Source organism: Bos taurus, chromosome 4 (genome assembly GCF_002263795.3).
Source record: "Bos taurus isolate L1 Dominette 01449 registration number 42190680 breed Hereford chromosome 4, ARS-UCD2.0, whole genome shotgun sequence".
NCBI classification, from domain to species: domain Eukaryota; kingdom Metazoa; phylum Chordata; class Mammalia; order Artiodactyla; family Bovidae; genus Bos; species Bos taurus.
The window spans coordinates 80,042,485-81,184,855 of record NC_037331.1 but is presented as its reverse complement, the minus strand read 5'-3'; the positions used below and the strand labels follow the sequence as shown (position 1 = coordinate 81,184,855).

Sequence of the window (1,142,371 nt, the reverse complement as noted above, 5' to 3'; positions counted from 1 at the left end):
CAGGACAAGTATAGAGATTCACACAGGAAAGTACCTATGTGTTATAAGGAAAGCAAGTTTTAAAAAGAGATTAAGTCTAGGTCTCCTTATCCTGGGCCAGACACCCTATTTCTTATGATTGTAAACTCAGAGTAATAGCAAACAGTGCATTCTATATGCAAGATACTGTATATTTTTTAATATTAACTCTTTGAGGTACTTACTATCATTTGCCCTTATCTTCCAGATGGAAAAACTAAGTTGAATATTAAAAAATGGCAAAATTATTAGCGGATTGGAAACAAAGTAGTCCAGTCCCAAGTCCATGCTCTGAATCCCTGCAGGTGAAGGAGTAGAGGATAGAGTTAATGATAGAGGGGCCTGTACTACGGGGGGGGGAACATCCAGGATTTTCCCCAGGCTGATTTCCTTCAGAGCTTGCAGAGGTTGCTGTGAACCAAGAGGCCTCCTGGGCATACAGCCTGGTTGCTAAGAGAGAAATCAAGTGTGGAGGGAAAACCTTGTGCAGAGCTCAGCTGTGGAGTCAGCCTTACAGTGCTTTTTCCATAACATCAGTCAAGAGGCAGCATTCTTTGGCAGGCAAGAAGCCTGTATCCTACATTTCTTTAACTGCAAAAAATTTCCTAGTCATTTGCTCCAGCAGCACTGCCTGCAGCTGTTGTGGACAGCTGCCTGGAAACGCATGAAGGTAGGTGGGGAGGGACGTTCAGCCATCCGTACTCTGAATCCTTACAGAAGCACCATTTCTGGGGAGAGTGAGGGGCCCAGAGAGCATTTAACATCTGTTTAAGAAAGGCCATGACGGTCCAGTGGTTAGGACTCGGAGCTTTCACTGCTGAGGCCAAGTTCAGTCCTCAGTCAAGGAACTAAGATCCTCCAAACCATGCAGTGCAGCCAAGAAAGGAAAAAAAAAAAAAAAGCCGTGAGAACTGTGATAACTTACACAGCTAATCTGATAGAAGAACAAGATCACTTTTATCAAAAGCCCTAAGGAAAAACAGCTGAAGTTTCTCGAAACAGCTGAAGTTTCTCGAAAACAGCTGCTTCCAAGCTCCTAGCAGCTAGAAAGTTCTCCTAAGGGCAAAGTGAAACAACCCAAAAGTAAGAGTCAAGACTTGTTGAATTAGAAGGGAAAGGAGCAGGTGTGAGAGCTAACTTCTGGGCCTTTGCCCGAGGAATTGTATGCTGGCGCCCTCAGCATTGCACCATTATATGCCAACTCTATTGTTTATGACCAACCTAGACAGCATATTAAAAAGCAGAGGCATTACTTTGCCAACAAAGGTCCGTCTAGTCAAAGCTATAGTTTTTCCAGTACTCCTGTATGGATGTGAGAGTTGGACTGTGAAGAAAGCTGAGTGCCAAAGAATTGATGCTTTTGAACTGTGGTGTTGGAAAAGACTCCTGAGAGTCCCTTGGACAGCAAGGAGATCCAACCAGTCCATCCCAAAGGAAATCAGTCCTGAATATTCATTGGAAGGATTGATGCTGAAGCTGAAATTCCAATACTTTGGCCACCTGATGCAAAGAACTGACTCATTGGAAAAGTTGAAGGCAGTAGGAGAAGGGGATGACAGAGGAGAAGATGGTTGGATGGCATCACCAACTCAATGGACATGAGTTTGGGTAAGCTCTGGGAGCTGGTGATGGACAGGAAAGCCTGGCATGCTGCAGTACATGGGGTCACAGAGTCGGACACAACTGAGCGACTGAACTGAACTGATACCAACTCTGTTGTTTACAGACTGATCTTTGCAAAGGGTGCCAATTTGGTGAAAAAGTATTTGGATGATTTTCCTGGACACCTGGAAGTTGGCTTAGAAGGAGCTTGGAATTCACTTTGAACTTAGTCTTCAGGTCTCCTTAGTCTCCAGTTCAGTTCAGTTCAGTCGCTCAGTCATGTCCGACTCTTTGCGACCCCATGAATCGCAGCACGTGAGGCCTCCCTGTCCATCACCAACTCCTGGAGTTTACCCAAACTCAAGTCCATCGAGTCGGTGATGCCATCCAGCCATCTCATCTGTCGTCCCCTTCTCCTCTTGCCCCCAATCCCTCCCAGCATCAGGGTCTTTTCCAGTGAGTCAGCTCTTCGCATCAGGTGGCCAAAGTATTGGAGTTTCAGCTTCAGCATCATTCCTTCCAATGAACACCCAGGATGGATCTCCTTTAGGATGGACTGGTTGGATCTCCTTGCAGTCCAAGGGACTCTCAAAAGTCTTCTCCAACACCATAGTTCAAAAGCATCAATTCTTTGGCACTCAGCTTTCTTCACAGTCCAACTTTCACATCCAGACGTGACCACAGGAAAAACCATAGCCTTGACTAGATGGACCTTTGTTGGCAAAGTAATTTCTCTCTGCTTTTCAATATAACTATCTAGGTTGGTCATAACTTTCCTTCCAAGGAGTAAGCGTCTTCTAATTTCATGGCTGCAATCACCATCTGCAGTGATTTCGGAGCACAGAAAAATAAAGTCTGACACTGTTTCCACTCTTCCACTGTTTCCACTTTTCCACTGTTTCCCCATCAATTTCCCATGAAGTGATGGGACCAGATACCATGATCTTAGTTTTCTGAATGTTCAGCTTTAAGCCAACTTTTTCACTCTCCTCCTTCACTTTCATCAAGAGGCTTTTTAGTTCCTCTTCACTTTCTGCCAGAAGGGTGGTGTCATCTGCATATCTGAGGCTATTGATATTTCTCCCAGCAATCTTGATTCCAGCTTGTGCTTCTTCCAGCCCAGCGTTTCTCATGATGTACTCTGCATTATAAGTTAAATAAGCAGGGTGACAATATACAGCCTTGACGTACTCCTTTTCCTATTTGGAACCAGTCTGTTGTTCCATGTCCAGTTCTAACTGTTGCCTCCTGACCTGCGTATAGGTTTCTCAAGAGGCAGGTCAGGTGGTCTGGTATTCCCATCTCTTTCAGAATTTTCCACAGTTTATTATGATCCACACAGTCAAAGTCTTTGGCTTAGTCAATAAAGCAGAAATAGAGGTTTTTCTGAACTCTCTTGCTTTTTCAGTGATCCAACAGATGTTGGCAATTTGATCTCTGGTTCCTCTGCCTTTTCTAAAACCAGCTTGAACATCAGGAAGTTCACGGTTCACATATTGCTGAATCCTGGCTTGGAGAATTTTGAGCGTTACTTTACTAGCGTGTGAGATGAGTGCAATTGTGTAGTAGTTTGAGCACTCTTTGGCATTGCCTTTCTTTGGGATTGGAATGAAAACTGACCTTTTCCATTCCTGTGGCCACTGCTGAGTTTTCCAAATTTGCTGGCATATTGAGTGCAGCACTTAGAGATAGTTGGGATATAAAATAGTGGGTGGACTTTGTAGTCAAAAGATAAGTGATTGTTGTCCAAGATGTGGGGAAACACATCCAGGTGGGGGAGGGGGCAGTATGGCAGAGTCTTCAAATATGAAAACCACATACCTTAGCATTCATAAAATTCCCTTTTTCTATATCTCTAAAGAAATAACTGCACATGTGCCCAGAGTCATGCCCACGGTGGTTCACTGTAGCACTGCTTACTAGAAGAACACTTCTGAGAACTACCTGAATGTCTAGAAACTCAGGAATGGCTGAAGAAACATAGACAATCCATACTATACAACAGTTTGAAGGAACAGACTAGAGATATTTATCAGTATAGAGAAGTCTTTACAATATTCTTGGGTCAAAAATGCATCTTTGGGACTTCCCTGGCAGTCCAGTGGTTAAGACTCTGTGCTTCCAATGTAGGGGGCATGAGTTCAATCCCTAGTCGGGAAACTAAGATCCCACATGTCACACAATGCTGCCAAAAGCTTTTTTAATTTTTAAATTTAAAAATACATCTTTGACCATGGTACAAACATTGTAACTTTTTTGTAAAACCCATATACAAACAACACCATATACATTGTATAAGTTTGTTTATCTTGAGAAAGCTCATTTTTTTTAATCTAGAGGAATATACCTGAAATACATAATAATGGTTACTCATGAGAGAATAATGAAAAGGGAACGGATTTGAGGGTTTAAACTTTATCCTTAAAAAAAATTTTTTTTTAAGTCAACCTGGGGGATTGTCAGGTTGACTGCTTTTTTAAAAAAAGTATTTATTTTTGGCTGTGCTGGGTCTTTGTGCTACATGGACTTTTCTCTAATTGCAGTGAGCAGGGGCTACTCTCTAGTCGTGGTCCACAGGCTCCTCTTGTGGAGCACAGGCTCTAGAGCGCGCGGGCGTCAGTAGTTGCGGTTCCCGGGTTCTAGGGCACAGGCTCAATAGCTGTGGTGCACGGGCTTAGTTGCTCCTCAGCATGTGAGATCTTCTCAGATCAGGGATCACACCTGTGTTTCCTGCATTGGCAGGTAGATTCTTTACCACTGAGCCACCAGGGAAGTCCTATCCTGTCATTTTTAAATGAAAGATGCATTCATGTATTACTCACATAATTGAAATTAAGTTTCTTAAATATATGATTACATGTAGCCAAAGTCCTCATACCTAGAATATACAGAGAACGCTCAAAACTCAACATTAAAGAAAAAACAATTAGAAAATGGACAAAAGAAACATTTCACTAAGTGGCAAATAAACATGAAAAGATGTTCGTCATCATTAGCCATTAGGGAAATGCAAATTTAAGACACTGTCAGAAGAGTTAGATGACAAGTCACAGACTGAGGGAAAATATTTTCAAAAGACACATCTGTTAAAGGACTGTGGTACAAAATATGCAATGAATTCTTCAATCTTAACATTAAGAAAATAACCCAATTTTTTAAAAATAGGCCAAAGACCCTAAGAGACACCGCACCAAAGAAGATATTCAGATAACAAACAAGTACATGAAAAAACACTCCACATCATGGGTCATCAAGGAGATGCAAACTAAAGCAAGAAGGAGATAGTACCACACACCTGTTAGAATGACAACGCCAAGTGCTGGTGAGGAAGCGGAGCAGTACGTACTCTCATTCATTGCTGGTGGGAATGCAAAATGGTATAGACCCTTTGGAAGACAGCTTGGTGGTTTCTTCCAAAACTATAAATAAAGTTTTGGGACTTGCCTTGTGGTCCATTGGTTAAGAATCCTCCTTGCAATGCAGGGGACATGGGTTCCATCCCTGGTGGGAGAACTAAGATCTCACATGGTTCAAAGCAAGTAAGCCCACGGACTGCAACTAAGACCTCCTGCAGGTCTTAGTAACTGTTAAAAAAAAAAAAAACAACTGTGGTATTGGCATAAGAATAGACAAATAGACAATGGAACAGAATTTAGAGTCCCAAAACAGATCTTCACATTTAGAGCCAATCTGTTTTGGACCAAGGTGCCAAGACAATTCAATGAAAAAGAGTAGTTTTTCAACAAAATCATGCTGGGACTGGATATCCACAAACAAAAGAATGAAGTTGTATTCTTTCTTCATACCATATACAAAATTAACTCAAAATGGATCCCTGACCTAAAATATGAGGACAAAACTACAAAACTCTTAGAAGAAAAGAGAAGTAAATCTTTGTAACCTTAGATTCAACAAAGCCTACTAAGCTATAACACACACAGAACAAAAAAATTAATTGAACTTCATCAAAATTTAAAACTTTTGTGCTTCACAGAATGCCATCAAGAAAGCATAAAGACAACCCCCAAAATAAAATATTTGCAAGTCTTATATCTGATAAGGAATTTGCATCTAGACTATTAAGAAACCTACAACTCAACAATTAAAATACAACCCAATTTAAAAATGCACAAAAGTTCCAAATAAATATTTTTTCCCCCAAGAAAATATGCAAATCGCCAATAAGCACATGAAAAGATGCTCAGAGGCAGAATCAAGATGGTGCAATAGGATGTGGAAGTCACTTCCTCCCACAAATGCATCAAAATACATCTAATACCTACTCAATGCTGGCCTAACTCAGACACCCAAAACTGCAAGAAAGATCTCCATATAACCAGGTAGGATGAAAGGAGGGTAGAGAAAGGAATCAGGACAGAACCTATGCCCCTGGGAGGGGGCTGTGAAAGACAAAAGGTTCCCGCAGCCTGGGAAGGCCTTTCACCAGTGGGGTGATCAGTCAGGACAGAAAAGGAGTTTCAGAGGCTCAGTGAAACAGGCAGTTTGCAGCACACAGAACAGAGCAAGACCTGCATAGGTGGTCTGTGCCACCTCCTCGCACTCTCCAGACTGAGACGCACATCGGCTAGTGCATGTGGGCACTGGGTGCTGGATGCTGAAACTCTGGCTTCAGCGGACAAACACGGGGAGAAGACTGGGATGGGCTGCACGGAGACAGCTGGAAGGGGCTGGAGCCTTGTTCTTGGCTCACAGTGGGCTTGACACGGCCACTGAAATCTCATTGTTGGGACTTGCCTGGTGGTCCAGAGGTTAGGACTTCACCTTTCAATGCAGGGGGTACAGGTTTGTTTGATCCCTGGTCAGGGAAATAAGATCCCATGTGCTTTGCAGCCAAAAAACTAAAACATAAAACAGAAGTAATATTGTACAAATTCAATAAAGACTTTTAAAATAATCCACACCAAAAAAACCCACAAAAACCCTTAAAAAAATAAAAAGAAGGGCTTCCTGGTGGTAAAGAATCCGCCTGCCAATGCAGGCTGATCCAGGAATATCCCACATGCTGCAGAACAACTGAGCCCATGTGCCACAACTATTGAGCCTGTGGCTCTAGTGCCTGGGAGCCACAGCTACTGAAGCCTGTGCTCTCTAGAGCCCATGCTCCACGACGAGAGAAACCACCACAATGAGAAGCCCTTGCACCACAACTAGAGAGTAGCCCCAGCTCTCTGCAACTAGAGAAAGCCCATGTGCAGCGACAAAGACCCAGCACGGTCAAAAATAAATTTTTAAAAATCAAGAGAATTCCCTTGAAATAACAAAATGTACCCCAATGTTCATTGCAGTACTATTTACAATAGTCAAGACATGGAAACAACATAAATGTCCCTTGATAGATGATGGATAAAGAATATGTAATATGTGTGTGTGTGTGTGTGTGTAGGTATGAATATATAAATGGAATACTACTCGGCCATAAAAAAGAATGAAATAATGTCATTTGCAGCAACATGTTTGGATCTAGAGATTATCATACTAAGTGAAGTCAGAAAGAGAAAGACAAATACCATATGATATCACTTATATGTGGAATCTAAAATATGACACAAATGAATTTATCCATGAAACAGAAGCAGACTCACAGACCTAGAGAACAGACTTGTGGTTGTCAAGGGCAAAGGAAAGGAAGGATTGGGCATTCAGGATTATATAGTATGAATGAATAACAAAGTCCTATTATATAGCACAGGGCACTATATTCAGTATCCTGTAATAAACCATAATGAAGGCAAATATGAAAAAGAATATATATATATATATACATTCTTTGTATATACATATATATATATTCTTTATATATACATACATATATATATATATATATATATATATATATATATAACTGGATCACTTTGCCGTACACCAAAAAATAACACATTGTAAATCAACTATACTGGATATATAATACATACACATATATACTATGCAGGCTTGGCAAAGTTATATGGAAACTAGAAGTCTGATACACTACTGATGGAAATAAAGTCTTGATAAAAGCAAAACAAAGGCGGGGGCACGGGCTGGCGTGCGGTGCTGGCGCAGCAACGTTGTGAATCGCTGGCTGCGTGGCAGTGAGTGTGCGCTTTTCCCAGCCCAACAGCGACGTTCCACAGGCATGAGCTGTAACCGCTCCATCACCGTCTTCTCTCCCAACGGCCACCTCTTCCCAGTGGAGTACTTGCAGGAGGCCATGAAGAAGGGCTGGACCATGGTCAGTGTTCGAGGAAAAGACATTGTTGTTCTTGGTGTGGAGAAGTCAGTGGCCAAACTGCAGGATGAAAGGACAGGGCGGAAGGTCTGTGCTCTGGATGATAATGTCTGCATGGCATTCGCCGACTCACTGCTAACGCAAGGATAGTCACCAACAGGGCCCGGGTGGAATGCCAGAGCCACCGGCTGACTGTGGAGGACCTAGTCACCATGGAGTACATCACCCGTTATATCGCCAGTCTGAAGCAGCGCTACACACAGAGCAAGGAGTGCTGGGGGTTTGGCATCTCTGCCCTCCTTGTGGGTTTTGACTTTGATGGCACCCCCGACTCTATCAGACTGACCTCCCAGCACATACCATGCCTGGAAAGCCAATGCTGTAGGCCAGGTTGCCAAGTCAGTGCGTGAATTCCTAGAGAATTATACTGAGGAAGCCATTGAAACCATCTGACTATTAAGCTGGCTATCAGGGTCCTTCTGGAAATGGTTCAGTCAGGTGGCAAAAACATAGAGCTTGCTGTTGTGAGGCAAGATCAACCCCTCAAGATTTTAAATCCTGAAGAAATTGAGAAGTACATTGCTGAGATTGGGGGAAAAAAAAAAAAGAAGAAAATGAAAAGAAGAAACAAAAGAAAGCATCATGATGAGATTAAATTTTGCTTGTAACAATTTTTAAATTCAAATCATGGCTGATTTCCAAAATGATACATAGGTATTTCCATTCCATTTATCTGTAACTGTCTAAGTGTTCTACAATAAATTTGCCTATTTTTTTTTTCAAGTGAAACAAAAAGATGTTCAATGTCTTTACACATTAGGGAAATTCAAGTCAAAGCCACAATGAGATCCTACTTCACCTTCACTAGAAAAGAATGGCTGTAATCAAAAAGATAGTATTGGTGATGTTGTGGAGATATCAGAATCTTCATACACCGCTGGTGAGAATGTAAAATAGTATAACTGCTTTGGAAAACAGTTTGGCTATTCTTGAGAAGATTAAACAGAGTGATCACATGATTCAATAATTTCATTCAGGTATACCTAAGAGTATTGGAAACATATGTCCATGCAAAAACTTGTACATAAATGTTCACAGCAGCATTATTCATCACAGCCAAAAAGTGGAAATGACTCAATGTTCATCAACTGATGGCTAGATAAACAAAGTGGTTTATCCACACAGGGAATATTCCCGGCAATAACAAGGAATGAAGTACATGCTATAGTGATACTGAGCAAAAGGCTTGCTGCCCCATGTGCATAGAAGCCAATACTGTGGCACTGGCTTTTGAGGAAAGAACAAGCTTTATTGCAACATGAACCTGTAAGGAGATAGGAGGCCTAGCTCAAATCTGTTTCCCAAATCTGGGATTCAGTCAAACGTTTATGAGTTGGGGGAGAATGGATTAGTATGCAGATATGCTGGTGGGACAGGTTTCAAATGGAGGGCTTTGGAACTTGGCATTTATGGGAAGATATGGGAGGAGGCTTCGGCAGTGGATCTTCTGGGTTCTGAAAGGGTTCTAGCATTCAAGTTCCAGTCATGTCTCCATAGTTTAGTTCTGGGGTTTGGGGGGCATCACACTCTCTTTATAATTTCCCATGCCTAGGGCCTCACCCAACACAAGGGGGTTGGGGGAACTTTAGTTCCGAGTGTTATTAAAGGTCAAAATTTTCTCTTCTGTGCATAATTTATGGTTTTGCTCTGTTGTCTTTGAAAAACAGCTCAGTATCTTATTATTGACAGAGTACGACTTGTTTCAGCTCTTCCTACAGTTGCAACAACGTGGATGAACCTTGAAAACTTTGTGCTAAGTAAAAAGTCAGTCACCAAAAAAACACATATTATATGATTCTATTTATATGAAATGTCCAAAATAAGTGAATCTATAGAGGTAGAAAGTAGATTAGCGCATGCCTAGGACTGGGGGTTTGGGAAAAACGGAGTGACTGATAAGGTTTCTTTGGAGGGTGATGAAAAGGTTCTAAACTGACTGTGGTGATGGTTGTGCAAATGTTAATATGTGAAAAAAACTATCGAACCGAACACTTTAAATGGATGAAACGCATGGTATGGGAATTATATGTCAATAAAGCTGTTATCTTTCAAATAAAGATTGCATACTGTATGATTCCATTTATATAACATTCTCCATCTAGAGATGGAGAACAGATTAGTGGTTTCCAGGAAGAGGAGGGGGAGGGGTGGGTGTAAATACAAAAAGGCAGCAGGAGGGAGTTCTTTTTCAGCAGTGGAGCAGTTCTGTATCTTGATTGTGGTGGTGATGACAGAAATTTCCAGAGGCGATCAAGCTGCGTCGATATATATACACACAAATGAATACAGTGTTTCTTTTTTTTTTTTTCCAAGTGGTTAAAACTGAATAAGGCCTGTAGTCTAGAACAGTAATGTACCAATTTCCTGGCTTTGACACTGTACTACACCCATATGATGTCACTACCTGGGGGAAATAGGTGAGAGGTATAGGAAGCTTGTTGGATTAGTTTTACAGTTTTCTACAAGCCTATAACTATTTCAGGATAAAAACTTAAGATAGAATTACAGTTGTCCAAAATTGGAACATTTTCTCCCATGGAATGATTTCTCTGTTGCCAGAGTTTTTAAAAAGCCTTGGTATCATTAAAATTCTACAAATAATAAATGCTAGAATAGCATAGGGAACTCTACACAATACTCTGTAATGGCCTAAATGGGAAAAGAATCTTAAAAAAAGTGGATATATGTACATGTGGGCTTCCCAGATGGCACTAGTGGTAAAGAACCTGCCTGCCGATGCAGGAGACATAGGAGACATGAGTTTGATCCCTGGGTCAGGAAGATCCCTCGGAGGAGGGCCCAGCTAACACATTCCAGTGATCTTGCCTGAAGAATCCCATGGAGAGAGGAGCATGGTGGGCTACAGTCCATGGGGTTGTGACTTAGCATGCATGTACACATATATATGTACATATGTATATATATATTTGAAACAGCATGGTAAACCAACTATACTCCAATAAAAAATTTAAATAATAATAATAATAAATACTGGAGAGGCTGTGGATATCAGGGAAACTTCCTACAGTGTTGATAAGAATATAAACTGGTGCAGCCGCTGTGGAAAACGGTATGGAGGTTCCTTAAGAAACTAAAAATAGAGTTGCCATATGATCCATCAATCCCACTCCTAGGCATGTATCCAGATAAAACTCTAAATTCAAAAAGATACACGCACCCTAATGTTCATAGCAGCACTATTCATAGTAGCCAAGACACGGAGACTATCATAGGATGTGAAGTCAGACAAAAACAAATACCATATGATACCACTTTTATGTGGAATCTAAAATGTTAGATTGAAATGAACTTATTATTTGTAACTTAAATAAGTTACAAATGAACTTATTTATCAGGCTTTCCAGGTGGCTCAGTGGGTTAAGAATCTGCCTGCAATGCAGGAGACCTGGGTTAGGAAGATCCCCTGGAGGAGGGCATGGCAACCCACTCCAGTATTCTTGCCTGGAGAATCCCATTGACAAAGGAGCCTGGCAGCCTGAAGTCCATGGCATCACAACGAATCAGACACGACTGAAGCGACTGAGCATACATACACGCACGAACTTATTTATAAAACAAAAACAGACTCACAGACATAGAAAACAAACTTAAAGTTACAAAAGTGTTTCCCCTCTTTGGAGGGTGGGGGAGGGATAAATTAGGATTCACAGATACAGACTACCCTACATATAAAATAGATAACCAACAAGGTCTCACTGTAGAGCACAGGAAACTATATTCAATATCCTATGATAAACCATAATGGAAACAAATATATTCTTTGCTGAACATTAGCAACTAACACAGCATTGTAAATCAACTATGCTTCAATAAAAAATAAGATAAAAATAAATAAATTTTTTAAAGGTTGGGTGAATCTGTATCTGGGATACTAAAAACTGTAGAGGGCTGGCAATTGAAAAAACTTTTTTCCATGGCAAATTCCAGATCCAGCTGTTACACAAGCCAGCCCTGTCCCTACTTACAGTTTTAGGCCTGAGAATGAGGTCTGGGACATGGAGGCTCTCAGAAATGCCTGGATGGGCCAGGCTACCCTCTGGTTCCAGGTGACCCAAAGCTCTTTATCTCCCAAGGCTGACTTGACAAACTCAGTTCTCTCTGGGCAAACCCAGCTCCAGTGAAGCTGAGGCTCTGTCTGGAAAATCTTTTCCTAAGATAAAAAGCAACTTCCTGCTCCAGGAGCCATTTGAAGATAGAGACTGAATCTCACTCCCTCTAGAATTCCCCATGCCCAGGGCTTCACCCAACACAAGGGAATGGCTAGCAGAGGAGCGTGTCTTTCATATCACTCCCAGTCCCCGTGGGTCTCAACTCTGGCAGCACATCAGAGCTTTTAGAAATATGGCAGATCCAGTTTTATACTAAAAGTAGTTAAATCCGTTTGGAGTGTTCTTTTTCACTTTTGCTTTTCTATTTTATAGCATCCTCAATGTCATTCTTACATCAGGCTGGATGATGAGTTTCTGAGGGATATTTCTTATGCTGGTTCTCAGGGGAGGGTGACAGCTGTCATTCTTAAGGAGGATTCAGTTAAATATGATGTCAACCAGACATCCAGCTTGGAGACTCATCTAAGCTTCCACAAACTTATTGTATCTATTTTAACGTACGTGTTAGTTGCTCAATTATGTTCGACTCTTTGTGATCTCATGAAGCCTATCAGGACTTCACCCATGGAATTCTCCAGGCAAGAATAGTTGAGTGGTTGCCATTTCCTTCTCCAGGGGATCTTCCCCACCCAGGGATTGAACCTGGGTCTCCTGCATTGCAGGTGGATTCTTAACCATCTTAGTCACATAGTAATCATAAGCCAAAAGCCTTGAAAGCTGTTCAGTGTAAAGAAAGCCTAATTCCCACCCAGCTCCCCAAAGGCCACCATTTGGTTTTTGTATTTTGTTTTGTTGTTGTTGTTGTTGTTTTGGCCATGCTGCATCACATATGGGATCTTCATTCCAACCAGGAATTGAACCCATGCCCCTGGCAGTGGAAGCATGGAGTCTTAACCACTGGACTGCCAGGAACGTCCTGAGGCCACCATTTGTATCAGCTTATTTTTCCTCCCAAAAACTCTCTGCAATAACACACACACATATACTCATGTAGAGATGCATTTTAGAAGACACAGACCCTTTGGGATTTAATGTGCTTGTAAAAGCTTCTGGGGAGAAAGAAACATTTGGACATGCTGCACCCTATCTACTGCATAGTGCATATTAAAATTTCTGAGTGTTCACAGCAATATTTTTTTTGATCTGTTTCCTAGAGTAATGAGAATGAAAACCAAAATAAACAAATTGGACTTAATCAAACAAAAGCTTCTGCAGAGCAAAGGAAACCATAAACAAAATGAAACGAAAAGATCTCCCACAGAATGGGAAAAAGTATTTGCAGATGATATGACCAAGAAGGGATTAATGGCCTAAAGGCACATGAAAAGATGCTCAGTATCACTAATTATTAGAAAAACACAAATCAAAACTATAATGAAGTACCACCTCACACCAGTCAGAATGGCCATCAATAAGTGGTACTGGACAGCTACATATAAAAGAATAACATTTGAACACTGCCTAATACCATACACAAAAATAAACTCAAAATGGATTAAAGAGCTAAATGTAAGACTGGACATTATAAAACTCTTAGAGGAAAACACAGGCAGAACACTCTTCAACATAAATCGCAGCAAGATCTTTTTTGATCCACCTCCTAGAGTAATGAAAATAAAAACAAAAACTAACAAATGAGACCTAATTAAACTTAAAAGCTTTTGCACAGTGAAGGAAACCATAAACAAAATGAAAAGACAACCCTCAGACTAGGAGAAAATATTTGCAAATGAAGCAACCCACAAGAGATTAATCTCCAAAATATACAAACAGCTCATGAAGCTCAATATTAAAAAAAAAAACCCAACCACCCAATAAAAAAATGGGCAGAAGATAGAGACATTTTTCCAAAGAAGACATACGGGTGGCCAAAAAGCACATGAAAAGATGCTCAACATTACTAATCATTAATGAAATCAAAACTGCAATGAGGTATCACCTCACACTGGTCAGAATGGCCATCATCAAAAAAAATCTCAAACAGATGCTGGAAAGGCTGAGGAGAAAAGGAAACCCTTCTACACTGTTGGTGGGAATGTAAATTGGTGTAGCCACTATGAAAAACAGAATGAGGTTGCCTAAAAAACTAAAAATAGAGTGGACGTACGATCCAGCAAACCTACTCCTAGGCATATATCCAGAAAAGATGAAAACTCTAATGTGAAACGATACCTGCACCCCAGTGTTCATAGCAGCACTATTTATTCAGTATAATCGCCAAGACATGAAAGCAATCCAAATGTCCAACAATGAATGGATAAAGAAGATGTGGTATATACACACGCAATGGAATACTGCTCAGCTACAAAACAGAAATAGTACCACTTGCAGCAACAAGGGTGGGCCTAGAGATTATTATACTAAGTGAAGTAAGTCAAACAGAGAAAGGCAAATACTCGTGATATCACTAATATGTGGAATCTAAAAAAATGATACAAATGAGCTTACTTACAGGACAGAAACAGACTCACAGACACAGAAAACAAACTTTTGATTACCAAAGAGGAAAGAGGAGGGGGAAATAAATTAAGAGATTAACACATACTATATATATAATAAACAACAAGGACCTACTGTATACCACAGAGAACTATACTCATTATCTTGTAATGACCTATAATAAGAAAACCTTAAAAAGAATACTTGTGTGGGTTGCCATTTCCTACTGCACTTAAAAAGAATATATATGTATATTTAGGTGGATCATTTTATTATACAGTTGAAACTAATACATTGAAAATTAACTGTACTCAAAAAAAAAAAAGTTCTGTTTCTCACACTTTTTGAACTTAGAACTTTTCTTTTGGGGGAAATTCTTTAAGACTTCTAGTGCTGGCATTTTCAGGCACACCATCTAGGTGAATACTGACATAGATGGGTCGGTCATAGCTGATAAATTAGTGAACATGTCTTCATTCCTGGACATCCCCGGTCCCTTGTGATCCTTTCCCTCTTCAGGTCCCAGCTACAACGTTCTGGGCTCATAGTCCCAGAGAATGGGGGTGGGGCCGAGTTGTACAGTGACAGAAAAGTACAAAAGACACAAAAGTGACACAAAAAATCTGATCTAGATTTCTGACTTTTAAGCTACATCAAAGCAGCAGCTGAGCTATAAAGTCTAGAATTGCAGTTCTAATGCCTCTGGTAATCCAAACTCCTTAAGGCCTAGAACCTGGATTTATTCGTTACTGTATCCCCAGTCCTTGGAACAAAGCCTGGCGCAAAGATGACTCTTAATACACACTGAACAAAGGAAAGGAGGAGGACTTACCTCCTTTCAGGAACCCTCCCCAGATTAGGCTGAACCAGGTTCTGCAGTCATTTGAGGAATAGTACGTTGGCCTTTTGGGTCCAAAAGATACCACTCCCCCATCTCTACCCTACAGACACACAAATAGTAAGTAGATGCATGCCATGTAGGAATGTCCAGCCTGGCCTCTGTGGCTACATACCCACATCTTCCACTGTGTGCTGGCCATGTCTAGCAGGACAAAGTGGATACAGCTGGCATTCCTCTCCCTACAACTTGGCTCTAACTAGCCCTCCCTTCCCCTCAGGTACACTTTAGTCTGTTGTTTCCCAGGATGGTACTTCCCTCCTCTGACATCCACATTCATGAAAAGGGCCCCTCTCCCATCGCCACCTGAACCCCACTCAGCTTTTCCAGGCAGAATCAAAACACAGCGATGGATTCCACCCTCCGGTACCATGGCCACCACTCCTAGCGTAAATGGATGGGCAGCGTTGAGAACTGTTATTTATTTGACTTTTTTCTTGTTTCTTGAGGTGTGCCTGTATTGCTATGAACTTTCCCCTTAGGACTGCTTTTACCATGTCCCACAGGTTTTGGGTTGTTGAGTTTTCATTTTCATTCGTTTCTATGCAAATTTTGATTTCTTTTTTGATTTCTTCTGTGATTTGTTGGTTATTCAGCAGCGTGTTGTTCAGCCTCCATATGTTGGAATTTTTAATCGTTTTTCTCCTGTAATTGAGATCTAATCTTACTGCATTGTGGTCAGAAAAGATGCTTGGAATGATTTCTACTTTTTTGAATTTACCAAGGCTAGCTTTATGGCCCAGGATGTGATCTATCCTGGAGAAGGTTCCATGTGCGCTTGAGAAAAAGGTGAAATTCATTGTTTTGGGATGAAACGTCCTGTAGATATCAATTAGGTCTAACTGGTCTATTGTATCATTTAAAGTTTGTGTTTCCTTGTTAACTTTCTGTTTAGTTGATCTATCCATAGGTGTGAGTGGGGTATTAAAGTCTCCCACTATTATTGTGTTATTGTTAATTTCTCCTTTCATACTTGTTAGCATTTGTCTTACATACTGCGGTGCTCCCGTGTTGGGTGCATATATATTTATAATTGTTATATCTTCTTCTTGGATTGATCCTTTGATCATTATGTAGTGACCTTCTTTGTCTCTTTTCACAGCCTTTGTTTTAAAGTCTGTTTTATCTGATATGAGTATTGCTACTCCTGCTTTCTTTTGGTCCCTATTTGCATGGAAAATCTTTTTCCAGCCCTTCACTTTCAGTCTGTATGTGTCCCCTGTTTTGAGGTGGGTCTCTTGTAGACAACATATGTAGGGGTCTTGTTTTTGTATCCATTCAGCCAGTCTTTGTCTTTTGGTTGGGGCATTCAACCCATTTACGTTTAAGGTAATTACTGATAAGTATGATAAGTATGAACTGAATTCAAGAGTATCATCTGAGGGGAGGGGAGAAGTGAAATTGGGGACCGCATGAGAGGACGTGCCTGTGGAACATCTAAGAGGAGAGGAAGCTGCGCATCTCAGACTTACTCCTTGCCAGGTACTATTTTTCCAAACTCTTGACTAGTGGCTCCGGCGTCTGCCTCTGCTCGCGGCCAACTCTTCCACACCTGCCTAGATACCTTTGACGTCTTGGGATTCCCGCTATCTCATTGGTCGATATTCCTCTGCCCGTGCGTGGGAAGAAGGGAGAGCCTGGTCCCTTGAGATCTCGAAGGCTGTTTCCCTGGTGACTGTAAGCTGGCTGCACCCGAGGCGCCCACGTGGGCCTCCCCCAGCCCGCTCTAGGAGATGGGATCTCCTTGGGCAGAGACTGCTCCGTCTGTCGTGCCTGAAAACCGGAAACCGGATCCACCCTGCTCCCTAGTCCATCCGCAGCACCAGCGCAGAAAGGAGGCACTCAGCCTCCATCGGCACTAGAGTCTGCGGCCACTAGCTTTGTTTTTCACATCGTGGCCTTGGATTAGTCTCTCCTCAAATCACAGAGAAGATATTTGGAGATGATCCAGAAGCAATTTCGGCTTCAGAATCAGGAATGAGCGGTTCATCCAGGAGCCTGGATTCCTGACCTGGCCTTGTATCCTACCTCAGTTTCTTCATCTGTAAAATATGAGTGTTGAGACTTGGAACATGGGAGAAGGGGTGGAGGGTGATTAGAGCCCCTTCCAGCCTGTCTTCTAAGCCTGGGATCTCTTTCAATGGCCAGTTGTCTTTGAGGGTTTCAGATGAAGGAACCAACCTCAGGTCACTTGCTTAGGAAGTAACTGAATCAGAGCCTAGGTCATTTCCAGTGCTTCTAATGAGCAAGACACTGAGTGACCTTTCAGTTTACAAATGAGGAAACTGAGGCTCTGAAAGGTCACTCAGACTCAGACTGAGGACTGTGAACCCCTCTTCCATGGTGTGTCCCTATAATTAGGAAAAAATGTGTAGAGTAAGTGCCAAGTACACAGCACTTAATTAAAAAAAAATCACTATAGTGTATTTAATTTTTAATAAAGAAAATATATTCTTATTAAGTGTATTCAGTGTTGTGTCCCTAAGCTTATTCTGTTAATTCTTTTTTCCCGTTGTCTAGTTTGGCTTCTCCAGTTCTTCTCCCCCATCCCTCCCCCATTTCTGTAATTCCCAGGAACACAGCTTATTTCTCTCTCATCTGGGTCACTTCACAGCCCCCTCCTTGAGATCTTTACTCCAGCCTGCTGTAGAGCTGAATAAAACCCTATATCTTATTTTATTTTTTTTTAATCATTTGGCCACACAGCAAGACGTATGGGATCTTAGTTCCCTTCCAGAGATGGAAACTGCACCTCCTGCACTGGCAGTATGGAATCTTAACCACTGGACAGCTAGGAAAATCCCTAAACCCTATCTCTCGTCTTGTCTTCACTATGCTTAAGGCAAGGCCACACAACTTTACTACATTAGGGACTTTGTAGTATTTACTATAAATACTATAAATGGCTTTTATAGTATTTATAAATACTATAAAATAAATACTATAAATGGCTTCCTACTGGCTCAGTGCCAAAGAATCTGCCTGCAATGCAGGAGACCTGAGTTCCATACCTGGGTTGGGAAGATCCCCTGGGAAAGGAAATGGCAACTCCAGTATTCTTACTTGGGAAATGGACATACCATGGACAGAGGAACATGGTGGGCTACAGTCCATTCGGTCATAAAAGAGACATGATTTAGTGACTAAACAACATTTACTCTAGGAATACAGTTGGGGACAAGAAAAAAAGGAATCAGGACAATTACAAAGCTCAGGAAAATGATACCAAGATGAAACATGACTCCTCTGCCAGGCATCCCACTGGGTACTGGCCTAGGCTCACTTCTCAGCTCAAATGCCATCTCTACAGGTCATTCCTGAATCTCTGTAGCCAGCTCAGATCTCTCCTGACCTGTGGCCTCAACGGTGTACTGTGTAATGTCTTCATTCTTTCACTCAAGAACATGTGTCTCTCTCCACTTCTCTGGGTAGGTCTTGGAAGGAATAAGCCAGTGAAAGTCCAGTGCCCACTTCTGATCTAGCAGCCTGGAGAGGGATGAACTAGGCAGGAACCAATCTACCTCTGCCAACAGGAATAAGGATGCTATGTAAGAGATCCAAGTCCCCTGAAATACAGATTTTGTTGATTCTGATGATGCTTTGAGAACCACTGGACTCTGTTTCCCACCTCAGTTGTTTTTATTCAGTTGCTAAGTTGTGTCCGACTCTTAGCCACCCCATGGACTGAAGCACAACAGGCTCCCCTGTCCTTCACTCTCTCCCAGAGTTTTCTCAGATTCATGTCCATTGAGTCAGTGGTGCTAGCTAACCATCTCATCCTCTGCTGCCTCCTTCCCATTTTGCTTTCAATCTTTCCCAGCATCAGAGTCTTTTCCAATGTGTCAGCTCTTCATATCAGGTAGCTAAAGTATTGGAGCTTCAGCATCAACTGAAAGTAGACCCCAGAGCAATGAAGCCTTGGTCCAAGAGGGGTCCCTGTGGAACAGAGAAATCTTTCCTTGTGCTGTGTTCACCTTCCTCACTCTTCTAGTTAATTTATGGCTTCTGGAACCCAAAGCTCACAAAACCTTTCATGAAAGGGCCACAGTTTACATCATCACATCTCTCATGGATCTCATCACATCTCATGGATCCTCAAAATGTACCTTGAAGTTTTTGTATAAGCTCTTCCCTCTGCCTAGACTCTACCCTGCTCCTTGTTCCAGCTGTGCCACCTACATTTTCACCAGGCTATTTGCTGTTCTCCATCCTTCTGATCTCAGCTTAGACATCACTTCCTCTAGGAAGGCTTCCTGAACTAACTGCTTATCTGTCTTCCCCAGTATCAAGCATAATACTTGGCATAGAATAGATGCTCTATAAATACTTGTTAAATTTAAAGAATGGTGGGGGGGACTTCCCTGGTGATCGAGTAGCTAAGACTCCTCACTCCCAATGCAGGGGGTCTGGGTTCAGTCCTGGTCAGGAAACTAGATCCTGCATCGTTCAACTAAGAGTTAACATGCCACAACAAAGATCAAAGATCCTGAGGGCTGCAACTAAGACCTGGTCCAGCCAAATAAATAATTGTTTTTTGTAAATGAGGAATTCCCTAGTAGTTCAGTGATTAGGACTCAGCACTTTCACTGCTATGAACCTGGATTTGATCCCTGGTTGGGGAACTAAAATCCTGCAAGCCATGCAGTGCAGGAAAAAAAATTAAAACAATTAAATGGTCAATCTGTGACTGTTCTTTCTGATAATGACTATCCGGTAGACAGTGTTATCTTTTATTTTGTCCCTCCTAGTTTGAAGGAATAATGCATACCACATGTTTATTACAGAATGTTTATCTTTATGTTCTCTGTAACAAGAAAATGGGAATCCAGCCCATTTCAAAGCTTTGTACTTTTTGTAAACAAATTAGAAAAAAAGGGAGGCCAGATCACAGCCCTGTGTTGGGTTTACAAACAGTTCAGTTTGAAGACTGTTTCCATAGAGATCTGGCCTCCCCTATTCCAGTGACAACCAACAGTCATTCTCAACCGTAGCTCACCCGGAAGTCTTAAAAAATACTCATCCCCAGAAATTCTATGCAATTGGTCTAGGGCATGGCCTGGGCAACAGATTCTTGAAAGTTCCTCAGGTGATTCCAATGTGCAGCTAAAGTTGAGAATCCCTGTCAGATTGAAGCAGAGCATCATCAGTGTTCCCTCCTGGCAGACTTGTAACAACAGCCCTGGTGGGACAATGGAGTGGGTTTCCATTTGGGTGACACATTACTGGCACTGGCAATCTGACTGGCAGTGAGCAGTGCCAGCAATTTCAGCAATAACAGTTCTAGACAACTACAGGTAACCTAGGATCACCAACCTCAATTGGTGGCAGAAAACCAGCTCTGGTCTCATCACCAAGAGGCCTAGAAAGGGAGACTGATCTTTAGTCAGACTACAAAAGCAGCTGCAAGAGCTGAATAAGGACAAAGCAGAATAAGGAGGCTTGTGCTGCCCAGGTTTGTGCAAATGTCAATCTCAGTCTCTTCAGCTTTAAAATGTTGATAAAAATACTACCCACAACTTCTCTGATGTTACAGTGGATAAGAACCCGCCTACTAGTGCAGGGGACATGGATTCAATCTCTGGTCTGGGAAGATTCCGCAAGCCAAGGAGCAATTAAGCCCATGTACCACAGCCACTGAGCCTGAGCTCAAGAGCCTGCAAGTCACAACTACTGAGCCTGTGCATCACAACTACTAAAGCCTGCACACTCTAGGGCCTGCAAACTACAACTACTGAAGCCTGTGCTCCTAGAGCCTGTGTTCCACAACAAAAGAAGCCACCTCAATGAGAAGCTCGTACACCACAAAGAAAGAGTAGCCCCTACTTACTACAACTTGAGAAAGCCCTTGTGTATCAGTGAAGACCCAGTGAAACAAACAAACAAAAATACTACCTCTCTTATAACTCTTTCAGACTTCAGACAATACTACAAAGCTACAGTAATCAAAACAGCATGGTATTGGAACAAGAACAGACATATGGCCCAATGGAATAGGATAGAGAGCCAAGAAATAAAATCCACACATCTGTGTCAATTAGTCTTTGACAAAGGAAGGAAGAATATATTAATACGATGGAGAAAAGACAGTCTCTTCAGCAAGTGGTGCTGGGAAAGTTGGACAGTCACAAGCAAATCAGTGAAGTTAGAACACAGCCTCACACCATACATAAAAACAATCTCAAAATGGCTTAAAAACTTAAATGTAAGACCTGACACCATAAAACTCCTAGAAGAGAATATAGGCAAAACATTCTCTGACATAAATTGTACCAATGTTTACTTTTGTTAGCCTACCAGGGCAATAGAAATAAAAGCAAAAACAAACAAATGGGACCTAACTAAACTTATAAGCTTTTGCATAGCAAGGGAAACCTAAACAAAGTGAAAAGACAACCTATGGACAGGGAGAAAATATTGACAAATGACACAACCAACAAGAGCTTAATTTCTAAAATATGCAAACAGCTCACACAATAACAGAAAAACAAGCAATTCAATCAAAAAGTGGGCAGAAGATATGAATAGATATTTCTCCAAAGAAGAACAATAAGCATGTGAAAAGATGTTCAACATTACTAATTATTAGAGAAATGTAAATCAAAACTACAATGACCTCACAATGATCAGAATGGCCATCATCAAAAAGTCTGCAAATAATAAATATTGGAGAAGGTGTGGAGAAAAGATAACCTTCCTCCGCTGTTGGTGGGAGTGTAAATTGGTGCAGCCACTATGGAAAACAGTATGGAGGTTCCTCAAAAAACTAAAAATTGAATTGCCATATGTTCCAACAATCCCATTCCTAGGCATACATACAACTCTAACCCTAGCTGTAATTCAAAAAGATACATGTAGCCCAATGTTCGGACCAGCACTATTTACGATAACCAAGACATGGAAATAACCTAAATGTCCACCAACAGATGAAAGGATGAAGAAATGGTATAAATATATACAGTGGAATATTACTCAGCCATAAAATAGAATGATATAATGCCCTTTGCAGCAATGTGGATGGACCTAAAGATTATGATATCAATACTAAGCAAAGTAAGTCAGAGACAAATATACGATATCACTTATACATGGAATCTAAAATACGACACAGATGAACTTAATCACAAAACAGCAATAGAATCACAGATATAGATAACAGATTTGTGGTTGCCAAAGGAGGGGTGGGAGAGGGACGGATTGGGAGTTTAGGATTAGCAGATGCAAACGATTATATATAAACAAAGTATAAACAACAAGTCCTACTGTATAGCACAGGGAACTATATTCAATATCCTGTACTAAATCATAATGGAAAATAAATACTACCTGCCTTGTTAGTAGTTACATAGAATAAACCATTTAATGTATATGAAATCTTACTAAGGGGTATATAAGTCTTCACTGCTACTGTGGTTTGGAACAGTGAGGAAATAAGACAGTGTTTCAGTGGATAAAATAAGATTTTTTACACATATTTCTTCCCTGACCAATCTCCTCATATGAAGAGGTTCACAGTTTACATTGTTTTTAGTTCCTATCATAATTAAAAAAACTAATGTTGTACCGTCTTAGAGTAAATGAACTTCAGCTTCACAAATCATGTAATTTTCATGTCCTAACATGCTTCCTGTTCTGGCAAGCTTCTGATCACTGCATTTTCCTCTTTGGAACATCAGCAAGGCATTGGGGTTTATACGAAGTCTTGCTGTGTTGGGGAGTGCAACTCAACATGCTGGATCCATGGAGTGGGTTTGGAAGGAACCCAGGTTTCTCTCTACCAACCAAATGTTGTGCTTATATCTGCAGCCTGGCCTTCTTGTTTAGCTTATTGGAAAAAAGACACTAAGGAGGCTGAAACTTTGGGGCCAGGTCAGTGGGGAATGGCAGGTCCTGTCTGTGTGAGGTCACTAGGTTACCTGTCCCATAGAGAGATACAATGGTGAAGGCACCCACCTGCTGTTCTCCAGGGATGCTGACCTACACAAATCGGGTCTGAAGTATCACCAGAGCACCTCCTCCGCCCCTTGTGGTATTGACTCTTCAGGTATGAAATGGGGAACACAGCGTGGCCACTCCACTTGCTGACAGAATTAAACTAGAATACTCTGCCCTCGAAGGGCAATCCCATTTCTCTCATGAAGAAAAACGGCCCGAGTACTGTCAACAATTCTGATTAAAAGCTACTGACACAGGGGAAAAACAAACTTGATCAGAGCAAGAGAGACTGTAGACTATTTTCTAATCCCGTGGAAAAGTAGGCATCTTTTGAAATGATTTCTTGTACCTGAAATCCACACTCTGAAATTAAGTTCCTGGAACCTAGCAAAAGCAGGGCAGTGACAATTATTGATGTCTTTTTGTGTGTGTTGCTCAAGGATACACACTTTACATATGTGAATCATTTAAAATACTCTTAATTCTTAACCCTTAAAAGGTATCTCATTTTTTATTTGTCTGTAAAAGGAAGCTCTTATACTGAGGTAACACCTCCAAAGTAGCATGGCTAACACAAGGTTGGGGCTGGAACATCATTCCAGATCTGTCCATAGACCCTGAGTTCTCAGGGGAGGCAAGTCATCTGTTTACCCAAGACAATGAGGCTGTCTAAGGTTGAATAAAATGCATGCATGCTACATTGCTTCAGTGATGTCTGACTCTGTGCAAGCCTATGGACTGTAGCCTGCTAGGCTCCTCGGTCCATGGGATTCTCCAGAAAGAATACCGGAGTGGGTTACCATGCCCTCCTCGAATAAAATGACTAAATGTCTTTTTAAAGATAAGGGTTTTATAGAAAAGTCAGAAAATACATAGGAGCAATGGGAAAAATAATCATTTGCCATGACCATCCAAGTTACCACAGAAAACATTTTGGGGTTGTATTAATATTTGGAAGTATTAATGTTTCCCTGTTTTTGTCATGTGAGCCTTTATAGTGAGGTTATTTTTCTAGGTCTAAATACAGATTTATATCATCTACAGTTGGCTGGGTGGTATCTCAGTATACACATGTCTCCTAAATTATTTATCTAGTTTCCCTATCATTAGATATCTATATGGTTTCTAATTTTTATTTATTACAAATGGTGTTCAATGAATATCTTTGTACATATTTGGGTGCTTTTATTATAGCTTTCTTAGGGGGAAAAATTTCTGGAAATTGCAAAGTCAAAGGGAATGCACAGAACTTTCTTGGAAAACAAACTTTTGATTTTATTTTTGAAAGATTTTTAAAATTTTTATTTTATGTTGTTTTGGCCATGAGGATGTTCTGGATAACCATTCGAGGATGTTCACTTAGTCCAGTATCCATAATGAACCCAATATCCTTCATGTACTGATGGATCAGACTGTGCTGGTTTGAGCAGAGGCAGCAAGAGCAAGAACCCTGGCTGAATTTTCTTAGATGGCTCCAGTAGAGCTGCTGGTGACCTGTTTTGCTTTCTCGAATGCAAGGAGGCAAACAGAAAGGCTCCAAAAACAAACTTTAATTTTTTCAATTTTTTGGCTGTACTGTGTGACATGGGGGATCTTAGTTCCCCAACTAGGAATCAAACCCTTGTACCCTGAATTGGAAGTGCACAGTCTCAAACACTGGACTTTCAGGGAATTCCCCCAAAACAAACTCTTTGCTTCAAGTATGGCACTAGTGTAAAGAATCCATCTGCCAATGCAGGAGACATAAAAGACACGGGTTCAATCCCTGGGTGGGGAAGACCCCCTGGAGAAGGGCATGGTAACCCACTCTGGTGTTCTTACCTGGAGAATCCCAAGGACAGAGGAGCCTGGTGGGCTAAAGTCCATAGGGTCGCCAAGAGTCGGACACGACTAAAGCGAGTTACCATGCACACGCACATGTCATGTATACAGTAAGCTCACAAATCATAGGTGGACAGCGTGACCCAGCATCACAAAGGAGCACACCTGTGTAAATATCACCCAGAACAACAAACAGAAAACTATGAACCCCCAACCCCTTTCATGCTTCCTCTCAACCTTTCTTGCTCTCACCTTTCCAGACGTAACCACTCTTCTAAAGTTTAATATCACAGATTGATTTTGACTCTTAACATTATGTAAACGTTTTCATTCAGTGTACATACATTTGTGTCTGATTTCTCTCACTCAGTATGATCTTTGTGAGCTTATGAGGTCAAGTATAGCAATAACTTATTTTCACTGATGTGTTTTTTCATGCTAATAGTGAATTTTTGCAGATGAATTCTCATGTGACGCCATCATACCAGAAGCAAACTTTGTGCTTTCTATCAGTCATTTCTTTCCAGAAAGGGACACTTTCTCCCATTTTCCCAATTCTTGGTGTATCTTTGCATGTTATTTTCATAGAGATGTACTTTAGTATCATGTGCTAAAAATCTTAGGGAAATGAATGTTAGCATTTTGATTTGGATAGTGCAGGACACACAGGTTGATTTACTATCTTAATTTTCAGAATTCCCCTGTGTTTATTAAAATCCATGTTTCTTAACAAAGCTTTATAGTTTTCTTCATGTCACTTTTACACACTTATTTTTATAAATAAAATTTATTCCTCGGTAGTTTATACTTTTCGTCACTTTTGTGAATGAAAGCTTCTTCCAGGGAGGTCTTTCAATGACATTGTACAAAAGAAGTAAATGAATACAGTTCCTAAATTCAGTATCTTACAGAAATTCTACCCATCTCAGGACTCCCTGGCAGTCCAATCGTCGTGATTTTGTGCTTCCAGTGCCGGGGGTCATAAGTTTAATCCCTGGTCCGGGAACTAAGATCCCACATGCTGAGTGACCAAAAAAAGAAAAAGAAATGAGAGGAATTCTATTTGTCTCCTTTGTTTGTAAATAACTACTTAGAACAACCATTTAGTTGCTTAGCAACATGTCCCCTTGGCTTTTTATTCCTAGTGGTACAAAGATAACATAGAATTCTGAAGAACTCTAAAATTGCATGGCGGTGTTGGAAGCTTTCCCATCTCAGGAGTTGCTGTAGTTTTCCACTCACGTTGATGGGGAAGAACACCTAAAGCCTGGGTGCTTTTGCAGGTACTTTTTATGTGTCGGGTATTACTAAGTGTGAAGAAGACAGATAGCTGATCCTATAGGACACCTATAGAACTTTCAGTTTCCTATGGAGAAAGAGTAAGCCAGGTAACGGCAAGAAATTTCCAGCAGGATACTCACAAAGGGAAAGGCCCTGAGGTGGGAGGCACATTCAGAGAAGGGAAAAGAATGCTGCTGGCTGTAGTGAGAGAAGGGTGTGTCCAGAGACAAGTCATGAATGGGGACTCGTAAACAGGATTATCTGCTGACACAATGCTCTTCCCACTCTAGCTGATTGGAAGAGACCCAAATGAATGCAACAAGCTGGGGACTGGCAAGCGGGCGGCTCTGGCTGAAAGGGTGGTGTGGATCCAGAGATACTGAGTCTTTAGCTCCAGGGCTGCCTCCTTCTAGCTGTGGGAATGAGGTGTGCTTGCCTGATAAGTTGCTTCAGTCCTGTCCAACTCTGGGCTATATAGCCCGCCAGGCTCCTCTGTCCATGGGATTCTCCAGACAAGAATACTGGAGTGGATCCTCCTCCAGGGGATCTTTCCAACCCAGGGATCAACCCCCCGTCTCTTACTTTTCCTGCACTGGCAGTTCAGCCCAGTGTCTGAATACTCCCTGGGCTCCATATTGAACAGGACATCTGGCATTGTAGCTTCCTATTTGATTCCGTAAAAAATATTACTGGTGATAAATTACATATAGAATGGATAGACAACAAGGTCCTACTGTATAGACCAGGGAACTATATTCAATGTTCTGGGATAAACCATAATGGAAAAGAATATACATATTTATGTATATATACATATACATATATGGACTTTAGCCCACCAGGCTCCTCTGTCTATGGAATTCTCCAGGCAAGAGAAGGAGAATTGTCATTCTCTTCTCCAGGGGATCTTCCCGAGCCAGGTATGGAACCCAGGTCTCCCACATTGCAGGCAAATTCTTTACCATCTGAGCCACCAGGGAAGCCCAGATTAGGGATCAAACCCATGTCTCCTGCTTTGGCCAGTGGGTTCTTACCACTGAGCCACCAGAGAAGTCCTATCTTATTCTTAAATTACATTTACAATAAGCAGCAAATTGGAACAGTGCAGCTTTTGGTTCCTCTCCCTGTTAAGCATTTAACCATCTGTAAGTGAGTACATGAGAAGCAGCTTCTTCAAAGGACCTTTTAGAAATATGGGCAAACCTTTTGTCATGGGAGTGACATCACCCTCCAATATGATGCAGTAATGAGGCTTCCCTGATAGCTCAGTTGATAAGCAATCTGCCTGCAATGCAGGAGACCCAGGTTCAATCCCTGGGTCAGGAAGACCCGCTGGAGAAGGGATAGGCTAGCCATTCCAGTATTCATGGGCTTCCCTTGTGACTCAGTTGGTAAAGAATCTGCCTGCAATGCGGGAGACCTGGGTTCGATCCCTGGGTTGGGAAGATCCCCTGGAGAAGGGAAAGGCTACCCACTCCAGTACTCTGGCCTGGAGAATTCCAAGGATTGTATAGTCCATGGGGTCACAAAGAGTCAGATGTGACTGAGCAAATTTGACTTTCACTTTTTTTCAATGAAACAGGAGGGAAGGATGTGGAGCACAACTTTTGAAAGAATGACATAGCCAGAGGACACAACATAAACTGATTAGAACCAAATAGGGCCAAGATGGTAGACAAGTTGACTTCCACTAGACCTTGAGCCTCAGTATAAAATTATTGTAACAGAGCAGCACAATAAATGACTGCCCCCGCCCCCGTGTCAGGAGAGATCTGAAGCCAGCCATAAAGGGTCAAAAGGTGGGCAATGGCCCAGTTCCTGGAAATTCCCACTCCTTCCCTAAAAGAGCTGGAGTACTCTCCTTCATTAGCCTATGAAATTACCCACCCCTGTAAAAACTGACAACCCTGTACCCTGGTGCCACTCTCACCTGAGATGACCATACTGTCTATGTTTCTCTATAAATAAATCCACTTCTTACCTATCACTTATCTCTCACTGAATTCTTTCTGCCATGAGACATCAAGAACCTGAGCTTCTTGAAGTCTTGAGATCAGGTGTGTGATCTCAGTTAAAAGACTGTGGGTTCAAGTCCCAATCTGAGTTACACAGTTTCAGTAAGCAAGTAAATGGCTCTGTCTTGGAGGAGGCAGCCCAGTGAGGGAGAGGGTAATTTTGTACACATAGAATTCCTCTGATTCACACTCTGTGGTGTCTTGTGTTTCTCTGACAGACACCCAGGCATTCCAAGTACTCCCCTCCCAGAAAGTTATTGTGTGATGCCAAAGAGATAAAGCATGGGGAAATGCTTTCTAACTGCAGAGCAAGACAGGCTGGGGGTTATAATCAGGTTGAGGGTCTTTCTGGGGCCCCTGAGCATCTGGGGAAACAGGTAACCCACCGAGAAAGTGGAGGAAATGTCAAAACTGAGGAGATGACTGAGGCAGCTGGAAGTCAAAGAAGACCCGTAAAACTCAATTTTTTTCCTAAGCTGGTCTGTCCACAGCCAAAATTTTGTACTACAGCAGAAACTAATATGATGTGGTATAGCAACTATACTGCAATAAAAATTATATTTAAAATATGTTGAAAAAAGAAAACATGATATAGTTTCCAGTAATGGAAATCTATTAGACATAATTTGAGCAAGGACATAGTGAAGGACAGGAGATAGTGAAGGACAGGGAAGACTGGTGTGCTGCAGTCCAAGGGATCGCAAAGACTGGGACACAACTTAGCAACTAACAGATTCACTTTCATAGCAAAGGAATAATGTCAGTGAGTCCAGACTCTTGCATCTTTCCTATACACAGAAAAGTGTGAAATTCCTTAATTTGGGATATCTGGGTTTTTTTAATTTATAATCATCTTTTGATGTTCAGACTACCTGTCCTTTGTTGCAAAACTGCTATACATCCTAGCTCCCCACTCACCTCCATGGAGCAGTTCTCTCAGGGTTACTTGAGATGCTGACTTACTGGTTTGAAGTCCTAAAAATTCCTGCCAAATGAAGACTTTCCTGGTGGCTCAGACAGTAAAGTATCTGTCTACAATGCGGGAGACCTGGGTTTGAGCCCTGGGTTGGGAAGATCCCCTGGAGAAGGAAATGGTAATCCACTCCAGTACTATTGTCTGGAAAATCCCATGGACAGAGGAGCCTGGTAGGCAACAGTCTATGGGGTCGCAAAGAGTTGGACATGACTAAGCAACTTCACTTTCTTTCTCACTTTCAATGAAGCAGAACTCTCAACTTTCAGGTTGTGAAAATATTTTTGAGTTGACAAACCCAACTAGGGTCTCAATGGTTAGCAAGACACGGAAGCCTGAGGTCTGGAAGAGCAGGGATCCAGGGATACTGGACTGGTTCCCAAAAGGTAAAAAGAAGGGAGAGCAGCAGAGGGTCCAAACTGTTCGGCCTAACATAAGACAGAGGCAGAAGGAATGGTAATGCTCTGGCTCACCTCCCTGCCCCAGGCATCCTTGTTTGAGTGCCAGCTCTGTTACCCTGAGTACTAGCACTCTAGATACATAAAGCACAGTATACCAATCAAAGGGAATCAGACATTCATCTCATCTAAGGAACATTTACTGACATTCTCCTTCGGGCCGGGAGTAGACAGATACTGGGAATCCGAAAAGGATTTCAGGAGAGGGGATGACATAATACAGTGAGGTAAATATCCTGAATTAAGCCCAAGGGGTCCCAGGAGCCCAGAAGAAGCAAGCTGGCTCACTTTTCCTGGGAAGGGGTTGAGATGGGTACCTGGAAAGTTGTCACAAAGGCGTTGCTGGAGTTGGGCTTTGTAGGCAAGACAAGGTATCACAGATCTCCTTGTAAGGGGCAGGGGATTCTCAGCTTTGAAGAGCCAAACAACCAGGATCAGAAGTCTGTGTGAGCAGATGTAGAGAACAAATGTATGGATACCAAGGAGGGAGAGGGTGGGATGAATTTGGAGATTGGAAATGACATATATATGCTACTATAAAATAGATAACTAATGAGAACCTACTGTATAGCACAAGGAACTCTGCTCCATACTCTGTGGTGATCTATATGGGAAGGAAGTCTAAAAAAGAGGGAATATATATAGGTATATGTATACATATATATACATATATAAAGAAGGCTGAGCCCACGATAATAGATGCTTTTGAACTGTGGTGCTGGAGAAGACTCTTGAGAGTCCCTAGGACTGCAAGGAGATCCAACCAGTCAATCCTAAAGGAAATCAGTCCTCAATATTCATTGGAAGGACTGATGCTGAAGCTGAAGCTCCAATACTTTGGCCACCTGATGCGAAGAACTGACTTATTTGAAAAGACCCTGATGCTGGGAAAGATTGAAGGTAGGCGGAGAAGGGAACGACAGAGGATAAGATGGTTGGATGGCATCACTGACTCGATGGATGTGAGTTTGAGCAAGCTCCGGGAGGTGGTGAAGGACAGGCAAGCCTGGCGTGCTGCATTCCATGGGGTCACAAAGAGTCGGACACGACTAAGCCACTGAATAAAAATAATATATACCTATATATCACCCTGTTTATTTAACTTATATGCAGAGTACATCATGAGAAACGCTGGACTGGAAGAAACACAAGCTGGAATCAAGATGCCGGGAGAAATATCAATAACCTCAGATATGCAGACGACACCACCCTTATGGCAGAAAGTGAAGAGGAACTAAAAAGCCTCTTGATGAAAGTGAAAGCAGACAGTGAAAAAGTTGGCTTAAAGCTCAACATTCAGAAAACTAAGATTATGGCATCTGGTCCCATCACTTCATGGGAAATAGATGGGGAAACAGTGGAAACAGTGTCAGACTTTATTTTTATGGGCTCCAAAATCACTACAGATGGTGACTGCAGCCATGAAATTAAAAGACGCTTACTCCTTGGAAGGAAAGTTATGACCAACCTAGATAGCACATCAAAAGCAGAGACATTACTTTGCCAACAAAGGTTCGTCTAGTCAAGGCTATGGTTTTTCCTGTGGTCATGTATGGATGTGAGAGTTGGACTGTGAAGAAGGCTGAGCACCGAAGAACTGATGCTTTTGAACTGTGGTGTTGGAGAAGAGTCTTGAGAGTCCCTTGGACTGCAAGGAGATCCAACCAGTCCATTCTGAAGGAGATCAGCCCTGGGATTTCTTTGGAAGGAATGATGCTAAAGCTGAAACTCCAGTCCTTTGGCCACCTCATGCGAAGAGTTGACTCATTGGAAAAGACTCTGCTGCTGGGAGGGATTGGGGGCAGGAGGAGAAGGGGATGACAGAGGATGAAATGTCTGGATGGCATCACTGACTCGATGGACGTGGGTCTGGGTGAACTCCAGAAGTTAGTAATGGACAGGGAGGCCTGGTGTGCTGCGATTCATGGGGTCGCAAAGAGTCGGACACGACTGAGCGACTGATCTGATCTGATAGATGATTCACTTTGCTCTACAGCAGAAACCAATACAACACTGTAAAGAAACTATACTCCAATTGAAAAAAAAAAGTCTTTGTGAGCAGTAGGACCCAGGCTGGCAGATGAGAACACAGATGACTTAGTCCATGGAGGGTGGGGCTGGTCCTCCTTCCAAACCTTCTTCTTAGGGACAGCTTGTACTAGGCCCTAAGTTGGGGCTAGGTCTGCATGTCTGGGCATCCAGATGGCCTGAGGGAGAGAAGGGTGGGGCTGCAAATCAGGCAGGCTCTGAAAAAATTGATCTGCTATCAGATACACTTCCTGGGGAAAAGTGTGGAAAATATGGACTGGAGTGTGGCCTTTCCAAGAAGCAGAAAAGATAGGCAGGCTCCAAGGCACTGGTTCATGCTTGACTAGGGAGCAAGGTTGAGCAACAAGCAAGCTGGCTCTAGTCTACTCGTCCCACCCGCTCCACCCTCCACAATGTCTCCCACCGCTGGTTGTGCTCAGCAGTGTGGTGAGATCTGCACACTGAGGATGCTGGTAAGTTTTAGGGTCTGGATAAGGTAACCAAGTGCGGCTTTCAAGCCTCAGCATCACCTGAGGAGCCATGTTAAACACAGATTACTGAGGCACTCCTCCGGGGTCTATGGGTCTGGGGTAGAGCCCCCCAAACTCTATTGTATACAAGTTCCCAGGTGATCCAGTTCTCAGGGTTGGTTTGTTTTTTGTTTTTTTGGTTTGTTTTTAATTGAGGTCTAGCTGCATGATACTATAAAAATTTCAGGTGTACAACATAGTGATTCACAATTTTTTTTTTTTGCTCTCACCATGCGGCTCAAAGAGTCGGACATGACTGAACCCAGCACATGCGATGTGTGGGATGGAACCTGTGCCCCCTGCAGTGGAAACCAAAAGTCCTAACCAATGAACCATCAGTTCAGTTCAGTTCAATTCAATTGTTCAGTTGTGTCCGACTCTTTGTGACCCCATGGACTGCAGCATACCAGGCCTCCTTGTCCATCACCGACTCCTGGCGTTTACCCAAACTCATGTCCATTGAGTCAGTGATGCCATCCAACCATCTAATCCTTTGTCGTCCCCTTCTCCTCCTGCCCTCAATCTTTCCCTGCATGAGGGTCTTTTCAAATGAGTCAGTTCTTCGCATCAGGGGGCCAAAATATTGGAATTTCAGCTTCAGCATCAGTCCTTCCAATGAACACTCAGGATTGATCTCCTCTAGGATGGACTGGTTGGATCTCCTTGCAGTCCAAGGGACTCTCAAGAGTCTTCTCCAACACCACAGTTCAAAAGCATCAATTCTTCGGTGCTCAGCCTTCTTCACAGTCCAACTCTCACATCCATACATGACTACTGGAAAAATCATAGCCTGGACTAGATGGATCTTTGTTGGCAAAGTAATGTCTCTGCTTTTGAATATGCTGTCTAGGTTAGTCATAACTTTCCTTCCAAGGAGTAAGCATCTTTTAATTTCATGGCTGCAGTCACTATCTGCAGTGATTTTGGAGCCCCCAAAAATAAAGTCTGACACTGTTTCCACTGTTTCCCCATCTATTTCCCATGAAGTGATGGGACCGGATGCCATAATCTTAGTTTTCTGAATGTTGAGCTTTAAGCCAACTTTTTCACTCTTTTCTTTCATCTTTATCAAGAGGCTTTTTAGTTCCTCTTCACTTTCTGCCATATGGGTGATGTCATCTGCATATCTGAGGTTATTGATATTTCTCCTGGCAATCTTGATTCCAGCTTGTGTTTCCTCTAGCCCGGTGTTTCTCATGATGTACTCTGCATATAAGTTAAATAAGCAGGGTGACAATAGACAGCCTTGACATACTCCTTTTCCTATTTGGAACCAGTCTGTTCCATCGGGGAATTCTAATGATTTACAATTTTTTTTAATGTATTTATTTATTTTTAGTTAGGCTGGATCTTCATTGGTGCATGTAGGCTTTCTCTAATTGCGGCAAGCAGGGGCTACTCTTTGTTTCTGTGTCCAGGTTTCTCGTTGCAATGGCTTCTCTTATTGCGGAGCACAGGCTCTAGAAGCTTGGACTTCAGTAGTTGGGGCACAGGGGCTCAGTTGCTCCATGGTATGTGGAATCTTCCCAGACCAAGGATTGAACCTGTGTCCCCTGCATTGGCAGGCAGATTCTTATCTACCGCACCACCAGGGAAGTCCTGATTCACAATTTTTAAAGGTTATATTCCATTTATAGTTATCAGAAAATAGTGGCTATATTTCCTGTATTGTACAATATATCCTTGGAGCTTATTGCTTATCTTGGTTCTCATGTTTTGAGAACTGAAGTGACCCAGGTCTGGCCTCTCTTTGACAGGGGCCTTGTGGCTGAGGAAGGATGGGGAATTCGGAAGCTGGAACTGTGCTTGTGGGCTGACTTGAGTGACTCCTCATTTTCTATCACAATAAAAAGGTCATCTGGGGAAATTCCCTGGGAGTCCAGAGGTCAGGACTTTATTCTCACTGCCAAAGGTCCATCCAGGTTCAATCCCTGGTCAGGGAACAAAAATCCCACAAGCCACACGGTGTGAGGCCAAAAAAAAAAAGAGAGAGAGAGAGAGACAAGGATCATTCTGAGTCAAAAAAAAAATACCTGTGATGTGTAAACCGAGAGGTGAGACTCAATGTCAGTTATCATGCCCAAACTTAACATTGTAAAATGTGTTTATTTTTCCTAAAATTATCATGGCTGTGACCTAAGAACCTCACCTACACCAGGACTCCCTGGGATGCTTCTTTTAATGCAGACTTCAGTAGTTCTGAACCTTGGGTTGTTGTTCAGTTGCTCAGTCATGTCCAACTCTTTGCAATCCCATGGTTTGCAACACACTAGTCTTCCCTGTACCTCACTATCTCTTGGAGTTTGCTCAAACTCATATCCATTGAGTTTGAGCCATCCAAGCATCTCATCCTCTGTCACTCTCTTCTCCTCCTTGCCCTCAATCTTTCCCAGCATCAGTGTCTCTAATATATAATTTTTATACATTTTAATACATCTTGGGTGATTCTTGGGTACCCCAAGGAGTTTGAGGAGTGAGTGGAAGATGAAAAAAAAAAAGTCATTCTTCATTGTTCTGTTTTGCTATTGGACCACTAAGCTCTCGATTTAGTCTCCTTACCACCAGCAGTGCTGGAGAAACCTCAATTCTCTGGAAGGTCATGACTTACCAGCCTCACTTTTCCAGAAGGCAGCTTCTGGGTTGGCAGAGTCCTAGCCACATGCACGCCAAGCGCCACCTCCTGGCCACATAGTTTTGTCACCTTTTTTCTCCAGTGGTGTTAATCTGATCCTCCCACATCTGTGTTCAGAATCTTTTTAATGTCAGAAGGGAATGAGATTCTCTTGCATTTAAGAAGTTTGAGTGTCTCTTTAAATGTCTCAGCTACTTGTGATTTTGCCTTTCTGGTGTTTTGGAATGAACTCTCCAGAAAAACAGGTTCAAGCATTTCTTTGGTAAAAGTGAAATGCAGGTTGGGTGGATCGCTTCTTCCTTGAGTGGAGTCCTTTCTTCAGAAGCACTGCATCTGCCAGGGTGTGACTCAAAGCGCAGCAGAAAGCTGCAGTCCTGAAGGATGTTTGTGGTGGGTACCCGTGTGCAGTTCCCTTCCATGGCTTCAGTCCAGCAATGTGCTGTTTTCTGTGTGCATTTAGCATTTCCTACAGAAGAAATCACACATAAGCAAATGCAAAATTCCCATTATGCTCAGATTGTTCCCTAATATATCAATTGTGTGCACAAATTTGTGCCTCTTACAGCAGGGCTGACTGCAATGCATAATTAAGAATGTGCTGATGTGAAAATACCTTTGAAATAAATTGTAGAGTGAAATAACCAAGGTGCAAAAAAAAAAAAGTGCTGCATCTCAGTAAGCTAGTGGAGAAAGTATCTGTGGATTCAGAAAACCTGATTAACAACTTGAGATTTCCTCTGAGTCTGGTTGATTGTCTGATCACTTTTATCACAGCATCCTGGAGCTGGAGGGTGTCCTAGTGATTTCTTCCCATCTCTGTGCACACTGAGCACACCAAGATTGTTAAAAGATAAGCTAATGCACATGACACCATTGAAAAGTTTATTTCAGCAAACATCAGTTTGAATTGGGCAGTACCAAACCAAAGCGGGCTTCCCAGGTGGCACGGTGGTAAAGAATCTGCCTGCCAATGGAGGAAATGCAATAGATTCTGGTTTGATCCCAATGTCAGGAAAAGGAAATGGGAACCCATTCCAGTATTCTTGCCTGGGAAATCCCATGGACTGGTGGGCTACAGTCCATGGGGTCGCAAAGAGTTGGACACGACTGAAGAAATAAACAGCAACAACAACAAAACCCAAAGCAGTTAGGAGCACAGAACCAACAGGAATTGGGGAAAGGCTTTTATAGGAGGATGCAGAAATAAAGCAATGATTTCATTGGCTATAGCCTGAGCAGTTGCCTTTTTGGGGGAAATCTACTTGGCTGTTTGTCCTTAAATTTTGTTTTCTGGGAATTGAGTGCATTAACCCTGGCCTAGGTTTCAGTTTGTTTATGCAGGCTATCAGGGAATTAGTGCCACCTCAGTCCATAGCTTTCCTTAGGGTCCGGTCTCACTGCTGTACGTTCTATGGGCTTGGACATGTTTGTAATGACACATATCCACCATTACAGTATCATCTGGAATGTTTTCACTGCCCTCCAAACCTCTGTGCTCCACACAGTCATCTCTCCCCACTCACTAACCCCTGGCAACCACTGATCTTTTACCATCTCCACAAGAATGTCCTGTACTTGGAATCATACAGTATGTAGACTTGTCAGGTTGGTTTCTTTCACTTAGTAATACGCATTTAAGTTTCCTCCATTTCTTTGCACAGCTTCATAGATCATTGCTTAACAGTGCTGAATTATATTTCGTCTGATATACCATAATTTATCCATTCACCAGAACTTTTTCATCTCCCCAAAAGGAAATTTTGTACTCATTAAACACTTATTCTGCAAGTCCTGGTCTTCCCAGCCCATGGCAAATGCTCATCTACTTTTTGTCTCTATGGATTTGCCTATTCTGGATATTTCATACAAATGGAATCTCATTAATTCTTTGTACTTTCCTTATTATTCAGTCTTGATTTCATTTGTTCTTCATTTCCAGCCTCTCCTCTTCCCTAGGTCCCCCAGGCTTCCTTGCTACAAATGTGACACTGTGTTATCTTTCCTTGGAAAATTTATGCTGTAAACCCATATAAATGTGGCAGCTTAAAGCAAAAAGAAACATTTTAAATCATATTTCTGGGCCTGGCTGTGACCCAGTCCCCAACCTGAGTCAGCCTCAGAGTTACCCAGAAAGTGTCAAGAAAATGCAGATTCTAACTTCTCACCCAGAAAGCCTCGTCCAGGGTGTCTTTGGACACCCTTGGACGTATGTCCTTTTGTTCATGCACACTTGTGAGCACTCTGGGGCAGGGCCGGAAGTAGAGTAAGAGCAAGCCCTGGGCATAGCACTTGGGGAAGCACTTGCCCTGTCCCCCTTGTCTCACCCCAGGCCAGGCCCTGCACTGTGCTGTGCGCTTAGCTCAGCTGTGTCCAACTCTTTGCAACCCCACGGATTGTAGCCTACCAGGCTCCTTTATCAGGCAAGAATACTGGAGTCGGTTGCCTTACCCTCCTCCAGGGGATCTTCCCAACCCGGGGATCGAGTCCAGGTCTCCTGCATTGCAGGAGGATTCTTCACCATCTGAGCCACCAGAGAAGCCCAGGCCCTGCCCTAGAGACTCCTAAAAATGTGTGGAGGAAAAATGGGTCTTTCCAGGGAGTTGGAGCTAGTGGCCAATGTCAGAAAAACACAGGTTATATCTATAAGGCCTCTTGACTTAACATGGCAATTCAATAAGTTTTCACTGTTATCTTTAAAATCTCGTATCTTAGGCCTTCCCTGGTTGCTCAGTGGTTAAGACTCCACGCTTTCACTGTTGGGGGTGTTTGATCCCTGTTTGGGGAACTATGATCCCACATGCTGCATTGTGCAGCCAATAAAAGAAAAAAAAAAAACAAACTCATATCTGTAAAGGTCACATGCACAAGGCCATGTTTCCACCTAAATTTCAGACCTAGAGATGTCTAAGAACTATTTAGAATTAGTGACCCTCACTTTTCTCAAATGGATGCTTTCTAAGATACTGTATTAATTTCCTAGTGCTGCTGTAACCAAGTACCATAAGTGAGGTGGCTTAGAGTAACTATTTCCTCTCAGTTCTGGAGCCCGGAAGTCTGAAATCAAGGTGTTGGTAGGGCCGGGCTTCCCCTGAAACCTGTAGGGGAGAACCTCTCCTTGCTTCTTCTAGCTTCTGGGCTACTGGCTTTCCTTCGGATTCCTCAGCTTGAAGCTTCATGACCCCAGTCTCTGCCCCCACAGCTTCATAACCTTCCTCTCTCTGTATCTGTGTCTCTGTCTCCAAATGTCTCTCTCCTTATCAGAAGCCCTACCCCAATCTGGCAGGATCTCATCTTAATTTGATTACATTTGCAAAGTCCCTATTTCCAAACAAGGTTATGTTTGCAGGTTACAGATGGACAGCCAAGAAGTCTTCCATACACTTTTTAAAAAAGCCAGTAAAGTCATAAAGCAGTCATAAAGCAGCATAAAGTCATAAATGTTATCAAATCTTGATACATGCCTACACATCTTCTTAATATCCTGTGTATGAAATAAACATGTATAAAGCACTTTTATGGCATACTGAAATATAGTGATTGTCCACGAAGAGTAGTTGAGCTATTGTTTGAATTGCAAACTGAATTGCGTTTCCATGGAACATTGTTTTTACTTGAAAAGAACACCTGCCAAACTAGTTATTCACATTTGAGTATTTAGCAGGTATTTCCACAAAAATTAATAAATGAAGACAACTGACAGCATTTGTTGCCAATGATAAAATCTGATCCTTCAAATAACAATCAGAAGTCTGGGAAACTTGTGCCTACCACCATGCACTTGACAGTTTCCCAATATATAAAAACTTTTCTGATAAGATCTATAGCCATATTAACAAAGGTGATATTTTTTATATTACATAATGAAATGTGTCAAATTTTGTGAGATTTGAAGAACTCAGTAAATCAGTGTTTTCCACATTTTCAATCCATGATGTTAAGAAACCACGCATGGGTAAAAAGATCTATTTGAAGTACAAAATGGGTTTTAATGTAGCAGAATATGAAAAGTTCATTGATACAGTTTTGGATTACATATTACAATTTGGGAAACTACCACTTATGTAGTGTTGGGGTGGTATGAAACAACAGCCACAATTATATAAAAATCACCTAAAAACAAAATATCATTCCCCTTTCAAACTGCATAACAGTGAGGATGAATTTTCTTCAAACGTTTTAACCAGAGCAACAAATAGCAACAGACTAATAAAGAACTGTGATGCTGGAGAAGACTCTTGAGAGTCCCTTGGACTGCAAGGAGATCAAACCAGTTAATCCTAAAGGAAATCAGTCCTGAATATTCATTGGAAGGACTGATTCTGAAACTGAAACTTCAATACTTTGGCCACCTGATGCAAAGAACTGACTCATTTGAAAAGACCCTGATACTGGGAAAGATTGAAGGCAGAAGGAGAAGGGGATGACAGAGGATAAGATGGTTGGATGGCATCACTGACTTGATGGACATGAGCTTGAGTAAGCCCTGGGAGTTGGTGATGGACACAGAAGCCTGGCATGCTGCAGTCCATGGGGCTGCAAAAAGTCGGAAATGATGGAGTGACTGAACTGAACTGAACTGAATAAAGAATCAGATGAGAATCAAATATCTTCTATTAAGATCAACTATCTTCTATTAAGTTAGGCCTTAAAACATTTTTAATTTAAAAAATCCATTCTTCTCACTAAATGCTTTTCTATTTTGAAGAAGATGTTTATTTTCTATTTTTTAAAAAATGTGTCACTGTTTTACCTAACATGAAATGGGTTTATTATTGGTATTGTTCTGGCCTCTCCCATGGAAGTACATGGACCCCACACTTAAAATTTGGCTCACAAAATTTAGATAAGAGCTAACTAATAGCTATCCTACTCAAACTCTTCCAGGAAATTGAAGAGGAAGGTAAAATGCCAAACTCATTCTATGAGGCCACCATCACCCTAATACCAAAACCAGACAAAGATGCCACAAAAAAAGAAAACTATAGGCCAATATTACCGATGAACATAGATGCAAAAATCCTCAACAAAATTTTAGCAAACAGAATCCAACAACATATTAAAAAGATCATACATCATGACCAAGTGGGATTTATCCCAGGGATGCTAGGATTCTTCAATATTTGCAAATCAATCAATGTGATACACCACATTAACAAACTGAAAGATGAAAACCATATGATTATCTCAATAGATGCAGAGAAGGCTTTTGACAAAATTCAACATCCATTTATGATTAAAAAAAAAAAAAACAGGCATAGAAAGCAGGCCTAGAAGGAACATACCTCAACATAATAAAAGCCATATATGATAAATGCACAGCAAACATTATCCTCAATGGTGAAAAACTGAAAGCATTTCCCCTAAAGTCAGGGACAAGACAAGGGTGCCCACTCTCACCACTACTATTCAACATAGTTTTGGAAGTTTTAGCCATAGCAATCAGAGAAGAAAAAGAAATAAAAGGAATCCAGATTGGAAAAGAATAAGTAAAACTCTCACTGTTTGCAGATGACATGATCCTCTACATAGAAAATGCTAAAAACACCACTGGAAAATTACAAGAGCTAATCAATGAATATAGTAAAGTTGCAGGATATAAAATTAATACACACAAATCCCTTTCATCCCTATACACTAACAATGAGAAAATAGAGAAATTAAGGAAAAATTCCATTCACCATTGAGATGAAAAGAATAAAATACTTAGGAATAAATCTACCTAAAGAAACAAAAGACCCATATATAAAGAAAACTAAAAAACACTGATGAAAGAAGTCAAAGATGACACAAATAGATGGAGAAATATACCACGTTCATGGATTGGAAGAATCAATATAGTGAAAATGAGTATACTACCCAAAGCAATCTATGGATTCAATGCAGTCACTACCAAGCTACCAACAGTATTTTTCACAGAACTAGAACAAATAAGTTCACAATTTGCATGGAAATACAAAAAGACCTCGAATAGCCAAAGCAATCTTGAGAAAGAAGAATGGAACTGGAGGAATCAACCTGCCTGACTTCAGACTATAGTATAAAGCCACAGTCATCAAGACCGTATGGTACTGGCACAAAGACAGAAATATAGGTCAATGGAACAAGATAGAAACCCCAGAGATAACTACATGCACTTATAGACACCTTATCTTTGACAAAGGAGGCAAGAATATACGAGGGAGAAAAGACAACCTCTTTAACAAGTGGTCCTGGGAAAACTAGTCAACTACCTGTAAAAGAATGAAACTAGAACACTTTCTAACACCATACACAAAAATAAACTCAAAATGGATTAAGGATCTAAATGTAAGACCAGAAACTATAAAACTCCTAGAGGAAAACATAGGTAAAACACTCTCTGACATAAATCACAGCAGGATCCTCTATGACCCATCTCCCAGAGTAATGGAAATAAAAGCAAAAATAAACAAATGGGACCTAATTAAACTTAAAAGCTTTTGCACAATGAAGGAAACTATAAGCAAGGTGAAAAGACAGCCTTCAGAGTGGGAGAAAATCATAGCAAATGAAGCAACTGACAAAGAATTAACCTCAAAAATATACAAGCTGCTCATGAAGCTCAATACCAGAAAAATAAAAAACCCAATCAAAAAATGGGGCAAAGAACTAAACAGACATTTCTCCAAAGAAGACATACAGATGGCTAACAAACACATGAAAAGTGTTTGTTAACATCACTCATTATCAGAGAAATGCAAATCAAAACCACAATGAGGCACCATCTTATGCCGGTCAGAGTGGCTGCTATCCAAAAGTCTACAAACAATAAATGCTGGAGAGGGTGTGGAGAAAAGAGAATCCTTTTACACTGTTGGTGGGAATGCATACTAGTACAGCCACTATAGAGAACAGTGTGGAGATTCCTTAAAAAACTGGAAATAGAACTTCCATACGTCCCAGCAATCCCACTACTGGGCCTATACATCAAGGAAACCAGAACTGAAAGAGACATGTGTACCCCAATGTTCATCATAGCACTGTTTACAATAGCTAGGGCATGGAAGCAACCTAGATGTCCATCAACAGATGAATAGATAAGAAAGCTGTGGTACATATACACAATGGGATATTGCTCACCTATTAAAAAGAACACATTTGAGTTAGTTCTAATGAGGTGGATGATACTGGAGCCTTTTATACAGAGTGAAATAAAACAGAAAGAAAAACACCAATACAGTATATTAACGCATATATATGGAATTTAGAAAGATGGTAACAATGACCCTATATGTGAGACAGCAAAAGAGACACAGATATAAAGAACAGACTTTTGGACTCTGTGGGAGAAGGTGAGGGTGGGATGATTTGAGAGAATAGCACTGAAACATGTATATTACCATATGTGAAATAGATGACCAGTGCAAGTTTGATGCATGAAGCGGGGCACTCAAAGCTGGTGCACTGGGACAACCCTGAGGGATGGGATGGGGAGGGTGGTGGGAGGGGGCTTCAGGATGGGGGACACACATACACCCATGGCTGCTTCAAGTCAATGTATGACAAAAAACACTACAATCTTGTAAAGTAATTAGCCTTCAATTAAAATAAATACATTAATGTATAAAAATTTGGCTCACAATTTGACATACCACACACACCAAGAGGGTATAAAGAATTCTATTACTGCACATAATGAGGCTTTCTGGGAAGAGCAGGGCAGGCTCTCAAGGAAGGTCCAAACACAGCTTACGAAACCAGAGAGAGGTGACAGATTTGGAATTTTTTGGTGGTTGGGGGTGGAGCTGGGCCAAATTGTCTGTGGTCTGAACTTTTTGTTGGTGCAAAGGGAGGCAGCTCATTGTGCTTTGTTATTGCCTTCAGTTGTAGGACAAGAGGGCCAGGTAAGGGACAGAGGTTGAAAGACATCAACAGTCAAATAGCAACGACAGAGTTAGACTCCTTACTAAAATTCACTCCTGATATTGGACCAGTGACTAAAATGTGCCATGCTTCATTTAATTGAATTTGAACCTGTAATAAATAGTCCATTATGGTGTTCTACAAAGCCTGCAGCCTGAGACTGGTTTAGGAGGTGAGAGTTCTGTTGAATACCTGTTTGAGTTCAGTGTTGTATATTTCGCAAAATGAAATGTGTGCATTGGTCATTATCAATAATAGTTGAAACTGCAATAATGAGGTAAGAAGTATCCTGGTGAGCCCTCACACTGTGGCTTTTGTAGGTGCAGAGGTATGTGTGACCTTGGTTTATAATATTTAGTGAAGGTACAGATTCCTAGAGTTTTTACCTATAAGGATGCAACCTTGGGTCAGGAATTGTTGCTGCCATCGGCTGGACCAGATGGCTGACCATTGGAAACGAATGACTCACACATCTGTAAACATGTGCAGCTGGGGCCAGGGCTAAGATGACCGCCTGAAGTATAGCTAATTATGCTGATCCTTGTGTCCATCCTTAGTTAGGGATGACTCTGTGATGGGAAAAAAAGCAGCAACTCTCCAGCAAGCTCCATCTTGTGTACCGACTGCAATGCTGTCTGTAAACCATTCAAACTTCCGTTGCTATTCACTGTATGGATCCCAAGTAGCCACAGGGGTCTGGAGAGGGGTGACCTCCTCCAGCATGGTAGCATCTAGCAAAAGCTATGAGACATCTGACCCATGGCTAACCTGAAAGGGGGTCTCAAAGCTATTCTCCAGACCCTAAACATCAATGATCAAAACTTACAACAAACATTGATTACAAGTGTGAAGGAGGCTTGGGAGGACTCAGGAAATGCAGCACAAAGCAGCACAGCTCAGGGTGTTAGTGCCCCAACAGACAGAAACAGGTCAAAGAAGCACACAGGCCAGCCAGCCTGTAATGCTCAGAACGCATGCTCGCCAGCAGGCAACAGAGCAGCTGGTATATCTGTGTAAAAATGAAGCAAGAGTCTCACAAAACATCTATCATGTGATAGCTCTGATTTTCTCCTCTATTCTTTTCTCTCTCCTCCTGTAACAAGTGCCAGTCATACCCACAAATAGTTCATTCACCAGGTAACAAGCCAAAGGAAGAGAAGAGAGACCCTAGGTAGTAGTCACCAGCTTGATACCTGATGGTTGGGTTCACCTTGCCTCCTTGGGGTGATCACATTTATTCATACAAAAAATACATAATTAATTATTATTTATTTATGCCACACTGTGCACCATGTGGGATCTTAGTCTCCTGACAAGGGATCAAACCCACACTCCTTGCATTGAAAGCTCAAAGTCCTAACCACAGGACTACCAGGGAACCCCTGTATCTTCTCTCTTTAAATACAAGAAGAGGCAGGCAGGCCACCACTGAATTTCCCCTGGTTATTATTAGTCTGGTTGTTGGCTAAGAATGGAGAGAGGCATTTAAATTCGACTTTTTCTTTTTTTTTTATGGTATTTCTGGTCTCTGTTAGGCAGAAAGTTAGAAGTTAATTATACAAAATAAAAAAGGAGTTCATTCCTATGTTAAGGAATGGTAGGATATTTTTTGAGGTTTAGTGACTAGGAGAATAAGACGTGTGTACTTCAAACTACACTAAGCATTTAGGTTCAGAAAACACTTTGCCAAATACTCTTTGGATCTAAAACAAGAATTCACCTTGTCCTTGTGTGACATGTCTGGGAGGGTTAATGTTTCTGACCTTAAAGAAACTGCCCAGAAGACGGGGCTGAGAGCAGGACAGCAAGAATGTGAAGACCTGCTGTGACAGCAACTGACCATTTAGAATCTGTACAATCAGAAGAAAAATGAGCTTGAGAAGAAATATGGAACAGCAACAAATCACCATGCTACACAGTGAGCCCTCCAGTTTCTATGAAAGATGAAAACTCTCTGTCATTTGAAAAGGCAGAAAAAAATAAACATTCTAATGATGAAAATTCTTAAGATTTTCTGTTTGTGAGAAACAGGGATGAAAATAGCATCGAAGCTACTTTAAAAAGGTCACAATCTTAGAAGAGCTGTGGCTTGCACCAACAGCAAAACAAACAAAAAACCTGGTTTAAGTTTATTTACTTGTGTAAGACTTAGTAAAGTGATTTTAAGCACATACTTTTATTTTCCTAAGACATACTTTTCAAAAGTAGAAAGAATATGTGTTGGGCTGCACCCCATGGGCCAGCAGGGACTGCACTTGCCAGGTTTAAGACAGAAGAAAGAGGGAAATTGCCTCTCAGGGTACAGTGGTTGGGACCCTGAGCTTCCAATGATGCGGTTCAGGTTCAATTCCTGGTCGGGGAACTAAAGATCTCACATGCCACACAGCATGGCGAAAATAATTTTTAAAGAGAAAGAAAGAGTCTCAACTCAGTGACAAAGATGTCAGTGGTTTAATGGATGAGAGAGCTTGCACATCTGAAGCAGGGTCCTGGACCTGTAGCAAGTCTTCACTGTGTGCAGCCGACAGCGGGCAGGACACAGCAGCAGGCCTTGCTCCTGGGGGAAGAGGAGATTGTCCGTGGGCTCACGGGTTACCTAGGAAACCACCAATCCTTTGAAAAGAAAAATTACTAGCTAGAGCCTGGGGCAAGTATGTAGGAAGGTCAGTCAGGTGAATATGGTGTAGGTGAAGCAAGCAGCACTGGTCAGGCGGGGCATGGACCTTTCCTGGTGCTACCTAGAGCTGTTGTGAGAATCAATTAAATTGACAAACAAAATAAAACAAAACAGAGGCGGTGGCTAGGTCAAAATATCTCTGTGCTATGAATCACAAAGAGTTGGACACAACGTTGTGACTGAACAACATGAATAAAAGAAGAGAGATGAAAATATTTACTGCATGAGGGATTTCCCTGATGGTCCAGTAGTTAAGAATCTGCACTCCGAATGCAGAAGACATGGGTTGGATCCCTGGTCAGAGATCTAAGATCCTGTGTGCTCCATGGTGTGGCCTAAATAAATAAATAAAATTAAAATTTTAATATGTGAAAATGAAAAATTAGGTTGGAGTCTACCTAGCTCTGGGCTTTCCTGTAAAGAATCTGCTCAGCTGTAAAGAATCTGCCTGCCAATGCTGGAGACACAGGAGATGTGGGTTCGATCCCTAGGTTAAGAAGATCCCCTAGAGAAGGAAATGGCAACCCACTCCAGTATTCTTGCTGGGAAATCCAATGGATGGAGGAGCCTGGCGGCTACAGTCCATAGGGTTGCAAAGAGCCAGACACGACTTAGGGACTAACCAACAACTACCTACGCTCGAGTTTTGATATATTTGTTCTTCTTTTGCTGGGTTCAGTAAACATTTGTTGTTTTGGTACAGATGTTGGACATCCTTTAAGGGGAGAATGTATTGGATATTTGTTGTAGTTGCCATTGTTTTTACACAGTTTTACTCTGTGGTGATGGTACCCTGAATTTTGCTTTGAGGAACTGCCCCTTTCCCACACTTTGAGCCCACATGCTTCAGTGAATCCACCATGGCTCCTGGAAAGAAGTATGTGATCCAGGCTAAGTTGAACAGCATACCTATGTCCCCTGACAACTGTTCTTGATTCAGAGAAGAACACATGAATCAAATGAGACCAATCAGGGCATAAAAGATTCAATACCAAGAAATTGAGCCCATTGGTGGCTTACCTGGACCTATTTTTTCTCCTTGGGTGGGAGTAAGAATACAGCTACTGCTATAATATGTTCCTGGCAGAGAATGCAAAATGTTACAAGCTTATGGAGAATTCAGCAATATCTAAAGAGACTGACAATAGAAGCAATTCATAACCCATGATTTTTTTTCCCCTATAAAAGTTGTTATTGGGACCTTTAGTGAAATCTATAGCTTTTTTAGCGAAATATATAGTGAAATCAAGAAAACTTGAGTTTTTATATCAAGTTTAATATCTTCAGCCATGAAATTAAAAGATGCTTACTCCTTGGAAGGAAAGTTATGACCAACCTAGATAGCATATTGAACAGCAGAGACGTTACTTTGCCAACAAAGGTCTGTCTAGTCAAGGCTATGGTTTCTCCAGTAGTCATGTATAGATGTGAGAGTTGGACTGTGAAGAAAGCTGAGTGCTGAGGAATTGATGCTTTCGAACTGTGGTGTTGGAGAAGACTCTTGAGAGTCCCTTGGACCGCAAGGAGATCTAACCAGTCCATTCTAAAGGAGATCGGTCCTGGGTGTTCTTTGGAAGGAATGATGCTAAAGCTGAAACTCCAGTACTTTGGCCACCTCATGCGAAGAGTTGACTCATTGGAAAAGACTCTGCTGCTGGGAGGGATTGGGGGCAGGAGGAAAAGGGGACAACAGAGGATAAGATGGCTGGATGGCATCACTGACTAGATGGACGTGAGTTTGAGTAAACTCCGGGAGTTTGTGATGGACAGGGAGGCCTGGCGTGCTGCAATTCATGGGGTCACAAAGAGTTGGACATGACTGAGCGACTGAACCGAACTGAACTAATATCTTGTTTTTAATCATTGTTTTTTGATAACTATATTGTGGTTGGTATTCTTGTTTTTAGATGATGCACATTGATGTATTTAGAGATCAAAAGTTATTACATCTATGACTCATTGCCCGTGGTTGAAAAAAAATGCCATTATACACATACACATGCAGATTGTAAATGTATAAAGTAGGGGGCAGGAAAAGAATGAAAAAGAAAATGCGATAAGAAGTAACTGGGGAACCTGATTAAGGGGTGTGGTACAGCAAGAAATATATTTAGTCCTTGTCATAGTTTCTGACTCTGAGCTCCTTTAGGAGGGTTTTGTGTGTATGTGTGTGTACGTGCATGCTCAATTGTGTGCGACTCCTTGTAACCCCATGGACTGTAGCCCACCAGTTTCCTCCGTCCGTGGGCTTTCCCAGGCAAGAACACTGGAATGGGTTGCCATTTCCTCCTCCAGTGGTTCCTGACCCAGGCTTGGAACCCATGCTTCTTGCATGTCCTGCATTAATTTCCTGCATTAACAGGTGGATCTTTTACCACCGCACTACTTTTAAACCTTGGCATTTCCTGACTGATAGAAATGTCTTGTCATTCATAAGGAGCCCCTTTTGTGCACACCTAAGTACATTCTAATGAGTTACTGAAGGCTGGTACCAAGATAACCCCTGGATGGAGCCGGTCGCCAGAAAGGCAAAGGGATGAGTAGGCTGGAAATTTCAGCCACACCTACCGACCTCTGGGAAGGTGAGGAGGCTGGCAATAAGCTCTACAAAAACTCTTCAACAAGATTTGACCAGCTTCCTAGTTGGTGAAAGCTTCCACACATGAGGAGGTGGTGCACCCCAGTTCCATTGGAACGGAAGCTCTTCTCCACAGGACCCTTCCAGACCTAGCCCATGTGCCTCTTCATCTGACTGTTCATCTGGAAATAAATATTTTTGAGCTCTGTGAGCCATTCTAGCAAGGCAACTGAACTTGAAAACGGGGTTATGAGAATCTCCAGTTTATAGCCAGTTGGTCTGGAATTTCTGTTGGCATCTGGAAAGGCAGATGCAATCTCATAGGACTGAGCCCTTCAGTTGTGGGATCTGACACTCTTTGAGTAGTTAGTGTCAGAATCGAGTTATATTATATATATAATATATATATACTATATATCACACACTTGGTGTCAGAAGTGGAGTGGAGTGCGTAAGTAGGGGAGTGAAGGACACACAGAGGAAGTGAGTTTTCCTTTACAGAGCAGACACAGAAATAAGTCTTGCTATTCTCGGAACTTCTGTAAATCTATAATTATGTCAAAGCAAAGTTTACTCGAGCAAGTGCAGGAGAGGGAGGAGGAAGTGGCAACAGAGGAGGAAAAGGAAGAAAATTACTGTTGGCAGCCACCTTGAAACCACACTGGGAAAGGCTGTCTCAGAATGGAATAGACCCAGAAGCAGCAGTGTGAGGTGGATCCAGGCGATTTTGTTGAGCCCATGTTAAGATGTAAACTAGCTGGTCTGCTCTGCCTCTACATTTCAGCTTGCATGAGTCAAATGATTCCTCTTCAAAAGATTTCTTGTGAAATGTATAATTCACCAGGTTCCAGAAGTTACTATGTTTCTTTTGCTTTTTTTCATTCTTTTCCCCCAACTTGTTCATTTTCATTCCTAAATGAATACTGGGATGACACACCAGAGTTCTAAGAAGCTACATGCTTTGCTGAAAAAAAGAAGAAGAAAGTGGAGGACATGGACAAAAGTTACCTAGAGAAATAGAACCATAAAGAATTACATGGGTGGGAACTTCCCTGGCAGTCCATTGGTTAAGATGCCACTCTTCTAATGCAGAGGATGCGGGTTTGATCCCTGGTCAGGGAACTGGGGGCCTACATCCTGTGTGGTGCAGCCGAAAAAAAAAAAAAAAAAATTACAGGGCCAATTCAACGACAACAACAAAACCAAACTGATTTGAAAATGAATAAAGGACTTGAATAGATATTTATCCAAAGAAGACATACAAGTGGCCAACAGGTATATGAAAATATGCTGAACATTGCTAATAAATAGTGAAATGCACATAAAACCTCAATATCACCTCACATCTATTAGAATGGCTATTATTTAAAAAAAAAAAACTGATGATAATAAGTGTTAGTGAGCATGTGGAGAAATTGGAATTCTTCTGTACATTTGGTGAGAATGTAAAATGATGCAGCCACTATGGAAAATAATATGGCAATTCCTCAAAAATTAAGCTTAAGCATAAAATTACCATACAGTCCAATATATACCCAAAATAATTAAAACCAGGATCTCAAAGAGACATTTATATTCATAGAAGCATTATTTGCAATAGTAAAAATGTGAAAGTGACCCAGATATCCATCGATGGATGAATGGATAGAGAAAATGTGGCATATGCATGCACATTTTATTATTATTCAACCTTAAAATTATTATCAGATCAGATCAGATCAGTCGCTCAGTCGTGTCCGACTCTTTGTGACCCCATGAATCGCAGCACGCCAGGCCTCCCTGTCCATCACCAACTCCCAGAGTTCACTGAGACTCACGTCCATCGAGTCAGCGATGCCATCCAGCCATCTCATCCTCTGTCGTCCCCTTCTCCTCCTGCCCCCAATCCCTCCCAGCATCAGAGTCTTTTTCAATGAATCAACTCTTCGCATGAGGTGGCCAAAGTACTGGAGTTTCAGCTTTAGCATCATTCCTTCATATTATTATTATATTATACATTATATTATTATATAACATATTATATTACATATTATATTATTATTATATCATTCAGCCTTAAAAGGAAAGGAAATTCTGACACATGCTACAACATGGATGAACTTTGAGAACATTATGCTAAGTGAAATAAGCCAATCACAAGAGGACAAATACTTTGTGGTTCCATTTACATAAGATTTCTAGTGTAGTGAAATTAACAGAAAGTGGAATACAGAAAGTAAAGTAGTGGTTTCCAGGGACCAGTGGGGAGAGAAGAATGGGGAGTTATTAATAGACACAGGTTTCAGTTTTGCATGATAAAGAGTTCTAAGCATGGATGGCATTAATAGTAGCATGACAGAGTCAGCAAAATTAATGACACTGACCTATACACCTAAAAATGGTTAAGGTGATATACTTTATGTTATATATGTTTTACTATTAAAAAAATTGAAAGTTACAAGGACAAAGAATTTGCCACAGGATAGACTGAAAAACTTACATAGTTTAGCCAGAGAACAGCTAGAGTAAAGGAAAAAAAGTTATTTAAAGGAAACAAAAATGTATAAATCCTGAGAAAAGATAAAATGTATTGTAAAATTCTAAGCTAAATCTATGTAGAAAATATAGCATAAAATATGCATATTAACTATAATACACTGATACGTGGCTTTCTCTATACACAAGATACAAAATTACTATGTCAGCCTTGTAAGGAATTACAAATCCCACAAAATCTAGGACTTTAGTTCTCCATTAGATCTGAATTATTTAGGGTTCAGTTCAGTTCATTTCAGTTATTCAGTCATGTCCAACTCTTTGCGACCCCATGAATCACAGCACACCAGACCTCCCTGTCCATCACCAACTCCTGGAGTTTACTCACACTCATTTCCATCAAGTCGGTGATAGCATCCAGTCATCTCATCCTCTGTCTTCCCCTTCTCCTCCTGCCCCCAATCCCTCCCAGCATCAGAGTCTTTTCCAATATATAAGAGTTGTCTTTGCATGAGGTGGCCAAAGTACTGGAGTTTCAGCTTTAGCATCAGTCCCTCCAATGAACACCCAGGACTGGTCTCTTTTAGGATGGACTGGTTGGATCTTCTTGAAGTCCAAGGGACTCTCAAGAGTCTTCTCCAACACCATACTTCAAAAGCATCAATTCTTCAGCACTCAGCTTTCTTCACAGTCCAACTCTCACATCCATACATGACTACTGGAAAAACCATAGCCTTGACTAGACGGACCTTTGTTGGCAAAGTAATGTCTCTGCTTTTTAATATGTTATCTAGGTTGGTCATAACTTTCCTTCCAAGGAGTAAGCGTCTTTTAATTTCATGGCTGCAATCACCATCTGCAGTGATTTTAGAGCTCCAGAAAATAAAGTCTGACACTGTTTCCACTGTTTCCCCATCTATTTCCCATGAAGTGATGGGACCAGATGCCATGGTCTTAGTTTTCTGAATGTTGAGCTTTAAGCCAACTTTTTCAATCCCCTCTTTCACTTTCATCAAGAGCCTTTTTAGTTCCTCTTCACTTTCTGTTATAGTGTACATTGTACTCTTCTTTCCATTTTCCTGTATGTAACAAAAGGTAAACCGCCCTTTTCCTGAAAGAAACAAGTCTTCCTACCCAGAGGCTTGTGCATGTAATGTAAGTTTGCTCCTTTGTATCCAGCATGAAACTAGTTATGTAGCACTCTGGGAGAGCTGGGTGCTACAAAATACTCAAGAGTATTTCTTTGTGGTTTCTGTGGTTCCTCCTCCTCAGCTGAAAGTTCTGAAAGCCGAAAGCCAGAGCAGGACACCCTATTAAGCAACAGGAAGGCACAGTCAGGATTTAACTAATCTTTCTTTGCCTCAGTTCACACAGATGTGAAAATGGAGATAATAAAAGTACCCACCTCATAAGGAGTTGGGATGAACTGCCTGCCCTTCTTGTTGCCCTGGAAAATTGATTTTGTACTGTCCGAGCGTGGTGGTTTCTGCCTAAGGCCACAACAGGCGATGAGGGAAGAGGAAGCTTTGGAAGCAGTGATTATGGGCACACTCCTCTGGAGTCTGCCCACACATCCTTGTTTCTCTCCTCCTCTTTTAGCCCCCCAGGATGAAGCCTCACCTCATCTTGCCTTCTCTTCCGTCCCTAAAACAGTGTCATTCTAGATTTCCCAGCAGTGACTCAGGAGCCAAAGGGCAGAATTTTCAGTGGGAAGTGCTGGGCCTGGCAGCCCACAGGCACCTGATTTTCTATCCTGATCCCATGATTCTTCGGCCATGTGATTTTGGTAATTACCTGACCTCTCTTGGCATCAAGCTACTGTGAAACAAAGATAGTATCGCCCCAAATGCAGATGGGAAGACTGAAGAACTGTAGATAAGGGGCCTGGTGGACCACATGGTATACAGCAGATGCTCAATAAGTTAGTGATGAAGGCAGCAAGAGCCTCTCATTGCTGCCTCCCCGACATTCCCCACCATGCCCACTCAGACCTCACCGGGCCATTTGCGCCTTGGATTTTTGATGCTGATATTTGGTTTCTGGCAGGGCTTCCCATGTGACGCTAGTGGTAAAGAACCTGTCTGCCAAAACAGGATACATAGAGATGCTGGTTGGATCCCTGGGTCAGGAAGATCCCCTGCAGGAGGGCAAGGCAACCCACTCCAGTATTCTTGCATGGAGAATCCCATGGACAGAGGGGTCGCAGAGTCAGACACGATGGAAGTGACAGCACACACACAAGGTGAGACTGGGGCAGAGAAGACCCGGGAAGGGTTGGTAGGCTGCTCAAAAGACTTCCTCCATAAGGGCTGATGGTGGGGTTTTCAGTGAGGCAGATGAGAAGGAGAATGCTTGCAAGGGAGACAAGGGGAATTTCTGGAGCAAATGGCAGGGGAAAGGAAGAGAGAGGAACATGTGGAAAACCGCTCTGAGGAACACATTGGAAAACCAGCCTTACTTGTGAATATGAATATCTCTTATAAATAGAGAATAAAGTAAGATAGTGCTTACTATATGCCAAAGGATTATTATAGGTGCTTTACCTATGATAATTCATGTAAACCTCCCAGAAACCTGTGAGTTATGCACAATATTATCATCTCCATTTTACATGTGAGTTAACTGAGACGAAGAGTATTTAAGTAACTTGCTTAAGTACCCCAGCTGGTAAGTGATGGGGCAAATATTGTTACTGTTCCCTATCTGCCCTCCAGATTCCATCCCAGATGTCTCTAGTGGCCCATGCCAACCTGGAACTGTGCAGGGAAGGGAATTTGGAGAAGTATAGTTCCCAGGTGCCTTAGTGGTAAAGAATCTGTCTGCCAATGCAGGAAATGCAGGTTCAATCCCTGGGTTGGGAAGATCCCCTAGAGGAGTAAATGCCAACCTGCTCCTGTATTCTTGCTGGGAAATCCCATGGACAGAGGAGACTGGAGTCCCAAAGAATCAGACATGACTGAACATCCATGTGGCAGCAGCAGCTCCAGTTTAACTGAATTGCTGCAATGGGGTCCAGCCTACTTTTGCTGGGGAAGCCCCGCCATTCTTTCTCTGGCTGTCAAGCAGAAGGGGAAAAAAAATCCCCTGCTCAGGCAATCTCCTGTCTTTAATATTTACATTGTGTAAAATGAAAAAATGAAAAATTTCCCTGCTGCCAGCCTCTGGTCTGGGCTCCTGGTTGGGTCCTTTGCTTCTCTTTGGAACCACCTATACCCTCTGCCCAGAAGTGGGTTATTATCTTAATCAAAAGTAAGTTAAATTCCTGACAGTCACCAGTGGTTTGATGAGATTGGGAGATGAAGCTAATTTTTTAGGGTCTTAATTACACGATTATTATGAGCCAAACATATATATCAATATATATTTTTTAAGTCTCAGTGTCTTGTGAATATGCCATAATTATATGAAATAGCATAAATGACAGTGTAATATGATCTACCATACTGATCTCCCGGAGAAGGCAATGGCACCCCACTCCAGTACTCTTGCCTGGAAAATCCCATGGGTGGAGGACCCTGGTGGGCTACAGTCCATGGGGTCCCTAAGCGTCGGACATGAGTGAGTGACTTCACTTTCACTTTTCACTTTCATGCATTGGAGAAGGAAATGGCAATCCAGTGTTCTTGCCTGGAGAATCCCAGGGACGCGGGAGCCTGGTGGGCTGCTGTCTATGGGGTCGACACAGAGTTGGACACGACTGAAGTGACTTAGCAGTAGCAGTATACTGATCTCCAGGGTAGGTGTAAGCACAGAGTTGCTTTTATTGGAATACTCTAACAATTAGCGGCAGCATTGCCTAGGTGAGTGGTTGTCATAATTTAGGCTGCGGCCGAATTCCGTGCTGTGTGTGCTTAGTTGCTCAATTGTGTCTGACTCTTTGCAACCCCATGGGCTGTAGCCTGCCAGGCCCCTATGTCCATGGGATTCTCCAGGCAAGAACACTGGAGTGGGTTGCCATTTCCCTCTCTAGGGGATCTTCCTGACCCAAGGATTGAACCAGAGTTTCTGCATTGCAGGCGGATTTTTTTACCTCAGGGCTGACTAAAACCCTGCTGGCTCCCATCCTTGGAATTTGATTCAAAAGTTCTGGGGTAGGGAAGGCCTGGAAACTTGCAGTTCTATTGGGTTTCCAGGTAATGATGGTGCTTCTGGTCTAGGGGGCCACACTTTGAGAACCACTGGCCTTGTGGTTTGGATCACATCCTTCTAGGTGAGACGTCATGAGCTGGACTCCCAACTCATCATCAATTGCTATTTGCCTTGAACAAATTCTCAGTATACTCAAGCCTCAGTTTCTTTATATGTAAATGAGGATAATAATGACACAATCTTTGGGAGTTATACTGAGGATTATATAAATTAATCCCCATAATGTATAGATACTTTATGCATCTATAAAGTACTTTATCCATATAAAATACGGATACCGCACACAGTAAATACTCAGATGTTTGCTATTATTTTAATTCAGAATGTTTTGTGAATAATGATTACATAGAAAATGTATATTATAAAATATTCCAGATCTGCAGATCTTTTAGACTGTGTCTAGAAGAAATAGAAGTTTTTTAATGTAATTTCTAAGTAATAGGTTGTGAACTTGTCATGTCTCTTCCTACTTGTCCCTTTGTTTTTCTCTAGTGATCAGGGAATTTGGAAAATCCAAGAAAATGCATTTAGGAAAAAAGATAGAAATACAGCAAGGGCCAGGTCTTTCACAAAATTTAATTTCATTAGCATTACAGCAAAGTTTGAGTTTAATTTCTTAGTTGAACAGAAGGTGGCAGCACCACACAGGATCTGGCAGAAGAGTTTCTCAGAGCCACCTCCCCCTGCCTGAGGCTGTCTTCTTGCACTTTGAACTCCATTTCCTGGATCTCAGGCCCTTTCTTATATTGTTTAGGTTTTAGGCCATGAGTGGATCGAGCCTCATTCCGGCTGCGGACTCCAGGGTCAATTTACAGGTTAGAAAAAGAGAGTTTCACCTTGGCCGCAAGACTAAACTGATTTCTAACTCGAAACAGGCCCCTGTTTCCCTTTGAGCCTCGGTTTCCGCTGTGTAACACAAATTCAGTTCAGTCGCTCAGTCGTGTCTGACTCTTTGCAACCCCATGGACGGCAGCACGCCAGGCCTCCCTGTCCATCACTACTCCAGGAGTTTACTCAAACTCGTGTCCATTGAGTCAGTGATACAAACCAACCATCTCATCCTCTGTCCTCCCCTTCTCCTCCCACCTTCAATCTTTCCCAGCATCAGGGTCTTTTCCAATGAGTCGGCTCTTTGTATCAGGTGGCCAAAGTATTGGAGTTTCAGCTTCCGCATCAGTCCTTCCAATGAATATTCAGGACTGATCTCCTTTAGGATGGAATGGTTGGGTCTCCTTGCTGTCCAAGGGACTCTCAAGAGTCTTCTCCAAAACCACAGTTCAAAGGCATCAATTCTTCAGTGCTAAGCGTTTTTTATAGTCCAACTCTCACATCCATACATGACTACTGGAAAAACCATAGCCTTGACTAGACGGACCTTTGTTGGCAAAGTAATGTCTCTGCTTTTTAATATTGAAATGTAAAACTTTGTGTATTAGGCAAACCAGGATGTATCAGGAGTCTGGAAAGTCGTGTCAATTTTTAACACCAAATGGATAACGTCAACGAAATTGCATTGCCTCAGAAGACTTTTCCAGGGACCACCTGTCCACTCTCTTCTGCCTTTAGGGTTACTTCGGTGGAACCTGTCGTTTTGGGGAAATGTTTTTGTTTAACTGACGCCATAAGGGTTTTGTTGAACTGAAACCTTTTGGCGAAGGATGCTCTGGCGCCCTCTGGTGACTAATCCCAAGTAATGCACCATTCGCCTCACAACGCCTTGCTTTCTATCCCTGTCACCAAATAATCCAGTTTTTGCCTTTTGAGTCCTGTGTTAGCGTGCTTCTGGATTATTATTTTTACTGATAACCCTATGAAAACCCCCAAGAAGCGGTTATGAGATTCAGTATTGGAAATATGGACTCCAGGCAAGCTTAGAGTGGAAGCATGAACAAACTAACTTGGTAGGGCTGCCAACTCTTTGATGTTGGCTCATTTCACAGGAAAAGCAGATGCCTTCGGAGAGATGGTTGTCAGTCCCAGTGGGGAGAGGGAGTGTCGGTGAGCTTCATATTTTCTATGCTTGCGATCTGGATAGCTGGCTCCCTGGAATCTCCGCGCCCTTTCCTCTACCTCCCATTTCCAAGGCTCACTGTGTATGACTTGGTGGCCACTCTTAGGACTCTAACACCTATCCTAGCTCTCCTAGTGCGTGAGGGGCCAGATCCTGATCCTTCTGCCTGGAAATGTTGCTAGAAATACCAATATTTTTCCAGGAACCAACTGCATCAGAACCTTCTAGGATGCTGCTTACATCCAGACTCCTTTGGTGAACCCTGGACGTGCTGCAATAGAATCTCTGAAGGTAGAGATGAGAATTACGCATTTTAGCCAGATCCCTAAGTGATTGTGAGGCAAGCCAAGGTTTAGAAACTGCTTCATATACTTGTGACTTCATAGACATGATGATGATGATACCTGCTGTCTATATAACAAGTGTCTGTGTTTCTGCTGCCACTTCTCCACTCCACCACCGTGACTGTGAGTGATGTGAGCACCAGCCAGGGTGCGTGAGCGTGAACCACCTGGCTTCCATCCCTGGAAACACATCATAGAATAAGTTTTTCAGCCCTTTCCTGGGCCCTCATTTTTCCTCCATCAGGCTAGTGTTTCTGAGCAAGACTCTTTGCTGAGAAGCCTTAAATTATACCCCTAACACTAAAGTTGAAATGTCAAGGATTAAAAAATCGAGTTTCTATGTGGTACATATATATACTGGAATATTACTCAACCATAAAAACAAAATAATGCCATTTGCAGCAACATGGGTGCAATTAGAGATAAGCGTACTAAGTGAAGTCAGAAAGAGAAAGACAAATACCATATGGTATCACTTGTATGTGGAATCTAAAAGAAAAGTGAAAAGAAAGAAAGTTAAGTCGCTTAGTCGTGTCCGATTCTTTGTGACCCTGTGGACTGTAGCCCACCAGGTTCCTCCGTCCATGGGATTCTCCAGGCAAGAATACTGGAGTGGGTTGCCATTTCCTTCTCCAAGGGATATTCCAGACACAGGGATCGAACCCAGGTCTCCTGCATTGCAGGCAGACGCTTTAACCTCTGAACCACCAGGGAAGCCTAAAATATGGCACAAATGAATTTATCTATGAAACAGAAAAAGACTCACAGACATAGAAAACAGACTTGTGGTTGCCAAGGGGGAAGGGTGGTGGGAGAGAGAGAGATTGAGAGTTTGGGATTAGCAGATGCAAATTATTATATATAGAATGGAAAAACTACACAGTCCCTACTGTATAGCACAGGGAACTATATTCAATATCCTGTAATAAATCATAATAGAAAAGAGTATGAAAAAGAATGCATATATCCATATATAAACTGAACCGCTGTACAGCACAGTGATTAGCATGACCTTGTAAATGACATTAGCATGACATTGTAAATCAACTTCAATAAAATAAAATTTTAAATAAATAAAGGCTACCTACCAAAACAATTGTGTGGTGGGTAGCTTTGCCCAGCTGAAGCACCTTTTACTTCTGTCGGTCTGTCCGTCTGTGGAGGGCATGGCATGCCACTGTCCCTTTGACGTTAACAGGAATAAGTTGAAAGTGAGCATCTGCTGTTTCTGTTAGACAGAAACTATGAGGACAGGAACGTTAAATCCACCCTAGGCTTCAAGGACTCAGTGTTAGTAAGGGCAGTGAAGTCCAACTTGTTGCCCAAGGCAGGAATCCCATACCCTCATACTCACTGAGGGGACATTGTCTTAGATGCTGACTTCTGAAGCTATCTTATCTTGGATCCGTTTTCAGGTATATTTTTCATCTGAGTACTCAAGTGCTTCCTCACCCAGCAAGGCCCAGAAAAGAGATGAAGCATAAAAAAGCCTAGGAGGTCACTAACACTGGTCACTAGTGTTACTAGTGTGGACACTAATCTCAGAATCTGTGCAGTGCTGTCCAATGTAGTAATACAAGCCACATCCGGCCACTGAGCACTTGAAATGTGGCTGATGAAGAATGTGCTATAAGTGTGAAACACACACCAGCCTCTGGATACATAGCAAGAATATAAAATAGGTAGCATGTTGAAATGATAATATTCTGGATATATTGGGTTAAATAAAAGGTATTATTAAAATTAATTTTACTTGTTTGTCATTTTCAAATTTGGCTACAAGGCAATTTAAAATTATATAACATGGTTTAGATGCTACTGGTCTGGACCTATGGTGTTTACCTAATGGTTTCCACTATTTCTAACCAGGCTTCCCTCGTGGCTCAGTCAGTAAAGAATCCCCCTTAAATACAGGAGACCACCTGCAATGCAGGAGATGCGGGTTCAATCCCTGGGTTGGGAAGATCCCCAGGAGAAGGAAATGGCAACCCACTCCAGTATTCTTGCCTAATAAATCCCCTTCTCCTCCTGCCCCCAATCCCTCCCAGCATCAGAGTCTTTTCCAATGAGTCAACTCTTCGCATGAGGCCAAAGAACTGGAGTTTCAGCTTTAGCATCATTCCTTCCAAAGAAATCCCAGGGCTGATCTCCTTTAGGATGGACTGGTTGGCTCTCCTTGCAGTCCAAGGGACTCTCAAGGGTCTTCTCCAACACCACAGTTCAAAAGCATCAATTCTTCAGCGCTCAGCTTTCTTCACAGTCCAACTCTCACATCCATACATGACCACAGGAAAAACCATAGCCTTGACTAGATGAACCTTTGTTGGCAAAGTAATGTCTCTGCTTTTGAATATGCTATCTAGGTTGGTCATAACTTTCCTTCCAAGGAATAAGCTTCTTTTAATTTCATGGCTGCAGTCACCATCTTCAGTGATTTTGGAACCCAGAAAAATAAAGTCTGACACTGTTTCCCCATCTATTTCCCATGAAGTGGTGGGACCGGATGCCATGATCTTCGTTTTCTGAATGTTGAGCTTTAAGCCAACTTTTTCACTCTCCACTTTCACTTTCATCAAGAGGCTTTTTAGTTCCTCTTCACTTTCTGCCATAAGGGTGATGTCATCTGCATATCTGAGGTTATTGATACTTCTCCTGGCAATCTTGATTCCAGCTTGTGTTTCTTCCAGTCCAGCGTTTCTCGTGATGTACTCTGCATAGAAGTTAAATAAACAGGGTGACAATATACAGCCTTGACGAACTCCTTTTCCTATTTGGAACCAGTCTGTTGTTCCATGTCCAGTTCTAACTGTTGCTTCCTGATCTGCATACAAATTTCTCAAGAGGCAGATCAGGTGGTCTGGTATTCCCATCTCTTTCAGAATTTTCCACAGTTTATTGTGATCCACACAGTCAAAGGCTTTGTCTTAGTCAATAAAGCAGAAATAGATGTTTTTATGGAACTCTCTTGCTTTTTCCATGATCCAGCGGATGTTGGCAATTTGATCTCTGGTTCCTCTGCCTTTTCTAAAACCAGCTTGAACATCAGGAAGTTCACGGTTCACATATTGCTGAAGCCTGGCTTGGAGAATTTTGACAATTACTTTACTAGCGTGTGAGATGAGTGCAATTGTGTGGTAGTTTGAGTATTCTTTGGCATTGCCTTTCTTTGGGATTGGAATGAAAACTGACCTCTTCCAGTCCTGTGGCCACTGCTGACTTTTCCAAATTTGCTGGCATATTGAGTGCAGCACTTTCACAGCATCATCTTTCAGGATTTGGAATAGCTCAACTGGAATTCCATCACCTCCACTAGCTTTGTTCATAGTGATGCTTTCTAAGGCCCGCTTGACTTCACATTCCAGGATGTCTGGCTCTAGGTCAGTGATCACACCATCGTGATTATCTGGGTCGTGAAGATCTTTTTTGTACAGTTCTTCTGTGTATTCTTGCCATCTCTTCTTAATATCTTCTGCTTCTGTTAGGTCCATACCATTTCTGTCCTTTATCGAGCTCATCTTTGCATGAAATGTTCCTTTGGTATCTCTGATTTTCTTAAAGAGATCCCTAGTCTTTCCCATTCTGTTGTTTTCCTCTATTTCTTTGCATTGATCGCTGAAGAAGGCTTTCTTATGTCTTCTTGCTATTCTTTGGAACTCTGCATTCAGATGCTTATATCTTTCCTTTTCTCCTTTGCTTTTCACTTCTCTTCTTTTCACAGCTATTTGTAAGGCCTCCCCAGACAGCCATTTTGCTTTTTTGCATTTCTTTTCTATGGGAATGGTCTTGATTCCTGTCTCCTGTACAATGTCATGAACCTCATTCCATAGTTCATCAGGCACTCTATCTATCAGATCTAGGCCCTTAAATCTATTTCTCACTTCCACTGTATAATCATAAGGGATTTGATTTAGGTCATACCTGAATGGTCTAGTGGTTTTCCCTACTTTCTTCAATTTAATTTGGCAATAAGGAGTTCATGGTCTGAGCCACAGTCAGCTCCTGGTCTTGTTTTTGCTGACTGTATTCTCCATCTTTGACTGCAAAGAATATAATCAATCTGATTTCGGTGTTGACCATCTGGTGATGTCCATGGTAATTTTGTTAAAAAATTTGCATTAAAATTTTACATGGCTTAAGGGAAGTTTAAGATGATAATTACTAAATGGCAAGAACTAGAGCGGTGGGATGGGGGACAGAGGGAGGTTCAAGACGGAGGGGATATATGTTTACACACAGCTGATGCACTTTGTTGTACAGCAGAAAATAACACAACATTGTAAAGCAATTATATTCCAAGAAATAAATAAATGAAAAAAAGAACTTAATTTCTTCTCAAGTTCCCTTTCTGTTGATGTGCTGTGCTGGGTGCTAAGTCGCTTCAGTGGTGTCCGACTCTTTGTGACCCTCTGGACTGTAGCCCTCCACTCTCCTTTGTCCAGGGGATTCTCCAGGCAAGAATACTGGAGTGGGTTGCCATGCCCTCCTCCAGGGGACCTTCCTGACCCAGGGAACGAACCTGTGTCTCATTGTCTCTTGTGTTAGCAGGAGGGTTCTTTACCACTAGCGCCACCTGGGAAGCTTCTTTCTGTTGATAGCAGAAGTTAAATAGAAATCAAATGCCAGTTCTGACGTGTATGTTTTCTTCTAGAGGTGATTTATGCATTTTGTATAGAAAAGTACCATTAAATGCACCCTTTTCTATGCCTTTAATTTTCACATTTATTTTTTTTTTAAAGAAAATTCTAGGCTGGCTTAAAAAAAGTCCTCCTTAACAAATGTCACTTATTACCTTAGTCTTGTGATAAACACAGGAATCCATTTTAAGCAACGATTTATTTTCTTCCTTCTTTTCTTTTTCCTTTTCCTTTTCTTTCCTTTCTTTCCACTTGCCTTTTCTTCAGATGGAAGAGCAAGCAGTCAGATCCTGAGTATTCTGGGACCCACGAGGGACAAGTTTGCCTACCCTTGTGTCTTGTGAGCTGGAAAAGGTGGGTACTAAGCCCCTGGGCCAGGCTGCAGAATCTCTCCTCTAAGACCTTCTGGTGGAGACAAGAAGTGAGAAATGACTGACTTATTATTATTTTAAGAGGTTTCAACCTCTCCTCCTCAGGATTATTTCTTTATCTCTTTATTCCAACAAAGGTCCGTCTAGTCAAGGCTATGGTTTTTCCAGTAGTCATGTATGGTTGTGAGGGTTGGCTATAAAGAAAGCTGAACACCTAAGAATTGATGCTTTTGAACTATGGTTTTGGAGAAGACTCTTGAGAGTCCCTTGGGCTGCAAGGAAATCCAATGAGTCCATCCTAAAGGAGATCAGTCCTGGGTATTCATTGAAAGGACTGATGTTGAAGCTAAAACTCCAAAACTTTGGCCACCTGATGCAAAGAACTGACTCATTTGAAAAGACCCTGATGCTGGGAAAGATTGAAGGTGGGAGGAGAAGGGGATGACAGAGGATGAGATTGTTGAATGGCATCACCGACTCAATGGACATGAGTTTGAGCAAGCTCCAGGAGTTGGTGATGGATAGGGAGGCCTGGAATGCTGCAGTTCATGGGGTGTCAAAGAGTTGGACACAACTGAGCAACTGAACTGAACTGATTTCAATTTAACAAAGTTTTGCATATAATTTTTATATAAATATGTATTGAATGAATGAACTAATAAATGTATATATCAGTGGGTGACTGTTAACCCTGGAAATATCTGGTTAGGCTTGTTACAGCAATACCAAAGATTTATGGCGAGTCACATACAGACGGTGAGTCACATAATGATCCATATGTCACTCACTGTAAATGATCAGTGACAGGGTAGCACATATACTATTGGGATATCACAGAATTATACATTGTTAGACCTGGAAAGGGCCCTTGACCTTTTCATGTCCCAAGGTTCCCAACTAGTGAATACCATCAGAATTTAGCTGACAGATGTATTTATTTAGCTTGCATAGTCTCACTGCTGGAGAAGGCAATGGCACCCCATTCCAGTACTCTTGCCTGGAAAATTCCATGGACGGAGGAGCCTGGTGGGCTGCAGTCCATGGGGTCGCGAAGAGTCGGACACGACTGAGCGACTTCACTTTCACTTTTCACTTTCATGCATTGGAGAAGGAAATGGCAACCCACTCCAGTGTTCTTGCCTGGAGAATCCCAGGGACAGGGGAGCCTGGTGGGCTGCCATCTATGGGGTCGCACAGAGTTGGACATGACTGAAGCGACTTAGCAGCAGCAGTCTCACTGCTGACTTTTACTTATTTTCTATTTATTTTTTACTTTTATTTATTAATTTTTAAATGTTATTTATTTTAGGCTGAGCCACATGGCTTATGGGATTTTAGTTCCCTGACCAGGGATTGAACCCAGACCTTGGAAGTGAAAGCACAGTGCCCACACCACTGGGTCACCAGGCAACTCCCTACCTTTAAAGTGGTTACCAACATATACATATGGGAGACTCATATACAGTGTTTGGAGCTTTTTTAAACTGGAAATTCTGGCACCACTAGGTCCATAGCTACACACAACAGCCTGGGCTGAGTAGCTGCTGCCCTCTTTTATTCAACCAATAGTGGATTTTCATTCACTTGTCAAATGATTGCTATATATTTAAGGCAACTTGCTCATTTTTCTGTTTAATCTATGACTTAGTGAAGTTTTCTTGCTATGATTTCAGACTTGCTGATTGATTCTTGGAAGCCCATTCAAGTATAGTTTGGGTCTATCCCCTATCTTAAAATTCTTTTTTTTTTTTTGGCCACCCCTTGCAGCATGTGGGATCTCAGTTCCCTGACCAGGAATGGAACCCACAATTGCTGCACTGGAAGCCCAGAGTCTTACCCACTGAACCACCAGAAAGTTTCTGCCCTCTTTTAGATGGGATGTGTTCTATCCATCGGTGGAGCCCCAACCACACACAGCGTGCTTGACAGATACATAGGACTTTTCTGGCCCTTTGGAGATTGTATTTGTGATGCCAAATCAAGTCTGATGCCAATGTAGTTAAGGAAACTGAAGCCCACTGAATTTATCCCCCTAAATATTTTGCTTGATCTTCCCTATACCATCTTCCATCTATTGCCAGAGTAAGCTCTGGAAAATATAAATTTGCCTAGGTCACACTCCTGCTTAAAATCCTCCAGTGGTTCTACTAGGCCTAAAGATTCTGATCTTATCATGGTTTATGAGACCTTTCAGTGCCAAGCCTGCTTTACCAACCTTAACTCAGAACAACTCTGCCTCATCAGCCACACCAGGTAACTTCATGTTTCTCTACTCTGCCCTTCCTCTTTGCCGCAGGGTCTCCATTCCTGCTGTTCCCTTTTCCTAGAAGACTCTTCCCCATCTATTAGTCTGACACTTTCTTATGTGCTTAGGTCAGACACCTGTGATTCTCCCCTGTGAATCCTTCCACCCTCACTTTATCATCTCTGCCATGGGACACAGTTCACAGTCCACTTTACAGTCCCTGGAACAGTTTAATATGACTTCTCCACTAGGCTGTATTTTCCTTGCAGATGGGAACCACAAATCATTCTCTCTCTTTTTTTTTTTTTTAAGGCCACAGCATGTGGGATCTTAATTCCCCAATTAAGGATCAAACCCATGCCCCCTGCGTTGAAAGTGTTTAGTCTTAACCACTGGACTGCCAGGAAAGTCCCACAAATCATTCATTTTTATCCTCATTATTTATTCTAGTGCTCAATAAATGTTGAATGAGTGAATGACAGCCTTGCTCCATGTGACTTATTTAGTAAAATAGCCATGAGAAACTATGGTCTGCCCCTGATTCCCTGTAGGGTTATGACCAAGGATCCTTTGCAAACTGGAGAGAGCATAGGGACAAGCTTCACTCTTTCCATATTACCAGACTGTCTCAGGAACCTTAGTCTTCAGTATTTGTTGATTTTATTCCTGCTGTTTCTTCTACACAAATTGTATAACTTATTGTGACTTCAGCTTCTCACTTTAAAAATTGACTCCCAAGTCCCTGGAAGTCCAGTGGTTAGGACTCCATGCTCTCACTGCCAGGACCTGGGTTCAATTTCTGGTCTGGAAGCTAAGATACCACAGGCTGCTCAGCATGGTCAGGGGGAAAAAAATGATTCCCAAATCTCTATTTGCCTCCAGATAATTAATATAAATCAATCATTGAAATTCTATACTCCTTGCTAGTGGGTTCATAAATGGGTTTGTGACCAAAACCTGGCTAGTGAGATGTAAGGACAAGGATGCTGGATGAGAACAGATGTGTTCTATGTCTATCATCTGGACACTGTCATTTCAGAATTTGATGTTTAGACATCCTGCAGATATCTTGCCACCAACCTGAAAATGAAGCCAGTATTAAGGATGACAGAAAGATGCAAAAAAAAAACCTGAAATGAAGGTATCATTGAAGAGCTAAATCAGTCAACCCTGATTCGTGTTATAGTATGAAGTTTAATTGTTAATTGCTACATTAGGTGATAAATTTCCTTTCTGTTAAGCCAATTTAAGTCTTGTTTCTAGACTTTAATTTGGAACCAAAACATGTTACCTGATATAGTTCTCCAGTTCTCACTATCATTCCTAAAATAACTGCATATAATCCTCAACTTTTTAATCTCTTTGTTAGTCTATGAATAGCTTCATTAGATAGGCTTTGGATGATCTAAAATTGAGCACCAAAAATGTGGAAGTGACGGGACCAGGAGTTCTTTAAGTGTTTGTTTTCTTTGGATCAATTCTACACATTGTTGTTGTTCAGTCGCTAAGTCGTGTCTGACTTTTTGCGACCCCATGGACTGCAGCATGCCAGGCTTCCCGGTCCTTCACTATCTCCCAGAGTTTGTTCAAACTCAAGTCCATTGAGTTGGTGATGTTCTACACATTGCTATTAATTACTGATAATGCACATCTTAGAGGGGGCTACAAGTGAGCCTCATTCCATCATTCCCTACTGTGGGCCACACTTCTACCCAGGCTTCAGCCACAGTTTTTCCTTCCTAACGCCACCCAGATTTTGTTTATAATAATACCCATCCTCCCGATAGTCACAATACCCCCAGTTCCAAGAGTAGGCCCGATTCCTCCTCAGATAATCACATTACCCCTTGTTAATGGTCAGTTATGAGTGAGCCCAAAACTGATTTCCAGCCAGGGAGACATGATGAGAAGGCCATTAGGAGGCTTCCAGAAAAACTTCTCTCATTCATAAGAGAGATGTCATCCCTATTCCTCTTCCTTCCCTTTCGGGATGTGGATACTAGAATTACTGCTGCTGTTTTATTAGGAGCTTGAGGACAAGGCCAACACCAAGGATTTCAGAAAAGAAAGCTGAAAAGACTTCTGGTCCTTGATGGCACATTGAGCTGTTAAACTGACCAATGCTGAAGCACTCCCTATCTTAGCTGAAACTTTTAGTGGTGCAAGTTAATGCATTTTCTTATGTTTAAGCCAATTTTATTTAGACTTTCTGACACGTGTGCTAAGTCATTTCAGTTGCAATCCCATATACTGTAGCGTAGCCTGCCAGGCTCCTCTGTCCATGGGATTCTCCAGGCAAGAGTACTGGAGTGGGTTGCCGTGCCCTCCTGCAGGGGATCTTCCTGACAGTGATGGAGTCTGTGTCTCCTGAAGCTCCTGCATTGCAGAAGGATTCTTTACCCCTGAGCCACTGGGGAAGCCCAGACTTTCTGACATTTTCTCCTAAATCATCCATATGATACATCTACAAAATAGGGAAGGTGTCTTGCAGTTAGCCATTTATTACTCTCCTGATAGCCTAAGTTATTTTTATATATCTTGCTTGCTGGCTGAAAATCAACTTTTCATTAAGCATCTGACATGTGGGTGATATGATTTGAAAAGGACATTCCAGGAATCAGGTACTGTTCAGTTCTCCTTTCCAACAAAAATCAAATGGTACATACTTGTCTTAGTCAGAATAGGATAGGATGTGACTCAGCAACAAATCCTGTCTAATGACTTAGCATGCATTAGAGCCAAAGGTCTCCTCCATCTGGTCGCCTCCACTTTTACAATTTGGGGATCCCTGAGTCACCAGGTCCAGTCTTCTGATGAGACCAAGTAGAATCTGTGGAGGGGCCACACAGGGAGGGCGAGGCTCTGGGACTACTCAAGGGGGAGAGAGGAGTCTCACCTTCTCAGAACTTCAACTGAGCACAGGCTTCCTACTGCCCCCCCCCCAACCCCCGCCACTCAGGGGCCAGACATGAGTCAGGACGTCTTGGACATTCCAGTCCCTGCTGGCAGGTGATGGCAGCTTTATGGGACACTACTCATGAGGACGAATTTCCAGGTGGCTCAGTGATCAATTATGCACCTGCCAATGCAAAAGACACAGGAGACAGTGGGTTTATTCCCTGGGTTGGGAAGATCCTCTGAAAGAGGAAATGGCAACCCATTTCCAGTATTCTTGCCTAGAAAATCCCATGGACAGAGGAGTCTGGTGAGTTATAGTCCATGGGGTCACAAAGAGTTGGACATGACATGACATGACTGAGCACACACATACAGACAAACCTGTGAGGCCAGCAGAAGAACCATTCAGCTGAGATTTATTCAACTCACAGGACCAAGGAGAATATTAGAATGGTAGCTGTTCTAACTAGGCTTGTGACATGTAACTAAAATGGCCACCAGGCAGCAACTCCCCAGACAGGGAGCGTGGGGATGGTAAACATTTCAACCTCACCCTTCTCTCCGTCTTATTTCACCTGCTCTCCCAAAACTGAATCTAATCAGAAGCAGAGATTAAAGGAAACTTTGATGTTGTCCATAAAGGTGAGCCTCTCAGGGCATAGATCAGAGAAGACACGAACAGATACTGGATCTGGAGAGATGAGCAGAAGCTATTCAGTAGGGTTCACCCCTGTCCCCTTTAGCGTTAACTTGATCTTTGTGCAGGTAAAATTCCGTCTCCCATCACAGGAGATACTCAAAGTTCTTCAGCTTCTATATTACCATAGGGAAATGTCTATTCAGTCATAGTCCCACCTGAAACCTAAAATATTAGCCACCACTAGCATCTTTCGGGCGGAGAAGGCAATAGCACCCCACTCCAGTTCTCTTGCCTGGAAAATCCCATGGATGGAGGAGCCTGGTGGGCGGCAGTCCATGGGGTCGCTAAGAGTCGGACACGACTGAGCGACTTCACTTTCACTTTTCACTTTCCTGTACTGGAGAAGGAAATGGCAACCCACTCCAGTGTTCTTGCCTGGAGAATCCTAGGGACGGGGAGCCTGGTGGGCTGTCGTCTATGGGATCGCACAGAGTCGGACACGACTGAAGCGACTTAGCAGCAGCAGCAGCAGCATCTTCTGGGCTTCTTTTATGGCTCAATTGGTAAAGAATCCACCTGTAATGTGGGAGACTTGGGTTTGATCCCTGGGTAGGGAAGATCCCCTGGAGAAGGGAAAGGCTACCCCCACTCCAGTATTCTGGCCTGGAGAATCCCATGGACTATATAGTTCATGGCGTTGCAAAGACTCAGACAGGACTGAACGACTTTCACTTTCACTAGCGTATTTCACATCAGGTGGCTGGGACAGGGAAAGGATATAGAAAAATAATTAATGAATATATAAAAACCTCTCTATGACCATCCCTGCTTCTGTGACTGGTCAGGAGGTCTAAGAAGGCAGTAATCATAGCTGTGTTCTTCAGACTGGCTTCCCATTTTTCTTAACCTCTGATAGCACATCAGCCAGCTGAGATTCTTCACCCAGTAGGATGACTCAGACCTTCCCTCCTATGGCATTTGAGTCCTTAGTGGTCTTGTTCATGGTCCCACAGCAGTTTCCCACTGACTAAGATACTTGGCCAGTTGAGTACTCTGAGGCTCCCAGTGAACGCTGTGGGTGCCAAACACAGTTCTCTGCCTTCCTTTTGTGGCAGCAACTCAATTTCCCCCTGGTAATCAGGATCAATGACCCACAGCACCGTAGCCTCATTCTTTAAATTCCTCCCTTGGGCACTAGGATCACTAAGAGAAGCTAAGGTCACAGAGACAGAGAGCAAAAATTCTTCAAGCCCATGGTGTAATAGGGAGAGGGATCACTCTCATTTCCAACCCTTGGAGCCCATGCAATCTGGCTAGGAAAAAGAAGGCACCATAAATGGATCACTGGTTAAACATATACTTCTATTTATAAATTGCTAGCCCAACTTCACAGGGTGGTATCTCCCAGCTGGCTTTGGGACTAAGCCTTCAGCAAGCCATTCCACTCTTCTAGTTAACCAACTACTCCTGTGAAATGGAGCACATGGTAATATCAGTGAAGTTCACAGATGCTGAGAGAAGTGCTCCAGTTCCTTTACTCTAAAATTTATCCTCTAGTCTTAGGCAAGCTTGTGTGGGATACAATGGGGATGAATAAGGTATTCTGGAAGTACATAACTGGCGGAGTTGGCAGAAGCACTGAGATCTGCCACTGATTTTCCAAAAATTATCTTTCCAAACTCCTGACCACCTGAATCACTGTCCATGTGTCACTATAGTTTTATACCTCAGGCTACCTCTTTTTTTTTTTTTTTGAAGTATAGTTGATTTACAATATCATTTTAGTTTTAGGGGTACATCACAGTGACTCAGTTACATATATATATATACACACATATATACATAACTTCATGTGTTATATATGTGTGTGTTTTATATATATATATAACTTCACATGTTTTATATATATATATGTTATATAAATTCACATGTTATATATGTGTGTATAATATATATATAACTTCACATACTATATATGTATGTTATATATATCTTCACATATATGTGTGTGTATGTTATATACATGTATAACTTCACATATTATATATGTATGTTATATATATCTTCACATATATATGTGTGTGTATGTTATATATGTGTATAACTTCACATATTATATATGTGTGTATGCTATACCTTTGCATGTTATACATGTGTGTATGTTATATATATTCCATTTCAGGTTCTTTTCTCTTATAGTTTGTTAAAAAATATTGAGTACAGTTCCCGTGCTATACAACAGGTCCATGTTGATTATCTACTTTGTGTATAGTAGTCAGGCTACCTCTTCTTCCACATGAAGTGGACAACCAGATGTAGCATCGAGAATTCTGCCCACGGGGACTTGGCCTCTGTCTTTCCAGGCCACGCTTTGGTCGAGCACTAGTGTGGCAGCCCCCTCCTTCCAGCTGGTGATGTCATTAATTGGCAGATCTGTCAATAAATCTAGCCTTTGTTTTTTTTCTATTCTAACTGGTCATATGGAACTCTTCACAAGGCACTGGTGTGGACTGAGAAAGAAGTGACAAAGCAGTAGCTTGGGGGGAGGGTGTTGCCACACATTTGTGCAGTTTTCTTGTGTCTTCCCAAGCTCCTTATAAGACTGTGTATACCAATTCCGTTTGATAAGAAATCTCTGCTGTAAAATGGCCACATTTAAAATTTTTTTTATGGAACACATACCACTGAGTTCATGATGGGCAGCTTGGCTCAGACATCTGTCAAGGTCTGGTTATCCAGGTTTTTTTTTTTTCCAATAGAGAATAGTTGAAGTCCTTTTAGGACCTGGGTCCTTCCAACAAGGGATGTAGCTAGACTTCTTAGAGAGGGAGCTGGGGGTATAAATATCCAAATCTCCCTCTTCTTCTTCTCTCTAATCTCCTTGGTTTGTCATGGACTGAAGCCAAATGGATTCCAGAGAACAAGGGGTTCATTGGTGATTGTAGACCATATATGTCATCTTCCTAGGGCACAAAGCAGGATGGAGGGTGGATCTAGAGAGGCAAAAAGAAGATATCCTGCTCATGGGGTGAATACTGTAAAGGAAGATGCAAAGAAATTAAGAATGATGTGAATCAGACTTAGAGAATGAACTTATGGTTACCAGAGGGAAGGAAAGGAGGATGGGATATTTAGGGAGTTTGGGACTGACATGTGCACACTGCTATATTTAAAATGGATAACCAATAAGCTCCTACTGTACAGCACAGAGAGCTCTGCTCAGTGTTATGTGGCAGTCTGGATGGGAGAGGACTTTGGGGGAGAATGGATATATATATGAACAGCTGAGTCTCTTTGCTGTGCACCTGAAATGATCACAACATTTTTAATCAGCTGTACTCCAATGTAAAATATAAGTTTTTAAAAAATGAGGTGGGACTTCCCTGGCAGTCCAGTGGTTAGAACTCCATGCTTCCACTGCAGGGGACACAGGTTTGATCCCTGGTCAGGGAACTAAGAGCCCACATGCAGCAACTAAGACCTGGAACAGCCAAATAAATAAACTCTAAAAAAAAAAAAGAATGAAATGAAAGATCATAACACTTAAGCTGGGGAGGGGGAGTGATGAGGACTCAGGAAGGGGATGACAGCAAGGAGAAAGATGTAGGACCTTATAACTACAGGTCAAATGGGGGTCACAGAGTATTCAAGTGGGGATACAAGGGCAAGCGGGAAAGATAGAAGGTGTCTTTCATAAAAAGGGAACTGCTTAAAATAAAAACTCTGTGTGAAATATTGGTTATCATATGGTTTAGAAAAACAAGACCAGGAACTGACTATGGCTCATATCATGAACTCCTCCATACAAAATTCAGACTTAAATTGAAGTAGGGAAAACCACTAGACCATTCAGTATGACCTAAATCAAATCCCTTACAATTATATAGTGGAGGTGACAAATAGATTCAAGGGATTAGATCTGATAGATTGAGTGCCTGAAGAACTATGGATGGAGGTTCCTGACATTGTGCAGGAGGCGGTGATTAAAATCATCCCCAAGAAGAAGAAATGCAAAAACACAAACTGGTTGTCTGAGGAGGCCTTACAAATAGCTGAGAAAAGAAGTGAAGCTAAAGGCAAATGAGAAAAGGAAAGACATACCCATCTGAATGCAGAGTTCCAAAGACAAGCAAGGAGAGATAAGAAAGGCTTCCTCAGTGATCAATGCAAAGAAATAGAGGAAAACAATAGAATGGGAAAGACTAGAGATCTCTTCAAGAAAATTAGAGATACCAAGGGAACATTTCATGAAAATGGGCTCAATAAAGGACAGAAATGGTAGGGACCTAACAGAAGCAGAAGATATTGAGAAGAGGTGGCAAGAATACACAGAAGAACTGTACAAAAAAGATCTTCATGACCCAGATAACCACAATGGTGTGATCACTGACCTAGAGCCAGACATCCTGGAGTGCGAAGTCAAGTGGGCCTTAGGAAGATCACTACGAACAAAGCTAGTGGCGGTGATGGAATTCCAGCTGAGTTATTGAAAACCCTAAAAGATGATGCTGTGAAAGTGCCGCACTCAATATGCCAGCATATTTGGAAAACTCAGAAATGGCCACAGGACTGCAAAAGGTCAGTTTTCATTCCAATCCCAAAGAAAGGCAAAGACAAAGAATGTTCACACCATTACACTCATCTCACATGCTAGCAAAGTAATGCTCAAAGTTTTCCAAGTGACACTTCAACAGTCCACGAACCAAAAAATTCCAGAAGTAAAACCTGGATTTAGAAAAGGCAGAGGAACCAGAGATCAAATGGCCAACATCCATCAGGTCATCAAAAAAGCAAGAGAGTTCCAGAAAAACAGCTACTTCTGCTTTATTGACTATGCCAAAGCCTTTGACTGTGTGGATCACAACAGACTACAGAAAATTCTTAAAGAGATGGGAATACCAAACCACCTGACCTGCCTTCTGAGAAATCTGTATGCAGGTCAAGAAGCAACAAGTAAAACTGGACATGGAACAACAGACTAGTTCAAAATTGGGGAAGGAGTACATCAAGGCTATTTATTGTCACCCTGCTTATTTAACTTATATTAGCTTACATGCAAAATGCCAGGCTAAAGGAAGCACAAGCTGGAATCAAGTTTATCGGGAGAAATATCAATAACCTTAGATATGCAGATGACACCACCCTTATGGCAGAAAGTGAAGAAGAACCCAACAGCGTCTTGATGAAAGTGCAAGGGGAGAGTGAATAAGCTGGCTTAAAACTCAACATTCAGAAAACTATGATCATGGCATCTGGTCCCATCACTTCATGGGAAATAGATGGGGAAACAATGGAAACAGTGACAGACTTTATTTTCTTGGGCTCCAAAATCACTGCAGATGGTCACTGCAGCCATGAAATTAAAAGACACTTGCTCCTTGGAAGAAAAACTATGACAAACCTAGACAGCATATTAAAAAGCAGAGACATTACTTTGCCAACAAAGGTCTGTCTAGTCAAAGCTATGGTTTGCCAGTAGTCATGTATGGATGTGAGAGTTGGACCATAAAGAAAGCTGAGCACCAAAGAATTGATGCTTTCGAACTGTGGTGTTGGAAAAGACTCTTGAGAGTCCCTTGGACTGCAAGGAGATCCAACCAGTCCATCCCAAAGGAAATAAATCCTGAATATTCATTGGAGGGATTGATGCTGAAGCTGAAGTTCCAATACTTTGGCCACTTGATGTGAAGAACTGACTCACTGGAAAAGACCCTGATGCTGGGAAAGACTGAAGGCAGGAGGAGAAGGGGTTGACACAGGATGAGATGGTTGGATGGCATCACCGACTCGATGGACATGAATTTGAGCAGGCTCCAGGAGTTGGTGATGGACAGGGAAGCCTGGCATGCTGCAGTCCATGGGGTCACAAAGAGGCAGATGTGACTGAGCGACTGAACTGAACTGAATTAAAGCACTCTCCAGTGGAACTTCCTGTGATGATGGACATGTTCTAGATCTGTGCTGTCCAATTCTATAGCAACTCATCACATATGGCTCAGTTCAGTTCAGTTCAGTCTTTCAGTCATGTCTGACTCTCTGCAACCCCATGAATTGCAGCACGCCAGGCTTCCCTGTCCGTCACTAACTCCCGGAGTCTACCCAAACCCATGTCCATCGAGTCGGTGATGCCATCCAGCCATCTCATCCTCTGTTGTCCCTTTCTCCTCCTGTCCCCAATCCTTCCCAGTATTAGGGTCTTTTCCAATGAGTCAACTCTTCACATGAGGTGGCCAAAGTACTAGAGTTTCAGCTTCAACATCAGTCCTTCCAATGAACACCCAGGACTGATCCCCTTTAGGATGGACTGGTTGCATCTCCTTGAAGTCCAAGGGACTCTCAAGAGTCTTCTCCAACACCACAGTTTAACAGCATCAATTCTTTGGCACTCAGCTTTCTTCACAGTCCAACTTTCACATCCATACATGACCACTGGAAAAACCATAGCCTTGACTAGACGGACCTTTGTTGGCAAAGTAATGTCTCTGCTTTTGAACATGCTATCTAGGTTGGTCATAACTTTCCTTCCAAGGAGTAAGCGTCTTTTAATTTCACAGCTGCAGTCACCATCTGCAGTGATTTTGGAGCTCCCCCAAAATAAAGTCTGCCACTGTTTCCACTGTTTCCCCATCTATTTCCCATGAAGTGATGGGACCAGATGCCATGATCTTAGTTTTCAGAATGTTGAGCTTTAAGCCAACTTTTTCACTCTCCACTTTCACTTTCATCAAGAGGCTTTTTAGTTCCTCTTCACTTTCTGCCATAAGGGTGGTGTCATCTGCATACCTGAGGTTGTTGATATTTCTCCCGGCAATCCTGATTCCAGCTTGTGCTTCTTCCAGCCCAGCGTTTCTCATGAGGTACTGTGCATATAAGTTAAATAAGCAGGGTGACAATATACAGCCTTGATGTACTCCTTTTCCTATTTGAAACAAGTCTGTTGTTCCATGTCCAGTTGTAACTGTTGCTTCCTGACCTGCGTACAGGTTTCTCAAGAGACAGGTCAGACTGTCTGGTATTCCCATCTCTACTGAGCTCTTAAAATATGGCTTCTGTGACTGAGACAATGAACTTTAAATAGTATTTCATTGTAATTAATTAATTTTAATTTTGATAGCCAAACAGGTGTAATGGCTACTGTATAGTTGGATAGGACAGGTCTGGAGTATGACCATATCAGCTGCTTTATTGAGAGGGCAGCAAAGAATGATGGAAAAAGGAAAGAAGCAGAAACAAACACAGTGTGGTGAGTTTCCGAGCTGGTCGCAGCTTCATGGGAAAACACACCAGTTACGCGGGACATCCCTGGATGTGCCACATGGCAGTGTTGTGGGAACAGCCCATCAAGGAGAGGACGGAAGATGCCCTGGTCTGCTGGCTTCTTCCCATCATCTCCAAGTGTGCCCAGAGTGTGATAATTACTCCACCCTTCTGGGCTGTGCTAGGAAAGCAGGGCTTCATCGCTTCTGGAAACTGGGGGAGGAGCCAGTAAGTGGGTAGCTTTGGACCTGAGTGCTGAAGCTGCTGCTGCATGAGTGGGCATGAGGGAGGTCAGGCCAATGCTAGGCCCTCAGTGGGGGAAGACTGAGTCACATGGGGCATTAGGAGATGAGATTAGCTCCACTGAGCAAGAGGCCAAAGTCAGGAGATATGGTCTGCTGCTGCTGCTGTTAAGTCGCTTCAGTCGTGTCCGACTCTATGCGACCCCATAGACGGCAGCCTACCAGGCTCCCCCGTCCCTGGGATTCTCCAGGCAAGAACACTGGAGTGGGTTGCCATTTCCTTCTCCAATGCATGAAAGTGAAAAGTCAAAGTGAAGTCACTCAGTCGTGTCCGACTCTTCTCGACCCCATGGACTGCAGCCTACCAGGCTCTTCCGTCCATGGGATTTTCCAGGCAAGAGTACTGGAATGGGGTGCCATTGCCTTCTCCAGGAGATATGGTCAGGAGGAGCCAAGTAAGTCAGAGGTAGTGTATGAGCTCAGTCTTGTATATTATATATAAGTGAACTCTGGCAGGTCAGCTAAGCACTTCAAGTCTTAGCTCCTTTTTCACAGGCTAATAAAGTAATGCTCAAAATTCTCCAAGCCAGGCTTCAGAAATATGTGAATCGTGAACTTCCTGATGTTCAAGCTGGTTTTAGAAAAGGCAGAGGAACCAGAGATCAAATTGCCAACATCCGCTGGATCATCGAAAAAGCAAGAGAGTTCCATAAAAACATCTATTTCTGCTTTATTGACTATGCCAAAGCCTTTGTGTAGATCACAATAAACTGTGGAAAATTCTGAAAGAGATGGGAATACCAGACCACCTGATCTGCCTCTTGAGAAACCTATACAGGTCGGGAAGCAACAGTTAGAACTGGACATGGAACAACAGACTTGTTCCAAATAGGAAAAGGAGTACATCAAAGCTATATATTGTCACCCTGCTTATTTCACTTCTATGCAGAGTACATCATGAGAAACGCTGGGCTGGAAGAAGCACAAGCTGGAATCAAGATTGCCGGGAGAAATATCAATAACCTCAGATATGCAGACGACACCACCCTTATGGCAGAAAGTGAAGAGGAACTAAAAAGCCTCTTGATGAAAGTGAAAGTGGAGAGTGAAAAAGTTGGCTTAAAGCTCAACATTCTGAAAACTAAGATCATGGCATCTGGTCCCATCACTTCATGGGAAATAGATGGGGAAACAGTGGAAACAGTGGCAGACTTTATTTTGGGGGAGCTCCAAAATCACTGCAGATGGTGACTGCAGCTGTGAAATTAAAAGACGCTTACTCCTTGGAAGGAAAGTTATGACCAACCTAGATAGCATGTTTAAAAGCAGAGACATTACTTTGCCAACAAAGGTCCGTCTAGTCAAGGCTATGATTCTTCCAGTGTCATGTATGGATGTGAGAGTTGGACTGTGAAGAAAGCTTAGCGCCGAAGAACTGATGCTTTTGAACTATGGTGTTGGAGAAGACTCTTGAGAGTCCCTTGGACTGCAAGAAGATCCAACCAGTCCATTCTGAAGGAGATCAGCCCTGGGATTTCTTTGGAAGGAATGATGCTAAAGCTGAAACTCCAGTACTTTGGCCACCTCATGCGAAGAGCTGACTCATTGGAAAAGACTCTGATGCTGGGAGGGATTGGGGGCAGGAGGAGAAGGGGATGACAGAGGATGAGATGGCTGGATGGCATCACTGACTTGATGGACGTGAGTCTGGGTGAACTCCAGGAGTTGGTGATGGACAGGGAGGCCTGGTGTGCTGCGATTCATGGGGTCTCAAAGAGTCAGACACGACTGAGCGACTGAACTGAACTCTGGCAGGTCAGCTAAGCACTTTAAGTCTTAGCTCCTTTTTCTGTACAGTGGGTAACAGGACCTACCTTGTATACTGGCTCATATTATTCATACACATTACTCAGTATTATTACCAGAACTTTGTAACAATAGGTGAGGCAGCTAGCATTCTTGCCATTTCATAGATGGGGAAATTGAGGCTAAGAGAGAGTAAATGAAAATACAAATGTTAGAGCCTGAGTTCCTCTGATTCAACATCTTAATATTTCCGCCCTATACCACATCCCTTGAGATTTCATCTGAGGACTACTGAATTTTATTTATTATTTTTTAAATTTAAGTTTATTTATTTTAATTAGAGGCTAATTACTTTACAATATTGTATTGGTTTTGCCATACATCAACATGAATCCGCCACGGGTGTACACATGTTCCCAATCCTGAACCCCCCTCCCACCTCCCTCCGCATACCATCCCTCTGGGTCATCCCAGTGCACCAGCCCCAAGCATCCTGTATCCAGCATTGAACCTGGACTGGCTATTCATTTCTTATATGAAATTATACATGTTTCAATGCCATTCTCCCAAATCATCCTGCCCCCCCCCACCCCACAGAGTCCAAAAGACTGTTCTATACATCTGTGTCTCTTTTGCTATCTCGCATACAGGGTTATCGTTATCATCTTTCTAAATTCCCGTATATATGCATTAGTATACTGTATTGGTGTTTTTCTTTCTGGCTTAAGATTTCATCTGAGGACCGAATTTTAAAATGCTAAGAGAGAGGACTCCAGCATGAAAGTGAGTGAAAATTATACACGGGGACAGATATTATAAAGGGTAAAGTGTTTGTTTAACAACATTGACTTTATAAAGTAAAAGGTACTGGGAAAGCAGTTGACAAGTACAGTTTTAGAAGCACTCCAAAAAAGTGTTTGTTTTGAAGGAAGTTATTCCTGTTGAATTGCGATCTGTTGAAGCAGAAAATATAAGACCTATTCTTCCAAACAATTTTCAGGGGATGCCTCTCATGGGCTAGTCCAGCGCAGCAGGAGAGCTGCTATCACTGAGACCACACATGCTCTGACTTGTCAAAACCTACCTTTGTGCTTCCCTCTGCCAAAGAACAGGCTCAGGTATCATGATCTCTAATCCCTTGGATGCAACTGCCTATCAGACTTTTAGAGCCCAAGCCAGGCAGCTCCCACTGACAGCAAACCTCTTTCAGATCTGAGTTCCAAGGAAAAGAATGCAAGATGGGGAGATTAACTCAGCAAAGACCCTCCAGGCAGTATGAGTAGAATTTAATCATGAAAATGAGATGTGAACTGTTAATTTTTTGTACTTCATGTAAATACAGAGTGAAATCAAGACTCTCTTAAAAATAGGCTTATTATTTTGCAAGCCTTCCAACTCTCTGAGTAAGGCGATATGGAAGTCACATTAAGGGACACAGGCAGAGCTCTTAGAGAAGTCTAACAGGGGGTTCTCTGGTGGTCCAGTGGCTAAGACTCTGGGCTTCCAGTGCAGGGGGCACAGGTTCGGTTCTTGGTCAGGGAACTAAGATCCCACATGGGCACAGCCAAAAATAAATTAATTAAATTAAAAAAAGAAGAAGCCTGGTGTTTCTCAGGAGCATGTACCAGAGATGAACCATTTCATAACTGAAGACTTTTCCTGTGAATGATATGGACACCGTAAGGGCTATGGAAACAGAAACTGGCACTTATTCACTGATGTTATTACCCCAAGAAGTGAATGCTGGAAGGGATGAGAAGGTCGTCCAAATGTTAGACTGAGGCCAGTGTCTTGGACACCCAGGGCCTCCTCATCAAGAGAGAGGCAAACAGGCATTCTGCATCTCCACGCTTATTCCCCTCGTTAAGACGAGGTGGCACTGCCACCAGAGGATGGTGGCAGTGCCAAAAGATCCGGTGATGATCAACATGGGCTGTCTTCTTGGGGAGCTGACTGGTGGGCCACTACTGATGTAAACAGTTCCATGAGCTTTCTCCAAGGCCACCTTTAGTGATAAGGAAAAAGAGTCTCAAATATATTATGCTCTGAAATGATGGAATTTCAAATAAAGTTTCCGTCAAAAGAGAAAGAACTATGCTGTTGGACTTTGCTGGTGGCTCAGTGGTAAAGAATCTGCCTGCCAACGCAGGCGACATGGGTTCGATCTCTGGTCTGGGAAGGTCCCACATACTGCAGAGCGACTAAGCTTGTTTGCCACAACTGCTGAGCTCACATGCTACTGAAGCCTGTGTGCCTAGAGTCTGTTCTGCAACAAAAGAAGCCACAGCAATGAGAAGTCCAAGCACCACAAGGAACAGTAGCCCCCACTCACTGTAACTGGAGAAAGCCTGAACACAACGAAGACCCAGCACAGCCACCACAAATTTAAATAATAAATTGTGCCGTCAGAGAAGAAACAAGTCTGCTTTACGTCTTTGCATCTAGGATGGTGCCTTCCCTGGATGTGGTAGGACTCAACAGTCTCTGTCATCAATGCTGACAGTAAAAAGCTTAAAAAAAAAAAAAAAGTTCCTGGGCTTTCTGGAGTAGTTATTTGTTTACCTTTCAGTTTCAGTGACCACGGGATGAAAAGCTTTGACTTCACATTATTTGACTTCGTAAGCTTTGACTTCACATTATTCTGTGAGGCATTAACCAGCTGTCCTTTCATGAACAGCTGTGAAAAAAAAAGTTTCAAAACTATTATGTGTTCTTTAGACAAATTCTCATTTTACCCCTTCTCCGAAAAGAGATATACCATTTAAGGCTCTGCTCCAAGAGGCTAGTTACATGATGTTGAGAAAATTATCTAATTTCTTTGATCCTCTATTTCTACATTTGCTTAATGTGGATGATAGTAATGCCTGCCTCACCGGGGTGTTCTGAAAATAGTTAAATGAGTTATTATCTGTAAATACTGTCAGCAGGATGATCAGTGGACTGTAGATATGAATGGGATTTTTGGATTAAAAAAACATGCAGAAATGACAGCTTAAGTTTTACTTAGCTGATATTTAAAATTTCTCTTTTGGATCTGATGTGAATATCAGAAGAAAAAGAGAAAGCGGCAGATAGTCCTTATTTTGGAAAATATTTCAGAAGAAAGTCAATGTCATATGGCCTAAACATTTCTTTCAGATGCAGGCCAATTCTACCTTTCCTGAAATATGGGCAGTTTGAATTTTCTTTAGATTTTGAAGAATTTTAATCGAAGACCTTTAAATACCTAGAGTTTTCAGAGAAAATAGAAAATAGTATCAAGAAAAAAAATTCTGCAGCATTTCTGGTTTCATCTGGATAGAAATTTATAGATTCTTATCAACTGCTTTATGATTTTTCATAAAATGGGACAAACTACTTAAGTTTCATGAATCCTGTCATTGTAAATTAAAATTTAAAATAAAAATAAAATAAAATTTTATGCAACATAATCTCATGCAATAACTTTCTGCTAATAACTCCAGAGATGAACAGAAATCAAGCTTTTTAAAAAATTATCAGCAATAAGTACTTAATGATATTTATAATAGCCTACTATTTTATGCAATATGCTAAGCAAAGGGAATATAATTAAAACTTTCAGGAAACTAACATTCAAGTCATTCAAAACAAAGTTTGAGCAGTTGGTTATGAGTGTATTAGTCTATGGGAAGACAATCCTCTTTCTTTGATAGAAGTTTCACTTATTTTTTTCTGCTTGATTTTGTTTGATTTGGTGTTTCCCTGAGACACCCCTTATCGGGGGTGGGGACAGGGCAATTGAATGTAAAGGGATTTGAGAGCAAGTTTAGGCAGAACAGTCAGGGGCTTGATTATTTATCTGCCTTGGAATTTGTCAGTTTTATAAATGAACTGAGAACTAAAGTCATTATTTACAAACAAAAGGAGAAGCTTTCTCATTAAAACCAACTTTCTGGTCATAAGATTATAAGTCCACTAGGGGAATTAGGGGCTTCCCTGATGGCTCAGTGGGTGAAAAATCCACCTGCAATGCAGGAGACTCTGGTTTGATCCTTAGGTGGGAAAGATCCCCTGGAGAAGGGCATGGCAACTCACTCTAGTATTCTTGCCTGGAAAATCCCATGGACAGGTAGCCAGGGGGCCACAGTCCATACTGTGGCAAAGCGTCAGACGCAGCTGAGCATGCATGCATGCATTTTACTGTGTGTTAAAGATCTAGTAAACCTTCAAAGGAGAAAAAAACAAAACCATCCAGGGGAATTAGGGTCAGAAGAGAATGAGTGAAGACACCAAGTCAGGATGAATTATTCAATGACATGCAATGCAAATACCCAACATCCCAGTCTTGGAGGAATGAAGAAGGTCCTCTTTGGAGGAGAGGAGACTTAAGTTGAATTTTCATGGGTACATGGATGTACACAAGAGTAAGCCATGGGGAAGAGGATTGAAAAAGGAAGGAACCACACCCAGAAACTCTGGTTCAAAGACCAGCAGGCACCACATTAGGACAGATTGGGATGCTGAGATGTGAGGCTAGAAAAGTGATCAGAGATTAGAAGAAGAAAAACCTTCAATGTGTCATGAAGGCAATGAGATCCATTAAAGGATTTAGGTTAGGGGAAGGCCTTAAGCAGATTTGCCTTTGAGTAAGATCCCTCAGGACTAGTGTGGAGAAGAGATTGAGGGAGATAGTCTAGCTATTGGCCAATATCAGTGTCCTAGAGGGAAGAAAGTGACATACAATAAACCTGTTTTTCAACTTTAATCCAATTTTAATGTCCTTATGTTGCTCTTAGAAGCAACCCAAACATCTAGAGAACTACCTAAATAAATAAATTCAATTTGTGCCCTTCATATAAGTATTGATACATGCTGCTAATGTGTCAGCAGGCTTTTATAAAAACAAGAATTTCAAGATAAGCTGGGTGTAGTTTTAGAGATGACTTTCCCCTTGTGCAAGCTCTATGGTTTGGTTTCTTTGGCTTATCATTTAAAGTCATTAGTCATGCAGTCTGTGGGGTCGCTGAGTCGGACACGACTGAGCGACTTCACGTTCACTTTGTGAAGGAAAGGAAAGGAAAGGAAATGGCAACCCACTCCAGTGTTCTTGCCTGGAGAATCCCAGGGACGGGGGAGCCTGGTGGGCTGCCGTCTATGGGGTCGCGCAGAGTTGGACACGACTGAAGCGACTCAGCAGCAGAAGCAGTGGTGTCAGATGTTATGCCTAATTGTATAATTAAGTATATACATTCCCACTTAGAAGGGCACAGGTACGTTCGTGAAATATGAAACACCTTCAGGGGTTTTTATAGGTGATTTTAAAATGAAGTCACAAGAATATATTCTTAAGTTTTTAGTTTCTTGATACTGTAAAATATGACACCATGAAACTCAATGGTTTCATTTCTATGGTATAAGGCAGATTCAGGATTAAGGATGATCATGATCTTCATAAATTCTAGGAAACATGAAAAGTGTGGAAACTCATACTTTCTGCCTCTTCTTTGAAAGGTACTAAGACCTATTTTTCTCCAGGGACAGGCAGTGGCAGTACCTTTTGCTACTCCTTCAAACTTTTCTCAGCTCTTGGCCTCTTCTAATTATTTTTGACAGAAAAATGTAGTTCCTCACCTTTGAGAGCAACTTCCTGGCAAAATGAAGAGTAATGCCCACCTACCTACCTTTCAGAACCAAAGAACATAAAAGAAGTTATAACACAGCACTCACCTGCCCCAGCCCTGTGCCGCTTTCCAGAGACAACTACTTCGAACCATTTTCACATTATTTCATTAGTCGATTTTAGATGTTTTCTTTTTACTTCCTGCTCTGACAGGAGAGTATTTAGCACATTTATACTTCATCTCAGTTCACTTACCTCACTTCTCCTTGCTGTTAGTCATCTTCTTACACTGTATTTAGTTTCTCTATTGCAGAGCTTGCAAGTGGATGGGTGGAGACTAGATCTGACCATAGATGTATTTGGTTTGAATAGCAATGAGTTCAAAAACAAACAAAAATAACCAAATATGAAAACAATTGTAAGATGTGACATTTAAAAATTCCAAATGTTTAGCCTCCTGAAAAAGTCAGAGGGGGCACATTTTAATTTCCTAGGGCTGCCTTAAGAAATCACCATGAACCAGGAAGCACAAAACTTAAATGGACACTCACTATCCTAGAGGCTCGAAGTCTGGAAGCAGGGTATTTAGCAGGGCCATGCTCCCTCTGAAAGCTCTAAGGAAGAATCCATTCTTGCCTCTTCTGAGCATCCGGTGGTGCCCAGCAATTGCTGACACTCCTTGGTTGGTAGCTGTATCACTCACATTTCTTTCTGTATCTTCACGTGGCCTTCTTCCCTCCATGTGTCATGTCTCTTAGTCCAAACTTCCCCTTCTTGTAAGAACATCAGCCATTTGATTTAGGGCTTACCGTAATCCAGTACAACTTTACGAATTACATTTGCAAAGACACTTTTTCCAAATAAGATCTCTCCCTGAGATTCTAGGTGGATATGAAGTTTAGGGGGACACTAACCCAATGCATGGCAAATATGGCCCCTTTCCCATGAATTGACCAAATCTAATTGATTGGCTTTATTCTTCAGATGGGGCAAGCACTGACTAGCCAGCCAAAGTACTCTGCACATCTTCCAGGTAGACACAAGCACCAAAACCCTAACCCTGTTTCTCATTTAAGTTGCTTGCTTTGCTTCTCGTTTAGTTTGCTAATCATGGTATTGGTTATCTTTATAACTTTTAAATAATATACCAAAACTCCTATTTCATGTCATATCAACTTTTGTCAATATCTCACTGCTACCTTTGTGTTCTGTGATACCAGGATATTAGTTTTTTTCCACGTTTTATTCCATCTCTTCTGTTCCCTTTCTACCTTACATATTTTTGGCAGTAGCATCTTAATTATTGCTATGGGTTGAATCGTGTCCCCCCACCCGACTAAAATTCTTATGCTGAAGTCCAAATCCCTAGTACCTCAGAATGTGGCCTTATATGGAAATAGGGTGATTGCAGATACAATTAGTTAAGATGAGATCATACCAAAGTAGGGTGGGTCCCTAATCCAACATGAATGATGTTCTTAAAAGGGGGGAAATTTGGAGACAGATGTACACACAAGGAGAATGCCACATCAAGATAAAGGCAGAGATTGGGGTGATGCAGCAAAATCAGGGAATGCCACAGATTGCTGGTAAACCTCCAGAAGCTAAGGGACAGACATGGAAAATATTCCCCCTCACATCCCTGAGAATGAACCAACCCTGCTGGCACCTAGATCTTGGATTTCTAGCCTTCAGAACTGTGTGACAAAAAAATCCTGCTGAGGACTTCCCTGGGAGTTCAGGGGTTAAGACTCCGTGCTCTGAATGCAGGGGGCATGGGTTCAATCCCTGGTCAGGGAACTAAGATCCCGCATGCTGCACAGTATGGCCAAAAAATTAATAAATAAAATAAAATTTCTGTTGTTTTAAGTCATCAGTTTGTGGTACTTCATTACAGCAACCCCAACAAAGTAATTTCACTGTGGCTTAGATGGTAAAGAATCTGCCTGCCATTCAGGAGACCTGGGTTCCAGAAGATCCCCTGGAGAAGGAAATGGCAACCCACTCCAGTTGTCTTGCCTGAAAAATCCCATGGACAGAGGAGCCTGGTGGTCTACAGTCCATGGGGTTGCAAAAGAGTTGGACACGACTAACACTTTCACCTTATACATGTATATTCAATGTTATAGCATTCATATTACATTCTAAAATTTGAAGTATACCTTATGTTCTATTGCCCTCAGATGTCTGCTGATTCATTCACATTTATTTATTTTATTTTTTTGGCCACATGGCACATAGGATCTTAGTTGCCCAATCAGGGGTTGAACCTGTGTCCCCTGCACTGGAAGTGTGGAGTCTTAACCACTGGACCATTAGGATGTCTCTATTCATATTTAAAATGAGGCAATAGACTTCTGCTTCCACTCATGATGGGGTTACTGGTATGGGATTTGCCATCTGCTATAAATAACTAGAAAACTGGACAAAACATTTGAAATAAATATCAAAAGCCATTTATTTTCAGCCTTTCTTTCAGAAAGAAAACCAATAAGGTATACCTTTTGATTGTGGCAGCATTCTCTTTGGGGGTAACTCCTGGACAATAATATCAGGAGGAGAAATCAATACATCACTGGGAGATCTCACTGTGTTGATGAGCCAGGAATCCAGAAATAAGGACTTGGAAGACTGAGGTGGCTGCCATCTGGGGTGAAACACAAAAGAGAAGGGAGATATGTAAAGAAGGAGATCAGAAACTCTGCCTAGGGATTTCCTTGAGTATTTGGCAGAATAATCATCTAAACGTATGTAAAATGAAACTATACGAGGCTGGGTAAAGAACAAAAACTAGGAGCTGTGAGCTAAACAAATCTTAGAGTTCACACAGCGCTAAGAGACAATTGATCTCCTACTAACTAGAGTGAAGAAAACATATAAAAAAAAAAAACCTGGGGCATTCAATAGAGAACCAAAAGTGTTATGCGTTATTACTTGGGTTTAAATAAGCATTACAATAAAAGTTACTTTAAATCTACCTTAACAAAGCTTACAAGTAGGTCTTGACATGATCAAGCTGATTCCCAAGTAACTTAATTGCCTGACAAGCAAATTTAATACTCATTAAATGAGACAAAAATTCCAAATATTCAAGGGACTTCCCTGGTGGTCTTGCGGCTAAGACTCTGTGCTCCCAATGCAATGAGCCCCGGCTTGATACCTGGCCAGGGAACTAGATCCCCCATGCTGCAACTAAGATCCAGTATAGCCACATAAATAAATAAATTAAAAAAAATAATAACATTCAAAAACTCAACTTCTAGTCAAAATTACTAGACAAGAGAAGGTGAAAATACAACCTCACTAGCCAGGAGAAAAACTCAGTATGACAAAAAAGAGTGGGGGTTAAACTCATCAGGAAGATATAATTTCTCAGTGTGTATGCAATTAAAAACAGCATTTCAAAATACATGAAGCAAAAGTTGGTAGAATTAAAAAAGAAATGAAAAATCCACAATTGCAGTAGATTTCACTCAGCTCAGTAACTGATAGATTAAGTAGCAGATATGTAAGAATGTAGAACTATAAGAAAATTTAACTGACCTGTTGTCACTCATAGAACACTTTTTTCTTATTAAAGAACACTATCCTCAACAACAGAAGAATACATATTTTTTAAGCTTAGGCTATGGTTTTTCCAGTAGTCATGTATTGATGTGAAAGTTGGACTATGAAGAAAGCTGAGCGCTGAAGAATTGATGCTTTTGAACTGTGGTGTTGGAGAAGACTCTTGAGAGTCCCTTGGACTGCAAGGAGATCCAACCAGTCCATTCTGAAGGAGATCAGCCCTGGGATTTCTTTGGAAGGAATGATGCTAAAGCTGAAACTCCAGTACTTTGGCCACCTCATACGAAGAGTTGACTCATTGGAAAAGACTGATGCCGGGAGGGATTGGGGGCAGGAGGAGAAGGGGGTGACAGAGGATGAGATGGCTGGAAGGCATCACCGACTCGATGTACGTGAGTTTGAGTGAACTCTGGGAGTTGGTGATGGACAGGGAGGCCTGGCGTGCTGCAATTCATGGGGTTGCAGAGAGTCGGACACGACTGAGCAACTGAACTGAAGGAACTGAACAGAACTGAACAGAAGCTGACTAATCAGTAGAATAGGCCATATATTGAACCACAAGATAAGATTGGATAAATTTATGTATATGGAAATCATAGTGAGCATGTTATTTGACCACAATGGAATTAAATCAGAAGCTAGTAATCACAACATACATATTGTTGTTTAGTCGCTAAGTCATGTCTGACCTTTTGAGACTCCATGGACTGTAGACCTGCCAGGCTCCTCGGTCCATGGGATTTCCCAGGCAAGAATACTAAAGTGGGTTGCTGTTTCCTTCTCCAGGGGATCTTCCCAACCCAGGGATCAAACCCAGGTCTCCTGCTTCTCAAGTGGATTCTTTACCCCTGCACCAGCTGGGAAGCCCAAAAGATATATGATCAGAGCCTAATTACCTGCATAATCTGTACATTTTTTAAAAAAAAGATAGTGAATAACTGAACCGCTTTGTTGTACACCTGAAACTAACACAACATTGTATACCAACTATTCTTCAATTTTTAAAATTCTGTGAAGAAAAAAAATAAGATCTAAAATCAATAATCTTGCTTTGTCTTTAAGAAGCTAGTAAAGAGTAAATTAAACTCAAAGTAAGTTGGAGGAAAGACCTAGTAAAGATAAAAGTAGAAGTCAGTGAAATAGAAAGTGGAGAAACATAAATGAAAAGCTAAAAGTTAACTCTGTAAAAGATGAAAAAAAAATGACAAGCTACTAGCTAAACAGATACAAAAGTGAAAAGAGATAGCATAAATTTAAAATAACAGGAACAGATATAAAAAGAAGACATCAAAGAAGATACACACATATCAAATAAGCATATGAAAAATGCTCCATAGCATTGGTCATTAGGGAACTTCAAATTAAAACCTCAATGAGGGCTTCCTTAGTGGCTCAGCAGTAAAGAATCTGTCAGTGCAGGAGACATGGGTTTGAAAATCCCTGATCCGGGAAGATCCCACATGCCACAGAACAGCTAGGCCCGTGCGCCACAACTATTGAGCCTGAACTCTGGAGCCCGGGAGCCATAACTCCTGAGCCCCTGTGCTGCTGAGCACCTGGAACCCATGCTGTACAACAAGGTATCCACTGCAACGTGAAGCCTGAGCACCGCAACTAGAGAGTAAGCCCCTGCTTGTCACGACAAGAGAAAAGCCCGCACAGCAATGAAGACCCAGCATAGCCAAAGATAAATAGATACATAAATAAAACAATGAGATACCACTACATATCCATTGTCGGATGTGTTGCTGGAGAGGATGCAGAGAATAGGAACTCTCATTTACTACCAATGGGAATGGAAAATGGTACACTGTGGCAGTTTCTTACGAAGTTAAAAATAGTCTAAACATAATCTTAGCATATGATTCAGCAGTTGCACTCCCAAGTATTTACCCAACTGACTGAAATTTTATGTCTACATAGAAACCTGCACACAAATGACTGTATCATCAGCTTTGTTCATAATCAACCCAAACTGGGAACAACCAAGATATCCTTCAATAGGTGAAAGGACAACGAAACTGTGGTACATCTGTGCAGTGGGATACTTTTCAGTGAAAAACAGAAAAGAGCTATTGAGCCATGAAAAGACGCAGATCAATTTTAAATACACATTGCTAAGTGAGAAATGCCTGTCTGAAAAGACTAAATACTGTATAATTTCAATTATAATCTGGAAAAGTAAAACTGTAGCAATTGCCAGAAGTTTAAGGGGAGCAAGAAATTGTTGAATAGAGTGAAGCAGAGGGGATCTTTTTAGGACAGCAACACTATTTTGTATGATACTTTAGTGGTGGCCACATGAACCTTATATGTGTGTGTGTTAGTTGCTCAGTCATGTCCGACTCTTTGAGACACCATGGACTGTAGCTTGCCAGGCTCCTCCGTCCATGGAATTCTCCAGGCAACAATACTGGAGTGGGTTGCTGTTTCCTTCTCCAGGGGATCTTCCCGACCCAGGGGTTGAACCCAGATCTCCCACACTGCAGGCAGACTATTTACAGTTTGAGTCACCAGGGAAGACTTGTTCAAGAGCCTTATAGCAGTCTTATTCATCAAGTGAGTGAAGTTGCTCAGTTGTGTCCGACTCTTTGTGACCCCCTGGACTGTAGCCCACCAGGCCCCTCTGTCCATGGGATTCTCCAGACAAGAATACTGGAGTGGGTTGCCATTTCCTTCTCCAAGGGATCTTCCCAATCCAGAGATCAAACCCAGGTCTCCCGCATTTCAGACAGACGCTTCAACCTCTGAGCCATCAAGGAAGCCCAAGTCTTATTCATAGTAGTCCCAAACTGCAAACAACTGGAATGTCCAACCACAGGTGGCATGTGGTATATCCATACAATGGAGTACTGCTCAGCAAGAAAAGGAAATGAATTACTGATACGAGCTACAACTTGATGAATCTCAAAAACATTATGCTAAGCAAGAGAAAACCACATACCCTATGTATGATTCAATTCATCAGAAATTCTACAACATGAAAATTAATTTATAGCTAGTTGCCTGGGCTGGTGAAGGTAGAGACTGATTTCAAACAGGTAGGAGGTAACTTGTTTTTGCAAAAAACTTGTTTTTGTTTTATTTTGTATGGTGCTTAATATATGTTATACATTTGTTACTATATATATGTAATATAAATATACAATATACTATTTTTTACAATATACTATTATATAATATACTTATATATTATATGTAGTATAATATATAATATACTATATATGTGTTTTATATATATATATATATATTACACACCACCACCCACCCAGCTAGCTGCCAACATTTATGTGTTTTGTGTTTCAGGGAGTGGGCAGGAGTGGTTGGTTCCCTATAGACCTTGAAATCATTACAGAATGATTCCTCCCTTCTGTAAACTTCCTATACCTAAGTCAAAACCTCTCCAAAGTCCTGTAAATCCAAAGTTGTTCATTTATCCTCAAGACTTTTACTTCTTGATGTGCATCCATTGATTGAATCCTCATTGAAAGTCAGTGTATCCATTGTCTATTACTGCATAAAGAATACTACGAAATTTACGGGCTTAAAACAACAATAAAAGGAGATGAAGATCATTGGGGATCATCTTGGAGGCTGGCTAATGTATAGTCAGTGAATAGTTACTTGTGTATTTATGTCCATCTACTTCATTTTATTCCTTAGTGAGTATTTCACCTACCACTTGTGAAGAAAATACCAGTCTTTATTAATTTGGTAGATACTATGATAAATGCCCTCTTGTAACACCTATCGTCTTACTTGGGTTTCTCTTACCTTGGGCGTGGGGTATTTCTTCACGGCTGCTCCAGCAAAGCGCAGCCGATGCTCCTTACCTTGGATGAGGGGTATCTCCTCACCGCCGCCCTTCTTGACCTTCAACATGGGATAGCTCCTCTAGGCCCTCCTGTGCCCGCGAAGCCACCGCTCCTTGGACGTAGGCTATGGTTTTTCCTGTGGTCATGTATGGATGTGAGAGTTGGACTACAAAGAAAACTTAGCACTGAAGAATTGATGCTTTCGAACTGTGGTGTGGGAGAAGACTCTTGAGAGTCCCTTGGACTGCAAGGAGATCCAACCAGTCCATCCTAAAGGAGATCAGCCCTGGGTGTTCATTGGAAGGACTGATGCTAAAGCTGAAACTCTAGTACTTTGGCCACCTCATGCGAAGAGTTGACTTATTGGAAAAGACTCTGATGCTGGGAGGGATTGGGGGCAGGAGGAGAAGGGGATGACAGAGGATGAGATGGCTGGATGGCATCACTGACTTGATGGACGTGAGTCTGAGTGAACTCTGGGAGTTGGTGATGGACAGGGAGGCCTGGCATGCTGCGAATCATGGGGTCGCAAAGAGTCGGACACGACTGAACGACTGAACTGAACTGAACTGATGATAAATCCAGCTAAGAAGTTTATAGTATTTCAAAATTATAATTGTACATGCATCAGTCTTGAAAAAATTAATATACTTTTAAAAAATAAATAAAAAGCAGTTGTAGGAAACTTGAGCTTAAAGTTCTCATATATACCCCATGCCCAGTTTCTTCTATTAACATCTTATATTAGTGCAGTACATTTGTTACAATTAATGAGCCAATATGGATACATTTTTATTAACTAAAATCCAACTAAAGTTTATATTAGGGTTTACTCTTCTTGTTATACATATATATTATATATATATATATATATATATATTATATGGATTTTGACCAATGTATAATGATAGGTATCTACCTTTACAATATCATATAAAACAAATTTCACTGCCTTAAAAATATCTTTTTGCTCCACTTATGATTCCCTCCCTTGCTCTGAACCCCTAATCTTTTTACTCTTTCTGGTTTTGCCTTTTCCAGAATGTCATACAGTTGAAATAAGTATTGTGAGCCTTTTCAAATTGACTTATTTCACTTTGCAATACATACCTAAGTTTCCTCCATGTTTGTGTGTGTGTGTGACTTGGTAATTCAATTCCTTTTTATTGCTGAGTAATAGTCCATTGTCAGTATGTACCACTGTTAATCCACTTACTTACTGAAAAGCATCTTGGTTGCTTCCAAATTTTGAGAATTATGAATAAAGCTGTATAAACATTGATGTGCAGGATTTTCTGTGGATGCATATTTCTTTTTCACTCCTGCTTTTTGAGGTTTTACACTGGACATTTTTTTTCTTCGATGGTTTATTTCTTCTATATCTGAGAAAAACCCTTCATCTTGTCTCTATGACCCTGAATTCCTGTTGCATTCTTGACAAACATTAATTACCACAAGGTTTCCCCAAGACTCCTACAGACATTTAAAAATTTATTGAGTGATTTTCAAAGCCTTTTGGATTTCTAGGTCGATTGCTATTTTCACAGAAAGGCAGAATTCTGTGCTGTAATTGAGATGGGAGCCCTGTATAACTTTTGCCTGGTGCAACTAAAAGTACTTTAAGTGCTTTTCAGTTGATGTTTTAAATGTTTATTTTGTAATTTCTTTTTCTATCCTTAACTGAGCACTTCATTAAGTAAAACTTCTCGCATAACCATATCTGAATTACTGAATATTCCACTTGACTACAGGATAAAGATTATGTTTCTCTAAAAACATCACACTCAATTCATGTGTTTTTATTACTTTCTAAGCCACTCTAGAGGCCCTAAATACACACATGGCACCAAAACAAACTATTCTGTGTGGAAACACATATTTTGCTTTAGTTCTAGACAGCTGTAGCAGACAGCTGTACTTTCTTGGCTTCACTGTATCCAACCCTTCTTCCTGTGTGAGGGAATTCCCTACTGTCCTAGTGAAAGGCATGCCCTCATTCCCTCTCTGGACGTGTGACAGGCCCTGACCTGATATTCCTCATCTTCAGCAGCCGGGGCATGGCACATGATCATTAGCCAATGATCGCTTTTCCAGAAATGTAAATATTGATCAAGTGACACAGAGATGAGGGGGCAATTCCCAGCAGTGGGGAAATTATCTCCAAGAGAATTTGAGATGGAATCCTAAAGAGGCAGCAACAGGGTCGTATTAAATAAGGTGACTCTGTCCCTTTCAGTTACTGGGCTATTCATTGCTAACATTTTCCACCTTCTTGGCTGCTGGAGTTACCCAGCTCTTTACCCATTTTTCAAGACTGGTATTACAACTTCTTGTCAATTCATGAGCCCTTTTTACCCTTCCAATAAATTCCTTTAAGATTGTTATAGTAGCTGTTACTTTCAACAGAAGTATTTTAATTGATGAATCAGCAAAATCAATCCATTCTTTAGGGATTTCTGTGGTGGTCCAGGGGTTAAGACTTCATCTTCCAATGACAGGAGGTGTGGGTGTGATCCCTGATCCAGGGAGCGAAGATCCTACACGCCTCAGGGGCCAAAAAAAAAAAACAACAACAAACAAACATAAAAGAGAAGCAATGTTGTAACAAATTCAATAAAGAGTTTAAGATGGTCCACATCAAAAGATCTTTAAAAAAAAAAATCTATTCATTAATTTTCCCACTATCTATTAAGAAATTTGCAGGTACCAAATATTGTGGGAGGCTTGATATGACGATGAAGAGACATTGTTTCTATTGTGCTACAACCTACAGTCTATTGAAGGATACAGGCCAAGAAAGAGAAGACTGTAGTACATGCTTGATGAAGAAGGACATTATTCATTGGGAATATAAAAAAGGAAAATTTATTCCAACTTTAGTGATGGTAGTGGTGGGGGGTGTCAGAGGAAAGTTCAAATGATATTTGACTATGTAAATTTAGGTTTGAAAATGTAAAAATTAGACCTAGTTGAGAGGTAGGAATTGGGGGGGCGGGGGTAAGTGCTTCATATAGTGTGACCAGCCCGTGTGAAGGCCCAGCATTGAGAGACGAACAGGACTTTCAAAGAACTGAAAAGAAGCTCCAGATGACTAAAGTGCAGAGTTTGAGCGGATAAGTCTGGAACTATAAGTGGGACTCGAATCATTCAGAGTAATGTGAACCTCTGATGGTGTTAGCACTTTTTCCTAGACGCAGTTGGGATGCAGTTGCAAGCAACTGAAGAGTTTTAAGCAGAAGTCTCAGTATATTGCAGTCTGGTGCTGTTTTCCAAAACTTGTCTATTGATTATAGCCACCCTGTTTTGTTTTCTTCATAGTATATTTTCCATTTTATTGTCTTTTCAGAGAACAGTATTTCTTCAGTCTTTAAGGACTTGCCTCTTTACAAGGGTTTTGGTGGAGGGCATGGGGCAGCACCCGCAGGTCTAAATTGAGGTGGAGGTGTGCAGTCCTTTCTGGCTTCCCCAGAAGGATTCCTAACTACCTTACTGTGAATGGCACAACTCACACAGTAATGTAGTTTCACATACAGCTTGGAAAGCACATAGGCATTGAAAACACTTGCTTCAGAAGTGTCCCTGACAGTAGTGGCCTCTAAGATTTTCTGAATGGCTAACTTCTTACTGGCCTATCTTCAGGCACACATCGGGCACAGTTAGTGCAGTGAAAGGCTGCTTGTAGCCTCGGCCCTTTCTGGCACGACCATTGTTCCTTCTTTTCTTGGAAGCAGGGAGGAAAGAGTGCCCATCCTGGTGTTTTAAAGCGGTATCTCATTGTGTTTTTTTATATAAATTTCCTTAATTTTTGTTGTTGTTGTTTAGATGCTAAGTTGTGTCCAACTCTTTGCGACCCCACGAACTGTAGCCCGCCAGTCTTCTCTGTTCATGGGATTTCCCAGGCAAGAATACTGGATTGGGTTGCCATGTTCTTCTCCAGGGGATCTTCCTGACCCAGGGATAGAACCCTCATCGCCTTCCTAGCAGGCAGATTCTTTACCACTGAGCCACCTGGAAAAGCCCAAATCTCCTTAATGGCTAAATGTTATTGAGCATTATTTCAACTTTCTTTTGTGGCCATTTGTATGTCTTCTTTTGAGAAATATCTATTCAGATCCTTTAACCATTTTAAAATTGGGCTATTTATCTTTCCATTATTGAGTTGCAGAAGTTCTTTATATATCCTACATACAAATCCCTTACTGTATAAATAATTTGTGAAGATATATGTGCTGTCTTTTTTATTTTCTTGATGGTGCCATTCGAAACAACACAAGCTTTTTAATTTTGATGAGTCCAATTCATCTATTTTTCCTTTTGTCAATTGTGCTTTTGATGTCTCATCTGAGGTTTTGTGTAACCCAAGGTTGCAAATATTTATTCCTATGTTTACTTCCCTGGTGGCTCAGACGGTAAAGCGTCTGCCTACAGTGCGGGAGACCCGGGTTCAATTCCTGGGTCGGAAAGATCTCCTGGAGAAGGGAATGGCAACCCACTCCAGTAGTCTTGCCCCCCTCCAAAAAAAGGGGCTCAAAGAAATATAGGGGCTTCCCTTGTAGCTCACTCGGTAAAGAATCTGCCTGCAGTGCAGGTGACCTGGGTTCGATCCCCGGGTTGGGAAGATCCCCTGGAGAAGGAAATGGAAACCCACTCCAGTATCCTTGCCTGGAAAATCTCATGGACAGAGGAGCCTGGTGGGCTGCAGTCCATGAGGTCGCAAAGAGTCTGGCATGACTGAGTGACTAACACTATGACTAACACTATGTTTACTTCTCAGAGTTTTTTATTTTAGCTATTATATTAGGCCCCTGATCCATTCTGAGCTAATTTCTGTACATTGCATGAGGTTGGGGTCAGCTTCATTCTTTTGCATGTGGCTATCAAGTTGTTCAAGCACCATTTTTTTTCTTTGCTATTATTTATATTCTGATAATGGGGAAAAGGGAAATGGGGAGGGGGCTGAACGGTTGTTTTCATCAATCAACAATAATCTCCTTCATCATAACCATTTGTTGAATGGACTATTCTTCCCCATCAAATTGTCTTGGCACCCTTGTTGAAAACCATCTGATCATAAATAAAAGGATGAATCAATTGATCCTAATAATTTTACTAGATTCTAATAATTTTATTGCAGTACTATGAACACAAAATAAGATTCATGTGGTCAGTTAAAAAGTTCTAGTAGAAGTTATTTCCTTTGATCTGTATCACCAATAGCGTATTTTAAGGCTATAATGACCTTACTAATGAGAACTTTGAACACTACATAAATGGTTTACTTGTTTATGCTTTCTCTGTCAAGTCTTAGTAGATGTAATTAGAAATTTAAAGTATTGTTCTGTAGTCATACTTCCAAATATTCCTGAATATCTATCTCCTAAAGAAAGGCAATGCCAAAGAATGCTCAAACTACCGCACAATTGCACTCATCTCACACGCTAGTAAAGTAATGCTCAAAATTCTCTAAGCCAGACTTCAGCAATACGTGAACTGTGAACTTCCAGATGTTCAAGCTGGTTTTAGAAAAGGCAGAGGAACCAGAGATCAAATTGCCAACATCCACTGGATCATCGAAAAAGCAAGAGAGTTCCAGAAAAACATCTATTTCTGCTTTATTGACTATGCCAAAGCTTTTGACTGTGTGGATCACAATAAACTGTGGAAAATTCTGAAAGAGATGGGAATACCAGACCACCTGACCTGCCTCTTGAGAAACCTATATGCAGGTCAGGAAGCAACAGTTAGAGCTGGACATGGAACAACAGACAGGTTCCAAATAGGAAAAGGAGTATGTCAAGGCTGTATATTGTCACCCTGCTTATTTAACTTCTATGCAGAGTACATCATGAGAAACGCCGGGCTGGAAGCACAAGCTGGAATCAAGATTGCCGGGAGAAATATCAATAACCTCAGATATGCAGATGACACCATCCTTATGGCAGAAAGTGAAGAGGAACTAAAAAGCTTCTTGGTGAAAGTGAAAGTGGAGAGTGAAAAAGTTGGCTTCAAGTTCAGCATTCAGAAAACGAAGATCATGGCATCTGGTCCCATCACTTTATGGGAAATAGATGGGGAAACAGTGGAAACAGTGTCAGACAGGCTCCAAAATCACTGCAGTGGGTGACTGCAGCCATGAAATTAAAAGACGCTTACTCCTTGGAAGGAAAATTATGACCAACCTAGATAGCATATTCAAAAGCAGAGACATTACTTTGCCAAAAAGGTCCGTCTAGTCAAGGCTATGGTTTTTCCTGTGGCCATGTATGGATGTGAGAGTTGGACTATAAAGAAAGCTGAGCGCTGAAGAATTGATGCTTTTGAACTGTGGTGTTGGAGAAGACTCTTAAGAGTCCCTTGGGCTGCAAGGAGATGCAACCAGTCCATTCTAAAGAAGATCAGTCCTGGGTGTTCTTTGGAAGGACTGATGCTGAAGCTGAAACTCCAGTACTTTGGCCACCTCACGCAAAGAGTTGACTCACTGGAAAAGACTCTGATGCTTGGAGGGATTGGGGGCAGGAGGAGAAGGGGACGACAGAGGATGAGATGGTTGGATGGGATCACTGACTCGATGGACGGGAGTTTGAGTGAACTCCGGGAGTTGGTGATGGACAGGGAGGCCTGGAGTGCTGCAATTCATGGGGTCACAAAGAGTTGGACATGACTTAGAAACTGAACTGAACTGAACTGAAGAGTACATAAGTATTCTTGTGAAATTAAACATTAACAAAATATTGATTCCAGTAAATTATATATACTCTAAATCTTGACATAATTCAATGTATTCATCTGTCTCTATAACTAAGGCATAACTAATACATCATAACTAACATGTGTAGTTTTGTGTCAGGTTGTGAATCCTGAATTTTTTGACCAAGCAATGCTACAAATAGGAAAAATTGCCTCAGAACAAGCATGAAAAATAATTTCATTACTGGTATCATTTCTGATTCAGAGGTTATAGGCTTCCGAAACTGTCAGAAAGATGAGCTCGGGAGTGACACATTGCATCAGAGTTTCACTAGTGAAATTGACCTTAAGTTTTATTGCAAATTTCGTGTTGTATTTTGTTTTCTTTCTTTTGTAGAATTTTTTTGGCTTTGCCACACAGCATGCAGCAGGATCTTAGTTCCCGACCATGGATGAAACCTGTGCCCCCTGCAGTAGAAGCAGGAGGTCTTAACCACTGGACCACAAGGGAAGTCCTGTGGTTAAGCACTAATATTTTCATTTATTCTGGTATATATTGCTTTGTGTATGTCTATGTCCCATGCTTTATTTAAAAACAAAGTGATGAATGATGTGGGGATTATAATCAGGAGCATCACTGACCTTCACCTTCCCTCCAGCCAGTTCCCCCAAACTCCCTGTCCCCACACCCTCTGTATTGCCAGTTCCTTTCAGAGTGAATGAGAACTTAATCCCCAAAACCCTGGTAGAGACTCCAAAGTGTCCCCCTAACTCTTTCTTTTCCTTTGACTTCCATTCCTGGGAAGGCACCTCAATTTGAAGGTACGGGAAAGCCCAGAATGGTGATAGACATGAAGGAAAAGCTTTACCCTCACAGAAAGAGACTGAAGGGTTCAGCATAGTCAAGTGAGGGTCCCCATAGTCTGGGGTGCCAAAAATCTGGCGCTGGGACCAGAGAAAAGGATGCTGGCCTCTCAAAGAAAGGAGACACGGTAGCCTCAAAATCCTCTCATTTGGAATAAGCAGTGCATGATCATTTGGCTTTCTGGTGAACCACACTTGGTTGCAGAAGCACACTTGGCCCATATGTTTCTCAAGGCTGAGCTGCTGGTGATGTGGGTTTTAGACACTTATGTTGAGATGGATTCTGAGGCTATGTTTAGGATGAGCAGGAAAGAACGCTGTCATTAATGATACTCATCATTGAAGTGGAATGGGAGCATGGGGTACATTGTAATATTTATGTGTGTGTGCTCAGTTGTGTCTGACTCTGTGCGACCCCATGGACTGTAGCCTACCAGGCTCCTCTGTCCATGGAATTCTCCAGGCAAGAATACTGGAGTGGCTTGCCATTACCTTCTCAAGGGCATCGTTGTGACCCAGGGATCAAACTGGGGTCTCCTGCACTGCAGCCAGATTCCTTATGATCTGAGCCACCAGAGAAGCCCTTGTAATATTTAGGAATTTAGTTTATCTGTAATGAAACTGGAAAAAATAGTGGCATAATCATATTACCAGTTTTATGTCTTTATTGGTCTAGGGTTTACTTGGCAGATCCAAAAGTAGGAAGTTAAGAGATACCTGGAGAACAGGCAACTTTGGCCTTGCAGTACAAAATGAAGCAGGTGAAAGGCTCATAGAATTTTGCCAAGAGAATGCACTGGTCATAGTAAACACTCTCTTTCAACAACACAGGAGAAGACTCTACACATGGACATCACCAGATGGTCAATACCAAAATCAGATTGATTATATTCTTTGCATCCAAAGATGGAGAAACTATACACAGTCAGCAAAAACAAGACCAGGAGCTGATGGTGACTCAGATCATGAACTCCTTATTGCCAAATTCAGACTTAAATTGAATAAAGTAGGGAAAACCACTAGACCATTCAGTATGACCTAAATCAAATCTCTTACGATTATACAGTGGAAGTGACAAACAGATTCAAGGGATTAGATCTGATAGAGTGCCTGAAGAACTATGGATGGAGGTTCATGACATTGTACTGTAGGTAGTGATCAAGACCATCCCCAAGAAAAAGAAATGCAAAAGGGCAAAATGGTTGTCTGAGGAGGCCTTAAAAATACCTGAGAAAAGAAGAGACACTAAAGGCAAAGGAAAAAAAGATATACCCATTTGAACGCAGAGTTCCAAAGACTAGTAAGGAGAGATGAGAAAGTCTTCCTCAGTGACCAATGCAAAGAAATAAGGAAAACAATAGAATGGGAAAGACCAGAGAGCTCTTCAAGAAAATTAGAGATACCAAGGAACATTTCATGCAAAGACAGGCTCAGTTAAAGACAGAAATGGTATGGACCTAAGAGAAGCAGAAGATACTAAGAGGTGGCAAAAATACACAGAATTATACAAAAAAGATCTTCCTGATCCAGATAACCACCATGGTGTGATCATTCACTTAGAGCCAGACATCCTGGAATGTGAACTCAAGTGGGTCTTAGGAAGCATCACTATGAAGAAAGTTAGTGGAGGTGATGGAATTCCAGTGGAGCTATTTCAAATCCTAAAAGATGATGCTGTGAAAGTGCCGCACTCACTATGTCAGCAAATTTGGAAAACTCAGCAGTGGCCACAGGACTGGAAAAGGTCAGTTTTCATTCCAATCCCAAGAAAGGCAAAGACAAAGAATGCTCAAACTACTGCACAATTGCACTCATCTCAGACACTAGCAAAATAATGCTCAAAATTCTCTAAGCCAGGTTTCAACAGTATGTGAACTGTGAATTTCCAGATGTTCAAGCTGGATTTAGAAAAGGCAGGGGAACCAGAGATCAAATTGCCAACATCTGTTGGATCATTGAAAAAGCAAGAGAGTTCCATAAAAACCATCTACTTCTGCTTTATTGACTATGCCAAAGCCTTTGACTGTGTGGATCACAACAAACTACGCCAAATTTTTCGAGATGGGAATACCAGACCACCTGACCTGCCTCCTGAGCAATCTGTATGCAGGTCAAGAAGCAACAGTTAGAACTGGACATGGAACAACAGACTGATTCCAAATAGGAAAAGGAATATGTCAAGGCTGAATATTGTCACCCTGCTTATTTAACTTATATGCAGAATACATCATGTGAAATGCCAGGCTGGATGAAGCACAACCTGGAATCAAGATTGCCAGGACAAATATCAATAACCTCAGATATGCAGATGACACCACCCTTATGGCAGAAAGCAAAGAGGAACAAGAGCCTCTTGACGAAAGTGAAAGTGGAGAGTGAAAAAGTTGGCTTAAAACTCAACATTCCGAAAACTAAGATCATGGCATCCAGTCCCATCACTTCACGGCAAATAGATGGCGAAACAGTGGAAACGGTGAGACTTTATTTTCTTGGGCTCCAAAATCACTGCAGATGGTGACTGCAGCCATAAAATTAAAAGACACTTGCTCCTTGGAAGAAAAGCTATGACAAACCTAGACAGCATATTAAAAAGCAGAGATATTACTTTGCCAACAAAGGTCCATTTAGTCAAAGCTATGTTTTTCCAGTAGTCATGTATGGATGTAAGAATTGGACCATAAGGAAAAATGAGCACCAAAGAAGTGATGCTTTTGAATTGTGGTGTTGGAGACTCTTGAGAGTCCCTGGACTGCAAGGAGATCAAACCAGTCAATCATAAGGAAATCAATTCTCAATATTCATTGGAAGGACTGATGCTGAAGCTGCAATATTGTGGCCACCTCATGCAAAGAACTAACTTATTGAAAAAAACCCTGATGCTGGCAAAAATTGAGGGCAGGAGGAGAAGGGGACGACAGAGGACGAGATGGTTGGATGGCATCACCGACTCAATGGACGTGAGTTAGAGTAAGCTCTGAGAGCTGGTGATGGACAGGGAAGCCTGGTGTATTGTAGTCCATAGGGTTGCAATGAGTTGGACACAATTGAGCAACTGAACTGAAATCACAATATCCTCAGAGAGGCAGGTCTTTCTCTTTCCTTAATCCAGCCATCCTTAACACGTGCTTGTTCCTTTGTAGTTACAAGATGGTTGCTCAAGCTCTAGTATTGCATTTGAGATCCAGTTGTAAAGCAAAATAAAAGGCAAGATCAGCTAAATCGGCTTTCCATTTTAAGAAAGTATTCTCAGAAATCTCATCCAACAACTTCCACTTAGATTTCATCGGCCAAGACTGTATAGTATGGTCACGTCCTTCATCTGCAAGAAGTGCTGGGAGATGTAGTTTTAAGCCAAGCACACTTATACAGCCATCAAAACTAGTTTTCTTTCCTTATGATCAGGGAGAATCCCTATCAGGAAGGCCTCTTAGTTTCACCCACCATTCCTGTTTTATAAATAGGTATCCTTCAGCTTTATTGAACCAGCAAGAACTGCTCCCCTACCACCTCCAACACACACGCGCACACACACACACAAAAGCAGCACTGCTTTTCTGCAAAGTGTGGGCCTGTGAACCGTGTAAAAGATGAGGGTGGGAAGAACACATGTATCACATTAGTGTTTTACTACTGAAACTGAACTTAAAATTTTATCATAAGATTTTATGTGTTATTTTCTTTTATTCTCAAATATATTACTATAGTTGGGATCAACAAAAATCTCAGGAGCACTGATATCATTGTGGAACAGCTCATTATTCTTTAGGATCCCAGATCCATATTAACTAGCAGTATACTTTGGGCAAGACACTCAATCTCTCTATGCCTTGTTTTCCTAATTTGTAAACTGTTGATAGTACTTTATATGGGAAAGGTGATCAGATAATTTATGTTCAAACTTGAAAAATTTATATTCTGGAGTGAGTGAAGTTGACTGTAGCCTACCAGGCTCCTCCATCCATGGAATTTTCCAGACAAGAGTACTGGAGTGGGTTGCCATTTCCTTCTCCAGAGGATCTTCCTGACCCAGGGACTGAACCCTGTTCTCCCACATTGCAGGCAGACGCTTTACCGTCTGAGCCACCAGGGCAGCCCCATAATGGAAGGGGGATAGTATTAATAATTATGCTTGTACAAGTGGCACAAACAAGGACCACACCAGGCGGGCTGAGGACTATGGTCATCCTATTTTTAAATGCAGGTGTGAGTGTGCATGCTCAGTTGCTTAGTTGTGTCGGATTCTTTGAGACCCCATGGACTGTAGCCTGCCAATCTTCTCTGTCCGTGCAATTTTCCAGGCAAGAATACTGGAGCTGACTGCCATTTCCTACTGCATGGGATCTTCCCTGCCAAGGGACTGAACCCAAGTCTCTTGCATTGGCAGGTGGATTCTTTACCACTGTGCCACTTGGGAAGCCCTTTAGACGCAGTTGAGAGAATTAAATGAGAAAATAAATATAAAGCACTTAGCACAAAGCCTGACACACAGTAAGTATTCAGGAGATACTAGCCAATATTTTATTTTACTATTGAATTGAAAAGTTTTATTGTTTTGGCTTTGCTTTTCTCTAACAATACTAAGCTTGATATTCTTCTTTTATGATAAAGGATAGTGGGCTGAAATAAAGAGAGGTTAAGTTTTCAAGACTTAGAAAAACCCAATTGAAAATTAAACATCCAGCCTCTCTAAAGGAGGAGCAATGTTGAAAGACACTGCAGAAATTCTTAGTTATAAGGAAGATTCTGGAATTACAGTGCATGACCTGTCTGTGAACTGTTTGTACCATCAGAAGCATGAATGGAAGAACTGGAATTTTAATGATTTTGTGTAACATTTCTCAAAGGTTTTGATCTGAAGATCCCTTTACACTTAAAAAATTTTTTGAGCACCACAAAAAAGCTTTGATTTATATGAGTTATATCTATTGATATTAGAAATAAAAATGGAGGCAATTTAAAAATATTCATTTAGGGAATTCCCTGGCAGTACAGTGCTTAGGACTCCACACTTTCACTGTCAACAGCCTGGACTGGATCCTTGATCAAAGAACTAGGATCCCTCAAGCCACTCCACGTGGCCAAAAATTATTTTTTTCATTTAAGATAATTTCATCATATATTAAAACAACTAACATATTTAAATGAAAGAAACTATCTTTATAAAAGAAAAACTGTTAGAGGGTTCATGTTTTGCCTTTCTACAGATCTCTTTTTTGACTGGTTTAATAGAGTTGAATTTGTTGCATTATGTTATGGTAGACCATTCCCATAGAAAAGAAATGCAAAAAAGCAAAATGGCTGTCTGGGGAGGCCTTACAAATAGCTGTGAAAAGAAGAGAAGCGAAAAGCAAAGGAGAAAAGGAAAGATATAAGCATCTGAATGCAGAGTTCCAAAGAATAGCAAGAAGACATAAGAAAGCCTTCTTCAGCGATCAATGCAAAGAAATAGAGGAAAACAACAGAATGGGAAAGACCAGGGATCTTTTCAAGAAAATCAGAGATACCAAAGGAACATTTCATGCAAAGATGAGCTCGATAAAGGACAGAAATGGTATGGACCTAACAGAAGCAGAAGATATTAAGAAGAGATGGCAAGAATACACAGAAGGATTGTACAAAAAAGATCTTCACGACCCAGATAATCACGATGGTGTGATCACTGACCTAGAGCCAGACATCCTGGAATGTGAAGTCAAGCGGGCCTTAGAAAGCGTCACTAAGAACAAAGCTAGTGGAGGTGATGGAATTCCAGTTGAGCTATTTCAAATCCTAAAAGATGATGCTGTGAAAGTGCTGCACTCAATATGCCAGCAAATTTGGAAAAGTCAGCAGTGGCCACAGGACTGGAAGAGGTCAGTTTTCATTCCAATCCCAAAGAAAGGCAATGCCAAAGAATGCTCAAACTACCGCACAATTGCACTCATCTCACACGCTAGTAAAGTAATGCTCAAAATTCTCCAAGCCAGGCTTCAGCAATACGTGAACTGTGAACTTCCTGATGTGCAAGCTGGTTTTAGAAAAGGCAGAGGAACCAGAGATCAAATTGCCAACATCCGCTGGATCATGGAAAAAGCAAGAGAGTTCCAGAAAAACCTCTATTTCTGCTTTATTGACTATGCCAAAGCCTTTGACTGTGTGGATCACAATAAACTGTGGAAAATTCTGAAAGAGATAGGAATATCAGACCACCTGATCTGCCTCTTGAGAAATTTGTATGCAGGTCAGGAAGCAACACTTAGAACTGGACATGGAACAACAGACTGGTTCCAAATAGGAAAAGGAGTTCGTCAAGGCTGTATATTGTCACCCTGTTTATTTAACTTCTATGCAGAGTACATCATGAGAAACGCTGGACTGGAAGAAACACAAGCTGGAATCAAGATTGCCGGGAGAAATATCAATAACCTCAGATATGCAGATGACACCACCCTTATGGCAGAAAGTGAAGAGGAACTAAAAAGCCTCTTGATGAAAGTGAAAGTGGAGAGTGAAAAAGTTGGCTTAAAGCTCAACATTCAGAAAACGAAGATCATGGCATCCGGTCCCATCACTTCATGGGGAATAGATGGGGAAACAGTGTCAGACTTTATTTTTCTGGGCTCCAAAATTACTACAGATGGTGACTGCAGCCATGAAATTAAAAGGCGCTTACTCCTTGGAAGGAAAGTTATGACCAACCTAGATAGCACATTCAAAAGCAGAGACATTCCTTTGCCAACAAAGGTTCGTCCAGTCAAAGCTATGGTTTTTCCTGTGGTCATGTATGGATGTGAGAGTTGGACTGTGAAGAAGGCTGAGCGCCGAAGAATTGATGCTTTTGAACTGTGGTGTTGGAGAATACTCTTGAGAGTCCCTTGGACTGCAAGGAGATGCAACCAGCCCATTCTGAAGGAGATCAGCCCTGGGATTTCTTTGGAAGGAATGATGCGAAAGCTGAAACTCCAGTACTTTGGCCACCTCATGCGAGGAGTTGACTCATTGGAAAAGACTCTGATGCTGGGAGGGATTGGGGGCAGGAGGAGAAGGGGACGACAGAGGATGGGATGGCTGGATGGCATCACTGACTCGATGGACGTGAGTCTGAGTGAACTCCGGGAGTTGGTGATGGACAGGGAGGCCTGGCGTGCTGCGCTTCATGGGGTTGCAAAGAGTCAGACACGACTGAGCGACTGATCTGATCTGATCTGATGGTAGAAGAGTATGAATAAGATACACTGTGGAAAAGTGAGGGCGTATTTTAATAGCTTTTCTAGATAATTATGGTTATTCTTTGATACTACACCAAAACTCCACAGTAGTTCCTTAAAGGTTTATTATAAATTGAGATCTGAAATCATATCAATTAACTTTTTATACCTTTACATTAAAGTGCAGTCTGTTCTGCACTTTGAATGAATCTTTAACTTGTGATTTTGTAACATCATCCATTATTCAGTTGGAAAATATTGTTTCACTAAGTTGGGCAGATATTTCAAATGTTCACACATTTCAGAAACCTAATACTTAAGGACATTCTAGAAAATATATGACACACATTCCATTAGCCATCAGAATGATGGTATCATCACATGTCATGTTGCCTCTGGAAGACTCCATGGTGAATTTGTGAAAAAATGAGAATAATAAAGACAAACCATGTCTTATTATGAACATAGTTTTGATTGCATGATTCACTGAAAAAGTTTTAGTTTCAGGCCACACTTTAAGAACAGTTGATATGGTATGATATGAGCTATTAGGTAAACAAAGAAAACACACAAAAAAACTTACCACCTCCTTTTCTCTTTTAAAAACCATAACATAACTGACATAACACACAAACAGTAAAAGGCTAAAATATAGTCTCAGGTGGCAATTGCAAGTCTCTTCACAATGAAGGTCAGTAGAAAAGCTTGTAGAAACATATGACTTGTAATTTAAAGGTCTTTCTCATTTTTTGGGAGTTTGAACCCTGTTAATCATTAGCATTTCAAAACATGAGAGTAACTCTCTTTGGGGAGCCCAAAGTGCTTCACTGCTTAGTCTTCTCCCCATTTCCCCTCACCCCCACCCCTGCCCAAGATGGAATCTTCGCAGAAACATACAGGGTGGCAGAATAATACTAAAAATATTTTAGTACATGTTTTCTGTTTGCAACCTAGATTGGAAGCTAGTCATTTTCTATGGAACAAGTTTTCTTTGCAAGTATAGAATAGAAGATGATATTCTTACATGAAATTTGTTGCATATGAGGAACTGCTAGATAAACCTGTTTTGCTCTCCTATTTCTATTATTCCAGGGCTTTCAAAGTAGGATGATAGCGCAGGCTGGTCCTAGTTTTTGGAAAAAGCTGCTTGCTAACTAGTTTAGGCTTCAGGAAATTCATTCAGCAATACTGCCACAGAGAAATGTTTTTAGGCGCCTTGCTCCTTACTATTCAGTTGCCCAATGTACTTACCACATCCTTCTGGCTGCATGGTAGGTCCTACTGTGTGGTCTCTTGGGAAATGAACCGATTTCAAGATTACCTACCCTTCAGCAAACACCTTTTGTACTTTCTTTTAGGTTAAGTCTGATTTTATCTTAGATCAGTCTAGACTCAGATACAGTGTTGCTGCTGCTGCTGCTGCTAAGTCGCTTCAGTCGTGTCCGACTCTGTGCGACCCCACAGACGGCAGCCCATCAGGCTCCACCGTCCCTGGGATTCTCCAGGCAAGAACACTGGAGTGGGTTGCCATTTCCTTCTCCAGTGCATGAAAGTGAAAAGTGAAAGTGAAGTCGCTCAGTCGTGTCCGACTCTTAGCGATCCCATGGACTGCAGGCCACCAGGCTCCTCCGTCCATGGGATTTTCCAGGCAAGAGTACTGGAGTGGGGTGCCATTGCCTTCTCCGCAGATACAGTGTTAGGAGATGTCAAATCAATTAAAATTATTTACACTAAAGCATGAATGAAAGCCGGATATCAAGTGTTCAAGAACCAAGAACAAACTGAAGGACTGAACAAATAAACTTGAGAAGGGGTGACTACATGTGGCCACAACGCAGTACTCAGCTTTTCTTTGCAACCATAATAAAAGCCAGTAAGATATAGCACAGGGAACTCTACTCAATACTCTGTAAACACCTGTGAGGAAAAAGAATTCTTAAAAATGGATATATGTATACAGGATTCACTTTGCTATACACCAGAAACTATCACAACAGTGCGAATCAACTGTATACTCCAATTAAAAAAAAACCCCAAACAGTAAGTCATTTAAGTTTTAATCTCATTATCTTAAGTGCCCAGGCCATAACTGAAGAACAAGGCTGGTAATGCAATGAGACCTGAGATCACTAAATAGTTATGTTTTGCAGACCCACAGATTTAGATAGTTAAGATGAAACAGGGTGTAGAGACAAGATGCCAACTCTCATTTGAGCAGTTGAGTGTTTTGACTTCAAGGCCGTTGGTAATAATTCTGAGACCCTCTTGACATTTCGTTATTCCTCGTATTTGTTTTTTTAACTTCAGCACTATTAAAATTCCACACTCTGATTTACAACTGTTTTTAGGTTAAGACGGGGCCTGGAACTTGGGCGTACATGACATAGTTTAAGCTAATGCCACCTCCACCCTCTTTTGCAGGGCGCCCTCTCTTCCCTTGTCGCAGCGTTCCAACTCCCGAGCTTGTCTGAGGGTAGACTACGGGGTGACTACCCTGCCCAAAAAGCCATTAAAGGCGTATTCCTGAATCTTCAGATTCTCGCTCTCGCCATGACCTTTCAACAAGCAGGCGGTACGGCGCCTGCGGTGATCCGGAGCCGGCAGTACGCGCTGGATGCAAGCAACAGGCACGACCGACGTGCCATTACTGCGCTTCTCCAGCGACAGCAGTAGGCGGCACAGGAATCTTCTTTCTTTAACCCTTCTCCACACACAGTCCCACCCTCACCGGAAGTGAAGCTGTCTCTCTACGTTACGTCACTTCCGGCCCGGAGCCAGCCTCTTGGCGGAAGCGAGCACGTCCGTGCGCGGTAATTTTGTTCCCGCCTCCTTTGCCCCTGACACCACTCACCTTCGGCTTTCTCGGAGCGCGACATACGTGCGCGCTCTCGGCCTTGCGTCAGGGCCGAGGGGAAAGGCCGAAAGAGCGAGGCTAGAAGGAGGGGTTGCGGAGGTTAGGGCCCAACCAGCAAGTCCCGTCGTCCTCCCTCCTCCTGACGAAGAGCGGAGAGGGAAGGGGAGGAGCGAGCCGGGCCGGCCGCGCACTCCAGGAGCCTCCTCGTGGAGGGGGGGAGCGGAGGAAAAGGGCAGCACCGCCACCTCTGCTCGCGGCGGCAGAGGAAGAAGAAAGTCAGGGCCCCTACCCACCGGCACAGACTCAGAAACGCCCCCCCCCCGCCCCCATCTCCCCGGAAACAGCCCCCCGCCCAACCCCGCACACTCGCTGCCCCAACCGTGAGCCGCAGCCGGGTCGCCCCCGCCTCGCCCCGCCCCGCCCCGCCGCCCGTCCCTGCGGGCAGCAGAGTGCGCGAGGCCTTAGGCCGGGAGTTGTTGTCAGGCCCAGGCCACTTCCGAGGCGCCCGCCGTGTGTCGCCGCCACTACAGGAGGACGACGTCGACGCTGAGAAGGAGGAGGAGGCGGCGGAGGCGTGTTGTTGTCTCGCCCACTCCCCTCCCCTGAACTCGCACCCAACGTCAGGGCGCGATGAAGTGAAGCGGCGACGAAGGTGGTACTTCCGCGTTGCGCTGCCGGAGCCGAGAGCGCAGCCGAGGCCGCTCCCCCACCCCTGGGGGGCACTTGGAGGACTCCGGACTCCCCCGCAGGTCAGCGCCCGGCGCATCTGGTGTTTTTGCGGCTGAAGCTAGGACGACGAGAGCGATCGGGAGCTCCTCCGCCCGGATTCCTGCTGCCCTCGGGCCCGGAGGCCGCTACGTACCCCACTGTGACCTGGAACCCAGGGACCCAAGTCCCGATCCGGATTATCGTGGCGCTTCTCCCGGACGGCCCTGGTGCTCGGTGTCCCTCCGCCGCCGCCGCTGCCGCCGTTCCCGTTTCCGGCGGGGGAGATGGCCAGGATCTGACCCGGAGGAGGCCGCACCCGCGCCGCGCTCTGCGGCGGGCTCTAGGCGATGCCGAGCAGCTCGGACACGGCGCTGGGGGGAGGCGGGGGCTTGAGCTGGGCGGAGAAGAAGTTGGAGGAACGCCGCAAACGGAGGCGATTCCTGTCCCCTCAGCAGCCGCCGCTGCTGTTGCCGCTCCTGCAGCCGCAGCTCCTGCAACCGCCGCCGCCCCCGCCGCCTCTGCTCTTCCTGGCTGCTCCCGGCACGGCCGCCGCCGCAGCCGCCGCCGCCGCGGCCTCCTCCTCTTGCTTCAGCCCGGGTCCCCCTCTGGAGGTCAAGCGGCTGGCGAGAGGCAAGAGGCGCGCAGGAGGGCGGCAGAAGCGGCGCCGCGGGCCCCGCGCCGGGCAGGAGGCGGAGAAGCGTCGGGTCTTCTCGCTGCCCCAGCCGCAGCAGGACGGCGGTGGCGGTGCTAGTAGCGGCGGGGGTGTGACCCCGCTGGTGGAGTACGAGGATGTAAGCTCCCAGTCCGAGCAGGGGCTGCTGCTGGGGGGGGCCAGCGCGGCAACGGCGGCGACGGCTGCCGGGGGAACGGGGGGCAGCGGCGGGAGTCCGGCCTCCTCCTCCGGCACCCAGCGTCGCGGGGAAGGGTCGGAGCGCAGGCCCCGCCGGGACCGCCGCAGCAGCAGCGGCCGCAGCAAGGATCGCCACCGCGAGCACCGGCGGCGGGACGGGCAGCGCGGCGGCGGCGAGGCCTCCAAGTCCCGCAGCCGCCACGGCCACGGCGGCGAGGAGCGGGCCGAGGCCGGCAAGAGCGGTAGCAGCAGCAGCAGCGGCGGCCGGCGGAAAAGCGCCTCGGCCACGTCCAGCAGCAGCAGCAGCCGCAAGGACCGAGACCCGAAGGCCCATCGAAGCCGGACTAAATCGTCCAAAGAACCGCCTTCGGCCTATAAGGAGCCGCCCAAGGCCTACCGGGAGGACAAGACCGAGCCCAAGGCCTACAGGCGGCGGCAGCGGTCCCTGAGTCCGCTGGGAGGCCGGGACGACAGCCCGGTGTCTCACCGGGCCTCGCAGAGCCTGCGGAACCGCAAGTCTCCCAGTCCGGCGGGAGGTGGCAGCAGCCCCTACTCGCGGCGGCTGGCCCGCTCCCCGAGCCCCTACAGCCGCCGCCGCTCCCCCAGCTACAGCCGCCACAGCTCTTACGAGCGCGGCGGCGACGTGTCCCCTAGCCCCTACAGCAGCAGCAGCTGGCGCCGCTCCCGGAGCCCCTACAGCCCCGTGATCAGGTGAGTTCCGCGTCCCGAGCGTCCGTCATGGGCTGGGCCGGCCGGAGCCTGGAGGCTGGGCTGGAGGTGATGAGACTCCGCAAAATTCGGGTCCGCGGGCGGGGCGAAAAACCCCACCTCGATCGGGGCTTCCGGTGGGGAGGGGCGCTTTCGCGCGCCCGGGACCCCTGGTGGGGGGATTTGGAGGGGACAAAGCGACAGGTCCAGCAGACTCTCTCCTCGCTCTGGAAAGGAAGGGTGGGGAAGAGTTCAAAGTTTTAAACTTGTTGCATTAATATATTAACAGATTTCTCTAAACTGCTCTTAGCTTTTTCCAGCCCAATTGCTTTGGGTAAACTGAAAGGTGGTTGGATTTGTCATAATTTGAAAGCTCTCAGAGGTTTCATTGCTGGAGACGTAGGACTGGGTCACGGCTTAGGGAGTAAATATTGTAAAGGAGAGTCGGCACCAGGTGCTGATGTCAAAGTTAGGTGTGGATTGCATATGTTGCATATGAGGAGTACAGCGATGGGAGAAGCAGCCTTTCTGTAAAGATCGTTGTTTCAGTATGTGAAACAGCTGAAGTGAAAGCTCATGGTTATAAATTCGAAGATACTTATTTTATATTCTTGTGTGGAATAGTTTTTTCACCTGACCTTCCAGTCCTGGTTTTAGAAAAAAATGGCGAGATTGTGGATTCATTGTTTGTGTGACACTCAGTTGCTGATAACGTCATTTAAATACAGTGTAGTTGCTGTGGTCCAGTATAGCGACCGAGTGAATGACTTAGTACTGAACGTTTCTTACACTATTACGCTATCTGCTATTTAAATTATTTACGTTACAGTTAACTGGACCTTTAAGTATCAGGATTTTTGTTTAAGTATCTTTGAAAAGTATAATTTGATCTAGTGAAATTGGAGTAATTTTTTTATGCAGCTGTTATGCCTTACCTGTTATATAATACTATTCTCCAAAAAAAGTGTGTGCCTTGATATAAATTTATATCTGTTAAGCAAAATAAATTGGAAGTAACTTTTGAGGATAGTTCATGTTCTTAAATACCCTTTAGATGTGTAGGAATTCTAGGCTTTATAGTTTAGGGTATCGGAAAATGTCGGGTTTTTTTTTTTTTCTATTGGTCTTTTCAGTAATGCCAAGCAGCTGCTGAGCGTGGTTATGTTGACTACAATATGTGTACCTGTAAAATTAGATCTTCTTGAAGCGTCAGCCTAGTGTTTGTAAAGATGTGATTCCAGTAGAGATGTGTTTGCCTTTAAACCAAAACAGCTGTATAAATCTCTTCATTCTTGCAGGGTTGCGGCACACTTATAGTGCTAGTTGATGTGTTAAGCAGAGAATATCAAGATTGAACACTCAATTTCACCATATCTAGCTTCTATATCTTGTAAGAGTTTATATTTTACTTTAAATGAAATATGTTAGGTTTCCCAAAATGTTTATATTTTTTGCAGGTAAATCTGCTTTTGACTGATTAGGTCTAAGTTTCAGTGCTTTAGATAGATATTAAGTGTATGATGCAGGTTTAAGAATGAATTTTGTGTTTATCAGACTTTTTAGTTGCTAGGTACTTCAGTAAGGTTCTTTATTATCTAATAGTGCTGTGTATTTTGTATTTATTACAGAGCAGCGTTATGTGTGGTTAGGGGTGTTATTTTATATTTAGCAAGTATTTATTGAGCATGTATTATATGCCAGATAACTGTTTTAGGGACTGAAATAATAGCAGTGAAGAAAGACAAGGTCCTTCCCCTTATGAGCCTGGCATTCTAGAGGATCATTCATACAGAATCTTTGCATGGTGTCTGTACTGATCACCCATGTTTATAAATGGTTGGATTTGGAAGAAGCTTTAGAATATATTGGCCAACATTCCTGACAGCCAGCCTTTTGACTGTGTGCATGTATACATCTAGAGGTGGGAAGATGTTATATTACTTTGCGATAGCCTGGAGCTTCTACTCCTGGTTTGCCCAGTTTCTTAGCAAGTCCCTGGGAGATTCCATTTCCTAAACTTTAACAGGGAAATACTTGTTTTTTTGGGTTATTTCAAGGATTAAATGAAAAATTTGTGTTTTGTGTATGTGTATTTAAAATTGGTAAATTTTACTGTATTTAAATTACATCTCAATAAAACTGATATTTTTAAATGGAAAAAATTTGTAAAGTATAGAAATATTATAGACTATTACAGAAATATAACATTGTAGAATATTTATAGAATAGCTTGAATTGCTGGAATTTTTCATATTGAAACCAGAAATCTGCCTCCACAAAACTTCTGCTCACTGCTTTGAGTTTAGCTTTTTGGAATGGTTCAGAGCAAACATGTATGCTGCCTCTTCAAAATATAGACATTTGTGTTTTCTGAGTCTTTTTTTTTCTGGGTCAAAAACCTAATTTTTCATACAGTTTTTAGATTTCACGTTGTATTATGCCTAGTTTGTCAAATGTCCTACTTGAAAATAGGACTCAATATATAGTTAAAATAGTTAATTGAAAAGCTTGATTTTTAAATATAGCAAATGTGTTATTACTGTTTTGGAACAACTAATTGATCTCTCTTGTCCACGTTAATGCAGAAAGTTTTAAGTAATTATGGTAGATGGCCCACATTGTTTAATGAATAGACTGTTGGATTGTGAGCTCCATGAAGGCAATTAGCCCGTCTTGCCTACCGTTGTGTTCCTAGTGCTCAGCGTAATATCTGGCACCAGTAGACTTATTAATTGTTGAATGGGGACAGGAAGGGATGATGGAGTTTACTGAGCACATGAAATGCTGTGGGCCTGGGTACTTAAGAGAGTTTAATAGCAACTGTGTATTTTGCTATAGGAAATAGCAGAGTGATATTTTGTAGCACTCTTGGAGCTTATGTATTAAGGAATTCTCAGTGTAGATATTTTAAGGAAATGCATGCGCCTTTAAAATGATATGGAAACCATGGAATGAAAGTTTTTCTCTGTATTCCTAGAATAAATCCTCTATTCCATTGACTTCTACTTTATGACTTCTACTTCCATCGACAACCTGCTCTTTGCCTCCGTCTGAATCTTTAGCCCCCTGCTGCTCATGCTTTTCATAAAGTCCTTTCTTTTTCTCCTTTATAACCAGGTTACCATATTTTCTTTGCTAGTTGACTCTTGGGGTGTGAGAAGTCACATAATTCTGCTGATTGGCCTTACAATAAATGTGCAAGTGAACTGAAGAGAGGGGCTGTGTAGAATGAGAGAGTGGTACTGATATTTAGGTTTTACTGAGTGCCAGGCATTGACAGATATTTAACATACATTTACCTCCAAAACCCATGCTGTGGTTGGAACATTCTTGTTGATAGACTGGGAAATGGAACCTCTAAAAAGTTAAGTGATTTGTTCCAAGGTCAGCTTGGATTCAAATGCTGAGCTGATCCTTAAGTATAAACTCTTGACAGTTTATACGGGGCTCAGGGGAGCTGACCATCTACCTCACTTGGTGATCTGTTTTGCTAAAATTTACCCTGTTTGGTTACTTGTGTGTTAATTTCTGTTTTCTGACCATCTCCGCAGCATTTTGAGGATTTAAAAAAAAATTTCAAAAAAACCCAGATTCTTCTAAAGGTCCTTTCAGGTCATTTTGTCTTTTAAATTGTAGGTTTTATGAATAGGAGGCTAAAAACATTTCTTGGAGGCACTAGTAATACTTAGTTATTGACGGTTGTTTTGCAATGGCATGTCTTGGTCTGAAGTCACTCAAGTCAGACCAGTTTGAATCAGTACAATAAATTGCTATATGTAATTGATATCTTTTCTGAACCTGTGGAAGTTCTCTTCCACCAAGCAGCAGCAGAAGCCCCGATTGTGGAATAATGAAACCCTGAGGATCTAAAGACAGGCATACATTTAAATGAATTTACTGGTATTCACTTGCATATGTTGTAGGGTACCTCTGTTGTGGATTATTTAGTGTTTTGTCCTAAAAACTAGTGCTCAAAAATAAATGAAGACATTCCAGAATTTTTAAAACACTATTACTCATAAAATACTGATTTGATATGTACTTATTAGAAATGTCATGAATATCCATAGATGAATTGAGTTCTTAAAATGCTTTTCAAAAGTGTTAAAAAGATAGGCTAGTTGAATAAATACAGAAACACTCAGAAGGGATGGAAATTTAGGTGAACTGTCTTAAATCTCTAAACCTGTAATCACTCCTTTCATTCCCAAGATGGCCTTGTGTTTTGCTACTTCTCTGGCCAGACCTTACCTGACATTTCTGTCTACTCATTCTGTATCACATTTTTGTTTTAACACTGATATTATTGCCTTAGTTCAGGCCTTCATTTGTGATCAGACTTCCTGTTATTCTTTTCTTCCCTGTTCATCCATTCTTTTCTTCCCAGTTCATTCTTTATCCAGGAGAGTTTTCTGAAAATTTTGGTTAGGTTGTGTCACTTCCATTAATTTAAGTCCACATTTTCTAGTGCATTGTCAGTTAAGGCCTTTTATTATCTAGCCCTGTTCTATCAGAGTTCTACTTTTAGAGGTATTTCTATTTCTCTACATTTTTACTTTTGCTGTTCCTTTAGCTTGAAATCCCTTTCTCTTCTCTGCCTCCACTTCTGCAGCTCAAAATCCAGCTCAAATTCCACCATCCTGAGACCTTTCTCCATTCATCCAGAAAAAGTTAATTCCTTTTTTAAATATCCTTATAGCACTTTGCTGTAGCTTTAATGTAGAGCTCTTAAAAATTTAATTGTTTGTCTGACTACATTTCCCTACTAGATTGCAAGCTCTTAGAAGACAAATTCCAAAGTGTATTTATTAGTGGTTGAATTAATTTAAATATTTTTCTCCACAGATTAATGCAAATCAACTTTTGCACAGATGCCATTTGTATCTCTAAACTTACCTACTGTTTTGGTTCACATATACTCCAGGATGGGGGAAGTAATTGTTTTGATTTTTAAGTGAAGAATATAAGAACCTCCCTCTTTTAGCTTCTACTTTATTGGAATGAGTCAAGGATACTGGGAGTCACTTTTAATGTGAGTAGAATGAATTCAGGGACTTCCCTGGCAGTTCAGTGTATAGGATTCTGTGCTTGGAGCCAGTGTTCAGATCCCTGGTTGGGGAACTAAGATTTTACATGCCAGGATGTATGTGGGCCCTCCCCTAACCATCGCCCCACCCCCCCCGCCCCGCCCGACCCCGACAAAAGAATAAGTTCAGACTTAGTGTTTATATTTGCACTCTGTTGTGTGATCCAATAATGATCTGTTTTTCTTGGTGAAAATTTTCTAAATAGACTTTATGTCAAATTTTCATTACCTAACTCTGAAAAATTAATAGCTATTTCTGAAAAACAGTTGAAAATTAATGTTGCTTAATATTAATATTTAAGGTCATTTACATTTTTTATTCTGTATGCTTTCTATGAATATCACTTAAGTTTTTGCTGTGATTTTTGTTTTTGGTTGACTTTGTTTCATATGTAGATATTTGTAAACTTTAAACTGGATGTTGGAAGCAAAAGTATTTGCTAGAAAAATCAGCTCTTGTTTAGTTGCTCAGTCATGTCCATTTCTTTGCTACCTCCCATGGACTGCAGCACACCATGCTTACCTGTCCTTCACCATGTACTGGAGTTTGCTCAAACTCATATCCATTGAATCTGTGATGTCATCCAGCCATCTCATCCTCTGTCGTTCCCGTCTCCACCTGCCTTCAATCTTTCCCAGCAACAGGGTCTTTTCCAACGCGTTGGCTCTTCACATCAGGTGGTCAAGTATTGGAGCTTCAGCATCAGTCCTTCCAATGAATATTCAGGACTGATTTCCTTTAGGATTGACTGGTTTGATCTCCTTGCAGTCCAAAGGACTCTCAATAGTCTTCTCCAGCATCACAGTTCAAAGGCATCAGTTCTTCAGCATTCAGCCTTTTTTATTGTCCATCTCTCACATCTGTACATGACTACTGGACAAACCATAGCTTTGACTAGATGGACCTTTGTTGGCAAAGTAATGTCTCTGCTTTTTAATATGCTGTCTAGGTTTGTCACTATTCTTCTTTTAAGGAGCAAGTGTCTTAATTTCATGGCTGCAGTCACTGTCCATAGTGATTTTGGAGCCCAAGAAAATAAAGTCTGTCACTGTTTCCATTGTTTCCCCTGTTTGCCACGAAGTGATGGGATCAGATGCCATGATCTTCATTTTTTGAATGTTGAGTTTTAAGCCAGCTTTATCACTCTCTTCTTTCACCTTCATCCAGAAGCTCTTTAATATAACCTCTTCTGGAAAAGGTCAGTTTTCATTCCAGTCCGAAAGAAGGCAGTGCCAAAGAATGTTCAAACTAGTGCACAGTTGCACTCATGTCACACGCTAGCAAAGTATTGCTCAAAATCCTTCAAGGTAGGCTTCAACAGTATATGAACTGAGCAAGAACTTCCAGATGTAGAAGCTGGATTTAGAAAAGGCAGAGGAATCAGAAATCAAATTGCCAACATCTGTTGGATCATAGAAAAAGCTAGAAAAATCAGAGCTATTATTCACAGTGATTTTTGTTCCATGAATTTCCACACATGCAAATTATGGAATCTAGTGTTCTTAATGTATTTGGAAAATAAATGTAGGTTAGAGGATCAAAGTCTAGGCTAAAAACTGGAATTTACGTAAATGGAAATGAAAAAGGTAGTGAGAGGAACTGAAAACTGAAAGTAGTTAACGGGCCACATGCCTCCCCTTTTCTGTTTCTGCATTTTCATTGCATAGGGAAACTTTCACTGAGGTATTTTATTTGACACTTCAAACTTTGTCCACCTTTTAATTAATTATTTCACTTCTCTTGGAGTCATTTCTTTTTCTGATATTGCTCTTCATTATTTTTTATATATCCTCAAAGAATAATAGAGGCTTATGTAGACATTTTAGTAGTACAGAGAAGTATAAGAGATTAAAAGTCCCTTTGAATCCACTTACCTGAGATCACCCTATGACATTTTGATGAACATGCTACTAGGCTTCTGTGCATATATTTGCAAGGACATAAGATTTTACATAACATACTATAATTCTATTTTGTAACCTATACTCCATATGTATTTTTTATATTGACTTCTAGTATTCTGTTATATGAATATATTGTAACTTGTTTGTCCAAGTCCATTTTGCTAGATTTTTGTTTTTTTCCTATGATCATGGATGCATCACAGAATTTTTGTGTACATTTGTTCATAATCTCTCCTAGATTGGATTTCCTAGGAATAAAATTGCTGGGGTCAATTTATAGGCTTATAAGCTTGATACACTATCATATTGACCTTTAGAAGACTTATCAATTTATATTTCCCAATGATGTGAGAGTGCCTGTTTCTTTGGTATCACCATCACTTGGAATTGTCAGATGTCCCACTATTTTTTTTTTTTTATTTGTGTTTCTTTAATATCTAGTAAGGATGCCTTTATTTTCATTCATATATTGAATGTTCTAATTTCTTGATTCATTATTTTGTTGTTTTTCTAATTTATAAGAGCTCTTTGTATTAGATTCTAAGTGTTTTTTATGGTACTAATATTTTTGTTATTCTTTTAACCTTCTTTATATAGCTTTTAGTTTTAACAAGTTTTGGATTTGTGTGTGCATACATGTTTTAAGTGGCATTAGTTTCTCTCAAACATCCAGTGGGAAAACCTTAATAATACTTAACTCCTCTCCTTCCCGAGTTCTGATGAATTGCTTGTTCTAATTGGTTCTTCTGTAATGGTCTTTGTGTCGTGTGCTCAGTCACCTCAGTTGTGTCTACCTCTTTGACCCTATGGGCTGTCCCCTGCCAGTCTCCTCTGTCCATGGGATTCTCTAGGCAACAATACTGGAGTGGGTTGCTATGTCCTTCTCCAGGGGATCTTACCGACCTGGGGATTGAACCTGAATCTGCCCGTGTCTCCTGCATTGCAGATGAATTCTTTACCCATTGAGCTACCTGGGAAGCCACTTGAGAAGTAATGATCTTTAGTGTGCTCTTACTTAGTTTGGAACTCTTTAGCTCATGTCCCTATTGTTGATTCTGCTTGCTTTTGGGCTTTACATTTTTGAGTCCCTCCTGTTTTCTGCATTCAAATTAATCTTAAAATGCTACTTTGAATCTGTCATTTATCTGTAAAACATGTTTACAGAGTCAAATCCTTGAATTGGGTATTTAAGATTCTCCATTGTAGACAGATCCAAAATAGCCTTATTTCTCACTGTATATGCTGATGACAATACAAACTGGACTTCTTACTATTTTAAAAATATGGAGTTGTAAGCTCCTATACCTTGGTTTATGTCATAACTTTCATTGGCCAGTCCTGCTTGTCCATTCTTTCAACCACAGTTTGGGTGTCATCTTCTCTATGAAGGCTTCGTTAATCTCATCCCAAAGTGCTTTGTCTTAATGCTTTTTTCTCTGAGATCACTTTTATGTGTACAACCAGGCTTACATTAAATAGAATTCTCCCACCTAACCCCAGGTATATTGGACGTGTTTTATTTATTCATTTTTTAAAATTCAGTTTTAAATTCAGTAAAGAAGTATAACTTTACATGTAGTATAATTCACCAGTTTTAAGTGTATAGTTAAATGGATTTTGGCAAATATATATATATACACACACCTGTATAACAGTCATCACAATCATGATAACTGGAACATTCCTGTTGCCTCAGAAAATTCCCTATGCCTCTTTGCGGTCCATTGTCTGCTTCTACCTGTGGTCCTTGGCAACCACTAATTTACTTTCTGTCACATCAGTTTTACCTTTCTTGATGTCATATAAATGAAATTATATGGTATGTAATTTTTGATGTCTGTCTTTTACTTAGCATGCTTTTGAGATTCACTGATGTTATTGTATATTCTAGTGGTCTGTTCCTTTTTATTGCTGAGTAATATTCCACTTACGAATATAGCACAGTTTGCTTATCCTGCTACCCAGTTGATAAGCCATTGAATTGTTTCCAGTTTGGGGCTGTTGTGAACAAAGCTGCTGTGAACATTTGAATATACTTTTTTTTTTTTTTTTTTTTGATCAAATTAGGGGTGGGATTGTTGTGTTGTATGGTTAAATGAATGTTTGACTTTATAAGAAAATGCCAGTCTGTTTTCCAGAATGGCTGTACCATTTTGCATTCTAGTTGGCCATGTTTGAGCATTCCAGGTACTTTGCATTCTTACTGAGACTTCAGCTTTTGTCTTTGATTTTAGCTGTTCTAGTTGATACATAGTGATATATCATTGTGGTTTTATTTACAGTTTCCATAATGACTAGTAATGTTGAGCTTCTTTCTAGTTGCTCTTCCTGTCTTCCGTGAAGTATCTTAAAATGTTTTGTCCATATTCTTTGTGAATTGAATTGCTTGCCTTATTGAGTTCTATGAGTTCTGTACATATCCTGGGTACAAACTCTTTATCAGATAACGTGTCTTGTAAAGATGAGCCAGTCTGTGGCTCACCTTTTCTTAACAGTAATTTCAAAGAGCAGAAGTTCTTAATTTTCATGGAATCCCACTTGACAGTTTTTTTCTTTTATGATTTCTGTTCTTTGTCTTCCCATCCTGCACTCAAACTGCCTAACTCATGTTCACAGGTTTTCTCCTCGAGTTTTTCTTTTTTAATTGAGATATAGTTGATTTACCGTGTTGTGTTAGTTTCTAGTGTATAGCAAAGTGATTCAGTTATTTTTATATATATATATATATAAATCCTTTTTCATTATAGATTATTATGAGATTGAATATATATACCCTTGGCTTTGTAATATATATTTTTAATTTGTCACAGTCTACTTTTATGTATAGTATAACATTACAGGAGCATATCTCCATTTTCTTCTTGTCTTTTGCACTGTTCTTGTCATGTTTTATTTCTACATGTGTATAACTTATAAGTAGACATGAAATGTAAAATGAGAAAAGTTACTTACCTACTTTATATATACCTTTCTTTTTAAAAAATTTCTCGTTTATTTTATCTTTGGCTGTGCTACGTCTTCATTGCTGTGTAGGTTTTTCTCTAGTTGAGATGAACAGGGGCTTCTCTCTAGTTGTGGTGTGTGGGCTTCTCATTGCAGTGGCCTCTCTTCTTGTGGCTCCCAGGCTCTAGAGCATAGGCTCAGTAGTTGTAGCACATGGGCTTATTAGCTGCTCTGTGGCATGTGGGATCCTCCCAGATTAGAGATTGGACCTGTGTTCAATGCATTCTCATGCCTTGGCAGGCAGAGTCTTTACCACTGAGCCACCAGAGAAGCCCTTATATAGACCTTTTCAAACATTTCTCTTTCCTTTGTATAGACCCAAATTTTAATATGATATTTTTCTGTAGCCAGAGAGATGGTTTTGAACATTTCTTTTAATGTAGGTCTGCTGTTTTATCTGTTTGAAAAAGTCTCCATTGCAAAAGATATTTTTGCTAGGTATAGAATTCTGTATATACTTTTCTCCCCGCAGGTACCTATTTCATTTCTAGCTCACGTAGTTTGATGAGAATTTTCATAATTGTTTTTACTTCAGCCACTGGATTTTAAGTTCCATGAAGTTCTTTTTTAATCTTAGTGTCTCTTAAGCATTTGTCATCTGTGTGTATCTATAGGTGATAGATACTTGACAAATAATTTTAGATTGATTTGAATTATAAAATATCTAGCATTTCAGAATTGAATAAAATTTCATAGGGATTGCATTGAATCCAGAGATTAATTTGGGAGTATTCCTGTCTTTATCCATTGCTTGTATTGTTGGTGTTCAGTTGCTCAGTTGTGTCTGACTTTGAGACCCCATGGGCTGCAGCATGCCAGACTTGCCTGTCCTTCACCTTCTCACGGAGTTTGCTGAAACTCATCACCAAACTTGAGTTGATGATGCCATCCAACCATCTCATCCTCATTGAGACCTGATGCTGGGAAAGACTGAGGGCAGGAGGAGAAGGGGTTGACAAGAGGATGAAATTGCTTGTATATAAAACTGTTAATACATTTTGCTATTAACAGGGTCTAATATTGGCCTTGAAATAAATTCTTCATGACTAGAGCTAGACTTGGAGAAGGCAATGGCACCCCACTCCAGTACTTTTGCTTGGAAAATCCCATGGATGGAGGAGCCTGGTAGGCTGCAGTCCATGGGGTCGCTAGAGTCAGAGATGACTGAGCAACTTCACTTTCACTTTTCACTTTCCTGCATTGGAGAAGGAAATGGCAACCCACTCCAGTGTTCTTGCCTGGAGAATCCCAGGGATGGTGGAGCCTGGTGGGCTGCCGTCTATGGGGTCGCAAAGAGTCGGACACGACTGAAGTGACTTAGCAGCAGCAGCAGCAGCAGCAGAGCTAGACTAATCAAAATTATGTGCCTTTGTGCAAGTCAAGTATCAAGCCTGTTGTATGCTGTTCTCCTGTCTTTCTTTTTTCTTTCTTCAAAAATATATTTGAAGACATGATTCAGTGAAACATGAAGACAGGGTTATGCTCAGTGGATGAGAACTTGTTTGCCTGAACAAATCAGCAAGTCAGCCATGTGTTTTCTACCTTTTTTTTTTTTTTTTTTAAACTTTTAGTATTGTGTTAGGAACATAAGGAAAGAAGATATACTTTTAAAATATGAAGCATTTCAGTATTACTTATTTTTTCTAGTTTTTCTAGTTTTAAAGTAATTGTACAGTTTATGCTGGTTTTAAATGGTGCAGTCAGTGGTCTTTAGTATATTCACAAAACAAATAATTCCTGCATAATAAAAACTGGAACAACCTAAGTACTCTGAATAGGGGAGCAGTTAAATATTTTATGGCACAGATATGTGATTTGCAAATATTTTCTCCCTTTGTATCACTTTGCTGATGTCTATTTGTATCACTTTGCTGATGTCTGTTAAACACAAAAAGTTTTAAATTTTGATGAAGTCTAGTTAATTTTTCCTTTTGTTGCTTGTGCTTTGGTGTCATATCTAAGAAGGCATTTCCTAATTGAAAGTCACAAAATTTTCTCCTATATTTTCTTCAAAGGGTTTTTATACTTTCAGTTCTTATATGTTGGTCTTTGATCTAATTTGAGTTACTTTTCTGGAATCTCAGTTCCATTCCATTGATTTACATGTCCATCCTTGTGCCACTACAGCACACTCTGGATTATTCTGCTACTGCTGCTAAGTCGCCTCAGTCGTGTCCGACTCTGTGCGGCCCCATAGACGGCAGCCCACCAGGCTCCCCCGTCCCTGGGATTCTCCAGGCAAGAACACTGGAGTGGGTTGCCATTTCCTTCTCCAATGCAGGACAGTGAAAAGTGAAAGTGAAGTTGCTCAGTCGTGTCTGACTCTTAATGACCCCATGGACTGCAGCCCACCAGGCTCCTCCATCCATGGGATTTTCCAGGCAAGAGTACTGGAGCAGGGTGCTATTGCCTTCTCTGGATTATCCTAACTTTGCAGTAATTTTTGAAATCAGAAAGTATGATTGTGTTTTTTGGGGAGTGGGGGAGGGTGGTGGAGAGATACTTTGCGTTTCCACATGGATTTTAGAATCGATCAGCTTGTCAATCTGTACAAAAAAGAAAGTTAAGGATTTTCATAGGAATTGCATTGAATTTGAAGATTAGTTTGGGAATATTACCAATATTCTTAATAATGTTAAGTCAGCTAATAATGTTAAGTCAACTAATACCTGAACATGGAATGTCCTTCCATTTATTTAGATTTTCCTTAATATTTTCAATGGTGTTTTAAGTTTTTAGGTACAATCCTTGCACCTTTTTTTTGCCAAATTTATTCCTAGATTTTTCTTTTAAGGCTGTTGTAATGGGAATTGATTTTGTAAGTTAATTTTTTTTGTAAATTTAAATAACTTTTACTGAAATACAGTTGATTTGCAATGCCATGTTAATTTTTGCTGTACAGCAGAGTGACTTGATTTATATGTATATATGCTTTTTCATATTTTCATTATGATTTATCATAGGGTATTGAGTATATTTCCCTTTGCTATACATTCAGTTCAGTTCAATTCAGTCGCTCAGTCGTGTCCGACTCTTTGCGACCCCATGAATCGCAGCACGCCAGGCTTCCCTGTCCATCACTAACTCCCGGAGTCTACCCAAACCCATGTCCATCGAGTCGGTGATGTCATCCAGCCATCTCATCCTCTGTCGTCCCTTTCTCCTCCTGCCCCCAATCCCTCCCAGCATCAGAGTCTTTTCCAATGAATCAACCCTTCGCATGAGGTGGCCAAAGTATTGGAGTTTCAGCTTTAGCATCATTCCTTCCCAAGAAATCCCAGGGCTGATCTCCTTCAGAATGGACTGATTGGATCTCCTTGCAGTCCAAGGGACTCTCAAGAGTCTTCTCCAACACCACAGTTCAAAAGCATCAATTCTTCAGTGCTCAGCTTTCTTTATAGTCCAACTCTCACATCCATACATGACCACTGGAAAAACCATAGCCTTGACTAGCCGGACCTTTGTTGGCAAAGTAATGTCTCTGCTTTTGAATGTGCTATCTAGGTTGGTCATAACTTTCCTTCCAAGGAGTAAGTGTCTTTTAATTTCATGGCTGCAATCACCATCTACAGTGATTTTGGAGTGCCCCCCCGCCCCCCCCCCCAAAAAAAAAACTCAGCCACTATTTCCACTGTTCCCCCATCTATTTCCCATGAAGTGATGGGACCAGATACTATGATCTTAGTTTTCTGAATGTTGAGCTTTAAGCCAACTTTTTCACTCTCCTCTTTCACTTTCATCAAGAGGCTTTTAAGTTCCTCTTCACTTTCTTCCATAAGGGTGGTGTCATCTGCATATCTGAGGTTATTGATATTTCTCCCGGCAATCTTGATTCCAGCTTGTGCTTCTTCCAGCCCAGCATTTCTCATGATGTACTCTGCATATAAGTTAAATAAGCAGGGTGACAATATACAGCCTTGATGTACTCCTTTTCCTGTTTGGAGCCAGTCTGTTGTCCCATGTCCAGTTCTAACTGTTGCTTAAGCACACATAATTTTCTGAATTTCAGTCTGTAAAGTTAAGCAGTTGGTGTACTGGAGTAAATGGTACAGCTTCTTTCGTTTTTATTGAGGAAAGTGATAATGTAAAAAACAATGTAAAACACATTTTGGTTTGTAGTAATTACTGGTAGTGTTCATCTTTAAACTTTTCTGTTGGTGTTTATCCTTAAATTTTTCTGTAATTTTCAGTTTTCTACAGTGAAGTGGTGTGACTTTTTTTAACCTACACTCTTTTTGGTATTTGCATATGTAATACTTGAAAAGTGTACGGAGGTATAGCAAGATGTGAAAGCTACCCTTTATGTCCTTTTCATTTCCATTTCCTTCCAAATATATAACAATGTAAATAGATTGGTGTACATCCTTTCTTTGCATATATGCTTCCATATAAACATAAGTATTCATAAACATTGAAGATGTTTTTAAGCCATAAATGTTCTTTACTGGTTTTTAAACAGTATTATGTGAAGATGTTTCCAAAACTACATAGAATTCCATAATGAAATTTATTAGCTTTATTTAACCATCAACTGTTGGACACTAAGCTATTTTTTTCGTTATTTTTGATTTACGAATAATCCTTTAAAGTATATGCTAGGGATAACTTTTGACACATTTGGAAATGTTTTTGTAGCATATGTTCTTAAAAGTGGAATTACACTTCCAAAGCATTTGATAGATACTACCAAATTGCCTTTAAAAAACAGTTTTAGTTAGCAATTTTGTATTTTCTCTGATAATTTATGTGAGTGACTGTTTCTTTGTATTCTTGTGACTACTTGATATTTTCAGAATTTCTCTTTTTGCCATCCTGATGGATGTAAATTTATTACCAATGTTTTATTTTGCTTTTTTCTGGTTACCAGAGAGGAGAGAGCATTTAAAATTTTTAGGGACTATTTGTATTTCTTCTGTGACTGAATTAATTTTCTAATTAAGAAGACCATCTAGTTATTAAAAAGAAGGAGCAAACAGTTTTTACATTAAAAAAAGTAGTTTTGTTCACTAAATCCCCATGGGGTAATTAATGCAAAATATTTGGTTGTTAATAAAGAATAAATTCATCTCAGTGTTTACCTGAATAAACTAAGTAACTAAATGTGATTCTGTCTCCTAAATCTTAAAGTAGAATTTTATCAGTGGACCAGTGCCCATTAGTTGACTAGCTGGATATCTGTTAACCAAAGCATTCTTTAGTATTAATATTTGCAGACAGAGAAGTAGATGACTTGTTCTTAACTTTTATTCATTAATTCAGTAAATATCTTTTGATCTCTTACTATATGCCAGACATAGATTTGGGCATTGGGGCTATAGTAGTAAATGAGACATTGGTTGAGGAGAGGGCTGTATATGTACTAATTTATCTTTCTGATGAGGGAAAGCCTCACTATGAAGTTGACAGTTAAATGGAGACCTAAGCAATGGCACCCCACTCCAGTACTCTTGCCTGGAACATCCCGTGGATGGAGGAGCCTGGTGGGCTGCAGTCCATGGGGTCTCGAAGAGTCAGACACGACTGAGCGACTTCACTTTTCATTTTCATGCATCGGAGAAGGAAATGGCATCCCACTCCAGTGTTCTTACCAGGAGAATCCCAGGGACGGAGGAGCCTTGAAGGCTGCCATCTATGGGGTTGCACAGAGTCGGACACAACTGAAGTGGCTTAGCAGCAGCAGCAGATGACAAGAGTCAGTTATGTGATGATCTAAGCATCCAAGGAAGGTAAAAAATAATATTTTAAGGTATCAAGTCAAGAAGCATGGCCTTTCTTTCTTCATATTAGAAAAAAATTAAGTACAGTTTATTTACCATATGTTAATTTCAGGTGTGCAGTAAAATGACTCATACATCTGTATCACATATAACTATTCTTTTTCAGATTCTTTTCCATTATAGCTTATTATAAGATATTGAAGATAGTTCCCTGTGATATGCATTAGGTCCCTACTGTTTATCTGTTTTAAATATAGTAGTGTGTATCTGTTAATCCTGAACTCCCAATTTATCACCTCCCCTCCTTTTTTCCTTTGGTAATCATAAGTTTGTTTTTAGTGTCTGTGGGTCTGTTTTGTAAATAAGTTAATTTGTATCGTTTCTTTTTAGATTCCACATATAAGTGATATCATATGGTATTTGTCTTTCTCTTTCTGACTTATTAGTATGATCATCTCTAGGTCCATCCATGTTGCTGCAGATGACATTATTTCATTCTTTTTTATGGCTGAGTAATCTGTTGTAGATATCTTATCTTCTTCATCAGTTCATCTGTTGATGGACATTAGGTTGCAAAGTGTGACCTTTTGAAGGCTTGGGAAAGAGGCTTGTGTGGCTGGACCCATAAAGACATATACACAATAAATGGAGGAGAAAGATGTAGTATGGTGTCGTAGCAGTAAATAATGCCTGCCTTTGAACTGGAAGACTTGCTCTTGAGTATTGACTCTACCTTTTTATAGATCCTGGCCTCTAAACTTCTGAACCCTCTTCATCTTCCATCTGCTTTCTCTGTGCCTTGGTTAATATAAAGAGCAAGTCAAATGAAAAATGCCTATAAAGGTATGGTGTGCTTGTTTATTTAATGAAAGGCCACTACCTGTGTGTTTTGCTAAGGGCTATGGAAGGACACTGAAATGAATTACATTTGGTGTTTGCTCCTTAAAAGAGGATGTAGTCTAGTAGTAATATAGTAATATCTGAAATACAATGTTGAGAATGATGGAGATCTTAAGGATGCAAATAAGGTGGTATAGGGACTCAAAGAAGGGAGAGCTTTCTGTTTTCTTGGAGTTGGCTTTATGATGAACAAAGGACTCTTGAACTAGCCCTGGAAAGATGGGTATGGTTTCAATAGAAGATGGAGGGGAAGAGAATAATCTCAGTAGGTCAACCTGTGGGAGTAAAGGCATGGAGCCTTAGGCAAATTCAGAAGGAAAGGTTAGGACCAGACAGATTATGCAACATTTTAATACTAGGTTAAGGAAAGTGAATTCCATTCAATAGGAACACTACCAGTAAATATTTATTGAGCATCTGCCTTTGCCAGGTCTGTGCTGGTTAGGGCTATGAAAATTCAGTGATCTCAGTTTAGTTGGAGAAGACAGATTAATTATTATAATTTTAATGAAATGTGAATAAAGTGTTGCAGAATCATATTTCAAGGAACTATGCCAACTTCCTGGCATAATAAGGGAAGGCTTCATAGAGGTAGATATTAGTGCTTGGACATAAAGTATCCCTTTTTGTAGCAGATAAAATTGATAGAGAGGTATATGAAGAAACATTCTAGACCTGGCACTTTATGTGTTTTGGGATGGCTGGATGAGGTTTTGTGTGCAGTACAAGGCTGTGAAGAGTTTTGTCAGAGAGAAACTGAAAGATTCAGGTGGCAGCGTGAACAGTACATTAGAAAAGGTAGAGATGTGAGGTAGGGAACCTGTAAGACTGTTATGCTGGACCAAGTAAAAGATGATGTAGGACCTCTTCATGTGAAATAGTAGCTAAGGGAATAGACAGCCTGGAAAATTGGAGACCTGCTTAAGATGTAGAATTGGCAGGACTTGAAAATGAGTTGGCTGTGGGAGAAGGGAGGAAAGGATCAGGTGGAATATGGAATGACTTCCAGATTTCTGCTACTTCAGTGGATACCATTGCATGAGGATAGAGTATATTTAAGGGGAAAGGGGGTGGATTTGGAGAGGTAGGCTAATAGTTTCAGCTGTATTGTGTCAGAGGTGCATATAGGATAATTGGGAGGGGCAAAGGATGACTTGGGGAGTGATCAACATTTAGATGATGATATAAGCCTTACATAGTGAATAGGGAAAATCATGCAGTTTGTCCGACTCTTTGCAACCCCATGGACTAAATTCTCCAGGCCAGAATACTGGAGTGGGTAGCCGTTCCCTTCTCCCGGGGATCTTCTCAATCCAGGGATCAAACCCAGGTCTCCCACATTGCAGGTGGATTCTTTATCAGCTAAGCCACAAGGGAAGCCATATATAAATATAAATTATATAATCATCGGAGAATAGGTAAGTGAAGAGGAACCTTAAGGAGCATTGAGAGACAGCCATAGAAGCCAAAAAACAATCAGGAAAAAAAAAAGTTATTAAAAGTGGTTGGAAGTTTTTTTTAAAGGGTGTAGTCAGTGTTGTCATCATAGATGTTGACATTTTTCTTTCTTTTTCCCTTTATTTTTCCTCCAGAAGTAGGTCATTGGTCACCTCAATAGTTTCAATGAGGATATATAGGTCAGATTATAGTGACTTGAGTATATGGGGCAGATTAGAATTTGGCTATAATTGGAAGGAGAGATAAAGATACAATATCAAGGTACTATTGTTTGGTTATTTTTTCTTGTCTGTTTTTAAAGATCAGAGAGTCATGAGTTTTTTATTTCCTGAGAGGAGATAGTGAATAGACAGCAAAGGGTTGAAGTCACAAGTAATGGAGGAGCCTAGCGTAGTGCATCTCAAACTGTAATGGGAATTTTGTTGAAATGCAGATTCTGAATTGGAAGGTCTGGGTTGGAGTCTGAGATACAGCATTTCTGATAAGCTCCCCGGATCAGGATGCTGCTGCTTTTGGTTATGGGCCATACTCTTTGAAGTAATATTTAGAGAATATGGGATTGGTAGTATTATAGTGAGTTAGCCTTAATAGATGGAGAAGGCAATGGCACCCCACTCCAGTCCTCTTGCCTGGAAAATCCCCTGGGTGGAGGAGCCTGGTAGGCTGCATGCAGTCCATGGGGTCACTAAGAGTCGGACACGACTGAGCGACTTCACTTTCACTTTTCACTTTCATGCATTGGAGAAGGCAATGGCAACCCACTCCAGTGTTCTTGCCTGGAGAATCCCAGGGACGGGGGAGCCTGGTGGGCTGCCGTCTATGGGGTCGCACAGAGTTGGACATGACTGAAGCGACTTAGCAGCAGCAGCAGCAGCCTTAATAGAAAGAGGAACACCTGCTCTGAGGTGGAATATAAGGTGGATGGGATTCAAATTAGGTTTACAGGTAGGAAACATGCTTGGTAACCTTAATTTGTTTTTTCTGTGCAATAGAAGTAAAGTAGCTTAAAAAAAAAGAGTTCGAGAATGGTTGTGAGCTTAAAAAAGGTGTGAAGGTTTGGAATAGTTACTAAAAAGAGAAGGGAAGTGAGTGAGTCTGAGACCTGTTATAATCACTGAAAAGTGAGAATTATTAATAGTTTGGTTATGGTATCTGTACAAATAGTTGGGACAAGGAGAGACTAGATTTGAGGAAGTCAGGAGAGGTAATGAGTTCTGAAATAGAACAGTGGCTTTCAGAGTAGAAAAGGAAGATGTCCTGGTAGCTCAGACTTCCCTGGTGGCTCAGATGGTAAAGAATCTGCCTGCAATGCGGGAGACCCAGGTTCCATCCCTGGGTTGGGAAGATCCCCTGGAGAAGGGGATGGCAACCCACTCCAGTATTGCCTGGGGAATTCCATGGACAGAGGAGACTGGTGAGCTACAGTCCATGGGGTCACAAAGAGTCGGACACGACTGAGCAACTAACACAAACACAGACAAAAGATGTCCATGTGAATTTGTGGTACATTACTTTATGTGACAAAAGGAATTTTGTAGATTAAAATAGGAATTTTGAGATAGATTATTCTGGTAATAGATCCTGGGTAAACACAAGGATCTTTGTAAAAGGAAGCAGGAAAGTCAGAGTCAGAAAAGACCATGTGATGATAGAAACAGAGAGAGAGGAAATGTGTTGATGAAAGCAGAGGTCAGGTGATGTGGGACCATGAACCAAGGGATGGGTGGCCGTTAGAAGCTGGAAAAGGCAAGGAAACAGATATTCCCAAGAGACTGTAGAAAGAGCAAAGCCCTGGTGACATGTTGATTTTAGCCCAATGAGACATTTTGGACTTCCGGAAACTGTAAGATAAATCATTTGTGTTGTTTAAGCCACTAAATTTGTGGATTAATTTGTTACAGCAGCAGTAGGCAACATGCAGGGAATTGTGGATGTGTGGGAATGTTGAGTTAGAATCATAAAATCAGGCAACTAATGGCATGTGAAATGGGCAACAGAAAACTGGGAAGGCTTTTAAGCTGGGTAAGTGGGTGGAGGAGTGTGGTGAAATTAAAAATAGAGAACGACAGCAGATTTTATAGAATGGTGTTCATTTTGCATGTAAGTATGGGTTAGATATGGATTAGTTTTGAAACAAGGAGATAAATTTAAGCAGCTGCTATTTTATAGTACTATTTAATGGTACTATTAAGGTTAATAGCGCTGTTACAATAAAATGCATGGCAAATTTTATAGGAATATTTAGAGTTTAGAGTTTTGACTGAGTGACCAAAGGGGTGAGTGAGAGAGACTGGTTTTTTAAAAAATAATGCCACATTATGTTTATATAGTGCTTTTCTTCATTTTGGGAAGTGTCCTCCCCCACCCCCCGCCCCGTTTTATTGAGGTATAATTGACAAATAAACATAAAATTATATTCAAGGTATCAACAGTGATGGTTTTGATATATGTATGCATAGTGAGAGGCTTTCCACACATTCATGACTTCGCATATTTACCTTTTTTTACCTTTTTTATTTTTTCTTGTTGTTTAGTCGCTAAGTCGTGTCCAACTCCTTGCGATAAGTAATATCATGCAGTATTTGTCTTTCTCTGGCTTACTTCCTCCAGAAGTAGCATAACATCCTCCAGATTCATCAGTGTTGTCACAAATGGCAGAATTTCTGTCTTTTTTTTTTAAGGCTACATCATATTAAACACATGCCCCCATTTTCCTTATCTGTTCATTTGCTCATGAACACTTAGGTTGTTTCACTTAGTATCTTGGCTGCTATGAATAGCACTGCAGTGAACCTGGGCGTATAGGAGTATTTTGTTTTATTGTGCTTTGTAGGCTCTTTGTGTTTTTTTGTATACAAACTGAACTGACAGTTTGTGGCACCCCTGTATTGAGTAAGTCTATTGGTGCCGTTTTCCCAGCAGCATTCTTTTTAAAAATATTATTTATTTTTAACTGGAGGATAATTGCCATCTTTTCCCTCTTGAACTTTACCTCTGCCCCCATCCCACCCCTCTAGGTCATCACGGAGCTCTGGGCTGAGCTCCCTGTGTTACGCAGGAGCTTCCCACCAGCTGTCTGTTTCATGTGTGGTAGTGCATATATGTCAGTGCTTCAGTGCCTTTCTCTCAGTTCATCTCCCCCTCTCCTTCCCTTGCTGTGTCCACACGTCTATTTTCTATGTCTGTGTCTCTATTCCTACCCTGCGAATAGCTTCATCAATACCATTTTTCCAGATTCCATATGTATCTGTTAATATACAATATTTGTTTTTCTCTTTCTGTCTTAACTTCACTCTGTATTAACAGGCTTTAGGTTCATCCACCTCAGTTCAGCTGACTCACAGTTGTTCCTTGTCATGGCCCAGTAACATTCCATTGTAGATATGTACCACAGCTTTGTCCATTCACCCGTCAGCGGACATCTAGGTTGCTTCCGTGTCCTGGCTCTTGTAAGTAGTGCTGCAGTAAACATTGGGGGTGCATGTGTCTTTTTGAATTGTGTTTTTTTCAGGGTACATGCCCAGTAGTGGGATTGCTGGGTCACATAGTAGTTTCATAATTTTAAGGAATCTCCATGCTCTTCTCCATGGTGGCTGTATCATTTTACTTTTCCACCAGCAGTGCAGGAGGGTTCCCTTTTCTCCACATCCTCTCCAGAATATATTGTTTGTAGATTTGTGAGGTGACTCCTCATTGTAGTTTTGATTTACATTTCTCTAATAATTAGCAATGTTGAGAATTTTTTCTTGTGTTTATTGGCCACTTGTATGTTGTCTTTGGAGAAATGTCTGTTGAGGTCTTCTCCTCGTTTCTTCATTGGGTTGTTTTTCTGATACTGAGTTGCATGAGTCACATGCATAATTTGGAGATTAATCCTTTGTTAATTGTTTCATTTGCAGTTTTTCTCCCATTCTGAGAGTTGTCTTTTCATCGTGTTTAGTTTCCTTTGCTGTGCAAAAAGCTCCGAAGTTTAGTTAGGCCTTGTTTGTTTTTGTTTCTGTTTCCGTTTCTATAGAAGGTGGGTCAGAGGATCTTGCTGTGATTTATGCCAAAGAGTGTTCTGCCTGTGTTTTCCTCTTCGAGTTTTATAGTTTCTGGCCTTACATTTAGGTCTCTAATCCATTTTGAATTTATTTTTGTGTATGGTGTTAGGAAGTGTTCTAATTTCATGTTTTTACACATAGCTGTCCAGTTTTCCTAGCACCACTTACTGAAGAGCTCCATTGTTTTTTTCTCCATTGTATATTCCTGCCTCCTTTGTCAAGGATAAGGTGCCCATAGATATGTTGGTTTATCTCTGGGCTTGCTTTCTTGTTACATTGATCTGTATTTCTGTTTTTGTGCCAGTACCATACTGTCTTGATGGCTGTAGCTTTGTAGTATGGTGTGAAGTCAGGATGGTTGTTTTTCTTTGTCAAAACTGCTTTGGCTATTCAGGGTCTTTTGTGTTTCCATACAAATTGTAAAAATCTTTTGTTCTATTTCTATGGAAATGCCATTGGTAATTTTATAGGGATTGCATTGAATTTGTGCTTTGGGTAGTCATTTTCACAATGTTGATTCTTCCAATTCAAGAACATGGTATGTCCCTCCGTTTGTTTTTGTCATCTTTGATTTCTTTTATCATCAGTGTCTTACCATTTTTTGCATACAGGTCTTTTGTCTCCTTACATAGGTTTATTCTTAGGTATTTTATCCTTTTTGTTTGCAGTAGTGAATGGGATTGTTTCCTTAATTTCTCTTTTTGCTTTTTCGTTGTTAGCATATAGGAATGCAAGGGATTTCTGTGTATTAGTTTTGTGTCCTCTACCTTTACTAAATTCATTGATTAGCTCTTAGTAATTTTCTGGTGGTATCTTTAGGGCTTTCTATGTATAGTATCGTGTTATCTGCAGACAGTGAGAGTTTTACTTCTTTTCCAACCTGGATGCCTTTTATTTCTTTTTCTCCTGTAATTGCTTGGGTAGCACTTCCAAAACTGTTGAATAATAGTGGAGAGAGTGGCCACCCTTGTGTTGTTCCTCATCTTAGAGGGAATGGTTTCAGTTTTTCACCATTGAGAAGAATGTTTGCTTGGGTTTGTTGTACATGGCCTTTATTATGTTGAGGTACCAACAACAGTAGTTTTTAAAATTGAGGTATGTATTTGTTTTAGAAATAATGCTATTGCACACTTAATAGACAACAGTATAGTATAACATAGCTTTTATATGCACTGGGCAACCAAAACATTTGTGTGACTTGCTTTATTGTAAATTTGCTTTTTGTGGTGCTTTGGGTATGTCTGTACAGATACCTCTTGAGGTAGTAATTTCATTTCCTTTGAATATACCCAGAAGTGGATTGCTGGTAGTTGTATTTTTGACTTCTAGATGTGCTTCCATATGATTTCTGTGGTGGTTGTATCAGTTTGCATTCCTACCGTCAGTGTACTGAGGTTCCCTTTTCTCTACATTCTCACCAGCATTCAGTGTTTTGCACCTTTCTGATTGTAGACATTCAAGCAGATGTGTGATACCTTCTCATTGTGGTTTTGAATTGTGTTTCCTTGATGATTAGTGATACTAAGCACCTTTTCAGGTACCTGTTAGCCATTTGGATGTGTTGCAAAATCTCTTCAAGTCCTTTGCCCACATTTTTTTAAATAAATGCTTTTTATAATTAATTATTCGGCTGCGCAGAGTGGCATGTGGGATCTTAGTTCCCTGACCAGGGATCAAGTCTGCACTCCCTGCTATGGAAGCATGGAGACTTAACCACTGGACTGCCAGGAAGTCTGTTTTGCCCACTTTTAAATTGGGTTATTTGATTTTTTTGCTCTCTGAGTTGTATGAGTTCCTTATGTATTTTGTATATAAACCCCTTATCAAGAACATTTTTTCCCATGCTGTATAGGTTGACTTTTTGTTTTTTGGTGGTTTCCTTTGCTATGCATAACTTTTGTTGTGCATAAGAAATGTAAGATTGTTATACATAAGTTACGCTATGCATAATTTTGATGTAGTCCCATGTGTTTGTTTTTGCTTTTGATAAACCATTGCCAAGACCAATATCAAGGCGTTTACCCCCTATTTTTCTTCTAGGAATTTTATGGTTTCAGATCTTATCTTCAAGTCTCTATCCATTTTGAGTTGATTTTTGTGTGTGGTATAAAATAAAGGTCCGGTTTTATTTTTTTGCATATGGTCATTTAGTTTTCCCACACCATTTATTGAAGAGATCATTCTTTCTTTGTTGTGTATTCTTGACTCCTTTGTAGAAAATCAATTGGCCATATATATGCAAGGGTTTATTTCTGGACTCTCCATTTTGTGCTGTTAGTCTGAATCTCTGTTTTTATGTCAATACAATTACCAATACAGTAATCAATTATTTTGATTACTGTAACTTTGTAATATAGTTTGAAATCAGAAAGTTGATGTCTCCAGCTCTGTTCTTCTTTTTCAAGAATGTTTGTGCTATTCAGGGTCTTTTGTGGTTCCATATGAATTTTAGTATTTTTTCCCCAATTTTTGTGAAAAATGCCATTGGAATTTTAATGGGGGTTGCATTGAATTTGTAGACTACTTTGAGGAGTATGGATGATTTAATAATTCTTCCAGTCCATGAGCACAGATGTTTCCATTTATTTCTTTTTCAATTTCTTTCATCTCCTTGGTTAAATTTATTCCTGATTGGTTCATTCTTTTTGATGCTATTTAAAAGGGATTGTTTTCTTACTTAGTTTTTCTAATAGTTCATTGTTAGTGTGTAGAAGGACAACTGATTTTTTTTTAATACTGATTTTGTATCCTGCAACTTTGTTGTTGTTGTTCAGTCACTAAGTCGTGTCCAACTCTTTGCAACCCCATGGACTGCAGCACATTAGGGCTCCCTGTCCCTCACTGTTTCCTGGAGTTTGCCCAAGTTCATCTCCATTGACTTGGTGATGGTATATCAATGTTTATTCTTGCCATTTCCTGCTTGACCACGTCCAATTTATCTTGATTCATCAACCTAACCTTCAAGGTTCCTATGCAGTATTGTTCTTTACAGCATCGGATTTGACTTTCACCACCAGACACATTCACAACTGAGGATCATTTGTACTTTCACCCAGCCGCTTCATTCTTTATGGAGCAATTAGTAATTGTCCTCCAGTCTTCCCCAGTAGCATGTTGGACACCTTCCAACCTGGGTGGGGGGCATGGTTCATCTTTTGGTGTCATACCTTTGTGCCTTTTTATACTGTTTATGGAGTTCTCATGGCAAGAATACTGGAGTGGTTTGCCATTCCCTTCTACAGTAGATCAAGTTTTGTTAGATCTCTCACTGTGACCTGTCTGCCTTGCATGGCATGGCTCATTGCTTCATTGAGTTATGCAAGCCCCTTCACCACCACAAGGCAGTGATCCATGATGGGATCCTGCACCTTTCCTGAACTGAATATTCTGACAGGTTTTTGGTGGGGTCTTTAAAGGTTTTTCTGTCTATAAGATCACGTTTTCTGCAAACAAGACAGTTTTTCCTTTCTTATTTTGATGTCTTTTATTTCTTTTTCTTGCCCAGTTGCTCGGACTAGGACTTCCAATACTATGTTGGTTGAAAGTGGTACGAATGGGTATCTTTATTTTGTTCCTGATCTTAGAGGAAAAGTTTTCAGCTTTTCACTGTTGAGTATAATGTTATTTGTGGGTTGTCATGTATGGCCTTTATTGTGTTGAGGTATGTCCCTCTGTGTCCAGTCTGTTTAGTTTTTATTTTTAAAAGTTTTTACTGGAGTATAGTTGATTTACACTGCTGTGTTACTCTCTGCTGTACAACAAAATCAGTTAGTTATACATATATGTGTATCTACTCTTTTTCCATTCTTTTCTCATGTAGGTTATTGTAGAATATTAAGTAGAGTTTTCTGTGCTATATAGTCCTTATTTGTTATGTATTTTATATATAATAGCATGTATGTGTGAATCCCAGTCTCCCAATTTATCTGTCTCTCCTCCCTTTCACCCAGTAACCATAATGTTTAATTTTTATAATAAAGGGATGTTGAGTTTTATCAAACACATGATTTTTATCCTTTATTTTATTAATGTGATGTATCACATTTCTTAATTCACGTATATGTTGAACCATTCTTGCATGGGAAGCATTTCATACCTTTTTAGGGGGCTTAGAGACAAGTTTTTGAATGGACATAGCTACTAGCATGTAAAATAAGCTACTAGCATGTAAAATTAGGCCAAAATAATATTGTGAATGGGTTCTTCCCTGGTAGCTCAGCTGGTAAAGAATCTGCCTGTAATTCAGGAGATGCCGGTTCAATTCCTGGGTCAGAAAGATCTGCTGGAGAAGGGGTGGGCTACCCACTCCAGTATTCTTGGGCTTCCCTGGTGGCTCAGCCAGCTGGGAAAGAATCCCCCTGCAATGCGGGAGACCTGGGTTTGATCCCTGGGTTGGGAAGAACCCTGGGAGAAGGGAACAACCCACTCCAGTATTCTGGCTTGGAGAAGTCCATGAACTATTCCATGGGGTCACAAAGAATCTGACACGACTGAGTGACTTTCACTTTCAATATTGTGAATAGTTACTACTCTAATAGACATCAAATGTCTAGACCATTTCCACCATCCCAGAAAGTTCTTTTGGATACTGCTGTTCTGTATTATATGTAATGAGGGATTTCATATTATTACGGTAAAAGTTTTTAAGAATCATTCTTTGCTAATTACATACAATTTCAGAAGACCTAGAGTCTTGGAAAGATTGGGTGACATAGTGAAGTGAACAGTACACCATGCTCTTTAAGAAACTCTAATCTAGTTAACAGTGAGCACTAACCAGTTGGTTTTTTTTTTTTAAATCCTAGTTCTGCTTTGTGTTGTATGAATTTGGGACGCCTAAAGAGATTCTGTAAGCTCTTATAAAACATTAAAAGCAAACAAGAAACAGGTAATATGTGTTCACTGTAAATTTTACAGTGCAAAAAATTAGAAAAACCATTTTTAAAAAGAAAAACCATATTTGTAAAACATGGAATTGCTGTCTATCATCCATTTAAGTTCTTTTTGTAACATGATATAATTCATTATATCATCTTACTTCTCTAATTCGATCCACTTTATATTGAGCCACTTCTCTCTCAGCCTCTTTACTTTGACTGAAGTATTAGATCATCAGTTTAAAAAAAAAAAAGACCTAAACTTGAGTTTTGTGTTTTTATTTAATTTTAGATTCCCCAAATGTGTTGTTATAAACGGTGAGGATTTCCCTCGGTGGTTCAGTGATAAAGAATTTGCCTGCAGTGCAGGAGACGAAGGTTCCATCCCTGGGTCAGGAAATCCCCTGGAGGAGGGCATGGCAACCCACTCCAGTATTCTTGTCTGGAGAATCCCATGGACAGAGGTGCCTGGTGGGCTATAGTCCATGGGATCGCAAAAGGTCAGACACAATTGAAGAGACTTAGCATGCATGCACATAAACAGTAAATACATAATTGATACTTATTACCAAATATGAAACATCTTAGAGGATACAAGTTTACTAGGATAGAAAATTGCAAAAGTTAAGAAAACTTTGAAGCAATATAGAATTGGATAAGAAAGGAGAGTGTGTCTAGAAGAAAATTGCAAAAGTTAAGAAAACTTTGAAGCAATATAGAATTGGATAAGAAAGGAGAGTGTGTCTAGAAGAACTTCATTTGGTACAGAGATCCAATACCATAAAAACATCTTTTCTGAAATACGATTTTTATAAATCAAACATTTTTTGTCTTTCCGATAATTTCATTATACAGATTCTTGGCAGAAGAGACTAATCGATATGCTAGAGGAGTTACTTGTGTTGGGGTTTTATCTTTGTTTTCTTAAGTAAAGTTTCAGTTCCGTTCATTTCAGTTCAGTTGCTCAGTCATGTCCGACTCTTTGTGACCCCATGAGTTGCAGCACGCCAGGCCTCCATGTCCATCACCAGCTCCGGAGTTCACTCAGACTCATGTCCATAGAGTCAGTGATGGCCATCCAGCCATCTCATCCTCTGTCGTCCCCTTCTCCTCCTGCCCCCAACCCCTCCCGGCATCAGGGTCTTTTCCAATGAGTCAACTCTTTGCATGAGGTGGCCAAAGTATTGGAGTTTCAGCTTCAACATCAGCCCTTCCAATGAACACCCAGGACTGATCTCCTTTAGGATGGACTGGTTGGATCTCCTTGCAGTCCAAGGGACTCTCAAGAGTCTTTTCCAGCACCACAGTTCAAAAGCATCAATTCTTCGGTGCTCAGCTTTCTTTATAGTCCAACTCTCACATCCATACATGACCACTGGAAAAATCTTAACCTTGACTAGACGGACCTTTGTTGACAAAGTAATGTCTCTGCTTTTTAATATGCATTCTAGGTTGGTCATAACTTTCCTTCCAAGGAGTAAGCGTCTTTTAATTTCATGGCTGCAATCACCATCCTCAGTGATTTTGGAGCCCCCCAAAATAAAAGTCTGACACTGTTTCCACTGTTTCCCCATCTGTTTCCCATGAAGTGATGGGACCAGATGCCATGATCTTCGTTTTCTGAATGTTGAGCTTTAAGCCAACTTTTTCAGTCTCCTCTTTGACTTTCATCACGAGGCTGTTTAGTTCCTCTTCACTTTCTGCCATAAGGGTGGTGTCATCTGCATATCTGAGGTTATGATATTTCTCCCGGCAGTCTTGATTCCAGCTTGTGTTTCTTCTAGTCCAGCATTTCTCATGATGTACTCTGCATATAAGTTAAATAAGCAGGGTGACAATATACAGCCTTGACATACTCCTTTTCTGATTGGGAACCAGTCTGTTGTTCCATGTCCAGTTCTGAGTGTTGCTTCCTGACCTGCATATAGGTTTCTCAAGAGGCAGGTCAGGTGGTCTGGTATTCCCATCTGTTTCAGAATTTTCAATAGTTTATTATGATCCACACAGTCAAAGGCTTTGTCATAGTCAATAAAGTAGAAATAGATGTTTTCTGGAACTCTCTTGCTTTTTCCATGATCCAGCGGATGTTGGCAATTAGATCTTTGGTTCCTCTGCCTTTTCTGAAACCAGCTTGAACATCTGGAAGTTCACAGTTCATATATTGCTGAAGCCTGGCTTGGAGAATTTTGAGCATTACTTTACTAGCGTGTGAGATGAGTGCAATTGTGCGGTAGTTTGAGGGTTCTTTGGCATTGCCTTTTTTTGGGATTGGAATGAAAAGTGATCTTTTCCAGTCCTGTGGCCACTGCTGAGTTTTCCAAATTTGCTGGCATATTGAGTGCAGCACTTTCACAGCATCATCTTTTAGGATTTGAAATAGCTCAACTGGAATTCCATCACCTCCATTAGCTTTGTTTGTAGTGATGGTTTCTAAGGCCCACCTGACTTCACATTCCAGGATGTCTGGCTCTAGGTCAGTGATCACACTATCGTGATTATCTGGGTCGTGAAGATCTGTTTTGTACAGTTCTTCTGAGTATTCTTGCCACTTCTTCTTAATATCTTCTGCTTCTGTTAGGTCCATACCATTTCTGTCCTTTATCGAGCCCATCTTTGCATGAAATGTTCCCTTGGTATCTCTAATTTTCTGAAGAGATCTCTAGTCTTTCCATTCTGTTGTTTTCCTCTATTTCTTTGCATTGATCGCTGAGGAAGGCTTTCTTATCTCTCCTTGCTGTTCTTTGGAACTCTGCATTCAGATGCATATATCTTTCCTTTTCTCCTTTGCTTTTTGCTTCTCTTCTTTTCACAGCTATTTGTGAGGCCTTCTCAGACAGCCATTTTGCTTTTTTGCATTTCTTTTCCATGGGGATGATCTTGACCTGTCCCCTGTACAATGTCACGAACCTCCGTCCTTACGTATAATTTCTATCTATATGGAACTGACAACAAGTATAGGAAAGTTAATTTAAGAAAAGTTCTGTGCTATTACCTCTGATGAGATGACAGTTTCTTTGCTGTCTCCTGCTGTGTGCCTTTCTTCTTCTGCTCAGTATCTGATGAGGGCATACAATCATGGCATAGCAGACTTACTTTGAGGTCCAAGATTCTGAAGGCAGAGGAAATTAAAAGTGTGGCTGCATGTTTCATAATATGACACTTTTGGCTCTTACATTAAAGTTATCTGAGATAGTTTATAACCAGCTTATTAGTTTATATTTAACCAAACATTTCCCTCATTTCCATAAATAGTTAAAAGCTCATTTATGATTTTAATGATTGATGTATATGAGTATTTAACCATAACTGTTAAAGTGTTTTCTAAACCAATATTCCCTTTTACCTCAAAGTATAGAGTTTGAAACACTAGCTCAGCACTGAACACTAATTGGCCCTCTGTACATTTTAAAATGTTTCTGAAAGAACGAGGGAGAAGTTGAATTTGTATTGAGTTTATCCTAAATCTAACCATTATTTGTCTTCATACTAGAATTGTAAAATGTATTCATAATATATATTATATATTATATAATAACATGAATGCCAGTTATAAACAAAAATTTCCAGTTCTTCCTTTTCTCTTCCCATTTTAATTATAGGTTCTTAGGAGTTTCTTTGCTTTTTTTTACTGAATCCCAATATTTTGATTTCAGTAAGAACTGTCTCCATCAGTTCAGTTCAGTCACTCAGTCATGTCCGACTCTTTGCAACCCCATGAACTGCAGCACGCCAGGCCTCCCTGTCCATCACCAACTCCCAGAGTCCACCCAAACCCATGTCCATTGAGTCAGTGATGCCATCCAACCATCTCATCCTCTGTTGTCCGCTTCTCCTCCTGCCCTCAATCTTTGCCAGCATCAGGGTCTTTTCAAATGAGTTAGTTCTTTGCATCAGATGGCCAAAGTATTGGAGTTTCAGCTTCAACATCAGCCCTTCCAATGAACACCCAGGACTGATCTCCTTTAGGATGGACTGGTTGGATCTCCTTGCAGTCCAAGGGACTCTCAAGAGTCTTTTCCAGCACCACAGTTCAAAAGCATCAATTCTTCGGTGCTCAGCTTTCTTTATAGTCCAACTCTCACATCCATACATGACCACTGGAAAAATCTTAACCTTGACTAGACGGACCTTTGTTGACAAAGTAATGTCTCTGCTTTTTAATATGCATTCTAGGTTGGTCATAACTTTCCTTCCAAGGAGTAAGCGTCTTTTAATTTCACGGCTGTAATCACCATCCTCAGTGATTTTGGAGCCCCCCAAAGTAAAGTCAGCCACTGTTTCCACATCTATTTGCCCTGAAGTTATGGGACCGGATGCCATGATCTTAGTGTTCTGAATGTTGAGCAGTAGTGTGTTAATGTGTTGAATGTGACTTTACCTAGTTCAGAATCAAAAGGTCTGGTTTTAATACCTGGCATGCAGTTGGGTTCTAGAAGATGACTGAATCCAGCTCAGATGGTTCAGGAGGAGAACAGGGATAGGGATGGAGTACGAAAATGACAAAGGATGTGTTTTCACTGGTTACAGAGGGAAGCTTGAAAGGGCAAGGAAGGCATAGAGTCATTAGAGCCTAGTGAGAGCTGTGAAGAAGTGGGTACCTGACAGGAGCCATGGGTGATAAAGGGACACAGCGTCTGTCAGAAAATATGACCAGTAAGAAGGAGGGAATTGGAAAGAAGTAATCCAGCTTTTCTCTGCCAGTGATGGACAGCACTGGAACTGAGGAGGTGCTGTTCAGGTCTGCTTCCTTTCGGCGCAGAGTGGGGCAGAGGAATATTGGAGGGATGGGGTAATGGCAGTAAGATAATAACCAGGACAACTACTAATCAGAGGGGGACTGACTTAAGGTAAACTTTTAGATTCAATTTCTTATCTCTAAACTGCAGATACTTTACTGGGGTTGATGTGGTCATTAAGTGAGCCGTAACAAGGTACTGCAGTAGTGCCTTGGTCTTGTATTTTTTAGAAGTTTTGATAAGGTGTGAATTTGAAAAGCTCAGCTTTATTTCTCTTGTTGCCGTGCTGCATTTGTTTCATAAGAACTTTGATTGCCACCATACTTTTGAATATACATTAGTATTTGTGTTTCCCAGTGATTTTGGGGGCTTTCCTGTTAGCTCAGTTTTAAAGAATCCACCTGCAATGCAGGAGACCCCTGGTTCGATTCCTGGGTTGGGAAGATCTGCTGGAGAAGGGATATGCTACTCACTCCAGTTTCTTGGGCTTCCCTGTGGTTCAGTTGGTAAAGAATCCGACTGCAATGTGGAAGACCTGGGTTTGATCCCTAGGTTGGGAAGAACCCCTGGAGAAGGGAAAGGCTACCCATTCCAGTGTTGTGGCCTGCAGAATTCCATGGTCCGTATAGTCCATGGTGTCGCAAAGAGTTGGATACGATGGAGCGACTTTTTCTTTACTTCAATGATTTTTGAGAAGTGAACAGTCATTGTTCAGTAGTTCCCAGGATTTAGACTTTTTTTACTTACTGTCAAATGAGAAGTTTCACTCTTTTCATTCTTGGTGTAGACAGAGCACTGCTTGCTTCTGAACTTATGGATGAACTGCTTTTGAGATGCAGAAATTATCTCCCTGGTGAAAGACTGGTCAGACTTCACTCTCCCACGTCTACCATTGATGTATCCTTAGTGACTGCTTCTATTTTCTTGAGACAGCAGTGATTGTATTTTCATATTTTTTGCTCCTAATTCTTACTGTATTTCTTCTCATCCAGCTTTAATCCAGCTTTACCTTTGAGCATTAGTAGACCAGACCAGAATCAAGCATTCACTCTGTTTTCAGGAAATGTATAGCCACTAGATGATATTTTACTTAAAAGCACTTTTTATTTTTTTAAAAATTCTCTCACAAAAACTGTATTGTGATTTTGAAATTAAATACTTACTATTTAATTTACAGGCTCAAGTTAGCAGTTTTGTATATTGCAAATTGAACTTTTCTGAATTACTGACTAAATCTTAATTATTTTCCACCAGACGGTCTGCCAAATCACGAAGCAGAAGCCCATATTCATCTAGGCATTCAAGATCCCGTAGCAGGCATAGATTGTCTAGATCCAGAAGTCGTCATTCTAGCATTTCTCCTAGCACACTAACTCTGAAGAGTAGCCTGGCAGCTGAATTGAACAAGAATAAGAAAGCACGAGCTGCAGAGGCAGCACGCGCTGCAGAGGCCGCTAAGGCCGCAGAAGCAGCCAAGGCTGCTGAGGCTGCTGCCAAAGCTGCCAAAGCTGCCAGCACTTCTACACCTACCAAGGGGAACACAGAAACTGGTGCCAGTGCATCACAAACCAACCATGTGAAGGATGTGAAGAAACTTAAAACTGAGCATGCACCTTCTCCCTCAAGCGGTGGAACTTTAAAAAATGACAAGGCAAAAACAAAGCCACCTCTTCAGGTAACAAAAGTGGATAATAATTTGATTGTAGATAAAGCCACCAAGAAAGCAGTTGTAGTTGGAAAGGAGAGTAAATCTGCTGCTACAAAGGAGGAACCAGTATCTCTTAAAGAGAAAACGAAACCACTTACACCAAGCATAGGAGCCAAGGAGAAGGAGCAACACGTGGCTTTAGTGACCTCTACCTTACCACCCTTACCTTTGCCTCCCATGCTGCCTGAAGATAAAGATGCCGATAGGTGAGTGCAAAAAGGTTTGTTGTGACTGGTTAAAGAAACAGAAATCTCAGTTTGAAATGACAGATTATTTGACCCCTCCCTCAAGAAACTTTATGAAAGACTGTTTAGTAAGTGAATTAATTTTCTTTATGGTATACAACTTAAAATGAAGCACATTGCTTATAGGATGAAAAAATTATAGCTTATGCTAAGAATTCCAGGTAAAAATTGCCATTGTCATGGGATATAATGTATGTTTCAGTTTGAGTTTGGAAATTAGAAATGTCAGTATTTTCTTTGGCTGATATTCTTTGATGTTATCAGAGACAGGACATTTTATAATAGAATCTGTCCTGGGTGATAATATCATATTATCTTGCTTATTTCTAAGTGTTTTCACTGGCCTTATAAAGGTCCCTTTATGAATATATGATTTTTTAGTTTTTTATTGACTTAATTTTTTGCAGCTAGAGATTAATTACATGTTACAGAAATGTCATAATGTATTAATGCTTTCCTTTAAATTATTTATAAATTTCTGTTGTTGGGGGTGTAGCTAGTACTTTATTTTGAAACAGTTTAAAGAGGATGAAGGTAAGAATGACTAAATGTAAACGCAGTCCTAGGAATGTTTCTCAACTTGTGCTCGGATGGAAACTTGCTGCTGCTTGTGATTTGCCTATTGACTTGACCTTTTTCATTTTTATTTTTATGAAGAAATTATAACTCCTACTCCCCTTTTTGTTAAAAAAACAACTCTATGGGCAATTTTTCTAGCTGGCATCTTTAGGGAATTTGAAAACTAGTTGATAAAAATGCCATGTGGGCAGGTCTTTCAAGCACTCACTTTGGCTAGCTTTATGAAAGTTTTGTAATTTAAACAAAAATAAATTATAATTTCATGCCCTTTTGTATTTTTAGTACAATCAGAAATGTTGCTGAAGGGACCCCATCCAGTTTAATCAGGTGTTATCTAGTTATACTATTTCTAATTGTGATATTTGCAGGTTTGACTGTTTTTGTTAGGAACACTGAAGGGACATAACAGTAATGATTTATAGTTTTGATGAGTGCTGGAATAAGTTGCCCAGCACAGAGAGGCATGAGTCTAGAACTGAGTCACTTCATCAGTAAGAAAATAAGCCTGTTGCTGAGAATCTAGTGATTCTGGACCAGTGAGACTAGGTATTCTCTACTTTACTCTTCATATGTGCTATAGGGGTAAATTTTACTGGTAAGAATTCAGGATATGTGCCCAGGTGGTGACTGCTTATTAAGAAGGGTATTCTTTGTGCATCTGTTTTTAATAAGATGGTGGCACATTCCATACTTGGTCATTAAAATTTTTTTTGACTCTCCTTCTTTGCTGTCTTCTTTTTTTATTGTGTCTCTGCTCTTTTTTGCTTTGAATGTTTTTGTATGTTTCAAGGATATAGAACTTTTTTAAGACTCTTGAGTACTACTACTGACATATGTGGCCAAAGATTGATTTAACACCAGTTACAGCCACTCTTCTTTTTGTTGTTCCAAATATGATTGTCTGAAATTTGGCGAGTGGGAGCTCCTTTAAGCCAACTTCTTTGTCCTTTTGATATGACCCCTTTTATTTTGGAGTGCAGTCTTGCTTCCCATCCAAAAAAAACTCACTTTGAACTTTCTCTCCCAGCCCTGGAATCTATTTCTCTCTGAAATCATAAGATGGACTGTTAACTATATGTATACATCTAATCATCTTTTTTAAAAAATGAGGATCATACCAGTTATAATAATATTCTTCCTCTCTTCTTTTGAAATTTAATGTATTGGAGATCTTTCCATGTTGGTAGAGATAGATTCAGTATTCCAACACATGGAAGTGGATGCATCACTTTCTTATTAATTATTCTGCTGTTGATTAATGGATATTTAGATTTATAATTGTTTTCTATTAAACACTCCTTATACATTAATATTTTATGTACACATGAGCAATTTATGTGGATAGTTATGTGGTCAAATATCCACATTTAAAGATTTGATAGAAACTACCAAATTGTGTCTTAGTAGGATTGTGTGTCAATTTATGTAGCCAAATATATAAAATGTTTTCAGTATCACTAAATATTGCCAATTTTGAAATATTGAAAATCTTTAAAATATGTGATTAATTTTGCCTTTTTCTGATTATTGAGATATAGCATCTTTCTGAACATTTGTTGGCTATTTATTTTTTCCAGTGAATTGCTTGTTCAGGTCTTATGCTGACTTTTCCTTAAGATTATTATTATTTTTTTAATTGATTTATAGGTACCCCTTATGTTAGGATCTTGATCTGTGCCTGTCAGAGTGTGTTGCTTGTCTTTGAGACTTAACTTGTTTTGGCTGTGTGAATGTTTTCCATTTTGAATGTATTTGGATCTGTCATTTTTCCATTAAAACTTACAGGTTTAAAAAGTTTTTAAAGGTTGATTCACATCTCACAGATATTTGTTTCTGTTTATTGTACGTGGGAGAAAGACATGGTCTGATTGTCCACTCTCGTCCACCACCTTGTGGACTAATAGATCAGTTGTTGCTAACATCATTTATTGAATACTCTATCTCACTGATTTCTGGTGCCATATATAAAAATTAGACACGGGCAGGTAATGTAAAAGTGAAGGGATGGAGTAAATGACTGCTTAGTGAACAACCCAACCCTTCAGCCTCAACTTCAATGCTGCTGTGAATGAATTTGGGCCCAGTGTTGGTATTTTTTCCTTTATTCTTAGATAAATTTTAAATCATTTGATTTCTCTTGCTTGATTTTTTGTTTGGGACTTGATTAAATGCAGTGATTAATTTGGAGACTGACAGCTGTACAGAATTGGAACTTCCCATATGAAAACATCATTTCTTTCTTCATTCTTGTCTAGTTTTATGTTTATCAGTCATGTTTTAATTTTCTTCTCTTGATCTTATACATTTCTTGTTAAGGCATTTTATTGTTTTTTGTTACTGTAGTATATGGAAACAAAAAAAAATCATTACATATCCTATTTGGTTATTGCAAGTATTCAGTGCTAATATATTTTAAATTATATAGTGTTATTCTTGGGAAGTAATATTTCATTTCTCTTAAGTCTTGGAGCCTTGCTGAATTTAATAGTTCATATAATGATGTATTTGAATATAGGCAGTCTTTTACATGCTAAATTGTAAGTAAAATAAGACTTCTACTCTCCTCCCTCATGTTGTTTTTGTACAAGCGAATTTTTGACTAAAGTCTAATTATGAGTTAGAGACTACAGTTCTCTAAATAAATTATTTTAAATAGATTTATTTTCAGACAGTTCAAGTGATACTTTTTCTAGAAAAAAGCTTTTACTGTCTTTCAGTCTTGAGTTGGCTACCCTTTCCTATATTACTCTGGAAATCAGTGTGTGTAGTACTGTATCCTGCTGCTTACTGATGTCTTCCAAAAGACTGAAAGCTGCTTTCTGAGAAGAACTGAATCTTAATGTTTTTGTGAATTTTTTTCTCTTGTTAAACTGTAGTGTTTTATGTAACACCTAGCACATGGATATGTACAGTGAATATTTGTTAAATGGTGGGACATTAAAATTGAAAAGTAGGTTGCATGACACCATTACTATAGAAATAAAACTGCAATCCAATTTCCTTTTGAGCTTTTTTTCCCTATTAGAGGTTACCTTCTAGTAAGTAACTTGGTGTTGTGAAGAAAAGTCATAATTTTATTGATAGTTTTTATCAGATGGTATTAAAAGATCCATATATTTATTGTACAATAATATTAATGTTCAACGTAAGTAGGAGAAGTGATAATTAAGTAAAATGACAAGTTGTTAACATCAGTAGTCATTTCTGACTACAGCAGTTTAGTTTCACTAGATTTTTTAAATTCTGGGACTCATAACTGTCATGAAAGTATATGAAGTAAGGCTTCTCTACTGGCTCGGTGGTAAAGAATCCACCTGCCAGTGCAGGAGACAGTGTTCAATCGCTGATAGGGAAACTCCTGCATGCTACAGAGCTGCTGAGCCTGCGTGCCACAACATGGAGCCTGTGCTCTATGCCTGGGAGCTGCAGCTACCGAGCCTAAGCACCTTAGAGTCTGTGCTCTGCAATCAGAGAAGCCACTGCAATGAGAAGCCTGTGGACCGCAACAACAGGGTAGCCCCCGCTTGCCGCAAGTAGAGAAAACTGCATGCAGCAACAAAGACCCAGCACAACCAAAAATAAATAAATAAAATTCTATATATAAAATGGAAGTATGTGAAGTCCAAATTTTATTATCATTTTAAGATTCTATTCCAATGTGTTATATTTGTAATGTCTGGGAGGTTTAAAATAATTACCAGGTTAACATATACTTAAAAAAATCAGAGCCCTTAATATATTCATAAAAAGTATAAAACTGAGCTTAATTTTCAACTGTAATTCTGATAAACTAGAATCTTAAAAAAACTTTAAAAAAAAGAATCATTGTCCAATTCAAGAAAAATGTATTCGGAAAAGGAATGAAGCTAAATCAGTTCTTTGTGTGTGTGCTCAGGCCTGTGTGACTCTTTGCCACCCTGTGGGCTGTAGCCCTCCAGGTTCCTTTGTGTATGGAATTTTCCAGGCAGGAATACTGGAGTGGGTTGCCATTTACTATTCCAGGGGATCTTCCTGACCCATGGATCAAACCTAGGTCTCTTGCATCTTCTGCATTGGCAGGTGGATTCTTTTCTACTGACCTACCTGGGAAGCCCTAAATTAGTTCCCTGGGGTTATTTAAATAGGCAAGATAAATAATAGCATGTGGTTTATTTCTTACAACAAAATGGCTTTTTCTCTCTCTACCAGAATCAAACCAAATGCTTTAAAACTAATGAATTTTCCTGTAAAGCATGACTGCTTGGCTTTAAGTTTTAATTTATAGTTTTATAGTAATTCTGTATCATTAAAAAAGAAACATTTTTAAAGAACAGTTTTAGTATTTACAAAAATTTACAGTGATATTACAGAGGGTTACCATATACCTTGCACTTGGTTTCATTATTAACATCTAACAGTGTTTTTAGTATGGTACATTTGTTACAATTAATGAACCAATATTCATACATTATTAGTAACTGAATTCCATATTTTTCTTAGTTTTCCATTTTTTTAAAATATAATTCTGTATCATTTTTATTCCTAAATTTTGTATTTTGCAGTTGAATATAGCTGGAAAGTAAACTAGTCTTTTGCCATTGCATATTTCATAAATGTATTTTTATTTCTCAGTGAAATAAACTCTGTGTTTATTCATGATTCCTTTTTAGCTTGCGAGGAAATATTTCAGTAAAAGCGGTTAAAAAAGAAGTAGAAAAGAAACTGCGATGTCTACTTGCTGATTTACCACTGCCCCCTGAGCTACCAGGAGGAGATGATCTCTCAAAGAGTCCAGAGGAAAAGAAAACAGCAACACAGTTACATAATAAAAGGAGGCCTAAGTATGTGCTTGCTTTCTACCTGCTCTTAAATTGGCCAGAGATGATTATCATCAGAAAAAAAATTATAAAATATAAAATTAAGACTTTAAAAAAGTGTATTTTTTCAGCTTAAGTATATGAATAAATTTTATTGGAGCTTTGAAAATTTTTTTCATAATTGCCTGAGTTCTTACTTAAAGTGACTAATAAAACCACAATTTTTTCTCAGTTTGTAATGTATTGATTTCTTGGGATATTATATGTGTTGAAGAAAACTTCTATAATTAATATATTTAAAGACAGAAATATTGAAATTGGGCAAGGTGGAAGTCAGCATTCAGTGAGCCCAAACAAAATTAGAAATGGGCAAGCTGCTATGTTTTCCTTTCCTTTTAGCTCCATTTGCTCCCATAACTAATATATTCTTCATTTTGCAAGAGGTGGAGTGGAAGAAGGTTTGAAATCTGTATCCTAAATTAGCTTCAAGTAAGTGCCTAGAGATAACTCTTTCCCTTGTAACCTGTTCGTCAGTTAAGGAGAAGAGAACGATTCCTTTTTTTTTTTTTTTAACTTAACCAAAGAAAAGTGTGAGTAAGCCTTTGAGTTAGATCTGATTTTAGAATTGCTGTTTCAGGTAGTGTCTAGTATAAGAATATGAAGTGATTTTCTAGTGTAGAGTAGAAAGCTAGAAAACTTTTAAAATAGTCTCTCCTTGAGTATTGTAGCTTAATTACTTAAATACTATTACCTGCCAGAATATTAAAATACTACAGAGTTACATATCTTCTTGATGAGTGTCAAATATTTGTTGTATACATAATGCACACTTTTTAAAAAGTGTGGATTCCTAAGGGATGATTATATTAATATTTCTATATTCTCTTGACTGAAGTCTTTCTGGTGCTTCTGTTTTTAAGATAGTTTTATTGAGCCATAAGTCTCAATATGCTTTATATGTTAATATGCTTTATAGTTAGATCTGTGGTAATTTTCGGATTTTTAAACTTGACTTTTGAAAGCAAGTACGTATAGATTTGTTGTCAGTGAAGGAAAAAGAAAACACTCTGGTGGTTGATTAGAGAGCTTTGACTCTTTGGACTGGTGTTGCTTTGGTCCACTCACTGAAAAATTACATTGTATTTCTGAAAGTCCTTCATAAACACTTTACTTCTCTTTCCTATTCTGTTAGTCTACAGAAGGAAAGTCAGTATGCAGAAATAATAACTTGACTTTCATGAAGATTTATAGTACCAACTCATAGTGTTACTTGTCTTAGATGATCACTAATATACAAAGGTGAGGGGAAATAAAAGATTTAAAATTGGGTGGAGGGTGGATACTGCGTATTAAATAGTTTATTCAGTTTGCTTGATTGTATATAAAAACTTCAGAACTATATTTGATAGAATATGTGGGCCTCGCTTTGGTGAAATCAAAGAGAAAGATATTGACTGGGGAAAACGCTGCGTGGATAAATTTGATATCATCGGAATTATTGGAGAAGGCACCTATGGACAAGTTTACAAGGCCAGGGATAAAGACACTGGTAAGAATGCCAAGTATTTTGGATCTTTGGGTCTATGGAATGTACTTAATTTGTGTTTCTCTTCTAATGTATAACTTGAGGAAGTTTCAGGAAAAAGTTAAACTTGAATTTATCATGCTCTTGTTTCATCTTGTTTTTGGTTTCATTTTATATATAGACTAACGTTAAGATATGAGTTCAGGTAACAAGGTGTATACATATATATGTTAAAAAATTTTTTTTTTTAGTATTTATGTTGTGTAATATGGGGGGATTTAGATTTTTTTGTTCAGTAAAATTTTATGTTGTTAATAATCAGATGGAAAGTACCTTGACCTTAATTAGTAAATTTTGTTCTATTAAGACTTATGTGACACCTATATTTTGCCCCCCCCCCCCAAGTTATTTTTCTGTAGAAATTATCCTTTATTTGGGGCCAGATTTAGCAGTGTAGTCTTTCAGATTGCAATGAGTCACCTGAGAGAAAGTTTTAAAAGTCTTGGAGCAGAGGAAAAAGTAATTATATTAGAGGTCATCATATATTTTACTAATAAATAGTGCTTAGAACCAGTATTTAATTTTTATAGTTCCTTGTTGATATAAACCAATATATAAAATAGTATAGATGTTTGAGGCCACTTAGTATAAGGGAGACTACCTTATGCATAGAAACTTTGAAGTCAGTTATAGCATGCAGCAATAAAGTAATGTTTATAAAGATGATTCTGCATTATCAAAAGAAATTGAATTATAAAGCAAGGAATCATACTGTATTTTAGAGTTCTGTTTAAAAGAATCAACTAAGTTTTAATGATTAAAAGTAAAAATGTCCTTCCTTTGGAAAATTTATAAGTACTGAATTCTTCTTTTTTCCTACGAAGAAGTGGAATGAACAAACTTGTTATAGTGAATTTTCTCTTAAAATAGGATTTCTGTGTGTGTGTTTCAGTACACACACCAGGCTTCTTTGGTAGCTCAGATAGTAAAGAATCCACTTGCAAGTGGGAGACCTGGGATTCAGTCCCTATTGGGAAGATCCCCTGGCAAAAGAAATGGCTGCCCACTCTGGTATTCTTGCCTGGAGAATCCCATGGACAGAGGAGCCTGGCGGGCTACAGTCTGTGTGGTTGCAAAGAGTCGGACATGACTGAGTGACTAACACTTCAATACTTAGATTATCTGTTACAAAACTTAGTTACATCTGTTACATACAACTTAGTTGTATGTAAATTATGAAATCATTTAGTATTGAGGGAAGAGCACATAGTTTGGAGACAGCTAAACCAGATTTTGAATCCCAGTTTCAGTACTAGATAACTGTGCATCTTTGGACAAGTTAATATATATGAGCATATCTTCTTATCTGTTTAATGTCCAGAGTTTTTGCATCTGTTTAGAGAGATTTTATATATGTATAAGCAAATTAGGTGTATATTTAGTGTTCCCTCTTCATTTAAAAAAAAAAATGGCAGTGTAATGTATCAACCCTCATTATCTTGCTTTTTTTCATTTATGCATCTTATCATAAAATAACAATACATTTGGACCTACTGTATCCTTTTTAACAGTTACATGGTATTCTGTAGTTTGATAAATACCCCATAATTTATTTAACCAGAGACTTTTTGAACCATAAATTTATAATTTGGTATATTGGAAACCAAAATATATTTTGTGGGTTGTAATTTCAAGAGGTAGGAACTGAAATTATGAATTAAAAATAGGGGGATTCCCTGGTGGTCCAGTGGTTAAGACTCCAAGCTTCCTCTGCAGGGGCATAGGTTTGATACTTGGTTGGGGAACTAAGATTCCCATGAACTGCCTGGCGCAGCCAAAAAGAAAAAAATAAAAGTTTAAAATGTTATTTGGTTTTGTTAGTTGGTAACCTGATTTTACTTACTTTTCTAATAGGAGAAATGGTAGCCTTAAAAAAAGTGCGCCTGGATAATGAAAAGGAAGGGTTTCCTATTACAGCAATTCGAGAAATTAAAATTCTCCGGCAGCTTACCCACCAGAGTATTATCAATATGAAGGAAATAGTGACCGATAAAGAAGATGCTTTGGACTTTAAGAAGGATAAAGGTATGTGTGCATATTTATATAATCAGCTCTGTATTCATGATGTTGCTAATTTATATATTTTGGTATTGATTATTTAAGTATTTATTAGGTACAGTAAAACCATTGCCTTAATATCAAACTTATTAAATTTTTTTCTAAAAATTTATTTCATTATAGTTGATTTACAGTGTTGTAATAATTTGTGCTGTATAGACAAGTGATTCAGTTTTACATTTATATATGTTCTTTTCCATATTCTGATATGAATTTCATGTGATGATAAACAGAATATTGACTATAGTTCCTTGTGATATATAGTAGGACCTTGTTGTTTATCCATTGTATTTATAATAGTTTGCATCTGATAATCCCAAATTCCCAATCTTTCTGTCCCCCATCTCCCCTCCTCCTTGGCAACCACAAGTCTGTTTTCTATGTCTGTGAGTCTGTTTTGTTCTGTAGGTAAGTTCACTGTGTCACATTTTAGATCTACATGTAAATGATAGCATATAATATTTGTCTTTGTATGACTTCACTTAGTATGATCATCGCTAGGTCCATCCATGTTGCTGTAAATGGCATTATTTCATTCTTTTCTGTGTCTGAGTGGTATGTATATACACCACATCTTCTTTTCTGTTCATCTGTCAGTGGACATTTGTGTTGTTTCCATGTCTTGGCTGTTGTAAATAGTGCTGCTGTAAACATTGGGGTGCACATATCTTTCTGAATTGTAGTTTTGTCTGGATATATACCCAGGAATCAGATTGCTGGATCATAGGGTAACTCTATTTTACTTTTCTGAGGAACCTCCATACTATCTTCCATAGTGTCTGCACCAACTTATATTCCCACCAGCAGTGCAGGACAACCTTTTCCTCCACACCCTCTCTAGCAGGTTATTTGTAGACTTTTTAATGCTGGTCATTTTGAACTGGTATGAGGTAGGTACCTCACAGTAGTTTTGGTTTGCTCTTCTCTACTAATTAGTGATGTTGAGCACCTTTTCATGTGACTGTTGGCCACCTATATGTCTTCTTTGGAGAAATGTCTATTTATGTCTTCTGCCATTTTTCAGTTTGGTTGTCAAACTCTATTTTAAAAATAGCTGTGTTGAATTATTTTACATGTATTACCTTACTGGTTTTTGAGTCACCTAAGTAAATGTCAAAGCATACTTAGTACCAGTATTACACGTAAAGCATTCACTAGTAATATTTGCTTTGGGGGGGGGCTCAATATATAATTTTTAGTTAGTTTAGTCACTTAGTCGTGTTCGACTCTTTGCGACCCCATGAATTGCAGCACTCCAGGCCTCCATGTCCATCACCAACTCCCGGAGTTCACCCAAACTCAAGTGCATCGAGTCAGTGATGCCATCCAGCCATCTCATCCTCTGTCATCCACTTCTCCTCCTGCCCCCAATCCCTCCCGGCATCAGGGTCTTTTCCAATGAGTCAACTCTTTGCATGAGGTGGCCAAAGTACTGGAGTTTCAGCCTCAGCATCAGTCCTTCCAATGAACACCCAGGACTGATCTCCTTTAGGATGGACTGGTTGGATCTCCTTGCAGTCCAGGGGGCTCTCAAGAGTCTTCTCCAACACCATAGTTCAAAAGCATCTGTTCTTTGGCGCTCAGCTTTCTTCACAGTCCAACTCTCAGATCCATACATGACTACTGGAAAAACCATAGCCTTGACTAGACGGACCTTTGTTGGCAAAGTAATATCTCTGCTTTTTAATATGCTATCTAGCATATCTATATCTATGCTATATAATTTTTAGTCTTTATTTTTTAGTGATTGAGAAGCAGTTTATAGTAGCAGTGTTAGACTATATTTACCTTACAATTTTAATGTTAAAATGCCTCAACTTACAAATAAAGTTTATGGCAGGCATATATATTTCTAAAAGTGTGGAGGCAAAAATTTTAACCTGAAATTGCTTTTTGATAAACTATAGTAGTATATGCTTGACTTTTAGCAAAAAGAGCTGAAAAGACACTAGCGTGCTTTTTGAAGTAGTTAAAAAGTAGTTATTACAGGATATATGATGGGTAAAAGAAATGCTCTCCCTCCAATAGGTTTTAGATCTTCAGAGTAAGATTTTGAAACCGAGATTGACACCCTGATAAATGGTTTTCAAAGAGTAGAATTCGTTTTCAAAAAAATAGGTTAAAGTAGGTATGTTCTGATTGAGCATGATTCTTAGCCTCCTCCCGTCCACAGCTATACACATCCACTATCTTATTCTTCTAGGGACCAAAGTATAAAAATGATTGATGTTATATATAGTAACCATTTCTTAGGAAGGAACCTATGTTTGAAAGTAGTCTGTATTTCTTATGGAGATCATCAGAATCATCTTTTTAATTGACATCACTTTCATTAGTTTTTTCCCCATAATAAAGCTAATTTCTTAGCCTGACTTTCAACCCAGATTGCCTTTTTCATGTTAGTTTTCATTATTTCTTACAGTGTAGTAGAAAGGAGACCTGTTTGACTTTGGTTGGAATGTCTGAAATTAGAGACTTAGCTTTTTAATAAGGTCTTTAGCCCTTCTGAGCCTGTTATTTCTTCACCCTTTAAAGGGAAATATTTCTCTTACTATGTAGTGAGAATTAACATTTTATGAGTGAGGGTGTTGACAAATTTTGTTTTTTATTAATCTTGTACTATAGCCAAGTTAGTATAGTACTTTTCCTGTAACGTATCCTGGACTTCATATTTTTTCTGATCTGTGGATCACATCCTTGTTTATTTTCCCAAACCCAGCCCAAATCAGTTTTTCTGATTGCTTACCAAACTCAAGTCACATTGCTTGTTTGGTCAGATAGGCCAGTGTACTTCTTTGCCCTGCAGCCTTTCTTTACACTGGCAAATACCTCTCCGACCCCAACACACACACATTTGCGCACGTGCGCGCGCGCGCACACACACACACACACACACACACACACACACACACACACACGGTTTGAAGGCTAGTTTCTCATTCTCTAGGTCTCTACCTGAGTGTTGTTTAGTGAGGCCTTACCTGGCCTTATGATAGAAAGCAAAGAGTAGCTAAAGAGCCTCTTGATGAAAATGAAAGGGGAGCATGAAAAAGCTGGCTTAAAGCTCAACATTCAAAAAATTAAAGATTCTGACATCCAGTCCCATCACTTCATGGCAGATACTTGGGGAAACAATGGAAACAGCGACAGACTATTTTCTTGGGCTCCAAAATCATTGCAGATGGTGACTGCAGCCATGAAATTAAAAGATGCTGGTTCCTTGGAAGAAAAGCTATGACCAACCTAGACGTCATATTTAAAAGCAGAGACGTTATTTTGCAGACAAAGGTCCATTTAGTCAAAGCTATGATTTTTCCAGTAGCCATGTATGGATGTTGAGAGTTGGACCATAAAGAAAGCTGAGTGCCGAAGAATTGATGCTTTTAAACTGTGATACTGAACTCTTGAGAGTCCTTTGGACTGCAAGAAGATCAAACCAGTCCATCCTAAAGGAAATCAGTCCAGGTATTCTTTGGAAGGACTGATGTTGAAACTGAAGCTCTAGTGCTTTGGCCACCTGATGCAAAGAGCTGACTCATTAGAAAAGACCCTGATGCTGGGAAAGATTGAAGGCGGGAGGAGAAGGGGATGACAGAGGATGAGATGGTTGGATGGCATCACCGACTCAATGGACATGAGTTTGAGAAGGCTCCAGGAGTTGGTGATGGACAGGGAAGCCTGGCGTGCTACAATCCATTGGGTTGCAAAATGTTGGACACAGCTGAACGACTGAACTATACATGGCCGGTCTTCCCACTTTCCACCACAGTGTCCTTAAGAAAACAACATTAAGTGGTTTCACTGTATATTTTTGTACAGGATCACAGAGAGGCTAAAGGAGCTTTTTCTGAATTAACTGAGGGAATGCAGGAGAGACTAATTCTGAATTTTTTTCCTAATTCTTTTTTCATCTTTAAGCAATTCCGTTTCTTTTAAATTATTTTTGAGGGAATCTTTGAACTTTTTGTCCTTTATAGTCTTTTTATTTTTAATGTGAGGTATAAGAAAACATTTCCTGTACCTCTAGATCTTTAGTTTCTGTGGTGGGATGCAATTACTTGTTTCAATTTTAGTACTCTTGTGTGCATACTTCCCTGTTCATAACGTCAACTAAGCTATGAATTATGTTGCAGCAAAAGCTTTGCTTTGTTATTTTCTTCTTTCAACTGAGGATTATGAATTTACAGAATACTTTCTGAATGAATTTAATAATGTTCAATTAAAATTTTTAATGCAGTTTATAATTCTCTGATTAGAGGAGACTTTTTGTTTTACAGTTATATGAAGTATAAAGTAAAAACTTCAGTTATTGATCTCCATGTGCTGTGCTTGGTCGTTCAGTTGTGTCTGATTCTCTGCGACCCATGGACTGTAGCCCGACAGGCTGCTCTGTCCATGGAGATTCTCCAGGCAAGAATACTGGTTTGGGTTGCCATGCCTTCCTCCTGGGGATCGTCCCAACCCAGGGGTCGAACCCAGGTCTCCCACATTGCAGGCAGATTCTTTACCGTCTGAGCCACCAAAGGGAAGCCCAAGATTTGCTCTCCATATCAAAATGTAAATATTTAGTATTCAGGTTAAAAACAAAGACTGAAATAATAGTATCAATATAGCAAAATAGTATTTTCATGTTTAAAATTAACATAATATCCTGGATAAACAAACCAGTATTAAAATTACTTTGTGTAAATTGTTAGCTATATTACATTTAATACTAGTATTTGTTTAATGAGAGAATTGAGTAATTTTTTAATTTGGAGTTTTCCTGAAGATCAAGAAAACAGTTTAGTAATGCTTATGGCAAAATGTCACCTGGAGTGTGAAGTCAAGTGGGCCTTAGGAAGCATTGCTATGAACAAAGCTAGTGGAGGTGATGGAATTCCAGCTGAGCTGTTTCAAATCCTAAAAGATGATACTGTCAAAGTCCTGCACTCAATATGCCAGCAAATTTGGAAGATTCAGCAATGGCCACAGGACTGGAGAGATCATTGTCATTCGAGTACCAAAGAATGGTAATGCCAAAGAACATTCAAATTACCGACTGTGCAGTTACACTCATTTCACATGTCAGTAAGGTAATGCTCAAAATCCTTCAAGTTAGGCTTTAATAGTACATGAATGGAGAACTTAACATATTTACAAGCTCCATTTAGAAAAGGCAGAGGAACCAGAGATCAAATTGCGAATGTCCTTTGGATCACAGGAAAAGCAAGAGAATTCCAGAAAAACATCTGTTTCTACTTCATTGACTACACTAAAACCTTTGACTGTGTGGATCATAATCTATGGACAGAGGAGCCTGCTGGGTTACAGTCCATAGGGTCACAAAGAGTCGGACAGAACTGAAATGACTGAGCATGCACACATGCTGATATTTCATCGGTTTTGTGATGAGAGAATTATTGATTATTGATTGATTTGGTCATTTTTTTCATTCCACACACTGTGCCAGTTCAAGACTTGGGCTGACCAATACAGGATCCATTAGGCAATGTGGTTATTTGAATTTAAACTAATTAAAGTTAAATAAAATTAAAAGTTGAGTTCCTTGGTTACATTAGCGACATTTCAAGTGCTCTATAGTTGTATGTGACTACTGGCTAAAATTTGGATGGTGAAGCTATAGGTTGAAAGAAAGTGAAAGTCGCTCAGTCGTGTCCGACTCTTTGTGACCCCATGGACTCACAGTCCATGGAATTCTCCAGGCCAGAATATTGGAGTGGGTAGCCTTTCCCTTCTCCAGGGGATCTTCCCAACCCAGGGATCGAACTGAGGTCTCCCACATTGCAGGCAGATTATTTACCAGCTGAGCCACAAGGGAAGCCCAAGAATACTGGAGTGGATAGCCTATCCCTTCTCCAGTGCATCTTCCTGACTATAGAATATTTCCATCAAATCAGTAAGTTCTAATGAACAGTGCTTGAGATATACAAGGGAAAGAAAAACATCTGGTCTGTGAATCAACTGAGCTTCTGGGAACCAGACAGATCAGTGCTTGCTAGAACTAGATCAAACTAATACATGAATGACAAGCTTATTTCTGCCTAGAAATTTTCCTCTGTTAATTTGTAATCGTTAAAATTTCAGTTGTAGGTGGTGAGTTTTCAAGAGAAGTGAAAGAATTTAAATACAGGCTGTGGAATCTTATCTAATAAGCAGGAGAAACTTTGTTAAAGAGTCTGCACGTACCATCTCTATACTATGTCTTCTTTTTTCCCAACTTAAAAAAGTAATAAACTGGTTGTTGTATTAAAAATACAATTTTCATGTAATGGTGCAGTGTCTAGCAGGTTATTGATGCAGGATTGAAAGTCATTTGTAAGTTTAAATTTTTTATATGCTGCTGTGTATGTGCTCAGTAGTGTCTGACTCTTTGTGACCCTGTAGAGTTTAGTGCACCAGGCCATTCTGTCCATGGGATTTTCCAGGCAAGCATACTGGAGTGGGTTGCTATTTCCTACTCCAGGCAATCTTTGCAACCCAAGAGATTGAACCTGCATCTCCTGTGTCTCTTACATTGGAGGACTGCCTGTAGTATGGTATTAATTTTGTCATATAAAAGATAAAACTTGTCTCAGATGTTTATTTGTATCTGATATTTTATGTGAAATTTCCAGTTAAGGTATCTAGACCAGGGATGCAGAGTTTTAAGATCTTATACCCTCTTTTTGTGTAGCACTACTACTGTTTAGAATTAGTAACTTTTTGAGTGAGGCAGAGTATATCATGAGAAATGCTGAGCTGGATAACTCAAGCTGGAATCAAGATTGTCAGAAGAAATAACAATCTCAGATATGCAGATGATGCCACTCTAATGACAGAAAGTAAAGAGGAACTAAAGAGTTTCTGGATGAAGGTGAAAGAGGAGAGTGAACAAGCTGGCTTAAAACTCAGCATTCAAAAAACTAAGATCATGGCATCTAGCCCCATCACTTCATGGCAAATAGATGTGAAAAAAATGGAAACTGTGACAGACTTTATTTTTTGGGTTCCCAAAATCACTATGGAGGGTGACTGCAGCCACGAAATTAAAAGATTCTTGCTACTTAGAAGAAAAGCTATGACAAACCTAAATAACATATTAAAAAGCAGAGATAACAGTTTGCTGACAAAGGTCTGTATAGTGAAAGCTATGGTTTTTCCAGTAGCTGTGTATGGATGTGAGTTGGACCATAAAGAAGGCTGGGTGCTGAAGAATTGATGCTTTTGAACTGTGATGCTGGAGAATACTTTTGAGAATCCCTTGGACTGCAAGGAGATCAAACCAGTCAGTCCTAAAGGAAATCAACCTTGAATACTCATTGGAAGGCCTGATGCTGCAGCTCTAATACTTTGGCCACCTCATGCAAAGGGTTGACTCATTGGAGAAGACCCTGATGCTGGGAGAGGTTGAAGGCACAAGGAAAAGGGGACGACAGAGGATGAGAAGATTGGATGGCATCATCGACTTAATGGGCATGAGTTTGAGCAAACTCCAGGAGTAGTGGACAGGGAAGAATGGGGTGCTGTGTGCAATCCATGGTGTTGCAAAGTTGGACACAACTTAGGGACTGAACAACAATAGCAACTTTTTAAAGTGAGGCAGAGGAGGAGAAAGAAAAATACTAGACTTTATTTGATTAAAAAAGTGGTGTTTACTGGTTTAAATTTGGGAAATAACACATAAAGAATAAAATGACCCAGATATTATCACTATTGAAATTTTCTGTAATTTTCTTAATATCTCTTTTCTCTATACATGTGATTATTTATTCCCAAACTGAAGTTCTGCTTCTGTCATTAATAACTTGCTTTTTTATTGGCATAGTGTCACTTGGATAGACCATATTTCATTCCTCCATTGTTGCACATTTTATTTCTTTCAGGCATTTCAACTAGTTTCCTATACTGAAGAGTTATATTGGATAATTCTAGTAGTTATTGTAGCTTTTCATATACCTTTAACCAAACAGAAATTTATCTGCTAGAAAAAGTCCTAACAAGTTCTGAATTATAGATTTGATGAGAAATGAAGTAATGAGTGATAAACGATTCTGTATAATAAGCACGTATAATTCCAGCAGTCAGTGAGTCCATATGCCTTTTTGTATAAAACTTAATTTGCATCTGATTATTCCCTTAACTTCATTATAGAAATGGGATTACTAGGTCAAAGGATTTGAACTTTTGAAATTTCTTGACACATAACCACATTGTTTTCCAGACAGTTTGTGTCCATTTACGCTCTGAAAAGTAGGGCAGCAATAGAACAGAATAGGAAAAAAAGGGAACTGCCTCCACTTGTTAAAGGGCATCTGTGAAAAATAAGGAGGTCTGCTCTTGCCACTTCTATTCAACATTACCAAGGCAATTAGGTAAAAAAATGAAACACAAAGTAACCATTTGGAAAGGAGGAAGTAAAACCAGCTCTAATCAGTTTGTGTGCATGTATACACAGTACAGAATATTCTGTGTAATCCACTAAAAATCTGTTAGAACTAATAAATGCAGTCAGCAAGGTGGCAGAAGATCAATATACAGAAATCTGTTTTTCTTTACACTAGTAGTGAACTGTCTAAAGTGAAATTAAGAAAACTTACATTAGCATTAAAAAGAATGAAATATCTAGGAGTAAATTGACTAAAAAATTGTAAGCCTTTGTACCCTGAAACTTTCTGCCATAAGGGTGGTGTCATCTGCATATCTGAGGTTATTGGTATTTCTCCTGGCAATCTTGATTCCGGCTTGTGCTTCTTCCAGTCCAGCATTTCTCATGATGTACTCTGCATAGAAGTTAAATAGGCAGGGTGACGATATACAGCCTTGATGTACTCCTTTTCCTATTTGGAACCAGTCTGTTGTTCCATGTCCAGTTCTAACTGTTGCTTCCTGACCTGCATACAGATTTCTCAAGAGACAGGTCAGGTGGTCTGGTATTCCCATCTCTTTCAGAATTTTCCACAGTTTATTGTGATCCACACAGTCAAAGACTTTGGCATAGTCAATAAAGCAGAAATAGATGTTTTTCTGGAACTCTCTTGCTTTTTCGATGATCCAGTGGATGTTGGCAATTTGGTCTCTGGTTCCTCTGCCTTTTCTAAAACCAGCTTGAACATCTGGAAGTTCACAGTTCACGTATTGCTGAAGCCTGCCTTGGAGAATTTTGAGCCTTACTTTACTAGCGTGTGAGATGAGTGCAATTGTGCGGTAGTTTGAGCATTCTTTGGCCTTGCCTTTCTTTGCGATTGGAATGAAAACTGACCTTTTCCAGTCCTGTGGCCACTGCTGAGTTTTCCAAATTTGCTGGCATATTGAGTGTAGCACTTTCACAGCATCATCTTTTAGGATTTGAAATAGCTCAACTGGAATTCCATCACCTCCACTAGCTTTGTTCGTAGTGATGCTTTCTAAGACCCACTTGACTTCACATTCCAGGATGTCTGGCTCTAGGTGAGTGATCACAAGAGGAGAGTGAAAAAGTTGGCTTAAAACTCAGCATTCAGAAAATGAAGATCATGGCATCTGGTCCCATCACTTCATGGGAAATAGATGGGGAAACAGTGGAAACAGTGTCAGACTATTTTTTGGGGCTCCAGAATCACTGCAGATGGTGACTGCAGCCATGAAATTAAAAGACGCTTACTCCTTGGAAGAAAAGTTATGACCAACCTAGACAGCATATTGAAAAGCAGAGACATTACTTTGCCAACAAAGGTTCGTCTAGTCAAGCCTATGGTTTTTCCAGTGGTCATGTATGGATGCGAGAGTTGGACTGTGAAGAAGGTTGAGTGCCGAAGAATTGATGCTTTTAAACTGTGGTGTTGGAGAAGACTCTTGAGAGTCCCTTGGACTGCAGGGAGATCCAACCAGTCCATTCTGAAGGAGATCAGCCCTGGGTGTTCTTAGGAAGGAATGATGCTAAAGCTGAAACTCCAGTGCTTTGGCCACCTCATGCGAAGAGTTGACTCATTGGAAAAGACTCTGATGCTGGGAGGGATTGGGGTAGGAGGAGAAAGGGACGACAGAGGATGAGATGGCTGGATGGCATCACTGAATCTATGGACATGAGTCTGAGTGAACTCCAGGAGTTGGTGATGGACAGGGAGGCCTGGCCGTGCTGCAATTCATGGGTCGCAAAGAGTCGGACACGACTGAGTGACTGAACTGAACCCTGAAACGGATAAGGCAATGGCACCCCACTCCAGTACTCTTGCCTGGAAAATCCCATGGATGGAGGAGCCTGGTAGGCTGCAGTCCATGCGGTTGCTAAGAGTCAGATATGGCTGAGCAACTTCACTTTCACTTTTCACTTTCATGCATTGGAGAAGGAAATGGCAACCCACTCCAGTGTTCTTGCCTGGAGAATCCCAGGCTCAGGGGAGCCTGGTGGGCTGCCATCTATGGGGTTGCACAGAGTCGGACACGACTGAAGTGACTTAGCAGCAGCAGCAGTACCCTGAAAACTGCAAAATATCATTGAAAAAATATTAAGACCTAAATCAATGCAAGACATTGGATCAGATTCATAATACTCCCCAGTTTGATGTACGTATTCTATTCAGTCTCTTTCAGAATCCCAGCTGGCTTCCTTACAGAAACTGACATGTTGATCATAAGATTCATATGAAAATTCAAAATGTGAACTAGTAAAGCAAAAAAAAAATTAGAAAAACAAAATTGGAGGGCTCCTACAAAGTGGTCTCAAATATTACTACAAAACTAGAATGATCAGGACTGTGTGGTACTGGCTTTAAGATAAATATAGAGATCAGTGAAATACAATTGAGAGTCTAGAAACAGACCCTCTTAGTTATGGTCAGTTGATTTTTTTTATGAAGATACCAGGACAAGTCTATGGAAAAAAATAAGTTTTTTTAGCAATTAGTGCTGGGTCAAGTGGGTGTCTATCCACATGTAAAAGAATGAAATTGAACCCCTTTCTCACAGTATACACAGTAATTAACGGAAAATGGATCAGGAACCTAAATATAAGAGCTAAAACCATATAAAAGTGTTAGAAGAAAATCTAGGAGTAAACTTCATGGCCTTGGATTGGCCAAAGCCACCTTCGTTACGGCACTAAAAGGAGAAACCAAAGGAAAAAAATAATTTATTGGACTCGATGAAAATTTAAAACTTTTTTCCTTTGGTGGACCCATTGGAAAAGTGAAAAGAGAACTCACAATGGGAGAAATATATAAATCATATATCTGATAAGAGGCTTGTATCTAGACTATATAAAGAACTCTTAGAACTAAATGCAAAGGATTTCGGTGGACATTTCTCTGAAGAAGATATGCAAGTAGCCTATAAGCACATGAAGAGATGTTCCAGATCATAGTCATTAGGGAAATACTGATCAGAACCACAATGAGATACCACCTTATTCACACTATCAGTTGACCATAATTAAAAGGATAAGTAATAACAAGTGTAGGGGGAGATGTGGAAAAATCAGAAGACTCGTACATTGTTGGTGGACTGTAAATAGTACAGTGGACTCCTTTGAGAAGCAGCCTGGAATTTCCTCAGATTATTATATGTGACCCAGAACAGCTTCTACTCCTAAGGATATATCCAGTAGAAATAAAAACAGGGTCTACACAAAAACTTGTATACTGATGTTCATAGCAGGATAATTCACAGTAGCTCCGAAGTGTAAAGAACCCAAATGTGAATCAATTGATGATAAGCAAAGTCTGTTATATTTATACAGTTGAGTATTACTCTGCCATTAAAAGGATTGAAGTACTTACACTAACAAATTGGGTAACTTAGATGAAATGCACTCATTCATAAAAGCACAGAACCTACCAAGAATCATGAGGAAATAGAAAATCTAAATAGACATATAACTATTAAAGAGAAGCATCTGTACTAAAAAAAAATCTCTAGACTTCTGGTTCAGTGACAACTAGGTGTTGAACAGCCATCAACAGGAGGACACTGGAACCCAGCAAGAAAAGATACCCCGGGTCCAAAGACAAAGAAGAAGCTACAATAGGATGGTAGGAGGGGCACAATAATGATAAAATCAAATCCCATACCTGCTGGATGAGCAAGCTACAAACTGGAGAACAGTAATACCAAAGAACTTATCTCATTGTTGTGAAGGTTCAGAGCCCCATGTCAAGCTTCCCAGCCTGGGGATCCAGCTGGGAATCTGAGCTTGAAGACCAGTGGGATTTGATTACAGATAGATCTTCCACAGGATGGGGGAAACAGAAGTTCCACTCTTGGAAGGCACAGACAAAATCTTGTGTACACCAAGACCCAGGGGAAAGGAACAGTGACCCTTCAGGAGACTGAACCCAGACCTACCTGCTAGTGTTGGAGGGTCTCCTGTAGAGGTGTGGTTCAGCAGTGGCTTGCTGTGGGGATGGGGGCACTGGAACCAGCAGTCCTGGAAAGTGCCCTGTGAAGTAATTCCTCTTGGAGTTTGCCATTAACCCTACCATAGAGCCCAGGGCTGGGTCATCTCAGGCCAAACAACTAACAGAGAAGGAGGGAAACCCCACCCATATGCAGATAATTGGATTAAAGCTTTATTGATCAAGGCTCTGCAAGACCAGAGCAAGACCCAGTTTTTCCCATTCAGTCTCTCCTATCAGGAAGCTTACACAAGCCTGTTAGCCTCATCTCCTGTTAAACAGAAGCAAGAGGAACCACATTCCCATAACTGCTAGTACGAAAACCACATTACAGAAAGTTAATTAGGATGAAAAAGCACAGAGTTATGTCCCAGATGAAGGGACAAGGTAAAACTCCAGAAAAACAACTAAATGAAGTGGAGATAGGTAGCATTCTAGAAAAAGAATTCAGAATAATGGTAGTGAAGATGACCCAGAATGGAGAACATGCAAGATATGTTTACCAAAGACCTAGAAGAACTAAAGAACAAACAAACAGAGATGAACGTTACACTGGAAGGAATCAATAGCCGAATAACTGAGGCAGAAGAACACATAAGCAACCTGGAAGAAGAATGATGGAAATCACTACCACAGAACAGAATTTAGAAAAAATGAAAAAAAATGAAGATAGCTTAAGAGACCTTTGGGACAACATTTGCATTATTGGGGTGCCAGAAGGAGAAGAGAGAGAGAGAGAGGACCCAAGAAAATATTTTAAGAGATAATAGCTGAAAACTACCCTATCATGGGAAAGGAAATAGACAATCATGTCCAGGAAGTGCTGAGTGTCCCCAGGCAGGATAAATCCAAGGAGGAGCACAATGAGACAGATTGTAATCAAACTGACAAAAATTAAAGACAAAGATAAAATATTAAAACCAACAAGGGAAAAACAAAAAGTAACACACAAGGGACCTTCCATACTGTTACCAACTGATTTCTCACCGGAAACTCTACAAACCAGAAGGGAATGGCATGATGTGTTTAAGGTGATGAAAGGGAAGAACCTACAACAAGAATACTCTACCTAGCAAGGCTGTAGTTCAGATTTGATGGAGAAATCAAAAGCTTTCCAGACAAGCAAAAGTTAGGAGAGCAACACTACCGAACCAGCTATATACAACAAATGCTAAAGGAACTCCTCTAGCCAAGAAACACAAGAGAAGGAGAAGACCTACAGAAAATAACCCCAAAACAATTAAGAAAATGGTAATAGGATGATAAATATTGATCATTACCTTAAATGTAAATGGATTCAGTGTACCAATCAAAAGACATAGATTGGCTGTGTGGATGAAAACGTGCATGTATGCACTTCCACTTACCACATCACTCTACATAACCCCTTAAATTGTATGTAATTATTTTCTCTTGTTAGGTTAGTCATGTTTCCATTATGGCTTGCGATTATAATTATCTTTTGATTTTTGCCTGGCTACTGATTGTGAAAATTGATAAAATCTTTTCTTTGATTATGTAACTATTCGCTTAGTACCATTGTGTTATGATTGGTCAACAGAAAATCATTGAATTCTTTATCACTGAAACTAGCATTTAATAGAAAAACCTGTAATCACTTCTAAAAATCCAGATGCATATCAGGATTATCTTGGAAAATTTTGGAAAATACAAATGCCCAAGTATTGCTTCTTTCTCCAAGGTTCCAGATGTGTTTCTAATGAGCAGCCATGTTTAAGAAGAATTGGACTGTATGACTTTACTTTTATCTAGTTTGTTTCACTTTTTGTATTTCATATTCAGTGTTCCCATTTCATTTAGTTTTTGTTTTCTAGGTTCTCTCTCTTTTTTTTGATGTTCTTTCTCAACCCTTTATCAAGAAAGTATAAAAGATTTTGCATAAATATATATGTATATAAATAGTATGTATAATATATGTTTCAGAAAACTGAGGAGTTTTTGCCTAGCCAAAATATTTATGACATTTTGATACCACTTGTTTGAGTTAGTATGAATAGTTTGCTAGATTTATAATTTATATTCACTCGAACTTTGATATAATTCCATATATTTCGGCATTTAATATTGCTGTTAAAAATCTAGGAAGTTTATTATGTTAGTTATCTTTAAATAAAAAATTTGAATGAGGCTTGAAATTTCTAACCCAATTCTGAGAATATAAAGAGATACCATGTTGCTGAAAAAAAAAAAAAAAAACCCCAGGAAATTAACATGTGATACAGTATTATTAACTAAGTACAGATTTTGTTCATATTTCACAACACATAAAAAAATTTTCAACAAAAAATGCCCAGGTCCAGATGGTCTTGCTGATGATTTCTGTCAAAAATTTAATGACAAATTAACACTAATCCTATCCAGACTCTTCCAAAAAATTTAACAGGAGAAACACTTCAAACTCATTCTCTAAGCCTAGCATTACTCTGTTACCAAAGCTCGGCAAAGACTACAAGAAAACTGTAGAATAATACTTCTGATGAATATTCAACAGACTAAATTCAGCAATGTTTTGGAAGGATTATACACTATGATCAAGTGAGATTTATTCTTGGGTTGCAAAAATGATTCAGTGTATTAAAATCAATGTAATATATTATTACAATGAAGGGGAAAAAAAATCATGATAATCGAGACTAAAAATTTGTCTTAGTCTCTTAGTCTCTATTTCTCAAAAAGAGAAAAAACATTTGGCCATTTAATGCACTTTTATATAATAGAAACAGTCAACAAACTAGGAATAGAAGGAAACTGTGTCAACATATTAAAGAGCATATATGAAAATTCCACAGCTAACATGATGCTTAGTGATGAAAGACTGAAAGCTTTTCTAAAATCACGTAGAAGACAAGACTATAGTTTCCCCATGCTATCTGAAAACTGAGGGATCTTGTGAAGCCTTCTGTAAGTGAATGGTGTAAAGGGAAGAAACAATTACTTTAGGACACATCTTGCTAATAAAATCAAAAAATAAATTGAGATAAAGTACAGCTATGGCAACCTGATGCTAAGACTGTGAGTATAGTTGCGAGGGAAGGAGCTTGGTAGTGCCACTCTCATTGCTCAGAGTGCATTCTGCCTCTGTAATGGATCAGTGTAAAATCAATACTGAATGCTATTTTTGCTTTTTACCTTTTTTGGTAACAGTAAAACTCCTCTTACAGTTAGTGAAAACAGATACTAATGTAGGTCTTCTATAAAAAGCAAAGTGGTGTAAAATGAACTTTCTAAAAATGGGATATACCTGTACCTGCTTTTGATGCTTCTGTTCAGCATGGTGATAGAATTTCCAGAGCAAGAAAAAGAATAGATGCCCAAATAGGAAAATAAGAAATAAAATTATGTCTTTTTATAGATAACATGATTTTATGTGTAGAAAACTCTGTTTCACACACACATGCACACAGTTAGAATTAATGAATGCAGCAAAGTAGCAGGGAACAAAATCAACATCCAAAAATCAGTTGCATTTCTATACTCTTAACAGTGAAAAATATGAATTAAAAAATGTAGAAAACAATTCTATTTACAATAGCATCATAAAGAATAACAGGAATAAATTAGTCAAGGAAATGAAAATGTTTTACACTCAAAATTACAAGACAGGAAGCTAAGGACACCAATAAATTACAGATATTTGTGTTTATGGATTAGAAGACTTAATAGTTGTAAGGTAGTAATACTACCCAAGGTAGTCTGCAAATTCAGGGCAACTCTAATGAAAATTCCAACAGTGATTTTTTTTCAGAAAAAGGTTTATTTGTTTTATTTAAAAAGTATAATGTAAAATGTCAAACCTATGCATAAATTTAAAAATAGTATAATGAAATAACACTCCATGTACCCATGGCCCACCTTTACCAATTATCAACTCATGGCCAGTCTTGTTTGTATATGATCCATATCACAGTGATCTAAACTGCAATCTTAGGAATCTAGAAAAAGAACAAATTAATCTCCAAGTAAATAAAAACAAGAAAATCAAGAGTGGAAATCAGTGAAATAGAAAACAAATATGGTAATAGATTGAAAGTGAAAGTGAAGTCGCTCAGTCGTGCCTGACTCTTTGTGACCCCATGGATAGTAGCCTGCACCAAGCTCCTCCGTCCATGGGATTTTTAAGGCAAGAGTACTGGAATGGGTTGCCATTTCCTTCTCCAGGGAATCTTCCCAACCCAGGGATTGAACCCAGGTCTCTCACATTGTAGAATAAAACCAATATGTGATTGTTCGAAAGTGGGAATATCACTTCAAAAGTGGGAATATCACTTCCAACCCTACAGATGTTAAAATGATACAGGAATTATGACAACTTTATATTCATAATTTCAACAACTTAGAGGAAATGGACACATTCCTCAAAGGGGAGAAAAAGCAGGGCAATGATAAATCTGAGTAACCTTTGTGAAAGGGTTGTTGGACCCAGTGTGTGTGTGTGTGTGTGTGTGTGTGTGTGTGTGTGTGTGTGTGTGTAGGGTTCCCCACCTCAAGAGTCAATTCTTAAAGCACCCTGCTGGTGTGGTGTCTCAATTCTGACACTGTCTACTAGAAGTTAGAAGCAGATTCCAAAGGTGTAGGGCTCAGTCCCGCAAAACTGCAGTCTACTTCAGATGCTGGTCACAATCCCAGGTTGTTACCAGCACTTCTGACCAACCAGCTATAAATCAGAAGTTTCCACAACCCCCTCCTTGGGTTCATTTAACTTGGTATAACAGCTCAAAGAACTCAGGAAACTTCATTTATTCATTGGCTTACAAATTTATTACAACTTGACAGTAAGCGATATGAATCAACAATCAGATGAACAGATACATATGGTGAGGGTCCAAAAGGGGGAGTTTCTGTCTTCGTGAAGCTTAGGGTCTGGCATGGTACACAGGGAGGCATACTGCTTCCCTAAAGGGGAAAACTCTTGAAAACCCTTGGCCCCCGTTTTTTTGGTTGTTGTTGTTGTTTTGTTTTTATGCAGGCTTCATTACATAGCCAAAATTGATTATTAACTTACTGGCCATTGATGATCAATACTACCTCTGGCCCCTTCCTCCAGAGTGGTTGCATCGGTTTCATTCCCAGCAACAGTGGAGAAGGGTTTGCTTTCCTCCTCACCTTCTCCAGCATTTATTATTTGTAAACTTTTTAATGATGGCCATCTTGACTGTTCGTCTTTTTAGTGATTTATATGGAAAGTATCCTGCGATCTGGTTTTGTTGTTCACGGTGTTTTTCTTATGTTATTGCTTAGTATTTGTTGAGTTGAATTGAGAAAAATATTTATGAAACAAATACTGTATTGTTTTCTGTTCCAGAATAACTAAATGAACCTTTCAGGATTGTGAATTTTGCATGATCAGTAAAAGTTATAGGAAGATGCTTTTAGTTATTACATCAATAAAACACAAATAGTGCTTTTAAAGGAAAGAAATCGAAATCTTAACTAGTAATGACTTCCTTCTTTGAGTTACAGGAAATAAAGAGTTAGCCTCATGTGTTGAAATTTAGAGGTAACGTACATAGATTAGAATGTGTAGGTGCCCATTAGGAGGTGATGTATGGCAAGAGGATTGTCAGTAGTTTAAAAGGAATCTGTAGGAAAGTAGGTAAAGGGTAAGGTGGACGTGGAAGGGGTGTGGGGATTCCGTTTCCCTGCTGGTATTTCCTGAATAGCTGAACAAGAAATAGGTTATTTTGATGCAGATGTTATAAGGTAATAGTAATGGGAACTATGTGTAATGGTTGAGAGCATAGTTGGAATCTGTGCTTCTTGCACTATTATGTCCTCTCTGTTTTCCTCACCTGGAAAATGATATAACAATACCTAACTCATAGGTTTGTTGTATCAAATGAGACAAACTGTGTGAAGGGCTAAACCTAGACATTTGCACATAGTAAGCACACAGTAAAGTTTGCTGTTATTATAGCTTGGTGGTTGATTGTGAGGGCAGAAATAGATTAATAATACAATAATTGTTTATAACCAAGCACAGAGGGTAGGTGTTTGGGAGAAATGAATATTTTAGTGTTAGTCTTTAGTGAAATTTGACTATGTGGAGATCAGATATCAGGAATGGTGCTGACCCAGAAGTTGAAGTAAAGAAACTTTCCTGAAAGCTTAAAAACAGTCTCTATTAACAGCAAAAGTTGTTAAGAGTAAAAAACTTGTCACATCTGATCAGCTGTGATTGACTGGTTAACCACCAGAAGTTAAAAAATGAATTTTTTGTGCGAAGTCACTTCATTCGTGTCTGACTTTTTGTGATCCCATGGACGGTAGCTCACCAGGCTCCTCTGCCCATGAGATTCTCCAGGCAAGATTACTGGAGTGGGTTACCATTTCCTTTTCCAGGGAATCTTCCTGACCCAGGGATCGAACCTGTGTCTCTTAAGTCTCCTGCATTGGCAAATGGGTTCTTTACCACTAGCACCACCTGGGAAGCAAGCCCCAGAGTTCTTTGGTTGGATCAAACCCAAGCAGCCAAAAGGAAGTCGAAAGGGTAAAACTCAGTAGCAGGCAGTAGGACAGAAGCCAGTTGCAGAAGCCATAGACTGCTATGGGTGTCAGTAAGCTGAAAGAAGTCTGCAGTTAAATTCTGTGGTGGGGAAAGGGAAAGGGAGTGAACTAAAAGACAGCTGTTAGATTGCTCTGTGGTTTTTGAGCCCTCTCTGAGAAAGCAAATAACCCATTTTGCTTCACGATGAAAAGGGGATGGGACACTCAGGCTGAGGGATTGTTTTACTCTTGCCATTAGTAGGTGTGTGATAATGGGCAAATTATTTAGTGTCTCTTGAGCCTCTGTGTTACAAGGAGATAATACTTGTTGAGTAATTGTGAAGCTTAAATGAGATAATATGTGAAGTATTTTCACCTCTGTAGTAGTTTACCATTTTTTATGCTTACTGTAGTGTCATCCTCCATACTAGTATGTCACTCTTAAAGTGAATGTTATAGAAGAGACTTAATATAATAGTTGCTAATCATGCAATTACTACTTAAGACTTTCAGATTTCTTATTTCTTTTCATTTGTGTGCAGAATTTTGTTGAAAGTCATTTGTTAGAATTTGGAAGGTACTATGCCGTATGTCATATCTTTAGAGATGTATCTTATGTTTAAAAGAAATATCTGCAGCATCAGTGTTCTTTTTAACACATAGGCAGTTTTCCTTTATAACTCAAAAAAGGTTTACTAGAAGAAGACATAAACCAGGAACAAAACCCCAATAATTTCTAGTAAGTATTAGCAAAAATATTTAGCTGCCAATGCAGGAGACATGGGTTTGATCCCAGGGTTGGGAAGATCCCCTGGAATAGGAAATGGCAACTCTCTCCAGTATTCTTGCCTGTAAAAGCCCATGGACAGAGAGTCTTGGCAGACTACACTCCATGGGGTTGACGAGTCAGATATGACTGAGCCACTGAGCACACACATACATAAAGGAAACATAATTTAAGTACAACATATTTTTTACCTGTCAAAAACTGGTGAACTTCTCTCACCTGATTCTATATAGAATTATAAAAAAATAACATCTGGTGAATTAAAGCCCTGGAAATGTAGAAATAAAGAACATAAATGAGTAGAATAGAGACATAGACATAGATGCTCTGACATCTGGCCAACAATAAAGGCTTTCCTGGTGGCTCAGACGGTAAAGAATCCACCTGCGATACGTGGGAAACCTGGGTTTGATCGCCTGGTTGGGAAAATACCCTGGAGGAGGGCATGGCAACCCACTACAGTGTTCTTGCTTGGAGAATCCCATGGACAGAGGAGCCTGGTGGGCTACAGTCCGTGGAGTTAGAGTCGGACATAATTGAGTGGCTAGCACAGGGAAGCACAGCAAAGAGACGCCAACTGGCTCCCTCATTTTAGTTTCTTGGCAGGCATTTTTGTCTGTGTGAATAAGTATACACCTTATTTAATCATTAAGTTGACATAATCAATATTCTGTGAAATAGACTTTTTTTTCTATATCATATAGCCATTTTTTCCCTGTAGTTTTGTAATTTGGATATATTTTATTAGACTTTCCTCTGTAAATAGGCATTGAGACTATTGGTTTTTAGCTTCTTTTAGTAATGCTTTATCAAACACCGTTAAATGTAAATCTATGTATAATTCTTGAGTCTTTTTATAGATACATTCTTAAAAGTGGAATTGTTAGGTTAAATGATACAGCTTTTTAATGTTACTAATTACAGCCAAATTAACATATAAGAAAGCTTATACCAATTTACATATTCATTATAATTTTGTGTGAATGCCTTGTTTAATGAGTCACAGTTCATTATTGATTTTACATTTTTTGTCCAACTCACAAGAGAAAATAATACTTTTTTGTTACTCGTGAGGTTAAATATTTTTTTCATGTTTTTTTTTTGCCATTTCTTCTGTGAATTGCTTGTTCCTTTGACATTTTCTTACCATCTGGGGAGATTTATTAAAATATAGATGTTGATGCTTCACATGTTTCATATATCATAGTTAATTTTTCCCATTCTGTTGCTTGCCTTTAACTTTTTCTATATTCTTTGTTAATTTATATTTTATATATGGTCATTCTGTCAGTTTGGGGCTTTTTGAGGGAAAGTGATTTGTCTTATGCATAGTCTTCTAGAAAATTATGAGAATGTTTTTCTGAAGTTTTTTTCAACTTCTGTTTTAGTTTCAAATTTTTAGATATTTAAATCATTTTTATTTTATTTTGTTCTGCTATCTTTAACCAAGTTCCCTTATGTTCTGTGCTCTCCTTATTTATTGACCCTTTTGCATGTTCTGCTACCATACCACATTGTTGCAATTATTGCAACCTTATATTACCTTTTAATTTCTGTAAATAAAGGTTTTTTCTCCTTTCCCCCTTACAAGAAGGTCTTATGTATTTTTATGCATTTAGGTGGAGATGAGGTGTGAAAACTTACCAGTATAGAGATTTGACTGGAATTACATTGGGCTTCATTTGGGGAAGGGCAGGGATTTTTAAAAACTTATTGATAGAATCATAGATGGGTATGTTTATGTGATGCTTGAGAGTGAAAATTGGTATAACTTTCAGAGCGTAGTTAAGGGTAGAGTGTGTGACACATACTAAATGATGTGTAAATATTGGATGTTGATATTATAATAATTATTTCTTAAAAGATAATGTGTCCTATAAATCAGCTATTCTAGTTTTAGAACCATATAAGGGGACTTGCCTGGTGGTACAGTGGATAGGAATCTGCCTACCAGTGCAGGGGCCCCAGGTTCAGTCCCTGGTCTGTGAGGATTCCACACGCCTCGGAACAACTAGACCCCTGTGCCACAACTACTAAGCCAGCCCTCTTGCGCCTATGAGCCACAACTACTTTAGTCCATGTGCTGCACCTACTGAAGTCCGTGTGCATTAGAGCCTGTGCTCCGCAACAAGAGAAGCCACCACAATGAGAAGCCCATGCAATGCACGAAGAGTAGACCCTGCTCAATGCAGCTAGAGAAAGCCTGTGTACAGCAAGGAAGACCCAGTGTAACCAATAAATGAATTATTTTTTCAAAAGAAGCATATAAGGAAGTAATCATGACTTTATATAGATAAAGCTGTGAAACTGTTCTTCGTGGCATTGCTTATAGTAGCAAAATGTTAGAAACAGTTATCTAACAATGAAGGATTCTTAAACAGAACTAGGGTGTATTATTACTGTGGAATACTGTATAGCTCTTTAAATTATGTAAAAATTAAATGATAATGAGGAAAATTGTTTACCCTCTATATTATGAACTGGAGAAAGTTCACAAAGGAAGTTTAATCCAATTTTTGTTTTAAAAATGTATTCTGGGAGTACTGGGAAACCTGTGGGGGTGATATATTCATTATCTTAATTGTAGCCAAAGTCTCACAAGTGTATAATACCTGTGTGAAAACTACTTAAATTTTACCTTCTGAATATATGCAGTTTATTATTATTAACTAATAATATCAAATCTATTTAAAAAAACAACTTTGTTCTTTAAATGTAATAAATATAAGGAAAACTGTTGAGCTTATTGCTTCAAGAAATAAAACCTTTAGTACATATATATAGAGAGAGAGAGAGAGAAAGAAAGATTGATTTTAAGGAATTGGGTCACATGATTGTAGAGGCCAGCAGGTCTGTCATTTGTAAGGCCTTCTGGCAAGCTGGAAATTCTGGCAGGAGTTGTTGCAGTCTTGAGTTCAAAGGTGGTCTGGAACAGAATTCTTTCTTCTTTAAGGGACTGCAGTCCGTTCTCTTAAGATTTCGTATGAAGTCTGTCCTCAAAGTCTACTGATAGAAAAATTAATTAAATCTAAAATACCTGTACACAATGACATCTAAACTGGTTTTGAGCAAGCATACTGGGTATGGGTCTGGGTACTATAGTATAGCTGAGTTTACACGTAGAATTAGCCATCTCACTTGTGTTAGAGTGATTTCAGCAGAGTAACAGAAAATGCAGTTGGAATGGTTTAAACTGTGTGGAAATCTCTTAACTTTCATAAGAAGAGGCCCAGAGGTTGAGCAGGGTTTAGGGTAAGTTGATTCAGTGGCTTCAGGATGTCATCAAAGACCCTGGTTTCACTACCCATACTGTCTGTTTCATTCTCACTGTAGTGTGGCTTGGAGAGGCAGTTGTTCATAGCTGGAGAGGCATCCTGGTTTCCCATGGCTCTTTGGAGATGTACTTGTGCCTGCACATCTGTAAACCAGTCACCAGCAGGAGGTTTGCCAAGAAACTACTTAACATAAAATATGCCCAAACTTAGAATATCATAAAAAGGAAAGAAACTAAGAAAATTACCACTTTCAGAACTCAGGAGCTTACTTGGAGAGGAGATAGCGAAGTTATAGAGAGTCAGTTCATTGGCTTTATGTGAAATCCAAAGATACACACTAGAGTGTAACATAAGAAGATTGAGAAATAATCTGTTCTGGTAAGCAATGTAAAGGTTACGCACTGGTTTTGTCCTTTTGTCCTTTTTTTCCATTTAAATTAGTAGTCTGTCTAGGACAGGTGGGAACTGGCAGCCAAACATACTGAGTCATAAAGATAATGGAGTTATAGACCATTTTTAATATAGAATGTGGCAAGTTGCATTGATATCCTTTTTTTTTTTTTTAAATTTTTTGATTGTGCTGAGTCTACTGCGTGCAGGCTTTTTCTAGTTGTAGTGAGAGGGCTCTGTTGTGCGCGGGCTTCTCATTGCAGTGTCTTCTCTTATTGCATAGCACAGGCTCTAGGCACGTGGGCTTCAGTGGTTGTGGTGTACAGGCTTAGATGCCCTGTGCCTTGTGAAATCTTCTCAGACCAGGGATTGAACCCATGTCCCCCTGTATTGGTAGGCGGATTCTTATCCAACGGGCAGAACTTACCACTAGGAAATTCCAGTATCCTCTTTTTTTTAATGCTGTGACTTTAATGTTTTATTTTAGTGAATGTAATAATTGTTTACTGACTCATCTTCCGTCACTGGGCTTGTTTATAAGGCTTAAGTTCATTTCACTCTGGGGTTTTCAGTTACCAAATTTCCGATTTGGGGATTTTAGGTCATTTTAGTGTATAATGGGATTTTCTAACAACTGTTATATACTCATAAGATTTGTCTGTTTTTACGGATAACTTGGGGTAACAGGAATTGAATGAATTTTTGTACTTTACAAAGTTTTTTTGTTATTTGTTTATGGCTTTACATGAGTTTCTTGAAAGTGAATTGGATTTGTACATTATTTTCTAGATTTAATATAGGTTGATAAGCTCTCAACTTTCATGAATGTAGCTTGATATTGGCCCTTCTTTGGAGTAGGTTATTACTGTATTGGACATATTTTGGCATCTCCTACCAATTTACCCTCAAATCAGATCAGTCGCTCAGTCGTGTCCGACTCTTTGCGACCCCATGAATCACAGCACGCCAGGCCTCCCTGTCCATCACCAACCCCCGGAGTTCACTGAGACTCACGTCCATCGAGTCAGCGATGCCATCCAGCCATCTCATCCTTTGTCGTCCCTTTCTCCTCCTGCCTCCAATCCCAACCAATTTACCCTACTTCCTACTTAATTTACTTCCTATAGTAGCCTTGAGCTTTTTTGTTTGTTTTTGAGGTTCCAGCTTTTATCTCTTCTTTGTCCATGAAACTGTGGAGCTGACTTCACTTCTGGCTCCCTAGATACATGTCACTCAGGTTTGGCTAGCTTTGGGCCTTACAGTCTTTCTGTCCATGGATTTGAGACTTTTCCTAAGGTTCCATGTTGTAAAGAATCCGCCTGCAATGCAGGACACCCTGGTTCGATTCCTGGGTTGGGAAGATCCACTGGAGAAGGGATAGACTATTCACTGCAGTATTCTTGGGCTTCCCTTGTGGCTCAGCTGGTAAAGAATCTGCCTGCAATGTGGGAGACCAGGGTTTGATCCCTGGGTTGGGAAGATCTCCTGGAGAAAGGAACAGCTACCCTCTCCAGTCTCCTGGCCTAGAGAATGCCGTGGACTGTATAATCCATAAGAGTTGGACGTGACTGATCAACTTTCACTGCAACACCTGCATGTACGTTGAGTGAGGTCTCTTACCTGTAACCTGTGCACCTGAGAGCAGGAAGGGGCTCTTACTGTAGCAATCACCTTGAGACAGTATGTGGTCTGAGGATAGAGCCAGCACAGAGAAGTGGAAAGGGGGAACCTTGCCATAGGATTTTGAAAGCCGTTTTGCTCCATACCCAAAACAAAATAGAATGTTTAGGAGATTGACAAATTACCTTTTTTGATCAAATCATTGTACTTTGAATTGTAGAAGTAGTCCAAGTTTAACTGAAACTTGGATGAGAGGCTTGGATTAAGGAGGTCCCTCTTAAATAACTTGTGGTCCTAGAATGCCCCAGTAGCACAGGGCTGTTCTGAGGTTGATGGAGGTTGATGGGAGGGCTTCCACTGGTTTTCCAGTTGTGATTCCCAGGCCTCACATGCTTGAGTTGTCTTCTGTCAAGTGTTGTTCTGGACCTTTTGGAGAAGTAGACATTTAAGGGATTCAATCTAATTACAGTGAAAAATGATGACTGTACTTTTTACTCAATGAAGGTGATCAGAACTGCAAGTAACACTATAATTTATTCCCCCTAGGGTGCTTTCATTGCATTTTATTGCTTTAACTATAATTGTAGAATGCCATCAACTTTTACTAAATTTAGAAATTTTGTATTTTAAGGACTGTTAACTGTAAATTCTTTAATATTTTTCTTTTGAAAATGAAGTTCTTCTGTAAGAAGTAGAAACATGAGTTTTTTTACAATCATTGAAATAATATATATAAAGAAAAAACTAATTTCCCTTCTCTTGCTACTTTGCCCAGCTCAGAGTTAATAGCCTGTTATATATCTTCAAGACCTCTGTCTCTGCATAGAAATGGAAATAGAAATAATAAGAAAAACTATATTTAAATAATAAAAAACTATATTTAAGTATATAAACAGAGAGAGCCAGGCAGTCAGTCAAGCAGAGACACAGAATCCAACAAAAACAGTTTGATAGAGCCACAGAAAGGGACACAAAGAGGTAAAGACAAAGGCACAGAAAGCCCCACAGAGAATCTAACAGGCGCACACGAGCGCACGCGCGCACACACACACACACACACACACACACACACACAATACTTTCACTGTCTTAAAAATCCCAGTGCCCACCTTTCATTGCCCACCTCCACCACTATCCCTAGCAAACACTTGGTTTTTATTTTTTTTAATGTCTGCATTTTTTTTTACCTCTTTCAGAATATCATCAAGGTTGGAAATACATAGTATGCAGCCTTTACAGATTGGCTTCTTTCACTTAGTAATAGAGATTTAAGTTTGCTGCATGAATTTTCATAGCTTTATACCTCATTTGTTTTTAGTGCTGATCAGTGTTCTGTGGTGTGGATGTATTTATTTACCCATTCACCTACTAAGAGACATCTTGGTTGCTTCCAAGTTTTTACAATTAGGAATAAAGCAGCTATAAACATTCATGTGAAAGTTTCTATGTAAATAACAATTTTAAACCTCTTTGGGTAGATATCAAGGAGTGAAGTTACTGGATTGTATGTAAGAGTATGTTTGCTTTTGTAAGAAATTTCCAAATTGTCTTCAAAAATGGATGTGTTTGCATTTCCACAAGCAGTGAGTGAGTTTGTTGCTCCATGTCCTCACCAGCATTTGGCATTGTCAGTGTTACGGATTTTTGTCATTCTAAGTATGTATGACATTGTTATTTTAATTTGCCTTTCTCTGTTGAAACATGATGATATTCGTGTACTTATTTGCAATCTGTGTCTTTTCTTTGGTGAAGCATCTTCAGATCTTTCACTCATTTTTAAATTAGGCTTTTTGTTTTCTTGTTGTTCAGTCCCTAAGTTGTGTCTGACTCTTTGTGATGCCATGAACTTCAGCACCCCAGGCTTCCCTGTCTTTCACTGTCTCCTGGAGTTTGTTAAAATTCATGTCCATTGAATTGGTGATGCTATCTAACCATCTCATCCTCGGTCATCCTCGGTCATCCTCTTCTCCTGCCCTCAGTCTTTCCCAGCATCAGGGTCTTTTCCAGTGAGTCAGCTCTTTACATCAGGTGGCCAAATTATTGGAGCTTCAGCATCAATCCTTCCAATGAATATTCAGGATTGAATTCCTTTAGGATCAACTGGTTTGATTTCCTTGCTGTCCAAGGGACTCTCAAGGGTCTTCTCTAGCACCACAGTTGTAAAGCATCAGTTCTTCGGCGCTCAGCCTTCTTTATGATCCAACTCTCACATCCATACGTGACTACTAGAAAAACCATAGCTTTCACTATCCGACCTTTTTCAGCAAACTGATGTCTCTCTTTAATATACTGTTTAAGTTTGTCATAGCTTTTCTTGCAAAGAGCAAGCGTCTTTTAATTTCCTGGCTGTAGTCCCCATCCACAGTGATTGTGGAGCAAGAAAATCTAGTCTGTGACTGTTCCCACTTTTCTCTATCTATTTGCCATGAAGTGATGGGATTGGATACCATGATCTTTGTTTTTTGAATGTTGAGTTTTAAGCCAGTTTTTTCATTCTCCTCTTTGATCCTCATCAAGAGACTCTTTAGTTCCTCTTTGCTTTCTGCTGTTAGATTCTAACTCTTGCTTCTTGTCTTGCATACAACTTTCTCAGGAGACAGGTAAGATGGTCTGGTATTCCCCTCTCTAAAAATTTTCCATAGTTTGTTGTGATCCACACAGTCAAAGGCTTTTTCATAGTTATTGAGGCATAAGTAGACGTTTTTCTGGAGTTCCCTTGCTTTCTCTGTGATCCAACTGATTATGGCAATTTGATCTTTGGTTCCTCTGGCTTTTCTAAACCCAGCTTGTACATTTAGAAGTTATTGATTCAGGTACTTCTGAAGCCTAACTTGTTGAAGCCTAACTTGAAGGATTTTGAGCATCACCTTGCTAGCATGTGAAATGAGTACAACTGTATAGTAGTTTGTACATTCTTTGGCATTGCCATTCTTTGGGAGTGAAATGAAAACTGACATTTTCCAAACCTGTGGCTGCGCTGAGTTTTCCAAATTTGCTGACACATTGAGTGCGGCACTTTAACAGCCTCATCTTTTAGGGTTTGAAATACTTCCTCTGGAATTCCATCACCTCCACTAGCTTTGTTTTGCTTCCTAAGGCCCATTTGACTTCACACTTCAAGATGTCTGGCTCTAGGTGAGTAACCACACCTTTGTGGTTAACTCCGGGTCATTAAGACCTTTTTTGTATAGTTCTTCTATGTATTCTTGCCACCTGTTTTTAGCATCTTCTGCTTCTGTTAGGTCTTTGCCGTTTCTGTGCTTCATTGTGTTTATCTTTGCATGAAATTTTCCCTTGTTACCTCTGATTTTCTTGAAGAGGTCTCTTTCCCATTCTGTTGTTTTCCTCTATTTCTTTGTGTTGTTCACTTAAGAAGGGCTTCTTGTCTCTCATTGCTACTGTTGTTTTCTTATTATTGAGTTTTTATGCTTCTTTGTATATGTCATATGTGTTGTGCTGTGCTGTGCTTAGTCACTTGGTTGTGTCAGACTCTTTGCAACCCCATGGACTGTATAGCCCACCAGGCTCCTCTGTCCATGAGGATTCTCTAGGCAAGCGTTGCCATACCCTCCTCTAGGGGATTTTTCCTAGCCCAGGGGTCGAACCTAGGTCTCCCACATTGCAGGCAGATTCTTTACCGTTTGAGCCACCAGGAAAGCACATGTGTTGTATACCAGACCTTATCAGATACATTTTAAAAAGATCATCCCCAGTCTGTCTTGTCTTTTTATTCTCCTAATTGTCTTTTGCAGAGCTGAAGTTTTCAATTTTAATCAAGTCCAGCTTCCTTCACAAGAACCCCATTTCTTTTTCCCTGGTTGCAATTTTGGTGTCATTGTCAGGGGTTTTCTGTTTTGTTATCTTCCAGGAGTTTTTTGTGAGAAGGAAATGGCAACCCACTCCAGTATTCTTGCCTAGAGAATCCTGTGGACAGAGGAGCCTGGTGGGCTGTTGTCTTTGGGGTTTCAGAGTCAGAAACGACTGAAGTGACTTAGCAGCAGCAGGAGTTTTTTAGTTTTGCATTTTGCCCTTAGGTCTATGATGTGTCTTGAGTTAATTTTTGTGAAGTGTTTAAGGTCTGTATCTAGATTCTTTTTTTCTTTTTTGTTCTTGCCATGTCTATGTCCACTTGTTAAGCAGCCTTTGTTGAAGACTCTGTTTTTCCACCAAAATGCCTTTGCTCTGTTGTTGAAGATCAGGTGTCTAGTTTTGGTATTAGAGTAATGCTGGCCTTTTGGAATAAGTTTGGATGTAGTATTTCTTAGTTCTTCTTGTATTTTCTGGAAGAGATTTTAGAGAACTGATACAATGTCTTTCTTAAATGTTTGGTGAAATTCCCAGTCAAGCTGTTTGGGTCTATGCTTTCTGTTTTGAAAGGCTATTAATTATTGATTCATTTTCTGTAATAGATTTGAGCCTATTAAGATGATCTGTTTCTCACTGTGTAAGTTTTGGTAGGTTGTGTCTTTCTAGTTGGTTCATGTCATCTAGAATATACAATTTGTGGTCATAGAGTTGTTCATATATTCCTTTGCTATGCTTTTAATGTTTGAGGGAGCAATAGTGATGTGTTTCTTCTTTCATTTCTAATATTAATAATTTGTACTTTTTCTCTTTTTTCCCTTAGTTAACCTGGTTAGAGCCTTACCAATTATATTGTTCTTTTCAGAGGATCAGTTTTCAGTTTCACTGATTTTTCTTTTTGTATTGATTTCCCATTTTCAATATCACTGATTTCTGTTCCAATTTTTATTATTTCTCTTCTGCTTACTTAGCTCTTTTTCTAGTTCCTTGGGTGGATGCAGAGGTAATTGATTTTAGAAAAGAACATCTAAAATCAATAAAAAATATACATATATTCCATGCTATAATTTTGCCCTAAGCGATAGCCTTGCTGTATCCCAAGTGTTTTGGTGAAGTGTGTTTTATTTACTTCAAAATATTTAAAAGTTAATTTTTAGATTTCTGCTTTAACCCACCTGTTATTTAGAAAAAAATTTTTTAATGTATTTTGCAGTTTTCCAGCTATCTTTCTGTTACTGATTTCTAGTTTAATTCCATTGTGGTCTGATAGCATACTTTGTATGATTTCTATTCTTTTAAATTTGCTTAAGTGTATTTTATGTGTGTGACTGGGTCTGTCTTGGTGAATGTTTCATGGGGAATTGAGAAGATGTATTTATTCTGCTGTTTTTGAAGTATTATACAGACATAAATTAGATCCAGCTGACTGATAGTGGTGTTCAAATATGTTCTTACTAATTTCTTTGTATTGAATTTGCCAGTTAATCTTAGAGGGGTCTTGAAGTGTCCAACTGCAATGGAGAGTTTTGACACTGTTTTAGGATTATACACATTATACACATGTTTTGGAGAATTGATTCCTTTATGTAATGAGCATTCCTTATGTAATTCTCCACTTTATTCCTCTTGACTTCTTTTGCTCTTAACTCAGCTCTATCTGAAGTTCAATATAGTTTCTCCTGCTTTCTTTTGCTTAGTATTACTCTGTCGGTCTTTATATTTAAAGTGGATTTTTTTTTGTAGACAACATACAATTGGGTTGGGCCTTTTTAAAAATTCAGTACAACATTCTGCTCTGCTAATTGGTATATTTTAGACCATTGGCATTTAAAGTACTTGTTGATGTATCTGAATTATTATCGACTGTAATTTGTTTTGTTTTCCATTAGTTACCCTTGCTTGTTTTTCTTCTTTTCTTTTTCTGCCTTCTCTTGTCTTTGTCTTTTTATATGACTCTGTTTCTTCTCTTTTCTGAGCATATAAATCCTTAAAAAATTTTATTTTAGTTGAGCTTGTGTTTGCAATGTACATTTACAATTGGTCCAAGTTCTCTTTAAAATAACATTATACTACTTTAGGTTGTATGCATGAGTTCATGCTTCAATTGTGTCCGACAGTCTTTGTGACCCTGTGGACCTAGTCCACTAGGTTCCTCTGTCCATGAGATGTTCCGGGCATGAATACTGCATTGGGTTGCCATGCCCTCTTCCAGAGGATCTTTAGGTACCTCCTAACAGAGGATTCCCATTTCCTCCCTCCTATCCCTTATAACATTATTGTTATTCATTTTACTTACCTACAAGCTGTAATCACTCAACTCATTTTTGCTATTATTGCTTTAAACAGAAAGACTGTTTGGTCAGTGAATAATAAGGAAAATATTTTATTCTACCTTCATTTAAGTTGGTCAGTTTTTTTCATTCAACACTTTATAAATAGTTCATTTCACTGTCTTCTTGCTTGTATAGCTTCTGAGGAGAAGTCCAATATGCATTTTATCTTTCCTACTGTATAGGTAAGTTTTTTTTTTTTTTAACCTGGCTTCTATCAAGGTTTTCTTTTTGTCTTTGATTCTCCGCAGGTTGCATGTGATAGACCTAGGTGTAGATGTTTTGTTATCTATCCTCCTTTATATTTAAGTTTCCTGGATTTGTGCTTGGATATTTATCATTTGAGGAAATTTCAGTCATTATTAGTTTTAGGTTTTTTTCTGTCCTTCCCCCATCCCCTTCCTCCTTCCTTTTTTCCTCATTCTCTTATTTGTTTCTGGCATTCCTGTTTACATCTATGTTGTTATTGTTCCACGTTTCTTTGGACTTTCTTTTTCACTTTCTTGTTTTCCTTGGCATTTCAGCCTTTGGAAGTTCCTTTTGACATATCTTCAAGCTCACTGATTCTTTGCTTGTTTAAATCTGGTTTACTGATGAACCCAACAAAGCCATTCTTTGTTTCTCTTACAGTATTTTTTATTTCCATCATTTCATTTTGGTTGTTTCTTAGAAATTTCCATTTTTCTGCTTACAGTACCCATCTTGCATGTTGTTTATTTTTTCCATAAGAGCCCTTAGAATATTAATCACTGTTACTTAAAAATTCTTGGTGTGATAATTCAATTATGCTTGGTTTTCCATATTCAGACTGTGTTTTAGCATGCCTTGTAATTTTCTGTTGAAAGGCATATATAATATATTTAGTAAAAGAAAATGAGATAAATTGACTTTCAGTGTAAGGTTTTATATTTATCTGGCTAGCAGTTAGGTTGTGTTTGGTGTTTGCTGTTTGCTGAAGCTGTATCAGAGGCTAAAATTTCCTTCCCTGTTGTCTTTTGGTTTCCTTGGAGACTTCTTCTTAAATAAGGTCTGAGATGCATAGTTATTTTGTAGTACCCTGTTCTTACATATGATGGTAAGTTATAGGGGGAAGGGAAGTGTTCTGTAGTCCTATGATTTGGCCTTAGTTTTTTAGAGAGTCTCTATCCTCAAGACATATTTACCTGTTTTCTTGTTTCTGTTCCCTTAAGTGAGACAGGAATGCTAAAAGGAACTGGAGTTTAGTGTTTCTTTACCCTAAGTCAAAGACTAGAGTGTTCTGGAATTGGATATTTCCTTTTTGCTAGGCTGATGAGGCTCTTACTGAAGCCCAGTTGGTTAGACTCTGGTAAAACAGTTTCTCTTGAGGATAGACCTTGTTCAAGAACAGAATGCTTTAGGGCTATTTCATCATGACTGTTTTCCCCCTCACTTTCCTGGAAGAACAACTTGCTTTTCAGTGTGATAGATAACCTGGTAGGGTTCCTGGTGATGAAATTCACAAAAGTGGTGGGGGGCTTCCCTAAGACTGGAACTCCTGGAGTTTTAACTTAAATTTGTTCATGCTGAGTCTTCAGCAATTTTTCAATCACAATTTAGGCTTTCCTATGCTGGTAATGGTTGTTGTGGTGTTTTCTACTTCTGAGCTTTGCTGAATTGATGATTCTCTGTATCTGCCTATCTCTGTCACCAATTTTGGGGGCAGTGGTTTGCTCTGTGACCCCAATTCTCTGATAATCTAAGAACTGTTGATTTTTAGTTTGTTTTTCTATTTGCTATGAGGATGGGTGTGGGAACTTCCAAACTCCTGACTGCTGGATTGGAAACCATAAGCCCCCTGTGATGATTGCTTTTATTTATTCTATATTTTACTTATCTTACTAAAGAATATAACATATCTCAAGGTGATAAAGCTTTCTTTTTCTAGCTGCATAATATGGCATGGTATGCATAAACTGGGCTGATTTAACCATTCTTCTTGATGGGCACTCAGTTTACCCCTCTTTTCCCATTACTAACAGTACTGCTAGAAATGTGTTTATACATGTATCCTTGCATGCTGCTTATGTCATTTCCTTAGTTTACTTCCAAAAGTGTGATATCCAGGTCAAATGATATTTTCTTTCGTTAGCCTACTTTGTCAAAAAATTGTAGCAGTGTATGAATTTCCTTTCATTTGGATATCACTAAATATTGTCAGCCTGATAGGTAAAAATGGTTTCTTGTTGTTTTTTTGATTAGTACTTTCCCAATTAGAGTGAGGTCTGAAGCATCTTTGTCTGCCATTTCAGATTCCTGAGTGCATCTTTATTTGTGATATTGCCATTTCTTTCATTTGGGTTATTTGCTTATTCCTTATAAATTTGTATTCTAGGCCCAGTTGTTAATATATTTAAAACTTATTATTTGTATTCCTTATAGAAAAGTCAGAAAATGGCAGCATAAGAAGAAAGTAAAAATCACCCATCTGCTCACAGAGATAAACTGCTCTTAGAATTTTGATATTGGACATTTTTCTAAGCATATGTATGTATATAAATTCCTACCAAAATGAAATTTTACTTGGCGTGCTATATAAAAATATTATTACATGCGATTTTATGTTTAAATACAAAATAAGAAAAAATATCAAGCAAGAGAAAAAAGCTTTTTGAAATGTAGGTCATGACCTACTAAATTGATTTCATGACACACAGTTTGAAAACATTGCCTAAAACTATGTAAATATGCAACCTTGATAAAAGAAAAATAAAAATATGAGAACAACAAATATATCCCTTAATTCAAGATAACTTGAATGTCTCCTATGTTTTTCATTTATTTAGTTTTTTTCAGACATTTAAAAAATTCAGTATTACTGAAATGCTCAAACATAATTAAAAGTAGACAAAGTAGTATGATGAATCCCACTGTCTCCATGCCTTACATTTAGCAGTTATCACATTTTGCTAATCTTGTTTTATTGAGCAATCCATATTTAAATTTACCTAGTTGTCTCAAAAAATATTTTTCATAATTGGCTTTCATTGAATCTGGATGCAAGCAAGAGATCTGCACACTGTGTGGTTAATATTATCATAAGTCTCTTGTGATCTATAGTATCTACTCTTGCCTTTTAAAATTTTTGCTCTATTTATTGCTTCCCTGGTGACTCAGACAGTAAAGAATCTGCCCACAATGCAGGAGATTGCAGTTTGATCCCTGGGTTGGGAAGATCCCCTGGAGGAGGAAATGATAACACACACCAGTATTCTTGCCTGGAGAATTCCATGGACAGAGGAACCTGTGGGCTATAGTCCATGGGGTCACAAAGAGTTGGACATGACTGAGCATCGAACATTGATTGAAGAATAGACCATGTTTTGGGTTTGACAGATGCTGTCTTTCATGGTAGTAAAGGACAGAAATGGTATGGACCTAACAGAAGCAGAAGAGATTAAGAAGAGGTGGTAAGAATACATAGAAGAACTATACGAAAAAGATCTACATGACCCAGTCACTCACCAGAGCCAGACATGCTGGAATGTGAAGTCAAGTGGGCCTTAAGAAGCATCACTACAAACAGAGCTAGTGGAGGTGATGGAATTCCAGCTGAGTCATTGAAGATCCTAAAAGATGATGCTGTGAGAGTGTTGCACGCAATATGCCAGCAAATTTGGAAAACTCAGCAGTGGCCACAGGACTGGAAAAGGTCTGTTTTCGTTCCAGTCCCAAAGAAGGGAGTGCCAAAGAATGTTCAAACTACCACACAATTGCACTCATCTCACATGCCAACAAAGTAATGCTCAAAATTCTCTCGGCCAGGCTTCAACAATAAGTGAACCAAGAACTTTCAGATGCTCAAGCTGGATTTAGAAAAGGCAGGGGAACCAGAGATCAAATTGCCAACATCCGCTGGATCATCGAAAAAGCAAGAGAGTTCCAGAATAAAAATCTACTTTACTGACTACACCAAAGGCTTTGACTGTGGATCACAACAAACTGTGGAAAATTCTTAAAGAGATGGGAACTCCAGGCCACCTTACCTACCTCCTGAGAAATCTGTATGCAGGTCACGTAGCACCAGTTATAACCAGACATGCAACAAAAGACTGGTTGCAAATTGGGAAAGGAGTAGGTCAATGCTGTATACTGTCACAAGTTTATTTAACTTACACGTAGAGTCCATCATGCGAAATGCCTGGCTGGATGAAGCAAAAAGGTAGAATCAAGATTGCCATGAGAAACATCAATAACCTCAGATATGCAGATGACACCACCCTTATGGCAGAAAGCGAAGAAGAACTATAGAGCCTCTTGATGAAAGTAAAAGAGGAGAGTGAAAAAGCTGGCTTAAAACTCCACATTCAAAAAACTAAGATCATGGCTTCCGGTCCCATGACTTCATGGCAAATAGATGGAGAAACAATGGAAACAATGAGAGACTTTATTTTCTTGGGCTGCAAAATCACTGCAGATGGGGACTGTAGCCATGAAATTAAAAGACGCTTGCTCCTTGGAAGAAAATATATGACCAACCTAGACAGCATATTAAAAAGCAGAGACATTACCTTGCCAACAAGGGTCTGTCTAGTCAAGGCTGTAGTTTTTCCAGTGGTCATGTATGGATGTGAGTTGGACCATAAAGACAAGCTGAGCACTGAAGAATTGATGCCTTTGAACTGTGGTGTTGGAGAAGACTCTTGAGAGTCCCTTGGACTGCAAGGAGATCTAACCAGTTAATCATAAGGAAATCAATTCTGAATATTCATTGGAAGGACTGATGCTGAAGCTCCAATACTTGGGTCACTTGATATGAAGAACTGACTCATTGGAGAAGACCCTGATGCTGGGAAAGATTGAAGGCAGAAGAAGAAGGGGATGACAGAGGTTGAGATGGTTGGATGGCATCTCCAACTCGATGGACATGAGTTTGAGCAAGCTCCAGGAGTTGGTGAGAGACAGGGAAGCCTGGCATGCTGCAGTCCATGCGATCGCAAAGGGTTAGACATGAGTGAGTGACTGAACTGACTGAGCTTATTCTTCTAATCCTGTAAATGGAAGTTAGCTATAGATGATAGATGATTAGATGTAAGTTCACATCTTTGGCATCTGTACTTCAAAAGTGATGCTGGAAACTTTTTTTTTGCAGTTTCTGTGGGCAGGAATTTGGGAACCTTAGCTAGTCAGTTTTGACTTGAATTCTTTCATAAAATTGCAGTGAAATGTTGACTGGGGCATCATCACTAGAAGGTGTAACCAAGGTTGGAGAATCTATTCCAGGTTGGCTCTCTCACGTGGCTGGCAAATTGTAATTCTGTTGAGGGAAGGTCTCAGTTGTTAGTGTGGACCTTTCACAAGTGTTAGTTGATTATTTGACAGCCTGGAGGCTGGCTTCATAGGGCAAATGATCCAAAAAGTTTTTAATAATTTTTTTATATTGAATGTGTATGTCTTTTCAGAGAACAAAAGTTCATGTCATCTACATGTGGGGATAGTTTTAGCGCTCATGTTTCAGTTCTTACTCTAATTCAGTATGGGCTTTCCTGGTGTCTGAGACAGTAAAGAATCTGCCTGCAATGCAGGAGACCTGGGTTCAATCCCTGGGTTGGGAAGATCCCCTGGAGGAGGACATGGCAACCCACTCTAGTGTTCTTGCCTGCAGAATTCCCATGGACAGAGGAGCCTGGCAGGCAACAGTCCAGGGGGTCACAAAGAGTTGGACAAGTATAAATAGAACGCAAGACATTATGTTTTAACTTAACACAATCTGTTAGACTTATTTTTTAAAACTGTTAGTTTTAATAATATTTTTATTTAACTTAGTATATCAATAAATTATTTCATTTGGAAACAATTTAACAAATTATCAACATATTAATTTTTTTACTTGTAGTGAGTTTTTGAAATCAGTGTATGTTTTACATTTCAGGGACATTTAGAACATCCACATTTCAAGTAAGCAGTAGCCATATGTAGCTAGTAGTCACTGTATTGGGCTGTTCAACTGTGGATACTCTTTGTATAATTAACTGTGTTACTTAATACCATCAAAGATAGTGAGATAGAGGTATCAGCTGCGTAATCTTTGATAATCTACTTTAACTCAGTATCATCAGTATATTTCCATATCAGCAACATACTTCTGCAATATTTTTCAGAGTGCATGGTATGGTATAGATATACCATGTTTTTCTTTTTTGCTTAATGTTTTTAGGTATTATTACTTTTAGTGAACATGCTTATAGAAAAATCTTTTATGTCTTTATTTCTTTGTGCTAAATATCTATAAAAGCCCTTGCTATGTTAAAGGGTACAGGATTTTTAAAGCTTTGGGTGCCTTTGTCAAGTTATATTTTGTAAATATGCCAGTTTACTACTGGCAGCATATAACAGTGTATGTTTACGTCATACCTTTGTTAATACTGTGTTGATTTCCTTTGGAAATATTTTCCTCTTAGTTAAAAGTGGTATATGATTTGTATATTTTTATTAATAGTGAGATTAAATACACAGGCATCTGCATATTGACAGTTCATTAATTTTTCATTTTCTGTTGTTGTCCTGGTCTTTTGTTGGTTCAGTTCAGTTCAGTCGCTCGTTCGTGTCTGACTCTTTGTGACCCCATGGACTGTCCATCACCAATGCCTGGAGTTTACTCATACTCATATCCATTGAGTCAGTGATGCCATCCAACCATCTCATCCTCTGTTGTCCCATTCTCCTCCCGCCTTCAATCTTTCCCAGCATCAGGGTCTTTTCAAATGAGTCAGCTCTTGGCATCAAGTGGCCAAAGTATTGTAGTTTCAGCTTCAACATCAGTCCTTCCAGTGAATATTCAGGACTGATTTCCTTGCAGTCCAAGGGACTCTCAAGAGTCTTCTCCAACACCACAGTTCAAAAGCATCAATTCTTCTGTGCTCAGCCTTCTTCACAGTCCAACGCTCACATCCATACATGACTACTGGAAAAACGATAGGTTTGACTAGATGGACCTTTGTTGGCAAAGTAGTGTCTCTGCTTTCTAATATGCTGTCTTGGTTGGTCATAACTTTCCTTCCAAGGAGCAAGCGTCTTTTAATTTCATGGCTGCAGTCCCCATCTGCAGGAGCCCCCCAAAACAAAGCATGTCACTGTTTCCACTGTTTCCCCATCTATTTGTCATGAAGTGATGAGACCAGATGCCATGATCTTAGTTTTCTGAATGTTGAATTTTAGGTCAACTTTTTCACTTTCCTCTTTCACTGTCATCAAGAGGCTCTTTAGTTTTTCTTCGCTTTCTGCCATAAGGGTGGTGTCACCTGCATATCTGAGTTTATTGATGTTTCCCCCAGCAATCTTTTGATTCCAGCTTGTGCTTCATCCAGCCCAGCATTTCCCATGATGTACTTGGCATTAAGTTAAATAAGCAGGGTGACAGTATACAGCCTTGACATACCCCTTTCCCTATTGGGAATCAGTCCATTTGTTGTTCCATGTCCAGTTCTAACTGTTCCTTCCTAACCTGCATACAGATTTCTCAAGAGGTCAGGCGGACTGGTATTCCCATCTCTTTAAGAATTTTCCTCAGTTTGTTGTGATCCACACAGTCAAAGGCTTTGGCATAGTCAATAAAACAGAAGTAGATGTTTTTCTGGAACTCTTTTGCTTTTTCGATGATGCAACGGATGTTGGCAATTTGATCTCTGGTTCCTCTGCCTTTTCAAAAACCAGCTTGAACATCTGGAAGTTCATGGTTCACATACTGTTAAAGCCTGGCTTGGAGAATATTGAGCATTACTTTATTAGCATGTGAGATAAGTGCAATTGTGTGGTAGTTTGAACATTCTTTGGCATTAACCTTCTTTGGGATTGGAATGAAAACTGACCTTTTCCAGTCCTGTGGCCACTGCTGAGTTTTCCACATTTGCTGACATAGTGAGTGCAACACTTGTACAGCATCACCTTTTAGGATTTGAAATAGCTCAGCTGGAATTCTATCACCTCCAGTAGCTTTGTTCGTAGTAATGCTTCCGAAGGCCCACTTGACTTCACATTCCAGGATGTCTGGCTCTAGGTGGGTGATCACACCATCATGATCATCTGTGTCATGAAGATCTTTTTTGTACAGTTCTTCTGTGTATTCTTGCCATCTATTCTTAATATCTTCTGCTTCTGTTAGGTACATACAATTTCTGTCCTTCATTGTGCCCATCTTTGCAATAAATGTTCCCTTGGTATCTCTAATTTTCTTGAAGAGATCTCTAGTCCTTCCCATTCTATTGTTTTCTTCTATTTCTTTGCATTGATTGCTGAGGATGGTTTTCTTATCTCTCTTTTTGCTATTCTTTGGAACTCTGCATTCAGATGCTTATATCTTTCCTTTTCTCTTTTGCTTTTTGCTTCTCTCCTTTTCACAGCTATTTGTAAGGCCTCAGACAGCCATTTTGCTTTTTTGCATTTCTTTTTCTTGGGGATGGTCTTGATTCTTGTCTCCTGTACAGTGTCATAAATCTCCATCTGTAGTTCATCAGGCACTGTGTCTATCAGAGCTAGTCCCTTAAATCCATTTCTCACTTCACTGTATAGTCATAAGGGATTTGATTTATATCATACCTGAATGGTCTAGTGGTTTTCCCTGATTTCATCAATTTTAGTCTGAATTTGGCAATAAAGAGTTCATGATCTGAGCCACAGCCAGCTCCTGGTCTTTCTTTTGCTGACTGTATAGAGCTTCTCCATCTTTGGTTGCAAAGAAGATAATTTTTTTTTGGTGTTGACCATCTGGTGATGTCCATGTGTCAATTTTAGTATTTGTTCTTCTGTTGTGGAGTCATTTTAATTTTATTTTCTAATTGTTTCTAATTTTAAGTTCTAATTGTTGCTGGCATGTAAGAAGTCTTTGTGTGAAAGTCATTCAGTCCTGTCCGACTCTCTGCAACCTCATAGACTATATATAGTCCATGGAATTCTCCAGGGCAGAATACTGGAGTGGGTAGCCTTTCCCTTCTCCATGGGATCTTCCCAACCCAGGGATCGCACCCAGGTCTCCTGCATTGCAGGCAGATTCTTTAGCAGGTGAGCCGCAAGGGAAGCCCCTGGACTAACCTTTTTTGTACACTGTTTCTAATGTATCTTTTTCTTTTTTAAAAATTCTTTTGAATCTGTGGAGATTGTCATCTCTTCTACCAGTAATCTTGTTTTTTTCACTTTCAATATTTGTTTTTAATTTTACTTACTAAGTTGTAGAATAGTTAGTAATAATGAACATTCTAGTCTTGTGTGGAACACTTGCATTTTACTGTTAAATATGACAGTAATTGTTTGTTTCAGGGAAATACCATTATAAACTTTTAAGAAAATATCCTAATGGAAGGTTACTATGAACTCTTTGCTCTAGTTGTTTTTTTATTTTTGTTTTTTTGCCTTGCCACCTGACTTGCAGGATCCCCAGAGCACGGATTAAACCTAGGCCCTGCTGTGAAATTGCTTTGTTCTGACCACTGGACTGCCAGGCAATCCCCTTTGCTCTGTTTTCCATCAGGAACTGATTGTGAACTTTCTTCCGATGTCTTTTTGGTGTATTGATAGCTTTTTTACTTTGAAAGATAGATGTATGGAATTTTATTAGCTTTTTCAGTCTCGAATTGGTAAATTAAACTGCTTGAGTTAGATATGTATAGACAATAGCTTTGGACTCAGTTTCCGCAAGTTGCGTTTAAGAATTTTGAATTTATCATTTGTATCGTGTGTGTGTGCTATGTGCTGTTGTATGTTTTAGCAGTAGGATTAATACGTTGATTTTATAAAATTAAGCTGTAATTTGTATGCTTTCACATACTCTGGAGCTGCATAAAAGAATTAAATTTTGCATTTATTGAAGACTTACTAGAAGACATATAAAGCCCAACTGGACCCAGACTAATTTTTTAATTAAAAGTAACCCTTGTAAATCTTTAAATTTTCTTTGATGAACTATACTAATTTTTTTCAGCTTTTGCCAAGAAACAGTTTGTTCAGTAAGTAAAACAGCTAAGAATTTATTTTATATTAATCATACCCAGAAACTATGCAGTGTGAAAATTAGCCGTGTTGATTTTATATCATAGCAATTTTCTTTAGGGGAGGAAAGTTGGTTAGATATCTCCTTTGGATGTTATTGATACTAGATTCAGAGAGAAGAGAGTAAACATTATTAAATGACAAAAGTATCAGTTCTTTTAAAGGATTAGTTTTCTCCCCAGCACTTTTTTTTTTTTTTTTAAGTTTGAACCTGTAGTAAAGTTATAAGAATAAAATCTTCAATGTATTAATTATTCTTGTTCTTAGGTGCATTTTATTTGGTGTTTGAATATATGGACCATGATCTGATGGGACTGTTGGAATCAGGCTTGGTTCATTTTAATGAAAATCACATAAAGTCATTTATGAGACAGCTCATGGAAGGTCTGGATTATTGTCATAAGAAGAACTTTTTGCATCGAGATATTAAATGTTCAAATATTCTTCTAAACAATAGGTATGATAAAAGTTTGACATATATTTTTAAAATGAATCATATATTATCTACCTTGATGAAATTTAAAAATTAGTTTTTTATTGCTTAAAATATTTTTAACGTAATCAGTATTACAGTTTGGACTGCATCTGAAGTTGTGTTAAATATACTTCAATTAATTAACTTCCAGTAATAGTTTGTAATGTATGTAGGATAAACTTTGTTGACTTGTTGAAATTCCATCTCCTCAATCTAAGCAATTTAATAGAATTAAAAGTGGATCAAACCTCTGAAGAACTTTAGACTCTTTTTAACCTTATAGGGATTTAGGAGTCATAAAGGCCTGAGTTTGAATCCACAGAGTAGTTTGAATCTATATACTAGTATCCATAAACGATATACTAGTTAAAGTGAACTGGGGAAAACTATTTAACCCCTCCTTTTGTTGTTGTTGCTGAAGAACAACTGTCATACCTCAATGGAGCAGAGAAAGGGAAGGAAAGACTACTGAGCATTATAAGCACCTCCCGGCTCCCAATACTTAGTTGACCTTCTTGTGTGATAGTCTTCCAAATGATATGAATGGTTCTTCTAACAATATGATTTTAGTTCTAGATTAAAAATGGATTTTAGAATCTTTCTTAATTTGGATTTTTTTAAAAAGTCATCACAGTTTTTAAGTGAACTATTTTTGAAGTGTTTATATACATGTATGTATGTACCTACATATATAGTCAAAGTTTATGTTAAATATTTTACTGGTAGCATAAGCTGAACTCTGATAATTCTATTGTAATTGCTAATGTTTGTTAAAGTGAGGCATGCCTGATCCTGATTTTAGTTAATAGGAAGTATTCTGTAGAGCACCTAGTCACTCTTAAGAATTGGAAAATTGAACATAAATTTAAAATGATATGATTTGGTTTTGTGCATTTTTGGCTGGACTTTAACAGGTAATCTGTATTATTACTAAAGTAATACAAGTTGCTTCACTTTGTTAATTTTCATTGAAGTGTACTTTTCTAAATAGGAACTGGATAATACTGAGAAACTTCTTATATTAGTACTTTTATGTATAATAATATATATAATAATAGTACTGATATAATAGTAGCTGAAATTATTCAAAGAAAAGTACTGATTTTTTTTGCCTTATATTGTTGTGAGCTTATCTGTTTGCTTTTTCCTATAGAGCCTTGGGTACTGCAATGTAATCAAAGTTACTAAGTAGTTTTAGAAATAGAAGAGAATGTGTACCATCAATTCAGAATAAACTAATACTTTTTGTTGATTTTATCTTACTTCCATCAGAGGACAGATAAAGCTTGCAGATTTTGGACTTGCTCGATTGTATAGCTCAGAAGAAAGGTAAGAATATTTTCAAATGAATATTGTAGACATTAGTGAACAGTTTAGAAGCTATATTAAGAATACCTTATTGATATTTTTTTAACAAAAGGGGAATTTTCTTTTCATGGTTAAATACATAAAATAATGAAGTTTTATATCATGTTGGGTTGACTATTTTATTTATAAGAATTTGTACATTAAATCAGTGTAAAAATAAAAGATTTTTAATATCTCGAGGTAAATATAATTTTCTTTTAAAGGTTTCTTAAATGAGCTTAGGAATTTTTTAAAAAGAATTAATGCTTAAATTTCTAATGTGTATCTAGACATTAAGATGTTTGTAATTTTGTGTTTAATGAAAAACCTTAGTAAATGCTGTTTATGCTACATGTTTAAGCTTATTTTTTGTTTTAGTTATTATTTTGAACTTCCTTAAACATTTTTTTAACAATAGTTATATCTCTAGTTGTGTCTGTTAAATTCCTTAGAACCTTTTACTTAAACAACCTACTTCTTTGTGTGGAGTCTCTGGCTAGGGTTGGGATTTGTATCCCATTTAGCTCCAAGGGATGATGGTACTGAAATATGACTTGTCTTACAAGGATTATTCTCAGAAGAATAATACGGAATTTCAAAATAAAATATTTTTCTGAAATAGTGCAGCTTATGTAGATAAACTATGCATTTAACTGGGTTTATTATCTCCAGTTTAGCCCATTCCTTTCTTGTCAGACAGTGTTGTTTCTTTATATTGATATATGTTATATATATGTAAATTGTTTATGACAATTCTGTAATTTACTTAGTGTAATCATAATTAGATATAGTAAAGTGTCAGTTAATTTGGAATTCCTAACAATAAGTATTTATGTTCACTGAATGTTTGCCAGTTTCTGCTTACTTGAAAAAAAAATTCTTTTTAAAAGTACTTTTTTAGAATTAAAAATTGGTTTATATTTTAATCTTGTAGTGCCTGTGACATAACTCTGAAAATTATTTTTAGAATTTAGAGGTTTTTAAATGGTATGTTTGGGATACATTAGAGTTCTTTTTAACCTCAGACCATGGTATGGACAGGTTGTAACAGACAGTGTTCCAGTCCCCTATATGTACTTTAGCCCTAGCTTTTCTGCCTTTGTTTGTTTTACCTAATTAATATTTAAAGGAAAGGTTGTATGCTTTTGCTTGTTTGCTTAAGTTGTTCTAGAGCTTAACAGCTTCATTTCCATTTGAGAAAACAGACCCAGAAAGGATTGAGTGACTTGAAATATTCAAAACTATTTGTTAATATCATCTACAGTATGTAGCTTGAAGTTTCCAACTTCCACTTATTTATTCTTTCCATCATATATAATAATGCCTCTTGATAGAATTTGAAGAAAAAAAATATATAGGTTCATAAGTGTACTTAATCCAAAACTTCACTTGCATAGCTGGTTCACTGAGATTTCATAGTAGTTTTGTTATCCTTTCTTAATAAAAGTATATGTCTCATACTTTGACTATAAATCCTATTCCTCTTGTTTTCATATTAGGTTTCAGTGGAGATGGAGAACAGCTAAATTACCATTTTCCATCTGATGATTCTTTTTATGCAGATATTTGTCTACATTGGAATAAGTATGTTTCAGAAAACCTATAGAGCCAAATTTTATGTCTGAATCCACTCTCCCACTGAATTTTTTTTTTAATGGAATGTAGGGTTTCAGTGAAGTGTCAGGGGTTTGGCGTGTTAACTGAGGCTTGGTCCTCATTGTCTTGCTGAATTGAGAATTTAAAATCCCATAACTTTGCATTTTCAGGTAATGTATACTGAAATTTTCTGCCTATTCAAATTTGCAAGTTAAAAACTTGGTGTATCATTTTGTTTTACAAGCAGATATCCTATCCTTCAGGGTTATATAGTTTTAAAAAATTACTTTTTTCAGATTCAAATAATTCTGATTTCTTTAAAATCAGTAAAGAAGTAGGCTTAACTTAATGGAATGACTTTAAACATATTCTAGTAAATTTTAAGAATACTGAATTTCACTGCCTTTAGCAGATTCACTGTATTATCCCAAATTCTCTAGATATTTCTTGAAATACACAGCAAATGATTTTCATCCATATTTCTTTGTTATTAGAACCAGAAAGAAACCATAATATCCCGATCTAAATATTAAGATAACTTTGAAAAACTTTCTGAGTATAATTAGCTATTACAGATAGAATGAAGTATTCAAGAAATTATCCTAGGTTTTTTTGGTTTTAAAATAGAGCAAATTTCAGCTTATCACTGTAATTTGATTTGGTATGTCTTTTTTTTTGAGGGAGAAAAACTGGACAGAGCTATAGCTAGTGTGTAGGAATTGAACATGAAGTAGAGGGTGACCAATATGAATCTCTTCTGTCCTGTGTGCTACAATAGAAAAAAGGTGAACCACTGGGGGGAAAACAGTTGCTTTAAAGTTGAAGAATCATTTTCTCATTTTGAACATCAGTATTAATGCTTTGCCTTATTTGGCCTTGGGGGAAAAAAAGAACTTGAGAATGGGAGCTTTTGCCCCATTTCTCATATCCGTTCAGTTTTTTAGTAGCTTGTTTAGGTCCAACTTTTCCCAGGACTTTCAGCCACAATGATAAACCCTCTTTCTGAGTGTTTATTTTACTAGGTCTTGGCCCCAGTGCTTTTCTAAGTAGTGGGGTTTCTTTTTCTCTTTATGTGATTGACTCATATGAAGAAAAAAATACAGTTTGTATAGAAGTTGAAATTAATTTCACTTTTAGAGAAGAAACTATAGCTTAGAACATTTACTTCTTTAATGCTAAGAACTCAAAATCCTTAGGCCTAAATCAGGAAACTTTGGCTCTAGGCCTGGCATTGCTGTTTTACCAGTTGTGGAATATTGAACAAGTCAGTTAATCTCTGTATTTCATTATTCTCAACTTTTAAGATAAAGGATTTCAAATATCTAAGATATTTATAGTTTATTGAAAAACATGTATTATTTCTTGGTTCTGAAAGTTAACATGAATAAAAGATTTTTAAACATTTGAAGACAATATCGCCATCTAGAGGCTTTTCATAAGATTGCCGTTAAAGCCAAAACTAAATTTTCCCAAACCTATGTAGGGTATGAATGGGAGAGCCACCTGTTGCTGCTTGTCCAGGTTCTAGATGAAATTATGTTCAGAATTAATTGCCTCCTTAGGGCTGGTCGTTTTCTGTTCTTGTCTTTTCACTAGAGCTAAAATTGTAATTATTTAAAGATAGGTATCATTATTTTAAACTTTTGTGTTTTATATGCCTTAAAACATAAAACACGTTCATGGTAACTGCTTGATTAATTCTGATCCTTGAATATGTTGTATTAATTAAGATTAGTTGTTGGCCCTTCAAATATTATATTTTATTTTTGCCAAATAAAATATACTCATTTAGTCTTCCAGCAAGTTGTGTGATACTTCCATTTCTGAATCTCCCTTAAATCACCTTGTCTATCTAACAATATTTTGATAGCATCAGATATTTAAAATTACCTGCAATTTACCATGAAAATTATTTATAAGTCTGATGACTTTACAATTTATTATCTAATTAGCCACATTAAAGTAGAAGCTTTGAAAAATAACTGGTGGTGGTGTCACTTCCCTAGTGGACTAAAGAAATAGTGTCTGCTTTTTTTCCCCAAAAACTGTTAATGAGACTTATTTGCAGAAGATACTCAGTAGAAGTTGAAAATCAGAATATTCAATGTTGAGACCATTATTTCTGGATTTTTACAAAGTTAGTTTCTAGCCATCTGAGAGTAACAGCTTGTTAGAGTTACTGTTCTTTGTTTTCTAATTTAATGTCTGAGGGGTTTTATGTGTGTCTGTCTGCTAGGATATGGAATTTATTGCTTGGAATTTAATTGTGGGAATAAATTGGAATGAAAAAATTCTTTTTTTTATTTTTAGGATTGTTTTAAGTATTAATTTATTCTGTAATACTAAGAACCTCACTGTATATTTTTCAATGTTGTTTCTTTTTTAGTAGGGGTGAATTTGTTTTTTTCTGTGTGTGTGTGAAAAGACTGGGTAGACATGTCAATACCACAATTTTTTTAGTCCATGAAGCAAAAAAAAATCGTCAGATGTATGGTGTCACTTCAGTTTGTGTTTTCTCTTTGTGATCTAAACAAAACCATCTTTAGGATGTTGACTGTGAGTAGCCAAACCAGTAGACCAAGTTCTAAATGTTTAGTTTTGAGGACTCTGGATTTTCATTTATTTGTCTTAACTTTGGATGATCTATTTTCATTATTACATCAGTATTTTAGCTTTCTTGGAATTTAAATGTCCTAGTTTCAAAACAGTTTCAGTGTCTTATACTTTTGTTTTTACATTTGTAAACACAGTATCCTAATCATATAATGAAATATTCTCTTGATAACACTATAAATGATTATTACATTGGGTAATTCAAGATTGGTCTTATTCACTGCTAATTCCATCTACCTTTGAGTTTTCTTTTATATTAGAGTCCTGTCTGCATACTTTCTCTGTGTTTGCTTTTTCCTCATTAAGCACTAAGATAAAACTGAGGCATGACACAATTTTGTGAAAGTTTTGTGTAAATTATCATAAGTTTTTCTTTGACTTTAATAAAAAGTCATTTTTGTTGTCTCTGGTCAGTATTAACTTTATTTTTTTATTTTATTTTATTTTATTTTTAAACTTTACAATATTGTATTAGTTTTGCCAAATATTGAAATGAATCCGCCACAGGTATACCCGCGTTCCCCATCCTGAACCCTCCTCCCTCCTCCCTCCCCTACCCATTGAAACATGTATAATATCATGTATGAAACGAGTCGCCAGTCCAGGTTCGATGCATGGATGCTTGGGGCTGGTGCACTGGGACGACCCAGAGGGAGGGAGAGTATTAACTTTAAAAATATATTTAAAAACTTACTTCAATGTTTATTAAAACATTTAAAACATAATTAAAACATCCCTGTCTTTTTTAAAGTTCTTTTGCCAGTTCTCTTCTCTCCCTGGCTCTGTCTCCTAGTTCTAGAAATAAGCATTTGCTCAGCCTTCTCAGGGAAATGATAGTCAAGTGTAGTCAGAGCAAAAACCAAGTAATTTTATAGGTCTCATGTGGATATTCTCCTGGAGACAGCAGTGTGTATTGAAGGTGTAAACATCAGCATTTTATTTTATATTATCACTTTGGCTGTACTTTGGAAAGTAAATTGACCTTGTAAGCCTGTAAGCAAGGGCAATCAGTTATAAAGCTATTGAATAAACCTCGGTAGGATAATCATAGCTAAACTAGGCAATGGGCATAGCTGTTGTAAAGATGGAGATGAATTTCATCATAAGATACAGAATTGTTAGAATTTGATGGTTGACATGTTGGTAGACATATTCCTGCCTTTACCCCTATGGTAAGATTTCTGCTTAAGGAACTGAATAAATGACTTATTAATTAGGGTAAACTAAATTTATAACAAAGAGAACCTCAGAATTCAGTGGCTTAAAGAATAAAAAGTTTGTATTTCTCACTCAATAATCTGGAATAGTTGTTACTTTACCTTGATGCAAAATTGAGAGTAATTTACCATATTATTAGAGGAAATGTTGACTCTGCTTCACACAGTCATTTAAGGATCCAGATTGGAAGATTTGCTGTCTTTCTTCACATGCCTTCCAAGTTGGTCACCATGTCTGTCAGCTTGAAGCTAGAAAAGAGAAAGGAGTGGTGTTGTGAGCCAAGCTAGAAATGGTACCTGTGTTCACTTTCCTTTGGCAAGAACTTGGGCACAAGGCCATACTTAACTGCAGTGAGGATGAGAGATGTAGTGTAGGTGGGCAGCTCCCGTCAAAGAAAGGAAGAACAGATTTTAGGAAACAGCTTTGTAGTCTCTGCCATAAACTGTGATGCTGTTTGCTGAGACAGGAAATGGGAAGCAGGTTTACAAGATAATAAATTTCCTTTTATGTTAAGACATAGGTATTTATAGGACTTCTAAATTTGCATGTGTTATAATGTGCAAGTGATCCTAAGATGACAGCAATTGGAAAAAAAATTACTTATATTTTTCTGTAGCAATCTTATGATACAGAAATTTATTTTTCTAAGAAAATATCAAAAGGAGGAAAGTGGGATAAAATTAGAAGGGAATGGGAAAAGGGCATGAAGAAAAGATTGTGTTTATTGTTATATATTGATAGTTATGGCATAAGTCAGTTGATTAAGAATATTAATAAGTACTTACTATATGCCAAACACTGACCCAGGTAATACCTGTTGGCTGCGTATTAAGAGATATAAAAGATTGACCAAGTCCCTGGTCTCATTTACACGATCATGAAAGAAGGTAGACCACGAACCTATTGGGTAGAAGAAAGAATTTAAAGTACTAAATACTAAAAAGCAAATAAAATAGTTTCTGAAGGGTCGTTGTGAGCGTGGCGGGTGGCGGTGGGTGGGGGGTGCTAGGGTAATTTTAGCTAAAATAGTAGGATAGAACTCTTTGTGAAGTAAAAATGAACTAAGACCAGAGGGATGAGAAGAGAAGAACGTAATGAAGATCTAGGCAGATAACATTCCAAATAGAAGGAACTCAGCACCTGCAAGGCCTGGAAACAGACTTGCAAAGTTAAGGGGCCAAGATGTTTCCCAGTGTAACAGGTACTCCAGGTTACAGTCTTATCACTGGAGATAAAGTTTAAATTTTATTTAATTACCATGGAAAATCACTGGACAGTTTAAGCAGCTGACTGATATGACCTGGTTTTATGCTTAAAAACCATAAAAATGGGGGAAGAAGGCTAGAAATGGAGGCAGGGAAACTAGTTAAGAGACTGTTGTAGGAGTACCAGAGAAAAGATAATAGTGGCTCATACTCAAAGTGAGCAGTGACTCAGATTTCCTTGAAATTGTGGGAAATGGTTGGATTTAGGATCTATTCGGTTGTAGAGTTGACAGAGTTGTTGATACATTAGATATGAGATTTGACGGAGAAGAGAATCAAAGAGGACTCCTGGGTTTTTGACTTTAGAAGCAGGGTTAGTATTAGAAATAGGTCCCAGATTTCTTTTGTAATTTTGGTAAGTGTTTATGTAGTAGATTCTGAAGGATACATGACATTTGGTCATACAGTGAATTTACTTAGCTGAACTCTTTCCATGTTTTCCTCATATAAGTGATGCTCTAAAAGAATTAAGTGTAGACTTGATGTATTGTTGGAAAAGTGAAGTATTTTAGAGCTTATTTAGTTATTTCCCTTTATGCGATTTCTTTTTTCATTTTTTAAGAGTATCTTTAACAAAGTTATCAACTATGGTTTGTGAATTTTACTTGGATTATCCAGGATCTCTAAACACATCAAGGGCCTAAAATCTTGCTCTGATCATCTGCCTTAGCTTTTACCTGTTTAGACCAGACAGAAGACCGAGCTGCCTGCCAGCCTGGGGATACACCGTTAGGGCAGTACTTGGCTCTGTTAGAAGTACAGTGACGCTTGTGGGGCAGTAGGGTCGGGAAGACCATAACCACATCAAAAGGCCCCTGAGGTCCCCAGTCTTAAGGGCAGTGTTGGAATCTACTACTGATAACCTTTGATCTCTGTTCTGTTGATACTTAATTGAATGTAAAGAGAAATGCGGATGGTACTTTGTTTTATAAAATGTATACATCAGTTTCAATATTTACTTCATGAAGAAAGAATTTTCACAATATAGATTATACTAGTGTTTTAAAATTGAACTTTCTATGTCAGATATTACAGTTAAATGTTTCCAGTATTTACATAGTTGTAATTTTTCTTTTGACAGCAACTAAATATTTGGATATATTTGGAAAAGCTGCTAATTGGTATACATTAAATTCTTTTGCTATGTACCTGGAAGTATATTCCACTAGTCTCTGTTAATCATTTTTGAGTATGTAAATATTTTTCAAGTGAAAATAAATATTTTCACTTCTGATTTTGATGAGTTAATAAAAAAGTGAACTACTCTAATTTTAACTGCTAAAGATGACTGTTTCTGAATGTTGCCTAGAACTTGTTATATAGTATTGTTAAAAAGCAAAATTCAACTGAGTAAATTTGAAGATCTAGTTGGCTTATTAAGCACTTGATGAATCAGGCAGCATCCCATCTAGCAAGTAGAAAGGAGCTCCAAAGATCTATACAAAATGGAAGATTTTTAAAGGCAGAGGGGGTAGGGACAAGGAAGTTATACTAGCAGAAAGCAGATTGGTTGTAGCAAGGTTGTTTTCCTTTAAGGGATGGTGGGGTTGTCTATGTGATAGATTACCTCACTAGTGCTGACCAGGAAATTCCAGACTGATTGATTAAGATGAAGTTTCTGGGATGGCTTGAACCTGCAATTAGGTTAGATATTAAGTCTTGGTTTGCTGGTGTGGGGTTTACACAAGTAACAGACCCATTTTGGATCTATTGTTTCTTTTTAAACTATGTAAAATAATCTTTCATTTAAATATGAACTTTACTAACCTTAATTTGTATAATCTTTCCACATATTTCACCCTTTTATTTTTTTAAATATAAAAACATTTCTAAACATGAAAAGATTAAAGGTTAACTATTTACTTGGCCATTTTAATTAAACATTTTTCTTGAGACTAGTTGTACCTTAATAACAAGACCACAGGTTTCATATGCTCACAGACCCTTGAAATGTTTTAGAAAACTACTTATCATATTTTTCTAATACTTTGCCTCCCCTCTGCCACCAGCTAATTCTTGTATGTCACCTCAAGTTGGGGCCATATACATTAAAAGGTCTTCCCTATGTCCAGCACCGTTCTGGGCTTAGTTTGTGGGGTTCATAATAAAGAATGGTCTCTGAGGCCTTTTGACTTTCTTGGAACATAGAGAAAACAAAATAGTTCAATACAATGGTAAGTATGGTGTAAGTTTAAGAATATGAAAATGAATCTCTCTTTAAGAATAAGTCTCTTGTTAAAACGAGATTAGACCTTATGGAGACGGATCTTTCACTGTGTTTTAAAGGAGGTATAGGTTTGAGTGCGAGTAAAATGGGAAGGCACTTCAAATTTAAAAGGAGGTAGGACATCAAGAGGTGAACATATTTTTAAATGGTTAAATCCAGCTTAATTAGAATATCTAGAGTTTAAGAGACTTCCTTATTATACGAAGTGATGCTAGTAAAAACAAGCAAAAATCACTAAGGAAAATAATTTAGTAATGTTAGAAAAATCTAATGCTTGTTGGCTGTTGAAAACAGACTATCTTCTCTGTTTTCACAAGGTCAAGTATTCTGTTTTCCTGGCTTTATAGTCCTAACTGTGGTAATGCTGTGATGTCTAGATCAATGCCTTATAGTATAAGTGTTTAAATTATTTGGAGAAATTTGGCTGTGTGGAAGCAGGCTGCTTGGAACTTCAGACCTACAAGATGGCAAGAGGGAATTGCTTTGTAAATTACATGCTCCTTTTTATCCTTTCCCAAACTGGTCCAAGTTTAAGCCAACCTCAGGTGGCCTGGCTTGGAATACAGCCGTTCTGGGGAATTTCCTGATATAGCTTTTGTGTTCTTGTGATTTGGAGGCTATCTGGAAAGAAAGAGAAGTTTAGAATTGATCTAAAGATGTATATGATATATGTGTATGTGTATGAAGACACATATATATGTGTTCATTGTTAGAAGATGATAAAGTCTCTCACCTATTGCCAGTGGTTCTTTACAGAATAAACCTGATTTGGAGAGAGAACACAGCCCCGCCTATCAACAGAAAATTGAATTAAATATTTACTGAGTATGGTCCCAGGCATCAGAACAAGACCCAGTTTCCCCTGCAGTCAGTCTCTCCCATCAGGAAGCTTCCATAAGCCTCTTATCCTTATCCATCAGAGGGCAGACAATGAAAATCAAAATCACAGAAAACTGACCAAACTGATCTTATGGACCATAGCCTTGTCTAACTCAATGAAACTATGTGCCATGCTGTGTAGGGCCACCCAAGACGGATGGGTCATAGCAAGAGACTTCTCACAAAATGTGGTTCACTGGTGAAGGCAATAGCAAACCACTTCAGTATTCTTGCCTTGAGAACCCCATGAACAGTATGAAAAGGCAAAAAGATATGACACTGAAAGATGAAGAGCCCCAGGTCAGTAGGTGCCCAGTAAGCTACGGGAGAAGAGTAGAGAAATGACTCTAGAAAGAATGAAGAAGTAGAGCCAAAGCAAAAACAACACCCAGTTGTGGATGTGACTGGTGATGGAAGTAAAGTCCGATGCTGTAAAGAGCAATATTGCATAGGAACCCTGGAACATTAGGTCCATGAATCAAGGTAAATTGGGAAGTGGTCAAACAGGAGATGGCAAGAGTGAACATCTACATTTTAGGAATCATGAACTAAAATGGACCGGAGTGGGCAAATTTAATTCAGATAACCATTATATCTACTACTGTGGTCAAGCATCCCTTAGAATAAATGGAGTAGCCCTCATAGTCAACAAGAGTCTGAAATGCAGTACTTGGGTGCAGTCTCAAAAATGACAGAATGATGTCTCTTCATTTCCAAAGCAAGCCATTCAGTGTCACAGTAATCCAAGTGTATGCTCCAACCACTAATGCCGAATAAGCTGAAGTTGAACAGTTTTTGAAGACCTACAAGACCTTCTAGAACTAACACCCAAAAAAGATGTTTTTTTCATCATAGGGGACTGGAATGCAAAAGTAGGAAGTCAAGAGATACCTGGAGTTAACAGGCAGGTTTAGCCTTGGAGTACAAAATGAAACAGAGCAAAGGCTAACAGAGTTTTGCCAAGAGAACACACTGGTCATAGGAGAACACCCCTTACCAACAATACAAGAGACGACTCTACACATGGACATCAGCAGATTGTCAATACTGAAATCAGATTGATTATATTCTTTGCAGCCGAAGATGGAGAAGCTCTGTACAGTCAGCAAAAACAAGACGAGGAGCTGACTGTAGCTGAGATCATGAACTCCTTATTGCCAAATTCATACATAAATTGAAGAAAGTAGGGAAAACCATTAGACCATTCAGGTATAATCTAAATCAAATCCCTTACCATTATACAGTGGAAGTGACAGATAGATTCAAGGGATTAGATTTGATAGAGAGCCTGAAGAACTGGAGGTTCGTGACATTGTACAGGAGAACAGTGATCAAGATCATCCCCCCAAAAAAGAAATGCAAAATGGCAAAACGGTTGTCTGAAGAGGCCTTACAAATAGCTGTGAAAAGAAGAGATGCTAAAGGCAAAAGAGAAAAGGAAAGATATACCCATCTGAATGCAGAGTTCCAAAGAATAGCAAGGACAGATAAGAAAGCCTTCCTTAGTGATCAGTGCAAAGAAATAGAGGAAAACAATAGAATGGGAAAGACTAGATATCTCTTCAAGAAAACTAGAGATCCCAAGGGAACATTTCTTGCAAAGATGAGCACAGTAGAGGACAGAAATTGTATGGACCTAACAGAAGCAGAAGAGATTAAGAACAGGTGGCAGGAATACACAGAAATGACCCAGATAACCACGATGGTGTGATCACTCACCTAGAACCAGATATCCTGGAATGTGAAGTCAAGTGGGCCTTAGGAAGCATCACTACGAACAAAGCTAGTGGAGGTGATGGAATTCCAGTTGAGCTATTTCAAATACTAAAAGATGATGCCATGAAAGTGCTGCATTCAATATGCCAGCAAATTTGGAAAACTCAGCAGTGGCTGCAGGACTGGAAAAGGTCAGTTTTCATTCCAATCCCAAAGAAGGGCAGTGCCAAAGAATGTTCAAACTACTGCACAATGACGCTCATTTCACACACTAGTGAAGTAATGCTCAAAATTCTCCAAGCCAGGCTTCAACAGTACATGAACCATAACTTCCAGATGTTCAAACTGGATTTAGAAAAGGCAGAGGAACCAGAGATCAAATTGCCAATATCCATTGGATCATAGAAAAAGCAAGAGAGTTCCAGAAAAACATCTACTTCTGCTTTATTTGACTATGCCAAAGCCTTTGACTGTGTGGATCCAACAAACTATGGAAAATTCTTAAAGAGGTGGGAATACCAGACCACCTGACCTACCTCCTGAGAAATCTGTATGCAGGTCAAGAAGCACCAGTTAGAACCGGACATGGAACAACAGACTGGTTGTGAACTGAGAAAGAATTACATCAAGGATGTATATGTCCCCTGTTTTATTTAAATTATATGCAGAGTACATCATGTGAAATGCTGGCCTGGATGAAGCAACAAGCTGGAATCAAGATTGCTGGGAGAAATATCAATAACCTCAGATACGTAGATGACACTGCTCTTATGGCAGAAAGCGAAGATGAACTAAAGAGCCTCTTGATGAAAGCGAAAGAGTGAAAAAGTTGGCTTTAAACTCCATATTCAAAAAACTAAGATCACGGTATCTGGTGCCATCACTTCATGGCAAATAGATGGGGAAACAGTGGATGCAGTGAGAGACTTTGTTTTCTTGGGCTCCAAAATCACTGCAGATGGTGACTGCAGCCATGAAATTTTAAAAGACACTTGTTCCTTGGTAGAAAATCTGAGAAACCTAGACAGCATATTATAAATGCTTTGCCAATAATGGTCCACCCAGTCAAAGCTATGGTTTTTCTAGTAGTCATGTATGGATGTATGAGTTGGATCATAAACAAAGCTGAGTGCTGAAGAATTGATGCTTTTGAATTGTGGTGTTGGAGAAGGCTCTTGAGTCACTTGGACTGCAAGGAGATCCAACCAGTCCATCCTAAAGGAAATCAGTCCTGAATATTCATTGGAAGGACTGATGCCGAAGCTGAAACTCCAGTACTCTGGCCACTTGATGTAAAGTACTGACTTATTGGAAAAGACCCTGATGCTGGGAAAGATTGAAGGCAGGAGGAGAAGGGGACGACAGAGGATGAAATGGTTGGATGGCATCACCGACTCAATGGACATGGGTTTGAGCAAACTCCAGGAGTTGGTGATGGACAGGGAAGCTTGGTGTGCTGTAGTCGGTGTGGTCATAAAGAGTTGGACATGACTGACCGACTGAACTGAACTCAACTACAGTTTACCTGTCTGTACTTTCTATTCACATACCAAAATGGGTTAAAATAAATAAAATATTGTCAATGGAAAGTATGCCCAGTTGAAAACTTTGTTAGGTGGTTACAGTTTGAACTGTATCTTGCCACACATTAGTAATTTGCCAGATTTGATGAAGATCAATCTGCCAACAGTTATGTTGATATATAGATCTTTCTTTGACCATATTACAGTTAAAACAAGGTGACTTTTTTTTTTAATACTTGACTGAATTTTTCAGTTAATTACATTGCTTTCGGATCTATTTTATGATCCTATGTTAGATGTCATAGCATGTACGCAGGCAGATGAAAATGGTTTTAGTTAGGATTGTAGGATGGTTTTGATTGGCCAAATAATATTTCTTAAGAGAATTTCAGGGGCTTCCCTGGTGGTCCAGTGGTAAAGAATCCACCTGTTAATGTAGGAATTGCAGGCTCGATCCTTGGGAAGAGACTGAGAAGATTCCCTGGAGAAGGAAATGGCAACTCCAGTATTCTTGCTTGGAGAATTCCATGGACAGAGGAGCCTGGCCGTCTCCAGTCCATGGGGTTGCAAGAACTGGACACAACTTAATGAGTAAACAGCAGCACCAACAAAGAGAATTTCTCTTATTCTAACACATATTAAGTCTAAAGAGTGCTTTCTCTGTTTTTTAGTCGGCCATATACAAACAAAGTCATCACTTTGTGGTACCGTCCACCTGAACTGCTGCTGGGAGAAGAAAGGTATACACCAGCTATCGATGTGTGGAGCTGTGGGTAAGATAGATTTCCTGAATAATTAATTTGAAACTTTTGATAATTAAGTGAAATCATACCTTTTGATAATCATGGTTGTTTTTTCCTGTTAGATGTATCCTTGGTGAACTCTTCACTAAAAAACCTATATTTCAAGCAAATCAGGAGCTTGCACAACTAGAATTAATAAGGTAAGCTTGTGATTGTAATATCTGTAGGAAATTAAAAAATTTTCAGGCTTATGTTTCTAGGCAAACATCACGTTTCTATTTAAAGATAAGTGAGTGCTGAAAGGAGGAGAGACTATGTTACAGGCACTCTGATGATTGTTCTAGTAAAATTAAGGATCTTAAAGTCCATAAATGTTTTGTGGTTAAATTAACATGTTCGAGGCCCTAAAAATAAGACTGGGAAGGAGGAGTAAATATGAAGGAGGAGAGAATGAATGGTAGATTCTGTTTTTCAGAGTGTGGCATATGGAAGAATTAATGTTTGGGGATATTAGAAAGAAATACTCTTTTATATACGTATATGCATACATGTTTATATGTATCTGTATATGTATGCACACACTGAAATACATTCATGTACTCACTAGCATATGTCTTCATTATTTGAAGCCTATTGTAGGACCTTGGTCATAGGGTAGTCATCTTTCTCTTCATCTAATATTTTAAATAAATTAAAAAAAAACAGCTTTGGTTTTCTTATTTATAGTAATATTAATTCGCAACTTGTAAGATTTGGATGAGTGTTTGAAAATATGGCTGAGAATTTTTAGGAAAGATTAGTATGAGACACAAAAATACCCATATACTATCAGTTTTCCCTTTAGCAGACTTAGTGGACTCATTAGTGCTCTCCATTCCATCTGTAAATACTACTAGCTTGATAACATAGCGCACTGAATATTTGCAGTTAGTAGCTTAACACTCTCTTCTTAAGACTATGTATTTATTCCAGCAGTTGAAGAGTACAATGACCAAGAGGGAGTTGTTTCCAGTTTTGTATACAAATATTCTATTATTGTACATATGTTGTTCAATTATGGACAGATGTGCTTTGCAAAGACTTAACAACATTGCTATTAAATTATTTAGGTATGTGCAGGGTACTATAAGAAAGAAAAGTCTTACAAATTTAGAATAATTCAATAATCAGATGGCTTAGAATTCTTGATGATATGTTATGGCTGTGGTTTGTGCAAGAAAGCTAATGTAGAACCCCATTCAGTGAATCCTCTCTTAAAAGAGAAGGCCATGGCTCTGTGTCAGAACATTGGGAAATATACATTTATATGTTTTTAGTTAAAATAAAATGTTTAAATCATGTATCTGTGTACCTTTCTTTTTCTTTTGGTAGTGATTTCTTCTAACCCATTTTTTTCTATTAGCCAAATATTGTTCCTAATTGGATTGCATACTAGGCTTCTATCAATGATGTTGCTATTTATTTAGTTTATACATGATGCAAATATTGTTCTAAGAATTCACCTGAATTACTTCAGTTGTGTCTTGTCTTTATAATTAAGAAAACTGAACTTTATAGAGGTGAAGAATTTGTTCAAAGTCATACAACTAAACTAGCAAGTGGCAAAATTGAGATTTGAATCTAAGTAGTTTTGTCTTAGAAGCTATTCATTCTCTATACTATGTGGGAAATAAAACTTCCTGGAGCTTTTAGTTACTATGACACAAACACCAAAAGTTAATGAAGAAAGTCTGAGTAATTTCTACAGGACATTAATATAAAAATTCTAAAAGAACTGATTAGCCTGTGGTATCTAATGTTTTATTAAAAATTACAGAGTCAAGTAGGGTCATCCTAAAAATACAAGAATGTTTTATCTTTAGGTATTCCTTTATTATAATTCATCATTTTAACAGACAAAAAATAGTGTGTTTATCTTAATAGCTGTTGAATAGACATTTGCTGAAATTATAAACTCCTAATTAAGTATAGAGGCATATTTTTTTACTGTGATAAAAGTATGTATCACAAATTGAATAAATCATGTTTAGTGGTAAAATACTAGAAGCAAAGATAAGAATTAGAAAAAGTTAACTTGTGGTATTATTATTTTAAGAGTGTTTTAGAGGCACTGATAAGTTAACTGGTAGTATTAGAAAAGTGAACTCAATAGAGGTATATATACTAATACATATATTCTGAAAGAAATAGCTTAAAAGAAATAGCTTTTAAAGATTATTTACAAATATTAACCAGTTTCACCTACAATGTTAAAGAAGATTTGAGTAAGTGTTGGAGAGGCATATCTTATTTTTGGCTAGGAAGCTTTCCTTTTTTTTTTTTTAAGATGGCAGTTCATCCTCTAGTAGTCATTATAGTCCTAATGAGAATTTCAGAGGATGTTTTTTGAATACTGATTGATTTTATCTGGAGGGATGAACCTGAAAGTAACCAGGAAAATTTTTTTAAAAAGAGGGACAATTTGGCATATCATATGTTAAAACCAAATTTTAGTAACTAAAACTATTTTGTGCTGGCACAAGATACCATAGATGAATCAGTGGAATTATATGGTAAATTCAGAAGTAAAGAAAGTTCATATGGACCTTAAAATATAATACAGAGGACATTTCAAATCAAGGAGTTAATTCAACAGTATTTATTGAGTGCTGCTTATGTACCAGTTACTAGGTACTGATACAGCAGAGGTGGGGATTGTATCTCCAGTGCCTAGTAACTGGCACACATCCTTTTCTGCTTTCTTGTTGGGGGAGACAGAAAGAAAACAAAGAATAAAATGTATCAGGTGGTGATAAGTGTAAGGGGGTAGAAAGCAATAGAAGGTAGTGTGTATATGGTACCAGAGAAAATTTCATGAGGTATCATTTGAGTAGAGATTTGAGTCAACAGAGAAGTCATGATCTTCAGACGTGAGTGTGTTTGGATTATCTTGTGAACATGTTAGGTCAATTAATGGGAAACAGAAAGTTCATTCCGTTAGTGGCATACTTTGCAGTTATTAAAAAGGAGGTAGTAGATCTGGAGATCCTGACATGGAGATGCAACATTGTCACACGAGAAGATAAATTTTACAGAAACTGTGATTGGTTTGATCCCATATACAGGAGACAAATTAAACATATCAGAAGAGTCTGGATCTGTTAATCTGAACATGGGCTTGTGAGGGGGTTAGGGAGGGGACTATTTTCTACTTTATGTATTTCAAAATGTCTTTAGGTTTTGGTAAGATATCAAATATTTATATTATGAAAAAATGCTTCAAGTTTGATTTTATAGCATTAATTATTTTTAAAACATGAAGAAAAGGGGACATTTCTGGTAAAAGAGACATGTCTCCTTGATTTGAAGAAGGCAGCAGAATATATTGAAAGGGGTGGGCTTTGGAATGATGCAATCCTTGGTGCTAATGCCATCTCAGCTACTTCCTGCTCTTGTGACTTAGGGTGAGTTCCATAATCTGTAAGTTTCTTTCTTCACAAGTAAAACAGGACAAATATGCTTAGGATTATAAAAATTAAATAAATGTAAGTTTGCTAATACATACTCGTTCCCTTATCTTACTTGCAGTAATGTTGGAATGTTTCCCCAGTCTGAAGCCTCAGGAATGATGAGTTCTGGGGTCTGCATTGAACAAATACATATAAATGTATTAAGGATAGTAATACTAATCAGAATCTGTCTTAAAAAGCTTTACACTGTAGTGGTCAAGTTATTTGTACTTCACCTGATTCCAGAAAATGTTTTAGGCAGATTACAAAAATTCTGTGATAAGTGGCTTGAATTGAAAAGTAATGGCAAAGAGAGTGAAAAACATAGGTGGGGACAAAAAAGGGATAAACGAGGGCAAAAATGTTTCTACATGAGAGTCACACTTTTAACTCTTAGGTGTTCTGGCAGCCAGTGAAAGAACCTTATATCACACAATGTATATTGCTTAGGGAATAAAAAACTAATCATGGAAGAAAGTAGATTTGGAATGAAAAGAATCTACCCTCTCTCCTGCCCTACACATACACAAAGCCTCAGGTCACACAGGTAAAATTTTTAAAACTTTAAAGGCATAGGCTTTGGTTGTTCCAGAATATTGGAAATGAGGGAACATTTGCATATTTTAAAAAGTGAAGCATGTGTACTTTTATAAATCAGTAGCATAAAGAATTCTGTAGACTTGTACTTCTTAATCTTTTTGGTCTCAGAACTTCTTTACACTGTTAGACATTGTGAAAAATCCCAGGAGCTTGTTTATGTTGATGGAATGTATTGAAATTTAAAACTGAGAATTAAAAATATTTATTAATTCTTTTTAAAACAATATGTTAGCATAATATTTTAATTGTAAAAAGTTTATATTTTTCCAAACTAAGATAAATGGTGAAATGAATAAGATTGTTTTTACATTTTTATAAATTTTGCATGTTTGGCTTAATAAACATATGGATAAACATCTGTGATATGATGTTTTCAGTAGTCTTTTCAAATAAGTGTACATATTCATTCTTCCTTGAAACTGCAGTGAGTGGCAGTTTTTTTTTAAAGCAGGTTATTTAAATATTCAGTCTGTAACCACAGATTGGTGTATCTTACACTCTGAATAGGTCTTTTACCCGTGATGATTTTGTAACATTATGTGTGGGTCACTTAATCTATATTGGATCACTGAATTGAGCAGATCTTCTAAATGTAACATTTCATTTTATAGTTCTTGTTATGACACTAATCTCATTAGAAAAGCCTTTAGGTATTTATTTTGAAGCTTTTAAGTTTACAGTGCAGACGTAAGTCTTTCAGTATTCTTGACTTTTCTCCTGAAAACTTGAATTTTATAATTGACAACACTGCAGTTGTCTTCCTTGAAGTAACAAGCTGACTTCATTCCTGTATAAGAAAATGTCTGGCAGATACCCAAGTCAATGACCATAGATTGATAGTTCTTTTTGTAGGTAAAAATGGTGGCTCATGAGAAAAGCAGCAGGTTGCAACTCAATTATTGTACAAGTGCTTCTTAAGAGATCGTCACTTTTTTGTGCAGCAGAAGTGCTTTATGAGTATCTTCTCTTTCATTACTAAGAATATTAATAAGATACATACTCAAGTATAAGGATTTAATAACAATAATTTTTCCTGCTTCAACAAGTGCATTCTTGAGTGACAACCCTCCCCACCCCATCAAGTGGTATTGATGAGTATGTACTTCTAATAGTCTGGCATCTCTGGCTCAAGTCATGCTAAAGTGCCAGTGTTTTATACCATTGGCTTAATACTATCAGTGCAAAGTCAACACATTGAAAAGTGTAAATAATGTTTTAAAAGTATCTTTGATCTACCAGACACCTGAAGGGTCTAGGGAACCCCATTTTTGCAAACTGCTGGTGTAGACCAATTAAAAAGTAGAATACAGCATTACGCTAAAAACTTGTACTTTGATTGAAAGTGAAAGTGAAGTTGCTCAGTCGTGTCTGACTCTTTGCGACCCATGGACTGCAGCCTGCCAGGCTCCTCTGTCCATGGGATTTTCCAGGCAACAATACTGGAGTAGGCTGCCATTTCCTTCTCCAGGGGATCTTCCCAACCCAGTGATCAAACCCAAGTCTCCCGCATTGTAGGCAGATGCTTTTACCATCTGAGCCACCAGGGAAGTTCCTTTGAATGTATGGATGACTAGGTATTAGAAGATCTCTTAATATAATTCATGGTATTAGTAACCCAAGTCAAAAAATGCAGATGATGGCTACAATAGAGTTTCTAAAAATCAAACTGATAGAACTAAAGAAGCATTCTTTTGAAATTTGAAAGTCACAACAATTAAACCCAAAGTAAAAAGGAATAAATTAATGCTTAGCAGGAGGTATGTGTGAATTTGTATCTCTCTGTTACTATCTTTACCATGTGTTGTATTTCTCAAACCAGAAGTTCTCATTCTTCCCACTGGTAAACAATAACGTACTCTCATTAAAATTAGAAACCAAAAAATTACCAAATATTGTGTAGCATCATTAGCATTTTAACATTTTTTGGAAATTACCACATAATGTAGCATATCATAATGATAAAGAAGAATACATATTTGAAAAAATAACAGATGTATTCAGATTATAGGTGATGATAATAGACCTGGAAAGCCTCAAATAAACAACTGTTTAAAAAAACTATTAGGCACCGTAGGATCTCAGATGGCATTCTAAAAAAATTTTTGCCACATTTTGACCATTTCCTTTAACAAAACTCTTCTAATTATTGCTTAGGAAATATAATAGGGATAGGAACAAATTCAAAAAATGGCACTAAACCCCATAAAAAGAAACACAAGATCTAATTGAAAAACTTTATACAAGTAAACTTTGGAGCTATTGCAGGTTTGGTTATAGACTATCACGATAAAGTGAGTATCACAATAAAGTGACTCACAGATGATTTGGTTTCCCAATGCATATGAAGTTACATTTGCACTATAGTCTGTTAGATATGCAATAGTATTATGTATATATGCCCTAATTTTAAAATACTATATTGCTAAAAGTGCCTACCATCGTTTGAGCCTTGAGCAAGTTGTGAACTTCTTGTGAAGGAGGATTTGAGATACTGTGAGAATTACCAGAATGTGATTGCAGAGACATGAAGTGAGTAAATGCTGTTGGAAAAATGGTGTCAGTAGACTTGCTGACACAAGCTTATCACAAACTTGAAATTTGTTTAAATAAAAAAATGTAAAGTGTAATAAAATGAGATATGCATGTATAAAACCAAAGGAAATATAAAAATTGAAACATTAAGCTTTGTAAACATCACAGTTCTTTAATCCAGAGCAGCTGTGTTGAATCCCAACAGGATTCTCTTTTGAAATGTGACGGTATTGATTCTACAATTCATCTGTATGGAAATCCTGAAAAGGATAATTAGAGGAATGAGTACATAGGGGGGGTTGTCTTAAGAAAAATGTAAAGCTTTCATGTGATATTGACATCAGAATAGATAAATCAGATCAAAATAGATTCCCATAACAGATCTCAGATATTTAGGGATTTAGCATATGATGAATTTCAGAATGTCTTCAGAAATGATTTAGGGATAGCTAATTGATTATCAGACACTGATTTTGCTAAAATGCAGTTATCAGTTGCTGTCATGTCTACTTTCCTAATTTCTAAAATTTTTCCTTATCTTAGAATGTGTATTCCATCCTGTATGCTGCTCCCAGTTAGATAACTTTCCCAGTCAACTATCTTCCCAGAATATATAAAATAGAAGTCTTTAGGTATGAGATAATGAAGCTGATTTCTATTATAAGGCTATTAATGAGCCAGATACTGGATCATTTACTTTCACAGCTCTGAAATAAAATGAATCTCCATTTTACAAAAGAGCAACAGATTCTAAGCAGCACAGTTTCACCAATATCACACAGATAGCGTTTAGGTCTAAAGTTTGTTTTCAAAGTCTGTCTTCATTGTAGTTAGGCAGGCTGCCTCATAAGACTGTTGTGTGACCCCTGTCTGTGTTTCCAAATAAACCTCTGTAGCCCCAAACTCCACCTATACCACTTTCGTTGATCTGCCTCCCGAATGTTATACTTTGCTATTGTCATGACTTTGCCTGTGCATTAACCTTTGCCAGTAACATATTTCTCTTATTCCCTTTCCTGTTTATTGTTTACTTATCCTTTGAGTTGTAGGCAAAAGTCTGTATCTCTTCTCTAACTCAAGTACATTTTCTTATATTTCTGTAGTTTAAAGTATCTTTCATTTTCTTTATTCCAGTGTACTTTATAATTCTATTATGGTGCAGATCAATCTGCAAGGGATTGATTATTTATATTTATGTAATATATGAAAGTGCAAGAGTGATTCTCTTACCATAATTTAGTAAGATAAAGTCATGTAAACAACTAACATGTAAAGCAGGATGAAATAGGGTCAAAAGAAATCAGGAGCATGTAGAAAGTGACTATTCTGGACAGCGAGGATACAGAAAATAAACAGATTACTTTTAAAATAAATAGAAATAAAAAGATATCAGGAGCATGTAGAAAGTGACTATTCTGGGCAGCGAGGATACAGAAAACATTGTAAATAGATTACTTTTGATGTGCATCTTCAGGAGTGAAAAGGATTCAGCTAGGTAGAATCTAGGAAGAAGGAGTATGAACAAAGACATGGAGGAGTGGTTGGCCTGTGGAGAGATGAGTTGAAAGATGAGAATGAGGAAGACAGTTTGGGACCCGATCATAGAGAACCATGCTCCTGAGTTTGGCCTTCTCTCCTTTTGAGGAGGTTGTGAGAATGAGGTTGAAAGGAAGAAGAGATAGGCATATTGAAGAGTAAGATCTTAAAAGCTTGGATTTACAAAAATCATAAACTGTATTGAAACAAAATGCAGTTTCAGTGACACAGCTTTAAAAATGCTCTCATCATCTGGTATAAATGTTTCTAATGTAGTATCTTAAGGTCTGCTGAAGAATGGCAACTTTAGTTGTCACTTGCTTCTGTACCTTAGTACATGTATTTATGTGTAGAATATTTTTACTTTTAAGTCAGTGATGCATGGACCTTTTCTTTTTGTATATGAAGGTCAGCTGGTAATTTTATATAAGATACACATTTATTCTTGAGATTCAGTATACTTGAGTTAAGCACATACTACCAAAGCATTTTAAAATGTTTACCAGCTAGAGTTATCTGTTAACAGCATTTCTTTAGTTTATGAAGGACTTACTATAAGAATAGTGAGGGATTTCAAGATACAGAGAGTAAAGCAGTTAAAAGTTCTAAATACCTTGAAATCAGAGGTGCTACTGAAATTGAAGAACATGTTTCAGGAATGTGACTTTTAGTGTTCTCTAGTTGATCAAATTCAGCAGCAGTCTATACAGTTTAGTTAGTGTCTTCAGTGTAGGAAATCTTTTCTGCGGTTATTGCAAGCTTCATTATATTAATGAGAAGTGGTAATGATAGGTACCTGCAAAACCAGAGGATACATATACTAAACTCTAGTTCCTCAGTTGGTATAAAATTTTAAAATTTTGGTTAAAAATATGCTCAACATATTTTGAATATTACCTGTGTCTTTAAGATTTGATTTTGCAAATACGAAGGTTTTCTTTCTAGAAATTGGAATGTTTATAGAGTGTTAAAAGCATTCACTGAAAAGAAATTCTTTAAACAGTTTATTTGGGATGACAAAAATATTTAATGAAACTTTTATACATTATATCAGAACTTCAGCTTTTGTATATTTAAAAAGGAGTTGTTTTGTATAGCATTTGTATGTATTATTTTCTCGATGTAGTTTATATTGATGTACTTCTTTTTATGTGTTGTTTAGCCGTATATGTGGGAGTCCATGTCCTGCAGTGTGGCCTGATGTAATCAAACTACCGTATTTCAACACCATGAAACCAAAGAAGCAATATCGTCGAAAGTTAAGAGAAGAATTTGTTTTGTAAGAAGGGGATGCTTAAACATCCATATTGCATTGATTTTTTTACAAAGTTACTTCTTTAGAATTCTAAATGTAATTCTAGCCTCTGTTGACCTAAGGTAGACCTATCACAATTCTACTATATCATTTAATTTTGAATGTCCCTTTGCTACATGCAAGTAAGCATTTCACCATCTTTATGAAATCAGTTATTTGGGTTGTGTGTTTGATTTAGTGTTTACCTGAGAGAAGTTTAACAATATCATTTAAAATTTTAATGAAACCATTTTCAAGATACTTGAATTCAGCTTTTTATTTTGTTGTAGGAAACTATTCTGTTCAGTTCTTAGTTAATGTTAAAACAGCAAATTGCCCATAGGGTAATAAATATGCTCTTGTTTGCCAGTTTTCAAATTATTTAGGATAATACTTACAAAATTATGTAAAAAATAAGCATTACTTCAAAGGAAGATTTGTAACTTATTGGAATAAACTGTTGCAAATGTGTTACAAAATGCTAATGTTTTAAGCTCCTACAGAAACATTAAACTTGAGTCAAAAGAACTCGCATGACTTTTGTAATCCTCTCATGCCAGTATTCCTGCAGCCGCACTAGACTTATTTGATTACATGCTCGCCTTGGATCCTAGTAAGCGCTGCACTGCAGAGCAGGCTCTTCAGTGTGAGTTCCTACGGGATGTGGAACCCTCAAAAATGCCTCCACCAGAGTAAGTAACTTTTTACCATATGCAAAATGTGGACAATTTTAATAATATCTGTATGGAACTATCAAGCTATTATGTGGTTAGTTAAGTCAAAAGAAAAAGAATAAATAGGATAGCAGTAGTACATATAATTTGCACATCAAATGTTCAGGTAAACATCAGACCAGCAAAAGCAGCTTTCCTGTAGCTATTTTTATTAATATAGTTCAACTCTTAAAAAAAGTCACTGCTGCTGCTATTGTAGTACTGCTTCTATCAATATTACTTGCTGTAGCTAAAATCCTGAGTGCTATGCTAAGCATTTCTCATGTAGTACATTAATCTTTATAATCTTAGGAAGTGGGTATTATTATCACCATTTTACAGAGATGCAAACAGGTTCAGAGAGGTTAAGAAACTTGCCCAAGAATACAAATCTAGTAAAGGGTGAAGCCAGCTATCAAATTTGAGTTAGTTCTGTAACAAAAAGAGGTTCTGAAATACTCCTTAGCGGACTATACAATAGAAAATTCTTACCACTGAGTGAAAGAATATTAGTATCAAAAGCCTGTATAGAATGAGTTCACTGTCTGTGGTGGGGTTGGGAGGCAGGAAATGCATAGAGTTTGGGAGTCAGAGTGGCTGAGTTCTTGACTCTTTCACTCCTTTGTGGTTCCTGTAATTTCTCTAGGATTGATTTGGGGAAGGGGATAAAGCAGTCCATTTCATTCTCCTTGATAGAACATGGGAAGTTTGTAGAGATTTTGTTAGTAATTTTGAAAATGATGATGAGTGTCATAAAAGCAAACCTGTTCCTATAATAACAAAGTGTGTCCATGTAATAACAGTTAGCATATTGTGAGTGAACAAACATGGGCTTTGGAGTTCAAATCCTGACTCTTCCACTTAATTAATGAAACTGGTCTTACTACAGTTCTGTGAGATCCATCATACTTGGCTTTGTTTTTTATTGAACTGTATATGAATAGCCTTTGTGAGATGTTTTGAAAGGCAGAAAGGATCTATCATCTGACACGCTGAGGAACCTGAATCACTCACTGTTGAATTGTTTCATGGATTTTTTTTTTTTTTTTTGCTTATAGTATATGTCAGCTGTCTTGAAATTTTGGCTTTAGTACCCCTTTTAACTTCTGATTTTGAAAATTTTCAACTCTATACAGAAAAATAGAATAATACAATGAGCATTCATATATACTTCATCTAGATTCAACACAACTGATATTTGGACATATTTATCACTATCTTTTTTCCTGAACTATTTGATTATTGTGGAAATGACATTTCACATTCACCATGTTATGTATAAGAATTAGGACTTTATTCTGTATAACTACAATATCATTATGAAACAGAGGAAATTTAACATTTAAATATCTAATAGATTTTATATTCAAATTTCTCTAGTTGGCCCAATAATTGCCTTTATACTCTGTTTTTTGTTTGTTTTGTTTTGGTTTGGTTATTTGGGTGAAGAATTTATTCCAAGCTCACACATTTCATTTAGTTGTCATGTCTCTTCAGTCTCCAGGGAAGACTTTTATGACATTGACATTTTTGATAAGCTAGCTATTTTGTAAAGCATTCTACAGTCTGGCTTTAATTACTTCCTCATGATCAGAACTAGTGTAACCAGTAATTGGAGTATATTTTTGTTTTTTTTTTTAGCAAGAATACTACTTAGGGTGATGATATGTATTTCCTGCTGTATCACATCAAGAGGAATGTAACGTAATTTTTCTCCCATTATTGGTAGTACTAAATTGATATCTTGGTTTAAGTGGTCCACACAAAAAAATTCTGGTAAAACTGGATTGAGCACATTTTAAACTGCCATCTAAACTTTTAAAATCAAGGTACAAAAGATACGACTTTCAGTGTGTAATTGTAGACACTTTTAAATACAGTAGTTATCTTGTAAATGTATCTAGTGGAATCAAAATACCTTACATTTGATATTAATCAATATTCACTTAGAAATGTATGAACAGACTTTTCAACAATTGGACATCATTGGGTTTTTGTGTGTATGAACTTACATTGCTTCTGCAGGTTTTTAATGTAGCATATATTTATGCTTGAAAATATTTTATTGATGACCCTGTTGTACTTCTTTAAAACAAGTATATATATATGAGTGGGAATTTTTAAAAATTTCCTCTGACTATGAAGCATTTTCTTCTTAATCAGCAGTGCATATTTTAGTTAAAAGAAAATAAACTAACAGTACATTTTATCAGAGATGCAACCTTAATGAAATAGAGTTGAGATTTTTTTCAAGTGATTTGCGTATCTATTTATTAATGTTACATATTCTAGAATGAGATGTAGTTGCACATTAATGGTAATTTTAAAAATTTTGTAAGTACCCTTTTAAAATAAGCATTTGAGACCGGATGGAGTTTTGTCATAGTTAAATCACTGAGTTTTTTGAACTTCTTACATATTACGTCCCCAAGATCACAGTGCTCTGTCATCAACAATTATTTTAATGATCTTTCAGATGTCAATTCAAGATTCTTTCTCTAATTTTCTTGACAGCAAAGAATTAGAAACCACATGACTTGCAAAAGATTGCTTAACCAGTCATTAATCATTTATTTTTTTCAAATTTTGAAAGAATAAGCCAAAGAACTTTACCAATATTTATTACATGACTTCTTATACTTTTTACTTTTTATTTGCACTTAGGAAGTCAACATGTAATTTTAGTGCTACTTAACCAATTAATACTTTTGTTAAATTGTATTTCTTATTACATATTAAAAATATATGCTTTTGTCAGAATTGTTGAAACTGTAGGTGCATCCCATTTGATTTATGGAAAATATTTGCCACATAACCTAATAGGAAACTGTTCATACTATCAAACACATAACCTAAATTGATTTGATTTTTATCAGAACACACTGGACTATATTTTTCCATTAAAAATAAACATGTTAGTACACATTTTGGTGAACATTCTATTCAACCAGTAATAAATTATGGGATTTATCTTTGTTAGGTACATCAATCACTAAAGCAGTCAGGTTGAAATTATGATATTGATCTAATATTTAAATAAAAGGCTATATAAATAGTATAACGTATCTCTTTATTATTTTCTTATGGTAATGGTAGTTAAAATTGTAAAATGTGAAGGTGAGAACTATAAAGAAAGGCATTGGTATTCCTTTGGGAAATAGCGTATGTATTAAACTCTTGTTAACAGCTTTTTAGGAATAATCAAATGAGTATGGTATTAAAAATAAATGTCATTAATTTTACTAGATATCCTGTCAAACTTTTTTAATGTATTTAATGAAATAGTGGATTTCTATTTCATTTGCTAAAAATGTGGATTAGGCTAGCAGCTAGTCTATAATTTTATTTTTCCTTAAAAGCAAGTAAAAGGCTTTAAACAATTCATAAGATAAATATCAACTGTAAATGGAATAAATATTTTGTGATATAATTAAATACAAAATACTTTGAAACTACCTTTCTGAATGATGAAACATGAATATAATGCTTGCTGTGTGAAAGGCACTGTCTAGGTGCTCACATATGTTAACATACATTTACTTCTACTCCACAAGGTAGATTGTTTTGTTAACTCCGTTTTTAAAGATAAGGAAAGTGAGGCACAGAGGTCAAGTTACTTGCCTATGAGACACAGTAAGTAAGTACCTGAGCCTGTATTTGAACATTTAGAAAAGAGCACATTAAAAATTAGGTTGTCCGGGAAACATTCCCAGTACATGTAATAGCATCACTAACCTATTACTATTTGTTGGGTAATGTTTATCTTTCCGAGTGTTGAGATCATCCATAACAAATCTCTTACCGTTAAATTGTGGAAGGGAACAAAATCCCTTCTTAGTGGGTTTCTTTGCTTTATTCTTATGGGACTCTCCCACAAGAGCAATGCATTCTCTGAACATCAGCATGGAAAAAATAAAATCACTCTAGCCTCCTTAGGACAGTACTGCAGTATGTCTGAATTCAGAATAACCCCAACAGTGGCTAAGGTTACATACCTTACAATACACATACATACAGACACACACACACACACACACACAAATACAGAAAGCAAAGTCTTTGGCAGGTTTATGATGCCTTAAAGCTTCCCAATATCAATATTTCAAATTGTCCCTTTGTTTGTTACTCCAGGAGGTTTTTACACGCTGAGGCAATGCATCATAGTAAGATGACTGAGAGGTATGCCTTTGTTTTGTTTTTGGACCTCAGGTGCATAGATTTGGTTTAATCATAATTCTTGTGTCACTCATCATTGGTCCATGCATGGCTCTCTTTTATTCTTTTAGTCACTTAGTTATTTTAAATGATGTTAATAAGCAGCCATGAACTTACTGAATAAAAGCTCGAACCTTGACAATAACTTACTTTACTCATATCGTATCCTCTCCGCCCATGACCTATCCCCCTTGCCTTCCTCCACTGGAGGTAACCATCATCCCTGTTTTCTTTTGTATATACTTTTTGTTGCCATCTAAATGTACTCATAAAAAGTTATATTTTACAATTTTAGTTGCTTTTAATTTTATGAAAGTGTCATGCTGTTTGTAATCTTTTGGGAATGACTTTTTTTTAAACTTAATATTATATTGCTAAGATTCGACAATATTGTTGCATATGCCTTTATTTTATAACATGAGATAAAACTGTGAAAGAGGACGTGTGAAAGAACTTTCTGAACATGCAGGCCCTTCTCAAAGATCAGTTTTAGGAAAGCGGACACATGAATATGGAACTTTTAGAACAATTTCAGGTATACTCCATCAGAAAATATTATTGTATCCCTAGAGGTTAACATATCCAGGTTGAAGACTAGGTTGGGGCTGCTTAAGGGAATTTATAGATATTCTGGGCAAGTTTATTAACCTTTCCAAGCCTCAATTTTCTTATCTTTAAAATAGATATCATAGTAACTTCCCATTGGATTTTTTATTAGGGTAAGAAGAAAATATTTATAAATCAAGTATTTATGTCTTTTTTAAGCAAAAGTTATTCTTCAGTGTTGTGAATTCTGTGAAATTACACAAAAAAATTGTTTCAGAATTGTGGATAACTTTGATAATTGCTAGTTATTCAAAACTCTCAATGATAAGTATAAGTGATAAGCCTGGATTACAATCTGTTTTTGAAACTCCTCTTTAGCATCAGTTTAATTCTAGAGCATTTGATTATAGAAGCAAATAAGAGGATATCAAAAAGTAAAAAGCTTGTACTAGAAAGTTTTTCACAAACGTTATGTCCTAGCCTCTGCTACTTTTTAATTCTGTGTCTATTTTCTGCAAGTGGCATATTTTTCACCTTTTTTTCATGTCCTATTCAGTGTATGATGTACAGTGTGAGAATTGGCTTTAAAAGATTGCACCAAAGATAATAGTAACCTACTTTTATGAACATTTACTCTTCATTCATAGTTTTAATAAGTTGTTATTCATTGATTATACAGAAGCCACAGAAAAACAGTTTGTCTGTATAGGTGAAACCTATACAGACACGTGAATGATTTGTGTTGGAGGAGTTTATAAGACCTGTGTGAGAAATCTTCCAAGAAAACTTGGAGGGGAGTGGGGGTGGCAGCTTTGGTGATGTATATTGGCATTTCACTATATATTTGCTGTATATTAGCAAACGCTAAGTATTAGCATTTTGTTGTTGTTAAGAGATGCCATTGACAAACAATTTAATACTTTTTTCCCCCAGCCTTCCATTATGGCAAGACTGTCATGAGTTATGGAGTAAAAAGCGAAGACGACAGAAGCAGATGGGCATGACTGATGATGTTTCCACAGTTAAAGCCCCCAGAAAGGACTTGTCTCTGGGCATGGATGACAGCAGAACTAGCACGCCTCAGAGTGTGCTGCCGTCTTCACAGCTGAAACCTCAGGGCAACTCGAATGCAGCACCTGGTCAGTAGTACTTCATGGGTTGGTTCGCTTCACATTGTTTTGTGGTTGCCGTTAACTGTATTGCTGTAGTGTTAAAGCTCTTGTGGCTAAAAGTTGAGCACTGAATTTGACATTCCTTATTATTTGATTGTGCTAGTACAGATGTTTCACTGCTATAGCAACATAATATTAAGCACTCTCAAGGTAAGATTAATTTATAAACTGTATCAGATTACATATAATTAGTGATTGGTCAGATTTCTCTGCTTTTTCCCTTGACGCGAGAGTCAGTAGATCTTTTACTAACACTGCTTTTTGAGGCTCCGCATTCAGTGTCTGTGGATGCGTCTAAGGAGGAGGACGAAAGATACAAGAAAACAGCCATAAATCATACTCAAAGCTCTTTCATACTATTTATAATGTTCTCAGGTCACTTTTAAAATATTTCCCACTCTATTACAGAATCTCAAACACTGGAATCTGACATTGTGTCCAAAATGATTTGAAGTATGATAAAGAAGGGTATTTTGAGGAAACTTAAATTTTTTCCTCTGATTCAATCTGTTACAAGAGTAAGCTTTTTTATGAGAAACCAATCTCTTCAGTGTTGTTAGAAGTGTTTTTTCTCTCTCTTAGTTAACAATTAAAAAAAAATAGAATCCACTCCCTCATTTTGCCTCAAGCATCCAGAAAACTTTCACTTTAACTTTTTTTATGAAGACAGATATAAGAAATAAATGTGTTGTGTGTGGTGTTTTATTAAACATGACAAATAGCCCTAAACTTATTAAGATATGAGTAAATATTGACCTATGAGTTAGTTGATTAAAACAGATCTGTGGATCAGATTGAACTTTTGGTGGTTAAGTATAAATATAGAGTAGACTAGCTGAGAAAGCTTGAGGAAGATTACCTTTAATACTTTCTCATGTAATCCACAAGCTAGACTTGACCTTGGTCAGATTACATATAAAGTGTTGATGTTACTTTAAAAATGAAAAATAATTAGTTGTTTTTCAGAAGTATTCTTCAGAGTTTCTTGAAATAGTGAATTCCCCTTGTACATGGAAATACTTGATATTCGTAGCTTAGGAGAAAACACCTTTGTTATACAAAGTGAGGGCTATCTATATCAAGTTCAATATCATTTCTCTTCATGTTTAAAATAGTAAAACTTGGAGAAAGACAAAAGAGAAGCAACAGAAGTTTTCTTGGTTTGTGTTTGTGTCACTTGTTTTATATACCATCTACTTCTAAAAAAAGCTTTGAGATGATTATAAGTAATTTGGATGGTGGTCACTTGTCCCAGGTAACAGTTGTTATATTCCTTAAGAAAAATACCAGGTCTGTATTTCTACTTCTCTTCATGGAACTCATGTCCTTATTCCACTGGCAGCCTAGTGGAATAGAAGAGAGTTACTGCACTCTATTTTAGCTGATTAAAAATGAAATTTGGGCTCATTTTGTATTATTTCTTAGCTCTACATGTTTACAACTCTGTTAATGGTAGAATTTCATTTTTCTTTCTTCTCTATTCAAACTGTCACTGTTATTCTATTTTTTTTTGAAATATGAATGAATCTTCTTAGCTCCATTTTTTTACATCATCAGTAAGTGTCATGAACTAAAAATGTCCCTTCTGTAGATGAGACACCATAGTTAAAGGGTACTCTGAGCTCACATGGAGACTAAAATATGTAAAGAGAATATATTAAAAATAGAATTAATCATCACATTTTCATCTTAGAATTCTATTAGTCTGTCATCTGTGGTTATAGAAATTGCTTATCAGTATCTGTATTATCACTTAATGTATATAGTATTATGTACAGGGCCTTCGTGTTATTATGACTCAGGTAAGTTTGCATAAGAACCTGTATAAACCATCACAAGTCTAAATAGAAAATTAGAAAAAGAAAGACAACCTGTTTTATAGGTGATGAATTAATGCCATGGTATATGTAAATGGGCTTCCCCGATGTCTCAGTGGGTAAAGAATCTGCCTGCAATGCAGGAGACGCAGGAGATATGGGTTTGATCCCTAGGTAGGGAACATCCCCTGGAGTCAGAAGTGGCAACTCACTCCAGTATTCTTGCCTGAAAAATCCTATGGACAGAGGAACCCAGTGGGCAACAGTCCAAAGGGTTGCAAAAAGTTGGACACGACTGAGTGACTAAGCACACACATATATATGTACATGATACGCATGCTTCTGTAGAAGTTCCTAATTTACCCAGAGGGCTTAACTTTAAATAAAGGCAATTTGAATAAAAGACATTATATCAGACAGTCTATAAAATCCAGTTTGAATTTACTGCAAAGATAAGGTTAGGTTCTTAAAAAAGAAGCATTATTTTAGATGAGCAGTATAGAAAATGGTTAAAAGTTCAGACTCTGGAATCATAATATCTGGGTTCAGATCTCATTTCTGCCACTTACAGAGTTTGTGACCTTAAGCAAGTTATTCAGTCTCTCTGGATGCCAGTTTCTTCTTCAGTTTTGCTTTTTGTTTTTTTTTTTAAAAGTGGGGCCAGTAATTAAGCATGCCTTATACGGTTGTTGTGAGGAATAAAGGATATGCTCAGAGAGTAACCTGAAATTGTAGCTGTCATCATCACCAGTGCCCATCCACAGGTGCGATTTCCTGGTCATGTCTATAGTATGGGCTTCTAATGCTGGTCTTGATTTTCCGTTTGAAGTATTTACCCTTAAAGATAATTTATTCAAAATGGGCTGCAGTTCTTTTTCTTTTTTAACTTATGTGCACTGAACATCTTAAATGTACATGAAATTGAACTAGAATAAGATTCCCTTTTCACAGTATTTCTTAAACACTGTCCCACACATGTACCTTTTAAAATGGTGATACAGAGGCATTTTGTTGGGAGGGGGAGCTGTGAATTATGGCAATTCTAACCAATACAAATTTTGTTTTAGTAAAAACAGGCCCTGGACAGCAGTTAAACCACAGTGAATTGGCAATTCTGCTAAACCTACTACAGTCTAAAACAAGTGTTAATATGGCTGATTTTGTCCAAGTGTTGAACATTAAGGTAAACTCTGAGACTCAGCAGCAGCTAAATAAAATAAACCTTCCTGCTGGAATTTTGGCAACAGGTGAAAAACAGACAGATCCATCAACACCACAACAGGAGTCTTCGAAACCATTGGGAGGAATTCAGCCTTCTCAGAACATGCAGCCTAAAGTGGAGCCTGATGCGGCCCAGGCGGCTGTGCAGAGCGCATTTGCGGTTCTGTTGACTCAGTTAATAAAGGCTCAGCAGTCAAAGCAGAAAGACGTGCTGCTGGAAGAGAGGGAAAATGGGTCGGGTCATGAAGCACCATTACAGCTCCGGCCGCCTCCAGAGCCTGCCACGCCGGCGTCGGGTGAGTGTGCAGATAGCAGACCGCGGACCCGGCTGCTCTCACGCTCTTTTCTTGCTGCTGCTGATTATCTGTAATGTGTATTGTTTAGCTTTGCTAGCTGATGTCCTGAAAATACTCAGGTTACTGGTTATAGGTTGGTTTCTTAGTCTGTATACTCCTAGGAATTGATTCTTTAATTGTCTGTGGGCAGTAAGTAGAACTCATAATAATGCTGTAGATGTTTCTCATGTAATCTATGCTAAAAAAGTAATCTTTTACTCCATTTATAACTGGATGATTGACCAAAGCAGGAACTTTACATATATAGTAGCTTTTGTTTAAGCCATAGATAGGTACATTTGAGATGACTTTAAAAAATCAAATACAATAAAATTTTTCTGTCACCATAAACTCAAATGAATATTAGTACTTACATATACCTTTTAATTTTTCATTTGACTTTTGGGTGGTTTTTGTTTGAGTTTTTGGTTGGTTGGTTGTTTTTTTGCTAGGGATGGAACTTCTTATGCCATTTAGGGAACACTGAGTATTTTGAAACTTTTGTTTTCCATGGTAACTTTCAACTCTCTTTTTTGCTTTGTTTCACTTAGGGCAAGATGACCTGATTCAGCACCAAGATATGAGGCTATTGGAGCTCACACCAGAACCGGACCGGCCTCGTATTCTGCCTCCCGATCAGCGACCTCCTGAACCTCCGGAGCCACCACCAGTCACTGAAGAAGATCTAGATTACCGGACAGAAAACCAGCATGTACCCACCACTAGTTCTTCGTTAACTGACCCTCATGCCGGAGTGAAAGCAGCCCTGTTACAGCTCCTTGCTCAGCATCAGCCCCAGGACGACCCCAAAAGAGAAAGTGGTATTGATTACCAAGCAGGAGATACTTATGTACCTTCTTCAGACTACAAGGACAATTTTGGATCCTCTTCTTTCTCTTCTGCTCCTTATGTTAGCAATGACGGTCTTGGAAGCGCCTCTGCTCCACCATTGGAACGACGTAGCTTCATGGGAAACTCAGATATTCAGTCCTTGGATAACTACAGTACTACTTCATCTCATTCTGGTGGTCCACCTCAGCCTTCTGCCTTTTCCGAGTCATTTCCCAGTTCGGTAGCTGGATACGGAGACATTTACCTCAATACAGGTCCCATGTTGTTTAGTGGAGACAAGGACCATAGATTTGAATATAGCCATGGCCCCATTGCAGTGCTGGCAAACAGCAGTGACCCTTCCACAGGGCCAGAGAGTACTCATCCTTTGCCAGCAAAGATGCACAACTATAACTATGGTGGTTCCTTACAGGAAACCCCAGGTGGCCATGGCCTCATGCATGGACAGACCTGGACTTCTCCTGCCCAAGGACCTGGGTATTCACAAGGATACAGGGGACACATTAGCACATCAGCTGGCAGAGGTCGAGGCAGAGGGTTACCATACTGAGTATCTGTTTTTCCTCAGGCACATCATTTTTATCTGGAAAGACTTTTCTAGCTGCAATTTAAAGCAGCAATCCAAGAGACTTGAATAATATTAATTCAACAACAGCTTTATTTTTATGTGGAAAAGGGTCTTGCATACAATAGTTAAAAAAAAGACAAAAAAAAAACCTTTGCTTAAATTCATGCTGTTCTAAAACCTAGATCTATTGATTGTACATCTTCACAAATTCTAGTTAACAATTTTATTTTGTATTCTTGCAGTTTTAAGTGGATGCTAATCTTAGGGACATAAAAGTCTTTTATGGCCCTCTTGCAGATCTTCTGAACTATGCACATTTGTGCTTTTTTGTAAGTTTGGACCAACTTTTATGTAACAACCACCCGGCCCCTCCCCCCTCCAGTTTTACAACAATCAGAAAGGGCACTGATTTATTTGGTATTTTTCTTTTTACAAAGCTACCTTTAGTCAAAGGTCACTGTCAGTCTTTGCACCTGCTTTCAGTGTTATTGTGAAAGGTGTACTTTGTGCTCATTTCAGAAAATAAAACACAACCTTTCTCTTGATGCAACAGTTTTATATAAAAAAAATGGTCAATGTTATTTTTGTTTTATTTTGCAGATTATCATAGCCTAGCAAAATGCATTCAAACGAAATAGTGGGTTTTATATGAAAAATATGGGTGGGGTGGGGAGGGTAAGTAAGTGCCTTAACAGGTAAGCTTAAGGTCTGAAAAAGTAGTTAACCTTTACACCCATTTGTCTTCTAAAGGGAATCAATGTATTGAAGAGGCAGAGGGCTCTCAAGTGTCCAGGGGCTGCCTGTTCAGTTCCTGTTAGGTCCATTCCCTCTCCCTGTCACACTTTCTCCTTTTCTTTGGGCTCTGTTACCTTCCAACACCACCTTCTCTTGACAGGGGAGTGAGAGCAGAGAATAAAAGTCCAGCTCCCATCAGCACCTTCTGTTAACTTCTGAGGAAAAGTTCTAAAAAGTTTCGTCATTTAAATGGTGGAGAGTAATAGCTAAATGAGCATTTGAGAGTCTCGTTTTCTTTCAGGCTGCCGCATTGTCCCTGTTTCCTTTTGTCATGGGTAGTTGGAGGGCAATAGCAAAGCAACAAGGCTTAATAACAGAATTTGCATAATTCAGGTACAGTTCATGGGGGGAGGGGTGGCAAACACCACTTTTTAAATTATATAATTGCCATCTAACACAAAGTTAACTCTGTTCACTTTACCGGCTAACTAGAAACATTGCCTAGATTGAATTTATTCAAGTGAAAAGAAAAAGTAGTGCAAAAAACCCTCTTATTCTCTCTCTCACTTTCTGTAAGGTTTACTACAACATCTGCCATACCTAGAGTAACTGTATTTTAGTTCATTTTAGAATGATGGACTAACCCTTATTTAAACTGTAATGGTGTCAAGTTCTTTTGTGCACACTCAAACACATGTACCATTATAGTAATCCTAGAAAGGAACCAAAGGTAAATAACCAGTGTTTCCATTAGCACTAAATGCCAATTAACCATTTTGTTTTTTAATCGTTCTCCTGGTAACTTATTTTTTGATTGGAATCTTAAATTGGAACAACTGTTATTGAATGAATATTGCTCCAGTTCTAAAGTCAGTCTTTTAATCTTGTGCCCTCTATCTGACTTGTGAACGTTCATTGCAAACAGTATATGGAAAGCATTATAGTTTGTAAAGTGAATAATTTACCATTTTACTGCTATAAAATGAGTTCATGTCAGTTGACCATTTTATCTTTTGATGGAGTTTTTTTGTTGTTGAGAAAGAAATGAATGAAAGAAAATAATTATGCTTTTATTTGAATATTGAATACTAACAACTTATACTAAAACTACATTGCAGGAAGTGAAGAAATATTTTGAAATTTAGCAAAATAGCTACAGTATTCAAGTATCTGAAATTTTAATATGGTGAGTCTTAGAGCTTTAGACTTTCCTATAAGTGACAGTTATCTAAGTTATTCTTAATAGTCACACTTGATAATTCTGCTGACCATAGCAGCTAACCTAAAATTGAAGATATTTATGTGACATGAATAGCCTGTGTTTTAAAAATTAAATATTTTATATAAAATTGAATTGTGTTTGGATAGTTTTTCCTAACATTTCAGTTATATATTTATATTGGGAAAGTGGCTGGGAGGACAAGGAAATTGTTGCTTGAGGTTGAAAATTTGAACTACAGCTCCTGATACTACCCTAAGACAGCACTGATTGTGAGATACACTACTTAGGAAAAATGTTGCCAATTAAACACAACTCAAGGCTAAGATACTTCCCAAGTTCAGAGATGTTGTTATATGGAAGAAGGCTTCTTAAAATTGATGAAATATGGTAGTAAAACTCTTAATGCCTTCTTCAGTATCATCTAATACTTCAGTAAATTTGGATTAATGAAAAGAACAGGGCTATGAAATCAATAATTCTGTGTGTTATAACTGCAGTAATCAGTATTCTTGAGTGAAATTGAAGGAGCATAAAATATTTTTGGGAAGAAACAGGTAAGTCAGATTGCAAATGAAATGAAAATACAAAAAATTGACCTACTAAAAGAAAATATTATTTCCCATGTGAAATTCCCTTATGTATTTCTTGATACAGCAGCTTTTTCTGCATGTAACTCAGTATGTTTCCCAAGTCTTCAATCCATTTTTTTTTTTGGAGAGTCCCAGTCATCCACGAACTTTTAAAAGACTCATGTTTTAAGGGTTTATTGATTAATAGTTTGTGGAATGTGAATTAGGATAGGGCTTTAGCTATGATTCAGAGCTCAACTCTGGGTAATATTCAGTGCCTACCAAGTGCCAGGTACTATTCTAGTACTTGGGGTACATCAATCAACATCAAAGGCTTTAAATAATACTTCCAGTGCACTGATAGTGAGCAGGAATATTTAAAAAGCGAAGTAGTATTTGCAGCTCTTCAGCTGTATCTAAATTACACATAAGTGAAAGTAAGAAAAATGTGTCTGTCAAATTTTGAAGTCAAATTTGAATAGATACAAAGTTCTGGCAAAATAGAACAATTGGAAATTCAGTGATAAAAGCAAAATTTAAATCGGATCTGACTAGTTTGCAGCTCAGTTGGTAAGAAGTATCAAGATTTCTTAAGAAAAGTAGAAGATAAATGGCCTAAATGCTTCCAAACTAATCTGGTATTTCTGAGTTAAGGTTTTTTTGTATTTGGTATGAACTTAATCCAATTTTAGATTATTTTTCTCCCTAGGCTCCCTTACCTGGCCCCTGCCTTTCTTTTTAGGTAAAGCTGAAATATGAGATTTGAATAAAGATTCAGTGATTCCCTGGGTTAATGATTTTGATATTTTAAAAGTCTGAATAGGATGTCCCCAAAGTCTAAAATCTGGTCCATCTCTTTACAGCTAAGAAAAATGAGACTTAGATGGATTACCAGGGTTGTTCTTAGCTATATCTAAATTCTGTAGTAAATGCTTCTTAATGAGAAAATTAACTGTTAAAATACTTTTGATAAAATAATTTAAAATACTGAATAACTAGTTTAACAGATGACTTTAAAAAGTCAACTTAAAAAAAGCCTCAAAAAATAGGCAAATAAAATTTTAGAAAACTTAGGAGCCTCTAGAGACAGTTTTTTTCATATATGGATAGTCTTTAGAAGGGAGGTTCCTCATTTTCTTTTTTAAGACAATAGTTACCTAACAATTAGATAGTAAGACTGAATCTTTAAACTTATTTTCTGTTTGTAGGAGGAAGATCGGTATCAGCAGGCCTGCAAACATTGCTTTTAAATTCTTTCAAGTTTGTAATTCTTAAACTGTTTCTAGTGTAATTAAAAATAAGAGCTATTAAGAAAAAAGCTGTCAGGGGATCCAGTTGAAGGTGGGGAAAACAAAATTTTGATCATATTGGAAAGAACTTGTTCTTTGAATTATGTAGAAGAACATTTTGTGGGTTTTATTCCTTTTACCATATCAAATGTCCCATTAAAAAAGAATTTTCTAATTGAAAATGCCACATTGAAAATGAGGCTCTGTAGTGAATCACTTTATATTTTTTTCACAATTAATTTGTTGTCAAGGTGTGGTTTTTTTGCAAGTCTCGTAACTCCTAAATCCAATGTGTTTAATATAAGCCATTTGTTTAACAAAAGAAAAAAGACTGTATTTGATAGTCTGTAAATAAACTGCCCTAAAAATCCAGGCTACTTTTATCCTTGTTTTCTTCTTGCCTCATATACAGAATAGACTCAGAAATAAGCTTATCTGATGTGAGGAATATACCATTTGTTATAACCGTTGTGTAATGTTTTACAGACAATACTTTAAACCTGGAACCCTTATTTTTTTTCCTTATATATTTACATATTCAAAAATGTAGGAACATATACAGAGATAACCACTATTAATATTTTGCCTTTGGTGGATATCTTTTAAAACAATGGGATTATACTTCCCATAGCTTTGTAATTAGTTTTCATTTAATATTTTGTGAAAATCCATCTTTGTCAGTAATTCAAGTCTACTCTCTTTTTAGTGATTATATATTACTCCTTTATAGAATAAACATAACTTAACAATTCCTCATTGCTAGACACAAAATATTTCTAACTTTTCTGTTACAAATAACAATGTGAGGGAAAATCTACCTAAGTAGAAGGATACAAATATACGTAATTTCCTTGGAGTTGCTGGTGTGAATTGTACACATCTGAACTTCTGCTAGGTTCACATTGCCCTCAGGAAAGGTTCACAAGTTTTACATTCCTATTACTTTCCTTTTTCACTTAGCTATGCTGGGTACTTAAAAATTTTGAATCATTACCAGTTTGACAGGTAAGAAGTCATTTTCATTTGTATTTCTTTGATTACTAGTGAAATTCAAATTCATGCTAGCCAGGTGTCTCTTATTAACTGTTTATATGTTTAGTTATTAGGCATTTCTCCCTGTAGCTTGGAAGAGCTTTTTATATAAAGAGGGTAGCCTTTTGTAAACTGTAACCTTAAAAATACTGTGTGGTGTATTTTGATAAAGAAAAATTTATTAATTATATGTAGTCAAGTCGATTCATCTTTTCCTTTTGGTTTCTTAGAAAAGTCTATCCTAGTCCAAGGTTATTTTACTTTTTACACAATTTTATTTTACTCTCTGGCTTTCTGCTTTTACACTTAATTCTAAACTGTTCTTGTTAAATTGTTATATCTTGTGAGGTAAAGGGTCCAACTTTATACTTTATCTGAATGGCTGTACTAATTATGCCAACAGCATTTGTTAAACAGTTTCATCCTATCCCTAGTTTTAAAATATCATGTGTCTTATTTGGGTCTGTTTCTGAGCTTTCAGTTATGTTCCACCCCTGATCTATCTTTTCTGGTAGAAGTACCTTTGTATTTTTTCTTCATAAACTGTGTGTAGCACCTATAGCAGGAAATAGTATTTGTTTTGAGATAGAAGATCATTGAATTGTCCCTTTTCCCAAAGCTTTCTTGTCTATTTCTGCCGATTTTTTTCTTACTTTTGGAATCACTTGACTCCCTTTTATCAGGCATCCTTTTAGGATTTTAACTAGAAACGTATCAGTTGTTTAAATGAGGGTTTTTGTTTGTTTGCTTTTCGCATGTTCCTCAAATTTCTGAAAGTTTAATATGGTTCTGACATGTTGGTTTTCTGAGTTTCCAAAATTTGTTATTGCTTCTAGAAATGGGCTCTTCATATTGCTATGAATAATGTATTTTAAGCTAGTCTGCTTGTATGTGCTCTGCTCAGTCATGTCTGACTCTTTGCAGCCCCATGGACTGTTAGCCTGCAAGGCTTCTCCATCCATGAAATTTTCCAGGCAGGGATACTGAAGGAAGTTGCCATTTCCTGCTCCAGGAGCTCTTCCCAGCCGAGGAATCAAACCTGCATCTCTTGCGTTGGCAGGCAGATTCTTTACCACTAGCGCTACCTGGGAAGCCACCTGCTTATACAGGAAAGCTGTCATTAAAAAAAGAAAACAACTGTCCACATTAATTTTTTCTAGTTGACTGAATGTTAATGGGCATTCTTATTTCTGATTTTATGAATGTATAATTTTTAGTATTTTACTCATGTATAAACTATAGATTAGAAATAAAATGTTAATATTTATGAAACCCATTTATCAGGATCAGATGTTCATTTTTTTCCCCAATGCTTTTTCATTGTATTTTCTCCTATGACAGGCACCACTTAGTAAAATCTAATACTGAGCCATTCATTAGAAATACTGCTGTTTTCTGTTGACTTCAGAAGTCGCTTCAGTCGTGTACGACTCTGTGCGACCCCATAGACAGCAACCCACGAGGCTCCCCCGTCCCTGGGATTTTCCAGGCAAGAGTACTAGAGTGGGGTGCCGTTGCCTTCTGTTGACTAACCCTGTACTTATTATGAGAGGCAGGTCTGGTTTTAATTAACAGGTTTTGATAGTGTTACAGAATAAAATAGAAACTCATGTTTTTTGATTTAGAATGGTTTATGTATCCTGAAACTGATTTTTTTTTTTAAGTTGATGCTATTTTATATCCAGAAACACCTGACTTTTTTCTTGAAGGCAATTCTTTCACTGTATCTCTATTTCCTCATGTGTCCTTCATCTTTTCAGGGTTCTATTTCTTGGGTAAACGTTGGTAATTTTCTTTTTTCTGGAATTCATCATATAGTCCATCTTATATTTAAAATTCTTTTAGCATATAGTTGCACTTAATAATCTCAGTGTTTTAAAAACATTGTCTATTATTCCATTTCCTTTGTTTTTTCTCTTTCTTTTTTAGACTAGTTAGGATTTGCCCCATTCCACTTCTGTCCTCTCAGCACCAGGGAATAAAAATCTAATCATTTACCTTCTCATTTATTTTAGCATTGTGACTTTGATTCCTTTCTAATTCCCTTATTTATTACTCTCTTCAGTTGAATAATTGACCATTTGTCTTCCTTCCAATTCTAAAAAAAAAACAAACCACATTTTAATTGTACAAATTCCCTGATTATTTCTTTACTTCCATCCCATAGGTTAAGAATATTGTGTTTTCATTGTTTTCTTAATATTTGATGGCTGCAAATGTGATTGCTTTTTTGATCCAAGGATTATTCTGAATAGTGCATTTCAATTTCCAGGTCATTGGATATGTTTTTTTTTTGTTAACATATTTTCTAATATTAGTCAGTATATGTAGTCTGCATTGGGGAGTTTATTAAGGATATCTTTTTAGCCTGCTAAGTAAGCAAATATTGTAAATATTTCTTTAGAAAGTATGTCATTTGGTACAGTTTGTCACATAAGAATATCATTAAACACTGGTGAGATTCTTAACATCTTATTTCTCAAAGATTGAGAAATGTAAAATAAATTCTTATAGTGCTATAATGTATTTTCCTTATATGTCTAATGCTTTTTGCTTTATATGTTCAGTGCTATATTCAGCACTGTATATTCAACACATACATGTTCATAACTACTTAAACTTTATTCCATTTATTCAAGCTTTTAAAACATTTTGAATGCTACTAGGTCTAGTTAATTGGTCTGCTTGACCTTTTTTTTTTTTTTAATGCTACCTTGCTGTCATTGTTTTTAATCTTTTGCTGAAACTGTTTTTTTCCCTTTGTTAGAAATTTGTATTTTGAAGCTTCTGTTGATTTGTAGTGTATACAGACTTTTCTTCTCAGCTTAAAGCATTTAAAAGACATAAACCTATTCCTTGAATGGAGAACTTCAGGAGTTTTTAACAGTTGTTATAGACTGTCTCTTATCAAAAGATTGCTCAAAAGATGAATTACCATGACTACCTTAGACCAGGATTGAAGCAGTGTTGGAGAGTCACCTGTATTTAATTGTTTTTTAAAAAGGCTGACAAAAATAAGAATCAGTGTTCTTGGATGTTAAAAACATGATCATAAACAAAATGTATGGGCTGTAAAATAGAGTATCCACAGCTGAAGATCAAATTAGTGAGCTGGAATATCAACTGAGTGAGTTGAAAATAACCTACTTTAAAATTCACTACCAAAGTTTAAAAGGAAAATTGAGAAATGGAGACTAAATCTAGATATCCCACTATTCATCTGGTAGCAGTTCCAAAAGAAGAGAATAGGGAAAATGGAGAGAAATAGAAAAAAATATTCCAGAGTTAAAAAAGACATGAATCTTCAATTAAAAGTCCACGGAATGCAAAGCACAGTATATGATGAGTCATACTTGAAATACATCAAAGTAATATCTCAGAATTTTAAATTTTATTAGAACTTCACATTTACTTATATTGAGAAAATAGGTTTGCAAAAGCAGCAGAATCAGACTGGGCCCTCACCACCAACACTGGATGCTGAAAGGCAAACACCTTTGAGCCTGGAATCCCATCCTCAGTGGAGTGGGTTCCCTCAGCCTTCTTGCTTGATTGAAATCCAGCTCTTCCCTGGGGGGACTGATTGCCCTGTAGCCTTCTCAAGTGATGGCTGTTTTTTCTCCCTTGAACTACTGGGCTTCAAGTTTAATTAAGTGTCCTTTTTGATGCTCATTTTTCATTTTCACTTTGTTGCTTCTTAAAACTATGGAGCTTTGATGCTCGTGTCATCAGACTGCTCCACTCTTGCCTCCTAGCTGCAGTTACTGACCTCTGAGTTGTTCTTCCCCTTCCACCCTCCCCACCATACCCTACCTACCCTTGTTACCTCACCCATTCTTTGAAGATTTTAATGTTTTATTGTCACTCATTTCTATCTTGATTTCGATATCCATGTGGATGATCCTTCAAATCTTAGCCTTCTCTGCCATTTCTCTGTTGATCTTACCTTCCCCCTCATCTCAGCTACTCCTGTCCTAGTCATTCTCTCGACCTTATGGCTACCAGTAATGTTACCCCTACAAGTCTCAATTCAAGCACTCTATTCATACTACTCTTCGAACGAACCCCTCCCACAAGTTTGCAGCCCACTTCCTCTACTACTCTGCCTCCAACTGCCTTTCTTACTAAAATCACTCACTCACTAATACACATCTTCAACTGCCTTGTCACCCTCTTGCTTTCCTGTATTCACATGAAAAAGCCAAAACTCTGTTCAAACTCAGTCTCCACAAACAATGTTTAAATCCATTCTATGTCTGCACCTATGCAGCTGGACACTGCTAGAAAAAGCCTCAACCATGATGAGTAGTTTCACTTTACTTCATACTAACCTCATGTGGGCCCTTAAGGCTACCCAGCAATTACACTGCAATTAAATGGTTCACCAGTTCTAAAAACATAACATTTTCATAATATCTGTGAAATGAGGATATCTTATATATGCCACTAGGGTATGTCATACTTTAATTGGTAGGTTTTCCCTTTTTTAGTGTTACTGAAAATGGGGTATCTTAAAATCAAGGGTATCTTTGATAAAGTACAGCATAATTCTCTAGTTCTTCTCATTCTCTTGTTTCTTCACATGATCATGTAATACTTTTTCTCTGCTCTACTCAAATTTTCAGTATTTCATTCCTTTATTTGCTAGAGCTGCCAAGATAGCATTCTTGCTTTGTTCTCACATAGTCTTTCCTCTGTGTGCCAAGGTCTGAGAAGAAATCTGTCACTGCTTTAAATTCAAGATTTGTAATACAAGCATATCCTTCTACAGGAATCTCATCCCTTATTCTATAGGCTCATGTCATGGTGTTAATAAAAAAAAAATTCACAATCACTCATTCCCAATAAACTGTTGAATTTCAAAATGGCCCTAATATGTAGAATGTTAACCAACAATGAGAATTCCTTTATATCTACATATTATGGGAATATTTATGACAGTTACTCAATTGATTATAATCCCAATTTAAAAAATAACTCTTCCCTCCCCTCCCCCCCCCCCCCACAAAGATCCCTGGTCTAACAAGTATATAAAAAGCATTTACTGAAAATGTGTACATTTTCCTGTTAATCACTCAGAACGAAGGTTCGAATGAACTGGTGATCCAGGGTTGGAATTCAGCTTATAGGTAGTTTTGTTTGACTCAGTGCTTAAACATTAAAAAAATTAGTTTAAAACTGAGAGGGTTTGTGTAAAAAAGTCCAGATTTCTGCCAGTTACAAGTTGTTTAAAAAATGGGAAAATCTGGCAACACTGCACTTCTCTACTGGGCATTAAGTTAGTACACCCTTAAAAAGTGACTGATTTCTCAGCTGCTTTCACATGTAACAAGAGCTAGGAAAAAGATGGCAAGAGCAGTGTTTCCTCCTCTTGCCCCTTCTCTCTGGTAGCTGAATCTTGAGGGATTAGGGATTATGACTTTCAAAGGATTAATAACAATTTTAAAGACTAAAGGGAAAGGTAATATGCAATATTTATCTCAGTGCTGCTTCTGCATTATCAAATTACATATATGTGTAAGAGTCACCTGGTAAAACCAAAAACATGTTGATACTTTATGATGAAAGTTAACCCTAATTATAAAGTTTAAAAAAAGGAAATGAAATTTGAAGGCTGGAGTCATAAAACCCAACAAAATGCATTTATCCCAGACAATGTGCTCACCTAAAAAAAAGAAAAAAAAATAGAACTCTTAACAGTTTCCTTGAAGTCTTCTATTATTCTAGCCTCATAAGCTAGAGGCTTTGATGTTAGTTATTTTGTTATTTATTTATATTACTCTATTTCTTAAGTGTCGCAAAGTTAGTGACCTAGCAGCATTTGGTTAGTGTATGTGGCCCAAACATTCACTAATGTTGTACACTGATGTAATGAAGTGTGTGAAAGTTGCTGAGTCGTGTCCAACTCTTTGTGACCCCAAGGACTACATAGTCCATGGAATTCTCCAGGCCACAATACTGGAGTGGGTAGCCTATCCCTTCTCCAGGGGATCTTCCTGACCCAGGATTTGAACTGGGGTCCCTTGCATTGCAGGTGGATTCTTTACCAACTGAGCTATCAAAGTCAAAGTGAAAGTCGCTCAGTCGTGTCCGACTCTTTGCGACCCCATCGACCATACAGTTCATGAAATTCTCCAGGCCAGAATACTGGAGTGGATAGCCTTTCCCTTCTCCAGCAGATCTTCCCAACCCAGGGATCAAACCCAGGTCTCACGGGTAGCAAGTAGATTCTTTACCAGCTGAGCCACAAGGGAAGCCCTAACAACCTAACAACCTCACCCTCATAGGACATCCCTCTGTTTTTTTCTTCCTATTTCTCATTCCAAAAACAGAGGCATTTCCAGGTAACAGCTAAATTATACTTTTAAAATCTCTATGGATTATACATTTAACCAATCAGGATTAAAGGCATAAAACAAAATTCACTGTAATTATAAGTGTGAAGGGTTTAATACAAACATTTAAGTTTTTATAAAACCATCAGGGGACTTCCCTACTGGTTCAGAAGACTGTACTTCCATTGCAGGGGGTGCAGGCTTAATCCCTGGGAAGTTCTGCATGCCCTGCAATGTGGCCCAAACAAAAACAAACCCAGGGGAAAAAAAAAAAAAACATTGGACAACCTGAAGGAGCACGATCTAAGTTGGGCCTCCTGGAATGCTCTCTGAAAATACAGTAAGTAGTCCACTAGGAAGGATACAGTATCTAAGGCCAGGCTAGAACTTGTGAGACACCACCACCAGCAACAGCAACTAGACAACAGGAAGACAAGGGAAGCTGCACCTAGGAACCAGGGAGATTAGAACAAGGAGCTGAGGATCCTTAGGAACCTGGCAAATGAAAACTGGAATCTCAGGAAAACTGCAGCCTTCCTTAACCCCTGGTGACAACCAGAGCCAACTGAAGATGGCCTCTGATTCACTTTTGTTTCGTAAATCTTAAGCAAGTGCCTCTAACTCGCAACCCTTAATTTATATTCAGAACTCTGTGGGTGCAAGGGAGTCAGGGCATTGAAAAATTTTTTTTCTAACCTTTCCAAATGGAAGGTGATGTGTAAAGTTGAGGACCAATTTATTTACTATTTTAAAATGACTTGTATTGAAGAATTTTTATAAATGTATACTTAAAAGTAAATAGAAAGGATTATAGTGACAGTTCAATTTGTGGCATTGGCATACATTGATACAAATATTTAACACAGATCATACACATAAGGAACTAGAGAAAAAGAATTACATTTCCCTTTACACAGAGACAAAAGAATCTGCCTGTGATGCAGGAGACCAGGGCTCAATTCCTGGGTTGGGAAGTTCCTCTGAAGAAGGGAATGGCAATCCACTCCAGTATTCTTGCCTGGAGAATTCCATGGACAGAGAAGCCTGGCGGGCTACAGTCTGTGGAGTCACAAAGAGTCGGACATGACTGAGCGACTAACACACATTACACAGTGACAAATGGTGAGATTAATAATCTCAGTTCTTATGCCCGGAACCGTGCATTTCCATCCAGCTCTGCTATCAGGGCCATCTCTAGCCCCGACTATTTCAGGAGTTTACTAAATGCTTGTTGGGAATCATTTCAGTCTGTCAGTCTTCTAGTCTGTTTTCCACACAGAAGCCGGAGTAAAACATCTTTAAAAATCAACAGATTTTATTGAGTTTGTGTTTACAGAAAAATGAGCAGGAAATACAGAGTTCCCCCACACCCTCTCATCTCCCTCCCACTTCCAGTTTCCTCTATTATTGAAATCTTGCATTAGTGGTACATTTATTACAATTGATGAACCATTACTAACACATTATTAACTAAAATCAGAGTAGATTCTTTGCGTTATCCATTCTATGGGTCTGGGCATATGTATAACATGTAACCACCATTACAGTAACAGGATAGTTTCAGGGTAACAGGATAGTTTCAAGGGCCTAAAAATCCCATGCTCCACATGTTCATTCCTCCTTCCACTTAATCCACCTCTCCCAACTCCTGGCCATCTGTTCTTTTTACTGTCTCCCTAGTTTTGCCTTTTCCAGACTGTCACATGTTGGCATTATATAGTATGTAGCCTTTTCAGATTGGCTTCTTTCACTGTTATACTTTCAAGGGCCTTCCATGACTTTTTGTGACTTGGTAAGTTTCATTTTATTGCCAAATAACAATCCATTGTGTGGATGTACCCGTGTGTTTATCCGTTTACCTACTGAAGGACTTTGTGAATAAAGCTGTTGTAAACATTGGTGTGCTAGTTTTTGTGTGGACATGTTTTCGACTCATTGAATTGCTGGACTGTTTGCTAAGGGTATGTTTAGTTTTCTCAATTGCCAACTGTCTTCCAACTTGGCTCTACCGTCTTGCATTCCCACTAGCAGTGACAGTTCATGTTGCTCCACATCCAGCCAGCATTTGGTGTCGTCAGTGTTTTGGATTTTTGCCATTGGATTTAATTATTTTAACAACAGTATTTCATTGTTTTGCAAATATTTACTCCCCACTTGTGGCTTATCTTTTCATTCAACATCTTTTGGATAGCAGACATTTTCAGTTTTAATGAAGTCCAACTTTTTTTTCTTTTATGGATCATGTGTTTAGCTATGTATCTAAAAAAGTCATGGCTAAACTGAAGATCACCTAAATTTTCTATGTATCTTCTTTATAGGTTTGTGTTTTACATTTAGTTTATTATTCATTTTGAGTTTAGTTTGTGAAAGGTGTAAGGTCTATGTCCAGATTCACTTTTTTTAAATGTGGATTCCCAGTTGTCCCGTTCCAACACCATTTGTTGAAGACTATCCTTTCTCCATCGAATTGCCTTGATCCTTTGTCAAAGATCAATTGACTATATTTGTGGGGTCTATTTCTGGTCTCTGTTTTCTGTCCATTGACTAGCTGCTCATTCCTTCACCATTACCACATCATCTTGGTTACCGAAGCTTTATAGTAAGTCAAGGGCTGGCTGTGTCAGTCATGCCGCTATGTTCTTCCCGATGCTATATCAGCTATTTGGGGTCTTCTGTCTTTACAATTAAACTTTAGAATAAACTTGTCAATATCCATAAAATAACTTTCTGCAGTTTTAATTGAAATTGTGTTGAATCTACAAAGCAAGTAGGGAGGAACTGATATGTTGACAATATTGAGTCTTCTATCCATGTACATGGAATATTTCCATTTATTTTTTAAAAAATTGCTTTCACCAGTTTATTAGTTGTCCTTGTATACATGTTGTGGATGTTTTAAGATTTATACCTAAGGTTTTTTTTTTTTATTGTTTTTGTTTGGTATTGGGTTTTAAGTTTCAAATTTAAATTGTTCATCACTGGCATATAAGAAAGCAATTGACTTTGTCTATTAACTTTGTATACTGAAACTGCTATAACTGTAACTGCTTAATCCTGCTTCCGGGTTTTTTGTTTTGTTTTTGGTGATTTTCTATGTAGATACGCATGTCATCTGAAAATATTTCTTCCTTCTCAATCTATAATCATTATCCCTCCCCTGCTTTATATATGTGAAAGATGTCTTAAGATGTGAAAAGCAGTGCTAAGAGGGGACATCCTTGCCTTGTTCCTGATCTTGGTGGAAATGCATTTAGTTTCTCACCATTTAGTATGATATTAGCTGTAGGTTTTTGTAGATGTTACCAAGTTAAAGAAGGTCTGTTCCTAGTTTGCTGAGAGTTTTAATCATAAACGGGTGCTGGATTTTGTCAAATTCTTTTCCTACATTTATTGATAATATAATTTTTTCTTTCTTTTTTAGTCTGTTGATATGATGGACTATCTTAATTGATTTTTCAATATTGACCTAGCCTTGCACACCTGAAGTCCCACTTGTTCATGGTATATAATTCTTTTAATACATTGTTGGATTTAAGTATAAAAACGAGGTCATGGCCAGCAGGTTATTATACAAAGTTCATGAGCAAATCCAATCTACTATCACAATGCTAAGTAAATAAACATAAGTTTTATGCACAAATTAGAGTTTTCTTTTCTATACTCTAATGTTGATAGTTAACAATACTTGGAGAACAATATTAAATACAAATCTAAGAATGTTATAGGAATAGTCTTTGTCCTTCTGAGTAAACACTTAAAGTATATTTAACCTAGATTTTTTGGTAACTGCTATGTATTCTCTGACCTTAAAAAAAAAACAACTCTATAAACATATTTGCATTTCTCAAGTACTTCTGACAGTCTTACAGCGAGCTTTCTCATTATCTTCTGACTTAGACAAGTTTCAGCTACATTAATTGGGGTTTGTAATTTTCATAATTACAAAAAATTGACCTATTACTACTTATTATCTGTCCTTTCCCCCACTGATTTGTGTCAACCAAGTATCAAGTTTTTATATGTGTGTGAATTTGTTTCTGAGTTCTCTATTTTTGTTTCTTTGGTTTCTTTACTCTCAGAGTACACCTATCAGTCATTAGTTTTACAAGTTTCTTTATCTGGTAGAGCAAGCCTGCTTACATTTTTCAACATTTTTATGACGAACCTCAACATTTTCCTCTTCCATTTAAACACTGGAATCATTTTGCAGGGTACAACAAAATTATTTTGAGATTCGACTGGAGATGAATTTATAGATTAATTTAGGGAGAATGACATATGTACAATACTGTATCCTTCCATGCATGAGTATCTACCTCTCCATTTAGTCATGCTTTTAAAGGAATTCTTCCCAAATGTTTTGTAATCTTCTGTGGTCTTCTTCTCTTCCAACCTAGATTGACGGCAGCTTGCTGTATGGAGTGTGGGGCATATTATTGCATTTTCTGATTTGTAGGAATGCTGTAATTGTATATTGTTCTTGGGTCCAGAAAAATAGTTTCAAAAAATTTGCCTCCCTTGGAGTATGGCAACCCAGTCCAGTATTCTTGCCTGAAGAATCCCATGGACAGGACAGTCCATGGGGTCCCAAGAGTTGGACAAGACTTACTGACTAAACCACGGAGTTGTACACAGACAGTAACATTATCTGCAAATAAGATCAGTGTCATCTCTTTTGTTCTTTCATACTTGATACAAATTTTCTTGGGGGGGCTGTGCTGGATCTTAATTGCTGCGCTCTCGTTGTGGTGAGTGGGCTTCTCATTTCGATGACTTCTCTTGTTGCAGAGCAGGGCTTTAGTAGTTGCAGCTCATGGACTAAGTGTGGTCTCAGTAGTTGTGGGTGTACAGGCTTAGCTGCCCCAAGGCATGTGGAAACTTCCTGGACCAAGGATTGAACCTGTGTCCCCTGCGCTGGCAGGCAAATTCTTAACCATTGGACTACCAGGGAAGGCCTAAACAATGCATTTTCTTTTTCCACTGAGTTACTAGTATAGATTTTTTCCTTTAAGCAATTAATAAGGTATATTATAGAAACAAATTTTTAGATGTTGAGCCATCACTGCAACCCTGAGATACACCCTATTAGTTGTTTTTTGGTTTGTGAGCAACTGTTGAATTGAGCAGCAATGTCCATTAAGTGAAATGATCTATAATTTCCATTTATATTGTCCTTGGCCTGGTTTGAGATCAGTTAATACTATACGTGTATTGGATACTTTTTTTAACTAAAGTTTTTATAGTATAGGAGTTAAGTATTCTCTGAAGGCTCAGTAAGTCTGATATCATTTGTGGGGAGAATACTCATGATTATCAGCTTGGTATCTCTAATGGTTATTGGTTTATTCTGAGTTTCTATTCCTTTTCGAGTCAATATTAATGATGTATCTTTGTAAAATATACATTTCACCTATGCTTTCAAATACTTTGGTGTAAAGTTAGTCATCTTTGGGTGACTTTTAATGCCTTTATTGGTTCTGAAGAAGTATGATTTCTTCAGTTAATCATCAGTATACCAGAAAAAACTGGTCATCATTTGTTATCTGGGTCCAATGATCCTTTTCATTTTTAAAAACATTTTTAAGTTATTTGGCAAAAATGTAGAGAATAAGGAGTTACTAACAATGTTATTAGACATCTTAATAATAATGTAAACATAGGAAACCCAAAATTTTATTATTTTTGTGGTTTTGAGAGTATTTAATTTTCGACATAGGAAACCCAAAATTTTATTATTTTTGTGGTTTTGAGAGTATTTAATTTTCAAGATGGGTAGCATCAATCACATGAACATAAATATGTGTTCATCCACTGTCATGAACCTAGACTATATTCATTTTATGAACCCTGACTCCAGAGTTTAAATACATCTCTAATGTATTTCACACTAGTGTTTATTAACACTTCTTGTTCTTTTCACATTTGCGTCTTCATAATGCAATACATTTAAGAACTTTAATGTCATGTTTCTGTAAAGAAAAGGATCATCTTTTTTTTTGCCTCATAATTGCAAAACACTTTCACTTTCAGATTTATAAACAGCAATTAGAATAGTGACTCCAACTGATTTTTCACTTTTACATCATTTATTGCCTTTCAATAAATTATGAATATACATCTGCCTTCAGTATTTGTCTACCTACAATTTTGAGTAATAAGCATAAAAGATGTTCTTGTCACAAAGTACAGTGATGACGACATCTTTCCTTCTGGATAACTGAGTAAATGAGAGCATCTTATTTCTTTTGTCCTTAGAAGTATTGTTCATTCATTGATTCTTGAGCGTGAGAAAAATTTTCTAGGATATTGTCATATGAAAATTTATAGTCTGAGTTTGCTTTTAAGAGTCCAGAGTGCTGATTCATTTAATAATCATGAAAAACCAGTTTTTTTTCCCTTGCCATTATGGATGAAAAAAGAAAAATGCTAAGTTCCTGCTGCTGTGGCTAAGTCGCTTCAGTTGTGTCTGACTCTTTGTGACCCCATGGACTGTCCATGGGATTTTCCAGGCAACATTACTGGAGTGGGTTGCCATTTCCTTCTCCAGAGGATCTTCCCAACCCAGGGATCAAACCTGCATCCCTTGTGTCTCCTGCACTGGCAGGCAGGTTCGTTACCACTAGCACTACCTGGGAAGCCCTTAATTTTCTTTTCCTTACCATTATGGATGAAAAATGAAAAATGCCAAGTTCCTAATTGTCCCCAAGTAAAAGCTTAGTAAACGTTGACAGAGATTGTGTCTCTAGACCTCTTTTACCCTCTTGACAGGTGATGTAGGATTTAGTAAGGCAATGCAAAGAAATCAGAAGGATGATGCAACTGATGATTCATTTCACTATTCTTCTAGGTGATTCCATCACTATTGTTTCCCTACTGTAGTCCTTTTCCAAGCATAATTCCTGATGTCACAGCAAAGCTTAATATTTATATGTTTGCTTTTTTTCATCAATACTATTTTTTTTTTGGTGCACAATGCAGCTTGAAGGTTCTCAGTTCCCCAACCAGGAATTGAGCCCAGGCCATGGCAGTGAAAGCCTAGAATTCTAGCCAACAGGCCACCAGGGAAATTCCTTTTCATCAATTTCTATAGACTTCAGTTAATCCAATGAATAGGTTTGTTTTTGCTGACATTCTCCATAATTTTGTCTTCTGTTTTACTAATTTTTTGAGGGAGGATATTTTTGTTTTTAAATTTACTGAACACTTTCGGTCAGGAAATATAATCCATCAAATCCTTGAAATGTGCAGACTCTGTGATTTGGAACATTTATAAAAAATTTGTTAAGTACTTGAAAAAATATGTATATATTACATATAATTTCTATTTTATATACCAGGTTTTTTTCTCCCTGCAAATCCTATATCTGCTTGTTATATCCATGTCCAGTGCGTGCTTAGTTGGTTCAGTTGTGTCCGACTCTCTGCAACCCTATGGACCATGTAGAGGTGTGCTAAAATCCCCTCTGTGATTTGAATCTTTTTATAGTTTTTTTAGATGTATCTTTCCTTAACCAGCAAATAGATTACATTATCTCTAATCTTATCTGAAAATATGCCTTTGAAAAGATTTTACTTTTTTAAGATTCAGTGTTATTATTGGAACATCTGGATTTACTCTTGTCATTTACTTCTTTTCCTCCTTCCCTGACATCTCTTAGATTTATGGTTTACCATATTCCTCTTTCTCCCTCTTCTGATGATTTGAGAGCTTTAAATTTTTTAGTCATATATTTTCTAAAGTAATTTTGAGAAGTGATGTACCCTTTTACTTTAACATAAAAACAACATTTTTAAGTTTCAAAATCTTGCAAAGAAAGTCAATTCAGTAACACTGACTTTTTAAGCTAATTGTCATAGTAATTTGCTATCTAAAAACACTCCTTAACATAGTAGGAAATTTTACACTACCTTATTCCCAATTCATGTTTCTATTTTATTTCCCCACGTAACTTTTATCTCATTGTAATGAAAGTGTAATGTTTAGAAGTCCTTTACTGATATCCTGTCATACACCTGTTTCTCAAAAATGTGTGAAAAATATATTGAAATTTAAAAAATCTATTTCAAACGGCTATAAACCTTCAAGTTTGAAGACTGTTATCTGGATTATCATTACTATTCAAACAATAAATAAAGACACCATAAATATTACTAATTGCTAGAATGAGACAATTATATTACTATTTTTAAACTATAGATAAAAATGCTGAAAGTGAAAAGGGACAAAATTTTGTTATAGTGATGTCACTTTTTCAGTTATATGCCAGAAATAATAAATTGATCATCAGATTATTTTTAATTATATTTAATTGATAATCTGATTAAGCTTTTTTCAATTTTGTTGAAAACAATTGAAGAACCACCCTCACTGAAGTCTTTTGCTGCTCAGGCCATTTTCTTTCTCAATTCCTTGGAAACTTAAGACATCAAGATGTCTTTACCAAGACATCACTTATTCACTGAGCATCATCTTGCTTATGGAGCTTAAAATTAAGACAATCTAGAGCATAAATATCCCCATAAAACTGGAAATTGCAAATATTTATTGAGGATAACTCTACATAGGTTAGAAGCATGATTTTACATTTAAAAAGTATGCCTTTTACAGAATTAGAACAGAATATAAATATCTGAGAAGAATTAATCCTAATTAAGTAAAGCTGGATTTCTAATGTTACATGAACATTTTTTTTTTTTTTTTACATGAACTTTCCTAGACTGTTTTGTAAAACATTTACACCTATACATGAATAGATGTTCTGCTTTTTAAAGTATTGTTTAAGGTGTTTTATCAAACTAAGATGCACATTTTAACATCTCTGAAATTGAGATGCAACCTATAATCAATAGCATATTATAGTTTAGTTGGCAGTATTTTTACTAAGTGGTACATAAGGGATTATATATAATCATGTAATAACAGTTTCTTAGATGAATGTTAGAATAAAAATTAAGAGCAAATCAGCAAAGATGTTGGGTCACTACTAAGTTCAGGGTTTATACAACACATACTTATGACTACAATGTTTTAGTTAGGGTAAAATCCACAATATGTTTCAGTTAATTTAAATGTAAACACAAAGTAGAAATGAAAAAAAAAAAGAGAGAAATGTCTCAAAGACAGTAAGTAGCTGGCTTGGGCCACGTAAGAAATTAATATGGATTTACAGAATCTAATAATGAACTGGCAAAGGATAATAATGTTTTTTGAAAGAATCTGAAAAATGCTCTAGTAAATATAAAAACCACAAACTTACCTCTGAAACAAGATGTTTTAACTTGAAGATCTAAGGTTAATATATCAGAAATAAACATGGACATTTTAACTTCTTCTTGAAATCATGCAAATTATATTATTAAGACAGGTTTGAGACATATTCATCAGGCTCTTTATCATTATTGAAAGTGGGGAAAAGACAGTTTGCCTGACAGCAGATTCACCAAAACACATCATGCTTTTATACCAATATTGAATAGATTAGACAGATAGATAAGGCAAGCAACTTTATCATTTGTTTCCTAAAAATAAGGTGCCTTTCTCTTCATGTTATGTTCATGCTCTCTTTGTTTTACTTTCACATGATTCACACAAAGGAAAAATCCTTTTTTGAATAGTCAGTAGACAAAAAAGGAAAGGCAAGGTCATTAAACAAAAACTGTCATAGCTCTATCTTTGTATCCCCACATCGGCCAATATAACTGATTTCTAAGACCACACTTCACCTATAATGAAAATAAATTAACTTTCACTATACTTCCTTGGGCAGTCAGAACAGTCTGCTCAAGTTGAAAGGCCAGGGACATAAGTTTACATCTTGATGAGGTACAGAAAGGTTCTAGGAGTCTCAGGGACCTGAAATATTGTTGGTATCATTTTTGAAAAACAAAAGCTGCCATAGGTATCTTTTGTCAAGTGGGAGAAGGGTAATTATGAAAAGGCAGAAGGGAAAATAGAGAACTAGCATCATCCACTGATGACAGAAATGTTTTTAAACACATCATTTTAACAAAGAGTACATTTGGGATCTGAGGATCTGGATCTGAATCCCTTAAAGGTATCTCTGTCTTTAAGACCCAGCTATAGATTATACTTCTGTTCTTCAACTATATGAATATTTAAGAAGCATGCTTAACTATAAATTTCCCTAAAAAAGTTATTTAACATTTCTACAGAGGTAAAAATGTGCATTCTGAAACGATTAAAAGTCATTTTTCATTTAAAAGAATGATCAATTTCTTCACTCAGCTAAACAAAATAGGCTAGTAACATAAACAAATCAATATCAATGTTTAAAGACCTTTGATAACTATGTACACTAATAACCAGAGCAAAAAAGCAATTTACATTTACCGAGGACAAAAATGTTTCTTTTAAAATCAGAAAGGTCAGATATCTGGAAGCAGATGTTGGTAACTTGGCAAAAAATAAATTCTACATTTAGTTGTTTAAGATCACACTTATAGCTAGTAAAAATGTACATAAGCCATTAGAAAATTATAATTTGAATGTCTTACAAATATGCTAATATATATTAACATAAAACATCGGACTTTTTTTTTGTCAATAATCCAGTGATCTCTAAGCAATGGCCTAATAATTATTTCTAAATCCCATTTCTTAGAGATTTTCTTACCTACAAAGTTCAATAAAAGTATTCTACTTGCTCTAATTTTCATCACACATCATGACCTCAAATCATCTAGAAAGACGTTAAGAAAAGTAGGACATTCCCTTTAGAATATTGGGGGGAAAATTACTATCTTCTTTGTATACAGCAGATAAAGGCAGAGCAATATAGTAGTTGTAATCAGAATGTCAGCATCCATTCGCCAAATATTTATTAAGCAGCTACTATTTTCCAGGCATCATCCTCAGAGCTGAGGATATAGGGGTGAGTGAGAAAGTCACAGCTGCCATTTAGAGTGCTTACTATGTGCCAGGCTCTGGCCTAAGTCTTCACGCATATAAACCCATTTAATCCTCAACACAACACCTCTATGACATGGGTACTGTTAATTTTTTCATTTTACACATAAGAAAATTGAGGCACAGAGAAGTTAAATAACTCACCTAACTAGCCTGCCTCTGAATTTCTCTATTCTTCATCTTTCAGTATAGTAATAGTATTAGAATATAGTAACAGTAGTAGTCCTGAGTCTCATGAAGCTTTTATTAATCTAAATCCTTATTTTCTGTTTTGCCTTTGTGAAAGACCTAACATACAAATAGAACTGGTTATGGCTCAAATAACTGGTGTGACCGTTTCCCTTTTAGAAGTTTCTTTCTGGGAATGTTTAAACAAAATTTTAATGAGCTATACTTTCATCTTATATTGACCCCAAAATACCTAAAAAGCTTGAATGTTCTAAGACTTAGTTTTGTTTAAATAGTTGGGGAAAATGAAAATCCCTTTATATTTTTCTCATTACCACAGGCATAGGTACACAGCATTCCGTCCTTTGGAAAACCTTTCTTTAGTCCCGGTAGGCCTAGTGGGTCTAAGATCATGGGACTCTGCCTCATTCTAGGGATGGGTCCATGTTCAAATTTATTATGCTACGCTGCCTTGATCATAGTTATTGGATCAAGACTACAAAAAAAGACCAAGCATGACCAATCTGTCTTCACTGGGATTGACGAGAGTTGGGAAATATTCTCTTCACAATGGAAGTGATTTGAGACTGCTGATAGCCATCTTCCTAGACTCAAGAGAAAATAATTCCACAATACTGGGAGATATGGAGTAGAGAAATTCAGACGCAGAATTCTTTAATCTAGCTATGCAAGAAATAGGTCCATCCTTGCCTTTTTCAGTTAAATGAGTATAAAGGCTAGAAATAGTTTTAAATTTAAGCGTAAGTGGGTTTCTCTAACTTTCTACCAAGTTTCAATGCATTTTTACAAAAGCATTTCATAAAATATGGACACAGAACAATGGTTATAATATGAATAGAAATTTTTTTTATTCTCTTCCTTTACCCCCTTTTCCCTATGAACAAATATATAGACCTGTCTACAGCACAAAGTATGGTCTATTTTCAAAAGCAGTATCCAAAATATATTCTTATGAATTCTAACTATGTGATTACAAAGCATTATTTTAATAATTCTTTTTTAGCATATGACAAAAGCACAATATAGCTAGAAAGACAAACTGCTTTATTTTAAAACACTGGAAAAAACATTAAAAGGCAAATGTCCATTATATAACCAAGAATGTTAAGCATTTGGAAAATGTTAATCTTCTAAATTGTGGTAGGCACTTCCAGAGAGCTAAATATTGCAAATTATCCTACCAGATGTCTTCTGTAATACCAAAAATACTTGATATGATGAAACACACAACTAATTACCCAAAGTCACCATGTTAGGTTTCAATTTAATTACAAGTAAAAGTTTTGTCCAAGATGTTCCTGACACATGAAGCGTCCAGTTGAATTTCAGAAATGTTAACAAAAGTATCTTCCTTTTTTGCCTGTGAATGTTTGGGTATTGCTGTATTGTTGGCTTATATCCACTACAGATACTGGTTCTAGGCCAGCCCAAGGGTCTTCAAGCATTGAAGGCTTGAAATAACTCTCCAACTCATTAGACATTCTCTTTTCTCTACCACGCCCTGATCCAAATGGTGTAGATGTCCTTGGAGAACCCTTTAGGAAAAAAATCATTAGTTAAAGACATTTAGCAGAGGTAAGAGTGGAACTTTTTTCTTTAGCGGCTAGTGGGGGTCACACTGCTAGTTAAAAATTATGTCTTGAACCCAGTTATGTTCAATTTCAAAGTCCATGCTTCTTTTAATCTAGTGTTTTTAAAAAGTAAACCAATTTGGTATACTTAATAATTTTATGCCCACTGTCAGTTCAAATTCTTTTGGATTTCTAATGTGTTAACTTTGCCAAATGAAAAGCTGATGATGAAATAAGAAATGTAGTTTTCTGTTATTTCTCTATTTTTTCTGGAGGCAAATTTCTGGAGGTAAAATTCTTTTACCCTACAGCTTCAAAATTTCTAAACCTTCCCATCTCATTAGCTCCACACTCAAAGAGGTGTTTTGGTTTAGCATAAAGTTGGAAAACTACTAAGCACATTTAAGTTGTAAACCACAGAATCCTAGAAACACTACAAAGACTTGGAGCAGAAGCCAGTTGTATTCGGAAAACCAAGGTAAAAAAAAGTGGAAGAAGAAAAGAAAAAGGTGCCAACAGTAGGGATATGGCACTAGCCTATAACTCAAGACAGATGAGCTCTACGCTAGGGATTCATTCGCTGTTTTTCCCCCTCGGAGAGCGGGGACTCGGCATAGTCTACTGCTACCAACAGGCCATGCCCCTGACAAAGGAGAGGGAATTAGGGAAACCTCCTGTGCACAAGCGGCACGGTACTGGTGAAAAAGCAGGAGGGCTCCAGAAACAAGTCGGGCTCTGCCACTTTGTAGAGCATTCCAAAGAAAGCTACACTTCTCTGAGCCTCAGTTTATTCATCGGCAACACAGGGCTAACGACAGTATCCCACCTCATAGAGGAGTCAAAATAATCCACGTAAAGGGAGTACCATGCCTGCCATACAGTAAGAGCTCGGCAAACGCTGGCTATTATTACCTGGGGGTGGGTCTGCTGCTGCCCTGGGGAGTAGCCGAATTGCTGCTGGGACCCCGCGGGGGACTTGGAGTAGTTGCCAGGGTAGCCGCCAGGGGACGGAGACCCGAACCGGCCCCCAGGGAAGTTGCCGCCGTGTCGCGGAGAAAGGCCGCTCCCGTAGGGCCTAGATCGGGGCCCGTACGGCGGCGTGTGGTGTGGACTCCCGTACCCGTCCCGCGGGGATGGCGGCCGCGGTCCGCCTCCGCTCGGGGTACCCCGGAAGCTGCTCCCGTTCCCCCAACCTCCTACACCCGGGCCGGGGTAAGGAGGAGTCGGGGGTCGAAAATTCTGTCGCTGCATCTCAGCGGACGACGACAAGGATCTCACTGGCGCGTTCTCCTGCCGGAACTGTCGCGAGCAACCCTTCTCTTATACTTGGCGGTCCTTCACCAAAACACTCCTCCGTCCTCCAGCATTATATAGCACATTGGTTCCGGGCTCACAAAGGTTCCTCTAGGGCGGCAGGATAAGTACGTTATCGAATTGGGTACAGATTGAGTTAAGTGAAGGAAGGAGGCGGAAAATGGATAAAGGAAAGGCCAAACACCGGGGAAGCCCCAGCAATGGCCTTTGAAGTCTCGCGGGCTTTGGTTGGGACTGACCCACCGACTAGACGCCTGCCCAGAGCTGGGTGGGTGGTTAAGGGAGCTCGGCCGGGCCGAGCCCGGCCCCTCCCACCTGGTGCCGGGAGAGGGATGAGTTGTCCGCGGGCGCCCCCAGTGGCCGCGCGAGCGCGGAGTTCTCCACTCGGGGAGCCAGGATTTGTGAGCGGCGCGCAATGCTGGCGTCGCTGGCGAGGGTCGCCGCTCTGCGGAGAACCGGCCTTTTCTCCCGCCCGGGCGGCGGGACGGGGCTGTGGACCGGCCGCCCGCAGTCAGGTACCCTCCGAAACTCGGTCCAGGTGGCGAAAGAGACCCCAGTCCCAGCCTTCCCACTCAGGCGGCAATCTGAGCAGAGCGGTGCGCTTTCCTGTAGTATCCGCTGACCCCGTCGCCCGCCCTCTGACCTTTCGCGTCTCCCCAGCGCCCTGGCTCCGCGATCGCCGAGTGGTCACCCTGCCCGACGTCCGGGTTCCGGTCCGGGCCCCGCGCGGGCCTACCGGGCGGACTCGCCTTTCTCCCTTACTCATCCCTCCTCGTCTCCCATGTTTAAATAACTTGAAAAATGTACCCCCTACCCCCCACCCCTGCAACCAGCTGCATTTCAGAAAGGATTTCAGACTGCATCTTTAAATAACTCGGGGGTGAGACTGTTCGCAGATGCCGGACTTTATTCCCTTCCTTGTTCTTGTTAAATGAAGTCGGGTAAGGGAGGTGATTAGGAAGCAGAGATCCTGATTTTCAAAACGAACATTTGTCCAGAGCTCTTAAAATAATGGCCATTTCACAGACCTTTGGTTATAAAGAAAAATGTGATCATTCAAGAAATGACCCCTAAGGTATAAACACACCTTTGAACCGAAGACCTGGCTCAGAATTTTATTTAGAAGATGAAATTTGGATTTATTGCAGTTTTCTGAAACTATCTTGACTCCCTTCGAATTTGGGGATGAAAGTCTACGGTGAGCCTTGAAATCAGCTTGTAGGAAAAAGAATCTTAGAGAATTTTAGGACTCATTTAATCATAGCCTAATGGGTAGCGTGGATCTGTGCCTTTCAGCCTATGAACATTCTTGCAGCTTCCACTCCTCACCTTCCGTTTGACATATTCTGTGGCATGTGGCAAGCTGAAGAATGTGTTGTTTTCTTAGCTTCTATCCTTGATGAATGGAGAAACACGCAGTTTTTTTGCCATTGTTTGAGAGAATTTGGTTCTTCAGATTTCTCCTTTAGACACAAGTTGTAGAATCAATCAAGGCAGGGTAATCACGTTGAGGCTTTGTGATGCAATTAAGGCCTGAGGATCCTCCCAGAGTACCCTCTTTAAACATACCTCTATCCTAGTGACTTCCCTGGTGGCTCAGATGGTAAAGCGTCTGCCTATAATGCCGAGACCCTGGTTCGATCCCTGGGTCAGGAAGACTCCGTGGAGAAGGAAATAGCAACCCATTCCAGTACTCTTGTCTGGAAAATCCCATGGACGGAGGAGCCTGGTAGGCTACAGTCCATGGGGTTGCAAAGAGTCGGACACGACTGAGCGACTTCTTTCTTTCACTGTCCTGTCCGGAAATTCACCTTCCTGGACATAGTTTAATGCCTGGTAATTGGGCTCTCAGATATTTATTGAATGAATGAGTGGGTCACATCATAACCCACATGAGTGGGTTAGTGAGTCTCACTTGTAATGACCTTTAATGTCATCAAGAGGTAGGTCACCAGTCTACCTCTTGGTGGGAGGGCGCAGAGAAATGAGGGTGGCAGGGACTAAATTACCTTTGTTAATAGTTAAATAATTAGCAAATGATTTGTTGAATTGAGTGAAGTACTGTAAGTTGTCTTTTTACTTGGCTTGTACTTCTGGAATGTTCTTCCCTGTAGCGATATCTTGTTATCTTCCACACATATGAACTTGTATTAGAAACAAGAAATAAAGTGTGAAATTTTTGACGAGTAGATTATGTATGACATTGTGCTCTCCGTTATGTTTTCAGGTATTAATATATAGGAGGAGTGAGGGAGAGCACATTCTTAATTGTATGAAAACTGAAGATTCCACTTGAATCACTTCTGAGTATAGGCAATTTGCCTTTTTACAGATGAGAAAGATTGTCCAAGAGAAATTAAGTGACTGAAACGGGAATCTAACTTCTTGTTCACGGAGTCGAAGAATGGAATCCACGAACATGCAGACTCTCATGGTAGCAAGCAAATAGGATTTATCAGAAAGGAGGAAAGTACAAAGCTCTCAGCATAGACACTGGGGGTGGGGGGTATTAAAGAGTCCCTAAGAAGGTGGGGATTACAGCAGTCTTATATCTTTACCAGTATTAATCTGTACATTTTTGGTTGGCTCCTGTCCTTAAAGTACATCATTTTTGACCAATCAATTTAAAGGTCAAAGTGTTTAACTTAACATCTTCATGGCTTCATAATATGTACTTCATGGCATATCTTTTTTAGACATTTAGAGATTAGTAGATATAACTTTAATTGTGAACATTTGTAAATGTAGCTAGAGTCTTCACAGGTGTTAACCTGGGGATTGCAATCTGACAGCCTAAGCTGATGGGTCTGAGGTCCCAAGACGCATATTTCAATTTGTTTATGTGGTGGTGAGTTCCGGGGGAGAGAAATGTAGGAAGTTTTATGTTGTATTACCTGGAAATAGAAAAGTGAAGTGGGATGATGTATGTGAGAGTATGGTGGCTGCTCCATGAATGAAGTCGGAATCCTGTGAGGAGAAAAGGGCACTTTAACATTTGTGTGAGTAACACGAGTATTGTTCTGACAAAAAGAGAATTGTAGAACTGTTTAGGGAGGACCACCTTTAGAAAACAGGATCCCAAATAGGATAGTGCATTTATTGAAGACACTATTAATGGCTAGGTGATGTCTTCAAGTGACATTGTACTTAGAGGACATCAACAAGCAAAGCGTTAAGGAACTTTCTCAGTACCTATGAAGTATATGGGGATCTCCAAAATAATTGGCTAACTTTCTGATGATGCATGTTTTACACGTTTTATATTAATGCAAGTAAGAGTATCACAGATTTAAGTGTAAATTTAAGTGTAAGTGAAAATGGGAACTTGTCCGTTTCTATAAGACTGGAGTGGGTTGCCATTGCCTTCTCCTTCTATAAGACAGAAAATCTTTATTGGGGTTACCAAAGTTTTTTTTAGTGTTTCTTTTTTTCAGTAGATTAAAAACAATTTTTTTTTGGTAGAGCCGTTTTGAGAGCATATGGCTTCGTGTTTGAAGGAGGAATTGGGATTCCCAGAGCTGCTCACTCTGTTTCCTCCTTTATCTGCCTCCTTGAAAAGACACTTCTGGCACCTCTGAGGAATTTCTAGGGCTCTCCAGAAAGGATTTGAAACCCAATATGTTTGGTAGGCATCAGGTATTAATGAGTGCTGAAAACGTAAATACTTTGGTTAGTTTTTACTACTTATTACCAAGGAGTGAATATTTTCATGTTTCTGCATGGTCAGGGCTTTCTACGCTAAGAAAACTAGAACTTGGGTTAAAGGCCAAGCCTTGGAAGTTAAAAGATGACTGAAATGGTAGAGAGCTTCCAGGAAATTTATGTTTATATTTCATAGGGGTATAAAACTCAGAGCCTTGGATACTTTCCCAAGATTGAGATTGTTAACCCAGTGAAGTTTATCTTTCCCCCTGGAGACATTTATTTACATTCCAGAGAGTCAGCCCAGGGACCATCCCCCTTTCTTCCTGAGGAGAATTTGCTTACTTTAGGGCCATTAGTGGTCTCTGCTTTTTTGCGGGAAGGTGCAGTGCCAGCAGCTGTCTCATACAAACTGATTGGTTTATAATTTGGGGGACCTTTCCTTGGGTTCAGTCCTTGGACGTGCAGGTGAAGTCCACCAGCTCTCATTATGACTCCTGCAACTTATTAATTGGGGAGAAAATGGTGCATGTCTTGATGTAAGAAATAATAACTCTGATCTCTGCTTCAGAAACCACGGTTTTGAATAAGTATGGGTATTAAAGACCATGTATTTTTAATGAAAGCACTTCTTAGGACAGGAGAGTGTATTTAATAGTTTCTATGTTAGAAATGTTTGTTCCAATTTTAGTATATGTGCTCCTGAAGCTAGTCCTGGAAATGTTTGTTCTGGTATCTCTCGGGATCTGCAGAGGATTGATTCCAGGATTCCACCCCCTTGGATACCAAAATCCAAGGACGCTCAAGTTCCTTACTATATAAAATGGTTTGGTATTTGCATATAACCACATGTTCTGTGTTTACTTTATAATACCGAATACAATGTAAATAATATGTAAATAGTTGTAAATACAATGCAACTGCTCTGTAAATAGTCGTGGGAGGCATATTCAAGCTTTGCTCTTGGGAATTTTTTTCTCCCCAATATTTTCAATCCACCATTGGTTGAATCTGTAGTTGAGGAACCCATGGATGGGGGGTGGAGTGGAGCTACTGTGATATACTTAGAGCATAAGCTACCATAGTATTCCCTGAGGCCTTTCAGATTATCTCTGTTTTCCTCTTCTCTTGTTAGCTGTTTAGCTGTTGCATGTTAAAGACTGTCAAGAGTAGAAAAGTAAATGCATCTCTAGGATATGATTAGTTCATTCATTAATAGGATGAGGTCTGCATTGAACACAGTAGATCACTTAACTATCACTTATGTAATGTTCTCATTGATTAAGCAGGTGTTGGAAGCAACTTGTTCTTGTCTCTGAGAGCCAAACTACTGTTAATGATCTTCTTTTCAGTTCTAAGCATGTTTCCATTGTCCATAGTAGTCAAGCACAGGTGAAATGTTTTATACAAGTGTATTTCTTTTTGATTAATATTCAGCCATGTGTAATACGTGTTAATGCATTAAGTCACTTATGAAAGTTTTTATTGAATATAATAAAATTGTTGACAGAATACTTTGACATGAAGAAAAATGTTAAAGAATGTAATTATTCTTTTCCAGATACAATTTTTTGTTTTAAAAGAGTGAATAAAATTTTAATGTCACTAGAATTTGTATCTTTGTGTTTTGTACTCATAAAAGGTTAATATTCTTACTACACGAAGAACCCGTACAGATCAATAAGGAAAAGATAAATGTGCCCGTAGACATATGGGCCAACAAGAAGAAAACATTATTTACAGGAGAAGATAAAAAAAAAAAGAGAAAGTATGAAAAGCAGTGTAATTTCTTGTCACTAAGTAAATGAAAATTAAAATGGTAGTAATGTGCAAATTTTTAACTGTTGAATTTACAACAAACAAGTAAACAAAAAGCTCCCAAAACTAAGCCGTTGTGGGTTATGGGAGCTAGTGGAGAACATTGTTTTCCACGGCTGATGCTGGTATATATTGGTGCTGCTTTTCTGGTGGACAGTTTGATAGTATGTATGAAAAGTTTGAATGAATTTACAACAAGAACATAGCTAGGCCACCTTAAGACCTGCCTCTGTCCTTGGAAACATGCTCCTCATTGTGCCTTCTTAACCCCCCCAATTTTCATTCCATGGGGATAGTCTTGATCCCTGTCTCCTGTACAATGTCACGAACCTCATTCCATAGCTCATCAGGCACTCTATCTATCAGATCTAGGCCCTTAAATCTATTTCTCACTTCCACTGTATAATCATAAGGGATTTGATTTAGGTCATACCTGAATGGTCTAGTGATTTTCCCTACTTTCTTCAATTTAAGTCTGAATTTGGCAATAAGGAGTTCATGGTCTGAGCCACAGTCAGCTCCTGGTCTTGTTTTTGCTGACTGTATAGAGCTTCTCCATCTTTGGCTGCAAAGAATATAATCAATATGATTTCGGTGTTGACCATCTGGTGATGTCCACGTATAGAGTCTTCTCTTGTGTTGTTGGAAGAGGGTGTTTGTTATGACCAGTGCATTTTCTTGGCAAACTCTATTAGTCTTTGCCCTGCTTCATTCCGTATTCCAAGGCCAAATTTGCCTGTTATGCCAGGTGTTTCTTGACTTCTACTTTTGCATTCTGGTCCCCTATAATGAAAAGGACATTTTTTTGGGTGTTAGTTCTAAAAGGTCTTGTAGGTCTTCATAGAACCGTTCAACTTCAGTTTCTTCAGCGTTACTGGTTGGGGTATAGACGTGGATTCCTGTGATATTGAATGGTTGGCCTTGGAAACAAACAGAGATCATTCTGTCATTTTTGAGATTGCATCCAAGTACTGCATTTCGGACTCTTTTGTTGACCATGATGGCTACTCCATTTCTTCTGAGGGATTCCTGTCCGCAGTAGTAGATATAATGGTCATCTGAGTTAAATTCACCCATTCCAGTCCATTTCAGTTCGCTGATTCCTAGAATGTCGACATTCACTCTTGCTGTCTCTTGTTTGACCACTTCCAATTTGCCTTGATTCATGGACCTGACATTCCAGTTTCCTATGCAATATTGCTCTTTACAGCATCGGACCTTGCTTCTATCACCAGTCACATCCACAGCTGGGTATTGCTTTTGCTTTACCTCCATCCCTTCATTCTTTCTGGAGTTATTTCTCCACTTATCTCCAGTAGCATATTGGGCACCTACTGACCTGGGGAGTTTCTCTTTCAGTATCCTATCATTTTGCCTTTTCATACTGTTTATGGGGTTCTCAAGGCAAGAATACTGAAGTGGTTTGCCATTCCCTTCTCCAGTGGACCACATTTTGTCAGATCTCTCCATCAACCCATCTTGGGTTGCCCCATGGGCATGGCTTAGTTTCATTGAGTTAGACAAGGCTGTGGACAAAGCGCCTTACAAATAGCTGTGAAAAGAAGAGAAGCGAAAAGCAAAGGAGAAAAGGAAAGATATAAACATCTGAATGCAGAGTTCCAAAGAATAGCAAGAAGAGATAAGAAAGCCGTCTTCAGCAATCAATGCAAAGAAATAGAGGAAAACAACAGAATGGGAAAGACTAGAGATCTCTTCAAGAAAATCAGGGATACCAAAGGAACATTTCATGCAAACATGGGCTCGATAAAGGACAGAAATGGTATGGACCTAACAGAAGCAGAAGATATTAAGAAGAGGTGGCAAGAATACTCAGAAGAACTGTACAAAAAAGATCTTCACGACCCAGATAATCCCGATGGTGTGATCACTGACCTAGAGCCAGACATCCTGGAATGTGAAGTCAAGTGGGCCTTAGAAAGCATCACTACGAACAAAGCTAGTGGAGGTGATAGAATTCCAGTTGAGCTATTCCAAATCCTGAAAGATGATGCTGTGAAAGTGCTGCACTCAATATGCCAGCAAATTTGGAAAACTCATCAGTGGCCACAGGACTGGAAAAGGTCAGTTTTCATTTCAGTCCCAAAGAAAGGCAATGCCAAAGAATGCTCAAACTACCGCACAATTGCACTCATCTCACACGCTAGTAAAGTAATGCTCAAAATTCTCCAAGCCAGGCTTCAGCAATATGTGAATCATGAACTTCCTGATGTTCAAGCTGGTTTTAGAAAAGGCAGAGGAAACAGAGATCAAATTGCCAACATCCGCTGGATCATGGAAAAAGCAAGAGAGTTCCAGAAAAACATCTATTTCTGCTTTATTGACTATGCCAAAGCCTTTGACTGTGTGGATCACAATAAACTGTGGACAATTCTTCAAGAGATGGGAATACCAGACCACCTGATCTGGCTCTTGAGAAATTTGTATGCAGGTCAGGAAGCAACAGTTAGAACTGGACATGGAACAGCAGACTGGTTCCAAATAGAAAAGGAGTATGTCGAGGCTGTATATTGTCACCCTGTTTATTTAACTTCTACGCAGAGTACATCATGAGAAACGCTGGACTGGAAGAAACACAAGCTGGAATCAAGATTGCCGGGAGAAATATCAATAACCTCAGATATGCAGATGACACCACCCTTATGGCAGAAAGTGAAGAGGAACTAAAAAGCCTCTTGATGAAAGTGAAAGTGGAGAGTGAAAAAGTTGGCTTAAAGCTCAACATTCAGAAAACGAAGATCATGGCATCCGGTCCCATCACTTCATGGGAAATAGATGGGGAAACAGTGGAAACAGTGTCAGACTTTATTTTTCTGGGCTCCAAAATCACTGCAGATGGTGACTGCAGCCATGAAATTAAAAGATGATTACTCCTTGGAAGGAAAGTTATGACCAACCTAGATAGCATATTCAAAAGCAGAGACATTACTTTGCCAACAAAGGTCCGTCTAGTCAAGGCTATGGTTTTCCCTGTGGTCATGTATGGATGTGAGAGTTGGACTGTGAAGAAGGCTGAGCACTGAAGAATTGATGCTTTTAACTGTGGTGTTGGAGAAGACTCTTGAGAGTCCCTTGGACTGCAAGGAGATCCAACCAGTCCATTCTGAAGGAGATCAGCCCTGGGATTTCTTTGGAAGGAATGATGCTAAAGCTGAAACTCCAGTGCTTTGGCCACCTCATGCGAAGAGTTGACTCATTGGAAAAGACTCTGATGCTGGGAGGGATTGGGGGCAGGAGGAGAAGGGGACGACAGAGGATGAGATGGCTGGATGGCATCACTGACTTGATGGCCATGAGTCTGAGTGAACTCCAGGAGTTGGTGATGGACAGGGAGGCCTGGCGTGCTGCGCTTCATGGGGTTGCAAAGAGTCGGACACGACTGAGCAACTGATCTGATCTGATCTGATCTGGACCCTGCCAAACTCTAAAAGGCTTAGAGAATCATTTTTATCTTTACTACTTAAAGAGACATCCCTGGGAGGGTTCCATAGCACTTCACAGCAAGTATCCTAAGTTCTTCTAGACATCTCCTTCTCTTCAGAATGACCTATTGGAAGCTGTTGAAAACAAATCAAATCATAAACATTTTTTTCTGACATATGTATCTGTCTACTCACTTCTCCCAGGCTGTCCCTTCCCTTTCCATCTGTTCCTCCTGTTTTATTTGCAGTTGGTCTGTAAAATAGGGTTCCGTTCCCTTTTTGTGTTTAAAATAGGCTCATCACATTCACCATCTAACACTGCCCCCGGTTCCCACCCTCCCACATCTCGCACTCGCATGTTGTCTTCTTTTCTGTGATAATTAGAATGCCCTTCAAGTACCTATGATGGTGTTTTGCTGGTTGTCCCCTGGAATGGATGACTTTCCCTGATTCGCACGAAGGTCTTCCCTTTGGTCGGTCTTCTTCTGGAAGAAAGCCTCATCACCTACATGGTGAAGTTTCAGGGGTCTCATGGGTTTGTGGGCATTCATATTCTGTAGTTTACAACTGTCATTTGCTCCACGAGTTCCTGGTTCAGCCACTTGTTATCCCTGAGTTATTCTCTTCAGGCTCATTAAAGAGGCCTCAACCCTGAAGCTTTTTTCTCTGGCTTCCTGACTTTTGGTTGTGAATCCTATAACTATAAATTGATTACTTATAAAGTCTCTAAGTTGGTACTGTTTTCTACCCTTCAATGTTCCAGTCTACACTAGTGGTCTTTCTCCTAAATGACTTTTGATTAGCAACGCATTGCATATACTAAGTTCATATTAAAAAATTTGTTTATCACAAATAAATTTTATAGTAAGAACTAAGGTGAGGGTAAGATCTGTAATGTGTGAGGAATATGCTTTCCTTTTACCCAGTGTAAGAAGCCTTGTCATGAAAGAAGGCTTATTTGTAGGTCTTCTTTGATCAGTTTTGGGGAAAAATATGTATGGAAGCTTAAGATCTGGAAATTGATTTCTTTAAAATGATTCATTGATTTCTTACGAAAGTCTTAACGTATCTCCGTTTGATGACTGCTGCTAGCAGTGAAGCAACTTACCCCTGAAATGGAACTCTAACTGGTTGGCTTGGACACTCTACATCCGCTTAGAGGAGACTACCATTTTTCTTCTGCCCATGCCTCATTTCTTCATTGGTCAGGAAAGGCTAGATGGGGCTGTGGTACAAATTAGCTCACAGTCACTGCAGTAGGACCATAGAAGCCTGGAGGACCTAATCGGATGTTTTTAAGGATTAGGGCTGGAATTAAGCTTATATTGCTTCTGTTTATGTGTGATTGGCCAGACCCCAGGCATTTGGCCCCAATCTAATTGCAAGAGAAACTGGGAAGTGAGAAGAGCAGAGGGATTAGGGATTAGCACCCATTGGTACTTTGGTTGTGTAATGCTTTACCTATCATTTGGTAGCCCTTTATTTCTAGTCTTTTTGCATTTTTTCTTCAAGTTTTCATTAAAATAGTAGCATCCAGCCATTTTAAAACTTCTTTGATTGCAAATCCCACAGTAATAGCCAAGTCCTTGCAAGGGAAGGGCAGTTCTGAAGAAACTGAGTGTCAATGAAGCATGAATTATAAACGATTATACGTTCTTACCCATCTTTCTATTGTTTTCTGTGTGCTTAGTCACTTAGTTGTGTCTGACTGTTTGTGACCCCATGGATGGTAGCCTGCCAGGCTCCTCTGTCCATAGGATTTTCCAAGCAAAAATACTGGAGTGGGTTGCCATTTCCTCCTCCAGGGAGTCTTCCCAACCCAGGAATCGAACCCATGTCTCCTGCGGCTCCTGCACTGCAGGTGTAGACTTTACCGCTGAACCGAATTGTCTCTAAATGTCTCATAACTTGAGTGTCACTTCCACACTATCTTTTTACCACTCAAAAATTTTAGTTTCCCTGGAATGTTTTCCAGTGGATTCTGATTTTCCAAGTACTCTGAACCCCTAAAATTTCCTGCCAAATTATACTATTAGGAACAGAGAATTCCTTCAAGACTCAACCTGTGCTAGAAAGAAAATATCCTGCTAACTTTTCTAAATAAAGCTTGGAAGAGATATCCATCTACTGGCTCACTCCTAAGTTCTGGTAATTAAGTTCTCTGTAAAAATATCAAATCAAGAAGCCTTCTGATGTATATCACATGTTGTATTTGATAGTGATATTCGATCAGTTTGTTTTAGGACTTGACTTTTTTGTTTAATGTCTCAGTAGTTGGCTAGTACAGTGGGAGAGGGATGTCATGGTTGCTGCCACACAAATGAGCCACTTGTGTGGGCATCTGTCAATTATATCCACACTGGTGTTCAAATTTATTTGTGTCATGGAAACCTAGGGCCAAATACCAGAGGAGTCCTAGAAGCAACTCTGGCAAGCATAAATTTGATGGCAGCTTCATTATAATTATATTTCTTTGCATGGTTACTCAGCTATATCAACATAATAGCTTTCCATCCTAGAGGCCAAATAAGATAGAGCGATATACAAGCTGCTCACTATATCTCAACAAATTACGTTATAAAGGATGCTCTTTTCAACTGTTTTTCACCCTGAAATCAGTCTATTCTGGTCTTTCATAAGGAAACAAAATACGGCTGTAGATATCTTTTTAAAGTATAGAATATTGAGAATAATATTATTTTCTGTTCCTTAATCATGAGTCATGTGATTGCTTTCAAATCTGGATTATTTACTTAATAGGTATTGGGACTGTATATTACATTGGTGATGAGGATGATAACAACAATTGTTGGTATTAGTGAGCATTTACTATATGCCAGGAGAAGGAAATGGCAACCCACTCCAGTATTCTTGCTTGGAGAATCCCAGGGACAGAGGGGCCTAGTGGGCTGCCGTCTATGGGGTCGCACAGAGTCGGACTGAAGCGACTTAGCAGCAGCAGCAGCAGCAGGAAGTGTACTTTGTGTGTGCCTGTGTGCTAAGTCGGTTCAGTCATATCTGACTCTTTGCATCCCCATGGACTATAGCCTGCCAGGCCCTTCTGTCCATGAGATTCTCCAGGCAAGAATACCGCAAGGTTGCCATGCCCTCCTCCAGGAGATCTTCCCAACCCAGATATCAAACCCAAGTCTCTTATGTCTCCTGCATTGGCAGGCGGGTTCTTCACCACTGACACCACTGGGAAGCCCCCATATAACATTTCACTTAATCTTTGCAAACTCTATGATGTAGGTGTTTCAAATGAGGAAATTGAAACAGAGAAATGTTTACCTTGGTCAAGGTCATTAGGATAGTAAATAGTGAAGCAGAGAATTAAATTCAGTCTCTAAGGTTTATGCTCTTACCTGTTTAAAACTCATTAATTGATTATGACTTAAATATGCTTTAGGGATTCCCTGGTGGCTCAGACGGTAAAGCGTCTGCCTGCAATGCGGGAGACCCGGGTTCGATCCCCGAGTCGGGAATATCCCCTGGAGAAGGAAATGGCAACCCATTCTAGTACTCTTGCCTAGAAAATTCCATGGATGGAGGAGCCTGGTGGGCTACAGTCCATGGGGTCGCAAAGAATCGGACACGACTGAGCGACTTCACTTTCACTTTAAATATGCTTTAGAAGTCCTTTTTGGTTATCTTCGCAGATCATAAAAGTAAAATGCTATTGGTTGATGTTAAATGAATTCATTTAAAAGTTTTTGCATCATTAAATAAAATTTTACTAATTTATTACGGTTGTGAGTTGACCTTGGTAGTGAAATATAGACTTCTCTTTATAGATTTATGATGAGAAGAGATTTATGAATTGAAGAGATCTCTAAATATATTTCCTGTATCATTTGAAGTAAAACAGGGGCTCCCAAAGAGATGAGTACAGAAGACTCATATTTTTGGAGTCTTATGGACAATAATTGCTTGTCAGTTCATTCCTAATGATATCAAAATATCTTCTCATATTTAAGATCTTTTTCTATGTTTTACTTTCTCTAAAATATCTTGTTTCTCTCTCAATTTGTTCTTCATGTTTTCACTTTTTCTTTTTTTCCCCTGATTTAAGGATTAAGCAAAATTACAGAAATAAGTAACTTAGCTAGTGAAAGTGTTCCATAAATTCTTACCCCAAGACTTAGCCAAGAGTAGAACATTATGAATGCTCCAGGTACCAACATTATTATTAATATTATTATGTATGTTTACAAACATAGGCTCATATTACACATTCTATTCTACAGCTTGAATTTTTAAAATTATTTATTTATTTGGCTGTGGCACTGGGAGTCTCTAGTTGTGGCACAGTTGCTTTGCAGCATGTAGGATCTTAGTTCCCTGATCAGGAATTGAACCTGGTTCCCCTGCATTGCAAGGTGAATTCTCAACCACTGGACCACCAGGCAAGTCCCTGATTTATTTTTTAACTTAGGAATATATCTTGGTCGACTTTATATGTCAGGGTATGTAGATCTGTCTCATTTTTTCTTAACATCGGCATGGTATTTTTTTATATGGATGTGCCAGTGCTTATTTAACATTTCACATGTTGGTGGATTTTTGCATTGTTTTGAATATTTTGCTTCAGTATTTAAAAAACAGTGAGACAATTCACAGTAGAAGATACATAAATGGCCTATTGTTACATGAAGAGATTTTGAATAGCATTAATCATCAAAGGAATGCAAATTGAAGCCTCAGAGAAATATCATATACCCATTAGAATGGGTAACATTAAAAAGATTAACAAGGGACTTCTCTGGTAGTCCAGTGGTTAAGACTCAGGTCCCAGTGCAAGAGACCGGTTTGATTCCTGGTCAGGGAACTAGATCCTGCATGCTGCAAGGAAGATTGAAGAGCCTATGTGCTGCAACTGAGACCCAATGCAGCCAAATAAATAAATTTAAAAAAGGTTAACAATACTTAGTGTTTCGAGGATGTGGAGCTTCTAGAACTCACATGTACTGCTGTACAGTCACTTTGGAAATCTGTTTGGCAGTTTCTTAGAACGTTAAGCATAACCTTACCATATTACCCAGCCATTCCACTAGGTATTTCGTCAAATGAAAACATGTCCAACAAAGACTTGTACATGCATGTTCATAGCAGCTTGATCCACTGGAACCTAAAACGAGCCTACTCAGTAGGTTAGAAAGAATAAAGAAAAACGTATATCCATGAACAGGATAGTACTTATACAAATTCAACAACATGGATGAGTCTCAATATCATTATGCTGAATGGAAGAAGCCACAAAAAAGGGTGTATGCTATATTATTTTAGTTAATATTTTAGAAAATGCTGATTAAACTGTAGTGACAGAAAGCAGATCAGTGGTTGCCTGAGGTTGGAAATGGAGGGAAAGGTAGTTTGCAAAGGGCAGGTGGAAACTTTCAGGTGATGGAAAGTTCTATTTGTGAGTTTGGAAAATGTGTAATGACATGTATCCATCATTATGGTATCATACAGAGTATTTTCAGTGTCCTAAAAATTCTGTGCTCAGCCTCTGTGACCCTCTCTCCTCCAACTTTTTATTTTTCATTAGGCAAATGATTTTACGTGTAGCTTTGGACTTTATTAAATGGGGAATAATCTGGTGTTAGAGGCTTTAAAATTTTTACAGATTCATAAATTGGATTGGTCAAGGGTTCTGTGTTATACACAGTTCCCTTTAGTAATCTGAAGGAAAATATATTTATTTATTTGGTAGTAATAGAGAGTACTTTCAGAATATGAAGAATTCTGCATTCAGTTCAGTTCAGTCGCTCAGTCGTGTCTGACCCTTTGTGACCCTGTGAGCTGGAGCACGCCAGGCCTCCCTGTCCAACACCAACACCCGGAGCCCACTCAAACTTATGTCCGTTGAATCGGTGATGCAATCCAACCATCTCATCCTCTGTCATTCCCTTCTCCTCCTGCCCTCAATCTTTCCCAGCATCAGGGTCAGCTGATGAGTCAGCTCTTTGCATCAGGTAGCCAAATTATGCATTATTCCTTCCTAAAATTAGTAATCAATTATCTTCAAGTATTTTCTCTGTTTTGCCAGATACTGACAATGTGAAACCACTGGAGGGTGTAAAGATTCTGGATCTAACGAGGTGTGTATTGGTTTATCTATGTTTTGGTGATTGAGTTTTCCCCTTCTCTAAAAAAGCATTTGTTTCTTGGATTATAAGAAGGTGCTTGTAAGCTTATCATTGACATTTTGGAAAGACAAATATCCTATAATTTCATTATTCTAAGGACAATTCACATAATATTTACACATTTCTTTCTAATCTGCGTATCTATGTATACTTTAAAAAAATGAAACCATATTGAAATTATAGGTTTATTCACATTTTATGCATTATGTTATATTTTGGCTGTTTTTTCCATGTCATTCAAAATTCAACAAAAATATACGATAATATTTTATTATATAGTTGTCACGTAATTACTTAGTCATCCCCCAGTGTTTTTCTAGTATAAAGTAGACTCCTTGTATGTAAATCTTGGCCTTAGAAAATCTTTCAGTTTCTTCTTTAGGGTAGAATTATGGAAGTAGAATTATTGCATCAAAGGGAATATACTTTTTAAAGCTCTTGATACATATGGCCAATTCACTTTTATAACAGTTTTAATTCTTACTAATATATATGAGCTTGTCTGTGTTGATGGACCATTAAGAAACAAATAAATATAAAAATCTTAAAGATGGTAATGAATTTATTTATCACTGTTAACATTGTAGAGTACTGGCCGGACCTTTTGCTACTATGAATTTAGGAGATCTTGGAGCAGAAGTTATAAAAGTGGAAAGACCAGGTAAAACTGTTCTCTTTAAAACATAGAAACAAGCTAATAAACAACCTATTTTTACAGATCATACTTTATGTTGATTAGCAAAATTAGTGTCAAGTAATAACATGCTTCTTCCTGTGTTTCTTGTGAATCTTTGGAGGGCAGGTATTGATGTCTGGTATTTATGATACAGTATGTAAGTGGGTGGACAGTAACTGACAGTATTGTGGTACTTGCTGTACATGTCTGATCTTTTGAACAGATTTTTAGTAAGCATTTTCCAGAGGTAAAACTAGGTTCATATCCTAATTTTATTTCTAGGGCAAAATAGATAGGGATGATCTCCTTGAATCTATTCCCAAATTAATATTTTTATCTTTGGTGTTTCTACACTTTAAGGCCACTTTGTGCAATTTAAAAAGTATTGGCCTCTCTTCCCCTAGTCACCTTCAAAATTAACTTCTAAAACCTCAGGAACAGTACAGAGATCGAAGCCCTCAGTATGGCAGCACAATTGGCTGTAGTATGTATTAGGGTACAACTGAATCAGGTATTCCTGGTGGTCTTATGCACTTTAATTTCTGTTATATTGAGACTTAAGAGGATGAAGAAGAGATCTACTTAATAACACTTAGGGCAGGAATATCTGCATTTTTCCGTTTGTTTTCTCACTGTTTTACCTCTGCAGACATCTTCCTGTGCAGATCACTACTTCAAAGTTGCCAAATGTTAATTAAAATATTGACTTCTGAAATTCATTATCAGCAAAGTTATGAATGTTGTTCTGTTTCTAATTAACCTTAGCAAGTGTACATAATGTCATAATCTGATAGTATTTGACAGTACTTATGTATACGATATTTCATAAGCATTTTTAATAAGATTTGTATTTTTAAATTTAGTATATAATAAAAAGATGTGTTTGAGTGTCAAAAAAAAAAAAAGAAACAAGCTAATAAATATTTTTAATAGTTCTTTAAATATCCATGTACCTGTATGTGGGACGAGGAAAAAATAGAAATGAAATGATTATTTTTCTTCTCCATTCTTTATTTTCCTCTGAACCTATACTAAAGTTAGATCTCTTTCTACTCTTTACATGCCAAGGGTTGAGCCCTAAGCCAGTTTCTGTAAGCCTCTATTAGAAACACTGGGGCTTCCCTGCTGGCTCAGACGGTTAAGAATCCGTTTGCAATGTGGGAGACCTGGGTTTGATCCTGGGTTGCAAAGATCCCCAGGAGGAGGACATGGCAACCCACCCCAGTATTCTTGCCTGGAGCATCCCCATGGACAGAGGAGCCTGGTGGGTTACAGCACATGGGGTCACAAAGAGTTGGACATGACTGAGTGACTAAGCACACTGGTAAACTGACATGCAATATGATAACAGCGATGCTAATGACATTTAGTGCCGGGCACTGTTCTAAGCACTTTGCCTATATTAATTTATTCAATCTTTCCAACAACCTGTCACCTGCTATTATTCCTAGATTATAAATAAGGACACAGAGACCCAGAGAGATGAAGGGATTTGTCCACGGTCACACAGCTAGTAAGGAGTGTTGGGACATTCATCTCTGATCCTGGTCCTCTTGAGCCCACACAAGAATTGCTGCTGACACTGAGGTTCGAGTGAGCCTGGCCACTTCCCTCACTGCGGGATGAAAGGGAGCCAGGGACCAGGGGAAGGGAAGAGGGGAGAAATAGGTTGTAGAAGAAGGAGGAAGAAAAGGAATCAAAGTCCTTCCAAAAGGAACCCAAATACCCCAACCTAAGTCATTATTTTCTATTTCTAATAAAAGAAACATTTTCCCATTTCATACTTTTAAATATTTTGAAGAAAAAACACTGAAGGTAAGATGAATTCTTTACTTTTATGTTTTTCATCTGACAACTTTCCTTTCTTCTCTTCCCTTTGTCCACCAATTAAACCTATACTGGGTGCATAACTCTCACTCTTATTTGGTGCCTTCTCAACTCTTTGATGTTTAATTCATGTTGCTGTTGATGAAGCTACTTAGAAAAGTGTCGTGTTACCTTCCCTTTCTCTCTAATAAGCACTTAAACCAGGAGTCCACGTTCTCTGCATCGTCTCATAAACAGCTTGTTTTGGAAGGTTTCAAAAATCAGCGTTATTATTTATCTTTCAAGATCTGATGCTGGGACTTCCCTGGTGGTCTGATAGTCAGAATTCTGTGCTTCTATTGAAGGGGGCACTGGTTTGATCCCTGATCCAGGAACTAAGATTCCACATCCCATATGCCATGTACCATGGCAAAAAAAAAAAAAAAAATCTGATGCTTATGGATTTGGAACAGAATTCCCAAATCAGTGAAAATGGTCCAGCCTTCTTGAATACTGTGCATGTTTCTATCAGACCCATAAGAGACTAGATTGCAATTATGTCAACATATGAATTCACTGTAAGTGATTAAACGTTATAAAGTTGAATACCTGATCTGGAAGATTCAACTTTCTGCTAAATCTTCTTAGGAGGCCCAAGCAGTTAGCAGAAGATTCTGTGATCAGCATGAGAAATATTACATATTTTATATTACATTTTTTCTGACCCTGCCTTTGTCAGGCTCCAGGTGATAGAAGAGCCTGATAAATCCTGCTTTCCAGAAATAGTGCTTCGTTTATCCAGTCCGTGATATTTATTGCTTTTGGTCATTGCTGGATACACGCTGAATAACGTTCAGTTTCTAGCTGAACATGTTTTTTTCTTTCTTTGTTTAACAGTTACCACAAAACTTCTAATTACCGAATTGCTGTCCAGTTTCAATGCCACATACTTTCTAATTCAGCCATGGGGTCTTCCATTTACAGGCAGAACAGTCAATCTAATTTCTCTTGCTATTTCCCTTGGTCTCTACGTTAAGTATTTGTACAGTTGGCCCTTTGTGTCTTGTTGCTTGAGTCTGTGGACTTGTGAACTTTAATGATCTGTGTTTGGTAGAATTGGGGGTACTGTACCTGTGGGTATAGAGGGCCAGTTGTAGGACTTGAGCATCCGCCAATTTTGGAGTCCTCGTTGGTGCTGGAACCCTCGAGGATAATGAAGGAATGACTGTATTTTTATGAATTTTAGAAATCACTCTTCCCTATTTGCTTAGACCTGTTTCTCCTTTGTTATTTTTTCCCTTTCCACCCCGGGGGACCCTTTCCTTATTTAGAACTTTATTAAGTCCCATAGCTACACACTAGGCATCAAACTTTTTTCCTAGCAGGTGTTCATTGCTCTTTTCCTAACTAATTTCTCTCTTTCCTTTAACCCTTCTGCTCAGCACATTTTAATGTTCATATATTTTGTTTTTCTGAGATAATTATTCAACAGACATGAGGGTAAAGTGATTTGGCAGTATTTTCAAATTTTAGTAGAGAGTTAGTCTTTTTTAGTGTCCACTTCTCCACTTCTTAAATTAAATTTGGTTGGTGGCTTAGACAGTAAAGAATCTGCCTGCAGTGCAGATCTGGGTTCGATCCCTGAGTTGGGAAGATCCCCTGGATGAGGGAATGGCTACCCACTCCAGTGTTCTTGCATGGAGAATTCCATGGACAGAGGAACCAGGCAGGCTACAGTCCATGGGGTCACAAAGAGTCAGACACGACTGAGCAACTAGCATTTTCACACTTCCACTTTCTCTAGTTTCTGAATTAAATTTGGCTGTAGTTTTCTGACTTGGGACTTAGATTGTTCTTACTTGAGTAATCAAAGAACATATCAAGCTTAAGTATGTTTTTTTCTCCTTTTTTTCGAGTTTGTTGATGAGTGTAAACTGTGTGCTGACAGGGCCAGGCAGGTAACCTAAATGAATGAAGTAGGATGATGCCCTGTGTCTGCTCTGCAGACAGTGGTGCTTGTGATCTAGTAGGCACCCAATAAATCTTTTCTGAATGAATGAATATTTTCAAATATCATTTAAAAAAAGAAGTCTGAATTTTTATATACTGCTTCTGGATTTTGAAATCATGGCAGATAGTTAAAAACTTTAAATAGTGTGTGGGTCAAATAAAACATGTTTCTCAAATTGCTAGTTTTACAAGCTTGTGACCTTTAACCTTTCATGTGCCATTAGCACTCACTTTCTGCTTCTCTTAAACCCTGGTTTGTATACTAGAGATTATATACTAGGGATGGGCTTCCCTGGTGTCTCAGTGGTAAAGAGTCTACCACATGCAGGAGATGTGGGTTTGATCCCTGGGTTGGGAAGATCCCCTGGAGAAGGAAATGGTAACTTACTTCAGTATTCTTGCCTGGGAAATCCCATGAACAGAGGATCCTGATGGGCTGCAGTCCATGGGCTTGCAAAAGACTTGGATAAGACTTAGCAACTAAACACCACCACCACCACCACCACCAACAGCATACACTAGGGACAGGTCCGGTAGGGAAACCATGTGTGCGTGCATGCTTGATTGCTTCAGTTGTATTTGACTCTGTGCAACCCCTTGGACTATATAGACCGCCAGACTCCTCTATCCATGAGATTGTCCAGACAGAAATACTGGAGTGGGTTGCTGTGCCCTCCTACAGGGTATCTTCCTGACTTAGGGATCAAACCTGCATCTCCTCCATTGCAGGCAGATTTTTTTAACTGATGAGCCACTGGGGAAGCCCCCCAGGAAAGCCATGTGGGCCTCCAATTTAGATTTCTGACATTATCTCCACCCGAGAGATGAATGTGATCAGAGATGAATGTGATCATTTAAAATAAGCTAATTTAAACCTTATCTTGATGTTGCTTCCTTAAAAATTTTTTTTTTTAATGTATTGAGACCTTCAGAAAAATAGAAGTGGCTGGACTGTCTCCCGACTCTGGGAGGTCCTGGCTGGTCTTGGAGATTCATATTCACACATACATTTTCCATGAAGACTCTAACTGGTCTATTCCTGGGAGGTTGTTTTTGTGGATTCTTGCACTTTGTTTTTCCCCCTGATGTTTTGAACATGTGTTCAGTTTGATACTTAGCATTTATTGCTTTGTGTTGTTTCCAGTTCATCCCCCCGTTAGAACTAATGCTTCTTATTTCCTCTTGTTCTCTCCCCTTCTCTTGTGAGGTTTTTTCCCTTTTTGTTTTTCTTTTTAAATCAAGGAGTCTATTGTTTAGCATCTGTTTTGTTTTCTAAAAGGCTGTGTCTGTTTTTCTTTATCAGTTTCAGTGGGTAAAGTTTAATGGCCTAATAAATTAACAATATCATTTAAATGAGATTAGAATTTAAACTTTAGCCCATACTCACAAATTATCTCTTATTGGACGGGCTAGTAATGCTTAGGTAGTGATTAGTTTCTAGTATCTATATTTAATTGAACTTATACATTTTTAAATTTAAGTGATATAATTTGTGCCTATTAATTGTTAATTCACCTTCTCTGTTCCATCTACATTGTTTGCTTTTTGTGCAAAGAAAACTTTTTTCTGTAACTCTATAGTGTTGTCTTTGAATCAAACATAAGTACTTTTCAGGTCATTTGACGTAGATGTCTCAAAGAAAATACCCTATTTTTGATGGTTTTAAACATTTTACTTTGAAGCAAGACCTTGAAATTTTATTCTAAGCTAGTATTTTAAATTATTTACATTTGCTACTCAATTGCTTATTTTGCTTTTTCTGATTTATTACTGCAGGATTTTAAAAAATAGATTTATTTATCATTATTTTATACCTAGCCTCAAATACCACTTTATAAAGACTTACTTATCATTTTTCTGATTTGAATTATATATAACAAAAATCCTTTACAGACCTAACACTTTGTTTGCACATTTAATGCCAAAAACACTGAAAGAGCTGACTTGTTTGTTGAATCAAACAAGGAGAGTAATTTTTTCCCTTCAGACTTGCTGTTTATATATCTTAAGGCATTTGGATATTCTGTTCTGGATTTTTACTTTCAGGGTTGGGTTTTAGTGAAAGAAATTATGGGAGTGATTTACATGAACAGGGAAAGAATTTGGGCAGTTCTAACAAGCTCCCATGGCTCCTTTAGGTTGCTAATTCCACTGAACTAAGCTGATCTTAGTAGTCATCTGTGAACGTGTGAATGAGTAAATTTGTTGGTTTGAAATGTCTCGTGATGTTCCAAGGTTAAAATAGCTCATGCTGTTATTTTCAGGAGCTGGTGATGATACACGAACTTGGGGTCCACCTTTTGTGGGGACAGAAAGTACTTATTTTCTCAGTGTTAACCGAAATAAAAAAGTAAGAATATTACCCCCTTTTTGCTTTCTTTCTATAATCGTCTTGTAGTAACAAAACTTTTGATAGCATTGTGGCTCGTTTATTTCTACCCTTTTTTTTTTGTGGATATAAGTAATATTTTCAAGAAGTGAGGTTTTATTCTATTCATTTGCCAGTTACCAAATAGAAACAGTAGACCTCTTTATTTTCCTTTTCTACTAACTTAAAACATATTGTGAGAATTTATAATGATTTTGAATGGAAATAATTTTATTAAGGAGAGAAATCACTTGATTCTTTTATGTTTGTTATTCTTTTGGAGATTGCTTATTATTTATATTTGGGATCATTATTTGAAATTATTTTACTGTAATCCTTGCTATCATTTTAACATATCCAAATTGCAAATAAAATCAGTAAAAATGATTTAAATGTTTCTTTCTGAGGAAAATACATTTACTTTAAGAAGAGAATTGATGATATGAATGGCTCTCTTAGTGAACTGTCAGTAATTTTTCTTTATCATAAAGAAACATCTTTATGATATTATTTTAATATGCTTATTTTTAATTTTTAGAGTATAGCTGTTAATATCAAGGATCCAAAAGGGGTGAAAATCGTCAAAGAGGTACAGTATGCTCTGTAGAAGGCATCTTACGCCCTGGGTTGTAATTAGGGATTTGAATATCAGAGTTAAAGTGTTTAAAACATGATTTTGTTGGCAGTCTGAAATTTTGCTCTAGATGTCTTTGAAGAGTTTGTTGCTGTTCAGTCACTCAGTTGTGTTGGACTCTTTGCAAACCCATGGACAGCAGCATGCCAGGCTTCCCTGTCCTTCATCTCCCGGAGCTTGCTCAAACTCATATACCTTGAGTCGGTGATGCCATCCAACCATCTCATCCTCTGTCGTCCCCTTCTCCTCCTGCCTTCTTAGCCAACTTTCTAACTAGTTGGCTTTTCCCATCAGGTAGCTAAAGTATTGAAGTTTCAGCTTCAGCCTCAGTTCTTCCAATGAATATTCAGGACTGATTTCCTTTAGGATTGATTGGTTTGATCTCCTTGCAGTTCAACAGTTTAACTGCTTTTACAGTAAGTATGACTTGCTTTATACTTTCTGGTATATTGTGTATGACATCTCCATGGTGTCAGAGTGTTTAGTTATGGTGCTGTTGTCTATTGACTGAGTGCCTCCTTTGCATCAGATTTTAGGCCTGGGCACTTTGCTAATATTATTTTCTTAAATCTTCATAATTTGTTTTGAAAATGACATATTATAGCCTCATTTTCACAAGAGGCAAAATGGGTCTCAAGGGGCTTGAATGATTGTCTAAAGATCACAGAACTGATAAAGGGAAGAGCTGAAATTTGAACCCTGGGTCTACATCACTGTAGAGCCCAGTCTTTTTCTAACATTTATTCAGATGGTTAATGTGTCCAGACCTGATCTTGGCATCTTTCCTTGAGGGGACAGGGAAGCACAGTGGTTAGGGGCATATTTTAGTGTTCTCTTCTAGAATTTAAATCCTGCCTTCTTTAATTTCTAGCCATGTGACTTCAACAGGTTACTTCTTTATGTATCAGTTGCCTTATTTGTAAAATGAGGGCAATAATAATAACTACTTTTTAAAAGGTTTTTATTTTATATATATAGGGATGAGTGGCATGTGGGGTCTTAGTTCCCTGACCACGGATCAAACCTGTGACCCATGCAGTGGAAGCGCAGAGTCTTAATCACTGGTCTGCCAGAGAAGTCCAATAATACCCACTTCTTGCTGCTAAGTCGCTTCAGTAGTGTCCGACTCTGTGCAACCCCATAGACGGTGGCCCACCAGGCTCCCCTGTCCCTGGGATTCTCCAGGCAAGAACACTGGAGTGGGTTGCCATTTCCTTCTCCAATGCATGAAAGGAAAAAGTGAAAGTGAAGTCTCTCAGTCGTGTCCGACTCTTCGAGACCCCATGGTCTGCAGCCTACCAGGCTCCTCCGTCCATGGGATTTTCCAGGCAAGAGTACTGGAGTGGGGTGCCATTGCCTTCTCCAACCCACTTCTTAGGGTTGTTAGAATTGAATGAATATGTATAAAATGTATAGAAGGGTGCCTGCATAGTTAGCTCTCATTAAGCATTAGCTTTTCATTGCGATCACAAAAAAAGGCAATGCCAAAGAATGCTCAAACTATCTCACAATTGCACTCATCTCACATGCTAGTAAAGTAATGCTCAAAATTCTCCAAGTCAGGCTTTAACAGTACTTGAATTGTGAACTTCCGGGTGTTCAAGCTGGATTTAGAAAAGGCAGAGGAACCAGAGATCAAATTGCCAACATCCATTGGATCATCAAAAAAGCAAGAGAGTTCCAGAAAAACATCTACTTCTGTTTTATTGACTATGCCAAAGCCTTTGACTGTGTGGATTCCAATAAACTGTGGAAAATTCTTAAAGATATGGAAATATCAGCTCACCCTACCTGCCTCCTGAGATCTGTATGCAGGTCAATAAGCAACAGTTAGAACTGGACATAGAACAACAGACTGGTTACAAACTGGGAAAGGAGTCTGTTAAGGCTGTATATCGTCACCCTGCTTACTTAACTTATATTCTGAGTACATCCTGTGAAATTGCGGGCTGGATGATGCACAAGCTGGAATCAAGATTGCCGGGAGAAATATCAATAACCTCAGATACACAGATGACACCACCCTATGGCAGAGAGTGAAGAAGAACTAAAGAGCCTCTTGATGAAAGTGAAAGAGGAGAGTGAAAATATTGGGTTAAAACTCAACATTCAGAAAACTAAGATCATGGCATCTGGTCCCATCACATCTTGGCAAATAGATGGGGAAACAATGGAAACAGTGAAAGACTTTATTTTGGGGGCTCCAAAATCACTGCAGATGGTGACTGTAGCCATGAAATTAAAAGATGCTCTTTGGAAGAAAAGCTACGACCAACCTAGACAGCATATTAAAAAGCAGAGACATTACTTTGCCAACAAAGGTCCGTCTAGTCAAAGCTATGGTGTTTTCAGTAGTCATGTATGGATGTGAGAGTTGGACTATGAAGAAAGCATGGAAGAATTGATGGTTTTGAACTGAGGTGTTGGAGAAGTCTCTTGAGAGTCCCTTAGACTGCAGGGAGATCAAACCTGTCAATCCTAAAGGAGATCAGTCCTGAATATTCATTGGAAGGACTGATGCTGAAGCTGAAACTCCAAAACTTTGGGCACCTGATGCAAAGAGCAGACTCATTGGGAAAGATCCTGATGCTGAGAAAGATCGAAGGCAGGAGGGGAAGTGGACGACAGAGGATGAGATGGTTGGATGGCATCACTGTCTCAATGGGCATGAGTTTGAGCAAACTCCAGGAGATTCTAATGGACATGGAAGCCTGGTGTGCTGCAGTCCATCAGGTTGCAAAGAGTTGGACACGACTGAGTGACTGAAGTGACTTACTGAGAGAATATTCTGATATTTTATCCTGAATTGTGAATATTTCAGACTTGATTTAAAAAATACTTTACAAGTTCATTAAAGTTATTCATCTAAAGTGTTAGATGTGCTTTTTCCATCTAAAGTGTTAGATGGAATTCATAGCTCTTGCTCTCAAGACATCAGTGTACATTAGAGTATTTTAGGCCTGCATGTATGCTTCTAACCAAAAGAAAAGAATTTGCTGAGGTGTCTTTCTTACTCTCTTTGGATACTGCCTATGTCTTCCAGCATACTGTGATAGGTTTAAATTGTAACTTTATGGGCAGGGTTTCTCTTCAGATCTGATTGATAACAATGAAGTACATTTCAAGTAATTAAACTTAAATAGATTTTCTTGGGTCTTAAATCTATTGCTTTCAGCTAGTTATACCATTCATAAGTTTTATATCCGTGTTGTGAGTATGAATCATGGCCAGTAGAGCAGTGTCATGGGTCTTATTTTCCCCTAAAATCTTATCAGGAAAAATTCAAACATACAGAAAAGTTGCAGGAATAGTACAATGAATTCTTAAAATTTGTTTTCCATCGGTGAATGACAGCTTTTATTATTTTTCTCTCCTCTTTAATCCAAATTCCTTTTAAAATTATTTATTTTTAATTGGAGGATAATTGAGGAAGAGATGGTTGGATAGCATCACCAGCTCAATGGACATGAACTTGTGCAAACTCTGGGGGATAGTGAGGGACAGGGAAGCCTGGTGTGGTCTAGTCCATGGGGTTGCAAAGGGTCAGATATGTCTTATGGAGTGAACAAACACCACAAGCAATTGCTTTATAATGTTGTGTTGGTTTCTGCCATGCAGCAACATGAATCAGCTGTGAGTATACATATGTCTCCTCCCTCTCGAACCTCCCTCCCACCTCCATCCCACCTCTCTAAGTTGTCATAGAGCACCGAGTTGAGTTCCCTGTGTTATACAGCAACTTCCCACTAGCTCTCATATGTAAAACATTACCATATGTTTTACATATGGTAATGTATATGTTTTACATATGGTAATGTATATGTTTCAGCACTACTCTTTCAAGTCATCCTATCCTCTCCTTCTCCTTGTGGACTCTGTCCACAAGTCTACTCTCCATCTCTGTCTCTATTCCTGCCCTGCAAACAGGTTCATCAGTACCATTTTTCTAGATTCCATATATATTCATTATGGAATTTTTTTCAGTATTTGTTTTTCTCTTTCTGACTTATTTCACTCTGCATAACAGGCTTTAGGTTCATCCACCTCACTAGAACTGACTCAATTCATTCCTTTTTATGGCTGAGTAATATACCATTGTTTATATGTACCAAACTTATTTTTTCATTCACCTGTTGATGGACATCTAGGTTGCTCCCAAGTCTTGTCTATGTAAATAATGCTGCAGTGAACATTGGGGTACATGTGTCTTTCTCAATTATGATTTTCTCAGGGTATATGCCCAGTAGTGGGATTGCTGGGTCATATGGTAGTTTTATTCTTAGTTTTTTAAAGGAATCTCCATACTATATCAGGTTACATTTTCACCAACAGTGTGAGAGGGTTCTCTTTTCTCCACATCCTTTCCAGCATTTATTGTTTGTAGCTTTTTTTGGTGATGGCCATTCTGACTGGTGTGAGGTGATACCTCACTGTAGTTTTGATTTACATTTCAAAGTAAGTAGAAGACATCATGAAACTTTGCCTTTAAATCCTTCAGAAGATATCTCCTGGGGGTAGAGCTCAGGGATAGAGTGTGTGTTTGTAGAATACATCTCGTATGAGTAATAACATCCTTGGAGGTACATTTAAAATTTATGGTTTTTTTAAACAGATAAATGTAGTTAAATTATTATCATTATTCCCCTTTATTCCTTGTCTTGTTCCTCCAATGTGTTCCTAAATTATATCTAATGAAAACAACTCAGAATTAAGTATCTGGTATTTCAATTGATTTTAATTTTTTTTAATGTGAGTGGAAAGAAGATTTTTTTTTCCCAGAAGAAATGAAAAGGATGATGGCTTCTCCAACATGCAAAATTGTGCTTTTTTTTTTTTTATTGTGGGCAAAATCTAGAATAGATTATTAGTTGATTTGTGAACACCTCAGTGAGGAAGAGGTGATCACCAGTAAAACTAGGACTAAGTTGTTTTTCCCTCTCACTTTATTTTGTAGTAAATTCTTACATCAGGGAAATGTGATAAATGTTTGGTCTCCACTGAAGCAGTTGACTTGTATAAACCTTGTAGACAGTGTGGAGATCCATAAAACTCAGGGTGATTTCTGATGTGTCTGATTTCAGCACTGCACTGTTTAGAATTTTAACAAATGCCTTAGCTAATACTTTAGGGAACATACCTGTTCTTGAAATGAGTTCTCTCAAAACAGAGAGAGAAGGAGAATATGTCATATGGCAGACTCACCAAGAATCAGTATCTAGAAAATAGCTAGTATGCTGCTGCTGCTGCTAAGTCGCTTCAGTTGTGACCGACTCTGTGCGACCCCATAGACGGCAGCCCAGCAGGCTCCCCCATCCCTGGGATTCTCCAGGCAAGAACACTGGAGTGGGTTGCCATTTCCTTCTCCAATGCATGAAAGTGAAAAGTGAAAGTGAAGTCGCTCAGTTGTGTCCGACTCCTAGCGACCCCATGGGCTGCAGCCCACCAGGCTCCTCCATCCATGGGATTTTCCAGGCAAGAGTACTGGATTGGGGTGCCATTGCCTTCTCCGAATAGCTAGTATACATTTATTTAAAAGAAATGTTTATAAAATGGAGAAAAGAATAACTTATGTGCTATGTACTTTTCCAGGGATATTTTACCATTAAATATCAAATGCATACGTATTGAAATCTTGCGTAATAATAAAAGCTACTGGGGGACTCCCCTGGTGGCCCAGTGGCTAAGATTCTGCACTCTCAGTGCAGGGAGGCCTACTTAGGGAACGAGATCCCACATGCCACAACTAAGAGTTTGGATGCCACAACTAAAAAAGCCCACAGGTTGCAGACAGAAGTTCCCATGTGCTGTAACTAAGATCTGGCACAACCAAATAAATAAATAAACATTTTTTAAAAAGTTACTGGGCATCTTTATCAGTAGAACTCTTTAGCTCCTAAACTCAACTTTTCTGTATTTTTCTTATAACTTTATAGAGTCAGACTACTGACTCTTTTTAGAGCACAGCTCTTTTTAGCTTAATTTTTTTTTCTATTGTTACACAAGTAATGTCTGTTCATGGGCAAAAGATCACTATTTTAGCATATAATATAAAATCTCTTTATGTCCTTGTATGCTCATTTCTTCCGATAAACATAATATTATGTATATTGGTTTTTAAAATTTTTTTGTTTACTTTATCCATTCTGAATACTTTTCTATTAGCATAGCTTATTCATTACATTTATTTTCTTGTCTTATTGAAAATTGATCAAATCAAGTTGAAAGTTGATGAATCATCTGAATTCACCAAATTCAGATGAATTTGTGATTCATCTGACTATTTTATGTGATTTGAAATATAACTTATGATCCTATAGAAATCTAAAAATACAAATACCTTACAAAACTTTAAATCTAAAAATACAAATGCCCTACAAAAATAATTTTTATTGTGGTATAACATATATAACATAAAAATGTGGTTTAACCATTTGTACCACACAATTCAGTAGCACTGATTACATTCATAATGTAGTATAACCGTCACTGTTATGTATTTCCCATATGTTTCATTACCCCAAACAAACTCTGTATCCATTAAACAATAATTTTTCACTCCCGTCTCCCTCAGCTTCTGATAACCTCTAATTTACTTTCTGTCTTTATGAACTTGCCTATTTTAGAAATTTCATGTAAGTGAAATCATACAATATGTGTACTTTTGTGTCTGGTTAATTTTACTTAGCATAATGTTTTCAAGTTTCATCCATGTTGTAACATGTATTAGAACTTTGTTCCTCTGTATGACTGAAAAATATTTGACTTTATGGATGGGAACATTTGTCTATTGATAACTACTTAGGTTGTTTCCACCTTTTGGCTATTGTGAATAATGCTGCAATGGACATTTGGATATAAGTACCTGTTCAAGTCCCTGCTTTCAAATATTTGTGGTATTTACCTAGGAATGGCATCTTTGGGTCATATGGTAATTCAGTGTTTAACTTTTTGAGGAACACACAGAGTTTTTAAAATTAAAAATAATTTATCAAATGTCATTTGCATAAGGTACTGTACGGCTAAGGCTAAGTCACTTCAGTTGTGTCTGACTTTGTGTGACCCCATAGACAGCAGCCCACCAGGCTCCCCCATCCCTGGGATTCTCCAGGCAAGAACATGGAGTGGGTTGCCATTTCCTTCTCCAATGCATGAAAGTGAAAAGTCAAAGTGAAGTCGCTCAGTCGTGTCCGACTCTTAGTGACCCCATGGACTGCAACCTACCAGGCTCCTCCATCCATGGGATTTTCCAGGCAAGAGTACTGGAGTGGGGTGCCATCGCCTACTATACTGTTAATATGTGCCATTCAAGTTCTGCAGCCAGGAGATGACTGGTATAGAAGCCTAGGTGTATTTGATGTCATTTGTTTTCTTTAGCGCCCACAGGAGAGCTTTGTAAGTAGTAGACAGAAACTCAGAACAGTATGTGGAACAAATTGAAGTGTAACTGTAGCCTTGTGTTTTATTTACACTAACACCCACTCTCCCCCCACATTTCCCAAGCAATACTTGGTAGAATTGTTAGAATCATTAACAGTAAATAAACACATCTCAACTTGGGCTGTCCCTGGAGCATACTGCCCATGTGAGAAGCATCTCAAAAGTTAATTGGCACCTGAAATTTGGAAAGGATGTCTGTATGGCTTGAGATTTGGAGTGCATACCTGGAATCTGTTCTTCTCTGTCCTGTATCTTAATGTATTTATCATTCCTTTTCTGACAGGTGGTCACTTGGATCTCCAGTACCTCTGTTTCAGGAGATCTGGAGGATGACAGCTTATTTCCCTGAGATGCCTCCTAAGATCCCCTCTCCCTAAGTTTTGTTAAGTCAAATAGTTCCATGTATCCACTCCAAATTTGTTGACAACATAACAAATAGGCAGTCCATTTATTTACATTTCCATCTAAAGTTTATGTAAATTCAGTTATTTTCCATCTAGAGCAGAGGTTGGCAGACTGTGGACCAAGTCCGACTTGTTTTGCATAGCCCATGGACTAAGCATGAATTTTACATTGTTAAAGATCATTAAAGAAAAATAAATATGTGACAGGGAATGTATGTGGCCTGGAAAGGCTAAAGTATTTGTTGTTTGATATTTTATGGAAAAAAGTTTGTCTACCCTGGCCCAGACTTATTCTATTTCATTAGTTTGTGTGTGTGAGAATGTATCTATGTTACATGGCAATTAAAAAATTGTTGAATAGTTATTAGGCACTTGGATATGGTTAAGAATTATGTCATGAATTTTTCTATATGACCTCGTACAATTTTTGTGATATTTTCAGAAGATACGTAGTCACAACTGAGATTTTGAAAAGAAGTTTAAGGTTTCAGTGGTTTGTTTTCCTCTATTTCATATATTAGTAATCTGGGAATCAAAATTGGGGTCTTGTTTCTGACAGTTATTGATTTACTGAATTATAGTTTAGCATTTTTTTTTTAGTCATTCATTAAATACATTTAAAACTCTTTGGGAAGGAAGCATCTGGAAAGTGTGAAAGCAATTGACAAGAGTTTACAAGTGTTAGGTGCCAATATGTACATGTTGTAATGATGTAATGTATCATGTAATATAAGGATAAGTAAGGATAAGAATAAGGATAGGGTTGTAAAGACGTGTTTAGTTTTAAAGGAGTTAAAAGATATTTTTCATGTATTTTATGTCCTTATAGTCTAATTTTTAAAATTTCTGAGAATATACTTGGACAGACCACACAGCCTAGATATTTCTTACATTTAATGTAAGCAGAATCCACTTAACACTATGGTATTAACTGAACATTTTAATAGCCATTGTTTAATTGACAGTCATACCTCAAGTAGTTGATTAGAGCCTTCACGTCTATCTAATTACACCTTGTAATTCTACTTTTCCTGTGATTTTTCTGAGCTTTTAGAAAGTGAGGATAATTGTGTTTACTGAAATCAGAATTCATGTGGGGATTTGTTGAAAGTTAGGGAGTCCCTTAAGTCTGACTTGTCTTCATTTCTTCCTTCAGCTTGCGGCTGTTTGTGATGTATTTGTAGAGAACTATGTCCCTGGCAAACTGTCTGCGATGGGGCTGGGCTATGAAGATATAGACGAGATTGCACCTCACATTGTCTACTGTTCCATCACAGGTATTTCCACCCCACACCCTTGTCAGTGAGGAGCTTTTCCAGGTTCTGTGTCTTTCTGTACATAAGAAACCTCTCACTAGCACTGGTTTTCTCAAAGTGGTTCTGCTCTCCTTCCCTGCCAAGCCATTTTAGGTTGTTGAAAATTAATCATTAAAGAACATTAATGCAAATGAACAATTTTCATATATTTACTGGCTGTTTGTATTTCTTCTGTGAATTTGTCTGCCTGTGAAAGTGTTAGTTGCTCAGTTGTGTCCGACTCTTTGCAACCCCATGGACAACCCACCAGGCCCCTCTGTCCATGGGGTTTTCTAAGCAAGAATACTGGAGTGGGTTGCCATTCCCTTCTCCAGGGAATCTTCTAGACCCAGGGATCGAACCCTGGTCTCCTGCATTGCAGGCAGATTCTTTACAGGAAATTTTTCTATAGAAATTTGGCAATTACCAACAGAGTACTATTATTAACTCATATGTAGAATTACAGGTGAAATATTCATTGGCTCTAAGATAGCATAGGAACTCAACATATCATTTCAATATATTCAAAGGTACTAAGCCAAGTAAAGGAAAAGAGTGCTATAAAGTATTCTACATTGTTCAGCTCTTGGTGGTGAACTGTGTGTGTGTGTTTATGTCTTTAGGCTAAAGGGAAAAATATTGAATTAGTTATCTTTACATAGTTTATAAGCACTTAACTATTAATTAGGGATATAGTATTAAAAATTATTCTTAAAATATAAAGTTATAGTGATAGCATTTATGAGAATAATTGATAATATTTTCAGCTTTTATTAATTCATCCACCAAATATATTTACTGCAAGTCTGTGATCCCCCAGGCAGTATTCTAAGGTTCCGAGATACAGCAGTGAGTAACACATATTCATGCTCTACGGCAGATTTACATTCTAGGTTAGGGAGATATTAAATAAGTAAACAGATTCTCTTTTGTGTTTTGTTTTTTTTGTAGTTGAGTCTAGAGACAAATAGGACAAGGGAGATGAGGGAAGGATAGTCTGTTTTATACTGGGAGGTGAGACAAGGCTTCATTGATAATGGGAACATTTAAGCAGAGACTTGAATGAAATAAAGGAGTGAATCATATAGATGTTGGCAGTGAGGGTTTCAGGCAAAGGGACCAGCAAGTGCAAAGGACCTGAGCTGAGACTGCATTGGGCATATTTGAGGGCCTGCAAGGAGGGCCGAAACAGTAAATGAAGGAAAATGTAACAGAAAGAAAATAAGAGGCACGGTGGCTAGTAAAGACTTGTGGACTGCTCTTAAAGAATTAGGCTTTTACTTTGAGTGAGTTTGTAAGATAATAGAGAGTTTTAAGCAGAGGAATGGTACAATCTGATGTATTTTTAAAAGGATCACTCTAGCTACTATGTTGAGAATAGATTGTTGAGTGCAGGGTAGAAGTGGAAGAATAGTTATGAAACTATTGAAATAGTCCAGACTAAAGATGATGGGGACTTGAATTAGGAATTAGGGTGATAGCAAGCTAGTTGAAAAGTGATAGAATTCTGAAGGTTTTTGAGAAAAGTAGATGAGGTTCTCAGATGGATGGGATGTATCAGAGAAAGACTGGAGTTAAAGATGACTCTAAGGTTTTGGCCTGAGCAATCAGAAAAATTGCTGTTTACAGAGTTGAGTGAGACTGCGGAAAGATGTTTTGGTGGGGAGAATGTCAAGAGTTTGGATTTGGAATGTCAAGAGTCTAGCTTGAGATCGCTATAGGTATCTAAGAGGAGATGTAGGGTAATTGCTTGGATCGAATTGTCAGGAGATGTAAAATTTTATAGTTATGAACAAATACATCGTATTTGAAACCTGTGTTTGATCATTTATAGAGTGAGTGTAGACAGAAAAAGGAGAGTGTGAGTGTGTGAGCCTGATGCATTCCAAGTAGTAGATGTTTAGGAGATAATGATGAAACAGTGAAGGAGGTTGTGAAGGAATTTTCAATGAGGTAGGAGGAGAACCTCCAGAGGTAAAGGGAGGCAAGCATTTATTTTCATAGATGGTTTAGGCAGAAAAACATAAAACATAAAGCATAAAGAATATATGAACCTGAATTACTTGCATCTTCTAGATTCACCATGCTCGCCCTCACGGCAAAACATTTACACACGATGTTCCCATTGCTTGAAACCCTGATCCTCTGCCACACCCAGTGACTCTCTCTTTGCCCTTTAGATCTTACCTTGGTTGTCATTGCTTCTGTGCAGACATTTTTTCTTGATCCCTGAAGGTTGGGTTGACTGTTGTCGATCATATTTTGTATTTGCCACTTTTCTTGTCTGTCTCATCCACTATCTTGCAGGCTTTTGTTCTTTTCTTTTATTAAAAAAAAAATTTATTTATTTGACTACACCAGGTCTTACTTGTGGCTTGCAGGGTCTTCGATCTCTGTTGTGGCATGCAGGATCATAGCTGAGATATGTGGGATCTAGTTCCATGACCAGAGATCCAGCCTGGGCCCCCTACACTGGGAGCGCAGAGTCTTAGCCATTGGACCATCAGGGAAGTCCCTGTCGGCTCTTGTTCTATTCTCAGTTCCACCCACAGTGCAGAGCACATGGTGGGGAGTTTCTTAAATCAATGAATGAATAATCGTAACTTGACTGAAGAGTTTTTAATAGTTGCAATTTTTTTAGAGTACCACTTTTCAGGGTAAGTGGTAAAAGTTATGTTTACATTTTCCAAGGACGCTTTCAGAGGATAGCCTGGGCTTAGGGCATTGTTGGCCTAGTCTGTTATTTCTTATATAATTTGTCCATAGCACTATATAATGATCATTAATTTAAAGTACCTAAAGAGTCTAACCCCGGAGGAGGAAATGGCAACCCACTCCAGTATTCTTGCCTGGAAAATCCCATGGACAGAGGAGCCTGGTGGGCTACAGACTGTAGTGTTGCAAAGAGTCAGACAAGACTGAGTGACTGAGCACACACATACAGGGTCTACATCATGAAGTAAATATTCAGTTGCTGTTAGGTCACTATGCCTTAGATTATTTCCTAAGACAGAAAAGTGAAAGTGAAAGTCTCTCAGTTGTGGCCGACTCTTTGTGACACTGGAGACTATACAGTCCGTGGAATTTTCCAGGCCAGAATACTGGAATGGGTAGCCTTTCCTTTCTCCAGGGGATCTTCCCAACCCAGGGATTGAACCCAGGTCTCCTGCATTGCAGGCAGATGCTTTACCAGCTGAGCCACAAGAGAAACCCCAAAATACTGAAATGGCTAGCCTATCCCTTCTCCAGAGGATCTTCCCAACCCAGGAATCGAACTGGGGTCTTCTGCATTGCAGGCGGATTTTTTACCAACTGAGCTATCAAAGGAAACTAGTATATTAAAAACATATTTAAAAAAAGAACCAAGCAAACTTTACTTCTTATATTTCAGTAAATTTATCTTAAAATTAATACCTATCTGAAAATCTTGTTTCACTGTAAAAGCTGCAAAAATGTTATTTTAAAAATATTTATTACTTGTAAAATTATAATAACCGAAATACTCCTATTTCTCTTCATTCGGTTAATTGATATAATACTTTGACTAGGACATATTACTTCAGTATGAAGTGTGCTTTTCATGGTAAATTATCTTATGTGGTGGTATTTTTATATAAAATAAACATAATTGCAACATTTGGCTGATTGTTATTTTAGATAGGATGAACAGCCCGGTGCCATTAACTTCTCTTCTGACTCAGCACTAGGGATAGGTTCTGTTCATAGCAGATCTTTGCCACTACATCTGACTCTTTTTCAGATGTACTATTATATAGATGTACTATTATATAGACGTGTAATCACACTTTTGTTTTTTGTATATCAATACTTATATGAGTGACAGGGTGAGATTTTTCCTTAGACTCTCACAATACAATGGACAGGTTGAGGTCTAAAATATTAAATAGGTGAACTATTATCCGAATTACCCTACTGCTGTAAAAATTCTGCATAACTACCAAATGCAAAATCTCACATGACAGTAAGTGTTTATTTCTCCTTCTTGTGAATGTGGGTTGGCTGGAATTCAGTTCATCTAGACTTGTTAGGTTGGGTTCCAAGTTGCAGGTCTGCTCCGCACATGTCTTAGACTCCTTACACGAGTGGCTACCAAGTGCAAGTTCTCCTCATGGGGAAAGAGCACAAGAGAACAAAATCTCACAAGCACATTTAAGGCCTCTCTCTGCTCATGTCACTCCTGCTAATATTCCTTTGATCAAGGCAAGTCATCTGGCCAAACCTAACACCAACAGGTGGTTCAGTGTACTATTCCAGTGACAGGAACTACAAAGTCACATTGAAAAGGGCCTGGAATCTGGGAAGGGTGAAGATTGAGAATAATAAAATATTTCATCACATCACCCAGCTAAATAAAATGTTAATCCCTTTGGAAAGCCTCACACCTCCCCAAAGTTTCACAGCTGTATCTAACTATGGTTAGAATCAAAAGTTCTTCTGGGCTTGGTTTTGTGACTGGGGAATTTCTCGATTTTCTTCCAGTTCTCAGATCCTGTATTAACATTTTAGTGTGGTAAAGGGCCTTGGAGATAGATGATATAATCCAGTGCATGCTAAGTCACTTCAGTCATGTCTGACTCTTTGCGACCCCATGTGCTGTATAGCCCACCAAGTTCCTCTGTCCATGGGATTTTCCAGGCAAGAATACTGGAGTGGGTTGCCATTTCCTCCTTCAGGGGTCTTCCCAACCCAGGGATTGAACCGTGTCTCCTGTGGCTCCTGCACTACAGACGGGTTCTTTATTGTTGAGCCACTGGGAAGCCTGATACAGTCTAGTGGTTCTCAGCTAAGGGGAGAATGGGAGTATCATGCTTTTTGCTAACAGGGATGGGGTGTGAAGGGGTGGTGTGGAGAGGCAGGTGTGGTCTGAAAAAGCAGCTCTCCTGATTCTATAATCCTCTCCCCACCTCCTGACAGTCAGTAGAAAAACATTCACATAGCTCATTCTCTTTTATTTCCTGATAAGGAAACAGATCCAGAACACCTAAGGGACCTAAGGTCACACAGCTATTTAACGGAAAATGGGTTTAAAACTCAGGCTCCTTGACTTAGGGTTAAGTGCTTCTATGCTTTTTCTGTTTAGACACACATCATTGTTAAGTGATGACATGGACTTTGTGACTACAAGACACTGAGCAGCTCTACTTGAGATTATATATTTTTGTTATTCTCTTTCATGTGTTGTTGATCATATTTGCACTGGTGGAAGTCATGAACAAATCTGCTCATCAGGGAGTTGAAATTTCAACAGATTCTTTTGGAAGCAACCCTCCTTTGTGAGTCATGAGTTTGTGTGTATATAAAGCAAGGGCCATTTCTCTCTCTTTTTTTTAGAAGTTTGATATTCTTGGTAATAAATGTTTGTTTTTTATTTTTTAATAAGACTGATTAGATCAGTCTAAAGTTGCACATGTTATTATTGGGATCCTGGACTTGCCTGATGTTTCCCAGCAGTATTGATGTCTTGTCAGTGCTTTCCAAGCACAAATAATCTGTTCTCACTCACATGTTGGCCTTCTTACTGATGAGAGTAATCTTAGAATGGCCGGGAGATTTACTGTAATGCATTCTGACAGTTGTGTGGTTGAGACTGCCTCAGTCTGTGAAATCTGGTCTGCAGGACAAAAATGCTGGACTGATCACAGGGGAGGAAGGACCTGATTATTTTTATTAGCATGGTCCTCTTAACATTTCAGAAGAAGCTGCATGTGAACATTAGGGGGCAGTGTTTAAAAAGCTATAATTCAGCAGAAATCCCTTTTTGAGAAAACTGTAGTGTTGCCTGTGTACAACTGGGTAGAGAATCACTGAAAGGACATATCTGTATATTTTCAGAAGTATTTTTTTCCAAGGTGACCGTTCTCCACTTCTCTATACGTTTATAAGTATAATGATATTTTCCTTTGCAATTTATTTTTTTTTAGTATTGTGAAAATATATTTTTTCTTTTAATTTTTAAATTGAAATGTAGCTGACATACAGTTTATATTACTTCCAAGTGTGCAACATAGTGATTTTGTATTTTTACATTATGAAATTGATCACCACAATAAGTCTAGTAACCATCTGATATCATATAAAGTTATTGCAAGATTATTGCAATATTCTGATTTTATTCAATAGAACCTTCTATTCTTCTTAGTGAGTCAGCTAACAGTTTGCAAATTTTGTTTATCTTTTCAAAGAACCAGCTTTTAGTTTCACTGATCTTTTTTAATTGTCTTTTTGGTCTTTATTTCATTTATGCTCTCTGATCTTCCTTCTATGAACTTTGGGATTCATTTGTTCTTTTTCTAATTTTTTTAGGTGTAAGTTTAAATTGCTTGAGACTTTTCTGTGTCTTTTTTTTTTTGAAGTATATTTTTTTAATATAAATTTATTTATTTTAATTGGAGGCTAATTACTTTACAGTATTGTATTGGTTTTGCCATACATCAACATGAATCCGCCATGTGTGTACACGTGTTCCTCATCCTGAACCCCCTCCCACCTCCCTCCCATCCCTCTGGGTCATCCCAGTGCACCAGCCCTGAGCATCCTGTATCATGCATTGAACCTGGACTGGCGATTTGTTTCACATATGATATTATACATGTTTCAATGCCATCCTCCCAAATCATCCCACCCTCGCCCTCTCCCACAGAGTCCAAAAGACTGTTCTATACATCTGTGTCTCTTTTCCTGTCTTGCATACAGGGTTATTGTTACCATCTTTCTAAATTCCATATACATGTGATAGTATACTGTATTGGTGTTTTTCTTTCTGGCTTACATCACTCTATATAATAGGCTCTAGTTTCATCCACCTCATTAGAACTGATTCAAATGTATTCTTTTTAATGGCTGACTAATACTCCATTGTGTATATGTACCACAGCTTTCTTATCCATTCATCTGCTGATGGACATCTAGGTTGCTTCCATGTCCTGGCTATTATAAACAGTGCTGCGATGAACATTGGGGTACACGTGTCTCTTTCAATTCTGGTTTCCTCAGTGTGTATGCCCAGCAGTGGGATTGCTGGGTCATATGGCAGTTCTATTTCCAGTTTTTTAAGGAATCTCCACACTGTTCTCCATAGTGGGTGTACTAGTTTGCATTCTTACCAACAGTGTAAGAGGGTTCCCTTTTCTCCACACCCTCTCCATTGTTTATTGCTTGTAGACTTTTGGATCGCAGCCATTCTGACTGGCGTGAAATGGTACCTCATTGTGGTTTTGATTTGCATTTCTCTGATAATGAGTGATGTTGTGCATCTTTTCATGTGTTTGTTAGCCATCTGTATGTCTTCTTTGGAGAAATGTCTGTTTAGTTCTTTGGCCCATTTTTTGATTGGGTCGTTTATTTTTCTGGAAGTGAGCCACAGGAGTTGCTTGTATATTTTTGAGATTAATTCTTTGTCAATTGCTTCATTTGCTATTATTTTCTCCCATTCTGAAGGCTGGGCAATTTAATCTTGAGTTTACCTTCTTTCCTTTGTATCTTCTGAGCATTAGTTACACAAATTTAGCAATAAGAATGCTCTCTACCACATTTTAAAGTATTTATTTTTTCTTCATGTTAACTTCACTGCTGTTTCTTTCTAAAAGGATAAACATTACATTATGTTATTGACTAGACTAATTTTGTAGTAGTAACATTGTATATACCCTTTAAATAAAATTTTCAATTTTCTTTTAAGAAAAGTTTTTTGCAAGGTACTTTTTTGATTTTTGAAAACAAGTTGCAACACATGATATACAGAATAATGTTATTCATATACAGTTAAAATCATATAAAATATATCTTTCTTGGTACTTTACTCATATGTGATTAGAAGTATAAAGATATGCATGGTAATGAAAAATTGTTTAAGAGAATGATTACCCCTGGGGGAGGGAGAGATGGGGCACAGGGAAGGGATGTGCATAGGACTTCAACCATATTTGTCAAATAAACCAACTGGCAGTGCATAAGTACTTATTATGTTATTTTATACCTTTTTATATTTGAAATAGCAATACCCAATGATTCAGAAATGCCCAAATAATTCCCTCCCTCCCTTCCTTTCTCATTCATTTCCTTTGTCTCCTCCCCACCCCCACCGCTTCATATATATTTCTTGAGTTTCCATGGATTTCTGTAGAGTGTACAGGGCAAACAATGCAGGTGTGGTTCATGCCTTTACAGAGCTTACAGCCTCGTGTCAGAGACACTTCATAAACAAGTGAAAAAGGCAGTATATGTACCATCCAATTATGCTATTATGAAAGACTCAAACAGGGTACTGTGGTGGAAATTAATAGAGTAGGGGGTGCATAAGTAAATGAGAAGGTCAAGGAAAGCCTCTTTGGGGAGGTAACATTTAATAGACTTAAAGTATGAGAAGGAGCCAGCTATGCAAAGAGCCAGGGGATGAACGATTCAGGCAAAGAGAATACCATGTGCAGAGATAGAAAAGATCTAGCTATCTTTAAAGGCCTGAGAGAAAGCCAATGTGCCTAGAATACAAATAATGGGGAACAGCATGCTTGAGAAGGTACTGCATAGAGGTGTGCAAGTGCCAAGCAGACTGGAAGGGGTTTCCACAGTAGAGGGATATGATTCAAATTCCATCAAAAATCATCTTCAAAAGAGGTAGGAATCAAATACTGATGGACTCATGGAAGAACTTTATTATAAACATTGGTCTTGAAATAATGTTTATGTTTGAGAGAGTAACGATTAAGATAAAATTTTCTTTAGATTACTAAAGGCTCCCATGGTGTTTCAGAATCAATAACAGAGAATGATGAGCCCAAATGGATATGGCAAATCATCTAGCAACTGCATCCAACATTCATATCATGGCAACGATAATACAAAACAAAACACTGCTGCTCTTAGATTCTTATGGAGTGAATTAGTCTGTGTGTCTATGTATATTCTCCTCTTTTTCTACATATTCACCACATAGCCATGTCTTTTAAAAAAGAATAATTAGAAGTCTGCCTGCACTCTAAACCCATAAAGGTTTTGAAGGGGAGAAAAACAAGAAGGAAAGGGAGGAAAACAGGGATGGAGGACAAAAATAGAGAAGGAGAAAAGATGAGAAGGAAGAAGGAAAGGAAGGAGGTAGGGAGGAAGAAATGAAATAAGGAAAGAAGAGACAGAATCAGAACTAAGTTTGATGGAGTAACAGTGGGCAAGTTTTTTTAACCTCTAAAAATAATTGTCCAGTTGAGTTCATGAAGCATCTTTCTAGACTGAAGAAACAATACAGAGATGACATTAAAAGGAGTCCTCATAGTCAAAGTAATTGGAAACTACTGGTCTAAATTATGAGTGTCTCTGCTGTTCCCCTTCTAACAGGACATATTTTTTCCCCCAGAATTTTAGAGTGTTGTGATCATCTGTCCAACTTTATAGTCAGTGATCCCTAGCAAAAGTGTGGTTTAAGATATTTACCATTTCATACCAAACTCATTGTTTAAACAAACAATGACACCATCTCTGCAGGGGAAGAGAAACTTAGCACATAAATACAAGATTTCAAAACACAGCCTATAAAGTTAGGGACTGAGATAATATTTTGTCTGTAGACATGGACAGACTCCAGAAAGTGACTTTATGCCTTCACTGTATCCTCTAAGGGCGTACCCTTTTTATCTTTAAATACTTCTTTCTAGCCTTACACATGTAACAGATGTGTCATACAAGTTGGACTCAGTGGCATGTAAGCGGAAACTTTATTCTTTCCCGCCCTACCTCTGTAAACCTGCACTTCTAACTCATTTTCCTTGCTCATGGCCGAAATCCAGGAAAGTCCTACAGATTTTTTTCTGGTTATTTTACTTCAAGTATTAAAAGGTCCAGTCCAATCTAAAATCAAAACTTCAGACTTATGACTTTTCCCTTTCCCCAAGTTGGGCCTGACTTCCTGGAAACCTGAAGTGTGTGTGTGTGTGTATGTGTGTGTGTTGTGCATGCGCGTGTGTTTGTTGGAAGAGCATAGTCAGTTTCTTCATTCATCCATAATTCTTCTTTTCCCTGTTTCTAGCTGCTGTTTGTGATTCTTTCATTGTCAAGCTTCCGTAGGGAAGAGTAGGTTAATGGGTACGAAAGAACTGGTGCTTGGTGGGGGTAGTTGAACCCTGCATTGGGGGCCTACTGTGAACCTGAAGCTCAGTTGGTGGCTCTTTGTTCTGTGGGGAGCTTTGTAGGCTTCTCTTCAGTCCTTGACTTCTTGTGGTCTTCTGTATATAGAGTCTACCTGTTCAGGTCACTTTTTCCTATAGGCAGCCCTCATGGTAGAATTCCTTTTTTAATTTTTAAATTGAAGTATAATTGGTTTATGATGTTGTTAGTTTTAGGTGTACAGCAGAATGATTTGATTAAATATATATGATTGGTATACATATTCAGATTCTTCTCCATTATAAGTTAGTACAAGATTTTGAGTATAGTTCCCAGTGTTGTATGGTAGGACTTTGTTGTTTATCCATTCTGTATATGAGTTTGCATCTGCTAATCCCAAACTCCCAATCCTTTTCTCCCTTACTCTCTCTGCCATAGCAACCACAATCTGTTCTCATGTGAGTCTGTTTTTCAGATATGTGCATTTGTGTCATATTTTAGATTCCACATATAAGTGATATCATATGGTATTTGTCTCTCTCTTTCTGGCTTACTTCATTGAGTATGATAATCTCTAGGTCCACCTACTACTGCCGCTAAGTCACTTCAGTCGTGTCCAACTCTGTGCAACCCCATAGACGGAAGCCCACCAGGCTTCCCCGTTCCCTGGGATTCTCCAGGCAAGAACACTGGAGTGGGTTGCCATTTCCTTCTCCAATGCATGAAAGTGAAAAGTGAAAGTGGAGTTGCTCAGTCATGTCCAACTCTTAGTGACCCCATGGACTGCAGCCTACCAGGCTCCTCACATGGCAATTCTATTTTTAGTGTTTTTGAGGACTCTCCATACTGTTCTCCTGATTGACTGTACCAATTTACATTTCCATCAACAGCATAGAAGGGTTCCCTTTTCTCCACACCCTTTCTAGCATTTGTTATTTGCAGGTTTTTTAGTGATGGCCATTCTGACTGGTGAGGTGATACCTTACTGTAGTTTTGATTTGCATTTTTAAAATAATTAGTGATGTTGAGCATCTTTTCATGTGCCTGTTGGTCATATGTATGACTGACAACTCTTTCTAAGGAAATTCTTGCTAAAGGTCTTATTACCTTTTCACCTTTTCCTCACATACCCTAAAGTGTATGATAAACTAAGAATGGCAAAACTGGTTTCATAGTCTTTTAGCTTGACCTGTGTTGGTGTTCTGGAACTTATGGCATTCTTTTTGGATTTGAAGCCTTAACTAAACTGAAGCAAGAGAGTTCTGTTTGAACATTCTTTAACTCAAAGTTTGTTGAATAAATATGTTTTTCAAGTAGTAAAAATAACACTAAGTAGGAAAAAACTCTAGATATCTGTCTTCAAAATTTTTAAGTATGAAAAGATACTATTCAGTAAGCTAAGAGTGTTTGGACTAATTTTATATGTATTTTAAATTATTTAGACCCAAATGAAAAAGTCAATCATTCCCATATTTGTTAGGTCTAAATAAATATCTTTTCCCAATAGCAAATACCAACTTAAAGCTGATACTGAATTGTTACTGGGTATAGGGAACATTATGATAATTTTCCTTGAGAATTCTTTGTGAAACCTTGGGATTAAGAAAATCTACTGAACTAGAACATAGATAAAATGATACCCCATTATGCTAAAGAGACAAAATCACTCTTCTTAAAAGTTTTCTGCTGGGTGTAATTAGGGATGTGCAGTGAGCACCATCTCATGACAGTTTTATATATATAAATATGTGTTTGAGCTTCTCCAGTTCTCAGACACTTCCATTTTCCTTGAACAGTTGATTGATAAAAGAGAAATCCATGATTTGAAAAGGAACTTGAACTTTTTTCTCAATGGTTTAAAATTCCAAAAGCAAAGAGATAGCCTGGACCTAGAAATATGGTATAAATCTAGGATCACTTAGTTTTACCTTTGCTCTCTGATTTCTAATGCATGGATCTATTGCTTCCCAGTTTAAAGAACCACTTGAGGCCAAAGACCAACAGAAAGAAGGGAAGACGATGACACTGTTAGTATCAAAGCAGCAGTTATTAAAAAAAAAAAACTTCATAGATCAAATGCTTCATAGATCATGCCAGATAAACATGCCAAGACTTAGCCACAATCTCGAAATCCTGTCATCAGAACTAAATTGTTTCCCCTTATGGTAATAGGTCTGGGATATAAACCCACAAATTAAACAAGCAATGCTAGATAGGAAGAAATGTTATACTTAAAAGGATGAAAAAAATGAATGTTAGATAAAATTTAGAGAGCATTTATTTCATGAATGCTAATGATTTTTTTTCATTCTTTGCATGGCCTTCTGAGCCAGCATTAGTGCAATACTACAACTTTCAGCCCTTATTTGAACCAGATTAACTTCACAAAAGTCAAAATATCTTGAGTAAGTAACAGTCATGTACCCTGAAAGATAAGGGATGTTGATATTAATAGAATATCAGATTGTGGAATCAGTGAATCTGTTTTACAAATGACATAAAATTCATAAAAATACCAAAGTTTAAAAAAAAATTTGTAAATATTTGGTTATAAGAAAGACCGTCTGACAGTCTGATTAAAAAATGAGTCAAGGATGTGAATAGACATTTCTACAGAGAGAATATACACATTGCCAATGAGCACACGAAAAGATACTCAGCATTGCTAATTATTAGGGAAATACAAATCAAAACCACAATGAGACACCATCTCACACCCACTGGGAGGACTACTGTCACTACTAACACTGTTGGTAAGGATGTGGAGAAAGGGGAACCCTTGTGCACTGTTAGTGGTGATGTAAAATGGTGTAAGCCACGTTGGATGTTTCTCAAAAAATTAAACATAGAATTACTGTGTAATCTAGTGATTCCATTTTTGGTTATGTATCCAAAAGAATATAAAGCAGGTACTTAAACAGATATTTGCATCATGTTCTTAGTGGCATTATTCAAAAATAGTCAAAAGTGTCAAAAGGACACAACCTGTGTCCCTCAGTGGATGAATGGATAAATAAAATGTGGTATATATTCATTGGGATATTACTTAGCCTTAAAAAGCAAGGACATTTTGACAAATGCTACAACATAGAAGAACCTTGAAGATGTTACGCTAAGTGAAATAAGCCAGTCAGAAGAGGACAAATACTGTCCACTTACATGAGGTTCCTAGAGTAGTCAAATTCATAGAGAAAGAAAGTAGATGATGATTGTTAGGGGCTTGGCAGAAGGGAAAATGGGGACTTACTGTTTGATGGATGCAGATCATCAGTTTAGGAAGATGAAAAAGTTTCAGAGATGAATAGTAGTGGTAGTTACACAACAATGTGGATGCCACTGTACCACACACTTAAAAATGGTTAAACTGGTAACTTTTATGTTATGTGTACTTTATCATGATTAAAAAACTTAAATGAAATAATGCATAAAAATAATGCAAAGAAACAGAGGGAAAAAATTGAATGGAAAAGACTAGAGATCTTTCAAGAAAATTGGAACACCAAGGGAACATTTCATGCAAAGCTGGGCACAATAAAGGACAGAAACGATATGGACCTAACATGCTGCTGCTGCTGCTAAATCACTTTAGTCACGTCCGACTCTGTTCAGTTCAGTTCAGTTCAGTCGCTCAGTTCTGTCTGACTCTTTGCGACCCCATGAAAAGCAGCATGCCAGGCCTCCCTGTCCATCACCAACTTCCGGAGTTCACTCAGACACACGTCCATCAAGTCGGTGATGGCATCCAGCCATCTCATCCTCTGTCGTCCCCTTTTCTTCCTGCCCCCAATCCCTCCCAGCATCAGAGTCTTTTCCAGTGAATCAACTCTTCGCAGGAGGTGGCCAAAGTACTGGAGTTTCAGCTTTAGCATCATTCTTTCCAAAGAAACCCCAGGGCTGATCTCCTTCAGAATGGACTGGTTGGATCTCCTTGAAGTCCAAGAGACTCTCAAGAGTCTTCTCCAACACCACAGTTCAAAAGCATCAATTCTTCGGCGTTCAGCTTTCTTCACAGTCCAACTCTCACATCCATACATGACCACTGGAAAAACCATAGCCTGGACTAGATGGACCTTTGTTGGCAAAGTAATGTCTCTACTTTTGAATATGCTGTCTAGGTTGGTCATAACTTTCCTTCCAAGGAGTAAGCGTCTTTTAATTTCATGGCTGCAATCACCATCTGCAGTGATTTTGGAGACCCCAAAAATAAAGTCTGACACTGTTTCCACATTTCCCCATCTATTTGCTATAAAGTGATGGGACCAGATGTCCGACTCTGTGCGACCCTCTAAACGGCCGCCCACCAGGCTCCCCCATCCCTGGGATTCTCCAGGCAAGAACACTGGAGTGGATTGCCATTTCCTTCTCCAATGCAGGAAAGTGAAAAGTGAAAGTGAAGTCGCTCAGTCGTGTCTGACTCTTAGCGACCCCATGGACTGCAGCCTGCCAGGCTCCTCCGCCCATGGGATTTTCTAGGCAAGAGTACTGGAGTGGGTTGCCATTGCCTTCTCCAGGACCTAACATAAGCAGAAGAGATTAAGAAGAGGAGGCTAGAATACATCTGTTGGATCATAGAGAAAGCAAGGGAATTCCAGAAAAACATCTGCTTCTGCTTCATTGACTGTGTTAAAGCTTTTGACTGTGTGGATCACAACTGACAGAAAGATTCAAGAGATGGGAGTACAGACCATCTCACCTGCCTCCTGAAAACCTGTAAGCAGGTCAAGAAGCAACAGTTAGAACTGGGCATGGAACAACACACTGATTCAAAACTTGGAAAAACAGTACATCATGACTTTATATTATCACCCTGCTTACTTACATATGCAGAGTACAAGGTAAATGCTGGGCTGGATGAATCCCAAGCTGGAATCAAGATTGCCAGGAGAAATATCAACAACCTCAGATAAGCAGATGATGTTACCCTAATGGCAGAAAGCGAAGAGGAGAACTAAAGAGCCTCTTGAGGAGAATGAAAAAGGAGAGCTGAAAAAACTGACTTAAACTCAGCATTCAAAAAAAGAAGATCATAGCGTCTGGTCCCATCACTTCATGGCAAATAGATGGGGAAACAATGGAAACAGTGGCAGATTTTATTTTCTTGGGCTCTAAAATCACTGTGGATAGTGACTAGCCATGAAATTAGAAGACACTTACCCCTTGGAAGAAAAGCTATGACAAAACTAGTTCAGTTCAGTTCAGTTGCTCAGTCGTGTTGGACTCTTTGTGACCCCATGAACCACAGCACGCCTGGCCTCCCTGTCCATCACCAACTCCCAGAGTCCACCCAAACCCATGTCCATTGGTTGGTGATGCCATCTGACCATCTTATCCTCTGTCATCCCCTTCTCCTCCTGCCCTCAATCTCTTCCAGCATCACGGTCTTTTCCAATAAGTCAGCTCTTTGCATCAGGTGGCCAAAGTATTGGAGTTTCAGGTTCAACATCAGTCCTTCCAATGAATATCCAGGACTGATCTCCTTTACGGTGGACTGGTTGGATCTCCTTGAAGTCCAAGGGACTCTCAAGAGTCTTCTCCAACACCACAGTTCAAAAGCATCAATTCTTCGGCGCTCAGCTTTCTTTATAGTCCAACTCTCACATCTATACATGGCCACTGGAAAAACCATAGCCTTGACTAGACAGACCTTTGTTGACAAAGTAATGTCTCTGCTTTTGAATATGCTATCTGGATTGGTCATAACTTTCCTTCCAAGGAGTAAGCGTCTTTTAATTTCATGGCTGCAATCACCATCTGCAGTGATTTTGGAGCCCAGAAAAATAAAGTCAGCCACTGTTTCCCCATCTATTTGCCATGAAGTGATGGGACCAGATGCCATGATCTTCGTTTTCTGAATGTTGAGCTTTAAGCCAACTTTTTCACTCTCCTTTTTCACTTTCATCAAGAGTCTCTTTAGTTCTTTTTCACTTTCTGCCATAAGGGTGGTGTCATCTGCATATCTGAGGTTATTGATATTTCTCATGGCAATCTTGATTCCTGCTTGTGCTTACTCTAGCCTAGCATTTCTCATGATGTACTCTGCATACAAGTTAAATAAGCAGGGTGACAATATAGAGCCTTGATGTGCTCTTTTTCCTATTTGGAAACAGTCTGTTGTTCCATGTCCAGTTCCAATTGTTGCTTCCTGACCTACATACAGGTATCTCAAGAGGCAAGTCAGGTGGTCTGGTATTCCCATCACATATGGCCTCACCAGATGGTCGACACAGATTGATTATGAAATCAGATTGATTATCTTCTTTACAGCCAAAGGTGGAGAAGCTCTATACAGTCAGCAAAAACAAGACTGGGAGCTGACTGTGGCACAGATCATGAATTCCTTATTGCCAAATTCAGACGGAAATTGAAGACAGTGGAGAACACCACTAGGCCATTCAGGTATGACCTAAGTCAAATCCCTTATGACTATACAGTGAAAGTGAGAAATAGATTTAAGGGACTAGATCTGATAGACAGAGTGCCTGATGAACTATGGATGGAGGTTAGTAACATTGTACAGGAGACAGGAATAAAGACCATCCCCAAGAAAAAGAAATGCAAAAAAGCAAAATGGCTGTCTGAGGAAGCCTTACAAATAGCTGTGAAAGAAGGGAAGTGAAAAGCAAAGGAGAAAAGGAAAGATATACCCATTTGAATACAGAGTTCCAAAGAATAGCAAGGAGAGATAATAAAGCCTTCCTCAGCAATTAATGCAAATATATAGAGGAAAACAACAGAATGGGAAAGACTAGAGATCTCTTCAAGAAAATTAGAGATACCAAGGGAACATTTCATGCAAGGATGGGCTCAATAAAGGACAAAAATTGTATGGACTTAACAGAAGCCGAAGATATTAAGAAGAGGTGGCAAGAATACACAGAAGAACTGTAAAAAGATCTTCACGACCCAGATAATCATAATGGTGTGATCACTCACCTAGAGCCAGACATCCTGGAATGTGAAGTCAGGTGGGCCTTAGGAAGCATCACTATGAACAAAGCTAGTAGAGGTGATGGAATTCCAGTTGAGCTATTTCAAATCCTAAGAGATGATGCTGTGAAAGTGCTGCACTCAATATGCTAGCAAATTTGGAAAACTCGGCAGTGGCCACAGGACTGGAAAAGGTCAGTTTTCATTCCAATCTCAAAGAAAGGCAATGCCAAAGAATGTTCAAACTACCGCATAATTGCACTCATCTCTCATGCTAGTAAAGTCATTCTTAAAATTCTCCAAGCCAGGCTTCAGCGATATGTGAACTATCAACTTCCAGATGTTCAAGCTGGTTTCAGAAAAGGCAGAGGAACCAAAGGTCAAATTGCCAACATCCGCTGGATCATGGAAAAAGCAAGAGAGTTCCAGAAAAACATCTATTTCTGCTTTATTGACTATGCCAAAGCCTTTGACTGTGTGGATCACAATAAACTGTGGAAAATTCTGACAAATCTAGACATCATATTAAAAAGCAGAGATGTCACTTTGCTGACAAAGGTCCGTATAGGCAAAGCTATGGTTTTTCTGGTAGTCATGTACAGTTGTGAAAGTTGGAACATAAAGAAGGCTGAGCTCTGAAAAATTGATGCTTTCGAATTGTGGTCCTAGAGAAGACTCATGAGAGTCTTTTGGACAGCATGGAGATTAAACCAGTCAATCCTAAAGGAAATCAACCCTGAATATTCACTGGAAGGGCTGATGCTGAAACTGAAGCTCCAGTACTTTCCCATGTGATGTGAAGAGCCGACTCGTTGGATAAGACACTGATTCTGGGAAAGATTGAGGGCACAAGGAGACAGGGGTCACTGAGAATGGTTAGATGGCATCACCAACTCAATAGACATAAGTCTGAACAAACTCTGGGAGATCATGAAGGACAGGAAAGCCTGGCGTGCTTCATTCCATGAGGTTGCAATGAGTGGGACACAACTTAGCGACTGAAAAATGGAATATATGGAAAAAAACAAACCCTTTTTTTCTTATACATTTGAAGTTGGCCTGTATGATTCTGGTTTATAAGAGGGACACATATGATTTGTTATTCAGGAATGTGCTTCTAAACCCTATGCATCAATGATGCTTTTAGTGGAAATTCTCCACTAAAGAAGGTATGTGATGTTATCTTCCCTTTAAAGGTCCCCCCTTCCCATTTTTTCCTCCAGTTTTGATATTTATTTTATCTCTTCATAGGTATTTTGATGGAATATTGAGAGAAAGCATACTGCCATGGCTGTCTGCTCTCATGTTAACACAGAAGTTAGAAGAACCACTTTTGATATATCCCCTGCTATTTCATCTGGCTCTAATGATATCTCCAGAGTGTTCCAGATATTTATTTACATCTGGTGTGAAGTTAGTGTTAATTAAAAACATATAGTTGGCTTTGGAACTTGAGTATATCAGGAGGAAACTTAGTGTTGGTTTATGACTTTGTGGTAAGTCTGTTACCAAGTACTTTCAGGCTATCAGATCATCAGGCCAAGTGATAGTCCCTGAGTGATGATGGAGGAGCATGCTGCTTAATCTAAGTTGCATGTGGAGATGACAAAATCTCAGTCTTTAATCACTTCTGAGTCAAATCACTTTAAGCCCATTTAATATAGGGCTGCAACAGTTACTATTTCTGCAATAGCATCTCATGTTATTTCATTCAGTCGCTCAGTCATGTCCTATTCTTTTCAACCCCATGGACTGCAGCATGCCAGGCTTCCCTGTCCTTCACCATCTCCTGGAGCTTGCTTAAACTCATGTCCATTGAGTCGGTGATGCCATCCAACCATCTCAACCTCTGTCATCCGCTTCCCCTCCTGCCTTCAATCTTTCCCCAAATCAGGGTATTTTCTAATGAGTCGAATCTTTACATCAGGTGGCCAAAGTATTGGAGCTTCAGCTTCAGCATCAGTCCTTCCAATGAATATTCAGGACTGATTTCTTTTAGTATTGATTGGTTGGATCTCCTTGCAGTGCCAGGGACTCTCAAGAGTCTTCTCCAACACCACAATTCAAAAGCATCAATTCTTTGGCGCTCAGTCTTCTTTATGGTCCAGCCCTCACATCCATACATGACTACTGGAAAAACCATAGCTTTGACTAGACAGACCTTTGTTGACAAAGTAATGTCTCTGCTTTTTAATATGCTGTCTGGGTTTGTCATAGCTTTTCTTCCAAGGAGTAAGTGTCTTTTAATTTCATGGCTACAGTCACCATCTGCAGTGATTTTAGAGCCCAAGAAAATAAAGTCTGTTACTGTTTCCTTTGTTTCCCTATCTATTTGCCATGAAATGATGGGACCAGATGCCATGTTCTTCGTTTTTTGAATGTTGAGCTTTATGTCAACTTTTTCACTCTCTTCTTTCACTTTCATCAAGAGGCTCTTTAGTTCCTTTTCACTTTCTGCCATAAGGGTGGTGTCATCTGCATATTTGAGGTTATTGATATTTCTCCCGGCAATCTTGATTCCAGCTTATGCTTCATCCAGCCCTGCATTTTGTGTGATGTACTCTGTATGTAAGTTAAATAAACACGGGACAATATACAGCCTTGACGTACTCCTTTCCCAATTTTGAATCAGTCCGTTGTTCCATGTCTGGTTCTAATTGTTGCTTCTTGACCTGCATACAGATTTCTCAAGAGGCAGGTAAGCTGGTCTCGTATTCCCATCTCTTTCAGAATTTTCCACAGTTTGCTGTGATCCACACAGTCAAAGGCTTTGGTGTAGTCAATAAAGTAGAAGTAGATGTTTTTCTGGAATTCTTTTGCTTTTTCTATGAACTAACGGATGTTGGCCATTTGATCTCTGGATGCTAGCAATTTGACATCATCAAGATCAGCCATAAATATATATATATCCCCTTCCTCTTGAACCTCCCCCCTAGACCCCCACTCCCCATTCCATCCCCCACTCTAGGTTGTCACAGAGTTCTGCGTTGAGCCCCTTGTGCTAGACAGCAACTTCCAATTATCTGTCCATTTTACATATGGTAATATGTATGTTTCAATGCTACTCTCTCAATTCTTCCCACCCTCACCTTTCCCTGCTGTGTCCAAAGTCTATTTTGTATATCTGCATCTCTATTCCTGACCTGCAAATAGTTTCATCAGTACCATTTTTCTAGATTCCATATATATGTGTTAATTTATGATATTTATTTTTCTCTTTTTGACTTACTTTGAATTTGTTATAATATCGCTTCTGTTTTTATGTTTTGTTTTTTGGTTGCAAGGCATGTGAAATCTTAGCTCCCTGACCAGGGATCAAACCAGCACCTCCCTGCATCAGAAGGCAAACCACTGGACCACTGGGGAAGTCCTTCCATAGTCATTTTTAAATTAATAATTTTTATCAGACATTTATAGTTTCAAAAGAAATAGTTCTATACAATTTATAATCTCAAGTCAGAGAATTTGTTCCCAAGAGCTTGGTAGATAAGTGGATTTATATGTGATTCATGCCTGAGATATTTAGAGAGCCAGTGGATGTGTGGAGGACTGTAGTTTGGAAAGTCACTGCTGTCCTGTGGAACAGGGTAAGCAAGAGGAAAACAGTGTTTGGTTGTTTAAGATCCTGTCCAGGAGGCAGAAGGAAGCTGATGGTGCTGACGACACCTGGGGCAGAGGAAGGACTCACAAGTGATCACCTGGAAAAAAGATAGATTCAAATGTAAAGCGATCCCCACTGATGGGATAGGGGAGGTCTTTGAAGAACCCAGTAAAGTCCCCCATGTGACAAGAAGAGTTTCAACCTCTGCCAGGCCCAGAGAGGGACAAAAATAGCTCACCATGATGGGACCAATTAAGTGAGAGCTTTCTTGCTGAACAGACCTCTTCTCCTCACACCCCTCTAGTTCTGGCCAACCATGGAGGCATTAGAAACTGTGCTGACCAAATGGAGAAGCTACAGAGATTTGGATTCTGTTCCTATTGGACATTGATGATTTTTCCCAAGTGCTACTGATTTTCTTGAAAGTACTGTTGCCACATAGTAGATATTTATCACATCAGTATTAGTGGAATACTGTGTTATACTTCTTTACTTTTAGTTACAAAAATTATTAAAAATGAAATGACTCTCCAGGTTCCTACTTTGGATTTGAGCACAGTGGTGAGTGTTCTTTTCATTCCTCAAGTTGAATGTTAAGGCACTAGTTGGTAAGCAACTTTAATTAGCTTTCCTGACCTCTTTATAACCTTAGTCTTGTGTCTTAAGTGCTGCTGTCAGTGTGGCCAGGAACATGGTGAAGGATAATAGTGTAATCTAGTGTTCAAAGATTATCAAGCCTTTTCTTCAAATATCTTACCTAGTGGCCCAACACAGATAAAGTGGAACTGCTGAGATTCAGACAGGGCAGAGAGGAGGAAGGAGCATTTTCCCCTATAGACCAGCTGAAATACTGGCCCTGCCATTTGCAACTTAGACGACTTTGGATAAGTTACTGAGCCTCCCAGGTGCAGCCACCTCATCTGCAAATTCCAGTGTCTATTGTAAGGATTAAATGAGATAATGTATGTGAATCGATTGGCATTTACGAAATATTGAGGAAGGGTTGGCTGTTCCTTCTTTGCTGCTGCTGCTTCTTCCTCCTCCTCTTCCTCTTCTTTTCTCGAATACGGGGGCAAGCCGAATGGTTTTCAGGTTCCTCTTAGAACTTATTACTATAGTCAATTATTCTGTGGTTGTGGATATACAATTTTGCTTCATCCTTCTTTCTGCCTCTGTGTATCTATCTGTGTTTCTATGTATCCGTCCACCTACCTTCCTGTCATCTTTCTATTATCTGTATCATCTGTCTAATCTACTTACATTTTTTATGAACCATATAAAAATAAGACAGGCAGGTGATGTCTCTTTACCCCTGCATTTTTCAATTTGCATTTTACAAACATGTAATTCTATTATGTAACCAGAGTACAATTAACCCAAATCAGGAAATTAACATTGAAGCAATATTATTATATAATTCACAGACCTTATTGATAATTTGTCAGTTGTTTCAATAATGTCCTTAATAGCAAAAGAAAACCGAAACTACTCTGCATTGTATCTGATTGTCTTGTCAGGAAAACCCAAACTACTCTGCATTGTATCCGATTGTCATGTCACAAAAAAAGAATATGTTGTTGGTGAGGGGTGGTGGTGGTGGTGGGGTGCTATACTTTGAGACTGTGTAAATATTCTCATTTGCCTAGCCTATCATCCACTGTTTTTATCACACATTGATGATTCTTGCCTGAGCTTACTATTGTTAGGATGTTGTTAAATAGTGATTTTCTAATTCCATCATTTCTTTATATTTATGAATTTCTTTACATTTATTATTTACATTTATGGCTTTTTACTATGAAGGTAGCTCTCCATTTCCTTTACTGATTTGTATCAATGTGGACTCTTAAATTCATATTTTATTCAATCAGTTACAGTCCTTTATTATCATGATTTATTTTTTATGTTCAAATTACTAGACCATACATGTATGACCTAAATCAATTCCCTTATGATTATACAGTGGAAGTGAGAAATAGATTTAAGGGCCTAGATCTGATAGATAGAGTGCCTGATGAACTGTGGAATGAGGTTCGTGACATTGTACAGGAGACAGGGATCAAGACCATCCCCATGGAAAAGAAATGCAAAAAAGCAAAATGGCTGTCTGGGGAGGCCTTACAAATAGCTGTGAAAAGAAGAGAAGCGAAAAGCAAAGGAGAAAAGGAAAGATATAAGCATCTGAATGCAGAGTTCCAAAGAATAGCAAGAAGAGATAAGAAAGCCTTCTTCAGTGATCAATGCAAGGAAATAGAGGAAAACAACAGAATAAGAAAGACTAGAGATCTCTTCAAGAAAATTAGAGATACCAAGGGAACATTTCGTGCAAAGATAAAGGACAGAAATTGTATGGACTTAACAGAAGCCGAAGATATTAAGAAGAGATGGCAAGAATACACAGAAGAACTGTACAAAAAAGATCTTCACGACCCAGATAATCCCGATGGTGTGATCACTGACCTAGAGCCAGACATCCTGGAATGTGAAGTCAAGTGGGCCTTAGAAAGCCTCACTATGAACAAAGCTAGTGGAGGTGATGAAATTCCAGTTGAGCTATTTCAAATCCTAAAAGATGATGCTGTGAAAGTGCTGCACTCAATATGCCAGCAAATTTGGAAAACTCAGCAGTGGCCACAGGACTGGAAAAGGTCAGTTTTCATTCCAATCCCAAAGAAAGGCAATGCCAAAGAATGTTCACACTACCACACAATTGCACTCATCTCACATGCTAGTAAAGTAATGCTCAAAATTCTCCAAGCCAGGCTTCAGCAATATGTGAACCGTGAACTTCCTGATGTTCAAGCTGGTTTTAGAAAAGGCAGAGGAAACAGAGATCAAATTGCCAACATCCACTGGATCATGGAAACAACAAGAGAGTTCCATAAAAACATCTATTTCTACTTTATTGACTATGCCAAAGCCTTTGACTGTGTGGATCACAATAAACTGTGGAAAATTCTTCAAGAGATGGGAATACCAGGCCACCTGATCTGCCTCTTGAGAAATTTGTATGCAGGTCAGGAAGCAACAGTTAGAACTGGACATGGAACAACAGGCTGGTTCCAAATAGGAAAAGGAGTACGTCGAGCCTGTATATTGTCACCCTGCTTATTTAACTTGTACGCAGAGTACATCATGAGAAACACTGGACTGGAAGAAACACAAACTGGAATCAAGATTGCTGGGAGAAATATCAATAACCTCAGATATGCAGATGACACCACCCTTATGGCAGAAAGTGAAGAGGAACTAAAAAGCCTCTTGATGAAAGTGAAAGTGGAGAGTGAAAAAGTTGGCTTAAAGCTCAACATTCAGAAAACAAAGATCATGGCATCCGGTCCCATCACTTCATGGGGAATAGATGGGGAAACAGTGGAAACAGTGTCAGACTTTATTTTTTTTTGGCTCCAAAATCACTGCAGATGGTGACTGCAGCCATGAAATTAAAAGATGCTTACTCCTTGGAAGGAAAGTTATGACCAACCTAGATAGCATATTCAAAAGCAGAGACATTACTTTGCCAAGAAAGGTTTGTCTAGTCAAGGCTATGGTTTTTCCTGTGGTCATGTATGGGTGTGAGAGTTGGACTGTGAAGAAGGCTGAACGCCGAAGAATTGATGCTTTTGAACTGTGGTGTTGGAGAAGAGTCTTGAGAGTCCCTTGGACTGCAAGGAGATCCAGTCAGTCCATTCTGAAGGAGATCGACCCTGGGATTTCTTTGGAAGGAATGTGGCTAAAGCTGAAACTCCAGTACTTTGGCCACCTCATGCGAAGAGTTGACTCATTGGAAAAGACTCTGATGCTGGGAGGGATTAGGGGCAGGAGGAGAAGGGGACGACAAAGGATGAGATGGCTGGATGGTATTACTGACTCGATGGACGTGAGTCTGGGTGAACTCCGGGAGTTGGTGATGGACAGGGAGGCCTGGCGTGCTGCGCTTCATGGGGTTGCAAAGAGTCGGACATGACTGAGCGACTGAACTGAACTATCCATATTTGGCTGGTGGGAACAGTTTCAAAATATCTCCTGTATATTTTTTTATATGTCCTTGTCACCCTTTGAGCACTTTCTTAATTTTTAGCACAAGATAATCAACATTTATTCACATTCTCCCCCTGCCATCAACCCCCCCCAACCCTCCTCCGCGCCCCCACGGCACCTGCACTACCCCTGCCCACAGGCCTGATTTTAACTGTTTTTCCAAGGAGCCCTCGTTCCATTGAGTGGAGAATGATATTTAAGAACCAAGATCTGAGCACTGGATTTTGGTCATAATTGCAAACTTTTAAAACCCATTAGTTTATTCTGCAAGTGATTATTTTAACTAGCGTCGTTACATGTTATACTATTTTTTCCTGACCTCATGTTATTTATTTCTCTGCTTTTGGCCTTGGTGTTAACTATGTGTATTTGCTCACTCAGGAAGCATTGCTTAATCACAAGTCTGCCTTTTTGGGAAGACTTTAATTGTTCCCAACTTTGGGGAGTTCAAAGATAACTGGGTTTTGTTTGATATCTTTTTTACTTGGATTCCTTTTATTTTTTTGTTTGTTTCATTGATCTCTATGAAATAAAGATGTGGACTGTATTTAACTGAGTACTTTTCTCTTGGCAGTGGAACAAGGCTAAAGGTGATTCTTGTTAATTTGTTACTCACTTGAGTTATCCGTTTATCTGGGTTTGATTTGAGTTGATGTTTAGTCTCTGTAAAGAGGTCAGTACTGGACGTTTTTGTGTTCTTTGCCTAAAATGTCCCTTCTCAGGCTGACGTAGTGCTGCTATTTGGAGTGTGGGAATCTCGCTATAGGGAATTGGTTTATATGAGAGCCTGGCTGGGCTTTTATTTTCTTTTCTCCTCATGTTTTATATACTCATGTTTTATGTTTCAGTCATTTAAAATTTGATTTTTCTCCTAAAAATGAAAAGTATATAAAAACGATAATTCTCTTTATTCTTTAGTAATTTTATGGGGCATCTGTCAGAACGTGAGCTGCCTTCCTCTTATGCAAATATTGAGTCTTGGGATATAGATATAACTCTTGGTAGTTTCTTTTGAATAGATTCCATGAAAATATATTCGAATTCTTAATCTGAGGACAGATTCTGCAATTTATTTTCATTATATCAGTGATTCTTAATAGTTTTTTCCCCTCCCTATTTGAATAAGTCTTCTGAGATTTAGGATAATCTGTGTGTGTGTGTGTGTGTGTGTGTGTTTATGACTTACATGATTGTGGGTGTAGTTAAAGTCACTTTTAACAGATTGTATTTGCATGATCATCAAAGCTTTTGCAGTTGTAGACTTTATCTGGATGATGAAAGTTTGAAGACCTTTTACTTCTTTTCCATTAAAAACATACTCTATATTGTAGGCAATATAGTATCTTGACACCCAGTTACCCCTAACCCTTGTCTGTCTTATAAAAAACATTGGTTTTGATAGTTTATGTGAAGAATATCATAGGCATGCATGAAATAATATAAAATACAAAAATATGTATCAGTCAAGTGAGTGTTTATTAAGTTTCTACTGTCTGCTTAGTGTTATATTAACTAGTTGGGGAAAATGAAATCTATGTATAAGAAGCAATCATCAAAATATATTTATATATATGAGTATCATCAAATTGACTATCATAAAAGTGGTAATTCTGTAGTAAAGACGGCTATCACTATCATCAGTAAAAACTTTTTTGCTTAGTGTGCTTTTTTTCCTGCATTATAGTAATGCTGCTTAATTTACAAATTTATTTGCCTTTTCTGACTAGGAACATATACTTATTAGTATTTCAGATGTTTTAGTTGCTATACAATTAATCAACCAATTTTGCTGCCTCTCAGTGGTAGACATTAAGGGATCTAAATTTCATAGGTTATCTGAAATTGAGGTAACAAACTGTATTAATCGAATTTTTAGTCTTTGAAAATGTATGAGCTGTTAATACTCATGGAAATATTTTGTAAAAGTGGTTACATAGTAACAAGTGTCAAGATTTCAATACCTATAAAATCATAGCGAGTACCTCTGTGACCTTGGGTAAGGTACTTAATCTCTCAAAACCTCATTTTTCTAGGTAGTAATTCAAATAGGATAATACAATTTACCTCATGTAATTCTTCAAAGACTTAAATCAGATGACACATACAAAGTACCAGCACAATTCCTGGAACATAGCAAGTATTCTATACATGTTAACTATTATTATTATTATTGTCACCACCGTAAATTACCACTGTTGCTTTATGGAGTCCTTGGTTAAGTATTAGTCTTGATTGGTTGGCGTATTTGCAGGGAAGTCTCTTGCTCTATTGAGATTTACAGGAATCTCAGTAGAATCCAGCTGAGGTTAGTTTTGTAATCTTGCATGTAGAAAGGTACATATCTTATAGTCAAAAATTCTGTATCATAACCTAAGGGAAAAAGAAAAAAAATCCACCAAAATGGTGTAACCGTGGAGAATCTAAATTGTTATGCATGTGACAGAAGGACAAACTCTATTAAGTGGAAGGTATAATAATGGGAAATCTTTCAAATTAATAGGAAGATTTTTTTTTAAAATGCCAATAGGCATCACTGACTCGATGGATGTGAGTCTGAGTGAACTCCTGGAGTTGGTGATGGACAGGGAGGCCTGGCGTGCTTCGATTCATGGGGTCGCAAAGAGTCGGACATGACTGAGCGACTGACCTGAACTGAGAAAAGTTGAGTGAAATCCATAAGAATATAAAACTTTGGCCCATTTACTAAATGCCTCATTTAATTCTCACAGTGGAGGAAAAATGTATGACAAGGAAGATGTCCAAAAAGCAAAGCACAGAAACTAATAAACAAAAACAAAAACATTGAGACTGGCTCTGGAGTTTTTTCTGAATCAATCCTATGAAGTTGAATTTAGAAAGTGGCTAACTAGAGTCTTCAGACATCTTGTTTAGATGAAAGAAAACCCAATGGGGCAGGTGTGGAGGTGGTGCAGCTGCTTGGGTCATAGCGAGAACATGGAAACAAACTAGGTGTCCATCGACAGATGAAGGGATAAAAAAGTTGTGGTACACATGCACAATGGAATATTACTCAGTCATAAAAAGGAATGCATTTGAATCAGATCTAATGAGGGGAATGAACCTAAGGCTATTATACAGAGTGAGGTAGGTCAGAGAGAAAAGATAAATATCATATCAGTTCAGTTCAGTCAGTCGCTCTTTCGTGTCTGAATCTCTGTGACCCCATGGACTGTAGCACGCCAGGCCTCCCTGTCCATTGCCAACTCCTGGAGTTTACTTGAACTCATGTCCATTGAGTCGGTGACGCCATCCAACCATCTTATCCTTTGTCGTCGCCTTTTCCTCCTGCATTCAATCTTTCCCAGCATCACGGTCTTTTCTAATGAGTCAGCTCTTTGCATGAGGTGGCCAAAGTATTGGAGTTTCAGCTTCAACATCAGTCCTTCCAATGAATACTCAGGACTGATCTCCTTTAGGATGGACTGGTTGGATATCCGTGCAGTCCAAGGGACTCTCAAGAGTCTTCAACAAACAGTTCAAAAGCATCAACTTTTTGGTGCTCAGCTTTCTTTGTAGTCCGACTCTTACATCCATACATGACTACTGGGAAAACCATAGGTTTGACTAGACGGACCTTTGTTGGCAAAGTAATGTCTCTCCTTTGTAATATGCTGTCTAGGTTGGTCATAACTTTTCTTCCAAGGAGCCAGCGTCTTTTAATTTCTTGGCTGTAGTCACCATCTGTGCTGATTTTGGAGCCCCCCCAAAATAAAGCCTGTCACTGTTTCCCCATCTATTTACCATGAAGTGATGGGACTGGATGCAATGATGTTAGTTTTCTGAATGCTGAGTTTTAAGTCAACTTTTCACTCTCCTCTTTCACTTTCATCAAGAAACTCTTCAGTTCTTCTTTGCATTCTGCCATAACGGTGGTGTCATCTGCATATCTGAGGTTATTAATATTTCTCCCAGCAATCTTGATTCCAGCTTGTGCTTCCTCCAGCCCTGCATTTCTCATGATGTACTCTGCTTATAAGTTAAATAAGCAGGGTGACAATATACAGCCTTGATGTACTCCTTTCCCGATTAGGAACCAGTCTGTTGTTCCATGTCCAGTTCTAACTGTTGTTTCCTGACCTGCATACAGATTTCTCAAGTGGCAGGTCAGGTGGTCTGATATTCCCATCTCTTTAAGAATTTTCCAGAGTTTGTTGTGGTCCACACAGTGAAAGTCTTTGGCATAGTCAATAAAGCAGAAATAGATGTTTTTCTGGAACTCTCTTCCTTTTTCGATGATCCAGCGGATGTTGGCAATTTGATCTCTAGTTCTTCTGCCTGTTCTAAATCCAGCTTGGACATCTGGAAGTTCACGGTTCAGGTACTGTTGAAGCCTGGCTTGTAGAATTTTGAGCATTACTTTACTAGGATGAAAGATGAGTGCAATTGTGCAGTACTTTGAGCATTCTTTGGCATTGCCTTTCTTTGGGATTGAAATGAAAACTGACCTTTTCCAGTCCTGTGGCCACTGCTGAGCTTTCCAAATTTTCTGGCATATTGAGTGCAGCACTTTCACAGCATCATCTTTTAGGATTTGATAGTTCAACTGGAATTCCATCACCTTTACTAGCTTTGTTCATAGTGATGCTTCCTAAGGCCCATTTGACTTCACATTCGAGGATGTCTGGCTCTAGGTGAGTGATCACACCATCGTGATTATCTGGGTTGTGAAGATCTTTTTGTATAGTTCTGTGTATTCTTGCCACCTCTTCTTAATATCTTCTGCTTCTCTTAGGTCCATACCATTTCTGTCCTCTAATGTGCTCATCTTTGCATGAAATGTTCCCTTGGTATCTCTAATTTTCCTGGAGAAATCTACTCTTTCCCATTCTATTATTTCCCTCTATTACTTTGCATTAATTGCTGAGGAAGGCTTTCTTAACTCTCCTTGCTATTCTTTGGAACTCTGCATTCAAATGGATATATCTTTCCTTTTCTCCTTTGCCTTTCACTTCTCTTTTCACAGCTATTTGTAAGGCGTCCTCAGACAACCATTTTGCCTTTTTTGCATTTCTTTTTCTTGGGGTGGTCTTGATCCCTGTCTCCTGTACAATGTCAGAAACTTCTGTGCATAGTTCTTCAGACACTCTGTCTATCAGATCTTATCCCTTGAATCTATTTCTCACTTCTACTGTATAATGGTAAGGGATTTGATTTAGGTCATACCTGAATGGTCTGGTGGTTTTCCCTACTTTCTTCAAGTTAATTCTGAATTTGGCAATAGGGAGTTTATGATCTGTGTCACAGTCAGCTCCCGGTCTAGTTTTTGCTGACTGTATAGAGCTTCTCCATCTTTGGCTGCAAAGAATATAATCAATCTGATTTTGGTGTTGACCATCTGGTGATGTCCATGTGTAGAGTCTTCTCTTGTATTGTTGGAAGAGGGTGTTTGCTATGACCAGTGCGTTCTCTTGGTAAAACTGTATTAGCCTTTACCCTGCTTCATTCTGTGGTCCAAGGCCAAAGTTACCTGTTACTCCAGGTATTTCTTGACTTCCTACTCTTGCATTTCTGTCCCCTATAATGAAGAGAATATCTTTTGTTGGGTGTTAGTTCTAGAAGGTCTTGTAGGTCTTCATAGGATCGTTCAACTTCAGTTTCTTCATCATTACTGGTCGGGGCATAGACTTGGATTGCTGTGATACTGAATGGTTTGCCTTGGAAACGAACAGAGATCATTCTGTTGTTTTTGAGATTGCATCCAAGTACTGCAGTTTGGACTCTTGTTGACTATGATGGCTACTCCAGTTCTTCTAAGGTATTCTTGCCCACAGTAGTAGATATAATGGCATCTGAGTTAAATTCACCCATTCCAGTCCATTTTAGTTTGCGGATTCCTAAAATGTTGATGTTCACTCTTGCCATCTCCTGTTTGACCATTTCCTCTTTGCCTTGATTCATGGACCTAACATTCCAGGTTCCTATGCAATCTTGTTCTTTACAGTATCAGATTTGACTTCTATCACCCATCACATCCACAACTGGGTGTTTTTTTTGCTTTGGTTTCGTCTCTTCATTCTTTCTGGAGTTATTTCTCCACTAATCTCCAATAGCATATTAGGCACCTACCAACCTGGGGAGTTCATCTTTCAGTGTCATATCTTTTCACCTTTTCATACTGTTCTTGGAGTTCTTAAGGCAATAATAGTGAAGTGGTTTGCCGTTCCCTTTCCAGATAGTAAATATTGCATACTAACACATATATACGGAATCTGGAAAAATGGTACAGAAGAATTTATTTGCAGAGCAGCAATGGAGAAACAGACATAGAGAATAAACTTATGGACATGCGGAGAGGGGAGGAGAGGGTGAGATGTATGGAGAGAGTAACATGGAAACTTACATTACCATATATAAAATGGATAGGCTGTGGGAATTTGCTGTGTGGCTCAGGAAACTCAAACAGGGGCTCTATCAACCTAGAGGGGTGGGATGGGGAGGGAGATGGGACGGAGTTCAAAAGGGAGAGGATATATGTATACCTATGGCTGATTCATGTTGAGGTTTGACAGAAAGCAACAAAATTCTGTAAAGCATTTATCCTTCAATTAAAAAGTTAATAAAATTAAAAAAAAAAAAAAACCTGATGGGGAAACTGAAAATCTGAGTGTTAATTCTTGTGTGCCGTTGGTTGGCTTTATGACTTTAGATAAGTCACTTAACCTCTCAGAACTTCAGTTTTCTTATCTATAAAGCAAGAGTTTTTGCCCGTTTCATTCAACTCTAATATACCTTGGTGTACTTTTATGAAATGAAATTTGCATGTAATTCTTAAACTTATTTCTTTTTGGCATTTTATTGTGGAAAATCTTAAAGTTACGTAAAAGTAGAGAAACTATTATAATGGCTCTTGAAGTGCATATTAACCGGGTTAATAGTGATCAAGTTACAGCCAATCTTATTTTGTCTACAATCCTACCTATTCTCTCTTCCCCTGATCACTTAAAAGCAAATCTCAGATGTTAAATTATTTTATTTCTGAATATTTCAAAACATGCCTAAAATAAAAGGACTGCTTTTAAAGCATAAACACCCAATGTCATCACATGTAAATTAAACCAACCCTATAATTACTTAATGGGCTTCCCTGGTGGTTCAGACAGTAAAGAATCTGCCTACAGTGTGGGAGACCTGGGTTCAATCCCTGGGTTGGAAAGATCCCCTAGAGAAAGGAATGGCAACCTACTCCAGTATACTTGCCTGGATAATCCCACAAACAGAGGGGCCTGGTGACTACAGTCCATGGGGTCACAAAGAGTCGGACATGACTGAGTGACTAATGCTAACTAACTATAATTACTTAATGACACCAAGATATTCAACTGGTGTTCAGGTTTTCCCAGTTCTGTCTCTCTGTTTTACTGTTTGTTAATTTGAATTGGGATACAAATAAAAGTCTAACCATTGCGGTTCATTGATATGTCCCCTACATCTCCTTTAATTTATAGTTCTTTCTCAGTCTCTTGTTTCTTACCGTTTGTTTGTTTTAAAAAACCCAGTTTATTTTTTTCTGTTGGTAGATTGAATTTTGCTGATTGCACTCCTATGTTGTTTAATTTTTCTTGTTATTTCCAAATTGACATATCTATAGGTTTGCTCACATTTGGGGTTTTTTTTTTTTGGATTGCAATATGTCATAGAAGGTGATGTGTAGTTCCACTCAGAGGCACATATGGATTGGCCCTGTCTCTTTTTTGTGGTATCAGCAGCCACTGGTGATGATTGCCTAGGTCTATTGTGTGTGTGTCTGACTCTTTGTGACTCCATGGACTGTAGCCCACCAGGCTTGTCTGTCCATGGAATTTCCCAGGCAAGAATACTGGAGTAGGTTGCCATTTCCTACACCAGGGGATCTTCCCAACCCAAGGATGGAACCTGCGTCTCTTGAGTCTCCTATAGGCAGATTCTTTACCATTTTGCCACAGGGAAAGCCCCTTGGGAGTTACAAAAGGATGATATCCTAATCCTGCTGTTCCTTCTTTGTATATTGATTGGAGTACTTTCATAAAAATAATGTTCCCCTCATCAACTGTTTGATTATCCTGAGATAGAGATCACTAAGTAAAGGCAGGATGGCTGTAAATTCTATTTACCAATTATCATAATAATGAATTTATGCCTTAGAATCTTCCAAGGGTGACTGATGATTAAAAAAATATCATTATGAACTCACAGAATTTAACATATTTGATGCGTTTCAGTCCACTGCAGCTCTTATCCTTATTGATTCTCAAAATGGTCTCATCTTTGGTCAGTGGAGGCCTTTTTAAGTTGGCTTGTGCATACTTTTGACATGAGTAGTAGTCCGATAACTTCTTTGATTTCTAATATAATAAGATATGGGCTTCCCTGGTGGCACAGACTGCCAGTGCAGAAGATACAGGTTCAATCCCTGGATTGGGAAGATCCCCTGGAGGAGGAAATGGTAGGCTACTCCAGTATTCTTGCCTGGGAAATCCCATGGATAGAGGAGCCAGGTGGGCTACAGTCCACGTGGTCTCAGAAGAGTTAGACATGAGTTAGTGACTAAACAACAACATAATAAGATATTATAGGTGAACTTTGTACTTTTCCTGCCCTGTCTTGGAATCAACCATTTCCCCGAGAATCTTAATTTCTTTTAGTGGAAAATGGCATTTAGAGACCACAGTCTAGATACTAGGGATGCTCTTTGCTACTGGGTTAGTCTTTGCTTCTAGGCCTTTTCAGTGTTTCAGTGCACAGATAAGAAAATAAATATTTTTTTAAAAATAAAATACATCGAGTGTATAATCTTTTAATTCAGAAATAATTTACACACCAGAAAATGGGCAAAGAAAGGAAGTCTAGACATTTGTACACATTTTAAAGGATTCCCTTATTTATTGTAGAATATTTTATTGCTTCTGTTTTTTCAAGTAAGCAACCTGTTTTTGGAGTTTTTATAGCTGCTGGAATGATACTGACTTTAAACATACTCCTATTTTGGTTAAGGAGAAGAAGGAAACAAAAAGTTAAGGCACGACTAAGAAGAAAAATGAGTATTCAGGGCAAACATTAAAAGATAGGAAGGAAATCTTTTCCCTCTAGTTCCCTTCCCTTGCAATTTTACTCATGTCTGAAAGTTCATTTTGCTTTATAGTCAGTGTTCGTAAGAGCCACAAGATGGCGCCATTGCTCCATAAAATGAAGGTAAGTGAGTAAGGGCTCTGGGAAGTAAACAGCAGAGGAAAAGATGTTCCTCTCTGATTTTTCGTAATTGCCTTAGTTTTCCTTACCTCCTGTACTTGAATATAAAATATAAGTAACATGCTTAAATTTGTCCTCTTTATTTTGGATTTGATCAGGATCGTTTTTGGAATTGTAGAGCTAAAAATAAAATTTAAAAAGAACTATCTGGATCCCATGCTTACCATTTTTTCAGCTTTGTTAAATTATTAATTAATAATTCAATCTTCACATTGCCCACAGAGTAATCTTTGCAAAATGCCATTTTGATAATATCAGTTTCCTGTGGTAAAATTTTTTATTTATTGTCATAAGTATTTGTTGATGTTACTAGTTGTCAGTATTTAAGTACTTAAGGCAAGTATAAGGTGAAAGGTAGAATAAGTTTTGACTCATTACAACAAAAATATATTTTGTTATTGTCAAGTTTCTTTTCTAAAATGGCCACGTGCTAGTTTCCAAGTACATAAACTTTCAAGTTTAATGGGTTCTTAAACAACATAATTGCAATGCCTAGAATATTATTCTCATCATTTCAACATACCTCAAGGCAGTTCTTGTTATTCTGAATATCTTGTGGAAAGGGAAAACTACTATATTATTACTATATTAATCAATGCATATTTATTAACTAAATACATTTAGCTATCAATGTAAAATGTACTTTGCTTCTGATATTTTATCAAATTGAACCCTCATAATTATATCTTTGGGGGCTTCCCAGGGGCGCTAGTGGTAAAGAACCTGCCTGCCAATGCATGAAATGTAAGAAATGTGGGTTCGATCCCTGAGTTGGGAAGATTCCCAGGAGGAGAGCATGGCAGCCCACTCTAGTATTCTTACCTGGAGAATCCCATGGACAGGGGCGCCTGGTGGGCTACAGTCCATGGGGTCACAGAGAGTCAGATATGACTGAAGCGACTTAGCATGTACACTTGCACAATATTTCTATGAGATAAGTGTGAATACTGTGGAAACTGAAACTCAGGGGGATTACATGAATTGTTGAGGATTCAGTACTTCGCAGAGCCTTGGTTGGAATCCAGACTTTTTTCAGTCCTGGAACTCATCGTCTTATTCACTATGCCACGCTGCTTCTGTGAGAGTAACTATTTATATTTCTCTTTAATAGAAATGTCTGGAAGTTGTAATTTAAAGTAATTAGGATATTTGTGCCTCCTCCTTGTTGTAAGCTGAACAAGAGAATTTGTATCACAAGGCAAGTATTATGGTGCCTTTTACTTAGCAAACTGTTTCTCTGAGCATGTTTTCCTGCAGGCCTTATTTAGAAGACTTCATTTAGAGTTGTGCTGATGATGAGAGCCTTCTTTTTGTCCCATTTGAGGCACTGGGGTTCCTGGCTGCTGATACTCCCTACTCAGAGTGGACTGAAATCAATTCCTTCTCTTGACTTCCTGCTGAGAGAACAGGTGGTTCACCAGCACAGAGTGTTCCTGCCTTACGTGGAGCTTCTCTCTGCTCCTGGAGGCCTGCTTTATGCTGGGGATGCTGGTGGTTGGAAAACCACTGTGTCCAGGTCTGGTTTAGGATGCCCTTTACAGCTGTCAACTAGCTGCCCTGGACTATCAATTCTTTAAACGTTTGGTAGATAGAATTCACCATTGAAACCTCTGGTCTTGGACATTTGTTTGTTGGGAGGTTTTGGTTTACTGATTTCATCTCCTTACCAGTAATTGGTCTATTCAGATTTTCTGTTTCTTCATGATTCAGTCCTGAAGTTTCTAGAAATCTATCCTTTTCTCCTAGGTTGTCCAATTTGTTGGTATACACCTTTCCATAGTAGTCTCTTATGACTCTTTGCATTTCTGTGGTGTCAGCTGTGACATCTCCTCTCTCCTTTCTGATTTTATTTATTTGAATTCTTACTCTATTTTTTTTGGTGAGTCTAAAAGTTTGTCAATTTTATTTATCTTTTCAAAGAACCAGCTCTTAGTTTTACTGATCTTTTCTATTGTCTCTTTTAGTCCCTCTTAGATTTATTTCTTCACTGTTCGTTGATATTTTCTTCCATCTTCTAACTTAGAGCTTCATTTGATACTGTTTTTCTGGTTACTTGATGTTTGAAGTTAGGTTGTTTATTTGAGATCATTCTTGTTTCTCTTTGAGATCATTCTTGTTTCTTTATGTAGGAATTTACCAGGTGAACTTTACCTTTAGAACTGTGTTTGCTGCATCCCAAAATTTTGGTAGGTTGTATTTCCATTATTTTTTTTGTCTCAGAGAATTTTTTGATTTATGTTTTGATTTATTCTTTGACACATTGTGTGGTAATAGGTTTGCTGCTGCTGCTGCTGAGTCGCTTCAGTTGTGTCCGACTCTGTGTGACCCCATAGACAGCAGCCTACCAGGCTCCCCAGTCCCTGGGATTCTCCAGGCAAGAACACTGGAGTGGGTTGCCATTTCCTTCTCCAATGCATGAAAGTGAAGTCTCTCAGTCTTGTCCGACTCTTAGCGACCCCACGGACTGCAGCCTTCCAGGCTCCTCTGTCCATGGGATTTTCCAGGCAAGAGTACTGGAGTGGGGTGCCATTGCCTTCTCCGGGTAATAGGTTTAATCTATATCTATTTGTGAATTTTCTATTTTTCTTCTTGTAATTGATTTCTAGTTTTCTGTCACTGTGGTCAGAAAATATGTTTTATATGACTTCTGTCTTCTTAAAGTTTAAGCCTTGTTTTGTTGCCTACATATGATTTATTCTGAGAAATTTCCCTGTGTGCTTGAGAAAAATGTGTATTTTACTGCTGATGGATGAAAATGATGTAAATGTCTGTAAATTCCATTAGGTTTAATATGTAGTTTAAGTTGAGTATTTTCTGTTTAGATGATTAAGCTACTGTTGAAAGTGGTGCAGTAAAGTACCCCACTGTTACTGTGGGGCTTCCCGGGTGGTGCTAGTGGCAAAGAACCTGCTTGCCAGTGCAGGAGACCTGAGACACCAGTTCTCTCCCTGGGTCAGGAAGATCCCCTGGAAGAGGGCACAGCAACCCATTCCAGTATTCTTGGCTTGAGAATCCCATGGACAGAGGAGCCTGGTGGGCGACAGTCCTTGGGGTTGCAAAGAGTCAGACACGGCTGAAGCGACTTAGCACGCGTCACGCACTGTTACTGTTGTTGTTCAATGGCTCAGTCATGTCCAACTCTGCGATCCCAGGGATTGCAGCACATCAGGCTTCCCTGTCGTTCACCATCTCTCAGAGTTTGCTCAAACTCATGTGCACTGAGTCTGTGATGCTGTCCACCATCTCGTCCTCTGCCATCGCCTTCTCCTTCTGCCTTCAGTCTTTCCCAGCATCCGGGTCTTTTCCAACGAGTCACTCTTCACATCAGGTGGCCAAAGTATTGGAACTTCAGTTTCAGCATGAGTCCTTCCAGTGAATATTTGGGACTGATTTCCTTTTGGATTTACTTGTTTGATCTCCTTGCCGTCCAAGGGACTCTCAAGCGTCTTCTCCAGCACCACAGTTTGAAGGCATCAGTTCTTTGGCACTCAGCCTTTTTTGTTGTCCAGCTCTCACCTCCATACGTGACTACTGGAAAAACCACAGCTTTGACTAGATGGACTTTTGTAGGCAAAGTAATGTCTCTGCTTTTTAATATGCTGTCTAGGTTTGTCATTGCTTTTTTTCCAAGCAGCAAGTGTCTTTTAATTTCATGGCTGGAGTCACTGTCCACAGTGATTTTGGAGCACAAGAAAATAAAGTCTGTCCCTGTTTCCATTTTTTCCTCATCTATTTGCCATGAAGTGATGGGACCAGATATCATGATATTCGTTTTTTGAATATTGAGTTTTAAGCCAGGTTTTCACTCTCCTTTTTCACCCTCATCAAGAGGCTCTTCAGTTCCTCCTCACTTACTGTCATAAGGGTGGTATCATCCGCATGTCTGATGTTGTGGATATTTCCCCCCACAATCTTGATTCCAGCTTGTACTTCATCAGCCTGGCGTTTTTCATGATGTACTCTGCGTATAAATTAAATAAGAAGGGTGACAGTGTACAGCCTTGATGTACTTCTTTCCCAATTTGGAACCAGTCCGTTGTTCCGTGTCTGGTTCTAATTGTTGCTTCTTGACCTGCATACAGATTTCTCAAGAGGCAGGTAAGTTGGTCTGGTATTCCCATCTCTTTCAGAATTTTCCACAGTTTGTTGTGATCTACACAGTTAAAAGCTTTAGTGTAGTCAATGGAGCAGTAGATGTTTTTTGGAATTCTCTAGCTTGTTCTATGACCCAACAGATGTTGACAATTTAATTTCTGGTTTCTCTGTCTTTTCTAAATCCAGCTTGTACATCTGGAATTTCTCAGTTCATATACTATTGAAGCCTAGCTTGAAGGATTTTGAGCATCACCTTGCTAGCATGTGAAATGAATGCAATTGTGCAGTAGTTTGAACATTCTTTGGCATTGCCTTTCTTTGGGATTGAAATGAAAACTGACTTTTCAGTCCTGTGGCCACTGCTGAGTTTTCCAAATTTGCTGGCATATTGAGTGCAGTACTTTCGCAGCATCATATTTTAGGATTTTCAATAGCTCAACTGGAATTCCATCACCTCCACTAGCTTTGTTTGTAGTGATGCTTCCTAAGGCCCACTTGACTTCATGTTCCAGGATGTCTGGCTCTATGTGAGTGATCATACTGTCATGATTATCTGGGTCTTTAAGATCTTTTTTGTATAGTTCTGTGTATTCTTTCCACCTCTTCTTAATATCTTTTGCTTCTGTTAAGTCCATACCATTTCTGTCCTTTATTGTGCCTATCTTTGCATGAAAAGTTCCCTTGATATCTCTAATTTTCTTGAAGAGATATCTGATCTTTCCCATTGTACTGTTTTCCTCTATTTCTTTGCATTGTTCACTTAAAAAAGCTTTCTTGTCTCTTCTTGCTATTCTCTGGAACTCTGCGTTCAGATGGGTGTATCTTTCCTTTTCTCCTTTGCTTTTTGCTTCTCTTCTTTTCTCAGCTATTTGTAAGGCCTCCTCAGACAACCATTTTATCTTTTTGCATTTCTTTGCTGTCTATTTCTCCCTTCAGGTCTATTAATATTTGCTTTAAATGTCTAGGTGCTTGTATGTTGGGTGCATAAATATTTACATATATTATATCCTCTTGTTGGACTGACCCTCTGTCACTATAAAATAACCTTTTTTTCTCTTGTCTTTGTCCTAAAGCCTACCTTAGCTGATAACTATAGATATGTTACTTTCTTCTAATTTTTATTTGCATAGAGTGCCTTTTCCCATGCCTTCACTTTCAGTCTGTGTAAAGCTGTATTGTAAGCAGCATATAGTTGAGTTTTGTTCATTTTATCCATTCAGCCACTCCTGTGTTTTTTGACTGGAAAATTTATCCCATGTACATTTAAAGTAATTTTTGATAGTTATAGCTTCCATTGGGAAGCCCTGGTGGCTCAGAGGTAAAGAATCTGCCTTCAATACAGGAAATGCAGGTTTGATCTCTGGGTTGCAAAGATTCCCTGGAGAAGGAAATGGCAATCCACTCCAGTATTCTTGCCTGGGAAATACCAGAGACAGAGGAGCCAGGCAGGCTATAGTCCATGGGGTTGCAAAAGAGTCAGACACAGTTTAGCGACTAACCAACAACAATGGCCTTACCATTACCATTTTGTTAATTGTTTTCTGGTTGTTTTATAATTTCTTTGTTCCTTTCTTTCACTCTTGTTTCCTTCCTTTGTGATTTGATGATTTTCTGTAGTTATATGCTTAGATTACTCTTTTGTGTACCTACAATGGAATTTTGCATTGTGTTACCATGAGGCTTACATAAAACATCTGAAAGCTATAATAATCTATTTTAAGCTGATAGCAACTTGACTTCAGATGTATAAAAAGGTTTTACATTTTCACTCTTCTCCAGCATTTAATGTTTTGATGTCACGATTTACATCTTTTTAAATCTTATGTATCATGAACAAATTCTTGTAGTTATAGGTGGGCTTAATACTTTTAGTTTTAATCTTTATACCAGTTATAAGTGATTTACTCACCATTATTATAATATTACAGCATTCTGAATTTAACCATATATTTACTTTTATCAGTGAGTTTTACACTTTCATGTTTTAATGTTGCTACTTAGCATCCTTTTGTTTCAAACTGAAGAAATCCCTTTAACATACCTTGTAAGAACAGTCTAGTGGTGATAAATTCCTTCAGCTTTTATTTATCTGGAAATTCTTTATCTCTCTTCATGTCTGAAGGACTTTTATTGAGTATTCTTGTTTGGCAATCTTTTTTTTTCTTTCAGTACTTTGAATATCTCATCCCACTGCCTTCTGACCTGCAAGGTAGAATCCACTGATAATCTTATGAGGGTTCCCTTGTAAGTACCAGGTTGCTTTTCTGTTGCTGTTTTTATGGTTCTTTGTCTTCAACTTTTGACAATTTAGTTATACTTGGTACTCCCTGGACTGCCTAGATTTGGATGTTTTGTGCCCCCCCCCACCCCCCGCAAAGGTTAGGGAAGTGTTCAGTCATTGTTGCTGAGTTGCTAAGTCGTGTCCGACTCTTTGTGACCCCATGAACTGCAGCACCCAGGCTTCCGTGTCCTTCACTATCTCCCACAGTTTGCTCAAACTCATGTCCATTGAGTCAGTGATGCCATCCAACCATCTCATCCTCTGTCTCCGCCTTCTCGTCTTACCCTCAATCTTTCCTATTATTTCTTTGAATAAAGCCCTCCCTTTCTACATTTTTCTTTGAATAAAGCCCTCCTCTTCTTCTAAGGGACGACAGAGGATGAGATGGTTGGATAGCATCACCGACTTGATGGACAGGAGTTTGAGCAAGCTCTGGGAGTTGGTGATGGACAGGGAGGCCTGGCGTGCTGCAGTCTGTGGGGTCAAAAAGAGTCAGACATGACTGCATGACTGAACTGACTCCCCTTCTAGGATTTTTATAATGTGTATATTGACCCATTTTCAGTGCCTTATAAATCTCTTAAGCTATCTTCACTTCTTTTTTAGTCTTTTTTTTTTTTTTCTTTTTGCTTCATTGCTTGGTTGTATTCCACTGCTCTGTCTCCTAATTCACTGATATTATCATTTGATCTGGTCTGCTGTTGGTCCTTTCTATCGAATTTTTCAGTATAGTTATTTTATTCTTTATCTCTATACTATCTGTTTGGTACTTTATAATATCATTAATCTCTGTTGAAAAATCTTTCTTTGCTTATGCACTGCTTTCCTGACCTCTGTGAGCATCCTTCTGAGCATTATGTTGAACTCTTTGTGAGATAAATGACTTTTATCTGTTTCATTAAGATTGGTTTTTGGAGACTTTACTTGTTCTCTTGTTTGGAACATATTCCCATGTTTCTTCATTTTCCTTGAATGCTTGTATTGGTTTTCATGCATTAGCTAAAACAGCACCTCTCTCAGTCTTGGCAGATTAGTCTTGCATAGGAGATAAATCCTGTGTATTAACCCAGCCTGGATTCGTGGTTGCCTCACAAACCTTTGTGATTATCCAAGCCACTGTCTTTTTATTTCATGCCTTTTAGTAGTTTAGGGTATGTGAAGACCCGTCAATGTTCCAAAGGGAAAGACTGTTGTGAGGCCTAGATACAGGCAGATTAGAAGCCAGACCCTCAGGCAACAGCTGGGAATGTATGCTGTCAAGCAGTTTCTGGGGAGAAACTGGGAGATTGGTATATTTGTCTTCTTGCTTTGCACTGAATCTGGGTAGATAGCTGTGTGTGTGTGTTGGGGGGAGGGTATTCCTGAGCCCATTAAAAATCTGCTTATTTCTTTGCCATAATCCAGTTTGACTTATTAACTGCAGGCACTGTTGGTAGTCGGAACCAGGTGATATGGGGGCCCATCTCCCAGGCAGTATCTGCAAAAGTTGGGGCACAAGACATGTGCCCCATCTCTCTAGAAACTCCTTCTAGAGAGATGATGGTGACCTGATTTTATTGTGGGAGTGAGCTGCATAGAGAAGGTGGGCAAGTGCCCACTGATTCCTTCAGGTTTCAGTTAGATGTCAATTAGGTAAGGTCATTTAGATTTCAATTAGTGTCAGGATCCTTAGGCAGCAGCTTGTAGAGTATGCAGTTAAAGCCTTTCTGGGGGAGGACTGGGAGATGGCCGTTTTTGCTGCTCCTCCAGTCTTGAGACCTGTGGGGGATAGCTGTGGTTAATGTTCATGAGCCTGTAATTAGCTTCTTTGTTTGCCATAGTCCCGTAGGACTCATGAATTCTGGCTGTCAGAGATAGGAGTTTTAGGGGACCGTTCCTCAGGGAGGAGCCTTAAAAGCCGGGACACTTGGCTGTGCCGCCTGTACTGTTTGTTCCTTAGGGAGACGCTGGGAGTTTGGAGTTTCCGCCTAATCGTATGGTGCTGCGCCTGGACCAAGGTTAATGGTGAGACTGTCTCAGCCTTTATGGATCTTTTCTGTGTTACCCAATGTGTAGGAGTCATTCTAGTCGATTTCTCTAGTTTCTCAATTCCCAAATTCCTCTCAGAGGGAAGTGCTCTGTGTGGAGCTGTACATCCACTCTGTGCACGGAAGGAGGAAAATGCCTTCTACGTCATCATTTTAGTCCAAAACAAAACAGAGGAAAAAGCCTCTTTAGTTTCTGTAGTAATTAATTTGTTTCTTTCTTAAAAGATAACTTTTTTTTGTAACCAATATTCATTCATTTATTCATTTGGTAACCATTACTGAATTCTATTCTAGATGTTGGCAATACTGCAGTGAATTAAATTGAAAAAAAAAATCTCTTGAGCTTACCTTTGAGTAGGGAGGATACAGAAAATAAATAAACTTTATTATGTATCTTGTGGTGATGAGAGGTATAAAGTCAAATACAATCATGAAAGGGGGATTAAGAGTGAGAAGTAAGAGTGATCTCTCATAAAAGTTCTCCAGAGAAGACCTCTCTGGTAAGGACACATTCCAGTTTAGGGTTGGAGGATGTGAGGTATGTAGATATATAGAATGAAATAGAGGGAGGGTGTTCCAGGTTGCTGGAGGAGCAAGCAAAATATATGGAATTTGGAGACAGATTCATGTAGCTCCTCATATTATCCAACGGTAAGCCTAGGACGGAGGAGAGCAGGATAAAACATGTTTCTGTTCTTCTAATTTTTGCTGATGGCAAAGAAAAGGTGATAGCTTTCCCTTCTGTTTGTAATCCTAAAAAGCACTGTCAGGAGATATATTAATTCTCTTTTTGTTCAAATTTCAGGGCATGGAAACCCACCTCCAGGGGATCTTCCTAATCCAGGGATAGAACCCAGGTCTCCCACATTACAAGCAGTGGCTCAGACAGTAAAGAATCTGCCTGCAGTGTGAGAGACCTGGGTTCGATCCCTGTGTCGGGAAGATCCCCTGGAGAAGGGAAAGGCTACCCACTTTAGTATTCTTGCAGAAGGCGGTGGCACCCCACTCCAGTACTCCTGCCTGGAAAATCCCACGGATGGAGGAGCCTGGTAGGCTGCAGTCCATGGAATCGCTGAGGGTCGGACACGACTGAGCGACTTCACTTTCACTTTTTACTATCATGCATCGGAGAAGGAAATGGCAACCCACTCCAGTGTTCTTGCCTGGAGAATCCCGGGGATGGGGGAGCCTAGTGGGCTGCTGTCTATGGGGTTGCACAGAGTCGGACACGACTGAAGTGACTTAGCAGCAGCAGCAGCAAATACCTATTGGTTGATGACTGAATCAGACTAAACCATAAAGGATTAAGGAGGGGTGGAAATTGGGGCAAACTGGAGAATTTATGCCCTATGCAAAGGGAAGAACGTGGCTTATTGGTTATTGCCATGTGAGGATGTGAGCCTAGGTTTGAGCGTATGTTCTGTTTTTTTTTTCAGGTAAAGCCTATTTTATGTGCTATTTCCTGATCTTTAAACATTGGAAACTAAGTAAAAACTTTTCAAAACACTCTTAAGTCCAGATAAAACATTCATACATGGAGAATCTGGCCCACAAGTGACAAGTTTGCAACGTCTGTGGTGTAACACCATAATTAAATTTTTACTGCCTCCTTCAAAGGAACTTCCCTGGTGGCTCAGACGGTAAAGCGTCTGTCTACAGTGCAGGAGACCTGGGTTCAATCCCTGGGTCAGGAAGATCTGGAGAAGGAAATGGCAATCCACTCCAGTATTCTTGCCTGGAAAATCCCATAGACGGAGGAGCCTGGTAGGCTATAGTCCATGGGGTTACAAAGAGTCAGACATGACTGAGTGACTTCACTTTCACTTTCAAAGGATGGTGTAGGTTTAATACAACAAAATGCTGCAGAATTTCTGGATACAAATGCTTTTAACACGCTATTATACTATTGGACTTCCAGGTGGCGCTAGTGGTAAACAACTTGCCTGCCAATGCAGGGGACATAAGAGATGCGTGTTTGATCCCTGGTTTGGCAAGGTCCCCTGGAGGAGGGCATTGCAACCCACTCCAGTATTCTTGCCTGGAGAATCCCATGAACAGAGGACCCTGGCGGGCTACAGTCCATAGGATCGCACAGAGTTGGACACGACTGAAGTGACAGCACAGCACACATTATAGTATTGCTCTCCCTGGGTGGTGCTGAATATATATCTATTCTTGTTGTCTTAGGGTATGGTCAGACAGGTCCACTGTCTCAGCGAGCTGGTTACGATGCTGTTGCCTCTGCTGTTTCTGGTCTAATGCATATCACAGGACCTGAGGTAAGTATCTTTCTTTAGAATAGTCATAATTTCCCCCCGTTTATTCCAAAGAATTTTTCCTCTTCACTGACCCCATAGGCTTAAACATGAGTCAATTTTAGAAAGAAACAATGGAAAGTGAATGCCTTTAAAAATGGAAGTGTTGAATGTGCTTGATGCTAAATGTCAATATGGCCCCATGGGAAATAACAGTCTTATTAGCAAGAAGCAATAGATCAAGTGGTGAACACATTTTCCATATGCATTATATTACTCAAGCTTAGTAAAGGCACTTTTGTGTGACCTTGGAATATTCCTGTGTGAAATAGAATGGCTGACTAGACTAGTCTGCGGATGTCCAAGGGGACAGAGGAGCCTGGTGTGCTATACTCCCTGGGGTCACAAAGAGTTGGACATAACTGGAGAAGGCAATGGCACCCTACTCCAGTACTTTTGCCTAGAAAATTCCATGGACGGAGGAGCCTGGTAGGCTGCAGTCCATGGGGTCGCTAAAGTCTGACACGACTGAGTGACTTCACTTTCACTTTTCACTTTCATGCATTGGAGAAGGAAATGGCAACCCACTCCAGCGTTCTTGCCTGGAGAATCCCAGGGATGGCAGAGCCTGGTGGGCTGCCGTCTCTGGGGTCGCACAGAGTCGGACACGACTGAAGCGACTTAGCAGCACCAGCAGCAGAGCGACTGAAAAACAACGACTTTGCTTTGACCTATATACATAGTGGAGGGTTTCTTCTTCCCTCTGGAATATTGTAAATGGTTGTTTATTTTCAACTATGTTACTTAACGCCTTGGGTGTAGTTGTGTCTGATTGTTATATGCATTGATTCTGATGTGAAAGAATTATTTGACTTTATAACACTCTTCTCCATGATGATGGGTTGGGAAGTTCCTCTAAAGTATATAGATGACCAAAATGTGGATAGTTCGATCAAAGAAAATGGACTCCTGGGGAAAACTAAACATGCCATTAAATAAAGTAAAAAAAAGGAAAAAGTGTGAACACACTGAGTAAAAATACTAAAGACATAGGTAGTACATGTTCCCTGGTGGCTTAGATGGTAAAGAATCCGCCTGCAGGAGACATGGGTTTGATCCCTGGGTTGGAAAGATGCCCTGGAGAAGGGAATGGCTACCCACTCCAGTATTCTGGCCTGGAGAATTCCATGGACAGAGGACCCCTGGCAGTCCATGGGGTCACAAAGAGTCGAACATGACTGAGTAACTTTCACACAATACATTTTCTAAGTAATAATTCACCTATATATTATGATACATTTAAACATCAAGAATTATATCAATCAATGAAAAAGATGTATTGACCATCTGTTTGTAGTGTTGTTTTAGATACCAGAAATAATTTAATGTTACCCTATAAGTAACAGTTTGGTTGACTAGATTAGACATATACTCATGGAAAAGTTAAAAAATGAAAGAAAATTACATAAAATTAAGCTGGGAGGATCCCCTGGAGAAGGTATGTCTACCCACTCCAGTATTGTTGCCTAGAGAATTCCATGGACAGAGGAGCCTGGCAGGCTACAGTCCATGGGGTTGCAAACAGTCGGGCATGACTGTGTTACTAACACGTTCACTTTCAAGTGGAACATTATGTAGCACTGTGACTTGTCTTTGTCACCCTGTATCTGAGTCTACAATGTAAATCTCCTTCCCTCTGTCCTTAATTCCCCTGCTTCTCCTTGGAGAGAATCAATGCTATCACTTTTCTTTTGCACGCTTTCAGAGGTGTTCCATTCAAAAACAAACACAGTAGTCTCCCATCTTTTAAAATACACAGTTGATAGTGTACTTTCTCAAATTTTCTCCCAGGTTTTGCAGATATAATTGACATACTGCTGCTACTGCTACTGCTAAGTCGCTTCAGTCGTGTACGACTCTGCTCGACCCCATAGACGGCAGCCCACCAGGCTCCCCCGTCCCTGGGATTCTCCAGGCAAGAACACTGGAGTGGGTTGCCATTTCCTTCTCCAATGCATGAAAGTAAAAAGTGAAAGTGAAGTCCCTCAGTTGTGTCCGACTCTTAGTGACCCCATGGACTGCAGCCTACCAGGCTCCTCCGTCCATGGTATTCTCCAAGAAAGAGTACTGGAGTGGGGTGCCATTGCCTTCTCTGAATTAACATATAGCAGTGTTTAACTCTAAGGTGTACAGCATAATGATTTGACTTAAATATATGATGAAATGATGACCACAATAGATTTAGTGAACTATTGTCTCATACAGATACAGCATTAAAGAAATAGAAAATTTTTTTTTCCTGTGGTATGAGTACTCTTAGGATTTACTGTCTTAACAACATTCGTATATATGGTACAACAGTGTTAATTATCTCTATCATGTTGTATGTTACATCCCTAGTACATATGTATCTTATAACTGAAAGTTTCTACCTTTAGACTGCCTTCATCCAGCTCCCACTCTTCACACCCGCTGTCTCTGGTGTCTACAATGTGATCTCTTTTTCTATGACTTTGTTTTTGAAGTATGATTGACTTACAACACTATGTTAGTTTCTGGGGCGCACCATAAAGAATCAGTATTTGTATACATTTCAAAATGATCCCCTTGTTAAATCTAGTTGTTATCTGTTACAAAACAGCAGTATTATATAATTATTAACTATATTCCCCACATGGTACACTTCATACCTATGACTCATTTATTTTGTAACTCGAAGTTTGTACCTCTTAATCTTCCTCATCTATTTCTCTCCTCTACCCAGCCTCCTTCTCTCTGGCAATCAACTTGTTTGTTCCTTATAACTCTTGTTTCTGTTTAACTATGTTCCTTCATTTGTTTTGTTTTTTAGTTTTCACAATTGAGTGAAGTCCTACAGTATTTGTCTTTCTCTATCTGACTTTTTTCATTTAGAATAATACTCTCTAGGTGTAAAAGCACTTGCTCAGTCGTTTAAAATTTTACCATTTTAAAAATTGAAGTATAGTTAATTTACAATGTTGTGTTAATTTCAGCTGTATAGTAAAGTGACAAATGAAAGAAAGTGTTAGTCACTCAGTCATGTCCGACTCTTTTTGACCCCATGGATTGTAGCCCACCAGGGTTCTCTGCCATGAAATTCTCCAGGCAAGACTACTGGAATGGGTTGCTATTTCCTTCTCCAGGGGATCTTCCCAACCCAGGGATTGGACCTGGGTCTCCTGCCTTGCAGGTGAATTCTTTACTGTCTGAGCTGTATATATATATATATAATTTTTTGGATTCTTTTCCATTATAGGTTATTACAAGATATTGAATATAGTTCCCTGTACTATAATAGTAACTTGTTTACCTATTATATATATATTAGTGTGTGTATGTTTATTCCAATCTCCTAATTTAGCTTCCCCCAGTTATCTTCTTTCATAACCATAAGTTTGTTTTCTATGTCTTTGAGTCTATTTCTGTTTTGTAAATAAGTTCATTTGTATCATTTTTTTTAAGATTCCATATATAGGTGATATCATATGACATTTGTCTTCCTCTGTCTTAATACAATAATCTCTGGGTCCATCCATATTGCTGCAAATGGCTTTTCATTCTTTTTGTGGCCAAGTAGTAGCCCATCTTTAATGGTTTTTAAATCTCATAAAAAGTGAAGTATACCTTACATATAACAAAATGAAAAATCTTAAAGGTATGGTTCAGTGATGTTTTACAAATATATACACCAGGATAAATACCACCCAGTTCAAGATACAGCATATTTCTATCACTCCAGAGAGTTCCCTCATACCTCTTCCCAAACAACACCACCTCCTCCTAGAGGTAAACACTATTTTGACTTCTACTGGTGTAGACTAGTTGTACCGATTTTGGACTTGTGCAGATAGAATCCTGTAGTATATGCGTTTTAGTGTCTGGCTTATCTTGTCCAACACAGATTTTTTGAGGTTCGTTAGATTGTTGTGTGTATCAGTGATGGTGTAACATTCTGTTGTATGACTATACCACAGTGTATCCATTGTTCTGAAAATGAATATTTGAGCTGTTTCCAGTTTTTGTCTATTTTGAATACACACTTATTTCCCTTGGGTATATATACCTCATAGTGGAACAGATGGGTTACAGGTTAGGTGTATATTTAACTTTATTAATACTGCCTATTTTCCAAAAATGTACCAGTTTTCCAAAATGGAAAAGAAACTCAATTCCAGTGACTGATATTAATACTGCTGATAGTTATTATTGAAGCTTATTTGAATGTTCAGCTATTATTCCATAGAACTTATATCACAGTGTAATTCTACTTTGCTTTTCTCACATTTGGCCCCCAAATGGAAGGAAACCCAGAGAAAGAAATTTCTCTGTGAAATTTATATAAGAATGCAAAAATCCTCAAATTTCTCTAAAACTTTTTTTTTCTAAAGCAGTGTTCTAGTAAGAGATTTCACACACATGTCTTTCTGCCCCCATACTAACAATACCAATTTTTCAAGAAATAACCTATTTCTTGTGAGAGGCGAAACCTCCCCTATTAAAAAAAATTTTTTTTCTTTTAGAGAAAGCATTCATTTTAGAAGTATTATATCTTATTCTGAATTATCTAATGTTTGCTAAAAATTTCTTTATTCTGTAAGGGGTCATGTAATCTCATATTATTTAAGATGTCAGTTTTATTCTCTATCTCTGTCTGTGTTTTTGTAATTCAGATGACCTGGAAAAATTTATCTTCTCTTTTTTTCTAGAAAGTTCTTCAGAAATTTAACACATTTATGTTTAGTGATTGATGAGCTTTCATATGATAAAAATCAACTGTTACTTTAAAGTCTGAAACAGAATAGCAATAGACATGTCCTTCAGTTTGAATTCATTTACAAATTGAAAAGAACAATAGAGGGAGGATTAGGTAAGAAGCAATTTATTTTTGCTTGACTCCATGAAACAGTTAAAAAATACCAGGCTGAATTATCTGTTTACAATCTATAGGTTTGTGCATTTTTTCTTTTTTGCAGTCTCATTTTCCTCTGATGTTTTCTTTTGATCATGACAGTCTGAGAAGATTTTCTCATCTAGAAAATTTCTTGTTGGGATTACAGGGACTAAGGAATGAGGAGGCAGGTGTCTTCCCTTTATCAGGGTGAGGAAGCTCAGCACTTATGTCTGGTTGGGAGTGAGGATTCTTAATGGTCAATAGTCCTTGTTATAGAGGCTGTTATTATTCCTATCTTTTAAAACTGTCCAGTAAATGCAATCAAAATAGGAGTAAATTATTTTTGTTTAACATTTTATTTAATCAACTTGTTTCTTTTTGTCAATTCTCTTGATATTGTCAGTATCGTGTTGAACTGGGACCCTTCTTGTTTCACATGGCAGAGCAAGATTATTATAGCTCATCTATATATAGCACTGGTATGCTTGGAACTATAATACTGAGTTGGTTTATAAGCACCAAAGATGCCATAGAAATGTCAACAAATTGGAAACATTCCAGAGAAATGTGAAAAAAAAACTTTATTTTTAAAAAACTAGAAAGAGAAAAGTAAATATAAACAGTTTATTTAAATGTTGTAGGACAAAAAGGACATTTATGTATGTGTGAATACCAACACAGAAAGGGAGTACAGATTGGGATCATTGTTTTGAAATATTGTCCATGCATATTTGCTTCTTTCAGATTTTCTCAGCTGGAAGATACTTACTCTTAGCCTCTTTCTTGATGGTCCTATGTAATTTTCATTCTGTTGCTAATTGTATATCTGTCTGTCTGTCTGACTTTAGAATGTAAGTGCCTTAATTCAGGGAGAGTGTCTTTGAGATGCTTACTTTTGTATCCCTGGAGTATAACACAGATAATACAGACTTGGTACTTACTGATTTATTCTTTTGGTTTGATTTGGTTTGGTTGCTGCTTATTGATATGTTTTTGTATTCCTAGGGTATAACACAGATCACTACAGAGTTGGTGCTTATTGATTATTTGTTATATATGAATTTGGAATCTTTAAAGATTCAACTTCAGTTTGATAGTAAGAGGTTGATACGTGTAGCAACAACCATGGCATTCTGGTTGGAGTCCTTTAAGGGATATTGTCACCCTGCTTATTTAACTTATATGCAGAGTACATCATGAGAAATGCTGGGCTGGATGAGGCACAAGCTGGAATCAAGATTGCCAGGAGAAATATCAATAACCTCAGATATGCAGATGACACCACCCTTATGGCAGAAAGTGAAGAAGAACTAAAGAGCCTCTTGATGAAAGTGAAAGTGGAGAGTGAAAAAGTTGGCTTAAAGCTCAACATTCAGAAAACTAAGATCATGGCATCATGGCATCTGGTCCCATCACTCCATGGGAAATAGATGGGGAAACCGTGGAAACAGTGTCAGACTTTATTTTTGGGGGCTCCAAAATCACTGCAGATGGTGATTGCAGCCATGAAATTAAAAGACGCTTACTCCTTGGAAGGAAACTTATGACCAAGCTAGATAGCATATTAAAAAGCAGAGACATTACTTTGTCAACAAAAGTCCATCTAGTCAAGGCTATGGTTTTTCCAGTGGCCACATATGGATGTGAGAGTTGGATTATAAAGGAAGCTGAGCACCGAAGAATTGATGCTTTTGAACTGTGGTGTTGGAGAAGACTCTTGAGAGTCCCTTGGACTGCAAGGAGATCCAACCAGTCCATCCTAAAGGAGATCAGTCCTGGGTGTTCATTGGAAGGACTGATGTTGAAGCTGAAACTCCAGTACTTTGGCCACCTGATGTAAAGAGCTGACTCATTTGAAAAGACCCTGGTGTTGGGAAAGATTAAAGGCAGGAGGAGAAGGGGACGACAGAGGATGAGATGGTTAGATGGCATTACCGACTCAACGGACATGAGTTTGAGTAAACTCTGGGAGTTGGTGATGGACAGGGAGGCCTGGTGTGCTGCGGTTCATGGGGTCACAAAGAGTCGGACACGACTGAGCGACTGAACTGAACTGAAGGGATATACTTGAATGAAAAAGGAGTCTTTTCTATCGAGTAGAGCACTTCATACAAGCCTCATACTCAAAAAATATGAATAGAGAACTTTTGGGTTGTGACTGGAAAAATGTGGTGAAAATACTTGGAAAACCCCTCTACTTGACATGATTAAAAAGCATATAAAACAAGTTTCTTCCTAATGTTTTTGCTTTCTGAATCTTAAGAAAGATTTTTAAATCTTTGTAAGTGGTTACTTTTGAGAGCATTGTGTTCATTTTGAGTCATCATGCTTTGAAAAAGTTTTATAATCAGAGAAAATCCTAAAAAGAATGGCCAAAATTATCTCAGGAGTGAAAAATAATTCTTCAGGGAGAATGTGTGGAGAACTGGATTTGTTTGCCATAGATAAGGCAAATAAATGATTTGAGTACTGTTTTCAGCTATTGATATTTTGGAGGATGTGGAATAATTATTATTTACAGAACAAGGAATAAGAGAAAATGAGCTCATATCAGAGAAGACATTTTAGTTAGCTGAATGAAGAGCTTTATGACCATTAGGGTATTGAACATTGTCATGTGTAAGGAAATTGGTTATGCAGTTTCTATTAGCATGGTGGAATGGAAAGATCTTGTCCTGGCTTGAAATCCTAGTTCCATTTAACACTTCTGAGCCTAGTTTTTTTCATTTGTAAAAATGAGAGTACTAACACACATCCTGGAAAACGTACTCAGATTCAATGAGATAATATGTAGGCAAACACCTGGGAAATAATGCTACCTCCTTTTCCCTGTCTGGTGCATGCCTGGCATGTATCAGATACTCAACAACTGCTCTGTTTCCTCTGGAGATTTTTAAGGAGAGAGGGATAAGCATCTTCCTGGATGACTTAGTAATTTTCCTGCCTAAAGGCAGGAAGTTGGACCAAATGATCCTTTGAGAATTTTTCAGCTTTTGGGGTCTTTATGTACTGTTTACTTTGGAAACTAATACAGTAGAATTTTTTTCTTTCTTTTTCTAAAGTTCTTTTGTAGGAAAGATTGGGTAGTCAAGGATATAGTGTTTGATTCATACTGTAATATTTACATAGTAAAAAGAAAGATGCAAAGTGTCTTGAATGACTATTTGTATTATAGAGAATTTTGATGGCAAGTTATTGGGAGCTTAAATTCTGAGTTAGTATCTTTCCTAGGAGATTGGACTGCATGACAAATCACAGTGAATACTCTGCACTCAAGCATTTTTTATCTAAGTAAAATTAGGGTAAAGTGACTATGAGCTGACTGTGGCTCAGATCATGAACTTCTTTTTGCCAAATTCAGACTTAAAGAAAGTAGGGAAAACCGCTAGACCATTCAGGTATGACCTAAATCAAATCCCTTACCATTATACAGTGGAAGTGAGAAATAGAGTCAAGGGATTAGATCTGATAGACTGAGTGCCTGAAGAACTATGGATGGAGGTTCATGACATTGTACAGGAGGCAGGGATCAAGACCATCCCCAAGAAAAAGAAATGCAAAAAGGCAAAGTGGTTGTCTGCAGAGGCCTTACAAATAGCTGTGAAAAGAAGAGAAGTGAAAGGCAAAAGAGAAAAGGAAAGATAGAAGCATCTGAATGCAGAGTTCCAAAGAATAGCAAGGAGAGATAAGAAAGCCTTCCTCAGTGATCAATGCAAAGAAATAGAGGAAAACAATAGAATAGGAAAGACTAGAGATCTCTTCAAGAAAATTAGAGATACCAAGGAACATTTCATGCAAAGATGGGCTCGATAAAGGGCAGAGATAGTATGGACCTAACAGAAGCAGAAGATATTAAGAAGAGGTGGCAAGAATACACAGAAGAACCGTACAAAAAAGATCTTCACGACCCAGATAATCATGATGATCTGATCACTCACTTAGAGCCAGACATCATGGAATGCGAAGTCAAGTGGGCCTTAGGAAACATCACTACGAACAAAGCTAGTGGAGGTGATGGAATTCCAGTTGAGCTATTTCAAATCCTGAAAGATGATGCTGTGAAAGTGCTGCACTCAATATGCCAGCAAATTTGGAAAGCTCAGCAGTGGCCACAGGACTGGAAAAGGTCAGTTTTCATTCCAATCCCAAAGAAAGGCAATGCCAAAGAATGTTCAAACTACTGCACAATTACACTCATCTCACACGCTAGTAAAGTAATGCTCAAAATTCTCCAAGCCAAGCTTCAATAGTATGTGAACCGTGAACTTCCAGATGTCCAAGCTGGTTTTAGAAAAGGCAGAGGAACCAGAGGTCAAAGTGCCAACATCCATTGGATCATCGAAAAAGCAAGAGAGTTCCAGAAAAACATCTACTTCTGCTTTATTGACTATGCCAAAGCCTTTGACTGTGTGGATCACAAGAGACTGTGGAAAATTCTTCAAGAAACAGGAAATACCAGACCACTTGACCTGCCTCCTGAGAAATTTGTATACAGGTCAGGAAGAAACAGTTAGAGTTGGACATGGAACAACAGAATGTTTCCAAATCGGAAATGGAGTGTGTCAAGGCTGTATATTGTAACCCTGGTTATTTAATTTATATGCAGAGTACATCATAAGAAATGCAGGGCTGGAGGAAGCACAAGCTGGGATCAAGATTGCCATGAGAAATATCAATAACCTCAGATATGCAGATGACACCACCCTTATGGCAGAAAGTGAAGAACTAAAAAGCCTCTTGATGAAAGTGAAAGAGGAGAGTGAAAAAGATGGCTTAAAACTCAACATTCAAAAAACTAAGAGTGTGGCATCTGGTCTTATCACTTCATGGGAAATAGATGGGGAAACAATAGAAACAGTGAGACACTATTTTTTTGGGCTCCAAAATCACTGCAGATGGTGACTGCAGCCATGAAAGTAAAAGACGCTTGCTCCTTGGAAGAATAATTATGACCAACCTAGACAGCATATTAAAAAGCAGAGACATTACTTTGGCAACAAATGTCCATTTAGTCACAGCTATGGTGTTTCCAGTGGTCATGGATGGATGTGAGAGTTGGACTGTAAAGAATGCTGAGTACTGAAGAATTGATGCTTTTGAACTGAGGTGTTGGAGAAGACTCTTGAGAGTCCCTTGGACTGCAAGGACATTCAACCATACCATTCGAAAGGAATCAGTCCTGAGTGTTCATTGGAAGGATTGATGTTGAAGCTGAAACTCCAGTATTTTGGCCACCTGATGTGAAGAACTGACCGATTTGAGAAGAGTCTGATGCTGGGAAGGATTGAGGGAGGGAGGAGAAGGTGACAACAGAGGATGAGATGGTTGGATGACATCACTGGCTCAATGGACATGAGGTTGAGTAATCTCTTGGAGTTGGTGATGGACAGGGAGGCCTGGAGTGCTGCAGTCCATGGGGTCACAAAGAGTCGGAAATGACTGAGCAACTGAACTGAACTGAACTGCCTATAAAGGAGGAACATAAAGAGATCCCTAAATGGCAACATGCAGCTTTGAGGAAATAAAGGAAAATAAGCTTAGCTCAGTCAGTTTTTGTTCTGAAGCACCTTCTTCTCACTCATGTTACCCCCTGGACTGGCAGTGTAGAACCATAACCCTGTTTAGTTGTAACTGAAGAATAGTTTCCACATTGACTTTTGAGAAAAAAAAAAGTTTAATTTCTGTCTTTAACTGCATAGTCAAAGAGAAGACATCTGAACATTAAGCATGAAGAGCTCTGAAATATTACAAGGATTAATAAGTCTGTGTAAAAGAATACCTTTAAGTAGAGTCAAATGTACTTTTAGTCATCTTTAGACATTCTTTTTATATATTGAGAATTTGAAAGTGAAAAGTGTTAGTTGCTCAGTCGTGTCCAACTCTTTGCAAACCCATGGACTGTAGCCCTCCAGACTACTCTGTCCATGGAATTTTCCAGGCAAGAATACTAAAGTGGGTAGCCTTTCCCCTCTCCAGAGGATCTTCCTGACTCAGGGATTGAATCCACATCTCCTGCATTGCAGGCAGATTCTTTTCCATCTGAGCCACCAGGGAAACCCATATATTGAGGATAAGCAAGTGCAAAAATAATAAATACTACAGTCTATGGCCTACAGTCATAGTCACTGGAAAAGAACTTTGAACTTGTAATAAAGCTTATATTTATGCTAGTAGGTCATAATTCCTGTCCTGAGGGGTAAGAAATGTTGAGAAACTTTTCATTACAGTTCTATGAGATGCAATTCTACAAGATTTACACAGCCTGATTGAATTAAGGATTTTCAGATTTGGGTCTACTGATTCTTATTTTTCTGTATACTTGAAATCTTTAGAATTGCTTGGAGAACTCTAATACATATATTCCCATGTCTTAGACCTAATGAAACAGAAACCTGAGGTGGTGTTACTTGTATATTTGTATTCTTAGAAAGCCTTCTGAGTGGTTCTGATGATCCACTTCGTTTCAGAATCACTCGTTTAAGTAACGAGAGATACTATTTCTGTTTCTTTCCTCAATCTGTTGAATTCTGGCCTCCATAGGCACCTCACCAATGAAATTGTACTTGGGAAGATTACCAGTGACCTCTTTTTTTAAAAAAATTAATTGATTTATTTTAATTGGAGGCTAATTACTTTATAATATTGTTGTGGCTTTTGCCATACATTGACATGAATCAGCCACAGGTGTACATGTGTCCCCCATCCTGAACCCCCCTCCTACCTCCCTCCCTACCCCATCCCTCTGGGTATTCCCAGTGCACCAGCTTTGAGTGCCCCGCTTCATGCATCAAACTTTCATTGGCCATCTATTTCACATATGGTAATATACATGTTTCAATGCTATTCTCTCAAATCATCCCACCCTCACCTTCTCCCACAGAGTCCAAAAGTCTGTTCTTTATATCTGTGTCTCTTTTGCTGTGTCACATGTAGGGTCGTCATCTCCATCTTTCTAAATTCCATATATATGTGTTAATATACTGTATTGGTGTTTTTCTTTCTGACTTACTTCACTTTGTATAATAGGCTCCAGTTTCATCCACCTCATTAGAACTGATTCAAATGCGTTCTTTTTAATAGGCGAATAATATTCCATTGTATATATGTACCACAACTTTCTAATCCATTCTTCTGCTGATAGACACCTAGGTTGCTTCCATGTCCTAGCTATTGTAAACAGTGCTGCGTTGTTTGGGGTACATGGGATACACATGTCTGTTTCATGTCTGGTTTCCTTGGTGTGAATGCCCAGCAGTGTGATTGCTAGGTCATATGGCAGTTTGATTTTCAGTTTTTTTTAAGAAATCTCCACACTGTTCTCCATAGTGGCTGTCCTAGTATGCATTCCCACCAATAGTATAAGAGGGTTCCCCTTCTCCAGTGACCTCTTAACTCAAAACTACAGTGGATACTTTTATTTTTTTGTGTATGTGTATATCTATCTATCTATCTATATATAGAGAGAGTCTTCCCACATGGCAGTAGTGGTAAAGAACCTGCCTGCCAGTGCGGGAGACATAAGAGTGTTGGTTCAATCCCTGGGTCGGGAAGATCCCCTGTGGGAAGGCATGGCAACCCCCTCCAGTATTCTTGCCTGGTGAATCCCATGGACAGAGGAGCCTGGCAGGCTACAGTACATAGGGTCATAAAGAGTTGGACACAACTGAAGTGGCACAGCATGCATATATGTGTGTGTGTGTGTGTGTGTGTGTGTGTATATATATATATATATATATATATAATATGAATTTACAGTTAGTTTTTCTTGGTTATCTATTTTTAAAGAATATTTAACTATTTATTTATTTATCTGGTTGTACTGGGTCTTAGTTGCAGCATGTGAAGACTTAGTTGCAGCATGTGGGATCTAGTTCCTTGCCCAGGAATCAAACCTGGGCCCCCTGCACTGGGAGTGTGGAGTCTTAGCCACTCGACCATCAGGGAAGTCCCTGTCTATTATATTTAATTTATTTTTTAAAAGATTTTTTGTTTTTTGATGTGGACCATTTTAAAAGTCTCTATTGAATTTGCTGCAACATTGCCTGTGTTTTATGTTTTGTTTTTTTGGCTATGAGGCTTGTGGGATCCCAGCTTCCCAACCAGGGATTGAACCTGCACCCCCTGAGTTCAGTTCAGTTCAGTTGCTCAGTCGTGTCCGACTCTTTGTGACCCCATGGACTGCAGCACGCCAGGCCTCCCTGTCTATTACCAACACCTGGAGTTTATTCAAACTCCTGTCCATTGAGTTGGTGATGCCATCCAATCATTTCATCCTCTGTCATCCCCTTCTCCCACCTTCAGTCTTTGCCAGCATCAGGGTCTTTTCAAATGAGTCAACTCTTTGCATGAGGTGGCCAAAGTATTGGAGTTTCAGCTTCAACATCAGTCCTTCCAATGAGCACCCAGGACTGATCTCCTTTAGGATGGACTGGTTGGATCTCCTTGCAGCCCAAGGGACTCTCAAGAGTCTTCTCCAACACCACAGTTCAAAACCATCAATTCTTTGGTGCTCAGCTTTCCTTATAGTCCAACTCTCACATCCATACATGACTAATGGAAAAACTATAGCCTTGACTATACAGACCTTTGTTGACAAAGTAATGTCTCTGCTTTTTAATATGCTGCCTATGTTGATCATAACTTTTCTTCCAAGGAGTAAGCATATTTTAATTTCATGACTGCAATCACCATCTGCAGTGATTTTGGAGCCCAAAAGAATAAAGTCTGCCACTGTTTCCACGGTTTTCCCATCTATTTCTCATGAAGTGATGGGATCAGATGCCATGATCTTGATTTTCTGAATGTTGAGCTTTAAGCCAACTTTTTCACTCTCCTCTTTCACTTTCATCAAGAGGCTCTTTAGTTCTTCTTCACTTTCTGCCATAAGGGTGGTGTCATCTGCATATCTGAGGTTATTGATATTTTCTCGTGGCAGTCTTGATTCCAGCTTGTGCTTTATCCAGCCCAGCGTTTCTCATGATGTACTCTGCATATTAGTTAAATAAGCAGTGTTACAATGCAACCCCTGAATTGGAAGGCAAAGTCCCAACCACTGGATCACAAGGACAGTCCCAGTTATCTATTTTAAATATAGTAGTGTGTACATGTCAATCCCAAGCTCCCAGTCTATTCTCCCTCTCCTCCCTGCTGGTAACCATAAATTCATTCTCTAAATCTGTGAGTCTTCTTTCAGATTCCACATGTAAGCAATATCATTTATTTGTCTTCCTGCGTCTGACTTACTTCACTTTTCTTATTTCACTTTAGTGACAGAAGACAGGTGTTGGCTACCTACCCCTCCTTAATGTTCTTTTTCCTCCTTGTCTCCCATGATATCAATCTTTCCTAGTTTTCCTCCCACATGTCTGTTCTCTCCTCAATTTTCTTCATGGCCTCCTCTTCCTCAGCCTCCTTTTGAAATGATTGCACCCAGAATTCTGTACTTTGGCCTCATCTATTCTTTTCACTCTTTTATACTCTCTAATACTGCAGTCATCAGCCACATGGGACTGTTAAGCATTTGAAATGTGGTGAGTTTGAATTGAGATGTGCTATTAAGTGTAAAAAGTACATTTCAAAGACATATCAACAAAACCTTGTAAAATTTCTCATTAGTAATTTAAAAAATGGATTGCATTTGGAAATGATAGTATTTCAGATATATTCAGTTAAATGAAATACATTATTAAAGTTAATTATACTGATTTCCTTTTATTTCTTTAGTGTGGCTAATAAAATTTTGAAAATTACATATGTAATTTTTATTTGCTCACATTATGTTTCTATTAGTGTTCGATATGTTCTTCCCAGATAATGTCTCAAACCTACCATGGTTTCCACTACCATATATAATGTTTGGGTGTCAAATTTGTATCTTCCACCCAGTTCTTTTTCCTTTGGGTTTTAGGTTTGCATATTCAACTCTTGATTGAATATATTACTTAAACTGAATAAGCAAACAATTCCTCAAACTTCTCTTTCCCTTTATTTTATCTTAATTGAAGTACTAACCCAAACCCAGAAGCTTAAACTTCTGTCCAAACATGTACTAAGTCTGATTGGTTCTGTGTTTTAACTCTGTGACTATTTGTTCTGTCATTTTATTCCTACTGCTGTTGACTTAGTTTGGTCCCTGATCTTTTTCATGAAGAATTGCAGTAATTTCCAGCTTGATTCCCTGCTTCAGATCTCAAACTTTACGATTATTACTCCTGTTTAATCTACACAGTGATGCCAGTGATTATTTTAATTTGTATTCAGTACAACTGAGCTTGGCATTTTTTTCTGGAAAGCTTTAAATTACTCCCTATCCTAGTAAGGGAAACAAATAAATAAACCTAACCTTGCTACATGTGTGATATCAGGCCTCCATAATTTGTCTTTGGTTGTGGTCCAGCTTCATTTCTTATCATGCCCTCACATTCATTCTTTGCTTCAGTCATCCAAACTACTTGCAAACTCTTCTCCAAAATTATAAATAAATTTTAAATATGTTTTAAAAGGGTCATAGATTTCTCTGAGAATGTGATGAAGGTTATTGAACCTTTTCTAGAAAATTAACATACAGAATTTTTGCATATAGTTTCAGAGGGATCTTGGAACACTTAAAACTGGGACAAGAACTATTAACCCAAATATGGAAACTCAAACTTCTGTTTATGTCCTTTTGTTTCCCAGGCATTCTTTCTACATTGTATGCCAGTTTTCTTGATTGTTTGGTAGCCTTGATCTCTGTTCTGCTAACAATTATTATGTAACAAGTCACCTTGAAACTTAATGACTTAAAACAAGGGCAATCATTTTATTAACTTTCACAGCTTCCATGGGTCAGGAGTTTGGGGAGGGCTCAGCTGGGTGGTTCTTGGGGTTTTGCAAGCAACGGCTCTGGGGCAGCTTGGGGCTGCCAGTCATCTCTCCATGTAATCTCAGGGCTTTTCCATGTGGTCTCTGTGCTTGGGTTACTTTGGGTTTCCTAACAGTAGGTGACCTCAGAGCAGTCAGACTGTTTATATGGGGCTTAAGGCTCTACCAACACAAGTGTTCTGGTAAAAAAGGCAAAGTCACTGATATACATGTTCTATGACACAGTTGTGAAAGTCATACTGTAACCCTTATGCAAAATTTTATTGATTACAAGCATGTCACAAGACCACCCAGATTCAAGGAGAAAGAAATTAGACTCCTTCTGTTGCTGGAGTAGGCAGTTTCAAGATACTAAAAGGGACGTGTGGAATGGGAGATATTACAGCCATCTCTGGAAAATGCAATCTGTCACAGTCTCTCAACATGCTACAAAGAGCAGGTAGGATTTAGGAACAATCCTTCCACTTTGTGGAGAAATCAGTGGACTTTTGTAGCTTTAATTACTCTTTTCTTGACTTTGCAAAAATTGGTTATGGATTAAATTTTATGATCTCAGTATAGACATAATTTTAGTGTCTGAAACTAATTATCAAAGATAGAACCAGAGTGAATGAAACAGAACAGCTATGTCTTGATACATTAGATAGCAATTCAGAGCAAATAAAAAAGGATGCTTTCACTATTTATTCCCACCTTTTTTTTTTTTTAACTTTATAATATTGTATTGGTTTTGCCATATATTGAAATGAATCCGCCACAGGTATACATGTGTTCCCCATCCTGAACCCTCCTCCCCTCCCTCCTACCTCCCCATACCATCCGTCTGGGTCGTCCCAGTGCACTAAACCACCTTTTTTTAAAAGATTTTTTTTTGATGTGAATCATTTTGAAAATCTTTATATAATTTGTTACAATAATGCTTCTGCCTTATGTTTTGGTTTTTTGTCCACAAGGCATGTGGGATCTTAACTTCCAGATCAGGGATCGAACTTGCACCCCCTGCACTGGAAGGTGAAGTTTTAAACACCAGGGGAGCACCCTATTCCTACCTTTTCAAATGTGTATTTTAATGACTTGATAATCCATGTAGATTAAATGAATACACTGCCATAGACAGCAGAATGTTAAGTGTTCTGCATGCTGATGGTTTGTTATCATGTTCAAAGGCTGGTCTTAATAAGCCACTGGTTCTATCTAATTTTTGTCATAACTCAATAAGGCTAAAATAATTTTTTAAACCAGATTATCTGTTGGGTTTATGTGGCTTATTCTGGCAACTCCATGCATGTGGTTATCACAACTGCATAAAATATTTGTAACCAGTTTATCTTGGAGGGTTCAGGAAGAATTGTATTGGATAACCTATAGTTCTCGTGTGGACAGATTTTTCATCACAAATAATTTCATTCAAAGTCCATAGTAATGGGGGAGGGAGGAGGGAGGAGGGTACAGGATGGGGAACACGTGTATACCTGTGGCAGATTCATGTTGATATGTGGCAAAACCAATACAATATTGTAAGGTTAAAAAAAAATATATAACACACTAAAAAAAAAAAAACAACAAAGTCCATAGTGTAGTTCTTTGAGACATCATTTATTGATAAGAAATGAAAATTAAATGAAATAGGTAAACTTATAGGGTAGAGAAAGTCCTCACGAGTTCCTCTGTTTTGTTTCTTCTAGGTATGACTTACCTAAATCATTCCAGATATAGATAACTCTTGACTGAGTTATATAAGATTGACTTCAGAGGGGGCGTGTTAAAAATAGGATTGTTTATATGCTGATCTTAGTGGATGTGAAAGATGTTTCATCTCAGAAATTAGAGTCATTGATGTTTCGTTTAGATTTGTTTCTCTGATCCATTAGCTCAGAAGCTATAGTGCAGAAACTAAAACTGGGAAACTTTTTCTTGAAGAACAACATGAAGCAAAATAACTTTTCAAATTGTTTCTTAGGCCATTCCTTAAAATATCCCAATTCCCCAACCATCCATTCCATTTTCTCCCAGTCTAACCCTGTTTAAACTCAAGAGGACAGCCAGGCCGGATGATATTTTGGGCATCTCACTGTGGGAGCCAACTCAGAATGATTTAGATGGTATTTAATCACTAGACAAAAAAATAGTGTGTTTTGTGTGTTAATGTATCTTTGAAAATTTGTAGTTTTGTCTACTTTTTAATTTAGCAGGCTCTCAGTGAATGGATTCTTCTAGTTATTCTTTGAAGAAGTTTTGGTTTACATTTTCCAGAGTGGTTAAAGTATGTTTCTCTGTAGATGCATTCGATTACTTGCCACTCACTTACATTTTGTAGAACAAACTCTCCTACATCAGAACTGATTATTTCTTACTAACAATGTAGTACAAATGACAAACCAACTCACGCATTTAAAAATTTTGCTTTTGGACTTTCCTGGTGGTCTAGTGGTTGAGACTCTGCATTTCCAATGCAAGGGGTGCAGATTTGATCCCTGGTTAGGGAACTAAGATCCCCCCATGCTGTGCAGAATGGACAAGAAATATAAACAAATTAAAAAATTTGCTTTCTAGGGATTGTCTGAAGAGGAGTGATGATGAACATTGGAATTAGGATAATATATGGAGGCAAGATGGTAGTGAAAAGAACAGAAGCTTTGGGGTCAGGATTCCTGAGTTCTAGTTCTAGTTGTATCTTTTGGTCTCTATGACTTTGACAAGTTAATTTATCCACTAAAATGGGGATACTGTTGGTTCTTGTGAAAGTAAAAGTCACTCAGTCACATCCAAGTCTTTGCGACCCCATGGACTATACGGTCCATGGAATTCTCCAGGTCAGAATACTGGAGTGGGTAGCCTGTCCCTTCTCCAGGGGATCTTCCCAACCCAGGGATCGAACCCAGGTCTCCTGCATTGCAGGCAGATTCTTTACTAGCTGAGCCACAAAGGAAGCCCAAGAATACTGAAGTGGGTAGCCTATCCATTCTCCAGCGGACCTTCCTGACCCAAGAATCAAACTGGCGTCTCCTGCATTGCAGGCGGATTCTTTACCAACTGAGCTATCAGGGAAGCACTGATAGAACTGATCGGTACTTACAGAATTATCACTGAGAGTTAAATGTAACCACATATGTTCAGGCACTTTGAAAAGTTGTACGTACATGACATATGAACATACAGGAGACCTGAAGGTAGTTTATTACTGGCTTACTAAATACAAAATAGTTAAGAATCCAAACCTGGTCATGAAGGCTTAAGAAAGGCAGTTGAATCCAGTAATGTGCTGGAGGCAGTGGATTGAGGGTCAGCTGATTTGGAGTCTCCTCCCAACGTAGCTTCTAAATGCTTATTACATCTTATACTATTTACTTAACCTAGCTGTTCCTTAGTTTCTCATCTGTAACAAGGATTGCTTCCTCCTAAGGGTTGTGCAAAAAGTTAGTTAGACACTGATTTTAAAGTGTAGTATAGGATGTTGCATTCTGTAAGGCTGATATCTCTAAGTTGTTACCTTTAAAATTTGGAAGGGCAGAAAGCTTTATTATTAGGAAGAAATTCTTAGTGTTAGGTAAGCAAGCATCCACATGGAATCCAGAGAATGGCACAAGTCAGTTTGTTACATTTTCCCATAAGTTGCCTGATGTGCAAGTGAATCAGGAGAATGGACTCTTAGAAAAGAGTCTTAAATCTTTCTTTACTTCCCTCCTCCTGGCATCCCACTTTATTATGTTTTTGGCTTCTGACCTGTGCTTTGTTGGTGTTGAGAAGGAAGTGTGAGTGAGAGATAGATTAGAACTTTGAACCTTTTAGGATGTGATTAATAAAAATGTTCCAGGCTCTAGGTGGAACATCTAAAAACTTGCTCTTGTTGCTGTAGTGCATTACAATGCTAACTCTCTTTTCTTTGTCTCGCCAGGGATCTCTTTGCCAATAAGTAGCAGAGGCTGATCTTTTAACACCTGTATGCTTTGCTGCTTCTCTGCCTCCACTGATAAGAGGAATTAACTATAGAATCTTTTCAAATTCTAAAAAGAGGTGATTTTGGTTGGAGGACTCAGAGTCACTAAGTCACACAGGTGATAGATTTTTTTAATGCCCATTTATAGGTGAAAAAGTGAAGGTGCTTACAGGTAAATCTACAGCTTTGAGTTTCATGTTTCAGCCATTAAACAGAATTTTCTTCATGTAGAGGAAGTGTTACTCTGTGAAAACTTGTGATTGTCATTATAAGCATTTTTTTTTTTTTTTTTTAGCATCGATGAATGGTTCGAGTAGATTACTTATTTGGAACAGGAGGTTCAGACACTGTAGTTCCAGACTCTGTACTCATGAAGTGTGAAGGCAGGGACCGTGGTGACCATGTTCTTCCTATTCATTAAAACCCTTGTGTGACCTGAATATACCATTTTATGTTCTCTGTACTGCTCTATTTCTACTTAAAGATTCTTTTCCTAACTAGGGCTGCAAGTCATACTTACAGTTGCTTTCATAATCAAAATATTACCATCATATTAAGAAACTTAATTTCCTGTTGATTTTTCCCCAAATTGACTTAATTTTAATCCCTCCTTTACCAATCAGTAATCAAAGTCTGTGAATTCAAATTTCTAAGGATCTTTTGAATACATACATTCCCTCTTTCCTCTATCTTGATTGAGGTTCCCATATTGTCTCTCTACCCTGAGCCATTTCAAATCTTTCTGGAGGGTCTTCTATCACCACCCCAAGTTTCTTTAAAAAGTCACATTTATACAGTCTTTTATACTCATAAAGTGCTTTTTTATACAACTTTTCTTTAATTTTCATGCCAATTGATGAAGTATATTTTATTACCAACATTTTATAATTGAGAAAAAACTAACAAAGGCTCAGAACTTCCCAAAGCTTATGCAGTTAGTAAATGGTCAAATTCATATTTCAGAAAATAGATCATTGAAAAAACTCATGTGCCCCAGAGTAACAACAAAATTTTCTGTAGGTTGCATTTGTATAATGAATGACTCATTGTGAAATAAAAAATATGACATAGAGACATGGATGTATTTAAGAATAACTTTTTATTTTGGAAATGAAACCAACTTCTTTTAAGAAGTTTTAACGTTTTTGTTTTATGAAGTAATTAGGTTGAGTAATAGACTAAGGAGAAAAATGCTTGGTGACCTTTCAAATTTATGCCTGTTTATTAACTATCTGCCAGCACTGATTTAGAGTTTCTTATGCACTTTTTAACCAAAGTTTTAACAAGTAACTTAGAAAAACAGCATTTTTCCTTTTCCCTTCTCTCCTTTCTTTCCTTTAAAAAATCTATTTCATTTGGCAAACTCTGAAAGTAGTGAGGATAGATATGGGGAAATACAAAATGTTCAACACTCTTAAATTGTATCTGGGAAATAATCTTTTTTATATTCTTAATTTTTTAGTTAAAGAGATTGTGCTGTAAAGGAAACAAATGAACACCTTTACAGGTGAATAGTTTTTTTTTTTACCACCTTCTTCTCTAGACTGAATAATTTTCTAAAATTTTATCAGTAAAAACCACAAACATTTCTGCCATTTTAAAACTGTCAAATTTTATTTTTTAAAGAAATAATTCAGATTTTATGTTTCAAGTTTAAAATTTAAAGGCAATTTTATACTTAGAGAAAAGTTGCAAGCATAGTACAGAAAGTTCCTATACCCTTCATCTGGTTTCCTCTAATGTTAATGCTTTACAAAATCATAGTATTGGGTTGGCCAAAAAAGTTTGTTCAGGTTTTCTGTACCGTTTTATGGAAAAATCTGAACAAACATTTTTGCCAACCCAATACAATGATCAAAACTAAAAATTAACAGTGGTATGATACTATTAGGGTTTCCCTGGTGGCTCAGCAGTAAAGAATGCACCTGCTAATATAGTAGATGTTGTTCAGTTGCTCAGTTGTGTCCAACTCTTTGCAGCCCCATGAACTGCGGCATGCTAGGCTTCCCTTTCCTTCACTATCTCCCTGAGCTTGCTCAAATTCATGTTCACTGAGTCACTGGTGCCATCTAACCAACTCATCCTCTGTTGCCCCCCATCTCCCCTGGCCCTGAATCTTTCCCAGCATCAAAGTCTTTTCCAGTGAGTTGGCTGTTTGCATCAGGTGGCCAAAGTACTGAAGCTTCAGCTTCAGCATCAGTCCTTCTAATGAATATTCAGGGTTGATTTCATTAAGGATCTACTGGTTTGATCTCCTTGCTGTCCAAGGGACTCTCAAGAGTCTTCTCCAGCACCACAGTTCGAAACATCAGTTCTTTGGTGCTCAGCTTTCTTTATGGTCCAGCTGTCACATCCATACATGACTACTAGAGCTTTGACTGATGGAAAAACTAGAGCTTTGACTAAAAGAACCTTTATTGGCAAAGTGATATCTCTGGATTTTAATACACTATGTAGGTTTGTCATTGCTTTCTTCCAAGGAGCAAGCCTGTTAATTTTCTGTCTGCAGTCAACATCCGCAGTAATTTTGGAGCCCAAGAAAATGAAATCTGTCACTGTTTCTATAGTTTCCCCATCTGTTTGCTGTGAAGTGATAGGACTAGATGCCATGATCTTTGTGTTTTGAATGTTGATTTTTAAGCCAGCATTTTCACTCTCCTCTTCCACCCTCATCAAGAGACTCTTTAGTTCCTCTTCACTTTCTGCCGTTAAAGTCGTATCATCTGCATATCTGAGGTTGTTGATATTTCTCCTGGCAATCTTGATTCTAGTTTGTGAGTCTTCCAGCCCAGCATTTCACATGATGTACTCTGCATATAGAGGCTTCCCAGGTGGCACTAGTGATAAAGAACGCACCTGCCAATACTGGAGACATAGAGATGCAAGTTCAATCCCTGGGTCAGAAAGATCCCCTGGAAGAGGGCATGGCAACTCACTCCAGTATTCTTGCCTGGAGAATCCCGTGGGCAGAGGAGACCGGTGGCCTACAGCCCATGGGGTTGCATAAAGTTGAACACGACTGAAATGACTGAGCACACATGCATTCATTCTGCATGTAAATTAAATAAGCAGGGTGACAGCCTTGACGGACTCCTCACAGTTCAATCCCTGGGTGGGGAAAATCTCTTTGAGAAGGAAATGGCAACCCACTCCAGTGTTCTTGCTGGGAAATCCCATGGACAGAGGAGCCTGGCAGAGTTCAATCTGTGGGGTGGCAAAAGAGTTGGCCACAACTTAGCGACCAAATAACAACAATAACAATGATACTATTAACTTCACATTTCATTCAGATCTACCTAATTTTTCCACTAATGTTCAGGTTTTACTTATAATGAGTTTTTAATACATGTGGTATGAGTTGGCAAAAGAAAATAACATTGAAACAGTGAGAATGGAGAAATACACAAATGAATATGTAAAGTGAGTAACTGGGAGGACTCTTAATATTTTTTATATTGTACTTTGTCCTCTAACTATAACTGTATGTCTTAACTCTTAAGTAGAATCTTCTTCTTGTACCTTTGTTGATGATAGGCATACTCGTTTTAGCTATTTAGGAAAATCATCACAAATTGTTCTTACAAAGGCTACATTAACTTAATATACAAAGCAGTTCCTAAGTGACCATGAAAAAAATCATTCTACTGTTGATTATTAGAGTTAAAATTTAGTAAAATAAAAATATTGCTTGATTTCCAGAAGTCTACATATCAGTTTAAACCCACTTCTTCCAACAAATTATAATGAGATTCTAGGACATATTGCTTAACAAGGTCAGTGATGACCCATTTTTTTATGTTGTATTTCTACTTTTTATATTAAAAAGCACACAAGTTAAATAGACTTGTGTCTATAGATACAAGACAAAATATATAGACAAAATATTTTGATGCATATACAACCCATGTAGTAACTGGCTGTGCCTGAATTACCCATTTATCCTCAAATACATTTATTAAGGATTGTGAGGGATGAATTCCTATACCCATTGACATAAAAAATTGTTCAATCACTAAATCGTGTCTGACTCTTTGTGACCCCAGGGACTGCAGCACTATAGGCTTCCTGTCCTTCATATCTCTCAGAGTTTGCTCAAATTCATAGTTTATTGAGTCAGTGATGCCATACAAACATCTCATTCTCTGTTGCCCCCTTCTCCTCCTGTCCTCAATCTTCCCCAGCATAGGGTGTTTTCCAGTGAGTCAGCTCTTTGCATCAGGTGGCCAAAGTACCACCCCATTTTTCTTAGACTTGAGGAGAAGAGATGCACTGGCTTGCACTGTCACAGCATTAGGGTTTCAATGGGGCTCCAGATGTAGAGCTCCATTTCAAGCGTATACACAGCCCCTTCTCTGATTCTGCCTGATTGCACCTGGGAATACTTAGTCATTTGACAGCCGCAGTGTGGTTCTCTGTGGGGTTTCCTGCCTGCTAAATGGTGATTTATTTTTACTTCCTTATTCCTCTGGCATGCTGACAATTCTTAGATGACAGGAATGTGATTATGAAGGATTTCCAGTGTATGAGCATAGTCATCTCTGAATTATACTAGAATACGAACAGGTATGTCCTCTGTAATTATTGTTACCAAATCAGATATGCAAATGACACCACCCTTATGGCAGAAAGTGAAGAGGAACTCAAAAGCCTCTTGATGAAAGTGAAAGTGGAGAGTGAAAAAGTTGGCTTAAAGCTCAACATTCAGAAAACAAAGATCATGGCATCCAGTCCCATCACTTCATGGGAAATAGATGGGGAAACAGTGGAAACAGTGGCTGACTTTATTTTTCTGGGCTCCAAAATCACTGCAGATGGTGACTGCAGCCGTGAAATTAAAAGACGGTTGCTCCTTGGAAGAAAGGTTATGACCAACCTAGATAGCATATTCAAAAGCAGAGACATTACTTTGCCAACAAAGGCCCGTCTAGTCAAGGCTATGGTTTTTCCAGTGGTCATGTATGGATGAGAGAGTTGGACTGTGAAGAAAGCTGAGCACTGAAGAATCGGTGCATTTGAACTGTGGTGTTGGAGAAGACTCTTGAGAGTCCCTTGGACTGCAAGGAGATCCAACCAGTCCATTCTAAAGGAGATCAGTCCTGGGTGTTCTTTGGAAGGAATGATGCTGAAGCTGAAACTCCAGTACTTTGGCCACCTCATGCGAAGAGTTGACTCATTGGAAAAGACTCTGATGCTGGGAGGGATTGGGGGCAGGAGGAGAAGGGGACGACAGAGGATGAGATGGCTGGATGGTATCACCGACTCGATGGACGTGAGTTTGAGTGAACTCTGGGAGATGGTGATGGACAGGGAGGCCTGGCGTGCTGCGATTCATGGGGTCGCAAAGAGTCGGACACGACTGAGCGACTGAAATGAATTGAAACAGCCTTGCATGAAATATAACTTCTAGAGTTCCACTAAATATATGTTCTTTTGTTGTTGTTGTTCAGTTGCCCAGTCGTGTCTGACTTCTTGTGACCCCATGGACTGTAGCACACCAGGGCTCCCTGTCCCTCACCATCTCCCGATGTTTGCCCAAGTTCACGTCCATTGCATCGGTGATGCCATCCAGCCGTCTCATCCTCTGATGCCCTCTTTTTCTTCAATACAAGAGACTAGTTCTTTAGCAGGCCTTTAAAAAGATTTTTAAAATTAATTTTATTTTTGTTTATGTTTATTTTTCTGTTTTAATTACCAGCATCATGATGGTATTAATATTTAAACAATGAAACAGCTTTATGGAGATAAATTCATGTACCATACAATTCATCCATTTAAAGTGTGCAATCCAATGTTTTCTAGTATATTCACAGAGTTGTGCAATCAATTTTAGGACATTTTTATCATCCCCAGAAGAAACTCTAGGCCCATTAACAGTACTCCCTATTCCGTCTTGCTCTCAGCCCCAGGTTCTACTTTTTCTCTCTATGGATTTGTCTATTATGGATGTTTCATAAAAATGATATATAATGTGTGACATTTTGTGACTGTTTTCTTTTTCTTAGCTTAATGTTTTCAAAATTCTTCCATGTTGTAGTATGTATTAGTTCTTCATTTCTTTTTATTGCCTAAAATATCCTATCATATAGCTATACCACACTTTATTTATACATTTTTCAGTTGATGGATATTTGGGTTATTCCCACTCTTAGGTTACTGTGAATAATGCTGCTATGAAAATTTGTGCACGTTTCTTGGGGGAACATATGTCTTTTTGTGTGTGTGTTAGTCGCTCAGTCGTGTCTAACTCTTTGCGACCCTGTGGACTGTAGCCCGCCAAGCTTCTCTGTCCATGGGATTTTCCAGGCAAGAATACTGGAGTGGGTTGCCATTTCCTTCTCCAGGGGATCTTCCAACCCAGTGATCAAACCCAGGTCTCCCGCATTGCAGGCGGATTCTTTACCAGTGGAACCAAATATATCTAAAAAATCAGTGCCAAATTGAAGATCATGAGGATTTACTCCTATATTCTTTTTTAAAAAATAGTTTTAGCCTATATGTTTAAGTCTATTGTCCATTTAGAATTAATTTTATATATAGTGGGGCTTTCCTAATAGCTCAGTTGGTAAAGAATCCGCCTGCACTGCAGGAGACCTGGGTTCGATCCCTGGGTTGGCAAGATCCCCTGGAGAAGGGAAAGGCTACCCACTCTAGTATTCTGGCCTGGAGAATTCCATGGGCTGTATAGTTCATGGGGTCGCAGAGAGCTGGACACGACTGAGCAGCTTTCACTTTATATGTAGTGTGAGGAGGGAGTCCAACTTCATTCTTTTAAGCACTTTTTGAGGACCGTTTCTGAATTATACTTGGTATGCTTGTCAAAACTGAAGGTGAGAATTTCCATTGTCTGTGTTTCTACCTGGGCTATCCATGCGGTCTTGTTTACAATAGCTTTGTAGTAAGTTTTAAAATGGGAGGTATGTGTCCTCCAACTTTGTTCTTTTTCTAGATTGTTTTGGCTATTCTTTGTCCCTGAAATTTCCATATTAATTACTTTCTAAGACACCTAGGATTTTGATAGGTGAAATTGCACTAAATCTGTAGATCAATTTGAGAAGTATTGCAATATTAAAAAATTTGAATCTTTTGAAACATGACAGTGAGGTGTCTTTCCATTTATTTAGATCTTCTTTAATTTCTTTCAACCATATTTTGTAGCTTTCAGAATATGTTTGTATTTTTTTTGTTAAATGTATTCATATTTTAGTTTTCTTGATGCTATTGTAAATGAAATTGCTTATTAATTTCATTCTTGGTTTATTTATTCTTTACTGTGTAGAAAAAATATTAATTTCTCTATGGTGCCTTATATCTTGCAAACTTTCTAAACTCACTTATTTGTTCTAAGAATTTTCTTAGTGGCTTCCTTTGTATTTTCTGTATAAATAAGTATGTCACCTGCAAATAAAGTTAGTTTCATTTCTTTATTTCCAGTCTTTTTTTTCTTCCCTAACTGCACTGGTTAAAACCTACAGCATAATGTTTAATTGAAGTGATGAGAGCAGACATCCTTGTCTTGTTCCTAATGAGGAAAAACATTCGGTCTTTCACCTTTAACTATGATTTTAACTTTTCTTCACATTTACCCTTTAAGGGCTTGAAGAATCTTCTTCTATTCCTAGTGTGTTGGTGTTGAATATTTTATCATGAAGGGTTTTATCTTATGTTTATCTTGACTGTTGTAGTTCAGTCGCTAAGTTGTGTCCACCTCTTTGCGACCCTGTTGACTGCAAACATCCCAGGCTTCCCTGTCCTTCACCATATCCCTGAGTTTGCTCAGATTCATGTCCATTAAGTCAGTGATACTATCTAACCATCTCATCCACTGCTGCCTCATTCTCCTTTTGCCTTCAGTTTTTCCCAGCATCAGGATCTTTTCCTATGAGTTGGCTCTTCACATCAGGTGGCCAAAGTATTGGGGCTGCAGCTTCAGCATCAGTCCTTCCAGTGAATATTCAGGATTGATTTCCTTTTTTTCTATTTATTCTTTAGTCAGTTTCAGTAGTTTGTATCTTTTTAGGAGTTTGTCCATTTCATCTAGGTTATCAAAATTGTCAGTGTATAATTCTTCATTTTATTTCCATATAATACTTTTTATTTATGCAAGTTGTTAGTGATGTCCAACTTTCATTCCTGATGTTAGTAATTTGAATAGTCTCCTTTTTTCTTGGATGATTCAGCTAAAAGTTCATCAGTCTTACTGATCTTTTCAAAGAGCCAACTGTTCATTTTGTTGATTTTCTCTGTTGGGATTCTATTCTGCATTTCATTAGTTTTGTTCTAATATGTATTATTTCCTTCCTTTTGCTTGCTTTAGTTCAGTTTGCTCTTCTTTTTCTGATATCTTAAAGTAGAAAACTAGGTAACTGATTTGAGATCTTTCTTCTTTTTTAAGTTGGTATTTACAATTCTTCTTCTTTTTTAAATTGGTATTTACAATTCTAAATTACCTTCAAATACTGCTTTAGCTGCATCCATAAATACTGGTATGTTGTGCCTTTATTTTTATTATCTTGAAGTATTTTCTAATTATATGATTCCCTCTGTTACTGGTGTTTTGGGAGTACACTGTTTACTGTCCACATAGTTTTGAGTTTCTCCAATATGCATGTTATTTACTCGAAATTCATTTCATTGTGATCTGAGAACATATTTTGTATGAAGTCACTCACTTAAAATTTATTTCAGCTTGTCTGATGGTCTAGGATATGGTCTGTCCTAGAGAATGTTCCATGTGCACTTGGGAATGTGCATTTTATATCTGTTAGATATACTTGGTTTATAGTGTTGTTTAAACTTTTTATTTCTCTTTCTAATCCTCTGTCTAGTTGCATTGTTCACTATTCACGTTTCAGGTTTGACATCCCTACTAGTGTTCCTGCAGGGTTTATTTCTCTCTTCCGACCTGTTACTTTTGCTTTTTGTATTTTGGTGGTTCAATTTTTGGGTGCCTGTATGCTTTTGTTATACTTCCTCGTGCATTGATCCTTTTTTTGTTATAAAATCTCTCTGTTTTTCTCTGGTAGCTTTCTTTTTGTTTCTTTTAAGCCTATTTAGTCTGATATTCATATAGTCACTCCAACATTCTTATGTGTGCTGTTTGCATGATATATTCATTCCCATGCTTTTATTTTCAGCCTATTCATATCTTTGAATCTAAAAAGTGTCAGCAAGTTTCTTTACCTGAAAACAAAACTCTTTTAAAAAAAATTGGATTATAATTGCTTTACAATGTTGTTTTAGTTTCTGCTGGACAACAATGTGAATCAGCTGTATGTATACATATATCCCCTCCTACTTGAACCTCCCTCCCCTCCATCCCACCACCCTAGGTCTTCTTCACAGAGAGCAAGCCTCTTTAAATTAGTATTTCACGTGGCAGAAATTGTCGTTTTTCAGCAGTGGCAATTTTGTTTCTAATATATGGATGACAATGTTTATTTAATAGTCAAACATCTCACTATTATGCTGGATAATGTAATGATGTTTTTAGAATATTAGGTATAGTCTCTGCTTTTCAGGAAATTTAAAATATAATATAAAGGATTTATTATCTTATTTGTCCCTATTTGTCTGAAAAGTATGGCAGAGAAAATGTGATTATATTAATATTATAGTGAGAAAGCAGGTGATCTCTATAAACTTAAGTTTGAACTCGCCTCTCACTTTTAATATATTAAAGTCTTAAATCCAAATGATGGTATTAATTTTAAATTTATGGATTCATGCCATTAAAAGTTTTGCCAGTAATAATAGAAGAGTCCCAGAAATTTCCAGTTTTTGTAGCACTATCTTCCTTGAAATTGTGTTGACAAGCAGGGGGAAAAAATTGTTTATTCACTAAGTTGTGTCTGACTCTCTTGCAACCCCATACACTGTAGTCCATCAGGCTCCTCTGTCCATGGGATTTCCCAAGCAAGGATACTGGAGTGGGTCTCACTTACTTGCTTTTGACCTATTCAGCTGTCTTGTAAGATGATTAGCATAGTTTGTGTATAGATTTCAGAAAAGGAAAAATTAGCTTCTGAAAATGACTGAACAACAGCTGGAATTAATGAATAAGGAGGTGAATGAATTAATATGTCAACCAGGTGAACTGTGAAATGTAGGTTTTATAGGCATTATGTGCAATGAAAGACTTAGCATAATTCAAGGTAGTAAAAAATAGAAACTGACTCAATAATGATTAATAATAATGTTGATAAAAAATTTGATAGTTAATTTTTATGGATACTTTTTGTTTGCCTTGTTCAGTCACTCAGTCATGTCCAACTCTTTGCAAACCCATGGACTGCAGCATGCTAGGCTTCCCTGTCCTTCACCATCTCCCGGTGTTTGCTCAAACTCCTGTCCATTGAGTCAGTGATGCCATCCAACCATCTCATCCTCTGTCATCCCCTTCTCCTCCTGCCTTCAATCTTTCCCAGCATCAGGGTCCTTTCTGATGGGTCAGGTCTTTGCATCAGGTGGTCAAAGTACTGGAGATTCAGCATCAGTCCTTCCAATGAATAGTCAGGGTTGATTTCCTTTAGGATTGACTGGTTGGATCTCCTTGCAGTCCAAGGGACTCTCAAGGGTCTTCTCCAATACCACAGCTCAAGAGCATTAATTTTTTGGTGTTCAGCCTTCTTTATTGTTCAGCACTTACATCCATGGACTGAATAGTCCATAGGGTAGCAAAGGGTCGGATACGACTGAGCCATTTTTACTTTCACTTTTCTCACACCCATACATGACTACTGGAAAAGCCATAGCTTTGACTAGATGGACCTTTGTTGTCAAAGTAGTGTCTGCTTTTTAATGTGCTCCCTAGGGCTTCCCTGTTGGCTCAGCTGGTAAAGAATCCACCTGCAATTCAGGAGACCTGGGTTTGATCCCTGTGTTGGGAAGATCCCCTGGAGAGGGGAATAACTATCCACTCCAGTATTCTGGCCTGGCGAATTCCCTGGACTGTATAAACCATGGGGTAGCAAAGAGTCGGACACAGCTGAGCGACTTTCACTTTCATGATTATCATAGCTTTTCTTCTACAGAGCAAGTGTCTTTTGCCTGGTACTATTCTGATATCTTTACATATCAGAATTCAAGGATTCTGATTCAAGGTCAAGGATTGGATTGTCAACTAAGACTGACATAAATTGAAGATGCTAATTAGTATTAAAACTTTACTTAAATATTCTGTCATTGTGAGGGCTTCTCTCAATGTCTAGAAGCTGCTTCTGCTTCTCCTGTGCCTTTTGATTGCTTGACTCTTTGAAATTATAAGTAATATATTTACAGTATATTTATCATATTTCTGAACCCACCCTCTACCAACCAAACTAAACAAAACCAAATGCAATAAAATATTTTTAAAAACATGTCTGAAGTTCCCTCTTAATATGTTTTACAGTGGGAAGCTTTTATTTCATTTGGTTTTGTTTAGTTTGGTTGGTAGGGGGTGGGTGGGTTGAGAAATATGATAAATATATAGTAAATATAAATACATTCTTGCCACCAACAGATATCCACAATAGCAGTTTGTTGTATTTCTTTTGTGTGTATGTGCACATGATATACAATTCTTTCTTTTATTTGACCTTAGAATATTTGTGAATTTATATGATGGTTTTAATTTTCAATTTGTGTTTTCCTTCACCCAACCTTCAAATCAGGATGGAGATCCAGTTCGTCCAGGAGTGGCCATGACTGATCTTGCCACTGGCCTTTATGCGTATGGAGCCATTATGACTGGATTGATACAAAGATATAAAACCGGAAAAGGACTGTTCATTGATTGTAACCTACTGTCATCCCAGGTACCAATCCAAATAACATTTCAGATAATGGAGGAAAAACATATATCTGTGTTATACGTTTTCATATCAAATCCTGTGGTCATGTGCAAAAACAAAAAACAAAACAAGAGGAACTGCTCCTCCTCCCCCAAAAAACCCAACAACAGCAAAAGCTGTTCTGTTTTTGTGTCCTTGATGTTGTAATATTAAAATCAGTGGACCACAAAAATTTTGTTATAATGTGGATATTGCTGTGGAACCAGAATTCTAAAGACTGTTTTTATTAGGTCTGTTACTATTTTTGAGACAGAAATGCAGTTGTCATCTTTTTTGTGCCATAGACCATTTGGGTAGTCTGGTGAAGTCTATAGACCTTTCCTCAGAATTATGTTTTTGAATGCATAGAATGAGATATTTAGAATTACAAAGGAAGCCAATTATATTGACATACAGTTGTTTCAATGTAAAAGCCAAATTGTGTTATAATAGTACGTATGATTTTTCATTAATACATTAAAATAGAATTATCTATTAGAGGATTCAATAACCATTGCAATTTTAAAGTAGCGACTGAAGTAACTATAATATGATAAGAAAATGTGCTTAGTATTTACTGGTAATCAAGTCATACTTAGGCACTGCTCATACTCCTGTGGTTTGTTGCCCGTGTTCATAATGGAACAAAATGCTAAATTTACCAACAAAGGTTCATATATTCAAAGCTGTGGTTTTTCCAGTTGTCATGTATGGATGTGAAAGTTGGACCCTAAAGAAGGCTGAGTGCCGAAGAATTGATGCCATTGAATTGTGGTGTTGGAGAAGACCCCTGAGAGTCCCTTGCACTGCAGGGAGATCAAACCAGTTAATCCTAAAGGAAATCAATCCTGACTATTCATCGGAAGGACTGATGCTGAAGCTGAAGCTCCAACACTTTGGCCACCGGATATGAAGACCTGACCCATTAGAAAACACCCTGATGCTGGGAAAGAGTGAAGGCAGGAGGAGAAAGGGATGACAGAGGATAAGTTGGTTGGATGGCATCTCTGGCTCAATGGACATGAGTTTGAGCAAGCTCCGGGAGATGGTGAAGGACAGGAAAGCCTGGCGTGCTGCAGTCCATGGGGTCACGAAGAGTTGGACATGACTGAGCGATTGAACAACAACAACATACTCCTGTGGTTTGTTGCTTACGTTCATAATGGAATAAAATGCTAAATTTAATTTAGAGGTTAATGAAAATAAAGGTATATTTTTTTCCATTCAAGTTAATTACTTCCCAAAATTCTTTCCATAAGCTCCAGATTAAAAACACTTGGTCTGTATTGCTGTCAGTTATGTTATGCCAAGTGCTAAGCGCTAAGCAGGTAGAATAAAAGGATTATTTAACTCACTCTCAAATTGACATTTTGCCTGCTTTTCACTGGATGAGACCTAGATGTTGTACTGTATGTGGAGGTTGCTTCTGAATAATTTTTCAGGGAGAGGAAAAAAAGAAAATATCTAATTTGTTCAAGGAGACATTTTAGTAAGGGAAAAAATACTTCATAGAAACCTCAGTTGGGAATTTCAGATTTAAATGGCATTCATGGGAAAATAGTAAACTTGGAACTCTCCTTTGGAGACTTTTTGTTTTCTTTTAGACAAAATTAAGGTGGTATATAGAGGCAAGAAACACTAGTATGGTTGAAGATAAATACTATTAATGGGTTTTCATTACTAGCTTTGAGTTACAGTCAGAGTTTTAATGGTTATATAAAAGGGTGAAAGAACTCTCTCCAAATGAATGATCTATCTCCTTAACAGAGAGGCAGAGGTTAGGTATGGAGTGAAGTTGAAAGTCTTTTCTTCCCTGCCTTAATTTTATAGCTGCAAGGAACCTGAAATAGGTTAAGTCACTACATAAAAATTGCACACCCAGTAAATATGGAATCCATGAAGGTTTCATGGGTTTGTGACTTATGCAGTCACAGAAGGCACTGGGCTTAGTTTAAATGCTCTGCTGTCACTGCCTTGAAATTCTTAATAATTGTAAAAATTGGAATATAATTGCTTCATAATGTTGTGTTAGTTTCTGCTATACAATGAATCAGCTATATATGTGTGTATATATATATACACACACATATCCTCTCCCTCTTGAGCCTCCCACCAGCCCCCAACTTAGGTCATCACAGAACACTGAGCTGAGCTCCCTGTGCTATACAGCAGCTTCCCACTAGCTATCTGTAATAGTTTTTGTTTTTTTTCTTTTTTTTTAAATTTTATTTTATTTTTAAACTTTACATAATTGTATTAGTTTTGCCAAATATCAAAATGAATCCGCCACAGGTATACATGTGTTCCCCATCCTGAACCCTCCTCCCTCCTCACACCCCATACCATCCCTCTGGGTCATCCCAGTGCACTAGCCCCAAGCATCCAGTATCATGCATCGAACCTGGACTGGCAGCTCGTTTCATACATGATATTTTACATGTTTCAATGCCATTCTCCCAAATCTTCCCACCCTCTCCCTCTCCCACAGAGTCCATAAGACTGTTCTATCTGTAATAGTTTTTGAATGAGAGGCCCTACATTTTTCATTTTGCCTCAGTACTCACAAATTATGCAGCTCGTTCTGTATTTGAGGTTCTACTTAGGTCTCCTGATCTCTACCTGGACTGCTTTTCTTATAGTATATCAATTCTTAACCTGGGAAAAAAATTTCTTGTAGAGTATTATAGAGTTTAATTCTCTTCTGACACCTAACACAGTGATTCACAATCTGGAGGTGTGTGCTTCCCTGGGGGTGGGAATGAAGGTGGGTGAAGTCACAGGTGGGGCTGTTTCAAAGCGAGAGTACAGTAAGTACAGACTCACGCATACTTAGAGTGTGTGTCTAAATCTGTTGTTTGCGTTGCTCCCTGAGGCTGTAAGTTCCATGTGTGCAGGAATAATGTTCATTTTTATTTATGTCTGTAGCCTCTTCAAAGCCCAAGTATTTGTCAAATAGCAGGTCTACCAATCTTTGGAGATAAGTCAGAGAACCACTGTTACCAGTGGATATGCCTCATATCCCTTAGATTTGCTAGGGAAAATTAGAAAAAAGTAGTGAACGATTGACTTAGGATAAGAACTTGATAAACAACTAATGATGAAATGATTTGCTTTTGGTGAACACAGTAGCAGTGATTTAGCCTATTATGTTACAGGTAACCCAGTCAAAGGTTGCTAAAATCACTAGTGTATTTAAGACTCATTAGATCTCTTTTAATAATTGACATAGAACATTATATTAGTTGCAGTGTAAACATGATGATCTGGTATTTGTATATATTGTGAAAAGGTCATCATAATAAGCCTAGTTAGCTTCCATCACTATATAAAGTTACAAATATATTTTTCTTGTGATAGCTTTTAAGATATACTCTTTTAGCAACTTTCAAATGTGCAATATAGAGTCACCATGATGTACTTTATGTCTCCTTAACTTTTAAATTTTATTATTGCAAGTTTATGCCTTTTGACCGCCTTCACCCATTTTGCACATCCCCCATCCCTCACTTCAACCATCTATATATATATATATATATATATATATATATATGAACTTGGTATTTTTTTTTAATAAAAATAAAAAAAAATTTAGATTCCAGATATAAGTGAGATTCATTGATGGACACTTATTTTGTTTTCATAACTTGGCCAATGTCATTGACTACGCTTTAATGATAAAAATCTATTATGCCTTATTCTAGGGCTTTGCACTTGCACACATACTATTTTATTTAACCCTCATAATCATCATTTGAGGGAGAGAGGTAGATGAGGAATTTCTATTTTCATTTCACTTACAAGAAAACTGAGGCTAAGAGAGGTTGACCTGTTTGAGCAGCTGAGTCACAGCAAGACCTCTGGTTTCTGACATCCTGACTGGTTCTCTTGTCCCTGCTTAATGAAGGAAAAGCTTTGGCATTGAGAGACAGGCAAGCTTCAGTTTTCCTTTGGTGAAGCTAAAGAGAAGGCAAATTGAGTAAGAGGCAGGGGAAGCAGAAGAACACTCAGTAATAAGGAAACAAATAGTGAGACTGCCCCTACTTCCCCAAAGCCTGCCAAGAGCTGCAGTAAGACAGTGCAACCAAGTAGGCCCTTCTGGATCAATATCTAATCATGTTTAGATCTGTGAGTGAAAACTGTCATGGAATTTAATGTTACAGATAAGTGCTTCTGTTGAGATATGAGAATCTTGAGAAAAATAGCATTTAGAGTCATGGGATGATGGGATTTTTTTGTTTCAGTTCTAGTTCACTGAACAGTCACTGTGTCCCAGCCTCTGTGCTCCAAAGGTTGGAGTGGAAGGCAATGCTGCTGTTCAGGGTTTACTAGAAGAGGCAACCAAGTTGGATGGAAAAGTTGGAGGTATAGATAGTTTGCTGTGGTGCCCTGACAGGGTTATAGAATGTGGTTGGACCTTATATGTCATGCTTCAGAATTTGGATTTTAACTTTTAAGACTTCTGTTTCTCTCTCTGTAAATTCTGTTAGCTCTTTTCAACCAATGACCATGTTTGCTTGAATCCTTGTTGCTGTTGCCACTTCGGAATAACCTCTGAGCTGTGAGCAGTATCAGAGAGTTTCTGAAGGTGGTGACATGCAGGTAATAATTTATGCGGAAGCCTTCCTGAAGTGTTGTGCAGTGGGTGATAAGAGCCTGTTCATTCTCTGAACCCACTACAGCCTAAGCTCTCTTTTTTTGGATGCTGTGCCTCTACCCTAATTCTTTGGCTCTGGACTCTCTTTTCTTCTGATAAGGGCTTCTTCTGACTTAGGGATCTCTTTTCCCTGTTTTTTTTTTCTTGTCTTTCTTCACTTTCCTGCTTTCATTCTGTGCTCTCAGCCTTTCTCCTTTTCCCTCCCTTTTTCTCCATCTTTCATTGTGTGGCACTAAAGTTGTTAGCAGTTGTCAGGACTTCCCTGGTGGTTCAGTGGTTAAGACCTTGCCTTAGCATGTACAGGGTGCAGGTTGGACCCTGGTCGGGGAGCTAAGATTCCACGTGTCTCACGGCCAAAAAAGCAAAACATAAAACAGAAGCACGATTGTAATAAATTCAATAAAAACTTTAAAAATGGTCCAGATCTTTAAAAAAAAGTTGTTAGCAGTTCTGTTTCCAGATCTTACATCCTTCCACTGTACTACTCAGGAAAGTTTCAAAATCTTTCATTAGTTCCCATGGAACAAAAAAGAAGTGCCCTTGCCTAGAAGTCCTAGAACACAAAACAGTGACCGTTAAGTGACTGAGTTAAGTGACTATTCCTGAACCAATTAATGAGACCGAAAGATAAAGAATACTAATTGGCTTAAGCCATTTCTGGTACAATGGGTGGGGTTAACTCCACCCAAACTATACTGCTATGACTGGGGAGAGGTGATTTCCTTAAAGAATAGTGGGGTTATTTTTTGGCCAGAGGAAGAGGAAAAGGATGATAGGCAGTTCAGTTCAGTTGCTCAGTCGTGTCCGACTCTGTGACGCCATGAATCGCAGCACGCCAGGCCTCCCTGTCCATCATCAACTCCTGGAGTTCACCCAAACTCATGTGCATTGAGTCGGTGATGCCATCCAGCCATCTCATCCTCTGTCGTCCCCTTCTCCTGCCCCCAGTCCCTCCCAGCATCAGAGTCTTTTCCAATGAGTCAACTCTTCGCATGAGGTGGCCAAAGTACTGGAGTTTCAGCCACAGCATAGAAATCCCAGGGCTAATCTCCTTTTGAATGGACTGGTTGGATCTCCTTGCAGTCCAAGGGACTCTCAAGAGTCTTCTCCAACACCACAGTTCAAAAGCATCAATTCTTCAGCACTCAGCTTTCTTCACAGTCCAACTCTTACATCCATACATGACCACTGGAAAAACCATAGCCTTGACTAGACAGACCTTTGTTGGCAAAGTAATGTCTCTGCTTTTGAATATGCTATCTAGGTTGGTCATAACTTTCCTTCCAAAGAGTAAGCGTCTTTTAATTTCATGGCTGCAGTCACCATCTGCAGTGATTTTGGAGCCCCCCAAAATAAGGTCTGACACTGTTTCTACTGCTTCCCCATCTATTTCCCATGAAGTGATGGGACCAGATGCCATGATCTTAGTTTTCTAACCCCGTGAACAGTATGTAAAGGCAAAATGATAGGATACTGAAAGAGAAACTCCCCAGGTTGGTAGGTGCTCATAATGCTACCGGAGATCAGTGGAGAAATAACTCCAGAAAGAATGAAGGGATGGAGCCAAAGCAAAAACAATACCCAGTTGTGGATGTGACCGGTGATAGAAGCAAGGTCCGATGCTGTAAAAGCAATATTGCATAGGAACCTGGAATGTTAGGTCCATGAATCAAGGCAAATTGGAAGTGATCAAACAGGAGATGGCAAGAGTGAACGTCGACATTCCAGGAATCAGCGAACTAAAATGGACTTGTATTGATGAATTTAACTCAGATGATCATTACATCTACTACTGTGGACAGGAATCCCATAGAAGAAATGGAGTAGCCATCATGGTCAACAAAAGAGTTCAAAATGCAGTACTTGGATGCAATTTCAAAAATGACAGAATGATCTCTATTTGTTTCCAAGGCAAACCATTCAATATCACGGTGATGCAAGCCTATGCCCAACCAGTAAAGCTGAAGAAGTTGAACAGTTCTATGAAGACCTACAAGACCTTTTAGAACTAACACCCCAAAAAGATGTCCTTTTCATTATAGGGGACTGGAATGCAAGAGTAGGATGATGGGCAGCTCATCAAAAACTATTCACCATGCTAACATACTGGGTTGTTTTGAGGTTCTAGTGCAAAAAAGAATATGAAAAATTCTTTGTATATACGAAAGTATTCTGCTGATGAGTAATATTAATTTTATTAGGCTATTGAAAAAGTATTTCCAGTGTTAAAAATATGCTGAGATTAAAATGATGGCTATTGACATTATTTTATCATAATTATTATATCTTTTCATAATAGAGAAATCTTGACTAACTTCACTTAGTCTTTCAATTTAAGATAACATTGATTTGTTTTAGATCCCCAAACCAAACCACAAAATGGTTAAAATCTGCTTTATGTAAATGGGAAGTGCTAGTTCTAGATACTTTTCAAAATAACATAATAGGAAAGCACGTTTTAAAAAAAAGTATTCATTTTCTCTTTTTATATAAATGTTCACTGTCATTAAGCAGATAACATTTGAACTTAATTTCAGCTGCCTGAAAAATGACTGCCATTTCATGCAGTCATAAAAAACATAGTTTTCTACTCATTTTGATTGCATTGCATAGGATGACAAATGAATGATTATAACATTCAATATCAGTTGCTAAAAATGAAATTTTGTACCCTTCTCTTAAAAGTGATCTAATGTACAATAGACAAATTACACTTGATTTGAATAGTAGCTAATAATTAACTCAGAGATGATTGCCTCAACCACAACAAAACCATTTCACTGCAGAGACATGACAGTTGCCGGGATGTGGTTTGTAGTGGGCACAAATTTTTTTGTAGTTTCAAGGCTATAAACTTTTAACCCATGTCATAAAATTCTTTGATTTTTTTTTTTTTTTTAGTTTTAATGTGATTTAAAGTTGTCAACTGAAGATTGTCTAATGCCAGCATCTAGACAGTATTCTTTAGATGATATTGGTAAATAACAAGGAAGTGGGTTTGGATGTGGTTCCAATTATTCTGTTGCTCTTATTCTTCTGTTGTGGCTTACAGAAATATCTTTTGGAAGTTTTAATATCCTTCCTGTACTTAATTGCAACCAGGCTCCCCTAATTACTACTACAATGAGTTTTTTTTTTTTTTTTATCACCAAACTCCTGTAATTATTTTCACATATAGAATGTTTTGGCATTTTTGATTCACTTTTTCATCCTTGTTTGTATATTGTTCATATTCTGTTGTTCATTCACTAAGTCGTGTCCGACTTTGTGACCCCATGGACCACAGCACTCCAGCCTTCCTTGTCCTTCACTATCTCCCAGAGTTTGCTCAAACTCATGTCAATTGAATCAGTGATGCCATCTAACCATCTCATTCTCTGTTGCCCCCTTCTCCTCTTGCCTTCAATCTTTCCCAGTATCAGGGTCTTTTCCAGTGAGTTAGCTCCTCGATCAGGTGGCCACAGTGTTGGAGGTTCAGTTCCAGCATTAGCCCTTCCAATGAATATTCAGGGTTGATTTCCTTTAGGATTGACTAGTTTAATCTCCTTGCTGTCAAAGAGACTCTCAAGACTCTTCTCCAGCACCATAATTTGAAATTATCAGTTCTTCAGTGCTCAGCTTTCTTCTTGGTCCAACTCTCACATCCGTACATGGTGACTGGAAAAACTGTAGCTTTGACTATATGGACCTTTGTTGGAAAAGTGATGTCTCTGCCTTTGAATACGCTGTCTAGGCTTATCATAGCTTTTCTTCCAAGGAGCAAGAATCTTTTAATCTCGTGGCTGCCGTCACCATTCGCAGTGATTTTGGAGCCCAAGAAAATAAAATCTTCCACTATTCCCACTTTTTCCTGATCTATTTGCCATAAAGAGATGGGACAAGATGCCATGGTCTTAGTTTTTTGAATGTTGAGTTTTAAGCCAGCTGTTTCACTCTCCTGTTTTACCCTCATCAAGAGGCTCTTTATTTCCTCTTCATTTCTGCCATTAGAGTGCTATCATCTGCATATATGAGATTGTTGATATTTTTCCTGGCAGTCCAGCTTTTGATTTATCCAGCTCGGCATTTCAACTGATGTACTCTACATATAAGTTAAATAAGCAGGGTGACAACATACAGCCTTGACGTACTCCTTTCCCAATGTGGAACCAGTCCATTGTTTGATGTCTGATTCTAACTGTTGCTTGTTGTCCTGCATACAAGTTTTTCAGGAGGCAGATAAGGTGGTATGGTATTCCCATCTCTGAAAAATTTCCATGGTTTGTTTTGAATCACACAGTCAAAGGCTTTAGTTTAGTCAATGAAGCAGAAATAGATGCTTTTTGAAATTCCCTTGCTTTTTCTGTGATCCAACAGATGTTGGCAATTTGATCTCTAGTTCCTCTGCCTTTTCTAAATCTAGCTTGTACATCTGGAAATTCTTGGTTCATGTTCTGCTGAAGCTGACTTGGAGACTTTTGAGCATTACTTTGTTAGCATGTGAAATGAGCACAATTATGTGGTAGTTTGAGCATGCTTTGGCATTACCTTTCTTTGGTACTGGAATAAAAACTGGCCTTTTCCAGTCCTGTGGTCACTGCTGAGTTTTCCAAATTTGCTGACATATTGAGTGCAGTACTTTAACAGCATCATCTTTTAAGATGTTCATATTTAAGATAGATAAAATTTTAACTCTCCTTATTGCAGCACATTTTTATGGATAAACTTTGGAATTCAAGCAAGCATAATAATCTGAAATTCATCTTTTTGTACCTCTAAATACACTTTTATTTCTACTTTTCCTATTTAATCTATATCTTTAAATTTTTTTATTGAGGTATATTTTACATATCATAAAATTCATCCTATATTAAGGGTAACCGTTTAATAGTTTTTAGTAGATTTAGTGAGTTATGCAACTATCACCATAAATCATGTTTGGAATAAATAATCTATAGTCACCTCTGGTCTGGGTATTACCTGTCCAGGTAGAATGGACAAGTTCTTTTTTTTTTTTTTTTTATTTTATTTTTAAACTTTACAATATTGTATTAGTTTTGCCAAATATCGAAATGAATCCACCACAGGTATACCTGTGTTCCCTATCCTGAACCCTCCTCCCTCCTCCCTCCCCATACCCTCCCTCTGGGTCATCTCAGTGCACCAGCCCCAAGCATCCAGTATCGTGCATCGAACCTGGACTGGCGACTCGTTTCATACATGATATTATACATGTTTCACTGCCATTCTCCCAAATCTCCCCACCCTCTCCCTCTCCCACAGAGTCCATAAGACTGATCTATACATCAGTGTCTCTTTTGCTGGAATGGACAAGTTCTGATGGAGGAGGATGTAGGGTTGTGCTGACGCAGAAGAATTCAAGGACTATTATGACTTCTGTGGGCCCAAGAAAATTTTGCCTTTATGCATCCTTTCTTCCATAAACATATTTGAATTATATATTTATAATTGCACTGGTGTAAGTTCAGTTCAGTTCAGTTCAGTCGCTCAGTCATGTCTAACTCTTTGCGACCCCATGAATTGCAGCACGCCAGGCCTCCCTGTCCATCAGCATCTCCCAGAGTTCACTCAAACTCACATCCATCGAGCTGGTGATGCCATCCAGCCATCTCATCATCCTCTGTCATCCCCTTCTCCTCCTGTCCCCTCCCAGCATCAGAGTCTTTTCCAATGAGTCAACTCTTTGCATGAGGTAGCCAAAGTACTGGAGTTTCAGCCTTAGCATCATTCCTTCCAAAGAACACCCAGGGCTGATCTCTTTTAGAATGGACTGGTTGGATCTCCTTGCAGTCCAAGGGACTCCCAAGAGTCTTCTCCAACACCACAGTTCAAAAGCATCAATTCTTCGGCGCTCAGCTTTCTTCACAGTCCAACTCTCGCATCCATACATGACCACTGGAAAAACCATAGCCTTGACTAGACGAACCTTTGTTGGCAAAGTAATGTCTCTGCTTTTGAATATGCTATCTAGGTTGGTCATAACTTTTCTTCCAAGGAGTAAGCGTCTTTTAATTTCATGGCTGCAGTCACCATCTGCAGTGATTTTGGAGCCCCCCAAAATAAGGTCTGACACTGTTTCCCCATCTATTTCCCATGAAGTGATGGGACCAGATGCCATGATCTTAGTTTTCTGAATGTTGAGCTTTAAGCCACCTTTTTCACTCTCCTCTTTCACTTTCATCAAGAAGCTTTTTAGTTCCTCTTCACTTTCTGCCATAAGGGTGGTGTCATCTGCATATCTGAGGTTATTGATATTTCTCCCGGCAATCTTGATTCCAGCTTGTGCTTCTTCCAGCCCAGCGTTTCTCATGATGTACTCTGCATAGAAGTTAAATAAGCAGGGTGACAATATACATCCTTGACGTACTCCTTTTCCTTTTTGGAACCAGTCTGTTTTTCCATGTCCAGTTGAATGTAATTAGTTATTATGTCCATTTTTTCTTCTGATTTAAAAAAAAATTAAAATTAAAGCATTTATGTGTACTCCTAAAGCATTGTTGGTCTTAGGCACTATCAGTTTAGTTCTGTTGAGTTGCTCAGTCGTGTCTGACTCTTTGTGACCCCATGGACTGCAGCATGCCAGGCTTCCCTGTCCATTGCCAACCCCTGGAATTTACTCAAAGTCATGTCCGTTGAGTCAGTGATGCCATCCAACCATCTCATCGTCTGTCATCCCCTTTTCCTCCTGCCTTCAATCTTTCCCAGCATCAGGGTCTTTTCAAATGAGTCAGTTCTTTGCATCAAGTGGCTGAAGTATTGGAGTTTCAGCTTCAACATAAGTCCTTCCAATGAACACCCAGGACTCATTTCCTTTAGGATGGACTGGTTGGATCTCCTTGCAGTCTAAGGGACTCTCAAGAGTCTTCTCCAACACCACAGTTCGAAAGTATCATTTCTTCAGCACTCAGCTTTCTTTATAGTCCAGCTCTTACTTTCATACATGGCTTCTGGAAAAACCATAGCTTTGACTAGATGGACCTTTGTTGGCAAAGTAATGTCTCTGCTTTTTAATACGCTGTCTAGGTTGGTCATAGCTTTTCTTCCAAGGAGCAAGGGTCTTTTAATTTCATGGCTGCAGTCACCATCTGCAGTGATTTTGGAGCCCCCAAAATAAAGTCTCTCTCTGTTTCCACTGTTTCCCTGTCTATTTACCATGAAGTGATGGGACCAGATGCCATGATCTTAGTTTTCTGAATGTTGACTTTTAAGTCAGCTTTTTGACTCTCCTCTTTCACTTTCACCAAGAGGCTCTTTAGTTCTTCTTCGCTTTCTGCCATAAAGGTCATGAAGTCGCTCAGTCGTGTCTTACTGTTTGTGACTGCATGGACTATAGCCCACCAGGCTCCTCCATCCTTGAAATTTTCTAGGCAAGAGTACTGGAGTGGGTTGCCATCTATGTATCTGAGGTTACTGATATTTCTCCTGGTGATCTTGATTCCATCTTGTACTTCATCCAGTCCAGCGTTTCTCTTAATGTACTCTGCATATTAGTTAAACAAACAGGGTGATAATGTACAGCCTTGATGTACTCCTTTCCCGATTTGGAACCAGTCTGTTGTTCCATGTCCAGTTCTAACTGTTGTTTCTTGACCTGTATACAGATTTCTCAGGAGGCAGGTAAAGTGATCTGATATTCCTATCTCTTTAAGAATTTTCCAGTTTGTTGTGATCCACACAGTCAAAGGCTTTGGCATAGTCAGTAAAGCAGAAGTAGACGTTTTTCTGAAACTCCTGTGTTTTTTCTATGATCCAACAGATGTTGGCAATTTTTACCTAATTAATAAGTCAGCTCTGGAAGAATTTCCTTGAGAACAGCCTAAAATGTGCCAAATCTGTGAAGAAAGACTATCCTGCATCCAGGAAGGAAGTGGAAGCTGAAAGGTGATATTATGCTGTAGGGTGAATAGAGGATGGAAAGATGGAGAAGCAGCAGTCTGTGACCAAAGAATTTGAAAGACTGGAGTCGAGAGAGAGAGAGAGAGAGAAAAAAAAAAGTATATTATCACAAAGTTCAAGTGTTTGGGCACTACAGGTTTGCGCTTGAATCTCCCCAAGAAGCCTAATGCATTCCTGCCTTGAAGGCTTTTGCCAGCTTGCCAGTCCTTGGCTGTTCATGTGTGTGCACTCAGTCACTTCAGTCGTGTCTGACTCTTTGCAACCCCATGGACCATAGCCTGCCATGCTCCTCTGTCCATGGGATTCTGTAGGCAAGAATACTGGAGTGGGTTGCCATGCCCTCCTCCATGGGATCTTCCCAACCCAGGGATGAAACTGCATCTCTTGTGTCTCCTTGATTCTTGTGGCCAATTTTTAATCCCCATCTAATTTCTGCTCTGTAACTTGCTAAGAGTTCCCATTTCTCTCTGAGTTTAAATTTAGGGGATAAATGAATATGAACATTTAACTAATATTAGGATGAGTAAGTAAGAAGGTAAAGACACACCAAAAAATGAGAAATCAGAGGACTTCCAAAGGAAACTACGAAGAATTTTATATAATTATTTTATGTTATTATTTTTTACTATTGGTTCAATTAAATGCAAGTTGACTGCATTAAAGAACATCATTCACTATTTTTTTTTAAAAGAAGTTTAGGCAAGATGCAAGTGTATAGTTGAGGATGCTCTGATTTTGTACAGATGAAATCTTTACTTATATTCATGGACATGTCATATTTTTATATGACGTGGGCCATAGTGAGGGAAACCAGGGCTTTTAACTTGTGCTGATTGGTAATTGGGAGAATGTCTCAAAGGAGAAAAGAATAAAAGAGGAAGACAGATTTCATTGTGATGTAATTTAATTCTCCCATTAGATGCTTTAAAACAATTTGGTGCTTTCAAAATGTTCTGAAAACTAGCAAGATAGTTAAGATAAAAATATAAAAGAAATAGGAGAAAGAGTCATTGGTCTTGACAAATATTCCCTGAATTTAAGTTTTGTCTTTGCAGGATCTTGTAGAATAGTGAACCTAATCGATTGTTCCTAAATGTAAGCTTCCCAATCTTAGAATCAGTTCTGTTCTCTTACTAGAGTTAGAACAATTTGGTTTTGTTGTGAAGTTAATCAATTCCACCTTCATCTTTGTGGTTTCTAGGGTCAGAAAATTTTATACTGGTAGACTAAAATATAGTATTACATCCTTCTGTATTGTCTCATTGATGGTGGCTCTTTACCTGCTCTGAGTTAGGGTCCAACTGGTTCCTGGTGGAACATAGCTATTTGATCCCAAGTCTTATGTCATCATTGCAGCTAATAGATAAAACATTTAATTTCTAGGAAAATCACTTTGGTTCTTCACAGAATATGTATATGAGGTATAAGGACAAATGCTTTTTTCAATTTTTTTTTGTAGCCTAGAGTTGTTATATACCAGCAATTACCAGCAGCTGATTAGCTAAAGTGCTTAGAAATTTTGATTTTCTGGTTATTTTTATTTTCTAGATAACTGAGAGCAAAAAGAAAACTGTTTTGATTTCAACCATTTTTATAGAAAAATCTTCTAAAATGCTTAGTTTGCTTTTCTATTATGGTAAATACTGTATACTAAATATATTTTCACTTTAAACGTTATAATTTTGGTCTTTACTCATTTTAGGTACTAAGAAATTAAGTTGAATCTGAAGTAACAAATTCATCCATCCGTTATTCATCTTTCCATTTATCCACACTTTTTTCTTATGCCAAATTATATAAGTGATAAATAAACCAGCCAGTTTCCTGCCCCCATGAAATTTACATTGTAGTTGGATATATAGACAATAAACAAATGATAAGTCATAAATTTGCATGAGGAAATAAACAGTTTGATAAAGATAACAGGGACAGTTCTGTTAGCCAGGGCGAGGTTATTCCAGATGGAGGGAACAATTAATACAAAAGCCTGAAACAGGACAAAACTTGGCATGTCCTCAGTTCAGTTCAGTCACTCAGTCATGTCTCACTCTTTGCGACCCCATGAATCGCAGCACGCCAGGCCTCCCTGTCCATCACCAACTCCCGGAGTTCACTCAGATTCACGTCCATTGAGTCAGTGATGCCATCCAGCCATCTCATCCTCTGTCGTCCCCTTTTCCTCCTGCCCCTAATCCCTCCCAGCATCAGAATCTTTTCCATTGAGTCAACTCTTCTCATGAGGTGGCCAAAGTACTGGAGTTTCAGCTTTAGCATCATTCCTTCCAAAGAACACCCAGGGCTGATCTCCTTCAGAATGGACTGGTTGGATCTCCTTGCAGTCCAAGGGACTCTCAAGAGTCTTCTCCAACACCACAGTTCAAAAGCATCAATTCTTCAGCGACAAATGGCCCAATGAAAGACATCCCTTAGAAGTTGACATTAACACTAAATCTGGCTAAATAGTCACCTAAATAAATGGGAGGTGACATTTAATCTAAATAATAATCCAATATTCTGTGGTTAGTAGGCCCATTAGAAGTTAGAAGTCAGTAACAGACTGTTCATTCTTGTGGGGAGAGAATTTATTGGCAGGGTACTAGATCAAGCCTATAGAGCAAATGTTGCGTTCTGGTGCTGTTTTTGTAGAATGACAGTGAAATCAACACAGCATTGCAAACAGTGTTAAATTTTTTCTCCTATTTGGGCTTACTGGAGACTGGTATTGAGAAGGTCAAGACAGGTTCTGGAAAAGGAGTGCTGTGATTCTTAACATAATAATATAAGGTGCAACATTGTGAGAAGTGCTACACACTTGCTGACTTTGGAGTAGACGGTGTATTGTATAGACTGTTTACATTTTCCAAAGTTGAATTAAAAACATAATAAAACTTATATTTACTTTATGCTAAACGTTGTTCTAAGTACATTGTATATATTAACTAATTTATTTCCCCAATAGTTCTGTTATCCCTATTTTACTGAGGAGGTAGCAGAAACAGAAGAGCATTGTAACTTGCCTTGTGTTACACAGACAAATAAATAGCAGAGTTGGGACCTGAACTCAATCTGCACAGAGACTGTGCTATACTTTACTCTCCTTAAGAGTATAAGGCTCACCCAGTATTCATTCATTCATTTATTTACTTAAATGTTTATTGAGTTCTTAGTGCCAAGCATGCTGTTATTCCTGGCAATGTTACGATGAATAAGTTGACTGGGGAATATATTTTAGCTTTTAAGAGAGGTATACAAATATAAGAAATCTTGGCCTATCTTTTGGAGAGCAATTTTGGTAAGTAATGTGGTTAGCACTGAGCAGTAGAACTTACCATAATGATTGTACATTGATCTTGTATCTTGCAATGTTGCTGTGTGTTAGTCACTAAGTCATATCTGACTCTTTGTAACCCCATAAACTGTATAGCTCGCCAAGCTCCTTAGTCCATGAAATTCTCTAGGCAAGAATACTGGAGTGGGTTGCCATTTCCTCCTCAAGGGGATTATCCCAACTCAGGGATCAAACCCGTATCTCCTGCATTGTAGGTGGATTCTTTACCATCTGAGCCACCAGGGAAGTCTTGCTGGGCTTGTGTTTTTAGTTCTAACAGTTATTTTAGTGGATAATAAGATTTTCTGTATATAAAGTCATGTCATCTATTAATACAGGTAGTTTTACTTCTTCTGATATAGATGCCTTTTATTTCCTTTTCTTGCTTATTGCCCTAAGTAGAAAGAACACCAGTACAATGTTGAATAGAAGTGCCAAGAATAGACATTCTTTTCTTTTCATGATTTCAGGGCCAAAAATCCAGTTTTTCACCAGTATGCTATTAGTTGTGGCTTTTTACACTGATGCTCTTTATCAGATTGAGGAAATTTCTTTTATTTTTTGTTTGCTGAATATTTTTATCATGAAAGAGTGTTGGATTTTGGCAAATGCTATTTCTGTGACTATTGAGATCATTAACTGGTTTGTATCACCTATCCTGTTAATATGTTATTTGATTATTGATTGATTAGCAACTGACATTGATTTTTGTTTATTGTATCAATTTTGCATTCCTGGGGGAAAATCTCAGTTGATCTTGTTGTGTGAAGCTTGGTATAGTTGGTATATTTAGTTTGCTACTATGTTGCTAAGGATTTTAAGGTCTATATTCAAAAAGGAGAATTGCCCTGTAGTTTTCTTCTTACTGTGATTTTTTTTGTTTGTTTTTTACTAGTTTTAGTATCAGGGTGATATTTCATAGAATGAGTTGTTTTCTCCTCTTCTAGGTATTGGAAGAATTTGTGAAGAATTGGTACTTTTTATTTAATTGTTTGTTAGAACTCATCAGTGAAGGTAAAAATGCCTGAGCTGCTTCTTTTTTGGGATAAATTTTATGACTGTTAATCTGGGTATTGTATGTCTATTCAGTTTTTCTATTTATTATTTAGTCAGTGTCAGTAATTTGATTCATTGTAAAATTTTTCTATTTCATTTAGCTTATTTAATTTATTGGCAAATAATTATTAATAGTAGTCTTATATAATACTTTTTTTCCTATAAATTAAGTACAAATATTCCCTCTTTTATTCATAATTTTAATAACTTGAGTCTTCTTTCTTTTTTCTTGGTCAGTCTAGTTTAAGGTTTGTTAATTTTGTTGATCTTTTCAGTAAACCAACTTTGGATTTCATTGGTTTTCTCTACTGGTTTCCTATATTCTATATTTCATTAATTTTACTTTTATCTTTAGTAGTTTCTTCCTTTCACTACTTTTGGGTTTAGTTTGCTTTTCTTTTTGAGGTGTCTTAAGGCAGAATGTTAGGTTATTGATTTGAAGTCTTTCTCTTTTTTAATATAGGTGTTTTCAGTTATAAATTTCCCTCTAAGAACTGTATTAGCTTCATATCACAAGTTATGGTGTGTTGTGTTTTGCTTTTATTCATCTCAAGTTACTTTCTAATTTCCTTTGAGATTTCTTCTTTGATTTGTTAGTTTTTAAGAATGTTTTGTTTAATTTCCACCTGTTTGTAAATTTCCCAAATACCCTTCTGTTACCGATTTCTTGCTTCATTCCATTGTAGTTGGAGAACATTCATTATGGAGTTTTAAGCCTTTTAAATTTGCTGAGGCTTGTTTTTTGGTTTATCTTGGAAGATGTTCTGTGGCTCAGTGGCAAAGAATCCGCCTGCCAATGCAGGAGACACAAGAGACATACGTTCAATCCCTGGGTCAGGAAGATCTCCTGGAGGAGGAAATGGCAACCCACTCCAGTATTCTTGCCTGGGAAACCCTAGGGACAGAGGAAACTGGCAGGTTATAGTTCATAGGGTTGGAAAGCCGGACACGACTGAGCCTACATGCATGCACAGAACACGTTTCATGTGTGTTTGAGAAGAATGTGTATTCTGCTGTTGTTATGGAGTGTTGTATAGATGTTTGTCAGGTCTTATTGGTATACATGGGAAAGTTTCGTGTAACACTTGAGGGGCTATTAAGTTTTTTTTTCCCGAAACAGCTGTATTATTTTGTATTCTCACCAGCAATTTATGAGGTTTATAGTTTTTCCACATTCCTGTCAACACTCACCATTCTCCATAATTTTTACTTTAGCTTTTGAGATGGGTGTGAAGTGGTTTTGATCTGCATTTTTGCATTTTAAGTCTTCTATTTCTGTGTTGATTTTCTGCCTAGTTGTTATATTAATATCTATTATTGAAAGTGGTATTTTTAAGTCTCTGTTACTGTCTGATTGTCTTTTGCTTCCTTCAGTTTTATCAATTTTTGCTTCACGTTTTGGAGGCTCTCATTAATAAATGTATATTTATAATTGTTATGTCTTATTGCTAAATTGAGCATTTTATCATTCTACAATGCAGTTTGTTTTGCCTCTAGTAACAATTTTTGTCTCAAAGTCTATTTGTCCGATGTTCTTATATACTCAGTCTGTTTTTGGTTACCCTTTTCATGACGTATTATTTGCTAGGGCTGCCGTAACAAAGTGCCATAGACCGGTGTCTTAAGCAACCAAGTATTTGTTTTCTCACAGTTCTGGAGGATTGAACTCTATGGTCAAGGTGTTGTCAGGATTAATTTCTTCTGAGGGCCATGAGGGAAGGATCTATTCCAGGCCTTTCTCCTTAGCTTGTCGATGACTATCATTCCCTGTGTTTTCACATCATTTTCCTTCTGCATATGTATGTCTGTGTCCAGATTTTCTTTTCTTATAAAGACATCAGTCATTTTGGATTAGGATACATCCAAGTGACCTCATTTAAACTTAGTTACATCTTAAAAAACCTTATGTCCAAATCTGGCCACTTTCTGAGGTGCTGGGGTTAGGACTTCAGCCCAGAGAAGTTGACACATAAAATTAACAGTCTCAAGTGCTACCTCCCTACATATGTAATTTAAGTTTTTCTAATGGCCACATTATGTGTGTGTATGTGTGTGTGTGATCGCACACGCACGTGCACGCATGCTCAGTCACTGTCATGTCTAACTCTTTGTGACTCTTTGTAGCCTGTCAGCCTCCTCTATCCATGGGATTTCCCAGGCAAGAATACTGGAGTGGGTTGCCATTTCTTACTCAGGGATCTTCCTGACCCAGAAATCGAACCCAAATCTTTTGCGTCTCCTGCAGTGGCAAGTGGATTCTTTACCACTGTGCCACCTGGGAAGCCAATGACCACATAAAAGAAAGTAAAAACAAATGTAATTAATTTAAATTACATATTTCATTTAATAGGCCCCCAATTTTATATTTCAAAATGGAAAATTGATATAAAACTAATGAGAAGATAGTTTACATTTTTTTCTGTACTGTCTTTCACATTTGAAATGTACTTTATACTTATGGCTCATCTTAATTTGAAATATCCTCATCAAAGGCTTAATAGCCACATATAGTTAGTTAATGGCTATTGCAATGGCCAGAACAGTCTCAGAATGCAGAAGAATGGGAACATGCATAGAGAGTCCAGTATTTCCTTTATTCCTTTCCCACTTGTTTGACAGTAAAAAGTGGTATTTAACCATAACCTTTGTCCACTTTCTACTCTTTCCCTATTATTACCTGTGGTAGACCAAACGATGGCCAAGAAAGATGCCCATGTCCTTATCCCTGGGACCTGTGATTATGTTACCTTACATGATTAAAGGAACATCATAGATATGATTAAGTTAAGACTTTTGAGGCACTTCCCTGGTGTTCCAGTGGTTAAGACTTTGCCTTCCAATGCAGGGGGTGGTTTGGGAACTAAGATCCCACATGCCTTGAGGCCAAAAAACCAAAACATAAAGCAGAAACAATATTGTAACAAATTCAATCAAGACTTTAAGAATGGTCCACATTAAAAAAAAAAAATCTTAAAAAAATGAGTTTTGAGATGGGGAGATTATCTTGGATTATCTCCCTTGGCCCAATGTAATTACAAGGTTTTTTTAATAAGAGGGAGGCAGAAAGATCAGAGTTAGTAGTTTAAGATCTGACAATGGCAGTAAGTGGTGGAATGTTGCTTGGGGTCATTTGTAACAGTAGCAGTAGGAAACCAGTTCACCGCTTTAGCAGGTAGATATGGCTACAGAAAGTTATGGTTTTATATATAAATTTTAGTTAATATTAAAAAAATCTTGAGTTCTATATGAATGAGGGGCTATATTAATTCTGATTCAAGTTTTACATCAATGATTAATTCAGCAATTTTAGTTTTTTGGTGGATTTTCATAGGGGCAGAGGATTAAACATTGCTGAGGGACAACTGCCAGAAATTTTGGTGTTGCTCTAGAATCCATATATTTATCTCTAAAATTACAAGAATACTCTTCTTCTTGGTGGGATAGTTTGTTTTTGGTTCAATCCATTCCTCCTGAAGCTGAACCACACTTACAGGGTGGGTGATCAAACAGATACATTCTGAGGTTTTATCTCAAGGAAGCTGCAGAAACAAAGCATGGTTTGAAATCATGTAAACCATTGACTCTTTTCTGAAATGATGACTTCCTTTCCACTAAATTGCTCTGTAATTCTTTTATATTTTTGATTCTATTGACCTCAAGCCAGGCTGCAATAGTAAAATGAGTACATTCTCCTTTGGCCTTTTGTTCACTCTATAAGTGCAGTTTGAGTCTGAAATTTGTAATTCTTTGAGTAAATACATGCTTTTAAAATTCTGTAACTGTAGTTTCAAGTCCACTGTACTAAGATATGTTACTCTCTTATAAGCCACTGAGGGAAAACAAAGTGCATCGTTCAGTCTTTTAACTACAGAAGGCCTTGACTTGAGAAAGTAGCTTGCTGAATCATTTTATTTCTCTGACATTGATACCTTATTGAAAATCTCCTTCATATCTTCTAAATATCCTTAAATTGTTGCAGATTGATTTGTAATAGTATGAAATAGTTGCACAATATTGGTCACTGCCTCCATCATATTATGTAATAAAACTGATTTGTAATATTTAGAGCATAAGTTTTCTGTCAATGAAGCCTGGACTTAATAAGCATCCTTGTTTGACTCACATTAATTATTGAAAAACTTCCTCCTCTTTTTCATCTGTTTCATATTGGTAATGAGGACTTTTCTGTGTTTAACTCATACTTAACATTATTTTTTATGGCAGCATATGAAGTCTTTTTTGTTGCCACAATAACTAACTGGGTATTAAACATTTTTGCTGTTGTTGTTCTTATTCTTGTTAAAAATTTCAACTTGAGTAGTGTTTGACACTCATAAAGACTGAATTTGAAAATGCCACAGACAGAGAAGCCTGGCAAGCTACAGTCCATGGGGTCACAAGAGTCAGACACAACTCAGTGACTAAACCACCACCAGCACCAAGCTGCATGTTGAGGCTTTAGTTTATAACACTGATGCTTCGACTTGGCTGTACATTGGAATCATCTGGAAAGTTTCAAAAACTACTGCCTTTGTCCACCCTAAGAGATTCTGGTTTAATTAGTATGAGGCATGGCCTGGGCACTGGGATTTTAAAAAGCTCTCCAGATCATGCTAGTGTGCAGATGAGTCTGAGAATTGCTGTTCCATAAAATGATTTCCAAACTTACGGTATAGGAAAGTCACCAGGCAGCTTTTTTTTAAACATATTTTTTAGAGCAGTTTTAGGTTTACAACAGCATTGAGAGGAATGTACAGAGATTTGTCATATATCCCCTGCCCCACACATGAAGAGCCTACATCCACCAGAGTGTATCAACATCATTCACCAGAATGGTACTTATTTTAAACCAAGAGTTAACCTACACTGACACATCTTAATCCCCCATAGTTTACCTTAGGGTAAAGCCCGTAGTTTACCTTAGGGTTCACTCCTTGTGTTGTGCCTTCTATGGGTTTGCATAAAAATGTAATGACATATACCCATCATTATAGAATCATGCAGAATATTTTCAATGTCCTAAAAATTCTCTGTGCTTATCAGTTAATTTCCTGTCTCCCCACTCTGGCAATCAGTGATCTTTTTATTGTCTCCAAAGTTTTGCCTTTTCCAGAATGTCACATAATTAGAATCATACACTATGTAGCCTTTTAAAATTGGCTTCTTTCACTTATTGATATGCATTTAAATTTCCTCCATGTCTTTTCATGACTTGATAACGCTTTGCTTTTTAGTGCTGTATAATATTCCATTGCCTGTATGTACCAAGTTTTCACAACTATGAAAAAAAAGCTACTATAAATATCCATGTGTAGGTTTTTGAATGGCCTAGTTTTCAACTTCTTTTGGGTAAATACCAGTAGTGCAATTGCCAGATCATGTGGTAAGATTCTATTTAGTATTGTAAGAAACCACTGAACTGTCTTCCAAATGACTGTACCGTTTTATATTCCAGCCAGCAATGAATGAGAGTTCCTGTTGTTCCACATGATCACCAGCAATTGGAATTGTCTGTGTTCTGTTTTTTGGCAATTCTAATAGGTGTGTAAGTGTCCAGGGAGCTTTGTAAAAGAACAGATTTCTGGATCTCATATTCAGTTGTTCAGATCCAGCGATCTGGGGCAGGATTCAAGAGCCTGACAGTTTGAAGCAGCATCCCAGGTGACTCTGATGTAGTAGAACCCGTGGGTCACATTTGAAAAGAAGGTGTGTTTTAGAGTAAACCTGTATCTCTGTCACATATCATCTTGATACTCTTAAAGTTAAATGGCATTAAAGTTCCCCCCAAGTTTTTTTTCAAGACTCAAGTCATATTTGAAGCAACTTTCCTGGCTGGTTCCTGTGGGTTTGGTTATGGATGTCACTGTACTTGAAGTTTTAGTTCTGTGAACTCTCAAGGGGCCTTTAGCTTGTCAGGAAACTAACAGAGCAAAGAATGGTTTAGAAAGAACCTTATAGCTTTAAATGACTTTATGGCCCATTGAGCACAGCTTTAACAATGATGATATGGACTAACTGCAGATCAGCAGCTGGTTTGACGGTGGACTTGCAGTCCCTAAGACTGTGTGAACTCCCCATCCTGAACCTTTGAAGGGAAACAGCTGCAGAAGAGGGATGTTTCAAAGGGCCACAGACGTGAACCTCAAGACTCCATTTCTCACATACTGGTGATCAGAGTTAACATATTTGTCTTTTTAATCATGCTTACTCCCACAGACATGTTGTTAATCATGGAATTTTAAAAATGAAAGAATTTAAAAGTTGGCTTAGCTGCTAATTGGAAAATATACTTTACAAAACAATTAGATTTTAAGTAGTTCTGTGAAGGTATTTATTAATTTAAGCAAAAGCTGTGTTTTCTTTGTGTAAAAATATCAATCACACGATTGAAATATATAAATAGAGACAAACATCTTATTGTTCATTGTTTCTTCCTGATGATTATAGTTGAGTGGAGCACAGGACTTTTCTATACTTTTAACAAAAGAAATGCATGTCTGGGGGAGAAAATGCCAAAGATACACAAATGTATAACTTTGAACTAAAACTTTTTTGGTCATTCCACTCCTTAGCAATAACTATGATTCAATGTTTGGTGAATATTTCAGAAAAAAATAGAAGAACTTATTTGATGTGTCAGTGTAGGTTCATCAGTTGTAACAAATGCACTACTCTGGTAGGGGAATCTTTAGTTGGGGAGGCTGTGTATAATGTGGGGTAGGACATACATGGGAAATCTCTGTACCCTCTGCTCAATATTCCTGTGAACCCAAGACTACTCCAAAAAATAGAGTCTGGTAAAAACAAAAAACAACACCCCCCATACAAACAGCAGCGACAACAAACAACTCACTGATGAGACTTTTTTTATATATAATTATTTTGTCTTAATGGTATAATCAACATAATATGGTTTGGGATGAAAACTAGACTTAAGAAATCAGTTTTCATAATGTAGACATTGTGCTTGCTTGGCTTCCCTCCTCTCACGCCCACTTTCCTTCTCCACCTGTGCCTCATTGCTGCATCTGTCTCTTTTTGGAGGTTCCATAGTGCAGGTACTGCTGGTCAGGGATCTGCCTGCAATTTCCTTTGCTATTTGGAGCAGGTGTTTTCAGACCTCCTCTCTGGCTACCCACTGAACAGAATTGAGAGTCCAGAAATAAATCCTTATATTTATAGTCAACAAAAAGTAGCGAGGCAATTCATTAAGGGAAGAATTGTTCAACAAATGGTGTTGGGAAAGTGATGTCCACGTGTAAAAGGGTGAACTGAGGTGCTTACCTCCCATCATACACAAAAATTCAGTAAAAATGTATCGAACAACTTTAAGAAGAAAACACAGAACTCCTTTGAGACTGTGGGTTAGGTCAAGATTTTGTAAATAATACCAGAAGAATGGTACATCAAATTTTTAAGTTGACAAACTGGACCTCATTAGAATTCAAAGCTTTCGTGCTTCAAAGGACAGAATTAAATGAAAAGAGATAGACTAGAAGATTGCATCACATATCTAATAAGGGACTTGTATCCAGATTTTAAAAGAACTCTAATCATTCAGTAAGATAACCCAGTTAGAACATGGGCAGAAGATGTGAATAGACATTTCACTAAAGAAGATACACAAATAGCTAATAAGTATGTGAAAAGATCAACATCATTAGTCATTAGGGATAAAAACAATTGAGATATCACTTCACACTCATCAGAAAAAGTATAATTAAGACTTCCTAATTTATTCACAAATAACAAATATTGGTGAGAATATGGAGAAATTGGAGCCCTCATACATTGATATCAATTAATGTACAAAGGTGCAGACACTTTAGAAAACTTGACAACATTGTAAAAGTAAATTAACTATGCCCCAGCAACTCCATCCATTCATCTCTTCCCAAGAGAAAAATGCATGTTCACACCAAAACATGCACGCAAATGTTCATTAATTATAGCCCCAAACTGGAAACATTCTAAATGTCTTTTAACTGCTCAGTGGATAGACAAAAATGTTATAGAGTGGTAAACCACCACTAATAAAAAAGAAGTGAACTGAAACATACAACATGGATGAACTTCAAAACATGTTAATGAAAGAAGCCACACATGAGACACTTCACATATTTCATTTCTACTGCTGCTGCTGCTACTGCTAAGTCGCTTCAGTCGTGTCCGACTCTGTGCGACCCCATAGATGGCAGCCCACCAGGCTCCCCCATCCCTGGGATTCTCCAGGCAAGAACACTGGAGTGGGTTGCCATTTCCTTCTCTAATGCATGAAAGTGAAAAGTGAAAGTGAAGTCGCTCAGTCGTGTCTGACTCTTAGCAACCCCATGGACTGCAGCCTACCAGGCTCCTCCATCCATGGGATTTTCCAGGCAAGAGTACTGGAATGGGGTGCCATTGCCTTCTAGGAGATGCCTAAAAAAGGCAAATTTATGAAGACAGAAATAGATTAATGATTGCCTGGCCAGTGGGAATGCAAATTAACTGTAAATGATCACAAAGGTACCTGTTAGAATGAAGAAAATATTCTAAAACTGGTCATAATGGCTCATTTTGGTACATTTACCAAAAATCTTTACCCTTGAAATGGGAAAATTCCGTATGTAAAATATACCTCAATGAAGCTGTTTACAGAAATAAAACTTGTGCAATGCAACCAAACCAGGCTTTACAGGAAAATTTATAACTAAATTCTTGTAATAGAGGAACAGCTAAAAATTAATTGAGCTGTGTTTACTATTCCATAAAAGAAGAGAAAGAGCGAATATCAAAAGACTCAAAATATCAACAGAATGAAAGTCAGTATTTCAAAAGATAAATATAATGAAGGAAAGCATTCAGGGAGCACACACACAAAAAAGCATCAATTTGCAAAAAGAAGTAATTAAAACGTTTAGACGGTAGTATGAATCAGTTCAGTTCAGTTCAGTCGCTCAGTCGTGTCCGACTCTTTGTGACCCCATAAATCACAGCACATCAGGCCTCCCTGTCCATCACCAACTCCCGGAGTTCACTCAAACTCAGGTCCATCGAGTCGGTGATGCCATCCAGCCATCTCATCCTCTGTCGTCCCCTTTTCCTCTTTTCCCCAATCCCTCCCAGCATCAGAGTCTTTTCCAATGAGTCAACTCTTCGCATGAGGTGGCCAAAGTACTGGAGTTTCAGCTTTAGCATCATTCCTTCCAAAGAAATCCCAGGGCTGATCTCCTTTAGAATGGACTGGTTGGATCTCCTTGCAGTCCAAGGGACTCTCAAGAGTCTTCTCCAACATCACAGTTCAAAAGCATCAGTTCTTTGGTGCTCAGCCTTCTTCACAGTCCAACTCTCACATCCATACATGACCACAGGAAAAACCATAGCCTTGACTGGACGGACCTTTGTTGTCAAAGTAATGTCTCTGCTTTTCAGTATGCTATCTAGGTTGGTCATAACTTTCCTTCCAAGGAGCAACCATCTTTTAATTTCATGGCTGCAGTCACCATCTGCAGTGATTTTGGAGCCCCCCAAAATAAAGTTTGACACTGTTTCCACTGTTTCCCATCTACTTCCCATGAAGTGATGGGACCGGATGCCATGATCTTCGTTTTCTGAATGTTGAGCTTTAAGCCAACTTTTTCACTCTTCTCTCACTTTCATCAAGAGGCTCTTTAGTTCCTCTTCACTTTCTGCCATAACGGTGGTGTCATCTGCATATCTGAGGTTATTGATGTTTCTCCCGGCAATCTTGATTCCAGCTTGTGCTTCTTCCAGCCCAGTATTTCTCATGATGTACTCTGCATATAAGTTAAATAAGCAGAGTGCAATATACATCCTTGACGTACTCCTTTTCCTATTTGGAACCAGTCTGTTGTTCCATGTCCAGTTCTAACTGTTGCCTCCTGACCTGCATATAGGTTTCTCAATAGGCAGGTCAGGTGGTCTGGTATGCCCATCTCTTTCAGAATTTTCCACAGTTTATTGTGGTATTATGAACAATACTTGCCAATAACTTGGGTGGATGGCATCACTGACTCAATGGACATGAATTTGAGGCAACCTGGAGATAGTGATGGACAGAGAAGCCTGGCATGTTTGCAATTCATGGGGTCACAAAGAGTCGGACACAACTGAGCGACTGAACAACAACACTGGCTACTTCTGAACTCCAAACTCCACTAACTGAAAGATTATATTAGGAAACACTGAAGTACCCTATATGGCGCCAATGTTATGTCCTCACTGGGTGAATTAAATGGTATTCACGAAACATTTTGAATGATTGTTTGGGGAAAATGAAATACTAAATTTTCAGCAAGCAAGCTTTCTTACCCTCAAGTTAATAGTTTGGGATTATCTTTTCTAAGTCATATGTTTCATTAAGAAAAAATGGAGAGGACATTTAAATGTAAGGGTAATTTGGGAAAAGTTATAGTAAAAATTAAAGATTATTACTAATCTAAGTTTGCTTTTTTATGTGAAAATTCTGTATTTGTTATAGAAAAGATAATGAAAACTTGCAGAAGAGGATACACACGTGGTTCACCTCTCCTGTCACTGGATGGCACTATGGGCTTGTGAGATGCACTAAAAGCAGGACGTCTTGGGTGGTTCAAATATTGTGCTCATGTCTTTCTGAAGAAGGCTTTTTATATTCATTCTAATGTTTGTAATTGTATTTGTTATCTGTTGGCAAGTACACAATAAAATTTATATTGTGTTTATTAGGTAGGACATTTTAATCTGCATGCAAAATATATATTTTTCTCTATAAGATAGAATCTCAATTTTTTTAAAACTTAATTTTAACCTTATTGTTGAATTAATTTCTTTCCATTTGGTAACCTTCCTTTTCAGGCCTCTGGAGTGGTGGTTAGGAACATAGGCTTGAGCCAGACTCCTGGGTTTAAGTCCTCAATATGCCACTAAGTAGCTGAGGTCTTTGAGCAAGTCTTGAAACAGGGTCTCGCCTTAGTTCCCTTCTTCATTAAATGGGGACAACAGCAATGTTTGCCTCCTGAATTGCTAGGGAGATTAAAATGTGTTTATATATATACAGTGTTGACAGCAGTCCTCACTACATAGTCAGCACTAATAAGTGTTAGCTTTTATTATTATTATTACCATTGTCTCCGTGCATGCTAAGTCACTTCAGTCATGTCTGACCCTGGGTGACGCTATGGACTGTAGCCCTCCAGGCTTCTCTGTCCATGGGATTCTTCAGGCAAGAATACTGGAGTGGATTGCCATGCCCTCCTCCAGGGGATCTTCCTGACCCAGGGATTGAATCCGAGTCTCTTACATCTCCTGCATTGGCAGGTGGGTTCAATACCACAAGAGCCACCTGGGAAGTCCAGTCTCTTCACCACACTCTTACTTTTTTATCAATACTACATCCCTTAACCCTTTATATACTGACAGAGAAGTGTATTGGTTGCCTCAAGAATGATTTTTTTTGCCCAAAGTCTTTACTTTTGATGACCTCTTGCAGTTATTTAGAACGTAAACATTAAAAAATAAAGGTCTTACTTAGCTACTGCTTTTCTTGATGTTTTTAATTTAATTTTTATTTTACATTACAATACAGTTGATTTACAATGTTGTGTTAGTTTCAGGTGTACAGCAAAGTGATTCAGTCATACCTATGCACATATTCATTCTTTTTCAGATTCTAAGTGGAAGGAATGTGCATGTTAAAGTGCTTCAACCAAAATTAAGATAAAAGTACTGATGACATTGTGAGTGCACGTTCAGTCACTTCAGTTGGTGTTTAACTCTTTGTGATTCCTTGGACTGTGTAGCCTGTTGGGCTCCTCTGTCCATGGGATTCTTCTAGCAAGAATACTGGAGTGGGTTGCCATGCCCTCCTCTAGGGAATCTTCCTGACCCAGGGATCGAAACTGCATCTCCTGTGTCTCCTGCATTGTTGGCGGATTCTTTACCCACTGAGCCACCTAGGAAGCCCCACCAATGACATTATATTGTGTTTTCAGTCACTCAGTTGTGTCCAACTCTTTGCAACCCTATGGATTGTGGGCTGCCAGTCTTCTCTGTTCGTGAGATTTTCCAGGCAAGAATACTTCAGTGGGTTGCTATTTCCTCCTTCAGGGGATTTTCCCAACCCAAGGATTGAACCTGCATCTCCCGCATCTCCTGCATTGCAGGATGGATTCTTTTACCATTGAGCCTAAATGTGGGAGTAAGGCTCTAGGATGCTGGCTGCTGCTTTAGACTAGGAGAAGAACTGATATAGCTTGTTATAAGTCCGGGAAATTTACTTCTTTGCTAGTCAACTGTATTACAAACCTGAAAATTTCAGTTCTCACAAAAGAACTCAGTTTTTTGTGAGGTAAATGAAGTAGAGGCTTTTAGCTTTAAATTGGTAAAAATTAATACACTGAAACAAAGCTCGACATAAGTCAATGCAGCTGGTGCTTTACTAAATGAAGGTAAAACTCTTGTTCTTTTTGCTGTTGTTTTCCTTTGTTTTTTTTTTTGGTACTACCACAAACTCTTCTTGACTTTATTTGGATCATTTCCTTAACTTTCCTGTGTTCACTCTTGAATGTCTCATGTGTATCAGAGTGTATGGAGGCAAATTTTTATCAAGAGGATCAATAGTAACAGTATTTGGATTCTACCCCAAAGTTTATATGAAGAGCAATCTAAAAGGACTTGGGATAGTTGCTTTCCTCGTTCTCTTTTAGAAACTTCATTCCTTTCTCTGATGTTGCCTCGAAACATGCTTTATGTCCTTTTAGTTTTTCTTTTCTTTCCTTTCTCCCTCTCTCCCATCCTTCTTTCTGTTTTTTCTATTTATTTAATTTCCTTGTTTTCTTGCTGCTATAAAAATGATCTTATTATAATTTGGGGGCTAGCATAGAAGGCCAAACACTTGTTCATTTTGAGCATTTTGAAAAAAAGGCAAAATCAGTAAGCAAGCTAAAGTAGGTCTGGGTCTGAGACTGAAAACAAATTTAGTGGTAGATAGGAGAGGAAAGAGAATTTTAGAGGCAGTGTGTTGAGACAGAGACTCCTGACAAATGCTCACATTGCCCCTTTCTCCTGGTGGTGATTACTGTTAGGAGACCGTCCAGAAATACAAAAGCTGTTGATGGGAACTGTTTCAGGAACTTCCATTGGTCTGTGTTCTTTCCCTAATTTTGTCTTTTATTTTTGTTTTTGAGACCTTGGAAAGTGGTTTTGAGAAAATGCTTTTCTTCGAGCGGGTAGGACTGTCATACTTATGCCCCAAGGGAAGGGAGTGATAATGAAAGCATTATTGTCTTTGGAAGCACAGACCTACATATTAGGGCAGGCTAAGCAACAGTCATCTGTGTATGAACCCACGTAATGTGACATGAAAGGGAATTTTCTTGACCGCTATTATATCTGGTTTCATGTTCAGACATTCTTATTGATAGAGTCATTTAATCAGTGGTTTGTCTTGTGTAAGATTTTTTTCTGCCCAGGTTTTCAAGATTTCCATCAAATATCCATATAAGGTCTTCAGACAGATCAAAAAGCCTTCATACTTTTGACAATGATGATTTTTACCTCTAGAAATAAAAATTCTCAGTTTTTCATATTTTGTTTCTTGAGAATATGCAATTAAATAATATTCTTATCTTTTAAAAATATTCATTTTGCTAACTGCTCAATTTATGACTTGAAATCTGTTAGTGTTCTTTTTTACTTAAATAACACAATGATTAGAAAAGGGAATAAAAGGAACCTAAAGATGGTATTTCAGTTTGTTCAACAGTGTTCAATTTATGCCTGCTCTTTGTTTTTAATTGTCAAGCGAGCACAGTGGCTTGGCTTTTTTTCTTTGCTATCCTAAGAGTTTTTTTTGTTTTTTTTTTTGAGAAGAGTATGACTGTAAACCAAGAGTTGCAAAATCAAATGCTGAAATATGCCAGCAAGATAATTAAAATAAGTGAACTAAGCCAAACAAAAGACAATAAGGAATAGTGGTAGATATGGACTAAAGAGCCCACATCCTATCTGAGGGCATATTCACTACTCAGTCCAGCCAGTTGCTGTCATGTGAGATTGTGGTCCCAAGTATAGAGTGTGCTTGTAATGTTTAACCGGATTTCTCAGCTCTGTGATGACCTAGAGGGATGGGGTTTTGGCGGGGGGAGGTGGGGGGTGTGTGGCACGTGGGTGGTGGGCAGCAGGGCCTTAAGAGAGAAGATATATGTATACTTATACCTGATTCACATTGTTGTACAGCAGAAACACAACACTGTAAAGCAGTTATACTCCAACTAGAAAAATTAAAAAAAAGCTGTGATCTATAGAATTTGCCAATTTTAATAGTGTAAATATTCCTACATAGCTCATTTGAAGTCTCTAATGTGATCATTACTGAGCATGTTTGAAAGATGGCTCTCATGAGCCAGGAGAAGCCTTCTCTATCACACAGCTAGCCCAGAGTAGCCAAATTTGTATTTTTTTGAAGTAAGAAATCTGAATTTTTATATACAACTTTCAGTTTTTGAAATATTGGGTTGGCCTAAAAATTCCCAAATGAACTTTTCAGCCAACCCAATACTATGTAAACCAAGCAAAACACATTAATGCAATGAATCATGCTCATTGAACTGCCAACCTACAAACTCTGGAGGTAAACTGATAATACTTGTCTTAGAAATCTTATTAGAAATGATGAGACAAAAACCGAGGAGCATACACTGGCGTGACATCTACATTAAGGCCCCCTCAGTGTGTCAGATATTTTGCTACTCTAGAGTCAAACCACAGATGCTTTTTTGGTGTTCTAAACCAATAGAGTTTTCATGTGTGTTTAAAATTTGTAGAAAGGTGAAAAATTTGCAGTTTAGAAATTCTTCTTTGATTAATAAAAACAATAAATATACTTGGAATTTCTAAAGCTGACTGACCTGGTTTGCCATTTGTGGAGAAGCTTTTCCTAGATATATTATTTATATCAGTAAACTATGAAAAACATTAATTAATTGAAATTACTAAATTGTCATAAAACCCCAAGTTTGCTGTTTAGCCTATATTTTAATGGATAATATGTTTCTTTAAATAATTTTCATTATTTCTGCCTTTGAGTGTATTCAAAGCACTCTCACAATATTGTTCTGAAGTCACAAACAGGGCTACGAGGAGGTTAGTGATGTCTCACAAACTTGACTGAGAGCTTTGCAGTAAGGGGCTAAGCTGAGACTGAGACTCAGGCCTGTTGACTCAAGATCCAAATTTCTTTCTACCAGACTGCTGAGGATGTCAAAAAGATCCAAGAGTATGCCCTCTTCACAACTGTCTAGCCCTCCAATTGTGGTTAAGGAGTAGGTGGAGGATGTGGCTAGTAGAATGATCACTGTCTGATGAATATGAGAATTGACACAACAAAGCAGAGTGACTCCTTAAGGGCTCTATCATATTACAGTCTTCTAGCATATAAAAACATATTTGTGGATATGTTAGAATGCAGATCATATGCAAATGTGCTGAATTAGGGACATATGAGAATATGGATACATGATACAGTATGTCATCAAAGGCTGCTTCTGTCGGTATATCTTTGAGGTCTTTTAGAGGTGATGTTGAAAAGCCCAAACTCGTCTACAATTTGCAGCTTAGATCTTAAAAGCCATCCAGCCTGTGCCATGTGGCGCATCGTTGATAAGTTCTGACTGTGACATAAACTAGTGAGGTTCTGAAATCAGTTGACTTGATTTTACTCTCTGGTGAGATGTATTAGAACAGTGGAGAAATTGGCCAAGTGTTTGTGTAAATATAGTGAAATATTCTCATTGTTTCTGTTCCTGTGAAGTGACTCCCAAATTAGTAAAGATGACTGTTATATTTGCCAAAACATTTGTGTGTGTTGGTGGGAGGAGGGGGCGAGAAAGTGTGAAAAGAATGTGCTTGTCATGCAAACTCCACTTTGAGCTAAGTCCCCTAGGCCTGTTTCCAATCACATTGCCGCCCCTAAACGCCTCGCATCACTGGAAAGTGTGTTCACCGTGTGTCTTCTCACTAGACCCTGTTACATGAAGGCAGAGAATCCATCTCTTTTCACCAATATATTCCCAGCACCTTGCACACTGCCTAAACAAAGTAATCACTCAATAAATATTTGCTGGATGAAAAAATACAATATAAATACAACCTTTCAAATAAAACAGAATTAGTATATAAAGCCTAGAATGTGTTTTCTTTATTTGGCTATTCTTAGAGTTGTTTTTTCATCACTGAGTTGGTTTTGTTAATGAACATGGCAGTCTTTGGCACTGTGTACCTGTATTCATTGCCTGAATTTTTTGCTTGAAGTGCAGTGACATAATACATATTTTACCTGCTGAGTCATCTGATCACTGACATGATTTCTTGTCCTAATCCACACCTGGCTTTGCGCCTTTCCCCAGAACTCCCATGAGGTCACTTTCAGACGAGTCACCAGTAAAGAACTTAATTATGTACTGCATTCTAGAGAGTACCCCCCTCCCCTGTTATTCTGGGAACCATTCCACAGGAGCTCAGGAAAGCAATGTAATATGACATGGCCAGACAGAAATCATCACCACATTCACCTTTACAGGCTTGGATTTTAGTCACTTAGAATGATCAGATGTAGGCAGAGTTTATAAGTTAGTTAATTTTGTTCTCATGCCGGCACTTGGTTTATAAGCTGTTGTTATATTCAGGGTTGTTTTATGTAGTTCTGTGACTTAAAGTTTCTAGGAAAATGCCTCCCTTGATTATAAAATCTTTCTCCCATGAACTTTGGAAAATGCCTGAAATTCCACCAAGAGAGATTCATTCTTTAGTGCCAAGGCTTTTGATCCTTGATTAATTTTCTATAAAAGTCAATATACCCCAGAAAAGGTGGCATCATAAACAGTCTTCATTTGACACCATTTTTGGTGATTTGGCTATGCATTCCAGCTATTGTTCATCTCTTTCCTTTTTTTCACTGCCAAACAACGTATTATTTGTATTTGAGGTTTTGCTTCCTATCCTAATTTTCTTAACCCTTTGCATTTCACTGTCTTCTCCCCTTCCTCTACTGATACTGCCTTTAATGGCTCATTTCCTTTTTTTGTTTACTTTTAAAATTAAGTTCTAGGGAGTATATAAAAATATGAGAAAATTCTTGTTAAGTGTAAAAATCAGGATATAAAAGTAAGTATAGTCCCAAGGTATGTAGTCCTTTCCATTTGCTGGATATGAGAAAAATCTCTATTTAGGAGAAAATGCAAAAGGTTTGTCTTTTAAAATTGAGATGAAGAAGGCTTTTAAAAAAATTGAGGTATAGTTTATTTACAATATTAGTTTCAGGTGTATAGCTTAGTGATTCAAAATTTTTATAGATTATATTCCATTTATAGTTATCATAAAATATTGCTGTATGCTATATCCTGTAGCTTATTTATTTTGTATTTAGTAGTTTGTTCTTCTTTATCTCCACACTTATCTTGCCTGTCACCCTTTCCCTCTCCTCATTCAGTTCAGTTCAGTCACTCAGTCGTGTTCTACTCTTAGCGACCCCATGAACTGCAGCACTGCCAGGCTTCCCTGTCCATCACCAACTCCGGGAGTCCACCCAAACCCACGTCCATCGAGTCGGCGATGCCATCCAACCGTCTCATCCTCTGTCATCCCCTTCTCCTCCTGCCCTCAATCTTTCCCAGCATCAGGGGCTTTTCAAATGAGTCAGCTATTTGCATCAGGTGGCCAAGGTATTGGAGTTTCAGCTTCAACATCAGTCCTTCCAATGAACACCCAGGACTGATCTCCATTAGGATGGACTGGTTGGGTCTCCTTGCAGTCCAAGGGACTCTCAAGAGTCTTCTCCAACACCACAGTTCAAAAGCATCAATTCCTCAGTGCTCAGCTTTCTTCACAGTCCAACTCTCACATCCATCCATGACCACTGGAAAAACCATAGCCTTGACTAGACGGACCTTTGTCGGCAAAGTAATGTCTCTGCTTTTGAATATGCTATCTAGGTTGGTCATAACTTTCCTTCCAAGGAGTAAGCGTCTTTTAATTTCATGGCTGCAGTCACCATCTGCAGTGATTTTGGAGCCCAGAAAGATAAAGTCTAACACTGTTTCCACTGTTTCCCATCTATTTCCCATGAAGTGAATTGACCTAGGAATGGGTATAGGGTGAGTTTGTAATGGGGGGGCAGGGGGAATTTGTATTGGGGGGGAGCCAATAAGTTCTAAGAGGAACTTATTTTTTTTTACAAAAAAGCAAAATGGCTGTCTGGGGAGGCCTTACAAATAGCTGTGAAAAGAAGAGAAGCGAAAAGCAAAGGAGAAAAGAAAAGATACAAGCATCTGAATGCAGAGTTCCAAAGAATAGCAAGAAGAGATAAGAAAGCCTTCCTTAGCGATCAATGCAAAGAAATGGAGGGTATTAGGCTTAGTGAAATAAGTCAGACAGAGAAAGGAAACACTGTATGTTATTACTTATATGTGGAATCTAAGAAAAAACTAGTGCATTTAACAAAAAAGAAACATACAGATATGTAGAGAACAAATTAGTGGTTACCAGTGGAAACAGTGGCTGACTTTATTTTTCTGGGCTCCAAAATCACTGCAGATAGTGATTGCAGCCATGAAATTAAAAGATTCTTACTCCTTGAAAGGAAAGTTATGACCAACCTAGATAGCATATTCAAAAGCAGAGGCATTACTTTGACAACAAAGGTCCGTCTAGTCAAGGCTATGGTTTTTCCAGTGGTCATGGATGGATGTGAGAGTTGGACTGTGAAGAAAGCTGAGCACTGAGGAATTGATGCTTTTGAACTGTGGTGTTGGAGAAGACTCGTGAGAGACCCTTGGACTGCAAGGAGATCCAACCAGTCCATTCTAAAGGAGATCAGTCCTGGGTGTTCTTTGGAAGGAATGATGCTAAAGCTGAAACTCCAATATTTTGGCCACCTCATGAGAAGAGTTGACTCAATGGAAAAGACTCTGATGCTGAGAGGGATTGGGGGCAGGAGGAGAAGGGGACGACAGAGGATGAGATGGCTGGATGGCATCACCTACTCGATGGATGTGAGTTTGAGTGAACTCCGGGAGTTGGTGGTGGACAGGGAGGCCTGGCATGCTGTGCTTCATAGGGTCGCAAAGAGTCGGACATGACTGAGCGACTGAACTGAACTGAATACCCTCCAGGTTCCAGGGACAAAAGATTATTAGGACATAAAAGCAGAGGTTATCAGAACTAGAGGAAAAAAGTGACAAAATAGAAAATTGGAGAAGGGCAGTATGTGTGCTCAGTCATGTCTGACTCTTTGAGATCCCATGGATTGTAGCCTGCCAGGCCCCTCTATCCATGGAAGTTTTCTGGCAAGAATACTGGAGTGGGTTGCCATTTCTTCCTTCAGGGGATCTTCCCAACCCAAGAATTGAACCTGTTTCTCTTGCATCTCCTGCATTGGCAGGCAGATTCTTTACCACTGTGCCACCTGGGGGGCCCAGCTGGAGAAGGTACCCTGAACTAACACAACTAAATAAAGTGTGTGGAGCTCTTCCCAAAATAAGACACCACATTCTGTAGAGGAAAGCTCTTGGGCTCCAGGGAACAATGAAGGATATGTACAGGGTCAGTAGGAGTCAACCTTTCTTCAACATTTTAACCTCTGAACTGAACTGCCTAGAGGAGCCTGGTAGGCTGCAGTCCATGGGGTCGCTAAGGGTCGGACACGACTGAGCAACTTCACTTTCACTTTTCACTTCCACGCATTGGAGGAGGAAATGGCAACCCGCTCCAGTGTTCTTGCCTGGAGAATCCCAGGGACGGGGGAGCCTGGTGGGCTGCCGTCTCTGGGGTCGCAAGGAGTCGGACACGACTGATACGACTTAGCAGCAGCAGCAGTGTTCCTCTTAGAACTTACTGGCTCCACCCCCCCATCCCCTTATTACAAACTCACCCTATACCCATTCCTAGGTCGATTCTGACTTAAGGGAGAAGTTATTTTGTGTCTCTACCCATCCATGGATCTTTTGCATAATCATATACTCATTTTTAGCTCAATAAGGTCTTGACCTCTGAAGCCTCCATTGTTGTTACTAAGCCACCTTTGTGGCTTTCCTCACCCTGAACATGAGGCCTCAGGCCTTGAGATTGCTATCTAACAGCCTCTGTGTTTATCCACTTGATGAATGGTAAATAGGGTTGCAAGGAGTCAGAATGACTGAAAGTACTGAGCAGGCACGCATGCACGCATGCATGTGTGCTCTGTGTGACTTTAGTATGCAGAGGCAGGATTTAGGGGAAGCAGCAAACATCAGCCTGTTCTCCTCATCCTAAGAAGATGCCTGCTATTGTCCTGCTTCTCTGGGGAGGTTGCATCCAACTTTCTTCTTTTTCACTTAAAGATTTCTTCTTCTTCATTAAGATTCTCCTCCCAATTAGAGGAAAACTTCCTTTATTTACCGATTTAACTATTAATGACTGAGTGTCTATAGTATGTCTCAGATAATGTTCCTGCTCCTAGGGAGAGAGCACTGAACAAACTGGACAAGTTCTTTCCTTCCACAACCTTCCATGCTACTAATGGACAGAGATAGAGGGGAAATGGCCTCTTCTGAATGAGTTAGGGAAGACTTCACTGAGAGATGGGATTTTTAAGCCATAATCCCTTAACTTGTATTTTCTTTCTTGTCCTCTTACATCTTGCTTAAGACTTCACACCTCCAATTATTTTTTTCTTGCATATTTGAATGAATTGCAGGGTTTTCCCTCATCTTCAAAAATAAAACCTCTGTCTTCCTGCTCACCTGCTTGAGCTACGATTGAGTCTCCTTCACCCTTTATGCAAGCTTCGAAAATATTCTTTCACCTTCCACATTCTTTTCGTTCATTCCTTAACCCTTTTTAATATGGCTTTCCCCCCCCCCCCCACTGCTTTATTGATATTGCGTCTTAATAAGCATTTGTGATTTCCTGGTAATCAAATTTAATACCTTGTTTCATTTTTTATTTCCATTAATTAATTAATTAAAAAATCCCAGTACTTTTCTATCTAGGCTGTGACTTTGCTCACAGTATTTCTTTCATATGGAAGGTCCTTTTCCTCATGTTTGCATAGCTAAATTGTTGAAGAGTCAGCTCAAACATCACCTTTTATCCCTACTTGATATTTTAAAAATAAAGTCTCCTGTAGAACAGATTATTTCTCTTGTGAATTATAGTTTTTAACCTTCTTGAGAGATGAAACTTTTTAATTGACTTTGGGGTCTTCCACTGAACCTGAAAGTGGTTTGCATGTAGTAAGTGCTTGTTAGATATTTGCTACAAGCCTGAAGGAAGCAAAAATCAAAAGTAATTTCATTCTTAGAACTTCTTTCAAAAACTAGTGTTTCAGAATAATGTATTATTTTATTCTACAGACAGACATATTTTAAAAAACTAAGTCATTTAAAATGTCGACTCATGTTTGAAGAAGATGTTTGAAACTGAAGACGTGCCATCACAGGGATAAATACGTAAATCATGTCACTAAATGTTACTTTTCTACATTTTCACTTACTCTTCACATTTTTTTAGAGGTTCATAACCACTTTTTGAGTCAAATGATTGACTGGGTCAGTGGTTCATGGTAAGAAATATGTTTGATGTATTATCCTAAACATGCTTTTGAAATTCTGCCTCTCTTTGCTGTCTGGTCTTACCTTCTGGCACTCAATATCCAGTTTCCTCATATGTCTGATTTTCATTCAGATGGATTGGCAAAATTATTCTGAGTATAATGCAAATATGTTTTTCTTTTGAGTTCAGAATATAAAGTAAACATCAATATGATTTAACTATCGTTAGTGATAATTCAGAGAAATGTGAAATGTGTGTGTTCCTTTCATTAAGTTAAATAGTTGCCATGAAGAGAAGGATATGATAATATGTTTTTCTTTGCTAAGTAAATAAAAGTAGAGATTTAAAATTTATATAACAGCTCCACTGGTTTTTGGTGTTTATAGGTAAAATGTTTATAGGTTGAAGTTTATTTCTAATTACATTGGAATAGAAGCCAAGACATAGTTTCAGCAGGGCAGAAAACTTAGAATGAGTACTACTTCAAGTATTCTATAATAAAATTTAGACTTAGCTGTAGATGTTTACTTAATTGAAAAGGATGTTTAATCACTGTTTTTTGTTTTTTTTTTTTTTAGACAGGTAAAACAGTAAGATAAAACTTTTTAAGATCAAGGCCTCTCAGAAATCTTAAGGAGCCTGATTCTGTATGTAATTTAGTATAGAATGCCAGAATCCAGAGCAGTTGAGTTCAGGTCCTGGCTTATGTGTTTATTAAGTACACAACCTAGGGAAGATTATTAACCTACTCCATGCTTCAGTTTTCTCATTCGTAAAATGGGTTCATCAGAACATCTCACACGTAAGAGTTCCCTGGTGGCCTAATGGTTAGGATTCCAGGCTTTCATCTTCATGACTTGGGTTCAATCCTTGGTCGGGGAAATGAGATCCTGTAAGCCACTTGGCGTGGCCAAAAATAAATAAAAAACCAAACAAAACATCTCACTTATATTGTTGCTGTGAGGATTAAAAGAAGTATTTCATATAAAATGCTTAGAACAGTGCACAATTAGTGTTCAATAAGTATTAGCTTTTATCATGAATAAATACTAGAAATGTAAAATGATAAATGTAGCATGAATAAGTGGAATTCTTTTCTTTCAACCTGAGATAGTCAAAATACTTTCTCTACTTCCAAATGTTTTTCCTCCTTGGTCCTTAGTGGTCCTGAAGAAATTAGTCTTCTTTAAAATATGAGGGACAAAGCAAAGCGGGTTAAATTGTGTAGAAAGTTTGTCATATAAGAGAATGGCATTAGGATAAAAAAGAGCGATGTCAGGATCTCTTTCTGATGAGGGCTTTTTTGAAGAAGTTTTCTTCCTGAATAATGTGTTCTCCATGAATGTTAGCTTCTTAATTTCTCTTTTAACATATTTCTCCCATTAACTAACTTTTACAGTTAGTTAATGAGTAAGGCTGAGCAGAAGAACATGAAGAGAATTAATCGATTCAGTTAAGGATGTGCAACCTTAGCAAATGCAGAGGACAGCAGAGTGATTGTGGGGCTTCTAGTCTACTCCAGCGATTTGGGGGGCTTTGCAGGGAATATTGGAGAAGGCGATGGCACCCCACTCCAGTACTCTTGCCTGGAAAATTCCATGGACAGAGGAGCTTGGTAGGCTGCAGCCCATGGGGTCTCGAAGAGTCGGACACGACTGAGTGACTTCACTTTCACTTTTCACTTTCATGCCTTGGAGAAGGAAATGGCAACCCACTCCAGTGTTCTTGCCTGGAGAATCCCAGGGACGGGGGAGCCTGGTGGGCTGCCGTCTATGGGGTCGCACAGAGTCGGACACGACTGAAGTGACTTAGCAGCAGCAGAGAATATTAAATGTGAAACCAAGGATATATATGCAGGACAGAGCTGTAACACTAAGGCCTGCTAGAGTGGGAGGGGCTGGGAGCAGAGAGGTTAAACAGAGAGGAGGCGGTGGTATAGGGGTGGCTTAGAGACTAGGGAATTTGAGTGTGAGTTGTAGTTTTGCTCTTCACCAGCTGTGACATCTAGACAACATATTTAAGCTCCCTAGGCTTAGTTTTCTGAGCTGTACAAATGGACATTGTGATACCTACCTCATGTGAGATCATTTGGTTTCACTGATTGCCTCTGTATACTCCATATAAGAACCAGATTGTCTAATTCTATAAATCAATGGCTTCCCATAACCCTTAGAATACTACTGCAGATCCTTACCAGGCCTGTAAGGACCCTTATGATCTGACCCTGGCATACCTCCCTGACCTCACCTTCCACTATTGCCTCTTTTACTTACCATGGTCCAGCTCCAGAGACGTTAATAACAGGGGAGCCGAGTGTGTTGTATATCGAAACTCTTCTGCTATCTTGGTATTTTTTCTATAAATCTAAAACTCTTCTAAAATAGTTTAAAAATTTTGTGAACATTTTCTTACATGGCGCTGTATCCTTCTGTTTCATCATTTTAAGTGCCTACTTTGTGTTCCATCACATATGGATGTCATAGTTTATTAAACCTATCTCTGATTTGGTGGTGTTTCAACTGTAGCTAGTAGTTTATACCCACATCTTTGACCATACCTGTGATTAGAGGAAGGGTTCTTTTGATATGGAGGCTTGTCTTCTTTTGTTTTATTTTATTTATGATTTCTTCTCTAAGTTTTCCTCTGTATTTTATACTCTTGGGGGATGACTTTAATTTACTTTTATTAATTTTTATTAAAGTATTTGTTGTTTTAGCCACTCAGTCATGTCCAACTCTATATGACCCGGTGGATTGTAGCCTGTCAGGCTCCTCTATCCATGGGATTCCACAGGTAAGGAACCTGTCGTGGGTTGCCATTGCAATGTTGTATCGGTTTCTACTGTACAGCAAAGTGAATCAGTTAAACGTTTACATATATGGGGGGTATGGCTTTAAATACTATCTATGTGCTGGTGATTCCAGCCCGAGTGATTGTCTCACAGGAATCTCCAATTAAACATATTTAAAGACAGACTCTTATTTTCTTTGCCTTCAATTTGTTCATCTGTCCAACTTCCTTATTTCTGTGAACGCCTTCAGAGCCTACCCAGATATTCAGCCAGAAATCTGGGAGTTACAGCTGGCTCCTACCTTACCATTCTATCTGCTATCCCCTTCCCATATACTTTTTCACATGTTCTGTCCCTTCAGATCCTAAAACATGTCTTAAATTCACTGTTTTCATTTCCATTGCTACCAACCTGGTCTGAACTATCAGCAACTCATGTTAGACCCCTGCATTAACTGGTCCCCTTTCTTTCCTTTTCTTCATGTCATTCTTTGGGTTTAATTACAAATGTAGTGGGAAGCCTGATGAGTTTTAAGAAGAGGAATGACATGATATGATTTGTGATTTTAAAATGATCGTCTGAAGGATGTGGAAATAACAACTCCTTACCCTGATCTGCAAGGACTGGCATTGTCTGGCTTCTCTAAACCTCTTCAATTTCATTCCTTTTCTCTTTCTTTTCATGCTTTGGTTACAGTGGTCACCTTCAGTTTTTGTTTTCTTCCTGTATGCCAGTCTCTTTCCTACCTTAGGGCTTTCTCATGTTATTTTATTTGTTTTTAAAGTTCTCCTCCATTTTCTCTCCCCACGGCAGTTCCTATGACTGTTTGTTTAGTTGTCTTCTTCATTATTCTTAAGTCCAAAGAGGGCAGGACAAGGTCTTTTTCATTTCCTTATGTATAACCAGTACCTAGCATAATGACTCACACAAACCAACACTCAGTATGTATTGAATAAATAAACAGTAATTATTGTTTTCATTCATGCTTTAAAAATATTAGTGTTCAAGTTCTATTTTAGGTGCTATGAGTACATACAAAAGGTTTATAATACATAATTCTTACTCTGAAATAGTTTCCAATTTAAAAGAAGTGATTAATAATGTTGTAGTATGGAGAAGGACGTTATCATTGGAGAAAAGTTCTACCACTTACCTACGTGACCTCCGATAAATTATTTACCTTCTCTGTTCCTTTATCTATCTATAATATACAGAGGTTTGATTAGAGTTTCTTAAAGCTTTGGATCTCAGATATGTGTACAGTTAATGATATGTTGGTTGAATCTTTTCTTCCAGGCTCCATTTTGGTTCTTTAAGTCTGGCTGGAGTTGTGGAATTCCCCAGGTGATTGTGATGCACCGCTAGGTTTAGGGACTACTGATTTAGGAATATCTAGCTTTATCATCTCATAGTTTTAATTGTAATATGTGGCAGACTATGAAAGCACATCAGGAGTCAGGCAAATTAAGGTGTTGTATTTGCTCAGAGGCTTTCTTTTTTGGCTTGGGTGATGTGGGAGCTTAGGGCTTTCCAGGTGGCACTTGGGTGATGTGGGAGCTTAGGGCTTTCCAGGTGGCACTAGTGGTAAAGAACTCGCCTGCCGATGCAGGGGATGTAAGAGATCTCCTGAATTCCTGAGTCAGAAAGAGCCTGTGGAAGAGGGCATGGCAACCCACTCCAGTATCCTTGCCCAGAGAATCCCACGGACTGAGGAGCCTGGCAGGCTATAGTCCATAGGGTTAAAAAGAATCAGACATGACTGAAGCATCTTAGCATGCATGCAGCACGTGGGAACTTAATGAAATGGTGTTGTTGAAATGGACTTTGAAGAGTGAATGCAGATTTCGGTAGATGCAGAAGTGGTGCATGATTGGTGTGTAGTCTAGCTTAGTCAGAGGCCAGAATATATGCAAGGAAGCAGTGTAACAGGGAAGAGTCAATTTTGACTCCATATTGGATCTGTTTCTTTGACTTTAACCATTGCTTTTCATTGCTTTTGTTATTATCATCCCACGTAATTGCCTGCCTCAGGGGACCCTGCACCTCTGCCTGAATGTTAAACTAAAATGGCTTTGTTCAGCTCACAGGGAGGCAATCTCTTTGTTGTTGTTTAGTTGCTGGGTCATGTCCCACACTTTTGCGACCCCATGGACTGTAGATCGCCAGGCTCCTTCTGTCCATGGAATTTTCCAGGCAAGAATACTGAAGTGGGTTGCCATTTCCTTCTCCCTGCCTACCTATGAATGGCTGCAGAAAAGAAGAAATGAACACATTTCCTCCTATTTTGCAAGATAAATGACCTTTTAACTTTATTTCCTCACCCTCTTATATAAAAGAAATGGGCATCCAGACCTCAATAAGGTGCTTATTTTGAGAAATTAGTCTGCCATGTTCTCAATTCTCCGGCTTTCCTAATAGAGTTGGAGTTCCTTGTCTCAACACATCATCTGTAGACTTATTGGCCTGCCATGCAATTAACAGAGTGAGCTTGGTACCAGCAGAAAGGAAAAAATTATCCCTTTTGATGCAGTGGGGGTACGATTCTAATCTTGTTTTTCCTCTTTTACTTGTGATGTTTGGTTGTCCTTTTGGAGATGAAAGATTATATTGTTGCATTTTATCTTCATTTTGGTAGAAGTAAAACGAAGTGATGGACATCATGGGGCTGCTTTGGGGAATGGACATATTCTTTCTCAAACCTTCTGGGGCTGTGTCCTTTGAAATCCACATTGACCACCCCATTAGTTTTCTGGTTAAATGCAAAGAATATCAGGACCCATTATTTTATCTAAAATAATAATTTTATTGTCAGAATGATTATTATTAAGCCAAAGTTGGCTGTTTTGTTTAGATGAAACCATATAAAGGCAACATTCTGAGTAAATTATATGGCATCCACATGATGAAATAATGAGCCTAAGTTTAGGGGATGAAAATAATGATCTAATGCAATATTTAGAATGGGTATACAGTATGTAGTTATTAACCTAAAAGTCACATCCTGTATTCTTTTGATCTGTGGAAAATTTGTCATTAATTGCCAGGAAGCCTCTGATTTTTTCATACATAATCACGTCATAGCTGTTGACTCTCTCCCCTTTCTCCTGCTTTAAAATATGTCTTTGTAAATAGTAGATTACTTTCAGATCTGGAATGCCCCTTTTAAACATTGGGTTGCTAAGTTTAGCCCTGTTGCTCTGTTTTTAAAATAGAATTCCACCCCCCCACCCAGACTTCACCTCTGAGTTGTCACTGACAAATCATACTTTGTTTTTTGATGGCAGCTTGTGTAAAATCTTATTTAACCTTCCTCCCTGGTGGGAACCTGCTAGTTTTGAAATTGCTTCTTGTTTTTATGAGCTATCGTTGTGTGGAGAAAATGGATATGATCTTCCACTTGGAAACAGTCTGTGAGATGAAGTCTGACCCTTCATTCAAGCTCACTCTACAGTTGGTCAAAAACAAACACAGAAGTCAAAATTGAGAAGAAAGAATGAGGTAGTAAGGCAAGAAATGAGGAAGCTAGGCTGACCTCTAGCCTGGCATCCAGCCCATGGTTATCCCTGGCAACTGTCTCAGAACAATCTAAGAGCTTCACATTAACCTGTGACCAACGGTACTGATGAACCTATTTTCTGATCAGGAATAGAGAGGCAGACGTAGAGAATGGACTTGTGCACACAGCAGGGGAAGGAGAGGGTGGGATGAATTGGGAAAGTAGCACTAACATTTGTACACTGTCATGTACAAATGGGAGACGCTGTGTAGCACGGGGAGCTCAGCTGGGTGCTCTGTGATGACCTAAATGAGTGGGATGGGGGTGGATGGGAGGGAGGCTCAAGAGGAAGGGGATATGCGTATACTTACAGCTGATTCGCGTGGTTGAATAGCAGAACCTAACACAACATTGTAAAGCAATTATCCTCCAATTAAAAATAACAACAACAGCAATAACAAACAAAAACCTGTGACCATCCAGTAAGCCCACAAGTTGATGCAGTCCTCTCTGTTGTTGGTCTATTGATTATCACTTGACTTTGAATTAGAAAAGTGAAACTAGCAAGCCCCATGGGACTTTTTGCTTGCAGGGCATCACCTTTATTAATGTGCATTCTTGACCTTCAGTAGCACCTGAGCTCCTTAGAGAGTGACTTTCACTAGACGTTTTGAAAGGAACAGCACCTCCACTCCCCAACATAGCTATTATCAAAGAGACACCTTTCTTACGGTAAAACTTCAAACTTGAGAAACTGTCCCCAGTTTCAGGAAGAGCCTTCATGGGAAAATGACTTCTGTTGCATCCCTGCTATCTTTTCTTCTGCTACATTGTTAAGAAATATAATATAGTCAGAGGTATAGACCTTGAGAACAAATTTAGACCATTTACTAATTTTCAAATTGTGTTCTATGTTCACATTTCCTAGGGTGGCATTGTAAGGTCGCCTGTATTACAGCCAGTCCATGGCAGGGTATTAGCTGCTTATGTATTATTTATACATTATTTAGTTTGATACAGGAATTATACCCTTTTTTTAAATAAAAAAAGTTTTGAAACTAATTAGTTTAGGTCAAATGCCCAATATTTTATAGAGAAAGTGTCTAAAGGTCAATGAGGTTAAATTATATACCTACAGTTGACAGAAATTAGGAACCATGAATCTGGACTTCCCATCCAGTACATTTTTTACTACAAAATGTTGATTTGATTTTCCATTTTGAAAGACACAGAAGTGATCTGTGAAATGGTGATTAGCACCAGGCAGCCCCAGGCAGCCCTGGAATGCTCCATGGTTCAAATGCCCAAGACCAGATGGAGGTCCAGAAGTGGATGACTCAAAGTTTATTAGTTTTGCCACCTGGGCAGTACAGCCAAACCAGCTGCCACAAGGCAGTTCCAATTTCAGCAGAGCAGTAAATGAACATAAAAGTGAGTGTAAATCCCAAGAAAAAAGCAAAGTAAAGGAGAATGACTGCTGCTGTTGCAAGGAGATTCATCCAGGCTGAGCTCCATTTATAACTCTTGTAGGAGACACAGCTCCCAAGCCAGGTAGAGGGCAAGGACAGGTTGTAGAACCAAGCCCTGAAAAAAACCACCCCTTGAGTTGCTCCACAAGCCAGTCTCAATTTGGGTTGTCTCTTTTGTTGGCTTGGTAGATTCCTTATCACATCTGATGATAATAGAATAAGAAAAGCCAGCCTATGCAATATCATGATGGTGCTATTAGGCCAGAAGCTTTTTGTCCTGCAAACTATGGAAAGTTGTTATTTGGTCACCTCCTTTCCATAGTTCTGGGCCCTTGAAGCCATGGATAATCATTGGAACATAAGCCCTGTGTGGCAGATCACTGAATCAAGTCATTATCCTCATATGGAATTCAATAATTCAGTTCAGTTCAGTTCAGTTGCTCAGTCGTGTCCGACTCTTTGCAACCCCATGAATTGCAGCACACCAGGCCTCCCTGTCCATCACCAACTCCCGGAGTTCACCCAGACAGACTCACGTCCATGGAGTCGGTGATGCCATCCAGCCATCTCATCCTCTGTTGTCCCTTTCTCCTCCTGCCCCCAATCCCTCCCAGCATCAGAGTCTTTTCCAATGAGTCAACTCTTCGCATGAGGTGGCCAAAGTACTGGAGTTTCAGCTTTAGCATCATTCCTGCCAAAGAAATCCCAGGGCTGATCTCCTTTAGAATGGACGGGTTGGATCTCCTTGCAGTCCAAGGGACTCTCAAGAGTCTTCTCCAACACCACAGTTCAAAAGCATCAATTCTTTGGCACTCAGCTTTCTTCACAGTCCAACTCTAACATCCATACATGACCACAGGAAAAACCATAGCCTTGACTAGACGGACCTTTGATGGCAAAGTAATGCCTCTGTTTTTTAATATGCTATACAGGTTGGTCATAACTTTCCTTCCAAGGAGTAAGCGTCTTTTAATTTCATGGCTTCAGTCACTATCTGCAGTGATTTTGGAGCCCCCAAAAATAAAGTCTGACACTGTTTCCACTGTTTCCCCATCTATTTCCCATGAAGTGATGGGACCAGATGCCATGATCTTCGTTTTCTGAATGTTGAGCTTTAAGTCAACTTTTTCACCATCCTCTTTCACTTTCATCAAGAGGCTTTTTAGTTCTTCTTCACTTTCTGCCATAAGGATGGTGTCATCTGCATATCTGAAGTTATTGGTATTTCTCTCAGTGATCTTGATTCCAGCTTGTGCTTCTTCCAGCCCAGCATTTCTCATGATGTACTCTGCATAGAAGTTAAATAAGTGAGGTGACAATATTCAGCCTTGACGTACTCCTTTTCCTATTTGGAATCAGTCTGTTGTTCCACGTCCAGTTCTAATGTTGCTTCCTGACCTGCATATAGGTTTCTTAAGAGGCCGGTCAGGTGGTCTGGTATTCCCATCTCTTTCAGAATTTTCCACAGTTTATTGTGATCCACACAGTCAAAGGCTTTGGCATAGTCAACAAAGCAGAAATAGATGTTTTTCTGGAAGTCTCTTGCTTTTTCGATGACCCAGCGGATGTTGGCAATTTGATCTCAGGTTCCTCTGCCTTTTCTAAAACCAGCTTGAACATCAGGAAGTTCACGGTTCACGTATTGCTGAAGCGTGGCTTGGAGAATTTTGAGCATTACTTTACTAGCGTGTGAGATGAATGCAATTGTGTGGTAGTTTGAACATTCTTTGCATTGGTGTTCTTTGGGATTGGAATGAAAACTGACCTTTCCCAGTCCTGTGGCCACTGCTGAGTTTTCCAAATTAGCTGACTTATTGAGTGCAGCACTTTCACAGCATCATCTTTCAGGATTTGAAATAGCTCCACTGGAATTCCATCACCTCCACCAGCTTTGTTCATTGTGATGCTCTCTAAGGCCCACTTAACTTCACATTCCAGGATGTCTGGCTGTAGGTCAGTGATCACACCATGGTGATTATCTTTGTCATGAAGATCTTTTTTGTACAGTTTTTCTGTGTATTCTTGTCACCTCTTCTTAGTATCTTCTGCTTCTGTTAGGTCCATACCGTTTCTGTCCTTTATCAAGCCCATCTTTGCATGAAATGTTCCCTTGGTATCTCTAATTTTCTCGAAGAGATCTCTAGTCTTTTCCATTCTGTTGTTTTCCTCTATTTCTTTGCATTGATCGCTGAGGAAGGCTTTCTTATCTCTTCTTGCTATTCTTTGGAACTCTGCATTCAGATGTTTATATCTTTTCTTTTCTCCTTTGCTTTTTGCTTCTCTTTTCTCAGCTATTTGTAAGGCCTCCCCAGACAACCATTTTGCTTTTTTGCATTTTTTTTCCATGGGGATGGTTTTGATCCCTGTCTCCTGTACTATGTCATGAACCTCCATCCATAGTTCATCAGGCAATCTATCAGATCTGCTGCTGCTGCTGCTAAGTCGCTTTAGTCGTGTCCAACTCTGTGCGACCCCATAGACGGCAGCCCACCAGGCTCTGCCATCCCTGGGATTCTCCAGGCAAGAACATGGAGTGGGTGGCCATTTCCTTCTCCAATGCATGAAAGTGAAAAGTGAAAGTGAAGTCTCTCATTCATGTCCGACTATTCACGATCCCATGGACTGCAGCCTACCAGGCTCCTCCGCCCATGGGATTTTCCAGGCAAGAGTACTGGAGTGGGGTGCCACTGCTATCTAGTCCCTTACATCTATTTCTCACTTCCACTGTATAATCATAAGGGATTTGATTTAGGTCATACCTGAATGGTCTAATGCTTTTCCCTACTTTCTTCAATTTAAGTCTGAATCTGGCAATAAGGAGTTCATGATCTGAGCCACAGTCAGCTCCTGGTCTTCAATAATTACAGGTTTTCATTTTCTGTATATGAAATACTGCAAGAGTCAGAGGTTGACCCTACAGTTTTGATGACCCTTTAATAGATCTGTAGTTCTTGAAAGCTGAAACAAGTATTATAATGAGAATATGGGCTTAGGGTCATTTTGAAAGAAGTCTAGTAATTTTTATTTGAGAACGATTAGTTAATTAATTTAAAAAGTTAAATAATCTTGATCCTCTGTGCCAGGAACAATGCTTTGGGCAAAAGGAACAGAAAGCTTGACCGAACTGACTTAACAAAGTAGAGGTTGTTTATTATTTTTTCATGTTATGAGAAGTTTAGAGGAATGTGGCACCTGATCAGTTCATTTGCTCAATGACGATATAGGCTCTTTGTGTGTCATCTTGATGGAAAGAAAAAGGGTAAAGTAATATACTAGTTGCTGATGTATTTTGCAATGACTTTGATGCTAAAGGCTGGACCAGGGTTCCATCCACTGGGTCAACTTCTGCCTTCAGATGATCTTTTCAGGAGCGGGTGTTTCTGTATTTATATTTCTCAATTGACCGTTACTCAGGACTTAGTCTCACGCAGTAATGTAATACTGCTCTGTTTTTCTTTGTGTGATGAAAGTGTGGTTGCCTGCATATTTTCTAACCAAGCAGAACAGTTTTCTCTTTCTCTTTTTTTCCTTTTACAATGACATGAAGTGAAATCAATTGAGAATCTTCCTATTATGACCTTTTATTTATGAGTGGAAATAAACAAGCGTCTTCTTCTTCTTTTTTCTTTCTGGTAGGTGGCGTGTTTGACCCAGGTAGCTGCTAATTATCTTATTGGCCAAAAGGAAGCACAAAGGTGGGGCACAGCTCATGGCAGTATTGTTCCTTACCAGGTAAGACGACAACAATATAGGATCAGGCTACTGGAATCTGCAGTTTTGTATGACATGAGTTTGAGAAATGATTCCCTCTTAAAAAAAAAAAAACAAACTTCCAGTGTATTCTGTCATATATCTTTGACTCTAATAAGGTTCTGTTGTTCACTTCAAATTCTGTGTTTTGCACATTTCTTCATCAGCAGATTAGTAACAGGACACTTAAACGGATCAAAAGAACTTGCTGAAAGTGAGTGACTTTTGGATTCATATGATGGTTTGCTTTTGTTTTTCACCAAAAAGAGGCACTGATTATAGCCATTTTATAAAGCCTGGTCTGTTTGTCATGTCAATTAAAAACCAAATGTTACCTACCCCAGCTGACAGTAATATTCTCACAGGCATGGAGAAAGACGAATATTTGCGGGTGACAGATCTTCAGTTTTTGAGAAAAGCAGATGGTTCAGGAACTGCTGTTCTTTATTAAGTGTCTAAACTTGTCCTCAGAAATTCTTGACTTTGGCTAGTGTGAATGAATATGTGAAGAAACCATGATCTTTCAAAAATAAAAACAAAAACTCGTCTTCAGCCTCTTAACAGAGGACAGTGTTGGAAACCAGGGTAATTCATTTCAAATGATGGGCATTCAGGCTGCAGTTTTTGATACATATGGAAAAAGTATCTTTGAGTTGCAAGGTTTTCCAGTAAAATTTCATATCAGAGGATATAAGGAGGTGTTCACCATATTCAAGTTTAAGGTGTATAGTCTATTTTTTGCTTATTTTAAAAGTTAGAATGTCTTTAACAAATGCTTAATGTACACCTCAGTATCCCTCCTGGGTGTTTATATTCAGAGCTCTGGTTCTTTGGTGTGCTTCTCAATTATTTCACTTTGAGGTGAAAAAAAAATTTAGAATTCTTGGCTTTTATTATTATAGGTAAGAGATATGGGAGACTGTGTGTGTGTGTGTGTGTGTGTGTGTGTGTGTGTGTGTGTGTATTTCTATTCTTGGAAGACAGAACATGTACTTTTCCTTCTTGAATTGTCCCAGTCACATAAAATGGGATACTGTGCTTATTTGATCAGTTGATTGCAGCTTTATAATCTATAAGAAATAAGAGAAGATTGACTAGTCTTTCCTCAGAAGCCCAGAATTACTTTGTTTCCTCTTGGTGGAGAATGAGTTCAACACTGTGATTAAGGAATAAATGCAAATTTAGCTTGAATGAAACTAGCCTACCAAGATGGATCCTTGATATGCTTGTAGAAACTGGTCTGTTTTCAATTTTTAAAATAGATTTGGGAAATATTTTTATGGGTGAATTACAGGGTAATTATGATTCAGTTTTCTATAATAATTGCAGCTTTGTATCTCATTTGTGTTGTCTGAGTTTTGAGCTGAAAGTCTATAATGGAAGATTCTGATGGTCTCAGGAATAGTTTATGCATCCACTTCATTCCCCTCACTTTTGATTGAACCCCATCTGTGGCATCAGGGACCTCAAATGAGCGAAATAGAAATTTTTGAGAAGTAATGCTCTTTGATTTGTGTATTATTTTGTATACACGTAGTTCTTGATGCCTTAGATTGATCATCCACTTGAGCTCTTTCCTCCCTGTTTTTTGTCTGCCACCTTGTAGAAAATGGGGCTTCCTTGGTAGCTCACTTGGTAAAGAATCTGCCTGCAATGTGGGAGACCTGGGTTTGGTCCCTGGGTTGGGAAGATCCCCTGGAGAAGGCAAAGGCCTCCCACTCCAGTATTCTGGCCTGGAGAATTCCATGGACTGGATAGTCCATGGGGTCATGAAGAGTAGGACACAACTGAGCGACTTTCACTTTTTGTTGACTATGAGTAGATTAAACAAAGTTTCCCAGGTGGCTCAGTGGTAAAGAATCCACCTGCCAATGCAGGAGACACAGGTTCAGTCCCTGGGTGGGGAAGATCCTCTGGAGAAGGAGATGGCAACCTTCTCTAATATTGTTACCTGGAAATTCCATGGACAGAGCCTGGCGGGCTACAGTCCATGCGGTCACAAAGAGTCACACACTCAGCGACTAAACAACAACACAGTTATCAATGGGTCCACTCCTCTTTTGATATATGACTACCATGATTGTTGTTGTTGTTCAGTCACTAAGTTGTGTCGGACTCTTTGTGACCTGATGGACTGCAGCACGCCAGACTTCCTTGTCCTTCACCATCTCCCAGAGCTTGCTCAGACTCATGTCCGTTGAATCACTATGCCATCCAACCATCTTATCCTCTCTCGTTCCCTTCGTCTCCTGCCTTCAGTCTTTCCCAACATCAGGGTCTTTTCTAATGAATCAGCTCTACATGTCAGGTGGCTAAAGTTTTGGAGCCTCAGCTTCAGCATCAGTCCTTCCAATGAACATTCAGGACTGATTTCCTTTAGGACTGACTGGTTTTATCTGCTTTCAGTCCAAGGGACTACCATGATAATCCCTTAATTTAATAGCACATATATATCCCAAACTGTCTCCCAGAGCTCTTCAATATCCTGGGAGCCTCTGTTTGCATGTTCTCCTCTATTTTCTGGGCTCATGATCCATACTGATCTCCGCTAACTGTAATTATCCTCTCCAGTATTATAGAAGATCCACTCACAAGTACACTAAAAGCCTAGGAGATTATACTGAATATTTTGAAAAAAAATGGAGTTCTTTTATGGATGAAAGTTATACAATCTCCATTAGTACTCTCACCTCTAATAGAAGTATACTGAGCCATCTCTGTATTCCCGAGAAGACTCCCTCTCCCCCAGTCCATATTACCTGCTGCAGGACTTGAGGGAGCTCACCAAATTACATGTGTTCTTTCAGCTACACTGTTGCCTCCACGATCAGTATAAACTGCCCAAGAAACCAACCTGGAGAATGAGACCACAGCCACAAGATCCTTCTCTTACAAGACTGCCAGAATGATTCTGTTGTTCCTTACACATTTGCCTCCGTCATTACCAGGACTCTGAGCCTTCCAGGCCATCTGTTATCACCTGGACAATGACTCTGAAATGGCTCTGTTCACCTTTGACCCAGTCATTTCTTCTGTCATCGGTCTTGGTGGTCTAGGATCCACGTAGCAAACCAAAGCAACAGCCTGGCTTCTCATAGCCTCCTGTTGCTCTTAATGATCTTTACCTGTTGATTTGCATGGATCCCAGACACTTATTTCTCTTAAAGGTGAACACGAGTCATTTGGAAGTCCTGTTAAGATGGTGATTCAGTATCCAAGCAATGTTGATGTTGCCCATCACAATGATAAGATTGTAGATCTAGACTTGGCTATTATTGATGACTACACCATCTCATTTATATTCTGCTGGCAAATCCCAATGCTAATTGGATATAATAGTCCATCTATTCTGGGCCTGTGCTGAAGTGGTGAATATGGCTGGAAAAAACATAACTACCATGTTATGTTCTCACTCTTAATTCATGGCTATCTCTCTGTCTTACTTAGCAATCTAGCTATATTCACCTACATGTTTATCGTCTCTCTCGGAGGTGACTATTTCACACCTCTCTCTTGACATTTTCCTCTTCTCTCCTCATCCTTAGCCAAAGACTTTGTCTCATATGACACTAAAAATTGATGTGACCAGAAGAGAATTGCCTCCTTTTTGTTCTCAAGACATCATTGCCTCCTATCACAGTGGATGAACCCCCTTTTCATGTTTTAGCTCCCTAAAGGCATTGGGAGGCATCTCCCAAAAAAGATGTCCTTTTCATTATAGGGGACTGGAATGCAAAAGTAGGAAGTCAAGAAACACCTGGAGTAACAGGCAAATTTGGCCTTGGAGTACGGAATGAAGCATAGCAAAGGCTAATAGAGTTTTGCCAAGAGAACTCACTGGTCATAGAAAACACCCTCTTCTGACAACACAAGAAAGACTCTACACATGGACATCCCCAGGTGGTCAACACCGAAATCAGATTGATTATATTCTTTGTAGCCAAAGATGGAGAAGCTCTAAACAGTCAGCAAAAACAAGACCGGGAGCTGACTGTGGCTCAGATCATGAACTCCCTATTGCTAAATTCATACTTACCTTGAAGAAAGTAGGGAAAACCACTAGACCATTCAGGTATGACCTAAACCAAATCCCTTATGATTATACAGTGGAAGTGGGAAATAGATTTAAGGGACTAGATCTGATAGACAGAGTGCCTGATGACATATGGATGGAGGTTTGTGACATTGTACAGCAGGTAGGGATCAAGACCATCCCCATGGAAAAGAAATGCAAAAAAGCAAAATGGCTGTCTGAGGAGGCCTCACAAATTGTGAAAAGAAGAGAAGCGAAAAGCAAAGGAGAAAAGGAAAGATATAAACATCTGAATGCAGAGTTCCAAAGAATAGCAAGGAGAGATAAGAAAACCTTCCTCAGTGATCAATGCAAAGAAAGAGAGGTAAACAACAGAATGGGAAAGACTAGAGATCTCTTTGAGAAAATTAGAGATACCAAAGGAACATTTCATGCAAAGATGGGCTCGATAAAGGACAGAAATGGTATGGACCTAAGAGAAGCAGAAGATATTAAGAAGAGGTGGCAAGAATACACAGAAGAACTGTACAAAAAAGATCTTCATGACAAAGATAATCACCATGGTGTGATCACTGACCTAGAGCCAGACATCCTGGAATGTGAAGTCAAGTGGGCCTTAGAAAGCATCACTATGAACAAAGCTGGTGGAGGTGATGGAATTCCAGTTGAGCTATTTCAAATCCTGAAAGATGATGCTGTGAAAGTGCTGCACTCAATATGCCAGCAAATTTTGAAAACTCAGCAGTGGCCACAGGACTGAAAAAGGTCAGTTTTCATTCCAATCCCAAAGAAAGGCAATGCAAAGAATGCTCAAACCACCTTACAATTGTACTCATCTCACACGCTAGTAAAGTAATGCTCAAAATTCTCCAAGCCACGCTTCAGCAATAAGTGAACCATGAGCTTCCTGATGTTCAAGCTGGTTTTAGAAAAGGCAGAGGAACCAGAGATCCAATTGCCAACATCTGCTGGGTCATCAAAAAAGCAAGAGAGTTCCAGAAAAACATCTATTTCTGCTTTGTTGACTATGCCAAAGCCTTTGACTGTGTGGATCACAATAAACTGTGGAAAATTCTTCAAGAGATAGGAATATCAGACCACCTGACCAGCCTCTTGAGAAACCTGTATGCAGGTCAGGAAGCAACAGTTAGAAGTGGACATGGAGCAATAGACTGGTTCCAAATAGGAAAAGGAGTACGTCAAGGCTGGATATTGTCACCCTGCTTATTTAACTTCTGTGCAGAGTACATCATGAGAAATGCTGGGCTGGAAGAAGCAAAAGCTGAAATTAAGATCACTGGGAGAAATATCAATAACCTCATATATGCAGATGACACCACCCTTATGGCAGAAAGTGAAGAGGAACTAAAAAGCCTCTTGATGAAAGTGAAAGAGGAGAGTGAAAAAGGTAAACATTCAGAAAATGAAGATCATGGCATCTGGTCCCATCACTTCGTGGGAAATAGATGGGAAAAAGTGGAAATAGTGTCAGACTTTATTTTTTTGGGCTCCAAAGTCACTGCAGATGATGATTGCAGCCATGAAATTAAAACATGCTTACTTCTTGGAAGGAAAGTTATGATCAGTGTAGACAGCATATTAAAAAACAGAGGCATTACTTTGCCAACAAATGTCTGTCTAGTCAAGGCTATAGTTTTTCCAGTGATCATGTATGGATGTGATAGTTGAACTGTGAAGAAAGCTGAGCACCGAAGAATTGATGCTTTTGAACTGTGGTGTTGGAGAAGACTCTTGAGAGTCCTTTGGACTGCAAGGAGATCCAACCAGTCCATCATAAAGGAGATCAGTCCTGGGTGTTCATTGGAAGGAGTGATGCTAAAGCTGAATCTCCAATTCTTTGGCCACCTCATGTGCAGAGTTGACTTATTGGAAAGGACCCTGATGCTGGGAGGGATTGGGGGCAGGAGGAGAAGCGGACGACAGAGGATGAGACGGCTTGAAGGCATCACTGACTCGACGGACATGAGTTTGAGTTAACTCAGGGAGTTGGTGATAGACAGGGAGGCCTGGTGTGCTGCCATTCATGGGTCACAAAGAGTCAGACATGACTGAGTGACTGAACGGAATTGAACTGAAAGGCATTGCTTGTGCACTTGAAATCTTCCATCCCCTGTGTTATCCATCAGTAGATAAATATATGATTACATCCTTTACCTTAAAAAAAACCTGGCCTTAGATACCACCTTCCCCTAAACCCTAATCCCCAACTCCAGGGCATGTCTTACTCCCTTTACCGCCATATTTCTTCTTTCTCTTAATTATATCACACTGCTCTTCAACAGTGTTGGGTGGTGTCCACTGGAAGGAAGCACTGCAGCTTGTGTTCTATAGTGCTATTTGTGCCTCACAGGTAAAGAGCTTTTACAGCACCCTCAAACCTCAGGAGTCTGGGTGCTGTGGACTAGCTAGGGGAAGCTGACTTTCTGGATAGTTCATTCATAAGAAGAGTCTTACTCTTTATCCTGAACGTTTCAAATGTAGGGCCTTCAAAGAGAATTTTTCCTGTTAAATGACCTGTTAATTCACATAGTGATTTCTTTTAAATATAGCCCCCCAAAACTTCCAATTCATGAGAGTGAAGAAAACAGTTATTCAGATAATTAAATAAAATCATGTCTCCCTTTCTTCAGTATGAGCTCACTCAACCAAGGAGTAGAGCAAGAAGCAGTGCTGTGTTATTTCTGGTAGGGACATTATACTGTATATTTAATTTGACATAAGCAGAAACTTAGGCAGTAAATTCCAAGTTTGAAGAGATGCAGCACTTTACTATCATTCCTTAGAAAAATGTCAAAATGATGTTAAATCATAGCAGATTAGATAACCTTGGGAATCTTTTTTTTTTAAACCCATGTTTAAGAGTTTTTAAAAAGCCAAAATGTGAATGACACATATCTGTTTCTTCTTGTATGATTTTTTTTGTACCATAGTTGCACTAAAACATTCATTCACTGAAGTTTGAAAGTACAGTTGAAGCAAGCATATGATTGTAATGTGTATCTTATTTAATTGATAGATTGATAATGACAGTAATAATAATCATGCTGGCTTTCACTGAACACATACCATGTAACTGGGATATATATATATGCATTTTTTTCTTTCTCATTTTACATGGATGAAATGGACATTTAGAGAGATAAAGCTGTAGCTGGGAAAGTCAAAGGGCCTGGGTTGGAACTATGATTTTCAGTTTTCAAAACTTGTTTCCTTTCTCACTGTATCCAAACTGTGGTTCTTTTGATGCTCCTCACAGTGTGGCTACCTGTCTTAGGTTCTTCTGCAGATAGAATTCTTCTGAGCTGTTTCCATCGTTTCTGTGACAAGGTGCATGTGAGCATGCTCAGTCGTGTTTGACTCTTTGTGACCCCATGGACTATAGTCCACCAGGCTCCTCTGTCCATGGAATTCTCCAGGCAAGAATACTGGAGTGGGTTGCCATTTCCTTCTCTAGGGGATCTTCCCGACTGACCCAGGGGTTGAACCCACATCTCAGGTTCAGCCTCAGTCGCAGGCAGATTCTTTACCACTTCAGCCATCTGTGAAGCCCCTCTTTGACAAACACCCTGTTTATTATGAGTTTAGAGGGTCTCAAATCTAATTAGTGACCTGGCTATAGAAGGATATTTGAATTCTTAGCCATGTGCCTCTGAGCTATGTGCCAGTTGTAGGCTGGGCATCTCTGAACTATGTGCCAGTTGTAGGCTCCCATCTACTGTGTTTTCATTCATACTTTCAAATGACTCCTGATAAATAAACTGTAGTTTCTTGAGCCCCCTATGGAATACTGTTTTATTAATAGTTCAGAAAGCCTTCCAAATAAGGAAGAACCAGGCACTTGATTTCAGAGAACTCAGAGGCAATATAGCAAGTGCAGATGAGAGGATTTGAGCTTTGGAGTCAGATAGACATGGGCTCCTAATTTGACTTTGCCACTTAATGTCTGTGAAATCTTGGACAAGTCTTTTTTATCCCTGGTGTTAGCAGCTCCTATGCAAAAAAGGTGAGGGTGATAGTTGTTTCCATTTTCACTGATGTGTTTAAATGAGATATACTGCATGCTCAGAGTTTTGTGTGGTACTTGACTCTAATAAGTATTTGATGAAAGGATGGCCTGTTACTATTTCTGTTGGTGAAATGATAATTATACCTTTGTAAAACAGTTTCTAGGAAACTATGAAATAGTTCCCTATGAATATGACCCATGACAGCTTAGGGGCAGAGTAAATAAACATACATAGCTTATTTACTTTCTTAATGGAATTTCCACTTTAATTTCTTCTTCTTCTTTTTTTTTTTCTTTTGAAAATAAAAAGGAGGACGATGTTCTGTGGTACTTTTCTGTTAAAAAAAAGCTATCCTCAGGTCTTTTTTAGAAACTGTGGTATCGAGCCATTGCCCAAATATAGCATTATTGAAAGAAAGGAAGTTTGAAGAGAATCATATATAGCACCACCACTCAAATGTCAAAGGGAATAGGGCTTCTAGCTTACTGAAGTGTTTAGTTAATTAAGATTTAGTATAAATTCATACTGAATGATGGAGAAGGCAATGGCACCCACTCCAGTACTCTTGCCTGGAAAATCCCATGGACAGAGGAGCCTGGTGGGCTGCAGTCCATGGGGTCACCAAGAGTTGGACACGACTGAGCGACTTCACTCTCACTTTTCACTTTCAAGCATTGGAGAAGGAAATGGCAACCCACTCCAGTGTTCCTGCCTGGAGAATCTCAGGGACGGGGGAGCCTGGTGGGCTGCAGTCCATGGGGTCACCAAGAGTTGGACACGACTGAGCGACTTCACTCTCACTTTTCACTTTCAAGCATTGGAGAAGGAAATGGCAACCCACTCCAGTGTTCCTGCCTGGAGAATCTCAGGGACGGGGGAGCCTGGTGGGCTGCCGTCTGTGGGGTTGCACAGAGTCGGACACGAGTGAAGTGACTTAGCAGCAGCAGCAGCATACTTAATGAAATGAAACATGACAAAAATGATTTTCAAAAGTAATCTCTGAGGAGCCCACAAGGGAGCCTATTTCTATAAAAGATACATACCTACCTCTTTGAGAAGCAAAAATTGTGGAGATTTCTCCTGTTTTAAAAAGTGAGAGAATGACAGAATATTCTGAATATTTGTTCTTGTAACCTTAAGATTACAGTGAACTTTGATAATCTCTACCCAGTAAAAAATGCCGTAAGATTTTTTATTGGGAACAGAGGTGCAAGTGATAGCAAATAGGTTATGTTTCAGAGGTTTCTGCAAGCTTTTGGAACTTAGCACTGACAAGTTAGAATATTCAAAAGTGTTTTTTTTTTTTTTTTTCTTTTTAATTTAAGGTACGAATTGTCTGAATTTCCCCTATCCCTTTTGTTCTAAAGGTTTTCTGCAGGTAACTTTTGATTATTTGCTTTAAATTTTATTTTTGTATTAATCCTTATGAATCTGGGATTCTTTTTAAAACAAAACAAAATCATTTATTTGAAGATCTTGGTTACTTTGAAACCACTTGGCTAGGATTCTGCCACAGTCTTAAGAACATAAGTAACTGGGCAGTCCAACAGGAAGATAAAATTAGGGCAGACATTTCAGCTACCAGCAATATGGCTGCCACCCTTTCAGGTTCTCCTTAGAAAATCTTCACCTTTCTCTAATTTAAAATAAAATCCCTAAATTTAAAACATTAATAAATTAGGCAATATGATGTTTAAGGAGAGCATGTTGCACAAATAATAAACATATATATGACTGTTCAAAAACTATTGTCATTTTTAAAAATGAATATTGCCTTTAACTGATAAATATGGTCTCTTTAATACATTTCACTAAGAGGTAAAATAGAAAGTTGGACCATAAAGAAGGCTGAGCACTGAAGAGTTAATGCTTTTGAATTGTGGTGCTGGAGAAGACTCTTGAGAGTCCCTTGGATTGCAAGAAGATCAAACCAGTCAATCCTAAAGGAAATCAACCCTGAATATTCATTGGAAGGACTGATGCTGAAGCTGAAGCTCTGATACTTTGGCTACCTGATGTGAAGAGCTGACTCATCGGAAAAGACCCTGATGTTGGGAAAGATTGAAGACAAAAGAAGAAGGGGGCAGCAGAGGATGAGATAGTTAGATAGCATTACTGACTTGATGGACATGAATTTGAGCAAACCACAGGAGACGGTGGAGTACAGAGGAACCTGGCATGCTGCAGTCCATGCGGTCACAAAGAGTCGGACACAACTTAATGGCTGAACAACAACAATAAAAGTAAAAAGAGGCACAAGGAAAGGCATTCTTTCACATGGAATAAATCTGAAATTCATTTAGAATCTTACCAGTTTCTGTTGCAATCTCAATATTCTTCTCAATATATGTGCAGAATTGATGGGACTGTATATTGCCTTATGCTTATCAAATTTGGCTAAAATGATTGGCTAAATAATCAAATGCCATTTTGAATATTCAGCTAAGTAATAATATTATTGACTAAATAATATTGTATTATAATAATCAGTGTCATCACCATCAGTAACATTTATTAAATGATTGCTGTGTCTGTTATTAAGTATCAGTAGTTTACGTATATTAATTCTATCCTCACAGCAGCACTGTGGATTAGATATAGCTACCATCCTCACTGTCAGATGAGGAAACTGAGGCCTGAGAGGTTAGGTAACTTGCTCAAGGTAACACGTAAGTGTGTAGCTGGGATTCAAACCAAGGTAGGTGGTTAGTCACTAAGTCATGTCCGACTTTTGTGACCCTATGGACTGTAGCCTGCCAGGTCCCTCTGTCCATGGGATTCTCCAGGCAAGCACACTGGAGTGGGTTGCCATTTCCTTCTCTAGCTGGTATATAGGCAGATGATGTGATGCTACTTACTTCAACTGACATGTGTAGTTTCATTGTCTATCTTCATCCCACTTTTAAGGAAGAATTATGTGACATTTTCTTCTACATAATTTCCCCTTTAGGACTGCCAAGAGCAATTGAAGAGGTATCAATAATTCTGTTGTTTACTCCTTACCAGAATCCTTAATTATGCCTTAATAGCAAATTTCATTTGGGAAATCAGGTTGTACATCTTTAAAAGAAATCCTCTGATTGCCTATGCTAAATTTGTAGTAGATTTAAAATCAAGTTATAGTGGAACAGCCATCTCCTGCTCCATCTATGTCATGGGAACAGTACTGTCCTTGAGCAGTAGAGGAGCTTGAGAGGGCCTTAGCTATTGTGAGGCTTATAGTTTCTGGTTTTCAAGTGGTATTTCTGTGAGTTTTGGAGGCTTTGGCAGGAATTGGGGTGGGAAGAAGTGAACGTGGGGAGGAGAGAAGGGGCAAGGGGTAGGGCAGAAGCCAGGTAGGCAGATCTCCAAGTGCTCCAACCCCATTTCAATCAGAGCAGCTCCACTTTTTGTTTATTTGAAAAACAGGGTCCATCACTTAACAATGATTATTTGTCATGGAACAGTCGACCTGTACTGAAGGTCCCACAGGACCAAAAAGTGGGTTTTTTACACATCTGTGTGTGTGTTTCCTTCTTGTTGGTGGTTCCTAGAATCAGTAAAGGGTCTAATCCAGCTGAGATGGAGGTTTTGGCAGGAGTTTGTATGAGGCCTCGCAGAGCCCCTCTGTGGAGGACCACACATGTTACCTCCCAGCTGAGAGTCTAGCCCGGTGTCTCTGTGCAGAGGTCAAGGCTCTTTGCTTTCAAGTTGTGGTGCTGGAGAAGACTCTTGAGATTCCCTTGGACAGTAAGGAGATCAAACCAGTCAGTCCTAAAGGAAATCAACCCTGAATTTTCATTGGAAGGACTGATGCTGAAGCTCCAATAATTTGGCCACCTGATGCAAACAGCTGATTCATTGGAAAAGAACCTGGTGCTGGGAAGGATTGAGGGCAAGAGGAGATCGGGGCAGCAGAGGATGAGATGGTTAGATAGCATCACTGATTCAATGGACATGAGTTTGAGCAAGGGCAAACTCATGTCCATGAAGGGCAGGGAAGCTTGGTGGGCTGCAGTCCATGGGGTCACAAGGAGTCGGATATGAGTTAGTGATTGAAAAGCAAGGCTCTTTGGCTCGGGTAAATCATGTGAAACTGGATTCCAGAAACAGCTGGACCGGGGGATGTCCAGGGCAAATGCTGTTGAAATCCTGAGTAGGTGTGCTTAGCACTGATACAATACTCTGATGGCTCCCTGCTCAAGTGCAGTTTACCTGGGGGGAAAGAACTGTGTTCTGATGTGGTACAAATTACTCTTATAATATAACTCAGTTTTGGGCCCAAAAGCATACAGTGAAAGAAAAGCTATATGATATTAAGTTCTGAAGTGAGCGTATGTTGGAGACTCGAGCACATCATGTCCACATATATAAATGTGGCTGTGAAGTATGCTCTTTCCCCTCCTAGTTCTGTTTCTGGCATTTAGGGGAAGGGGTTCTGCTGCAGGGACTCTGCTCACAGAGGAGTTGTTATGTGTGCAAGCTGAGTGAGGCTCAGTTCAGTTCAGTTCAGTCGCTCAGTCATATTCCTACTCTTTGCAACCCCATGAATCGCAGCACGCCAGGCCTCCCTGTCCATCACCAACTCCCGGAGTTCACTCAAACTCATGCCCATTGAGTCGGTGATGCCATCCAGCCATCTCATCCTTTGTTGTCCCCTTCTCCTCCTGCCCCCAATCCCTCCCAGCATCAGGGTCTTTTCCAATGAGTCAACTCTTCACATGAGGTGGCCAAAGTATTGGAGTTTCAGCTTTAGCATCAGTCCTTCCAATGGACACCCAGGACTGATTTCCTTTAGAATGGACTGGTTGGATCTCCTTGCAGTCCAAGGGACTCTCAAGAGTCTTCTCCAACACCACAGTTCAAAAGCATCAATTCTTCGGTGCTCAGCTTTCTTCACAGTCCAACTCTCACATCCATACATGACCACTGGAAAAACCATAGTCTTGAGTAGACGGACCTTTGTTGGCAAAGTAATGTCTCTGCTTTTGAATATGCTATCTAGGTTGGTCATAGCTTTTCTTCCAAGGAGCAAGTGTCTTTTAATTTCATGGCTGCAGTCATCATCTGCAGTGATTTTGGAGCCCCCAAAATAAAGTCTGCCACTGTTTCCACTGTTTCCCCATCTATTTCCCATGAAGTGATGGGATCAGATGCCATGATCTTAGGTTTTTCAAAAATTATGTTAATAATTTATTTGACCTAATTTTATTTTATTATTATTAAAGTTTTTTTTTTTTTTACCGGGTTATGGTTGATTTATGTTGTGTTAGTTTTAGGTATACAGTAAAGTGAATCAGTTATACATACACACACATGCACTCTTTTTTAGATTCTTTTCCCATATAGGCCATTACAGAGCGCTGAGTAAAGTCCCCTGTGCTATAGAGCAGGTCCTTATTGGTTATTTTATACATGCTCGTGCTCAGTCACTTCAGTTGTGTCTGACTCTTTGCGACCCTGTAGACGGCAGCATGCCAATTTCCTCTACCCATGAGATTCTCCAGGCAAGAATACTGGAGTGGGTTGCCATGCCCTCCTCCAGGGAATCTTCCCGACCCAGGGATTGAACCTGCATTTCCTATGTATCCTGCACTGTAGATGGATTCTTTATCCATTGATTCATTTGGGAAGTCCACTTTATACATCAGATCAGATCAGATGAGATCAGTCACTCGGTTGTGTCCGACTCTTTGCAATGAGTCGAAGCATGCCAGGCCTCCCTGTCCATCACCAACTCCTGGAGTTCACTGAGACTCACGTCCATCGAGTCAGTGATGCCATCCAGCCATCTCATCCTCTGTCGTCCCCTTCTCCTCTTGCCCCCAATCCCTCCCAGGATCAGAGTTTTTTCCAATGAGTCAACTCTTCGTATGAGGTGGCCAAAGTACTGAAGTTTCAGCTTTAGCATCATTCCTTCCAAAGAAATCCCAGGGCTGATCTCCTTCAGAATGGACTGGTTGGATGTCCTTGCAGTCCAAGGGACTCTCAAGAGTCTTCTCCAACACCACAGTTGAAAAGCATCAATTCGTTGGCGCTCAGCCTTCTTCACAGTCCAACTCTCACATCCATACATGACCACAGGAAAAACCATAGCCTTGACTAGACGGACCTTTGTTGTCAAAGTAATGTCTCTGCTTTTGAATATGCTATCTAGGTTGGTCATAACTTTCCTTCCAAGGAGTAAATGTCTTTTAATTTCATGGCTGCAGTCACCATCTGCAGTGATTTTGGAGCCCAGAAAAATAAAGTCTGGCACTGTTTCCACTGTTTCACCATCCATTTCCCATGAAGTGATATTAGTGTGTATATGTCAATCCTAGTCTTCATTCTCCTAATTTTAACTGGGAAAGTATTTTCGGTGTTTCTTGCCTCTTCTCTTTCTTACGTTTGAAAGCAGGTGTGAAATGCCAGGTCTTTGTCACTTCATGGAGCAGTGGCATCGGAATTACCTGGAAGCTTGTTAGAAATGTTAGATTCTTGTTTATTCTACTGAACTAGAATCTGAGCTTTAAGAAGATCTCCAGGTGATGTATTTTCATGTTAGATTTTAAGAAGTCAGCTCTCAAGTGTATGAGAAATTCTTTTGGTCATTGCACTATGAGTCCACTAGATGTCATTCTTGTAACCTGGTAATGGGAAGGCCGCCCCCTCCACCCTCCCTGCAAAGTGGGAACTTGGAAGAATCTGTGAATATGAACATGTTATTAGGTGATTTCCTCCCCATCCATAGAGCTACTGATACACATGTTGATTATGTAAGGTAAAACGACTCTTCTTGCTGGTTCACAGTCCTGGAGAGAGATTCCTAGGAATGATTTTCATTTTGTGGAATTAGAACTCATGCCTTCCATTTTTCCTTCCTTTAAGCCTCCTGTTGCTTGGGTGAGTGCTGTCATTATATAACCTTAGCATAGCCTATTCTGCCAGCTGCTCTGACTGACTGGTTCACTTAGAGAACAGCATCTTGGCCTGCTCAACACAGTGACACAGACTAAATGGACAGGTTTGATCTCTGTAGAAATGATTGAGAGCAGAAAGAAAGCAAGGCTGTATTCTGAAATTATCATCCACCTCTGTGTGATTGTTGGAGGAAGGGCAGACCTTTTCGAATTCTTGGGAGTATCTCAGAGGTGGTTTTACAAAGAAATCTACTTCTGCTTAGAAAGAAGTGTCCCAAGTATAATCTTGGAGGGTGTTAGTTTCAGTCATGAAGATGAATATAAAGGACATTTACAGGTATAGTAAGATCCAGAGGGAGATCCTGTATTTCAGAGACATATGAGGCCCCTGGGACAGGTCCTGTTAACAGCTGGTTAGGTCCGAATATTAGGAATGAGGGGTGAAAGGGCTAAGGACTACGCTTTAGAGGATCCAATTTTTTGCTGGATGCCCAGTTTGAGAAAAGTTACTTCTTGAAATAGATCAACCCTTGCAAAATTCTTCTCCCTTTGAGTCTGATGTGTGTGTGTTTTATCTGTTTCAGTTAACAAGGGTAGCAGACAAGTAGTAGAGTAGCAGGTGTGTGTATGTGTGTGTGTGTGTGTGTTTGTGTGGACTTGGGTGTGTTTTGTGTTTTTGTGTGTACTTCCTCTTCTTGGTGTGTGGGAGGGGCATTTATAATCTATAATATCACTAAATGAGTAAAAAAAATGTTTAATTTGATTTCAGCCGAGCAAATATTGATGTGAAAACAACATGGTTATAGCTTAAATATAACTTCCTTTTGTTCAAAATAATTAAGGTGGCCATAGTATTTACTTTGACTCTTAGAGTCCTTTTGCAATGTTTTGTTATTATGTGATTCCTGATGACCCAGTGCAGAATTAACTTTTTTAAGAATGTTACCAAGAATCAGTTTCATTTTTAAAAATGATATCTAAATTATGGAAAACAAACCTAAAAGGCTCATTTTCCATCCCTAGCCAGGGTCTAAATTTCTACTTCTGCAGTTGATGGGATTTTACACCACCATCCCCATCACTGTTAAATTTCCTTTTTAAGTGTTGCTGCTGAAGTTGCAGATGCTACCAGAGATAGCAGCATATTTTTGATGTATTATTTGAAAGCATGGGCCTTGGATTCAGACAGACCTTGGGCAAATTGCTTCATTTCACGAAGCCTCAGTTTCTTCATTTGTAATCTTCCCTGTCTCATGAGTGGTGGTGATGATTTAAGCAGACAGTACAGATAAAGTATGTAGCCTAGAATCAGACACATGCTGTGTGTTCAGCAGATCATACACCATGCTGCTAAGTCACTTCAGTCATGTCCGACTCTGTGCGACCCCACAGATGGCAGCCCACCAGGCTCCCCCGTCCCTGGGATTCTCCAGGCAAGAACACTGGAGTGGGTTGCCATTTCCTTCTCCAATGCATGAAAGTGAAAAGTGAAAGTGAAGTCGCTCAGTTGTGTCCGACTCTTGGCGACCCCATGGACTGCAGCCCACCAGGCTCCTCCATCCAGGGGATTTTCCAGGCAAGAGTACTGGAGTGGGGTGCCATTGCACATACACCATAGGTATATATTATCCCAGTTATTATTCCTACTCCTCTAGCTCTTGTCCTTATCTTTCAGTTGTTAAAATACAGTCCACCAACTGTGGCAGGAGCCCTTGTTCCTACACTTTTCCTCCACCAGATGACAGCTCCAAGTCAAGGAGCTGTCATTTCCCTCTACCTGGCAAGTGTGTGTGTGTGTGTTTGTGTGTGTGTGTAGATGGGTGGCCAGTGAGCAGATCAGTTCAATGCCCAGTGGTAGGGAGGCTATTGATCCTAGCATTGCAGCAAGGAGAGAAGTTCTCTTTACAACCCACACTGAAATCCTCAGGGAAAATTCCCCTCAGTGTCATACAGTGGTGGTCAAGTTCAGCAGAATGGAGACTAGTTAGCTTGGTTAGTATGTTTGGTACAGCCATATCACAGGCTGGCCCAGGGTCTTATTCACCTATTTCTCAAGAGAAACAAACTTGGAGATGCAAAACTGAAATCTCAAATGAATTTTTGCAATATAAGTTCTGGATCGCTTGTTCTTTATAATCTTTACTGCTTTGGAATGACCTTTTTGATTCGGAGAGGACCCCTAGGCTTTGAGTAGCAGCAACTTCTATCTTAGGGGTCCCTGGAACATCACCTAGTTAGCAGCAGCATCAGAAAGCTACTGTGAAGAAGTTTCAAGAGATCTTTTATCCTGAAAGCACCCTTGTAGGAATCTTTGCAGTTTCAATATAAGTTACCTTATGATTTGACATGACGATATTCTGTTGATGAAGAACAATGGAGATTTTGGTGTAATAGCAATTGTATTAGTGTGCTGCCTCACATAGAAGAAGATATAACATATTAAACAATTAATTAAGGTTTTTTTGCTAGACTTTTGGAGTCTGCATTGGAATTATTTTTTGTTTTTACACAATTTATATATATATATATATATATATATATATATATATATATATATATTTGATAATTGTTTGAAAGGCTCTCCAAAAAAACCTTAAAAGGGGTATGGATTGTTCTTTTTTCCTTACCATGTAATTCTTGTTTCAATTGCAAGGAGTCAAATCAGTAAGGTCAGTCCCAGTTCAAAGAAGCTGGCGAAGGGGAGGGTGGTTAGGGAACAAAACTTATAATGGTGTTACTGTGTAGATTGCCAAATAATCTGAGGTTTGTTCAGCAAATATAATGGTGCATTGAGGTGTTGTGTTAATGTGGGGGGCCAGAAAATGAGCTCTGTGTGTAGTGAATCTGTTAAGCGGCAGTTTACGGTTTAACCGAAAAATTGGGAGAAAGTTGATAAGTGCCGAGGAAGCATGAGACCCAATCTGACACAGACTGGGAGGGCGACCGTGGTGGTGGGTGGAAGGAGGAGGAAAGTGAGAAGGGGATTCTGTGGAGTACTGGGTGAAGGTGTGGATGGCAAAATTCTCCATGTGTATACACAGAAAATTAACAGTCTTTATAAAAAAGCAAAGCCCAAGTATTTAAATGCATGTAGACTCTAGGGCTTCGCAGGTGGCACTAGTGGTAAAGAACCCACCTGCCCCTGGGTTGGGAAGATCCCCTGGAGGAGGGCATGGCAACCCACTTCAGTAGTTTGCCTGTAGAATCCCATGGACAGAGGAGCCTGGCAGGTTACAGTCCATAGGGTCACGAAGAGTTGGACATGACTGAAGCAACTTAGCATGCATGTATGCAAGGATCCCAATTCCATTTTCTTTTCATAGGCTTAATAGAAAGATAAAATGTAGACACTAGTGAAAACTGGTACCACAACTTTAGGAAGCTTCCCTGATAGCTCAGACAGTAAAGAATCTGCCTGCAACGTGGGAGACTTGGATTCGATCCCTGGGTTGGGAGGATCCCCTGGGGGAGGGCATGGCAACTCATTCCAGTATTCTTGCCTGGAGAATCCCATGGACAGAGAAGCCTGGTGGGCTACAGTCCACAGCATCGCAAAAAGTCGGACATGACTGAGCGACTGTGCACACACATGGAAATCTTAAGGATGGATGAGCTGTTGAGATTATTACATTTTACATATAAAATGATGAAAACAGAATGAGTATAATAAAAACAGTAAACAAAAATGTATAAACGGATTCTGGACAAATAAATTCTCTGTGGATGAGAAATTCATGCTCACTAATAAGATTAAATTTAGGGACGCTATGGACTAGTGGCTCTGAAGTATTTTATTTTTTCTTTCTTTCTTTTGGCTCATAATTACTTTGAGAGGCTGACGAAAGCTTGGAATCCTTTCTTAGAAAAGTCCATGTACCCATATACATGCATGATTTTGCCTATAATTTTGGGAGCTTCTCAGACCTCTTGAGATTCATCCCTGTTTTCCCACTGAAGACCAGCTGAATAGGGTTAGGCTATTGAAATTCTATCAATAACACAAAAAATCTAGACCAAATAGTAATTAGGAGGGAAATCACACCCTGAGGCTGGCAGATCTCACACAAATGTCTGCTTCACAGGGTTTGAAGTTTTTAGAATTAAGGATAGAATGGACTTATACTGAATTTGGGCCTAGGACTAGACAGGGATTGGTGCAGGAAGTTATCTGTGACTATTGTAATAATGCTCACAACTCAGTTACACTCAATCTTCTAAAGGGAGTGAAAGAAACAAAATTCCATCACATTGTTATTCAGTTTTAGAAAATGGAACTCTGATCAGATCAATGTGTGCATGAAGTTAAAATTGAAAGTAATATTTTAAAAAGTTTGTAACTTGTAGGAACCCTGGAACTGCTTTAAACACGTTCATGGAAAGGCAGGAAAATATGTCACATAACAGAGATTAGGAACTCCTACAAAAACTTTGGCATCCATCTCATAAAGTAAAAGAAGCAAATATAAGGGGAAAAAGTAGGCAAAAGATTATTCAAGTGAGAATAGGGAAAGCCTCAAAGTGTGACAGGTCAGGTGTAAATAAGAAGTCAGTCAGACTATAAAGGAATTAAAGAAACAGCACAAAAGGACTGCAATCCAGAAATAAAAGCTTTTTATACATGAAAGGCAGAATGTCACTTGGAAACTCAACGGGACTGCTTGATGATCAGGGTGCAAAAGACGTGCTCACAAGGAAGAAAGGAGATCTAGAGGCTCAATGAACTCTTTGCTTTGCTCTTTGTTGAAACATAGATATTTCCTCTGTCATCATGTCTTTTGAAGCAAAGAGGTGAGAGATGTAGTATTAGATCAAATAGTGGTTGGGGAACATGATGTTCTACTTGATTGACATGCTGGATATAAGTAAATTGCTGAAACATTCTGTCATCCATTAGAAGAGTCTAAAGAAACTCAAGGGAATAAACTGACCAAAACGCAAAACAACTCACTGCACTTACTCTTTAGTGTGAGTGAATTCCATTCTGGCTTCCATTCTAACGAGGGCACCCTACAATCTATCAGTGAGTCTCAATTCATATGGGTGGACTTCAAAAGTGGTAGGATGGTTGATTACTTAGTATAGTGAATGGAGGAAAATAGCCTGTTTTCTTCTGGGACAGGGTGGATTATCTAAAGAGGTAAATAAGCACCAGGAAAAAAAAAAGAAAGCAAATGTAATTTGTCTAGACTTTTAAGGAATCAGTGACAAAGTTTCACAAGAAAGCTATTCTGAATTGTGTTACCATGGTATTAGGAGGAACATTTTATCACACATAGGTATTAATAAAGGAAACAAAAAGTAGGGTGTATGAGCCTGCTGTTGATGAAGATGTGTAAACAGCGAGGCTGTTCCAGAAATTTCTACTGGTCCTTTTTATTCAACATAGATAACCTAAAAGAGTAAGTACACTATGAAGTTTCCTAAGGTGCGGGACTAAGCTTTTTTGGCTAGTGAAATTAGGAATCAACAGGAATAAGCTTTTGAAAGATAGTTTAAGTGGATGGGAAAGTAGCAGGAAGGCTCAGTACTGCAAGAAGTACTACCCATTTAGGGAAAAAGAAATCAGACCAAGTGTGTAAAATTGTGGGCTCTGAATTATTTAGAAACCTGCTTTCATTTAGGGACCAGGAAAGGAATTTAGAGGCATTGTAGTTGCATCCTTCTGAATAGACCATTGAATTTCAAAAAGTTCAGAAACCAAAGGCCCACGTGAAGCAAAACCATTGTGCCTGTGCATTCTTTCAGGTTTTTTTTTTTTTTTGTATCTCGAAGAGAGGTATGAGAAAGACCTGGTGTTAAATCCTGACTTAGTCTTCAAAGGATTGTTATGAGGACCAAATTAAATATATGTGAAATTGCCTAGTAAGGTGGTCCATGGCAATCTTTGAAAGTAGTATCAGAGGGACGTGATGAAATTAGGCTCTCCTGACTGGAACAAATTATTCAAGCTCTTACCAGGTGTAGGAAGATGCTGATCCAATTTCTTTCTAACTCAGCAATGAGTAGCTTACTTCTTACAAGGGAGACAATTTCATTTTTGCACAGCTCTGATTGTCACTAAGACTTTATTCTTAGCTGAAAGCTACCTTTCTTGTGATTTATAGGCAACAGAGTAACAGAGAAGAAAGGGGACTTGAGAGATCATGCAGACAAAACCTTTTATTTTATGGAGGAATATAAGGTGTAATCATTTCTCAGGAAAGCAAATGGGGGTGAATTGCCGATTTGTGAACTCTGAGCTTCTGTTAGCAGGGTACTCAGTCATAAAGTTCTGTACACATGAAAGTACACACCTCTGTTTAGTTCATAGTTACTAGATGTTTAACTTAAGGGTAGGCTCTTTGCAGAGTGTGGGGAGTACTTGTATTCCATTTTTTCCATTTTTGAGAGTCTTTAAAAAAATTCCTGAGAGACTTGTCACCCATATCAACACTTTCCAATCCAAGCATACTGGAAGTCAATAGAAGGTTCCAAGATTTTAATACTCTTCCTAAACCTTGAAAGAATCTAGTCTTAAATATCTTGTTTTTGTTTTATTTTTCTCACATTTGTATTTTATTGACATGTAGGGACTTCCTGGGTGGCTCAGATGATAAAGAATCTGCCCACAATGCAGGAGACCCGGGTTCTATCCCTGGGTTGGAAAGATCCCCTGGAGAAGGGAATGATAACCCATTCCAGTATTCTTGCCTGGAGAATCCCTATGGACAGAGGAGCCTGGCAGGCTACAGTCCATGCGGTCACGAAGAATTCGACATGACTGAGTGACCACCACTTTCACTTTAATTGACATATAACACTGTATTAGTTTCCAGTGTAAAACATAATTTTGATATATGTATATATTGTGAAATGGTCACCACATTAAGTTTAGTTAGTATCGATCACCTCATATAGTTACAAAAATTTTTTTCCTGTGATGAGAACTTTTAAGGTCTACTCTCCTAGCAAATTTCAAATATTGAAATATGTGTGACATATAGGAAACTTTCTATGTGAAGTAAGTACTGTTGATAAACATCTTTGCTTTCTTGATTATTTATAAATAAGTAAATAATATTTGTTTACTTATATATGTATTTGATAAGTCTCAAGGCTAAGTTAAGAAGTAAGATCCATGGTTATACTCCAGTGTATTTATCTACATCCACTGTCACTCTCAGATTTATCTCAAAATTTGATCCTAATTCATCTGTTCAGTCCCTAAGATGATTATTGTTATAGCTGTTAGAAATGAATATTGTCTCATTAACTTACAGCTACTATAATTACTTGCATGATGTACATTACTATTAATTCATGTTATTTTATTCATCTATACTAATTACCAGCATGCCGTATCACAGAATGTGCCAACCGCACTCACAGAGTAAATTAGACAGACTTAGGACTTGAATCCAGAACTTTACAAAGCCAGGGAATCAGAAACCAACCCTTTTGAAGCTATGCCAGGGTTTCAGACATGGACTCTGTCTGAAAAAAGGAAAAGGGAACATAGACACCTATGTAGTTGACATTTCACAAACTTTATCAAAAGAGTGGAATCTGTTGGACTGATCCTCCAACTTGAAATTTTTTTTTTTTTCCTCCCCACCACCTCTGGCCCCTTCCTTCCCTAAACATTTCTATTAGTAGGAAGTCTTATCTCCTTTTCCTTCCCACCTTCATGCAAATCCCAGGGCCAGGTGACCAAGTGGTGGATACCCAGTGTATTAGCCCCATGGCAGCTATGGTAGCTCCTTGGGTGAGGTACACTCTGGTTCAATGATGGCATTTTATTTTCTTTCTTCCTAAAACTTGGGAAATTATAAATTTAAATTGCCAGCTTGGGATGTGTTTCCACGCACATGAATTCATAAAACTTTGTCTCATTGATATTTCTGTTTGCATTACTTATTAGTGTGTTTATTTTACATGGATATTTAGAAGGCCCTTACTATGCAGACCTATCTTGAGCTCCCCTTGTTTAGCATTCATTACCAGTTTTTAATATGTATCCCACTCTCAGGCTGATTTATTTCATTTTCTGTATTGTAGCTGCTAGGGCAAATCATGTACTATGGGCCAAATCCCTTAGGTGTCTGATTCTTTTGTGGCATGTGAGGTGAGAATAGCTTTTACATTTTGAAAAGGGGTAAGAGAAATCAAATGAAGAATAATATTTTGTAATGCATGAAAATTATATGAAGCTTAAATTTTAGTGTTCATAAGTGAAGTTTTATTGAATCTTAGTCATGCTCATTTGGTTATGTATTCTTTGCATCTGCTATTGACAACAGAAGAGCCTGGGCAGAGACTATGGCCCACAAAGCTGAAAATATTTACAATGAGCCCTTTACAGAAAAAGTTGGCTGACCCTTGTTGTAAAGTGTCTGCAAAGACCCAGTCAGCATCACTCCATGTTCCCCATGGATCTTTTCCTTTCTTAGAGTTCCAGCTTGGATTCCACTTCCTTCATGACCCAATTAAGCATTTGACTGATTGCATAGTTCTCTCATATCAATAGTTTTATATATATTGTTTTGTCTTTTTTCTCCTCCTTTTTTGTAAATGTAATATTTTTGAAGACAGGAACCATATACTGTGTTTAGCAACATAGCATTAAGCCAAGGATTAGACATGAGGTACTTGGCTCCAATGAGGTATTTGCTGACTTTAATTGAAATTCTTTAAGTTGGGTCTTTTAGATTTCATTTAAGGAGCCACAGTGGGGAAGACAAGATTTTGATATACAAATAATTATGTGATCAGTGTTTTAATTGTGGTTTGTATACAGAACTGTGGAAGCCCAGAAGAGCAAGTAACCAGAGGAGTCAGAAAAGGCTCCCCATAGGAAGTGGAATTTGATCTAAATCTTGTGTACGAGGCATGGATGGAAGAGTGCAGCCAAGCGACCTTTCATTCTGTTTCATTTGCTGGGAGAGGGATGAAAACCATCCTAAATCTGGTGTTATCAATTTCATGAATACTTTTATCCTTGCATTACATTATATCCTTGTATATATCTTTTGTGATTGTGTGCTAAGTTGCTTAGTCATGTCTATCTCTGTGCAACAGATTCATTTTGATATTTGGCAAAACTACTTCAATTATGTAAAGTTTAAAAATAAAATAAAATTAGAAAACAACAACAACAACAACAAAAAAACAGATAATTGACTGTAGCCCGCCAGGCTCCTCTGTCCATGAGATTCTCCAGATAAGAATACTGGAGTGGTTGCCATGCCCTCCTCCAGGGGATCTTTCCAACCCAAGGATTGAACCCCCATCTCTTAAGTCTTCTGCATTGTCAGGCACATTCTTTACCACTAGCACCACCTGGGAAATCCCATATATCTTTTAAAATATTTATTTACTTGGCTCCACCAGGTCTTAGTTGCAGCCCTTGGGGTCTATCTTTGTTGCGGCATGCAGGATTTTTTTTTTCAGTTGTGGCCCGTGGGATCTTTAGTCACATCATGTAGGATCTAGTTCCCTGACCAGGGATGGATCCCCACACCCTGTATTGGGAGCACGGAGTCTCAGCCACTGGACCACCAGGGAAGTCCCCTGTACATGACCCATTCTCTTACTGGTTGGGAATAGGGTCAGTTCAGTTCAGTCGCTCAATCGTGTTCGACTCTTCGCAACCCCATGAATTGCAGCACGCCAGGCCTCCCTGTCCATCACCAACTCCCGGAGTTCACCCAGACAGACTCACGTCCATCGAGTCAGTGATGCCATCCAGCCATCTCATCCTCTGTCGTCCCCTTCTCCTCCTGCCCCCAATCCCTCGCAGCATCAGAGTATTTTCCAATTAGTCAACTCTTCCCGTGAGGTGGCCAAAGTACTGGAGTTTCAGCCTTAGCATCATTCCCTCCAAAGAAATCCCAGGGCCGATCTCCTTCACAATGGACTGGTTGGATCTCCTTGCAGTCCAAGGGACTCTCAAGAGTCTTCTCCAACACCACAGTTCAAAAGCATCAATTCTTCGGCGCTCAGCCTTCTTCACAGTCCAACTCTCACATCCATACATGACCACAGGAAAAACCATAGCCTTGACTAGACGGACTTTTGTTGGCAAAGTAATGTCTCTGCTTTTGAATATGCTATCTAGGTTGGTCATAACTTTCCTTCCAAGGAGTAAGTGTCTTTTAATTTCATGGCTGCAGTCACCATCTGCAGTGATTTTGGAGCCCCCCAAAATAAAGTCTGACACTGTTTCCCCTGTTTCCACATCTATTTCCCATGGAGTGATGGGACCAGATGCCATGATCTTCGTTTTCTGAATGTTGAGCTTTAAGCCAACTTTTTCACTCTCCACTTTCACTTTCATCAAGAGGCTTTTTAGTTCCTCTTCACTTTCTGCCATAAGGGTGGTGTCATCTGCATATCTGAGGTTATTGATATTTCTCCCGGCAATCTTGATTCCAGCTTGTGCTTCTTCCAGTCCAGCATTTCTCATGATGTACTCTGCATAGAAGTTAAATAACCAGGGTGATAATATACAGCCTTGATGTAATCCTTTTCCTATTTGGAACCAGTCTGTTGTTCCATGTCCAGTTCTTACTGTTGCTTCCTGTTCTGCATACAGATTTCTCAAGAGGCAGGTCAGGTGGTCTGGTATTCCCATCTCTTTCAGAATTTTCCACAGTTTGTTGTGATCCACACAGTCAAAGGCTTTGGCATAGTCAATAAAGCAGAAATAGATGTTTTTCTGGAACTCTCTTGCTTTTTCCATGATCCAGCAGATGTTGGCAATTGGATCTCTGGTTCCTCTGCCTTTTCTAAAACCAGTTTGAACATCAGGAAGTTCACGGTTCATGTATTGCTGAAGCCTGGCTTGGAGAATTTTGAGCATTACTTTACTAGCGTGTGAGATGAGTGCAATTATGCGGTAGTTTGAGCATTCTTTGGCATTGCCTTTCTTTGGGATTGGAATGAAAACTGTCCTTTTCCAGTCCTGTGGCCACTGCTGGGTTTTCCAAATTTGCTGGCATATCGAGTGCAGCACTTTCACAGCATCATCTTTCAGGATTTGAAATAGCTCAACAGGAATTCCATCATTTCCACTAGCTTTGTTCATAGTGATGCTTTCTAAGGCCCACTTGACTTCACATTCTAGGACGTCTGACTCTAGATGAGTGATCACACTGTCATGATTATCGGACAGTGAAAGGTCAGTGAAGGGTCGTGAAGATGTTTTTGTATAGTTTTTCTGTGTATTCTTGCCACAGTGAAGGGACAGTGAAGGGTCGTGAAGATGTTTTTGTATAGTTTTTCTGTGTATTCTTGCCACCTCTTCTTAATATCTTCTGCTTCTGTTAGGTCCATACCATTTCTGTCCTTTATCGAGCCCATCTTTGCATGAAATGTCCCCTTGGTATCTCTAATTTTCTTGAAGAGATCTCTAGTCTTTCCCGTTCTGTTGTTTTCCTCTATTTCTTTGCATTGATTGCTGAGGAAGGCTTTCTTATCTCTCCTTGCTATTCTTTGGAACTCTGCATTCAGATGTTTATATCTTTCCTTTTCTCCTTTGTTTTTTGCTTCTCTTCTTTTCACAGCTATTTGTAAGGCTTCCCCAAACAGCCATTTTGCTTTTTTGCATTTCTTTTCCATGGGGATGGTCTTGATCCCTGTCTCCTGTACAATGTCACGAACCTCATTCCATAGTTCATCAGGCAGTCTATCTATCAGTTCTAGGGCCTTAAATCTATTTCTCACTTCCACTGTATAATCATAAGGGATTTGATTTAGGTCATACCTGAATGGTCTAGTGGTTTTCCCTACTTTCTTCAATTTAAGTCTGAATTTGGTAATAAGGAGTCCATGATCTGAGCCACAGTCATCTCCTGGTCTTGTTTTTGTTGACTGTATAGAGCTCCTCCATCTTTGTCTGCAAAGAATATAATCATTCTGATTTTGGTGTTGACCATCTGGTGATGTCCATGTGTAGAGTCTTCTCTTGTGTTGTTGGAAGAGGGTGTTTGCTATGACCAGTGCATTTTCTTGGCAAAACTTTATTAGTCTTTGCCCTGCTTCATTCCGTATTCCAAGGCCAAAGTTGCCTGTTACTCCAGGTGTTTCTTGACTTCCTACTTTTGCATTCCAGTCCCCTATAATGAAAAGGACATCTTTTCTGGGTGTTAGTTCTAAAAGATAGGGTAGAGCTGGTATAAAGCTTTGGCCTCAGAGGTCTCATCTTAATTTTGTCTAGTCAATTTTTGCCAAAATATACCCAAAACCTGAAAACCTGAATAATAGTTTTTCCTCCAGCTAACTCCTGGAATCACTTTTCTAGTTTGGTGGGTATTTTTTACAGAGCAATGAAGTTTCCTAAAATGGAGTCTTTGGGCTGTTTGGCTCTCAGTAAGGCAGGCCCATATCTTTTCCCTTCTTCTGTACAAAGGGCAGTATGAATTAAGCTGAAACGAGAAAGTGAGAAAGGGATCAGAAATCAGAAGTGAGAAAAAGATTAGACTTCTGCTTCAGAACTATAGAGTTATCTGGAATATTTTGCAAATGGTTGCTATATCATCAACAGCAAAAGAGATAATTACGAAATATATACATCACAACGTGCTTTTGTAGACACTTTGCATTGTGCTCTACTCAATTCAGTTCAGTTGCTCAGTCATGTCCGACTTTTTGCGACCCCATGGACTGCAGCATGCCAGGCTTCCCTGTCCATCACCAACTCCTGGAGCTTGCTCAACTCATGTCTATCAAGTCGGTGATGGGTGATGGGTGCTTGGTTAAATACTTTACATAATTTATTCCATTCAATCATCATATAGTTATGAAATTGGCCATATCAGGTAGCAGATATAACTCTTGTCCAAAAATATGTATGTAATTTTTTTTATGTTAACCCAGATTTGACTGTGAACCTTTACTGCATTTGGTAAATTGTATTTCACTCACTATTTTGGTGCCTGCCCTCTCCATGGAGTTGCATATAAATCCAGGAGATTAAGCATGGTGCCATGTAAATGGGGAGGACCCTAATTTCCAGGCCTCTAGATTCTGCTTACCTTCTCTTTGTTTCTTGGAATCCCTGGATTTTCAGCCTTGAGTGGGATCCTGGTCTTTGTGGAGGCTGTCAGCCCTGTTGAACTCTCTTAATGGGGTCTTTCTTTATCTTTCCTAGAGTCATAATCTATGTCAGAATGGAAGCTTTTGGTGAGACTCATAGGAGGTATATTGTCTCTTGTTCCCCCTTTAGACAAGGTTATACTTAAGAGTTTTTAATTCTTATTGGAGTATAGTCACTTTTCAATGTTGTGTTAGTTTCTGTTGTACAGCAAAGTGTATCAGGTATATATATATATATATATAGACACACACACACACACACACACACACACACACACACACCCTCTCTTTTTGGATTTCCTTCCCATTTAGGTCACCGTAGAGCACTGAGTAGAATTCCCTGTGCTACACAGTCTGTTATCATTAGTTGTCTGTTTTATAAATAGCAGTGTATATATGTCAATCCCAATCTCCCAATTCATCCCACTCCCCTTTTCTCCTTTGGTGTCTGTATGTTTGTTCTCTGTGTCTTTATTTTTGCTTTGCAAATAGGTTCATCTGTATCATTTTTATAGATTTTCCATATATATGCATTGATATGAGATATTTGTTTTTCTCTTTCTGACTTACTGCACTATATGACAGTCTCTGGGCCCATCTACATCTCTGCATGACACAGTGTCTTTCATTTTTATGGCTAAGTAATATTCCATTGTATATATATGCCACATCTTCCTTATTCATTCCTCTGTTGATGGACATTTAGATTGCTTGCATGTCCTGGCTATTATAATCTGTGACAATTTTTTAATTTACATTTTTGTAACCTATTTTCCCTTGGAAAACATAAACCATTCCTACTTCTTAGAGATTGTGAGATGCCCCATTTTACCATCAACTCTTTTGAGCAAGGGTTGTTTCCCTTTTTTTGAGAAGGGGAAAATTTAGGCTTTGGAGGTCAGAAGGCAAAGTTGAAGATACTATATAAGTACTTATTTGATAAGAGAAAAAACACATTTCCACAAAATTTTGATTGATTAAATTAAAATAAAAATAATTGCAAAGCAATTTTTTGGTAATATGGATTTGCTAATGAGAAGAATGGAAGTATTTTGAAGGAGGATAAAATTTCACTTAATTGGGGTGCAAGTTATGGTTTCCCATCATCAGAATTGACTGCAAATATTTATCTCTTAATGCTGATCTGTAATAAGAATTTATATATTTCATCTTTGAAAATGTCTTTTCATCCAATAGTTCAGTTCAGTTGCTCAGTCATGTCCGATTCTTTGCAAACCCATGGACTGCAGCACACCAGGCTTCCCTGTCCATCGCCAACTCCCGGAACTTGCTCAGACTCATGTTCATTGAGTCGGTGATGCCATCCAACCATCTCATCCTCTGTTGTCCCCTTCTCCTGCCTTCAGTCTTTCCTGGTATGATACTGCCAAATAGTAGCATCAGTCCACAAGTATCTGATTTTAATTAAGCATGTTCATAGCCTAGAAGGCATTTATAGAATTTACTAGATTTTTATCCTGATTATTTTCCTTTTACATGTCATTATATTTCAGATTAATTACTTATAATAGAAAGTTAGGTGGGAAGCTCCTTAATTGCACCCAGTTAAAAGAATTTTGAAATTTGGAAATTTCCTTTTCACTTGCATTGAATTTTGAAAAACATTGCTATAGTTTGAGCTCACAAAATATATATTCTCTCCATCTGTGTGGGAATGAAATCCTACTTTTTATTTTAACCTTTGTGAGCATGGGAAGTATGTAAAATAGCCTGACATCATTTGTGATTCAGACATTAGTTGTCGTTGAAATGACTTTATTGTTATAAAATTTTGGCATGTATGTGCTGTTTTGTCATGGAAATTTAAGTAGAATTCATTGAAAAACATTCTCAAATTCATAAGAAAAGCTGATTTCCAAAGCTATTCAGTGTTCAGTGTTAGTGATTGGGGGTGGGTTTTTTTTTTTTTTTTTTTCAGAAAAGACTTGTTTTGGACTCTGAGTTAAAAAAAAAAATCACAGTAAAACTTTACACTGTTAATCCATAAAACTTTTGTGTGGTGGAATGAGTCAGGATATTCAGCTTATATTTTCTGAGAAAACTTCATGGGACTAACAATGGTTAAGCCACTAGAGCAAATGAAGATCACTATTAACTACTACTATTAACATCCACATGATAAAATTCAAATATTTTCCTCAGTGTTCCTCCTGATAAATAATAAAATGAATAATCTTGCATTTTTACAAGCTCTTTATTTTTTTTCAACCAAGTCTCTTTGCTCCGCATATAATTTTTAACCACCCTAAGTAGTTACATATTTTAGCAGATTCCACTTAAGTTGTATTGGATTATTACTTTTTCCTACTCATGTGGATATTCTTGTCTGTAGTGGTTTCACGCAGCCTCTACAGGCTAATTCTTCAGTCACTTCAAAATCGACATTGACTCTTGGTATGCAGAGCAACTGGGTAGTATCCATGACATCTGTCAACTCATTAAAACCAAGGAAAACCACTCAAAATAATTAGCCTCATTTTTGAATTGACTATATTGATACTGCTCCCAATGTCTTTATTGTTCTTACCAAGACTAATACATAGTCCTACACAAGTTTATTTTCTCTGGACACATTGCTTCAGTTGCTGCAATCAAACACAACTTAATTAAGTTAGCATTGGTAAATGACTTTCCTTGCTTGGCTAACAAATGAACCACTTACTACCTCACTTTGGTTGCAGGCTCATTTTCATTTTTTTTTTTTTTAATATCTGTGAAGAAATTCTTCTGTGATGAGATAGTCTGTTTTCATTTTGTAATATTTTCTGACCATTGAATTTTCTGTGAGTTGGGAATACTGTGATAAGTGCTTAATCTGGAATTAAGTATATTCTTTTAGCCCAGATATAGTATCATTGATATACAAAGTGCTTTGTCATCTGATTCAGTAACAACAAGGTCCATCTTCCAGTGTGTTCTGAAAGTTTGGCACACTTCTCTTCTTATTTTAGCATGATGGGTATCCACTGGTAATAAAAAAGATCATGGTAAGGTAATTCACATGACATTTGAAATGCCGTTATGACTGAGCCACTGTGATTCATAGTACACCAAACAGGTGTGCAAAGCAGTGAGAGTGTGGCCTCTATCACACCAATAAACTTTTTTAAAATTTTTTATACTTTTATTGAAGTATAGTTGACTTACAATGTTGTGTTAGTTTCTGGGGTACGGCAAAGTGATTCAGATATATGTATATATCCAAATATCAGCAATAGCAATATAGTCTTTATATATATGTATATATATAAATTCTTTTCCATTATGGCTTATTACAAGTTATTAACTATATTTCCCTCTGCTATACAGTAGGACCATATCATTTATTTTTAGACATAGTAGTTTGCATCTACTAATCCCAAACTCCTAATTTATCCTTCTTCACACCCTTTCCTCTTTGGTAACCGTAAGTTTGTTTCCTATGATTGTGAATCTATTTCTGTTTTGTAAATAAGTAGATTTGTATCATATTTTAGATTCCACATATAAGTGATATCACATGGTATTTGTCTTTGACTGACTTCACTTAGTATGACAATTTCTAGGTCCATCCATTTGCTGCAAATGGCATTGTTTCATTCTTTTTCATGGGTGAATAGTATTCCATTATATACATTTTATATATATATATATATATACACACACATACCACATCTTCTTTATCCATTCATCTGTTGATGGACACTTAGAAAACCACCAAACTTTTGTAGTGCAAAAGCAGACATAGATGTAATCAGATGAGCTTGTCTGTGTTCTAAAAAAACTTCATGTATATATACTGAAATTTGAATTTCATATAATTTTCATCTATTATGAAATGTTATTTTTCTTTTGATGTTAAAAACCGTTTAATATGTAAAGATAATGCTTCTTTGTGGTCATATGATAATGGGCAGCAGTTGGATTTGGCTTTCAGGCTATTGTGTATGATCTATGGTAATTAGTATGATTCTCAGTTGCTCAGTCATGTCCAACTCTTTGCAACCCCATGGAGTGTAGCCTGCCAGGCTCCTTTGTCCATGGGATTCTCCAGGCAAGAATACAAGAGTGAGTTGCCATTCCCATCTCCAGGGAATCTTTCTGACCAAGGGATCTAACCTGCATCTCCTACGTCTCCTGTATTGGGTGGTAATTAGTATTGCGTTGGCCAAAAAGTTCCATAACAGCTTATGGAAAAACTCAAATGAACTTTTTGGCCAACCCAGTAGTATCTCAGAGACACTGAAAAATACAGACATTTAGGTCCTGCCTTAAGAATGGGCAAATAAAGTTCAGAAACCCTGGTTATATTGTTTACCATCAAATCCCCAGCATGTAGTTGCTCAGTAAGTATTTTTTTTTAGTAAGTACATGATAGACAATTTCTGGCCTATAATAAGCCTATGAAGGTCTATTAGATGAGTGAAATTAATCAGTGATTACTATATATCTTATCTAAAGATAGTGAGATTAAAATGAATTGTTTAATCTTAGAGATGTTAAAATAGAGAGGCCAGCCCCGAGGAGCATGAAGTGTTTAGTAGCTGGGGATCATTTTGGTTAGGTTACTAATTTATGTAATAATAACTGAAGAGCATATTATTTTGGTTAATTCAGGCATGAGGGAGGAATTAAATTCTTTAAAAAAGTTGTGCAGAAAAAAATGAAAAAGTTTTTGATAAGGCAAGATTTTTAAGCCAAGAAGCTAGTAGCTATTGCATTTTTCAGAAGGGTGAACTCAGTGCATTTTAGTTATTTTAATATGCTAGACTATTTAACTAAAGTTCCCCCTCCCCAATGAATATATACTTCCAAGAATCTGGTTTGTATCTGCGTGCGTGCATGCTAAGTTGCTTCAGTTGTGTCTGACTCTTTGTGACCCTGTGGACTGTAGCCCGCCAGGCTCCTTTGTCGATGGGATTTTCCAGGCAAAAATCCTGAAGAGGGTTGCCATTTCCTCCTCCAGGGGATCTTCCTGGCCCAGTGATTGAACACCCATCTCCTGTGTGTCTTTGACATTGCAGACTGATTCTTTACTGGTGAGCCACCTGACAAGCTCCCTGGTTTGCTCCAGGGACAGTGGGACATACGATTGTTAAGCAGAGGTACATTTTGTAGTACATTTTCGAACTCATTTAGGCTGCACTCAGATAAAGAACTTGGTAAGATTTTAAGTATCCTCTTTGGCATGGGCTATGTTCCATGAATATGCACCATTTTATTGACTTGAAGGCATTTCTCAGTCCAGCAGCCTTAACCTTGTATTCTGTCACTTATTAGGGCAAGATTGGATGTGACATGGCAATATTAAGTATAAGTTTTGTGTTCGGTTTATTTTTCTGCTGTAAAGGTGGGATACTGGCTTTTTCACATCCTAACTGTACTATTGTAGTCTGTGCTTACCCTTCCCTAGCCTTGGTTTCTTCCTCTGAGCAGTTGTAATATGATCTGTTTGAGAGCTTGATTGTGGAGATTAAATGAGACAATACGTGTCAACTGCTGAGCGCAGTGCTTGGAGGATGGTCATAGTGGCTGCTATTTATATTAAGAGACAAATTTCATACTTTAATATTTCTTAATTTAAGATGACTAGGTGACTGTTGACACTGCATAATCCAAGTTCATTATGGACAGAGTGAACAGTAACTACTTACAAATGTTGGCTGAAATGAACTCCAGCCCTTTCATATCCACAGGGTAGACCATGGGTCTGCTGTGCATGTGTGTGCAAGATTTCTTTTTAACAACTATTTTTCTTGTATCCTAACTTTGCTTAAAGAGGGTTAAAGCAAGTTTCGTTAATGAGATTTGTGAGGACTACAAGGGCTATTATTCATTCATCATTCATTGTTTATTTCAACAAATACTGAACACTTACATGTGGCAAGCATGGGCAATCATGAAGAATTGTCTCTGCTCCTGAGGCACTCAGTCGTAGCGGGGAATAGTCAAGTTAGTGATTGATGCAGTAAGTAGAGTAAGTGCGTGGTGATATGGCCATGAACGGAAGGGACACCTGGTTTGGGAGACTAGAGAATATTTTTCCAAAGAAAGAAATTTCTGTTAAAGTGAGATAAAGGGATGATGAGGGGATTGGACCAGCCACAGAGGGAGCAGTGAAAGCATCTGGAGTGGCTTGTAAGGGCCTTGTAAACCAAATGCAAACACTATCCTCAGGGCAGGAAGGAGCCTCTGAAAGATTTTAAGTACACACAAAACATTTGTGTTTAGAAATATAGTTTTGGTAGTGCAGACCAAGTAAGGATTTGTGGGCAAGGAGACCAGTTAAGAGGCTGCCATGGTACTCCAGGCAAGAGAACATGGTGGCCATGGGGATGAAGAGCAAGTAAACAGATTTATGATCTCTTTAACGGTTAGAATTGATGTTACTTAGCCAATCATGAGGATGAGGATGTGAAAGATGGAAAATTAAATCATAATTCCCCAGTTTTTTAATTTAGCCACTGGGTGGGTGTTAGGGCCATTTAGTGAGAGGAAGAGCAGATTTAGTCTGGGTACATGGGGAAATGATGAATTCTTTAGCAGGCATATATATATATATATATTTTTTTTTTTCTTTAGTGCTTTTGAGACCTTTAAATTGAGGCCCCCCCACCGCAACACCCAGTGTCTGTAGTTTAGAAAAGACGTGCTTACATATGTTCCATTTCCCAGGAGGCAGTATTATCAGTTGTTTGCGATATGAACAAAGCACAGGTTCTTCACTCCTCAAAAAAGAGAAAGAAAATTAGAAAAATCTAGGAAGAAATTATTTAAACTTTAACATATTTTAAAATTTTGTGTCAGTTAAATAAAAGTTTATCTTGTGGTTTAGTGGTTGTTTTATCTCTGGCTCCTGAAGGTGGTGGGAACTAGAGATACAGATTTGTGAGTTATTGGAATAAGGATGATAATTAAAATAACTAAGTGAATGAGATTATTGAGGGGGTGGTGGGATGAAGAGCATAATTTTATTTCCCAACTGCACATTAGAATTTGGAGACATTAAAAAAAAATCCTAATGCTTAAGAACCACCACCAGAAATTCTGACTGAATTGCTATAGGTTGACATTGGCTTAGAGAGAGAAGAGATCCCAGTAAAGAATATGGAAGACCACAACATTTAAGGATCAGGCCAAAGAGGAAAGTTAAGACAGCTGGGCTGCCAGGGAGTTCAAGGAAACTGCTCTCCAGGCACGTCAGATCTACCTGCATCATGTATGCTTGTTTCAGATAACAGAAGTTCAGGAACCAACCAACCAACCAATCATCATAGATCTCCAAAGTCTCCATCGCTACCAACTAAAGTGCTCCTCCTGGGATGTATAAGGATGAAAATGACTGCTATGGTTAAAGATTCTGGTACTAAATTTGCATGCCAGAGAAGGTAGCTTGGGAAAGGTATTGATATATGTATCTGCTCTCTCTCTCTCTCCATCCATAAATATATTTATCTTTATTATAGTATAGTGGCTGTAGTAGAGTGTATAGCATATAGCTATTAGTATTAACAGTGATCATATTAAACATAGGAGAAATGCTGAAAGTAGAAACTTGAGCCTGGAAGCAACAATGTAGTTTAAAAAAATTTATATAAAATTCATATGCTATAAAATCCATTCTTTAAAAATGTATAATTCAGTAGTTTTTAGTGTATTCACAAGGTTATATAATTATCAGTACTACCTAATTCCAGAAAAAATTGTAATTTTGACTTGTGTGGTAGGATGAGAATTTGCTTTTAGTCATTCTATTTGTAAAATATAATTTAGTCTAATAGTATATGAAAACAGTTTCAGTTTTAAAAAATACGAAGCAAAAATGTAAAAAAACCCTAGTCTATTAAAACAACTCTGGCACTAAGATATTTACTAATAGTAACTGCTACTGCTGCTGCTAAGTCGCTTCAGTCGTGTCCGACTCTGTGCAACCCCATAGACGGCAGCCCCCTAGGCTTCCCCGTCCCTGGGATTCTCCAGGCAAGAACACTGGAGTGGGTTGCCATTTCCTTCTCCAATGCATGAAAGTGAAAAGTGAAAGTGAAGACGCTCAGTCGTATCCGACTCTTAGCGATCCCATGGACTGCAGCCTACCAGGCTCCTCCGTCCATGGGATTTTCCAGGCAAGAGTACTGGAGTGGGGTGCCATTGCCTTCTCCATTACTAATAGTAAATAAACCCACTAAATAACATAAAAAAACTCACCACTCTTTTTAAAAATTTTATTTTGTTCTCTAGTGCTAAGACCTTGCTCCTAGTGCAGGGGGCTTGATCCCTGTTCGGGGAACTGAGATCCCACACCTGGCAACTAAGACCTGGTGCAGCCAAATAAATAAATTAATTAAATATTTAAAGAATTACATTTAAAAATGTTATTTTACTTCCATACAGTGAGAACCAGCATCATTTGCCGTTAATAGTAGGTAAGAATCAAAATAAATATAATGGAAATTAATAATGTAAATTTAAGTAAGGCAAAGATATTTCTCCTTCAGTTCAGTTCAGTTCAGTTCAGTTGCTCAGTCGTGTCCGACTCTTTGCGACCCCGTGAACTGCAGCATGCCAGGCCTCCCTGTCCATCACCAACTCCCAGAGTTCACTCAGACTCATGTCCATTGAGTCAGTGATGCCATCCAGCCATCTCATCCTCTGTCGTCCCCTTCTCCTCCTGCCCCCAATCCCTCCAGCATCAGAGTCTTTTCCAATGAGTCAACTCTTTGCATGAGGTGGCCAAAGTATTGGAGTTTCAGCTTTAGCATCATTCCTTCCAAAGAACACCCAGGGCTGATCTCCTTTAGAATGGACTGGTTGGGTCTCCTTGCAGTCCAAGGGACTCTTAAGAGTCTTCTCCAACACCACAGTTCAAAAGCATCAATTCTTCGGCGCTCAGCCTTCTTCACAGTCCAACTCTCACATCCATACATGACCACAGGAAAAACCATAGCCTTGACTAGACGGACCTTTGTTGGCAAAGTAATGTCTCTGCTTTTGAATATGCTATCTAGGTTGGTCATAACTTTCCTTCCAAGGAGTAAGTGTCTTTTAATTTCATGGCTGCAGTCACCATCTGCAGTGATTTTGGAGCCCAGAAAAATAAAGTCTGACACTGTTTCCACTGTTTCCTCATCTATTTCTCATGAAGTGATGGGACCAGATGCCATGATCTTCGTTTTCTGAATGTTGAGCTTTAAGCCACCTTTTTCACTCTCCTCTTTCACTTTAATACCTCTCAAATCTCCCCTCTTATGTTCACTTACCTCCATCACTGCTGCTGCCCTCTGGTCCATTACCTCTCAGAATACTGCAGGTTCTCATCTCCCTTCTTCCTTTCCTGCATCCCAAGCATCAAAGACCTGTTCTTGAACTTGGCTTTCCTGTCTTGCATGACCTATCTTTGCTTCCTTGCCCATCTTTATCTCCCATTATTCTCTTCCTCCTTATTGCACTTTAGATAAATTTCTTTCAGCCTCTATGCCTTTGTTCCTGCCTTTTTCTCACCTCCCTGGAACACACTCTGCTGCCTCTCTTCATCCAGTAAACTCCTACTTGCCCTTCAGACTGTAATGTCACCTCCTCAGGAAGTCTTCCCTGACCTCAATTCCATGCTTCCTGCCCTTCCCTACTGAGTCAAATCTTCCATTATACAAGTTCAGTCTATATTTATGTATTTATTTTTGAGATTATTTGTTTCATGTTCACGATCTGTGTCAATAGATTATAAATTAACAAGAACAAGAGCTGGACCTGTTTTGTTTATTCTTGTATCCCCCACATATAGTAGAGTCTGGTATACAGTGGGTTCTTAGCACATATTTTCTTGAAAAAAATAAATGAATGAGTAAGCAAATGGACCCACTGTCCTTGATTGGTTGTGTTCTGAGTTCCATATTCTTTCTTGTTCTATCTGATTGGAATGTTTATCTTATACTGGGACCAATATGATGATTATCTGCAGTTGCCTCAAGTTCAGACCTTCTCTTCACTGGCCACGTATCAATAGCTGAAGCTAGTATCGATTACCACTACTCAAAACTAGGCAACCACAGAATTGAAGTCTATTTTTCCAATTTGGCTGATTTTCAAAATCATCTGGAGACCTTTTCAAAATGAAAATTCCTGGGTTTTAGGCTTACTGAATTAGAACTTTTGGTTGGGGCCTGAGTGTCTGTATTCTTAATGAGTTCTCCAGGTAGTTCATATTCAGTAATATTAACACTGCACTGCAGAGTGGTATTTGGGAACCAATTCTTTGGAAAACTTGGCAAAATGCTTTTTGTAACTGTTTTCCCTCTTTGTTTTGGAGATGGGGTGGAGGGTGAGGAGAGAGTGTGTAACAGAGCATGGTTGAGTGCAGACCTTGGTGAGGATGCTGTTGCTGTGACCCATTAAACCCCACTCCACACCTCTGTTACCAGGCAGTGTTTACTACAGGACCGTTACTGGTCCTCCTCCACCATTTGTTGGCACTTCAGTGAGCCCCTCCCCCAAGCAACCAACTGTCAATGAACAGTGGTTAATGGTCCTGCTTAGCCATTGGTCAGAGCTGCAGTGGGCCCCGCCCACAAGCAGCCAACTGTCAGTGAGCAACCGTTAGTAGGGAGATTCAACCGATGGTTGGTGGAATGGCGGTTGTCAGGCTGAGAGTAAGGTAAGAGTTGGATCCCGGCCTTCTACCTGGGGTCCTCCAGCTCATCTGGCCTTGGACCAGTGGGTGAGCTGAGGGAGGGGCCCAGGGAACAGGCTGGGGGCTGTGTCCTGCAGAGCTCCAGAGCCCTCAACAAGGCTGTCCACTGACTGGGCCCAGGCCTTGAGGTGATGGTGAAACTCTACCCTATCCCTACCCCTGCGACCTAATGGAAGGGACAACCAGGCTAAGTCACAGTCTAAAGGACTTGGCCCCAGCTGTTTGGGCAGCCTGAGGAGACTGAGGGCTAGATGGGTCCTGGGCAATTGGCTCCCTCAGTGATGACAGCTGGGCAGGGTCTGGAAACCTGGCTCTGAAGGAGCCACCAACTGAGATCTGTCTCCTCTTAGCCAGAACCTGGATCTCAGAGGGTGGAAGTGAGCTTGGGGACCTTGCCCTTTCTTGTCAGAACAGAGAGTAGCATTTGTTTGGTGGAGATTTATATGAACATCATTACCTGACCGTGACCTGACATCAAGTACGAAGAAGTGTGCAACAACTCACCATGCCCGTCCCTCACCTTTTCTAGAAAAGGGCTTTGCCTAAAGCTTTCAAGGAGTTCGAGGTTTTTAAGGCATGAGTCTCCTGTCTCCTTGCATGACCCTCAATAAACCTTTCTCTGCTCCAAACTCTGACACTTTGGTATTATTTGGCCTCACTCTGTGTCGGGCACACCAACTTGCATTTCGGTAACAAACAGACTATTATATTTCTTTGGCTTTTGTGGAAAGAAAACAGCTTCTCAGTTGAGTGCTTCCTGAAGAAACTAACTCCCATTTACACATGTAACAATCTCTCTATCACTTCTTCCCTATTTTACACTGTCAGTCTATTCTAGTCCTGACTTCATATGTCCATACTGCAACAGTTTGGCCTGAACTGTCTTACTATTTTATATACATTTTCATCTGGCCACTCATGGAATGCTACAATCAGCCACAGAGGGAAGGAAGTTGAGATGAGGTAGGGCTGTTCCAAGAAATGATTCTGCAGCAGTTCTGGTTTCTAAGAAGGGGGATGGACAGACATCAGCTTCCATCATATTATTTAAGAGAGATAGAAAAGTTAAATCCAATCTGAGTTTAATATCTGTCCAATTATAGTGGGCAGGAAGTGGCAGTAGATGGAGGAGGAGTATTGGATGGAGGGTCAGCAGGGATTCAGGTGGCCCTAAGGATTATGACTTCAAGGATCAGTTGCAATAGACCCTTGTTATTGTTCAATTACTCAGTTGTGTCTGACTCTTTGTGACCTCATGGGCTGCAGCATGCCAGGCTTCCCTGTCCATCACTATCTCCCGGAGTTTGCTCAAACTCATGTCCATTGAGTTGATGCTATCCAACTATCTCATCCTTTGTCGCCTCCTCCTTCTCCAGCCCTCAGTCTTTCCCAGCACCAGGGACTTTTCTAATGAGTCAGTTCTTTGCAATAGACCCCTAGGCTCCTGTGAATTGTGTGAGTTATTCATGTTGGGAACTGGTGAAGTTTGTTGAAAGGACAAAAGAAACTGGAGATATCTAGTAGTATTTCAGCTTGATGGCTGCTTTAAGATGGTTCATGGCCAGGCTATATGTCCCAGTGGGGCACTGGACTGTGATATTTTGGACAGGTGACAGAAATTCAGTTCAGGGACACGTGGTTCCTGCAACACATGACATTATTCAAACACAGGATACTGCAGCTAAACTGGGAGCAGGGAAGGTAACACACCCTGGGCACCTTGCATCCTGAATTTAGAGCAGTCTGCATATATCCAACTCTGCCCATTAGTGGGAATGGAGCTTCTGATCTTTTGATCAACTGATCTTCTGATCAACTTCTGGGGTTGATTCTCACAGGCACAGCAGAGCTGAATAGTAGAAAGCTGTCCCATCACACTTGCCTTCTTTCCCTTCAGCTTAATTAGAAAAGGGTACCTAGAAGAGGTAGGTAGAAAGGGAAGAAGAAAATAATAATAGTTTTTGCAAAAGTCAGGGAAGGATCAGTTTTAAAGACCCAGTTTCCTTTTGGTTCTTTCTCTGAATTTTTTTTACTTTGTTTACTGAGTTGCCCCAACCAGAAACATTGTGGTCAGTCTTGAATTCTCTTCCTCCACTTCCCCTATCCTTACCAGGTATTGATTGTACCACTGAAATTCTGTGAAATCTCTCTCTTCTCTCCTGCCCTTAGCTGTTCTCTGCCTCCTCTGGTTCCTCAAAGTTTTCCTTCTATACCAAAAATATGAGTGTCACTATCCAGCTCAGAAGGCTTCAGCATTTCCTTCTGACAAATAAGGTAAATATTTATGGAATATTTCTTAGTGTTTCTGTATGCAGCCAACCCTCATTATTCATGGACTCTGTACTGTGAATTTGCCTACTTGCTAAAATGTGTTTGTAATTCCTCAGTCAACACTTTCTTGCTTTCATGGTCACTTGTGCACAGAGCAGAAGAAGACTTGCCACCTGTCAGGCACGTTCCCAGCTGAGGACAAACCCAGTGATGCTCTCCCTTCTTGTGTTAGCTCTCATATGTAACCTAGTGTTCGTCCAGTGGTCTATTTATTATTGTGGTTTTCACATTTGTGTTCTTTCTCGTGACTTTGCTGTTTAAAAACAAAGACCCCAAGTATAGTGCTAAAGTCTGTGTGGTGTTACTGTGTTCCAAAGTACAAGAAGCTTGTGACTTACAGAGAAAATACATGTGTTAGATAAGCTTCGTTCATGCATGACTGATAGTGCTGTTGACTGTGAGTTCAATACTAATGAATTGGTAATGCATTTTAAATAAGGTGTCTTTAAACAGAAATGCACATAAAACAAGGCTATGTATCACTGTAGTGATAAAAATATTGTGACCAGAAGCTCTTAGGAATCTAGCCCTGTATTTCACCCAGGAGAACAGTTATTTTGTAATTTAGTGCTCGCTGCAACTTTATAGAATATAACTTACTGCAAATAAGAATTGACTGTACAGTGATGAAATTCTTTTACACATGCTATCATCCCTGTTTTACAAATATGGTAAACCAAAACTTAAGGAAGTTAAGTGATTTTCCCAAAGTCCAGTTAGTGATGTACCTGGAACTAGAACTCAGCTCAATTTGGTGCCAGAGTTCATGCCCCTAACCGACAGGTTATGAGATCTAAAAGCCTCAGCATGGCAGATGAGTTCTTCTACTACCTGTCCTTCCCTCCTTTCTAGGCTCCCTTTTTCCGTAACCCCTTCTCTGTAGCAGAGGAGCCATATAGGACAAATTTAATGTCTTGAAAATACCATCTTCCCTCCGGCCTCTCTGCTTTTGGGAATGCTATTTTCTTTGCATATCTTGCTTTCTTATTTAATGTAAATTCATGCTTAATTCTTTTTGCATTTCAGTGCTAACTTTAAAAAGCATGTCCATATTGAAACACATAAAGCAAGTTGCAAAACTGTGTACAGAGTGATGCCCCTGGAATCTGTAGTGCTGATAATTGTGAGAAATCCCTGAGGGCGGAATGAGTCTTCAGGGGAGATTTGCGGGATCATGAGAGGTGCTCCTCTCTGTGCACATATTCCCCAAACTTTACTCAACCTGGAGGATCAGAAGTGTTTCCCTCCATGAGAGATAATTGCTGGGTCTCTGTATATGAAAGTGATTGCTTTATGTATAGCAGAGGCTGCAGGAAGAGCGACACCAAGGGATCATCACCTGCAGAGGTTCTTTTCACTATGCTTAGGGTGGGAGTGAAGGGAACACTGAGAAAGAAAGAAAAAAGAAATGAAGGAAGAAAGAAAAAGGAGGAGGAGGAGGAGGAACGAGGAGAAAGGGGAGAAGGAGAAGAAGGAGGTGGGAGAGGAGTGGAAAAAATGGAAACAGTGTGATAGAGATGGAGAGAGAGAGCCAGAGAAGTACACAGTGTAGAGGCACCTAGGTGTTAACTGTGCTCAGCTCAGTTTTAAGATTTAGGATAATTTTCATTTCTCTTCTTTTAGCTTCTTGAGATTTTCTAAATACTTCAATAATTTAAGTATATTAGTTTTTAATAAGAAAAATATTTTTATACAGTACCTCAGCTACAATTTGCACTCATGTAAAAAATGTGAGCTCTACATGCTTTAAACTAACAATAACAAGCTTAGTGTTAATTTACTGCACATAGTGTGTTAAACATTCATCTTAATGAACTCTCAGTCACATTGTGCAAGATGTATTATTGTTACTTTACAGGGTGAGAAACTGATGTTCAGAGAAGTTCCATGACTTGCTCAGGGACTAGTGGAACAAATGGCCCGAAACTAAACAGTCCCAACTCAAAAGACCATGGACTTTTATTTTCTGCTAATTATTTCCATTATTAAGAACATCTAGAAAAAATTAACCAGAAAAGAAGATTCCATTTGACCAGTTCTCAGCTGTGACTTATTCAATTTGCATTCTCTCCATGTCTTCCTGACTGTCACTTTCTTTTTATTACTTGAACAGGGTTTATTGCTGCAAATCATAACTGCTCAGTAAATGTTGATTGGTTACTTTCATTGACTACAGAAGTTAAATACATAGGAAGAGACAGGAACTCTCTCTCTTTCTGTATTAAAGCTTTGCATTCAGTGCTTTATTTGATTTGTTATTTTGATTTCTCCTGCAGCTGGTTAGCACATAGATAGTGGTGATGCCAGGTGAGGGGAGAGTTGGAAAGGTTACTGCACAAAAGAAAATCAGTAATGGATTTTAAGGAATGCAGCTGTGAAGTCAGATAAGGCAAAGCATGATTTCCCCTATACTTTAACTTTCTAAGAGTTATTTAAAATATAGAGAAGACAAATTTGTTACATTTTGTTTTCTCTACTCCAGCTAAATGAATGGCTTTGGCAACTTGCCATTTTAAACATTGTTTAAAAATATTATAGAGAAATCTCAGCTATGTACCAGAGATTCATTAAATTTAATATTTTTAAAAAGATGTTTTCAGTCATTAAAGGCTGTTGGTATTGTTTCCTTAGCATTTTACTTGTCACTGCTTAGAGAGAGCATTCAATATTGTGCTGATATTTGAAAAGATTATTTTAAAAAGTTCATTTTATTTCCTGAGGTATAAGAAGAAAATCTTCTGATCTTCTCCTCCCTAATTTAAAAATCATGTTCACAGGAAATTCTTCATAACTCTTTTAAGTAAACAGGAAACAATTATTTGCTTGAGGATGTGTATATATGTATGTTAAAATTAGTATAATTAAGAAGTACAATGTGCTTTTTTTAAAAAAATCAAGATTATGCAACATATCCTTCAAATAAGACCTGAGGCTGTGTGTATATTTTTGACGTGGTCTTACTGACTTGAGGTTTTTATTTACAGTTTTATTTTGGGGTTTTATTTTTCTGATGCTCTTCCTGTTTTCTTACAAGTCCCATAATGAAATAAGAGTTAAAGCGCTGACAAATTCACATGGAGACATTCTTTGTAACATCATCTGTCAGGTGTCTCCCTTAGTCATCTGAAATTTTGAAGACAATCGAGGCCATTACAAAACATCCTGCACATTTTAGACACTACATCTTTAATTAATTAATGTTCAGAAAGCACTTTGCAATTGATGAGTAAAACTGGCTGTTGAAACATGCTGAATGATGAACTCTTTTTGTATTTTTCTCTTATTTCCACACTAAGTGCATTAATCTGACTTTTAAAATTCTGCCATGGCTTGTCTTAAGCACTTTTTTCTTGTGAACTCTTTTTTAAAAAACATTTTTGTTGGAGTATAGTTGCTTTACAATGTTGTGTTAGTTTCTGCTGTACAGTAATATGAATAAGCTATACATGCACATGTATCTTTGTGCATTATTTAACTTTTGTATAGGGATATCCTCCATAGTTTTACTTCTTCTGTTTTCCTGGTACATATATATTTCTCATCTGGAAAACACCATTTTAGTGTTATTTTAATTCTTAATAGAATTAATTTTTTAATTTGTTGGAAAAATCTGTAATATTATTTGGACAAATAAACCATACATCTATATAAACCTTTAAAGAAATACCTAAAGATCACAGAGAATGCTGTCTAAGAAAAGGGATTATTCTATGAAAAACTCTTATTTATAAGAAAAGTTAATATTTGGCTAAAACCCAGGAACAAATGTGATGGTGAGAAACAGATATGTACTTGATCAAATAACCTTAACAGTTTCAATGCAAGTAATCTAGATATACTGTGCTCTAAGAATTCATAATCTCAAATCCACATCGATTGTCACAAAAGAAGTCGTAGCATAAGTATGTACACACAGAGGATTATTAGTTTGCAGGAGCAAAATCTAGGAATCAAGGTTTTTACTGCATGTAAACAACATATCATGTGACTTGACTGTGTATCATAGTAATAATTACTGCTATTAATAAATAATTTCAGATAATTCATAAATGAAAATTAGCAACAGTCAAATCCAAAGGAATAAAACTGTGATACTATAAATTCCTAGATGATGTGATTTAAAATTAGAAAGATTTTTTTCTTCTTTTACTTTGTGTGGAGAAATTGAAGATTCTAGAAATACAGATATTTAATTCTATAGTTTTCCACTTTGTTATAATAGAATAAAATTTATAGTAAATTTAGATCTGTGAAAAATAATCCTAAAGCTTTATAGATTTTATCCTGAAGAGAATTATGAGATTTAAAAATTACTTTTAAGTTAATAATACCCTCATAATTTGAGGATATTCATTTTGATATATGAGAATTTTCAGCAGGAGAGTGTATTCCTAAAGAAGGGATATAATACAAGAAAGTCCTTCAATTCAAATTTGGAAGATACTGAGGACTTACTTTTGTCTATATGTACGTATTTCTGATTGTCCTTGATTTTGGAAGTTGAGTGCCAGTTTATTTTTGTAAATAAGAGCAGAGATAAGCAGGTGATTTGTCTTTGACTCATTCTGTTTGTGGCACAGTACTTTTGGAAAGTATATTTTCAGGGGTTTTGACAACTCAGTTTTTAATAGAAATGACTCAATGACAGGAGTAATAGAAATCTATGAGGATGTTTCACACATTCTGTAGATAAAAAGTATTTCCAAGTTCAATTAATTATCATAAGGAGTTCATACAAGTAGGTGAAAGATACTTATATAAATCATTTTATGTCTGCAGTTTATTGGCATATATAACTAGGATCTCTTCTCTATCTTGTCAGATACAAAGATTTTTTGACTTATATATATATATATATTTTTTTTTTTTTTTGCTGTGAAGTAAGACTTGGAATTCTTAGTGAAGCAACCAAGTTACACTGCACCATACTTAGGGATATATAAACTCATAAGGCAAAATATTAATAAAGTGTTGTTAGGCACTTTGCTGGGCAAGTGCTCATACAAAGGACTGAGATAAGAGGAATATTAATTTAGCTCATGAGCAAGAGCCACTTTCTGGAATGAGGATTAGGAAAATCAACACTTATAGTCTGAATTAATATTCGTATGATTCTTTTTAGTTGTATTTTCTGAGTCAACATTCAAAATGACCTTGTGAAGTAGGTGTTATCTTCATTTTATAGATGACACTAAGGTCCAGATATATTAATTTCCTTAAATCATAGATGAACAAATGGATTTATCCCAGAGCTTCTGGTTCCATATTCTTATCTTTCCATCAAGTGGAGACAGAGGCAAAGTATTATTAATCCACATTGAGGAGATCATCACAATTTTAATGGGAGAAGTAGTACTTGAAAGCCTTAAAGGAAAGGCAAAATCTAGATGTGCAGAACCAGGGATATCTCAAACCGAATGAGTGGTCCGTAAACTGAATTCAGCCTGCAGATGAGTATGGCATGATAAGTACGGTATTTTTTTAAAAGTCTGAATTTGAACAATTAGGTTGAAGAGTATTTTCTAAACATATGGCTTTTATTAAATAGGTATTTTCTAGTGTGCTGTTTTAATTCCTTAAAAAAAAGTTATATTCTTTTGAGTTATTTTTTAGGTGGTTATCCTGGGGACTGCAATTAATGTTTTAACTTATAAAAATCTAGTTCATATTACTCTGTTTCATGCACTGTAGTGACCTGAATGGGAAGGAAATTCGAAAGGGAGGGGATATATGTATTAATACACATATGAGATTCATTTTGCTGTACAGTAGAAGCTAACACAATATTGTAAAGCAACTATATACTCCAATAAAAATTAATTTAAAAATCTACTTCATGTTAATACTAACTTAATTTCAATATTGGGGCTTCCCAGGTGACACAGAGGTAAAGAATCCACCTGGCAATGCAGGAGACACAGGAGACGTGGGTTCAGTCCCTGGGTGGGGTAGATTCCCTGGAAAAGGAAATGGCAACCCACTGCAGTATTTTTGCCTGGAATTTTTGCATGGACAGAGGAGCCTGATAGGCAACAGTCCATGGGGTTGCAAAGAGTCAAACATGACTGAGTGACTGAGCACACAATTTCAATATTGTACAAAACTTTGTCTACAACTTCATTTTCTCCCTCTTTTTTAACTCTTTCCTTTTTGTATTTATTTTATTAGGTTTGGAAGGGTAGAGGTTTTATGACCTCACTTCTTTCTTTTTACTGTTTTCTCCTAAAATGACATAGAATTATTTACTTTAAAATAAATAGTAAATGTCCATAAAATGAGAATTTTGGCTTTGGGGAAATCAGTATGTAGCCTTTCTTTTCTGGCTTGCAATAGTAAGGCCAGTTGCTTACTGTGATCACACTTAGTTTGTGCTAATGAAACAATGCTATCTGCAAAAAGATGTATTAATATGTATTCTCAATAGGTAGAGTATGGTAGAATGCATTGAGAAGAATGAGAGATAGAATCCACTTTCTTTTACTTCTTTTAGTTCATTGAATCTTTGGTTCTAAAAGAGTCAATTTGATTTTTATGATAGTTTTAAGCTATAGGTCTCTGTGCACCTGAATGTGGCTGGTTAGAATAGTAGTAGTGATAGTAGTGGTAATAGTAGAAACTTTTGATAATACAGAATGGGAAAGACTAGAGAGCACTTCAGGAAAATGAGAGATGCCAAGGGGACATTTCATGAAAAGATGGGCTCGATAAAGGACAGAAATGGTATGGACCTAACAGAAGCAGAAGATATTAAGAAGAGGTGGCAAAAATACACAGAAAAACTATACAAAAAAGATTTTCACGACCCAGATAATCACGATGGTGTGATCACTGACCTAGAGCCAGACATCCTGCAATGTGAAGTCAAGTGGGCCTTAGAAAGCATCACTACGAACAAAGCTAGTGGAGGTGATGGAATTCCAGTTGAGCTATTCAAATCCTGAAAGATGATGCTGTGAAAGGGCTGCACTCAATAAGTTAGCAAATTTGGGAAACTCAGCAGTGGCCACAGGACTGGAAAAGGACAGTTTTCATTCCAATCCCAAAGAAAGGCAATGCCAAAGAATGCTCAAACTACCGCATAATTGCATTCATCTCACATGCTAGTAAAGTAATGCTCAAAATTCTCCAAGCCAGGCTTCAGCAATACATGAACCGTGAACTTCCTGATGTTCAAGCTGGTTTTAGAAAAGGAAGAGGAATCAGAGATCCAATTGCCAACATCTGCTGGATCATGGAAAAAGCAAGAGAGTTCCAGAAAAACATCTATTTCTGCTTTATTGACTATGCCAAAGCCTTTGACTGTGTGGATCACAATAAACTCTGGAAAATTCTGAAAGAGATGGGAATACCAGACCACCTGACCGGCCTCTTGAGAAACCTGTATGCAGGTCAGGAAGCAACACTTAGAACTGGACATGGAACAATAGACTGGTTCCAAATAGGAAAAGGATTACATCAAGGCTGTATATTATCACCCTGGTTATTTAACTTCTATGCAGAGTACATCATGAGAAACGCTGGACTGGAAGAAACACAAGCTGGAATCAAGATTGCCGGGAGAAATATCAATAACTTCAGATATGCAGATGACACCACCTTTATGGCAGAGAGTGAACAGGAACTAAAAAGCCTCTTGATGAAAGTGAAAGTGGAGAGTGAAAAAGTTGGCTTAAAGCTCAACATTCAGAAAACAAAGATCATGGCGTCTGGTCCCATCACTTCATGGGAAATAGATGGGGAAACAGTGGAAACAGTGTCAGACTTTATTTTGGGGGGCTCCAAAATCACTGCAGATGGTGACTGAAGCCATGAAAGTAAAAGATGCTTAGTCCTTGGAAGGAAAGTTATGACCAACCTAGATAGCATATTCAAAAGCAGAGACATTACTTTGCCAACAAAGGTCCGTCTAGTCAAGGCTATGGTTTTTCCTGTGGTCATGTATGGATGTGAGAGTTGGACCATGGAGAAGACTGAGCACTGAAGAATTGATGCTTTTGAACTGTGGTGTTGGAGAAGACTCTTGAGAGTCCCTTGGACTGCAAGGAGATCCAACCAGTCCATTCTGAAGGAGATCAGCTCTGGGATTTCTTTGGAGGGAATGATGCTGAAGCTGAAACTCCAGTACTTTGGCCACCTCATGCGAAGAGTTGACTCATTGGAAAAGACTCTGATGCTGGGAGGGATTGGGGGCAGGAGGAGAAGGGGACAACAGAGTATGAGATGGCTGGATGGCATCACTGACTCGATGGACATGAGTCTGAGTGAACTCCAGGAGTTTGTGATGGACAGGTAAGCCTGGCGTGCTGCGATTCACGGGGTCGCGAAGATTCAGACATGGCTGAGCGACTGAACTGAACTGAACTGAATTGCATTTTTAGCTCATTTACGCAGGGATAAGAGAGTTGTATTATTTAGACTTTTTCTCCCAGGTCTTATAATACTTTGATCTTTTGTTCACATTGGTAAAATATTAAAATATGATTATAAAACCTTTAAAGCTTTTTCAAAGCTCCAATTGTTTTAAAAATGGTCTGTAAAACTTTGCCATTTTTGCTTTTGTAAAAAAAGTAAGAAAACCTACGTTTGTTGACTGGTTGTTCAGAAAAAATACAAAATTCAGTAATTTCCAAATCAATGTGGATGAGATTGTTTCTATGTCTCAGGAGACATTCTAGACCCATCCTAGCTAGTATGGATGTAGTAAAATTTAATACTTTGATAAGGAATATATTGAAAAGTATATGTCATATCATCCACCCCCATCTCTCCCACTGTACTAAAAATTCTAATCATTAAAAGTCAGAAGCAAGTGGACACACAACAATCCCATCAAACCAAATAACTACATCTGGAAAAATGTCAGGTTTATTTACGTAACTAAATAATGAGTAGTCTTTTTTCATGTCAATCATTTGTGCTCTATATGTATTTTATATTTGTTTCATTGGACAGTTATTTTAGAAGGAGTTTATGAACTTATAATACATTATGCCAAGTGTTGCTGATTACACAGAACTGGTATAATTACAGTTCCTACCATCAAGGTGGGAAGGATGTCTATATATAACTTGAAAAATTTCTTGAGTGTGATAATTATTTAATAGTGCATCTATTCTTATGTAATATTGCTATTTTTATTTTTCAGAAAACACCTAAGATATTTGAAAAAGTAAGCACTGATCTTTAGTGTATTTTTTTTTTTTTCTTATGTCTCTATGTATCCTGTTTCAGGATGAGGTGGCTTTTTGGATAGAATGAATATGTTTTTTTCAGAATCCTGCAGGATCTAGTGGCTTTCAGAATTATGTTGTCAGAAGTTGAATTTTATTGCCTGTAGGTTTACCCTTCACATGTTTATACATGTGATTAAAAAAGTGAAAAGCTATTTTAAGGTGGAAGTGAGCTTAGCTTATACTGTGTCATCCCGTGAGAGACCATCACTTTCAAGGATTTGGCACTCTCCTTTATTGGATTGGAAGAGGTCATGGGTCACCAGCTTCAGTCAGTTTCTCCTTTTTATGGAAAGGAATACTCCCCAAGTGTACAGAAAGGAGCACATGAAAGAAGATAGAGAGCTTTGGCTTTGCATCTAAGATCATACCTTTAACTCATAATTATAGTGCTAACTATAATGGTTTATGTGGACTTAGACAGTTATAAAAAGTTTTAGCTTATTAAATCAAACATATTTGTATAAATTTAAGAGTATTTCATAGGATAAAGAAAAAGAAACCAGTACGTTTGAAAACTTTATGTCAAATGAAGCATTTCAGATTTTATTTCCTACTGCTTGGATTAGTTCTATCATTAAGATAACTTTTAGACTTTTTTTATTATTCACATTGAATATTTGCAATAATAAAATATGACATATGTCATTGATATTAATTATTAAACCTTTTAAATTTGTTAATTAAAAAAATCAAATACTAAATTATGTCTGTTTACAAAGAAACATTCTTGTTTTTCCTGCTCATACTAAGATGTTTACTTTCTACATCATAGAAAGAATCTCTAAATAGATATTTTTACCTAACTAATGATCCAAGAAAACACATGTGATGAGTTGTTTAATAGATAAATTTCTTTAGAATGGAGAAAAAAAGTACAAATAAAAATAAGAATGAGCTTAAATAAAAGAGATTTCATATTTAGAAATAAGTCTGTCAGAGGAATTTCCCTCGTGGTTCAGTGGTTAAGACTGAACTCCCAATGCAGGGGATGTGGGTTCAATCCCTGGTCAGGAAACTAAGAATTCCACGTGCTGCTTGGCATGGCCAAAAAATAAGTCTATCAGAGACAATATTCTTTGAACATATAAACTGATTGAAATGACACCTAGGTTCTTGAGAACTGTTTTACCTCTTTGAAGTTGTGATCACCCAGCTTTGTCCATCATCTTTAGAAAATATTTAAATGCTGAAACATATGTGATTACTTAACTACAAAGAGAGCTGCTGAAAAAAAATAGTTTTGCTTTGTAAAGCCATATATTTTAAGATTACACGCATTCATTCATTTTATTGAATATACATGGGATAAGTAGGAATAGACTTTAAATAAACAAACAAAAATAAGTACGGTAAATCCTGCAAAGTGGAGGTTTATGGTGCCGTAAGAACATTATGTGGAGGGATTTGATGTAGCCCTGGTCATCAGGGAAATTTTGCTGTGAAAGTGATGATGAGTTGAGCTCTGAAGAAAGACTGAAAGTTACTAGACATAGGTAAGGGGAATTGTGTTTCCTCTTTCTGGAATTACTCACATATTTTATACTATGTCATGTTTTTACATTTCTGTAATGACCTGAGAGATCAGCTGTAGTTCATCTTTTTTTCAGATGAGGAAACTTGAACCCATGGAGTAACTTGCCTGAATTTCATAGCTAGCTTATGAGAAAAACTGAATCAGGATTTATGATGTATGGATGAGTAATGCAATTTTCATTAAGCCAGATTCAAGAATAAGAATAATCAAATAAAAAATTCTTTTCACTTTTTTATTCATTCATTCATTCACTTAACTTATAAAGCAGACACTATGTAGAAGGCCCTGCACTGTCTGATGTAGAAGATAAAGAAGTAAATGATGTGTGGGCTTTGCCTTTAGGGAGCTTATCGTCTAGTTGGGAATATAAAACAACTGAATTTACAGAGTCAAGTTGTGTCTGTCAAAAAACTATAGATCAAATGAGGGAATTGAGACGAGGAAAGGGTTATGTCCATTTCCAATGAATTTGTGAAGCCTTCCTGGTAGACAAGATAATTGAACTGAACTCAGGTGTGAAAATGAAGGGCATCTGGTGCAAAATGTACTGTGTGAGCAAAGGCAAGAAAGTTGTCAGGGCATCAGCAGGTTGTTCTCTTTAGATGACACCAAAATGGGTGGAGAGAGGGATAGTGGGAAATAAGTTTGGAATAAGAGTTGCAGCTTGATTGTGGATAAATACTATGGATACAGGAAAGCCATTATAAAAAGGAGCATAAACTCATAGTGGCCATAGGTCAATGCTAAGTGCATTGGGTAGAAGATAGAGAGAGGTTGAATGTGTAGGTGCTTTATGGTGTGCTGGTGACACAAAGATAAATATGTGCATCCTAGAGATGGGAGTAAGTGTGGTGTTCAAAACATGGAGAAAGTCAAGTGTGAGAATTTCGTGCCTTGGTTGGGGGGATAACCATTGGGGAAGAATTTGCAAAGGCTTTGTAGGGCAGTGGGGCTTTACCTACTATTGCTCTCTGCTCCTGCTTGATTTCCTTTGACCGTAGGTTCTCTACAAGTAATCATGATCCAGCAGTTGACAATGAAGTGTTACTTAGCCAGGTGCCACCTGTTTGCCGTTCTTCCCGTAGCTCATAAGGCTGCCATGGCCCCTTCAATCGTTCCTTCAACCAAGTTTTATTGAGAGCCTACTACGTGCCAGCAGAGAAGGCAATGGCAACCCACTCCAGTACTCTTGCCTGGAAAATTCCATGGGCGGAGGAGCCTGGTAGGCTGCAGTCCACGGGGTCGCTAAGAGTTGGACACGACTGAGAGACTTCACTTTCACTTTTCACTTTCATGCATTGGAGAAGGAAATGGCAACCCACTCCAGTGTTATTGCCTGGAGAATCCCGGGGACAGCGGGGCCTGGTGGGCTGCTGTCTATGGGGTCGCACAGAGTCCGACATGACTGAAGCAACTTAGCAGCAGCAGCACTATGTGCCAGGCATTGTGCTGAGGTGTTGAGATTAGTGGTAAATGAAGATAGACCCTTTTTCTGTTCTCAAGAGTCTTATAGTCTGGCAGGAAAGACATGTTAAAAAAGTAATACCTTAAAATAAGGTAAGATTAATGTTAATATTAATGATAGGGGAGGAGTATGAGTAGCATGGAAGATAAAGCCAGGATTCCTTTCCATGATCATAACATTTCAAGTGAATTGGAAATAGTCCTATCAGTTCATACTTTGTCACTGCCAGAGTCCTTGACGGCTACCAGGAATGATCCATATTAATTCTGAAATGCATACCATCTCTTCACTGTGTGTAAGGGGATACAGAGAAAAAGAGGTCTCATGGCTGGAAGCATGGGCTTTGAGTCCAACAGCAGTCCTTGTTGGAATTCAGTCAGTACTTATTTGCTGGGTGCTCTTATATAAGCTTCTTGATACCACTGCTCTTAGTTTCTTCAATTGTACAATGAGGAAAATTACATCCACCTCTTTGGGTTGTAGCAAGATTTAAGTAAGAAGAGTATTTAAAGCATAGTGCCTTGTACATACTTTTCAATGAGTGATAGCTTTTAAAATGGCATAGTGCTTGTAAGAGACTAGGATATAACAGGTGTCTTAGTCTTCATGTAGGACTTTAACCCCATCTCCACCAATCACTGCCTGAGGCAAGTGATCTGAATTTGTGCTGCTTCTCCCAAAAGGGATCATGTTGCCGCTTCTTTCTTTTTAACAAACAGGTGTCAAGATTAATTACATCCTGTAAAGGTTTTCTTCACTTTCAGAGTAGGTGCTACATAAGTGATGTTTTATTCCTTTCCTCCAACTAATTTTTCTACAAAAATTGAAAATGCTTCACATCTCTTTCTATTTTTTAAAAGATGCATGTGGCTGTTTACTTCACTTTTAAGGTGATGTGTGGACATTTCTCCTGAAGTAATATTTTGTGTCACTTTATATAGCATTGCCAAAGTCCTTTCTTGCAAATCTTCTCCTGACATGTAACAATTATGAGGTGGGACGGATGTGTATACAGATGCTTAACCATATTTTCTTGATTATAAATAAAATAGTTTAAAAATAAAAAATTAAAAATATAATTACTGCTGCCATTTTCATAAAAAATTCAGAATAAAGAAATATGGGTGTTCTCTTAGGGACAGAAGGATGGCTTGGATTTTTCTTCACTGCACTAGGACACAGATGCAGTCTGGAGAGTCACGTTCAGAGCCGTTAACAGTACAAAACGCAATGCGTCTTCAGGAGTGCACATTCCTGCAGGAGACAGGATGAGCGGGATCCTATTATGCTTTCAGAAAGCCCCTGACACTGTATTCTTAAAAACGAAACATACATAGGACATATCCATCTACTGAATAAGCCCCAGTGTGTAAAAAGGCCATGTTACTTCTTTTTTTCTTTTTTCAATCAACCTAAATCCATCTCTGAACTTCCATCCCATCTCTTGAAGGGAGTTCAGCCTCGGTCTTAAAGGGAGTCCCTCTCTTATTCACAAAGTTGTAGGGGCAAGATCATGGGGGTGTTACACAGAACAGTGTTTGAGGGCAATCCTTGCTTTTTTATTTTATGCTTTAAGTTAATTAATTTATTTTTTATCTGCACCTTGTGGAATGTGGGATCTTAGTTCCCTAACCAGGAATTGAACCTGCACACCCTACATGGGAGTATAGAGTCTTAATCACTGAACTGCCAGGGAAGTCCCTTTAAAAAAATATAGCCACTCCTTGGTATTGTGTTCTGCTTTCAGTCCAATTAGGTTCCTCTCTGATGCCCGTCATGTACTGGTTTTTGCTGACAGGGTGTGGGGCATCCGAGTAGAACAGTTTTTGTGGTGCAGGACTGTCCTCTACATTGCAGTGTTTTTAGCATCCATGATTCTCATGCATTATGACACTGAAGGAAGCTTCTCCTGACTTTCCAAAGCCCCTTTAGTTAGCCCCATAATAGATCTACTTTTATCTTCCCAGCCAGCCCCTTGAAATCTGACTGTTTGGGGCGGATCATGTTACCTAGTATGTGGGGGCCTAGGTTGGCTCAAGTGCCCTGAACAGTGCCTTGCTTGTAGGACCACTTGGCTGTTGTTTTCTGTGGAGAAAAAACCTCCTGAAGTCTGCAAGAGGGAAGCTGTGGGTCTCTTTTTCTGGAGGTTCCACAGAGCTCAATGCTCCCTTAAGCTGGGGGCAATCATTTTCTTCCTCTGGCAGCTCTGTACACCTGTCTGCACCTTCATCCTCTAGTCTCACACCAAACTCAGTGACTTCTCTTATGTTTCCTCCATAGCCTAAGACTTGGAAAACTCTGGTCAGGAAGAGAGGTTCTCTTCTGGCCACTTCTGGTTTAGCCTTGCAGCCTTCCCTGTGGCAAGGGAGTGAAGGAGCTCTGGCCATCTTCTTAGAAGGTAGGGGTGGAGTGCAAGGAGAAACAGAAAATACAAACCACTCAGTGTTGTTTCCCTCTTGGGTTAGCAGCAAAATCAAAAAAGCTAATTAACATCTCAACCTTACCTGCCTCCTGAGAAACCTGTATGAAGTTCAAGAAGCAACAATTAGAACCAGACATGAAACAATAGACTGGTTCCAAATTGGGAAAGGAGTACATCAAGGCTGTATATTGTCACTCTCCTTCTTTAATTGATATGCAGAGTAAATCATGCAAAATGCCAGGCTAGATGAAGCATAGCTGGAATCAAGATTGCTGGGAGAAATATCAATAACCTCAGATATGCAGATGACACCACCCTTATGGCAGAAGGCATAGAGGAACTAAAGAGCCTCTTGATGAAAGTGAAAGAGGAGAGTGAAAAAGTTGGCTTAAAACTCAATATTCAGAAAACTAAGATCATGGCATCCAGTCTCATTACTTTATGGCAAATAGATGGGGAAACAATGAAAACAGTGACAGACTTAATTTTCTTGAGCTCCAAAATCACTGCAGATGATGACTGCAGCCATGAAATTAAGACGCTTGCTCCTTGGAAGAAAAGCTATGACCAACCTAGACAGCATATTAAAAAGCAGAGACGTTACTTTGCTGACAAATGTCCATCTGGTCAAAGCTATGGTTTTTCCAGTAGTCATACATGGATGTGAAAGCTGGACCATAAAGAAGGCTGAGTGCCAAAGAATTGATGCTTTTGAACTGTGATTCGAAAGCCCCTTTGGACAACAAGAAGATCCAACCAGTCAATCCTAAAGAAAATCAACCCTGAATATTCACTGGAAGGACTGATGATGAAGCTGAACCTCAAATACTTTGGCCACCTGATGCAAAGAGCTAACTCAGTAGAAAAGACCCTGATGCTGGGAAAGATTGAAGGCAGGAGAAGAAGGGAAGGACAGAGAACAGATGGTTGGATGGCATTACCGACTCAATGGGCATGAATTTGAGCAGGCTCCAGGAATTGTGAAGGCCAGGGAATCCTGGCATGCTGCAGTCCATGGGGTTGCAAAGAGTCGAATACAGCTGAGTGACTGAACAACAACAACACATCAACAAAATATCTTACCATGACCCTAAACAGATTTTTCATCACATTTCCTTCAAAATAAATGTTCCCACCCTACTTCTGAGGTTCTGATTTCTTTTCCCACAGGAAATCAGAGGTCTTTAATTTGGGCAAATAGGATACATGGCTAGTGGTAACACTGAGGCAAAGGCAGGGAATAATTTGACAGGGTAAAGGGTTGTACTGCTTTTTTTCTATCAAAGTTCCTCAACTAAGCAACAGAACACAAAAAACTATTTGAGCTACTACTTTTCTCAATTCTCCCATGGATAGTATTTTCCAGTTTGATAGAAATGTGAAAATCACTCAGTCGTGTCCGACTCTTCGTGACTTCATGGACTATACAGTTCATGGAACTCTCCAGGCCAGAATACTGGGGTGGGTAGCCTTTCCCTTCTCCAGGGGATCTTCCCGACCCAAGGATCGAACCCAGGTCTCCCGTATTGCAGGTAGATTCTTTACCAGCTGAGCCACAAGGGAAGTTCAGTTTGATAGAAGGGAAGTTAATTCATTCCATGCAGTGGATGTTGTAGGGCATTAGGTTTTATTTTCCTTACTGAACCCCCGGGAGTGGTTTGTGCTAATCCCTGTTTATTTGGTCCTGTTGTCTTGTGAAATCATCAGAACTATGATTTACAGATGGCTTCTTCTCTTCTCCAGGAGCATGATAATAGGACTATATCACATGGGGCTGTTAAAGGATTAGAGGAATTAATGTATGCACAGTGCCTAGAACACTGCTTGCAAAAGTGCTTTGTAAGGGGATCATGATAATGTGTCCAGGCACTATCGATACATCTTTGTGCATTCTCATTTATGCTCTCCTAAACCTTTCTGTGATAGATATTATCATCCCCATTTCAAAGCAGAGAAATATGAGACTTAAAGAGTGTTGTTGTTTTAATTGCCTAAGGAAATACAGCATGTCAGTTGATGAATTGGAATTGGTAGCAGGTACAGAAAGAAGAGGGCTTCCCCAGGTGGTGCTAGTGGTAAAGAACCTGCCTGTCAATGCAGGAGATGTAAGAGTTGCAGGTTCAATTCCTGAGTCAGGACAATCCTCTCGAGAAGGGCGTGGCAATCCACTCCAGGATTCTTGCCTGGAGAATCCCATGGACAGAAGAAATGGGCGTGCTACAGTCCATGGGGTCACAAAAAATCAGATAGACTGAAGCGACTTCACACATGCACACATAGTAAGAGATTCCTCTTCCCAAATGTAGAGCAGAGAGGGGTTTGGGCTCATCTTATTGTAAAAGTCTCAGTCAGTATTGTGCTGAATTTTGTGCCCTCCATGCCTGCACACTGCTTTTGATTGAAAGTAGAAAAATGAAGTAGAAATCTAATCAAAATTACAGAAAGACTGAAATAAAAATGAATCTGGTTGCTTGTTGAAAACAGAGTCCACACCTGGAATACATTTGTTGGGTTCACCTTACACAAACTCCTGTAAAATATATGGTAATTACAGGCATTATTTAGTGAAGCAGGCAGGTGGGCACTTTGGTAATAGATTGCATTTTATTTTCCTTAGGGTAATGAACAGGCTTATGATATAATGAAAAAAATTTGGTTTTGCAATTGAACTCTGTTTTAACACAAATCACTGGAAAAACAAAATTCAGAACATTTTAACATTTTTAAAATTAACAGATGTTTTTCTAGAACTTCACATTTTATATTTTCACAGTATCATGCTCCGAAGTAAATTAAAAGCAGAATCTCCTATTTCGTGTGTGGATAACTCATAATAATTTAGTAAGAGGAGTCATTTTTTCCCCAGAAAAAAGGCATCCATAGTTCCTAATATTTGTGTTTTTACCAAGTAAGAATTTTACAATGTTTAGAGTTCATTTATTGTGAGAAATACTACTCCCCTATCTTTTCACTGGCGAGTCATTGCCAGACTTACCTTGTTTTTATTGTTTTAATATGTGTCAGGATTATTTCCTTTTATAAGGAAGAGACATTTGTAAGGAATAAGACTAACTTAAATTAACAAAATATCAAAATATTTTGCAAATATTCTTTTGCAAAAGTAAGACTTTGGTAGAATTACTGAACACATACATCATAGTTTCATATTCTGACTTTAAAATCAACAAAGAACATTGATAAAACAACTAAAATTCTAGTTTATTGGGTTCTTACTTTGTGCAAGTTTATATCCTAAGGATTTTATCTCACTAATTCTTAATGACAAAGCAGTAAGGTGAATATTTTACACATGACTAAATAAGGTGTTCAAGAAGTTATATGATTTTCTCAGGTACGAATGTTGGCAAATGATGGAGCAGTGGTTTGAATCCAGATCACTGTCACTACCCAGTTCTCATAGCTACTGCATTATGCTATGAAAAATATAGACATGCACAGGTTATTGTGGCCACTTAGTCAAACCTGGAAGACTTGAGTATTTAAGTGTATGAATCAGCTAAAAGTGTTTGTGAAGGGGGTAAGGAGTGTAGGAGAGAAGAGAAATGAATTCCAGGTAGTTCAGTTCAGTTCAGTGGTTCAGTCATGTCCGAATCTTCGCGACCCCATGAACCGCAGCTCGCCAGGCCTCCCTGTCCATCACCAACCCATGTCCATTGAGGTGGTGATGCCATCCAACCATCTCATCCTCTGTTGTTCCCTTCTACTCCTGCCCTCAATCTTTCCCAGCATCAGGGTCTTTTCAAATGAGTCAACTCTTCGCATCCGGTGGCCAAAGTTTGGAGCTTCAGCTTCAGCATCAGTCCTTCCAATGAACACCCAGGACTGATCTCCTTCAGAATGGACTGGTTGGATCTCCTTGCATTCCAAAGGACTTTCAAGAGTCTTCTTCAACACCACAGTTCAAAAGCATCAATTCTTTGGCACTCAGATTTCTTTATAGTCCAACTCTCATATCCTTACATGACTACTGGGAAAACCATAGCCTTGACTACATGGACCTTTGTTGACAAAGTAATATCTCTGCTTTTTAATATGCTGTCTAGGTTGCTCATAACTTTCCTTCCAAGGAGTAAGCGTCTTTTAATTTCATGGCTGCAATCACCATCTGCAGTGATTTTGGAGCCCAAGAAAATAAAGTCAGCCACGGTTTCCACTATTTCCCCATCTAGTTGCCATGAAGTGATGGGACCTGATGCCATGATTTTAGTCTTCTGAATGTTGAGCTTTAAGCCAACTTTTTTCCTCTCCTCTTTCACTTTCATCAAGAGGCTCTTTAGTTCTTCTTTACTTTCTGCCATAAAGGTGGTGTCATCTGCATATCTAAGGTTATTGATATTTGTCCTGGCAATCTTGATTCCAGCTTGTGCTTCATCCAGCCCAGCATTTCTCATGATATACTCTGGATATAAGTTAAATAAGCAGAGTGACAATATTCAGTCTTGACGTATTCTTTTTCCTATTTGGAACCAATCTGTTGTTCTGTGTCCAGTTCTAAGTGTTGCTTCCTGATCTCCATACAGGTTTCTCAAGAGGTAGATCAGGTGGTCTGGTATTCCCATCTCTTTCAGAATTTTCCACAGTTTATTGTGATCCACACAGTCAAAGATTTGGCATAGTCAATAAAGCAGAAATAGGTGTTTTTCTGGAACTCTCTGCTTTTTCAATGATCCAGCGGATGTTGGCAATTTGATCTCTGGTTCTCTGCCTTTTCTAAAACGAGCATGAACATCTAGAACTTCACAATTCACATATTGCTGAAACTTGGCTTGGACAATTTTGAGCATTACTTTACTAGCGTGTGAGATGATCACAATTGTGCAGTAGTTTGAGCATTCTTTGGCACTGCCTTTCTTAGGGATTGGAATGAAAACTGACCTTTCCAGTCCTGTGGCCACTGCTGAGTTTTCCAAATTTGCTGACATATTGAGTGCAGCACTTTCACAGCATCATCTTTTAGGATTTGAAATAGCTCAGCTAGAATTCCATTACCTCCACTAGCTTTGTTTGTAGTGATGCTTCCTAAGGCCCACTTGACTTCACATTCTAGGATGTCTGGCTCTAGGTGAGTGATCACCCCATTGTGATTATCTGGGTCATGAAGATCTTTTTTGTATAGTTCTTCTGTATTTTCTTTCCACCTCTTCTTAATATCTTCTTCTGTTAAGTCCCTAACATTTCTGTCCTTTATTGAGCCCATCTTTGCATGAAATATTCCCTTGGTATCTCTAATTTTCATTAAGATATCTCTAGTCTTGTTTTCCTCTATTTCTTTGCATTGATTGCTGAGGAAGGTTTCTATCTCTCCTTGCTATTCTTTGGAACTCTGCATTCAGATGCTTATATCTTTCCTTTTCTCCTTTGCTTTTCACTTCTCTTCTTTTCACAGCTATTGTAAGGCCTCCTCAGACAGCCATTTTGCCTTTTTGCATTTCTTTTTCTTGGAGATGGTTTTGATCCCTGTCTCTTGTACAATGTCTATCCATAGTTCATTAGGCACTCTATCTGTCAGATCTAGTCCCTTAAATCCATTTCTCACTTCCACTGTATAATCATAATGGATTTGATTTAGGTCATATCTGAATGGTCTGAATGAGTGGTTTTCTCCACTTTCTTCAATTTCATTCTGAATTTGGCAATAAGGAGTTCGGATCTGAGCCACAGTCAGCTCCTGGTCTTGTTTTTGCTGACTGTATAGAGCTTCTCCATCTTTGGCTGCAAAGAATATCATCAGTCTGATTTTGGTGTTGGCCATCTGGTGATGTCCATGTGTAGAGTCTTCTCTTGTGTTGTTGGAAGAGGGTGTTTTGTCTGAACAGTGCATTCTCCTGGCAAAACTCTATTAGCCTTTGCCCTGCGTCATTCTGTCCTCCAAGACCAAATTTGCCTGTTACTCCCGGTTGTTTCTTGACTTCCTGCTTTTGCATTCCAGTCCCCTATAAAGAAAAGGACATCTTTTTTGGGTGTTAGTTCTAAAAGGTCTTGTAGGTCTTCATAGAACCGTTCAACTTCAGCTTCTTCAGCATTATTGGTTGGGGCATAGACTTTGATTACCGTGATATTGAATGGTTTGCCTTGGAAATGAACAGAGATTCTGTCACTTTTGAGATTGCATCCAAGTACTATATTTCAGACTCTTGTTGACTATGATGGCTACTCCATTTCTTCTAAGGGATTCCCGCACACAGTAGTAGATATAATGGTCATCTGAGTTAAATTCACCCATTCCAGTCCATTTTAGTTTGCTGATTTCTAGAATGTCGAGTCTATGGGGTTGCACAGAGTCAGACACGACTGAAGCGACTTAGCAGCCCAGCAGCAGAATGTCGACATTTACCTTTACCATCTCCTGTTTGACCACTTCCAATTTTCCTTGATTCATGGATCTAACATTCCAGTTTCCTATGCAATATTGTTCTTATAGCATTGGACCTTGCTTTTATCACCAGTCACATCCACAACTGGGTGTTGTTTTTGCTTTGGCTCCATCCCTTCATTCTTTCTGGAGTTATTTCTCCAGTGATCTCCAGTAGCTTATTGGGCACCTACCAACCTGGTGAGTTCATCTTTCAGTGTCCTATCTTTTTGCCTTTTCATATTGTTCATGGGGTTCTCAGAGAAGGCAATGGCAACCCACTCCAGTACTCTTTCCTGGAAAATCCCATGGACAGAGGAGCCTGGTGGGCTGCCATGTATGGGGTCACACAGAGTCGGAAACAACTGACATGACTTAGCAGCAGCAGCAGCAGCATGGGGTTCTCAAGGCAAGAATACTGATGTGGTTTGCCATTCCCTTCTCCAGTGGACTGCATTCTGTCAGACCTCTCCACCATGACCCATGCATTTTGGGTGAGCCCACACGGCATGGCTTAGTTTCATTGAGTTAGATAAGGCTGTGGACCATGTGATCAGACTGGCTTGTTGTCTGTGATTGTGGTTTCAGTCTCTCTGCTCTCTGATGCCCTCTCTATGTGTCTACCGTCTTACTTGGGTTTCTCTTACCTTGAATGTGGGGTATCTCTTCATAGCTGCTCCAGCAAAGCGCAACCGCTGCTCCTTATCTTGGACGTGGGATATATCCTCACAGCTTCTGCTCCTGACGTTGGACGTGGGGGAATGCCTCTTGGCCACCGCTTCTGACCTTGGACGTGGGGTAGCTCCTCTCAGCTGCTCCTGCACCACACAGCCGCCGCTCCTGTGCGGCGTAGAGGGTTCTGCAAATAGGGGATTCTATTGCTGTTATTTGCAGTGTACTAAGAGTACTAAGTGTGATGGGCATGATGCCATAGTGTTAAGATCCAAATTTTGGAGACTCTATGTTGAAGAGCTTAAGCATGGTTTATATGATAGAGACAGTATCATATAGGTTTCAGCCATATAACTTACATAATTATATTCGTGCTGAAGATAAATCCCTTTTGAATAAGTAAGGAGATGGTTTTTGGAGACAAAACTGGTGGTAAGGGGGCCAGTTTCAGTCTTCCATGTGAAAGATGAAGACTTTAGGTCCATGATAGTAGGGAACCCATCTAAGTGTAGTTAAATAAATTTGCAGGATCTAATGATGCTTAGCTCTGGGTGATGAGGAGATGGAGGGGTAGGCAGTAAGTATCAGATTTTCCGCCTATATAACTGGGTAGATTGTAGAGTCAGCAGCTAAGAGAAATACAGAAAGAGGGACAGGCGGAGAATAAAATGAGTTTAGTTTGGGGGCACATTGGGGTTGGTACAGTCAGTGGTGATGGTGAGCTGTGCTTAGTCACTCAGTTATATCCAACTCTTTGTGACCCCATGGACTGTAGCCTGCCAGGTTCCTCTGTCCATGGGGATTCTCCAGGCAAGAATACTGGAGTAGGTTGCCATGCCCTCCTCCAGGGGATCTTCCCAACCCAGGATTCAAACCCAGGTCTCTCGAATTGCAGGCGGATTCTTTACTAGCTGAGCCACAAGGGAAGCCCAAGAATGCTGGAGTGGGTACTATATCCTTTCTCCAGGGGATCTTCCTGACCCAGTAATTGAACTGGAGTCTTCTGCATTGCAGGTGAATTCTTTACCAGCTGAGCTACCAGGGAAGCCCAAAGTGGTGATTATCAGTAGAAACTGATGATATGAATCTGATATTCTTTCTGCAGGGATTTGAGGTGGAGTCAGGCTTAGGAATCATAAGCCTTTTGTGGTAGGTGCAACTTTCAGAGTGACTGAAATCATGGTGCAAGTGAGCATAGTGGGCTATATATGGACCACTGGGCTCCCTGGGTTGGGTGAAGAAAGGGAGCCTACTAAGGAGATAGAACAAAAGTAATTAGAGACAGAGTGAACCAACAGTATGTAGTATCAGAGACACAGAGCATTTCGGGAAAATGATAAACGAGTTGTGGTGCTGTTGTTGTTCAGTTGCTCAAATGTGTCCAACTTTTTGTGACCCCATGAGACAAGGGTCAAAAAATGTCCACTAAATTAAGCCACATGGATAACTTGATTTTTGCAAGAATAGATCTAGTAGAATGCTGTTGACAGAAACCATGATCCATTGGGTTTGAAAGTAAATGTTAGGCTTGGAATTGAGATGGCAGGTAAGGAATTCTCTTTCAAGTATTTTGGTTGATAAAGGGAAAAGATTGAGTAGTAGCTAAAGGTGAGTATTTGTGTGTTTGTGTGTGTGTTGAGGGGGTGGCCTGTCAAAGGACATGGGTTTGCGTAGACTCCAGCAGTTGGTGATGGACAGGGAGGCCTGGCGTGCCTGTCCGTGGTTCATGGGTTCACAAAGAGCTGGACATGACTGAGTGACTTAACTGACTGAACTGAGGGGGTGGCAATAGAATTATCATTCTTCTAGGATGTGGGACAGAGAAGGCAATGGCACCCCACTCCAGTACTCTTGCCTGGAAAATCCTATGGACAGAGGAGCCTGGAAGGCTGCAGTCCATGGGGTCGCCGAGGGTCAGATACGACTGAGTGACTTCACTTTCACTTTTCACTTTCATGCATTGGAGAAGAAAATGGCAACTCACTCTAGTGTTCTTGCCTGGAGAATCCCAGGGACGGTGGAGCCTGGTGGGCTGCTGTCTATGGTGTCGCACAGAGTCGGACACGACTGAAGCGACTTAGCAGCAGCAGAAGGATGTGGGAAAAGAGGCCACTGAGAGGGGAGGTTGAAGATATAGGAGAAGTTATGGCCACGGTGCAGGTCCCAGAGAGGCCTTAGGCCCCAAAGAGACATGGACATACATGAATTTACAGAGTCATTCCTTTACAGAAAGAAAGGAATCATGATGAGTATACTTGTAATAGATCACTTGTATTACATAGTGTAGGTCACTTGTATTAAACAGTCCAGTGATAACACTGCTGCTGGTTTCAGCCATGCAGAGGAGGAAGGAGGCAAATAAATGTGATGAGCAATGAAGAGAGTAGTCAAGGTTCTTACTAGCTTTGAAGTGCTGAAGTTAAGAGTAATTAAAAATCCCTGAAGAGTCCATCAACAGAGGGATGGATAAAGAAGATGTGGTCCATATACACAATGGAAATTAGTCATAAAAAGGAATGAAATTGTGCCATTTGCAGAGATGTGGATGGACTGTCATACAGAGTGCAATCAGAAAAAGAACAAATATCATATATTAATGCATACGTGTGGAATCTAAAAATATGATATAGATGATCTTATTTGCAAAACAGAAATAGGGACATGACGTAGACAAGAAACCAATTGACTCTCAGGGGCAGGGAGTCTAGGGGATGGGTGGGATGAATTGGTAGATTGGGATTGACATATATACTCTATTGACACTATGTATAAAATAGATAACTAATGAGAACCTACTGTATAATTCAGGGAAGTCTACTCAATGCACTATGGTGACCTAAATGGGAAGGAAATCCAAAAAAGAGGGATTTGTATCCACCTCACAAAGTGAGGTGACTACTCACTTTGCTGTACAGTAGAAACTAACAACATTGTAAGGCAACTATGCTCGAATAAAAATTAATTTAAAAAATCCCCAAGGAATTGTGCTAGGGACTGTATCTTAGTTCATAGGGATTGGGCAGGAAGAAGCTGGGACTAGTTGAGGATTTATACTTTAAACTTCGACTTTGGTGACTTTTTCTATAGGTGCTGAGAGGCAGGTAGACAGGATATTTCCTTCAGACTGGTGGTTTTCAAACATGACTGCTTATAGGAGACACTTGGAGAGCTTTTAAAAAATGATGCCAAGGTTACCCTGTGAGCTTTTAAATTGCTGATTTCATGTGGTAGAAAGTCATAAATATTTTTTAAAGCTCTTGGGTGATTTGACTGTACAGCCAGAGTTAAGAACCACTTCTCTAGACCAATGGTCAGATAATGTTTTCATAAAGGGTGACATGGGAAATATTTTAGGCTTTGTGGGCTATACTGTCTCTATTAGAACGACTCATCTCTGTCATAAGTCAAAAACAGGAGCCTAGATAATACATAATTAGAGCATGGGTATGTACCAATAAAACTTTATTTGTGGATGCTGAAATGTGAACTCCACATCTTTTTCACATGTCATGGAAGATTATTTTTCTTTTTATTTTTTCCCCCAAAATTAAAAAAAATGTGAAGAACATTAGCTCTTGGGTCATATAGGTGTAGGTTGCAGTTTGCAGGTCCCCACGTTAGACCTTTGCTGCTGAGAGTGTAGGTCCTGAACCAACCAATTCCTCAAAGGGAGTTAGAAATGCAGAATTCTGAGCCTGGAGTGAGTTCTGCTGAGGCAGAATCCGCATTTTAATAAGATTCTAAAGTAAATGATTTGCAGCTTCAAGTTTGAAAATCATTCATCTGCTCTAGCCTGTACTGTCTCATTCCCACTCAGCTCAGGAAACAGGGCAGCCTCTTCATCCCTCTAGTTGTTTCAGTGACCTTTTAATGGAGGTTAGAGAGCATTTAAGGAGAACTCTGTGCTAAGAAGCTGTCATCCAGGTGTTCTGAATTGTTTAACAATTCAGATAGAATGGTTTTAGGTCTTATAGACACAAGTGGAAAGTTGACATTCTGTTATTAAAAGGAAGGGTTTAATTTATATTCTAGCACATATACAGAGAATCTGTCTTCATACAGAACAGCAAAATTGTGGTTCTTAGAGGCAGGACCAAACTTTTCTAAGAAACATCTTGAATTTATTCAACAGCCTCTAATGAGGACTTTTTTGAGACATTAGAGAATTACAACCAAGACTGTCTAAGAGGTCATCTTAGCTTAGCTTTGTGGGAGAAAAGTCATGGAAACCATGAAAGAATAGTAAACAACTAAAACTAGCTCATACATTCACAATGAGCCCATTACTAAAAGAAGTGACCCCTACCATTTTTACATTGCACAGATTAGAAAAATGAATTACTTAGCAAATACTTGCTTCTAAAACTCAGGTAAGTTGGAAAGAATATTAAAGTGGGACTCAACCCACCATATTACAACTTGGATGTGAGGAAACCAATTAACTTTTTTTAAACCTTGCTTTTTTAATCAAAATGAGCATCACGTTTTTGAGACCAATTTTCTTCCCAGAATTATTCTAAAGATTAAATATATGGTAGTGTGCTATGACGACTGAGCGACTTCACTTTCACTTTTCACTTTCATTGCATTGGAGAAGGAAATGGCAACCCACTCCAGTGTTCTTGCCTGGGGAATCCCAGAGACAGGGGAGCCTGGTGGGCTTCCGTCTATGGGGTCGCACAGAGTCGGACACGACTGAAGTGACTTAGCAGCAGCAGCAGCAGCAGTGTGCTATGAAAAGTACTAATTGTTATTGTGATGTAGATTAACACATAATAGCCTAGGCTATTGTGTGTTCATAAAGAGCTAGACTTAGACGTGTGTTTATGGGTTGACAAAGCAACTGTTAGGACTGTTTACAAGAATTCTCAAGCTGAACCAAAGTATTCATTATGTAAGAAAGAAATAATTTCCCTTTAGCTTCAGTTATTGTACTTAAACAGATTTACTTCCCATTTGACTCTGGTAAGAATAAGATTAATAATGGAACTGTAGCAACTCTGAAACATTAATTCCCTCAGGATGTGGAGAAAAACCACATGCATATAAATGTGTTTAACATTGATTTCCCACGTTATTTACTTTGGCTAATTTCCTTTTAAACTCATGTATATGTGTAGATTTAGGCACCTGTTGAGGAGAACATTAAACACTGACTTATTTTATTCATCTTTTTTTTATTACCTCATTTCACCACTTTTGTAAAATACAAGCTATATCACTTTGTCCTTTAAGCAGTATTTGGACAAAGATGAAAAAGATCATAGTCTCTTAAACTTTAGTGCTATCCTTATATGACCGTAAGGGAATGATCCTTTTGTGACTTCCTACATTCCCTTTCAACAAGTTTGACCTTGTAGAAATTTTAAAATAGGAACTGTAACCTGGTATGAAAAGACACTATGCAGCTGATAGACCTTACCACCAGAAGTATTAATGTCATGCCACTTTTAGGAGTTAAAAGCTCTGATGATAGATTCCTGAAAGGGTTAAAAATACATGCAGAGTAGACTTTTCCAGCCATATCTCTCGGTACACTTCTGTGATGTATACATTATGTTTCAGCCAAAACCAGACTGTTTCTCAAAGGAGCATGCATTTTTCTGTGGTTGGAACTTTGCTTATAATGTTCTCTATATTTAGAAAGCCCCATAGCCACCTTTCACTGACAAAATCCCATCCATCCTTCAGAGCTCAGCTCACAAGCCCCCTCATTCACATATCCTTCCTGATCCTGCCAACTGAATATGATATTTATCTCCGCTGAGCCCTCAAAGCACTTTGTATGTACCTCTCTTATGGCACTTAGCTCATTCGGCCTTATGTTTTAGTTATTTGTGACCTTGACTTCTTTCCTTTGCAAGGCAGCTGGAGAGCAGGGACTATGTCTTCTTTATTCTTGAAACTCTTGAAAGCTAGAGCTCCTATTTCCTCAAGAAGATTTCTTGCAAGGACTAAAGGTAGACAGGTTAAAAAAGGGACAGCTTAGACCAAGTAGTTTCTTTTAATTTTGGAGAATATTGATCAAAGGGGAATATATCCTATTTAATAAGGAAATTGTATGTGAGTTAGCAGTAGAAATATAATATGTTAAGTAGGTGAATGAAGAGATGTGTAGAGACTGTAGAGAAGTCGACAAGATAAAAGGAGGAGGAGATTGGATTTTTGTATGTTGGATTTTTGTGGTCACAAGGATGAAGTCTCTTAAAAGCCCACTTGGACTGTTAACTGATGCTGTTGACATCCCATTCTTCCATCTACTCCTGAGTTCTGTGTCATCACTGACAGCTTCCCACATCAAGCATCTGTGTGTCTGAATTTTTGCCTCAGGCGTTACTTCCATGACATAGACGTTTGCTCAACTTACACAAGGCAACTTAAGATGTTTGCTTAACTTACAAGAAATAGCAGGGAGTTTAGGAGCCTGTGGGCAGCCCTCAACAGTGAGGGATGACAGTCAGTGGTTAAATATTCCACCTTCTTGGTTCCTCAATACGGTAATGCTGAGGTATACTGTATGTGATTTGTCAGAAAGTCCCTGGTGGGATTGAGTCTCAGTTGGCCACAGCAGTAACCTGTTCAGTGACATATTATTTATTTGCTTTTCTCCCTTCCCAGTCTTACTTTTATTTCTCCCTCATTTGTGCTTTCTCAGATCATGTAACAAATAGGGTCTTCCTTTGAACTAGTCCATCCTAAGACAGTCTGATCAAGTAGAGTTAAGGTCTTAGCAAAGAATACATTACCTCAATTATGAAGTTCAGTCTTCACATTTGTAGTTTTATAATGAGAGTCATTGTTCAGTTACTAAGCCTTGTCTGACTCTGCAACCCCATAGACTATGGCACACTCCTCTGTCCTCCCCTATCTCTTGGAGTTTGCTCAAATTCATGTCCATTGAGTTGGTGATGTTATCTAACCATCTTATTCTCTGCTGCCCCCCTTCTCTTTTTGCCTTCAATCATAGATAAAATAAGCATAGTGTAATCACAGTGGGAAAAATGTAGTTTAGTTAGTATCATTTTGGAGAAGGATTTTTGGAGGGGTCCAGGAAGAATTTGTGCAATGAACAAGGAATGGACTTATAAAGAGATAACCTTGAGTTGTAGATAAAAGTAATTATTTTGAGCTTGCATGCTTGAAATGTAATATGTACTGTTCTGCATGCTTCTCATATTTCTTGATGAATTTGACCATAATCAGTGTAAATAAAACACATGTTTTATATGTCTACATTGCACAAGTTGCCATGTCCAGTTGTCATTCCACTGCTATTGCAATATGGAAAGTGAAGCTAGAAGCAGTATAACTGATGAATCTACACTGTCACTCTTTTACATTGGTGAAGAAGTTTACAGAGGACTGGTTGTGATCTAATTTTTTTTTTTTACCAATTACATTTATTTATCACACAAGTGTCAGGATAATATTTATATATACTATTTTCTTAGATTTACAGTCAACTTTCAGGAAAGAAAAAACAAAGCAGAAAGAGAATTCAAAAGTCCACCCCCTGAAGGGATTTAAGGTATGAAAGAAGATACGAGAAAAATTAGGGCTCTTAGGTGATAACTCACATTGGCTTAAGCCAAAAAGAGAATTTATTATTTCACATAACAGAATAGCCCAGTGATAGAGCTGCTCTCAGACCAGCTTGATTCATGGCTTCAACATCCCTAGGATCCTTTTTAGGCCTTGCACTTCATGGGGTAGTTCTATTCTTATACTGTATCGTGGGCTTCAGAAGTTTCAGGGTCTCTTCACCTCAGTAAAAGACAGCACAGCTGAAAGAGAGGTACGCGCAAAATCAGTTGGACCTCATTGACCTGGTATGGCTCACATGTCCATTTCCAAACATAAGTAAGCACATTAACTTATTTTACTTTCTGCATTCCAGTCTGTATGTGAGTAGTTTCTTTTTCTTGACTTGCTGCACTGACAAGGTCCTCTAGGACAATGCTGAATAGAAAGAGCAGGTATCCCAGCATTTTCCTGATGACTGAGAAAAACAGTTTAATGTCTCACCATAAAGTATGGTGTTAGCTGTAAGTTTTTTTGTAGATTTCGTCTATCAGATTGAGGATGTCCCCTTCTATTCCTGAGAATTTTTTCGAAAATCATGATTTGGTGTTGAATTTTCGTAAATGATTTTTTTGTGCATTAGTGAAGATATTATGTGGATTTTGTTCTTTATTCTATTCATATGGTGAATTACATTAGTGAACTTTACTTTCATTCCTGGCATAAACACTATAAGGTCATGATGTATTGGATATGTTTTATAAGTTTCTGAATTTAATGTGTGTGATTAATTTTGATGTCCATGTTCTTGAGTGATATTGGTTGTTTACATATTTCACATAATATATTTATCTGGTTTTGGTATCAGGGTAAAGTTGACCTCATAAAATTAGTTGGGAAATAGTGCCTCTTCCTCTATTTTTTTGAAAAGAGTTTGTGTAGGAAGGTAAACTTATTTTAATTCATGATCTTGCTTTAATTCTCAAGGAATAGAATCAGTTTTACCCAAGTGCATGAATTGACATTGGGAAAAGATTGGTTCCCCTGAAAAAATTGAGGTACTGTTGCTGCAAAAAGAAGAATGGAAGCTAGAACAAGATTTCTCATCACTAAGAGTAGATAAGATTCCCTGAGTTGGTGGGAGAAATGGAGACGGGTGGAATGAGGAGATAGAGCTCTAAATGAGGGGTCAAAAACAGGAGCAGAGTTTGTATCTAGAGGCTGGCCAGCACCCATTCTCATGGAAATCTGTTGGGAGCCAATTTGAGTATCTGAACAGAATTTATTAATGTGTTGGCTGTGACAAGGACTTTGCATGAATTGCTCTTCAAATTGGCATTTGATGAGGACTTAACCTCCTGCCAGCATGCTGACTTTCAGCTGGTGTCATCTGATGCATTTTTTATTGTTGTTTTTTTAATAGACTTTTGGCCACACTGCATGACATGAGGGATTGTAGTCCTCTGACCAGAGATGGAATCCATGCTTCTTGTATTGGAAGGTCAGAGTCTTAACCAATGGAGCACCAGTGAAGTCCCCATATGATACGTTTCTGTGCCTCCATATTTTGCTTACTTCCTACTCTACTTGCCTAAGTGGCAACTCACTTTTCAGTGTCCTTTGCTCTCATACCACATACCAACTCAATCCCCAGAGATGAAAGGTATGAACCTGTACCCCAGGGCAGTGCTGGGGTGAAGAGGTAGTTGGATGGGTTTGAACAGAGCCAAATGGAACTCTCCAATTCAGAGACTCATCAGAAAAGCAGCCCAGGGAATTCCCTGGCAGTCCTTTACCTGACTCAGGTAAAGAATCCGCCTGTAGTGCAGGAGACCTGGGCCTGATCCCTGGGTCAGGAAGATCCCCTGGAGAAGGGAATAGCAAACCACTCCAGTATTTTTGCCTGGAGAATTCCATGGACAGAGGAGTCTGGCAGGCTACAATCCATGGGATCACAAAGATCAGACACAACTGAGTGACTGACACACATACACACCAGTAGTTAGGATTTGGCACTGTCAACTCTAGGGTCTGGGTTCCATCCCTCATTGGGGAACTAGATCCCACAAGCTGTGTGGCATGGCAAAAAAAAAAAAAAAAAAGAAAACAACAGCCTAATTCATCCATTTGAAGTTGCTAAAGTATTCTTGTTCTACATCCTTCATCTTAATGTTAATCTTTAACCATGATTTGCTCTTGTCAATCTTGAATTATTTTTCTTAAATTCTGAAATTAAGGGAAGATAACTGGCTGATTTTTTTCCCTTCTGGACTAGCCAGTATCCTTAGAAAGATTTTATAAAATTACAATGTCTGATCATAAAAAGGAGATTTTTTTGTTTCCTCATTACCAGCTGGTCAAAAAACCTACTTGGACTTTTATTGCTCTTAATCTAAGAAATCATTGTATATCAGTATAGGATACACTAGTATCTTGCTCAATTTACTTCAACATTTTTAGAGTCTGCTACGCACTACGTAGCAAGAGGGCTAGACCATGAGATGATCTAGATGAGGGCTCTCCTTTCTGGGAGCTCTGCTGCTGCTGCTAAGTCACTTCAGTCGTGTCCGACTCTGTGCGACCCCATAGACGGCAGCCCACCAGGCTCCCCCGTCCCTGGGATTCTCCAGGCAAGAACACTGGAGTGGATTGCCATTTCCTTCTCCAATGCATGAAAGTGAAAAGTGAAAGTGAAGTCGCTCAGTCGTGTGTGACTCTTAGTGACCCCATGGACTGCAGCCTACCAGGCTCCTCCATCCATGGGATTTTCCAGGCAAGAGTACTGGAGTGGGGTGCCATTGCCTTCTCCATCTGGGAGCTCTACAACTCTGTAAAATGGAAGTGGTGGGCAGTGAGGACCAGACAAGGAAACATTGAAGTGTAATGGAATGTGAGAAGCTGTTAACTTAAGCAGGATATGGTTAGGGCCTGAGCAAAGAATGAGTGGTCAATTAAACTTGTTCTGGAAAGGTAGGTTAAGGATTCTTTATTCTCTGGGGTTTGTTCTCCCAATCTTGCAGTCTGGGAGTTGGCCATTCAGTTAATCTAAGGAGTGATTAAGCCCTTGGGAAAGTGGACTGACGGTGACTCAATTCTGATTTTAGCTAGAAACTAGTTTAATATCCTAAAATAGCAAATCCTTCTTCCTAGAAGGGAAGTTTACTTAAGACAAGAAATAACAAGAGCTATAAATCAAGACCAGAAAGCAACTTGGTGAATATATAGTATTTGGATAGAATAGTATCCCTAGGGACAAGCCTACCCCAACTGTTAGAGTACTCTAATTTAGTGAGGGTGCCTCACTCCTTAACCATGAACCTGTTCTTTCTGCTGCTTTTTCAAAAATGTTCCAAGTTGCTCCCTTTAACATTTTTGGTTGCAACAGCTTTTTTTTTTTTTAATCAAATATTCCAAATTGCTTCATAAAAATACATTTTAGTAAGCACTCATAACAATAATAGCTAATATTAATTGAGCATTTTCTATGTACTAAGTACTATTTTAAATGTTTCATGTGGATTATCCTCTTTGCTCCTTACACTCATGGTATGAAAAAAATTTTATTATCCCACCCTTTTTTTTCTTCAAATAAAGAAGCTGAAGCATGTGGAAGTTAACGTCTTACCCAAGGTCTCGTGGTTAGGAAGGCTGGGTCTAGAGCCTGTGCTATGAAGCTTTCTGTGATTCTGCCTCAGTCTTTCTTTTGAGCTGGTTGAGCCATTAGAGATGATTTGGTATAATCTGTTTTTTGTTTTTAGGATAAGTGAAGAGAGAGCTCAGTTCAGGACTGACCTAGTAAATCAAGAAGCTAGCTCTTATTGTGCTTTCTGACTCACTATGGCCTGGAAACCAACTGCTTCAATTAAGGCCAGCAACTTTTGTTATGAGAAGCAGACTTTTTTTATTCTTCTTTATTGGAATATAATTGCTTTACCATGTTGTGTTAGTCTCTGCAGTACAATGAAGTGAATCAGCCGTATGTATACATATAACCCCCCCTCTTAGACTCCTCCTTCCATCCTACCCATCTAGGTCATCACAGAGCACTGAGCTGATCTCCCTGTGACCTTCAGCAGGTTTCCACTATTTTACACATGGCAGTGTATATATGTCAATCCCAGTCTCCCAATTCATCCCACTCCCTTCTCCCTCCACCTGTGTCTACACATCTGTTCTCTGTGTCTGCATCTCTGTTCCTGTCCTGAAAAAAGTCCATCTGTACCGTTTTTCTAGATTCCACATATACAACTTAACATATATTTGTTTTTCTCTTTCTGACTTACTTTTTTCTTTTAATAAACTTCCCTGGAGTAAAGCTGATGATAAGGTAGAAAAATAAGGCCAGTGAGAATATACTAATACAAAGACAGTGAAATTTTTCTGTGTTTTCTAGATATTAACATCTACTTTCTTTCTGTTTTCTCCTAAAAATCCTCTTTTGCAAATGTATCTAGCTTTTCTATATTTGGCATGAATTCATTGCATTGGGAATCCATATACACATTTCATGAAGAGCTACTTTAAATGGTTCTGGATGTAAAATGTCTATTTGTCTCTGTCTTCTAAGCTTTTTGGTATTTTTTGCTTATTAATTTTTATTGAAGTATAGTTGATTTACAATGTTGTGTTAGTTTCTGCTGTACAGGAAAGCGAGTCAATTATACATATACATATATCTGCTGTTTTAAAAATTCTGTTACCATATAGGTCATTACAGAATACTGAGTAGAGTTCCCTATGCTGTACACTAGGTTCTTATTAGTTATCCATTTTATATATAGTAGTGTGTATATGTCAATCCTAATCTCCCAATTTATCCCTTACCCCCTGTTTCTCCCTGGTACATCTCTGTTGTCTAAGCTTTTAAAAAGTTTTATTTTATTGCTTCATCCTGATCTGGTGGGATCCACCCTCCTTAGGGTGAGAGGGAGTTCAGTCTCCAAAGAGCCTAAGCCTCATCGTCTCCAGACTGAATACTGCCAACTTGCCGATTTATGTGTGGTTTTAGTGAAGCCGTCCATGGATTTAGGTGGGAACACCGAGACTTTTCACCGGAAAATTCACTTTGCATTTCACTTCAATTCCTAGACGTTAGAGGTATGACTGTATGTATAGAGATATTATCTGGTCTCTATATCTGTTTGATTTTTACATTTTAAACTGTAACCTAATTCCTCTTAACCTATGTTCATTCTTACATGTATTTTTCCACTTTCTTTTTTTTTTTCCTTTGGGAAGTAGATGACTGTAAACTGTATGTTAAACAGAACAGTTGTCTTTTTACTGTTATTTTCCATATTTTATTAGGTTTTACACAAAAATGCAAGTGCATTTGCTGCTGACCTGGCATCAAAACAAGGAAGTAAATAAGCCAAATAACATAAAAATCCTTCTGTGAATAAATAGAGTCCCACACAAGTCTCATTCACTAATGAATAAGACAAGACTTGTCATACTGAATGAAACTGAATGGTGTTTTATCCACCACGTATTTGATATGGTACAATTTATTTATCTCATTGTATTAAAAACAGTGATAACACTTTCAAGAACATTGACTTTTGCCAGAGGTACTGCAAACCTAAAGGGACAGAGTAACAGCATTTGCAAAAAGGGAACATTAAGTGTATTTCAAACTGTTAGTATGTTGGGCAAAAAGGGAAAAGTTACACAGTCATAAAAATGGAGGAGCCATTCTAAAATTCAGGATCAATGTATAAACAAACCAAACAGATCATTATGTCCTGAACACAGCTCAAAGTGGCTAAAATGTTTAATCTCTATTTGAGTCTTGCTCTGGCCTCTGGTTTTGATGTGCTTAGATGATTCATAAGTTATTTCTACTCAGTTTCTTCATAGGGGAATGGAACTCATTTGACGCAGTTTGACGTGAAGCATGTTTTCATGTTTTCTTTGTCTATATGGCAAACAGGTTGAGTTTGCAGTGTGAGCATGCCCTTTTAATCTGTTTAAAGATTAATTTTGGAAGCAGCATCTGCTCCTGGAGATTATTTTTGACTAGCTTTCTGACTGATGAAGGGTAATCAATCTAGATGGGAATTATGCATACTGGTCTTGGCTACTTATTTCTCTTTTGTGAGTTGTCTTTTTCAGGTTTTAGCAACACATGAAAAGGAGATAAGGTAGGGATCAGGAGAGGAGCTGCACTGGCTTCATTCATGCACAATGCCAAGTGCATGACTCCAGGTCACTTCGGAGCTGAGACTGACAAAGGATCACTGCTCTGTGCAGCCGGTGAGCCCCTGCCTGAGTCCCAGGAAGCTCTACCTCTGACTCAATGACCTTGGTCAAGTTGCTGAACTTCACCAGAATTGAGTTTTCTTATCCAAGAAAGGAAGAATTAGAGTCAATGAAGTTACTTACAGAGCTCTTATTCAGTGAGTCTAAGTAAAAGAGGGAAAGTCACGTTGGTCTGACTCTTTAGGAGCCAGGCACGGCTCTTGGCACCTTGTACAGGAGTGGATACCTAGGTAGTGACCTTTGTTGTTGTTTGTCCTCCTTGGTCTAAAGAAGACATTCCTTTGGGAGAGGCCTCTAGTTGCATTTGCAGCTCTATCTTTGCATGTAAAGGAGTTTCTAATGTGCTGGTGTCTTGATAATATAGCTTCTTGGGGAGAAAAATACTTTCTACACAGAGGCTCTTCAGCTTATCCCATGCTCTGCCAGATCTGTCCTGCTGACAGATGAATGTTCCTGAGCAGTGTGGGGACTAAGTGGAACCTATTCCTAATTCTGGTATCTTTATAGATTGGCTGGGCTTGAGTCTAAAACATCACAGCAAAGCTCTCTGATGTGCTGAGCTGGGCTATGTAGTTTAATTTCTAAGCCTCTTTATCTCCTAAAACCCCAAACTAAACCTCATTCCCTTCCTATAATCTGTGTAGGAAGTCAAAGAGATTAGAGCTGTCCCCAGGAGATCAGAACCCCTCACTCCCCGTCCCCAGCAACAGAAGATCTGAAATAGAAGGGTCTCCTCCTGGGCTGTTTAGACAAGGCTATGGCATCAGTCTGTGATACCTAGTCACAGAGTGGTAAGGAGTAAGAGAGTCCCAACTGTGAAGATGCAGTGACTGCATCCCTAGGTACACACAGCACTTTCAGGGTCTTACACTGGTTCTAAAATGATATAAGGATGATAGGAGATGTGTTATATGAATTTGGACCTCAGTTTCTCCATTTCTATAAAGAAGAAATATCTTTTCCTTTTTCATTGCCATTAAGATAATATGTTTCCTGCATTAAAATTAGGATTTGGATACGTAATGTTTTAAGTATTACAGAGCACTTTTACTTCTCCTCTTATAATACTGATGTGTCAGGTTCTAGGAAATATTTTATAAAATTAGCATTTTAACAATCAGAAACTATCTTTTATAATTTATGAAATCCTGTTATGCTCTCCTAGCAAATTTTAATTGTGATGGCATTAGTAAAGTAAAGTGGTTTATTTAGGTTCACTAGAGCACTAATCTGATTAGGGTATGTTCAATTCTGAGTTAATTTATACAAATATCTTTTATTCAGAATATTGTAACTTGGTCATAAAAATGTAACTCATGGTAAATATGCCAAAAATATGTCCTAGTCTTTTGAAAACTTTTTTAAACAGTAAATAATATAGCAAAATGTACTGATTTTTAGGTACTCATTCATATTCAATGACAGAGAATTCTGAATTTTTACAATGATCATTTGGCTGGAGAGTAGAAACAAAGGATCCCTCTCTTTTTCATTTGCTATTTTTGCTGAGCTTTAAATTATACATATGGACAGAAAACTTGGAAATGTAGTGATAGTTTAGGTTCTTGGTTTAAAACAAATGTTGAAATAAAGTCTACCTCACAAAAATAAAAACTTAAATTTTTTTGAAAAATGGAAAGAACAAAAGGAGCTTTAACAGCTTCTTTTAAAAGATGACAAGAAGACAGAAAATATGAATGAAAATGAGGATTCAAATGCAAAAGCTTATAGAAAAGTACTTACAATTTACCTTATTGTCATAAAATAACATTTTGTTGTCAACATCTCTTTGTTGATTCAAGTCAAATTTTTTCCTGACTTACTTGGCTCTGAATAAAAATATAATAAATGTAGCTATTTCAAGAGCTGGATGAAGTGGCTTTTAAAGTTTAAAAAGTATTCCAGTTATTTTGTTTTATTAAAACAATAAAAGTCAGAAACTATTTGTCAGTGTAATATCTGCAATTAAGGTAAACAATTCTTTTAATCATATGTCTTTTAAGTTGATGAAGATATAAAATTTTGTGTGTCCTGAAACCATGGCAAAAATTAAAAAACAAAATAAATGTCATTATTTATTTTCTGATATGTATTTTAAAAGTGGTTCAATTTAAGTCATAAAAGGATAGAAACAACTTCAGAACTTAAGATCATGCCAAAAAAAAAAAAAGAATTAAAAAGTTATATTGATCTCAGTCTCTAAATATTGAAAAATGAAAAACATTGACATATTTTGATCTTTCCTCATTCAATTTTGGCAGTCTTTAGCAAAAGAATTTGGTAGGTCTGAGCTTTTAGAAGGCTTTTAAAGGAATACAGATAAATAAGAATACTCTTTTTTTTTCACTCCTCCTCCTCCCCCATCCCCAGTTTATTTCTCAGTACACACAGAAGAATTGGCAACAGAGACTAGAAGAACATTTTCATTTATAATTTCTTCCAAACTAGTCTGTATTACCTTGAAAGAGGGCACTTTCTCTGAAATAAGAGTCATCTGATTGATTCCCTAGTGAGACTGGGATAGTTTTCTATTACCATTAACTTACTAACATACCCCTGAGTTCAGATGTTTTCTTTAGTCCTGTTTTACCTATTTTCCTTGGAAGGATACCAATGGTTTTTTGATTTTGATGCCAGGAAGCTTTTTAAAGTCATTCATGCCAAATGTACTTTTCTGTCATATTTTGGTGGTCATTATGTAAAAAAAAATTTAAGAGGTAAATTAAAGGTAATGTCTTTCTTTTTTAAAACAATATTTCTAGAGCAGTCCTGTGATTTGAAAGTAACTTTCCCTTTACAATTTCTTTTAAATACAGTTCAGTTCAGTCACTCAGTCATGTATGACTATTTGTAATCCCGTGGACTGAAGCATGCCAGGCTCCATGTCCATCACCAACTCCTGGAGCCTGCTCAAACTCATGTCCATCGAGTCGGTGATGCCATCCAACAGTCTCATCCTCTGTTGTCCCCTTCTCCTCCTGCCTTCAATCTTTCCCAGCATCAGTATTTTTTCTAATGAATCAGTTCTTTGCATAAGGTGGCCAAAGTACTGAAACTTCAGCATCAGTCCTTCCAATGAATATTCAGGACAGATTTCCTTTAGGATTGTCTGCTTTCATCTCTTGCAGTCCAAAGGACTCTCAGGAGTCTTCTCCAATACCACAGTTCAAAAGCATCAATTCTTTGGTGCTTAGCCTTCCTTATGGTCCAATTCTTACATCCATACATGACTGTGGGAAAAAACATAGCTTTGACCATACGGACCTTTGTTGGCAAAGTAATGTCTCTGCTTTTTAATATGTTGTCTAGGTTGGTCATAGCTTTTCTTACAAGGAACAAGCATCTTTTAATTTCACGGCTGCACCATCTGCAGTGATTTTGGAGCCCAAGAAAATAAAGTCTGTCACTGTTTCCATTGTTTCTCCATCTATTTGCCATGAAGCGATGGGACCAGATGCCATGATCTTAGTTTTCTGAATGTTGAGTTTTAAGCCAGCTTTTTCACTCTCCTCTTTCACTTTAACATCAAGAGGCTCTTTAGTTCCTCTTCACTTTCTGCCATAAGGGTGGTATCATCTGCATATCTGAGGTTCTTGATATTTCTTCCAGCAATCTTGATTCCAGCTTATGCTTCATCCAGCCCAGCATTTCATATGATGTACTCTGCATATAAGTTAAATAAGCATGGTTATAATATACAGACTAGACATACTCCTTTCCCAATTTGGAACCAGTCCATTGTTCCATGTCGGGTTCTAACTGTTGCTTCTTGACCTTCATACAGTTTTCTCAGGAGGAAGGTAAGGTGGTCTCATATTCCTTTCTCTTTAAGAATTTTCCACTGTTTGTTGTGATCCATACAGTCAAAGACTTTGGAGTAGTCAATGAGGCAAAAGTAGCTGTTTTTCTGGAATTCTCTTGCTTTTGCTATGATCCAGTAGATGTTGGCAACTTGATCTCTGGTTCCTCTGTCTTTTCTAAGTCCAGCTTGAACATCTGGAAGTTCATGGTTCACATACTGTTGAAGCCTAATTTGGAGAATTTTGAGCATTACTTGCTAGTGTGTGAGATGAGTGCAATTGTGTGATAGTTTGAACGTTCTTTGGCATTGCCTTTCTTTGGGACTGGAATGAAATCTGACACTTTCCAGTCCTGTGGTCACTGCTGAGTTTTCCCAATTTGCTGGCATATTGAGTGCAGCACTTTCACAGCATCGTAGAATTTTGAAATACCTCAACTGGGATTCCATCACCTCCACTAGCTTTGCTCATAATGATGCTTCCTAAGGCTCGCTTGACTTCACACTCCAGGATGTCTGGCTCTAGGTGAGTGATCACACCATTGTGGTTATCTGGGTCATGAAGATCTTTTTTGTATAGTTCTTCTGTGTATTCTTGCCACCTCTTCTTATTATCTTCTACTTCTGTTAGGTAGGTCCATACCATTTCTGTCCTTTATCGAGCCCATCTTTGCATGAAATGTACCCTTGGTATCTCTAATTTTCTTGAAGAGATCTCTAGTCTTTCCTATTCTATTGTTTTCCTCTATTTCTTTGCATTGATCACTGAGGAAGGCTTTCTTATCTTTCCTTGCTCTTCTTTCTTTTTGTCCTTTGCCTTTAGCGTCTCTTCTTTTCTCAGCTATTTGTAAGGCTTCCTCAGACAACCATTTTGCCTTTTTCAATTTCTTTTAAATACAGTTATTTTTAAAATAATTTTAATACTCACTTCTTTTAAGTGACATATGCTCCTGTTTATCAGTGTATAATGCATGTACTTGCAAATTCTGTATATCATAGATGTTGGAGCTATTATTGACAGTATTTTCTCCAGTGATTTTTCTAGAGATGATCATCTAAATTAGTAGTCATTTAGAAAACTAGTCACTTTTATTTGAATATTTTTGCTCTAGAAACCATACTAGAAACAGGCTTATATAAACAGAGAAGGCTGAATTTCTATGATTAGTCCTGTCCCTCTTAGGATGCCTTCCTTTGCTACCTGTGAAAGGTAACTTTGAATAACATCCTTCTGACTGATTTCCCCACTGTATACTTTTACCAAGTTCTCTTCTTGCAAGGCAGAACCCAAATCTTTAATATGATTTTTTCACCCTCTTTTCTTTCACCTCTATAGTTTACTAGGTTATAGTTTGTTACAAAAGCAATTTTTTTCTCAGTTTCCTTTTGCTGTAAAAGGAATCTCAAGTTTGTAGAATTGAAGTGAGATATCGTTTTTTTTTTTTCTAATTACAACTTTAATTGAACCCACATCATTAAAATAACATTTTTGAACTTTTTCTAATTATAACAATAAAACATTCTCAGTGTTGGGCATTTGGAGATCAGGAAAATACCACAGTTCAGTTCAGTCACTCAGTCGTGTCCGACTCTTTGCGACCCCATGAATCGCAGCACGCCAGGCCTCCCTGTCCATCACCAACTCCCGGAGTTCACTCAGACTCACATCCATCGAGTCGGTGATGCCATCCAGCCATCTCATCCTCTGTCGTCCCTTTTTCCTCCTGCCCCCAATCCCTCCCAGCATCAGAGTCTTTTCCAATGAGTCAACTCTTCGCACGAGGTGGCCAAAGTACTGGAGTTTCAGCTTTAGCATCATTCCTTCCAAAGAACACCCAGGGCTGATCTCCTTTAGAATGGACTGGTTGGCTCTCCTTGCAGTCCAAGGGACTCACAAGAGTCTTCTCCAACACCACAGTTCAAAAGTATCAATTCTTCGGTGCTCAGCTTTCTTCACAGTCCAACTCTCACATCCATACATGACCACAGGAAAAACCATAGCCTTGACTAGATGGACCTTTGTTGGCAAAGTAATGTCTCTGCTTTTGAATATACTATCTAGGTTGGTCATAACTTTCCTTCCAAGGAGTAAGCATCTTTTAATTTCATGGCTTCAGTCACCATCTGCAGTGATTTTGGAGCCCCCAAAAATAAAGTCTGCCACTGTTTCCACTGTTTCCTCATCTATTTGCCATGAAGTGATGGGACCGGATGCCATGATCTTCGTTTTCTGAATGTTGAGTTTTAGTAACAATAAAACATCCTTAGTGTTGGGCATTTGGAGATCAGGAAAATACCACAAGCCTAAGGAAAGACAAAACAAACTGAAAGAAAGTAAAATAAAAATTATTTGAAGTTTTACTACATAAGTACCCTATTATGGGTAGGTCCTTCAAATAATTATACCATTAAATTATAACTACTTATTAATATTCCCTCAATGATATGAACTTATTTTATAAATATATACACACAGGTTCAGATGGCTTTGGATTTTATATTCTGTTCTGTTGTCTCTTGTCCCCTCAGCTACATTCTATTACCATTATTTTAGCTATGAAACAAGTTTGGTGCTCAGTTGCTTCAGTTGTGTCCAACTCTTGTGACACTGTGAACTGTAGCCTGCCAGGGTCCTCAGTCCATAGGATTCTCCAGACCAGAATATTGAGTGGGTTGCCATGGCCTCCTTTGGGGCAGCTACCTGACACAGGGATCGAACCCCTGTCTCCTCTGCTAAGCTACGTGGGAAGCCTGTATAACAAGTTTTGACTTCGATTTTTATAAGCTCTCTAACATTCTTCTCTTTCAATATTTTCTTGTCTATTATCTGTGTTATGTAAGAGAAATTTTTGATTCAAAAATATCAAGTTAAATATGTATGACTGAGTTCACCTGTTCAAACTATCACAATGTTGTTAATCGGCTATGCTGCTGCTAAGTTGCTTCAGTCGTGTCTGACTCTATGCGACCCCATAGACGGCAGCCCACCAGGCTCCCCTGTCCCTGGGATTCTCCAGGCAAGAACACTGGAGTGGGTTGCCATTTCCTTCTCCAGGGCATGAAAGTGAAAAGTGAAAGTGAAGTCGCTCAGTCGTGTCCGACTCTTAGCGACCCCATGGACTGCAGCCTACCAGGCTCCTCCGTCCATGAGATTTTCCAGGCAAGAGTACTGGAGTGGGGTGCCATTGCCTTCTCCGTAATCGGCTATATCCCAATACAAAATAAAAAGTTAAAAACAATTGTCTACAAAAAAAAACTCAAGTTAAAAATATCCTTTCAGATTTTGATTGGCATTGCTTTAAATATAAAAATTAATTGGTTAGCATTTACCTGTTAACCATAATTGAGTCTTTTTATCCAGGTAAATGACACCAGTCAAATAGATAAATGATGCCAGTCAAATCTTATATCCCTGAGCTAAGTTTTGTAGATTTCTTCATAGAGATCATACACTTTATTTCTCATCTATTTCTAGATGTTTTACATGTTTTGGGAGCTGTGGTATATAGGATCATTTCCCATTATGTTTCCCCAATGGTAACTCCTTATGTTATATATGGCTCATAATTGGCAATGTCACCAAAATGCTTCATTATTTCTAGTTAATTCTAATTCATTTCTTGGGCTATATAATGATATTCTCCAATTTTTTCTTTTTCTTTTTTAAATTATTCTTTTTAACTCAATTTAATATTTTTTTTCCTGAATTCTTTAATATTTTTTGTTTCCCTGACATTATTTTATTTGTCTGGTGCATCTTTGTCCAAAAATGAAGACAACAGATAAACATGATAGATCTTCAAGTGCTAAGAGAATGTATCACCCCTGTCTGAGAGGCAGCCTAATCAAACTTACATGTTCAGATACCATATATGGGCTGGGCTTGATCATGATGGTGGCACTTAATACACTTTTATAGGCAAGTTGATTAACTGATTTATGCCTCAGTTTTGTAATCTATAAAATGGGGATGTTTTGAGGATTTAAATGAATAACAATATAAAATGCCTTTGGTAGTGCCTAGAGCATACTAGGCTTCTCTGATAGCTCAGTTGGTAAAGAGTCCATCTGCAATGCAGGACACTTGGGTTTGATTCCGGGGTCGGGAAAATCTGATGGAGAAGGGATCAGGCTACCCACTTCAGTATTCTTGGGCTTCCCTTGTGGCTCAGCTGGTAAAGAATCTGCCTGCAATGCCAGAGACTGGGGTTCAATCACTGGGTTGGGACGATCCCCTGGAGAAGGCAAAGGCTACCCACTCCAGTATTCTGGCCTAGAGAATTCCATGGACTGTATAGTCCATGGGGTTGCAAAGAGCTGGGCATGACTGAGCTACTTTCACTTCAGAGCGTACTAAGCACTATACAAGTATTTGCTGGTATTGTTATTATTCTTATTTCAAAATTTTGGGAATAATTTCAATTTTAGTTAGTTCAGTTCAGTCGCTCAGTTGTGTCTGACTCTTTGTGACCCCATGGGGTGCAGCACGCCAGGCCTCCCTGTCCATCACCAACTCTCGGAGTTCACTCAAACTCATGTCCATTGTTTCGGTGATGACATCCAACCATTTCATCCTCTGTCATCCCCTTCTCCTCCTGCCTTCAATCTTCCCCAGCATCAGGGTCTTTTAAAAATGAGTCAGTTCTTTACATTATTATCTAAATTTTAATTTAGATTTGTCTTTTAAAATGTATTTTTTTCCCTTTGAACACTTATTTGCATATTTTGATATATTTTGTACTAACAAACGTGATTTGATTTATGAAAATCTTTTCTTCTGTTCCTTTTCCTTTTTGTATTTTGAAACCTTGTCTTTTTCTAATATGATATAAATGATTTCTTGTGCAAAAGTGGAAGACAGAGGGCATCAGAAGGGTTTCATGTCTGGTCATTCCTTTATAGTGTTCTCAGCCCACAAAATCTTGTCCATTAGACCAGAGACTTTGCTAGGTGTCCAGAGTCCTCACGGCTATCACATCAGAAACCACCCCTCTCCTACTGACATTTTTTCCTCCTAAGTTTGATTAGTAATAAAGTGCTTAATTCTTATTTGTTGTCTGTTTTATCTTGTTAAGAAGACAAAGTTTAAGTAGGAACTAAAATCATTTAGCGGCCTAATGTGCTGATCAAGGCAAAATTCTTGTTACTGATCAGAGTATTATTTTGTAAAATTAGCTGATGCTTGTTCTTTCATCATTCTTCCAACATAAGATTAAAAAATAAAAATAACTTATTTTAAGGGAAGCTTTTCATACAGTATTAGATAATTTCATATCATTTGTTTAGATTTCTTCTTTAATAAAATATATTATCTGTATATTATATATTCCATACTTGTATCATTTTGACCATTTTAATACTTTTATCCTTTTCTTCTTTGGTCTTGGCTAGGTTTATAAGTTTGTCTTTTGCATAACTTACTAGATTTTCTGCAGTTTAGGGTCTGACAGTTATAAATTTTAGTGCAATTTTAAATTCTATTGTCATTCTTTATTTCCTCCCTACATTATTTTAGTGAGTCCATCAATTATCTTTTTTTTAGTGTAATTTTTTTATCTTAGTTCATCTTTACCCATTTTGTTCAGAGAGTGCAAAGTGTTTTATTTAATTTCTTAGAGAACATAGATTAATGTTGTCTAAAATTTACTTATGTTTCTTGCCATAGTAACATTAAAATATTCTCTTTACCTCTTACATGCTGTATTTATTTCCCTATGTAGGATATAATATCTTTATGGGTATCATTTCATCTTTATTATTGTATATTCTTTTTTATAATTATACGTTCTTAAATGAAAAAAATTTATTCTGATCTTGTATTTGGCAGTAAATAGCTTTTTGGTTTTTTTTTTAATATTCTTTTAAGATGTTAGGATCCTTTTCTAAAAGCTGTGGTTGAATGGTGGGTAGGGTAAATTTATATCAGTGACCCAGCAGTTTGGAAGAAGTTGGAGGAATGGGACACCTAAAGCCAGGAAGTTTCCTCTGCATGGTTTATTCTCTGTTCATGGGGAAACTGCTCTGCTGTGGATGAGCTTACTGTAACCAGTTTCTTTACCCCCTGGCTTCCCCTCAGAAATACTGTTTGGCTCTGTCAGACCTCTTTCCTGTAGCTCCTGCCTGCTGTTTCAGGCAAATCCCCTACTTCAATGGGAGAGTCAGGTTCCTAACTCATTTCATCTACCAAAATAAACTCCAGATGGATTAAAGATTTACATGTAAAAAATTATAAAACTATTATTACTTGAAAAAATATGGTAAAATATTTATGTACACTTTGGGTAGCAGTGTACATTTTAAGTCCAATACAAGGGCAAATTAAATTACTGATAGATTTAACTATTTAAAAATGTATAACATCGGTATATGAGGAAGCTCGCTCCATATACACTATTTATGGCAAATAAAAATATTTATAACATGATTTGATTGTCAAAGCATGAATCCTTATGTATGAAGAATTTTTGCAAATTAATAAGAAAAATGTGAAAATTCTAATAGAAAACCACACAACATTAAAAGACAGTTTTGGGCTTCCCTTGTGGCTCAGCCGGTAAAGAATCTGCCTGTAATGCCGGAAACCTGGGTTCGATCCCTTTGTTGGGAAAATCCCCTGGAGAAGGGAAAGGATACCTACTCCAGTATTCTGGTCTAGAGAATTCCATGGACCGTTTAGCCCATGGGATCACAAAGAGTCAGACACGACTGAGTGGCTTTCACTTTCACTTCAAAGTTGAGTTCAATTCAGTCGCTCAGTCTTGTCTGACTCTTTGCGACCCCATGGACTGGGGCATGACAGGCCTCCCTGTCCATCACCAACTGCCAGAGTTTACTCAAACTCATGTCCATTGAGTTGGTGATGCCATCCAACCATTTCATTCTCTGTCGTCCCCTTCTCCTCCTGCCCTCAATCTTTCCCAGCATCAGGGTCTTCTCAAATGAGTCAGTTCTTTGCATCAGGTGGCCAAAGTATTGGAGTTTCAGCTCCAACATCAGTCCTTCCAATGAGTATTCAGGACTGATTTCCTTTAGGATGGACTGGTTGGATCTCGCTGCAGTCCAAGGGACTCTCAAGAGTCTTCTCCAACACCACAGTTCAAAAGCATCAATTCTTTGGCACTGAGCTTTCGTTATAGTCCAACTCTCACATCCATACATGACCACTGGAAAAACCATAGCCTTGAGTAGACAGACTTTTGTTGGCAAAGTAATATCTCTGCTTTTTAATATCCTGTCCATGTTGTTCATAACTTTTCTTCCAAGGAATGAGCGTCTTTTTATATCATGGCTGAAGTCACCATCTGCAGTGATTTGGAGCCCCCCAAAAAATAAAGTCTGCGACTGTTTCCCCTGTTTCTCCATCTATTTGCCATGAATTGATGGGATTTAGTTTTCTGAATGTTGAGCTTTAAGCCAACATTTTCACTCTTCTCTTTCACTTTCATCAAGAGGCTCTTTAGTTCTTCTTCACTTTCTGCCATAAGGGTGGTGTCATCTGCATATCTGAGGTTATTATTTCTCCTGGCAGTCTTGATTCCAGCTTGTGCTTCATCCAGCTCAGGATTTCTCATGATGTACTCTGCATATAAGTTAAATAAGCAGGGTGACAATATTCAGCCTTGACGTACTCCTTTTCCTGTTTGGAACCAGTCTGTTGTTCCATATCCAATTCTAACTGTTGCTTCCTGACTTGCATACAGATTTCTCAAGAAGCAGGTCAGGTGGTCTGGCATTCCCATCTTTTAAAGAATTTTCCACAGTTTATTGTGATCCACATAGTCAAAGGCTTTGGCATAGTCAATAAAGCAGAAATAGATGTTTTTCTGGAACTCTCTTGCTTTTTCCATTATCCAGCGGATGTTGGCAATTTGATCTCTGGTTCCTCTGCCTTTTCTAAAACCAGCTTGAACATCTGGAAGTTCACAGTTTACGAATTGTTGAAGCCCAGCTTGTAGAATTTTGAGAAGTAGTTTGCTACTGTGTGAGATATGTGCAATTGTGCAGTAGTTTGAGAATTTTTTGGCATTGCCTTTCTTAGGGGTTGGAATGAAAACTGACCATTTCCAGTCCTGTGGCCACTGCTGAGTTTTCCAGATTTGCTGACATATTGAGTGCAGCACTTTCACAGCATCATGTTTTAGGATTTGAAATAGCTCAACTGGAATTCCATCACCTCCACTAGCTTTGTTTGTAGTGATGCTTCCTAAGGTCCACCTGACTTCACATTCCAGGATGTCTGGCTCTAGGTGAGTGATCACACCATCATGATTATCTGGGTTGTCAAGATCTTTTTTGTACAGTTCTTCTGTATATTCTTGCCACCTCTTCTTAATATCTTCAAAAGACAGTTCATAAAGAAGAAAGTACAAATAGCTAAGAACATGAAAGAGACATTCAATGTCATTAATAATCAAATAGATGTAAATCACAGCAACAAATTTAATTTTCTTTATTATATTGATAAATGTAATAAAATATATTTATACTGATTTGGTACATTATGGAAATTTCTCTTTCAAATACATTCTTTTTAATCATTGAATAATAATTCATGGTTTGGATGTAACCTGATTTATCTCCCTGTCCATGGATAGTATATTGTTTCATTTTTTGCCACTATAATAAATGCTGCCATAAACATTCTTTTATATGTGAATAAACTGTAGCTATTATATCTACAGGATGTGAAAATGAAATGTGAACGTGAGAGTCACTGAGTCGTGTATGACTCTTTGTGACCCCATGGACTATACAGTCCATGAATTCTCCAGGCTGGAAAACTGGAGTGGGTAGCTTTTCCCTCCTCTGTGGGATTGTTCCTAGACCAGGGACTGAACCCAGTCTTCTGGCATTGCAGGCAGATTCTTTACCAGCTGAGCCACAAGGGAATCTCAAGAATACTGGAGTGGGTAGCTTATCCCTTCTCCAGGGGATCTTCCTGACTGAGGAATTGAACTGGGGTCTCCTGGATTGCAGGTGGATTCTTTACCAAGTGAACTATGAGGGAAGCTTCAGAATTGCCATAACTAACGGAAGATCAGCCCTGGAATTTCTTTGGAGGGAATGATGCTGAAGCTGAAACTCCAGTACTTTGGCCACCTCATGCGAAGAGCTGACTTATTAGAAAAGACTCTGATGCTGGGAGGGATTGGGGGCAGGAGGAGAAGGGGACCACAGAGGATGAGATGGCTGGATGGCATCACTGACTCGATGGACGTGAGTCTGAGTGAACTCCGGGAGTTGGTGATGGACAGGGAGGCCTGGCGTGCTGCGATTCACGGGGTCGCAAAGAGTCGGACACGACTGAGCGACTGAACTGAACTCAACTGAATTGAACAGTGTTGTAACTATTCCCGGTGAACAGCCATGGGATTGAGTCATATGTATACATGTATCCATTCTCTCCCAAACTCGCCTCCAACTAGGCTCCCACATTGAGCAGAGTTTCTTGTGGTATACAGTTGGTTATCCTTGTTGGTTATCCATTAAAAAAATTTTTTTTTAACTGCAAATAATTGGTTTACAACTGTGTTGGTTTCTGCCATACATCAACATAAATCAACTATAAATATACATATGTCCTCTCCCTCTTGAACGTCCCAGCTACCCCATCCCATGGCTGATTCCCATCCCACCTCTCTAGGTTGTCACAGAGCACTGTGTTTAAGCTTCCTATGTCCTATGTACAGCAAATTCCCACTATATCCATTTTAAATTTATCAGTGTGTACATGTCCATTCCAAATTCCCTAACTATCCCTTTCCCCCATTCTTCCCCCTAGCAACCATAAGTTTGTTGTCTAAGTCTTTGAATCTCTTTCTGTTTTGTAAGTAAGCTCATTTGTATGATTTCTTTTTAGATTTCACATTTAAGGGATGTCATACAATATTTCTCCTTCTCTGTCTGACTTACTTCACTCAGTATGACAATCTCTGGTTCCACCCATATTGCTGCAAATTGCATTATTTCATTCTTTTTAAAGGCTGAGTAATATTCCAAGAAATGCTATTTTAATAGCCCTCTCACACTTGCTGAATTTGACTCTCTTTTTATATGTTTCTTGGATATTTTCTTTTACTATGCATATACTTTTTATTAGCCCCTATATTTTCTTTATCAATATGTAAAACCTCTTCAGTGAATAATATTTTTGCAATCCATTTTTCATCTTTAACTATGTTTTTATTTTTTATACAGTCAAGTGTGTCTGATTTTTCTTCTAGACTTTTTGAGTTTTCTACCTTTGATTAAAAAGGCCCTGATTAAAAGGTCTCCCTAACATTTATTTTCCTAAATTTTATTCTATTTTTATTTCTACAATTCTACCTTTAGTCCATATGAAATATGTTTCTCTATATGATGAGAACTAATGTCCAACTTAATTTGCTTACAAATAGATAGTTTGACAACATTTTGAATAGGTTTTTTTTAAACTGAATAAAATTCTGTGTTAATCAGCTTCTTATATATATTGGAAACTACTACTGACTCTCTTTCATTACACTAAATTATTTGTGTATTTTTTGTTTAATTAAGATGATGTTTTAGTAAGTTTTAATAGATGGTTAAGTAAGTCCTGAGCATATAACTATTTTCATATTTTTTCTCTTCTTATACATTTATTTTCCATATGAATATCAAAACATTCAACCTAATTTAAAATTATTTTAATTCAAACAGATTGTTTTCAAAGTGTATACTTTTATAGTATTTGGATTTTATAGATTTTATTATAGTATAATAAAATCTTTCTAAGGATATCATTTGCCTACCTATTAGTTCAAATCTTTTGTACTTAAGAGTAAAATTTGTAACTACATAGGTTTTTTTCCTTTTGTGAATAGAAGTTTTTTTTTGTTTTAATATCTGAATGGTGCTTGTTTGGTATAAAATGTTGGTTCTCTGTATAGCATATCTAGTCACCTTATCAAATTAACCTGAGTTGTAGTAGCTTTATTTTTAGGGTCTTTTGAATTTTCTGGGTATAAAATATATGACTAAATATCATTTTGACTAAATGATACTTTGAATAGATATTTGACTAAATATCTATTATGATATTTACTTTTTAATCTTCATTTTGTCATTTCAATAATTTTATTTAAAAAAATTTTTGCTTTTGTGTGGAATATTATTGCTTTACAATGCTGTGTTATAAGAATTTTATGTAAATAGAATCATATAGTATGTAGCTTCCAGAATTGCCTTTTTCATTATACATAATATCTTAGTGATTGATTCAAGTTACTGTACCTATCTATACTTTATTCCTTTTTATTTCTGAGTAGTATTCCATGGAGTGAGTACACCACAATTCTTTTTAAACCATTCACCCATTGAAGGACATTTGTGTTGCTTCTAGTTTTTGGCTATTATCAGTAAAGCTGATAAGAAGCATTTGTACAGATTTCTTTGTGAACTTGAGTGTTGTTTCTTAGGGGTAAATATCCAGAAGTTCAGTTGTTAGGTTGTTTTGTAATGGTATGCCTGGTTTTGTAAGAAATGGCCAAACTATTTTCCAGAGTGACTGTATCATTTTACTTTCCTACAAACAGTGGTATGAGTGACCTAGAATCCCTGCCTTCTTCCCAGCGTTTGGTGTTAGCATCAATTTAAAAAGTTTAGCTTTTCTGATAGATAACTCATTGTGGTTTTAATTATCACTTCTGTAGTCACTAATGATGTTGGTCATCTTTTCATATGTTTGTTTGCCATATGTAGATCTCCTGTAATGTCCTTTGCTCATTTTCTTGTTGGATTGTGTGAATTAACTTTTTTTTTTCTTTTTTACTGTTGACTTTTGAGAGTTCTTTATATATGCTGCATACTAAGCCTTTGCTAGATACGTAGTTTGCAAATGTTTTCTCATACTTTTTAGTTTGCCTTTTTATTCTTTTTTTTTTCCAATATGCCTTTTTATTCTTTAAGCAGGGTCTTTCTTAAAGCAAAAGCTTTTAATTTTGAGGTAATTTTATCAATATTTTATAGATTCTAATTTTGGTGCCAAGTCCTAGATCTGAAAGGTTTATGTTCTGCTATTTTTTATAAGTTTTGTTTTTATATTTTAGTCTGTGATCCATTTTGAGTTAATTTTTATATAAAGTGTGAGTTTCTTTCTTTCTTTCTATTTTTTGACCTATGGATATCTAATTGTACTTTTGCTAAATGAGCTACTATTATTCCACCATTGAATTGCTCTTGTACTTTTCCCCAAAAGTCATTTGAATGTTACCAGCCACTCAATATTGTTTTAGCTCCATTCTTATTTTGGAGTGCATGTATTATTGCCTTGCCATGTTCCTGACTCACTTTTATTGCATATTTTTACTACTAGCTTCTTAAGTGGTCCATTCTCTTCTTTTCCTAATATGATGTGTTTGGAAGACTAATGAGATTGGAACAGTTGAAAGTTTTGGTCAGGCATAGGCCACTGGCTGGCCTCTGGATGATCTGTTCTGGTCAAGTGTCACTTTCTAACTCCCCCCAACTATGGTTAAGAGGGGGACCATGTTCTAGAGGACTAGGACACTTAAGGGACAGGGGTTATAAGCAAGCAGATTGTAGTAAGTGAGCTGTGATCTGGTTAGGCAGTGACAGCATTATTAAATATTATCTGTCAATAACCAAGAGGTTCTTTAAATGAAAAGCATCATCTTTTTTCATTTTCTCATTTGTGAAACAGAGGAAGGGACATTTTTACATTTGCTCTCTGAGTGTTGGATAACTTAACCCTGAGGTAGTGAAAAGAAATTACAATGCCTTATTATGCACTGGAACCCATAAAGTGTAATACTTTTCTAACCAGAATTTTAATATTCACCAGGGTCTTGAAATAATGCTTTATTCTTTGTCTTGCTCCCTGCCTACAGTAGAGTGCTAGAAACATATTTGGAAGTTATTATGACGAGAGATGTAATTTTAAAGAAGAATATCAGTGTAAAGTATGTTAACTAAGTTTTTTGGTGTAATAAGATGCAGCAGAATCATAAAGGAATGTGTTCATTTATGGAGCAGTGAGTTCCTGTTACATGGAACAGAAGGCAAAGTTCATGTTTACTATTGCAAATGGATATCGTAAATGGATAGTTCTTCATGGATTTTGTTGATTGAATTTCTTTGGCTGATGACAAAGGTACTAAAAACTAATGCAAAGAGAGATCTGATAGCAGGAATTTAATTTTTTTTTTGTTTACCTAATTATCCACTTTTGTATATTGCTAGCCAACTCTAAGCCTATAGACAGAATCCCCAATATACTCATGAATCCCCTGATTTATTACAGAAAGGGAAAATATAATTTTGGCCTGAATTTGAAGAGAAGTGAGGAGAGTTATAATTTTTAGTCAGTAAAGATCTACTTTCCCCTGATTTTTTTCTGGCCTCAAAGATATACTAAGTTCAGTTTGTATTTTGGGTAGCTCTCACTTCACATTTTTCCTTTTCTGATATCTGTAGGAGGAAAGGAGGAATTGATTCAAGAGCTTGGATGTCTCCTTGTCAATTTACAGTCTGGAGCCACTGTTGAGGTCTGCTGCCAAGAGGCATATGGGGAAGGAGAGGAGTTGAGGGACTGAGATCTTAGATCTGTCTACTCATTGTCTTTGGTGGTCATCTCGGACGAGTAGCCTGGTCTGCTTCATTGTTTAATCTGCAGTGTGCAAAAAGAGTTAATGAAAGAGCTGTATTATTTAATACCATTTCCATGCCAGTGGCTTCATTAATCAGTTTCCAGTTATTGTTCCATATACTTCTTGCAGCATGGGCTTCCCTGGTGGCTCAGAAGGTAAAGAATCAGCCTGCAACGCAGGAGACCACAGTTTGATTCCTGGGTAGGGACATTCCCCTGGAGAAGGGATAGGCTACCTGTTCCAGTATTCCTGGGCTTTTCTGGTGGCTCAGAAGGTAAAGAATCTTCCTATAATGCAGGAGACCCCAGTTTGATTCTTGGGTTGGGAAGGTCCCCTAGAGGAGGGCATGGCAACCCACTCCAGTATTTTTGCCTGGAGAATCCCCATGGACAGAGGAGCCTGGAGGGCTATAGTCCATAGGGTCTCAATGAATTGGACATATTCAGCGGCTCAGCACAGCACAGGTACCATGATAAAGTTGTAGAAGGCTGCTATGGGCATATATGGTCTGCAGGGAGATCAAAGAACTTTAGGGAAATCAGATGCTGAGATGAATTTTGAAACATGAGAAAGAGTTAATAAATCAAGAGGGTAGGGAAAGGGTATTCTGTTGACAAATAATAGTGTTCTGTGAAGTTATGTGGGTGGGTAACTGCTGCTGCTGCTAAGTCGCTTCAGTCGTGTCCGACTCTGTGTGACCCCAGAGACAGCAGCCCACCAGGCTCCCTTGTCCCTGGGATTCTCCAGGCAAGAACACTGGAGTGGGTTGCCATTTCCTTCTCCAATGCATGAAAGTGAAAAGTGAAAGTGAAGTCATTCAGTCATGTCCAACTCCTAGCGACCCCATGGACTGCAGCCTACCAGGCTCCTCTATCCATGGGATTTTCCAGGCAAGAGTACTGGAGTGGGGTGCCATTGCTTTCTCCAGGGTAGGTAACTAGATGGGGTGAATTGCTGCTCCTAACTGTGATGAAGGTTTCTTGAGACCTTTCTTGAGGTTTCTTGAGATGAAAAATGAAGGAATAAAAGTCAACAGATTATGTCAACTGCTTTTTCCAAAGATTACATCTTACATACATTGCTATGTAGAATATAGATAAATAGTGAAAACCTACTGTAGAGCACAGGGAAAGAAAAGAAGGTGCACTCTGTAGGACATCCATTATGTTAACCTTAAAAGTACAATCCAATATATACTTTAGGTGCATAAAAATACTGTTTGATCCCACTTATGCAAGTCTACTAGAGTAAACAAATTCATAGATTTATAAAGTTCATTGGTGGATGCCAGGGGTCAGGCGGGAGTGGGAGAGGGAGGAATGGGACTTAGTGTTTAATGGGGACAGAGTTTCAGTTTAGGAAGGTGAGAAATTCAGGAGATAGATGATGGTGAGTGTTGTACAGTAATGTGAATGTACTTAATGCACAGTTAAATATTGTTAAAATAGTATGTTTTATATTATGTGACTTTTACCACAATTCAGTTCAGTTCAGTTCAGTTCAGTCGCTCAGTCTTGTCCGACTCTGCGACCCCATGAATCGCAGCACACCAGGCCTCCCTGTCCATCACCATCTCCCAGGGTTCACACAAACTCACGTCCATTGAGTCGGTGATGCCATCCAGCCATCTCATCCTCTGTCGTCCCCTTCTCCTCCTGCCCCCAATCCCTCCCAACATCAAAGTCTTTTCCAATGAGTCAACTCTTTGCATGAGGTGGCCAAAGTACTGGAGTTTCAGCTTTAGCATCATTCCTTCCAAAGAACACCCAGGGCTGATCTCCTTCAGAATGGACTGGTTGGATCTCTTTGCAGTCCAAGGGACTGTCAAGAGTCTTCTCCAACACCACAGTTCAAAAGCATCAATTCTTCGGTGCTTAGCTTTCTTCACAGTCCAACTCTTACATCCATACATGACCACAGGAAAAACCATAGCCTTGACTAGATGGATAAAAACATTAAAAAAAAAAAAAGGCAATTAAGACAGACAGATGCCCACAGTAACTGATTTTGAATCTAAGGTCAGTGTTTCACTTTCCCAGTTGAGAACAGATAAGTCAATTGAAATGCATTCTAGGAGAGGGATAAATTAGCTTGGGATTAGTATACACACGTACACACGTGTGCGTGCACACACACACACACACACACACACACACACACACACTACCATATATAAAATAGATAACCAAGAGGGACCTACTGTATAGCACAGGGAGCTCTACTCACTATCCTGTAATAACATATATGGGAAAATAATCTGAAAAATAATGAATTCATGTACTTATATAACTGAATCACTATGCTGTATACCTGAAACACACAACATTGGAAATCAACTATACTCCAGTTAAATTGAAAAAAAAAAAAAAGGATCATGTCTGTATGTTTCATCTGAATTCTCTAAGTACAGTCGGGGAAATTCTTTTACTGGCTGTTTGTGCTGCTGTGATTTGCGTCACCACTTTCATGGACACAACCCTACTTTGTTATCTTATTTTCACTTGCCTGGACCATTATACAAGCACACCCTTTCCTCTTTCCAGTTACCCCACTCCAGTATATACTCTCTTGAACCTCAAAGAAGAGGTTTGATCAGGTCTCTCTCCTGCTCATGAGTTTACACAAGCTCTGTAAAGTTTATTCATTAAAACCCAGCTTCCTTAACCTGGAGGCTGTTAAAGGATCAAAGCCATTTTTTTTTTTTTTTTTCTGACTGTAGCTTCAGTATTTCCTTTATCGATCTTGACCAGATCAGCTGCCTGGACACTTTAACAGAATTCAGGCTCACCATTCCTCTGCCTCCAGTCTGGAAGGATGATTGACCCTAATGCCTTGTGCCTGCTGATATGCTTTGTCATCTGTCCTTCAACAAATATTTACTGATTACCTACTGTCTGCTGGGCACTGGAGACTTAGTGCTGGGCCAAACAGTAGATATGACTCTGCTTTCTAAGGAGGTCAGGAAATGCTTCTTTGAGAATTCCCCAAGGCATGCCGCCATCCCTAAGACTGTGTACTAGCTCTGAATTGCAACTAATTCACAGAATATGGCAGGTCTTTCTGAATAGTTGTTAGAAAAGGGCTTTTTCTTCTAGGCTTGGGCCTTTAGTCTTGCCCCAGGTCTTTTCCTTAGATATTAAAATCTCGACCAGGTTTTGGTGATCTAGTGTCTAATATTTGAATTCTAATACCTACCGCTTGTGTTATTTGTTCCTTTATCAAGACCAAGTCTAGGTGATCTGAGGAACTAAGAACTCTTTGTATGTTTTCGTTTGATTCCTAGATGTCAGTGAATACAGTTAAAATGTATTCAAAAGCATCTAACTTAGTCTTAAATATACAATATACACACAATATGATAAGGGCAAGTAGGAGCAGTAGAAATATGTTGTGTGGTTCATGTGGCAGTGTTTTGTTAGTATTAAGAATGGTGTGTAATTAAAATTTTAATAAATAAATTATTTATTTGCTGGTATTTTTTTAGTAGTTAGTATGTGGCAGGCCCCATGCTAAAAGTTACCATATGTATTACCTCATGTAACAATTTAAACCTTGGGAAAAACTGTCAACACACCTTTCATTGATCACATATAACACTTCCTTGGGCTTTTCACAGTTTGGACTTTGGTTTCTTATTCAGACTTACTTTCCACGCTCTTTGAACCCTTGTGACAAACATATTCCTGGCCATCTTGTGTATTGTATTAGCATATTTTTTTCCTTTCTCTAGAATTCATTCTTTTCAAAATCCCATACTTGTGATTCTTATCTCTTCAAGATACTCCAGTCAGTCTATACTGAATATGATTTTTGGCCCTGTTCTTAAATAAAGTAGATGTTCAGCAAATATTAAACATCAGATGCTTTGGGTAGATTTGCTAACATCTCATTTATGCTAGGAAGACATTCTGTAACAGCCAAATAATCAATGAGATTTAAGATGGTTCATTGCTCTTCATCCTGCCATCTTAAAGAACTAACCAGAGTGAAACAAACATCCTCTCTAAATCATATAATCATTAAGAATCACTAGTACTTATTTTGAGAACTTCCAATGATTTAAGAAGATTTTAAATTGTGTTTGAATAAAGCAGGTTCTAAGAAGTCTAGTATATAGCTGTTTGCACCACTAGGTACTCAATTTTTTTAATGAATGGATCCTATGAGATAGATACTATTATTATCATTTTAAAAATGGGATGCCTGAGACACCAAGAAGTTAGATACCTTGCCTGGGTGGTACAAAATAGCAAGCAACAGAGCTGACACCTTAACTGATATGTCTTTGAGGCTTGGCAATATTTCCAACTCTGTCAATAGTTAATCCAGATAAAATCGTAAATGGAGTATCATTTTATATTCAATTTCATTATTACTCGTTTTCATGTTACCCATCTAGGAATACTTAGACTCCCAAATATTGTGATTAGTGACTGTAGAAAAATATTAATGTCACTGCTGATGCATGTCATATCTGGTAAAAAAGTACATGTTAAAGTGCCTAAAATCACAGGTTATTTTGTAGAAAAAATAGGACTAAATTTATTTAAAAACAAACTTTCAAAATATGTTTATAAATCTGCTAAAAGCTTTGCTTGAACTTTACAGTGCCTTCTCCTCAGAATAATTGAAAAAAAATATTAAAAACTTCTTCTAAATGGTCAACAGTTGCTGTTTTTTTCACTTTTTAAAATGTTACTAAGAACACATATGCCAGATTTCATTTAACTGCATTTTTATAGTTCAGTCATTAACCTACTGAAAAAAAGTAGCTTAAATGGAAACACTGACATAAACCTTATTACACTGGCTCCAATGTGTTGCTATCATAAAGTATCCATCTTCTATATGTGTATGTTTTCATAGGATACTATTGAAAAGGTAATGGAAAATTAATGTTGCAATGGAGAATTTGATTCTTTGTATATATATTTAAACACTCTAGCACAGTGTATGTTTACAACATCAAGCAGTTTATTTGGAATTAAGGTTTATCATAAATTTTATGATATTTAAAACATATTTTACAACTGGCCATATATTATTTCTGCTCCCTATTTTGAAGTTTATCTCATTTCTTTGACAAAATATTTGTTATGCGTCTCTCCTTGGACTGGTACCATACTATTTATAATGTCTTCAATAAGAAAAATAAGTCTTAGGTGATCAATAACACTATCCCTTACAGATCATTTTTCTGATTAAATTTGAAAATATACTCTGCCATGGTGGGATAGTGTGTCAAATGGTAGAAATAACTGAGCATGAAATAATTTAAAAGATATCATCATTGAAAGGTAGCCTTACTGCTTATGGAAATGTAAATTGATGCTGAAGCTGAAGCTCCATTACTTTGGCCATCTGATGTGAAGAGCTGACTCACTGGAAAAGACCCTGATGCTGGGAAAGATTGAAGGCAGGAGGAGAAGGTGACGGCAGAGGACCAGATGGTTGGATGGCATCACCAACTCAATGGACATGCGTTTGAGCAAACTCTGGGATATGGTGAAGGACAGGGAAGCCTGGCGTGCTGCAGTCCATGGGGTCACAAACAGTTGGACAAGACTGAGCAACTGAACAAATAACAGCAGACGCTATGGAGAATAGTATGGAAATTTCTTAAAAAGCTAAAATAGAGTTACCATATGATCCAGCAACCCTACTCCTGGGTATGTGGCTCTAATTTGAAAAGATATATGCACCCCAATGTTCATAGCACCACTGTTTATAATAGCCAAGACATGAAAGTAACCTAAATGTCCATCAATAGACGAATGAATAAAGATGATGTGTACATATACAATGGAATATTACTAAGCCATAAAAAAGAATGAAATAATGTTATTTGAAGCAAGACAGATGGACCTAGAAGTTATTATTACTTACTAAGTGAAGTAAGTCAGATAGAGAAAAATATCATGATATCACTTATATATACATATATATATATGTATATGTTCTTTTTCATGTTCTTTTCCATTAAGTTTATTACAAGATATTGAATAAAGTTCTCTGTGTTATATAGTAAGTCCTTGTTGTTCATATATTTTATATATAGTAGTGTGAAATGTTAATCCCAAATCCAAATTTAACCCTCTCACCCTTTCCCCTTTTGTAACTATAAATTTGTTCTTTATGTCTATTTCTGTTTTGTAAAAACATTCATTTATATCATTATTTTAGAGAACAGTGAAAAAGCCAGCTTAAAACTCAACATTCAAAAAACGAAGATCATGGCATCTGGTCCCATCATTTCATGGCAAATGGAGAAACAATGGAAACAGTGACAGACTTTATTTTCTTGGGCTCCAAAATCACTGTGGATGGTGACTGCAGCTATGAAATTAAAAGATGCTTGCTCCTTGGAAGAAAAGTTATAACAAACCTAGACAGTGTATTAAAAAACAGAGACAGTACTTTGCCAACAAAAGTCTGTATAGTCAAATCTATGGTTTTTCCAGTAGTCATGTACAGATGTGAGAGTTGGATCATAAAGAATGCTGAGTGCTGAAGAATTAATGCTTTTGAACTGTGGTGTTGGAGAAGACTCTTGAGAGTCCCTTGAACTGCAAGGAGATCAAACCAGTCAAACCTAAAGGAAATCAACCCTGAATATTCATTGGAAGGACTGATGCTGAAGCTGAAGCTCTAGTACTTTGGCCACCTGATGCAAAAACCGACTCATTGGAAAAGACCCTGATCCTGGGAAAGATTGAAGGCTGGAGGAGAAGGGGACAACAGAGGACAAGATGGTTGGATGGCATCACCGACTCAATGGACATGAGTTCAAGCAAACTCTGGAAGATGGAGAAGAACAAGGAACCTGCGATGCTGCAGTCCATGGGGTCACAAAGAGTCGGACATGACTGAATGATTGAACAACAAAACAATATATATGTGTGTGTATCCCTTGTGGCTCAGCTGGTAAAGAATCTACCTGCAACGTGGGAGACCTGAGTTTGATTCCTGGGTTGGGAAGATCCCCTGGAGAAGGGAAAGGCTACCCACTCCAGTATTCTGGCCCAGAGAATTCCATGGACTGTATAGTCCATGGGGTCATAAAGAGTCAGACATGACTGAGTGACTTTCACTTTCATATATGTATGAATCACTTTATTGTATACCTGAAACATTGTATATCAACTATACGTCAATAAAAAGTCAAACACACATTAAAAATAGTTATCATCCACCTCTTCCTCCTTGTCCTCATGGCATAATCAGAGAAACTTGCCTATGTAGTTTTCATAGAGAAGGGAATCAAGGCTATAGGAGTGTGGGAACATCTGCAAGCCTGTAAGGTAATTTCTTTTTATACATACTTGATAGAGGTGTAGATGTGTGGAACAGTAGTAAATATGGAAGAATTTTGTGATTTGAGACTATAATAAATGTCTTGTCGATCTAATCATCTTACCTATCAATTTGTGAATCTTGAGAAGAAATGAGTACTTTTCCTCTAGACCTAGAGCTTCTACCACATTGTAGGCAATTTTCAAGAAGGGGGTTGAGAGCATTGATGTTTTGAAGCTGTGTACCTGTTGACAGATTACCTATCTATGCTTCAGCTTTCATCCTGGTAAAATGGAGATAATATAATAGTAGTATCTAGCTAAAAAGGTTGCTGGGAGGCTTACAAGAGTCATTACATAATAAGAATTCAATAAATTTTACTATTATTATTATTTAAATAGCAAGAAGATTTAAGTTAGTTTGAGAAGAGTGGCAAAGCAGAGCCAAATAATCTTGGGTTCTTGTCTTGGTTTCTTATTTGTGTTCAGCAAAGCTGTTGTACTCTCTGAGACCTGATTTTTCTTATAAGTAAAGTGGGGGAATAGTCATACATATTTTGCAGGCTTGTTGAAAGAATATTATGAATGTAAATTACCATGCAAAGAGTCAGACCCAATACTGAGTGCTTGATGAATGAGGCCATTATAATTATTTACCAAAAAAAAAAAAAAACCCCCACACATAATCAGATTGAGTGCCTAAGGACACTATGTCTTAACAAAGTAGCATTACTTTACTCAGGAACATAAAGAACAAAGGTTAGTGTTCTCCAGAATTCATGTAGTTGACATTACCTCTCAGCCAAAAGAAATATATTGCAGAGAAAGTGGTTGTAAATGCTATGTTCTATTTATACATGATGAGGGTGTTGTGAACTCTGGAGCCACATTTTAAATATCTTGTGTGTGAGGGCTTTCTTGTTTCTTACCTTATAAAATTTTCTTGTTTTAAATGTCTCGAAGTGCATGTAAACATATATAAGCTAGTCCCAAACACTCATAATAAAATAAGCAACATCTTCTCGACCAGACCATTTTCTTTCTTTTTCACTGTTTTATTGTAATCCTCCTATCAGGATTTCGTGTTTGATCTTAAAATCACAGAATTTAATAGCTGGAAGGGATCAGTCTAACACCCTAAATTTGTTTGTCAGGGATCTATGACCTGACAAGTTGAAGTGATTGCCTAAGGCCATATAGTAAGTTAGTAGCAGAATTCTGGTCTTTTGTATCAAAGACAACATTCAGGGGTGAGAAATGACACTGGATCAGGACAGAATTTAAGCTTTTATTATTTAGGAGTGGTGGTACTGGGGCCCTACAAAGTGTAGTCCGCATATGTGTATGACATTCAGCATATAGCTGAAAGAAAAGATTGGATAAGGCTGGTGCTGGGGACCCTTATCTGGTGGCAGAGGCTGACCCATACATTCTAAAGCATCTTATGATCTCAGTTATGGTCAGGTAATATTATCTGGAGAAGGCAATGGCACCCCACTCCAGTACTCTTGCCTGGAAAATCCCATGGATGAAGGAGCCTGGTAGGCTGCAGTCCATGGGGTCGCTAAGAGTCGGACACAACTGAGCGACTTCCCTTTCACTTTTCACTTTCATGCATTGGAGAAAGAAGTGGCAACCCACTCCAGTGTTCTTGCCTGGAGAGTCCCAGGGATGGGGTAGCCTGGTGGGCTGCCGTCTATGGGGTCACGCAGAGTCGGACACTACTGAAGCAACTTAGCAAACAAACAAATATTATCTAAGGGCTTTCCATGTGGTACTAGTAGTAAAGAAAACACCTGCCAATGCAGGAAACATAAGAAAGATGGGTTTGATCCCGGAGTTGGGAGGATCCCCTGGAGGAGGGCATGGCAACCCACTCCAGCATTCTTGCCTGGAAAATTCCATGGTCAGAGAAGCCTGGCGGGCTATATCCATGAGGTCACAAAGACTCGGACACTGCTCAAGTGACTTAGCACACATGTAGCATGCAATATTATCTAAGGATGTCAGGTTGAACCACAAAGGTAAGCATCAGGTAAATATCTCAGCAGTGGGCTGTGAAAAGAAGAGAAGCGAAAAGCAAAGGAGAAAAGGCAAGATATACCCATTTGAATGCAGAGTTACAAAGAATAGCAAGGAGAGATAAGAAAGCCTTCCTCAGCAATCAGTGCAAAGAAATAGAGGAAAACAATAGAATGGGAAAGACTAGAGATTTCTTCAAGAAAATTAGAGAAACCAAGGGAACATTTCATGCAAAGATGGGCTTAATAAAGGACAGAAATGGTATGGACCTAACAGAAGCAGAAGACATTAAGAAGAGGTGACAAGAATACACAGAAGAACTGTACAAAAAAGATCTTCATGACCCAGATAATCACAGTGATGTGATCAGTCAGACTCACCTAGAGCCAGACATCCTGGAATGTGAAGTTAAGTGGGCCTTAGGAAGCATCACTACGAACAAAGTTAGTGGAGGTGATGGAATTCCAGTTGAGCTATTTCAAATCCTAAAACATGATGCTGTGAAAGTGCTGCACTCAATACGTCAGCAAATTTGGAAAAGTCAGCAGTGGGCCACAGGACTGGAAAAGGGCAGTTTTCATTCCAGTCCCAAGAAAGGCAATGCCAAAGAATGCTCAAACTACCACACAACTGTACTCATCTCACAGGCTAGTAAAGTAATGCTCAAAATTCTCCAAGCCAGGCTTCAGCAATACATGAACTGTGAACTTCCAGATGTTAAAGCTGGTTTTAGAAAAGGCAGAGGAACCAGAGATCAAATTGCCAACATCCGCTGGATCATTGACAAAGCAAAAGAGTTTCAGAAAAACATCTATTTCTGCTTTATTGACTATGCCAAAGCCTTTGACTATGTGGATCACAATAAACTGTGTAAAATTCTGAAGGAGATGGGAATACCAAGCCACCTGACCTCCCTCTTGAGAAACCTATATGCAGGTCAGGAAGCAACAGTTAGAACTGGACATGGAACAACAGACTGGTTCCAAACAGGAAAAGGAGTACATCAAGGCTGAATATTGTCACCCTGCTTATTTAACTAATATGCAAAGTGCATCATGAGAAATGCTGGGCTGGAATAAGCACAAGCTGGAATCAAGATTGCTGGGAGAAATATTAATAACCTCAGATATGCAGATGACAACACCCTTATGGCAGAAAGTGAAGAAGAACTAAAGAGCCTCTTGATGAAAGTGAGTAGTAAACAGTAAAGAGTAGTCTTCACTAAAATCCCAAGTGATCAGGCTCTTTGAAGCGTGATATCTGTTACAGGGAGAAAATTCTATCCCTTGCAAAAGTGCTTAGAAAACTTACTAGGTTAGTAGGTTCTCAGAGTCCTATCAAAGTCACTCTCAATTTAGGATAATATTCTAGTCTGAAAGATAAAAGGGATACTTAGTAGAGAAATTGAGGCAGAAACAGATTCCCCGAGCAGGACAACAAGGTGGGTATTTAGTATTTTTAAGGAATGCAGCATAGGGAATATTGTGCTTTCCTGTGTTTGCAAGTGAGCCGGGTACATCTCAGACCCAGGATATTCAGAGTATAAGACAAATTTCACTGACTGTCCTGACTAGATTCAAAGATCATTGGTGGCCTTCCCTCCTGGTTAGTATCTATTGTTATTAGCTACTTTAAAACTTACTCATGGTTAGTAAACATCTTCTTTTAGCTATGGCATTTTCTAAAGACTTTTTTTTATTGTTGTTGTTTTTGTCTTTGCTGTTCCAAAATCAATTTTTAATTGATACGATGAGTGCCTATGGCTTTATTCACATTTTGGTTTTAGAATGCTGCTCCACGTGTCAATAAGACCATTTAATAATTTGAACTCCCGAAAGACAGAAGACATTTCAGTTCTATTAGCCCTCTTGTTTCTCCCTTTATCCACAAGATCATAAGCTTTTATGTTGGACTTTTGAGAGTATATTATTCATATTTGTCTCCCCATGCCTAATATAGTATTCAGAAGTTATGATAGGTGAATGTTAGACAGGTACTGAATGAATGAATGTTGGTGGCTTGAATAAATATTCTGGGACAAACAATAACTTATTAACTTTTGGATGTTTTGTGGCATGTGCTGAATGTTCTTTTGATTTTCTTCATAAGAGTACCTATTTGAAAATAAAATCTATGAAATTCTTTATAAATTATAATATGCTCTGCTAAAAGCGGCCTTGTCACTGATTTTATTATTATCTTGGGAACCTGGAAAAAGCACACCCTCTGAATAAGGACCCAAGTCTAGGAGTAAGGACAGTACTGAAATAGACCAACCTTTACAAAGCCAATTCTTGATGAGATCAAGGCGAGCTTTCAAGTAATTCAGCGTGCCTGTCAAAACTCAACAGAAACATTGCAGAATTTTATAGGAAATTAACATAATCCAGAGCTTTTGAAATGTAAGCTTTATAATGTTTAGTGGATACATTTGTAGATATGTGAAAAAGCTGGAAAAAATAACTGATAAGAAAGATAAAAAATAATCAACTGAATCAGACACAGAGATGATCCAAAAACTGGAATGAATAGACAGGGACTTCTGCTTGCTGTCCTGTGGATCTTGTGGAATAGTATTGGGTTAACCAAAAAGTTCATTCAGGTTTTTCTGTAACATCTTGTTGAAAAACCAGAACAAACTTTTTGGCTAACCCAAATAGCACATCACCCAGCTTTCTCTCTCTCTCTCTTTTTTTCCCTCAGCGTCCCTCAGAGTATACTGTATCCTGATACTATATACTGTATCTCTGAGACAAGTGAGATGGAAACCTTGTCCCTTAGGCAGCCTCTTGAAAATCCTACACATTGGATGTACATTTTGGTCTTCTTTTTTGCTCTCTGGCAGGAAGGCAATGGCACCCCACTCTAATACTTTTGCCTGGAAAATCCCATGGATGGAGGAGGCTGGTAGGCTGCAGTCCATGAGGTCGCTAAGAGTCGGACATGACTGAGTGACTTCACTTTCACTTTTCACTTTCATGCATTGGAGAAGGAAATGGCAACCCACTCCAGTGTTCTTGCCTGGAGAATCCCAGGGACAGGGGAGCCTGGTGGGCTGCCGTCTATGGGGTCGCACAGAGTCGAACATGACTGAAGCGACTTAGCAGCAGCAGCAGTAGCAGCAGGAAGCCAGCAGCTGGGAGATTTTTCCCAATAATGATGCAATGGGGGGAGGGGTGTAGAAAATGAGTGGCACAAATTTTCTTATTGGCTTTGATGTGGCTGGTTTCACACTCACCTGGGGACCTGGGATTCAGGAGCCTCTTAACCATTTTCTGGATTTCTTATAAGGGGAATTGGTCTATACATTGTTGTTGGGGGAAGAGGGTCTGGGGCTTCCTATTCTGCCATCTTGTTGATGTCATCTGACATCCCACCTAATGAGATCTTAGTGATTCATCCCTAACACTGCTTTATTAATTATTATTATTAATAATAGTGCTTTATAATTAATAAATAACAGTGTGTCAGACTCACTCATATATATTAATAGTGTTTTATAATAGTGTTTTAGATTCACGCATATATATTTTTTTGTCTCACTATTCCCTTTTGTATCTCATTCTTTCTAGGTTTTAGTTTTCTTCTTTATAAAGCATATTTTTAAATAAATTGCTTTGGTGAGGATCTGGTGGTGATAAACTGTCTGAGTTTATTAGTCTAAAAATGACATTATTTCAAGATTATTCTTTGAGAATATTTCAGTTAGGTATGAAATCCTATGTTGACATAGTTTCTGTATCTTAGCACTATCCCCTGACTTCTATTATTGCTCTAGAGGTTTCTGCTACCAGCATAAATGACATTGTTAAAAATGACAGATAACCTCTTGGATGATTTTAATATCCTTACTTTTTTTTTTTTGATATCCTTCAGTTTTATTCTGGTTTATTTAGATGTAAATTTCTTCTTATTTATCACATTTGTGATCCATTGAGCTTACAGAATTAATTCTGGATATTTCTCAGACATTATTTTTTCATATATAGCTTTTCCCACATTTTCTCTATTCTTTGTACCTATAACTCCATTTGGATGTTTTAATTTTAACCTCCTTGTCTCTTGCTATCACTTTTATATTTTTGATCTCTTCTCTATACGCTTAATTCTAACTAGTTTTTAAAAACCTCTATTCCAGGCAACAATTCTCCTTTCAGATTTCAGATAAGCTCTGTAACCTGCCTGTGCATACAAAGTTGCCTTAGTTGTGTCTGACTCTTTGTAACCATATGGACTATAGCCTTTGTCCCTGAGATTCTCTGGCAAGAAAACCGGAGTAGGTTGCCATCTCCTCCTCCAGGAGATCTTTCTGACCCAGGGATTGAACCCATGTCTCTTACTTTTCCAGCACTGGCAAGTAGATTCTTTACCACTAGCACCACCCGGGGAGCCCGTAATCTGTTCATTGAGTTTTGAATTTTAATAACATTTTTACTTTTAAAAACTATACCTTGGTCTTTAAAAGGTGTACCCTTTTTTGAGAGTAAGTTATACTTTTTTTCACATTTGAATCTATCCCTCATTCAAAACTTATTTTAGCCATGGTTATTTTATATTTTTTATCTAGAAACACCATTAGTTGAATATCTTGTGATTCTGATTCTGGTCTTTATTGTTTCTGCCAACTCCTGCTCATGGAAACTTATTTTCTTGTATATTGTGTATGTTGGATTGTAGACTCAAAGATAATTGGACTAGCTCAGTGTAAATCCCTTTCAATTTAACTTGAGGAAGTCCTTCTAAGTTGGGTTTGTATTTACTTCTTGCATAGCATCCTAAGGGACCTAATGGAAAGCAGGGGCCATTTTCTGGCTTTTGCTATTCAGACCCTACCCATAGATTTGAACTGCTTTAGGGAAAAACTGGGAGAAGTAAATGGCAACCCACTCCAGTATTCTTGCCTGGAGAATTCCATGGACGGAGGGGCCCAGTAGATCCATGGGGTCGCTAAGAGTCGGACATGACTGAGCAACTTCACTTTCACTTTTTACTTTCATGCATTGGAGAAGAAAATGGCAACCCACTCCAGTGTTCTTGCCTGGAGAATCCCAGGGACAGAGGAGCCTGGTGGGCTGCCGTCTATGTGGTTGCACAGAGTCGGACATGACTGAGGTGACTTAGCAGCAGCAGCAGGGAAAAACCATGGTTCACATTATTCAGAAAAGTCTATTTTTCTCCTATCTTTTCTCATGAAATAGATCTTTCTTATTTACACTTTAACTGATAGAGTAGCCTTTTATGTTTTCCAACTTTATGATGGTGTTACCAACTTTGAAAAATTTAGGACGAGTTTTGGAGAAGGCAATGGCACCCCATTCCAGTACTCTTGCCTGGAAAATCCCATGGATGGAGGAGCCTGGTAGGCTGCAGTCCATGGGGTCGCTAGGAGTCGGACATGACTGAGCGACTTCACTTTCACTTTTCACTTTCATGCATTGGAGAAGGAAATGGCAACCCACTCCAGTGTTCTTGCCTGGAGAATCCCAAGAACATGGGAGCCTGGTGGGCTGCTGTCTCTGGGGTCGCACAGAGTCTGACATGACTGAAGCGACTTAGCAGCAGCAGGACGAGTTTGGAAGTGGGTCAGTGTTACAGAGAGGATTCCTGTAGAAGTCATGGTTGAATATCTGGGAGTGAGTTAGGTCACAGAGTTGAAGGAGAAGAAGGAGAGGGTGACTGAGGAGAAAGGCACAGGAATCCCACAGAGTAAGAGGAATTGGGATTGGAAGGAAATAAGACTGTATAGTTTCTCTCCAGGGTAAAACAGGAGTATGTGGTTGGGGGCGAGGCAAGGAGATCAAACAAAAGTGAGGACTTTGAGGGGACTTCCGTAGGGTCCAGTGGTTAAGACTCTGTGCTTCCACTCCAGGGGACTCTGGTTCCATTCCTGGTTGGGGAACATTTTGTGCAACTAGGATCCTGCATGCTGAACAGTATGGCAAAAATGTAAAAATTTTTTAAAAAGTGAAGACTTTGAGAAAAAAATATTGTGATTAAGATGTCATTTGAGAGTAGTTTTCATGAAGTGCTGAATGGGAGTCATCCAGGCATAAAAGGGAGAAATGAATGAATGGTAGGGAATGGAAACAGAGAGGGACAACTATCTGAGAGCAAAATAGTTTGTCATATACAGTTAGGTAATTAAAAACTGATTATTAATTTAACACTGTGTAGAGAGAAGTTCCTGAAGAACTTAAATTATTTGGTCTTTGCAAATGTCATTCTTTGCTCAGAACAACTGATAAATAAGATTTCTTGATCATTTTTTTTTAAAAAAACACCCTATCTAAATGATTCAGTTCAGTTCAGTCACTCAATTGTGTCCGACTCATTGCAACCCCACGGACTGCAGCACGCCAGGCTTCCCTGTCCCTCACCAACTCCTGGAGTTTACTCAAATTCATGTCCATTGAGTCGGTGATGCCATCCAACCATCTCATACTCTGCCATCCCCTTCTCCTCCTGCCTTCAATCTTTCCCAGCATCAGGGTCTTTTCTAGTGAGTCAATTCTTCGAATCAGGTGGCCAAAGTATTGGAGTTTCAGCTTCAGCATCAGTCCTTCCAATGAATATTCAGGACTGATTTCCTTTAGGATGGACTGGTTTGATTAGCTATCATATTTAAAAAAAATAGAGCTTTGTTAGATGGAAAGTATAGATTAAGGTAAAATAAATTGGCATTCTCTTGGTGTTTAGTCAAAACTTTAATTTAGAGCCTTGTATAAAATTGCAAAACATAGTTTATTTTTGAGGGGATAATATTAAATCAGGTTTTAAATAAAGCAGTGTTAGTGATACTAACACTGAAGAAAATGAAAGATCACACTCTATAGATTCTTCTGGATGTCAGCAGGGTCCTTGCTCCTATATAGGTCAATCAGTTTGCCCTGCTTTCTTCAAACTTTTCTGTGGAACAGTCTTCTGTGAGGAATTAATTGGTATTCTTACCAAAAAATATTTCATCATCAAACTAATTTGGGAAACTTTTTTTTTTTTTAATTCCAGGTCTCTTTTGGAGTTTCATAAATATTCTAGTACTTTAAGGATTTTGAAAAGTAGGATAAAAAAGCTGTTGAACTTTCATTTCCCAAACTTATTTGAATGCAGAGAAGTTTTGTGTGTGTGGTGCAGAGAGAGAAAAAGAGAGGGAAGATTGTTATTAACATACTCCATAGTATGGAGGGTTTTGTGAAACTAATTTGGGAAATGCTGGCTTAAAATCTTCAGTTTTAAGAAAAAATTTTTTTCAAATAAGTATCAGTTCAGTTCAGTTGCTCAGTCATGTCCGACTCTTAAGGTCCTCCTAATATGTCAGGCCCTGTGCAAAGCAAATAGATTATAAGTCTACAAGATATAGACCCAGCCTTCATTTTTTTTTTAAGTCTTTATTGAATTTGTTACAATATTGCTTCTGTTTTATGTTTTGAATTTTTGGCCTCCAGGGCATGTGGAATCTTAGGTCCCTAATCAGGGATTGAACCTGAACCCCCTGCATTGGAAGGTGAACTCCTAACCACTGGACCTCCAGGGAAATCCCTGGACTGGGCATTCTTGTTCACTGTTTCCCTCAAACTCCACTATGCAAGAAAACTCTAGTCATATACTGACCCTGAACTTGCATCATATAGCACAGTTTAAAAGATCTAGGATTAAATCTTTTTGGTTCTATAGAGTAGAAACGCAGTCAAACTAACTGATAAACAGGGATGGTGTTTTGATGATGGTTATTCTAACTGGTGTGAGGTGATATATCTCATTGTAGTTTTGATTTGCATTTCTCTAATAATGAGCGATGTTGAGCATCTTTTCATGTGTTTATTAGCTGCCTGTATGTCTTTTTTGGAAAAATGCCTGTTTAGGTCTTCTGCCCATTTATTGATTGGGTTTTTTGTTTTTCTGGTATTGAGTTGTATGAGCTGTTTTTATATTTTGGAAATTAATCTTTTGTCAGTTGTTTCATTTGCTATAATCTTTTCCCATCTTGAGGGTTGTTTTTTCACCTTGCTTATAGTTTCCTTGGCTATGCAAAAGCTTTTAAGTTTAATTAGCTTGTACTTGTTTATTTCTGTTTTTATATCCAATATAAAATATTGGATATATAAAATAGAAAATATTGTATATATCCAATACTCTAGGAGGTGGGTCATAAAGGATCTTGCTGTGATTTATGTTATAGCATGTTCTGCCTTTGTTTTCCTCTAAGAGTTTTATTTAGTTTCTGGTCTTACATATGACCCAACAATTCCACTATTGGGCATATACCCTGAGAGAACCGTAATTGAAAAACACACATGTACTCCACTGTTCATTGCAGCAGTATTTACAATACCTAGGACATGAAAGCAACCTGTATGTCCATGGAGAGATAATGGATAAGGAAGCTGTGGTACATATATAAAAGGAATATCACTGAGCCATAAAAAGGAGTGCATTTGAATCAGTTCTAATGATGTGGATGTCCCTAGAGCCTATTATACAGATTGAAGTAAGTCATAAAGAGAAAAACAAATATTATTTATTAATGTATATCAGATCAGATCAGTTGCTCAGTCGTGTCTGAAATCTGGAAAGATAATACTGAAGAACCTATTTGCAGGGCAGAAATGGAGATGCAGACACAGAGAACAGACTTGTGGACATGGGGGTGGGGTGAAGGAGTGGGTGGGATGAATGGAGAGAGTAGCATGGAAACATATACACTTTCATACAAAAAATTGATAGCCAGTGAGAATTTGCTGTATGACTCAGGGAGCTCAAACCAGGGCTCTGTGACAACCTAGAGGGGTGGGAGATTCAAGAGGGAGGGCACATATGTATACCCATGGCTGATTCATGTTGATGTATGGCAGCAACCAGCACAATATTGTAAAACAATTATCCTTCAATTAAAAATAAAGGAAAAAAAAGAAAAAAAAAAGGATGGCGGTGGTAAGAGGAGGCTGTTCTAAAGCTACAGAAATTTTGCAGAAACACAAGTGTAGTGTCATTTTATGAGAATCAAGATGCATGCCATCAGGCACATGGCAGTTACTTGGTCCCTGTCTGTTTCTTTTGTATCAGTTCAGTCACTCAGTTAGGTCTGACTCTTTGCGATCCCATGGACGGCAGCACGCCAGGCTTCCCTGTCCATCACCAACTCCTGGAGTTTACTCAAACTCATGTCCATCGAGTCAGTGATGCCATCCAACCATCTCATCCTCTATTGTCCGTTTGTCCTCCTGCCTTCAATCTTTTTCAGCATCAGGGTCTTTTCTAGTGAGTCAGTTCTGGAGTTTCAGCTTCAGCATCAGTCCTTCCAGTGAATATTCAGGACTGATTTCCTTCAGGATGCACTGGTTGGATCTCCTTGCAGTCCAAGGGACTCTCAAGAGTCTTCTCCAACACCACAGTTCAAAAGCATCAATTCTTCAGCGCTCAGCCTTCTTCAGAGTCCAACTCTCACATCCATACACGACTACTGGAAAAACCATAGCTTTGACTAGACAAACCTTTGTTGGGAAAGTAATGACTAGTCTAGTCTTTTGTCTACGTTTTAGTCTTTCTGAGGCTTTCTTACTTAACTTAAGCCTAATATGGTTATTCCAGCTGCACTTCCACGTGGCTTTTGAATTTTTAAGCTGATGTAATTGATTCCTGCTTGGTGAATCTATTGGCTGGCTTGTGAGTGATATCTGCATAATTCTAGTCAACTAGGGACGAGGAACAGTCAGTCACACCATGTATGGTGCTGCTTCTTCAGGAGGGTTTGAGGTGGAGTGGAAATTAAACATATTTAATGTCACTGGGATGAAGAATTTTAGTGTTTGAGAACATAGGCAGTAATAAATTATTTACAGCATAATCAATTATGCCTAGAAATTCTTAACTAGCTCCCACCTTTATTTGCAGAGTATGAATCCCAGAGGAACTAAAATAAATTAATTATTCAAACAGAGAAATAAACTCTAAAATAAAATAGAATCTCCTGTTACCCTTGACCTTCTAGCTAATATGACCTGTTGGCAGAGGTCATAGAAATATCAAGTATCTTTTCTTATGTGGTTATGGAGTTGAGAAAAGAATTATTGCTTTCTTCATCTGTTGACCTATTGGAAGGGCTACTGAGATTTTTTTCAGGTTGTTTTGGAAGAATGCTCCTAATGGCTCTTGTGTTAGATTACTTTGGAAGGGACAACTTCCTCATTGGTTTAAATTCTGATGCAAAAGAACCTTGCATAATGCTCCCGTGATCTCAGTTGTGGTGTATGTGCCCATGTGAGTGAACCCAACTCTTTTGGGTCACCAATGACTGAAACAAGAATGTGCAGAATAATATTCGGAGTGCATTTTTTTTTTCTTCTGAGTATGTTATGCAATGGAAATAGTTGAAGTATTGAGACTTCAATTCTCTTGCAATTCAGCATGACTCTCTCTGCTGAAGGCTAAGGCTCATTTCCCCTGCTTCTTATATCCACATGCAGACAGTGTCTACTGACCTTTCCATCTGTCGATGGAAAGATGAAAGATTCAGGCTTCACTTTATTTCCAGATTCATGAGGACTTGAGATAAGAAGCAATTAATCCATGCTCAGTTCTGATTTTTGCCTTCTGATTTTTAGTTTCCCAGGGAGAGAATTCATTGATCATTTATTCTTCAAGGATTCCAGCCTCTGATATAGTTATTTCTTACTGTATAGTAGCAATTCATCATTCTGGTCTCTACCTTAATCTCACAGGCATGATAGATGGCCCGAGTTAGGCTCCTAGGTCCTGATCATCCAGGAGAAGGAAGGAGTCCTTTAAAGAATGGGTTCAGACCCTGGAAGGTAATCATCTCACCAGGGTCTTACCAGCCCCTTGCAGCCTACCACCTTTTCCATCACTTGCCTTAGAGAAGTCTGTAAATACATAAGATGGAACCTTCCCTAAAACTTTTTCTGGCCCTGCAGTTGACTTGTTTTAGATACTTGCTTATCCCATGAGAACTACATATCACTTGCTCCTGTGAGTCAGCTGGGCCTTATCATAAGTGCTTACTCTTCACTGAATAAATTGAGTAGCCATTAGTTCTTCCCATAATCTTTGAGCCAAGCCCAAAGATGTTTTGAGAATCTGTATTCTTTAGATTCTAGAACTCATTTTATACTTGGATGGAAAATAAATGTTACTTCCAGTTAATGTTCAACTATTAGGTAGTAGCTATCTGGGGTATTTGCTGAAAAGAATAATAAGGCTGATCCTATATGTTTAAAGACAGAGTGCCAGAGTTACATAGCAACATCTGCCATAGGTACCAGATTAGGGTGATGACGATAATTTGATGGTTGGAGAAAATAGAAGTGTGAGTAAATCCTGAATGGTCCTGCGCTATGGAGATATGCTGGGAGATTTCTCTGCATCATCCTACAGGACAACAACTTCCTTGCCTCCAAATACCACAGTGGGTTAAGAAACCCTTGGCTTTGAGCATTAAGAAGATAAAGGAAGACATCTTTCAGACAAATAAATGGACCTGACAATGGAAGGACTGTCTTGTGAATGGGCTAAATTTTGACCATAGTAAAATGAGTAAGTAATTAATTAGTAGGACTAAACCTTTCATTGTTCCAACTACAGGATATATATGTAATTATTGGAGTTATATTCTCCATCTCTCCTTAAACTTATCTTCACCCATAAATTTAGGCAGTAAACTGTGAAGAAGGAAGTTTGTTTTGGGAATCAATTCTTAGTATGTTTGCCATTCTCAGTGAGTTCTCATCCCCCCCCCCCCACTTTATTTATTTATTTATTTTTTTGGAGGCTAATTACTTTACAATATTGTATTGGTTTTGTCATACATTGACATGAATCCACCACGGGTGTACATGTGTTCCCCATCCTGAACCCCCCTCCCACCTCCCGCCCCATCCCATCCCTCTGGGTCATCCCAGTGCACCAGCCCCGAGAACCCTGTATCATGCATTGAACCTGGACTGGCGATCTGTTTCACATATGATAATATACATGTTTCAATGCCATTCTCCCAAACCATCACACCCTCGCCCTCTCCCACAGAGTCCAAAAGACTGTTCTATACATCTGTGTCTCTTTTGCTGTCTCGCATACAGGGTTATCGTTACCATCTTTCTAAATTCCAAAAATATGCGTTAGTATATTGTATTGGTGTTTTCCTTTCTGGCTTACTTCACTCTGTATAATAGGCTCCAGTTTCATCCTCCTCATTAGAACTGATTCAAATGTATTCTTTTTAATGGATGAGTAATATTCCATTGTGTATATGTACCACAGCTTTCTTATCCATTCATCTGCTGATGGACATCTAGGTTGCTTCCATGTCCTAGCTATTGTAAACAGTGCTGCAATGAACATTGGGGTACATGTGTCTCTTTCAACTCTGGTTTCCTCAGTGTGTATGCCCAGCAGTGGGATTGCTGGGTCATATGGCAGTTCTATTTCCAGTTTTTTAAGGAATCTCCACACTGTTCTCCATAGTGGCTGTACTAGTTTGTATTCCCAGTAACAGTTTAAGAGGGTTCCCTTTTATCCACACCCTCTCCAGCATTTGTTGCTTGTAGACTTTTGGATCGCAGTCATTCTGACTGGCGTGAAATGGTACCTCATTGTGGTTTTGATTTGCATTTCTCTGATAATGAGTGATGTTGAGCATCTTTTCATGTGTTTGTTAGCCATCTGTACGTCTTCTTTGGAGAAATGTCTGTTTAGTTCTTTGGCCCATTTTTTTATTGGGTCGTTTATTTTTCTGGAATTGAGCTGTAGGAGTTGCTTGTATATTTTTGAGATTAATTCTTTGTCAGTTGCTGCGTTTGCTATTATTTTCTCCCATTCTGAAGGCTGTCTTTTCACCTTGCTTATAGTTTCCTTTGTTGTGCAAAAGCTTTTAAGTTTAATTAGGTCCCATTTGTTTATTTTTGCTTTTATTTCCAATATTCTGAGAGATGGGTCATAGAGGATCCTGCTGTGATTGATGTCAGAGAGTGTTTTGCCTATTGTTTCCTCTAGGAGTTTTATAGTTTCTAGCCTTATGTTTAGATCTTTAATCCATTTTGAATTTACTTTTGTGTATGGTGTTAGAAAGTCTTCTAGTTTCATTTTTTTTACAAGTCATTGACCAGTTTTCCCAGCATGACTTGTTAAAAAGATTGTCTTTTCTCCATTGTATATTCTTGCCTCCTTTGTCGAAGATAAGGTGTCCATAGGTGCGTGGATTTATCTCTGGGGTTTCTATTTTGCTCCATTGATCTACATTTCTGTCTTTGTGCCAGTACCATACTGTCTTGATGACTGTGGCTTTGTAGTAGAGCCTGAAGTCAGGCAGGTTGATTCCTCCAGTTCCATTCTTCTTTGTCAAGATTGCTTTGGCTATTTGAGGTTTTTGTATTTCCATACAAATTGTGAAATTGTTTGTTCCAGTTCTGTGAAAAATACCTTTGGTAGCTTGATAGGGATTGCATTGAATCTATATATTGCTTTGGGTAGAAAATTCTCACTGTTTGCAGATAACATGGTCTTATACATAGAAAACCCTAAAGACTCCACCAGAAAATTACTAGAGCTAATTAATGAATATAGTAAAGTTGCAGGATATAAAATCAACACAGCGAAATCCGTTGCATTCCTATACACTAACAATGAGGAAACAGAAAGAGAAATTAAGGAAATAATTCCGTTCACCATTGCAACGAAAAGAATAAAATACTTAGGAATATATCTACCTAAAGAAACAAAAGACCTATATATACAGAACTATAAAACACTGGTGAAAGAAATCAAAGAGGACACAAATAGATGGAGAAATATACTGTGTTTATGATCAGAAGAATCAATATAGTAAAAAAGAGTTCTCATTTTTGGGTCACTGACACTGTCTCATCTTTCTTACCTCATTCTTCTCAGTTTTGCCAGAAAGCCTTCTGTGTAGCTTCTAGTATTTGTTGAATTGCTTACTTTGCTCTGATCCAACATAATACATCAGCCTTTTTTAGAAACTTTGTTTTTTATCAGAGTATAGTTGATTAACAATGTTGTTATAGTTTCAGGTGGGCAGTAAAGTGATTTAATTATACATATACATATATCTATTCTTTTCAAATTCTTTTCCCATTTAAGTTGTTACATAACATTGAGCTGAGTTCCCCATGCAATACAGTAGGTCTTTGTTGGTTATCCATTTTAAATATTGCACTGGGTACATGTCAGTCACAAACTCTCTTAACTATCCACTCCTCCTAACTCCTCTCTTCCAGTAACATGTTTGTTCTAAGTCCTTGAGTCTGTTTCTGTTTCGTTAGTACATTCATTTGTATCATTTCTTTTTAGATTCCACATATAAGCGATATCATACAGTATTTCTTACATCACTCATTATGACAATCAGTGCATCAGCCTTGATTTGACAAAATGTGTTTAGCTCTTGTTATGCCAGATGTTGTCCTTGGTGTGTGGGGTAACTGCAGCAGGTTCTAAGTTCTTATCTGCCAGCCAGACTCCTATGCTCACTTAGAGGTCACGGTCATTGCTTCATGTGTCTTTGTTCAAAGGCTTAGGCTTCTGCTTTTGCCTGTATTCTCTGAGGATTTTATCTAGTTAACTAACAGGGTGCTATCCTTCTACCCTGTGACTTGCTTTCACAACTTGTCATGTGGGAATTTGGAGGCAAGTCTCTGAGCCTCATTCCCATAAATGCAGCCTCTGCCTATAAATCTTAGGAACTGACTACCTACTGAAGGACTTCCAAGAATTCAGTTCAGTTCAGTTTCTAGTAGTGTCCGACTCTTTGCAACCCCATGGACTGCAGCACACCAACTTTCCTGTCCATCATCAACTCCTGGAGCTTCCTCAAACTCAGGTCCATCAAGTTGTGATGCCATCCAACCATCTCATCCTCTGTTTCAAGAATTTGTCCAAATGTCTTACTCCATTTCCTACCTATACCCCCATACTTCATCTGGCTGAATGTTTCCCTCAGCCATGCTTATCCAAACTTTCTATATCCTAGGCTGAAATTCTACTGTTAACTAGATCTATACCCTAGTGTCTCTTCAGGTCTAGTGGGCAGGTCTAATATCGGTCTTTCCAGTAATGCCAACCTTCTGTGTGCCCTGTTTGTCATTGATAAATCTTGAGATATGATGAAATTAAAGTATGTTTGGAAAACCTTTTTGATAATCTACTGTTATCTACTTTACAATAATATTCTTATTGAGGTTTAGTTAATATTCTGCTCTAGTTTATTTTTTTGCTTGAAGGTGAAATGTCATAATGACAGCCTGAATAAAGTTCTAGTCTATGATAAGACTTTTAACATGTCTTAGATAAGTGTAGGCTCATTGATAGATACGGTATTTTCATGGATGGTACATAACTAGTACAAAACTTTATTTGTTGTAACATTTTGGGGTAAAACAAAGAGTACTTGAAAAAGGCTCAACATAGTCAAGGAATTTTTTACCTTGAAGTGTTCCTGAAAAATCAATATGGATTCTTGTCCAGAATTTTTTGCCACTTTCCATTAAATAGGAGGTGCTTTTGGCAGCTTAGTCCAAACAATCTAGCTTGATATTCTTTATAACACAGGTGATTCAGAATCATCAGTTTCTCATGCATAGCTTCCAGGAAAAATAACACCATGTCATTGTACATTATGTCCAGGATACATGATGGGTGCCTTCCTGAAGAACAGCAAGCTTTCCCTATAAAGGACTTCTAAGAAAAATAATATCTACCGATAATTTGTGAAGATAAAAATCATGACAGTTTCCATTTCCTTTCTTGCCCCTGACTCCATATCTAGTATCAGAAACTGAGTGAAAATCCTAAATTTATTTTATTTAAAATAGGATTTAATTGATTTGAAGGACCTCAAGGAACATTCAGACTTCCTATGGAATTGGAAAATCCTGACCTGGATCTGGGGTTGTAGGAAATCAGTATGTAGTATTGCTTTCAAAGTGGTTCTAGAATTCAAGACAATGTAGAAATGAGTGTGTTCAAAATGGCTTATTTCCCATGAAAAAAATGTGTAGACAAATAGGTAATAGGTGAAATTAGGGGCTTCTGGCCTGCTTTATCACTTGTTGCAGAGTTCCATTCCATAGGACATTGTTCTTCAGCTGTAAGCATTTGAGGCCTCCTTGCATCTGGCTCAGCCAGCTCCAGTGCCATAAGGTGAGCTGAACTGTTAGCGGTAGGAAATAGTGCTCTATATTTGTCACAGTGTACTAGCACAGACCCAAAGTCAGTAACTGCTTGACATTCCAGAAAACATTCTCATGGCAATGAGTTCAACTCCATGGAATGTCTTTTTCCAGTGGACGATGAAGTCATTTTGCAATGGTTACCTTTTCGGGAAGAAAAGCTTGTGAAAACTTAAGTAGCTCCAGGAGGGTTTGAAGTTTGTGTTCTTGTTTTTGAAGTAGACACACCACTAACTGTATGTACCTTTTTTAGATTGGAGAGAATACTGACACATCAATACGGTAGTTTGAGGCTTCAATTCTTTACAAGAGAAACATCCCAGCCATGAATGTTTGCAGCGCAGTCTGCTGCTCTTATTTAGTTCCTATGGTGGAAAATCTGCTGGAGGTGTGTGTACATAGTATGTGGTCATTTATCTTGCCTGGTATAGGGAGTGAGGCAACCAAGGGGATGAAGAGAGAGTTTGCAAAGTAGATAAGAGTCCAGAAATCAAGATCCAAACGCTTAGAATGTACAGGGGGTTCTTTTTATGTGCCAACCAGCATTATTAGTAGCTATTTAATAATAATGATATTTATTGAGTCCTTACCTTTTATCAGAGATTATTTTATGCATCTCACACTGTGACCCTAACCTCACACTGAAACTTCTTTGCTCCAGTAATCACTGACTGAAGCATTTTATATTTTGATTATCCGTAGTCTCCTGTCTTCCACCTTGCATTCAACTACTCACCACATTATGGCCAGTCCTTGACTTAATCAGGATTTCTTATCCACTGACACCTCTCATATGCCCTATTCATAACTTCCCCCCATTGTCACCATTTTTAGATATTTGTTACAGCAGTATCCCACTTCTCAGTACCAATTTCTTAGTCCATTTGGGATACTATAACAGAATACCATAGACAGGCTGGCTGAAACAGCAGGCATTTCTTTACTATAATTCTCAAGGCTAGGAAATCCAAGATCAAGATGCTGGCATATTAGATGTCTTGTGAGGGCCTGCTTCCTGTTTCAGAAATGGCTGTGTTCTTATTACTAATACCAACATTGGGGAGTTAGGATTTCAACAACTGAATTTGAGGAGGATACTGGATTGGGTTGCCATTTCCTTCTCCAGAAAACATTCATTTTACAGCAAAAGATATTCTTCTGAAAGTTCTTATTTAAAATATATTTATTAAATACTGTAGCAATAATAACATGGGACAAATAATTATTTAAAGAATTGATAATCTTCTTGCTGTTGTTGTTCAGTCACTAAGTCATGTCCTACTTCTTTGCAACCCCATAGACTGCAGCATGCCAGACTTCCCTGTCCTTTACTATCCCCCAGAGTTTGCTCAAACTCATGTGCATTGAGTTGGTGATGCCATCCAACCATCTCATCCTCTGTTGCTCTCTTCTTCTCCTACCTTCAATCTTCCCAGCATCAGGATCTTTTCCAATGAGTCAGCTGTTTGCATTAGGTGACCAAAGTGTTGTAGCCTTAGCTTCAGCATCAGTCCTTCCAATGAATATTCAGGACTGATTTCCTTTAGGACTGACTGGTTTGATCTCCTTGCTGTCCAAAGGACTCTCAAGAGTCTTCACCAGCCCCACAATTTGAAAGCAATAATTCTTCAGTGCTCAGCCTTCTTTATGGTCCAACTCTCACATCTGTATAGTCAAAGCTATGCTTTTGAGTGTATGGATCTTTGTAGGCAAAGTGATGTCTCTGCTTTTTATTAAGCTGTCTACTTTTGTCATAACTTTTCTTCCAAGGAGCAAGCGTTTTTTAAAATTTCATGACTGCAGTCACCATATGCGGTGGTTTTGGAGCCCAAGAAAATAAAAAATTTCACTGCTTCCACTTTACCCCATCTATTTGCCATAAAGTGATGGACTGGATGCCATGATCTTAGGATTTTGAATGTTGAGTTATAAGCCAGCTTTTTTACTCTCTTTTTTAATCCTCATCGAAAGGCTCTTTGGTTCTTCTTACCTTTTCGTCTTTAGAGTGGTATCATTTGCATATCTGAGGTTGTTGATGTTTCTCCTGGCAGTCTTGATTCCAGCTTGTGATTCATCCAGCCTGGGATTTCACATGATGCTCGAAGTTAAATAAGCAAGTTGCCAATATACAGCCTTGATGTACTCATTTCCCAATCTTCATCCTAATAAATCTACTTGGTGAGCCTTAGTCTAATTATATCCTGGTGACTGAGCTGCTAGGGCTTCCCAGGTGGCATTAGTGCTAAAGAACCCACCTGCCAATGAGGGAGACATGAGACGTGGGTTTGATCCCTGGGTTGGGAAGATCCCCTGGAGGAGAGCATGGCAACCTTCTCCAGTATTCTTGTCTGGAGAATCCCATGGACAGAGGAGCCTGGCAGGCTACAGTCCGTGGTGTTGCAAAGAGTTGGACATGACTGAAGAGACTTAGCAGGCAAGCACGCATACACAGCTGAGCTGTTACTTGGTATTTACTTTCCAGTGATTATTAACTAGTTATCACTGCTTAAAATTAAAAATATATGTATTGGTAAAAATATATTTCATGTTATGGTTCAGAATTAATGAAGAAACAGCCATTTCTTTATTAACTGAAAGAAAATGAACCCTCTCCTATAATATGTAAACTTGAACATGTCACTGATCCAAAATTTTGGAAACCTTACTTCCCATTATACTTGTTAATACACATTGTTACTTCATATTACTTATCTACTTCCCAACTCACTTTTCCCTCATAAAAAAAGCAGGCAAACAAACAACCTGTATAACTTCATAATTATGAACGGTTTGTTGAGACATCTCTGCTCAAAATCCTTGTCCTCCACTCATAGCTCTGTTGCAGACTTCCTTTCTGTAGTTTAAGAAACACTAATGCATTAGGTATGGCACTAATTTTGCTTTTGCCTGGTGGATAAGGGAATATAAACATTTAAAATAGTTCATGTAATATCTTGGTGGCATTGATTTACAAATCAAGCAAAAATGTAAACAGAAAAAAACTCAATTATAGTGTTCCGAGATCCCTTTTAGCCACAACCCTATTATATGGAAGCAATCATCTGAGTGATTTATTAACATTTTATAACCATTTATTAATTGCCTCATATTCTTCAGATACCATGAAGTAGGAAGAATAAAAGAAAAAAAAAATACAGTCTACTAACTCCAATCTACTTATACTGTGCAACAGAACTTTCTGTGATGATAGAAACGTTCTCTATCTGGACTGTCTCCTGTGGTAGCCACTAGCCACACGTGGCTATTGAATGCTTGATGTTTAGCTAGAATGTTGGTAGAAGTAAACTATTACTTTTTCTTAAAAACAGCTTTATTGACATATAATACACATACACTAAAATTCACTCACTGAAACTGCACAACTCACTGGTTTTTAGTACATTCATAGAGTTGTACAGCCTTTACCATAATCAATTTTAGAATATTTTCATTGCCCAAATAAGAAAGCTGTTACTTGTGTAGTCACTTTCCACATTTCCCAAACTTCTTCAGCCCCAGACATCCACTAATCTTTCTAGTCTCCATGGATTTGCTGATTTTGGTCATTTCCTGTAAGTGGAATCACAATTTGTATTCTTTTGTGACTGGCTGATTTAATTTTAGTTTATTTAAATTTAATACTTATGTGTGGCTAGTGGCTACTGTAAGAAACAAGTAATACAGATACTTAAGTAATGATGATGTTTAAGTAATGTTGAGTATAGAAGGTAATCCTGTAAAGGGGGCATGTGAAAAACATCAGAGAGATTAGAGATAATGCAGACAGAGCCTAGAGATGAGACTGTTTCCTGAAGGAGGGGATGGTACCAACTAATACAGTGGTATAAGAAAGAATTGTTTCAGTGATAGGATAGGAATCCTGATGACAAAGGGCATTGGAATGTGGTGGTTGGTGAAGAAGTGGCATTTTTATATTATTTAGAGATGGAGGAAGGGAACAATTTCAAGAAAGCTTGAGAGGTATGTCAAGACTGGTACAAATTTTATATTGTTTCTAATATTTTTAGTATTAGCATGAGCTTCTATGTAGGCAGAAGAAAAAGATACAGTGGAAATGAAGACATAAAAGATGACTGAGCAGGGTTCTGAAGGATGTGAGTGAGTACAGGTAGTACTCAGGTCATTAGCCTAGGAATAAGCCCTGACAGGAAAGACAGATGTTATCTTTCCCAGAGGTGGGCATAAGTGAAGAAAAAGTAGGTGAAGATGCAGAGCAATTTTTACATAGAAAGAAAGGAAACTAAAGAAACTCATTTACTCAAAGAAAATGGGAATAAGGCCTTCTGAGGGTAAAGTTCGGTTCCCCTGATCATCACTGTGATCAGGTGTGTAGAAGTGAGTTCTGATAAGTACTTAAGAGGGGCTTGAACTATGAGAAGTATCAATTATTTACATATATCTGGCTTCCCAAATGAACATGTCTCTTAAAAGGAAAAGACTTTCTCAGGTACATAAAGCCACATGGGGTCCAGTGATCTAAATGTGTCATTTTTCACTTACTAGGAAGTGAAAATTACCCAAAAGTTTGTATCTCAGATTTTCGAAGACAAACTATAGCTCCATTACTCGTCTTCCTTCCACCCCATTCTCCTTTCTTTTCTCCTCCTTTCCCTCATTTCCTTCCTTTTTACCATCTATTCTTCTTAGACTTTGTAGAAAACAATGTGCTATATCATTTTCTTTGCCCTACACGAAAAATTGGAAATAAAACACAAAACTGGGAATATCCAACATTAATCCAAACTATAATGAATATAGAATTTAATATTATGAATTATAATAAACCTCCAGTATTTTCTTTACTATTCTAAGTTACTCATTTTTCCTCCCTCCTCCAATGTTATAACAATTGGTGGATGAGACAGGAATTGCTTTGAGAACCTCAAATAACAGCTATACAAATATAATAGAAAAATATACTAATTAGTTGATATTGATTTAATTAATATTACTTTAGAACAAGGTTTATATATACATTTTGAGTAATTAAAGCTATTTTTGTGGTATTCTCAATATGTAAAATTATATATTTATGTATGTATTTATTTATTTTAGGCTTTTAAAACCAAGGATGGATATCTTGTAGTTGGAGCAGGAAATAACCAACAGTTTGCAGCTGTGTGCAAGGTAATCTGTAATATTTGGACTATTTGGAATGGGTAGATAATATATACAACAATTCATTTTGCGCAAAGCCAGAAAATTCAATTTTGCCTAGAGGAGTGTTGCTAAATCTATACTAAACTCAAGACTCCCTGTGTTAGCACCTTAAAGCATGCCCTTTTTATGTTTACAATGTTATGAACAGAGTCCAACTTAACACTCTGTTTTTTTTTTTATTTTGTTGTAAAATTGAGGTATATGACTATTTTTAAGTGAAGAATCATAGTAGCTTAAATTATGTTAAAACCTGACCTGTCTACCAGTGCAAACAAAAAGGGAAAAAAAGACTTTTAAAAGGGTTTTTTAACACCAGGATTTTTTTTTTTTCCTGAGAAGAAGAAAGGAACAGAAGAATTAGGAAACAACCAGAAAACAATTAACAAAATGGCAATAAGTACATACCTATCAATAATTACTTTAAATGTAAATGGACTAAGTTTACCATCAAAAGACATGGACTAAATAAGTTGATTAAAAATAAAGGCCTGCAAGAGTCTCACTTCAGGTATAAGGACATACACAGACTGAAAGTGGAGGGATGTAAAAAAGATATTTAGCGCAAATAGAAGCCAGAACAAAGCTTTGGTAGCAATACTTATATCCAACAAAAGAGACTTTGAAACAAAAACTGTGATGAGAGACAAAGAAGGGCATTGCATACTGATAAAGGGATCAATCCAACAAGAGTATGTAATATTTGTATACTTATGCACCCAACATGAAAAAAGTGAAGGTGGAAGTTGCTCAGTTGTGTCCAGCTCTTTGCAACCCCTATACAGTCCATGGAATTCTCCAGGCCACATGGGAACACCTAAATATATAAAGCAAATATTTACAGACCTAAAGGGAGAACCAGACAGCAATACAGTAGTAATAGGGGACTTTACTACTCTGCTTACCTCAAAGGACAGATCATCCAGACAGATAATCAGTAAGGAAACACTGGTCTTAAATTAGACCAGATTGACTAAACAGATTTATAGAGAACAGTCTATCCAAAAGCAATAGAATACACATTCTTTCTCAAGTGCCCATGGAACATACTTCAGAATAAATCATATGTTAGGTTACAAAACAAGTCTTAATACATTTAAAAATATTCAAATCATACTAGGTATCTTTTCTGACCACAATACTATGAAACTAGAAACCAATTATAAGAAGACAAGTGGAAAATCACAGATATGTGGAGATTAAACAACATGCTACTATAAAAATGACTGGTATCAATGAAGAAATAAAAAGAGAAAAACAAAAAAACAAAAAACCCTTGAGGGCTTCCTTGGTGGCTCAGTGGTAAAGAATCTGCCTTCCAATGCAGGAGACACAGTTCAATCCCTGATTCAGGAAGATCCCACATGCTGTGGAGCAACTAAGCCTGTGTGTCATAACTATTGAGCCTGTGTTTTAGGGCCCAGGAGCCACAACTACTGAGCTCATGTGCAGCAGCTACTGAAGGCTGCATGCCCTAGAGCCCATGCTCTGCAACAGGAGAAGCCACTGCAATGAGAAGCCTGCACTCTGCAACTGGAGAGTAGCCCCCACTCATCACAACTAGAGAAAAGCTCATGCAGCAACAAAGACCCAGCACAGCCAAAAATAAATACATGCTAATACACTTCAGTCATGTCCAACCCTTTGTGACCCTATGGACTGTATGTAGACTGCCAGGCTCCTCTGTTCATGGGATTCTCCAAGAATACTGGAGCGGGTTGCCATTTCCTCCTGCAGGGAATCTTCCCCACCCAGGGATTGAATGCGTGTCTCTTGCGTCTCCTACGTTGGCAGGCAGGTTCTTTACCACTAGCGCCACTTGAAAACCCAAAATAAATACCTCAAGTTATAAAAAATACCGTGAGACAAATGAAAATGGAAATACAACATACCAAAACTTATAGAGTGCAGCGAAAGCAGTTCTAAGAGGGAAGTTCATGGTGATAAATGGCTACCTCAAGAAATAAGAAAAAACTTGAAGAAATAACCTATATTTACAACTTAAGGAACTAGAAGAAGAATAAGCAAAGCCCAAAATTTGTAGAAGGAAGGGAAGAACAAAAGCAGAGCAGAAATAGAGTAAGAAGACAATAGAAAAGATCAGTGAAACCCAGCAAAGGCAACAAAACACAAATAAAAAAGTGGAACTATATCAACATAAAGAGATTCTGTACAGCAAGAAATCATTAATGAAATGAAAATGCAACCTACTGAATGGGAGAAAATATTTGTAAATCATATATCTGATAAGAGGTTAATATCCAAAATAGGTAAGAATTTATATAACTCAATAGGAAAAAATATCACATAATCCAATTAAAAAATGGGCAGAAGTTCTTAATAGACCATTTTCCAAAGAAGGCATATAGATGGCTAATAGGTACATATACAGATGCTCAGTGGGAGAGAGACAATAAATAAAACTCCAAAATGATCCATGGTTAAGTGCCATGCAGAGAATTAAAATAGACTACTGTGTTAAAATAGTGACTGGATTGTCAGGGGAAAGTCTCTTTTGAAGAAATAACCTCAAAATGAGATCTGAGTGATACTCATAATGCAATAGTGATAAGGTTTTTCAATATAAATATTAACATAAAATGTTTGCAATACTAATATAAACATAGTACTCAAAATTCACAAAAAGCCTGTAATTATTCCATAGTGCTAATACAGACTATATGGCTTAGTGGTAAAGGATTCACCTGCCAGTGCAGGAGACAGGGTTTGATCCCTGGGTTGGAAAGATCCTCTGGAGTAGGAAATGGCAACCACTCTAGTATTCTTGCCTGGAAAATTCCATGGACATAGCAGCCTGGCGGGCTACAGTCCATGGGGCCACAAAGAGTGGGACACAACTGAGCATGCTTGCATGTATGCCAGGATAAAAGTGGGTTTTTCTTTTTTATTTCTACTTCTATGAAGTGGTAAAACACAAAAATGTTTATCTGTTGTCCCCAATTCCTTACACAGAATTTCTAAAAAATTCCTGAGTTTTGAAAGTGTCCCTTGTTTTTCATAATAAGCCCCGTTCAGTCACATCTGAGTTTATTCTGTTGAGGTAACTTAGGATGGGGCCCTAGATAGTCTCAGGATAGGTTGGTCACCAGAAAGACCAACTGATCAGAGGGTTAGAACTTTCAGCCCCACCTACCAACCTCCAGTAAGAGGAGAGAGGACTGGAGATTGAGCTGTGTGTAAACCCTTGAACTATAAGATTCAGAGAGCTTCTGGTGAAGGCAGCAAGGTGGCGGGAGGGTGGGAGAGCATGGAAGCTCTGCACTCTCCTATCTCTGTGCATCTCTTCTGCTTGGCCTTTGTAATAAACCAGTAGCAGTAAGTTTAAAAAAAAAAAAAAAAAAGATGTTCAGTATCTTGACTCATCAGGGAAATGCCAATTAAAACCACGAGATCTTACCTCACACTTGTCCAGAATGGCTATTATAAAAAAAAAACAACAACCAAAAAAAAACAAAACAAGAAAAAACAAATGTTGGTAAGGATGTGGAGAGAAGGGAACCCTTGTGCACTGTGGATGGGATTGTAAATTGGTGTTGCCCCTATGGAAAATATTTAAAAATAGAATTACCATATGATGCAGCAATTTCACTTATAGGTATATATCTGAAGAAAATGACAACACTAACTTGAAAAGATACATGCATTCCTATGTTCATTGCAGCATTATTTATGATAGCTAGGATATGGAAGGAAAAAGGACTTTTTAATACCAGGATTTTTTTCTCTTCTTTCTTTTTCTGTTTTAATCTCCACAAGATATAATTAGCCCCGAATATAATTGGTCTACAAATGTATTTACCACTAGAAAATTTGTTCTTCAAAGTAGCCTTTGTTTAATAACTACCTTTCTACAAAATTCATGTTTTAACTTTTTAGCAATTGTCATGTTAAAAATGTTGCTCCTACATAAGATCTAAATAAAGGTCTTGGAATCAGTAAAGTTGAAAATATTCTCAATTTTTAGTATTGCTTAATGTTTTTATTTGATGTTTTTACTATTTATCCAGTCTCTGGTTTTTTGTTTTTATTTAAGGCTTTAGTTTTCAGTTCATTTTTTAGAGTTCTAATCCCAGGCAATAATCTAGTTAAAAAAAATATATGTAAATTTTAATTTTTCTTACATGTAGGGAAAGGCCTTACCTATTGAGGATTTTTTTTTTCTGGTTGGGAAAGTTTTGTTTTGTTTTGTTTTGTTTTTGTACTAACCATACTACTGTGAGCTTTTAGTTTTATTAAGGATGGCTGTGAATTCCTTAGAGGAGTCTTATTTATTGCAGTTAACTTATTATGTATAAAATTGTTTATTGCTGTGCCTCTTTCATATGAGAGGTTAATGAGCACAGCTAAAAACCACAGCAAAGGGGTGGGAAGTATCACAGAGAAGGTGACAAATGGATAGTTCCTATTGCAGGAAGGGTTGGAGGTGGGAAAGAGGAGAGCTTTTATAATGGTGACTCTGAGTAAGTGTAGAGAAAATTGATTCAAACATTTGATCTGGGATCAAAGAACCTTTGTTATGAACGGTCAATGTTAAAAATATAAAACATACGGAAGCTGTTGCCTGTGAAGTCATTTGCGTACTCTGGCTGCAGAGATGTAAAAGCCAGTTCATCACTATAAACGAGGACAGATTTTTTTCCTGGGCCATATGTTTTGGAGTTTTCTCTCTCCAGAATCAGGATGGGGAGGGGGTAGAAATTACTGGTTGACATATTCTTCACTGTTGAAAATAACTGCACTGAATTCTTTTTATTTTTGATTCATTACTGCTGATCAGTTTGAAACTTTTGAACTTCCTCATAAATATCCATAAGAACTTTTTTTTGGAAGAAGATTTTTATTTCAAAGCAGAATATTTACCATAAGTTTTAGTACTAAAATATGACTTATTGTTATGGTGTGTTATGACACATTTTTTAAAAAAGAGAATAGCAGAGAGGGCCTTGGAGAATGGCATACTTGACCTTGTTTTTACCATATGTGAGTAGGAATGGTAATCCCTGTTATGAGCCATTAAGGCAGCGTCTATAAAACTCTTTGAGATCCTCAGAAGAAAAGTTTTATGTGTACGGCATTTTTATGTTATCTACATCATTTACTAGGGATCTTGAGCAAACATTGAAATCTGATTGACTTTTTCACCTTCATAATTATATCCTTACATGTAAACTTGTCCTAAAAACCTTTTCTGTTAAGGGAAACAAAAAATCACCTTTCTTTGTTTGATTCAAGATTCTCCCCCATCGCATTTATACTAAGTGAGTTTTTCTAAGTTTTTTTTTTTTTTTTAATTCAACTCTTTTTATTACTGAGGGTGTTAAAATTCAGTCTGGCCTTATAGAATATGAGGATACAATGTGATGACAATTTTGATCCCTATCAAAATTATTCTTTTACCAAGTAAGGTTCACCATGAAAGATAGGGCAGCTCTACCTCCTGGGGAGAAATGTGGCAATATTGTTTGCAACAAATGAGAATTTACTTATGCCAGATCTCTTTTGAAAAGAGAATTTGATATACTGGTTGGTTAATACTTCTTGGGGAGGGTCCTATTAGAATGCTGTTATTGTCAGGGATTAGAGGGGAGTAAGAGCCTTGGGTTCAGGGGATTGGGGTTCAGAAAATTTCCTGTATATAAAGTGAACCTTGGCTTATAACAAATCCTATTTTATGTCCCTTAACGTGATACAGAAGAGCAGGGAATGTGAGCATATGTAAGCTATTTTAAGCTGATTGATGCCAACACTAATGGGTATTCCTATTTGAAATACACTGACATCCCTTTAAAAGTCACATAGACTGAAGGTTTCTTTTGTTGGAGGCAATAATCATTGGTTTTCATCTTTTGCATGCATAGGAAATCTCCTTGAGCCCCTTCCCCAAAGATTTTGACAAAGTATGTGAGGTGGGGTGCAGGAAACTTGAATTTTAATAAGCACTATAGTTGATTTTTTAGCAGGTGGTCTGAGGATATTATAATTCTAGGGCATTCTGTGAGTCTTGAAACCAGTCAGGTGATGTCTGGCAAGGTCATTTTTGCTAAGCATCTGTGTCCTCATGATTCAATGAAGATTATTACATGTAACTGTACTAATATATAACTTTTGGGGTTCTAGAAGAGATTAGGTAAGTAAGACAGTACAGTCCCTTGCTCAAAGTATAAACTTAATAAATGACCTTTCTAGTATGATGTAATTAGTGTGCAGATTCTGGTTGCGGGTGAAATGGAGTTAGCACATTTCTCCCTGTCTCATTCACTTGACACAGTGATAAAACCTGTACAGAATGCATGGAATATCTATACGAGGACTTTGAAAAGTAATCAGTAGCAGGAAAATTAGTAAAGAACACCAGAATTTTGAAATAGCTCTAAACTGGCAGTAGGTTTTACCAGTTTTCCCTCTGATTATTCGTTTACATGAACACAGCCTGAAATCTGGATGTGGGAACGGGGGAACAGAGCTGACTTCCAGGAGATGCCCTTATTCCTGGTGCAACAAGCATGAAAGTGAGCTCTAATGTCAGGGAGACATTTTTTCCCTCTTCCTCATTTCCTCACACCCCAGCCTCCAAGCAGTCCTGTAGTGGCAGCAACAGATGAGCAGGAGCCAGAACTCTGAGGAAGGGGACCTTTCCTATTTATTGCTGGGCTGTGATTCCAAAAGACAGAGGTGAATCCTTGATGCATTTTTCCTCTGTCCTCCCACTGATTGGCCTCTGCCCTGGAACTATGCTGAGGAGTAGGGTAACTAGAGGGAAGCCCTGGGGAACTGAAAAAAGGTTGCCAAGGTGGAAAAGCTTTAGAAAGTGATCTGTGCTCACCGCTGAGTTGCATATGTATTGATCTGATCTTAATCAGGACACCAGAGATGTTGAGAACTGTGTTAACAAATAGACAGCTTCTCAGGTGGCAGCATGAGCATTTAGTGGGTCACAGGTGGAACTGATTCAAAAGCACTGCAAAGGCTTTGAAAACTGAACTAACACTAAAACCAAAGCAAGTAGAAGGTAAGTTGGGACTTGTGGTCTGGATCTGACCAGGAGAACTTCTTGCTAAAAACAACAAAACAAATGTTTTCTTTAGGATTTAAACAAGACCCAGAGGCTTGTAACATAATATTCAAAATATCCAGGATTAAACTCCAGATTACTCAGATTATGAAGAACCAGAACCTGCATGAGAAAAGACAATGGCATTTCCAAGATGACACAGATGTGGGGATGCAGTCATGAAAATTTTAAAGCAGCATTTATAAAAATACTCCAATAAGCATTACAGACACTATTGAAATAAATATTTAGAAAAGTAGAAATGTCTGGCACAGAAATAGAAGATAAGAAGAAGAACCAAGTGGACATCTTAGAACTGAAAAATAAAACCACCAAACACAAGAACAAACACTTCACTAAATGAGCGCAGTAGCACAATGGAGGGAACAGAGGAGACAGTCAGGGACTTAAAGAAGGATAAATATTAGGTTGACCAAAAAGTTCATTCAGGTTTTTCCATACCCGAAACCTGAACAAACTTCCTGGTCAACCCAAAAGAAATTATTCAGTCTGAACAACAGAGAGGAAAAAAGTTCCTTCCCCAAAATGCAAGAAAGAACACATTTCCAGGACCTGTGGGACAATAACAAAAAAGTCTAACATTTATGTCATTGTAGTCCCAGGAGGAGAGGAGAAAAAAAATATTGAAAAAATAGTTGAAAAAACAATTAATGGAAACTTCCAAAATTTAGTGATTGATAGAAACCTACAGATTTAATAATTTCAGCAAGTTCCAAATAAGAGAAATCCACATAAATCCATGCCCAAGCACATAAAAATATTACTGCTGAAAACTAAAGAAGAAACATTTGAAAGCACCTAGAGAAACTGACCTATTACCTTTGGGGGAACGTGACTAGATTGATTGCAGATTTCTTGTCAGAAACTCTTGTCAGATTTCTTGTCTTGACAAATTTCTTGTCAGAACCTAGAGAGAAGTTGCACAGCATGTTTAAAGAGCTGAAAGGAAAGAGCTGTCAATACAGAATTCTATATCTAATGGGGATATCTTTGAGAAACGAAAGTTAAGTAGATAACCTCCCCTACCTTCCCCCCTTTTTCCCATCCTTCTTTTCAAAAAAAAATTTTTTTAATTGTATTTAAAAAAATTTATTTTTGCTCATACATGTGGCATGTGGAATGTTAGTTCCCCAAACAGGGATTGAACCCACAGCCCCTGCCTTGGAAGCACAGAACTTTCACCACTGGACCACCAGAAAAGCCCTCATCCTTCTTTTTTGAACAAACACATGGTTTATTATTTCTTTGGGGAGAAACAGTACCTACTTGGAGTAGTTCACATTTATTTAATGCTTACTGTGTCAAGTACTTTCACTTGCATTATTTCATTTTGTCCCAGGCAGCATTCTATTTCAAGTTCCTAAAGCACAGTTATGACTACAGCACTTGAAGCAGTCTCTAGAAAGTTCTGAATGCTAGCAAAGTGGGACAGAAGGATCATTACTTTACCCACTATTTACCATCAACTATCAAAGAGAAAGGAAGTCTAATAAGTCAAATTTTAAGAAGGATACATGAATGCATCCCAGTTACCATTGAGGGCAAACACTGAATAGTTTTTTATGACACTTACAGTATATTCTGAATGAGACCACATTTATAAATTTAACATGAGGGCTAGTGAAGACACTTGTTTTTTCTTGAAATGACTTATTCACTCTTAGCAGAAGAGCTGCTGCTGCTAAGTTGCTTCAGTCATGTCCAACTCTGTGCGACCCCATAGACGGCAGCCCACCAGGCTCCCATGTCCCTGGGATTCTCCAGGCAAGAACACTGGAGTGGGTTGCCATTTCCTTCCCAATGCGTGAAAGTGAAGTCGCTCAGTCATGCCCGACTCTTCGCAACCCCATGGACTGCAGCCTACCAGGCTCCTCCATCCATGGGACTTTCCAGGCAAGAGTACTGGAGTGGGTCGCCACTGCCTTCTCCATAGCAGAAGAGGGTGGGTCTCAATTCCTGGATAAGCCTTGAGGCCAATTCTGGGATCAGGTGTGGTGACAGGGAGATTTTTAGAAAGGGCACTGTATGTAGCGTCACTTTTTAAAATCCAGGAGAGTAATGCTGTCTTTATTATTCCTCAAGGAAATAAATAAGTGGAACATGTGAAAGAGAAATTGTACTGTTGAGATGTTCTCTTTCCTTCAGGGAATCTTCTTCACTTCTCTCTCCTTTGTTAAGATGATTAATGGCTTGATTTTATTTAAACTGTGGGAAACAAATGAAACCATTAAGTGTTTATATTTAAACCAAATACATTAATAGAGGTAGTGAAACTTTCTGTAGGCCACATGGCCTGCCCCAGCCCGTAAATGCTCCTTCTGACTTTCCAACACAACTGCCAAACACTGCCTCCACACATTCTTTTTAAAACTTCTTTTCCATTCCAAATCCACTTGGTACTTTCATTACGGTCTTGTTAAAATTGCAAGATGTCCACTGAGACTTACAAGATAGATTTTCTCTTTATTGAGGAGGAGCAAAAGAGGAAGTATATGAAAGCATTTCTATTTGTTATTCCTTCAGGGAGTCATATTAAAGAAAAATAGTGACAATTCTATAGGAAGAATATCTTTTAATTTGACATTGTTTTAATGGTGAGCATTTGAGGTCAGTGTGTTTGCCTCCCCTTGATTTTAGCACCTTGTACAACATCCTGGATAGGACTACTGGGACAGATAATATTATTTTATTTACATGTGGAACAAATAAGGGGATGTACCTACAAGATACATGTTGATTGTGGGCTTGATGTAAGTGCAGACATGCACTTATGATATTTGTTCTTAGAATTAGGTCTGTTTTACCCAATTTTGTACCCATAGCCCAGTTTCCTCTAGACAAGACTTACTGTGAGAATCTAATAACTCCTTTCCTATCTTCTCATAAATAGGTACAAGATATTATGAAGGTCTGAGAACTTTTCCTGTGTTCCTATATGTAGATACCTGCTTAAATGTAGTTAAAAACTTCTTAAAGATGACAAACCCAATCACCAGTATGACCCATCCTAATTGCATAATCCTTCTGTATATATATATCCATGTTAAGAGGTATAAAGCCTAGCAAGGAATGGTCTTGGGGGTGGAGTGGTAGGCCCTGAACTCTAGTACCCAGAGGCAGGTACACAAAAATTTTGTGAGTTACACTTTAAAATTATTTTTCCCTTTTAGATCTTGAATTTGCCTGAACTGATCAATGATTCCAAGTATAGAACTAACCACCTTCGGGTACAGAATAGAAAAGAACTTATTAAAATATTATCAACACGGTAAGCTTGGCTCTACTCTGTACATTTAAGAATTAATATGTTATTAGCGTTTATCTGGTATTTTTTGGTGTTCTCTTCAGCTTACTTAGATTAACTTAAAAGTATCTTTCATTTCACAGAATTGGTTAGTGGAAATATGTTTTAAAGCTATGTTTTACTTTGTCTGAAAGCATTTTACATGTCTTATAAAGTACTGTATCATAACAATGATATGAATAAGAAAGTCACAATAACTTGAATTAAGTTGCTTCTTTATGGTATGTGTTTGGCTTTAGTTGATCATAAATAGGAACAATAATAATTCAACATCATTTTTTACATTTACTATATGAAATGCTCTCTCTATATAAGCTAATTTAAACCTTATAATAATCCTGTGAGAGAAGTTCTATCATTCTTACTTTACAGATAAGGAAACTGAGACAAGGGAGGTTAGGTCAAGAGTTTGTTGGCTTTTCTGAGCCTCTCCTGTGTAGTTTGTCATGATGATGTTTTAAAAATGGCAAATCAAGTTATGGATCATAAAGGATTAGTGCTAATCAGTTAGAGTATTTGATTTCTAAATTATTTCATTCATGTCAGGTTATGCTTTTGTTTGCCCCAGAAGAAGTTAATAATTCATACTCTTTCCTATCAGTTTCACTTTTGTTTACATCTAAACTTCTGAATCTAAAGGAACAGAATGTGGTTTTTGTGGATCTAAATACCCGTATGTACTGTTCTTCAGTGTGGAATGTTTGCTCTCATCACACCAGTAAGCTAAGAACTTTTGTTCAGATACCATGTCTTGTCTTTTAAAAAAGGCCCTTGTGTTTCCATGTAGCATAGATATATCAAACCTCTTAGGCTCACAGATATATAGAACAAACTAATGATTACCAGTGAGGATGTGGGGGAGGGGCAGTATAGGAGTTGGGGACTGGGAGGTATAGACTATTGAGTGCAAGATAGGCTACACGGATGTATTGAACAACATGGGGAATATAGCCAATACTTTGTAATAATCAACCAGGACCTACTTAAAAAATAGAAAGACAAACAAGGGGACTTGCCTGGCAATCCAGTGATTAAGACTTCACCTTCCAATGCAGGGACTGCAGGTTTGATTCCTGTTCAGGGAGCTAAGATCCCAAATGCCTTGTGATCAAAAACTAAAACATAAAATAGAAGCAATACTGTAACAAATTCAGTAAAGACTTTAAAAATAGTCCACATCAAAAAATATTAAAATAAACACACAAACAAACAAAACTTCTTAGAAAAACACTTCTAATTTATTTATTTATTTATTTCTGTTCCCTTATTTAGGGATTTCTACACTAGTCAGCATTACTTACTTGGTCTTTCCTGGATTTTAAGCACTTCTCTACACTGCCTGTATCTCCTTCTTCAATCAATGGGGCCTCTGTGTGTGGGACTGATATGCATAGAAGAGGGGAATGAGAATTGGGCTCCCCTTCTTTGGTCATTAGTTAAATAAAACTCAGATTCTACTGCAAAGTCAGAGAGCCCTCAGTCATTAACCTTTCACCCAATAAGAATCGGCCATTTAGCTCTGCTTTTTGCCTCTTTGCCTGTCATGCAGTTTTTAATTCATTAATACGACGACTTTTTCCTTTCACACAACGGTTACCAAGTTTCAATAATAGACACTTGTGAGAACCTTATCAAAAGCTCTTTGATAGTCTAAACAAATCATATCCATGCTGTGAGAAGAGTGGACCCAAGAAAAATACAAAACCTAGGCAGATGCAAGTGTCCTCTTGTTTCTGAATTGTCAGCACTTTTATAACTTCAAGAACTACAAAATTATTGGTTTCCTATGTCCTAAAACTTGTATTCTTTGCTAAATTCTGTTATAGAATTCTGCTTTGTACAGACTTTTAACATCATCTGTAACAGTTTAATTTCTAATTTCTCTCTTTGGGGTGAATTAAATAACCTGACACCTTCTTCTTTCTACTCTTATATACCCAGAAGTGGGAGTTTCAGCATTTTAGATCCCATAGGTTCTTGTGTCTTTATTCAGACTTTAGGAATCACACTTGTAAAGAACAGGCTAAAGGGTAGTCTTAAGAGAGGAAACTTGATCGAGGTGGGTCCCATCATCATACAGCCTGCAGTTAAAACACAGACTACCACTGCAAGGCCCTTGGTTGCCTGGGGGCCAGAGTCCCTGCCCTCTTCATTTGCTGTATGGATGTATTTTGGTGGTACTTTGTGGGATGCAGTTCTTCACTTTCTTCTCAAGTATCGTCTTCTCCATGGTGGATCAAATAGTAATGACCAGGGAAGATTAGCATATTGGTTTAGTCCCTTTGATAACTTTTTCATTTGTTTTTCTGAACAAATATCCATGGGTTCATTAGTACCATTAATTACTGGGCTTTCATAAGTATGTGTTAGTTGCTCAGTCATGTCCAACTCTTTGAAACTCCAGGGACTCTAGCCTGACAGGCTTCTCTGTCCATGGAATTCTCCAGGTGAGAATACTGGAGTGGATTGCCATTTTTCCCTCCATGGGATCTTCCTGACCCAGGGCTTGAATCTACTGTGCTGCAGTCAGATTCTTTACCAGCTGAGCTACCAGGGAAGCCCTGGCTTTCAGAAGTCTCTGTGAATGTTAAAAATATCTCATTTTCATGATTTTATGTTTTTCTAATATTCAAAATATTAGTGGCTCTATATTAATTAGAGGATTAAATCTGGCTGTTTTGGTCTGACATTATGGCCTTCCACAATCTGACATAACCTTTCCATTCTACTTTTTCTCAGTATAAAGAATAGTATAGAGAAGTGAGTTCAGAGAGAGAGTGGGGGTGGGGGATGGCAGGAACATCATGCTGTAAAAGTTCCAATAGACTTTATGATGAAGGAGTTCCTTAAACTTGAGAAACAAAGGAAAGTATTTGACCATAAAATGAGTTAGCTTATCAACAACTTCTATTTTCTGTCTAAACTAATGGTAGATCTTTTTTCTGTCCAATTTTATTGAGATATAATTGATATATAATGTTGTATTAGTTTAAGGCATACTGATAATGGTTTGATATGTGTATATATTCTGAAATGATGACGATAATAAGTTTTAGTTAACATCTATCATATCAGAGTTACAAATCTTTTTTTTCCCTTGTGATGAGAACTTTTAAGATCTGCTCTCTTAGCAACCATCACATACAATACAGTATTATTACCTATAGTCACCATTGTTGTTTAGTAGCTAAGTCACGTCTGACTCTTTGTGGTCTGTTCATGGGATTTCCCTGGCAAGAATACTGGAGTGGGTTGGCATTTCCTTCCCCAGGGAATCTTCCTGATCCAGGGATAGAACCCAGGTCTCCTGCATTGCAGGCAGATTCTTTACTGCTGAGCCACCAGGGAAGCCCAGAGTCACCATGCTGTATATTATATCCTCAGGAGCTATTCATCTTGTAACTGGAAGTTTGTACCTTTTGACCACCTTCACCTATTTTCACGACTCTGAAGAGATGTCCTGAAGAGAATACTCTAGCTGGTAGAGTTCAAAGTTTTCGAGCAACTTAGAGTCAGCAAAACATTCTTCATCACATTAAGAGACTTGAGGGGCTCAAGAGTTTCAGTGGAACATGCTTCCCCATTGTTCATTCTCTTACTCATCTATTTAGCCCATTTATTGACTACCTACTATATGCCAGTGACTGTTTTGAGCCCTAGGAAAATGGCATTAAAAAACCAACATAAAAATTCCTATATTCCTGGATTTTCATTAGAATAAACCTTGCAGACTTTCTATAAGACTTGTAGGGCCTCTTCCATAAAAACATTTGTTTTGGTATGCCTCAGAAGTTAGTTGTTCATATTTCTCATGTAAGCTTTTTGTAAATTTTGCTTCATAAAAGTATTACAGCTACAGCCTGTTAATTATTAATTATTTATTGTCCTTTTTTTTGAGTATGTTATAGTACACATGCTACAAGTTTTATATGTGTGGTTTTCCTATCATTTCTATAGAAGAGCATTTTTTTTTTTTTTTGGTAACTTTAGCTACGTTGCCATGTGAAATGCCACGCTTTTTCTTGTCTGCTATTAAATATTGAATCATAAAACTTTCCCTTGATGCTCATAGACACTTTTTTATGCCTGTGTTTCTGTTTTAGAAAATCTCCAAAATATATAAAAATGTAGAGGGATTTGTTATAGTGAATTTGCATTTTGCCGCTGCTACTGCTGCTAAGTCGCTTCAGTCGTGTCTGACTCTGTGCGACCCCATAGATGGAAGCCCACCAGGCTTCCCCGTCCCTGGGATTTTCCAGGCAAGAACACTGGAGTGGGTTGCCATTTCCTTCTCCAATGCATGAAAGTGAAAAGTGAAAGTGAAGTCACTCAGTCGTGTCCGACTCTTAGCGACCCCATGGACTGCAGCCTACCATGCTCCTCTGTCCATGGGATTTGCCAGGCAAGAGTACTGAAGTGGGTTGCCATTGCCTTCTCCAGAATTTGCACTTTAGGCAACTTAAAAAACTCTACTATGATGGACTCACAGTGTTTATTAAAAAAAGAAAAAAACAAAAAACTTCTTACCCCTTTCATCTGACTTGATATCTAAAAGTGGAAACAGAAGCACCTGCTCTCCTAAATACACATGAAGTTCCCCTCATGGGTTTCAAAATCTTCCGTCCAAAGCATTTTTACCAAGTTTCTATTAATTTCCTGAGTAATTTCCCAAAGTAACTTTCCTGCCTATGGCAAACGTTCATTTAAATGTTTTAGAATCTGGTAATTCTCTTTGAGTTCTCTGAAATTCATAAATTCTTTAGAAAGTGCCTACCAGAAATGTCAGTCACTTACCTCACTTTTCTGTTATTCTTGCTAAATTCAGTTTGATGTTACTCTCTGAGCATGGTCCGGCCCGTTCAGGAAGGGAGCTGCATGTTTTTGTCATCAGCTGGGTTTTCCACAGCCAGCACACACACAATCCCCCTCAAGTGCTCTCAGGTGTTACTATTCCTCAACTGTCGCCACTAGCACTTTTTTTTTTTAATTTGAAGGTGGAAGGCTTTCCCCTTGAGCTTGCCATTTTATCCAGGGTGTTGCAGAAAGTCTGTTTACCCAGCTGCTAAGACCAAAAACGAGATGCTGCTGCTGCTGCTAAGTTGCTTCAGTCGTGTCCAACTCTATGTGACCCCATAGACTGGACTATGCAGTCCACCAGGCTCCGCCGTCCCTGGGATTCTCCAGGCAAGAACACTGGAGTGGGTTGCCATTAAGCATGTTAAAAGTCAGTCCCCAGCTAAAATACAAAAGAAGAGATATAATGGAGACTCATCCAGGGCCTGTTACAACAAACCCCTTCTTTGCAAAGCTAAAGAGCAACAGACTCCTCGTCCTGGGCCACCCACATGCAGGACCAGAATTTTTGCAATAGTTCAGACCTTGCAGGAGAGACTGAAAATCACGTTGTGTATTGATGCTAAGAAGAGAAGGATAAAGATGATGTATTAGTAGTTGGGGAGAAACAGTAGGAAGACATGAAATGAAGATGAAGGGAAGGAGAAACGAAGGGGAAAATAGAAATACAATTCCCTTTATTCCTCCCCCTTCCTCTCTTCATTTCTAGCGGCCACCGACTATATGCCCTTGTCCTGTAGATGCAGAGATGATAGAAGTGGTGGGCCCTTGGTCTAAGTAGGAAAACAAACAAATAAAGCAATGAACTAAGTAGTGAGAGTGAAGTGCCACTGTGCACATACACCCAGGGTGCTAGGGGCTCAGAGAAGGGGCCGTTCCCTCAATTTGGGCAAGTCAGGGAAGGCTTCCTGTAGGCAGTGTCACCTGAAATGAGTCTTAAAGGACAAATAGAAATAGGCAGGTAAAGAAAAAAGATAGTTCAAAAGAGGAAATATCAAACTGAATGTAATTTTATACAGAGAAAAAAATTAATCATAGGAGAAGAAAAGAAAGTAGCTTGGAGAAAAACTGATAACAACTTTTAAATTGCTTTTTGAAAAATGCCACAAATATTAAGGAAGTGTATATCAGTACAGTCCTGGTGAAGGCAGTCCTAAAATGTTGGTTGTCCTAGGTTGTCATAAATAAAATGACAGTGTCAGATAAATTACCTTTTATTTTTAAAGTACTGTGGCAATTCCTTCAGTAAAATAAATCATTATTTTCGGTTTATAATGATCTGAGTTTTAAGTCAAGTAATTGAATATCTACTTATTTTTAGACTTTTATATATTAATATATCATGAAATTAAATGCCTTCTTTCAGAGCCTTCTAAACAGAGGTACTAAACAAATATTTGTTGTACTGAATCCAGAACTTATCAAAGAGCTTCATCTCTTTAAATTTGATGTCAGGTCATTTTTAATAGACTTGTTCAGAATATTGGAGAGTTGGACCTGGAACATTTTGGGGGCTGTTGATGGAAGGCTTGTGACTTCAAAGATGCCTAAATATAATGTTAATTTTTAAAACCTGACATCTTGGCTCCTTTAGGCAAATTTGGTCATTTCACTGCCCTGACTAGATCTTTCATGGAGTCCCCACAGCTTTGAGGATAGTTTAAACTATTTATCTTAACATATGTAATTGCAACTCCCACTTTTGCCTAGACCATCTTATAATTTAGCCTGGTCTTTTAATCTGCTGTGTCTTCACATATGCTCGTCGCTTTTCACTAAAATGATGAAGTTCCTTTGTCCTTTAAAATGAGCACAAATTTTGGGAGCTTTTTCTGTCATTTGTCTGTTTTAAGTGGCTCCTCCTATGTTGCTATGTGAAAGCATCTATTACACTCAACTGTCATTCATCCTCCTCCTTGACAAAACAGTAAATTTCTTAAGGCAGAGACTAGCTTTTGATTTTCAAAGATTTTTTTTTTTTTAGAGCAGCTTTGTTGCTGCTGCTGCTGCTAAGTCGCTTCAGTCGTGTCCGACTCTGCGCAACCCCATAGGCGGCAGCCCAGCAGGCTCCCCCATCCCTGGGATTCTCCAGGCAAGAACACTGGAGTGGGTTGCCATTTCCTTCTCCAATGCATGAAGTGAAAAGTGAAAGTGAAGTCGCTCCATCGTGTCCAGCTCTTAGCGACCCCATGGACTGCAGCCTACCAGGCTCCTCTGTCCATGGGATTTTCCAGGCAAGAGTACTAGAGTGGGGTGCCACTGGCTTCTCTGTTAGAGCAGCTTTCAGATCAGATCAGAACAGATCAGTCGCTCAGTTGTATTCGACTCTTTGTGACCCCATGAATCACAGCACGCCAGGCCTCCCTGTCCATCACCAACTCCCAGAGTTCACTGAGACTCACGTCCATCGAGTCAGTGATGCCATCCAGCCATCTCATCCTCTGTCGTCCCCTTCTCCTTTTGCCCCCAATCCCTCCCAGCATCAGAGTCTTTTCCAATGAGTCATCTCTTTGCATGACGTGGCCAAAGTACTGGAGTTTCAGCTTTAGCATCATTCCTTCCAAAGAAATCCCAGGGCTGATCTCCTTCAGAATGTACTGGTTGGATCTCCTTGCAGTCCAAGGGACTCTCAAGAGTCTTCTCCAACTCCACAGTTCAAAAGCATCAATTCGTTGGCGCTCAGCCTTCTTCACAGTCCAACTCTCACATCCATACATGACCACTGGAAAAACCATAGCCTTGACTAGATGAACCTTTGTTGGCAAAGTAATGTCTCTGCTTTTGAATATGCTATCTAGGTTGGTCATAACTTTCCCTTCCAACGAGTAAGCATCTTTTAATTTCATGGCAGCAATCACCATCTACAGTGATTTTGGAGCCCAGAAAAATAAAGTTTGACACTGTTTCCACTGTTTCCCCATCTATTTCCCATGAAGTGATGGGACCGGCTGCCATGATCTTCGTTTTCTGAATGTTGAGCTTTAAGCCAACTTTTTCACTCTCCACTTTCACTTTCATCAAGAGGCTTTTGAATTCCTCTTCACTTTCTGCCATAAGGGTGATGTCATCTGCATATCTGAGGTTATTGATATTTCTCCCAGCAATCTTGATTCTAGCTTGTGTTTCTTCCAGTCCAGTGTTTCTTATGATGTACTCTGCATAGAAGTTAAATAAACAGGGTGACAATATACAGCCTTGACGAACTCCTTTTCCTATTTGGAACCAGTCTGTTGTTCCATGTCCAGTTCTAACTGTTGCTTCCTGACCTGCATACAGGTTTCTCAAGAGGCCGGTCAGGTGGTCTGGTATTCCCATCTCTTTCAGAATTTTCCACAGTTTATTGTGATCCACACAGTCAAAGGCTTTGGCATAGTCAATAAAGCAGAAATAGATGTTTTTCTGGAACTCTCTTTGCTTTTTCCATGATCCAGTGGATGTTGGCAATTTGATCTCTGGTTCCTGTGCCTTTCCTAAAACCAACTTGAACATCAGCAAATTCATGGTTCACATATTGCTGAAGCCTGGCTTGGAGAATTTTGAGCATTACTTTACTAGCATGTGAGATGAGTGCAATTGTGCAGTAGTTTGAGCATTCTTTGGCATTGCCTTTCTTTGGGATTGGAATGAAAACTGACCTTTTCCAGTCCTGTGGCCACTGCTGAGTTTTCCAAATTTGCTGGCATATTGAGTGCAGCACTTTCACAGCATCATCTTTCAGGATTTGGAATAGCTCAACTGGAATTCCATCACTTCCACTAGCTTTGTTTGTAGTGATGCTTTCTAAGGCCCACTTGACTTCACATTCCAGGATGTCTGGCTCTAGGTCAGTGATCACACCATCGTGATTATCTGGGTCGTGAAGATCTTTTTTGTACAGTTCTTCTGTGTATTCTTGCCATCTCTTCTTAATATCTTCTGCTTCTATTGGTTATAGCAAAACTGAGAGGGAGGCCCAAAGAGTTCCCATATACCCTCTGCTATCCTGTTTCCTGCCTCCCCCCAGCCTCTCCACTATTAACATTCCTCACCAGAATGGTACATTTGTTATAACTGATTCACCTATATTGATACATCATAAGAGACTATGTCATTTTAAAAATTTTTATTTCTAGTGCATATTTAGGTTCCTGACACTAGGTGTTCTTTGAGTTAGTGAACACATGAATTAATAAGGGGCAGGCAAAGCCATCCAAATTTGGCAAAGCAGCTAAAGGAAAAAGACCCAATGTCAGGTAAAGTAAAAAGAGGAGAGCAGTGGTAGCTAGAAATGACAACTTTTTCTAAACGCATCTAGGAGGCCTGTGTTATGATCACAGAATGTCAAAAGACCTGAAAACCAGAGTCTTCCACTGACTGTGGACTTGAGCAAATCCTCGGATTGCTCTGAGCATCAGGTTCTCTTGTGTACAGTGTGTCTAACAATACCTACATCATGGTGAGAATTAAAAAACAGAACAGGCATGAAAGCTGCCAGCACGGCCCTCGGCATATGACAGTGTTCAGTGTATTGTAGGAGAATCTCAATCCTTAAGAATCATAAAATCCTAATTTTTTGCCATCAGAGTTCTCCTATATCTTTTTTTTAATTCATAGATGCCATGTTTTGAGAGATTTTTCCCTTCCAAACTATAATTATTATATGAATTACCTTTCACAATTTTCATTTAATAAAGTTTCTTTTAACTGCCAATCAGATTCTGATTAGTATAACTAGTGTTATTGTACTGATTTGATTTAATTTTAACAGAAATAAAGCATGACAGTCTACTTGGCCTGTATGACCCTGTTGCAGCTAAATAAATTATTTCTGTTCAACTTAAAAAAATTAAAAATAGCTCACAAGATTCAGGAATACATTTAATTTTGTACAATGATCTTAATAACGGTTTCTTTTTTCTTTTTTTCAAACCCAAGGTGGGCCTTAATAGCTCATATACTATTCCCTTTCAAGAAATACTATGTTTCAGTGTAGGCAGTGAATTTGGAACTTGTGAACATTCCACTTAAATTATTCCACACATTTGTGGTTGTACCTTCATAAATAATGAAACACTTTAGTGTGTTTCTCAGTTGCTATGCTCTGTTAACAGCCTCTATGAAGAGCTTCAGTCAGGGGCTTTGAACTCTGAAATAAAATGTATCCATGAGTTTTCCTGTGTCATTTTTATGGTTAAGTTTTTCAAAGTTTTAATGGGTATCTCTGGCTTTCCTGAAAGCTGTTGACTTTACCTTCTGTTAAATAACGTATTGTTCTTGTGCTTAGTTGCTCAGTCATGTCTGACTCTTTGCTACCCCATGGTCTGTAGCCCTCCAGGCTCCTCTATCCATGGGAATCCTCCAGGCCAGAATACTGGAGTGAGTTGCCATGCCCTTCTCCAGGGGATCTTCCCAACCCAGGGATTGAACCCAGGTCTCCCGCATTGCAGGTAGATTCTTTACTGCCTGCAATAAAGAATTTCCTGGTGCCTGGTCTGAGCCATCAGGAAAGCTCAAGTATCCTTAATTTTAATTTCTAGTAAAAAAAATAAAACCACCACATATTTTTATCTCTTGCCTCTTCTCCTACCCCTGTCTTAAATCCTTATTTCAGTCCTCCCTTCTACCTGCCTTCCATGGCCCCATCTTCCTGTCCTTATCCTGTCTTTCACAATTTGGATTCTTTTTTTTTTTTCTTTCTTTCTTTTTTTTTTTTAAATTTTACTTTATTTTTAAACTTTACATAATTGTATTAGTTTTGCCAAATATAAAAATGAATCCATCACAGGTATACATGTGCTCCCCATCCTGAACCCTCCTCCCTCCTCCCTCCCCATACCATCCCTCTGGGTCGTCCCAGTGCACCAGCCCCAAGCATCCAGTATCGTGCATCCAACCTGGACTGGCATCTTGTTTCATACATGATATTTTACGTTTCAATACCATTCTCCCAAATCTTCCTACCCTCTCCCTCTCCCACAGAGTCCATAAGACTGTTCCATACATCAGTGTCTCTTTTGCTGTCTCATACACAGGGTTATTGTTATCATCTTTCTAAATTCCATATATATGCGTTAGTATACTGTATTGGTGTTTTTCTTTCTGGCTTACTTCACTCTGTATAATAGGCTCCAGTTTCATCCACCTCATTAGAACTGATTCAAATGAATTCTTTTTAATGGCTGAGTAATACTCCATTGTGTATATGTACCACTGCTTTCTTATCCATTCATCTGCTGATGGACATCTAGGTTGCTTCCATGTCCTGGCTATTATAAACAGTGCTGCGATGAACATTGGGGTACACGTGTCTCTTTCCCTTCTGGTTTCCTCAGTGTGTATGCCCAGCAGTGGGATTGCTGGATCATAAGGCACTTCTATTTCCAATTTTTTAAGGAATCTCCACACTGTTCTCCATAGTGGCTGTACTAGTTTGCATTCCCACCAACAGTGTAAGAGGGTTCCCTTTTCTCCACACCCTCTCCAACATTTATTATTTGTAGACTTTTGGATCGCAGCCATTCTGACTGGTGTGAAATGGTACCTCATAGTGGTCTTGATTTGCATTTCTCTGATAATGAGTGATGTTGAGCATCTTTTCATGTGTTTGTTAGCCATCTGTATGTCTTCTTTGGAGAAATGTCTATTTAGTTCTTTGGCCCATTTTTTGATTGGGTCATTTATTTTTCTGGAGTTGAGCTGGAGGAGGTGCTTGTATATTTTTGAGATTAGTTGTTCGTCGGTTGCTTCCTTTGCTATTATTTTCTCCCATTCTGAAGGCTGTCTTTTCACCTTGCTGATAGTTTCCTTTGATGTGCAGAAGCTTTTAAGGTTAATTAGGTCCCATTTGTTTATTTTTGCTTTTATTTCCAATATTCTGGGAGGTGGGTCATAGAGGATCCTGCTGTGATGTATGTCAGAGAGTGTTTTGCCTATGTTCTCCTCTAGGAGTTTTATAGTTTCTGGTCTTATGTTTAGATCTTTAATCCATTTTGAGTTTATTTTTGTGTATGGTGTTAGAAAGTGTTCTAGTTTCATTCTTTTACAAGTGGTTGACCAGATTTCCCAGCACCACTTGTTAAAGAGATTGTCTTTAATCCATTGTATATTCTTGCCTCCTTTGTCAAAGATAAGGTGTCCATATGTGCGTGGATTTATCTCTGGGCTTTCTATTTTGTTCCATTGATCTATATTTCTGTCTTTGTGCCAGTACCATACTGTCTTGATAACTGTGGCTTTGTAGTAGAGCCTGAAGTCAGGTAGGTTGATTCCTCCAGTTCCATTCTTCTTTCTCAAGATTGCTTTGGCTATTCGAGGTTTTTTGTATTTCCATACGAATTGTGAAATTATTTGTTCTAGCTCTGTGAAGAATACTGTTGGTAGCTTGATAGGGATTGCATTGAATCTATAAATTGCTTTGGGTAGTATACTCATTTTCACTGTATTGATTCTTCCAATCCATGAACATGGTATATTTCTCCATCTATTAGTGTCCTCTTTGATTTCTTTCACCAGTATTTTATAGTTTTCTTTATATAGGCCTTTAGTTTCTTTAGGTAGATATATTCCTAAGTATTTTATTCTTTCCTTTGCAATGGTGAATGGAATTGTTTCCTTAATTTCTCTTTCGGTTTTCTCATTATTAGTGTATAGGAATGCAAGGGATTTCTGTGTGTTGATTTTATATCCTGCAACTTTACTATAGTCATTGATTACTTCTAGTAATTTTCTGGTGGAGTCTTTAGGGTTTTCTATGTAGAGGATCATGTCATCTGCAAACAGTGAGAATTTTACTTCTTCTTTTCCAATTTGGATTCCTTTTCTTTCTTTTTCTGCTCTGATTGCTGTGGCCAAAACTTCCAAAACTATGTTGAATAGTAATGGTGAAAGTGGGCACCCTTGTCTTGTTCCTGACTTTAGAGGAAATGCTTTCAATTTTTCACCACTGAGGATAATGTTTGCTGTGGTTTGTCATATAAAGCTTTATTATGTTGAGGTATGTTCCTTCTATTCCTGCTTTCTGGAGAGTTTTTATCATAAATGGTTGTTGAATTTTGTTAAAGGCTTTCTCTGCATCTATTGAGATAATCATATGGTTTTTATTTTTCAATTTGTTAATGTGGTGTATTACATTGATTGATTTGCGGATATTGAAGAATCCTTGCATCCCTGGGCTAAAGCCCACTTGGTCATGGTGTATGATCTTTTTAATGTGTTGTTGGATTCGGATTGCTAGAATTTTGTTAAGGATTTTTGCATCTATGTTCATCAGTGATATTGGCCTGTAGTTTTCTTTTTTTGTGGGATCTTTGTCAGGTTTTGGTATTAGGGTGATGGTGGCCTCATAGAATGAGTTTGGAAGTTTACCTTCCTATGCAATTTTCTGGAAGAGTTTGAGCAGGATAGGTGTTAGCTCTTCTCTAAATTTTTGGTAGAATTCAGCTGTGAAGCCGTCTCGACCTGGGCTTTTGTTTGCTGGAAGATTTTTGATTACAGTTTCAATTTCCGTGCTTGTGATGGGTCTGTTAAGATTTTCTATTTCTTCCTGGTCGAGTTTTGGAAAGTTGTACTTTTCTAAGAATTTATCCATTTCTTCCACGTTGTCCATTTTATTGGCATATAATTGTTGATAGTAGTCTCTTATGATCCTTTGTATTTGTTTGTTGTCTGTTGTGATCTCTCCATTTTCATTTCTAATTTTATTGATTTGATTTTTCTCCCTTTGTTTCTTGATGAGTCTGTCTAATGGTTTGTCAATTTTATTTATCCTTTCAAAGAACCAGCTTTTGGTTTTGTTGATTTTTGCTATGGTCTCTTTTGTTTCTTTTGCATTTATTTCTGCTCTAATTTTTAAGATTTTTTTCCTTCTACTAACCTGGGGGTTCTTCATTTCTTCCTTTTCTAGTTGCTTTAGGTGTAGAGTTAGGTTATTTATTTGACTTTTTTCTTGTTTCTTGAGGTGTGCCTGTATTGCTATGAATTTTCCCCTTAGGACTGCTTTTACCGTGTCCCGTAGGTTTTGGGTTGTTGTGTTTTCGTTTTCATTCGTTTCTATACAAATTTTGATTTCTTTTTTGATTTCTTCTGTGATTTGTTGGTTATTCAGCAGCGTGTTGTTCAGCCTCCATATGTTGGAATTTTTAATAGTTTTTCTCCTGTAATTGAGATCTAATCTTACTGCATTGTGGTCAGAAAAGATGCTTGGAATGATTTCTATTTTTTTGAATTTACCAAGGCTAACTTTATGGCCCAGGATGTGATCTATCCTGGAGAAGGTTCCATGTGTGCTTGAGAAAAAGGTGAAACTCATTGTTTTGGGATGAAATGTCCTATAGATATCAATTAGGTCTAACTGGTCTATTGTATCATTTAAAGTTTGTGTTTCCTTGTTAACTTTCTGTTTAGTTGATCTATCCATAGGTGTGAGTGGGGTATTAAAGTCTCCCACTATTATTGTGTTATTGTTAATTTCTCCTTTCATACTTGTTAGCATTTGTCTTACATACTGCGGTGCTCCCGTGTTGGGTGCATATATATTTATAATTGTTATATCTTCTTCTTGGATTGATCCTTTGATCATTATGTAGTGACCTTCTTTGTCTCTTTTCACAGCCTTTGTTTTAAAGTCTATTTTATCTGATATGAGTATTGCTACTCCTGCTTTCTTTTGGTCCCTATTTGCATGGAAAATCTTTTTCCAGCCCTTCACTTTCAGTCTGTATGCGTCCCCTGTTTTGAGGTGGGTCTCTTGTAGACAACATATGTAGGGGTCTTGTTTTTGTATCCATTCAGCCAATCTTTGTCTTTTGGTTGGGGCATTCAACCCATTTACGTTTAAGGTAATTACTGATAAGTATGATCCCGTTGCCATTTACTTTATTGTTTTGGGTTCGAACTTATACACCGTTTTTGTGTTTCCTGTCTAGAGAATATCCTTTAGTATTTGTTGGAGAGCTGGTTTGGTGGTGCAGAATTCTCTCAGCTTTTGCTTGTCTGAGAAGCTTTTGATTTCTCCTTCATACTTGAATGAAATCCTTGCTGGGTACAATAATCTGGGCTGTAGGTTATTTTCTTTCATCATTTTAAGTATGTCTTGCCATTCCCTCCTGGCTTGAAGAGTTTCTATTGAAAGATCAGCTGTTATCCTTATGGGAATTCCCTTGTGTGTTATTTGTTGTTTTTCCCTTGCTGCTTTTAATATTTGTTCTTTGTGTTTGATCTTTGTTAATTTGATTAATATGTGTCTTGGGGTGTTTCGCCTTGGGTTTATCCTGTTTGGGACTCTCTGGGTTTCTTGGACTTGGGTGATTATTTCCTTCCCTATTTTAGGGAAGTTTTCAACTATTATCTCCTCAAGTATTTTCTCATGGTCTTTCTTTTTGTCTTCTTCTTCTGGAACCCCTATGATTCGAATGTTGTAGCGTTTAATATTGTCCTGGAGGTCTCTGAGATTGTCCTCATTTCTTTTAATTAGTTTTTCTTTTATCCTCTGATTCATTTATTTCTACCATTCTATCTTCTAATTCACTAATCCTATCTTCTGCCTCTGTTATTCTACTATTTGTTGCCTCCAGAGTGTTTTTAATTTCATTTATTGCATTATTCAATATATATTGACTCTTTTTTATTTCTTCTAGGTCCTTGTTAAACCTTTCTTGCATCTTCTCAATCCTGTCTCCAGGCTATTTATCTGTGATTCTATTTTAATTTCAAGATTTTGGATCAATTTCACTATCATTATTCGGAATTCTTTATCAGGTAGATTCCCTATCTCTTCCTCTTTTGTTTGGTTTGGTGGGCATTTATCCTGTTCCTTTATCTGCTGGGTATTCCTCTGTCTCTTCATCTTGTTTAAATTGCTGAGTTTGGGGTGTCCTTTCTGTATTCTGGCAGTTTGTGGAGTTCTCTTTATTGTGGCTTTTCCTCGCTGTGTGTGGGTTTGTACAGGTGGCTTGTCAAGGTTTCCTGATTAGGGAAGCTTGTGTCGGTGTTCTGGTGGGTGGAGCTGTATTTCTTCTCTCTGGAGTGCAATGAAATGTCCAGTAATGAGTTATGAGATGTCTGTGGTTTTGGGGTGAACTTTGGGCAGCTTGTATCTTGAAGCTCAGGGCTGTGCTCCTTTGTTGCTGGAGAATTTGCTTGGAATGTCTTGCCCTGGAACTTGTTGGCCCTTGTGTGGTGCTTGGTTTCAGTGTCGGTATGGAGGCGTTTGATGAGCTCCTGTCAATTAATGTTCCTTGGAGTCAGGAGTTCCCTGGAGTCAGGGTTTGGACTTAAGCCTCCTGCTTCCAGTTATTGGTCTTATTTTTACAGTAGTTTCAAAACTTCTCCTTCTATACAGCACCATTGATAAAACATCTACGTTAAAGATGAAAAGTTTCTCTACTGTGAGGGTCACTCAGAGAAGTTCACAGCTTTACATGGAGAAGAGAAGAGGGAGGAGGGAGTTAGAGGTGACCCAAATGAGATGAGGTGGAATCAATAGTGGAGAGAGTGGGGTAGCCAGTAGTCACTTCCTTATGTGCACTCCACAACTGGACCACTCAGAGATGTTCACGGAGTTATACAGAGAAGAGAAGAAGGAGGAAGGAGATAGAGGTGGCCAGAGGGATAAAAGGGGGGAATGAAAAGGAGGGAGACAGATCCAGCCAGTAATCAGTTCCCTAAGTGTTCTCCACCATCTGGAATACACATAATCTCACAGAGTTGGGTAGAGTAGAGAGGGGTTAGGGAGGAGACACAGGCAACCTGGTGGAGAAAAAGGAGAGTCCACAGGGAGAGAGAGCAGTCAAGCCAGTAATCTCACTCCCTAGTGAAAAATGGGTCCTGAAGATTGGGTTCTTAAAAGTACAAAATTGGTAACAAATACATAAAAGCAAAAATTAAAAATCTAGAGTAGAGTTTGGAATTTCAAAAATACGATGTTAAAGAAAAGAAGAAGGAAAAGAAAGAGAAAAAACGAACAAAGAAAAACAAACAAGGTCGTGAAAATTATAAAGAAAATACAGGTACAAAATTGATAACTAATACCAAAAAGCAAAAATTAAAAATCCAGAGTAGAGTTTGGAATTTCAAAAATACAATGTTAAAAAAAAGGAAGAAGAAACATAAAGAGAGAAAAAAACCAAACAAAAACAAACAATGTCACAAAAATTATAAAGAAAATACAGGTACAAATTTGATATCAAATACCAAAAAGCATAAATTAAAAATCTAGAGTAGAGTTTGGAATTTCAGATATACAGTGTTATATAAAGGAAGAAGAGAATGAAACAAACAAACAAACAAAAAGTCACAGAAATTATAAAAAAAAACCTGTAGGTACAAAATTGATAACATATACCAAAAAGCTAAAATTAAAAAACTAGAGTAGAGTTTGGAATTTCAAAAATACAATGTTAAAGAAAAGAAGAAGAAAAAAAAAAAAACAAGGTCAAAAAATTATAAAATATATATATATATATGAAGTTTGCTGAAGAAGAAAAAAATAGGGTCTTTTTTTTTGCAAAGTAATAGGTTATAAAAGTGAAAATTAAAGGAACAATAGAGGACTTAAAAACATTTTTTTTATTTAAAAAAAAAAAGAAAGAATGATCTTAAAAATAGTAAAACTATATCTAGGACTTTCTCTGGTTTTGTTGTATTGTGGGTTCAGTTCATTTTTGGCTAGTTCCTTGGTCCGACTTGTATTTCTCAAGATCTATAGGCCCCTTCCTACGTAGTCCATAGTAACCACGGGGTTTTAATCTATTGCCCGTAGCTTCCAAGGCGTTTCCCTCTGTTATAACTTCTTCTGTTTGCTGGTCTCTTCAGTGTCTGGCTTCCGCGCTGACACAAAGGGGACGGTGGGGGAAACTTTTTTTTTGGGGGGGGGGCTCACTTGTTCAGTCGCGCTGTCGGGAGGGAGGGAGGGATGCTGCAAACAAATAACACTGGCGTGCGCTCGCAGTGCCTCAGCCACACTGGGTCTGCCCCCGCTCACGGTGCATGTAGCCTCCCTGCCCACACTGCTCGGGCTCTAGGTTGTTCAGCCGGGAACAATCCGAGGCCGGCCCTGGGCTGCATGCACCTCCCAGGTCCAAGCCGCTCAGGTTCAGGCACTAGGGTAGTCCTCAGAGGCGCAGACTCAGTTGGGCCTGCATTTTGTGCTCTTCCCAGGTTCGAGCAGCTCAGGTGATGAGGTGTTTGGTGAACGCCAATGCTGCGACTTATCGCCTCCCTGCCACTTGGTTATCTGGGTGTAAAACCAGCGCACCTTGTCAGGCAGATGTTGACCGTCCAGACCCCCAAGAAGTTTTAGTTAGCAAAGAAGCCTGCTTACAGTTTTATAGATAATGTCTATCTGGGGCTGCGATTGCCCCCTTCCGGCTCTGGCTGCCTGTCACCGGAGGGGGAAGGTCTGCCGCCGGCTATCTCTGTTCAGTTCTTTGTTCCATGCGCAGGCCTGGCGGTGTCTTAGGTTGGGGCTGGCTTTTCGCGTGGTAGATATCCCACAGTCTGGTTTGCTAGCCCAAATTATTTCACTCAGATAGCGCTCAGGGTATTCAGGCCAGATTTTTACTCTAAGCGATGCAGCCGGCCCCGCGCCTCCCTGCCCAGCCCCCGCTTGCTAATGGCGGATGCAGGCGTCTGCGCTGCTTCTCCGCTGGGGGAGTTACTGTAGGGCTCGCAATCTGCGAGTTTTAATTGTTTATTTTTTCTCCCTGTTATGTTGCCCTCTGTGCTTCCAAAGCTCGGCACAGATTCGGCAGTGAGAAGGTTTCCTGGTGTTTGGAAATTTCTCTCTTTTTAAGACTCCCTTCCCGGGACGGAACTCCATCCCTCCCTCTTTTGTCTCTTTTTTTTGTCTTTTATATTTTTTCCTACCTCCTTTTGAAGAGTTGGGTTGCTTTTCTGGGTGCCTGATGTCCTCTGCCGGCATTCAGAAGTTGTTTTGTGGAATTTACTCGACGTTTAAATGCTCTTTTGATGAATTTGTGGGGGAGAAAGTGTTCTCCCTGTCCTACTCCTCCGCCATCTTGGCTCCTCCTCCAGTTTGGACTCTTACCATTAAATAATAGGGAGATATCATGTATCACCTTCCTAGGTGGGTTTTACCTTTTTGCACGAAGGCTTCATTGAACAGTGGTTTGCTTAAAGAACAGGAAGGGTTTTATCAGTGGCTGCCTACATGATATAATTTAGAAGAGCTAGAAGGAACCTTTATTCCATGGAATATAACTGTTCCTTATACATAGTTTGCTGGTTTCAGAAATTCTACAATTATAGATTTGAGGGACTTAAAATTTGGTTCACTCTGAAGCTTCAAACAGCACAGGAGGAGTTAAAGCATAAAGTCTTATTCCTTAGAGTTAATAAAATTTCCCAGGCCTTTTCTTCAGACTAGATTTTAATATGGGAAAAGTGGAGAATTCACCAAAGCCCTGGCTGCCTAAGGTGGGTGAAAAGCAGAATGAAGGCTGAGAGCAGTCGGGGACCTCAGAGATTAAGTTTCCTCACTGACACTTTTGCCAGGGCTGGGAGGTTCTGAAGTCTCTTTTAACCCTGATTAATTCCTCCCCTTTCTAAACCTGGCAATCTTTGACTCTCCCATGTCTACATGTTTTTAATACAACATAGAAAAACTTATTGTTTTCTCCCATGGAAACTTTTATGTTGGTTTAATATTCTCTTTCCCATGTGATCCCACTTTAAAATCTCTTCTGCCAGCCTTTTCCCCACTCCCTGACTTCTAATAGTATCTTATGATGCTGAATTTTATGTGATTTATATATATCCTCAACCTACATTTTTAGTTTATTGTAACCTCCCCCGCAACCTTGCATAAAGCTTCAAATTGTATCATTGAAGGTTTATCTGGCTTGCACTGCAGAGGGCTGATTTGGATAAATGGATCTGACGTTTGCTGAGGGTCACATTTGTTTTCTTATGCATTCCATGGCAGCTCTGCCATTATCAGCTAATAGATGGTCTCTTGTAAAATGTCTATATTTTATGTGGTACATTTTCTGAATGTTGGTTATTTGGAAATAGATTTAAGTGGCTATGTGTTGTTACTATAAAATCAGCCTGGAGGGAGAAAGAATGAAAGAAACCCAGTCCTGGAATGCATCCTTTTGGCTTACAGAATGCAAAAGGACCCACTGCAACTCCAAACAAGCTCCTCGTGACCGGGGCTCTTTCCACCCTGTTAAGAGAATTCTTTGTGACTGAGAATCAAATGATGTCTTTAAGTGAGTCAGGGTGGAATGGAATGTCATCCCACTCCTACTTTCCTCCTCCTTTTTTCCAGGAGGGCTATAAACCATTCCACACTGCATTTTAGTAGAAAGAATTAGGTGGTAGGGGTGGGATATTTATATGTATGTGCAGGGCGGGTGGATGATGGTGGAGGGAGAGTATCCAGTAAACTCTGTTTCCCTGGATAAAACATTTAATACCCTCATCTCTCCATTGGAACTTAATGTATATTTTTAGATTTATAGAATGTTAGAATCCTAAACACTTGGAGAGCTGGATAGAACTTGGGATAGCATAGAACTTAACCCCTTCCTATGTGTAAGAACTTGGAATTTAACAGCATCATGACCAGAGACCCCTTGAAATCTGGTGGGAGATTCCACAAAGCTTGAAAGGCTTTCCTTTTAGAAGGATGTAGGCACAGCTCTCCAGACTTTGTTGGCTGACCTTCTTTTGCTCTTGACTTTTGAATTGGATAGAGAATCTGGAGTTTGACTCGGTCTCCTGACACTCAGACTCCCAGACTCATTCCTTCCCTGCCCAATTTCCTGCCTGTCTTTGGCTCAGACTGAGTTCTGTTCTGCAATAACTTTGCCCCCCAACTTGGGTCCTATGCTTATCTCTTCTTACCTTCAGCTTTGCAGCATAGGCCTTCCTCGGTCCTTTGATCTTACACCAACTGATGTTTCTAGGAAGAGCTGACTCCACCTCCTTCCCAGTGCTGACAGCTGACATGCCTGCTGAGCTCTGATTTCCACCAGCTGTTCAGCATCCTGGAACATTCCCTAGTGACCAGCTGCTCCTGGCCGTCTTCACCTGGACATCCACGGTAGTTTTGGCAAGCTGCTCACTTCTTCCAAAGCCAGACTAGACCTACCTTAGTTCTAGTTTAATATGTTTTCCCCAATATCACACAGCTCACTGGTGAGGCTCAAATTGGAATATATTGATTATCAATGCCTTTTCCATAGTACTCACAGGGCAATCGTTTCTATTTTTTTATAACTAGGAATTTTGTGTTTAGAATAATCTTGGCTAGGAAAAGAAACTCAGTGAACATTCTGCACCCCCCAACCAGGTACACGCGTGCACACATACAAACACACACACACACAACTTTTAATCTTTCAGTTTATATAAATTTGTGTTTTTCTTAATGATTTTTCTTCCCTCTATTGTGAATTGTTTTTCTTTTCTCATTTGCTAACTTTGGAAAAGGAAAAATCCAGACATTGGAATGTCTGAGTTTATTTAAGTCTCAGTACTCTGTTCAATTTAATGAAGGGAAACAAAAAAGGAAAATCAGAATGCTGGCCTGGATCTTTGTGGCTCTGGGATTGGCCCTTTTTGGTGGTCACTGATAATATACTGTATTTGGAAAATAAGAGTAATTGGTGGTTCCAAGCTATTTTTAAACACATTAAAATATAGAAATATGTTCTAAAATATAGACATTTAGAACTATTAAAAACAGAAATTGTGAGAAACATAATCATTTTGTAATAATTTAAAATACATTTTATAAAATAGAAAAATAAAAAGATTTATTTAGTATATTCATGAGGTGGAATAGTAGACATAGGTCACATTGCACAGCCTGCTAACAGAGAACATATATTCGTTTTTAGTGTCTATCTATGCAGCATTTATAAACACTGATTACAGACTAGGTTACAAAGAAGACATTATTAATAGTAAACTTCAAGAAAGTTAGTTCAAAAACTAACCATAATGAAATATTCTAAAAATTAATACCAAATTTCAATAGGTAAAACACAGCATGTAAGCAAAAAAATTTAACACGGGATGAAAATTTTAAAATCATATTTAACTATTATGGTAGAGCAAACCATCCTAAAATTTGCTGTTTTAAAATGTATCTGAAAACTTTTTCTATGGAGTTAGATAGAAAATACTTTAGACTCTGTGGACTTTGTCATCTATATCATAGTTACTTTACTATTGCAGTGAGATGGCAACCGTAGAGAATATTTTAATGAATGAATGTGACTGTATTCCAAAACAACTTTATCTATGGACATTGAAAATTGAATTTCATACATTTTTCATGCATTATGAGATATTATTCTTTTGATTCTTTTCAATCATTTTACATGTATCCATTTTTTATTGAGAACAAAGAATTTACTCTCAACAATTTTCCTCCATATCATATAGCAGCATTAGCTATAGTCAACATGTAACATATTACATCCCTAGTATTTATTTATTTTATAGCTGGAAGTTTATACCTTTTGAACACCTTCTTCTAGTTTCCCTTCCTTTTACTCTTTGCTTCTGTTTACCACAAGTCTGGTCTTTTTTTCTGAGTTTTTTTTTTTTTAAGTACTACATCCAAGTGAGATCATACAGTATTTGTCTTTCTCTGTCCAACTTATTTCACTTAGCATAAGACTTGCTCACTTTTTATGTTTGAATAATATTCCATTGTCTATATTTACTACAATTTCTTTATCCATTTATCTATTTGTGAACGTTTGTTTCCATGCATTGGCTATAGCAGATAATGCTGCTGTGCACATTGGGATGTAAATATCTTCTCAAGTTAGTGTGTTCATTTCCTTTGGATGAATCCCCAGACATGGAATTGCTGGATTATGTGATAGTTCTATTTTTAACTTCTTGAGGATCCTCCATAGCATTTTCCATAGTGCTTACCAATTTACAAGCCCACCAACAGTCCAAAAGAGTTCCCTTTTCTTCACAGCTATGACAGCATTTGTCATTTCTTTGTTTTTGATGATGCCATTCTAACAAGCATAAGTTAATGTCTTATTGTGGCTTTAATTTGCATTTTCTTGGTGACTAGTGATGTTAAGTATCTTTTCATGTGTCTTTTGGCCATCTGTATGAATTCTTTAGAGACATATCTACTCAGGCCCTTTGCCTATTTTTTTAAATTGGGTTATTTGGATTTTGCTATTTAATGAATTATTTATATATTTTGAATATTAACCCATTTTCATGTATATAGTTTGCAAATTTTTTTCCCACTCCACAGGTTGTCTTTTCATTTTGTTCATGGTTTCTTTCATTGTGCAGAAGCACTTCGATACAGTCCCACTTGTTTATTTCAGTATTGTTTCTTGTAGTTTAGGTGTCATATCCAAAAAATCATTGCCAGCACCAATGTCAAGGAGCTTTATTTCTCTGTGTTTTCATCTTGAACTTTCATGGTTTCAGATCTTACATTTAAGTATTTAATTCATTTAAACTAATATTTGTGAGTGGTGTAAGATACAGGCACACTTTCATTCCTTTACATGTGAATATCCAGTTACATTTATTTAAAACTCTCTTTTTCATTGAGTATTCTTAGCTCGCCTTTGAAGTATTAATTGACCATATACACTCGGGTGTATTTCTGGGCTCTCCATTCTGTTCCACTGGTCTGTTTTTAATGCCAGTACCAAATTGTTTTGATGACTACAGCTTTATAGCATTGCTTGAAATCAAGAAGTGTGATACCTCCTGTTTTGCTCTTTCTCGGGGTTTCTTTGGCTACTCAGGGTCTTTTGTGGTTTCATATAAATTTCAGGTGTTTTTCTACTTCTGTAACAAAATGTCATTGGGGTGTTGATAGAATTTGAGTTGAATTTATAGATGGCTTTTGATGGTATTGACATTTTAACAATATTAATTCTTCTAATCCATGAACATGAAATACTTTTTTATTTGTGTTTTTATTATTTTCTTTCATCAGTACCTTGTAATTTTCATAGTGGAGATCTTTCTCCTCTTCATGCCAATTTATTCCTAAATATTTTATTGTTTTTGATTCTATTATATGTGAGATTAATTTCCTTATTTCTATTCTCCTTCATTTATTTCTGTTCAAACCTTTATTGTTTTCTTTTTTCTTCTAACTTTGGGCTCAGTTTGTCCTTCTTTTCCTAGTTCTGTAAGGTATTCATTTTTAGCTCAAGGGTTGTACAAGAAGAGGTGGACTAAATGTGCTCCGTTGGTCATCGTTTTCAAGCCCTTGTTTTGAAACATCAATGATTTATTATTATTATTATTGCAATTCTGAGAGTTGACTGGGTGGTGCTGTTGGACTTGGAGGAGCCCATTTATGTGGTTGTTTTCAGTTAGATGGTTATCTGGGCTAGAAAGACTAGGATGGCCTCACTCATTTGACTGATTGGGGTTGGCTGCTGGCTGGAAGGAGGGACTTGGATCTCGTCCTCATCTTTTTCACCTGTCAAGCTAGAGAGGCTTTCTTTCCTACATGGTGATCTTTAAACACTAGTTAAAAAGGCAAAAGCAGAAGCAACAAGGCCTCTTGAGGTGTTGGCTCTAGAACTTGTACAGTGTCTCTTCCATCACATTTAATTATTCAAAATGAGTCATGAGGCCAGTTCACATTCAAGCTGAAGACAAATAATTTATTAATGTGTATTATGAATCTCTTTGGAGAAATGTAGCAAGCAGTGATTTCCAAACTTATGTGGCCAAGAAAAGTTTCTTTCACCTTCTTACTCCACTAATTCCAATTCCTATTAACACATCAAGTGATCCTAGTGTACCTTGCAATACAGCTTGGGAAATCAGATAATCTAATCTAATTTAGAGAAATAGGTACTAAAATGGTATCAGATATAATTTTATGTTGAAAGAATACACACTACATTACACTACCCTACAATTAAGTAGAGCTTATCTTGGGTATTAAAGTTAGAAAATCTAGGACTTGAACTTGTGTAGGAGTTCTAAATTTTACTATTGTATTACACTAGAGTGGAAATTACGTATTTCTTGGGCTGGGTGGTTTATTTTAATACTGGAACAAAAGAATTATGTGTTAATTACCTAAGACAGATTGGAAAGGCTGTGGGACCTTTCCAGATTTTATCCAGGGTTTGGTAAATACTAAATTTAGACAAAGAGTTGGAAATTGGGAGAAAATTAAAGCTGGTCTCTGAATATGTACTACTAACTATAGGTTGTTTACTAAAAGGATTTATGAAGAAAGTATTAAAAATAGTACTGCATATTATATTAAATGAATAATTTTTAAATTAATTAATTTATTTTAATTGGAGGTTAATTACTTTATAATATCGTGGTGATTTTTATCATACACTGACATGAATCAGCCACAGGTGTACATGTGTTCCCCATCCCAAACCCCCCTCCCACCTTCCTCCCCATCCCATCCCTCTGGGCTGTCCCAGTGAATCGGCTTTGAGTGCCCTGTTTCAGGCATCAAACTTGGACTGGTCATCTATTTCACACATGGTAATATATATGTTTCAATGCCATTGTCTCAAATCATCCCACCCTCGCCTTCTCCCACAGAGTCCAAAAGTCTGTTCATTATATCTGTGTCTCTTTTACTGTCTTGCATATAGGGTTGTCGCTACCATCTTTCTAAATTCCATATATATGCATTAATATACTGTATTGATGTTTTTCTTTCTGACTTACTTTACTCTGTATAATAGGCTCCAGTTTCATCCTCCTCATTAGAACTGATTCAAATGCATTCTTTTTAATAGCTGAGTAATATTCCATTGTGTATATGTACCACAGCTTTCTTATCCATTTGTCTGCTGATGGACATCTAGGTTGTTTCCATGTCCTGGCTATTGTAAACAGTGCTGCGATGAACATTGGGGTACACGCATCTCTTTCAATTCTGGTTTCCTCAGTGTGTATGCCCAGCAGTGGGATTGCCGAGTCGTATGGCAGTTCTATTTCCAGTTTTTTAAGGAATCACCACACTGTTCTCCATAGTGGCTGTACTAGTTTGCATTCCCACCAACAGTGTAAGAGGGTTCCCTTTTCTCTACACCCTCTCCAACATTTATTGCTTGTAGACTTTTGGATAGCAGCCATTCTGACCGGCATGAGATGGTACCTCATTGTGGTTTTGATTTGCATTTCTCTGATAATGAGTGAAGTTGAGCATGTTTTCATATCTTTGTTAGCCATCTGTATGTTTTCTTTGGAGAAATGTCTGTTTAGTTCTTTGGCCCATTTTTGGATTGGGTCGTTTATTTTTCTGGTATTGAGCTGCATGAGCTGCTTTTATATTTTTGAGATTAATTCTTGGTCAGTTGCTTCATTTCCTATTATTTTCTCCCATTCTGAAGACTGTCTTTTCACCTTGCTTACAGTTCCCTTTGTTGTGCAAAAGCTTTTAAGTATAATTAGGTCCCATTTGTTTATTTTTGCTTTTATTTCCATTACTCTAGGAGGTGGGTCATAGAGGATCTTGCTGTGTTTTATGTCAGAGAGTGTTTTGCCTATGTTTTTCTCTAGGAATTTTATAGTTTCTGGTCTTACATTTAGATCTTTAATCCATTTTGAGTTTATCTTTGTGAATGGTGTTATGAAGTGTTCTAGTTTCGTTCTTTTACAGGTGGTTGACCAATTTTCCCAGCACCACTTGTTAAAGAGATTGTCTTTTTTCCGTTATATATTTTTGCCTCCTTTGTCAAAGATAGGGTTTCCATAGGTGCGTGGATTTATCTCTGGGCTTTCTATTTTGTTCCATTGATCTATATTTCTGTTGTATTAAAGGAATAATATTTTTAAGGAAAATTTACAACTAGGAGAGTTAACCATGTAATGAAAAACAAAGTCAATGTATAGAAAATAGTACTTTCCTATTTAATCCAAAGATGTAATGAAGGAGAGATTCTTTATATGGTCAACAGCAGCAACATAAAATACAAAACACCTAGAAAAAATAGTAATGAGATATATGAGATTTACCTGAAAAAAAAATTTTCTTGCCTAGGAAGACTAAATATTGTAAATTTATCAGTTTTCCCCATTACTAATAGTTGAACAAAATTCCAAATACCATTTCAAGAGGGTTAGTTTTGGAATTTAATACAGTCTAAAATTTATGTTGAGAATAGGTTTATTAGATAGATTATTAAAAAGTTACTGGAGAGGATAATCACTAATATATATTAGAACAACTCTAAGTGTTAAAACACTATAAATAAATTAAAAAAAAAAAAAAACAAAGTAGGGGAAAAGTTTCCAATAATAACTGCAGATAATGGTAGTTATTTTACAAGGAATATAGACAGATCAGTAAAAAGCCTACAATAGTTTAACTTGAAGAAATCATAAAAGCTGAAATCCTCATGTGAAATTAATATATAAAAAGTATTTGGCCCTACTCTAGTATTCTTGCCTGGAAAATCCCATGGATGGAGGAGCCTGGTAGGCTGCAGTCCATGCGAAGAGTCAGACACGGCTGAGCAACTTCACTTTCACGTTTCACTTTCATACATTGGAGAAGGAAATGGCAACCCACTCCAGTGTTCTTGCCTGGAGAATCCAGGGACGGGGGAGCCTGGTGGGCTGCCGTCTATGGGGTTGCACAGAGTCGGACATGACTGATGCGACTTAGCAGCAGCAGCAGCAGCAATTAAATATATACAAATAAGGATTTCTCTGATGGTCCAGTGGTTAAGACTTCACCTTCCAATTCAGGGAGTACAGGTTCAATGCCTGGTCAGGGAGCTAAGATCCCACATGTCTTGTGGTCAAAACACTAAAACATAAAATAGAAGCAATATTGTAACAAATTGACCTAGTTGGTAGACATACCAGTGATTTTATTATAAGCTTTAAGTCATTAAGGACCAAGAATAGCACAGACCTGTAGAGGTCAAATGAAATGTAAGAAGTTTATGCTATTTAATGAAATTCTTCCTGTCAATCAGTTTCTGTTCTTAATTTCATTTTGTGTGATATCAAAATTAAAGGTATTTCTGATACTTTTTCAGCTTTTATGTTATTGTGGATAAATTAATAAATTTTAATAATGTCTTATACATTTTACTTTTTTCAGTTGTAGGTTTCTCCTTTATACATTCTTTGAAAAAGTTGTATATTTTCCTTGCTTTTACTTATGGAGATGGAAAGTATAAACTTGGTAAGAAGAAAAAGGACCATGTATTTTGTTTGTGTGCTACAAAACTTTTCATTTTTCAGTGGGAAAGAGAATGTTTTGATAAAGCACAGTCTACCAATGACTTCTGCTTTAAGTAGCAGAATCTACTAACAATTTATGCATGCCTTTTGAAGTTGTTTACTGTATTGTTCAAGAAAACTTACATACTTATTTTAATTGTAACCATATAAAGCGTCTTAAAGCAACATGTACATACAAGGGCTGTGCATTTGAGAAATGTCAATAATATGATAATTGGTATGGGGAGAGAGCAAATTAGCCAAGATGATGTGTTTAGGTTCTTTTGCCCCACATTTGGTAAATAATGACTTTGTAACAGCTGAGATCATTTATAGCACTGCACATGCCTATCTTGAGGTTTATGTAACAGCTGAGAGCACTTATAGCACTGTGCATGTGCTACACAAGGTACTTCCTTGGTCATGGGTTGTGTGCAGTATGCCTGTATGAGCTCCATCCATAAAGCGGCAGGAATTACTGCTGCCGCAGGGCAGTGTCCTTTGGGTCAGCCTCGAGAAGGGAGAATATAGCGTAAATATTGCTATGGCTGCTGTGTGAGCCAGGAGAGAAGCTGTGTGTGGTTGCGTTGTGCTATGTTATGTCTACTGCTACAGCTGCTGTGCCAGCCTGAAAAGAACAAATGTGTCTGCATTTCCTATGGCTCCTCGCATCTTCTGGCCTCTAAGCTCGCACCTTGCCTACCCTGGGTTCAATGAACAGTGTGGACAGTGTGAACAGCAATACAGCTGGTGCTATGAACAGGATGAAGAGCAGTACAATTGGTTACCTCATTTTTCTCATGCAATACTAGCAGTTGAATGTGACATTTGCTTATCAAAATACTATTTTCCAGTGTAATAAGACTGCTAAAAAGATTGCATTTAGGATACCTCCTTAAGTAGCCTTTGTTTTTCCCATTTTCAAAGAGTTTCTAAGTCTAAATTGTTCATTCTCTAAGATAGCAGCACCCTAGCATTACTGACTTATCAATGGCACTTTTCATCACCTCCTGAAAACACTCTTCATATTAGAAGACTACGAGTATGATATCCAAATTTAGTAACAAAAGCCTTACAGATAGCTGTGAAAAGAACAGAAGCGGAAAGCAAAGGAGAAAAGGAAAGATATACCCATTTGAATGCAGAGTTCCAAAGACTAGCAAGGAGAGATAAGAAAGCCTTCCTCAGTGATCAATGCAAAGAAATAGAGGAAAACAACAGAATGGGAAAGACTAGAGATCTCTTCAAGAAAATTAGAGATACCAAGGGAACATTTCATACATTTCTAGCTGTCAATAACTTCCTGTGAGTATATCGAAAAAGAAAATAAATTAAAGAATTTCCCTCTCAGAAACATTCTTGAGAATGAGCCAGATTTATAACTTGGCATTGGGAAGTCTATGGGTGAGTGATGGGGTGAATAAGACCTAAATTTTACTTGAGTTATAATGGTTAAATTCAAAATTCCTGTCTCCTCCATATTCCTCTTCCAATATTTTGTTATTTTCCCTTTCTTTTCTTTCTCATCTACATTTAGGTTTGGTTTGTGGCCTAGAGGAAAGTCATGCCAGCACCTTTTCTTTTCCTTCATGTCATGCTCCAGTATAGCTCATAACATAGAACAAGGAATATATTATTAATGCCAGAGATATCTATGGTATGCTTTAAAATAAAATACAAACCGTTTAAATTTGTAAAGCAATTAAATTAATACTTAAAGTTAGAGGATTCACTAACCACTTATTCAACCTAAGTTGTATCTTAGGTTCAGATTCAGTTCAGTTCAGTGACTCAGTCATGTCCAACTCTTTGTGGCCCCATGGAATATAGCACGCCAGGCATTCCTGTCCATAACCAACTCCTGGAGCTTGCTCAAACTCATGTCCATTGAGTTGGTGATGCCATCCAACCATCTCATCCTCTGTCATCCCCTTCTCCTCCTGCCTTCCATCTTTCCCAGGATCAGGATCTTTCCAATGAGTCAGTTCTTCTCATCAGGTGGCCAAAGTATTGGAGATTCAGCTTCAGCATCAGTCCTTTCAATGAATATTCAGGACTGATTTCCTTTAGGATAGACTGGTTTGATCTTCTTGCAGTCCAAGGGACTCTCAAGAGTCTTCAGTACCACAGTTCAAAAGCATCAGTTCTTCGGTGCTCAGCTTTCTTTATAGTCCAACTGTCACTTCCATACACTACTACTGGAAAAACCACAGCTTTGACTAGCTGTACCTTTGTTGGCAAAGTAATGCCTCTACTTTTTAATATGCTGTCTAGGTTGGTCATAGCTTTTCTTCCAAGGAGCAAGCATCTTTTAATTTCATGGCTGCCCTCACCATCTGCAGTGATTTTGGAATCTGAAAAATAAAATCTGTCACTGTTTCCTTTGTTTCCGCATCTATTTGCCATGAAACAATGGGACTGGATGCTGTAATCTTAGTTTTCTGAATATTGAGCTTTAAGCCAACTTTTTCACTCTCCTCTTTCACTTTCTTCAAGAGGTTCTTTAGTTCTTCTTCAAATTCTGCCATAAGGGTGGTGTCATCTGCATATGTGAAGTTATTGATATTTCTCCCAGGAATCTTCATTCCAGTTTGTGCTTCATCCAGCTGACATTTCACATGGTATACTCCGCATAGAAGTTAAATAAGCAGAGTGACAATATACAGCCTCGACGTACTCCTTTTCCTATTTGGAACCAGTCTGTTGTTCCATGTCTAGTTCTAACTGTTGCTTCCTGACCTGCATAAGATTTCTCAAGAGGCAGGTCAGGTGGTCTGGTATTCCCATCTCTTGAAGAATTTTCCACAGTTGTGATCTATACAGTAAAGGCGTTGGCGTAGTCAATAAAGCAGAAATAGTTGTTTTTCTGAAACTCTCTTTCTTTTTCGATGATCCAGTGAATGTCGGCAATTTGATCTCTGGTTTGTCTGTCTTTTCTAAATCCAGCTTGGACATCTGGAAGTTCACAGTTCATGTCCTGTTGAAGCCTGTCTTGGAGAATATTGAGCATTACTTTACTAGAGTGTGAGATGAGTGCAATTGTGCAGTAGTTTGAACATTCTTTGGCATCACCTTTCTTTGGGATTGGAATGAAAACTGACCTTTTCCAGTCCTGTGGCCATTGCTGAGTTTTCCAAATTTGCTGACATATTGAGTGCAGCACTTTCACGGCATCATCTTTAGGATTTGTAGTAGCTCAACTGAAATTTCATCATGTCCAGTAGCTTTGTTCTTGGTGGTATTTCCTAAGGCCCACTTGATTTCCAGGATGTTTGGCTCTAGGTGAGTGTCACACCATCGTGCTTATGTGGATCATGAAGATCTTTTTTGTATAGTTCTTCTTTGTATTCTTACCACCTCTTCTTAATATCTTCTGCTTCTGTTAGGTCCTTCCGTTTCTGTCCTTTATTGTGCCCATCTTTGCATGAAATATTCCCTTGGTATCACTGATTTTCTTGAAGAGATCTCTAGTCTTTCCCATTCTGTTGTTTTCCTTTATTTCTTTGCATTGATCACTGAGGAAGGCTTTTTTATCTCTCCTTGCTAGTCTTTGGAACTCTGCATTGAAATGAGTATATATTCCCTTTTTTCTTTTGCCTTTCACTTCTCTTCTTTTCACAGCTATTTGTAAGGCCTCCTCAGACAACCACTTTGCCTTTTTGCATTTCTTTTTCTTGGGAATGGTCTTGATCACTGCCTCCTGTACAGTGAGTGTCAGGAACCTCCATTCATAGTTTTCAAGCACTCTGTCTATCAGATCTAATCCCTTGAATCTATTTGTCACTTCTACTGTATAATTGTAAGGGATTTGATTTAAGTCATACCTGAATGGTCTAGTGATTTTCCCTACTTTCTTCAATTTAAGTCTGAATTTGGCAATAAGGAGTTCGTGATCTGAGCCATAGTCAACTCCCAGTCTTGTTTTTGCTGACTGTATAGAGCTTCTCCATCTCTGGCTACAAAGAATATCATCAGTCTGATTTTGGTATTGACCATCTGGTGATGTCCATGTGTAGAGTCTTCTCTTGTGTTGTTGGAAGAGGGTGTTTGTTAAGACCAGTACATTCTCTTGGCAAAACTGTTAGCTTTTGCCCTGCTTCATTTTGTACTACAAGGCCAAAGTTTCCTGTTACTCCGGGTATCTCTTGACTTACTACTTTTGCATTCCAGTCCCCTATAATTAAAAGGACATATTTTTTTGGCATTAGTTCTAGAAGATCTTGTAGATCTTCACAGAACTGTTCAACTTCAGTTTCTTTTGCTTTATTGGTTGTGGCATAAACTTGGATTACTGTGATATTGAATGGTTTGCCTTGGAAATGAACAGAGAACATTGTGTTTTTTTTTTGAGGTTGCACCCAAGTACTGCATTTTGGGCTCTTGTTGACTATGAGGGTTACTCCATCTCTTCTAGGGATTCTTGCCCACAGTAGTACATATAATGCTCATCTGAGTTAAATTTACCCATTCCAGTCCATTTTATCTCGCTGATTCCTAAAATGTTGATTTTCACTCTTTCCCTAAAATCAGACCGTAATCCAGGGACTTGGGTACAAGTAATTTGTTAGGGAAATGATCTCAAGAAACACAATCACTAAGGAGGAAAGTGAGGCAGAGGACAGTGCAGCCCAGCAAACTCACATGGTGGTGGTGGTGGTGTTCACTTGCTCAGTTATGTCCAACTCTGTGACCTCATAAACTGTAGCATGCCAGGCTTCCCTGTGCTTCACCATATCCAGAGTTTGCTCAAATTTATGTCCATTGCATTGGTGATGCCATCCAACCATCTCATCCTCTGTTGTCCCCTTCTCCTCCTGCCTTCAGTCTTTTCCAGCATCAGGGTCTTTTCCAATGAGTTGGCTCTTTGCATCAGGTGGCCAAAGCATTGGAGCTTCAGCTTCAGCATCAGTTCTTCTGGTGAATATTCAGTGTTGATTTCTTTTAGGATTGACTGGTTTAATCTCCTTGCTGTCCAAGGGACTCTAAAGAGTCTTTTCCAGTACGACAGTTTGAAGACATCAATTCTTTGGCACTCAGCCTTTTTTACTGTCCAGCTTCCACATCCATTGGTGACTAGTGGAAAAAACATAGCTTTGACTATATGGACCTCTGTTGGCAAAGTAGTGTCTCTGCTTTTTAATACACTGTCTAGGTTGGTCATAGCTTTTCTTCCAAGGAACAAATATCTCTTAATTTCATGGCTGCAGTCACCATCCACGGTGATTTTGGAGCCCAAGAAAATAAAGGCTGTCACTGTTTGCATTGTTTCCCCATCTATTTGTCATGAAGTGATGGGACCAGATGCCATGATCTTCATTTTTGGAATGTTGAGTTTTAAGCCAGCTTTTTCACTCTCCTCTTACACCTTCATCAGGAGACTTTACTACACCTTCATCAAGAGACTCTTAATTCCTCTTTTCTTTCTTCCATGGTGTTGGAAAAGCCCACATGTGAAGAAGAGGTACAAGCATTTGGGGTAGGCAGCTATCAGCAGGCTGGAACTGTCCTTAGCTGCTTTAGAACTCATGTTGGTTAAGGGCATGTTGAGTGGGTGTCTACAGCCTCTGCAAATATTGTTGTCAGAGGGTAAGAAAGACTGAATAGAATCATGGTTAAGATAAGTTGATGCACCAATTAGACTTCTTATCTTTCAGTACCTGCTCCATCCTATTAGTTGTGAGATATTAGGCAGATTTGTGGCTTTCATGTTTCTTTTTTTTTTTTTCATTTGTAAATTGGGGTTAATAATAATCCTTACCTCTGTAATTGTTGAGAGACTTAAATGAGCAAATGTAGGTAGGGCCCGCAGCAGTTGCCTGGCATATGGCAAACACTTGTTAAATATTCAGTTCAGTTCAGTCACTCAGTCATGTCCAACTCTTTGTGACCCCATGGACTGCAGCACGCCAAGCTTCCCTATCTATCACCAACTCCCGAAGACTACTCAAACTCATGTCCATTGCATCAGTGATGCCATCCAACCATCTCCTCCTCTGTCATCCCCTTCTACTCCTGCCTTCAGGCTTTCCCAGTATCAGGATCTTTTCCAATGTGTCCGTTCTTCGCATTAGGAGGCGAAGAACTCCAAACATTTTGGAGTTTCAGCTTTAGCATCAGTCCTTTCAATGAACATTCAGGACTGATTTCCTTCAGGATTAACTGGTTGGATCTCCTTGCAGTCCAAGGGATTCTCAAGAGTCTTCTCCAACACCACAGTTCAAAAGCATCAATTCGTTGACGCTCAGCCTTCTTCACAGTCCAACTCTCACATCCATACATGACTACTAGAAAAACCATAGCTTTGACTAGACGGACTTTTGTTGGCAAAATAATGTCTCTGCTTTTTAATATGCTGTCTAGGTTGGTCATAACTCTTCTTCCAAGGAGCAAGCGTCTTTTAATTTCATGGCTGCTATCACCTGCTGCAGTGATTTTGGAGCCCATAAAAAAAAAATCTCTCAGTGTTTCCATTGATTCCCCATCTATTTGTCATGAAGTGATAGGACTGGATGCCATGATTTTAGTTTACTGAATGTTGAGTTTTACATCAACTTTTTCACTTACCTCTTTCAATTTCATCAAGAGGACCTTTAGTTCTTCTTCACTTTCTGCCATAAGGGTGGTGTCTGCATATCTGCATATCTGAGATTATTGATATTTCTCCTGGCAATCTTGATTCCAGCTTGTGTTTCATTTTAGTAATCTGGCCAGGTAGCAGTTAGTGAGATGGTAGTTAATTTTTTTGAGCAATAGAGTTCTATTGATGAAGTCTAAGTGTTCAGTCTTATTTGGCAGCGTGTCCTATTGACCTATATTAAGTAACCACAGAAAAACCTTTAAAAAATCTTGGTTGCTTCTAAACCTTGTTTCTCCTTGTGCATTTATTATTTTAGGACTTATATAAATTTTTAAGAATTTTGTTTAAAATGAAATTGGCTCCATTTAAACCAACTTGATTACTGTCATTACAAGTTTCCACAAATCTGATAATGATAGTATCTAATTATCCACAAATCTGATCAATGACATCCTCTGGGCCCTCATTTAAATTCAACAAGAGTAACTACCTTTACTCCCCATGATTGAAACTGAACTTTTTTGTCATATCTTTACTGGCTTCCAATTCACACAATTATTTCATTATGTGATCTGCTATTTTCTCCATCTTATCCAGAAAGATATTTTGAATGACATTGTTAGAAGCTTTTTTGAAATCCAGGAATACTTTGCCCATTTTATTTCCCTCACAACACTGTTTAGAACCCAATCAAAAAAGAAAATGAGCTTGGCTTGGGATGATTTTCCTCTAGGAAAACTATACTGGTTATCTAATACTCATAACTTCCTCCTGTAAGTATTAAAAAAAATGTACTTTAAAGTCCTTCATTCAACAAATATATATGGAGCTCCCATTCTTCCAAGCAACATTTTGAGTCCCAGGGTTACTTTTCCAAGATTCAACATCAAATGAACCAAATCCAGTTTCCTCATATTAAAAAATGGGCAACAATCATGCATCCTTACAAAGTCATTGCTATGATTTAGTGAGTTAAGTTACGGAAGCACCTAGCACATGCCAAAGTGAAGAAGGTACTCAATATATAAGTTTCCTTTCCCAGGTTCCAAAAGAGTCATTTAACTCTCTGTTTTAAATGGGTTGAAAATAACTCATTTACCCATTGATGTATCAATCCATCCATCCATTCATCCAGATAGGTGTACATTCAGTCACCTTTCATTACTCACTTCCTTATTTATTAAGGTGATAGAGTATTGGAGGAAGATGGGAAGAGCTTGGATTTTGGAGTTCATAGTATTTATGTTCTAATCCTGGCTCTAATTCTTGCTAATGGTATGATCTTGGCAAGTCACTAAAACCTCTCTGTGCTTCAGGCTCCTCATCTATCAGATGGGAACAATGATAGTATTTATGGTGTAGGATTGTTGTATTAAATGTGTAATCTATATTAAGTGCTTAAAACAGTGTCTGGCACAAAATATATGTCATATAAATGTCAACTATCAAATGTCAGACTCTGTTCTGGTAAAAAGCTACAACAGAGAGTAAGGCAGACTCACTTCCTGTCCTATAGTACTTAAAGTTAGTGGAGATCACCATATGCTCTATGAAGCCATGAAAAGGCTTTAATCAAATCTGCTTGTTTCTTTTTGTTGTTGTTATTGTTGGTAAGGGTTTGAAAATCTTGAAAAAGAATATGATGAACATTTAGTTCTATTTATATCTTGCCAAATTGTTTCAGCAGTTTTGTTAATGTATATACACAATTAGATATAATTATATGCACATATAATTGTGAGTTCTGTTTTTGCATTTGCTTAAGTTTTTTTGTGTATATTGTATAAAGTGCTTAGTGTGTATTGGCTATATATTTACTTTAAATTGCTCATGTGCTAATCTGTTATATAAATATTCTGCAGTATATGAAGGTATTTTGCAATTCTCTAGACATTTAAGATATATAAAATGTTTTGCTGCTTTGGAAGTCTTTGATTTGGTTATTACTGTACAAATGGAGTCATTCAAACTGAATGAACAGATTTATAGTTTTTATTATTTCTTAACCAGTTGTTTTCAAGAAAATTTGAATTAATTTATAATACCACAGTAGTGTATAACCATTAATTTTTGCTGCTTCTTAGAGTAGCTAATGATACCTAAAATATTTTAGCTTATATTTCTTAAATTTTAAGGGGATTGAGCATGCTTCCCTCTGTTTACTTATTTTCATCTTTCCCCTTTGAATGAAATAGTTCTCTTGTTGATGTGTGGACTATGGATTGCTTAAGTTCTTTACATATACCATACTGAGGATAGGTAAAGGATGTAGATGTATATAGCTTATATAAGAAGACTTTCTGGAAAAGCATATCTGTTCTTTTAAAATATTGAAGGACTGTTATTGGGAAGAACATTGCATGAGGCTCCCCAGGATTTGCCAAGGATCAATAGGTAGAAGTTTCCAGGGGCAAATTCTAGGATGTATCTGGACATTTGCTTTAAAATTTATAGGACTAGTTCTCACCTGGAAAGAATCTTAGAATCAGGGAAAGTAGATTAGTGTGAGTGGAACTAGGAAGAATGAGAAATAACAGAAAGATTGGAACACTGGAATTCTTATTAAGAGATTTCCAAATGTGAGGTGAGTTGCTTCTGAAAATACTGTCCTCCCTGGCTAACCATCTTCTCTACTGTATACCTGCCAAATCAGGTTAAATGACCACTTTTCTGGGTTTTAAGAGTTGGAGGAAATTGCCAGTAAAACTCATCCCACCTCTGAGATCCATTTTATAGCCGATAACTTTTTCTTTATGTCATTGTCATGTTAGTGTATTATGTATAGTAAAAATAATGTTCCTTTTCCTAAGGCTATTCATGGAAGAAATCAGATGAGAAAATGGGTAGATTTTTGAAGCAATAGATTTTCATACTTCATTTGAAAATTTCCTTTGTTTAATAAGTTTAAATTAAATTCAGTGTAGACGTATTAAAAACAGGGTTTTGAAACAGGAAAATGAGCAGGATATGGATAAGAGAGGGGCTTCCCTGGTGGCTCAGACTGTAAAGAAACCACCTGCAATGCAGGAGTCACAGGTTTGATCCCTTGGTCAAGAAGACCCCCTGAAGAAAGGAATTGCAACCCGCTCCAGTATTCTTGCCTGGAGAATTCCATGGACAGAGGAGCCTGGTGGGCTACAGAGTTGGACACGACTGAGTGACTCACACTAACTATGGATAAGAGAGATGAAGACAAAGAAGACAGAAGTAAAAGTGACAGAGGAGAATAGAGCGAGGAAATTTGGGAAAGCAAACTACCACATATTTCTTTCACACACACACGAACACATACAAACCTAGGAGAGAGTTCTATGACATTAGAAGCTATTTGAGCTAAGTCGCCTTCTCAAAGTTCAGAAAAACTTATTTTACCTTAAAAAAAAGTTGAGAAAAGTACTGAGATCAGATCCTATGCAATGTTATTATAAGATTAAAAAATGGAATAAGAAGAAAAATATTTCTATAGGCAGTGAAAACATGCCATAGAGATATGCCTATAAAACAGATAAAAATGAAAAAAAAACCATTAAAATTGGCTATTTAGGGTCTCTTGAGATTGCATATGAATTTTATGCTGGGTTTTCTATTTCTGCAAAAAACATTGCTGGGATTTTACTAGGGATTGCATTGAATCTGTAGGTTACTTTGAGTAATTGACATTTTAACAATATTAAGTCTTTGAATCCATGAACATGGGATGTTTCCATTTATTTGTGTCTAATTTCTTTCAGCAATGTTTTGTAATTTTTATACAGTCTTGAAAAGGAAGGAAATATGCTACAATGTGAATGAATCCTGAAGACATTATAAGGCAAATACTGTATGATTCCACTTATAAGAGGTACATAGCCCAGTCAAAATGGTAGAGACCAAAAGTATAGTAATTGTTGCCAGGAGATTAGGAGAGCGGGAGGAATCGGGATTCATAATTTAATAGGTATAGAGTTTCAGTTTTTCAAGACGAAAAGAATTTTGGGGACAGATGGCTGTGATGGCCCCACAAAAATGTGAATGTATTTAATGTCACTGAACTGTACACTTAATATGGTTAAGATGGTAAATTTTATGTTATGTGTAGTTTAAAAAAGTAAAAAGGGGAAAAAATTGTGATCCCTTAAAATTTTTAAAAATATATTCATATAAAATGCTAAATGATATGCATAAATCAACATTCAGTTCAGTTCAGTTCAGTTCAGTCGTTCAGTCATGTCCGACTCTTTGTGACCCCATGAATCACAGCATGCCAGGCCTCCCTGTCCATCACCAATTCCCAGAGTTTACTCAAACTCATGTCCATCGAGTCAGTGATGCCATCCAGCTATCTCATCCTTTGTTGTCCCCTTCTCCTCCTGCCCCCAGTCCCTCCCAGCATCAGAGTCTTTTCCAATGAGTCAATTCTTTGTATGAGATGGCCAAAGTATTGGAGTTTCAGCTTCAGCATCAGTCCTTCCAATGAACACCCAGGAGTGATCTCCTTTAGAATGGACTGGTTAGATCTCCTTGCATTCCAAGGGACTCTCAAGAGTCTTCTCCAACACCACAGTTCAAAAGCGTCAATTCTTCGGTGCTCAGCTTTCTTCACAGTCCAACTCTCACATCCATACATGACTACTGGAAAAACCATAGCCTTGACCAGACGGACCTTTGTTGGCAAAGTAATGTCTCTGCTTTTTAATATGCTATCTAGGTTGGTCATAACTTTTCTTCCAAGGAGTAAGCGTCCTTTAATTTCATGGCTGCAGTCACCATCTGCAGTGATTTTGGAGCCCCCAAAAATAAAGTCTGCCACTGTTTCCACTGTTTCCCCATCTATTTCCCATGAAGTGATGGGACCAGATGCCATGATCTTCGTTTTCTGAATGTTGAGCTTTAAGCCAACTTTTTCACTCTCCACTTTCACTTTCATCAAGAGGCTCTTCAGTTCTTCTTCACTTTCTGCCATAAGGGTGGTGTCATCTGCATATCTGAGGTTATTGATACTTCTCCTGGCAATCTTGATTCCAGCTTGTGCTTCTTCCAGCCCAGCGTTTCTCATCATGTACTCTGCATATAAGTTAAATAAGCAAGGTGACAATATACAGACTTGACGTACTCCTTTTCACATTATTTCTGTATAATAAGGTTATGGTTGATTTTGTTTCTTCTTTTGTGCCTATTAACATTTAAATATTTTCTACAACAATTATATATTGCTTTATTAGTAGCTTTTTACAAAGAGATCTTGATTTAAGAGGCTTATTTTTTGATATCAGCCATCCTGGTGTGAACAACTGGACACTGGCAACGTGGGCAGCTTTCCCATATCATGTTTGCAATGATGCTGCTGAGGCTGTAGGGACAGTCACAGCAATGCTTGTCTGTCCAAACCATTATAATATATGACTTCAGTTCAGTTCAGTCACTCAGTCGTGTCCGACTCTTTTCGACCCCACGAATTGTAGCACGCCAGGCCTCCGGTCCATCACCAACTCCCGGAGTTCACTCAGACTCACGTCCATCGAGTCAGTGATACCATCCAGCCATCTCATCCTCTGTCGTCCCCTTCTACTCCTGCCCCCAACCCCTCCCAGCATCAGAGTCTTTTCCAATGAGTCAACTCTTCGCATGAGGTGGCCAAAGTACTGGAGTTTCAGCTTTAGCATCATTCCTTCCAAAGAAATCCCAGGGCTGATCTCCTTCAGAATGGACTGGTTGGATCTCCTTGCAGTCCAAGGGACTCTCAAGAGTCTTCTCCAACACCACAGTTCAAAAGCATCAATTCTTTGGTGCTCAGCTTCTTCACAGTCCAATTTTCACATCCATACATGACCACAGGAAAAACAATAGCCTTGACTAGACGGACCTTTGTTGGCAAAGTAATGTCTCTGCTTTTCAATATATGACTTACTCTTTACTTAAAATTTGTGTGAAGCAGAACATATTTTGGAACTGTGATCATTAGTATGGATAGGAATTATTAATGAGGCAATAATTAATCTGACTTGTAAGACGTAGTGCCTGAGCAGCTTAGTAAGTGACCTGATGTATTTAGGAGCAAGGTCTATGAAAATTCCATCATGACCCTCCACTAGAAGGCAGTAATAGGAGTCCCTGGATGGATGCTTTCCCCATCTTTTGTGTGGCTTTTGGATTGACATGCAGACAGAGAGTTAGTGAATGCTAGCAGGACAAAAAAAAAAAGATCTTAAACCATAATTTATCAGTAATATGTAGAGATAAATTCCTAAGAGGAAATAAGGTCTAAGGAAATTACAGGAAATATTAAATCTGTGATTCTGTTTACGGTAGAAACGCAACCAACAAATTCCAGCTGTTTCTCTGTGGGTTATAGAAGTGTCACAGGCCTGTTTATAGTTACTGCATTGCAGACTCCAGCCTGGTTCTTATGGAATCCCACTGGTTTGGTTTGGGTTTACTCAGATCTGTCCAAAGAGGTATTTCCTATAGGCAATACATTTATGGACTGTAGCCCTGTACCACATTTTTGTTCCTATAATATCTATTCTAGTTTCCTCTTCTTCCTGCCAACAGTTTGCCTCCCAGAAATGTTAGTATAGTTTTATTTATTTAACAATTATGTAGCACTTGTACCATTACAGTGTTCTGAATACCTTCAAAGTATTAATTCTTCTAATTCCTTGTGACAAATTTATGAGCTAAATAGTACTTCTTAAACCAACATAGAAAGCAAAAACCTTGAATGACAAGAATTATGATTTGTCCATGTTAAAGTTAATAGTTTCTATGTGAAAAAATAAATACTGAGAAGCCAGAAGACAAGCTACAGTTTAGGAGAAGAAATTTGCAATGAGTGTAACTAGTAAAAGATTCGTATGTAGACTATGCAAATATTCATGTAAGTCAATAAGGAAAGAAAAGCAGTTCGACTGAAAAAGGACAAAGGATATGAAGAGGAAAGAACCAAAAGAAAAAAAAAAGTCTATGAAAAGATGCTTAGTTTCTCCAGTTGGGAAAAAATACAACTTAAAGTAACCGTGAGATTCCATTCTACCTCTATGTGATTGGCAAAAGTTGCATCTGACAGTAACAAAAATTGGTGAGAATATGGTAGAAGCAGAAATTGACATCAACCATATTGAAGAGCAATTCGGTAAAATCTAAGGCAGCTGACAATGTGCCTACTTTATGACTCAGCATTTCTTGTGCCTACTTTATGACTCAGCAGTTCTATCTCTGTGTATACATTGTAGGTAATCCATCCCATAAGAACAGAGAAATGTGTAAGGTTCTATTGAAGCATTGTGTACAATAGTGATAAACTGGATACAATGGATCATTAATATGAAAAAAGATAAATTGTGGAATATTTGTATAGGCAGGTGCCCAGTGGATAAAATGAATGAGCCAAGTCTATATGCACACACATGTATAGATCTTGAAATTAAAATGTTCAATCAAGTTGCAGTATACAGGTTAAAAATACACAACATGATAGTTTATAACGCCTGTGGTGGATTTGTTCAGATATACACACACATATGTAATATGAGTGCAGTAACATGAACAGAGAGATGCACAAGATCTAGGATGGTGGTTACTTCTGATGTGAATAAAAAGGGGAATAAAGTCAAGGAGAGGTACAAAAGGGGCTTTGTGTTTGTAAGATTTTGTTTCTTAAAAATATGAAGCAAATATGCTGAGATGTTATTAAAAATGTGAGTGGGTAAGGGCACATAAATATTTATGTTATTTTATTTTCTATTCTTTTTTTTTGTGGTTATTTTCTATACTTTTCTACTCCTGTACTTTTGGGCATATTTGAAATATTTCACAATAGTAAAATACAAAAACTAAATTTAATAATTTAAAAATTAACTCTAGTGGATAATACTCCTAAATTTCCTTTTAAAAATCTTTGGTCATGTTGTGGGGTATTCCTTGGTGGTCCAGTGGTTAGGACTCTGTGTTTCCACTGCAGGGAGCCTGAGTTTGATTCCTGGTTGGGAACTAAGATCCTGTATGCCACACGGTGTGGCACCTCCTTCCCCCCAAAAAAGGACATTGAGGAAAATAGTACTTGGAGAAGAATACTTCAGAAACAACCATAATTTAAAAACATCTTTGGGAAGCTTTGCTATAATATTCAGATAAACTCATTCAAAAACTTTTATGTTATATGGATGCTTGGTGCATGCGTGCTGGGTCTCTTCAGTCGTGTCTGACTCTCTGTGACCCTATGGTCCTCCAGGCTCCTCTGCACGTGGGACCAGGCACATGCACCAGATAAGAATACTGGAGTGGGTTGCCATGTCCTCCTCCAGGGAATCTTCCCGACCCAGGGATCCAAACCCTTGTCTTTTATGTCTGTTGCATTGGCAGGTGGGTTCTTTACCAGCAGCGCCACCGGGGAAGCTCTTTGTAAAGTTTTGTATTCAGTTTTCACCGGCTTACAAAATAACACATTTTGTAATTCTCCGATGTTTTTGTTGTCTCTGCAAGATATTTATTTAGCTTTTTAGGTTTTCCCCCAAACTATTTTGAATTTAAAACACAGTTTTCTGGGTCTAGTCATCTGTGTATCAAGAAGGTGGTGTGCTAAGAGAGCTTTCCACTATTCTGGAGAGCCACCTTCATGGTCTAAGAGGGAAATCCACCAATTTTGTGTGTGTGTGTGTGTGTGTGTGTGTGTAAGGGGATGGAACTAATATGTGAAAATGCAAAAGATTAATGGATTTTAGGTTTCAGATGTATAAATATCTAAATTTATTTTCAGAAGTCTGTAGTTGGTAAGTCCATGATTCTATCATAGAGATAGTATAGCAAAAAGACAGGTATACATTTCTACTTATGCATAAAGATACAAAATTTTTAGTAAGTTGATTCATATTTCCAATTATATGAAGAAATCATTGTGTGAATTAAAGAATGCTTTTGGAACATAAAGCCATATTCTAATATGTTCGTATCTTACATTTGAATCTTGTGGTTCTCTGGATAACATAGAAAGTCCCTAAATCAAAACATTACAAGCTAATGTGACTGAGGTGAAACCTTGGGTAGTTGTCAGTTAACCCTAGATAAATGGTGAATTGTGACCTGCCCTTACTGGTTAGCCTTGCTTTGATTGTTTTTTATAAAAGTTTCCATGTCCTCCAAGAGTCACATAACCGGAGCAATAGGATGTTTGCCCGAGTTGTTTTTTAGGAACTTGGAGTCGGCTGTGTCCACTTCCAGCTTGAGATCGCTGAGATGAATTAAGACCTCTGATCCTCTCTCTGGGCATGTGCAGATATTGGCTCTGTGACCTTTTGATGTCTGAGGGCCAGAATCTCCACCCTCATAGCAGGCTAGTGCTGCTATTCTCTGAGCACGTCTCTGACACAGAAGCCTGTGGCTTGGTTGCATCTGCTCAGAACAACAACCACCTTCCTTTTTTCGTATCTGCAATTACCTTTTCCCATGCTCTCCCCAGAGAAGGCAAAATGGCACCCCACTCCAGTACACTTGCCTGGAAAATCCCATGGACGGAGGAGCCTGGTGGGCTGCAGTCCATGGGGTCACTAAGAGTCGGACATGACTGAGCGACTTCACTTTCACTTTTCACTTTCATGCATTGGAGAAGGCAATGGCAACCCACTCCAGTGTTCTTGCCTGGAGAATCCCAGGGACAGGGGAGCCTGGTGGGCTGCCGTCTATGGGGTCGCACAGAGTGGGACACGACTGAAGTGACTTAGCAGCAGCAGCATGCTGCTCCCCATGCCTCAGTTTTTATCCCTTAAATATCCCCAGCCCCTTGGCCTTCAGGGAGACAGATCTGAGACTTTTCCCCCGTCTCCTGTCTTGGGTACTTTCGGAAGAAGCCCTTTCTCTGCTGCAAACCTCATTGTCCTTAAGTGCATAAAAGAAAATGAAGACTATTGGGACTAGAAGGAAAAAGTGAAAGAATTAATAAAAGAAACAGAAATGGCCAAAGAGCTATTAATAATCCAAAAAGGTATTGTATCATAGGAGTTAAATACAGGATAGATCCACAGCATCAGATACTGCACAGAAAGCAAGCAGGATGAGGACTGTGGAAAGAATATTGGGTCTGTCAAGTGGTCACTGTCGACCCTTGGAGACTGGGTAACAAAAGGTGTTGATGACCAAGTCAGACTTCAGAGGCTCAAGCAGTGATGATAGATTGGAAGCAGATAAATAGCATAGTAACAAAAAGGTGTAAGAATGTCTGGAAAACTTATTTTTCCAATTGAAAACTTGCTTCTGGTTGACAATAATATGGAGGATACTGATGAGGAGGTAGATTTAAGAAGCATCAGGGGTAGACAGCATGGGGCCTCCGTCAAGTTTCTTTTTCTCTAAACTCATCGGTCTCCTTCTGTTCTCAGTATCAATGTTGATTTTGAGTATCAATGTTGAGGTCCCCTAATGAAAGACCTCTCTGGGTTCCTCTTTGCCAGTGTAAATGCAATATCCTTAGCAGAGCTCATGACGTGCCTCATACTTTGGTTCTAACCTCCCTTTTCCATTTCATCTTCAGCTACTCAAGATACAGGAGATTTCAGATTCTTTCCAGACTGGGTCTTTGTACACCTTGATCTTTCTGCCTGAAGATTCTTATTCCCATCTTTCACATGGAAAATTCTAACTCATCCTTCAACACCTGGCTCAAGTGTCACCTCATTTTTGAACCCTTTGTGACTCCCCCAGGCCCTGTGCAGGTCTCCCTCTTTGGTGCTTCAGCTGGAAGTTATTCATTCATATTTTTGTCTCAGCATCCTGCACTGTAATTCATAAATTTTCATAACTGTGTTCTCCATTAGACAATGTGGTCTCTGGATACAATGACTTTCTATTTTATTGTTGTAACCCCCATGACTGGCACACAACAAACCTGTGAAAAGCATAGGAATGAATGAGTATTCATGTAAAGAGATTTGCCTTGAGGCATATTGGATGAAAGTGAAGAAGCATCTTAGTGCTAAGTGAAATAAGCCAGACACAGGAATACAGATACTATGTGATCTCACTCACTTATATGTGGAATCCAAAAAAAGTTGAACCCATAGAACCGGAGGGTAGAATGCTGGTTGCCAGGGGATATGGTGTGGGGGAAATGAGGAGATACTGGTCAAAGGGAATAAACTGTCAGCTAAAAGATGAAAAATTCTGAGCTCTAATATACAATATGGTTATTATAGGTAATAATACTATATCAAATGCTCAAAACAAATAAGTGTTCTAACCACATACATAGAAATGATAACTGTGAGGTGATGGATCCATTGATTGACTTGATTTTGGTAATCATTTCGTAATGTATACGTATTTTAAAATCATCACATTGTTCTCCTTAAAAAATCCTATTATACAAACTATTATACAAATCAAATATATGTGATTTTTATTTGTTAGTTATATCTCCAAAACATTGGGAGGGGGGAAGCTATATGAATTTGAACAGGTTAATTTTTCTGAATCTGAGTTTCCTTTTGATCAAAGGAGAGTAATACTTACCTTATAATGTGCTTGTGAGGATAAAATTGATAAGATATAGATCAAACAATTAATGACCAGCATTTATTAATAATTTCCTTAATGAGTAATAATTAAATATTAATTAATGAAATAATCACCATTTGTTATAACAATTATTAATAATAATTTATTGATTATTTCCAAATCTTACCTTCGTGGCATGGATCTCTTACTAGTTGCTCTGTGGTCTTGAATTTGGCTGCAACTTTAGTCCAGTCTCTAAAGAGAAGAATTCGGGTTTGTTTTATAGGTTAAATTTTGATGTTAAGAAATTTAAACTCAAGTCTTCCTAAATGGTGTAATCTGATTAACAGTAACCATTTGGCATCAAGTGAATTCAACAGAAATGTAGAATTAAATATATGGGTTGGTTTATTAAGTTCACAATTAAGTCTGAATTGTTTTATGAGTCTCCAGATAACTTCCCAGAGGAGGCCCCTAGCTTCAGGGCCAGATCCAAGGACACCCTTCTTGTCTTAGCTCAGGATTGTGTTGCCCTGAGTGATTTAAATCAGCTCTTTCCATTTTTTTTTAGCAAAATTTTTGTGGTTCAAAAAAACATGTGTTTACAGGGTTTTTTTTTTTTTTTTGCATAGATAAAGGAAAGGATTCTACATCAGATTTAGATCAAGAGATAGATTTTCAGAAGAAAATGATGGGTATGTCCTCTGGGAGCAGTGGAATGCAGTGATGTTTGGTCTCTGACTGATTGAGTTTAAGGCTTTTGTGAACACGTCCACGCCCACACCCACGCAAATACACAAACAGTGGTCACACTTCAGCTCCAGACGCTGCATTTCTCTCCAACCTCACATCCAGAGTGCATCCGATGTTTTCCATAACATGAAATAAATCCCTCTCTTTTGCTCAGTGGTGAAAAGCTTATATAAATACTAAAACTTCAAATATTCCCCTGAGTTTTTGTTGGCAAGTCTGCAGCTACGGGTTTGTTTAGATATTGACATGCATTTTCTGCGCATATCTTTCAGGCCACTTGGGTGAGTTCAATGGTGATAAATTCATTTGTCTTGAAAATGTACCATACTAACCATTATAACACTCTGTTTATTAACACTTAAATAATTGATACCCTGATTGGAAAGGTTCCAGGTTCAAAGTACCACTTCTATTCTTTCAACATATATCATTTTGGTGATGTCTATCTATCTATCTATCTTAGGAAATCTTGGCCAGGAGATGACTTTAACAGTCATTGAGCAGAAAACACGGATGTGAAGAATCCACTAATTCAAGACATTTAATCTTGCGTTGTAGTGTTCCCGTGACAGGATATCTTTCAGTACTTAGAAGTGAGAAATTTTATTATATATTAAATAGGGATAGTTAACATTATTGGGCCATAATTAATGTGTGTAGTGAAACGTCTTTATCATAATGGAGAAGAAAAGGAAGGCAATATTTTTGGAGGCAGTAATAAATGCCTGGGCTTTCCAGGTGGCTCAGTGGTAAGAATCTGCCTGCAAGTGCAGGAGACAAGTGCAGGTTTGATACCTAGGTCAGAAGATCCCCTGGAGAAGAAAATGGCAGCCCACTCCAGTATTCTTGCCTGGGAAAACCCATGGACAGAGGAGCCTAGTGGGCTACAGTCCACGGGGTCACAAAAGTCCAACAGAGTCAGATTTAGTGACTAAAACAACAACAACAACAACAATCAATGCCTGGCGTATAGTAGGAACTCCTTAAATGGTTGTAAAACAAGTGGATATATAAATAGGATTAATTACATTCCTAGTGAAATGTACTCCTACCTTCATTAAAAAATTTTATTAGATCCTTATATAAAAATTTATGATTGAACACAATTGTTCATATTTTGTCTTTCAGAGACTACATTAATTCCATCTTTTTCTTTTTATCTGTTAGATGGCAATAAAAGAAGTATGGTTAAAATATTGATACTGTATTTATCTTTTTTTTAAATAGTGGAAGAAATCAATTTCTTTGACAAATTCCCATAGAATCTACTGCTCTGAGATTAACTCTAGCTATGTCTAAAAGAGCTCAATAGAAGCCCATTAATATTAAATATTTCCACATTTCCAGTAGTTCTTCCATATTGATGAAGCATTAATACTTTAATACTTCAATATGTGCTGCTAATAATTCACTACAGCTAACTCTTTAAAAAAATCCCTTTTAGCCTATATTATTACTTAACTAAAAAAAGTTTACTATTTTAACAGCTAACAGTTCTAAAATTCTTCATATATTATGAACTATGAGTGTTGAGTTGTCTTTGAGGATCCAAGTTTTTTTCCCGTATTCACTGTCTTAACAGAAAACCAAAAGACAATATATTTCATTAATGAAGTAGGTCCCCTTCCCTTAAGACCTATTAGAGGAAAAAGGACATCAGATAAGTTTTTGTGTCTGAGAAGTCCAATTCTAAGTTATAGTAGAAACAAACAGAGGTAAAGGGCTTGGATGAATTTAGATACTAGTCTTTGCATGTCTCCATTTGTTCTGATCAGTAAGCCACAGTGCAAGTAACTAAATAGTTAAGGTTGTTTTTTTTTTTTTTTAGGCCAGTAGTTGTGCCTATTAATTCTGATGTGCCTTAACTATAAGGTAGATAAAACATATAGCTTTCTTTTAAAACAGATTCACTGGTTTATTTTTTGTTTTGAGGAATAATTTAGCATATCTGTGTCTATCTTAACTTCATATACTATTCCTGAGATCTAAAAAACCACTTTGTAAATGACATTATGCTCAAAACTGTAGTAACATTATATTATCATTATTAAATTCATCAAGTGCTCAATACCACATTTGAAGCTTGGTTAATACAAAAGCTCATTTTATACCTAATCTTTCTTCTCTGAGGGACTCTCTGTCAAAAAGTTCATAGAGGAAGAAGTAGGAGGAATTTCAACTCTATGGTGGGTTTTTAAACAAGGGGACCTGAGTGACTGTTCTTATCGCTTGCAGGGCAACTCAAGTTGTTTCATGTTGGCAACATTCTGTCAAAACTAGGCACAAGGAAAGTTAAAGAAACATATTTTTGTCATTATCAGTTGCTTTCAAAGAGGGCTGTATGAGAAAAAAGGTTGTGTTCTTTAAGTATAAAGGTGCATCTGTTTTTCAATCTGTTCCTAGGTTTAAAGAAGAAATGACCAGCAAGTGGTTACAGCTCTTTGAAGGAAGTGGCGTCCCGTATGGCCCGATTAACAACATGAAGAATGTGTTTGCAGAACCCCAGGTTTGTTTTTTGAAATTTTTAGTATGTTTTGGTTAAAAACACAAGAATTTACCTCTTTTTTTTCTATCCAGACTGATTCATATAAATGTACATTAGCCATTGGTCTTGAAAAGTCATATCACATGATTTTTTACTCTAGGTTAAATTATGCATCTGAAATAAAAAATAATCAGAATTTGGAACTGGCTGTCTACAATTGTACCTTTATATCAATTAGATCTAACATATTTCTCCAGCAGTCACTACATGACATTTTCAAGGTTAGGGCATTTATTTTTTCCTGAAAAATGGAATAAAAACAATTGAGAGTTGGGATCAGGCACTCAGAGATCATTCTCTGCAGGAAGAAGTAAGAGTAAGAAATGCATAATTTTCAGAGTCACAGTTCCCCTCTCACCATATGGCTATTTTAAAATGGACAGAGAAGTCATCATTAATTTTGCTGATTAGAGACATCTATATGCTTTGAATAATGTGCAATATTCATGAAGAAGAAATAAAATTGAATAGAGATTCATGCTGTACATTGTTTACAGACTCCTTGAGTTTCAGAAATTGGGATCATCTGAAAAAATATTTCTTCTACAACACTGTTCAAATGATTATTTTGAGATAAGGTCAGAATAATAAGTTTTGATGTTATTCAATCAGCCTCACTGCAAGCAATTTACCATTGCTCAAAGTCACATATTAATTCCATAATGTAGAGGAGCTCCCTTTTTCTGGAAACTTTCACTGTGATTATTCATGTATCTTGTCAGCTTGCAACATTTCAAAATTATAGTATTTCTCTTCATTTTTTTCATTCTTATAATGGTAGATTTTTCTTTGAAATAAGTTGCTGAAAATGGAATACACCTTTTAAGGGAAAAAACTGACCTAACTAACTTTGGTACCTTTGTCTTACACAAATATCTGTTTAAAGGAAAATTGAAATGTATTCAAATCAATGATTTCAGTATTTACTGGAGGAGAAAAAAACAAAGATGATTAATGCAGGAATTCTGCTGTGCTATTTTTTTGGCCAAGATGGTGATTATGGAAAGGCTTTTTTCCTAGTGAAAGAATGGTCAATAAGAATTGGAGGAAAGGGAGTCCTCCTGATACGGACTGAGTCTTTGTTAAGGGGTCCCCACTACACTACATTGGTGGTGAATGCCAGTGATTCCTTGTGATGAGGTAGCAGTGTATATGCCCTGAATATAACAGACCAGAGGGGCAGTTATCTCACTTCATAAGTTTGAATGAGGCCAAGCTTTGGCTTTAAGCTGTTGTAGAGGAATGGGTGGGTTTTACCATTATTCCCCTGCTTACAAGTAGAACCGAGGTGTATAGGGCTTCCTGTGTAACTCAATTTAAGGGTACATTTCTGTAGAGATGATTCCTGAGAGTTCTTCCATCAGCGTTTCTGTTGGCTCCCCCTGTGTTTCATTAGGAATAAAGGCTCCAAAGCAGGAATGTTATTTTAAAAATTATTAGATATATTCAATGACTACTTATTTTTTAGGCTTTGATAAACAAGGATCTAAGGTCCCACACTTAAAACTGTTCACTTTGTGGGCTGGCTCAAATTGAATTTTGGGTAAATAGGATTTTCATTCTCAATTTTCCCTTGTAGATCAGTTTAATTACTTTCAATTTTGGATCGGAACTCCTTTGGACCTACAGGAAATTTGTAACATTGGTCTGTGGCTTATTTTTAGCACTGAAACAAAATTTCAAATGGAGAATATAATATATCCTAAGCCAGGATACCAATTTTTTCTGCTCCCTCAAAAGTCTCTGAAAAATACCTTCTTATCCACCAAAACCAAATTCTAATTGTTACAGTCCTAGCATGAAAAGTTCTTAATCATACAGTTATGGTTATTGACAGTCATACTCTAGTTGCAAGAATAGAGTTGGTTTCTTTTATACATGATTTCATTCTTCTTTGGAATTTAAATACCAAAATCTGTGTATAAAAGTATCTGGAGTTTTAGAAAGACTAGAGAACAGTGTAGTATTAATACATTTTAAATATGAGCGAAGATTACTATGACAATTGTATGTAGGACTGTTTGGCACAAGAAATAAAGGTATCTCTTTTCCCATGCCTGGAAGTGTTCGACTATTTTAGAAGGATTCTCTATCATTAGGTATTTTGATAGGACTGTAGAAGATGAAAAAAACAGGGAGTTAAAAATTTTTTGTATATCCAGTTTTTTAAGGAATCTCCATACTGTTCTCCGTAGTGGCTGTACTAGTTTGAATCCCCACCAACAGTGTAAGTTTTGTCCGTACCCTCTCCAGCATTTATTGCTTGTAGACTTTTGGATTGCAGCCATTCTGACTGGTGTGAGATGGTACATCATTGTGGTTTTGATTTGCATTTCTCTGTTAATGAGTGACTGATGGTAGGAATGCAAACTAGGATAGCCACTATGGAGAACAGTGTGGAGATTCCTTAAAAAACTGGAAATAGAACTGCCATATGACCCAGCAATCCCACTGCTGGGCATACACACTGAGGAAACCAGAATGGAAAGAGACACATGTACCGCAATGTTCATCGCAGTACTGTTTACAATAGCCAGGACATGGAAGCAACTTAGATGTCCATCAGCAGACAAATGGATAGGAAAGCTGTGGTACATATACACAATGGACTATTACTCAGCTATTAAAAAGAATGCATTTGAATCAGTTCTAATGAGGTGGAGGAAACTGGAGCCTATTATACAGAGTGAAGTAAGTCAGAAAGAAAAATACCAAGACAGTATATTAATGCATATATATGGAATTTAGAAAGATGGTAATGATGACCCAATATGGGAGACAGCAAAAGAGACACAGATATAAAGAACAGACTTTTGGACTCTGTGGAAGAAGGTGAGGGTGGGATGATTTGAGAGAATAGCGTTGAAACATGTGTATTACCATATGTGAAATGGATCGCCAGTCCAGGTTCAATGCATGAGACAGGGTGCTCAGGGCTAGTGCACTGGAATGATCCTGAGGGATGGGATGGGGAGGAAGGTGGGAGGGAGGCATTCAGGATGGGGAACACACGTACACCCATGGCTGATTCATATCAATGTATGGCAAAAACCGCTACAATATTGTAAAGTAATTAGTCTCCAATTAAAATAAATAAATAAATTTTAAAAATTTTGATAAAATAAATTATTAAAGAAAACATGCCTTAAGATAATATCTAAAAGAGAAATACTCTGAAAGTTCATTTAACAAACCTTTTTATTGTATTCAACATTTACTATGTACCAGATGCTAGGGATTTAGCATGAATTTAGTAATTCTTTTACTTTCTGAAAAATAAATTATAAGTTGACTTAAGCAGCAAATACCCAGTAAAATTTCACTGATGCATGAATCAGGGGATGAGTGAGTTGGTTAACTTTGTAAAGTACAGGTTTCCAAATAATCAAGTGGCTACTATCCCCCCTGTGTGGCACTGACTGACTCTTATATGTGGAGCTGGCTGAGAAGCCTTTGAAACTCCAGGGACTAAGCATAATACAATAGCCAAGACCATGGAATCAGAAGTGTTGAGAAGTTTTATAAGATTTCTAGGCTTCAGTTTCCTCAACGCTAAAGTAATGAAATAGAACCTTTTCTCTATACTGTAAAGTTAAATGGGATAATGTTTATCAAAGTCACATAGTAGGGATTGTTAAATGGTAAATGTTCAGTAAAAAGTAATAGCTCTGGTTATGGTGCCCTTCACAGTTATATTTTACTAAAAGATATCTTTTACTTATCATCATGTAGTGGATAAAGGCAAATCCAGTGTAGCTGTGAGGATGGGGATCATCAGCTTGACATCAAGCTCTAACTAATATCCTTTTAAGGAAATGCATCCGCAAACTTTGTGCCAAGAAGTGCTCAGTCCATCATTTTTCTGATTACTGAAAATCTTTTTGTTTTCCATTTTCTATAAAAGTATGATTTCCGTTCAAGGTGTCCTCCCTTGTTTTTCCCCTGATGAGCTGTGGAGTTTCTTGGCCCCCGGTACATGGAACTGGCCACTTCTGTTCGGATGTGGGACTGCGCCACTGGCGCCCGGGGCCCAGCTCTCCATGTGCGCCTGGCCAGCACAGCTGCTAGTACAACTGAAAATTGATTTGGGTGAAGTACAAGGCCTGGAACATGGCGCAGGAAGTGAAACTTTGATGAAGTGAAAAGGGGTATGTCTAACCAAAAACAAAAAAAATTAGAAGCATCAAAGAGCAGGAGAGAATTTTTTGTGAACCTACTTATCAAGTGGACCATTTATATTTCATCTCTGGTTTGAACATGGTAGACAAGTTTACTTGATGGTTGAAATTATTCCTAACCAAAATAATGTCTTCATAGTCTCATGCTCTAAGAAAACTTGCCATTTGACTCAATTGAAACTACAAATGATTTTTTCCTTGGATAGATGCAAGGTTGTCTACCTTTTATCCTCTGATTATATGCTGCAGTCCTTTGCACAGTTAAAATGATCCTGCAGGCATCCACTGTTAAGTCAATCAAGAATACTACAGGGGGTTTTGGTCTGCATTTACTGATAGCTCTGAGAAGTTTTGATCCAAAACCCTTTTAGTGGGAGTTTTATTGTTTTTTTCTCCCTCAGAGATACATTATCTGAGGAAAACTATGCATTATAGAAGTATAATATAGATTATCTGCATATAGATTTTAATAGTCATGTTTCCAAGTGCTTTCTTAAAATACCTTCTTTTACTCAGGCCAAAATTGTGCAGTACATTAAAAGAATTCTTAAAAAGCTTAAAAATCTTACTAGATGGCCTCAGTATGGTCCTATTTAACATGCCCTTGGGTTACTAGATGGCCTCAGTATGGTCCTATTTAACATGCCCTTGGGGACATGTGCATGAACTACATTGTGGTTTGAGGTTTTCCAACCCAAATAAACTTAAAAGAAAATGTAGCTTTTAATAGAGACTATTCAAATTCCTGCAAAAACAGGTATGGATCTCACCACTGAGAGGATTTAAAAGCATTATTATCTACTATGAGAATCAAAGGAGAATTTGTTATCCTGCTGTTTCTATTTTGCTCAAGACCGTATATTTGGTGATTCTAGTATATGGCCATTTTTGAATGAACTGCTCAATTAAAATATATATATTATGAATAATTGAACCTCTGATGAATATTTTTATTTCTCCTTGATGCCATGACCTGTGAGTGGGAAAGAAAGGGCAAAGGGTGTCGCAAAACTGGTGTTATTTAAAAGAGTCTTCATATTTGTACCACACAAGTTGAAGACATCAGGTGTAAGACATCACCCTAAAGCATCACTTCTGAGAACTATTGGGAGGGAATATCAGAACTGAAATATCACAGCTGGCCCTGATTTTAACTGGTGCCAAACACCTGCAGGCCCTAAAAGGATACCAAAACAAAACCCCACCCTGTGGCAGCAAGCCAGCCCTTAACAACCCTTCCTTAACTTTGCATCACCATCAAAATTAATTTAACATTTTCTACAGAAACCTTATTCTTCCTGTCCCAGAAGGCCATTACAACTCCTTTAGCCAATCTTTCATATGGGATAAATATGTCATAGAAACAAACAGAGTGAAGTCTTGAAATATTTGATCACTTAAAAATTATCTGTTGTTTTCATATCATTATTTGTGGAAGCCTGTGAAGTTGGAGGCTTTATTAATCTCTAGGTTAGCTCATAGTCTCTAAGTGATTTTGTTTTAGCACATTTTGGCAAAATATCTGAGCATCTGGGGGAAAAATCCTTCAATATTCGTATAGTAAGTGTCAGAAGCTCCCCAAAATACAGAGCTATTCTTCAAGCCCTTTCTACCTTACACACACAGGCATGCATGAGCACACATGAACACACATACACACATGCACCGCTGATGTATTCCAAAGATTGCTTTTTGAATGACATTCATTAGTTGCATAGCCCTGAGAGGGTTATACAAATCAAGCAAAACTATATCCTTGTTTCTAATACTGCTGGGAAATATGTACATACAGTGCTCCCTGTAACTGGAAAGCAGTAGATGAAGATCTGAGGTAAAACAGTTTGTCTGGATATAATTCTTAGTAGACAAGAGATGAAAAAGTAGAATTTATGTTCATCTTTGAGTGTATATGACACATTTCAGATGATGAACAAATTCAGACATATTATTTGTATTGTGTGTGTGAATATTCAGTCCTGAATATTCATTGGAAGGACTGATACTGAAGCTGAAACTCCAATACTTTGGCCACCTGATGTGAAGAACTGACTCATTTGAAAAGGCCCTGGTGCTGGGAAAGATTGAAGGCAGGAGAAGAAGGGGAAGACAAAGGATGAGATGGTTAGAAGTTAGATTACATCACTGACTCAATGGACATGAGTTTGAGTAAACTCCGAGAATTGGTGATGGATGGGGGGGACTGGCGTGCTGCAGTTTATGGGGTCACAAAGAGTTGGACACGACTGAGTGACTGAACTGAACTGAACCACTCTAATGGCAGGAAGGGAAGAGGCACTAAAGAGCCTCTTGATGAGCGTGAAGGAGGAGAGTGAAAGAGCTGGCTTAAAACTAAATGTTAAAAATACCAAGATCATGACTGTGTGTGTGCTTAGTCAATCAGTCGTGTCTAACTCTTTGCAACCCATGACTGTAGCCCTCCAGGCTCCTCTGTCATGGGGATTCTCCAGGCAAGAATACTGTGTGGGTTGCCATGCCCTCCTCCAGGAGATAGTCTGGGGATAGATAGATAGATAGATAGATAGATAGATAGATAGATAGAAATAGGGATTGAACCTAGGTCTTCTGAATTGCAGGCGAATTCTTTACCATCTGAGCCAGGGAAGCACCAAATCATGGCATCTGGCCCCATTACTTCATGGCAAATAGAAGGGGAAAATGTGGAAGTAGTGACAGATTTCCTCTTCTTGGGCTCTAAAATCACTGTGGATGGTGACTGTAGCCATGAAATCAGAAGACATTTGCTTCTTGGCAGGAAGGCTATGACAAACTTAAACAGTGTCTTGAAAAGCAGTCTGTATAGTCAAGTCTATGGTCTTCCCAATGGTCACATATGGTTGTGAGCGCTGGACTGTATAAAGAAGTGGAGTGCTGAAGAATTGATGCCTTCAGACTGTGGTGCTGGAGAAGACTCCTGAGAGTCCCATGGATAGCAAGGAGATCAAACCAGTCAATTTTAAGGGAAAATCACCTGTGAATACTTGTTGGAAGGACTGATGCTGAACCTGAAGCTCCAGTATTTTGGTCGTCTGATGTAAACAGCTGACTCAGTGGAACAGTCCCTCATGCTGAGAAAAATTGAGGGCAGAAGAAGAAGGATGTAAGAGGATGAGATGGCTGGATGGCATCACCGATGCAATGGACATGAACTTGGGCTAACTTTGGGAGATGATGAGGGACAGAGAAGCATGGCAGGCTGCAGTCCATGGGGTCCAAAGAGTCAGACACAACTGGGTGACTGAACAGACAATCAGACAACAATAGTCTATATTTATAGAATTTTTATTTTTATTTATTTATTTTTTGCATGATTACATTTTATTTTTTCATTGTTCTGAAATGGGAGAGAATTTCTTTAATAGACTTCTCTGTATCAAGGACAGTAATCATATCTTCTTAATAAAATCAGATCTCCAGAGCCCAGGATATTGCCTAGTAGGTGCTTAATAAGTTTTTCTTGAATCAAAGAATTAATTTTTCTCAATTACTGTTACTGGGGCCTAATAAAAGAACAAATAGAGTAGTTCCATTAGTTTCTGAATAACATAAAACCCTTTGCTGTTCTTAGATGATAGTTAATGCTTCCTTACAGCTTGAAAAAAAGAAAGAAGTACTTTAATCTTTGTCTTTTGGGCCAACAAAGTAGACATTGTCATTTTTCTTTACAAGGTGTTTTTCACATAACACACATACACATACACACACATCATGGAAAAACATGTAAAAAGAAATTGGACTTCAGTATTTTCAGTGCCGTATAAGCATTAGTCCCATTCACTGTCATCAGTTCAGTTCAGTTCAGTTGCTCAGTCGTGTCCGACTCTTTGCGACCCCATGAATCGCAGCACGCCAGGCCTCCCTGTCCATCACCAACTCCCGGAGTTCACTCAAACTCGTGTCCATCGAGTCGGTGATGCCATCCAACCATCTCATCCTCTGTCGTCCCCTTCTCCTCCTGTCCCCAATCCCTCCCAGCATCAAAGTCTTTTCCAATGAGTCAACCCTTCGCATGAGGTGGCCAAAGTATTGGATAACACCCCTATAAAATAAGTATTTTTATCTTCTGCATGCTGCTGCTGCTGCTAAGTCGCTTCAGTCGTGTCCGACTCTGTGCGACCCCAGAGACGGCAGCCCACTAGGCTCCCCTGTCCCTGGGATTCTCCAGGCAAGAACACTGGAGTGGGTTGCCATTTCCTTCTCCAATGCAGGAAAGTGAAAAGTGAAAGTGAAGTCGCTCAGTCGTGTCCGACTCTTAGCGACCCCATGGACTGCAGCCTACCAGGCTCCTCCGTCTATGGGATTTTCCAGGCAAGAGTTCTGGAGTGGGAATTTTTAATATTAGTATTAATTTTATTTATGCTATTTTGTTTTCTTCTTATGGATTTGAGTTATAGACTTGAGTTGGATTTGATGTCCTTTCCTTATTCCAACAGAGATTTTTTCTTTGCCCTTATTCACCTCCTTTGTACTATTTTGTCAAATATATTTCTGTATCCTATAGGTCAACAATATACTTATTTACATATAGTTTATTGCAATATCATTTTAAATATGTCAAGAGATTAAAGGAGGAGAAATATGCAGTTATACTGCTTTTTATAAATGGCTAAGTGATTATCTTACTGGTATTCTCTATGTGTGTCTGTGTGTGAGTTCATAGTGCTGTATAGTATCATGTAGTTTCAGCCTAAAGAATTTTCTTTGGTATTCATTATAGTGTATTATGTACCAAGATATTCTCTTAGCTTTTGTTTACCTGAGTTTATCTTTAGTTTGCCTTCATTTGTGAAAGGTAGTTTTGCTGGATACAATATTCTTGTTTGACAGTCTTTACTTTCAGCACTTTGAGTACGTTGTTTCACTGCCTTCTGATTCCCATGGTGTCTGATGAGATGCTATGTGTTAATCTTCTTGGGATTGCTTTATGTGATGTCGTTTTTCTTTTGCTCTTTTCAGAATTTTCTCCTTGTCTTTGAACTTTATGAGTATGCTGTGTCTGGGTGTGTATCGATCTCTTTACATTTATCCCAGTTAGAATTCATTGAGCTTCTTGGATGTGTAGATTAATGTTTTCCATAAAATTTGTAAAGTTTTAAGCCATTATTTCTTTGATATTCTTCATCTTTTTCTTCTTCTGGTACTCCAGTTATGTGTACGTTCATCATTAAATAGTGTTTCACATTTGTCTGAGATTTTGTTCAGTTTTCTTAATTTGTTTTTCTTTCTGAAATTCAGATTGAATAATTCCTATTAGTCTATCTCTAAGTTTGTTGATTCTTTCTTCTGAAAATTCAAATATATAATTGAGTCCCTTGAGTGAATTTTTCATTTCAGTTATTGCACTTTTCAACTTAAGAATTTCCATTTGGTTCCTTTTAATAATTTGAATATTTCTCTTTATTGATATTGTCTCTTTGATGAGTCATCATCCTCACATCTTCCTATAATTCTTTAAGCATGCTTTCCTTTTGTACTTCAAACATATTTATAATAGCTGCTTTGAAGTTTTTTTCTGCTAAGTCCACTGTCTGGGCCTCTTCAAAGGCAGTTTCTATTGCCAGCTCTTTCTTTCTGTGTATGGGATGCACTTTACTGTTTATTTGCATGTTTTGTAATTTAGATCCCCCTACCCCAGTTGTTGCTTTGTTTGTTGCTTACTGGGTCAAACAACATCATGTGAAACGCTGGACTGGATGAAGCACAAGCTGGAATCAAGATTGCCAAGAAATATCAATAACCTCAGATATGCAGATGACACCACCCTTATGGCAGAAAGTGAATAGGAACTAAAGAATCTCTTGATAAAAGTGAAAGAGGAGAGTGAGAAAACTTGCTTAAAACTCAGTATTCAAAAAGCAAAGATCGTGGCATCTGCTCCCATCACTTCATGGAAAATAGATGAGGAAACAATGGAAACAGTGACAAGACTTTATGTTCTTGGGCTCCAAAATCACTGCAGATGGTGACTGCAGCCATGAAATTACAAGACACTTGCTTATTGGAAGAAAAGCTCTGACCAACTTAGAGCATATTAAAAAGCAGAGAGATTGCTTTGCCATCAAGGGTCCATCTAGTCAAAGCTCTGGTGTTTCTAGTAGTCATGTATGATGTGAGAATTGGACCATAAGGAAAAACCAACACTGTATTGTAAAGTTAAAAAATAAAAAATAAAAATTAAAAAAAAGAATATTAAAAAAAAAGAAAGCTGAGTGCCAAAGAATTGATGCTTTTGAACTATGGTGTGGAGAAGACTCTTGAGAGTCCCTTGGACTGCAAGAAGATCCAATCAGTCTATCCTAAAGGAAATTAATCCTGAATGTTCATTGGAAGGACTGATGCTAAAGCTGAAGCTCCAATATTTTGGCCACCTGATGTGAAGAACTGACTCATTTGAAAAGATTCTGATGCTGGGAAAGATTGAAGGCAGGAGAAGGGGATGACAGGATGAGATCATTGGCTGGCATCATCAACTCAATGGAATGAGTTTGAGCAAGCTCTGGGAGATGGTGAAGGACAGGGAAGCCTGGCGTGCTGCCGTCTATGGGGTCACAAAGAGTCGGACGTGACTGAGTGACTGAACTGAGGTCAAACAACATGATTTGACTGCATTGATATCGTGAAGTCTTTTTTGCACAGCTCCTAACGTTCCAGCTCGGATTGGTTCTACTTGTTTTGTCTTTTACCTAGTGCTCGCTCTTGGGTAGACATAATCCAGTTAGTGGTCAAAGATTGTTCTCAGCCAGTTAGGTTTTTATCCTTTACACTTGTTTGTGTGTATGGCTTAGAGGCTGTTATGAGTTCAGAGAGTTTACATTATTTTGCCCTACTTTTAGCCAGGGACTAGTCACTTGGGGACTCTCTCTGGGACTGGTTTTGCTTTCTCAGAAGCAATTGCTCAGGCTTCTAGGGATGAGTGTGATTTTAGTTTTAAACATAGCTTCCTAGACATTGCCCCTGGGTCAGAGTAGCTTAATACCCAGTCAGTGTTTGGTCAAAAGTTGTTTGAACTCTCATGCCAGTGAGACTTCTGCTGTTCTGTGTTAATGGATCAGACTGCACTGTGGTGAATGGTTGGGTTTGTTTAATTTGTTTGGGTGTCTCACAGAACTCAAGAAATTTGTTTACACACTACATTACTGTTGTATTACAAAGGATATTAAAGGATATAAATCAACAATGAGATGAAAGATGCATAGAATAAAGTCCTAAATGAAGGATTTTCTGTCCTGGTAGAGTTTGAGGACTGGTGTGGTGTCACATGGAAGCATTCTGGTTACCCAACCTGGAAGCTATCTGAACCCCTTTCCTTTGGGGTTTTATGGTGATTTCATTACAAAGCATGATTGATAAAATAATTGACTGTTGGTAATTGAGTCAACCTCCAGCCCTTCTCCCCTCCTCGGAAATCAGGAAGTAGAGCAAAAGTTCCAGCCTTCTATTTAATGTTTGGTTCCCCTGGCACTTAGAGCTCATCTTTAGGTGTTTCCTAAAAGTCACCTCATTAACGTAAACTCAGATGTGGTGAAAAGGGGCTTGTTATGAATAACAAGATACCTATTTCACCTTCATGACTCTTTCAGGAACTGAGGATGAGAGACCAAATATGGCAAAAGATTCTCCCATTGCTTTTATTGCTCAGGAAATTCCAAAGGTTTGGGGAACTGTGAGAGAGAAATATATATAACTAAATATGTATTTCAGATGACCAAATATATATTAATATGTCTTATTAGTCAAAATATCACACTTGGTGGTTTCAAGGTGATGGGACTCAGGCTACAAGTTCTGCCTAACTTTCTGTGGGTTGTGGTTCTAATGTCACTTTAGTTTTCCAGACTTTTGCAGAGGTATCCAAATCTGTGCTGTGTATGCACCACCTAGATCTGGGAGGTGTTGTATCTGTTAGTTCAGTTCTCAAAATGTGGTTTGTTGAATTTGACGCATGCATATGTATGCCCAAGATTTCATAAACAACCTTATGCAGTCATATTCCCAAGTTTCTCTCTTATGATCTCCTTGGTAACTTCCAGTAGGGAACCTCTTTCTGGTCTTGTGGCCAGAATGCTGTGACTGTAGTTACCGTGTTCTCCTGCGTACTTCCGTAACTGCACTTGTCTTTGGGACCAGGTAGCAGCAGGACAGAGAGAGAAAAAGAGCAGTGGATTTGACTCCACTTTTTTTGAAACTTTAGTTTCATCAGACTTAAAGGAATGTTCCCCTTTCTTCAAATTTTGGCTTTAGCTGGCTGCCATCATTGTCTCTTCTAGTCAAAGTTGCTGCTACCACTTGTCACCTAAGCCTTGGCTGAAAGCTGGGGCAGGGGAATGGATAAAAGAAAGCAGAAACCAGATTTCCACACTCTCTGAGTTATACGTTCTCTTTTCCTATTATTCCTTGAACTAAAACAATAGGCTTCTCCTGGAGCTTTCTTTCTTTGCACCTGTGTTCGTTTGAGCTGCTATAACAAAAACATCATTGATGGGGTTATAAATAAACAACAGAAATTTATTTGTCCCATTTCTGTGAGCTGGGGAGTCCAAGATCAAGGCACCAGCATAGTCAGTATCTGATTGTGCTTAGCCGTTCAGTTGTGTCCGACTCCTTGTGACCCCATGGACTATAGCCCTCCAGGCGCCTCTGTCCATGGGGATTCTACAGGCAAGAATACTGGAGTGAGTTGAAATGCCCTCCTCCAGGGAGTCTTCCCAACCCAGGGATTGAACCCAGGTCTTCCTCATTGCAGGAGGTTTCTTTACCATCTGAGACACTAGGGAAGCTCAAACTGTATGTGATTAGAACCCACTTTTTGTTTCATAGTCATTTTTTTCACTTGATCTTCTCGTGGTGGAAGAGGTGACAAGGGAGCTCCCTGAAGTCTCTTTTATCATTTATTATTATTTTTAATAAGAATTGATGATCTTTCACTATAGGTGACAATATGTGCAAACACCATGAAGAAATAATTACCAGCACCCCAGCAGCCTCCCTGAGGTCTCTTTGATATGGATGTTAATCCCACTCCTGAGGGCTCCATTCTCTTGACTTAATCTCCTCCCCAGGACTCCCTCTCCAAATACTGTCCCACTGAGGGACTAGAGTTCAAAGTATGAATTTGGTAGGGAGTGCACAAACATTTATCTATAGCAGCATCTAAGTGCTCATTTTGTTTCTGGGGGATGCAACACTAAAAAACTGAGAAATTTACCACTTGTATGATGGTATTTGAATTCTATTCTTCCCTATCCATCTGCTGCTGTTGACTTTGGGTCCTCTAAGAGCTCCTCCACTCATTCTGTCCAGGTTTTATAGCTACATTCAAGAGGAGGCAGTGTAGCGTATACTTACTGCTTCATAGTATCTGAAACCTAAATGTTTCACTTTAAAAGCAAGTATTTCTTAATATTTTAAAAAACAGTTTCCAGATCATTTTTCTTTGAAAGAATCTTAACATAGTTGTTAATTTGTAGTACTCAAAAAGTTCATATACTTTGCAGCTACTTTTTCATGCAAATTAGAATTTTCAGGAAATGTCTAATCAAACCAAAATATAGAAATGAATGAAGAGATTAATAAATAAATGGAACTACAATATACTCCAACTTCTATACTGATTGTCAGGCAAGTAAATGTTGTAGGTTCAAACATTTATATGAATGTATTTAGACTAATACAATGTTAGGGATTTGTTTACTTTTTTTTTTTTCTAATTAAAGAAAGGGTTTCTGTTAAAAGGAAAGAAAGAAAGTTTTCTGACCTATGGGAACGAGTGGTTAGGTTGTTCTTAAACGACTTTCCTTAAATGTCAGTTTTCTATGTTGGTCATTTGACAATTACCTAGCACTTATCTAGCATTCTCTGGCAAATGCAGTGTTTTGGAATATGAAGGAAAACAAAATTCTCAGAAAGAGGAGAAAGATATCAGAGCCTGCAATGGTCAGGGGGACTGAACAAAAATAAATAAATAAAAAGAGTCTATTTTCTTGTTTCTGAGCAGTACTAAATCATTCATCTAATTTTTCTTGGCAAATACAATATAAGACTGCAACATCTTGTGTAGTGCCAGGAAGTGAAGAAGTGCCCACAAAATGATGGGAACATGGCAAAAGTACAAAGGTGGCAACTTCAAAGAGTTCCCAATAGCCACATTAGGGCAATTTGAGTAACAAAATAAATATAATTATAGTAATGGATTATAATCCATAGGATAAAGTCAGTATCCATGACTCCATACTAATATAAATAAATAGTTGAATCAATCAGTGAGTGTAGAGGAATGGAAAGAGCTCTTTCGATTGTAGAATTTCAATGAATAAACATAAAGGAATGAAGGAAATTGAAAATTATCTTTAGGTAAACATACTAAAATTATGACAAAAAAGAGGATATCTGTATAATCACAATGTATCTCTTTACCCTCTCTGTTACAAAGGCAAAACTTTTGACTTCACAGTGGGGAACTCTTACTGACATCAGCTTAACCAAGTGATTCAAGTTAGTATCACCAGTAATAAGATCTGACAGCATTGTGAATCTTTTGTTATGAGGCATAATCACTTTCTTGCCCCAAATGTATAACTTGAATCTAATCATGGGAAAATATATGACCAACTCAAATTGAGAAATTCTATAAATTGCCTGACCAGTGTTTTTCAAAAATGTCAAGATTATGCAAGACAAAGACTAAGATTGGAGATTATGGCAGTTATTTGCAATGTGGAATCCTAGACAGGATCCTGTTCTGGAGAAAAGCACATTAGCATGACACTTGTCAAATTTCCAAGTCTCTAGTTAAGTTAGTGACATTGTATCAATTTTAATTTTTTGGTTTTGATAATCTTATTCTGGGTAGATAAGATGTTAATAGCAAAAGCTGGGTGATGAATATTTGAAAACTGTGCTTTGCAACTGTTTTGTCCTTCAAAATAAAAAGTAAGAAACCCAGAAATTTTATTTCAAATACCTCACATTACATAAATACAAAGGCAAAGAGCCTTGCCTTAAGGTAACTAAAGCATGAAGTGGCAAAAGTGCTCTGTGCGTGTATGCATGCTCTGTTGCTTCAGGTGTGCCCTATAGAACCTGCATAATAAAATTTCAAATGTTATTGGTTCTCAGGTTTCCATCACTTAAAAACAACACTTAGCAAAATATCAGAGGACTCTTACATGCCATTTCATTTGTTTTCTCATATTTCAAATTGATTATGTCTTTCTTTGCTGTTCCAGGGACATGAGATCCTGAGTAGTATGAAGCCTGAACTATTATTGATATTTCTGCATTTTAGTTGAGATTTTATTTCTGATGCCTGAGGACTCTGAGACAGCCACACACTCAATCAAATTTTCAGATCTTTTCCACACAACTGTAGTTGATCCCTTGTCAAGAATTTAAATGAAAGCTAATTTAAATTCATTTTTCTTTAGAAAACAGATTTTTGCTAATTTATAAAATGTAATTAAAATGTTACCAGAATGCAGTTACTCTTGGAAATACTTCTCCACAGATTCTCATTTTTGCAAAATAGATATGTCTCATTTAACTTTTATGAAAAATGGTTAAATTTTCAAAATTCATTTCAGAAGCTATCCAATTTCTTAGTAGTACACTAAGTGTCAATAGTTGTTGTAAGCCCTTTTATGTCATCAGACAGTGGTTCTCAAACAGGTTGTATATTAGAGTCACACAGAGAATTCTTCCAAAATCTAGATCCAGGAGCTCTAGAAACATGATATCTGATAATACAGGTCAGTATGGAGTTAGGGATATCTGAATATTTAGAAAATTCATCAAAGATTCTACTATAGAATCACAAAATGGTTTGGAGAGGAGATAATTTTGTAGTTATGAACACAGTCTTTCTAATTGGGACAAACCTGACTTTTATCTGGGCTCTGCCACTTACTCACTGGATGACTCTGAGCATTTCTTGACCTTCATATGCCTTTGTTTCCTCTTCTGTAAAATAGAGGTTTTAATGATTTTGACCTCATTAATTTAAAAAAATCAATGATATAAGATAGTGCCTATAAAGTATTTAAAATGAGGGCACTTTTTTATTGATTAGTTTCTTAAGATGATCAGGTGTTTTCTGGAAAATGCCATAGTGGAAGGGAAGGAACGTCAGGCAAAAGTAGCAACCAAGCCAAGAAAGTGATGCTTTTAAACTGTGGTGTTGGAGAAGACTCTTGAGAGTTCCTTGGACTGCAAGGACATCAAACCAGTCAATCCTAAAGGAAATCAACCTTGAATATTCATTGGAAGGATTGATGCTGAAGCTGAAACTCCAATACTTTGGCCACCTGATGCAAAGTGCCAACTCACTGAAAAAGACCTGATGCTGGGAAAGATTGAAGGCAGGAGGAGAAGGGGACAGCAGAGGACAGGCATCACTGACTCAATGCACATGAGTTTGAGCAAACTCTGAGAGTTGATGAAGGACAGGGAAGCCTGGCATGTTGAAGTCTATGGGGTCCCAGAGTTGAATGTGACTGACTGACCAAATAACAACAACAACAACAAGCAAAGAAATGGGAGGCATGAAAATGCCTGGGGAGATGTGAGAAGGTCAGGTGGTGTGTAATGGCTGGACTATAGATTGTGGATGAGATACAGTAGGAGGTGAAGATGGAGAACCCAAGAGTCATTTCATGGAATATGGTATGCCATGCTGATAAGTTTGACCTGTATCCAAATTGTTTGTCAGAACTTGTGGTCTGATGCCAGCTACTGGAAGTGCAGTAGATGTACTCATACCAACAGCAATGTATTCTGATGATCTCGGGTAGCTATGAAGCCTAGGAGAACGCAGGATGCAAGTATGTCTGTGTACACCTGTATATGGCTTAAAGCTCAACATCCAGAAAACTAAGATCATGGCATCTGGTCCCATCACTTCATGGCAAATAGATGGGGAAACAGTGGAAACAGTGTCAGACTTTATTTTTCTGGGCTCCAAAATCACTGCAGATGGTGACTGCAGCCATGAAATTAAAAGACGCTTACTCCTTGGAAGGAAAGTTATGACCAACCTAGATAGCATATTCAAAAGCAGAGACATTACTTTGTCAACAAAGGTTCATCTAGTCAAGGCTATGGTTTTTCCAGTAGTCATGTATGGATGTGAGAGTTGGACTGTGAAGAAGGCTGAGCGCTGAAGAATTGATGCTTTTGAACTGTGGAGTTGGAGAAGACTCTTGAGAGTCCCTTGGACTGCAAGGAGATCCAACCAGTCCTTTCTGAAGGAGATCAGCCCTGGGATTTCTTTGGAAGGAATGATGCTAAAGCTGAAACTCCAGTACTTTGGCCACCTCATGCGAAGAGTTGACTCATTGGAAAAGACTCTGACGCTGGGAGGGATTGGGGGCAAGAGGAGAAGGGGATGACAGAGGATGAGATGGCTGGATGACATTACTGACTCGATGGACATAAGTTTGGGTGAACTCCGGGAGCTGATGATGGACAGGGAGGCCTGGCATGCTGCGATTCATGGGGTCGCAAAGAGTCGGACACGACTGACCAACTGAACTGAACTGAACTGAGTGTCTATTAGTCCCATGGTAAAGATTCATTGTAGGAAATACAAGTCCTAAGGTCCAAGCTGTATTTGACCCATCCTATCAAAAAACATGCATTGTCAGAGTTATCGAGAACTTAATCATTATACCTATTCATTCTTTGCTTTATACTTTGTCAGCCAGAAATCTGAGAGTGAACCTCTCATAAACTCAAATTCTGGTATTAATCAAGCTATATATGGCATGTGATGACTTGCTATGGTTTTTACAGCAGTCACATATGGATGTTAGAGTTGGACTATAAAGAAAGCCGAGCGCCAAAGAATTGATGCTTTGAACTGTGGTTTAGAGAAGACTCTTGAGAGTATCTTGGAGTGCAAGGAGATCAAACCAGTCAATCCTAAAGGAAATCAGTCCTGAATAGTCATTGGAAAAACTGGTGCTGAAGCTGAAACTCCAATACTGATGTGAAGAACTGACTCACTGGAAAAGACCCTGATGCTGGGAAAGATTGAAGGCAGGAGGAGAAGGGGACGACAGAGGATGAGATGGTTGGCTGGCATCACTGACTCGATGGATGTGAGTTTTAGCAACCTCTGGACGTTGGTGATGGACAGGGAAGCCTGGCATGCTGCAGTCCATGGGGTTGCAAAGAATCAGACATGACTGAGTGACTGAACTGAACTGATGGCACATGAATGAGCACTGTGAATAACTACAGGAAATCAGATACTTTAATGTATAGATATGTGTCGGCATGTTGGGGAATAGTGTTTATTGAACTGCAGCCGAACTCACATGTGCCATTGTAAACCCTACTCCTGGCCATCTTGGATTGTGAAACCAGTTTTAAAGAGCTTTCTCCAGGGTAAAATTCAAGTCCTAATCCCGTGGAGGTCCATATTACTTATCCTTAAATTGTAACTAAAGTGGGGAAAGCCAGGATCTGACTCTGTGGGGACACCCATATGAGTGGGCAGACACAAGCTAAGCATGATGCTGTTCTGAACTCTGGGGTCTTCTGACACAACACATACAATGGCATCATGTCATTGAAAAAGTTGCTTTTATCCCCCAAAGGTTTATGAGTACAACTGTTTATTTAAACTAGAAATAGTGGTGATTGCATAGCATAGAGCTCAAAGAAGTATCTTTATGCAAACTGTAGTAGAAGTACAATTAGATAAGAAATATTTTTTCAGAGTCTGAGAAACTTGGACTTTGGACAGGAAGATGACTTAGGTAAGACGTTGATGTGTCATTGTCACTTCTTCAGTTGTAGCAGTGTGACTCTGGTAGCAAATGTTGCTAAAGGGGAAGAGAATGCATGTGTGAGGGCTGGGGTATATGGGAACTTTATTTTCCTCTCAATTTTACTATAAGCCTAAAACTACTCTAAGAAATGCAATCTTTAAATATGAAAAAAAGATTCCCTAAACGGTATCGATACTACCTTAGACTAGACTTTTCAGTATTGAAATGGAGCTCAGTTTGTTGTCTGAGACCTAAAGATTCAGAATTCATTCATAATCAGATATTTCATGAGTACCCACTGTGTACAAAGCGGTATGCTAAACACTGAAGAGAATGAATAGCAGTATTTGGTTGATTCCAAACAAATACAAAACTAATAAACATGAGTACCTTGTTATTTGTTTGCTGTGAAAAACATATTTGCCTCAAAGTCTGTAATATGTTATATCTATTTGTTAGGGTATAATTTTAGGGTATTAAGAAACTCATAGGGAGCTGTGTTAATAATTAGGATATTGTTGATTAAGATGAGATTTAAAGATAATTGGAGTTAAATTTTTTTCTCACTTTTTATTTTTAAATAGTTAGATTCATAGGGAGCTGCAAAGAAGTTTCAGAGAAGTTCTATGGACCTCTAACTTAGTTTCTCCCAAGATTGCATTTTACATAATTATAGTACAATGACAAGGTCAGGAGTCTGACTTTAGTACAGTGTATGTGTATAGTTCTATGCCATTTTAATACACAAATGTGTTGAGTTATGTAACCACAAACACATTCAAGACATTGAACTGTTCCATAACCACCAAGATCTCTGTTAAGCTGCCCCTTTATAGTCACATCTACCGCTGCCTCATTCCTAATTTGTCTTCTGTCACTATGATTTTTTCATTTCAATAGTGTTATATAAATGGAATCATACTACAGTATGTGACTTTGAAAAAATGACAGCTTTATTGAGATATTGTTCACATACTATAAAATTACTCTTTTAAAGTATATACTCCTTCATTTTTTAGCCCATTCACAGAATTGTGCAACCATCACCACTAATTTGAGAGCATTGTTGTAATCCTTAGCAGAAACATTAGTGTTCACTCCCTGTTTTTCCCTCCCCTAGCCCCTAGTAACCACTAATTTATTTTATTTTCTGTTTCTATGGATTGTTATATTCTGTATGTTTCATGTAAATGGAATCACTTGCTGTGTCCTTTTGTGAGTGGTGTTTTTACTCAGCATGAAGTTTTCAGGGTTCCTCCATGTTGTACTGTGTTTCAGTGTTTCATTGCTTTATATGGCTGAATAGTATTCCGTTGAATAGATATACTACATTTTACTTATCCATTCATCAGTTGAAGGTCATTTGGATTATATCCACATTTGGCTATTATGAATAGTGCTTTTATTGCAAATTCATATATAAGTTTGTGAAGGTATATATTTTTATATCTATTGGATAATGGAACTTCTGGATCATATGGTAATTCTATGTTTGGCTTTTCGAAGAATGGGTAAGCTTTTTTCCAAAGTGACTGCCCTTTTTCATAATCCCACAAGCGATGTATGAACATTCCAATTTCTCCACATCCTTGACAACACTTATTATCTGTCTTTCCTTATTTATTTCTACTTTCTTTTCTTGCCCCTCTCCCTGCTTCCCAAGCTCTCTTCTTTTTTCCCTTCCCCCTTCCTGTCTTCCTTTCTTCCTCTCTTCCATTCTTTCTTTTTTCTATTTATAGCCATATTACTGGGTATAAAGTAGTATCTCATTGTAGTTTTGATTTGTATCTCATTAAAGATTATGATACTGAAAATATTCTAAAATGATTATTGGCCATTTGTATATCTACTTTGGATAAATGTCTATCCAAATATTTTGCCCATTTTGGGAATTGGTTAATCTGTCTATTATTATTGAGTTCTAAGAGTTCTTTAGATCTAAGTTCTTAATCAAATATATGAATTAAAAATATTTTCTTCCATTCTGTCAATTGTCTTTTTACTTTCTTAATGGTGTTCTTTGAAGGACAAATACTTTTAATTTGGGTGAAGTTTCATTTATCTATTTTTGGTGTCGTATCCAAGAAACTGTTGCCTAATTCAAGGACCTAAAAGTGTATGATTATATTTTCTTCTAACAGTTTTATATGTACCTTTTATATTTAATTCTCTGATCTATTTTGAGTTGAATTTTGTATATAGGGTGAGATAGGAGTCTAACTCTTTTCCTATGCATATGGATAACCAGTGGTAAAGCACAAATTGTTGAAAGATTATTCTTTCTCTCATTGAATTTTCTGGCATCTTTATTGAAAATTATTTCACAGTAAATATGAGGGTTTGTTTCTGTTCCATTGGTCTATATATCTATCCTTTTGCCATTACCATACTGTATTGAACTGTAGTTTTGTCATTGTTTTGAAATGAAGAAGTGTGAGTACTCCAACTATCTTTTTATTTTTCAAATTTTTTTTGTCTTTCCAGGTCTTTTGCATTTTCATATGAATTTTAGGAATAACTTGCCAGTTTCTGCTAAGTCAGTTGGGATTGAGAAAGTAATTGTATTGAATTTGCAGATCAGTTTGGCAGTATTGCCATTTACTAATATTAAATCTTCTGATTCATGACAATATGTCTTTCCATTTAGTCTTCTTTATTTCAAAAATACTTTTTAGTTTTTATTGTACAAGTTTTGTATTTTTTGTTAAATTTTACCTGAGTATTTTATTCTTATTGATGATGTGGAATGGAATTGGTAAATGGAAATTAGTTTGTTAATTTTTCTTTATATTATTAATTACTATCCCATTGAAATAAAATGCACTTTTTGTACATTAATTTGTATCCTTCAGTCTTACTGAACTCATTTATCAGTTTTAATAGCATTTCTATTTGGAAGGATGGTGGGGGGGTCTTTGGGATTTTTATATACACAAGATCATGCCATCTTCCTATCTAATGTGAGTGGCTTCCTTCTCAATTTTTGCCAGAATTCCATAGATAGAACATCCAGTACAGTGTGGATAGAGTAGCAAGAGCGGACATCCTTGTCTGCTGATCTGATCTGAGGGACACAGCATTCAGTGTTTCACCGTTAGTATGACATTTGCTGTGGTCTCATAGATGCCTTTTTATCAGGATGAGGCAGTTACTTTGAATTTGTTGTTGAATACTTTTATCATAAGGAGGTATTGGTTTTCTGTGTCTGTTCAGTTGATCATTTTTTATTGATATATTGTATCACATAAATTGATTTTTCAGCTTTCAAGCCAAACTTATACTTAGTCATGGTATATAATCCTTTTTATGTGTTGCTGTGTGTTTGGTTTGCTAGTATTTTGTTGAGAATTTGTTTTGTCTATATTCTTAAGAGTTATTTGTGTGTAGTTTTCCTGTTATGTCTTGCCTGGTGTTAGTTTCACAGTAATATTGGCCTCATGTAATGAGCTAAAAATTCATGAGTTGCCTTCACATATGTATGGGTATAATGTTTTGAATTAGTTAAGAGAAGAAATAAGTATATATTTGTTATGTCTTTTGTATTTTCACATTTGTCTTTACTGGTGCTCTTTGTTTTTTTCATATGGGCTTAAAGAACTTTTAATATGTATTATAAAGCAGGCGTGTTAGCAAGACATTCTCTCAGTTTTTGTTTATCTGAGAATATCTTCAATTCATATGCACTTCTTAAAGATAATTTTTCTGTATGCAAAATTCTTGAGTCATGGTTTTTTTCTTTAAAAATTTTTTAAAACTTTCAGTATAGCATCCACTGCCTTCTAGCATATGGTTGTTTCTGGTGATAAGTCAGCTGCCAGTCTTATTGGTATTTCCTTTGTGTTTCAGTTTGTTTTCTCCCAGTTTCAACAGTTTTTGTTTATTTTTGGCTTTCAATATTTTGTTTAGGATGTGTCTGGGGTGGATCTCTTTATATTTATTCTACATAGAACTCTTTGAGCTTCCTGGGTGTGTAGACTAATGCTTTTGTCAAATTTGGGGAATTTTAGCCATTATTTGGAGAAGGCAATGGCACCCCACTCCAGTACTCTTGCCTGGAAAATCCCATGGACGGAGGAGCCTGGTAGGCGGCAGTCCGTGGGGTCGCACAGAGTCAGACACGACTGAGCAACTTCACTTTCACTTTTCACTTTCATGCATTGGAGAAGGAAATGGCAACCCACTCCAGTGTTCTTGCCTGGAGAATCCCAGGGACGGGGAAGCCTGGTGGGCTGCTGTCTATGGGGTAGCAGAGTCGGACACAACTGAAGTGACTTAGCAGCAGCAGCCATTATTTAAATATTTTTGTGCTTGTTATTTTCTCTTCTCTCTGCTGATTCTCTCATTATGCCTAAGTTGGTGAACTTAATAGTATCACACTTTTTGCTTTTAAAAAAATTATTTTTAAACTTTGTTTCTCAGATTGCATAATTTCTAACAATCTATCTTCAAGTTTGCTGATTCTTTTTTCTCCCAGTTCAAATTTACTTTTTTTAGCCCCTCTAGTGAATATTTTACTTTTAATCCTTTTAAAATAATTTTTCTCTTTATTGATATTCCCTATTTTCCAAGACATTTTCATCATTTTTTCCTGTAATTCATTAAGGATGGTTTCCTTTAGTTTTCTCAATATCCTTATGAGGCTATTTTGAAGTCTTTATCTATTAAGTCTGACAATTGGATACCCTCACAAGCAGATTCTGTTACCTGGTCATTTTCTTGTGTATGAATCACATTTTCATGTTTCTTAGTATGTCTCATCATTTTTGTTAAAAACTAGACATTTTCGTTTTCAATGCTTCTTGTTATTTTGTGTATTTGTTTAATGCCTTTTGTGGACTGATTTATTGAGATCTTTCTCAATATTGAGATCTTTCTCGCCCCCAGAAGGTATAGCCTCAGATATGTGTAGAGTCACCGTGAGATTACAGTGGTTTTAGCAGAGCTGTCTTTGTCTCTGCTTGTGTGTGTGTGTTGTGTTCACTCAGTTGTGTTCAACTCTTAGCGACCCCATGGACTGTAATTCATCAGACTCCTCTGTCCATGGAATTCTCCAGGCAAGAATACTGGAGTGGGTTGCCATTCCCTTTTTCCAGTGGATCTTCCCAACCCAGGGATCAAGCCTGGGTCTCTTGCATTGTAGGCAGATTCTTTACCATCTGAGCCACTCAGGAAGTTCTTGTCTTTCCTTTAGCTCTTCTAAATTGTCCGCCTCTGTTGATATCACATCCCTATTCTGCTGTTGCTGCTGCTACTGCTGCTAAGTCACTTCAGTCGTGTCCGACTCTGTGCAACCCCATAGACGGCAGCCCACCAGGCTCCCCTGTCCCTGGGATTCTCCAGGCAAGAACACTGGAGTGGGTTGCCATTTCCTTCTCCAATGCATGAAAGTGAAAAGTGAAAGTGAAGTCTCTCAGTCATGTCCGACCCTTAGCTACCCCATGGACTGCAGCCTACCAGGCTCCTCTGTCCATGGGATTTTCCAGGCAAGAGTACTGGAGTGGGTGCCATTGCCTTCTCCTGTTAAGCTCCATTAATTTCTAGCTTGTTTCTGTTTTGTTTTTAGCAGTGCCCTTGAGCATAAATAGCTCCAAGGTCTGATAGAACTAAACTGATCCCCTTTTTCTGGGATAGTTTTTGAGTCCAGTCTTTGTGTGTTGTTCTGATCCTGGGGGTGGGTCTACTTAGCTTTCTTTTTTCCTGGTCCTCACTGGTAAGTAAACTGTGAGTTTACTTTTTTTTTTTTTTTTCTTTTCTTTTTAGCCTTGTGTTAGCCTACCAGCAAATCTCTATTGATTTGAGAGCATCCTTAGTCATGAACTTCCCCATGCTCTTTCCAAATATAGTCAGTTCCTTTGGGAGAGCCCTGAACTTTCTTTTATTATTGTCTTCTCTCTTTGGATGAAATCTCTGAGGCACTGCTCTGAAGTTGGAGGCAGAGACAGTGGCCACTTCTCTCAGAGTGATACCCTGCTTTGTGAACAGGATCCTGGGAGGGGAGTAATGTCAACTAAAAAAAGATATACAGCTTGAGAGGTGTGAGTTAAATTTTATCTGGGGCAAAATGAGGATTGCTGCCTAGGGTGCAGCATCTCAGATAGCTCTGAGAGACTGCTCCAAAGCAGCAGTGGGGGAAAGTCAATATATAAGGTTTTGGTGAAGGGGGAGTTCAATACCATGAAGCACTCATTTTACAAAAAGGTTTTTGTCAGTCTTGAGGATCTGATGTCTCCATGAAGGGATTTAGTGCTTCTCTAGATATGAGGAGATGCAAGGATTGAGATCATAAAATCTGTTCCTAAAAACATCCAACTATCTAAAAACCTGTCCCACCAGATTCCCTGGAGCACAGAGTGCCTCACTCCACCCTGAACTCCCTCAGGGGTTGCTGAAGGCCAACAGCTATAGCAGGATGGGGTTCAATCTCTGTAGAGGCAGGTGGCAAATGCCTTTGTTGTTCAGTCGTTGGCAATGCTCTTGGTAAGTGCCAATTTGTAGTTGACAGTGGTAACTTCTGTTCTTCTTTGTTTGCCTTTCCCAGTATGGAAACTCTGTCCTATGATCAAGCTGTGGAAAGAGTAACTAGGATCTAAATATCCTTGGCTTGTGATACTTGGGATAGAGTCTCTGTTCTATGGATCTTTGCTGAGTGAAAGAAGACAGTGCTGGACCTCTATAAAGTTCTTGTCTGAACTAGAGACTCTGTACTACTGAACGAGGGGGTGGAGTAGGGGGTGAGAAATGCTGTTGGCATGCATTTTCTAATTTTTTTTTAAACTGGCTATGGCCTGTGGGATGTCAGTTCTGTGACCAGGGATTGAGCTGTGCCCCCTGTATTGGGAGCATGGAATCTTAACTACTGGCCCACCAACAAAGTCTCAGCATGCATTTTCTGAAGAGACACCTTAGCCCTTGGTTGGGAGCTGGGTGTGTGGGTAAGGAACCCCATGGTCTTGGATGCAACCATGAAGATTAGAACTTCTCCTGATCTCAGGAGCCACTAAGAGACGGGAGTTGCTGGAGCTGTGGTTCAAGTGCCAAAGAACTTGTCTGTTCTTACTGAGATTTCTTCAGTATTCTTGCCTTGAAACCCCCATGAACAGTATAAAAGGGAGAATGATGGGACACTGAAAGAGGAACTCCCCAGGTCAGCAGGTGCCCAATATGCTACTGGAGATCAGTGGAGAAATAACTTCAGAAAGAATGAAGGGATGGAGCCAAAGCAAAAACAATACCCAGTTGTGGATGTGACTGGTGATAGAAGCAAGGTCCGATGCTGAAAGAGGAATATCGCATAGGAACCTGGAATGTTAGGTGCATGAATCAAGGCAAATTGGAAGTGGTCAAACAGGAGATGGCAAGAGTGCATGTCAACATTCTAGGAATCGGCGAACTAAAATGGACTGGAATGGGTGAATTTAACTCAGATGACCATTATATCTACTACTGCAGGCAGGAATCCCTTAGAAGAAATGGAGTAGCCATGATGGTCAACAGAAGAGTTTGAAATGCAGTACTTGGATGCAGTCTCAAAAATGACAGAATGATCTCTGTTCGTTTCCAAGGCAAATCATTCAATATCACAGGAATCCACATCTATGCCCCAACCAGTAACACTGAAGAAGCTGAAGTTGAACAGTTCTATGAAGACCTAAAAGACCTTTCAGAACTAACACACAAAAAAGATGTTCTTTTCATTATAGGGGACTGGAATGCAAAAGTAGGAAGTCAAGAAACACCTGGAGTAACAGGCAAATTTGGCCTTCGAATATGGAATGAAGCAGGGCAAAAGGCTAATAGGGTTTTGCCAAGAGAACACACTAGTCATAGCAAACACCCTCTTCCAACAACACAAGAGAAGACTCTACACATGGACATGACCAGCTGGTCAACACCGAAATCAGACTGATTATATTCTTTGCAGCCAAAGATGGAGAAGCTCTATACAGTCAACAAAAACAAGATCAGGAGCTGACTGTGGCTCAGATCATGAGCTGCTTATTGCCAAATTCAGACTTAAATTGAAGAAAGTAGGGAAAACCACTAGACCATTCAGGTATGACCTAAATCAAATCCCTTATGATTATACAGTGAAAGTGAGAAATAGATTTAAGGGACTAGATCTGATAGATAGAGTGCCTGATGACTATGGATGGAGGTTTGTGACATTGTACAGGAGACAGGGATCAAGACCATCCCCATGGAAAAGATGTGTAAAAAAGCAAAATGGCTGTCTGGGGAGGCCTTACAAATAGCTGTGAAAAGAAGAGAAGCGAAAAGCAAAGGAGAAAAGGAAAGATATAAGCATCTGAATGCAGAGTTCCAAAGAACTGCAAGAAGAGATAAGAAAGCCTTCCTCAAAAATCATGCAAAGAAATAGAAGAAAACAACAGAATGGGAAAGACTAGAGACCTTTTCAAGAAAATTAGAGATACCAAGGGAACATTTCATGCAAAGATGGGCTCGATAAAGGACAGAAATGGTATGGACCTAACAGAAGCAGGAGATATTAAGAAGAGGTGGCAAGAATACACAGAAGAACTGTACAAAAAAGACTTTCATGAACAAGATAATCATGATGGTGTGATCACTCACCTAAAGCCAGACATCCTGGAATGTGAAGTCAAGTGAGCCCTAGAAAGCATCACTATGAACAAAGCTAGTGGAAGTGATGGAATTCCAGTTGAGCTATTTCAAATCCTGAAAGATGATGCTGTGAAAGTGCTGCACTCAATATGTCAGCAAATTTGGAAATTCAGCAGCGGCCACAGGACTGGAAAAGGTCAGTTTTCATTCCAATCCCAAAGAAAGGCAATGCCAAAGAATGTTCAAACTACTGCACAATTGCACTCATCTCACACGCTAGTAAAGCAATGCTCAAAATTCTCCAAGCCAGGCTTCAGCAATACGTGAACTGTGAACTTCCAGATGTTCAAGCTGGTTTTAGAAAAGGCAGAGGAACCTGAGATCAAATTGCCAACATCCGCTGGATCATCGAGAAAGCAAGAGAGATCCAGAAAAATATCTATTTCTGCTTTATTGACTATGCCAAAGCCTTTGACTGTGTGGATCACAATAAACTGTGGAAAATCCTTCAAGAGATGGGAATACCAGACCACCTGACCTGCCTCTTGAGAAACTTGTATGCAGGTCAGGAAGCAAGAGTTAAAACTGGACATGGAACAACAGACTGGTTCCAAATAGGAAAAGGAGTATGTCAAGGCTGTATATTGTCACCCTGCTTATTTAACTTACATGCAGAGTACATCATGAGAAATGCTGGGCTGGAAGAAGCACAAGCTGGAATCAAGATTGCCAGGAGAAATATCAATAACCTCAGATATGCAGATGACACCACCCTTATGGCAGACAGTGAAGAGGAACTGAAAAGCCTCTTGATGAAAGTGAAAGTGGAGAGTGAAAAAGTTGGCTTAAAGCTCAACTTTCAGAAAACGAAGATCATGGCATCTGGTCCCATCACTTCATGGGAAATAGATGGGGAAACAGTGGAAACAGTGGCAGACTTTTTTTTTCTGGTCTCCAAAATCACTGCAGATGGTGACTGCAGCCATGAAATTAAAAGACACTTACTCCTTGGAAGGAAAGTTATCACCAACCTAGATAGCATATTCAAAAGCAGAGACATTATTTTGCCAACAAAGGTCCATCTAGTCAAGGATATGGTTTTTCCTGTGGTCATGTATGGATGTGAGAGTTGGACTGTGAAGAAGGCTGAGGGCCAACGAATTGATGCTTTTGAACTGTGGTGTTGGAGAAGACTCTTGAGAGTCCCTTGGACTGCAAGGAGATCCAACCAGTCCATTCTGAAGGAGATCAGCCCTGGGATTTCTTTGGAAGGAATGATGCTAAAGCTGAAACTCCCGTACTTTGGGCACCTCATGCAAAGAGTTGACTCACTGGAAAAGACTCCGATGCTTGGAGGGATTAGGGGCAAGAGGAGTAGGGGACGACAGAGGATGAGATGGCTGGATGGCATCACTGACTCAATTGACGTGAGTCTCAGTGAACTCCGGGAGTTGGTGATGGACAGGGAAGCCTGGCGTGCTGCGATTCATGGGGTCACAAAGAGTCAGACTCGACTGAGCAACTGATCTGATCTGTGGTGGTCCATATAGGACTTTATGCTTCAAAATCCATGCAACTCTATACTGTAAAGAGTATGTGTGTCCCCAAAAAATCAACCAGCATGTCAAGAAAACCCAAGGTGCAATCTAGAGTATGACAAATGAATGACATAACTACCCTGAAAGAGACAGGGAGGAAAGGAGCTGAGCTAAGCAACTTTGGGAAACAGTGTTTTGACTTGCTACTGTAAAGATAGAGACAAAAATTACAACATGCCTACAAATGTACGCTATGTAACTGATAGATTTATTTTTCAAATGGGCATGGGTTAGAAATTCTGCAACTACTTTACATGTATATTAGGGTTGAAAACGTATGTGAATATATCGTAGATAATGAAAGCCATCTTTTTATTTTCTATGTTGTAAAAGAATTTATCACTAATCATAGAAAGAATAATAGAATGAACCATGTGATGCTAGATTGAAAATACCACTATTAACCCTTGTGTTCTCAATATAAACAGAGACACACAAGTACATATATATATATGTATGTATGTTTGTGTGTGTGTGTGTATATATATATATATATATACATGACTTGGTTCATATGTATACACATGATGTCCAAGAAGCAGTGAATCCCCAGTAGTCATGAACATATTTTGCCTCCAGGTCTTGCTTTTTAAATATCATTGTCCATTAAAAAGTATCAGAGCTTATTGGAGTAGTAGTTGATTCCAAGGTTGAGTAGAAAAATCCAAGATAAACTTGGACATTTGGTGATGCCAGAAAATAAGGAAATACTAAACAATAAAAGAAAAAAAAGTATGGGGACATTGAAAAGATGTAGGAACTAAGCTGAAAGAATTCCCAGTGGCCAAATTTAGAACAAATTAAAAAACAAATGATTCAAATGACAATAAAAAAAAAACCGTCAGAATTATTTGAATTACAACTAAAATAATAAAATAAATATCTTTTTTTTCATATTGGCATAATAGGTGATAAAATAAATAAATGGAAGTTAAAGGACAAGTCTTCTTTACAGATGTATTTTTGTTAATAAATGTAGAAAGAATGAAGGAAATAGAAAGAACCATTAGAACATCACTGTAAGATTGCTGTAAGAAAAATGCACCAGTGAGTATTTAAGTTAGTGGGTAAATGTTATGGAAAAGCATAATATGTGCAATATATCACCATTCTCCCCCCCAAAAATATTTGCTAATGTGTGTGTGTTCATTTTTAGCTTCCCCAAGGCTCAGATGGTAAAGCATCTGCCTGCAATGTGGGAGATCTGGGTTCATTTGCTTCAGTCATGTCCTATTGTTTGTGACCACATGGACTGTGGCCCACCAGACCCCTCTGTCCATGGGATTCTCCAGGCAAGAAATACTGGAATGGATTGCCATTTCCTTCTGCAAGGGATCTTCCCAACCCAGGGATTGAACCTATGTCTCCTGTGGCTCCTGCATTGGCAGGTGGATTCTTTACCTCTTGTTCCACCTGGGAAACAACTACAATAGAAGGAGTAATAACCTTAAAGCAGAGAAAACTCAAAGACATACTTCAACTCTGTAGTCTGAGCAACATCAGATCACTAATAATAAAGAATAAGTAGTAGTGATTAATAGTAAGTCAGTCATTTGGAATTGGATTCTAGCATAGGAAAGGACATTGGTGGAAAAGCTAGTGAAATCTGAATAAAGTCTATAGTTCATTTCATTTTGTTATTTAGTCACTAAGCTGTGTCTGACTCTTTTATGACCCCATGGGTTGTAGCCTATCAGACTCCTCTGTCCATGGAATTTCCCAGGCTAGAATATTGGAGTGGGTTGTCATTTCCTTCTCCAGGGGATCTTAATATTATTTTCTTAGGTTTGATAGTTGTACCATGGGTGTGTAAAGTGTTGGTATTAGAAGAGCTAATTATTTCAGAGTAGATAATTTAAATAAACAAAAAAATGAATAAAATAAATACTTAAAATAAAATAAATAATTTAAGCAAAAAAATAAATAGAATAAACAAAGACAAAAATAAAATGACACTGTGTAGGAGATGTCATAAGATGCATATGTACAGCAGATACAAAAAAATTCTTTGAGCTGAAAGTAAGAAAATGTTGCAAAAATCCTGACAGCATATGTCTGAATTAAGTCTCTGAAATAAATTGTTAGAAAAGCAGAATTTATAATAAAAAGTGTTGTAATGGGGTGATAATCATAAATGATAAGACAAGCTATTGGTAAGTTTCATTAGCTTATAATAACAAACAAAGTTTATTTTTGCTTAATAATACAAATGAATTTTCCTTCAGTAGGGGAGCCTTCCATTGCCAAGACAAAGGCAGTGTGAATTTGATGAAACTCTAGTGCAGAACTATGATGATTTGCAAAGATGTCCAACAAAGTTCAACTTTGTTGAAAAACTCATTCAACTGCTCATTCATTCCACGTGCTAAATAAATGACAGAGTTACCGATAGTATGTGAATATGATGCTTTAGAATTAGACTAATTTTTTGAAAAACCTTTTGATTTTAAAGTTTGGAAATAAACAATAGACATAAAGAATAATTAAAAGGAGGTACTGTGGAAGTTTTTATTGTGGTAGAAGAAACAGAAAAGTCCTAATAAAGATTGTCACTCAATTCCTATTTAGAGGATACTAATAGCAAGTTTCCTAGATGTGTGGAATAAAGACAATTCTAAAAAGACCCACAATATTCTTACAACACTAAAATGCCTATTATTGTCAGTATATAGTGTTGAATATAATTAGAAGGACTAGAAATGAGACAGGTTGAAGAAATTCTGGTGTCAATTAAAGTTAAACTTTTTAGGAGCTTTCATGGTTTGAAAGAAATTTGGGTGAGAAAATCTGGGTTTCTGTCCTACAATCTTGAGTAGCTTTAACCCTGTAAACCTCAGCTTTGTTATACGTGTGTGAAATGACAATAATATTGATCTCCCAAGCTTATCATGAGATCAAGTGAAATAATGGTTAGGAAAAGAATTTGATAAAATATAGACCATTATATTTTTAAGAAAAGGCTACAAAATTTAAGCAACTAGCACTCTTTCAAGTCATTTGGTCAGTAGGGAGGAGAACAGAACAAATTCTTGGTCTGGACAAACCAGATTCGAGATGAGGGACTTGCCACCCTGTCTGTGCTCTCACTTCTGTGGTACTTCTTGTGTGTGAACAAAAGCAGCCCAGGTAAAACAAATTGAATCAAGGGTCTTGTTTTGCCCTTAGAAGTTGGCAGTTCACTCCTGTGCCACTGCAGAGTCACTGAAGGAGGTGTTACTGCTACAATTCAGGTGGCAGGAGAAAGGATGGAAAAGTATAAAATTGAACAACAAGGGGGAAAGGACAGGGGTGGGATGAATTAGGAGATTGAGATTGACATATATACACTATGGGTACTATGTACAAAACATAACTAACGAGAATCTACTGTGTAGCACAGGGACCTCTACTCAGTGCTCTGTGGTGACCTAAATGGGAAAGAAATCCACAACACAGGAGATATATGTATACATATGGCTGATTCACTTTGCTCTACAACAGAAACTAGCACAACATTATAAAGCAATTATATTACAATAAAAATTAATTAAAATTTTAAAAAAAGTATAAAAGGGACACATTTGCTTATAGTTATCCTTCAGATTGGCAGGTATAATTGCCACTATTTTGGTTTTATAGCAAGATTTCAACCCAGAGGTAGTAAACAATTTTGTTGCAAAAGTAGCTGAAGGATTTTTTTTTTCTGATTTCTCAATTTTAATTTTAATTGTAACATACACATAACACGAAATCTAACACCTTAACCATTTTTAAGTGTACAGTTCAGTGGTGTTAAGTCATCATGTCCTGAAGAATACTAGTGAAAATTAGTACTAGATTATGAAAAATAAAAGTAAAACTGGGAGTGGTCAAAATAGAAGCAGTGCTGTCTTTTCACTTGTCTACAATTAAATGGGAGGGGATCCACATGAATTTATTGTTACAGAGTCTTTAAGTTCTAAAGTATTGCATTATTAACTGAGCAATTAAACAATTTAATTTCAAGGACTTCCTTCCCTTGTTTTCACCCTCCTTTCCTCCCTTTCGCCCTCCCTCCCTTTCTCCTTTCTCTTTCCTTACTAATCAAGCACATGGCTTTTGGAATCGGAGCCATTTCGGTTGTCTCTGTCACTAGTTACGTCATCTTGAACAAGTCACTCTTCTCTAAACCTTGGTTTCCTCCTTTGTAAAATGGTGACTATAATATTGGCAATTGAAAGGTTGTTGTGATGATTAAATGAGATAACGTAAATATTGCTGAGTCCAGTATTTGGTACATACTTTGTCCACCTGATGCAAAGAGCTGACTCATTTGAAAAGACCCTGATGCTGGGAAAGATTGAGGGCGGTAGGAGAAGGGGACGACAGAGGATGAGATGGTTGGCTGGCATCACCAACTCAATGGACATGGGTTTGGGTGGACTCCGCGAGTTGGTGATGGACAGGTAGGCCTGGCATGCTGCAGTTCATGGGGTTGCAAAGAGTCGGACATGATTGAGTGACTGAAGGCCCAATAAATGTAAGTTCTTATTAAAGTTTCCACTATTGTCATTCCTTCCCATGTGGCTCAGATGGTAAAGAATCCTCCTGAAATGTGGGAGACCTGGTTCAATCCCTGGGTTGGGAAGATCCCCGGAGAAGGGAAAGGCTACCTAGTCCAGTATTCTGGCCTAGAGAACGCCATGAGACTGTATATACATGGGGTTGCAAAGAATTGGGCATGACTGAGTGACTTTCACTTTCACTATTGTCATTACTAGTCCTCCCTAGTGCTCAGTGGTGTCCAACTCTTTGTGACCCCGTGGACTGTAGCCCGCCAGGCTCCTTTGTCCATAGAATTTCCCAGGCAAAAATACTGGAGCAGGTTGTCATTTGCTGCTCCAGGGGATCTTCCCGACCCAGGGATCAAACTTGCATCTCTCGTGTCTCCTGAACTGGCAGACACATTCTTTACCACTAGTGCCAGCTGGGAGTTTGTTGAGGGCCTCCTGTGTACTACTCACTGTTGCTGAGTGAGTTCACATATCTTTTAATAATCCATGCAGTTCTATAAGTAGATATCACTATAAATTACTATAATATCTAATAATCTACATTATCAGAATATTTTCTTCTTTCTCTCCAACTGTAAGCTCTGCTAGTTTGGTGGTCTTGTTTCCTAAGGAAAGAATACCTCTACCAGGTGATGCATAATAATTCATTGACTGGAAGATGAGATTGCCGCTTGACTATATGGGGATTCTCTGAATGCCACTGAAACAACAGGCTTCACTGAACCAAGGCTGTTACTGCTGGCTGGTAATTGACCCTGATTACCAAGGGAAAATAGGGTTAATATTACACAACAGGCTCCCCTGGTGGCTCAATGGTAAAGAATCCATCTGCCAATGCAGGAGACCTAGGAGACACTGGTTTGATCCTTGACTCTGGAAGATCCCTGGAAGAAAGAAATGTCAACCCCCTCCATTATTCTTGCCTGGGAGATCTCATGGACAGAGGAGCCTGGAGGGCTACAGTCCAGAGGGTCACAAAAGAGTCAGACACGACTTAGTGACTAAATAATAACTACGTAATGGGGGCAGGAAAACCATGTCTGAAACTCGGGGCATGCTTTTGCGAGTCTCTTAGTAGTCCCAGGTCCAATAGATAGTGACAGAAGGAAGTTAGATCCATTAGTGACAGGCTTGTGACCAGTCACATAAAGACTGTAGCAGCTATATATATTTTTCCTCTTGTTCATGTTTGTATGAATATACATATATATTTGTATATGTTAACTTTCTTATATCTCCTCTTTCTTAATTTACAGCTTTTGAGAGATTATTTTCCGTTTACTGCTAGGTAACAGAAAATTCAATGGGACTGACTAAATTTGGGAAATAATGCAGCACAGGGATGCATACCATGACTTTGGAGATTTTTGTCTCTACTGTTTGGTGAGACGATGTCTTTATTTGCACTAAGAATAGTTGCAGCTTGTTAAGTGGAAATACTGAGTTGTGTTGTTGTTATTTTTTATGGAAGGGTACACATGGATGGGAGCTGCCAAACAGGTAGACAAGTTACTAAGTTGTTTCTCAGCTGAATATCCTCCCTTCTATATTATACTTGGTGAGGCTGGGTTTGGGATGCTAAACCATATTTCTACTTTGCCACCTGACTTCTTGTTTCAATCTGAGAGGAGACATGAGAGGGAGTCAGCAAGGTAGGAAGTGGAGGGAAAGTGTTTCTCTTTCATGTTTTTCTCTGCTTTCTTCCCATGGACTCCAATTCATTTCTGGCTTCCATGATCATCACCCCAACAGCACTCCTTTCACTGTGACAATGGCAGTTCTTCTTATGTGGCAGCAGCGGAATCAAGCTTGCAGTTTTCCCAACATTTGAAGAATTAACTTCAAAATTAATTGTCTAGTCTCAGGTAAATCAGCTGTATTTCACCAACACTTCTCAGAAATCTGAGTTTTAGCTTCAGGGCCCCTTCCTCTAGGGTTCTAAGTTTGATAATTCTAACTGTCTCTAACTATTGCTTCCCCTGCTCCTAGGAGTGGTAACTGCTTCCTATAGTTGCTACCTTTGAAACACCTTTGAGTTCCCTTTTTATCTCCTCAGTTACCCAGCTAACAACTTCATTGGAGAATTGTTGTAATTAGATTGTCCCTGAAAAGAGAAATGGTATGGTTTCTGTCCCCCAATTCCACCCTGATTGATACTAAAAGTTTTCTAAAAACAATTTAACTTGGAAAAAACTTTGTATATATATTAAATGTACCATGAAGCAAAACATCTCATAAATATTTGACATTTTCCATCAAGGGGATATCTAGACTAGCTGTCCTATTCTCTCTTAGTTTTGGTTGATTACTTAGGCCAACATATAGGCATTGTGGGTTTTCCTGGTAGCTCAGCCAGTAAAGAATCTGCCTGCAATGCAGGAGACCAGGGTTCGATCCCTGGGTCAGGAAGAGCCCTTGGCGAAGGGAATGGTTACCCACGCCAGTATTCTTGCTGTAGAATTCCATGGACAGAGGAGCCTGGCGGACGACAGTCCATGGGGTCACTTAGAGTCAGACAAGACTGAGAAACTAACACTTTCACTTTTACTATAGGCAATGTAGGAATAACCTCCAAATTACAAGCCAACGTTCTTCTTATTTGCATATTTACAAGTCATTTTCTGTCTCTGCTGCCTAGGGGTTCACACTACTATTGTAAGGTTCTACAATGCCAGCAATTCTCTTCCTTCATAGTAAATCCCCATGTTGTTTATTTATTAAATCCCAGTAAGAAACTTCAACTGACACAAACATTTCAGTTAATTTCTAAAAAATTCAGGATTCAAAATCTTTTACATAAACCATTTTATGCATAAATACTCAATAATGTGTCATAATTAATGTCTGCCAAACTGTTAAGTGACGCTGACAATGAAATATTGAAGTAAATGTCCCTTTTATCCTTCTTTTAATAATAAGTCATTTATAACATTATCTATAGAATTCAGAAAGACATGAAGAATGTTCTAATAGCAATGACTGAGATACTGAGAACAAAGTTGCGATTTTTATTTCTTTCAGTCAATAATATCAAACCTCCAAAATCAATTTTATTTAACACACAGACATCTGGAACATCTACAGATTTCTAACATGAGACTATCAGCAGATATAATGAAATTTAACATAATTTAAAGGAAGCAGAAAATCTTACACCTTGACATTTAATGTCTATCTTAAGAATTATAATTTGTGTCTATTTCCTCCACTGGAAGAACTGTGATTTCAAAGACAAAAAGATATCTTAGATTTTTTTTTTAGCCTAATACAGTGTCTGATTGTATTAGTTTTCTATTATTGCTAAAACAAATTTTCACATAATGGGTTAAAATAATACAAATATATTTTCTTATAATCCTGGAGGTGTGAAGTCTGAAATAGGTCTTACTGGGCTAAAATCAGTTGGGGGCTCTAGAGGAGAATTCATTTCCTTCCTTTTTCCAGTTTCTATAACTGCCCATACTTCTCATGACTTCCTTATATCTTTAAAGCCAGAAATGGTCAGTTGGGTTTCCTCATACTATATCACTTTGATTCTTGCCTCCCTTTTTCCTCTTATAAGGACCCTTGTGATCATACCCAGATTATCCAGGTTAATCTCCTTGACCTTATCTCACTTGGAAAGTCCTTTGCTGTGTGAAATAACACATTCACAGGTTCTGGGGATTAGGATGCGGACATCTTTGAGGGTTTATTATTCTGCCTGCTGTGCTGGTCTATTTGAAGTCTCTTAGTCGTGCCCAACTCTTGGCGACCCCATGGATAGTAGCCTGCACCAAGCTCCTCCGTCCATGGGATTTTCAAGGCAAGAGTACTGGAGTGGGTTGCCATAGTACAGAACAAATATTATTGACTCAGTGGACACAGTACGTTGTATTTTGGACCTAAAAGTAGGGACAAAAATTTTCCATGTAAATATTTATTATGCAGTGGCTAAGGGTCTTGTGCAGTTGTAGGCAATGCTGTGGTCAGCAATTCTTATTTTTAGAGAATGGCTTTTAATTGTTGTATAATCATTAATTAATTATTACTTATATATTATGATAATGTTTTATTAATTATTTAAATATCTATTATTTTCAAAGATTGCACATTGGGATATGGGAATGCAGATTTATTTAGATGGTATTTGTCTGACTTGAAATATTGACTGATAACACATAGTAAGACAATGAACATGTTCATATTTATCTTGACTTACTTGGGTATTTCTTGAATAAATTCTTTGAAGCATTATTTCTGGCTGAGTTGATAAGCTTGATTTAAATTTTAGTAGAACCACCAAAATGTTTCTCAAAAGGCTGTGCTTATTTACACACCAATCAAAACTGAATTGTGGTACTTGTTTTCCCTTAGCATCACCAGTACTAGATATTATCAGCCTTTGCAGCTTTCACTAATCTGCTCGGCAAAAAGAGGTGGCATTTGCATTTTATAAACACTGGCACTAACACTTTCATTTTCTAGAGTGAAAATAAGAAGGAGAATTATTTAATGTGTGTTTGTTTTAACTGCTAAAATCTTTGCCTATTTTTTGATTGGATTTTAATTTTAATGCTTGTATATTATGGATTTGAGGGCCTCCCTGATAGCTCAGCTGGTAAAGAATCCACCTGCAATGAGGAGACCCCAGTTGGATTCCTGGGTCAGGAAGATCCCCTGGAGAAGGGATAGGCTACCCATTCCAGTGTTCTTGGTCTTCTCTGCTGGTAACGAATCTGCCTACAATGCGGGAGACCTGGGTTTGATCCCAGGGTGGGAAGATCCCCTGGAGAAGGGAACAGCTACCCACTCCAGTTTTCTGGCCTAGAGAATTCCATGGACCATATAGTCCATGGGATCACAAAGAGTCAGACATGACTGAACGACTTACTGAACAACTTTGATTTCACTTCACTTCATTATGGATTTTAACCCATTTTCTATTTATAAACAGTAAAATTTTCCACTAGTGTTGCTTGCCTTATAACTTTATTTATACTTTTTTTTGTTGATTGGCAAACAGAACATTTTGGTTTTTAATGTACTCATATAAGTCAGTTTTTTCTTGTCTTTGTTTAAGAAGATCTTTCGTCTCAAAGTTATTAAAATAGTCATATTTGTTTTTTCTTTGACATTTTTATAGCTTCATCTCTAGCTCTTTATTACATTAAGAATTTTTGTCTACTTTGTGAGATCAAAATATAACTTAGTTTTTTTGTTTTGTTTTTCATTCAAGTGAAAAACCAAATATCCCAGTGCCATTTATAGTTGTAGTCTTCCTTTTCTTGCTGGTTTGAAATATTACCCTTATTATGACAAATTTCACATAGACATAGATATTTTTCTGGGTTTTTAATTCTGTTTACTGTTCAGTATATACATATCTGGATTAGTTTCTTGCTGGCTTTTAATTACCATACTTGCATAGTATTTAGGTCAATTTTTCTTTTTAAAAAATGTTCTTTCTTGTCTCGATCTATTTTATGTAGAATTTAGAATGACATGAGAGACTTTCTTTAATTTATAGATTAATTTGGGGACAAATTTACACTTTTACAATATTAAATCTTCCCATCCAGCAGCATGGTGCAGCATGGCGTTTCTCTCAGATTTAAGCCTTATTATATTCCTTAGGAATATAATAGGAAAAGGAGTACGTCAAGGCTGTATATTGTCATCTTGCTTATTTAACTTATATGCAGAGTACATCATGAGAAATGCTGGGCTGGAAGAAACACCAGCTGGAATCAAGATTTCTGGGAGAAATATCAATAACCTCAGATATGCAGATGACACCAGCCCTATGGCAGAAAGTGAAGAGGAACTAAAGAGCCTCTTGATGAAAGTGAAAGAGGAGAGTGAGAAAGTTGGCTTCAAGCTCAACATTCAGAAAACTAAGATCATGGCATCTGGTCCCATCACTTCATGGGAAATAGATGGGGAAACAGTGGAAACAGTGTCAGACTTAATTTTTTGGGGCTCCAAAATCACTGCAGATGGTGACTGCAGCCATGAAATTAAAAGACGCTTACTCCTTGGAAGAAAAGTTATGACCACCCTAGATAGCATGTTTAAAAGCAGAGACATTACTTTGCCAACAAAGGTCCGTCTGGTCAAGGCTATGGTTTTTCCAGTGGTCATCTATGGATGTGAGAGTTGGACTGTGAAGAAGGCTGAGCACCAAAGAATTGATGCTTTTGAACTGTGGTGTTGGAGAAGACTCTTGAGAGTCCCTTGGACTGCAAGGAAATCCAACCAGTCCATTCTGAAGGAGATCAGCCCTGGGATTTCTTTGGAGGGAATGATGCTAAAGCTAAAACTCCCGTACTTTGGCCACCTGATGTGAAGAGTTGACTCATTGGAAAAGACTCTGATGCTGGGAGGGACTGGGGGCAGGAGGAGAAGGGGACGACAGAGGATGAGATGGCTGGATGGCATCACTGACTCGATGGACGTGAGTTTGGGTAAACTCCGGGATTGGTGATGGACAGGGAGGCCTGGCATGCTGCGATTCATGGGGTCGCAAAGAGTCGGACACGACTGAGCGACTGAACTGAACTGAACTGATATTCCTTAGTAAGACTGACAGTTTCCCTAATGTATGTTTTATTTATTTACTTTATCATTACTTTTAGTTATCATATGAGTATTTGAATTCTGAATGGAATCTTTATGGGTTTCATCTTCTAATTTGTGCTGGCATATAAGATAGCTGTTGATTTTATATATTGTCTCCATCTAGATTACTAAACTCATTAATTTTAATAATTTTCTAAATATTTCACTGGACATTAGATTGTTGGTGAAGAATGCTAATATTTTTTCTTACACTATATGCTGATTCCTTATATCTTGTTCTTATATTTAATATATTTGCTAAAACCTACTTTTTGTCCTTTTTACTATGCTCTGGAAGAATTCTTATGATATTCCAGATCACTAACTGAATCTTTATCCCTATCCGTATCTATCTTACTTTTACTCATCTATCAATTTGTTTTATTTCAGTCACAATGCTTTTAATTTCTAAAAATTCTCATTATTTCCTTTGGTCCTTTTCTTCCTCTTCTTTTTTCCTGCGTCTGAAGAGTTTTTTTTTTTTTTTTTTTAAGAATGCAATGTTTCCTTTAGTGTCATTGCTTGTAATTATAGTACTTTTAAAAGTTCTTTCTATTTCAGAAATTCTTTTTTTTTAATTTTATTTTATTTTTAAACTTTACATAATTGTATTAAAAACAAGTATCACCTTCATTATTTTTTTTAATTTAAATTTATTTATTTTAATTGGAGGCTAATTACTTTACAATATTGTATTGGTTTTGCCATACAGCAACATGAATCCGCCATGTGTGTACACGTGTTCCCAATCCTGAACCCCCCTCCCACCTCCCTCCCTGTACCATCCCTCTGGGTCATCCCAGTGCACCAGCCCCGAGCATCCTATATCATACATCGAACCTGGACTGGCGATTCATTTCTTATATGATATTATACATGTTTCAATACCATTCTCCCAAATCATCCCACCCTCTCCCTCTCCCACAGAGTCCAAAAGACTGTTCTATACATCTGTGTCTCTTTTGCTGTCTCACATACAGGGTTATCGTTACCATCTTTCTAAATTCCATATATATGCGTTAGTATACTGTATTGGATTGGAGAAGGAAATGGCAACCCACTCCAGTGTTCTTGCCTGGAGAATCCCAGGGACGGGGGAGCTTGGTGGGCTGCCGTCTATGGGGTCGCACAGAGTCAGACACGACTGAAGTGACTTAGCAGCAGCAGCATACTGTACTGGTGTTTTTCTTTCTGGCTTACTTCACTCTGTTTAATAGGCTCCAGTTCCATCCAACTCATTAGAACTGATTCAAATGTATTCTTTTTAATGGCTGAGTAATACTCCATTGTGTATATGTACCACAGCTTTCTTATCTATTCATCTGCTGATGGACATCTAGGTTGCTTCCATGTCCTGGCTATTATAAACAGTGCTACGATGAACATTGGGGTACACGTGTCTCTTTCAATTCTGGTTTCCTCGGTGTGTATGCCCAGCAGTGGGATTGCTGGATCATAAGGCACTTCTATTTCCAGTTTTTTAAGGAATCTCCACACTGTTCTCCATAGTGGCTGTACTAGTTTGCATTCCCACCAACAGTGTAAGAGGGTTCCCTTTTCTCCACACCCTCTCCAGCATTTATTGCTTGTAGACTTTTGGATCGCAGTCATTCTGACTGGCGTGAAATGGTACCTCATTGTGGTTTTGATTTGCATTTCTCTGATAATGATTGATGTTGAGCATCTTTTCATGTGTTTGTTAGCCATCTGTATGTCTTCTTTGGAGAAATGTCTGTTTAGCTCTTTGGCCCATTTTTTTATTGGGTCGTTTATTTTTCTGGAATTGAGCTGCAGGAGTTGCTTGTATATTTTTGAGATTAATTCTTTGTCAGTTGCTGCGTTTGCTATTATTTTCTCCCATTCTGAAGGCTGTCTTTTCACCTTGCTTAGAGTTTCCTTTGTTGTGCAGAAGCTTTTAATTTTAATTAGGTCCCATTTGCTTATTTTTGCTTTTATTTCCAATATTCTGGGAGGTGGGTCATAGAGTATCCTGCCATGATTTATGTCCAACAGTGTTTTGCCTATGTTCTCCTCTAGGGGTTTTATAGTTTCTGGTCTTAACGTTTAGATCTTTAATCCATTTTGAGTTTATTTTTGTGTATGGTGTTAGAAAGTGTTTTAGTTTCATTCTTTTACAAGTGGTTGACCGGTTTTCCCAGCACCACTTGTTAAAGAGATTTATTTTTTAGAGATTAGTTCTGTTTGAAACATTTTTATCACTCTGTTGGTTTTCTTTAAATGTTTGGGATTCTAGTTAGTGTTTTAGTAGTTGTATTTGAAGGACTCAGTTGAATGTTTTTGGTAGTTGGAGAATTATTTTTCAAGGACAAAAGGAATTTCTATTCCTTCAGCAGTGAATTTGGTCAAATCTTAGCATCTGTGGCTCTAGCAGTTTTATGGAGAAAGAAAGGCAAGTGCTTCTAGGAGCTCAGGATCTGACGCTCTCTTCCTTTATAAAGGTGTTTAACTTTGGCATCTGGAATAGCACTTGCTTAATATTTAATCCAAATGCTATTATATAGATTAACCAAAGACCTATGTTAAAGTTTTATTTTTTATATTGAAGTCTTAGACACATGCATTTTCTCCTAGTATTTCTTTTTTTTTTTTTTTTTGAGCTTTCAAGTAAGATTTATTTTTTTTCAAAAGTTTTAAATTTTATTTTATTTTTAAACTTTACAATATTGTATTAGTTTTGCCAAATATCGAAATGAATCCACCACAGGTATACCTGTGTTCCCCATCCTGAACCCTCCTCCCTCCTCCCTCCCCATACCCTCCCTCTGGGTCGTCCCAGTGTACTAGCCCCAAGCATCTAGTATCGTGCATCGAACCTGGATTGGTGACTCGTTTCATACATGATATTATACATGTTTCAATGCCATTCTCCCAAATCTCCCCACCCTCTCCCTCTCCCACAGAGTCCATAAGACTGATCTATACATCAGTGTCTCTTTTGCTGTCTCGTACACAGGGTTATTGTTACCATCTTTCTAAATTCCATATATATGCGTTAGTATACTGTATTGGTGTTTTTCTTTCTGGCTTACTTCACTCTATAATAGGTTCCAGTTTCATCCATCTCATTAGAACTGATTCAAATGTATTCTTTTTAATGACTGAGTAATACTCCATTGTGTATATGTACCACAGCTTTCTTATCCATTCATCTGCTGATGGCATCTAGGTTGCTTCCATGTCCTGGCTATTATAAACAGTGCTGCGATGAACATTGGGGTACACGTGTCTCTTTCCCTTCTGGTTTCCTCAGTGTGTATGCCCCAATCTCAAAAATATACAAGCAACTCCTACAGCTCAACTCCAGAAAAATAAAAGACCCAATCAAAAAATGGGCCAAAGAACTAAATATGCATTTCTCCAAAGAAGACATACAGATGGCTAACAAACATGAAAAGATGCTCAACATCACTCATTATCAGAGAAATGCAAATCAAAACCACTATGAGGTACCATTTCACGCCAGTGTCCTAGTATTTCTAAATATCATATAACAGAATAATCAAATTGGAAGCATTGATCTAAATTAAATCCTGCCTAGTAAATAGACTATATTCTCTGCTTTAATGCCTGTTTTCACTTTGGCATTTTCTATCTTTTATCTTTTGTCCAAAGCTGGGGCTGGAGAAGAGTTGCTGGAATACTCATGACGTATTTTCGAGACAGGGACCATACAACTGTGATTTGAGTTTAGGATTCACATAAGGAAACAGTTGGAGATAAAGCTGGAGTCAGGCTGTGAAGATGTTTATATTTATGTTTAAGTAGTTTAGACTTTATTCTGTTAGCAGTGGAGTATTTCTTATGTGTTCTGAGCAAGGAAGCATCATGATAAAAGCAGCTTTATTTGACAGTGGTCTCCATAATAAATATAAGGGAGAAAGATTATGAGAACATTGTGGTAATCTAGGATGAGATGATAAGGGTCTGAGATAAAGTTTGGGAAGCTGGAATGGAAAGACAGTGACATATAGAAGAGTCTGAACAAAATAACGTTACGTTTTAGTGATTTCTTGGATGAGACAGTGAAGAAAGAGGAGTGCTCAAAGGCGACATGCAAAGTTTCAAGCCTGGGTTGCTGGAAGAGGTAATATAGAAGTAAATAAGGAAATAAAAAAGAGGCAGCTGTTTACTTCCTGACTTTAGCTGTCATTTTAACACTTAGACACAATTGTGTTTTATATCTTGAGCTCCTTTATATATTTCCTGTCCACTGAAGCTGAGAATATCCATTGATTAGATAAGGCTGAGAGGATGAGAGGAGGGATGTAAAAGATGGTGTTTGAACTTTGTGCTGGTCAGACCTGAGGACAATCTGGTTGCAATATCTTCCATTTTACTTGTGACCAAACTATTCAGTGCATCTGGCTAGCTGGACTCAGTCCAGTTCCCATTCTGGACCATAATGAAGGATATCAGACTGGAATCATTTCAAGAAGTTGATTCATGAAAAAATTAGACCTCGACCTGTTCATCTATCAAGAGAAATTGCAAAATTTTATGAAGATTGTTACCAGTAAAAGTTGCTTTAAAGGTACATAAAAATTTTCTTTTCAGGCCTCCTAGTAAGTTTATACTTCTGTTGCTGTTGGTGAATGTACATTCAAGAAATTCATTCTTCTCATAATGGCCCTGTCTTTTCTCAGTAACTTAGTTTCACTGTGCCTGTCTATCTAATGAGTTGCATGGGCATAGTAATTACAGGGTTGCATAACGATTAAATGAGTAAATACAAGTAATGTGTCATGAAGAGTACTTTGCTCATAGTAAGCTCCCAATAATTATTCTTTTTTTTTTTTTTTTTACTCTTAGGAGTCGCAGACCAAAGAAGGGCATCTCTCCTTTTTACTGATCAAGTTGTGATGTTTAAGGCAGTGGTCTCAAACTTTAGTGTACTTTAAGATAATCGCCACAGTTTATTAAAACACAGGTTACTGGGCCTCCTCCCCAGAGTTTTTGATTTGGTTAGTCTAAGATGGGGCCTGACATGTTCCCAGATGATGTTGATGGTGCTGGTTGGGGACTGAATTTTTGAGAACCAGTGGTTTTGGGGGCTGGAAGGGGGAATGAGGTGTGGATTTGTAATGGAGTCAGTTTCTTTGCAGTTAGGAATTCCATACTCTTCTGGCTGTACATCCTGAACTCCAGTCTGCTGTGCTTTTTGTTTTCTGAGCAGCAGAAACCAGTCAGCAGGTGACAAATTTCATTACTCCACTTTCTTTGAATTTTCCCAGGGATTACTAAGTATACAACTGTTAGTGCTGGCACTTTTCTGTTATTTTAAGGATTTGTTGGTTTTTCCAAGGTGGTTTTTCCCTTGATGCCAGAAGATGTGAATAAGAACATGCTGAGGATGTTCGGTCTGTGAAATATTGTAGAATTTATTTTTTTCATTTAATATTAATTTTAATCTGTGCTTTTTTTCTCATCCCTTTTAATTCTCATTTAATTAGTCAGAGTTACAAATGGCATCACTTATAAACATACTTGTAAGCCCAGCAATGTGGCTTTCAGCATTTCTGTAATGAAAGTTTAAACTACTTGGAACTCTAGCTTACATTCTTTTAAGTCTTTATGATCTAAATATTCTTTTCCATGATGCCAAAAAGGTTCTGTGTGATCATCTAAAGTTTGAAATTCTTTTCAAATCAAAGGCACTGCCAAATGCAGAAGCAACTGTGTGTGAAGAAAATGTGTGGAAACACCAGTCATTACAGGTTGGTTTATAAAAAGAGTTGCAGATTGATAGGTCTTTGAAAAATGTTTGGTGACACAAAACTCTTTCAATCAGTTCCAAATCTGGCAACTCTCTTGTTTCGTTAGATTTTCTTCCCTTCACTTTTCTCCTCTCTCTAACAGAGACAGACACATCCCTTTTCCTGCGTCCCATTTTAGATGACTGATGGAAAAGTAAACACCAAATATGAGCATGTGGGGATGGTTTATTTCTTTTTACATTGACTAGAAGGCAGTGTTGAAAGGGAGACACTGCTGTCATTTCACAATGTAGGAAATTTAGAAAAGGTGTTAGAGCTGTTTTAAATAATTTCTTTTTTTGGATTATGCCATTCATGAGGGTATGTAGTCTTTCCTTTATAGCAGGAATTTGTTTAAAGTATATTTGAGATCTCTTGGTGACAAATAAACAATGTGTTCAAAAGAAAGCCCTGTAATTTTTTCATTAGATGATTCATGCTTAAAAATGTCAAATGATCAGGAATGAAAGAGCCAATGATTGGGTCATTTGAAACATATGGTTCAGGAGTTATTTTGCATGGAAACTCTAAATATGGAATCTCAGTCCCTTCTTTTACCCTTGCAAAAAGAGCAGAGTCTGTTGTGCCTAGTTCTTTCAGTTTTACATCTTAAATTCAGTACCGTCTTGACCTGTGAAGCAGCACAGAATAGTGGTTAGATGTAAAGACTAGAGGTGAGTATTTATTCATTTAGCAAAGTTGAGAAAACTATGAAGCCTTTTATGCATCTATTTCTTCATTTGTAAAATAAGATAATTAGTATACTTACCTTGAAAGAGATGAAATAATACACATAAGGCCCTTAAAACAGTTTCTGGCATATAATAGGCACAATCAGTCTTAGCTTTTATTACTGACCTTAAGTGGACTTCTTTAGTTTGATCAACTATTTCCCCCAAAGAGAGAAGATTATGACAACTTCAGTGTAAATTGCTACTTGGAATATCATCTAGGAATGGTTCAGACTTAAAGTGACTTAAATATTATAAAATCAAGCCCATGTTTATGAAAAGTAAAGTAGTGATATTTTGGTCATGGGTTATATTTCTACATATGAGAAAATGCATGCCATTACAGTAATTTCCCCATATTTTAACAACAGGAAATTCTTTTAGGCCAGTAGATTTTGGATTCTTTTGCTTAGTGAGAAAGGACCTGTGATTTTTACTTTTGTACTCTTTTCTCTGATGAATGAAAACTTTGTACAAAAAAGGATGATTTTTAAATTATATTGAAACTTAAGACTGGCTCAAGTTAAATATAACTTCACCTAAAGTAATTCCTCTGAACTGGATATTTAGACTTGAGATGCACATTGAAGATATTTTGGAGATATTAAAATAATGTATCTAGATTACCTATAATACCAAATTTCTGTTTGTTCTTTGAATCTTCTGACTCATTAAGTCAATAATATCTATTACTTTTGGGGGAAGAGATTGACCTGGCTGAAAGCAAGAGAGTCATCATTTGCCTTTGGACTTTCAAATAGAATTGATCATGTCTATAATAAGATGCTGAAACTCCAGTACTTTGGCCACCTGATGTGAAGAGTTGACTCATTGGAAAAGACTCTGATGCTGGGAGGGATTGGGGGCAGGAGGAGAAGGGGACGACAGAGGATGAGATGGGTGGATGGCATCACTGACTCGATGGACGTGAGTCTGAGTGAACTCCAGGAGTTTGTGATGGACAGGGAGGCCTGGCGTGTTGCGACTCATGGGGTCGCAAAGAGTCAGACACGACTGAGCGACTGAACTGAACTGAACTGATAGTAAGATGATAATCTTGAAGTAAGTACTTTTTGTTTGAAAAGGCATTCTTTTTTGAGAAAGAAATAAAAGATGTATGTTATGATTTTCTTATAAATAAAAGGGTTATCATTGAACAGAGCCTGGGTCAGAACACAACACAGCTCAGAACATATGGGAAGTTCCCACAACATGGTTGGGAGTGGGGGGAGAGAGTCATTGAAAGGGAATAAGGTCCAGAAAGCTGATGGAATATCTTCCCTTCTTCATCCTACCCCCTTCAGGTGAGATCTTGAAAGTGAGAGGGAGAAGCAAAATATTAATAGATTTGTCTGAATTGAAGAACATTGAAAGTTGATGCTCCCAGTCACTTGGGAAAACCCTGGAGATTGCAGGATCTCTGTCATAGCAAAATGTACAACATGATGTTGGAATGGTAGAGGATCAATGGCTGATAGGAAGGGCTGAAGGTATGTGGGGTGGGGTCCTGCATCTGCTTAGTGCAGCAGAGAGAAAACTGAAGGCTTCTTCGTCCCTGTTCCTGCTCCATTATCCCACTTCCAGGAGGATCAGTGGACCAAAAAGCACAGTGCAGAATGTGGAGACCTCACCACCAGGCACAATGGCAAACTCCATGGTCATCAACAGTGGGTGCCAAACTGACACCACAATAGTGGGCCAGAGAAATCTGTGTCAATAGCAGACAATCCCCCGTGGACTAGGCAGAATGCAGGACATCTCAACAGAAGCCAGAAAGAACTGGTTGCTCCTCTTCATACAGACAATACCATCTTGGGAAGAAGGAAGAGGAAAGTTTTTCTTTTGTCAAGTTATTAAAAAAAAACCTTTTGTTTGTTTTGCCATCAGTAAAAATGAGGCTTATAAAGAAAATACAATCAGAGATAGAAATTAAAGTGAGTTGAAGAATGTAAATTTCATCCCTACTACAGAAAGTATTAATTAAAATAATCTTTCTGTGTTCTAAAGTACATGAAAAGTTGGGTTTTCCAACTAGAAATGGGGCAAAATATACGCAGTTTGTTCAGCTTCAGTGTGGACCACATGCCCCTAGAGTTCTAGTGTCTGGAGATTTTTAACCTAATTGCTCACCTGACTTCAATTTCTTTCCTTTAAAGCCTATCCTGCATATTTCTGCCCACATAATCATCTGCCTGTAGTCTGCCTCTTTGGTCAACTATTTCCTTAATTCAAGAACCTCAATGATATATTTGTTTATGCCTCGAAGTACTGTGATTCACTCTAAAGGTTTATTTGTTTCTTGCTTTCTTGCTATATTTCATTCCTTTTGAACAGTTCTAATTATAGCATAGCAAGTTGGGAGTAGTTCTGTAACTTTTAGCTGCAGAAGATGACTATTTGGAATCAGTTTTCTTCCTATGCCTTTATTGGTGTTCAAAATATAGTATATATTTTTTGGCATGAAGATACAATTGTTTTAATAAAGAATCAAGCTGACCAAAGCAGGAAGTATATATAACCCTTCAAACACTACTGCTAAGCAATCGAATTCAGTGACCACACTGAAACTTGATAAAAGCATGCTTACAATTTAACTTTGTGGTATATTGAACTCTTATATATCAATGTGCCTGTTTCATAGGTTTGTAAGCTGAAAGTCCTTAATGCTAACTTAATACAAACAAGATAAAATATTCTTAACAGAGTGTGCTAACCATATGCAGGATTCATTTGATGATATTTTTCATTTTCTTTATAAAATATATCTTAGAACCACTAGTGATTTTTGTTCAGAAGTTTAAATCACAAAAATGAAGTGATATCATGGTGAACCATGGGATCCATCATCTCTAAGGGTTTAAATATCAAATTCAGCTAACATAAACTGAATTCCTACTATATCACAAATAGCTTAAGTTCAATGCTTTTGTATTATGTCATGCATTCATTTAATCAACATCCAGTATTTTTTTTTTTTTTTCCACCATGGGTTACATGTGCTAGGTTAGGTACACATGATGAGATGGAAGGCATAGTTTAGCAATTCAAGCAGGGTATAGTGTAGTCAGTCAATTGGACCAATAAACAGGTAACCGTTAGGATAAAGATTTGTATAGGTTGTTCTTGGAGACTAGAGAAGGAGCTGATTTCACTTGGAGGTAGTCAGGGAAGGATTTCCTGAGTGTTAGTCTGTATTATCCAAATAGACAAAGAAGGCATTCAAAACAAAGGGGAAGGGTGAATATGATACCATTCAGTTCAGTTCAGTTCAGTTGCTCAGTCGTGTCTGACTCTTTGCGACCCCATGAATCGCAGCACACCAGGCCTCCCTGTCCATCACCAACTCCTGGAGTTCACTCAGACTCACATCCATCGAGTCAGTGATGCCATCCACCCATCTCATCCTTGTCGTCCCCTTCTCCTCCTGTCCCCAGTCCCTCCCAGCATTAGAGTCTTTTCCAATGAGTCAACTCTTCGCATGAGGTGGCCAAAGTACTGGAGTTTCAGCTTCAGCATCATTCCTTCCAATGAAATCCCTGGGCTGATCTCCTTCAGAATGGACTGGTTGGATCTCCTTGCAGTCCAAGGGACTCTCAAGAGTCTTCTCCAACACCACAGTTCAAAGGCATCAATTCTTCGGTGCTCAGCTTTCTTCACCATTATAGAACCTCAAAGACTTTGATGTGACCAGAACATGAGACTCATGTTGAGAAAGTGGTGAGATACAAGTATTGAAAAGTGGGGTGGCAGCCAGATTGTAAGCTATCTGATTTTAACCTCACAAGAACTCTGTTGGGTGGGTGGTGTCATGCCTGTTTTAAAGATGAGGAATCAGACTTGGGGAGCTTAAACATCTTGCTTATGGCCACACAGTAAGCAGCAGAGTTATATCTCCTGACTGCAAATCTAGTGTTTTTCTCACTACCGCCGTAGAGGAGTTATTGGACTTGTTTCTTAATGGCCACTTTTGTTTTAATAATACAATTAGTCATAAAATATGATCAGTCAGAAAATGTGAGCAAATATTGAATTGAGGCTTTCCTGGTAGTTCAGCTAGTAAAGAATCCACCTGCAACACGGGAGACCTAGTTCGATTCCTGGGTCAGGAAGATCCCTTGGAGAAGGGATAGGCTACCCACTCCAGTATTCTTGGGCTTCCCTGGTGGCTCAGACCATACGGCAAAGAATCCGCCTGCAATGTGGGAGACCTGGGTCAGGAAGATCCCCTGGAGGATGACATGGAAATCCACTCCAGTATTCCTGCCTGGAGAATCCCCATGGACAGAGGAGCCTGGTGGGCTAAGGTCATGCCAGGGGTCACCGAGAGTTGGACACAACTGAACAATTAAGCACACACAACTATTGAATTAGAATTACATTGTGGTTGTGAACAATGTTATTTAGGTAACTACTCAAAAATGTTTTAATAATAGTAATAGTTCTTGCTCTTATAACAGGTGGGAAGTCCCTATCCGCCTCTACATTTATATCCTTATAGTTTGTGTTGAACATGAGATATTTTATTTATTTATTTGAACATTAGATATTTTAAAAATGTGTTTCTACCACAAGCATGGAACAGTATTTAGTTTAGTCTTTCTGAATGCCCACTTGTCCAGAAGCCTGGGAGGAGAGACCAAATAGATGAGGGAACAGGCCTAAGGAGTGGGTCAGACTGGAAGGGTGGCCTCGTGTGGATTTTTATATGAGATTGGTCAAAATCATTGCTTAATTTGTCAGTAATAAGGATCCAACACTACTGGATGATTTAATGCCTTAGAGTAACTTTACAACAGCAGAAGCATAAAAGAATTTATTTTAGAACTCTTAAAACAAAATTTAGCCATGTCTTATGTTCCTTTGGGAACCACAGATGGAAAAAATGTCTTTTTTTTAAGGGAAAATTGGTTAACTGAGGGCTTTCTCTCCTTAGGGGAGGTCCATGTTAGACTTTAGCCAGGTGTATGGGTCTATGTACTTTATCTGGAATGGAGGTAGGGAACCTGTAGGATTTCTTATATTCTTTTCTGTTTTTTAAAAATTTGTTGGCTGTGCCATGTGACTTGTCGAATCTTGGTTCCCTGACCAGGGATGGAACCCGGACCATTGGCTGTGAAAGTATGGACCCCTACCCATTGGACCACCAGGGAATTCCCTCCTTATATTCTTAAAGAGATCCAATAAAGCATGAAAAAAAATAAATATTTTAAGTGTGGCACCACAAACTGAATGTGAGAGTGTGTGTGTATATTTATGTGTTTATGGGTGGCCTCAGATTACTTTTAATCTGTAGTGTTGAATTATCCAAAGTTCATCTTAAGTAAGCATGCAAGAGATTTTAAAAGACATTTCATATTAACATTTGACAATTTTTTTTTTTAATGTTAAGGTGACCTACTGATTCCATCAAGTCATCCAAACAATAGTATCAGCATTAAGTTCCAGAACAGTAAAGCTTTCATGTGAATGTTTAACATGTGAATTTTAAACATGTATTTTAATTATAATGAAATTAAATCAATACTACGTCATTAGTCTATCTGCTCATGTAAATGAGAAAATTGTGGTCTTTAAGTGCAGTTTGGTTGGTTAAGGTTAACAATTTCTGCTTTTTAAAATTCATGATAGGCTACTAAGCCTCCTGATAAACCCTTCCTTCCACTCCAAAAATGTTTTGGGGTAATTCAAAATAGAATGTGAGTTACTAAATAACTGTAGGTGCTGAAGTAATATAGTTTAATAGTTATGAAATGCAAGGAGCATCATTATGAAGTCTGTATTAAATGAAGAGCCAGAGTGTAGAAAGTGATTCAACCATAAAAAAATGGATTAATAGTACATTGAACAATAAAATTCAAATCTGGGAATCATGTTTGCATAATCTAAAAGTTTTCTACATCCTCAGTTGTTCTTTTAAGTATTTATTCTTTTTAAAGAGTGCCTCTGAAGCTTCTTTCACTTTGCACAAATTATTGGCCTCAAAATGTAAATTTAATAGTATTGCATCTAATCTAAGTTTTTTAGAACAGTAATTAAATATCAATATTCTTCTTTGAAAACTTATCTATGAAAGCTACAGAAAAAATATATAAATGAAAAATCCAGAATTTTATCCTCTCTGAGATAGTTTTATTGATTTTTATGCATTCAGAAAATATTCTTTGATATATTTTATACTCTTTTAAAAATCTGTTTTGAAATTTAGCTGAAGAATCACTTCTACTGTTTGAGGGTAAGAAAATTCTATGATTCTATGTTCAATCTCTTTAGAAAGAGTTCTTATAACTTTGTTGTTGTTGTTGTTCAGTCACTAAGTCATGTCTGACTCTTTGTGACCCCATGGACTGCAGCACACCAGGCTCCTTTGTCTTTCACTATCTCCCAGAGTTTCCTCAAACTCATGTTTGTTGAATTGATGATGCTTTCTAACCATCTAATCCTCTGCTGCCCCTTTTTCCTTTTGCCGTCAATCAGGGGCTTTTCTAATGAATCGGCTCTTCACATCATGTGGCCAGAGTACTGGAGCTTTAGCTTCAGCATCAGTTCTTCCAATGAATATTCAGGGTTGATTTCCTTTAGGATTGACTGGTTTGATCTTCTTGCAGCCCAAAGGACTCTCCAGAGTGTTCTCCAGCACCACAATTTGAAAGCATCAATTCTTTGGTGCTCAGTCTTCTTTATGATCCAACTCTCACATCAGTATGTGACTGCTGTAAAAACCGTATGCTATGCTTAGCCTCTCAGTCATGTCCAACTCCGTGTGACACTATGGATGGTAGCCTGCCAGGCTCCCCTGTCCTTGGGATTTTCCAGGAAAAGCCGTAGCTTTGAGTATACGGACCTTTGTCAACAGTGATGTCTTTGCTTTTAAATATGCTCTCTAGATTTGTCATAGCTTTCCTTCCAAGGGATTCCCTCATAGCTCAGTTGGTAAAAATCCGCTTGCAATGCAGGAGACCCTGATTCGATTCCTGGACCAGGAAGAGTCAGTGGAGAAATGGATAGGCTACCCACTCCAGTATTCTTGGGCTTCCCTTGTGGCTCAGCTGGTAAAGAATCTGCCTGCAATGCGGGAGACCTGGGTTCGATCCCTGGGTTGGGAAGATCCCCTGGAGAAGGGAAAGGCTACCCACTCCAGTATTCTGGCCTGGAGAATTCCATGGACTATACAGTCCATGGGGTCGCAAAGAGTCAGACACGACTGAACGACTTTCACTCATACTTTCCTTCCGAGGAGCAAGCATCTTTGAATTTCACAGCTGAAGTCACTATCCACAGTGATTTTTGAGCTCAAGAAAATAAAATCTGTCACTGTTTCCACTTTTTGGAAAGTGGCTTCTATTTGCCATGAAGTGATGGGACTAGATGCCATGATCTTAGTTTTTTTTTGAATGTTGAATTTCCCACCAGCTTTTTCACTCTCCTTTTTCACCCACTTTAGTTCCTCTGAGCGACTGAACTGAACTGAACTAACTATGAGGAAGAAGAGGTTTCATAGTCTAGAAAAAGGAGTATAACAAATCGAGTAAGAGCTTGAACATGACAGAAATGGGAAAAACCTATAAGAAAGGGTACCTCATGCTCTGAGACTGTCAGGAAGAAGTGGGAGAGGAGCATGGTGGATTAAAGGTGAAGGGACAGAAAGTAGAGGGAATTCCTGCTTTGTTCATTTTCTCAATAAAGTAGTAGGCAAAATTATTTGTGACTGATCAGCTTAGAAGCAAGGCAATCATGAGGGATGTGAGGATGGGAAGTTTTGGAATGGCTACTCTTAGAATTGGATGGGAGCTCACTAACTAAGGCCAAGCAAGTAGTTAGCTGTGTGATACTGAGATCCATTACTTTAATAAGCATTTCCTAAAGCCATGCTACATGTTAAATATTTGGTTAGGCTGTGGGGATACAGATATGAAAGACCTGGTCCTGGTCTCCTGGGTCAGGAAGATCCCCTGGAGAAGGAAATGGCAACCCACATCAGTATTCTTGCCTGGAAAATCCCATGGACAGGGAAGCCTGGTGGGCTGTAATCAATGGGGTTGCAGAGTTGGACATGACTTAGTCACTGAGCACACAAATTACTAGTTACTATGTGGATGCTGCTCTGGGAGCTGAGAGTAGAGACATTTTTCTCAGCCTGGGGAGAAGAGAGAAGTTGATAATTTTTCTTAAAGGAGAGTTTCTTAGACCCTTTTATGTACCTGGTTAGCTTTACTATCATCAACACAATGGCCATGAATTTGAGCAAACTCCGGGAGAGAGTGAAGGAGAGGAAAGCCTGGCATGCTGTAGTTCTTGGGGTCACAGAGAGTTGGACATGACTTAGCAACTGAACAAGCTTTACTTTATGCATTTAAGATGATACAGTTTTCAAGTAAAGTCAGAAGATTCTAAAAAGGTAAGTTATTCACTAAATGATATCTGACAGAACAATATAAAATAAACCACAAAAATCTTAAAAAAAAAAACAAAAAGCATTCACAGTCTTTCAGTTGTTAGTGACCAAAACCCAATTTAAAGTCAAGACAAAAAAAAAATGAAGCTATAGATTCATACTATTGCAATATGTTGGAGTCACTCCTGGTTTCAAGAATGGCTGCATTAAGGGGTTCAAATAATATCGTCAGGGTCTTTGTTTTACTACATGTTTGAGAAAGGAGCCTCCTTTTAAAATTTTTAATATTTTCAGCCTCACCCTGCAGCATGTGGGATCTTAGTTCTCCCACCAGGGATTGAACCCACACCCCCTGCAGTGGAAGGTGAAGTCTTAACCACTGGACCACCAGAGAAGTCTGAGGAAGGAACCTCTTTACTCCAGCAGTACCTATGAGCCTGTATTCCCTTTGAGAATAAAAATGTTCTTTTGCCAAAGTAGTGTGGCAGACTCCTGAGCCCCAGGTGCAGCAAAACTACATTCCCTATCAAATCTAGCCACTGAATATGATGAGAAATATTTGCCTTATCATTATAAAACAAAACATCCTATTCTGTATATTTTTATTAAAATTTGGGATAAAACTATAAAGTCTATAATGCTAATCAGCTGAGTACTTTTAAGGCTTTAATTAATAGATTAATTATGAAAGCTTTACCTTTATTAAACCAAGTAGTCACCAATTATTTCATTATAATTCTGAATATACACCATGTGCAACTCTGGTATTTAGAATGAGTAAACAATAGAAAACAAATGTACATTAGATCTTAGATGTGGATGTAGCCTAAATTTATGTGTTTGAGAAATAATTTTTATGGTTATACAGCCCTGAATAGATAAAGCATTATAAATCCTTCATTATGGGTTCTCCTTAACATTCAAATGTACTGGCCTCTTAACAGAGATTTTGAAGATTCTGAATTTAGTACAATCCATAGGACCATTAAACACTTTTTATAATAATGTTTAATATAAATAGGAAACTATTAGATAGTGCAAATTTAATTTTCTTGAGACTTTCTAAAAAGTCAGAACACAGTAGCATAAGGGTAATTTTAGACTAACTCCACTATGAGCAAGGAGATTTATATTTGGGGAAGCTTAGAAAACAATTTATATATTTTATGGGATTAATCATTATGAGTCATTTAATGTGGCCTATTGCATATGTTTGAATTTCTTTTTTTCTGTTTTTAGACTAATGACTGAGATACCTACAAAACATACTGTTTCCTTTACTTTATTTAACTTTACAACCTTAGTGGCATTCATCTGTAGTCGGTCAATTTAATTTTATTATTGATGTTGCTCTTATATTAAGTCAAGTAAGAAAATACCTCCAAGGTGAAGCACATCATGTTGTATTTTGGTAGTTAAAATTTATTACTATGATTAATGGCAGTGATAACTATTATTATTTTTGCATCATTAAGCATTGACATTTTTGACATAGGAAACCATCACCACAGTCAAGGTAATGAACATATTCATCCATTTAGTATTAATTTTTAATGCTTGGATTTTGAAACTATGTTTGAAAACAGTTTGAAGGATGAAAGTATTAGGGTTATTACTGATTACCAGATAAATGGTCTGGTATGAAAGATATAAAACAATATAAAAAGTTTAAAGTTTGTGCATAGCCTACTATAGAAAATGAAGGCTTATGACTCGATTTTCACCATCAAAATATTCTCTTTCCACCCTCTTAAAATAACCAGATAAGGTTACAGTTATGGTCACCAAGTTTTTTTGTTTGCTTTTTTCTTTTATTTTTTTCCCCTTTCTTTCTTTTTTTGACAGCAGGGCATTCTGCCCTTTAAGTTTCTAGTCAGAGTTTGATGCTCTGTAAAACAGAATAAGAACCATTGTTATATAAGCACCACATGTAGGCAAGGTATGTTTGGCTTTAGTTCAGAATTTTAAAGATTAGAATACAAAAGCTAATAAGCTGGGTAATGTTTTCAAGAAATACTTCTCAACACAAACCAAAGCAAAGATTAAGTCTGGGTGCTGATGACACAAAGGAATGATAAAAAGTAAGCATTCAGATTTCACCAGGGACATTTTCTTGAGCAAAGTCTAAATACATAAGAGCCCTGTCTCTGTATTAGTGGGTATACAGATGAAGAAAGATTGATTGAGATGCTTTGGTGCTGTCCAAGGACAGGAGCAAGATGCACAGATAAAAGATGGCTCTTCTTTAGAAGGCTCTAAAGTGAAGTTCAGACTAACTTCTCCCTAGGCATTGAGATTATTCTGTTTATTTATTTTCAACTTTCTCGCTCAAGAAGATAAAGCAGCCAGTAGGACAATCTGGGCAAAGAAGAATATGTGTTAGAATAGTAAAATAGGTCTGAGAAGAGGTAAAACACAAAATATGAAATGCTGCGTAGTCTAGCACATTCAGAAGTGACCTCCGGTTTCATTCTGAGATTTCTAGCAGGCAGCACAAAGAAGGAAACTAAATTGCTTATATAAGTATTAGGATTTTCATAGGATTAAAATAAACAGTTGTTCTAGAGAAGCAAAATTCTTCTACTAAAGAGACACATTTCTCTTGTTAATGCTTATAGAGTTAGGGAAATGATGGTTTCTTTCATTTCGTCTCAAATGTTGTATAGAATCTTCTGATTTCCAAAATACTAAATGAAAGTTGGGCATATAAAGTGAAATAAAAATTTCTTACCAACATTACTTAATCCCTAGAAAAATGCTTCTGACATTTTGAATCATGGAGTAGATTATTGTTTTGAGCACCAACTAAATGCCAGTAATAACTAAGGTGCTGTCAGACTTTGGAAACCAGTGATATTGAACATATTTTATGCATGCTCTTTTGCAGGTTCCAAAGTACTCTCCCATTTATTATCATGTCACATTTTTACAGTGTGTCTGAGGATTACATAGTATTATCCCTATTGACAGCAGTCTGCATACTGGTTTGAGGCCAAGGTACTTGCTTAAGCTCACACAGCATTGAAGTGGTATAGCTGGAACTCAAAATAAAACCAAATCTTTCTTTCTTAAAATAATGTATTTTCCCCACTATAGCAAATAAAATTCAATTTTGCAAGGAAAACCTCTCACTTAATCATATATCATTTCTTTCTAAGACTTAATTCACATTTTAGTAGCATACTTCTATCTATTGTTTCACCTTGATAATGTGGAATAGGTTGGGGAAAGGACAGGCATAATAAAATCGCTACCATTTATCAAGTACCATACCATTGTTTCATTTGGTTATTAGTGATACAATAGTCCTATAAAGCCAGTCTCATTGTTCATATTTTGCAGATGCGAAAACTGATGGCAGAAGAAATAAAAAGTAACAGAGCTGTATGTGACAGAGTCAGAATTCTAACCATGTCAGTTTGACTCCAAAGACCTTGTTCTTGATCATCACACTGTGTGACTTGGCAACTTTCATGATATTAATCAAGCAAGTGTTCATGATGTTCTCACACATAATTAAGTGTGAGACCACTGTTGCTCTGCCTTTATCAGGAAAGTTACAGAAAGTATAGCTATTTGCATAGGCTACTAGGTAAATACCCATCTACCCTCTAGGGAAAATTAATGTTGGCAAGAAGTAGAATTTTCTTTACCACTTTTTGTATCTGTGTATAAGAGCAGGGCTTTGGGGTTTCCCAAGATGAAGCTGCCAGCATAATGCCCATTAGGTCCTTAAAGTGAGTAGTGAAGAAATTTACTTGTGCATCTGATCAAGGGGGACTGTTTGTAGATGTCACAGTAAAATCTCTACTTTAGAATCAGCACATTAGCAACTTCTTCCTAACCTTCAATGTGGAGTTTGAGGTAGTGAATGGTGCTGTCATTTTTAGTTCAGCTGGCCAAGGGAAATTGTGGTTTTAGAAATCAGAGGATGAACCTTATCTCACTTATTTTAGATTTCAAAGCAATCATTTTTCTCTGTCACTGTCCACACATACTCTCATGCTTTTAGTTTATTTTTATTTATATATTAATATTTTATGTCTTTCTTCAGGTACTATAGTAGGCTTTGTAGTGAGTGCAAAAATGAGAAAAATAAATATGCCTCTACCTTAGAGTAATTTGTAATTCTGCAGAGGGTGAAGAGAAAAGAGAAGCATTTCAGATGAAAAATTTTGGGGCTATATAAGCCAAAGGCCAAAGTAAAACAGAACCATGAAGAGTCAGTGCATTAGTAAGTAGAGAGATGGAAGTGAAACAATGATGAGATATCAGTTTACACTGAGTAAAGTAGCAAGACTTGGCTGGATAGAGCCATGTGTTGACACAGATGTGGAATATAGAGGCCAACATGCACCTCTGTTGAGATTCCTGCCAGTGAAGACCTTTTGGAGAATGATTTGCCATTATTTGGTCAATAGGCTTACTTATTCCTGTGATCCTGTGATTCTGCTCTTTATTCCTGTGATCCTGTGATTCTGCTCTTTGGCATATATCCCAAGAAGAATTCCAAAACAGGTCCATGAGGGGGAATGTATGAAGATACTCATTTCTGGTGGCCAGGAATTCAATGTTAAATGTGTAGGTAAGGGACTTATGCATTGGTCCAATGGTTAAGAATCCACCTTCCAATGCAGGGGATGTGGATTTAATTCCTTGTCAGGGAACTAAGATCCCTGTGAGCCTCAAGGAAGAGCCTGTGGGCCATGATGAAAGATCCAACATGTCACCACTGAGACTTGATGCAGCCAAGAAAACCAAACCAAAACTTTAGGTAAAATGTAAGCAATGCACAGAAGGATCACAAAAGACCATGGAGAAATAAAAGAAGCAGACTGACATCTATCAGTGTTCATTTAAGTAAATTAATGTGTGTGCATAAAACTAATACATATTTTCCAAGAATAATTATGAATAAAAGGATATAATGCATATTAGAAAGTTTTCCTGTGGGAGAAGGAGTCTAGGAATGAGAATTGGGAATAAAAGGGAAAATAAATATAACACAAGTACTATCCACGAACCAATGAGGATAGTCTGTGAGAGTAAACAAGTAGAATGTTCAACTCTCTACAGTAGGAAAAATAAAAACCTTGGGGATTCAAGGAAGTAAAAGTTCACAACTTGAAAAGTTCAGGAAATATTTCATGAGGAAATGGCATTTGATCTGTGTCTCAAAGGTTGGGTAAATTTGGACAGAGAACACAAAGGATGGCATGCTGGTATAGGTGGTACATACAGAGATATATGAAGAGGGCCTTCCAAAGAAAAGGATCAGGATCTGCAAATGCTTGGTAATACAGAGGCAGGGGTAAGGGTTCAGTGAGGAGAGAGGTATTCACTTCAGTTGGAATATATGGTATAGATGCTGCAATAAAATAATAGCTAACATTTAGTACTGTCAGGCTGTTGGCTGAGTCATTTATGTACCTTTCCTATTAATCCTCACAATAATTCTATCACATCTGTAATCTACTCATAACCATCATTATCATCATCCTCTTTACAGACAGGAAACCATGGCCTAAAGAGTAACTTTCTAGCCACACATCCTCTAAGTGCTGGTCATGATGAAAAGCCAGGTATATTTGACTCCAAAATCTGTGCTCTTAACCTCCATGCTAGATTCCCTTTCAAGGCCATGCTCTGTATTTTTCTGTCAGTGTATATGCAGAGGGGTTGGGTAGTGAAGTGGTTAAAGTAGTCAAAGCTTGGCCCTGTGTTATGTATGGCTTTAATTATCCCTTACTACTGATTAGTATGATAGCAAAAGGATATTCAAGAAGGAAGCTGCCCATATTATAAAGCCCTGCCTATGTTATAAAGGCCTTTCTGCTCATGTGTCTCTCATTGAAATGATGGAGGGGCGCTGCCAACATCAAACTAAATAAGGAGAAAACATTTATAAGCACCCTTTTAACCCTGTTAGAGCTATACATTCTGAAATCCCTTCAAGTAACAAGTGGGTAAGAACAAAAGGGGCAAAACTGGCCTTTCAACTACAAAGACTGAGGTTTAAGCTCCAGAGAACCCCATTTATCATGCTGCCTTGTTACTGTTAAACTCCAAACTTCAATCTGGTTTAAGATCGGAGAAATGGCCACATCTATAAGATAGGCTTCTGTGCCTTAGCTTATTGAGCTGGAATGTAGCACATCTCATTCTGGGCAATATGGGGATAGAATTTGGTTCCTTGGAAATGAATAGCCAGGTTCATGACTATGCCTATTCCCACATTTTGGAAAGTAATATTTGCAACGTGAGAAACCATTAAGTATAGAAGCCCACCAATGGAAAACAAAAGTTGAAATGTTTAGAAAGGACTTTTAGTGATAGGCCATATGACCTGAGGTTTCAAAAATGTCTGTTTTTTATTTATGTCTTCCTCTTTCTCGCATCTCTACCCATTTCTCAAATTCTTCAGTGGCTATTTACACATCACAACATCTGGGATTGGGCTTACAGCACCTGCTATAAGAAGCAGAGATTTTTCCTGCTAACACATGCCTTTAAATGGCAAAATTTAAATGAATATTTCTTATTTAGTTCAAAAAGAGTATGGTTTAAAATCTGGTTCTAAACAAATATACAGCTTAAGAAACTGTAACAGCAACATAATTTTAAGAGAAGAAATACCCAAACATGAAGATCTTGATAAAGGAATAAAACAAATGAAGGACTCAACACACAGACTGAAAACAGACCCTTCATAGTTTGGACCTGGAAGACTCTGCAGTACATCTGTTTAACATCTTGCAGTTTGAAGAACTCTGCCTTGAAAAACCTTCTGTACCAATGACACACAGAATAAAAGGTTATGTTATGACTTTCAGATGGAAACCTGCAAAAGTTTATCTGCTGGACTAAACCATTAACTCTTACTATTTCTGATTCTGTTAGAAATATTTCTCATGTGTGAATTATAATTAATATTTTACGTTTACATCAGAAAAGCAGAAAGAATTTTTAGTTGGAGAGAGAGAACATGCTGTGGAATGAATAGAATGTTTGAGTTGTGATGTCTAAATGGAACTAAAATCCCCCCAGTCGGGATTTTATAGAGTGAATTGTAATAATAAGCATATATGCCTATATATTGGGTTGGGACCAAAAGCACTCTATTTGAAATGTAAGGATGTTGCAAAACCTCCGTCACCGGCAACATTCATTGAAAGTTTTGTTGAGACAACAGGATTCTATTTGCTTCCAAGTATGGGTGCAGAAAAATGCCTTTACACTGGTGTGGCAAAAATCATACTGGGTAAGGAAGTAGTGTCATTTGGCATAAAGTTGTAAAAAAAAAAAATGTAAATCCCTTTTGTGATTGGTTTGCTACCAGAATTACATTGTGTTTGCTTGCAATTTACTTGGCTCTCAGGGGTAAAAATAGAGAGAGCAGTTCTTACATACACTGGGTTCTCCAGTGTTTAGGTGTCATGTGGATGTGCGTTTCCTTGATCTGCAGGAAGGAGATAGTTGCTTTTTCTCTAATCACAGAGGAGGCTCACTACCAGCCTCTTGCCTCTGTGTGCTCAGCATCCAGCAGACATCTCCGAAATGCTATTTGAAGCTTATTGTGCAGCAAGTGTGTGTGTGTGTGAGTGAGCAAAGGAGAAATATCATTTTCTTCGGAGACATACACACCCTTGAACCCAGATGAAGCAAGAATCTGCTATGCAAGGGGCTTGCTGCGAGGAATTTTTCCATGTGCATTTTATTATGCTGAGGCTGACCATGGTGACAAGTTATGCATTAAATAGCTATCTGTCTTTTGTGAAATTTCACATTCTCTTCTCTTTGTAGGGAAAGTGATGTAATACTCTATTGCTTGTATAAACAATATCATTTCATTAGAGGGTGTCGTTTCCCCTCACATACCATAAGCAGCATGCATCGCTGAGATGCATCATGGACTTGGTTGCAGAATGATTACCTGTGCTCTTGGGGACAGTGAGGTGCATATACTCACACTGTTAGTAGCCAGAAGTTTTCACTGGGGAAATAAGTTTAGTATACTGTTATTAATTTGGTTTAGAAAATTGCTGCAGAGTGCTCAGACAAATAAGATGTAGCAGAACACATGGTCTTCGTTATTCAATAACTATCCCTCTGCAAAGGAAACATGGTCTATTTCCCATTTGAGAAGGAGCTTACAACAAACTAGTAAATATGGAGAGAGGGCTACATATGTACTATAATTTTATGGAATTGTTCTCCTCATGCACTTATAAAGCCCTGCCCCACTTCACAGACTCACACAGCAGGTCCACATCGATGTATTCCCAGCTGGAATTAGCATAATCATTACCACATTATAAACAAGCCGGTGGAAAAATAGCCTGAGAGATTTAGATGGCTTGTTTTATAAATGAAGGCAGGGGGGGATGGAGAACCAGATAGTTTTGGAAGGAATCCTCCTTTTTTCCCTCTTTAGAAATAATAGGTTGGAGCTCATAAACCTCAATTAATAGCATGGAATGAGGAGGCAGAGTTGAAAGGAGTCATGACATATTCAGTATTCCTGGAGAAAAGTCAGGGAAAGGTTCACCACAGAGCCCCTCCACTGGAAGAAGTTCTCATTCGATGATGGAAATGTTGAGCCTTTCTTTTTTCTTTTCTATTGGATCACAAGTGGAAAACCTTTCTTCTGGTTTAATATAGTTCCTGTTGGTCAGGGTCTCTGGCTCTTTCTCCTTTCTCTATTGTACTTTTTCCTGGAGTTGACTAGATGAGAAATCCGGATATAATAGCTAATTCCACATTTACTGCCAAGACCAGAAATAAAATATGATGTAAAATATGGCCTTACCTGAAAGCTTCAGGACATTAAATGCTGTTAGATCCAGGTTGAGTTGAAAAAAAAAAAAGAACCCAAGGCAAAGAAAGGAAAAGGATTTTATGAAAGTAAGAGATGGTACATGTGTCCAGGTTCTAAGAGATCAGACAACAGGATGAAAAGAGATTTAGTGTGCTGTCCTTTTTTTCTTCTTTCTTTTTTTTCTGTTGATTTTCCAGGCAGACAGAGAATAACTAAGTAATATGCTAGTCACTGGAGAATCATGGGTGTGTGCATTTAAACTTCTGACTCAGGAATTACCCAGAGAACTGTATTATTCTCAGGAAGATGGTGTTGGTGAATGTGGGTGAGGCAGTGCACTCTCTATGTGTTTATTACATCTTTTGTGGCCTTGTGATTTGTTTGTAAGATGGTTGAATTTGATCAGATGGGCTTAACCATGAAGATCTATAAAAGAGATCCACATTCATATGTAATGTGGATCACATGGATTTGAACATCTGAGGGAGTTAATCTTTAGATATAGTATTCAAGTGCTTCTCAGCTTTGATGGGAGATTTCTATTTGGAGTAAAGGTAAGGTTTTTTCTTCCTAGACTTAGACTCAGATCTGGAAGACCATTAAGTCTAGTATACCTGTGGGAAGGGAATGCACATATATCAAACTGGTATCGCTGTCTGGTCTGCTGGAAGTTCACTGAACCCCTGCACGATAACTTCAAATTTCATCAAGTCCTGAAGTGACTTAATGTTTCATTATAAATAAATTATCAGATATGGAATGTTTTATTCTTATAAATTGGCTTTTTCCATGATTAAGAAAGAGGATTGGATTAAAACAGGCCTATTTCAAAGTAATGTGCCTATTTTTCCATTATATGTTTGCAAAGTTAATAAAGTAATTGATATTGCAAAGACTTTGCCAAAAGGCAGGGCATTTCTAGGCCTTTCCATTAAACCATGATGTCCAAAAGAGCTTGCCTAATGTATTATTTATTGAGCACCAATGGAATATTCAATATAGTATAAGAACAAAATTAAGCCAGTGTATTCATGGTTTGAATAAAAGCATCTAAATATTGTTTCCTATCATAATAGAATCTTAGATTTATAGAACAGAAAAGGACCCTGGAGGATTTCTGGTCTAAACAAATCATTTTATACATGAAGAGTCAGAGGCTTAGAGAAGGGAAGTGATTGACTTACTCTAGGGCCAGCTAGAATTAGAACTCAGTCCTATTGGTTCTCTGAACACCAGAAGCTTCCCTTTTCCATTGGCTTCATTCCCAGCCATCTTTCATCCTCTCATCATTTTTGCCCACTTTCTACAGCATCTTTTCAGCTGAATTCTTAGCCTCTGGACTTTCCCAACTCTAGTCCATCTTGCACACAACTGTAAGATTAACTTCTTTAAAGATATTTTAGGAGTAAGGATTCCTTCTCTGCTTTATTCAGGATTCTCCAGAAAAATAGAAACGGTAGGAGATAGGTAAATAGATATAAATAAACACATCAATAAAATAAGAAATTGGTTCACATGATTATGGAGGCTGAGACATCCCAAGAGCTGCAGTTGGCCAGCTGGAGATCAAGGAAAGCCAATCATGTAGTTCCAGCCTGAGTCTGAAGGACTGAGAATCAGGAGAGACAACAGTTTAAGTCTAATCTGAGGGCAAGAGAAGACCAGTGTCTCAGCTCAGACTGTCAGGCAGAAGAACTTCCCACCTACTTATCCTTTTTGTTTTATTCAGGTCTCAGCTGATTGGATGAGGCTCACCTACATTTTGGAGAGCAATCTGTTTTATTCACTCTTTGGATTCAAATGTTAGTATCATCCAAAAACCTCCTCACAGGCATGTTCAGATTAATGTTTGAACAAATATTTGAGCACTACGTGGTCCAGTCACATCAATACATAAAGTAAACTAAAATACCTTCCTTAAGAAGTTAAAAAGTTATATCTTCTTCTTTTTTTTTCTTTTTAGTAGAGCACTTTATTCATTTCAAAACTCTTTCATGGGCTTAATCTTACTAGATCTTCTCTTGGACACAGAAAGAGGAGGGAATGCTTACTTTGAATGCCAGATTGCTCCAAGGTACTAGGAAACCCCATTACTGTTTGTTTTTCTTATTATAAAAGAAATACATGTTTACCATAAACATGCAGATAATAAAGATAAATAAAAGGAGGAAATAAATATTTTCCTTAGCTCAGGGATCAGAGGAAACCTCTTTTATAGCTTTTTAGGCTTTGATGTATATAATTAATTTTACAAAATATTATACATAATGCTCCTTCTGATATATTATCATTTTCCATTCACATATATGGCTTCCCTGGTGGCTCAGATGGTAAAAGCATCTGCCTACAATGCGGGAGACCCGGGTTCGATCCCTGGGTGGGGAAGATCCCTGGAGAAGGAAATGGCAACCCACTCCAGTATTCTTGCCTGGAATACTGAAAAGGATTATTTAAAATCCTTTCATAATACAGTTGGCTCTTGAATAACAGGTTTGAACTACACAAGTCAACGTGTGTAAAGTTTTTTTTAATAAATATGTACTGTGGTACTACACAATCCATAGCTGGTTGAACCTGTGGATGTGGAGCCCCAAGTATGGAGGGCCGATTATAATGTTGTTATATGTGGAGTTCCCACTATGGGTGGGTAGCAGCCCAACGCTGAGTTGCTTAAGAGTTTATTCTATATGTTTTATGGATGTCTGATAATTTGTTAGCTAATTCAGTCCTGGATGTCAAGATTATTTCCATTTTATGCTGAGATAAAACTTTGAACATGCAGCTTTGCAAACGTGGGTAGTAATTCTTTTAGGAAAAATAACTCTTACAGGTGAATTTTTATTTTCTTTATCACATTAACTCTAAACTATTTTGCCTTATTTTCATCTTCTGATCCTAGTTATGATTTCTGCACCTTTCTAAAACAAATATAATTTAATGATCTCAGTTTTGTGTTGTATTGAATTCTTTTCTTTTTCACATATGTGAATTTTAATTCTCCGAGTTAGCTGTCAGCAACTTGAGGGGAAGGATTACATTTTATATTTTTGTGTAAATCAGTTCAGTTCAGTTCAGTTCAGCTGCTCAGTCATGTCTGACTCTTTGCGACCCCGTGAATCGCAGCATGCCAGGCCTCCCTGTCCATCACCAACAATTTCACTCAGATGACCATTGTATCTACTATTGCGGGAAGGAATCCCTCAGAAGAAATGGAGTAGCCATCATGGTCAATAAAAGAGTACTAAATGCAGTACTTGGATGGAATCTCAAAAACGACAGAATGATCTCTGTTCGTTTCCAAGGCAAACCATTCAATATCACAGGAATCCAAGTCTATGCCCCAACCAGTAATGCTGAAGAAGCTGAAGTTGGATGGTTCTATGAAGACCTACAAAACCTTTTAGAACTAACACCCAAAAAAGATGTCCTTTTCATTATAGGGGACTGGAATGCAAAAGTAGGAAGTCAAGAAACACCTGGAGTAACAGGCAAATTTGGCCTTGGAGTACAGAATGAAGCAGGGCAAAGGCTAATAGAGTTTTGCCAAGAGAATGCACTGGTCATAGAAAACACCCTCTTCCAACAACACAAGGGAAGACTCTACACATGGACATCACCAGATGGTCAACACCGAAATCAGATTGATACATTCTTTGCAGCCAAAGATGGAGAAGCTCTATACAGTCAGCAAAAACAAGACCAGGAGCTGACTGTGGCTCAGATCACAAACTCCTTATTGCTAAATTCAGACTTAAATTGAAGAAAGTAAGGAAAACCACTAGACCATTCAGGTATGACCTAAATCAAATCCCTTATGATTATACAGTGGAAGTGAGAAATAGATTTAAGGGCCTAGATCTGATAGAGTGCCTGATGAACTATGGACTGAGGTTTGTGTATATATGTATAAGCAAATATATAGTAGTTGATTTGAGTTGTTAGTAAATTTATTGTGGGTTGTTGAGTACTTTCAGTTCAATAGTCTAAAACCTAAAGAAATTATCTTGTATAGTTTCTATTAGCTTTGAAAATTTGATGATCACCAGTTTAAATAGTAGATACTCAATCTTTCTATCAGTTGACACATGTTTTTGAACACTTCCTTTGTGTAGATTATTGCAATGGTTATGTTGGAAAGTGGCATGAAACATAAGAGACACTATTTCTGTCATGTAAACATATAGCTACAATCCAGATCATATATGATAGATATAAAATTTGGGAGGCACTCTTTTGTTTGGCCTGGTATGACATTCTGTGAGGAAATTGTTCCTTTTAATTAATGACATAAATTCTGCCCTTTGTAAATATGATATTCCCTGTCTCTCTATTGTTTGGGCTTTTACTTGATACTGGCCTGTTCTAGACTTTCTGCAGGCTTGATTAATTAATTGTGGAAAGAAAACATTGCATTCTAAAACTGTAATTCTTTTTTTGCAACAACTAAGGATGCAGCCTAATAAGACTTGGAATGATTGCTAAATTTAAATTGAGTATGAAAGTAGAGCAAACATTAAAGAAATGTAAGCATCTGGTTGAAACTAATTTAGGAGAAAAATGTAAAGGTTATCATCAGTGTATTTCTGCCTAAAGAGTTTATAATCCAGTTGGAAATTTAGACACACACAACTTTCTAGTAAGTCAGTTTCCTATGGTGATGTAATTAAATATTAACATAATGTGATTCAAAGATATCAGTTCAGTTCAGTCACTCAGTCATGTTCGACTCTTTGCAGTCTCATGGACAGCAGGATGCCAGGCTTCCTTATCCATCACCAACTCCCGGAGCTTGCTCAAACTCATGTCCATCGAGTCGGTGATGCCATCTAACCATTTCATTCTCTGTCAGAGAATTCAAAGATATAGGCAAGAACAATTATTGTGACTAAGAAAACTGAGTAAAAGACATTTAAGCAGGCCCTTGAAAGGTAGGGTTTTGGTGTGTGAGCTGTCTCAGTTCAGTTCGGTTCAGTTTCTCAGTCATGTCCGACTCTTTGGACCCCATAAATTGCAGCACACCAGGCCTCTCTGTCCATCACCAACTCCCAGAGTCCATCCAAACCCATGTCCATCGAGTCAGTGATGCCATCCAACCATCTTATCCTCTGTCATCCCCTTCTCCTCCTGCCCTCAATCTTTCCCAGCATCAGGGTCTTTTCCACTGAGTCAGCTCTTAGCATCAGGTGGCCAAAGTATTGGAGTTTCAGCTTCAACATCAGTCCTACCAATGAACACGCAGGACTGATCTCCTTTAGGATGGACTTGTTGGATCTCCTTGCAGTCCAAGGGACTCTCAAGAGTCTTCTCCAACACCATAGTTCAAAAGCATCAATTCTTTGACACTCAGCTTTCTTTATAGTCCAACTCTCATATCCATACATGACCACTGGAGAAACCATAGCCTTGACTAGACGAACCTTTGTTGACAAAGTAATGTCTCTGCTTTTTAATATGCTGTCTAGGTTGGTCATAACTTCCCTTCCAAGGAGTAAGCGTCTTTTTAATTTCATGGCTGCAATCACCATCTGCAGTGATTTTGGAGCCCAGGAAAATAAAGTCAGGCCACTGTTTCCCATCCCAAGAAGTGATGGGATTGGAAGCCGTGATCTTAGTTTTCTGAATGTTGAGCTTTAAGCCAACTTTTTCACTCTCCTCTTTCACTTTCATCAAGAGGCTCTTTAGTTCTTCTCCACTTTCTGCCATAAGGGTCGTGTCATCTGCATGATATTTCTCCCAGTAATCTTGATTCCAGCTTGTGCTTCATCCAGCCCAGCATTTCTCATGATGTATTCTGCAGCATTATAACTGTGGGGATAGGATGAAGGGGCAGTATGAATATCTGAAAATACCTATTTATTCCTGGAATGTTGAAAAGTCTACTTTGGTGTAAAAAGAAATGGATGAGGGAGGAAGAAAGTGGTAGAAGATAAAACTGAAAAAGTAGCTTGCAGTCTGATTTTGAGAAATGTTCTGTGCCATCCTGAATAGCTCAGAATTCATTCTATTGGGTATTGGCAGGGAGTGAGGAGAGGGTTTTAAGTAGAGGATGGCACAATTGGTTTTATCTCTTAGGATAATTACTCTGAATTTGTCACAGAAGATAGATTGCAAGAGCTAGACACTTGAGGTGAGAGAACAATTGAGAGTCTTTCCAAGCAATCGTTTAGGATGGCTACCCATAATCATAAGTTGAAAAGACAACCTACAGAATGGGAAAAATATTTGCCAACATATTTGGTAAGGGGAAATTCCCTTGGACAGAGAAGCCTGATGGTCTACAGTCCATAAAGTCACAAAGAGTCAGTCACAACTGAAGTGACTTAGCACGCACTATCCAAAATAAAGAACTCATGCAACTCAATAGCAAAAAATAATCTAATTAAATAGGACCTGAATAGACAGTTTTTCAGAGAATACATATGAATGGCCAACAGGTACACGAAAAGATGCTCAGAATCACTACTCATTAGGGAAATGCAGCTTAAAACCACAATGAGATATGAATTCACACCTGTTAGAATGGTCATCCTCAAAAACACAAGAGATAACAAATGCTGGTGTGAATGTGGAGAAAAAGGAACCCTTGTCCACTATTGGTAGGATTGTAAATTGGTACAGCCACTTTGAGAAACAGCATGGGGTTTCCTTAAAAAATTAAAAATAGAACTACCATACGATGTGGCAGTTCCACTTATGGGAATATATACATAGGAAGCAAAAATACAAACTTAAGTGTATATATGCACCCCCATGTTCATAGAAGCATTATTTACAATAGCCAAAGCATGGAGACAACGTAAGTGTCCACTGATGGTTAAATGGATAAAGGAGTTCAGATTATCTGTCTCTCCATCTATACTCAGCCATAGAAATAAAGAACTCCTACCATTTGTGACATGGATGGATCTTGAAGGCATTATGATAAATGAAGTAAGTCAAACAGAGATAAATACTATATGATCTTATTTATATGTGGAACCTAGAAAAAAACAGTGACACCAAACTCACTTAAAAACAGATCAGATTTGCAGTTACCAGAGGCAAAGCAAGAGGGAGGGAGCATTGGTTAAAGGTACAAACTTAACAGTTATAAGATAAATAAGTACTAGAGATGTAATGTACAACTTGATGACTATAGTTAGCATTTCTTAATGATATATAAGAAAGTTGTGAAGAGAGTATATCCTAAAAGTTCTTGTCACAAGGAAGAATTTTTTCTTCTTACTGTACCTATATGAGATGGTGGATGTTTACTAAATCTATTGTGGCAATCGTTTCACAATAGATGTAAATCATGTAAATAGATGTAAATATAAACCATGTTGTATATCTTAATTATGCAGTAATATATGTCTATTATTTCTCAGTAAAACTGGAAAAAATTTGTATTTATAACAGTAGCTCTATTGTCTGATGAAGAGACACTTTAATTGAATTTAAACTGTCCTGGATTGTGTCTGTGACTTTGGGTCATCCAGTACTTTTATGGAATATCAGTGTCTTACATCTTCTCTCCTGATGTTGGTTGCATCTCTTTCTATAAGATGGGAGGATTTGTACTGTAGGTATATCTGTTCTGTGCTTAGTCACTCAGTCATGTCTGACTCATGCAACCCTGTAGCCTGCCAGTCTCCTCTGTCCATGGGGATTCTCCAGGCAAGAATGCTGGAGTCGGTTGCCATACCCTGTGCCAGGGGATCTAGTTATAGCTAGTGATACTAAGTTTTCCTGATCTGTAACAGCCTGGATTTCATCTTCTGTTCAATCACTAGTCTTTTATGAGGTTGCATTTGCTTTGGGGAACAAACTGCTCCATTCCACGCTATGGAAGGAGGAGGAGGCAGATCCAGTCAAGAACTATTTCTTCCTGCCTGAGTGGAGGATGGCTATTGTTGCCCTCACAGTGAGGCATTTGTTATAACAATATCCCGAGACTTACAACCAATAAAGATTCATCCGAGAACCACGTAACCTTTCCCTCTGGAGAAAACATTAAATTTGCGAAAGTGACTATTTGAACATTAAAAAAAAATACATATATACTAACATACTTCTCTTTGGTCCCCAGTTTCATTTCACTCAGCAAGTTCTCTCTGTTAAAGAACTACTGCCACCAGAGTTACAGCTCTTTTCCCTTTTCCTGTTACCCTCATGGGCTCTTCTGCTATCCTGTCAAATGGCTAGACATTTTGCCAGGTTCCCATACATTTCACCTTTTTTCCTCAGGACCTATTTACTATGTGACTAGAGTTCTCCTGATCTGCCTAGGATGTCTCACTGAAGCATTTCCCTGCCTCCGGCTTTCTCTTTTACTCATTTGGCCTGTTTCCTTTTATTGCCTCTCGTGCACTTTTTTCCTTCCATGGCAGCCTGCTCTATTCTTTCAGGCTGCAGCGTCCTTGTCTTTGCAGTGACTAGTTCCCTGAAGGCCCTCACTCTGCTGTCTCGGGCCCTCTGCCTTCAAGTGGGCATGCTCTCTGGTTGATATGCACTCCTGGGACCCCTCCTGATTATCTGCTTGGGCCACTTTTGTTTTTATAGGTTACATCTTTCTTGCTCTCCCATTCCCCACAGTTTCTGCTGAATTTCCTATTTATTTTTTCTCTAAATATCCCTTCTCTTGGGAGGGAAAGAATTGACTTCCAGGCTGAATGCTACCAGGAATCCTATCATCTCTATAAACATATGTAACCAATACTCACATATAACTTTAAAACATATTTAAGCTCTCTCTCACAAGGTTTGTAAATAGAAAAAATGGTTTAGTTAAATCACAAGGAAGGATACAATCTAATACAGACAGAAAGAGAAATAAATGTATGTTGTGCCAGGTCATAATAAATACTGACAATTCAGACTGATATATGTTCATTCATTCACTGAACATTCATGAATGGGATACTGTATGTGCTAGGTTCTGTGGATTTGAGGCAGTAGAAGACATACTTTCTATACACAAGAAATAACAGTCTAGGGATTTCCCTGGCAAAATAGTGGTGAAAATTCCATGCTTCCACTGCAGCAGGTGTGGGTTTGATACCTGGTCCAGGAGCTAAGATCCCATCCCATATGCCATGTGGCATGGCCCCCCCCCCCCAAAAAAAAAAAAAAATATATATATATATATAATAAAAGAGGTAATCATCTACTTGGAAGCACAAACATAAATACGGGTGATTACAATAGAACAGGATGAATGCCATAATATAGGCACATACAGATAATCTTGAGAACACACATAAGAGAGAGAATAATTATGAGCCAGCCCAGGAAGATGCTGCACTGTGGTGGTGCTCAGTTAGCCGGTCTGAGAATGATAGAAAGACTGCTATTTAGTAGGTCAGCGTCACCTCCTGGTCTGCCATCTGTGAGAGGCCACTTTCAGCTCAGATAAATACTTTATTGGAATCATTAAACTTGAGCTTCAGGCTCTTGGAGAGCTTTATCAAACTTTTAGAGTGAAGATTATCCAGAGGACAAAGGCATCTTTGAGGTGCTTGAGAATTGTTCTGGAGAGGTCATAGATTGGCTTTTCCCCATGTCTCAGCTACACTTTCCCTTCACAGCATGAGAGCAAAGTAGTAACATCTGTTTCTGTGTGACTATCCTGTGAGTCCATTGAAGGGGACAGGCCGTGGTTTAGTGGAGCATGTGACTTGTAAGGAATTTCATATGGAGAGAATTCTACTGTGTGGTTCTGAAATGAGGGAAGAGAGGAAGTTACTTTTATTACTGTGGCATATGAGGCCCCTCTGTCCTGAATTCCTCTTTCTTTTTCTAATTTGTAACCATTTCCTGACTGACATTCAGGTTGTATGCTTTCTCATAAGTTCCCTGATGCTTACATCGGTTCACAGCTAGGGCTGCGCTAGGCTAGCCTGGAGCCTGGTCCCCACACCTGGGCTTATACTAGATTGATCACATGGTGGGGCCTGGCGCTGTCCTGCCAGGGCAGATGGAACAGTTCAACCCTGTGTTCATCTGGCACAATTACCAGGCATTGAAGGGTTTGTCTGACTTGCTCCACTCATTTTCTTTGTCAGCATAACTGAGATCAAAGTCCAAGCAGGATTCATAAATGATAACCTAGAACTTTGCCCAAACACAGAGGCTACTATCTGGGTAATGTCTTCCATTATGCTTTTCCCATAGGCAGGGAAGGAAAAAGGCAAATTATGCTTAAGTACAGCCTTTATTATGCTGAACCATTCCCATCCCCCACCACCACATTGTCATATTAATCAATTAGTTCAGGGATTTGAGATTTCCTGACCTAATCACAGGACTTGGGAAAGACTGATTTCTGTTTATATGAAGCTGTGGCTGTGATTACAGACTTGGTACCTGCCTGAGCTCATGTCTGTCATTCTGTACATATTCAGGGTTTGAGATGGTTCTGGCTTTTCTGGGAGTAAGGATGAATGATCTCTGTGTTGGCAAGCAGAGATAATTTACTTCCAGAAAGCATTTTGTTCAAAATAATATTGACAAACAATGTTCAGAATGGCAACATAGTTTATGGAAGTAATTGGATGGGTAATAACTTTGGACTTGCATTCCAGACTTTAAAGAATACGTTGTGGTGTTCTGAGTTTACTTTGGTCATATTATACTCTCTTCAGAAATGAGTATTAGTGCCTTAAAGAAAGAAAGGGAAATATGAATTTGTCGGTATGGCCTCGAGTTAGGGAATAACTAGGAATTCACTACGGAGAAGGCAATGGCACCCCACTCCAGTACTCTTGCCTGGAAAATCCCATGGATGGAGGAGCTTGGTAGGCTGCAGTCCATTGGGTCGCTAGGAGTCGGACACAACTAAGCGACTTCACTTTCACTTTTCACTTTCATGCATTGGAGAAGGAAATGGCAACCCACTCCAGTGTTCTTGCCTGGAGAATCCCAGGGACGGGGGAGCCTTGTGGGCTGCTGTCTCTGGAGTCGCACAGAGTCGGATATGACTGAAGCGACTTAGCAGCAGCAGCAGCAGCAGCAGGAATTCACTAAGAGCAATGATTCTCTTAGAAAATAACATTCAGATAACACAAAAGATTTTTATTTAGTTAGAAAAATTTATATGATTGTTCTCTATATTGGTGTTTTCTTTTAGAGAAAAAGACCAGGAAAGTCAAAGTCGAATGTTACAGCCCTTGGTGAATGCCATTGTATATGCTTAATGTTTTCTTTATCAAGATAATTGTTTTATGATAATAAATGATAATCCCTCAATGGATTTTCAGAAATCACAGCTTGTCCGTGTGACTTCTCATTGTTTTCTGAAAATAGGTATCTATATATTTACCTTTGTATGTGTAGACATATAGCTATTTATATTTACACAGACTGCTATGCACCATTCATGGTGGTGGAGCGCTAAAGTGTAGATTCCTCCCCCACCCCCATTACCTTTATTCAGTTGCCGTGTTATCTGAGTGTGTGCACATCCATCTTCAGGGCTCTCAGCTATGCTGTTTCAAATGTTCTACTTTCTTTCTCAGAAAATGTTGATATGTTTTAGAAATACTGAATATGCCTCCAATCAGAGTAATTCCCATCCCAGGAAGGTGCTTGGAGTAGATAACTCTGGCTAGACCTTCCTGGTGGACTCTTGTTGAACTTGACACTTGACTTCTTTGGGTCTCACCTTCCTAACCTGTAAAATGGTGATAATAATGACTATCGTAAAGGGTCTTTTAGAAAGATTAAAATAAAAGAGATCATGTATAAAGGATGTAATGTTTTGAACTCTGGCTCTGGTGTCAAGCAGATGTGGGTTTGAATCCTGACTCTTCTATGTAAGAGCTGTGTGTGTATGTGTGTGTGTGTGTGTGTGTGTGTGTGTGTGTTCGGTCGCTCAGTTGTGTCTGACCCTTTGTAACCCCATGAACTGTAGCCTGCCAGGTTCCTCTGTCTATGAGATTTCCCAGGTAAGAATACTAGAGTTGGTTGCCATTTCCTCCTCCAGGGGATCTTCCTGACCCAGGGATCAAAACTGCATTTCCTGCATCTTCTTTTATTGGCAGGAGGACTCTTTACCACTGCGCCACCTGGGAAGCCCAAAAGCCGTGTAACCTTGGGCGATGCATTCAATTTTCTGTGCTTCAGCAATAAATTAGGTAAGGCGTGTAAAGAGCATAGAGCCTGGCACATAGTAAGTACTCAGTAAATACTCACTGTTATTATTAAAGGCTAAAACTATGCAGTTGTTAACTTTTTTATGATGAACCAACAAGAAGACCATGTCTAAGTCCGCTGCTGTGCTGTGCTTAGTCCTGTCTGGCTCTTTGTGACCCCATGGACTGTAGCCTGCAAGGCTCATCTGTTCATGGAGATTCTCCAGGCAAGAATACCAGAGTGGGTTGCCATGTTCTCCTCTAGGAGATCTTTCCAACCCAGGGATTGAACCCAGGTCTTCTGCACTGCAGGCAGATTCTTTACCATCTGAGCTACCAGGGAAATCCAAGAATTTTGGAATGGGTAGCCTATCCTTCTGCAGGGGATCTTCCTGACCCAGGAATTAAACCGGGTCAAGAACCAGGGTCTGCCACATTGCAAGCAGATTCTTTACCAGCTGAGCTACAAAGGAAGCCCATGGCTAACTCTGAGGGTGAATGATTTCTCTAAACTTACTCTAACAACAGATGTGAAGAGTCTGGTGGCATATCAAGTAGCATTTTCATTCATTTATAACATGCCAACTTTGTGAGGGAATGAGTGTATTCGTAGGTTTGAGCTAGAAGTGTGATTACATGTATTTATCTTAAAGACACCTGGAATCATTTAGCTTGTCCATGTTTCAGAACTCTTCTATGATAAATATGAGAGTTAATCAGCATTTGTAGGGTTACAACCTCTCTATTACTGTGTTTTGCTGTGTGGATGATTTTAATGACCATTGTTTTAAGAGTAAAACTGAATTTTCTATTTCAGATAAAAAAAATCAGACTTTTGTAGAAGAGATGTATCACATTTATTGATAACTGCAGTCTGCAGAAAACTGTGTCCTTTCCTTTGCCAAATGTTTTTCAGTTTCTCACATACTTTCCCACCTTCCCATAGTTCTGCTTCTGAGCCTCCTAAGGGATTTTCCTTCTTCCAGGATTTCTTTAATTCATTTTGCCTGCCTTCCAGATACACTTAACTAAAAGCTTAGTGTTTGTTCATTTCACTCTCAGGCCTAATGGTTCCTCATCTTGACCACCCCCCCCACCCAAATTATATTTCCATGACTTCTTTCTGTATGTCCTATCTCACTAGACTGTGCTCTTCTTTCATAAAGCATATATTTTTATATATTACATAATTATGGTCACTTCAAATGAATCACTTCCTCATGTCTATAGGAATGACCTGGTCTCCTAAATGATATTTGATAGATGACTTCAAATTTTGGTGGTGCTGCCTATACTCCTCCCTTTGGCATAAGCTATTAGCGTATCATTTTCTGAAGTAGAATGGATATTCATGAGCCCCTGGAGCTGGCCTAGTCCTAATATCCCACATACTTCATGGCCAAAAAACAAAGCATAAAACAGAAGCAATATTGTAACAAATCCAATAAAAAATTTTTAAAAAATGGTCCACATGAAAAAGATCATTAAATAAAAAGACCGATGGACTTCATCCCTTTCTGATAAAATATTTCTGGGGTAGGACCGGAGATTTTGCATTTCTAACATTGTTTTGAGAATGGATTATATTTGAAAGTACATGATATCTGAGCACTATCTGATTGTTAAAGTGCTCTGTACCTTCATATCTCTGTGTGGTTTTACATGTATTGTGATTGATCTTGTAGGATTTTCCCAAATCTTGTAATTCTTGTAATTCTCTTCTCAGATTCCCAGGTCAAATGCAACCTCTTCAGTGATCTTTTATGATTGCCTTAGGCAGGGCATGCCCATGGAACAGTTGTTTTACGGTCTGTTCTCTCCAATTTCTTAGCAATTTATTTTCCCTCTTATAGTATTACCACTGCCAATTCTATATAAAGGGTGCATGTCTTGGCTTTGCTACCAATATATAAACTCTTTGAAGGCCAAGGTTTTGTTGGTACCCTACCCAGATTCCCTTGGAATTCACTTTATTACTTCTGTGTATCCATCCTCCAGTACACTTTGATCCTACCAACGTGAACTTGTAACTTTCTTCAGAGGGCCAAACTTGAACTACTAGGGCCATTTCGCTCAGACATGTGGAGAGCTGGAATTGTCTGAAGTTTACATCCTCAGCAGAGTGACCTGCAGCTAAGTGACTGATGGAACAATATGACAGCCCAGCTCCCCTTCCTTGGGTGCTCCACAGCACTCACAAGATTGGGCTGAGGCAGGGGCCTCATTTGAAATCAAACCTGTGTTTGACTTCTTCCTCTTCCCTGTCCTGCTTTTCTTACTCCCTTAGTGGATTTCTCCTGAGAGCACTTTCTTAATAAATCACTTGGAAGGTGTTGTGTAAGTGCTTGTTGAATGAATGAGTGCTAGAAAAGATGTAGATTGTCATAGTTAGAAGCATGAACCCTGGAGCCAGACTGCCAGGTTTAAGTCAGAGTTCTACCACTTACTGGCTCTGAGAGCTTGGGCAAGTTATTTGGCCTCTTTGTACTTCAGTTTCTTTATCCATAAAGTGGAATTAAAATGGTACATCAGGTTGTTATGAGGATTAAATAAATGAATGTTTGTAAAGCACTTAGAGTGTTTCCTGGCTTAGAGTAAATGTTAATTAAGTGTTTGTAAAAGACAAATTACGGAGAAGGCAATGGCACCCCACTCCAGTACTCTTGCCTGGAAAATCCCATGGACCGAGGAGCCTGGTAGGCTGCAGTCCATGGGGTTACTAAGAGCCGGACACGACCGAGCGACTTCACTTTCACTTTTCACTTACCTGCATTGGAGAAGGAAATGGCAACCCACTTCAGTGTTCTTGCCTGGAGAATCCCAGGGACAGGGGAGCCTGATAGGCTGCCGTCTATGGGGTCACACAGAGTCGGACACGACTGAAGCAACTTAGCAGCAGCAGCAGCAAAAAAACAAATTAAATAAAGAATATTTTGAAAGAAAGTAAAGAAAACATAAATAAGTGGAAAGACATACTGTGTTCATTGACAGGAAGACAATATTGTTAAGATGACAATACTACCCAAAGTGATCTACAGATTCAATGTAATCCCTATCAAAATCCTATTGGCAATTTTTTTTTTTCCAGAAATAGAAAACCCATCCTAAAGTGACTTTGAATAGCCATACTAATCTTAAAAAGAACAAATTTGGAGAATTCACACTTCCCAATCTCAAAATTCACTACCAAACTATAGTAATCAAAACAGTGTGGTATTGGCACCAATGGAATAGAATAGAGAGCCAAGAAATAAACCCTCACATATGTGATCAGGTGACAAGTGTGCCAAGACCATTCAACAGAGAAAGGACAATCTTTTCAACAGAAGTTCTGGATATCCACATGCAAAAGCATTAAGTTGGGCCCTTACCTAATGCCTTATAAAATTAACTCAAAATGGATCAAAAAATTAATGTGTTATGACAGAATATAAAACTCTTAGAAGAAAACATAGGGGGAAACCTTCATGACTTTGAATTTGACAGCAATACCTTGGTTATGATACCAACAGCATAGGCAACAGAAGAAAAAATAGATAAAATGGATTTCATTGAAATGAAAAACTTATACATCAAAAAGTACTATCAAGTGACAGACAACCTGTAGAACTGGAGAATATATTTGAAAATCATATATCTGATAAAGGATTAATATCCCCAAATACATAAAGAACTCCTACAATTCAACCACAGAAAAACAACTCAATTAAAAAATGGATGAAGGACTTGAATACACATTTCTCTGAAGAAGATAATACAAATCATCAAAAAACAGATGAAAAAATACTCCACATTATTATGCATTAGAGAAAAGTAAATCAAACCTGTATATTGTCACCCTGCTTATTGAACTTATATGCAGAGTACATCATGAGAAACTCTGGGCTGGATGAAGCACAAGCTGGAATCAAGATTGCCGGGAGAAATATCAATAAACTTAGATATGCAGATGACACCACCCTTATGGCAGACAGTGAAGAGGAACTAAAGACCCTCTTGATGCAAGTGAAAGAGGAGAGTGAAAAAGTTGGCTTAAAGCTCAACATTCAGAAAACTAAGATCATGGCATCCGGTCCCATCAATTCATGGCAAATAGATGGGGAAACAGTGGAAACAATGGCTGACTTTATTTTAGGGGCTCCAAAATCACTGCAGATGGTGATTGCAGTCATGAAATTAAAAGACACTTACTCCTTGGAAAGAGTTATGACCAACCTAGATAGCATATTCAAAAGCAGAGACATTACTTTGTCAACAGAGGTCTGTCTAGTCAAGGCTATGGTTTTTCCAGTTGTCATGTATGGATGTGAGAGTTGGACTATAAAGAAAGCTGAGCACTGAAGAATTGATGCTTTTGAAATGTGGTATCGAGAAGACTCTTGAGAGTCCCTTGGACTTCAAGGAGATCCAACCAGTCCATCCTAAAGGAAATCCCCTGAATACTTATTAGAAGGACTGATGTTGAAGCTGAAACTCCAATACTTTGGCCACCTGATGTGAAGAACTGAATCATTTGAAAATACCCTGGTGCTGGGAAAGATTGAGGGCAGGAGGAGAAGGGGACGACAGAGGATGAGATGGTTGGATGGCATCATCGTCTCAAAAGACATAAGTCTGAGTAAACTTTGGGAGTTGGTGATGGACAGGGAGGCCTGGTGTGCTGCAGTTCATGGGGTTGCAGAGTCTGACATGACTGAGCAACTGAACTGAACCGAACTGAAATCAAACCCACTATGAAATGCCACTTCATATCCATCAGGATGGCTATTATTAACAAAGAAATAAACAAATAAAATAGAAAATAACAACTTGGTGAACATGTGGAGAAATTGGAACTCTCATGCTAAGTGGTGGAATATAAAATGGTACAGCTACTGAAGAAAACATAGCAGTTTTTTCAAAAAGCCAAACATAGAATTATCATCTGCTCCAATAATCCCTCTCCTAATTATATATCCCAAGGAATTGAAAACACTCAGACAGATATTTGCACACTAATGAGGATAGCAGCATTATTCACAATAACCACAAAGTGGAAACAACCCAAGGGTCCGTGAACAGATGAAGGTATGAACAAAAGGTTGTATATGATAGAATATTATTCAGCCATAAAAGGGAATGAAATTGTAATACATGCTACAGCATGAATGAACTTTGGAAACACTATGCTCAATGAAATGTCAGACACCAAAGGGCAAATATTGTATCATTCCACTTATGAGGTACCTAGGATAGGCAAATTCAGAGACAGAAAGTAGAATAGAGGTTAGGAGGGGAAGGGGAGGTGGGGAATAGTGTTTAATGGATATAAAGTTTCTGTTTAGAGTATTAGAAAAAATACTTTAGAAATATATAGTGGTGATGTTTATACAACATTGTGCATCTATTTAATGCAACTGTATACTTAGTAGTGGCTAAAATGGTAAATCTCATGTTCTATCTATTTTACCCGAGTGAAAAAAAAATGCATTAACTCTTGCCTTCCACTTTGCTGTTCCTGTTCTGTCTCTGGGACTTTGATATCTGTCACACTAATGTTTCTTTCCTTTCTCATGAAAGAAGTCCGTGTAAGTTGTCTATGAGCCTTTAAACAAAGTTTCTGAAGAGCTGTAAAGTTTTAAACATTCAATTAAAAGCAGACAAACAAAAGATCACTGTGGATAAACATGAATAAATAAGGGAATAATTAGATTATTGGAAAATTCTTTAGGTTTAGTCAGAATTTGCAATAACCCCATGGGTGCAGTGAGTCCGGTTTAATTATTGATGCCATAAAGCAGTCCGCGCCTAGAGTTTTTTTCAGCTTTACCGTTTATGATTTTATAAAAGCTATCCATATGGGTCCAGTTGGTTTGGGCTTATAGGCAAATTGGTCTCCAGCCAGATACTCCATCTTCTTATGTATCACACACCTCTCCACAGAGCTGAAATATTCCCCTGAAGAGAAACTTTAAAAAAGCCCACAAACTCTAATTTAGATTTGGCAATCACTAGGCTGTGGTGTTTGAGTGTTTTAGACTTAGCAATAAATAGTGTTTTAAAACTTCCAATGTCTGTGTCTTAGTTGCTGTGCTTTCTGTATCTACAGTCAAAAGCCCTAGATGTAAGAATAATTAAATTGCACAAGAATAAATTAAATTACTCATTGGTTAAGATGGTCCTTCCCACCCCATAGCCTGGAGGAGGACATGGCAACCCACTCCAGTATTCTTGCCTGGAGAATCTCCATCGACAGAGGAGCCTGGCGGACTTCAGTCCTTGGGGTCAAAGAGTCGGACATGACTGAGCAACTAAGCACAGTGAAGTGAAATGAAAGAAAGGAAGGAGAGAAGGTGCATTTGTGTGTGAGATAGTGTTCCTCAAGAAAACCAGTTTATATTTGACAAGTCTCCATAACGTTTATTCTGACCTATTTTTGCCTTTGCCTCTCATACTGTTACATCTTTACCTTAAGACTCTTTAATCTTCATTTGAGCGGTGCAGTGTTGAGGGATCTGGGGGACAGAGGACTGACTCATTCAAACATATGACATTTTACATCAAATTTCTTTAAAAAGAATACGATGGGGGTAAAAGAACAAATTCCATATAGCAGCTTTCCAAACTTCAGCCAGTCTCACATTTATTTCACACAAAACTCCTTTAATTCCTTTCTGGAACAAGATAAGGTATGAAAGAGACAGAACAATAATCTGTCAAATTGTTTAATACAAAACATTTTAGGCCTTGGACATGTCATATTATATTTGCTACTTAGATTCACACCACCTTTTCTACTGTTGTTGGTCTAGGGTTCTTAGGTGAAAGGGCAGTTTGGTATAAATTACACTGTTAAAAACATGTTGATGTTACTGGTGGATCTGTTCTTGTAGTGTGTGAATATAATATATCTGCCCATCCCTTGTATATGGAGTCAACAGTGGCAAGACATGAGTGGTAGGTATAGCTAGACTGACCATGTGAACACTTAGTCAATACCCACTGGCTAAAATGTGAGCATTTGGAGAGGGTACACGCACGCACACACACACACACACACACACAGGCTGTGTGTATTTATGTATACATTTCCCCCACTTTTTGGGTGGAGGACCTTACAAACAATGACATGGCCACTGAACAGAGAGACAGGAAAAAGAATGGCCACATGGGAAAGGGCAGCATCTAAGTATAAGTTGTAAAACTGGTTTCTTAGGTTTTCTTGGTCTTTATACAGGAGGCAGAGAATCATTCTCACAAAGAGTTAACAGTATCAGAGCATCCTCCCTTCTGGCAGGCACAGAACTCCTGGAAAGTCTCTTAGGAGTGATATATCTTAAGTTAAGTGGAAATCCTATACCCCAAGGATCTTAGATTCCTGATTAGAGATTATACTGAGAGAGACAAATTAGTTATTTCCACCCAGCTCTCCAAAGCTCACTTTGTATTGACAATTCGAAGTAAACCTTATATTTATTCACCTTCATTGAAGAGCTTGCACAGTGGAAGTTTGTTGATGTGCAGTGAAATCCCTAGTGGGAAATTACTAGAACTCACAAGATGAGGAATATTTGTTTTCAAATGGAGTTTTAAATTGACCTTGATAGTTTTCAATGTTTCTTAATTAGTGTTTGCAAATCTGCTGATTTTACGAAAAATCTGTTTCTTGCTGTATTAGAGTATAGCATCACAACAAAATTAGCATTCCATATGTTGTTTTGTTAAACATACTTGGTGACTTTCTTTAAAATCCCTTGGGAAATGTTTTGAAATTTGTTGAAACAAACATGCAACACTTGAAATTAAATGGTGATTATCACCACATTGTCCTTTCTTTAAAGCATTGCTGCTATTTGGACTCAGTGAGGAATGCTATCATTGAACACATTTTCTGCAGAAATTACTCTCAAATGGGTAAGACCTAGATACAAGCCTTTTTGCCTAAGTAAGTGTAGCTTGCTACAGAATTCTAGTAATGCCATGACACCATGATGAAGCACATTTATTTTGCCAGAGGCTGGAGTGGCAAAAAGCATCCATAAAAGCCTTTATGAGGGTATTCTCTTCTCTAAATGCAAAGAGAAAGTTCAGTTCCCTTTTCCTAAAATCTTCTTCAGAACATCTGAGTAGAAACAGAAGAATATATTTCATCTGATATTAGAGAACTGAATTGCCTCTCATTGATAGTACTAATCATTAACAGTTACTCATTTATTGAAAGTGAGATGTGGAAAGAGTTGTCGTGTGTCTGTCTTCACTTTAGGCTTACCGTTTAGTCAACTTAGATTTGGTAGTGAACAGTGAACATCTACTATACGCCAGTAATTGTGCAAGGAGCTAAAGTTACTGACAGAAATAAGACACGATGGCATGAAAGGTTCTGCTCTGTGAACATCATAGCTTAGCTGAGGAGATAACGGTTACCACACTATAGTTGGGGGGAGGGGTTCAGGGAAGAGTTCAAAGAGGAATAGGTGCTTAAACTTAAAAGGTGAATGTCAGGTTATCAGGTTGGAAAAGCAGGAAAGAACATTCCAGGATGAGCGACTGACCCATATAAGGCACTGAGGTTTAAAGGCTGCAGGATGTCAGTGTGATGGTAATTCATTCTGTGTGGCTAGGCAGGGTGCTTAGGATGGGCGCTGAGGAAAATGTATTTGGTAAAGTAGATGGATGTTTTCTGCCCTGCTGAGGACCTTGAACTTCATCTTGTAGGATACAGAAGGCTAAAAAAATTTCAAGAAGGGACAGAAATTAAGCAGTGTTGTGTGAGCAGAATGTGAGGACACTGAAGACACCAGTATTAGTTAAGCTATTTTTAATCTCAACTTTTATTATTTTTTAATTTCTTATTTGTTGGCCATATGGCATATGGGATCTTAGTTCCTTGACCAGGGATCAAACCTGTGACCCCTGCATTAGAAGTGCAGAGTCATAACCATTGGACTGCCAGGGAAGTCCCAAGGAGCTATTTTAACAGTCTTGAAAAGGATCCTGAAATCTGTGTCTCTTGCATCTCCTGCATTGGCAGGCAGATTCTTTACCAACTATGCCACCTGGGAAGCAGAATCATAACAGTGGGAATTAACAGGCTGTCCTTTTTAGGTCTGAGAGAGACTTAGGAAGAAGAACCAATTTAACTGTAAAGAATGAAGGCCGAGAGAGTCCCAGTGAATCCCAAAGTCTGTGGTGTGCTAATTGAATGGGTAGTAGCATCATTTGTTGTTAAGGAACATAGTAGAGATTTGAGAGAAAGTAAATGAGGTCTGGCTTGGACACGATGAATTGAAGGTTATAGTGGATTGTATTGGAAGTGTGTTTTTTCCTTGGTTCTGATAGATAAACCAAGCATTTCCTCCCCTTTTCTTGATGGGTTAAGGCTTTTATTGGATTGGCCAAAACTTTCTTTCGAGTTTTCTAATATTACAGAAAAGCCCAAAAGAAATTTTTGGCCAACCCAATACTTTCTATGAGAGACGGGTCCAGGACAGTGGGTGGGATTTAATGCTTGCTGCCACTTGCATTATCCACATGGCACTGAAGGAGCTCTTGTCCTTATCTGTGGCTTCCATCCTGTGCTCACATAAAGATTTGTTAAAATTTTAGCTGTTTTCTTCCTAACTGCTGTCACTCACCTCATCTTCCTCTGCTTTGCCAAAGGAAAAATAGTTTCTTTGACTCATTTCTCCTCAGAAGGGCTTTTCAATTCTTTGGAAATTGGTTCTGGTTGTCTTGATACTTCAGCTCTAAGATGTGCTCAAGAAAAATCATTGTAAACTTTTTTGGCTTTTTCTCCTTATGAGGGTAAGGACCTCTTGTGCTTTTTTATATCGTAAGTGGAATCATGAAATCAATTCTGACAACTAAAACATTGAAAATTATTTTAGAACATGAAAAACAGAGTTGTGGACAGCTGCTGGCAGGTAATTAGATCAAATAAAAAGTAGTCTTTCTATGACGTTAAAGAGATAAACTTGGTGGTATCAGTACTCAAAAATTCATAATAGAAATCTGGCTACACTTAATAGGCTTTTCTCAATTATTCCTCAGATCAGGACTATTTCCATTAAGCTGTAGTTACCTACTGTTTCTCATACCTATAATACCTTGAAGACACCTTGCAACTAAGGGTAAATAAAGCAAAATGCAAAACAAAACAAAACTGTGGTGTGTTCCTAAACCATTAATAATTTAATGTGGACTCATTGGTTTGGAAACTCGTATTATGACAATTCAAAACCTATTTGAGCCAACAGAAAAGTAGAAGAAGAGGTAGTTTGACACATACATGTTTTTCTCTGCAAATTAGATTGGAAGGGGGATATGGTCAGCAAATTTTTTCTGTAAAGAGTCAGCCAGATTATAAATATTTTAGGTTTTGCAGGCAGTACGGTCTCTATTTCAGTTATTCTGTTGCAAATTAACTTTGCTGTAGTAGAACGTAGCATCTATAGACAGTAAAAATGAATGGATATGATGGATTCCAATAAAATTTTCTTAACAAAAGCAGGCAGTAGCTGGATTTGATGTAAGGACTGCAGTTTGTTGGCCACTGACCTAGAGAATTGATACAGATAATAGGGTGTACCACATTTCCCACTCTGGCAATGGCAGTCAATCTATATCACAGATTTTTACAAAGAAACTCATTGAACCCAAGGCTAATCTATGTAATGAATCAGAATATTTGCCTATGAGACATAGATCCTATTCTTTGCTATGAATGACACTTAAAAGCAGTAACAAATGTCTACTGCATGGTCACTCCTTTATGAAACAAGCCAAGGAATCAATTATTACATAAGTAGGGTGAGTGGTTAAGTAGTGTAAGTGTATACACAGTATGTATATATAAATATGCCACTTTAAAAATATGTATGGTAGGAGAAGGGATCATACTTGAAATTGTTTTATATGAGAATTCATTTCAATTTATTTCATTTACTCATCTTAAGTTATGAATCAAAATCTCAGTATCTTTTCTTGTTAGAGTTATGTCCTTTTCCTTAGACTACCAGTTGGCATCTTGAGAATGAAGATAATTGCATGATGTGAAAAAGGCTTAATATTTCTAAGCCCTGGGCTCCTATAGGATGGCCTCCTATAGGAGGGACTGGGGCTAACTTTCTGTACCCAAGGATGGATTGACTCAGATATCCCTAAAGGTTAATTTTCCTTTCTGCTAGTGAAGCAGACACTCCAAGAGACATATTTATTAATTCAGACAAGACTTTTCATCTACTGACAAGGAAGATAATTTTCCAACTTCCAAAAGGCCCAATTTTATTCTGGTCTAGATAAAAAGCACTTGCTGACTGTGTTCTCTTAGAAGTTAAGCCATGCCTAATTTCCTGTTCCCTAGGAAGAATGGTGACCCAGAATGGATGACCAAGCCCTTCAACTAGAAAAAACTGGATTCTGCAGAAGTAGGATGAACACTGGATATATGTTGTAGATGTAAGCAGGGAATATTTTCAGGGCTGCTTTGAAAGCGGTTGAAGAACAGTCATAGTTCATTGTTATCATCTTCCCACATCCCCTTTTAGCAGTATTCTCCCAAATCTTTATTTTAGTCATCCACTCTTAAAATTCTAATACACAGTTCTTGTCCCTCAGATCTTTTTTATCCAGACACTTTCAATACCTAGTCTCTGCTCATAGTCACATTGGGCGGAATCTGTTAGTGAATTAGTTCACAAAACACATTGATGACTCAAAGTGACTAAATTGTGATGTTGTTTAGGTGGATGCTGCAATGTAAAAAGGGAATGTGGTTTTGATTAAAGGAATAAAGGTCTAATGGTGGAAAAGTTTTTATTGGGGCATAGGCTATCACCATCATATCTTATATTGGTTCATATCTTATGTTGGTTCATTTTTTCTTTCATTCAGCAGATCTTTATTGAACATCTGTTATATTTGAGGCACTCTTTGAGTCCTGTACTGGCTTTGCTTTAGGTGGAAGCTGAGGTGACTTGCCCTAGTCTTTGCGAGGATCATCACACCCCTGCTCTGCTCAGATCCTCCCCCACTGCAATCAGCAGAGTTTCCAAGGTTGAACATGAACTCCCCCAGGTTACTTCTCTCATCTTATTTCATGCCTCTGTCCAGCATCTGCTCCAGCCCCATTGACCTGCTTGATGTTCTTCAAGCCAACTAAGCAAGCTCATGTTTAGGAATCTTGCGTTTGCTGTTCTTTCTGTTTAGAATGCTCTTTCTGGAGATATCCATTGGGCTTATTCCCTTATTTTATTCAGGACTCTGCTCAAATGTCACCTCAACAGAAAGGCTTTATTTGATGTGGTGTTACTCCTTAATTCTCTGTTCCCTTTTCTTGCTTCATTATTTTCATAGCACTCATCATCACCTGGCATTATACATATTTATACTGAGTGTGGCTTTTCTCTTTGCTAGCATATAAATGTAAACTCCATAAAGTCAGGCATTTTATTTTGTTCCCTGTATTATTAGCACCTAAAAGAGCCTGGGGATAATATATATTCGATCAATTTTTAGATTGTTCAATGACTCTGCTTCCCTTGGATCATTTACAATCCAGTCTTCTTAATCTTCAGTTTGTATCTTTTGTCCAAATAAACAAGGAATAGCATTACTATACCATAAGTTATCTGTTCAGGGAATTTAATCATAAGAAGTCTCTGTTACTTACCGAAGACACAACTAATATTAGATCCATGAAGTTCCTTTCCTGGAGCCCTGTTTTTAAGATATTTGGCCATTGTGACTTTGGTTCAGCTCTGTTGTTATTTTTACATGGTGCTAATGTGTTCCTGACATATTTCAGAGACCAGGCTTGTCATTTACTTTGAGGGGTCCCATGAATTTCTCTCTTACACTTTTGAAATGAAATTTCAGAATCGAATCAAATTTATTGTTTCAATCAAACTGGATTTGATTTACAGATGTCTGATCCCTTAAAAACAGATCTAAAAAAAGAAAGCTTCCATCAACTTCAGTTCCTGTTTTCTTGTCTCCTCCAAACAAGAACTAAGGACTTTCTACAAGACATTTTCCATAAGACTTTATTGTGTTAAAAACATCGGTGCATGTTAAACTTAGCACGTTGTACTTGCCTGTGTTTCAAGGTTTGTTTCATCAGGGAAGTAGTATAATCCACAAGTAAGTTGTGTATGCTTTCAGAATGTGATTATTGCTCATAAAAATGGTTTTAATTGAAAATTTTATGTCATGGATAGCCTATGGCAATCTAAGATGCACATACCTATATTTATGTGTCTATAATTTATTTTTTAAGATTCCCTATACAACACTATTTTGAAATTACTAAAGGGGTTTTCTTTCTTTTTTTGTTATTCATCTGGGTAACTTAAAAAAATATTGCTGTTATATTCAACTATTGGCATGGTTGCAGGCAACTAAAAGCTTAAGAAAATTATTCCCCATCTGTCCCCCCCAAAAGCCACATCTTAAAAGGTCACAAAAGGAAACACACAATTCAAATAATCTCCATGCTGTGTCTGAGATTAACTTGGACACAGATGTTTTAACTTACAGTTTGATCTGGCGTAATATATACATTTAACAAAATCCTGTTTTGTATTGCTTCTATAAACACTGAAGTCTGATAAAAGTGTATTGATTTTTCTGCTATTTAAGAGCTTTTGAACCAGTGCTTAAAGCAAGTTGTCTCCAAGGCCTAAATTAACTCTTTCAGCTTTTGACGATGGTTTCCGTGTAGGGGTATGTGTGTATACATGCAAGTATGTGTTTGTTTATGCTTGAAATGGATTAGAATGGCAAACCGTTTTGTGGTCTGCAATATTTTACTTGCTGGGGATAATCATTAGACTTTGTTCTTGATTTCTTTCTTAGAAGATGAAATGATTCAACACTGTTCATTACTGCTCATTTCCTAACCACACTGTAATCATTACAGGCCTAGATATTATCTGAACAGTTACTGAAAATATTAATGCAACATGAATAGGGTTTTCCTCTCTCACTCTGAGCATTTAAATATGGATATCATACTTCCTCCTCTTAGTCCTTCTGCCTTTTGTCCAACTGATCTTAATATGAGAACCTTGAAGGAAGCAACTCAGGGAACATGAATCCAGTTTATCTGTCTTGCTTTCAAAGTTATTCTTGCACTGTCTTCCTTCTTGGCCAACATTCTAATACAGTAAAGCCTTCCTGCATATGAGTGAGTTCCATTCTGAGAGTAAGTTCATAAGTCCAGTTTATTCCTAAATCCAACAAAGTTAGCCTAGGTACCCAACTTTTACAGAAAACTCCAGACGCATGAAGTGACTTACATGATTGGACATACAACGCATGCTCACATCTTTGACAGTTCTCAACTTGAAGGTTCCTATGTAGCAGATTTACTGTATATCACAAGGTAGCTTCTCACCCTTGAGCAGTAGCGTGGAAGCCACCACAACTGCAAGTAGGCTTCTCCAAATTATGCATCTTCAAATTAGAATTGTGATAACTCCTGGGGAAAAAGATATCCCCAAATTGAAAATATTAAAAGAAATATAAAATTCAGCAGCAATACAACCTTTTGAAGGTACAGAGACTTTTGCTAAGAGGAATCTCTTAGGATAGTTTCAAAAGATAGGTTTTGAACTAGATAAGACACTTTCTCATATGAGGGCCTATTGGACTTTGTCATTTACCAAAAGTCTTCACACAAATGATTTCATCTGAGCCTGAATATAACCTTCTGAAGTAGATGTTTTAGAGATTCCCACATCGCAAATGATGATGACGCAGTCTCTGAGAGCGGCTACGTGGTGAGGCAGGACCTTAAAATCTGCATTTATTCTTTTTCACTAGGCAGAAAGCTCACATCTCTCTGGATATAATGGACAAACAAGCATTTAATTTAGTGGAAAGTTAATGAAATGACTATTTTGTGATGTTGGACCACATTTCTTCATTTTTAAATTAGTCATCTGGGTACAAAGTAAGCATACAGGTAATAAGACTACTTATCTATCAGTAAATAATATTTATCTTATCAGTCTTATACACACATACACACATGCACAAACACCTCTAGACCAGGGGCAAAAGCAAATGCAAAACCCCAAACTAGAAATCTATAAAGTTTCTTAGAAAGTATTCTCTCTACCTTAAAAATCTCTTGGGACTTCCTGGTGGGCCAGTGGCTAAGACTGTGCTCCTAATGCAGGGGGCTCAGGTTCCATGCCTGGTCAGGGAACTAGATCCTAAATTCCACAACTAAAGGTCCTGCATATAGCAACTAAAGACCTGACACAGCCAAGTAAATAAATAAATATTAAAAAGAAAAGGATTACAAAAGTGTTTTATATGCATATATGGAGATTTTCTTTCATTTACATTTTCTAAAATGAAAGTGTCTTCCTTTGGCAGAAAACCCTTAAATTCCTTAGTGAGGGAATTCTATCAGCAACAGTAGAAGGGAAGATAGTAGTCTAATTCTGAAGGATGTGGGTTTAAATCCTGGCTCTGTGACTTACTAGCTGTGTGATCTTGAGTAAGTTAACTTTTCTCTATGATCCTTAGTTCTTGTCTGCACAACATAAATAATAGCAACTATTTTGAAGGATGTTTAAAAGATTGAAGGGAATATACGTATTGGCCAAGATGATTTTAAAAAATCGAGTGTTTAATGTATGGAAGGAATAGGACTTTGGATCCTGAAAATCATCGTGGAACATTTATACTACCAGGGACATGTAACTCCATTACCTGAAATGCCAAGTAAGGGAGATGACATATAGAGGGCAGGAAGTTTACACTGAAAGGAGCTGCAGAATCCTAAAGTGAAAGTGAAAGTGAAGTCGCTCAGTCGTGTCTGACTCTATGTGACCCCATGGACTAACCTACTAGGCTCCTCCGTCCGTGGGATTTCCAGGCAAGAATACTGGAGTCGGTTGCCATTTCCTTCTCCAGAGGATCTTCCCGACTCAGGGATCGGACCCAGGTCTCCTGCATTGTAGGCAGATGCTTTACCATCTGAGCCACCAGGAAGTCAATAGAATCCTAAAGGGATACCTATCCCTCATTTTCCTCCAGTGGTTGAAGAACCTTTGGCAAAGTCTCCATTCGCCTGATCAGTTACGTGTGAAAAATCAGCCTTTGGCTCAATATCTCTTCCCATGTGTCTTTGACTTACACTTGTTCATTTTACCCACTAAACTTGCTTTTATTATCTCTGGCTCCTTAGAGCCAGCACATCTCTGCAGGAATGAGCTGGATCTGATTTGGATTCTCACATCTCTGACAGAACTGTCAGCTTCATTTCCATCACAAAATCTTGGTTGCCTGTAAGGGTGTCAGAACTTGATGTTTCCCATTCTGGGTTGAATTGGCACAGCTGGGGCAGGGAAGAATCTTCCATACACTTTTGAACTGAGCAACTTGGACTGACAGGTCACTGAGAAGATACAAATGTGGGTTTGAATCTCTTGTAAGACCTCAATTATCTGAATGTGAAAGGATCATTGAAAAGTAAACCTTGAATTAATTCATTGATAGTTTAGAGTTATATTATTAAAAACAATCAGACCATCTGATCCTTTTGACCTGTGATCTATTCCGAACAGAAAGTGGCATTAAAAAGTTTTTCACTTTGCTTTTAATCTTAGTAAACTTTTAATCACAACCTAAATGATAAGGTTAATATTGTTTTTCATTGAATTATTTGGAAAAATTAATAGGCAGAAATGTATGTAGTTATTCTCCGGCTGAAATGTGAAGTATGATATCCAGAGTTGATGACATGTAGCTTGCCCTCATAAAGATGAAAGCTTCATCACTACACTGTTACCAAACCTGGCATGTATAGTAAGGAAAGTGTAGGTCTTAAGAGAAATGGCTCCACTGGAATACAGTAAGTCTTCTACATACAAACATCCAAGTTGCAATTGCAAACTTTCAAAGATGCGAATGTACATGCCATCAACATCATATTTGAGTGAAATTGCAGCTTGCTCTCCATCTCCAGTTGTTGATGATCCTTCAGCTGTATCATTTCCCACCTCGTCTTCCTCCAGTCAGTAACTCTTCTTGCCTCTTCACTCAATTCCAGCCCCTGTATGCCAGCTGTTGTACTGTACTACTGTACTTTTCAAGGTACTATATTGTAAGGTTAATTAAAAAATTTTTTGTTTGTGTGTTCTTTATGTATTATTTGTGTGTAAAGTATTATAAACCTGTTATAGTACAGTACTATATAGCTGATTGTGTTATTTGGATACCTCGGCTAACTTTGAGACTTATAAACAAATTGGACTTGAACCCACTCTCAGAGTAGAGCTCATTTGTATGTAGGGGGCTTACTATAGTGGCTCAGTGGTGATTATATTACATTTCATAAAATAAGAATTTTCCTAGTTACCCAGAGTTGCTACTGCTTTTATTTGTAAGACTGATTCATTGCAAACATTTTTGGTGGACATAGTGTATTTAGTTCACTGTTTTTTAAATGGAACATATGAAAGATAGTTTTTTCTGAAAAACACAGGGTTAAGAAGATTGATACTTATTTTTTCATCTATTTATTCAACAAATATTTTCTGTGACAGTTCTTGTATAAATTCAGGCTTTAGGAAAAAAGATGTAACCATGTGAATAATGGGGCAAAAGATTTCTAAGCAGAGAGAACAGCATGAGTGAAGCCCTTGGGTGGGAAAGACCCTGGCAAGTTTGCAAAATGATTGGAACTTAGTGAAGGACGGGGAGAATGAAACAAGAGACTGAAAGTGATAAAGTAATAAACATGAGAGGCTCTTAATGGGCGTGTAGCTATTGTCCTTAATTTGATGTCACGAGCCTGCTGTACATTTTGTGATGTGTGTGATGTCTTTATTTTGTGATGTTCTGACGTCATTTCCTTGTCTTTCTTCATTGTTGTTCCTTCTTTGACTTGGCAGCAGTTATTGCTCTGATTCTGGTAACTTGATCTTCTTTTCTTTCTAATATGCTTTCTGTTGGTTGAAGAATCAGATAACCAGACTAATTAGAATTATGTTGAATTTAAGGGTAAAAAAACAAACAAACTATGAATTTGGAGTATAAACTGTCTCCTCTGGGCAAACTCTATACATTTTTATACACAGACCCATTTCCTTCTGGACCTCAGTTTCCTCCTGTATAAAAGCTGGCTAGAGACCAAAACATCACATCAGTGCCCTTTTAGTCAGTAATTTGATTTACAGTGGTTTTCTAAATGATCTTTAAAAATTAATTACATTTGTTGTGCTTTCCATAGTTAAGCATGCCACGTCTTAACTATCTTCAAGTGTTAACTATGTCTTTAAATAATTGTACTCTCAATGCATTAATATTTACTAAAAGAAACTAAAAAAAGTGTTGAGGATCCTTGTCTAAAAGAGGATCAATATTTAATTATAAATCATCTATTACATTTTTCTTCTGCTGAGTATAAAATACATTGTATGAAAATGTGAATTCAAGTGAAAATTACAGTTTTGAGCTCCATGCCTAATGATTTCTGCATTTTCTAAATGCATGTATGTATTTTTCTATTCCAAAAATCTGTACTCTAAACTTGCTGCACACAGGAGTGTCCAGTTGTACATGGACACACAGCTATTAACTGAGGGGAGAAGCTGTTTCTTCTATTCTGATATCAACTGCTGCACGTGCCACAGTACTTTGGGCAAATCAGATGATCAGAAAGATGTTTATTGAATGAATGCGTAAGTGAATAAAATCCACTGGCTTGAATCTGGATTTGAGCCTTTGCTAACCGCCCCAGAAGTCATCATCTAGCTGCTTTTCTGTCTTCAGAAAAGCTGTTGTCAGGCCCGTTTCTTAAAAATAAAGTGTGAATTTGTGGTACTCTAGAATGCTCTGGGATTATATAGGAATGTGTAAGATGGTCTTCAACTGTCTTAGGAGAAAAGAGTTAGTAAGCAACACTCAGGTAGAAATAAAATAGTCAGACGGTGGTCAACCTCAGCAAGGTATTTGCAAAACAGCCATCAAGTGACATTCTTTCTTATTTGGGGATTAGAAGTTGTCCACTTACCTCCAAACCTCCCTCCTGGCTAATTGCAGGGGAGAGATGAGTGGAAGGCCAGGTGCTGGACAAGTGCTGACAGCTGTCCTGAATGTGGCATCTTATTTCCTGCAGGCCCAGGTCTGCTTAGCATTACACAGTACTTAGCTTTGGTTAGGATGTGGTCAGTGTTTGTTACAAGGTGTATGAGAAATTGGCTTTTCAGGAGGAAAGCTTCCGAAAATGTACACTGTGTGTGTAAATTTTAGTTTAGAAGATTGCCTCTAAAAATTCAGGTGTGTGTCAGGGGTACAGAAAATTTATTGGTTGGACAGCAGCAAAAATATTTCTTTTGTCAACCCAAGGGAAAAATCCATAAAGTTTATAGTCTATATTTGAAAATAAGTAAATTCATTCCTAGAAATATTTGGAGATCTCTGGCTCTCAGATGGTTTGGGGTCCATTCATCCATCAGTGGTCAGATGATTCTGAAGAGTTTTGTAGGGGTCAGTGAAGGGAAGATGAGGATTTGGGGTGAAGGGCTTGTAAGGATCACAGATACATTTGTGTTACTACAATCCTTGAAGATCACAAGGAAGTAGTGGAAATTATTTATTGAATGAATCTGTGCTTAAACTTAATGGGGATTATCTTTAAAGAGTAGCAGTGGAAAAAAGGCATCTGGGAAAAAAAAACCTTAACACTTCTGGAAGAAATTTATGATTTTATTCTCATTATATTACTGTAGTGTTTAAACTATTAACTCTTTCTTAAGAATATTGATGATGTGTGAGGTCCCTAACGGCTTTAGATTTCAGTGATGCTGTGATTAATGAAGAACAAAGGGTATGTCTGAGAAAGACCTGGCATGTCCCCTTATTTCTAAATCAAAGGTGTCATTAGCAGCATCCGTTGTGGCATCAGACTTCTGTGAAACAAGAGGAGACAGAATTTAAACCATGTGGATAAGTGATTCATCTTGAGATATGCATTGTTTGGAGAATTGGCTGAGAAACCCCTGGACTGAGGGAGATTACACTCACAAAAATGCATCTCAATGTGTGAGCACAAATGTTCACTTTCTTTATTTTAACTTGAGCTGTGACCTCTCAAAACTGCTTGCTCAGCCTTTCTTAATACCAGAGCAACTTAAAAACAAATCATATCTTTTACCAAAATTGCATAAAAGCAGGTCCTCTGGGCCCAGGGCTTTGACAGGATTCATTCTGAAATGATCCTGTGTCATGCAACCTACACAGCAAATTTGTTACTTTTATTACAGAAAAATCATACAAGTTTTTCCAGAGTCCAGCTGTGGATCTTTAGATTGTCTTCATGTTACTCGGAACAGAACAACTGTTTGAATCAAAGCCAAAGATGTCCTTGAATCATTTGGTATCAGGGCACTAATGAGCTCTGCAGACATTTCAAATTCCTTTCCTTCTGTCTCTCACCCGCCCCTTCCACCCCTTCCACCTTAACCAGGTGTGACTTAATCCAGTCTATTTCCCCCCTAAGTAATAAGCTGTAACACACACACATAAAATTTATGTATATATAATTTTTCTGTACTGTAAAGTGAGTTTTCAAAATAGTGTTTTTTCTTTTTAAATAAGAGCTAAATGTTTTACTGATCTGCTTTTATTAATAGGTATGTAAAAACGGAGCTTCAATTTTCATTGTATCCTAGGGTTTATAGAGATGACAGATAACTTTCATGATCTGTTAAGCCAACCCTTGGTTTTCAGAGATGAGAGCCCTGAGGCTCAGAATTTGAAGAGATTTACTCCAGATCACACAGGTAATAGCTGGTAGGGCTTGACTAGAACCAGGCCATTGAATTCCTGGTGCTTTTTTCCCTGGAGAGTGTGATCTGAGAGGTTTATAATTCTAATTTTTCTTACTTTTCTCCACTTAAAATTGCATGTTATAAATGGGCATGTGTTATCCACATATGAGACTTCCTTCTTGTTTTTCATGGTGAATTTATGAAATTATATAATTCTGAAATCATGTTATGTGAACCTATGATTTCTATGTGGTATACTCACTGCTCCCCACCACCACCCCCGCCCCCACCCCCCGCCCCCCCCACTCCTCTTACCCCATCTGTCTGATGAACTCACACTGAAAACCAAGGCTCAAATCCTCTGTGAGTCTCTGTGCCAAGTAAACCCTTCTCTAGACAGGTGAACCTCCCCTCTCCCCCAGCAGCTTGTCCTCTATCTACACCCTAGCAACTCTTTGTACATTTGTGGCTATGAGCACTCTTTACATTGTGTTATGTTTATTTATTCATTCATTAATTTTTCTTTATCCTTAGTTCTGTAATATAGAAAATAAAATTATTGGATGAACTTCTGAATAATTTAAAACCCCTTTAACTTTTATTCCTAATTATGTTTCTGAACAAGTATGGCACCTTGAAAGAGATTCTATTAGTTCAGTCTCCCCACAGATTATGGGTGAATCAGTTTTTGCTTTCAATTAACTGGCACTTATTGAGCTTGATGGACGTGAGTCTGAGTGAACTCCGGGAGCTGGTGATGGATAGGAGGCCTGGCGTGCTGCGATTCATGGGGTCACAAAGAGTTGGACATGATTGAGCGACTGAACTGAACTGAACTGATTGAGCACCTAGTATTACAAATAACTCCTAGAATTGCTCTTGTAGACACCTTGCCACTGAATCCTCACAACAGTCTTGGGGAATTAGGTTGTCCTACTCTATGGACAGACAAAGAAACTGAAACACAGAGTCCATGTCTTGCCCGAGGTTTATTAAGTGGCTGAATCTGAAATTGAAACCAAATCACTGGAATCAATATTCAAGATCCCCCAACCCCCATTATATTCATCCTTATCTCATTAAGCATTTTTGTTTTCAGTATGTCTTATACTTCAACAATATAGGGAAGTGGTTGGTAGTTGTGGTGGGGGGAGGAGTTGGGAGAAATTTCAGAAGTTTAAGAATAATTCTTTGGATTGTGTGCCTCACATGTTTTGTTCAAATTCACGGCACCGATGTAAAAAATGTTTAAACTGTTATACTGTTGAAAGAATTGGACTAAGTCTCCTTCAGTTTTTGTTATTGTTGCCTTTATTTCTGTTTATAACTTATCTTAGTTAACTTCTTACCATCATTATTTTTAAAATGGGGATGAGTTCCATATTCTAACCCCTGGAAGATAGCTCTTAATTATCCAAGAATCACAGAGAAAAGAGGATGGATGACATTTGAGTTACTAGCTAGTTCAAAACAAGAAGTTGTCTAGTTGCTTCTTTCCACGAAATTATTTGTCAGAATTTCTAATTAATATCAAACATATACTTCAACTCCATTTATCCCCTTCTTTTAATCTCAGACATCCTATCAGTTCTTTAAGTGGGCCTATATAGAATGGTAAAGCGGAAGAGAAATAAAAAATCTCTTTATCTGTTTTCAAACCAATAAAATTCTATAAAGCAATTATCTTTCAATTAAAAAAATAAATTGATTAAAAAAAAAAGATTTAGCACCCAGGAAGCTACTCCTTTTTAAATAAAGTTTTTCAAAAAAATAAAAATCTCTTAGGTTTCTTCAGATTGAATCATGTGTACCTGAATAGTTATGTCATGTGTAATGCTTGTCTTTGGTTGTGAAAATTAGACAGTATTGCTGAATAATCAGCTTTTATAATTTGCTGTTGCTTGGATTGGGCATTTTGTGTTAGTACTGAACAGTAAGAGATGGGCCCTTTTATTTGCAAAAAGATAAAAAATAAGGATCATGAAGTTCATCTAGCTTTTTGAGCAATTCAGCTCTAATGGCAGAAAAGGAATGTGTTTTTAAGAAAGTGAAATTAATGAAAAGTGTTCATCTGTTGGTAGAGCAGTAGTTTGAAGATTGAATGTTAGCAGCTTTGCAGCTTTTGGTTATTAACTCTATTTTGTCTTCTGTCTTGCAGCTGTCAAATAAGAGTGGCAGGTTTTGAAAAGGCAAGAGAGAAAGAAGTTAGAAAAAGGGGTATGCCCTCACCAGAGGAAAATGCTTCTCAGATATGATTAAAAGCTTTTGAGATAGCTACTTCCAATCCATTGAGAGCAGAAAACATGCGGATCAGGAAACTCAGAAGGCTCTTAGAGGTCTGAGTATTATTGCAGACCTAGAATGCTAATGTTGGAATGAGGTTATCAGTTCAGTTTGTTGCTCAGTCTTGTCCGACTCTTTGCAACCCCATGGACTGCAGCATGCCAGGCCTCCCTGTCCATCAACAACTCCTGGAGTCTGCTCAAACTCATATTCATTGAGTCAGTGATACCATCCAACCGTCTCATCCTCTGTTGTCCTCTTCTTCTCCTGCCTTTAATCTTTCCCAGCATCAGGTTCTTTTCCAAAGAGTCAGTTCTTTGCAGCAGGTGCCCAAAGTATTGGAGCTTCAGCTTCAGCATCAGTCCTTCCAATAAATATTCAGGACTCTCCTTTAAGATTGACTGGTTTGATCTCCTTGCAGTCCAAGAGACTCTCAAAAGTCTTTTGCAACACCACAGTTTGAAAGCATCAATTCTTCGATGCTCAGCTTTCTTTATAGTCCAACTCTCACATCCATACATGACTAATGGAAAAACCATAGCTTTGACTAGATGGACCTTTGTTGGCAAAGTAATGTCTCTGCTTTTTAATATGCTGTCTAGGTTGGTCATAGCTTTTCTTCCAAAGAGCAAGCTTCTTTTAATTTCATGGCTCCAGTCACCATCTGCAGTGATTTTGAAGCCCCCCAAAATAAAGTCTCTGTTTCCATTGTTTCCCCATCTATTTGCCATGAAGTGATGGGGCTGGATGCCATGATCTTAGTTTTTTGAATGCTGAGGTTTAAGCCAACTTTTTCACTCTCCTCTTTCATTTTCATCAAGAGGCCCTTTAGTTCTTCTTCACTTTCTGCCATAAGGGTGGTGTCATCTGCATGTCTGAGGTTATTGATATTTCTCCTGGAAATCTTGATTCTAGCTTGTGCTTTGTAGGAGGAAGCTGTTCAAAATAGCTACTGGGGAGTGTTGTCCAGGTAGTCAGCTAGACCAGGAGGAGGGAGATGTCAGTGTTTTCATCATTTTAAATGCAAAGGCTAGGCTGAGTTTACTTAGAGCCATTGTTTTCAAATATATTTCTCATCCTTTTACTCTTTTGTTAAATGAAATATCAATACAGAAAACTGATTTTAAGAGCTGGTTTGGTTGATGCAGGGGAGAAGGTAGACCCTGCCCTCCTAAGCTTCATCTTTCCTTTTATAGCAGATTCTGAAACATCAGATTTTTTCCAGACCTAGTTTGGAAACCATACAATCACATTTGGAAATATGGTTGGTGAGCTCCCTGATCATCTCATTGCCCTGGGGCCAAGGAGAGTGAAACTCAGTCTAGTGATTCTCAAAGTGTGACCCCAGTAGGATCAAGATCACTGGGAAACTTATTGGACAGACAAATTCAATGTCAAAATGTCTTGGGTGGGGCCTAGCAGTCTACATTCTGTTTATAACTACAGTTGTCAAGACCATCAAATTTTGAGAATCATTACTAGGGCATTGGTTCAGATGTTTATATTTCTCAGACCAGTTGTATTGCTGGGTCCCCAGAGAAGCAGACACCAAAATAAGATTGAATTTACGAGGTTTCTAGCAGAGGAAACACCTGTGAGAGAATAAAGCTGGGAGGGCTTTCCAAACTCATGCACATCTACTCTGAATGAAGGAGAGAGGAAAGAAGATTGAGTAGAAACATTTCAGAATGTTAGTTCTAATATCTGGGACATTTTCATTGCTTGTTTTTCTCTTAAAAATGTTATATTTTCCTGAGGGGGGAAAAATTTGTAGGAGGAGGAAGTGTATATCGAGTAAATTTGGATTGTTTTCTGGTCATTGTCAACCGATCTATTGAGACACTATTTTGATATACTCCTCTGAAGAGTTCAGTTCAGTCCAGTTGATTCTCTCAGTCATGTTCGACTCTTTGTGACTCCGTGGACTGCAGCACGCCAGGCCTCTCTGTCCATTACCAACTCCCAGAGATTACTCAAACTCATATCCATTGAGTCGGTGATCTCATCCAACCATCTCATCTTGTGTCATCCCCTTCTGCTTCTGCCTTCAATCTTTCCTAGCATCAGGGTCTTTTCAAATGAGTAAGTACTTCACATCAGGTGGCCAAAATATTGGAGTTTCAGTTCAATATCAGTCCTTCCAATGAACACCGAGGACTGATCTCGTTTAGGAAGGACTTGTTGGATCTCCTTGCAGTCCAATGGACTCTCAAAGTCTTCTCAACACCACAGTTCAAAAACATCAATTCTTTAGTGCTCAGCTTTCTTTATAGTCTGACTCTCACATCCATACATGACTACTGGAAAAACCATAGCCTTGACTAGACGGACCTTTGTTGGCAAAGTAATGTCTCTGCTTTTTAATATACTGTCTAGGTTGGTCATAACTTTCCTTCCAAGAAGTAAATGTCTTAATTTCATGGCTGCAGTCACCATCAGCAGTGTTTTCAGAGCCTCTCCAAAATAAAGTCTGCCACTGTTTCCACTGTTTCTCCATCTATTTGCCATGAAGTGAAGAGACCAGAGGCCATGATCTTAGTTTTCTGAATGTTGAGCTTTAAGACAACTTTTTCACTCTCCTCTTTCACTGTCATCAAGAGGCTCTTTAGTTTCTCTTCACTTTCTGCCATAAGGGTGGTGTCATCTGCATATCTAAAATTACTGATAACTCTCCCGGCAATCTTGATTCCAGCTTGTGCTTCTTCCAGCCCAGTATTTCTCATGATGTACTCTGCATATAAGTTAAATAAGCAGGATGACAATTTACAGCCTTGACATACTCCTTTCCCTATTTGGAACCAGTCTGTTGTTCCATGTCCAGTTCTAACTGTTGCTTCCTGACCTGCATACAGCTTTCTGAAGAGGCAGGTCAGGTGGTCTGGTATTCCCATGTCTTGAAGAATTTTCCACAGTTTACTGTGATCCACACAGTCAAAGGCTTTGGCATAGTCAATAAAGAAGAAATAGATGTTTTTCCGGAACTCTCTTCCTTTTTCCATGATCCAGTGGATGTTGGCAATTTGATCTCTGATTCCTCTGCCTTTTCTAAAACTAGCTTGAACATCTGAAAGTTCACGGTTCACATACTGCTGAAGCCTGGCTTGGAGAATTTTGAGCATTACTTTACTAGTGTGTGAGATGAGTGAAATTGTGCGGTAGTTTGAGCATTCTTTGGCATTGCCTTTCTTTGGGATTGGAATGAAAACTGACCTTTTCCAGTCCTGTGGCCACTGCTGAGTTTTCCAAATTTGCTGACATATTGAGTGCAGCACTTTCACAGCATCATGTTTTAGGATTTGAAATAGCTGTACTGGAATTCCATCACCTCCACTAGCTTTGTTTGTAGTGATGCTTTCTAAGGCCCACCTGACTTCACATTCTAGGATGTCTGGCTCTAGGTGAGCGATCACACCATCGTGATTATCTGAGCTGTGAAGCTCTTTTTTGTACAGTTCTTCTGTGTATTCTTGCCACCTCTTCTTAATATCTTCTGCTTCTGTTAGGTCCATATCATTTCTGTCCTTTATCAAGTCCATCTTTGCATGAAACATTCCCTTGGTGTCTCTAGTTTTCTTTTTTCTTTTCTTTTTTAACTTTACAATATTGTATTGGTTTTGCAATATATCAAAATGAATCTGCCACAGGTATACATGTGTTCCCCATCCTGAACTCTCCTCCCTCCCCATACCATCCCTCTGGGTCGTCCCAGTGAATCAGCCGCAAGCATCCAGTATTGTGCATCGAACCTGGACTGGCGACTCGTTTCATATATGAGATTATACATGTTTCAATGCCATTCTCCCAAATCATCCCACCCTCACCCTCTCCCTCTCCCATGGAGTCCAAAAGACTGTTCTATACATCAGTGTCTCTTTTGCTGTCTTGTATACAGGGTTATTGTTACCATCTTTCTAAATTCCATATATATGCGTTAGTATACTGTATTGGTGTTTTTCTTTCTGGCTTACTTCACTCTACATAATAGGCTCCAGTTTCATCCACCTCATTAGAACTGATTCAAATGTATTCTTTTTAATGGCTGAGTAATACTCCATTGTGTATATGTACCACAGCTTTCTTATCCATTCATCTGCTGATGGACATCTAGGTTGCTTCCATGTCCTGGCTATTATAAACAGTGCTGCGATGAACATTGGGGTACACGTGTCTCTTTCCCTTCTGGTTTCCTCAGTGTGTATGCCCAGCAGTGGGATTGCTGGGTCATATGGCAGTTCTATTTCCAGTTTTTTAAGGAATCTCCACACTGTTCTCCATAGTGGCTGTACTAGTTTGCATTCCCACCAACAGTGTAAGAGAGTTTCCTTTTCTCCACACCCTCTCCAGCATTTATTGCTTGTAGATGTTTGGGTAGCAGCCATTCTGACTGGTGTGAAATGGTACCTCATTGTGGTTTTGATTTGCATTTCTCTGATAATGAGTGATGTTGAGCATCTTTTTATGTGTTTGTTAGCCATCTGTATGTCTTCTTTGGAGAAATGTCTATTTAGCTCTTTGGCCCATTTTTTGATTGGGTCATTTATTTTTCTGGAATTGAGCTGTAGGAGTTGCTTGTATATTTTTGAGATTAGTTGTTTGTCAGTTGCTTCATTTGCCATTATTTTCTCCCATTCTGAAGGATGACATGATCCTCTACATAGAAAACCCTAAAGACTCCACCAGAAAATTACTAGAAGTAATCAATGAATATAGTAAAGTTGCAGGATATAAAATCAACACACAGAAAAATCTTGCATTCCTATACACTAATAATGAGAAAATAGAAAGAGAAATTAAGGAAAGAATTCCATTCACCATTGCAATGAAAAGAATAAAATACTTAGGAATATATCTACATAAAGAAACTAAAGACCTATATATAGAAAACTATAAAACACTGGTGAAAGAAATCAAAGAGGACACTAATAGATGGAGAAATATACCATGTTCATGGATTGGAAAAATCAATATAGTGAAAATGAGTGTACTACCCAAAGCAATTTTTAGATTCAATGCAATCCCTATCAAGCTACCAACAGTATTCTTCACAGAGCTAGAATAAATAATTTCACAATTTGTATGGAAATACAGAAAACCTCTAATAGCCAAAGCAATCTTGAGAAAGAAGAATGGAACTGGAGGAATCAACCTGCCTGACTTCAGGCTCTACTACAAAGCCACAGTCATCAAGACAGTATGGTACTGGCACAAAGACAGAAATATAGATCAATGAAACAAAATAGAAAGCCCAGAGATAAATCCACGCACATATGGACACCTTATCTTTGACAAAGGAGGCAAGAATATACAATGGATTAAAGACAGTCTTTTTAACAAGTAGTGCTGGGAAATTGGTCAACCACTTGTAAAGAATGAAACTAGAACACTTTCTAACACCATACACAAAAATAAACTCAAAATGGATTAAAGATCTAAACGTTTAAGACCAGAAACTATAAAACTCCTAGAGGAGAACATAGGCAAAACACTCTCCAACATACATCACAGCAGGATTCTGTATGACCCACCTCCCAGGATATTGGAAATAAAAGCAAAAATAAACAAATGAGACATAATTAAACTTAAAAGCTTCTAATTTTCTTGAAGAGATCTCTAGTCTTTCCCATTCTGTTGTTTTCCTCTATTTTTTTGCATTGATCGCTGAGGAAGGCTTTCTTATCTCTCCTTGCTATTCTTTGGAACTCTGCATTCAGATGTTTATATCTTTCCTTTTCTCCTTTGCTTTTCACTTCTTTTCTTTTCACAGCTATTTGTAAGGCCTCCTCAGACAGCCATTTTGCTTTTCTGCATTTCTTTTCCATGGGGATGGTCTTGATCCCTGTCTCCTGTACAATGTCACGAACCTCTGTCCATAGTTCATCAGGCACTCTATCAGATCTAGTCCCTTAAATCTATTTCTCAGTTCCACTGTATAATCATAAGGGATTTGATTTAGGTCATACCTGAATGGTCTAGTGGTTTTCCCTACTTTCTTCAATTTAAGTTCAATCTGGCAATAAGGAGTTCATGATCTGAGCCACAGTCCACTCCTGGTCTTGTTTTTGTTGACTGTATAGAGCCTCTCCATCTTTGGCTGCAAAGAATATAATCAATCTGATTTTGATGTTGACCATCTGGTGATGTCCGTGTGTAGAGTCTTCTCTTGTGTTGTTGGAAGAGAGTGTTTGTTATGACCAATGTGTTCTCTTGGCAAAACTATTAACCTTTGCCCTGCTTCATTCCATATTCCAAGGCCAAATTTGCCTGTTACTCCAGGTGTTTCTTGACTTCCTACTTATGCATTCCAGTCCCGTATAATGAAAAGGACATCCATCTTTTTTGGGTGTTAGTTCTAAAAGGTCTTATAAGCCTTCATAGAACCGTTCAACTTCAGCTTCTTCAGCATTACTAGTTGGGTCATAGGCTTGGATTACCATGATATTGAATGGTTTGCCTTGGAAATGAACAGAGATCATTCTGTCGTTTTTGAGATTGCATCCAAATACTGCATTTCGGACTCTTTTGTTGACCATGATGGCTACTCCATTTCTTCTAAGGGATTCCTTCCCACAGTAGTAGATATAATGGTCATCTGAGTTAAATTCACCCATTCCAGTCCATTTTAGTTTGCTGATTCCTAGAATATCGATGTTCACTCTTGCCATCTCCTGTTTGACCACTTCCAATTTGCCTTGATTTATAGACCTGACATTCCAGGTTCCTATGCAATATTTCTCTTTACAGCATCTGACCTTGCTTCTATCACCAGTCACATCCACAACTGGGTATTGTTTTTGCTTTGGCTCCATCGCTTCATTCTTTCTGGAGTTATTTCTCCATTGATCTCCAGTAGCGTATTGGGCACCTACAGAGCCAGGGAGTTCCTTTTTCAGTATCCTGTCATTTTGCCTTTTCATACTGTCCATGGGGTTCTCAAGGCAAGAATACTGAAGTGGTTTGCTATTCCCTTCTCCAGTGGACCACATTGTGTCAGACCTCTCCACCATGACCCGTCCGTCTTGGGTGGCCCCACATGTCATGGCTTAGTTTCATTGAGTTAGACAAGGCTGTCACCTGTGTGATCAGATCACGGGTTTATTAATCATTGCTCTGACCACAAGTCTAACTCCTATGGGAAAGCTTTTGTACTAGCTATTTCTTTGCTGGAATGTACTTCCCTCTTCAGTGCTTCTCCTTTGTGGCTAACCATTAAGAGTCGGCTTACTGTGTGTTAGTTGCTCAGTTGTGTCCGACTTTGTGACTCCAAGGACTCCAAGGACTCTGTAGTCCACCAGAGTCCTCTGTCCATAGGATTTCCCAGGCAAGAATATCTGAGTGGTTTGCCCTTTCCTCCTCCAGGGAATCTTCCTGACCCAGAAATCGAACATGGGTCTCCCACATTACAAGCAGATTCTTTACCATCTGATCCACCAGGCAAGCATTGAGTTGGCTGGGAACATTTAAGCAATCCCAGCGCCCAGGCTCCACCACCTAAGCCCAGTGAAATCAGTCTCTGATTCCTTAACTACTCAAATGATTTTCATGGGTGGAAAAGTTGAGAAGTACTGTGATGTTTTCTCATGGGTGTTATTTAGGAGAAAAGATCCGTCCTATCCATTCAAACTAAATTAGCTGCTCTAACACTTTCTAATAGGACATATTACTTTCTGATAGTTTATTCTTGATTTATTTCTCCGTTTGTTTTGTGCTTTTTACCACCAAACAGAATATAAGCTTAATGAAAGCAAAGTTTTGTCTTGTTTATCACTTTGCCCGAGATCTCAGAATGGATTCTAGAGCTTGTAAGCACTTGATCAATATTAATTTATACTTTTCATGTGCCAAGCACTGTGTTAGGACCCAGGGATTGTATAATAATGAATAACTGTAGAATAGCAACAGATACCCTTCCCTCTGCCAAAGTAGTGTTCTCTGTCTTCATTAAGCTCACAGTCTAGTGAACTACTTTTTTTCCCCCTAACATTTTATTCTATTCTGTTAAAACCTCAGAAAAGTAAAGTAGTTAAAAAGGAAATTTTTTATGACATAAAGATGTCAGTGGCATCTCTTCATTGTAGTTATCTGGCATCTCTTCTTTTCATTGTAGTTATCAGCGACACATTTACATGGTTAAATAGACTCAGTGATTTATAGAAACTGAAATGACATTTCAACCCTGCCTTATAACAGTCTGAGCTGTGGTTTCAGGGCTCTGCAATTTCTTCAGTCCTCCCTTGCTGCATAGTGCTACCAAGGAACCCTGAGACAGTGCGGCGTCCTCCCCCACACAGCAGGTCCTCAGTGGGATCCTCCTGGTGGTCCAAGACCAGAGCTGAATCTTCCTGCTGTGGTTGGCCTGCAGGAAGTACTCTGTAGTCCCTCAATTCAGCCAGACAGACACATGAAAGAGCCCAAGAACACACACAGAGTAGACACATAAACAAGTGTACACTCATCCATTTTTATGGAAACAGACATAAATGGTGTGGGGGTGCCTTGGCACATGGAGTGTCTAGATTCTAGAGGGTTTAGTCAAGAGACAGTGGCTAAATCTTGACAGCAGAAATTACAATGAAGGAAAAGCTCGGCTGGGAGATCCAGACTAGGGCATTGCAGGCCAAATGATGATCCATGTGCAAAGTCTAACAGGCTTTAGCAAACACAAGGCCAAGGCAAGTAGGCACTTTTTGCTGATCTTGATTCTGCCTGTACTGGAACAAGATGGCTTGGGGATTAGGTGAAGTCAGTGTTTCTTCACCTTATCTTTCCTCCTCAGAGAATTCACTATCTGGGTCAAGATAAGAGGGTAACTTGTATATATAACTTAAATAGAGCAGTAACTTACTCTGTCATAGTTATTGTTTCCATAATCTCAACTTTGACTAGCTTATGTGGATTTATTTCTTTAATCATTAAGCTATTAGAAAATCTTCATCTAGAGCTTTGGTTTTGTAATATAAACTTATAGAGAGAAATTTGTTAGTTGATTGAAACCTGAGTGTGAACAAGATATATTTTTCAATATTTAGTGTATATAGTCTGTTGGTTTGTCTGTATAAATGAGATGACAAACTCTTGGTTTGCCAGAGGTAGTGCCTTTCTACTTAAAAATATAGTCCTCTAGCTACTTCCCTGGGGTCCAGTAGTTAAGACTCTGCACTTCCACTGCAGGGGCCATGGATTAAATCCCTGGTCAGGGAGCTAAGATCCCAACATGGTGTAGCCAAAAACAAAAACAAAAACAAAAACAAAAACCAAAAAAAAGCATTTAAAATATTAATGCTTTAGTGAAAATACTGTAACACTTGTAGTTTCTCCAGGTATAACATCTACCTCATTATATTGTCTTTTAAATTGTTGTGTAAATACCCAAGTCACTGTTAAAGGCCAGGCTGGAATCCCAAAACATCCTAGGTGGTATATCCACACCTGCCTTGCACTTAGTTTAGAGCTTAAGTAAGAAATCAGCTCACTGTGACTCCACAAAGCAAAAAAGCAAGGCATTCAAATGTGATGGGTCAGGAAGAAGGCACATTTCTTAATGAATTTATAATTGTAGATTTGTGTGAAAATGTACTTGCACTAGCATAGAATAGTGCAATTAGTTTGGTTCTTTTTTCTTTAACTAGTTTCATTAAAACAAAAAACACCTGTTGTTAATTTTGCTGTTTATTTAATCATGAATTTAATATATGTTTATTATGTGCCAAGTACTATGATGGGCACTGAGTATATAATGGTTAAACGTTTTTTTTTTTTTAAGTTTACAATTAGTGGAGGAGACAGGGCATTAAAAACTTCATAATTACAGGTATGGCCTTACTTGATTGATAAAGGTAGTAGGAGAGACTGATGTGGGGATATAATTTAAATGGGCGATGGGACAGCTAAGTGACATTTTAGCCTAGAGAGTTAGCCATCTGCAGGATACTTTATATTTCAGAGTCCAGAAAATCTGCAAAACTCTTATACTTCATGTTTTACTTTCGAATCTAGGAAAGGAAAATGGACAGTAACTTGTTTTAGTTTTATTGGATTATTGGAGAAAGTATATAGAAATGAACTTTTCTGGGACTTCCCTGGTGGTCCAGTGGTCAAGACTCCATGCTTCCAAGGCAGGCAGTGTGGGCTCCATCCCTGGTTGGGGAACTAAGATCCCACATTTTCTCCTAAAATATGGTGATTGTGGAGGAAGCCTAAATAAAGGGGAATACTTTATTTTTGTTTCAAAATTGTGATTTTATCCCACATTGTAATACCCTGCCTCCCAAATGAAGTATGTATATGTGTGTGTATAATCTTTTTCCTGATGAATATCGGGTAAAGACTGTATGTGCACACGAAATAAGAAACAAGAACTCCCACAGGCTAGAATATTTGAATAATTTCTGCAAGATGTAATAAAAATAGGACCTGATTTAGAGAGGTTCTGCTCAGTCTGCCATTTACAGCAGGGAAAGGAAATATCCACCTGGAAAGTAAGCAGAGAGAATCTTGAAGTGCCCTAGATCACCTCTGTGTTTGTAAAGACCAGTCCATGAAACTAAAGACAAGAAATCGTAAGGCACAGAAGTGAATGTTCCTCCTCCTGCATGTCTAATCTGGGAAAATTTCAGGAAACATAATCTTTCCTCTTTATATTTTGGTACTGAAAGTATTAAACAAGAACACACATGCACTCTCTCATGGAACTTACTGTAAATTCCAATCATGGACAAACATACACTGTTCTTTATAAGCATAAAAGGGAAAAGTCACTCTTCACTGACTTTATTGAGATTGCTTACAGAACCAATAAGCAAACATAAAAACATCCCTATCTTCCTTACATGGAAAATAGATCATCACAGACTATAAACCTTCACCTATAATCTGGTCTGAAAACGGAATCATCCTTGTCAAAACAGCCACAACTGGCAGGATCATGAAATATATACTTCACTGATAGAATCTAAAAGTTATTTCTTGATTGAGGACATATTAACAAAGTGTGTAATGGTTTTAGTCTCTCTCAACACATTGTATTTGAATTCCATTATTACAGTTCATAACTAGAACTAAAATTGAGTTACTATCTGCCACTAAACAATATAATCAAGTCACAGGGTCTTAAGAGTGTTTTTCATTAATAAAGGTGCTGCAAACATAATTCATAGTTTGAGTATTTGATAGTCCTCTTTTTGGGGGATACCAGTTTTTCATGTGTCCTAAAGATCCTCCTGAGAAATCTATATGCAGGTCAAGAAGCAACAGTTAGAACTGGACGTGGAACAGCAGACTGGTTCCAAATTGTGAAAGGAGTACATCAAGGCTGTACATTGTTACCCAGATTATTTTACTTATATGCAGAGTACATCATGCAAAATGCTAGGCTGGATGAAGCACAAGCTGGAATCAAGATTGCCAGGAGAAATATCAATAACCTCAGATATGCAGATGACACCAGCCTTATAGCAGAAAGTGAAGAAGAACTAAAGAGCCTCTTGATGAAAGTGAAAGAGGAGAGTGAAAAACTTGGTTTAAAATTCAATATTCGAAAAAACAAAGATCATGGCATCTGGTCTCATCACTTCATGGCAAGAAGATGGGGAAACAATGGAAACAGTGACAGACTTTATTTGGGGGGGCTCCCAAATCACTGCAGATGGTGACTGCAGCCATGAATTAAAAGACACTTACTCCTTGAAGAAAAGCTATGACCAACCTAGACAGCATATTAAAATGCAGAGACATTACTCTGCCAACAAAAGCCTGTCTAGTCAAAGCTATGGTTTTTCCAGTAGTCAAGTATGGATGTGAGAGTTGGACTATAAAGAAAACTGAGCACTGAAGAATTGATGCTTTTAAACTGTGGTGTTGGAGAGGATTTTTGAGAGTCCCTTGGACTGCAAGGAGATCCAACCAGTCCATCCTAAACGAGATCAGTCCTGAATATTTATTGGAAGGGCTGATGCTGAAGCTGAAATTCCAATACTTTGGCCACCTTATGTGAAGAACTGACTCATTTGAAAAGACCCTGTTGCTGGGAAAGTTTGAAGGTGGGAAGAGAAAGGGACGACAGTGGATGAGATGGTTGGACGGCATCACCGACTCAATGGACATGAATTTGAGTAAGCTCCGGGAGTTGGTGATGGACAGGGAGGCCTGGTGCACTGCAGTCCATGGGGCTTCAAAGAATCAGACACAACTGAGTGGCTGAATTGAACTGAAAGATCCACTCTGGCCAAATGTTGGTATAGAATTCATTTGTACTGCTTACAGCAAAACCTTTTATTGAAGGCCTGTTCTTCTCCTGCCAGTTATTGCTTCACACACAAAATTAGGTGACTGGGTAAGACCAAATGCTCTGGAGTTAGGTTACTCCAACTTTCTCTAACCCTTTTGCCTGAGTTTCCACATCTCTATATTGAGAGACTGATAGTAAATAGCTCTTGCGTTGGGCACACTGTTAGTCCTATGCCTGTCACATAGCACATGCACAGTATATATTAGCTCTCTATCCAGAAAGGTTAGGAGAACAGTGATTTAATGTTGCCAATATGTGGCATTTTCTATAACAGTAATTATTCTGACATTATTAATCTTTCCTAGATGTTGTCATTTTTCCCCCATAAAGAACCTTAGGTTAGCTCTATCTTATTTTTTATTGAAGTGTAGTTTATTTACAATGTGTTAAATTCTGCTGTAAAGCAAAGTGACTCAATTATACACACATATAGGTACTTTTTCATATTCTTCTCCATTATGGTTTATTCTAGGATATTGAATCTAGTTCTCTGAGCTATACAGTAGTACCTTGCTGTTTATCCAGTCTATATGTAATGTGTGTGTGCTTAGTCATTAAATCCTGTCTGACTCTTTGTGACCCAGGGACTGTAGCCTGCCAGACTCCTCTGTCCATGGGATTCCCTGGCAAGAATACTAGAGTGGATTGCCATGTCCTCCTCCAGGGGATCTTCCTGATCCAGGGAGCAAACCTGAGTCTCCTGCATTGCAGGCAGATTCTTTACAGTCTGAGCTACTAGGGAAGCCCTCTATATGTAATAGTTTGCATCTGGTAACCCCAAACTCCCAATCCTTCCTTTGCCTGTGCCCTTCCCCCTTGGCAGCCGCAAGTCTGTTCTCTATGTCTGTGAATCTGTTTTAGTTTTGTAGATAGATTCATTTGTATCATATTTTAGGTTCCATATATAAGTGATATCATGGAGAAGCAAATGGCAACCCACTCCAGTATTTTTGCCTGGGAAATCCTATGGACAGAGGAGCCTTGTGGCTATGGTCCATGGGATTGCAAGAGTTGGACACAACTAACTTAGTGACTAAACTACCACCACCATAAGTGATATTACAAGGTATTTGTCCTTCTCTTTCTGACTTATTTCACTGAGTATGATCATTTCGAGTTGCGTCCATACTGGTGCAAATGGCGTTATTCCATTCTTTTTTATGGTTGAGTCGTATTCCATTGTGTATACATATGTACCACATGTTCATTATCCATTCATTGTCAGTGGACATTTAGGTTGTTTCCATGTCTTGACTATTGTGAATTGTGTTGCTATGAGCATAGGGGTGCATGTATCTTTTTGAATTATGGTTTTGTCCAGATATATGCTCAGGAGTGGGATTGCTGAATGATATGGTAATTCTATTTTTAGTTTTCTGAGGAACCTCCATACTGTTTTCCATAGTACCTGGACCAACTTACAGCTCTATTTCATATATAGATATGACTTACTGAAAAACTAAACCAGTAAAAAAAAAAACAAACACTAACTTATTAGGAAAATACAATTTTTTGAATACAAAAATTGGCAGCCTGATAATTTGCTTTATAACATATTATCCTCAAATAATGGTTAACGGTTATCTGAAACTTTTGAAAACAGATTCATTAAATGAGAAGGTATGTCAGTGAAGAAAGATATACTTTGAAATACTCAAAGCCAAGTCAAGAAAAAAAAGGTGAAAAAAATAGCCTGAAAATTTCTGTCTTAAGACAATATAAAAGTTTGAACTTTTATAGTTAATTTAAAGTAAAAGAATATGTAAAATAGCCAGTGGGAATTTGCTGTATTATCAGGGAGCTCAAACTGGTGCTCTGTGACAACCTAGAGGGGTGGGCTGAGGTGGGAAGTGGGAGGGAGGTTCTTGAGGGAGGGGACATATGTGTACCTATGGCTGATTCATGTTGATGTATGGCAGAAACCAACCCAAAATTGTAAAGCAATTATCCTTCAATTAAAAATAAATAAATTTTAAAAAATTAAAAGAATTTTTTTTCTTGACAACAGAAGGAGATAGATTTTTCTTGGGCTCTAAAACTATTCTGTCCTACATGAGTAGATCTTTCTCTAATTCTTATAATAAATACATTTTAGTATTATATATTTATCTTAAAGTAATCATTTAAAAACCAAACTTCCTTGCCATTGATAATTCAAAATATATCATCTCTGGAATTGTCTAATGACCTTTAGTGATACTGAATCAATGATTTTACTTAAACTTTCAGACAATTAAGCTTAAAATCAGTTCTTAAATATACAAAATCAAAAAGAATGTTTCTAAATTAAACCAATGGCTCTTTTTGTATCTGCAGCATGCTTTAATTTCTACCACATATGTGTAAATTGGCAAAGTACCTAAAAGGCTATAATAATCCTGATGGCTTGGAACCAATGTTTTACCATCATTGAACAAGCCCATCTACTCCGAATCTTTGGATTAAGACAAAAACTCCATCCTGCCATGCACCTGGTCAGTTGTGCAATCCTGACCAATGAACAGCTGCTAACAATAAGGGTATTGTGCTTATGTAACACAGTTCAGGGCCTGATGGTTAGTCTCTTGATAAATGGTGAAACACTAGGGAATATTCTCTTGCCAGGATGCCTGCTTCATGGAAAATACTATGTCTATGTTGACCTGCACCCTTAAATCTTCTCTCTATATGACTTGGTGGACTTGGGTTCTGGAAGATCACATTAGCCTTCCCACTTGGCTTTGAGGGAGTTAAGGATATTTCAGCCAAGAAATGGCCATACAGTGTTGCAGCAAATGTAATTTTAGGAACTGTTTTCTGTAGACTTGTTTCACCACGTTAACAAAAATCTGTATTATGTTTCTTCCCATCGATGTGGGTGTGTCCTTGTGTGTGTATTCAAGAGAGGCTTCCGTTTGTTGAGTGATCTTCATGCAAACATCTTGGAGTGCTTTACAAAAGAATTTTAAAAATTAAACCAAACAGGATATGAAACTGTGCTGCCAAACAAGTAAGTCTTTAGGCATGATTTAAATTTAGTTAATGACATAAAGAGCTAAATCTGTGAAAGGAAGCAAGTTCCTTGGATCAGAGAAAAAAGAAGCAGAAAACAGATACTCATATTTTGTAAGTCTTCATTTGAGTAGCTCCAAAAATATTCTTTTAGAAGTGTAGTTGGAAAACCCCAGGCTAAGTGAGTTCCAAGGAACAGTATTTTAGGGAAAAAGACCAGATAATGGCTCCCGTGTGCATAGCAATCTACAGATTACAAAGTGTTTTCCCAGCTTTGATGACAATCTTACTTGTCACAAAACCCACCAAAGCTAAGGAATATGTTACTCCATTTTACAGATGAATAAACTGATGACAGGAGAAATTAAGGGATTATACTAAGGTCATTCAGCTAAGAAGTGATTGATATAGGATCTGAATATGGATTTTGATCTAAATCTGGTGTTCTACTTACAGTACCATGAGTCGAGTCTGTGGCATGTCCTTTATGCTGGATACATTTCTCATGCCACTATACATCTCTGTCTGATATAACAGCAGTGACTCTGGCTTCCTTGGATAACGTAGTATTCTTCTCTCTCTTAGGAAGGACTGCTGATATTCCTAAGTGAGAAATTTGAAAACCAGGGTCTTCTAATGCCAAGTACATAGCAAATGATAATACTGTGGCTTAATCCTCTCAAAACATTTAAGCTGACTTTGATGGTTTGCCTTTCAAATTAGCCTCTAAGCAGTTGCCAGAATCCTCCCTGAATCAATGTGATTGGATTCAGGCAAGTCTCAATGTTGCAGGTAGCTTCTCTTAGCTGTAGATTAAGAATTGGGGAATTCTTAATGAGCTTCCTGTCCTCTGCTGACTTGGACCAAGTATGGTTATTCTAGAACTTCTTAAGATTCCACAAGCATTGTGGTTTTAGACAGGGAGTCATGGCCTTGTGCCTGAGGAGTGGGTGATACAGTATGTGGATTGATTCTCAAGACATACAGTGTTCAGGGTCATTCAGAACTGACTGTGCTCGCTGCCTAGTTTTGTTGTTGTGTTTTATTGCCTTTTCCTTTAAAAACACGTTTAATTTCTTATCCAAGTTTTAGACATTTAAAAGTTTACATTTTCTCTGGTACTCCTTTAACTTTAGACAAAGCCAGGAAGAACTCCACTTTGTGACTCTCAATTGTTTGGCAAAACACATGTGATAGAATCCGACAGCCAGCAATTGAAACCTTGTCTCTGTAATCAACTCCTTGAGCAGGTCACTCAAGCCAAATATAAGCCCAACTAAGGCCTTACAAATAGCTGTGAAAAGAAAAGAAGTGAAAAGCAAAGGAGAAAAGGAAAGATATAAGCATCTGAATGCAGAGTTCCAAAGAATAACAAGGAGAGATAAGAAATCCTTCCTCAGCGATCACTGCAAAGAAATAGAGGAAAACAACAGAATGGGAAAGACTAGAGATCTCTTCAAGAAAATTAGAGATACCAAGGGAACATTTCATGCAAAGATGGACTCAATAAAAGACAGAAATGGTATGGACCTAACAGAAGCAGAAGATATTAAGAAGAGGTGGCAAGAATATACAGAAGAACTGTACAAAAAACAGCTTCACGACCCAGATAATCACGATGGCACGATTGCTCACCTAGAGCCAGACATCCTGGAATGGGAAGTTAAGTGGGCCTTAGAAAGCATCACTACGAACAAAGCTAGTGGAGGTGATGAAATTCCAGTTGAGCTATTTCAAGTCCTGAAAGATGATGCTGTGAAAGTGCTGCACTCAATATGCCAGCAAATTTGGGAAACTTAGCAGTGGCCACAGGACTAGAAAAGTCAGTTTTCATTCCAATCCCAAAGAAAGGCAATGCCAAAGAATGCTCAAACTACCGCACAATTTCACTCATCTCACACACTAGTAAAGTAATGCTCAAAATTCTCCAAGCCAGGCTTCAGCAATATGTGAACCGTGAACTTCCTGATGTTCAAGCTAGTTTTAGAAAAGGCAGAGGAACCAGAGATCAAATTGCCAACATCCACTGGATCATGGAAAAAGGAAGAGAGTTCCAGAAAAGCATCTATTTCTGCTTTATTGACTATGCCAAAGCCTTTGACTATGTGGATCACAATAAACTGTGGAAAATTCTGAAAGAGATGGGAATACCAGACCACCTGACCTGCCTCTCGAGAAACCTGTATGCAGATCAGGAAGCAACAGTTAGAACTGGACATGGAACAACAGGCTGGTTCCAAATAGGAAAAGGAGTTCGTCAAGGCTGTAAATTGTCACCCTGCTTATTTAACTTTTATGCACAGTACATCATGAGAAACACTGGGCTGGAAGAAGCACAAGCTGGAATCAAGATTGCCGGGAGAAATATCAATAACCTCAGATATGCAGATGACACCACCCTTATGGCAGAAAGTAAAGAGGATCTCAAAAGCCTCTTGATGAAAGTGAAAGAGGATGATGAAAAAGTTGGCTTAAAGCTCAAAATTCATACAACGAAGATCATGGCATCCGGTCCCATCACTTCATGGGAAGTAGATGGGGAAACAGTGGAAACGGTGTCAAACTTTATTTTTCGGGGGCTCCAAAATCACTGCAGATGGTGATTGCAGCTATGAAATTAAAAGACACTTACTCCTTGGAAGGAAATTTATGACCAACCTAGATAGCATATTGAAAAGCAGAGACATTACTTTGCCAACAAAAGTCCGTCTAGTCAAGGCTATGGTTTTTCCTGTGGTCATGTATGGATGTGAGAATTGGACTGTGAAGAAAGCTGAGTGCTGAAGAATCAATGCTTTTGAACTGTGGTGTTGGAGAAGACTCTTGAGAGTCCCTTGGACTGCAAAGAGATCCAACCAGTCCATTCTAAAGGAGATCAGTCCTGCGTATTCTTTGGAAGGACTGATGCTAAAGCTGAAACTCCAGTACTTTGGCCACCTCATGCGAAGAGTTGACTCATTTGAAAAGACTCTGATGCTGGGAGGGATTGGGGGCAGGAGGAGAAGGGGACGACAGAGGATGAGATGGCTGGATGGAATCACCAACTTGATGAACATGAGTTTGAGTGAACTCTGGGAGTTGGTGATGGACAAGGCAGCCTGGCGTGCTGCAATTCATGGTGTCACAAAGAGTCGGACACGACTGAGCGACTGATATGAACTGAACTGAACTGAAGGAAATGGAAAAGTGGAGGAACACTATTAAGGCAGTCAGGGCCTTGCAGTAAGCCAATTAACCTAAGCATGTTACTTTTTACCTTACGTTTCAGTACACTTTTTGCAGATTTTTACCTTTATGCTTATTTTTAAAACATTAATGTAGACTTCAGCTATCTTGCCTTCAGCCAATAAGCACAGCCTATCCAAAAGATTTATATGACTTCCATATATCATTTAAGCATTTGAGACAGGAAGACAATCCATCCCATGTGGAACCATCAGAGATAAAAGATAGTTGGAACTGCATTTCCAAATTGGCTGCATTTCCCAGTCTGGCCTCTTATATGGCACCTTCTCTGTCATCCTTTCTTCTTTCTGGTGATAAGTTATCTCTGGCTGCATTGTGCTAACCTTTGGGCATGGCCTTCCTCCTTGAGCCTGAGTTTGTCTCAGTATCACTTTTCTTGCCTATTCTCTATTCATTTCTTTCAACTTGACTTGACTTTAGCTCCTTAGCCCCTGCCTCTGGATTTGCTTTTTACCTACCTTTGCCAATCTGCCCTTAGTTTGATCTGCTCTGAGCCTCTATTTTTTGAATCCTTATCACATGACTGTCCATCATGTGTTACCCTCAGTAACTTGACTAGCTGAATATATGCCTGCTCCTAATCATTTGAGTCTTCCTCATCTCAATGTGTTAGTTGTGTTTCTCTATATCTAGCACTGTGCTTCATGCTCTGGAAAGAATATGAAATAATACAAGATAGGGCTCTGCTCACTCTTCTATCTTCCTGGACTATTCCTTTTCATGTATGTCCTGAACTTTCAATGGTCCACATCTCTACCAGCCAGCCAGACCTTGGTAATCATTTCTTCTTTTAAATTCCTTTAGCATTTGTTGTCCAGGTGGCTCAGGATCACCTGAAAGATGACTCATTGTTGCCTGATGTTAGTATTATGGTAAGCTCTTGCAAGGCAGGTCTTCAGATCCTCAGTCCTTGGCAGTGTCTTGCATAGGCTAGATGCTCAATGACTGCTAACTAGTTTTCTGTGGAATATGTGCACAGAAAAACTGAGAATACAACTGTATCATATAAGCTAGTTCTAAATGGAACCATATAGTTTTAAATGTTGAGTAGTGTTGTCCAATAGAAATTTATGTGAGGATTGAAATATTCCTTTTCCTCATTGTCCAGTATAGCAGGCATTTACTGCATTTTTCTGTTAAGCACTTGAAATATGGCTACTGTGACTAAGGAGCTGGATTTAAATATAAAAAACTAGAGAAATATCATGTGACATCCCTGATATGTGGAATTTAAAAAGAAATGATACAAATGAACTTACAAAACAGAGAGAGACTCACAGACTTAGAGAATGAACATATGGTTGCCAGAGGAAGGATGGGGGGAAGAGATAGGGAGTTTGGGAAGGACATGTACACACTGCTATGTTTAAAATGGATAACCAGCAAGGACCTACTGTATAGCACATGGAACTCTGCTCAATGTTATGTGGAAAAGAGGGGAGTTTGGAAAGGAGGGGAGTTTGGGGGAGGATGCATACATGTATGTGTATGGCTGAATTCCTTCTCTGTTCACCTAAGATTATCTCAGCATTGTTAATCGACTATACCCCAATATAAAATAAAAAGTAAAAAAAAAAAAAATTTAACCATAATTAATTTAAGATTTAAAAAAAGCTGTAGTGTGTGGAGTGGCTACCAGACTGAATAATGCATGCTACAGGAATGTGGAGAATGGAATGGTAAGTGTGAACTGTGAATTGGGAAAGTTCTCATGAAGGAAGATGCACTTGGATCATACAGATGGGAAACAGAGAGAAGGAGAGGTATATTTTAAGTGAAGTGATACAGCAGGAGCTCTGAGGTGATTAAAGATGTTATGTTTGGGATGTGAAATAAAGTTTGAAGACCTGAAATAAAGCAGAGTTTGAGAACCAGAGATCATAGTAGCAATAATAGCTACCACTTATTATACTACAGTGAAAGTGAAAGTTGCTCAGTTGTGTCTGACTCTTTGTGACCCCATAGACTATACAGTCCATAGAATTCTCCAGGCTAGAATACTAGGGTAGGTAGCCTATCCCTTCTCTAGGAGATCTTCCTAACCCATGGATTGAACCCAAGTCTTCTGCATTGCAGGCAGATTCTTTACCAACTGAGCTATCTGAGAAGCCCAACAAGTCACCTGTTAATTTAATCTTCACAATATTATGACTCAGAAAATATAATTTGACCAAGGATACAAATTAATATATGGCAGACATGAGATTTGTACTAAAGTCTGTCTAGGTTAAAAACTTAGGCTCTTAACATACTATATTGTCTCATTCTCTGACATGTTAAGAAAAACTTAAAAGTAGAAAATTGCCCAAATGTCCCTTCATCTGCTTAATGGGTAAACGATGGAATACATGCAATCAATGGGATACTGCTAAGCAATATAACAAGTAACAGAACTAGAAATAAATGTAACAGTATGGATGAATCTCAAATGAATAATACTAAGCAAAAGAAACCAGATGTAAAGGCTGCATACTGTATGATTCTATTTATATGACGTTCTAAAAAGGTAAATTTTATAGGGACAGAAGGCAGATCAGTGGCTGTCATGAGCTGGTGGTGAAGGGCAGGAAATGACTACAGCTAAACAAGAGAATTTGGGGGCAGGTGATGAAAATATTCTATACTTTGATTGCAGTGTTGATTACATGATTCTGCATTTGTCAAAACTCACAGAATTGTGACTTGTACATGGTAAATTTTCCTATATGTAAAAACACTTCAGTAAAGTTGACTGAAAAAGAAAGGCTTACAAGTAGTTCCAAGTTTATTTTCACAAAGGCAGGTGGGAATATGGTTGGTTATTCTCAGGCTATTTTGAAAAAATAAATAATTCTAAATTTTTTGTGTCTAAACATATCTTCATATTTATGATATGTATATATACACATACAACCGCATATAACAGAAAAATGATGTAGGAATTGAAGACTCTTAAATGTGTGTGTGTGTGTGTTTGTCTAAAGCAGTTAAATTTGTATTTGACATGAGTTGACATAGTACATGTTTATTCAACTTGGTGTTTATTTGCCATCAGCATGGGAAAGAGGGTGGAGGTGAAAGAGGAAGATATATTTTAATTAGACCCGAATGGTAAGATGTCATATAATTTATTCCATTTTCCTTTTAAGTGAAAAATAACTACCATATGAAGTCATGGGCCCTTTTGAAAACTTACTTTAAAATTTCCCAATGCATAATGTAATTCTTGTTTGTATAATAAAACCATTTGTATGAGACAGTAATACAATGGATATCTTTTTGCATATACTAATGTTCTTCTTTAATATTTCCAAGAAAACTGTCACACAATTAATCATCTAAAAGGCTTACGTGACTTTGTCTTCACTCGTTTTGTTGTGTGTTCATAAAATCCTAGATACGTCTAATTTTTAGGCAGAGTGGACGTCAAAATATTTTACATGCTGCCCTGTTGTCTATGAGTAGATAAGGGGTTATCTCTGTTTTACAACTGAAGAGGCAACATACAGAGTAGTTTTATAACTTTCCCATGGTCACGTTTGTAATGCTCAGTGATTAATCTTAATAAAGAACTATAAACAAGATTAATGAATGATTATGATTTAAGCATTTATCTTGGTGTTCTGCCTTTAGCATTTCTCCAGGTTCAAGCTTTATTAGCATCATGTATAATCATACATAAATAATCCTAGTTAATCTTAAAATAGTCTTATTAGGGAAAACATAAATTACAGGATGTATAATTTTTTTTAATAGACTGCATTTACTTTTTTGGATAAATACTTTTTAAATTTAATTTATTTTTGTTAACATATAAATAGTTTAAATTTTTTTTTTTACTTTATACTGGAGTATAATTGATTAGCTGTGCTGTGTTAGTTTCAGGTGTATAGCAAAGTGATTCGTTTACATATACATATATCTATTCTTTTTCAACTTCTTTTCCCATTTAGGGTATTACAGAATATTGAGCCAAGTTCCCTGTGTTATACAGTAGGCCCTTGTTGGTTATTTATTTTAAATAGAGTACTGTGTATATGCCAGTCCCAAACTCCCAATTTGTCCTTTTCTCCACCTTTCTCCTTTGGCGACCATAAGTTTGTTTCTCAAGAGTAGACTGCGTTTACTAATGTGGAATCTGAAGTGATGAATATGAATATGTTCAGTGCTGGCCTTAAAGCACTGAACAAATGTTACTATATTCTACTTGATTTTATCTTTCTGTCATTTATTTGCCACTTTTTCCTAGAATCCTGAGTAGTACAATGCATACATTTGCAGAGAAAATTGATGTCTGACATTTTTGCTATTTAGGAAATAATTCTCTTGCACTACAAATAAATATATAATTTAATATCAACATCTACATATAACAAAGTTTCAGAGAGTGATGTAATTAAAATGATAGAAATGAAATTGCTTTTGAACTGATACCAAATCAGTATTTGGTGTCATTGTGACTTGTCACTCTGTTCAGTAATCTTGGAGCATTATTTAAATGTGTGTGTTTGTGTGTGTGTATCCTCAAGACTGTTTCTCGGCAACATTTTTTATTTATCCCCTTTAGTTTTCTCTTTGTCTAGCTCAGACTTTTCAAGTCACCAAATGGTTGCCTCGGGAGAACATGCTGGCTAGATGTCTTCTCCCAGTGATAATGACTACTCCATGCTTTAGTTTTCAAAGAAGTTCATTGTACTGCTTTTCTCCAAATGTAGTCACAAATCCTTAACTAAATCACCCCAGATCATCAGAGCTTACGCTGTCACTTGTACGAGACATATGAAAGATTTGGAGATGACAAAGGGAGAACACAGCACAGGAAAATAACTCTCAGTAGTAACACAAATCCATATACAGCACAGACTCTTTTCAGACCAGCTGCCGACCTCTCTCAGCCTCCCCCACATAGCACAGGTAGCTTGCTCTTCACCACCAAAACCACTCAGGCCTCCAGGCTGGGAATCTGGGCCAAAACTTTGGCCCCAGATTTACTTGTCCTACTCTGAAACTTTTCCAGGCTTATTCATACTGAGAACAACTGTCCCCTTCTGGGAAACCCCTTCTCTCTTCACAGGATTATGGTCAGGTCCTCTGTGGCACCAACAAGAAAATCTTACGTTGGCCATCATTGGTGCATCTCCTAAATCCAATGTTTACACATGACCAGTATAAAATAGAATGAAGTACAGCTGTGTTGGTTAAAGTAGGATCAGGAACCCAAAGTCTCATGGGCTTGGGCTTCCCCAAGTTCGCCTCAACCACTCCCCAGGTTACTCTGCTAGGTTTAGAATGAAGATCACATATTTAAAAAAAAATTTTATTGGAGTATAGTTGCTTTACAATGTTGTATTAATTTCTACTGTATGGCAAGGTATACAGATATCCACCCCGCTTTTTTTGGACTTATTTCCATTTAGGTCACCACAGAGCATTGAATAGAGTTCCCTATGCTAGGTTCCATTAGTTATTTATTTTATACATGGTATCATCAATAGTGTATATATGTGAGTCCCAATTTCTCAATTCATCCCACCCAAGATCACATTTTTAAAGTATCTTTTCTCCTAGGAGTAGTTTATTGACAGCCTTCTTTTTCTGTCTCATTATGGAATCATTTTTGCTTTAGAGAAACCATTGGCACTGGCACTGATAATGAAATAAAGGAAGGAATTTTTTTTAATCAGATATAAGGGAAAAAAACTGTTCTCATATACTTACTATTCTGAGAAAGAAACCCATAATTTTAAGACTTACAATGAACTAGACAGGTGCTTTTAAACATATATTATCTGCCTCAACTCTCTGATGAAATTGTTAGTTTCCATATTATAGTTGATGCAAATGGGTGCCTAAAAAAGGTGAAGTTATTTGGCTTAGGTCATGATGTTTTGAGGTAATGAACCATGTGATGCTAAAAGCTGCATTCTTTCCATTCCCATTTTCCATCCGTGGAAGCTTCAGGAAATGTATTATGCTTCTTTAATTTCTGCTAGAATGTATTATTGTGCTGTGCATGCTAAGTCACTTCACTTGTATCTGACTCTTTGTGACCCTGTGGACCCTAGCCCACTAGGTTCCATTGTCCATGGGTTCTACAGTCCATAGAGTCACAAAAAATATAGTATTATGATCTATTAATGCCTTGAGCAGAGAAGTAAGTGGAGTAGAGGCTGTGAGCCTTGAAAAGCACTTTGTACAAAGAGGGGAGTAGTTAATGAGCAAGTTGAGATTGGTAAGATCGACAATGTTTAAGAGGCAGAAGACATACACAGACTGTATTGTCCTGCGCTGTGCTATGCTAAGTCGCTTCAGCCATGTCCAATTCTTTGCGACCCTATGGACTATAGCCCACCAGGCTCCTCTGTCCATGGGATTCTCCAGGCAAGAATACTGGAGTGGATTGCCATGCCCTCCTGTAGGGGATCTTCCTGACAGGGAAGATCCTGAGTCTCTTAAGTTTCCTGCATTGGCAGGCAGGTTCTTTACTACTAGCACCACCTGGGAAGCCCTCCATATGCACCCTACTATGTGTAAAATAGATAACTGATAAGGACCTACTGTATAGCACAGAGAACTCTTGCTGCTGCTGCTGCTGCTAAGTCACTTCAGTCGTGTCCGACTCTGTGCGGCCCCATAGATGGCAGCCCACCAGGCTCCCCCATCCCTGGGACTCTCTAGGCAAGAACACTGGAGTGGGTTGCCATTTCCTTCTCCAATGCATGAAAGTGGAAAGTGTAAGTTAAGTCGCTCAGTCGTGTCTGACTCTTAGCGACCCCATGGACTGTAGCCCACCAGGCTCCTCCATCCATGGGGTTTTCCAGGCAAGAGGACTGGAGTGGGGTGCCATTTCCTTCTCCAATGCATGAAAGTGGAAAGTGAAAGTTAAGTCGCTCAGTCGTGTCTGACTCTTAGCAACCCCATGGACTGTAGCCCACCAGGCTCCCCCATCCCTGGGACTCTCTAGGCAAGAACACTGGAGTGGGTTGCCATTTCCTTCTCCAATGCATGAAAGTGGAAAGTGAAAGTTAAGTCGCTCAGTCGTGTCTGACTCTTAGCGACCCCATGGACTGTAGCCCACCAGGCTCCTCCATCCATGGGGTTTTCCAGGCAAGAGGACTGGAGTGGGGTGCCATTGAACTGTTAGTACTCTGTAATGACCTACATGGGGAAAGAATCTTAAAAAGAGTGGATATATGTATATGCCTAACTGATTCACTTTGCTGTACACCTGAAACTAACACAACATTGTAAGCCAACTATAGTCCAATAGAAATTAAGGAAAAAAAAAAAAAAAGAGGCAGAGGACAAGTCCTCACAGAACTTCTCAGACAGGGACATGGAAAAAGAGAAACTTTGGAAACTTTCAGCAACTCCATGCTGTGTAGCTCAGTGGGCTGCTAGATACACCCTCTACTTTTTCTTTTTGCCATAAAAAGAATACAATAAAATTTCAACTTAATGTTGACAATGTTGAACGAGCTACAGCTATATCACCACTCTCTTCTTCTGAATCACTCAGCTACCACAACTTATTAAGCATGAAATGTGGAAGCCAAGATATAGAGACAGTCTTTACTAACACAAGTGAGTGAGTGAAGTTGCTCAGTCATGTCCAATTCTTTGCAACCCCATGGACTGTAGCCTATCAGGCTCTTCCATCCATGGAATTTTCCAGGCAAGAATACTAACAAAGTTTGAAACATTTTAATATTTATACCTACTTATACCTGTGACTGTTTATACTTGTGGGCTGGGTAGGATCTGACTTTGTTTCAATGGTTGATAACCTATGATCTTAAATTTACTAGATTAAACAATTTATATTCAACAAAAGCAGTTACTGGTACCTTTCCTCTGCCTAAAGTTGATGGGAAAATATCCTTAATAGGACACATACTTGGAAAAAAAAACAGCTTAAAATAACACTAAATCCTGGACATGTTTCAGGGCTAATAGTCACATTCACATGTAGTGTGAAATCTTCCTTTTATTCACAACATGGCTGACATGTTTATAAGGTGGAGTTCTTTTTCAGACCAGAGAATCCCACAGATGTCTCATCTGGGAGGACTTACGAACTATGTGACTTACTTGTTATTGTTAATAAAACAAACTGTTCAATTTAGAAATCATTTCTTATCCTTTTCATGGGTTTTTGCACATTTCCTTCGTAGCTTTAAAGGGATCCTTTGTATTTTTAATAGTTTAATCACACTTTCCAATAAAAATAGATAAAAAATAAAACTACCGTAGGCATTGTGAGTCTACCACATCCTTGGAAGCCACATTGATATCTTACTGATGTTAAAAGGGCCACAGAGGCACAGACAAAGATCTCCAACTGCTTTTGTGAATGTATAGAGAGCATTTTGGTCATGTTGCATGTTGTAGCTGCCAATATAAGTTTTCATAGTTGTTTAAGAAATTGGATTATTTAAATATGTACAAAGTATTCTAAGTCAAATACTTAGGAAGTCAAAGGAGAATGTTTTAAGGTCCTATCAGCTAGTTAAGAAAACATAAGTCTTCACTTCTGTGAATGGACTCTATGCTGACAGCTTCAATTTTACCTGTTTTTTAATACTTGAACATATATTTCATTGCCTGATTGAGGTCCAGTATTCAAGGATGGGTGAGATCTTTTCTCAGTCTATTATATTTAGGTATTAAAGTGTTCATTTAGTTCTCCTCTTCCTTGCCTTCTCTATCAGTTACCTTCTCCATTGCCTCCCTAATTTAGGGGCTCATATACCAGTGCATTGAACAGATTAGTGAAAGTCTTAGTAATTTTCACATGATGTTTATCCATACCTATATTACCATGTTCCATTATTCAGAATCCCTTTTTTATCACTAGTGATAAATATGTTATAAAATTCATGAGGTCAAGGATCATGCAGTTTTTCCTTTTAATTTCTATATTACCACTGTGGCCAAGTGTCTATATCCAATGGATGTTAAATGAATATTTGATAATTGGATGAATTAATGCCACCCATTTCTGGATAGAAAAACTGAAGCACATGACCTTTGAGACTGTTTTAAGTTAAACAGCAGGTAGGTAGAATGTGAGGAAATATCTCATATCTTTTTGTGATTCTAATCAACCTTTATCAGACTTGTTTCAGTAAAAAACTGTTTTTCATCAGATCTGTTTCAGTCAGATATAATTCAATTTATTATAACAAGTGTGATCTACTTTATAAGCTTGGTGTGCAAATAAGGTCATGTGGTAGTCAGCAGTGCTGTTTACCAAATATTCTCAGCTTCCTGCCTCCTGGTAACATGATAGAACTGTACTTCCTGGCTTTCTTATAGTGGGAATGGGACCATGTGACTTGATCTGGGCAAAATGTGAACAGAGGGTATGTCATTCTTAGGACAAAGCATTTAATATCCAGTCAGAGACCCTACAGAGTACTCATTCTCTTTGGCACAGTGGACTGATAAATGCTTGAGATGATGCTTCTCTGTCAACTTGGGTTCCTGAGTGATTAAACAGAGCAGAGTCCACTATGGACCCAAAGTTGTCGTTTGGCTTGGGGAAGAAATGAATCTTGGTTGTTTTAAGCCATTGTTTCTGTTCCCTGATGATGGGAAAGATTGAAGGCAGGAGGAGAAGGGGAAAACAGAGGATAAAATGTTTGGATGGCATCACCGACTCGATGGACTTAGTTTCAGTAAGCTCTGAGAGTTGGTGATGGACAGGGAAGCCTGGCATGCTGCAGTCCATGGGGTTGCAAAGAGTCAGGCATGACTGAGTGACTGAACTGACTGTAGCATAATCTAGCTTATCCTAACTGATGAAAATACTTTCCTTATTTTTCCAATTAATCTTTGGGATAAGAATAATCATCTCTCTTCTCGATCAATTAGTCCTCCAAAATTCTGTTCTTTATTTTATCCAAAAAGCTTAGAAAAAAATACTGAAGTCTTACCAGTCCACGACTGCCTTTTCTCTATCTCTGCCATGGTTTCTCACAGACAGGTGGTTTTTTGTCCACTAGAGTGAAACTACCCTTGCTGGTCCAGATCTCTGCATAGGTCTAAATAGTGCTAAATGTCAAGATATCAGCTATTTAAATTCATACTTACATCCTTAGCTGTTTCTCAAAGTGTAGCAATGTGACAGGGTAGTTGAACCACAGAACTCACAGTTGACCTTGAACTACATGAGTGTTAAGGGTGTCAATATCCCATGAGGTCCAAAATCTACCTGTAACTTTTGATCCCGCCACCCAAAATTTAACTACTAATGGCCTTTTGTTGAATGGAAGCCTTACTAATAACAAACTAGCTGATTAACATATATTTTTTATATTATATCTATTATATACTGTATTTTAAAATAAAGTAAGCTAGAGAAAATAAAATACATGAGGAAGAGCAAATACATTTACACTACTTAACTGTATTGATACCATAGATTTATGTCATCTAAGATGAGTTTTTTGAGTTTGGAGCAGAGAAATGTTTATTATTGCAGGACCATGAAAGGAGAAAAGGTGGCTCATGCCCTGAAAAGCCTCTTGCTCATCGAAGGGTTTCTGGAATGCCTTTTTAAAGGGCAGGTGAGGGAAGATGATTTGCAGGATGTGTTATGGGCTTGTGTGCAATTCTCTGGCTGATGGTGAGGCAGCAGGGTGGTGTCACAGGTTAACAGGCATCAGGGTCCTGTCCCTGTACTTAACATTATCAGTCCTTAGGCTCCAGGAGGCCTGGGGCTGTGTGCTCTTGGTCATCAGGTAGTTCTTCCATTTGTTTCAGGGTTTGCATGTCTGCAAAATGATAGGAAAATTTACATTAAATACTATTATCTAGGTACTTCAAAGAGGAGCTAAAGCAGATATGAGGGATGGCCTGTCCTGGAAAGGCCTCACAAGGTCCTGCTTGGTTACAATTCCTCTCATTTTTTGGTACTCCTCCATCCTGAGGAGAACAAGTTTTGAGCAAGAGAAGGAATAACGGTTAAAACAGAGAAGTTAATCATTATCTTGGTGGAGGTCTCCACAGGATCCGGCTTGGTTACAATTACTCTGGCAGACACTGCTCCGAGAATGGCTTCTGAGTCTGACAAGCTGCTCCACTTTTACTCCCAGGTACATTTCTCTCCTCAATGGCCAAAGCAGACGTCACCATTAGTGGCTCTGATGCTTTTCAACGTGTATTTTAAGCCTGAGACACATCTCAGTTTGGACTAGCTGTACTTCAGGTACTAACACCTTATGCACAGTGTGGCTTTAGGCTTTTGGTTCTTCACTTACTGAATGACAGGATTTGTAAAGAATATTTTAGTCCTCAGTTTTAAAATTCTAATTCTGGTTAAAGCTCACCAATGATGATATACAAAGTTCTTCCTCATCTCATAAATATGCACAAACAAAAGAAATCATTATTAAATATCATCCAACAAGTAAAATGGCAGATTAACTAAAGGGAAATTTTACTTACATTTATTAAATTATATCATAATTATGTTTATATTATGACAAAGTTAATAAAAATTTTAAAAAGTTAGAAACAAAATGCTCAATACAGTTGTATATAGGAAAAAATGATAAATCTCATGAATAAATCTCTGATCAGTGTTTTGGGGCTGTCCTTATAGACATGAAAGTGTTAGGGAAATAGCAAACCCAGAGTGGCCAGAGCAAGTGGGAATCTGATGAGACATCTATTTGGAAAGGAGCTTATTGGGATGTGCAGAAAGTAAGAAATACATATGGATATTATTTGGAAAAGAAGATGGTAAAAAAAAAAAAGTGAGGTAACATGGTAACTTTGTCCAGTAGATGTCAACCACCATGCCAAACCCAGCATCATTGCATATAGGGTACCAGTTTCCAAACCTTTCACATGTGATCCATGACTTCCATTGGGTTGGCCAAAAAATTTGTTTGAGTTTTTCCACTCCATAAGATAGTTGCAGAAAAGCCTAAATGAACTTTTTGGCCAACCCAATAGAACTAAAACTATTTCCTTTAAGCTGAAATGGAGGGAGGGAGCATATTGGACTTTCAAAATATTAGCAAAGGAGTGGTGATTTCTAAAGAGATCATCATCTCTATTATCTCTAAGATTGTATCCTTTCCCAACCACAATTCTAAACATGATGGTGGCTATAGAGATGGAATCGTAAGAGACACCTAACTGGCTCACCTTCCTCCTCACTTCCTCCTGGACAAAATGCTCTCTCTGTTTCCTGCTCCCCATTTCAGATGCCACAGGAAGCTGCCCTGGTTTGTGGTCAGATGCAAGAAAAGGAGGTTGAAACCAGCACTTTCAGGGAAGCCTCAGAAGCTGGTGCTTAAGATTTGCCTGCCACCCCTTGTTATTCTTGTTACAGGATGCCACAGCGTCAGGGGAATTTTCTGAGAAGTTTGTGGGTAGCTTGTGCATTCTCATTAATTAGGAAATTAGATTGTTGACTATAAATTGGAGATTTAGGAATGTCTTTATTTAAAGTTGAGGAAATGAAGCGTGGGAGGTTAGATGATAGCTATGCTGTTTACACCAAATTGCAGTGGTTTACTTGCTTTTGCTTTGGGGGTCATATTAACTTCAGCACCAAAGCCAGTCCCCTCAGAAGGCTCAGTTCCCTGCCAGATGGGTTTGTTTTACAAGATTTCCTGTATAAGCATGATTCTAAGTAATACATGTAATCTTATTGATTGCAAGTCTTCTTTCTCTTCCCCCAAACTCTCCATCTGATTTTTTATTTCAAGATTGTCTTGTCCCTTCTAGAAACAAACTTAAAACCCAATTGTTTTTCATTTCTAAAGTCAAGTTTCCCTAAGCTTACCAGCTTGTATATAATACATAATAGATTAAAATATCTCTGTTCACTAGTATAATTCCAGATTTCTAGAGTCCCACTCTTAAGCAGTCCTTTTTGTTTCTTTCTTTTCTTTTAAACTGAAGTATAGTTGATTTATAATGTTGTTTTAGTTTCTGATATACAGCAAAGTGATTCTTATATATATATATATATATATATATATATATTCTTTTTTGTATTCTTTTCCATTATGGTTTATTCAGTTCAGTTCAGTTGCTCAGTCGTGTCCGACTCTTTGCAACTCCCTGAATCGCGGCACGCCAGGCCTCCCTGTCCATCACCAATCCCTGGAGTTCACTCAAACTCATGTCCATTGAATCGGTGATGCCATCCAGCCATCTCATCCTCCGTCGTCCCCTTCTCCTCCTGCCCCCAATCCCTCCTAGCATCAGAGTCTTTTCCAATGAGTCAACTCTTTGCATGAGGTGGCCGAAGTATTGGAGTTTCAGCTTTAGCCTCAGTCCTTCCAATGAACACTCAGAGATCAAATTGCCAACATCTGCTGGATCATGGAAAAAGCAAGAGAGTTTCAGAAAAACATCTATTTCTGCTTTATTGACTATGCCAAAGCCTTTGACTGTGTGGATCACAATAAACTGTGGAAACTTCTTTAAGAGACGGGAATACCAGACCACCTGACCTGCCTGTTGAGAACCAATATGCAGGTCAGGAAGCAACAGTTAGAAGTGGACATGGAACAACAGACTGGTTCCAAATAGGAAAAGGAGTACATCAAGGCTGTATATTATCACCCTGCTTATTTAACTTCTATGCAGAGTACATCATGAGAAACGCTGGGCTGGAAGAAGTACAAGCTGGAATCAAGTTTGCCAAGAGAAATATCAATAACCTCACATATGCAGACGACACCACCCTTATGGCAGAAAGTGAAGAGGAACTAAAAAGCCTCTTGATGAAAGTGAAAAAGGAGAGTGAAAAAGTTGGCTTAAAGCTCAACATTCAGAAAACCAAGATCATGGCATCTGGTCCCATCACTTCATGGGAAATAGATGGGGAAGCAGTGGAAACAGTGTCAGACTTTATTTTTGGGGGCTCCAAAATCACTGCATATGATGATTGCAGCCATGAAATTAAAAGACGCTTACTCCTTGGAAGGAAAGTTATGACCAACCTAGATAGCATATTCAAAAGCAGAGACATTACTTTGCCAACAAAAGTCCATCTAGTCAAGGCTATGGTTTTTCCTGTGGTCATGTATGGATGTGAGAGTTGGACTGTGAAGAAAGCTGAGCGCTGAAGAATTGATGCTTTTGAACTGTGGTGTTGGAGAAGACTCTTGAGAGTCCCTTGGACTGCAAGGAGATCCAACCAGTCCATCCTAAAGGAGATCAGTCTTGGGTGTTCATTGGAAGGACTTATGCTAAAGCTGAAACTCCAGTACAGGATATTAAATATAGTCCCCTGTGCTATTAGGACTTTGTTGTTTATCTGTTTTATATACAGTAGTTTGTATCTGCTATTGTCAAACTCCTAATTTATTCTTCCCTCACTCCCCTTCACTTTCACTTTTCACTTTCATGCATTGGAGAAGGAAATGGCAACCCACTCCAGTGTTCTTGCCTGGAGAATCCCAGGGACGGGAAGCCTGGTGGGCTGCCGTCTATGGGGTCGCGCAGTCAGACACGACTGAGGCGACTCAGCAGCAGCCGCAGCACTTTTCCTTTGGTAATTTTGTTTTCTACGTCTGTGAGTCTGTTTCTGTTTTGTAAATATGTTCACTTTTCTTTTCTTTGTCAAGAGACATACACATTCAGAATTTCTAAAGAATCAAGGTAGAGATGTTTTTCTTCCTAAGTTTTGTGGATTAGGTTCAATTAAATAAATGTTCATGTGTTTAAAGGTATGCCCATGGAATGAGGATGGAGCTCAAAATTCTCTGATTAAAGACAGTTTAAAAGGTTGAATAAAGTGCTGTCTTGACCTTAAAAATCAAATACGTCTTTAGTTTGGTATTCATAGTATTTAAGTACATTTTTTAGGAGTTATGTTCAATACTCTGTTCCAGTATTTCTTGGTTGAAGCAGCATGTATCACTGTCATTTTAGTATAGCAACATACATGACATTCTATGAATCTGAAGCCAATTCTAGTACAGAAGAGGAGAAAGGGGCTGTGTTTTTTAGGTGACATATTTACATGAAATTCAGAACTGCTCATGATAGTAGAGAAACAAACAAATCCAAGCCCATATGAAGGATCCTGACCTTGGATGATATGAAAAGAACCAAATAACTTTCCGGGTAATAATTGCAGAAACTGGAAATATGTAGTGTGTTACTTCTGGAGGTACACTCTAAAATTTCCTTGTTGTTCAAGTTTATCTTCTATGTTGTGCTGACTGAAGCTCCTAACTCATTAGATCAGGAACCACAGGGAGAAACTGTGGACCTGTGGACACCAGGCTGCCCTTGTGGACTGTAACCACCGAGTATGTATGTCTTCGCCACAAATCTCTGTGGTGTTAGTGCAGTGGATTTCTGAGTGACAAAATTATACTGCTTCGAAGCATTTTTCTGCAGGGTTTGAGTCTGTTATGGAAATAATGATGTTAACCACACAAAACCTTGGCTTCACATTGTGGTTCATTAACACAAAATTCCATGATGTGGAGGATCACAGTAACCTCACTCTTTTCCCTTCCAGTATTGAATGGCAGCCCCTCTGCTGAAGAAAGCCCAAGTCTGTAAAATATTCTGCAAAATAAGATCTAAACATTCAAATGGCCAAATTCAAAGTGTATTTAAAAATCCAGAATTGCCCTTTGCCCAAAAGTGTTCATTTAAAACATCTAGCATATTAAATTAGAAATACTTCCTTCAGCCTTTTATAAACAAACTATTTCAATTTTGCACTGGAACTAAAAATGTTTACTTATTTCATAGACCTCTCCATACCACAATACTGAGGATTTTAAGCATGGGTTCACCTTTAGATAATCGCAGGTCAACTTATAGGTCTACCCTTAAGCTATGGGTATATATTTACTCAGAAAGTGTAAAAGTATTAGTCACTCAGTTGTGTCCACCTCTCAGTTGTGACTCTGTCCATGGAATTTCCCAGGCAAGAATACTGGAGTGGGTTGCCATTTTCTCCTTTAGGGGATCTTCCCACCCCAGGGATAGAACCCACATCACTTAGGTCTCCTGCATTGGCAGGCAGATTCTTTACCACTCCACCACCCAAATACATAATTAAAAAAGTAGTTTTCTTAGTATTTTTATTTGCCCAAGATAACTCATTAGAAAAAAAGTGTTTTCTTTTTTACTTGATTTGAAATAGTCTATGAGTTTCTAGAAGACAGAGATTGCATTTTATTCATCTCAGAATTCCTAGCAGAATCTTGTGTGATGGTTTCAACAATGAGCAAAGCCAAAAATATTTGTGAGATTAAAATTAAGCTCCTGTATAACAAATGATATTTCTATATTGAAAAGTAGGATTGCAAGTCAGTTCCCTTGAGATTTTATTCTGAGTTTAGATGGTTCTAGGACTTGCAGTCTGTATAAATGATGGCCCTTAGGCCTGTGCAAGGCAGGGGAACTTGGGTCTAGGGCAAGATAAGTAGGCTAGAAATGGAAGAAACATCCCAGTCTCGTTTAGTATGTCCTGTTTTTCAAAATTCAACTCATGGTCTTGCTATGCCTTATGCTAATTAAAAAGCATGACATCTGATTTAACATTTCATATTTGATATATATAAGCTTGCTCCATTGTCTGCTGTTTCTAGCGTGATCATCCCAATGTGCAAACCTAATCATGTCACTTCCTGTTTGAAATTCTTCAATGGCTTAAGACATCAAGATAAAATCACACTGCTTAGCATGATTTACAGTGAGTTACACTAGGCTTTTATACTGAAAAGTAGGATTGCAAGCTGGTTCACTTGAGGTTTTCTTCTGAGTTTAGACGGTTCTAGGACTTTCAGTCTGTACAAATGGTGGTCCTTCACCACTCCCCAGCTCTCTACTCTCTTCTCCAGGCAGCTGGAAGCACCCACAGCCTTCTGTCAGTCAGTCCCCATTCTGCTTCCTAGACCCTTGCACAGGAGAGAACAGGGCCTCCTCAATGCAGGGACGAGATTCCACGAAGATGTCTCCTCTCTGCCTGAGGTGTATTTTGAAGGGATAAGACAATACTCTGTGTGCCTTTTCTGGGTGTTAACAAGTAGCTTTTTCTATCTGCCTCCTCTCAACAGGTATTGGGGTTAATAGCAGACAAACAAGCTCCCCATAAGGACTGTGATGTTACTCTGTTCTCCTCAAACAAAGCACAGTGGGGATGGTTGTGGGTTCCTTGAGAGTGACTTGAATCTGGTTTATTATTAATTTTCAGTTTGTCTTCCCAGATCACTGGCCCTTACTCTGAAGTTGGACACTAGAAGCATCTGTCTTTAGAATGTGAGAGGATGGCATATTGTTCCCCTCCTCTTCTACTAGTTATCCCTCATAAAATGTAAATATATATTCAAGGGAAGGAGTTTACCCCCATTCATCCTTTTAATAGCTTGATGACCTTAGTGTAACCCTTTTGAAGCCTAAAATATCTATGCTAAATCATTAAGGGCAGAAAATCATTTTCCTTCCAGTTGAGGGAGGGGCATTCTGAATCCCCCATGCACTTTCAAAGGAAAGGAATCAGATTGTAAGACAGAACCAGTTTGGGATGCTTTCTGTAAGCCATGATGCTCAGTAGGAGGGAGTTAAACTTTCCTTTTCCAAGAAATTATCACACCCCTCAGTGAACAGCCTCCCCTTTGCCCTCTTCCCATTTGCTGCAAAACTGGTGTGCTTGAGATCTGGAAGTTCACTAACACCTCATTGTGAGTGGGAAGAATAGAACAGAGTGCCGGGGAGCAGGCGAGGACAGGAGGTCAGTGCGTTGACCTGGATTTGGAGGCTATGGTTCCTTGAACAACTTCACCCCCGCCCCGCGGGCTTCCTTGACCCGCCTTACTCGGTGTTGGGGGCTATGCGCCCTCTGCTGGGCCGAGCAACACCTGCAGCCACCACATTAACGCATTTCAAGCTTTTGAAATGCGTTTTCAGGGGCAGATTTTCTTCTCAGGAGCGATACTATGCTGGTGCAAGATGATGGTCATGAATACAGAGAGTTAGGTTGTTGAGCATAATTTCATGTCTGATCTGAGAAAACGAACAAGAACTCATTTTACGTTCCACCCGAGTCAACTCCATACCCACCTGTTTCCTTTCTCTGCCTTAGAAGATTTTTGAGGTATTTGAACACTTTCCCTATGTGTAGCCTAGTTTTTTTTTAAAATTAATATTTCAATTTCAGGGCTTAAAACTTCTTTTGAATTTTATGTGCTTACTCATTTTTTTGTGTGATTCAACAAACATTATATATACCAGGCACCGTGCAGGGTTGTCAGGGCACTAGACGATGGAGGATGAAAGAGACGTTTGGATAATTGAGCAGCTCAGTCCAGAGAGAGACATTATGTAAAAGGACATTAATGGGACTTCCCTGGCAGTCCAGCGGATAGGACTGAACCCCCACTGTAGGTGGCACAGGGTTCAATCCCTGATCAGGGTAAAACCCTGCATGCCATGCAGCACAGTCAAAAATCGAGGAAAAAGAGCATTAATATTAATAAGAAAAGGGACAAGTTCTTTGGAAAGCACTGAGGTTGGGATAACAACGCTATAAAGGTAGAGAAGCTAAGATATACTTCATAGGATAGAAAGGTAAATACTGAGAGATGTTTGTGTGTTTGCCTGTCGGGCAAAGTGGTCAATAGCAGATAGTAGGGGGTAGAGTGAAGGAGGAAAGACTAATAGAGTTTTGCCAAGAAAATGCACTGGTCATAGCAAACACCCTCTTCCAACAACACAAGAGAAGACCCTACACATGAACATCACCAGATGGTCAACACCGAAATCAGATTGATTATATTCTTTGCAGCCAAAGATGGATAAGCTCTATACAGTCAACAAAAACAAGATCAAGAGCTGGTTGTGGCTCAGATCATGAACTCCTTATTGCCAAATTCAGACTTAAATTGAAGAAAGTAGGGAAAACCACTAGACCATTGAGGTATGACCTAAATCAAATCCCTTATGATTATACAGTGGAAGTGAGAAATAGACTTAAGGGACTAGATCTGATAGATAGAGTGCCTGATGAACTATGGATGGAGGTTCGTGACATTGTACAGGAGACAGGGATCAAGACCATCCCCATGGAAAAGAAATGCAAAAAAGCAAAATGGCTGTCTGGGGAGGCCTTACAAATAGCTGTGAAAAGAAGAGAAGCGAAAAGCAAAGGAGAAAAGGAAAGATATAAGCATCTGAATGCAGAGTTCCAAAGAATAGCAAGAAGAGATAAGAAAGCCTTCTTCAGCAATCAATGCAAAGAAATAGAAGAAAACAACAGAATGGGAAAGACTAGAGACCTTTTCAAGAAAATTAGAGATACCAAGGGAATATTTCATGCAAAGATGGGCTCGATAAAGGACAGAAATGGTATGGACCTAACAGAAGCAGAAGATATTAAGCAGAGGTGGCAAGAATACTCAAAAGAACTGTACAAAAAACAGCTTCACGACCCAGATAATCATGATGGTGTGATCACTGACCTAGAGCCAGATATCCTGGAATGTGAAGTCAAGTGGGCCTTAGAAACCATCACTACAAACAAAGCTAGTGGAGGTGATGGAATTCCAGTTGAGCTATTCCAAATCCTGAAAGATGATGCTGTGAAAGTGTTGCACTCAATATGCCAGCAAATTTGGAAAACTCGGCAGTGGCCACAGAACTGGAAAAGGGCAGTTTTCATTCCAATCCCAAAGAAAGGCAATGCCAAAGAATGCTCAAACTACCGCACAATTGCACTCATCTCACATGCTAGTAAAGTAATGCTCAAAATTCTCCAAGACAGGTTTCAGCAATATGTGAACTGTGAACTTCCTGATGTTCAAGCTGGTTTTAGAAAAGGCAGAGGAACCAGAGATCAAATTGCCAACATCTGCTGGATCATGGAAAAAGGAAGAGAATTCCAGAAAAACCTCTATTTCTGCTTTATTGACTATGCCAAAGCCTTTGACTATGTGGATCACAATAAACTGTGGAAAATTCTGAAAGAGATGGGAATACCACCTGATCTTCCTCTTGAGAAATTTGTATGCAGGTCAGGAAGCAACAGTTAGAACTGGACATGGAACAACAGACTTCTTCCAAATAGGAAAAGGAGTATGTCAAGGCTGTATATTGTCACCCTGCTTATTTAACTTTTATGCACAGTACATCATGAGAAATGCTGGACTGGAAGAAGCACAAGCTGGAATCAAGATTGCCAGGAGAAATATCAATAACCTCAGATATGCAGACGACACCACCCTTATGGCAGAAAGTGAAGAGGAACTAAAAAGCCTCTTGATGAAAGTGAAAGTGGAGACTGAAAAAGTTGGCTTAAAGCTCAACATTCAGAAAACGAAGATCATGGCATCTGTCCCATCACTTCATGGGAAATAGATGGGGAAACAGTGGAAACAGTGTCAGACTTTATTTTTGCAGATGGCGACTGCAGCCATGAAATTAAAAGACGCTTACTCCTTGGAAGGAAAGTTATGACCAACCTAGATAGCATATTCAAAAGCAGAGACATTACTTTGCCAACAAAGGTCCGTCTAGTTAAGGCTATGGTTTTTCCTGTGGTCATGTATGGATGTGAGAGTTGGACTGTGAAGAAGGCTGAGCGACAAAGAATTGATGCTTTTGAACTATGGTGTTGGAGAAGACTCTTGAGAGTCCCTTGGACTGCAAGGAGATCCAACCAGTCCATTTTGAAGGAGATCAGCCCTGGGATTTCTTTGGAGGGAATGATGCTGAAGCTGAAACTCCAGTCCTTTGGCCACCTCATACGAAGAGTTGACTCATTGGAAAAGACTCTGATGCTGGGAGGGATTGGGGGCAGGAGGAGAAGGGGACGACAGAGGATGAGATGGCTGGATGGCATCACTGACTCGATGGACGTGAGTCTCAGTGAACTCCGGGAGTTGGTGTTGGACAGGGAAGCCTGGTGTGCTGCGATTTATGGGGTCATAGAGTCGGACACAACTGAGTGACTGAATTGAACTGAGAGTGAAGGAGTGGTCCTGTGTGTGACTCAAGAAAGCAGAGCCTGTTGAGAGGCTGAAGTCCATTAAGTGTAGAGTGGAGCAAGCCTAGAGTGGTAGTTTTGAGCCAGCTTATGAAGGGCCTTCACCAACATGCTAAGCAGATTGGATTTTATTCAGCTGGAGGTGGGAAGTCATGGGAGCACTGTAACCAGGAGAATATAATGACTGCTCTCCATTTAAAATTTTTATTCATTTTTGGCTTCACTGGGTCTTATTTGCATCACATAGGATCTTTCTTTGGGGAGTGTGGGCTTAGTTGCCCCAAAACATGTGGGATCTTAGTTTCCCTGTCAGAGATTGAAGCTGTGTCCCCTGCATTGGCAGGAGAATTATTATTATTATTATTTTTAATTGTATTGGTTTTGCCATACATCAACATGAATCTGCCATGGGTATACAACGTGTTCCCCATCCTGAACCCCCCTTCCCACATACCTCCCTGTACCATCCCTCTGGGTCATCCCAGTGCACCAGCCCTGAGCATCCTGTATCCTGCATTGAACCTGGACTGGCGATTTGTTTCATATATGATATTTACATGTTTCAATGCCATTCTCCCAAACCATCCCACCCTCTCCCTCTCCCACAGAGTCCAAAATTCTGTTCTATGTATCTGTGTCTCTTTTGCTGTCTCGGACACAGGGTTATCGTTACCATCTTTCTAAATTCCATATATGTGCATTAGTACACTGTACTGGTGTTTTTCTTCCTGGCTTACTTCACTCTATATAATAGGCTCCAGTTTCATCCACCTCATTAGAACTTATTCAAATGTATTCTTTTTAATGGCTGAGTAATACTCCATTGTGTATATGTACCACAGCTTTCTTATCCATTCATCTGCTGATGGACATCTAGCTTGCTTCCATGTCCTGGCTATTATAAACAATGCTGCGATGAAGATTGGGGTACACGTGTCTCTTTCAATTCTGGTTTCCTCGGTGTGTATGCCCAGCAATGGGATTGCTGGGTCGTATAGCAGTTCTATTTCCAGTTTTTTAAGGAATCTCCACACTGTTCTCCATAGTGGCTGTACTAGTTTGCATTCCCACCAACAGTGTAAAGGGTACCCTTTTCTCCACATCTTCTCCAGCATTTATTGCTTGTAGACTTTTGGATCGCAGCCATTCTGCCTGCTGTGAAATGGTACCTCATTGTGGTTTTGATTTGCATTTCTCTGGTAATGAGGGATGTTGAGCATCTTTTCATGTGTTTGTTAGTCATCTGTACGTCTTCTTTGGAGAAATGTCTGTTTAGTTCTTTGGCCCATTTTTTGATTGGGTCATTTATTTTTCTGGAATTGAGCTGTAGGAGTTGCTTGTATATTTTTGAGACTAGTTCTTTGTCAGTTGCTTCATTTGCCATTATTTTCTCCCATTCTGAAGGCTGTATTTTCACCTTGCTTAGAAATTTCCTTTGTTGTGCAGAAGCTTTTAATTTTAATTAGGTCCCATTTGCTTATTTTTGCTTTTATTTCCAATATTCTGGGAGGTGGGTCATAGAGGATCCTGCTGTGATTTATGTCGGACAGTGTTTTTCCTATGTTCTCCTCTAGAAGTTTTATAGTTTCTGGTCGTATGTTTAGATCATTAATCCATTTTGAGTTTATTTTTGTGTATGGTGTTAGAAAGTGTTCTAGTTTCATTCTTTTACAAGTGGTTAACCAGTTTTCCCAGCACCACTTGTTAAAGAGACTGTCTTTTCTCCATTGTATATCCATGCCTCCTTTGTCAAAGATAAGGTGTCCATAGGTGTGTGGGTTTATCTCTGGGCTTTGTATTTTGTTCCATTGATCTATATTTCTGTCTTTGTGGCAGGAGAACTCTTAACCACTGAACCAGGGAAGTCCTTACCCTTCAGTTTAGAAATATCTCCAGACAGTAGAAAATGGATAAGGGGTAAAGGAATGTCAAAATACCAACATGAGGCTATTTAACAAATTGTTGCAGTAGAAAAGAAAAAGGAATGAGGGTGGAGATCCAGGGGAAGGGATTAATTGGAAAACTGATGGTGGAAACCCATTGGGTATAGAGAATGAAAAAGATGGATGAAAGGAAGAAGGCTTGACTATTCAACAGTGATACCAGGGTGAGCAGAAAATGACTCACAGCCATGAATTTCACTTTGAATTTGAGATGACTGTATGTAAGGATACCCACTGTATATGGGTATGGAAAGATGGGTTTTGAGCTCAAAGAGAGGCAATGGCTAATGGGGAAGATTTGGCACGCACCAGCTTGAGTCTGAGGTACCAGTGAGAATGCCATGAAGAGTCTTTATAGAGACAGGGGGATAGAAGCAAACTTGGAACATTTCATATTCTATTTTACTTAGTAGAGTAAGGTGACTATTTTAATACCTCCTTTTAAAATATCAAATGTTGTCAAGGATGTGGGTTTTGGCTCTTAATGAGAAACCTATTCAGAAATAAGTTTTTATTTTAGTTTTTTAATGTACTTCTACATGATAGAGTCTTGAGTCTTCTTTGTGGAGTTCATTAGCTTTAGCATCTTGGATTTATGTCAATGTATGTTTTCAAAAAATCATTAAATCAGAAATGACTTAAAAATGAACTCTGCATGAACTTGGTCTATACAGGTTAAGCCTCAATTAAGCTATAAATGTGATAAAGTGTCAAAGATTGGGTTCACATTGTGCATTTCCATTTAAAAGAAGATTGGGTTCATTTTGGGTGGCCTTTGGGATGGGAAAATGGAAAAAGATCTAATTTCTTATGATCTTGAGGGAATCAACATTTATTTTCTAAAAATCAATGGATTTATTTTTTATTTAATAAATATTTATTTATTTTTATTTATTTGCCTAAACCAGGTCTTAGTTGTGTCATGTGGTGTTCAGTTCCCTGACCAGGGATTGAACCCGGGCCCCCTGCATGAGGAATGTGGAATCTTAGCCACTGGACCACCAGGGAAGTCCCTTCATTTTAAAATCTGTATTCATAGGCGTAACTAGTTCTAAAAAAATGCCTAAAATTTTAATCTCTTAATGAGGAGGGAGGAATTTAGGGATTATGCTGTAAAATCTTCTGTTTTATAGATGAGGAAACTGTCCAGTAAATTTAAGAAGCACTGCAGGCTGTATCTTATGCCTCTTTAGGGGATTCATAACTCACATTGTCACATTAAAGGGTCAGAGGAGTTCTGCAGGAAAGAAAGTACTGATTTTGTTTAACTAAGATTTCCCAGTCTTATATGATGACTAACCCAGTATTTCTGAGTTTGAATAATGGTGTTTTAAAAGTTTGCTTTGTAATTACGTGGAGTAGTGTAAAATTTCAAATTGTTAGCCATAAAACTAAGTTTAGTTAGTGAACACTATCGATTCCTTTATATTTTGGGGCATTGTGATAGTTACCTAAGAACATAAGGATTACTCACTGCTGCTGCTAAGTCGCTTCAGTCGTGTCCGACTCTGTGCGACCCCATAGACAGAAGCCCACCAGGCTCCCCATCCCTGGGATTCTCCAGGCAAGAACACTGGAGTGGGTTGCCATTTCCTTCTCCAATGCATGAAAGTGAAAAGTGAAAGTGAAGTTGCTCAGTCGTGCCCAACTCTTAGCAACCCCATGGACTGCAGCCTACCAGGCTCCTCCATCCATGGGATTTTCCAGGCAAGAGTACTGGAGTGGGGTGCCATTGCCTTCTCCAAAGAACATAGGGAACATAAGGATTACTCACTAGATATCAATAATAATCATAGTAGTAGTAGTAGCTAAAACTTGCTGCTCACTCGCTGCTAAGAAATTTGCTAAGTATTTTACATATGGCATCTCTTTTAATCCTCCCAATCCTGCCAAGAAAGTGAGTAGTATTTGAGTACTGCATATGTAAGAAATGAGAAAATTAAGGCTCAGAGGGCTGAAGTTATTTTCTTAAGGTCATAGACCATGTGAATTACAGAACTGGGATTCAAATATATCATGAAATGTTACGGAAAAAGTAATGAATTTGAGTCAGTTCTACTGAGGTGAGCCAACCAAGAGCCTGTTATAGAGAGTGAAGTAAGTCAGAAAGAGAAGAACAAATATCATATACTAAGCACATATATTTGGAAACTAAAAAAATGGTACCAATGAACCTGTTTTCAGGGTAAGAATAGAGAGACATAGAGAACAGACTTGTGGACACAGTGGGGGAAGGAGAAGGTGGGAGGAATTGAGAGTAGCATTGACACATATACATTATCATATGTAAAATAAATGGCTATTGAGAAGTTGTTGTATAATGCAGGGAGCTCAGCTCAGTACTCTGTGACAACGTAGAGGGGTGGGATGTGATGGTGTGGGGGATGGGAAGGAGGTCCAAGAGGGAGGGGACATATGTATACTTATGGCTGATTATGCTGTTGTATGGCAGAAACCATACATTGTAGGAAACCAACAAACCAACACAACATTGTAAGACAATTATCCTCGAATTAAAAATAAATTAAAGATGTTATGGAAACATACCTGAATGAAATTTTTGGCCAACCCAATAGTTTCTGTCTGATCCCATCATTCACATTCTTAACACAACAGCACTGTTCTTAGAGAATATACAGCCTAAATAATATCCACAAACATTCTCAAGATGGGCTTCAGGTATCTTGACTTCAGAATCTCAAACTGTCATGTCTAATGTTAATTCTTGATATTGCCTTGACAAGTCTTCCATATTTAGCAGACAGCATGACCCCTTTCTCTCTAAATCTGAAGCTCTTGGTCTCAAGCTGTTCTTTGTTGGGATATAGTATCTCGTTTCTTCCATATTACATAATGCAACATATATGAAGTAGATGAGGATATAGCTAATTTACAACTTTCCTGTATGGTTTCTGAATATTCCTTTAAAATCTTTTTTTTAAGTGGGGAAATTGAGCACTGTATTTTAAGTCTTCTTTATACACTCTAGGCAATACTTAAACATTTAACTCTTAGCAATTTGTGTTTTTAATGGAACAGGGTTTTCCTTTTGGGTCATTTTCATAGAGTAACTTGGGCTGTCCAAACATATTCTGAAATACGTTGGGGATTATGGTTTCAACACATGTAAGCCTAAGGCCAAAGTATGAGTAACACATGATATTTTGTTACATTTCATGAACAAACCACTGTTTTGTGGTATAATGCAAAACATAGCTAAGTAGTTTAGATCACTATCAGGCATTACAGGGTTAGGTTTTCAATTTGTGTGATTACTGAAAGCTCATTAGAAGTGTATGCTCTAGCTCTAGGGAATGCAGCCTAGAAAACTGTGGTTTCCCTTGTGAAAATGATATATTTTTAGTTCATTTATTGTGTTTTTAGTTTATCTCAATTATATCCCTTTGTACTTTTAGGACAATAGTTGAATTTACAAATAAAATAAACTTACAAAATCCATTTACCAATGAGCCAAAAAGGTTAAAAAAAAAAAAAAGAAAGAAAAGGAAGAAAACATATTATTTTTATTAACTTAAGCTCGGTCTCTGGAATATCACAGATTTTCTATCAGTGGAAACACTATTACAAATTTTTCTTTTTAGGTAGTATCAACTGTAATGTGGTAGAAAACTCTAAATTCAAGTTCTGGCTCTAGTATACACTAGAAAAGCATTTTGACTCTTTGATTTTTGGTTTCCTCCCTTAGAAAATTGGCCTACCATCATGTGCTCTGCTATATGAGAGCTCTTCTGAGAATGCTAGGAATAAGATGAGCTTTACAATTACTCATACATGGGGTCGTTTTCTCTTTCTGACTCTGTGATCTTGATTAAGTTATCTCTGAGCGTTGGTTTCCTTATTTGTTAAAAAATTATGATGATAGTGTCTACATGATTGACTTATAGGCACATCTCCTTTCATTGCACTAGACTCTGTTGTGCTTCAGGATATTGTGTTCTTCACAAATTGAAGATTTATGGCAACTTGTGCATGCTAAGTCACTTCAGTCATGTCCAACTCTTTGCGACCCTATGGACTGTAGCCCGCCAGGCTCCTCTGCCCATGGGATTCTCCAGGCAAGAATACTGAAGTGGGTTGCCATGCCCTCCTCCAGGGGATCTTCCTGACCCGTGGATTAAAATTGCATCTCTTATGTCTCCTGCATTGCAGGCGAGTTTGAAGCAACTGTATATTGAACAATTCTACTGGCACCAATTTTCCAACAGCATTTGTTCTCTTAGTGTTGCTGTGTCACATTTTGATGATTCTCACAATATTTCAAACCTTTACAGTATTATTATATTTGTTGTGATGGTCCTTGATCAGTGATCTTTGTTGTTACTGTTATAACTGTTCCTGTGTGCCAGGAACAGCACCCATATAGGATGGTGAACTTAATTGATAAATGTGTGTGTTTTGGCTACTTCACCAAATTGGCCAGTACTCTGTCACTCTCCCTCTTCTCTGGTCTCTCTGTTCCCAAGAACACAAAAATGTTGAAATTAGGTCAATTAACCTACAGTGACCACTAGGTGTTCAGATGTTCAATAGAAGAGTTTCATGTCTCTCATTTTAAATCAACAACTAGAAATGATTAAGCTTAGTGAGGAAGGCACATTGAAAGCTTAGATAGGCTGAAAGTTGTGACCCCATGGACTGTAACCTGTCAGGCTCCTCTGTCCATGGGGGTTCTCAAGACAAGAATACTGGAGTGGGTTGCTGTGCTCTCCTCCAGGGGATCTTCCCAACCTAGGGATGGAACCCAGGTCTCCACCCATTGCAGGCAGATTCTTTACTGTCTGACTGAGCCACCAGGGAAGCTCAAGAATACTGGAGTGGGTAGCTATCCCTTCTCCAGCAGATCTTCCTGACTCAGGAATCAAACCAGGGTCTCCTGTATTGCAGGTGAATTCTTTACCCCCTGAGCTACAAGGGAAGCCCAATTAAGCACAGATAGTTGATCAAAACAGCCACAACATTCCCTTAACCCAAAGTCTAATCCAGAGCAAGGTCCAACTCCCCTCAACTTTGTGAAAGCTAAGAGAGGTGAGGAAGCTGCAGTAGAAAAGTTTGAAGCTGCAGAGGTTGGTTCATTAGGTTGAAGGAAAGAAACTGTGTCCATAACATAAAAATGCAAGGTGAAGCAGCAAGTACAGATATAGAAACTATAGCAAGTTATCCAGAAGATCTACCTGAGATAACCAATGAAAGTGGCCACACTAAACAACAGATTTTCAATGTAGAAAAAAATGTTTTATTATTGGAAGAAGATGCCATCTAGGACTTTCATGGCTAGATCGGAGAAGTCAATGACTGGCTTCAAAGCTTCAAAGGACAGGCTGACTCTATTAAGGGCTAATGCAGCTAGTGACTTTAATTTGAAGCCAATGCTTATTTACCATCTGAAAATCGTAAGGTCCTTAAGAATTATGCTAAATCTACACTCTGCTGTATAAATGGAACAGTAAACCCTGGATGACAGCTCATTTGTTTATGACATGTTTTATTGAATATTTTAAGCCCTCTGTTGAGACCTATGGTTTAGAAAAAGAAGATTCATTTCAAAATATTACTGCTTACTGATAACGTGTCTGGTCACTCAAGAGCTGTGATGGAGATGGACAATGAGATTATTGTTGTTTTCATGCCTACTTTAACACACAATAACCAAACTATGAACCATAGAGTAATTTCAACTTTCAAGTCTTATTATTATTATTTAAGGAATACATTTCCTTAGGCAGTAGCTTCCATAGAGAGTGATTCCTCTGATGGATCCAGGCAAAGTCAATTGAAAACATGCTGAAAAGGATTCACCGTTCTACCTGCCATTAAGAACATTGATGACTCATGGAAAAGGTCAAAATATTAACATTAACAGGTTTGGAAGAAGTTGATTCCAACCCTCATGGACGACTTTGAGGAGTTCAGGACTTTACTGGAGGATGTAACTGCAAATGTGGTGGAAATAGCAAAAGAACTAGAATTAGAAGTGAAGCCTGAAGATGCATATGAATTCCTGTGATCTCATGATAAAATTTCAGTGGATGAAGAGTTGCTTCTTATGGATGAGCAAAGAAAGCAGTTTCTTGAGATGGAATCTACGCCAGATGAGCATGTTGTGAAGATGGTTTAAATGATAATTGTGTGCATGCACTCAGTCATGTATGACTCTTTGCAGCCCCACAGACTGTAGCCCTCCAGGCTCCCCTGTCCATGGAATTTTCCAGGCAAGAATACTGGAGCAGGTCACCATTTCCTACTCTAGGGGATCTTTCTTACACAGGGATTGAACCTGCATCTTTTGTGTGTCCTGCCTTGGCCACGTGGGAAGCTAAAATGACAATTAGGGATTTAGAATATTGTATCAACTTAGTTGATAAGGCAGAGGCAGGGTTTTAGAGGATTGGTTCCAATTTTGAAAGTAGTTCTCTGTGAGTAAGCTAGTATCAAACAGCATTGCATGTACAGAGAAATCTTTCATGAAATGAAGAGTCAGCTGATGGGCCCAACTTCACTGTTCTGTCATTTTAAGAAGTTGCCACAGGCACCCCAACCACCTCTTTCAACAACCACCTGTTCCATCTGCCATCAACATCGAAGCAAGACCCTCCACCAGCAAAAAGATTATGACTCATTAAAGGCTCAGATGATGGTTAGCTTTTTTTTTTTATCAATAAAGTATTTTAAAATTAAGCTATGCACATTTTAAAAGACACAATACTATTGCATATTGAATAGACTACATGAATGTGTGTGCATGCTCAGTTGCTAAGTTGCGTCCTACTCTTTGTGACCCTAAGGACTGTTGCCTGCCAGGCTCCTCTATCCGTGGGATTTCTCAGGTAAGAATTCTGGAGTGGGCTGCCATTTCCTTCTCCAGGGATCAAACTCCCATCTCCTGCTTGGCAGGGGGATTCTTTACCACTGAGCCACCAGGAAAACAAATAGACTACAGTATAGTGAAAACTATTTTTTGTGCATTGAGAAACAAAAAGATTTGTAAATCACTTTATTGCAATATTCACTTTATTGTAGTGTTCTGGAATTGAACCCATAAAGTCTCCAAGGTATGCCTGTATTGTGGAGGTTAAATTAGATAATGTATATAAGTATCATAGACCAGAATGGGATGCAGGGTAGTTTCGCACTCCATGTTAAATTCTTTTCCTTCTTCCTTACAAAATATGTGTTATAATGATTTTGTTCTTTTATATACTTTATATAAATATGAATACTTTTAAAATTGCACTTAAAACTATTAATAAATAACATGAAAGCAACAGATGTGGCTTATATAATAATATACCTGATACCTGAAGAACTGGACCTAGTTTGATTCAACAAATTTGCTGAATTTTTGCTATGCAAATACATTGGGCTAACGAGAATTGATCTCTTTCTGAAATCTTGATAAGTCTGCTTTTACAGAATAGGGAGTTTTTGGTTTTGTTTGTTTTTTGTTTCATTTTTCGCAAAGTAAGAGTTCATCATTGGCAATATAGTAGCCATTACTTGGTAATAATCTATGTCCTCAGTTTAAAATAAGAACACTGACCTATTTTAAGAACTGAAATATTGTCTGCAGAGACCATCCTTCTGTGTAATCTAGAGGTCTTTCTATATGAGGGCAGCAGGATGAGGCTCTGAAAAAGATCTGTGTGAAGGAAACAATGTAGCATCCATCTGGGAGTCTTAAGTAGATGCACATTTGCTGAAATAGTCTGACTTGTGATTTTGGAATAATCATTTAAATTGGGCTGTTTATCTGCAGTGCCTTTAACTTAATTCTCAGAGACTTTTTCTCTCCTTGCATTGACCATCAGGAAGCTTAAAACTGAATCTATCATCCAGCTATAGTCTCACCTTGTGATATTTTAGCTGGTCTCTCATTTTTCTTGGCCCTGATTTTTAAATGTGTCTTTTATTAGTGATTTCATAAAGTTTATTGAGTAAGGGGGAGTATTCATATAATAAATAAATAATTCTAGTTAAACTTTTTGTTAGAAGAGACCAAGTTCCCAAATGAGCCAGACATTTGACTATTAATGGGTAAGAAAAACCTGGGTCAATATACATTTCATCTGCTCTCTCTTGGAAAATGCAATTTTTTAGGCAATCCCCAAACTGAGTGTTTGTAAATGGGGTATTCTTAGGAGAGACCAGCAGATCCCCACAATTTCTGAACTGCCCTTAGAATCAAGTGCTAGTTTGGACAACAGTCCTGTAACAGTGTATTATGTGTGGCTCCACCTGTGCCAAGGGAATTTATTCATGCTTATGGCTTCAAATTCCATCATGAGCCTCTGTGTTGCTCCATGTCAGTTTAAGATTAATTATGGTAATTCTCAAAGCAACTGAGTATCTGTCAGAGTTTCCGTCTGAATCGACACTCCTGCCCGATCCAGAAGTGGGAAGGGTGTAGAAAGAAGTAGATTTAGGGGAAGGACATGCCTTTTTGACATTTCCCCTGAGCAAGATTGGTTCTCCACAAGGCTTTGATGTCCCACTGTTAACTGCACACAGACACCTTCATGTATACTTGCTGTGCATTTTCTCTATCTCATTCTTTTATATTTAATCAAGACATATCAGATTTAGTAATGAAACTCCAGAATGACCATATGCTTTGAGGTATAATTCCTTTTCCAACATTAAAAATGTAAAAGCTATTAGACTGTGAATCTGTAAATAGTTATTCTCTCATTCAAGTTACCATAATTTATCAGTAGATTCAATTGTCTTTAGTATGCCACTTATATCCTTTTGCTGTCTCATGGTAGTTAGTAATGACTTATTAAGGATAATACTCTAGGAAGTTTTCCATTTTAGATCACTGATGGTGAGGTGTGATTGAGAGATGTCTTTGTCTTTGATGTCTTTTTCAAACTTCAGGAAATAGAGTTATTGGATCTTCATGCAGAGTGTTGGTTTTATTTTAAATCAAATGCTATCCCTATGTCATATGTGCTCCATTGAGTCTCTTGGGGCAATAATCCTGTGAGGAAAACAGTCACAAGATATACTGAGTTATGCAGTAGCATTACTACTATTATTACTGCTCGGTAACTGTATTTTCAGTATCTGCCAAACTTTTTAATAAAGATGTTATATATATTATCTTATGTATTATTATTATTATATATTATCTTATTTGAACTTCATAATCCTAGAAAGCAAATATTATTATCCTCATTTTGTAACTCTTTAAGGGCAGTCTTCACTTTACAGGTGAATAAACAGACACAGCAGAGAAGGTGATGGCACCCCACTCCAGTACTTTTGCCTGGAAAATCCCATGGATGGAGGGGCCTGGTGAGCTGCAGTCCATGGGGTCGCTAGGAGTCAGACACGACTGAGTGACTTCACTTTATTTTTTCACTTTCATGCATTGGAGAAGGAAATGGCAACCCACTCCAGTGTTCTTGCCTGGAGAATCTCAGGGACGGGGGAGCCTGGTGGGCTGCCGTCTATGGGGTCGCACAGAGTCGGACATGACTGAAGCGACTTAGCAGCAGCAGCAGCAGCAAACAGACACAGATAGGTTAAGCCATTCATCCAAGATTACAGCCATTGAGCAGCAAAGCTGATCTTCCGACCTGGGCAGCTTGAATGCACAGATGTTCTTTAACCACTATCATAGAGCCACCTTCATAGTCATTTTTTATTGTCATTATTTTATAAATTTATACTGTACTAAAGCATTGTTGGAAGCTAGATTACCCCCTGATTTGGTGCAGCCTCCCAAATGAGACTGTTATGATGATGGTTATGATTATAAAAATGTGTTATGAAGTTTCAGTGTATGTGGTGATATATCTGATGACTAACATTTATTGATTATGGCCTGTCAGTCATCATTCAGAGTTCTTTACATGTGTTAAGCACTTCTCCAGTGGCCTGACAACTGGACCCTCCCCTAGTCTCAAATCATATAAGGAACTGGCTTCCCCACCCCATGGAGCAGACAAGGGAATCTGTTACTTGTTTCACCGCCTAGTGCTGTACCACAAGCTCCAGTAAAGCCTTATCTGGAAAAAAGAAAAGGACCCCCCCCCCAAAACACACACACACACACACACACACATGTTTTACATGCATTAAAACATTTAGTTCTACTATTACTTAAGTATCATTAAGGATAACAACTTCATGGCAAATAAATGGGGAAAAAGTGGAAAGAGTGACAGATTTTATTTTCTTGGGCTCCAAAATCACTGTGGAGGGTGCCTGCAGCCATAAAATTAAAAGACACTTACTCTTTGGAAGAAAAGCTGTGACAAACTTAGTGTATTAAAAAGCAGAGACATCACTTGGCCACCAAGGTCCATTTAGTCAACACTATGATTTTTCCAGTAGTCATATACAGATGAGAGAGTTGGACCATAAAGAAGACTGAGTGCTGAAGAATTGATGCTTTTGAATTGTGGTGCTGGAGAAGACTCTTGAGAGTTCCTTGGACTGCAAGGAGATTAAACATTGTTGTTGTTCAGTCACTCAGTTGTGTCCGACTCTTCACCACTCCTTGGACTGCAGCACTCCAGGCTTCCATGTCCTTCACCATCTCCCAGAGCTTGCTCAAACTCTTGTCCATTGAGTTGGTGATGCTATCTAAACATCTCGTCCTCTGTCACCCACTTCTCCTTCTGCCTTCAATCTTTCCCAGGGTCTTTTGTAATCTGTCAGGTCTTCTCATTAAGTGGCCAAAGTATTGGACTTCAGCTTCAGCATCAGTCCTTCCAATGAATATTCAGGTTTGATTTCCTTTAGGATTGAAGCTGAAGCTCCAACACTTTGGCCACTGAGATGAAGAGCTGACTCACTGGAAAAGAACCTAATGCTGGGAAAAATTGAGGGCAGGAGGAGAAGGGGGTGACAGAGGATGAGATGGTTGGATGGCATCACTGACTCAATGAACATCAGTTTGAGCAAACTCAGGGAGATGGTAAAGGATAGAGAAGCATGGCATGCTGCAGTCCATGGGGTCACAAAGAGTCAGACACAACTTAGCGACCCAACAACAACAATTACAACAACAACAAGGATAATAACAGTTACTTTGTTGTTGTTCAGTCACTCAGTTACTAATTCATAGAATTAAATATATCCATATATGGTGTTGGAGAAGACTCTTGAGAGTCCCTTGGACTTCAAGGAGATCCATCCAGTCCATCCTAAAGCAGATCAGTCCTGGGTGTTCATTGGAAGGACTGATGTTGAAGCTGAAACTCCAATACTTTGGCCACCTGATGTGAAGAGATGACTCATTTGAAAAGACCCTGATGCTGGGAAAGATTGAGGGCAGGAGGAGAAGGGGACAACAGAGGATGAGATGGTTGGATGGCATCACTGATTCAATGGACATGGGTTTGGGTAGATTCTGGCAGTTGGTGATGGACAGGGAGGCCTGGCGTGCTGTGGTTCATGCGGTCACAAAGAGTCAGACATGACTGAGTGACTGAACTGAACAGATATATGCAAAGTACATGGAAGGCATAGTGTTCTGTAAATGCTAGTTATCATCCATATGTTACAGGCGAGGAGACTGAGACTTTACTGCGGTTAAATGCTTGCTCACAGGCACATAACTGTTTAGAGGCAGAGCAGGGCTTTGAACTGAGACAGTCATGTTCCAGAGCACATATTCATGTACCACACAAGCAAGAAAAATCAGGACCTTTATGAATTATTTCTTTGCTTTTACTTGCTCCATTTCCCAATAATTGAGGTTTTTGGTTTACTCATGAGAAGAAGTTTAGTATCAGGGTTTAGAGGAAACGATTTGGAGTTAGCCTGCCTAGATTGGCACACCATCCCTGTCCCTTGATAGCTGTGCAATCTTGGAAAATTTACCTAAATTCTCTCTGCTTTGGGTTTCTCTTCATACAATGGAGATGATTATCTATTATATATTGGGTTGTTATGAAGATTAAAGGGGAAAAACCTATATAAAGCTATTTGTATAGTGCTGGGCATATGGTAGCATTCAAATAAGATTAACATATTATTATGAATATTATAAATAAAATTATGTTTATAATTCACAAGTATACTTTGAAATTTAGAGTCACAGATTAAATCTTGGGGGCCAAATTCAGTGAATACTTCTAGAAGCTATACCAGATTCTCTGAAAGTCTATGAGTATGATTGTCTTACATTGAAAGTCAGAGTGTGGGCTATTATCACAGGGGTTTAGGGGGAACACTAGCTGGAGTAGAGACTAGGGGCATCAGTTGAAAATGCCAGAATGTTTGCTATGTTTATTTGGGGCCCTTATAAATAGTGTTTAGGCAGTTTATTCCTATCAAGAGTTCGCTTAGCTTCATCATGACTATTTTCTAGACCTGGGGTAGATGGAGAAGAGAGAGAGTGACAAAGAGCACACAGAGTGACAAAGAGCACACCCAATGACGATTAACACAGTGACAAAGAGCACACCGAGATATTGGATTACTGAGTGAAATGGTCATAGTGAGTAAAGTAAGTTAGACAGAGAAAGACAAATATATGATATCACTTATATGTGAAATCTAAAAAAAAAAAAAGATACAAATGGACTTATTTACCAAAAAAAGAAATAGACTTGCAGACGTAGAAAACAAACTTATAGTTAAAAGAGGATAAGGAGGGAGCAGTAAATTGGGAGATTGGGATTAACATATACACATTACTATGTATAAAATAGATAACTAATAAGGACCTGCTGTATAACACAGGGAACTCAGTAGTTTGTAATGAACTATATAGAAAAAGAATCTCAAAAAGCATGGATATGTGTGAAACTGATTAACTTTGTTGTACAGCAGAACTAACACAACATTGTAAATAGTTATACTCCTATAAAAATCAATTTAAAAAAGAGCCTGCACACATAATGACATCTTGGCATTATCTCTTTCTCATTTCTGGCTCTTTTTTTTAAAAAATTCATTTTTATTGGAGCATTTATAATGCTGTGTAAGTTTTTAGTGTACAGCAAAGGGAATTAGCTATATGTATACATATATCCCTTCTTTTAAAAAATTTATTTATTTTTTATTGAAGGATAATTGCTTTATAGAATTTTTCTGTTTTATGTCAAACCTCAACATGAATCAGCCATAGGTATACCTTAATCCCCTCCCTTTTGAAACTCCCTCCTATATCCCTCCCCATCCCACCCCTCTAGGTTGATACAGAGCCCCTGTTTGAGTTTCCTGAGCCGTACAGCAAATTTCCATTGGCTATCTATTTTACATGTGGTAATGTAAGTTTCCATGTTACTCTTTTCATACATCTCACCCTCTCCTCCCCTCTCCCTATGTCCATAAGTCTATTCTCTATGTCTGTTTCTCCATTGTTGCCCTGTAAATAAATTCTTCATTACTATTTTTCTAGATTCCATATATGTGCATTAGAATATGGTATTTATCTTTCTCTTTCTGACTCACTTCACTCTGTACAATATGTTCTAGGTTTATCCTCCTCATTAGAACTGACTCAAATGTATTCCTTTTTATGGCTGAGTAATATTCCATTGTGGATATGTACCACAATTTCTTTATCCATTCATCTGTTGATGGACATCTAGGTTGCTTCCATGTTCTAGCTATTGTAAATAGTGATGCAATGAACAACAGGATACACGAGTCTCTTTCAATTTTGGTTTCCTCAGAGTATATGCCTAGGAGTGGGATTCCTGGGTCATACGGTGGTTTTATTCCTAGCTTTTTAAGGAGTCTCCATACCGTCTTCCATAGTGGCTGTATCGATTTACATTCCCACCAACAATGCAGGAGCATTCCCTTTTCTCCACCATTTATTGTTTGTAGACTTTTTCATGAGGGTCATTCTGACTGGTGTGAGGTGACATCTCATTGTAGTTTGATTTGCATTTCTCTAATAATGAGTGATGTTGAGCATCTTTTCATGTGTTTGTTAGCCATCTATATGTCTTCTTTGGAGAAATGTCTGTTCAAGTCTTTTTCTCACTTTTTGATTGGGTTGTTTGTTTCTCTGGCATTGAGTTATATAAGCTGCTTGTATATTTTGGAAATTAATCCTTTGTCAGTTGTTTCACTTACTATCATTTTCTTCCATTCTGAAGGTTGTCTTTTTACCTTGTTTATAGTTTCCTTTGCTGTGCAAAAGCTTTTAAGTTTAATCAGGTCCCACTTGTTTACTTTTGTTTTTATTTCCATTACTCTAGGAGGTGGGTCATAGAGGATCTTGCTTTGATTTATGTCATCGAGTGTTCTGCCTGTGTTTTCCTTGAAGAGTTTTATAGTTTCTGATCTTACATTTATGTCTTTAATCCATTTTATCTTTGTGTATGGTGTTAGGAAGTGTTCTAATTTCATTCTTTTACATGTAGCTGCCCAGTTTTCCCAGCACCATTTATTGAAGAGGCTGTCTTTGCCACATTGTATATTCTTGCCTCCTTTGTAAAAAATAAGGTACCCATAGGTGCATGGGTTTATTTATGGGCTTTCTCTCTTGTTTCATTGGTCTATATTTCTGTTTTTGTGCCAGTACCATTCTGTCTTGCTGACTATAGCTTTGTAGTATAATCTGAAGTCAGGAAGGTTGATTCCTCCAGCTCCATTTTTCTTTCTCAAGACTGGTTTGGTTATTTGGGGTCTTTTGTGTTTCCATATGAATTGTGAAATGTTTTGTTCTAGTTCTGTGAAAAATGCCATTGGTAATTTGATAGGGATTGCATTAAATATGTAGATTGCATTTGGTACTATAGTCATTTTCATAATATTGGTTCTTCCTACCCAGGAACATGGAATATCTCTCCATCTGTTTATGTCGTCTTTGATTTATTTCATTAGTGTCTTACACTTTTCTCTGTACAGTTCTTTGTCTCCTTAGGTAGATTTATTCCTAGATATTTAATTATTTTTGTTGGAATGGTGAATGGGATTGATTCCTTAATTTCTCTTTCTGATTTTTCATTGTTAGTATATAGAAATGCAAGTGATTTCTGTGTATTGATTTTGTATCCTGAAACTTTCCTTAATTAGGAAACTGACTAGCTCTAGTAATTTTCTGATACTATCTTTAGGGTTTTTCTATGTACAGTATCATGTCATCTGCAAACACTGAGAGTCTTACTTCTTTTCCAATCTAGATTCCTTTTCTTTCTCTTTCTTCTCTGATTGCTGTACCTAGGACTTCCAGAACTCTGTTGAATAATAGTGGTGAAAGTGGACACTCTTGTCTTGTTCCTGATCTTAGGGGCAATGCTTTCAGTTTTTCACCATTGAGAATGGTTTGCTGTAGGCTTATCATATATGGCATTTACTATATTGAGGAAGGTTTCTTCTATGCCCATTTTTTGAAGAGTTTTAATCATAAGTGCGTGCTGAATTTTGTCAAAGGCTTTTTCTTCATCTATTGAAATTATCATATGATTTTTATCTTTCAATTTATTAATAAGGTGTATCACATTGATTGATTTGCATATATTGAAAAATCCTGCCTTCCTGAAATAAGCCCAACTTGATCATGGTGTATGAGCTTTTTGATGTATTGCTGAATTCTGTTAGCTAAAATTTTGTTGAGGAGTTTTGCATCTATGTCCATCAGTGATATTGGCCTGTAGTTTTCTGTTTTGTGTTGTCTTTGTCTTGTTTTGGTATTAGGGTGATGGTGGCCTCATAGAATGTGTTTGGAAGTATTCTTTCCTCTGCAAGTTTTTTGAAAGAGTTTTAGAAAAATAGGCATTATCTCTTCTCTAAATGTTTGATAGAATTCTCCTGTGAAGCCATCTGGTCCTGGGCTTTTGTTTTTTGGGAGATTTTTTGTCATAGCTTCAATTCAGATCAGATCAGTCACTCAGTCGTGTCTGACTCTTTGCGACCCCATGAATTGCAGCACGCCAGGCCTCCCTGTCTATCACCAACTCCTGGAGTTCACTCAGACTCACGTCCATTGAGTCAGTGAGGCCATCCAGCCATCTCATTCTCTGTCGTCCCCTTCTCCTCCTGCCCCCAATCCCTCCCAGCATCAGAGTCTTTTCCAATGAGTCAACTCTTCGCATGAGGTGGCCAAAGGACTGGAGTTTCAGCTTTAGCATCATTCCTTCCAAAGAAATCCCAGGGCTGATCTCCTTCAGAATAGACTGGTTGGATCTCCTTGCAGTCCAAGGGACTCTCAAGAGTCTTCTCCAACACCACAGGTCAAAAGCATCAATTCTTCGGCACTCAGCCTTCTTCACAGTCCAACTCTCACATCCATACATGACCACAGGAAAAACCATAGCCTTGACTAGACGAACCTTTGTTGGCAAAGTAATGTCTCTGCTTTTGAATATGCTATCTAGGTTGGTCATAACTTTCCTTCCAAGGAGTAAGCGTCTTTTAATTTCGTGGCTGCAGTCACCATCTGTAGTGATTTTGGAGCCCAGAAAAATAAAGTCTGGCACTGTTTCCACTGTTTCCCCATCTATTTCCCATGAAGTGGTGGGACCAGATGCCGTGATCTTCGTTTTCTGAATGTTGAGCTTTAAGCCAACTTTTTCACTCTCCACTTTCACTTTCATCAAGAGGCTTTTGAGTTCCTCTTCACTTTCTGCCATAAGGGTGGTGTCATCTGCATATCTGAGGTTATTGATATTTCTCCCAGCAATCTTGATTCCAGTTTGTGTTTCTTCCAGTCCAGCGTTTCTCATGATGTACTCTGCATATAAGTTAAATAAACAGGGGTGACAATATACAGCCTTGATGAACTCCTTTTCCTATTTGGAACCAGTCTGTTGTTCCATGTCCAGTTCTAACTGTTGCTTCCTGACCTGCATACGAATTTCTCAAGAGGCAGATCAGGTGGTCTGGTATTCCCATCTCTTTCAGAATTTTCCACAGTTTATTGTGATCCACACAGTCAAAGGCTTTGACATAGTCAATAAAGCAGAAATAGATGTTTTTCCGGAACTCTCTTGCTTTTTCTATGATCCAGCGGATGTTGGCAATTTGATCTCTGGTTCCTCTGCCTTTTCTAAAACCAGCTTGAACATCAAGAAGTTCACGGTTCACGTACTGCTGAAGCCTGGCTTGGAGAATTTTGAGCATTACTTTACTAGCGTGTGAGATGAGTGCAATTGTGCGGTAGTTTGAGCATTCTTTGGCATTGCCTTTCTTTGGGATTGGAATGAAAACTGCCCCTTTCCAGTCCTGTGGCCACTGCTGAGTTTTCCAAATTTGCTGGCATATTGAGTGCAGCACTTTCACAGCATCATCTTTCAGGATAATAGTCTCTTGTAATCCTTTGTATTTCTGCATTATCTGTTGTAAACTCTCCTTTTTCATTTCTAATTTTGTTGATTTGATTCTTCTCTCTTTTTCCCTTGATGAGTGTGGCTAAACGTTTGTCTATTTTGTTTATTTTCTCAAAGAACCAGCTTTTAGTTTGATTAATCTTTACTGTTCTTTTTTTTTTTTTCTTATTCATTTATTTCTGCTTGGATCTTTATGATTTCTTTCCATCTACTAATTTGGGGTTTTGTTTTTTGTTGTTATTGTTCTTCTTCTTTTTCCAATTACTCTACATGTAAAGTTAGGTTGTCTATTTGATGTTTTTCTTGTTCTTGAGATAGGATTGTATTGCTATAAACTTCCCTCTTAGAACTGCTTTTGCTGCAACCCATAGGTTTTGAGTTGTCGTGTTTTCATTGTCATTTGTTTCTAGAATTTTTTCAATTTCCCTTTTAATTTCTTGAATAACCTGTTGGTTATTTAGAAATGTGTTGTTTAATCTCCATGTGTTTGTGTTTTTTACACCTTTTTTCTTGTAATTGATATCTAGTCTCATAGCATTGTGGTCAGAGAAGATGCTTGACACAATTTAAATTTTCTTAAATTTACTGAGGTTTGATTTGTGACCCAAGATGTGGTCCATTCTGGAGAATGTTCCATGTGCACTTGAGAAGAAGGTGTATTCTTCTGCACTTGGATGGAATGTCCTAACAATATCAATGAGATCCATTTCATCTAATGTATTATTTAAGACTTGAATTTCCTTATTAATTTTCTGTTTTGATGCTGTGTCCATTGGTGTAAGTAAGGTGTTAAAGTCTCCTACTATTATTGTGTTACTGCCAATTTCTCCTTTTATGTCTGTTAGTGTTTGTCTCATGTATTGAGGTGCTCCTATGTTGGATGCATAGGTATTTACAATTGTTACGTTTTCTTCTCGGGTTAATCCCTTGATCATTATGTAGTGTCCTTCCTTGTCTCTTGTAATCTTCTTTAATTTAAGGTCTGTTTTGTCTGATATGAGGATTGCTACTCCAGCTTTCTTTTGCTTCCCATTTGCATGGGATATATTTTTCGATCCTCTCACTTTCAGTCTATATGTTTTTTGAGGTCTGAAGTGGGTTTCTTGTAGACAGCATATATATGGGTCTTGTTTTTGTATCCATTCAGCCAGTCTGTGTCTTTTGGTTGGAGCATTTAATCCATTTATATTTAAAGTGATTATTGATATATATGTTTCTATTGCCATTTTCTTAATTGTTTGGGGTTGATTTTTATGGATATTTTTTTCTTCTGTTGTATTTCTTGACTATATAAGTCCCTTTAACATTTGTTGTAAAGCTGGTTTGGTGGTTGTGAATTCTCTTAACTTTTGCTTGTCTGAAAAGCTTTTTATTTCTCCATCAATTTGAATGAGATCCTTTCTGGGTACAGTAATCTTGGTTTTAGATTTTTCCTTTTCAGTATTTTAAATATGTCCTGCCATTCCCTTTTGACATGCAGAGTTTCTGCTGAAAGATCAGCTGTTAAGCATATGGGGTCTCCCTTGTATGGTACTTGTTGCTTCTCCCTTGCTGCTTTTAATATTCTTTCTTTGTGTTTAGTCTTTCTTAGTTTGATTAGTATGTGTCTTGGTGTGTTTCTTCTTGGATTTATCTTGTATGGGACTCATTGTGCCTCTTGGACTTCAATGCCTATTTCCTTTTCCATGTTGGGGAAATTTTCAACTATAATCTCTTCAAAAATTTTCTCATACCCTTTCTTTTCCTCTTCTTCTTCTGGGACCCCTATAATTCTAATGTTGGTGCATTTGATATGGTCTCAGAAGTCTCTGAGACTGTCCTCAGCTCTTTTCATTTTTTTACTTTATACTGCTTTTCAGAAGTTATTTCCACCATTTTATCTTCCAGCTCACTGATTCATTCTTCTGCTTCAGATATTCTGCTATTGATTCCTTCTAGAGTATTTTTAATTTCAGTAATTGTGTTGTTTGTCTATGTGTGTTTATTCTTTAATTCTTCTAGATCTTTGTTAATTGATTCTTACATTTTCTCCATTTTGTTTTCAAGGTTTCTGCCATCTTTACTATCATTATTCTGAATTATTTTTCAGATAGTTTGCCTATTTCCTCTTCATTTATTTATACTTCTGTGTTTCTAGCTTGTTCCTTCATTTGTGCAGTATTTCTCTGCCTTGTCATTATTTTTTTTTAAGTTATTATGTTTGAGGTCTCCTTTTTCCAGGTTTCAAGGAAAGTTGAATTCTTTCCTTGAAGAAGATTGAGTTCTTCCCTCCTTTTGGTTTCTTCCCTCCTAAGATTGGTCCAGTGGTTTGTGTGAGCTTCATATAGGGTGAGATTTGTGCTGAGTATTTGTTTGTTTTTCCTCTTATGGGGAAGGATGAGTGAGGTGGTAATCCTGTCTGCTGATGATACGGTTTGTATTTTTGTTTTGTTTGTTGTTTAGGTGAGGCGTCCTGCACAGGGTGCTACTGGTGGTTGGGTGATGCCGGGTCTTGTATTCAAGTTGTTTCCTGTGTGTGTGTTCTCACTATTTGATACTGCTTAGGGTTAGTTCTCTGGTAGTCTAGGGTGTTGGAGTCAGTGCTCCTACTCCAAAGGCTCAGGGCTTGATCTCTGGTCAGGAACAAAAGTTTCCACAAGTGGTTTGTTATGGCATTAAGTGAGATTAAAACAAATATCCAAAAATGAGAAACCAAAGATGAACCCCAGACAAATGACAGTCACAAAATCAGGCAAATAATAATTAAAATAATGGAATACACACACACACACACATATATATATACACCATTGAACAAAGTGAAAACAGTTCAACAAAAATAAAGTACAGTAGATTGATCCAGTGGACAAAGGAAATAAAAAATTGTATTTACCAGTTAAGAACAAAAGTAACTTAAGCACAAACTGGAAAACAAAACTAAAGCAAGGTGCCAAGTGGAGAATAAAGCAATGAAAACAAAACTAACAAATATGTTGAAAGGAAAGGAAAGAAATAAAAGAAAGAATAGATATGCAAAGTTAAATAGAGGTAGATGAAGAAAATTTATATACATTAAAATTAACTGCATGGGGAAAAGAACAGTAGGAAAGGTAAACAAAGGAATAAATGTAGAAAAAAACAATAGGTTTAAAAAGACCAAAAAAAAATGGAAGAAGAAAGAAAAAATAAAAAGGAAAACTCCACAGAACTGCAAAAGCCCAACGTAGAGTCAGAGGTTTATAAGAACAATAGAAAGTGTGACTGCATATACACATATACATATACACCCATAATCAAAATCAAAACAGTCCAACAAAAATAAAGTACAATAGACTGACCAGGCAAACAAAGGAAACCAAAAATTATATCTACCAGAAGAAAACTAATTAAAGCGCAAATTGGAAAACAAAACTAAACCAAGGTGCCAAGTGGGGAATAAAGCAATGAAAATAAAACTAACAAATATGTTGAGAGGAAAGGAGAGAAAGGAAAGAGAGAAAGAATAGATATGCAAAGTTAAACAGAGGTAGATAAAGAAAATTTCTATACATTGAAGATTAACTACAAGGGGAAAAGAATGGTAGGAAAGGCAAACAAAGGAATAAATGTAGAAAAAAGAATAATAGGTTTAAAAAATTAAAAATAAAGAAAAAGAGGAAAAAAAAAAAAAGAAACTCCACAGGACTGCAAAAGCCCAACGTAGAGACAGAGGTTTATGACAACAATAAAAAATGTGAATGAGAGAAAAAAAGAAAGCTCAAAGCTTAATTAGATTTCTTAGTGCCAATAAAATTGACAACTACAACTGAGGGGGAAAAGAGGAAGAAAAAAAAAGAAAAAAGTTCAAAAGAATCTATAGAACAAGTCAAAAAATAAGAATAATACATGTTTTTCTTGAGTCACTACTGTCAGAGTCCTTTCTCTTGCTGAGAGTCACAGTCCACAGTCCACCTCACCTCCCTAGGATGCCCTCCAACACTGTGCTGACCTCTGGACCTGCTGTGGGGGCAGCTCAGATTCTAATCTGGTTCTACTTCTGTGTGTTCTTGCCTCCAATGTCCACAGCTATCAGAGCTAGTGTGCTTTCTTTTGTGGGAGCTTTCAATGGTCTATTATATATTCCATAAACACAGATTTGTGTAGTTGATTATGTGGATTTAATCTACAGCTTGTACAGCTGGTGGGAAGGTTTTGGGTCTTCTTCCTTAGCCACACTGCCCCTGGGTTTCAACTGTGGTTCTATTTCCACCTCTACATGTGGTTCATCCACTGGGGTTTAGCTCCTGAGGCTGCCCTGGAGGGTTTGGGTTTGCCCCTGTGAGGGCCAGGTGTGGAGGTGGTACGGCTGCTTGCTTGGGTTGCAGGGGTTCTAGCAACACCAGGTACTCAGAGGGGTTGGTGGCTAAGACAGCAGGAAATATAGTTCTCTAGAAGGGTATGGCAACCAGTATTGGCCAATATGCTTCAGTATTCTTGCCTGGAGAACCCCGTCTCTGACAGAGAAGCCTGGCAGGCCACAGTCTACAGGGTCGGAAAGAGTTGAACACCACCAAAGCAACCCTACATGCCTAGATGCAAGACTTTTTTTTTGCCCGTGGCAGCTCTGCCTGAGTGAGAGTTGAGCATGAAGGTGGCACAGCTGCTTGGCTTGCAGGGACCCTGGTGGTGCCAAGTGTGGAGGGACAGGGACTGCCTCGGCTGCAGGAGTTATGGTCCTATCAGAGTCTTTTTTCTGGCCTCTTGTAGCTGGTAATCAGAAGGCCTCTGGCCAGTCTTTCTCCATAGCTCCACCAGTTCAGTCAATTAGAGGGCTCCCTTGTCTGGGGTCCTTCTCTGTTGCTCCATGCATCAGACCCATAAAAGGACCCCGCTGGTTGGGGTCCTACTCTGTAGATCGGCGGTCAGGCACTTAAAGGGGCACACTGGGTAGGGTCCTGCTCTGTAGTTCAGTGCCTTAGTCGTTTGATGGGCCAGCCTCTCTATTGCTCAGCTGCTGATGCTGGTGTGTTGGGAGAGAGAGGCTATGGTGATGGCCCCACCCCCTGCACGTTATTCAGCAGTATCACCTTGCTTCTGTGGCTGCCTGGCTTTCCTCCACTGGCATTTCTCAACATGATCTCCTCCTTCACATCCCCTCAGTCCATCTTTCTGCAGTCAACAGCAGCCCTTGCCTTAGGATTGCTGCACAATTCCTAAGCTCCAGCTCCCACCCGCTGTGCCTTCCAGGAAACCAGCGTTCCTGACTGGGATATGTATGGCTGTGGCAAGGACTGTTTGATTCTCATTCCATTTAGGTTGCCACAGATCAGCTATTTCACTCTCAGCCTTAAATGTTTCTCTGACTCAGACAGTTGCCCCTGTGTGGTGATCAGACCCCTGCTTCAGTTCCCCGACCTGGTGAGGGCAGGTCCAGTCCTACTAACACTCCTGTTTTTCCCCCTAGTTCCTTCATCCTACCGAGTTTTACGTGGTTCTATATATTCTTTTCTATTGGTCAGGTACCCCTGTCCAGTCTCACTGGTGTTTTGCATACACTTCTGTGTCTGAAGGTGCATTCCTGATGTATCTGTGGAGAGAGATGTAGCCCACATCCACCTACTCCTCCTCTGTCTTGTTCTCCTCCATTCCTTCTTTTGTGATTCTTTTGTTCTTGGAAGATAAGCCAAGTGATGTAGGCTTCTTGCAACAGCTGACATGCACAGTTGCTGTTCTCTCCCAGTATTATCATGTACCCAGTATTTCTAAATAGCACAATAGTGAATGCTATGGATTATAGTCTTGATTTAATTAATTTTAACTTATTTCTCTTGGGTTTTGAATATCTTATCTATGCTTATTCATATGCCTAGGATTTTTACAGTCGATGCTCTCTGAAAGCCTATAGTTTCCTTCAGGGAATAACCCTGGGAAGGAAGGAAAGAGATAAACAAAACCATAAGTAAAAACAAGGCAGTGTTTGTTTCAAAACCCATTCCATTATCCAGTTGACTTTAAGGGACATTGCTTTATTTTTCTTGTTTTCCCTTCATTTTGTTGAGTTCAACATTCAAGAAGACAAGTTTCCACGTGACTACAACCTACTTCCTCAGTCTGTTTTGTATGATGGCAGTTTAGAGGATGTTAATATTTGCTCTGTTAAAAACCTTTACTGTTTTATATTAGTTTAGGAAACACTGACATATGCAACATAACCACAATTGCTCTTTTGCTGGACTTTGGAGAGCCATTAATAACCCAAATGAACATGTCAGTGTCCAAGAGGAGATGATCATAAGCTGTGTTTATTGGACTGGCATCCTTCTTTCTTGCAACATCTTAAGTTACTGTTTGCAGGCATGCTTTGAGACACAATTTATACAGTAGTCATTTTCATAGAGGAAAATAAGAAAAAAGTGCCACAACTTCATGGTAATTGTGCTGTTATTTTTCAAAGATTAAATAAATATCATCCCACATCTTATTAAAAAGAAAATCTTAAATTCAAAACTTATTAGACTGTTTTTCCTCTGTATTGAACTTAAGAAAAAGAGGAAAATGACAAAAAGAGAAAAAAATAGAATTAATTAAAAAAAAACATGCTCTAATTCTATACTGAATTCTGCATCTATCACAAATCTAATCTAACAGTTGATATCCCTATCTTCAGTCAGGTTGCTGAAGGTGCTATAAGCTTCTCAAGCCTCAAAGATGTTCCCTTCCTCCCTTCCTCACCCATGCTTCCTCCTCTTCTGTCTCTTCCTTCTCCTTCTTTTTACACATGCAAGGCAGAACAATATAGATTAATAAATTACTGATAATTTTTTTCTAATAGAGATTAAGACAAGATATTTCTGGACATCTTTATCTCCCCAGAGAATCATTTTCCTAGAATCTTTCAATCCTAGCGTAGTAAGCAGAATGATTTATTGTGGTGTTTGAATTTGTGTCCTTTAATTCTAAGGTGAGAGTAAATTTATATTTGCTGTCAAGATATGAGTATGCTAGAAAAATACTGGACATGAAATCAGAAGGTCTCAGTGACCTTGTTAAGTTCAGACCTAGATGGGCACCCTGCCTGAAACAGAGCATGTACTCAGCACATATTTGTGGAATGAACTTCATCTGCTTGTGCTTTGACTTCTGATGAGAAGATGTTCAAAGAAGATGTTGGACAGAATATGTGACCTCTTAGGTTTCTTAGAGCATGAAAATGGGGTTCTATGGTGTTTTATAGTTCCTTTTAAAAAAATATTTAAGTTGATATATTTTCACTTTTATTTGGCTCAAGAAATTTTCTTTCTTTCTTTTTTTTTTTGTTTGTTTTGTTTGCATGGCACGTGGGATCTTAGTTCCCCAACCAGGGATCAAATCCGTGTCCCTTGCAGTGGAAGCTGAGTCTTAACGACTGGACTGCCAGGGAAGTTCCAGTTTTCTGTAGCTCTTTGTTTTAGATAACAAGTAAAGATCATTTGGGAGAAAATATAACTTTTAGATGGCTGTGTATAATAATAAGGCCTAATACAAATTTTATTTTGAAAAATCAAGCCTTCCTCCCCACTTATGCTTTGTTCTATTGATTGTATGTGACATGCTTTTACATTTAAAGAGTAAGGCCCTTCTCTGCACAGACAGTGAAGCAAATAATTGTTGCTGGAGATATATAAGACTTTGCTCTATTGAAAGTCACCCAGACCATTTAAACTGTTTAATATTGTTAGAGTTTAATTGATGCCCTTAATTAACTCTTGGAAACTGGAGCAATTTCTTGTACTGTCAATGTATTTTGTATACTTTTGATTTCAGGATTACAATCTAAAATGTCAAAAATATATGATTTCAGAATGCAATTGATGTTTATCAAATGCCTAAATCTATATAGTTACATATGCTATCTTCTTTATTCTTTAAAGAAATCTAAAAATTAGATATGATAAACTAGTTTTGAGAAAATCAAGACTAAAATTCAAGTGACATGGGCAAGATCTAAAAGCTGATAAATAATGGAATAGGAATACAAACTTAGTCATCCTCAGAAAAGAAGAAAAATATTTCAGGAATAAAATAATCCATTTCAAACATGTGGTAGACTGTCACTGTGCAATTAAAAGAAAGAGCTAAGGCCATGAAGGTAGTAGTAAGCTGAGGGCTCTTATGCTCCTTGAGCATAGGTTTTCAGTAGAAGTGGGGCGTGCCCCCCCCCCCGCCCCCACCTTCCACCTTTCACCTTGGAGGAGCTGAAAGCTTCAGGTGACATTCCATTCTGAATGGTGTGGACTTGGGAACAACACATTTTTATTTGATTAATGTTGGTTATCATGGCAAAATTTTTCCATTTGTATATAAGTGAACCCAGATAGTAAAGTATGAAAAGCCTATCTTTAGGTGGACTAAAGGTCAGGAATAGTTATGACTTTTTTCATACCATACTACAAGGCAAATGATTATTATGTCTTTTTTTTTTAACTCAGACTTTATTTTTCAACTTTTTAAAAACTTCTTGCTTAATATTTGAAAAAAAATTCCAAAGGCATTACCTCTGCTTCTTACTATTTTGGAGGAATCATTCCTAAAGACTGGATTTCTGTCTTTAAAAGATGGACACCATTTTAAGGTCTAGAACACCTTTGTCATGTAGGTAGTAATGAAAACTCTTAGATGATCAAGGTTAGATGAAAGCTCTGAGAGGTCATCTCGTCCTGGGCTTTGAATAAGATCTCGTCCAAGGTTTCTATCAAGCTTGAAGCTTTATACCTTTGTACTATCTAAAGTTTGCCCCTGAAAATGTATGCTTTTGACATATTTTTTAAAGAAGTTTTGATTCTCTTGGCAAAAGAGCTCAGATGTCCAGTAAAATTCAGATATAAATTTAACTGCTTAGATTTCTTTTTTTTTTTAAAGAAATTATTAACTGACTAGCTCTTCAAGGAAAAAAAGAAATGACTACTTAAAAAATTAATTGTAGATCCTTCCTAAGAATACCATGTATAAAAAAACTTAGTGGTATTATATTAAAGAGTTAAGCTTTAAAATCTCAGAAGACTTTAAGTCAAAACATCTCAGAAATTTCATAACCTTTAGATCTTTGCCTGTAAATTGATTCTAAATATTGAAAATCAATTACTACATATTTTTCAGTGGAGAACTATGATTGTATGTGTGTTCTTGTTGGTTTCACTGACATCCCCTCTGTGCCATTCAAAAATGCCAAATAAATGATTATTTCTTACATTATACCATTTGTCCAAAATCATGTCTTACTTCAGGTTTTTCATATTGACTCCATCACACTATTTCAGATCATATTTTTCTTCCTGGTTTTAGTTGCCTTTTATATACTTGAGAGAAAAAAAATTTCTACATTTTATAATGCTGCTCCTTACTTTAAATGTGTATTTCTTATAAACTGTTTAATTCTTTTTTTCTAGAAGGCATTGTTCTTGGAGATTTCCACTGATTTCCTGTTTTAATTTTGACCAGTTTTTTGCTAGAGCTGTTGCCAAGCTAACATCTCAAGAATTATTTTCAAGGAACACTTGAACTGGCTTCGACATTATATACCATTTTCTCTTCCTTTCGTGGTCTTTTCATTCCTATTTTGTTGGAGTACTACTTAGCATCACTTTGTAGTTGTCTAACTTCTCAAAGTTAAAGACTAGACTTGCTCTATTCAGTCTTTCTTCCTCATCTTTGTTAAGTGACAACTCTGTGTCCCAGTTGCTCAGGTCAGAAATCTTAAAACCATACTTGACTCTTTCTCTCACACTCCACTCTACCCAACAGAAAATGCTTTAACTGCCAAAATATATCAGGATGTAACCAGACCTCCATTGTAACTGTGTGTATCACTCAAATGGTAGGCATTCTTCTATCTTAGAATTGTACAAGACCAAATAAATGACTTTGTCATCATTAACAAACTGGAACACTCAAGAGGTGGCAGCTAGGCTGGTAGCATATTTTGATACATTCTGATTTGTATATGAAATTGTTTTCCATTGCATATCCTTGGTGGTATTTGGTAGTTATTTTCAAATAATTTAGGGACTGTCAAATAGATGGAAATAGTAAGAAGTAATGTTGGAGTTGACATGATCTATCATTTACACAGCAAAAAGTAGTTTTCATAACTATCTCATTCGATTGTCGTCATCTTTCTAGGTAGCTATTTTTATCACTGTGAGGAAACAAAGGTGCAGCATCTAAATGGTTTGACCTAACCTTGCTGATGGTGATGACATCAGAATTTGAATCTGATTTTTCTGTTTCTGAATCTTATACTCTTTTCATTGCTTTTCTTCTGTCCTCTATGGGGCATAATTAAGACTAGCATTCTGAACTGATAGATTCTCACTAAACAGAGATGGACACTCCCATAATTTGTGCTTGATGTTAGAATGTGTTCCAGAGATGACAGGTTTTTTATCAGGGCTGCTGTTGGGGTAGACACAAGTCTCGTCCCACTTCCCCCAAGTCCCTGCCCCCTCTCACCCTGGCCAGGGATACTGTGGAAATTCCACATTGATGAGGTCACTCTTTGGGATGCCTTCCACCTATTCCTTCAGAGATGAAATTGTGTCATTTATAAAGGCCCATGGGCACGTTTGCTTCTATAAGAACCCATATGTCAAAGATCCTGCTGGGTCTTCTTGCATTCTCATTTCAGTAGAACTACTACTAATTAAATTATTGTAATGGCTAAATTATTAGTCATAACCCCTTCTGTTTTGTCTATTAATTCTTTAATATTTAATATTTGTATTGATTTCTTTCATCTTATAGTAGGCCAATATATTTCAAAGGAAAGAACTTTCCTGACAGTTAACAAAATAAATTCTGTTTTTCACATTTCCAACTTAATTTTCCTTATTTTTCTTCACTCATAGTACTTAAACATTTTATGTTAAAATCTCAACAGAAATAATTTCTGACAATTTTATGGTTTATTGTTTCTGTGTTTGCCAATCTTTATACATTCATAAGTGGTCTTTCCATCAGGTTTATGATTTTTGTTTTGAAATTTTTAACATATAATAAGAGTACATATTTTCTAATTTGGTTTTTAGAATCTAATACAGAATGAAAATTTTAGTTTTATAATCAAAGTAATTCTTACCTTTTATCTCATAGATTTTGTCAGCCAAGCAAAGCCTTTTAAAAATTCCCTTTTCTCAAATTCATTTATGATGTATTACCAGGGTAATGATTAGTTTTAAAGTACACTGCATCCCCTGAATACGAACCTTCAGGTTTCGAGCTTTTCGAAGATGGGAACATTCATTCCATTAACATCAGGTGTGAGTGAAATTGCAGCATGCCCTCCATCTCCTATTGCTGATGATCCTTCAGCTCTACCATCTTCCACCTCCTATTTTTCCTCCAGTCAGTAACTCTTCTTGTCTGTACACTTCATGCCAGCCCCTGTATGCCAGCTGTTGTACTGTACTACTATATTTTTCAGGATACTGTACTATAAGATTAAAAAATTGCCTTTTTTTGTTTTTCATGTATTTGTGTGTTTTTTAATGTGTTTGTTTTTTGTGTATTATTTGTGTGAAAAGTATTTTAAATCTGTTACAATACAGTACTATGTAGTCGATTGTGTTGGTTGGATACCTAGGCCAACTTTGTTGAACTTAGAAACAAGTTGGACTTACAAACATGCTCTTGGAATGGAACTCATTCATATGTAGGGAACTTACTGTACATGTTGGAGATTTGCCTTTTCATCTATCTCTCTTTTCACTTGAGTAAAGTCACTTCATGATGACTCAGACTCATTTTTCAAAATGTAGATATGCTTTTTCCTTTCTCTTAGTTCTCTTAGATTGGGCTCCCCAATGACTCAGCAGGTAAAAAATCTGTGTGCAATGAAGGAAATATAAGATACTCAGGTTCGATTCCTGGGTAGGGAAGATCCCCTGGAGAAGGGAATGGCAGCCCACTCCAGTATTCTTGCCTGGAGAATCCATGGACAGAGGAGCCTGGTGGGCTTCAATCTGTGGGGTCGCAAAGAGTCGGACACAACTGAGTGACTAACACTTTCACTTTCAGACAAAGACTGTAGACACTGACTGGATTTATTTTAACTTTTGCCCTAGAAGATGAATCTTAGGGTATTTTCGAAAGTAACCAGTAAAAGACATGTGAATGATTTTAGGACAATATGGTAAAAAACAAAACCAAACAAAAAACCCCTGGGTGTTATAGTTGAGGACTGCGTAGTATGATTTTTCTCTGGATTATAACATTTGATTTAGAAAAAAATAGAAAGAAATAGAAAGAATGCTGATATTTCCCATTAGGAGACTTATCATACTTTATATGATGTTTGTTTGCTACACTGCTTCCCTTGTGGCTCAGATGGTAAAGAATCCACCTGTAGTGCAGAACCCAGGGAAACCTGGGTTTGATTCCTGGTTTGGGAAGATTCCCCTGGAGAAGGGAATGGCCACCCACTCCAGTATTCTGGCCTGGAGAATTTCATGGACTGTATAGTCCATGGGGTTGCAAAGAGTTGAACATGACTGAGTGACTTTCACTTCACTTTACTTCTTTGCTCTACTACTTCCAGTTCAGCTTTCAAATCTGTCCACAGAGTTTTCACTTTTGATTCTGACTTTCTGCAGTAACAACGGATAATTTGGTGGCTTTCTTCTATATTTTACCTTTTCAATGAATGAAATCTTCTACACATCGTTTAATACTGCCAGGATAGAGACACGGCCAGTGTCCAATTTCCAAAATCATGTATGACCACAGGAGTGATGCAGTGGATGACTCTAGCACTTTTTGAACAAGGCTGGTCTGGATTTAAGCCATAGTGTGATGACGTAAAGTTGTAGCTGACAAGATGGAACCCACACACATCTTTTCCCAACTCTGGGCTCAGTGACATCACCTTGGCAGCTTGAAATACCTTGATGGGAATATTTATACCATGGGAATCAGCAACATTTTCAAACCAGATTCTTCCCTTGACCCCAAAGAGCTGGTTGGTTAACATTTACCAACACAACACTGGTTTGAGCACACTTAATTTGTGTGACTTTGCTCAACATACTTAACCTATCTGGGTCTCATATTCTGTTTCTGTAAAATGTGGGAAGCTTGACAAACTACCTACTTGACAAACTTTTTGAAAAAAAATTACATGAGATAGCTTAGATTATAATATTTAGCATAGTATTGAGTTGGCCAAAAAGTTCATTTGGGTATTTTGGTAACATCTTATGGAAAAACTGGAATGAATATTTTGGCCAACCAATAAATGGCTATAATAATGATAATGATAAAATAATCACTTCAAACTCAAATAGATTGTTTATGTTAATTTGCAGAACTCCTTTACTCACCGTTAGCTAAGTAGCAAGAGGAACAAGGTTATAAAACACTGGCAGAAACGTCCGTTTTAAGTGAGCATAATTGTAGTGAGCGCTTTCTCTTATTAGTCTTTAAACTTCTTTGGTTTAAGTCAGCATCTATTTTCAGTATATACCATATGGCAAACCACCATAATGAGTATAGTGAGGAGTATGTTTTGTATTTTTCAGTCCATTTCCTTTTGCTGCTTCTGAAACAGGGAGAAAAACAATTCTATAACTATGCCCAGTGGTAAAGAAAACACCTGCCAAGGTGGGAGATGTGGGTTTGATCCCTGGGTTCGAAATATCCCCTGAAGGAGGAAACGGCAGCCCAATCTTCCAGTATTCTTGTCTGGGAGATCCCACGGACAGAAGAACCTGGTGGGCTACAGTCTATGGGGTCACAAAAGAGTCAGACATGACTTAGTGACTACACAACAATAGCAAAGTATGCACTGACAATTTATCTTGTGTTTTTATTTATTCTATCTTCTAAGATATTTTTATTATATTTATTTATATAAGATATTATATAATTATAATATTTATTATTATGGCAGGTTGAGAAATAAATTGGAAGCAAGAAATTGAAGATACACAAAGAAGTCAACAATTAGAGCCCAGTGAATACAATAGGAAGATGACTGTAAACTAGGGAGTTTTCCATGTTTGTGCTTTTCACTTTTCCTGACTTCCTCCTTGTAACAATCAGTGATTAAAATGAACTGATGTGAGGCACAGAGTTAATTGTTATTTACTCTTTTGCTCCTCTCTTGAGAGGACAGGGCGTCAAGGGATGATTGGGTGGAAGTACCTACCTAAGGAGAAGGAACTAGGTTAAATCTCTCAGGCTTTTGCTTATACAGCAAAGGAGATCACCACAGGAGGCTGGTCTTGACCTGTGAGTCAGCCATGAGGCTGATCAGATGGGGCTAGAGTAAGGTTTCCTGACACATGGAGCAGTTGGAGAAATCTGGTGATAAAAGTAAGAGGGTGCTTCACTAGCTTGAGAAGAAGGTAACAGGCAAGGGAAAATCAGAGATGCAGGATATGAAATCAAATGACGGAACTTTCTGTCTTAATGTAGACCATCTGGTCATCTTATCTTTAAAGCAGTGATTTCTCAGACATTTTTCATCTTATATCATGATGACCATATGTCTCAGATTTCCTAGGATGGGCCGGGTTTCAAATATTTTTGCCATTGTTAGACCGTAGGTCCTAAATTAGGATTGGAAAATATGATTACTATTCTTACACCCTCCTCTTCCAACTTTTGTTACCTTTATTTCATTCAGTTTCCAAGTCATTAGCAGCATCATTTAGCAGCTGTCCAAAGCGTGGTTCTCAGGTCTGTGTATCAGAATCACCTGGAACATTTGTTAGAGTACTGGTTCCTGGGCACCTGCTCCACCCCCGTAACCGCCCCCGACCCCAAAACCAGATTCAGGAGGCTCTGGAAGATATTCAGATATCTGTATTTTTCACAGGTGACCCATGTGATCACGAGGCAGCTGGCTTACAGACAGGTTTTTGGAAACCAGTGGGCCAGTCAATGCCATGCTCATCTTCCTCTGAGCATTGCAAAGCCTCTTACAACAGGGTTTCTCATATGGGGGCTCTTTGACTTGTGGAATATTTGAACTCCTGAAATTTTTTCTTAAACTTTTTATCTTTGTTGGGCTATAGCCGATTAATAATGCTGTGATAGTTTAAGGTGAACTGCAAAGGGACTCAGCCACGCATACGTATGTATCCATTCTCCCTCCAACTCCCCTCCCATCCAGGCTGCCACATCAGTTCCGTTCAATTCAGCTCAGTTGCTCAGTCGTGTCCAGCTCTTTGTGACCCCAAGGCCTGCTGCCACATAGCATTGCACAGAGTTCCCTGTGCTATACAGTAGGTTCTTGTTGGCTGGTTATTAATATTAAACTTATGAGTATGGATCCAAAAATGATTCCCTGGGAGAGGACCATAACTTTAATCAAATTCTCAGTGGAGTTAATGGCTGAGAAAGGATGCAAACCCAAGACTTTGTATCTAGAGGCCAAGGATACAAGGAAATCATCCAGATGGTGAAAGGTACTTTTTTCCAATGGTTTTAGACTTTATTATTCTCATATATTATTTCGATTTGTTTGTTTTCATCTTCTAAAATCAGAACTAATTATTGATTAAATAGTCTCTTTTCTGGGTTTAAGGAAAACACACACACACACACACACACTCCTACAGACACACCAATGACTTATTCTAAAGCAGTGATTCTTCTCTCAGATAAGTATTTTCAATTTTGTCAACCAGCGATGTGTGTGTGTTTGAAGGGTGATGGTTTGCTGATGTGGGATGATCTGATCATCTTTCAGTCAGTCAGTCAGTCAGTTCAGTCACTCAGTCATGTCCGACTCTTTGTGACCCCATGGACTGTAGCACACCAGGCCTCTCTGTCCATCACCAACTCCCGAGTTTACTCAAATTCATGTCCATTGAGTCGGTGATGCCATCCAACCATCTCATCCTCTGTCGTTCACTTCTTCTCCTGCTTCCCTGTTTTCTCAGCCATACCCCGCCTCCCCCGCCGCCCAACCCCTTGCCCTCTAGCTTCCCCCGTGTATCCACCAAAGGAGGTTATGGATCTGTGATCCAGTGAAATCCTGTCTGTTTTAAACTTTGGGGTTAATATTTTCCAGCTGTGTTGCCTCAACTCTAGGGAGACTTTTTTCCTTGACAAACATTTGTGGTTGAGAGAGCCAAGCAATAGATTGGAAACTTGAGGGCTGTGAGTTCTAACTCTGGGTCTGCCCTGACACAGTGTGTGACCTTGGGCAATTCATTTGATCTCTGTCCAAAGTCTCTGATGCTTGATAACAGGATTTTCTAGAAATCCCCCTGCCAATAAAGACATATGGAACCACTCCTTGGTTCCACAAGGGAAGGCTACACTTCATTATCCTTCAGGCTTTTAACTCTCTTTCTCCACTTGCCCACCTCCCCACGCCAGGGACAGCACAAGTCTTTTTTCCCAAGTCTTGGTAGTACTTTCTTGCTTTTCTTTCCAAAAACACAGCAGTTCTATTCTATCTTAGCCCTCCCCAGCATTCAAAACTTTGTCCCCAAACACATACTCAATAGAATCAAATTGCCCAGGCAGTATGAATTGTTCAGACATGGATTCTGCCCTGGGCTTCACATGGCTACTGTAAACAGAAGAGAGTTAAATTTCTCTCTCATTTTTTGCATTCTACAAAGTACAATTTATTGTTTTATGAGCCAGCACAAATCATTTTTATACTCCCTCTACTTTTTAACATCTCCTTTTATAGAAAATGATTAAGTTAATAAATTTTATTAAAAGCAATACAATTCCAAGAATTTTTTTTTGGTAGAAAATATGCACTATTTCAGCTTTTGGACTTTGTTAGATTATTTACTCAGATAATATGTGTCTTTTAAGTTTTGGGAATGCACACACACACACACACACATCCCAGTACATAATCAAAAATTTGGTGGGGTGGCATAGAAGAAAATTATGTTTGGTAAGGAACTTTTAAATTCCTGATAATTGCCATTTCCTAATTTTAGAAGAGGCTGGAGCAGTAGAGCCATAAATATTTTTTCTTACTGATATTTTGTTCTGCCTTCAGTCTCAAGGTACCATGTCCCACTGAACACTGGGTTTTTAAATTTTAGTCAGTTTGTTTCTGCTAATGGTAATTAAAAGTCCTTTGACATGCTCAGAAGAGTCAGCCTATGGTTCATAGTAAACCAATCCAATAGACTTAAGTTGGCCAGTTTGTGGAGTAACTTAGGTTGTGTGTTGTAAGTCAGACACCCTCTGGCTTGGAGTGGTGTTGGTGGCAACTCTTCTGGGATGGAGAAGCTTCCTTCCCCTTGGAACCTCCCTCACTCTCCCCTTGGTCTGAGCCTGCCTCAGAACTCTGCACTCCTGTAATGTCTCCCAAGTAGCTTCCTTTTGCTGTGGAGCATCCTCCCCTCTCTCCACCAAGATCTCTTTTGGGTAATTGCCAACCTGGAAATTGCTTAATAAACTATCCGCTTATTATTCCTATGCAAAGGAATACTATTACAGTAACAGTAATGGGCTAAGCACTTTTTAGAATACTTTATGTATAATTATGCATTTAATTATCATCCTGGGAGGTCTTTTACATACCCAGTCTTGAGATGAAGAACAAGACTGGTAAGGTTATTTGTGTAGACCCACACAGGGAGTCAAGGAAATGAGTTGAGACCTATGTGCTTACCTAATGTGCTTCTTCTTTTAAAAATAGCCAGATGTACCTTTATATTATATGTGGTTTTAAAACCATGATGGTTAGACCCCAACCACAAGAAGAACTGCTGTATATGTGAGCATGAAGTAGAGAGAGGAGGAAGCAAGTGGAGATGGCTCTGTCTCTCCACACTTTCTTCTCTGTCTCTTTCACACACACACACCACATGCATGCACACACACACACCATCAAGGTGAACAGATCATCTTTTCTTTGTTTTCACACTGGACTTCCAAATAATATTTCATCTGAAGGAAAAGTGTCTCTGTAAAATACAAACAAGCTGTGAAAATCACTGCTGTCTAGAATCCCACTTATCATTGTGCTTTCTTATCTCTTCCTCCTCCTGATCTGGAAATGCTAATGTGACTCAGATGTTAGCTGAGGTCACCCTTGTCTCTGAGGTCACCCTGTCCTTTGAGATTTAACTAAAATGGTCTCAATCCCCCGTTTCATATCTCCTGGAAGGTTCCAATGCCATCCCCCAGATTTCTGCCAAACCTCGACCTGATTCTCATGGATGGTTTTTCCTGGTAAACTCTTGACCTCCCTCATCTTATCTCCCCCAAGCTGTCTTGTTCTGTCTTCTCCATGCTGACCCTGAAGGAGAACTCAATCCTTTTTTCTTAACTAGCATCCCCAAGTCATTCCTGTTCATTCCCACATGGCACCATTCCTATGGAATGGTGCTTCCTGTAGGAAGCAGGAGAGTTTTTATATCCCAGTAAAATGCTTAAGAAGAATAGGAGGCCTCCTTGTTCTTAAACATTATTAAGCCACTTCGCCACCAGGAAGTTCCTCTTGACTGCATTCCTTTACCACCACAGATCCTCTCGCTCTCAGCTCCTTCTCCTCTCCCATCTCCCCTCCTCCCTTCCTTCTCATCATCTCTCCATTCATAATCCCTCAGCTGTTCATCTAAGGCTGTTTGCTGCCTGCTTCTTAACTATGTCTCCCAGGATCTCACCTTTTCTACCCAAATAACTTATTAGGGTATTCTTCTAAACAGAGACAGTTTTCTCTCCAGGAGGAACTCTGCTACAAGCTCTTGCAACGAATTCCCTCCAGTTAGTGGAGTAGGTTAGGTTATGTGTTGTAAGTCAGACACACCTGAACACAGTATAGCTCTACTGGACAGAACCAGGCTGAATAGCAGGTCCAAACCAGAGGCTAACTTTTATCCATGTTGAAGAAGTGTCAGGGGCCTATGTAAAGCATAGGTAAACAATTTGTCTTTTTTATGAACATTTACTATTAAGAGTGATGAAACACCTTTTACTGAGTACTTCACTTTTTTTTTTTTTTTGAATTGAACTTATTTCCAAAACAGGAGAAGAGTCACAGGTATAAAAAACAAACTTAGAGTTTCCAAGGGGGAAAGAAGTGAGGGATAAATTGGGAGCTCGGGACTGACATATACGTGCTGAGTCACTTCGGGTGTGTCCAACACTTTCTCACCCTATGGATGGCAGCTCACCAAGCTCCTCTGTCCATGGGATTCTCCAGGCAAGAATACTGGAGTGTGTTGCCATGCCCTCCTCCAGGGGATCTTCTGACCCAAGGATTGAACCTGTGTCTTCTGCATCATACACACTACTATATATAAAATAGATACCTAATAAGGACCTACTGTACGCATGTGTGTGTGCTCAGTCACTTCAGTTGTGTCCCACTCTGCGATCCTATGGGCCGAGAATGAGAGCCCGCCAGTCTCCTCTGTCCATGGGATTCTCCAGGCAAGAATACTGGAGTAGGTTGCCATGTCCTCCTCCAGATGATCTTCCTGACCCAGGAATCAAACCCACATCTTCTGTGGCTCCTGTATTGCAGGCAGATTCTTTACCACTGACTCATCGGGGAAGCCCCAAGGACCTACTCTATAGCACAGGGAATTCTACTCTGTATTCTTTAATGGCCTATATGGGAAAAGAATCTAAAAGGTAGTGGATATTAGGTGTATGTATAACTGATTCACTCTGCTGTACAGCAGAAGCTAATGTGACACTGTAAACCAACTATGCTCCTATAAAAAATAATTATAAAAGAAAGTCCACATTCTGTAATGTACATGTTAATATCTTCTTTTTTTTAAATAATAAAAGAAGTAAAGCAACTTGTCCAAAGGGCACAGAATTAAAAGCATGGGGGCCTACTTGGACCCAGCTCTGACACTTTCAGACTCTTCTCTGCAACCCTGTGTCACTCAACATAGTGGTCAAAAGAATACTTCTCTTCCTAAATGTTCCGGTCCATTTTCTGGCATCCTTACTCCATTGGGATAGTTCTTTAGGTTCTGTGTCATTTTCTTGCCTCCCAAGACACTCATAAAATTTGAGGGATGCAACTATTTTCAGCTCCCTTCTGGGAATATGTTCTTTTCCCCCAGTATTCAGTAAAGAACAGGTACTGATGAACCTATTTGCAGGGCAGAAATGGAGACATTGGAGGCAATGGAGGCAGCAATGGAGACATTTAAGACAGCAATGGAGCTGGCTTAAAACTCAACTTTCAAAACACTACGATCATGGCATCTAGTTAGGTCCAGTCCCATCACTTCATGGCAAATAGATGGGGAAACAATGGAAATAGTGATAGGCTTTATTTTCTTGGGCTGCAAAATCTCTGCAGATGGTGACTGCAGCCATGAAATGAAAAGACACTTGCTCCTTGGAAGAAAAGCTACAACCAACCTAGACAATGTGTTAAAAAGCAGAGATATTACTTTGCCAACAAAGGTCCATCTATGGTTTTTCCAGAAGTCATGTACAGATGTGAGAGTTGGACCATTAAGAAGCCTGAGCACTGAAGAATTGATGCTTTTGAACTGTGGTGTTGGAGAAGACTCTTGAGAGTCCCTTGGGCTGCAAGGAGATCAAACCAGTCAATCCTCAAGGAAATCAGTCCTGAATATTCATTGGAAGGACTGATGCTGAAGCTGAAGCTCCAATACTTTGGGCACCTGATGCGAAGAGCTGACTCATTGGAAAAGACTCTGATGCTGGGAAAGATTGAAGGCAGGAGAACAGGACGACAGAGGATGAGATGAGATGAGATGATTGGATGGCATCACTAACTTGATGGACATGAGTTTGAGCAAGTTCCAGAAGCTGGTGATGTACAAGGAAGCCTGGCATGCTGCAGTCCATGGAGTCACAGAGAATAGGACATGACTGAGTGACTAAACTGAACTGAATGGAGACACAGACGTAGAGAACAGGCTTGTGGACACAGTGGGGGAAGGAGAGGGTGAGATTAATTGAGACGGTGGCATGGAAACATATACACTACCGTATGTAAAATAGATAGCCAGTGGGAATTTGCTGTATGACTCAGGAGTTCAAACTGGTGCTCTGTGACAACCTAGAGGGGTGGGATGGGGTGAGGAGGGGTGGGATGGGGTGAGGAGGGGTGGGATGGGGTGAGACGGGGTGGGAGGTTGGGAGGGAGGTTTAAGAGGAAGGAAACATATGTATATCTATGGCTGATTCGTGTTGATGTATGGCAGAAACCAATACAATATTATAAAGCAATTATCCTCCAATTAAAAATAAGTAAATTAAAAAAAAAGAACAGAGCTAATTTGCAAGTCATGTTAACTGTATATTTGGATATCTGTATTCTTTTTTCTTGTATTTTTAAAATTAATTTTTGTTGCAGTATAGTTGTTTAACAATGTTGTGTTAGTTTCTACTATACAACAAAGTTAATCAGCTATATATATATTCCCTCTGTCTTGGATTTTCTTCCCATTGAGGTCATCACAGAAAACCAAGTAGTTTCCTAATACAGTAGGAAACCTAATATAGTAGGTTCTCATTAATTATTTATCTTATACATAGTAGTGTATATATGTCAATCCCAATCTCCCAATTCATCCCACCCTCCTTTGCCCCCTGGTGTCCATATGTTTATTCTCTGTGTCTGTGTCTCCAATTCTGCTTTGCAAATAAGATCATCAATACCATCTTCCCGGGAGAAGGCAATGGCACCCCATTCCAGTACTCTTGCCTGGAAAATCCCATGGACGGAGGAGCCTGGTAGGCTGCAGTCCATGGGGTCACACAGAGTCGGACACGACTGAAGCGACTTAGCAGCAGCAGCAGCAGCATACCATCTTCCCAGGTCTCACATATATACATTAATATACAATATTTATTTTTCTCTTGTGGACTTACTTCACTCTGTATGACAGTGTCTGGGTGCATAATTCAAAAAGATACATGCACCCCAATATTCATTGCAGCACTATTTACAGTAGTCAGGACATAGAAGCAACCTAAATATCCATCAACAGAGGAATGGATAAAGAAGGTTGGTATATATTTTCAGTGGAATATTACTTAGCCATAAAAAGGGATGAAATTGATTCATTTATAGATACGTGGATGAACCTGGATATCTGTATTTCTAAATAAAGTGTGCTAAGTAAACATTCTTTTCTTTTTTCTTTAAACAATAATCAGCAAGTTTGTGGGGAAAGGGTCCAGAGAGGCATGGCCCTAATCCTGATTTGACATCTCGTGTGTCCCCTGGCAAGTTGTTGGTCTTCCCTTAGATTCTGTTCTGTGTGATATGTACAATTCCCTACCATAGTGCATGGCATTCAGAAAAAGCTCAAAACATATCAGTTTCTTTCCCTTTATATTACAGTTGAAATTATCCCATTAGTGTATTTTCTTAGTACTTGTTCAAAATAGCAAATGGTTTCAACACTGGAAGTGGGAGGAAGGTAATATGATGAGTATATTCTACTTTTCCAGTTTTCCTTAGATTTGACATACGTTTTTCTTATAAGAAGAAAAGATATAATCATATGGTTTTTATTCTTCAGTTTGTTAATGTAGTGTATCACATTGTTTGATATATGTATATTGAAGAATCTTTGCATCCCTGGAATAAGTCCCATTTGATCATGGTATATTTTCACGTGTTGTTGGATTTGGTTTGCTAGTATTTTGTTGAGGATTTTTGTGTCTGTGTTCATCAGTGATACTGGCTTATAATTTTCTTTTTTCTATGATATTTTTGTGAGGTTTTGGTATCAGGGTGATAGTAGCCTTGCATAATGAACTTGAGAATGTTCCTTCCTCTGCAATTTTTTTGGAATAGTTTAGGAAGGATAGGTGTTAGCTCTTCTCTAAGTATTTGATAGAATTTGCCTGTGAAATCATCTAATCCTGGACTTCTGTTTTTTGGAAGTTCTTAAATCACAGCTTCAGTTTCAATACTTGTGATTGATCTGTTCATATTTTCTATTTCTTCCTAGTTCAGTCTTAGAACTTTGTAACGTTCTAGGAATTTGTTCACTTCTTCTAGCTTGTCCAGTTTTTGGTGTATTGTTGCTTGGACCTACTGGATAGCACAGGGAATTCTACTCAACACTCTGTAATGACCTACAGGGGAAAATAATATCAGAAAGACTGGATTCAGGTATATGTATAACTGAGTCACTTTATTATACACCTGAAACTAACACAACATTGTAAATCAATTATACTCCAATAAATTAAAAAAAAATCATACTTAGGAAGGCCCATTTCGAGTTGGAAAAAAATTGGGGAGTACTTTAATGAAATAAATATTTATTTATATATTTTAAAAAGGAAATGAAAACAGAGGTCTTTCTAAATGCCAAGAGGAAGAAGCCTGTTATCCAGCTCCTGCTTTTAATGATGATTGAAAAGCATATAGACAAGAAAGTGGAGATGACTTCAAGCTCCAGGTGGTGAAGTCCTCTGTGAGGTTTGGTGGCAGGTCAGCTCTTGAAATGTTTGAAGGATTGAGCATAGTTCTAACATCCACAAAGGGAAAACATGTAGCTTGTATTCATTTGAATATAGCAGTTTGCTGACTTTTAGATTTTGGATTTTTATGTTATCAGTGTTGACTATATTGAGTGATTATATATCCACATTTACTATGCTTTGTTGTTTAAATGGGCTAATTCAAAGTCAGTGCTCAGCACAGTGAAGCTAGGTGGTTAGCACCAATTCAACGACTTGGAAAATATCTTACCTCAATAACCATAAATGCAAAACATTACCATGGTGCTTAGAACCACTGACCAGGCAGAGAGGATTGAATCATCAGAGGATGCTGTTTAATTTCTCCTTAAGTCAGTGATTCCTATCAGGTGAGACATCCACAGCCCTCAGGCTGTCCAGCACACACTAGGGTTCCTGTCACCTTGAATGGGGAGATGTCACCTGACAGCCAGTCCTACTCCTTCTAACATCAGTAACTCTAAGCTAAAAGGAAATATGTGTCTGAGATAAAGTGATCTTTCTCCTTCCAGGTTCTCAATTATTTCTGAAAGTGAATATTGCAAAAACTTTGACTCTGTTTAAGTATGCTTGTGATATGGTATTGATTCTTAAACCTCACTCATCACTGTTGCCAGGTTCCTAGATGTCACCTCACATAGGTTCTGATTGAGTTAATTTGGGGTAGAATCCAAAAAGCTTGGCTTTTCCAAAGTGGCTTCTTGAATATTTCCATTACAGGTAGTATCTATCTTTCAAATAGCTACATTACAGGCAACCAGTACATACAACTGAGCTTCCTTGGTGGCTCAGACAGTAAAGAATATGTTTGCAGTGTGGGAAACCTGTGTTCAGTTCTTGGGTTGGGAAGATCCCCTGGAGGAGGAAACGGCAACCCACTCCAGTGTTCTTGCCAGGAAAATCCTATGGACAGAGGACCCTGGCAGGCTACAGTCCATGGGGCTGCAGAGAGTCAGACATGACTGAGAAACTAACACACAGTGCATACAACTACCTCTTTTTCTATCTCTGGAATATCTCTGTTCTTCCACCTTCTCCTCCATTCCTTCACCCCAACCCCATGTGTGTTTTTTTATGCAAATATCCTTGATTTCTATTGGTTCTTAAGTGAAGAGGGTTCAGCAATGGGAATCAGCACAGGTAATTCTAGTGCAGGGATCTCAGCAAGTCTGATTTGCATGAACAGTGCCTGAACCCTGGTCCAAAGCTGTATTTGCGTTGCTCATCTCTCTTGTTCAAGGAGGGTTCCACTGAAGACAGAAACATCTAGTTTAAGTAGATGAAGAACTTTTTAAAAAATTGGGCTGTAGTTGCTTTATAATGTGTCAGTTTCTGCTGTACAATGAAGTGAATCAGCTATATGTATACATATATCCCCTCCCTCTTGGGCCTCTCTCCCACCTCCTCCCCCTGCCCATCCCACTCACCTAGGTCACCACGGACCACTGAGCTGAACTCCCTGCAGTATACAGCAGGTTCCCACTAGCTAGCTGTTTTACACATGGCACTGCACATATGTCAGCTCCCTTCTCCCAATTCGCCACCCTCCCATGTCTACCTGTCCATTCTCTACATCTGCCTCTCTATTCCTGCCCTGCAATAGGTTCATCTGCACCATTTTTCTAGATTCTACATCTGTGGATACAGATTTTATTTAGGGGTCTAGGTGCTTCAAAACTGTTGGAAGAGCTTGACTAGAAGGCTGACCTAGACACAAGCTTCCAGAGCCCGTCTGCTGTACTCAGTCAAAGAAGCCACCATCCCTCTGTCAGAAGCCAATAAAAAGGAAGCCATTGCTCCCAGAAGGCTGTTTCTGCTGCTGCCCTCAGCCCTCAGGAAAGCAACAGTGAGCCAGGAAGAACCAAAGGAAAGCACACGGAGCCAGGAACAACCAAATTCAGGAGCCACATAGAAAGTGGGATGCTCTGGATTCTGCTTCTCTCCCCATTGTATTCAAAATAAAATTTTTCTGTTAAGTTCATCTTATTGGTGGAAACTAAGAACTAAGTCTTGCCTGGAACCCTAATTACAAGAGTGTCTTGGGTTACCCCTCCCCCTCATAAGTTTCAACTCTCCAGCCTCTAGCTAAATAGGAGGGAGCTAGAATAGATCTTGGACCAGTATATTCTCAGCATCCACTCATTCCCCTGAAGCATCACTTCACTATATTAAATTTTCCTAAGTATCATCATTTATAAAGTTAATTTGGGTCCTAGAATTCTGTGAATATTTTTATTATAGTCCGTGTTTCTGTGAGGAGGAAAACATTTCTAGGATCAAAGAACATTCTTATCAATATATTTTTAGATTGAAGCTCTTTATAATGTGGAGACTGCCTTTTTGGAGGCACATATGTATATGCATATGTATAGGTGTTTATGTTATATGTGTTCTGTGAATGCGAATGATCTTGAATAGTACATATTCTATAATTAGTATGGAGGTCCATAATGATCCACTGGAGGCCCAGCCAGATTCTGAAGTTCCATAATAATTAGTGTGTGCGTGCTCAGTCGCTTCAGTAGTACCTGACTCTTTGCAACCCTGTGGCCTATAACCCACCAGGCTCCTCTGTCCATGGGATTCTCCAGGCAAGAATACTAGAGTAGGGTGCCATGCCCTCCTTCAGGGGATCTTCCCAACCCAGGGATCACACCTGCATCTCCTGCATTGCAGATGGTTTCTTTGCCCACTGAGCCACCTGGGAAGCCCATAGTAATTACAGTAGATAACATTTATTGAGCCTTTACTTTGCACCAGGAGTCATACTATGTGTATATGTTCTTATACTGAATTCTTACAATTCTATGAGTTAGGTGTCATTATTATCAGCCCATTTCAACAAAAAGGAAGCTGAAACTAAAAGAGTAAGTGACTTGCCCAAGATCTGTAGCTGGTCAGTGGCACAGCTGGGACTTGAATCGAGGACTCCAATCATTCAACAAAATTAATACTAGTATAACTTTAGTGTAGGTATTTTATTTTAATCTAATACCAGATGGTGTAATTTGTTCTTTCTCTGTCTCTTTCTGTCTCTTTGCTGGTGCATGTGTGTGCATGTTCAGTTTTGAATATGTTGAGTTTGGTGTCCCATAAAGCCTTCTTTTATCTTCTCATCTTTGTTTAGAAGGAAGCTTAGGATAAAAAAGTTTATTCATCTACAGCTCTGAAAGAAACACTAACCCACATTTGTCCAAATGGTGAGCAGGAAAGGAGAACGTCTAGGTTCACAGCTCATCAAAAACTAGAACACTCTTGTGATACTTCACCATCTGGTGGTCAGAAACTCAAGTGAGCCATCTGGGCACTAACTAAGCAAAGACTCTGTTATCGAGGTACCCTCTAACTTAGCTGAGAATTCCGTTATAACTTGGCCATTAGCCAGTTCCAAAGACTGGTGGCTAGCTGTCATGTAAAATTGAAATTCTCAGTTCAGGCTCTAACCCATGCAGGTTTTGCGTATATAAGAATCATGTGCCTTCCTATATGCCACTGTCAGAGGTTCTGGTCCTTTACTCCACTGAAAACCATTGTCACTGAGGCCACTTATGATCCCCCGGTTGTCATGTACAATTGCATTTTACACTCTTAACTGCTTGTCCTTTCTAAATTCTACCCTTTGATCATTTCTAGAAATGTGCTCTCTCTTCTACCTTTCCTTCTTTTTCAGACACCTCCTTAAAAGTTCCTTTGTTTTGTCCCTAAAATTTAGATATTTATCAAGGTCCTTTGTTTGGCCTTTTGGGTTCAATGGGAGCTCTTGGAAAGTCTTAGTAACTTCTGACTCCTAACTTCATCCCCACGGAAGAGGGATGATTAAGTGGGATCAAGGGCAGTGACATTTATTAGAACCAGGTGCAGGGGATTCTCTCACTCTCTATCTATCTCCTGATTATTACTCTGAGTCAATCCCTCTCTTCCTCCCATGAAACTGGGAACAATATGGGTTTGGAGTCATTATTGCTGGGGAAGTACCTTAGTCCTGTGACTACCTTGGTGTCTGGATTAAACAGTCTCTATTTTGCTGCTGCTGCTAAGTCGCTTCAGTCGTGTCCAACTCTGTGCGACCCCATAGACAGAAGCCCACCAGGCTCCCTGTCCCTGGGATTCTCCAGGCAAGAACACTGGAGTGGGTTGCCATTTCCTTCTCCAACGCATGAAAGTGAAAAGTGAAAATGAAGTCGCTCAGTCGTGTCCGACTCTTAGCAACCCCATGGACTGCAGCCCACCAGGCTCCTCCATCCATGGGATTTTCCAGGCAAGAGTGCTGGAGTGGGGTGCCATTGCTTCCTCTGAAGTCTCTATTCTAGGCCATTGCAAAACCCCTTGCTTTGTCCTCTTGTTGGCCTCAGTCTGCCTTTCCTTTGACACAGTTTTCCTTGTTACCAGAGTGGTCAGATGACCTGTGTTTCAGTGTAGGGCAAATGGCCTGAGCAGCCTACTAGCTTACTGTATGTGTTGTACATCCTTTGCATCTGCCTCTGATTTTAGAGCATGGATGGTCCAGTCTTGCTCACCCAAGGGCTTTCTACATTGGTGAAGGCACAGTGGTAGAGGGTTACAGTGAGAAAAAATACATGTTAGCCTGGTTCTTGATCCTTAAGCTTGCCTTTCCTTGAGGAATTCATACTAGGAGTTTAAAGGTAAAGAGTAGAGCTTGGGAAAAAGGCAGCAAGTCAAAGTTTAGGATTCCTGCTTCTGATTATCTTGTAATAGATTTCCATCATAGTCATAATGTATACTACCTACTTCTTATTCTATGTATCCTTCTTTTGCTTCTAAACAACACTCAGCAGCCACATACATGCCAACATTTCCAGTCTTCTTGTCTTCAGTCCAATAGTCCCTACTACATGCCAGATATGTATAGTCATGTGTCATCAGGAAATTCTTCCTTGGTTGCTCCACAAGACCTCAAACATGTCCCAAACTAAACTCATCATCTTTCCCTCTCTCATCCCCTGAATCTGCCCTTCTTTCTCTAGCTCAATAGTAACAAGTATTTAGGTCAAAAACAAAGAGGTCCCCCTTAACTTGGCCCCATGTTCAACCTGTCGTTAAGTTATACAGAGAGGAGACTTCCCTGGTGGTTCAGTGATTAAGGTTCTGTACTTCTACTATAAGAGGCACAGGTTCATTCAATTCCTGGCCAGGGAACTAGGATCCCACATGCTGTGCATCCAAAAAAAAAAAGAGAGAGAGAAAGAGAGAACTATTATGACCTTTTTGTTGTTGTTGTTGCTCTTTGGCCACACTGCGTGGCTTACATGATCTTAGTTACCTGACCAGGAGCCAGGGATTGAACCCAGAACCATGTCAGTGAAAGCACTGAGTCCTAACTACTGGACTGCAGGGAAATCCCCAGAGGAAACTTTAAAAACAGTTTCCTTGAATCCACCCTCCTTTCCTCACTGTCACTGCTTCATTCAGGCTTTCCTCATTTCTCACATGTTTTATAACAACAGCATCCTAAGAGGTCTCTCCACTTCTAACAACCCCCGATAATCTCCAGTTCTACATGGAATGGAGATCAGTTTTTCAGAACAAAACTGAAAACCCTCATCTTGCTCCTTTTACCACCTGTGCTATGTTCTCATGGAAAAACATCTGGTCTCAGAGCACGTGTTCTCATCTGTGCCCCAGGGGTTGCCACCCCCTGCTCCTTCTGCCCCAGGGGTCCTCACCCTGAAGATACTGCTCCAGAGCCAATCCCCCCTTTCCTCCTGACCTCTGTGCTCGGGGCTTGTTCCTTCCCTGTCATTTCTCAGCACCCTTGGCTTTTCTCTACCATAGTACTTGCCCCCATTTGCTCCTCTGTTTTCTCATCTTCAGCTAAATGATGATCTCAGTAAGATCAGGAATTAGGTCTTCTTTATCTCTGTGTGAGTCCAGTCAAGTACAACCTAATGCTTACTGAGCATAGTTTATGTGGTTTAAATCAGTGAACTATGTATTTATCCAGAAAGAAAGAACCTGTGGGCCACACTTCAGGATGTGTGAGATTGAAATAATTCACCCAATCATTTGTAATCAGAGAGTCCCTCCTATAGAGGGTAAGTGATAAACCAAGGCAGAGAGAAGATTCTCTGTTCTTGCCTTCCTGAGGGTTCTTAGGGTGCTCAGAGGAAGACCTTTGAGGATAGCCTTGCAGGTAGACTCAATTTGTCCAGAGGTATAGGGACTCTGAAACTACAGCTATGAATATGATTTGGGGGACCTCCAGGAATCGTGTGTTGCTGGACTAAGGGATGGGAGTGTGGCAGGAGAAGGGGGTAAGTTTTGAAGGACCTTCAGAGGGTTGTCATTGACCTTGACCTTGACTGTGTTGTCTGCAGTCACATAGTCTGTAGTAAACTGAGTGGGGAATCAACTTTATTTGAAAATAAACTGGAAATTGTTTAGCATTGGTGATCAGAGTTAAAGACTGCCTCATCTATCAGATTATGTACATATCATGAGATATCAACCTTGTGAATCTGGATTATATATTTTATGCAAATATAATTTGACATTACATGCAAAATATCAAGAGGAAAATATTTATGACCCTTTAAAAGATGTCAATCCATAAGTGGAGCTCCATTTTGTGAACTGCAGAGTTAGAATGAGAAGCTACAGAGTTGAGACAAACCATCTCTAAATATTTGAGGCCCATTTCAGTGAGGGAAATAAAATCCCAGCACTTCAGAGGAGACAGATGTCAGGGGTAGCCTTCCTATACCCCCCTGACTTCTGGCTTCTGGTTCTCCATTTAAACCTACACTTAGGCACAGATCGGCCCTTACCTCCCCCTCAGTTAGTTAGTTCAGTCTACTTCCTAGTACTACTTCTACCCCTTCTCTGTGCTGTAAGGAAAACTGCTCTCCCTGCACCCCTTCACTTCACCCCTTCTTCCCCTTTGCTCCTCCAGTGGCCTTAGCCCAAACCTGGAGTTCTCTGATGCCAGCTATGTGTCAGGTCATGCTGAAGAAGGAAACCCCTTGTCTTGCTCCATGCTGGATCTCAGGAAATGGGGGAGGAGAATTTTTTCCTCATTATCTCTTGTTTCTTCAGTTCACATGATAGAACACCTATTCTCTGTTCACAGTGGCTCACTCAGTATCTGAGAACCAGGATGCTATTTCTTAGGAAGGAAGGCATAACCACAAAACAAGGATAAGTAGAAACTAGAAATAGCAGATCTCTTATTGTAACATCATTTGTGGTGAAAGGATCTTGCATGTGCACAATTGTAATGTTGGGGCTTAGTTGATGTCTTTCTCTTGTTCTCATTTCCTATCTTAAATGGAGGAGAGGGCTCTTGTGACATGAACACAGGGAATGTAAGAAAATCAAAGTCAAAAACAAATTTTATTTTTTGACTGCCTACTGTATGCTAAAACTTTTCTGAAACCTCATGACAGAAAGATAATGAGATATATGCTCTGTCCCCAAAGAACCCTCAGTTTAGTAGAGAAGGTAAATATGTAAAAAATATTTAAGAATTTACATAATACAGTACACATAAGATTCTGAGCTAACAAAATGGGAGTTGATTAACTGTTTGGGGTGTGTGTGTGTGGATATGTGGGTGCATGTGGGTGTGTGTGTCAGAGAGAGAGGGAAAATCTCATTTGTTTCATATGAAATACCTATGAGACAGTCATTAATATCTCTCTTTTATAGATTAGAAAACTGAGGTTCAGAGTGGTTGTGTAATTTGACCTAGGTTATCTAGTAAGTGGTTAACTTGACATTCATACCCAAATCTGTCTGACTGCAGAGTCCAGAGTTATTTTATTTCACTCCACTGCCTCTGATCTTCATAACCCCATGGTCCAGGATGGTAGAAAAGAACCACAGTATGAAAACAGGAAACAGTATTTGCTATCATGAGCACTGTATGGGAACATAGGTATATCGTGTAGCTTTTCTCTGGTTGATTCTCTGTTTCTCTCAGCACTATTTATATGTAACAGGAAACCATATAGCCTTCAACAGGCACTCCTGATTTATATTTAATAACACCTTTTCTTTCTAACTTTGTCTGTTTATTCACGTTATGGATTTTGAACATAATTTGCATTCTGGAAGAAAGTTCAGATTACCATGGGACATTTGTCCTTGTCACCAGCTGTTGTGATTTAATTTTACAGACTGAACATTCAGACTGAACATTCAAGAGGTTGTTTTTACTCATCAAAGAACCAGATCAGCAGTTGGCCTACATGTGGGTAAAAGAGTAGGAAGGTAATACCATGGATTTCTTGGATGAGATGCTTCCTATAGCTTTTCGTCATTTCTAAGACCTAAGTCCTGTCCCATCTCAAAACCCTGAATAGAGTGTGACCAGAGAGTTGAGATCCCCTTGCTCATGGACAGGGCTCTCTTTTTTTTTTATAGGTAAATAGAGGTCTGCCTTATTGCCACATGGATTTGAACTTTTTTTCCTTGAGTTTTCCCCAGTTTATATAGTGAAATGATTGCCACAAGTTTAGTTAACATCTATCACCTCACATAAATATAATTTTTTCTTTGTGATAAGAACAATTAAGATCTTGTGCTATGCTTAGTCACTCAGTCATGTCAGACTCTTTGTGACACCATAGACTGTAGCCCACCAGGCTCCTCTGTCCATGGGGATTCGCCAGGCAAGAATACTGGGGTGGGTTGCCATGTCCTCCTCCATGGGATCTTCCCAACCCAGCTATCGAAACCAGGTCTCCCGCATTGCAGGCGGATTCTTTACCATCTGAGCCACCAGGGAAGACTAAGATCTTAGCAACATTCAAACATGTACTCTTTTCAATGGACATTTGTACCTTTGGCCACCTTCACCCTATTCACCCACCCACCACCTTCCGCTTAATGACAGCCACAACTCTGATCTCTTTTGTTTTTTAAATTCCACATATAAGTGGGATCACAGTGTTTATCTTTCTCTGTCTGACTTATTTCACTTAGCATAATGTTCTCAAGGTCCATCTACGTTGTCACAAATGGTAGAACTTCTTACTTTTTGTGAATGGATAGTATTCACAGTTTCTTTATTCATTGTTTCATTGGTGGGCTCAGGTGGTTTCCATGTCTTGGCTGTCGTAAATAATACTGCAATGAATGTGGAGATGCAGATATCTTTGGGATAGTGATTTTGTTACTTTTGGATATACACCCAAAGTGGAATTGCCAGATGATATGGTAGTTATAGTTTTAATTTTCTGTGGAAACTCCATACTGTTTTTGATAGTGGCTGTACCAATTTACGTTCCCACTAGCAGTGCACAAGGGTTCTCTTTTCTCCACATTTTTGCCAGCATTTGTTTTTCTCTTGTTTTAGTCTTTGTTTGCTTTCTCTGATAGTGGCCATTCTGACCGGCGTGGGGTGATATCTCATTGTGGTTGATTTGCATCTCCCTTGTGCCTGGCAAATCTCATGGACAGAGGGGCCTGGTGGGCTGCAGTCCATGGGGTCGCTAGGAGTCGGACACGACTGAGCGACTTGACTTTCACTTTTCACTTTTATGCATTGTAGAAGGAAATGGCAACCCACGCCAGCGTTCTTGCCTGGAGAATCCCAGGGACTGCAGAGCCTGGTGGGCTGCCGTCTATGGGGTCGCACAGAGTTGGACACGACTGAAGCGACTTAGCAGCAGCAGCAGTGATTTAACGATGCTGAGTTCATTTTCATGTACTTCTTGGCCATTTGAATGTCTTCTTCAGTAAAATGTCTGTTAGTGAAGCATTGATACACTCCTTTGCTTGCCTTTTGCTAGAGAAGAATTATGTTCTTTTTTCTTGGGGTGCAGGGAGATGGCATAAAGCTTCCGGTGAGTAGGTGCCAAACTTTCTCTGCTGAGTCTTCTACCTCTGAGTGCTCTGCTAAGTGTTCTGTGATTGCCACTGGTGTTGCTGTTCAATCATTTGTCCTTTGCAGTTCACTTCTCACTTCCTAGTCTTCCTCCCTCAGCATGAAAGAAACTGGACAGAAATGAAAAAGAAATGTGGAGCCATGCCTCCAATTCCTTTCTTCTGACTTTCTTACTAAGCTTGCTCTGCCTAAACAAGAAGAAAAATATTAAGTTATATAGGTTCTTGCACACAGGTTCTGTAAAATCATATTAATTAATTCAAAAAACATTTAGTGTTAACTTTATGTCACATACAAATTTTTGAAAAAACAACTTGTTTCTTTGCCTCTTCATAAAAGAGGTTTAGAATCTCTCACTTAAAAATATTTAACAACAATGACTATTTTATGAGTTCTCTTGGAATTTAAGAGCAATAGTATTTCTAAATTTCACTAAAATAACTGTTAGTAACCTGTATATTTTGTAAGTCTGGATACAGACTGCATTGTCATGGGAACTTTCTTCAGTCAAGGGAATTTTTTAAAGTATCTCTGGGAGAATATCTTCAAAAACCATGAAAGAGAGACGGAAAGAGAATCAGAGAGAGATTTACACAGGTTTCTTCACATATTATAAAACAACTATATTAAAAATATTATAAAATTAGCTAGAGGAAGAATTATGAGTGCCTTACACATTCTTTGAATTACCTGGAAAAGGTACTCAGTAACTTTGTCTCTGTAAAGTTCCTGTAAAGACGTATTTTAATTAAATCGAAATTTGCATCCTTTTGAAAAGTTTTACTTTTTCTATCAAATCTATTTAATCTTAATATTAAGGATTAAAAGAGAATCTCTCCTTTTTAAAAATAATAAACTTTTTATACATGATACATCCGATTTGCAGAATCTGACATCTTTGCAGAAAGGCAGGCCTACACTGAAATAGACAGACTCAGCTCAATGTTTTTGAACATTTTAAAGTTTGCTCTGAATGAACTGACAGGCATACAAGTGTTTATTTGGAGTCTGTTGTCAGTGTATATGTTGAGGTCATCTGCACCTCCAGCCAGGATAATGATACCTTTTTAAAATTAATTTTTATTGGGATATAGTTGCTTTTCAACGTTGCATTAGTTTCTATTGTACAGCAAAGTGAATCAGTTACACATATACATATATACCCTCACTTTTGGATTTCCTTCCCGTTTTTATCACCACAGAGCATTGAGCAGAGTCCCCTGTGCTATGTAGTAGGTTCTCATTAGTTATCTATTTTATGTGTGTGTGTGTGTGTGTGTATATACTCAGTCATGTCTGACTGTTTGCAACCTCATGGACTGTAGCCCACCAGGCCCCTTTGTTCATGGGATTCTCCAGGCAAGAATATTAGAGAGGGTAGCCACTCCCTTTTCCAGGGAATCTTCCCGACCCAGGGATCAAACCTGTGTCTCCAGCACTGCAGGGAGATTCTTTACCATATGAGCCTCCAGGGAAGCCCATCTATTTTATACTTAATATTGGTAGTGTATATATGTCAATCCCGATATCCCAATTCATCCCACTTCCCCTTTCCTCCTTGGTATCCATGCATTTGTTCTCTATGTCTGTGTCTCTGTTTCTGCTTTGTAAATAAGATCATTTATACTAGTTTCTCAGAGGAGGCAATGGCAACCCACTCCAGTACTCTTGCCTGGAAAAATCCCATGGACGGAGGAGCCTGGTAGGCTGCAGTCCATGGGGTCGCTAAGAGTCAAACACGACTGAGCGACTTCACTTTCACTTTTCACTTTCATGCATTGGAGGAGGAAATGGCAACCCACTCCAGAGTTCTTGCCTGGAGAATCCCAGGGACGGCGGGGCCTGGTGGGCTGCCGTCTATGGGGTCGCACAGAGTTGGACACGACTGAAGCGACTTAGCAGTAGCAGCATACCAGTTTCTTCAGATTCCACATATATATGTTAATATGCAATTTTTTTTTTCTCTTTCTGACTTGAGTCTGTATAACAGTCTCTAGGTCCATCCAGGTCTCTACAAATGACCCAGTTTTGTTCCTTTTTAATGGCTGAGTAGCATTCAATTGTATGTATGGACCACATCTTCTTTATCCAGTCCTCTGTCACTGGACTTTTAGGTTGCTTCTATGTCCTGGCTATTGTACATAGAGCTGCTGTGAACAGTTGGGTGCTTGAATCTTTTTGAATTATAGTTTTCTCAAGGCCATTTTAAACTCATTTTATTATTTGGAAGTGAGTCACTAAGACAGACTCATATTCAAGAGAAGAGAAATTAGACTCACCTTTTGATGAGTAGGAGTATGGAATGATTACAGATGTTAAAACCCTATAGTCCTTATATGAAGTAAATAGAGTAGGCAAATTCATAGAGGCATAAAATAAAGGCCCACCCATAGAGGCCCATGAGGCTGATGGGCCCCATCTGGGACACGATCTCCCGCAGGACTCGCACAGCATCATCGTTGCTCATGTTCTCGAAGTTGACGTCGTTCACCTGCAGCAGCATGTCGCCTGGCTCGATGCGGCCATCAGCAGCAACAGCCCCACCCTTCATGATGGAGCCGATGTAGAGATTACTAGGGGTTGGGGTGGGGGAGAAAGAGGAGTTTTTGTTTAATGGCTACAGAGTTTCTTTGGGAGGTGCTGAAAAAGTTCTGGAATTGATAATAGTGATGGTTACACAAAACTGTGACTGTACTTAATGCCACTGAATTATACACTTAAAATGGTTAAAAGGGTCAATCTTACATTATATATATTTTACCACCACAATAATATAGTCTGCACTCATTCTAATTAATCAGTGCCTGACTTTTGGTCCTAATGTATTCTAAATATCCATATTTTATGGCTACATGCTTGCCTCCAAAGTATTCATGAAGGATGTGTACTTCTAACTCCTCCTTGTCCTGGCAGGGATTTCACAAAGGCAGATATTGATAATGAAAGGAGTGCTGACTTGTTAGCACTGGCCTATAAGATCCAGCAAAGTTTGAAACAAGCTATTTCCAATTTTATTTGGTGAGCAACCCAACAGGGGAGCTACTTATTACATGTAAGGATGCCTGATGAAGCACACATTTCCATTTATATTTGATGAATGAAATTTTGTTTCACTCCAGAGAAAAGTCACTAAAAGGGAAGTTATAATGGATATTTTTAACTTCTAAACCCAGTTTCCTCTTTCTATTCATCAAGAGCAGGAAAAGCCAAATAGCCTCCATGACTCACACAGTTGCACTGGGACTCAGTGAGAACTGTGTTAAGACTGACCACCTATTGAGCGGCAGGCCCAGAACCTTTATAGTCTTGTCACATCTGGCACCTTCAGTGAAACATTTGAATTTAGTATCTGGTATGAAAAAGTGTGGCTGAGCCATAGGAACCAGCATCTCTGAAAGGTAATAGAAAAATAAGTGTTTAATAGTGAATGGGGGATACTCAGCCCTGGGATAATTTTATGTGGTTCCAGACTCTGGGCCATTCCCAGAAATAGAAATTTTGGTATATTTGTTGTTAATTCTTTAATGTCAGACCTTAGTTAGTAAACTACTGTAGCCCGTGGCTCACTAACCTTAGAAAAGTGGTTGTCCCCATTTCAGTGTGATGGTCCTTTATTAGGAATGCCAGAGCTTGGTTTCTTCCTGTTTTGCCACTGTTTGAGGACCCCAACAAATGTTCTAATCCATTTACCTCTGTGATTTCTTAGTTTTACAACAGTGGTAACATTTCCCTGCTAACTTATGCTAACAGCATGAAAGATACTTCCTACTTGGGGCTTAGTATCATGGTGTTTCTCCTTCTGACTTTTTGGGAATGTTTGGAAGTATTTGATAACATTGTTACCTGTGGTGATTCTGCTTGAATTTTTCAGAAAATGATGTGGAGTAAATACTTGCACATATCCATTACATATTATCAAACCTACTCATACTTTCAAATAATGTGCCACAGTACCGTGCATCGAACCTGGACTGGCATCTCGTTTCATACATGATACTGGATGCTTGGGGCTAGTGCACTGGGACGACCCAGAGGGATGGTATGGGGAGGGAGGAGGGAGGAGGGTTCAGGATGGGGAACACATGTATACCTGGAGTGGATTCATTTTGATATTTGGCAAAACTAATACAATTATGTAAAGTTTAAAAATAAAATAAAATTAAAAAAAAAATAATGTGCCACAGCAAAAGCTCAAGTTGGTCCCTATTTCAGTAATTTACCTCTATAAAATAGTAAATTTCATTAAAAATAAGAGTCAGTTGCCTTTAGAAGGCAAGGTAAGTAGCCCTTGTCTTCAAACATCTTGCAGTAGTTTTTGGTAGCAGGTTTGTAAACACGATGCATTAGATGTAAGGTGGTTTATAAGCATAGATAATTGTTAACTACTAGTTAGGTAAAAAATATAATCAACCTACTTTTGGTATTGATCATCTGGTGATGTCCATGTGTAGAGTCATCTCTTGTATTGCTGAAAGAGGATGTTTGCTATGACCAATGTGTTCTCTTAACAAAACTCTGTTAGCCTTTCCCCTGCTTCATTTTGTACTCTAAGGCCAAACTTACCTGTTACTCCAAGCATCTCTTGATTTCCTTGTTTGCATTCCAATCCCCTATGATGAAAAGGATGCTTTTTTTTGGTGTGAATTCTAGAAGATCTTCTAGAATTGGTCAACTTCAGCTTCTTCAGCATCAGTGGTTGGGCCATAGACTTTACTGTGATGTTGAATGGTTTGCCTTGAAAACGGACTGAGAACATTCTGTCGTTTTTGAGACTGCATCCAAGTACTGCATATTGGACTCTCTTGTTGAGTATGAGGGCTACTCCATTTCTTCCAAGGGATTCTTGCCCACAGTAGTTGATAATATAGTCATCTGAATTAAATTTACCCATTCCCAGCCATTTTTATTCACTGATTGCTAAGATGTAGATGTTCATTCTTGCCATCACATGGACCTGACGTTCCAGATTCCTATGCGATGTTTTTCTTTACAGCATTGGACTTTACTTTCACAACCAGACATATCCACAACTGAGCATTGTTTCCACTTTGGTCCAGCTGCTTCATTCTTTCTGGAGATATTAGTAATTGCCTTCTGCTCTTCCAAGGAGAAGTACTATACAGCAAAAACAGGACCTGGAGATGACTGTGGCCTAGCCCATCAGTTCCTTATTGCAAAAAAATCAGACTTAAATTGAAGATACTAGGGAAAACCACTAGGCCATTTATATATGACCTAAATCAAATCCCTTATGATTATACATTAGAGGTGACAAATAGATTCAAGGGATTAGATCTGGTAGACAGAGTGCCTGAAAAACTATGGGCAAAGGTTCATAACGTTGCATAGGAGGCAATGACCAAAACAATCCCAAAGAAAAAGAAATGCAAGAAGGCAAAGTGGTTTTCTGAGGAGGCTTTGCAAATAGCTGAGGAAAGAAGAGAAGCTAAAAGCAAGAGGGAAAGGGAAAGACATACCCAAGTAAATGCAGAGTTCCAGAGAATAGCAAGGAGAGATAAGAAGGCCTTTTTCAATGAACAGTGCAAATAAGAGGAGGAAAACAATAAAATGGGAAAGAGTAAGATATCTTTCAGAAAACTGAGATATCAAGGGAACATTTCATGCAGGGATTGGCACAATAAGGGACAGAAATGGTAAGGATCTAACAGAGGCAGATGACATTAAGTGGTGGCAAGAATGTAGAGAACTATACATAAAAGATCTTAATGACCCAGATAACCACAATGGTGTGGTCATTCACCTAGAGCCAGACATTCTGAAGTATGAATTCAAGTGGGCCTTAGGAAGCATGACTACAAACAAAGCTAGTGGAGGTGGTGGAATTCCAGCTGAACTATTTCAAATCCTAAAAGATGATGCTGTGAAAGTGCTGCACCCAATATGTCAACAAATTTGGAAAACTCAGCACTGGCCACAGAACTGGAAAAAGTCAGTTTTCATTTCAATCCCAAAGAAGGGCAGTGCCAAAGAATGTTCAGACTCCCAGACAGTTGTGCTCATTTCACATGCTAGTAAAGTAATGCTCAAAATCCTTCAAGCTAGACTTCAGCAGTATGTGAACTGAGAACTTACAGATATATAGCTGAGTTTAGAAAAGACAGAGGAACCAGAGATCAAATCTCCGTCCTTCTCTGGATCGTAGAGAAATCAAGGGAATTCCAGAAAAACATCTACTTCTGCTTTATTGACTACATGGAAGCCTTTGACTCTGTAGATTACAACTGTGAATTGTTCGTAAAGAGATGGTGATACCAGACCATCTTGCCTGTCTCCTGAGAAACTTGCATGGGAGTCAAGAAGCAACAGTTAAAACTGTACATGGAACAACTAATTGGTTGATTATAGGAAAAGAAGTACGACCCTGTATATTGTCACCCTGTTTGTTTAATTTAGATGCAGTGTACATGATGTGAAATGCCATGCTGGATGAATCACAAGCTGGAATCAAGACTTCTGGGAGAAATATCAAAAACCTCAGATGATACCACTCTAATGGCAGAAAGCAAAGAGATAATAAAGAGCCTTTCGATGAGGGTGAAAGAGGAAAGTGAAAAAGTTGACTTAAAAATTAACATTAAAAAAGCCTTCAAAAAACTAAGATCATGGCATCCAGTCCCATCAGTTCATGGCAAATGGAAGGGGACAGAGTAGAAGCAGTGATAAGATTTTATTTTATTTTCTTAAGCTCCAAAATCACTATGGATGATGACTGGAGCCACGAAGTTAAAAGACACTTGCTCCTTGGAAGGAAAGCTATGACAAACCTAGACAGCATTTAAAAAGCAGAGACATCACTTTGCCAACAAAGGTCCATCTAGTCAAAGCTATGGTTTTCCCAGTAGTCATGTAGAATTTGAGAGTTGGAACGTAAAGAAGGTTGAGCACTGAAGAACTGATGCTTTTGAATTGTGTTGCTGGAGAAGACTCTTGCAAGTCTCTTGGATACCAAGGAGACCGATCCTAAAGGAAATCACCCTGAATATTCACTGAAAGGACTGATGCTGAAGCTCCAATGCTTTGGCCATGTGATGGAAAGAGCTGACTCATTGGAAAAGACCCTAATGCTGGGAAAGATTGATGGCAAAAGGAGAAGAGGGTGACAGAAGTTGAGATGGTTAGATAGCATCACCAACTCAATGAACATAAATTTGAGCAAACTCTGGGAGATAATGAAGGACGGGAAAGGTTGGCATGCTCAGTCTACGGTGTTGCAAAGAGTTGGACAGAACTTAGTGATTGAACAACAAAAAGTTAAATGAAATTGTAGAGTGATTTATTTTAAAAATTAAAGCAGATTCAAGGTTTTCCCTTGAGCAACATGACTCACACTTGGATTCTGAAATACCTTTGATGGAAGAGAGTAAGAGAAGCTATGACTGAATCACTCTTATTTGATCATCAGTCATGTGTGTATCAGAAAATTCTGGTTAATTTGGCACTTTGTGTTAATTTTGGCACTTTGCTGGTGCCTGCTTTTGAAAAACCTCAAGACCAAAATACGTAAGCACATACATGTCCCAATGTGATGAAAGCTTCATTTGACTGCTTCCAGAAAAGCAGTTCTTTTCTGCTTCGAGTGAGAAAAGGACCTAGTGTCAGAGAATTATGTGAATTTGACCTTTCTGCCTTGAGGAGTTGTTCAATCCTACTGTGCAAAGGTCTTCTAGAGATCAGTAAAGGAGAAGGGGAAATGGGGCACACATTAGGAAGAGGATGGAGTAGGGATGCAGTGCCTGGGGTGTAAAAGAACATTGGGGAATGGTGATGGAGATAAACATGTCAAACATGGAGATAAACATGGGTGAAGGAAAAGGGAGTAATGACTTGCTTTTGAGATAAAGATAGGACATGTGCACCACAACTAGCCCTCAATTGCCACTACTAGAGAATAAGCCAAAAATAAATTTTAAAAAATATTTTAAAAATAAATATCAAGATATAAAGATTGAATTGAGTGAACAGTGGGCTGACTTAAACTTTGGGGGATGAATGTGATTACTCAGAAACTATTTTTTCTGCATCTTCTGATTCCATCTTCAGAATTTGTACCATTTGTCTGAATCTAGCTTGCATTCCCTAACATACTCAGTTGCTCAGTAATAACCCCAATTTCACTTGATAGTACTTGTCAACTTAAAAAATATTTGCAACCTTAAAGTTGAGAGTTATCTCTTATTCGGCAGAAATTTTTAGTACTTCAAACACAGGACACAATGTCTCAAGTAACCCTGAGAAAACTGCTCTGAGGAGGTGAGGAGAGGGACATTTTGCAACAAATGGCAGGTAGTCTGAACATCAAAATATTGTTAATTAAAGAGAATCGTATATCCCAAGTTAAGGAATTTAGTTCTTTTCTATGTGTGGGAAGATGCAGGAGTCTGAGCTCACTGGAATCATTCCTTTGATATGAACCTCCATTATCTGGGGCCAGAATTCTGTGTTTTCAAATTCTGAATTTCCTTAGGGCTCACCATAGTGGGTGGCTGCAGTCTGACACCTTTTTTTTTTCACTTCCTTAGTTTATTAAAGGTGACAATGATATGTTAGGCTGTGTATGATGTTAGCTGTGTATGATGTGTATGATGTTAGGCTGCTAGATGGCAGGTATTCTTTCCTTCCTGAGTGCCCTCAGGGCTCACCAGTTCACCATTAGTGGTGCCTGCAATTGCTGATGACTGTAACTGTCTTTGTTTACTGATATGGCAAGAAATATTCCATTTCTCATACTCTTTTTATATGTATCTTCCTGACTAGATTGTACACTGTGAGGTCAGGACCACATCTATTCTCCTAACTGCACCATCTCCAGTGCAATACCTGGCAAAATGTCAGTGCTAACTGTTGACAAAAGAAGTTGCCTGATATAGATGCTGTAAGAATTAAAGACAAGGGTTATAAAGGACTTTATTCCATTTCTGGCTCTTAGTAGGTATTTTTATTATTTGTAATAATAATATGAAAATCCTCTTTCTCTGATTCTTGCTTGATTGGTTATAAGGGACCACTGCAGTGAAAAAGCTATAACGATTCAACACTGTGTTTAAACAAGTATGTGAGAATGTATAAACTCTCCTTAAGATGCTTGCTAAAAAGACTTCAATTCAGGAGAATTTAAAGCAATGCTTGGACCTTCTTAATGAATCCTTCCTTCCAACTTCCGGTGGATGTCTTTTTCCATTAAACCTAGTAAGTCAGAAAATCAAACAGTGAGACCAGAAGAGCTAAAGCTAACCATGGGAAGTGAAATAAATATTTACACATGGCTTCCATAAGCATGATATATGTTTATACCTTTAGTATGTTTTGATTTGTGTATCCTACCACCTCAAGATGTAAGCTTCTAGCAGCTGGGATCCTTATCCCGGATGTATTTTGTATGTTCTTTATTGTATTTAATGACTATCAGAGTTCACCAATAAATATACCAGACTTAGTGGAGATGCGTACATGGTTAATTCAGCAAGCATTCTTATCTACAGTTTTGTGTTTTTGCTTGGCTGCTGTATCAGTAGACCCAAAGACTCAGCTACAGCTGTCCTGAGAGGCTAGGTATAAAAATGCAGGTGTTCAGCATTAGCAAATAGTCCTTATTATATGGATCGACTTTTGGCAGCTAGTAACGATGTTTCCTGAGATTGAAAAATGATTTTCTACCTTAAACAGTGGTTTCACATTACTGGAATGCTGAACTTAAAAAAAAAAAAAAAAACCCACACAAAATTCCTCTCATCAAGTAGTACTGAGAATGTTTTTGTTAGTTGTATACATTTCATGATTTGTATATTTTATAGTAGAATGTAAGCCTTTATTTTTAACTGTTGTGGTTAGGTTTAGGTCCTTTGCCAAATGAAGCAGACTATGAAGAAGTAGGAAGAGTAATGCGACCTGGAGTTCTGTTCCTGGTAAAGGGGACCAGGGCCTGGCTGGAAGCCAAGGAAGGACCTGGGGCTGGAGATGTTTTCAAAGTTTTAAACGTATTTGGGCGTTTTTGTGTTTTGCTGTTGTTTTGCATCATCATGTATTAGCCGATCCCCTTTCATCCTTGTTTACAAGGAGTTCAAATGCTTTTTGTGATATAATTCTTAACTCTTCATATACCTTAATCTGAAGGTCATGACTGGGCAGAATTTAAGATCTTGTTTAAGATGATTTATGGGAAGTTAAGATATTCTCTGTTTGTAGTTCCTCTGTTTCCTATATATCTACCTATGCAGATGACACTACCAGTACGGCAGAAAGTGAAGAGGAACTAAAAAGCCTCTTGATGAAAGTGAAAGTGGAGAGTGAAAAAATTGGCGTAAAGCTCAACATTCCGAAAACGAAGATCATAGCATCCGGTCCCATCACTTCATGGGAAATAGATGGGGAAACAGTGTCAGACTTTATTTTTCTAGGCTCCAAAATCACTACAGATTGTGACTGCAGCCATGAAATTAAAAGATGCTTACTCCTTGGAAGGAAAGTTATGACCAACCTAGATAGCATTTTCAAAAGCAGAGACATTACTTTGCCAACAAAGGTCCATCTAGTCAAGGCTATGGTTTTTCCTGTGGTCATGTATGGATGTGAGAGTTGGACTGTGAAGAAGGCTGAGCACCGAAGAATTGATGCTTTTGAACTGTGGTGTTGGAAAGACTCTTGAGAGTCCCTTGGACTGCAAGGAGATCCAACCAGTCCATTCTAAAGGAGATCAGCCCTGGGATTTCTTTGGAAGGAATGATGCTAAAGCTGAAACTCCAGTACTTTGGCCACCTCATGCGAAGAGTTGACTCATTGGAAAAGACTCTGATGCTGGGAGGGATTGGGGGCAAGAGAAGGGGACGACAGAGGATGAGATGGCTGGATGGCATCACTGACTCGATGGATGTGAGTCTGAGTGAACTCCGGGAGTTGGTGATGGACAGGGAGGCCTGGCGTGCTTCGATTCATGGGGTCGCAAAGAGTCGGACACGACTGAGTGACTGATCTGATCTGATTGATTAGACCAGAGTATGAGCTATATAGCTTGATATCTGTTAGCCTCTAGGTTAAAAAATACAATACTACTAAAAACTTTTAAGTACAAGGCAAAGACGTTTTCCTTTTGGAATATTGTAGAAAAAATTACAGAAATCACTGGCAGAGGGTTAGTGAAGCTCGTATCTAATATATGAGCCCTTCACTGCTTGCTTGGGTGTTTGTTGAGGCAATAGAGAAACCAGGCTAGCTAAAAAGTAAATGACAAGATTGTACTATTGCATGGGGTGGCCCTTGGGGCTATCACTGAATTGATCTTAAGGAGGGCTGATTCTGTTAAATAATTTTCCTTACTTTGGCAACACATCACTGACTTTTTAGAATCTTTACAAGGCAGGTAAGCCTTGATATCAAGGAAAACCAAACAAACCAATGTCAATTATCCGAACTAAGCTCCACATTAGCAGACCTGATACGGCCCATGGCAGGAGAATTCAGAAAAGTTTCATGTGTAAAGGTTTCCGCTTTATCATCTTACCTTCTCCCTTCTTCAGGTCTTTGCAGCAAAGTGCATTTCAGGTTTTTGTTAGACATATGAAAGGCTCAGTTTCAAAGGCTTGGGTTTTCACATCCATGTCAATATCACAAATTGAAATGTGACCTGGGTACCTGGCTGCATACTTTCTTTAAACCTGAGCCAATAATACTGCAAAATGTGAGGGGAGGCCCTCTTTCATCTCACACTTTAAAGTGAAAGGTTTGTTGATGTAACCCAATTTCCAGTCTGCAGAGGTCACCCTGTAATGTAGTGCAACAATGATAAGCCCATCAATTCTGTTTGATGTTCAAATTTTCCTCCCCCTGGATTTCACTCCCACTTTGTTTTGTAAAGTGAGTTTAGTAATAGTGATATTCTGGCTTGCCAACATGTGATGATATGATTTCCCATGACGTTCACCGAGTGGCTTTTTAAACTGTGCAGGTACTTTGCAGGGATTATATCCTGGATATAATTAAGAGGGGATGATAGAAATAGACATGTTTTTACATACTTTAGACAATGTTCTTGGGAAGGGTAAGTGATCAAATGCAGAGATACCAACTCTGGCTTTCCTGTGACCTCTGACAGTAGTGAAAGTTGTTCTGTATTGTAAGCATTTAGTGGTCAGTATGAAATCAGTTGGTGGTCTCTGTATGATGCAGCTGTGTGGGTTTGAACTGAGGGTTGGGGGAAGGAGGAGAATGAACAGGAACCATTGTTGGGGAGCAGGAGGGCATGAGATAATGCCTCTGGCACACAGTTGTCCTTGGTGAAACGCACGCAGCTTAACATCAAAGGCCACACTGTTGTTTCTGGTCCTGGCCCTAAGTTAAGAAGTATTAATAGAACCAGGGATGAACACGGGCCAGAGTCCACTACCTGGAATACTGGAAGGTCCAAGTTGGTTGGGGATCAGGCCAGTGAAATAGAGTTTGAAATACATAGAAGAGCCAATGTTTAGCCATTTATGATTTATAAAAACATATGATTCAGTGTTTTCATTTCACTTTATTTTATGATTCAACTAATTCTATCTTTGTTAGCCATACAGTTTTTATCCTTCTGAATTAGAAATACCCCCACACCACCCCTTTCTCATGGAAGTCCAAGGTTATAGTGGGGACCAGCAGCTCCCTATTGTGACAAACATCTGTTTTCTTTGTTGAATGCTCCCTTCTGGAAAGGAGAGACAGACAGAAAGACACATTCAAACTATAGGGTTGGAGGTCACCTCGGAAGCTCTATTTATGCTTTTTCCTCCCGTTGAATCATCCTGTTGATAGTTATTTACCCTTTGATAAGGATCTCTGTCAGCAGCAATGGCAGCATTCATTGTGAACCCTCTGCTAAGTACAGCTTCTGCTAAGACCAATGGGCATTACTAGATGGGGTGCCTGGTAGTAGAACAAGAAGTGAGACCAGAACTCAGAAAGATACCTTTCAGGCGAGTCGAAAGTCTCCGTGTTGTTTTCAAGCCCTTATGGTGATGAAGGATGCCATAGTGGATTCTACTAGCCCCATCTCCACCATTGACTCAACTGCACAATTTTGGGCAGTCACATAACTTCTCTAGTTAGCATTTCCCACACAGTAGACCATTTCAGAGGTTTAGAAACTATAGTATGAAGTCCTAGGGTTCCTCTGAGTTATCTTGGAGTGGCTGCTGAGGAGGGATGGAATGTCCTCATGGGTTCAGCCTGTGCTTTCCACACCTCTTACTTTTCAGCCAAAGTAGCTCTATTTTTTGTGTTTTATATTTGAAAAAAGCATTCCGCAACTGAAATAAAAAAAAAAAAAATGAAGACTCCTGGGCCAAATGACCTTTAGGCCTACTGCTAACTCATTGAGGAATTAGAATTTTTCCTCTAAATATCACAATGTACAATCTGACAGTAAATGCCGTATAATACAAGGAGAATAATTTTCTTCCTTTTCCAAGCATATCTACTGAGAGCCATAAAATAGAAACATCTGTCCTGCTGGAAATACTGGGAGAGGAGGGAACTTTCAGCCTTCCTTCCAGGCCCCTCCCAGAGGAAAGGGGGGCTTATTTGGCTGCCTAATTGGGGCGGGGGGAGAGTCACTGACTTTGTGTGGCTCAGGCCCCCTGGGTTTTCTTGCTGTCAGCCCAGTCTGCTATTAGCTAGGTTTGTTCTTTGTCACTTGGGGCAACTGAAAAGGGCAGGCTGTGCTTCTGCCTTGGGGTGAAACCTGCAGTTTGGGATGGGTGTGGGGAAGTTGGGTGCCTGGTTGTGACCTTAGGTACCAGCCACAGTTTCCGATCCAGCTTTACTGGTAATGAGGTTGATGGATTGATCCTGATGTGCCCCTGTATCCATTTCTCTGAAACTGCTGGAGTGACAGAGAGGGAGGAGTTTTCTTGCAGAAAATGTAACAAACTCAGTCCTTATGCATGTATGTATGTGCTCAGTTGTATCCAACACTTTGGGACCGCATGGACTGTAGTCCTTCAGGCTCCTCCATCCAATTTTCCAGGCAAGAATACTGGAGTGGATTATCATTTCCTTCTCCAGGGGATCTTCCTAACCCAGGGATTGAACCCGTGACTCCTGCATCTCCTGCACTGTCAGGTAGATTCTTTACCACTGCGCCACCTGGGAAGCCCAACTCAGTCTTTATTCCTTGGCTACTGATTCTAGATTTCCCCAGTATAGGGGACATCTTCCCCCACCCCAGTCTCTTGACCTGTATAGCAGTGGCTTCCGTGACTAGATTAAGAACCTGCTCTACTATATGCCTCTTCCCTTCTTACCACCTCTCTTATTCTGGGCTGTGCCTGCAGTTGGTGCATAATGATTACACACTGGCTTTATGAGCCGATCTCATTGCTGATTGCACTCTTCTGTCCTGGTACCTGGCTTTTCCTCATGTTGCCTCACAGTTCAGTTTAATTCCCAGCCTGGTGAACTGCTGTAGGTGGATCATGGTCTCCACCAGAAAGCAGGGATTTAGTCCTGGTTGACAAGAGCAATTGGCTGAACCACAGTGTTCCATGCTCAGACATGCCTGACACTTTCATCTCAGGATCCCTTTCTCTGTTCCATCATGAGCAGATGTGCCTGCCAGTTGCAAGCTGTCAGAGAACTGTGCTGTCTGGTGTGAAATTTGCAGCTCCAGGATGAAGCCTCTGCCATTCCTTTGCCTCGTTTCATTTCTAGTATTTGAACTTGTCTGTTCCTTTCCCATTCAGAACCCTAACCCAGTATCCACTCATCTCTCCCCCAACACACTTCACCTGGCCTCTTCCTTTTATCACTGAGTTTTTAAAAACTCATTGTCACTTCTTCCAAGAGGCCTTCCATCTTCCCAAATCTAACTGGGTCACCTTTTTCTGTTTTTCTCCTTCTTTGCACCCTATTATTCCTTCTTGCTGTTAAATCACAAAGCATGACTCTGTATTCGTTTAGCACTTTCATTCACTAAGCTCCAGGTGGGCAGGTGCTATTGTGTTCAGTATCTGGTACAGGTCCTTGAAGTTGAAGAATATTTGTTACATGACTGAGTTATTTAACCCGCTGTGGGTCAGGGTGAGGAAGAAGGTGATGCTGACTCAGAAACTGAATATCTCTGAAAGGAAAGCTAGTGCAGTAGACAATCGCCAGTCTGACCTGCCCTTGGGGTGGGGGGAGGGGAGTGCTCTGCACACACTGCTCAAGGATCAGAGGACAGGTGGGGCTGAGTGCACCTGAAGGCCACGGGCCTTCAGTACCTGCCATGTGACAGGGCAAGGCAGGAACAGATGGAACGGGTAATATCAGGGCTTCCAAGCACCTTCTGTGGCCCATTTCACTAGGGGCTGGACAAGAAGCCAAAAGTCTTAACCTTAAATCATAAGATCAAGGCGCTTGAAGAATATTAAATAATACTGGGAAATGTATATGACTTAATCTGTGTGTTTGGCAGGAGAGGGGCAGGAGGAACTATCCAGTCACTGTAGGACCTCTGTGCCTTGGGTATCAGTGAAGTCATGCTACTGCATTTTAGGGAAACACACTCAATGAGAATCCACATGGTACAATATGACTACCCCACTTTTATTCCTACTAATACTATCAGATACACCTGACAAAACTGTTGACCAAACTGTAGATAGAAAGCAACTGACCTGTCATTTTCGTTGAATACACTAGCAAAACCTTTGCTAAAATGATGTTCTGATGTCCCAAATAATGTCATATTATATTTTCAGTTTACAGATTAGAACTCTGAAACACAGAGGTTAGTTTATTTGACCAAGTTCATACTTCCCCAAAGTATCATTTTCTACTGTAACTCTAGGTTATTTGGTGTGTGATCTTAACATTCCGTGTAAATATACAAGCACCTCACATCCCATACAATCCTGGGAGTTAATTAAATTCCTTCAAAAAATACACAAGATTATCCACAACTATCTGAAGTGGGGTATGAAAAATATACTTTACTTTTCCTGTTAAAAAGAAAAACATTATGAAAGTCTGAAAAAATTACTCTTAACTATAAGAAAATATTGAAAATATAGCAAATTATGAAGATAAAATTTCCCTGCCATCCTACCAACCAGTGTTAATTACTGTTAATATTTTTGTGTATTTCCTCTAAGATCTTTTTATGTGTATATATAATAACTTTTGAAGTTATTATATCTTTTTACTTAACTCCTTATTTGTATTTTAGTATCCTTTATATCACTAACATTTTCTCACACATTATTCTTCCATAATCTGATTTTTAGTACATTTCTAAATTTTATATTGGAGTATAGTTGATGTTTTATTTTATATTGGAGTATGGTGGCTTGGTGGTAAAGAATCCATCTGCCAGTGCAGGAGATACGGGTTGAATCCCTGGGTTGGGATGATTCCCTGGAGAAGGGAATGGCAACCCACTCCAGAATTCTTGCTTAGGAAATCCCATACACAGAAGAATCTGGTGGGCCACAGTCCATAGCATCACAAAGAGTCAGACATGACTTAGCAACTGAACAACATGGTTGATTCAGTCAAGAACCAACATGTTGTGTTGGTTTGGGATGTACAACAAAGTGATTCAGTTATACATATAACATTATGTCACACAGAGTCGGACACGACTGAAGCGACTTAGCAGTGGCAGCTGCAGCATCTATTCTTTTTAAATTCTTTTCCAATTTTGGTTTTTACATAAAATTGAGCAGAATTCCCCGTGCTACACAGTAAGTCCTTGCTGGTTATCCATTTTAAATATAGCAGTGTGTGTATGTGTTGGAGAAGGCAATGGCAACCCACTCCAGTACTCTTGCCTGGAAAATCCCATGGACGGAGGAGCCTGGTGGGCTGTAGTCCATGGGGTCTCGAACAGTCGGACATGACTGAGCAACTTCACTTTCACTTTTCACTTTCATGCATTGGAGAAGGAAATGGCAACCCACTCCAGTGTTCTTGCCTGGAGAATCCCAGGGACGGAGGAGCCTGGTGGGCTGCCGTCTATGGGGCCGCACAGAGTTGGACACGACTGAAGTGACTTAGCAGCAGCAGTGTATATGTGTATCTCAAACTCCCTAACTATCCCTCCCCCTCCCCCATACCCCCTTGTATTCACAAGTTCATTCTCTAAGTCTCTGAGTCTGTTTCTGTTTTGCAAATAAAACGACCCACAGAATGGGAGAAAACATTTGCATGTTTAGTAGGTTTTATACATTTCATTATGTGGATATATTCTCATTTGACTGTCCCCTTATTGTCACATGTTTTAATTGTTTCTAATTGATTTTAGATGTGCCTTTTGTAAATAGTATATAGCTTTTGGGGTTGCACAGTGTCCCCTAAAAGGTATCTTGAAGTCCTATCCCCCAGTAACTGTGAATGTGACCTCTTTTGGAAATAAGATCTTTAGAGACAGACTAGAGTTAAGATAGGGCTTCCCAGATGGCTCAGTGGTAAAGAATCTGCCTGCTGATGCAGAAGACACAGGAGATGCAGGTTCAATCCCTAGGTTGGGAAGATATCCTGGAGGGGAAAATGGCAACCCACTCAAGTATTCTTGCCTAGAAAATCTCATAGACAGAGGAGCCTGGTGGGCTGGCAGTACATGGGGATGCAAAGAAATATTCATTGGAAAGACCTATGCTGAAGTTGAAACTTTAATACTTTGGCCACCTGATGCAAAGAGCCATCTCAATGGAAAAGACCCTGATGTTGGGAAATATTGAAGGCAAGAGGAGAAGGGGGCGACAAAGGATGAAATGGTCAGATAGCATCACTGACTCAATGGACACAAATCTGAGCAAACTCTGGGAGATAGTGCAGGACAGGGAAGCCTGGAGTGCTGCAGTCCCTTGGGTCACAGAGTCAGACACAACTTAACAACTGAACAACAACAAATGCTTGAGATTAGGAGTTGAGCAAATTTACTTTTTCTCTCTTTTCCATTGTTAGCCCTTAAAATATTGATAATATCTCACATTTATTGGTTAAGTACCGTACTATAGTACTAGTATTTACATGTAATAGCATCTCTGTTCTTTACAGGTGATGAGACTGAAGAGTTGAGAGAGTATGGCATTTCCCAAGGTTACTAGGTATCCTTCCTGGAGCCATCACTCCAGAGTCTTCTATTCCTAGAGCCATGTTCTCTACCACAGTACTATCAGACCTTCCAATAAATTCTGGGGGTTTAGACCTAATTAGGTTTAGACCTAGATTAGACATCAGAGAAGGCGATGGCACCCCACTCCAGTACTCTTGCCTAGAAAATCCCATGGACGGAGGAACCTGGTAGGCTGCAGTCCATGGGGTCGCGAAGAGTCGGACGTGACTGAATGACTTCACTTTCACTTTTCACTTTCATGCATTGGAGAAGGAAATGGCAACCCACTCCAGTGTTCTTGCCTGGAGAATCCCAGGGACGGGGGAGCCTGGTGGGCTGCCGTCTATGGGGTCGCACAGAGTTGGACACGACTGAAGCGACTTAGCAGCAGCAGCAGCAGCAGATTAGACTTAGATTGTGAAGTTCTACATTAATTATATCTTCTATTTTAAGATCTTATTGTACATTTTATTTTAGTATCAAAGATAGGTTGATCGATGTGTTCATCAATGTTGATTGATTAGCTGATTTCTAAGTCCGTGTAGCCCATGATCAGAGACCTGATGGGCTTATATTAAATGTTTGCTCAGATCAGAGGTGACTCAGTCACACATTTACTTTCTATCTCCTTGTTCTTTTCTCAGTACTAATGTTATATATTCGTTATCTACTGCTGCATAGCAAATTACCCCAACACTATATGAATTAAAACTAAAAACATTTCTTATTTCAGTTCTTGTGTCAGGAATCTGAGCAAGGTTTGACTGGTGTCTCTAGCTCAAGGACCTCCACAAGTCTATAGGCAATGTACTGGTCAGGGCTGCATTCTAAACTGAAGACTACTGGAGGGCAAGATTTGTGGTTACATTTGCTTTTCTCATAAACTGTTGGATTGAGAGTCTCAGTTTCTTGTGGACTCTTGGCTGGTGACCTCTCTCAGTTCCTTGCCAGTGGTCCTCTCAAGTGGAAAGGTCACAAAATGAAAGCAGGAGTCCTTGGGGAAGGAGAAAACATGAGTGCCCAAGGCAGAAGTCAAATCTTTTTGTAATCTAACCTTGGAGGTATTATTCTGTTACCTCTGCCACTACTTTTCTTCTATTTCACCCTTTTTTTTAGGAATGCCTTTCAGCCTCAACTTGGCTTTATAATTTTAATAATCTGTAGCTTCCACTTTCTTCTTTCTGCTTGCTTTTTTAATTGTTGTTGTTCTAAGAAAGCTTTAATGCCCACTGCCACATAATTGATTTGAGTTTTTGTGTCATTGCTTCTGCCCTACTACCTTCAATGGAAATTTAATTTTAATAATGTGATTTTAGTGTCATTGTAATTTTTTTTTCATTTTTATTGTTACCCTTTTAAGTTTGTCCTTTTGTCTTTTCACTTCAGCCAGTTGTTTCCGTAAGATCATTTCTGCCCATTCATGGTTTTCTTATCTTTCATTGAGGAAATCAAACATCTTCTTGAAATTTCTTCTAAGTCCTGAAATAGATGTTACAAAGCATTTTATCCTTCTTTATCTCCTGGATACTATTTTTTTCTGCAAACTATTTTCTCCATATTGGTTTTCCTCTTACTTATTTTCAAACAAGTGTCCTGACTCAGTATTTTTTCAGTCAACAAGACACTAGAATTTCCTTTATATACTGTGAGACTGAATTGCTTTCTTAGTTGTGCACATAAAGGGTAAGTTTATGTATTTGTCTACCATTTGATAACAGGCTTAAAAATTATAATGTACCCTCTATTCTATGGAACAATTGGCTTGTTCTCTGCCTTCTTCCCGGCAATCTTGATTCCAGCTTGTGCTTCGTCCAGCCTGGGATTTCGTATGATGCACTCTGCAAAAAAGTTAAATAAGCAGGGTGACAATGTATAGCCTTGATGTACTCCTTTCCCGATTTGGAACCAGTCTATTGTTCCATGTCCAGTTCTAACTGTTGCTTCTTGACCTGCATACAGATTTCTCAGAAAGCAGGTTAGGTCATCTGGTATTCCCATCTCTTGAAGAATTTTCCACAATTTGTTGTGATCCACACAGTCAATTTGAGAGAAATATCAATAACCTCAGATATGCAGATGACACCACCCTTATGGCAGAAAGTGAGGAAGAACTAAAAAGCCTCTTGATGAAAATGGAAGAGGAGAGTGAAAAAGTTGGCTTAAAACTCAACATTCAGAAAACTAAGATCATGGCATCTGGTCCCATCACTTCATGGCAAATAGATGGGGAAACAATGGAAACTGTGAGATATTTTATTTTTGGGGGGCTCCAAAATCACTGCAGATGATGACTGCAGCCATGAAATTAAAAGACACTTCTTTGAAGAAAAGCTATGACCAACCTAGACAGCATATTAAAAAGCAGAGACAGTACTTTGCCAACAAAGGTCCATGTAGACAAAGCTATGGTTTTTCCATTAGCGTAGATGTGAGAGTTGGACTATAAAGAAATCTTGGTGCTGAAGAATTGATGCTTTGAAACTGTGGTGTTAGATAAGGCTCTTGAGAGTCCCTTGGACTGCAAGGAGTCAAATCAGTCCATCCTAAAGGAAATCAGACCTGAATATTTATTGGAAGGACTGATGTTGAAGCTGAAACTCCAATACTTTGGCCACCTGACTAATTTGAAAAGACCCTGATGCTGGGAAAGATTGAAGGCAGGAGGAGAAGGGGATGACAGACAATGAGATGGTTGGATGACATCACCGACTCGATGGACTTGAGTTTGAGCAGGCTCTGGGAGTTGGTGATAGGGAAGCCTGGCTTGTTGCAGTCCTCAGGGTCACAAAGAGTCAGACACAACTGAGCAACTGAATTGAACTGAACTGCCTTCTTCCTCTGGTTTTAAGAATTGATTAAATACAGGAAATTCTGTAGCATTTGTGACCCCGGAGTTGTGTCTATACCCATGTTCTGAAATTTACTGTTCTACCTCTAGAGCTTCTCCTACTATGTTTACTACCATGGCTTTCTGATTCTCAGTCTCTGGCTGTGATAAAATTTGGGGGAGATGTTAGGGATATATATGTATCTCACTCTAGCTCGACTATCATTTAATTATTGCCAATTTTCTTAGATTTAGATTGTCTCTTAATATTGATTTTAGTTGTATTTTTACTTTTTGTGTGTGTTTCCATGGGAAGAAGTTAGGGAGATTGCACTAGTGGCTGTTACCAAACATTGTTTTGAAAGAAAAGTATGTATTGATATAATACTAGCCTTTTCAATCTGTTTGCTACTGTGCTGCCTAAAGCTCTTTACAAAAGGCATAGATCATGTCATCTCCTTCTTAAAGTTCCTCAGTGTTCTTTCTATCCAAACTCCTTAATATGGAACATTTGATCTGCTTCAGAATCTCATGTCTGCCCAAGTCTCCAGCCTCACTCCTCACACTACTCCAACCCTGTATGCCTTGATTGGTGGTATTCCCTTGCTTATTATTTCCTTTCATTCAAGTCTGTCTTAAAAATGCTTGTTCAAGACTCAGCTCCAGCTGCCTAAAGAGGAGACTTGATAATTTCATCTTTGTGCATGAGTTGGTTTCAGTACCCCATGGCTGGGCAGAGGAGGTTTCTAGGTACCTCTGTAATCCCAGAAATTGGTACAGTGTCCAGTACATATTAAAAGCTTTAAAAAATAATTGCTGATTCAAAAAAATCTTGGATATGTAAGTAAATTTCCTCTTGCTCTCCCTGGTGATGCAGATCCACCTCCAGTGTGGGAGACCTGGGTTTAATCCCTGGGTTGGGAAGATCCCCTGGAGAAGGGAATGGCTACCGACTCCAGTATTCTGGCCTGGAGAATTACATGGACTGTACAGTCTATGGGGTTGCAAAGAGTTGGATGCAACTGACTTTCACTTTCACTTTCCTAGTAAAATGAAAGGAGTGATACATATGGGGGCTAGTTCTCTAGTTCTTCTTATCTCTTAAGGATTCATAATCCAATTCTTGAGGTTTTGTTATTGTTGTTTAAATGGATGGATGGTATTTACTTATTTATTTTTAAGGTGTATTTATATTTATTTGACCACACCACATAGTACCTGGGATCTTAGTTCCCTGAGCAGGGATCAAACCCATGCCCCCTGCACTGGAAGCACAGAGTTTTAACCACTGGCCCACCAGGGAAGTCCCTTATTTTTGACTAAAACGGAAACCTCTTATGATGTAAAAACAACTCATAAACTGCATTGTGACTTTATTGCCCACTACCTCCTCTCTATGACAGTTGGCTACTGTCAGCCTTCCTATTGGCATCAATGGCTTCAGATGGTAGCTAACTCTTGAATGGACATTCCTTGAGTGTATGTAAGAGGCTAGATTCAATCCCTTATCTCCTTCCCCACTCCTTCAGTCCATATTCCACTCCCTTCCTGGATTGTTTATGGTTTCAACAACCAGAATAACCTGGGACTCACCTGATCAGTTGTATGGATTTCTAACATTTGCCCAGATAGGCTGTAAATCTTTGAGCAAACTCTTCACCTCTTTGGGTGTCTCACTTTTAACCTCTAAAAAAAAAGTTGACCTGGTTCACTTGGTTATTTCATATGAAATCTGACTATTAAGTGGCAGGAAAGTAATGTTATTTTTCCCTTTCAGAATGCTATAATTAGTTTCTGTGGAAATGATTTTGTTGTCACCAACAGTATTATGGACTCCTGTGTGACACAGTAGCAAGTACACATCAGCTGTTAAGAAACAAAGATCTTGCTTTCCTACTGGAGACATATGGTTAAAACCACAACAACAACAATTACAAAAAGTACCAAAAGGATATTTTGCACCCACAGAAAAAAAAATTCAAGGAAATTACTTTTAAGTCATATATCCCTGACTTTTCCTTGAAGTAGCTACATCTCATAAACACCAAAGAGCCCTGATTTAATTTTTTAAAATTTGATGTTAAGCTACCAGTCACTTCAGCCACAGGGAAATGGATAGAGTTCATTAAGGAGTGAGAAGTAGTCTTTTGCTGTTGTCACTTATGAGGATGAAAAGTATATGAAGAGCTCAGGCAAAGAAAAAAATTCATTTCTAATTGCAGTACAGCCCACAAGCTTGCACGTCCTATAACGAGAAACCTCCTTGTTAGCTGCCAAAATCTGCCGTCCAATCTGTCTGGTAGTTGATTTCGTTATTACATTTTGATGTGCCCTTGACAAGCTTTCGCACACAAAAACTCAACACCTCCTCCGGAGCTCCTTCAGTACCAGAAAGATCATGGAGGGATGACAAAGGCTTGGGCTTGGCTCTTTATTATTCACATAGCTGGAATGTTTATAAACAGAACAGAGTGTAACGAGAGCAAATGCTCAACCACATCAAGCAGCTCCCTTCTCTCGCATGTCATTTAAGTATCGACTCCATCTCATCCTGCACTCTGCGCATCACACACACAAAGACCTTATCTAAGTGCCTGAGAACTGTCCTTAGGAGTTTAAAAATGTGGACAAACAACTCTCTTTTCTTTTGATAATTCAGATGCATTCTTCTACCCCTTTGGGTCTGTAGTATTTGGTGTTTTGAAATCATCTTGACATGATGCCCTGATCTTGGTCCCAGCAATAGCACTGGGCCACTCTCTCTCCTCAGATCATCCTCATGGCTCCTACACCTGGACTGCATTCAGGAAAAATAGAAGGGATTCAAATTACTATTAGTCTCATGAAATGTATTTACTATCAACCTCAGTAAAACTTAAGAGAAAGGCAAGAAAAAAGGCCCATGCCACAATGCCTTCACCAATCTGATTTTATCCTCACCCCTTCTCTTTTCCATTCACTGGTGTTAATGTGATATAAGTGTTCTGGCTGAGCTTCAGTGGAAAGGTCATAACCCACTCCTCAGGAGTTAAACATTCCACTTCAGCATCACTCTTAGATACACTTCTTCATTGCAAAGCAGAATTCTGTCCTACACACTGAGCAAAGTATTCCTTTGCAGACTTGTCCATTGCTAAAACCCCAAATGTTAGAAAGAAAGAGATGGATTACAAAGGCAGTTCCAAGATGTACTTTAACCCCAGGACCCTGTGATTGTCTTGATTTCGGTGAATCAAAATGATTATGGTGAATCAAAATGATTATGATATGCCAATCTTGACAGTTTTTGGCAGGGTTGGGGAGAGGCAGTGGAGAAAGTATAACGGTATGATTTACTACAGTAATAAAAACACATGTCAGGAGATACATTTCATGAAATGCCTTTAACTAGAGTGATCAACTTTTCTGAGATATCCAAAGGAAAATATTTTTCAATCCATGCGTATGTTTCATTTCTTGTATACTCTTGTGCTATGCTACTGACGGTTTAAGTTGTAGGGTACATGGAGCCTCCTGTCTCATTGTGTTTGCCAAAACTGTATTGCTTTTAGAAAAATAGTTAATGAAGGATAGAAGGAAGAGAGAAAGGGAGAGCCAAGAAAGGTATATTTGTGGAATAACTTTTATAGCCATGTAGTCTCATAATCATTAGGTGTTTTACATATGTTGTATGATTTAATATAATAACCAGAACACAGATCTCTTCAAGATAGGAATTATTCCCATTTCCCAGATAAGGAAAAGATAAAGAAAGATTAAGTAACATTCCCAAAGTCACACAACTAGTAAATTAAAATCTAGGTCAGTCTGATGCCAAAACCATGCTTCTTCTTACAGCAGCTTTTCTTTTCTAAAAGAGAAACGATGTTGATATTTGAGCACTTAAATTTGACCCTAATACACAAAAACTCCCAAACAAAATATGCACCTCAAAGGGACATTTGAAAATTTACCGTGGTCAATCAACAACTGGTAGCAGCCTCATGGATACAGTACTAATGATTCTAGTTGAAATGAGAAACAAATATCTTCACTAGCTCGAGGGGATTTGTTTGCATGTGAGATGAGCTGGGATTCCTAGGTTATTATTCTTTCTTGTTTTAAAAATATAATTGAACTCACTGTCCTAAGAAAACTCTTCCTTCTGTTCCACATATAACCTATTCCAGATGTGAGACCACTTTCCTCCGATAATTGGTGTTTCACTTTGACTGGTTTGACCTTTTTTAAAACCCTCTCCTCTCTCAGACTATTTAGATGCTCATTTCCAGACTGAAATAAAATTTGGACCCTAAAGTGAGGAATGTCTACAAACTGAAAATTCCATTTCAATTCACACACTGCCCTCGAAACATTAGAACCCAAAGGGAAGGAAGGACTGATGATCTCCCAAAGACCAAAGATCCAGTCCCACTCTGGTATGTTCCCATGGCTTAGCCCCTCTTCCAGGCCAGACCCTCGGCTGGGGCTTTCTTGGCTTGGAGTCATTTTGCTGCAGTTAACATTTAGTTCACACATCATTAGGTGAAGCCCCGGTTACAAAGATACACTGCTCTTGTCATTGCAGAAGTATGCTGAATGCACCTGCAGTTTGAAGTTTTTGTTGAGGGAATAGACTCAAATGAATGAAAAGATTTGAAACCACTTACTTTTTTGTGACTCCACCTGCTGTGGTATATTTTTGTTGGACAGGATAACTAGAGGTGTGTTTATGGCTTTAGGGAAAGGATACATTAGGGGTTACATGGTTTTAAGGCTATTTTTTTTTTCTTTAAAGCTATAAATCAAATTTCCATGAAGATAGTTATATACATATAATTATTATAGACTCTGTGTGTGTGTGTGTGTGTGTGTGTGTGATACTTTTTTTCCCCTTTGGTGAGTCAGGAAGGGATCATTTCTTTTGTTGTTGTCAGTGCAGGAACAATTTGGTCATGGCAGTAATATGTCAGTATCATACCTGTGCTATATTTGACAATAACAACAAGATCAGAATCAAAACTAGCTTTCCATTTATATTGGGTTCCCAGGTGGCACAGTGGTAAAGAAAAGGATCTGCCTGCCCAGGCAGGAGACATAAGAGATGCAGGTTCAATCCCTGGGTTGGAAAGATCCCCTGGAGAGGGCATGGCAACCCACTCCAGTATTCTTGCCTGAAGAAGTCAATGAACAGAGGAGCCTGGTAAGTTACAGTCCATGGGGTCACAAAGAGTCAGACATGACTGAACACACACACACACACACACATACACACCATTTATATAAAATTCTAGTTATCAGATTCTGCTTTAAATGTCTTTCAGGAGAGCATATTCTGTATCAAGTGTTCAGTGATACATTTTGATTAGTAATTAGTAATCTCATCTAATAATCTCATGAAGTAAATTTTTTAATCCCCATTTTACAGAGGAAGGACCTAAGATTAAAAAAGATATGTGACTTGTGAAGCTCCTGTGGCTCTTAAGTGATAGAGCTGAGATCCTTGGTCTATTGACACCAAATCTAATGACCTACTACACAAACACTATTAAAAACTTCAAAGCCCCAAATGGCAATCAAACACATCGTCCCTCTGTTAGTATGTATCAAGTTTTCAGTTAACCTGTTCATTTCTACCTATTCCTTCTACATGGCATTTCTGTTATTAACCCCTGCAGAGTTACAAGTAAGAATGATTATATGATGGGATCACCTCTATACTGAAGAGTTTCAACTCATTGAGATGGAAAAAGAAAATTGTTTTGATTTTTACCAACTGTTATATTGGACTGCTCTCCTGGTTTTCCATCTCTTAACATCCTGTTGGAATGACTCCAAACATTTCCAGTTTTTTAAAATGTTGGTCTAACCCCATACTCAATTTAAAGCCTTCTCTTTCTCCCACCAAAGCCTAGATGTCTCCTTTAGAGTGGAGAGGGATGTGCTTTACCTGGCTCAGACTTACTTTCTTCCCGTCCTCTCCTAGACTTAGATCCTTATCTATTGGGGTCAGGAAGGAGGAAGAGCAGAGACAGATTTCTTTTCTTTATTTTCAGCTTTAATGAGGTATAAGTGACAAAAAATTTTAATATATTTAAAGTGTACAATGTGATGATTTACTATATGCATGCATTGTGGAAGGATTCCCACCACTGAATTAATTCACACGTCCGTCCCCTCCCATATTTATCATTTTCTCTCTTGGCTTTGGGTGAGGTGGACACCTCTCTCTCCTCCCTAGATACCCCGTGCTACTCATGAAGCCAACACTCACCTCTCACCTCTTCTTAGTCCTCTCCTCCCATGAGCTTGGGAAGGGACATAGGGTCATTGTTGGTGCACAGTAAGGACTCTACATCTTAGTAAGATTTTGAAGAGGTCTCTGTGTTCAGTTATAAGACCCGTGATAGATATATAGTGGTTAAAGTACCATTGTGCGTTAGTCGCTCAGTAGTGTCCAACTCTTGGTGACCCCATGGACTGTAGCCCACCAGGCTCCTCTGTCCATGGGAATTTCCAGGCAAGGATACTGGCATGGGTTGCCATTTCCTTCTCCAGGGGATCTTCCTGACCCAGGGATTGAACCCTGGTCTCCTGCATTGCAGGCAGATGCTTTACTGTCTGAGCTACTAGGAAAGCCCAAAAGTATCATTAGCTGCTGTAATAAATAAACCCTCCAATAATGATTATATAGTTTTCACAAAAAGTCTCCTGACTGGAAGTGTTGCTGTGTATAGTCCTTCAGGCTGAGAAAGGCTCTGCTACATTTAACATGAGTCTGCAGGGTCACCCTCACCTTTCTATCCATCCAGTGGAAGGGATGAGACTGAAGGCATGGGAAAGAAGGATTTTGGGGTCCGGCCCAGAGTGACATACATCATTCCTGTTACATTTCATTGGCAAAAACTTAGTCATACCTAATTTATGCTTTCATGAATTCCACAGGCTGGGTGTGAGGGGAGGTGGATGGGAAACATAGTCTCAGGTTGGGAAGCTGTTTCTCATTTTGCAATAAGAAAGGAGAGTATGAACCTTGGCTAGACAGCTAATCAGTTTTGTCACAGGACAGCATTCACAAATTGAAGATGGCACAGGAGTGGGACACACATGAGTAGACACAGCCAAGTACTCTCGGAGTGAGCGCCTCCCTGCAGATATTGGATGATATTTCCTGGGCTTTAGTTTCTAGCAACCACAGGGCCTCCTCAGCTTGCCTATCACTGAGTGCACACATCCAGGTCTGAGCCCATCAGCCCTCAAGTCCTCAGTCTCCTTGAGAACTCCCCACTTCCCACTGCACCTGCTGCTCTGTAACCGTCTCCATCATGTCCCACTTGCCATACCCTGCTCCCTCACTCTCCAGACTCCTCATCATGATCTCTCATCCTTAACTTCCCTACAGCCTCCACCTTTTCTTGGAAAAGTTCCTTCACTTTCTTGCTCTAACTATAATCCAACATGGATGTCCCCTGAGCACACTGAGCTCTCTAATGAGAACTCTGATTTCTGCCTCCTCCACATATATCAGGGCTAGAAGTCCAGGTAGGTTTCACTTTTATCTCTTTTCTGCTTCTGACTTTTCTTTCCTTGTTCTGTCTTTGACACGCCTGTTATCAGACTTTGATACCCTCGTTGTTTCCTGTTGTCATTTGTTGGCCTCCTTATCTACTGAATTATCTACCACTCTTATCTACTGAAGAAGTCAGAATTTGGCTCACTGTCTCAGTCATGACCACTTTCCCTTTTACTTCTAGCAATTTCTACATCCAAGCAGATAATTCAAACAACACCCAAGGTTCTGTGTTCTGTGACCTCTTTGACTTCCATGATCTCTACAACTGCCTGTTGGCAACAGTGACATACTAGAGGTTGTGCCATTTCAGAAAACTCGATTTCCTGAAACAACCCAGCATGACCATCATCTCCTGTGTTTCTAACTCACTCACTCAATTCTGCCTTTATAAGAACTCTTCCATTAAGCAGACACACCTCTGCTGGGTATCTTTCCAGCTGCTTATCATGTTACCATGTTCCTTGTACCTGCACTTCTCTGCCTGCTGTCTGGGGGTCCTTTGCCCAGCAGTATGACATTTCCTGTGACCTTATGTTCTTAGTCCTCTCTCATTTTTTTGTAGTCAACAGGTAAAAATCCCAAATGTCTACCTATGTCCCACCTGAAACTGAATATTGCTAGGAAAAAAAACATACATCACTGACTGGAATCACTTCAAATTTATGACCAAAAGTCTCAAATGAGCTGTAGTCTTGGTTTCCATATATAGGTAACAGGAAGATCCTAGTACTTTAAGTGACAAAATTAAAATCTCATCATCATGTCCCCAAACTGGCAAATCGTTAGTGTACCAGTGTATCTCCAGTACTATAGCAAAGAATTGGGGCCCTATGTCATAAAGACATGGAACTGGTCACTGTTACTGCTTTTGTTTGTTTAATTTTTAATTAAGGATAATTATTTTTAAAATAGCATCTTTTTACTTATTTATGTGATATATAAATATTTTTAAAATTTCTAAAAAAAAGTAATATAAAAGTATTGTTTTTAAAACCATCAACAGAAAATTATTTCTCTCCTCTTGGTGTAATGAATTTATAAGTGTTTGGTTACTTACACACTTGGTTACTCCCTCCAACTAGTCTGTCCTAGGGAAGGTCCTCTGTGAGTGGGGTGGTTTCTTGTACATGTGTTCTGAAATTGATCCATACCACAACCGTGACCAGTAATCCCTTTTTAGCATTCTGTCCACCAGCTGGTTGTACCTCAGGTAGGTGCAAGGCCATTCATCTTGGAACAGGAGGGCTTCAATTCTGCTCAGTCTTCAGCAGAAGAAACATACCAGAAAAGTTCAACTATTCAAAGAAAATATTCAGAGTGTAATCCATGGGCCAGCAGGACGGATATCACTTGGAGGTTTGGTAGAAATGCAAATTATCAATCCCTACCCATTTTGGATTGCCACTGTGTCTCACCAAAATTCATGCATGAAGTCCTAACCCCCAGAACTTTGGACTGTGACCTTATTTGGAATAGGGTCTTTACAGAAGTAATCAAGTCCAAATGATACCTCATTTGGTAGATTGAGGTAGATCCTAATTTAACTGGTGTCCTAATAAGGGGAGAGATTTGGATCTGGAGAGACACGCATAGAGGGATGATGCCAACTACAAGCCTCAAGTAGAGCAATCTGGAACAGATCTTTCCCTCAGAGACCTTAGAAGGAACCATCCTTGCCAACACTTTGATTTTTAACTTCTAGTTACCAGAATTTGAATACATTTTTTTAAAGCCACTCAACTTGCTGTCCTTTGTTATAGTAGCCCTAGCAAACTCGTACTCACTGTAGAGCCATGAATCAGAATCTGCATTTTAACAAAATCATCAAGTGACTTTTTATGCATTTAAACTTTGGAAAGATGGAGTTAGAATGCTTTTAAGAGTAAGTAAGAGAAAACCTAACTCAGTCAACAATAAAGAGGATTGATTGCAGTGGTTCTCAGCCTTGAAGGAGTGTTAGAGTCATCTGGGGAGCTTTTAAAAAATACAAACGCCAGGGGCTTAGCTCAGAACACTTAAATGGGATGGGTCCCAGGTATCAGTACGCTTCCCGGAGGAATATGATGGAAAGCCAAGGATGAGAACTACTGATTTATTGACTCAAGTAACTGAAAATCCTGCATAGTGTGGACCCTGGGTGTGGTGAATCAGAGCTTGGACTTTGAATCTATGTTCTCCATATGTTTGTTTTGTCCTCTGATGACTTTCTTCAAGGTCACAGAGCTGCTGCTGGCAGCAATTGTGACTGCACTCTTCCTTAGTTACCTTCAGAGAAGAGGGAGGGTGCTTTGCTTTAGTGACTGGGCCAACATATAACATTGCTAGTGAACTGTAGTTAAGGACTGAGGGTCACTATGCACTGAAGAGTTTAAGCCTGGCTTATGTGCCCATCCTCAAATCATTAATGCTGATGATGGCGAAAGGCAACTGAAAATGGCTTAGGCTAAAGGAGGCTAATCTCAGAAGCTAAAAGTAAGTCTATACCCCTCCAAACTGCTGGGCTTTTACAGAATGGGAGAGGATTATGTGAAATTCATGGACTTAATTCAGTCCATTTTAATATTCCATGTGGCACTAAATACAGTAAATAGAAAAGAAGAAAGGAAGGAATGAAAGAAGGAAGAAAGGGCAGAAGGAAGGAAGGGAGAAAGAGAGGGAGGGAGGGAGGAAGGGGCTCTGCTAAAACAAAGTAAATAAAGCCAGTTAACACAGAAGGTTTAAATAAGATCCAGAATTTCATAACATAATACTCAAATTGTGCAGGTTTCAATTGCTCATCATACCAAGAACTAGGGATATATCAAATCAGTAGATGCCAAAACTGAGATGACAGAGATGCTGGAATTATCTGACAAATATTTTAAAGCAGCCGTAATTAAAATGCTTGAACTAGCTATTATTAGGAAGTGCTTGAAACAAATGAAAACAATAGAAAGTCTAAGCAAAGAAATGGAAACTCTGAGCAAAGACAGAGAAGATATAAAAAAGAATCCAATGGACATTTTGGAACCACAAATAATTTTAAAAAATTTATAAAAACTCAATAGTTGGATTCAACAACAGAGTGGAGGGGAGAGAGAAAAAAAAGCTATAAATATTAAGGTAGAATGATAGAAATCACCTCATATGGACAACAAAGAAAGTAGACTGGGGAAAAAAGGAACAGAGCCTCAGGGACCTGTGGGATTTAACACTCCTGTTATTGGCATCCTGAAAGGACAGAGTAAAAAGGGTGGGGCTGAAAAAGTACTGGAAGAATTAATAACTAAAAACTTCCCAAATTTGACAAGAGACATAAATATAGGGATTTAAGAAGTTGAGCAGATCTAAAAAAAAAACAAACAAAAAAAACCCCAAAGAATTCCATGCCAAAACACATCATAATTCTGAAAACTTTTGGAAAACTAAAGACATAAAAAAAATCTTTAAAGCAACCATTAAAAATAACACCTTACCTACAGAGAAAAAAACAATTCAAATGTCAGAATATTTCTCATCAGTTATCATAGAAGTCAAGAAAGAATTGGCATAATAATTTTCAGTTGCTGAAATAAAAGAATTGTCTTCCCAGAACTGCCTATAAATCCTTCTGGAATGAAGGACAAGAAAGACAGACAGATGAAAAAAATCTAAGAGAATTTGTCACTGACAGACCTACCCTCAAATAATGGCTAAAGGAAATTCTGTAAATAAAAATGAAAGTTGGGGTAGAGGAGGGATCTTGGAACATAAGGAAGGAAGACAGAACATGGTAAGTAAAAATATGGGTAAATATACTAGACATCTCTTGAATTTTCTAAATTATGTTTGAATGTTAAAGTAAAAATTCAGACTGTCTGATGTAATTCTAAATGCATGTAGAGAACTATTTAAAGCAATGATAAACAAGAATGGATAAAGAGATGCAAAGGGTAGTTAGGTTTTAAACTGGCAAAATGACAATACCTATGGACAGTTAAAAACACATATAAATAATGTCTAGTGGAACCACTGAAAAGCCTGTATAAGGAGATGCAGTTCAGAAACACTACAACTAAGCTATACAAAGAGATACAATAAAAAGCACTATATCTAAACTAAAATAGAATTTTTAAAAATATATACAAGTAACACACAAAGGCAGGAAAAAAGAGAAAAACAGGAAACACAAATAAAATGGTAGACTCAAGTCCTAAAATTAAAAAAAAAAAAAAAAAAACCTACATTATAGGTAAATGGTTGATAATGAAGTGTTAGTTGCTCAGTTGTGTCCGACTCTTTGCAACTCCATGGACTGTATCTGCCAGGCTTCTCTGTCCATGGAATTCTCCAGGCTAAAATACTGGAGTGGGTTTCTATTTCCTACTCCAGGGGATCTTCCTGACCCAGGGATTGAACCTGGGTCTCCTGCATTGCAGTCAAATTCTTTACCAACTGAGTCACCAGAGCAGCCAAGGTAAATGGTTAAAATAAACCAATTAAAAAATAAAGATTAGCAGAGTGGATTAAAAATATGACTATAAGAAACTCACTTCAAATATAATAAAATTGGTAGATTGAAATTTAAAAGATGGAAAAAGGTATTTTGAAAACATTAATCAAAAGATGGCAAGAGTGACTATATTAACATACAAATAAAGTCAACTTCAGAGCAAAACTTCAGATAGGGTATTATATAATGAGAAAAGGGTATATACATTAAGAAGAGATAGAAAATTTTAAGTGGGTAATTTAAAATTACCCTACAGTTGGAGATCCCAACACTCCTTTCTTAGTAACCAGTAAAACAACTGGACAGAAAATCTGCAAGGAAATAGAAAACTCAATAGCACCATCACCAGTAGGATGTTACTGACTTCCAACAATAGCAGAATACGTATTTTTTGCAAGTGCTCACAGAACATATACCAAAATAAACTATTCCCTGGACCACAAGGAAAACCTTAACAAATTTAAAAGAATTGAAGTCATAGAGTGTACCCTCTGACCACAATGGAGTTAAATTAGAAATCAATAGCAGGAAAAAAATAAACTCTCCCAAGTCTGGAAGGCTAAACAGCACACTTGTAAACAAGTAAATAATCCATGGATAAATGAGGAAATCTCAAGAAAGGTAAAAAGCAAAAAACTGAATACAATGAAAATTAAAATGCAATGTATCAAGATTTGCAGGATGAAGCTAAAGCATCACCGAAGAGGGAAATTTTTAGCACCAAATGCAAACATCAGAAAGCATGAAAGTCTTTCAACAATAAGCTAAGCTCCCAACTCAAGCAGCTAGGAAAAAGCAAAATAAAAGAGATACAAAAGAAAGGAATTAATAAAGATAAGAACAGAAATCAATGAAATTAAAAATAGAAAAGTCAATAGAGAAAAATCATTGAAACAAAGAGCTGGCTCTTTTTTTTTTTAAAGGACTGCATTTTTATTATTTATTTATTTGTTATTTGGCTGTCCTGGGTCTTCAGTGCTTGTTTGGCTTTTCTCTAGTTGCAGTGGGTGGGGCTATTCTCTAGCTGTGGTGTGCAGTCTTCTCATTGCTGTGGCTTCTCTCGTTGTGGAGCACAGGCTCTAGGGTGCACAGGCTTCAGAAGCTGTGGTGCGTGGGTTCAGCCGTTGCAGTTACCAGGCTCTAGAGTATGGGCTTGATTGCTCCACAGCATACAGGATCCTCCTGGTCCAAGGATGGAATCCATGTCTCCTGCATTGGCAGGCAGATTCTTTACCAGTGAACCACCACGGAAGCCCAAGAACTGGTTCTTTAAGAGATTAATAAAATTGGCAAACCTCTCAAAACAAAGATGAAAGAAGTCATAAATGAGAAATAAAAATTGGCAGGCATAAGAGCTCATGAAACATATTTCACTTTTTGTTCTATAATAAAATAAGAAATATTAGAATATAATAGTAACCATTTATCAATCCTATACTAAGTTTTAAAGCACATTGTATGTGTTATTTTATTCAATCTTCAGGGCTCTTTAACAGTCCTTTTGCCAAATGAGAAAGCTGAGGATGCTGACAAAATAAGCCCAGCATCGTGTGGCTGCAGACTTTGCTCACATCATTGTGCCCTAATGCCTTCTAATGTTTCCGTTACAGTTAAGTCTATAGTATGAATATTTCTCACTGTTGTCTCCTTCTCTGATATGACTGGACTCCACCTCCTCACCGGTCTCTCTGGCTCTCCTCCAATCTGACTGCAGCCACAGATGTCTTTCTCAAGTCTATACTTGTTCATGTTTACACATTGTCACTTCAAGAAATTAAGTCAAAATTCTTTGACAGGACAAGCCTGCATTCCTGAATTTACTCACCTTTTCCTTGCACCCTGGCCTTTACTCTCAGCATTGCTCCCTATTTTGACACCTCTTTTTTTTAAATCTCCTTTTACTGTGCATTCAATATCCTATCCATATTGGATTTCTCCCACTTACCTATGCTTTGTCAGGCCCAGACTTTTGCAGCCAGTGCCCTCCTCTGCCTGGAGCACTTTTTCTGACTCTTCTGGTCTGAACTCTCGCTGACTTTTCATCTTAGACATCACTTCTGAAACACTTTGTGCTTCTACAAATTTCAGTCCTCATTGGTTTGTGTCTCTCTTGGCTTGAACGTATTATATAAATCATGTTCACCACTGTGCTTCCAGTTGTTCAGGAAAAGTTGAAGTCATTCATTCCTAAAAAAAAAAAAAAAAGGCTTGTGTACTCCTACATTACTATGTATAAAATAGAATACTAATGAGAACCTACTGTGTAGCACATGAAACTCTACTCAGTGGTCTGTGGTGACCTAAATGGGAAGGAAACTGAAAAAAGAGGGGACATGTTTATACATGCAGCTAATTCACTTTGCTATACAGTAGACACGCATACCATTGTAAATCAACTCTGTGCTGCACTAAGTGGTTTCAGTCATGCTGACTCTTTGAGACACTATGGACTATAGCCCACCAGACAGCTCTATCCATGAGATTCTCCAGGCAAGAATACTGGAATGGGTTGCCATGTCCTCCTCCAGGGGATCTTCCCAAATCAAGGGGTCGAAACCATGTCTCTTGCGTCTTGTGCCTTATCAGGCAGATTCTTTACCCCTGTGCCGCCTGGGGAGCCCACACTGTGTGCTACCCACACGTATAATTACAGACAACACTCTACTAGCGTCACAGATACAGCAAAGAACCCAGGGGCCTGGCCTAACTAAACCTGTATGTTTAACTACTCATTCTCCATGAAAATACACCAACTTTTCAACACATGAGAATGTATGTGTATGTAGTCAATGTGTATTTTATACATATGTTATGAAACATTGTCATGATACAAGAGAATATTCTATATATAAATATATAATTAAATATAATTATTGAACAGAATAGATTCCCTTTCAACTTTATAGTTATGCCAGCCTAATTCATGTCCTCTATCACCTTCCTTAACTCTCTGAGTAGACCAGATTCAATCAAAATTTATTTTCTTAATATTTACCACCCCATTCCTATTCTCTACTCTGTGGGTGAGAGACCATCTCTTCATTGTCTAATAAGTCATTGATATGATTTTCTAGCTGTCTTACTATCACCAATACGGATTCTAATACTGTTTGGTATTTTGAAGACCATCCCTATATCAACTGCCTTTCCCTCAAAAAAAATTAACCTGGATCTCCCTTAATCTGTTTTTAAACTAGTCATGTAAACAAAATTTTTCCTTGTTTATTTTTAAATTTGATTTTTAATTTCCCATTGGAAAAAGCTATTCTCTTTCAGAAGTTAAAGCATGTCCACAGAGGCCACAATTTTGGGTCTCCATCCAGCTTCTTCTGTGGTTGATGGACATTTCTGTGGCTGTTCAGTGGTTCACTGTTATTTTTGGTTTTCATAACTGCTTGTCTTTTCTTATATCCTCATGAGTATTTGAGTTAGGAAGGTCACATCATGAAATGTGAATATGACACTATTTTGAACCAAAAGGCCCTGTCTGTCCTTCAAAGCACGTCTCCTTCTGCCTTAGTTCACACTGTGCTGTGTGTGGCTTAATCACTCAGTTGAGTCTGGCTTTTTGTGAGTCCATGGACTAGAGCCTGTCAGGCTCCTCTGTCCCTGGGGATTCTCCAGGCAAGAATACTGGAGTGGGTTGCCATGCCCTCCTCCAGGGGAATCTTCCCAACCCAGGGATCAAACCCAGGTCTCCCGCATTGCACGCAGATTCTTTAGCATCTGAGCCACGAGTGAAGTCCGGGAATACTGCAGTGGGCAGCCTATCCCTTCTCGAGGGGAACTTCCGGACCCAGGAATTGAACCGGGGTCTCTTGCTTTGCAGGCAGATTCTTTACCAGCTGAGCTACTCAGGAAGCCCTAAGTGGCACTGCTGCTGCTGCTAAGTCACTTCAGTCGTGTCCGACTCTGTGAGACCCCATAGACGGCAGCCCACCAGGCTCCCCCATCCCTGGGATTCTCCAGGCAAGAACACTGGAGTGGGTTGCCATTTCCTTCTCCGATGCATGAAAGTGAAAAGTGAAAGTGAAGTCACTCAGTCGTGTCGGACTCTAGCGACCCCATGGACTGCAGCCTACCAGGCTCCTCCATCCATGGGATTTTCTAGGCAAGAGTACTGGAGTGGGGTGCCATTGCCTTCTCCGCTAAGTGGCACCAAGCCGCTGTAATTCTTGGAAGAGAAGTGACAGATTAAGCAACCGGGAGCTTGCTGGACAAGGTAAATGAAGTTTTCACAGATTATCTCTTGTGGTCAGAGTTTCCATTTCACACATTCACTCCTAATAGAAAATATACTCCTAGGAAGAAATAGCATTTAGTACTTTAGTAACCAATTGGTTCTTTCAAAAAGAGAAAGAACAGACTCAAATTTTAGCCTTTTACATCTCTTCCTTTGATAGTATAGTTTAACTTTAAACTACACTTCCTTTCCAAACTGATTTTGGTAGAACTTCTGAATGTTTAAAATATGTGACTGATTTTCATTGTTGTTACTGTTGTGGTTGTTTATTGTTTTAAGTAACCTTGGCAGGAAATGAGTTTGGGAAGCAGAAGAGATACCTAGAAAGATATGTATAGTATCGTCTAAGGTAGCAAAAACTCCTTGCAAAATTGAACGTGAGCATGAAGTCGCTCAGTCGTGTCTGACTCTTTGCGATCCCATGAACGGTAGCCTACCAGACTCTGCCGTCCATGGGATTTTCCAGGCAAGAATACTGGAGTGGGCTGCCATTTCTTTCTCCAGGGGATCTTCCCAAACAAGGGATCAAACCCGGGTTGCCTGCATTGCAGAAAAACGCTTTACCGTCTGAGCCACTCAGGGAAGCCCTGCAAAATTGAAAGAGGAATTATTTATCTCCAATAGGATTAATAAAATCACAATTCATACAATTTTTGGCATTGAAACATAAAATTTGCTCCAAATCACAGGTAATTTTGTTTCAAAGACTATTGTTACTAATATTGCAATGAATCTGTGTTTTTAAATATCTGATTGAAATAACTGTTTTCAGTTATTTTGAATATATACCCAGAAGTGGGATTTCTGGATAATATTCTATTTTTAATATTTTAAGGCACTTCCATACTCTTTTCCGTAACTGTTACACCATTTTACATTCCCACCAACAGTGCATGAGGGATCTAATTTCTTCAGATTCTTACTAAAACTAGCTATTTAATTTTTTTAAAAATAATAGCCATTCTACTGGATATGAGGTGATACCTGATTGTGGGTTTGATTTGCATTTCCCAACTTATTAGTTGGCAAATTAATGTCTCTGCTTTTGAATATGCTATCTAGGTTGGTCATAACTTTCCTTCCAAGGAGTAAGCATCTTTTAATTTCATGGCTGCAATCACCATCTGCAGTGATTTTGGAGCCCCAAAAAGTAAAGTCTGACACTGTTTCCACTGTTTCCCCATCTATTTCCCATGAAGTGATGGGACCAGATGCCATGATCTTAGTTTTCTTAATGTTGAGCTTGAAGACAACTTTTTCACTCTCCTCTTTCAACAAAGGTCTGTCTAGTCAAGGCTATGGTTTTTCCAGTGGTCATATATGGATGTGAAAGTTGGACTTTGTGATGTGAAGAAAGCTGAGCGCTGAAGAATTGATGCTTTTGAACTGTGGTGTTGGAGAAGACTCCTGAGTATCCCTTGGATTGCAAGGAGATCCAACCAGTCCATTCTAAAGGAGATCAGTCCTGGGTGTTCTTTGGAAGGACTGATGCTAAAACTGAAACTCCAATATTTTGGCCACCTCATGTGAAGAGTTGACTCATTGGAAAAGACTCTAATGTTGGGAGGGATTGGAGGCAGGAGGAAAAGGGGATGACAGAGGATGAGATGGCTGGATGGCATCACCAACTCCATGGACGTGAGTTTGGGTGAACTCCAAGAGTTGGTGCCAGACAGGGAGGCCTGGCATGCTGCAATTCATGGGGTCGCCAAGAGTCGGACACAACTGAGCGACTGAACTGAGCTGAACTTATTAGTGACGTTGAGCATCTTTCATATGAGTGTTGACATCTGTGTGTCTTCTTTGGAGAAATGTCTTTTCAAGTCTCTTGCCTATTATTTGGTTATTGAGCTATTCAAATTTTGGTTTTTGAGTTGTAGGAGCTAAATTTTTCCATGTTATTTGCATATCATCTTAGATGAAATATTTGTTCATGTCTTTTGCCCATATTCTAATAAGATTTCTTTTACTACGGTATTTAGGTTTTGTTGTTGTTTGCTTGTTAGTAGGAATACTAGTCCTTTGTCAGTTATGTGGATTTCAAACATTTTCTCCCATCCTATAGCCTATTTTTTACCCTTTTTAACATGGGTACTTTGCAAAGTTCTTAATTTTGATGCTTTGTAAAAGTCTTATAGTTTTATATTTTACATTTAAATCTATGAAACATTGCTGTATAAGGTAGGTATATTTTGTTTGCTTTGTGTCTTTGCCTGTGGATGTCCAATTTCTCCAGAACCATTTGCTGAAAAGGCCCATCTTCCTTCTATGAAGTGATTTTGTACCTTCATCAAAAATTAATTGGGCATATTTGTGGGGGTCTATTTCTGGATTCTTTCTTCTGTTCCATTGGTGTATGTTGTCCCCCTTCCAATCTCACACGCCTTGATTACTGTAAGCCACATAAGTCTTGAAATTGAGTAGACTAATTCCCCTCACTGTATTATTCTTTTTCAAAACTGCTTTAGCTAGTCTGTACCTTTCAACTTAAAATTTAGGAGACGTTTGTCTCTATCTTGCTGGGATTTTGATAAGAATTGCATTAAGCCTATTCAGTCATCCTCAATATCTGTGAGGGATTTGTTTTAGGACCCCTTGCAGACATCAGAATCCAAGGATGTTTGAATCCCTTTTACAAGATGGCACAGCACAACTGGCCCTGCAAACCCACAAATACAAATTGTTGACTTTATATCAATATTGAGATAAGTGGCATCTTTTCTATGTTGCGTCTTCCAATCCATGGACATGATGTGTCTCTCCATCTAGTTAAATCTTCTTTGAATTCCTTCATCAGCGATTTGTAGTTTTAGCATACAAGTCCTATCCATGCTTTGTTAGATTTACACTTAAGTATTGCATTTTTATCTTTGAGAAGTTGTAAATGGTACCATATTTTAAATCTTGGTATCAAAATGTTCATTGTCAGTATATAGACATACAATTGATTTTGGTATAGTTAACTGCCCTTATTTGGGTGACTGAAGCCAGAGAACACTTTGGCATAGGAAGTAGAAGATAACCAGCTAATATAATAATAATAGCATTGAAAAATTTATGATAAAACCCCCAGATGTCAAGATAGAGTCCTGAGTCCAAGCTCAAACTCATCATGAATTAAAATTTAATTTTTCCCTCATTTCTGCAAATCTCATTTGCTACCCTGTGATTGATTCCTTCTTACGAATGACAGTATTCTCCCATGTTGGGGATTTCATAGCAGTCTAGACAATGCCTTAACTTAAAGCCACTTAGCATTTTGTGCCATTATAGAAAGATATATTATTTCATTTTTAAGCCAGTATCACTAATATGTGCCCCTCCATCCTAAATTAAAAGGTTAGTAAAATGAAAATGTAATGTCACATTTTGGACCTTTCGGCTTTTTAAGGAGTAAGTCCACATGAGCTCGTGTCTTAATCTTCATGGAAAGTTTATTTTTACAGAGAAATGCAATCGTTTTCTTAGGTCAAAATAGAGAGGAAGGATTTACTGTTAAAATAACCTAAATAAATAGAGATAATTTTTTTAGGTTTGATAGTAGATGGATTTGGTTCTTTAAAAAATTAGAGTCAGCTGTTTAACACCTGCAAAAGATTCAGGATGTATTATGTTCAAAAAGTGTTAACTTTTTAAAAGGGAGAAAGATCAGCAAACAGAAAAAAAAAAATTCTTAGTACAGTAAATGTTAGCATCTGAGGCTCTCTCTTTGGCTCATTCATGAGTGTTACTTAAAGGTCTGTCTGAGGCTCATTAGGCCATTTAAAAGCACAAGCCTATCCATATGTAGACCAAATGTTTAAGAAAGGATTGCACATTCACAGAAAAAGTAAAAGAAAAAAAAAAAACGCATAACAATATTGCTTTGAAAGTTCCAGGCTACATACTATTGTCAAAGGTAATTATATTCCCCACCTCCAACAAAGGATGTTGTTTCATGAGATTTTATAGGGAAAAAATTCCATATTTAACATAGGTAAACTCCTGATCTGGAGGGTGTTTTGATATCTGATATGCGGTCTTTGGTTATGGTGGCCATAGTTCCCAGATCCAAATCTGGGATACATGGCAGGGTAGCCAAGGTCATTTTAGTTGGGAATGACGGTCTTGTACTCAAGTCGTATTCCAGTAAGTGAGGCTCTAGAGATAGTCATGACTAATGGGATGAAGTACTACATCCAGTTTACTACTATGATCCATTCAAAATGAGGTAACATTCATATTTACATTAGGAAAGTTCTTGCATCTTTTTAAAGCAAAACTTTGTGTGTTCATCTTTCTACTAACAAAGATAACTGAAGACTTCTGAGACATGAACCTCAAAACACCCTCATCCCTCTCTATAGTACACCCTACGTACTGGAGACCTTGAAGAAGTTACATAGAAAACTGAGGGGAAAAAATCCCTTTCCTCTCCCTGGGAGGAGGAAGGGAAAAGTTAAGCATTTTTGTTTGTTTTTATCTAGCTTGAAATATTTTTATTCCTTGTTAATTTTGTGAAATGTAGACCTAAATTATATTAATATTATTTCATTCTAGTTTTTTGATGTTTCTAAAAGGAAAGGATTTGGAAATTAAAAGTCAATATGTAGTGTGAAAATCAAAAGGATCAGTTCTATTTCTATTATTGCTATTATTTCAATAGATCTTAAGAGTTTGTAATATGTCAGGAATGGAAACAGGATTCTTTTTCATTTTGTAGTTTTTAAGTTTACCTTCCTTGCTTTATATCAATAGTTTATTATTCAAAAATATACTCTAGATGACTTTTCTGCTTGATAAAAATCCTGGACTTTTTCAGTTATTGGCAATTTTAATAAAAGCTATTTCCCTGTTATTCTCTGTAAATTCCAAAGGTTTTGATGTTCTGGTTAGGAAAGTGAAAGTGAAAGTCGCTCAGTTGTGTCCGACTCTTTGTGACCCCATGGACTGTATAGTCCATGGAATTCTCCAGGCAACAATACTGGAGTGGGTAGTCTTTCCCTTTTCCAGGGGATCTTCCCAACCCAGGGATTGAACCCAGGTCTCCCTCACTGCAGGCGGATTCTTTACCAGCTGAGTCACAAGGTAAGCCCAAGAACACTGGAGTGGGCAGCCTATCCCTTCTCTAGTGGATATTCCTGACCTAGCAATTGAACCGGAGTCTCCTGGATTCCGGGCGGATTCTTTACCATCTGAGCTATGAGGGAATGAAAAGATGCTCAATATCACTAATCATCAGGGAACTGTAAATCAAACCATGATGAAATATCACTCCCCCACCAACCCCTTAGAATGCCTATCATCAAGAATACAAGAGATAACTAGTGTTGGCAAGGATGTGGAGAAAAGGAAACCCTTGTACGCTGTTGTTGGAATGTAAATAGGTGAAGCTACTATGGAAAACAGTATTGAAGCTCCTCAAAAAATTAAAAATAGCACTACTATATGATCCAACAATTTTACTTCTGGGTATATATTTAAAGAAAATGAAAGAAGATATAAAAAGATATATGCGTTCCTATGTTTTTTTCAATGCTTTAATCATTTATTTATTTTAGTTGACGTATAGTTGATTTACAATATTATATTAGTTTCAGGTATATAGCACAGTGATTCAGAATTTTTATAAGTTATATTCCACTTAACATTATTATAAAACAATGGCTGTATTTCCCCATGTTATGCAATAGAGCCCTGTTTCTTATCTATTTTATACATAGTAATTTGTATCTCTTCATCCCACACCCCTATCTGCCCCTCTGTTCATCCCTCTTTTACTAGTTTGTTCTCTATATCTGTAAGTCTGTTTCTGTTTTGTTAAATATGTATATTCGTTTGTTTCACTTTTTAAGTTCCACAAAAATGGATAACAGAGTATTTTCTCTCTCTGACTTAATTCACTAACTTCACACTCTTCATGTCCATCCACATTGTTGCCAAAGGCAGAATTTCATATTTTTTTATGACTGAGTAATATTCCATTGTATATGTACCACATCTTCTTAATCCAGTTACTTGTTGATGGACACTTAGGTTGCTTCTGTATTTTGGCTATTATAAATAATGCTGCAGTGACATATGGAAACAGTGGAAACAGTGGAAACAGTGGCAGACTTTTTTTGGGGCTCCAAAATTACTGCAGATGGTGACTCCAGCCATGAAATTAAAAGATGCTTACTCCTTGGAAGGGAAGTTATGACCAACCTAGATAGCATATTAAAAAGCAGAGACATTACTTTACCAAAAAAGGTCCGTCTAGTCAAAGCTATGGTTTTTCCAATAGTCATGTATGGATGTGAGAGTTGGACTATAAAGAAAGCTGAGCACCAAAGAATTGATGCTTTTGAACTGTGGTGTTGGAGAAGACTCTTGAGAGTCCCTTGAACTGCAAGGAGATCCAATCAGTCCATCCTAAAGGAAATCAGTCCTGAATATTCATTGAAAGGACTGATGTTGAAGTTGAAACTAATACTTTAGCCACCTGATGTGAAGAGCTGACTCATTTGAAAAAGACCCTGATGCTGGGAAAGATTGAAGGTGGGAGGAGAAGGGGACGATAGAGGATGAGATGGTTGGATGGCATCACCAATTCAATGGAGATGAATTTGAGTAAACTCTGAGAGTTGGTGATGGACAGGGAGGCCTGGCTTGCTGCAGTCCATGGGGTCGCAAAGAATCAGACATGACTGAGCGACAGAACTGAACTGATACATGCGTTCCAGCTTGAATGAGTTCATGAATATCTAAGTAGCATAATGAATGATAAAGGATACATATATGTTTTTGAGTTAATGTTTTTATCTTCTTCAGCTATATACTCAGAAGTGGAATTGCTAGATCATATGATCATTCTCTTTAGTTTTCTGAGGAAACTCTAAACTGTTTTCCGTAGTGGCTACACCAATTTACATTCCCAACTATAGTGTACTAGAGTCCCCTTTTCTCCACATCCTCTCCAACATTTGTTATTTGCTGACATTTGGATAATAGCCATTCTGACAACAGAGAAGGCAATGGCACCCCACTCCAGTACTTTTGCCTAGAAAATCCCATGGAGGGAGGAGCCTGGTAGGCTGCAGTTCCTGGGATCGCTAGGAGTCAGACACGACTGAGCAACTTCACTTTCACTTTTCACTTTCATGCAGTGGAGAAGGAAATGGCAACCCACTCCAGTGTTCTTGCCTAGAGAATCCCAGGGACAGAGGAGCCTGGTGGGTTGCCGTCTATGGGGTCGCACAGAGTTGGACACGACTAAAGTGACGCAGCAGCAGCATTCTGACAAGTATGAGGTATATCTCATTGTGGTTTTGATTTGCATTTCTTTGATGATTAGCAATGTTGAGTATCTTTTCATGTGCCTGTTGGCCACTTGTATATCTTCTTTGGAAAAATGTCTATTCATGTCTTCTGCTCATTTTTAAATCAAGTTCTTTTTTCCTTTGATAATGAGTTAAAGGAGCTGTTTATATATTTTGTATATTAACCCCTTATAAATCGCAAGGAGACCAGTCCATTCTAAAGGAGATTGGTCCTGGGTGTTCTTTGGAAGGACTGATGCTAAAGCTGAAACTCCAATACTTTGGCCACCTCATGCGAAGAGCTAACTCATTGGAAAAGACTGATGCTGGGAGGAATTGGGGGAAGGAGGAGAAGGGGACGACAGAGGATCAGATGGCTGGAGGGCATCACCGACTCAATGAACATGAGTTTGGGTGAACTCTGGGAGTTGGTGATGGACAGGGAGGCCTGGCGTGCTGCAGTTCATGGGGTCGCAAAGAGTCGGACACGACTGAGCCACTGAACTGAACTGAACTGAATTGTATCATTTGCAAGTGTTTTCTCCTGTTCAGTAGGTTGTCTTATTAGTGATACTTTATCGTTTATTATGCTAGTTGAATATTCATGAACTAATTCAATTTAGAAGCTTTCTTATAGTATTCCTTTGATAATTTCATCATCACGGTTCTTCTTTTCTAGATAGATTGTTTTAGCTTCCCCTCCTGCTTTCCATCTTTGTCTTTTAGCTTTACAATTCATTTTTATACCTCATCAATTGAATCTATTGAGCCCATATTTTCTTCTTCATTGAATGAGAGAGTACATGTTTTTTGGGGGGTATGTTTTCTTTTCTTTTGTTTTTTAATGGATGCAATGAGTAAATTGAGTAAATGTGTTATAGTTGATTTACACTTTTTCTTCTGCTCCCTTGTTTCCTGTTTCCGTTTTTTCCCTGTTTTCTTTTTTGCTTGATTTTGTCTTTACTTTCATTTTGCGACAGTATGTTGTAGAGAGTTAGAAGTATGGGCCTTGGATCTGAATTGAAAATTTGTGAAACTGGCCTTACAACCTTGTAGCTTGTGACATTGGGCAAGTTACTTTAGTCTTTTCTTTTTCAACCAAAATTTTAACTGGATCTGCTTGTCATCTAAAGTGAAATGCTCTAAGGCCTACTGACCATTTTACTTCTGAGTTCTGATTTGTTCCAATAAATAAAAAAACACATATTGTTCCCAATCACTAGAATAGTTGCTATGGTGCTTTTTTCTTGAAATTATTTTTGTCTCCAAGATATCATTAATAATAAAAAAATTTAAATAGCTCCCAACTCCCTCAGAAATTGTATTAAACAATAGAGATATCAAACTATTAAATTATACAATATTTAAGAAGAGATAATAAGATACAAAATTGCTAGCACATTTTGACCACAATTATAGTAAAATCAGTATGTGAAAAAAAAAGTGTGTAAGGAAAAATACTCAAATGTTAACATTCTTTGTGTTTGAGAAAGAGATTATGAGTAATTTTTCCTTTTTTAAAAAAATTTATGTATTTTCCAAATCTCCTATAAATAATTTTATTTTTGAGTTAAAAACAATTTATATATAAATAATTAACATATATAATATATATTATATTGTATAATAATCTATAAGATAGAAATAAAATAGCATATTTGTGGATGAGATTAAGTATTTTAATTCTCTATTAATATTTTAAAGAAACTTTGGAGGGAGTAAACATTCTGAAGTTTCACTATGAAATTCTGAAATGGAATAGATTTATTTAAAGGCTAGCTTGTAGGACTGTTAGGCCTGAGTGCATAGTTTGCCAAATGAATAAAGAAAAGGAAGAAACTTACATAATTCCATAAGATAAAGACCCAATTTGGTATTTCTTTGAAAACTTATCATAAGCAGGACTTGTTCAGAAAGCCACAGATTAATATTTGTTCCAATTTCTACTGCTCTGCATTTTTCCATCTATGTTTACTCATTTTAAGCCTATTAAGTAATTAAAAAGAAGCCTTTGTTGCAGCAGATATCTCATTTGTTCTAGAGAAGATTGAACTATCCAATTAATGGCGATTGATGAGTCCAAGTTCTGGGGAAAATGAAAATAATGCAAAGGCAGTATTTTATTTTTTACATTTGATTTTTTTAAAAATCATATATTTCCAAGCAAAGAGAGAGCAGCATAGTTTGTTTAGAATGTAACTCTCAAAGGATAAAGAATATTATTATGAGTGATTGCCTAATGAGATACTTTAACAAACTTAAGTGGAATAGCTGTCTTCTCAGATTTCAGATGGAGCCTTTCTGCTACTGACCTGCTGACTTTCATAAAGACAAACATTTCCCTTGATCCATAGCTCCTTCCTTCTCATCATGTGAAGGGCATCATATAGCAAAGGCAGGGAACTTTCTTTGAATCCTGGTATGAATGAGGTGAGATGTTGGCAGACGGCTCATTTCTTACAAATAGGAGTCTGTTTGTGCAACTCAGATTCTTGTGGCAGACTTCACTGGGCATTTCTTATTTAATCGAGTAGTTGGGAAGTTGGATGGATAGATTGGAAGGTGAAGAAGTAGGTGGGGAATTGGATGGGAGAGAATAGTAAAGAATGAATGATGAGGATTAGCTGTGCATATTATTTTACTCTGGGTATTCTCTTCCTTAATTCCCATGATTTACCTCGTGGATTTTCCACATTTAGGCAATAAGTAGCCACTGTAAATTACCACTTAATAGGATCAGTTCCTCATGTCAGAAACCTCAAGTGTTCCAACAGAAAGGGAAATTAATATTTGGCTTTTTATTTTCTAAGGATTGGTGCATAAGGGCACCATACTCCAAAGAGTTTCAAATTTGTGTTTAGGTAAATGAATTTGTTCTCTTATGCATTTGGAACAGCAACAAAAGCTTCATATTTGAACTTTTCTTGTTAAGTCAAAAAAAAAAAATGCAAAAAACATGTGGAGCTTGGGCCTTAGGCCAACATGGTAAATATAATGGTTACAACTTGGTTGTCTGCGACTGTTGCCTTAAAGTTCTTTTTAAAACTTGTATTTACAGTATCGTTATGTGTATGAACAAGAACATTATTGTGACGTGAGTTGACTTCTGTTCAAAAAAGGGTTTAGAACAAGGAAATGTTTTAGACTTTCTACTCAGTCACCTTTATATATCCTCTATAAATCAAAAATTATCTTTCTTAAGTGTGACTTATCCTCATAGTCATTAGGTTTTATATATTAATTGTTGAAAAGCTACATTTTCATAGGTCTTACATAAGTCACATTAATGAACTAGTAAGAGAGATTCATTCATATAAACATTTAAGCTGGAATCTTTAGGAGGACCTAAAAATTGTGACCTAAAGTCACTGATAAGGTCTGTTTTTCCTTCAATGGCAGAGTCCATAAAGACCAAATATACTTGGGTCTTTTGAATTTGGCTCTCCAACTTTTCTTCTTGAGGGCAGAATATGACGATCTAGGAAAAACAGAGATTCAGGCTGTCTACTGTTGGAGAACTAAGGATGTCAAAGAATACAGATGGAGTTCATAGGAACAGGGGAAATAAAACAAAGCTTAATGTAGTCCTAGAGTGATCTGTACTCTCCTTGAACATGCAAGAAGTCATTTTTGTGTTTAAGGTCAATCAGTATTGTCTCATGCTAAGATATATTGTGTGTGAGACTGTGGTAGATTCCAGAAAAGTGATTAATTTATGTCAAAGACTTTTTTTTTTGTCTCTAGGATTGACATAGGACCAGAGGTTTCCTCCTCACAGCCATATCATAATCAGAAGCCATGCTGTTTTCTGATTGTGAAATATCATAGCCACAGTGGTCTGGAAAGAGTCAAGGTCAGCATGATCCATAATTCTCCCCAGAAGGCAGGTCCAGATTTCTGGTGAATGTGGAGTCAGAAAAACCATGTTGGATGCATTAAACATTCAATGGAGTGCCAAACCAAGATATCTTGCTATGTCTACTCCATAAGATGATGACTTTGATTTTGTCAGTGGGTCCAGAAATCATTAAAGTCCATTGGCTTAAGAATACTACATTCATCTTCATACTAGGGCCATCCTAAGATACCAGGCTTGTGGTATGGTATCCATGTCAAATGGATCTTTCCATCTTTTAGACTCTGCTTAGAGGGACTCTTCTATAATATGCTATTATAATTCCCCTTTCTCCAAACTTTCAACAAGCACATTCCTCTTTTCTATGAAGAAATGATGTAGGGCAGGGAATGGGAGTGGGAATATGAAAAGAAGAAAATGTGTGTAAAAGTCAAGAGAGACACAAAAATTTGTTAAGTGTGCACCATGCAGCAAAAATGCTTATATCTTTTTCTTTTTTAATTCTCGAAACAATACTCTGTTTCATAGATGAAGAAACAGAGGTTCATAGTTGTCTTGCCATTACATAGCCAGGAAATGGGAGAACCTACATCTCTCTGGTGTCAAAAATTATACTGTTTCTACTATGTCACTCTATCTCAATCTACCTTAGTCACACTTTAATGGTCTTTTTCAATAAACCCTTTTGAGTGTATATTATATCTCAAGACTGCACGAGGTGCTAAACATTGGAAGGTTATGAAATGGTGTGTTAAATGGCTATAGAATTAAGAGAAATTGAAGAACACAAAGAAGGTAGCTATTTTCCTTGCAGTTGACACAGATGATCATGTGGTCTAAGAAAACTATAGTGAAGGCACAACATTTGTCTTCCTCTTAAAGCAGGGGTAGAAGCTTGCCAGGTTAAGAAAGCAAACAGGTGGAAGATGAAGTAGTAAAAATATGGTATTTCAGGTCTAGGAAGTAAGAACTGCAAAAACAAAAAATTTGAAAACTTGAAGCTCCTAATTTATGAACTTCCATGATGCAGTCTCTGAAAATGAACAAAGTCTCTTTTAATGTGTACTGAGAGTGGAAGCCTTCACTGAGGGGAAACTGGAAGAGAGATATGGAGCTGAACAGTTTGTTAATGATGTGAATGTGCCACCACAATGGACATTTTCCTTAACCCAAGAAAAACTCACAGAGCTGTACTGGGGATGGTGTCAGGGCAGAGAGTGGAGGTGGGGAAGGGACAGTGGTATAGGAGAGAAGGTTCCAGTAGTAGGGCAGATACAAACAGAACTCACTCACCAACACAAACCTTCATTTAAAAATTCTGCTAGAGGGGGGCTTTTCTGGTGGTCCCATGGTTAAGAATTAAAAAAAAAAAAATCTGCTAGAGCATGGTAGGTCTTGTAGCCTTCACCCAGAAGTCAGCCAAAATTGACTCAGTTGGCAGAATTCTACCAACGACAGACTTAATTGTGGTGAGGGATGTTGGGGAAGGGGAGGAGGATGGTGTTCAGATATTCATGCTATATGCTAAGTGTTAAGAAATGACCTGGTTAAACTGAGGGAAAAGGAGTTTTGAGGTGGTTCATCTTTATAAGCACACCTTTTCACTCTTATTATTAGGGCTTTGGAGAGAGGAAAGGTGTAGATACTCCTGGAGGATTATGGAGAGCTCCTTCCTGAACTAAGAACGATCCTAATCTCTACCCTCAGTTCAGTTCAGTTGCTTAGTCGTGTCTGACTCTTTGTGACCCCATGGACTGCAGCATGCCAGGCTTCCCTGTCCATCACCAACTCCTGGAGCCTACTCAAACTCATGTCCATCGAGTTGGTGATGCCATCCAACCATCTCATCCTCTGTCGTCCCTTTCTCCTCCCACCTTCAATCTTTCCCAGCATCAGGGTCTTTTCCAATGAGTCAGTTCTTTGCATCAGGTGCCCAGAGTATTGGAGTTTCAGCTGCAGCATCAGTCCTTCCAATGTTTATTCAGGACAGATTTCCTTTAGGAGGGACAGGTTGGATCTCCTTACAGTCCAAGGGATTCTCAAGAGTCTTCTCCAGCACTACAGTTCAAAAGCATCAATTCTTCAGTGTTCAACTTCCTTTATAGTGCAACTCTCACATCCATACATGACTACTGGAAAAAGCATAGTTTTGACTAGACAGACCTTTGTTGGTAAAGTAATGTCTCTGCTTTTTAATATGCTGTCTAGGTTGGTCATTGATTGATATTTCTCCTGGCATCATGGGGTTCTTAAGGCAAGAATACTGAAGTGGTTTGCCATTCCCTTTTCCAGTGGACCACATTCTGTCAGACCTCTATATCAATAACCTCAGATATGCAGATGACACCACCCTTATGGCAGAAAGTGAAGAGGAACTAAAAAGCCTCTTGATGAAAGTGAAAGAGGATGGTGAAAAAGTTGGCTTAAAGCTCAACATTCAGAAAATGAAGATCATGGCATCTGGTCCCATCACTTCATGGGAAATAGATGGGGAAACAGTGGAAACAGTGGCAGACTTTATTTTTCTGGGCTCCAAAATCACTACAGATGGTGAGTGAAGCCATGAAATTAAAAGACGGTTACTCCTTGGAAGGAAAGTTATGACCAACCTAGATAGCATATTCAAAAGCAGAGACATTACTTTGCCAACAAAGGTCCATCTAGTCAAGGCTATGGTGTTTCCAGTGGTCATGTATGGATGTAAGAGTTGGACTGTGAAGAAAGCTGAGTGCTGAAGAATTGATGCTTTTGAACTGTGGTGTTGGAGAAGACTCTTGAGAGTCCCTTGGACTGCAAGGCGATCCAACCAGTTCATTCTAAAGGAGATCAGTCCTGGATGTTCTTTGGAAGGACTGATGCTAAAGCTGAAACTCCAATACTTTGGCCACTTCATGCGCAGAGTTGACTCATTGGAAAAGACTCTGATGCTGGGAAGGATTAGGGACAGGAGGAGAAGGGGACGACAGAGGATGAGATGGCTGGATGGCATCACCGACTTGATGGACATGAGTTTGAGTGAACTCCGGGGTTGGTGGTGGACAGGGAGGCCTGAAGTGCTGCCATTCATGGGGTCACAAAGAGTCGGACATGACTGAGTGACTGAACTGAAGTTGGTCATAGCTTTTCTTCCAAGAAAAGCTTTAATTTCATCTTTAATTTCATGGCTGCAGTCACCATCTGTAGTGGTTTTGGAGTCCCACAAAATAAAACTTCTCACTGTTTCCATTGTTTCCCCATCTATTTGCCATGAAGTGATGGGACCAGATGCCATGATATTAGTTTTCTGGATGTTGGGTTTTAAGCCAACTTTTTCACTCTCTTCTTCCATTTTCATCAAGAGGCTCTTTAGTTCTTTGATTTCTGCCATAAGGGTGGTATCATCTGCATATCTGAAGTTACTGATGTTTCTCCTGGCAAACTTGATTCCAGCTTGTGCTTCATCCAGCCTGGCATTTCGCATGATGTACTCTGCATAAAAGTTAAATAAGCAATGTGACAATATACAGCCTTGATGTATTCCTTTCCTGATTTACAGCCTTGACGTACTCTTTTCCCAATCTCTACCCTAGCAAATATTATTTCCTTTAGTAGGCAAGACCAACCCTTTTCTTCATATTTGTTTTCCCAAATACATTATAGAGTGACTACTTATGAGCTTGAGCTTTGGGAGAAAATTTTCAAGAACTGACTCTACTACTTATGAGCTGTCTGATCTTGAGCAGCTTAATTTACTTATCAAATCCTCACCTTCCTCATCTGTGAGATGAGAGTGATGGATAGTACTCATGAGGTCTATGTGAAGATGAAATTAGATAATAAGGACTAGAATTGATGTAACTCTTGAAATATATCAGGTGTTGCTCTTTCAAAATGCTTGACATGCATTCTGCCGTTTAATTTTTTTTCATTTTTTAAATTTTATTTTATTTTTAAACTTTACAATATTGTATTGGTTTTGCCAAATATCAAAATGAATCCACCAGAGGTATACATGTGTTCCCCATCCTGAACCCTCCTCCCTCCTCCCTCCCCATACCATCCCTCTGGGTCGTCCTAGTACACCAGCCCCAAGCATCCAGGTGCCGTTTAATTTTTTAAAATCATGGCCATATTAGGGAGCTATCATTAAGAGGTGAAATAAGTTTCTCAGAGTTGCACAAGTATCAGAGCGTGGATTTTGGACTATAGCGGTCATACTCATTGGTTATCAGGGAGGTTAGAGCATTTGGGGACATTTGCTAGAAGATATAATCTTGAAATAAAGTTTAGCTAGCTAGAGACTTCCTGGTGGGCTAGTGGTTGAGAGTTGGCCTTCCAAAGCAGGTGTTCTGGGTTCCATCCCTGGTCAGGGAGCCAAGAGCCCATATGCTTCATGGCCAAAAAAACAAAACAAACAAACAAAACATAAAGGGAGCAATATTGTAACAAATTCAGTAAAGACTTCCAAAATGATCCACACGAAAACAAAACAAAAAAGATTAGCCACTTAGAGAAGCCTAGGTTTTTTTTTTTTTTTTTTTAATTCAAATCCGATGTTCAGCATATTCCTCAATATTCAACTTTTGAAGCCTTCATCTTCCTTTAACTTTACAGCCACTTTAACTGATTTTCAGTTCTTCACAAATCTCGTTTACATGAAGACAGTTAAAATATTTGCTCTTTTCATGACCTGGCAAGTTGAAGAGTTGTACTTCTTTCAGTTACTGTTTTAAAATGATTTCATTTCAACCTGTGGAAAATAGAAGTCAGCATATCAAACCCTCACAAAAACATCATCCCTCCATGTTCTTACCATACTTTTGGGAAACATTCCCTTAGAGGTGTAAATATCCATTGTATAATCAACACATCTGGATTTTTTGGGGGGTGCATATTCATATAAGTTCAATTCCATTCTGGTTGTATTAGCCTTTGCTATCAAAAGGGATCCCCAGATGTTGTAAGCATTAAGATCTAGAATTTAACAGGCTGCCTTTTTTTTTTTTTTTTTTGAAAGTTTCTGTCAGAGACCTTGAGTGTGAATGAAGAAGACTGCCTTTCGTCCAAAACCTACCAACTTGTTTCCATGCTATAAAGAGCTGACATGGGGAAAGTTTAGTGAGGGTGTCAGGGCTGCTCTGACATATCTATCATGGTTTGCAAAGTGTGCGATCAGGCTCTTGGCAAAACCCTGAGGAGGGGAACTTCTCCAGCTCTGGCTCTAACCTGCCATCCCTCTTTTGAGCTTGGCACTTAATGAATCGGTCTTTGGCTTGCTTGCATCTCAGAGTCAGGCTGGAATAAGCTTCATTCTCAATGTAGGGCTTTTCAGTTTTGTCTCTAGTATTTCCTTTGCAATAGAAATTTTATTAACATTCATAAATAAAGTTTTCCACATACTGTCATCTATCTCTTTTTCACCTAACTTATCCCAGATTTTCTGGGAATTGTCTGAAAATGATTCACATTGTAAGTGAACAATTTCCACATTGTTCTTGCTGGTCCCTAACTAGAACTTTTTCCTTGGTTAAGTCAGTGAGAAATATGTGAATTTCTTCTCTTTGGTCTTGTTAAACAAACAAACCAAAGAATACATAAAACAATTCTTGGCATCAGTGGCAAGATTTCTTCTCTTTAGAAGATATCACTGTGTGGGAAATGGTGCTGCACTTCCCAAGATAAAATTAACACCATATCTCAAGAAAAAGCAGGAAGAATCTGGATCTTATGCCTAGAGAAATTTTGGGGGGTTAGAGAGTCCACCACTAGTGAGCCACCTGGTCATGCTGATGACCTTTGTGTTTTCTGATCTAAGTCTTGGTTTCAGGAAAGATTATGATCAACACTGATCTTAAGATGAGTACCTACAAGGTATTACTGAAGAGGGTTGAAGTTGCCATTTGTCCTCAAATGACCCCCACAGAATTGCCCCCAGAGACGGTTAGATAGCATCACTGACTCAATGGACATGAATTTTAGCAATCTCTGGGAGACAATGAAGGACAGGGAAGCCTAGCGTGCTGCAGTCCTTAGGGTCTCAAAGAGTCAGATATGACCTAATGACTGTACAACAACAGCAAGCACTGCATTAAGGAGCTGATGAAACTAAGGCCTGGAGAGGTTGAGTCGATTTCCCAAGGTCACCTCGCTAGTAAGTGGCAGATTTAGGGCTAGAAATCTTTTCTGAGTACAAAATATTTATCTACTACGCTATTCTACTGCTATTCCATCAAACAATATTATTTTTTTTCTAATATCATATGTCTAATGCACTTCTACTTAGTACACTGTGTGTGCACACCTGCATGTACCACATTCAACACATATCTGTTAATATTTCAAAACACTCTTTTAAAAAAACTCAATATTTTTTTATTGGCGTGTAATTGCTTTACCATGTTGTGTTAGTTTCTGCTGTATAACAGCATGGATCAGCTGTATATACACATATATCCCCTCCTTCTTAGGCCTCCCTCCCACACACCCCCCATCCCGCCCTCTAGGTCATCACAGAGCTTCCTGTGTTATACGGCAGATTCTCACTAGTTATCTATTTTACACATGGTAGTGTATATATATATATATATATATATATATATATATATATCCGGAGAAGACAATGGCACCCCACTCCAGTGCTCTTGCCTGGAAAATCCCGTGGACAGGGAGCCTGGTAGACTGCAGTCCATGGGGTCGCTAAGAGTTGGACGTGACTGAGCATCTTCACTTTCACTTTTCATGCATTGGAGAAGGAAATGGCAACCCACTCCAGTGTTCTTGCCTGGAGAATCCCAGAGGTGGGGGAACCTCATGGGCTACTGTCTATGGGGTCGCACAGAGTCAGACACGACTGAAGCGACTTAGCAGCAGAAGCAGCAGCAGCAGCAGCAGTAGTAGTGTATATATCAGTGTTACTCTCTCAATTTGTCCCACCCTCCCCTTCCCTCACCGTGTCGGCATGTCCATTTTCTATGTCTGTGTCTATTTCTGCCCTGAAAATAGGTTCATCTATACCATTTTTCTAGATTCCACATATAAGTGTTAATATATGATATTAGCTTTTTTCTTTCTGGCTTACTTTACTCTGTATAATAGACTCTAGGTTCATCCACATCACTGCAGTATTTCCAAGTACTCATAAATGCATTCTGCATTAATCGTCACATACCATCAGACGGGAATCACAGAAACAGAAACTTACACTTGTGTCATCATAGTCTCTGAGCCAGTAGGTACCTTTGAGTGAAGGTCTGAAGTCAGAGGTATGGGTCTGAGTTCAAACTAGGGGGCCCCATTGCGGGCAACCCCTCATTTCCTAGGAAGACTCAGGTTATCCCTGCTCAGACTATATCTTATGTTTGGAGTAAGTGGACCATCCCAGTCTCTAAAGGATAAATTAATGTGGGAAGGCTTCTTACCCATGTGCTATTGTGAAGTAGAAATGACATACAAAGTCAATTATAGCTCTTATTTTTCTTCCCATCCTGTAGTCTTTATCAGAACCTCCAAACTCCATGTTTTAACCTCTTCTCTGAAGCAGTTGAGCCTCTAAGAAGGTGTGAGAATGCTAATCAATCTAATGTCATGTTTCATTTGTTCCTGACAACATTAACTCTTCATTTTCTTCATACTTTGTAAATATGTGAATATTTATTACTATGGGAGAAAACACTGCTGTCTACAATGACTGCAGCTGAAAAAATGATAATAAACATGAGAGATTAACAGGGCTCATGAGAGGAAGCAGATCAGGGATGGTGAACCAGGGTCTGTGGAATGTAAAACAACTGTCATCCTAAGAACAGCTAAAATGTTAGACATGCTGAAGGACGTTGTGTTGGCGGAAAGTAATGAAAGGGAGTTTCAGATTGTAGTGTGTAATTAACATTTGCATAAATATTCATACCAGGGTACTTTGTGGATAGTAGCAGATATTCAAAATATATACACTCAGACACACACATGCACAGCTAAGAGGCACAGAAAAATGTATATTTATGAACTCATCATTTAAGATCTGCTTCAAAACTCATTTCTGGAGCTAAATCTTCCTTTATTTCCCCTACAAAGAGCACTTGCATTTCATTTCCAACTCTATAACTTCTCTGTTTATGAATCTATTATTCCTCTAGAACCTTGGCTTACCTGGCTGTTGCTTCCATAGCACCTAGCAGGTAGGTAGTAAATGATCAACTCTTGTTGTTCAGTCACTAAGTTATGTCCAACTCTTTGAGACCCCATGGACTGCAGCATGCCAGGCTTCCCTGTCCTTCACTATCTCCCAAAGCTTGCTCAGATTCATGTACATTGATTTGGTGATGCCATCCAACCATCTCATCCTCTTGCCCCCTTTTCCTCCTGCCCTCAATGTTTCCCAGCATTGGGGTCTTTCCCAGTGAGTTGGCCCTTCACATCAGGTGGCCAAAGTATTGGAGCTTCAGTTTCAGCATCAGTCCTTCCAATGAATACTCAGGGTTGATTTTCTTTAGGATTGACTGGTTTGACCTCCTTGATGTTTAAGGGATGCCCAAGAGTCTTCTCCAGCACCACAATTTGAAAGCATCAGTTCTTTGGTGCTCAGCCTTCTTAATGGTCCGACTCTCACATCTGTACATGACTACTGGAAAAACTATAGCTTTGACTAGATGGACCTTTGTCAGCATATGATCAATAATGATGGTCAAATGAATAAGATTGGTCAAGGCGAGAATTATGTGGTTCAGTTTCATTTAACTAACAGATACTGTGCACCAGACACTGTGTTAGTCACTGAGGAACAGGAATATCTCAAAGACCTTTCAGCCATTTCTTGTCAGTGGTCCCAGGTGGTGGCTTGACTGCACCTTGTTGCTGTCAATTCATTTGATGAATCAGCCAATGAGTTTTTTCCTTGGTTCTTACAACATGTCTGACGCTTTCAGGATTTCTGAGAACACAAGGTAGAGAAGTTTGAAGCAAGTACTAGTCTGTGTCATAAATGCTGTGCTTGGCGCATGTCCAGAATTTCTGGAAAACAGAGAGGGAGAGATTCCAGCTCAGCCTGGAAGACTCATAAAGACTTCCAGGTTGTGTGAACTGAGTCTTGAGGGAGTGGGAGTTACTGGGGTGGGTATTGGAGGCAAGGTGAGCCTGAGCACATTCTGAGATGGAGAGAGAGATGTGAGAAGCCTGCCAGCAGTCAGCATGGCTGTGGCTGGGGTTCCTGTGCTTAGCAGCCTTTGGGGAGGGAAAGGTGGTCCTCTCACGTGAGAGCGGCAGGCTCAGAAGGCCAGAACTGAAACTGTTAGAGGGGCCAGGGAGAAGGAGGCAAGAGGAGGTGAACAGATTAGATCTCTTTTAAGTGGAGAACAGATCAAAGAGCGGAAGAGATCAACTCAAAGTGTAAACTGAAAAGGCTGAGGCTAGAGGCTGGGCTTGCCTTGATCCAAGTCTTGGGAATCTTCTGAGATGGAATACAGATGCCTTGGCATGCCCATCTCTAACTGTCCCAAGTTCAGGACTAGGGAGGAGCTGAGGATGCTGCCTCCTTCAGGGCTAGGCCTGCTCACATGGTCCGCATCAAAGAGGAAGAAGCAATTACACCCTGTGATTTGCGTGGAACATTTACAGATGCTTTAAGTTAAACATTTCAGGGTATCAACTCTTAAATAGCCCTTTGTTGCTTGGACTTGTACTTTGATTTCAAAGTCAGTTTTATCTAATTGGTGGCTAAGATCAGCCTTAGCATTCAGTGTTGAAACATTACATTTTACTATCCAAATAATTGGTGAGTTAAAAATGCTTCCAACAGTTTATGACTCATAGTTTTCAACTAATAGATGAAGAAAACCAAGGTGGGTGACTGTAGATGCCTGATTTAGGGATAGGCTAAAGTGCCACTGTATTCTCAATGTGATTTTTGGCCTGATACTCTCAAGTTATCCCAGGCTTTCAGCCTATGCCTGAAGTTAAGAGAGCCATTTAGATTCAAGTTCATTATCTATATGATGTACAGCATTTTAAGTTCTCAATCGTACAGTATTTTTATGTGTTGGAAAGATCTGAGAGTAGGTTTTGATGGACATGAGTGAAGGTTGAAAGCAAGAGGTTACTGGATAGGGAATACACAAAATTTACTTCTTTTGAAGTTTTATCAGATTGGTTAAATTTGGTTCAATTTGTCAAATATTTACGGAGCACATTGCTACATACAAAATGTGGTACCATAGCCTCTGACCATCCAAGATGGGCCTCACAGGCCCCTTGTCCAACCGTTAACAACACAAGGGAAGTACACAGATAACTGAGATGACCGTGCATGGTGTAGTGAGGCCAGCTTCTGCGGGGGGAGGGTGTTGAGTGAGTAGGTTTGTGTGTGCTGGTGAGAGAAATAGTGACCTGGGGAGACAGGGAGCTCAGGTCACACAGGAAGGACACCAAACAAGAAGGTTACGTGTGAAAATAGCTCACCTATCTAGAAAAAGGACCTTAGGTAAGTTATCCAGACTCCAGAGGTGGCTTGCTCATCTCTCAGATAAGGATGACAAAGACTTCCCTTCTCACTCGGAGGTTTGTTATGAAATCCAAATATGTCGCTTAGTCTTATAGAACTAAAAATATCAATATATTGAGTGCTTACATGCTCTTCTTGATGCAAAGAACTGACTCATTTGAAAAGACCCTGATGCTGGGAAAGATCGAAGGTGGGAGGAAAAGGGGACGAAAGAGGATTAGATGGTTGGATGGCATCACCAACTCAATGGATATGAGTTTGAGTAACCATCAGGAGTTGGTGATGGTCAAGGAGGCCTGGTGTGCTGCAGTCCATGGGGTAGCAAAGAGTTAGACACAACTGAGCAACTGGATTGAATTTAACTGAATTACCTGCTCTTCATTGTTTAGCAGAATCAGAATTGGAACCCAGGCTATTTGATTTATCCCATGAACCACTAAATTCTGAGAGCCTTCCTGAGTTTTTTCCTTTCTTTTTTGCTGGGATTTGCTTTATTAGAAAAATCTCTGTGATTGCTGTAGACAGCTGCATGTATCTCTTGATTTACAGGGAAGGGTGGAATAAGGACGAGGAAGAAGGTGACACTGTGGGTGGATAATTCTAAATTCTGTGAGTCAAATACAATTCCTGGGATTCTGAAGGTGCTTGGAACCTCTTGAAAGATTGCCTTTCACACTGCATTTTAACTTACACAGTGTACGTATATAAGTTGGCCTGCACTCACATATCCAGTCCTATCTGAGGGCTGGAGCCTCTTAAAGCATTCAAGAGAATTTGACTTTTTCTTAACCAATGGGTTTTTTCCAGCCTTACTTGAATGGAATCTTGTAGGAGTTAAGTGATCTTAAAATGGGAAACTAAGCTTTGAATCTAATCAGGGTATTCATCACAGGAAACCTTCCCAACAGACTAGTGTTTGAGTAAGTTGCAGTGTTGAAGGAAATAAGCAGATCACTCTCAGTATTCTGGACAGTTTTCCAGTTGTTCTGCTTCAAATCAATTATTCATATTTTTGTTGTGACTGAAAATGGACAGATCTCAGAGGAAATGCTCCAGGACTTCCCCTGGTCCTAGAAATCAAATGAAAGAAATGTATTCATTGCCTATATTTATGGTTTTATGTCTAAGTTATAGCCCCTGTTTGAATCAATTCTTTTCCTCAATTCTTCCCTTTTTTGGCCATGTGACATGTGGGATCTTCGTTCCCTGACAGGGACTGGACTCATACCCCCTGCATTGAAAGTGAAGAATCTTAACCACTGGACTGGCAGGGAAGTCACCTTTTCCTCAATTCACATAGCAAAGGAGACTTGCTGAGCAGGCAGGACATTTCGTTAGAGTCTCTAGGAGGTGTGTGATGCAAAAAGAAGTTGTTGATTCTTACGGAGCTTCTTAAATGGATCTGTAGTGGGAGCCTAAGACCAGATATCACTCTAGTCACTTATTAAGGAAAAGAAGCATCCCAGATACCAAACCGAACCTCACATTCCTTCTAAAGAGCTTCCGGTAGCAGACCCAGTCTGAAAATTATAAGTAAGGGTTGGGATTTGGGGGAAACCTCTTCCTCCTCTTTGGTTTGATTGGTAGCAGTCCTGCTAAAAGCATGGTTGTTTTTATCATTCTTTTCTTTTATAGTTTCTTCAGGAAAGCCCCAGGCTTCTGAGGCCAGATTCTGCTTCCCTTGGAGATTTTTTTTTTTTTTTTTAATATGAGGACAGGAAACATTCGTTTGGCTTCTTCACTTTTGTGACACAGTTGCCCACTCCCCAACCCACGCACCCTCATTTGATACCTCCTGAGAAGTCCTGCCAACATTAAACAACCACCTTTTAATGTGGCTTTGGCTGAATTTGTCCTAGGAAGTAAGTGTGGCAGAGCACCCCTATCTCAACGATTCCAGCCACTTCTAAAAGCTGAGCTCACCCACTGCTCACTGCAGGGTTCAGAGGTGTAGGCGACTGTGCAGTGCCGGGCAGCCTGAGGGCACAAGCTGCTTCAGCCAGGCAGGCAGGCTGCTCCGAAGACGAACACTGCACTTTTCAGAGAGGAGCTGCTACCTGCTGTTTTTGATGATCATCTGGAAAAATTACAGAATTTATTTAGGGAAATAGAGAAATACATAGCAATCAAGGGAACTGTTCAAAGTCCACAAGCCATGACAGCACTGGTAGAAGGTGAATTTCCAGATTTCTTTTCTAACACATTTAATGTCATAAACTGCATTTAGTGGCTGTTTATTTTCAACTGTTGTGAGGCTTTAGAGCAATTCTAAACATGTAACATGCTCTGCCACCTCGATTTGTTAAATCTCCACTGAGAAGCTCTGTGGAGTAAGGAAGCTTACTCTGAAGGAAGTAAGTGGGGGCATCCCCCTACCTTGCAGCAGAGAAAACTGACTTGTAAAAGAGTTTATGTGTAGCCTGAAGCCAAACAGTGAGTTAGTGGGAGACGTGTTCTAGAAAGTCAGCCTCAGGCTCAGAGCCCCTTGGGTACCTCTGGGCCATGGTTCTGACCATTAACTGACACAGCTTGCCAAGGTAAAGCAGTAGACATGCAGAAGAAAAGCAAAAATTATCATGAGATCCACTTAGGTTACCTTATCACAGAATGCCACTCTCTCTGTCATCAGCACTTTCTATAAACACAGCCAAGGACTAATCTCCCCAGATAACCCTCAGTTCAGTTCAGTTCAATTCAGCCGCTCAGTTGTATCTGATGCTTTGTGACCCCATGGACTGCAGCAGGCCAGGCCTTCCTGTCCATCACCAACTCCCGGAGTTTACTCAAACTCATGTCCATTGAGTCGGTGATGCCATCCAACCATCTCCTCCTCTGTCATCCCCTTCTCCTCCCGCTTTCAATCTTTCCCAGCATTAGGGTCTTTTCAAATGAGTCAGTTCTTCGCATCAGGTGGCCAAAGTATTACCACCTCCAAAAGCCTGGGGACTCTGCAGGACTCAGGGCAGCCAGGTCTTCCTCTGATTACCTAGGTGGCAATAAAGAGATACTTGTCAGTGACTGCATAAGTCTCTTTTTCATCTTACTCTGTACTGGATGGCAGGCAGACTGTTAGAACAAGTTAGGAGAAATTTAAAATCAAATTTCTAACCTTTAATTCTGTTGAGATATTTTTTTCTAATGTGAAAGAAACTTGGCACTGTTTCAGAGAAGGAAAATAATCCAGTGGAAAATACATTTTCCTGCAACATTTTCTGTAAAAACATCAAAGTCAAGAAAACCAAGTGAAATCATTATTCATTACCTCTAAGAGCCTCAAATTACCTTTTCTCAGCTTCTTGGTCGCTGGGCATTCATCTACCTTTTCCTCCCCTGTGTGAGCAGCAGTGTTGTCTGGAGCATGTGGTATTGGTACAGTAGATTTATGTGTATTTTAAAGGCACTGAGTCCACCTCACTTTAACCTTCTACTTTAAGGGTCAACCTACTGTAAAGCTACTTTCAGTTTCATAGTAATTTATCAAATTGAGTCTGCTCCATGCTTTCAGGATTGAGAGAACTGTGGGGTAAGGTGTTCTTATTAATACCCTGTGAGTGCCAGTGAGGGATTTCCAGCTGGATGAAAGTTCCCTGAAGTGCATTTTTCTGGGCTGCTTTCTCATCCTGTGGAGCACTCACCTATAAACCAGAGCCAAACATGGAATCCTTTTACAGTCAAAAACCATGCTACTCTTAAATCAGCCCACATGCTGTGCAAGAAGATTTTGACTAAGATTGGTTCTGTTCTGTGCACATAACCATTCTACCATTCCTGTCCCCACTATTTTAATACCAAGTGTCAACAACAACAACAAAAAATATACACAATCTACAAGTTGAGAGTAGGTTTTATTCGGTGGCAATGTTAGGACTCGAGCTGGGAGACAGTATCTCAGGTGACCCCGAGAGAGCTGACTCAAAGAATGTAGGGGAGGAACCAGGCTATATACAAGTCTGTAGCAAGGGGCAGGTAATCTGAATATTAAAAGATTATTGTTAATTAAGAAAAAACTAAATCTATTTCACATGAAGAGATTTAGCAATCTTCTATATGGGAAGATGCAAGTGTCTGAGCTTGCTGAAACCGTTTCTTTCATATGCATCCAGCTGTCTGGGGCCAATCCTGCCTTTATCGTTCACACTGTTGTTGCTCAGTTGAGTCCGACCCTTTGCAACCCCATGGACTGCAGCACGCCAGGCTTCCCTGTCCTTCATCATTTCCCAGGGTTTGCTCAAACTATGTCCATTGAATCCGACATGTTGACATACCAATTCCTTGTTTACTGTAAGAGATGGCTGATTTGGTAGATGGCCACCTCTCACATCCCCCCAGCTCCTCAGAACTAGGGAGGAAGTAGCTGATGGTTTCCAAATAGCTGGCTTTGTTTCACCTGGGCTTAGAAATTTACATTTGGAAAAGGCTTGTTTACTGGTAGAATGTAGAGCAGAAAGTATATCTGCCTCTAACTGATATCCACTTCAAGTTTTATAACAAGAGAAATATATATACTCTGTGTATGTGTGTGTGTGAGAGAGAGAGAGAGAGAAAGAGTAGGTGGGGTGGGGGGGAAGGAGGGAGCAGGAGAGAGAAAGAGACAGGATATGTATATGTATACCTGTGTTGGCCTGTCTTCTCTACGATTGGTGGTTGTTTCCTGGATCCAATTGAAATGGCTTTTCAAATAATTTTGCCCTGGAGAGCTCAGCACAGGTGAAGTTCTCCATTGGTCCATAGCATTCCCTCAGAAGGTGTTTTTTGAGCCCTCTTCTCCCTTTCTACAGATACTCAAATTTCTTTGGCGATTGGAAGGAATGGCAGTACCATTTTATAGATTTCCTAAAAATTGATAGATTCATTTTATGTTATAGAAAAAGAGAGCCAGTAAAGTTTATCCACTTGCTCAAGATCACACTAATGAGTGATTTTATGAAACTTTTGTTCTTGACTCCAAGAGCTGGCAATAAAGCAAATACTCTTCCTCTTTCTTCGTATCAGGCTAACTGATACTCAGACTTGTATAATCATAATCCCAGGTGGTCATTCATATATTCAAGAGCTTCTCAAACAAAAACATCAATCATCTTTTTCAAGCATTGTACCAGATTTGGGGGCCAATGATCTGAAGTTATAGGTGATGGTACTAATGGTTTTGAGGGGGTATCAGATAATGTCAACACCTGGTCCCTGTATTCTCTGAACCTCCAGTCTATCTGGGGAGACAGAACTCTAAAACATCTTGCTGCTGCTGCTGCTAAGTCGCTTCAGTCATGTTCGACTCTGTGAGACCCATAGATGGCAGCCCACCAGGCTCTGCCATCCCTGGGATTCTCCAGGCAAGAACACTGGAGTGGGTTGCCATTTCCTTCTCCAATCATGAAAGTGAAAAGTGAAAGTGAAGTCTCTCAGTCATGTCTGACTCTTCGTGACCCCCTGGACTGCAGCCTACCAGGCTCCTCCGTCCATGGGATTTTCCAGGCGAGAGTACTGGAGTGGGGTGCCAATGCCTTTTTAAGAGCATAGAAAACAACATGTGTTCCCACATAGAGTGTGACCCAAGTATAGGAGCAGCTGACTTGTCCAGGCAAGACTTATATAGCATGTACTACTTTCTGGAGCACTGATAAGAACCAAGAAGAAAAAAGTAAAACCTATCATAAGTCAACAGGTTGTCTAAAATCCCATGTTAGAAAAGCGTGGGCCCTGTAGATCCTTATGAATCATCTTTGTTTAGATACAGTGTTTACAAAGTGGACTAGAGGGTTTTCCACCAATTCTGGACATTTTCAGGCTTTTGATGCAGAAGAACTGGTTTATGTTTGTTTGCTTGCTTGCTTGTTTTGTTTTTGGCCATGCTTCATGGCTTAGTTCTCCCACCAGGGATTGAACCATGGCCCTTGGCAGTTAAAGTGCAGAATCCTAACCACCAGACCACCATGGAATTCCCAAGAACAACTGGTTTTGAGATTAAGTGTTACTACTTGCTGGCTGTGTGATCTTGGGCAAGTCAGTGACTTCTCTGAGTACCATCTTTTCTCTAAATGGTGATAGCAGTATCTATTGACAGGGACACTGTGAGGGTTAACAGAGGTAATGTTTGGGGATATGGAGTTGATAACACTGCTTATTGATACAAGGGGCCTCTTACAATTATCCTCTTGTGATACTTAATTACAGTGGACTAGAAGCACAGCACTGGAAGAGAAGTGGATGTATAACCATGCAGGAAGACACACTGAAGTGAAAAAGGTTCCAGCTCTCAGGCGACCAAAGGGGACAGGTCACTTAACAGATCATAAGCTCTCATGATAAATGTCCAGGTCTGATTCAGCATGAAGATATCATTATATTAGGACAATACTTCCGGGCCTATTCAGAATGAGTTTACCCAGCCAGATCCTAACTAGCAATAGCTTGAAAGGATTTATCTAAAAAAAGGATTTGTCTTTTTTTTTTCTCTCTTTCTCTTTTGTTTTGAATTGTAACCATTATAGCAACAACTAAACCAGCTAGTACTTCATGTGTTACTGTGTTCCAGATACTATCCTGAGGACTTTATATTGTATTAATTCATTTAACCCTCAGCAACATCTCATGGAGGATAACAGTAGGATAATATCTATTTCACAAATGGTGAAGTTAAAGTTCAGTGGAAGTAACTTTCCTGAAGTCACACAGCTATCAAGTGATAGAGTAATGATTTTAACCAAAGCAGTCTGGCTCCAAAGCCCACACTTTTAGCCACTGTATAATTGATATTAAGTTGATACTTTTAAACCCTCATTTGTCAGTTATGGAGAAAATATCTGAATATTTGCCTTTCAAGTTTGAGTTTTTGGACATTCAGAAATTACCAATTTTTACATGGTTAAATTTATGAATTCAAAATGAATTCATCCTTGCCCACATGAAGTTTAGCTACTCAAGTTTACCTTATTCTATATCTTTTATGTTTACTTTTAATTTTTATTTTGAGATAATTAAAGTTTCACAGGAAGTTTCAAAAATAGTATAGAGCACTCCTGTTCACCATTTATCTAGCTTCCCCTAATGGTTACATTTTACAAAATTATAGCTCACTATCAGAATCAGGAAGTGGAACAGTGTGTGTGCATAATTCGATGCCATTTATCACATATGTACATTCATGTAGCAATCTCTGCAATCAAGATACAGAACTATTCCATCATCACAAAGCTTTTTACGCTTTCATTTTTATTCAAAATGTTTTGCTTCATCTGGAATGTATTTTGGTGTTATTGAGAAGTAGGGAATCTATTTTCTAATTTCTAATTTTCTCAGAACGATTTATTTTAACCAAATCATCATTTGACACTAATTAGAAATTTCACCCTTACATTCTAGTATGCACGATGACAAACGCCAGATCTTTCAGAGGTTAGGGCAGTTGTTCTTCCAATTTACTGCCTTACCTTCTAAAATTTGGGTCATGGCAGAAGTGGGATTTGATTTTTATGCCATCAGAAATAACAGAGCTTACCTCAGGGTCTTGGACGACCTAACTGTACTGTTGTGAAATTAGTGCCTTCTATTTCATTGAATTTACTTGTAAGTCTCTTTGGAGCAGCCTGGACAGCTCGGACCACCTGCTGCACTTACTAGTACCTCCTTTTCAGGGCAGCACATCTCAGAAACTCAGAAGGGAGTGGTCATGAGTTAAGAGTCACAAAACTCAAAGTTTCATCACTTTAAAAATTTCCTTAATTTTTCTTCAGCTTTCTCATCTGTAAAATGAGAAAAATAGTCTCTGCTTCAGGGTTATAATTTTTATAAGATTAATTGAGGCAATATATTTTATTTATTTACATGTAATTAATTTTATTCTTTTTTATTGAATACAAATGGTATAAAACATTGTATTAGTTTTAGGTATACACCACAATGATTTGATAATTGTATATATTGTGAGATGATCACCATCGTAAGTCTTGTTAACATCTGCCCTGGTGGCTCAGATGCTAAAGAATCTGCCTGCAATGTTGAAGACTCAGTTTCAATCTCTGGGTCAGGAAGATCCCCTCGAGAAGGTAATGGCAACCCATTCCAGTAGTCTTGCCTGGAGAATCCCATGGACAGAGAAGCCTGACAGGCTATAGTCCATGGGAATGCAAAAAGTTGGACATGACTGAGCGACTAACATTCACTATGATGAAAGCTTTTCAGATTTACTCTCTTAGAAACTGCCAAATACGCAGTACAGTTAGCTATAGTCACCATGCTGTATATTACATCCCCATGATTTATTTACTTTATAACTTTCGACTCCCTTTAGCCATTCTTCCCAGCCCACCACCACCTCTAGCAACCACCAGTCTGTTCTCTGTACCTATGAGCTTGTTTTTGTTTGGTTTTTAAGATTCCACACGTAAGAGAGGTCTTATGGTATTTGTCTTGTCTGACTTCTTACACTTAGCATAGTATCCTCAAAGTCCACTCATTTTGTCACAAATAGCAGAATTTCCTTTTTTATAGCCAAATAATATTCCAGTCCCAGAAAAACATCTATTTCTGCTTTATTGACTATGCCAAAGCCTTTGACTATGTGGATCACAATAAACTGTGGAAAATTCTTCAAGAGATGGGAATACCAGACCGCCTGACCTGCCTCTTGAGAAACCTATATGCAGGTCAGGAAGCGACAGTTAGAACTGGATATGGAACAACAGACTGGTTCCAAATAGGAAAAGGAGTACATCAAGGCTGTACATTGTCACCCTGCTTATTTAACTTCTATGCAGAGTACATCATGAGAAATGCTGGACTAGAAGAAGCACCAGCTGGAATCAAGATTTCCAGGAGAAATATCAATAACCTCAGATATGCAGATGACATCACCCTATGGCAGAAAGTGAAGGGAAACTAAGGAGCCTCTTGATGAAGGTGAAAGAGGAGAGTGAAAAAGTTGGCTTAAAGCTCAACATTCAGAAAACGAAGATCATGGCATCCGGTCCCATCACTTCATGGCAAATAGACGGGGAAACAGCGGAAACAGTGTCAGACTTTATTTTGGGGGGCTCCAAAATCACTGCATATGATGATTGCAGCCATGAAATTAAAAGACACTTACTCCTTGGAAGGAAAGTTATGACCAACCTAGACAGCATATTAAAAAGCAGAGACATTACTTTGCCAACAAAAGTCCATCTAGTAAAGGCTATGGTTTTCCCAGTAGTAATGTATGGATGTGAGAGTTGGACTGTAAAGAAAGCTGAGCGCTGAAGAATTGATGCTTTTGAACTGTGGTGTTGGAGAAGACTCTTGAGAGTCCCTTGGATTGCAAGGCGATCCAACCAGTCCATTCTAAAGGAGATTGGTCCTGGGTGTTCTTTGGAAGGAATGATGCTAGAGCTGAAACTCCAATACTTTGGCCACCTCATGCAAAGAGTTGACTCATTGGAAAAGACTCTGATGCTGGGAGGAATTGGGGGCAGGAGGAGAAGGGGACGACAGAGGATGAGATGGCTGGATGGCATCACCAACTCGATGGATGTGAATTTGAGTGAACTCCGGGAGTTGGTGATGGACAGGGAGGCCTGGCGTGCTGCAATTCATGGGGTTGCAAAGAATCGGACACGACTGAGCGACTGAACTGAACTGAATATTCTATTGGTGCTTCCCTAGTGGCTCAGATGGTAATGAATCTGACTGCAATGCAGGAGACCCAGGTTCAATCCTTGGGTCTGGAAGATTCCCTTGAGGAGGAAATGGCAACCCACTCCAGTATTCTTGCCTGGAGAATTCCATGGACAGAGGAGCCTGGTAGGCTACTGTCCATCGGGTTGCAAGCAGTCAGACACAACTGAGTGATTAACACAGTGTTCCATGTATTCCATTGTACATATATACCACAATTTATTTATCCATTTATCCATCAATGGACACTTAAGTTGTTTCCATGTCTTGGCTATTGTAAATAATACTACAACAAACTTGGGGGTGCACATATCCTTTGAAGTTAGTTTTCATTTTCTTTGGATAAATGCCCAGAAATGAAATTGCTGGATCATATGGTAGTTCTATTTTTAAAATTTTAAGGAACTTTCATACTGTTTTCCATAGTGGCTGCACCAATTTACATTCTCACCAACAGTGTACAAGGGTTCCCTTTTCTACACATCCTTGCCAACACTCGTTATTTCTTATCTTTTTTGATAATAGCTATTTTAAGAGGTATGAAGTGATATCTTACTGTGGTTTTGATTTGCATTTCCCTGGTGACTAGTGATGTTGAGTGTCTTTTCAAGTACCTGTTGGCCATCTGTATGTCTTCTTTGAAAAATTATCTATTCAGATCTTGTGCTTATCTTTTAATTAAATTCTGTTTTGCTATTGAGTTGTATGGGCTCTTTATATACTTTTGGATGTTAACCTCTTATCAGATACACGATTTGCAAATACTTTCTCCCATTGTATAGATTGCCTTTTCATTTTGTTGATGGTTCCCTTTACGTGCAGAAGCTTTTTAGTTTGATGTAGTCCTATTTGTTTATTTGTTCTTTCATTGCCTTTAAATATATAGCCTAGGAGGGCCTCAACATAGTCTAGTGTTTTTGTGATCATTATCATTTCTAATAATATAACATTTCCTTTATTTATGACATATATTTTTATTTATATATGTATCAGTATTGTCTTTAATCATGATGGTGTTTCCTATTCCTTCTTAAAAGGTCAGTATAATAGAGTCCTAGAATTGAGGGAAATATGGTCATTGTAAGATTTGAGCTTGAAGTTGATGATCAATGTCTTAGTTCATTTAGGCTGTTGTAACAAAAATATGAACTGGGTATCTTATAAATAACAGAAATTTTTTCTCATAGTTCTGGAAGCTAGAAAGTCCAAGATCAAGGTACCAAGAGATTCAGTGTGTGGTGAGGGTCCACTTCTTGGTTCATAGATTACCATGATTCCACCATGTCCTCAAAGAGCAAAAGGGGAGAGGGAACTCTATAGGCCCTCTTTTTTAAGGGCACTAATTCCATTCCTAAGGGCTCTGCCCTCATGAGCTAATCATCTTCCAAAGGCCCCACCTTTAAATACCATTCCCTTGGGAATTAGGTTTTGACATATGAATCTAGAAGAACACAAGCATTCAGTCTATGGAAGTTAAAAGCAGAAACATGTTCTTTCCTCCCTGGATGATGTTCTCATGGCAGTAGCTTCTTCTATGAGTAGCAGTATCCATTCAGCAGCTTTCCAGGTGGCACAGTGGTAAAGAATCCACCTGCTAATGCAGAAGGTGATGCAAGAGATATGGGTTCCATCCCTGGGTCAGGAAGATCCCCTGCAGTAGAAAAAGGCAACCCACTGCAGTATTCTTGCCTGGAAAATTCCATCGACAGAGGAGCCTTGTGGTCTACAGACCATGGGGTCACAAAGAGTCAGACATGACTAAGCAATAGAGACTACTCTGGCTTATGAAAAAATTAGCCTTGCTGTAAGCTGCCTACCTCCAGTGGGCAGCTGTCTCTTGGGACCTTGATAAGCTTAATTTGGAGGAAACCACAATATTGTCAAGGGTATACGAGATAGCTTTGTATGAAAGCTTTGTGTTCAGAAAGCTAAGCTGTGTGACCCTCCTGCCCCCTCTTCTCCCTTTTGTGTTTACAGCCCCACTTGGGTCAGATGAGAAGTCCTATTCCTTAAAGAAGTCCTTACAAAGACTGTGGGTTTTCACACAACTCTGGCAACTAGAAAACTACTCACCCTCATTGTCCATCTTCACCTTGGAAAACACCAGCATTTGTCCCAGGAGTAGCCCTAAGTATACTATAATTGCCCAAGTAGAGCTTCTTGCCTAGAAAATCCCGTGGACAGAGGAGCCTGGTAGGCTGCAGTCTGTGGGGTCGCTACGAGTTGAACACGACTGAGCGACTTCACTTTCATTTTCACTTTCACACATTGGAGAAGGAAATGGCAACCCACTCCAGTGTTCTTGCCTGGAGAATTATAGGGAAGGGGGAGCCTGGTGGGCTGCTGTCTATGGGGTCGCACAGAGTCGGACACGACTGAAGCGACGCAGCAGCAGCAGCAGCAGCAGCAGCAGAGCTTCTTTAAACCTCTAATACTAACTCAGATTACATGAATCTGTCTCACACTAAAGAAAAAAATCTGCCTTAAATGATTAGTATACAGTGAAGTAAGTCAGAAAGAGAAAGGTATCATATATTAACACATTATATAGAATCTAGAAAAAAGGTACAGGTGAACCTATTTCCAGGGCAGAAATAAAGAAAGAGACCTAGAGAATGGGCATATAGACACAGCAAGGGAAGGGGAGGGTGGGCTGAATTGAGAGAGCAGCACTGACATTTACACAATACCATGTGGAAACTAGATAGCTAGTGGGAACCTGCTGTATAGCACAGGGAGCTCAGTTGGGTGCTCTGTGATGACCTAGAGGGCTGGAATGGGGGTGGGCGTGGGAGGGAGGCTCAAGAGGGAGCGTATATAGGCATACATGTAGCTGACTCACACTGTTGTACAGCAGAAACTAGCACAGTATTGTAAAGCAATTATACTCCAATTTTTAAAAGTGGCTGTAATAAAAAAGACTTGCAGTTGAAAAAAATAAATGAAGATCTGAAACCCCAGCATGAGCTATGAAACTACTGCAATAGATCCTCTTTATTAAAAAAAAAATAAAATAAAAGAGAGGCAATTTGGGAAAAGAAGAGAATTTCTTTCCTTTCTTCTCTGCTTCATCCTCGTTTTGTTTTGGGAGGTGTTTTGTTTATGTGCATAGGAGTGTTTTGCTTCTGAGTTGTGACTATAAAATCCAGGAATGATGCTGTGATGTTCATTTCCTAAAGAGGCACTCCTACAGGAAATTGGGCTTCAAGAAAGGAAAAGTGTGTGTTTTCCTGAAGGAAGTGCTTGTAGAAAGCTAAATCTGGGAAACAAATCATGGAGAAGGTATAAATAAACTTCTGGCGCTTTGCATTTGAATGGTGAGATAGTACCTTTGGTCCCAAGGAAAGCAATTTCTTTTTGGACACGATCCTTAAGGCATGTGAGAGATTCAGGTTTAATTTTAAAACCAGCGCCTTTATTCTTCTCATTTTCCCTAAACCACCTGACCACAGGCACATACTCTGCAACCACCAACACCAGGATACTTACAAATGGGAAAATTGAATTCCACTTAGAAAAGAAGTATTAGAAATCTCCACGGATGTAAGCCTTAAATATTGTTTCTAAGTAAGCTCTGGTGGGTTTTTGTTCCTTTCGAAAGAATTGACTTCCTATGTTAAAACTTGCTGGGTTATAAATTGTAAGTGAAATCTTTTTTCCATGCCCTTAAAAACTTACTGACAGCAGAATTTTAGCAAAGAGTAGACTTTTATTAGAAGCAAAAACTGAAGTAGAAATTTTGAATTTTTAGCACAGATGATATCAAATGTCTTTTTTCATGAAATTGCTTACTAATATTTATATACTTTGAATAAAATGAGATGGAAATAAATTATTCCTTACATTGTGGGTTTAGAGAATAGGACTTGGCCTTGGTAAATCTTCCTGGATCTTCACAATATCCACACAAGAAGAAAAAGCAGGGAGTTGTTTCATGAAATATAACAGAGATGACCTCAACATGGGGTGGGGTGGAGGTTGGGGGGTGGATGGTTTTCCAGCCATCTCTCCTCATTCTGTCAGTCACTAAAAGGTTCCTGGAAAAGGTATGGGGGTAAACCCTCAGCTTTATTACTGAAAGGAGTCAAAGGATGGGTGCACTGGCTGGCCGAGCAGCTCTGTTCAATGGACACCAACAGCTTCTACTACAGATGGTTCCTCCGTAATGGCGAAGTGCTATAGGTTACAGTAGTAGTTTTCAATGTCAGCATACATCGAAATCACTTGAAAGACTACTTAACATACATATTGCTGGACTTCATTCCCAGAATTTCTTACAGATCTGAGGTGGGGCTCAAAGCTTTATTTTTAGAAGTTCCCAGGTTTTGCTGATACAAGTCAGGGATGAGGGAACAGCTTTGAGAATGTATCATATTGAAGATTTCCTTGAAATCATCACAGATGAAAGAAACACAAATCTTACTTCAAAAAGCACTGGAAGTCATAGGATCATTACTGAAATTTTCTGGAAGAAGGGGCAGGGGTATGGGGTATACATACACTATACCATGTTCAGCAAACTTATAAAAGAATTTTTAGATATTTGTTCCTGCCTTCAAAAGTTTTACTTCTCACTAAAACTCCCAACGTTGCCTGGGTTATAAAACACTCTCTAAATGGTAGCTGTATGGTGGGCCACCTATTTCTCATTTGGCAAAGTGTGGTAGAATGGCAAATGGAAATATGTTGCTACATAGATAATCTTAAATTTGCTTTTGTTTATTTACATAGAAATAAGTTATTCGAAAATTTTTCTTCTACAGATCTTAAGAACAAATTACTTGTGATCCATTTCACAGTTTATACAAAGAGTAAGATACAGTCCCATACTCTATTTTATATTAATAGATTAGTAAGAGGCACTGAAGGGGATAAGGCTTTAATGTTTTATTCCAGAGTCCTTATCTTTGGAGGTTTCCTTCTACCCCATTCCTCCTCCATCCTCCTTTCTATAGATCTCCATAAGAAGGATGGTTTTAAGGATGTGCCTCTGTGTGTGTGAGAGAAAGAGACAGAGACATGGAGAGAGAGATAGAGAGAGAGATTAGGAAAGATTTCTAAAATCATGCTTGAAGACAAAGAGGTAACAAAAACTTTCTAGTCATAGTTAGACCTAGTCCAGGGGGAAAAAAGATGCTAAAGCCAGATCCTTTTATTTGAGTAGAGAAACTAGACAATCATCATCAATTTATTGAAAATTCAGCCCTCGTCCTTATCAGAGGTTTTATCATCATTTGATTCTCTTTTCCCCTGAGACCTTAATTTAAGAACATTTCCCTTAAGAATCTTTATTGGCAAAGATGCCACCTAAAATAAATTTAAGCTTTGCCTATAGCTTCTCTATATTTGGAGGGTAGAATGCAGCCCTCAAAGTTTTAGATGAGTTCCTGCTAGTGAAAGGGAGTTCAGAAGTAGCTTGTGGTTGCGGGTTAGTTGATGTTCACTCAAGTTAGGATCACCATTTAACAAGTTTGGTGACACTTCTAACTCAGAGTACAGCAGTATCAAGCACCGAGGAGGGCCAGTCAGGGACCACTGGTCAGGGAAGGTGGAAGGGTGGAGAAAGCTCACACTGGAGCCCTCTGTGGTGAACAAGGGTGGGTGGGTGAACCTCCTCATCTAGGGGTAACTCAAACTCAGGCTGTGTGCATTTACAGTACAATCTCAAAATCAGGATTTTTGTTGTGAAATCTTATAATTGAGCCACCAGTTTGCAACTCTGTATTGAACATCTCCATGCCCATTCCTCTTTGTCTATTCAACCCCCTCACCAAGCTGTGTCTCCATCATTTGGAAACCTGAGCACTGCTGGTCATGTCTTTCACTGAATCAGAATTTCAACATTCACCCTCCAAATGTGCCTCATTCACAAGATGGAGTGTCCAACCTGAGGAGGCAGATCCCCAGTGGAGCGGTTGGCATTTGCAGGCTTCACATTTCCCTAGAGTTAAACTTAAGAGCAGACATCACATCTTTTTCTTTAAATCCTTGGGTTTTCCTGCCATTGGATCTTGGGAAGATCCCATCACCTTTTTCCAGTGATATGACAACAAAAGTCTCTCATATCACTTTCAGTCACAAGATTCATCTAAAATGTAATTTCTATGTCAATTACAGTGGAATCATAAAATCTCTGAACTTATTTTAAAATGATAGCTCCCATATTTCCCAAGCCCTGGCTTGGGATTCAGAAGTCTGCTGGTAGGACTTCCCTGGTGGTCCAGCTGAGGATGCCACACTACCAGTGCAGGGATTTAGGGAATGCTGTTTTGATCCGTGGTGGGGGAACTAAGATCCCACATTCTGTGTGGCCAAAAAAAAAAAAAAAACATTGAAAAAAAAATCCAGAAGTCTGCTGCAGTGGAGGACAGAAGAGGGGTACATGACTGGCTTCAGTTGCAATTTGTCACCTGTCTTTTATGCCTTGACCCTTATTCCTGCCAGGACAAGAACCCAAGGAGAGAGTAGGACAGAAAAAGCCTCACTTGACTGGTGTTGGGTGATCTGGTGTAGACCTTCTGGACTTGGAGACAGCTCAAAGCTACACTCTTTTATAATGAATTTTTCATTCATTTATTTAAAAAATAAATCTCCCATGTGCTTAATGCCACTGTGTACACATTATCTCCTTTACCTCTCATAATAGCACTATGAGAAGAGAGGATATTATAAGGCTTGATTACACAGCTAGTAAGAGGCAGGAAAGCCCATGTGCTAGCCACTCTAACCCATTATACTCAAAGCTATCCTCTCCTGATGTGCTTTTATGAATTTACTCTGAGTGTCTCCCACCCAGCAAATCAGACCTCAGGTCCCTCAGCTCAGACAGTGCCTCCCCTGCACTTGGCCTAATGTTAGTATTTCCTTAGTCCCAGCCTCTGAACCCAGGAGGTATGATAAACCTTTCCTCTTTTCTCAGTTGTCTTATTTAAGCTTCTTGTATTAAGCTTGAGTGAAGGAAGATTTTTACATGATCAGACAGTGTTACTATAATAAATGTGATCATTTGCCATTTCATAGGTGGATACTAAGTTAAGAGTTGCAAAGCCAGTTTTTGCTACCTCCCTGCAAGTTCTGCAAAGGTAGTCTAGAACCACAGCAACCTGTTATTTTGTGTTTAACCTTTGTTTGGCCTAACCAGGACAGAGGTGGAAGACATTTTGTTTTAATATCCTGTAGCACGTGTGACTCCTGCTCTGGAGCTTGGTATCCAGAGGTGGTCAGTTTGAGTCTTTTCTTGGGAAGTATCAGTTGAGTACAGAACTATTTGAATTATCCTTTCAATCACTTATTCTTTCAAATTCCAGTGGCTCACCTTCTCCAACCCCTGGCTCTCTCAGCCCTCTCATGTCAAGTTTTGTATTTTCCTTCATAGTCTCTTTCCTTTTTTGGGAGGGAGGCATTTTGACCGCATAAGGGGGTGTAATTTGGCATCTACCTCCCTTTTGCCAGTAGAAAACTAGCCAAAGTTATTAAACTAAAAACTATTTTAAACTTTATTTCACTTCCCATAGTGATGCTATTTAGCCAACATTGAAAACAAAACAAAAAAGAAATACAACTACTCACTCTCCTCCTACTCCAAAGAGTCAAATGATTTCCTGAGATTCGTCATAGAGCGAGTTAAGTGTCTCTAAAAACCAAGCACCATAGTTCTGCTGTAGTTTCTGTTTAATCTCCCAGTTTTGCCCAAAGCCATGAAGTCGACCTCAGAGCTGAGCCTCTCTCCAGCCCTGACTCCCCAAATGAAAACCATGTGCCTGTGTGGCTTTCTTTTGTTTTTCTTTTTAAAGTTCTTCTCCATTATTTAATGAAACTATTTAATAATTCATAGGTCGTAAATAATAGGGTTCACATTGGCTGTTATCAATTAAGTGATATTAACACAGCACTTGTTCTCAGAAGCAAATTTAAGTCTGGACCTGTTTAAAGCTGATGGTTGCACCCTGGAGGAAGCTAGGAACTCTTTGAATTTTTACAAGTCAGACTACACAGGACAATCTATAAAAATAATATATATGTGAAATACTTAATACTTGCACAGCTCCCATCCATCCTTTCCTCCTTTCATGAAGGCAATTTATCAATCGAAACTCCCACCCTGGATAGTGTTACTTCTGACTCTGGTTTAATGGGAGAAAAGATCAAATTCACAGAGGAGTTATATCATATTCCAGAAATCGGGTCACAAATCAAAGTCTCTACACCTACTGAGCTGTGAAGATGGCTCCTCCTTCCACCTGTCAGGAGCTGAGTTTGTCTCAAAAAAGAATTGCAGGGATATGACTTGGATTATGAAAGTCACACTTTTAATACTATTGAATCAGTATTTTTTTAAAAGCTCTCTTTTGTTTTTCAAACAGACTAACCTAGTACAAATAGGTCATTCTTGAGCATTTATTCATTTCAGTTGTACAGCAGAGAATGAGTAGTTTATGGCCACCGCAGCAAACACAACAGAGGTGATGATATGAGGGGTGAGACGGGGAAATTTTGCGTCTATGACCTAATTTGCACAGTTGCAAAGAACACTTGACTGACTTTTGCTGCCTTCTTAAAGCCCCTTCTCGTATTTTCTGACTTCCCCACTCCTGCCTTTTGGGAACCCAATGTCAACTCCACCCTTGAACTCTCCTTATTTCTCACAAAACAAAGACACAAAAAAGCTCAATTCATGCAACTTCCTTGGCAGCCCAGTGGTGAAGACTCTATGCTTTTAATGTAGGGAGTTGATGTTCTAATCCTGGTTGGGGAGTTAAGATCCCACATGTCACGTGATGTGGCAATAAATAAATAAATAAACTCTCACTGTAGTCCTATAAAGACTTCCTTGGTGGCTCAGACGGTAAAGTGTCTGCCTACCATGCGGAAGACCTGGGTTCAATCCCTGGGTTGGGAAGATCTTCTGGAGAAGGAAATGGTGACCCACTCCAGTATTCTTGCCTGGAAAATCTCATGGATGGAGGAACCTGGTAGGCTACAGTCCATGGGGTCACAAAGAGTTGGACACAACTGAGTGACCTCTGGTTCCTGCTTGGTAGTCCTATAGAGTAGGTCATTTTTTGTTTTGAAAGTTCAATTCTCATTTCTTGAAGATGGTCTCACTAGGAAAGAAGGTGAGATAAAGTAATTTACAGCTGAATGTGATTGACTCTGTCCTGAGCTCTAGATACCCAACTGTGAGCTGGACATAGATACTAGGATATATCCACTTACAGCAGCTTAAACTCAACATGTCTAAAACCAAGTTTATCTTTGCTCCTCCTGCTGTGTTTTCTATCTCAGTGGATAGGTACAAGCATGTTCTCAAACGTACAAGGTACTAAATGGATAATCTGCCCAGACTTCTCCATGTCCCTACCTCTCGGTATTCAATCAGTTGTCAAGTCCTCACTTTACCTCTTCACTGTATCTTCTTTATGATTCTTTCTCAGTTTCACCAGACAACCCTAACTCTAACCCTCACTGTCATTTCAGTGCCCAAGCCCACAGGTCTGCTTGCAGTTCCCCCAACCAAACAGCCCGTTGATACATATCTACATATCAAGCTATTCCCAGCTCTCATATCCCCACCTCTACATCTTCAGATTTCTCTGAATCTTCTGATACTTCTTCATGCCCTCCTGCCTCCATTCTGGAGCTGCTCATCAAGGGCAACTGCTCATTGAGTGCCCTGCTTGGATACAGGCATTATAAAAGATGAATTTGTGAATGTGCCTGCTGAGTGGGCTGAGGGGTGTGTTCTGACTTCAGCATGTCACCCTGGTGGGTGCTCAATACATTGATGTGGACTTTTGTTGAGGACTGAAAGTTAGAGACTTTCCAGCCTGGCACAGTAAGCCCCTCTCCCTGATTCCAATGGGCCAGAAGAATGGACACCAACAAGGAGGAACACTAGTTCTCAGTTTTCTGGGTCCTATTATATATTATGTAATGTAATATTCAGTTCAGTTCAGTTCAGTCTCTCAGTCGTGTCCGACTCTTTGCGAACCCATGATTTGCAGCACGCCAGGCCTCCCTGTCCATCACCAACACCTGGAGTTCACTAAAACTCTTGTCCATCGAGTTGGTGATGCCATCCAGCCATCTCATCCTCTGTCGTCCCCTTCTCCTCCTACCCGCAATCCCTCCCAGCATCAGAGTCTTTTCCAATGAGTCAACTCTTTGCATGAGGTGGCCAAAGTATTGGAGTTTCAGCTTTAGCATCAGTCCTTCTAAAGAACATCCAGGACCGATCTCCTTTAGAATGGACTGGTTGGTTCTCCTTGCAGTCCAAGGGACTCTCAAGAGTCTTCTCCAACACCACAGTTCAAAAGCATCAATTCTTCGGTGCTCAGCTTTCTTCACAGTCCAACTCTCACATCCATACATGACCACAGGAAAAACCATAGTCTTGACTAGTTGGACCTTTGTTGGCAAAGTAATGTCTCTGCTTTTGAATATGCTATCTAGGTTGGTCATAACTTTCCTCCCAAGGAGTAAGCGTCTTTTAATTTCATGGCTGCAGTCACCATCTGCAGTGATTTTGGAGCCCAGAAAAATAAAGTCTGACACTGTTTCCACTGTTTCCCCATCTAGTTGTCATGAAGTGATTGGACCAGATGCCATGATCTTAGTTTTCTGAATGTTGAGCTTTAAACCAACTTTTTCACTCTCCTCTTTCACTTTCATCAAGAGGCTTTTTAGTTCCTCTTCACTTTCTGCCATAAGGGTGGTGTCATCTGCATATCTGAGGTTATTGATATTTCTCCCAGCAATCTTGATTCCAGCTTGTGCTTCTTCCAGCCCAGCGTTTCTCATGATGTACTCTGCATAGAAGTTAAATAAATAAGCAGGGTGACAATATACAGCCTTGACATACCCCTTTTCCTATTTGGAAGCAGTCTGTTGTTCCATGTCCTGTTCTAACTGTTGCTTCCTGACCTGCATATAGGTTTCTCAAGAGGCAGGTCAAGTGGTCTGGTATTCCCATCTCTTGAAGAATTTTCCACAGTTTATTGTGATCCATACAGTCAAAGGCTTTGGCATAGTCAATCAAGTACAAATAGATGTTTTTCTGGAACTTTTTCCATGATCCAGCACATGTTGGCAATTTGATCTCTGGTTCCTCTGCCTTTTCTAAAACCAGCTTGAACATCTGGAAGTTCACGGTTCACGTATTGCTGAAGCCTGGCTTGGAGAATTTTGAGCATTATTTTACTAGCGTGTGAGATGAGTACAATTGTGTGGTAGTTTGAGCATTCTTTGGCATTGCCTTTCTTTGAGATTGGAATGAAAACTGGCCTTTTCCAGTCCTGTGGCCACTGCTGAGTTTTCCAAATTTGCTGGTATATTGAGTGTGGCATTTTCACAGCACCATCTTTCAGGATTTGAAATAGCTCAACTGGAATTCCATCACCTCTACTAGCTTTGTTCATAGTGATGCTTTCTAAGGCCTACTTGACTTCACATTCCTGGATGTCTGGCTCTAGGTGAGTGATTACACCATTGTGATTATCTGGGTCGTGAAGATCTTTTTTTTACAGTTCTTCTGTGTATTCTTGCCATCTCTTCTTAATATCTTCTGCTTCTGTTAGGTCCATACCATTTCTGTCCTTTATTGTGCCTGTCTTTGTATGAAATGTTCCCTTGGCATCTCTAATTTTCTTGAAGAAATCTCTAGTCTTTCTCATTCTGTTGTTGTCCTCTATTTCTTTGCATTGATCACTGAGGAAGGCTTTATTTCTTCTTGCTGTTCTTTGGGACTCGGCATTCAGATGCTTATATCTTTCCTTTTCTCCTTTGCTTTTCACTTCTCTTCTTTTCACAGCTATTTGTAAGGCCTCCTGAGACAACCATTTTGTCTTTTTGCATTTCTTTTCCATGGGGATGGTCTTAATCCCTGTGTCCTGTACAATGTCACAAACCTCCATTCATAGTTCATCAGGCACTCTATCAGATCTAGTCCCTTAAATCTATTTCTCACTTCCACTGTATAATCATAAGGGATTTGATTTAGGTCATTCCTGAATCGTCTAGTGGTTTTCCCTACTATCTTCAATTTAAGTCTGAATTTGGCAATAAGGAGTTCATGATCTGAGCCACAGTCAGCTCCCAGTCTTGTTTTTGCTGACTGTATAGAGCATCTCCATTTTTGGCTGCAAAGAATATAATCAACCTGATTTCGTTGTTGACCATCTGGTGATGTCCATGTGTAGAGTCTTCTCTTCTCTTTTTGGAAGAGGGGGTTTGCTATGACCAGTGCGTTCTCCCAGCAAAACTCTATTAGCCTTTGCCCTGCTTCATTCCATATTCCAAGGTCAAATTTGCCTGTTACCCCAGGCTTTTCTTGACTTCCTACTTTTGCATTACAGTCCCCTATAATGAAAAGGACATCTTTTTGGGGTGTTAGTTCTAAAAGGTCTTGTAGGTCTTCATAGAACCGTTCAACTTCAGCTTCTTCAGCGTTACTGGTTGGGGCATGGACTTGGATTACTGTGATGTTGAATGGTTTGCCTTGGAAACGAACAGAGATCATTCTGTTGTTTTTGAGATTGCATCAAAAGTACTGCATTTCAGACTCTTGTTGACCAGGATGTCTACTCCATTTCTTCTAGGGTGTTCCTGCCCACAGTAGTAGATATAACGGTCATCTGAATTAAATTCACCCATTCCAGTCCATTTTAGGTCGTTGATTCCTAGAATGTCGATGTTCACCCTTGCCATCTCCTGTTTGACAACTTCTAATTTGCCTTGATTCATGGACCTAATATTCCAGATTCCCATGCAATATTGCTCTTTACAGCATTGGACCTTGCTTCTATCGCCAGTCACATCCACAACTGGGTATTGTTTTTGCTTTGGCTCCATCCCTTCATTCTTTCTGGAATTATTTCTCCAGTGATCTCCAGTAGCATATTGGGCACCTACTGACCTGAGGAGTTCCTCTTTCAGTGGACCAGATTCTGTCAGACTTCTCCACCATGACCCACCCGTCTTGGGTGGCCTCACAGGGCATGGCTTAGTTTCATCGAGTTAGACAAGCTGTGGTCCTAGTATGATGAGATTGACTAGTTTTCTGTGATTATGGTTTCAGTGTGCCTGCCCTCTGATGCCCTCTTGCAACACCTACCGTCTTACTTGGGTTTCTCTTACCTTGGGCTTGGCGTATCTCTTCACGGCTGCTCCAGCAAAGAGCAGCCGCTGCTCCTTACCTTGGACGAGCAGTATCTCCTCACCGCCGCCCCTCCTGATCTAATATTAATGACTGAAGCAGTGGAAAATCAGGGAGGCAAGATGGTAGATTGGTTTTTCACCAGTCAAGCCAGAATCCCTCCAGAAGCCCTAACCTGTGACTTTAAAACCTTAACCTAGAGCAACTTCTACATATTATTTCTATAAATTTCATTAATCAACCAGTGACAGTCTATTAAGTGGTTCTTGTGTTTGAAACACTGAAATAATAGAATTATTAACAGTCAGAATAAGCTCAGTGATATATGAGCAAAAATGATTTAGTTAATAAATACTAGCAAAATTGGCTAATTCATTTCTGAAAAAGTAATTTGCAAGTTTATTAAAGATTTAAATGCAAAATATAATAATAGGAGGAAACACAGGAGACTGCTACATAAATTGGAGAAAGCATGAGCATGGCAGCTAAAGTAGACACTATTAGATTATATAAAAACTGTGTATCTATTAATCATGAAGTGAAGTGAAGTCGCTCAGTCGTGTCCGACTCTTTGCGACCCCATGGACTGTAGTCCATCAGGCTCTTCCATCCATGGGGTTCTCCAGGCAAGAGTACTGGAGTAGGTTGCCATTTCCTTCTCCAGGGGATCTTCCCAACCCAGGGATTGAACCCAGGTCTCCCGTATTGTAGGCAGATGCTTTACTGTCTGAGCCACCAGGGAATCATAGTCACACATATAAAGGCAAATACTAAATTTTGTGGCACTTAAGACATTGATAATATGATGCAACACTGTAAGTATCACTAGAAAGGAAAAATTAAAAACAAAAATAACAAGTGTGGTATGCAATCAGCTGTAAAAAGTGACTTATTTTTAAGGATGTAAAAATGTACCTCTTTGAATCAACAAGTATGACAGAAAGCTAGATGAAAACAACATGACAGAAAAATGTCATCTACTCACCTCTAGTGGGAAGATAACTTAGTACAATCTTTCTGGCTGCAATATTACTTATGTACCAAAGATTTTAAAACATGCATCCTTTTGACCCACAGATTTTATTTCTTGGAATTTATGCTGAGGAAATAATCAAGAATGTGTAAAAGATTAAGCTACATATTTGTTCATTGCCATAATATTTATAAAACCAAAACCTTGAAATGATTTAAGTGTTCAGAAATCAGTGATTAGTTAAACAAACTATAGTGTATCTACACCAGAGCACTGTTGTAGTCATTAGAAATGATGCTAAAGATGAAGATTAATCGGCATAGAAAGATCTTCAACTTTTTGATTCCATTCCTCCAAGAAAAAAAGTGTATATATATATATATATATATATATATATATACACACACACAGAGGAAAAAACCTAAAACTAGAGTGATATTTGAGGGGGTTACTGAGTTTGGTACCATAATGACAACTCTATTTTTCTCTTTTTTATTTATATATTTTAATTAAAAAATATATAATCTGTACAATAATGAAAAATTATTCTGTATTTCAAATGAGAGTCATGTCTTTAATAGATTTTAAAAATTATTTGAAATATTAGGGAAGAATACAAATGAAAATTATCAAAATAAAAATATAAACTATGTCCTTGACTGTGGTCATTTGTATAAAATTGTATTGTGTGCAAAGTAGTGAGTACTCTAGCATAAAAACTAGTTTCTCCCTGTTTTATTGCTACTTAGATTAATAGCAAGTCAAGTTCCTATTTCTGTCTTATGGATATTTAAGACTCTAACCTCTGCAACCAAATCCAACAAAATCTTGTGAAAAATTTGAGAAAACAAAAATTCTTGGGAAGTAACCAGGCACTTAAAAATTAACAAGTATTCAGTGTAACCTGACCTCAAGTGTCACATTTTAACATCTGTTTTTTATGTTATGATACTTATTTGTGATCTGGTATTATTAAGTAATGAGGAAAATATCTAACTGTTACCATAGGTAACAGAGCAGTAACTTGAGGCTGATGGGTCGGCATGCTTTTGTCTATATAATGTAATTCAAATAAAGTCATAACATTATGGCTATAGCCTTCATCTGTCAAGCATTTATACACTTTTTTTCTCTGATAAATGAACTGCTAGGCTTTCTGGCTGGTTAATAATATTATAGCTTTTGGTCTTCCATTTAAAATTGCTATCAGCCATTTGGAGATTTAGGTATATACATAAACATTTTTAAGTGATTCTGCAGTGGCTTTTTTTTTTTGTGAAAGAATTTGGAATATTTTAAATAATACTTATTGAAATGGATTCCACATACTTGTATTTGAGCCAGTGTCCACACTATTGCCACAAACTCTGGGAACAAGTTCTTATAATATTAGAGACTACAAAAATATTTATTTATAACCTTCTTCTCAAAGACTATATAATATAAAAATTTAAGAAACAGATTTCAAAGAGACCACTTTGAAAAGGTGATTGAATATGATTCCTTCAGCTTTTAAGGTTGATTTGGAGAATTTCTAGGCAGCATTCCTAAAATGCAAATTTCATTATGCTACTGCATGTTTAATTTAAAACTTTCAATATCTTTCATCACCCTTAGGATAAAGTCCAATTTCCCTAACGCAACTTACAAAGCCATTCATGATCTGGCACTTGCCAGTCTTCTAAGCTCACCTTCCCTCACCAGCCCATCCCATTCTACCTTCTACCACACAGAGTTTCCATCAGGGCACTGGCTATACTCTGCTCTCTGGCATGTGGGCCTTTGCTCATGCTGTTTTTCCTGAAGTTGTCTGGTCATTCTTTCCCTTTTCTGTTCTCCAGTTGTCTATATCCCAGTCTATTCCATGCTGTTTGCCCATCATCATGATCATGATTGTGAAAGTTGCTCAGTCTTGTCTGACTCTTTGTGACCCCATGGACTAAACAGTCCATGGAATTCTCTAGGCCAGAATATTAGAATGGGTAGCCTCTCCCATCTGCAGGGGATCTTCCCAACCCAGGGATCGAACCCAGGTCTCCCTCATTGCAGATGGATTCTTTACCAGCTGAGCCATAAGAGAAACCCAAGAATACTAGAGTATGTAGGCTATCCCTTCTCCAGTGGATCTTCCCTACCCAGGAATTGAACTGGGGCCTCCTGCATTGAAGACAGATTCTTTACCAACTGAGCTACCAGGGATGATGATCATCACAATGGTCATCATGAACTCTCCTGCGCTCTAGCTGTCTGGTGTTGACATCCAGTCAGTTTCTGCATTTGTAATCTCCCTTGGGAGATTTTGGTTCCCCTTGTTCTTCCCTCTTTGGACCCTTTGGTAACATACCAACTGGAGTCAGTCCTGGAGAGCCATACATCAAGGGGTCTTGAGATGTTTGGGACCTCTACCAGCCACTAACTTGAGAACAGCAGAGTGAAAAACCAGGTCAGGCAGAGTTACCAAAGTCTACAATAGAAAACTCAAAAGCAGAATGAGGTTGAAAATTGGGTGAACACAGAAGAAGGACTGGGATGAATAAGAAAACCTGATGAGCAGGATAAGGCAAGAGATAGTCAACTGCTGAAATAGGGAGGCAGGGAGTTTTAGTGCAAGGACATGCAAGCTCAGGTGAAACGTCTGAGGCAGCCTTCAGTTACCATGCAAGGCACATGCAGTGCTGGTGTGCTGGTCATGAATCCAGATTCCAGTCTCTCTCCTACTGTATGTGACCTTAGGCAAGTCACTTAATTGCATGTGGTTTTGGTCATATGATTTGGTTAAGTCACAAATTCTTGGGGACTGTGTATTCTCTCCTAACTGAGCAACTTGGATTGGATTGTAATTGCCCGAGTCTGGCACAAAAAAATCCAGAGGGTCAAGGGGATATGGCAGGGGTTCACAAAGATATAGGATAAAAATATCACAACTGCTCCAAGTATTGATTTTATATACTGGGGTAATGTTAAATATTATTTTTTTAATCCATAGAGAAATGGATATACTGCAGAGTCAGATGCAAAACTTGAATACAGTTTTAGGGTACAGTGTGAGACTACAAAGAAATTTTATCCACAGTCAGGCCTCTGTAGGCTTTTCGTCCAAATCTTTGAGGGATCCCTGTTTATTCCTGTCTAGTATTTGGGACCTTTCAGTGGACACGTGTGAAAAGCAGAGACTACAGTATTTATTACTCAGGCTCCTTCCAGCTAAACAAGATTCTTTTTAAGATAAAAATTAGGGTAATGGGTTAAATATGAACTTTGTTAATAGTAGTGTTTACTTTCTTTGAAACAAGTAAAACATAGCCTTAATGTAACCAAATACACTTACCTATATTACATTTTTGCTTGCTGACTGCATATATCTTATATTAAAGCTCATCTTTTACCTATCACTTTTGAAATAGAACAAATACATAGTGTTTGACAACACAAAAGAAGCTCAATGACATGTTACATGAAAGATTTTAAAACAGACCCATATCTTCTTTATGTCTTCTTAGGTTCTACCTGGATTTATAACAGTAGAATCCCCCTCCCCTAGTCTTTATGAATTCAAGCTACCAAAAGCACAGATAAGGTTCATTTTTCCAAATACTCCAACAATGAGTCTGGTGACAGTAACTGGGGCTTTTGATGTACCCACTTGAGTGACTGTTCCTGCAAGAATCCTAAATAGACAGGTTCTGGAGCCAGTCTGCAGCAGCTTTCTTCACTCTAAGGATGTGTTGATGGGTTAAAGCAGGACCTAAGCAGTCACTACCTGTCAGTTGCTGTGTAAATGAGAACCTCTTGATTTAAAAAAAAAAGAAAATTGAGGAGTAAATCTCAGTGTTTGGGGCTAACAAACCAGATTAGCACAGAGCTGTGCTTTCATTTAATCTATGCCTCACTCAAGTGGCACTCATTCAAGCTGCATTTTTTCCTTCCCTCTCTTGAGAGGTATTATGGACTTTCTTTACTGAGTGTTACATGGAGGCCATTTGAATAGTTTGCTGTCTGCACCAGGGATGGCAGATAAAGGATGCTATCAGTGCATCTCACTGTGAGACATAATGGTGAAATGCTACAATGCAGGGAATTTTATTTGGGACTGCAATTTAATAAATGATAGACTATCTCTAGGTCAGATCTAGTCCAGATCAGTCACTACCATCTGTCACCAAGCTACAGCCAACTGGCAGCTGGTTGGTGGCCATTATGAAGTCCATTAGTAATTTCAGTTCATTCCTTAATTAATGGACATACTTACGCACAGAACATTCCATAATTGACCATTTTCTTCAGCGGCTTCATTCCGTTCCTATAACCTGGACATTCTTTGCCTTGGAGGAGTGTCTTCTGGTTTTCAGTTGCTACAGTGGGGATCAAGTTTCTTCTATGACTGTTTCTGCATATATGTACAATCTGTGAAGGGGTGGAAGGTTTGGAAAATTTTGCTTTGTGTAGCTTGAAGTAGAAAATATGATTCCCAATGAGACTTCTGGAGTTGGAAGCATGTCAAGACTGCCCTTTCATGAGAGAAGGACTGTATATATAATTCTGTTCCAGGATGAAAGCATGCCTTGTAGAAGCCTATGACCAAGAAACCATCCATTTAAATACGAAGAAAGCTGGCCTGTGTTTGGGGCCATTTTCCCAGTCAGTTTTTATTTTATCTGAACGATTCCATCCATCACAGATCGACAGAGTAGAGGACTTCCTCTTTTTGGGTTACCAACAAGCACATTTTGCTACCAGTAAATTCTCCTAAATATTAACCATGATGAATAACACCAATTGGAGGAAAAAATTAAACAAAGAAGGCTGAGAGCTGTGAAAACAAAACAAGAATGCAGCTTTTCAACTTAAAGAAATTCTAGCTCACTTTCATACTATAATGTAGGAGAGTCTCGGCAGAATCATATTTTTGCTCTATTTTTGTATAATAAATACACATATAATCAAGTGAAAACAGACCTTGGTGCATTGCTCAGCCATTCCCATGCTGTGATGACACAGCTCATGTAAATGCTCCTTGGGAATTTTGGCTCATTCAATGAGAAAGCAGTCAGCTTTAGACCAAATATAGTCAATTCCAACAAACAGTCAAACCAGTTGCATGAAAATAAAATTTTCACTTCTCTACTGGTTGTTTTGGAATCATATTGACAGAGATAGAAGATGGACTGATCATTCTAAAACCACATGTTTCTCCACTCCAGATATAGTGGCCCTGAGGATCCTGATGAATCTGCATTTTCTTACGATGCCTGTAGTCCTCTAAACAGGACCTTCTGGAGGCAGGATCAGAGAGGGTGCTCCCTTGAATCTGATCAGTTGGAATATGGATGCTGAGGAGGTCCTGGGCTGGAGTGGTGGCAAAGGACCAGAGAGTTTTCTGTTCCCCACAACCCTGTACACACAGCTTTCACCCCTTCTTTATCTGATGAGTCTGGAATGCAGGCTATGTGCAAGTGTCCTACCAAGGCAAGAGTTTCTACTTATAAGGAATTAACTACACGGTGAAAGTAAATTACATTTAGATGGACCTAACCCTTTATTTTGTACATAAACCCTGATGATGGCTTCATTTCAGCAAGTGGCATTAGAGGAAAGATACCTCGGCTCACGATATCACATTTAATATCTAACCATCTAGAATTGCTTCTTCCTGAATTGACAGTCAATGAATGATGAGCGAGACTTCATGATTTATCCATTGATTCCTTCATCCAATGAATGAGACAAATGGAAGTTAAGGAAAAATCGAATCCAAGCCTTCATGAGGTTTTCGTTCCACTAGAATTCATGGGCTGGGCATGAGGACAAGGTACCGGAGAACAAGTGGGAATCAAATGTGTAAGATTTATGGCAGATGAGTGCAGACACAGAGAGCTAGTGTCTGTTCCTGAGGGACTTTTGTTAACTTTACTTAAACCAGTGGTGATTAGGTTAGCCTTGTTAAACCAGCTGTGATTAGGTTGGCACTCAACATACAAAGCAAAACAAAACAACCTCAAATCCTCTTAGCATTTTAAAACCCTCCTCAAGCCGACCTAAAACAAATCACAAATCCCCGAAAGGTACTTTACATCTATCACTTGGGAAACTCAGTCCAAACAGACCAAACAGATAATTTAATCCTCTTTCCTAGAAAGTCAACATTTTGAAATTTCTTGGCTCAGAAAAGAAACTACAAAAATCATAAGAATATGCATTTTAATAGTTTTGTACACTTTATAAAACTGGTGCCCTCTGATCTACCATTCTAATGAAGACAGAGAAAAGTAGGTGTTTCTAAAAGATGCTTGGCCTAAAAGCTCACATGTGAAAGTCTATATTTGTTTGATTGTGTTCCTTTGGACCAATAATATAGTAACTGATTTTCTTTTTATGGAAGATAATTTTGATTTTTACCAAAATTGAAGTCTGCTGAGTTCCTGGTATTTGAGTATAGCCTGACGTTAGAGAGGTTATAGACAATAAGAGAAGAAGTACCACTAAATTATCTTATAATGTAAATCTTGTCCAAGGGTAGATTTTGAAGGGGGGATAGCCAAATATTATCTTTTACAAGTTGTGCTCTTAAGGGTTTGAACATCCTAGAAGGATATGGGATATAAATAAACAAATCGGTAGGTTTAGAAACACATTACTAGGAAATATGAGTTGGTAAAGACACATCAGGGGCGCATACGTAAGAGATGGCTGATACATTGTTAAACATCATGCATGTGTAAGAGAGATTTTCTTTTGGTTTGAACATGGAAGGAATCAATACATTTCTATAAAGTTTTAAGGACTATTGAAACTAATAGCTAACTAACATAATAAAATGCTCCTGAAGTACTATGAGAAAAATGGGGGTCACACCACTTCATAAGCCTATCAGGTATATTTCCATGAATCTGGATGTTGAGTGCTCAGGTAGCACTTGGGTACAAGATCCCAAATTTAGCAGGAGATAGATGGGCTGGAATCTTGCGGTCTCTCCTTTCCCCAGCTGGCATGGGAGCTGCTGTTTCTTTTACTTTTGCTTATAGCAATATTTGCAGAAGCATACAAAAAACACAGCTATCTCAACTGATCATTGGGCAGATGATCATTTGCCCTCTGGAATGTCTTGTTTCCTTGAAGTCACAGTTCTCTGAAAGAGGATGAGGTTGGCTTTGATTTGACAGAGACAGTTTCTGATACTAATTCCTGGTCATAGACTCCTACTTCTGATTTTGACTTTCATTTGTGTGTGTGTTTGTGTTTATTTTTGGCTTCACTGGGTCTTTGTTGCTGCACAGAGGCTTTCTCTAGTAGCAGTGCATGGGATTTTCATTGAAGTGGTTTCTCTTGGGTGGCATGTGCTCTAGAGTGCAGGCTCAGTAGTTGAGGTACATGGGCTTAGTTGCCTCATGGCATGTGGCATCCTAGTTCCTGGACCCAGGATCAAACTTGTGTCCACTCCAGGTGGATTCTTAACCAATGAACCATTAGGGGAGTCTCTGATTTTTATTTTCAGTTAAATTACAAAACCACAGGAAATCTCTACCTAGCTTAGTTTTTTAGAAATAACTTTTTTTGGGGGAAAAAAAAAAAACAAAACAAAACCTGACTTTCCAGGAAACAGAGTTGCTAACCTTATATACTACACCCCGTTACTTAAGGCACAGATTGAGGATATTGAGCCCTTAACCACTACACATTGCAATTGTCTATTTGCTCTTTGCATTTTCAAGATAGAAAACCGTCACCTGCTTCATTCTCAGTACTATCTCTTTATAGACACTTGGCAGCTGTCGGTGAATCAACAAATGCATCCATATTTATGTATTTCCTGTCTATTTCCTTAGAGGATTCAAGGCAGTTTGTAACAAAACACATGGGATACAGAACAAAATTAAGATAAGAAAAAGACCGGACACCATGTGAAGGAAATGGAAATGTATTTATTCCAAGGGCAAGGGCCTAGGCTGAGATCTCTTGAGTACTAGACTAAACTCTCAGTTGAGGCAAAAAAATGAACACATGATTTCCTATGTTACTTTCTTAACCTGAGGAAACAGAACATACAAAGAGGATTTGTTCATGTAGGAGTGCTAGCAAGTGGGAGGGCCTAACACAATTGACTGTTGCCCCATCTGACCCTATTTGTACCTATCTGGTGTACTTGTCACCTGGAGAACCTACTCCAGTATTCTTGCCTGGAGAATCCCATGGACAGAGGAACCTGGTGGGCTACAGTCCATAGGGTTGCAAAGAGTGAGACAAAGCTGAAGCAACTTAGCGTACACATGTGGTATACTTGGTCCTCCCTTTATCCTATTAAGAAGAAGAACTGATACTACGTATAAAATAGATAACTAATGAAAACCCTCTGCATGGCTCAGGGAACTCCACTCAGTCTCTGCAGTGACCTAAATAGGAAGGAAATCCAAAAGAGAGGGTGTATATGTATACATAGAGCTGATTCACTTTACTGTACAGTGGAAACTTAATAGAACATTGTAAAGCAAATACACCCTATTAAAAAATTAATTTAAAAAAAAGTGTAAAAAAATAAGATCTGGAGTTGGCTGAATGCAAGGGCCTGGACTCTGAAATCCAAATATAGCAAATGGTTTATTAATCTCTCCTCTGAAGTCAGTACAGTGCAATTTGAATATGTATTATATGTGTAATATTTATGTTTATTGTGCATTTGACATGTTATACAGCATATATATATATGTATATGTTTATATATATATATAAATTTATACATATCAAACATATGTATGTTTCTTTCATATGCATGAAAGCCAAACTTCTATTGGAATCAACTCTATATCTTTATTTACAAAAAACACAAATTGGAAACAGATAAAACATGAATAAACTAATTTTATTTAAGGTTTGAGGAAACCAAAGGAAAATCCTTTTAAACATCTATTTTGCCATCATAAACGGGGCCTTTGACTGCATTTACCAGGAGCCCATTTTTATAGCCCTGTTAAAACTCTAGAAGGACACAAAGTAGTTGAGAGAAATGGTTGACCAGAGCAGGGCCTTCTCAGGTGGGAGCTATTCTGGGCTCCTTCCAGGTCCAGTTTCCCACTGGTCACTGCAGCTTGGTCTTGTTTCCCCTCCCAGGATGCGTGCATCCGGTGGTCTTCTCATGCAGTTGTATAGAGTCTTGCTACTCAAGGTGTATTCTGGCAGCATCAGCACCACCTGGGAGCTTGTTAAGAGGGCAGTCTTGGAAATAAGAATTTTCTAACCCAGCTCTCCAGGAGATTTTATGCATGCTAGGTTTTGAAGCATTGACCAAGAGAACACGTCAGCTTAAATAAATGAAGGAGTGAATGGATGAGTGAATGAATGGGTAATCTAAAGAATAAAGAGTATTCTTTTACAGATATGTATTACCTAAAACTCTCTTTTTAGAATCCTAATATCTAAATGTTACAGTGCGTTTTCTGCCCTGGTAGAAAGGGACAGCTTAGAATTCTTACCTATTATTAATTGTTTAATTATAAACAATTGAGTTTTGAATTCCTGACTGCTCACTTTTTTCTTTCCTTTTTTAAAAAATGATCTTATTTTTAAATTTAATTTTAATTCTTAATTGAAATATACTTGACATATAACTTTTATGTAAGGTGTGCAACATGTGGATTTGATGCATTTATATATTATGCTCTGATTTCCATTGTAGATAACATCTCTAAAAATCACATAATTACCATTTCATTTTTTGTGATGAGAATAATTAAGAGTGAATCTCTTAGATGTTTTGTTGTAAAAGTATTCTCTTCTAGACAAAACCCTACCTATTAAGTACATGGCCCCCATGATACACTAAGAATCATGGAAAATGCTGGACAGTAGAGACCTGTCCTTTCCCACAGCTTTTCCAAACCTTTCCATTTGTTTCTTTCTCTCTTTTAACTCTTGGAATTTATCAGAACTTTGTCTCCTTGCACTTGGCCTATATGTCTTCCTAGAGATAACCTCTTGAATTCTGTAATTAATTGTTTATACCTACCTACAATCCAGTTTCTCAGCAGACTTAATCCAGGTCTCCAGTTCTCAGAATTGTTGTGCTCATGATGGAAGTTCCAGACTTCTTCCATGGAGAAATTGGATTTTCTCCCATTTCTACTGCCTCAAACCCTTTGACAGCCTTGATTTGTGAGGATAAGTTTTCTTAGACAAGGAACTTGCCAGAGGGAGTAAGGGGAGTTTAGGACTTTATAGCGAGGCAACTCTTGGTAAAAAATGATAGGTAACTCTATAGTAATATAGGGTCCCTGGTGACTTAGTGGTAAAGAATCTGCCTGCTAGTGTAGGAGATTCTGGTTCGATCCCTGGGTCAGGAAGATCCCCTGGTGAAGGGAATGGCAACCCACTCCAGTATTCTTCCCTAGAGAATTCCATGGACAGAGGACCATGGTGGGCTACAGTCAGTCCATCGGGTCACAAAGAGTCAGACACGACTTAGTGACTGAGCATGCATGCACATACACGTAATAGATATAAGTATAATGGGTAACCTTATGGTCAGGAAGGCAACAGGTAGAAGATAATGTTGAACTGTTGGCAGCTTTGGCTGCTTTGGCTCTGGCACTCTGGTCTCAATTCATATCCTAGCTCCTCCATTTAAAATGACTAGGTGGCTTCACATATTACATAGACTCTGCATCTCAGTTTCTTTGTTTGTAAAATGGGGCTAATCAACAGTGAAAGGAAACAATCCATATGGTACACAATAAGCAGTCATTAACTACTGGCAATTGTTACCTAATATGTACTAAGCTTCATGCCTCAGTTGCTAAACTTTTTCTTAGATGTCTTAAAGGTCAACATCTTATACCAGCATAATATGTTCATGGAGTGAGACTACCTTGAGAACAGGATAAAAGAGAAGCTGAGGCTCCATGACACTTTCCTTATGGTCGAGTGATGTGGGGTTGCAGGTTCGATACCTGATCAGGGAACTGAGATCCCATGTGCTGCATGCATGGTATGGCAAAAAAAAAATTAAAATTAAAATTAAAAAAATGCATAGAAAGAAGCTTAGGCTCTGTGTTCTGGAGGATCTTGTCATTGGGTTGGTTCCTCACCTCTGTGATGGTGCACACTATAATGGGATACACAGGTGCTGCTTGGAATAGGCATTTCCATGCAAGAAACAAGTTTGATCATCAGGGGAGGGGTTTGTGCTTGCAGCCAAAAGCCTGTGCACTAAGAAAACAAAGAATGATATATAAACAAGGTGCAACACTTGCATGGCAGGTGAAAGATGAATGAGGCACTTAAGCAAGGCTCTTGAGACAGAGCACTGTGTGTGATTGAAAGGCTGCACTGACTGCATATATTGTGTTTGGAGAAACAGGTGAGGACCCTGTGGGCTGTCAAATACTGAATAATATATTAGTAGGATGGTATCATGTTATTGTTAGTGACTCCTTCACTCACTGTTAACTAAGGCAGTAACTTTCTCTCCATATAAGGACTTCATGACCTTTGAGATTTTCTATTTTGCCTTTTTCAAGTATACTTTTCCATGCTATCTACTAAGATGTGTCATGATTTCTTTAGTAGGAAATTTATTATTGTTGTCCCCTGGAAGTTATTCTTTAGCTTATCCAAGAGATATGAATTCATTTGTGAATCCAAAAGCTAGTTCCCAGAATGCAAAGTCTCAGTGGATATAAAGCTGCAACATTTTGGAAACTACTTTGCAGACAACCTTCTTCATCTTCAGGAACAGAATCTGGCCCACTGGACCATTCTCTTTCATAAGCATTTTTCATTTAGTTGAGTCCCCATGGCCTTTAGAGGTCTTTTTCATCCTGCACTTATACTTTGACAAATGTAGACTGTTCCATTGAAAACATTCAGTTATGCCCTTCATGTCTGATAGCTGTGCTGGGGTTCAGTAAGAAAAACCATATTCTTCCATGCAGGGGTGTGTGTGTGTGTGTGTGTGTGTGTGTATTAGTAACTCAGTTGTATCTGACTCTTTGCAACCCCGTGGACCATAGCCTGCCAGACTCCTCCTTCTATGAGATTCTCCAGGCAAGAATACTGGAGTGGGTTGCCATATCCTTCTCCAGGAGATCTTCCCAACCCAGGGATTGAACCTGGGTCTCCTGCATTGCAGGCAGATTCATTTTCATCTGAGCCACCAGGGAAGCACTAATGTCACTATAAATTTAATCTAATCTTTTTCTCTAGCTCTGCATGAATCATAAGGGTGAAATATTTATTTACAATAGTCAGAGGATTTTGCATACCCTAGGAATGTTGTGGTTCTAGACACTTATGTACAAAATCAGTCAAGTGTAATTCCTTTCATTGTTTATTTTCCTTTAATATTCGGGGCTCTCTTATTCATAGAAATTTGTATCCTGCAGTTTTAACTTTTCTGTTACATTAAATAATTTTGTTAACATAATTTTAACAGCTCTGCATATATTTGTATTATTATTTATTATTCTATATTTGAAGATTTAGGTTATTACCAATTTGATAATACTACAAATGTGGTGAGGTGAACATTTTTGTATGTGGATAAGGCTTTTTCCTTTTTTTAAAAAAACTGTTTCTTGGGCTTTCCTTGTGGCTTGGTGGTAAAGACTCTGTCTACCAATGCAGGAGACATGAGTTTTAATCCTGGTCCAAGAAAATCCCACATGCTATGGAGCAACTAAGCTTGTGCACCACAACTGTTGCGCCTCTGCTCTAGAGCTTGGGAGCCGCAGCTAGTGAAGTCTGCAGGCCACTGAGCCCATGTTCCACAAAAAGAGAAACCAATGCAATGAGAGCCTGAGTACCACAGCTAGAGTAGCCCCACTTGCCACAACTAGAGAAAAGCCCATGCAGCAGTGAAGACCCAGCACAGCCAAACATAAATAAATAAATAAAGTGAAACTGTTTCTTTAGAACAGAAGCACAGAACTAGGATTATTTGGTCAAATGGTACATTTTTGTCTTCAAAAATTATATATATAAATACTGACTAAATCCTTCTCAAAAAAATATACATTTAGATCTTTACCTTCCAGGTGAAAATTGTGTGTCTTCTTTCACCCTTGAAAGGTACCTCCTTGTTTAAGACTGTAGTGAAGTGAAAATTGCTCAGTTGTGTCTGACTCTTTGCAACCCCGTAGACTATGGAGTCCATGGATTTCTCCAGGCCAGAATCCTGCAGTGGGTGGCCTTTCCCTTCTCTAGGGGATCTTCCCAACCCAGGGATCAGACTCAGGTCTCCCACATTGCAGTCAGATTCTTCACCAGCTGAGCCACAAGGGAAACCCAAGAATACTGGAGTGGGTAGCCTATCTCTTCTCCAGTGGATCTTCCCAACCCAGGAATTGAACTGGGGTCTCCTGCATTGCAGGCAGATTCTTTACCAACTGAGCTATCAGGGAGGCTGTTTAAGAATATACATATTTACAAAGGTTGCAAATAAAATATGGTTTTTCATTGTTGCTTTGGGCACATAGTGTCTTACTGCTTGACTATGTTTCACTGCCATGGCTTTTCTCAATTAAGTATATTTGTTTAGGGCTAAATGGTGCTTAAAGAAAAGAGGAGTTCCCTTAAGTTCTCACCTATGGGGAGAAAAGGGGGCTTTACAACTTCTTTGAATATATATATATATATATATATATATATATATATATAACCTTATGTAAGTAAAATCTAACACCTCAGAATATAGCTGCCTCACTAGAGTGCTGTTCTATAGATGCAATTCATGGGTTTGTTACACAAGAGAGACATCTTCATTAAGAAAGCTTTGCTTTGTAGTTAGCCGAGCAGCTCCCTCACTGCGATCTATTGAACGCTCGACACAAGGGTTTGTAAAAAAAAAAAAAAGAAGAAGAAGACTTTACATAACAAAATGATAACAATAATAATAATTACAGCCAAATATATTTAATGCTTGCTGCTGCTGCTGCTGCTAAGTTGCTTCAGTCATGTCCGACTCTGTGCGACCCCATAGATGGCAGCCCACCAGGCCTCCCCCATCCCTGGGATATTTAATGCTTACTGTGTCCATTCTGAAGGAGATCAGCCCTGGGATTTCTTTGGAAGGAATGATGGTAAAGCTGAAACTCAGGTACTTTGGCCACCTCATGCAAAGAGTTGACTCATTGGAAAAGACTCTGATGCTGGGAGGGATTGGGGGCAGGAGGAGAAGGGGACGACAGAGGATGAGATGGCTGGATGGCATCACTGACTCGATGGATGTGAGTCTGAGTGAACTCTGGGAGTTGGTGAGGGACAGGGAGGCCTGGCGTGCTGCGATTCATAGGGGTCACAAAGAGTCGGACACAACTGAGTGACTGGACTGAACTGAACTGAACTGTGTACCAAAAGCTGTCTAAGACATCATGAAAGTGAAAGTGTTAGTCCCTTAGTCGTGTCCAACTCTTTGCGACCCCATTAACTGTAGCTCGCCAGGCTACTCTGTCCATAGAATTCTCCAGGCACAAATACTGGAGTGGTTAGCCATCCCTTCTACAGGGGATCTTCCTGACTCAGGGATCAAACCTATGTCTCCCACATTGCAGACAGATTCTTTATCATCTGAACCACCAGGGATAAATATCTTATATAATCATCTCAAATCATGCCTTCATCCATTAAGGAAAAACTTGAGAAAGTCAATATTTAGGAGTTACCAGCAAATAATTGAATCCTACAAATGAACCCAAATAGTGAGGATAACATGCATCTTTGTTTATATGGTGCACATCACCCATAAAGTATCAGCCTGTACCTGTGCGAAGTCACTTCAGTCGTGTTCGACTCTGCGATCCTATGGACCATAGAGCACTGGACTCCTCTGCTCATTGGATTCTCCAGGAAAGATTACTGGAGTGGGTTGCCATTTCCTTCTCCAGGAGATTTTCCCCATCCAGGGATCAAACCTGTATGTCTTAAGTCTCCTACATTGGCAGGCAGGTTCTTTACCAGTAGCACCATCTAGGAAGCCAATTGGAGCAAACAAATCACTGAAATAGAAGAAAGAAAAAATTGATGTGGAAAAAGGATTTGGTTTTAACTTTCTACCAGATTATTGAAAATGGCAAAGCTTGGTGCTCTGTGATGACCTAGAGAGGTGGAATTGGGAGGAGGTGGGAGGAAGCTCAAGAGGGAAGGGGTATATGCATATACATAGCTGATTTGCATTATTGTGCAGCAGAAACTAACACAACATTGTAAAGCAATTATACTCCAGTGGTAATCAACTAAGTTAAGCAAACCAGAGACAAGAACTACGTTTCTTGCTGCTCCATTGAGATACGACAGTGCTATGAATATCTAGGCTGAAAAATGTGCCTATAAGGCATTTTGATAACATGTGATTGAAATTATGAGTCACTGGATGCAGAAAGTCAGCTGGGAAAACAAATGTATCTGAAAGGGGCTTAGGCCTAACTCTCAAACAAGTCCATGTCTCTTCTGTTTTAGTTTCTGTGTCTGACCATCCCTATTGGTCATACCCCATGCTCTAGCTAATTCAAGCCAAAATTATATGTATGTATATATGACTCAGCCCTTTATGACCAATAAAATCTTAGTGTATCCAAAAGATCAGTTAACTACAAAGTTATCAGTGACCCTGCTCACACTGATCCATATCATCTCCCCAACCCCTCATCATCCAGGCTCCTTCCTAAAATAGTTTTCCTTATCGCTTGCCCTGGAGCACACACATCTGCCTGCAAGCAAGATATTTCCCCACCAATACAAGTTCCTGTGGAAACCAAACCAAAATGTAAAATGCAAGCACAAAATTTAATGAATTTTACAATGGCCACCTTAGTGCTTCCTTTTTCAGAAATATCCCAGTTATCGTAATGGTCGTTTTCTGAACCTGAGTGGATTGTGTGAGTGATGAGCCATGTGGAAGGAAGAGGTGATATTGCAATGTCCCTGATCTCTCTGGGGCAAGGACTGTCACTTGCTTGCCACTTGGGTGGCTCTGGTTCTCTGGAGTGGCTGCCATAAAGTAAACATATGCTCTTGCTTTCTCATTCAGGCAGAGGACTGAATAATTACATTTATCAACGGGTGTTCTGCTTTGCAGCTGTTTAGATATCGTGTGTGCCCACATCATTTCCTCTGTGGTTTCCGGATGCTGAAAATCTTTCCTGGTTAAACGTCTATCATACTGTGTCAAGAGCGATAACCAGTCTTAAACATATTTGGCATGCATGACTTTATTAAAGAAGACATGGTTAGGGAAGCAGATGCTGGTGCTTTGTTATAACCTGCTGGCCTTCATATTCCTGTGGATGTATGAAGGGAAAGCTTTACAACTCCAAATAAGGAGATGTCTTACTGTTGTTTGCTCCCAAGTTGAGTTTACAGCACATTGCCATCAAGGAGGGAGAAACAAAGCCCTCAATAAACTATTACTTGCATCTTGCCATACCCAAGCTTCTAGGCAGCACTCAAGCCAACAGAAGAAATGACAAATTTCTGAATCATTTGGACTATGTGGTGTCCCCAGTGCTCTCCCCGTGTGTCTGTGCTGAACTCAGGTCAGGAACACTAGAATAAAGAGACAGCATACTGTGATAGAGTGTAGGCTCTGTCATCTGAGAGAAGGATCTGCCACTTTTTCCCTCTATTTGTGATCTTAGTCAAGTGATTTTAGCTCCCTAAGTCTGCTTCTTCATCTATGAGATATTTATGAGATAATAACACCTATGGCACTCGACTTTTGTATGGATAAAATGAGACAGGGCATGCAAATTGCCCCATGTGTGGTGGGCAGTGCTCACCTCACACTCATCTCCCTCCTTTCTTTACATTTGTGCTGGTTAGACTGTCTAATTTTGACACATCACTTAGAAAACTCTGCCCTCTCACAGAGCCCACATGATTTTTTATGGTCATGCTCTATTTTCATCCAACTGACTTTTTTCTTTCTCACTGCTTTTGTTCGATTGTTCCCTGAAAGAGGAGACTGGTTGGCAGTGATTCACACTGAAGTGATGATTTCTTGAACAACAAATGTATGTGAGTAAGAAAAGTGTTTACTTCCATGACACTGAATAGGATCAAGAATTATTTCATTAAATAAAGTAGATGGCGTTATACATCTTCGATTGGACACCTGGGCTTTGCCTTAGAATCTCCAGAGCATCAGGGGAGCAGACAACTAAATCCAGTAAGAAAGATGAGACAATCACAACCTCCTGACCTGTTCTTAGACTAATCAAAACTCAGTTTCCCCAGGGGACAGTTGGATAATTCCTAAAAATGAGGGAATGATTTGGTTCTTTCTAAGTGAAGACAGCAAACACAAGCATCCTACCGACCACTTCTTGGAATGGTTCCTTCCACATGGCTTTGCAAGCTGCTGTGCTGGAGAGAAAAGAATACTGTCTCAGCTTTCACCAAAGTTTGTAGCAACTGATTCTGGAATAATTTCAATAATGGTCCCAATGCCAAGGATGATTGAATTAAAGATATTAAGTCTGGACTTCTAATATTCTGACTTTAAAATTCATAAATCACCTTTATATTTCACTGGATTCTATTATATTTTCTCCTTGTTGTTCAGTCACTAAGTTGTGTCTATCTCTTTGCAACCCCATAGATTGCAGCACATCAGGTTTCCCTGTCCATCACTATCTCCTGAAGTTTGCTCAAATTCATGTCCATTGAGTTGGTGATGCCATCCAAACATCTCATCTTCTGTCACCCCATCTCCTCTTTCCCTCAATCTTTTCTGGCATCAGAGTCTCTTCCAACAAGTTGGCTCTTCGTATCAGGTGGCCAAAGTATTAGAGCTTAAGCTTCAGCATCATTCCTTCCAATGAATATTCAGGGTTGATTTCCTTAAGGATTGACCGGTTGGATCTCCTTGCAGTCCAAGGGACTCTAAAGAGTCTTCTCCAGCACCACAATTCAAAAGCATCAATTCTTCATTGCTCAGCCTTCTTTATGGCCCAACTCACATCCGTACACAACTACTGGAAAAATCATAGTTTTGACTACGTGGACCTTTGTTGGCAAAGCAATGTCTCTGCTTCTTAATATGCTGTCTAGGTTTGTCATAACCTTTTTTCAAAGGGGCAAGCTTCTTTTAATTTCATGGCTGCAGTCACTGTCTGCAGTCATTTTTGAAGCCCAAGAAAATAAAATCTTGCCTTTAGTAGTAGTTGCTAATTTTCTTATTCCCTGGGATAATTCATATTGGGAAAGTTTGGAGTACCAAATTAAGCCTGAAAAGTATAGCTTAGAAGAGGACATGATAATACTGTAAGGACCTTTGTTTCTGTCAATGTGGGGGACCATGTGAGCAGAGAAAGCCTACTGGTACAGAAGTTGCTAGAAAACATGGATGCATGAAACTGTACTCTGGCTAATACCTAGGGGCTTAGAACTTTAACTCCTTGGGCCAAGAGAAATGGGGATGGGACAGAAATCCTGAATCACACACTAGGTGGAAGGTTCAACTTCAGAATAAAACGTGAACATCTAAAGGCTAGCATTTTCCATGGGTGAACTAGGTAAAAAGCAAAACATACAAAAAGTAAATTTGAAATCTGTACTGAAGACTGAAACAGTAGGGATTTTGGCTTTGACTTTGGCTTCTGAAGGAGAGAAAGAAAAAAATTCTCTCATGAGATATCTTAGCCACATACCTACCATCATCCAGATAAGGCAGAAATTAATTCCATTATAAGACTTCTAAATCAATAAGAATGCCAAAGACTGTTCAAACTACCGCACAATTGCACTCATCACACGCTAGCAATGTAATGCTCAAAATTCTCCAAGCCAGGCTTCAATGGTACGTGAACCGAGAACTTCCAGATGTTCAAGCTGGATTTAGAAAAGGCAGAGGAAGCAGAGATCAAATTGCCAGCATCCACCGGATCATCGAGAAAGCAAGAGAGTTCCAGAGAAACATCTATTTCTGCTTTATTGACTATGCCTAAGCCTTTGATTGTGTGGATCACAACAAACTATGGAAAATTCTGAAAGACATGAGAGTACCAGACCACCTGACCTGCCTCCTGAGAAATCTGTATGCAGGTCAAGAAGCAACATTAGAACCGAATATGGAACAACAGACCAGTTCCAAATCGGGAAAGGAGTACATCAAGGCTGCATATTGTCACCCTGCTTATTTGGCTTATATTCAGAGTACATCATGTGAAATGCTGGGTTGGATGAAGCACAAGCTGGAATCAAGATGCTGCGAGAAATATCAGTAACCTCAGATACCCAGATGGCACCACCCTTATGGCAGAAAGCAAAGAGGAACTGAAGAGCCTCTTGATGAAAGTGAAGAGGAAAGTTAAAAAGATGGCTTAAAACTCAGCATTCAAAAACGAAGATCATGGCATCTGGTCCCATCACTTCATGGGAAATAGATGGGGAAACAATGGAAACAGTGAGAGATTTTATTTTCTTGGGCTCCAAAATGACTGCAGATGGTGACTGCAGCCATGAAATTAAAAGACACTTGCTCCTTGAAAGAAAAGCCATGACCAACCTATACAGCATATTAAAAAGCAGAGATATTACTTTGCCAACAAAGGTCCATTTAGTCAAAGTTGTGGTTTTTCCATTAGTCACGTATGGATGTGAAAGTTGGACTATAAAGAAAGCTGAGCACTGAAGAATTGATGCTTTTGAACTGTGGTGTTGGAGAAGATGCTTGAGAGTTCCTTGGACTGCAAAGAGATCAAACCAGTCAAACCTAAAGGAAATCAGTCCTGAATATTCATTGGAAGGACTGATGCTGAAGCTGAAGCTACAATACTTTGGCCACCCTGATGCGAAGAACTGACTCATTTGAAAAGACTCTGATGCTGGGAAATATTGAAGGCAGTAGGAGAACGGGATGACAGAGGATGAGATGGCATCACCACCTCAATGGACATGAGTTTGAGCAAGCTCCGGGAGTTGGTGATGGACAGGGAAGCCTGGCATGCTGCAGTCCATGGGGTAGCAAAGAGTCAGACACGACTGAGCAACTGAACTAAACTGAAATCTACAAGCATGAAGGTTAATGTAATGTAGTCCTGTTTTGCTGGTGTGTCACTTGGATGAAGCAAATGCAAATCATCTCTGGATAAAGTACAACTGTACAACAGACAAATTTAACAGTTGATTAGACATAGAATAAGAGAGAATTCATGATCTGGTACACTACATATGAATGAGATAATTAGAACTCCAGCCCAGAGAGACAAAGAGAGCAAGTGTAAGAGAGGCAGAGAGGTGTAGAATGATCACATCTGATATCTAGCTAATATATATCTACTTGGTCTTCCAGGGAAAGACAGAGAATATATAGCTAGAGGCAGTATTTGATTATGGTTGAGGATTTTCCAGGGCTTTTGAAGACCTAATTCCTCAGATTCATGAAGTTAATATAAAATTGGTTACATAAAAATGAGATTAAATAAAAAATCAGTTGAGACCTAGAATGATGATAGAAAAGCAAAAACATAGAGAAGATTTTTCAATCAGCCAGAGAGAGGGAATAAAACCAGACTTGTGCTCAGCTTATTATGGTTTGACTTAATATTTTTCAGTATATGGTGATGTGAAAGTGATAGGTTTTCAATGGAAAACATACTTCGAATTGTTCCTGGACCAGCAATATGCAGTAGACTCTCTCATGATGCTAGGGCAGCATCAGCAAATGCAGCTCCCAGTCAGCCACATGGTCATGAGGGTAAGCAACAGATACATTTATAACCTCTCTGTACATAGACAGTCACTTTCGGAGTTCAATAATTTACATGACATATTCAACACTGTATTATAAAATAGGCATCACATTAGATGATTTTGCCCAACTGTAGGCTGACGTAAGTGTTCTGAGCAAGTTTAAGTAGGTTAGGTTCAGCTATGATGATTGGCAGGTTAGGTGTATTAAATGCACTTTCAACTTATGATGACTTTATCAGGACGTAACCATGTCATAAGTGGAGGAAAATCTGTACATATAAAGGAATGGCAATTAGACCAATTGATGACTTCCTAAAACAACAGTGAAAAGCACATGGCTGTGAAATAATATCATCAATGTGCCAACAGAAAGTAACTGTCAGCTTAGAAATGTGTAACCAGTACCATACAGCTATCTTTCAGAATGAGGGCAAAATAAGATAACTTATATGAAGATAAAAACCAAGGGAATTTACTATGAATAGATAACTATGGAAATTCTAATAAATATCCTACATGAAGAGGAAATGCAACCATGGAAGGAAGTCCTATGATTTTAAAAAAAAAAAAAAGGAAAAATTCTGGTAGGCATGAAGGAATCTAAAAGCATTGACTTTGAAAACAATGTTAATAATGTCTAATTTTTAATGAAAAAAGAGATAGAACCAAAATATTGAATGACAATAGCATATAGTTATTATTCCCAATCTATATACTGAGACACCCATGGCATCTAGGGAATGCACCGAGGCACCAGAAGATGTTGACATTTTCTAAGAGATACAGCAGCATCTATTGGACACAGCATGGACTGTTAGCTCAGAGCAGTTCATGGTTTCAGCTTTGAATTGTACTGTTCCTTTTGATTACATTATTATTTTTTTTTGAAACTCGATTTTGAATAAATGTTTCTGTGAAAAAAAAATAACCCAAGATAAAAATCAATATGAAACAAGAAAATGATAATACTCAGTTTTATTCTGAGATCTGAGAAGTTGTGCCATGCCTAACAAGTACATGATATGCTATATGAAAGTAATTGAGTTATTGGAGAAGGAAATAAAATCATTTTTCCTTTCCACACTAGTAAAGTAATGCTCAAAATCTCCAAGCCAGGCTTCAGCAATATGTGAACCGTGAACTTCCTGATGTTCAAGCTGGTTTTAGAAAAGGCAGAGGAACCAGAGATCAAATTGCCAACATCCACTGGATCATAGAAAAAGCAAGAGAGTTCCAGAAAAACATCTATTTCTGCTTTATTCACTATGCCAAAGCCTTTGACTGTGTGGATCACAATAAACTGTGGAAAATTCTGAAAGAGATGGGAATACCAGACCACCTGATCTGCCTCTTGAGAAATCTGTATGCAGGTCAGGAAGTAACAGTTAGAACTGGACATGGAATAACAGACTGGTTCCAAATAGGAAAAGGAGTTCGTCAAGGCTGTATATTGTCACGCTGTTTATTTAACTTACATGCAGAGTACATCATGAGAAACGCTGGACTAGAAGAAACACAAACTGGAATCAAGATTGCCGGGAGAAATATCAATAACCTCAGATATGCAGATGACACCACCCTTATGGCAGAAAGTGAGGAGGAACTAAAAAGCCTCTTGATGAAAGTGAAAGAGGAGAGTGAAAAAGTTGACTTAAAGCTCAACATTCAGAAAACGAAGATCATGGCATCCGGTCCCACCACTTCATGGGAAATAGATGGGGAAACAGTGGAAACAGTGCCAGACTTTATTTTTTGGGGCTCCAAAATCACTGCAGATGGTGACTGCAGCCATGAAATTAAAAGATGCTTACTCCTTGGAAGGAAGGTTATGACCAACCTAGATAGCATATTCAAAAGCAGAGACATTACTTTGCCAACAAAGGTTCGTCTAGTCAAGGCTATGGTTTTTCCAGTGGTCATGTATGGATGTGAGAGTTGGACTGTGAAGAAGGCTGAGCGCCGAAGAATTGATGCTTTTGAACTGCGGTGTTGGAGAAGACTCTTGAGAGTCCCTTGGACTTCAAGGAGATCCACCCAGTCCATTCTAAAGGAGATCAGCCCTGGGATTTCTTTGGAAGGAATGATGCTAAAGCTGAAACTCCAGTCCTTTGGCCACCTCATGCAAAGAGTTGACTCATTGGAAAAGACTCTGATGCTGGAAGGGATTGGGGGCAGGAGGAGAAGGGACGACAGAGGATGAGATGGCTGGATGGCATCACTGACTCGATGGACGTGAGTCTGAGTGAACTCCGGAGGTTGGTGATGGACAGGGAGGCCTGGCGTGCTGCGATTGATGGGGTCGCAAAGAGTCGGACACGACTGAGCGACTGATCTCATCTGATTGTCAAATGGCTACTAAGTTTTTTGGATACAAATGTGTGTTAAGTTGTTTTGACATAATCACTTAAGCAAATTATTCTTTATTTTTTGCCTAAAAGCACTGTGAAAAAAGTAGTGAGACACATAATAGGAACTGAGAAAGTTTGAGAACATCTGGCATGTAAATGGACATAAGGATAAATGGATAGATATTGATTAAATATCTATTTTGTTCAATTAAATATGAATGTTAAAATTTCTAAAGGAAAAGAATAGTGAAAGTATAGATGTATATCTGCCAAACAAGTAAATGTGGGGGAAAATTGAATGTGGGGAATCAGTCTCAATCTCAAAAAAAGCAAAATGGGATTTTTGTTTGCAATATAAGAAAGCCAAACCAAAGTTTTAAGAATTAGAAAGGAAAATGCACCTATAATTACTCAGAAATGATATGACTTGAGTTACTAATAAAAGTATTTTTCAGTTATAAAATAAAAATGTTAAAGTTAATTTCATTTTTATATGCTAGAAATAGAAAAGTTTTAATGAAAAAGAAGATTCATTCTACCATATTAAGTAAAATGGACTGTTTTTGTTAGGGATAAATCTAATGAAAATGTGCAAATCTTGTATAAAAAATGCTTACACTTTATAAACAGTTTTATAAAAATACTAAAAAATGACTTAATAAAATGGAAATTATTAAAGTAAATGTTTAATGGGAAGTAAGGTAATATTGGGGAGAAGGCAATGGCACCCCACTCCAGTATTGTTGCCTGGAAAATCCCATGGGATGGAGGAGCCTGGTAGGCTGCAGTTCATGGGGTCGCGAAGAGTCGGACACGACTGAGCGACTTCACTTTCACTTTCCACTTTCCACTTTCATGCAATGGAGAAGGAAATGGCAACCCACTCCAGTGTTCGTGCCTGGAGAATCCCACGGACAGAGAAGCCTGGTAGGCTGCAGGCTACCATGGGGTCGCACAGAGTCGGACACAACTGAAGCGACTTAGCAGCAGCAGCAGCAAGGTAATATTCTAAGAATATTATTTCTGCCTAATAGGGTTTTCCTGAAATTCAATAGGCTAACTTTCAAATTTATAAAGAAGACTAAAAGGCTAGGAAACCCTGAAGACAAATCATGAGGCAAGGTGGGGCAAGGACATAACAAATGAGATGTTATGCAGTCAGTGTGGGATAGGCAGTAGGGTAAACAGACAGACCCTTAGGAAAGAACCAAGAGCCCAACATGCACAGAAATGATCTACAACAGGGTTAGTATTTCAGAGTCATGAGGAAAAGGACTGTTTAAACATTGTTCTAAGGGAAAAATGATATCGAATTCCCTTTCACATTATACAGGAAATTAAATTCCAGTTTTTCCAAAGAAGTCAAACTAAGGAAAATCCAAATTTAAAACATCTGAAAACAAAACTTTTTATTTTGTGATAATTGTAGGTTCTCATGCAGTTGTAAAAAGTACTACAGAGAGATCTTATGAACATTTTACCCTAGTTCCAGAAGGGTAACATCTTGCAAAGCTATCTTAGAACGTCCCAACCAGGATATTAACATTGACACAGTCAAGATACAGAACAGTTCCATCACAAGAATCCCTCTTGTTTTCATTTTAAAGCCACACCACCTTCCTCTCCTCCACTCCCATCTTTCCTCCTCCACTAATCTGTTCTCTATTTCTAGAATTTTATCATTTCAAGAATGCCATGTAACATATTGTGCTTCCAAGGTGTCTCAGTGGTAAAGAATAAACCTGACAAGCAGGAGACACAAGAGACGTGTGTTCGATCCCTGGGTCGTAGAGATCCCCCTGGAGGAAGAAATGGCAACCCACTGCAATCTAGCTTGAGAAATTCCATGGGCAAAGGAACTTGGTGGGCTTTGAGTGACTGAGCACATGTAACATATTCTATAGGTTACATATATAAACATAACCTTTGGGGGCTTGCCTTTTTCACTGAGCCTAATTCCCTGAAGATTCATACAGGTTGTTGTATGAATCAATTGTCAGTTCCTTTTAATTGCCTAGGAGTATTTTCTAATATAGATGTAGCACAGTTGGCTTAATAATTCACTGTTTGAAGGATATCTGTGGTGTTTCCAGTTTGGGGCTACAAATAAAGCTCTATGAACATTGAGGTGCAGGCTTTTGTATGAACATAACTTTTACTTTATCAAGAATAAATGCTCAGGCATGCAACTACTGGGTCATATGCAGCTGCACATTTACTTCTTTAAAAACTCCCAAGCTGTTTTCTGCAATCACTGTACCATTTTACTTTCTCATCAGAAATCTATGAGTGATCCAATTTCTCTTTACCAATATTTGAGTCCATGTGTTCTCAGTCACTCAGTCATGTCCAACTGTTTGTGATCCCATGGACTGTAGCCCGCCAAGTTTCTCTGTCCATGGGATTTTCCAGACAAACATACTGTAGTGAGTTAGCTGCTACTTCCTCCTCTGGGGGATCTTCCCCACCCGGGGACTGAACCCACGTCTCATGCATCTCTGTCATTGGCAGGTGGATTCTTTACCACTGTGCCACCTGGGAAGCCCTTGCTAATATTTGATGTCACTTTAAGAGTTGTAGCCATTCTGGTAGATACTTAGTAATGTTTCCTTGTGCTTTTAATTTGCATCTCCCTAATGGCTAATGATGTAACAACTTTTCATGTGCTTTGCCATCAGTATATCTTTTTCAATGAAATGTCTGTGCATGTCTTTTGCCTATCTTCTAATTAGATGTTTTTTTTTACTGTTAAGTTGCAAGAGTTCTTTTTATATAAATGAGATACTAGTTTCTTTGTCAGATATATTGCTTGCAAGTATTTCTCCTAGTCTTAGCTTTTTCATCCCTTTAAGGTGATCCTTTTTAGAGCAATGTCAAATATTTATTTCTAAGATTTTATAGTTTTAAATTATGTATTGAAGTCCATGATCCACTTTGAGTTAATTTGTGTTTGAGTTATGAGATGAGACTTAGGTTGTGATTCTTTTTTTTTCCCCTTTTTCCCAATTGCTCCAATATAATTTGTTGAGTCTAGCCTTCTTCCACTGCATTTACACCTTTGCCAGATATTATTTGGGAACATCTGTATGGATATATGTCTTGAGCTCTCTATTTTGTCAATTTATGTATTTATCCCTCTGCCAATACCATACTCTCTTAGCAGTGATGTACTATAGAGCAATTATATGGTATAACTTTATGTCATATAGACTGATTCCCTTTCACTTAATTCTTATTTAAGTCCTTCTGGGGCTTTTGTCTTTCCAAATAAATTTTAGAATAAGCTTTTTATAGATTCAAACAACTTTGCTAGGATTTTAGTAAGTTACATTGAACCTCCTCAAAGATAAATTTGAGAACTGACATCTTTACAATGTTGATTCTTCCTATCCAAGAACATAATATGCTTCCCCATTCATATAAGTCCCCTTTTATTTCTTTATTAGCAAGTGAGTGAAAAAATAAAACCATAATATTTTCAATTTATGTTCCAATGAAGGACTTAAAGCCAGAATATATAAATAACTCTATGAATCAGTGAGAAAAAATAATTAAGCCAATAGAAAACATGCAAATCACTTGAACAAGCATTTCACTGAAGACATATAAATACCTACTGAGCAGAGGAAGTATACTCAACCTTATTGGTAATAGGACACATCACTAGGAACACAGCTAGTGGAGGTGATGGAATTCCAGTTGAGCTATTTCAAATCTGAGAAGATGATGCTGTGAAAGTGCTGCACTCAATATGCCTGCACATTTGAAAGACTCAGCAGTGGCCATAGGACTGAAAAAGGTCAGTTTTCATTCCAATCCCAAAGAAAGGCAATGCCAAAGAATGCTCAAACTACCACACAATTGCACTCATCTCACACGCTAGTAAAGTAATGCTCAAAATTCTCTAAGCCATACTTCAACAATACGTAAACTGTGAACTTCCAGATGTTCAAGCTGGTTTTAAAAAAGGCAGAGGAACCAGAGATCAAATTGCCAACATCTGGCGGATAATCGAAAAAGCCAGAGTTCCAGAAAAACATCTACTTCTGCTTTATTGACTACACCAAGCCTTTGACTGTGTGGATCACCACAAACTGGAAAATTCTGAAAGAGATGTGAATACAAGACCACCTGACCTGCCTCCTGAGAAATCTGTATGCAGGTCAGGAAGCAAGTCCAGAAGCAAGTATGCAGGTCCAGTTAGAACTGGACATGGAACAACAGACTAGTTCCAAACCGGGAAAGGAGTATGTCAAGGCTACATATTGTCACCCTGCTTATTTAACTTATATTCAGAGTACATCATATGAAATGCTGGGTTGGATGAAGCACAAGCTGGAATCAAGATGCTGCGAGAAATATCAGTAACCTCAGATACCCAGAGGACACCACCCTTATGGCAGAAAGCAAAGAGGAATTGAACAGCCTCTTGTTGAAAGTGAAAGAGGAGAGTGAAAAAGATATCTTTAAACTCAGCATTCAAAAAACGAAGATCATGGCATCTGGTCCCATCACTTCATGGGAAATAGATGGGGAAACAATGGAAACAGTGAAATATTTTATTTTCTTGGGCTGCAAAATCACTGCAGATGGTGACTGCAGCCTGAAATTAAAAGACGCTTGCTCCTTGGAAAGAAAGCTATGGTCAATCTTGGCAGCATATTAAAAAGCAGAGACATTACTTTACCAACAAAGATCCATCTAGTCCAAGCTATGATTTTTTTCAGTAATCTTGTATGGATGTGAAAGTTGGACCATAAAGAGAGCTGAGCACTGAAGAATTAATATGTTTGAACTGTGGTGCTGGAAAAGACTCTTGAGAGTTCCTTGCACTGCAAGGAGATCAAACCAGTTTATCCTAAAGGAAATGAGTCCTGAATATTCACTGGAAAAACTGATGCTGAAGCTGAAACTCCAATACTTCGGCCACCTGATGCGAAGAACTGATTCAGTTTGAAAAGACCCTAATACTGGGAAAGATTGAAGCTGGAAGGAGAAGGGGCGACAGAGGATGAGATGGTTGGATGGCATCACCGACTCAGTGAACATGAGTTTGAGTAGGCTCTGGGAGTTGGTGATGGACAGGGAGGCCTGGCATGCTGCAGTCCATGGGTCACAAAGAGTTGGACAGGACTGAGAGACTAAACTGAACTGAACTGATTGATAACGCAATCAAGGAAATAAAATCTAAAGCCTCAACAAGATAACATCACACAGGGATTAGATTGGGAAAATCTAAAAACTCTGAGGACATCAAGTTTTGCTAAGGATATAAAGCAACTGAAAATAATATTCACTGCTGGTGAGAATGGTTGATAAATCATTTAGAAAAATAAGCTGAAATGTATGTTGCATGAAGAGATGGGTTAAGAGCAGCATTACTTATCATGGTGAAATAACTGGAAACAACAAAAGAGTAGAATGAATTAATAAATTATGATAAGTTTATGTAATGGCATACTTTACATGAATCATCACAATTGGGCCATGGCCACAAGCTTCAAAATTAGATGAATATCACTAATAATGCTGAGAGAAAAAGCAAGTCAGGAAGGATGCAGACTCATGACTTCACTGATATAAATAGGTGAAAGCAAAGACTAAATTGTTAAGAGATATGTGAATATGGAGTACAGATTTTTTTAAAAAAGGAAATGATAAAAAAATTCAGGGAAATGATTATTTGGGGATGGAGAAGGGAGGGATTGGGGCAAACTTAGGACTTTAAACATTTTGTTAATGTTTTGTTTCTTAAGCTGGGTGCATGGGTGGTCATTTGATTAGAACTCAAACTATGATATATATTATAATACTTCTTTGGATGATTAATATTAATATTTTTAATTAGAGAAAAGAGGGGAAGGTCTGTGTCATGTGCATTGTTAGCACCAGAAAAAAGTTAGGTTACAGTAATTGTTTCAAAGGAAATAAGAAAAACAATGTCAGCATTTAAATCTGATTTCCGTTGTGCAAGTAAAGTTAGGCAATTACATGTCAAGTTTTTATGAATTTATATGTTATCTTTGCTCTTTTTTGTGGTCATGGTTTTCAGGAACAGTTGAATTAACTTTTGGCTTGTTAATTTTAAGTTATGCTTTCAGTTATGTAACTTTTCAAATATTTTATATTGAGCCAGAGTAAAGAGTACACTGATAAAATGTACAGTACAATAAATGAGATTATTCCAGTGCTTTTTTTTTAACTTCCTATGTGAATATTAAAAATATTCAATATTAAAAATATTGGAAATGGTTTTCTAAGGTTTTCTCAAGAATGTTATGATTATTTTCTTCAAGTGTGGCTAGATTCACTTTACATGTAAATGTGATGCCTATTGTTTTGCTGAATTCCTAGAGTTACCCTTTTCGGGTTTTTTCCATGGTTAATGGCTATGATCCTTGCAGAGCTTCTCAGCATGGCCTCTGGAATGTGCAATATCTAGGAAAGTTTCAAGATCACCTGGAAAACTTCAGGAAACTGAGGGAATTACAACAGAACAATGGAACTTGATAATTACATTCTTAAAAATGAGTATATTTTGGTCAAGAGAACTTTAGGGATTTATTAAAAGCTTCAAACAAGAGTACTCCCTCCATCTCCCCTACCCATACAAAAATGAAACCAAAAGGAGCCACTTACTACTTAAATAAGCAAATATTAATAACTAATATATTTAACTCAATGAAGCCTATAAATACTGTTGAACATCTACCAGATAGTGCCAGATAATGTTCAAAGTACTGAAAATGTAGCAGAAAAATGAACAGATATTATGTAATAATAAGAGACCAGTGCAACTCACCCCAGTATTCTTGCCTGGAAAATTCCATGGACAGAGGAGCCTGGCGGGCTACGGTCCATGAAGTCGCAGAGTTGGACAGGACTGAGCACATATACACATGCTTCTTGAGGGCAAGGACTTTACTTTTTTCCTGTGACCCAGTTTTCCCTTAGCACTTAACAAATCACAGCACATTAGTAGGCACTTAATACTTATTATTACTCATTACCATTAATACATTTAACATTTGTTTGTTGCATGAACAAATGTGCCTCAGAGCCACATCAGTCAGTTCAGTTCAGTCGCTCAGTTGTGTCCGACTCTTTGTGACCCCACCAATTGCAGCACACCAGGCCTCCCTGTCCATCACCAACTCCCAGAGTTCACTCAGACTCACGTCCATCGAGTCAGTGATGCCATCCAGCCATCTCATCCTCTGTCGTCCCCTTCTCCTCCTGCCCCCAATCCCTCCCAGCATCAGAGTCTTTTCCAATGAGTCAACTCTTCACATCAGGTGGCCAAAGTATTGGAGTTTCAGCTTTAGCATCATTCCTTCCAAAGAAATCCCAGGGCTGATCTCCTTCAGAATGGACTGGTTGGATCTCCTTGCAGTCCAAGGGACTCTCAAGAGTCTTCTCCAACACCACAGTTCAAAAGCATCAATTCTTCGGTGCTCAGCCTTCTTCACAGTCCAACTCTCACATCCATACATGACCACAGGAAAAACTATAGCCTTGACTAGACGGACTTTTGTTGGCAAAGTAATGTCTCTGCTTTGAATATGCTATCTAGGTTGGTCATAACTTTCCTTCCAAGGAGTAAGCGTCTTTTAATTTCATGGCTGTAGTCACCATCTGCAGTGAGCTGGTCCTTAATGGAACTAGAGTTTGAACCTAGTCTATTGATAATGAAAAACAGATGCCATTTATTCTGAGCTTGGGCTTCCCTTGTGGCTTAGCTGGTAAAGAATCTGCCTGCAATGTGAGAGACCTGGGTTCAATCCCTGGGTTGGGAAAATCCCCTGGAGAAGGGAAAGGTTAGCAGTATTCTGGCCTGGAGAATTCCATGGACTGTATAGTCCATGGAGTCACAAACAGTTGGACATGTCTAAGCGATTTTCACTTCACTTCACTTCATTCTGAGCTTACTCTGTCCAAGACAACATGCTCACTGCTTTGCATTTTTTAACTCACTTAATCCTCACAAACTCCTGAGAAACAAATGTCGTTGTCCTGTTTTGACTGCTGAGGGTTCTGAGCTTCAGAGTACTTAAGTGCCTTGCCCAAGATCACCCTCTAGATCAGTTCAGTTCAGTCGCTCAATCGTGTCTGACTCTTTGTGACCCCATGGACTTTAACACACCAGGCTTCCTGTCCATCACCAACTCCTGAAGCCTACTCAAACTCATGTCCTTCGAGGTGGTGATGCCATCTAACCATCTCATCCTCTGTCATCCCTTTCTCCTCCTACCTTCAATCTTTCTCAGCATCAGGATCTTTCCAATCAGTTGGTTCTTTGCATCAGGTGGAAAAATATTGAAGTTTCAGCTTCAGCATCAGTCCTTCTAATGAATATTCAGAACTGATTTCCTTTAGGAATGACAGGTTGGATCTCCTTGCAGTCCAAGGGACTCTCAAGAGTCTTTTCCAACACCACAGTTCAAAAGCATCAATTCTTCAGCTCTAGCTTTGTGGGTAAAGTAATGTCTCTGCTTTTTAATATACTGTATAGGTTGGTCATAGCTTTTCTTCCAAGGAGCAAGAGTCTTTTAATGTCATGGCTGCAGTTACCATCTGCAGTGATTTTGGAGCTCCCCCTCCAAAAAAAAAAAAAATCAAAAATCTCTGACTGTTCCTTTGTTTCCCCATCTATTTGAAAGAAGTGATGGAACCGGGTGCCATGATCTTAGTTTTCTGAATGTTGACTTTTAAGCCAACTTTTTCACTCTCCTCTTTCACTTTCATCAAGAGGCTCTTTAGTTCTTCTTTGCTTTCTGCCATAAGGATGGTGTCATCTGAACATCTGAGGTTATTGATATTTTTCCCAGCAATCTTGATTTCAGCTTGTGCTTCATCTAGCCCGGCATTTCACATGATATACTCTGCATATAAGTTAAATAAACAGGGTGACAATATGCAGCCTTGGCATACTCCTTTTCCTATTTGGAACCAGTCTGTTGTTCCATGTCCAGTTCTAACTGTTGCTTCTTGACCTGCATACAGATTTCTTAGGAGGCAGGTCAGGTGGTCTGGTATTCACATCTCTTTCAGAATTTTCCACAGTTTGTTGTGATCCACACAGTCAAAGGCTTTGGTGTAGTCAATAAAGCAGAAGTAGATGTTTTTCTGGAACTCTCTGGCTTTTTTGATGATCTGGTGGATCTTGGCAATTTAATCTCTGGTTACTCTGCTTTTTCTAAATCCAGCTCCAACATCTGGAAGTTCACGGTTCACATACTGTTGAAGCCTGGCTTGGAGAATTTTGAGAATTACATTGCTAGCGTGTGAGATGAGTGTAATTTGTGGTAGTTTGAACATTCTTTGGCATTGTCTTTCTTTGGGATTGGAATGAAAACTGACCTTTTCCAGTCCTGTGGCCACTACTGAGTTTTCCAAATTTGCTGGCATATTGAGTGCATCACTTTCACAGCATTCTTTTAGGATTTGAAATAGTCAACTGCAATTCTATCACCTCCACTAGCTTTGTTCATAGTGATACTTTTTAAGGCGCACTTGACTTCGCATTCCAGGATGTCTGGCTCTAGGTGAGTGATCACAGCATCGTGGTTATCTGGGTCATGAAAATCTTTTTTGTATAGTTCTTCTGTGTATTCTTGACACCTCTTCTTAATATCTTCTGCTTCTGTTAGGTCCATACCATTTCTGTCCTTTATCGAGCCCATCTTTGCATGAAATGTTCTCTTGGTATCTCTGATTTTCTTGAAGAGATCTCTAGTTTTTCCCATTCTGTTGTTTTCCTCTGTTTATTTGCACAGATAGCTGAGGAAGGCTTTCTCGTCTCCCCTTGCTATTCTTTGGAACTCTGCATTGAAATGGGTATATCTTTCCTTTTCTCCTTTGCCTTTAGCTTATCTTCTTTTCTCAGCTATTTTTAAGGCCTACTCAGACAACCATTTTGTCTTTTTGCATTTCTTTTTCTTGCAGATGGTCTTGATCACTGCCTTCTGTACAATGTCTCGAACCTCCATCCATAGTTCTTCAGGCACTGTCTGTCATATCTAATCCCTTGTATCTATTTGTCACTTTCACTGTATAATTGTAAGGGATTTGATATTGGTCATACTTGAATAGTCTAGGGGTCTTCCCTACTTTCTTCAATTTAAGTCTGAATTTGGCAATAAGGAGTTCATGATCTGAGCCACAGTCAGCTCCTGGTCTTGTTTTTGCTGACTGTATAGAACTTCTCCATCTTTGGCTGCAAAGAATATAATCCATCCGATTTCAGTATTGACCATCTGGTGATGTCCATATGTAGAGTCTTCTCTTATGTTTTTGGAAGAGGGTGTTTGCTATGACCAGTGCATTCTCTTGGCAAAACTCTGCTAACCTTTGACCAGCTTTGTTTTGTACTCCAAGGCCAAATTTGCCCGTTACTCCAGATAGCTCTTGACTTCCTACTTTTGCATTCCTGTCCCCTATAATGAAAAGGACATCTTTTGGGGTGTTAGTTCTAGAAGGTCTTGTAGGTCTTCATAGAACCATTCAACTTCAGCTTCTTCAGCATTACTGGTCAGGGCATAGACTTAGATTACTGTGATATTGAATGGTTTGTCTTGGAAATGAACAGAGATAATTCTGTCACTTTTGAGATTGCATCCAAATACTGCATTTCAGAGTCTTTTGTTGACTATTATGGCTACTCTATTTCTTCTAAGGGATTCTTGCCTGCAGTAGTAGATATAATGGTCATCTGAGTTAAAGTCACCCATTCCAGTCCATTTTAGTTCACTGATTCCTAAAATGTTGATGTTCATTCACTCTTGGCATCTCCTGTTTGATCACTTCCAATTTGCCTTGATTCATGGACCTAACATTCCTGGTTCCTATGCAATATTGCTCTCACAGCATCAGAGTTTATCACATCCACAATGGGGTGTGTTTTTGCTTTGATTCCATCTCTTCATTCTTTATGGAGTTATTTCTCCAGTCTTCTCCAGTAGCATATTGAGCACCTACCAACCTGGGGAGGAAGTTCATCTTTCAGTGTCATACCTTTTTGCCTTTTCACACTGTTCATGGGGTTCTCAAGGCAAGAATACTGAAGCGGTTCGCCATTTGCTTCTCCAGTGGACCACATTTTGTCAGAACTCTCTGCCATGACCCGTCTGTCTTGGGGGGCCCTACACGGTATGGCTCATAGTTTCATTGAGCTAGACAAGGCTGTGGTTTGTGTCATCAGTTTGGTTAGTGATCTCCCTCAAAATCTCAGCCAGGCCCAGACCACAATGCTTCCTCTTTCCACAACCTTTGTCTCTATGAGAGCCAGAATATCCTTGGATACCTAGAAGGGAGCAATTCAGTGTATTCATTAATTGGGCTGCATGGTGTCAGGCAATCCATTTGAATGATTCCCCCTCACCCAATAAATTGACTAATTTATTTTACAGAATTGACCACATCAGCTAGTTATTTTAATGATAAATCAAATGATGCTTTTCTACTTTTTCTTTTAGTAAGTCTCCAACTGATGGAGTCAGTTTAGGGTCAGACATACCTACATTATAATCCAAAGTCAGATACTTATTAATTTATAAAATCTTGGGAGTGTTTTGTTTAACCACTTTAGGCTTTCATCATGGTATTAGTAGAAATGCAGGCAATAGCAATTCTTATCTAGTTAATTAATCCTCTCACTAGGAGGATTAAATGGAGGTAACTCTTTAGTTCCTGACACAATGTCTGACCCTTGAGTTTTGTTGAGCAAAAGCTGCTGTTGTTATATGTATCATTGTAATTAACCTTATGCTTTATTTCAATATCATCTTTGTTCTGTGACTTTCACTGACCTCCTTGACCTACATCTTTTCCTTTCCTTCCAAGATACACACAGTTACTTACTTTTGCTCATTGGATATTACTCCTTCATTATGGAATGGAAACTGTGTTGTAAAAAATTGGCTCAGGTCTCTTTTTGCCTACCTTCTAAATATAGGCACTTTGAATGCCAGTTCATTAATCCTTTTACTCTCAGCTCTTTCATGAATGGATAGATTGTTTCTCTTTTGGGCATCTTTGTTAATGTCATTGATGGTATTACATTGATTTTTGATAAGGTCTTTTACACATATCCTTTGTGTCCATCCTTTGATGCTTTTGAACTGTGGTGTTGAAGAAGACTCTTTAGAGTCCCTTGAACTGCAAAGAGATCCAACCACTCCATCCTAAAGGAAATCAGTCTTGAATATTCATTTGAAGGGCTAATGCTGAAGCTGAAACTCCAATACTTTGGCCACCTGATGTGAAGAATGGACTTATTTGAAAAGACCCTGATGCTGGGAAAGATTGAAGGTGGGAAGAGAAGGGGATGATAGAGGATGAGATGGTTGGATGGCATCACCAACTCAATGGACATAAGTTTGGGTAAACTCCGGGAGTTGGTGATGGACAGGGAGGCCTGCCATACTGCAGTCCATGGGGTTGCAAAGAGTCGGACACGACTGAGCAACTGAACTGAACTTTGTGTTCATCAGTTAATAACAATACTCTATCTCTCTCTTTTTATTTGTATATGGCTTTCTAATTCTACTCTTGACTCAGATCCCTTGCTTTTCCTAGAGATTTTCACTGCTTATATGTGTGTGTGTCAGGGTCACTCATTCGTGTCCGGCTGTTGTGATTCCATGGACTGTAGCCTTCTAGGCTCCTCTTTTCATGGCATTCTCTAGGCAAGAATACCAGAGTGAGTTGCCATTCCCTTCTCCACACTGCTTATATAGTGGGTATTGATTTTTGTGTTATGGTTTTTTTCCCCCTATTTTTTCCTTGCTAGTACTATATTATAGACTTTTTTCTGCCCTTCCTACTATAGGACTTTATTAAAAGACTTTATTACTTAAACTTTTATTTCCCACATGGCTTTAAGGTATACATTTTACTCTTTCCCCCCATCGTTAATACATTACCATTTGACTCTATCATTAGGCTGTCAATCTGTAAAACTCTTGAGGAAGAATGAGAGACCTTATTTTAAATAGGCCTGATACTTTGCGAGAGAGATTGGTGCACTGTCTACAATTCTATTCTTATCAAGAAGAGGCTTTTGAAATTTCAAAGAAGAAATTCAATTTTGAAGAGCTACCAAACCATGAAGGATTGAAGGAAGATAAAATAAGTTAAAGGAAGGACAAAGTACACATCAGAATTCTCGGGAAGGTCCTTCACCTTAGTTTAAAATAACTCATTATGCAACAAAGAATATCCTGAGTGGCCAGACTGAGGTTCCAGGCATGAAATTTCCTTCAAGGAAAATGGCAGTTGAAGTTCCCTAAGGCTGAGGCTCCCATTACGTTGTTAGTGGTCAGAAAAGAAAACACTTTACATTTGAATTTCTTGGTTAAGATAATAGAGATCAGGGTGCTGCCTTTGGATGAGAGAAGTAAAAGGAGATATTTAGTAAGAATTACAAAAGAAATGTTATACAAATGGTAGCAAGTGGCAGTTCCTGCATTTCTGGTGAAGTATACTGGGACCTAAGTCTAAAGTGCAGCAGCAGAGAGTTGTGTTAAAATCCAGACAGGCTGCCTGGATCCTGAGGTTCTCAAATATGTTATTGAACAGAGCAGGACTCGCCTCACAAACAAGGCTGGAGAGTTGCCTAACATTCAGAGTCAGCAGGCAGAGTTTCTAGGGATGGCACTGCCACAGTCTCAGTTGTTCTGAGATTACCTGACCTGATTCACAAAGCAAGTCGATGGAATTCGCTGGACCTCTGATTTCACATTTTATAGGTAGGTGGCCACCAAGCAGGGGAAGAAGTCAATTCTTTCTGAAAATGGGGGCTTGGAGTAGCCCATTTACCTCATAATTGTACAAACACTCCAGCAAATTAGAAATGGAATTACCTTGCTTTGCAAACATAAGAAGAATTTGTATTTCTGCTTTAAATCGAACAATTTTCAATGCAAAGGAATTGATCCAGTTCGATAAGAAATTTTCATATTGGGAATGTCACATATAGGCATCAGTGGGGGAAGAACTGAAAGGAGTACACTCCTTAAGCTGCTTTCATGCAAAACTTCAGTCAGCTGCTAGCTTCTGCTTTGCAAAACTTTGACATCTGTCCCTTGACCTTTACCAGCTACCCTTTCACGTTTGATACTTCACGTTTGCTACATGATTAAAATTCAGCGTTAATTAATTTTAACACTATCAGTTAAGTTATATTTAGCTAAGAACACTCACTTTTGTCTTTTGTGAGTAGCACTGCAGTATTATTACAAAGAGGTAGTCAGGAGGGCAACAGAGATACGAGAAGAGAAGAATGATTCAGTGTGCAGATAATTGTTTCAAGTGAAATTTAGCGTGGTATTTTTGTTCCTGTCCTCAGTAGAACTGAGATTTAGCACCTCGAGTTGGCATTTAGCCCCCACCCCCACAAAGGAGGAGGCTGTGCTGGGCGGGTGCTGAGAATGAGCCTCACCAGAATGAAATTATAGCACAGTTCTAACACTGGCAAGAATTTTCTCTGGCCAGCTCTCGGCTGCAAAGCTGGTGATGCCAAAAGAAAGGCAAGGCATTCCTAGAAAGGATCTCCTTCTGGCATTGGCTTCACCCTTAATGAGGAGGTTTGACATGGTCATTTAAAAAGCATCATTCCCAAAGTGGCAACCATTCCCAAAGAAAACACTGGAAGCCAGAATATTTAGCCACAGAAGGGTTATAGTTCTCACCTTAAAAAGTCACCCAGGAGGTTGTCTTCTTGATAGCTTATTCCATAATGCAACCAATAAGCTCACTGAAAACAGATAAAACTAAGGAAATTTGTCCTCTCTCCCTGAGTTTTCCAAGTGAGAAAACTCTTTTTTGGCTTTGTTGGGGCTTTGTTGCATTACAGGGCTTTCTCTAGTCCCAGGGCGTGGGGGCTTCTCTCCAGTTGCAGCGCGCAGCTTCTCTAGTTGAAGTGTGTAGCGCAAGGGCTTATTGCAGTGAGTGGGCTTCTCTAGTTGTGGCACTCAGGCTTGGTTGCCTCTAAGTATGTGGGATCTTAGTTCCCCAACCAGGGATTGAACCTGAGTCTCCTGCATTGGAAGGTGGATTCTTAACCACTGGACCACCAGGGGAGTCCCAGAAAACATTTTTATTAGTTTATTTATTTCATGCTTTTTTGCTCTGTGGAAAGATAGTCCATAATAAAGATAGGGATATGCAAATCTTGCTTTAACCTGAAGCTCAAAATGCTGTAGAACTATTACAACTACTACTCTTTAGGATATTAGTGTGAAACTGTGGTCCATAAGCTCACTGGGCCACTGCAATACTTCTGCCCTTTTTGTTGTTGTCATTCAGTTGCCTAGTCGTGTCTGACTCTGCGATCCCAGGGACTGCAGCATGCCAGGCTTCCCTATTCTTCACCATCTCCTGGAGCTTGCTCAGACTCAATGTCCATTGAGTCAGTGATGCCATCCAACCATCTTGTCCACTGTCGTCCCTTTCTCCTCCCTGACCTCAATCTTCCCCAGCATCAGGGTCTTTTCTAATGAGTTGGCTCTTTGCATCAGGTGGCCAAAGTATTGGAGCTTCAGCATCAGTCCTTATAATGAATAGTCATGATTGATTTCTTTTAGGATTGACTAGTTTGATCTCCTTGCAGTCCAAGGGGCTCTCGAGAGTCTTCTCCAGCACCACAGTTCAAAGCATCTGCCCTTTAGATCCAAGTACAGAATAGCACAAGAGAAGCTCTGCTCCTGGTAGACAGTGCAGGTGAAGACAGCACTCCGTATGTAATTCACCCATATGTGTCTCAATAAGATGCAGTGATAGCAATAATAAACTGAATTTGGGGGTTCTTTGATGCAGTATACACAGGCTGCCGCCAACTGGTAAAGACCTAACTTACAAAAACAACTTCATAGCATTTTCACTTGTGTATGACACAATATGTTTCCTCAACAAGAGTTAATTAATTATATAATTCAACTTTTGTGTTCTAGAATCTAGTTCCATGCCCTCATCACATCTTCTACCCACAACTGGAGGGCACTTGATCTCTGGCAGCTTTTGTTTTCCTGCCCACTCAGGGGGAAAAATGACAGCCTCTCTGTGCCAAGGATTTAAGTAGCTCTGTTTTAGTAGCCAAGTATGATTGTTTTTGTTCAGTCGCTAAGTTGTGTCTGACTCTTTGCAATTCCATGGACTGCAGCATGACAGGCTCCTCTGTACTCCACTATCTCCCAGAGCTCACTCAAATTCATGTCCATTGAATTGGTTATCTAACCATCTCATTGGCTATCTAACCATCTCATCTTCTGTTGTTCCCTTCTCCTCCTGACTTCAATCTTTCCCAGCATCAGGGCCTTTTCAAGTGAGTTGGCTCTTCACATCAGGTGGCCAAAGTATTGGAGATTGAGCTTCAGCATCAGTCCTTCCAGTGAATATTCAGAGTTCATTTCCTTTAGGATTGACTGGTTTGATCTCCATGCTATCCAAGGGACTCTCAAAAGTCTTCTTTAGCACCACAATTTGAAAGCATCAATGCTTCAGCACTCAGTCTTCTTTATGGTCCAACTCTCACATCTATATATGTACTGGAAAAATGATAGCTTTGACTGTATGGTCCTTTGTCATCAAAGTAATGTCTCTGAATTTTAATACACTGTATAGGTTTGTCATAGCTTTTCTGCCAAGGAGCAAGTGTCAGTTAAATTCATGCCTGCAGTCACCATCTACAGTAATTTTGGAGCCCAAGAAAATAAAATTTGTCACTGCTTCCACTTTTCCCCCTTCTAATTGCCATCAAATGATGTGAGTGGATGCCTTGACATTAGGTTTTTCTAATTTTAAGTTTAAAGCCAGTTTTTTCACTCTTCTCTTTCACACTGATTGAGATTCTCTTTAGTTCCTCTTCATTTTCTGCCGTTAGAGTAATATCATCTGCATATCTGAGGTTGTTGATATTTCTCCTGGCAATCTTGATTCCAGTTTGTGATTCATCCAGCCCAGTGTTTCACATGCTGTACTCTGCCTGTAAGTTAAGTAAGCAGGGTGGCAATATACAGACTTCTCTTCCTCCTTTCCCACTTTTGAAACAGTCCATTGTTCCATGTAAAGTTCTAACTGTTGCTTCTTGACCTGCATACAGGTTTCTTAGGAGACAGGTGAGGTAGTCTGGCATTCTATCTCTTTAAGAATTTTCCATGTTTGTTGTGATCCACAGAGTCAAAGGCTTTCAGTTCAGTTCAGTTGCTCAGTCATGTCCGACTCTTTGCAACCCCATGAATCGCAGCACGCCAGGCCTCCCTGTCCATCACCATCTCCCGGAGTTCACTCAAACTCATGTCCATAGAGTCAGTGATGCCATCTAGCCATCTCATCCTCTGTCGTCCCCTTTTCCTCCTGCCCCCGATCCCTCCCAGCATCAGAGTCTTTTCCAATGAGTCAGTTCTTCGCATGAGGTGGCCAAGTATTGGAGTTTCAGCTTTAGCATCATTCCTTCCAAAGAACACCCAGGACCAATCTCCTTTAGAATGGACTGGTTGGATCTCCTTGCAGTCCAAGGGACTCTCAAGAGTCTTCTCCAACACCACAGTTCAAAAGCATCAATTCTTCGGTGCTCAGCCTTCTTCACAGTCCAACTCTTACATCCATACATGACCACTGGAAAAACCATAGCCTTGACTAGACGGACCTTTGTTGGCAAAGTAATGTCTCTGCTTTTGAATATTCTATCTAGGTTGGTCATAACTTTCCTTCCAAGGAGTAAGCGTCTTTTAATTTCATGGCTGCAGTCACCATCTGTAGTGATTTTGGAACGCAAAAAGATAAAGTCTGACACTGTTTCCACTGTTTCCCCATCTATTTCCCATGAAGTGATGGGACCAGATGCCATGATCCTCGTTTTCTGAATGTTGAGCTTTAAGCCAACGTTTTCACTCTCCACTTTCACTTTCATCAAGAGGGTCTTTAGTTCCTCTTCACTTTCTGCCATAAGGGTGATGTCATCTGCATATCTGAGGTTATTGATATTTCTCCCGGCAATCTTGATTTCAGCTGGTGCTTCTTCCAGCCCAGCGTTTCTCATGATGTACTCTGCATAGAAGTTAAATAAGCAGGGTGACAATATACAGCCTTGACGTACTCCTTTTCCTATTTGATACTAGTCTGTTGTTCCATATCCAGTTCTAACTGTTGCTTCCTGACCTGCATATAGGTTTCTCAAGAGGCAGGTCAGGTGGTCTGGTATTCCCATCTCTTTCAGAATTTTCCACAGTTGATTGTGATCCACACAGTCAAAGGCTTTGGCATAGTCAATAAAACAGAAATAGATGTTTTTTCTGGAACTCTCTTGCTTTTTTGATAATCCAGCAGATGTTGGCAATTTGATCTCTGGTTCCTCTGCCTTTTCTAAAACCAGCTTGAACATCTGGAAGATCGTAGTCAATGAAGCAGAATTAGATGTTTTTCTGGAATTCCCTTGCTTTCTCCATGATCCAATGAATATTGGCAATTTGATTTCTGGTTCCTCTGCCTTTCTAAACTCAACTTGCACATCTGGAATTTTTGGTTCAAGTATTGCTGAAGCTAAGCTTGAAGGATATTGAGCAGAATCTTGCTAGAATGCGAAATGAATTTAATTACCTGGTAGTCTGAACATTCTTTGGCATTGCCCTTCTTTGAGATTGGAAAACTGACCTTTTCCAGTCCTGTAGCCACTGATGTTTTTCAAAATTTGCTGCCATATTGAATGTAGTGCTTTTATAGCATCTTTTAGGGTTTGAAATAGCTCAACTGGAATTCTGTCACCTTTACTAGCTTTGTTTGTAGTAATGCTTCCTAAGACCCAGTTTACTTTACCCTCCAGAATGGCTCTGAGTTGACCACACCATCGTTGTTATTTGGGTCATTGAGACTTTTTGGTATATTTCTTTTGTGTTTTCTTGCCACCTCTTCTTTATCTCTTCTCTTCTGCTGGGTCCTTTCCATTCCTGTCCTTTATCATGCCCATCCTTGCATGAAATGTTCCCTTGATAGCTCCACTTTTCTTGAAGAGCTCTCTAGTCTTTTCCATTCTGTTTTTTCCACATTCTTCATTCAAGAAGGCTTTGTCTCTCTTTGCTATTCCCTTGAACTCTACTTTGAGTATATCTTGCCCTTTCTCCTTTGCCTTTCACTTTTCTTCGTCCCTCAGCTATTTGTGAAGACTCCTCAGAAAACCACTTTGTCTTCTTGCATTCTTTCTTCTTTGGGATGGTTTTGGTCACTGCCTCTTGTACAATGTTATGAACTTCTGTCCATAGTTCTTCAGACACTGTCTAGCAGATCTAATCCCTTGAATCTATTTGTCTCCTTCACTGTATAATCATAATAGATTTGATCTAGGTCATACCTGAATGGCTTAGTGGTTTTCCCTATTTCCTTAAATTTAAACCTGAATTTTCCAATAAGGAGCTGATGATCTGAGTCATGGTCAGCTCCAGCTCTTGTTTTTGCTAACTGTTTAGAGCTTTTCCATCTTTGGTTGTAAAGGACATAATCAACCTGATTTTGGTTTTGACCATCTGGTGATATCCATGTGTAGAGTCATTTCTTGGATTGTTGGGAAAGGGTGTTTGCTAAAACTGTGAGCCTTTGCCCTGCTTCATTTTGTACTCCAAAGCCAAACTTGCATATTATTCAGGGTATCTCTTGACTTCCTTCTTCTGCATTCCAATCCCCTATGATGAAAAAGATATCTTTTTTTTTTTTTTTTAATTTTGCTATTAGTTCTAGAAGGTGTTGAGGCCTTCATGAAACCAGTCAACTTCAGCTTCTTTGGCATCAGTGGTTGGGGCATAAACTTGGATTACTGTGATGCTGAATGGTTTGCCTTGGAAACAAACTGAGATCATTCTGTCATTTTTGAGACTGTGCCTGAGTACTGCATTTCAGACTTTTGTTGACTACGAGGGCTACTCCATTTCTTCTAAGTAATTCTTGACCACAGTAGTAGATATAACTGTCATCTGAATTAAAGTAGCCCATTTATGTCCATTTTAGTTCCCTGATTCCTAAGTTGCTGATGTTCAATCTTGCCATCTCCTACTTGACTATGTCCAATTTACCTTGATTTGTGGACCTAACATTCCAGGTTCCTATGCAATACTGCTCTTTACAGCACTGAACCTTACTTTCACCACAGACACTTCCACAACTGAGTGTTATTTCCACTTTGGTCCAGCTGCTTCATTCTTTCTGGAACTATATGTAATTGCCTTTTGCTATTCCCCAGTAGCATATTGGATACCTTCCAACCCAGGGGAGTCATCTTCTGGTGTCATATCTTTCTGCCTTTTCATACTGTTCATAGGGTTCTTGTGGCAAGAATACTTGCAATTTCCTCCTCCAGTGGACCAGGTTTTGTCAGAACTCTTCACTATGATCTGACCTGTCTGTCTTGGATGATCCTGCAGGGCATGGCTCATAGCTTCATTGAATTATGCAAGTCCCTTCACCACAATAGGCTGTGATCCATGAAGGGGAGTAGCCAAATGATTCAGCATCAAGCCACCTTTCTGCTGGTTGGGCTCTGATAGAACACCCCTGTCCTAGTAACTGCCTTGACTCTTAACCCTGAGGTCAAGTCTACTTTGTTTTCTGGATGTGTGCTGTGCTAAGTCGCTTCAGTCATGTCTGACTCTTTGCAACCCTATGAACTGTAGTCCACTAGGCTCTGTCCTTGGGATTCTCTAGTTAAGAATACTGGAGTTGATTGCCATGCCCTCCTCCAGGGGATTTTCCCTACCCAGGGGTTGACCCTGCTTCTCTTATGTCTCCTGCATTGACAGATGGGTGCTTTACTACTAGTGCCATCTGGGAAGACCCACTTTCTTGATGAGACACCAAATACCTATCTTGGTCCAGTGCATGAGAATGAATCAGTCCTCCAGGATGGGGTTTCTGGCTTTTTTTCTCAGTTGCCCTAGTTTTCTCAGTTTGTCCTAGTTATAAAACCTGGTCTTATCAGTAAGGTCTTGTGACCACTGAGAACATCTTTGGTTTCAGTCTCCTGCTCAGGCCTCTGACTAGGGTCTACTCTAACCTGGGCTCCCTATCAGCTGGCTCTGCTCATGGCTTGTCACAGTGGCTTTGATTTGTCCACTTTATGTAGTCCCTGGGCCTCCTGGATATTCTGGTTCACCTTTCAAACTGGACTGACTGCCCACACCTTCCACTGAAGAAATTTCTAGGAGCACATATGTACTACAGTAGGCTCCTCTGTTTCAGGTCCTGGGTCCTCTCATATTCTGTCTTTCTGCAGTTGACCTTGGTCCAATCCTGCTTGAGGTCATGGAGGAATAGGCTGAGCTTTAATATATAGAGGATCAAAAATAGATGAAAGGGGGGAATCACACCCTGTATTTAAGAGCAAATAACATTTTTAAGACTAAGGAGACTATAAAAATGAAGTTGGCTAGCCCTTGAGTCTTCTAATTCTTTTTGGCTTCACTTGGTTTAATATAAAACAAAAACATTTTAACCTCAAATACTTTCAAATTAGTATTTCAAAAATCTCTGTTTTGTAATGATTTTTTTCAATGGATTGAATAGGTATCTTTCCACATCCCTTGAGATTGAAGATAAATTTATTTTGTAAGTTATTTTTCTCTCTTTTTTTACATTTTAGGTGTTACACAATGACCTCATTATGGAGATGAAGCATCCAACTGTGGGGAAAATATCAGTCCCAGGTTTGAAAATCTTTATTTTTCTTAACTCCTTTCTTCATAAATTTATTCCGTGTGCTGATATCTCTATGTAACTTATGATCCTCCAAACAGCTTGTAAAGACATTATCCAGATTTTTTATTTTTGATAAAAGGGGAATCCTAGAATCATACCCACAAGCATGTTTGCTAAGGCTATAGGCTTGTGTCTTCACTCTGATTGTCTGGGTGACAAAAAGTGCTTGTGTTACGTAACTCCATTCTGTGGAATCATGGACTCACGTAAGTGTCGTATATCACTGCCGACAAATAGATGGCGATAGATGTGGAAAATATTATCAAATTGTACTTGGCTCATATGAGAATGAGAAAGCAAGCCAGTCACCATAGAGGCGGTGTCCAAGCAAGGCCAGGGCATTTTTTTTTTTTTTTTCCCATACTATGGTTTAGTGTATGGATCTTAGCTTTGTTGAGATCAAAAAACCAAATGCTTTCAGTAAGTCCAGAATATATTGAATTTGTAGAAGTTGACTTATACCCAACAGACTCACTGAAGACATTTTGGCCTTAAGGTAAATGGACAAGTTTTTCAGGTCCAGGGAGTGTTTTTCCAGTAGCCGGAAGCCTCAGGCCTAACTCTCAGAGTATTCAAATTGTAGCAACAGCTTGCAATCAACTCATCAGCCCCCACAGACCATACTTCTCTAGTAATCATGAAATTACTATTCCTCAGATCTGCTGTATCTGTTCTGGCTACTGCTGGAAAGCCCCTCCATGTACTTGTCCACTGAGTCCCTTTCTTTCCAAACTATGCACAAATCATTCCTTATTTTTTCTTTAATTCTAACAGAGAATGATAAAATTAGTTAGAATATAACTTTGGTTATTGTTTTCCTGAAACTATATCCTGTTTGCCTTGCTTGAAATTTGAGTATTTCTGAAGTCCCTCAGTCACCTCAGTCAAATGGCCTAAGTGTTTACTTCTATAGGTATCAGATATCATTTGTTGAATAACTGCTATTATTAAGTTGTTTTGGGGTATAATCTAATTATAAGATTTGGGAGCAGCTGGATAAAAATGTCTCAGGACAGATTAGACATGGCCATTGGCCAAACGAAAAGAATGAGAGGAGGGAAGTATGATGAATAAAGCATATTGGAGGAAATTCTGATATTCAAGAGTATACAGAACATTATATTGAATTAAGGGAGGTAAGTAAGATAGAGAGTAGGTATATCAGAGATTGGGATCACATATTAACAGGGAAATGCTATTGGGTATGGGACTTCCCTGGTGGCTCAGTGGTAAAGAATACGCCTGCAATGCAGGGGATGTGGGTTAGATTGCTGGGTCAGGAAGATTCTCTGGATATGGAAATGGCAACCCACTACAGTATTCTTGCCTGGGAAATCCCATGGACAGAGGAGCCTGGCAGGCTACTGTCTGTGGGGTCACAAGAGTCAGACATGACTTAGCAACTAAACCACCAACACGAGGACTAAATCAGACACAACTTCGAAAAATTATAGCCTACTCATCAATCGCTCACATGGGCTGGATGACAGCAGTACTACCATATAACCCCACTATAACACTATTAAACTTAACCATCTACATTATTATAACTTCCACTATATTCACTATATTCATAGCCAACTCCACCACCACCACCTATCACACACAAGCTATGGGCTATAGAAAAGTAGTGAAAAAAACAGCATGTTGATAAAAGCTAAGAAAATTACTTATTCATTTATATAATTGAGCGTATATTATGTGCTGATAAAATTCTCAGATGTACAGCAATCTCTTTTAAATCTCCTTTTGGAGAATTTTATTTTTCTTTAATTTTGATAGGACCTAGGCATCTTTTTGCTATGTCTATCTTATTGACTAACCTTATATTCTCTCTGTAGAATTATCAACAAAAGAGGTCCCAGATTTGAGGTGGAATGCATGTGTTTAGACTATTTTTGGAATTAGTATCTGAGTGTCTTTTGAGAGAAGCACATCTGGACCCCCATGAAGGGAAGAGGCAATTCCACTCACAGACATCAGATAAAAAGTTACTATTCAGTGTGTCTCAGTGGGAGGCTACTCAGATAGGACAAGAGATATTAAATGCAAAGAGAATGTATCAGTAAACAATTAAATTTTTTTCTATGGGTTGTTATTTTCATTGATTTTATTTATCAATGATAGTTCTGCATTTCTTTGTAAGGGATGTCCTCATTGGAGACCTCATGAATGCCATAGAAATAGCTCAGATTTTCCCATAATGCCTCAATGCCACATTACCAAAACAGGTAATGTGAGTAGAGTTAAAAATGATTTTATGCTCCACTGTTTTCTAGTTAGCCAGTGGAGACACATTTTTTAATTCATTAAATGTAGCTCTACAGTTTCACATATATATCTGCATCTTTATACTTACAGTGACAATCATAATTAAAACTATTTATTTATATGTCCTTTGTTATTAGTGAACCTCTTGTGAACAGTACTGAATTTTCTATACGTTGCACTTATTTGCTTGAAGGATTGTCTGTCTTAGTCATTACTAGAAACTTGTTTCTTGGAGAATAATATTTATGGCACCTTTTAAAGAGAGGTATAATCCACAACATTCCCTCAGATTCTCATATTAGAATCTATAGGTCTAATATAGGTCTCCTATAGGTCCTCTATAGGAGACGCTAATTGATTAAAACCTTAAAACTACTAGTCCGCCAATGTTGGGAACTTACAGGGATGGGAAATTATTTACCTCTTCAAAATTTCTTTTTGCTGCTTAAATAATTATTGTCGGCACTGAATACATTGTTCCAATATTTGTAAGCCTTATCCATATTAAAATAAACCAAGTAGTATAGTCCAAACTGTCTCCTTTATTAATTTATATCTATTTGTAACATACTATCTTTTCATATCATTTCCCACTACCTCCAATCTCTAGTAAACAATTAGGAAATTTAATTTGTGTATATGCATGTCAGAGTTAAAGCTTGCTAACTAGTTAATGCTCATGAACTATCAGTAAATGTGAGTTGTAGTTTTGCTAATACTTGTGTTCTTTTTCCATACATTGTTTGTTAAACTACTATCTCATTTGACCTTTATAGTCTATTTTACAGATAAAAGTAGAGAAAAAAACTGATTATTAATTGGAGTAGAGATGAGAAAATGCATCATGTCTCTCTTTGCCCAACTTGAGTCATCCAGTGTTCTGCGAGTCCCCAGTGAGTGGAGTGTCGTTAGTTTTAGCTCACCATTAGTTTAGTGACAGACATGTCATCACATTGGGCACAAGTTACTAATTTGCTCACAATTAACTAAGGTACCCTGGTTGAGTGATAAAACCTTAAACACACCCACATTCACACACATAGCTCAAGTCACTAAGCCTACCACGTTCCACACACTCTATGATATTCTGGTAGTAAGGTTGTACCCAGGACAGGCCCAGTCACTCATGGAACTTACAGTTTGCCAGGGATTCTTTGTTTTTTAATAATAAATTGAGAAAAATGAGACAGGCATTTCCACGGAGAACCAGAGGCAACAGCAGAATAATCTGAAAGCTCAGATGAGAGAGACCTCGCCTAGAGTGCAGGTCAGGAAAGCTGTCCCTGAGAGTGGAATGTAGACAGACATCTGACTGATGACCAGTTGCCAGCTGGGCCAAACTGCTGTGGGCTGAGGGAGGGGTGTGGAGATGCTGAGCGAGGTGCTGGAGGAACTGAGACAGGGCTGGAATAGAGGGGACCCTGGAGAAGTAGCCAGAGGCCAGGACAATAAGACCTCAAGAGGAGGTAATGATCACATTAGAGACAAGTCAAAATGTAAAGGAGATCTAGGCTGAGGTCTCAGATCTCAACCACCTGAGCCGTGCGTGGAGGCAGGGTGGGGGTGGGGTGGTGGCGGCGGCAGGGTGGGAGAGACCTGGAGGAAGAGCTTGGGAAGAATCTCAAACCTATTTTTGGCAGATGCTCTCATTGACTGCTTTTAGGTGTGATTTCTAAAATGGTTCTAACTTCATGGAAATTTTTCTTTTTCTTTTTTTAAAATTTTTGACCACATTGTGTGGTATCTGGGATCTTAGTTCCCTGACCAAAGATTGAACCTGTGCCCCATGCAGTGGAAGCAAGGAGTCTCAACCACTAGACCACCAAAATTTTTTGTAAAACTTCTAATATCCTGAATTTTAAGCTTTGAAATTGAAAAAAATTTCATTTGTTAATTAGTGAAATGAAAAAAAGGACATTAAATTTCATACCACATTTCCTCAGTAAAAGGCCATCATATAAACATCATCTTATTTGTGACTTTAGTGGGGAGATCTTACATTAGTTATCACATACGGAAGGAGTGCCACTTTCCACTGAGCACATTCTCCATTTTCATCTTGTGATTACCACTGGCTACTGGCCTTTTAGCCAAAAAGGAACACACTGTCCTTCCATGTACTGTGTAGGTGCCAAAACAGCCTTGGCGCTGAGTTCCAAACTTCAAAAGATGTCACTGAAATACAATTTGACGCGTAACTCTAAAGTTTCTCACCATAACTTGTTCCCGATACCTCCTGGTGAATGTACGTGGTCGTTATTTGATTCTAATAGCACTTCTGGGAAGTATTTGAGTGGTGAGTGTGTCAAGGTTGTGAGAAGGCACCAGTGTTCTATCCTACAAAATGATTTTAAATTGATTTACCTTTGTCTGCTGGTCCCCTGATCTGTTTTCAGAAAGCAGCTTCAAGTTCTTTTAAATAAAATTTTCTTAACTTTTTTTCCCTCATAGTATTTTAATATTCATATTTGGAAACTGCAACAGTTTTTAGCTCGTGGGCGTTGGGTGCCAGAAGAACAGTCATTGCTATGAATTAATGTTGTTGTTGTTTAGTCACTAAGTCGTGTCGACTCTCTGTGACTCCATGGACTGCAGAACCCCAGGCTTCCCTGTCCTTCACCATCTCTTGGAGTTATGAATTAATGTAGCTCAAACCAAATTATCGGAGTATTGACATTTGGATTTTATGGCTACTTTTTTAGAATGTGAATGTACTTCTTTATTTGATGATCTAATATACTGTATTTCTGAATGTTTTGCAAGACTTTTTTTTTTTAATAAGTGATGATCTGAAACATCTTTATTTTGTAAGCTCCTGAAGGGCAAAGACACTGTTTTAACTCTAACCAACACCCTTTATACCAAGGTAGTACTTAACAGATGTTTTCTGGATGATGATTAGGATAAACAACTATTAGATGAAAAATAACTGAAATTACTTTTGACAATTTAAAGCAGTATGCGTTTTTTACGAACTGATTGGCTACCTATGCCAGCTACCTGAAAGAGATTTATTTTACGTCTTTAGTTTGTTTCCAGTTTGAAGTACATATATTAATTGGAGTGACCACCTAGTATCTTGCCAGTTACAAATCTTCCTCTTCTGTGCTATACAAGGCTTCAGCTTGCTTTTTAAAAACTTACTTCTAGCTTTCTATCTTCCCTTTACATAGAAAATTAGATGATGTTTCAGAAATCACAAATCCTCAAAGTTTAGTTAAATTACTATAATGGATAACAGCCGTGGGGAAAAGTTGTCACAAATCTTACTAGGGAAAAAGACAAAGAGGAACAAAAGTTTCAGCTTATATTCCTCCATAAAGTTTAAATATGTTGGTCCTTATAAGGAATCCTAAGTAAAACCAATCTGAGAGTGAAAGGTGAGGTAAGTTATTTCTTCCAGGTAGGAAAATCTTTTAGATGACAACAGGAAGAGTATGTAAAGTTTTCACATTGTGTATAGTGTATAATCTATCTTCTAGAAAGAACATACTCCTTCGGGGACCAGGGCTAAGCTGTAAAAAAGAGGACAAAGATGAGAAGAAGGTTCTACAGTGTGTTAACAGAATGAGAGAAAGCTGGCAGGGAAGTGGGTTTTCAAATAGACTAGCCATGGTACTTCCCAAAGCCCTCAATTAGTTTTAACTTGATTAAACTCTTAACCCATGGCAATGCCCTGAGAGCTAAATAAATCAGCGTATTCTCAGATGATTTGACATTGAGTGCCTGCAGCCTTCTCTGGAAGGCCTGATACAGTGAGGCAAGGTCTTAAACATTATTACCATTCAGTGAAAAATGAATAGCTAGAGTGACTTTCCTTCCTACGAGAGCAGGGAGGAAACAGGAGGAGGAAATAGCATCCCCAGGAATGTCTTTCCATCAGGAACTGGAGAAGCCCTAAGAGCCAAGTTACTGTCGCTGATATAACTTAGGGATCTCCATCAACGATGCTTATCTATGCTGTGAGGAAGAAATATTTCGTGAGAGCTGGACTTTCATGCTCAGGGAATTTACGTTCCTGTTATTCAGAACCGGGAAAGTGGCCAAGATCTCAGTTGTTACTCTCCAACCATCCTCGTCAACCCCGACACTAAGATAAGTGAATCTGTCTAAAGGACCAGAAATTCATGTTACAAATTAGTCCTAAGTTATCAATGAAGTTCTGGGGTGCACAGTTATTTTCACTATTAGAAATTCATATTTCCAAATATGGCTAAAGAATTTTCCCAGATACCTACTTAATTGGACTTCTACATTGGGGTGTTTTCTCAAGTGTCACTGTATGGAATGATCCTTGAGGTTAGAGGTGTATTTGACATCATCTGAGTCGACCACTGAATGTTGAAACAAATCTAGAAATCAAAGCAAAATAAAGGCATAAATCAAAAACCACAGGGAAAGTGGAAGTTTCACTGATAGTACAGCAAGTTTTGGTATCTTTATCTTGAAAGTTGGAACAGACATTTTCAGGGGTCAATTCTTGAGTCCTTGCGGTAATTGCTACTTTCAACTTTCATTGGGTACTCAGAGAAGTCTTTTTCTGGATCAAATTTAAATACTGAATTTATGATAGATCTTTCAAGAATAAATTAATTAAATATAATTAGTCATGAGTCTCAAAGAGTCAGCCAGGACTGAGCAACTCAACTGAACTGAATTGAGGCATGCGAATTGGGCTTCCCTGGTGACTGAGATGGTAAAGAATCCACCTGCAATGCAGGAGACCTGGCTTCCGTCCATGGATTGGGAAGATACCCTGGAGAAGGGAATGGCTACCCACCCCAGTATTCTTGCATGGGAAGTCCCATGGACAGAGGACCCTTGTGGGCTGCAGTCCATGGAGTCGCTAAGAGTCAGGCATGACTGAACGACTAAGCACAGGACATGCATGTGACGTGTGTACATTGGTTGGAGGAGTAAAATCAGACACTAAGTAATAACTAAATGCACAAGGCTTGAAATTATCTTTCAGTTTGGACTTCCATGTTGTGGAGTTAACTTGGATAATTAAGAAGTGACATTAACTTTGCCTCCAAGTGGGCTTCAGGGTAGAGAAGTTGCTTGACCTCATTGCCAGGTTTATTCCCGACTGAAGAAGGTGACTTTAGTCCTCTCTGAAAGAGGAAAGGCTTTGTGCTCCTGCAGCATTGCCAGGTAGAAACTCTATGGTCCATGAAAAGATGGCAGTTGGGCTGAATGCCATGGGAAAATTGTTCTCCTTAAATCCATTTCCTTAAGATGTCAAGATTAATTCTGTTAAGAAGACTTAAACATAAAAAAAAAAAATATCAGTAGAGTAAACCACCTTTTGATTTAAAAAGATTATAGTTGAATTTTGACTAGGCATACACTGTACTGTAAATACTAATAAGAAGTGTTGGTGGAGGCAAAGAAATGGTAGTGAAAGGGGTAAATAAGAACTTTCAGGGGACTTGCCTGGAGGTCCTGGTGGTTAAGACTTTTGCCTCCCAATGGAGGGGATGCAAATTCAATTCCTGGTCCAGAGCTAAGATCCCATGTGTCTTGTGCCCAAAAAAACAAAACATAGAAGCAATATTGTAACAAATTCAATAAACACTTTAAAAATGGTCCACATCAAAATAAAAAAACAAAACACCTTAGATAAACCCTTCAGATAATTAAACCTAACCAATGGGTCATTTGCAATATCCCACTTACGCCATCACCTTCCAACTTTATGGATTTATTTGGCATTGAACTGGGTCTGTGAGGTTCATTGCTTGTCTCCTTTTCAGCAGAAGTGAAGGCTGTCTTCTGTGTTAACTGTGTACTGACTTTTATGGAACCCTATCTCCCAGCAGTCATATCTTTATCTGGCATGGCATAAGCCATCACTGTGTCCCTGGGCTCATCCTTTGACTGAGATTAGGGCACTGCCTAGAGGAGGAGGCATGAGGGACCTTGAAGTGCTTTCCAACTTGTCCTTCATCAGAACATCATGTAAGTCACGGTGGCTGTATAACGCTCTGAGTGGCTGACCTGTTAGACCTCCTCAGAACCCTGTGTCTGTTGAAACTGTTCGTATGAACTCTATATTCCAGCTTATTGCTAGAAATCATGTTTTTCAAACAATGAAGCAAAAAAAAAAAAAAAAACCCCTAGTTTTAATTAACTTAAAAATTAAGAAAAAGTACAAGACATCTGGGGATATTTCAGAAGAGTATATGGTAAAATAAAAGCACCAAGATGCTTTAGCCACAGAAAGAGAAATACAACCCTACATAGATTTAAAAAATATCCTCAATAGTTTACATCCCATAAACTTGTAATGAACTGCTTTCTCTTTGTTGATGGGCCTTCAAGTTAATATGTGACCTTAAGTAACTGACTTCACCTTTTAGTGCCTTTTCTTACTTTCATGGGATTGATCTTTGCATTCTTTTAGTTTAAAAGAAAAATATAATTTACATTGGTGCATATAAATGCCTTTTGTGAATAGATTTTAATAACATCATTGCATGTGGACCATTCAAATTTGAAACAGAGGAATGTATGCCTTGTCTATATGTACTATATAGATGAGTTGTTTATGCATATGATTTATTTAAGCTCTAGAAAAATTCTGTGAGCCATACATTATTATGTCCATTTTATGGGATGAGAAAATTGAGATTTACTAAGTGTTACAGCACCAATTGGAATCCAGGTCTGAATATGTCTGAAATCTGTCCTCTTTTTTCCCATTTCCTACTGTCTCCTAAAGTTGAGCCAAAAAAGAAAGTTGAACCAGTTATTGAATTTTTTTTATCTTACAACTTTAGTCTCTAGTCTAAAGACTGATTAATATATTTTACAAGTTTCATTTAAAGATGAGCTTGGAAATGTATTTAAGAATGTTTAAATTTCAGTAATTTAAACTTAGATTGAGCTTCCCTCCTTTAGGGATTAAGTTTGTTTTTTAGTCTATTATTATGTTTCTATGAAAAAAGGTCCACTAGCAAATACATTGTTAGGCCATTTCAGTATTCTCAAGAGCATATAAGTGTAAATGCACCAAAACATGTGGATTACATTTCCCTCAAGTTGTGCTATTTTCACACATTAACAGAAAAGCAGTTTGAAAGGGGGAGAAAAAGAGAAATGTTTGGGAAATATATGCACATTTCAGTTATCAAAAGACCCACGGTGCTAAGCTGCCACCTTGACTTACCCAGATTTCTCATCTTTGCAGTGATCTGTCCTTGCTACATGGGCAGATTTCTTCTTGCTGACTGGCGGCTGGTTTTGTTTCCAAGTTCAAGCCAATTCCCTTTGAGCAACTTTAATTAACCTGCAAACAGTGTTGTGTTGATATAAGAATGTTACCATGATTTGTTTTCAAGTGAGTGGTTGATACTATGGCCAGAGCAAGAATTTAAAAATTAGGGACTTCCCTGGTGGTTCTGCCTGCAATGCAGGAAACTGGGGTTCAATCCCTGGGTCAGGAAGATCCACTGGAGAAGGAAATGGCAACCTACTCCAGTATGGACAGAGGAGCCTGGCAGGCAACAGTCCACAGGGTCTCAAGAGTCAGACACAACTTAGTGACTACCCCCGCACCACCACCTGATGGTCCAGTGGATAAGACTCCATGCTTCCACTGCATGGAGCACAGGTTCAATCCCTGCTTGGGGAACCAAGATCCCCCATGCCACACGGTGAGGCCAAAAAAAAAAAAATGGTGACAAATTCTGTATGATTCCACTTATATGAGGGACTTAGAGTAGTTAAGTTCATAGAGACAGAAAGGAGAAAGGTGGTTGCCCAGGACTAGGTGGGGAGGAATGGAAAATTAGGGTTTAATGGATAAAGAGTCTTGGTTGGTGAAGATGGGAAAGTTCTGGGGATGGATGGTGGTGATGGTTACAACAGTGTGAAAGTACTTAATGCCACAGAATTGCACACATATGAAAAAAGGTGGAAATGATACACTTTATGTTACATATATTATTGCAATAAAATACAGGATTGCTAGAAAAAATTAGCTAACTTCTAGGCTGTTTTCCCATTTGCATGTGTTGTACATGTGTGGTATAGAGTGGAGTGTGTTTGGGCTTCATCAGGGGAATCTGAGTACAAACCCAGCTCTACAAGAAATGGTTGGAGACACTAGACACTTCCTAATCTGTCTCAATAACATCTGTCTTCTCTGTAATATGAAGATCAAGCACTTCTTCACTTACGATAATTAAATAATAACACATGCCAAGGGCTCAGTGAGTGGGAGTAAGTGGAGCAGTATCTACAGTAGCCATGACTCTTGGGGGAAAATAAAACAAGCCACACGATTAGTTATTTTTCAAACATGGAACATTGGAAGAATCATGCATATTCTCTAAAGAGAGAGTAAAACAAATCATTTTTTTGATTTGTTTTTTGATTTGTTCAACTTTTGCTGAACAAACATTTCTCTACCATCTACTCTGTGCCAAGTGCTGACTGACAAGGAGCTTGTCTAATGAGGCATGTGGCAGTGAGCAATCAGGTGAGTCACAGTGGCAATACGGAAATCTGGGGACTCTCACTGCCAGTTGTGTGTTGGGCCAAACCAGCCCCTTTATCTTCCAGCTTTGGAGCTCTTGGATAAATATGTTGTCTGCAGAGTCAGTAGATACCACAGCCATGTGAGCGCATCCTCCAAAACCAGCATTGTGCTAGACAGATCACTCAGGTGAAAACAGTGATTCAGAGATCATAGACAAGAACGTAACAGCTTGTTTAGGGAAAATGAGAGGAAAACCACAATATGGCGCAGCATTTCCAAAATACACTCTGCAGAAACTACTTTCTTGAAGTCTTCATAGATGTCTCACCAAGAAATGACTTTTGTCCCAACAAGTTTGGGAAGCTGCCTTAAAAAAAGGTCTGTGGATTTTCTTTACTTAGACATTTCTCGGATGCATTAACATTCTAAGATAGCTTTGAGTCTTTAAGAGGGAGATGTCAAGTTTCCCTAACTTATTTGACAATGGAGCCCTTTTCTTTCCAGAACTCTTATTAAGATCCCATGGAAAAGCATGTTGTGGGTCACCACACTGAGAACATGTGTACCTTGGAGCCACATGAAACAAATTGTAATGGTCATTCACTAGAAAAATTAGCTAGTTGACACTAACAAAGGGTGAGACAGCCAAAATAGAAAGCTGCCCATCTTCTGAGGATAAGAATTTTTCTTGTTTCTTAGCTCAAGGGACCAAGGAAGGCGTGAGGAATATCGGGAGGGGTTTCTTTTCCCTATGAGGTCTGAACACCTATGAACACTGGGCAGGAGAGAATCCACCAGGAGTGTGGGTGTCTGGGTGGTCCAGTGGCTGTATTTGGGGAGGGAGTGCTTTACTCCAAGTTGGCTCAGCTCCCACTCATGAGCACCTCTTTCCAAGGCATTAATAATGGAAATGGATTGAGGGCAACACCAAAGTGCAGATCAAGAACAGCTCCCACGGTGATGCTCTTGCACTAGAAGCAGAAACTATCCTGGGATCTAAGGAAATTGCTTAAGAAGAAAATACTTTCTCTTCATTGAGCCTCAGGAAAGCTACATTAGTAGAATCCTGCACAATGGTTCATACTCTCACTTAGAAAATGGAGTTGATTAAGTGGAAGGAAAATTTTAAAATGTGACAAAGATGATGAGGTGATTAAGGGTAGGGTTTAAGTACAAGATGTGGAGAATTTAAGATGTATGACTGAGTAGCGATGACAGCGGGGTATATGATAGCTGCCTATAAATACCCAATTAATTGCCTAATGTGGCAAATGAGAAGAAACAGGCTTTAAGCACCAAAAGGAAAGCTGGATTTGAAGTCTATTAGGGAAACAGTATTTACCACTAAGGATGATTTGACTGCCATCAAAGGGAAGTCAGTGGAGTTATTTGGGTAAAGATTCAGGATGAAACTTTTCTTTCCTATATCCTGGTGTCAGCCAAACTTTTTTTTTTCCTTTAAAAAGGATGCACACATTTTCATGTTTCTTAGAAGCAGAAATCGAAGAATAGAGCACAATATTTAATTTGCTCCAGGATGTTGTGAACTGGTCACAACATTTAGGATTGCTTCAAGACTCTACACGTGTTTTCCCTTAAACTGAATTATAGCAATATCCTTGCTGGTTAGAATCACAGAAAATCTATGCATTATGTTACACTGTGTGTGGAGATACACTTTGTGATGTAAAATGTAATAAGGATTGTTGTTCTGTTGCTAAGTCGTGTCCAACTCACTTCAACCCCATGGAGTGCAGCACGCCAGGCTTCCCTGTCCTTCACTATCACCTGGAGTTTGCTCAAACTCATGTCCATTGAGTCAGTGATGCCATGCAACCATTTCCTCCTCTGTCGTCTTCTTCTGCCGTCAATCTTTCCCAGCATCAGGGTCTTTTCCAGTGAGTAATAAGGATAGTTACCATCAAGAGCAGGTGATGAAACTTGCTAACACTTTTGACTCTGCATTTAAGTGCTTTTCATATAACAGATTCTAATCTTTCTATTGCCACTCAGAGAGATGTTGGTATCCCCATTTTACAGATGAGCAAACTGAGCCTCAGAGAAATTAAATAACATGACCGAGGTCACACAACCAGTAAGTGGCAGTGAGTTTGCATTCAATTGTGAGTGACTCAAAAATCCATGCCCTCTTATTGCGATGTTATGCTGCCTCCTGAAGGCATTTTTGATCATCACTTTTATAAACTTAAGACCAATGGCTTAGTATATAGGAAGCACCTCTGAGAATGAGACAGTTTGCTTCTGTTTGAGAGCAGGTAGTCACAGGAGCATTATCCATGCTTAACCCAGGCAGGGCCGTGGCTCAGCTTCAGCAAGCAGCTTGGCCGGGGCTATGCAGGGAATGGAGCAGACAGGGCTAGAAGGTAGTTGGTCCTAGCTCCCACACATGCAGAGCTGGTGTACGGAGGAGCTCCGTCAGATCTCAGAAACAGCATCCAGATTTGATTATAACTTCTCTGTGTTGTCTTTGAAGCTTTTTTGTTATTTCTTCCCTTGCCTTGCAGAGTTTAGATCTATTTTCACATAAACAGAAGTGATTCCTCCTTTCTGAGCACTTCATTGTTGGTGGCATTGTGGAATGTCCCAGGAAAGGGGAAACGGGGCCAATTAGAAAGGAGAAATTTCTCTTCGGCTTGCATGTTTATATGAAAATGCCAAAGCCACCAGCTGTTACAATAGCAGGCCTCGTGTAAACCCTCTTCCAACTGTCCTGCAGCACACATACAGCAGGGGGAGATAAATCCAGTAGATTTATCTGCTCCCCCCACCAAAGAGTCATTCTGCACTCAGGAGTTTTACAGGAAATATGCACCTTGGTATCCTGTTTGTTTCAGTTAAGAAGTTCCGAAATTACAAGCATGGAAATGACAATTCAGATGTTATTTTTTCTCTATTAAACACCTCACCTCAGCTTACTACAAGAGTATTTTCCTTCAATAGAATGTAGGCTGAAAAAAAAATTAATTTCACATTCCTATTTATAGGACATTTGAGACAAACAGCCATCAGTGTTACTGTTACCTCATTCTCCTTTTTTAGCCATCAGGACTGACTGCTTATGTCTTTTGCATTCATGGAACGCATTTCAAACCTAAGGAATTCAGTTCCATAGCAGGACCTTAGCAGAGATGATATATATCATCTTGTTTGGCTATCTTTATAATGCTTTCTTCTTTTCTTAAAAAAATATAAATGGTGTATTAGGCCTGATGGAAAAACCAGGTCTGACAGGAAGGTTTTAAAAAAGTAAGTTACCTAAACAATTCTTCTGGAATCATTCAAGAGAGTAGGGTGGAGTAGGCTTTAAAAGCAAAACAATATAATCCTGAAGATTGTATTTTTAAATGAAATTTAATTGGAGGCGTTTCACTGAATTGAATCTGTTAAGGCATCTACCCTGTGAGTGCTTCCCGTGGAGGCAACCCCAGGCCTATTTCCTTCCCCTGTGGCCTGGAGTCCAAGGCGAGCTGCCAGTTTCATGGACAAGGAGCATGGCTACTGCCCGGACTCTTGCCCACCTCTCCAGAGCAGACTGCAGGCTGTGGCAGCATGCTCTTTGAGAGGAGAGAACTTCTCCTTGGTGGTGCTGCAGGCTCATCTTTCTCTATTGTTCCAATTTTATTTGTTTTTTTAAGTTACTATTGGAGTGTAGTTAATTTACAATGCTGTTAGTTTCAGGTGTACAGTGTGCTGTGTGCTAAGTTGTGTCAGTCATGTCTGACTCTTTGTGACCCCCTGGACTGTAGCCCACCAGACTCCTGTCCTTGGGATTTTCCAGGCAAGAACACTGGAGTGGGTTGTCATTCCCTTCTCCAGGGGATCTTTCCAACCCAGAGATCAAACCGCATCTTTTGCCTCTTGCTTTGACAGCCAGGCTCTTTATCACTAGTGCCAGCTGTACAGTAAAGTGAATCAATTATATGTATACTTATGTGCAGTCCTATTAAGATTCTTTTCCCACATAGATCATTACAGAACATTGAGAAGAGTTCCCTGTGCTATACATTAGGTCCTTATTCAGTTCAGTTCAGTTCAGTTGCTCAGTCGTGTCCGACTCTTTGAGACCCCATGAATCACAGCACGCCAGGCCTCCCTGTGCATCACCATCTCCCCAAGTTCACTCAAACTCACGTCCATCGAGTCGGTGATGCCATCCAGCCATCTCATCCCCTTTTCCTCCTGCCCTCAATCCCTCCCAGCATCAGAGTCTTTTCCAATGAGTCAACTCTTCGCATTAGGTGGCCAAAGTACTGGAGTTTCAGCTTTAGCATCATTCCTTCCAAAGAAATCCCAGGGCTGATTTCCTTCAGAATGGACTGGTTGGATCTCCTTGAAGTCCAAGGGACTCTCAAGAGTCTTCTCCAACACCACAGTTCAAAACCATCAATTCTTTGGCACTCAGCCTTCTTCACAGTCCAACTCTCACATCCATACATGACCACAGGAAAAACCATAGCCTTGACTAGATGGAGCTTTGTTGGCAAAGTAATGTCTCTGCTTTTGAATATGCTATCCAGGTTGGTCATAACTTTCCTTCCAAGGAGTAAGCATCTTTTAATTTCATGGCTGCAGTCGCCATCTGCAGTGATTTTGGAGCCTCCAAAAATAAAGTCTGCCACTGTTTCCACTGTTTCCCCATCTATTTCCCACGAAGTGATGGGACCGGATGCCATGATCTTCGTTTTCTGAATGCTGAGCTTTAAGCCAACTTTTTCACTCTCTACTTTCACTTTCATCAAGAGGCTTTTTAGTTCCTCTTTACTTTCTGCCATAAGGGTGGTGTCATCTGCATTTTTGAGGTTATTGATATTTCTCCCGGCAATCTTGATTCCAGCTTGTGCTTCATCCAGCCCAGCGTTTCTCATGATGTACTCTGCATATAAGTTAAATAAACAGGGTGACAATATACAGCCTTGATGAACTCCTTTTCCTATTTGGAACCAGTCTGTTGCTCCATGTCCAGTTCTAACTGTTGCTTCCTGACCTGCAAACAGATTTCTCAAGAGGCAGGTCAGGTGGTCTGGTATTCCCATCTCTTTCAGAATTTTCCACAGTTGATTGTGATCCACACAGTCAAAGGCTTTGGCATAGTCAGTAAAGCAGAAATGGATGTTTTTCTGGAACTCTTGCTTTTTCCATGATCCAACGGATGTTGGCAAGTTGATCTCTGGTTCCTCTGCCTTTTCTAAAACCAGCTTGAACATCAGGAAGTTCACGATTCACATATTGCTGACGCCTGGCTTGGAGAATTTTGAGCATTACTTTACTAGCATGTGAGATGAGTGCAATTGTGCGGTAGTTTGAGCATTCTTTGGCATTGCCTTTCTTTGGGATTGGAATGAAAACTGCCCTTTTCCAGTCCTGTGGCCACGGCTGAGTTTTCCAAATTTGCTGGCATATTGAGTGCAGCACTTTCACATCATCATCTTTCAGGATTTGAAAGAGCTCAACTGGAATTCTATCACTTCCACTAGCTTTGTTCGTAGTGATGCTTTCTAAGGCCCACTTGACTTCACATTCCAGGATGTCTGGCTCTAGGTCAGTGATCACACCATCGGGATTATCTGGGTCATGAAGATCTTTTTTGTACAGTTCTTCTGTATATTCTTGCCACCTCTTCTTAATATCTTCTGCTTCTGTTAGGTCCATACCATTTCTGTCCTTCATTGAGCCCATCTTTGCATGAAATGTTCCCCTGGTATCTCTAATTTTCTTGAAGAGATCTCTAGTCTTTCCCATTCTGTTGTTTTCCTCTATTACTTTGCATTGATCGCTGAAGAAGGCTTTCTTATCTCTTCTTTCTATTCTTTCTGACTCTGCATTCAGATGCTTATATCTTTCCTTTTCTCCTTTGCTTTTAGCTTCTCTTCTTTTCCCAGCTATTTGTAAGGCCTCCCCAGAGAGCCATTTTGCTTTTTTGCATTTCTTGTCCATGGGGATGGTTTTGATCCCTGTCAGGTGTACAATGTCAGGAACCTCATTCCTTATTAGTTATCTATATATTTTATATACAGTAGTGTGTTTATATGTCATTCTCACAATTATTCTCACAATTTATCCCTTTCCCTCTTCCCCCTTGGTAAACATAAATTTGTTTTCTATGTGTATGACTCCATTTCTGTTTTGTAAATATATCATTTGAATTTTAGAAGTTCTTTGTTCTCATGGTAGCTCAAATTATAATCAAAATGGCACCAAGGTGTTTCTCAGTCTTTTTTTGCCTGCAGATAGCAGTAGGATCTCTGAGTCTTCAGAAAGTATGACAGCTTACTCCATATTTGGCATTGGAGATCCAACCAGTTTTAATAATGAATGCCTCTTCATTTGCACTGAATGACAAGCAATATTCTTCCTGGTCTATTTTCCTACATCCTGAATTGTGAAATTATCTAGTAAGGCCAAAAAAAAAAAAAAGGGTGTTATTTAAAACACATTAGTCTTAAAGCTATAAGAACTCCAAACCAAAGGTAGTTATTCTAGTTGAAATAACAAGATATTTTCTATGACACTAGATTCTTTTCACTAAAACAACAACAATAAAACACTGAACCAAACATTGCTTGAAGATAATTCTTGGGCTCTTTGCATTCAGTCATTCCCCAAACCCTCTGCCTGGGATCCAGATGCTTTTGAGGGCAGGATGTTTTTGTAAAAAAAAGAAACCCCAAAACTGTGTGTTTCCCTTGAAATAAAAAGTAACCAACTTACTTTTAGGCCTTCACATCATTCATTTAAATATTTGAGACTAAAGAAAAAATGAACTTTAGAATCAGAAGCTTCTGAACTGAATGAAAAAGCAAATTTGACTTCTCTTTATCATTAGCTTCCACTGTCTTTATTTAAAGGAATATGGGGATAATAACAAAGAAAACTAAAGGAAGGCAAATAAAGAGGGAACAACTGGAATCTTTGGTGAAAAAATAGAATAAATGCATATATTTGAACAGTTTCTGATATGATTTAAATCTTCCACTTCTGTCAACCAATGCAGCTTCTCTTGTACACAGGGAAATGCTCTGACAACTCAGCTTCTTCCGGTGCTTTTCTTGAATATCAAGCATCACCCTCTAAGTTTTCAGCCATGTATTTTCTTTGGACCACTCTTCTTTGCGCTTATTAAATACTTCACATATATGAAAGGAAATGTCAACATTTAAACTTTCCCATGAGGTGGGAGAAAGAAAAAAGTTTATTTCAATGCTCTTCTACTTAAACATGTGGAACTCTGTTATAACATCATTTTTTATTTTTGCAATGGAATATATGGTTGACATCTAAAATGTGGTTGAAACCATGACCTGCTCCCCTCCCCCCAAAAAAAGTCTAAAAAGCAATCTATACTGTCCACAGACAAATCCTGGTGCCAATCCTGGTATTACAACAAAATTCACTTTTGTGTTTTTATATTATAGGTATTATGCCTGTTGTTTCCCCCACCCAAATCTACGTTCCTGCAAATTCTAATGTCAATTTATTTTTGTTTTCTAATAAGAATGTCAATCTCAGTATGTTAGTGAGAATTAAGCCTTTGAAATATACTTTTTTATTCTACAACACTCTGTTAAGACTGCTGGATTATTTGAAAGTATGTCAGCTTTTTTATATCTTAAAAAATTTTTTTTAACTTTTTAAATTTTATATTGGAGTATATTTGATTTATAATGTTGTGTTAGTTTCAGGTATACAGCAGAGTGAGTTAGTTATACATATACATATGTATAACTTTTCCCATATAGGTTGTTGCAGAATATTGAATAAAGTTTCCCATACTATACAATAGGTCCTTGCTGATTATATTACGTATATAGCAGTGTATATGTTAATCCCAACCTCCTAGCTTTTTCTTCCTTCCACCTTTTCCGTTTGGTAGCCATAGTTAGTTTCAAAGTCTGTGAGTCTGTTTCTATTTTGTAAATAAATTCCTTTGTATCATTTTCTTAGATTCCATATATAAGTAATATCATATGATATTTTTCTTTCTCTGCCTGGAAAATCTGTCAGTTTTAGACTTTAGCAGATACATATATTTTGAGCAGATGTACAAAAATACATATACATATTTTTATTAACATAAGTAGTCCAATCCTATACTTATGGCTTATATATCCAATTTGAAGTGTGTGAGCATTTATGCGACCCATTTTAAAATGTTTTGTAAAATATTTTAAGTATTACACAAATGTCAGTTATTATTTTTATATATGTGAGGTCTACTTTGTGCTGAGGGAAATTCAGTGATATTGGCTGGAGGCAAGAGACTGAATAAAGTAGTATAGGCTGAGAACTGGGTTCCATACTTAAGGGAAATGTTATTTTAGTTATGATGATTCTATAATACAGTTAGCAATATCTCTACCTCTAAGTGAGAACTGTTTGAATATGTTTTATCTGCCTTATTTACTTATTAAATGCTTTTGAAAATGTTTCAGTGACTTAAGACTTCAAGTCTGTATTTCACAAATAGAAAAATTTACCTAAACTGTAAGACTAAAAACAGTTTAGTAGAGATTAACCTAACTTTTTTCTTTTTAATAACATAGATGGTCTCTTCATAGAGCTCATAATAAAAAGTATAGTATTAATTGTACTTGGAAAAAAAACCCTCCTTATATACTTCCATACACACAAGCTATGTCTATAGAATGTAAATTGTATGATAAGAAAAAGAAAACTATGCTATTCATAAACCTTAGCACCCCCAAAACTATCTTAATGGTGTATTTTAAAAATGCCATTAGTCCAAAAGATCTTTCATTGATCCCTGGATCTTACATCAAACTACAGAGCAGACTAGCAGGATTGGTTGCCGTAGCGGGATGGGGCATCCCAATGACGTAAGAACCTGGACTTGACCCATCACACATGGGTGTGGATAAGAGGAATGGCAGGGCACAGCCTGTGCATGGGCTATGGAGAGGATGCCAACCCATCATGAGGGGCATGATGACTGGTAAATACAGTGTGACTCAGCAGTTAAGAATCTGCTTGCCAATGCAGGAGATGCGGGGTCAGTCCCTGGGTTGGGAAGATCCCGTGGAGGAGGAAATGGCAGTCCACTTCAGTGTTCTTGCCTGGGAAATCCTATGGACAGAGGAACCTGGTGGACTACGGTCTGTGTTTGTGTTAGTTGATCAGTCATATCCTTCTCTTTGCGACCCCATGGACTGCAACCCACCAGGCTCCTCTGTCCATGGAATTCTCTCAGCAAGAGTATCAGAGCGGGTAGCCATTCCGTTCTCCAGGGGATCTTCTTGACCCAGGAATCGAACCCAGGTCTCCTGCACTGAGGGCAGATTCTTTACCGTCTGAACCACCGGGGAATTCTTTACCATCTGAGCCCTCAGGGAAGCTATATCTTGAGAGCCCCAAATCCTGCGGCAGAGGAACCTGGTGGGCTCTAGCATTGCAAAAGAGTAGGATATGACTTAGTGACTAAACAACAACAACATTTACCTAGAGATGGCAAGGGGACCTGACAGAAAATGCAAATAGAAATGGTAGGTTCAAGGAACATCACAGAACCCTAACAACGAGTATGCAGTGGATCCCATGTACATCCTTCTGCTTGGCAAGGCCTCAGTCACAGGGTTGGTATTCAGAAACAGAACTCAGATCCTGGCATAAGAAAGAAGAAGGCAAGAACAAGATGGAATCATTGATTTTTCCCATATTCTGTGAAGACAAGTTTGTCAAAATGGTTTTAAGGACAGAACAAAGCCCCCGGGGAGAAGAGAGAAACTACTCTTCGTAACTTGAGCAAAAGCTGAGACTTGGCTTCAGGAAAGAGTCAGCTTTACTCTGGTGAGGCTCATTTCAGACTTCTGACCTCCAGAAATGTAATAGAATAAATTTGGGTTGTTTTAAGTCACTAACTTTGAGATCATTTGTTACAGTGGCAACAGGAAACTAAACCTTTCTCTGGACTTTGTCTGGAATTTTGTTTGAAGCCTAAACAAGCTAGGCAAGGCCCCAAATGAATAAGTCAATGAAAGAAAGATAGTTGTCCACTCCCTTCCCCCAATACCAGTTGTAGATTCTTGGATTGAGCCTTATATAAAGTTGCTCCTTTATAATGGAATTTTTCCTTTTTAATTTACATATGTTTTGGAATGATTTTTACGTATGCATGTCTGCATGCTAAGTCCCTTCAGTCATGCCTGACTCTTTGTGACCCTTATGGACTGTAGCCCACCAGGCTCCTCTGTCCATGGGGTTCTCTAAGCAAGAATACTGGAGTGAGTAGCCATTCCCTCCTCCAGGGATCTTCCCGACCCTGGGATCAAACCTGCGTCTCCAGCATTGCCAGTGGATTCTTTACTGCTGAGCCACCAAGGAAGCCCTTCTGCTTGTGTAATTAAATCCAAACTTCTTAGCATGCTGATCAAGCCTGCTACTTGCCCATCTACTTCCTTCCTGAACCCCTGTCATGCTGAACTTAGCAAGTTTCCTTAAAGCACCGTTCTACTTTGCCTCTATTATTTTGCATGTGTTGTTTCCTCTGGAGTGAGCAGCCTTTATTTTCTGTCTTTCCTGGATAACTTCTACTCAACTGAATCAGGATTATGTTTAGCTGTATCAGAGACCCCAAATAACAAAGTTCTTAAATAGAAGTTTAATTCTCTTTCCTGTGACAATTCAGAAGTCGACAGTTTGGCACTGGTGTGGTATATCATCTCTGGGATGTCCACAGGAAATCAGGTTTCTTCCAGCTCATTGCTCTGCCTCCCCTGGAGTATGTCTTTGTCTTCATAGTACAAGATAGTGTTTAGAGCTCCAGCCATCACATCTGTGTTCCAGACAGAAAAATGGAGGGAAGCACAAACAGGAAAAGGAACACATCTCAGTTTATCTTCTAGGGGAAGGTTCCTGAAATGTATCAAATTATACCTCTGCTCACATATATTAACAAGTACTTAGTCACTTGGAAAGAGGCTGGGTTATGTAGTTTTCATCTTGCAGTGAGGGGTGGCATTGGCTTTACTAAATATCAGATGTTATTAATTCTGTGGAAGAATTAATGGACAATGAGCCATAGCCATCACACTATCACTTGAAATTCAAATTATAGTGTTTCTGTTCTGGGAAGACATTCCTAACCTCGACTGTGATAGCTGTCCCTGCTTTGTGCTCCCAGACATCCTGTGAATACCTTACCTAACTCTGTCAAATGCCTTTATTACCCTGGCTCTCTCTCACTCGGGAATGTGAACCATTTGAGGCAGGAACTCTGTTTTTATCACTGTATTGCCTAGCAAAGTAGCTGTAAAAATTTATTTATATTGAATGAATAGATAAGTTAACTCAAAAGTTTTCAGAAATTTTGAGATTTGAGGAGATATTTTAATGTCAGCTGTACTGTATTTTGTGCTGTTAAAATAGTTTCATTTCTAGGCAATTCCTAGGCAATTAATACAGTATACATCCAAATATATAGCCTGTGTAGTTGTGTGTGTATGTGCATGTTTTATGGTTCTAAAAGTTAAAATTCTGTGTATGAAAAGACATACAAGAATCCTCCTTTATCTGTGGTTTCATTTTGCACAGTTTTAGTTACCGGCAGTCAACTGAAGTACGAAAATGCTAAATACGAAAGTCTAGAAATAAACAATTCATAAATTTTAAATTGTGTGCTATTCTGAGTGGCATGATGAAATCTCGTTCCATCCTGCTCCATCCCACCTGGGATGTGACTTGCCCCTTTGTCCAGCGTATCCTGCCCTATACTTGGAAGCCGTCTTTGTGATCAGATCCACTGTCTTGCATGATAGTGCTTGTGCTCAGGTGATCCTTGTTTTGACTTAATAATGGCCCCAAAACACAAAAGTAGCGCTGCTGACAATTTGGATATGCCAAAGATAAGCTCTAACGTGCTTCTGTTAAGTAAAAAGTTGCAAGTTCTGGCATTAATAAGATAAGTTTGTTGAGGTTGCTGAGATCTACAGTAAGAATGAATGTTTTATCCATGAAATTGTGAAGGTAGAAGAATAAATTTGTGCTAGTTTTCCTGTCGTCTCTCAGACTGCAAAAGTCATGGCTGCAGTGGATGGTAAGTGCTTAGTCAAGGTGGAAAAGTTACTAAATTGGCACAATAAAATATTTTGAGAGAGAAAACATTCACATAACTTTTATTACAGTATATCATAATACTCTATTTTATTATTGTTGGTAATCTCTTATTGTGCCCAGTTTATAAATTAAACTTTATCATAGGTATGTATGCATAGAAAAAACCTAGTATACACAGGATTTGGTACTATCCAAGGTTTCAGGCATCCACTGGGTTCTTAGAACTCATCCCCCACGGATAAAGGAATGCTACTGTACTTAGACGTCCTTCACATTCTCACTCCAATTTTCCCTGTAAAGGTAGAAAATTTAGAAATTTAGAAAAAATTGTGACCAAGGGATGTTTATGTCAGTTTAATCCATTAAAATGCAGCAGATTGCATGTGGACACTAATCTGTATTAATGCGACTGAAGTATGTAAGTAATTATAACACTATACAGTTAAGAAGTAAACTAATAAATCTACTGAGTAATAAAAAATACATAGTTTTGTTTCTAGCCATTTTTGTTCTGATATGCCTCTTTTATGAAATGTGTTTTAACAGTGCCATGGTACTACAAATATTAGAAAAATAAGTACTATGGTGTGGAAAATCCAGACTCCTATAGCATTCTTTTAGTTTAAGCAACTAGTTTGACTCTAGTAAGATTAATTTAAGATTGGATGGGACAATAAAAATGTCATTATTGTTTTCAATGTGTAGGTCTTTTTTTCTTAAGGACACTGTGGTGGTCATTAACAGATATTTATCATCTACTAAAGGAATAAAATACACAAGACTTGAAAATTAATGTAACAACAATAATAATAAAAATACTTGATACTTCCTCTTAAAAACTTATAATCAAGGGGGGCAGAATTTGTCTTTTATTAAAAATGGTAATGTGTTACAGGAGCTGTCACCTGAGGTTAACTAAGGAAATGAATTACTGACAATAAGAATCAGGGAAACCATTTCTGGAGGATATTCTATGGGATTCTTTCCTGAATTACCTGGTGGCATCCTCTACCTTAAGAATTGTTAAAGAAAAATTAATTAGCAGAGTATTTTTCAACTTGCTCCTTAAAAGTAGTGTGACTGTATGTTCTAGTTCACCCAGGACTGTCTCAGTCTATGCCTGTTGTCCCAGTATAATTATTAGTAGTGTTCGACTACTTCCCTGAAGTCTGCCGTATACAGCGTGCTCCTTCATCCTCAGCAGGATGCATTCACTTCTCCCTTCTTCCCCACTTTGCACACCAAATGCATATAAGTCTACGAAAGAGGGCACCTTAGTCTTCTTGAAAGCTTGGTTTCTGGCTGTGGTTCCAATTTTCCTGTTACCACCTGCTGAATATCAGCCCATTCTCAAACCTTGCAGATTGTTTCAAGTTCCTGTGGTTTATAGATAAAAGCCTTTATTCTTGGAGGAAAATGTACTTCTTTTCTTTTTTTTTTTAAGATTCCCATGTTTGAGTTCACAAAAATCATTTCTTTAAATTACTGTTAGATCATCCAGCACTGGATAGATATGCTTTCTCAAATTCAGTCATTCAATCTACTGTAATTAATTTAGCTTTTGGCCTTTAAAAATCTTTTCTCCCCCCCCGAAGGAATGAGTTATTCTACAGAAGTGAATATTTTGTGTATATTTTTGAGTCAATCTATAGATATAGGTGAATCACCAGAGCTTATCATTTTTGATAATCCTTTTGAAGTGTTTGTCTTATTTGATGAAATTTTATAAATTGACTTAAATACTTTTTGGCTTTCTTAATTAATATGGTTGGAATGAAACAAAACCTTTTCTGTTTTTATAATCATTAAGAATGCTAATTCTCTTTTTTAAGTTAGTGATGTCTTCATGGACTTATGAGACATAGGAGATTGTGTGTCCTTTTTATGTAATCTTTGAATTAGTGTCTTTTTTTATAGCATATTGTTCTTACTTTATTGCTTCAAATGCTCCCTCTTTTGCCCTTGTGCATGCATGCATACATGCTAAGTCGCTTCAGTCATGTCCAATTCTGTGCAGTGCTATGGACTGTAGCCTGCCAGGCTCCTCTGTCCATAGAATTCTCCAGGTAAGAACACTGGAATGGGGTGCCATTTCCTCCTGCAGGTAATCTCCCCAACCCAGGGATAGAACCCTCATCTTTTACATCTCCTACATTGTCAGGCAGGTTCTTTACCACTAGAGCCACCTGGGAAACCCCCTTTGCCCTTATGAACTATTTATTTTTATCTGCTAGAGGTTCAAAAACAACATCAGTATAATGATCAGAATTGTTAATAAAATTAAGGTAAACTTGCTCTAAATGATCAGCATCTCTGATGGGGAAAATCTATGGGTTTTTATGAACATCACTTTTGGCTGCACAGATAATTTTTTGCTTGCTTTTTGCATGTTTTCCAAGTAGTTGGGTTTGTAGAATAGTTGACCTCTAGATAAGTAAAGTGTTTTTGTAATTCCATTTGAAAATGAGTGTAGAAAATTGAGGTGTGCACCCCTATGGAGAAAGTTGAGGTCAAGTAATTCATTCCTGAAGCTGTGTGGTCATAAAGCTTCACATACCGGGCTCAGAACTAGTATTAACCAATCAAACTACTCCCCAAGGGGTGCTCACTTCCTAGGTCAACTCTTAAAACACTCCACATAGCCATTGAGGCTTTCACATACTTGCTTAGTGAATGGACAGAGAAACAGGAAATCAGAGTGAAAATGGATGCTATAAATCTGTTTTGTACAGAAATGTGTTGAACAACTTTTAGTGAGGGCAAATGCACTGCATTAGATTTTAGGATTTCCCAATACTGCCTAATTCATCTGGGAAACTGACTCTTTCTTTTGTTACACTTCTTTTTTTTCCCCCTAATTTAAGACTCACCAAAATTGTTAATGCTTGTAATTATTTCAGAGTTTTGGAAATCAGTTTTCCTTCTGTTTTATCAAAGGTTACAAAACAATCCTTCTACAAGTCACAGGGAAGATAAGCAATTCTACAAAGTAATTTTAATAACTTATCTACTGAAAGACCAAGCATTCTTATTGCCAAAATAATGCCTTCAAAATAATAGGCGAAATAAAAACTGAAAGATTTGCTCTAATTTATTTAAAAGAGAGCTCAATAAGTTATAGCAACCTATTATTATTATATATTTTATATATTAAAGTATTATATGAAGTTAGGTAAAATGATTCACAAATATTATGTAGATTATTATACTATATACATATATATAGTATAATAATATATGTACACATATATTTGTTGTTCTTTAGGAATAGATGTTAAACATTAATCCTAAAAGGTTCCCAGTTATCAATGTTTCAGGGAGTTGTCATTTTCTCATCTTATAGATAGAGATCGAGAGACAGCCACTGATCATGTGGATGTTTGCTATATTTTGGATTTTTAGATGCTCACATAGAACCTGTAGGTTAAGACACTCTGTCTTGCCCAAATGCAATTACATTTCCTGACAAAATTACTTCTGCTGCTGATGGAATTTAAATACAGATTGTAAAACCTTGAATAGACTTCTGGGTTTTCATTTTATGTTGGTTTTTCCCACAAATTTCATACTTTCAAGCTACCCCAAATACTGCAACTGTGAAATATAATGACTAAAGTACTTTGGCAAAAAAAAAAAAAAAAAGAATACCATAGGTTTATCCTGATCTTCAAGATCTAAAATATCTTGAATTTTCATGGTCATTAAGTGTTTTCCCGCTAGTAATATTCAAGAAAGAAGGGAGGAAAAAGTTAAATGAAATGGGTCACTTCTTTTTAATTGCAAATCAACAGTAAAACCCTTTAAATGGATCAAATGCTTGTTTTTGGAAAATGCATATTTCACAGTAATATTTGATACTTATTTTTGGTAACTGCTTACCATACCATGCAATTTCAACTGTGGTATTACTGGGGTTTGTTTCTGCACAGAAGAGATAGCAAAAACAAACAAATTAAAAAAAAAACAACCAGATTTATTTGAGAGCCATTAGAGTTACCTCAATACCTCTGAAGGTTTTGAAAACAGCCCTACTTTACCATCTGTAACCATTAATGTAACTTGTAGCGAAAGGAGGTGGTCTTAAGGGCCAGCACATTCTAATGAGCTCTGCTCTTAGTGAGTGTCCTTGGTCCAGTTACATACGCTGACCCACAATAGATGTATTTTATTTCTGGACTCAACCACTGACTATACCTGAGGTCTTTGGCAGGACATGATGTCTCCAGTTTGTCTTCCAGAAAAGCAAACATCCAGAGCATTCTTAGTTAACTAAGAGGTATACATGCTAAGTCACTTCAGTCGTGTCCGACTCTTTGCAACCCTATGGACTGTAGCCTACCAGGCTCCTCTGTCCATTGGATTCTCTAGGCAAGACTACTGGAGCGGGTTGCCATGCCCCGCTCCAGGGGATCTTCCTGACCCAGGGATCAAACCTGTGTCTCTTACATCTCCTGCATTGCTAGGCAGGTTCTTTACTACTAGTGTGCCTGGGAAGCCCACTAGAAGGTAAACTATATGCTAATAGTTACTATGCATTGAGTTATCTCTGTCAGACCCTGGATCAGGTGCCTAACATACACTATTTAAAAATACTCTTCCATCTCGCAAGGTGGATACTCATTTCTTTGCTTTAGGGATTTGGAAACCAGGATTCAGATTAAGGATGTCTTTAAGGTCACAGAGCAGGTGAGATGCAGGTCCCGTGTTCCAAGTGATGTGAGTCTGATTCTACAGTCACTGCACTGTATCCCCTTTTTGCTTTCCTTCTCCAGTGGAGAGAATCTGGTCTGATTTTAGACGGATGCACTTTATTCTTTTAGAGAGCAAGCCCCAAATATTAAACTGTCTAGCTTAAGTGTAAAGTGAGTGGATTATTTCTGTACTTCATCCCTTCTCATGAAAATATAAATAAATCAATATAGGTACAGTCTTCCCAATTCTTTTAAAGAAGTAGCATCATAGAAGCAAGTCATCATATAATGTCAGGGGGGTGCAGGATACATATTTTTAAAACTTTTGTGTATTTATTAATTCTTTGGCCATGGGAGATGTGGGATTTTAGCTCCCCGACCAGGGATAGAAACTGTGCCTCCTGCATTGGAAGCACGGAGTCTTAACCACTGGACCACCAGGGAAGTCCTTGATACATGCTTTGAACACAGATGAGACTTTCAGAAATGGTTCAGGTTGTGGAACTGTTATTGCGCTTTTTTTCCTGTTTGTAAAGTTTCTGTTTAAAAGACTATTGGGTTGAGATATATTGTCCTTCAGTGTCACCTAATCTCCTGACCTCTCACCTGGGGTCTGCCCATCGTGAACCTTTGCCAGTCTCCTGCCGAGCCACACTGCAGTTTGCAAGGAGGTGCCCAGCAGTAGCCTTCATCCTGTGCTGTGAGAGTCATCCAGGTGTCTGTGAGCTAGAACAAGTCAGCTCCAAATCGAGTCATATTCTGTGCTTAGAATCTGCTACTGATTCACAATGGGGCCTTTGAATTGGTTTTTCTTTTTCACTATGCCTCAGTTTCTCAATTATCAAAATAAGGAAAAAAGACGGGGGGACCACACATATTTTGAAGGGAGAGCTTCACCTTAGTGTGAAAGAATTTTTGTGTTTTTTTAGGACTTAAGCCCAAGTTTATTACATCATTACTTTTTATTTTTCTCATTTTTATGATTATTTCTCTTTAACTGGCATGTGGACCTTCCAAATCATGCGAAAAACCTTACTACCTGGGTTTGAGTTTTAATATTCTTCTGGAATTTTCAGTTGTTAACTAGTTACTGTTACTTTTGTAGAACTTAGAGGCAACATTTTATATCAGTGTTATTTTCTGTGTATTATTTTAATTTCGAATGTTAGCACTTCTCTCTGGAAGGGATATTTGACGCAGAAAAGTTTTGCACTTAGCTCAAAAATGCAATGTGCTAAATCAAACACTTGCCGATATACTAAAGGTGTAAACTAAAGCTGACCAGTCCCTAGTCGGCTGTCTCTTTTTCACCCCATGCCTGTGCAAGACATTGCTGATCGACCCTGGGTTCTTTCTTACCAAGCATACGGGTCATTTGACTTTAAAGAACCTTTCTTGATAAAAAGTTCAAACCTTCATTTGGAAGGGGCATGCAGGATAAAATCAATTTGTCATTCATGAAACAACGCCCTGTGTAATAAACACCAAACAAACATAAATTATTTATCCTCAGGGAGCGCTCTGCAACCCTAATGAAAAGACACTTTGTAGTATAGTGTAGTAGAGTGGAACCTATAGAGAAGATCCTAAAATTCTTACAGATTCTGTAATGAGGATCTCATCTACGGAAACTACTTTGTAAAGAAATGAAGTTTTGTGTTAAAAAAAAAAAATCTCACTAACAGAGGCAAGGATGAGAGAATTCGCTTTTCCACTGTAGGTGGCTTTTTGTAACACTTCATCTGGAGAGGTTGCCTGGATTCATGTTCACCAAACACTGGCAGAGCTCATATCCTTGTGCCTGGACCCAGATATTAGTCTCTTAGGATAGCTCCTACATTTTTTTTTCTCCTTAGCTTGAACACAAAGGCACATAGGCACATATGGAGGTAGCCTCAGATGGGACACTGTTATCTTTTTCCATGAACCTCAGGATTACTCTTTAGGAAGTGGTAAGATAATATTTTGTTAAGGGTTAGAGTAAAAAGACATCAGATCCAAACTGAATAGCTATATCCCTATTGGTGTTCCCTGTGTTCCCTTGGTGGGCTTTCTTTTTGTATTGGTTGGTTTTGTTTTTGTCATCTTTTTTTTCTGTTTAATTTTGTTTTTGTCATCTTTTAATCTAAATATGAGTGACATATTTTAGTGATGTGTGCTGTGCTGTGCCTAGTTGCTCAGTTGTATCCGACTCTGCGAACCCATGGACTGTAGCCCACTAGGCTAAAATCCTCGGGGATTCTCCAGGCAAGAATACTAGAGTGGATTGCCATGCCCTCCTCTAAGGGATCTTCCCAACCCAGGGGTCAAACCCAGGTCTTCCACATTGCGGGCAGATCCGTTACCAGCTGACCTAACAGGGAAGCCCAGTTTTAGTGATGCTTGATGTTAACTTGAGAGGAAGAATCAAGTGGCTTGCAGTATGCTAAGTGACCAGAAGCTGCACTAGGGGGTGCCCTCCTCCAGGAGTCCTGACATTGCCAGGGGTCTGGAGAGAGTTGTGTGTGTGCATGGTGCTGGATGCACTAGTTGGACTATCCCAGAAGGTCTTTAATCATTTCCTTGGGGGCCTTTGTTCTTCTCAAGGCTCTTTGGGTTACAAGAAACAGACGTGCACTTAAGTTGCCTCACGGGAAGCAGGATTTATTGAAAGTTCGTGCGTGGGAGAAGCTGAATGACCAGCTTCAGCACGGACAGAAGCTCAGCGTCACTGCCCTGGCATCTCGGTCTCTCTGAACTATCCCGCACTGCCTCACTCTCCTCTCCCTTCCCACCTGGCTTCCTCTGTGGATCCGTAGTCACTCCCTGCTCATAAATCCAGCAGGTGTTTGACTTACTCTGGGTACCCCAGCTCTGCCTACCACTCCTTGTTAGCTGCAAGCCCCCGCTAACTAGCTCAGTGGCTTAACTCCCCACTTCTTAAGTCCACAGAGAGGATTTAGGCGCTGCTTATCTTTCCAAGTCAATCCATTAATCATAATGTCAGACAGACGGAGACCCAGAGGTTAGGTGCCCTTGAGTCAGGGCTTTCTTGGTTTAATCAGCTATGGCCAGAGGTTGCAGAATCAGATTGTATACATCGTGGCTGCCTTGGCAGTCTCTTCTTTAGACCTGTTTTCCCACCGCCCTTATAGGTATGAGGATACAGTGATCAAGCCTGGAATTAGAATTGTAAGAATAAGCTGGATTTGCCTGGGGAAGAGTGTAGCAGTGCAGGATCCATTTCCAAAATTGGCTCCAGAGAGTTTCAAGTTGTGTGTAGAAATTGAGACCATGTGAAATTTGCATCCATCTTCACTATTTTTTCCTCTGAGATAGAATGATTTCAGAAGCACTCATTTTTCCTCTAAATATCACCATTGGCTTATATCATAACTTAATGATCTAGGATTTCTCTCTGTCACCCAAAGGGAGGCAAAGACCACAAAGAAAGGACTCTACAGAATCAGAGTGGATCGTAGACATGGAGGCTGTGCATGGAGGCAAGATTGTACACCTGCTTGGTACCAAGCTTATGTTTTTCTTACCCTGACCTTTCAAATTAATGACATATGATGTTAATAGTAGCTAGGGATCAGACCTAAGAGCTGTGAAGTAATTTTTTGTGTAGAAATGTACTTCTGTGGTAGGTAATGTGGGGCTGAGAGTCTTGGATAAGGAGGAGATTTTCCACTCCATTGTTATTTTCTGGATGGCTTTTACCAAGTACAAGTCAAGCCATGATTAGAGACCATTTATCCAGCCCCTTTGGCCTCCTTCCAGCCTCCTAAGAAATGTTAACATGTACATTGACCAACACTCCCACCCCCATCTTGAGAAGAAGAGGTTAAGTATCACTGTGAACAGCACCCTTGGAGAAACAGATCAGGCAGGATGGCTCAGGGGTCTGAGATCCTGTCGGGTGTTCCTGCTTGTCTGTCTCTGTTTCTATCCTTGCCTTTGAAAAAATGTTGCCCAACCTCTTTCCGCGTCTCAATTTTCTCATCTGCAAAATGGAAATCCATTCCTCTCAATGACCTCTAAGGACCTTTGTGAAGTTTGCTTATTCATGATGCTAAGAATGCTTGGAACTTGTAAATACTTCCTGAGAAGAGCTGGTATCTTTCCTCTCCCTGTAAGAGGGGAGGAAGCATGCAGCATCTTTTCTGTTCATCTGTAATTTAGTCAGCTTGTGTACAGACTGCATTGAATCAAACGCTGAACTCCAATCCTAGTGTTTAAACATATTAAATACAAAATATGAGTAGTATAAATTGTGTGAAACACTTTGGTCTCCTACTTGGAGGCCTAACAAGATTTTGATGCAGGGTCACCGCAAACATTATACAGATGCTGCTGAGAGTAAGTGGAAGTCTTTTAGTTGGTGGCTGGAAAATAGTCTAACAGCAAAAGTACTGGAAGCCCATCACTGGGGGATTTATAAGTGGGCCAGGGAAAACTGAGGGGAACCAGTCTGCACTGCTCATGGGTGGGCAAGGCCTGGAGGTATTTGTTTATTTTATTTGCACATTAACTTTTATAATGCTATTTCTCTAAAGAGCACACAAAAGTTTTACAGATAACAGACTCCAAACTTTAAACTCTTCATCTTCCAGCAGCTTTGTAGGGGTTTGCTGCCACAATTAATCAAAAAGAACATCCACCTATTTCTCCGTTTAGAAAAATAAAACTTTAAGACAAGGGGGTTTTCCATCAGTGTTTAAGGATCGAGGAAACCACTGCATGTCTCTTTTTCCTGAGCTCTCAGTTCAGGATTTTCATTAATAAAAATACAATAGGTTTCACATGATGGAGGAGTAAAGAGAAGCATACTTCTGTGGGGGAATTATGGACAAACTACGAGGATGAGTGTCATCTTCCACGTGGAATTGTAACTTTTGTGGTTCTTGTTATCCACAGGATCTTTAAATTATGCATTTTTCTTTCTTCTTTTTTTCCAGAAGTGGTCCTTTTTGGCCCTTCTTTGCTCTGATGTTTGAGTAGTGACTTGTAATCTCTACATCACCATGATTGTATTTCTCCAAAGTTACATGGGATATGAACAGGGCACCTAGTGAACCTTTATAGCCTAAAAGAAATGTGGGGGCAGAGTGAGTACATGTGCATGTATGGCTGAGTCTGTCTGCTGTCTACCTGAAACTATCACAACATTGTCGATCGATTATCAGATCAGATCAGATCAGATCAGTCGCTCAGTCGTGTCCGACTCTTTGCGACCCCATGAATCGCAGCACGCCACGATCAACTATACTCCAATGTAAAATAAAATGTTTAAAAAAATAAAAGGAAGGAAATATGAAACTCTGACCTTTTCCTTTTCACATCATGCTGTTTTCTGTTTCATCCTGGCCTGTATTTTTAATTTTACTATAAAAACCTAAAGTTTTTCATATTTTTCTCTGGGGCAAAGCTCAAGAAGAAAAGAAACTCTGAAGTGTGGTAGAAACTGTTGACCAGGAAAGTTTGAAAATGATCATGTTTTGTTTCAGTTTTCAGAAACCATAAGCTGACACAGAGAAACCTCGGCAATTACACATATCAGCGAACTCCTCTGTCTGAGAAGAAGGGAGAGATTTATGGAATCCACAGAGGCTGGGGCCACATAACCCAGTTTGAGCTTAGAAGGCTCTAGCTCCTTAATGCCAAGTCAATTTTGGAAATGATTCTCTTTTGCTGACAGTACCCTCATTACTGATTGTGTAGAGTAATTTATCAGGCATTTCTTAAAATAAACCCTTCATTTATACTAATAGGACTTGGCAGGAAGGAAAAATTGGCAGGACTTGGAGTTCCTAGGGTGGGTTTTTTCTTTTCTTTTTTAAATTTTTTCTGTCTTTAAAAAATTTAAAAACACCAATGTGGAAGAGTTTTAAACATTTTGAGGAAACAGTTTTAGGGGCCAGCTTGAAGTTCATTAAAGCATAAAGAATTACATTATAAATCTTCAAAATGGAAGAAGGGATATATTTCCAAGGATGAAGTGCACCAAAAGAAGAAAATAAGTACAATGTCACTGATTTTATCTTTCTGCATTCTTGGGGCATTGAGTTCCTCATGTTGAAGACTTTGTTACTTATTTTTGGTGTCACATGGGGTTTTGAAGGAACTCATGTCAGTTTCCTTCTCTGTGTATAGTTATAGTCTCCTCCTTGAAGTTCCTATCAGCTAGCTGTTTCTCTTTAGTTATGCACATAATGTAGCAGTGTTGTTTATATATACCAAGATATTCTCAAGGCTTTCTGATTATCTGCATATTCTTAGCCTTGGGCTTCCAACAATACATTTCCATTTTACATTCCCTTGGAATTAAATGGACGTCACCAGAATTGATAACCTTGCCTGCAGAATAAAATGATAGCCATGTTATCATAATAATACTTACGTAACAACTGAAATTTCAGGCTAAGAAAAAAATGCTTCTGCCCTTCTTCAGCATTAGGGATGATTAAGGACTAAGAAACAAACTCTGGCAAATGTTCTAGTACAAGGGATACACACACACATACACCGCCGTATACCTAGACATGTATACCTACTACATGTACATAGATGTATTACATGTACATATAACACACATACTCATACACACATTGGTACACACATATTTGTGTGTGGATATATACAAATATATATTATAATGAAGTGTAAAGTTACAGCATGCGTTGAGGCTTTGGCATACCAGTAGTTACTTACGTTCAGACCGAAACAAAAAAATAAATGTTTTCTGAGAATGAATGGAATTCTTTAAAATTTCAGGAGTAATGTGGGTCAAGTGAAACTTACAATAATGGGTTAACAATTGTTTTCCTACCATTGAATTAGCAACTCCACCAGCTTCTCAGGCAAGACAGCTTCCTTAGCTGACTTTTCAAAATTGGATGGAAGTTTATCACTCTATTTTTATCCTCTTTCCTATGAAGACATTAGAGCTTATTTGTCAAAAACTCAATTTTTATATTGTTATGTAATGTTCAAGCTTTTGCACAATTGATATAGGTTTATGCATGCCTCCTCCCCAAAAATGTCCAGAAGAAAATACATCAAAATATTAATAATAATAATGTTATGATGTTAAGGATAACAATTCTTTATCGGTAGCAAGATTATGGATAATTTTTAACTTCTCAATTTTATTTAGCATTTTTTCTAAATATTATCAATATTATAATATTTTTCATATTTATAAAAATATTTCCATGAAAACAAGATAAAAAGGCATATACCTTATCTTTTAGAAGTACAGTATAGATAAATAGAACATTGTTTTTCCTAGAAAGTTTAAAATATTATTTTTTCTCAATAAACATTATCAGGGTTTTACATAGTTCTAGTGTATCCTTGATATCCTTATTTTTATTTTTTTATATCCATGTTTTTTAAATGTGCTTCACTGATTCATCAATAACTTCTACTTCTTTACTTTTCTCATACTTTTATTGCCGATGTAAATATTTTTACTTTGTTTCCTTTCTTTTCACTTTCAGACTGTCCAGTATGATAAGAATATGCAAAATTTCCGGGTATCATCACTAGTGTATTTGGTTTTTGTCTGTGGTCTATGAAGAAGACAGGTAGTAAATACATGAGATTTTGAGGTTTCCTTATTTTCCTAATCAAAGGTTTCAAACAAAATCTTTATCAGAACTGCTTCTAGAGCCTCCAAATTTTGATCATTGCCTTTAATTTCAAGCTAAGGGACTAGAAAAGGTCTAGAAAAGTTCAAGGGAAACATGTATGTGGATTGGCACACAAACTCATTGTTCCTGAAAATAAGAAGGAGAATCCAGAAAGAAATTTCATTGTTGTTAAGGTTTAAAGCAGTGCGGTGGGTCTCATGCTTTGACCCTTTCCTGATTAAATCCATCTCATGAAATTGCCATGTTCTTGTTGAGCAAAAGCAACAGGAGACTGGAAGAATACAGTTATTTCATGATGAAGATTCTGTTTATCCTAGTAGCCTGAAGTGAAGTGAAGTGAAGTGAAGTGAAGTCGTTCAGTTGTGTCTGACTCTTTGCGACCCCATGGACTGTAGCCTACAAGGCTCCTCTGTCCATGGGATTTTCCAGGCAAGAGTACTGGAGTGGATTGCCATTTCCTTCTCCAGGGGATCTTCCCGACCCAGGGATCAATCCCGGGTCTCCCGCATTGTAGACAGATGCTTTACTGTAGGATACCCAAAACCTCAGGAACGTTCACTATACTCCTTTAATCTTTCTGACACCCAATTGCCTTTTCCTTCCCTATCATGCTTTTGTGGGAAAGGGAAACGGTGAATAGGAATGCGTGAGGGGACAACTTCCCACGTGTAGTTCTTCCTGTATGAGTGCTGTGTGGTTACAGGGTTGTGGTAGGATATTGGGGTTTGGTTGATTCTGCCCTAAGGATATTTCATCTTGATCATGGTATCACTGATTAGTTAGACTTCCAGCCAGAAACTGAAGTGGAAATTGGGACTTTTATTAAAACTCTGCATAGTGACAACATTCTGAAGCTTGTCTTGTGGAGGCCAGCTGGTGCTAGGAAGGGGACATGTTTTACTCCTTGTGGTCTTGCAGTCTCCACTTTTTGGGGAATCCCACATAGAAGGAGACAGAACTTTCAGGCCCTATAGGCCAGCTGGCTTTAACAGGGTCAGAAAGCTTTTCCTAATTAGCTTGCCTGCGTATATCAACTGTACTTCAGTTTAAAAAAAGAAAGAGAGAAAGCTGAAAATAAATAAAAACAAAAAAATGAAAAATAAAATATTTTCCAAGTGACTTCACTTACCAAGGAACTTGGTAAGAATAAAAGTTTTGGATGTTTAATATTCTTATTTCTCCTTTGTTTTTCTTTAATATTGAGGAAGGAAACTTTTCAGACAGGTTCAGTCAATTTCCTCTGAAACTAATGAGCAAAACTAATTGGTCCATGTTAACTTTAAGGCAGGAAAGAGGCAGTAGGGGTTGCCCAGGAGGGGGAGTAAGACTCCAGCTCTGTGTGGGAGAGTCTCAGTCCAGTGCTAATCTCTGAAGGCCTCTAGCAGAAATGGCCCTCGCTCAATTATTGAGAAAATGTACTGATGTTGAGGTAGATATGACTGAATGTTGGTATATTTAGACTGGGATGCTAGATTTGCTTGTACCTCTGAACTTCTCAGTTTTCACAATTATCTTACCTGGATCACTATGATTTACTCACCCAGGAGGTTTTGGGTCCTGAGAAAATTAAGTCATGCCTTTTAAAATCATATAAAACTAATTTGCACCAAAAAGCCAGTTAGAGTCTAAGCTTGTAAAGGGCAGTGTTATCTGAATTATTTTTGATGCCTCAGTGCTGAGCCATGGGAGTGTGATTCAATCTGTGCTCGCTAAATGAATATGTATTAAATTGTTGAGTGGGAAAGGCCTTTGACAATGCCTAGATATATCTATCCATTTCTTTAGAACCTTCTTCTTAGTCTAAAAACCTAGCATGACAAGGGACTTCCCTGGTGGTCCTCTGGTTACGATTCTGCACTTCCGCTGGAGGGAGGGCAAGTTCAGTCCCTGGTCAGGGAACTAAGATCCCTTAATGCCACTGTGGCACAAAACAATTAAATAAATAAGTAAAGCCTAGTATGCAAGTTGATATTGGCAGGATGGCTTGAGCCTTATTTTCAAACAAATAGAATCAGGTGGTTTAGAGCACAGAGAAGGCAATGGCACCCCACTCCAGTACTCTTGCCTGGAAAATCCCATGGACAGAGGAGCCTGGTGGGAGCTAAGAGTTGGACACAACTGAGTGACTTCACTTTCACTTTTCACTTTCATGCATTGGAGAAGGAAATGGCAACCCACTCCAGTGTTCTTGCCTGGAGAATCCCAGGGACGGGAAGCCTGGTAGGCTGCCGTCTATGGGGTCGCACAGAGTCGGACACGACTGAAGCGACTTAGCATCAGCAGCAGCAGCAGTTTAGAGCAGTCGTGGGAGATGAGTGATCTCAGAAGCTTGTGAAAGATTATTTCTGTTCCACTCATCGGCATATCTTTGTAGTTATCTGAGACTTAAGCTCCTCTGCTGATCCCCCTGAGACAGAGCTAAGAGCATTCTTGTCATTCTCATTTTCAGTGTTTCAAGTGGACCATTCAGAGCTGCTTAGGTCATCCTCTTGTCACAGCTATTTTCTAACACTTTTATATCATTAAAATCCTACAAAACTGAAGATTAAATTCAGAGGACCAGATTCACTTGCTTTGGGGAGGAACTCTCATAGACTAATCCCTTATTAATACCCTGGGAATTCCTGATCGCTTGGGCCAGAGGGTGCCCCTTCTTTGACCTCTGTCTAGTTCACCTTTTCTGTAAAAAGGACTGAGGAAAAAAAAGTTTAAACCCGTTATGAATATAATGCTAACATGACTTAAAATTTCCTTGTTAATTATTTGTCATGGCATTATTGGACTTGATTAGAATATATGCAGGTCTTAAACTATGGTCAGATAGAAAGGGCACTGAACTAGGAGTTAGAATCTGGCTTTCCTACTTATGCGTTTGATTCCCTTGAGCCAGTCACTAATTATGCTGAGCCTCCATTTCCTCAAATAAACTTCCAATTCATCCCACCCACCCTTTCCCCTGTGGTGTCCATACATTTGTTCTCTACATCTGTGTCTCTATTTCTGTTTTGCAAATAAGATCATTTATACCATTTTTCCAGATTCCATATATATGAGTTAATATACGATATTTGTTTTTCTCTTTCTGTTTTACTTCACTCTATATAAGTCTCTACTGTAAAGCAAAAACAAAAAATTAGTTAAAAAACAAAAATAAAATGAGACTTTACTTACTGTCAGAAATCAATAATATTAACATATGTCTATCTATATGACCTATAAAGGCAAGGTAATATTGCATATTACATCTTGGTAGCAAAGTATTCTTGCAGAGACCAATTAGAAGAGAACATTCACATTCTAATCAAGGCCAACAGCTAGATGGTTTTAGTCTGGTGACCTTGCCATCACCATACTGATAACTGATAAATTTTTCATTTTTCTACATACATTTTATCAACTGAAAACTGCCTCTCAAAGTGAGCCAGAATGTGTACAGAATTGATATGAACTGTTTTGTCTGTAAGGAAATGTAAACTGCTGCTTTGTCCATGGACAAGAGGGCTGTCCTCGGATTAACTAGGTCTGACTACCTATTTTTCACTAGTTCTTTAAAGATAGGAAGCATGACTAAGTTAGCTCAATGATATGAATTCTGACAAGGTAGTAGTCCTCCTATAGCTAGTAACCCAGTCCTTACACTAGCTTCAGATTGTCAGTTGCAAAGAAGTTTAGTTCTAGTTAGGATAAATTTGATATTGAGATTTCTTTGCACCCAATTAGTAACCAGGAACTTGAGGTAGATGCAAGAAGAGCCTCCAAGACTTTTTACACAATAGCTGGGCACTAGTGGTACACATATAAACATTTTGTGTCTTACTTAAAGTGCACAGCACCATTTCCAAAGTCACATATGAAGAAAAATAAAAAGTTGCACTAGATTCTACTGTACAACAAAGCAAATCAGCTATATGTTTACATAAATCCCCTCTTTTTTGGATTCCCTTTCCATTTAGGTCACCCCAGAGCACTGAGTAGAGTTCCCCAGTGCTATACAGGTGGTTCTCATTAGTTATCTGTTTTATATTTAGTATCGATAGTGTCATATGTCAATCCCAGTCCATCCTACACCCTCCTTTTCTCCTTGGTATCCATACGTTTGTTCTCTACATCTGTGTCTCTATCTCTGCTTTGCAGATTAGACCATCAACATTGTAAAGGAAGTATACTCCAATAAAAATTAATTTTTAAAAAGTTAAGGCATTAAAAAATTGCATGTAATAGCCTCCTAAATTGGTCAATTTCAGTGAGAAAAATAAGAGGGAGCAGAGATTTTGCCATTGCATTACAATTTAGCAAAATCATTACTTAGGCTTCTGCTTGCATTTTAGTTAAAAGAAAAACAATTTAGCATAATGAATGGCTTGATTTGCCCTATAGAAAGTTAATAAGTGGAATATTGATTAAGGCTAGTAGGAAACACAATACAGAATTCTCATACGTTCTTGTGAAACTTGAGCACATTATCTCAGAAGCATAATGACAATAATGTGCCGAGAGCACAGTTCTAGAAGTAAGTAATTACAGTGAATTACAGAAACATAAAGATGGCAGCTATTCATGAATTTGCAATGATTATTGTCTGAAAGACATGTTATAGAGTATTCTTATTTTCATGTGTTCAGCATAACATTTTTGATTAACAAGAAAAAAAATATTGTCTCAGCTGTGAGGTTGGCCTTATCAGAAGTTATTTGGCTTAATCTGGCAATTATATTGGTTATTAAAATATATTCATAGACTAGAAATAAAAAGAGTTCATTTTCAGAAACAATTCTGAATATTTTGGCAATTATATTGTTGCATATTATTCAAATAAATGAAAAAGCCATGCCAAACAATTCTGTGTGAAAATAACCAAGAGGAAAATAGAATTAATTCCTATAATAAGAGAAAAAAACAATCTGAAATATACATGGCTCGTGGACACAGGAATAGTATTTAAGATACTTAACAACAGCTAAGCCTGGACCCTCACCAAAAATGGTGGGATACTGGTCCTTGACATTGGAACAGTAGTGTTGAAGGTACATCCTGACCTGGATCATTAGAAATTTCAGTGGGATCTCAAGGATGGCATAGAGTATAGAGAGTGGCAATTATTAAGTAATTAATATATTGAGATTTTAGTAGCCAGTATGGGTGTACCAGTGCACACAAGCTGGAATGTCAGCCATAAGAAATACCTACTAACCCAACAGTAAACATCTTATTAATTTCTCGGTAAATTTTCCAAATAGAATCTGTCCTGATCGTGGCCTTCACCATTAGTAATAATCTATAAGCCCAGGACAGGTGTGAACAAAGAAAGAAAATATCAGGTACATTGCTATATATACCCTTTGGAGATACCTGAGTTCCGTTTCTGGTAATGAGAAGACTAGCTTGTAGCTTCCCAGGCCTACATTGAATAATTAAAAACAATGAAAATTCTTTTGTTAATTAAAAAAAATCTATCTGAAGTACCGAGGAACTACGAAGAAAACTAGGATTTCAAGGGTCAGCATCCCAAAGGGAAGGAGAACGTATTAAACTGAGAGCTCTATGTACTCCTTCACTTTCCTCACCTAAGAACAATAGTATTTTTAATGCACAGAATAGGGCATTGATGCTTTTGAACTGTGGTGTTGGAGAAGACTTTTGAGAGTCCCTTGGACTGCAAGGAGATCCAACCAGTCAATCCTAAAGGAAATCAACCCTGAATATTCATTAGAAGGACTAATGCTGAACCTGACACTCCAATACTTTGTCCACCTGATTCGAAGAGCCAACTTGCTGTAAAAGACCCTGATGCTGGGAAGGAGTGGAGGTGAAAGGAGAAGGGAGCAACAGAGGATAAGATGATTAGATGACATCACTGACTCAATGGACATGAGTTTGAGCAGACTCTGGGAGATAGTGAAGGAAAGGGAAGCCTGGCTTGCTGTAATCCACGGGGTCAGGAAGAGTCAGACACAGTTTAGCAATTGAACAACATTGAGGTCCACCAGCAAGTGATGGCTTAGAGCTTTCACCAGCTTTACTGGGTTTGAGTTTAGAGATACTTAAGGTGATCTGGATTGAGGGGCCACAATCTCAGAGAAAAGTGAATATTAGAGATAACATAAGCAGACTCAAGGGTGGAAAGTAGCTAGGGATCTAGGGACCCAAGGATGGACACAGCAGTGAGTTTCCTGGGATTTCAGTTTGCCTCATATATCCTCAACTGGGTGCTGAAGAAGCTGGCAACCTACAACTTCTGAGACTTAAAAAAAAAAGCCCCAAGAAATACCTATTTTCTCATACCAAAGAACTGAAAAGTTGCAGATTAGAATGACAGAAGATATTTTAGACTTTTCGATAATAATCTCCGTACTTCATTCAAACACTGTGCGTGCATACACACACACACACACACACACCCTGTAGTCCCACCCTCACCGGTCAGCAAAGACAGAGGAGGGCTCTAGAGTTCTGCCTTACCCAACTGAAATGAGACCCTTTCCAAAGCCCACACCCATAATAGGGTGGTGTCAGAAAAGCCCAGATTGGAAGTTGAGTTAGGTTTTGTGTTTAGTAATTGTGTCTTAAAGTGAGTGAAATGAAAGTCGCTCAGTCGTGTCCAACTCTTTGCAACTCCATAGACTAGTCCATGGAGTTCTCAAGGCCAGAATACTGGAATGGGTAGCTTTTCCCTTCTCCAGGGGATCTTCCCAACCCAGGGATCGAACCCAGGTCTCCCACATTGCAGATGGATTCTTTACCAGTTGAGCCACCAGGGAAACCCAGTGTCTTAAGAAGCTGCCCAAAATAGAGAATTCTAAAGAGAAAAAAAGTCTATTTTATATTATAATTCTATTGATTAAAATATATAAATAGAAACTAATTTTTATCGTGTACCTTTTCTTTCAAAGCACTGCACTAGGTTTTATACTGATCAGCTCATCTAATCACCATAAAACTCAATGTGGTAAATGTAGTTTCCAAATTTAACAAATGAGTAAAGAGCAAGGCTGGGCTTCCCTGGTGGCTCAGTGGTAAAGAATCTGCCTGCTAATGCAGGAGATGCAGGTTCAATCCCTGGGTCAAGAAGATCCTCTGAAGAAGGAAATGGCAACCCTCCCAGTATTCTTGCCTGGGAATTCCCATGGAGAGAAGAGCCTGGCAGGCTATATAGTCCATGGGGTCACAAAAGAGTTGGACATGACTTGGTAACAAAACAACAACAAAGAACAAGGCTCAACAACAAAGAACAAGGCAAGTGTTCAAGTTCCTTTGATTACTAAATGCCAGAGGTAAAATTCAAGATCAGAAATGGCTGATCCCACAGACTGTCTTCGAATAGGATTTATCGAATAGGATTTATCGAAGACAGTCTGTGGGATCAGCCATTTCTGATCTTGAATTTTACCTCTGGCATTTAGTAATCAATATGTATATATGTATTAATGTACTACGAATGGCTTCTCCATCACTGAAGTTTCATTACTGTTGGGTGATTTTTAGGTATATACTAGTATAAAAAACTAAATGCTTAATAGAAAGCCAACATAAAGTGGAGAGTTTTATTAAAATATCTTTTCTCTGAAGTTCTGATTCAGATTTAAAGAACAATTCCAGTGGATAATAAAATATAAGAACAGATAGTCTAAATTATTTTCAGACAAAGAAAATTATAAATAAATTCAATGCAATAATGAAAGAATTGAAGAATATTATGTCATTGCATCTTTACTTATGTACATGACTCTGATCACTTTACCTTGGAAAAATATAAATTTGAGATGTTATTGGTGATTTTTTTAGGAACACTCTTTAACTTATAGGGTGCTGAATAAATATTTGAATGTGATCTATTTTAGATAGAGTATTCTATTCTGTCCTTAGACAATGACTGATGGTCATGACATCCATCTGTAAGCAATGAGTTAAACTGCTTATTTGATGCTGTCCTTTTATTTGCTAGTCAAAGGATATTACAAATGATTGAAAGGATTTATAAAATGAGGTGGCTAAGATTTGTTCTTATTTGTTTCCAGCTGAAAGCCTAATATACTTAATGCTTCCAGGATATGGAGGAGCTAACAGATGTCAAAAGAGCAGAGAAAGCTATTTTGCAAAGATCATTCAAAAGCCAAACAAAAATCTTTTCTCTTACAAAATTCATAAACTTTATTTATAAGACATTAATTATATTTGACAGAAAATGCATTTGCTGTTTACATAAAATGTATCCTTTTCCTTTTCAATTAAGAAAATAAAAGTTGTTATGATAAAGGTAAGACCACTGGATTAAAATCAGTGTAGCATAAGTTTGTCTTCATCAAATAACCATTACTGTAAACTATTTGTGTAACTCTTTACTGTCTATAAGTGAAGTATTTTGCTTAAAGATGGAAACAAAATAATTACAAATCAAAGAATGTTTTTACTCACTAGTTTGCTTAACCATATTCTAACTGATCTGAGCTTCCAAGAACTAACATTTCGTGCTAGATGTTTCATGTCATAAATATAGAGACTGGATTTACTTTAGTGATCAGCGGTCTGTAAGGCTTGCTAACTGGGTCAACTTGGTATGCTCAAAAGAATAACCATAATGTTGCACGTTAGAATTTTAAGAACAAGATGGTGGTTTGAAGGAATAAATTTCTTAATACTGTTTCCATAGGTCCCATATAAACAAACAGTAGAATGTTGGCAATTTTTTGCAGTCTAGGCCAATGTTTAATAAAGGCAGGAAAGCATAAAAAATGGAAATATTATTCCTGGATTTACATTTTATCTTACCTCTATCCAAATTCTTACTGTTAAAACAATCTAAAAATACATTTAAGATCTCACCTAGCTGCCACCTCTGCTCTTATAAACATGCTACTTTAATAAATTGGTTTGTTTCTGACAGCTACTCCCTTTGAAATTAATAAGAAATACTATGAATACAGCACCTAATTGGCCTTACATTCTTCTATATTACTTACCTCTTTTGTTGTTCTAATCTCTCGTTTTTCTGGGAAAATTCCTCCCACACACTTGGAGATTGAAAAAAACCAATCTGATCCTGCCCCTCTGGCCACACTTGATTGGCTAAGTGTTGACCTAAGATGGGTAAATATGAGGTATTACCACAGAAATTTTGCAAATATAATGGAAGAAAGAGTTCCTATCAGGTGGCCAAAATGGTATTGATTTAATTTTTTTAAGTCATATTAAATCTATATATCTATCTTAAGACACATCACGACTAGAAATATGAACATGTGCTCGTGCCTTAGAATAGAAAGGAGTAATGTATGGATGTGAGAGTTGGACTGTGAAGAAAGCTGAGCACCAAACAATTGATGCTTTTGAACTGTGGTGTTGGAGAAGACTCTTGAGAGTCCCTTGGACTGCAAGGAGAACCAACCAGTCCATCCTAAAGGAGATCAGTCCTGGGTGTTCATTGGAAGGACTGATGCTAAAGCTGAAACTCCAATACTTTGGCCACCTCATGCGAAGAGTTGACTCACTGGGAATGACCCTGATGCTGGGAGGGATTGGGGGCAGGAGGAGAAGGGGACGACAGAGGATGAGATGGCTGGATGGCATCACTGACTCGATAGACGTGAGTCTGAGTGAACTCCGGGAGTTGGTGATGGACGGGGAGTCCTGGTGTGCTGTGATTCATGGGGTCGCAAAGAGTCATACAAGACTGAGCGACTGAACTGAACCAAACTGAATGTATATTAAAGAAGTTTTCATCTGAAACAGGGCAAGAGTGGTTAGCTAAAGAATTTTACAGAGGCAGTATCATCTGTACCTGTTCCAATCCTGTCCACATCTGTCAACCTCATTGTCAGGAGGCTCTGAGGCCAATGACCTTGTGCTCAACACTGGTCATTGTCACTAGACTTGTATATTATGAGTTTATATTGAAAACCATCCCTTCAGTGAGAAGAATGCTCCAAGAAGAATCTTCAACTGACCCAACTCCTCTTGTTCCAATTCCACATTTACTGGCAACCTGTCAATTCACCGGCAACCTGTCAATTCACCCAAAGAAAGTATGCTGATAGAATGTACTGGATTTAAGGCAGCCATTTGGTCAGTACTCTTGCCTGATAAATCCCATGGACAGAGGAGCCTGGTAGGCTGCAGTCCATGGGGTCGCTGAAGGTCGGACATGACTGAGCGACTTCACTTTCACTTTTCACTTTCATGCATTGGAGAAGGAAATGGCAACCCACTCCAGTGTTCTTGCCTGGAGAATCCCAGGGACGGGGAAGCCTGGTGGGCTGCAGTCTATGGGGTCACACACAGTCGGACACGACTGAAGTGACTTAGGAATAGCAATTTGGTCAGTGTGACTGTGGTTACTGATGCAAATTGATAAATCCTCTTCTTGTAATTATGTTTCCATGTAGTTGGCTATAGGCTTCCTCACTAGCTGGGTGGTAAAGAAATCTGCCTGCAATGAGAGGAGCCTGGTAGGCTATATATAGTCCATAGGGTTACAAAGAGTTGGACACCATGAAGCAACTGAGCATGCACACATAGTTTTCAATTATGAAAACATGAATATCTGTGCTCTGTGTGACAGCTATATACATTAAGGAGTGGCAGCCTGGGGTCTATTTCAGTATAGGAAGTTTTATTTTGAGTGTATCTGCTTTCTTGGGATGGAGAGATAAGAACCAGGTGGATGGAATCTGGGTCTTTTTCTGGGTCTTTGAAGCACAAGGCTGGGTCTAGATGGAATTCCCTTAGACCAGCGATTTTCAAACCTGTGTGTATAAAGATCATGTAGAGAGTTTGTTGAAAGTATGCTTCCTGTACATGGGATTCTGATTCAGCATCTCAGGTACAGTACAGCTAGCCACATTTTAAAAAACACTTCCTGGATGGTTTTGCTGTATAGCCATGTTTGGGAATGACCACCTTAAACTCTATCTTTGTATGATATTCAAATGTGCTTCTTTTTACTGATTTTTAGAAAACAATAATCAGATTTACTGAGTTACCACAACTGTAGGTCAGTAAGCATTGGTAAATGTTCTTGGGGCAGCAGCTGGCTTCCGAATTTACTTTTTATGATTTTCCCTGTTTGTTGGGTCCTCCTCCCTCCCACAGTCTCTCCCTACCCGTCCCCCTCCCCCGCCAAAGGATTTCTTTTACTTTCTTGTAAACTCAACCATGGGCTTCCCTGGTGGCTCAGGCAGTAAAGAATCTGCCTGCAATGCAGTGAGACCCAGGTTTGATCTCTGATTCAGGAAGATATCCTGGAGAAGGGAATGGCTACCCACTCCAGTAGTCTTACCTGGGAAATCCCATGGACAGAAGACCTTGGTGGGCTACAGTCCATGGGGTTGCAAGGAGTTGGACATGAATGATCACACACACACAAACTCAGCCACACGTGTAAACTATTTTTAAAAGACAGCCAAAAATATCTTTTATCGAGATGGTTTTACATGATAGTTAATCCATCTTGTTTCCATAAACAGAAGTTCCATGTTCTTCTTAAAATTTAATTAAAACCTTTTTTTTCATTCTCCAACTTTATGCTACAGACATTCAAGAAATACAGAAGTTTACAGCAATCTTAATATATGGGCATACATTGGAGATACTGCAGGTTCAGTTCCAGACCCCTCCAATAAAGCAAATCTCACAGTAAATTAAGTCATATGGATATTTTTGTTTATTAGTATGTGTTAAAATTATGTTTACACTGTACAGTAGCCTATTAAAAGTGCAAAAGCATTATATTTAAAAAACTATAAATAGTTTAATTAAAAATACTTTATTGCTAAAAATTGCAACCCATTATCTGACAATGCAGGGTTACCATAAACTTCCATTTCTGAAAAATGCATTATCTTCAAAGTGCAGCAGAGCAGAGAGCAATAAAAAGAGGTATGTCTGTATATCTTTTCCAGTACCCTTATTATTGTTGTTATTTTTTTTACTGACGAGTAAATATATACCTTGTTATTTAGTCACTAAGTTGTGCTTGACTCTTTTGTGACTCAATGGACTGTAGCCTGTCAACCTTCTCTGTCCATGGGATTTCCCAAGCGAGAATACTGAAGTGGATTGCCATTTCCTTTTCCAGGGAATCTTCCTAACCCAGAGATTGAACCCACAATCCTGCATTGGCAGGCGTATTCTTTACCACTGAGCCTGCAGGGAAGCCCAAATATATACCTACAATAATACTTTCCAAAGTGAGTTCTATAGAACATGAATTTGTAGTTATATGGTCAAATAAGCTTGAGAAACACTGAATTAAGCAGAATCACAGATTTCCTTGGTGTAGAAATTGTGTGGCATGTAATATGCTTGTGCCTCTTTGAGAATAGGGTAATTCATAGAATGGATGTACTTCCTGAGCCACTTGAGGAAAGCTGGCCTGAAGTGAAAATGACCTCCATAGGACCCAAGAAGTAGTTGATAGCAGAACCAAGATCAGAACCCAGTTTTTCTAACTCTCCCTTCCTCTTTCTTATGACAGTGGAACATTCTGTAAGTAGCTACTTGTGAAACAATTTCCAGTAGTGCCCCATCCTCAAACTGAAATGCTTTTAGAGCCTGTCTTCTTTCACTAAGTGAAAGAAACATTGGCTTGTCTCCCAAAACCAGCTCAACAGTCATGCTCCAGAAGTTCTTTAAGGAAAATAAAATCTGAAGTAGAAAAGCGGGGTTCAAGATCTCGATCTGAAGTAGAAAATCGTTATTTCCGTAGTATTTCCATTCAAATCAGTGAGGAGACATTGTCATCTTGTCTGATTTTTAAGAGAGTTTCTGCTTTCTGAAAAATCATAGTTTTTAGTTGGCAGGAAACAAACTCCCAAGAACAAGTTGTGACAGAAAACTTTTTTAAAAACTGCTTTTGGATTTCAACCAGTAGAATGTGCACAGTTTCTTTCTTGACTGTTAGTATAGCCTTCCTTCTATTACCCAGAAAATGGACTGTGGGAACTAGGGAAGGTGAAGTGCAATATTATTTACATTTTTGTGCCAAAACATTATGAAATGAAATGGTCGAGCATTCTGAGTGAGTGCAGCCTATGAAAATTAATAGGAACACTTTGAATATGTGATCTTTTACTTGAAGCAGTAGAAATGAAAAGAGTCTTGTCGAGGTAATTTTTCGTCCTCTTTTAAATGTTTCTTCTTCTTCTTTTTTTTTTTTTTTTTTTAACACTCTCAGTTGTTTATAATAACCTCTTTGGATTTTAGACCTCAAAGTTCTTTCCTTTCAGAATTTCCTTTTCTCTGTTTGTCTGTGTACCAAAAATACCTTTCAGGGAAAAAAAAAGACGATGACTTGAGTCCAGTAAATACTAAATGATGTCTAATGGCATTGAAATAGGACAATGAGGGTTGAGCATTGGGTTTGGAATCCATTGGTTAGTGTCCCAGTTAGTCACAAACCCATGAAAACAAGGGGATATATAAAAGATATTCCAATGGAATGAGAGCATTCTAGATATTTTAAGGAGAGAACTTCTAACTGAAAGGTAAGGATGACATCAGTATTTCTGAGAAGGCATTTTGTAATGTGGAAACTTGGTAGATTTCTGCATTAACAGGAAGCATATTCTGGATATGCTTCCATAATAATAATTCATAATAATGAGAAAACAAAAGAAGAAGACAGAAAGAAATATTGAACTTTTATTCTCTGTTAGGTTCCAAGTTAAGCACTGGGCATGTATCATTCATTGTATTATTGTATTTTTCCTCAAAAGCTGAGAGACGGATTCTGTCCTATTTCATAAATGATGCTGAGAGAGCTAACAAGCTAGAGTAACATGTTCAAAATTTTATACCATAAATGCAGATTGAAGATTAGAATGCAATCGTTTTTCTGACACCACAGCCCTGGTCCTCATCACAAAGCTGTATTGACCTCCTACATCAGGTGTGACTACACGTTATATGTTTTTTTATATCTTTGCCATCTGGGAGAAAGGGTTTGACTTTATACAGTGAAACAAAACCAGTGAACCAATGAAAGTCTGGAGCTAACTAGAAACTCTCTGGAGTTTGAGCATGAAGTAGGTACTAAGATAAAGGATGGCAGCAATGGATGAGCCTGTGACCAGTCCCTGGGGATGAGCTCAGGCCTTCCTGGAAGCTGAACCTCCAAAGAGCAAGTCAGGATAGATCCAGGGTGGACTGAGATAGGAGCAAAATCATAAGTGAATCAGGACATTTCTGAAAAAGCATTTTCTACTGGTCATAACTAAGTTTCTTCAATTTGTAGGTCAAACTGAGGGGGTCTCCCTTAAGTCCTATCATAACTTTTCCTATGTCTGATAGGATAGAGAACAGAGTAGGTGATACACAATTTAATTTTATGCATTTTACGTTAGTTTTATGAAATAACACAACATGAACTGATTTTGTAAACTATAAAGCCGACCTTTGCTTATCAGTATTTAAAATACACAGCAGTGGGTTATCATAAGAGCCCAAGTTGAAATGTATACCTATTTTCTCATCACAAAAAAAAGCCCTGACTCCTGGGCAAGTTCTAATAAACCAACTTTTCATTTGGAAAATATGACCACTCTCTTCATAATACACAACTCAGTTATTTCAGTTTCCTAACTCAGGATCTCTCAGATTACACTGGTTATCTATCCTCTGAAGTCTTTTCCTCTTTTTATATTTATTCTCTGAATTACTGGCTGCATCAATCACTAAGCTGCTTCTTCACCCTCATGCCCTACATCCATCTGCTCAACAGGATCCTCAGTTCCAAGTCCTATACACCTCTCAAATTTATCCCTTCAACTGTATCCCTAAATTTCCCATCCTATCTACCTGGTAAGCTAATAGACTTTCTCATGTCCACAGTTTGGGTTAGGTGCTGATTCCCAGCCCAGTTTATTGTTTTTAAGCTTCCAGCATTGCGTGATAAAAAGCATGGATCCCAGAAGAAATGGCCAGGGGTTGCTTTGCTTAGAAGAGGTGATGCAAGTAAATGGGGAGTACTTTTAGGATCCTCCGCCTCTCAGTATTAGACTGGTCCTCTGTATACCCTTTACCTACTGATCAGAATTCAAATCCTATAGCCTGGAATGCAAAGATTTCATAAGCGAGACCCCACCCATTCTCCCTGCCTGTCTTGCCCCACTCTTGCTGCACGCATTAGCCCTTCAGACATATTTGCTATTATTGTACAGATGTCTGATTTCATGTTACTTCATCTGCTCAGAGTCCCTACTTCAAAATACAAGCATCAGCAACTTTGGTGGAATCCCCAGGCACACAGATTCTCCATGCTGCCTTATACCCATTATACTTCCTCCGTGCTTATCAAATTGTGTTGTAATAATAACATGCTATTCTGTCTTCCTCTCTATCCAGTGACTTTCTTGAGTCACTGGACAAGAATCCCATGTTTTACTTATCTTTTATCCCAAGTTCTTTGCATAAAACTTGGATCAATAAATGCATATGTTGAATGAAAGATTTGCTGATATTAATGAATTACAGGGAATGACTCTGGCTCCTTTGTTACAAATTCTGTTGTTTTTATGTGGTATCCTCCTTTAGCAAAATATTTTGAGATCTCTACAAATGAATAAATAAAAGAAAACAATCTATTTAGGAATGCTAAGGTGGAATATTAAGATACTGAGAAGATATAGGAAAAAAAATTAAGTTAACCATAATAAAAGGTAAAGGCAGAATTCACTGCTTGCTGACAAAGCTTTAATCAAAATAAGAAATGAATCTTAATCCGTGTTAGCAAATATTATCTCCTAGTACTAAGGGGTAACTTTTCAAAGTGTTTTGGTGTCTTGGATTTTAGACCAAAATACATTATTTCCTCTAATGCTATAAGGTTATAATCTCATCATTTATTTTCTCTTTATCCTACATGCCTTGTGAATGCTACTTAATCTCTCTGGGCACCCTAATTCTTACCTTAAAGTGAGAGAAATGAAAACTATCTCACAGAATTATCATAATTATCACGTGTAGATCCAAGGAGGTAAAATGTCTGAGTTCCTCAAATCCTGCCTGCCGTAGTTAGCACTTACTAGTAAATGATGCTACTTTCTTTTGTTTAAAAAAAAAAAATTGTTAAATGAAATCTACCCCCACGCTATTAGGTTCATATATGGGTAATAGCTTACCATTCTTTATTACAAAGTACCTAGCAAATCTTGCAAATCTCTGCAGATCTTTGCTGTAGGAAGATGACCGTTAACTCTGGATGTCAGAGTGTCCACTCTAGTGGAGTGGCTTTGCTCCACTAGAGGCCAAGAGTGTGGGCTGAAGAAACCCATAGCCACCTTGGACAAAGGGACTCCTATGAGCATATAGTGGATCCTAGACCCAAACAAATCTTCAATCATATCTCCAAAATCCTAAAAGATTGCCAGAGCTGCCTCTCCCATGCAGGGAGTAAGGAGAACTCCGACCTTCTCTGTGTGCACCATAAGGCCCTCTCGACCTCCTAGAACTGGTCCTCTGACTTATCCTCACACTCACACCAAAATGTTTTCATCTTAACTAGCATCAAGGCTATTGCCATATTTTGATAGATATGCTTAGGAATAGCACACTACTTTTGAAAACTTCTAAAAAAAGGGTATGAAAAATATCCTGTGAGCTTTGTTTGAAATATTGACAGAAGCATGTTTTCTTAAAGAAAATTATCCAAACAACCAGAAGAAAAGATAGGGGAAAGGGATAGACAAGGGTGGGTTGGCTGATGGTTGACATGTGAAACCCTTTACCATTCATAAAATATTTAGGTTATTTGAGCTAAGGAGGAAATTGCAAAGGATTAGGTTTATAGCACTTGACCACATCTCAGAAGTGCTACTCTGTAAAACTTGTCAAAAACCAAAAAAGAAAAAAAAAGGAAAGCAATCCCATTAGGAAACCTGGGCTTTGTATCCTGTCGTTTATTACATTTGTCAGTTGAAGCAGTAAGGATTATGGCAGTAGATTTATTAATTTTTCAGAAAACCTGGCATGGAGAAGCTTTACCCTTGGCACTAGCCTGGGAAATGTGGTAAAGGTAGTTTGTGAAACAAGCAGAATACTGAGTACCCGCCGCGAAAAAGTCATTACCACCGCAAACCTGTCAGAAACAAAGCCAGGTGACAAATTTAGAAAGGGCTCTCTTCCTGAAAATCAGCAAGATTTTATTCAGAATCTTTTTGTCTCAAGGAACATTCTTTCTTAGCACATGTGTGAAGGTGGCTGTAGTCACTGTGGCCCCAGAAAATGACATGGTGCTCCAGGAAAATATTGGTTTTCATTTCTAACATTCAAGAATCACTGTCATGAGTGTTCAAACATTCATTCTTGCCTATCCAGCCAAAAAGCAGGACTTGCTCCTTTCCTTTACATAATGGTGGGGCTGAGTTCCCTGACAACCTCTTGCTAATGTCCCCTGTCCTGATCAGTAGGGGTGGCTTTGTCTGAGGGTGTCTGTGGTCTGGGGGCGTTACACTCGTGGCTTTGTAAGATCTTTGCTGTTCCTGCTGGATTCCACAGAGACCAAGGTTTCTCCTTTTTCTGCCTCTGCTCACCATAGGTCTAATTTTCTCTATTTCTTTATTTTCTACCCAAGAATGTGTACAAGGTATACAGAGGGTGCCATACTATGTACAGAAGTTGAGACTATAGTGTCCTAAATTTGCAGAATCTGCAGTTATAGAATATTCTTTACTGTATTTAAGACATTATTTTAAGCCCTTTACAAATATTGATTAAGTGAATCATATAGTCTCTACACTAGCCCTGAGGTAGATGCCATTATTACTACAACCTAAGAGATGAGGAAACCGAGACAGAGGCAGTTAGACAGCTTGGCTAAGGTAACATAGCCTGTAAGTAGAAGCTGGCTTCAGGTTCAATGAGTGGCAGCTGGCTTTGTGTTCTGGACTCCCCTGCTACCTTATCTAGAGCAGTCCCAAGGTGCTGGTCATATGCATTTCAGATGAACCAGACCTCTGTCCGCATGGAGGATGTTTATGTTGTGAGTATAAACAGGTGAAAAGGGGAAGACAACACATCTAAGGAAGTGCACAAATATCAAAAATTTCTAAACACTCTCCTTGATGGAGTCAAAAAGATTTAAACATTTGGTCCTCATACTTGGGCATGCATACACATCAGTCCTTGTACTTGGACATGCATAAACAAATTTATTAATTTTGCCCCCACTTGCAGAAGTTTCTTATTCAGCATGTCTTGGATCCTGGAGTCATCTGCATTAATGTAAGCACTCTCAAACAATTCAGAGCATCTTGAGGGTGTTTGAGATATATTTCATTTGAGACCTGTGCCTTGTACTCACAGGCTTGGTTTAATTCAAGGAGGATGGAAAGAAATTAAATTTCATCCTAAACATCTCCCATGACTTGTTGGAGTGTCCTAGATAAGAAACTCTATAGAACACAGATTCATCTTCCTAGGCAGGTTTTTCTTGGACAGTGAAGAAGGGGTTTGGAGAAGTTGACAATAGTAAGATAGTCTAAGATCTTAACCATGAGAATGAAGACTTTTTTCTGCAGAGATTGCCCCTTCTTCTGGGAGGGACAGCAGAGGGCAGTGTGCTCCTCTCAGGAAGTAAGTTTAGAAATGAAAGCTTATGGACATTTCAAATTGGGCTGAACTTTAAAATCTTTTTTATTGTATATGCTCTGGACATAGGAATGTTCTAAGGCACTTCAGTCGTGTCCGACTCTTTGCAACCCCATGGATTGTAAGCCCACCAGGCTTCTCTGTCCATGGAATTCTCCAGGCAAGAATACAGGACTGGGTTGCCATTCCTTTTCAGGACATAGGAATTGGGGGGAAAAAAATAACTCCAAGGATGTTATGTACCATATAGTTTATCAGATTTCTTTAAGCCCCTGTGATCCAGGATAGATGTAATGAAAAATGCCCTCACAGTTGAACTTGATAAGGACTTGACCTCGCTAAGGACTTGACCTCACACATGAGTCAATACAGCTCATTTGAACAAGCAAAGAATCAACTTATAGTCTTGTATCCCTTCTAGCAAATGTAGGCACAGTCTCAGAGAAACCCAATCATTAAAGTGAAAAGAAAACAGAAACTATTTCCTACAACATGAATTTAAAGAACAAGCTTACTCCTGCCACTCTGCCTGACCCCTTGAATAGAAACAGAGAATTGAAGTGGAGAAAAATTAAGCTAAATAAGAGGAAACAGTGAAATTTTGTAGACTGTGGAATAGTCTCTCTGGGAACATTTTGGAAGCCCCATCACTTAGTCATTTCAAACTAGACCAGACAAATGACTTGAAGATACGCTATGAGAGGCAGTGTTGTAGGGAATAGATGAATGAATTTTTTTCTGTCCCCTGTGGAAATTTCCTCAGTGGTGTCAGCACTCACTCTCTCTCTCTCCCATACACACACACACACACCATTACTCGCTTTCAGATTGTCTCCTTTCTGCCTTTTCAATTTGATCATCGCCAAAATAGCATTTTAAAACCCCAAAAGCTCTTTCTATTTCTGACTCTATGTTTACTGTCTATTCAAGTCCCCCTTTTCTTCATCAAGGATCAGGTTTTCTGTTCAGACTATAAAATCCTTCCAAGTTTCCTACTGTCATCTTTAAAGTGGTGTAAAACCTTCCCCCAATATGTCCTAGTGATTCCAAGGAGCAAGCAGTAGCGCTTCCTTTCTGAGACCCATTGGGGAATCAAGAGGATGACCCAAGTCCTGTCAAGTGTGGATATACATAAGCTGTACATTTCATCAGACTCATTTAAAATAGCCACCAAAAAAATCACTGAGCCTCCCTGGCATCCCTTGAGTAGCACATGCTTTCATGGCTAGGTGGTCTAGGAAGCACAGTATTGAAGAGCCAGCTTCTTGCAAATTTGGAGCTCAAAGTAGGGTATTCAGTGTAATCATTTCCCCTATTTCTTATTCAGAGTTTAGCCCTTTTTGTACCAAAAATTATATAAATGACTGGATTTTATTTACTTTTTTGTTCCATTTTGTGTTTGCTACAATAAGAAATTTGAATGAACATAAAAGATTACTAATGGCTTTCCATTTAAACACGTGAACTTGCACTCCCTGATTCTGGGAAGGTAGAAATTGGTTCATGTTTCTTTAAAAAATATGTTTAGTCCAGGCTGTTGATCACAATGAAATAGAATTTAAAATGTCAGTTTTATATTTTCAAGGGTAATTTTTTTTTTTTTTGGAAGGCAAAACTTTTCTGTTACACTTCATTCTTTTCCTTTCTCTTCTTGCTGCTTGTGGTCAAGGTTAAGCAAGATTCTCTACTCGGTCTTCTGACATATAATAGGAAAATGAAACAATTATAATTATAATCACGGTAGTAGTAACAAAAAGCAAGTACATATAAGGTAGTTATAGACATGCCAAATATTGCTGTAAGTCCTTCCTTGGTATTATTCCATTTTATCCTCACAATGATTCTATAACAGAAAATATTCTCATTTTGCCCATTGGAAGATTGGTCTTAGAGACTTTCAACTGCTTAAAATTATGCAACTAGTATAGCAGGAATCAAGCCAATTTTTTCTGACTCCAAAGCCTGTGTCTTTAACTACCTGCCATATGCCTCAGAAAGACACATTTTCACTTAAATCTTAATGAAATCATTATATTTCCTGTGGTCCCCTCTTCCTTAATGTTGTATCTTCCTATTCCATCCTCAAGCAGGAAATAAGAATATCTTCCAAAATAATATTTTTGAACTTTTAAAAATAGTAGACACTTATTATGAATTTTTGCCAGATGTTAAGATTGTCACATACATAATATAATCATGCAAATAGAGATGGATTTTAGATGGCCTAAAGAAATCAAGCAGTGGTTCTAAAGAAAATCATGTGGTATATTGAAAGCCATTTTTAGTATATTCATGCTATTGCATTTGATATTTAAAAAAATTATTAAAGCATAGTTGATTTACAGTGTTGTGTTAGTTTCAGGTGTACAGCAAAGCATTTGATGTTTGTTAAATACTAATTTTATTCGAGAGTATAAAGCATACTATTACAATCCATAGAGAGAAGGGTCATACGCTGATTACATTTGTTTTTGGAAGATGAAGAAAAGAGTGATTTCTATGACTTTTTATACCTAGTCATTTAGAAAGATCAACTTCACTGTGTGAAATATATTCACTTTCCATGTGAAAAGTCCATGTAGTAGAGTGATTAAATGGTATATGAGATTTTGAGACAGTAGTATTTTATTCATTGTTTCAAATTTGCTGATGATAATCATTTAGGAATTGATGATTGTCTGGGAAAGAAAGGCACCTTAGACCTCATCTTGCTTCAAAAAGGTTACACATTTTGGCAGCAGTACACACCTTGTGCAGAAATATAACATTGGACTTAAGATTAGAAAAGAGGTGCTGAGCAAAAATTTAAGCAAATGTTGAATTGAACAATCAAGTATTGATGTATTTGTTTTTTTCTCCATGCCAAATATAATGCAGACTCCATGAGAGCAGACACTTGATGATTTTTAATTACTTGCTATCTTTCTCTGGAGAAGAAAATGGCAACCCACTCCAGTACTCTTGCCTAGAGAATCCCGTGGACAAAGTCCATGGGGTTTCACAGAGTCGGACATGACTGAAGTGACTTAGCAGCAGCAGCTATCTTTCTAGCATCTAGAAAAGTACATGGAACATAAAAGACCCTTAATAAGTATTTCTTAGATAATGTGAACTTTAAGAGAAGGAATTCAGGTGATTCTGCACCTTTCCTTGTATCTATTTCTTATTTATGAGGGGTAAGAGCAGGATTGTCTACCTTATTCATCTTAAGAATATCACTGTCTGGGCAGTTGCCCTTCTCAGACAAAAAAAAAAAAAAAAAAAAAAAAAAACACTTTGTGAAATCAACATTGTGGATGATTCAAGGACTGAATATCTTAAGTGAAAGCATCTGTTAGAAAACATGATAAGGTATTCAGGAACAAAGTCCTTGTCATTTATATGTTCTGAATGATGCCCAGCTTCCCATGGGTAAACACCAAGTCCTAAACTGCCATAATAAAAGATCAGTGCCTTTGTCATGCAAGTGCAGTGTTTCTCCCAGCTTGAGTGCAGAAAACAAATGTTGGCAGCAAGGAACTGATTCTGCACCCATGTGGAATAATTTAATTCCATTAATAATGCTAGAAATGTTAAGAAAACTGTTTTAGGGGAAAAAAGGCAAAATATGGGGGCATACCAAATGAATTTTTTTATCTGAACTCCAGGATTCATTTGTTTTCCATTGTTTGCTGTACTTATTCTGGATCTGTTTTCACTTTTATTTGTGGTCAGCTTCAATATGTCTACACGAAAGCACACATCAGAAGTAAAATGACTCTGTCTTTTTATAGTATGACTTCAGACAGTTGGACAGTTTTAGGGTTCACTGGCTCCTGGATCAGTTTTCCCATGCCTGCATGAAGCATGCTAGTTAATAGACAGCAAAGAAAAATGACATTTTCTTTAAAGGTACATGCATCCAACCCATTGTGCTAAGTTCTGGGCTCAAACCCTGTCAGTCTGTGGATCCTCGTGTATAGCTTCCCAGCTGGACTCTGCCCCTCAGAAATTCTCTTGTACTTTTCACTGGCCACAGTGGAACTCATCCTGGTGTGTCAATGGGTAGAATACAGCTGGCTGCATGTAATATATTGTTTGGGTAGGGGCACAAAGCCAAAAAGGCATTGATTACTATTTATATGGGCCTTCACCAATTTCTGGATGTCAGAAGACATGAACTCACTGCTTCTAAATAACTCATTCATCAAAACAGACATGAACATTTTTCTTTCTTGGGTTTAGTTGGGGGGAAAAAAAAAAAAACATTTTCTGGTTTCCTCTCTGGAAGCCAAAGTATGTTTGGGATTCTCCACTTCGACCCAAGCTGACCACACCTTAAAGCAATGTGACTTGTTTTTACTCAGAGAGGGGGTATATGCAAGTTCCTGTGGCCATGAGGGTATGACAAAGACACTGAAACTGGTTTGAGCCTTCTCGAAGATTTTCTTACAAACTTCAAGTTCTTGGAAACCATTTGGCGTGCAATCACTTTGGTATCCTGCAAATGTGAATCCAGTCTAGGAAACTGTTAATGCCTCCACTATCAGGAGTCAATAGTTTTTCTGTGCAGTTGACTTAATGGCAGTTGTCATTTGTTTTATGGCCTTGTGAAAAGAGCACATATTCCTTTGGGGTTGTTTTTAATATAAAAGTGCTAGTGCTTTGCTTTTGAACATATTAAATGGTTCCATGTGTATTATCAAGCTGTTGTAGTAGTGTAAAATGAGGGTGTTGGTCTGACTTCGTCTGAAATCATAGTGTATGTGTGTGTGTGTGTGTCTGTGTGAAATGTCATCTAAGGAGACTCAGAGACGAATTCCAGAAGTGTAGAGCAGTGAGCGAAGGCTCCTTGAGACAGTGCATGCATCATGGAAAGCACCTGGGGAACCTTCTGAGAAACAATGGGTATATATACCTCCAAATCCTCAAAAATATCAAGTATCCTAGCAAAAACCGTTAGGTTTAATGAGATCTTTTATCTATAAAATAAAACTAAAAGCTTAAAGTAACTTCAAGTTTACAAGTACCTAGGGCTAGAGATTTTGGGCTCAATTTCAGCTTTTAAGAAGAAGGATGTCTAAACCCTACAGTATCAACAGGGTTTTTTTCTCAGAGGATTCCAGGTGGTCCTGAAGAGTCGGTTTCAGGGTTTCATCAGACTTGTGGTCAAGACTTACTGATATTCACCCCAAAGTCTACCCTGTTTTAAATCTATTTTACTCTGTCCATGCTTCTGTGAATGTTGAAAATAATTTCCTCTGAGAAACTCTTTGAGCACTGAGATTCTATTCATGACAGGTTTAGCCTTCTCCTTTCAACCATTATCATCGTAACCTCCCTCTCCAACCTCATTTTCCTGTCTTTTCTGGCCTTTGTCAGTCTTTTCTTTCAATTTTACAGAATTATTGAAACTATGGTGATTATGATTAATCTTGCTTTCTTATATCCATCCCAGGGGTATTATATACTCCTGGTTTTGTTAATCTGCCTTCTTTTGTTTGTTTTGCTAGGACTAAATTATGAATGTTGGTCTTGAGCTCATGTTCTAACTCCCACAGATTTGAATTCAGATTGGCTCTACCACTTAACCAGGTTGCTTAAGCTAGGACTTCACAACATTTTTAATGTCATGGAATACATTTTAAAATGATACTATTTGTACAAATGCTGGGATAAAAACACTGGAGTAAATGAATGGGGCTGCTTGAGGCAGAGGCCTGAGAATCTGGCCCAGCTGCCTTAAGGGATAAGATGATGAATAGCTCAGAAAAATCCTAACCTATTCTCTGTGAAGACCCACTTGAACTTTCTATATGTCAGTTTCCTGGTCTATCAAATGGAAATAAGAGGGACATCTACTACCAACCTCTTAAAGTTATAAAGTTAAGTGAGATCATGCCTATAAAGCACTTAGCACAATGCCCATCGCCCAAAGAATGCTAATTAGTAATGGGAGTAGTAGAAGTCATGGGAGTTTAGTTGCAGTAACTCAGTTTAGAATCTCACAAATTAGAGAGAATCATTGACAACCCATAGGCCATTCTGTTTGCATTTTCAAAGAACAAAAGTATATTATTTGATGCTTAATGTTGTAAATAGTAAATCTTAATGTGAGGCCTAACATGGTAGATTTTCAATAAATCAAGACCACTGTAAAGGAGGACTCTGGAAAGAATGATGTCAAGGCAGGTAGAGTCTGGAGGAAATTATTCATTTTCTCAGCAGAAATAAGCAGACTACCCAAAGACTAGGTCATGAAACTAAAACTTAGTCAGTGAGCTGAGATTTAGGAAAGGATGATAGCCATTGAGAAGGGGTCTATAGAAGGAAGCTGGTCAGCCAGACAGAAGCTCAGTATCATGAAGCGGCTAACTTAAGGGGCAGCTTGAGTTTTGATAGAAGGGCCATATACCTATATGGAACATGTCCTTGGGTCACCTTGTCTTTACCCTGTTTGCCAGCAAGGGGAAGCACTGGAGTACGCTTAGCAGTGGATTTCAAACCCAGGAGAACCACTTAATTCCTGGTAGCATTTGAAGGACTCTTTTCTTAAAGAGGGTGAGGTGGTTGGATGGCATCATTAACTCAATGGATATGAGTTTGAGCAAACTCTGGGTGATAGTGAAGGACAGGGAATCCTGGCATGCTGCAGTCCATGCAGTCACAAAGAGTGGGGCATGACTGAGTGACTGGACAACAACAACCATTTCTTAAAGACTGGCCTCCAGCCTCATCTGCAGATGGAGGGCATCAGATAGCCAGTGACAGAAGCCTGGGCCTCTTGACAAGTGGGAGGGGCCATCTGAAAAGCTAAGAAGCCTTAGATGTGCAAGGATTGTATTCAGCCACATCTGAATACAGATGCATCCACGTGCTTGGGCACTGTCTCCTCCCTCACTGCCCAAACTGTCTACTTCCAGCCATGCTCCCTGGGGACATTGCCTCCATTCCCCAAGTCTTACTCTTCTGCCGTTTCACAAAGCCTAGTTGGTTTAAATTTTTTGCCCTTCCATTGTCCAAGCCTAATAAGGAAGTCAGTCAGCTGTGTTTTGGGATAAGGAGTTGGTGGTGAGGAAGAACATTTTTGTAAGGGCCTTTTGATCTTTAAGAGGCTGTAAGTGGCCCAATTTCCTGCTTTTATGTAAAAATTTCTCTTGTATGTGTCATTCAAACAGACTGTTTTCCTTTACGGATATAATTGTTGTCTCTTGGAGATTTTATAGGAAACAGAATGCAAGCCATCCCTAAGTTAGGCAGAAGAGGAAAGCATATGACTGTATTTTGCTCACCTCCCAGATTTTTCTTTCTTATTCACTGATATCTGTCTTCAGGAATTGCATATCTCAGTGGGAAGGCAAGCTGCTCCTAGGTAGTTCATGCCTAATCCTGACTCTGTTCCTGACCAACTATATGACCTTGGGCAAGCTGCTTCACACCTTTGGACCTCAGTTTTGTTATTTGGGAACTTAGAAAGTTGGACTTGATAAGGTAAATTTGATCAGCAGTACATTGTAGATGGTGAAACATGATTTGAAGATGATGAATCCACTTTATTTTAAATCTCATACTTTGCTAAGTGACTCCATTACATCAAAGCCTAGGTATTCTTATCTTTAAGCAAGGATCTTATACAGATTTTTAAAAATAATCCTTGTAAAGTTCTTAACAGTGCCTGAGTATTACAAGGGCTAAATAAATTTCAGCTCATATTATTTTTCCCACCTATAGTTTTCCATATATAATTTTATATAAACCTATTATTCTCTACCATATATGCTAATAACCTATTGCATTAGGGTGGGCAAATCAAAAGGGCTGTAGTGACACTATATTTTATTCTACACATACAAGTACATTTATGTGTATACAGGTGTTCTCTCTCTCTCTCCATTCTTTTCATCATTCCTTTCTTTCTTTTTTTTTTTCTTTTCCTCTCTCTTTTGCTGTCTCTCTCACACATACACATAGACATACACACAGATGCATACACACAGACACACACACACTCTAAAAAAGGTAGCTGAATTTCCCACCATTAACAGAATCTAGGATTAACTCAGGTAAAGAGACATTATACCAATATTTGGTTTCATGAGCTCTTTCACAAATCCTTCCTTTTGAACCAATGGCCCATGAAAACAACAGGTCAAATTTTAAGGCTAAGGAGGTTGTTAAGGCCATTCCTCAGCAAATCCACTGTGTGCAAAAGTAAAGGTCCTCCCTGCATATGGAAGGAACAGAACCTTGATGAGCGAGGGCATCACAGCTCTACTTACTGCATTAGCTATGGCCATTGCTCTCACAGCCAGGCCTTGTTTGGTTGTTTTTGTTGTTGTTCAGTCACCAAGTTGTGTCTGACTTTCTGTGACCCCATGGACCACAGCATGCCAGACCTCTCTGTCCCTCACCATCTCCCGGAGTTAGCCCAAGTTCATATCCATTGAATCAGTGATGCCATCCAACCATCTCATTCTCTGTTGCCCTCTTCTCCTTCTGCCTTCAATCTTTCCCAGCATCAGGGTCTTTTCCAATGAATTAGTAGGGGTTTCCAAACAAGTCAAAGAAGGAGTCTGAGAAAAGGTGAGACTGGAGTCAGAGAGAAATGTTTGGCTGTATCATCTTTTGTGAAGAGAGGCTCTTTTGAAAGAGGTTTGGAGATTATGAACTGCAGATGAAATGTGTTATCTACCATACAAGCCCTCAGTCACTAAGCCACCCACAGCGATGGCTCTGAGGGGACACAGAATGGGAAGGGACAGAAGACTGGCTCTAGATAGTTAAGGTTAACGTCAAAGGAATGATTTCAGTGATCCCAGACTTGCATCTTCCCATACATAGAAAAGCACTAAATTCCTTGAGATACCTGTTTATCTGTAATAGAAATTGTGTGATGTTCTGACTACCTGGGCTTTGTTTCAAAACCTCCCATATATCCTGGGTCCTCCAGAGTAACCCCTCAGAGCAGTCCTGGAGGCTGCCTCACAGGCCTCAAAGTCCTCAGGAAGCCCACCAAATAAAACAGAATTCTCAACTTTTAGGCTGTGCTTTTTTTTTTTTTTTCAGTCAACAGACCAACTCCTCTGTTCAATATTACACTTCCCAGGTGTACTTGAGTGAGCTGTTTTTATTTTTGTTGAGTGGATTTTGATGCAATTAGAAGTTGGGAAGTTTTTGTGCAGAATGCAGGCAACTCCGACTTTTCATTTGTTTATTCATTTGTTTATTATCTACTCAAAAACCATTAATATGTACCAACAAACTGTGGAAATTTCTTAAAGAGATGGGAATACCAGACCACCTGACCTGTCTCCTGAGAAATCTGTATGCAGGTCAAGAAGCAACAGTTAGAACTGGACATGGAACAACAGATTAGTTCCAAATCGGGAAAGGAGTATATCAAGGCTGCATATCGTCACCCTGCTTATTTAACTTATATTCAGAGTACATCATGTGAAATGCCAGGTTGGATGAAGCACAAGCTAGAATCAAGATTGCCGGGAGAAATATCAGTAACCTCAGATACCCAGATGACACCACCCTTATGGCAGAAAGAGAAGAAGAACTGAGGAGGCTCTTTATGAAAGTGAAAGAGGAGAGTGAAAAAGATGGCTTAAAACTTAGTGTTCAAAAAACGAAGATCATGGCATCTGGTCACATCACTTCATGGCAAATAGATGGGGAAACAATGGAAACTGAGAGATTTTATTTTCTTGGGCTCCAAAATCACTGCAAATGGTCACTGTAGCCATAAAATTAAAAGACAGTTGCTCCATGCAAGGAAAGCTATGGTCAATCTAGACAGCATATTAAAAAGTAGAGACATTACTTTGCCAACAAAGATCCGTCTAGTCCAAGTTATGATTTTTTTTTTCAGTAGTCTTGTATGGATGTGAGAGTTGGACTATAAAGAAATCTAAGTGCCGAAGAATTGATACTTTTGAACTGTGGTGTTGGAGAAGACTCTTGAGAGTCCCTTGGACTGCAAGGAGATCCAACCAGTCTATTCTAAAGGAAATCAGTTCTGAATATTTGTTGGAAGGACTGATACTGAAGCTTTGGCCACCTGATTCAAAGAACTGACTCATTTGAAAAGACCCTGATGCTGGGGAAGATTGAAGGTGAGAGGAGAAGGGGATGACAGAGGATGAGATGGTTGGATGGCATCTCTGACTCAATGGACATGAGTTTGAGTAAGCTCTGGGATTTGGTGATAGACAGGGAGGCCTGGCATGCTGCAGTCCATGGCGTTGCAAAGAGTGGGACAGGACTGAGTGACTGTACTGAACTGAACTGAACTGTAGTTTATTGGCATTGTGCTAGGTGAAAGTGAAGGTTGCTCAGTCATGTCCAGTTCTTTGTGGCCCCATGGACTATACAGTGTATGGAATTCTCCAGGTCAGAATACTGGAGTGGGTAACTTTTTCCTTCTCCAGGGGATCTTCCCAACCCAGGGATTGAACCTATGTCTCCCTTATTACAGGCAGATTCTTTACCAGCTGAGCCATAAGGGAAGCCCAAAAATACTGGTGTGGGTAGCCTATCCCTTCTCCAGTGAATCTTCCTGACCCAGGAATCAAACTGGGGTCTCCTGTGTTATAGGCAGATTCTTTACCAACTGAGCTATGAGGGAAGCCCTCATTGTATTAGGTGGTAGACATACAAATGTAACTAAACCTAGATTTCTACCTACAAGGAACTTGCATTCTTAATAGAGGCAGATGAGAAAGCCAGCAACTGTCAGGATTGCAGTTAGATGCTGTGGAAGGTATCTTTTAAAGAAGGCACAATGGGAACACAAAAGAGAAACCTTGATCCCAGGGGGTTCAGGGGAGGAGAACTGGAATAAGGTAGCAATGGAGGAGGGCAAGGGTAAAGATCTATGAAAAGAAATTAACACACCGAGTAACTGAATGTAAAGAGCCTGTATTTGGAATTGTGTTAGTGGCTAGGGCTCTTAGGATAACAATGATATCATTTGTTAATGGAAGGAATACAAGACAACTAGCTATTTTGTGCACAATCATGGTGGCTTTGGTTTTCTCCATGCAAAATTTGAAGATCTGTGTGATATGCCATGAAAATAAGTTGTCCAGCAAACCACTGTCATTTGGGTTTAAATGGAGGCTGAAGCCATGAGTGTGTGTGTATGCCCTCTTTTTTTCAAGTTTCACTTAATCTTTTTTAATTGAACTATAATTTACATTGTTGTGCTAGTTTCAAGTGTACAGCAAAGTGATTTAGTTATACATACACACATATGTGTGTGAATATATATACATATATATTTGTTTTTCAGGTTCATTTCCATTATAGATCATTACAAGTAATTAAATATAGTTCCCTGTGCTGTACAGTAGGTCCTTGTTGTTTATCTATTTTGTATATAGTAGTGTGTGTATGATAATCCCAAACATCTAATTTATCTCCTCTCCTTCAGCTAACCCTTTGGTAAGCATAAATTTGTTTTCTACATGAGTTTATTTCTGTCTTGTAAATAAGTTCATTTGTGTCGTATTTTCAATCCCACATATAAGTGACATCATATGGTATTTGTCTTTCTCTATCTGACTTACTTCATTTAGTATGATTATCTCTAGGTCCATCCATACAAATGGCATTATGTCCTCCTTTTTTAAGGCTGAATGATGTGTGTACTTCTTTAGAGAGATAGTCTATAGATTTGATAAAAGTAGATCACAACATGTGTGAGGAATAACCATTTTTAAGGGTTGAAATGAAAGAAGTAGAGATAGTGAAGAAAGAAAAAACAGAACTATATAATTCGAATACCAAGAAGAATTGTATCATATAAGCTAAGAGAAAAAGAACTTCTAGAATGAGGTAGTGATCAACAGAGTCAAATACCACAGATATAAGATAATGTCTGCTGGGTGTCTCCATTTACTTATTTGGGCTTTTTGCTACCAAAGACTATGTCTGTTCATGTTTCATGAAGTAATAATGGCTTTGTTGTAACTACATACTCAGAAAATAAAGTAGATAAGAACCCTAGTTATGTAATCAGATTTGTGGAGAATAGAAACTATAGCAAAATCAGGCTTTATAGAGTATGAATACAGTTCAGAAACTAGAAGTTCATTCAAGATACAACAAAATTCATGCATTTGGGATATCTTGTGGCCTCCTGAAGGAACTATGGGAACAGAGAGGATGTCCCATGACCCCTCTGTATAAGAGGCGCTCTGTGATCTCTTTTTAGTCTGCCAAATCCTTGGTTCTCTATAGAGATCTGTATGCTTTTGCTTCACTGCCATATTGCCATTTCTAGACCATGCTTTCAAGGACAGAATCCAATTGGGCTAGTTAACCCCCATGTTTCTATTTAGAGAGGGACTTCCTAGTCTATAAATTGGTAGTCTTTGGGTCATTTGTATACCCCGACCCTCTGAGGTCATCTGTAGCCAGTAGGCAAGGTAATATGTATGTGCCTACATCTTCATAAAGAGCCACCAAGAATTGCTTTCTTCCACAAAGGTTAGCGGATCTGAAAGATACTTCCTGTTTTAAGTCCTCTGCTTTAGTATCATGGACATTGGTAATGTGAAAATATTAGTCTACCATGAGCCCAATGGAATGGTCTGTCATTCCATTTCAATAGAATTGTGGAGACAGAAGCCAGATTTTGGATTTTAGTAGATTGAGGAGTGAATATGGACCAGTATTTGTGGGAAGGAAGGTAGGAAGATACAGCACCAGAGCTAACAGACCATTTGCTTCCACGACAAGATTGTCTTTTAAGATAAAAATACTTGTAATAGGAAAAATAGAGAGAAGTAAAGGGTCCACACGTAGAGGAGGAAATGATTGATAGACTGGGTCCCTAAAGAGCTGGAAGGGAATCTGACAAAGCACCATTGTTCACTTGATCCATATTTACAGGCCCCAGTGGGCAGCCAGATATTACTGGGTGTGGAGAAATTCTAAGAGCGATATGGAGAAGGACTGAAATAAAAGTGAGAGAATGGAGAAATACCATGCCAGTGGGCAGCCAGAAAGACTAAAGGGAATAGGAAAAGAAGAAAAATAGGAAACTGAAGAATCTGTAGGCAGGAATTTGACCAAATATCCCCAAGGGACACCTTATGAATCCCTGAGGATGTTCTGACGACTCTCAGGGTTGTGCTTATTACTCTGGCTGCAAGAAGAAAAACAAAAGCAGGCCTTGGTTGTGATATCTCTCATAACTCATTACTACAGCAGGCAAGTCCCCAGGTAGTCCAGAGCTTCTTATTTTGCATCAATAAGTATTTACTGTTGTTGTATCACCTTAGTGATGATTTTTTACCATACATCCTGTCTGAATTTCTTGGAACCATCTCTTTTTAAAAATTTTAATACCAGAAATAGTCCCTGTGGATAAGTCAATTAGGTCTTAAAAATAGAACCTTTGTTAAAAAGCCATTACAATTTCTCTTCTGGTGTTGGGCTCTGTCATTGATAAATTGCCCCCAGGCTCCTCTCTTAATGTCTTAGGTTAAGACTGTCTGTAGTACATACATATACCAGAAGCACTAAGATTTTTTTCATTTAAAAATAGATTCAAAGGCAAACATATTTCAAGTGGATTTCCTACTACGGGGATTTCAAAAGCATAACACTGGAGAATGAAGGTGGAAACTGGACTTTTGCATTTGTACTCAGCAAACGCAGTTTCTACTGCCGTAGTTTTTCATTTCCTCCACCTAGCTCTATTGCAGTGCTGACTATAAATGTGAGTTGAAAGTGGTAGATTTTGTGAGCGTTTGAGACCTCCATTTTCTGCTTGGAGAAGAATATGAGCTTCTTAGAAGTTTCCTCCTTTTCTTTCTTTTCCTCCTCTTCTTCCTTCTTCTCTTTGTCTTTCTCCTTATCTTCTTCCTCCTCCTTCTCTTTCTTTTGAAAGGAGAGGAAAAGAAAGAGAGTTATTTAAAGGTGAATTAAAAAGTGATATTGAGGGACTTCCCTGACAGTCCAGTGGTTAGGACTCCATGCATCCACCGCAGGGGGTATGGGTTTAATCCCTGGTCAGGGAACTAACATCCTGCATGCCATGCAGCCAAAAAAAGTGGTATTTATATTTAAATTTTCATTTCCTTTAAGTTTCAGATCTGGGATTCAAATAACTCTGAAGTATGAGAAGAGCCAGACAGCTGTCCTAGTCCCATGAAGTTGTCTCAGTTCCTCCTGATAGACTTCAAACTGATTTGTTTCTTTATAATCTGATCACTAAATAATAACCATCATTTATTGAGCATATAGTAGGTGGCTCAGAGAGTAAAGAATCTGCTTCCAATGCAGGAAATCTGGCTTCCTTCCCTGGGTCAGGAAGATCTGCTGGAGAAGGAAATGGCTACCCACTCCAGAATTTTTGTCTGGAGAATTCCATAGACAGAGGAGCCTGGTGGCTATAGTCCATGCGGTTGCAAAGAGTTGGACATGACTGAGCAACTAACACTTTCACTTTTCACATTTTCACTGAGGATAAAAGGGGAATAAACATTGATTCCTTTCCTAAAAGACTTCACTATCCAGTAGTGACCATTGGATAATTGTGAAATTAATCAACAGTTCTGGGGAAGTGGAAACTAGAAAGAGCAAATGACAGTGAGCTGTAGATAGAACATTTCTCCCGTATTCAGGGTCATAACAAGTTGTTAACTACATCTTTAACTTTGCTCTGACTGAAGAAAGCAAAATATATTCCTTGCTTTAAAACAATATTCCCTAAGGAAAGAACTTTGCCTATAGCTATGAAGCTGATTGATGTTCTTAAAGCCCAAGGAGTCTTTGCTGACAAACCTGATTGCCAATTCAAAACTGAAAAGTGTGCGTGTGTGTGTGTGTGTGTGTGTGTGTGTGTTTAGAGGTAAGAACTAAGGAAAAGGAAAGAGGAAAACCTTCAGGTAGGGAGAAGCACTTGTGTGGATGAAGTAATTTTACTATTTTTTTTTTAATCTTAAAATGACGACTATGGGAGAGGATGGAATAAGCAACACAGAGAACATAGATGATGGAATATGGTATGCATCAGTTGGGTAATGATGCTAGCCACGATAACAAACAACTCCTCATCTTGAATTATTTCTTGTTTGCCCCTGTTAAGGTCCAGTGTAATCATGAGGGAAAAGGACATCATCACATGCAGTCTTTCAGGAATCCAGGCTCTTCGTACCTTGTAATGCCTCCATCTTCAATAGGTAGTCTCCAGGTTACTGCAAAATGAGCAGAGAGGAGGAAGGGTGGTAGCCAAGTCTGGAAATGGGCGTACAAAACCCTCAGCTGTGTCCCATTGGATAGAATTCAGACTCATGGCCCAAAGTTAAATGCAAAAGAAACTGAGGAATGTAGTCTTCTTTATGTCCAGGAGGAAAATACATTATTTTGGTGAACATACGGCATTGTCTCTAACTTGTGAACCTATTTGTGTGTGTGTATGTGCACATGCTCATGCATGTGTGTGCATATTCAGTCGTGTCTGACTCTTTGTGACCCCATGGATTGTAGCCCACCAGGCTCCTCTATCCATGGAATTCTCCAGGCAAGAATACTGGAGTGGGTTGCCATTTCCTTCTTAATCAAGCTAAAATGGGTAGTGATAAGAGTCATGGACTGACTGCTTTGTTTTTAGGATTACTTAGAAGAGTTTGGGGAGAAGGCAATGACACCCCACTCCAGTACTCTTGCCTGGACAATCCCATGGATGGAGGAGCCTGGTGGGCTGCAGTCCATGGGGTCGCTGAGAGTCGGACACGACTGAGCGACTTCACTTTCACTTTTCACTTTCATGCACTGGAGAAGGAAATGGCAACCCACTCCAGTGTTCTTGCCTGGAGAGTCCCAGTGACGGGGAAGCCTGGTGGGCTGCCATTTATGGGGTAGCACAGAGTCAGACAGGACTGAAGTGACTTAGCAGGAGCAGCAGAAGAGTTTGAATCTATATACTTATTATTTAAATATCTCTACACCTCGAGTGAAAAAAATATTTTTAAAGTTTCAGATTTGAGGAAACCTAATTTGAAGTGAATAACATAAGCTGAAGATTCCTTCTTCTTTTCTTTCTTGCCTCCTCCCATCTTTCTTTCTCTTCCCTCCTTTCCTCCCTCCCTCTTTGTTTCTTTCATGTTACATATATTCATCATGCCAATTACATCCCATGAATAAAGGAAAATGGGGTGTGAAATTTAATGTGTGTTCACTTTGAAGGAGATATCTCCTCCCAGCTCTGACTGTCAGCGTTGACTCAGCTCACTGAGTAAGCTAGGATGGTACCCCAGATAGTCCTTCAGTCCTATCAGATTGTCCTTCCTAGCTATCTGATGGTCAGAACAGATACTCTTGCAGTCTGAAGGAGCTGTCTCCTTGGATTAGGACTACAGGGGTACTTATGTTGCCAGTTAGTTCTTACAGCAAACTCCCATGGCAGAGAGACCAGCCTTTCAATTTAAGCATTGCTGTAGAGATAAATCATTGAGTGTGGTAGAAAAAATAAGGAAAAATAAACTACTCACAAGTTCCAATATTTTGTATATGTATTTCCTTCTTTTCCATAAAAGTTCATTTATTAAGTGCTCTGAACCACATAATTAAGAAGGAAACTTGTGCTCAAAATGTAAAACCATAGTAAGTAATCCAAATGCTGTGTATTCGCAAATCCTCAGATTGCTCAACTAACTGTCTCTAAGTTTGAAATGGCAGTTGCTAAAGCATACCACCAAAGATTACTTTTAGCAACAATAGCAGCTGGCTTTGAAATTAATTTGAAAATGAATATAATTTATAACAGGTCCACGACACAAGGTGAAGTCATTCCTGGCATCCTTCAACTGATACACTTTTTTACAGTTTAGGGCAAAGCACTTAGTAGTCAGGAAAATTACACATAAGATTGTATTTTATGATTTTTTTTCCCTAGGAGTGTATGAACAAGCATTACAAACACGCTCTACACCTGTAAGACCTAGTATTACGCGTAGGTAACTAGGGAATATCCACTACACCAGGAAGAAATCTGCACAATGAATCAGGCAGAGAACAGCTGGCGGAGAAATCAGACGGAGAATCAGAGTAATCTATGGAAGGTATTTGAGTTTGCTATAAACATTTTGCAAGCCTTGGGTGAAGAAGTTAGACCTCTGGGCCTCACAACCAAAGCCTGGGCCTGCTGTGGGCCAGAGAAACGGTTTTCAGAAATCACACAGCTCAAGAAAGAATTATCCTTTGAACAGTATGTGGGGAATGCAGTTGGTTCAACTTGGGTTGTTTTTGAATCACTCACAGGGCGTCCATCTTCAGAAGAATCATCCCCAGGTTTCCAGAGAGTTTGCCTCTTGGGTGCCCTGACTTTGCACTGCTGGCAACAAGTGTATCACCAGACAAGGGAAGGGTATTTCTTTTAAGTATGAAGTACGTGCTGAGCAGGAAGGAGTCTTTCTTTGCCTATCCCTTAAGGCACATCTCAGTGGTGAGGGACTGAGAATGTGGCCAAGAAAAGAAATATGTTTTAGGTTTGGAAAAGTGGGATGGAAGTTTGCTTTCCTTCACACCCCAACCCAAATCCACTAGACTGTCCTATCTTAGTTTTCTTATTTTTCTTTTGGACACATCTTTGTGTCATACATAATTATAAAACACAACAAGTGGCTTAAAGGAACTCCCGCTTCATACAAACAAAGGAAGAAGCTCCATGAGCTTGGGCCACAGTAAACAGGAGCACTGGGGAGGGAAAGAAAAGCGTAGGAAAGAAAAACACAAAGACACAGATTCTGGAGCTAAGTCAGAGCGCAAGGTCAGATGAAACCCACAAGAGCAAATGGAAGAGAACCGAAGGTGATAAGGTGCGTAGGAGGAAGGTGCTTCTCAGCTCTGAGACACTCTGCTGTGGGAAGATCCCACTGGAGACAGGCACCTGTTGTTTTAAGACTGGAGCCTCAAGAAAGCAAACCAATATTGTCAAGCAATTATCCTTCAATTAAAAATAAATAAATTTTTAAAATTAAAACAGTAAGATTGGAACCTCAGGAAACACGTAGAAGTCTTAAGTGGCTTGGGGAAGAGGGAGGGAGCAAAGAGGCTGAGACAATCAGAAGCAAGGGGCCCATGGAGCTGCCCACATTTAGAGGTCAAAGTGCTGATTCTCTGCTCACCAGCTTCAACCTGATTCTGATTGGTGGCCCCCAGCTTCTTGTCTAGTCAACTGTAATGTGAAAAACTCTCACTTCTAATAAGTTTGGACAGAGGGAGCTTGGGCCTGATACTGACCCAAGGGTCAGTCCTCCACCAGGGTGTTTCCAAGCCTGAAACTTCAGGCCTGACCCTTCCTCCTCACTGTGCCCAGTAGACTTGAACTGCAAGGCCCTTGACCACCCTCAAGGGAGTCTTTACCATCGAACTCTCCTTGGGTTCTAAGCTGAGATCACCAAAGGGAAAAAGCCACAAGAGCTTCAACTTCTCAAGAGCAACAGCAACAGAACTCCCTGACACCATCAGTACCATCCAGCCACAGAGGGGCCTACTGTCTCTCAGTGTGGCTTTGATCCCCCCAACACGGAGATTGCCATTTCAACACACGCTGACAGCAAGGTCTTGGAAACCTGTCCTGTCCTCCACCTTAAACTCCATGATGACAGGGGTCAAATGGCCGCTTGGAAATTCATGCCTGGATCCTTAGGTGGAATGTGGCCTCTGTCTCATCCACGCATCTCTTTGGAGCTGAAATCCAAACATTCCCTGTTTCTGTTAGAATTCTGAAATCAAAAATAAAACAGATAATTGGAATATGAGAGAACAGGAAAATAGCAGTAACCACAAAGGAGAGCATCTATGTTCAGGTTTACTTTGCTGGTAAAAGTGAGTGTGTTCATCAATTCATGAATAAAATGAAGCTGCCCAAGAGCTAGAAACTGCTTGGGGTGAAGACTCCTTCATCCACTGTATGTCTCGTTGTTGGGGCTCAAGCAGTGGAGTGGGGTGAGGATTATGGACCATGTGGTCTTTAATGTTCCTTGCTGGCTTGAGTGCCTGTGAAACTAGCATTTAATATGTTTTCAGCATTGAGTGAGATCCCCTTCCCCTGAAATAATTGCACAGTTGAGGAGAGACGAAAAGGATGAAGAGATGGACAGAGGTGCCAGGAGCAGGTGCATACATCAGGATTTCCAAACCTCCCTCACGTTGCTCTCTGCAGTTTGTTTCTTCCTCTTCTTGCTCTTATTTCCTGTGTCTGACTCAGATTTAATGTGTATTTAATGTGTGTGACTTAGTAGACTGCTACTCAGATTTAGTAGTCTTGGGACTTTCCTGTGGCCCAGTGGTTAAGATTCTGTGCTTCCATTGCAACAGGCATGGGTTTGACTCCTAGTCTGGGAACTAAGATCTGTCATGCTGTAATGCACAAACAAAAAAGACATTTCAAGAACACAATATTAAGTGAAAAAATCCAGGGACCAAAGAATACAGTGCAAAAATCCACCACTTATGTTCATTTCAAAACCTACACCAAACTGTACTGTACCTTGTCATGAAGATATATTTAGGTAATAAAAGCTAGAAAACACATGAGAAGGATACACATCAGTATCATTATAAGGGTAACAACCAAGTCACCCTCCACCAGCATCACTGTACCTAACCTTCATTGCTGAGAACTTTTCATCTGCCAAACTCATTGGCTCACTGAAGCCTCTGGAAAGGAAAGGAAGGGGTTGGGCTGGAGGGAACCCTGAATTTTGCTGTATGTGAAATGAATATAGCAATGGGCTTCCCAGATGGCACAGTGGTAAACCACCTGCCAATGCAGGAGACTTGAGAGATAAGAGTTCGATCCCTAGGTTAGGAAGATCCCCTGAGGAGGAAATGGCAGCTCACTCCAGTATTCTTGCCTGGAGAATCCTATGGACAGAGGACCCTGGGGGGCTACAGTCCATGGGGTTGCAGAGTTGGACACAACTGAGCAGACACACACACAAAGAGCAAAGTGGCACAACGTTGACAAATTACAAATTGGGGTGTAGTGTCAGTCATTGTATTTTTGGTATTCAGTGTGTTTGAAATGCTTCATAATTTTTTTTCTTGGTTGAAATAAGAAAACAAAAGCAATAACCAAAATAAACATGCAGACCTTTAGTTATAAAGGGTCCCTTCTGCTGATATCCACTGATGAAGTGTGTTCTCCCCAGACCTTTAATGGTGCCCCTGGGTGGCTCAGTCCTCTTCCCTTTTCTCTATTTCCAATCCTGACAACCTTGTCTGATCCCTGCCTGTCAGACCACCAACCAGCTGAGGCCTCCACAGCCTCTATTCCAGACTTGGGCTATTCCCCACACTCCAGGGCCTGCGTTAGCTCCCCACAGAGATCCCCAAAGGGTACATCAAACCCAACCTGCTTAAAATAGGACACCAATCTCCCAAACTACGTCTCCCCATCACAGTAAATAGCATCACCTTTAGAGTGAAAACAACTATTTAATTCTGTCTTCTTTCTGTCACTCTCAAAATCAACTCATTAGCAAGTCTTACTGGCTCTAATTTTAAAATCCACATTCAACCCAGAGCACATCTGGGGCTCCTGCTTCCACCCTGCTCCAGCACCGCAATCTCTGACCTTGTCCATTGACAGTCATCACCTCCCAGTTCTAGGCCACACCATCTTGTCTTCAGATGGCTTCTTTGAAACCTTCCCAGGGCTCCCTTGTGATGAGAACTAAGTAGAGTCATTTCTGTGTCTGCAGAGTATACATCCCTGGGCCACCAGGGCCTCCAATGCCCATCTTTTCCCTCTCCCTCCTCCACAGTCACCATGACCTTCTGAGGCCTTCTAGCTGTTGCTCTCTCTCTATATTTTTTTTTGGATTTTTTTTTTAACTTTTAATTTTGTATTGGGGTATAGCCAATTAACAATGTTGTGATAATTTCAAGTGAACAACGAAGGGACTCAGCCATACATATACATGTATCCATTCTCCACTAAACCCTTCTCCCATCTAGGCTGCCACATAACATTGAGCAGAGTTCCATGTGTTATACGGTAAGTCCTTGCTGGTTATCCACTTCGAATATAGTAGAGTGTACATGACCATCCCAAACTCCTTAAGTATCCTGTCCTCCCAGCAACCATAAGTTCATTTTCTGTCTGAGTCTCTGTTTTTTAAGTAAGCTCATTTGTATAATTTCTTTATAGATTCCACATAAAAGGGATGTCATTTGGTATTTCTCATTCTCTGTCTGTTTAATTCATTCAGTATGACATTCTCTAGGTCCATCTGCTGCTGCTACTGCTACGTCACTTCAGTCGTGTCTGACTTCTGTGTTCCATCTATATTGCTCCAAATGGCATTATTTCATCATTTTTAATGGCTGAGTAGTATTCCAGTGTATATATGTACCACATTTCATTTACCCATTCCTTGGACTTTCCAGGTGACACTATTGGTAAAGAATCCACCTGCCAAGGCAGGAGATGCATGAGACACAGATTCAGTCCCTGGGTAGAGAAGATCCCCTGGAGGAGGGAATGGTAATCTTCTTGCTGTTTCTCAAACAGGCCCATGCATGTCCAAGGGGCTATAGCTTGCTGGATACCTCTGCCTGGATACCTCTTTACCTAGAGTTTTAAAAAATCTAATTTTTTCCTTTTTTTTCTTTCTTGACTGCATCGCATGGCATGTAGGATCTTAGTTCCTCAACAAGGGATTGAACCCTTGTCCCCAGAATTGGAAGCATGGAGTCTTAACCACTGGGGCCTCAGGGAAGTCCCTTTACCTAGATATTTTTATGGCTCTCTCTCCTTCTTTTTATCTCTCTCTCACTCTCCACTCAGGTCTCTGCTCAAATCTTATCTATTCAAAGAAACTTACCAAACCACCCATCCAACATAACAGGTTGTGGCTTTCTTTCCCCTTGCCTGGAGTCATTTTTCTAGAGCACTGTCTGGCCCATAGTTCAACACACAGTTCTTGTAATATTGAATTAATACTACTGCTCAAGCACCAGCTGGTGGCAGTTGTCCACATGTTCATTAACTCACTTCCTAGCCACCATAGCTCTATCTAAGCAAGTCCTACCCAAGCAGGACAAAGGACTGATGCTCAGAGGGTGTCCATGGGCTTTCATGGTGCCAATGCCACAATCAGAATTCAAACCCTTTCCTTTTCACTCTAATCTTCCCCCATATCACACTGCCTCTCTCAAAAGAGGAAAGTGAGAAGAAGCAACATGTCTGCTGTCTGCTGCCAGGGTTTGCACTGGTCACATTTACAAAGTTGTTATGATCTTCACGAGTATTCTGAGAAACAAACATTATCTCCATTTTAGAGATGAGAAAACTGAACCTCCTGAGAGGTTAAATATTTAGCTTCAAGTGACCATTCTCAGTGACAGAACATACCCAGGGCCTGCCTCATCCACAGCCTGTGCTTTCTTAATGACATCCATCCTACTTGCCGAAAAGTTCCCTTTGAATTCCCATAAAAGGCCCTCCCCTCATCCTGTCGACATCCCAGGCTGGCCAGTCGATGGTCGCTGTCTTGTGAAAGCGTCCAGCTCTCTCTTCTCCCCTTTCCTCACCCCCTCCCCCTGCCACTGAGATCTCTCCCCAGAACTTTCACCTTCTACTCATTGCTTATGCCTGCTGTGGCCTCAAAGGAGCAATAGTTTCCGTGGGCCACCCAGGAGCTGGACATGAGAACACAGGTTAGGTCGAGGGGAACAAGTAGGAGAACAGCCAGTGCTGGAAGACAGACGGTGCCGACTTGCAAATGGGTTTATTTGCTAGAACTTCTTTGGAGGAGTAGTCATGTGAAACTCGAAACACATTTCCCCATGGAAACAATGTTATCAATGATGGATAGGGTCTTGGGGTCATCCATGAACTCTGTGTAATGTAAACGTCCAATCATTTATTGGAATTATTGAAGCTCGTTAGCCTGTTAGCATCCGTCACGTCAGTTCTGTGGGGAAATAGGCTTTTGAGTTCCAAATGGGGACACCAAGCATGCTTCTCTGCACATCATTCAGCTCGTGCTCCTGTCTCTGGGTGAGATTCTCCTTACCGCTGCCCCCTAGCCCAGCTGGAATTCAACAATGGCTGCTTGTCTGTTGGCTTCGGGGGGTGGAAGGTCTGGGCATTTGAAGTGGCCAGGGGGAAGTAAAGGGCTCCGAGAGCAAAGGAAGCTTCCCAGAGCAGGCTCCTCTGGTGGGTTGGTAGGCTGCGCTTAGCACCTGTGTAGAGTAGTGGCTCCAATTTCGGGGCCAGGGCACGTTGAGTGCTTTTCTGTGAGGTGGTACGGTGACCTGAGACAGAATGTGAACAGTGAGTAGGGAGGTGCCCACCACATGGGCAGCACATACTGATGTGGGGCTGTTCCCTGTGTGTGCCCTAACATCTCTGGAGAATTCTGATGAGATGGGTGGTGATGCAGAGTCATAAAAAGTCCTCAGAACAGTAATCCGAAGATCCTGGTCATTGCTCTGCTTCCTTAATTGAGGACTCTAGGCAACACATAGCCTCTCAGACCCTTATTTTCCTTTTATGTTAAGTGGGAAAACGAATCATCCCTTTCTACAGGGTCATTGTGAGCATCTTTTCTTTTGATATGTATGTGAAAACACTTTCTATCCCATTCAATACTATCTTAGTGTCACATCTGGTATGACACAACAGGCCACATGGTCTCCAATACAGTAAGTCCTCCACTTACAAACAAGTTCCATTCCAAGAGCACGTTCATAAGTCCGACTTGTTTGTAAGTCTGACAAAGTTAGCCTAGGTACCCAACGAACACAATAGGCTAAACAGTGTGCTTAGCTGCTCAGTCGTGTCTGACTCTTTGAGGCCCATGAACTGTAGCCTGGCGGCTCCTCTGTCCGTGGAATTTTCTAGGCAAGAATACTGGCATGGATAGCTATTTCCTCCTCCAGGGGATCTTTCTGATCCAGCGATCAATCCCATGTCTCTTACATCTACTGCATTGGCAGGTAGGTTATTTACCATTAGCACCACGTGGGAAGCCCCCGTTATATAGTACTATATTATAATAGGTTTATATAATACATTAAAAAAAAACACAAAAAATAAAGAAAACATTTTTAATATTACAGTACAGTACCTTGAAGTGTAACGTTCTAGTTACATCACCACTGCTTTTACACTTGTTTCTGGACACCGTGGGCTTGAAATAAAAGCCCTGCAGTTCTGTTCTGCAGTGCTGAAATGCATGCTATGCGTGCTATGCAGTGAAGTACACAAAGGCACAGCCACTTGTAGAGGATGCGTGCATGTGAATTAGCATGTGACTCGACAGGTGAGCACACGTTTGCATCTTTGAAAGTTTGCAACTTGAAGGTTTATATGTAGGGGACTTACTGTACTCCGATATTCTTAGGTGTTCTGTCATGAAACATCTAAGGAAGGGACATTTGCAAACTTGCATCCATTCACTATTTTTTTTAGCACTCCTAGTAATAAAGAATTATCTGATGAGAAAGGTTTTGGTCGTGACACACATTTTGTTTCAGACCATCTCCATTTCCAGCCGCTCCTGCCTCTGGTCCTCCATATCTGTTTGCAGCTGCTTCAGATCATGCAACACTGTGCTCTGTTGGCTGCCTGGTCTCCTTTTATCAGAATCCACGTTTCCAGCAGTGCATTTTCCCTCTTTTTTCCTGCTAGAGGAGAATCTAACACATAGTCCTTTTTGTTTTTAATTCTCCAAATAATTATCAAATAGATCATATTTTAGTTGCAGATTCTTGGAGGAAGAACAAATCTTTATTCAAACTCCAAATATAGAAATGTTAAATTGAAATAGTTTGTATTTCAAGACTCTGGACATATAGCAAGACACACAACTCAAGGAAGTTTCCTATTTGGAAAGCATTTTTTTTCCTACCTGTGGAATTATTTCTCTCCTAGTTTGTGATGCGTAGTTCTGTGTGGAAAGTGAACATTGACCTGATTGACTTCTTTTAAAAATGACTATTCTCTGTATGAGAAGTCAACCTAGTTAGAGCTTTGCCCTTTTAACATGTGTTCATAAACTTATTAGTTACTTAGCCTTCTGTTTTAAAGTCCCACACTGCATTATGCTCTTTTGAAATTGAAGTTGTGGACACAAACCATTTTCACATTGAAGAGATGTTAAAAATAACAGTGTCCTGCAATGTTTCTCTTGAACCTTGCCTTTCAAGAGCTTGGTACAGGCTCCATCATTACTGTACAGTCACCGACTTTGAGATCAGCTGCTACAAGTTTTCCTCTATTTGTTTCTAGACCGAATGAGTCCATAAGAGGGTTGATTCTAAAACGTCCCAGCTGGACACTGGTGAAGGTAGAATTTAAAATACTAAGTTCTCTGCCAAAGCCAATTCAGATAGTTTTCTCCAAGAGATGAGTTTGTGGAGAACTGTGGCAAATATTGAACTCCTTAGAATTCAGTTAAGCAGGACCTCACCTTTATTAATGTTTGAAAATCAGTAGAAATTGATAGAAATTATTCTCGAAATTTTTGGAACATAAAATGCCCACCATGAAGTGCCAAGACTCTGAGTGCATCCTTTGTTACCCAGGGTTGATCAGGTATCTTTTGGGCTGTAAAAGCCTCCCTATTCATCTTAAATTAAGCTTCACTTGTGGCTCAGCTGGTAAGGAATCTGCCTGCAACACGGGAGACTTGGGTTCGATTCCTGGGTTGGGAAAATTGCCTGGAGAAGGGAAAGACTACCCACTCCAGTATTCTGGCTTGGGGGTGGGTGATGGTGACAGTTTTCCAAGGATGTATCTATCATTGGTACCTGTTGTCAACATTTTTATCAGTCATGCCAGGAAAGATGTAGGAGGCCATACATTTGCATCTGTTACAAAACCAATGACATTAATTGATTAGCTACCTTAAGTATTAAAAGCATGCATGTGGTCCACTTCATGGGGATGTTATTAGAATTAGAATACCAAAAAGTTTCAGTTAGCTAAAGCAGTGGCCATATTAACCCTATTGCAGGGTTTTCTTTGACTAAAAACTCATTGCAAATAAACTGATGATGTGTGTGTGTGTGAAAGTCACTCAGTCTTGCCTGACTCTTTGCGAACTCATGGACTATACAGTCCATGGAATTCTCCAGGCCAGAATACTGGTTCAGTTCAGTTCAGCCACTCAGTTGTGTCAAACTCTTTGTGACCCCATGAATCGCAGCACGCCAGGCATCCCTGTACATCACCAACTCCCGGAGTTCACTCAGACTCACGTCCATCAAGTCAGTGATGCTATCCAGCCATCTCATCCTCTGTAGTCCGTTTCTCCTCCTGCCCCCAATCCCTCCCAGCATCAAAGTCTTTTCCAATGAGTCAACTCTTCTCATGAGGTGGCCAAAGTACTGGAGTTTCAGCTTTAGCATCATTCCTTCCAAAGAAATCCCAGGGCTGATCTCCTTCAGAATGGACTGGTTGGATCTCCTTGAAGTCCAAGGGACTCTCAAGAGTCTTCTCCAACACCACAGTTCAAAAGCATCAATTCTTCAGTGCTCAGCTTTCTTCACAGTCCAACTCTCACATCCATACATGACCACAGGAAAAACCATAGCCTTGACTAGACGGACCTTCGTTGGCAAAGTAATGTCTCTGCTTTTGAATATGCTATCTAGGTTGTCGTAACTTTCCTTCCAAGGAGTAAGCGTCTTTTAATTTCATGGCTGCAATCATCATATGCAGTGATTTTGGAGCCCCCCAAAATGGTCTGACACTGTTTCCACTGTTTCCCCATCTATTTCCCATGAAGTGATGGGACTGGATGCCATGATCTTTATTTTCTGAATGTTGAGCTTTAAGCCAACTTTTTCACTCTCCACTTTCACTTTCATCAAGAGGCTTTTGAGTTCCTCTTCACTTTTCTGCCATAAGGGTGGTGTCATCTGCATATCTGAGGTTATTGATATTTCTCCCGGCAATCTTGATTCCAGCTTGTGCTTCATCCAGCCCAGTGTTTCTCATGATGTACTCTGCGTAGAAGTTAAATAAGCAGGGTGACAATATACAGCCTTGACATACTCCTTTTCCTATTTGGAACCAGTCTGTTGTTCCATGTCCAGTTCTAACTGTTGCTTCCTGACCTGAAAACAGATTTCTCAAGAGGCAGGTCAGGTGGTCTGGTATTCTCATCTCTTCCAGAATTTTCCATAGTTGATTGTGATCCACACAGTCAAAGGCTTTGGCATAGTCAATAAAGCAGAAATGGATGTTTTTCTGGAACTCTTGCTTTTTCCATGATCCAGCGGATGTTGGCAATTTGATCTCTGGTTCCTCTGCCTTTTCTAAAACCAGCTTGAACATCAGGAAGTTCACGGTTCACATATTGCTGACGCCTGGCTTGGAGAATTTTGAGCATTACTTTACTAGCATGTGAGATGAGTGCAATTGTGCGGTAGTTTGAGCATTCTTTGGCATTGCCTTTCTTTGAGATTGGAATGAAAATTGATCTTTTCCAGTCCTGTGGCCACTGCTGAGTTTTCCAAATGTGCTGGCATATTGAGTGCAGCGCTTTCACAGCATCATCTTTCAGGATTTGAAATAGCTCAACTGGAATGCCATCACCTCCACTAGCTTTGTTTGTAGTGATGCTTTCTAAGGCCCACTTGACTTCACATTCCAGGATGTGTGGCTGTAGGTCAGTGATCACACCATTGTGATTATCTGGATCATGAAGATCTTTTTTGTACAGTTCTGTGTATTCTTGCCACCTCTTCTTAATATCTTCTGCTTCTGTTAGGTCCATACCATTTCTGTCCTTTATCGAGCCCACCTTTGCATGAAATGTTCCCTTGGTTTCTCTAATTTTCTTGAAGAGATCTCTAGTCTTTCCCATTCTGTTGTTTTCCTCTGTTTCTTTGCATTGATTGCTGGTAGCCAATCCCTTCTTCAGGCGATCTTCCCAACCCAGGGATTGAACCCAGGTCTTCTGCATTGCAGGCAGATGCTTTACCAGCTGAGCCATCAGGGAAGCCCAAACTGATTGATGGTAAAAGGTACCTTATGATTTTCATCTGTAAAAATAAAGGTATAGTATCTAGAATAAGGAAAAAGACAGGTCTTTTATATTCTGAGCATCTAAAACATGTATTTGATTTTGATATAAAGTATCTGATTAGTGGTGATGGTTTAGTTGCTAGGTTGTATCTGAATCTTGGGATCCCCATGGACTGTAGCCCGCCAGGTTTCTTTGTCCATGGATTTTCCCAGGCAAGAATACTGGAGAAGGTTGCCACTTCCTTCTCCAGGTGATCTTCCCAACTCAGAGCTGGAACCCCAGTCTTCTGCATTGCAGGCAGATTCTTTACCAACTGAGCCACCAGAAGATTCAGCCAAATGAATTCAGGTTGGAATCCGGCAGTGAAGAGCCAGGATGATGAAAGATTTAAAGCCCTAGAATAATTTTAAAGGATACGAATGTTTCTTTTAATTTAAAGAAGAAAGAATAAAATAATAATTATTTACTATAGAAAAACATGTTGGAATATAAACTGAACAACCAGAAAGATTTAAGTATATGACAGGTGTTTTGACATGGTATTGTATTAGGGTCCTTTCTAATCTTTCTCTTCTAGGAAGTTATGTATATGCTTTTGGGGTGTAATTTTATAAAATGGTGTCTTTTTTAAAAATTGGAACTTTGTAGTATTTTCTTTAATAGTCTAAATTGTGACTGCCTGGTAATTTATTGAGAAGATGAAAATGTTTAGTGTACTGCCCAGTGTGTTAGCCACCAGCCACATGTAACCACTGAGCCCTAGAAATTTGCCATTCCAATAGGCAACTGGAGTTTAATTTTATTTTATTTTAAATTTAATTTAAATACCCACATGGAGCTGCTGGTTATGATTCTGGGCAGTATTTGTTAAAATATTGTCCTTTTCTTCCATTTCTCCTTGCTAACAGCTTTAGGATTTGGTCCTTTGTCTCTTCCAGATTCACTGAGAAATTTAAAAGCAAATGTGTAATATAATTAATATCTAATTTTCAGATTACTAAATGTGGAATATTATTTTGTAGATTACTTCTGGATATTTCCTAAGTTCCTCAAGTTTCATTTTATCTTCTGCTTCAAAACACATTCCCCCATTTCTTGCATGTTGAAATATTGATTGTAGAAATTAAGTTCTTTTAGTACTTTCCTTCTGACAGCACCCACATTCTCCTGCCAGAGCTCTAGAAACAGTGTTTCCAAAAAAGGACCTGCATTAATTGCCCCCAGCCGGGAGTGAACAGATTTGTATGACATGGTAGGCAGTCCCCCAAGGCTTGCCAATGACTTGGCGGAAGAGCATATTTGATAGTTGTATTGTATATTCTCATTTGGTTTCAAAATTTTCAAAAAGATAAACATCTTTTTGGGTTCAAAGCAAAGTTTATTCTTGGTTTGATGTAAATCTTCATTAATCTATTATTAGCCTTCTAGTCCAGAAAAATTATTTCTCTATGCCCCAATTTCATGATTCATCCAGTTAAGTTAGAGAAATGTTTAATATCTTTTATTGGGAAAAAAATCACTTGTATTTTCCTTTTCTTCAGATGAGATGTTATTAGGAAATGATTAGTAAAAAAAAAATGAAAATCACTAATCAAATGTAAGTTATTGCTTTTTTTTGGCTTCCCTTTTATTTTTATTTTATTTATTTATTTATTTTGGTCATGTCAAATCTTAGTTGTGGCACATGGGGTCTTTTGCTGCAGTGTACAGACTCTTTTTTTGGTCATGACACTCGGGCTTAGTTGCTCTGTGGGATGTAGGATTTTCATTTCCTAACCAGGAATCAAATCCGTGCATTGCACTGCAAGGAGGACTCCCTGGACCACCAGGGAGGTCTCTTTATAGCTTTTAAAAAAGTTTTTATTTTGAGATAATATTCTATTTATATGAAATTGCAAGAAATAATTTCTTCACCCAGTTTCCCTCAATAGTAACACCTTACATAACTATAGTGCAAAATCATAGACAGGAAACTAACACTGGTAGAATTCACTGATCTTATTCAGATTTCACTAGTTTACACGACTCGTTAGTGTGTGCATGTATTCAATTCTATGTAGATTTATCACACATGTAGATTCATGCTAACACAACCATGCCCCAAAGAACAGCTTCATCACCAGGATCCCTCATGCTACTCCTTACAGGTATTACTACTCTCCACCCTCTTCACTTCTATAATCCTTCTCAACCACTAATAGTTCTCCATCTATATAAGTTTGTCTTTTCAAGAATGTTCTATAAATGGAGGCATACACTTTGTAACTTTTGGATTTCTGCTTTTTTTTTTTTTTTTTGCTCAGCATAAATTCCTTGAGATCCATCCAAGTTGATTTTATTGCTGAATAGTAGTCCATGATATGAATGTGACAAAGTTTAACTCTTCACCTGTTGAAGGATATTTGGGTTGTTTCCAGCTTTTGCTATTGCAAATAAAGCTGTGTTGAACATTTGCAAACAGATTCCTGGGTGAACATCAATTGTAATTTTTCCGGGATAAATGTACAGGAGTATGATAGTACAATAGCTAGATCATATGGTAAAGTGTATATAGTTTTGAAAGAAACTGTCATACTTTTTTCCAGAGTGATTGTAACACTTTACATTTCAGCCAGCAGTGTATGAATGATTCAATTTTTTGTTGTTGCATCATCACCAGGATTTGGTGCTATCACTGTTCTTTCTTTTAGTCATTGAGATGCAGTTTTAATTTACATCTCCATGATAGCTGGTTATATTGAACATCTTTGCATGTGCTTATTAGCCACCTGTGTGTTTTGTTCTGTGAAATGTCTGTTTCAGTTTTGCTCATTTTCTGATTGAATTGTTTGATATTTGTTTTTGACTTTGTCAATATTTGAGTCTCGACTATGTTCTTCAAGTCCATCATTCGTCTCTTCATCCTCTTAACATAGTCTTTTACAGAAAAAAAAAATGATGAGGTCCAATTTATTTGTTTTTCCTTTTATGGATTTTGCTTTTGATGTCAAGTTGAAGAACTATTCACCTAGTCTTAGCTTCAAGCAATTTTTTTTACAAGTGTTTATTTTGAGCTTTGTAGTTATTTACATTATTTACATTTATTTCTGTGATGTGTCTTAATTTTTTTATAGAGTGTGGGACTTAGGCTGAGGTTAGGCTGCCTAAAATGGCCAGTTACTCTAGAATTATTTGTTGAAAAGGCTTTCTTTTTCCTATTTAATTGATTTTTCACCCTTTTCAAACATCGATTGGTCATATTTATAGGGATCTATTTCTGGATTCTCTTTTTCCATTGACTTGTGTTTCTATCTGTCCACTAACACCACACTGTCTTCATTATTACAGCTATTTGTAGTACTTAAAAATAGATAGGTTCTTCTCACTTCATTCTTTTTCATAATTATTTTAGCTATTCTAGATATTTTACTTTTCCTTATAAAAGTTGACTGTGTTTATAAAAAAGATGTCTTTCTTGGATTTTGATAGCAATTGCATAAGACATGTATCAGTTTAAGGAGAGTTGACACATCTTTACTGTTGATTTAAAAAAATGCACAACATAAGAATTGCAAGTTAAGTTTTATCTGGGGCAAAATGAAGACTGCAGCCTGGGAGACAGCTCCTCAAATAGTTCTGAGAAAATGCTCCAAAGAGGCAGAGGGGAAGATCAGTAAGTACATGATTTTGGTAAAGGAGTATTTGCATGCTATATATTTTTACAAATTTTTACTTTCAACTTCTGCTATTAAATTTGAAATGAGTTTCTAATAGTCAACTACTTTTAATGCTTTCTGCCAATCTCTGCCTTTTAATTGGCAAGTTCAGATCATCTACATTTCAGTAACTGGGAAGTGATACCACTTAAGAATTTTTCCTGTTTTTGCTGTTTGTCTTCTCTTGCCTTTCTGTGAGTTATTGAAACATTTTCAGAATTCCACTTTCATTGATTTAGAGTGTATATTTTTGTTTAGAATTTTTAAACTGGTTGCTTTGGTTATTATGTTATGTATATGTGTGTGTGTATGTGTGTGTGTGTGTGTGTGTATACACATGCATAACTTATGACAGTCTACTGGTATTGACATTTTTCCAGTTCAAGTGAAATATAGAGACCTTAACTCCACTTAGGTTCTTTTACTGATCCATGCATATAATTTTCCCTATATACCTTGAGCACCACATCAGATGCTTAGGTGTTATAATTTTGCTTCAATCATCAAATACAATTTTTAGAACTCATGACAAGTATGATAGTCTATTACAGATCTTCCTCGACTTATGACAGGGTTACTTCTCAATAAACTCATCATAAACTGAAAATATCATAACTTGAAAATATGTTTAATACACTTAACCTACCTTAAACACACCCAGAACACTTAAATTAGCCTACAGTTGGGCAGAGTCATTTATCATAATACTTACTTTATACTGAAGGTTGAATATTTCATATAATTTATGAAATACTGTACTGAAAGTGAAAAACAGAATGGTTGTATGGCTACAGAATGATTGTATGTATCTTGATTGCTCACCTTCACGATTGTGTGATTGACTGGGAGCTGTGACTTGCTGCCACTACCCAGTGTCACAAATGAGTGTTGTATCATGTATTTCTAGCCATGAAAAAGATCAAAATTCACAGTACAGTTTAACTTAATATGTTTCACTTTAACACCATTGTAAAGTTGAAAAATCATAAGTTACTCCATAATAAGTTGGTGACTGTGAATTTATCCCTATTTTTACTCATTCTGATAGTCTTCCTTTTTGAAGCTTGAAATCCTCTTTCATTATTATTTCCTTTCTGTTAAAGTAATTTCCTTTAATCATTTTTAAAGAATAGGTTTGTTATTAACATTTTTTTTAAGCTTTCCTTCATTTGAGAGTGTCTTGATTTTCCCTTCATTTCTAAAGGCTATTTTTTTTTTTTTGGCCAGATATAGAATCCCCAGTTGACAGTTCTTTTTTTTCAGTAATTTTTAAAAGCACCACTTTCTCCTGTCCTCCATGGTTTCTGATGATACATCCCCTGTCTTTCTAATTGTTTTCCCCTTGTAGGTAATCTGCTTTTTTTTTTTTTCTGATTGCTTTCAAGATTTTTCCTTTGCCTTTTGTTTTCAGAAGTTTAATTATGATTTGTCTTGGCATGAGTTTCTATGAGTTTGTCCTATTTGGAGTTTGTTCAAATTCTTACAGCTATAAATTTGTATCTTTCACCAAATTTGGAAAGTTTTGTCCATTATTTGTTCAAATACTTTTTCAAAAAGTTCCACACTTTCCCTCTCTTCTGAGACTTCAGTGATAGAAATGTTAACTCTTTTATTATTGTCTTTATTGTCTCTTCATTTTTTTTGTCAAATACATTCTCTGTCTGTTGTTAGATTGGTAAATTCTATTGATCTGGTTTCCAGTTCACTGATTCCGTCCTCTGAGCTCCACTCTGCTGTTGAGCCCATCAGTAAGTTTTTATTTTGATTATTATATCTTCCAGTTCTACAATCGGCATTGGGTTCTCTTCAAAGATTTCTACTTGTGCTGAGTTTTGTATTTTTCATTTGTTTTAAGAGAATCCATGACTATTTATAAAGCACTTTTATGATGTCTATTTTATGATCCTTGTCTGATAATTTCAACAGCTAGTTTATCTTGTCATTAGCAGCTGGTGGTTACCTTCTTTCATTCAAGTTATGATTTCACTGGTTGTCATTATAATGCAAGGTTTTTGATTGTATCCAGGACATTTTGAACATTATATCATGAGATTTTTGCTTCCTATTCAATCTTCTCTTTCTTAAGCAGGCTATCCTTCTGTTGAGGTGTAGCATGAAGGCCAAGTTAGTGTGTATGGTCAGGCTCCCACTGGGCTCTCTGACCCCACTCAGCTTTCTTCCAGATTTCCATGACACTATCCTGGCAGAGAAATTAGATTGTCATCTGTCCCACTGAGTGAGGAATAATAGATCTGTTCACCCTTGATCTTGGAGACATTACACAGCTGGAAAATCAGAGAGCCACTGCCTGCTTCTGTGGCATTGGGGTGAAGGTGGTAGGAGAGATCAGTTCTCAGCCTGGCCCCAAGCATGGCGGTACCACAAGACAGGGTGACAGAAGGGTCTCTGTCATTGCTGTTGGCCAGAATACTTCTGATATTGACAACAATATTTAGGTTTTATTAGGCCACACTTTCAGAGAAGGCAATGGCAAACCACTCCAGTACTCCTGCCTGGACAATCCCATGGACGGAGGAGCCTGGTAGGCTGCAGTCCATGGGGTTGCTAAGAGTCAGGCACGACTGAGCGACTTCACTTTCACTTTTCACTTTCATGCATTGGAGAAGGAAATGGCAACACACTCCAGTATTCTTGCTTGGAGAATCCCAGGGACAGAGGAGCCTAGTGGGCTGCTGTCTATGGGGTTGCGCAGAGTCGGACACGACTGAAGCAACTTAGCAGGAGCAGCAGCAGCAGGCCACCCTTTTCCTAGTCTTTTGGCTAGGAGGAATAGACTTTTTCTTGGCTTTTCTTTTGTCTGTGTTTGTTAGTGGTTTGGGACTGATGGCATCTGTAGTGTCCTGTCCAGAATGCATAGGAGGCTATAAGGGAAACCAGAAGAATCTCCTTGGTGTTGTTCTTCAAGTCTCAAGGTCTTGGCAGTCATCTGCTTGTTTCCACTGATCAGAATTTCTCTGTACTTTTTGTTGCCTTATGTCCAGAGATTTTAGTTGCCAGAGGAAAGACTTGGGAGGAAAGTGATCAGAAATGGAAATCTAAGGTATTGTTTTTTATGTAATGAGTTTCTAAGATTTCACTGTCCATTTCCTTAAGGGTAAAATAAACAATCTCCCTTCAGAAAGTTTTTTTGTACTAGATTTCAGACTAGATCCTAAACATGAGTTTGAATCCCTGTTGGCCATCATGAAGCAGAAGCTCAATTCTCATTGCCCCTGCACCTCAGACCCTGCAATGTTAATTACAAGACAAATTAGAAGAACTAACACTTTGCAAGGGTTAATTATTGCCAGGTCTTGTGTTAAATGCTTGGCAAACATTTTCTCATTTAATTTTCCAAACTAACTTTTGAACTAGATACTATTATCATTCTCAATGTTATGGATGAGGACACTGATGCTAAAAGTGGTTAAGTTATTTGCCCAAATCCAGGCAAGTAGCCAGGAAGTAGTAAGACTTTTCCAATTTAGTGATTCAAGTTTAATGCTTATTCAAATTTAGATAGCAAGCCCTATTTCCAAAGATTCTGATGTAGTAGGTATAAGGCCAGGCCCAGCAATATGCACTGTGACTTGTCAAGCTGGAAAATTGACATAGGAAGACCTTTATGTCAGGAGGCATCTATCTTGTCTTTGACAAAATGGCTCTGACCAACAAGGATGGAGTAAACAAGCATACCTCTTCTTTCTAAAGAAAACAGGGATTTAGAGATGTTTCTTTCTCCTGGATTTTGCCCAAAAGGATGCCCAGAACTTTCTCAAACATGGTCTGTGGGGTTTGCTGCACGTTCACTGTCATACCACTGGGCTGGGCAATCAGACTCACTTTATTCATTTATTTTTAAAAAATTTGTTTATTTATTTGGCTGCATCAGATCTTAGTTGTGATGCGTGGGATCTAGTTCCCTGACCAGGAATCAAACCCAGGCCTCTTGCATTGGGAACATAGAGGCTTAAGCCATTGGACTACCAGGGAAGTCTTAGGGTGGCCACTTCAATGTTTCCTGAATGTTCTGTTTCATAGAAAACAGAATTATGGTTATCTTTAAAATATGTATTATGTATTTGCATGTTTTCAACTCTGTAACATTCCTTACATAGAGTGTCAACCACTCAATCCTTTTCTAGTGAAGAAAAGGAGTCTCTCCTTACATAAACAGTTTTATACCTCTTAGTGTAATTTTAAAGTATAAAAATGTTCAGAGAAATTTTAATCCAGGAAGGACTCTTATACTTATTATTCCTTAGACTTTTTCTTTCATGGGAGTCAAGGGTCATGTATAGGAACCTTTTCATTGGAGTATTTCTTACTTTTTTAAAGGATACAGAAGATAAATTATCTCTATATCCCCACTCAGCAAGGACTTTCTTACTCATAATAATCTACAACTCATTATCTGGGACCGGGTCTGGTTTTATGGACCTTGTGAACTTAGAGACTTAAGAACAGTAATGTTTTAAATCTGTTTCTCATTAATTTGGGATCTATGGCCACTGAGATATTTAGATGATCATTTTGAGGTTTATCTTTGTGCTTTCTTAAAAAAATAAAATCCATGAATGAATTGTTGGCTTAATTATGATTACACAGGAAATGTTTTCAACTGCTCCTAAAAATAAAAACACTGACACACAGAAGAAGTTCTTTTTGTGGCGAAGAATCGATTACTAATTATAATCCACTTGTGTGTATTATTAAGGTACTTTTACTATAGATTTACAAGACATCTCTGGCCTAGTTTAATTTATTTGTAAGAACTGGTATGTTTCATATTTTTCATTTACTTAAGGTGGATTGTTACTCAGGCAAAATTAATGAAGTTCCAATGTGATAAGAACGTCTTCTCATTCAGCATCTACTGAGGATCAGTTTAGTTGAGTTCAGTTCAGTCGCTCAGTCGTGTCCGACTCTTTGTGACCCCATGAATCGCAGCACACCAGGCCTCCCTGTCCATCACCAACTCCCAGAGTTCGCTCAGACTCACTTCCATCGAATCAATGATGCCATCCAGCCATCTCATCCTCTGTCGTCCCCTTCTCCTCCTGCCCCCAATTCCTCCCAGCATCAGAGTCTTTTCCAATGAGAAACACTGGGCTGGAAGAAGCACAAGCTGGAATCAAGATTGCCGGGAGAAATATCAATAACCTCAGATATGCAGATGACACCACCCTTATGGCAGAAAAGTGAAGAGGAACTCAAAAGCCTCTTAATGAAAGTGAAAGTGGAGAGTGAAAAAGTTGGCTTAAAGCTCAACATTCAGAAGACGAAGATCATGGCATCTGGTCCCATCACTTCATGGGAAATAGATGGGAAAACAGTGGAAACAATATCAGACTTTATTTTTTTGGGCTCCAAAATCACTGCAGATGGTGACTGCAGCCATGAAATTAAAAGACGCTTACTCCTTGGAAGGAAAGTTATGACCAACCTAGATAGCATATTCAAAAGCAGAGACATTACTTTGCCAACAAAGGTCCATCTAGTCAAGGCTATGGTTTTTCCTGTGGTCATGTATGGATGTGAGAGTTGGACTGTGAAGAAGGCTGAGCGCCAAAGAACTGATGCTTTTGAACTGTGGTGTTGGAGAAGACTCTTGAGAGTCCCTTGGACTGCAAGGAGATCCAACCAGTCCATTCTGAAGGAGATCAGCCCTGGGATTTCTTTGGAAGGAATGATGCTAAAGCTACTGAGGATATCCTAACATATTTCACAGACATTAGCCAATCCCACCCTTAGTGGAAGAAGAGAACCAAGTTTGTGTTCTTGGAAATTGCAAAGAGTTCCAGGAGGGGAAAGAATATTACTTGTGCATTTAATTAATATATAAAATAGTATGGGACTTGCCTGGTGGTCCAGTAGTTAAGAATCCACCTTGCAATGCAGGGGACATAGGTTCTATCCCTGGTCCAGGAAATAAAATCCCTCATGCCATGGAGCAACTAGAGAGCCTTCATGCCACCACTAGGGAGTCAGTGCATTGCAATGAAAGATCCTACATGCTGTAACTAAGGCCTGACACAGCCAGATAAATAAATAAATATTTAAAAAGGTAAAATAACTGTCTTCACATTTACAATGACACTATAAAAAGCCAAAACAATATTTCAGATATTCAGTAGTTATTCCTTTTTTCTATGTGTATTAAATACTTTTAAGTAATTCAGAAGATTCTAGGAAAACATAACCAGAGATTTCATTTCTGAGAGTCAGCATGACATTTTGTAAGTAGAAATCTAAAGAGCTAATAAGGAGAATGTGGGAAAGAGGAAACAATCAATAGGAAAGTCTTTGTACACCACAATAGAGCTGTGCTATTATTATGTGAAATTCGCAACACCCACTAGCAAAGAGAAACATGGAAAACAAAATTAAATTAATGTGCCTTTGTAAAAATTATAGTCTCATATAAATAAAAACCAAGACTTGTTTTCCAAATAGAAAAGTAGTCATTAAAAATCCAAAAGACGTCCTTCCAAAGAGGAACAAGAAACAATTTTTTAACATCTGACCATGTTTTCTGAACTATTTTACACTGTTCATAGAGTCCCACATAATATTGTCATAATGAAAAATTAACTTCTAAACAAATTAAAGTAAGGTAAAATTTGGCATCATGGTACCAATATCCAGGTAGTAAAACCTTCCTTTGTGTGAACAACAAAATTACTTTTTATTGCCTTATTTATTTCTGAAAATAATAGAAATCCTTTCTCTTCCATCCTATATTCATGTAACAAATATATTTTGAGCATCAAGGGGCTTCCCTGGTGGCTCAGTGGTAAAGAAACTGCCTGCTGATGAAGGAGATGTAGGTTCAGTCCCCGGATTGGGAAGATCCCCTGGAGAAAGAAATGGTAACCCACTCCAGGATTCTTGCCTAGGAAATCCCATGGACAGAGGAGCTTGGTGGGCTACAGTCCAAGGGGTTCATGGACCCCAACACAACTGAAGCAACTAAACAAGGAAGTGCAAACAAAACAGATATGATTCCTGCCCTCATTGAGCTTAAAAATACTCCTGAACACCTGTTTTCACGTGCTCTATGAGTCTCTGTACTAAAAACTGACACACAGCTCCTGGAACTGTTCATCTGCAGAACATTGCAGGTGTTTGTCCTCATGAGGAGCATAAGTGCAAGTTGGTTTCATAGTCAACAATACTGCTTCAACTTGCTTTTGGCTCCATTTGACAAGATTTATTTTTCTAGAGTGTTGAGGTCTGAGTGTATGAACACTTTGAGTTTCGTTCTTTTAGAAACTTGAGAACTGAGTTCAAAGCCTTGTTACACTATATCACTGATTAATACACACATTCATATTCAACAAATATTTGTTGAGGAAAACAGACGCAGCTCCCTGCCTCTGTGAAGCTTACATTCTAGCAGAGGGAGTGAAAGAATGGTAGACTTATTTGATAAGTACAGCGGAAGAAAGAGAAAGTTGAACAGAGTAAGAGGAACTGGAAGTGGCAAGGTCAGAATGGCAGGTTAAGATGTTAAAGGTGCTTAGGGTGGACTTCACTGAGAAAGACTTGAAGGATTTGAGGAAATGATCTCTGTAAATATCAGAAAGAAGAATGTTCCAGGCGGAAGGAAGAGCTGGCGTGAAGTCCCCTAAGGATGAGCCTGCCTGGGTAAGAAAACCAGTGCAGTGGAGCAGAGTAAATAAGGGGAGGAGGGCAGGAGGAGATGTCACAGGGGTAACCTCATAGTGCGAAGGTTAGTGAATTATTAGGAATCTAACAGCCCATTGTCAATAGTCAAAGAGGGGAAGTTTTGCAGAGTGTAGAGTTTTTCTTTCTTTCTTTTTTTTTTTATGTTTGTACACCAAAGTTCCCTTGAAATGGTACATAAGTAGACAAGTCCTAAAGTCTGATGTGTATCCAAAGTGCTTACAAGGAAATAGGTGATGCAGAAATGAAAAAGTCAATTGGATTCATTATTCCTTTTGAGATTAAAAAGCAGTATGAAAATATTTTTTTTTGCTATTAGGGAGCTGGAGGTGGCTATCCTTCAACAAAATTCTGAGCCATCAAAAATTACAAAGGTATAGCTTTGAAGAATTTTGAGCAGAGAAGTGGCCTGATCTGAATCATGTTTTTAAAGGGTGACTCCAGCTGCCTTGTTTGAGAATATATTGCAGGGAAGCTATGCAGGCAGGGAGAGCTGATAGGAGCCCTCACAGAAATCCAAGCAAGATGTGATGGTGGCCAAGGTTAAGCTGGTTGTAAAAAGTGTTGGATTCTGTATGTATTTTGAGGGTAGAACCAAAAGGATTTGTTGATGGGTTGGACATGGGATGTCAGTGGAAGAGGAGCATCAAGATGACTCCATTTGGATATCTATGGCAAAATATATTAATTTGCATGTCTCCTTCATTCTGTATTTCATGTTTCTAGTATTCTTGTTTTCTAATCTAAGAATATATTAGGTCTTTTTTTTGTTGTCTAATACTTCCTGCTGTATCGTATTCTTTTATACTTGCAACTTGAGTTGTTGTATTAGTCACTCAGTTGTGTCTGACTCTTTGCAACCCCATGGACTATATAGCCCATCAGGCTCCTCAGTCTATGGAATTCTCCAGGCAAGAATACTGGAATGGGTTGCCACTCCCTTCTCCAGGGGTTCTTTCTGACCCAGGGATCGAACCCAGGTCTCCTGCTTTGCAGGCAGATTCTTTACCATCTAAGCCATATTAGGTTGTTGGTTGTTGTTTGTTTGGTTTTTTTTTTTTTTGTCTAATACTTCTAGTAGCTATTTATTGAACAATTAGTGTGGTAGGTGCAGTGTGGAGTTGAAGTTGAGCAAAATATTGATTCTGGTCTCAAAAAGGATCCCAAGAGGCAACACTATTAGACACGGAGATAAACTATAAAGGAGAAGTAAATCAAATGTTATAGAGAGTCAGAGAATAGAGATGTTCCTTTGCACTGTGAAAAACAGAAGGAAAGCTCAGCATCAAGTTACCCTGAACAGAATTTTCAGAATAATGTGGGTTTCAGGGTCACCAAACCGATATGCATTCTAGGTGGGCACAAGGACCCACACAGCATCCAGTCCAGGGCAGAATGAGTGCAGGGTGCCTAGAGGGAACATCTAGGGGGAAAGATTGGACAAGTGGTCCTTCTATTTCGGAATGCTTTGGACCAAGGAGGTGGGAGAAAAGATCAAAAGTGTGGAGAGGTGTGAGGGATAGTTCAGAGACAAGATCGCTGGTGTAGCAATGTCTCAAAGGTAAGACTGAGGATTGGGATGTTGTTATTGGGTGGCTGTTGTTAGTCACTAAGTTGTGTCCCATTCTTTGTGACCTCATGGGCTATAGCCCACCAGGCTCCTCTGTCCAGGGGACTTCTCAGGCAAGAACACATTCCCTTCTCCAGGACATCTTCCCGACCCAGGGTATGAACCCATGTCTCCTGCATTGGCAGGCGGGATCTTTACCACTGAGCCACCTGGGAGGCTGGTGATACCAAAATGGAAATAGGGACACTGAGGGAAAGGACCTTCGCCTAAAATCTTCCCATCTGGACTACAGAGGGAAAGTGAATCAGAAAAGCTCAGATCAAGTCTTGCAATGAATCCTGAGCAACCTGTTTTCTCAGCAGCAGATTTGAGGACGTAATTTTCTTGATCCACTATTTGCTTGGACTGTGATTGTGATTTGTGTGCTCTCAGAGACTTGGATAAGACAAGATTATTGTTGATATGACTGATTCCTTTAAGATAAAAGGTTAAAAAGCGCAAGCAATTTTTATTAAATTACAAGACTTTCCAAGGTTTACAGAAGAACTTTTCAAAGCTCATTTGAGGGAAGAGCCACAAATAACCACCTGCTTGAGCTCTGTTCAGTTCCTCCTCTCAAAATTGAACCGAAATGCAATCTGGCTGCTCTGCCTGGAAACTTCTTCCGGTATTTTCCTTAATGGAGCGCAGAAGCAGGGGAGGTGAGGAGAAGGTCACCACTTTGAAGGTCTATGAAGCTTAAAATGTTCTGGCTACAGACTTCAGCTGAACCAATTTTGTTTTCCATGGTGAAGTCGAACCAAACAAAATCTTGGGCATGTGCCCAAAAAGCTTGTATTGAATATTAGAATTTTAGAAGGCGAGAGAAGCTGGAGGATTGATTATTTTGGCAAAGAGCACATTGTCAGCAAGGTGTTTCTTCACCCTTCCTAGCGTTTTCAGAAGTGTTGAAAATAATTAGAAGCAAACACAAATGTTGGAAAAAATCATTCCGGGGGGAGTTTCTTCAAGCCTGATGTTTTTCTGAGACCTTAGCTTAAAGTTTGGGTAGCTCACTTTGAGGGGAGATGGCGTGTTTGCTAATGAATATGAATAGCATTTCCTTATGGGCCATATATTTTTTCCAGCAGGAAATGGATAATCTACTATGACATTTCAGTGGGTTGGAACAAGACAGATAAATCAAATACAAGTTACCCTGTTTCTTTTTCAAATGAAAGATAAATGCCTTAATGGATTAGCAATCATGAAATATATAAGTATTTATAATACAGTACTGCTTTATAACACCATCTGCCAAAGAATGGTATTTATTCAGCCACTGATATGAGAACAGATTTTCTCCCACATTATGCAGAGAGGAAATATATCCTAGTGTTAACGAGCATGCACTTTGTATTTAGCCAGCCTAAATTCTAACAGAATTCTTTAGTTGACTGGCTGTGTCATTTTGATAACGTTACTTAACCCCACTTTCCTTTGTTGATAAAATGGTATAATAAGCATCCTACTTTTTAAAGTCATTCAGTCTATCAAACAAGGTAATATATGAAAAGCATCCCACCAAATGCCTAACACATGTGAGTACTCAATAAATAATAGCTGTTCTTATCATTTCACTGGTCAAAATTGACTGCACACAAAATGAGAATTTAGAAGTATTTGGAAAATCTGAACTGAATACTTTTGAAAGGAGTGCTGAGGGACTAGATGTATGAATCTCTGCTCTGGTCCAGGCAAATAAGTCTCTGTATTAGAATTGAGACATAGAATCAGTCTCCATAGGCTATGTCATATATAACTGTCATATAGTGTAGTGACAATTCCTGAATAACACCAGTTTAAAGTAATTCAAGTGGATTCCCTGCTAATATACCATGTTCATCATGGTTCACAAGGGCTGGCGGGCAGTCATTATCTCACATATTGCCGAGCTGTTATACCAGAGAGACCGTGTGGTCTTATGTCAGCAACTGAGTGTTCTGACCTGGAGGTGGGGCATACATATCCCTCCTATTCACAGTTTGTTGGCCAACACATGACCTCACTCAGCATCAAAGAGATCAGGACATCTCACACTATCATGGTCCTAGAACAAGGAAGCTGGACATCTGAACATTGATGACAACCACAGAACCACAGACAGTTGAAAACATAATCTTACTTCATAGGTAGCAGGACTTTAGTTATCTTTATAGAGTCCCAAAATAAATTCGGTTACAGCAGTAGTGATCCATGGTGCCTCTGATCTCTGGGTAAGACGGGTGACTTGTCCAGCTGGTGGTACACACCACGTGTTGCCTGGAGTTTCTGGGATGCCTGACCGCATAAGCAGTGTCATCGATTGAGTCCTTCTGTTCAAGATATCCAGAGCCATTTTTATTCTCCATGGCCTTTTTCCACCATTCCGTGCTAGTTGAAATGGTTTTATCTGTTTTTATCTCACATCTAATGGGTTTAATGTGTTCTAACTGTATGGTTCCATTTGGCGCCTTGGATGCTATGCTGAGAGGCGCCATATAAAAAATATTGTTATTGTTATGATGATGAGTTCAAGCAGTGGAGGGGAAATTGTGAAATAACTTGGTACTGGAGCTATCATTATTTTCAGAAAAATGAAATTTGGCTTCTTATTGCACTAGTAAGCCTTGAAGATTAAATGATATCTACAGCATGTATCTTAGCAATGGGCCAAAGAAGTCAAAATAAAAACTTTTGATATAGCATTTCATATATTATAAAACAGATGTTTGCTTTTAAGTATTCTTGATTTTTTAAAAAAGTTGACACCCATATCAGACATTTAAAAAGCACAACAGATGAAAAGACCTACACATTTAGTTTTAATTGTATTCATTCTTGCTTCCATCATGATTGGACTGGCCAGCTTTGTTAATGAATTTAACCCTTAGTGTTGATCCTTGGCCAGTTTGCTGTGAAGTTGAGCAATATGTTGTTTCATTGCTTTAGAAATACATCATGGAGATGTGAGGTGCATTGAGTTCTGGAAAAAAAAAAAGGAATGTTGAGGTCCCTTCCCTCATGATGATGTGATATTATGTTCCCATTACTTGAATATTCATTATGGTTTCCCACATGTTTTTGGCTACCTCTGTTTCCTGCAACTGTTTACATTATTAAGTTGGTCTGGATTGTAGAAATGTAGCTCGAATGCTGTGTGTAGTTAAAGTAGCTTGTGATGTTTGCATGGAATGGGTAGATTCCGTTTTTAGCCTCAGAGTCGTGGATGGTTTCTAAGAGGAGATGAGATGAAATAGTCAGGGTCTTATTACTGAAGGGCCTCAAACCACAGATGGAAAACACGACACAGGGCTAGCTGGAGGAATTTTCTGGCACACCAGGAACTGGGCCTTCCCTGTGCCTTCAACCAGATAACTTTCTGCAGAGAACACAGTGAAGGCTTCATTCCTTTCTGGCCGGGTAGGGAAGAAAGATTTGGAGAGCACTGCCTGGCTCAGAAACATGAGGAATCAGAATATATTCATGGGGCTATGTTTCCAGGACCTCCTACAAGGAAATAGGCGGTCTATGACAAATTCGTGTGAAAAGATGAGGTAGTAAGGAGTGCATATTGCATAAGAAATCTGATAGCACTGTGATCTAGAAAGACAGAGGGCATAGACTGTCAGAAGATGAAATCTGAAACTGTCCTTGGCATGTTCCACTCCAAGACCCGTGAGTTTATTTTTCAACTTAGATAATTCTCTTTTTTGCTTTTTTCTTTTTACTGGGAAACAGCATGGCCCGTTGGCAAAGGTTCAGGATTTGGAGCAAGTCTCTCTGGCTTTAAATCCTGGCTCCTTTTAGCTCTGCGACCCATTTAGCTCAGTGACTTCCCTGCTGTGTCGCTCGGTTTTCCCCATTTTACAAATGGGGACCATGACCTTCTGACCGTATCCTAAGGGCTGAATGAATCAAATGTGCAAAGCACATATGACAGTGTTTGGCACATAGGAAGTGTTTGTTGAGTAAGTAAATAAGTCTCATGTTTCCAAAGTTCCTTTTAACATATCTAGTAAAAAGTTAGTTTCTGGTGTACATTATGATGCTGTCGGATATAGTGAGTATGTACTTATCTGGTGACTTGGTAATCGTTCAGACTCCCTTAGCCTCCCTTTTGCTATCTGTAGGAAAAGGAAAACATATTTGTCTCCCTACCTATTTATTTGAAAAGTGCTTATTATGTCCCATGTGCTTAAAAAAAGTTTCCTTCCGTATAGCACAGGGAACTCTGCTCAGTGTTCTATAATAACCTAAATGGGAAATGAATTTGAAAAAGAATAGCTACGTGTACATGTGTGACTAATTCACTTTGTTGTACACCTGAACCTAACATAACATTGTTAATCAACTATACTCCAATATAAAATAAAAATTACAAAAAGAATTAGTATTTGAAAACAAAACTCTCCTTAATTAAAATGAAGAATAGAACTTTTTTTTTTTTAAAAAAAAGAGTTCCTCCCTTTTCCTTTAAATAATCTTATCCTTGATTGTTAAAGAGTTTTAAAAGTTAAAACTTTTGTCCCCAGCTTGCTGTCATGAATCTGAAATGAAGTTCACCTGTTCATGTCCTGGGACATTTGGGACTGAAATGAACTGGAGACAAGGCCCCTAGCTGAGGAATCTGGGGTGCTGAGGTCAGCACTGCAGCATAAAAGGAGAGGCAACAGCAGCAGGTGGTGTGTGCTGAGGGCTTACTGTGTGCCTGATCCTGTTCTAAGAAGCTTTAAAATCCTCACAACTGTAGATGGTAGGGACCATTATCACCCCCATTTCACAGAGAAGCATTGAGGCACAGATGATGAATTACCCAAGGAGACTAACTCAGTTCATGACAGAACAAGGATGTCAACCTAGACCCTCTGGCTCCCTAGCCTCACTCTTAACCTCCCTACTGTGTCACTCCTCGAAAACAATGATTATGAAGTCAGCACAGCTGTAAGTGTGTCTGCTGTGTGCCCTTTACACATTTCATAACCTCTCTGAGCTCCGTGTGCCTTTTCTGTGATATAAGGATAAAAGGCAGTAATAAATGCAAAAAAAAAAACAACAACCAAAAAACCCTATCTAAGGTTATTGTGAGGATACCATGTAGATAACAAATATAGCCCCAGGCCTGGCATACAGAAAGTTCTCACTGAGTAGAGGCTGTGGATGTCAGATGTCATCATGTATGACTAGAACCTGGGGCAGATTCCTCCTCTTCTAACTCTGCATTTTCTCAGCCTCTGGCTGGTTTATCGGTTCAGCCTCCCAAGAAGGGGCAGAAGTTGAGGTCAAAGGCGTTGTCACTTTCCTAGAATCAGATATACTGTCCATGAGGACCAAGGGCGGTTCACACACAGTCCTCATGGAGAGGTGGGTCTAACCCATAAGCTGTGCCATCCAGTCCCCTTCCTGGTAAGGGCTTTGACCTCCAATTATTAGAGTAAGTAGGCTCCTCACAAGGACAGCACTTGGGGTTCCAGGTTTGGTACCACTGATGTTCTGGAGACTGCTGCGGTGTGCATTTTTCCTGAGCATTTTTCAGTTTGATTGCCTTTATAAATGCACAGGAAAAACATCCACACCTTCATTAATCCCTACATGGCTTTGACTCAGTCTCAGAGAGCTCTGCATTTCATTCTCTGCCTCTTTCTGTGGGGCACAGAGTCCACATTTCTTTTAAAAGTACAACTGCCCTAATTCCTACTCTCAGGTCAATGGAGATGTGACTGTTTAAGGCCAAGAATTCCTCATTGCAAGAAATGCATTTATCTCCAAACTTATGAACTATACAGGTTAATTTTTCATTCATTTTATTTGTTTCCTTTGGAAATAAAACATTTTGATGCAATAGATTTTTGATATAGAACTTAGATAGTAGAAAAGCCTGCCTAAACAACTGATTGAAACTCTCAGCATCAGAGAGGTTGGAATGAATACAACTGCCTTGGAAATATATTGCTTTGAAATGAAGACACTTAGAAGGAAATGACCTCTAAATTTACATATCCTGGCCCAAATTATTCCCTGAATTCCAGACTTGCATAGCTAAAGGCTTCTCTCCTTGGATACCTCATTGGCATCTCAAACAGCATTTTCAATGCGCTTCCCTCCTGGCTAAGTGAGTAAAGAATCCTCCTGTAATGCAGGAGATGCAGGCAAAGCAGGTTCTATCCCTGGTCAGGAAGATTCCCCTGGAGTAGGAAATGGACTTGTATAGCTAAAGGCTTCTCTCCTTGGATATCTCATTGGCATCTCAAACAACATTTTCAAAAACAAATTTGATTTCTGAGACTTCCCTGGCTGCCTGGTCCAGTGGTTAAGACTCTGCCTTCCAATGCAGCAGGTGCAGGTTCAATCCCTGCTCAGGGAACTAAGATCACACATGCCTCAGTGGGCAGCCAAAAAAAAAAGGGGGGGGGGGGAAGGAATGAAAAAATGAATTTGACTTCTGCTTCTAACGAGCTTTGTCCATGAATCCATTCAGCCTTTCTCATCAGGTAAATGGCCCACCAGTTATTCAATTCAGAAACAGGAGTTTTCCTTTGATCTTTCTCCCTCCCCAGCTACCTTGGGTCTTGCACTTCATCAGCAAGCCCTCTCATTCTATCAGGAGAAAAGCTCTCAAATACATTCACTTTTTTCAAATTCTGTAGGCACCACCCTAGTGTAGGCCACCGCCATCTCCTCCAATATCCCCAGAACAGCCTCCAAGCTCATTTTAGTGCTCTCTCTGCCCAGCTACGGGAATACTGAAGTCTTGTCACTGCTCTGCTTAAAGCCCCAGTGGCTTCCCAGTGAACTCAGAATAAGATTCACTTTACTACCATAGCCTGTAAATCCCTGTGCCTCTCTTTCCAATTTCATCTAGAAATTACCAGATAATATTCTAACCACACTGCAACTTTTTTCAGTTCTTAGACATCAAGCCTGTTCTCACTGCCTGGAGTCTTCTTTCTTTTAATGTTAATAGCTTTTGTTTTAATATTAATAGCTCAGCTTTGGGACTTCCCTGGTGATCCAGTGGTTAAAACTTTGCCTTCCAATGCAGGGGATGTGGGTTCAATCTCTGGTCTGGAAACTAAGGGCAACATGCCACGGAACAACTAAGCCCATGTGCTGCAAGTAAGACTCAGCACAGCCAAATAGATAAATAAAATAAATATTTAAAAAGAAGAAGAAGAAACATAGATAGTAAACTTAATCTTTGGCAGTTTGAAAATACCTTCATATTTGATTAACCATTTGACTAGGTATACAATTCTAGGTTTGGGGCTTCCCAAGTGGCTCTCATGGTAGAGAACCCGCCTGCCAATCCAGGAGACTAAGAGACACTGGTTTAATCCCTGGGTCAGGAAGATCCCCTGGAGGAGGGCATGGCAACCCACTCCAGTATTCTCTCCTGGAGAATCTCATGGGCAGAGAAGCCTGGCGGGCTACAGTTCGCAAAGAGCTAGACATAACTGAAGTAACTTAGCATGCACACACACACAATTCTAGGTTTAACATCATTCCCATTTAGAAATTTGAAAGCGAACTTTACTTTCTTCTAGTTTTTAGTAGAAATTAGTGAGAGCAGTATATATTGCAACATTTGATCTTTCAGCTTTTGTCCTACTTCTATTCTAAGATCTGTCTCTCTGTTAACCATTGATTTTTAAGAAAAGAGGCTTGGAAATTCGATGGCTGTCAAGTGATTAAGACTTGGTGCTTTCACTGCCAAGAGTTTCGGTTTGGTCCCTGGTTGAGGACCTAAGATCCCACAAGCTGCCTATAGTGTGGTCAAAAATTTAAAAAAATAAATCAATTAAAAAAAATGTAAAGAGTCTTTAAAAAGACTCTTGGGAAGGTGAAATGGACCAGTTGGCATCCACTTCCTGTCAGTGTCCTTGTAGAATATCCTGTGCTTCAGCTTTCTTGACCTCTTTGCCCATCGACATGATCCCATTGGTGTCATTCTTAAATTTGTTGAAATATCTCATACACTAGTGATGCTCCCTCCCATCCTTTTCACTCATATAAAATTTTATGTTTGTTTGCTTAACTTCTATACCTTTACTTCAGTGGTTTATCAGGGGAGAGTGAAGGCAATATATACATTCAAAGTCCCAAAATACACCACTTGAAATTATGGTCATTTGCCATCATTTAGATGTACTGTAATTTATTTGACCAGTGCAAAAGGAAATGGCAACCTACTCCAGTATTCTTGCCTGGAGAATCCCATGGACAGAGGAGCCTGGCAGGCTGAAGTTCATAGGGTCACACAGAGTCAGACACTACTGAAGTGACTTAGCATGCACACGTGCCCAAGTTTGGATCATATTTTCCTAATTTTATCAATATTACAACTATTTGACCTCTTTATCTGGTAGGAAGGAGTTTGGGATAGACCTATGAGGATAGTACATGAGAGAATGATTGCTAAACACCTGCTCCTAATAAGGTACACTTTGGAAGCTAAGAACAGATGAAAAAGTTTCTTTCTTTCTTTTCTTTTAAATACAGAATCCCACACAAAAAGGGGTATTGAATATTAGATTTAGAAATTTGTATAGACCGTTGCCTATCACATTTGTCGACGTTTTTGATTACATCCATAGAGGAAAAAATTTTTTTATTAAAGCAGGATTTCTCCATTCAAGTATGTGAATACTTAAAACTCTTGATATCAGGTTGGAAATTTTCCATCCAGAAGGATTGTACCATTTTCCACTCCCTCTGGTCACAGACTTCTTAAACATATACTGTGATATCTATAAGATTCACTAGTTTTGTAAACAAAGTTGTATCTCATCCTCTCCATACTCTGATTATTACTGATGTTGAGTATTACCCACATTATATTCCCCAAATGTTCAAACCAATCCTGCATAGGTATTGCCAACCTCATTTTAGAAATCTATGGACTGAGACTCAGGAACTTTTAAGAATTCTCAGGATCACACAGCTTTCAAGTGTTTGAAAGCATATGCGAATGTAGACGTTGCTTTGCCAAAAAGTAATTTAAGAACATGTGACTTATCTGCTCATCTTTTTTTTAAACGGAAAATCAGATTATTCATTCTTTCTGGACCTTAGATATAAATAATTATGTCAAACATGTTCTACTTCTTGAAACAAATACATTTGAAGAATATATTTTGTGCAGAGCCTAGACTGAGGAATGTCCCAGGTATATAGGATCATTGCACAGGGTTGAAAGAATAGATTTCAATTGACTCAGGGAAATTTCGCTTTCTTTGGGATCTGAATATATCACTTTATTTGTCCTGTTTCACATAGAGATGTATATTTTAAGGGGCTGTAAATTTTTGTTTTTTCATAAACTACATGGCCAAGCAAAACAGCAGCCCCCCTGTCCCCCTTATCCATGGGTTCACTTTCCAAGGTTTCAGTTACGTGTGGTCAACCATGGTCTGAAAATATTAGAAAATTCTAGAAATAAATAATTTATACATTTTCAGTTGTGTGCTGTTCTGAGAAGAGTGATGAAATCTCCTGTCATCCCCTCTGTCTCTTGGATTGCCTCTTTGTCCAGCGTATTCGTTCGTTAGGCACTTAGTAGCCATCTAGTTTATCAGATGGATTGTCTGTCAGTGTCAAAGTGACTCTTCTTTTACCTTGTAATGACACCAAAGCACAAGAGTAGTGATGCTGGCCATGTAGGTATGCCAGAGAGAAGTCGTAAAGACGTCTTTTGAGTGAGAAGGTGAAAGTTCTCAGCTTATTAAGGAAAGAAGAATTAACTGTGTGCTGAGCCTGCTGAAACCTATAGTAAGAGCAAATCTTCTATCTGTGAAACTGTGAAGGAAAAAGAAATTCTTACTAGTTTTGCTGTGACACTTCAGTCCACAAAAGTTAAGGCCACAGTGCATCATAGATGCTTAGTTAAGTTGGAAAAGACATCAAATATTCATAGTAAGATATTTTGGAAGAGACCACTTTCATGTCACTTTTATTACAGTATATTGTTGTCATGTCATGTTCTGTGTTAGTAGTAGTTATAGTGGTTCACTTACTGTGCTTCGTTTATGAAATGAACTTTGTCATAGGGATATATGGATAAGAAAAAACACTATACATAGGGTTCAGCATCATCTGTGGTTTTAAGGATCCAAGTGGGGTCTTGGAAAGTATCCCCTGCAGATAAGGGGGTGCTACTGTGTTTAAGGAATTTTTAAGAAATTGCAATTTGAAAACTGCCAGTACAGTTCAGGTAACTATACCATACTTTGATATTATTACATGGACAAATCTCAGCTTCAGAATCTTTCTAAAATCAATCATATGCAAAATACCTGGTTTCTGAAGGGGCATATGGAAAAGTATATACAATTTCGTCAACTGCGATATGGCTTACTTAGTAACATATATTTGTTTAAAGAAGCCTAAGCTTTCCAAATATATCATATCCTCCAGGTGTCTTTATCCTAGCAAGTCTAAAAATTACCAAGTAATACCATCCCACCAACCTAAATTCTTTAAGATATTTTTGTGCAAGGTGTTACATGCCCTTCATCCTAAACTGGCAGCATAGTGTTCAGTGTGGATCTGGAAGCTCCCAGGGAAGGATAGGAGTGACACAAGTAACGGACACAAGTTGACCTGCCCTTTCCTATGGCTGGACCTGAAAAATTCCCTCATAGCATCCTTGCTGGGAGGTAAAAATCCAAGTTCTAGGTGCCAATAGCACAATACTCCAAAGTAGATGAGTCTCAAAAACATAATAAGTGAAAGATGCAGACAGTAAAGGCCACATATTATAGGTTTCATTGATATGGAATATCCAGAATAATCCATAGAGACAGAAAGAAGTTAGAGGTTGCCAGGGGATGTGGAAAGGGGAGAACTGAGAGAAACTGCTTAAAGGATGAGGGTTTTAGTGGGAGCGATGGAAATATTTTGGAATTAGATAGAGGTGGTGGTTGCACAGCATTACAAATGTCATGGAACAGTTCACTTGAAAATAGTGGATCTTATGTGAATGTCACCTCAATTAATTCTTTTTTTTAAAACTAAGTCCAAGTTCCTGAACCTAACATACCTGGACTTGGAAACGGATACTTCCTAGCTGTGTGATGTTTGGCAAGTTTTCTCATGTCCTAACCTGGATCCTACCTTTAACCCTTTTACCTTAAATCTCCATCAGTATCCATACAGGATTGCCATGAGGGTTTATAGGAAGTGATGTGTGGCCTTTGGCACAGTGGCCAGCACAGCCCAGGTTCTTAGGAAACGGTAGTTACCACTGCTAATGCTCCTGGCACGGGGAGCAGTAGTGATAAATGGTAAGCCTGCTTTATCCCAGATTCTTCAAGAGTCAAATGACTATTTCTCAGTTGATTGTTTTACTTCAGGTCATTTGCTACTGCTGCTGCTAAGTCGCTTCAGCCGTGTCCGACTCTGTGCAACCCCATAGACGGCAGCCCACCAGGCTCCCCCGTCCCTGGGATTCTCCAGGCAAGAACACTGGAGTGGGTTGCCATTTCCTTCTCCAATGCATGAAAGTGAAAAGTGGAAGTGAAGTCGCTCAGTCGTATCCAACTTTTCGAGACCCCATAGACTGCAGCCTATCAGGCTCCTCTGCCCATGGGATTTTCTAGGCAGGAGTACTGGAGTGGGGTGCCATTGCCTTCTCCTGGTTAGGAAAAAAGCCATGTGACTTTGACTTCAGCCTGTATTTTTTGGCAGAGTCCTTTTGAAAGACAAATTTTAGATGAAAACTATGGTTAATGTCAAAATCGCACACATCCCTAAAACACTGGATTATCAGCTTTCTCAGAAGCATAGGTGACACCACCTCCCAATGTGTATGGTTCTTTCTTGAAAAGGGACCAACCCATGAAAGAAAACGGTTATGCACTGGAGCATTTGAAAGGAACCTGCCTCTTGAGAAATTTGTATGCAGATCAGGAAGAACAGTTAGAACTGGACATGGAACAACAGATTGGTTCCAAATAGGAAAAGGAGTCCATCAAGGCTGTATATTGTCACCCTGTTTATTTAACTTATATGCAGAGTACATCATGAGAAACACTGGACTGGAAGAAACACAAGCTGGAATCAAGATTGCCAGGAGAAATATCAATAACCTCAGATACGCAGATGACACTACCCTTATGGCAGAAAGTGAAGAGGAACTCAAAAGCCTCTTGATGAAAGTGAAAGTGGAGAGTGAAAAAGTTGGCTTAAAGCTCAACATTCAGAAAACGAAGATCATGGCATCTGGTCCCATCACTTCATGGGAAATAGATGGGGAAACAGTGGAAACAGTGTCAGACTTTATTTTTCTGGGCTCCAAAATCACTGCAGATGGTGATTGCAGCCATGAAATTAAAAGACGCTTACTCCTTGGAAGGAAAGTTATGACCAACCTAGAAAGCATATTTAAAAGCAGAGACATTACTTTGCCATCAAAGGTTTGTCTAGTCAAGGCTATGGTTTTTCCTGTGGTCATGTATGGATGTGAGAGTTGGACTGTGAAGAAGGCTGAGCGCAGAAGAATTGATGCTTTCGAACTGTGGTGTTGGAGAAGACTCTTGAGAGTCCCTTGGACTGCAAGGAGATCCAACCAGTCCATTCTGAAGGAGATCAGCCCTGGGATTTCTTTGGAAGGAATGATGCTCAAGCTGAAACTCCAGTACTTTGGCCACCTCATGCAAAGAGTTGACTCATTGGAAAAGACTCTGATGCTGGGAGGGATTGAGCGCAGGAGGAGGAGGGGACGACAGAGGATGAGACGGCTGGATGGCATCACTGACTCAATGGACATGAGTCTCAGTGAACTCTGGGAGTTGGTGTTGGACAGGGAGGCCTGGTATGGGGTCGCAAAGAATCGGGACACGACTGAGCAACTGATCTGATCTGATCTGATGAGGAGGAAAAAAGAAAAAAGAATTTCCCTGAGCTTCAGAGAAGGAAAGCTTTGGACATCAGTTGGAAATTGCCGTTTATCTGGTGTGGATGGTATGTGTGACCCAAACGTGCCACTTGACAGTTTTAGGAGGTCTGTGTCCTCTCTCCATCAACAAATGGCTTCCTCGCCATTATCTTTTCTGAATGGAATTCTCCTAGATCCTAAGGCACATTTCTGCTTTATGGACTGACATTATGTTACCCACATGTACTTGGGTTTTATCTGTTCTTCCTATGGGCTCCCAAATCCAGAGGAGACTGGAAAAATCTTTATGAGATGGAAACGTACTGTTCTGTAGTCTTCCTGTGACTCTCTCATTTGTTTTCCCGAAGGCTCATCAAGTGAGATGTAAAGGACAGCCAACATAAATATCATTTATTGAATGAGGCAGCAAAGGTAAAATCTGTCGAAACAGTATGTTCCTCAGTGTCCATCAAGCCTGTGCATGAAAGAGTGAGAAGATGAGGCTGCTAAGGTTCTGGAAAGTACATGGCCTTCAGTGTGAGATGGTTCAGGTGGATGAGGATTTGCATCTTGTTGCTCTTAGTTATTAGTTATGTGTGCATGTGTGCATGCTGTGGTCAGTTGTGTCCACTTCTTTGTGATGTCATGAACTGTAGTCCATGAGGCTCCTCTGTCCATGGAACTTTCCAGGCAAGAATATTGGAGCAGGTTGCCATTTCCTTCTCCAGGGGATCTTCTTGACCCAGGGATCAAACACCATCTCTTGCATTTCCTGCATTGGCAAGCTGGTTCTTTACCAGCTGAGCCACTGGTGAAGTATATGACCTTGAACAAAACCTTAGCATGTTGGACTTTAGTGTCATTATGTGAAGAGTTAGGATGAAGGCCTTCCCTGGTAGTCCAGTGGTTAAGTCTCTAAGCTCCCACTGCAGAGGGCATGAGTTCGATCCCTGGTCAGGGAACTAAGATCCCACACGCTGCATGGTGGAGCCAAAAAGTTTGGGGAAAAAAATGAATGAGGATGATAAAATCCATTCCCAGCAGTTGTTGAAATCCTTGCTTTAGTTATCCTGTTTGTGGTGGCTCAGTGCTCAGCAAAGAGCTGAGAATACATATCCATTTCCCACTGCACTGCAACTGTCAGACAAGGTGATGGGGTGGCTTTTGTCATCATAGTGGCTGGCAGGTTTTGTGCATTATGTGGATTTGGGGATGCTTACTTTGTGCTTTCTGTTCATTACATCATGTAAACCCTTTCATCAAGAATGTATGGTAAACATCATACCCGATTTAGTTGTGGAACACGAAGCTCAGAGAAGTTATATAATTTGTCCAAGATAGCTCTTCTTGAAAGTGAAAGAGCTGATACACAAACAGAAGTCTCTCTGACAAAGAAGCTTGCACCCGTAACCTCTTCTACCACCTAAATGCTTCACCCAGACTCTGGGTGAGGTCTAGTTGATCTGCAGTCTGTTGAACTAAATCTTGGAACGTTACACTGGATGCTGAGTGGTAAACACTTGGGTTACCTTCACCTGGGGTCAGATTTCCAGAGAGACACTATGTACCTGTGTCACTGTTCTCTGGGACCCAGAAAGTCAGTTCAGCTGAGTGACTTACCCCTGCAAGTCTTTGCAACGGGCCTGGCACACACCAGGCACATCCATGCAGCCCCCAGCATGGTGGATGACCACTGCACAGTTGTCTAAAGCGAAGTCAAGGGAAGCCACATGTGCAAATACATTTCTTTCCAAAACGATGGCCCATCTGCAAGGGTGTAACGGGCAGTGATATTCTTGGCATTCATTGCAAACACCCCAGGCTGCTCGGGTAATGAATTTCCGAGGGTTAGTCATTAACAGGCTTCCTGCTTTCCTCCCGCTCTGACAGGCCCAGCTGTGAGATACAGTAAGTTCAAGATGTCAGAGGCCAGGCCGCCTCCCCTTCTCGGGCAGCACACGACGCACATCCTGAAGGAGGTCCTCCGATACGATGACAGGGCCATCAGGGAGCTGCTCAGCACTGGAGTGGTGACCCAACATGAGGTTGAGTGACAAAGGAAAAATGCTTTTCTGCAAAACCACATCTGAATACGTTTTGCTAGCGAAGACAAAACAGCCTTTCTGGACCCTTCTCCCCAAATCTGGTGCCTGCCACTGAAGAGTTAGAGGAATTCCAGATTTCCTGCCTGGCGTCTCCAGAATGGCTCTGGTATCAGTGAATCTAGTGCTTTCTAAATGTACCCCACCTTTCATTCCTCACTGTTTTCCCCCAGATAATAGATTAATTGCAGATTTTTTTTTTTTTTGGTGAAGATTTTTTTTTTTCTGGAAAAATGCATTCCTCATTCTAATTACATTAATAGCCTAAACGTTTGCCCCTCCAGCCCACGCAGGTCTGAAAAAGAGCAGATCTCTTGATGTTCTTTACTTGCACATAAAGTCCTCATTTAAACCTTTGTTAGGAAGTCAAAGCAATAAGCAGAATGACAGGCTCGGTGATTGATTTTAAACAGAATAACTTAATTTGAGCTCATGAACCCTTTGTTAATCTGTAATTTAAACCATGGAATTTGTTAATGTCCCTTATAAAACCGAACTTCATTCTCCCCTGTGGGGGTAAATATTTGCTTTATGTTGTGTTTCTTTGACTATTTCCTGAGACATGCAGAAAATCACCCCCATCAATGAATTTTGGGATGTGTAGGTATCTGCATGATACCTGAGTGAAGAGTGGTTCTTTTATTGGTACCTTATTTTGAGCCAAGTGCAAATGCAACACATTTTTAAATGAATGTCAGATGAGTATCTAGGTATTAAATAATGTCTGTGTGTGTATGCTCAGTCATATCCTACTCTTTGCAACCCCGTGGACAGTAGCCCACCAGGCTCCTCTGTCCATGGGGTTTTCCAGGCAAGAAAACTGGAGTGGATTCTCCAGGGGATCTTCCTGACATAGGGATTGAATTAACATCCCTTATGTATCCCGCATTGGCAAGCAGATTCTTTACCAACTGTACCACCTGGGAAGCCCCAAATAATGTCGAAATAATGACAAATAGGAAAATGAAAGGAAAATATTTCTTTATATTCTGAGTATCCACTGAGTAGAAGAATATAGCATGTCTTAGTATTAAGTATTTGCATTTAAGTATTTGTCAGTGAATTAGAAGTATAGAAACATTTCTGTCCAGAAGGTGGTAACTGATTTGCATCTATGTTCCAAGATGAATTGTCACTCAGATTGCCAGTCACTCAAGCTTGGGTACAGACCAAGGAATTAGATGACGTGTGATCTATGTCCTGATATGATGACAATTCTCTCTGTTAGGCACATGTATCTTAAAGCCATGTCATTACATGCCAAATGGTCATTGAAAGTTAAATTACAGATGTTCATTTTTCAAATTGTGATTTAGAGCTAGTTTTCTTATTGTATTCTTTTTCATTGGAAGGATTTGAGCCATTTATCCATGCTGTAAGCCTCAGTGTGTTTCTAGAATTAAGAATTCCAGATAACTAGGACATTTGTCTGCTTACAAACCCTTATGGGATTTTATAGAATAATGCCTACTAATTCTAGAAACAGTTATTGTCTTCTCTGCTTTCCTCTTTGTGGACATCTTGTTCTGAAGAACTCCTGCTGTTATCCTACTAGTTAGAATTCCATCATGCAAGGGTAATTTGATACCTTCTGCAGTACTTTTCCCCCAATGGCTAATTCGTAGATAGATATTTGGAGACGTTCACTTCAGGCCAGACATCTAAATGAAATTCCTCCATGTATATACAATTAGTAATGAAAATGGTAAAAGGCTGGATGACAGAGATTTGGCAAAACCACATATCCTGAAAGATGTTTCTCCACCATTATTCCCCCAGTGATCCAAGTTGATGTCTTGAAATGCAAATTACTTGGTTCCTAAGCAGTAATCCTAAAGATCTGGGTCATCATATGTAGCAGGACATTGATCATTCAGAGAGGGTCACAAAATGCCTCAGAAACCTTAAAATCAAACAAAAATGTAGTCTTGGTCCACAGCAGAGTCACCATTGGAGACTATCTCCAGTGTAAATGTGTATGTAGCTGTTCAGATTTCTGCCTACACAACTCAAAATGATCCAGAAGAACTTTGAACCTGTTCATCCCTCAACAGATATTATTTACTGTACTGATTTAGTGAGAGAAATAATTTAGAATGTATCTCAAATTTAGGTAGAGAATTAGTCCTGGAAGAAACATTGTGTTTGCTGAAATTTGTAACATGTCCCAGATCAAGTTATGCCTATAGACAATGTGTTGTTTTAACTATCAGGATGTATTGTACATTTCCAAAGCTGTACATATTGATACATTACCATATTCTCCCAGTTCTCTTTGTGTCAAGGCCTGGCTTCTGACAGGCTGATGTCTGAAGTTGTTCTTCAAATTTCTTAGCAACTCCCAGGTTTAATCATTATGGAATTGAGAGAGTATCCACGAGCAACTAAATTTCCTTTCCTTGATTTTTTTGCTTAAACTTCCTGCTGCCATGGTTTTCTGGTTAATAGAGCTTATTTTCCAGCTTGCAGTCTCATATGCTGAAGGTTTCCCCAGAAGAAGAGAAATGAGCATTGTTTTGTGGGACTCCTCTGGTTACTTGGTGTTCTTTCCATGTTCAATCCATCTACTAGGAGTTAGAAGCACAATCAAGATTAAAAAAAAAACAAAAACTACGGCAAAGGAGGTTTCACACAGGCTATTTCATACTACTAGTTCCTAGCTCGTTAGGCTATAACCTAGGTAACCCCACAGAGGGGGTGCTTTTGCATAAGACTTCAACACCCCTGTTTTCTGCCTTTTTCAGGGAAATTCACACCCACTAGTCTCTATTTCACCTGAATTTGATGTCTTACCACCAACTCTTTGGTCCCATGATATTGGTGTGTTGTCTACTTTTATGGGTGTGAGTGTTGCTTGTTACTCTTCCAACTGGCTCAAGGCTGCCTTCACGAACAGGAAACGTTCTCCAGGTCCTGGACCAACAGGCACTGAGAAAGAACATCACCAGAACTGAGCAGATTGGTCAGATCATCTGCGTCTGCTCTGATGGCTCATATGGCAAAGGAGACAGGTGGAAAAAAAGGCACGTTCCTCAACCTCCATTCCCTGACCCCGGGCTATTTGTTTTCAAACACATCCTCCAAGATTAAGAGATTCTTCTTGCATTCACTTCTCTTCGGGGGAGAATATCCACTGCCATGAGTCCCTAAATTCTTGAGTTTCTTCAGACACAATGTGCCGGGAAAAGTGGCTATTCATTTTGAGAGTAGTATCAATGAGCCTTAGAAGGAGAGACTGTCAAGCTCATTTCTTCTCCCTCTCCATTTTGGAGTACGATCATTATTTTGCTAAAGAGGATGAGAAAGTTTGGGGGAAAAAGGTTCATAATTCTATTTCAAACATCTGTTGGAGAAAACAACAACAACAAAACATTTATTTATTTTTATAGCAATGACTTTTTATTGTATATTTGGGAGTGATACTGAGCTGGAAAGAATGAAGCTGGTTCTGAACTGCTTCTGAGAACCTAGCTTTTGCTAGTCTTACTAGTTTTTTATTGGAATGTAACTGCTTTACAAAGTTGTGTTAGTTTCTGCTGTACAACAACATGAAGCACCATATGTATACATATATGCCCTCCCTCTTGAGTGTCCCTCCCATCCCTACTCCCATTCCATCCCTCTAGGTCTTCACAGAACACTGAGCTGAGCTCTCTGTGTTATACAGCGGCTTCCTGCTTGCTATCTGTTTTACACACGGTAGTGGATATATGTCAATGCTACTCTCTCAGTTCATTGCCTCCTATGTGTCCATAAGTATCTATTTTAAATATAGCAGTGTGCACATGTCAATCCCAAACTCCCAATCTATCCCTCCCAGCCACTCTTCACTCCTGGTAACCATAAATTTGTTCTCTAAGACTGTGTGTCTGTTTCTGTTTAGTAAATAAGTTAATTTGTATCTTTTTTTTTCTTTTTTTTTTTAATAAGAGGCTGTGGTGGGCAGGATAATGGCTCATCAAAGAAGCCCATGTCCTAATCCCCAGAACCCGTGGATATGTTACATTCCATGGCAAAAGGGAATTATGATTGCTGATCAGCTGACCTTAGAATAAGGAGTTTATCCTGGATTGCCCTGGGGGGCCCAACATAATCACCAGGCCTTTAAGTGTGGAAGAGACAGTGTCAGAGTGATGGGATGTGAGAAAGACTTTCCCGATTATTGAAGGATTTGAAAATGAAAATGAATGAGGGCTGTAGGCATTTTCTAGAAGATGAAGAATGCAGGAAAATTGGACTCTCCCTTAGAGCCCCTGGAAAGAATGTAGTCTTGCTTGACTTTAGCCCAGTGAGACCCATTTTGGACTCATTTTGGACTTCTGATCTCCAGAACTGTAAGGTAATGAATTTGTTTTGTTTTAAGCCACGGCATTTGTGATATATTGTTATAGCACCAATAGAACACAAATACAGAGGCTGTTCTTCCTTAGTTTAAAAGTCTAAAGCAACAGGAAAATCACTGTCTTGCAAAGTGACTAATTGACACCTCCCTGTAGTTCCATTTTTTTCTTCTTTCTCTTTTTTATCCCTACTTCCTTTTTGACTTTTCATTTTCTCCCCCATCCTTTCCCTGTGGCCATGTTTATTTCCTCCCTGTCCTTTTATCTCCTTTCCTTTCTTCCTCCTCTTTTTGTCCATGTTGTGTAGGTGTGGACTCCAAAAGCTGCCACTGACCTCAAGAAAAAGACGACTTGCTCAGTGATCTGGAAGCTAACTAGTAGTAATTCTGGCCATGACTTCAGCTTCACATGCAATTTTGGCTTAATCTCTGGGTGGGGTGAGCCCTAAATAACTGGCTGCCTCTTTTTCTCCCTCAAAACTCAGGGAAAGAAATGAAGGGGTGTTCCAGGTGTCATCCCAGGCTGGAGCAGAGCCTTCAGGCTTACCTGTCACACGCCCTCACTGCTAAGAAAAGGCACCAATAAAGTGGAATACAGAGCAGAGCCTAGACTCTGTGACAGTGAGGTCTTGCTGTTGTGATGGGCCTTCCATCAGAGAAAGGGGAGGGAGGGCTTGATGGTCGAGAGTTTTGTTCCAGCACTTGGCCTTGCCCTGTGTTTCTTGCTTTTTCTTGGAGAAGTCAAGGCTACCAGCCTTCATAGGAGATTAGTATTTTGCTCTTAGTAATTGCAGTCAAATGGCCTCCAGAAGAGTGGTACATTGGGACATCCCTGATGGTCCAGTGGCTGAGATTTTGTGCTCCCAATATAGGGGGCCCAGGTTCAATCCCTGGCCAGAGAACTAGATCCCAAAGACTGTGACTAAAGATCTTGCATGCAACGAAGTCCACGGGAAGCCAAATAAATAAGTAACAGAGTAAAAAGAAGAGTAGTACCTTCTCCTCTGCCTTGGTTTTGCCATCTGTCAAACAGAACACAAAGATCCTCACAACTCCCTTCGCTTTCTCCTTTCAAGAAGATGAAAAACATTCAGACACATCGGGTCTTTTCTCTCCCCATCCCTTTCTTTGCAAATGAACCCCATGTCAGTCTGTTCAGTTCACACTGGTTTCTTTGTCTCCTGACCACAGAGGTTGGAGGAGTACTTCCTGCTGCTCATCTACATCTGCATCCTTTCCTCTGGCCCAGAACTTACGCACAAATGCTCCACCCGTGAAGCAAGACACTCAGCTTCAGAACACACAGCCGAGATGCTGAGAGGAGAGAAACTAATGTTAAATGACCACAGGGAAATATCTTTCTTTCTACCCCTTTACCTCTTGGAGAACGCTAAAGAAAAATTTGGAATTCCAAAGCGTCTCTTGGTAGGAGACATGGCAACACATATTCGTCCCAATAGATTTGGATTTATGCTTTGAGATTTTACAAAGAACTTCCTAGCTGTTCTTGACTGAAGCTTTGAAATATACTGCAAATGAACATCCATATATTCTTTCTTTGCAGAGGGTCAAGAAAATCATAGCACCCATTTTAGAAGGACTGTTAAAGATTTACTATTTCAGGGGATAGAAAATAAACTATTTCCAGTATTGTTATAGATAGCCAAACACGCTTGCAAATGGCATTGACACAGATGAGGAGGCAGAACAGAAATACAATGACCTACAGGTCACCTCTGGAAGAAGTGTCCAGTGAACAGGACCCTGAATCTTCTCAGCCTGATTTGCTGAACTGTGCAGATGGAAAAATACGACAGAGTTAGAAATATCCAGTTAGTAGAATTTCCTTTTCTGGGCCTATGTTTCCCATCTTTTTTTTTTTTTTTAATTCACTAGAGTACAGATGCTTTACAATGTTGTGTTAGTTTCTGCTGTACAGCTGAGTGAACCAGCTTTATGTATACATATATCCCCTCTTTGTCGAATTTCCTTCCCATTTAGGTCACCACAGAGCACTGAGTAGAGTTCCCTGTGCTATACAGTAGGTTTTCATTAGTTATCTATTTTAGACATAGTATCAATAGTGTATATATGTCAATCCTAATCTCCCAATTCATCCCACCACTGCTTCCCCACCTTGATGTCCATACCTTTGTTTTCTATGTCTGTGCCTCCGTTTCCTATCTTCTGAATCCCGAACATGTGTTTGGTTCTCCAACTTTGCTTTGAGTGAAAACCTAAGTGAAAGGGTATGCCCAGCATGCGAGCAGAGGTGGTGCTCAGGCCTTGATAAGCGACTCACTTAGCTGAAGTCACCGACAAAACCCCGCAGAGATGACATGATCAAAACTCTTCCTTTTGTGTAGCTATACTCGTATGACCCAGGTGACATGAGGTGAAATGAGTAGCTTGGTAAGCCTCTGTGTGGGTACATTTCTGGGGGAAGGTTTTTTGAACTTGGGAGAATGAACAGTCAGAGCTAGAACAGGCCTGGCTGGGGGAGGAAGAAGATTCTGCTGGTAGTCAGACTTAGTACCTTTCATTTCCTGAGCACAGTGGAAGTAGATTTTCTCTACTCATCCCATGAAATAAGAGCTCTTATTATATTCCCTCTCCCTTTCTTTCAGGATGCATAATAGATATAGTTCAACAATGGTGGCAGATCTTCTCATGAGTTTTATGACTGGGGTTAGATTTGATGCTTTATAATAATAATACCACAAGCAACAGTATCTGTTAAAGTCTTTATGTATAAAGCACTGTCCTGGGACTTCCCTGGTCATCCAGTGGTTTAGACTCCATGCTTCCACTGTAGGGAGCACAGGTTCGATCCACGATTAGGAGTCTAAGTAAGATCCCACATACCTCACAGCATGATCAAAAGGGAAAAATAAATTAATAAATAAAGCACTGTCCTAATCAATATATTGTACTAACACGATGTGCCTAGGAAAGCCTTAAGGCTACTGCCTGAAGAGAGTAGCAATGGATACACACACACTTCATGTCACAATGGACACACTCACACCGTGTGTCACTGAGCGTGTCACAGTGGACACACTCAGGTCCTCTGCTCCACCAGTGTGAGTGACACCCCCACCTTCATTATCACAGACACTACCTTCAGATCATGTCCCTAGAACTCATGCACCCTAGGACACTTTGGGATGTTCAGAAGGATAAAGGGCAAGACATGTCAGGAGCAGAAAGACCGTAATCCATTCATTTCAACCTTTGCAAATGCTCTAGAAACAACAGGATTTATAAGAGGATCAGCTTAACTCAAACACTGTCAGCAAAACCCTCAGGAAAGTCTCTTCAGGCTGCCACCTCAGGGAAATATCACAGTTTTTCAACTGTTAAATGTCCTAAGAACATATACTTCTACCAAAGAGGACCTTAGAATGCTCACCCCACTCCAAAAGATTTTTCTGTGTATGAATTTATAGATACAGCTTACCATTTGTGATTCTTTTTAAAGGTTGAATAGAGCCATAAGATTGCTGATGAAATAGGTTAAAAGTAGCTCTCCCAAAGACCACTGCTGGGAAAAATGAGAGAGGCTGAACACTTGGACTTAACCACTTAGGGAGGCACCGTTTAGTGTCCTAGAGAACAACCAGCACACTGCTGAAATCGAGACATGGAGAGAGAAAGACATCCAGTGGAAACAAATGCTGGCTTATCAGAGATACTGAACAACGTCAGGAAATGAGGGACACTCATTTCCAGGGAAATTTCAGCTACTCCTTGGAGAGAGAAAAGAAGTATAACAGATATCTAGGATAATATATATGACTCTAGCAGGAGTTGCAATTTTTATTAGTAGGAAGATATTCGTGTAAAAATCTACTCTATAGGTAAATTCAATGAAACATGAAAGCCCCTCAAATAGAAAATACAGTAGTAAACCATAAGAACACTTTTTTCAATTTGTGGGAGCAATTTCAAAGTATTGGAGTGGAAGGGAGAAGGAAATACTTGGTGTTTGTCTGTTAACCCATGGACAATGCATTTTCTGATCTCCACAATTGGAAGTGATCTCTACATCTCATTTGCTATCTCAGTCCTCTGTATTTATCTGGCCATAACACTTATCACACCCTCAGTTGTAGTTACTGGTCACCCATTGCTGTCTCCCATTAAACTATAATATTGTGGGTATCTTAGTCACGCTTGCATCTCCTGTGATTACCATGGTGCCTACTCAGTAGGAGACACCATAAATATTAGTCCAATAGACATTCTCTCACTCACCAGATTACATGTTCGATGAGAGAAGAACTGATTATGTTCATTTTTTTAAACTCATAGAGCCTGTGATAAATGGTTTTCAAAGATGGCCACCATCAGTACCTCCCACCCATTATACACATGCCTCTCTTTCCATCAAGAGATGCACTTTGTTTTCCTTCTCCTGGAACCTGTACTGGTCTGGTATCTTGCTTTTTTTTTTTTTTTTTTTTTTAAGCCTTTTATTTTAAATAATTTTATATTTACAAACATCATTAAAATAATACTTTAGAATTCCCATATACTAGTTTCCATGAATGTTGACATTTTGCATAACCAATGTACAATTACCTAAGCCAGAAAATTAACATTGATACAATATTTTCAGTTAATATACAAAAAATTCTACCAGTTGTCTCACATTGGTAGGCAGAATTCTGTAGTCCCCAAGATTTCCAGCCCTTCATGTACCACTCACTTTCTCCTAGTTATTCAACCAAACACTAATCTAAGTGCCGCTATGGAAGGATTTTGCAGCTGTAATTAAGGTCCAAAATCAGGTGACTTTAAGACAGGAAGAAATTCCTTGATGGCTCAGGTGGTAAAGAATCTGCAATGCAGGAGACCTAGGTTCAATCCCTGGGTCAGGAAAATTCCCTGGAGAAGGAAATGGCAACCCACTCCAGTATTCTTGCCTGGAGAATCTCATTGACAGAGAAGCCTGGAGAGCTACAGTCCACAGGGTTGCAAAGAGTCCAAAAGACTGAGCAACTCACTTTCACTTTTCACTTTCAATCTTAAGATAGGAAGATTAACACTTAAAATAGGAAGATTAGTATCTGGGTGGGGCTGACCTGATCACATGAGTCCTTTAAGGCTGAGTCTAGAGGTCAAAGACATTAGGCCAAAGATTTTAAGCACAAAGAGGGTTTGACATGAGATAGCTTTTCAAAAGTGACTCACTTGAACCAACAGAAAGGGGTAGATGTGATACAGTGCCAATTCAATGCCAAGCCTTGAAGAAGCTTAGCATCTTCTTTTGCTTTTGGAAATTAACCATCGTGGAAGACATCTGACTGGTATCCATGGAGGAATCCTGTGATATTTCATGCCTACTATCTTCAGAGAGAGAGAGAGGAGCCAGTTGGAGAAGCACAAAAACACTAGACATGTGAGTGAATCTTCCTGAGTCTCTAACCCACCCCTGCAACCTTGTGAGTATGACTAAGTGACACCAGCCCCTGCGCAGTGGAGCAGAATGACCCAGCTGGGACTTACCCCTATTTCTTACCCACATAAACTAAGATTGTTTTGTTCCACTGTTGTAAGATGGTTCATTATCAACAAAGGTCTAACTTTAAAAAGAAGTTCAATATTAAATATAGTTTGATCAAGAGCTCACAGCATCTTGGCTGACTGAAATAGTGAATGATATGTGCTGTGGCTTATTATTTTTTCCAATTGAAAAATGCCAGTCAAAAATCTGCTTTTGTTGAAAATTCTTCTGTAATGACCTGGCCTCCTATTGTCACCTAAGAAAGGGAACAGGTTCCACTGGACAACGTAGTGCCCAGGGACAGCACTGACCAGATGCAAATTCCTTCCCACTGTAATGAAATTGAGGACACTAGGAATCAGAAATTATCATGTTCTCAATCTGGAAAGAGATTAAGTTCAGGAAAAGTTTGCGTTATTGAGGGGTTTCCAGGGTAGGCAGCCTCTAAACTGGCACCCCCATGAGCCTCACCGCTGCCTAACACCTTTATGGTCTTCCTTCCCAAAGTTGGTCTGTGGACACAACAGCATAGAGCAGAGTGGCTGGTACATCACTTCCCACATTAAGTTATAAAAAAACTAAAGAGTCTGTTTTCTCTGTCTCTGTCTCTCTGCCACTCACTCTGGGGAAAGCCAATTGCCATGGAATGAGACATCGCTACATAGGAGCCCACATGACAAAGAACTAAAGCTCTGGCCAACAACCAATGAGGATGTGAATCCAAGAATCACAGAAGTGCCTTCGGAAGCAGCTTCTCCAGCCTCAGGACTGCCTGGCAATGACTGTAGCCCTAGCCAACAGCTTATTGATCTCTCAGAACTGTGCAGCTTACCCAGACTCCTGACCCTCGGAAACTGTGTGAAATAATACATTTTTGATATTTTAGCTTTATGTTTAATGGATTAAGTTAGCTTTATTTTGAGGCAATTCATGACACAGCAATAGATCACAAATATATTTCCCCATTATATTATGGCAAAAAGTCATTTTCAATAGGTGACTTTCAACCTCAACGTTGTGATTTTCATCAGTCACACCCACTGTTAAGTGTGATGCAGCCCTGCGTGGAGGCATTATGAAGAGAAAGGAATGGAGTTGCTTGCTGTGTGTTGGCCTCTGTGTAGGAGTCTAGGGTGGAAATGATGGCAGTGATGTCAGAGTTGGTGGGTGGGAGCCTGTGGAACAAAAATACTGATAAGAAACTTCTGAAAGATCTCCTCAGAGTAATCTCTGCATTCACAGGATGTTCTAGACCCAGTGGTTCTCAAGAAGGATGGGAGAAGTCTTTCCCAAAAGGGACATTTGGCAACATCCAGAGACATATTAGCAAAGGTTAATAGAGTTTTGCCAAGAGAATGCACTGGTCATAATAAACATCCTTTTCCAACAACACAAGAGAAGACTCTACACGTGGACATCACCAGATGGTCAATACTGAAATCAGATTGATTTTATTTTTTGCAGCCAAAGATGGAAAAGCTCTATACAGTCAGCAAAAATAAGCCAGGGTACTGATTGTTGCTCAAATCATGAACTCCTTATTGCCAAATTCAGACTTAAATTGAAGAAAGTGCAGAAAACTACTAGACCATTCAGGTATGACCTAAATCAAATCCCTTCTGATTATACAGTAGAAGTGAGAAATAGATTCAATGGATTAGATCTGATAAACAGACTACCTGAACAACTATGGACAGAAGTTCCTGACATTGTATGGAAGACAGGGATCAAGACCATCTGCAAGAAAAAGAAATGCAAAATGGCAAAATGGTTGTCTGAGGAGGCCTTACAAATAGCTGTGAAAATAAGAGAAATGAAAGGCAAAGGAGAAAAGGAAAGATATATCCACTTGAATGCAGAGTTCCAAAGAATAGCAAGGAGAGATAAGAAAGCCTTCCTCAGTGATCAATGCAAAGAAATAGAGGAAAACAATAGAATGGGAAAGACTAGAGATCTCTTCAAGAAAATTAGAGAAACCAAGGGAAGACTTCATGCAAAGATGGGCACAATAAAGGACAGAAATGGTATGGACCTAACAGAAGCAGAAGTTAAAAGAAGAGGTGGCAAGAATACACAGAAGAACCAAACAAAAAAGATCATCATAACCCAGATAATCATGATGGTATGATCACTCACCTAGAGCCACACATCCTGGAATGCAAAGTCAAGTGGGCATTAGGAAGCATCACTATGAACAAAGCTAGTGGAGGTGATGGAATTCTAGTGGAGCTATTTCAGATCCTAAAAGATGATGCTAAAAGTGCTACACTCAATATGCCCACAAATTTGGAAAACTCAGCAGTGGCCACAGGACTGGAAAATGTCAGTTTTCATTCTAATCCCAAAGAAAGGCAATACCAAAGAATGGTCAAACTACTGGACAATTGCACTCATCTCACAAGCTAGCAAAGTAATGCTCAAAAATTTTCAAGCCAGGCTTCAACAGTGAACCTTGAACTTGCAGATGTTCAAGCTGGTTTTAGAAAAGGCAGAGGAACCAGAGATCAAATTGCCAACATCTGTTGGATCATTGAAAAAGCAAGAGAGTTCCAGAAAAACATCTATTTCTGTTTTATTGACTATTCCAAAGCCTTTGACTGTGTGCATCACAAAAAACTGTGGAAAATTCTGAAAAAGACAGGAATACCAGAGCACCTGACCTGCCTCTTGAGAAATCTGTATGCAGATCAGGAAGCAAAAGTTATATCTGGACATGGAACAACAGACTGGTTCCAAATAGGAAAAGGAGTATGTCAAGGCTGTATATTGTCACCCTACTTATTTAACTTATATGCAGAGTACATCATGAGAAATGCTGGACTGGATGAAGCACAAGCTGGAATCAAGATTGCCAGGAGAAATATCAATAACCTCAGATATGCAGATGACACCACCCTTATGGGAGAAAGTGAAGAAGAACTAAAGAACCTCTTGATGAAAGTGAAGGAGGAGAGTGGAAAAATTGGCTTAAAATTCAACATTCAGAAAACTAAGATGATGTCATCTGGTCCCATCACTTCATGGCAAATAGATGGGGAAACAGTGGAAATAGTGGCTGGCTTTATTTTTCTGGGCTCCAAAATCACTGAAGATGGTGATTGCAGCCATGAAATTAAAAGATGCTTATTCCTTAGAAGGAAATTTATGACCAACCTAGACAGCATATTAAAAAGCAGATACATTGCTTTGTCAACAAAGGTTTATCTAGTCAAGGCTATGGTTTTTCCAGTAATCATGTATGGATGTGAGAGATGGACTATAAAGAAAGCTGAGCACCGAAGAATTGATGCTTTTGAACTGTGGTGTTGGAGAAGACTCTTGAGAGTCCCTTAGACTTCAAGGAGATCCAACCAGTCCATTCTGAAGGACATCAGTCCTGGGTGTTCATTGGAAAGACTGATGTTGAAGCTGAAACTCCAATCCTTTGGCGACCTTATGCGAAGAGCTGACTCATTGGAAAAGACCCTGATGCTGGGAAAGAAAGATTGAGGGCAGGAGAAGGGGATGACAGAGGAGGAGAAGGGGATGACAGAGGATGAGATGGTTGAATGGCATCACTGACTCAATGGACATGGGTTTGGGTGGACTCTGGGAGTTGGTGATGGACAGGGAGGCCTGGTGTGCTGCAGTTCATGGGGTCACAAAGAGTCAGACATGACTGAGTGACTGAACTGAACTGAGACAGCATATTAAAAAGCAGAGATGTTACTTGCCGACAAAGGTCCATCTAGTCAAAGCTATGGTTTTTCCAGTAGTCACATATGGATATGAGAGTTGGACTATAAAGATAGCTGAGCACAGAAGAATTGATGCTTTTGAACTGTGGTGTTGGAGAAGACTCTTGAGAGTCCCTTGGACTGCAAGGAGATCCAGCCAGTCCATCCTCAAGGAAATCAGTCCTGAATATTCATTGGAAGGACTGATACTGAAGCTGAATTCCAATCCTTTGGCCACCTGATGTGATGAACTGACTCATTTAAAAAGACCCTGATCTGGGAAAGATTGAGGGCAGGAGGAGAAGGAGATGACAGAGTATGAGACGATTTGATGGCATCACCAACTCAATGGACATGAGTCTGAGTAAACTCTGGGAGTTGGTGATGGACAGGGAGGCCTGGCATGCGACAGAACATGAGGTTGCAAAGAGTTGGACACTACGGAGGGACTGAACTGAACTGAACAGGGGCAGCAAGGGGGACCATGTGCTTCTGGTGAAGGAATGAGTAGAGGCCAGGGTGGCGATAAACATGAGCTCAGGACAGTTCCCAACAAAGAACAGTCTAAAATACCCATAGCAATGCTGTTGAGAAAAGTTCTAGAGGAAGCTGATCCTTGACAGATGAGCAGGTACCTGACTCATCACCTCTGTGTCCTTTTAGAAAGTTTTTTTTTTTTAACATTATGTAATTTTTAGGGAGGAGGGAAGTGGGTTCACCGAGCTATAATATGATCTGCAGGTAAAACCTACACGTGTAGTCTTTATCTTTTTTTTTTTTTTAATGGAAATGTGAAATCCTTATTTTGACTTCTTGCACTAAGTGTGTTTCTAAAGTAGAGGGAGCTAGAAGTTTCCTAACATCCCAGTGGTTAAGAATCTACCTTCCAATGCAGGGTACACGGGTTTGATCCATGGTCTGGGAACTAAGATCCCACATGCCACAGGGCAGCTGAGCCTGCTCACCACAACTAGAGAAAGCCTGTATACCACAACGAAGACTCAGTGAAGCCAAAAATAAAAATAAAGTGGAGGGATACAAAACATTTTCATTAATGGAGAGAGCTCAGTTGTTCTTCACAATAGCAGTTACATTAAGGAGACAAATCAAATTGCAGGGGAAAAAATCTTAGTTCTTAATAGTATCAGAGAACTATAACACATTCAGATACCAATTGCCAGGCCACATTCCCCTCCTGGGCCATAGTTAACTCTGAAGAGTATGGGTCTTTGATGAAATGATTTCTGAGGTCCTTATGAGATTTCAGGTTCTTTAATTCAATGATTCTTTTATTTAGGGTCATACTATGGATGCTCAGAGAATGCCATATATATAGACAAAACTAATGGACAGGTTTGAACAATAATGTTTAAAGAAAAGAAGACACTTTAAATGAGGAATTAAGAGTAGCCCCTTTGGGTATCTGGTGATCCAGAACTGTAGAGAAGTAGAAGTTAGCAAAGTTAACAAATAAAAAATGGGATAATCCACACATCACTTGGCACATCTTCCTAATTCTTTGCTGGATGGACCCAGTAGATGGTTTACTCTGGGAAGAGTTGAGGTGTGATTGAGGCTGAAGTGTCCAGCATGGGAAGGGTCTAAGGTCAGAGCTAGGAGATTGGATCTCAATTGCAGCCTCAACAGAACCCAGCTGATCTCTTGATCAGCACACACCCCAGTATCCCTGAAAACCTACAGATATGAATATCATAGAATCTTTGCTATAATGTGGAGTTTTTGAAGGGGACCTGAGGACATGAAAACCAGGGTAAGTACTTGTTTAAAACATTAATCTACATTTGCAATTCTGTCCAATTGTTCTGACAAGGTGAAAATGAGGGCCAAACAACTCACCAATGAGCTTCCCATTGGAAAAAAGTTACCTCACCCAAGGAAATAATATTTCAAAGAATTAAATGGAAGAAGCACATTTAAAGGTCATAAGATAGAATTTAAGTCTAGATGATGACTTTTCCTTGGCCCTAATTGTCAACTCCATGGACCTAAACAAGTTACACCTAGAAGATATGCAAAGGGAAGGGCATTTAGCCACCAGACTTCCGTACCAATCTGTTGATTTTATTCAACTATCAGAACATAGTCAGGTTCCAGATCCACCCATTACTTCTCATGTCTACCGTCTTCATTTTAACCCACACCCTTCTTGCTAGCCCTTCTGCCATTCCTGTACTTTCCTCCAAACCCAGTTTAAAAAGTCACCTGCCTAGTAAGCCTTTTTAAAATTCATTCTAGTCCATTCTGATTGTATCTGATTACTCCTTTGCTCCATAGTCAATGACTGGCTTTATTTTTCCATCAACTGCATTGCTGAAGATCATTTTATATGCGTTTGTTAAGTTTTAGACAGATAGAATTGGAATAAGGTGCTCAACATCCAGGAACTGGAAATCGAGATGGGAAGACAAGGGACTTCCCACGTGGTCCAGTGGTTAAGACTTCACCTTCCAATGCAGAGGGTGCAGGTTCGATCCCCAGTCAGGGAGCTAAGAACTGACATGCCTCATGGCCAAAAAAAAACACATAAAACAGAAACAATATAGTAACTAATTCAATAAAGACTCTAAGAAAATGATGGGGAGGCAAGACCTTTATATAAAATTTATGCAGATTTACTCACTGTGCTACGTAAGAAATGCCAGTGGTATTGGAGTTCAGGGGAGGGAATGATCTCTGTAATCTGGTGTGTTTAGGAAAGTAATTATGTAGCAAACACACATTCCTCTTCAAAGAAGAATGAGATTTAAATAAGCAGAGGCAGGAAGAGTATTACAGGCACAGGTGAGCAAGCTGGGGAGGCAGGACAGCCATGACCAATTTGGAAACAGAGCTCTTGAGTAAACAGATTTAGTGAAAGAGGGCTGCTCTATTGGAAACAGACAGGAAGACTAGAGAGGGACAGATTTTAGAGGGTACTTGAAGGTAAAGAGGGTAATTTTTTGGTGGGCACTGGGTGCCACATAAATATTCCAGCAAGGAAGTGACTGACTTACTGCTGTACTTTGGAAAGATGGCCCTGATGGGTGCAATAGAACACATGGAATTATAGAAGGAGTGGTTCCAGTGCAGCTGGGAGTCAATAAGGGGCTGGACCAGAGATGGTCATCTTATACATCACTTCATACATATTGTGCCATACATCTAAGTCCTATCAGCTTTACTAGATTATGAATTCTTTGTAAATCAGAAATGCATTTCCCTTATTTTAGAGCATGTCCCTTGTCTATCTCATGCTCAGAATCCATTGTCTGTTGATGTGTCAATGTTGGGGCTTCCCAGGTGGGGCTAGTGGTAAAGAACGCACCTGTCAATGCAGGATACATCAGAGTCCTGGGTTTGATCCCTGGGTCAAGAAGATTCCCTGGAGGAGAGCGTGGCAACCCACTCCAGTATTCTTGCCTGGAGAATCCCATGGACAGAAGAGCCTGACAGGTTACAGTCCATAGGCCTGCACAAGAGTCAGACATGACAAGCGACTTAGGGTGTATGCATGAATCAATGTTATTGTTATAATTATTCTGTACATTTTTATCAGACTTACCTGCTCCAAATAGGTTATAAACACACAGCATTGGAATGGGCAATTGTAAGAATTTGGAATCTTCAATATATTCTCTATATAATATATTCTCTAGGGCCAAGGGTACAGAGCCATTAAATTAGATCAATCATATTCAAGCTGTCAATCCTGAGGGCTTGTTGGAAGATGGAGCCTTGAAAAACCACAGCCACACTTTCAGAGCTCTAGAAACTTACTACCTCCTCAAGCTTCAAGATTCAACCTTCTCGGGAAGAAGATGTATTTATACAAAGTCATGGTTGTGGTTACAGTTAGTGCATGGGAGACATTGACACAAAGTCTGAAAAACTCTGAGGCCATCTGTCTGCCTGCTCTGTGGAAAGTACCAGTCCCTATTACAGACTGAGGCTGAGCCCGTATGCCTATTTGCAAAATGGCACTGCAGTTAATTATGGGACTCTCCCTGGTCAGTTTAGTCATGGCCAATTAAAATGGCTTTAGCAGTCTCCTTGGACCCTAAATTCTAGGCTGCCTTCTTCTACTGTTTAACACTTGACTGTCCGCATGCTTTCTTTCCCAAGAGAGACTGGACGTTTCTTAAGGACAGAGTTTGTGTCTTGTACCTCTTTTGGATTCTGGTGCAAAATAGCAAGATGAATTAGTGTTCAGTAAGTAGTAGTTGAATTGGTCTGTAGAGAAAGCTCGCGCTCTCAGAAATCTGGAAGACCAGCTATTCTGTCAAACTCATTTTTCAGTGGTACAGATGCACTCCTGGTTTTAGTCTGAAAGGCTTGAAAACATAGTTCTATGTGTTCTAAAGGCTAAAAAGTGGCACAGAGGAAGAGTGCAAACGGACATGCCCAGCTGTTCAGTTCTACCCTTGGCATTGATGAAGCCACAGCTTGCACCCTTGGCTGATTCCTATAACTGACTTTTACTTCCCTTTCCTGGCATAGGTGAAGCCCCAGAATCTTTCTGAAGCACTGCTTTAGACAACCACTGGAAATAAACCTGAAGTGACACAAAAAATAAAATCCATTTGCCACTTCAAGACCACTGATGTAACAACCAGTTGCATCTTTGGAAAAATTTCCTATAGGGGCAACATAATGTGGACAATAATGCTAGCAGGAGGTACACTTTACTGGGTATTTAAATGATCTTTCCCTACATCCATTTCCCCTCCAAAGATCACTTTATTCCATTCATGGTGACCCTATTCTTACAAGGATAATTTTAGGGTGGACTTGTGATGCAGTTCTCATTAATGGGATGAGAGAAATCTACTGGAAGCTTCTGGAAGGTTAACCTCATCCTTTCTTACTGAATATGAACAAGAAATAATGTAGTCCTGCTTGCCATAGGAAGCCAAAATGTGACCAGGAGAGGAAGCAGCTTTGGGATGAACCAATGCCAAGAATAGCATACGGCAGAGGGAAAGAACCTAGGTTTTTGACAATCCATCAAGTTGTCAATCATTCTGTGCTGGAAGCCTGCTCTTCTGGATTCCAGCCTATATGAAACACACATTTAGTTATTGTTTTAGCCAGTTTGAGTTACTATTTCCGTTGTTTGCAGCCATAATACCTCTGGGCAGGGGAATTTTTAAACTTGATGAAGTTTTTCTCAGTTAATCCTCATAGTAATTCTTTAAGGTTGGTACGACCTTCATCCCCATTTCTCGGGGGAGGAAACTGAGAATTCGATTCCTGAAGCAAATTTCCAAAAGTCATGGAGCATTTTTGCATTGGAGCTGTCATTCGTACTCAGGAACCCACTCTCTTAAACATTATGCTAGAGTCAAGCTGTCTGTCAATTTATTCCACAGGGGAAAAAGAAAAAAAAGGAAAAATGTAAAGACTGGGCATGTTTGAATTTCTAGGAAGTCTTTTTTAACACATTAAAGGGAAAGAGATCATGTGTCTGTACCAAGTTGAAGACATAACGAAGCACCCAATGCCACCTGTGACTTAGAAGTCTGCATACAGAAAGTGTTTTATTTGGCTTCTTTCCTCCCAGCAGCCTGGAGCTCTATTTGAGAAGGAAGGAAAGCTTCACCACCATAAATCAGAGGTTCCTCTGCAAACTCCACATAGCGTGTCTCAGGCCTGCGGAAGGTGGAGTTCGTTTGCTGGGACAGTCAAGTCCTTTGGGTTGGGTTATTGAATCATTGGGAGGGATGAATTTGTGAACATGCATCCCTCCCAAGGCTGCCACTCTTGACAAATGCTGCACTCAGCACTCAGGTCCCCACTGTGAATAGACACTGTCTGTGCCACTCCTGGAGGGGCCTGTGCAGCCTGGAGCTGTTCCAATATTCCACATCATCAGCCTTCTAACTTCCCCGGGGTCAGCCATTCCTTTTTGGACAGTACCCTTTCCCAGAATTCAAACATACAAAACCTTTCTCTTCTTCAATATATTACATGTTCTTCCCCCCTCCCCACCCCACCCACTCCTTTTAATTAGACCCTGGATGGAGTTCCAAAACATTTAAAATCAAGGGCTACTTGTGATTTTTTTTCAAAGAATATCTTTCTTTTGTGTTATTAATCACTTTAACCATCTTGAAGCCTCTTTTGGCCAGAGGATGGTCTCAGATGAACGAAGTTTCTCTTGTGTTATGGCTTGTCATCAAAACTTGAAAGAATCTTTAGATAAAATGTTTTTTTTTTAATTTTATTTTATTTTTAAACTTTACATAATTGTATTAGGTTTGCCAAATATCAAAATGAATCCACCACAGGTATACATGTGTTCCCCATCCTGAACCCTCCTCTGTCCCCCCTCCTCATACCATCCCTCTTGGTCGTCCCAGTGCACTAGCCCCTTAAATAAACATTGTTTAAATTGTTTATTGTTTAAATAAAAATTGTTTAAATAAACAATTAAACAAAACTTCTGGAAAATATCTTTTGTGTCATATCCATGTGTGCAAATGTTGACTGGAAATCACATGCAGTCTCAAGGTTCATTATCGAATATTATCTCTCCAAACATTACCAAAAGGGTTCTAACATTTTGATAAGCATTTTTAGACAAAGCCTGTGTGGACGCAATTTTTACATGTTCTGTGGATTTTCAATAATATACTGCAGGCACGAATGTGTACTCCATGGTGGGGGGTGGTGGTGTGAGTAAAGTTTTCCTCAATATATAACATTTTTCTTTTTACAAAAATTTCAAGCATAACTCTCATCCAAAAATGGCAAACTTTAAAAACTAAGATCGTAGAAAATTTTCTAGGGAATTGGCTTCACTGTAAGAGAATTTTAGGGTTTTTTTTTGAAACTTAACCTTTCTACACCAAGTGCTGACAGTTAACATAGAGGCTAGACTTGGAGATTTTGGGGTCTGGAAATAAAAGCCTGGTTGAGTTATTAGATACTCGAGGATTCACTTTTTATGATACTGACTTTTGTTTGATTTAACATTTCTACAGTATGCTCATCATGTTAAATTGTTTCTACACATGTGTATGCCGTATATTCTGAAAATGCATGGTGACAAACCAGACATGATGGAAACGCCGAAGATCTAAACAAAGCTCTGGTGTCCTTCGTTCTCCCAGATAAATGGCTATTCCACCCCTCTCTATTTGTTTAGTTTTATTCCTCTTTTTCTGTGTGTCCCTATACTTCCTTCACCTTCCCAGTGAGGGAGAGTATCCTATTTCTCTCTCTTTCTCTTTTTTTTTTTTTCTGGTAAAGCCTGCATTATCTTCCTTTATCTTTTCTTCTTTGCTTAGATTGGACAGAGTGAGGGTTAGAATGGAATTTTAATTTCTAACAGTACTTTCTATGTCTCTGATTTTCCCTTTTTCATTGAAACCTCTTCTTGTTTTCTGGATGTCATTTTGTTTCAAATCTCTAAGACTGTTCACCAAAAGTTTTTCCTTCATTTAAAATAATTGTCTTCTGTTTCCTAATTTACGTACCTACTTCCTGTCACACTACCTCTGAAGCCACAATACAGTTAATAACCACTTGTACTAAGGGTTAATTTGACCAATGGTTCAGTTGGTGTCAGCCTGATCCTTCTGTTGAAAAGTTCCCCATCAACCTTCCCTCTTACATTTTCAGCATCCATTTCCAATTATTGCCAAATTCATTGCTTCATTGGTGACTGTAAAATGGTGATTTTTTCCCCTTAATTAAATCCATTGTTATTAAATAAGAATTTTTAAAAAGTTATGATCAAGCTTCCATTTTGAATTATAGCTTCTATATTTATTTTATATTTCCAAGTGTAAGTAGAATTTCATCTGATTTTTTTTTTTTTTTTTTTTTTACTGAAAACAATTTAGAAATCATTGAGCCAGGATCTCTAGGGTACCTTCTAGCTCTAAAGGCTTATGATTCTTCGACCTGTGCTGAACCAATGTTTCATGACAAAACAAAGAAGTCCAGCTGATAGAGGTTCTGTTGTGATGGCACAAAGGTAGCCGGCTAGATTCTTCTGCTCTGGAGGAGACTGGATTTTGATGAAGCCATGGACAGTCCCTTTGGGCAACAGCCTCATGTTGACTCAAGGGAGAATGACCTTCAAGCCTTCAGTTCTTAGAAGTCATGCAGAATGATTTTTATGTCAAGTTGTACAAGTATGTAAGATATAAAACTGGGATTAAAAAGCATAACAAATATAACTTATCCATTTTTCTTCCCCTCATCATTCACTATGGGATCTTTAGTTTCTTCTAAAGGGTCCTGCAACTACTCCTGTGGTTTATGGAATAACAGGCTCTCCAGTGTTCTTAGAAACATGGCAGCATCCATCATTAACCTCTTCTCATGACCTATCACCCAACGGCTTGGCTGTTCTGAAACCATAACCTACAAGAATCACTCCTGAAGAACACAGTTCTGCTATATTCTCTGAACTCCCTGATGGGCTGCTCTGATCTCCTTCAAAGTGGGAAGAATTCCCTTCCTCCACACTGATGCTCCATTTCATTACCTGAATAGAAAGGCTATTCTCTTGTGCACACAATGATTTACGGAGAGTTGAGTGAACAGCCCTCTCCAGCTGAAGCCACTGCCTCCTCTCTGGTGACTCAGGCACCTGTTTATGGTGCTTAGGAGACTGGCTCACCTGAATGACAGCCGACTTTATTGCCTTCAAATGCTCCTTCTCTTGCTTGGATGTGCAGGTGGCCCTGTGTCCTAACATGAAAGAGGATACTGTTGGACCCTTTTTCAACATGAGAGTTGCAATGACTCCAGTCATGCCAAGTAAAGCAACAGGCTGGAAGATAACCTCAGACGTCTTTTCCAGACATCCTTTTCCATGTGGAAGTTGACACTGGCTTCTCCCACATAGGGTGGTTCTGGAGAAAACTGAGATGAAACCTTGTTGTTAAAAGGATTGTGTTTATTCTGAGGTCCTTGCTGTCACTTCAGGGAAAACTGACTGCAGAAGGAGAAGCAGGAAAAACCAAATCGGCAAGCCTTGGGAAGTGTCCTAATCTAAGACAACATTTAAGAGCTAATATAGAAAAAATGTACATGCAAAAGCCAACAGAGAAAGTGAATCACTTGATTTGCCAAGTAAACCAATGTTGGCTCTTAATTATTGTGTAAATCTCTGAGAAAAGTTATTTTTCTCACACCTTTGCTTGATTCCAAGCTTTCTTTTGGACAACATCTTGGAGCTATGAAACATCCTTGTAGAGATTAAAGCAGCTGACTAGACCTGCCACCAATAGGAAGTTCTCCTGTTACCCTCCAGGCATCAGGGGATGATCCATCAGGTTGAAATTGTGGGGAAGTAGAACTCATTAATTTATGAAGATTATGAAATGGCAAACACTAAACTTTAAGTTCTTAAAGTCTGGTTAATAGAAAGAATTTTACATAAAATTCTGTTTACTCCTAATCCAAAGTAGTCAAAAAGACCCACTTGTTCTGTGGAGTAGGGGACCCTGTATCTATCATCAGTGGATGGGATTTCTTTATGGTTGTGTTATAGAGAGGACCATCTTAACTCCAAGGCACTTCCTCTAGTTCAAATTGATCCTCTTTTTTCCTATGGAAGGCAATACCCAATGATCAATGTAGAATATCTATTATTTGTAGCACACATCAAGGGTGTGTGTGTGTGTGTGTGTGTGTGTGTGTGTGTGAGCTCTCAAGATCTCCAGTGCCATTAACAGAAGAAGAACATAGATGTGCTCAGTATTAGAACAAACAATAAGGCTCTTAGAGGGATGGTCACACCAAAATGTACTTCCCAATGAATTTGAGTTAACATTAATTTAAAGGTAATAAAGATGTTACAAGGGAACATTGACCTTTTTGAAAGTTGTATCCATTTAGCTGCATAAACAGAACAATAAAGTCACTGATTTCTTGATCTAATTTTAACGAGGAGAAAAAGGAGTTATCAGAATTAGTACTTTAGCAAGTAAAACCAGTTTCATCTTATTTCATTTATACTAGAAGCACTCATTTGCCCTCATCTATTTCTTAGAAAGATTCCCCACAGTTTAGGGCCGCGTGTCCCTGGCTGTTTTCCACTCTCCTAGGTTATGTGGATCATTTGATTTTCTCCGCTTAGCAGAGATTTTTTACTGCCTAGCCCTCAGCTCTGACAACAGAGTGCCCAGTGAAAATATCTTCACGGTTCACTCTCCAAGTCTCTTCTCATGGCTCAGCTGTCCTGTCTAACTGCAAGCAAGCAAGAGATTACACCAAGACAATCAGAACTTGGCATCCCCAACTGGAGTTTGTATGTTTGCTTGTTAATAGCACAGGCTTGTTAATTATGTATCCATCCAGCTCATGAGGTGCAAGAGGTGAAGACCTTTCCCATGTGTATTTGGAATCAAAGCAGTGTGCCTTGGTGGTTTGGGACTTTGGACCCAATCACTCAGCTGCTTTTTATTTCTCGAATCAACCCCATGTGTGACTTGAGGACCTTGAGGATGTGGGAGCAGCAGTTCCACTGAATCAGTTTCTTTTATTTGATCCATAGGTAACATTGTTTGTTGTTTATTTGTTTGTTTATTCATTTGTTTATTGTTGTTTATTCTGACTCCTTGCGACCCCATGGACTGTAGCCCACCAGCCTCCTCTACCCATGGAATTTTTCAGGTAAGAATACTGGAATGGGTAGCCATTTCCTTTTCCAGGGGATCTTTCCAACCCAAGGATTGACCCTGTGTCCCCTGCTTTGGCAAACAGATTCTTTACCACTGAGCTACCTAAGAAGCCCGTAGGTAACATTCACATGGAAGTTAATCACATAAGCCCTGAAGTTCCAGCTGCCTTAAGGGCACATCTTTGTTCTGACATATATTCTGTGTGATCTTAGAAAAGTTTCTTAACCTCTCTGTGTCAGTTTTGTCTATAAAAGAGAAATAATATGTATGTTTACCTCATAGGATTGTCATGAGGTTTAAGTGAGATGATGGTATAAATACTTAGGACAGAGTAAGGTATTCTTAAAAGTTAATTGCAATAATTATGATAAACAGTCTAAGACTGACCTTCTAGAAGTTAAGGATGGGGCTTCCCAGATGTACTTTACTTGTTTCAGTGTTTCAAAATGCTTGAAGAGTGAAAGTGTTAGTTGCAGAGTTGTGTCCAACTGCGAGACCCCATGGACTGTAGCCTCCCAGGCTCCTCTTTCCATGGGATTCTCCAGGCAAGAATACTGGAGTGGGTAGCCATTCCCTTCTCCAGAGGATCTTCCTGACTCAGTGATTGAACCTAGGTCTCCTGCATTGCGGGCAGATGCTTTACCATCTGATCCACAAGGGGATCATAATACAAAGTACTGCTTAATTTCCTGTATGTTTTCCTATAAAGCAGTTGATATGTCAATAGCTCATCCTCAGTCTGAAGGTACAGACAAACCTCACTTGCCTACGCCAGGGAGGGTCCTACTGATCCGGCACCCTACTTGGGAAGCAGGACACGCACACAACCACAGACACAGTCTCCGATCTGTTCAGTTTCCAGGAACTTCCGTCACAGAAAAGTTCTGTGTACCAGAAAGAGGAATACTATGATTATGGCTCATCAAATCAGACTGAGTTTTCTTTCACTTCACCTCTCTTGTAACCTTAGTGAAAAAAATAAAAAGTAAAAACAAAAACAGGTGACACACAGCCAACCTGCAGGGTAGTAAGTCAGAAGGACAAGTGGAGGGACACGATGTTTGTCCAAGTCACACGAGGAAATCAACCTGAGTGTCCAGCAGCCAAATCATTCAGTTGCATTATAGGGTAGCTGGGCTTCCCTGGTGGCTCAGTGGTAAAGAATCCTCCTGCAGTGTAGGAGACTCGGGTTCAATCCCTGGGCCAGGAAGATCTCCTAGAGGAGGGCTTGGCAACCCACTCCAATGTTCTTGCCTAGAAAATCCCATAGACAGAGGAGCCTGGTGGACTATAGTCCATGGGATCACAGAGAGTCAGACACAACTGAAGGGACTGAATGCACAACACACCACAACACGGGGTAGCTAGTGGTAACGATGGTTGTACTGGTGGGGTTGGAGGTGGTGATGATGGTGTTGAGGTGGTGGTGACGGTGATAGTGGAAGAAGAGGCAGTAATATGAGTAAGCTCTAGATTTTTTACCACATGATTCAATGGTACTTCAAGGGTGCCATAGCAGATATACTGGCTTGGAGAAGAACCAAAGTTTGCTGGACTCACTCCTTTACAGTCTTCTCCAAAATATGCTTTTCCACCACTTCTGCCTGCTTTTTTTCATGGAACCATACCTACACATGGCAAAAAAATAAGGATCAATATTCCCACACCTGTCTCACCTGAGCTCCTTGGAGACCTGGCAGTGAAGGTTTCCTAAGAACCCTGTCTAAACACTTGTATTTGAGTCTTCCTCTCTGGGGATTCCTATTTCCCTTCCTGGATCCCCAGCCAGACAAGGCCAGGTGGTTTTCCATGCCATCACACTGAGGTCAGATTCAACCTCAGTCCTCCAAGGGAAAGGTACCATTTCCTTTCTTCAATCCCCTGGAGCCAGCCTTCCTCCTGTGATGATTGGCCTTCTCCCAGGGTGACTCATCAGCCCAGAGCCTGGCCTGGTGCTGACCCCTGACGTCTTCCTGAGACAGGGTGAGAGCTTCTGGGAGGGAAGGCAATCATTATATCATTCCCGCGACGAGGCTACATAAACACTTCCCTTCTCTAATGAATGGGCTCCAAAGGGCAGGCTGACTAGTCTTGGTGTGGCCCACCTCAGCCAAGGGTGTGGATGAGAACTTAAACTAATGTCGGTGTTGGGAACATTTAGATATCAATTTCCCAACTTTTTCTCATTACCACAAAATGTTAATACTGGTGTGGAAGGACCATCACCTTTTCTTTTTTTCCTTTTAAAAGACTTGACGGAAGCACAATAAGAAACCACCCTATTAACAGTGCACTGTCCAAAAAATGTCAGTGTATCATATGCCTTGGAGCCTAGGATATGTGAAGATGAGTCTTAAAGGACATGGGAGAGATAGGCATGCTTGTAAATGAGGCAAAATAATGCAACAGCTAAGACAGTATGTGATAGCTTTGAGCAGAGGTAGGCTTGAATTGTGACCTTGAGGTAGGAAAAAGGACCAAGGGAGGTCAGGCATAATCAGTGGTGGGAAGAGTGGTTTAGGGGTGAAGTTCAAGGGCAAAGAAAAGGTTGGATGCTATGGAGTATCACGAGTCCTGGAGAGTATTTTGAAATGAATTCCATGCAAAATGAGGAAGTGATCAGGGGACTGAATGATATGATCTGACTTTTGTGTTGGAAAGACCCCATGTATTTGGAAGATGACTGGGGTGGAAACAGAACCAGAAGCTAGAAACCTGCTGGGAAGGTAATACGGTGGTTGGAACTAGAGGTGGTGATCAGCCCAATTGCTGGGAGGGGTATTGGGGCGGGGTTATGGGGGCAGGATGTGGAGTCTAGATTCAAATTTATTTTAGGTATAGAACCACAGAGTTCAGTAATGGATTAGAAGAGCAGCGAAAACAGCGAGTCAAGACAATCTGTGAAGTTTCCAGCTGTAGCCATTAGGCTGTGAGGATTATAACTGACTGAAGTGGAATATACAGGCGTGAGGATCTGCTTTGGCAGGAGAATCATGAGTTCTGCTTTTGAGACATTCCAACAGAGTTTCAAGGTGGCAGTTGTTTATCCACGACCTTTTGGTGTCTCGTGAGCCTGTGTGCTGGAGACACAAAAGTAGGAAGGCTGAGCTTCCACAGGGAGAGAAAAGTGACAGGACTAACTCCTAGGACCTCCAACATTTTGTGTTTCAGAGGAGGAGGCAAAGAACACTGGAAAGAAGTAGCCAGAGAGTTTTGATGAAAAGCAGCAGAGTGTGGTACCCAGAAGTGGGAGGGGCCGCATGCTAGGTCAGCTCCCCGGGCCAGGTGCCCTAAAGGCTCAGAGTGGCAAGCATGGCACAAGCATTTGGTGCCAAACATCTTATTTGATCCCTGACGTGGCAGAGCTGGACTTGACCGGGGCTTCCCCTCTCCTAAACCCGTGTGTACTGGCCCACGGCAGCCATCTTCCCCTACTCTGCCCCCAGTGTGGACTGAGAGACTCCAGGAAGAGACGGACGTGGCTTTCCATGAAGATTGAACTGCAAAGCAGAGAGAGGCCCCATGCGAGGGTTGCAGCAGTGTTTTTGGACAATCCAGAAAAGCTTGATTTTCATAGGAAGCAATAATGAATGGCATTCTCAGCCTTGTGCTTTAAAGCAGGGACAGGTTTTCTGAAAAGCCAATCACAGAATGTTGAAGGCCAGGTCCCCTTTGAGGATGGCAGCCAGGGGCATCCAAGCAGGGACCCGATGGATGGATGGATGGGGGTGACCTGTGCATTCTCAGACCTCGGAGGGGAGAAGGTACTGCCAGCACCACCGGGCCTGCTCACTGCCAGGGTTGGGGAGGTTGAAATGGGGAAAGGTACCTGGAGGAAGCTGGAGCAGAGCCTGGGTAGCCAGCCTGTGTGTGTGTCCAGCTGGGGCAGGGTGGTGGCCCTCTGCTCTTAGACCCCGAGCCTCGGCGCTGCTCTAAGGGACGCTCTGCTGCTTTCCTCCCAGAGCTGTCAGAGTCAGTTAGGCTGAGACAAACAGCCTGTGGCCTGATGCTGCATGATTGTGTTGTATTTGACTGATTTTATTTTGGCACAAAGGCTCCAGGAAAACGCAGACGCGCTGGAGCTTGACTGTGACGGATGGAGCCGGGGGGAATCGGGAGTTAAGCTGTGCCCTGAGGCAGGTCCACAGGCCTGGCTGCCAGTACAGAGCCCCGCGGGCGAGGATGTGGGCCCTGCCTGACCTATAGGTGGGTTGACCGGCTGCCATGGCTCCCAGGGGGACTTCTGGAAAGCAGGGGACATTGACCTGTGGCTTCTGGCTGGGCTTGGTGGTTTGGAAGCACATGGTCTGCAGGGCTCCCTGGGAGGACAGCTAGTTTCAGACTTGAGGTCTGTGTCCTCTGTGGGGCCACTGAGGGGAGAGGGCTGGGAAATGGGCCGTGGAGTGTTCATGCCTCATGTCTCATCTCTAAACACCCTCATCCCAACAAAGGGGTCCCTCAGAGGTCCTCACGCTATCTGACTATGAGCCTTCACTGTCCACAGAAGCAGAAACAGAGTGATGGCCAGGCCTCACATCCCCCTCCTCACACTCCCTGGGGGTGGGAAGTGAACTCTGCTCATAGATTCAGACCCCTTGCTGTGGAAGCCCGCATGTCACATGGTTAATCCCACCATCACCAACATCTCCTGCAACCATGAAATAAGTGAATGGACCTCCTTTGACTCTGTGTTTGCCTGCTGGCCATTGTTTTAGTTCACTGGGCTTTTTCTCAGCAAAACTTCAGAAAAGGTCTGTCTTCTCATTCTTACTTCCCATTCATTTCTGAGCCCAAGCTCCTCTCTTCCAAAATCACCAGTGGGCAGAGGTAGGAAGAAAGGTGGGCTCTGAAGGACCTTCCCATGTCACCTCCTGGGAGATGGCAGTTCCTTCCCCTGGGTATACAGACCTGGGACTGGGACTAGAGAGCCCCTACCCCATCCTCCTCTATCACCACAATCCACACAGCATCTGGGTGCGGGGAGGAGGGTATCCCTAAAAAATGACAATTAGGTCATACTCTCCACTTGTTTCCAAAGCTTCCGTTGTTGTTCAGTCACTAAGTTGTGTCTGACTTTTTGCAGCCCCATGGTCTGCGGCATACCAGGCTTCCCTGTCCTTCACTATCTCCCAGTTTGCTCAAATTAATGTTCATTGAGTCGATGATGCCATCCAACCATCTCATCCTCTGCTGCCCCCTTCTCCTCTTGCCCTTAGTCTTTCCCAGCGTCAGGGTCTTTCCCAATGAGTCGGCTCTTTGCATCAGGTGGCCAAAGTATTGGAGCTCCAGCTTCAGCATCAGTCCTTCCAATGAATATTCAGGGTTGATTTCCTTTAAGATTGACTGGATTGATCTCCTTGCTATCCAAGGGATTCTCAAGCATCTTCTCCAGCACCACAGTTCGAACGCAAAATCTCCCATAGTTTCCTTTTACAATCAGACAAAATCCTAACTGTCACCCTGGCTCTGACCCTACCTACCTCTCTGGCTTCATCTCCTGCTTCTAGGCCCCCAGAACACCACTCCTCAGACCCTGTCCTAGCTGTTCACCTGTCAGGTCTCTGCTCCCTGTCAGGTTACCTGCCCAGAGTCCTAATCTTACAACCTGTACAAAGTGGCCCTGCTTTTCTCCCTGAGCTTGCCTTCTGTGAAATACCTGCCAACTGTAAAATTTGTGTGGTTGCATTTCTACCCCTTCTCTCCTGTGGAAGCCCAGTTCCATGAGGGCAGGCATTTTTTCATTTCTCATTAAGCACAGACAGCATGCTTGGCATGTCATGAGAATTGTTCAGTATATAGTTATCAATCACTGAGTCAATAAAGGTTGCCATATGAGGGGTGATGGGGAGGCAGGAGAGTTGCTGGAGAGGTGAGCAACTCAGAGAGTGCAGGCCTTTGGGTCTGTTTTGAATCTGATTGGTCTTGACCTTCTAGGAAGTGAGTGAGCCACGGATATGCTTTACCCAGTTTAGATCAAAGTCAGGTTGTCCAATGATCACTCTAGTCACTGGTGAGAGTGTCTTGTGTCTCCTAGAAACAGAAATCCCATGTGAAACATTGCAGTGGGTCACCAAGAGCCTTCACTAAGGGACAAAGCCTGGAGGAGTTCAAGTATGGGAAGGGCCAGAGAGCAAACTTGGCCCTAAGAGACCCCGAGATGGTTCATGTGTTATGAGAGGAGAGCTCCCATAGATTAGGGACAAACCTTTTAGGTAAGTGAAGAAGAGGTATGTGTACTGCCATGCTACATGTGTAAAATAGATAGCTAATGGGAAGCTTCTATATAGCACAGGAAGCTCAGCTTGGTGCTCTGTGATGACTTAGATGGGTGGGATGGGAGGGAGGGACAAGAGGGAGGAGACATATGTATACATATGGCTGATCCACACTGTTGCACAGCAGAAGCTAAGACAACATTGAAAAGCTACTATACCCCAATTTAAAAGGAAAAAAAAAAAGCTTTCTTCAAACTCATATTCAGAACTCCCACAAAGAATCAGTAAAAGTGGAGTGGCTTTCCTGGGCCCTGCCCCTCCACTTGGTCCCCCTTCTGCTCCTCCCCAGCAGTGACGTCCCAGTTACTCTGACACCACCCCAGGCCCCGAGGGGCTGGGCAGGAGAACTGGATATTGTACCACGTTGCCCTTCCCTCTGCAGACAGACTGGTGCCCTCCCAGCCTGATGGACAGGATAAGGGTTCTGTGCGGGGCCCTCCCTACCAGTCCTGGAGGCAGGCCCTCCAGCCCCTCCACCCCTGTTTTGGCACCTTGGCTGCTATAAATACACCCTGTGAAGGTAATGACGTGATGGAACAGAAGTGGCTCCAAAGCCTGCTGGCTTGGGGCTATTGTGTCACAGCACACCTCGGAGAAGCACATAAAAAGACAATCGACTCGGGAGGTAACTCACGCACAGACCGAAAAGGAGAGAAAAAAATGAAGGCAGAAAATGCAACAACAAACAAAACTCTTTAAGACTCCATTCTGAGTGTTCCCGAGAGAATGAACAGGCTCCAAAGAGGTAATCTCAGTCCCTGGAGCACAGAACATGGTTTTTATAAACTTCCACAATTCCCTGCTCCTTTTTTTTTTTTTTAACATTTCACCCCCACAATACACTTTTTTCTTAAGGAAATTAAACACAAAACACCTACTGTACATTTAATTTAAAGAGGGAGGGGAAAAAAAAAAAACAAAACAGAAACCCTCTCAATGTTGAAATGTCATTAAACAGGGTGACGCAAAGTGGAGAAGCCAGGAAATTGAGTCTTTAACCTGCCACCCCGTCCCTGAGCCTGGCTGTGTGCACCTTCATTATACATTGTTCTGCCCCAAAGCAGAAATGAAGCTTGATTCTGAAAACAAAGAGCAGAGAGTCAAAGAGGAACTTCCACTACAGAGGGGCAGGGCCTGAAGCTGCCCTCCAGGGCTGGGGATATAGGAAGCCTGAAGGACCACAGCCTCTGTCACATGGGAGCTGCTGCTGGGCCTCCACGAGGAGGAAAGAGCCCACACAGGACAGTCTGTGCTTTCTAGGTCTACAAACTTGGCTTGTGCATCTCCTTAAATTTCTTCCGCTTTTTCTGCTCATCTCAAATCTTTCTGTCCTACAAGGCCCAGGGCATGTACCATGGTATCTGTGAAGCCATCTCCAAGCTCCCAGACTTTTTCTTTTTTTCAGGCCCCTCTCTGCCCATGTGCAAATCAGTAGTTCACACTTTGAATTCTGAGTTCACGGCCACGATCCACCAGGTTGGACAAATTACTAGGCTTCTTTATGTGTCCTTGTCTGTGTAGACTTAAAAAATATTCACAATGAAAAAGTTGAGAATTATGTAATTTTTAGGACTTCAAACCTAGGAGGCAATATCTCAAGTAACAGTGAGAGAACTCTCTAAGGAGATGAGGGGAGTAGGAGGTTATTTAGAAATTTAGTAGGGGATGTAGTCTGAACTTCAAAAGATTATTGTTAATTAAAGAAAAGTATCCCAAGTAAAGTATCCCAAGTAAAGGAATTTAGCACTTTTCTGTGTATGGGAATATAACCAGAGTCTGGGCTCACTGAAATCATTCCTTTGATATGTATTTTGGTTAGCTGCGGCTAGCATCCTGTGTTCTCACATCCTGAGTTTCCTCAGGGCTCACCATGGGGAGTGGCTGCAGTCTGATGGCTGCTAGATGGCAGGTATTTTTTCCCTCCTGAGTGCCCTCAGGGCTCACCAGCTCAGTGGCTACAATTGCTGATGACTGTGATAGCCTTGTTTACTGATATGGCAGGACATATTTCACTTCTCATCTGTACGGTGAGCTAGTTGTGTGATGAGTGAGATTGTGCCCATGAAACACTGAGCCTGGGGTGTGGCCCATGGGAGGTTCTAAGCCAGTGTCATCTGCCTGAGTCCCTTCCTTGCCAGGCATCCCCGTTCAAGCACCTGAGGACAGAAATACACACAATAGTCAGGGGCCCGGACTTCACGGCCCCGAGCCCATGGGAAAGCTCATCACATATTTGCATTTCTTTCTTGGTACCCATCACCTTTCTTTCTTATACTGGGGTTGTATCTCCTGTCTCCTGCCAAGAGGGTTGCCTTTATTTTTACCATTTGGCAGGTGAGAAAATCAAGGCTCCTGAGAGGTGAACTTGTCAAGATTCCTGAAGTAAGAACAAGGGTAGTCTGTGTTAATATGGGGATGACCCATATCCATCAGTCACCAAAGCCTCAGCCTCTGCTACCCACTCTTAGCGATTTGCAGATGGAATTTGGATCCTGCAAACATCAGGTGTACAAGGCTATTGAGCGTGCATTTGGTTAGTATCCTATCTGAAATTAGAGCAAGTAATGCTAGTTTGTATTTTCATCTTTCCCAGGTTTCAGTAATATGTTTTCACAGTAAAGGAAAGATTGGGGGTTTCATGAAGAAATTATTCAGTAAGTTGTTCTCCATGTCTGGTTATATGTGTGCCCTGCTGGGGATGAATGTGGACAGCTGCTTTGTTCATCTAAAAACTGTGAAGAGGAATTGAGGGACCCAAGCTCATCTGGGTAATGGTCATAGAATTGGTTAGAGCACCTGCCTCCTACTCAGCTCTGAGGGCATCGGGCTTGGGGTGGAGATGTCATCTTCCTGGGAGGGTAGGATGTTCCAGGCTTCTCTTTATCCTTCACCAGTGTTGCTGGGAAAACCTGGCTTAGAATCAGGCAGGTGGCTTGCAAACTCTGCAGACTGCTGAACCCAGCAAGGGCCTTCTGCATCAGGCCCTGAGGGAAGCTGGGAATTCCCATACTTAATGAGTCCCTTGGTGGCCCAGGACCTTGCAAAGAACACTGTTTTCTCTGGGGAGAACGTGGCCTTTGTGAAGCAGGCTGCCTAAACTGGTGCTAGTGTCTGTCACTCAGCACCACCTTCTTCAAAGACACTCACTTAGTCACTCAATGACTATTACTTAAACCATGACCATGAGCCTAGTAGATGTGAAAAAAATCTAATCTTTGCTGCTATTAATCTCCAGAGGTCAGTCTACAAAGCTAGGTGGCTAAAACAACAGCCCTTGTTTGGTATCAAAGGAATATTCCTGGCCCAGGCCTGGGCTGGATGTGTGCCAATGGACACTGAGAAAAATGGAATAAATGCATACAAGGGGTTTCACCCAGGAAAATCAGGGAGTCCTCTCAGGAAACTACCTGTGTGCTTGAAACGATGGACAACAGAGAAGCTGTGCTTCTAGAGGGAGCTGAAAGAACTCAGAACAGGGTGAGAAACACTGAGAGGGGTGAGGGTGGGCTTCATCATAAAAATGGCACCTCATTGATTTTCATTTCTGAAGTGATTGATCTGTGCATGATTTTTTCTCAAAGAATTTTAAGTGGTTTACAAAAGCATATGCAATTCAACATATAAGATAAATGAGAGCAAATATACATATAATAACAAGTCCAGAGATTATATTTGGCCCATTGGGCATAAAGAAATAAATACATTTGGCAGGGTGTGTGTATGTGTTGTGTGTGTGTGTGTTGGAGTGAAGAGGGTGTCTAACTCTGACCTTCCTGTATTAGGTGTTTCATCTTGTGATTCATACTCTATTTAGCTTTGGGAAGCTTGCAGTACATTGTAGAGTAGGTATTACAAATGACTTCCAGCTCTGACGTGAATTGTAAGCAAAACTAGGTTACAAAGAATTGGGAAAGTCACCCAGAGACCTTAGTGACCAATGACTGGGAAGGTCACTAGTGAGAAATGGCTAGTGAGGGAGAAGGTGATGGCTTGGCTCATTCTGAGTCTCGTGCTTCCTCACCAAGATCCTCTGGTCCCCTCTGGCCAGCAAAGCTCCCCTTTCTGTTTGTTTCATCTTATTGGTAGTTCTACACAAGCCTGGCCCCTGAATCTCTGTCTCAAGTTGGTGTAACCCTTTAATTCCGTGAATCTCCACAATCCACACTGTTTAGAATTAAAATTGCTTTAGAATCCTAGACAGAACAGTTGGTGTGCATCCGTTTAGAAGTCATCCCTGACGTGTCCTGGAAGTTAAGGGCTTGCTGAATGGAGCTTCCAATTCCTGTGTCCTATTCTTCTTTGGCCTCATCTTCCTGAAAGGGTAGCAAACCAGGGGCTCCAAGAGATCTTCTCTGGCTCAAAAATCAACTATAAGAGCTAGAAAAGACCTCAGAAAAATGCATATAATCCCCTCATATTACCAAGGGAGAGCCAAGCCCAGACAGGTAAAATTATTTTCCAAAGTTCAGAGCTCCTGACTCTAAATCAAGGTCCTTTCTGTCATCCTGGGGCCTGGACCACTCCCTGGCAGAGCCGAGGTGAGGCAGCTTCTTTCTCTGGTCAAACTCTCCTCCTCTGAACTGCTGTGCAGCTGTGTTTGGGTTGAGAAGTAAGTCTATCTGGGCCTCAGTCAGAACGAGGTCACCTGAAGAACAGCTCCCCATGCAGGGGACCCCAAATCCACACTGTCCCCTGGATAAAGACTCACAGAACGTGAGAGAGAGATAGTTCTCAGGGAAGGAAGAGAGGTGGGTAGTCTTGGTGAGACTGTAGCTCTGATCAGACTCCGGTCTGTTGAGCCAGATGTTCCACATGAGAACTTTCTTGGACATCAGTTCCCCATGGCAGATACAGGCCCACTGTGACCAGGTCACTCTGGTCCTCAAGTCTCTTCTGACACAACCCATACTTTGGTTGTATGCCTCACCCCCCACCTCAGAATGAATATAAATAACCTCCTTTCTTGGCTAAACCTTCCTTTATCAATCCCTGGAGAAAGGAAAAGTGCTCTTTCATCACACACAAAGTGAAGGATATCTAGACTTCCAACCCGAGCTGTTTGGGGGCATGAAACAGCCTCCATCTCCATTTCCAGATGTTGCTCCTCATCCCTTTGTCAAAAAGAGAAAGATCAGCATTGTTCAAAGGACTTGAGGGTCTTGGAGGGAGCCTCTGTCCACCCAATAGGGCTGGTGATGTTGACCTATCTGGCCAATGACCATCAACTCTTGGGCATTTGATGTGTTTGGACATTGAAGATCACGGGAAAGGTGAACCTCTCTAAGGGCAATACTGGGTGTCTGTCACCCACGATTCACCCAGCTTCCAGCAGGCATACCATGCTTCTTGGCCAGCCAACCATCCAGGGCCTCTCTGATGGTGCTTGCACCAGCAATCATTATGACTTTATTATAGCTCCTTTCAGCAAGTCGTGAATTTTTACAGCCAAATTACAAGTCTGTTTACAGTTAAGTGGCAGCAAGTACTTTTAAAGCAAGTACTGTAGATATTTTTTACGACTGAGTTTGCACATCAGAAACATAAAGTATATAGGCAGAACCCAGAATGCCAGTCAGACTGCTTAGGGTTCAACTAAATAGGGTAAATAAAGGGGCTTTGTGTTTGCCTGATGAAGGCAGGTCCCCATCAGACCAAGGCTTAGATTCCATTGCCAAACCGTGAGGTCTTTGTATATACACCAAAGATGGGTTGATCCTATAGTTTAAAACAAAGAATTTGCTTGATTAACTGCACTAAAATTAAGATAATCACACTGCATCTTAAAACATTGCTATTGTATGATTCCACTTGAACAAGGTACATACAATAGTCAAATTCATAGAAACAGGAAGTAGATGGTATTTGCCAGGATAAAGAGGAGGGATGAATGGGGAGTTACTGTTTAAAGTGTACAATGTTTCAGTTTGAAAAGATAAAAAAAGTTTGGATATTGTGGTGATGGTTGCATGACAATGTGAATACCGCTAAACTTAAAAATGGTTAAAATGATGGGATTTCCCTAGTAGTTCAGTGGTTAAGACTGTGCTTCCAACACAAGAGGCATGTGTTTGATTCCTGGTTCAGTTCAGTTCAGTCACTCAGTCGTGTCCAACTCTTTGTGACCCCATGGACTACACATGCCAGGCTTCTCTGTCCATCACCAACTCCCGGAGCTTACTCAAACTCATGCCCATTAGGTCAGTGATGCCATCCAACCATCTCATCCTCTGTCATCCCCTTCTCCCGCTTTCAATCTTTCCCAGCATCAGGGTCTTTTCCAATGAGTCAGTTCTTCGCATGAAGTGGGCGTAGTATTGGAGTTTCAGTATTCAGGATTGATTTCCTTTTTTTTTTTTATTGTAATCCACACAGTCAAAGGCTTTGGCATAGTTAATAAAGCAGAAATAGATGTTTTTCTGGAACTCTCTTGCTTTTTCGATGACCCAGTGAGTGTTGGGAATTTGATCTCTGGTTCCTCTGCCTTTTCTAAAACCAGCTTGAACATCTGGAAGTTCACGGTTCACGTATTGCTAAAGCCTGGCTTGGAAAATTTTGACCATTACTTTACTAGTGTGTGAGATGAGTGCAATTGTGTGGTACTTTGAGCATTCTTTGGCATTGCCTTTCTTTGGGACTGGAATGAAAACTGACCTTTTCCAGTCCTGTGGCCACTGTTGAGTTTTCCCAATTTTCTGGCATATTGAGTGCAACACTTTCACAGCATCATCTTTCAGGATTTGAAAGAGCTCAACTGGAATTCCATCACCTCCCTTAGCTAGCTTTGTTTGTAGTGATGCTTCCTAAGGCCCACTTGACTTCACATTCCAGGATGTCTGGCTCTAGGTGAGTGATCACACCATCATGATTATCTGGGTCGTGAAGATCTTTTTCGTACAGTTCTTCTGTGTATTCTTGCCACCTCTTCTTAATATCTTCTGCTTCTGTTAGGTCTATGCCAGTTCTGTCCTTTATCGAGCCCATCTTTGCATGAAATGTTCCCTTGGTATCTCTAATTTTCTTGACGAGATCTCTAGTTTTTCCCATTCTATTGTTTTCCTCTATTTCTTCGCATTGATCACTGAGGAAGGCTTTCTCTCCTTGCTATTCTTTGGAACTCTGCATTCAAATGGGTATATCTTTCCTTTTCTTCTTTGCCTTTCACTTCTCTTCTTTTCTCATCTATTTGTAAGGCCTCCTCAGACAATCATTTTGCCCTCTTGCATTTCTTTTTCTTGGGGATGATCTTGATCACTGCCTCCTGTACAATGTCACAAACCTCTGTCCATAGTTCCTCAGGCACTCTGTCAGATCTAATCCCTTGAATCTATTTGTTAATTCTACTGTTTAATCATAAAGGATTTGATTTAGGTCATACCTGAATGATCTAGTGGTTTTCCCCACTTTCTTCAATTTAAGTCTGAATTTGGCAATAAGGAGTTCATGATTTGAGCCACAGTCAGCTCCCAGTCTAGTTTTTGCTGACTGTATAGAGCATCTCCATCTTTGGCTGCAAAAAATATAATCAATCTGATTTTGGTATTGACCATCTGGTGATGTCCATGTATAGAGTCTTCTCTTGTGTAGTTGGAAGAGGGTGTTTGCTATGACCAGTGTGTTCTCTTGGCAAAACTCTATTAGCCTTTTTCCTGCTTCATTTTATAGCCCATGGTCAAATTTGCCTGTTACTCCAGATATCTCTTGACTTCCTACTTTTGCATTCCAGTCCCCTATAATGAAAAAAACATCTTTTTTGGGTGTTAGTTCTGAAAGGTCTTGTAGGTCTTCATAGAACCCTTCAATTTCAGTTTCTTCAGCTTTCCTGGCCATGGCAGAGACTTGGATTACTGTGGCATTGAATGATTTGCCTTGGAAACAAACAGAGAGCATTCTGTCATTTTTGCGATTGCATCCAAGTACTGCATTGTGGACTCTTTTGTTGACTATCAGGGCTACTCCATTTCTTCTAAAGGATTCTTGCTCACAGTAATAGATATAATGGTCATCTGAGTTAAATTCACCCATTTCAGTCCACTTTAGTTCACTGATTCCTAAAATGTTGATGTTCAGTCTTGCCATCTCCTGTTTGACCACTTCCAATTTGCCTTGATTCATGGACCTAACATTCCAGGTTCCTATGCAATATTGTTCTTTACAGTATTGGACTTTACTTCTATCACCCGTCACATTCACAACTGGGTGTTGCTTTTGCTTTGGTTCTGTCTCTATTCTTTCTAGAGTTATTTCTCCACTGATCTCCAGTAGCATATTGGGGACCTGCCGACTTGGGGAGTTCATCTTTCAGTGTCCTATCTTTTTGCCTTTTCATACTGTTCATTGGGTTCTCAAGGCAGGAATACTGAAGTGGTTTGCCATTCCCTTCTCCAGTGGACCACGTTTTGTCAGAACTCTCCACCATGACCCGTCCGTCTTGGGTGGCCCTACATGGCGTAGCTCATGGTTTCATTGAGTTAGACAAGGTTGTGGTCCATGTGATCAGTTTGATTTGTTTTCTGTGATTGTGGTTTTCATTCTGTCTGCCCTCTGATGGATAAGGATAAAAGGCTTATGAAAGATTCCTTATTGGGGAACTATTAATAAGATCCCACATGCTGTATGGCATGGCCAAGAAAGAAAAAAGTGAAAATGATCAATTTCATGTTACATGTATTCTACCACAATAAAAAATTCTTTGGAAGCTGAAGACATATATTATTGTCTTCAGGTACAGGATAGGTATTTCAGATTGGAAGAAAAAATGTATATAGCAATCCCTTTCTTAAAACAAATATTTAGCTTCCTATTCTAGTCTTGGATAACACTGATATCCAGGTTTAGTATTGTTATTCCATCGCTCAGTCATGTCCGACTCTTTGCGAACCCGTGGACTGTAGCATGCCTGTCTTCCCTATCCTTCACCATCTCCCAGAGTTTGCTCACACTCTTGTCCATTGAGTCAGGGATGCCATCCAACCATCTCATCTTCTGTCATCCCCTTTTCCTCCTGCCTTTAATCTTTCCCAGCATCAGGGTCTTTTCTAGTGAGTCTGCTCTTTGTATCAGGTGGCCAAAGTATTGGAGCTTCAGCTTCAGCATTAGTCTTTCCAATGAATATTCAAGGTTGATTTCAAAAATTTAGTTATGATTATTATTTTTGTTTAGCAATAAGCATTATTAAATGCTTATTATTTAATATGCTGTTTTGATTAATATATTAAAATATTTTAGGTTTATCATTTCAGCCAGATTTGCCTGAGTAACAATGGAAGATGGTATTTTTATTTTATATTTCAACCTTTAATAATTCTTGAAAGTGAAAGTTGCTCAGTTGTGACCAACTCTTTGCAACCCCATGGACCATACAGTCCATGGAATTCTCCAGACCAGAATAGCCTTTCCTTTCTCCAGGGGATCTTCCCAACCCAGGGATCGAACCCAGATCTCCCACATTGCAGGCGGTTTCTTTACCAGCTGAGCCGCTGGTATTAACGGAAGCCCATAATAATGGTTATTATTAAACTAACAAACAAAAAATTCCGTAACTAAATTTTAACTTTGTTTTAAAATTTATAATGAAATAAATGTAATTAAGTAGAATTGAGCAATGTTAAATGATATAGGTAGATAGATAATTGTTTAATATAAAATGGAATAAAAGTGGAATCACTAAACTTAAATGTTTTTAAGATTTTATTTTTTTCCAGTGATCTTATTCAAAAAAGAAAGACAAAAACAAAATTATACATATTTAGAAGTACTAAACATTTTGACCATAAATAAAAACAATTTTACATGCTGTATTCCAAAGTCAGATAAGTGCTCAGATATTTCCTCTTAGGAACTCGGCCAGATATTTAGATACTATGGTTTGTTGGCTTTTTTTTTTTTTTTGGCTTCTAGCAAGAAAGGGGTAAGTTTCAGTCTAAGTTTATTCATTTGAAAGCAAAAATGAGACTTTGCTTTTTTTATTTTTTAAGAGAGTCCTTTCTGCCCATGGATTGCTATCTAAGAACAAAAATTTCAAAATAAAATTAATTAAACATAACTTCCTACCATGTGTTAGAAATAAAGCTCAACATAACAGAAAGGAAGAAAAAGGGTAGAAATAAGTTTTAGATCTGTATGAGTTAGCTTTATTTTGGTGTTTTCCAGCTTTATTAAGATATAATGGACATATAAGTTTAAGGTGTACAACTTGACTTGTTGCATGTATAAATTGTGAAATGATTGCCATATTAAGTTTAGTTAGCACATCCATCCATTCATGTAATTACAATTTTTTTTTGTGTGGTGAGAACATTTAAGATCTACTCTCTTAGAAACTTCCAAGCATATGATACAAATATTATTAACTGTAGTCACCTTGCTAGATATCAGATCCCCAAAACTTACTTGTCCTATAACTGGAAGTTTTTGTCCTTTGACCAACCTCTCCCCATTCTCCCTATGCCCCAGCCCCTGGCAATCTACTAATTTTCTATGAGCTTTTTTTTTTTTTTAATATTCCACATAGAAATGAGATCACACAGTATTTGTTTTTCTATGCCTAACTTATTTCACTGAGCATTCTGTGCTTCAATCATAGATCAGAGTCCTTTTCTGTGTGATAATTTCATCATTTTCAACTTCAGTCCTTTAAAATGGTAAATTCAGAAGTTCAGTTATAAAAAGAACTTCTAACAGGAATACAATTATTAAATATTCTCTTTGTTGGAAGTAAGGATTTATTCATCAGGAGAAATATTTGACCTAAGTGTGAGTGTGAGTGTGTGTGTGTGCATGTGTGAGTGTAGACTTGTGGCAGGGGGACTCTGTTTTCTGATGTGTGATCGTGAACTTTCCTGGCTTCTGCGCTGCTTCCTGAGAACCCTGATGATTAGATTCTTTCTCAGCTCAGAACTGCAATCTCTGCACCCTGAGCTGATCTCCTACCAGGGTGTTCTGTGTTGTACTCCCAGAGAGAAATCAACATCACTGAGGCAAAGTTCTATAGCAGGTGGTGCTTAAAATCTCTCTCTTACCTCCCTGGGCTCAGAATTTCTCATTCTAATTGTTCCAGCCTGTGAAGAACAGGTGTAATAATCTTAATGTAATATAGCCACCACTTATTAAGTTGTCATTCCGTGTCAGGAGTTATGCCTGTAAAAGAGTGCCTAAATGAAGCTGTCATGTAGCTTTTATTATTTTTATGTGTGTTGCCTCATCTAATGCTTGCAAAAGACCCTGTGAAGTTGGCGTTATTACTCTTCCCATTTCACAGCTGAAACAACTGAAACTGAGTGAAGCACATTATATTGCCAATGTCACAATTGTTTGCCCAAAGAGCTTGAATCCAGATTTGTTTAACATCACAGCCCATTCACTTCACCACAGTGTTATTTCTGGATGGGATCTTTGACTCTGAATTATGTAGAGATGAGAGGGTGTGTGGACAATACCTGAGACACTCTGCATTTTATAGCTATAATCTGAGACAAAAGTCTAGCATTATCCTCACCACAAGTGAAAGAGTAAAGCAAGGAAAGTTTGCTAATTGATTTATCTTAGGAGGGAGAGTCAATTCTTACTTTTAATGCCTAACACTAGTAAATAGAAGTCTAGTTTCATTACTTTATATTTTCAAAATGCTCAAAAGTAACTTTTTTTTTTGGTAAGGTACATATATAAATCAATAAGAAAAAAAAATCACACTCAGCCTCAATCTAATAGAAAAATGGGAAAGTCATTTAAAAAATATGGACCAGAAGTTGGTTAGGTAAATGTTGGAAGATCCTTACAATTAAATACCAAGTGACTGTTAAAACCCAGTGAATTCTTTGTAGCTGCAGAAACCACAATGAATTACTAAAGAAGGGAGAATTTACAAGATAAATAGTGATTTTATTGAGGAGTACACTTTTCTGTAGATATGTCCTATTTCAGTTCAGTCCCTCAATCATGTCTGACTCTTTGCGGCCCCATGAACTGCAGCATGCCAGGCCTCCCTGTTCATCACCAACTCCCAGAGTCCACCCAAACCCGTGTCCATTGAGTCGGTGATGCCATTCAACCATCTCATCCTCTGTTGTCCCCTTCTCCTCCTGCCCTCAATCTTTCCCAGCATCAGGGTCTTTTCAAATGAGTCAGCTCTTCTCATCAGGTGGCCAAAGTATTGGAGTTTCAGCTTCAACATCAGTCCTGCCAATGAACACCCAGTATTAATTTCCTTTAAAAAAATGACCCTGGATAGTATGGTTCCACTTTTGGAGAATATACACTGGTATATCATACGCAGAAGAAAATCTTTGGAATGAGATAGCCTAAAATACCCAAAAACTATCTCCAGGTGGTCACTTATTTTTTAATTTTTCTTTATTCTTGCTGCTTTTTCTAAAATGAACATATACTGCAAGCAGAGTAATAAATTTTTTATTAAGTAAAAGAGAGTGGAGACCCAATCTTTTGTTGTGGCAGAAATATAGCCTCAACCTTTCCCAAAATCAACAGTTCCTCCTCGGGTCACCTGGGCCAGAGCTCTGCCAAGGGTGGGCTGAGGTCTGGAAAGCCATAGATCACTTGGGAGAAAGGCCACTGGACACTCGGCTTGGTTTCCAAGTGTGACTTGGACAAACAGGGTGTCCCTCCACCTGCCTGTCTGACTTACTACCCCACAGGGCAGCTGCGTGTCACCCCAGGTTCACTCAGCTTCTGCTCATGGGCGGTGGGCCAATGTGCACTTGCTGAGTGTTGTTCTATTTTATGACAGTCAGAGCCGGTCACTGGGTGCAATGAAACATGAAGACAGCAAAGGTGTGAGCTGCTGATTTCTCCCACCAGATCCCAGGGAGGGGAGTGCAGTGGGGAGAGTTATCCTGAGCATCCAGTCTTCTGGCGCACGGTTGCCTTTGCCTGGCTTGACTTTCTGCATAACCTCATCTGGAATTCTGTTTTCTCCTTTTTACCTGCTTCCAGATAGTTCATGAAAGATTTTGATGAGCCCACTTGTCTGGTTATTTTGGCACCTTCCAGACAGGCTGGCTCCAAGGTTATGAGGTAGTTTGGACTCATCTAGTACCTTTATCAGGGAGGTTTTCAGAAGAGCGACTTCGTCTGTATGAAATTCCAATGGAGTGGAGTGGCGGCTTTTAGAGCCAACGTGTCTGAGTCTAAAAACAGCAACCTGGTTAGACGGGGTCCACCCCAGGATGTCTTCCGGCAACATGCTCACATTACCAACTGCCTCTTTAAGTCAGGTTTCAAGGGCCTAACTCACTTTTCAGTTTCCCTGTTGGAAATTGGTGACAAGAAGGGGAGCCTCCAGAGCTGGAAAGTTTCAACCTATTCTGTCTGGTCCTGTATTAGCCTGGATTTAAGGTGTTTTGATTTTTGTTGGTTGTTGTTTCCGGGTTTTTGTGTATAGTCAACATGGAATATGCTCTTCCAAGGCCTGTGCAGGGCCCATTGAGTAGATGAAGTGTCTGAGACAGGAAGTAATCATAGGCTTAACCAGAACTATATCTCAAGCTGTAGACAGAAGATTAAGACCAAGGATGATGGATGTTAGGTCAAAATATGAGAAAGATGGCAAAATGCCCAGTCTGAGAAGAATGAACTTTTACGGGAGGATAGCAAGAATTGTAAACTTAGGTTGGTATTTTCTATCTACAGAAAAAGAGTTAACTTATCATGTGTTGGATTTAACATTGAGTTGCCTGCCTATAGATGCCTGTAAAAATATGGACCATTTTTATAATGAGATATGAACTTGACAGTTGATTCATGTTTTTAAAGTGTTGTTGGAATGCAAACTATGAGGGGATATTAGGGCATTTAGAAGGGATGGGAAGTAAGAATGCCTATCTGTGTGCCTAATGTTGATCAAGAGTTTTAGTGTTCTGTTTGATGAATGGCATTCTTTTGATGAATTTGACCAATCTGATCAGCCTGTGCTGTATCTGTCACCTTGTAATTTTGCTCATTTGCTCTTCCAACTGTGGATCAGTGCTTCATTATTTATGGTAATCCATGTTTCCCTTCACAAGAAGGATCCTTTGTCTTTCTGGGTCCAGTACCCAGGACAGCAGATGGCACACAAAATACATTCACTACTTTAGCCTTTATTTTATGATTGGCTTTTACACATAGAAACTATGGTAGACCCCGAACAAAGTTAAAATGCCTTTACAGAGAAACTTATAGGCTTTTGTTTATTAGCCTTTGGTTGTTTTCTTGTAACAGAGACCGCGCTAACACAGGATTTTGATTTAGGGAAAGAAGAAAGAAAAAATTATTATAGGTGTTAAAATAAGCCCAAACTTTATTAATATATATCATTGTGCCTTCCTGCCCTTTCCAGCCCTTCCCTGTGACCATGGCTGGCAGGCATAACTTTCCATTTTTCCTGTAGACATCCAGCAAAATAGCCAGAGTAATGCTTTTGCTCTAAGACATTGCTTAGGGCTGGGGAGAGACCAGAAGACCGAAGAAGATAACCAACAACAAAGGAAAACAATGCAAAGCAACCTGCTTGAACAAAGTCCTAGGTTTTTTATTGCTCTTTTGAAAATAATCTAAATTTTGAATACTGTTGAAAGTCAATGTAATATTTAAAAATCCGATTTGTGAGTTGCTACAAGAACCAGTGCATTCGTGGTGGCTCAGTGGTAAAGAATCCACCTGCCAGTGCTGGACATGGATTCGATCCCTGGGTCAGGAAGATCCCCTGGAGAAGGAAATGGCAATCCACTCTAGTATTCTTGCCTGAGAAATCCCATGCACAGAGGGGACTGGCAGGCTACAGTCCATGGGATCTCAAAGAGTCAGACATGACTTAACAACTAAACAACAACAATAAAAACCAGTGTATAGTGATTGTCAATAACAGATATTTTATGACTAATAACACAATCAGTTAAATATGATAAGCCAATAATGGCAGTAATTAGTAAACAATAAATATTAGATTAACCTGTGCCTACTGATTTTCTGGAAGACAGTAAAGGAAAAGGAAGCAAGTTCACCCAAATCAAGCCAACTTTGGCCCTAACACCATCCACTTCCTTTTTTTCCCATTCTTCCTTTCTTCTCTATCCATTTACTCCTTTACTTAACAAATATTCATTAAACCACCTTAATGTGCTAAGCTGAGATCACTAAGATGAACAAGATAAGTTTCCTGCTTTCTTTGTAGGTTTACTGTGAGAAGGCTACTGATGAGTGGCACTTTCTGCTGAACAATAAGATAGAAGGTCATGAATTATCCAAGTAAGCTGACTGGCTGAATCTACCTGTTTTCTACAGTATCAATATTTGTAAAGCAGGGTCTTTCAACTTTGGCTACATTGACACACTGACATTTAGAGCCAGATAAGTCCTTGTTGTAGGGGACTGCCCTTATGTGGTGGGATATTTGGCAGTGTCCCTGGTCTCTACCAACTGGACACCCATAGAACCATCCAGTTTTGCCAACCAAAAATGTGTCCAGATATAGTCAACATCAAGAGAATTCATGTTAACTAAGAACTGCTAGTGTAAAGGAACCATGAAAATGAGCTTTCTTGATGTTGTTTCTCATATTGCAGTGTTTAGAGATGGATGCTAAAGGAATTATGAAGGAGGGAGGGTGTGTGTATGTGTTTGTGTGATGGTGTGGGGAGGGTACACATGCATATGCATACACTCATGCACCCCAGGAGTCAGCTAATTTTATATGGAGATAGATGGACATATCAACAATTTAAATTTAAGATCTGCTGGTGTTTTGCCCTAAACAGTCTTCTACAAGGTCTTGCATTTCAAGAAACAATATTGGCTTTTATTTGACATATTTACAGCAGCAGAATTTACTGAGGAATAAAGAATGCATCAGTTAAACTTGCTGTGACAGATTGCTTTTGTTTCCTAGAAGACCCAGGCCATACACATTATCCTACAAAAGTCTTAATTCCATGTTTACAATAGCTATCTTTCTATTAGTTTCAGATTGGCCAAATTTATGACACATTAGGCCTGTATTTTATGTTATTTGTAAATTCCTGCCCATTTTATGTGTCTGAGATCATAATTTTACTAATTCAAATGATTCTGAAGGTTTCTGGTTGTTGTATCTTGCTCGTATGACATATTGTTGGTCATATCTATGATTTATTTGCTGATGAGTCCTTGGTCAGGAACACAACTTCCAATTATCCAACTAATTATAACATTATTCTGTGGGAAAACTTCAGCAGCTGAAACTGTTGACTTAGCTAGAATCAAAAAGAGCAGCTTAATAGCAGATAAACTAAAATGAAAATTGTGTTTCGGTTGACAATCTCCAATGTTCAAGAGACAAGAACTAAGTAACTCTATCTATCATGGATGATACAGTGCAGTTTCCCATGCTGGATGGGGCCACACTTGTAGCTTTTACTGTCAAGATGGCCAATTGGGAGAATTGTTCTGAAAAATTTCCAAATTGAAAATATAATTGCTTTGTTACTACATGATGCAGTAACCCAGGTTCTGAAAGACTACACACTCAGGCCATTAAGCATATACAAAAACAGCTGACTTCGCCATGCTTCAGCGTGGGCTTTCGTTCTCACAACAGAAGGCTCCTTGGCTTTCAGGTAACTTGTACTCTATGCAAGGTCCTACTGTATTGGGAGCTTGACCCAATACGGGAAAAGAACTTGAAAAAGAATAAACACGTGTATATGTATAACTGAATCACCTTGCTGTCCACCTGAAACTAACACAACATTGTTAATCAGCTATACTCCAGGACATAAAATAAATGTTAAAAGAAGTTGAGAACTGGGTAGTCTGGATCTTTGTGGGGTTAGTAAAGTTTATTCTCTGCCTGGATCAAAAGGTAGTGCAAAGTAAATCAGAAAGGTAGAAAAGCCATATCAGGAATTATTAGATTATGGGGCAAAGTGGTTTTCATATCATTGCCAAGCTCTTCCTGTTATATGCTTCCCACACAACAAAGAGGATGATTACTCATATTGTGTGGTTGCTATCTGGTGCCAGAGGAACCTTCTTCCCTTGTCATTCTTTCAAACTGTTCTGGGACAGTGCAAAGATGATCACTAAAGGAGGACTTCAGGGGTAGAAAGCATACCTGTCCTATTTCCTGAGAGAGAGAAATTCTCTAGCAGGGAGCTTCCCTGGTGATCCAGTGATTAAGACTCCACGCTTCCAAGGCAGATGTCTTGGGTTCGATCTCTGATTGGAGAACTAAGGTCCCACATGCTGCATCACCGGTGTGGCCACAAGAAAAGAAAGAAAGAGAAAGAAATTCTTCTATAGGATTCCAATTTAAAGGAATGAACCTATAAGATTGCTGACTTTGAATACTAGCCTACACAGTTCTATTTGTATAAAACGTAAAACATTTCTAAAGGAGGAGCTAGAACCATTGTTTATGAATATTTAGTTTCTAAGAAAGCCCTCAGACCTGAGAAATATCAACAAAAAAGTGGGCTAATATGGGGGCACTTTCATTAATGGCATTCCAAAATACGGCCACAGAGGACAATAGATCAGGAAGATTCTATCAAAGAACAGAGAACTGGCCACAAAAGCAAAGGGTCAGAATGATTCTCAGAAAGAACAGGGGCAGCTTGACTAGCTGAGCAAATCCTCCTTCTACTATGCTGTTTCTGTTCAGCTGCACATTCATTCATTCATTTATTTAATCATTCATTCAGCAAACACTGTTACTTATAGTGTCCCGATGTTACAAAATTACATGAGTGAATAAAACCAAAGTTTATATGTGCGATGATGTAGTGACTACAAGTGTTTCCCACCCACTCTGCTTTTCTGTTCTTTCTCCCCTATCGGATTGTGTATGTTGGGTGTGTGTATGTTGGGTGTGTGGCTGTGAGGTGTGCCCATCACCTCATAACCCCAAACCTGAACTGGACTTCAACCCTCAAATAAGATTTTAGTTTCTCTTACTGGGGACTGAGTGAGTATGTTCATGGAGACATCAAAGAAGGAAAAAACATATGCACATAGTAGTACTAAGACCCCATCTTCAGGGTGGGGTCTGAGCAGCATCCATGCCCAGGCTCTACCTGTAGGGGGAGGGGGCAGGGCAGAAGAAGCCTGTCCCCAGCCTAGATGGTCTGCATGCAGGAGTGGCAGGCACTCTTCACTGGAGAGAAACTAGTCAGATGATCATTGCCCAGGGAAGTGGAAAGTATTGCTTAACCATGAGCCTAAAGAGAAGAGAATGAAATTGGATGAAAAATAATAGCCTCCGCCACATAACCCCACTCTTCTGAAATCTTTAGTAAGAAGGAGAAAAATATAGAAACTGTATTAGCTTATTTTAACAACAAGGCTGTGCTTACCAGAGGAGACCCAAATTAGCACAGGAATAATTTGCTTGTGTTAGAGACACTTCCCACTGATAGACCTTGCTGCCATTCTTCACGGTGAAATGGGTAGCATCCACCGAATGAGATCAGAATCCTGGAAGAAGATGGTTGGAATAAAAGGATGGGGCAAGAATGGAGAGGAGAGGGAATGTACCCCTTGCTGCCCATCTTGGCTTCAATAATCTCTGTTTAAACCTGACATTTTATTCTTGGTGGTTCATTCCATGGTGTTAAAATACTCGACAATCTATAGTCCCTTAGAGTCTAAATGTCACAAGGAAGGTTAATGCTTTTAATCTCTTACACCATTGATGCAAAAATATGTTTGCATTGTCAGAAAGATCTGGTGCTTGGGGAGTTCTGAACAGATGAAAAATTCCCACTAAAACTGATGATGGGAGAAAAGTGGCCCTGAACATTCTGTTTGATGCCAGGGGAATGGAGAGCCATCTACTTCATTGAGGAGGTTTTCCAGAGATTTTTCTTTCCCCTTCTCCTCATTCCTGTGTGAGTCATCGAATTGCACGCCCTTATTTATCCCCCTCTTAGGTATAGATGACTCACACATTTATTTTTGTAACTATGACTTCCCTTCAAGCCCCACACTCATATCCCTGTGTTACCAGTCATGTCCACTGGGATGTTCCCTGGGAAATTCCAACACAACCTTATTTCCCTCAAAATCAGCTTCCATCTACCTTCTCTATGTTATTTCTTGGGCCATCATACACTCAGTCACTCACCCAGGAGTTCCTTTTGTGTCCTCCGTCTCTTCCATTTTCCGTTTAAACACTTAAAAAGTCCTATTCATTTTACCTCATAAATAACCCCACCCTTAGGGGTTCTTAAATCACTTTTCATTCCCTCTTAGCCATAAATACTGTAATAACTGATTGGCAGGTCTCCTTGTCCCAGTGTTCTTGACCACCAGCTGAACCCCCAGATTTATTTTCCAGATTCCTGCTATAAGGATCTAGTTGACCATCTCACTTCCTCATGCAAAACCTCTCAGTGACTCCTTGTGACCAAACTCACAAAATTCTATCCTTCCAGAATCCTCTCCACAGTCTGGCTTTCCTTGAGTCTTTGAATTCATTGCCCTCAGTTCCTCTGCCAGCCCCTCTACGCCTTCTGTTCACCTCTAATTCCCTTGAACACACCTTGCTGGCCGATTGCTTTCGTTCCTGCTTTTCTCTTCTCCCATAGTTTTTCTTACGATGTCCCTTACTTGTGCTATACAGCTCAGCCTAGGAGCCCCTTCTCTGGTGCTTGGTTTTCAATTGCCTTCTCTTGACTCTTTTTCTGGGTTAAAGGTCCTTGTATGTGACACTACAGTATCCTAGGCATTCCAGAGTTCAGCAACTTACGGTTTGGCATTGAAATGATGTATGTGTCCTGCTCACCTGGTAGACTATTTTTTTCAGGGGAAGGAACTATGTCTTGGTCACTCTTCATTCATAAGTGTCTGGACCTGGCACATTCCCTGCTGTGACAAATGCTTCTTTCTTTGATGTGGCCTCACATGTGAGGAAAGCATGTTGTGGGCAGGAACAAAGGGTGACTGTGAGTGAGACAAGAAGATCATGAGAATCCTTAGAAAGTTCAACAATGGATGCTGCTTGCCTTCAACCTGCTGATGTTGTCCAAAGAAAAGGGCCGAGGAACTTCCCTGGTGGCCCAGTGGTTAAATCTTCACTTTCCAATGCAGGGGATATGGGTTTGATCCCTGGTTGGGGAAATAAGAGTCCATGGCCTTGCGGCCAAAAAATAAAAAAGAGAAGCAATATTATAACAAATTCAATGAAGACTTTAAATGTGGTCCAAATTAAAATTAAAAAAAAATCTTAAGAAAGAGAGAGCAACTTTTTGATAACCATGGGTAGTTTACTTTGCAGCAAAATGAACACGGGCATGCTCAGTTTGGTGCTCAGTTTGGTCTGACTCTCTGCTACGCCATGGGCTGTAGCCCACCAGGCTCCTCTCACCATGGAATCTTCCAGGCAAGAAATACTGGAGTGGGTTGCCATTTCCTTCTCCAGGGATCTTCTCGACTTAGGGTTCAAACCCACATGTCTTGGGTCTCCTGCACTGCCAGGCAGATTCTTTACCACTTGCACTTAATCAAAAGAGGAAGAAAATATTTGTGGTAATTTCTAGCTTGAGGAAGGAAGTCCAAAGGCTCCTCAGTCTGCCCTTTTCCTAGACGTGAGCACTGACCAGTCAAGATTCTTCTTTGGGACCATAAATGTCTTCTGTCAATCCACAATTTTCTCTGGCCCAACACGGTTGCCTACATCCTTGACAACTTTTGCATTTTTGTTTTCATTTATCTCAGAAGTATTTTCTAATTTCCCAGGTGATGTCTTCTTTGCCCCATTGAATGTTTAAGATGCTGCTATTTTATGTCCACATATTTATATATTTTTCAAATGTATTTCTATTACTGATTTCTAATTTCATTTCATTGCATGGGATGTTATGTTTTATTTATTTCAATCCTTTTAAATTTTCTGTGACTCCTTTTATTGCCTATCATGATCTATCCTACAGAATTTCCTATGCACTCTTGAGTATAATATGTGTTCTGCTCATGTTGAGTGACATCTAGAGTTGTGTATTAGATCTAGTCACTTTCTAGTGCTTTTGAAATCTTCTATATCCTCATTATTCTTTGCAGTTGTTTTAACCATTATTGAAAGTGTTGTATCAAAGTCTCCAACCATTATTGATGAGTGGTATGTTCTTCCCTTTCATTATGTTAGTTTTTGTTTTATGTATTCTAAGGCTCTGATTGTATGTGCACATGTGTTTATAACTGCTGTGTCTTCTTGCTTATGTAGAGCAACATGTTCTACAGCAGATTTTTGCTGGAATAAAGAACAGCAGCAGGAATGTGAACTTTTATCCTAACCAGTATACAGCAGGACAGACTCTTGTCCTTTAGCCAGTGAAGCCTCCATTGTCATTTTGAAGACCTCAAAGAAATGACTAATGTTCTGCTATTCTGTGTTTGGCAAACTGCAGACATACCCTTAGGATGGTTTGCTTCTACAAAGCAACCCCATGGATGTCTTGGAGGTCCTGTGACATTGCACAAGTCTGAATGCCAAACAGAAAATAATTTTTATAGTTTATCTATTTGTTATAGTCATGCCATTCCTTCTACATAGGAAATTACCCATGTGGCTATATCTTTAAAAAAATTGCCACCCATGATCGCCTTCCAAAGTAGTTGCAAGATGGGTCACTAATGCAACATTTAGCAGATAACTTTCTCCCTCAGTCTATGATTCATGTCACTCACACTGGAATGTACCCCACAAACAGATTTGGTGTCAAATCTGGCAGTCACTCTGCTCCCCCAGAGACCTTTGATGCTTCATTGCCCAATCACTAGTGATGACCACTAGGTTCTAAGCTGTTAGATTCATGAGGTAGAAAAAACAACTACCCACAAAAGGGCATAGCACCTCATCTGCACTCCTTGCTTCAAAGGTTGCTTCTCATAGTGATCTTGGCCATTTCTTTGGAAGCTGAGACTTGAGGTATGTAGATTTTGTGTTCATGTCAGTCTTTTGTTCCTGTATGAATTTACTCTTGCAGCAGTCATTGTACATAATGGCATCAGTATTTGGAAGGAGGATCCCATTAGTGCCATCAAAAGGATGCTCCATTTTGCTTCCAGGTCCAGACAATGTTTGAAACCAGAGAAAGTCTTGCACAATACACAAGCATTCCAGATACTGCAAATACTTTTCAAGTGTCCATGAATCTAAGAGATGTTGGAAATTCAGAGGACTGAACTTTAATGGCACTAAAAAAAATTTTTAAGAGAAATATTGCAAATATATGGTGCATCAACTTGAAGAAATTTGGAGTGTCTTTTCCCACTTGTTCTTCTTCTAATCTTCCTCATGCCTCTAGATATTTTCTCCTTTTTATTTTATTTTAATTTGAGGGGTGGGGGCAATGCTTCATGGCCTGTGGGATCTTAGTTCCAAGTCTAGGGATCAAACCTGTACCCTCTGCAGTGGAAGCATGGAGTCCTAACCACTGGACCACCAAGGAATTTCCTTATTTTTTCTTAAATGAAATTTTCAGTATTACATTTCATTCTGTATGTATATATATATTCGTCCTTCCATACTAGCACGTTGTTTCTCCTCCAGAGCTTTAATGCATCAGTTCACAAACACATATATGTATTTGAGTGAGTATTCACAAGTCATATACATATCAACGGCAATATGACAAGTCATCTGAGCTGGCAGATCTAAAAAGTACTAACCTACCCTAAGGATTTTTGAAGTTGAATGTTTATTCTTGGAAGATTGGGACATTTTCTTAAGAAGGGAAAAATACTATGTACTCAGATGGTACGAGGAAATAGCAATCTCATGGTTTACTGTAACTGAATATGAATTCTCCTCACACCCCCCATACTCAGGTCACTTTCAATTACCTAGTGAAAAAACATTTAGAAATTCTTGAAAAATCTGGAATTGCAGAAGTTTCCTGGTGGGCTAGTGGTTGGGATTTCAGGATTTTACTGCTGTGGCCTGTGTTCAATCCCTGGGGTGAACTGAGATCCAACAAGCCATGTGGAATGCCCTCCCAACCCCCACAAAAGAAAAGTTTCAAATGGCTTCAAACTAGAGTAAAGGTTACCAAGTCTGAGGTGACTTTTTTCAAAGGCTGAACTTTTTTGTCTACAATTTCCCATGGACTCCCTCACTGAGGACTCCATTATTCCTACAGAACCTTGTCATCTGTCCCTTGCTTTTCTCCCTTGTTATGTCATCCCATTTCTTGGCCTTGTCTTCTGCTATGGTAATCTTCATTTCCTCATTTTATTGCTGAAGAGGCACTGGGGGCCTCAGAAAGCCCTGGCTCTTCTACATTTGCTTCAAATGCCATCAAACCTAAGATAGAACTGAGCTGGGGGCTTGCTGTCCCCTTTCCTCCAGTGGACAGTTGGTGTCTCCAGATCTTTCAAGTTGAATGACACCCAGTTCAATAGCTTCCTCCTCAAGAATTCCCAGCCTGTACTTTGTGGACCCCTTCAAAGACATATCACACACATGTGCACACATACAGATATACACAGACACACCGCAACACAAACAAACTCAAGAAAACAGCAAGTTTTGCCTGGGTGGCAGCAACTTGCATGGCTGCTGAGGAGTTCCAAGTTGAAAAGTCCATCATCGGTGTCATGGAAACAGAATGCTCTTCAATGGGAAATAGGTGGGTGACTTGGCCCTTCCTGGGCAGATCACACAATGGCTCCAGGTTGACTTTTGATAAGGAACATGGCAGAGTTCAGTGTGCTTGTTAGATAGAAATGCCACAGATCAGCTCCTGGAAAGTTTTCTACCCTAATCAGCCTCAGTCTGTTTATTTTCAAATCTACGTGTCGCTCTTTTAGGCAGGTTTCCAGAGGGATCATCTGGAGGTAAGTGTATTTCCAGCTTCCTCCCCTCCTAATAATGGCCAGGAAGAAACTGACCCAACCAAAGAAGTTGTACTTTAAGCCTCCACGGCACCTTTGCTGGAATTTTCCACAAGTTCCTTATTCTAAGTTGTACCATTTCAAATTGTACCTGATTCTTAATTATTTGAATGATTTCCACATGTATGATCACACTTGTTTCATTTTCAAGTATTTTGGTTCGTGCACCCAGAAGTAAGAGATGTTTTTAGCAGATATACATAAATATATTGTTGGCTGCCCAAGTACAGGCTGTCACCAGGCTGCTCAGCCCACGGAGCACAAATGTGTCCTTTCACAAATCAGCTTCTGATTTATGAGACGGAGATGTTCCTCATTGATTTTTACTTTTCCAAATGCAAGTAATGCATGGTCTACTCCAATATTAGGCTCTAATTAGATAGCTTTTTGACGTCAATTTTTTTCTCCACTTTTAGGGATATGTCTCTGGAATATGTCTCCAGGAACCTGAACAGCAGGATATACTTTCATGCCTACCTGGAGCCAATTTGTGCTGGGGAAAATTGTTTGTGTTGTTCTCCTTAAGGAGGGCTGTGTTAAATTAAATGGAACACTCCTTTCCAAATGTATTTACATACAAAATTTAATAATGTCAAATGGCACTCTACAGGATAAATATGGGGAGGTATTACTTGCATATACTGATAGCTTAGTTCAGCTCCTCTGGTTCTTTGTGATCCTTGGTGTATACTGGTTCTTTTCATTCTGGTAGGATATGTGCATCCAGGTGATCTAGAAGGTGTTCCAAACCATCAGGTTAGCAGTTTAAAATAAGTGAGGTCAAACCCAACAGCATTTTATGGTGTTCAATATTTTGACTCTTTGAGGAGATGTCAAGTATAAATTTAGTTCACAGTTGCATGAAACTGACGTACTCACCTAAGGGTAGCACCAGGAGAGATTTACTGGACTTGCTGAGAGCAACCTTGAAGTGATGTCTCCCAGCTCATTGAATGACAAATTGAACAAGGAGTATTAGGAATTCTGAGCAAGGTTTTCTTATTCTATGTAGTATTTCTCATTGTGAAGATATGAAAAGTCTTTTTAACTTTCCTATTTGCTTCCTATCAGTGAACCATCGAGAAATTGAAAAAGATTTGACTCACTATATTTGAATGAATATGGATTATTCTTGGTTGGGAAGGTCTTTGAGGGTGAAAAGAAAGTTCCATTTAGGTCAAAAGAATAGTGAATGAAGGGAAACAGAAAGAAACTTGCTAAAATTTAAACTTAATTTTAAACATTATATTATATCCTAAAATCAGATATATAGCCAATCTTTGTAGGGACTTCTAGGTTGACTGTGCTGACCAGTGAGAGGGCAGGCTCTGAGACACAGATTCTGGAGAGGGGTTGAGAAAGTCACCCTTTATCATAGGCACTAGTCTTCGTCTGCTTGGGACCCAGCCACCCCACATGACAAAGCTCACATTGTAAAATATTATCAACAGTGAGCAGCACTGGGTGAGCATGCTTTGTCCCCCAGAGATACCCCAATCTCAGTCTCTACAAACCCACAGAGATGATCCCAAATCATAGGCCCCAAGAATATACTCTTCTGTGATTGCAGAAGGTGCATACTTAATCCTTTATATACTGGAAATAACTTCCAATGAGAAGTTGTGTACATATTTACCCCTAGGGCCTAACTCCACGGGGAGTGGGAGAGTCCATGGCTGAGGAGTGGAACAGCTGCCCACCTGCAGCTTGGCTGAGGTGGTTAAATTTTTGTGGCCTAGAACAGGATTCTGCTTTCAACTACTTCATCACACGCCTGGTCCTCCACGGCCCCCACTGAAAAGGCTCCTGCAAACTACCTGTGATCTAGTCTCAGCAAGAGTGTCTAAAGGGTAAGCATTCCATTTGTGCTTCCACTAAAGTTGGGAAGACAGAAAGCTTCACACTTGAGTTTAAACAATGTCCTAAATTGGATTGTGTTTTAATGCTGTGCCCTTGATTTTTAAGGGGACTCTGTGTGGCATCTTTCCCTGTAGCTCCCATCACTCAGTGTTCCCCAGAAAGACCCTACCAGTGGGATTGCCTTGAGAAACTAATACAAGAAAAATACATTTGCTTCCCTGTAGAACTAGTACCTTTTTTCTTTGTTGTTCAGCCTCTCAGTCATGTTCAACCTTTGCAACCCCATGGACTGCAGCATGCCAGGCTTCTCTGTCCTTCACCATCTTCTAGAGCTTGCTTAAACTCATGCTCATTGAGTCAGTGATGCCATCCAACCATCTTGTCCTCTGTCGTCCCCTTCTCCTCCTGCCTTCAATCTTTCCCAGCATCAGGGTCTTTTCTAATGAGTCAGTTCTTTGCATCAGGTGGGCAAAGTATAGGAGTTTCAGCTTCAGCATCAGTCCTTCCAATGAATATTCAGGACTGATTTTCTTTAGGATGGACTGGTTTGATCTCCTTGCAGTCCAAGGGACTCTCAAGAGTCTTCTCCAACACCACAGTTCAAAAGCATTAAGTCTTTGGCACTCAGCCTTCTTAATGGTCCAACTCTCACATCCATGCATGACTACTGGAAAAATCGTAGCTTTGACTAGACAGACCTTTGTTGGCAAAGTACTGTCTCTGCTTTTAAATAAGCTGTCTAGGTTGGTCATAGCTTTTCTTCCAAGGAGCAAGTGTCTTTTAATTTCATGGCTGCAGTCACCATCTGCAGTGATTCTGGAGCCCAAGAAAATAAAGTCTCTTACTGTTTCCTTTGTTTCCCCATGTATTTACCATGAACTGATGGGACTGGATGCCATGATCTTAGCTTTCTGAATGTTGAGTTTTAAGCCAGCTTTTTCACTCTCCTCTTTAACTTTCATCATGAGGCTCTTTAGTTCCTCTTCAATTTCTGCCATAAGGGTGGTGTCATCTGCATATCTGAGGTTACTGATATTTCAACTAGCAATCTTGATCCAGCTTGTGCTTCATCCAGCCCAGCATTTCACATGATGTACTCTGCATATAAGTTAAATAAGCAGGGTGACAATATACAGCCTTAATGTACTACTTTCCCAACTTGGAACCAGTCTGTTGTTCCCTGTCTGGTTCTAACTGTTGCTTCTTGACCTGCATACAGATTTTTCAGGAGGCAGGTAAGGTGGTCTGGTATTTCCATCTCTTTTAAGAATTTTCCACACTTTGTTGCGATCTACACAGTCAAAGGCTTTGGTATAATCAGTAAAGCATAAGTTGATTATCTGCATATCTAAGGTTATTGATATTTATTCTGGCAATCTTGATTCCAGCTTGTGATTCATCCAGCCTTTCTTCTTATGGAATGATAAAGCTGTACTTCCCATTTTTGGCTTCGGCAACCTTGGGACTTAAAGCCTAATTTTTATGTGTGTAGCTGTATGAGTACATAAAGCCTGTGTATTTACATTCTTTTGTCATCTTTCCTTTTTTTCTTTCTCTTTTTCCTTCATGAATTTTAGTCCTACTGTCATCAATTACTCTGAGAAAGAGATGGAGGTACATCAAATAATGATTAAAAAGTAGAACAGTGTTCAGCAATTTTCAAAGTAAAGATTGTTTCACCTCAGCATGACTATTGGCCAATTTCTAATGACAACACTGTAAATCATGTTTATTGGTTATTGAACTAATTATGAATTGAGTTGTATATGGTGTATCTTTTAAAGTATTATATATACATATACACATTAAAACACAGAAAACAAATTCAAAAATACTTTTGTGATTTGATTTGTTTCAGGAATTTGTCAATTCTACTTCTTAAAGATAGATTAGACCCTTTAAAAAGAACTGATGTTGGAAAGAGATCCATGGTTTGGTGAAAGAGTTTCTGAAAGAAACAATGGAGAGAAAACATATGAAACCATTCTAGAAACTGTTTCAGTCTGTCTAGAGACGTTTAATGTAGCTGCTTATCTATAATCCAGAAAGATGAACTTGTGCATCCAGCAGATTTGGTAGTTCTTCCCTTCTGCCATCTTTTGGAAAGTTTGATGTTTACCATCCCATGATCCTGGACACGACCAAAAACTTGCTTCTCCAAGCTCAGTGTCTATAGAGCACAACTTAGGAGTTACTCAGACAATCTACATGTTGCCCAGTTGGGATAAGAATGGACATGCCTTGGGCAATCTCTCCTGTTACTGCCAAGTCCTGTGCTCTTTTTTCCTGTAACCACTGCTTCTGTACAGGTCAGAGAACAGTCTCATTGGCAGGGAAAATGTGCTGCCAGGCCTCCCAGGGGTGGGGATGTTATCCTTGTCACAGCTGGAAAACAGCAAGTTGAGCTTGGATCACAAAGTGTTATTGTAAGCCACCAAGTTCATGTGTAAGAAATGAGAGAATTGCAGAATCTCCACTGAATGACTAAGACAAGCACAGAACCCCTGAGTGCAGAGTGCATCTCATAAGAAACTGATAACCAGATCTGCTCACACCCACGTAATTAAAATAAAATCACCTCTTCCCCACTTCCCAATCTCATATTAATACAATCCCACCCTCAATCAAAATGAAGTCAATGATATACATGTATAAATTCCAGCTTTGCAGCTTTGACTATCCTTTCCCAAATGATGAGAATTGCTTGAAATAACAGTGATTTCTCAACTAGAAATACACTAAGTAACTATAAAATGTCACTCCCCAACTATTTCTTCCCTAATATAGAGGCTAAGACTGAAATCAAATGAAGAAAAATAAATATGACCCTTATTTCTAATTTGTGGGGTGCAGTTTAAATAATTTCAGTAGATTTCTATATAGCCTACCCATTTTTTTTCCCTCTCTCATGACCTAATGAAATTTCCAAACACACACTATTCTGTGAACAATGGACATGATAAGGGCTGGAACAAATTCTTCTTTCTGTCCATATCTTTGAGTCTTATTTACCTATTTCTGTGCAACTAGAATGAATGAAATAGGATAAGATAGATATCTCTGACATTTATGAAATAAATCCTTCTACAACAAACCATTTATAATACTCATAGACTAGGTCACAAACTGATCCATCCTCTTTATCTGCTCATAACTTTGGATCAAACAATGAAACTGAGTTTGCCGAGTCAGTGGTGAGAAGTGCTTCAAGATCAGTCTCCTGCTGTTGCCATGGCTGGGCTCAAACCAGGATGGCAGTTAGTTACCGTCAGTTAACCATGCTACTTCCATATGTGTGATCCGGCTGGTGGTTCTGGCTCAGGGTAGCTGAGGAACTGACCCAGTGTGGAGTCAAGACTTATTAGTTTCCAACCTTGATGAGACCATCTCAGAGGTGACGGGCAGATCCTGAGGCCAAAAGAGACATCAAGTAACAGAACAAAGTCCTCCAGGGCTTGTGAAGAAGAAAAGTAGTGCTGATCATAAGACAAAAGGCTGGGCTGGCTAAATGTAGCAAGAGGATGCATGATTCAGTGTTTGATAAATCAGGATGAAGGAATACAAAGCAAGGTGAGCAAAAGTGTTCTCAGAAGCAAAACCTCAAGTAACAAGAAGGCTGCTGCTGTTCCATCTTGGAGGGCTGTCTGCCATAGACCCGCTGCAGTACATGGGAAGATTCCCACTTTGAGAGCCGCCAATACCTGAAAAGCCTAAGGGAGTTTAAAGCCCTCCTCGTGAGCCTCTCCAGTGGCCTGATTTTGGTCCTGTGGGTCCTGAGTGACCCCTAGAGACCCAGCCCCTTCCAGCAGCACCCCGTTATGTCTTCCTTCCTGCTCTAACCAGCTGAGAGGCCAGCTAAGGGCAATGCCAGTGTCAAGATGGCTTGTTCTGCTCCTGACTTAACAGAAAGCCCTGTAAATACCACTGGTACTAGGCTGTTGCAGAGCCTTTCTTGGCAAAAACCCTTGTGCTAGAAATGGTTCATCAAGTCTTATCACAGGATCTGTCTCAATGTTTTAACATATGTATACCGATGGCTGATTCATGTCGATATTTTGCAGAAAATAACAAAATTCTATAAAGCAATTATTCTTCAATTAAAAAATTTAAAAAATACATAGCAACAAAAAGACTTAAAAAGCAGAAAACAACCTATTGGGAAACACTGTAATGCAATGCCCTGCTTCAGATAAGGGATCATCCCAAAGAAATAAATAAAAGTGCAAAGTGTTAGTCACTCAGTCATGTCCAACTCTTTGGGACTCCATGGACAGTAGCCCACCAGGCTCCTCTGTCCATAGAATTTTCCATGCAAAAATACAGGAGTAGGTTGCCATTAGAAGATTCCATTCTCCAGGGGATCTTCCCTACTTAGGAATCAAACCTGGGTCTCCTGCATTGCAGATAGATTCTTTACCACCTGAGCCACCAGGGAAGCCCCTTTAGAATCCAATCCCAGGTAATAAATCTTCAGTAGAATCTAAACCTGTTGCTTAGTTTCAGGTCCACATCTTATTGGATCAGTCATTCTGTTTAAAGGTTTTTGTTTGCTTTATTTTCTGCATCTGCTTTGATTTGCCTGAGTTAACACTGATTTTTATCTTTGATTGTTTTCATTAATAAATTACTGAAAAGGCTTAAAGCACTTTAGTATGCCCAGTTCCTAAGATAATATTATAAAGCATAGTTATGCTGTTTCAGGGTTAGTTATTCCCAATGGCTTTTGTCCCAGGGATATGGACTTAAAGGCTTTCTCCCTCCAATGGTGGCAGAGGGGTGCTGCTCTGTGTCAGACAGAAACAAGTATTTCTGGAGCATGATCCTTTGTAGGTAAGAATCAACTGATTCATTCCTTTCTGGGCAACAAAATACTGATGGCAACACACTGAGTCTGTCAGGTGGGTTCTTAATTTAGAACTTTTCAGAATTAAGATTTGATAGTGGGATCTTCCCTGGTGGCTCAGTGGTAAAGAATCCACTTGCCAATGCAGGAGACACAGGTTCAATCCCTGATCTGGGAAGATCCCCCATGCTGCTGAGCAACTAAGCCCGTGGGCCACAATGATTGAGCCTGTGTTCCAGAGCCTGGGTGTTGCAATTACTGAAGATCCTGTGCCCTAGAGCCCATGCTCTGCCACAAGAGAAGTCACCTCAGTGAGAAGGCATAACACTGCGACTAGAGAAAAGCCCACTCAGCAATGACAATCCAGCATAGCCCCAAATAACTAAATCTTAAAAATTTATTTTTAAAAAAAGATTTGATAGTATGAGTGAACTCAGGCACTGAAGTTTTAACTGTATTTTTTTTTTTCCTTTTCATGTAGGTACTCTTTTTGTGCCCAGTGTAGACTAGATGTGGATGATACAAATATAAAATGTGGTTTCTGCCCTCAGAGAACTCACAAGCTACTAGGGGAGAAAGTCTCAGATAAAAGCACGGGATGGTAAGTATTTTGATGAATTTGCCTACGATGGCATTGGACTCTGAGGAAGCAGTTCTGACACACTTCCTGGAGAGCTGAATCTTGAAATAAGCATTTGCCTGATGGGTTTAGGGTAATGGATTCCATAAAGAAGGGCAAGGAATCAAAAGGAACAAATCGGGAGGGCTGGTTGAGGGGGACAGCATCAAAGAAGCTTGGTGACACTGCAGGAGCTGGTGGTGCTTCCTTTTGCTGGTATTTGAGAGGCTCTAAAGTATTTGCAGCAGAAGAGTGACATGTTCTGATTTGTGGGCTTTTTTTTTTTTTTTTTTTTTAAGAAAAAATAATGTGGCAGCAGAGTTGTATATGGGTTCAGAGATGTGGAAGGGAGACAGAGACCAGTTTAAAGATGAGTGCAATCTCCAGAAAGATGCTGGGGAGGACCAAGATCAGGCCAAAGCAGGGAGACAAGCTGGAAGGGGGGCATCCGAGAGATTTAAAAAGGATTCATGTAGACATGAGTTGGCAAGACTGAAGGCTAACTCTCAGACTTTGTGGATGAATTCTGGTACAACTCATTGTAGTGGCAGATCATCTTTTTAAATTACAGCTTTATTGAGGTATAACTGACATATAAAATTATAAGATATTTAATGTGTACGTTGTGATTTGAATCATGTATACATTGTGCAAGGGCTCCCCTCATCTAGTTAATGTACATACCCATCACTTCCTTCTTTGTGTGAGAACATGATACAGTGATATCCACCAGATATCCTCAGACCTTATTCATCTATAGCTCAAGTCTTACCAGCCTCTCTCTATTTCTTGCAAACTCCTAGCCCCTGCAACCACTTTTCTACTGTCTGTTTCTATGAGTTTGACTTTTAAAAAAACCCACATACAGGTGATATCATGCAGCATTTGCTTTTCCCTGTCTGTATTATTTCACTTAGCATAATGTGCTGAGGAATTGATGCTTTCAAATTGTGGTGCTGGAGAAGACTCTTGAGAGTCCCTAGAACTGCAAGGAGATCAATCCTGTCAATCCTAAAGGAAATCAACCCTAAATGCTCATTGGAAGGACTGATGCTGAAGCTGAAGCTCCAATACTTTGGCCACTTGATGCAAAGAGCCGACTCATTGGAAAAGAATCCAGTGCTGGGAAAGATTGAAGGCAAAAGGAGAAGGGGGCAGCAGAGGATAAGATGGTTGGATGGCATCACTGATTCAATGGATATGAATCTGAGCAAACCCTGGGAGACAGTGAAGGACAAGGGAACCTGGCGTGCTGCAGTCCATGGCATCACAAAGAGATGGACACGACTTAGTGACTGAACAACAACAACAACAACAAATGCTCTCAAGTGCTCTTTTCACTCAAAAATATACTGTTTTATTATTTTCATGTCAATCAATATGCACCCTGAAGTCATTTAAAATGCCTGCACCATTCTTTGGGTACATGTATACCATAATTACTCTAATCATTTTCTACTTGGAGATCATTTAGCTTCATAGCTTTTACTAAACAATGCTGTCTTAAGTGTCAGGTTTGGAACTTGATTTTACTCACTTACCAGCTCAGAAGTAAACCTGTTGCTGTGTTGTGGATGCTGGCAGAAGACACAAGACACCTGGATCAGAGACAAGGGACTTTATTACCTATATCACCAGAGACAGCAGAAGCATCAGCATGTCACTGGTTCTACTGGCCCTCTGGAATGCTAAGAAAAGAAGTAATTCCATGGACCCAGATGGATGCTGTGAATGCAGTAGGTTGGCATTGCGGCTGACGAATATCGGGCTTTGGGAATCTACTTCTGCTGTGTAAGCAGTAGGAAAGCCCTCTCTGTCCCAGGAGAAGACATTACCTCATCCTTCAAGGTCACTTGCTTTAAGCACTATTCTGAGACATGGCCTGAGTAAAGAAATAGGATGCTGCATTCTTGGCATATCCAGCAAGGTGTGTAGGAATACAAGAGAACCATGAAGGACTATCTCTGAACAATAACCATCCTTTCCTATACATTTGAAAATATCTTTAGGAGGGAATTCCCTGGAGCAAAGTGTTTTTAACTCGTTGCTTTCACTGCTGAAGGCCCCGGGCTCAATCCTTCGATGGAGAACTAAAATCCCGCAAACCATATGGCCAAAAAGAAAAAAAAAATGTAAAAATATCTTTAGGATAAATGGAAAGGACTGGAGTTACCCAACCAAAGAGTTTATACTTCTGTAGACATTCTGTACCTGTTACTAGATGACTGTCTAGAAAGTTCCTCTTGCAGGTTTGCTTTCTCAGTTATGTTCTAGAAAATGACCATTGTTGTTCCTTTGCTGGCTCAGGAATGACATTTTTCATGTGAGCGTGCAGGCCCATGGTGGTGTTCTCTGCTTTTCTGGGGATATGTCTCATTTGAGCCAACAGGGTATTTTAGCGGAGCCATTTCCTGATTGGTGTCAAGCTGAAAACAGATCGCTTGCCTCAGGTTGGTGGGAACAGGAATGCTAAGATAAGCAACAGCCTGGCCTCCGCTTCCCACTGGCCTCCCCACCCACCCTCCCAACCTACAGCAGGTCATGTCTCTTCCTTTTCTGGAGCCCCAGGTCCTTGTTTTCTCATTTGATCTCACACTACAGACAGGTGGTACTTTGTGTCTGTGCTTGTAGGTGAATTTTAATGACATTTCAAGGTATCCTGAAAAAACAAAATACTTCTTTGGATTGCTTTTGTCAAATAATAAAATTATTTGACATAAGTCTCATTGAAACCAGATGTGGAAATATGTAATTCTTACTTTTTTACTATCCTTCCCTGGGGCTCTTGGCTTATGCCAATCTGAATTTTGATGTTGAAAGCCTCAGGGCTCTCTTTTTTTTTCCAGGTGTGTTGTCTTTCATATATTGGAAAACTCTGGGAGAGGACCCTTGAGCAGTAGCTCACACTGTTAAGCGCAAGACTGAACCATCAGAGATTTAAATCAGGAGGGGAGATTGGTTCTTGGATCAAGTCCTCTCCTGGACTAGGACTTGGGCAGGCATCCTGGTAGTGGCAGGAGTCAGTGGTTTGGGGCTTGGGAAGCTCTTTTTAATTTTTTTAATAGATTTATTCATTTATTCATGGCTGTGCTGAGTCTTCATTGCCATGTGAGGGCTTTCTCAAGTTGCAGCAAGTAGGGGCTGCTTTTGGGTGAGGCGCAGAGGCTCTTACTGCAGCGGCTTCTCTTGTGGAGCACGGGTGCTAGGGCATGTGGGCCTCAGTACCTGTGGCCCATGGACTCAGTGATTGTGGGACACGGGCTTAGTTGCCCTGCAGCATGTGGGATCCTAGTTCCCAGGCCAAGGATTGAAACTGTGTCCCCTGCACTGGCAGTCCAAAACTTAGCCACTGGACCACCAGAGAAGTCCCTGAAACTCTGCTTTTATCACAGACTTTTTGGTGTATTCACTTCTTTTGGGTTTCCTCTTCTGTTAAACAATGCCCCGACGGCTCAGCAGTAAAGAATCCACCTGCAGTGCAAGAGACACGGGTTCAATGCCTAGGTCAGGAAGATCCCCTGGAGGAGGAAATGGCAAACCCCTCCAGTATTCTTGCCTGGAAAATCCCATGGACAGAGGAGTCTGGTGGGTTACATTTGATGGTGTCGCAAAGAGTAGGACACGACTGAGCACTCACACCCTTCTGTTAAATGAGAATGCAAATCTCTGATGCTGACCTCAGTTAGAGAACCACCTGGAAAGCCCTGGATTTTACTTACATGTGTAAGACCCAAGTAGATCCCCAGGCATATTTTCTATCCCACGGGAGCCTCTCTCCTTTATCTACACCCCTTACCCCAACCAGTGGCTCGCCATTTTCTCCACGTGCATCCTGGTGTTGGGAGCACATCCTTTGAAATACCCATTGGCCAGATGTGGGATCTGCTTGATATGGATAAGCTGGGTGCTCTGCAGGGGGAGACCCTGAGTGCTGTGCCCTCCAGGTGCTTGAATTTTGCCGCCTACCAGGGAAGCACATCCTTTTCTACTAGGATGTTTGAAGGAAAAGTCTGTAGTACCTAAAGAGCCATGTTTGAAGAAGACTGGCCCTAATTTTCTTCTGATTTTGTGATGTCTGTAAGGAGTGTCCTGCAGGCAGGAAGATTCAGTCATTGTTATGGTCTCAATGTTCATGTTTCCCAGCCCCACAATATTCATACATGAAAGCCCCAACTCCCAGTGTGACTGGATTTGGAAACAGGGCCTGAGAAGAGGTGACAAAGGTTAAATGAGTTCAAACAGCAGGGCCCTAATCTGACAAGGTTGGCGCCTTCATAAGAAGAAGAGGATATACCAGTCTTTTCTCTCTCCGCCATGTGAGGCCATGGCAGAAAAGCATCTGTCACAAAGTTCTCAGCAGTACTCTAACCTGCCGGACCTTGATCTTGGACTTCTAGCATTCAGAACTGTGAGAAAAGACATTTCCGTTATTGAAGCCACACAGGCTGTGGAATTTTGTTATGGCAACTGAAGCAGATAGACAAAGCTGTGTAAGCACTCCAGAAGCAGCCACCATGACTGGGCAGGAGGGAATCCAGTCACTTTCCAAGACTGGCATTTCACTCTGACTGATTTAAAACCCGTCTTTTCAGATTGCTTTTTGGGAGAACACAAATGCTAGGAGAACCAAAAAAAAAAAAAAAAAGCTGAGGATGTGGGCTTGGATTTTTTATTCTTAGCTGTGCTGAGGTATTTTTCCATCTTTCTATGAAATGTGTGCAGATCCCAACAATCCAAATGCTCATCACATTTTATAGGCAGCACTTGCTGAATCATCTGCCTTGAGATCTCTACATCAAAGTTTTCTGAAAGCAGATAAATCATATTTACCATGAATCCATGCACCTGGCATGACTATCTGCGGCCAGTAAGAAGATTAGCTGCAAGATGAATAAATCCACAAATGAATGAATGAGTAGTAAATGGAATGTTGCTGTTCAGTTGCTCAGTCATGTCTGACTCTTTGTGACCCCATGGATGGTACCACACCAGGCTTACCTTTCCTTCACTATTTCCCAGAGTTTGCTCAAACTCACATCTGTTGAGTCTGTGATGTCATCTTGCCATCTTATCCTGCTACTCCTTTCTCCTCTTGCTCTCAATCTTTCCCAGCATCAGGGTCTTTTCCAATGACTCTTGACTATAACGTCTGGTCAGTTTTCCAGATCATTCCATGTTTCTTCTATGCTTGCAGTAACCTTCTTCACCCAAGGTTTTCTATATGTTTCTTTTCAAATAACCTAAAGAAGCTGATTGGGATACTTTTATCGAGTTCCAGTCTGTAAGGGGATGAAAATTTAGAAGTAGCAACTCAAGGACCATCCTTCTTAAATATAAAGTATGTTCCTTCTTAAATATAAAGTATATAGATGGCTTCCTTGGGCTCCATGCCAAAGTTGAGATGTTCAGATCATTTAAGTCTGTTTCACAGGCTTAAAAGAAGTCAAGTACCCATTAGTTCTAAGCTCAAGAAGCTGCTTCTTCTGTCTGCCAATATCAGAATGCCCAACTCACAGGGTAGTGAACCAGTAGTTGTATTTTCCTTTCTCTATGTTACAAAGTCTAAGGTGGGATGTCCAGGGCTGATATCCTAATTCAGTGATCTTTTAGCTCTGTAGCCTTTTTAAAAAATGTTTTCCAGATGGTTTTAGCCCTTCCATGCATAACATCTGCTTTCCAGTCAGCGAGGAATTGGAAGAGCACATCTTTGCCTCTTTATTTTGGATCCCGTAATCCAGCCCAGGGAGTGGTGCGTTCACCTCCTTGGCCAGAACTCCAGTGTACAGCTCCCCTTAGACACCAGGCTGAGAGGAAGGCGAGGAAGGACTTGGTGGAGGAAGTGTGTTGACTGAACCAACCTCCCCTGTATTCTACACCATCTCGAGGAAGAAGAGGGAGCTTTCAGAGAATCCCAGACAAGACTGAGAGATAGGGAAATAGGAGTGGCTTCTGAGAGTCATCAACCAAAGATTCTGGGCATTCCCTTCTCAGCCTTAAATAAACTCCACGGAGGCCCAAGTCTGTGTCACCTTGTTCCAGTCTAAATAGCCAATCCAGGATGAGGCCTTCTTCCCAATGTAGGTCAATCGGCTGAGGGTCAGGTTGGAACAGTTCATTGGTGGGGGTGAGGAGTTATGCAATGAACTGATGGCTATTTTCAGAGAAGGAAGGTCATGTTGAATCAGGAAGCCAGGAGGTCTACCTAACCTTGAGGGGCTGAATGGGAACGGCAAGCAGACTCTTCTAAGATTTCCTCTTGTCAGCCCTCATTAGCCTCCTGAGATGGTTTTAGGGACCTTGAAGAACAGAGCTCTAGTCTTAGCACCCCAAAACACGTGCACATCCTAGCTCTGGCCAATGACTTTGGGCAAATTATTCCTTAGATCTCTGTTACCTCCCCTGTGAAGTAAGTTATATCCTGGAAATAACGATGGAGCATAATCACACTCTAACAAGCCTAAAGCTTTGTGGACAGAGAAGGTGTTCTGATTTCTAGAACAGTACACTCCTCACCAGCCATGTCCTCTTTCAGGAATGGTTGGGGAGAGATAAGTGTGTGTACAGAGCAGGCGTCTGCTGGAACCAAGAGCCAGGTCTCATTGTTTGTAACATATGTGAATAGAGAAGGTAAAACCTCATGTCTCCCGGCTCACTGGAGCTCACACAGAACCCAAAGGGTTAAAGCAACTTTCCAAGGAGCTACACACAAAAGTCTCTAAGAGGCTGTCCAGTAAGATAGTCAGTCGAGCACACTACATTCAATGAGGTCATGGTCCCACGTGCATCCTCTTCTCCTTGGGAGAAGGTATATAAAATATAAATAAATGATCAGGTTACAGAATGAACTCTGAATGACCAATTTTGGTTCAAGTAAAGGCCTTCTCCTGCCTCACCATTCTCCAACGATAAATCTTTCAGCAGCAGGTTGATCCCTCTCAGAAACAGACCGTCTAGCAATGTTTCCACCTTCTGCCCCTGTTAGGATGGAGTGAGTGCGAGATGGGGGCCTGGACACACACACAACCCGCCGCAGACTCACGCCTGGAACAGCTTTCCTCTTTCAAGGGCTGACTGGTTGATACTCTGGCTGCTGCTGGGAGCGAGAGAAGAGAGAACAGGTTACAACATCACTGGTAACAACAATTGCAAGAACCATCTGCAGAAGGGAGCCATGGATCTGACTTCCAGGGGATAAAGCTCTGAGGTTGGAGGGACCAGGCTGAGCTCTACTATCAGAAAGACTGGCATTGTCCCTGCTAAGGCTTCCATCCTCTTAGTTTTCCCTGGGGGTAGATGATTTAAAGGTTGTTCTGAGTCTTTGCAAATTCATAACACAAGGTGAATGTGTTCATTTCTCCCAGGTCTATCTGTGCCCACAGGAAAAGTAACATGAGGAAAGGAGGGCATCAGTGTTTCTCAAGGGATGCTGTGGTGACAAGATGCTCAGGGTTGAAGGGGAGGGCAGAGGAGGACCCAAATTTATGAAAGTGCTACTCTGACCAGACATAGAGGCCACTCCTCCCAATGGGGATGCTGTTTTTGATCAACAACTGGGAAAAGGTTATTCTCCTTTGTCGTGTCTCTCTGGTTCCCTTGGTGTATGCTTTCCCTCCAAGTTACATAGGGCCAGATCACGTTAAAGTGACCAGTGCATCTCGACAAAGCGCCACTGACTCCCGCCTTTGTGGGAGGCTTCAGGGTTGGCTGATGCGCTTCTGTGATACAGAGGCTGCCTCTGTGGCCTAATGAGCTGGCCACTTAACCTTTAAACCTCAGCCATCCATGTCCTCAATTTCTTTCATATCCTTGCGCCTGTCCCTTGGCTTGCTGGTCTGCACTCCTTTGCATTATTGACAAGGTCCTGGATGGCCCCTACTGTGTCTTTGTATGAATTACCAAAGGCTCCCAGCTCTTGGCAGACAAACTAGACAGCATCCCTCTTCAGACTGAGGCAGTTGAGCCAGGGCACGTGGCGGCACATGGCATGCAGACTGGTCCTCAGCCCCAGGTGCACCCCTCCACTGCACGTGGATGCAGGCGTGACTCTGATTGGCAGCAACACCTTTCTGTTTGCCTCCAGCCAGAGTGTCACAGAGGGGTTGGCCACGGGGCAAGCCAGGCCGCGCTCACTCTCCAGGCTCCTTTGACTCTGGCATCAGGGGACTGCTGGATCCTGGCATGAACAGGGGCAGCTCAGCTCTTGCCACAGAGATTTTCATCTCATTTATTCACTTAACAAATACTCAATGAACATCTTCTAAGAGCCAGACATGTGTAAGGTGCTGCGGGCATCAGGGGGACACCAGGAAAAATGTGATCCTCATGGACGTCAGAGTCTAGGTGGGTGACACGCAGTGTGATCTTACCATGCACCCATGCAGAGGAATTTATGGCTGCAGTGCTGAGAGAAGCAAGAAGTGAGAGTTGGGTTGCAGTATTTGTAGTAAGACCAGAAGGATATGACTAAACCAAGGTCAAGAGGAGGAGCAGTCCAGCCTGGAAGAAAGAAAATTATATATATGTCAAGGCTGCGAGGCAGGGTAGACACCCTCCAGGAACCAACGGGAGAGGGTGTGGAAGGAACAAAGCTAGAGAAGGAGAGAAGTCATGGGATGAGGGTCTTGAAACGCACACAAGATAGGTGTGGCTGGCAGGCAGAGGCTTTCCAGTCACAGTCTTCAAGTAGAGGCAAGACTGAGAGGCTTTAAGCAGGAAACTGAGGCGACTCAGTTTGGGATTCATGAAGATGGTGTGACAGACATCTCTTGTTGCCAGAAGCCGTGCTACCTGCCTGATTTGGCCCCATGATAAACACCTGCCCCTTGACTGGTGGCACACACCTTTCCTTCATTACCCCTCACCCTGCCACACATTTTCCATAATGGTCCTTCACCCCTGTCTCCACAAAATGCTAAACTCCACATCTGCATGGGCACCTTCTTGACTTGGTTTCCCCCTCAGCACTTCCCATGTTCATTCTTGGGACCCTTTTTCCCTTGGGACCCTTTTTTCCTGTTGTAAGAAGTGTGGTTCCAGTCACACCATCTTATAACCATATGCCAACTCCTTACCAAGATTCAAATCTGGCTGCCACATACCTGTGAACCTGGTCTATTGTACCTGTTAATCTAAAGACCAGGAATGCTGTTGCAGATCCTTTACCTTACACATATATATGTGTTTGTGTTTTCTCCAAGTGCTCCATACTTAGCAGACCACAGAAGGTCAGAGTACGGTGGTCTGATGAGCTGCTTGGAGTGTGCGTCATCAGTGGACCCTACTGGATTCGCAGCAGCCATGTGGTCCCCTTGGGGGCCAGGCTGCATCTGGTGAAACCTCATTTCAGCATAGGTGTTGGTGACATGGTCGAGTCCTGTAGTGAGAGATTCAGTTGCTCCTTCCCTTGGTGTCTGGTCTACACTGCCTCATGCAGGGAAAGGTGGGGGATTTCTGTCTAGCCACTTAGAGACAGAAGGAAGAATAAATTCCAGCACCTGGAACCTTCAATCAAGTCACACTTATCTCTATCCCTTGGTATAAGTGAAAAGTTGGAGACAGAAATATACTTTAAGAAAGGAACAAGTGTGCTTCCTGGAGATCTTTTGGCAAAAAGGGCTATTGAAGGTGTAGTGTAGTTGGTCAAGGGAAAAATCCTCCAATCAGACTTTTTGATTCAAATTCCAACCTTATCATTTCCTAGGTATGTGTCTTAGTCTGCTGGGGCAGCCTTATCAAAAATAGCTGATTCACTTTGCTGTACAGTAGAAACCAACACAACATTGTAAAGCAACTATACCCCAATAAAATTTTTTTTAAAAAGAAAAAATATATAAAAAGAAGAAAATGGATAGTAATGTATGGTAAACAGCAACAGTGTATTTCTCACAGTTCTGAGATCAGGGTGTCAGTGTGGACAGGTTTGGTGAAGGTTTTCTTCCTGGCTTATAGGTGGCTGCATTCTCTTTGTGTGCTCACAAGAAAGAGAGAGAGAGAGAGAACACGTGCTGTAACATGTCTTCTTGCAAGGGCACTAATTCCATCACAAGGGCCTTATCCTCATGACCTCATATAACCCTAACTGCCTACGAAAGACCTTATCTCCAAACACCATCACATTGGGGTAAAGGCTTTAACATGTGAATTTTAGGGGGACACAAACATTCAGTCTGTGATATTCTGTCCCAGCCCCTCAAAATAGCCCCTTTCACCTGCAAAATACATTGTTTCCACCTCAATAGCCCCCTTAACTTGTTCCAGTGTCAACTTCAAAGTCTTATATCCAAAGTCTCATCTAAATGTCAGTTAAACCAGATACAGGTGAGATGCCAGGCATGATTCATATTGACACAAAATTTTGCCGTCTGAACCTGTGAAACCAGACAAATTCTGTGCATCCACAGTACAGGGTGGGACAGGAAAAAGCTAGACATTCCCATTTCAAAAGGAAGAAATCAGAATGAAGAAAGGGGTGACAGGTCCCAAACAAGTTCAAAACCCAGCAAGGCCAATCCATCAGATCTTAAATCTCAAGACCTCTTTGGTTTGGTGCTTCACTCCCCAGCCCACTGGAGAAGCAGCATCTACGTGGATCAGGAGGGTAACCCCATTCACGTGGCAGTCTGTGAGGGCATGGGTGGGTGGCCATCCTGATCTTTGAGACTGACACAGAGCCAGCCTTCCCCCCCGCAGGACAATATGACGTGACATTGTACCTATTGAAATTAAGCAACCTCATTGGGCTCATCTGCAATGGAGCAAGTAATGCTACCTGCATTAGAAGCACATTTGCAAACAGAAATAAAGAATTGGGATTGACATACATACACTGTTAAAACTATGTATAAAAGACATAACTAATGAGAACCTACTGTATAGCTTAGGGAACCCAACGCAATGCTCTGTGATGACCTAAATGGAAAGGAAATCCAAAAAAGAGGGGATTTTTATATATGTGGACTTCCCAGGTGGCTCAGTGGTAAAGAATCCACTGGTCAGGGGAGGAGACAGGAGACACAAGTTCAATCCCTGGGTCAGGAAGATCCCCTGGAGAAGGAAATGGCAACCCACTCCAGTATTCTTGCCTGGAAAATCAGGTGGGCAGAGGAGCCTGGAGGGCTACAGTCCATTGGATTGCAAAGCCTATCTTGATTGAGCACATGCACACACACACACACACACACACGTATATATATGTATACGTGTGGCTGATTCATTTTGCTGTACAGTAGAAACTAACACAACATTGTAAAGCAACTATACCCCAATAAACTTTTTTTTAAGAAAAAAAAATGCATATTCCAGGCCCCCGCAAAAAGCACCAGAGCAGCTCCAATTGGGCAAGAGGCCCAGGGATCTGCATTTTTAACTAGAGCTTCCGATCATTCTGATGTACCCTGGATGCTGAGAATCACTGCCACCAGGGAACTCAGCACAGGATACTGAGTCATTATTTCCCTGCCTTTGTTTCATTAAATTTATTTGTATGCGCTTTAATGTTATTACCCATTTGAGTTTCTGTTAGCATTTTATCCCTCCTGAGTTCCTCTAGTTGTATATCTTTTTCCTTCAGGGTGGGGTTCAGGGCAGTTTTCTGCTTTGGCTGATGCTTGTGGTCCAAGACTTCTTTGCCCCCTCTAGCTTGTTTACTGCTACTGACCACATCATCCCCTCGCTACCCTCAATCATAACAGACAGTCCTGCCCACTCCCTCCTGATTTATCCTGTATTATGTTACCTTCTTACCCTCCTCCACCTCAACCCCCCCTGCTCTTTGGCGATTTAAGGAGCTGTTTTTATTGTTTCTAGAGCCAACACATCTGTCATATATTTCCCTCAAACTTAAAAACATCGGAAAATCACTGGTTACTTAGCACCAAGTGAAGCCTGCGCTAGATGACCATCTCTTCTGTAACTGGCTGTCCCTGTGCTACACAGTAGGTCCTTATTAGTTATCTAGTTTGTATATAGTAGTGTGTATATGTCAATCCCAGTCTCTCATTTTTGTAGACTAAGCTTTCTCCACAAACACAGAAAATTAAACTGTGATTGTAATTGAGGAAACGAGGTAACACAAAGCGTGTTAAGGGTGGACGGTGAATAGATTGGAAAGAATTGGTCTGCTATTATTGGAATTATAGGGATAATGAAAGTCTTACTATTTAGAAATAGAAATCAAGTTGATTTAACCTAAACAAATGAAGGATTTGCTGGAAAAGTTCAGAGAGCTCCCAGAAACATCAAACACAGAGCACATGCAGGAACCAAAGGGGCCTGGGCAGCCGATCCTCCTGCAGAAAGTGGGCAGGGCAGGAACCTGGTCGGGTGCTGGGTGGTGTCCCTGTAGCTGGTCACTTCTAGATTCAGAGCCTCAGGCAGAGGTTCTGATTGATTGAGTTCTATCATGTGTCCTGTGTCCACTCCTCCCTTCCCCCAGCAGGGAGGGACCTTCCCTTAGAACCTCCTTCCTCCTCTCCCCCATGGTTCCTCCAAAATACTAAGAAGATTTGGATGTTATGTAGCTTTATGACAAAAGTCCACTCCAAATATGATTCATATTCCCCTTTTCCACTGCAACAGTCCATCAGTTATTGAGGACATCTGTTTTTTTCAGGCACTGAGCTAGAGGCTTCAGTTGTAGAATCTCTAGTCCTTACCACAACCCTCTAAAGTATCTAGCAAGATGTACTTTTTCCCAGGTGGTGCAGTTGGAAAGACTCTGCCTGCCAATGCAGGAGACGCCAGAGAGGCGGGTTCAATCCCTAGGTTCCGGAAGATCCCCTGGAATAGGAAGTGGCAACCCACTCAGTATTCTTGCCTGGAAAATTCCACTGGGCAGAGGAGCCTGGCAGGCTACAGTCCATGAGCTCAGAAAGAGTTGGACATGACTGAGCACGCATGCACTTTATACAGTTGAAAAAACCGAGCCTTGAAGAGGCTAAGTAAGTTTCTTATGGCCAGACGGGTGACAAGGGATGAACCTAGAATGGTCTGACCGCAGAACTGGTGGCCTGTCCACTCCAACACACTGCTGCCTCTGTGTACTATTTTCACCTGAAATTTTTCTTTGTTTCCCAAGTTGGTTATGCAAATAGAACTTGTTCTGTAAGAGCTAGTACATCCTCATTTGGCTAATAAAGGGTATTAACAAGGTTCCTTCCATCCATGCCCTTCTATGTTTCTATAACTGTATTCTGATGGCTGCCATTTTGAAATGGCATGGAGTGTTTAACTGAAGAACAGATTAGGATGATGTTGGTGAAACCAGCATCAAGTATGACACCATGTTCTTTGGCCTTATGTAGCCATCCCTGGATGATTGTACTCCCCTCCCAAATCAGATCCCTGGAATCTGTTTGGAAATTAACCACAGGCCTGAATCCTTGTGGAAGTGGCTGCAGAAAATACAATCTCTGCCGTAGGGTTAGAGATATGCCAATCACCTTTTATTCTTCTGAATGAATATATCTCAGAAGAGAATCAAAAGGGCTTTTTCAAAGGAGAAAGTGTCCACATCACTTTCATGTGGACAAAGTGAGGGGGGAGTTCTTATTTACCACTCCTGAAGCTATCTCGGGCATATGTGGTTTTATCTAGACACTAAAGCTCCTTGGACACTGTTCAGAGCCATATTCCTGATTTCATTTGGAACTCCCATTTGAAATTACAACTAGCACCAGGGCATTAAAAGGCATCCACTTTGGGTGTATTCTGCCTTTATGAGGGGTTGTTTCTGATTCATTCAATTGTGCTGTAAATGGACATTTATGAAGCACCTGCTTGGGGCTAGGAATTGTATCTGTATTGAGCCCTTACTTACAAAACAGAAAAACTCCTTAGCAAGGGGTGTGGAGGTGTGAGTGAGAGCAGGTAGACATTAAAACATAATGAAGATGCCTGCTTGCTAAGTTGCTTCAGCCATGTCTGATGCTTTGCAACCCTATGGACCATAGCCCGCCAGGCTCCTCTGTCCATGGGGATTCTCCAGGCAAGAATACTGGAGTGGGTTGCCATGCCCTCCTCCAGGGGATCTTCCTAACCCAGGGGTTGAACCTATGTCTCTTGTGTCTCCTGCATTGGCAGGCAGGTTCTTTAACACTGGAGCCACCAGGGAAGCCCAGGCTGATATAAATGTCATGTTTTGAATGCCTAGAGAGTATAGTAGAGGAACACAGAGAAGGGAATCACTAGATGTTTGGGGGTAAATTAAAAAAAAAAACAAATCATAGAAGTTGCACTTGAGTGCAGTTGTAATTAAAACAATTTAACCCTGAACTTATATGCAGAGTACATCATGAGAAATGCTGGGCTGGAAGAAGCACAAGCTGGAATCAAGATTGCCGGGAGAAATATCAATAACCTCAGATATGCAGATGACACCACCCTTATGGCAGAAAGTGAAGAGGAACTTAAAAGCTTCTTGATGAAAGTGAAAGAAGAGAGTGAAAAAGTTGGCTTCAAGCTCAACATTCAGAAAACTAAGATCATGGCATCTGGTCCCATCACTTCATGGGAAATAGATGGGGAAACAGTGGAAACAGTGTCAGACTTTATCTTTTTGGGCTCCAAAATCACTGCAGATGGTGATTGCAGACATGAAATTAAAAGACGCTTCCTCCTTGGACAGAAAGTTATGACCAACCTAGATAGCATATTCAAAAGCAGAGACATTACTTTGCCAACAAAGGTCCATTTAGTCAAGGCTATGGTTTTTCCAGTGGTCATGTATGGATGCGAGAGTTGGACTGTGAAGAAAGCTGAGTGCCGAAGAATTGATGCTTCTGAACTGTGGTGTTGGAGACGACTCTTGGACTGCAAGGAGATCCAACCCATCCATTCTGAAGAAGATCAGCCCTGGGTGTTCTTTGGAAGGAATGATGCTAAAGCTGAAACTCCAGTACTTTGGCCACCTCATGCGAAGAGTTGACTCATTGGAAAAGACTCTGATGCTGGGAGGGATTGGGCGCAAAAGGAGAAGGGGACGACAGAGGATGAGATGACTGGATGGCATCACTGACTCGATGGACGTGAGTCTGGTGAACTCCGGGAGTTGGTGATGGACAGGGAGGCCTGGCGTGCTGCGATTCATGGGGTCGCAAAGAGTCGGACATGACTCAGTGACTGAACTGAACTGAACTGAACCCTGAACATTAAGTAAGAGGTTATTTGTAGGCTGAAGGACAAAAGTCTGCAAGTTTTAGAACATACAAAGTACAGGATGACTGTGAATTATATAGGAGGGGAGTAATAACAGAATGAAAGGAGAATTTTAAAAGGAGCTAAAAGAGGCCATGACATGAATAGTTGTATATGTCCTGCAAAGGTGCTTGCATTATGTTAATAGGAAACCATTGAATGTTTTCACCCAGAGAGGGATATGATTAGATTGTATTTGTGTTTTATTGGAGTGTAATTGCTTTACAATGCTGTATTAGTTTTTACTGTACAATGGAGTGAATCAGTTATGTCATTGTTCAGTCGCTCAGTCATGTCTGACTCTTTGCGACTCCATGGACTGCAGCATGCCAGGCTTCTCTGTCCTTCACCATCTTCCAGAGCTTGCTCAAACTCATGTCTATTGAGTTGGTGATGCCACATAACCATCTGGTCCTCTGCCAGTCCCTTCTCCTCCTGCCTTCAATCTTTACCAGAATCAGGGTCTTTTCCAGTGAGTCTGTTCTTAGCATCATGTGGCCAAAGTATTGGAGCTTCAGCTTCAGCATCAGTCCTTCAGATGAATATTCAGGACTGATTTTCTTTAAGATTGACTGGTTTGATCTCTTTGCTGTCCAAGGGACTCTCAAGAGTCTTCCCCAATAACACAGTTCAAAAGCATCAATTCTTTGACACTCAGCCTTCTTTATGGTCCAACTCTCACATCCATACATGACTACTGGAAAAACCATAGCTTTGACCATATGGACCTTTGTTGGCAAAGTAATCTCTCTGCTTTTTAATATGCTGTCTAATTTTGTCATAGCTTTTCTTCTAAGGAGCAAGCATCTTTTAATTTCATGACTATACGTATACATATATCCACTCCCTTGGACCTCCCTTCTCCCCGACCCCACTGCTGATTGTATTTTAGAAAGACCATTCTGTTGACAGAATGAAATAGAAAAAGATGGGGATTAGGAGACTTTATAAGCCAGATTACAGGTATGATTTTACCATTTGGTAAGGGTTTATGGAAGAATGAGAAGACTCATTGTCTTTCATAGTTTCTCTTAAAGTATAACAGCCAAAAGGATCTGATAAGAAAATGTGTAGCATTTTCAGTAGGAAATAAGTGTGCTTATTTTCTTCTACAGGTCTGAAATCTTAAAAAAAAAAAAAAAGACAGTAGGTCAGTATAGTATATCTTGACTTTTTAGAACATAAATTGTATATAACATGTGTCAAATTTTATCCTCTGATCCATAAAATGGTTAGCAACAGAATACTCAGTTATGGATAATTAATAAGATATGAAAGAATGCTATTTGTTAATTGAAACTTTTACATTAGCTGTTCACCCCCTGGAAGTACTTATTTCCCATTCATTGCTATACTTAAGGACCACTTTGAAACATCTATCATGTAGCATTGAATGAGATGGGAAGATGTGGACTGCTTTAAGACACGTCAAAATGAATAAGTGTTTTAGAAAGCTGTTCTATTTCTAACAGAAGCCAGTGAAAAAAACAATGAGCTAGTCTCCAGTGTTAAGATGGGAAAATATGAAAACCATCCCAGCTTACTCCACTCATCACCATGGTTTCATCATCTATTACACAGTAAAACAAACATAGCCACTGACTATAACCCTTAATGAGCATATGTGACTCTGATAATATTTATCAGGTTTATTTGTTTGAGGCTGACTGAAATGAAAAGAAAACATACAGCGTTGGGTCATTAGTCTCTTCTGACGTGTGCTGTAACTCTAAGGAAAACATTAGTAACCTATTTTTAGCAAGTACCTTCATCCACTGAAACGATAATGGCCCACGGAATAATCCTTGGGATGGAAAACAGAAATTCCCAGAATTAAACGTTCTTGCTCATCTGTTCTATGGTCACAGGAAATCTATCAGCACCGTCATTTCTCATCAACATTGAGAAGTGTTTTACATCAGACCGTTATGCAATCTTCTCCAACTAGACTGCCTTTCACCTTCATCTATGCTAAGCCAAGGTCCTCCCAGCCAAAAGAAACGAAAAACATCACCTCCTCCAGGAAGACTTTCTTTCTTTGGTAAACGTTATCACTTGTACTTTACATTATTTTCACTTACGTAATCTGTTTATTCTATGTTCTTTCCCTAACTCAAAAATGTTATTCAAAAAACTCATACAGAAATAATAGGAATGAGACATTATTCTAGACGCCACAGGGGTGTGTATGTGGGAGGTGGCAGACAGATGAAAAAGTTTCTTTCCTGCAGGGGTATAGACCCAGCAGGAGGGATGAAGCAGATGAATAGGATCAAAAAGTAGTCTTCAGTGTTGTTTCAGCTCAGTGCCTAAGAAGGAGGTAGCCCCCTGCCACCAAGCCCTGGTACTCACTGGTTGACAAGATTGTGTGAACATGGTGTGGTGGCCACAGTCCAGGCTCATGGGGTGGAAGCAGAGGAGGCCTGGGAGGGGTTTGGAAACTAGCCAGAGGCATTGGTGATTCAAAGCAGGGCCTTTGGAATAAATCAAACAGATATGAGTTAAAACATAGTTAAAACAGAGGGGATGTTCTCTCTGCACGATTTTGATAAGTTACATAATCACTTTGAAGCATAGAAGATGTTATAACTAAATAAGATACTGTGAAAAGACTTATTATATTACCCATGCTATAAGTTCTCAATAAAGGGCATTTATTATCCTCGTTGCTATAATTTTATGCTCCTCAGAGAGTGTGTTTCCCTTATTCTTCACCCAGTGAGGAATCACAGCAATAAATTATGAAATGTCTCCCAAGACAAATGCTGTATATGAAACAGGGGTGGGGGAGTTGGTGGGATTCAGAAGAAAAGAAACTCTATGATTTGTGAGGAAGAGATCAGAGAAGGCTTCGTGGAAGAAAGGCCATTTCAGCTGGTTTGTAAGAGTCAGGTATGATTTGAGGAAGCAGTGATCTAGGAGATAGACCATCCAACTGTGACCCCAGTGACAAATGGAGAACATTTCTGCACCTTTTCCTTGGGACTCCAATATGAATTCCAGGCATTTGCTGGATATTCTACCGGAAATGGTAAGCTTCTTAGAGCAGGAACAATGATATTTACTTATCCCCACAGAGAAGCCAATAAAAATAGAATGAAAACTTTTGTTGATCACCTGGGCTTATGTGGAAGCCATTCCTATAACTGAAAGCTTAATCATACACTTAAAAAACAGAAAAGGAAGCTTGGTGAAAGCTGGGGTGGATCCAGGGAGCAGGATACAGCCGTTTTCCTAGATGGTTTAATTTGTGTGAGCTCCATCTCTACTCCCTGAAGAGCCTGGTATGTGTAATAGAATCACGGTGCTTTGGGTTTGTTCATTTTTTTGTAATTTCTCATTCATTGGTAAATTATTTTATTTGTAAAATTTCCAACATGTTTTCAGCTATGCAAAGAGGCAACCTTATGAAGTTGTTTAGTTTGAACATGATCAGAAGTATTAAAAGCCCAAGAGCACCATGGATCACATGGTTGGGCTTAGAGTGAGAGCAAGTCCCAGGGAAGGGAAGGGGAACTTACTGCCTCATTACCCTTTCCCCTGAGGAGATTCTCCTTTTAGGGCTACCAGGTTTAGGGGTTCATTTTGCTAAAAGAAGTTGTGCTTTCCTTGACGGGATCTTCTGTAGAAGGGAATAAGCTACTGAGATAATAATATCACAAAACGGTGTTTCAACAAAACTGATTTTATTTGTGCAGCACCCTGTTTTTCACATTCCACGTGTAAGTGATATGATATTTGTCTTTGTCTAACATACTTCACTCAGATGGACTCTCTAGGTCCATCCACGTTGCTGCAAATGGACCTAGCAGCAATAATTTTGTTCTTTTTTATGACTGTGTAAGATTCCATTATATATATGTACTGCATCTTTTTTATTTATTCCTCTGTTGATGGACCTTTAGGTTGCTTCCATGTCCTGGCCACGGTAAATTGTGCTGCAATGAACATTGCGGTGCATGTATCCTTTTGAATTATGATTTTCTCTGAATGTATGTCTCAAAACAGACATAGAGTCACAGATGTAGAAAACAAACTTATGGTAACCGTGGGAGGGATAAATTGGGAGATTAGGATTGACATATACACACTGCTATATACAAAGTAGATAACTACTAAGGACCTACTGTATAGCACAGGGAACTCTACTCTGCAATGGTCTATATCACAAAAGAATCTAAAAAAGGGTGCATGTATGTGTATGTATAACTGATTCACTTTACTATACTTTGTAAGTATAGCAACTTTGTAAGTCAACTATATTCCAATAAATATTTTTTAAAACTTCAAAATAATAAATAAAATTATGCAGCCCCCCAAACTAATTTTATACTATGCTATATAACTGCCAGACCACCTGACCTGCCTCTTGAGAAACTTGTATGCAGGTCAGGAAGCAACAGTTAGAACTGGACATGGAACAACAGACTGGTTCCAAATAGGTAAAGGAGTACGTCAAGGCTGTATATTGTCCCCCTGCTTATTTAACTTATATGCAGAGTACATCATGAGAAATGCTGGGCTGGAAGAAGCACAAGCTGGAATCAAGATTGCCGGGAGAAATATCAATAACCTCAGATATGCATATGACACCACCCTTATGGCAGAAAGAGAAAAAGAGTCTCTTGATGAAAGTGAAAGAAGGGAGTGAAAAAGTTGGCTTCAAGCTCAACATTCAGAAAACTAAGATCATGGCATCTGGTCCCATCACTCAGTCAGTTAGTCAGTTCAGTTGCTCAGTCGTGTCCCATCACTTCATGGGAAACAGATGGGGAAACAGTGGAAACAGTGGCTGACTTTATTTTTCTGGGCTTCAAAATCACTGCGGATGATGATTGCAGCCATGAAATTAAAAGACGCTTCCTCCTTGGAAGGAAAGTTATGACCAACCTAGACAGCATGTTAAAAAGCAGAGACATTACTTTGTCAACAAAGGTCTGTCTAGTCAAGCCCATGGTTTTTCCAGTAGTCATGTGTGGATGTGAGAGTTGGACTATAAAGAAAGCTGAACCCTGAAGAATTGATGCTTTTGAACCATGGTGTTGGAGAAGACTCTTGAGAGTCCCTTGGACTACAAGGAGATTCAACCAGTCCATCCTAAAGGAGATCAGTCTTGGGTGTTTATTGGAAGGACTGATGTTGAAGCTGAAACTCCAATACTTTGGCCACCTGATGCAAAGAGCTGACTCATTTGAAAAGACCCTGATGATGGGAAAGACTGAGGGCAGGAAGAGAAGGGGACAACAGAGGATGAGATGGTTGGATAGCATCACCGACTCAACGGACATGGGTTTAGGTGGACTCCAGGAGTTGGTGATGGACAGGGAGGCCTGGTGTGCTGCGGTTCATGGGGTTTCAAAGAGTTGGATACGACTGAGTGACTGAACTGAACTGAACTGATATAACTAAATAGGCCCAAAAATATAGATACTGATATTGAGGATAATAATGATACTAAAGAAATAAATATATATTTAAAAATTTGCTTTAAATATTCATTCCACATGCTTTTTATAGAGAAAAGTGAAAGACTGAGCTTTTCTCTATAAAAGAATTTCTCTATTTCTCAAGAATAAAATAAAAATCTCCTGTAAGTCTATCATTCTTAGCATTATTTTATATGCCCTTATTTTATAGATAGATAGTTTTAAAAAGCAGAAGAATGTGAATATCCTGTTTTACAACTGAATTTTTTTTTCCAGTTGATATGTGACCTTGTCCATAAAAGTGTTTAGCACAGTTTTAATTTTTTTAGATTTTAAGTTTCCTCCTCAATATACATTCTCACTTCACCTTCAGTGTCTGGTTTGGAGTGTGGACTGAGGTTGGAGTGTTTCCTTCCACTTCTTGAGTCCTGAGATTGGGTGGAAAGAGCCACTTACCCTTAATTGGTTTAAATCTGTCTGTGTTTCTACCTTCAGCCACATGATCAGTATAATAATGGGAATGAAACAATTTGGGCCGATAAGCAATAATGGATACCAAGACAAGCAGATATCAAAAGGGCTTTGCTTTCTTTGGATGGGGAGTAAAGTGGTGAAGCATGAAGCTCCCTCAGTCATTCTGTGACCATAGCGGGAAAGCCCTGACCTGCTGGAGAAAGGCTTCCTCCTATGGGCTTTATGGGACGGGCAACAGCGGCTTTTCGTCTGTTCTAAAGAGGCATCCCAGGAAAGAGTGGACCAGAGAGGCCTTGTATGGAAGAGTTCCGGTTATCGTGGGAAGGGCTTTGGCTCTGGAGCCAGCCGCACAGGCATAGTCACACTTATTGGCAGTTTTACTTAGCAAAGTGCTGTCTACCTATAAGAGGGGGAAGACAGTACCCACAAGTTGCAAGAATTCCACAAGTGCATTCCAAAGCAAGAGTGTTGTGAGATGCGGGTGTTGTGAGACAACCAGACAGCAAGAATAAAGAGGAGTCAGGGGGACAGAGAGAAAGTGAGGGATACAGGGGACAGAAAGAGGAGTCAGAGTTTGGGGATATTGTTAAAATGCAGATTCTAATTCCAGGGGTCTCAGATGAGGCCTGCGTTTTGGCCTTCCTAGCCCCTACCTCCTGGTGATGTTGATCTGCTGGTTTGTGGGCCACTTGGATAGCTAGGTTTTAGGTCACAAATGAAGCTGGATCTCATCACCCTTACTTTCACTGCCTAGAAGCCCTCCCTACGACCCATGACATGGCACTCCTGGATGTGTTCAGTATTCTCTGTGCTCTGCTTGCTCACAGCATAGAGAACAAAGCTGATGCATGATAGACCAAGGAGATGTCCCGTCACCTCTGCTTATCCTTTGTAGCTTCATTGGAAACTCCCTTGCCACTGGAGCTGAGCTCCTGGATCAGAGAGCACTGGCGGAATCAGGGCCAAGGCCTGGGTGGAGGGCTTCTGGCAGGGGAGGTGGGGAGTGAAAGGCTCTTGGTGTCACCACTTCTCATCGTTATTGGATGTTCACGTCTCACTGCACAGGAAACAGCTTCATCTGCAGTTTCCCTCACGAGTTCAGGGAGATCAAATCACTCCTCAGTAGAAGGCAGGTAAGAAGGGGACTTGTTTCCCATTGGCAAGAATTTCACCTGTGGCCCGAATCCAATCGCAGGATTCCGCACATTTGAGATGCAATTGAAGAGCAACAGATTTGGAGTCAGAAGAGCTAAATTTGGAAAAATGACCTGTTCATGTCCTTGAACTAGCAACCTAGCCTTCCTGAGACCAGAGTTTTCATCTATAAAAAAGAGATTATCAAATAGCACAAGCTTTCTAACAACCTCACTATGAAGAAGAAGTGAAAAAAATATAAGGGAGAACTTAGAAAAACAAAACATTATGAAATTATAAAGGATTATAGAAACAAGGGTTCTAAGGCAGCTTAGCTACCCAATTGCTGGACTATAGAATTATGTCCTGGACTCTAAAATCCTATTAGGTGGGACCTAAGTAAACCCAAGGAAGGACAAAGCAGAGAGAAAGATGCATAAGCGCTCATCTGTCCTGTGCCTACATCTTTCACATGGTGTAGTCACTCCTGCTGCCAAGGTTGGTTTGCTAGTCAGGGACAGCCAAGGCCGGACTCCAAATGGTATGAGTATGCATTTAGCTTAAAGGTAAAGACATCTACCTGCTTTAACAAGGCACATTCGAATAAGAGAATGGAGTCCTATTTCCTCCATATCATTGATACTAAAATGAAAACAGCCCCTCCTCCCAAATCCGATGTAAGGAGGGAAAAGAACAAAGAAAGTATTCACGGCCCAATTCTCCTGAAGAGTTACACCCACTCTGGAAACCTGCCAGCTTCCTACCATTATTCTTTTCAGCTCCTTGACTTGAATGAACAAACCCCATGCCCTTGTTTAGAAGAGATTGGTGCACAAGCCCTGTATAGGTTTCTTGATGTATTAGGAAGAAGCAGAAATAGCTCAGAAACTGTGGACCATACAGAGCAGATGAGGGAGGTGCCCAGAGGAGGGTGCAGAAGTAGGCACTGGTTGTAAATGTTCCCCATGCTTCAGTCCACCAGGTCCCTCCATCAGAAGATGTTCCTATGAAACTGAGTATCGTGAAAGTGAAGGGTACCCCAATCAGCTGGGAAAAGAAACGATGAGAAAGTCAAATAATTAGCTCTCTTTGCTCAAAGAAAGGCTCTTCCCTTTAGCCATTGGAACCTGCCAAAATGTTATCTTTTGGTGTTTCTTTCTTCAACATCCAATAAGAAAATTAACATCCTAGACACATATTGCCTTTCTCTTACCTCCTCCTCCATCACAGCACTCGGCATTCTACATTTTATTTTGTTTTCTTCAGTTTTCTCTTTTTCATCATCATAGTGAAAGTTTCATGAAAGTCTGCTTTCTTTGTTTCCTATTATATTCCCTCCACCTAGCATGGCCTGAAAATAATAGATACCCAATAAATATCCCTGAATGAATGATACCCTGGTACCAATGTCCATGAACACTGCCTTCACTTTATCGTTTTAGTCTTGTGCTTTTTCCTCATTCTTCTTGCCTCCTTCAATATTTTCTTTAGCCTGTTCAATCATCATCATCATCACCATCACAGTAAGCATCACTTACAATTGTATTTCTGTTTGTGGAAAATTTGAAGACCTGTGGCTCTCCATGGCTAAGCCTCCTGGGAATTATTTACTGGGCACAGGGAGTTGAACTTACCCTTCAAGTTGTAAATTTCCCAACCTCCTTCAGTCAGGCTGCTTCCTTTGCGACACCCACTTTTCAGGGCATGTTTCTCTCCAGGGCATTTAGGAGAAGTGACTAGGTTAGTTAGGTACAAGAAAAAGTCATAAAATCACTTTCCTGGTGATGGCATAAATCAGAAGCAAATGGTATGCTGATCTTCTAACTCCCTGAATTACATAGTGATTTCTAAGTGGCAAGAAACAAATTTCTCTAGTATAAGCAATTTCGTCACAGGCAGGAAAGTATCTTTGGAAAATGTCTGACATATAGTAAACACTGCACATTTTTGGAATGAATGTGTGGATGAAATCCTCTGCCTGCTTCTTTTTTCCCTCCTATGTTGGTGGCTCGAACATGTGGATTTGTGGTAGAGTTAACTACATGTCCATACTTTTTTTCTCCAAAGCCCAGCTGTCCCCATATAGCCTCTGTCTTCCTGTACATAAAGCATTCCTTGTGCATCTGGAGACTCAAAAAAAGGACCCCGCCGGTCTGCACATGAAATTTGCAGTGCTACATGGCTGCACCTGTGGGCTGTGTGATCTGGAATATATTTGCGTTTCCCGGTCACACTTGGAGCAGTGAGATTTGACCTTTAGAAAGCAGTGGTTTGTTGAGAGCCTGTCCTTCGTTCTTTTTAAATCATGTACACATTGCAAGAGTCAGACACCTCTGCCTACTGAAAGCTGAAGGAATGTGCCTTGAAGCCAAGTCTAGACAGAATTCCAAGGCAGGGGAGTCAGTGGACAAGGAAATCACCACAGGGTCCATGCCAACTTTCTGTCCTGAAACTTTATACCATTTTTGTATTTCTGGATTTGAGCCAAAAGGGAGGCCTCTGGTGCCAAGAATGACCATAACAAGTGGGTTGGGGTTTCCACTGGAGGTTAATTTAAATGTTCTACCTTCCCCCAGCTCCTCTTTTAAAGTGCGTTATGTTTCCTGAGGCAACCCCAAGATTTTCCAGGCCTCTGGTTTGCTGAGGGAAGGAGCAAAGGGAGGCTAAGCGATGCTCCATCATTTCTTAGTTTACAGCCACCTGTAATCAATCATCAGATGAATGGGGATTTACAAAAACAATTGAATTAGGAAAAGACTAATCCCAACTGTCAGGGCGATGAGTAAACTACAAACCAAAGTGAAGGAGACAAGCGCAATCTTTCCGCCTTTCTCAGTGCAGATGCCCGATTCAGCGGAACCACTCACGGCTGAGCCAGCCTGAGCCGCAAGGCTGGTACCCCACTAAAATCTGGCACTCCTAACCCTCATGTGGTTCAGAGCCTTTATCTTAGATTGCCCATCTCCACCCATTTCAAAATCCATGTCCTCAAGGCAACGTTCTCCCAGTGTCTGACTCTTGTTATTTACTCTCTCCCACTTTTCCCCTCAGCCCACACATCCGACCAGCCCTGCTGATTGGACTTAACTGTTCATTCACACCAACCTTCACTGCTAAAGCCCTGGTCCAGTCCTGCTCTCACCATCTCTTACCTGGCCCATCACATGGTCTTGTGCTCATCCGCTTATGACCATGTGCTCAACCCCAGCCCCACTCAACCCCATTCTCCATGTTGCACTGTGGATCTACCATGTGCATCTGGCCTTGCCCTTTTCAGCCTAACTTTCTAATTTTTGATCACACCAGAGAGTATATGGTTTATTGACTCTGCTGGATCATGATCTGCCTTGATCCTTGCTTTGTCCACTTCCTGAACATCCCTAACTTGCATCACCATCATTTACTTCTCAATGGTTACACAAGGTTGCATGTTCTAGAAGTCTACCCACAGGCATCACCTTGGGCCAAATATCCTTTCTCACTCTGCTCATAACTTCCCGTGTAATTTTGAAATTGTTTGATGACATCTCCTCCTTACACTCTCAGCTCCTAGACAGTAGGATGGTACCTACAATGCCTGGCCCAATATCTAAAATACAGCAGGTCCTCGAGAATTCTTTATTGGGCTCAAATGATCATCCTCACTTTCTGCTCAGGCCCATTTTCTTGGCACTGATCCCATGACTTATTTTATTTCCTGCCCTGGCAAGGGTGCAGGCTGTCTTCTGGTGATACTGTCACTGGTGTTTGGTGTGTGACCCCTTCAATTCTGACTCCGAGGGGACTTCTAGTTGCCCTGAGATCCAGCCCTGACCTCACAGTTGCCTTTCTGCAGTTCTAAGAAAGATTTTCATTGAGGAATTAATTCCCAAAAGACTTTGAAACTAGGACTATTGAGCTGAGTATATAATCATCTTAAATTAAAAAATCATACCAGAATAAAGATGGAGAAATGTAGGGCTACATGGAAGAGGTCACAGCTCCATAGATTCAAAGGGCTGGGACTCTAATCTGGAAATGTTAGTAGTCCTAGTACTCACTTGGTATGAAACCTGTGGGTTTTTTATTCTTGCTTGTTTTTTTTCCCCTGTGTTATACCATTACCATTACCATTGACCGCTCAGTCATGTCCGACTCTTTGCGACCCCATGGACTGTAGCCTGCCAGGCTCCTCTGTCCATGGGATTCTCTAGACAAGAATACTGGAGTGGGTTGCCATTTCCTTCTCCAGGGGATCTTCCCAACCCAGGGATTGAACCCGGGTCTCCTGCATTGCAGGCAGATGCTTTATCCTCTGAGCCACCAGGGAAGCCCCTACAGTAGGTCCTTATTAGCTATCTGTTTTGTATATAGCAGTGTATGTCAATGCAACCTCCAAATTTATTTCTTCCCCCTTTTCCCCCTTGGTAACCATAGGTTTGTTTTCTATGTCTATGACTCTATTTCTGTTTGGGGGCATATACCTGGAAAAAGTCATAATTCAAAAATATACATGTACCGCAATATTCATTGCAACACTGTTTACAAAAGCAAGGACATGGAAGCAACCTAAATGCCCACTGACAGATGAATGGACAGAGAAGAGGTGGTACACACGCACACACATACACAAGGGAATATTAGTTAGCCACAAAAAATTAAATAATGCCATTTGCAGCAATATGGTTGGACTTAGAGATCACCATACTGAGTGAAGCAAATCAGAGGAAGAAAGACAAGTATCATATGATATCACTTATATATGGAATACAAAAAAAAAAGTACAAATGAACTTATTTACAAAATAGGAATCAGTGCTTTATTTTTCTAAATTCTGGCTGCGTATCAGCACAACCTATGGAACTTCTAAAAAAACGGATACCCAGGTACAATTCCAAAGATTTAGTTCATCTGGGTAGAATCTTCTAGAAAGCCCCCTGGGTTTTTGAGCATCCACAGTTGAGATGGGATGGTTTATAGAGAGTTTCTTCCCATCAGATTCTTTAGCCAGAGCAAAACTGGTCTATTGCAGATTTCACAAAAGTTCAGGTGATCTCTCTTTAGCACAACTTCATCTGATGCTTCAACTTGAAATTTCACTATGTGAGGAATTCATTGAGAGAAAAACACTGTGAAAGGATCACATTTATGTTTTTGTAACAGTTAATTTAAGCACTGGTGGGCACTGGCACATGTAAATATAGACCCAAAGCAACTATAACACGTTATATGCATACCTCCACAGAATGCAGGGTGATAGGCTTTATTGCCTGTGACCTGCTGAAGCAACATCCCTTTAACTGGATTGCATATTTGGGGAAAGCCTGGAGACTGGCCTTCATTAAGTTAGGTTGGAAGACATCTTCAAGGGTGAGGGGGCTGTCTGAAAGACACAGGATACTCTGTCATTGCTCACAGCTCACACTTCTTTCTCCCTCTGCCCCTCCCTCCTTTCTCCTTTCTTTCTTTCTCTTTCTCCTTCTTTCTCTCTTTCTCCCTTTCTTTCTTTCATTTATGTTAAGCAAGATGAACATCATGTATATCAACCCCTGGCACTATAACTTAAACTTAAAATTTTTTTTTCCTTGTTGTTTTTCAGCTATTTCAAGTCTTCTAAATTGCAGTTACAAGTTCAGAATTCTGTGCTGCATTCCTTTGGGTCTTAGAAGAACATCCACCCTGAGAAGGAAGTAACCTAGCAGAGGTTAAGTGAAGGTGTTTGATACTCACTTGGTATTCACGTAGGAGACAGTAGATTACATGACTTAGTGCTTGCAAAGCAATTAGAATACTGCCTTGAGTCCAGTGAGCTTTAGATAAGTGTCTGTTAAACAGAAACAAAATAAATGTAGTGGAAAGCTGCTATTTTTGCTTCCCTATGTCACTCCATTTGGGTTTCATTTGGCCTTCCTTCCCCAATCAGTGAAATTCAAGTGGAACCAGAAATCCCAAAGCCTCCTTCTCCAGTCTTTCCTGCAGAGAGCAAGGCTTCCAGGAACAGGGCTGTAGTAAAACCTTTATGGGGGCCTTTTCAGCATTTTTGTTTTCAGTGACCCCTTCCTCCACAGAAAATGATAAAAATTGCAGTTTATGACTGCTTTCGTACAAGTGAAGTGAAAGTTGCTCAGTTGTGTCTGACTCTCTGTGACCCCATCAACTATACAGTCCATGGAGTTTTCCAGGCCAGAATACTGGAGTGGGTAGCCATTCCCTTCTCCAGGGGAATCTTCTCAATCCAGGGATCGAACTCAGGTCTCCCACATTGCAGGTGGATTCTTTACCAGCTGAGCCACCAGGGAAGCCATCAGGGAAGCCGTCAGGGAAGCTTTCGTATAAAGCTGGACATAATACAAGTTGTATTCATTATCATTATATTATGCTTTTCTTCTGATTAAAAAAAAAAATGTAAAATACTTTTGTGGCTCCTTAAAGTATCAAGAGCCCTAAGCACTGTGCCTTGTAGATAAGTTGAACTTGTCCTCTGGTCTCATAGTAAAGGCCTTTACTTTGGCAGTTCTTTTCCTCTCTAGGACAATATGGGAGTGTTTTGTTTTTGAATTTTGGGAGAAGTCAGATTTCATGGAGAAATTATAAGTCAAAGTCAAAGCAGCTCAAATTCTTAACTATCATTATGTCTGTGTGTGCCTATGAATTTCTCATTATACTTCACACATACACACACGATTGGTCTCTGATGGAAGGAGTTTGCAATCTGGTTGATAGGTCCTTAATTTATCCACATCCCAAACATTTTCCTATGAAGATCCAGACAGTAAATGCCATTCTAGCCCTATGCTATATAATTATGGTCCTTTGACTGTAAGCAGCTACCTTAAACTCTGCTTGACTTAGGCTTTTAAAAAAACGAGTTTATTGGAAAGTTACTGGAGAACTCTCAGAATTAAGGAAAAACTTCTTATCATTTTTCTTAAAGATGTTATGCTATGTGGTGTTTCAAAAGCCAGGGTGAGCAAACTGGGCTAAAATGTGAAAGGATGCCATTGGATGGATTTGAGAAGGGAAGTGGTGAAAGTGCTCTGAGTTACATTTTCATGCACGCCTGCAGCTGCTGTGCGGCCAGTGGATTGTAGACGTGTGGTGTGAGATTAGGAAAGTTTAGGAGACACATTTTGGTGGCCACATAAGGAATGATGGGGTTGTGCAATCATCAGTGGGAAATGACCATGCAGAGAGCTAAGCATGGAGGCAGAGCAGATTTTCAAGACTGAGAAAGGAGAAGAGGTATCCAAATTCCTCCTAGAGGTTCCTATGCTTTTGACATGACAAACTGGTCAACAGTTATGCTACCTACCAATAAAAAAGACCAAAAAACAGATTAAAACAACAACAACAACTGGACAAGAACCATGTTTGAGAATGGTATCAAAATTATTGTGGTGGCAATTTGAGGTACCAGTATATTCCCATATGGGAGTGACAAGTCAAGAGGAGGTATCTGAATCTGGAGTTTCAGGAGAAGTCCAGGGAGGTCTCTTTTCAACTTTTATGCAGATGATATTTAAGGTGATGGATCTGAATGAATTTTCTAAGTTAAAGATATAGATAGTAGTAGGCCAAGAAGGCACTCTCAGGTGAGCCCATTCACATGTAAAGTTTCCTCAAGAGAGGCGGGTAGAGGGAAAGTTGAAACAAGATAGCAGGCTTGGTGTCCCAGCAACTCAGGGAAAATGCATCAAACCTGTAGAGAAGTAAAGCCAGGAGAGAGCAAGGCCGCCCACAGCCTCATTTGGGTGACCTTAACCAAGGCAGACTGAAGAGTATGGTGGAAATAGAGATCTTACTAGAATGAGTTGTTTCTTTCTTCATTCTACCTAGAACAATGGGGAGCAGAGAATGGGTGTTAACTGGAGGGGTGTTTGTATGCTGATGGCAGTGATCCAGGACAAAGGGAAATTGTGACGATTTAGCAAGACTGGAACCAAGTCTTTGAAGAGACTAGAGGGCAGGAGATTCAAATGTGTTATCCAAACAATTAACATTTAATGGGAAAGGGAACTTCACCCTTATCAGAGACAGAGGGTGGAGGATAGGTAGGTCAGCAGATACAGTTGGGAAGGGATGAAAAAGCTCCTGGCTAATTGTTTTCTCAATAAAGAGGCAAGCTCATCAACCAAGGGTGGGCGTGATCATGATGTCAATGTATGAGGGATAGGAAGGAGTTGTTTGGGCAAATCTAAAAGTGAACATGAAAAAGAAATACATGTAGGGTGGCCTGGCATTACTGAGTGTCCATCTGATTTATCAACGTGAAATATATGAGATTAGTCATGATGCTGGAGTTTTGTCCAGCAATGTTTAGTTGCACTGAGAGTAGCTGTGGCTGCTATTATTAATAATAGTACTAGTTAATATATATTGAGTGCTTAATATGTGTCAGACACTTTTAAAAACACTTTACAAGTGCTTCCTTTATGATGTGTGTACTTTTACTATAGGCACAGAGAGGTTAAGTAAATTGTTCAAAGTCACACAGCAAGTAGGGGCTGGAGTCCATTACAGAGCCAAGGAATTAGACTCAAAAGACCACATAATTCACACATCATGAAGTTGTTACTAGGAAAAACAAGGCATGGTGTATAAAGCATCCAGCACAGTCCCCTGCCCATAGGAAAAACAGCATTTAGAGAATATGATCTATTCCATAGAATTTTGGTAGGTTTAAAAAAGCTGAAACATGTGAATTCTGAGCCTAGCACCTGAAGTATATAAATGCTGGTGCCCATCTGCTCCGCCCCCTCCCACCCCGGCTAATCGGACTCTAAATTCTGTCATTTGATTGCTGAGACTGTGTCTCCATAGGAGATCACCAGGTGGCGCCACCAAAGAACAAGTCTTTGACTTACCTTCAGATGCAGGTGGGCCCAGATGCACCTTGATAACAAAAAGAAGTGTTGTTGTAAGTAAGGGAATAGATAGAGAGAGGGATGGAGTTGCATATATTTGGGCCAGCAAATAAAACAGAGTGTGTGTATCCACAGAGACTGTTATGGGATAGACAGGCAACAGGGCCAATGCAAATTTCTTGGGCTTGCAAGCTAAATAATGAGACAGAAATCTTGCCTATTCTTTCAAAGCCAAGCTACACTCCAAAACTGTTTAATCCACAGGTCAGACAAAATTTCAAACAGTGGCATGGATGTGTCCTTATTTCCTTCACGTGCCGCCAGCACAGGTAACTGACCTGCAGAGTTGTAACTCAGAAGTCCTGCACCCCCGCCCCCACCTTCAGTCCTGCCCAGCCTCTCATTTGATAGCCATCTCTGGAGCTGCCAATTCCATCCAAGGTCAACAAATGAAAACATCTAGTGTTCCAAGGAGTGTTGCCTCATCAGGAGATTATTCTGGGCATCTTCCTTTGTGCAGTACCTGCATTCCAGTCATTTCTCTCTGAATGGCGACAGCCAGCCACAGAAACAGCCCTGCATGCTTTTCTTATCTCTGTTTGCCTCCAAACAGTGATGTAATGAGATTAAAATCTCTGCCTGTTTACTGTATCATCACCAATAGCTCAATGACTCTATGATGTTCTGGAAAAGGTATACATACAATTAAAATATAAGTAGAAAAAAAATTTTTTTAAACCCCAAAACTCCCACCTTGCCACATTATCATGGTCTGTGGGTACATTTTCCAAGTTCACCCTCCCCCCAGCCCTGGCCATCTTCATGCCTTTCTATTGTTTCCTGGATCACCCCACTAGGGCCATATGTATCTGCTTGTAGCCAGTGCAACTGAACTCCCCAAACACAGATTCCCATGAAAACTGAACAAAAGAGGAGGGAGAGGCAGAGCATGTTAAATGTCTCATTAGGCCTTCTGTCTGATTCTCATTAGATTCGCTGACTGCTTCTCATTAGGCCCATTGCCTCAACTTCTTTCAGGCTCTGAATATGTAGGCCAGTACTTATTGTCATGGTTGGTCGAGAAGATCCATTTCATTTATTCATAAATTGAATGTGGCTTCTGAAAAGTCCCAGACAATGTCTTTTGGCAAATTTAAGACAGGCTTACTGTTCTTTGCTATTTTTTTTTTTTTTTCTTTTTTTTTGAGCAATCTGAAGCAGGGTGGGCAGAAGAAATAATTTAAAAGACCCAGCACGAAAACTTCAAACCCTGCTGCAGAACTGGGGCACAGGGAGGTAATTGTTGCAGCCAAGAGGCTGGCCTGATGTGCAGACATCAGTAACGGGTGACATCATGGGCAAAGTCACAAATACCACTAGGTTCAGAAAGTAACCATTGCGGATATAACGAGATGCCCAGCGGACAGGCCGTGGAAGAGGGTAGCTGTCAGAGCACATCAGTGAGCTGCAAGTTCATCTTCCCTGCCCTCTGGGGATGTTTGCCCATTGTATTGAATTAAGAGCCAGATAATAACACAGAAAGTCACCACGCAGTTGAGTATTTCACAAGTTATGTGTGTAGTGCATTGCCCTTGTGAAAAGAAATCACTTGCATCTCAATGCGCTTCTGAGTATAAATCAAGTGCTTGATCTTGAAACTGAGCAGGACCCAGTAGGGGCTCCTGGACTTGGGGAACCTTTCTGCTTAGCCTCCATGACCTTCCCTGAGTTCCAAAAGGAGGATTAGAACAGTTGCTAATCCAGGAAGGGAAGATCAAGCAGCGTCCTGGGAGGAGTAGCAAAGAAACAATAGTACAGCCCAGGGGCAGGGTCCTGGTTCCACCTCAAGGATTACTCATACAAAACCTTTAAGCCCTTTTACAGAATTAAAAACCCAACAAATGGGACTTCCCCAGTGGCACAGTGGTTAAGAATCCGCCTGCCAAGGCAGGCGATATGGGTTCAATTCCTGGTCCAGGAAGATTCCACATGCTGCGGAGTAAAAATCAAACAAATGGAAGATGTCAGCATTCTCCACACCAGAGAAGAACTCCTGAGGCCAGACTAAAGGAACTAGAGAAGCTCATTAGGAAGATTACAGAAGGTGAGATTAAAGGAGGGCAGGCCCTGCATATACTCTAGTCTTATCAGCAACCCCACCTTGAACCTTGCCATAAAATTCCTCCCCAGACTCCACTGGGTTGGGACACAGAGTTTTTGGGAGTGGGAGACCACTGTGTCCCTCTTTGCCTGGGAAAGCAATAATAATAATTCTTTTATAAAAAATAATATTAACTAATAATAAAATAGAGTTAATATTATTGGAGTTCCCTGGTGGCTCAGATGGTAAAGAATCTGCCTGCAATTCAAGAGACCCGGGTTCAATCCCTGGGTCTGGAAGATTCCCTGGAGGAGGAAATGGCAACCCACTCCAGTATTCTTGCCTGGAAAAATTCCACTGACAGAGGAGCCTGGAATTCTACAGTCCATGGAGCCGCAGAGTCTGACACGAATGAGTGACTTTCACTTCACTTCAATAATAAAATGAATAATAATTCGTTTCTACTTCACCCAAAACTCTGTCTCCAAGATTCGATTTGGCAACAGGGTACGGAGGCTGAGCTATCTTCCACTGGAAAGAAAGCTCCAAGATATGGCAGGCTGGGAATAGGACTTACACATGACAAGATGTGTGTGACATCAGCAGACTTGGCCTTGACGGTCCCATAAAACACATATCTCCAGTGGGAGAAACAGAAATTGATGAACATTTTCTCCAAAAGTGGTAAACAAATGCGTTTGTTCTCTGTGTTCTCTCTGATCTTGTTTTCTGCCTTGATGTTTGAATTTCTCATTTGGTGAGCATGATATGGTCCCAAGATGGTTTTGAGTCATCTGGCGCCTCAAATCAGAGAAATGATATTCCTAAGGAATTTTTTTTTTTCTATTGGAGTATAGTTGATTTACAATGTTGTGTTAGTTTCTGCTGTACAGCAAAGTAAATCAGTTACACGTATACATATCCACTCTTTTTTAGATTCTTTTCCCATACAGGTCATTACAGAGTATTGAGTAGAGTTCCTTGTGATATACAGTAGTTTTTTTTTTTTTTATCTATTTTATATACTGAAGGGTGTATATGTCAGTCCTATCTCCCAACTTATTCCTCCCACTCTATATCCCCTGGTAACTATAAGTTTATTTCTACATCTGTAACTCTATTGACTCTACTTCTTTTCAAAGTTCATTTGTACCTTTTTTTTTTTTCAGTCCAGGAATTATCTTTTATCCCCTAGACAGTCAAGTTCAAAGGAGGTAACCTTTAGAAAGTAAACACTTCCCCCTTAAGTGAATGTGTAATGTGAACGTTAGCTAGAGGCCTCTAGAGGAAAGTCAGATTGCCCAAGAGAGACATTAATGAAATTAATTATCACCCTAAAACTGGACACCTTTTCCCTGCCCCATACCTCCATGTAGAGGGTAGAGCAGAGGGCAGAGAAGAGGTGCCTCTGTATGAAACCTTCTCCCGGTCAGGAAGTGAAGTGGGTATTCCCTAAGGAGGGAGGCGGGCGATGACTCAGTGAGGAGGCAGCGGGTGTGGTTCCTTCCAGACAAGCTCCAGCTGCTCCATAAGCCGGAAAGACATGGTCACTTCTCCTTTGTGGGTTTTGCCCGAATTTGCAATGTCCCATTTTTGAGATAAAACTGGAATCCTGTTTTTATCCTATGCCATATGAAGAATTTCCATCTCAGGACATGGCCATATCAATGAAGTTACATAGTTTTAAGGTTATTTATTGCTTTTGTATCAAAGTATGTGGTCAGTTGTAGAGGACCTACATGGAGTTTAGAGAATAGAAATTTCTGCTATGAAAGGGCATGGTCATTCCAAAGATGCTTCTTTGAAAGTTTTTTTTTTTTCTTTTTTCCTCCTCCTCCAACATTGACTTCTAAACGAGTATCAGCATCCTCAATGAGCCGCTCTCATCTTGCTGTAAGCACTCTTGCTTTGGAGGATTTGACTTCTGAGCATTTTAGGGAATCTGTATCCCAGACTGCTCATTCACAACATTCCCAAACAAAAAATTTTTTTTCTCTCAACTGGCTCAATGTTTCATGAAGTCCTTCTAAGATGGCAGGTCTCTGTGCATTAATGTCTGAAAGAGAGATTCTTATTGGTATCATGATTGTGGGGATGACATAAAAATTTTGGCTGCAAAGCTCTTTAGCAAAAATCCCAGTTCAGAGACAGGCTAGAACAATGGGCTGAAAATGATCTTGGCCTTTCAAAGTGCTTTATCCTATCCAAAGTTCCAGTGTGAGAACTTGATCTCCCAGAAAGTATTTCTTTTATTGCCAACCACAGAGAATCACTGACAAAACTAATTAAAGAATTTGAACCTCATTCTGTCTTTCGTTAGCTGACCCTCAACCAGGGGCTGGACTCGAAACAAAGATGCTCTGAACCAACAAGATACAGAATGTGAGGCTCTCACCGGGGTAAAGAGGGCTGCACGCTCTCATTCTCTGCTTAGAAAGAGCTACTTGAGCGCGAAATACTCTTTCCACCCTGCCCACTTTTTTTTACAATGGAAAATGCATTGGGTTGCCATTAGAAACAATAAAGTTTGAAGTTCCTAAAAGTCATTCACTTATTGGACTGGACTTTCCACCGTTTTCTTGAATTCCAGGAGCCAGGTCAAGGCAGTGAGTTCTCATGGAAAATTAAGCACTTTTGCAAAGGTACTTAAAGAAATATGCCTGTTTCAGGTTTCAGATTCTCAAGGGGATGATGGTAGGTCTTTGATTCTAGGCTTAAGTCAATGAAATAGACTTCCAGATATGAATGGACTTAGACTGATACTGAAGCTGAAACTCCAATACTTTGGCCACCTCATGCGAAGAGTTGACTCATTGGAAAAGACCCTGATGCTGGGAGGGATGGGAGGCAGGAGGAGAAGGGGACGACAGAGGATGAGATGGCTGGATGGCATCACCGACTCGATGGACATGAGTTTGAGTGAACTCCGGGAGTCGGTGATGGTAAGGGAGGCCTGGAGTGCTGTGATTCATGGGATTGCAAAGAGTCGGACATGACTGAGAGACTGAACTGAACTGACTGATGTACAATCTGACCAGCCTACTGAAAATCTCCTGCTTCCAAATTTCTGGTCTTATCCTGGGTATTTACGTTTCTACCTCTTTAATTTTTTTTCCCCCCTAGATTTTAAGATTTCATAGTTTGGCAGTCATAGGAATGATCACATGGAATGGCATTTATTGATTATCTTGGCTGTTTGAAGAATGACTATTTTAAGATTGTGGAATGATTTCTGAAAGTTACATAGTCATCCACTGGAGTGAAGGGATCCATTCTAACATGAATCTTTATTAATTTGTTAGACTGTTGCCATAAATTTAAAGAAGAAGGGCCTTAGGAAGGCTCCTGGAAAAAAAAATTATTTTACTGATCTGGAAAAATATTAGGCTTAGAGATTCATAATTTAGGCTTAAAGAGCAGAAAAACAAATACTATTTCATTTTCAAACGTATTTACTTTTCCATTTTAACTTTGGTGACAAAAAAATAGATTTTGGTGCAAGAGCCATCACATAAAAATAAAGGCGGGGAGGCTCCTGTCTCGAGTTGTGCACTAACCAGACTTACTGTTATTCTACCGATTGGTCTGTGCAATCTGGTCTGATCACTAGAGATTGCCCTCATTGAAAAAGGGTTTTCTAAAAGTATTTTACATCAAGTGAAGGCCCCCTTAATCCAGAATAAAGCTGCGTATATACAAGAGTGACTAAATATAAACAGAGGTCAACTCAAGCATGTGCTCAGAATGGAGGCTCATGCGCTGCTTTAAGTCTGGCTGAAGCATCCTTCCTGCTATGTGCACGCCTTAGGCTGTCACCCAGGGAACCAGATGCAATGCTTTGGCATGTCATCTAATCCCTTCACTCTGGAGACCTAGCCTTCATTGCCAGATAGATTCTCTTGCAAATGACCAAATACTTGACTTTGAACTTTTAGGGAAAGATTTAATATGGGGTGATCAATGAGTGAAACTACATTATGCAATCCCAGAACTATGCAAAAAGTAAGGAAAAGAAAAGGGAAATTAACATTCTTGGATTATTTGACCAAGAGAGCATGAAAATTCCTTTCAGTAAAAACCTCTATGACAATGGGGTCTTGAAGGAACTACAACTGAAAAGCCAAAGAAAACTGAAATAGCTGTATGTATTTTTTTTTTTTAATCTCTATGTTCAATTGTGCTATGTAGAAGCCACTATTTTCTCCTCCCTTAACAAAATCTTGGGTGTATTCCATAACTTCCTGGTCACATTTGGTAATTAAAACTTAGTGTGGCTTAATTTAAACCCTTAATTGCATATCCAATTTACAGCTAGTGCTGTGACTCTGACTGTTTAGAAAGAGGATTGGGGCCAAGATCTGGCTCTGGATCAATGCTGTCCTGTTCCTCCTCTAGACCTTACTACTTGGGAGCCTGGAGGAGAGCTAGGGGACTTTAGAAGCCTTCCTTAACTGTCTACTTGCTTCTGGAAGGGAGGTACCTCTGGACTTTGTTCTGATTTTTCCTGATTCCACCTACTACTTGGTGTTTCCCCATAGGTGTTCTATGGGGATTTTTAAGTTTCCCCACCCTCCCCAATTCAGCCTCATCTGCCATTAGTTCTCTGTGCATATCCCAGACCCTGACTTGGTGGCTCCTGAAGGAATCCCCTGGCTCCAGCATCCAGCTCCTCCACTAATATCTGGCTCCCATAGGTGGAGCCAGTGAAAGGCTGGGGTCCTCTTTCACATCATTCAAGCATGGAAGAAAACTAGGTAGGCTAGAGATCGTCCTGCCCTTCCCAGATATTTCTATCATAGTCCCTCCAAGTTCTGATACTCATACCTTCAGAAATTTCTAGACTGAATGAAGGTCACAGGTTGCGTATTCCTACAAGCTTTGCCACACCTCAGGGCTAACGCATCAAGCTGTTCTAAGAACTCTGGCATTCACCCCTCTAGGGAAACATCCTAGGGAGGGTCTGACAACTTTGGGAGTTCAGAAGACCTCCAATTAAAGAATGAGATGCCAACTTCCCTTTAATGCAAGTATTCCACTCATTACAAATGATTCTTATGGAGCCCCCTCACTGTGTTTTGGAAGAGGAAACACATTCTTCTTGGCTCCTTGAGAGTAGACTGGTACCAGGGTACTGAATTTCCCACATGGCCCTGACTAAGCTCTCTTCTCTAGCAGGGGAGGGAGGGCCTGGTTGGATAGTGCTTGATGGCAGTGGGACCATCCTGCTGCTTTTCAGACACCCTAAAGGGTAGTGTCTGGTCCTCATGTATGATGACGTCTTATGGGTCTTGTCAGAATAGAAAGATACCTCTGATTCCAATAGTATTAAATATCTTGTTATACTGGCAAAATTGGACATGACTTAAAAGTGACTTTTATGAGAGGAAATGCGGTTCCAAAAAATGCAAGTTCTGTGGTAAGTGAGGGACAATTGAATGAAAGATTATATTTCATACAGCCTGTTTTCACCAGTCTTGAAATAACTTTTATATGTAGGGCTTAAAGAATGAGCTTTTTCTTCATGAACATTAGAGGAAGGAGACCGAGTTGAGCTCAGTTTCCCAGATCACAGGCAATGAGCCACAGGACAGATCAAGATTGAGTCATGGAGTATACATTGTATCACATACCACTTGTTTAGAATTCTCTTGTGAAAGTGTAAGTGAAGTCGTTCAGTTGTGTCCGACTCTTTGCGGCCTCATAGACTGTAGCCTACTAGGCTCCTCTGTCTATGGGATTTTCCAGGTAATAGTACTAGAGTGGATTGCCATTTCCTTCTCCAGGGGATCTTCCCCACCCAGGGATCGAACCCAGGTCTCCCGCATTGTAGACAGATGCTTTACCATCTGAGCCACCAGGGAAGTCGGTGAATTCAGCTACTAACTTAGAGCCTAAAGACCTCTGGGCCATCTGTGTATCCATTCTTCCTCCATCCTTCTGCCCATCCATCGGTCCATCTCAGGTGTCTTGATGCTGCTGCTGCTAAGTCGCTTCAATCGTGTCCAACTCTGTGCGACCTCAGAGATGGCAGCCCACCAGGCTCCCCATCCCTGGGATTCTCCAGGCAAGACAGTGTCTTGATAGTTATCAATTAAACTGTTATGGCACAGTGTTTAATTATGTGGTCCTAAAAAGTCAGTTGCAGCAGAATCATCTGGAGTATTAACAAGTACCCCAGATAAATCCAGTTAAAGTTTGGGAAACTAATGAGAAATTCAAGTTTGTGAAACTCTGGGCTACACTGAAAACTATGGTATTCTTACCAATGAAATCAGTGGTTAGTCTTCTTAGTGACATTCCCCAGGCCTGAATAACCTCATGAAGAACCTTCCCTTGAGACCTAGTCCAACATGTTTTATTCACATACAAATTTTAACGTGTATATCTAAATAAAGTGTGTCTGCCAGTGTTTGCTCAGTATGTGAAAGGCTTTTTTTTTTTTTTTAAGTTCAGAGAGTTCAAATCAAAAGTAAGCTGACTTCCTGTCTGATCTCCTTATAGCGCCTAATAGCAAGGACTTTTCACCTTCTGAAATTATTGTTTACTTATTTGTTTTCAGTTCATTCTCCATCTTTGCAAATTTGAAGGTAAATTCCTTGATATTAAGAATCTTGCCTGTTCGTTCACTATGATCCCAGTACCTGGATTAGAACCCAGCATATAAGAAGCCTGCAGTTAGCTTTTGTTACTGACTCAACAAGCTACATAAATATACATGAGTAAAAGTGGAAACAGTGGATGACTTTATTTTTGGGGGCTCCAAAATCACTGCAGATGGTGATTGCAGCCATGAAATTAAAAGACGCTAACTCCTTGGAAGGAAAGTTATGACCAACCTAGACAACATATTAAAAACCAGAGACATAGCTTTGTCAACAAAGGTTTATCTAGTCAAGGCTATGGTTTTTCCAGTAGTCATGTATGGATGTGAGAGTTGGACTATAAAGAAAGCTGAGCACCAAAGAATTGATGCTTTTTAACTGTGGTGTTGGAAAAGACTCTTGAGAGTCCCTTGAACTGCATGGAGATTCAACAAGTCCATCCTAAAGGAGATCAGTCCTGGGTGTTCATTGTTAGGACTGATGCTGAAGCTGAAACTCCAATACTTTGGCTGACTCATTTGAAAAGACCCTGATGCTGGGAAAGATTGAGGGCAGGAGGAGAAGGGGATGACAGAGGATGAGATGGTTGGATGGTATCACCGACTCAATGGACATGAGTTTGGGTGAACTACAGGAGTTGGTGATGGACAGGGAGGCCTGGCATGCTGCAGTTTATGGGGTCGCAGAGAGTCGGACACAACTGAGTGACTGACCTGACTGAAAACACAAATTTTGCTAAAACAATCAGAATACACTGAAGTGGACTAGGAGATCACAGAGGACTAATGAGTGGATGGGGTTAATTTTGGAAATATTTCTAGAGGTACCAACCTTGAGCTGAAATCTGAAAACACTTCTGAAAGGTGTCAAGAATGGAAAGTAGAAACTATCTCCTCATCTGTGTTCAGGCAGAGGCCTTGAGGCAGAAATTGAGAAATGGATTCTGAAAAATCAGAAGCCCAGCTTCACTGGAGCAGAGAAACCCTGGAGAGAAAGAACACGTGAGAGGGGCACTGAGGTGGGGCAGGTGGAGGGGAGTTGGAATCAATGGTCAGAAGTTTCTCTTTAGTCCAGATGGTAATAGAAGGCCACTGGAGGGCCATGTTTACACATTTTCAAAATCCAATTAGGATACCACATGTTTTTATGGTCTAATCACCCATTTTGGACCCATTAAATAAATTAGTTGAAAGAGAAAAACAAAAGGAAAAATAAAACGATGTGTCATTCATGAGCATTAGGAAATCATGGGACAAAAGTGCGAAGTTGGAGTGTTTGACCTGGAACCAAATTAATCCAAATGTGATCTTGATGACTGAGTCTCCAACTGAACCAGGTGCATGCTGATGTTTGAAAATATGAATGGATAAGAAGAAGAGGAAAAAGAAAGAAAGATGGTGGTTTGGGGGTGAAAAATAGGCATCTCTCTCTCTTTGGATGGTTTAGACATCCCCCAGCTGAGGGTGGAAGGTTGGGCTCAGCTGATTTCTCATGCTCCATTCCAAGCTCTAGAATCTAACTGTTCTGTAAGAGCACTGGTTGAGATGCAGGAGGAGGAAGCAGCTGTTGGGGAGGAATTCCCTCTGGAGATTAAGGAAAGCCAGCCGTCCAGATGGGCTCAGACAGAGAGAGAAGAATAGAGAGAAAGCAGCCTCGGGAAGAGCCTAGGACTGTGGTACCTACTGTCCATCCTTTCTTCTGCCTTCACCACAAATTAGAACCTACAGAAAACAGTGTGTAATGACCCAGCAAGAGTGGGAAGACAGAGAGAAGGCTGTTTTCTTGAGACAGTTACCATCCTCGTTTTCCTGTGCTAAGACAACTTTATGGTTTAGAACCCCATGACTCAAAGTGTGGTTCCCCCGTGGGGGCTGCCACAACCCCCAGGGTCTTGTGAGAAATACAGAGACTTAGACCTCACCCTGGGGTTACTAAAGAAGAATCTGCACTTTCACAATCTTCCCCATGTGATTCATAAGCATGTTAAAGTTTGAAAAGCACTGTGTTAGAGGATCTGGAGCAAACTAGATAAGATAAAATGAGAGGTGAGGAAAGTGAGTGAATTGTAACCCCGTGGGACAGGAAGCAGAGTAAGTGGTCCCACCCCCCAGTCACAGTTAAACTTGGACAGGTTACGGGAACTGCTCCAGACCCACCCACATATATCCAACCACGGAGACTCAGACTCACAGACGTACACTTGTGTACACAAATGCAAGTCGCTGGGAATTGCATCGGTGGGAGAATTTCTGCTCTTTCCAACCTCAGATCAGCTAGTTTTGTTCTTTACAACGTGACTTCAGAGCTACTGTCTCTTCCCTGCATTACACCCAGTTCCTTTCATCAATTATGTTTTATGTTCTTTCCCTGTTTTCCTTCATACTTCACTCTGGTCTCTTTCTTGAGTGCAGCCCCAGGTCAACCAATAACCGGCGAGGCCAAATCAAGACAGTTAGAACCGTAGTTATTTGCCATTCAGCTGGAAAAATAATGATTCCCCAGCTTCTCAAGTGTGGAAATTTCCCGGAACCAGCCTCTTTCCAGGGCCTAGGGACCCTCCTGCATTAGCTCCAGTGAACTTTCCCTCACTCGTAAGTGTTTACTTACACTCCTCTTGAGGGTCCAGACTTGCTGAGCTCACACTCCACCGTGTTTCTTCCCATCACCTCAAAAGTTCCTTATTACCTTTCTGTGTTGTTTTTTAGTCTCTGTAAAGGGGAGGGCATTAGCCTGACTTAGGGCAGCGGTTTGACCCTGTTCCATGACTCTGTGGCCCTGGTCAAGCTCTTCAGTCTTCAGGAGCTGCGAATTCCTTACCTGTAGAATGGGAATAATAATATATGCACAGCTGCTATTATTATTTGAAATTTATCATTATCAAAGAGGCAGTGTAACCTAACGTTCTCAGCATGGCACCTGCATGTAGCAAGTACTTAAAAAATGATAAATGACATCAATCCAGGGACTTTGATGATAAATTCATTAGATAATCATGACTTGTAAGAAGCATGAGTCTATCCAAATGCCTCATTTACATTGTGATTACTTCAATTCTCTCTAGGCAGGGTTATGCTAAGATTTATACAGGTTTTAGGTAAGAAGATTGTCTATTCAATTACACTAATCTTATACCCAGAGAAATTAAAATAAAAATGAAATAAGGCAAAAGTATTAAAAATCAGGAAATGTATCCTGATCAAGCTATAGGTGTACTTTTGGACTCTCAGGATCTATGACAAAAATTCTAAATAAAAGGCAAAAGAACTTGACCTTGTTTAAGTATTTCCACATTCAGAAAGCTTCTACATATCTGTGTGAATTACGTGGCTGCCAGCACACTAAGGCCATCTGCAAGCTACCATCAGTAGTCCAAGTAAAGAATGTCTGATAACATCTTATACTGGGATTTTTTTTTTTTTAACTAAAAAGTCACTTCTGTGATTGCAGAAAGTTTTGTCCCACGCAATTGACTGTGCTGTTTTAGAACAATGATAAACACAAATGGCATTTCACTTCAAACTACGGAAATACTGCATGATTTCTGCTCCTTTGGCTGACCAGCCATTTATCACAGGTCATTTACATAGGGCTGGACGGCTTGGTAAACTAATCACTCAGCTCCTTCATGTGGTACTGTGTTCTTCTTAGTACATGATGTGAAATTAGTTTGATGATTTCAGTTCCTCCTCTTGGGATCCACAATCCCATTCATAGACAAAACCAAAAACAATTTGGCTGAACCTACCAGTCTGGGCTTCCATCAGGGGATGATAGTGTCTCGATGCTGGATTCATGGACAGTCAGTTACTCAACTTTGACTTCTGAGAGGACGCTTTGGGTGAGGACAGAAATAAAAAACAGTAATTTATAAAGAAAAAAGTGATGTCTATGGGTGCATAGGTGTACATATGCATGTATTATTTTAGAACTTTGAGACAAGTTTTTATTTTTTTAATTTATTTTTAATTGTAGTATAATTGCTTTACAATATTGTGTTTGTTTCTGTTGTACAACAGCATGAATCAGCTGTGAGTATACATGTCTCCTCCCTCTTGAACCTCCCTCCCACCTCCCCCATCTCAAACCTCTAGGTGATCAAAGTTTTTATTTTTGCTGTATATCTATCACAGTGTTTGAAACTTAAAGAAATGAATTTTCTCTTCAAATTTGGATGTGTATATAAATATCATTTGTCTGGACTGAGCACACTCAATGCTGTGGCTTCTTGGTCTCCATCTGCTCTGAAATCATGGAACTTTGTCTGTACACATGTGCAGATGTGTGACTTCACGAGTGTATGTGTGTGTGGCTGTGGTGGTGTGCTAATGTAGGAGTGCAAATATTCTGACAGAATTTCAAAGGGCTGCTTACTAAAATTTTGATCATGATGTATTTTAGCAGCTTTGAAAAAAAAGAGAACCATTCCTTCAGTTTTTTTCCACTGGTTTATCTTCCCAATCTCTCACAGCAATATTTCTTGTCTCACACACTCTTCCCAAACTTTGCAACTTTTCCACAAAAGGTGGGGTTTAAATCCACTGTCTTTGAAACTGTGCCTTTTGGTAACTACCCCGATAAATAAAATATTGTGGACTTGAGGCTACGTGCCTTCTGAGGCTGGGCCATAAAGAGCTTGTAGTGTCTGTTTCTCTCTCTCTTAGTCTCTCCCACATGTGTTGGGAGCTCTGAGCTGATAGGTAAGAAGTATACGCTCCTTGAAGCAGCCATGATGGAGGCAACCTAAGGAGACAGCACATCACAGAGGGAGTTGTGCCTGAGAAGCTCAGGGGTCCAACTCCCAGTTCTCTGAGTCTTCTTGGTTGAGGCAGTGAACTTGCGTGGGGCCAAGGGAGCTTTCAGAAGACCCCACACCCTACCCTCATGCTGCCCTCGCCTGAGCCAAGTACAGCCAGGTTTGAGCCCCCACAGCTGAGATGGAGTGATCCAGATGGGCAGTGATAAATTGCCCCCTCAAACCATATCCAAATCGCTGATCTGTAAAATTTGTGGAACCAAATTTTAAATAATTTAACTCAAAGACAAACCAAAACATTTGACTGAATCCACTAACCTGGGCTCACACAGGAGGGCTGTTGTGACTTGATGTTGATTTGGTGAAAGTCAGTGGCTTCTGAGAAGGAGGCTTTGCCTAGAGAAGCAGATTTTTTTTTTAAAGTGTACATAATAACATTGTGCTAATGCAGTTTCCTGGTTTTAATACTGAAATATAGTTACATAAAATGAAGACATTGAGGCAAACTGGATGAAGAGTACATGGGATTGTTCTGTGAATTTTTCCAACTACATGTGAACCTAATTATTTTTAAAAAAATTGTAAGTGGTAAATATGAGTACATTTGTGTGTGTGTGTTGGGGTGGGGTGGAGGATGTGGTGAATGGATTGATTTGGAATGGTAAACATTCTGGTGGAACTTCTGGTGACTCAATAAAAGTTCGATCATCATGTATAGTAGCTACTTGAAAACAAAAAACAAACATCAAATTTAGATATTTTTATTAATTCATTCATCACCATCCCCTCAGTCTCATGTCAAATTTAAGAAGTGAGAAAGGGCATTTTACTTTTCAGTCAACTCACGTGATGTCCACACTGGAAAACCATTAAATGCGTTAATAAAATGGATCTGAAGACCGTAAAAGAGGCCCCACCTCTCTCGGTGGGTTCCAGGTTCTTCCAGGCTACTGAGAGGACTTGGAGATGTGACTGCCAGGCTGCAGGTGATGATCTCTGAAGAGAAAAGCTACCGAAGTTGGCCTTCATCCCAGGAATCAGTTTGAACGGATGACTAAGGAGATGATTTTTTCAACAAGGGAAAAGGAAATAAGGCAGAGTTACACAGCTTCCCTAAGAAAATTGTTCCTCAACTTTCTGAATTCCCTTTCTGGTTTAATTATTAGGTTGATTTTACTGGCAGTTGGAGGAAGGTGGCAGACATAAGGTATTAGAGGTCTAACACAGAATTCACAGGACCTGTAGAGCAGGTGGGAGAAATTGGGAAAGACCAAATGAAAGTGTAAAACATACAATTAGTCACTGTATGGAGTGTCCTGGAAATCTACTCATTTCCCAATAACATACCTAAGAACTGTGCTTTTATAAAACTAAAAAAATTTGTTTTCATTTTTGGCCTCACAGTTCGCAGGATCTTTGTTGCCCCACCAGGGATTGAACCAGTGCCTGATGCAGTACAAGCATGGAGTCCTAACCACTGGCCTGTCAGGGAATTCCCAGAATTGTTGCTTTAAAAAACACAAAAACAAAAAGGTATCATTGTAGGCAGAGCCTTTTAAATGAAGGAGAGAGAATTACAGGCAGGAGATACTGCTGTGGATCCTAAACATTGAGAAGACTTTTTCTCCGCAACAGTCTGATGGTCATTGAAGGAGTCAGGAGTGAAAAGATGGACTATAAATTCAAGATGAAGCTCAAATAATAGGCTCTTGTCTCAGAAAGAAGACCGATTAATTGATAGTGGCGTGAATGGAGGTTTTTTAGTTTGCATGGGTTGATGGCGTGTGCACGCTTGTGTGTGTGTGTGGATGGGTGTGTGCGTGTGCGGGTGTACATGCTGGTTTTAAGCAATTGACGCAGTAAAATAAATTAGTGCAGATTGCTGGAAATGGCTGTGACCAGACACTTTCAAACTTGGCTGACCATTAGAGCCTGTAGTGTTTTTAAAGTGTAGATTCCCAGGCCTGACTCCAGACCTCATGAGTTAGAATCTTTGAAAGCAGAGCCCTAAATTCTAGATTTTTAAGTTCTCCCCAGGTGATTCTTTATATCACTCAGCTTTGGAGAACTAGGTAGGAATGAATGGATGTTTCAGTTTCCCATCCTTCAGGTGACACTGGCATTTAGCCATTTCTATTCAACCACGCTGAGCTAACAAGACTGTCCATGGGCAGATCCTGATGGAGCCTTCCAGACAATCAACTCCGGAGACAACAGCAGACCCGGTGTGAACTCTCCACCGTGTGGGAAACATAGTCACAGAGACTTTATTACCAGATTTGTCTATTTTAACCCAAGAATCCACTTACACATATCCCCCTAAATCTCTTTCCTGCTTCCTCCCTTGACACAAAAGGTCCCCAGGCTCTGTGTAGCAGTAGGAGTTGGGGTGTGCCAGGAGGGACGCCCTCAGGAAAGACCCCCTTCTCAGCTGTATGTCTGCATTCAGTTAGATTGGCTTCAAAGATCTGGTATTTTAGGGATTCCTCCAGACTGTGAGCACTTGTTGTTAAAAGGAATGGGTGCTCATAAAATTGGTTCTTTATGAAAACAGCCTGTCTGGCCAGATTGACAAAGGGAAAAGGGCTTTACTCAAAAATGGATTCTTCTCAGTCTTGTGATCAGCAGAGTTTTATCTTGATTGTCTCCATCTCATTCAGGGAGGGTTAACTTATATTCCTTATAAGCCCCAAACCTGAATGGCTTGACAAGATTAAATTTTTCTTCCCATCTCAATGCACTGGAGGCCACTTGGGTTTGTGTTCTACAGGGTTACTCAGAGACCCAGCATCCTTTCTTCTTGTTTTGCCACTTTCCAGGGTCTCAGACTATCCACTCAAGTCTTTGCATTAGGCCAGCATGCAAGGAATGAGGAAATAATATGGAAAATCCAAGGGAGGTTTGTTGTGGTTACAGAATAGGGATTTTGGGAGCTAGAACTCAGGTTAATGGCCTCACTAACTGCAAGGGAGACTACAACATGTAGGCTAGCTATATTCTTAGAAACAGGCTTTGATGAACATACAGTCTTTGCCACCATCTCTTTGACAGCTTTGAAAATATGATGTGATGAGAATATATTTATCTGTGTGGCTTCCCTCCCCCACACCCATAACCCACAGCTACTCATGAGAAAAACATCACACCAATCCCCACTGAGGAATAGTCTACAGAATGCCTGAGTACATTCCTCAAAGCTCCAGAGTCAGTCATCAGACACAAAGTCTGAGGAACTGTCATGACCAAGAAGAGCCCAAAGAAACCTGTAAGTAAATATAATGTGGTGTCCTGGGAAAGGAAAAAGGGTTTTAAATAGAAAGGAAGGGAATTTGAGTACACTAGGGACTCTGATTAATAACAAGGTATCAATACTTGTTCATTAGTTGTGAAAAGTGTGTCATAGTAGTGCAAGATGATAATAATAGTGGAATCTGGGCTTGGGGCACATGGGGACTCTCTGTACCACTTCCACAACTTTTCTATAAAACTAAAACTGTTTCAAACTTTTTGAAAGGTTAAAAATTTTTTTAAAGTGAAGTGCCCTGAAACCCTACTATAGCTGTTTTCCTGCCAGAGCCATGAAAAACCACTTTGTCTACTAAGAAATGATTACTCTGGTCTCCCCATTAAACTCATTTATTTAACTTATACCTGTTCCTTTTGCCTTTCCTTACCTCCACGTGGTCATTTCTCAAGAACAATTCTTAATACCATGCTTCATGCTCCTCTAAGACCATGGACCGAAACAATAAATAATGTAAAAAATTAAAAGCTCTTATATTTCTGTTTTAAAACACACAGATATGTCCTTAGACACACGTGTACACACACACATACACACACACGATTCAGGAAACCTCTCACCTGGTTTTCACTGGGATCACTACTTTTAGACTTTTCCAATCACAAACTCTGTTATTAACAATAACTTACACAGAAACTTATTTTCATCATATTTTGCCCCTTTTCCATGTCATCTCAAAATGTTTTGTACAGAGTTTATCAAATATATTTAAAAATTTCACCAAAAGTTAGTAGAGTAGAACTTCAGAATAATATTAATACAGAAATATTTCTCATTAAAAAAAGATTTCTTATTTAAAAGTTCTCCCAGATTAATTTGGAAAATACAGTAGTCCGTAATACAATCCTGGATATCTACACAGGCATGTAGAAAAGTCTGAGAATTCCCACGATAAATAGATTTATCTCGTTTGGTTTAATCCAACATTTCTCAAACTGTTTTGACCTGGAAATTTGTTTTGTTTTCATTTTTCTTTTTCCCTGTGTTATCTATTATGCACTAACCTCTTATGGAACTAGTGATTCTTTAACTGCATTTGGATAATATTACATTCGAAAGTGATGTTAAATAATCTTTGACTTCTTTCACACATTCAGAAAGAAGGGAAAAGAAGCTGTCTTTTTTCAGTCATAGGCTAATACTAAACCATGTTTGGCGAGCTTATTGGGTGGATTAAAGGACAAACTTAGCCTACATAATTATCCTTCTTCTTGTCTGGTGAAGACCAGTGCAAAGTGTCTGGGTGATCTGGCAGCTTAGTGTTGATGAAACAGGCAAAATCTGATGACTTTCATTAAATCAAGAACTCCAATCTCAGACAAGAAGTAGGAAGACTGGTGCCTGGTTGTTAACAAGGGGGGGCCTAGGAAGGAAAGTCAGTTAGGAAGGGGGATAAAGGAGTGGGGGCCTTGACAGCCCAGCCACAAGCCTTAATACATGTCCTTAGAGCTGACATCTATCAATCATTTATTGTGTGGTAAGCACTTTACCCAAGAAAGCTTATTTAATGTTCACAATAACCTCTGAGACAGGCTCCCAATGATCCTTACTTTACATATAAGGATGGTTGGATTTCTTTGGAAGGAATGATGCTAAAGCTGAAACTCCAGTACTTTGGCCACCTCATGTGAAGAGTTGACTCATGGGAAAAGACTCTGATGCTGGGAGGGATTGGGGGCAGGAGGAGAAGGGGACGACAGAGGATGAGATGGCTGGATGGCATCACTGACTCGATGGACGTGAGTCTGAGTGAACTCCAAGAGTTGGTGATGGACAGGGAGGCCTGGCGTGCTGCGATTCATGGGGTTGCAAAGAGTCGGACACAACTGAGCGACTGAACTGAACTGAACTGAACTGAAGAAACATGTTCTTGGTCAGTAAGTCGTGAGGTCATGACTCAGATTCAAACAATCAGGCTGTAGAGCCCAAGCTTGTACCACTGTGTTATCTGGTGTCACGTCTATCAACTTTTTTTTTTTTAATTATTAGACTGAACTGGTGACAGCTCTTCACTATTCTCCTCCTGCCCTCTCTCTCTCTTCCCTTTCTTTTGCTCTCCATGTTAGTATGCCCTACTTGTCCGACCCACAACCCTTTTCTGGAAGGAGTCAGGGCACTGGTATGTCCCCTCCAAAGTCTATATTTCTGATAGAGGTGGAAGGTATGGCATTTCCTCACACTGGGCAAGATGTACCTCTTCTCTCCAAGTGTGGTTACTTGGTAATCACTCTTGTTGACAAGCGACACTAGCTTTGCAAACAACTCCATCCACTAGCACCTACAGCCTTGGCTATCAGCTGCCATGATCATTGGAAGACCCACCCTCTAAGCAACCACCCTCCCCCACTGCCACTTACCACTGAGGAAATGCTAGACACTTGAGGAAGATTCTGTGAAAATCAAAGAACAGTTGACAGGATGGAACCTGAGGATAAGCCCCATCACGATGCCTAGTGTTGTTCTTAGGGGCCAAAATATTCCCAACACCCACCAAGATATGTCTTAGGAAAGGTGGTGTTTTGCTATCCAATGGCCCCATAAGGGAACATTTGCCTTATTGCAGTCACTACAGTTTGATGTTTATTCCTTGGCTTTCTTGGCTCTTAAGGGAAATACATTTTTGAAAATTATTGTTTTCATTTTTTATTATTTGATCAGGGTGGATGCCTGTTACCTAATCTCAGAGAGCAATGCATGTATCAAACAAAATGTAAATATACTGTTTTCCATTTAAAAGTGTAATGGCCTACAGGTCATTACACTGAGGTTGGACTTGCCGATGTAGAGCCCATGGATTCCTGTCACCTTGACTCACCTGGTTCTGATTCTTATTTTTTCTTTTCTTTTCTTTGCCCTTTAAACTCCAATTTGCTTTTTTTCTAATTACAAAAACATGGTAGAAGAATCTAAAAAACATATATTAGTGGGGGAAAATGAAGAAGAAAATAATGATCTTTTATAATCCCACCATTCTGCAATAACCACGGTTAACATCTTCCAGACATTTTAATATGTATACTTGCATGCGTAAGCCAGATGTCAACTGGGTCTCTCTGCTCTTTATTATCTAGATAAGATGCCTTGGTCCTTCATTTCATTGCTTTTCTTGGGATTTTGGCAACTTCCCAGGATCTCACATTCTAATGATCACCTGTGACTCTAACTTCCTGCTTCTTCCTGAATTCCATTCGCTACTCTTCAGCTTACAGCTGTTCCTTTATTTTGCTTTGGCCATAGACCCAAATGTGGAAATAAGGCTCTTTCCTTGATTGGATAGTAACAACAAATCATCCAAACAAGGAGTTTTTGATGCGTAGCCGACTTCAAGTTCAGGATGTGAAGGCCATTACACTTGAATATTAGACATATTTTTCCTTAGAGATCTTGGTCTTTAAGCTATGTTAGTCAGCCATGCACTTTCGCCCCTACTTCCAATCTGTGTTTGCTTTCTCCCTCTCGCAAGCAGAAATCATATTCTTCGCTCGCCCCCACCCCCACCCCCTGACAAAGCATTCAGTTGTCTAAAGATCTTGCTCACAAACTTAACTTCAGGAATTCCTTTTCTATACACAAAAGTCTTCCCCAAAACTTCTATACCAACATTATCAAGAGGGCTGGAGTTATTGGATAAGGACCACTCACATCCCCAGGTGTGGCGTGAAGTTTCCACTGAGATACAGAGATGCAGTGCATGGCGAAGTCAAGGGAAGGGAAACTAAGGCATTCCACATGGTGGGGATTTCAAAGGAAATGCTACAAAACTGAGTTTCATAGTTCTGAGGCCCCTCCCTCACATCATAAAAAGACAAGAATTAAGACTGAGAAAAACTTGAGAAAAACTTCACTGGAACTTCCCTGGGGGTCCAGTGGTTAAGAATCCACCTTCCAGTGCAGGGGACCACGATTCGATCCCTGGTCAGGGAACTAAGAGGCCACATACTGCAGGGCAACTAAGCCTGAGAGTCATAACTAGAATCCTGAGTCCACATGCCTCAGCTAGAGAAGCCCATGTGCCACAGTGAAAGATCCCACATGCTGCAATGAAGATCACATGTGCTACAACTAAGACTGATGCAGCCAAAGAAATAAGTAAAGATTAAAAAAAAAGAAAGAAAGACTTTACTGAATAGAGCAGTTAGTGAGCTGTGAGAATTCCCATCTCAGTATGGGGACTGGATGCTTTCCATTCCACATCAAGTGCTTGGTTAAAAGAGCAAAGCTTCAAGGACCACTCAGAATTGATCTGACATGTGTTCTCCTCCATCAGGGAGATACAATAGGCTGATGTCTGACTTGTGCTTATAAAACTTCAAAGTGGAGCTGGGCTAGACGCACTAGGCTGAGACTACCGGCCCTCAGAGCAAAAGAAGGTACATATTTCTTATGGACTAGAGGTGGCCTTACAGTTAGGGAGAGCTGGTCAGACCATCTTAAATGCAGACTGAGAGGATTTCCTGGGGGCCCAGGGACTTACAGAGTTCCTGTCCAATGGGCTGCTGTGAGGAGGGTGACTGGTTGGCAGGAACACATGACAAAGTCCTGGGAGATGGATTCAAATGAGTCCAGTGGAGTAGGGGGCTTGGGAGAGGTTAGCAGAGGGCTAACCAGAGAAAGAGAGCTTCGGCCTCCAAACAAACTTCAAGATCAAGACTCCTCTCATTACAGAACCAGTCAAAACTTTTCCTGCCCCCGTCCCTTCTACCTCACCCCCAAGAACCCTGATCAGGTCAGAAACCACAGTTCACAAAGCAAGACAATGGGGGAACAGTGAGGAAACAGAGTAGAGAATGAGGAGGAATCAGAAACCCTTCCAGACATTGTGCCTGCAAAGGGTCTGAGTTAGAGAAGTTTTATCTTAAAACCAGGTTCTAAAATTTGAGAATTAACTGCTAAAATGAATGTTTGCATGTGTGCTAAGTTGCTTCAGTCATGTCTGACTCTTTGCAAACCCATGGACTGTAGCCTGCCAAGCTCCTCTGTCCATGAGATTCTCTAGGCAAGAATACTGGAGAGGGTTACCACACTCTCCTCCGGGGGATTTGCTCAACTCAGGGACTGAACTCACATCCCTTATATGCCTCCTGCATTTGCAGGCGGGTTCTTTACTGTTAGTGCCACCTGCAAAGCCTGCTGAAATGGTTAAAGCAAAGCAAAACATGGGGCTCCCTAAGTTTCCATCTGGAGAAGTCACCCTGCCTAATGAAGTTGGAAGAAGTGGTGAAAAACAAAGATGTTAACTGATGAATTTCCCTGGATTGTGTGAACTATATCATAACATGATTTTGAAATTATTAACAATTACAAATAATTGTAAGCAAGTATTAACAATTCTGTAACTGAAGAATTTTGGTTGTTTTGGGGAACTTCCCTGGTTATTCAGTGGTTAAGACTCTGTGCTTCCAATGCAGGGGTTGTGGGTTCAATGCCTGGTCAAGGAACTAAAATCCTACATGCTTCGCTGCATGGCGCCCTCCCCCCACAAAAAAAACCTCAAAACATTGGTTATTTCTTACTTTTCTCTATCAGCAGCGATAATATGATCCCTTTGTGTAAGTTAAGAATCTATTTAGAACAACTTGTAAGGTTGCTGGATCAAGGCTTAGATTATGATGAAAACAGTCAATAAATTGTCAAATCACAATTTACATTTCATTCATGCATACACTTGTCACAGAACATTAGAACCTTCAAGTTTTGCCATCTTTAAAAAATTTTTATTTATTAGTTAGTTGTAGCATGCAGGATCTGTTAGTCGTGGCATGTGGGATCTATTTCCTTGACCAGGGATTGAACTTAGACCCTGTGTACTGGGAGCACAGAGTCTTAGCTTTGGGCCACCAGGGAAGTTCCAAGTTCTGCCATCTTAAGGTGACTTTGCTCTGCTGACTCTGATCCCTTGTGGGTTGATTTATCATGTGACTGTCAAAGGACTAAATTGTTGCCTAGTTTTTAAGCTGGTGTTTTCCTTCATTCTCACTTCTATATTTATGAACGCATTTTAGAAATACAACCTGTTCATATATTAGAAGCTGCCTTAATGTTGTTTTTGTAGTTCTTAGGATTACAATAGAGAACCAAAAATGCACCGTTATTTGTATGTCTTGGATAAATCACCTATACTTAGGGTGGGGAAACAAATTAAGCAGATCAAAATTTCTAGCCTCATAGTTTTCTTTCTTTGTATGTTTAAAAGGTGAATTTATTTATTTTAATTGGAGGATTATTACTTTACAACATTGTGTTGGTTTTTGCCATACATCAACATGAATTGGCCACAGGAATATATGTGTCCCCCCATCCTGAACCCACCTCCCTTGTCCTAGCGCACTGGCTTTGGATACCCTGCTTTGTGCATCAGTCTTGCACTGGTCATCTATTTTACGTACGGTAATGTACACCTTTCAATGCTATTCTGTCATATTTTTCTTCTGAGAAAGATGTGACTGCTTCTCTTGACCTCACAGCCTCTAATGCTGTAATTAGGGTTGATTCAGTAAATACAGCTTCCGGCTGAGGGGGTATTGTTGGGAAATGTTCTGGTCTTGACCTGTGCAAGGAATACAAGTACTATGGGGTTTTGGGGGCCTTTGGCTATAGGAAAACACACGTATTTCTTAACCATCTTAAGAAATATCTGAAAATAGGATTTCAATGAGCAGCAATCCCCTCTGTCTATATTTGGCTATAAAGTACCTTCCCATGAAATATAATTCCTAGCTGGCTGTCACTTGTCATTCTCCCTGTGTTCAATATTCACCAACATAAAGGTCCTATTTTGCCAACTCCCAGCACTTAATTTTCATTCTCATTCATTTTACGTTTCTCGTAGAGGGAAAATAACACTCAATTGTCAAGGGGATTGAATGAATTGTAAATAACAAATGTTATCTTACTCCCTGGAACTTATCTCAGGCTATGTTATGGATTTACCAGGTCCCACAAGATATCAAAGATATGAGTCTTAAAGGGGAAAAGTCTCCATACTAGTATATGAAAAAATTCCTAAATTCCAGAAGGGTGAATGAACAGATGGATACTTTGGGGACATGTGTGTGTGTCATTTTTGTTTTACATTTCTTTGGCTCTGCAAGAGAACGCGTTT

The 1,142,371-nt window shown here is 39.1% G+C and overlaps 4 protein-coding genes, 2 long non-coding RNA genes and 1 pseudogene across 22 annotated transcripts; 5 read left to right on the top strand and 2 right to left on the bottom strand.

Moving 5' to 3' along the window:
• LOC783026 (proteasome (prosome, macropain) subunit, alpha type, 7 pseudogene) lies at positions 7,693 to 8,625 on the top strand (annotated as a pseudogene).
• On the bottom strand, positions 92,775 to 106,225 carry LOC101907101 (small ribosomal subunit protein eS26). Its single transcript, XM_024990951.2, is given in 4 exon segments — positions 92,775 to 93,848; positions 93,851 to 93,886; positions 93,889 to 93,987; positions 106,207 to 106,225. Coding segments are annotated over 4 exon segments (402 nt in total). The 3' UTR covers positions 92,775 to 93,600.
• A 2,555-nt stretch (positions 106,226 to 108,780) lies between these two features.
• CDK13 (cyclin dependent kinase 13) lies at positions 108,781 to 234,509 on the top strand. Of its 4 annotated transcripts, none has more exons than XM_005205631.5 (15): positions 108,781 to 110,078; positions 143,055 to 143,714; positions 148,982 to 149,152; positions 150,538 to 150,677; positions 152,568 to 152,738; positions 194,098 to 194,287; positions 195,578 to 195,634; positions 209,361 to 209,462; positions 209,555 to 209,632; positions 218,751 to 218,867; positions 219,443 to 219,574; positions 223,727 to 223,774; positions 225,290 to 225,495; positions 228,593 to 228,862; positions 229,453 to 234,509. In XM_005205631.5, the coding sequence occupies exons 1-15, from the start codon at positions 108,865 to 108,867 to the stop codon at positions 230,301 to 230,303; spliced, it is 4,407 nt and encodes a 1,468-aa protein (XP_005205688.1). In that variant the 5' UTR covers positions 108,781 to 108,864; the 3' UTR covers positions 230,304 to 234,509.
• An 18,933-nt stretch (positions 234,510 to 253,442) lies between these two features.
• MPLKIP (M-phase specific PLK1 interacting protein) lies at positions 253,443 to 255,485 on the bottom strand. The gene is made up of 2 exons (NM_001075389.2): positions 255,103 to 255,485; positions 253,443 to 254,154 (listed from the first exon to the last, which is right to left on the bottom strand). Exons 1-2 carry the CDS (start codon positions 255,439 to 255,441, stop codon positions 253,954 to 253,956), a joined length of 540 nt encoding a protein of 179 aa, NP_001068857.1. The 5' UTR covers positions 255,442 to 255,485; the 3' UTR covers positions 253,443 to 253,953.
• Positions 255,486 to 255,886: 401 nt separating this feature from the next.
• SUGCT (succinyl-CoA:glutarate-CoA transferase) lies at positions 255,887 to 1,131,425 on the top strand. 14 transcript variants are annotated; one of them, XR_009494109.1, is made up of 17 exons: positions 255,887 to 256,019; positions 270,454 to 270,505; positions 271,141 to 271,214; positions 277,310 to 277,395; positions 277,952 to 278,002; positions 287,045 to 287,165; positions 331,702 to 331,793; positions 363,133 to 363,276; positions 413,185 to 413,280; positions 537,824 to 537,895; positions 548,189 to 548,286; positions 597,548 to 597,650; positions 915,972 to 916,035; positions 1,087,303 to 1,087,422; positions 1,094,423 to 1,094,573; positions 1,104,501 to 1,104,673; positions 1,115,245 to 1,131,425. XR_009494109.1 is itself a non-coding variant. In XM_059885353.1 (14 exons), exons 1-14 carry the CDS (start codon positions 255,920 to 255,922, stop codon positions 1,047,293 to 1,047,295), a joined length of 1,260 nt encoding a protein of 419 aa, XP_059741336.1. In that variant the 5' UTR covers positions 255,887 to 255,919; the 3' UTR covers positions 1,047,296 to 1,048,246.
• LOC132345172 (uncharacterized) lies at positions 454,213 to 515,556 on the top strand. Its single transcript, XR_009494332.1, has 2 exons — positions 454,213 to 454,272; positions 513,421 to 515,556. It is a non-coding gene; the product is annotated as an uncharacterized lncRNA (long non-coding RNA).
• Positions 638,516 to 649,553, top strand: LOC112446478 (uncharacterized). The gene is made up of 3 exons (XR_009494331.1): positions 638,516 to 642,518; positions 642,797 to 643,177; positions 643,639 to 649,553. It is a non-coding gene; the product is annotated as an uncharacterized lncRNA (long non-coding RNA).
• Positions 1,131,426 to 1,142,371: the final 10,946 nt, after the last annotated feature.

Excerpts from the sequence above, each read along its gene's own strand:
- MPLKIP (NM_001075389.2), bottom strand. The coding sequence starts at position 255,441 with ATGCAGCGACAGAATTTTCGACCCCCGACTCCTCCTTACCCCGGCCCG. Across the intron at positions 254,155-255,102 it reads AGCAGCAGACCCACCCCCAG|GGTTCTCCAAGGACATCTAC; the intron begins GTAATAATAGCC and ends TTTTTCCTAAAG.
- SUGCT (XM_059885353.1), top strand. The coding sequence starts at position 255,920 with ATGCTGGCGTCGCTGGCGAGGGTCGCCGCTCTGCGGAGAACCGGCCTT. Across the intron at positions 270,506-271,140 it reads AAGATTCTGGATCTAACGAG|AGTACTGGCCGGACCTTTTG; the intron begins GTGTGTATTGGT and ends TTAACATTGTAG. Across the intron at positions 597,651-915,971 it reads ATGTGTTTGCAGAACCCCAG|GTGTTACACAATGACCTCAT; the intron begins GTTTGTTTTTTG and ends TTTACATTTTAG.
- CDK13 (XM_010804408.4), top strand. The coding sequence starts at position 108,865 with ATGCCGAGCAGCTCGGACACGGCGCTGGGGGGAGGCGGGGGCTTGAGC. Across the intron at positions 195,635-209,360 it reads TTGTATAGCTCAGAAGAAAG|TCGGCCATATACAAACAAAG; the intron begins GTAAGAATATTT and ends TCTGTTTTTTAG. Across the intron at positions 209,463-209,554 it reads ATCGATGTGTGGAGCTGTGG|ATGTATCCTTGGTGAACTCT; the intron begins GTAAGATAGATT and ends TTTTCCTGTTAG.